Consider the following 1,059,520-nt stretch of genomic DNA (forward strand, 5'->3'; position numbering starts at 1 on the left):
TGTGAAAGAGGCCGTTCGTTTTTGGTCTGAATGATGAGAAGCACACGGTGCGCTTTGTGTACTTTAATTTTCTCATCCTTCCTTTGTCCTCTCCTATAACTCCATTCTGCATCTCACATTTCACATCCTGTAAGATGTGCCAAACCCCAGCCCTGGTTGACCCCTGCGCTCCTGTGCCTGGCTTAAATCCCACACACATGCCAACTTCATACATTTCAAATTGAACTAACTCTCTTAGTGCCAACCCGCGCCGTCTCTTTGCCACACTCAACTCTCTACTCAAAGTACCCTCATCTCCTATTCCCTCCTCACTTTCTCCCCAGGCAATGCTAGAGTTCTTCCACGTCAAATTCTCAACCATGTCACCTCCCCACCACCCCTTCCAGCTGTCCATTCCCCTACCTCCTTTTCCAAAGTCACAGAAGAGGAAACTGCTCACCTTCTCTCCTCCAAACCCACTACCTGTTCCTCTGATCTGATTCCTACCCACCTACTCAGAGCCATCGCTCCCACACTCATTCCTCCCATCTGTCACCTCTTCAACCTTTCATTCTCCACTGCAACAGTTCCTGCTGTCTTCAAACATTCCGTAGTTACACTTCTCCTCAAAAATCTCTCACTGGATCCTGCATCCCCCTCCAACTACTGCCCCATCTCCCCCCTCCCCTTCCTATCCAAACTACTCAAATGTGCTATTCACCTCCGTTGTCTTTTTATGATATTCTTGATCCGCTTCAATTGGGCTTTTACCCTCTCCTTTCTATGGAAACTACCCTTGCTAAAGTCTCTAACAACCTGTTTCTGGCCAAATCCAATGGCCTCTACTCTATCCTTATGCTTCTCAATCTGTCTGTTGTCTTTGACCTTGACACTGTTCTCACTGTTCTGTTGGATTCCAGGGTTATGTTCTCTCCTGGTTTTCTTTCTATCTCTTTCAGTGTATGTTATGATAGATCCTCTTCCACTGACATCCCGTTGTCTTATCAGCATACCTCAAGGCTCCATCCTGGGCTCTCTTCTCTTCTCCACATATACCCGCTCTCTCGGTACACTGATCTCCCATAGTTTTCAATATCACCTCTGTGCCTATGACTCCCAGATCTACCTCTCCAAACCAGATATCTCTACAGGCATTCAGGCCCGAATCTCAGCCCGCCTGTGTGACATTGCCTCTTGGATGTCTCACCACCATCTCAAACTGAATATGGCTAAAACTGAACTCCTTATCTTTCCATCTAAACTCACTCCCCCCCACCCCCCTCTTGCCATTCTCTATTTCTGTGGATAACAATCTCCTCCTTCCTGTCTTGTCAGCTCACAACTTTGGGGTTGATCTTTGACTCCTCTCTCTACTTCTCTGATCAGATACAACAAACCACTAAAACCTGTCACTTCCTCCTCTATAATATTACCAAAATCCGACCTTTCCTCTCTGAACACACTACCAAAACCCTTATCCAGGCTCTCATCATCTTACACTTAAGACTATTGCAACATCTCTCAGGTCTTGCACGCATCCATCTCTCACCCCTACAATCCATTCAAAATGCTGCTGCACAACGTATTCTATAAGAGCCACTATGCTTGCATTACCCCTCACAAGTTACTTCATTGGCTCCCCATCTGTTTCCGAATACAGTTCAAACTCCTCTTACTCACTTGCAAGTGCATTCACCCTGTAGCCCCTCAATATCTCTCCTTACTTATCTTCCCCTATGCTCCTCCCCTCCCTCTTATCTATACCTTTCTCCTCCACTGCCAACTCCAGACTCCGTCCCTTCTTTCTTGCTGTGCCATATGCCTGGAACAGACTGCCTGAATCAATACATCATGCACTGTTTCTAGCAGTATTCAAATCCAAGATAAAAGCCCACTTTTTTAAAACTTTTTTAACTCTTAACTCCCACTTACTGTCAGATACCTTTACCCATTGTATCATTCCTTCTGCCAGAATTTCCCTAACCCTAAGGCTTCCTGTCTGTCTGTCCAAATTAGAAAGCCCCTGCTTAGAAGAGCTTACAGTCTATTGAATGCTAAAGGTACAACGCTGCATATGCCTTTCAGCACTATAGAAATGATGAATAGAAGTAAATTCATTGTTTAAGCAGGTGCTAATTCCAAGTTTATTTACAGTTTGATATACCAACCATCAAACAAATATCTGGATGGTTTACAATTGTTAAAATTGGAGTTTAAAAAAGAGTAATAGTAATAATAAAATAAAAAGTAAAACAGGGCAACATGAAGATCGGACAAAGATATGGACAAAGTTGATACAATAGCACTGGGGGAGGGGAAGATTCAAAATTACATCAAAGTCAAAATGAAAATAAAAGGGAGGGGGGGAGGGGGGTCGCTTCTTGAAAGCAGTTCTCTTTAACAGTTAAAAATGGAAGGAAAAGGATCTGATCCAGAATTTTGTTATGCGTCTTGAAATAAACTGCCAATAATGAGCCTTAAGTGGTGTTAATTTAAAATTAAATTTATTTAAATGCTGCATTTAAAAATAAAATAAATATATAAGGTTAATGTAGCTGGTTTTAAAAGAGATTTGGACAAGTTCCTGGAGGAAAAGTCCATAGTCTGCTGCTTGCACAAACCGGTTAAGGGGGAGTGGGGATGGGGGTGGGACAGGGCATGAATCGAGTGGAACTGGGTGGTCCTGGGGGTGTGGGCCATGGGTCCAGATTCTCCTTCAGGAAAATCTGGTCACCCTCTCCATAACCTAACTTTTGGTATGATAACTTACCAAGATCTGCTTTTAATCAGGCCTTTGGCACCCAACACAAGGAGAACTATTTCTGTTTCTTTCTGCCACATTGTCTCGGATCCCAACTACATTCCTTGGCACTGGAGTTACAGCCTATTCTATGAGGTTACACAAGATGCAGCATCTTTGCAAGGTCGTTCTATACCAGTCCCCAGCTACTCCCAGAGAGATCTAACTTCACAAGATAAAATTATTAATCAATGAGGAGCCTTCAAGCCAGATTTCTGCTTACCACACAGGCTTTTGGAATATTAAGATTATTGTCTTCTGTTTTCACCTGAAATTTCTTAACATATTAAATCTTATATATTTATATTAACATATTAAGAACATAAGAATAGCCTCACTGGGTCAGACCAATGGTCCATCTGGCCCAGTATCCCGTCTTCATGGAGGCCAATCCAAGTCACAAGTACCTGGCAAAAACCCAAATAGTAGCAGCATTCCATGGCACTGATCCAGGGCAAGCAGCAGACTATGGACTTTTCCTCCAGGAACTTGTCCAAACCTCTTTTAAAACCAGCTACATTAACCTTATATATTTATTTTATTTTTAAATGCAGCATTTAAATAAATTTAATTTTAATAAATTTAATTTTAAATTAAATTTAGAAATTTTAGGTCCCCTTTTATCAAGCCATGTTAGAGTTTTTTTTATCACTGGCTGCTGCGGTAAAAGCTCCAACACTCACAGGAATTCTATGAGCGTCGGAGCTTTTATTGCAGCGGCTGGCGTTTAAAAAACCCTAACATGGCTTGATAAAAGGGAGCCTTAAAGAAGTTGAGCGTGCTTTATCAAGTGATGCCTCTTATGTCATGAGAGATGGCATCCTTGTGCTGATTATTGTAGACCAAGTGCTCAATTTCACTTCAGAACCTCTTTAAACTATAATGAGTTGAGCAAAGGCATTATTCACAGCATTTGCTAATTCATACTAAAGCAGTGGTCTCAAACTCGCGGCCTGGGGACAACATGCAGCCCGCCAGGTACTATTTTGAGGCCCTCGGTATGTTTATCATAATCGCAAAAGTAAAATAAAAGTTTCTTGATCATATGTCTCTTTAGCTAAAAATTACAATATTATTATGAAAACTTAGCCAAAAGGAAAGATTTCTAAACTATAAAGAGTTTTACCTCATGCAAAATTGTCATTTCTTTAAGAAGACATTAACTATTTTTTTCTGAGGCTCTCCAAGTACCTACAAATCCAAAATGTGGCCCTGCAAAGGGTTGGAGTTGGAGACCACTGTACTAAAGGTTCTTTTCCAGCACTTCCTAATGTTTAGAAATATTAAATACTACCAGCTAACTGGTTGGATGTGTTCCCTCTTTATCGTTCTGTTGTTAAAGCCTTTGGTGACTGTGGTGCTGGTCTGACTCAAATGGCAAAGCATCTCTTCCTTATTCCCCTCCTCACCTTCAAAAATCAACTTCTCTTCCCATCAGTACAGAAACTCCCAGCACTTCCGCTCAGTATACCGCCTGCCATGGGAAAGGCTCCTTGCCTTCTGTGTCAGACAAAGCAAAGTGCACCAGAACCCGCCAGCAGTTACAAAAACACAAGGATTCAGGACCCAGAGCTGACTGAAAAATTCAAAATAAAACATACACATTTTGTAGAAAATGAAGCAATTAATGTGGGCAGAACAAATGTTACTTTTTCCCCTTACCATATTGTTAATTCCTTCCCTTTCCCCAACCTTTTTTGGTTTTATTGTAACCTACCTATAGTTCTTTGTTGGTTCGACTGTTTAACTGTATTTTATGTTTGTTTTGTTTTAGTTTTTATTCCCACCCTATTTCATTTTTTTATATTTACTTATTTTTAACTTTTATTGTAAACCGCTTGGTTTTATATTTGCGGTATATTTAAGGTGACCATACGTCCCGTTTTGAACGGGACCGTCCCTTTTTCAGGTCCCCTGTCCCGTTGTCCCCACTCATAGCTTCGGGACGCCGAAATGTCCCGTTTTCAGAGAGGGCGTCCCGAAGCTGTGAGTGGAGACAATGGGACAGGGGATCTGAAAAAAGGACGGTCCCGTTCAAAACGGGACGTATGGTCACCTTACACATGCAGGATTGAGGGAAGAGAATAGAGTTAGTTACTTGAGGGGAGAGGGGAAGAGGTGGCAAGCTATAGGTAGACACAGTGAAAGAGGGAAATTGAGGACTGAATAGTAAAAAAGAATTTAGACAGAGGCAGAAAATAAATTGAGAAGGAAGACCAGGGAAGAATAGGAGGAAGGGAGCGGAGAGATAGATGCCAGAGCAGGGGGGAAGGAGAGGAGACAGATACCAGACCTGGGAGGAGGAAAAGAGGAAGGAGACAGATACTAGATCTGAGGGGAAAAAAGGAGGAGAGATATGCTAAAATCTGCTGGGAGGAAGGAGAGAAAGAGGCAGAGAAAGGGGGGGGGGATTGTAAGCACATTAGAAAGACTACAGAAAAAAAGGCTTGGACGAAAGTGGAAAGACAGGAGGCAGATGCAGGACTATGGGAGGTTCAGACAGAGGGGGGAGAGAGAGGGAGACCTGGAACAAAGGAGAACTGACACTGGATCTGGGGAGGGTAACAGAGGGAAAAGAGAGAGAGACCTGGACCCAAAGGGGATAGGGCTGGATTGCGAAAGAAATGTTGGATGCAAAAGAAAGAAAGAAAGAAAGATTGGATGCACAGTCAGAAGGAAGTGCAACCAAAGACTCATGAAATCACCACACAACAAAGGTAGGAAAAATTATTTTATTATCAATTTAGTGATCAAAATGTGTCTGTTTTGAGAATTTATATCTGCTGTCTATATTTTGCACTATATTTGTCTATTTTTCTATAGTTACTGAGGTGACATTGCATATTTTAAAGTCATCTGCCTTGACTTCTTGGAAAAACCCCTGAAACTTGTAAATGATAATTAACATTTTATCTGCGTACAGTGTGCTTTATGGTTTTTTTTTATATTTTATTTTTATTATTATGAATTAATAAGATATTGTGTGTGTACATGAAAATGAATGGAAGAAATTGGGGGCAGGGCTAGGGTGGGATTGGGGGCGGGACTGAATAGTAATAGATGTCCCATTTTGATGAAAAAAATTAATGGTCATATTAGGGATGGTACTGAAATGGAGGATTGAAGGGGATACAGATGGGACAATGCTGAAAAGGAGAAGAGGTGATAGAAACAGACAGAGGGAGCAATGCTGAAAGGGGGTAGGGTTGAAAAAGGGAAGGTGAAATAGAGACACAGAGAAGCAATGCTGAAAAAAGGGGAAGCTAAGGACATTGAAAAGGCAGATGGTGAACATGGGGGGAAGATAAGAAAAGAGACACAATGAAGATTCTGGAAAAGAGGGACATTAGTGAGATGAGCACACAGAAGGGAAATGCTGGATCAAGGAGAGATGGGGGCTCAGGCTGGATGGAGTGGGAAGAAAGAGGGCCAAGCCATATGGAAGGGGAATGAAGGAGAATTCCTGTTGGACTCCTTCCTGAGGACCCTTGGGATACGACTACACATCTCCCTTGTTATTCGCGGAGGATAGGGGCAGAGCCGGACCGCGAATGGGGAAATACCGCGAATATCTTCTAGTCCGGCTCTGACCCACCCCGCCTCCCTCCCGCCTTCTCCCCGGCATCCCGGCCTTACCTGGTGGTCTAGCAGGCTTTCGGGGCAGGAGCGATCTTCCTACGCTCCTGTCCTGTGCAGATCGCCAATAGGAAATGGCTGCTGTGAGTTCCCGTAATCTCTCGAGACTTCGACAGGAACTCCCCACAGCCATTTCCTATACCTTTGAAACAGCCCCAAGCAGAAGGGTGTTAAGAGCAGATAAGATTAGGTGGGTTTGGCCATCAAAATCGATCTGGAAAATTGCTTTAAGGACAGGCAGATGTTAATGGCTTTTAGGTCAATTAGGGATATAGCCAATTATATGTATTTGAAACCTCTGAATTAATTTTGCTAATGATGCTAACAAATCAGACGAGCAACTGATCACTTGTGATAATGCTAATAACCAATCAGAAACTTTCTAATAGATTATAATGCATGGCTAATAATATATCAATTCATGTAAGGTAAGGAAATGACACAACTGGGGTATTTTTCCGCATACCTGCAGGGTGTGGAACTTTTATCTCCTCTGTGATACTTCTGAATGCTGGTAATCTGTTCTTCTAAGCTGCCTTTTACTTTATAATAAATCTGTACTTTTATGCAACAGCATTCGTCGTGTGGACTGAGTCAGTTTATGGAAAGGGTCTAGCAGAGAGTGAAGAGATGACGAGGAAAGCAGAAACCTAAAAGCTAAAAATTTGTTTGTTTTTTATAGCTGTGTTAATAAATGTTTATAATTTGAAAATGAGAATAAGGTGATCTTTTTATTAGATGTAAACCGTGTCGAGCTCCACTTGTGGAGATGATGCGGTATATAAACCCAAGATTTAGTTTAGTTTAGATTAATTTTAATATATTTTTGTCTAGCTTTAAGAGACCAAAACTCCTTCTTTAGTTCAGGAAAGGGTACCATGAAGGAGGTTATGGCCTCTGAAAGCCATTAGAAAAATGGATTTATCCAATAACAAGGTATCTTGTTTTCCATTTTGGGGGTTTTCTATGTGGTGATTGGTATTTGTCAGTCTTTATATTTTGCATAGTACTAGGGACATTCATCACTGTTTAAGTGGTGCTGCATTTGATGTCAAATCTGGCTTCTTAGGATGCAGTTTCGTTTCAGTGCTGTCTACATATTCTATTTTTAGTTTGTGGTTACTTATTCTATACTGGATGAGAGTACATCTGTGTTCTGTGCGTGCAAAAAAAGACATGCTTTTCTGTTGGCATTGACTGTGCAGAATTGATCTGTTCTAATCTGGCTTGTTTAGTTTTACAGTGGGTGAATTGATGTTCTAGTGCTCACTGCAAAGGTTAAGATGCTGTTTTTTCCTAGATATGACTTGTGGATTATTACTAAATATATATATATTTTCATATAGAGGAGAGGGTGTTTATTGGCCCTGGGTGTCAAATATGCTAGGTATGCCACAGATGGATGGACTCAGAGTTAGCACCGATGGTTATCACAGATCACAGCATGCACCAGTAGAGTTCACACCAATAACCCTATCTTCTGGTGCATGCTATGCGGCAAGCAAAAAGAGCCTTCTTTCTCCTCCAGTGAATAAGAGGAGGATAGTAAGTACAGAGGTAGAAATGTGGTATTGAGGAGTAGATGAAAGATAGAAGGGAATAGGAGGATGGGGAATGTGTGAGATGGAAAAGCTAAAGCATGAGAAAGAGAGATGCAAAATTGGTAGGTAGATGAAAAAGGAAAAGGGTGAAATTTGAGTGGATGGAGATGCAGAAAAGAAAAAAAGCAGGAAGAGCTAAAAAGGAAAGATCAGTATTTCAGACAGGTGTAGAGGGGGAATGAAAAAGACAGGAGAGAGGAAAAAAAGACATGGACAGCATGGGTAGGGAATTATCAGAAGATAAAATGAGATCAACGTGATGGAAAAATAACATGTCCAGACAACAAAGGTAGAAGAAAGTGGAATATGTTCGATTTTTGTATTGTGTTCAGTGGTTTACCAGACAGTTGAGGGTGGGCAGTGGCCCCGAGTCCAAACTTTTGGGATGCCAAAGCCCTTTCATCCAGTCTGGCAGCCAGGAGGTAGTGTTCAAGTGTCAGGGCAGCAAGGAAGGGGGACCTGGACCTGTTCAGTACAAAAAGGAAGTGCATAGCTGCTGGGTCCTAATCCTGGCTGAGTTTAATTTCTTACGGTTCCCATTTGTTGTATTTGTGTGTGAAGAGGTCATTTAAAGTTGTTTTATGTGTGGTAGAAATGGCAAATGGGGAGATCAGGGGAGGGGGAGGGTGCAAGGAGGAGAAGGGTTTGTGGCCTCTCCTTAATTTCTGCCCTGGGCCCCAGCATAGGGTTACCAGATTTTACTCCCATAAAATCTGGAACCATAGCCCTGCCCCTAGGCCCTCCTATTTCCACCCATCCCTACCCCATTACATCCAAGTCACACCTGGTTCCACCCTAGCCTTGCCCCCCCCCCCTGCCCCACCCCCCTAAACCTGTTCTCATCCTCTGGACCACATCAGGAGGGTATCTGCATGGATGCCCTCTCGACACGGTCCTGAGGTGCCGGGTTTTGAAAAGCCATCTGGACGCTCGGACATGTCCTCTAAAAAGAGGACATGTCCTGGTAAATCCATACATCTAGTAACCTTACCCCAGCAGGTTTAAAACTGTCCCTGCCTGAAAGCCTATTGGAACAAAAAGGTTTTCAACTCTCTTATAAATGCCTCAGTAGCTTCTGTGGGAAAGTGTTCCAGTCCTCATCCCTGCAGATCTCACTATCAAAACTGAGGCAATGGAAGGTTAAAATCCCGAGGAGTGGTAGTAGGATTTGAAGTTGACTTCCTGGTTCATAAGCACCTGCTCTAACCTCCACCCCAGGAATGATTCCATCACCTGGACTACGGCTCATCCTGCACTGATCAACCATTTCTCAGAGGTCTCTCCCTCACTAACTGAAAAGGTGAATTGTATTTGCAGCTTCTTATGTAACAGATATGACTGGAAATCCAGGCAAAGACCCAAGTCACAAAATAAATATTTGACTGATGGTTCCTGGCATCTAGTTATACCAGTGCCAGGTGGATTGATTCAGATTCAGAATTCCATGCGAGGCTCTCTTTACAATTGTGTAAATGGGAATATAAAGAGATTGTGGCTGACACATGCTGCAGGATTTCTGGCTTAAGGTCTCATCGATCTCACTTTCTAGCATTCAAATAGCCAAGAATGTCATCTTTTCTTTCAAGAATCCCTTTAACCCTTTAATTGGCAGATGATGAAACGGGCATTTGAAGAGGCAGATCTCCCATAAGCATTGGGGTAATAAGGGGGTGCGGTTTGCCCTGGGCCCCTCCTTCCCGACTCCCCCTGCTGTGTGCGCCCCTTTCCTTCTACCTCTTTAATTTTTCCTGCGCGAGCAGCATTACGAACTTGTTGCCCGAATCGGTGTCACTTCCTGGTCCTGTGCTTAGAAAATGACGCCAGAGGGATAGCTGACACAACATAGCTGACTCAAAAATGTAACACCTCCCCCCTCTCTGGTACCCTAAAACCCTCTGTATCTTCTTTACACCTAATCCTATAACCCTCCTTTGGAGTTCCTTTCTATCTTAGTCCTGTAAACCGTGCCGAGCTCTACAATTGCGGAGAAGATGCGGTATACAAACCTAAGGTTTAGTTTAGTTTAGTTTAACACAGGCAGCAAGTTTGTGCTGTTGCTCTCGCCTGGAAAATTTAAAAGGTACGAGGGAAGGAGGCCGTGTACGTGGTAGGGAGCGGGAAGGAGCAGGAGGTGGAGAACAGGGCGGGGGAGAGGTTGAGCTTCGTCACATGCCCCCTAATCCTAGTATTTTTGGAAAGAGTAAACAAGTGATTCACATCTACCCTCTCTACTCCATTCAGTATTTTATAGACCTCTGTCATATCACCCCTGAGCTGTTTCTTCTCCAAGCTGAAGAGTCCTAGCCGCTTTATCCTTTCCCCATAGGGAAGTCGTCCCATCCTTTTTTATCTTCTCTGTCGCCCTTCTCTGAACATTTTCTCATTCTGCCATATCTTTTTTGAGATACAGCAAACAGAATTGCACACAGTATTTGAGGTGTGGCCGTACCATAGAGCAGTGGTTCCCAACCCTATCCTGGAGGACCATTTGGCCAGTTGGGTTTTCAGGATAGCCCTAATGAATATGCATGGAGCAGATTTGCATGCCTGGCACCTCCATTATATGAAGATCTCTCTCATGCATATTCTTTCTTTTTCCTTTATATATTTATCAATTTTACATTTATCAAAATCGAACATTTTGTAAGAACATAAGAAATGCCTGCACGGATCAGACCTGGGGTCCATCCAGTCCGGTGATCCGCACACACGGAGGCTCAGCCAGGCGAACCCTGGAGCATACATTAGTCACTCGTATCCCTCAATGTGATGCTCACTTGAAATTTATCCTGCACTCAGAGTCTTTGGCCCTTAGCTTTCAGCTTTTCTTTCTCCTCCACCCGGGGCAGAAACCCAGATCCCCTGGCTCTTGCCCACCATAGCTTTTGAAGCCCCACATTAACACTGGTGGCTGTAGAATCAGAATAGAAATATAATTCAAGGAAATACAGCTTTTTTCTGCAGAATTTCACAGCACAGACATATACATAGATAGGAGAGTATTCAGAATGAAACTGCTCCCCTGCTGCTACACACCCAATGACCTTTGCAGAACCAGTAGTGAGAAATGAGGCAACTGAACCTTGAACATAACAGAGGGGTCAGGAGGGCAATACAAATGTCTAAACTATGCATCTCTGCACAGGATGGTCAAAGAGCAACTAGCCACCATTAGATATAGGGAAACAGAAGAGTCTTTTTTAGATTGAACTCCCAATTTATTATTCTGCTTGCAAAATGTTTACACTGTTGTTACTTGCCTTGTCAGTCTGGGCATCAAAATGGCAGATGACATTTAATGTGAGCAAGTGCAAAGTGATGCATGTGGGAAAGAGGAACCTGAACTTTAGCTATGTGATTGCTGGGTTCCACTTTAGGAATCACTGTCCAAGAAAAGGAACTAGGTGTCATTGTTGAAGATACGTGGAAACCCTCAGCTTAATGTGCAGTGGAGGCAGCTACAAAAGTAAATAGAACGTTAGGAATTATTAGGAAAGGAATGGAAAGCAAAGATGAAAATGTTATTATAATGCCCCTGTATTGCTCTATGGCAGTAGTTCCCAACCCTGTCCTGGAGGACCACTTGGCCAGTCAGGTTTTCAGGATAGCCCTAATGAATATGCATGAGAGAGGAGGTACCTTTTGACTGGAGGGACGCCGTGAGAGTTGCCGATTGCTGGAGCCGATTTCCCTGCTGGGGTTTTTTCCGCGATGCCGAAGAGAAGGGGCAGGAGTGCCGCTGCAGCCTCGCGGCGCTCCAGAGTCCCCCCTCTTGCTAATATCGAGCAGTTCCTGCAGCGTCTTCAGAGTGAGCGAGAGGTGTCAGGGAGTCGCCCGCTGGACCCATCAGCGTGGAGTGAAACTGACCCGGAAGTCCCTAGGCTGGAAACAACTCTGAGCCCCAACCAAAGGAATCATCCCCCCCCCACCGCTGAGTTCTAGTTCACCACAGGAAGGGAATGAGCCCGGAGTGGTAGCACTTCCTGATCGGGAGGCTGAATCACCTGGAAGCCAGCTAATAGAAGTCTGTTTAAGGAGCCCTGAGACTATACCAGCGGCCAGATTACCATCGGGAGGAAATGATCAGGTTTGGCAGAAAGAAGGTGGACAAGGTGAGCCGGAACAAACATTACAGGGAATTTCCTTTTATTTAGAGAAGCCAGCAGAAGTTACCCTGGATTCAATATGGGACTTGGTTTCCAAACTAGGAGATTCTTTGACTAAACAGATTAAAGAAGGTGAAAAGAACTTAAAAACTCAAAAACAAGAAATAGAAGAAAATAGACAAGAAATTTCCAATGTTAAAGTTAATGTAGGAGATGTTGAAAAAGAAGTGATTGCGATTAAACAAGTTCAATTAACAATAATAAAAGATAATCAGTTTATTAGAAGGAAATTAGAGACAATGGAAAATAGTTATCGAGCTAATAATCTACGCTTGCTAAACTTTCCAAAAGTTCCCTCTATAAGTCCAAGGGAAATGGTAGAAAGGTACTTCATGGAGATTTTGAAAATTCCTGAAGACTCAATACCTCCTCTTACTTGGGTGTATTATCTCCCCGGTAAAGCATTGCAACAGCAAGCAGAAGATCAGAATCAGGAGCAGGACCTTCAATTAGATTTGACAGCAATTTTGGAAGTATCTAATAAGGATTTGGCTAAACCAGCTACTCTTCTATTATCTGTGGCATTATTGCCAGATAAAGATTGGATATTAAAAATGTTCTTCATAAATAAAGATAAGGAGTTTCTAGGTTTGAAAATTCAAGTTTTCCCAGATGTTAGTAAAGAAACTCAAAACCGCAGACGACAATTTCTTTTATTGAAACCAGGTGTCACTCGGGTGGTATTTTTTTCCTACATTTCCCATATAAATGTATTGTAAGGTATCGAGATAATAAATATGTCTTTTTTGAAGCGGCCCAACTTCCTGACGCTGAAACGTCTGGAAAAGGAAGGAACATCGGATTAGTTAATTAGAGTTAAGTTCCTCGAATCAGTCATAGATACCTTGTTTTTGCTTGTATATCTATTGAATTTCTTTAATGTTCACTCATAAAATTCTTGGATCGAAATGTGGACTTGAGATTGTTTGAAGTAAAATTATTTTTGTATTTTCCTCTCCTTCTAATGTTATGTTAACAAACAATCTTTCTAAAAGGAATCAACAAAATGGAGCAAGTTCACTCACCAGCAGGGGGAAAGGATGGAGAGCAAGAAATAGCTTTATTCACATTGGCGAATGTGACCCAGACTCGGACCAGAGGTCATGGCCTGAAGCTGAGAGGGGACACGGCCAGGACAAATGTCAGAAAGTTCTGCTTCACACAGCGAGTGGTGAACGACTGGAACTCTGTCCCGAAAGAGATGGTGGAGGAAACTACCATTCTAGGATTTAAGGGAAAATTGGACGCACATCTTCTTGCAGGACACATTGAGGGATACGAGTGACTAATGTATGTACCAGGGTTCGCCTGGCTGAGCCTCCGTGTGTGCGGATCACCGGACTGGATGGACCCCAGGTCTGATCCGTGCAGGCATTTCTTATGTTCTTACAAAATGTTCGATTTTGATAAATGTAAAATTGATAAATATATAAAGGAAAAAGAAAGAATATGCATGAGAGAGATCTTCATATAATGGAGGTGCCAGGCATGCAAATCTGCTCCATGCATATTCATTAGGGCTATCCTGAAAACCCAACTGGCCAAATGGTCCTCCAGGATAGGGTTGGGAACCACTGCTCTATGGTACGGCCACACCTCAAATACTGTGTGCAATTCTGGTTGCTGTATCTCAAAAAAGATATGGCAGAATGAGAAAATGTTCAGAGAAGGGCGACAGAGAAGATAAAAAAGGATGGGACGACTTCCCTATGGGGAAAGGATAAAGCGGCTAGGACTCTTCAGCTTGGAGAAGAAACAGCTCAGGGGTGATATGACAGAGGTCTATAAAATACTGAATGGAGTAGAGAGGGTAGATGTGAATCACTTGTTTACTCTTTCCAAAAATACTAGGATTAGGGGGCATGTGACGAAGCTCAACCTCTCCCCCGCCCTGTTCTCCACCCCCTGCTCTTTCCGCTCCCTACCACGTACACGGCCTCCTTCCCTCGTACCTTTTAAATTTTCCAGGCGAGAGCAACAGCACAAACTTGCTGCCTGTGTTAAACTAAACTAAACTAAACCTTAGGTTTGTACACTGCTCATTAGTGCTGCCCGATTCAGGAAAAAAAAAATTGATTCGATTCAGCCTATTGAATCGATTTTTCGATTCGATTCGATTTTCCTGCCCAAGTGGATGTTTTTTTTCAAATATCCTGGTGGATTTATTTTATAGTCTCTTCACCCCTTTTATAGCCTCTTCACCCTCTTTGCCCTCTCCTACCCACACTTGCGCTGTGGTGTAAACAAAATAAACAAACAAAAAAGACTTTTCCTCTCTCTCTTAAATCCTAGCTCATATTCGTGGTCTAACACCACAAAATAGAAAATAACATTATTTTTTCTACCTTTTGTTGTCTGATCATTATTCAGATCTTATCAGTCCCTGGCTCTAGTTGTGTTCTGATAACTTGCTTGCCAGAGTCTCCTTCTTTCTCCGTGCTAACTATCCATCTTCTGTCTCTGTCCTCCCCTTCCGTTTCCCTTCGCTCCCCTGGAGGTCTGGTATCGTTCCTTTTTTTCGGCTCCATCTACCTTTTCTGAATTACCCTTTCATCCTTCATCTCTCTCTCCTTCCCCACCACTCCAGGGACCACCATGTCTCCCTTTCTCTTCCCAACTACCCTCCTATCCAGTATATCTATCCTTCCCCTCCACACTATCCCTGGTGTCCAACTTATCTTCCTTTCTTTTCCTTCCCTCCCTAAATCCAATTGTCCACCATCTCTCTCCCTCTCCTGTTTTTAGATCTTTATTTCTTCTATCCTTCCCCTCATCTCTCCTCTCCATGATCTCCCCCAAGTCCATCTCCTCCCTCCACCAAGTTCATTTCTCCCATCTATCTTCTCCCCTCTCCCTCCATCTGCCTTTTTTATTTTTTTTATGGCACTCCTAAGCCCCCACCACCACCACACTCCCGCACCTTTCTAAAAGAGAGTCCAGCAGGAGGGACGCATCTGGTAAGAGGTCTGCCCTGGCGGTAGCAATCCATTCCTCCCAGCACTCCTCGCGTCTTCTCTCCACTGCAGCCTGCCCTCAGTGAAAACTTTCTGTTTCTGCTTGGGCGGCCGAATGGAGAGAAGATGCCCGGAATAGCGGCAGGGTAGTGAGTCGCATTTGCTACTGCCGCTTTTGCCTGGCCAGGGAGGAGAGGAGAGAGCCTTGCTGCCCCGATCGGTACGCAGAGACTCGTTCGGGATTTCCTTGTGCCGGAGTCCTTGCTTCAATGTAACATCGAAGCAAGGACTTCAGTGGCAGAAGGAAATCCCAAACGGGTCTGCGGTGGTAGCAAGGGGCCAACAAACCAGTAAGTCCGATTTTATGCAATAACAAACCGATTTGAATCAATTCACCCAAATTGAATCAAAGAATCGATTCGAATCGCGAATCAGGCAGCACTACTGCTCATCCTTTGTTCATTTGCCAAAATATGAGATGGAAGAATAGGTGATCAAGGGAGACAAGGCATATATCTCTGCTCTAATCATACAACCTAGGACAGGGATCAGCAAGATTTCCAAAGAGCTGCAATGATTTACAAAGAGCTGCAATGAGATACCATATGTACTGCGATATGGATACATAAGAACATAAGAAGTTGCCTCCACTGGGTCAGACCGAGGTACATCTCGCCCAGCGGTCCGCTCCCGCGGCGGCCCATCAGGTCTGCGACCTGTGAAGTGGTTTCTGCCTACTTCTATAACCTACCTCAAGTTATATCTGTACCCCTCTATCCCCTTATCCTCCAGGAACCTATCCAAACCCTCCTTGAACCCCTGTACAGAGTTCTGGCCTATCACATTCTCCGGAAGCGCGTTCCATGTGTCCACCACCCTCTGGGTAAAAAAGAACTTCCTAGCATTTGTTCTAAACCTGTCCCCTTTCAATTTCTCCGAGTGACCCCTAATGCTTGTGGCTCCCCACGGTTTGAAGAATCTGTCCTTATTCACTTTCTCTATGCCCTTAAGGATTTTGAAGGTTTCTATCATGTCCCCTCTAAGTCTCCTCTTCTCCAGGGAGAACAGCCCCAGCATTTTTAACCTGTCAGCGTATGAAAAATTTTCCATGCCTTTTATCAGTTTAGTCGCCCTCCTCTGCACTCCCTCGAGTATCGCCATGTCCTTCTTGAGGTACAGCGACCAGTATTGAACACAGTACTCCAGGTGCGGGCGCACCATTGCGCGATACAGCGGCATGATGACTTCCTTCGTCCTGGTTGTAATACCCTTTTTGATGATGCCCAGCATTCTGTTTGCTTTTTTTGAGGCTGTCGCACATTGCGCCGATGGTTTCAGTGATGTGTCGACCATCACCCCCAGGTCCCTTTCAAGGTTACTCACCCCTAGCAGTGTTCCCCCCATTTTGTAGCTGAACATCGGGTTCTTTTTCCCTACATGCATGACCTTGCATTTCTCTACGTTAAAACTCATTTGCCACTTTTTTGCCCAGTCTTCCAGTTTCGTTAGGTCCCTTTGCAGGTCTTCACAGTCTTCCGTGTTTCTAACCCTGCTGCAGAGTTTGGTGTCATCAGCAAATTTGATAACCTCACATTTTGTCCCTGCCTCCAGATCGTTAATAAATATATTGAACAGTAGAGGTCCCAGCACCGACCCCTGTGGAACTCCGCTCGTGACCCATTGCCAGTCTGAGTATTGGCCTTTTACTCCAACCCTCTGTTTCCTGCCTGCCAACCAGTGTTTGATCCATCGGTAGATATCCCCTTGCACCCCGTGGTACCACAGCTTTTTAAGTAGCCGTTCGTGAGGTACCTTGTCGAAGGCTTTTTGGAAGTCAAGGTAAATGATGTCTATGGATTCCCCCTTATCCATCTGGCTGTTTATTCCCTCAAAGAAGTACAGCAAGTTCGTGAGGCACGACCTTCCCTTGCAGAAGCCATGCTGGCTCGCCTTCAGTTGTCCATTGTTTTCTATGTGTTCGCAGATTGTGTCCTTTACCATTGCTTCCATCATCTTCCCTGGAACCGAGGTCAAGCTTACAGGCCTGTAGTATCCCGGGTCACCCCTTGATCCCTTCTTAAAGATGGGCGTGACATTCGCTATTTTCCAGTCCTCTGGGATCTCCCCTGTTTTTAGGGAGAGGTTACATATTTGGCGAAGTGTCTCTGCTATTTCGTTTCTCAGTTCTTTTAGTACCCTTGGGTGGATGCCGTCCGGGCCTGGTGATTTGTCGCTCTTTAGTCTGTCTATCTGTCTGAGGACATCCTCTTTGCTTACCTCTAGTTGTACCAGCCTTTCATCGTGTTCTCCGTTTATAATCACCTCGGGTTCCGGAATATTGGATGCGTCCTCTCTGGTGAAGGCTGACGAGAAGAATTTGTTTAACCTGTCAGCTCTCTCTTTTTCCTCCTTTATCGCTCCTTTCCTGTCTCCGTCGTCCAGTGGTCCCACTTCCTCTCTGGCTGGTTGTTTCCCTTTCACATACCTGAAGAAGGGTTTGAAGTTTCTTGCTTCTGCCAGTCTTTCCTCATATTCTCTCTTTGCTTTCCTGACCTCTCGATGACATTCTTTCTGGTGTCTTTTGTGCTCTTCCTGGTTTTCCTTTGTTGGTTCCTTTTTCCATTTCTTGAAGGATGATTTCTTGTTGCTTATCGCCTTTTTAACTGCAGTTGTTATCCATGCTGGGTTTCTAGTTCGATTTTTTTTTTTTGCACCCTTTCCTAAACCTTGGGATGTACAGGTCTTGTGCCTCGAGCACTGTGCCTTTAAGCAGTGTCCAGGCTTCCTTTACGGTCTTCACCTTCCCTGAGCTGTTGCTGAGCTTTTTTCTTACCATTTTCCTCATGTCCTTGTAGTTAGTTTCCTTTTCTGAAGTTGAGTGCTGTCGTTGTGGTTCTTTTCACCTTTGATGATCCCATGTTTAATTTGTACTGGATCATGTTGTGATCGCTGTTCCCTAATGGTGCTAGTACCACCACTTCCTTTGCGGGTCCCTCTAGCCCGTTGAGGATTAGGTCTAGAGTGGCATCCCCTCGCGTTGGTTCCGTGACCAGCTGCTCCATGAAACAGTCCCTTATCGCCTCTAGGAATTTAGTTTCTCGCGTGCAATTTGAGTGCCCAATGTCCCAGTCTATTCCCGGATAGTTGAAGTCCCCCATAACCACCACTTTTGCACACCTGTCTCAGTTCGGCCTCCAGGTTCAGGTCGTTTGCTTCTGGCTGTCTTGGTGGGCGATAGTACAGTCCCAATTTGATGTCAGCTCCTTCCCCTCCTGTCAGCTTAACCCATAGTGACTCCAGACTGTCTGCCCTTATTGTTGTTTCTGTTCTGGATGAAGGAATGGAGTCCTTTATATACAGTGCTATTCCTCCCCCCTTCTTGTGTGCCCTGTCCTTCCTGTAGAGTTTGTACCCTGGCAGGGCCACATCCCATTTGTTGTCCTCTGACCACCATGTTTCTGTGATTCCTATTATGTCTATGTCCTTATTTCTGGCTATAACTTCTAGCTCCCCCATTTTAATCCTTAGGCTTCTAGCATTTGTATATAGGCAATTTATGTCCCAGTTTGTTACCTTTTCTTTTGGATCTACTCTTGATTTGTTGCTCCTGCTGGTCAACACAAAAACAAAACTTCAAGTACTTACAGAAAATAAAGAAAAACAATTTAATGACACCAACATTTCATGGCAATACCACTGCTACATCAGAGCAAATCACTATGTCCATTTCTCCTTTTCTCTCCATGCACCATCTCTCCCCTCCACCCCATATCTCCCTTTCTCCCCCCATATCTCCCTTTCTCCCCATGCACCATCTCTCCCTCCCCTCCACCTTATGTCCATATCTCCCTTTCTCCCTGTGTACCATCTCTCCCATCCCTCCACCCCATGTCCATATTTCCCTTTCCCCCCATGCACCATCTCTCCCTCCCCCTCCATGTCCATATGTCCCTTTATCCACATGTACCATCTTTCCCTCCCCTCCACCCCATATCAATATCTCCCTTTATCCACATGTATCTAGATTTTCAGAAAGCTTTTGATAAAGTTCTTGACAAGAGGCTCCTGAGAAAATTAAAGAGTCATGGGATAGGTGGCAAAGTTCAGTTGTGGATTAGGAATTGGTTATCGGATAGAAAACAGAGGGTAGGGTTAAATGGTCATTTTTCTCAATGGAGGAGAGTAAACAGTAGAGTGCCACAGAGGTCTGTAGGACCGGTGCTATTTAACTTATTTATAAATGATCTGGAAAGTGGAACGATGAGTGAGGTGACTAAATTTGCAGATGACACTAAACTGTTCAAAGTTGTTAAAATGCATGCGGATTATGAAAAATTGCAGGCGGACCTTAGGAAATTGGAAAACTGGGAATCCAAACGGCAGATGAAATTTAATGTGGACAAATGCAAAGTGATGTACATAGGGAAGAATAACCTGAATCACAGTTACCGGATGCTTGGATCCACCTTGGGGATTAGCACCCAAGAAAAGGATCTGGGTGTCATCGTAGACAATACGATGAAACCTTCCACCCAATTTGTGGCGGCAGACAAAAATGCAAACAGGATGGTTAACAAGACTACGAATGTTATAATGCCCCTGTATCGCTCCATGGTGCGACCTCATCTGGAGTACTGCGTTCAATTCTGGTCTCCTTATCTCAAGAAAGATATAGTGGCACTAGAAAAGTAATCAAGATGGCAAAGGGGATGGAACTCCTCTCGTATGAGGAAAGACTAAAATGGTTAGGGCTCTTCAGCTTGGAAAAGAGATGGCTGAGGGGAGATATGATTGAAGCCTACAAAATCCTGAGTGGATTAGAACGGGTACAAGTGAATCAATTTTTCACTCAGTCAAAAATGACAAAGACTAGGGGACACTCGATGAAGTTACAGGGAAATACTTTTAAAACCAATTGGAGGAAATTTTTTTTTCACTCAGAGAATAATTAAGCACTGGAACGTGTTGCCAGAGGATGTGGTAAGAGCAGATAGTGTAGCTGGTTTTAAGAAAGGTTTGGACAAGTTTCTGGAGGAAAAGTCCATAGTCTGTTCTTAAGAAAGACATGGGAGAAGCCACTGCTTGCCCTGCATCAGTAGCATGGAATGTTGCTACTCCTTGAGTTTTGGCCAGGTACTAGTGACCTGGATTGGCCACCGTGAGAAAGGGCTACTGGGCTTTATGGACCATTGGTCTGACCCAGTAAGGCTGTTCTTATGTTCTTAATATGCACCAGCTTCTGCTTCAATGAACAATAGAGGGGAAATCATTTAAATTCAGGCCCAGTTACTATGGAAGCTAATAACTCATTATTCCCTCTACTTTTATTCTCGCTCTCCATCTCTGACCCAATTTCCTGTACATCTAGTTCCCAGAATCAGCTACTTCTGAAATGAGAGAACATTTTAATCACTTTGGGAGCATTTAGGACATCTGAAAAAACAGAAAAGGTAGATTTTGCTCTCTATTATTTCTGTTTGATTTCATTTATCACGCAGCTGTCATTTACAGTTTGTACTAGGGCTGCTGGAGCTGTTTGTGTGGGAGGCAATCTCAACAAGATGAGAGCTAACCTTAGGTACAACAATAACCTGTAACAAAATACATTGGAATATAAAGGGCAGGAGGGCTGGCTGCATCCAATATCCCCCATCTTAGAGAAAATTAAATGAACCAGAACTCTTCAAGATGTTGTCATCAAAACTAAAGAACAATATGTTCATGGTCATGGATGATCCCCACCATTGCCACACAGAGTTGGATTTAAGATCTTGACACCCATAGATGGGACCAAGGAGCAGTGGGAAGGGACCATTTTCCCTCAGATCAGAGAGCGCAGTCATAAAGCAGGCAGGACCAGGCTTCCGTCTAGCCCATGTATTTGGTTCCTTCAAAATGTGGCACCCTAGTCAGTTACCTATGTTGGCTTTACCTAAATCCAGGCCTGCTACCACACACATTTCACCAGTATAAAATGCTAAATGTTAACTATAAACAAAGAGGCTAATAAGCCTGAATATTGAGCGATATTACTCCAGGTTCAGGGCTTGATATGCCATCATGCCCATAAGTATTTGCTAATGAGTTTCAAAGTTATAAAAGATTAAAAGAGAAAAATAATTTAATTGAGATAAAATGAAAGGCTTATGTGACTAATGATAGTTCACAAGGAGTCGTTCTGACAGGACTTGTTCCAAAGACAGACTGCCGTGAACACTTGAGCTCTCCTAATCTTTATATATATATATATATTTAAAGTATTTATGATATAAAACTCAGTATTTATAATTAAGAAGATTTTGAAAATAATTCCTTATACAATGTACACTATTAAGGAGAAGACAATACTATTTGCTAAAATAAAATGAAAAAACAAACACACACTCAGGGTGGGGCAGAGCAAGATGGTGGTGAGCTCCAGGACAATACAGCCCTGATGGGGAATCACAAGGGGGACCCATATTAGGAGAAACATGATGGTTAGTGCAGCGGGCTGAGATCCTGGGGAACTGGACTTGATTCCCACTCCAGCTCCTTGTGACTCTGGGCAAATCGCAGGATTCAATAAAGTCAGTGATCGTTGCTACACCTATTTTCACAAGTTTAGCAACGATCACTGCTAAGTGACCCTGATTCACAAAACGGCCCACTGCATGTTTTTTCCCTTGATCGCCCATTTTCCGATCTGGCTATGCAAATTAGCCAAGCGACTGATTCACTTACATTGCTTGGCTATTTCGCATCAGGTTTTACCAATCCTAAAACCTGGTTGCTGTAGACCAGTCAGTAACTGTGTTGAAAAAAGTAAATAGCCAGACAAAGGTAGAAAAAATAATTTTATTTTTAGTTTAAGATAAAGTAGTGTTGTAGCTGTGTTAATATATAATAAATAAAAATACATAGAAAATGGAAATAAGGTGCTATCTTTTTATTGCATTAATCTTAATACTCTTTTGAGCAACTTTAGAGATCAAAACATCCTTTCTCAGGTCAGTACAGGATACCACATAATAGCAGTATACTGTCCTGACCTGAGGCAGGAGGTTTTGGCCTCTGAAAGCTAACTGAAAAATACATTTAGTCCAATATAATGGTATCATTTTCCATTTTTTGTTTTATTTGCATTTGTTAATTTGCAATGAAGCGGTTGGAATATATCAGTCTTTCTGTGGTGTTGCATTGTATGAAGAGCCTGGCTTTTTGGGGGTTCAGTTTACTTTTTATTTCTATTTTTATATTGTGATTACTTATTCTAAACTGGGTGAAGATCCGTGTTCTGCATGATTGATCTGTTTTAATCTGGTTTGCTTAGTTTTCCAATAGGTTTATTGATGTTTCAGTGGTCACTGCAGTCTTTTCCTAGGTAGGTACTTGTGTGACTTGTGGAAGTTTTTGCTATTGTGGTATGTTGGAATTGCTCTGTAGGACCTGAGTGACATTTGTAGTGTTTTGTATAACTTAAGTTAACACTATACCTGGTATTGGATTTAGATCATATCTTTCTCAGTAATGGCTCTAGACAAGTTATATTCAAGTACAGTAGGTATTTTTCATGTCCCTGGAAGACTTACAATTTTTAAGTTTTGTATCTGATGAAATGGAGGGTTAAGTGCCTTATCCAAGGTCTCAAGCAACATCAGTGGAATTTGAGCTTGAGCTGCTTCCCTAATTCTCAACTGGCTGCTCTAACCATGTTTGGTAACCAGCAAACTAAAGGCTAGTGGAGCTGAAGCCTGATGCCCCTTTGGTAACCTACCAAAAACATTGCTAGGTAAATTATTTTATGGTTGTAGTGGTGTGTGACATATTGCAATAATAGGGGAAATCAGAATGGGGAGGGGGTGTTAAAAACTTTTTCACATCACTGTATTCCTCTTTGTTAGATGAAAACAAGAGAATTGACCCAATGATCTCCACAGACAAATCCAAGAAGAAACAAAAAACAATGTGGAGAAATGATGCTCCTGAGATGGACTTTATTAATATTAAAACCACATAAAACCTCTAGGACGCAGTCCGCTGAAAAGCTTTGGACCCTGGACCCAATACGTTCCGTGTTTCGACAGAATGTCTTCCTCAGGGGTCCCTATGAAGTCCTATGGATAAAAATGCCAGTCGGAAGTAAAAGCTGTGTGCAGGACATGGGCTGAAAAAGCCGAGTGAAAAAAAAGCCTATGTCCTGCACACAGCTTTTACGGATCAATTTATTTCCGACTGCCATTTTTATCCATAGGACTTCATAGGGACCCCTGAGGAAGACATTCTGTCGAAATACGGACCGTATTGGGTCCAGGGTCCAAAGCTTTTCAGTGGACTGCGTCCTAAAGTCCATCTCAGGAACATCATTTCTCCACATTGTTTTTTGTTTCTTCCTCTTTGTTACTTCATATGTATATGAGTATACAGGTACATATATTTTATGTACAATTTTATATTTTCTTTACAGTTCTATAGAAATAATTTAACTTCTTGATTTTTAAATATAATTTGGCATACTTTTCAAAAATTGCTCATCTTTGCACCCCCCTCCCAATTGCTGCTCAGAACACTTCCAGGTACTTACAATAATCAAAGCATGACATAAGCAGTGCTTGAAATACAGTATGAAAATCACTGTACTATAAATCACAGGAGCCAACTTTTCAGAATGATTGAGGGTGCTAAACCCAATATAAATTACTTGTCCGTGGACATAGTCAAAGAGGTTGTTAAATATTAGGGGTGCTCAAGCACCCCAGAGCTGGCTTCTATGTTAAAAAATAAGGAGTAACTACCATAGCACCTTCTTTTAATAAAATGCTTGTCAAACTACATTAATTTGTGGACCTAGGGCTAGATTCACTAAGCCCACCGATCAGCTTCTGACCCGATCATCCTCCAATCCAGCATGCAAATGAGGGGGAACGGCATTCAAACAGAGGAACACCGACTGGACTGACTGATCCAAAAATAAGCGATTGCTGCGGACCAGTTGCTCAGGTCCTTTCTGCCGCCCTGCTCCCAACCCCGAATCTCTCCCGCCACTCTTAACCCATGGGCTTGTGAAGAAAAAAAAAGGAAATGTCCTGCTCTGCTGGGCACAGAGGGCCAGCGCATGCGTTGGGGGTCGCTCTAGAGCAGGTCCCTCCAGTCGGGTTTTCAGGATCTATGTGCATGCACTGCTTTCAATGCATATTCATTGGGGAAATCCTGAAAACCTGACTGGATTGTGATCCCTGCTATAGAGCGATCCAGGCACTCGTATGAGGGCGATTTGTTAATCAGCTCCCCGGACACAGATCGGATTTGATCCCTGGTGCAAAAGAAACGTTGAAAGAGGCTGACAACCTTGATCTTTCTTTGGAAGTCACGCTCGGCCAATCAGAGAGCAACAATCAAACACATCATTACGTCAGAAGCCATCGGGTCACGTGGTCAGCGTTTGTCGCTCTGACAGCGAGCAGCGACGTCATCGGTGCCAGTAATTCTGCTGATTTCCAGCAGGCCGTTCCCGTCAGTGGCTTTTCCCCCCTCCGTGAGCGCGCACGAAAAGAACGTCATGGCAAAGGCTCGTGCGAGGGAGGGAGGTGGCAGCAGTGGACGGAACGGCGCGGCTCTTCTCGGCGAACGTCACGTCAGGAGCGACGCTGCTGATTGGTCCGGCTTCCATGCCAGTTACGAGGGGGCGCTGGAGCTGCGAGGCTTTCCGTGGACAGACCCGGCCGTCGGCTTCCCTGCTTCGGAAGGGAGGTAAGCATTTCGGGGCCCTCTTGGGACCCTCGGCCTTTCGCCATTGATAGGCATCCACGCCAAGGAGCTTTTCATTGGCACTCTTTGACTGCTTTATGCGTGTGTTCCACATACGGGAGTTGTCATTAACTTTGCAGGCTCAAGACTGGAAGTGCGCGGATAGCGCCGTGATGACATCATGCGCATGTGTGACATCATCAGGTGTGTGTGACGGCCATTGGGGGTGCTGCCGGTGCTTCTCTCCCCCCCCAGGAGGCACAGTTTGACCTCCACTGCTCTAGACCCTTGTTACCCATATGAGCCTTAAGCACAGCCGTGTCTTTATCTATCTCTCTCTCTTTTTCCACATGTGGGAAAAGTCAACAGAAGCCTGCTTACCTTTCATCTCAGTGACTAAATTGAAAAATTGAGGTTTTCTTGTCTTCAGTTAGCTCTAATGATGTTTATTCATGAGAATATATTGAAATGATTTCATTTCAATTTCTTGACTGTATAGTATATTTTTCTTCTAATTTTGAATGTCCTCTTATGTGTACTGGTAAGATTGAAGGGACCATTTGACTTTAATTTCTTGTAGCAAGATCAATAAGAATGGTGCCTCTCTAGTATAGGACAAACTTTGCTGAATCTGTGGTTTTTGTGTTATATGTAGATACTAGTTTTTAGGCAAAGTCTGGTGATTGTTGTCAGCAGAGCCAGCTCAAGAGATTGTGACACTCCAGACCAATTTTAAGGTTTGGTGCCCCCACCTCCTACCTACACTGTCCCTGCCCAACCTCCCATAAGCTCTGCACCCTGCCTTGGGGGTCAAATACAATTCAATAATTTAAATGTCTTTCTCAAACCAGTCCCAAGGACATGCCCTGGCATTCTGGTTTTCACAATATTTACAGGTTTGCATAATGCATGCAGACCTCTTGTATATTCACTTTGAATATCCAGTAAACTGGATAGGTCAATTATCAAACTCTTTTGTACTGCTTTCCATCTCTTTCCCTCAGCCAGGCCCTCCCATTCTCTTATTTCCCAATCTTTCACTCTCATCCTTCTCTCCCCCTCGCCACACAACATCTCGTTTCTTCCTTTGTGCCTCTCTCTTCCCTCATCCATGCTGCACTTTCTTTCTGTGTTTCTCTTCCCCATCCCCATATCCATACCACATCCTCTTTCTTTATCTTCCTCCTCCCATCCATGTTGCACCTTCTTTCTGTTCCTCTTCTCCCCTTACCCCCTATCCATGCTGCACCTTTTTTCTGTAATATAGTAGACATCCTTGATGTTGTGGACAACATGAGGAAGGACTTAGAGAACTTGAGGAATGGTCTGAATTTGGCAGCTAACATTTAATAATAATAATTATTATTTTATTCTTGTATACCGCATTACCATGGAAGTTCTATGCGTTTAACAGATGAAGAGACTGTACATTTACAGCGAAGTTACATTTTCGGCGACGCTGCATTTACAGTGAAGTTATTTTTACAGCTAGGTTACATTTGCAATGAAGTTACATTTGCTGTAAGTTACATACAGCGATATTACATACAGCAGTGTTACATACGGCGGTGATACATACTGCAGTGTTCGATAAGGCAAAGCAGAGGCATTTAGTATGGGGAGTAATGAAGAAGGGATAATTAGTTAGATTGAGTGATCCATTTTGTTAAGTCATTTAGTGGCTAACAGAATTGGAGGAGTCGGAGAGTCTGGAGGTAAGTCGGAATTAGAGGAGGAGGCTAGTAAGAGGGGGGGGGAGAAGTTAGAGGAATTTGTCAAAAAGGTAGGTTTTGATTGACTTCCTGAACATTTGGTAGGGGGGGGGGAATTGGAGATGAGGGTTGTGAGGCATTTGTTCCATTTGCCCGCTTGGAATGCTAGGGATCTGTCAAGGAATTTCTTGTAGAGGCAGCCCTTCAGGGAAGGAAAGGAAAACAGGTAGGTGTTTCGTGTACGGGGGGGGGGGGGGGGGCGCCTGCAATTTCAAGGTCCTCCGATAGGTAGATTGGTGAAGAGCCTGCTAAGGTTTTGAAGCAGAGGCAGGCGAATTTGAAGATGATCCTTGCCTCCACCGGCAGCCAATGGAGTTTAGTGTAGTAGGGGCTTATTTGGTCATATTTTTTGAGGCCGAAGATGAGGCGGACAGCAGCATTTTGAACTATTCTTAAACATTTGATGGTGTTTTTATAGGATCCCAGGTATATGATGTTTCAATAGTCCCTTATACTTAGGATTAGTGATTGGACCAGAAGACGAAAGGAGATGTGGTCGAAGTGGCGTTTAATGGTGCGAAGTTTCCAGAGGGAGCAGAAACATTTTTTCACCTGGACACTGGTATGATCTTCGAAGGTCAAGCATCTGTCTAGGAGGACTCCAAGGATTTTTATGGTGGGGTTGATAGAGTAGTCTAGACCGTTCAATTTCAGGGAAGTGTTTGTTAGTTTATGGGTGGGACTTGCTATGAAATGCATTTGGGCTGCAAAACCCTCTCACCTAATCTCAGTCTACTGGAAAAAGGGATAGAGGGGTATAGATAGAGGGCTACTGCACAGGTCCTAGACCTGTTGGGCCACCGTATGGGCAGACTGCTGGGCACGATGGACCTCTGGTCTGACCCAGTGGAGGCATTTCTTATGTTCTTATGTTCACTGTCTCTCATCCCCCCCCTACCAAAACTTTACCCAGTCTAATATTCTTTCTTGCTTCCAATTTCCTTCATGTTGCTTTCCTGCAGTGGTTCAGCTCACTGTTGTAAGCTTGAGCCACATGGTACAGGAAGTTCAGGTATTCTTACGCTTGGTACATAAGAAAATAAGAATTGCCATACTGGGACAGACCAAAGGTCCATCAAGCTCAGTATCCTGTTTCCAACAGTGGCCACCCCAAATCCCAAGTACCTAGCTAGATCCCAAGTAAAACAGATTTTAAGCAGTGGATTTCCCCAAGCCATCTCAATAATGGCATACGGAAATTATCCCAACTTTTTTTTTTTTTTAAACCCTGCTAAGCTAACCGATTTACCACATTCTCTGACAACGAATTCCAGAGTTTAATTACATGTTGTGTGAAGAAATATTTTCTCCAGTTTTAAATCTACTACTTAGTAGCTTCATGTTACATGTTCCCTAGTCCTGGTATTTTGGAAAGAGTGAACAAGTGACTCACATCTACCCTTTCTACTCATTATTTTATAGACCTCTAAGCCATTTGTTGATAGAATATTTGGCATTAAGTTATATGATTTTTATTATTGTTTCAGGCTCGTTTTGAAAAGTTACATTGGCATTGAGCAACCATAGACTAGGCAGACTAGGAACACATTTAGCTTAGTCAAATGAGCACACCAAAAGCAAAGCAGCAATAATAGCCATAAAGATCCTTAGTGATTTTATGTCTCCTAAATTGTTTTGTGTCTAATTATATAACCAGAATTCAGCCTGACTGGGTGCAAATCAGCAGATTACATTTTATGGAAAATAATGGTGGATGCAAACAATAGCTGTCCAATGGAGGTAATGGAATAAGCCCAGAGGATCCTTACTTGTAAAGAGTGGCGTTAGAAGTCACTTGGAGATCAACAACAATGAAAAAAGGAGGACTGGTGATTTTAAAACAACACAAGTGGAACAATAGTCTCTGGATATGACAGGAACTGTTAGTTTGAATCTGAAATGTTACACAAACTGCCGATTGCTCGAATTATCAGTTGTTCACAAGGATAATGAACTATAGCGACCCTACATGGTCTGTGATTTAGCTCCTGGCCCTAAAGGGGTCCTTTGAAAAAGAGAATAAATCCAAAGAAATGTTAATTAAGTAGTGCTAAGTGAAAAATTAATGTGTGAACGTGGAGTCTTAACTGTGAGATTGAAATAACGTGAGTGTTATATCTGTGATGTGCCAATGGTGGACTGAAAGAAACTGTGCCATGCAGACGTGAAATGGGAAATTAATGCAGAAATGATTGTGATTAAAAGACAAAGGTATACCAAATACTGTGAGTGCAAAGCATATATTCACGATGGTGGTAATACTATTTATTTTACTTATGTATTAAAAAAAAAAACCAATGCTCTTATGGACTATCTTTAAGAATGAAAAGAGTGCTACATGAATGAGAATGCAAAAAGTGCCTGGAGTATTAAAGGGAACGAAGGGATGGAATAAGTATTGCACTTGATAATTTCCTATTTCCTTAAATACAGTAGATCTCAATGAGATAACAACCATAAACAACAAACTAAAACAAATAAGCCAATGGCTAAAGGATAATATGTTGGCATTAAACGCAACCAAATCTTCCGTAATGTTTTTCCCATGGAAAAATGATCTTACACTTTCATCACAGATTCTCTTAGACAATACCCCTCTTCAAAAAGTAACTACAACAAAAATATTGGGAGTAACATTAGATCAGGAACTTACCTATCATGACCAGATTAGTTCAGTGGTTAAAAATTGTTTTTATAAATTACATCTCATTAGATCCTTATCAAAATTCTATTGCTTCAACGGTTCTCCCTCTGCATCTATTCTTATCTCCCCTCTTTTTTCAACCTTTCAAAGTCCTTTAGATCATTGTAGTCTTATTAGAATGTTTATTTTCTTATTTTTCTCATCTATTCTCTATTTTATTTCTTCATTACTCTACTAATTGTCATTTTTCCAGGTACTTTAGTTAGATTGTGAGCCTTCGGGACAGTAAGGGAATTTCTAAGTACCTATTTTACTTATAATTTGAATGCACCCTATTGTCTATTTTTCTGTAAACCGCTTAGAATCCTAACGGAGTTTAGCGGTATATAAGAAATAAATTACATTACATTACATTAAAGCCCGAGGCCCTTAACATTCTAATACATTCATTAATCATTTCAAGGCTGGATTATTGTAACTCTTTATATCAGGGCATAACACAAAAAGAAATAAGAAGATTACAGATAATCTAAAACACAGCAATAAAAATTATCACTAACTCCAAAAAATACGATCATGTTACACCACTTATACAAGCAGCTCATTGGCTACCAATCACACATAGAATAACCTTTAAAATTTTACTGTTAACTTTTAAAATTCAACAAGCTCAAGCTCCAACTTTTCTACATCGTTTCTTAATACCGTATTCTCCATCCAGGGCATTGAGATCAACACAACAACAGCTATTGACTATCCCTTCTTTAAAGATAATAGGAACCAGAAGATCTACCATTTTCTCAGTTATAGCACCCCCAGCTTTGGAACAATCTACCAATTTATATACATAATGAATCTTCTTTAGAAAAATTCAAGCGTTCCTTAAGTTTTTTGTTTAAGGACGCTTTTGAAAAATAGACAACACAATTTCACAAATCACCAAACTTCTTAGATCTAAATTAGATTGCTGTATATATTATAGATTCATCTTTTTTCTTTTCCTTTCTTTTTTTCCTTTTTGTGTTACCTACCAAATGTGTTTCCCTCTAAATGTTTTCTTTCTCTCTTTAAAGATTGTAGTTCACCCCTCTCACCTTATGTATTAGAATGGATATAATTTTATTGTAATTATGTAAAATAGTTTTGTTCTATCTCCCATTTTTAAAATGTTATATGCTTTGAAGTTTTTGATATTGCGTACATAACAAAAATTTAATAAACTTGAAACTATGATGTAGAACCTTGACATAAAAATGGTGAGCAACCTAACCAGAATCTAAACAAAAAAATAAATAAATCAAAATATATTTTCTATGAGCTTTCTCAGTTACAATTTTTCCTAGAAGGGAAGGGTGTAGTAATGTCTAGTGCCAAATGATTCCTTCTTTAGGTTATATTAATTTAGGAAGATGAGCCAGTACTATTTTACATACATTTCCTTTCCTTCTTATTATATAGTAGATAGATAATTTGTCACTCCTGATATTTTACATTGTCCCTTCTAAAATGAGAACTGTTAAAAGTTTATGTATTGTTTAATTTTTTATGATGCTTGGAATTGTAGATTCTATTTTTTTTGTGTGTGGCTAGACTGTTTTCCGTATACTCAGTGTTTTTTATGTGTATATATAAATGACAAATAATTAAAAAATAATCAAAATAAGGTGATAAAAATGAAAAAATAGAGTAAAAGAAAAAAGGGGAAATGAATAATCCAAGCAATTGGCAGTTTGTGTAGCATTTCATACAGATGTTTTAATTGTTCAAATACATTTTTTTTAATTACCAACGGTTCCTGTCATATCCAGAGACTATTGTTAGGAGCCACTTGGCAATAGTGATTATTACAGAATCAAATATGGCATGATCACAAGAGGCAGAACATAAGAATACCTTTACTGTGTCAGGCCAAAGGTCCATCGATCCCAGTAGCCTGGGATAGACATGTGGGATCTCTCGGAGAGAGAATGAGATTATGGTTACTGCAGATGGGGAGACTAGATGGGCCATTTGGCCTATATCTTCCATCATGTTTCTATGTGGAATGCATGTGGTCTGGGCTTCCACGATGGTATTTTTAAATAACATCCACACCTGGTTTACAATCCTAACCTTTGTAACTGATGCTTTTAGCTTCTTTTTAACCATTTTCCTCATTTTTTCATAGTCACCCTTTTGAAAATTGAATGCCCCTGCAGTAGATTTCTTTTGTGATGTTCTCCCGGTATCAGCTCAAATTTGATCATGTTATGATCACTGTTTCCCAGCGGACCCAACACAGTTAACTCCTGTACTATGTCTTACATTCCACTAAGGACCAAATCTAAAATAGCTCCCCCTCTTGTCGTTCCCGGACCAGTTTCTTCAAGAAGCAGTAATTTATGACATCTAGGAATTTTACCTCCCTAGCACTCCCTGATGTAACATTTAACCAGTCAGTACTGGGGTACATGTTGAGAAGAAGGTTGTTGCCGAGAAATAGGCGAGTAGAAATCACAGCATTTGGTATTAGTATAAGGCAGTGTAAGGAAGAAGTTTATAGCAGCAAGGTCTGAGTTAAAGCACTATAGGTCTGTATTTTTGGTGAGATACACTTAGAGCTATACCAGCTGTACCTGCAATAATATGGCTGGGTAATATTCGAGCACTTTAAAACGGTACCCTTCTAACCTCTATTTCAAAACTCTTTCTATAACCTTACAAGTTAGGATTAAGCTTTTTAAGTTAGTATGTTTCCAAGTTTATTGCCTATGTATATTGGTATTAGATCCCTAGTATGTATGAAGTTAGGGATAAAAAACTTTATTTGATTTATTTATCTTATTTCTACCTTTGTCATCAACATTGTAATATAAAGGGAGGGAGCAAAAGTGGACAGGGAAGAAAGTCATACCCCTGTTGTCAGTTCTGTGGGTTGTATAGGCTCTGATGAGGTTCTAGCATAGTGTTCCGCTTTGTCTCTTCGAAGGGCCCATTGGCATGGCCATTCAGCGGGAGGACGCTCATCTCGGTGTAGGGCCTTTTAAGGGCAGAAGAATGCTTTGGGAGGGGCTCAGCTGGATTTCCAATTTGTGGCTTGCAGCGTCTCTGTTCCGGCATCCGATGTGGTATAGGGACACGTGTCTGATGATCTCAAGTTGTCAAGAGTTAGAAAAGGTGATGTTCAAAGCCAGGAAGGTGCAGCCAGTAGGAAAAGGGAGGTGAAAATGCTGTTTTATAAGCTTCTGCTGAGGCCCCATTTGAAATATTATGTGCAATTTTAGACAGCAAATCTTCCAAAAGATATAAATAGGATGGAAGCAGACCAGAGGGCTGCTACAAAATCGATTAGTAGTATTTGTCATAAATCATAAGGGGACAGACTTGGAGAACTTAATATGTACAGTATACTGTGAAAGAAGAGTGGATATGATAGAGATGTTTAAATGTCTCTGTGGTGGTAATGTATAGGAGGTGAGTCTTTTTCAAATGAAGGCAAACTCTGGAAGAGGAGGGCATAGGATGAAGTTCAGAGGTTATAGGCTCAGAAGTAATGTGAAGAAAATACTCCTTTACAGAAAGGGTGGTAGATGCATGGAACAGAAGAAGAATATATCTGAATTCAAGATAGCGTGAGTTCTCTTAGGGAGACGAGGAGATGGGGATGCTGTGGAGGGGCAGACTGGATGGGCCATTTTGGGCTTTATCTGCCGCCAGGTTGCTATTTTAGAGTAAAAATTATTTTTATAACATAGTAAATTCTTTAAAACTAGATTTGGCAATCATCATTATTAAGGTTCCTCTTGTCCAATTGACTTCAATGTTATTTTTATAATATGCTGTTTTAATATGAACCTCATTCTAACTGACTCTGTAAAGTCTCCTTGGCTCATATTTAACTTTAAAATACAGTTACCCTCAAAAAACTAATATAACTTTCAGGATTTTTTTTTTTAGTTCGTTTGTTGTATTTTGAATGCACCAAGAGTGCACATTTTCACTCAAAGCCATTATAAAACCTCCCCACCTTTTACTAAAGTGTGATAGTGGTTATTAGCACAGGGAGCCGCACTGAATGCTCTGCACTGTTCCTCCCCAGACCTTACCAGGAGCAATCTTCCTACACGGACAAGCAGCCGGAGAGCTTACAGGAGGATCCAGAGGAGAAGGTACCCTGTTCCTCACCCCAGCCCTGCATCCTTCTGCCATAGTTCTGCACCTTAAGCCCAAAGTGAGCCAGCCCGTGATGCTGGAGGAGAGCCTGCTGAATGTGCAGGTGGAGGTCCACAACGCCACTCGTCACATTGTGCTGCACACCAACCACCTGGCCATGCACGGACCTTACCTGGTGGTCTAGCGGTGACGCGGGGCAGGAGCAATCTTCCTACGCTCCTGCCCTGTGCAAAGCCATCATCAAAATGGCTGCCATGAGTTCCAGTTGCAGTCTCGAGACTACAACCGGAACTCATGACAGCCATTTTGATGATGGCTCTGCACGGGGCAGGAGCGTAGGAAGATTGCCCCTGCCCTGTGTCACCGCTAGACCACCAGGTAAGGTCCAGGAGGGAGGCGGGGGTGGGCCAGAGTTGTCCCAAAAGTTATTCGCAAATTTTCCATATTGCGCAGGCCGGCTCTGCCTCTAATCCCCGTGAATATGGAGGGAGGAGTGTATACACCTTGGGAGGTTAGTCTCCTTAAACGAGTTGTGTATTAGATTTAAGGAAATGACAGCTGCAGCCTAATGTGGAACATCGGACTCAGATTTTGCAACGGATGTCTACAACTTTAGGTATTGTCTGTGTAATGAGAAAGCACTGATCTCAAGGGGCTTTCCTTCTTGGAGTTTGGTGGAAATCTGAAGGTCATGAGAGAACCAAATGTTGCTTCCCTGTTTTTGTCACAGCCCTTTTCCTGTTTTCATTTCTGAGTGTAGTGGTTTAACTCCTGCTTGGGAAAGGTACTATTACTGTATATTAAAATTGCAAAACAATGAAAACCCACATACTAATTAGAGGTCTAATGGTTTATAATGTGGCAACAAATGACAGTTATGAAAAATTTCCTGTAGCAAAATCTTCTTGATGGCTCAACGATCCAGATAAGAGCAGAGACGGACACATGCGGATGTAGGCTTATGAAACACAGCTGTTGCCCTTGCTATAAATCAAGTTCATTTGCTGTCAGCAGCAGAGGGGTTAGTTTGAGGGAGAAGAGAGACAGCATTATGGCCCCAATTCACTAAAGTCAGCCATCACAGGTTTAGCAACGATTGCTGCTAACCAACCTGATTCACATAATGGCCCACTGTGTGTTTTCCTCCTCGATTGCCCATTTTCAGATCCTGTCATGCAAAATAGACAACCGATTGATTCACTTACATTTGCTTCACTATTTTGCATCGGGTTTTACAATCCTAAAACCCAACTGCTGTAGACCTATCAGTAACTGTGTTACCAACAGGTCTGCTGGGTTTGTTTTTCATGGCACTGATATTTTGCATGTATTAAAAAAAGAAAAAATCCCCCACCGCCTCTGCAGCCCTCCTTGCCGACACGCGAACAATCGCACCCCCATTCCTGACAATTGTGGCGACCCACCTGAACCCCAAAAAGATGACAGGAGGGATGTCCACTCCTTCCTGCTCTCCGGCCCCCCGCCCTCCCTGTACCTTTAAGTCAGGTGCAGGAGGGGAGCCCAGTCAAACCCTCCTCCTCCGTCCTGTTCCTGTGCAATGTGGGCCTTAGGCCCCTCCCCTGCGCATTATGTGATGTACTGGGGGGAGGCTAAGACCCTGATTGGCTCAGATGCCTCAGGCCCCTTTTTTTTAGTTCAATCTTTATTAAGTTTTAACATTTTACAGAAAAATTGCAACACAAATATACTATAATCATATATAAACATACATTAGAAAATTCTTACAAAAGACATGACATTTTCTACCCCTCCCTAACCCAAACCCCCCACCCTACCTCCCTCCCATTTGTCTGGCAAGTCAATCATTCTATCACACACATTGTTTTACAAAAACCCTCTAAAGGGCTTCAAATGTCCTTAAATGATGCCATATTTCCTGATCTCTCAGCTAGATTAGCTTCATATTTATAGAAGAGGCACAGAGTTTTCCACCGAAAGTGAAAATTCAACAATGTGAAATCTTTCCAGTTTTTAACTATTGACTGTTGTGCCACTCCAGATAGTATCAGGAATAATTTGTTTTTATTTGCTGGCAATAAGGTTGTTGAAGTAGCACGTGCTCCACATATCACCATACCATAAGAAAAAAGTATACGAATTCCAAGGGAGGAGACCGAGGCGCCTAAGTCAGTCGGGCGCTTTTGGGGGCAGGAGGGAGTGGGCCTTTATGGCAGGAGGGAGTGGGCATCCCTCCTGCTATAAGATCGGCGGCGGGGGACGCCTGGTGGCAGGAAGGAGTGGGCATCAGTGTTCCCGCTAAGCTGCGCTGGCGTGCGCTGGCGCACAAAATTTTACATCGCAGCGCACAAGTTTCTCGTCACAGTGCACGGCGTACGGCAGATGGCAGGGCGGCGAGAGGAGAATCGGGCGAGTTGGCTCATAACTTTCTGGCGCCCAAGCTCACAGCGAAAAAAGTTTGCTCACAACACCCGCCCGCTTAGAGGGAGCACTGGTGGGCATCCCTCCTGCCATTTTTTTTGGTTCAGGGAGGGAGGGGGCTTTGTTGTGGGTCTTGGGAAGGGCTTTTCTTTTTTTTTTATTGGGCAGATATTTTGCATGTATAATACATGCAAAATATCTGTGCCATTAAAAAAAGAAAAAAAAACCCCTGCTTCTCTTGTCATTACTTTACACAAAACGGATCACTTCAAAATCTATCCAACCCACAACATAATAACTTAATGAAAGAAGGAGGTTCCTGTGGATGCAAGAGTATCATTTATTCAACAGAAATTTTTCACAAACCAATGTGATCAGCCAACTTTTCCAATACTCTCCCAAATAATGTATTAACTAGGGGGTTGAAGTATCACAAAGGGCAGCAATTCAGTACATAGAACCTCTTTTAACGTTTGTTAACATACAACAGAACATTACTATGTCCGTTCATCTCGAACACCTTTGTGCAAATCATTTGCATGCAAACTTGATAGTGAATCACCGCTATCTTTAGTGAACCTGAACCTGAACCTATATCCCCATGTCATTCTTTCTCACCTTTTTCACATGCAGAGTTGCTGTTCTTTTCAAGTAATTGACATGTTTGGTGTTGTATAGTTTTGGCATATTGCCATAGACATAGTATTAGAGCCATTGTTCAGAGTGAAATCAGTTGAGGCAACTCAGTATCTGCTGTAACTGATATGTACTTGGGCTTCTATTTTTCCTCATATCCTGCTCTCACTTCTTTAATTACAGAGTATTGGGCAACCCCGGAGGATTCCCTACGGGTTGGTAAGACAATGACAAAGCTTTACCCTATGGCTCCTGAATTTCACATATTTTTCTAGCCAAAGTTGGATTCCTCAGTATCGCAGGTTACCAAGTATACTTCCCTCCTTAGTGAAGGGAGGATAATGTTAAAGGATGCACAGGACTGCAAAATAGGTGTAGTTCTTAAGTGGTAATTCAAAACCATAGCCCTGGCACATGGCACGCGCTTGACATATGAGAGTCCGTCAGATTCTCATCTACCGATTGGCTGGCCCAGAACTTCCTCTCCGACATCATAATTGATGTCAGAGGTGAAGTTTTGTAAGTCTGGCACTTGTACGTGCCAGGCCTGGCTTGGGGAAGCAGCAGGGAGAAAAAGACCGCAAAGGCAACGCGATCGACTAGCGTTGCCTTTGCGATCTACTGGTCGATCGCGATCAACCATTTGGGCACCCCTGTCTTAGAGCATGAAAACAGTGCATGCAAATAGATCTCATGCCCTTCACCCCCCAGGTACACCTTTGTCCAAACAGTATGCTTAACATGCCTTCCCATTGCTGTCTCTGCCCGCACATGCAGCTCCCCTTTGTTTCAAGCCAAGTGTTGCAAGGTTTGCACCAGAGTTCCTGTACTGTCATCTTTATACCTGATGAATCAGATATGCTGATGTACATTGAAAGCTTGTTTTATGGAGGTGATAGCTACTTCATGGACACACAAGCTCACATACCAAGATTGAATTTTTAGGAATCACAGCAAGCTCTGCTTTTCCTGTAGTACTTCAACACGCGCTATGTTCAGGTATTTTTGGTATTTCCATGTCCCAGGGGGCCTACAGTTGCGTTAAATGACTTGACAGTAATCAAATGGAGTGTGGGGATTTGAACCCTGAGTTCCCTAGTTCTCTAGACCATATAAATCAAGGTATATAGGATCATTTGCATGTTGAATATGTCTGTTGCATGTTGAATGTACACTTTTCAGCTCTATAGAAATGGTAGTAGTATTTTGTCTTTGGTGCCTTGCCCACACCAGTTTTTCAGGAGATGTTTGGGGTTTGTGCAGATCATCATATGAGTATTGTTGTATTTGATTGCTGTCTCCCTTAACTGTATTTCTTGCCTTCTGTCAAAGGAAAAGGAGGTCTCTGTGCATGTTTGTTCTATTTCTCTTAACCACACCAAATTATCAGGACACTTTAAGATCCATGCATATTTGCAGAGCATATACTCACTCATGCATATATTAGTTCAGACTAGGATGCCATTAAGTGTGGTTGGCTGTTTTAAGAAAATTAATAAAATACAACTATTTAAACAAACAATTTATTAAGAGTTATTTACCATATCTTTTGAAATTTATCCAAGGCAGTGTACAGCAAGTTTTTACTATAGCATATTATAAAGATGTGTTCATAGAAACATAGAGCATGATGGCAGAAAAGGGCCGATGGCCCAACAAGTCTGCCCACTCAAGAACCCTCCCTCCCTCGAAAATCCATCTATTAAGCTTCCCTCCCTCCCTTGAGAATCCATCTATTAAGCATTCCTCTTGAGCCACCCCACCAGTCTGTCCCATCGTCCCTTGAAGTCGAGCGTGTTACTGGCCTCGACTACCTGTTGTGGAAGACCATTCCATTGACCAATTACCCTTTTGGTGAAGAAGTATTTCCTGGTGTCCCCATGAAATCTTCCCCCTCTGAGCTTTAGCGGATGCCCTCTTGTCTACTTCAATGCAACCTGTGATGTATTTGAATGTTTCTATCATGTCCCCCCCTTTCTCTGCGCTCATCGAGAGAATATAAGTGCAGTCTGCTCAGACGTTCCTCATATGGGAGATCTTTAAGTCCTGAGACCATCCTGGTGGCCATCCGCTGAATCGACTCCATTCTCTTCACATCCTTTTGATAATGTGGCCTCCAAAACTGAACACAGTACTCCAGGTGAGGTCTCATCATGGATCTGTATAACAGCAGTATAACTTCAGGTTTTCGGCTAATAAAGCTCCTTCTGATGCAACCCAGCATTTGTCTAGCCTTTGCTGAAGCTTTCTTCACCTGATTGGCAGCTTTCATATCTTCCCGGATGATTACTCCTAAGTCCCGTTCTGCTACAGTTCTTGTTAGGTTTTCACCATTCAGGGTGTATGTTCTGCAAGGATTTCCTCTTCCAAGGTGCATTACCCTTACATTTTTTGGCATTAAAATTCAGTTGCCAAATACTGGAACATTGTTCCAGTAAAAGCAGGTCTTGTGTCATAGAGTCGGGTATGGTTGCGCTGCCTGGTTCTGCTGCGTTGCCCACAACGTTACATAGTTTAGCATCATCTGCAGATAATGTAATTTTGCCACGGAGTCCCTGAGGCAGATCCCTTATAAAGATATTAAATAGTATTGGGCCCAAGACCGAACCCTGTGGTATTCCACTGGTCACTTCCGATGTTTTTGAGGGAATACTGTTTACCATTACACTTTGAAGCCTGCCACTAAGCCAGTCTTCTACCCATGCAGTCAGTGTTACTCCTAGGCCCATTGCGTTCATTTTGTTCAATAACCTTCGGTGTGAGACACTGTCAAAGGCCTTACTGAAGTCCAAATACACTATGTCCAGGGATTCTCCCCTTCCAGTTTCTTTGTTATCCAGTCAAAGAAGCTTATCGGATTGGATTGACAAGATCTTCCCTTCGTAAAGCCATGTTGGTGTGGCTCCCTTAATTTTTCGTCATTCAGAATATCATCCAATCTTTTTTTTATCAATGTTTCAATGAGTTTACACACTATTAATGTAAGACTCACCGGTCTGTAATTTTCCGCCTCTGACCTGCATCCCTTTTTGTGGAGCGGAATAACGTTGGCAGTTTTCCAGTCCAAGAGGACTTTTCCCTTGCTTAGGGAAAGATTGAAAAGCTTGGCTAACGGTTCTACCAGGATATCCCTCAATTCCCGAAGTACTCTGGGGTGTAGATTATCTGGGCCCATAGCTTTGTTTACTTTTAGCTTTGATAATTCGTGGTAGATAGACATTGCTCGCGGTAAATTCAAGGTCCTGGAAGGGGTCCTCTGAGCACCCCTTTGTCTGTAGCTGAGGACTGGATCCTGGGGCTTCGCAGCTGAAAACCGAGCAGAAGTAGTTATTGAGTAGTTCTGCTTTGTCTGCGTCTGAGTCTATGAAGTTTACGTCAGGTTTCTTTAGGTGTACGATACCGCTTGTGTTTTTTTTCCTGTCGCTAATGTACTTGAAAAAGGATTTATCCTCTTTTGACCTGTTTTGCTATACTTTCTTCCATTTGGAGTTTGGCGTCCCTGACTGTTTTTTTAACTTTCCTGGATTTTGTCAGATAGTTTTCTTAAGCTTCCGGTCGTAGTGATCAATTGTATGTTATGAATGCTTTTTTCTTTTGCTTTACTAGTTCTGAGATCTCCTCAGAGAACCACTGTGGTCTATTTTTTCTACGCCGTTTGCTCACGGTCTTTATGTATATGTTGGTTGCTTCTTCCAAGGTTGATTTCAGAGCTGACCATAGTACCTCTACACTGTCCGTCTCGCTTTGGTTTTTCAGCTTTTTGTAGACATAGTCTCCCATGCACTGAAAGTCAGTTCCTTTTAAAGTTTAAGACCTTAGTTGATGTATTTGACCTGGTGATTTCTTTCTTCAGGTGGAACCACACCGTGCTGTGGTCGCTGGAGGCCAAAGCTTCTCCCATTGATACCTCTGTTGTGTTATTTTTTTATTTAAAATTTTTATATGTTCTTATCTACAAACCTAAGTAACTTACAAAAGCATTCAAAACATTGGGGTTTTAAATTCTAAAGAGTGTGTATTCTTTTTTTTCAGAGTGACAGAATGGCACAATGGAATCAGTTGCAGCAGCTGGATACTCGGTATCTGGAACAACTACACCAGCTGTACAGTGACAGCTTCCCTATGGAGCTGCGGCAGTTTCTAGCACCCTGGATCGAAAGCCAAGACTGGTAAGTGCAGAGCATTTTTACCCTGGGTAATGCCTAGTGATGAGATCTCTTTTTCTGTGGCCTGGATTTCAGTGCTTGTGCCAGCTGACACTTTCCCTAAGCTCTGAAAGTAACACACCGTTATTTCTTACCTATGGATGGCATTTTCAAAGCCATTTACACAGATATACAGTTTACCTAGGTATTAAGATCTGTCTTTAAATTTTCAGTCTCTCAATTGGACTAAAAGTCTTGCAGAGTTAACAACACTTCCATAGCAACAGCAGCAGATGAATCCAAGACTAGTGGAATAGCACACATCTACCATCAGGTGGAGATAGAGAAACTGATTAACAGGTGGTCCTATTGGCTGGCACTCCTCCTGTATCTTCAGTATGCTCTATCTCCAGCAGGTGGAAGGTCGCTATTCAACTAGCTCCTGGATTCTGGATGTGACTGGATAGTTATTTTCTCCTGCTGAGGTTTCTCTTCAGTGAGACAGGGGTGTCTGGATGAACGGTGCCGGCTTTAGGGGTTACACCTGGGCCCCCCCTCCCTCCAGTGATAGAGAGTCTGATTTAGTCCCTATTTTTCTTTTTTCCCTTAATTTAAAAAAAAAAGGGTCACCACAATTGCATTTCTGCCCTGTTAGTGCTGAGCAACCGGCATGTCTTGGCACTGACAACGAGGTTGTGAGTATATGGTTGATGATGATGTTAGAAATGTGTGCAACTGCGGGTTATGTTTTTTAATTGTGTTGAAGCTGCTGGTAGGCTGTCGTGTGAAGGCAACATTTCCTACTTTTTTTTCTCTCTCTTGGCTGCCTGCACAAAAAGAGGTCCAAGTACCTGGGTTTTGTTAAGGTGTGTGCTTAAAACAAATAATTTTGAAAAATCAGGATAAAATTAGCTTTCTTGTTTAAACCACCCTTGTGGTTTGTAACTAGGTAGATTTCTTGAAAATTGTCCCCCTTAATTTTGTATTGTTAATCAATAATAATAATTCCCTTAGCTCGCATGTGCACATCTAACTTGGTGGCTCCGTGCGTCTGTAGCTCCGTGGAGGGCAAAGTGCGCGCAAGCACGGCGCTTATGACGTTTGAGGCACGCACATTGGCGGTTTACTTCTAGAGCTCCGTGGAGGGCAGAGAAATTAGTGTGCGCGAGCGTGCGCAGCGCTTAAGACGCGTGAGACGCGCATGTTCCAGTTTCTTTGAGTGAGTGGCGGTTTACTTCTCCCAGCAGTGGTTTTATGTGCCGTTTGCCGTTTGCTGCTTGATTAAAAAAAAAAAATGTAGGTGGGAGAAGGGGCGCAATAATTTATGTCAATAATAATAATTACCTTAGCGCGCATAAGCACTTCAATTTTCGTGACTCCGTGCGTCCGTAGCTCCGTGGTCGGCAGACAAATCGGCAGAGAAGTTGGTAAAGCGTGGCGCTTGCGATGCGTGAGGCGTGCGTGCGCATGTGTTCGATTTGCTTTGAGTGGTGGTTTACTTCTCCCAGCATCGTTATTCTGTGCCGGTTGCCGTTTGCTGCTTGAAAAAAAAGGTAGGTGGGAGAAGGGGCGCAATAATTTACATTCCGCCTAAGATCCCCAATATTCCCCTGACATCCCAGACCTCCACCGACATCCCCTGACATCTCCACACACACAGACAGGGCCAAACAGACGGAACTGACAAACTCACAGAAAAGGTGGCAGTGAAAGACACAGAAGGACAGGGAGCCAAACAGACGGGACATTGACAGACTGACAGAAAAGGTGGCAGTGAAAGACACACACAGAAGGACAGGGAGCCAGGGAGAGAGATTGAAAGAAAAAAAACAAAAAACAGACAGCGGACAAGGAGAGAGAGACACACAGAAAAAGACAAACAGACAGCGGCCAAGGAGATAGTCAGGAAAAAAGGCATACAGCGGCCAAGGAGACAGTCAGCAAAAAAAGACAGACAGACATACAGTGGCCAAGGAGACAGACAGCAAAAAAAGACAGACAGTGGCCAAGGAGACAGTCAGCAAAAAAAGACAGACATACAGTGGCCAAGGAGACAAACAGCAAAAAAAGACAGACAGACATAAAGCGGCCAAGGAGACAGACAGCAAAAAAAGACATACAGCGGCCAAGGAGACAGTCAGCAAAAATAAACAACCCAGACAGACAGACAGCGGCCAAGGAAAAAGACAGCAAAGAAAGACATACAGCAGCCAAGGAGACGGTCAGCAAAAAAAGACAGACAGACATCCAGCAGCCAAGGAGACAGACAGCAAAAAAAATCAAACAAAAAACAGGCAGACATACATCAGCCAAGGAGACAGACCGAAATAAAGAAAGACAGACAGATAGCAGCCAAGGAGACAGACAACAAAAAAAAACCAGACAGACAGACAGGGAGCCAGACATACAGAAAGAAAGCAACTGTACAATGGATATTAAAGCTCTTAAAGTAAGTTTTCAGTAAATTTTTTTAACTGTTAAGTCTGCACATCTATTCTAGCACCCGTTAATCTAATGGGCTTAAACACTAGTGTGGATTATAAAATGGGAAATATGTGTAAAACAATGTCGATGTTGTTATTAAAGGGCATATGCTGCTAACAAAGAATCGCATGCTACCTTGGTGTTTCATAACCTCCTGGGTGAAATTGACCAGCAGTACAGCCGCTTTTTACAGGAATCCAATGTCCTTTATCAGCACAATCTGAGAAGAATCAAACAGTTCTTACAGGTAAGAAAATCTAAGCACAGGACCCTTCTAGTTGTTTATATTTGGTTTAATAAGAGGGCAATTTCATAATGTCACCCCAAGGGCCCCTAAATGTAAATCATGTAAGTAGACACTTTGGCCCATATTCTATGAATGGCACCTTAACTTAGGTTAAGTGACAACTGCGGTTTAAAAGACGTTTTAAAATGATTTTTCAGGCGCCTCTGGAAACAACAACTGGTGCCTAATGCCAGAAGTGGTGTTAGGCGCTGGGAGGCAACCCCTGGCCTACCTTTGCTGGAAACGCAATTCTCTGAATGGTGCCATCGCATGACTGACTCATGCTTTTAAGACGGCCACTAATAACAGCGCCAGTTATAGAATATGGGGCCATATTTTCCAAGTTCTATTCTATTGATTTATTAACCTCCTTTCTGAAGAGATTCACCCAGCAGGTATAGTTTAGCATAAAACTTAGTTGAACAGCATAACAATAGTAAAATGACCAAATATAAACAAAAATACAATAAATAAGGTAAAGTTGGAAACAGCAAATTGAAACCTGGTAATAGGACTACTATGAAACAGTATCAAAAAGACACACATTTACTAGCATTGCATTCAAATATATATAATATGATGTCATGATACCAATGCAAACACCTAATGTGTGTATATACTGAGATAATTAGGTAACATATTGTTCCAGGAGCTCAAATGTCTTATAAAATTACCCCTTAAGTATGAGCAGGGGCAGATTTTGAATAAAATGGTACCTGTGCAGATCAGCCCTTCATCTTCACTCTGATGCCCATTTTACAAAAGCATCAAAACCTGACTAACCTTCTGTCTATAGCCTGTAACAATATATTCATTGTTTTTTTTAGTATTTATTACAACTAACAAGACTTCATTTATTTAATGTGATAGCAGTGGAGATGAGATGTTGGCATTTTTTGAGGTTTTCAGGCTTAGCTTTATCCTGCCACTGGGACTATTGCTGGATCCGTTTCTACTGGAATCAAATATATACACAAGGCTCAAAAACTAAATGAAAGATAAATCAGTGTAATAGACCCATTAGAGGCCAATTGAAACTGGAGGTCTCTGTTTCAACTGAAACTGAATCAGCAACCAGTTTGGATGAAAATGAAATGGGCGCTTTCTTCCCCCCCCACAAAAGCAGAAATTGGGTTTCCCTGACCAGGTGCCACCAAAGCCCTACTACCCTCCTACCAAATGAAGGCCCTCTTAGGGCCTGCAGTGGTGTGCAAAAGTCTGGAACCACTTGTATACTTTGCATTTTTTCAACTTTCTGACCTTTTATTTTTTATTTTTTTTATTATTTATTTATTGATTTTAACATTTTCCAAGAAGACTTCTTGTACAGAATATTGAAAAAGAATTGATTTTAAACAAAATATAGCATAAGAATCAGGAAATACAATTCTTAAACAATACTTTAAATCCCATATATTGGATCCAAGACTCTTAATGAGTGAGATAAAGTATATACGTCACTTTTTAAGGAATACGAGTATCTAACTACGGTAGAAGGAATCTTCTATTAACTTAATTAAAGATGTTATATTATTCTTTTCCCCCTTCAAAGCGTTTCATAGACAGGAAATTTGTCAACTGAGAAGGTTCGAAGAATACATATGTATTGGCTTTATATTTAACAATACATTTACAAGGATATCGCAAAATAAAAACACCCCCCATCATTGTTACTCCTAGTTTAAGAAGAAGAAATTGTTGCCTCCGTTTTTGGGTATCCTTAGTCACATCCGGGAACATTTGTATCTTTAGTCCCATGAACTCTTTATGTCTATTTTTAAAATACATCTTCAATAACCAGTCTTTGTCAGGCAATAGAGCTACTGTCAGTATAAGGTTTGCAGGTTTTACTATATCTTTCATTGATGTTTCCAAAATCGCGGTAATATCCATTTGCAAGTCCTAATTTTGAGGAGTATCTTCTTGTTCTTTCATTGGTATATAAAATGTTTGTAGAAAAGGAGGAAGAATATCTTCCGAGATATTAAATATTTCCATAAGATATTTTTTCAGCATTTCTTTTGGAGAAATTGTTGGAACTTTAGGAAAATTTAATAATCTCAAATTAGCAGAACCAGAGTTATTTTCCAAGTTTTCAATTTTCCTTCTCATATTAGTATTATCCCTAATAAGAGTAGTTTGTACTTGTTTCGCTTCCAAAAACTCTTTCTCCATTTTTTCTACTTTATTTTTCATTGAAAGGGTATCTTGGTTGAAATTTATGAATTCTTCCTTTTGTTCTGACATTTTTTTTTCAAGTTCCCTTATTTGTGGAGATAGTGATTGTCCCAAAGTTATGACTAAGTCCCACAATGAGTCCAGGGTTACATTGGTGGGTTTAGGATAAGAAAAGGTTAAAGTACCTGAATGTATTGGCTGAATTCCTTCAGTTACAGAATTCCTGTTTATTCCGCTTTGTCCTTCTATTAACTCCAATGGTGTTCCTGCTGCAGATTCGTTGTCTTCTGTTGCCTGGCTCAATGGAGCCTCCTGGGAGAACAGATCTGGCTTTTCGGCCATACTGTCTTCCTTTGGTGAGCTGGCTCCCTGCGACTGTGGAGGTGGGGCTCTCACGTCAGGGCTCAGAGTCACATCCAGCCCAGGGAGGTGTTCAACGGCTTCACTCTCAGCCGGAACCTCCTGCGGGCGATTCCCCGGCGTTATTCGTTCCTGCTGCAGGCGCCTCAACAGTTCGTCGATAGTCACCAAAGGAGAGGTCTCCGGACGCCGTGAGGCTCCACAGGCGCTTTTCCCTCTTCTCTTCGGCATCAGAAACTAAATGGAATGCGCGAAAACGCGTAAAAAAGATAACTGTTGATAGCGTCTTCCCGCAGTTAAACCATCGTGGCCATCTTGGATCCGAGGTCTATCTCCCTTTTTTTTTTTTTTCAACGAACTGATCCTTTTATTTTAATTTCTTTGTTGACCCAATAGATTTGTCTGTAAAAGGGAATCAACTTTTTAAGATCACTTGTGGAACATAGCTACTACTTACAGATCGTGCTTAAAACTGGATTGAGACTGTCCAATCAGCACACATTATTCCTGACCAATCAGGAGGCTGCTCTCCTCACTCAATTACAGTCCAGATATCTAGGTAACAGGACAGCTATAAAAGTTGTGGGCTTTTTGGCATCAATGATAAACAAGACTTGGAACCTGACATTAAAGGAGTGTGTTCGTGTGTCAAGTGATGAGCGAGGAAGGATTTTCATGGTGCCAGCAAAGTCGGCTACAGTCACAGCACTGTAGTAAAGATTGTACAAAAGGTAGGTTCAGTGGTAGACAAGCCTTGGTCCAGTCATCCACTTGCATTGACACCATGTCAAGACTGTGTACGTCAATGCATTTAATTGACCTATTGCAAGTTAACTTCACCTCATCTATTGCGTGAGTGGTCAGACGAGTGTCATGTCAATGTCAGCTCATCAACAGTTTGTTGCCAGTGCCCGGAATTTGGTCTGTGGCGCTGCAACATTCTACTTTTGGCTGATGTCCAAAGGTGCTACCGGATTGAGTGGGTATGGAAGCACTCAAGCTGAACATGTGAAAAGTGGTAAAAGGCGCTGTTCATTGATGAAAGCACCTTCTGCCTGTTTGGTAACCAGGCCCACACTTACATGACGAGGTTTCCTAGAGAGGAATTCAAGCCTGAATGCCTTAACCACTCTGTAAAGTGTAAATATCTTCTTCAAGCTAAGTACCCCCTAATATCAACCAAGTACCGCTGACAACAGAACTACCAAAGCTCCGCCCCAGACCCTGCCCTTTTACTAATTGTAATGCAATTTCTTCCATTCATTTTTCATATACACACAATATACAAGGCAGATATAAATTCTCAAAACTGACACATTTCAATCACTAAATTTAAAATAAAATAATTTTCCCTACCTTTGTTAGTGAGTTTTCTAATCATTTTTTCCCAGTTTCTGGTTGCACGTCCTTCTGTCTGTGCTCTTAACTGTGTTTCCAGGGTCTTTATATCCACTGACTTTTTTTTCGCCTTCGATCATGTGACTTCTCAAAGAAGCTCATTGGCTTCCTTATGTCCACAGAATCTCCTATAAAATAGCTCTATTAACATTCAAAATACTAACAACTAAAACCCCATCATTCCTAGAAAGGTATTCCATATACTCCTACTAGAAGTTTAAGATCAGAGGACAAAAACCTTCTAGTAATTCCATCACTTAGTATAATAAATACAATACAAGATGCGATCTTTGCAATTACAGTGCCCAGAATATGGAACTCCTTACCATCATTTATTAAAGAAGAAAAATCACTAAGTAAATTTAAAGGACTGTTCAAATGCTGGTTGTACAAGGATGCCTTTGAGACCTAATCGAAGGATGCCTTTGAGACCTAAACGTCGGATTTTCTTTTGAACCTGTTCACTGCAGAAACTCGCTCTGTCCTTTCTTGTTTTCTTTACTATGCTTATTGTAGTTCTCCCCACTTCCCTTACATATCAGTCCGTAATGTTTGTGTGTTTATTATTTATAAATCGTTTTGAATTCATGATATTACGATACATCAAAATTTTAATAAATCTTGAAACTTTCTGTGCTGCATCCATCTTTGGCATTAACTTAACATTCAACTTTTCAATTTTTCTGCTTTTTTCTCAAAATCTACTTTTCCATGTATTCCTGGGCCTTCCTATCTCTCTCCTCTCTCGTGGTCCGACACCTACTACTACTACTATTTATCATTTATATAGTGCTGAAAGACATAAGCAGCACTGTACATATTGACACTTAAAAATTATTTCTCATTCCCTCCCTTCTCCCAGTGGTACAACATCCTCCCTTTCCTTTCCCTCCTTCCCACAGTCTAGCATCTCTCTCTCCCCCCTCTTTTCCTTCTATACACTGGTCTGGCAACTCTCTCATCCCCCCCCAGTGTAACATTTCTCTCTCTCTTCCTCCTTTTTTCCCCCTGCAGTCCAACATTTCTCCCTCCTTTTCCTCCAGTAGTCCAACAATTTATTTTTCTCTAGCTCCTGCATGCTTCCTCTCCACAGGTCCTCATTCCATCTCCCAATCAATATCTCTTTCTCTCTCCATGAGTCCAATGTTTTACTCTCTGCCCTATCTCCCTTCCCGAGTGTGACATTTCTCCTTCCCTCCTTTCTGCCCTCCCCATCCCAACATCTCCACCTCTCTCTCCTCCCCACTTCCTTCCAGCGTCTGCTCCCCCTCTCTCTCCATGAGTCCAACACGCTCTCACCTCCCCACTTCCTTTTAATGTCTGCTCCCCCTCTTTCCACTTCCATTCAGTGTCTGCTCCTCCCTCTCTCCACTTCCATTCAGCATCTGTTCTCCTCTCTCATGCCTCCCCCCACACTTCCATCCAGCACCTGCACCCTTCTTGTGCCACACAATAAACTTGAAGTGCCACTCAACCTCTTTCCCTTGCCGGGTCATCTCCCTCCCTTCCCCTCACCTTAGTGGGCACTTTTCAAAATCAGTTTTCTCTCTCAGAAGGGCCATGACACGGCATCTGTTCTCACGAGTTGTACACAGTTGCCTGAAGCTTCTCCCCTGATGCCCACCCAGGTGGAAACAGGAAGTTGTGTCAGAGGAGAAGCTTTGGGGCAGCCATCTGTAACTTGTGAGAACAGCTGCCACATCATGACCCCTCTGAGAGAGAAAACTGATTTTGAAAAGTGCCTGCTAAGGTGAGGGGAAAAGCTCTATGAGTCGGAAATCTCTCTCTCTGATTCTCTGTTTTAACCATTTTTTGGAAGCACTAGATCATCCTGTATTAACACCTGATCAGAAGTTATCTATAGAGAAAGACTTAAAACCATATGTGAGATCATTGAAGCTATGAAACAATTACCCAAAAATAAATCACCAGGAAATGATGGTCTGCCCATTGAATTCTATTTGGCTTTTTCCAATATACTTGCCCCTAAACCTTTAGCACTCTATCAGCATCTGTTAGTACAAATAGTTACTAACTTTATATCTAATGAAGGGGTGTCAAAGTCCCTCCTTGAAGGCCGCAATCCAGTTGTGTTTTCAGGATTTCCCCAATGAATATGCATGAGATCTATTAGCATACAATGACTGCTGTGCATGCAAATAGATTTCATGCATATTCATTGGGGAAATCCTGAAAACCCGACTAGATTGCGGCTCTCAAGGAGGGACTTTGACACCCCTGATCTAATGGCTCTTTTATGGAATCTAAAATAATAGTCATTCCTAAACCTGATAGAGACCCTTCTCAAGTGTCAAACTACAGCCTGATCTGTCTAATAAATGCAGATAATAAGAAATTACTAGCTATTAGACTCTCTAATATTTTGCCTTCATTAATACACAGCGATCAGAATGGTTTCACATGGAGCAGAGTACCTAATGATAATTCTCTTTTGTTTTGGAATGTAATTTCTATGGTCCAAAGCATAGATGACCCATATGTTGCCTTATCACTTGATGCCGAAAAGGCTTTTGATAGGATTGAATGGCTTTTTTTGTTTAAAATACTTAACTGGTTTGGGGACTACTTTATTACTATGATATGCCTGCTTTACCAATCTCCACAAGCAACCATTTTTGTTAATAATATAACATCATCTTTACAAAGGTACTAAACAAGGCTGTCCCCTTTCTCCACTATTATTTAACCTAGCACTTGAACCCCTAGCAATATCTATCCGCACCAATCCGTCCATCAGAGGCGTCTTGAATAACAAAATCAATACAAATTATCTATATATGCAGATGATATCTTGCTATACTTTACATTGGACTCTGCCTCACCTATCTTGTATAAATTCTTTCTTGCAAATTTCAGGCTATAAAATTAATTGGACAAAATCAGCTATAATGCCCCTTTCTAAAACTGTACTTCATCACCAGGTTTTACAATACCCATTTAAATGGGAACCATCTAAAATAAAATATTTAGGTATATGGTTTGGTAACAATATAAAGGATACCCTTAAATAAAACTATGAAAATATTAAAAAATTAACCACAGATCTTTTTCATACATGGTCTCCTCTTTTTCTACCTGAAGTGCAGTCGATGGAAAGTTATTTGGGTTTTCATAAGTTATTGAAAACATGGCTTTTTACTGAAAACTTTGTATTATGGAATGAACATTATAACGTGGATATTCTGACGTGATACCCACATTGCTACTGATTTTTTTTCACACTAAACCGTGCTCTCTAAACCACTCATACAATTTCTCTAGTTTTTCATTAATCTCTTTCAACACCATTTCTTGATTTTCTTTCACCTGGTGATCAAGAAGAGAGGGCTTCCCACCAAATGCTGAACCATCATTGATGCACAAAACAACCTTTTTCAAGGCCACCAACATGAATATGCAGGATAGAAGACGCTTGTATGTACTTTTTTGGCCAGCAAAGTACATTACTTGATTTATGCAGAAAAATGATTAACATGGCAACTTTAAGAAACTCAGAAATTTAAGGCCAAGCTAGAAGAAAATGTTGATTCTAACAGCCAAATGTATCCCTTATGATATGGTACACAGACAAATCTATTAGGTCAACAAAAAAATTAAAATAAAAAGTCTGAAAGTTGAAAGAATGCAAAATTCACAAGTGGTTCCAAACTTTTGCACATCACTATATTTTTAAATGCCCTGGTTGGGCTTTTCTGAGCATGACCCTCTTGACTCTGCCAGTTCCTCAGCCAAACTGAAGTCTCAGCAGCCATTTTGGGATTGGAACTGCTAGGGGTAAGAGCAATTGGGGCCACTAGACCACCAGGAGATTTAGAAGGTAGGCTCATGGGGTGCCACTAGACCATCGGGGCATTTAAAAGTAGGCCCGTGGAGGGTGATGGTAGCTGGCCCAGGAAGTGGTCAGGTCAGTTTCGCTTGGCCTCTTGACTCATCTCTCTGGAATAATTTTCCACTGCACCTGAAAACTTGAAATTGCCCTCTTCTGCTTTTAAAAATGGCCTCTAGATATACTTATTTCAGAATGTGTTTTGGAAGTAATACTCTCGCAGTGACTAGAGCCCAAGATGCAGGTGTTGCTTCAGGATGTGGACTTTATTTGAACTCCTGATTTTGTAACTTCTATATTTTACATTTTTTTTCTTAGACTTCTACCTGATTATATATAGGTCACTATAAGCTGCTGAGGTGGTTAAACCTAAAATCATAAGTCAAAGGTTCATAACTATCCCCATGAGTCTTACCAGTCAAACAAATTTAAGGAGAAACTTCACTGTCTGGGAGCTTACTTATATAAGTATCCCATACAGAGTGGAAGCTCTCATATTCCTATTCCAATCTCAAGTACTAAAAGAGGGGGGAATGTTGGAAAAATGTTTTAAGTAAATGTTGGATTTTGTCAATATAGTGAGAAACCAGACTTTCATTATAGCCTGTTTACAGGGCCAGCCCAAGCACATCATAACGCCTTGGGCAAGGGTCAGCAACATGCGGCTCACAAACCACATGGGGATCCTGCGATGTGTACCTGTCTCCTGGTGGCCTCCTCCTCTTTCCTTTCAGGCAGTCACATGTGTTTCTTCACAAAGCTGCAGGCAGCAGTTCAAACATGCTGCCTGCAGCTGACCCAGAAGGCTTCCTTCTGACCGACGTTAGCTATTTGTAGGCCGACATCAGAGGGAAGCCTTCCGGGTCAGTCGCAAGCAGCATGTTTGAACCCCTGCCCATGGCTTTGTGAAGAAACACATGCAGCTGCTTGAAAGGAGGGAGGAGGAGGAGGCAGGGGGGCATGAAGTTGGGGCACAGAAGGGAGGGAGGGCAAACTTGGGACACAATAGAGGGAGGGAGGGGGCATGAATTTAGGACAGAAGAAGGAAGGGAAAGAGATGCTGAGGTTGGGGAGGAAATAAAAAGGGAGACTTGTTGGACATAGGTGTCTGAATGAGAGGGAAAGAAAGAGATTGCACATGGGGAAAAGAAGAAAGATGAGACAGGCATAGGGAGGAAGAGAAAATTATTGAACATGGTGGGAGAGGAGTGAGGTAAAGATACATAGTGAAGTGAGATGAGGAAGAAATGTTGGATGTAGTGGTGGAGAGAGAGCAGTGGGACAGATGGAAATGGATGCAAGAGGGAAGAATATTTGAGATGATGATGGAGAGAATGGAGGGAGAGATGCAGCATAGTGCCAGAGAGGGGTGATAGAAGGAGAAATGTTAGGCATGGGGCTAGTCAGCAGGGCAAAAGATTCTGCACAGGGTCCAGGGATTGAGAGAGGGAGAATGCTGCACAGGGTTCGTGGGGTGTGAGAGGGAGAAATGTTGGACGTGAAACAACTCTGTGTAGAAATAGTGTCAAAGTCAAATTAAATTGTTTCATTATTTTCTGTAAGTACTTGAAGTTTTGTTTTTGTGCTAAATGCTTACATACCCAAATTGCAGTAAAAAAAATCGTAACTCAAATCCCCTTCTCTACCCATTGTGTCTCTTTGTAAATTTTGGATCAAACATGTGTGATAAAATGGCTTTTTGCTTTAAAAAGGTTGCAGACCCCTGGCCTAGGGCAAACCTATAGCTGTGGCCTCACTGCCCATCCCTCCCTCCAAAATGTTCCAGCATCTCCTGTTCAAACATTTCTCAAGTGATCATCATCTCCCCTTCTGTCTCCCATGCCCAGTTGGCCAGCATCACAACTTTCTTTGTAACTCCCTCCCACCCCACCTAGGAAATAACAGTGCTGGAGCGCAGACCAAGGCTTAAAGGCCATATGCTGCAGCAGAATCTTTTTGCAGCTGTGGCCTGGGAAGAGGTAAGGTGTCGGGGGAAGATGAAATGCTGGTCTCCTGCTGAACTGCTCTTTCCCTAAGATATCAACAACCTCAGTAAATACCTAGTACAGTAGAATCCCAGTTAACTGCCACTCTCTACTAACCAGCAAAAAAAAAAAAAAAAAAATTGTCCTCCCTCCAGCTTCTGAAGCGGCAGCCAGTTCTGACCTGACAACCCCCCTCCCTCCAGTCCCCAAAGCAGCAGCGGCAGCCAATTCTGATCCGATGACCCCCTCTTCCCCACCCCACGAAGCAGCAGCAGCAGCCAGTCCTGACCCGAGAATCCCACCTCCCTCTAGCTTCCGAAGCAGCGGCAGCCAATCCTACCCCAAGAATCCCACTTCCCTCCAGCCCGCCCGATGCAGAAGCAGCCAGTCCTGACCTGACAACCCCTCCCTCCAGCCCCCGAATTAGCAGCAGGTCAGCAGAGGCAGCGCAGTAAAGAGGCCGCTTGTGGCCAGCCCCAACAAGGCCTTTACTCTGCTGCGTCACTTCCAACATGGCAGAGAAAAGGCCCTGCTGGGATTGGCCTCAAGCAGTCTGTTTACAGTGCAGCCTCTGTTGATGGGCTGCTGCTTCGAGAGAGGCACAGGTAAGAGATACTAGCTCTACCCACATAAAGGGAGAGGAAGGGAAGGTGCACTAAAAGTGTGGTGGGTGGTGGGGAGGAGGAAGGGACATGAACGTTGAACCTGCAAGGTGAAAGGGGAGGGTAGAGAAAGTGACCCAGACCAGAAAGGAGCATAGGAAGGGAGGAAGAGATGCTGAACCAAGAAGTTGGGGGGATAATAGAGAGAGGAAGAGAGAGTGACTCGGACCAGAAAGGTGAGATGAGAAGGGAGCTAGAACTATTTTTAACAGCAATTCTCAAGCAACCAGAAACTACATTTATCCGGCATCTACCAGTCTCCATGGGTGCCGGATAACTGAGTCTTCTGTATGTGTAGCGATAGTCAGCCCTGCCTACTTATGTATGAGTGCTTTTAATCTGTAGTCAACTTCCTTTATTTTTACATACCAAACACAGAGCAGATATCTTGAAAAGCCAATGGAAATTGCACGCATTGTAGCCCGATGCTTGTGGGAAGAAAATCGCCTCCTCCAGACAGCTGCGACAGCGGCCCAGGTCAGTGGAATTCAGTTATTTTGCACATGGCCTGTACACTTTAGGGAATTATGCGCCAACAAATGGAAAATTATATATACTTAACTGCTATTTTTTACATTCTATAGAAAATTATAATTCCACTGTGGAGATTAGGGGCACAATTTATGTAGCTGCAAGGATGAAAAGTAGGCACAGTAGGATTGAGGACATACAGTACACTGTGTTGCTGCTGGGATGATGTGTGTTTCCCAACCCCAGTGTTCTTTTTCTTTGATTCACATCCTTTATCTCTACCCCCTCCTCTTGGTTCTTCTTCTTTCTTCACAAGATAGAGGGGGAAATAGGAACTTCTTCCTCTCCCCCAGCTCCAACCCCAAACACCCCCAACCATGAGATTCTCAGAGATAATCTATCATAAATTTCTGCACCACAGTTCAATTCTCCGACCACCAACTTGTCATGCTGTCCTCACTTGGATTCCAGGGCCCCGTTCTCTTCTATCTCTCATCGCACCTTTAGAGTATGCAGTGATGGATCCTCCTTCATTGTTCTTCCACTATCGATTGGAGTACCCTTGGGCTCTGTCCTGGAACCTCTTCTCTTCTCCATCCCTTGGTGCTCTGATCTCCTCCCATGGTTTTCAATATCACTTCTATGCTGATGGCTCCTGGATCTACTTCTCTATACCTGAAATCTCTACAGGAATCTAAGCCCAAGTCTCAGTTTGCTTGTCTGCCATTGCTGCGTGGATGTCCTGCTGTCTCTTAAAACTAAACATGGCTAAGACTGAACTACTTATCCTTCCGCCCAAGTCTTTGCTGGACTAGCTCATGGTCACCAAACATCCCGGGCTGTCGGGTTGGGAGGCTCGGTGCCTTCCATCCTCAGCTCCAGGAGTCTGGTCTTAAGAGGCGACTCAGTACTTGTTCATTCTTCTACTCTGGAGCATGGTCAGGCTACCATTTCTGGAGCTTCAGACCATTCTTCCAGAATGACGCTGAAGGTCTTTTCAGTCAGTATTATGATGGGGTATTTCTCTACAGCCTGGGCAGTAGGTGATGTACTCAGTTGGCAGGTAAAGTTGTGGTTCTACTTCAATGGGTGGACCCTCATCTTCCTCTTCTGTTGGCAGATCATTTTATGGGTCAGGAAAAGAGTTTGGATAGACTTTCTTTCCGCAAAATCTGAGCATGGCCCATTTATTGTATATTACAGTGTACAGCGCTGTGTACACTCTAGAAAGTGTAAATGTTAGTAATAGTGAAATCTTCTACATCCTGGATATTGAGAATTTTGGCTCAGGCGTTCCAGCTCTTTTTATGGAAGTGAGATCTCCTGGAACTAGACCTCATGGCCTCGTCTCAAAATTCTAAGCTTCCTAGCTTCTTCGGCGGGCACAGGGAGTGGGAGTCAGAGGGGGTAGCAGCGTGGCTTCTTTCTCGCCACTGGTTTTTTCTTTTTTTTTTTCAGTGTTTTCCCCTGGCTGATGATGGCTTGGATTTGCCATCTCAAGCTTTGCTTTCAGGGCACAGTATTTGTAGAATCTCTGGATTGGCTGCGCTATCCTTACTATGCGGTTCTGTTGAGTCTTTTGACAGCCGGACTGTTGAATTTCCTGATATCTCAGGATTTGCTCACCTAGGGTCCGATCAACATGGATATTCTTACTACTTTGGTATTGCGACCTAGCTTTTGAAAAGTCATGGCTGACATGTAAGGGTTATACGAAGCAGGTTGTTTCTTCTCTTGTCCAGGCGATACCGACGTCTTCACCGGTGGCTTCTGCTTCCTTTTGGAGGTTTTTCCTTTTTTGGGTACTTCTCCACATTTGCACCCTTCCAGAGTTCTTTTTTGACACAAGTGTATTGCCGAGAGCTTAGCGTTCAATTCCCTTCATCTTCAAGTGCCATTCTTAGCTTGTTACAAGGGCTAGGTATATTGCTCTTCACTTCCTTCTCAGCTTCATGTAGTTCAGTTCCTAAACGGTGTACGGTATATTCATACATCTCTTAGAAAGCCCTGTCCGGAGTATAGTCTTAAGGTACTTCTTCGTAGTTTACCGAAGGCTTCATTTCATCCCTGTCTTTTGATACTCTAAAGGCCTATGCCATTGAACACGGGGCTTCTTGTGGCCATGGCTACAGCTCGGCAGTTTTCTGAGTTGCAGGCCTTGTTTGGCAGGGATTCCTATTTCTGATTTACAAAATCTGGGGTGTCAGTTCGGACGGTCCACAATTTCTTTCTAAGGAGGTGGCATCCTTTCTTTTATGTCACTCTCACTTTTCCTTCATCCTGGGAGGAGAAATGGGGAGACGTGCTTTTATTCACTGCATTTTTTGAAAGTGCGTAGCGTTCTCCGCGAGCTAGGTTTCTAAAGACTTAATTGTTTAGATCACCTTTTTGTATTCTTCATGAGACGCCTCAAACGTATGGCGGCATCCAAAGCCTCCATCGCTCGATGGGTCCAGGAGGACATTCTTTACGCTTGCTTGATGGCAGGGAAGCGGTTGGTGAAAGAACTTCATGACCATTTCACTGGAGCGATGGCTACTTCTTGGACTCGGTCCAGAGGTTTTTTCCTTGGAGCAGTTTTGTCTCGCAGCTACTTGGTCTTCCGAGAGTGCTTTCTCTCGGCATTACTGGTTGGATGTGGGGGCGCATGCGGTAGATGCGTTTTGTGCTTTGGTTGTTGCGGAGGCAGCATTTGCTTCCCACCCAGATTGAGGATTGCTTTGCTACATCCCATTGGTCTCTGGATTCATCTGCTGCTGTTGCTAGGGAAGGAAAAATTATGTTCTTACCTGTTAATTTTCTTTCCCTTAGACGCAGCAGATGAATCCAGAGCCCCACCCTTCTGGATATTGTCTGTCGGTTTTTTCTTTACCAACTTTCGAAGTTTGTTATTATTGAGGGTTGTATTCTGTATTATTGCCTTTTGAGATTTGTTATGGGAAAGAAGTTTTTTATCTGCTATGCCTATTGATGGTTATGGATGCTTGGGCAAGGAGCTATACTGGAGATACAGGAGGAGTGCCAGCCAATAGGACCACCTGTTAATCAGTTTCTCTATCTCCGCCTGCTGGTAGATGTGTGCTATCCCATTGGTCTCTGGATTCATCTGCTGCGTCTAAGGGAAAGAAAATTAACAGGTAAGAACATAATTTTTCCTTATTTTTCTTTGGCATTCTGCTCTTAACTCTTACCCTTCATTATTCAGTCATAACTGCAGGTAATTTTCCTTTCCCTGGTATTCTCGATTAAATCTCAATATGTGTGGGCAAATATTAAATATGTTTTTACCCCAATCTTATTTGTTCACTCCCCCCTTTCCTCATTCCTTTATTTTACTGTAACCTACCCACTCCTTTTCCTTATGTTTCCAAACTTGTATGTTCATTCGGAATTCTGTAACTTTTTTTCTGTTCTTGTCCCCCCTTCCTGTTTGTTTTTTTTTTTTTTTTTTAAATAATGTTTTGTTGTAAATCGCTTAGATTTTAGCCTTGGTTTTATTTTTGCGGTATTTCAAATAAATTGAACTTGGCCTATATACAGAGATAGACTAGAAGAGCTGAATATATATACTCTAGAGGAGAGGAGGGATAGGGAGATATGATACAGAAGTTACGGGGTGGCTGAGCAATTTCCTACCCTGTTGAGAGAGGGCATTTCCAAGGGAGGGGGGCCAAGATAGATCTCAACCTCCTGCTGAATCTCCCGAGGTGAGCCATATAAAGAGGCATAATAATCATGAAAACTGCTGATCTGTCTTCTCTCCCAACACAATATTTAAGGGTCTTCAGCTTACAAGCTAGTAATTTACCAGCCCTATTCTCAGAACAATAATAGTACTTTCACACTCTATTAAACTAATATTGAATATCTGCTAACTCTAAAACTTTTAAGTTTTCCTTTTATAGCCTTAAGCCATCTAATACAGGCTATCATTTGATATTCAAGGACTCCACTTTGTCCTCTGCTGACCACTTTCCTAGTCAAACCATACAAGGATCTGACCAAGTAATGGATTCAATAGAAATAGTCCCCATGCTCTCTAGGCCCAGCGCATCCACCAGCCCAGTGGAATATCAAGTAAAGTACCTATCCACAGGACATTTTCACCTCCGAATATCATACAAATTAAAATGCTTCATAAATCTTTTCAGCCCATCCACTTCTTTCTGTTCCCATCTACATGCCTCGGGTTGTACTATCCAGCTGGGGGCTCAGCTAAATTCTAGTCACTCCCCAGCCCTAACACACCCTTCATAACTTGAAGAACAACAGTCCCCAAGTGATCAAAACAAGTCTGAGTGGGGACAAAAATATTCCCCAGAGTGTATTTTCTTCCTTGGATTGCCACTACCAAAAAGAAATACCTGCATTTCCCTATCCCTCACAATGTTATGTACCTGATAATTTAAAGGTTTGGAAAGAAAAACTGCTATCCATTTAGTTTTTTCTAAATCTTATTTCCAGTACAATAGGTGAGACATTCTAGACCTTAGGTTATTTCCTTTACTCGCATGAGCTGCAGAAGAAATCCATTTCAGGTTTTTCACTCTGCCTCTAGTGTACTTCACAGGTTAGTTTAGCGCCCTCTAGCTGAAGCGGAACTGGACCCTGCAACATGACAGTAACCCAAAACATACCAGTAAATCCACCAGGGACTGGTTGAAAACTAAGAAATGGAAAGTCCTGGAGAGGCCGAGTCAAAGCCCTGATCTTAATTCCCATTGAGATGCTGTGGGATGATTTGAAACAGGCTATACATGCAAGAAACCCCTCAAACATCTCACAGCTGAAAGAATTTTGCATTGAGGAGTCGGAGACTGGTAGATGGTTACAAGAAGTATCTCACTGCAGTTATTTCAGCCAAAAGGAGTAACACTAGCTATTAGGGTGTAGGGTGTCCTAATCCTCAGAATACACATTTTTGTGGATATCTTTTGTTTCATGAGTAAATCGAGGAAATTTGTTGTTGTTTACCTGCAATTACATCACTTTCTTTTCCAGAGATAAATAAAAAAAAGATTTGACATCAGTGTGTAAACATTTCTTAAGAAAGAACTGAATATTTCATGGGGTGTCCTAATTTTTTCATATGACTATACTTACCCTGGTGAGACATTCTAGACACCCACCCTGTCCTTGCTGTGCCTGTTCCAGATTCAGATTTCAGTCTCTATTTGCTTATCCAATGTTTCTTGGAGACCATAGTAACATAGTAAATGACAGCAGATAAAGACCCGAGTGGTCCATCTGGTCTGCCCAACCATACATACTCCATAAATTAATTTAGTTTAAATGGTCCTTTTTCTTAGATATTTCTGGGCCAGAAACCCAGAGCCCTGCCCGGTAGTGTGCTTAGGTTCAATCTACTGGAGTCTCCATCAAAGCTCACTCCAGCCCATCTTAACCATCCCAGCCATCAAAACCCTCCCCAGTCTGTCCTCAACTGAATGTCCATATACGGGACACAGGCCGTGCAAATCTGCCCAATGCTGGCCTTAGTTCCTTCAATGTATACCCATTATTTTCTGATTAGAGTTCCTCTGTGTTTATCCTACGCTTGTTTGAACTCTGTCACCGTTTTCTTATCCACCACCTCCATTGGGAAAAGAAATTTGCATATAATGGAGACCGGTCAACCGTTTGGGGTTAAAAAGAGTTTGTACATATGTATAACCTGTTGTGGGAGTAGTTCTGAACTCCTTTGATGCCTCTGTTGGTGGTTAATGGTATTGTTTAGTTATTTGAGCAGAATAGTTTAGCCTGTCGTTAAGGTGCCTCTACTTCACAGATGAGTGTTTCTCTCTATTCTTGGGTACTGACTGCTAGAGGCAGAGTGAGAAACCTGAAATGGATTTCTTCTGCAGCTCATGTGAGTAAGGGGAAATAACCTATGGTCTAGAACAGTGTTTCTCAACTCGGTCCTGGAGAACCCAATTGCCAGTCAGGTTTTCATAAACTTCATTTTCACACACTGCCTCCATTATATGCAAATTTCTTTCATGTATATTCATTGTGAATATCTTGAAAACCTGACTGGCAAGGGGGTACTCCAGGACCAAATTGAGAAACAGTGGTCTGGAACAGTGGACCGGCAAAATACTAAGACTGAAATAAAAACCCCAATCTCCGCCCCATCCCTGCGAGCTCAGTCCTCGCAAACCATTTGATCCCATCCGCACAAGCCTCAAATAGTTATGATTTTATATTGAACGTATTTTATTAAAGTATAAAAAGAAACAACATTCTGTACAATTGTCATTTTATAAATACAAATAATAAAGGGCAAGGATCAACAAAACCCCCGTCTCCCCTCCCCTTCACATATAGCCCCTCTACTATCAAGAAAACTGAATAAGCCAAATTATTACAGAATGCTACACAGAAATATTGTGCTAACAGAATTCCAAAGTCACACATGACAGGAATAGTGTTAGGGGAGGGCAACTGCCCCCTGGTCAGAGAGAGCCCTAAGCCAGCTGGAAGTTAAAGAAGCACTGCTTGGGCTTTGCAGTCCCCAGTTATGTTTAACACCAGCTCAAGCAGGATACATATTTCAAATCTGATATATTCTCCACTTAAAATTTTATTGATTTTATGAACAAAATAAAACAGTCAAATTACAGAAGTAAAAAGTACAAAGATCCATGAAAAAGAGTACAGCAGCCTTCTACTTCTGAAAAAACTCATGATTAATCAACCAAAACTATAAAGAGGAATAGGGGAAGAGCAGCTCTCAGTACTTGCCTGCAGTAGCGTCAGTGCAGTGATTCACTTCAGCAGCCTTGAGGCTTTTGATGGGTCCTGCCTGTGTCTGAGGAAAGAGCAAGTTGCATCATCAGAGGCGGCCCGCGACTCATCAAAAGCCCCAAGGCTGCCAAAGTGAATCGCTGCGCTGATGCTACAGGCAAGTACTGAGAGCGGAGGGGAGGAAGCCCTGATCTCACCGGCCTTGCATGGACTGGCAGGAAATATTGCACATCGATCTTGCTGACCCTGCACAGACCAGCAGGAAATGTCTGCGGACCAGTGGTTGAAGAACACTGGTCTAGAATGTCTCACCTATCTACTGAAAAAGAGCTTACCAGGATAAGTACATAATCTTTTGATGCAAGCTAGGCATCAAATGTAGAATTAACATCAAACATTTTTTCATGAGCTGAGAGCAGGAGAGTTTTCTGGATAGAGCTTATGTCATCTCTCAAGTACTGCATTTTTTTTTAAACATCAGCTGTCACAGGGGACATTTTAGCCGTCACAATTAAATGAGGGCGTGGCTTGGACGCGAATGTTGACGGTCGGGTGAAGGCGAAGCTCCGCACAAACGAGCTTATTTTAAGAAATTTACTACAAAAAAAAAAAACATTTCCCATAATCTTGATGGTATAATAAATTGAAATCGGCATCCTCAACAGAGACGGAGAGACGTTTGAAGACGAAATCAAAAGTGAAAGTGCCGTTTTTAAGTCAGAGAAGCGAGGTATAAAAAGCAGGAGATTGACGAAATTTGAAACTGCTGGTGAGCTACCTAACAACAAGATTTATAAATAATAAATGAGGAGGTTGAGCCTGTCGTGCTGAGGAGACAAGCTGTTTTGAAATAGCTCTCCTCTGCCGAAGATGAAGTAAGGTTTGTTATAAAACCTACTTGACAACGGTTTATTAACTATTTCCTTGCTGCCAATTTCAAAAAAAAAAGTTGTGAATGACTAATATAATATAATATCAATCTCCTCTCCTCTTCTGAAATTGAAAAGAGTCTGATATAAAAGATTGTTTGTTTTTTATTGGGCTGTGAGAAAGATGACAAAATAAAAGACCAACGGTTTTAACCTGAAAAATAATATCAAAGTAATTGAGAGGCGTTGGAAACTGATAAAAACATATACTTATACATATATTTCAAAAATACTGGAAGGAATACTGCTCTCTTCAGTAGGAGCTGCGATTGGGCTCATAAGAAGAAAGCAAGAAAAAGGATTACTGAATTTTCAGCGCTGATGCAAAGTATTAACAATAAAAAGTGACCAACAGATTTAACAAAATAAATCTGTAAAAGATTAAACAACAATATCTAAAAATTTAAAGAAAAGAAAGGTTGCTAATTTGAATGTTATTGCCTTCATAAAAGCTGAGATAAGGCTTGAAGAAAAAGAAACAGAGAGAAGGACTACTGACAATTTTTACTCACAGCAATAGAACTTGAGACAAATAACTGACAGTTGCTTTAAGAATATTGAAATAAAAAATTTTGAGCCTGTTCTAATAAAAGATTGGGATAGATAATCAAGAAAAGAGGAAAAAAAAAAGGAAAAGGGCTGGAAAAGAAAAATTTTTAAAAATATAGAAACAAATCCTTAAAGAAAACCACTCATCATAAATTGAATACTCAAAACAAAAAAGATAAGAGATAAAATATTGAAACTGATACCAAGAGACAGTGAAGATAAGCTGAAATAAAGAAAAGAAAAGAATAACAGAAGATGACATCTAAAAAACAAAACAAAAGTGATTCAGAAGCAAGTGGTTCCGGTATTAGTAGCAGCAATAAAAGATCAAAACCAGAGCCAAATAACACACCCTCAAAAGTTCCGTTGCCATCAGATGAAAGCCCTGACGTCATGGAAGAATTGAGACAAATTAAAGAAATAGTATTAGACAGCAATAAAAAACTAAAAAAAGCAATTGAAGATGCTGCAATTCTCACCAAAAGAGTTGATATAGTTGAAAATAAAATAAATGATCTAGAAAACAATACAGAACAACTAAATACAGACATGAGAAAATCTAAAATAATATGGAAAGAAGTTGAAGAAATTAAAAGAGACTTGGAGGACAGCCGAAATCGAGAAAGAAGGAACAATTTAAGGATCATCGGGATTCCGGAAGGGGTAGAAAAAAATGACCCTATAACATTCCTGGAACAATTTCTACCTAAAATACTACCTTTAAAATTCAAATCTGCATTAGAAATAGAAAGAGCACACAGAATACCAACACAGAATAAAAACCTTCAATCAAGACCAAGAACTTTAATATTTAAACTTTTGAGACACCAACAAGCAGTAGAAATCTGCCAGCTAGCAAAGGAAAACAAAAACCTAAAATGTCAGGATGCAAGAATCCACATTGTTCCTGACTTTGCAAAAGAGACTGCACTACGAAGAAAACAATTCCTGGACATGAGACCCCAACTGCGAGCTCTAGGGGCTAGATATGGCCTTCTGTATCCAGCAATAATGAAAATTACCATTGCTAACAAGACTCAAAATTTTTCAGATCCTACAAAACTTCAAGATTTCCTCGATCAATGTGAACAGCCAATGTCCTCTTAAACAAGAACTTATTATCGAATAATATATTTGTGTTTATATTTATAATTATGTTTAAATTAATAAAACATAAAGATTAAATATGAAATACAAATGTAGAGTTCGATACAGAAACAGATCTTTCACATCCAACTAAAAGGAAAAAGAAAACACAAAACTGTGATTTAAACTACAGGAATATTCTAAACAACGAAATTGATTCCATATCAAAAGGATCCAACATGCAGTCTTGCCATGCTGATGAGAGATAAGATATGAACGAACTTGTGACAAACGAAGGATTGGATCAAAGACAAAGAAATGAAATGGATATAGATTGAAAATTGACTGAGATAACAATGGACATGAAAAACTTGAGACGCAAAATAAGACTGGAGGTTTGTGAAAACTGAGAATAATTTCCTGATATTATCGGAATGTCATTTGTTTGTTAAGCCCTTTTTACAAAACCAAGATATGATTTGTGGCAAAGACCAAGACAGTAACAGACACTCAGAGATGTTATTACCGCAGCTTGCTCTGAAAAGAAAAGAAAAGGAATGCTCTTCTGGGCATAATAGTTTCCTATTCTTTGATTTGATATTCTAAAATATAACTAATAACTATTCAGAAGGGAAAAGGTTAAAGATAATCTCCTGAAGGTTGGACTGAGGAAAAATCTATTCATCCTTTGTGACTGCCTTCAAACATATACCTAAGCCTTAAAAATATAAGTTATAATAATTCAACTACAATTATATATCATTTGAATTAATTCATATATAACTGAATTTGTGATATACATTGTTGTCATATGTAATAATTTCCTTAAAGAAAAGGGAAATAATATAATTTATATTTATTATTTAAAAATGAAAACATTTCTTGACACCACTTAGAATTTATTGTTAGAAAACAATTACTTTATTATACAATACAAACCAAAACATTATAATAAAAAACTTAAAAATAAATTATACATTGGGAATTCATAATAAAATAAAATAATTAAAACATCTCTAAAGGGAGAAATATAATTAAAAAAAAAAAAAAAAAAAATAAAAATAAAAATAAAATAAAATAAATAATAATGGTAGTAAATAAAGATATATATTTTAATAGCTTGTAGGAGTTATATACACCTAACCTCAAAATGCGTATCCAAGTGGTCATATTAAAATGGGGAGGGAAGGGAGGGAAGGGAGGGAAAGGAAGGGGAAAATATAATGGAAAATGGGGGGAAAAAAAAGAAAAAGTGTATATTCTAAAATATTTTAAATACTGGGGGGAAAAATTAAGAAAAACAAATCATATAATTTTAAGGAAAATATATCAAAAATACATAAATGGATCTTAAAATAATATCCTTAAATGTTAATGGTCTAAATCATATGATAAAAAGGAAAAAAGCTCTATTATTTTTAAAAAGGCAAAATGCGGATTTATGCTTTATACAAGAGACCCACCTCTCAAATATTGAATCTAGTAAACTACAAGGAGGTTGGGTCAAACATTGTTTTTTCTCACCAGCTACAAGGAAAAAAGCAGGTGTTGCTATTCTGGTAAATAAAAAATGTACTGCTACATTCAAATTAAAGGCAACAGATAATAATGGAAGATGGATAATTGTGGAAATGAATCTGGGAAATACTACCATGACGTTGATTAATATATACGCCCCTAATTCGAACCAAAATGAATTTTTAAAACTCTTCAACAACTGATATTGCCACTGGCTACTTCAAATCTAATAGTAGCTGGGGATTTTAATGCTGTTATGGATCCTCTATTGGACAAAAACCCAAGTAGATATATGAAATCAATGGGATTAGATAATTTAATACAAACTTGTGATTTAATAGATATTTGGCGAATACTTCATTTTAATGGACGGGAATTTTCATTCTGTTCTCATGTTCACAATTCCTTTTCAAGAATAGATTATATTTTTATATCAAAACACCTAGCACATCAAGTAACAAAAGCTGCCATTGATCCAATTATTTTATCTGATCATGGTGGGGTATGGATTGAAATTAAGTTCACAGATCAAAATACAAATAGACCAATATGGAAGTTTGATAATACATTGCTTGCTGATCCAATATTTTGTGAAAATTTTCAAATAAAAATGAAAGATTTTTTTCAAATAAATGATAAAGATGAGATCTCTAGAGAAATATTATGGGATGCATTTAAAGCATCAATAAGAGGACAAATCATTTCTTATTCGGCTTATCTTAACAAACAAAATAAAAAACAATACTCTAATTTAGAAAAAGAAATTAAAAATTTAGAATTAAAACTAATAGAAAAATGGGAATATTCTATACAACAAGAACTGTTAAAACTCAAATGTAAATACAATGAAATATCATCAAAAATGATAAGAAAAGATTTATTTGCACAGCAGGCACTGTATTATGGAAACTCAAATAAGTCGGGAAGAATACTGGCAAATTATCTAAAAGTGAAAAAAAAGAAAACAAAAATAATTGCTATAAAAGATGAAAATGGCGAAACACTTACACAAATTGATCCAATCTTAAAACAATTTCTAAAATTCTATAAATCTCTTTATTCTTCCGAGACTTATTCAAATAAAGAAAAGGAAGGTTTAGAATTCTTAAATTTATTAGAGGGTCCAAAAGTTCCTGAACATATAAAACGAAGTATGGAAGAACCAATATCACTAAAAGAATTAGAAACAGCTTTGAAATCCCTTAGAGTTGGATCCGCTCCAGGTGGTGATGGATATACAGTTGAATTTTATAAAACATTTCAAAAATTTTTATTACCCTATTTATTAAATCTTATTCAATATCAACTTAATAAAGGATGTACAAATGGCACTATGGCAGAATCATTAACAATAGTTTTGCCAAAGCCAAATAAAGATCCCACTTTGGTATCGAACTATAGACCAATCTCTTTAATAAATATAGATGGAAAATTATTAGCAAAAATCCTTGCGTTAAGATTGGCTAAAGCTCTCCCACATATTATAAGTATGTCTCAAACAGGATTTGTTGCTCAAAGACATTCATCTCATAACACTAGACTAGCATTCCATATGTTATACTTAACAAAGAAAATGAATGAGCCCACTTTTGCTGTATCTTTAGATGCAGAAAAGGCTTTTGATAGAATAGAATGGACATTTATGTATCAAGCAATGGAATGGTTTGGTATAGGTCCTGGATTCACACAAATGATACAAACATTATATAGCTCCCCTTCTGCTAGATTATACATTAATAATATGTTTTCAGAAAAATTCAATCTACAAAGAGGAGTTAGACAAGGTTGTCCTTTGTCTCCTTTACTGTTTGATATAGTTTTAGAACCCTTAATATTAGCAATCCAACAAATAAAGGAGATACAAGGTATACCTCATTCAGATAAAGAATATAAAATATCAGCTTATGCTGATGATTTATTATTATATTTGAGGAACCCAGAATCTACCATTCCACATTTACTTGAACTGATTGAAAAATTTGGAAAATTTTCAGGATATAAGATAAACTGGAACAAATCAGAAGTACTTCCATTAAATATACATTGTACAAAAGGTTTATTTAAATCATTCTCTTTTGTTTGGAAGGAGGATGCTATTAAATATCTTGGAATTTGGATTACAAAAAATATAGACGACACAATGAAAATTAATGAAAAAAATTTATTACAAAAAATAACAGAGATGTGTGAGCAATGGAACCCTTTACACTTATCTTGGTGGGGAAGAATACAAACTGTAAAAATGATGATATTACCTGTAGTCTGTTACCAAATGGGAATGATACCAATTTTCTTCCAAAATTCTTTTTATAAAAAATTAAATAAAATATTGACAAAGTTTATTTGGCTTGGGAAAAATCCCAGAGTTGCTTTAGTGTCATTACAAAGACCAATTGCGGAGGGAGGGGTAAATTTTCCCAACTTCTATAGGTATCATCAAGCCTATATTTTACGTCAAGGTATGTATTGGATCCTCCCAGAGCCCACTGTAAATATCCCAGAATGGTTTTGGCTAGAATGGAGACTTATGTTTCCATTACGTCTTAGTCATGTAGTTAGTATCAAAATGCCAAGGCTATACAAAGAACATAAAATATTCATGGATACATGGAAAACTTTAAGATATATAAGTAATCTAACTCCTATTCCAATTAGTAAATCAACAACTCAAACAATTTGGTTAAACCCCAAGATCAAAATAGGCGGTTTCAAAATAATCTGGAAAAACTGGATGACAGCAGATATTCGTATTCTAGACGACATAATAAAAAATGGTAAAATGCTGGAGTTTTCACAATTGCAACATAAATTTGATCTTAATAAAACACAATATTTTAGATGGTTGCAATTGAAGCAATCCATTCAAGAAGGGTTCCCTGAATGGAAAAATCTTACTAATTATCACAGCTTGGAATTCTTGTGTTTCCAGATAAATTCAATAGGACATGAAGCTGCACAGTGGTATAAATTAATATCCGGATATATAAATAAAAAACCAAAAAATGGTCTTAGAGACATTTGGAGCATTGAGATAAAGCACCAAATTAGTGCATCTCAATGGCCACGACTTTGGTCTTGGAGGTTAAAATGTACGATGTCAGCATCTATGAAACAAACTTGGTTTTTTCTTTTACATAGAGCTTTATGGACCCCTACACGTTTACATAGAATTGATAGCTCTAAATCTAATAGATGCTGGCACTGTCATATTGAAATTGGGACATTAGACCATCTTCTATTCTTTTGTCCATTCATCTTAACATTCTGGAAATCAATTTGGCCTCAAATTAATAGGATGTTAGAAAACCCAGTAGCCTTGACATATGATACTATATTATTTGGAACAACAATGAGAACAAAAAGTCAAATAACATCAAATAATAACAAATTATTGTACATTTTAACTGGAATAGCAATACAACAAATCACATTGAATTGGAAAAATCATGACAGATTAAATTACACTTTCTGGTGGAATTCTGTTTGTCATATATATAAAATGGAACTTACCATAGCAACACAAAAAGGTTATATTAATAAATTTCAAAAGATATGGAGACCATTAACAGAATTTTGTAATGAATGATTAATTTTTCCCAAGATAAAATTGATTAGAGGGAAATGAGATGGGATTTTATTTCTGATTTACACACTATATCAATGTTAAATGAATTTACAATAAAGTTGTTTGAAATATTATTGATTGAACGGGAGGGAGGGAGGGAGGGGGAATACTACATTCAAAAGAAATTATATAAATCTAGATTTACTGCATAATATTATAAAATTTGTATAAAATTAATTTTCTTAAAAAATGTTAAACTTGAAGATGATAAGTATGTATATCAAGTGTATATATTTAAATATCTAATAAGTTTATATGAAACACTTGTTGTAACAAAAGAAAATGAATAAAGATTATAAAATAAAAAAATAGAAATTTGCCAATAGTCAATGCATAAAAAACACATCACAATTATGCAAAAACTACCCATTCCCACATTTTCTCTACATATTAACACATTTCCATAAACCCCCAATATCTTTTTCAATGGGGTTTCAGCAGCAGTGGTTATTGGGTCCAATCCAAGCAGGCAAGCCTCAGAAAAATGACTTTGTAACTCGTCCAGAGTGTGTGCACTATAAATTTTCCTTTCAAAGATAAATAAAAAGCCTAAATAAGTTATAGTCATCTATAACACACTTTTTTTCCTGGTGCAGTGCTTCAGCCCAGCAACAATAATTGCAGTAGCAATTCAAAGGAATTGTACGTATTTTCCCCATGACCAATGATAGGTCTAGTTCAGTGGTCTCAAACTCGCGGCCCGGGGGCCACATGCAGCCCGCCAGGTGCTATTTTGCGGCCCACGGTCTGTACTAGTGCTGCCCACTCTTGGCAGCATCCTCCAGCTTCCCCCCCTGGCCTCCCGCTCTTACCTTCAGATAATTACTGCTACCTGTAGAGAGGATTGCCAGGGCTGTAGCGATCCTTTCAGGCAGCCGTCATCCTCAGCAGTACATTTCCTCTGCTGTGATCCTGCCCCTGATGTCAGAGGAGGGGCGGGACCCCGGCAGAAGGAACGTGCTGTGGAGGCCGCCTGCAAGGAACACTACAGCACCGGTGATTCTCTCTGTAGGCTGCGGTAATTAGCTGAAACTAAGACTGGGAGGCCAGGGGGGAAGCTGGAGGATGCTGCAAAGAAGGGGGAACAAGCAGGACTTTGGGGGGAGGGGGGGAAAGATTTATAAACTATAAAAGAGTTTTACCTTATGCAAAATTGTCATTTCTTTAATAAGACATTAACTATTTTTTCTGCGGCCCTCCAAGTACCTACAAAGCCAAAATGTGGCCCTGCAAAGGGTTTGAGTTTGAGACCACTGGTCTAGTGGATTGCTCCTGCCCCATGCAGAGCCGCAAGCAAAAATGGCTGCTCTCTGTTCCATGGTCTCGCAAGACTACAACGGGAATTCGCAGCAGCCGTTTTTGTTCACAGCTCTGCACAGGGCAGGAGCGTCAGAAGATTGCTCCTGCCCCACTTTACTGCTAGAACACTAGGCTTTAAAAGTAAGATGTGGAGAGGTCTGGGAGGGAGGTGGGGATGGGTCAGAGTAGGCCCTATAGTTATTCACAAATTTTTCTTATTCATGGGTCGGCTTTACCCCAACCCCTGCGCATATAGAAGGAGGAGTGTAATGCATAAATACACTGTAATGTCATAAATGCACCAGTGAGCAATAAGAAAGCAACTATTAGCTAGTTTTATATTGCTGTGAGGAAGAGAATATAAAGTGTTTAGCAACAGATAGTAATGAAAAGCAGCTGTATACTGCTATACCTGTCATTGGCTGTACTAAGTTTCCTACAGTACGACCATTGTTGTTGCTATTGAGCGCATCCTGTTGTATGAGCTGCAAAATAATCTTTATCTTCTTATGTAACAGCAAGGTGGACAAGCAAGCCATCCCACAGCAGCTGTGGTGACAGAGAAACAGCAGATGCTGGAACAGCATCTTCAGGATGTGAGAAAGAGGGTGCAGGTATGTCTGTGTGTGTGTGTATCATACAAACCAAATGGTAAAGCATAGTCGAGCCTAATAGCCTAGTTCAAAGTCTCAGAATTGTAACTGGTTGAGCTCAGGGCTTGGCTCCACAGTCCCCACTTATACTTCTTTTTTTTTTTTTTTTTTTTTAATTCTTTATCATAAAATAACATTTAAACTTAAACAATATCACTTGATTCTCTATCAATTTAACTTAGACTTCTTAGTGCCACTGTGTATAGCAGTGGTTCCCAACCCTGTCCTGGAGGTCCACTAAACCAATCGGGTTTTCAGGCTAGCCCTAATGAATATGCATGAGAGAAATTTCCATATAGTGGAAGTGACAGACATGCAAATCTTCTCCATGCATATTCATTAGGGCTAGCCTGAAAACCCGATTGGCTTAGTGGACCTCCAGGACAGGGTTGGGAACCACTGGTGTATAGCTTTGACTCAGTTCCACGGGGTCTTGCCTGAGGAGTGCAGGCACCCATTCCCCCATCTCTCTTGCCTGTTCACCCTGTATGGGTGCGCTCCTCACAGGATCCCCCTGAAGTAATCAGGCTTTCCAAAAGTGCTCACTTCAGCAGCACATACACATTAATGCAATTGGCCTGGCTAGTTTTATTCCCTTTGATAAGGGCTAATGCTGTTGTAAAGAACATAGTAGCAAATATTCCTCTAAGTCCTTGGGACACACATAACCAGTCAGGGTTTTCAAGATATCCCATTTAATTCAGTGGGGTATCCTGAAACCCTGATTTGCTGGGTGTGCATTGAGGCCTGGTTTGCAAACTTCTGTACTAAACAAACCCAGAGAGACTGAGGCAGTCAGGCAACCCCAGACAAGTATGCCGCATGGTAGGGCATGCTGGCCAGCAGCTGAGCAGGGACCAAGAGAGAGTCGATGGTTCGGGAACTGGTATACCTGGAGGATACCGTGCAAGAAGATAGAGGGAAAGACTCACCAGATCACAGACAAGTCAGATCGAAAAGGACACAAGAGGGAAGGAAATGCAAGAAAGGAACAGGCCACAAACTCAAGTGTATGTACATGAACGCAAGGAGCCTCAGAAATAAGATGGGTGAATTAGAAGCTATGGCTCAAAAAGATAACGTTGACATCATAGGCATCACGGAAACATGGTGGACTGAGGAAAACGTCTGGTACACTGTGCTACCAGGATACAAAGTATACTGCAGAGACAGAGTGGCTCAAAAAGGTGGTGGCATCGCCATATACATCAAAGAGGGAATTGAATCTACTGGAGAGAACATGCCACAACAGACAGATAAGTTAGAGTCTCTATGGGTCAAAATTCCAGGAAACGAAAATCGGCACCTACTACCGACCCCCAGGGCAGTCCGAAGAAATTGACGGAGAAATGACGGAGGAGATTAAACGCAACTGCAAGGGAGGCAACGCAGTTATCATGGGTGACTTCATCTATCCGGGAATAGACTGGAACCTAGGCACCTCCAGCTACATTAGAGAGACCAAGTTTTGGATGCTGTTGCGATTGCTTCCTGGAACAACTTGTCAGCGAAAACACAAGAGGAAATGCAATTCTGGACTTAATTCTAAATGGCCTACGGGGACCGGCACCAAGATGTAGAAGTAGAAGGGATGCTGGGAAACAGCAATCACAATATGATCTGCTTCAATCTGGACGCAGGGGAGAAACATCAGTCCAAAACGACAGCCACAGAACTGAACTTCTGAAAAGGGAATTACAAAGGGATGAGACTCATGGTAGGGAAGAAGATTAAGAAGAGGATAAGCAGTGTAAAACGCTAGAGCAACCTTGGTCCCTTTTTAAGGACACAGTCACCGAGGTGCAAAATCTATATATACCGCATATCAACAAGGGATCAAAGAGGAAAAAGAACAAAGAACCAGCATGGCTCACTATAGAGGTGAAGGAAGCAATAAGAGACAAGAAAACTTCGTTTAAGGAATGGAAAAGGTCAAAAATGGACAAAAACTGGAACAAACACAAACAACATCAATGCAGGTGCCATAAGGCGGTAAAAGGGGCTAAAAGAGACTACGAGGAAAAAATAGCCAAGGAGGTGAAGAACTTCAAGCCGTTCTATCGATATATTAAGAGGAAACGACCCGCGAAGGAAGCGGTGGGACCGTTGGATGACCATGGAATAAAGGGAGCGCTAAAGGAGGACAAAGCAGTCGCCGATAAACAGAACACATTTTTTACGTCTGTATTTACTGAAGAAGATGTACACAGCATACTGGAACCCATCAGGCTATATGCTAGAAATGAAGACGAAAAGCTGACAGGATTGACGGTCAGTCTAGAGGAGGTGTGTAGGCAAATTGATAGGCTTAAGAGTGATAAATCCCCGGGACCGGATGGTATCCATTGGAGGGTCATCAAGGACCTGAAAGGGACCATAGCTGAACTGCTTCAACTAATAGCCAATCTGTCGATCAAATCAGGAAAGATTCCAGAAGACTGGAATGTGGCAAATGTTACGCTGATCTTCAAGAAAGGTTCGAGGGGAGATCCGGGAAACTACAGACCGGTGAGTCTGACCTCGGTACTGGGAAAGATGGTAGAGTCGCTGATAAAGGACAGCATCATTGATCACCTTGACGGACACGGGCTGATGAGGACCAGTCAGCACGGTTTTAGCAAAGGCAGATCGTGTTTGACGAACTTACTGCACTTCTTTGAGGGAGTAAATAGACAGATAGACAAGGGCAACCCAGTCGACATTCTATATCTGGATTTTCAGGTTCCGCATGAACGACTACTTCGGAAAATTGCGAGCCATGCAATCGAGGGTGAAATACTCAAATGGATTAAAAACTGGCTGGATCATAGGAAATGGAGAGTGGGGGGTAAATGGATAATACTCGGACTGGAAGAGAGTCACCAGTGGGGTGCCGCAGGATTCAGTGCTTGGACCTGTGCTCTTCAATATCTTTATAAATGATCTAGACATTGGTACGACGAGTGAAGTGAGTAAATTTGCGGACGATATGAAGTTATTCAGAGTAGTGAAGACACAGGGGGATTGCGAAGATTTGCAACATGACATAATCAGGCTCGAGGAATGGGTACATAAGAAACGCCTTCACCGGATCAGACCTAGGTCCATCTAGTCCGGCGATCCGCACACGCGGAGGCTCAGTTAGGTGCTCCCTGTTGGAGACCTGGATTTCCCGTATCCCCCGATATGATTTGCAAGAAGGTGTGCATCCAACTTGCACTTGAAACCCTGTACAATAGTCTCTGCCACAAGCTCCTCTGGGAGAGCATTCCAAGCGCTCACCACTCGCTGTGTGAAACAGAACTTCCTGACATTTGTCTTGAACCTGCTGCCACACAGTTTCAGGCTATGACCTCTTGTCCGTGTCACATCTGAAAATGTCAGTAATGCTTCTTCCTGGTCTATTATGTCAAATCCTTTTAATATTTTAAAAGTCTCTATCAGATGAGGTTCAATATGGATAAGTGTAAAGTGATGCATGTAGGTAACAAAAATCTCATGCACGAATACAGGATGTCTGGGGCGGTACTTGGAGAGACTTCCCAGGAAAGAGACTTGGGAGTTCTGATCGACAAGTCGATGAAGCCATCCACGCAATGTGCGGCGGCGGTGAAAAGGGTGAACAGAATGCTAGGAATGATAAAGAAGGGGATCACCAACAGATCAGAGAAGATTATCATGCTGCTGTACCGGGACATGGTGCGCCCTCATCTGGAGTACTGCGTCCAATATGAAGAAGGACACGGTACTACTTGAAAGGGTCCAGAGAAGAGCTACTAAGATTTTTAAGAGGCTGGAGGAGTTGCCGTACAGTGAAAGATTAGAGAAACTGGGCTTTTTCTCCCTCGAGCAGAGGAGCTTGAGAGGGGACATGATCGAAACATTCAAGGTTCTGAAGGGAATAGACTTAGTAGATAAGGACAGGTTGTTCACCCTTTCCAAGGTAGGGAGAACGAGAGGGCACTCTCTAAAATTGAAAGGGATAGATTCCGTACGAACATAAGGAAGTTCTTCTTCACCCAGAGAGTGGTAGAAAACTGGAATGTTCTTCCGGAGTCTGTCATGGGGGAAAACACACTCCAGGGATTCAAGACAAAGTTAGACAAGTTCCTGCTGAACCAGAACGTATACAGGTAGGACTGGTCTCAGTTAGGGTGCTGGTCTTTGACCAAGGGCTGCCGCGTGAGTGACTGCTGGGCACGATGGATCACTGGTCTGACCCAACAGAGGCCATTATGTTCTTATGATAATGGATTTTTTTTATAGTGTGTAAATGTGGCTCATTCAATCTCTTTTCTCTCAGTGGAAATTTTACATGTGCTGTTTCCCTCCCTCAAATTTAATATATTTCTCTGTGTTTCTGCCAAGGCAAATTGGCAGTTAGAATCCTCTCTTCTATTTCAGTTCACTCAAAGGGAGAATACATATGAGGGGATTTTTCATTCCTGCCCACCCTGACTTCCTCTATAGGGGGATCCTGGTGGGGCCCTGGTTGTTTTTTTGGGCTCCAGATCTTGGCACAGATGGTTAAGGAGATCCTGCACAGGTTCCCTCTTGGGACCTAATCCTAGTCCCAAACCCTAACCCTTGTCCTCTTGGTAAGGGTCACAAGGAACAAAATCAAGCAGTTTCTTTCTTGATTTGTACAAGGACTCTCCTGGCATCCTTGGAATGTTGGACTCGCTCTGAGCTACAACTGTGTATGAGTAACTTTGAGACATTTCACAACATGCACAGACTTGTTTCGACATGCTTGCTACTTTTTTGTACTTGGATAAATTATTGAATGCCCTTCATACTCTATTTAATCTTGAAATGTAACTATTCCATACTTTAGAATATTATTACAAACATGTTTTAAGGGAAATGCAGGTTTTCTCTAATTATGGGGCTCCGTGTTGTATTCAGGATTTGGAGCAGAAGATGAAGGTGGTAGAAAATCTCCAGGATGATTTTGATTTCAACTACAAGACGCTAAAGAGTCAAGGAGGTAAATTTTTTAAAATTATTTTTAACATTTAATAATTTTATTGTAAGATAAATACAGAAAGTCTTGCAATAATGGCTAAAATATTGATTCTTCTTTCAAATTAAAAAGGTATTGAAAACACCATAATGTACTAATTTAAATTTTAGTCCTGGAAATAAATTTTGACCTGCATAATAGCCAAGGAATAACATCTGCAGTATTTCAGTATTTTTCTCCACCGGAGTATGGTTTTTTAACTACAGTAATTTAACTGTCAGTGGGAACGCTTACAATGTCATTATTATCTGCTTCAATATCATGCATGTAGAATATTAGAGATCAGTCAACTGTAGGCCATCAATTCCATAAGTATGGATTATAACACAAACGTTAAAGACTCCACTCAGAAATATTCACCCCAGATCCTCAGCGGCAACACATTAGGCTCAAAAATCTTTCATCTGCCTAATGATTCACATGCCAACTCGTCACTGGATCTATATTTTTTTAACTGTATTATTGTGAATATAAATATTTTTAAATAATTCTTAACAGAATACTTAGCTTTGTGGTCATTGATCTAGGGCAGGGGTGTCAAACTCAAATCACATAAGGGACCGAAATCAGGCTAAGTCGCGGTGAGCATGGATAATGGGACACCAGCGCACTCGTAAAGGTGCAGTTGCCAAGTAAACTGCTAGCTTTCACTCAAGGTGTGTAAAATAACAAAAAATATATGAAAAATGACCCATGACGCAAGTTTTATCAAAATAATTAATTATTGTCTTTATTTTTCCATCATGGAATTTCAAAAGATTGGTTGCGTCATCGGAAGCTCTGTACAGTGCCAAAACGCTGGCTTTCTGACAAAGAGCTCAGTTCGATAATGCATTGCTTCCCAATATATACCTTCAGTCTAGTTTGATGACATCATTGGCTTTCAGCCAATCCACTAACAGAGGCTGTCCTAAAATTTGGATAAAGACTTCTCTTTAACATGGAATAAAAGTTCCAGAAATCATATTTTTTGTTTACATTTATTTCTGAATATACATAGACATTTTGTTACATATCCAATATTCTTTTTGTCCTTTTAAAAAAAGTATATTAAGAGAACCTGCATTTGTTACAAAGTGCTGAGAAATTATCGGCTCTCCCTGTCAGCACAGTAAAGGAGAAGGAAGGGTATTTCCCCCTTGCTCTAACTGTCAGTGTTAAATTTCACTGATATACTTTCCTCAGTGTGGGTTTCATGTACCCCCCTTCCCTTCCTATGCTGGAGACTGCTACAGGTCTCTGATTCTAATTATTTCCAGATGTTGTGCTCAGGTTTCATATATAAAATATTGGAAATTAAGTACATTCTTTCACATATCTTTCATATATCCGTTCATTCGGGGCCTCTTCCATACATAACAGATCCACACATCCAACACACTTAATACATGTTATGCTCCATTTTGAAAGATGGAGTCTAATATGTTCTTCCTAACCAGCCTAAGGCACATCTGGTATCAATTAGAACCACGAGGCTAAAAGCGGGAAAAACCTGAACAAAGAGAACAAGAGAGAGAAAGAAACATGTGTTCTGATTTCCCCTATGGTCTGGCTTAATAGCAAAATACATAAAAAGAATATTATTATGCTTTTCCTTAATATTAATCTGTAGTGTGTTTTTCTGGCCTTGGCTAAATCCATATTCATATTTTTATTCACCAACTTTTCGTATGCTTCTATTGGGCATGGCCTTAGCTAACACATATGCTTGTATCTAACTAGAGTTACCCAGAATCATACGAAAAGCAGGCATTTTTGTAGAAAAACTCCACAAGATACTGCACCACTCATGTCCTACACTGTCCATTTCATACTGCCCCCTAGAGTCCACGAGTGCCATTACTGATCAGCGGGCCGGATTTTTTATTAAGATACTTACCCACAGCATGGGCCCCAGCACCTGTGGCTGCTCCGACACTCACAAGACTTCTGTGGGCATCAGATCAATCACCGCCGCCACCAAATCCCATGCTGTGCGTCAGCAAAGGAGGGGGTTAGTCTTAGTAGAAGTATAGGGATACAACCTCTCCAACCCCACACCGGCTACAAAATAAATAAAAAAGACTTTTCCTCTCTTTTAGGTCCTAGTTCACGCTTGCTGTTTAACACCAGCTCTGGCAGGATACACATTTCAAATCTGACATATTGTAATCACAAGATAGAAAATAAAATGATTTTTTTCTACCTTTTGTTGTCTGGTCATTTTGCTTTTGGTCCCAGTTTCTCTTTCTGATTTTGTCTATCTTCGAATTCTCTTTCCAGTGTCTGCTTTCCATTTTTTTTTCTCTTCTCTCTTGCTCCAGTCCCTGTCTTCAACAGTGATGGCACAAAAGTGCACCGGACAAAGCCGTGCCGACATTTTGGCCCAGATAATTGCACACAAGACTCCAGCGTGCCGCTGTAAAAGTTAATTTTAAAGAGCTCCGACGGGGGGGGGGTGTGTGTGAGGGGAAACCCCCCCATTTTACTTAATACCGTTCGCGCTGCCGTTGGGTGTGTGTGAGAGGTGCAACCCCCACATTATACAGAAAACTTAACTTTTCCCTAAAAAATCGGGAAAAAGTTAAGGTTCCTCTATAATGGGGAGTTCCAACCCCCCCCCAGCGGCAGCATGAACACTATTAAGTAAACTAGGGGGTTCCCCCCTTGTCAGAGCTCTTTAAAATTAACTTTTCCGGCAGCGTGCTGGAGTCTTGCGCCCAATTGTCTGGGCTCAAATGTCGGCGCGGCTTTGTCCCGCGCGCGAATGACTGTGAACCGTCTTCAACATATTGATTTTTCCCTTGCAACTCTTCTCCTTTTTTCTTTTCTGCCTCTGTCCACTCAAATCTCGCCCTATTTCTCATTCTTCTCCTTCTTTTTAAATTTTCACCTATCAATTTTCCATCTCCAGATCCAACTTCTCTTCTTTTCTCTTCCCAACTGCCCTCCATCCCATCTCTCCCCCGTCTACCTGCCTCCATCCCTCCCCCCAGGTCCACCATTTCTCCCTTTCTCTTGCCAACGGTTCTCACTTCAAATATTTTTTCCCCTCTTTCTCCACACTACCCTAGGTCCAACCTCTCTCCCTTCATCTCGCTCTCTTCACAGGCCAGCATGCCTTTCCCTCCAGCGCCGGTCCCTCTCTCCTCATAGCCCAGCGTGTCTTTCCCTCCGGTTCCAGTCCAATGTCGCCGTCAAGCCGATTTGGCAGTGTTGTACGTAGCCTCAGCGATTTGCAGTGTTGTATGTGGCTCCCCTCCTGCTTTTCACCTGCCGCAGACTGTCTCCAATGATGTGCAACTTCCTGTTTCCACCCGGGTGGACCAGGTGGACGGAAGGCAGGAGGGGGAGCCAAGGACAACACTGCTAAATCGCTGCTGAAGCTGACAGACTTTCCGACATGATGGTGATGTCGGACCAGCGTGGGAGGGAGGATACGCTGGGCTGTGAGAAGGGGAAGTTCAGGAGCATTTCTGCGGGCCACATAAAAATGCCATGAGGGCTGGATTCTGCCGGAGGAGTGGATCCCGGAGGAGTGGATCCCGGAGGAGTGGAAGATAGCCAATGTTACACCTATCTTTAAAAAGGGATCAAGAGGAGACCCGGGAAACTACAGACCGGTGAGTCTGACCTCTGTTCCAGGGAAAATGGCGGAAGCACTGATAAAAGAAAACATCAATGAACATTTTGAAAGAAACGAACTTCTGATAACCAGCCAACATGGTTTCTGCAAGGGGAGATCGTGCCTAACGAACTTATTGCACTTCTTCGAAGGAATTAACAAACGGATGGACAAAGGAGACCCCATAGACATCATATATCTAGATTTCCAAAAAGCCTTTGACAAGGTGCCCCATGAACGCCTACTCCGGAAACTGAAGAACCATGGGGTGGAAGGAGACGTACATAGATGGATCAGAAATTGGTTGGCGGGTAGGACACAGAGGGTAGGAGTGAAGGACCACTACTCGGACTGGAGGAGGGTAACGAGTGGGGTCCCGCAGGGCTCGGTGCTCGGGCCGCTGCTATTTAAAATATTCATAAATGATCTAGAATCAGGGACGAAGTGTGAGATAATAAAATTTGCAGACGACACCAAACTATTTAGTCGAGCTCGGACTAAAGAGGACTGCGAAGAATTGCAAAGAGATTTGAACAAACTAGGAGAATGGGCGACGAGATGGCAGATGAAGTTCAATGTTGAGAAATGTAAAGTATTACATGTGGGAACTAGAAATCTGAGGTACAACTATACGATGGGAGGGATGTTAGTGAAAGAGAGTACCCAAGAAAGGGACTTGGGGGTAATGGTAGACATGACAATGAAGCCAACGGCACAGTGCGCAGCGGCCGCTAAGAGAGCGAATAGAATGCTAGGTATAATCAAGAAGGGTATTACTACCAGAACGAAACAAGTTATTCTGCCGTTGTATCGGGCGATGGTGCGCCCGCATCTGGAGTACTGCGTCCAATATTGGTCGCCATACCTTAAGAAAGACATGGCATTACTAGAGAGGGTTCAGAGGAGGGCGACACGTCTGATAAAAGGGATGGAAAATCTTTCATACGCTGAAAGATTGGAGAAACTGGGACTCTTTTCCCTGGAGAAGAGGAGACTTAGAGGGGATATGATAGAGACTTACAAGATCTTGAAGGGCATAGAGAGAGTAGAGAGGGACAGATTCTTCAAACTTTCGAAAAATAAAAGAACAAGAGGGCATTCAGAGAAGTTGAAAGGGGACAGATTCAAAACAAATTCTAGGAAGTTCTTCTTTACTCAACGTGTGGTAGACACCTGGAATGCGCTTCCAGAGGACGTAATAGGGCAGATTACGGTATTGGGGTTTAAGAAAGGATTGGACAATTTCCTACTAGAAAAGGGGATAGAAGGGTATAGATAGAAGAGTACTATGCAAGTCCTGGACCTGTTGGGCCGCCGCGTGAGCGGACTGCTGGGTGCGATGGACCTCGGGTCTGACCCAGCGGAGGCAATGCTTATGTTCTTATGCCCGCAAGTGTTGTGTTTGATACACGTGATCTAGGGACTGTACACCAACATGGTTCACCATGTGTTTATTCAAGGCTTAAATCTCTAATAAGAACATAAGAATATAAGCAATGCCTCCACTGAGTCAGACCCGAGGTCCATCGTGCCCAGCAGTCCGCTCACGCGGCGGCCCAACAGTTCCAGGACTTGCGCAGTAGCCCCCTACTCTGTCCTATTACGTCCTCTGGAAGCGCATTCCAGGTGTCCACCACCCGCTGAGTAAAGAAAAACTTCCTAGCATTTGTTTTGAATCTATCCCCTTCCAATTTTTCCGAATGTTTATGCACCACCCTTCTCGACCACATTTCACGAAGAACCAGTGATGTATTGGCATGTGAATCATTAAGCAGATGAAAGATTTTTGAGCCTAATGTGTTGCCGCTGAGGATCTGGGGTGTGAATATTTATGAGTGCAGTCGTTAATGTTTGTGTTATAGTCCACACTTATGGAATTGATAGTCAATATTCTCTGGTCATATAAAGAACAATATAGGGAAGGAAGGTGAATAATTGACCAATCCGTTATATATTAAATGAGTATGATCTTCAGCTGTAACAATAAACATGTCAAAATAACATTCAAGCATATTCATGGATACTTGTCAATGACAGACAACATACCCACAGCTTTACTTAAAAATTAAGGATTTTGTATTAATACAATTTAGCCAAAACTGTGAAGATCCTTGAGATTGACAAGTAGAGAAATCTGCCCCTGCCAAGACTTGACCCAGTGGTCACAAACTCAAACCCTCTGCAGGGCCACATTTTGGATTTATAGGTACTTGGAGGGTCTCAGAAAAAATAGTTAATAATAATAATAATACTAATAATTAATTTTCTTGTATACCACCCAACCAATGGTTCTGGGCGGTTCACAACAGGAGAATACTGAGACATTTCAGCACATGGTACAGTTTCATAGAACACACTATCTACCTACAATCTAAAATTATATAATAAAAGTAATACAATTGTTAAAAACATTCAAGTACAATGTTAAAAATTATTAAAAAATTAAAACATACTATGACAATAAGAATAGAAACCAAAGACCTCATTTAAATATATCAAAATTAATATTCTTATTTGTCAAATAAATAGGTCTTTAATGATTTCCTAAATGTGAAGTAAGAATTAGATTGAACAATCATCGGACTTAGCCAGGAGTTCATCTTCCCAGCTTGATACTCCAAAGTCCTATCTAAAAAGGTCTTAAAACGACAGGCATTTGGAGTAGGGAAGATGAACTTTCCAGAATTTCTAATTCCTTTTGTTGAATAAGAAAGTTTCAGATAGGAGGACAAATATGAGGGAGATAATCCAAAAAGCACCTTATAACAAATGCATCCAAACTTAAAAAACACTCTGGCCCCAAAAGGCAACCAGTGTAACTTGGTATAAGAAGGGCTAACATGATCATACTTTTTAAGATTAAAAATCAGGCAAACTGCAGCATTTTGCACCAACCGAAGTCTTAATATAATCTTTTTAGGTGACCCCAAATAAATTATATTACAATAGTCTAAAGTTGATAATACAATAGATTGAATCAGTAACCGAAAAGATTCGCTGTCAAAAAACTTTTTAATGGTTCTTAATTTCCATAAAAGCACATAACTTTTTTAAATTAATAAATCTGTATGTTTCCTAAAAGTTAATGTGCGATCCAAAGTAACACTCAGAATTTTCAAATTAGACGCTATCTCGAAATTTTGGCCCTTCAATTAGATACTTTTTTCTTGAATTTTCTCATTAGGGCTTGCCAAAAAAAACCCTTGTTTTTTCAAGATTAAGCTTCAACCTAACCTGTAGTATCCATAATTCTACCTTTTCTAAGATTATAGAAATTTAAGTAATCAATTCATTTGAGATGATCTTACAAGGTAGCAATATAGAGATGTCGTCTGCATAAATGTAAAACATTACTTCTAGACTTTGGAGTAAATGCGCCAGGGACACTAAATAGACATTAAACAACGTTGGGGATAAAGGAGAGCCCTGCGGTTGATGTCTTATTAAAGAAATGACAATTTTGCATGAGGTAAAACTCTTTATAGTTTATAAATCTTTCCTTTTGGCTAAGTCTTAATAATAATATTGTAATTTATCGCTAAAGAGACATATGATGAAGAAACTGTTTTGTTTTACTTTTGTGATTATGATAAACATACCGAGGGCCTCAAAATTGTACCTGGCGGGCCACATGTGGTTCCTGGGCCGCGAGTTTGAGACCACTGACTTAACCCATGTTAGTTGAGCCTGACTACTTAATATGCAACCAGATAAAGGGGCTAGATGACTTGGAAAAGTCTCAGTAGGACTGGCTGACTCCCACTTCCTCATCAGTAAATCCCTCTTAATTGTTTTGATTTGGGTCCAGTAGCATAGTGGTGACATAGAGCATGGTTTTAATGGGCAAATGAAACATATTCTGGTACATCTATATATGTGCAGTACCTATAGTAGAGAACCAATTTGAGTGTTGGGTTTCTAACATTTTTATTCTGTCCTATCCAATAGATGTGTCGGATCTGAATGGGAATAACCAAGCAGTAACTCGGCAAAAAATGCAGCAGCTGGAACAAATGTTGACAGCTTTGGATCAAATGAGAAGAGTATGCTCTGTTTAAGCTTCTCACCTGTAGATTTTGATATTTCTGTATCTCCCTGCCAGAAATTATTTATGCATTTTGTATTTGGAAGAGAGATATTCACAATTCTCTTCACTTTTTTTAAGAGCATAGTGAGTGATTTGGCTGGGCTGCTATCTGCCATGGAGTATGTTCAGAAAACACTGACTGATGAAGAACTGGCTGATTGGAAGAGAAGACAACAGATCGCCTGCATCGGAGGACCCCCTAATATCTGCCTTGATCGACTGGAAAACTGGTAAAAAAACGGGGGAAAGCAAGTCTGTCTCTATATGTCCTTGTCACTGTATTAAAGTTTTCCATGTTAATCTTGTATTTCTTTTTTTAATAGGATAACATCTCTGGCAGAATCTCAGCTTCAAACACGGCAGCAGATCAAGAAACTGGAAGAACTGCAGCAGAAAGTTTCCTACAAGGGTGATCCCATTGTGCAGCATCGACCAATGCTGGAGGAGCGCATTGTGGAGTTATTCAGGAACCTAATGAAGAGGTATTAAATGGATGTGGGTTGCTCAAAGCTGCTTGTACAGGTTTAAGGGGTTTAATTATTATATTTAAGAATGCACAGTAAACACACAGCATAACATTAAAGTAATACAATTTATATAGCAAGGTTCCAGATTTGCATGGGGAAATGTCTGTATGTAAGAACACTTCTGCAAATGCTGTTGCATTTAATTAGGGTCAAAGAATCATAAACCTATCATATACGATGAGGGTTCTTCAAAAACTTTCCACATTTTAATGTTTTCATGGGAAATGGTTGGGGCAGGAGAAGTGGTAAGAGGGCATGTTGTAGAATGTCATGCAACTAGTCAGCTAGGCAAGCCTGCTCACCTTGCAGTTAGTGGGAGAGCTGTTATGCTATGGTGAAGATGGCTGTTAAACTTACAATTTGCACCAAAAAGGAACAGTGATCTATCGTATGTTTTTTTTTTGTGGACAGAAAGTGTTCTGGGAGCAGAAATTAATCACCGCATGTGTGCTCTATATGGGACAAAGTTCTCTCTCATAGAGTCGTCTATGCTATATCTTATTTCCTCTTCCTCCTCGTAAGACTTATAGTCCCACCCACCCAGGGATCACTGCTCATATATAGAGAACCAAATAATCAGGAATACTCAAATCAATTCACTTCGCAATCAATCAAGATGACCTTTATTCTATGCAATCACTGTGGTACTTTAATTCCAAGACACACTATTTGGAGGCTTAAGGCTTGCCCCATCTGTCTTCAACTTGCTAGTATTAAGAAGGAGCTCTGCAAACTTACAATTAAAGCAGCTTCCATCACTCCACAAAATCATACCAACTTACCACAGAGCACTTTAATAGATGGCTCAAAGCCTGGTGTCATCAAGAAGTCTTTAAGTACATAGGAGGATAGGGTAATACATGGAAGGACAAGAAGCTATGTTGTACTGATGGGCTACATATTTCCATAGCAAGAAAATGAATCCTTACGGAGAAACTTAAACAATATGTTTCTAGGCATTTAAACTAGAAAGTGGGGGTGGCATATGTATGAAGGACAGTTATAGAGGCCACCCCCAGCAAAAGACAAGATGTTGATGGTAGTAAAGATTGCAACATAAGCATTATCAGCAACTCACTTTTTAGCATTGCAACGGGAAGTGAAACGAAACAAAACAACTATACGAAAAAGGAGATTACTGCTGCAAAATAGCTAGAAAGCAATGACCACACATGCTCGCAGTCTAAGCAACAAAGTCTGCAAGCCCTGATGTTAGAGGCAGATCTGTATATTGTTGCCATCACAGAGACATGGTTCAGTGACTCCCATGGATGGGATGTAAACATACCGGGATATAATCTTTTAGGAAGGACAGAGATGGTCAAAAAGGTGGAGGAGTAGCTTTCTATGTAAAGATCGATATGCAAGCGACTAAAGTGCAAGGGACCTGGGGAGAGGAAGAAGCAATATGGATCGCTCTGAAAAGAGAAGATGGAATTTCTATTTACGTGGGTGTAGTCTACAGACCTCCGACTCAGTTGCAGCAAATTGATAAAGATCTCATTGTGGATAGCCAAAAGTTTGGAAAGAAAGAGGAGGTGCTACTGTTGGGAGATTTCAACCTGCCAGATGTGGACTGGAAAGTTTGTCTGTGGAATCGGAAAGAAGTAGGGAGATTGTGAATGCCTTTCAGAGGCTCTGCTCAGACAAATGGTGACGGAAGGAACCCACAAGGGAAAAAGCGATATTGGATCTGGTCCTCACAAATGGGGAGAGTACCTCTGTTTGAGTGGGTGCCCACCTGGGAAGTAGCGATCATCAAACTGTTTGGTTTGATATAGCAGCTAAAGTTGAGAGCAGTCGCACAATACTTAAAGTCCTAGATTTCAAATGTATAGACTTTAATAAAATGGAAGAGTACCTGAAGAAAGAGCTGTTAGGATGGGAGGACATAAGAGAAGTAGAAAAACAGTGGTCTAAGCTGAAAGGAGTGATAAAAATGGCTACGGACCCTTATGTGAAGAAAGTAAATAAAAACAAGAGAAAAAGGAAACCGATATGGTTCTCCAAACTAGTGGTGAGGAAAATAAAGGCAAAACAGTTGGTGTTCCTGAAATATTAAAAAAAACAAGAAAAGGAGTACAGAAAGGACCACCGGGTGAAACTGAAAGAAGCCAAGAGAGAGATACATGTGGCGAAAGTGCATAAGAACATAAGAATAGCCTTACTGGGTCAGACCAGTGGTCCATCAAGCCCAGTAGCCCGTTCTCACGGTGACCAATCCAGGTCACTAGTACTTTGCCAAAACCCAAGGGGTAGCAATATTCCATGCTACCGACACAGGGCAAGCAGTGGCTTCCCCCCATGTCTTTCTCAATAATAAACTATGGACTTTTCCTCCAGGAACTTGTTCAAGTCTTTCTTAAAACCAGCTATACTATCTGCTCTTACCACATCCTCTGGCGGAAGAGCAAATGGCTAAAAATGTAAAAAAGAGAGACAAAAATTTTTTCAGTGAAAGGAGAAAGATGAAAAATGGAATTGCTAAACTAAAAGATGCTGGGAACCAATATGAGGAGAGTGATGAGGAGAAAGCAAATGTGTTAAACAAATACTTCTGTTCTGTGTTCACGGAAGAAAACCCTGGAGAAGGACAAAGATTGTCTGGCAAAGTAACACAAGAAAATGGAGTAGATTCTGCGCTGTTCATAGAGGAAAGTGTTTATGAACAACTTGAAAACCTGAAGGTGGACGGGATCCATCTCAGGATACTGAGGGAGCTCAGAGAGGGTCTGGTGGGTCCTATTAAAGACTTGTTCAACAAATCTCTGGAGACGGGAGTGGTTCCTGGGGATTGGAGGAGAGCAGATGTCCCTATTTACAAAAGTGGTCACAGAGATGAAGCAGTAAACTACAGGCCGGTAAGCCTCACTTCGGTTGTTAGAAAAATAATGGAAGCGTTGCTGAAAGAAAGGACAGTGAACTTCTAGAATCTAATGAGTTACAGGATCCGAGGCAACATGGTTTTACTAAAGGTAAATCTTGTCAAACGAAACTGATTGAATTTTTTGATTGGGTGACCAGAGAGAGCTGGATCGAGGACATATGCTAGATGTAATTTACTTAGATTTCAGCAAAGCCTTTGACACGGTTCCTCATAGGAGGCTCTTGAACAAACTTGAAGGGCTGAAGTTAGGAACCAAAGTGGAGAACTGGATTAGAAACTGGTTGACAGACAGACGCCAGAGGGTGGTGGTTAATGGATGTCACTTGGAGGAAGGAAAGGTGAGTAGTGGAGTCCCTCAGGTTTCTGCTGGGGCTGATCCTATTTAATATGTTTGTGAGTGACATTGCTGAAGGGTTAGAAGGAAAGGTTTGCCTTTTTGCTGATGATAGCAAGATTTGTAACAAAATAGACACCGAGGAGGGAGTGGAAACCATAAAAAAAGGATCTACAAAAGTTAGAGAAATGGTCTAATATTTGGCAACTAAAAATCAATGCAGAGTAATGCATTTGGTGATTAACAATCTGAAGGAGCCGTATATGCTGGGAGTTGAGAGACTGATATGCACGGAGGGGGAGAGGGACCTTGGGGTGATAGTGTCCGAAGATCTAAAGGCGAAAAAACAGTGTGACAAGGTGGTGGATGCTGCCAGAAGGATGCTGTGCTGTATAAAGAGAGGCTTAGCCAGTAGAAGAAAGAAGGTGTTGATGCCCCTGTACAGGTCTTTGGTGAGGCCCCACTTGATTGTGTTCAGTTTTGGAGACCGTATCTGGCAAAGGACATAAGAAGATTTGAAGTGGACCATAGAAGAGCGACGAAAATAGTAGGAGGTTTGCGCCAAGAGACGTATGAGGAGAGACTGGAAGTCCTGAATATGTATACCCTAGAGGAAAGGAGGGACAAGGGCAGATATGATTCAGACGTTCAAATACTTGAAAGGTATTAACGTAGAACAAAATCTTTTCCAGGGAAATGGTAAAACCAGAGGACATAATTTGAGGTTGAGGGGTTGTAGACTCAAGAGCAATGTAAGAAAATTCTATTTTACGGAGAGGGTGGTGGATGCCTGGAATGCGCTCCCAAGAGAGGTGGTGGATAGGAAAACGGTGACAGAGTTCAGAAAGCGTGGGATGAGCACAGAGGATCTAGAATCAGAAAATAATAGTAAATATTGAAGAACTAAGGCCAGTACTGGGCAGACTTGCATGATCTGAGTCTGTATATGGCCGTTTAGTTGAGGATGCTCTGGGGAGGGCTTCATTTGCTGGGAGGGTGTAGATGGGTTGGAGTGAGCTTTGGCGGCAAATTCAGTAGTTGGAACGCAAGCACAATCCTGGGTAGAGCTTTGGATTCTTTCCCAGAAATAGCTAAGAAGAAAAAAAAAAAAAAAATTGAATCAGGTTGGGAAGACTGGATGGACCATTCGGGTGTTTATCTGCCGTCATCTACTATGTTACTATGCAATGTTTGAAAATAGCCGTACAGAAATTTTCCTGTGACAATGACATGAAACTGATGCATCAGTGGCTAAGCGCTCAACCAAAACATTCTTTTCTGATGGCATTAAGAACTTAGTAGGATGCTCGGAAAAATGTATCGCAGAACAGGGTGAGTATGTGGAAAAGTTATGTAATTTGCTTTTGAGAGATTTAATAAATAGTGTTAAATAAAATAAAACCGTGTAAACTTTTTGGAGATTCCTCATAGTTATGAGCTAAAGTTTGTCTAGTGAAGTTTCAGAATTTTTCCTAAAAGTATAATTTATCCAGTATAATTTACATTACATTACATTAAAAGTCTTAACACTACGAGTACCTTCCTTCCTCCCATCTTCTTCCTGACACACCCCCCCCCCCAAATCAACCTGATCTACTCTTTACTAACTCTGGAAATGACCAGAGATCTTCTTTTGTAACCCACCTTCTATAACTCTTTTGTAATCCGCCTTGAACCGTAAGGTAATGGCGGAATAGAAATCTCTAATGAAATGTGATTAGTGACTTTTATTACGCTATTACCTTGCAGTTCAAGGCGGATTACATAAGAGGTTATCGGGACATTTCCAGAAGAGTTACCAAGTTGAAGGGGTTACTTTGGGGGATTGAAGTGCTTCCTGCGATGTTAGTTTGTCTTGATGGATTTCTTGAATAGCAGGGTTTTTATTTCTTTTCTGAAAGTTTTGTAGTCTGGTGTCGTGATCAGTAGATTGGATAGTTGGTGGTCTAGTTTCGCTGCCTGCATGGCCAGTAGGCCATCGTACATTTTTTTTGCATTTGAAGCCCCTTTGCCTGGTTGTGGTAGTTCGGATAAGGCGGTTGTTCAAGTAAGCTGGGCTGTCTCCATTCATGGCTTTAAATAGTAGACAGTAAAATTTGAGTAGTATTCTTGCTTGTATTGGGAGCCAGTGTGAGTCGAAGTATGCGGTGGTGATATGGTCGTATTTCTTCAGCGAATAGATCAGTCTCAGGGCTGTGTTTTGTACTGTTTGTAGTTTTATCATGACTGCGGGGCAGGGGAGATAGAGGATGTTGCAGTAGTCTAGAAGTCCTAGGACTAGGGATTGGACCATGAGCTGAAAAGGCACTGCTAACCTTTCCAGAATAATGACCTCACTACGACAACCCAATTGCTGTATATAATATAGGTTTATTAGTAATAGACAAAAGTCAGCTTGAATGGAACAATGGTACAGCATATTGAGCCAATGGATAACATACAGAGTAGCCGGCTTCTGTCATGGATCTATCCTGAAGCTTAAGTTAGCCGGTATGCTACTTATATACTTTAGTTCAGAAGCCTAGAGTACTACCTAGTTACATATTACATAGTCACTTTTTATTGGGTTGACACATCTATCATATCTATTGATTTATATAGTCTGCATACTTATCACGGAGCAGTATTGAAGCATGATGTCACCTACTGTCAAATCTGACTCCTCTCTATTTCCCCTGACAATGCATTCTTAATACTAAGTTTAGTAATTTTTGAGAGTAGGCCCCCTTCTTCCTGAGCTTCATTGTCGCTCTGTCAGCAGTTCAAATAACTTTTTTGGTAGGTCATCTTGTTTGGGTTTGTCTTCTTGGAAAGTCCCGAAATATCCAATGCTGTTATCGTCAGTAAATATTTTCTAGCTACTAGAGCAAAGATGAACCTCTTACATAAGCATATTGTTTCTACCGACAGGGAGAGATATGTTTCTTTCATTATTCAGAAACCTGCATTCAATAGCACAATGTCTCTCTTAAAAATATCCTCTGGGGGGTCTCATGGGGTCTTCACCTACAATTTCATGAAGGTCTTACTCCTGATGTATATTGTTCCTGATGGAATTGTTTTCTGTCAAAAAATTTTTGGATTTGCTTTAAGTTTCGCATGACTATGAATGATTTCTGTATTTTGTCGATTTGTGGTTGCATGGTACAACATCTGTCTATCATCACTCCCAGAAGTCTTAGGGTGGGTTCTCTGGTGTTATGTAGCAGAGCATGCAGGTTATGGATCTTTTTAGTGTGGTGCATGATAGTTGGCAAGCTAGTAGGTCCATATATGGGGTGGATGTTTTGTCTAGTATGTTTAAGTTTAGGGAGTTTCTAACTAAGATGGCTAGACCTCCTCTTCTTTTTTTGTCTCTGCAAACCACCTTTATCTTGTTACCCTGCGGGCAAACTTCTGTTATCCTGGGATCAGTGTCTGAGGTTAGCCAGATTTCGGTGAGGAAGAGGCAGTCTAGATTCTCGGTTTCTATCCAGTCTCTTATTATTCTATCTTTGGGCCTAAAGCTCTGATATTTATGTAGGCACATGATAGTGTGGTGTATTCTGTTTGAGCATTGTTTGTCATTTTTGGGTAGATGAGTGATCTTGGTCCTGGGTGGGTGTGGATTGGTCCTGGGTGGGTTTGTTGGTCTTCTCCCCCATGTTGGTGTAATGATGTGTTGCATGCAGGTCTGGCAGTTTATGTTTCTGTCTACAGTGATTCTCCTGGCTGGGTGGTGAACTCTGTTTACAGTTAAAATAACTGGTATTGGGGAGATGTTGTTTGCTGCTGCCTTACAGCTTGTTAGGAGCAAAGTGATCACTAAGATAGTTTGTAATTGTAATTTGAATACTTTTCCTAACTTGAGCTGTTAGCTTTTACATCTGCCCTCCTTTTGCAGTGCATTTGTGGTGGAGAGACAACCTTGCATGCCTATGCATCCTGATCGCCCTTTGGTTATCAAAACAGGTGTGCAGTTTACAACTAAAGTCAGGTAAGTGGTTCAGTATGATGCTACTTAAAAGAACTTAAGAAGATTTTGGGGCCTTCACAGATGGGTTCTTCTGTCTTTTCTCACTGAGTCTCTCATAATGAGTACTCCCATATTCATTGCAGAAGTCCCTTCCAACCTATGTCTTTGTGGTAGATCCAGTATCAGTATCTTACTCTGTGAAATAGAGCTGTGGAAGACTGGGTATAATTACAGCTTGCTTCTCTCACCACTATAGTGTCTCACTTTTGCCAGGCTACATGAGTGTGTACATTCCATGTTTTGCTTCAGGGTTTGATGCTGCTGTTTTGTCTCCTCCTCCTGATCATAGGGCCATGCCTTTTACCCTCTCTCCTGTTTAGGCTGCAGGGGTATGTCTAACTGGCTATTCACATGTAGTGCCATGACCACACTTGGTTGTGTTTCTGCCACAGTGCCTCCATGCAACTGTCCTATTGGGTTAAATGACTACATTTATTTGCCTCTATGTGGCAGATCATGGAGCACTCCTGAAAGAGGGTCCCAGATAGTATTAGGGTGTGAAGCTTATTTTTATGAAGGAGAGGGATGGAGATTAGTTTAAGTTGCTGGATTGGAACTAAAGTATCTGCAATATTCCACAGTGGACTGAAACACAAATATCAGATGATGATCATACACACAAGATTTGTATCACAGCATCATTTGGATAACATAACTTTTAATCAGTCTATCATAGTGTCTATAAAAACTTCAGTTTCCTGAAAGTAAAATTATTTTGAATGATCTCGGAGAAATAGATTTTGCAACCTTGATTTTTTTTACAAGCAGACTTGTCGTAGGCACACATTCACCATTTTACAATTTTGAGTGATTCTTTCTCAAAAACAAAAACGGAATGTATGTGACATCTCAATTTAAATATTAATATTGAAGAGAACATTATAGCAGAGTCCAGGCCTTCCTGGAGCCCTGCACACATATATACAAGACAGCGTAGACACTTGTGGAAGGTATAAGGAAAAGCTTTTATTTACACATACTTTTGAGCCTGTTCCCTCCCAGGCTTAGGGGAAGTAGTTTCTCTATTCAAATAAACAGTCCCAGTCAGACCCATGAACACATTCCACAGTTTTCAGAATAATAAGTTGGGTTTACCTCAGCCAACCAAGTTATCAACTGTCTCACAATGTCAGCTCCTTTAAACAGTCCTTTCTGGACTTAACTTTCCAGGGTTCCCCTTAACCCAGTGGTCTCAAACTTACAGCCCGCCAGGTATTATTTTGAGGCCCTCGGTACGATTATCATAATCACAAAAGTAAAATGAAACAGTTTCTTGATCATATGTCTCTTTAGCTATAAATGACAATATTCTTAAGACTTAGCCAAAAGGAAAGATTTATAAACTATAAAGAGTTTTATCTCATGCAAAATTGTCATTTCTTTAATAAGACATTAACTATTTTTTCTGAGGCCCTCCAACTACCTACAAATCCAAAATTTGGCCCTACAAAGGGTTTGAGTTTAAGACCACTGCCTTAACCCATGGCTGGGAACTCTCCTGGAGAATGTTTCTTGAGGCTTGTATCAGCCTCTAGATTTGGAAGCCTCCTCTTACTCTGGGACCTCCTTGAATGAATCTTAAACTGGAAAAGATATACTCATGTCTGCCTGTGACTCAGCAGCTTTTCTACCTCTTCTCAGGTAGCTGAGCCCTAAGCTACTGAGCCCAGGGCATCCTGGGGCTTGTAATTCCTTCTCTCTCTGATTAGCACCCCCTGCTGCCTGGTGGTATAATATCATTATTGAGGGAGAATCCCTGACTCTTTCACAAGCATGAAAATGAAGGGAAATTGTCTCCTCATATCAGTTAGTAATCAGACATGGCTGCTTCCTTTGTTTTTTTGATTAAACTTTTATTTATGTACCACCTAAACTAAGTAACTCCAATGTGGCGTATCATAGAATTAAACATAAAGTATAGCATATGAACATGCATTCTTTTTGTTTATTTATACATCCATCATGCTTAAATATTTGAAGGTATAGGTACAGAATAGAACTGTAACTACATCAAAGCCTACTCTTAATCTTCTTGTAATAAGTTAATCAAAGATTATCTCTACCGAGCTTTCTATTTCAGTGTGTGGAAAAATTATGTTGTACCTGATAATTTTCTTTCCTTTAGTTCTACCAAACCAGTCCAGAACTTGCGGGTTATGTCCTTCAACCAGCAGATGGAGACAGAGAAAGAAAGTAACTCTTTGTGATTTGCCCCTTAAGGGTATTGTGCAACCCTAGTGCACTCAGTGTCTTGAATGATAAAGCAGTGGAGCTTGTAGACATAGTCAAAGCCCTACACCATAATATTTCTAATACCCATATCAAGAACGCACTATTACCTCCGCTAACTAAAGTGCATCCGTGCTTATTTCTCAAAAAGCGATTTCACCCAGCTACTATACACGTTTGTACTATCCCGCTTAGATTACTGCAACGCTCTACTAGTGGGCTTACCTGTAAAAACACTCTCCCGTCTCCAAGGTGTGTAAAACACCGCTATCCGACTCCTAAAAAAACTTGGGCTTCCGCAACCATGTCACCCCTGCACTAACATCCATGCACTGGCTTCCTATCCAAAAATAATGCACCTTTAAAGCCTTGGTGTTAGCCTTTAAGACTTTTCACAAAATGGCGCCAAACTACATAGCATTATGTCCCCAACCGATCACTGAAATCCCAAACAGAAAATCAGCTGGTCCTGCCACCTGGCCACTCACTCACATCCGAGACATCCCGAAGACGCTCATATTCTCACTACATACCCAGAATGTGGCACATCATCCCCCCATCTGTTAGATCACTAGAAAGTCTTTGGAACTTCAGCAAAGCAGTGAAAACCTTCCTGTTTACAAACCCAGCTCCTTAAAGACCCACGTCTATACCCCTGATGGATGGATCTCAAAGACATTATTCCATTCGCTACCTCTCTCTCGGAAGTCACTCCTAAGGCAACAGAAGTACTAAACTCGATGGAGCAATGGATGACAATTCAAACTGAAGCTTAATTCAGAAAAAACAAAAAATTTTTGTTGCTTCGCCACACCCACTTGACACTAAAACATCACTGTGCATCAATAAACGTAGTTATCCCATCCAACCCACTATGAAGATATTGGGTGTAACATTGGACAGAGTCTAACCATGAAAGACCAGGTGGACTCCTTAGTTAGAAAGGGTTTTTTTTTACTCTCTGGAAGCTTTGGTCCATTAAAGTATATTTCGATGTCTCATCATTTAGAATCCTAGTACAATCCCTTATACTGAGTCAACTAGATTAGTGCAATATTGCCTACCTGGCAATTTCCCAGAAGAATATGCGGTGATTACAATTGGTGCAAAATGCGGCAATCAAGCTAATTTTTGGGCTGAAGAAGTTCGATCATATAACACCTTCCTACCAACTTCTACATTGGCTACCGACGGAGGCACGCGTGAAGTTTAAGTTTGGATGTTTTTGCTTTAAGGCACTATTCGGTTTAGCTCCTAAATATATAACTGACCTCTTCTCTTTCTCAAACAACAGACATAAGAGAAGCTCACACTCGAATTTTGTTTCCCCACCGGTTAAAGGAGATAAATTTAAAAAACACCATCAACATCTTCTCTCAAATCAAGTGGCATTATGGGGCAAAGATCTGGAACAATTGCTCACGCATACTACTTATGGGGAATTTAGGAAACACCTAAAAACATACTTGTTCCTGAAGTATTTAGGCAACTAACCTGTACAATCCTACTCCACAATAACTGATCTCTAGCACTGTTAATAACTAGCTTCTAATCTTGTTAATTCTAATTAATTTTAACCATTGTAAACCGCATAGAATTTCATGGTCCTGCGGTATATAAATTATTATTATTATCAATAATAATAAAACCCTAAGCATGCATGCGCACTTAGGGTTTCGTGATCCCTGCCGCCGTGTTTTCTGTTCCCTGGCCGAATTCTATTATAGAACACGGCGGCAGGGAACACTCCGGAGCTTCCCGCCCTCACTCACCAACCACTGCCCATGCCTTCAAAGGAGCCTGGTGAGGATTGCTGCCGGCTGTAGCAAACTTCGCAGGCCGCACAACACCTCAGTAGCACATTTCCTCTGATGTACGCGATCGCATCAGAGGGAACGTGCTATCGAAATGCAGAGCGGCCTGCGAGGTTCGCAAAAGCCTTCTGCGATCCTCACCAGGTTGCAAATGACCATGCTGGATTAGGGGAGCAGGGAAGAGGGACAGGGGGAGCAAGGAAGAGGGGCTGGGGGAGCAGGTAAGGGGTGCTGCTGGATTGGGGGAGCAAGGAAGAGGAACGGGGAGCAGGGAAGAGGTGCTGCTGGACTAGGGGAGCAGGGAAGTGGGATCGGGGGAGCAGGGAAGAGGTGCTGCTGGACCGGGGGAGCAGGGAAGAGGGACAGTGAGAGAAGGGAAGAGGTGCTGCTGGACCGGGGGAGAAGGGAAGAGGTGCTGCTGGACTGGGGGAGCAAGGAAGAGTGACAGGGGGAACAGGGAATAGGTGCTGCTGGACAGGGGGAGCAGGGAAGAGGGACAGGGGGGAGCACGGAAGAGGTGCTGCTGGACAGGGGGAGCAGGGAAGAGGGACAGGGGGAGCAGGGAAGAGGTGCTGCTGGACAGGGGGAACAGGGAAGAGGAAGCACAGAAGAGGTGCTGCTGCACAGGGAAGTGGAGTGGGGGAGGTTAATGCTGCTGCTGCTGCTGCTGCTGCACAGGGAAATGGAGGGGGAGGGTATGCTGCTGCTGCTACTGCACAGGGAAGTGGGGTGAGGAGGGAAAATGCTGGTGAGAAAAGGGGGCTGGGGCTGAAAGGGAAAATATGGGAGAAGGGAGCTGGGGGGGGTAAAAATGGGTTTGGAGCTGGGGCTGAAAATAGGGGACATGTGAAGGAAGGAGGCTTTACTAGTACCTGTTAATGTAATGGGCTTAAACACTAGTTATTATTATAATATGAGGAGTTCAATCTTGGCTATGTTTAATTTTAGATGGCAGCAAGACATTCAGGTAGCAATGTCAGACAGACAGGCTGATAACGCTCCACTTAATAAATAAAAACATCCTTCGGAACCCAATCTATATAGTTGCCAAATAATACCGAAGAAGTAAAACATACCTGACTTCAAAAACAACAGTGCAGCGATGGCAGGATAAAAATCACAATCTCCTGCATATTGATAGAGGAAGCAACTGTCAAATTATTTTTGAAACTGAAGCACAGAGCAGGCAGTGACATGCTGAAGCTCTGTGAGTCTGCCAGAAAAGGAATAGCCTGACTTACAACACAAATAATATGTAGAAACCCAAACTCCAGAAGGCACTGAACACCTTAACTGGAGAAAAATTTCCCTGTTAAGGCAGCAGCTGAGGAGCATTCTGTCTCCAACATGTGGTGGAGGGCGTAATAGGGCAGAGTACAGTACTGGGGTTCAAGAAAGGATTGGACAATTTCCTGCTGGAAAAGGGGATAGAGGGGTATAGATAGAGGATTACTGCACAGGTCCTGGACCTGTTGGGCCGCCGCGTGAGCGGACTGGTGGGCACGATGGACCTCAGGTCTGACCCAGCAGAGGCATTGCTTATGTTCTTATGGATCATAAAAGTAATAGCTGGACTGACACACAGCTAACCAACCTGGGTGAGAAGTAGGCTGCATAATTAGTCCACCATCTGCTGGAGACAGAGAAATATTGAGTATTCCAGAGTTGCACAATTCCCCTTAAGAGGCAAATCACAAAGAACTACTTATTCTTTGTCTTTATCCACTAATCTACCAACATAACCCAAAAGGTCTGGTCTGGTTAGATGCTAATTTTTAATTATGTTTATGTTTCTTTATTAATATTTGATATCCCTCTCCAGCATATCACAGATAGCACAGTTACTTACCGTAACAGGTGTTATCCAGGGACAGCAGGCAGATATTCTCAATATATAGGTGACGTCATCCACAGAGCCCTGGTGCGGACAGCTTCACAAGCAGACTTGCTTGAAGAACTTTTAGAAAGTTCGCGACTGCCGCACCGCTCTTTCGCGAGTGCTTTCCCACCCGACATAGGGCACGGTTCTCCTCAGCATCTCCTCAGTTCAGATAGCTAGCTAAGAAGCCAACCAGGGGAGGTGGGTGAGTTGTGAGAATATCTGCATGCTGTCCCTGGATAACACCTGCTATGGTAAGTAACTGTGCTTTATCCCAGGACAAGCAGGCAGGCATTATTCTCAACATATGGGTGACCTCCAAGCTCACCAGAATGGGATGGTGAGAGTGTTGGCAATTCAGGAGAATAAATTTTGTAATACTGCCTGGCCAAAGTGGCTATCCCATCTGGAAAAAGAATCCAGACAGTAATGAGAGGTGAAAGTATGAACTGAGGACTAAGTGGCAGCTTTGCAGATTTCCTCAATAGGAGTAGATCTAAGAAAAGTGACAGATGCCGCCATGGCTCGAAATTTATGGGCTGTGACTCTACCCTGTAGATGCAGTCCAGCCTGAGCATAGCAGAAAGAGATGCAAGCAGCCAACCAGTTGGAGATGGTTCTCTTGGAAACTGGATGTGCCAACTTATTGGGATCGAAGGAGATAAAAAGTTGAGAAGATCTTTGTGGCTTAGTCCTTTGTAAGTAGGAAGCCAAAGCATGCTTGCAGTCTAGAGTATAAAGAGCTGGAAACCACAGGATGAGCAGAGAAAGGTTTCCCCTCTAAGAACTGATGGAAAGCAGCAATTGCACTGAGATGAGGCCTGATTGAGATAAATGCAGCAGGTAATCCAAAACTGAAGACAAGGAGGTAGATTGAGGCTCCTTGTGATGAAGAGCGCACCAAGCAGAAAACCTAGTCCATTTCTGGTGGTAACATTGCCTAGTAGTAGGCTTTCTGGAAGCCTCTAAAATGTCTGCTACAAATTGAGAGAACTGGAAATTGGCAGTTACGTTGAAAGGTACCAAGCTGTCAAGTGTAGAGACTGCAGGTTGGGATGAAGGAGAGACCCCTGACTCTGTGTAAGCAGAGAGGGAAAAACTGGTAGAAGTAGTGGCTCCCTGCTGCTGAGTTGAAGTAGAAGGGAGAACCATGATTGTCTGGGCCACCGAGTAGCTATGAGAATCATGGTGGCATGTTCGTGTTTGAGCTTGACTAGTGTCTTGAGAATGAGAGGAAATGGAGGAAATGCATACAGAAACTGATTCGTCCATTCCAAAAGAAAAGCATCTACTTCGAGGTGATGAGGAGAGTATATCCTGGAGCAGAATTGAGGCAGTTTGTTGTTGTTGGGAGACACAAAGAGATCTATCTGAGGAGTCCCCCACTGACAAAAAATGTGATGGAGAGGTGAGGAATTGAGTGTCCATTCGTGAGGTTGCAGAAGACGACTCAATTTGTACGCCAGACAGTTTTTCTCTCTTTGAATATAAACCGCATTTAGAAAGTTGTTGTGAAATATTGCCCAATTCCACACCTTTTGAGCTTCCTGGCAGAGAGGGAAAGATCCTGTGCCTCCCTGCTTGTTGACATAGTGCATGGCTACTTGAATGTCTGTACAAATGAGGACTACTGGATCGTGAAGAAGATGCTGAAAAGCTTTGAGAGCATTGAAAATCGCTCTGCGTTCCAACAGATTTTTGTGACTCCGACGCTCTGTGCTGGACCAATGCCCTTGAGTGCGGAGACCATCAAGATGAGCCCCCCAAGCGTAGGTCGAGAAATCTGTCGTGAGGACCTTCTGATGAGGGAGTTTGAAACATTAAATCTCTGGAGAGATTGGAAAAAAGCATCCACCAGTGGAAAGACTGTTTGAATGAAGGAGTCACTGCAATGTGCTGAGAGAGAATCGGAAACCTGCGCCCAATGAGGAACCAGGGTCCACTGAGGAATTCTGAGGTAAAGTCTGACAAAAAGTGTCACGTGAACTGTAGAGGCCTTGTGACCTAGGAGAACCATCATCTGTCTTGCTGAGAGTGAAGTGGCGAGCAACACTTTGAGACAAAGTTGTATGAAAGTATCCTGACGTTGTTGAGGAAGGAATGCTCTGAGTTGCACAGTGTCCAATGCAGCTCCGATGAACTGTAGAGTTTGAGAGGGCTGTAGCTGGGACTTTGGAAAGTTGATTTTGAATCCCAAATTTTGGAGAAACCAAATAGTCCGTTGGGTCCCTACAATAACCCCCTGGGATGTCGTCCAGGTACAGAAAAACCTGAAGACCAGGGCTGCGCAGAGCTGCTGCTACTACAGTCAGGCATTTGGTGAAAACTCTTGAGAGCTGACACCAGGCTGAAAGGCAGCACTCTGTACTGAAAATAATGATTTCCCACCCAAAATCTGAGAAACTTGCGAGAGGCTGGGTGAATAGAAATATGAGTGTAAGCCTCTTTGAGATCCAGAGAGCATAACCAATCATTGTGATCCCGAAAGGGATACTATGATGCTAGAGATAGCATCCAAAATTTTTCTTTGACAAGAAATTTGTTGAGAGCTCTGAGATCCAATATAGTTCGGAGATCTTCTGTCTTCTTCAGAATAAGGAAGGAACGGGAGTAAAACCCCGTGTTCTGCTGTTCCAGAGGAACTTCCTTGATGGCACGGAGACGAAGCAGAGCTTGAGCTTCCTGAAGAAGCAGGGTGGTCTGAAGGAAGTGAAGAGAGTAACCTTTTTGGATTATTGTGAGGACTCAGAGGTTGGATGTAATTTGTTCCCATCGTTGATAAAAATGATGAAGACGACCTCCGAAGGGAAGAGGAGAGGACAGGCAGAATGATTGAGGTTATGCTCTGTGCTAGATGGTCAAAAAGTCTGAGTGGACTTGGGTGCAGCAGGAGCCTGAGGTTTATGCTGCCGTTGTTCTTGTTGCTGACTTTTGAGGATAACACCTCTGAGAAAATGGAGGAAGCCTATAACTCTTAGTCGTGGAAGGCTTCTCTGGAAAAAATTTGGTTCTATATTGATACCTTTCAAGTATTTAAGAACCAAATCTTTTCCAGAGTCGAGAAAATGGTAAAACTAGAGGGCATAATTTGAGGTTACAGGGAGGAAGACTTAGGGGCAATGTTAGGAAATTATTTTTCACAGAGGGTGGTTGATGCCTGGAATGCCCTCCCGAGGGAAGTGGTGGAGAGGAAAACGGTGATGGAATTCAAAAAAGCATGGGATAAACATAGAGAATCTCTCTCAAGAATTCTGTTGCAAACATTTTATTTTTAATAGCTGCACTCTGACTCTTTACCTTTCTTCTGCCTTGATGCTTTTGGATAATTATATTGTTGAAGTCTGCTAAATGTAGTGTCTATTTGCTTGAGTTTAACTGAAACAATTCTTTGTTGGCAGGTTGCTGGTCAAATTTCCTGAGCTAAACTATCAACTTAAAATAAAAGTTTGCATTGACAAGTAAGTAAACCCAAAGATTCATCAAAACTATTGTACGTAGATTGTATGTTTATTGCAAGAATTTGCTATACTACCTGCCATAATTAAATATCAAAATGTTTACAAGCCAGTGAAAACAAAAAAGGAAGAAAAAGTCCAGTAGTACATCTAATAGCAAGAAGCAGAAAGACAAGACAGTAGAGCAGTGAGAGGCATTCCAGAGAGCAGATGTCTTGAAATGTCATCTCTCTGGTTGATTTGATCTAGCATGAAAGACTGGGAAATTGAGAGCTGATGCTCATACAGAGAGTGAAGTGAGCACCAAGGGATATATATGTGGGATGATCATAGAGGTGAGATATCAAAGCCAAAATTTAACATTCTGTTACATCTACTCCGGATTCCATACATGTGGTGATCAATCCCTTCCTGTGAACTGGACTTGCAGAAGTGAGAATACTTATAGCTTTGAGCACCTCCAGTTTTTTCTCTGCAAGCGAGCTATTTCTGATTTCCTCTGCTTAGATTTATTTTTTCTTTCTTGCATTTAAAGTTTGTTTTTCTGAGGTTTCAGTTCCCTGCAACTCACAGGTCCGCTGTGCCAGCTTGCAGCTCTGCAGGGCAAGCCTTCGGGTGGACCTGGAGAGCCAGCCTGCTGTGTTTTTCTGGGCTCGGGGTTTGTTCCCCTGGGAGTTGGCTCACTGTCTGAGTTTCTCAGTGGCTTGAGCAAAAGTTGTGGATGCCCTGAGTAAGAACCCTCAGGGCATCAGGGCGCCGGCTGCATATTTACTCACCCCCGTCATGCTTTGAGGTCCCTGTGGGTGGAAATTGGTGTCAGTCCAGCTTGCAGCTTGAAGATTCCTTGGTTTTGGAGAGTTACAGAAAGTGTCTGAGGCAGAAAAGTCCTTTCCACCTTTTCAGCTGCATTTAAAATCCTGCAGGCAGCAATAGAGAACTGTGAGTACAACCCCATTCATTCCTGTGAGATAAATGAGGTAGGTTGAAAAATCCCAAATTTCAGGATTTTTGGGGTTAGGGTTCAGATCTCCCACCTCCGAAATCACTTTTTCTGTTTCTGAACTTTTCAAAAAGTCTTCATGGACTGTTTTTGTCATGCTTTTCCTGGCGACAGCCATCTTGGATATTCAATCTGCCTCTATCTTCCTACAAACTGCCCAATTTTTGCTCCCAGTCAGCTGGGATGGACTCCTCAAGGGGCGAGGATGTGAATTCATGTAAAATTTGTGTCGAGTTGCCAGCAGAAGAGTGTCCGTGTACAGCATGCCGTAATGCATGTGAGGGAAGGGTGGGAGCTTCGAGTTTAGCTTCATCCTTGTCCTCCAAGGCTGTTGAACTTCTATGGGTCCATGTCATAGGTAAAAAATATCACCTGGGTCCTTTTTCTTGCAATGATGCAAAGCAGAGGCGCATGGCATCTGGAAACTCTGCGAGCAGAGGACTTGCGAGCTTCATTTACTTCCTCTGCACCAGGCTTCTCCCTGAAATTTGTGAATCTCATGTGGAGAGCCTTTCTGACATGGCCAGGGCAGGTGACGCAGGGACCCAGGGAGCACTTTCTCCACTATGTTTGTTTCCCGAGTAAGCAAATTAGGCCCTGGCTCCAGTGACCTTTCTGATCAAGATGGGTTGGATGGAATGTCAGATTTCATGCCACTTTTGTTCCAGGATTCTGACTCAGTCCTGGATAGCTCCAGATCCCTGTTCAGGCCCGGCAGTTAAGAGGCCTCCCTGCACCTTGGCAATCCTCGTATCCACTGCCTTTTCAAGTCTGTCTCTGTCCACCGTTTTTTTTCTGATGTGATGTCAGAATTGAAGCTGGAAATGCAGCCCTCCACTTCTAGCCCTCTACTTCCAAATGCACAATCATGAGTGGTTTTAATGCCCAGCCCTCTTTCTTTCTGGCACATCCAAACATTACTGATCATAAGAACTGCCCAGTATCCTGTTTCCAACATTGGCCGACCCAGGTCCCAAGTGCCTAGCTATATCCCATGTAGTATCCTAGGAATAAGCAGTGTATTTCCTCAAGCCATATCAATAATGGCCTATGGGCTTCTCTTTTAGGAAATTACCCAAACCTTTTTTTAAACCCTTCTAAGCTAACTGATTTTATCACATTTTCTGGCAATGAATTCCAGAGTTTAATTACACGTTAAGTGAAGAAATATTTTCTCTGATTTGTTTTAAATCTACCACTTAGTAACTTATCCTAGTCTTAGTATTTTTGGAGCAAGTGAACAAGTTATTCACATCTATCCTTTCACTCCACTCATTATTTTATAGACCTCTTTCATATCACCCCGAGCCATCTTTTCTCCAAGCAGAATAGCCCTAGCTGCTTTAACCTTTCCTCATAAGGAAGTTGTCCCATCCCTTTTATCATTTTTGTCGCCCTTTTGTACCTTTTCTAATTCTGCTATATCTTTTTTGAGATATGGTGACCAGAACTGTACACAGTATTCGAAGTGCAGCTGTACCATAGACGATACAAGGGCATTATAACATTTTCATCTTTGTTTTCCATTCCTTTCCTGATAATTCCTAACATTCTATTTGCTTTCTTAGCAGCCGCTGCACATTGAGCTGAGGGTTTCAACCTATACTCAATACCAAGATCCTTTGCTGGGGCATTGACTTCTAACACAGAACCCAGCATTACATAGTTATAATTCAGGTTCCTCTTTCCCACATGCATCACTTTGCACTTGCTCACATTAAACGTCATCTGCCATTTTGATGCCCAGGCTTCCAGTCTCAAAAGGTCCTCTTGCAATTTTTCACAATCCTCTTGCAATTTAACAACTTTAAACAACTTTGTGTCATCCACAAATTTAATTATCTCACTAGTTATTCCCATCTCTAGATCATTGATCAGTGCTGGGAGGTGAGAGGCTGATATGCACGGATGGGGAGAAGGGACCTTGGGGTGATCGTTTCCAAAGATCTTAAGGTGAATAAACAGTGCAACAAGGCGGCGGCTGTTGCTAGCTGCATAAAGAGAGGCGTAACCAGTAGAAGAAAGAAGGTGTTGATGCCCCTGTACAGATCGTTGGTGAGGCCCTTCTTGGAATATTGTGTTCAGTTTTGGAGACCGTATCTGGTGAAGAACATAAGAAGACTTGAAGCGGTCCAGGGGAGGGCGACAAAAATGATAGAGGGTTTGTGCCAAAAGACATATGAGAAGAGACTGGAAGTCCTGAATATGTACACCCTACAGGAAAAGAGGGACATGGGAGATATGATTCAGATACTTAAAAGGTATTAACGTAAAACTAAATCTTTTCCAGAGAAAGGGAAATGGTAAAACCGGAGGACATAATTTGAGGTTGAGAGGTGGTAGACTCAAGCAATGTAAGGAAATTCTTCTTTACGGAGAGGGTGGTGGATACCTGGAATGCGCTTCCGAGGGAAGTGGTGGAGAAGAACACGGTAATAGAGTTCAAAAAAGCGTGGGATGAACACAGAGGACCTTGAATAGGAAAAATTAAGGTCAGTACTGGGCAGACTTGCACGGTCTATGTCCGTATATGGCTGTTTGATTGAGGATGGGCTGGAGTGAGCTTTGATGGAGACTTCAGTAGATGGAACTTAAGCATAGTACCGGGCAGAGCTTTAGGTTCTGGCCCAGCAATAGCTAAGAAGGAAGATTTAAATTAAGTCAGTAATTTAAAGAGTGGGTAGGGTTGGACAGACTGGATGGACCATTCGGGTCTTTAGCTGCCATCATCTACTAGGTTACTTTGATACTTTAGAGACGATTTGAGGCTCTTGCTTTGGAGATCAGGACTTCTGTTGCTGCTTCTTTGCTGTGCAGGCCTTCCACATCAGACTCTGCTGGACCCCCTTGGCAGAAGAGGCCACCTTCCCCCATCTCATACCAAAAGAGGTAGATTATGTGGTGGGTGCTCTCAGTGACCTTATCAGGGTCATGAACAAGATGTTGGCTTATGCAGTCTCGGCTCGTAGGATGCTCAGCTCACAGTAAGCGGGCGACTCGGCATCCAAAGCTACTTTGAACAGACTGCCCTTTAAGGGGCAGATACTTTTTGGTAAGGGCCTTGGTGACCTTGTTGCCACTGTGTCAGATAAGAACATAACATAAGAACATAAGCAGTGCCTCCGCCAGGTCAGACCATAGGTCCATCCTGCCCAGCAGTCCGCTCCCGCGGCGGCCCAAACAGGTCACGACCTGTCCAAATCACCAGAAGGGGCCCCCATGCCACCTTGGTTTCCTATTGAGTCCTATCTTACCATCAAAGTCCTAGCCCTCCGGTCTTGCACATGCACGACCTGGTCGGGTTTCTATACTTATTTTCTGGTTAGCTTTCTCAGTATCCCACGATCCCTTTATCCCTCAGGAATCCGTCCAGTCTCTGTTTGAATCCTTGTATCGTACTCTGCCCAATCACGTCCTCCGGTAGCGCATTCCAAGTGTCCACGACCCTTTGGGTGAAAAAAAACTTCCTTGCATTCGTTTTGAACCTATCTCCCTTCAGTTTCTCTGAATGCCCCCTCGTACCTGTTGTCCCCTTCAGCCTGAAGAATCTGTCCCTATCCACCCTCTCTATGCCCCTCATGATCTTGAAGGTCTCTATCATATCACCCCTGAGCCTCCTCTTTTCCAGAGAGAAGAGCCCCAGCCTATCCAACCTCTCGGCGTATGGGCAGTGTTCCAGCCCTTTTACCAGTTTCGTTGCTCTCCTTTGGACTCTCTCAAGTATCGCCATGTCCTTCTTGAGGTGTGGCGACCAATACTGAACGCAGTATTCCAGATGTGGACGCACCATCGCTCGATACAATGGCATGATGACTTCCCTAAGTCTCTGCTAGAAAATAGACCTCACTGACCTCATGGCAGGAGTAGAAGTACTTTTTGTCTCACCCACTATTCTCTGCAATACTACCAGGATACTTCTGCTCAGAGGTCTCGCCAAGGTTATCGGCAGCATTTCAGAAGCTCCAGGTGCCAACACGCTGCTGGGTCTTACCTCAACCCACTCTCCAAAAAGACATGATGCCAGGTTGCCAGCCCCACTCCCACATATCAGGGACGGTTGTCGGTGTTTCTGGGGAATGGGAGAAAATCTCCTCAGACCAATGCGTGGTGAATACCATCCGAGAGTCACAAGATCGAGTTTCATTGCCCTCCCATGGATTTGTTCCTCTACTCCCTACCAGATGGCCAGAGAAGGAGATCCAGGTCCAAACCACTCTCCAGAGACTTCTAGACATTCGGACCATAGAGCCGGTCCCTGATGATGACTCGGATTTAGACAGATACTCCATATACTTCTTTGTACCAAAGAAAGGTCCTGAAAACTGGAGGCCTGTTTTGGATCTCAAGGCAGCAAATGTATTTTTAAGGGTCCCTCGATGGTAGCTCTGGGAGAATTTCTACCCTCTCTTGACCTCAAGGAAGCACACCTGCATATTCTCATCTTTCTGGACCACAGAAGATATCTGCATTTCAACTTAAGGCTTATGCTGTATATAATAAATAATCATGTTATGTTATCTTACTTCAACAGTATTTCCAGTTTGTGGCTTTCCCTTTCGGTCTGGCAACAGCCCCCCCCCCTCCACCTGCATGTATACCAAGGTTATGATGGTGGTGGTGGTGGCGGCAGCTCATCTCCGGCACAGGGGATTCAGTTTCATTCAAGTTCACCACTATCTGGATAACTGGCTAGTCGGAGCCCCGTCCAGGTAGGAGTGTGAGCTGGCAATGTATTGGGCTGGATTGTCAACTTCAGGAAAAGCCATCAGGACCTGGAGTACCTGAGCATTCTCTTCAACATAGCTTGTGGGCAAGTGTTTCTTCCCAAGCCACGCACACTGAAGCTTAGGAGTCAAATTCTGTCGCTTTTGCACATGCAAACTCTGACTGCTTGGCATTGCTTTAAAGTGCTAGGCTTCATGGCAGCCATGCTGGATGTTGTCCCATGGGCCAGAGACCACATGCGACCTCTACAGGACTTTCATCTCTCCTGGTGGTCTCCGCAGAGACATCCTCTTCAGATGCAGCTCCCTTGGACAAGGGCTGCAAAGGTCAGCCTAAGCTGATGGCTTCAGGATGTGCCCTTATTGAAGGACATGCCTCTCTGGATCCCAGAATGGATGACTCTCAACAACCTCTTCAGCTGAAGAGCTCATTGTGGGGACTGTTTGGTTCAGGGCCAGTGGATTCTCCATCAAAAGAAGCGGTCCATAAATCGCCTGGAATTCAGAGCCATTTGTTTAGCCCTGAAGACCCTAGAAGATGTCTTAAAGGAAAAAGCCATGTGTGTTCAGCAACGCCACAGTGGTGGCTTATGTAAACAGACAAGGAGGCACAAGAAGTACCCCCCTTGCAGCTTAGATGCTTTTCAGTGGGCAGAAGCCCACCTCCTGATTCTCTTACGTGGCCAGAGTGAAAAATGTTCAGGCCAATTTTCTAAGTTGAGGGTTCCTGGACCTGTGGGATTGGTCGCTCTTGCACAAGGCATTCAGTCTAATTGTGCAGCACTGGGGCAAACCAGTGGTGGATTTGATGGTGTTGGCCAAGAACACAAAGGCCAAATGCTTCTTCAGTCAAAGAGCAGAACTGGGAAGCTTGGGGTTGGACATGTTGGTCCAGCCCTGGCCATATGTCTATCTCCTTTACATCTTCCCTCCTTGGCCTGTGGTGGGCCTGGTCATCTACCAGATTGAAAATCATCCTGGCCTTGTGATCCTGGTGGCTCTGGATTGGCCTTGCAGGCCTTGGCATTTGGACATGGTACGTCTTCAGTAGGATAAAGGTCTCAGGCTTGCCTCTTCATCGTGGTGGTCTCAGTCAGGGGCCTGTCCCCATGGAGAATCCAAAGTGCTTTGGTCTTACCACATTCTTGAGCACTCAGCGCTAGTTCGCAAGAGCTATTCTGATGTGGTTGTTGCCATGCCACTTCGGGCTAAAAATCCCTTTACTCTGGTGCTTACACAAAGGCATGGCAGGCATTAAAACAATAGTATGATAACGACCGGGTGGAGCTGCTTCCAGTCGTCATGGCTTTCCTTCAGGTTGGGCTGGTTAAAAAGGCCTGACTGTGGCTTTACTTAAGGTGCAGGTGGCCGGTCTCTGTTGCTTCCTGATTCAAGATCATCCTGATGTGACTAGATTTTTCCGGAGAGCTTTATGGTTGAGGCCTCCACTGTAGTGTCTTTTTCCGGCCTCGAACCTTAATGTTGTTCTGAAGGGTCTCACTAAAGCTCCATATTGAGCCCCTCAAGGGTGCATCTCTCTTGGATCTCACAATTAAGACTATTTCTGTTGTCGATTGTTTTGGCATGGCAGATCTTGGTGCTTTCCTGCAGGGAACCTTTCCTCAGAATCATGGATGAAAGCATCACTTTCAGTGCGGTACCCTCCTTTCTTCCAAAGGTGGTGGTTGATTTCTATGTCAACCAGAAGGTTTGTCTGCCTTATTTTCAATCCACGGGATCTGACAAACAGGATAGAGTTTTGAAGACGTTTCAAGTTTTATTTAAAATTTGATGGATCGCTTAATCAAAATTCTAAGCGATTGGCATAATTTTTTTTTTTTTTTAAAAACCATTTATAACATTCAAGAGGAACTTTAAGACAGACTTACCAAAGACATACATGACTTACTGAACCGAGAGGAGAGTAGGAAATACAATAATGGATAAGAAAGAAGAACAGGAAGAGGAAAAAACAACAGGATGGGTGAATAGAGACAAGGAGAGAAGAACTACTAAAAGCAAAAGAGAAAGAATGGTATACTAGATAAGAAATATAAAAACTGGCAGAAAACAGAGGAGTGAACATCTCTGCAGAGAAGCAAAAAATTGCTTGAGAAGCTGGGATCCTGACTTAAAAGATTAAAGATCAAAGGCATCCCTAAATAGAAAGCATTTTAGGCTACTTTTGAATCTATCTAGAGAGCGTTCTTCTCTTAAATGGCTAGGAAGAGAGTTCCATGTTTGTGGAGCTGAGACTGAAAAGATGTATTGCCGACGAGTGTTAATAATTTTTCCAAAAGGCCATAATAAAGGGACAATAAAATAATAAATGATCTAGAGTCCCTGCTTCAAAATTACAGTGTCAGCATCTATTAGACTTAGAGGAATCTAATTTTTGTAATCGAACTGGGGTCCAAAATGCTCTGTGCAACAAAAAGAACCAAGTTTGTTTCATAGATGCGGACACTGTACATCTCATCCTCCAAGACCAAATTCGTGGCCACTGAGACGCATTATATATATATATATATATATATATATATATATATATATATATATATATATATATATATATGTACGTATGTGTATATGTATTTGTTGTAAGATGAAAAATGAATAAAGATTTTTAAAAAAATAATAATTTTTAAGGAAGGGACTGTCAATAAATTTTGATCCTTGGATCTAAGTACTCTTGCAAAGGTGTATGGGATAAGAAGTCTGTCAATGAATACATGGGCTTTGGAGAGAAGTGTTTTGAAAGTTAACATAATTTATACGTTATTCAGTGCACAACCGGAAGCCAATGGGCTTTCCTTAAGAGAGGCGACACGTGATCAAATTTCTTAGCTTTCATTATCTTTAATGAATGCATTTTGAATAATCTGCAGGCATCGTATCTCTTTTTGTGTAATCCCTTTAAATAGCTGGATATTTGCAGGGTTTTGCTCCAATACTTGGAAAGAACAAATGACGTTAGCCTTTCTGACCATCTGTTCATGCTTACCAGCCACTCCTGGCTGGGCAAGCTGGCATCTAAGGCCTCTATTGCTCAATAGAGTTGCATGGCCATCTCTTCGGTATACATTACTTGTGGTAAACAGCCACCAATCTCTTTTTAAGGTGCACTCCTACCAGGAGTGTCACCTCTTGGACGGAGTCCTTGGACAGTACCTCTCGCAGAGATTTGTTTTTATTTAAAAAATCTTTATTCATTTTCAACTTGAACAACAAGTGCACAAAAATACATTATACAAGTAATTCCAATATAGCAGTATAATATCTAACACATAAAATCTAGTGTTATAATAACCCCCACCCACCCACCCTTCATCACATTTTCAACCGAATAGATATATACACATGTTATAAAACATATTATAACATATCTTATAAAACTATTCGCAGAGATTTGTTAGTAAATAAGCCTTCATTAATAATGAAGGGATTTGAAAAAAACCCCACCTGTTCAATTGCATTATTGAACATTAAAACGTTAATAAATTAGTAACTGTTCTTTTTAATATGTAAGCCCTCTTGAGTTAACTAATAGAAAAACATGAGCAAAATCTTAACTAAATGAAAGAGAGAAGAGAACTAGGCAGTAGCGTTCCATCACCAGACCCAGTGCAGAGAGAAGCAGTGGCCCTCAGCAGGGCCTGGCAGGGAGAAGAGGTAGGACCTTTTTTGTTTACAGTATCATTCTTGTCTGCTTGTGTTTCTTCTGACTGAAGAAAGCCATAAAATATGGTGGTCCAAAAATTTGATAAATGGGGGAAAAACTGCTTTATGGTTGAAGAGCTACTGTATATTCAAACAACTCCCTTGGTAACCACTTAATTTCTTTATTATATGCATGCTGAGCAAATTGTACTTCAAATGTCTGTCTGTCTGTTTCATTATAGCATAGATTTGCTTTTGTTTTTTTTGTCAAAGGAAAGAAACAAAATGTCACAATGTGTTAATGGAAACAAGTTGATTGAATTATGTGGCCGCTTATGTTTTGTGCTTTTTGGCTTTACCTTTTGGCTTTGTTTTTCTTTCCTCTCAATAGAGACTCAGGAGATGTTGCTGCACTCAGAGGGTAAGAGCAATAAATTTAGCATTATGCCTCCAAATAGTAGCATCTCTTTTTCCTAATGCAAGAAATGGAAAATGTTTCATCAATTGGTCCTTAAAATGACAACATCAATTGCGGTATTCCTGCTTCCTTCACCTGTGTTTTATTTGTAAATGTCTTTGTATATTCTATTCCACTGTTCCAGTTGAGATAAACATGTGTGGTGTCAGAACAGGATAGCTTCTGTTGGCTTTGTTTTGTAGTTCTCATCTTAAGAATATTGAGAGCACACCTCTGATGATCAGTTCAGTTGGTACACGTCTGTCTTTAGCATATTTCCAATTCCGTTGTCAAAATCTCTAGTGCCTCCTCTTGTGGAATCACTGTGTATAGAGATTTAACATCCAGAGTTGACATGTATGTAACTTCCTCCTAATCCTTTACTTTTGATAACTTGCAGATGAAATCAGATGAATCTCTAATGTAGGAAAAGCTAGTTTTAACCTTCGGGTTAAAAAACAGATCCACAAATATAGACAGAGGCTCCAAAAGAGAGCACTATGGCTCCACCTTTGTCTGGTCTTCTTATTACTATTTCCCGATTCCTTTTGAGCATTTTCAAAACTATATATTCTTTTGAAATGTTACTTGCCCATTTCTGACTTTATCTCAGGACAAGCAGGCAGCCTATTCTCACATATGGGTGACGTCATCCACGGAGCCTGGATGCGGACAGCCTCGCAAGCATACTTGCTTGTAGAAAACTTCAAGTTTCGAGTCAGCCGCACCGCGCATGCGCAAGTACCTTCCCGCCCAGCACAGGGCGAGTCTCCTCAGTTCTCAGTTTCCGCGGAGCCAAGAAGTCTGTACTTTGACGTTCTGTGCTGAATTTCGTTCGCTTCGTGCCTTCTCACCACGGTTTGTGTTTTTAGTCGCGAATAACTGTGTTACTTTCTTTATTTTCTATTTTCTATTTTTATTTTTTTAAAAAGAAGACTATTTCTTCTTCGTGGACTGACTGGCGGGGCAAGCTGCGCGGCCGCAGCCTGCAGGTTTCGACTTCGCTGCGGCTATCTTCCCTCCTATGTCCTGGCCAGTCACGGGCTTTAAGAAGTGTAGCCAGTGCCAGCGTGTGATTTCTCTCACGGAAACTGCTGGTGCCTTAAGTGCCTCAGGACTGACCATAGTCCTAAGTCGTGCGAGCGCTGTGCTACTCTTCAAGCTCGAGCCCTTAAACATCGTCGGGTTTTAGTGGAAAAACTCTTCAGGATGGACTCTTCAGTGACACCCTCAACCTCGAATGCTGCCTCAGTCCCACCTTCCACCGAGAGTCTTCCTGCTTCTACGACTCCGACCTCGAGTCTCATCAGACCTTCCTCGTTTGGATCGTCTTTGGCCTCGAGTACACCTGCTTTATATTCTCCTGAGTTTCCCTCGGGTCAGATACCTAAGCAGAAGGTTCCGGCGGTGGTCCTCAAGCTCTCCAAGACCTCCAAGTCCAAGCATATCTCCACTGCCATTTTGGAGCCTTTAGCCTCTGCAAATGGTCCAGTTTCAGACGTGGATCCATATTTGCAGGCTTCTCTCCAGACCTTGTTGGAGCAGCAATTTGTTCAGTTACTGAGCAAATATGGTTCTGCCTCCTGTAATCCAGCCTGGGCAATCGGCAGTATCCCGCGAGGTCAAGTCCCTGCTTGTGCCTCAGGCTGAAGCTTCCTTGTCACCAGGTGTTTCTGATGCTTCGATTAGCTCACTGATGCAGAAGAGGTCGTTTTCCGAGCTGTGACCGCCGATGAGCTAATTACGGTAGACTACAAAGTGAACCTAGCAGGCTGCCGGGGCCTCCGTAGCACATTTCCTCTACCGCAGTCCTGCCCCACCTCTGACGTCAGGGGCGGGACTGCGGCAGAGGCAACGTGCTTTGGGGGCCAATGGCAGCCTGCTAGGTTCACTCTGCATGCTACCGTAATTAGCTCAGCGGCGGGTCACAGCACGGAAGACGACCTCTCTTGCTGGGTGCAGAAAGCAGCTTGGAGGGCCGTCACGAGGGCCTCGGCGGGACGCTGGACCTGGCAGCCTAATTAGCTTTAAAGGGGGGAATCCGGGGGACGCTTTGGGGGAAGCCAAAGAAGACAGTCAGGCACTCCGACACTAGGGAGAGCCTTATTGGGCGCGGGCATTTAAAAAGGTACGATGGGGTGGAGATGGGGGTGTTTAAAAAAAATGTGTCTTAGCTGCATAAGACACACTGACATTTCCACCCACTTTTGGGTGGAAAAAAAGTGTGCCTTATGGAGCGAAAAATACGGTATGTATTTACCATGGTAAACTGTTTTCAGTAGATAGGCAAGACATTCTAGACTGTCCTTCCTGTGCCTGCATACAGTTTTCAGTCTGTTTATGCTTCTCCAAGCTGATTCTTGGATGCCTGGCAGCCCTTGGGGGCTGGGAAGACTTTGTATATATGTTTCAATTTATTGGGGAGCTCCTTTAAAGACAGTATTGGCAAACGATACTGTTTAGTTACTTTTGAGTAGAACAATTTGTTTAAGCCTGTTGCTACAGGTGCCTCTATTTCACATGTATTGGGTGGCTCTATGTGCTTGGATACTAACTGAAGGTAAAGCTAGAGAGCCCAGTGAGTATAACAGAGGCAGGGTGAAAATCTGGAGTGGATTCCTTCTGCAGCAGCATGCGACCATAGGGAAATTACCCTACTGTCTAGAATATCTCACCTATCTACTAGAAAAGAGCTTACTAGGGTAAGTACATAATCTCTTTTGCATGATGAATAACTTTTGGACGATACTATATCTTAAATAGAAAACTGTTTTTAGATAAATTTTTTTTCTTCAAAAAAGCACTTTAAAAAAAACAAACTTTTTTTTTTTTTACTTTTTAAAAGAAAAGTAATTGATTTTTATCCATCCTGTATGTTGCAGTCATTTTTTGTAATCATCTGTTGGGGGGGGGGGTTTCTGATTGGATTATTAATTTAGTAAATAAACCCATTGGTTCTGGACTGGTTTGGTAGGACTTGTGGAAAAAAAATTAGCTGGTAAGCCCAATTTCATCTCACCTCCGTCCAAAATTCAATCAGCTTGGTAACTGTACCAAGTTAAACTCCATCAGCAGCTCTTAATTTAGTATATGTAGTATTGTCACTGTGCTGGCAAATGCATAACATCGGAATGTTACCATTATTCAGATACAGTTTTTCAGCCCACTCTCGATGCTTGCCTAATCTGGAGAGAAGTAGGGATATTGTGGATGCCCTTTCAAGAGGCTTTGCTCAGACAAATAGTGACAGAACCCACGAGGGAAAAAGCGATTCTGGATCTGGTACTCATAAATGGGGAGAGTATCTCTAATGTTCGAGTGGGTGCTCATCTGTGAAGTAGCAATTTTCAAATGGTTTGGTTTGATATAACAGCTAAAGTGGAGGGTAGCCATATAAAACTCAAAGTCCTAGACTTCAAACGTATGGACTTTAGTAAAATGGGAGAGTGCTTGAAGTAGAAAAACAGTGGTCTAAGTGAAAGGAGCCAAAAAAAAAAAAAGTCAACTGACCTTTATGTGAAGAAAATAAAACCAAGAGAAAAAGGAAACCTATATGGTTCTCCAAACTAGTGGCAGAGAAAATAAAAGCAAAAAGTTGGCATTTGTGAAATATTAAAAAACTCAAGAAGAGGCGTACAGAAAAGCCTGCCAGGTGAAACTGGCGGAACAGTGGAAGAGCAAATGGGATAAAAATGTTAAAAGGGAGACAAATTTTTTTTCGAATATATTCTATTAGTGAAAGGAGGAAGATGAAAAATAGAATTGTGAGACTAAAAGATGCTATGAACTGATATATGGAGAGTGATGAGGAAAAAGCAAACATGCTAAACAAATACTTCTGTTCTGTGTTCACGGAAGAAAATCCTGGAGAAGGACTGAGATTGTCTGGCAAAGTTACACACAAGAATGATGTAAATACGCCGTTCATGAAAGAAAGTGTTTACATTCCGGCTTAGTGCTGCCTTGCCCAGAGGTTCCGGCTTAGTGCTGCCTTGCCCAGAGGAGACTTTCTAGCCTATTCTCAAATACGTCATTTTCTTCATTCTCGGGAGTGGGATCGGGGATCCTTTCAGTCTACTGATCCCTTTGCTCACATGTGGTTCACTCTTAAGAGCCTTCCTAAGCCTATCTCTGTTCTTTATCAATATATTCGAGGCTCCTATTCCTTTCCGTCTCTTTATCAGCGAGCTTGGGAGTTGGATTTCAATTGTACATTTTCTGTTCAGGAGTGGGCCCTGATCACCACTGAGGTAGGCAAGGCCACCTCGTGTGCTCTCATTAAGGAAAATGCTTACAAAGTGGTTATGAGGTGGTACTATACGCCGGAACGTCTTCACCGTATGTATCCCGGGGTTTCAGCTTTGTGTTGGAGATGTGGGTTGGCCTTGGGGACCTTTTTGCATATCTGGTGGGCCTGTCCCATCCTACAGCCTTTCTGGAGGCAGGTGGTGGGGTGTTTATCACAATTGTTACAAATATTGTTACCTTTTTCTCCGCAGGGGTGCTTGCTAGGCCTTTACAATGTATGTTTATATTCATGGCAAACTAAGATCAGACGTTGGGGCCTGGCAGCGGCTAAATGCTTGATAGCTGCTCGTTGGAAACAGGGGCAAGCGCCCACCCAATTGGAATGGACTGTTAAACTTCAGTTTATTTGTAATATGGAACTGTCTATAGCAAAGCGTCATGGTTATTATTATACTTATACCCGGTCTTGGACACGAATCCTTGATAAAATTACATCTTTGTCTTGAGCTTATTTCTGTGGGGGGGGGGTTGAGGACTGAGGGGGCTCTCCTGAAGAACCAACTGGGGGCCCTCTTTGCTGGTGGTAAAGTTTGGGGGTGGGGGGGAGGGAATTGTGGAGTTCTGGTTGTTGCTGGGTATCAGGGGCTTAACTGTATTGGTGGGGGTACTTCTGTGATTTGTACATTGATTGCAGTGCTCTCTGATTGATGGCTGTATGTTCTGTTGTCTATGATATTCATGGTATGGTTTGTATATTTTCAAAACTTTTCAATAAACATTTATTGATTAAAAAAAAAAAAAGAAAGTGTTTACAAACAACTTGAGAAATTGAAGATAGACAAAGCAATGGAACCGGATGGGATCCATCCCAGGATATTGAGGGAGCTCAGAGAGGTTCTGGCGGGTCCTATTAAAGATTTGTTCAACAAATCTCTGGCGACGGGAGTGGTTCCAGGGGATTGGAGAAGAGCGAATGTGGTCCCTAGTCACAAAAGTGGTCACAGAGATGAAGCGGGAAACTACAGGCTGGTAAGCCTCACTTCGGTTATTGGAAAAATAATGGAAGCATTGCTGAAAGAAAGGATAATGAAATTCCTAGAATCTTAATAGGTTACAGGATCTGAAGCAACATGGTTTTACTAAAGGTAAATCGTGCCAAAAGAACCTGATTGAATTTTTTGATTGGGTGACCAGAGAGAGCTGGATCAAGGACATATGTTAGATGTAATTTACTTAGATTTCATCAAAGCCTTTGACACAGTTCCTCATAGGAGGCTCTTGAACAAATTTGATGGGCTGAAGTTAGGACCTAAAGTGGTGAACTGGATTAGAAACTGGTTGACGCCAGAGAATGGTGGTTAACGGAAGGCCCTTGGGGGAAGGAAAGGTGAATAGTGAAGTTCCTCAGGGTTTGGTGTTGGGGCCAATCCTGTTCGAAATGTTTGTGAGTGACATTGCTGAAGGGTTAGAAGGAAAAATTTGCCTTTTTGCGAATGATACCAAGATTTGTAAGAGTAGACACCGAGGAGGGAGTGGAAACATGAAAAAGGATCTGCAAAAGTTAGCTTAATATCTGGCAACTAAAATTCAATGCAAAGAAATGCAGAGTAATGCATTTGGGGATTAATAATCGGAAGGAACCGTATATACTGGGAGGTGAGAGGCTTATATGCATGGTTGGGGAGAGGGACCTTGGGGTAATAGTGTCTGAAGATCTAAAGGCAAGTAAATAGTGTGACAAGGCAATACCTGTTGCCAGAAGGATACTAGGCTATATAGAGAGAGGTGTAATCAGTAGAAGAAAGAAGGTGTTGAAACCCCTGTACAGGTCGTTGGTGAGGCCCCACTTGGAGTACTGTGTTCAATGAGGAAAGACTGGAAGCCCTGAATATGTATACCCTAGAGGAAAGCAGAGGAAGGGGAGATATGATCCAGACATTCAAATATTTGAAAGGTATTAATGTAGAACAAAATCTTTTCCAGGGAAAGGAAAATGGTAAATCCAGAGGGCATAATTTGAGGTTGAGGGATGGTAGACTCGAGAGTAATGTTAGGAAATTCTTCTTTACAGAGAGGGTGGTTGATGCCTGGAATGCGCTCCCGTGGGAGGTGGTGGAGAGGAAAATGGTGACAGAGTTCAAAAAAGCATGGGATAAACACAGAAGATCTGTAATCAAAAAATAATGGTACTGTATATAGTGACAAACTAAGGCCAGTATTGGGCAGAGTTGCACATTCTATGTCTCTTATATGGCCAATCAGTTGAGATTAGACTGGGGAGGGCTTTGATAGCTGGGATGGTTTAGAAGGGCTGGATTGAGCTTGGATGGAGTCTTCAGTAGATGGAACCTAAGCACAGTATCGGGCAGAGCTCTGGGTTTCTTGCACAGAAATATCTAAGAAAAAGGACAATTTAAAGCATTAGTTTATAGAGTGTACAGTTGGGCAGACTGAATGAACTACTCGGGTGTTTATTTGCCGTCATTTACTGTTACTATATATCCAGGATAAATCTCATTGTCCACTAAGGAGGTGTTTAATGCCCACTCCTTCCCCTTTCCCCCATGACTCCTTGTCCCTCCTAACACTGACTTTTCCCAATCTCTCTCTTCACCCCAGACCATTTCACCCCACCACCGCCATGCTGCTCACTTTTTGATTTCACCACCTCACCCTCCCTTATGTCCTCCACCCTCTTCTCAGCTTTAAAGCTTCAACATTTTCTCCCTCTCATTTAACCATCCCCACTCTACCTGTAAGCTTATCAACCACAGCACAGCCCCTGGCCCCAAGCCTCTCCCACACTCTCTTGCTCTCTGCCAAGGACATCAGTCCCAATCTTGCTCCTCCCAATCAACCCTCATATTTGTCACATCCTCAACCTATCACTCTCCGCTGCAACTGGTCTTGATGTCTTCAAACATGCCATAGTTACGGTATACCTCTCCTCAAAAAACTCTCTACTCGTGCTGGTCACACAGTAAAGTCCTCCAATCTTATGCACCCTGTAGTATGCCCTCTCTCTCGCTAACAAACATTCATCCATGACCTCTTGATCTTTCAAACTCTTCACCTGCTAACACTGACCAAGACCTGGATCTTCCCTGAAGACTCTGCTTCAGCTGCCGCCCTGTGTCATGAAGGCTACCTTTTCTCACATACACCTCGCCCAGTTGGTCATGAAGGTGGTATTGGGGTGTTACTCTTGCCATATTGCAGATATCAACACCTTCTTCCACCTCAATATCACTGCTCTCCCTCTTTTGAAGTCCATTCCATCTGTCTGTCTATTTTCTCTTCTACCTCTCAGTAGCAGTCATTTACCAATTCCCTGATAAGTTCTTTCTTCCTCACTGACTCCTGGCTCTCGTTCTTTCTCAAACTTTTATCTCCTTCCTTCATTCATGGTTACTTCAACATCCATGCTGATGACCTTTCCGACTCCTATACTTCCAGGTTTCTCGCTCTAACATCTTCATATAATTTCCAGCTGTGCTCAGTCACCTCCTACACACCAGAATGGCTACTGCCTTAACCTTGTCTTCTCCTCCAACTACTCTACCACCAATTTCTGCACCTCAACTCTTCCCCTCTCTGACCATCATCTGTTAACCTTCACAACTCATCACCCTCCCCTCCAGACTTGGCCAATCACTATCTATAAGTTTAGGAACCTTCAGGCTATTGACACCGACACACTCTCCACCACTGTCTCATCCCTTCAATCATCTACTATGTCATACAAGTCTGTCAATGAAGCAATCTTCTCCTTTAACACCATACTCTCCTCTGCTCTAGATACCCTCCCTTCACCTATTTCACATTCTATAAGGTGCACCAAACCCCAGCCCTGGCTGACCCTCAACATCCGCTACTTGTGCTCCTGTGCCTGATCTGCTGAATGTCTTTGGTTTAAATTCTGCACACATGCTGACTTCATGCACTTCAAATTTCTGCTGACATCCTTCCAGTCTGCCCTCTCGCTTGCCAAACAAGAATACTGTACTCATTTAACTAACTCTTAGCTCTAACTCTTGTCGTCTCTTTGGCACACTCAACTCCTACTCAGTGCCCTCACCGCCTGTCCCCCCTTCACTTCCCCCCAGACGATGACAGAGTTCTTCTATGACAAGATTCACCTTAAGTTCTCAACCACATCACCTCCCCCAATCCCCCTTCAAGCTGTCTACTCTGCCAACCTCCCTTCAACCCTGCCACCTTTTCCTCCTTTTCTGAAATCACTGAAGAGGAAACTACACATCTCCTCTCCTCCTCCAAACCTGCTTCTCTGATCCAATTCCCACCCACTGTCATCCCTCCTATTTGTCACATCCTCAACCTATCACTCTCCGCTTCAACTGGTCTTGATGTCTTCAAACATGCTAAAGTTATACCTCTCCTCAAAAAACCCTCACAAGACCTCACATCCCTCTCTAACTATTGCCCCATCTCCCTCCTCACCTTCTTATCCAAGCTACCTGAATATGCTGTTCATTACCGTTACCTGGACTTCCTTTCATCTCAAGCTATTCTTGATCCACTTCAATCCGGCTTTTGCCTACTCCATTCCATGGAAACATCTCTTGTTAAAGTCTCTAATGACCTGTTCCTGGCCAGATCCAATGGCCTCTACTGTGTCCTTATTCTTCTCGATCTATATGCTGCCTTTGATATTGTTGATCACCATCTACTCTTCGATACGCTGTCCTCACTGGGATTCCAGGGTTCTCCTGGTTTTCTTCCTCTATCTCCCATCACACTTTCAGTATATGCAATGGTGGATCCTCCTCCACTGCTATCCCAGCCTTCAATCCTTAACCCTACTCCTCTGCCCTCCAACCCAGCCAGCTGATTAACCGTTCCCCTTAACTGTATCCATGACATCCTGTTTGTCTATCTTAGCTGTTTATATTGTAAGCTCTTTCGAGCACAGACTGTCTTCTTTGTGACTCTGCAGCGCTGCATGCATCTGGTAGTGCTATAGAAATAATAGTGGTGTAGTAGTAGTAGTAATTGGTGCATATCAAGGCTCTGACTTGAGCCCTCTCTTTTTCTCCATCTGTACCCACTTGGTGCACTGATGTCCTCCCATGTTTTTTATGAGATAACTCAGATCTACCTCTCCACACCAGATATCTCTACTGGAATCCAGGCCTAAGTCTCAGCCAGCTTGTCTGACATTGCTGTCTGGATGTCTCACTGTCATCTAAAACTGAATATGGCTAAGACTGAGCTCCTTATCTTTCTGCCTGAACCCACCTTCCCCTCCTCCCATTCTCTCTTTCTGTGAGCAACACTCTTCTCCCTGTCTTTTCAGTTCACAATCTCAGGGTCATCTTTGTCTCCTCCTCTGCTCAGATTCAACAAACCACTAAAGCCTGTCTCTTCTTCCTCTATCATATTACCAAAATCCAACCTCTCCTTTCTGATCACACTACCAAAACTCTTATCCATACTCTCATCATCTTTTGCTTAGGCTACTGCAATTTGCTTTTCTCGGGTCTTCTGCTCAACTATCTCTCTCTCTCCCTGAATCCATTCAAAATTCTGCCGTGTGATTTATATTCCACCAAAGCTGCCATACTCACATTACCCCTCTCCTCATTTCACTAGCTTCCCATCCATTTCTGAATACAGTTCAAACTCCTCTTAGTGACTTAAAAGGGCATTAACTCTGCAGCCCCTCAATATATTTTATTGTTTATCTGCCTCTATCCTTCCCCCCCCAGTGAGTTATTTTCATCAGGTAAGTCCCTCTTATCCGTACCCTTCTTCACTGTCAGCTCCCAATTCTGTCCCATATGCCTGGAACAGACTGCCTGGTGTCAGTATGTCAAGCTCCATCTCTAGCAGTATTCAAATTCAAGCTAAAACCCCATTTTGAGACTACTTTTATACTCATACATTTATCCATCCTATATCCTATGCTATATCTATCCACTAACTCACACTCATACCTATATCCATCCTATTATTCTCTCTGCAAGAAACTCTCCAACCCCTATGTCCTGTCTGTCTATCCACATTAGATTATAAGCTCTTCTTAGCAGGGACTGTCTACTGCATGTTAAATGTACAGTTCTGCGTGCGCCTTTCATCACTATAGAAATGATAGTAGTAGAATGAATTGGTCTCTTGGATTTTGAAAGTACTTGGTTTTTTGCTCAACCAGGCAACTTGGTTTTTCTTGGTTTTTCTTCTGCAACAAGCATCTATTTTTATTTAACATTGTTTTATGTATACCACTTTGGCCTGCTTTTTTTTCAGTAAAGGTGGTATAGTAAGTATGAAATACACATACATAATTACAAATTTTAATCAAAGTGCAACCCTAAAAAATGAATAAAAAGTAATGAAGATAAATAGAAAATACAAAATGAAAAAAATCTAAAACAGCATGTAGAATAGCTATAAACAACCGTACAATTTTCAGAGCTTATTTCAGAAAAGCAAGCCTACTTTGAATACATATTTCTCATGAGAGCGTTCTATTATAGGCAAGACTTGGTGAACAGATTGTCCTTCCAATTTCATGCTAGAGTGATGGTCTTCACCCTGACTTCCCCTCTCCCATTTTATTGTCCTAAAATAAAGATCTCGAAAGTTCAACATCCTGGGAACCAACACAAAGGTTATGAACATGGAAGAATCCAACAATGGCAGCTTATCTGCTGAATTTAAACACTTGGTAAGTATGGAGCCTGGCCAGTGACATCCCCTTTTTCCCTTTATTCCCTCTAGGTTCTGGTGGTCTTCATTGTTCCTCTGGATTCATGCTCTTTTCTATTTGCAGACACTGAGGGAGCAGAGATGTGGCAATGGAGGGCGAGCCAACTGCGATGTGAGTGTATAAAGTGCAATATCTAATCTAATCTTCCATTTGTGAGTCGCAACATACCTATACAGGCTCAAGGCGACAGATCAAAGAGGAAGGGGAAGAAGGAGGGGAAGAGGACGTGGTGAGATAAGAAGAGGGACTTAGACATAGGGGATCCTATACATAAACTAAGATAGTTGTCAAAAAGGTGAGTCTTCAGGTTTTTTTCTGAATCTAGTCTAGTTTGTCTCTTTCCTGATAGCATCTGGTAGGTCATTTCAGATTTTTACACCCAGACAGGTTAGCATAGAGTGGAAAATTTGTTTGTAGTGGAGGTATTTTGTGGATGGCAGGTTTAGCTGGATTCTGTTAAGGATTCTTTTTGATGTCAACCAAACAGTAGAGAATAAGTGGATGAGAGGGGCTGCTGAGCTTCTGTATACTTGATCTGGTGTAGGATACATAACGATTTGAAGATTATTCAGGATGATATTGGGAGCCAAAGTAGTTGCCTGATGAAGGTTGTAATCGAGTCAAATTTCTTTAATTTGTAGATTAGTCTAACGGCTGTGTTCTGGATGAGTTATAGTTTGTGGATAAAAGCATTGTTGATGCCAAGGTAGGCAGAGTTGCAATAGTCCAGTGCAATATGGCACTTATTATCCCAAGTAAGAGCTAGAATTCTATGCAGTCGGTCAGTTATTTTTATTATGTTCATGCTCTTTTTATATATATATGTGTGTGTGTGTATATATATATATATATGATTTACTTGTAATATCTTTTTGTTAACTGGATCAGTGACATCTTTTCGAAGCCCTTTCCTAGCTTAAAGGAGTTTCTGGCATGATTGGGGTCTGAGAGCCCTTGTAACAGTCATGAAGGATGTAATGGACCAAACTAGTATGATGCAAATATTTAGGGATGGGATTCGACATGATACTATAGAAAATACTGGCCTATTTTCTGTACCTCTTGCAAGCAGTTCCTTTCCTCAATTCAAGTGTGTGTGTGTGAGAGAGATGGGGAGGGGGGGTAGGTGGTTGACTGTCACACACTCAATAAAGATATGCAGAAGAGAGAATATGTCCTCTATCTGAAATTCGGTTCTCACGGACTTCATTTTTACTGTAATGCACTGTCCCATTCAAGAACTCGGGTATTAGCATGATGTGTCAACCACAGGCCCATCAAGGCTAGCCCATGAGCTTAGCTTTTAAGCAGGACTATCAAAAAATCTCATCCATAAGGCTTTAAATGCATATAACCTTCTGTAGACATCATCATTTTGTAGTATAAAATGTTTACAGAGTGGTTGTTTTTCTATTCTAGGCCTCTCTGATAGTCACTGAGGAGCTGCATCTAATCACTTTTGAGACGGAAGTTTACCATCAGGGTCTAAAGATTGATTTGGAGGTTAGTATTATAAAAATATTGAAATGTAATAGATGTTTGAAGTAGTCATGAGCAACAACTTACCAGGTAACATATCTCTGATACATCATCTGTTTCCTAAGCATACCTTCAAACCTGGGGTTCTCAACACTCTTCGGAACACACACAACCAGCCAGGTTTTCAAGGTATCCACAAGGAAATATGTATGAGATAATTTGCATGCCCTATCTGTATTCTATGCAAATCTATGTCATGCATATTCATTGTGAATTTCCTGAAAACTTGTTTGGCTCCAGACCAGTCCAGATGTGAGTAGCAGATAGAGACTGAGAACTACTGTGTTTCCCTGAAAATAAGACAGGGCCTTATATTAATTTTAGCTCCATAAAATGCATTAGGGCTTATTTTTGAGGGACGTCATTTTTTTTTTTCATTTACAACAATCATCTTTCCCTTCCTCTCCTCCACCCCAATTCTTCCTCTTTCCTTTCTCCCCCCCCCATATGCAGCATTTTTCCTCCCCTCTCACCCATCCCCCTCCCCCTGTGCAGCAGAACCCCACGGACTCTCCCACCTTAAGACTGACACACCTCCGAGGCATCCAAAAAGAGCGGCAGTGCTCTGAACGGGCCACTTCGCAGCCTTCCCCACCTGGGCCTTCCCTCTGCTGCATCACTAATGATGTCACCAGTGACATGACAAAGGGAATGACCCAGTGGGGAAGGCTGCAAAGTGACCCGTTCAGAGCACTGTCGTTGCTGCTCTTTTTGGATGCCTTGGATGCATGTCAGTCTCACAGTGGGAGGGTCGGTGGGGTACTGCTGCACGGGGGGGGATGGGAGCCCAGAAACAATGGAAGCCTGGATTTTTTTAAACTAGGGATTGGAGACGGGGAGTGTCAGGGACATTCAGGGAGAACTGCGGGGTTGATCTTAACTAGGGCATATTTTTGGGATAGGGCTTATATTAGGAGCATCTTTAAAAATCATGCTAGGGCTTATTTTTGGGGAAACAGTACTGACTGAAAGTGATCCTATAAGTGTTCTATGCAGCTCATAGCTAAGCAGCATTTTTCAGTCTCCAGAAGTTGGTTAGGTGGTGGGATGTGTTCAGATCTGGTTAAGTTAGGCTAAGTCTAGGTGATTTTTTTTATGCTAGCTAAAAAAAAACTTCACATGGGTTCCTGAGTCCTTAAAAAAAAAAATCAGGTCACAGGATCTACAAGGCCCTAGGGTTACTACATCCAGGTAGCCAAGTCTCTCTCCACAGTAGTCTAAGCAAGGGGTGATGAGAGTGTGGATAAGGGTTTTGGTAGTATGCTCGGAAAGGAGAGGTCAGATTTTGGTAGTACTATAAAAGAAGACATGACAGGCTTTAGCAATTTGTTGGATCTGAGCTGAGAAGGAGAGAGAGCAGTCAAAGATAATCTGAGGTTACAAGCTGACAAAACATGGAGGAGGAGAGTGTTGTCCACAGAAATAGAGAGGAGTGTGTGTGGGCGAAGTTGGCTTTAGGTGGAAAGATAAGGAGCTTAGTCTTCACCATATTCAGTTTTAGAAGGCAGCAGTGTTGGACAGGCAGGCTGATATCCAGTATGACATGAAATAAAGTTGTGGTGATCTCTTTTCTTTTTTTTTCCATTGCTGAATAGAAATAAATTGCTCTTTGGGAAAGTTACCCCAGGATGCATTAAGTATTATGTTTACTTACCCTGTTAAGCCTCTCCTTTTTTGTTTTTATTATTTTACATGAAGTAAAATTAAAGATTCAACTTATACTGAGTTTTTTTTCTGATCTAGAATTGCTAGCAATATATATAGTTTATTTAGATATTTTATTACAGTAGATTAGGAATGTCCATGTTGATTTCCTTTTGTAGTAGTGCACATTATTTGAAATGGAGGGGAAAAAACCCTAACCATTAATTATCCCAGGACAAGCAGGCAGCATATTTTCACATGTGTGTGACGTCATCCACGGAGCCCCGGTACGGACATCTGCTAAAGTGTCCGTGCACTTTAAGAACTTTAAAAAGTTCGTGACTGACCGCACTGCACATGCGCAAGTGCCTTCCCGCCCGACATAGGCATGTAGTGGCTCACTTCTCAGTTTTGTGCAGAGCTACGAAATCATGTGTGACACGTTCTGCATTTTTTTCTTGCCTTCCTGCTCGCCCGTTTTTGTCTTTTATTCTATTTTTCTTTCTCTTCTGTAAAAAAACAACTTATTATTTTTCTTTATTTTTTTCGCTCAGCCAGTTTTCTTATGGCGGGGCCTGTGTTTTCGCCTCAGCCTTCAGCTTTCAATTTGGCTGAGGCAGTTTTCACTTCCATGTCCCATCCGTTGACTGGCTTTAAAAAGTGCGGCAGGTGCCAGCGCACTATTTCGTTAACAGACCTACATAAGTGGTGCATTCAGTGCCTTGGCCCAGACCATCATGTGGAGTTTTGTACGTGCTGTTCAACGTTGTAGAAGCGGTCTATCAAAAGCTGCCTTATTCAACAAAGATTACTTTTCGGTACCATGGAGGGCTCACAGATACCATCGACACCGTCCAAGCCATCAACATCAAAGGCATCACCATCGTCTGAGATACCTGCTTCCATGTCGGTGTTGCAGACTATAGCTCTGTTGGGTAAGCCAGCTAAGAAGTCACCAGCTTCCCAGACGGTATCTTAGGCCACTAAGATATCAAGTCTAGTTGTACCAGCCAAACAGAAACCATTGATGCAGCTCGCTTCAACATCAAGGGGTGCATCTTCATCTATATCATCCTCTCCGGAGTGAGCCGCGGCACCGTTGATATCGACATCCAAGCCACAGGTGTCAGTGCAAGCTTTTAAGGAGAAGCTCTATGCTCTCTTTCAATGGAGTTTGGGGACATGTTCCAACTGGTTTACCCCCATGTTGGCTCCTTTGGTACAGGCCCAGCCTGAGTGTCGCTCCATGAGAGATGCAGGTACCACCACTGCTTCATCGGTACTGCGTCATTCTCGGCACCGATCATCATCATTGAGCCATGCCTCCAGACATCACTCTTCAAGGCACCGTTCTCCTTCTCCGAGGCGTCAGCATCAGAAGCGTCATTCTTCTTCGAGGCTGTACTCAAGTAAATTTGGCAAGCACTCTTCCAAGTCAAGGCACACCTCTCCCAAGTGATCAGACAAGCACAAGAAATCTGTCTCACTTATTCCATCTGATCAATACTGAGCCAAGCACCGGTACCACTCTTTTTCAATTCCTGTGGATTCAGACTTTCATCTTGATTCTACTCATGATGTCTCTCCTTCTACTACAGAGGCTTATGATTCTCATGTAGAGCATTCTCCTAGAATCACTTCTCACAGAGAGCATCTCCTTCTGAGCCGGTCTCATTTACTTGCTTTATCAGACAAATGAGTAAAGACATGGCTGTTAAGTTGGATAAGTCACTCAATCCTCCATTGTCCCAGGTACATTACATAGATTGCGAGCCCACCAGGACAAATAGGAAAAATGCTTGAATACCTGACTAAACTGCTTAGATAACCTTGATAGGCGGTTTATAAATACCTAAATAAATAAAATAAAATAATAAAAAAGCAGATTCTAAGTATTCAGAAGAATTTATAGAGACTATGGACTGCAAGCATCCTCCTAAATAACTTATTAAACTTCCTTTATATGGCATCCTAAAGGAAACTATCTGAAAAAATTGGGAGTCTCCTTATTCCGTTCCGGATACTCCTAGGAAGCTTGATTCTCAATTCAAAATATTTCCCATTCCTTATTTTGATAAACCTCAACTTTCATATCAATCTCTCGTGGTTGAATCCACTCTCAAAAAATCTGTTCCTTCTAAAGTCTACGCCACAATTCCTCCAGGGTGAGAAGGTCGATCGATGGCCAGATTTGATAGACATCTCTACCAAATTGCCATGCTTGCCAATAGGGTCATTAATTATAATTTTTATTTTACCTGTTATCTCAGGTATTGGATAAAACAAATGCCTAACTACTATAAGTATCTTCCATTCCATCGAAAGTTAGAGTTTCAACATATGTTTCATACTCTCACTCAACTCAGACAGCAAATGGTACAATCTTCATACGATAGCTTTTGAGCGGTCTTCTCGAGTTTCTGCAATCTCTGAGAAGGCTGGCATGGCTTAGGATAGCGGACATGGATGTTAATCTCCAAAATCGCTTAGCCAACATTCCCTGTCTGGGAGATGAACCTTTTAGGGACACTATTGAGAATACAACTCAAAAATTCTCAGCACATGAAAAGTCTTTCAATTCATTGATTAAACCTAAGCCTTAGTCATCTACCGCTAAACCTTTTAAACCCTCTTCTTATCAGAGGCATTAAACAGCAAAACCTCTTCCTCCTTCCAGGCCGCAGCAGAAAAAACAGGGACAGCAGCATCCTAAAAAATCTCAGCCTTCTGGTACTCCCAAATCAAATCAGCCTTTTTGACCGACTACTTGAGAGCATAATTTCAATCAAAGTAACTCTGCCTCTCCTCTTCCCATTGGAGGTCATCTAAAACAGTGTTCTTCAACCACCGGTTCATGGACCAGTGCCGGTCCACAGAAATTTCCTGCCGGTCCACAGAGCCAGCATGTGCATCAGGCCCAAAACAGTGTTCTTCAACCGCCAGTCCACGGTGCGATTGATGCGGCATTATCTTCAAGCCAGCTCCCTCTTCCTAACTGATTCAGTGCACAAAGCCATGGGCAGTGGCTCCTACGGGCGTCCTGCACCTGAACCAGAAGCCTTCTCTCTGACGTTGCAACGTCAGAGGGAAGGCTTCCAGATGAGGCACAGGACGTGCAAGGTGCAATTAGTACTATTATGGGGGCGGAGTCTGGGGTGGAGACTGGGTAAAGATGGGTGGGGTCTGGCCCACGACTTAGCCCCGTGTTCTTCAACCGCCTGTACACGGACCGATGCTGGTCCACAGAATAATTCTTTTATTTCTGCCAGTCCATAGGTGTAAAAAGGTTGAAAAACACTGATCTAAAACATTACCATCATCGGTGGCCCTTAATCATCTCCGACCTCTGGGTTCTCAATATCATTCAAGAAGGTAATTATCACTTAATTTTCTCAACATTCCTCCAGATCATCCTCCAAGATAGTTTCCTTCCTACCTTCTACAGTCCTCTCTTCTTTTCCAGGAAGTTGAATCTCTGCTCCTTCTCAATGCCATCAAGAATGTTCCTTTGGACCAGCAGAACATGGGGTTTTATTCCCAAAATTTCCTGGTCCCGAACAGGGAACGGGAAGTCTTCGGCTGATATTGGACCTCAGAGCTCTGAACAAATTTCTTGTCAGAGAAAAGTTTTGGATGCTGTCTCTGGCATTGCTGTACCCCTGCTGGATCGCAACGATTGATTATGCTTTCTGGATCTCAAGGAGGATTATACTTATTCCCATTCATCCAGTCTCTCGCAAGTTTCTCAGATTTTGGGTAGGAAATCATCATTATCAATACAAGGTTCTGCCTTTCGGTCTCGCATCATCTCCCAGAGTTTTGGTGGTGGTGCTTGGTGGTGGTGGTAGCAGCCTTGCGAACTCACGGTTTTTAAGTCTTTCCCTATCTAGATGATTGGCTCATCAAGGATCCTTTGTCTCAGGGTGGTGTTATAGCGACACAACAGACTATGTATCTTGTTCCTGCAAAATTTGAGATTCAAAATCAACTTCTTCAAATCTCAACTGCAGCCTTCAGACTCTTCAGTTTATCGGAGCTCTCCTAGATACTAGTGCTGCCCGATTCAGGGAAAAAAATTTTGATTTTTATTGAATTTTTTTTTATGCTGTTTTTAAACTGATGTAATATCTAATGCGCTGTGTGTTTTGGAAATTGTATTTTTTAACTGAAATGTTTCAGTTTTCTGTTGTGAACCACCCAGAACTGTTGGTGGGGCGGTATATAAGAAAATAAATTATTATCCTAGTTTACGTTCGCGGTCTAACACCAGCTCTGGCAGGATACACATTTCAAATCTGACATATTGTAATCACAAAACGGAAAATAAAATGATTTTTCTATCTTTTGTTGTTTGGTCATTATTCAAATCATGTTGGTTCCAAGCTCTGGTTTCTGTTTGTCTTCTGATAACTCACTTGCCAGGGTCTCCTGCCCATTTGTTGTTTTCTTCTTTCTCCGTTCTTTCTTCTTTCTCATCCATCTTCCATCTCTGTCCTCCCCTCCATTTCCCTTCCCTCCCTTTCCTTCCCTGAAGGCCTGCATGTTCCCCCCCCAAAGACCTGCATGTTCCCCCCACACCGGAAGGCCTGGTGTCACACACACACACCCTGCCCTGAAGGCCTGCATGTTCCCCCCATCCTCCCAGTCTTACCTTTAGCTAATACGGCAACCTGCAGAGAGGATCGCCGATGCTGCAGCGATCCTTACAGGCTGCCGTCATCCTCAGCAGCACATTTCCTCTGCCGCGGTCCCTCCTCTCCTCTGATGTCAGGGACAGGATCGCACCAGAGGGAACGTGCTGCTGAGGATGACAGCAGCCTGCAAAGATTGTTAAAGCACCGGCGATCCTCTCTGCAGGCTGCCGTATTAGCTAAAGGTAAGACCGGGAGGCCAGGGGGAAATCTAGAGGACGCTGCAAAGGCCTATGCAGTACTTTCCGACTGACCCTCCCCCTTTTCCCCCTAAAGCAGGAGCGACAGTGGACAGCCAGCAAAAGGCAGTGCTGCCGTGCTCCTGCTTGAGGGGGAAGAGTTGATAACCAAATGGGCGAGGCCGATTTAAAACCAAAAATGAATCGATTCACCCGGTTCGAATCGGAAATCGGGCAGCACTACTAGATACTGTTCAACTCAGGGTGTTTCTTTCTCAACAATGTCAAGACTCTTTGATACAACTTTGCCATCAAGTGACCCTTCTTCCTTCACTCTCAGCGAGGCGCATGATGGTTTTTCTAGGTCACATGGCCTCTACAGTTCACGTGACTCCTTTTGCCAGACTTCACCTACAGATCCCTCAGTGGTTGCTGGCTTCTCAGTGGTTGTAGGCTCTCGATCCGTTTTCCCAGCATATTACAGTAAGATCTTCTCTACGACACTCTCTTCAGTGCTGGATGCTCTCTTTCAATCTTTCCAGAGGTTTGCTGTTTCAAACACCTCCTTATCAAAAGGTTCTCACAACAGATTTGTCAACCTACTCTTGGGGAGCTCATCTGGATGGTCCCCGTACTCAAAGTCTTTGGTCTGCCAAAGATCATTGCCATCACATAAATCTGTTGAAACTCAGAGCGATTTTCATGCTCTCAAGGCTTTTCAGCATCATCTTCAAAATCAGATCATTCTAATTTGTACAGACAATCAAGTAGCTATGTACTATGTGAACAAGCATGGAGGAACAGGATCTCTGCCAAGAAGCTCAAAAGATTTGGAATTGGTCAATTCTTCACAACATCTTCCTGAAGGCTGTCTACATTCAAGGAGAGCAAAATTCACTAGTGGACAAATTAAGTCGCATTCTTCAACCTCACAAATGGACACTGAACTCAGCAGATCTCCATCCAATTTTCTCTCAATGGGGAACCTTTTTGCATCTGCCCACAACAAGCTTCCCCAGTTCTGTACCAGACTGTACTCTCCTCATCGCCTGGAGGCAGATGCTTTTCTCCTTGACTGGACCAACAAGTTCCTCTATGCATTCCCTCCATTTCCACTTATTCTCACAGTGCTTGCCAAACTCAAACAGGAATCTGCCACCATGATTTTAATAGCTCCTCGGTGGTCCAGACAACCTTGGTCCTCCCTTCTACTTCAACTCAGCATCAGGGAGCCACTTCTTCCAATTTTTCCATCTCTTCTTACACAGAGTCAAGGTTCTCTTCATCCCAATCTGACTGCTTGGTGTCTCTAGAGCTAACTTCACCTGACCTTCAGTTTTCTCAACCTGTCAGGGACATCTTGGATGCTTCCAGAAAACCAGCCACAAGACAATGTTATAGTCAAAAATGGACTCTGTTTTCTGCTTGGTGCACTCTGCATCATCAAGAACCAAAATCCACCATCAAGAACCAAAATCCACCTCCTTATCTTAGGTTCTAGATTACCTTCTACATTTATCTCATTCTGGCCTCAAGTCCACTTCATTAGAGTCCATCTTAGTGCGATTGCTGCTTTTCATCAACCATTTGATGGAAAACCTCTTACTGCTCACCCTATGGTTTCCAAATTTATGAAGGAACTCTTCAATCTTAAACCACCTCCAGTAGTTTGGGAACTTAATGTATTTGCTCAACTAATGAAGCCTCCACTTCAACCAAGATTTCCAAGATTTATTTAAAATTTGAGATACCGCTTAAAAAAATGGTCTAAGCGGTGTACAAAATTATAACTATTAAAAGCATGGGGAATACATTTGGACAATAAGCCATGCATGACAGATTGGAACAAAAGGAATAAGGGAGAAATCAAATTTGGGATACGGTCAGCACAAGACTCAAGGTGAGCAAAGCCATGGGACCAGACAAATTGCACCCACGAGTGCTCAGAGAGCTGTGCGATGTCCTGGCGGAACCGTTAGCCATGCTCTTCAATCTCTCCCTAAGTACGGGGAGAGTCCCCCTGGACTGGAAAACAGCTAACGTCGTTCCTCTGCACAAAAAGGGCTGCAGAGCGGAGGCTGCAAATTACAGACCAGTGAGTCTCACATCAATAGTGTGTAAACTCATGGAAACACTACTTAAATGTAAATTAGACACGATTTTGGATGAGGGGAATCTAAGGGATCCTAGTCAACATGGATTCACTAGGAGTAGGTCATGCCAATCCAATCTTATCAGCTTCTTTGATTGGGTAATAGGAAAGCTAGACTCGGGAGAGTCTCTGGACATAGTGTACCTGGATTTCAGTAAGGCTTTCGACAGCGTCCCACACCGTAGACTATTAAACAAGATGAAATCGATGGGGTTAGGTGAGACACTGATTGCATGGGTCAATGATTGGCTGAGTGGAAGACGTCAGAGGGTGGTGGTCAACGGCACCCTCTCTGAGACATCGGAGGTGACCAGCGGAGTGCCACAGGGCTCGGTCCTGGGTCCACTCCTTTTTAACATATTCATAAGGGACTTGACCCAAGGGCTTCAGGGTAAAGTAACTCTATTCGCTGATGACGCCAAACTATGTAATATAGTAAGTGAAAGCAATCTGCAGGATAGTATGACGCAGGATTTGCTTACGTTGGAAAACTGGTCCTCGACATGGCAGCTGGGCTTCAACGCTAAGAAATGTAAGGTTTTGCATCTTTGTAGCAGAAATCCATGCAAACCTTACACCTTAAATGGAGAAACACTAGCTAGGACTTCAGAAGAAAGAGACTTGGGAGTAATCATCAGTGCAGACATGAAGGCCGCCAAACAAGTAGAGAAGGCCTCATCCAAAGCAAGGCAACTTATGGGATGTATCAATAGAAGCTTCGTTAGCCGCAAATCTGAAGTCATAATACCACTGTACAGAACCATGGTGAGACCTCATCTGGAGTACTGTGTGCAATTCTGGAGGCCACATTACCGTAAAGACGTGCTTAGAGTTGAGTCGGTTCAGCGGATGGCCACTAGGATGATCTCGAAGCTCAAGGGTCTCTAGTACGAAGAAAGACTAAACAAATTGCAGCTCTACACTCTAGAGGAACGCAGGGAGAGGGGGGATATGATTGAGACATTTAAATACATCACGGGACGTGTCGAGGTGGAAGAGGACATCTTCTTTCTCAAGGGACCCTCGGTCACAAGAGGGCATCTGCTCAAACTCAGAGGAGGGAAATTCGATAGTGACGTAAGGAAGTATTTCTTCACAGAAAGGGTTGTAGATCACTGGAACAAGCTTCCAGAGCAGGTGATCAAGGCCACCAGCATGCTTGACTTTAAGAATAAATGGGATGCCCTAGTAGGATCCTTACGAGGGTCGAGTTAAGGAACTAGGTCATTAGTACTCAGACTTAATGGGGTGGGTCAGTAGAGTGGGCAGACTTGATGGGCTATAGCCCTTTTCTGCCGTCATCTTTCTATGTTTCTAGGAGGGGAAGGGGTAATGCTCTTTCTTCTTCCTTAGGTCTAGCGTCTTCGGCTCATCTTAAATACCTCACTTGGAAAATAATTTTTTCCATTTCTCTAACAGCTGCTCGCAGAGTCAGTGAACTTCAAGCATTGGTAACAGACCCACCACCATTTACAATATTTAATCATGATAAGATGGTGCTCCACACTCATACGAAGTTTTTGCTGAAAGTTGTCACTCAGTTTCATCTCAATCAATCGATTGTTCTTCTAGTTTTTTTCCCTAAGCCTCATTCTCATCCTGGAGAATCAGCTCTTCATACTCTGAACTGCAAATGAGCATTGGCCTACTATTTGCAACAAACTAAATCACTTAGATCGTCTCCACAACTTTTTGTCTCCTTTGATCCTAATAAGTTGGAGCACCCTGTTTCCAAAACGACAGTTTCCAACTGGTTGGCTGCTTGCATCTCATTTTGTTTTCTCAGGCTGGGCTGCAACTGGAGGGTCATGTCACATGGCAGCTTCAGTAGCTTTTCTCTGCTCTACTCCTATTGATGAAATCTGCAAAGCTACTTTCACCTCTCATTACTTTCTGGATTGCTTTTCCAGATGGAATGGCCATTTCGGTCAAGCAGTACTACAAAATTTATTTTCTTAAAGACCAACTCTCACACATCCCACTCTGGTTATCTTGGAGGTCACCCACATGTGAAAATATGCTGCCTGCTTGTCCTCGGATAAAGCACTGTTACCATAACAGGTGTTATCCAGGGATAGCAGGTATATATTCTCACAACCCACCCACCTCCCCTGGTTGGCTTCTTAGCTGGTTATCTGAACTGAGAAGCCACACGCCTATGTAGGGCGGGAAGGCACTTGTGCATGCATGGTGCAGTCAGTCACAAACTTTCTAAAGTTCTTAAAGTGCACGTACACTTTAGCAGCTATCCGTACTGGGGCTCCGTGGATGACGTCACCCACGTGCGAGAATATCTGCCTGCTGTCCCTGGATAACACCTGTAATGGTAAATAACTGTACTTTTCTTACCTGTACTTCAATATAGTGTCGATCAGGGAAGCCCAAAAGGTCGATCGCGATTGACCGGTAGATCGTGAAGGCAACACGAGTCAATCGCGTTGCCTTCGCGTTCTACTTGCTTCCCAAGAGCCAGACTGACCCAAAGCATCCTGTCGGTCCTTGCGCGACTGGCAGCTCTTCTCACTACCTGCACGGAACGGCGCCAGTCAGTCAGTCAACCTCCCTCCCCTCCCCCCATCCTACCTTCTCTCAGGGATTCCCAGGCCAGCCCTGGAGCTTTCCCCTCTGCCACGGGCTGCCCCACTGTAAGTACGAAATTGCATTAAGTGGGGGGGAGGGACTGGGGTTCAGGAAGCAGCAGAGAGCGCGAGCTCCGGGGGTCGGTCGCGAGCACCCTCGGAGACGGCGGTGCGGAGGGTGGAAGCGGGAGGAAGGACGGATTCGGGGTGGGGGGAGAGAACCGATCGAATGCCTGTTTGCACACTTGTAGACGTTGATAACATCGGTCTGGCTTCAGCTTCATTGATGTCTCCGAGGGGGAAGACCATCCTTGCAAATACATACTCCCGTTCTGTGCAGCAGTTTGCGACAGGTAGTGTTTGTGACTCCTAGGGAGAGGAGGGGAGGTGGTGGTTTGGAGGCCTGTTCCCTGATGGCGGCGGCAGTGGCTTGTGAGCAGGCAGGGAGACATAAAGAAGGGGGAGCAGGGAGACAGAAAGAAAGCGGGCAAGGAGAAAGAAAGACAGACAGAAAGAAATAGGAGCAGGAAGACAAAGAAAGGGGGGCAATGAAGACAGAAAGAAAGGGGGCATGTAGAGAGAAAGATAGACAGAAAGAAAGGGGGACAGAAAGACAGAAAGAAAGACTGAAAGAAAGAAAGGGGAAGACGGCAGGGATTGAGGAAGAAAAAGTTGGGGGAGGGAATGAGGTCTGGAAGCATACAGCAGGCTGAAAGAAGGGAAGAAATATTGGATGCACAGTCGGAAGACTAAAGTGCAACCAGAAATTCATGAAATCACCAGACTACAAAGGTAGGAAAAATGATTTTATTTTCAATTTAGTGATCAAAATGTTTCCATTTTGAGAATTTATATCTGCTGTCTATATTTTGCACTATGGGCCCCCTTTTACTAAATTGCAATAGCGATTTTTAGCGCGAGGAGCCTATGAGCATCGAGAACAGCGCAGGGCATTCAGCGCAGCTCCCTGCGCTAAAAACTGCTATAGCTGTTTAGTAAAAAGGGAGGGGGGTATATTTGTCTATTTTTGTATAGTTGTTACTGAAGTGACATTGTATAAAGTCATCTGCCTTGACCTCTTTGAAAAAAACCTGCAATATAAATGATAATTAACATTTTCTATGCGTACAGTGTGCTTTGTGTCTTTTTTTAATTTTTTGTTGGTAGATCATTTTGACTTGGTAATTTTAAAAGTAGCTTGCAAGCCCAAAAAGTGTGGGCACCCCTGGTGTAGATCATCAACCAAGCACATTATGAATAATTATGTTCTTTATTTTTCTAGACCCACTCCCTCCCAGTTGTGGTGATTTCTAACATCTGTCAAATGCCAAATGCCTGGGCCTCCATCTTGTGGTACAACATGTTGACGAACAACCCTAAGGTGTATATTAAACTTCTAAAGCTTACCCTTCCATGCAGGACTGTGTAGATATAACAAAATCTTTATTAAACTGTCTTTTTCAAATAAGGCAATATATTATTAAGTTGCATATTTCACCTGCATTGTATTTCATTGTTTAGAATGTTCTTTCTAAGGCTGTAATCTACTTTTTCCAACAGAATGTGAACTTTTTCACAAAGCCACCAATTGGTACATGGGATCAAGTGGCAGAAGTTCTGAGCTGGCAGTTTTCATCTACCACAAAACGAGGACTCAGTATTGAGCAGCTGACAACTCTAGCAGAAAAACTTCTGGGTGAGCATCTTCACATGATGGTACCTATCGTGCCATCCTAGACCTACATATAACAGCAAAATACTGTGCCCAGAAAACCAAATCATAGGGCAAGATGTCATTGGGCATCTTATTATTTTGGGACAGTAATCCACTCTAACTGCCCCCTGCAGATGGCAATTCTAGTCATCCTCAAACCTTTTTCACCCACATATACTTGTACCATACAGTGTCATCATGTTCCACAAGACTAAGCAACACCCTATAATCCATATTAAGAGCATAAGAATTGCCGCTGCGGGTCAGACCAGTGGTCCATCACGCCCAGCAGTCCACTCACGTGGCGGCCCCCAGGTCAAAGACCAGTGCCCTACCTGAGACCAGCCCTACCTGCGTTTGTTCTGGTTCAGCAGGAACTTGTCTAACCTTGTTATTGTGAAACTGGATTCTGCTGTAATTCATAGAAATGGAAACATAAAGGCCAAATGCCTCATCCAGTCTGCCCATCCACATCATCCACTATCTCCTCCTCTCCCTGAGAAATCCCACATGCCTATCCCACACTTTACTGAATTCAGACACGGGCCTAGATACACCAAACTCACCATGCACTTAACGATCATTGCTAAACCAGTTTAATGTCGAAGTAATTTAACAACTGATGTATGTAATGGCTCACCATGGGCTTTTTTGTCGGTTAGTTGTGGCCTCTGACTCTGCTATGTAAATATAGCATAACGAGATTATTAGTATTAAAACAGGCACACTGATTTGAAGCCCTAACATTGCTTTGCGATGCACAAAGTGTAGCGCTGACTTCTAACATCCCAAAATTACCAACAGGTCTGCCATGAAATCGAAATAACATATAGCATCGTACAGGGTAAGAACCATATATGCGTGTGTTATAAGCGCATTTTAAGTCCGCCCGTTAAAAGGAAGAAGCGCATTTTAAGTCCGCCCGTTAAAAGGAAGAAGCATATGGGGGGCACTAAAAAGGTTCGTCCCAACCAGAGAACTTGAAAATTCTATATATTTTTTGTTCATCGGTTCAGTCAGTGAACAAACCACAGGCCAAGAACTTTTCAGCACCCTCTCGTTTATGGTCCACAGAAGCAGTACTGAAATAAAGTATTCGCATTTGCATGGTTTGTTGATATTTCTCCACCCCCCTCCCCTCTGCATATGGCATCAATGGACACGTGTATATGACATAAGAACATAAGAATAGCCTCACTGGGTCAGACCAATGCTTCCATCAAGCCCAGTAGCCCGTTCTCAAGGTGGCCAATCCAGGTCACTAGTACCTGGCCAAATCCCAAGGAGTAGCAATATTCCATGCTACCGATACAGGGCAAGCAGTGGCTTCCCCCATATCTTTCTCATTAACAAACTATGGACTTTTCCTCCAGGAACTTGTCCAAACCTTTCTTAAAACCATGTTACATTACATCAACTGGCTCTCCTTTATCCACATGTTTATTCACACCTTCAAAGAAGTCAAGCAAATTGGTGAGGCAAGATCTCCCTCAGCTGAACCCATGCTGACTGTCTCATTAAATCATGTTATTTAGCACTCTCCAGACCAGTAGAGGTTAATCTTTACAAATGGGTATATATCCAATCATGACCAGCAGGTGGAGACTGAAAACAAAACTGTGGAATAGTATATAATATATTCCCTTCTCTATTCTCATCAGTCTTCTTTCAGTCTCCAGCAGGTGTTGAGTGATCTGTACCCATCTCCCTTGGTAGGGCTGTTGAAATTTGTTTAGGGGGTTTCAGGTCCCTGTATTTAGCCGGACAGAGCTTGGGCGGGCACTGTTTGGGGGTCCATCTGACCTTGGGGGTGTCAAACCCGGCGGGTCTCGAGCGGGGTCCCTTCCCCCACTTATTCCACCTCCCCACATTTTTTTAGAGGAGCCTCAGCAGTCAGCCTTGCCCTCTAAATCAAGCAAGGCCTAATGCTTCGAGAGCCTGTGGAGTCTGTTCAGAAAAAAAAAAAATCCAGAGGTAATAATGCCTGTCTGCAGGGTTGCTTCCCTGTCAATTTACTGTATTTTACTGTATTTTCTCACTAACCGGCATATTTTCTTCTAGCTAGGTCGCATATGGAGCAATCATGCCCTTCTCCGGGGGAGTGTGACACAATTTGGTCCAGCCGCGAGGCATTTGCGGCCGGCCTGAACTCGGCAGTTTGGGCCGGTGTGGTCATGGAGCTCTGTCGGCAGCAGCTGCAGGCATCCAGAGCTCCCCGGCCTTAGTGCCTCGCGAGCCGGCTGAAGGCAGTGAGGCTGCCCGGTCTGCTCTCACTACCTCCGGAGGGCTTTCCCGAACCGCCCACGGATTCCCTCTCAGCTGATTTTTCAACAGCTGATGCCGGCTTGCCTGCTTTAGCGTCTGGGACAGTTTAGATTTCCCAGCCACTACAGGCCCTGGAGGGGTTATTTTTGGTGGGATCTTCGCCATTTTGACAGACAGTTCCCTCTATTTTGTCTGCAACCTCAGGTGACCTTCCCCCTTTTTTGCAAACACAGGGGCAGGTTTCAGCAGGGACCCTGCTGGGGCAGGGAGTCCCTGGGGACCCCCGGGGGTTTTTTGCCCCCAATTTAATTTATTTCTTTGTGCAGACAATTGGGATCTCATGTGCACCTGGGGGGTTTCGGGGATGGTTTCCCTCCGCACCCTCTGTGGCTTTGCCTCCCTCTTTTCTTTTGGCGTTCCCTCTTCCTCCTCCCTCATCCAAACGCCCGCGGGGGTCTTGGATTGCGAATTGTTGGTCGGAGGAGCGTGTTGGCGTAGATGAGGACTTGGCCGCTTTAGCGGGCTTCCAGGATCCTCTAGAGGAGACAGCCGCTGGCAGCGGGGCGTCGGGTTTCCCGTCTTCCGGAGCAGATGCATCTGTGGTGCGCTTTTTATTCAGAGGGATGCGCTTTTAGACCTGATTTAGCAGGTCTCCTCGGTGCTGCATTTTTGAAGTTGCGCCACCGGAGACCCCGCGTATGGGGGCCCCTCTGCTTCAGGGGTCTGTCCTGTTTCCCGTTCTTTTCCTGTGCGTCAGGATTTTCAGGATTTCGTGCTGGCGCAGTGAAATATGCCGGGGCGCCGTTTCAGTTGGTGCGCGCCTTGGCTCGTGGGTATCCCATCCCGGAGGGGGATAGGGCTACCTTAATTTCGCCAGTGGTGGACGCGGTGGTCTCGGCACTTGCTAAACGGCATACTGTGCCTGTTACGGGCGATTCTGCCCTTAGGGTCTCTGAGGAGCATACGTTAGAGACACTTCTTAAGTAGAATTTTGATGGCTCTGCCTTGGGGGTCCAGGCGGCTATTTGTGTGGGGCTGGTGGCTCGCACTGTGTTTCAGTGGTCTGAGCGTGTCCTGGATCGCGAGTCTGATGACTGGTCCTTAGTGGATCAGGAGGTGGTGAAGATTGAGATGACTGCCTCGTTCCTCTCAGATTCTCTTTGTGACTTGGTGTGGCTAAGTCTGGGGCTTTTGGTGGCTGCGTGCCGTACTTTGTGGCTTCGCGCTTGGTCGGCGGTTGCCACGTCCAAAACTGAACTTCCCAAATTTCCCTTTCGGGGGTCGTTTTTGTTTGGAGAGGACTTAGATAAGTTGGTTCAGACTCTGATGGACTCTAAGGTGCCCCGTCTGCCTGAGGACCGTGCTCGCCCGGCGCCTGCGGGAATTTCACAAGTTTCGCCCAGGGCGTGGGGCTGCTTCTTTCCAGGCTTCCGGTTTTTCCCTGGGGTCAGTTGGGTCAGCAGGCAGTCCTTTCAGGGGGCCTGACGAGGGTCTTGGAGTCCCCCACCCTGGTTCCCCTGCCACCCATCCTGCACGATGGCTCTTTGCCGGCGCCCCCTTTGGTTCCAGTGGGCCCCCGGCTGCGCAACTTGTTTCCCAAGTGGGCTGAGATCACGTCCGATTGGTGGGTCCTCGTGATGGTGCGGGACGTTTATGCTCTGGAATTTTGCCCGCTCTCTGCCGGATCATATCTAGCCTCTCCATGTCAGGCGGCATGGGAGATGCTAGCCTTTTGCCAGACTTTTCAGCGCTTGCTAGATCTCAAAGCGGTTGTCCAGTGTCCCCTCAGGAGTGCAGCACCGGCTGGTACGCCATTTCCTTTATGGGGCCCTAAAAGGATGGGTCCTTTCGGCCCATCCTCGGTTTAAACAGGGGTCAACAGGGCTCTCAGAATTCCCTTTTTTTTCGCTTGGACACACTGCAGTCTGTCCTTCTGGCGGTTCAGCTGGGGGAGTTTCTGACTTCTCTCGCTCTGGCGGAGGCCTACTTGCCTGTTTCCATTCAGGCCTCTCGTCAGCTCTTTCTTCGCTTTGCAGTCTTGAGTCAGCACTATCAGTTCTGTGCGCTTCCCTTGGGCCTGGCCACGACTCCCCGGACGTTCACCAAGGTGATGGTGGTTGTCGCAGTGGCATTGCAGTCGGAGGGCGTTCTGGTGCACCCCTTCCTGGATGACTGGTTGATTCGGGCGAAGTTGTTGCAGGAGAAGCACCCGGGTTACGGCTCGGGTGGTGGAGTTTCTCCGGTCGCTGGGCTGGATAGTCAACCTTTCCAAGAGTCGATTGGTCCCAGCTCAGCGTCTGGAGTATCTTGGGGTTCTGTTCGACACCTCCTTGGGGAAGGTCTTCCTTCCAGAAGCCTGGGTAAGCGAATTGCACTCTCAGATTCGCCTTCTTTTGGCATCCCGTTGTCCTCGGGCGCAGGATTTCCTCCAAGTCTTAGGGTTGATGACAGCGGCCCTGGATGTCGTGAGGTGAGTGCGGGCCCACATGCATCCTCTTCAGTATGCTCTGCTCCTGTGGTGGTTACCCAGAGGCACGGTTTGGATGTCCCTGTCCCTCTGCGAGGCTTGGCGCGCTGCAGTCTTCGTTGGTGGCTCCAGACCTCTCATCTGGTTCAGGGGGTGAGTCTGGATCTACCGCAGTGGACGGTGCTTCTCACGGATGCCAGTCTCCTTGGTTGGGGGGGGCTCAGTGTCTAGGTCACTCAGCTCAGGGCACCTGGTCCATGGAGGAGGTGTCCTGGTCAATCAACGTGTTGGAGACCAGAGCTGTACGTCTGGCGCTGTTAGCCTTCCGTTCCCTCTTGGGCAAGTCGGTCAGAGTCCTGTTGGACAATGCCACAGCGGTGGCTTATGTCATTCATTGGGGCGCCAAGGGCGCTCAGGTGGCGCAGGAGGTGGCTCTGCTCATGCTTTGGGCGGAGTCACACCTTCTGGACCTCTCACAAAGCCGGGGTGGAGAATGTTCAGGCGAACTTCCTCAGTCATCACATCAGATCCCGGAGAGTGGTGTCTCAGCCTCGTGGCTTTTCAGTTGATAGTGCAGGCTTGGGGTCAGCCTCTGATTGACCTGATGGCCACAAGTGGCAACGCCAAGGTGTCTCGCTTCTTCAGTCGTCGCAGGGACAGTCTGGCTGAGGGTCTGGATGCTCTGGTTCAACCATGGCCAACATAGGGACTGTTGTGCGTGTTCCCTCCATGGCCATTAGTGGGCAGAGTTCTTCTTCGCATTGTTCATCATCTGGGTCTTGTGGCTTCGGATTGGCCTCGACATCCGTGGTACGCGGATCTGGTGACGCTCTGGTGGCGGATCCTCTTCCTCCGCCTCTCTTGGACGACCTTCTGACGCAGGGTCCCATTCCCATGTTCGACCCGTCTCCCTTCTGTCTTACGGCTTGGCTCTTGAAAGGGGTTGCCTTGGTAAGAAGGGGTATTCAGATAGGGTGATCTCTACACTCTTGGGGTCCTGGAGACTTTCTACCTCTCGGGCTTATGTGCGGGTTTGGCGTCTCTTTGAGGGGTGGTGCAAGGGGCGGGGAGTGGTCTCTATTCGCACTTCCCTGTCTAACATCCTAGAGTTCTTGCAAGATGGCCTGGATAGAGGCCTGGCTTGGTCTTCTCTCCGAGTTCAGCTTGCGGCTTTGTCAGCCTTTTGGGGGTTAGTGACAGGTCAGCATTTGACAGCCATTCCTGATGTGATTCGCTTTTTGTAGGCGGCCAAGTTGCTCAGGCCTCCCATGCGGCCCTCTGTTCTCTCTTGGGATCTCAATCTGGTTCTATCTGTTCTGGTGTACCCGTCCTTCGATCTGTTGGGTGGCTGCTCTTTGAAGGACCTTACTCTGAAGGCGGTCTTTTTGGTGGACATTTCTTCCGCTAGGCGTGTTTCTGAGCTACAGGCTTTCTCTTGTAGTGCTCCCTTCTTGGAGTTTTCTAGGGAGCGGGATGTCTTGCGGCCTGTTCCTTCTTTTTCTGCCAAAAGTAGTTTCTCCTTTTCGTGTTAATCAATCTGTGGTCCTCCCGGTCTTGAGTAGTCAGGAGGGCTCTTCTGAGCAGACAGCTGCGCAAGTTGGATGTTGGTCGGGTCCTTCGCTCTTCTGTGCAGCGGACCCAGGAGATCAGGAAATCAGATCATCTCTTTGTCCTTCTGGCGGGTCCTCGTATGGGGCTGGTGCTTCTAAGGCTACTATTGCACGCTGGATCAAGGAGACTATTGCTTCCGCTTATCTTCTGAGGCAGAAGCCCGTTCCGGAGTTTCTCAAGGCTCATTCCACTTGGGGTCAGGCGGCTTCTTGGGCTGAGTCATCGCTCGTGCCTCCAGTGGACATTTGTACAGCTGCGGTTTGGTCTTCCTTGCATTCCTTTGTCAGACACTTTCGGGTAGATGTTCAGGCGCGTCAGGACGCGGTGTTTGGTGTGCATATTCTGGTGTAGGCCCTTCGGGGGTCCCGCCTGTGTAAGGGACTGCTTTGGTACGTCCCATTCGTAAAGATTAACCTCTACTGGTCTGGAGAGTGCTAGAAGGAGAAATTAGGTTCTTTTAGCTTCTCCAGACCAGTAGAGGTCCACACCTTGTCTGTTATTGTTGTGTTGGGGCTGTTGCGCGGGCAGTTTTGTTTTTTGCTGTGGGTTCTAGTATTTTTCTAGGGCCGGGGAGAATTGATGAACAGCAGCTGTGGCTCGGCTGGTTTAGCTGGTGAGCTGTGGGACATTTTCCTTCTGGTATTTCTCCTCTGCATTTTCCAACAGCATTTGGGTATGTTAGTTGTTACTCCTGTTCGGAGTACTGTATTGTTTATTTCTGTTTCCAGTTCTTAGTTCTGCTTGGCTATTCGGCAGACTGATGAGAATAGAGAAGGGAATATATTATATACTATTCCACAGTTATGTTTTCAGTCTCCACCTGCTGGTCATGATTGGATATATACCCATTCACAAAGATTAACCTCTACTGGTCTGGAGAAGCTAAAAGAAAGTAAATTATCAGGTAAAAACCTAATTTCTTCTTTGTCTACGTGTTCCACAATTTTATTTTTTATAATTGTTTCCACCATTTTGCCCGGCACTGAAGTCAGGCTTACCAGTCTGTAATTTCCCAGATCTTCCCTGGAACCCTTTTTAAAAATCAGCGTAACGTTGGCCACCCTCCAATCTTCTGGTACTACATAAATCTGTTGGATTTTAGCAACAGGTTACAGATCACTAACAGCAGGTCAGCAATTGGGAGGAAAGGGTTGGTTCAAAAGAGACTTCTAGTGCAACACTCTCTATTCCTGAACCTGTGGGTAGTCAATCCCTTCTCGTGAGAATTCTTGTAGAGCCTCATTAACATTCTTTTGCTCAGCCTCTCATCCCTCTGGGCAGTCCTCCAATTCCTCAGTTGTGTATTTACAAGTGAGATGGTAGTAACCGATCTTGTCCACTCGTGTTTATTTTCAGTAAATTTTTTTAAAAAAAAAATTTTTTGGGGGGGGAGGGGTTTAGGACTGTTTGCGAAGCTTTTTAGTTTCAGAGGATCACAATCTTAAGAAATCTCTGGCTGCGGACTCTGAGGTCAAGGGTCTGCTTCAAAGGGGCAGACTGCTTTGGACAGTCTGCACTACAAGTTTGGGCGCTCGGGGAACTATCCCTTGGGAGCAAAGCTCACCTCAGATTCATCTGCAGTGGGCTTGAGCGTAGGCTGAGTGGCTCAGTGTTCTCAGTAGGCTGAGTAGCAGTTTTTCCATGATCGAGGCCGACTGCTTCCTCCCCCTGTTTGCGTTCACAAATTCCATTGGGGGGCTGAAGTCTCTCACTAGTTCACTGGGCCCGAGAAGCAGTCCTAAGACACAAGAAGTCCGGATTCCAGGCTTGTTGAGGAAGAAGTTCTCCCTGTAAGTTGTTTGCAGCTTCAGCACTTGCAGCTCCCAGCACACAGCATGAGGGGGGGAGGGGTTGGGTTCTGGGGTTAGAGAGTCAGGTTCCCTCGCCTCTAAAATCCCAAAATCGTTAGTTTTTGGACCTAGAATAGGTTCCCCAGGATGTTTTTGATGCTAAAACTGCTGCTGTGCAAGCCATTTTGGATTTCTTGATTTGAAAATAAAAACCTCTTATCTGCCTTGGAACACTCGATTTTGCTTAAAAACAGGTGTGATGGACTCCTCAGTCCAGGGTACCTTGGATTCATTCCAAATTTGCAATGGATGGCCATCTGAAAATCATCTGTATCCCACGTGCCGTGTGATGTGTGTGTGTGTGGGGGGGGGGGGGGGGCGGCAGGAGCCACTGACTTAGCCTCCTCTTGTCCCTCAGGGGTTAGTGCCTAGATGATGCGATGGCCAGGAAAAAAGTCCAGGTTTGAGATGGGGAGCAGTGTAAGTGCATCCCCAGCGAAGCACAGCCATGGTGTTGCCTCAAAACTCCAGGAAGGAGCTCATGAGTGTCCACAGGGGCCATCTGGACATCCTGGACATGGGTTTTCACCCTGCATTCATAAATGTGATGTTTGAAGCTTACAGGATTAATAAGGACCACTTGAAACCCTTGGTGATTGCAGCCTCCCCCCCCCAATGAGCATGACCCTTGGTGACTCCTCCCCCCCCATGATCACAATTCCCCAGCAACAGTGCCATGAGCAAGACATGGAGGTCCAGTCTAAGGCAGACTGGGCTGGAGAGGGCTCTTTCAATGCCTTTAATCTCCCAGTCAGGATCTTCTGTACCAGATGCTGCTTCATCTCTAGGAGGCCTGGATCTGGTGGAGGCCCCTGATCTCAGAAAGTACCCAACTATGCAAACGTTATTCATGCCTTCAGCACTTTTGCAAGTGATCACAGAATCCCTCCAGGAATTAGAGACTTTGCAATCCCCTACTACACAGTGCTCACATATAAGCAGCACAAAAGCACAGACCCACCTGTATTCCCTTGCATCAAGACATTACAAATATGCTCTTGGACCATTGGGAGGTCCCAGAGGGGCCCCTTCAGGTGGCCAAAGCCATGGCAAGGCTGTATCCAATGGATGTTGAATTTAACCAGCTCTTTATTCCACTGAAAGTGGATTCCTTGGTGGTGCAGCTTACCCAACTGTACCTCCCTTCCCAGTGAAAGTGGCATGGTATTAAAGGATGCCCGGGACCACAGGCTGGATTTTGCTCATAAGAAGCTCCGAGGCTGCGGTATCAGGTTTAAAAGCAGCTGCAGCAGCATCTTTTGAGCAACCCAAGGAGGACTCAAGCTTGGTATAGGATACCTGGCCCTCCCTAGCAATGGGGGTGTAATGCTTGAAAACTCCCAGGATCTCAGAGTGGATATTATCTTGAAAAACTTTTTTGAGGTGGCTTCTTCAGGTATCAAGGCTACAGTGGCAGCCTCGTTTGCAGCGCATGCTTGTCATACAAGATTGCACCATGTACTCTCTATGGAGGAGAATGCCTATTCCCACCCTGGTGATGGAAGATGTGGATTATATGAAGGGATATGATGTCGGCTCACTGGACTCTTTGGATCCATCATTGGGCTGGGGACTCTGCCTCCAAGGCCACTTTATGCAGACTCCCTATGAACAAGTCTCGGCAGACTTTGGGGAGGGGATGTAGTACTTTTTGTCCTTCCTGCAGGTTTTGTCAAGGATCCTCAGGTTCTTTCGCCCGTTACAATACTTCTGTTTCAAGATGTCCTCAGGCATCCAGATACCATGCCACTGCTGGACATCCGAGCAGTAGAGCCTGTTCGGAAAACGAATCAGTAGATACTCCTTATACTTCATTGTGCCAAAGAAAGGCTCGGAGGACTGGAAACCCATTCTGGATCTCAAGTCGATCAACTGCTTCTTGCGGATTCCTCATTTCCAAATGGAAACTGTGTGCACAGTTATTGCTGCTTTCTCTCCCAGGGAGTTTCTGGTGTTCTTGGATCTCATGGAGGCTTACCACAGTATTCGCTGCAGGATATTTTCTATCGCTCTCTGCAGCGCATGGGGCCGGAGTCAACATACAGGCAGACTTCCTCAGTCAACAAGTTCTGGACCTGGGAGAATAGTCCCTCTCACGAAGAGCATTCCGTCTTATTTATTTATTTTTTTAATTCTTTATTAATTTTCAAAACTACAACAGTGCAATACAACCAATGCAATTCATATTAATATAATAAAAGCACATTAATCTTTCTCATGTTCATAATCATCCATTCCCCCCACCCACCCATCCACCCAAAAAATTATCATTCCGTATAACACAAACATATATTATCATAAATATCCTATCTATTCTGAATAATGATATAGTAACATAGTAACATAGTAGATGACGGCAGATAAAGACCCGAATGGTCCATCCAGTCTGCCCAACCTGATTCAATTTAAATTTTTTTTTTTTTTTCTTCTTAGCTATTTCTGGGCGAGAATCCAAAGCTTTTCCCGGTACTGTGCTTGGGTTCCAACTGCCGAAATCACTGTTAAGACTTACTCCAGCCCATCTACACCCTCCCAGCCATTGAAGCCCTCCCCTGCCCATCCTCCTCCAAACGGCCATACACAGACGCAGACCGTACAAGTCTGCCCAGTAACTGGCCTAGTTCAATCTTTAATATTATTTTCTGATTCTAAATCTTCTGTGTTCATCCCACGCTTCTTTGAACTCAGTCACAGTTTTACTCTCCACCACCTCTCTCGGCAGCGCTTTCCAGGCATCCACCACCCTCTCCGTAAAGTAGAATTTCCTAACATTGCCCCTGAATCTACCACCCCTCAACCTCAAATTATGTCCTCTGGTTTTACCATTTTCCTTTCTCAGGAAAAGATTTTGTTCTACGTTAATACCCTTTAAGTATTTGAACGTCTGAATCATATCTCCCCTGTCCCTCCTTTCCTCTAGGGTATACATATTCAGGGCTTCCAGTCTCTCCTCATACGTCTTCTGGCGCAAGCCTCCTATCATTTTCGTCGCCCTCCTCTGGACCGCCTCAAGTCTTCTTACGTCTTTCGCCAGATACGGTCTCCAAAACTGAACACAATACTCCAAGTGGGGCCTCACCAATGACCTGTACAGGGGCATCAACACCTTCTTCCTTCTACTGACTACGCCTCTCTTTATACAGCCCAGAATCCTTCTGGCAGCAGCCACTGCCTTGTCACACTGTTTTTTCGCCTTTAGATCTTCGGACACTATCACCCCAAGGTCCCTCTCCCCGTCCGTGCATATCAGCTTCTCTCCTCCCAGCATATACGGTTCCTTCCTATTATTAATCCCCAAATGCATTACTCTGCATTTCTTTGCATTGAATTTTAGTTGCCAGGCATTAGACCATTCCTCTAACTTTTGCAGATCCTTTTTCATATTTTCCACTCCCTCTACGGTGTCTACTCTGTTACAAATTTTGGTATCATCTGCAAAAAGGCACACTTTTCCTTCTAACCCTTCAGCAATGTCACTTACATACATATTGAACAGGATTGGCCCCAGCACCGAACCCTGAGGGACTCCACTAGTCACCTTTCCTTCCTTCGAGCGACTTCCATTAACCACCACCCTCTGGCGTCTGTCCGACAGCCAGTTTCTGACCCAGTTCACCACTTTGGGTCCTAACTTCAGCCCTTCAAGTTTGTTCAACAGCCTCCTATGAGGAACTGTATCAAAGGCTTTGCTGAAATCCAAGTAAATTACATCTAGCATATGTCCTCGATCCAGCTCTCTGGTCACCCAATCAAAAAATTCAATCAGGTTCGTTTGGCACGATTTACCTTTTGTAAAGCCATGTTGCCTCGGATCCTGTAACCCATTAGATTCAAGAAAATATACTATCCTTTCTTTCAGCAACACTTCCATTATTTTTCCAACAACTGAAGTGAGGCTCACCGGCCTGTAGTTTCCTGCTTCATCCTTGTGACCACTTTTATGAATAGGGACCACATCCGCTCTCCTCCAATCCCCAGGAATCACTCCCGTCTCCAGAGATTTGTTGAACAAGTCTTTAATAGGACTCGCCAGAACCTCTCTGAGTTCCCTTAGTATCCTGGGATGGATCCCGTCTGGTCCCATCGCTTTGTCCACCTTCAGTTTTTCACCCATTCCAATTATAAATATTAAAAAATCAATTTATGACATAAAGAATCCCACTCCCATCTGCCCTGGATATGTACCAAAGTAAAAAACAAACTGACTCACAGATCAATATAAAAGTCGTCTTTTCCTGATAATGACAGGAATAGCCATCCAGATGATCACTTGAAATTGGAAGAACTGTGATCGTTTAAATTTTTCGTTCTGGTGGGCAAGTCTTTGCTCTAGTTATAGATTTGAAAGAATAAATGCTGAAAATTTAGGACATGATAATATATTTAAATTAATATTGGGCCCATTGGCATCTTATGTTACCTCATTGTAATTGTTTGTTGAGCATTCTGTCTTATTGTTCAGTGCTGGGGCCAACCACAGATGGACAGCCAGGAACCTGAAGGCCAGGTGCTTCTTCAGTCAAAGAACAGAGCGTGGAAGTTTAGGTCTGGATGCCTTGGTTCAGCCCTGGCCAGCTCATGAACGTTATGCATTCCTTCCGTGGCCTCTGGTTGGTCGGGTCATCCTCCAGTTAGCATCACATCCCGGCCTAATGATCCTAGTGGCTCTGGAGTGGCTTTGTTGTCCATGGTATGCGGTTCTCATGTGTCTTCAGCAGGATCGGAAGCTGAAACTCCCTCTTCATCACGACCTTCTCAGTCAAAGTCCGGTGCCCATAGAGAACCCACAGGGCTTTGGTCTTACGGCAGTGGCTCTTGAAAGCTCAGCCTTGATGGAGCGTGGTTATTCTGATGTGGTCATTTTGATACTTTTGAAGTCCAAGAAACCCTATACTATGGCTTCTTATGCCAAAGCCTGGAAGGCTTTTCCAACAGTGGTATGCCAAGGACCAGGTAGAGCCTGAGCAGGCTCCCATTCTGGTGGTTCTGGCTTTTCTTCAGGCAGGCTTTGATAAGGGTTTAGTTGTGGCCTCCCTTAAGGTTCAGGTGGCAGGCCTCTTGTGGTTCTGAGCACAAAGGGGTTCCAGTTTGCTTTCTGCTTATCCTGATGTGACCAGGTTTCTGAGAGGGGCGCTTAGCTTGCAACATCCCTTGTCATCCTTTCCCTATGTAGAATCGTAACATCGTTCTGCAGGGCCTTGTGGAAGCCCCATTCGAGCCCCTGAAAGATGCTTCTCATGATCTAACGATCAAGACTGTATTTCTGTTGCCATTGTCTCAGCATGGCATATTTCAGGGTAGAGAATGACATGGTGACAAAATTCATCACCGTTCCCGTCCCCGCGGATAACCGCGGGAAATAATCCCATGTCATTTTTTAGTGTCTATTTCAGCCTCAGTCCTTCTACACCAGCATTCTTCAAAGCAAAGCTTGAGGGTCAGTGGTTGTGGCCATTCATACTCTGATTCTTTCCTCTCTCCTTAAAGAATGACATGAAGATGGTTTACCGCGGTTATCCGTGGGACGGGAATGGTGATGAATTTTGTCACCGTGTCATTCTCTATTTCAGAGCTTCAGGCTCTTTCGTGCAGGGAACCCTTTCTACGTATCACAGAAGTGGGAATGGTTCTCTGTACAGTAGTGCTGCCCGATTCATGATTCAAATTGATTCACCGATTCATTTCTGATGAATCGGTTCGAATCGATTCAAAAACAAAAAAATTGGCCTCCCGATTCAGCGACTGACCCTCCCTCCCCTCGCCCCCTAAAGCAGGATCGGCAGCGCTGCCTCTTGCTGGCTGACCGCTGCCGCTCCTGCTTTAGAGGGCGAGTGGGGAGTGTCAGTCGGGAAGTGCTTCTGTCCGGCTTCCCTCCTGGCCTCCCGGCATCAATTTACCTAATTTCAGCAGCCTGGATAAGATCGCTAGTGCTAGCGATCTTTGCAAGTTGCCATCGGATCTTCCGAGCTGCCTTCTCTCTGCCGCGGTCCCGCCCCTCCTCTGACTTGCGTCTGTTCCAGGATGTGCTCCTCTCCTGACGATGCCTGCAGAAGGATGCACTCCAGTAGCAGCTGCCTTGAACAGCGGAAGCTTGTCGCAGTCTAGCCTGGTAGTTGGAGCCCCAGTCTCTCACTAGAGGAGTTTCCCTTCACATCTCTGCATGGGTGATACAAAGGACGCCAGCCTATATGGCTGGGGTTCACATTGCAAGGAGCCTCCGGTTCAGGAATGCTGGTCCCCTTTCCAGAGGAAGTGTCGATCAGCCACTTGGAACTTCAAGCCTTCTGCCTGGTGCTTCAGATATTTGGGAGCACGCTGCAGAACAAAGTGGTATAAGTTTTCCCAGACAACGCAACAGCAGTGGCCTATGTCAATAACCAGAGAGGCACCAAGAGTGCTTCTCTATGTTTAGAAGCCAAGATGCTGTTTTGATGGGTCCATCTCCTGGCACTCAACAGCAGCACATGTGGCAGGAGTGGACATTGTGCAAGCACATTTCCTCAGCTGGAAGACCTTAGATCCTGGGGTGTGATCACTGTCTCAGAAAGCCTTCACCTGCATTGTGAATCAGTGGGAGCATCTGACATTCAATCTGATATCATCGGCAGCCAACAAGAAAGCGGTTTGGTTCTTCAGTCGAAGATACAAGCCAGGAAGCGAAGGCCTGGATGCCCTAGTGCAACCATAACCAAACGCAGATCTTTATGCCTTTCCTCCAAGGCCCATGATGGGCAGACTTCTGTGCAGGATCATGGCACATTAGGGGCTGGTAATTATAGTAGCTACAAACCAAAAATCAGGTTTCAAAAACACAACTCAAGTGTTAAATGAGAGGAAAAGGTCTCAGAGACCTGCGTTTTTTGTAGCAGGTCAGATTCTCTATCATTTACCCAAAAAAATCTCTCAATAGCTGAACTTATTTATTTTTTATTTTTCTGTGAATAACTTCTTAAGTCTGCTAATGAAAAATGTGCACTTATCTTTGTACTTCGGCTTATGCACTTGTCTTAATGCTTCTTAGTGCATTTCTGCCCGACGGGTCCCATTTCACCAGTAATAATGGCTTCCTCAGGGGTCCTTTTCAAAACTGCAAAATATAACCAAACAATAATCTGTGCCATACAAGAAAGTACTGTGCTCTCGAGTTGTTAAATTCAATAAACATCAATGCCGTACTTACTGTGTTTAGCTCTGAACATCATTCATTTTTTTAATTTTTATATAAATCTTTATTCATTTTCATATCTTTCAACAAGTGTACAATATTTAACCAAAAATTCATACAAATTACTTGACATTCTCAATCATTATTGTCAAAATCATATAGAAGAACCCCCCTCCCAATCCCATCCATTAGAAATATACTAATTAAACATATAACATACATCCCCCCCATTGAATATAATCTTATATAATAAAAAGGTGTCTAAGGTGTCTGATCATTAGAATATGTAATCAATGGCCCCCATATTTTTTTAAAATTATCATAATTCCCTTGCTGTAAAGCAAGCATTCTTTCCATTTTATAAATATGGCAAACTGAATTTCACCAAAAGGTATAATTAAGTTTAGTATAATCCTTCCAATCATTCCTGAACCGGAGGCCCCTTTATGTATCCATTGGCTCCGAAGTAAGCAGAAAATCCTTTAATTTTTCTGGATCCTCAAAGTAAACAGATTTATTTCCAGATGTAACCCTCATCTTGGCAGGATAGTATAGACCATACTTATAACCTTTTTCTCTCAGCTGAGGTCTAAGCTGCAGAAATTGCTGCCTTGTAACTGCAGTGTTCTTAGCAAAATCTGGCAAGAAAAGTAATTTAGACCCCTTATAGTTAAGGTTTTTATCCGCTTTGGCCAAACTCAAAATTTCAAAGGCTTGCTGGAATCTTAATAACTTGAAAATAAGTGGTCTTGGCTTTGCTTGATTAGTGGACCGTTGAGATGGAATTCTATGAGCTCTTTCAATTTCTAGGGGGAATTTTGAGCTTAACTGTAACAACTTAGGAAGTAAAGTTTCCAGAAATTGAATAGGATTCCCCCCTCCAAATTCTACGCCAAGCCAATTATTTTTACATTCTTTCTACGCCCACGGTTCTCATAGTCTTCCAGTTGCTTTTGTAGGACTTTAATAGATTTAGTATCTTCCTTGCATTGTGCAGCCGTTATCTCAAGTTGCTCCATTTTAGATTCTAACAGAGTCACACGCTGATTAGCCAACTCCATCTGCTTATTAGTGTAAACCACCTCCTCCTTTATTTCCTGAATGCTGTCTGCATTACTCTGAATCATCCGCTGTATTTTTCTGAGCTCTGCCAAAATTACTTTTTTGTCCAACTCCTCCTCTTCCGGCAACGGGGCTTTCGGTGGCGTCACCTGATCATGCTTAACACGCTTCGCCGTACCCGATGTGCCAAAAGCCGCATCGATCTTTGACTGCCGCGTATTAGCCATCATACACCACTAAAGTATATAACAGAAGCCCCAAAGAAGATGAAAGGTATACTTTAATATTCAATTTGTTGCCTGGTATAACGGAGCAGCACTACTACACCTCCATCTTGTGCGCGCGCCAAGCCACACCCCTCATCATTCATTTTTTTAAAAATGGCACTGGTAATTCTTGAACACCGCACATGCGTCCTTATACTGAAATACTCAATGACAACATTACTGAAGATTTAAAGAGCCAGGGTTGTTGCTGGAAAGCACTTCGATGCATATAAAACTACTCTTATTTTAAAAAACGCTTTCCACCCAACATTAATATTTAAACCATTAGGTTTAAAAGAATTTAATTTGAAGATCCATCTGGCCTCACGTTGAAGCAGTTTCGTCTGGCGATCTCCTCCTCTGCTATTCCTTGTTTCCCTGTCAATACAGAGGCATATTAGTTCACTAAAATCATGTTGAAATTCTTTACAATGATCTGCTAATGGGGTACTCATTACATTACTTTAATTAGTATGGAAACCAACAGTGGAATCCTGCAGGAAGGTCTGGAAAAAGGCCTAGCAGTTGGCTCCCTGAAAGTTCAGATTGTAGGGCTCTCGTGTTTTGGGCCTAGGATTAATAAGAGCACCACAACCGCATAATCAAATGTAGCAAGTTTTTGAAGGGTGCTTTGCGCCTCTGTCCTCCAGTGTGACTGCCTTTTCCTGCATGGAGTCTTAATCTGGTCCTCCAAGCGCTGGCTAGAGTACCCTATGAACCTCAGAAACAAGCTTCTCTGATGGAACTTACCATTAAGACAGTGTTTCTGGTGGCAATTGCCTCAGCCTAATGAGTGTCAGAACTACAGGCTTCGTCATGCCTTCTTCAAAATTTTGGATTCAGGTGTGATCTGACGCACTGTCCCATCTTTCTTGCCAAACGTTTCCAGCTTTCACATCAACCAAGAAGTACGCTTGCCTGCCTTCACTCCCTCGGGATCGAGAAAGAGAGATTGGGTAGTGAAATTACTGGATGTGCGCAGACTCTGACTGTGGTATCTAGAAGTTACAAATAAATTTTGGCTGTCTGATCATTTGTTCATATTGGTAGGGGCTGCCCTTAAAGGTCAACCAGCCTTAAAAGCGACCATTTCAAGATGGATCCATATGGCTATTTCTTCATCCTATATCGGCAGTGGGAATCGTCCACCTATTTCCCTGAAGGCACACTCCACTAGAAGCATGGCTTCCTCAAATCTTTAGAACAGCCACTTTGTCCTCTTTCCATACATTCACAAAGTTTTACAGAATGGATATAGTGGACAAACAGGATTCCACATTTGTATCTTCAGTTTTATCAGAAGGCTCATCTGTCCTGCCCTAAACTCGGGGGGATTGCTTTGATACATCCCACAGGTTGAGGAACAGTGTCTGTCACACTAGAAGGAAAGATTAGGTTCTTACCTTGATAATCTTCTTTCTAATAGACAGACACTCTGTTCCTGAAACCCGCCCTGTTTACTGCCTAGAATGTGCTGGGGCATCTGGACATTTTGTTTCTTTCCTTTATACAGCTTTAACAAGGATAGAGGATTCTGCTGCTATGTTGATGAATCTAGGGGGTATCTATAGACTCTCCCACACACTTAGTGCAGGTTGCACTCAGGTTGGTGACTTGTTTGTTTTCACCTCATGATGTATTGCAAATGGTTAAATTTTTTGTTTTATATGTTAATGATATGAGTGGAACTGACTTGTTTCTTGAGGAGAATCCCCGTACTCCTCCCTATTCTGTTTTCTCTCCAGGGCTCACAAACTGAGAAATTGGAGGACAGTCCAGAAGGATGGGAGGTGGGGCAAAAGAATGCTAATGAGGCTCTCTATAAGAATTTTCATAAGAAGGGATTGACTTCAGGAATAGAGTAACTGTCTACTAGAAAGAAGATTATTGAGGTAAGAACCTAATTTTTCCTTACTAAAAGTGAGGCCTTTAGTGTCATGTTCAAATGCTGCTCCCCATTAAGGTTGAAAGAGCAGAAGTAAGACTGTTGGATTAACAATAGCTGCAAAAGATGGTCATTGTTAACTCAGTTTATATTGATGCACTTTTTCTTCTCTTTCTCTAGGACCAGGTGTCAACTATTCTGGATGCCAGATCACATGGGCCAAATTTTGCAAAGTAAGCAGCTGCTATAAACCAGTGACATGCTAAAGGTGATCAATAAGCCCCTGTTGACCTAGTGGGCACTGATTAAATTGGTATTAATATAAATGGTAAATATCCGTTTTCAAGCAGCTTTTGGGCATATGTTATCCATTAATTTTCTACCAGTTTTGAAGAATATTTATGTACTTTTCAGCTTGAAAACTGCTTAAAGAAAAAATTCTCATACACCGTTATTATTCTATTTTGGTAGGTACTTTTTCTAAGTAAAAACATACATATATTTTCAACAATCTAGCATGTATTTCCACACCCTGGACCAGTCTACTCACAGTAATAGCTTTCAATTGAAGTCATCCCATCTTGAGATGCAGGAGAACTAGAAAATGAAGAGGAGAATGATAAAGGGAATGGGATTTATTTAAACAATTTGTAGCCTGCTAATCATTACTCTTTTTAAATAGATGACAGAGAAACTTAAAACACATGATATCAGAAACATAACCAAATTAAAGCAGTATTATGTTGGTAAACTTATAAAGAAAGGCTAAGCAAGTTAGATCCATCAGCTTGAAGAAGAGATAGCTAAGAAGGGGTAATTTTACAAAATCAAGAGTGAGGAGGAATGCATTGTCTATGATGGCACACACTGCTAGAATTAGGGGATATGCATTACAGCTAACAGGGGTAGCAGATTTAGAAAGATTTCTTTTAAGTCAGCACAGCTAAGATGTGGGTTTTGTTGCCAGATAATTTAGGCAAAGTTAAAAAAAGGTATGATTTTTCTGAAGACTAGATTAATGAATTATCTAGGTAGACTTAGCTTTCTGCACTTCATTCTTCTGGGAGTAAACTGGTCAGCCCAGGTCATTTGGAAGTACAGTACATGACTGATCCTAGTGGAAGAGACAGGGGCTGGGCTCCGTTAATCAGGGATAGCATAGTAGATGATGACGGCAAATAAAGCCTAGCATTGCTTGCTCATCTGCCCAGTAAGGTGGCTGGAGTTGTACCTGCTACATTGAGCAGGTTACTTTCCCCATGGTTTCTTAGAAACTCAAAAGTCTTTTACAGCTGCTTAGAGCACTTCAGATATAAACAGCATGGCACTTCTTAAACATGAACACTGTCTATGTTTTACCAGGAGAATATGGCTGGCAAAGGATTTTCCTTCTGGGTCTGGTTAGATAACGTGATTGATCTTGTGAAGAAATACATTCTAGCACTATGGAATGAAGGGTAAGACTTAATTTGTTGACTGCAAAGTTTACCTAGAATGTCAATTTTTTGACACCAGTGGTAAAGTGCAATTTATAAGACAGTTGATAATAGTTAACCTTTCTGTCTTTTTCTAATGATGGGCAGTTCAGACACATGAAGGTACCTTCATAAGGAGCCATCTAGTTTTAAGTAGCAAGAATGTGCATAAATGGTGGTTTCCTAATAATTTACATAAGAGGCCTTTTATAGAATACTGATTAACAGAACTGTACATAATGTTTTGATGGCATATACTGTGCTGGTGAGCATGCACAATGACATTTGGTCAGATATGGGCAGAGCAAGCAAATTAATGTAAACTATAGAATAATATAACTTCTGGCTAACATCTAAGCTCGCGCATTTGTTCCAACTATAGGTTAGTGTAAGTCATGTACCTTAAATGCAAGTGCGTTTTCTGCCACTTGTATTAGTAATCCATAAAGAAAATTAAGGCCAGGATTCTTAAAAACCTGCGTTAAAAAGCGAGACATTCTTTAAAAAATCACGCATGCAAATGAGGTTGGCAGACAGCAGCAAAGATTCGCTAAATTTGCTTGTGCTCATCGCTGGTGATAGCGATGGACACATGCACAGAAAAGACACGTCAAGGAAAAAAAAACACAACAGCGGGAGAGATGTTCTCCCACTGCCCTGAAATCCCAGCCGTGCGCCACACACACACACACACCCCTGCAGCAGGAGAGATGCCCACGCTGTCCCGCTACCCTGAAATCCTGGCCATGTACCACAACTTCACCTACTCGCTTCTGTTAGTGACACTCCCCCAAAGAACGCCTCAGATGCCCCCACCCCTTTGCCTCAAAATAGATACCTGGAGGGACGAGGACTTCCTCCTCACAGCTTGCCTGCATCGTCTAAAATGGGCCTTCCCCTCCCCGGTGCATCTTGGGATGCACCGGGAAGAGGCCTGAGGCTCTGATTGGCCCAGACACCCCACAAGAGTGGAAATCCATTCAGAACATACACCTTGAACGGTGAAAACATAACAAGAACTACTGCAGAAAGGGACTTGGGAGTAATAATAATAATAATAACTTTATTCTTATATACCGCCACAATCTTGCGACTTCTAGGCGGTTTACAATGAAGAGAAACTGTACAGACAGCGAATTACAGAGTATAGCATTGAACATCTAGTGATAGTAACAGGAGAGTTACAGGGTTTCACAATGAGTAGCATTATACAGTCGACGATATTCAGAGCATAAGTAGGAGAAGAGAAAGGAGATTGCGCTTTGAGTTACAAAGGTGCAAGACTGCGAAGGTGAAAAAGATAACATAAGATGTTGATGAGAAGTAAGTTGTTAACTTGGTACATTTGAACGAAGGATGGGCACCAGTGGGAAAAACTGGTAACAATTAAAGATAGAAATTTTGGCAGAAGAGGGTAGACGGACTCCTTGGGATGGAAGGAGGCTCCGATTTTAGGGGAGAAGTCTGGTTAGGTTATAAATTTCTTAAACAAAGTGGGTTTTAGTTCTTTTCTAAAGATACTATATGATTCTCTGGCGGCATCAGTGAAGTAGCCTGTCCAAGTTTGCAGTCTACCTGCTTGGAATTTGAATGTTCTATCAAAGAAGGTGCGATATCTACAGCCTATGAAATTTGGGTAGGTAAAGAGGTTACGGTTTCTGGTAGGCCTAATAGAGGAGTGGAATTCGAAGTGAGGTAGTAGGTAGCTGGAGGCCAGTCCCCAGATTAGTTTATAGCAGAGGCAGGAGAATTTGAATAGAATTTGTGCTTCAATTGGTAACCAATGAAGGAGTTTGTAGAATGGACTAACATGATCGCTCTTCTTTAGTCCGAATATTAGACGGATGGCCGTATTTTGAACTATTCTCAGTTTTCTCACATTTTTTTAGGTATTCCCAAGTAACAATGTTACAGTAGTCCAGGGTGGATAAAATCAGTGATTGTACCAATATTCTGAAGGATAGCGGGTCGAAGTATTTTTTTATGGTTTTCAGTTTCCAAAAGATGAAGAAGCATTTTTTAGTCACCGAGTTTGTGTGCTCGGTCAGGGTCAGGTGGTTGTCCAGGGTGACTCCCAGTATTTTTATGGTTTTTAGTATTGGGTGATCATGGCCGTTTACATATATTGTAGTTGCGGAGATTTTCTCGTTTGGGCTAGCAAGGAAAATCTTTGTCTTTTCTGAGTTTAATTTCAGTTTGAAGTTTAAAGTCCATTTTTCTATTTCGAGCATGATGGAGGAGATATGTTTTGAGTTGGTTGAGGTCACATTTGTTATTGGTATTAGTATGGAGATGTCGTCTGCGTATATATAATAAGTTAGGTTAAGCTTTTGTAAAAGGTGGCCTAGAGAAGAGATGTATATATTGAACAAGGTGGGAGATAGGGGGGATCCTTGTGGGACTCCCGAGGGGCTTTTCCAGGGTTCAGAGTAATTTCCTTCATGGACCACTTGATAAGATCGTTTGGTTAGGAAACCTTGGAACCAGGTCCACACTCTTCCTGATATTCCCATATTGTCGAGGCACCTAAGCATAGTTTCGTGGTTCACGAGATCGAAGGCACTGCTGAAGTCTAACTGTAGGATCAAGGCGCTGGAACCTTGATTGAAAAGGTCGTATAGGTGGTTAAGGAGAGAGCCTAGGACTGTCTCAGTGCTGAATCCTTTTCTGAATCCAGATTGGTGGTCATTTAGGAGAGAGTACTTATCTAAGTGATTTACTAATTCCAAGTTGACCAGCCCTTCCAGCATTTTGGTGAAAAAGGGGGTGCTCGCTATGGGTCTGTAGTTGGACGCCAGTGTGAGCGAGATCTTCTGGTCTTTGGGTATGGTTGTGATTAGGATGTGTCCCATATTTTCCAGGTAGGTTCCGTTTTTGAGAGAGTAAGTTGCCCAGTTAAATAGGTCCCTCTTAAATTCTGGTATTGCATCTTGCATGATCTTAGATGGACATTCATCTAGTAGACAATTTGATTTGGAGTATTTGTTGAAGAGTGCAAGGAAGTTATTCCAATCTGGGGGCTCGAAGTGGTTCCAGCTCATATCGCCTTTGGATTCACTACTCTGCGATCCGAGAAGACATGAAAGCTGCAAATCAGGTAGAGAAAGCTTCAGCAAAGGCTAGACAAATGCTGGGTTGCATCAGAAGGAGCTTTATCAGCCGAAAGCCTGAAGTCATACTGCCGTTGTACAGATCCATGGTGAGACCGCATCTGGTGTAGTGTCCAGTTCTGGAGGCTGCATTATCAAAAGGATGTGAAGAGGATGGAGTCGATTCAGCGGATGGCCACCAGGATGGTCTCAGGACTTAAAGATCTCCCATATGAGGAACGTCTGAGCAGACTGCGCTTACATTCTCTCAAGGAGTGCAGAGAAAGGGGGGACATGATAGAAACATTCAAATACATCATAGGTCACATTGAAGTGGAGGAAGAAATTTTTTTTCTTACTGGTCCCACGGCGACAAGAGGGCATCCGCTAAAGCTCAGAGGGGGAAGATTTCATAGGGACACCAGGAAATACTTCTTCACCAAAAGGGTAATTGATCAATGGAATGGTCTTCCACGACAGGTAGTCAAGGCCAGTAACACGCTCGACTTCAAGGGACGATGGGACAGACTGGTGGGGTCGCTCAAGAGGAATGCTTAATAGATGGATTCTCAAGGGAGGGAGGGAAGCTTAATAGATGGATTCTCGAGGGAGGGAGGGTTCTTGAGTGGGCAGACTTGTTGGGCCGTCGGCCCTTTTCTGCCGTCATGCTCTATGTTTCTATGAACACATCTTTCTAATATGTTATAGTAAAAACTGAAAACTCATCTATTTGACACTTAATCACCTGTATCCTCTCCTCCCCCTCCACCCCTCTTCCTCCCCCTCCTCTTCTCTCACCCCTCCTCCTTCCTCCCCCCTCCTCTTTAAGTCGCCTTCAGCCTACCTAGGTATGAGTGAAACAGAAATAGAAGATTAGATTAGATTAATCATTATTAATAATAATGGTATTAGACAGTGATGATCCATCATAATCCAAGTGGTTGATATATCATATATTTGTGTGACTGACCCTTCAAATTTCTTTTACCTTCACATTCCCTGTATTAGAGTCCTCTTTCTTGCAAGACTGTGGCCCTGTTTCTCTGTTATTTGGCAGAAAATTCCTAAGCACAGCACAGATCTCCCTCATATCTCTGAGCTTTGCAGATGCAGAAAGTATGAACTTGGAGATGCTCTGCCACATACAATACTTGATGCACTGATTGACTTTGTGTTTTTCTTAAAAAGTGATCTCACACCTTCTCACTTAATTTTCTTTTAATTAATTTTTGTTGGCTCTTGTAACTAGGTATATTCTGGGATTCATCAGCAAGGAGCGGGAGAGAGCAATCCTCAGCACAAAGCCACCTGGAACATTTTTACTGCGGTTTAGTGAGAGCAGTAAAGAGGGAGGAATCACGTTCACCTGGGTGGAAAAAGACATCAGTGGTAGGAATTTTCTCAACTCATCACCTCTGTTGTGGTCATTTAGGCAAGTGGTTCTCAACCTGATCCTTGAGCACCACAAAATAGTTCTGTTTCTGAGTAGTCCTTTCTTTTTCACCTTTTTAATGATTACATGTGTGTATGGTATGATTCATTGTGTAAGAAGTATTGGGAATCTCTGCTCATATAGAATAACAATTAAATGCAAGTCATATTAACTGCAGTTTAGCATTATGGTTAGAGTGCTGAGCCATGGACATGTATTCTCCCATTCACCATTGCCACTGAGATCTTGAGACGGTGATTTAACCTCCCTGTGCTGAAGCAGATTCTAAAGTCCCACTGTATAGAGGACAATCAGGATCCTCAAGGGCCACAACCTTGTCAGGTTTTCAAGATTTCCACAATAAATATGCATGAGATTCACTTACAGTGGAAGCAGTATGTGCAAATCAATCTCATACATAATCATTTTGGAAATTTCAAAAATCCGACTGGGTTGTAGCTCTTGAGGACTGTGGTTTCCCGCCTCTTGTTTTCAAGGCTGCTAGCCATAATTTCTAGTGCAAAAGGCATACGAGCCTTGAACCAGTAGGTTGTTCTCCTCTAGTTTAAAGTTTTATAGAAGGCATTATCTGTATATTTTTTTCTCTCGGCTCCAACTCCTGCATCACTGGATAGTGCTCTAGCTCCCCAGTTTTATCTTCTACATGCAAATTGGAAGGGGTGTTATTGATTTGCTCTGATCATTGTTGTTTGTTTGTTTTTTTTTGGGTGGGGGGATATCCAGATTTGGAGACTTTTCAGTGCTTCAGAGGTCCCCAGTATTACTAGGGCAGCTCTACCTGGGAGAAGACACAGATTCTCTTGGCAGAGGTCTGTAGCTGAGAGAGCAACCCTTTTCAAGGACACCTACCTGGCCAGCCTGCATTAAGACTTTCAGTGGTTCGGGACCATTCCTCTGGTAGCAAGGTTCGCTCTTGAACAAAGGCTGTGTGGCCCTATGTTTGTCATGAGGGACCTAGTGGGTGCTGGCTGACTGGCAGCTTGAAAAAACAAGCACCTGGATTATTTTTACATGCTTGTTTGAGGCAGAAGCTTTCTCCATTCCCCAGATGTGATTTTCAGCTGAAGCAGGCACAGTACCGAAAGAACTGTGAATACAGTCTATGGCTGTGTATGGGGAAAATTGGGGAATCCCAAAATTGAAGTTTTGAAGGTTTCAGTGGCTAGTATTTGGGTCTCCTACCTCCAAAAAACAAAACCAAACCTTTGCTGAATTTGCTTCCCCTGGCCAATTTTTGGCACCAAAATGCTGCCATGGCAGCCATCTTGGATTTCCTGATTTTGTTTTAAAAGCCTCTGTTTTCTTCAAAACACCTTGATTGACTCCTCAGGCTGTTAACTTGAATTCATGCCAGATTTCCACTGCATGGCCAGCTGAGGAGCTCCTGTACAGAGAACATAATTTGAGATTGAGGGGTGGTAGATTCAAAGGCAATGTTAGGAAATTCTATTTTATGGAGAGGGTAGTGGATGCCTGGAATGCGCTCCTGAGAGAGGTGGTGGAGAGGAAAACGGTGACTGAGTTCAAAGAAGCGTGGGATGAACACAGAGGATCTAGAATCAGAAAATAATATTAAATATTGAACTAAGGCCAGTACTGGGCAGACTTGCACGGTCTGTGTCTGTGAATGGCCGTTTGGTGGGGGATGGGCTGGGGAGGGCTTCAGTGGCTGGGAGGGTGTAGATGGGCTGGAGTAAGTTTTAACGGAGATTTCGGCAGTAGGAACCCAAGCACAGTACCAGGTAGAGCTTTGGATTCTTGCCCAAAAATAGCTAAGAAGAAAAAAATTGAAAACATTTAAATTGAATCAGGTTGGGCAGACTGGATGGACCATTCGGGTCTTTATCTGCCGTCATCTACTATGTTACTATGTTAATTGTCTTTCTAGTAGAAAAGTATACGAGTCTTGATGCCTGCCTTATTGGATTTCATTCCACCTGCTTACGTTCTCAGACAGATATGTATTTCCAGCTATCTGGCTTTCTCCTGACGGACAGGCCAGAACAGTGATAAGTTAACTCTGTATTGCAAAAAGGCAAGTGAGAAACTTTGAGAGCTACATAAGTGATAGTGCTGGGTGCACTCAAGTAGATGGTTTATTTGTTTCCACCTTATTTTAAGTTATGTTCCTATTGACATATGAGGTGCTACTCAAAAGTTTAGGGAATGTGAACAGTGCGCGTGAACTGGATATAGTATGCTCTGTGAATCAGTGTGCCAACGGGTATACAGCTGAGTAGTCGCATTGTTTTGTTCTGTGCGATTTTGTAAGGTTGTGTTTTAGTGACTCAGTGGATTTCAATATGACAGATTTTACTGAGCAAAGAATCTGCATCAAATTTTGTTTCAAACTTTAAAAAACTGCTCCAGAAACCCATCGTATGCTCCAGAAAACCTTTGGAGATAATGCCATGTGCCAAAGCAAAACAAAACCTTTCTTTGGTACAAACGCTTCAAGGACGGATGAACATCTGTCCACGACGATGACCGTTCCAGATGACAGTCAACAAGCACAACACCAGAAACCATAACAAAAGTTCATGAGTCTATCCTTGCAGATCATAGGCAAACTATCCACAATGTTTGTGAGATAGTAGGACAGTCATACTGTGAGGTTTTGAAGCGGTTGAGCGAGAGCATTTGGCGCAAATGCCAAGTGGAAAAATTGGTTGCTTCACCATAACGCACCCGCTCAAACATCACTCATTCGACAATTCATGACTTTCAGAAGCATTACAGTGATTACGCACCCTCCCTATTCGCCTGACCTTGCCCCCTTTGATTTTTTATTTTTTCCTATTTCCCAAAATGAAATTACTACTAAAAGGGTGCTGTTTTAACACAATTGAAGAGATTCAGGCAGAATCGCAGGAGTCCTCACCTAAGATGACTTCCATAGATGCATGGACTCATGGGAAAAACGCTGGGATCGCTGTATACATTCTCAAGGGGACTACTTCGAAGGAGACGGTGGAAACTAGGACTTTCAGTAAGCAATTTTTTTTAACAATTGAATTCCCTGAACTTTTGAGTAGTATCTCGTACATTAGTTGGTTGTATTTTAATCATTGCAGAACAGAGCACAATCGGCTTGGTCAGGGAGTTTCCCCGTATCCTGCTTTTTTTATTATTTTATAATAATTGCCAACTGTTTTATTACAAAGTGAGGAGCTAGAGCACTACCCAGTGATGCAGGAAGTAGAGCTGAGAGAGAAAAAATGTAGATGCCGCTTTCTACACAACTCGCAACTAGAGGAGAATAACCCACTGGTTCAAGACCCATATGCCTTCAGAAAGAAGATTATCGAGCTAAGAGCCTCATCTTCCCATGAGCCTCATATGATGAAAGATGGAAGCTGGTGGGTAGATATTTATCATGTCTATCAACCAAATACTTTCCAGTATAATGGGTATTCTGTTACATTTACTCAGGAGTACATATGGTGATCAATCTGTTCCTGTGAATTGGACTTTAAGAAGTGTGAATACTTACAATTTTCAGCACCTCCTACTTAGAGGCGGAGCACAGTGTCCCCTTCCAGTTTTTTCTTGTAACTGAACTGTGTAGAGGTGTTCTGATCTTCTCTGCTTAGTTTTCTTTTTCTTTTCAGCCTGAAGATAGTTTTCCTGAAGCTTTAGTGCTCTGAAACCCTATTCTTGGGGATCCTCTGCCTGGGAAAGGACGCAGGTTCTGCTGAGCCAGACTACAGCTCTATAGGGCAAGCCTTTGGACCTGGGGAGCCAGCCTGCTGTATTACTTCAGGCATCGGGTTCTGTTCCCCTGGCTTGAGTGTTGCCTGTAGGCACCCTGTGTAAGAACCCTCAGGGTATTGGTGCCTCTAGTGAGAATAGCTGCCTGCTGTCCCTGGATAACAACTGTTACGGTAAGTAACATTGCTTTCTGGTGGCTATTGTTTCAGCGTGGCATCCTATATACTAAAACCCTAACCAATCATGCACACTCTTACCTGCGTGCTTCCGTGATCTCTGATCTGTGATCAGTAGGTCTGTGGCCGCAGGAGTGTGCAAGCGCGAGTCTCCAGCCTTACAGCACCTAACTATACTCGCCGGCAGGACTGGCAGCCAGCGCTGGACTCACTGCTTTCTACAAGACCACGATATCAGCTCCTCTCACGAGCAGCACCAGCGTCGGAGAAGGCTTCCGACGCTGGCGGGGATCGAGAGGAGCTGCGGTGACACCTTTAAACTTAAAAAAGTAAGTTCTTCGCTGTCTGACTCTCCCATCCCTTCCCGGTGTCTGACCGGCTCATGTAGTCCCTTGCCGCCCCCCTTCCCTTCCCACGGTCCCGACTCCAAACCTGCCGACTCCAACAGCGTCTGCAGCATTCTACACACGCTGCTTCGGGGCCTTTACTGCCCTGATTTGCTCTGCTGCATCTCTGATGATGTTATCAGGGACGTGCCAGAGTAAATCAGGGCAGAAGGCCTGCAGACACTGCTGGAGTCGGCAGGTTTGTCGGGACCACCTGAAGGGAAGGGGGGGGCAGCAAGGGACTAAGGGAGCCGGCCAGACTGCGGGAAGGGAAAAGGGGGGTAGGGGAAACGTTGCTGCTGCACAGGGAAGTGGTGTGGGGGGAGGGAAATGGAGGGGGAGGGAATGCTGATGCTGTGGCTGCTGCACAGAGAAGTGGGGGGTATCGAAATGCTGCTGCTGCTGCACAGGGAAGTAGGGTGGGGGAAATGCTGCTGCTGCACAGGGAAGTAGGGTGGGGGAAATGCTGCTGCACAGGGAAATGGAGGGAGGAAATGCTGCTGTGGCTGCTGCATAGGGAAGGGGAGAGAAATGATGCATAGGAGGCAGGGAGAGAGACAGATAGATAGAAAGAAAGACAGACAGCGGGCAGAAGGGAGACAGAAAGAAAAGAAGAAAGACACAGGGGCAGGGAGAGACACAGAAAGACAGACAGACAAAGGGGGCCAGGGAGAGAGACAGACAGAAAAAAAGACAGCGGGAGGGAGAGAGAGACAGAAATAAAGAAAGACAGACATATATTCTAGCACCCGGTAATGTAACGGGCTAAAATACCAGTATCTCAGAATGGATGTCACTCTCCATCCTGTTCCCTCCTTTCTTCCAAAGATGCTGTCTGATTTCCATGTCAACCAGGAGGTTCATCTGCCTGCTTTTCAATCTACAAGCTTGATAGAATTTTTTAAAAACTTGATGTGCGGAGAGCTTTGCTCCAGTACTTAGGACCAATGACTTCTGCCTTTCAGACCATCTGTTCGTTCTTACCTGCCAATCACAGCATGGCAAGCTGCCATACAAGGCCTCTATAACTAGATGGATTTGCATGGCCATTTTTTCAGCATATGTTGCCTGTAGTAAACAGCTACCGGTCTCTCTCAAGGTGCATTCCACCAGGAGTGTTGCCTTTTCATGAGTGGAGTCTCAAACAGTTCCTCTAGTTTTTCCAGATTTTACAGAATAAATGTGGTGGCTCGAGAGGACATTGCTTTTGGATCCTCCATCTTGTGTGTAGGCTCTTCTGTCCCTCTCTAGACATTATCTATTGCTTTGGTACGTCACCATACATACAAACTCCTAAGTGGATGTAACTGAATGAAAGATTAGGTTCTTACCTGGATAATCTTTGTTCTCTCAGGAGTCTGGCCCGCCCTCAGTATATACCGTTCCACCTGTTTTTCTACCTCAGATGTTTCTAGATTCCAGGTCTGGAGCTCTTATCCTGTCAGTCAGATGGCTGTTATGTGAAGAAATCTTGTATATGTATGTGTATTCATCAGCCTCTGGCTCCCTTATTGTTAGTGCATGGTTGTACACAGCAGGTTGTTTCTCTAAGGTTTTTCAGAAAATTGAAATATATTTATATATATAGAGAGAGATATTTATATATAAATCCTGTTCTCTTGTTGTGCTATTTCTTGTTTCTAAGTTTCAGAGCAGAAGAGAATTGGGTAATTTATGCAGGAACATTCCACATTCCCCTTCTTTATAGTCTGTTCCAGTGAAGCTCAATTGCTTTGGGATGTAACTGGAAGAGGACACAGTGCTCCACTTCTAAGTGGGAGGTGCTCAAAGCTTTAAGTATTCACACTTCTGCAAGTCCAGTTTGTGGGAACAGATTGATCACCATATGTACAGACTCCTGGGAGGATTAAATGCCTAATATTTCAATGCCAAAGTTTATTCTATGGGGGACATACTTTTGGAAAGGCTTAATAAATACCATTTAAATTTTATTGTATTCTTTCCTGTTTAAACATTGCATAATATTTAAATTTGTTTTCTTCCTGCATAACAGGAAAAACACAAATCCAGTCTGTGGAACCATACACCAAACAGCAGCTCAACAGTATGTCTTTTGCAGAAATTATAATGGGCTACAAAATCATGGATGCCACAAACATTCTAGTATCACCCCTTGTCTATTTATACCCTGACATTCCCAAAGAGGATGCCTTTGGGAAATACTGCCGTCCAGAGAGCCAAGAGCATCCTGAACCCACAGACTCAGGTAGTCGTTGATTTTCTATGCTATCTTCAGGTTCACAAGGAGACCAGTGCACTGAATAAGGAGGCAGGAGGGATGTGGAGGACCTAGAGAAAGCACATTGCGTTTACTGAAGTTTGTAGCTGATCCAGTAGCTATCTTGAAACTGGCACAAAATGTATCCTTATGGAACAGACAGCTCAGTATACAAAAATGTCAAAAGAAGCCCAGGATATGCTTATAATCCTTAGACTTCACAGTACATTTTTCCCAGATGAGGAGACTTTTCTCCAAAATCACAATTATATTTGTGAAAGTGTTTTCTTAAACATATAGTCAGATTTGTATAGCAGAAAATGAGAGATGAGCAACAAAATATGATTTTAAAGTTTGTTTGTGCTTTTAATGTTACTGTTTATATAGTATGTATGGTTATAATCCGCTTAGTTTTTAGGACTATGGGCTACCAGAATTAGCAGCACTTTGATATATATGCAAATATCTAAAGCATATTCTTTGAAAACCCAAATGGCCAGAGGGTCCAGTTGGCAATGTGAGCAGCATTACCATAAGAAAGTCCATTCAGCCTTTTTTCTGTTTTCACCTTAGTAGATGTGACAATGTGGTGATATAACACACCATTTCTAATTGGGTAGTGTACTGCATCTTTTTCCCTTATGTAGGACATGATTGACATAAGAACATAAGAATAGCCTTACTGGGTCAGACCAATGGTCCATCAAGCCCAGTAGCCCATTCTCATGGTGGCCAATCCGGGTCCCTAGAACCTGGCCAAAATCCAAGGAGCAGCAACATTCCAAGCTACCGATCCAGAGTAAGCCATGTCTTTCTCAATAACAGACTATGGACTTTTCCTCCAGGAAATTGTCCAAACCTTTCTTAAAACAAACTACACTATCCGCTCTTACCACAACCTCTGGCAATGTGTTCCAGAGCTTAACTATTCCTTGAGTGAAAAAATATTTCCTCAGTAGGAGGAGGTAGAGATCAGATGGAAATATCTGATATACTACAATCATCTGATATTGAAATAGAGGGTCAGGCTACATTATTAGTCTCTCTTGTGTTTCTTCAGGATAAGGAAATGTTGCTGAAATTGTACTTTAATTTGAAACAGGTATCCTATTTAGGAGAAAGGGTACACATGTTCCCTGATGTCTCAAAATGGATGCAATCCAGAAGAAAATAATTTCTATCATCCCATACAAAAGTAATTTCTTTAGGGGCAGTTTTTCAGTTAAGATTTCCCTGTAAGTGTTTTGTTTCCCTTCAGGGAAATAAATATGTATTTTTTTGAACCTGCCCAGTTAGGTTTCTTTTTAGAAGGTAAAGGGATCTCTACACATCCAGATTGAATGGGGCCACCGCGTGAGCGGACTACTGGGCAGGATGGACCACTGGTCTGACCCAGCAGCGGCAATTCTTATGTTCTTAACCATGATGTTGTGTGGTGTTAAAAGATTGGAAGGATGTTAACTGCTCTTTTCCTTAAAGTTCTGTATGTTATTTCCTGGGCCAAGGGATTTTCTTTTCTTGTCTCCTTCTCCTATTGTGGACCATATAAGATGAAATGTTACATTTGTGCCTTTTTTGCTTAGATCAGTTTGTACTCATAATATTGTATTTCGTATATCATTGTGTATGTAATGATAATTGAAATGATAAATAAATTTAAATAAATATAAATAAATTTAAATACATATAAATTTAAATGATAAATAAATTTAAATATATATATATATATTTCCTCCTATTGGTTTTAAAAGTATTTCCCGGTATCTTCATTGAGTGTCCCCTAGCCTTTCTAATTTTTGACGGTGTGAAAAATCGATCCACTTGTACCCGTTCTACTCCACTCAGGATTTTGTAGACTTCAATCATATCTTCCCTCAGCCGTCTCTTTTCTAAGCTGAAGAGCCCTAACCATTTTAGTCTTTCCTCATAAGAGAGGAGTTCCATCCCCTTTATCATCTTGGTTGCTCTTCTTCGAACCTTTTCTAGCGCCACTATATCTTTCTTGAGATAAGGAGACCAGAATTGAACGCAATACTCCAGATGAGGTTGCGCCAAGGAGCGATGCAGGGCATTATAACATTCTTAGCCTTGTTAACCATCCCTTTTTTAATCATTCCTAGCATCCTGTTTGATTTTTTGGCACCTAGATCCATTTCTTGGGCACTAACCCCCAAAGTGGACCCCATCATCCGGTAACACTGATTTGGGTTATTCTTCCCAATGTGCATCACTTTGCATTTGTCCACATTAAATTTCATCTGCCACTTGGACGCCCAGTCTTCCAATTTCCTAAGGTCTGCCTGCAATTTTTCACAATCTGCATGCATTTTAACAACTTTGAACAGTTTAACTGTCATCTGCAAATTTAGTCACCTCACTTATCGTTACAATTTCCAGATCATTTATAAATAAGTTAAATAGCACAGGTCCCAGTACAGAACCCTTCGACACTCCACTGTTTACTCTCTTCCATTGAGAAAAATAACCATTTAACCCTACCCTGTGTTGTCTATCTAACATCCTATTTATTTGGGTCCATATTGATTTCCAAAATAACAATATAAATGGACAATAGAATAAAAGATGATCTAATGTCCCAGCCTCAAGATGACAGTGCCAACATCTATTAGACTTAGAGCTATCTAATTTTTGTAAACGAACAGGGGTCCAGAAAGTTCTATGCAAAAGAAAAAAACAAGTTTGTCTCATAGATGCAGACATTGTACATCTCATCCTCCAAGACCAAATTCGTGTCCATTGAGACGCAGTAATTTGATGCTTGATCTCAATGCTCCAAATGTCCCGAAGATCAGTTTTTGGTTTTTTATTCACAAATCCAGATATCAATTTATACCACTGTGCGGCCTGGTGTCCCATGAAATCTACCTGAAAGCATAAGAATTCCAAGCTTATACTGATTATTGAGATTTCTTCATTCAGGGAACCCCGCCTGAATGGCCTGCTTCAATTGCAACCATCTAAAACTTTGTGATTTACTAAGACTAAATTTATGTTGCAACTGTGAAAACTCAAGCAGCTTACCATTAGATAATACATCTTCCAATGTAAGTATGCCTGCCATCATCCATTGCTTCCAGATTATTTTAAAACCGCCAATTTGAATCTTGGAGTTTAGCCTGAACCCTTTTTAAAAATTGGTGTAATACTGGCCACCCTCCAATCTTCAGGTACTACAGATGATTTTAGCGACAGGTTACAGATCACTAAAAGCAGGTCAGCAATTTCATGTTTGAGTTCGTTTAGTACCCTGGGATGTATACCATCCGGTCCAGGCAATTTATCACTTTTTAACTTATCGATTTGGCTTAGTACATGTTCAGATTCACCAAGATTTACTTCAGTTCCTCCGCATCATCACCCTAGAAAACCATTTCTGGTTCAGGTACATCTTCTTCTGTAAAGACCGAAGCAAAGAATTAATTCAGTCTCTCCAATATGGCCTTATCCTCCGAGCACCTCTTTTGCTCCTTGATCATCCAATGGTCCCACAGATTCCCTCACAGGTTTTCTGCTTCTGATATACCTAAAAAGATTGTTATGAGTTTGTGTCTCTTTTGCAAGTTTTTCTTCATATTCTTTCTTAGCTGTCTTTATCAATGCTTTGCATCTAACTTGCCAGTACTTATGTCTCTTCTTATTTTCTTCATGCGGATCCTTTTTCGATTCTATAAAGGATTTTTTTTTGCTCTTATAATCTCTTTTACTTCACCTTTTAACCATGTCGGCTCTCGTTTCCTCTTCTTTCCATCTTTGCTGATACGTGGAATGCATCTGGTCTGGGCTTCCACGATGGTATTTTTTAAATAGCATCCATGCCTGGTTTACAGTCCTTTTCAACTGATCCTTTTAGCTTCTTTTTAACCATTTTTCTCATTTTATCATAGTTGCCCTTTTGAAAATTAAATGCCTCTACAGTAGATTTCTTTTGCCACGTCACTCCCTGTATCAGCTCAGATTTTATCATGTTATGATCACTGTTTCCCAGCAGACCCAAGACAGTTAACTCCTGTACTATGCCTTGCGTTCCACTAAGGACTACATTTAAAATAGCTCCTCTTCTTGTCTTTTCCTGGATCAGTTGCTATATAACAGAAAAGCCTGCTCCTAAAAATTATGCCAAAAATGCTTCTGGCAGATACCAGATCATTGAAATGCAAAAGTGAAATCAAGACACACACGACCCTCTAGCGCTCCTGCGGATAGACATCAATTTCCAATGTTCCTCAGGGCTGTCATGTAGTCCAAGGTTCCCGACAAGGATAATCCCTGTTTGCTACAGAGCTGCGTCAGGGGGATAGAATTACCAACATTCATAAAGACATCAGGGTAGGCAGAAATATACAAAAATGGCACTGGCAAATACTGACGCTGAGAACACAGAACAGATAAGTCCTGACTTTACATTATAAATTTGGCAGTGGTGCACTTTTGTGCCTTCAGGTGTTCTTCTGGTACAAGTTGCCCGTACTACTCATTTGGTAATAGTGACTTTTTGAATAAAGCTTTGAATGTGTATTTTTGAATCACTGAGAATTAGAAACATAGAAAAAGACGGCAGATAAGGGCCGCGGCCCATCTAGTCTGCCCACCCCAATGACCCTCCCCTATTTATCTCTGTGCAGAGATCCCACGTGACGATCCCATTTCTTCTTAAAATCAGGCACGCTGTTCGCCTCGATCACCTGAAGTGGAAGTCTATTCCAGCGATCAACCACTCTTTCGGTGAAAAAGTATTTCCTGGTGTCGCCGTGCAATTTCCCGCCCCTGATTTTCCATGTATGTCCTCTTGTCGCCGTCGGACCTTTGAAAAAGAAGATATCTTCTTCTACCTCGATACGGCCCGTGAGGTATTTGAACGTCTCGATCATGTCTCCCCTCTCTCTGCGTTCCTCGAGTATAGCCGTAATTTATCCAGCCGTTCCTCGTACGGGAGATCCTTGAGTCCCGAGACCATCCGGGTGGCCATTCGCTGGACCGACTCAAGCCTCAGTGCATCCTTGCGGTAATGAGGCTTCCAGAATTGTACACAGTATTCCAGATGAGGCCTCACCATGGATCTATACAATGGTATAATGACTTCAGGCTTGCGGCTGACGAAACTCCTACGTATACATCCCATGATCTGCCTAGCCTTAGATGAAGCCCGCTCCACTTGATTGGCAGCCTTCATGTCTTCACTGATGATTACCCCCAAGTCCCATTCTGCAACAGTCCTTGCTAGGATCTCACCATTTAGGGTGTAAGTCTCGCATGGATTTTGACTGCCAAGGTGCATGACTTTGCATTTCTTGGCATTGAAGCTCAGTTGCCAGGTCCTAGACCATTGCTCCAATAGGAGTAGGTCGTGTTTCATATTGTCCGTTGTGCTCTTGCTTGTTATGTTACACAGTTTGGCGTCATTGGCGAATAACATTATTTTGCCGCGAAGCCCCTCAGTCAAGTCTCTTATAAAGATATTGAAAAGGATTGGGCCCAAGACCGAGCCCTGCGGCACTCCGCTGATCACTGCCGTCGTTACAGAGGGGGTGCCATTTACCACAACCCTCTGAAGCCTACCACCAAGCCAGTCCCTAACCCATTTAGTCAAAGTGTCACCTAATCCTATTGAACTCATTTTGCACAATAACCTGCGGTGGGGGACACTATCAAATGCTTTGCTGAAGTCCAAGTATACAATGTCCAAGGACTCTCCAACATCGAGCTTCCCCGTCACCCAGTCAAAGAAGCTGATCAAGTTGGATTGGCAGGATTTCCCCTTGGTAAATCCATGCTGACGGGGATCCCGCAGATTCTCCTCGTCCAGGATCATATCTAATTGGTGTTTGATTAGAGTTTCCATTAGTTTGCTCACTATTGATGTGAGACTCACTGGTCTGTAGTTCTCAGCCTCTGTCCTGCAACCTTTTTTGTGGAGTGGAATGACGTTAGCCGTTTTCCAGTCCAACTGGACTCTACCTGTACTAAGGGAGAGATTGAAGAGCACGGATAGTGGTTCCGCCAGGACGTCCCTTAACTCCCTGAGGACCCTGGGGTGTAGGTTGTCTGGCCCCATTGCTTTGTTAACCTTGAGTTTTGACAACTCACAGTAGACACTGCTTGTTGTGAACTTGAAGTTACTAAACGGGTCTACTGAGCCATCCTTTTTTTGTAGTTGAGGGCCGGAACCTGGCGCCTCGCGGGTGAATACCGAGCAGAAGTATTCGTTTAACAGTTCAGCTTTTTCCGAGTCTGCTTCTATATAGGTCCCGTCTGGTTTCTTGAGGCGTACTATCCCGCTTGTGCTGCAGTTTCTGTCGCTAATGTACCTGAAGAAGGATTTATCGCCCTTCTTGAGTGGAGTGGAGAATTGGAGTGGAGTTTTTTCCTCAAAACCCATGAAGCCTAACAAGGTTTTTTCTCCACACTTATATACAATATACTAGTGTTTAACCCCGTTACACTAATGGATGCTAGAATAGATGTGTAGACTTTTAGCCCAATGGGGTGCCGAGGCCTTTCTTTCTTCTCTCTCCCTGCCCCTCTTTCTTTCTGTCTGTCTGCCTGTCTTTCTTTCTGTCTCCCTGCCCCCCTGTCTGTCTTTTTTCTGTCTCATTCCCTGCCCCCTGCCTGTTTTTATTTGTCTCTCTCCATGCCCCCTGTCTGTCTTTCTTTCTTTTTGTCTCTCTCCCCCTGCCCATCTGTCTCTTTCTTTCTGTCTCTCTCTCCCTGTCCGTCCGTCTTTTTTTCTTTCTGTCTCTCTCTCTCTCCCTGCCCGTCTGTCTCTTTTTTTTTCTTTCTGTTTCTCTCTCCCTGCCCGTCTGTATTTCTTTCTTTCTGTCTCTCTCTCCCTGTCCGTCTGTCTCTTTCATTCTTTCTGTCTCTTTCATTCTTTCTGTCTCTCTCTCCCTGCCCATCTCTCTCTTTCTTTCTTTCTGTCTCTCCCTGCCCGTCTATCTCTTTCTTTCTTTCTCTCCGTCTGTTTCTTTTTCCTTTCTTTCTCTCTCTCCCTGATTTTCTGTCTCTTTTTTCTTTCTTTCCATCTGTCTCTTTTTTTCTTTCTGTCTCTCTCTTCCTGCCCGTCTGTTTCTTTCTTTCTATCTTTCGCTCCCTGTCCGTCTGTCTCTTTCTTTCTTTCTGTCTCTGTCTCCCTGCCCGTCTGTCTCTTTCTTTCTTTCTGTCTCTCTCTCCCTGCCCGTCTGTCTCTTTTTTTTCTTTATTTCTGTCTCTCTCTCCCTGCCCGTCTGTCTCTTTTTTCTTTCTTTCTGTCTCTCTCTCCCTGCCCATCTGTCTCTTTCTTTCTGTCTCTCTCCCTGCCTCCCTGTCTGTCTATCTTTCTTTCTTTCTCCCTGCCCCTCTGGCCACCACCGCCGATTTAAGCCTGCTTCCCCGACGCTGATATTATCATGCACTGAGACGCTTTTATGTTTGGTGAATGTGTGGTGAAGGCGGCCGGGGACAGGAGAGATGTGCTGAGCTAGAGGTGCGGGGCAGCTACTGCTGCTGTTGTGTGGACTCTTCAGGCCTGGCAGCGGATAGGTAAGCACAGAACTGGGCGCAGCTCCTCACAGGCTGCCTCTGGGGGAGCGGAAAAGGGTTTGCGGGACACCGTAGCCCCGGAGTGGGCCTCAAGACCTCGGAGCAGGGGGAGAGACTGGTGGAAACCGCCTTATTTTTGTGCTCTCTTTCTCAGATGGGTAAATGCACCTTTGTGCTGTTAAGGTTGGGGAGGAGAAGGACTGAGTGTGAGTTGGGTGGAAGGAGGGAGCTGAAGACAGACTTTTCCGGATTGTCTGTTCGCCTGTGAAAAGGCTTCCAGGATCGCACAGTTTCAGCTTCCCCAGCGCTTCCCTGCTCGGCGGTTCTATTGTACTGCGCATGCGTTTGTGGCACAGAGGCACGGAGTTTCAAAAGTGCGCATGTGCGGCTAAGGGTTTTATTATTATTGATTCACAGTGACTCTTGATTTCACTTTTACATTCAATGATCTGGTATCTACCAGGAGCACTTTTGGCATCATTTTTAGGAGCAGGCTTTTCTGTTATATAGTGTTTATCATGCTCCTTCATCATTTTATTTTGGTAATTGAAATCACCCATTATTATACCGTTCCCCAATTCTCCAGGGTAAGAATCTAAAGTTCTGCCCGGTACTGCTGTTTGGTTCCAACTACTGAAGTCTCCATCAAAGCTCACTCCAGTCCATCTACATCCTCCCAGCCATTGAAGCCCTCCCCAGTCCATCCTCCCCCAAATGGCCATATACAGACACAGACCGTGCAAGTCTGCCCAGTACTGGCTTTAAGAAGTATTGTAAAATTTATTTTCTTAATGGCCAACACTCCGTCCATCTCATTCTAGTAAACTAGGGAGTCTCACCTTATTTCCTTTGTTTTATTTCTTTATATTACCTTGGAAAGTAGACTAACACGGCCACCATACTGTTTTACTTTGTCCTGCACAAAAACTGCTCGAGTACCATGCATACTTGGTTTAAAACCGAACTCTGTAAGGGTTCATCTCTGCTGCTGCACCTAATGGCCACTCCATCGTATCAAATAGGAGTGATACTCCTCGGGGAGGGGGGGGCAGTATTCATGATAAAAGCCCACTTTTACTAGGTTGCTTTTAACTGCTAACCCCCACTCACCTGTAAAGCACCCATGCCTAAGAAACCCTCTGGCTCCCTACTTGTCCTGTTTGTCTGATAAGATTGTAAGCTCTACTGAGCAAGGACTGTCTTTTGAATGTTTTAATGTACAGCACTGTGTACGTCTAATAACTCTATAGAAATAAATAGTAGTAATAGCAGATTTCTAGGGTATTCTGTAGGAGCTGTTATCCAGGAGCTTAGTTAGCGTCATGTGATTACCCCCCCCCCCTTTGAAGAGGATAAACTGGATATGTACTACAATAGGAAGCCAGTGTGCGAGTCCCTTCTTTTTTAATCATTTGTACATGTATGAAGGTATTCAAAACTGTTAGCTTGGATTAGCCTCTTCTATTCAAGTAGAACTTGGTTGTTAACAGGAAGGGACATTGCATTTTATTAGCCAGCTCTCAAAAGGAAAGAAAAATGTAGGAAATCCATTGTTTATGCATTGTGTGGCTGACCTAATATATAATTTGTATGTCTCTTGTGCACCATATTTTCAGTATATGCTGGGGTCTTAAAGGAATTCTACTGGGATGTTTTGAGGTTTTTGGATCCACTTATACTGATGGATATGTGCATATAGGTTCCAAGAAAGTAAGCTGTGTTTTTGTTCCTTTTTTGATGGTTCAGTATATGACGATGCAATTTTTTTTTTCAAATTTTGTCATTGGATACCTGTAATTCCTGCAGTACTGCTTATCTCGTTTTTGTTTTTGATTGTAATAGGTCTGGTATTGATATTTTTTTTCCTGCCAGTGCTGATTCTGAAGATAATGGTGATGGTTTTATTGACGTTAGAAATGAGAAGTGAAATTCAGTTTAAAAAACTGGCTGATTGCTTCTCAACCATGTTTTGCTGCTGCAGGGTCATCTTTACTATTCCTGATAAATACAACTGCCATTTTTTTTGACAGGTACTGCTCCATATTTGAAGACCAAGTTTATCTGTGTAACACCGTAAGTATTTCAGATAAGCCTGTTAAATCAGTGTGTGCCTTTTATAACCAATTCAAAAAGCCACAAAAATGGATGCACTTTGATCATCAATTATGCCATGCACTCGTTATTTTTGTGTCAGGTTTTGATGGAGATCTGTTTATTTTACGCCTTTTCCCCTGTCTATTCAGGACCACCTGCAGTAGCACCATTGACTTGCCAATGTCCCCTCGCACTTTAGATTCACTGATGCAGTTTGGACATAATGCAGAGGGAAATGAAGCTACAGGATCAGGTCCATTTGGTAAGGATTTTGCTTTAAGAATGGCAACATTAGTTATTACATCAAATAAAAAGTATAGTTAAATTAACTGTTCTTTTAGCAAAATCTCTGTGATATTTGTTTACATGTTTCAGTATTTATAAGGCACCCTTGTCCAGGGTACCTCAGAAAGCAGGGGTCGGACATGATAAATTAATTTTCTAAGACTTTGGAGATCATTTTAGGAACATTTACAGAAGTAGATCACATATACTCAAAGGTTCTTGGTATAAGCATGATTTGGGTGGACAAAGTATACATATATGTATTCTCAGTCAGACAATAAGAATGCGTGTATTCAAACCAAATTTCACTGTCTGGTTTTGTACCTGCAGAAGAGCAGATTTTTAAGCAGTGCTTATTTTAATCAAGGCTTTACATGCATGATTAAGTAATTCTCCTTAATGCCCCATTTTATTTTCACTATAAATGTTTGTTTAAAAAATTGTGGCGTCACAACTCAAATGGAAGCACTCGTATATGCATTTATAAAATGACCCCCTACACACAGTGTCAGCACTTGCCTGTGGAATCACTAAGATGATGCCACTCTTTTTATGCATGTGTATGTGTCAATAAATATGCATGCACTCTTGCATATCCTTAGCAATATATCGCAAAGGGCTTAATGTTAGTAAAGTGCAAGGAGAATTGAGCACATCCTGACCTTGACATATTAGTTCTAATTTGAATGATCTGCCTTAAACGGGCCTTTGCATTTCAGAGGTCTTTTTTTTTTAAAGTAGGCAGTAGGGCATTCTTACATTTTTCTCCTGTTTGAGCACTTCAGGGTTATGGCATATCAGTTTTGATGGCCAAGAAAGGAAATAGAATGAAGAGCAGCAGATGGAGGCGTTGATGAGCTCTGTTTTCCTAGCAAGGGTGAAAATTTTGGTTGCATTTGTGGTCTGAATGGGTTTGGTTACCAGGGCTATGACTAAGGCCTTTTTTCCCCTCATATTTGGTGATATAATCGGGAGAGACCTGGATCCTCAGAATACATGAAGGCAAATAGGACCCTAATATGTGTGTTTGCCTTTGTACTAGTACACTTTTACAGAGCAATCCTTACATTTTTGGTAATATAAAGGTTTTTGATGATGTGTCTACTAATTTTACTACTACTATTTACAATTTCCTTGAATGGTAAAGTCTATCCTATTGTCAACTCCATAAAAATTCTGGGAGTAACTCTTGACCGTTACCTTACTCTTGAAACGCACACCGAGCTATTGATTAGAAAAGGCTTCTCGACTCTATGGAAACTAAGAACCATCAGAAAGTACTTTGATGCAACTTCATTCCATTTATTGGTGCAAGCCTCCATACTAAGCATACTCGACTACTGCAACATCATTTATCTGGGGTCTTTCAAGAAAACTATTCAAAGACTCCGAATCATCCAAAACTCAACCGTCCGATTAATTTTTGGCATAAAAAAATGGGACCACATAACCCCCTATTACCAAAAACTTCATTGGCTGCCCCTGGAGGCAAGAGTCCTGTTCATATTTGCCTGTCTTTGTTTCAAATCTATACTTGGCTCGGACCCCGCATATCTGGTTGCACATTTCAACTTGGACTGCCCCAGCAGGTCTACACGCAGAGTCCACATGTTCACCTATCCATCAATAAAGGCCTGCCGATACAAAAGATACCTAGACAGAACACTTGCTTTCCAAGTAGGCCAAATGAACAACTGGCTGAGCAACTTAATAACTCACTCTTCATCCTATCTAAGTTTTAGAAAACTAGTAAAACAAACTTGTTCAACCGATTTGTAACCTAAATGCTCCCATTGCCCTATCGCTTTACTCCATCTGATTTTTACCACGATCTCTCATTCTCGCTCTGTTCTCTGCCTACATGTATTGATGACTGTCCAGTGCGCCTATTCTCGCTGATTGTTTGCAGCCTGTTCCAATCCTCTTATCCCTGTATTCGCTTCATATACTTTAAAACCTTACTTTGTACCTATCTTCGAGGATTGTCCAGCTCCTCTTATTGTAAACCGCCTCGAACTACTATGGCTTTGGCGGTATATAAGAATAAAATTATTATTATTAATTCTATAGCACTACCAGACGCACGCAGCACTGTACATTAAACACACAAAAGACTGTCCCTGCTCAAAAGAGCTTACAATCTAATTATGACAGACAATCAGGACATAAAGGGTGAATCTATACACGCTGCTCAGGCGGGGAGCTACAAAGGGAATGATGAGGTGGAAAGGGTAGGGGATTATAGAGAGAATAGCAAACAGATGTAGGTGCTTTACAAGTGGGTTGGAGTTGGGACTTAAATGTAGCTTCAAAAAAGCGAGTTTTCAGTATGGATTTGAAAACTGCCAGAGATGGAGCCTGACGTACCAAGTCAGGCATATGCCACAGCAAAATAGAAGGGATGGAGTTAGGAGGAGAGGAAAAGGTCTGCAAGTTTGGAGAAGGAGAGTACGATGGACAGATTATGCTCCATTTAAAAGCAAGTGGAAAGTCTTCCATCTACAGGTTTTATGAGGCAGCATTTCTGTGAAATGCGTCAGGACCCTAAACTGTCCAAGAAAGATGCACATCAGAGAATGGTCAAGTTTCTGGAATCTTGTGGATTATAAGACTGGAAGCAACATGGATTCACTAGAGGTAGGTCTTGTCAGACAAATCTGATCAATTTCTTTGACTGGGTGACCAGAGAATTGGATAGAGGATGTGCGCTAGATATGGTGTATTTAGATTTTAGCAAAGCCTTTGACAGTGTTCCACACAGATGTCTAATAAATAAACTGAGTGCCCTCAGGATGGGTCCCAAAGTGACAGGCTGGGTCAGGAACTGGTCGAGTGAAAGGCGACAGAGGATAGTGATCAATGGAGATTGCTCTGAGGAAAGGGATGTTCCAAGTTGTATGCCTCAAGGTTCTGTTCTCGGGCCTGTTCTTTTTAACATTTTTATAAACGATATTGCTGAAGGGTTGTCGGGTAAGATTTGCCCCTTTGCGGATGATACCAAAATCTGCACTAGAGTAGACACGCTGGATAGTTTGAAAAACATGAAGAAAGACCTGGCGAAGTTTGAGAATGGTCTGAAATTTGACAACTAAAATTTAATGCTAAGAAAAGCAAGGTCATGCATTTGAACTGCAAAAACACAAGAGAACGGTACATGACGGAAGAGCGGGACTTGGGTGTGATTGTATGTGATGATCTTAAGGTGGTTGAAAAAGCTAGAATGATGCTAGGTTGCATAGGGAGAGGTATAGCCAGTAGGAAAAAGGAGGTATTGATGCCTCTGTATGAGACTCTGTTGAGACCTCATTTAGAATATTGTGTACAATTCTGTGAGTGTAATTGAGTGCCACTTCACTGTCATTCATTAGGAGAGGAAAAGGGTACAGACAAGAGAGACTCACCCAATTAACAGAGTTTCTGGGGTGGCGTATATGGAGAGATAAGAAAAGAAGAGGTACTCATATGTTTAATTTATTTCATATACTGCTTTACTTTACAATTATTGTCAGATCAAGGTGGTTAACACTAGATGCTTAAAACTTCCCTATCTGTCCAAAAAGGCTCACAATCTAACTAAAGCACCATATTAAACATTTATTAACATACTAATATATTAACCTAATTCGAACAAATTTTCACTCATTCGATTCAGACTTTGAAGTGCACTTGGTGACCTGTTACACCATGGAATCCACCTTCAGGGAAGCAAAGCACTTGGTTTGTTTTTTTAAAATTCTTTATTCATTTTTAAAACTTTCAATATAAGATAAAATCATTTTACACTTTAACATCACTTAATATTCTACCAAAGTCTAATTCACATCAAATATCCCTCCCTCCCACATACCTAACAATTGTTCTTAAACATAAGAAAACATAAAGTATCCCCCCCAACTTGGACGTGTATGTTCAAAGGGAAAAAGCAATATTCATTCTTTACAATATTTTGTTAATGGCACCCAAACATTCTTAAATTTCTTAAAATGCTCCTGCTGTATGGCTATTATCCGCTCCATTTTAAAGATAGTAACATAACATAGAAGATGACGGCAGATAAAGACCCGAATGGTCCATCCAGTCTGCCCAACCTGATTCAATTTAATTTTTTTTTTAATTTTTTCTTCTTAGCTATTTCTGAGCAAGAATCCAAAGCTTTACCCGGTACTGTGCTTGGGTTCCAACTGCTGAAATCTCTGTTAAGACTTGCTCCAGCCCATCTACACCCTCCCAGCCATTGAAGCCCTCCCCTGCCCATCCTCCACCAAACGGCCATACACAGACACAGACCGTGCAAGTCTGCCCAGTAACTGGCCTAGTTCAATATTTAATATTATTTTCTGATTCTAAATCTTCTATGTTCATCCCACGCTTCTTTGAACTCAGTCACAGTTTTACTCTCCACCACCTCTCTCGGGAGCGCATTCCAGGCATCCACTACCCTCTCCGTAAAGTAGAATTTCCTAACATTGCCCCTGAATCTACCACCCCTCAACCTCAAATTATGTCCTCTGGTTTTACCATTTTCCTTTCTCTGGAAAAGATTTTGTTCTACGTTAATACTGTTCAAGTATTTGAATGTCTGAATCATATCTCCCCTGTCTCTCCTTTCCTCTAGGGTATACATATTCAGGGCTTCCAGTCTTTCCTCATACGTCTTCTGGCGCAAGCCTCCTATCATTTTCGACGCCCTCCTCTGGAAGATGTGGAAAAGTGCTTGTTAAACTAAGTCAGAGATAATTGGTAGTATGGTGAATGCTCTCAAAATATACAAAATAGAGAGGTCAAAATCGATAACAAAAGTGTAACAGGAACCAAGACTTCTCAATATATGAAAGTCAAAAATGGATCTTAAATATAGGTATTAAGAAGGGATAAAGCCGTGCCATGGCACAAGAACGTTTCAAGGGACCCTCAAGTCTCCCAGATGTCTGTAAGAATCTGAATGAGACCAGGATGATCAAGAAAAGAGGCAGATTGTGGACTCTGGTCACTCATGAGGGAACATTCTGTATTGACAGGCTGCTCAGACTGCAGCTTTAATTCCTGGAGAGATTCAGAGATCAAATCCACAAGTTCCTGCTAAACTGGAACAGGTGAGGCTGGACTCATTTAGAGCACTGGTCTTTGACCTGGGGGCTGCCGCGTGAGCGGACTGCTGGGCACGATGGACCACTGGTCTGACCCAGAGCGGCAATTCTTATGCACGTGCTTGAAAAATCTGCACACAGTGTGATCCTCCCCCAAATCAGGGGCTCTGGTAGATCTCCGAATCCTGGAGATCTACCAGATCTGCCACATTTGCGGCAGGCGCAACCACGGGCTCTACCGGCACCGTCCCAAGGGGAGGCAGAAGAGAATACCCTGGTCCACTGGAGCAAGAGTCACTGTTACAGGCATAAGGGTCCCTGTTACCGGCATGGAATCTGGCAGAACGGAAACAGGTAGAGACTTTCTAACCAAGTATGCCTGAATAAAGCATATTAACAAAATCCGGGGAAAATCCATCCTCTGCGGCGGAAGCCAATCCCTGCACTAGTGGTTTGGAATGTTTGGAGGATTTTTGAGGTTTGCCTCCAGAAATATGCTTAACGTTTCGCCAAAGCGTCACTTGTGCCCTCCCCAGGGCTCCCTGATGCCATTATCACGAAAGTCGGGCTAGAAGACCCTCCTTGGAGGTCAAAGGCACTAAATCCAGGCAAGCCTCACACCCTTGCAGGCAACAGCATACATGGAACACAACTGCGCATTCAACAGACATCCACTGCAAATGAGACATGAATCCATCCTGCCCTGCGGAGGCCATCTTTGTGGTTTTCTTTTAAAAATGAAGGTGGGCAAATGCAAAAAATGACTTTAAATCCAAATCAGGAAAAATCCAAGATGGCAGCTGCAGGTGCTGATTTTAACTAAAAAATAACTTGGGAAAACCACAAGAAACTGGTGATTGGGGGGGGGGGGTAGGTTATCTGGGGAAACCATCTAAAAACCCCATTTAAAGACCTCCCAAAATCGCTGATTCAAGCTGTCAGCTTATACTTGCAGAAACGTCTGCGGACAGGAAACCACTGCAGACAGAGCTTAAACAGATCACAGGGAGATCCTCTGCCTCAACTTGCTGGAAGCTAGACTTTGAATATTCTGACTGCCCCACCAGACTGATGTCCATGACCAGTCATCTCTGCCATCCTCGGACACGCTGCGCAGCATGCCTGGTAGAGGAACGCAGTGTGGCCCCAATCCCAGGTGCATCTTCCTGGAACCATGCAATCTGTACTCGACCCATTAGCGAACGAATCTGGGGTGAGCTAGCTCCCAAGGGAACAGTCCCTGAACCCTGATCTGACGTGCAGGCTGTCCAGAGGGCTTACTGACAAGCAGGGAACCCCTCCAGAGGCAGACTTTTCCCAAAGGTTTGCAATCTCCTGCAGTCGGAGCTGTCCCCGCAGTGAACCTCCACAGCACGAGGGTGAAAACCACGAATGCAAAGTCTGAAAATACATGAAATAAAAACGAGGAGAAAAGACAAGTTCCTACAACCTGGCTTTTAGGAAGGAAAACTGATGTTCAGAGGGTCAGTGATGAGGTAAGAGTACTGTGTCCAGTACTGGTTGCCGTACCTCAAGAAGGACATGGCAGTACTTGAGGGAGTCCAGAGAAGAGCGACTAAACTGATAAAGGGTATGGAAAACTTCTCATATGCTGATAGATTGAAAAAGCTGGGGCTATTCTCCCTAGAAAAGCGGAGACTTAGAAGAGACATGATAGAAACCTTCAAAATCCTGAAGGGCATAGAAAAGGTAGACAGGGACAGATTCTTCACAATGTGGGGAACCACAAGTACAAGGGGGCACTCGGAAAAATTAAAAGGGGACAGTTTTAGAACAAACGCTAGGAAGTTCTTTTTTACCCAGAGGGTGGTGGACACATGGAATGCGCTTCCGGAGGCCGTGATAGGCCAGAGCACGTTACAAGGCTTCAAAGAAGGTTTAGATAGGTTCCTAGAGGATAAAGGGATTGAGGGGTACAAATAGGGTTGAGCTAGGTTATAGGAATAGTCAGGGACTACTGCACAGGTGATAGGCCTGAGGGGCTGCCGCGGGAGCAGACCGCTGGGCAGGATGGACCTCTGGTCTGACCCAGCGGAGGCAAATTCTTATGTTCTTAAGCCTCAGAAGTTTGAGGCTTCCTACAAAGTCCAAGCGGGTAGATGGAAATAATCCATTGGTCCTAGAATAAAGTGTGGATCTCCAAGAAGAAGATTAGCAAAGGTAAGAACCTAATCTTTCGTTAATAAACATAAACCAGAGCAACTGAAGGAACATTGTAAGAGGAGGAGGATTTGTGGCTTAGGATAAAAGAGCAGAAACTGACTTGGGTCTCCCAGCTGCATCTGAACTTTACATGAATAAAGGGAGCATTGGTAAATGCATTGCAGAGTGAAAAATTGGAAATAATTTCAGCATCCCTGTGAAATAATCAGAGCATCTTTATAGTTTAAACAAATCTTTTCCATGATCCTGGAAACTAATTGTAATTCCTTTACATTTATTTAGTTTGGAGGCATTAGCACAGTTGCTCACTGCTGTGTCTTTCTCCTTTTTCAGAGTCACTTACATTCGACATGGAGTTAACCCCAGAATGCACACCCTCACCGATGTGATAGCCTTGCTCAGCTTGCTGGCAGCTGCTCCAACCAAAGCTTATACTGTGGTGTATTTCAAACATGTCTCTTCATGTCCTTCTGTGTACAGTCTTATTTTTTTCATCTTGTGAATTGCACTTTTTTTTCTGTCTTACATGATGTTTTTCCTTCTAACATCTTGCATTAAGAAGAATGATGTTGGATTTTTTGTAACTTTTATTTTGTTTTGTAGTTTTGTATGTTCTTATCAGGGAAGTGCCTATTACCATGTAATCTGCAGCTGTCATTTTAAAGACCTTATTTTGCAGTAATCTTCTGCTTTACTGACCATTGCCAAAGGCTTATGTAAATAAGTGTATATGCACAACAGTATACTCTAGGAGGCCTAACTTGGAAGTCACAAAATAAATCCAGTGCCTATCAATCCTTCTCCCTCCATTGGCAGGATGTATTTGTGGTTCTTCAAAGTCCAGTTATGTTGTCTGGCTTTGAGGATTGTTTTGGGGTTTTTTTTAGTAGCTTTGGAATCATAAGTGAAATGAGGACCAAATTTTGAGGGACAGCAACCAGGCCCTCAGTAGAAAGCTGCATCTGTAAAGAATGAGAAGCTCTGCGTTGGGCTTGTAAGCATACACTAGACCAGTCTTATCACTTGGACCGGTTTGGAATCTTTGCATTCTATAGCCCAAAATGTCAATCTGAGTCATACAATATTTTGAATTTGCAAGAAGACATCTGTCCAGCACTCTTGTGCTTATGACTACTCTGCCCAGCCAATACTCTTGTCTAAGACTTGTTCAGGGAAAGGCAATTCCTTTTGGTCTCCTGGAGCAACCTAGCTCTAACTCAGCTATAAATTATCCATGCCTGCTTCAGCTTCTCCTGATTGATATCCAGGGTATAGGAACTCTGACACACAAGTAACTTTGTTATAAAATCTTCCAAAGAAGTCCTGAAAACTAGAAATAAGTGTCCTGGTATAATTCTTCAGCTTGATTAAATCCTTCAGTGCTAGCTAGTAGGGAACTGTGCCCAGCCCAGAAGCAGCTATCAAAAAGGCCGTGGAGCTAATCTTTGACCTTAGGACATGGACCTAAAAGGGAAGATGGCTGCTAGTACTTCTGTTGGTGAATATGGGTTTGAACAGTTCTGTACAAGGTGCCCCTTGTCAAGTGGGCTGGGCCAAAGTGTCCTTTATAGAGTAGGATGCTTTAAAATAGAGAAAAGAAGATGGTGCACATACCCCTAGCCACTAGAAGGTGATGCATCTGAGTTGGCTGATCCCTGATGGATCTTGATATGGAGAAGTTTCTACTTTTGTTGGGGAGGGTGAGGGGTTAAATTCTTAGCACTAGAAAGCATATCAAAAAATGCTTTCCCAAAATCAAGTGCTCAGTTTAGATTGCTACACTTGAAGTGACAAAATGATCTGATTGATGAGGTAAGTCTATTAAAGCCTTTTTAATAAATGTGTACTGGCCTCATCCCTGTAAATCTTGACTGCTGGAGAGCGCTAATAGATCTGTGTTCAGATTATTTACTTTTTGCACTTTGGGTTAGGACAAGCATACAGGATGTTAGGAAACAGAAGCAGGTCATGCCCACATATTGAGCTGAATTGGGCAAGTTGTGAGAAATTCAGTGTATTGCAAAATGAATGTGAAAAAAGCTGTGGTTCTTTGAGTCACCAACAACATAAAGGATATCACAAAACATGTACTTAATGACTTATTTGACTATAAAAGCAACAAGCATATTGAATGTCAGTAAGTTCACACTAGTCCATGTGTGTGATGGGTCATAAGCTCGGAACACAGTCCCTGCTGGGCTTTTACAATGCAAGCAGCTAACACCCTGCCATTTGCCTCCCATAAGAGATGATTATACATTGGCCAGTGCAGAAAAATTCTGGTTTGTCTGTTGGAACAAATGTTTTACAATTTTAGAGCCCTGTCAGAGCTGCTAACAGTTGAGGCCATGAAAATAACACAGGGCCCAACCAGAAAAGAAATACTGTAGTAATTTGAGTAGTCAGGGTTGCATTTGAATTTAGGCAGCTCTGCCTGAGTCCAGACAAAGACATGAAGCCCAACATGTTGCTCCTCTCAAAGATATATTTGCCATCACTTCTCTGCAGACTGAAACCACATTGTTTATGTGTTATTTTTAAATCTGTTTACAAATGTGACATTTCCTGTGGTGGAAGTTTGGAGTGAAAGAGTAGCCTACTGATTAAAACTCTGGATATCACATCCAGGTATGCTCCTTGTGATCTTAGCTTAACCCTTCATTGCCTCAGGTATAAAATTAGATTGCAAGTCCTCCAGGGACAGGGAAATAAAGCACAGTTACTTACCGTAACAGGTGTTATCCAGGGACAGCAGGCAGATATTCTTGACTGATGGGTGACGGCACCGACGGAGCCCCGGTACGGACAATTTTAGAGTGATTGCACTCTAAGAACTTGGAAAGTTCTAGTAGGCCGCACGTGCGAGTGCCTTCCCGCCCGACAGAGGCGCGCGGTCCCCAGTTAGGATAAGCCAGCTAAGAAGCCAACCCGGGGAGGTGGGTGGGACGCAAGAATATCTGCCTGCTGTCCCTGGATAACACCTGTTACGGTAAGTAACTGTGCTTTATCCCAGGACAAGCAGGCAGCATATTCTTGACTGATGGGTTTCCTCCAAGCTAACAAAAAGAGGGATGGAGGGAAGGTTGGCCATTATGAAAACAAATTTTGCAAAACAGATTGGCCGAAGTGTCCGTCCCGTCTGGAGAATGCATCCAGACAATAATGAGATGTAAAAGTATGAACTGAGGACCAAGTAGCAGCCTTGCAGATTTCCTCAATAGGAGTGGAACGGAGGAAAGCTACAGATGCTGCCATCGCTTGGACTCTATGGGCCGTGACAGAACCTTCCAGTGTCAGTCCGGTCTGAGAATAACAGAATGAAATGCACGCTGCCAGCCAATTAGACAACGTACATTTAGAAACAGGACGTCCCAATTTATTTGGATCAAAGGACAGAAAGAGTTGGGGAGCTGATCTGTGGGGTTTCGTACGCTCTAGATAGTAAGCTAGAGCCCTCTTACAGTCCAAAGTATGCAGAGCCTGTTCCCCAGAATGAGAGTGAGGTTTCGGAAAGAAGACAGGCAGAACAATGGATTGGTTGAGATGGAATTCAGAGACAACCTTAGAGAGAAACTTTGGATGTGTACGCAGAACCACCTTGTCATGATGAAAGACCGTAAAAGGTGGATCTGCAACTAGTGCATGTAGCTCACTGACCCTCCTGGCAGAGGTAAGAGCAATAAGGAAAAGTACTTTCCAAGTGAGAAACTTGAAAGGAGTGGTAGCCAAAGGTTCAAATGGAGGCTTCATTAAGGCGGAAAGAACCACATTGAGATCCCAGATAACAGGAGGGGCTTTAAGAGGTGGTTTCACATTGAAAAGACCCCGCATGAACCTGGACACCAGGGGATGAGCTGAGAGAAGTTTTCCATGAACCGGCTCATGAAAAGCAGCAATGACACTGAGGTGGACTCTGATGGAAGTAGACTTAAGGCCAGAGTCAGACAAAGAAAGCAGATAATCCAACAATGTCTCCACTGCCAGGGAAGTGGGATCAAGATGATGAAGAAGACATCAGGAAGAAAATCGTGTCCACTTCTGATGGTAACATTGCAGAGTGGCTGGTTTCCTGGAGGCATCTAGAATGGAACGAACGGGCTGAGACAAAAGAGTATCATGAGAAGTCAGCCCGAGAGATACCAAGCTGTCAGGTGCAGAGACTGGAGGTTGGGATGTAGAAGGGTCTCCTGATGCTGTGTAAGCAGAGAAGGAAACAGTGGAAGAAGAAAAGGTTCCCTGGAACTGAGTTGAAGTAGAAGGGAGAACCAATGTTGCCTGGGCCACCTCGGAGCAATCAGAATCATGGTGGCTCGTTCCCTCTTGAGCTTGAACAAGGTTCTCAACATGAGAGGCAGAGGAGGGAAAGCGTACAGGAACAGATTGGACCAGTCGAGGAGAAATGCATCCGCTGCCAGACGGTGAGGAGAGTAAAGTCTGGAGCAAAAAAGGGGCAGCTGATGATTGTGAGGAGCTGCAAAAAGGTCTATCTGAGGAGTGCCCCATTGAGCGAAGATGGACTGTAGAGTGAAAGGATCGAGTGCCCACTCATGAGGTTGGAGAATTCTGCTGAGCTTATCCGCTAAGGAATTCTTTTCTCCCTGAATGTAGATAGCTTTCAGGAATAGATGGTGATCTATGGCCCAAGTCCAGATCTTCTGGGCTTCCTGGCACAAGAGGCGAGAGCCTGTCCCACCCTGTTTGTTGATGTAGTACATCGCAACTTGATTGTCTGTGCACAGCAGGAGGACTTGAGGAAAGAGAAGATGTTGGAAGGCCTTGAGGGCATAAAACATTGCTCTGAGTTCCAGGAAATTGATGTGATGCTTCATTTCCTGAGCTGTCCAAAGTCCTTGAGTTTGGAACTCGTTCAAATGAGCTCCCCAGGCGTAAGGGGAGGCATCGGTGGTGATGATAAGTTGATGAGGAGGTAGATGGAAGAGAAGACCTCTGGAGAGATTTGAGGATATCAACCACCATTGTAGAGACTGACGAAGAGATGATGTCACAGATATGTGACGTGAGCAAGGATCCATCGCTTGGGACCACTGGGTAGCTAGGGTCCATTGAGGAGTGCGCAGGTGAAGACGTGCGAAGGGTGTGACATGAACTGTGGAGGCCATGTGACCCAAGAGTATCATCATTTGCTTGGCAGAGATGGAATGTTGTGGAAGCACCTGCTGACATAGAGATTGAAGCGTTTGAAGACGGTTGGATGGCAGGAACGCTCTCATGAGGACTGTGTCCAAGACAGCTCCGATGAATTGAAGTCTCTGAGTGGGGATGAGATGAGATTTGGGTAGATTGATCTCGAACCCCAGAAGTTGAAGAAACAGGATGGTTTAGTTGGTGGCCAGGAGAACAGTCTGAGATGAATTGGCCTTGATTAACCAGTCGTCCAGGTAAGGAAAGACCTGAAGGTGGTGAGAGCGTAGAAAGGCAGCCACCACAATCAGACATTTGGTGAACACTCTTGGAGAGGAGGCAAGACCGAAGGGCAGCACCTTGTATTGGTAATGACAACGATTGATCATGAAGCGTAGGTACTGTCTGGAGGCCAGATTGACCGGTATATGAGTGTATGCTTCTTTGAGATCGAAGGAACATAGCCAGTCGCCTTGATTGAGAAGAGGGTAAAGAGTGGCCAGAGAAAGCATTCTGAATTTCTCTTTGACCAAGCATTTGTTTAGATCGCGAAGATCTAGGATGGGTCTGAGATCTCCTGTCTTTTTGGGAACTAGAAAATAACGGGAGTAGAATCCTTGTCCCTTTTGATCTAGAGGAACTTCCTCTATGGCGTTCAGAAGGAGGAGGGATTGAACCTCTTGAAGAAGGAGGGAAGACTGAGGAGTGTTCAAAGCAGACTCTTTTGGTAGACCTTGGGCAGGAAGAGTCTGAAAGTTGAGAGAGTAGCCGTGGTGGATGATGTTGAGGACCCACTGGTCCGAGGTGATGGTTTCCCAACGGCTTATGAAATGAGTAAGGCGTCCTCCTATAGGCAGCGGAAGATGGGCAGATGGAGGGATACTGGCTATATCCTGGAGAACCAAGTCAAAAGGGTTGTGAAGGTTTTTGTGGAGGAGGAGGCTTCACCTGTTGTTGCTGCTGTGCAGGTCTAGTGTTTTGCCTTTGTTGTTGCCTCTGACGCCTGGGTTGTTGAGCTGCCGGTGGCAAAGGACGAGCCACAAATCGACGCTGGTAGGCCGATTGCTGACAAAAAGGCCTGGTAGGTGGGGTCTTCTTTTTTGTTTTGAGGAGAGTATCCCACCTAGTTTCATGAGCCGAAAGCTTTTGAGTAGTGGAGTCCATGGATTCTCCAAACAGCTCATCTCCCAGGCAAGGTGCATTAGCCAGTCGATCCTGATGATTGACATCAAGTTCTGACACTCTGAGCCATGCCAGTCGGCACATGGCCACCGACATAGCTGTGGCCCGAGAGGTCAGCTCAAAGGTGTCATAGATCGACCTGACCATGAACTTTCGAAGTTGTAAGAGCGATGAAGAAGTTTGGCGAAAGGCAGATTTTTTACGGTCAGGGAGGTACTTCTCAAAAGCAATCAGATTTTGTATGAGATGCTTGAGATAGAATGAGAAGTGGAAAGCGTAATTCCCTGACCTGTTGGCTAACATCGCATTCTGGTACAACCTCTTGCCAAATTTGTCTATGGCTTTACCTTCTCTGCCAGGAGGGACTGAGGCGTATACACTAGCTCCCGTGGATTTCTTTAGAGTGGATTCCACTAATAGAGACTCATGTGGGAGCTGTGGTTTGTCAAACCCAGGAATCGGGATGACTTTATATAAGGAGTCTAACTTGCGGGGGGCTCCAGGTATGGTCAAAGGTGTCTCTAAATTCTTGTAAAACGTCTCTCTCAAGATGTCATGGAGAGGTAATTTGAGATATTCCCTTGGAGGTTGGTCAAAATCCAGTGCATCAAGAAAAGCTTTGGATTTCTTTGACTCAGCCTCCAAGGGAATTCATTTATTCATTTTTTTTTTTTATTCATTTATTCAATTTTTTCTATACCGTTCTCCCAGGGGAGTTCAGAACGGTTTACATGAATTTATTCAGGTACTCAAGAGAGAGAGTCACACATCTCTTTTAAAAAAGATGAGAAAGAGGTTACATCTGGTCTAGAGGATGGGTCTAAAGCAGAAGGATCCTCATCACCAGATGAACATTCCCCTTCAGAGAGAAGAGGGTCCTCTGAGTCACCCCACAGATCAGGATCCCGAACCTGAAAACTGCGGTCTCGAGATTCAGGTGTGGAGGGTTCCAGGTGTCGGGATTTGCGTGCCGACTTATCTGACCTCATAGACACGGTACCGGGAGACATTAAGGACTGCATCGGTGCCGAAGTCTGAACAGCCTGGTGTTGAGCTCTCGGTTCCGGTGCGAGGACTGGCATGGAGACCGAGGAAGCAGAATGTAGCGGTACCGACAAAGTGGATGCCGAAAGAAGGGGCTGCTCCACTGTCGGTACCGGTGGCTCAGACCGGACCGGGACCGGAAGGCTCGGTGCCAAAAGTGCAGGAAGGAGTTGTTGCAACTGTTCCTTAAGCTGCACCTGCAGGACAGCGGCGATCCGCTCGTCCAGCGAAGGCACCGGTACCGCCTTTTTCTTCTGCGGTACCTGCGGTGCCGCTCTACGCCCCGAGGATGAGGAACCCGAGGTCGAGGGGCTCACCTCTATTGGGGCGGAGCGCTTCCGTGGACGCCTCGAGGTCGGCAGGACTGGGCTCGCTGCTACTGAGACCGGAGGACGCTCCAACGGGGAAGGCTTCTTAGCCGGCTTACCTGAGGGATGCGACGCCGACGCGGTATCGCGCGGTGTCGACGAGGTGGGTGCCGACTGAGACGGGGCCGATGTCGGTGCCGCAGAGTCAGACATCTCGGCACCAAACAATAATTGCTGCTGGATCTGCCGATTTTTCAGAGTTCTCTTTTTTAAAGTCGCACAGCGGGTGCAGGTAGACGCTCGATGGTCAGGACCAAGACACTGTAGACACCAGTTGTGTGGGTCAGTGAGTGAAATTGGTCGTGCACACCGCTGGCACTTCTTAAACCCGGGTTGAGGGGGCATGAAGGTAAAAACGACTTCTGCCAAATCGAAGGCCGAGGCCTCGATGGTGGCAACAGGCCCCGCCGGGGCGAAATTGAAAGAAGTGAAAAAAAAAACCTAAGTTTTTGTTTTTTTTTAAAGAAAATAAAAGAAAATGAAGGAAACAATATTTCCTTAAGGGTTTACGCGAGCGGGAAGGCAATATGAAAAAAGTCTTCAACAGCCGTTGAAAGAAACGCGTCTTCTTAGCTCCGCGGAAACTAAGAAACTGGGGACTGCGCGCCTCTGTCGGGCGGGAAGGCACTCGCGCGTGCGCGGTGCGGCCTACTAGAACTTTCCAAGTTCTTAGAGTGCAATCACTCTAAAATTGTCCGTACCAGGGCTCCGTCGGTGCCGTCACCCATCAGTCAAGAATATGCTGCCTGCTTGTCCTGGGATAACTAACAATTTAATGTCATCTGCCTTGACCTCTTTGAAAAAAATCCAAATAATGATTAACATTTTATGCGCTTTGTGTTTTTTTAATTTTGTGGTTACCATTATGGATTAATAAGATTATATTGTATGTATATGAAAAATGGATGGAAGAAATTGTTACCTTTTTCAGTAGTAGCTACTACTGAAAAAGGTATGAACAAAATCCAAGCAAATAAAACATGTGTTGTCTTCTAGTCCAGTGTTTCTCAACTTCTTCAAGCCAAGTACCCCCTTAGTCTAACAAACATCAACAGAGTACCCCTGCCCAGGCTCCGCCCCTGAGCCCCACCCCATAAAAATACAACTAATTGTAATGCAATTTCTTCCATCCATTTTTCATATACATACAATATAATCTTATTAATCCATAATGGTAACCACAAAATTAAAAAAACACAAAGCGCATAAAATGTTAATCATTATTTGGATTTTTTTCAAAGAGGTCAAGGCAGATGACATTAAAATATGCAGTGTCACCTCAATAACAACTATAGAAAAATAGACAAATATAGTGCAAAATATGGACAGCAGATATAAAGTTTCACAACTGATGCATTTCAATAACTAAATTGAAAAAAAAGTTTTCCTTCCTTGTCGGGTGATTTCATGAGTCTCTGGTTACACTTCCTTCTGCCTGTGCATCCAACATTTCTTTCTGCCTTCTGCACACTTCCTCTCCTCCGGCCCTTATTCCCTTCCCCAACCAACATCTCTCACTGTCCCTTCATGAGTCTAACTTTATTGGCAACCTGTCTCCCTCTCTCTCATTGTCCATTTGTCTTGAGAGATCCAGGCATCTCTCCCACCTCCTCTACTGCTACATCCAACATTTCTCCCTCTCTCATCCCCTGGGTCATGTGCACCACCACCCCTTCCCCCACTGACCCGCAAGGCTTTCCTCTGACATCAGCGGGAAGCCCTCTGGGTTGGCTTCAGTGGACGGGGGCGGACAGGAAAGAGGGATCCCTGGCAGTGGCTTTAACGTATGATGGAGAGCAGGATCCTCGGCGATGGCTAATGCCACGTACCCCCAACAAGCAGCTCGTGTACCACGTGTTGAGAAACACTGAGTTCTAGTCTAAGGTCATTTCATTTGTTTCTGCAAACATCACCAATTCCTCCATCTTTTTAAATGTTGTGGTTGATTTGTCAGAACCACATCAGAATTGGAAGGATGGGAAGAGCTTATTCATGTGTGCTGTGTCATGTATGACCTCATTTTTTGGCTGATTCAGAAACCTAAAGTTGGATTGACTTTAATTGACAAAACCAAGTCAGAGCTGTGCCTGAAATGGTTGGAAGTATTGTAAAGACTTAAGAGTGATTAAGGAATGATGGCTATTACTGTATACTATTTACTTTGTATATTTCTGTATAATCAGATTGTATGTATCATTAATAACTAGTCTGGCATTTAATGCATGAAAAAGTTTAGAAACTTATGTATGTAAATAAAATTGAAAAATGCGTGTTCTGCTTCTCGTGTGGGTTTCTAGTATCCAAAATGGCTTAATCTGATTTTGTGGAAAACAATACGAACTAGAACTGAAGTATAGTCATCTTAAGAACATGAAAGCAGGCCCTTTGGTTAAGGACTAGGTCTTGTGTTCTCCAAGTATTCACAGCTCAAGTGGGAAGAGTGAGAGAGGAGTCATAGTTATCATCCAGCAGCAAAACTTGGTGACTGGGTTTAGGGTCCATAGTTGTGAGGTTTTAGGAGAACCCTTGGAGTATGTTTCTCTGCTTAGGTTAGGATAGGATATAAAATAGGAGAAACTGGCTGAGTGGAACACAGCAGAGGTTAGTGGTCAATGGAGATCTCTGAAAAAAGGAATATTACCAGTGGTGTTGCTTAAGCTAAGCTTTGGTTCTTTTTAATATTTTTGTAAATGATATTGCTGAAGAGCTGTCTGGTAAGATTTGCCTCTTTGCAGTAGATCCCAATGGTGTGGATAACATGAAGGACGGACCTAGTGAAGTTTGAGAAATACAGTATTCCCCTGAAATTCGCAGGGGTTCCGTTCCAGGAACCCCTGTGAATTTCAATACCAGCGGGTGAAGAAAATCACTCATGGTCTGCTCCAACTGCCTCTTCCTGTAGTAAAGTCAAGCTTCACCAATCAGGAGCTGCTTAGACACGCAGCTCCTAATTGGTGTAGCCTGACTTTACTACAGGAAGAGACGGTCTGAGCAGACTGCGAATGAGCAAGTCCGCGATTCGCAAACTCATGGGGTAATTTGGCAGCTAAGTCATGCATTTGGGTTGAAGAAATTTTATGCATAAAAGAGGAACGGGACTTGGGTGTGATAGTATATGATGATCTTAAGGTGGCCAGTGAGGTTGAAATGGTGACGGTGAAAGTCAGGATGATTGGATACTTAGGGAAAGGAATGGCCAGTAGGAAAGAAGAGGTAATATTTAGAATATTGTGTACAATTCTGGAGACCACACCTCCAAAAGATATAAACAGGATGGATTTGATCCAGAGGAAGGCTACTAAATCGGTCGGTGGTCTTTATCATAAGACATATGGGGACAGACTTAAAGAGCTCAATATGTATACTTTGGAAGAAAGACAGAAGAGGAGAGATATGATAGAGACGTTTAAATATCAATGTGGCATGTGCATATAAGGCAAGTCTCTCAATTGAAAGGAAATTCCAGATTAAGGGCTAGATTCACTAACCTGACCCTTGTCCGATCTGTGGGCGATTGGAGGCAGGCCAACCGATTCATCAACCATCTTCATGCAAATGGGGCGATTGGAGGCACACCCCCATCCGACGGATCGCTGGGTAGTGATCCCGCCGCATGCGCAGATCATCTACTTTGCTTGTAGATGGTCTGCGCATACATTTGCAGTCCGTGTTTTTTTATTTTTTACTCGTGAGCCTGTGGTTTTAACCCATGGGTTAAAACCATGGGCTCATGCTGCAGGGAAGGGAAGCAGAGCAGGAGAGTATAGGGGCAGCAAAAGGCAGGAGAATTGGGGCTGAAAAGGGCGGCAAAAGGCAGAAGAATCGGGACTGAGAGCAGGTTTTTGCATAAGCAACTGGTCTTCAGCACTCATTTGTTTTTGGATTGGCCAGCTCAGTCAGTGTGCTTGCTTTATGGTAGTGAATCGCGGCCCTTCCTACTTTGCATGCCGTTTCCTCTCATTTGTATGCACGAATCGGGTTGGAGGAAAATCGGGTCACAAACCAGTACACGATCGGTTTGCTTGGTGAATCTAGCCCTAAGAGGGCTTACAATGAAGTTAAGAGGTGATAGACTCAGGAATAAACTAAATACTTTTTGGGAGAAAGGGTTGTAGATGCATGTTATGCTCTCCTGGTAGAGGTAGTAGAGACAAAGACTGTCTGAATCCAAGAAAGCGTGGAACTTCTTAGAACATAGAGGAGATAGTGGATGCTGCGGATGAGCAGACTGGACGGGCCATTTTGGCTTTTGTCTGCCATCATGTTTCTGTATTTCCTGGGTATCTGCCAGGCCTTGTTCAATTTAAGCTGGAAACCAAAAGAAATAACCAGGTTTGCCAATCTATTACATTTACTTTAATTGATACAGTATGTCACTCTTCCTTAGGGCAATAACAGAAAAGAATGCCATGTAGTGACAGGCACACATACTTAGAAGACTAAGAGGAGAATTGGCATCAAGCAGCATTCGGACTGTAAGTCACGTTAATTGAGCCTTAATGCGACTTAGATATCGCTGCATTATTTTTGGACATTAGGGCTGTTTAAGTCACTGCAACTTAGGGAATAATGAGATGTAAAATACACAAAATGCATGTTTGCATTTCATTACTATGCAATGGCCTAACATGACTTGCATTGATACACCACAAGTCACATTAGGAATCAAAAAATAACCTCAACATTTTACTGGGTGACTATCCTTTTGAACCTCCACCGCCTGCAAAGATGCATTCAAAGATTCACAAATCTGTGGAGTTAAGCTAGACAGGCATCCTCCAGGTACGCCTGAACAAGAGAGGGCTGGGAAGAAGTATCAGTCATATAAAGATGGGAAAAATATTTGCAAAATGTGCAAGAAATCTTATCAGTTGCATTGGTAAGAGTCCCATCCGATAAATGAATGGGCTGAACCAACCAGTGACCACTCCATGATTTGGTGAGACGGGCAAGAAAGTGGCCAGGTCGGTTCCCAAAATGGAAAAATCTAAATTTACGATAAAGAGTGCTACGCTTACTCTGTTCATGCAATAATGTATTCAAAGCCACTTGCACAGCTAACATACTTTCTTTATGAGCTAATGTTGGGTGACGAAGATAAAGTGCTTAGTGATATGCTAAGGTACCATCACATGGCTAGGAATGGGATATCCTAAGTTCTCATGATATCACTAAGCAGTTAGACACATCTGACAAGAGCCTCTTATGGCTCAGTGGGTAAAAGCCCTGTGCTCATCTTCCAGAGGTTGTGAGTTCAACTCCCAGCACATCTTTTAATTGTGGCATTCTACTTTACAGGGGCACCTTGATGATCTCACAATGAGGTCAGCATTGTGCTGCTGCCCACCTCCATTTACAATGAACTAGAATTCATGCTAAAGTCTGTATCTCTTTTTTTCTCTTTTTAACCTTTTGTAAATGAAGTTATCTATGCAATATATAAATTATTTTCAAGTGGTTTGCTTGCTCTTTGGAGCACTGTTTAGTGAGGAAAAAAAGGATTGTTTTTTAGCAAGAAGCCTAAAGCTGTCTTTTTTTCATGTGCTGTAATTAGCAAATAACATTGCTGTTTGGCCAGAAAACTAGTAGGTTTGGCATACAATACGTTTGTATTGATGTGCCCTATTTATGTGATGGCTTATTAAATGTATTTTCAGCTTAATAAAGCAAAAAATAAATCCCTAAATCATATTTACGAGAGCACATCGACAACGTTCAAAGCACGCCTAAGTTCCGTTCATAGAAACTAACGTCTATGAGAAACCCAAATTATACTGAAAAGTAGACCTGCTTTTCATTCGCCTACAATTTCAACTTTTCATGGACATTGTATGGAGCCCAAATATATGTTAATGAATTAAGAGACGTCCGCATGAAAGCCTCTCCCATGCCACACCCATGTTATGCCCCCATCTAAATAGTTACATAAGAACATAAGAAGTTGCCTCCGCTGAGGCAGACCAGAGGTCCATCTCGCCCAGCGGTCCGCTCCCGCGGCGGCCCATCAGGCCCATTGCCTGTGCAGTGGTCCTTGACTATTCCTATAACCTACCTCTACTCCTATCTGTACCCCTCAATCCCTTTGTCCTCTAGGAACCTATCCAAACCTTCTTTGAAGCAGTTGTTATAGAAGGGCGCCTACAAAAATATAGGAGGGTCTGAAAACTCACATCTATGTCATACGGATGCTCATTTGCCAATTAACACTTGTTAAGACCCTTAAATGGCTCATTATCCACTTAATTAGGATGCCTAAATCACGCTTAGCGTTAGGCGTGACTTAGGCACAGTTTATAGAATCTGGGCCTAAAGGTTAACAGATAAAAATACATTACTGTATACCAGGGGTGGGCAACTCCAGTCCTTGAGGGCCGGAATCCAGTTGGGTTTTCAGGATTTCCCCAATGAATATGCATGAGATCTATTTGCATGCACTGCTTTCAATGCATATTCATTGGGGAAATCCTGAAAACTCGACTGGATTCCGGCCCTTGAGGACCAGAGTTGTCCACCCCTGCATTATACTCAATCTTTTAATACCACTCTTCCAACGTCAGATGATTTAGCCCACTATTTTAGTTTTAAAATTAATAGCTTAAAAACATCTTGTTCTACAGTTGAAGGTTCAGACTACACTCCTCCCTCAATATTCGCAGGGGTTAGGGGCAGAGCAGGCCTGTGAATATTGAAAATTCACAAATAATTTTTGGGCCGACTCTGACCCCCTTCTCCCAGATCTTACCTGGTAGTCTAGCAGTCTTTCGGAGCTGGAGCTATCTTCCTACGCTCCTGCCTCATTCAGATCACTCATTCAAAATGGCTGCCATGAGTTCTCGTAGCCGTTCGAGCAGCGGTTACAATTTTTGAACCGCGAAACGCAGGCCGCATTGGGGATAAAATAGAAGCGGCTTGATGGTGCTGTATAAAGGATTCAAATGGCTAAAGAGTGAAAGCCGAAAATAATGTAGATAAGTACCATTACTAGATACGAAGAGTAAGATAAAGTACCTAGAATTATGTGAAGTACTTCTTGTAGTAAATAATATTATGCCGCCCATTAGGCTTAAAGAAAAATCATAGAAACATAGAAATAGATGGCAGATAAGGGCCACGGCCCATCTAGTCTGCCCACCCTAATGACCCTCCCCTACCTTTCTCTGTGAATAGATCCCACGTGTCTAATAGAAACATAGAAATAGGTGTGAAAGCTTTGCGAGCATTATTAATGCATCAACAATCAAAGAAGAAAAACTGTGGATGAGGTACAGCTATGTAAGAAGATGGACTTTTAAAATAGGTTGAATCTCCAAACTAAAAAAACTATATATTGGGACATGTTATGAAAATAATATGAGAAAATGAATTGCAGTGCTATATCTATATCTTTTGAGAAACGATAGAAGGAAATCTGAATTATATTATTAAAAACTTTTTAAAGATGAATTTAGAGAAAGTATTAAATCATTATTAAATTAATTAAGGGGGAAGGTGGATAAAAGCCAGTGATTGATATTCAGAGCGTATGAAAACATTCTTTGTTATAAACGCTCTAAGTCTGAGGCAATTTTCCACCTAGTATTAATGGTAAGATAAATAGATCATTTTCTGATGAGCTAATTAATATTATTAAGAACCAATGGAAAAGTAGGAATACTTTGACATGTTGGACAAAGGTAAATTTTCAACAACTGGAGGACATATTATAATTACCCCAATACTTAAAAATCCTAAAGACTCAATTTCAAGAGTCACTAATTATAGGCCAATTGCATCCATTCCCTTCTTTGTAAAATTATTGGAAGGTTTGATCTATTTTCAGTTGTTAGAATACTTACGCATTATTCAGAATGCAGCTATTTGATTGATTTTCAATCTGAAAAAGTTCAATCATATTACATCTTTTCTCCACAAACTGCATTAGCTGCCGGTCGAGGCCTATTTGAAGTTTGGTTGTTTTTGCTTCAAAGTATCATCTGATCTTATACCCAATTATCTGGATTCGTTTATATTTGTTAATTCAAAATGCTCACGTGCTCTATTTGCTTTTCCATCAGTTAAAGGGTGTAAATTTTAAAAGATATCATCATCTCTTGTCTTATCAAGCAGCATCTTGGGATAAATATCTGTTTACTAGATTTTTAAGCTACTGAAGTATTTATCTAATTGGTATTTAAAAAAAAAAAAATATGTTTATTAAAGAAACATTGCACAGAAGGAAAATACAAAGCAGAGGGCAATACATCAAAACAACAATAAACATTATAGGCTATTGGATTCGCTAATATGAGCATCTCCCATGCATGATCCAGTTTTTTATACACAAAATCCCTCCCACCCTCGCCCCCAACCCCCCCCACCCCATGTCCCAGGACTCTAACCCACTCTAAAAGGAACTACAGCATTCCGAGTATGCCGTAGATTTCTAGCTAATCGTACCCTTTCTTCGCTGTCTCTCCCAAATCGCCATTTGAGACATGCTAGCCCGCCTTTGTTGTACTGTAGGATGTGCATCTCCCACCCAGTGCTGCAGGATAAGCTTTATAGTGAGTCCCAGGGCCACCAGTAAAAAGTGCTGATGAGGATCCGCAATACCAGCCTCAACCAGGGAACTCATGACACCCAGCAGCAAAAACTTTATAGGACCACTCTAAGGATTGACCTATGATACTCTCCATTGTTTGAAGCAATTGCACCCACAAGTTCCCCAAGATGGAACATTCTAAGAAATGATGCACCATTGTGCCCCAAAAAGCCGGACAATGAGGGCAACAAGCATCCAGCCATAAACCCATCTTATACCCTTTACTTCTTGTGATATAGGCCTTGTGCAGGATATTAAGATGCACCTTGTGTAAGCCCACATTAGGGGAGGCCCTAGCACTCTTCACAAAGCACAAGGCCAGTTCATCAGCAGTAACCCAACTCTAATCCTCAATCTTCCACCATCAAGTCCAAGACCCGCGTAGGCTTCCAAGACTCCTATCTTGTACCAACCCGAAAGCGTGTTAAACTTGGGTAAGACAGAAAGAAAGACCCTGATCCAAGGGGGGAAAAGTAGGCAGCAGTCTTCCAGGTGATCACAGCGCAGAACAATAACTTCAAAGCTGGAGAAAGGCTAGCATAGACTAGGTTAGTCCAGTTCCAATATTCCGGACAAGCTGGTAAAGAGGGGATTGACCCAGAACCCAGCTCAGCAACCTGTCCTACAAACCGACAGCCTGATCGATGGGCTTGCAAGAAAAAATCATCCGAGCCAGCAGGGAGTCAATGCCAAAAATGGTGATGGGCCCACCGCGCCCCCAAAGAAGACTGCCACCAACAGCACGTATTCCACAAGGGCCGAAGCATAGAGGCACAAGACCCAGCTCTATTCAGCAAAACATTAAAGACTGACATAGGAGCAGCCAATAAATGCCAAAACCCTGCCGGAGCAAACTTAAAAGCGCCAGCATACACCTCATGCACCCAACGTAATAGAGCAGCCACATTTAAGAGGCGCAAGTGAGGAAGAATTGCTACGCCCAAAGCACAATCTCTGATCAACTGCACCAGATAGAAGAAGAGACAATACCTTTATAAACCTGCACATCAGATTGTTTAACCCAAAGAGGTGCCATTTGAAGGGGGTAGAGCAACTTGGGTAGAAGGACCATTTTAATAAGGGCAATGCATCCAAGAAAAGAAATTGAGAAGTCCATCCACCTCCAACTTATCAAGCACATTCCTCCTATAAACCACCTTGGTATCTGCATGCAAATATACCCCCAAATACTTAAATGTACCCTTGGCCCACTGCAATGGAAAGGTGAGATCACTCTGCAAGGTACATTGAGGAGTGACTGCCAATGCTTCCACTTAGGATATAAGTGGTATGAGGCTGGGGGCAGGAGGGTGGAGCTCACCTAAGATGGCGGCTTGAAGTCTGCATGGAGATGCCATTGGGTTTTTTCCACTAAAACTATTTCTATATTTACCTTATGGTAAAGAGAAAATCCAAACCTCGGGTTATCCTGAAGGAATTACATTACATTACATTGCATTAGTGACTTCTATTTCGCCTGTACCTTGCAGTTCTAGGCGGATTACATCAGAAGATAACTGGACATTTCCAGGAAAAATTACAGTTTGGGGAGCTGGTTATATAAATTGAGTCTTTGGGAGAACTTAAGGAATGGGTAGAAATTTGAGGATTACATCAGAAGAAAAACTGGACATTTACGGGGAAATTACAATTTAGGGGGCTGGTTACATAGTTGAGTCTATGAAGGGGAGCTTCAAGAGGAGTAAAAATTTGAGGGGGAATTTTACAGGGGGGGAAGGGGAAGGGGGAAGGACAGAGGGGGGTTAAGATATATGGATGAAATTTTTGAATAGCTGGGTTTTGATTTCTTTTCGAAATGATTTGAAGTCGCATGTTGCTGTCAGCAAGTTAGAGATGGAGGGGTCTAGTTTCGCTGCCTGCATTGCTAGTAGGTTGTCATACATCTTCTTGTGTTGCGTTCCTTTGAATGAGGGATAGGCAAATGGGGTCTGAGTTCTCCTTTGGTTGTAAGGTTCCGATTTAGGCGATTGTTTAAGTAGTTGGGTGCAGTACCGTTTATTATTTTGAATAATATACAGTATAATTTGAATTGAATTTGAGCTTGTATAGGTAGCCAGTGTGAATCTAGGTAGGCATTGGTAATGTGGTCAAATTTTCCAAGAGAATAGATCAGTCTGAGGGCTGTATTTTGTACAGTCTGTAATTGTTTTATTAAGTTTGTGGGGCATGGAAGGTAGAGTCCACTAGACTCTAGGACTAGGGATTGGACTATGAGCCTATATTGCTCTTTGTCGAAGAATTTTCTTATTTCTCGTAGATTGCGCATTGTTAGAAATGCTTTTTGAGTAGACTTGTTGATTTGGACCTGCAGTGTGCAGCATCTATCTATCATCACTCCTAGGAGTTTGAGAGCGGACTGTATAGGGTATTTAGTGGCATTTATTTCTAATTCTGTTATGGATGGGGTTTTGTCCTTTTCAAGCAGTAGAAATTTTGTTTTGTCTGAGTTCAGCTTCAATTTGTGTTCTAACATCCATTTTTCCACTGCTTCTAGTGTTTTTTTCAGGTTATCTGTTGAAGTGGGATCTAGTGAGTCGAAGGGGAGGAGTATGGTTATGTCGTCTGCATAGCTGAATGATGTTACGTCTAGGTTATCTAGAGTGGTACCAAGGGAGGATATGAAGAGGTTGAAGAGCATGGGCGACAGTGGTGACCCTTGAGGTACTCCACAGGGTTAGACCAGGGGTCTGATTTAAGATCATTTGTCTTTACTCTGTATGTTCTTGTTTTGAGGAATCCTTGGAACCAATTGTATACCCCGCCTGAGATCCCTATGGCTTCTAGTATCTGAAGTAGTATGGTGTGGTCTACCAGGTCAAATGCAGCAGAGAGGTCGAGTTGAATTATCAGGAATCCGATAATCTAACCAGACTGATGGATGCCTTTTCTGCAGCGAGGGACCCAAACACAGGAACCGGAGGGAGAATCCTCGGTGTGGAGAGAAACGCAGGCTGAGGCGTGTAATCTCTCTTTCGAGGGCGCACAATTTGACCCAAGGCAACGGAGGGAGTGTTGGAAAAAGAGCCTGCCTGGGACATTCTCGTGCCGACTCAACACAGTGCGGGTTCCGACTCTGGACAGGGGCTAAGCAAGCCTATTCTACCAGCACAATCGGTGAGAAGGAAGGAACAGGCTCACAAAGTTATTTCTATGATGGATGTGACTGTTATGAATACAGGTACTTTAATTCCTTCAGTTGGTACTGGAAACGAGGTTTTACCTCTGCAAAGGCCAAAGATTTTCAACATGGAGACAATTTGGGAGGCAATATCAAGTATGCAACTCTCTTTGGATATACAGATACAGCAACTTTCTTTGCGTTACTTGATGGTACTTTCAGAAAATTTGGATTTAAAGAATAAGGTGTCATCTTTGGAAAGCAAGAAGGAAGACCATGAGATCAGACTAAAATCTGTTGAAACACAAGCATTAACTTGGATTAGACAGTGGAAACCTTCACTTTAAGTTAGAAATGGAGAATACTACTAACAGATGTAACTTGAGAATAATTAATTTTCCAAAAGTGTTTTCTATCACAGCATATGATATGTTTAAAAAATATTTAAAATAAATTTTGAAAGTACCTGAGACATCATACCCACCTCTCTCAAAAATTTATTACCTACTGAGGAGAATTAAATCTCAAAATCCCAACCAGCAGAATTTATCTGCTGATAGTTTGGATTTAACAAATTTCCTAGAGAGGTCAGATACTGAGGCCCAGATTACATCTACTATGTTGGTACAATTTGCCCTAGATTCAGATACAGACTGGATGCTTAAGCTTCTTTTTTAAAAAAATATAAAGATGTTCCCTTTATGACAAACACTATAAGGATATATCCAGAAGTATCTCGCTCTACCCAGAGGAGAAGAAAACAATTTCTAATTTTGAGATCCCAGGCAGTGCAGTTAGGGGCAACATTTGTTTTGAGGTACCCCTGTAAGTGGATTTTGGTATACAAAGAGAACCATTAGGGGGGAGAACCAAGTTGCCACCAAGTATGTCGCGTCTGCAAGAGGCTCCTGCATCTTTTGGCGACTTTACATTTCTACTAAATACCTATGTCTAAGCACAGGGGCAAACAGAGGGGCGTTCTTCCAGCTTCCTCTGTAACCTTCTCAACGCGGCAAGCGGCAATTACATCCTACGCCGTCCCAGTTGGAGTAGGTATATCCGCGGACCAATGTGGGCAGACCTCAATCTTGGAGGGCGAGGTGTCACTTAGCCTAGAGTTCCTCCGCGTCCTGGGAGGAAGTCGGGGACACCATCAGCAGTGCAGGAAGTGCCGGAGCTGATGTCTCCGTAGGCATTGCAGATCTCACCCCTGACCCCAGAAATGGTTCATAGCTTGCCAACTTCTCCACAGTCGACATCGGAGGTCGGAGGAACTGAAGCCTGTACTGATTCAGGGAAGGAGGAGGTGGAACCCAAGAGGGAATTGCCCGGAATATCTTTACCTGCTCCTTTAAAAAGACCAGAGGTGATTGACATGGAAGCGTTATGGAGTGGTTTGGAATCTCTGCATAAGGTAGGCTCCCAATTTGTTACCTCAGTTCAGAATACTAACACTCAATTTAAAACTTTTGTAGAGAAATTCCAAAAACAGTCCGTCAGAATGGACAATTTAGAAAAATCAATGACAGAAGTGAAGGTTTCCACTAATTTACAATTGAAGGAAAAGTATCTGCTTTTTAGAAAAATGTAAAATTTGGAGAATGCAAATAGAAATTTAAACCTTAGACTTTTAAACTTTCCTGTCTCCAAATTTCAAACACCGAGAGATCTATTTCATTCCTTCTTAAAATCAATATTGAAATTTCCTGAAAATAATATGCCACCATTACAAAAGTTATATTATTTGAATATTCCTAAAGAGGATAAAGGCAAAGGAACACTCCACTCCCCCCAACAAACTCCCATCTGTATAAACAACACCATAAACCAGTCCATAACCTGTGTCCAAAAAAACAAGTGAAAAAGTTTGGAAAGACACCAACACCTGAACATCAAAGCGAGCTGGTCCCAAAGATTCTAGAACCAATGCTGTCCACATAAGGCTAGCAAGGCCCCTTAGCAAAAGACTTGCAACTCGTAACAGCAGTCTTAAAATGATGCAAGGCTGTCCCCATCCAGACAAAGCACACAGAAAGTGTAGGTAGGGTCCTCCAGCGATGTTCCATAGCAAGCTCAAAGATGTGGCCCACAGATATGGAGAATCCTGTAAAGAAGGAGAGAGACATCCATTCACACAAAGGCAGAAACTCCCACAGCAAGCAGACAAACGGACAAAGCCAGGATCTCTAAAGCTCCATTACTGTGCCGGAAGACTCTCAATGAAGCGTCTCAACTCTTCCACTTTAGACAAAGTAAGAGTCCAGTTCTTGTAGATCTAGGGCACCTTGGCTGGATAGAGAAAGGCAAATTTAATCTCTTGTGTGACCAGCTGTGAGCAGTAAGGCGTGAAAGTTCTGCACTGTTCTGCAACCTTGGTAGAAAAATCATGATCTTGGCACCCTCATATTCCAAATTTCTAGATTTTTTTAAAAGGTCAAGAAGGCGAGCCTTGATCGCATAGTGGTGAAATCTGGCCAGCAAAGGTCTCAGCCGGCTGTTGCCTACGCCCTCTCGATGCTGCTCCATGCAGTGCACACATTCTACCACCACACAGCCCGCTTGCTCAGGCAGGCCCAGTTCTTTCGGCAACCAGCGCTCCACCAACTAAAGCTCTGGGTCCTTAACGCCCTCCGGGATCTCGATGAGTCGTAGATTTTTCCTTCGGGCCTTGTTTTCCTGGTCCTTGACCTTCTCCATGAGCTGGCAGACTCGAGTTTCCAGGGATTCAATCTAGCCAGCCGCTGCCACCGCGCAATCTTGTGCCGACAAGTGCTCTTCTACATGCTGGATATGCGCTGTGACCAGCTAGGGCATCTTTTAGTTCGTCCATCGAGGCATGCAGTTTCACAAGTTTATTGTCCCAGTAATTGCGATAAATGCTTCATGGACACTCATCAAGAGAACGATCCACTGGTACCTCTGTTTGTGTCCCCGCCATCTTGCTTGTATGGACAACGCTGCTTTTTGGTGTTTTGATAGATTTTGTCAGCATCACTCGCGCAGCCAGAAAATAAAAGCTGCCCCACTAGCCAGAGCGATGCTCCACTGCACAAGCAATCTCTGGTGCCACACAAAAAGGTATTTCACAGGCTATGAACCGAAATAAGAGGGTTTTATTGGGGAGTGGAGCGGAGCTCTGTGCTCAGATGTCCGCTCAGGAACCAGCCAGCATGTGACCCCCATATTTATCTAATTGTAACTTTACTTTTGTAAACTGCAAAGAACTTAACGGTATTGCGGTATAGAAGTAATTTTTAGGTTATGAAATATGTAGACAAAATTAAATGGAACCCTTAAGAAGCCAGACACTACACACAATGCAACAACACAGAAAGAGAAACAGTGAGTTGTAGCCTCCTGTTCAGTAGAACATATCATAATAGCAGCACTGAGAGGGGGAGACACAGAGGACAAGGAAGAGAGGGGATCAGGGGGCCCCCTTCTTAATTTCTGCCTTGGTCTTCACAATATCTAAAAACAGCCCTGTTCAGATGAGACCTGTTCCTCCAGTGGACCACAGTTGAAATCGGATGTCATCCAGATTTTTGCAGGCTGTGTTTCTTATTCCTTTCTGATAAGTAGGGCTCTAAATGAAGGAAAGTTTGATATTTTTTTTCATTGATATTTCTTAGACTTCCTTTGAGGTAAAACATTTTCTTTAACAGTGAAAAGGAGAGTGATCCTGGGAAAAAATGTGTTATTCCTCCTTTATTTTCCAGCTGAACAGCTCTCTGATTCTCTTGAAGGCAATTAAAGTCCCCAAGATGTTATTCAGAGGGAATGGTTACCATGTAAACACTGATGCTTGGGGTTTGAAAGGCAAAGGGATGTAGATTAAACCTTTTCCTAGGAAATCAATTTGAGAACAAACACACAGACAAAAGAGTCAGTCTTACACTGAGCAGTGTCACGGCAGATGTTTCATGCTGCTGGGCCTATTGTGGTAAGTGAATCTTCTGTCAGACAAGTTTACTAAGGAACTGGCACTAGCAGTTCAGTAAAAAAAAGGTTTCCTGAACACAGTGCCCTGGATTCTTGGGGGCATCTTGGGTAAAATCTTATTAAGAACTCCTTATCCACATTTATTTATTTCAGATTTATTAACTGCCTTTTTCATGATTCACCAAAAGTGGTTTACAGGTGCTCTTAGGTTCACACCTGGGGCAATGGAATGCTAAGTAGGGTTACCATATATCTAGGAAAACCAAGATATGGCCTCTATTTTGAGGACTGGGTGCCTGGACTTTTAGTCAGTTCTCCTGACGTCCCCTAAAAAGCTGCACGGGCTGGGAGGAGTGTAGGACGATTCAGTGCGGCCAGTTCAGCACAGCCATTTCAGCACTGAATCGGCCCATGAAACCTCCCACAATGAACATGTCCACCCCCAAAACATTCTACCCTCACCCTCCTCTCCTACGATCTGGCACCTCTCCCGCAAGCATTCCCACCCCTGTACCCCCTTATCAAACTCATACCTATGCCAACAATACCACAGAGCATATTGGATCAGTGAGGGGGTGAAGATTTAGGAAGTGGACAGCAGTAAACCACTGGTGAGAGAGAAAGCATGCACAGGAGGGGGCCAGGGGTGTCAGGATAAAACATACACTTTATAGCAGTGGTCTCAAACTCACGGCCCATGGACTGCATGCGGCCCCCCGGCTGCTATTTAGCGGCCCGCAATCTGGGCAACCCGATTCTGCAATCTGGGCAACTGCCTGCTGCTGTCGTGTATGCCGAGACTCCTGCCTTTGCGTATCTTCCAGATACACGAAGGCAGGGGTCCCAGCACATGCGACAGCAGCAGGCAGTTGCAAGTCAGCTGACGCCGGCGCGATCTCACACACTGGGCAGGAAGAGAAGTCCGGCATCGGCGTCAGCTGACTAGCAACTTCTGCAGCTGCATCGTATGCTGGGACTCCTGCCTTCGCGTATTGGCAGTCCTCAGGGACTTCGAGGTAAAATTACACTATTCGCCGATGACACTAAGCTATGCAATGTGGTTGACAGCGCAACCGTACCTTACACTATGAGGCAGGACCTACTTTTACTGGAACAATGGTCTAAAACTTGGCAACTGAGCTTTAATGCCAAAAAGTTTAAGGTTATGCACCTTGGTGGCGGTAACCCCAGCAAAACATACACCCTGAACGGGGAAACCTTAACAAGAACTGTTGAAGAACGGGACCTGGGTGTAATCATTAGCGAAGATATGAAGGCGGCCACTCAGGTGGAGAAAGCTTCGGCCAAGGCTAGACGAATGCTGTGTTGCATCCGAAGAAGTTTTGTCAGCCGAAAGCCTGAAGTCATAATGCCGTTGTACAGGTCCATGTGAGACCTCATCTGGAGTACTGTGTTCAGTTTTGGAGGCCACATTATCAAAAAGACATGAAGCGAATGGAATCGGTCCAGTGAATGGCCACCAAGATGGTCTCAGGACTCAAGGATCTCCCATATGAAGAGTGTCTAAGCAGGCTGCAGCCATATTCTCTCGAAGAACACAGAGAGAGGGGAGACATGATAGAGACGTTCAAATATCTTACAGGCCGTATCGAGGTGGAGGAAGATATCCTTTTTCTTACGGATCTCACGGCAACAAGAGGGCATCCGCTCAAACTCAAGGGTGGGAGATTTCATGGTGACATCAGGAAGCACTTCTTCACTGAAAGGGTGGTTGATCATTGGAATGGTCTTCCACATCAGGTAGTTGAGGCCAGCAATGTGCTCGACTTCAAGAAACGATGAGATAAACATGTGAGATCACTTCGGGGAATTGCTTAGGGGAGTGTTCTTTTAGGGGGAGGGTTCTTCTGAGTGGGCGGATGTGTTGGGCCGACGGCCCTTTTCTGCCATCATATTCTATGTTTCTATATGCGAAGACAGGAGTCCCAGCATATGATGCGGCTGCAGGAAGTTGCTATTCAGCTGAAGCCAACACTTCTTTTCCTGCCCAGTGTGCACCAGGTACTGCTGGACAAGGGGAGCAGGGAAGGGAGAAGGGGTACTGCTGGACAATGGGAATAGGAAAGGGAGAAGGGGTACTGCTGGACAGGAGGGAAGGGGTACTGCTGGACAAGGAGAAGTTAAAAGGGAGAAGAGGTACTGCTGGACCTGGCAGAAAGGAGGGAAAGGCAAGGTGCTACACACTGGAGGGGAGGGTGAGATGGTGCATGGGGAGAGCATGTTGGGTTGGGGATGCAAAGGAAGGATGCCAATGAGGGAAGAGGCAAGGACACAGAGAAAGCGTGTAGGAGGCAGAAAGTGTTGGAGGGAGGGAATGAGGGAGGCTGGCTTTGGCACGGCAGGGAGGGAGGTAGGCAGGCTGGCTTTGGCACAGCAGGGAGGGAGGGAGGAAGGCAGGCTGGCTTCGGGGGAGGGGTTGAGACAAAGGCTGGAAGGCAGTGAGGGGGGACATAGGAAAGAGGGAGGGAGGAAGGATGGAGAGAAAGAGGCAGAGAAAGGGGGAGGTTGTAAGCAGAAGAAAGATTAGAGAGAGAAAGGCCTGGGCCAAAGGGGAAAGACAGAAGGCAGATAAAGAGCTATTGGAGGTGCAGACAGAAGGGAAGAGACCCTGAGGAAGAGCAGAGGCAAGATACCAGAGGAGGGAGAGGGAGGGAGACCTAGTACAAAGGAGAACTGACACTGGATCTGGGGGCACTAAGGACATGGGAATAATAACAACTTTATTTTTGTATACCACAAACAGTTCAGAGCGGTTTACAATGCAAGAGACTGTACATACACAGCGAAGATACAATGCGAGGGAATGTACTATGCAGTTGAGAGCAGTTTACAATGCAGGGGATTGTACATATTCAGCATGGGTGTTTATATAGCAAAGATACAAAGCAGATTTACAATGCAAGAGCCTGTACATATTCAGATATTTATAGTGAAAATACAGTCTGAGAGACTTATAGAACAGGATACAATGCAAGAGACTGTATAATGCGGTTGAAATGGATTACTATGCAAAGATAGTTACATTCTGGTTATTCTGGTAGAGTTTGGTTATTCGGGGGGAGGGGTTCGAAAAATTTATCATAGAGGTAAGATTTGAGAGATTTCCTGAAGGATGAGTAAGATGGGGCAGATGAGATGAGGGTGGTCAGGCAATCTGTCCATCTGCCAGCTTGGAATGAGAGAGTTCTATTAAGGAATCTTTTGTAGGTGCATCCCTTTGGGGATGGGTAAGCAAACAGATAGGCATTGCGCGTTCGATTGGTGCCTGGGAACGCAAAGTGGTGAGACAGATATATCGGGGATAAGCCAGTTAAGGTTTTGAAGCAGAGGCAGGCGAATTTGAAGATGACTCTCACTTCTATTGGCAACCAGTGAAGTTTTCTGTAGTAGGGGCTGATATGGTCTGACTTTTTGAGGCCATAGATTAGGCGGACGGCGGTGTTTTGAATGAGTCTCAGACGTTTGATGGTTTTCTTGTAGGAGCCCAAATATATGATATTACAGTAATCCAGGGTGCTTAAGATTAGGGATTGGACCAGCAGTCTGAAGGAGGGGAAGTCAAAGTAATGTTTGATGGTACGGAGTTTCCAGATGGTGTAAAAGCATTTTTTGACCTGTGCGTTGGTGTGGTCTTCGAGGGTCAGGCAGCGGTCTAGGATGACTCCAAGGATTTTGATGGTGGGGTTGATAGGGTAGGTTAGACCATTGAGTTGTAGGATGGTGGTAGTTAATTTGTGGTTGGGACTTGCAAGGAAGAGTTTAGTCTTTTCTGGATTTAGTTTTAATTTGAACCGGGTGGTCCAGTGTTCGACCATGGTGAGTACTGAAGAGATGTGCTGTTCTGTTTCTTGTGACAGTGAGGAGATGGGGATGACAATTGTAATGTCTTCTGCATAAATATAGGATTTCAGCTTTCGGGCAGATAGCATGTGTCCCAGTGAAGCCATTCACTAAGGACAGGAAGGAGGCACTGGGGGCACTAAGGACATGGGAAGGGGCACTGAGGACATAGGAAGGAAGGAGAGAGGGAATAGAAAGGGACAACTGTTGGGTCTGAGTGCAGAAAGAAAGACATGAAAGAAAGGATGCACAGTCAGAAGGAAACGCAACCAGAGACTCATGAAATCACCAGACAACAAAGGTAGGAAAAATTATTTTATTTTCAATTTAGTAATCAAAATGTGTCAGTTTTGAGAATTTATATCTGCTGTTTATATTTTGCACTATATTTGTCTATTTTTCTATAGTTACAGAGGTGACAATGCATATTTTAAAGTCATCTGCCTTGACATCTTTGAAAATCCCCCAAATGTAAATGATAATTAACATTACATTACATTAGTGTTTTCTATCCCACCAATATCTTTCAGTTCTAGGCGGTTTACCAAAAGAGTTGGCCTGGGCATTCCCAGGGAGTTGATAGAGTGAGCTTACACGAATTGAAGACTAGCATGAGCGATGGGATTTGGGTGAGGGTTTATAAGGTATTTGTTAGCTCATTTGACAAATTTTTTGAAAGTATACTTTTCAGTTCTTTCCTGAATATTTTGTAGTTGATCGTCTTGGTCAGTAGCTTGGAGAGGTGGCAGTCTATTTTCATTGCTCTGGTAGCTAGTAGTTCGTCATATAATTTTTTGCTTTATGTGCCTTTTGCTGGGGGATGGGTGAAGCGAGCCTGTATTCTCCTTGGTCTTGATGTATTATTTCTGACCAGGTGTTTGTTTAGGTAGCTGGGACCATTTCCATTTAGGGCTCTGAAGAGGGTGCAAAATAATTTATATTGTATGCGTGCTTGTATTGGGAGCCAGTGTGAGTCTTGGTAAGCAGTGGTAATGTGATTGTATTTTTTCAATGAATATATCTGAGAGCTGTGTTTTGCACCGTTTGTAATTGTTTTAAGGTATAGGTGGGGCATTACATGACAAGTATAGGCTATTACAGTAGTCCAGGAGGCCCAGGATTAGCGCTTGGACCATGAGTCTGAATTGTTCTTTGTTGAAGTTTTTTCTGATTTTTCTTAGGTTGTACATGGTTGTGAATGCCTTCTGGACTGTTTTGCTGATTTGAAGTTGCATGGTGCAACCTTTGTCTATTATTATTACCAGCAGTTTTAGGTTGGGTTGTAGGGCAGTGTTCTTCAACCTTTTTACACCTATGGACCGGCGGAAATAAAATAATTATTTCGTGGACCGGCAAACTACTAAGACTGAAATTTTTTTTTAAAAACCATCGCCGCCCCGTCCCCGCAAGCTCGGTCCCACAAACCATCTGATCCCATCCACACAAGCCTCAAATAGTTATAATTTTATATTGAACATATTTTATTAAAGTATAAAAAGAAACAATATTCTATACAATTGTCATTTTATAAATACAAATAATACAGGGCAAAATCAACAAAAACCCTGTCTCCCCTCCCCTTCACATATATCCCCTCTACTATCAAGAAAACTGAATAAGCCAAATTATTACAGAATGCTACACAAATATCAAGTAACAGAATACCACAGTCACACATGACAGGAATGGTGTTAGGGGAGTGGAACTAGGGCAACTGCCCCCTGGTCAGAGAGAGCCCTAAGCCAGCTGGAAGCTAAAGAAGCACTGCCTGGGCTTTGCACTCCCCAATTATGTCTAGCAAGATACATATTTCAAATCTGATATATTTGAATCACAAGATAGAAATAAAATTATTTTTTCTACCTTTGTCGGCTCTGATTTCTGCTTTCATTGCCTTTTCACTCTCTTCCAGCCAGTGTCTGCCCTAAGAACATAAGAATTGCCACTGCTGGGTCAGACCAGAGGTCCATCATGACCAGCAGTCCGCTCACGCGGCAGCCCTGTGGTCTAAGACCAGCACCCTAACGGAGACTAGCCCTATCAGCGCACGTTCTTGTTCAGGAACTTGTCTAACTTTGTCTTGAATCCTTGGAGGGTGTTTTCCCCTATAACAGCCTCTGGAAGAGCATTCCAGCTTTCTACCACAGAACTTCCTTACGTTTGTATGGAATCTATCCCCTTTCAACTTTAGAGAGTGCCCTCTCGTTCTCCCTGCCTTAGCTACTAAGTCTATTCCCTTCAGTACCTTGAATGTTTCTATCATGTCCCCTCTCAATCTCCTCTGCTCAAGGGAGAAGAGGCCCAGTTTCTCTAATCTTTCGCTTACGGCAACTCCTCCAGTCCCTTAACCATTTTAGTTGCTCTTCTCTGGATCCTTTCGAGTAGTACCGTGTCCTTCTTCAAGTACCAGTGCTGGACGCAGTACTCCAGGTGAGGGCGTACCATGGCCCGGTACAGCAGCATGATAACCTTCTCTGTCTCTTCAGTCCAGCATCTGCCCCTTCCATTCACTGTCTGTCTTTCCCTGCCATCTCTCCTCCTGCCCCCCCCCCCACCCCCCAATTTGGTCTAGCATCCATCATCTTCCTTCTGTTCCCCTCATGGTCTGGCATCTCTATCCTTCCCTCCCCCCTGTGGTTTTTAGCATATCTCTCTTCTCATTTCCTACACTCAGATCTGATCATTCTCTGCTCTCTCTTCCCTTTTCTTCTCTGGTCTTCCTTCTCTATTTTCTGCCTCCATCTAAATTAAATTCTTTCTTACTATTTAGTCCCGTTTCCCTCTTTTCACTGTGTCTACACACAGCTTGTCACCCCTTTCCCTCACCCCTCCATTATCTTACTATTTTCTTCCCCCTTTATTTATCTCCTCCTTCCATCCAGTATGTGTTCTTTCCCCACTTCCATTCAGCATCTGCTCTCCCCTCTCAACTGACATCCATCTGCCTTCTGCTCTCTCTCCCTTCTTCTCACTTCCATCATATGTCCCCTTCTCTCTCTCTCTCATCTCCTCCATTCCATCATCTGCCCCTTCTCTCTCTCTCCCCCCCCCAACTTCCATCATCTGCCCCCCTTCCCCTCACCTTTGTGGGTCACTTTCTTTCCCCTGAGGGTGGCTCATGTCACAGGGGAAGCTTTGGCCGAGCAGAACCGCTTGATTGACAGTGGAACTTACTTGATTGATGTCGATGTGGGGCCCGTTGCCGTTTGAAGGAAGAAAAAAAAAAAGGTGGAAAAAAGGGACCTGCAAAGGCGAGAGGAAGGGAAACCTCCAGGACAGCTGCTCTTTGCCCTCCTTCAGCGGCCCAAGAGTTCAGACCAGCAGCGGCAGCTCTGTATGCTTTTAACTTCGGCACAGAGCTGCCCCTAATCAATAGTTTAGCGCGGTTTCATGAGGCAGCCTCGTGGCCTTTGATAGCCGGCCCGCTTCGATGATGCGATGTGGGCCGGCCTAGCAAAGGCCCCGAGGCTGCCTTATGAAACCGCGCTAAACTATTGATTAGGGGCAGCTCTGTGCCGAAGTTAAAAGCATACAGAGCTGCCGCTGCTGGTCTGGAGGTGCGGAGACAAGGCAGGAGGCAAACGCGGTGGAAGGCAGGAGTCCCGGCACAGCGACTGCAACAGGAAGTTGCAAGTCAGCTGATGCCGGCCTTTCGTTGCGGCGGGGACCGAATCCTTCGCGGACCGGCAAGATTTTGTTTGCGGACCGGCACCGGTCCGCGGACCGGCGGTTGAAGAACTGTGGTATAGAACACAGTTCTTCAACCGCCGGTCCGCAGACCGGTGCCGGTCCGCAGAAAATTTCTGCCGGTCCGCACAGGGCCGGCGAGATCAAGTCGGTAGTTAAATTTCCTGCCGACTGCGGTTCCTGCTGATTAATGTTCCTCCCAGCCTCAGGTGATCAAGATAGGCTGCCAACGTCGGGGCCTTCCCTCTGTGAGTCTCGCCTGTTCGGAAACAGGAAGTTGAAACAAAATAGGCGGGACTCAGAGAGTGAAGGTCCCGAAGTCGGCAGCGTGTCTTGATCCTGCCGAGTTGCTGAAGAGGGCCGCGGGGAAGTTGCGATTATACCGGAGAGAGCTGCAGATTCAGGTGCAGGTGGAGGGAGATGGTCAGCGTGTGCAAACAAGATCCTGGGGAGCCTTCACAGTGGCTGTCTCCCCTCCCACCAGCTCTCCAATTTGCCAGGGCAGTGATTTACTGGCAACTTCCTGCAGGCAAGTACCGAGAGCTGCTGGAAGGGGAGGAAGCCACTGTAGGAGGCTGGGAAGGTCTGGAAAAGGGAGAGCTGTTACTGGACTTGAAAGGAGTTAGAAGGAGAGATGCTGCTGGGAGGGGAGGAGGGAAAGGGATGGGAAGAGAGTTAATGTTGGATAGAGGGAGAAGAAGGAGAGATGCTGCTGGGAGGGGAAGAGGGAAAGGGATGGGAAGAGAGTTACTGTTGGATAGAGGGAGGAGGGAAGGGAGAAGAAGGAGAGAAGCTGCTGGGAGGGGAGGAGGGAAAGGGATGGGAAGAGAGTTAATGTTGGATAGAGGGAGGAGGGAAGGGAGAAGAAGGAGAGATGCTGCTGGGAGGGAGGAGGGAAAGGGATGGGAAGAGAGTTAATGTTGGATAGAGGGAGGAGGGAAGGGGAGAAGAAGGAGAGATGCTGCTGGGAGGGGAGGAGGGAAAGGGATGGGAAAAGAGTTACTGTTGGATAGAGGAAGGAGGGAAGGGAGAAGAAGGAGAGATGCTGCTGGGAGGGGAGGAGGGAAAGGGATGGGAAGAGAGTTACTGTTGGATAGAGGGAGGAGGGAAGGGAGAAGAAGGAGAGATGCTGCTGGGAGGGGAGGAGGGAAAGGGATGGGAAGAGAGTTAATGTTGGATAGAGGGAGGAGGGAAGGGAGAAGAAGGAGAGATGCTGCTGGGAGGGAGGAGGGAAAGGGATGGGAAGAGAGTTAATGTTGGATAGAGGGAGGAGGGAAGGGAGAAGAAGGAGAGATGCTGCTGGGAGGGGAGGAGGGAAAGGGATGGGAAAAGAGTTACTGTTGGATAGAGGAAGGAGGGAAGGGAGAAGAAGGAGAGATGCTGCTGGGAGGGGAGGAGGGAAAGGGATGGGAAGAGAGTTACTGTTGGATAGAGGGAGGAGGGAAGGGAGAAGAAGGAGAGATGCTGCTGGGAGGGGAGGAGGGAAAGGGATGGGAAGAGAGTTAATGTTGGATAGAGGGAGGAGGGAAGGGAGAAGAAGGAGAGATGCTGCTGGGAGGGAGGAGGGAAAGGGATGGGAAGAGAGTTAATGTTGGATAGAGGGAGGAGGGAAGGGAGAAGGAAAAGAAGGAAGGAGGGTAGGGAGAAAGAAAAAAGGAAGGAAACAGCTGGCAGGGAGATTACAGGAGGGGAAGGGGGTCAGGGTGGAATGGAGAGATCAGATGAGAGAAAGGGGAGAGAGAGGAATGAGAAAGTAGAGAGACATTGATGCTGGAAAGAGGGTCAGCAGAGAAATAAGAGAGGGATAAAGATGCTAGATCTGGTGTAAGAGAGAGAAAAATGAAGGCAGTGAAGCTGGAATGAATGATGTAAAAAGGAGAGAGGATGATGGACAAGGAAGAGGGGCAATGAAAGAAGTCAGATACATATGGAAGGGTGAGAGGGCAGACATTGGATAGAACAGGCAGATGCTGGAAGGAAAAGAGTGAAAAGAAGATGAAAGCAGAAACCAGAGACTACAAAAGGTAGAAAAAAATAATTTTATTTCTATTTTGTCATTAGAATATATCCTGCTAGAGACATAACTGGGGACTGCAGTATTCTGTTAGCATGATATTTCTATGTAGTATTCTATAATAACTTGGCTTGTTCAGTTTTCTTGGTAGTAGAGGGGATATATGTGAAGGGGAGGGGAGACAGGGGTTTTGTTGATCTATGCTCTGTATATTTGTATTTATAAAATCACAATTGTTCAGAATATTGTTTCTTTTTATACTTTAATAAAATACGTTCAATATAGAATCATAATTGCGGCTTGTGCAGATGGGATCAGATGGTTTGTGGGGACCGAGCTCGCGGAGATGGGGCGTAAACGGGGTTTTTAAATTTTAGTCCTAGTAGTTTGCCGGTCCACAAAATAATTCTTTTATTTCTGCCGGTCCACGGGTGTAAAAAGGTTGAAGAACACTGGTATAGAACAATAGCAAATACAGAAAATAATATGAAGTGGCTTTACAGAAAGGCTTCTGATAGAAATGTATTCCTTCTGGTTTTAATCTTGTGTGTATGTACGTCAGTACTTCCCCCTCCGTGTGCTCTTGGTGGTTCAGTGTTTTGTGGAAGTGACTGCAAGTCACATGATTTCAAAGCAATCAGTTCCATCTCCCTGTCTCTAGAGAAAAATACACGGTGCAACTTACAGTAAACAGGAAATTCACATTTTTTTGGCCTGTGCATGATAAATTTCCTAAATATTTGCAAAACAGGTGCTTTATATAATATGTACAACTTTTATGCAGCCTTCAAAGATACCTGTTTTTATATAGCAAATCAACCATAGCAAAGAGGAAAAAAAATCAGTTAACATGTGAAGCTCAGAAACAATTGCACCAGCTACTAGATACATACAGAAATAAATTCTTATCACACATACACATGTATGAACATACACATAAAGTCACTAGCAAATTATTTTGTTTGGTCTGTATAATTGCAAACTTCAGAGATGTACAAACAGTGGATGCCCAGAACTAAAACTTCAAAGGATAAAATCAAATATTTTACCCCAAGCCAGCCCACAAATGTATCTTTTGCAGCATCCACGAGAACAAACTTTTGGTAAAAGAACTTCAGTCTAGCAGTTTCTGAGATCCTTGAAATTTGCAGCCCACCAAACCATCTCCTGGCACTCCCCCTTCCTCCCCCCAAAAGGCAGGCAGAATACCCACTCCCTTCTGCCACCGGATGATCCCCCAACCCCCCATACATGTTTTCAAAGATGAAAGCAGGAGGGAAGCACGGTCCCTCCACCTTCAAGGCCCGCCAATCCAAAATGGTGGTGCATCATGTGATGCACAGGGAGGGGCCCAAGGCCCTGATTGTCTCAGACACCTAAGGCGCCACTCAAGGGGACGGGCCTTAGGCATCTGAGCCAATCAGGGCCTTGGGTCCCTCCCCGTGCATCACATGATGCATGAGGAGGGCATGCCATTTTGGATTGGCAGGCCTTGAAGGAGGGACCATGCTTCCATCTTCGAAAAAAGACAAGGGGGGTTTGCATGCATTTTGCACAAGAGAGTATCTACAGACACTAGATTTTAGGTTGACTGGAAACAAATGAATGGGGCATACAGTCCATTCTCCTTATTCACGTGTTCCAGATTTGTGATTTTGCTTATCTGTGGTTGCATGCATTGTGACAGCTATTCACCATTCATGCCATGTGTTTGTATATTTAAAGACCTATACACTTAGAAACAGTTTTGTTAGTATTCACTTTCACTTTGTTTCAACTACAAATTGGGGGGGGGCATTGTTGGGAGAAAGCAGTCTTGAGAGAGACTTGGGAGTGCTGGTGGATGCATCACTGAAGCCATCTGCACAGTGCGCAGCGGCCTCAAAAAAAGCAAACAGGATGCTGGGCATCATAAAAAGGGGCATAACAACCAGGACGAGGGAAGTCATCTTGCCACTGTATCGAGCGATGGTGCGTCCGCATCTGGAATATTGCGTTCAATATTGGTCGCCGTACCTCAAGAAGGACATGGCGGTACTCGAGAGAGTCCAAAGGAGAGCAACGAAACTGGTAAGAGGGCTGGAACACTGCCCATATGCCGAGAGGTTGGATAGGCTGGGGCTCTTCTCTCTGGAAAAAAGGAGGCTCAGGGGTGATATGATAGAGACCTTCAAGATCATGAGGGGCATAGAGAGGGTGGATAGGGACAGATTCTTCAGGCTGAAGGGGACAACAGGTACGAGGGGGCATTCAGAGAAACTGAAGGGAGATAGGTTCAAAACGAATGCAAGGAAGTTTTTTTTCACCCAAAGGGTCGTGGACACTTGGAATGCGCTACCGGAGGACGTGATTGGGCAGAGTACGATACAAGGATTCAAACAGAGACTGGACGGATTCCTGAGGGATAAAGGGATCGTGGGATACTGAGAAAGCTAACCAGAAAATAAGTATAGAAACCCGACCAGGTCGTGCATGTGCAAGACCGGAGGGCTAGGACTTTGATGGTAAGATAGGACTCAATAGGAAACCAAGGTGGCATGGGGGCCCCTTCTGGTGATTTGGACAGGTCGTGACCTGTTTGGGCCGCCGCGGGAGCGGACTGCTGGGCAGGATGGACCTATGGTCTGACCTGGCGGAGGCACTGCTTATGTTCTTATGTTCTTATGCATTTGATTCCAGAAATGGCCACCAAGCATCAAGAGAGTGAGTTACAAGTATCTGCAGGTATAACTTCAAAGAGAAAGAAGCATGTCATGTATCTGAGTGACAAAATGTATGTTTTTAGACAGGCTTCTTTCTGGAAAGTCTGTTTCTTCTGTCAGCTGTGAGTTCAATGTGAATGAATCCACAATCTGATGCATCCAGGAAAAAGGGGAAGATATTTGTCAGTCTGTTCATGAAGCTGCACCGGAAAGTTCCAAAACAACATCTGTGGTTCATGATCAGCCAATAGAAAAGATGGAAAAGCAGCTAAATTTGTGGATAACACAAATGGTGAAAGAGAAAAAAAAGCAGTGGACAGTATTGCTGTCAGGATGAAAGCCAGAGAGATTTACAAACACTTCACCCGGGGGGTCACATGATGCAGTAAGCCCGGGCAGTCGCAGCCGGCCTGAGCTCCCGGGCCCCGAGTCTTCACTTTGTGATCGTGCGGCAGACCGGAGGACTTGAGCATTTCCCCGCCTCCAGTGTAAAGTGGGCGGCGTATGGACCGCTATTTGCCGTCGCCGGCACACCCGATGGCCTCCCGATCCACGAAAAAGGATTGCGAACGCACGAGGCAGGGGGAAGAAAAGATGGCGGCTGGTCCTTCGGCGGCGGTGAGTCACCTCGCCCCTGAGGCACTGCAGGCTCTTACATCGGCGGTGACCTTAGCACTGCAGCCCAGCCTGGATCGCCTCTCTGAACAACTCCAGAGGCTGGAATCTAAAATTTCGGACACAGTCACCCGCACAACTGCCCTGGAAGCTCGGGTATCCGGTGTGGAAGATATCCAGGGGACACAGTCCACTGAAATACAGGCTTTACTAGAATTAACCAGGAAACAGGGCGACTGCCTTGAAGATCTGGAGAATCGATCCCGGAGATCGAACCTGCGTTTTCTGGGATTCCCTGAAACCTTGGCGGGTCCGGTCCTACTGCCCACCATAGAAACCTGGTTAAAAGATACATTCCCTATGCGGGGAGACATGGGCCCCCTACGCCTAGAACATGCCCATCGCATAGGTCGCGAGCAGACTGGGACTGGACGACCCCGCATGATCATAGTCAAAGTGCTTAATTATCATCATAAAGTGGAAATCTTTCGCCAATACAAACAGCAACGGGACCAGCTGAAATATGGAGAGGCTGAGATTCGAATTTTTCAGGATTACTCGGCCGCCTTAACCGAAAAGAGAAAATTATTTTACCCACTTTGTTCCACCTTGGCGGATAAAAAAGTGAGATTTATGTTTCTCTACCCAGCCATCTTGAAATTACATCATCAGGGTCAGTGGCACTCGTTTGACTCTTCAGCGGACGCAGCTACATACCTTAATACTAATCTGCTACCACCCCAAAGTCCAGATGGCTGAGAGGACCGTTCTTGGATATGCACTGCTGGTTTACCTTGATTGCTGTTTAGCAATTTTTTCACTGTACTTACTATTTGGACTTGCAATGTTTTGGAGTCATGGCACTCTGGTCTATTGTTTGCAACTTGACTCGACTTCTTTTTTTGGAGTTCTATGTGGTGTTTAATTAGGTCTACTATACACAGGTTAGGTTTGTACTTTCCGCTGGTAGCCATGTTTGATACTTGTATTATTGAATGACTCGGGGCTCGGGGAGGCATCCTTCTCGTACCCTTACACACCTGCAGAGTCACCTCTGGTGTTTCTGTTGATGTGTCTAGTACTGAGGGAGGGGATGATGACAATAGGGGGGATGGGGGGGTTGGATGGGGGGTGGACGGGGGAGGGACGGGTTGGGAGGAGAATTTTTTCTGTTATTTCTTTTTTTTTTCTTTTTCTATCCCTGTGTAGAGTGGTCTTTTTCTTGCTATTTGTTTGCATTGTACTGGAGGCGGGGTGGGCACCTCTGACAGTAGGATATCTTTACTGTTTTCATCAACAAGATGGAGGGCCATTAAAGCGTGTTACTTCCAATATACTATTAAAGGTATATCTATTTGATCAGCTATTCCGGGTAAGGCTGGGAACCTGGGATGGCCTTGATAACTTGGGTCGAGCTAGCTATTTCTTTGCTTTTTGGAATTCCCTATGTCTTTAGCTAATTCTATGCGAATAATGTCTTGGAATGTATCGGGTATATCCTCTCCAGTTAAAAGAACGAAAATTCTTAATCAACTTAAACATCATAAAGCGGATATTGTGTGTCTGCAAGAAACACGTTTGACGGATAGCGAACATGCTAAATTGAAAAAATCTTGGGTGGGGGCCGTTTGTGCGGCTTCGTCACCTCAGAAAAAAGCTGGGGTGGCGATCTTGATCCACAGATCTTTACCATGTCAGGTGCGTTTGGTGGAACAAGACCCTCAGGGACGATTTCTCTTGTTCTTTCTAACTGTGGGTACTTACTCCTTCTATTTGCTCAATTTATATGCACCAAATGTATATGATCACTCCTTCTTTGAACGCATTGCTAAATTGCTATCGGAACACGTGGCTGACTTGTTATACCTGGCAGGGGATTATAATCAGGTACTTGATCAGAGAATTGACAAATCTAATCCGGGAGTGCCTCCGGTGGAGTCTAGCAGGCGGGGTATTCCGTATTTGTGTACGACTTTAGATTTGGTTGATCCTTGGCGCCTACTGCACACCTCGGAACGTGATTATACCCATAGATCTCGGGCCCATGGTACGTTTTCTAGAATAGATTATATACTTGTTAATAAATCATCCTTTCTTCATATTGATGCCGCTACTATAGGACCATCAGTGATCTCAGATCATTCTTTGATCTGGGTGGAGGTTAATGTTGGCTTCAATATCCGAGGCCCCTCCCGGTGGCGCTTTCCGAGTTATTTGTTCTCTGATGCCCATTTTCAATAATTTTTATTGGAAAAGTGGAAAAATTTTTTGGAATTTAATAGTCAACATTTATCTGAGCCAAATTTGTTTTGGAACACGGCTAAAGTGGTATTGCGAGGGGAATGTATTGCTTACGTTATTGCGAGAAATCGTCGATTATCCCAGGGCATTTTACGTTTGGAGCGCGATTTGGCCACTGCGAAACGACACTATTCGACTAATCCCACACCGGCGGCGAAAGAGAATTTATTATCTGTCGAGACGACACTTAATTCATATATACATGAACGTACGCTGAAGATGTTATTTTACCAGCGATTTAAATTCCATCGTTACGGTAATCGATCAGGGAAATTATTGGCCAACTTGACTAAACGTGCGAGAGGCTCCCGCTTTATTTTCGGTTTACGGGACGCGGCCGGGATATTACGACATAAAACGGATAAGATTGCCAACATATTTTCAGATTATTTTCGGGATTTTTATGAACAACGAGATCAAGAAGGGGGGGGGACTTTTGAGAGATTATTTGGAGGATTCCGGACTTCCTAAATTGAATGGGTCAGATGTGGAACTTCTTAATGCCCCCCTGACCGTTAGAGAATTGCAGAGGGCGATACAGCTTCAGAGGAACTATTCTGCCCCTGGACCCGACGGCTTTTCAGCCGAATTTTACAAATTGTTATCCTCACAGATTGGTCATCCATTACGGGATTATTATACGCAGGTTATCACGGAGGGCAGTTTTCCGGCGGGTGCCAATGAGGCCCTCATCACACTTATTTTAAAGCCGGGTAAGGATGCTACTTCCCCTGAGGCTTGTCGCCCCATCTTCCTTCTTAATGTTGATATTAAAATTCTGGCAAAAATTTTGCCGGATAGACTGGCTCTCCTGCTGCCCAGGATTATAGGTCCAACACAGGTGGGTTTTGTGAAAGGTAGGCAGGCAGTACATAATGTCCGTCGGGTGCTTCTAGCTATGGCTCATACTCAATCACAGAAGACACCTATGTTGTTGGCCAGCCTGGATGCCGCCCGAGCTTTTGATCAGGTGGACTGGGGTTATTTGTTTGGGGTACTGGATTATATAGGTATTGAGGGCTGGTATACTCGAGCGATTCACACCTTATATAATGGACCGATTGTTAGTTAATGATATTATAACGGAAGCCTTTTCTATTGGTAGGGGCACCCGGCAGGGTTGTCCCTTATCCCCACTCCTTTTTCTGCTCTATTTGGAGCCGTTTTTACGAACGGTCTCTAACGATCCGGACATAGTGGGAGTCCCGTTTCCGTCTCAGACGGTCAAAGTTCTGGCTTTCGCGGATGACTTATTATTTACATTGACTCAGCCACGGCGTTCTATTACTCATCTACACCATTCTTTGGAGGAGTTTCATTTTTACTCAGGCTTCGCCCTTAACTATCAAAAATCTACAGTTTTTGCGTTTCCCTCCACTATACAGGATACTTGGGTGGGTGATTTCCCCTTTGCTTGGGCCCAGACCTCCATTAAATATCTTGGAGTGTGGTTACCCCGTGATCTTTCCACTTTATATGATTGTAATGTGGCATCACTTTTGGGGGACACTTTGAATATGTTTCACACTTGGCGGGCTTTTCCTTTATCAGTGGCAGGTAGAGTGGCTCTGTACAATATGGTAGTATTTCCAAAATGGCTCTATAGATTTCAAGTTCTCCCCCTTTTATTGTCCCATGCTACTAAGATTCAACTTATAAGAGGGATACAGAGGTTTGTTTGGGGTGGCAAACAGCCACGTCTGACTTTCTCTAAGATGTGCCTACCTAGAGAACGGGGGGGTTATGGTCTTTTGAATATTCAATGGTATGCAATGGCCTGTCAAATGAGGCATATTAATGATTGGTTTAGGGGTACATCTTATTTTTCTGCCACTCCTTTGGAACTATCCTTAGTGGCTCCTTACCATATCAGTTATGTGTTAAATGTGGCAGCCCCGGCCCTCCGTCTAGTGGTAGCACGATATCCAATTTTTGCTCCTGCGAGACGGACCTGGCGTTGTTTATGCAAATGCCTTCAAATGTCCCCGGAGATTTCTCCCTTCCTCCCTATTCGGGGGAATGGAGATTTTTCGCCGAGTATTCAGTCTGTGTCCTTTCAGCGATGGGCTTCTATGGGGTTATGTTACATCTTTCAGTTGTACACAGATGAGGGGCAGATAGCATCTTTTGCTTCCTTACAACATACATTTGGACTACCCGCCACTGACTTTTTTGCATACTTTCAGGTACGACATTATGTACGTTCATTGCCTGGTGCTCATATGACGAACATCTGTTATGAGACTCTATCTGAAATGTTCAGCTTATCTGCACAGCAACTCATTCCACTACGTTTCCAGGCATCCGTGACAGTCAACCTGGACACAACTTTGCAATTTTAGCAGAAACCTGGGCTGAGGATTTACAATGTACTTTAACTTCTGATCAGATACAGCAGGTTGTCAAAACTTTGAAAAAATTGTCAACTAATATTCAGCACTGGGAACTACAATTGAAGTTTATTCTTCGTCTCTACATTTCTCCTATACGAGCTTACAGGATGGGCATTTCTCCAAGTCATCACTGCCCTAAATGTGCTCAAGTGAATGCCTCCTTGGGTCATATGTTTTGGTATTGTCCTGCTGTTCTCCAGTTCTGGCATCAAATGGGCTCTTATATTTCGGCTCTTTGGGGTCGAAGGTGGTCCCCGACCCCAAGAGCGCTCTTTGGTTTTTATGATGTTACTTCTCCAAAGCCTAAAGGTCTTTCCGCCTTTTTGGCTAGAGCTATATTACTTGGCAAAAAGACTATCCTATTGCAGTGGCTGGCTTGTGAGGCCCCGACTTACAGTCAATGGAAATCATTGATGATCACCCAGGCCGCTTTAGAACGTAGACACTTCTTTGATATTGACTCGAGATCGGGGCGCAGATTCACAGTGATTTGGGAGCGTTTTTGGATGACCCTTACCTCAATGGCTCGGAATAGACTTTTGAATTCATAATAGCAGTTTTATTTCTATTTTACATTTTCTTCTCACCAGGGATTTTCAGTTGGGGGTTTTTGTTGGAGGGTGGGGGGTTGGGAGGGGACTTTTGGATTTTGTGCAAACATATCTGTATTCTGTATTGTTTACTCTGATTGTTGTTGTTTATGCACGTTGAAAATGAATAAAAACAATTAAACATACAAACACTTCACCCAGGGGCAAGAAAACGTGAAAACTTTTTCTGCAAGTCAGATTGGTTAGTGTGTGTTAAATAACGATATGTACTAAAAAATGTAAGCCTTTCTGGGGAAGCAGGTTCAGCTGACAATGAAGCTTCTAAGGAATTTAAAACATACCTGCTAAATGTAACTGAAGTAAAGGGGTATGTACCAATTCAGGTCTTCAATGTGGATGAGATTGGTTTGTTTTACAAACAGACTAGGAAAAGGACATATATAATGAAAATGGGAGAAAAAGCTCCAGGGTGATTTCAAATGGAAGCCTAAAGAGGTGCTGAATGAGGATCTGCTAGTTAGTTAGGTGCCATTGACTTGTGATCAAGTCCTAGTGACTTGAATTACAGATCTAAAAAGAAATTGGTTTTCTGCTAGGCTGGTAAGATCCTCCAGTCGCATCCCCACGGTTGTTTTCAACGTGTCCAGCCAGGATCCATCTGTATGTAGGTTGCCCTCGTTGCCTGGTTCCTTTGATCTTCCCAAACATGATGTCCTTCTCCAATTATATTTCTCTTTTGACAATATGATCAAAATAAGACAGTCGTAACTTCATCATTTGGGCTTTGAGTGACATAGCTAGTTTGATCTCTTCCAAAATCAATTTGATAGTTCTTTTGGCGGTTCATGGCACACATGAAATCCTTCCCCAACACTAAAGCTCAATGAGTCAATCTTTCCTTCATGTTTCCATAGTGTCCAGCTTTCGCATCCGTAATTGACCACTGAGAAAATAAGTGCATGGACAAGTCTGATCTTCATTTGGAGTGTTATTTCCTTGCTTTTGAATACTTTGTTAAGAGCTTTCATTGAAGAGTGACCAAGGATCTGCTAAGGGGAAGAAAACCTCCATTGGAATATCTTATCTGCTGGCTTCAGTAGGATATTTTAGGAGTGGTGGTATTTGAGGTGATGATAATAGCTGAGTTTCATTATTAAAACTCATGGAAGGAGGAACCCATGGGTCTAAAAGTTATTTGAGGCAGAAGGCTGAATGTTCAACTAGGGCAGGACCATCCCGAGTTGGAATTTCATCCTATTCAAGACACCCCCTAGCACCCCTGCTCATCACACTGCACTGTAACCATCACAGAGAAGACAGGATGGAGAGCTGTTTTGTATCCCTGTTTCCCTTGCAGCCTGTGAAGTCCTTGGGGCAGCCCTGGCCTTAGGACATTGTTACATTTGTACTGACGGGGGCAGATTTATTAAACTTTTGCTGCTGTGCAAAATTATCTCTAATATTGCTGCTGTGCAAAATTATCTCTAATACTGTGCGTAAGATCCAATGACAAGCAGATTTTCACTAGATCAAGCCTCGTTGCAATATGCTAGCACTCAATTGAAAGTCTATATTCAACAAGAGGTATCTGCAGACTGGCACTAAGCTCCGATTCTTTTCCAAACTTCCTCTGCTCTCTCTCCCACTTCCTCCCACAACAAACTCAGCTTTTCAGAAGCCTTTGCATCTATTAACTTGCTAGCATCTAGAAACAAGTCCAGACTGTTAATCATACAATGCTTTGAATATTGTATAAATACTTTAATAAGGCTTTAGGGCAGGGGGTGGTTAAAAGGCAGCGCTTATTCAACTTTGGACTAATTGAGATTCTTTAAGGCTTGTGGAATTATCCTTTTTGAAGTGAACATTCTGCGAGTCTTGCATATGCCTTGTTTCTTTTTATAAGCATTGTCCAGGCACTCACTGCTTTTGTTCAGACAGAGAATATTAACTGAAATGGACTTATTTAAATAAATTCTTATATATTGTTCTTATATAAATAACTCCATCTCTATATGCAAAATATACAACAGACTATAAGAACATAAGAACAGCCTTACTGGGTCAGACCAATGGTCCATCAAGCCCAGTAGCCCATTCTCACGGAAGCCAATCCAGGTCCCTAGTACCTGGCTAAAACCCAAGGAGTAGCAGCATTCCATGCTACAAATCTAGGGCAAGCCATGTCTTTCTTAATAACAGACTATGGTCTATTCCTCCAGGAAATTATCCATACATTTCTTAAAACCAGTTACGCTATCTGCTCTTACCACAACCTCTGGCAATGTGTTCCAGAGCTTAACTATTCTTTGAGTGAAAAAAATTTCCTCCTATTGGTTTTAAAAGTATTTCCCTGTAACTTTATCAAGTGTCCCCTAGTCTTTGTAATTTCTGATGGAGTGAAAAATCAATCCACCTGTACCCGTTTTACTCCACTCAGGATTTTGTAGACTTCAATCATATCTCCCCTCAGATGTCTCTTTGCCAAGCTGAAGAGACCTAACCTTTTTAGTCTTTCCTCATTAAAGCAGAGTTCCATTCCCTTTATCATCTTGGTCACTCTTCTTTGAACTTTTTCTAGTGCCGCTATATATTTCTTGAGATAAGACCAGAATTGAATGCAATACTCTAGGTGTCCAAACAGGGGTGAAGAAAAAGCACAGTTACTTACCATAACAGGTGTTATCCAGGGACAGCAGGCAGCTATTCTCACATATGGTTGACGTCATCGACGGAGCCCGGATGCGGACGCCTCACAAGCAGACTTGCTTGAAAAAACTTGAAGTTTCGAGTCGCCCGCACCGCGCATGCGCGAGTGCCTTCCCGGCCAGCACAGGGCGCATCTCAGTTCAGATAGCTAGCAGAGAAGCCAACCAGGGGAGGTGGGTGGGTTGTGAGAATAGCTGCCTGCTGTCCCTGGATAACACCTGTTATGGTAAGTAACTGTGCTTTATCCCAGGACAAACAGGCAGGTATTCTCACATTTGGGTGACCTCCAAGCTAACCAGAATGGGATGGTGGGAGTGTTGGCAATTTAGGAGAATAAATTTTGTAATACTGTTTGACCAAACTGTCCATCCCGTCTGGAGAAAATATCCAGACAATAGTGAGAAGTGAAGGTATGAACCGAGGACCAAATAGCAGCTCTACAGATTTCCTCAATAGGTGTAGATCTGAAGAAAGCTACTGAAGCTGCCATTGCTCTGACTTTATGGGCTGTGACTTTACTGTGAAGGGGTAATCCAGCCTGGGTATAACAGAAAGAGATACAAGCCGCCATCCAGTTGGAGATGGTACGCTTAGAAATAGGTTGTCCCAACTTATTTGGATCGAAGGAAACAAAAAGTTGAGGAGCAGTTCTGTGTGGTTTGGTGCGTTCCAAGTAGAAGGCCAAAACACGTTTACAGTCCAAAGTATGAAGAGCTGATTCTCCAGGGTGAGAATGGTGCTTTGGAAAAAACACTGGAAGTACGATGAATTGATTGAGATGAAATTCTGAGACCACTAAAGTGAATTTCGGATGAGTACGAAGAACTACCTTGTCATGATGGAACAAAATGAATGGTGGGTCAGTAACTAAAGCTTGCAGCTCACTGATTTGTCGAGCAGAAGTGAGGGCAATGAGAAACACAACTTTCCAAGTGAGATACTTCAGATGAGCCTTATCAATTGGTTCAAATGGAGACTTCATGAGTTGAGTAAGGACAACATTGAGGTCCCAAACCACAGGAGGCGGTTTGAGAGGTTTGACATTGAAAAGTCCTTTCATGAATCTGGAAACCACTGGATAAGCAGAGAGGGGTTTCCCTTCAATAGGCTGATGAAAAGCCGCAATTGCACTGAAATGGACTCGTATAGATGTAGTCTTGAGGCCAGAATTGGATAAGTGCAAAAGATAGTCCAAAACAGAAGATAAGGAGAAATGCTGAGGCTCCTTATGATGAGAAAAACACCATGTAGAAAATCTAGTCCATTTTTGGTGATAGCACTGTCTAGTTGTAAGCTTTCTAGAAGCTTCTAAAATGTCTCTTGCAGATTGAGAAAATAAGAACATAAGAAGTTGCCTCTGCAGGGTCAGACCAGGGGTCCATCTCGCCCAGCAGTCCGCTCCCGCGGTGGCCCATCAGGTCCATGACCTGTAAGTGATTCTTTGTCTAAAACCCTTTAATCCCCATTTTTTCTTCTATCTATACCCTTTCATGATCCTATCTCTACCTCTGTCTATATCCCTCAATCCCCGTATCCTTCAGGAACTGGTCCAATCCCTCTTTAAAACCCCTTAATGTACTCTGTCCTATCACATCCTCCGGTAGCGCATTCCAGGTGTCCACCACCCTCTGAGTGAAGAAAAATTTCCTAGCATTGGTTCTAAACCTGTCCCCTTTCAATTTCTCTGAAATTGACAACAAAAATGAGCAAAGCAATTATAAAAGTAACATGCTGGTTATACGTCTACAATTTAAGTGAAGGGAGCAAAAAAATACATGCAATAAGTACAAGAGTACAATAAGTACAAGGAATAAAGGACATGCATAAGTACATGCAGCAGGACATGCACCAGAAAGTACATGCAACAAAATACATGCAATACATACAATAAGTACATGCATACAGTTTAAGAGAAGGAGAACTGCATACACGCCATAAGGAAGGAGCCTATAAGGAGAAGGTAAACAAACCGTAAGGAGGGAGCCACAATCTTAGAAGGGTGAGAGGGGGAAGTCATGGGTATGATTAAGGATTCAGTCTGTTGAATAGCTGAGTTTTAATCTACTTTCTAAAATTGAGATATGAAGGGGCATCAAGTATAATTTGGGCGAGCCATGATTTTAGTTTAGCCGTTTGAAAGGAGAAGAATCTTTTCAGGTGGCAGATCTTCTTATTCCGAATAACTAATGACCAGTATCAAACCTTCCATTTCTTTCAAAACTACCGTACTTCAAACTCAAGTTGAATCAGTTAATGCTTTGCATCCCCGGCAATCTGTGTTTTAAGACACAGCACAGTTCCTGCCTTAGGGCTCCTTCAACAAAGCTGCGATAGCAATTCTGCCACAGCAAATGCACTGAAGCCCATAGGAATTGGATGGACTTTGGCGCATTTGCCATGAGAGAATTGCTACTGTGGCTTTGTAAAAGGGACCCTTACTTAGTGAACTCCATACTAGTCACCTAGAGACCAATGTTTCTCAACTTCTTCAAGCCAAGTACCCCCCTAAGTCTAACAAATATCAACTGAGTACCTCAGTCCAAGCTCCGTCCCTGACCCCACTCCCATTATAATAGTACTAATTGTAATGCAATTTCTTCCATTCATCCGCATCCGCCGACAAAGCATGAAGCCACAAGGTACGGCGTGCTGCCACTCCAAGAGCCAAAGACTTGGCAGAAGCTTGCAAGAGGTCATACATGGCATCCAAGAGATAAGAAGCACCCAATTCAATTTTGGCAACTTCTTGCTTCAGCAAGTTCTAATTCACCTCCTTACTGTCAAAGAACATGCTGGGCCCAATGAAAACACGCCCGAGCCACCAGCCCGCCACACATCACTGCCTGGACCGACAGAGCCGTCACATCAAAACTCTGTTTAGAGGAAGGACTCCAACTTACGTTCCTCCGGGTCCTTCAAGGCCACACTGCTCTTAACAGGCACGATATGCCTCTTAGAAATGGCCGAGACTACAGCATCCACCACGGGTGTCTTCACAGTGTCCCTATCCCCCTCAGGAATGGGATACAGGCGGGCCATGGAGCACGCAAACCAAAAAGGGGCTTCCGGCACCTGCCACTGAGCGAGCATAACATCCTGAATATCCTGATGCATAGGAAAAGAGCGGGAAGCAGAGCGAATCTCCTTAAGCAAGGGGTCCACCGTACGCGGGAGCTCCGACACAGGGTCCTCAAAGGAGACCTGCATAATTAACTCCTGAAGCTCTTCCTGCTAAAAAATGCGCACCACAGACACATCTTCACCAGCTGGGAGTGCTCGAACCCCTCGCTGGCAGAATCCGACCCCCCCAAGAGGATCCTGGAATTCTCCCCAAGGGCCCAGGTTCTCCTCAATCACATCCTGCAACTCTGGGAAGAAATCCTCATCCCAAGAGACCCTAGGTCGTTGAGAAAAGAGGGGGGCAAAACCACCGCTGTGTGGGACTGTGCCAGGGAAGACGTCGAGGGAAACACCCCCCTCCCCGAGACCCCCAGAGTTGACACGGAACCTCTTGTCACCAGCACATAAGCCTTACAAAGTGCCATTAAAAATCAGGGGGAAAAACCCCTGGCGGCCTCTGTATTTCCAGAACAGGGGGAAGGTCACCTGAGGTTACTGGGATGAAGGAGGTTCCTGCCAAAAACGGAGCTCCTGCAGCCTGCCACATCTGAAAAGCCTGGGACTTTCCCGATGCTGAGGCCGAGGAACCAACCGACATGAAAAGGGAATCCCCAGCCTGTCTGGCGGCAAGGAATCCTTTTTTCCCTGACCGTGGGCGTCGGGGGAAGCCCGGGCTTCCCAGCACTACAAAGCCGACTCGCAAGGTACCTTCAGCGGGGTGCCCTGGCCGCCAACAAGGCTCCCCCCTGCTCTGGCCTGCACAACGCTTGCATAGGCCGTCTGCAATTTCCTCACACCTGGAGCACAATGAGCACTTTTTCCCTTTAAAACTACTAGTGTTCTTTTCTTGCTTTCTCCAGATGAACATCTATGTCTACCCATCAGTATCGACTCCTCCCCAATTCAAATGGATAACAAAATTAAACACCTTGGAGTCATTCTAGACAGGGATCTTACCTTTCATCAACAAGTTAGTGCAGTTATGCAGAAATGTTTTCATAAGCTTAGGCTCATCCGTTCTATTTCCTCTTTTCTTGATCACTCCTCCATTAATATCTTGATTCACTCTCTAGTAATTTCAACCATTGATTACTGTAATGCCCTCTATCAAGGCATAACCCAGAAAGAAATTCACCGTCTACAATTATTGCAAAACACTGCTGTTAAATTAATCTATCATGCAAAAAAATCTGACCATGTCACCCCTCTCCTCCGTAAAGCACATTGGCTATCTATTTCTCATCGTCTTTCCTATAAAATACTCCTCACTTTTAAAACAAAAACCTCTAACCAACCGGCGTTCATAGATAAACTTTTGATTCTCTACTCATCATCAAGGGTCCTCCAATCAAATAATCAAAATTTACTCTCTATACCATCAATACAGGAATTGTTTCACGACACTACTCTCAAATCCATCTTTTCAGCTACCTTGTGGAATGCCCTTCCACTAGACATTCGATTAGAGAACTCACTCGGAAAATTTAAAACCAAACTTAAAACTTTCCTCTTTAAAGATGCTTTTACTCTTTAGCATCAGCCTCCGCCTTTTAACTCCCTGATTCATATGTAGCTTTGAAACATCTAATACTTCTGAAGTGATTCCCTTCCTAATGTTTTTACCACTCCTCATTTACCATCCTTTTTTATTAATTTTACTTCGATGTATTTTAAACAACCTCTCCCTCCTCTATTTTCCTTCCGTTTCATGAATGTTAATATGAATTTGTCCAGTATTTTTAATATTTGATAAATTACTGTTTTTATTTGCTTATTTTAATTGCTTCCTATAATTTTTTATAATGTACACCGTCTAGTCATGTATTTTTATAGATGGTATATCAAAAATAAAAAAACTTGAAACATATGATTGCGCATATTTTTTAAATAGTCTGAAAAATCATGCCATTCTGGCTTTTCAAATGTAGACCAGCACAAGTCTGCATGGGCTTCTTCTTCTTTTGAATTAAGATAAGAAAATGTATTCAAAGAACAAGATAGACAGGAAGATCTCAGAGTTGATACCTTGGAACTAAAAAAGTTAGCTAGATCATCCGAAGATGGAAGGGATAACCAGGAAGATTGCATCTTTTTAGTCACATTAAATACGGTGTTGACTAGTTGAAATAGTTTTTTTAACATTAGTGCTTGTAACCCCTACTTTGGCTGAATAGTAAGTTTTTCGTTTATCCCTTAACATTAATGTATAAGTTCTGACTTCATGCCTCCATTTTACTTTATCTTCAGAACAGTGTCTAGACATATTTCTGCTATTGCTGAAAAAGCAGCACTGTCTGATGTGTTGCGTCAGCAAATTAATTTTGCTAGTATAACTGATCTGTGGACTGAAAATGAAACTGGTATGCCATACATAACAGTAACTACAAACTATGTAGATGATAGGCACACTGCAGTTAATATTAGAATCTACTGTCAAGGAAATCTTGGAAGAGTTTGGGACTTACCATCAGTACAATATCTATATTCCTGACAATGGAGCTAATGTTAAGGTTGCATTCAAGGATCAACAGAGGATATCATGCGTAGGTCACAATTTGAAACTTGTGTTGGTTCATGGACTGAAGCATGATGATGGCTCCAGTTTTCCAGCTGCTGATGTAAGTGGGCTGATAAATCTAAAAAAAAAATACAGTCACACATGTCAAGCAGTCAAGAATGCATCACAAGCTTGAGACTAGCCTTAAACAAGCTGTTCTAACAAGATGAAACAGCATCTATAAAATGCTGGAATCATTATCTCAAAACCTACCACATCTTAAAAGAACTGGCTAATGAGTATAGTGATAAAAAACTGCAAAGGCTTCTTTTGGATTTGAATGTAGCACTATTAAGGGCTCCTTTTACTAGCGTTTTTTAATGCGCGCAAACCCTGCACTACACGAAAAATACTAACGCAAGCTCTATGGAGGCGTTAGCGTATAGCACGTGCGGCATTGTAGCATGCGCTTATCGTGCACTAAAACTGCTAGTGCACCTTAGTAAAAGGAGCTCTAAGTGAAAGTTTGTATCTTGCATGCCTTTGATGCGTGTCTTGTCTGCTCATAAAATGCCTACCCTCTGTAATGTCCTTCCAACAGGTGCTCAGTTGTTCAAACATCTGTTAGTGCAACAGATTCCACAACTGTTGTTGGCATAAAGAAGCATTTTGAACAGTTAATTGACACTTATTTACCGGATCATCAATTACACAGCCTTGCTTCCCTTTTACATCCACTTCTGAAAGATAAAACAATTATCTTCCTAGAAGACATAAAAACACAGGCAACAAATCTTTGAGGAGGTTGTACCAAGAGGTTGAAATGGAAGGCCTTCTAAAAGTTCCAGGACAGTTTGAATTGTGTAACAATGGGAAGTTCTTTTCAGATGTGCTAGGCAGTGAAACCTCACGAGTAACCTCCTTTTTTCTGTTTGTTGATATCTGTTTTTTTCTACAAGCTACAGCAGTTTTTGTGTCAATTTTCATGAGCTAGAGGGCGATGGGAGGGAATGGAGACTAAGCCAGACCCTGCTGTGCCTGCCAGAAACTAATGTCTAGCAGAAGGTTCAAACTTACAAAACTGTAGAACTATAAAAGGCTATTATTCTATGGAGACTAGCTAAGTAAAGTTTGCTCTTTTAAGATCTGTCTATAGAAGGGAAGTTACACGGAAATACTTTTAAAACCAATAGGAGGACCCGAAAGAGGTATCGCGTCTTTGAGAGAGCTGGGATTGTGAACTTCACATCGATCTTAGTACTTGGGATATTATGCAAGCCCTGCGGTGGGTCCCTAGCTTGATAATGGGAGCAGTGTATCGCAAGTGTTATGTTAGAATGATCTATAGGACCTATTATACTCAAGTCCAATTGCATAAAATAGGAGGTATTGACTCCCTCCTATGCCTGAAATATGGCTGGGATCCCAATACTTTAGCTCATTCCTTTTGGGATTGTTGGAAGTCTATCGTTCATTACTTCTGAGGCTTGTTTTTGAGACCAATTGTGGGTATCTTGGAGCAGTTGGTTCTTGATCTGCCTGGGGCTTTTCGTGGCCTTCCTAAGGGGGATCCCCTCTGGTGTTGTAAGGTGTGTCTTCTTGCTTGCAAATGCATTTTGCAATCCTGGACTGTTTCTGAGCTTCCCTCTTTTTGGACCTGGAGAGCTCTGGTGCATACTTTGGCCATTTGGGAGGCCCGAGAGGCAATTGGTTGCCCTTGTTGCCGACGTCACTTTATGCTTGTGTGGGGAGTCTATTTGGACTCCTTATCTCCTAGAGGTCGCAGTCTCCTTTTGAATCCTCTTGCTTAGCCTTGTTGAGGTTCATCACACTCATTCCCGGGATCGGTCACCGCAGGCACTTTCTTTCTTTTTTTTTCTCTTTCCCTTTGTTTTGTTGACTTGTTTGTTGGGGGGTAGGCTTTCCTCTTGTGACTGCCAAGGGCCACCAGAGCCCAGGCCTTTGGCATTTTGGAGTTTTGTTGTTTGACTTCTGTTTGCTTCATGGCACAAGGGGATTTTGTATGGTTGGTTATTGCTGCTTGGGTGGGGTTTTGGGGATGGGGGGTTTCCACTCTTGTTTCACCAAAACTGCAATAACTTTTGTATTGTTGGAAGATCTTTCCTTTGACTTTGTTGTCTGTTATTTGTTGTTTTGAATTCATAATAATAAAACAGATTTGAACATAAAACCAATAGGAGGAATTTTTTTTTTCACTCAGAGAATAGTTAAGCTCTGGAATGGGTTGCCATAGAATGTGATAAGAGCGGATAGTGTAGCTGGTTTTAAGAAAGGTTTGGACAAGTTCCTGGAGGAAAAATCCATAGCCTATTATTGAGAAAGACATGGGGGAAACCACTGCTTGTCCCGTATTGGTAGCATGGAATATTGCTACACCTTGGGTTTTGGCCAGGTACTAGTGACCTGGATTGGCCACCGTGAGAACAGGCTACTGGGCTTGAAGGACCATTGGTCTGACCGAGTAAGGCTATTTTTATGTTCTTTCCAAACCTATCAAAGCTCAGAGCAAAATAATGTATACTTACCCAAAGATATGTCTTCTACTCTTCTCTCAGAAAGAGACTGTCCTCTTCCCTCTTTCTCTGAACATTTAAACACAGCACAGACTATTTATTATGTGCTTTCCTGTCCCTAACACAAACAAGACTCTTAGGGCCAAATGCAAGAAACAGGATTGGTAAGATCGCATGGGTCCTCTCCGATCCAATTGTTGGTCAATTGTAAAAGAGCTATTGATGCACTAAAAATTTTGCATGCAAATGATTTGCATGGCGGTTCATCATGATCTCCATCTCTCTCATCCGATTGATCGCTGTGAGAGCAAGGGAAGCCCCAAATCAGCCTCCTGCCACTCAGCTGTTTGAGGCAGGAAACCTTTTTTTTTTTAATGGGCACAGACAAACTGGCATCAGGAACCAACCCCAACACCCCCCCCCCCCCCACGCACCGGCAAAAATCGGCAGGAGGGATGCATATTTGCCTCTTGCTATGCCAACCCCTCCCCCCCACAAGAGAAAATTGGCAGGAGGGATGCCCACTCCCTCCTACCAATGAATTCCCCTGAACCTGGCCAGAGGGAACGAAAAATGCCTATACCTTGGTGTGGTATATAGACCTCCAAGACAACAGGAAGACAAGGATATAGAACTGATCAAGGATATAGAGAACATCACTTTGCGTGGAGACACAGTTCTGCTTGGGGACTTCAACATGCCCGATGCAGATTGGAACACACTCTCTGCGACTACCTGTGGCAGCAGAAGAATATTAACCTCCATAAAGGGTACACGACTCAAACAAATGGTACTGGAGCCCACTAGAAACCAGGCAATACTGGACCTCGTACTCACCAATGGAGACAGCGTCACAGAAGTATCGGTAGGCGATACGCTGGCCTCTAGCGACCATAACATGATATGGCTTAACCTCAAGTGGGGTTTCTCTAGATCAAATACAGTGACGAGAGTCCTCAACTTTAGAGGCACAGACTTCGAACGCATGGGAGATTTTGTCCATCGGGAGCTGCAAAACCAAGCACAAACTGACAATGTGGAGAATATGTGGTCGACTCTGAAATCCACCCTGCATGAAGCAACAAATCGCTACGCAAAAACGGTCAGCATAAGTCGGAGAAACAAAAGACCCCAGTGGTTCAGTACTGAAATTTCGGACCTCATTAAGGAGAAGAAAAAAGCATTTATTGCCTACAAACATTTAGGAAAGCAGGAGGCAAAAGAAGACTATCAGGACAGGTCTAAAGCTGTCAAGAAGGCAGTCAGAGAGGCCAAGCTCCGAATAGAGGAGAATCTAGCGCGGAACATTAAGAAAGGGGATAAATCCGTCTTTAGGTATATTAGTGACAGGAAAAGAAACAAAGATGGGATAGAACGACTCAGGAAATCGGACGGGAATTATGCAGAATCGGATTCCACTAAGGCCGAACTACTAAATGAATACTTCTGCTCGGTTTTCACCTGTGAGGAGCCGGGATCCGGTCCACTTTTACGGACAAGGGAAAGCCAGAAAGACCCGTTTCAAGACTTCAAGTTTACGCCCAGTAGCGTCTACTGCGAACTTTCAAGACTCAAAGTAAACAAAGCCATGGGACCGGACAACCTACACCCTAGGGTGCTCAGAGAGCTGAGGGAAGTCCTGGCGGAACCATTATCTGTGCTCTTCAATCTCTCCCTAAGCACGGGAAGAGTCCCCTTGGACTGGAAAACAGCTAACGTTATTCCACTCCACAAAAAGGGCTGCAGGACAGAGACGGCGAATTACAGACCGGTAAGTCTCACATCCATAGTATATAAACTCATGGAAACACTGATCAAACAGAAACTTGATACAATCCTGGATGAAGAAGATCTACGTGATCCCCATCAACATGGATTTACCAAAGGCAGGTCCTGCCAATCAAATCTGATTAGCTTCTTCGACTGGGTAACAAGACAACTGGATGCCGGGGAGTCCCTGGACGTAGTGTATTTGGACTTCAGCAAAGCTTTTGACAGCGTCCCGCACCGTAGGTTATTGAACAAGTTGAAATCGCTGGGATTAGGGGAAACACTAGCTGCATGGGTTAAGGATTGGCTGAGCGGTAGACTTCAGAGAGTGATGGTAAATGGTACCCCATCCAAAACATCGAATGTGACCAGTGGAGTACCAAAGGGCTCGGTCTTGGGTCCAATCCTATTTAACATTCATAAGTGATATGACCCAAGGGATCAAAGGAAAAATATCATTGTTCACCGACGACGCCAAACTGTGCAACATAGTAGGTAAAAGCACTATGCCTGACAATATGACACAGGACCTACTACTATTAGAACAATAGGCTTAGGAAGATAGAATTGCAGTAGTCCAGTCTGGAGAGGATGATGGATTGGACGAGAACGGCAAAATGTTTTTGGTGGAAGCAGGATCTTACTTTCCTCAGCATGTGTAGGCTGAAGTAGCATTTTTTTACCAGGGAGTTGAGGTGGTCATTGAAGGACAATGTAGAGTCAATGATGACGCCCAGGACCTTGCTGGAAAATTCGAGCTGCAGAGTGGAGCCAGAGGGCAGTGGGATTGAGGTGGGTAGCTGAGCTAAATTTGGGCCAAGCCAGAGTAGTTTTGTCTTGGATTCATTCAATTTCATTTGGACGGTGTGGGCCCAGGATTGGATGTTTGAGATACAAGAGGATATGTTCTCTGAGAGATTAGTGAGGTTCGAGTCGGTCTCAAGAAGGACGAGGATGTCATCAGCATAGGTGTGTATTGTTTCAAGGGGGTATAGATGGAGGAGTTTTAGAGAGGTCATATAAATGTTAAAAAGGATAGGAGATAAAAGTGAGCCTTGCGGGACTCCACAGATTGGTATCCAGGGGGAGGATGAGGTGCCATTCCTATTGACAATGTAGGATCGGGAGCGGAGGAATTTTGAGAACCATTCAAGGACTGTAGAGGTGATGCCGATCTCGGAGAGTTGGTAGATTAGAATATCGTGGTGAACAACGTCGAAAGTGGCAGAAAGATCGAATTGCAGGAGGACGCCGAACTTGTTGCGGGAGTGAAGTTGTTGAACCTTGGAGATTAGGGAGGTCAGTAGGGATTCGGTGCTGAAGTTGGGGCGAAAGCCATATTGGTAAGGTAGGAGAATGGAGAATTTCTCTAGATAGGATGAGAGTTGGGTCGATATGATGGTCTCGAGCAACTTGGTTAGGAGAGGGATATTTGCTATTGGGCGATAGTTGGATGGTGTGGAAGGGTCGAGGTCGGGTTTTTTCACTAGAGGAGTTAAGGCGATATGGCCCATTTCTGGGGAGAAGAGGCCGGAATGTAGGGCGGAGTTTAGGAGTTTGGTAATGGAAGAGATGGCCTGAGTGGGTATTTCCTCGTAGAGGTAGGAGGGGAAAGGGTCCAAAGAACAATTACAAGATTTCAGTTTGAAACAGAGTTTAAGGATGTGGGATTCGGATACGTGCTCAAAGGCAGCCCAGAATCTGTCGGCTGGGATAGTGCTAGGGGCCATTAGAGAAGGGTTGGGGTCAGTGAGCACCAAGGAGTTGTAGGAGATTGCAGGTGGGAAGGAACAACGTAGGGTAGTGACCTTTTCATTGAAGAATTTTGCTAGAACTTCAGCTGAGGGAGAGGAGGGGAGAGAGATGGAGTCTTTTTTGGAGGTTAGAGAGCGCCAGATTTTGAAAAGTGTACTGCTCTGGTTGTTGGATCTGGAGATTTTCACGCCATAGAAGTTCTTCCTTGCTTTTTTTAGTGCTAAATTGTAGAGCTTAATGTTGGCTCTCCAGGACTGTCTGTCTATAGGGGAGTTAGATTTTTTCCATTTGTGCTCCAGGGTTCGACATTTCTGCTTTAGTTCTCTGTGATAAGGGAGGTACCAGGGGGCTTTGCGAGGGTAGGAGATTGATTTGGTGGAAAGGGGGGCGAGGGAGTGGTAGGTGGACTCGGAGAGGGCGGTGCAGTTATGCCAGTTGGATTCGGGGTCTGCAGGCTTAGGAGCAGAGGAGAGTTGTTTGAGAAATTTTGTCCAGAACAGGTCGCTTGAAATTTTTTTGCGAAAGGTAATGGAATTAGAGGAGCGGGGAGGGAGCCCCAAGATGCGACATGAAGATGGGGAGATTCAAGGTCCCAAGGAAGTGGTTAGACCAGGGGACCTTCTCCCAGTGGGTGTCGCCGGCTACGGTTTTGTATGCGGTAAGGTCCAGGAAACTGATGAGGTCTAGAGTGTGTCCCTTTTCATGGGTTGGGGAAGGTGAAGGGGGGGAAAAACCAAGAGAGATGAGAAAACTCTTCAGTTCAATCGTGTCCTTGTTGGAGTTGTCATCAAGGTGGAGATTGATGTCCCCAATGATCAAAAGTCTTTGAAATTTGAGGAAGGCGTTTGAAATGGTTTCGAGAACGAGATCAGAGGATTTGTTCCATGGGGTAGGTGGGCGGTAAAGAAGTAGGATACCCAGTGGGTGAGGTTGGAGTTCGTCATTGACCGAGGCTAGCATGTATTCTAGAGAGGTGTGGCTGCCCTTTTTGATGAGCTGGACATCGAACAATGATTTGTAGATTGTTGCCAGACCGCCTCCTTTTTGGTTGGTTCTGGGAGAGAAGAGACCTTGGTAGCCGTGGGAGCAGAGTTCATTTTGAGTAAATATGTCATCTTTTGTGATCCAAGATTCCGTGACGCATAGGAATCCCGGGTCAGAGTCTTCGAGTAGGTCCTTCAGGATTTGAATCTTATTGCAAGCGGATCTGGTGTTGCAATAGAGTGTTGGGACTGGGGTGAGAGAGTCTGAAGCAAGGTTGGGGAGATTTGTGGAGGGAACAGGTTTTAGGGATGCATGGTTGACTCTTCGAGGGTTTTTTTTTGGAGGGATGGTTTCTGGTGCGCAGTAATGTGGGGATTTTGAGGCCAGGGCAGATGTTAAAGTCAATTGAAGGGTTGGGAAGGTTGGGGGGGAGGAGGTTTCAAGCAAGGGGTGGTGTAGGGAGAAGAGCAGAGCAGGAGGAGAAGGAGCCATGAAGGCGGCTTTATGATGAGGGTTAGTTTTTTGGGTTTTTTTTGTTATTGGGAAGGAATGGGCATCTCATATGCTTTTTTATTAGGGGGGGAGAGGAATAGGGAAGATAGGGGATGGTTCTGGGGGGCCTCTGTTGGCAGCACAACTACATGCTGGGGGTGAGGGTTCCTAAGCTATAGACTATAGCCTATAGTATTTTTGATCTAATTCTCTACTCACCTAACAATAATAATATCAGTTGATTGGTTTGATATACAATACTGGTAAAAATCGGAAGGCCTTGGATCGTGCAAGTCACCAGTTTGTGGATAACTCCATTACCTTCTATTCCTTCTATTAAAGTCTTTTATTATTTCTTTCAAAGTAAGTGGCACTAACCAGTACTGTTCCACTTTTATGGAACACTTATATATATTTCTGGAGCAGGATAGGAGTTAAGAAGAAAAGATTTCTCCAAGCTGGGTCAGACTAAAAGTTCACTAAACCCAATAAGTGGCAAGTGAGCAATTCGGATCAAAAGTACCCATTAGATCAGTGGTTTCAAACCCTTTGCAGGGCCTCAGAAAAAAAAGTTAATGTCTTACTAAAGAAATGACAGTTTTGCATGAGATTAAACTCTTTATAGTTTATAAATCTTTCCTTTTGGGAAAGTCTTAACAATATTGTCATTTATAGCTAAAGAAACTTTTGTGATTGCTAAACAAACCGAGGGGCTCAAACTAGTACCTGGCGGCTGCATGTGGGCCCCGGCATTGGATCCAAAAGCGAAATCAATTCCTCCGGGAAGTTGCCCAACCTCCCTGTTAAAAGCAGCCACACCAGATACAGTTGGGGGGTCACCACATCCTCTAGTAATAAATTCCACAGCACCGTGAGCAAAATATGGCTTCTAATTTGTTTTCATTCTGTTACTTTTTGGTTTCATGGCGCGTCCTTTTACTGCTTCTTGTTTTTACCACAATTCTGTTTAACCCCTGAGGAAAATCTAAGCCCCTTTTCCCAGCCGAAGCGCGCTCCCAGGCGCTTATCCTTCTCCCGCCTCCTCCTCCTCCGGGTCACGCGCTTGCCGGGCGCGAGGCCCTTCCCGAGCTCGTGCCTCGCGGAGGGCGGGCGCTGCAGCCGAGCTCGCGCGCGCCCTCCTGGTGGAGGCGGGGCCGCTCGCGCTCTCCCGTCAGAAGCGAGCGAGCTGCGGAGAGCAGGAGGAGGAGGAGAGTGCGCAGTGGCAGAGCAGACGAACGGCCGCGCGGAGTGTCTGGGGGGGGCGGGCACCTTCCTTCGGGTTTCTTCCCCCCCCCCACCCCTACACCGTGACAGGTAGGTGGGGTCCTCTCCGGGGTGGCGGGAAGCGCGAGCTGACGACGGGGCGGTGGCGAAATGAGCCGCGCGCCGAGGCACGTGGGCCCTGCCCTGCTCTCGAGGGCTGCGAGCGGTTGAGCGTCGTTGGAGGGGGAGGACGGTGACTTGGACTCGCGCTTGCTCTTCGTTTCCTTCCTATTCCGGGTTCGCTGGGGCGGGAGGCATGACAAAGTGAAATAGGCTCCTGATGTTCCCTTCAGATAAAGGACTGGCGCTGACTGAAGGCTGAGCCAGTAGTTTCACTTGGCTCAGGGCAAAAGTTAGATCTGACTATATAGGGAAAAGCTGCTTTTACGTCTTCTATACAGGTACTGGGGAAATGGAGAGTTGAGCGTTGCAGTGGGAATTCCCCAACTTCTCAGGATGCCACAGCACTGCCACATTGAAGATGGCACCTGGAGAAGTAGGAGCAAGAGGGCATTGCTCCTGCCTCTTACAAGGTATGGGTGGGCTGGACCTGACCTAGCCTAGCTGAGGGGAGTGGGCATGTTTACTCTTAAGCTTTGAGGAAGGGGGTTCAGCTCAGGGGGGGTAAGGGGTTTTCAGCAGCATGCTTTTTTATTTAAATGCCATCTTTCCTGTTAATGTCTGAGCTAATGGCTGTCCAGACACTGACAGAAAAGTTGACATTTTGCACAGAGCAGCAGATTACTACAACATTACTTTGAGTTTGCTGTGGCCACAGATTTAGGTCTGGTGTCATAAGACTTCTAGTGCAGACTCATTAGGCCTCCTATGGACTTCACAACCCCAAAGAAACATTTTAACAAGGACGTAGAAGATACAATGTATGCCAGATTGTCAGCAGGATAAAACACGATTGCAATAAATTATAAAGAAATGAAATGCTTTTCTCAAAGCCTGGTTGTTCAGATGTAAAATTTAGGAAGATACAGTTGTGGAAGTTGTAATAACCATAGGGCCCAACTGTTATTAAGCTCCTTAGTGTTTCATGCCTCCAGTGTTGTGCACATTTTCACAGTTGAACCCACACCCTTGTTGTGTCTATTGCTCAAAAACAACTGAACTTGTGATTTTGCAGGCAGTAGCTTCTGAAATAGAAGTATGCTGAAGCTAGGTATGTTTTTCTATGAAGTATGCAATTAACCATTGTCTGTAAAAGAAACCCAAATGATTTCCCTTTATAGGGCCCACTGATCTTTGTTTTTTTCATATGGAACTCTGGAAATATATACTTATGATAGCAATATAGTTTAGCTCTCTGCATACCTGAAATATGGATACTTCAGGTTTTTGCTGCCTTACTGAAAATGCAAAAATTTGTACTGTTTTAACATATTTTGTTAATCATATAGACCAGTGCATTGTGACAGGGCTTCCTAATAACTGCAGTCAGTCATGTTTTCAGGCTACCTATCCACAATTAGTGTGCAGAAGGTACAGTAAATATCCATATACTGAAAAAACAATTCATGCAGATTTTCTCATGCATGCACATTGTGGGTGTCTGCAAACAGCACTGTCTATGAGGTCATCAGGACAGGTTTGGCATGGTAAGATAGTGCTTTTAGTCTGCTATTGTTATCAGAATGGAAGAATTACAAAACCCATTGTTATCCCAGGACAAGCAGGCAGCTTATTCTCACATGTGGGTGACATCATCCACGGAGCATGGATGCGGACAGCCTTGCAAGCAGACTTGCTTGAAGAAACTCAGAAGTTTTGAGTCTGCCGCACTGCGCATGCGCGAGTGCCTGCCCGCCCAGCACAGGGCGTGCCTCCTCAGTTCTCAGTTATCCGCGGAGCCGAGAAGTCCGTCTTTGATGCTCTGCGCTGAACTTCATTCGCTTCGTGCTTTCTCTCACCATGGCTCGTGCTTTATTTTCTTATTACCATGTCGCTGTGTTTTTCTTTTGGTCATTGTTAAAAAAAAAAAATGTTGAATTTTTTCATCAAGTGATGGCAGGGTCTGTCACACGCCCTCAGTCTGCGGGCTTCAACTTTGCGCCTGATATTTTTCCATCTATGTCCTGGCCGGTCATGGGCTTCAACAAGTGTAGCCAGTGCCAGTGTGCGATCTCCCTCACTGACCCACACCATAGAAACATAGAAATAGACGGCAGATAAGGGCCACGGCCCATCAAGTCTGCCCACTCCAATGACCCTCCCTATCTATCTTTGCGGGTAGATCCCACATGTTTGTCCCATTTGGCCTTAAAATCTGGCACGCTTCTGGCCTCAATAACCTGAAGTGGAAGACTATTCCAGCGATCAACCACCCTTTCGGTGAAGAAGAACTTCCTAGTGTCACCGTGCAGTTTCCCGCCCCTGATTTTCCACTGATGTCCCCTTGTTGCCGCGGGACCCTTGAAAAAGAAGATATCCTCTTCCACTTCGATGCGACCCGTGAGGTACTTGAATGTCTCGATCATATCTCCCCTCTCTCTACGTTCCTCGAGTGAGTAGAGCTGCAACTTCCCTAACCGCTCCTCGTATGGGAGCTCCTTGAGTCCCGAGACCATCCTGGTGGCCATTCTCTGGACCGATTCCAGTCTTCGTACATCCTTGCGGTAATGTGGCTTCCAAAATTGCACACAGTACTCCAGGTGCGGTCTCACCATGGATCTATATAATGGCATAATGACTTCAGGTTTATGGCTGACGAAACTCCTGCGTATGCAACCTATGATTTGCCTTGCTTTGGATGAAGCTTGCTCAACTTGATTTGCAGACTTCATGTCTTCCCTGACAATCACCCCTAAGTCTCTTTCTGCTTCAGTTTTTGTCAAGATCTCGCCATTTAGGGTGTAAATCTTGCATGGATTTCGGCTTCCCAGGTGCATGACTTTGCATTTTTTGGCATTGAAACTGAGTTGCCAGGACCTAGACCAGTGCTCCAGTAGAAGTAGGTCATGCATCATATCATCTGCCATTGAATTATTGTCTGTTGTGCTCTTGTTCACTACATTGCTTAGCTTGGCATCATCGGCGAATAATGTTATTCTTCCTCGGAACCCTTCTGTCAAGTCTCTTATGTAGATGTTGAACAAGATCGGGCCCAGGACGGAGCCCTGTGGCACTCCACTTATCACCTCCGACATTTCGGAGGGGGTGCCATTCACCACCACCCTCTGAAGCCTACTTCCAAGCCAGTTCCCAACCCAGTTTGTCAATGTGTCGCCCAAACCTAAAGAACTCATCTTGCTTAGCAACCTGCGGTGTGGTACACTATCAAATGCCTTGCTGAAATCTAGATAGACAATGTCCAGGGACTCACCAGCATCCAGCTTCCTCGTCACCCAGTCAAAGAAGCTGATCAGGTTGGATTGGCAGGCTCTCCCCTTAGTAAATCCATGTTGGCGGGGATCCCGTAGTTTCTCCTCGTCCATGATTCTATCCAATTGGTGTTTGATTAGGGTTTCCATTAATTTGCTCACTATCGATGTGAGACTCACTGGTCTGTAATTTGCCATCTCCATCTTGGAGCCTTTCTTATGGAGTGGGATGACGTTAGCTGTCTTCCAGTCCATCGGGACGTTACCTGTACTAAGGGAGAGATTGAAGAGCGCGGACAGCGGTTCCGCTAGGACATCACCCAACTCCCTGAGCACCCTAGGGTGTAGGTTGTCAGGCCCCATTGCCTTGTTGACCTTGATTTTTGACAGCTCGCAATAGACGCTGCTGGGTGTAAACTTGAAATTACTAAACGGGTCAACTGATTTAACCCTTGTCTGTGGCTGAGGGCCGATTCCCGGCGCCTCGCGGGTGAAGACTGAGCAGAAGTATTCATTTAACAGTTGGGCTTTTTCCGAGTCCGTTTCTACATAGTCACCGCTGATGCCTTCAGTGTCTGGGGCCTGACCATTGCCCAGAGTCATGCATTTGCTGTGCTACCCTTCAACCTCGAGCTCTCAAACGTCATCGAGTTGAAGTAGAGAAGATTTTCAATATGGAAACCCCTACTATACCCTCGACCTCCGATTCGGTAATGCTTGCTACGGGGTGTCCTCCTGCCTCCACAACTTCGACCTCGACTCTCATCAGACCTTCCTCGTTTGGAACGTCCTCGACCTCGAGTAAATCTGCCAAATCTTCTCCTGAGTTTCTCTCAGGACAGATACCTCAGCAGATAGTTCCAGCTGTGGTCTTCAAGCTACCTAAGCATAATTCCTCCAAGTCGAAGCATTCGTCCTCGAAGCCTTTAGCCTCAGCAAGTGGTCCAGTTTCAGACTCGGATCCACAATCGCAGGCTACCATCTAGACCAGTGTTTTTCAATCTTTTTACACCTATTGACCGGCAGAAATAAAAGAATTATTCTGTGGACCGGCATAGGTCCGTGGACCGGCAGTTGAAGAACACTGGGCTAAGTCGTGGGCCAGACCCCGCTCATCTCTACCCAATCTCCACCCCAGACTCTGCCCCCATAATAGTACAAATTGCACCTTGCACGTCCCGTGCATCATCTGGAAGCCTTCCCTCTGATGTTGCAATGTCAGAGAGAAGGCTTCCGGTTCAGGCACAGGATGCCCGTAGGAGCCACTGCCCGTGGCTTTGTGCACTGAATCAGTTAGGAAGAGGAAGCTGGCTAGAAGTTAACGACACATTGATTGCACCGTGGACCAGCGGTTGAAGAACACTGTTTTGGGCTTAATGCATGTACTGGCCCTGTGGACCGGCAGGAAATTTTGTGGACCGGCACTGGTCCATGGACCGGTGGTTGAAGAACACTGATCTAGACCATTTTAGAGCGGGGAATTTGTTCAGTTACTGACCAAATGTAGTCCTGCCTCAACTCTGCTCCCTGCAGTACAGCCTGGGCACTCGGCAGTCTCACAAGAAGTCGAGTCCTTCCCTGTGCCTTGAGCTGAATCTACACACACTATGCAAGGAGTCCAGTCTTTGCTGGCATCTGGTCTGGAATCTTCACACTCTATGCAAGGAGTCGAGTCTTTCTGAATGTCTTGTCTGGAATCCTCACACTCCATACAAGGAGCTGAGTCTTTTGGAGTGCTTCGAGATACCTCGATCCAACCACAGAGTCTATGGGACTTCGATCTACAGCTTCCAGCCCTATATCCTCACATAAGGCATTGCCCGTTTCGAGGCATAGGGCGAAGTCTCCTCAACCTCGCACAAGACCTGCTTCCAGGCAGCACTCTCATTGCCGGTCGAGGCCCTCATCGAGGCGCAGGTCCTCTAGGGAGAAGCCTTCCTTGTCCAGGCCTTCCAGCTCTTTGAGGCCTCCAACTCCACGATCCAGGCCACCAACAGCAGAACCTGAAGGCTCTGCTTCTTCCAATGCCTCGTCCCAGTCTGTTTATTCACTAGGATATCGATACTCCAGAGAGGCCTCACCTTCATTCTCCACTCGAGACGCTTCGAGGTCATCGAGTCCCTTTCGTGGTCATCCTCTTGCGGATCAATTGTCCTTTTCCTCTTTCCTCCGTCAAATTGCTGAGGACCTGGATCTTAAATTGGACTCTGGTTCTAAGTACTCTAAGTAGTATTTAGAGGAAATGAGTTTGCCTCGGCCTTTCAAACTTCCTCTTAACAGGCTTCTTTCTCAGACTTTCAAATGAAACCTGGAGACTCCTTATGCCATTCCTGCTGTTCCAGGCAAGTTGGAATTGAGGTATAGAACTGTACATTGCAAGGGCTTTGAGAACTCCCAACTATCTCATCAGTCCCTTCTTGTGGGATCTTCCTTAAAGAGGAGTCTTCCTTCCAGGGTCTATGCTACCGTACCTCCTGGCAGAGAGGGCAGGACCATGGACAAGTTTGGCCGTTGTCTTTTTCAAAATTTGATGAAGGCCTCCAGGGTTTCAATTATAATTTTATCTTTACTACTTATTTCAAGTATTTTATTGATATACTCCCTGGTTTTTCTAAAGACCTTGGTCAACACAGGCAAAGAGTTCCAGCAAGTCATTGCTACTTTAGCACAACTCAGGTTACACCTTCTTCAGTCATCTTATGATGCCTTTGAACTTTCCTCGAGGGTCACTGCTTTCTCAGTAGCGATGCGCCACCTAGCCTGGCTTCGCACCATTGATATAGATCCCAACATTCAGGATCGTCTGGCCAATATTCCTTTTAAAGGCAATGACCTCTTTGATGAATCGATAGAGGCCGCCACCAAGAAGTTGTCTGAGTATGATAAATCTTTTTTTTCCATCGTCAGACCAAAGCCTAAGCCAACTCCTTCCAAGCCTTCTCGACCTCTTCCATCCTATCGGAGGCATTATCCTCTGAGGGCAGCTCCTTACACTCGAGCACCTCCCAAGAAACTGCAACAACAGCAGAAGCAACAGAAACCTCAGCCTTCTGCTGCACCAAAGACTTCTCAGCCTTTTTGACTGTCTCAAACAGAGCATAACCTCCATCGTTCTGCCTCTGTCCTCTCCTCTTTCCATCGGAGGTCGTCTCCATCATTTTTACCATCGATGGGAGACCATTGCATCTGACCTCTGGGTGCTGTCAATAATCAGGGAAGGGTAATCTCTTCATTTCACTCAGATTCCACCAGAGCGTCCTCCAAGAGAGTATTCTTCCAATCTATCCCAGACCACCCTTCTTCTTCAGGAAGCTCAAGCTCTGCTTCATCTCCGTGTCATCAAGGAAGTTCCCTTGGAACAGCAGAGCAGGGGGTTTTACTCCCATTACTTCCTAGTTCCGAAGAAGACGGGCAATCTGCGGCCCATACTGGATCTCAGGGCTCTCAACAAATTTTTGGTCAAAGAAAAATTATGCATGTTGTCCCTGGTATCCCTTTATCCCCTTCTACATCAGAACGATTGGTTATGTTCTCTAGATCTCAAGGAGGCTTACACTCGCAGCCCCATTCATCTGGCCTCCCGTCAGTACCTCAGATTTCGGGTGGGGAATCTGCATTTTCAGTACAGAGTGCTACCCTTCGGCTTGGCATCATCTCCCAGAGTGTTCACTAAGTGCCTAGTGGTGGTGGTGGCAGCAGCTTTGCGGAACCATGATCTTCAGGTATTCCCCTACCTGGACGACTGGCTTATCATCTCGGGGTTATTGTAGCGACCCAATGGACTACGTGGTTCCTACAAAGTTTGGGATTCGAAATCAACTTCCCCAAATCCCACCTTCGGCTCTCTCAGAATCTACAGTTCATCGGAGCTGTTCTGGACACTATCCAACTCTGAGCATTCTTTTCTCAGCAGTGTCTGGATGCTCTCCTTCAGCTTTGCTGCAAAATGTCTTCCCTTTCTTCACTCAGCGAGACACATGCTGGTACTACTCGGCCACATGGCCTCAACCGTTCACGTGACTTCATTTGCCAGACTTCACCTCGGAATTCCTCAGTGTACACTGGCATCTCAGTGGGCGCAGGCTTGCGATCCACTCTTGACACATTACAGTCACTCCTTCGTTGAGACAGTCTCTCCACTGGTGGATACTCTCTTCCAATCTCTCCAGAGGTTTACTGTTTCAGACACCCCCTCATCAGAAGGTCCTCATGACAGATTACTTGACCTACACTTGAGGGGCTCATCTCGACGGTCTCAGTACTCAAGGCCACTGGTCCAGCATGTGGGGGGGTCCCTTGGTGTAGAAGTACACTGAGGACCTGGTGTGGAAGTACATGGAGGGAGGGAAGGGGGGTCCAAAGAGGTGCATATGCCGGACTGTGGTGGGAAGAAATAATGGGTCTAAAAACAGAGGAGAGGGAGAAAGATGTTGGACAATGGGATTTAGGGAGGGAAGGAATAGAAAGGGAGAGAAGTTGAACACAAGGGATGGTGTGTGTGTTGGGGGGAGGAGATAGAGATATTGGATAGGAGGATATTTGGGAAGAGAAATCAAGAGCAGATAGACCCTGGGGTGGTAGAGAAGGAGGGAGAGATGCTGGATGAAGGGATAGTTGAGAAAAGGAGAGATGGTGGATCTGGGGATGGTGGGGTCCATCGGTGCAGCTGCTGGGATGGAGATGAAAAAAGGGAAAGATGCCAGACCTCTGGGGGAGGGAAGGGGAGGACAGAGATGGAAGATGGATGGTTAGTACGGAGAAAGAAGAAAACGACAAATGGCCAGGAGACCCTGGCAAGTGAGTTATCAGAAGACATTTGTTGCAGAGTCTGGGACCAACATGATTTGAATAATGACCAGGCAACAAATGGTAGAAAAAAATAATTTTATTTTCTGTTTTGTGATTACAATGTCAGACTTACTGGCCTGTAGTTTTCTACTTCTTCCTTACTTCCACTTTTTGAAGAGGGGCCACATTCACCTTTCTCCAGTCCTCCGGTACTACTCCTGACTAGTGCTGCACGATTCAAGAAAAAGAAATTCGATTTGATTCAGCCTATTGAACTGATTTTTCGATTTGATTTTCCTGCCCAGTTGGGTGTTATTTTTTCAAACATCCTGGTGGGTTTATTTTATAGCCTCTTCACCCATCCCCTTTGCCCTCTCCTACCCACACTGGCGCTGTGGTGTAAACAAAATAAACAAAAAAGACTTCTCTCTGTTAAATCCTAGCTCACGTTCATGGTCTAATACCTGGAAGGATACACATTTCAAATCTGACACTTCTGTGGTAAGTAAATTACTAGAAACACTTTTAAAACAGAGAATAATGAAGTTTCTGGAATCTAGTGGCATTCAGGACCTGAGGCAACATGGATTCATTAGAGGCAAAATTTATCAGACAACTCTGATCAATTTCTTTGACCGGGTGATCAGACGCATAAGGCCTCTTCCATAGGAGGTTGTATGATGGCGGGAGAGAGTGGGCATTTCTCTCGCTGTTGGATGGAGAGTTGCTTGACTTTGGGGCTCGATTTGTTGTTGAGTTTTGGGGTTTTATGCATTTATTCTGCACCATGTTCCCATCGCTAACGCCAGTGAGGGTGCATGCAAATTTAGCAAATCTTTGCTACTCTCTGCCATCCTCATTTGCATGAGCATTTTTTGGAGAATGACTCGCTTTTGTAAAAATCACTACTATAACAGCTTCGATAGCAAATTTTTGAGACTCTAGGCCTAGGTGTCACCATTCCATGATGACTGTGGCTTTCTGCTCCCAGGGGTCAGTGAAACTGAATTATTCGTAGGATAAGAATGTTTGTCGCAATCAAGTATTAAATTTTACTTTTGCTTTTCAAGGAGCAAAAATATGGAATCAGCTTACACTTTGGCTTTAGCAAACAGACTCTTATTATCTGTTTTGGAAAGTAGAGGCCAAACCAAGTTTTAGTTTCTGTTATGGTGCCAAAACTGTCCAAAATCCTTTTCTGTCTGGTTTCGGTTTTGGCCTAAAGGCTAGGACCATGGTATCTGTTTTGACTTAAACTGACCATGTATTTTTGATGGAGGCCAAAATGTTGTGTACTTTGTCCTTTCTTATCTTCCATTGTAAAAGCACTGTGATTTTGTTTGCCTTCATTAACTGAGGTACTGGGGCTATTTTGCTTGAAGGTAAAATATGTTTTTTATTTAAATTATTATATTCCATTTAGTTACTATTTGGGTGATTCTGAAGAATTTTCAGATTCTGTTGGGTATGATGAAGATGCAGAGTTTTAATCAAACTTGTGGCGTGCATAAGCTAAATTCTTTGGAGACATGCAGGGGATATGCAGGCACACTTGTTGGTGAAGTCCTCTGACTGAGCCTGTGTGCTGCTGGTGTTCTCCCCTAGCTAAGTAAGCTTTTGACTTACTGGGCATGTGCAGGAGTTCCTACACCTAGAGTCCATCCCTTCAGCTGTCAGTTTTTTCTTCGACCACTCTTGTCAGGTCGTAGCTCTCCCCTCTCTTCCTTAGGAAAAAATAAATAAAACTAACTCAGAAAATTATAATTATATATTCCTTTTATTCCCTTAGAAAAAAAGAAGAAGAAACCAAGAAGAAAAAAGATTCAGTAGCTGTCTCTGTTCTATAAAAGAGCGACGGTAATTACATGGCTGGTGCTAGGACCAAACGGGAGTTTTTCTTTTCCCTCATAAACTGTGATGGGCAATGGTTCTCAATTGACGCTTTGTGCCAAAAATTCAAGGAAGCCAGCATAGAAGCAAACTTCGCCACTCGCTCCCTCTCCCCAGGGTCCTGCCTAGGTACTGCAAGGGGAGGGTAGTCAACAGGTGACGATGCCACGAGAACCCAAAACACCAGCAGAATCGGCAGGCAAAAAAGAAGAGCAATCTCCCAACGCCTCACATCTAGCAGCAGCATCGATTTCATGGAGCTCTGTTTAACAAGCAGCTGGATCTCATTCTTTCTTTTTTTTTTTTTTTTTGTAATATCATGTTTATTAAGACAGATAGTAATCGCTTACAATGCAAATACACAAGATACAGCCATGTCAACAGATAAACAACAGGAAAACATCAGCAATAGTACCATTAACTGCGGGATCTGGACACGTCACGTTGTCACCCTATAACCCAACTCCTTGGCCCCACAATACCCCCTGCCTTTACTACAAAACATACAGACTACTATTGATGGTAATTAGCCGCAGCTCAGTTTATTAATCATAACAATTAACATAATATAATTTCAATTATAACATTAATTAACATAAACTCCAAGAGCTCCTCCCGAGCTACCCATAAAACATTCAGTGCCCTCGACACTGCCACCTCAGCAAGGGTCAGAGGGGTGGCATGTCCCTCATGCCCCATTATCCGGGTCACCTGACCCACCAGGCATGGCACCTCGCCGGCCCACTGCTCATCACCTGATGAGCCCCAATGATCCAGTAGCTCGGGAGATCCGCCCCCCGAGCTACACCCTACTACCGGAAAAACATGGGGTGGGTGGGAGGGAAAGAACCGCCCTGGAGGACCCAAATGGTTGAGTCCTCCACTGCCTCCCCCTTAAATAGCTTCGCTCCCCCGCGCGCCCTAAGCCTTCTACCAATTAATTTAAAGATAGGCACCTGACTCTCCGCTGGCCAATCACGCCGCACCCGTACTGTGCTGGAGTACTGTGTGCAATTTTGGAGGCCGCATTACCGAAAAGATGTGCTGAGACTGGAGTCGGTCCAGAGAATGGCCACCCGGATGATCGCGGGTCTCAAGGATCTCCCGTACGAGGAAAGTCTGGATAAGTTACAGCTCTACTCACTCGAGGAACGCAGAGAGAGGGGAGACATGATCGAGACGTTCAAGTATCTCACGGGTCGCATCGAAGTGGAAGAGGATATCTTCCTTCTCAAGGGTCCCACGGCAACCAGGGGGCACCCGTGGAAAATCAGGGGAGGGAAACTGCACAGTGACACCAGGAAATTCTTTTTCACTGAAAGAGTGGTTGACCGCTGGAATAATCTTCCACTTCAGGTCACTGAGGCCAGCAGCATGCCTGATTTTAAGGCCAAATGGGATAGACACGTGGGATCTATTCACTGAGTTAGGTGGGGAAGGGTCATTGCGGTGGGCAGACTAGATGGGCCGTGGCCCTTATCTGCTGTCTATTTCTATGTTTCTATGTATTCACTGTCCCCCCGACCGCCCCAGCCAATGGGCGACACGCAGGCCTGCCAGCCCCGTGTTATCCTTCGCCCATCGACACGGGGTCTCAGGCTCCTCTATACAGTAACCTGATGCCTGTAGGGACAAATGCAGCAAGGAACAAAGTATCAAATGGCTGGAGCTCATTCTGAAGTAACGGTGCAGGCTCATGCAGGCCCAGTCTTAGCCTCTCGGTTCTCTCCTAGTTTAACTGTTCAACCTCTGGCTTCTTTAAGTAATAATTTAAAACCTTCTGAGGGCTCAAAATCTAAATGAGGGGCCTCTCCTACCCTTCTCTCTGAGGACCAGGTACCCTCTAAGCGTTTGTGTCTGCCTATCTTCAACCAGAACTCAGACTCCATGCAGGCTGTCACTAATTTTTTCACATTATTTCAAAAGATCATGCAGGATAGTGATAATTTACTTCAGGCTTCTTCCCAACCTCCTCCAATATTGGAGGCCCAGCAACAACCTATTCTTCCAGGTCCTATAGCAGCATCTCCGGAGGTAACCTAAGGTCCCTGTTGCGATATTTTAATTTTAATCTTTTTGTTTTCTGCTCTGTCATTCATAGACATGCCACAACTCCTTATGGACTGTTTTGTCAACTGAGTTTGTATCAACTAATTTGTATATTTCTTATATTCAGTCCAAAGTTTACTCCATCACCACAGTGTATGCCAATTTCCGCTTATCTAGTAACTCTTAAATATCAATTTAAATATTTGATACAAAGCTATGGAAATTAGCTATGATGTCGCCACCAAGCGCATTTAAACCCCGCATCATAGATGTGCGCCATTTCTGCTTTCTCAAAGCAACACCAGCGAAAAGTATTCAGCGCGCATGGTTCAAACAATTTTTTATTGATGCAAAAAACAGTAAATACAACGCCAATGCACCCACGGGTGCAAAGTACAATCAATGATGTGTCGTATACAATAATTTAACAAGCATGTACAGAAGAAGAGTACCAACAACCAAACTCCCCCCCTTCCCACTCTACATAGGGCGAGCAAGACTAAGGGGCGGAAGGTACTCCGAGGCACTGGACTCTTATGAGCCCCGAAGATGCCACACCACCCCTACCCCCCACCTAACTCCACTTATCGTATTCGTGACTAAGTGCCAGAACCTATCAATACACCCCTCACCTCCTCCCCCCCCAAGTGGTACTCTCCACCCTGCCCCACCAGTACTCACCATTGCTCTCCCAGCCCTATATATAGAGTGCCCAGATTAGGACACCCATCTTAAAACTGCACTACGACCTTTTGGATGCAAGGATTGCAGATATGGCTCCCAGATATTCAAGAACAACAACATTCGCTTCCTAGCTCCTCCTGCATCCCGCGCCTCCCAGATGGCCAACTGATGCACCTGGTTCCGCCAATGCCAATATACTGGAGGGTCAGGGACCGTCCGGCACTGAAGAATACATTTTACTTACACTTAATTTTATGTTCACTTCCCCTTTGGTTTTGTTACCTCACAATAACCACCTCCATGGCCTCTAGGTTAATTCTAAATTCTTAGGAATGATTTGGTTTTTCTAACCATGACCATGCAATGCTTTGGCCCTCATTTTAAGACTTTTAGTATGGTTTGATGCTTAAGTTGATTTATTTACCTTCTATCCCCCTTTTAATTTTCTTTTTTAAATGATGGATATGTTGTCATGACTTGTTTTTGTGGTTTTGTTGGCATACTTTCTGAGTCTGTTAGATTTCATTTTATAACGCACAGGTCAGTTTAGTATGTTTTGTTATTATAGCGCAAGTCTCTGTCTTCTGTTGTATTTGTCAAGCATCCTCCATATCTGATATCGTATAGCAAGGTTTAATTCCTGATCATCTATCCTACCAGCCATTTTATGTGTTTGTGCAATGATGGCATTTACCTCTTTTTCAGTTTCTCATAAATAATCCTATTTGGGGCGTTCTGTGCAGCACAGAAGTGAGTAATATCTGCAGTCTAGTTTCACATTTTTTACTATTTAATAGGCATGCTCTTCCTGTGCACCACATACTGCCTCTTTTACAAAGCCTGCGGCAACAGCCCCGAAGCCCTTTAAATCTCTATGGGCTTCGGGGCCATTAGCGCAGCGCAGCCGCTAGTGTGGCTTTGTAAAAGAGGCCCTTATAAATAACTTCTTACCCAACAAAGTGGGACTAAAATGATGGATATCTTTTAATATATTGCCTCCTTTTTTTAATATATGTTTTTATCTTTTAAATGAAGATTATTTGTTAAGTGCTTTAAGCCATTTAATCGACAGAACTCTTAAAGGGACCTCATTGGGTATGTACCCCCATTCTTTAATATATTTCAAGCCTATACAATTCATCTTTGTTTTCGATGGCCTTACACCTGTTATACATCACTTCACGTCTGACACCTTTATGGATCACATTCATCAGGTTTATTTTCACATTTGCACTACATTTTATCAATCATCAAATTCACATCTACCATATAATATTTTCACCAATAGCAAGCAGCACTAATTCACCACATTTCACATGAACTTTAGAATACACTTACTTTTACATTCACACATAAATTCATATCCATAAGTCCCCTGAAGAAGACACTTTGTTTGAAACATGGACCGTGTTGGATCCTCATTCTTCTGATTTGTGAATTTTCTCGTTAGAACAATAAAGTCTGCATCAGAACATCTGTCTCCACATCGTCTTTTGTTTTGGACTTCCTCTTCGTCAGCAGACCTTTTAAGCATGGCTCTGTCCACCATTTTTATTGCTCAGGCTTTGAAAGAGCAAAAAGTTTGAATCTCCTCTTTCCACATCACACTGTTCAGTTTTAGACTGTTTTAATGTGCTGTCCTCTTCCCCCCCCCCAATCCCATCCACGGCTTATTGATCTGGTTACCAAACAATAGGATGCCCTGGCTGCTCTTTCCAGCTCTCTCAAGCTATGTCTAAGCTTTATCTGCTGGTTCCTGATTTTCAGCCTGTCGAGTTGGAGTGATCACTGAAGGGATCACTTCATTCAGGGGCAGTGGATTCCTCGTCAGAGGTGTTGGTCAATCAGTTGTTTGGAGCTTCAGTTGATTCACCTGGTGTTTCTTGCTTCCAGCCTACTCTGGAAGGAAAAGCAGTACAAGCGTTGTCAGACAATGCCATGACAGTGGCACAAGAAGCGCTCCCCCGGGCCAGGAGGCTCGCATGTCTTCTGTCTCTCTCAGTGGCACATGTAGTTGGAGTCAACAATGTACAGCCAGACTTCCTCAGTTGACAAGTCCTGGACCTGGGAGAATGGTCCCTCTTGTGGAAATAATTTCTGTCTGATCATACAGTGCTGGGGTTGACCCCAGATGCACTTGATGGCTTCAATAGAGAACTCGAAGGTCAGGTGCTTCTTCAGTTGAAGAACAGAGTGCGGAAGCTTAGGGCTGGATGCCTTGGTTCAGCCCAGGCTAGCTCACGAGCTCGTTTGTGTTCCCTCTGTGGCCTCTGGTTGGTCGGGTCATCTGCTGGATAGGGATGCATCCCAGCTTCGTGGTTCTAGTCACTCTGGACTGGCCTCGTCTTCTGTGGTTTGCTGAGGATTTTAAGAGTGTTAAGGATTCAGTATATTTTAAATCATCCATGAAGGGAAGTAGATGAATTGGGTAAGGGAGCATGAATGATTTTTCCAGTGATATCCATCTAGGAATATCAGTATGGGTGAACCATTGTAAAGCTTGGAATAGTCTAAAGGTAGAGTGGTAGTCTTTGAAGATGGGAATGTGTAGTCTACCTTTTGATTTTGGGAAGTTTTATTTTTTAAGGGTTATACGTAAAGGTTTACTTTTCCAGAGAAATCTATCTTATCTATTTTATCTATCTTATCTATCTAATTTTCTTGGTTTATAAAGGCCATGTGAAAAGGGGAAAGGTATCGTATAGTTTATTTTAGGTGCTAGTATCATTTTGATAGTTTCAGCTCTTCCCCACCAAGATAGAAATAATGAATAGATAGATGGAGTATGCCACTGAGTCGGCCACTCTGATGTTACACCTCTCCTGAAAGAAGCTCATTGGCTAACTATAACCCATCGTATCACATATAAAACAATTATGCAGGTCTTCAAAATTAGATTCTTCCGCCAACCTTCTTTTCTAGATAAACTTCTCATCCCTTACTGCTCATCACGGACCCTTAGATCAGCCGATCAAAACCTGCTATCTGTTCCCACAATCAAAGATTTCTTCTATACGAGAAAGACTAACTTCTCTGTAGTCGCTCCTACCCTATGGAACTCATTGCCATCCCACATTCGTCACGAGACATCAATTGATAAATTTAAGGTTAAATTAAAACTTTCTTATTCCAGGACGCGTTTTCCTGCTCCCAAATATAATTTATTCTTCAATACCTCAACCGCTTTTAGGAAGCGATCCCATTCCTTATGTTTCATCCCTCCCTTTCAAATTTTTTTTTTTTTTGAACTATGTATTTTTTCCCCCTTCCACTTCTTTTCCCTACCATCACTTTCCAGTATGTCCAGTTAAAGTCTAAATGTTCACAATCCCCCTTCTTTTTTTTTTTTTTTTCTTTTCAATTATTTTGTATATTGTAGTAATTTTATTTTTTTATCTTATTTTAACCTGTAAACCGGCTAGATATTTGCTGATAGTCGGTATAGCAAAAATTTAATAAACTTGAAACTTGATGTTTCATGGCAGAGTGCAGGAATGGTTTGCCATTGCCTTCTCCCGCGCTGTGTGCAGCTCCACAGTGTTGCTGCTGCCCAACATAGGGCCCCTCATTTACTGCACCTGGTATTCCTAGGTGATCTCCCATCCAGGTACTAGCCAGGCCTGACCCTGCTTAGCTTCCGATAGTAAGAGCAGAGCGGGCCTACTCAGAAATAATGGAGACCAGGAATTTTAGAATGGAAGTAGTCAAGATATTATAGAGTTATAATTTAATTTCATGGTCTTGCTATGGAGTTAATGTACCAAATACCTAAATATTTAATTTTATATAGTTCCCACTGAAATGGGAATTTGGAGATGTGATGTTTCATAACATATGGGGTAAGAGGTATAATAATTGATTTATTCCACTTGATTTTATAGCCTGAGATTAAAGAAAAGGAATTACTACAACTGATATCCTGTCTACAGGTCTGGCAATATTGTATTTGTGATTTGTAATATTGTTCTGTTACCACTTGATACTCAGGTCTGTATCTAATCCTTGGTTTAGATGAGGGGTGTCAAACTCAAGCCATCGGTGTAATTATATTTAGCCTGCGAGACAATACCAAATGTCTACTTGAGCTGGCCCACCGTAGACAGATTTTTGACCCAATCGGCACGTCATCACCTTTGACGTTTTCGTTTCTGCAGCGTTCTCCAGCTCTCTTCACAGTAATACTGGAGTCTTGCAATTGATTTTTTTGGTAAGTATTCCTGCTTTAAAAGTTCTTGTCACAGCTTTGAGAGTATTCTACTGTTTGTTCTTGGGCCAATGATTGCCAATGTGTTCCTGGGGATTTTTGCCTTGGCGGGGGACGTTGTTTGAAACAGTGAGTGCTCCGGCAGACTGGACTGTGCAGCTACTTTCTCCTCCTTGCTGGCACCTGGGGAGTGATGGGTGAGAGCCGTGCTGGGTCCTGAGACGGGAGGAGGGAAGATGATGCTGTTCTCTCTGTCCACTATAGGCCTCGCAGCGGTGGATAGAGTGCATGAGAGGAGGTTCAGTTCAGACTATCCTACCCCAGGAAGGAAATGCTTTCACCACTTTTCTGTACGCACGTGTGTCTTTCCAAACCTGTTACTTAATTCAGCAGTGGCTAGGTTGGGTTAGAAAAGTACTCGTTTAGTCTTCTATGCTCTCTGGGTGTGGTTTTTCTTTTTTGGTGGTCCATAGCAGAGGTGAAACAGGAGAGTCATCGGTATCAACTGGGTTGGATAAGGCATGATGCCAGAGGTGAATTCAGTTGCATAGCAAGAAGCAGGGCAAAATCTTCAACTGTTCCAGATCCAGAACTTTTTCTCCTCATCTAGTATTTTCTGTTCTCTTGGTTTTTCCTATTTTTGAGAAATTCCCTTTTTTTCACTCCTGCTTTTAATTTAGGTTCACCATTTGTCTAGCAATGTACAAAGGTTTTACAGCTGCTAGTTTTTACTGTTTCATGCCTCAATTGTAGACATTTTTGTTCAATAAATATCAAATTTGGCCCGCGACTTTGTCCAAGTTTTTAATTTTGGCCTACTGTGTATTTGAGTTTGATACCCCTGGTGTAGGTAGACAGATAATGGTTTAGGAGGGGTGTTATCATTGCTGGTTTTCCTTATATATGCACATCTCTTCAGGAAATATTTTCACATCTACTGTAGATTGGGGGAGTAAGTTATTGAAAGTTTTGTTTGAGATTTGATTTCTTAAAGGGCTGTTACTACTTCAAAGATTTTGTGCAGAAATTTAGTATTAAATGTTGCCAATTAGGTTTACCTGGGTTTTGATAACGCAGGCATTTAAAAACCAAATAAATTATTATTTTAGTTTAATACAATACAAAAAGGTGGTGTGATTTTTTTATTGGGGGGGGGGGTGATTAACCAATATAAGAATAATCCAAGAGCTTTGCAGTCTTCAGTTTCAGGATAGGATCAGGATTTGGATCCTGGAGTGTATTGGGACAGAAACTAGAATAAAACTTGTCCAGCTGGTTCTTGAAGACCTGAAGCCAAGTAGTTGCCCTACACCCATGTCATTATCTGTTGTGGACGTTGTGTGCTCCACCGCCCTTTAGTGGCAACTTTCTGACCCCACCCCTTCCACCCAGACTACAGGTGATAGCGGTTGCCTCTGTTGAAACTACCAATAACCTGCATCTGTTATTGAACTCTTGCTACTGCCAGTGCATGAAGTATCATGATTAATCTGCTTGAGTTAAAATTATCGGAAACTGAATTTTATTTGAAGAATAATTATCAGTAATCTAGTATTGATGGCATTCTGTAAGATAAGTTCACATAGTGTAAATGTCCACGTTCCTAGGAACTTGCAGTCTGCATTGGAGAACAGGGAGAGGGGGTTGTGTGACTTGATTGTGGAGGAGGAGTGAAAATGGGAGCTCAATGTTTTTTTACAACTCCAGCAGCCTAGGCGTCTGACTGTAGTATCTGATGGTAGGAGAAGGGGAAGGAAAGTAGGCCAGGTATAGGCATAACTGAACATTTGAAATTGGTACCAGGAATCCCTAGACCCAAAGGAATGGAACTCAAACAGTTGGCTGAAATGCTGCTCAAATCTTGTAAATGTGTTAATTTCAATCTTGCCCACTTGTTTTAGTAACTGCAAAATTTGCTACTGTTGATAATCCAAAGTAAAGTGAGTTTTAAAAATATATATTTGAGGTCTTATAGAATCAATGTTGGTATTAATTTGTAATGTTTAATACCCAGTTTGAACAAGCAGGTCAAGGTGGTTTACAAATTGAGTAGTATGTGTAAACTTTCTTATAGTCGCATTGCAGCCCTTTACATGAAAAAGATTGGAGACCACTGAACTAAGATGTACTTTTTGTAACTCTGAGATGGAAAGGTAAATTACCAGCTCTTGCCAGGGAGTGAATTGTGTTCTGAAGGGGTTATAACAGTAGGATGATTGTTGATTGTTGACCTCTTTGACTGTTGAACAATGACTGTCTTCCCCATTGAGCACAGTGCAAACTTAACTGCCTGGCTGGATAACGCTGCTGCTGCTGTCTTTCATTGCTCCTGGGTAGAGTGAGAGGAGGATGGGGTCTGCAGATATTAAACCTGTACCTGCATAACTCCATTTGTTCATATGGAGTGATAGATGAAACTTGTAGAAAATATTAGGAATTTCTTCTGTGATAAATTCATCTGCAAAGGCCTCTAAACCTATTCTCTGAAAATTTCCTGTTGATTACTCTATACAGTATACTCAAATATAAGCCAAGATTTTGGGGCCAAAAAAAAGCCCAGAAATGGGAATCTTGGTTTATATTCAGGTCAGTGTCCACCCTCCACCCTCCTGGACCTGTTACAGGACTCCACCAGGCCTGCCATAAAACCTAGTGGTCCAGCGGTGGACTGGGACAGGAATGATCCCTCCTGCCTTCTGTCCCCTCCGACTCTAAGAACTCTCACCTCCCTCCCACCTGTCCGATTAGTAAAAAGTGTACCTTTAAAACCCCTGGTGTTCAGGCGATGAATCGGGGTAGGAATGATCTTCCTACGCTCCTGCCCCATGCAAAGCTACTATCTAAATGGCTGTCATGAATTCTTGTGGCAACTTGCAGAACTCGCATAAGCCATTCAGCTAGTGGCTCTGCACAGAGCAGGAGTGTAAGAAGATTACTCCTGCTCTGGTTTACCACTGTGCCACCAGGGATTTTAAAGGTACACTTTTTATTAATTGGGCAGCAGGAGGGAGATGAGAATTGTTAGTTGGCTGGGACAGGAGGTGGAAAGGAGGCCTGCTAGGCATCGGGAGGGAGGGAGGATGGGGTGCAGAGATGGGGAGGAAGGGTGGGGGAACAGGGTACAGAGCATGGCAGGGAGAGAAGGAGGGGGTTGGGTGCAGAGCCTGGCAGGGCACTTGATTAAATAACCCTCCCCCCCACCCCTCCCTGGTTTATATTCAAGTCAACCTTTTATCTTCCTTTTAGGGAGAGAAAAAGGTTACCTCGGTTTATATTTGGGTCAGTTTATATTTGCGTATATATGGTATGTGTCATTGGTAATAGAGCTTGAAATTGCCTAGGATTAGATCTTGGCTATGTCTTTAGCGCAGAGGGGGGTATGGTATTAATTTTTTTTGTTGTCATTTTGCAGAGGTTGAGTGCTCTGGGAATGCAACAGTGATGTCAGAGTATTCAAGAAATTTCATGCTATAGGTGGCGATAGACATTTGTTTTCATGTAGGTCACTTATTTGGACCAAGATCCTGGTGTGTTTTTATTGCCTAATGCAGCTACTTACAAGTAGCCACTTCTGTTGCAGGTGAAATATAGGCTGAATTAGCTTTCCGAGATGAACGGAGAGAGTGGAGCACCACCATGACAGGCATAACAAAACATTTGTTTCTCGTTTGTGGTTGCATAATCTGAAAGGCATTTATTTTCATTTGCACATGGAAGCTGCTGGTATCTCTCTGCCTGACTGCAGAAGTGACAGTTGTAGCACAGAAACCATGAACATGGGGACTTGACGGTTTGAGAAATACATACATAAATGCTGCATGTAAACCTGAACTAAAAATAAAAGAACCACCTACTAAGCAGACTATCAGATTGATTTTATCTTAAAATTGCTATTTGTGCATGGTGGCTCGATAGCAGTGCTGTAGGCTAGCTAACCAGAGAGCTGGAATTCCAGAATGTGTCTTCTGCGGAGGTAGTGTTCAAGCTCTGGAGATGGAGTCATCATGTAACAGCGGGGCCTCCAGAAGGAACTGTGGCCTATACCCTCCTGTGATGAGTAGGTTAGACGGAGGAAAAGGAGGCTAGAAGGGGAAGAAACACCGCTAAGTTGCACCACAGCCTGTGAAGTTCTTCATTTTGATGCTGGAAACTCAAATAAAGAGAAGCTGTTAGGGCAACTTTTTAAATACATCCTCTCCCTCTGCCTCCCCTATCCTAAGCTGTTTGCCTTCTATGCCACATCATTTTGTTCCTATGTTTCAAGAATTTTCTCCACTTGGCCGTTGCTAAACATCAACCAGATGAGAAATGTCAACAAAGTGCAGATGCAGGGCTTTGACCTTCAGGCTTCTTGTTTAAATATTGTCAATTGCTGACGTTTATGATAAATATTGTTATTGTGAACCATTACTTTGGATTTTATGCAAGGAATATGCAAAAAATGTATTTGCATGCACTGCTTTCGTTTTATTGCTAATAGATCTCATGCATATTAATTGGGGAAATCCTGAAAACCCGATTGGATTGCGGCCCTCAAGGAGGGACTAATCTAGAGGGTGACTTACAAGCATCCACAGTGCTGTCCATAGACTCAGTATTTTATTATGTGAAATTTGCAAACATTTTCGGGAACTGTACTACCACAAATAACGAGAACAGACTATATATGTACATTTTGACATTCATATTTAGTTATCTTGCCATATTGTGATTACTGGCCAATTTCTGCCCTATCCTCAGAATTGTTCATGGGTATATAGCTCCTTCCAGTGCAAAGCTATTTCCATTCTGGCAACTGTGGCTGACTAGCTAATTTCTACTTTTGACTGGGCCCAGATTCCGTTATAGAATAGCGCACAAGTTAGCATTTGCATCAGAGTTGGTAAAAATATACTGACTCTGACTCAGTTTAAAATTTAAAAAAATGGTAAATTTATCATTTTATACTTAAACATATTTTTGTCTTGGTTCTGAATTTCTATATTTACCAGTACTTTAGATCCAGAGCAAAAAATGTAAAGTCTAATATCAGTCATAGTTGAACAGTACAAAAATAGGTGTTCGAGTCGAAGTTTTGGAGTCCTGATTGTGTGCCATCACTTATGCCATTTAAAAGGCAAATGTTAGAATCTAAATTTTGACACTTAAAACACACAACTTTATAATTCTGCAAATTTTGTGCATAGGTGTGTAACTTCCATACAATCTGAGCTTTGACTCCCTCTCTTCAACATAGTCCTTCCTGAGGTAGATACCACCCGCTTCCCCCCCCCACCAACCCATTTGGTCTCTCCTTCCTATTCTTTCCCCTCTGAATTAGAACAAAAGGGACTTCTGTGGATACTTTATAGGCTCCTTTGTATTTTTGGATGACAGATGTGCATAAAACTACAGATTTGCAACATTCAAGCAAGAAGTAGATATGATAAATTCCTTTAATATGTTGCCAAAAGAGTTGCTTCTAGTTAAGGGTAGATGATCTTTGTAGCAGACGCCTGTGCATGGGGAGGGGGCATGAAGTGTTTGGACTGCGGAAACTTGAAGCTGAACCCCACAGACAAAGATGGAAAATGGAACAAAAAAACCTTTAAACTCAAAAAGCTCTAAAGGTACCAGTACATAGTGTAGTTATACTCTGGTCATCCTGGCCAAGTTCTGCCCTGCTTGGACCGGGCATAGCAAATCAGAACATTCAAGGAATAGTTCTGCACATTGGGAAGAATAACCTGAATCACAGTTACCAGATGCTAGGGTCCACCTTGGGGATTAGTGCTCAAGAAAAGGATTTGGGTGTCATCGTAGACAATACGATGAAATCTTCTACCCAATGTGCAGCAGCGGCCAAAAAAGCAAATAGGATGCTAGGAAATATTTAAAAAGGAATGGTTAACAAGAGTAAGAATGTTCTAATGTTCCTATATCGCTCCATGGTGCAACCTCATCTGGAGTATTGTGTTCAATTCTGGTCTCCTTATCTCAAGAAAGATATAGTGATGCTAAAAAAGGTTCAAAGAAGAGCGACCAAGATGGTAAAGGGGATGGATCTCCTCTCATATGAGGAAAGGGCTCTTCAGCTTGGAAAAGATACGGCTGAGGGGAAATATGATTAAAGTCTACAAAATCCTGAGAGGAGTAGAACGGGTGGGTATAAGTGGATCGATTTTTCACTGTGTCAGAAATGACTAAGACTAGGGGGACATTCGATGAAGTTACAGGGAAATACTTTTAAAACCAATTGGAGGAAATTTTTTTCACTCTGAGAATAGTTAAGCTCTGGAACGTGTTACCAGATAATATGGTAAGAGCGGATAACGTAGCTGGTTTTAAGAAAGGTTTGGACAAGTTCCTGGAGGAAAAGTCTATAGACTGTTATTGAGAAAGACACAGGGGAAGCCACTGCTTGCACTGTATTGGTAGCATGGAATATTGCTACTCCTTGGGTTTTGACCAGGTACTAGTGACCTGGATTGGCCACTGTGAGAACGGGCTACTGGGTTTGATGAACCATTGGTCTAACCCAGTAAGGCTATTCTTATGTTACTAACTAATAAGAGAGGTGAAGGTTCCTCACTAAAGCCCTTTAGAAATATATGGTATTCAGTACTAACCCCGTGTAAAAAGGACATGCCAGATTTGAAAAACAGATGAGGCCAAAGGTAAAGGATTAAATGAAGACCTTGGCTACCTCCAGAGAGTTCTCAAATAAGCCCAATTTCCAGTAACAAACAAGTCAGGGTTTGTTTGTTTTTTAAAATTCTGCATCACTACCTTCCAAGACACATTTTTCTAGGTCTCCTATTCCATTAGACATCTTCTACAGGAAAACTGTTTCTAATATTCCCATTATTCCCTGAGAAAAGCGACTGCGTGTTAGGCTGGGTGTCCTCTGCATCCAGCACTCAAGACTGATTGTAGTGTTTGAACTGCTCAGGTCACTTTTGAGCCCTGAGGTTCATCCTCAAGTGTTAGAAGAGGACATGACCTGTTATGCAACTGTTACAGGTAAGGGGTAAGGGAAAATATTAGAGAAAAAAAAAGGGGGCTGGGTCCTGGGACTCTGCAGGGGGTGGGGTTCATGCTAAAATAGAATCAGTCCTCCTTGGTCTCTGTGTAGAATTCTGCAGTATTGCGTCTTCCCCAAGAGTAAAACTTTCGTGTTTTCCGAAATGCCACTTCAAAGCTGCTGGTATTTTCAGACCTGAGATGAACGTTAGGTATGCCATGCTGGATCAGACCAGAAGTCCATCAAGCCCAGCATCCTTTCTCTGATGGTGGTTAGGTGACCTCCACCGTTTCTCTCCCCCCCCCATCCTAATGAATCAAATACCAGAGCTAATGCACCACTGTTGCTTGTTGCTATGGGGCCAGAGAACACAGTGGTCTCAGGGAGGTGAAAGCACACTTGAGCTCTTACTGTGTGTTGGCACTGTTTGGGTGGAGGGATTCATTACTCCTATTTAAAGGGCTGCTGTCAGCCCTGGTAGAATGGGGATTTTGCAAGTCATGGTAAGAGCAGCGGAGTAAGTGATACCAAAGAGCAGTGTGAAACATAATATATCTCGGAGAAATTTTCAGACTGTCTTTTCACCAGCAGTGACCATGGCTCATTCTAGTCATGGTAATTCTATAGAGAATCTTATAGAAAAATGCATTTTCTTGCCTCTGGCTTTCACCGAGGAGCTGTCATTCACGACCTTAGGGAAATACCTATTGTACTTAAATGTGACTTTGCCTTGAGCTAATCAGAAAAACATGAGCTAAAGCCAGATCCAAACTCTCTAATATATATTTTTTTAATCCACTGCCTCTGACTTACTCATGTCTTGAGTTGTTTGTTTTTTGGTTTTTTTTTTCCTTTTCTCAGATGGTCCATTTTCAGTCAATCTTCCTAGTTTTCTTGGGCAAAGACAAATTGTTGAAATATGCTGCATCAGGCCCATTAGTGCAGTAGAATGGCTGTTGCAATCTTGTGATTTGGCTGTCAAGTTGTACTTTGGTTTGTACCCTGCTCAACTTATCCAGCCTTTTGGAGAACTCCCCCCCCAAAAGATCTGTGTCATCAGAGACAATATGTTGAAATCTTTTGTTCAGTGTTCAGCAGCTGTCAAAACAAACCATGTCAGAACTTATGAAGAAAGGGATAGAGAATAAAATAATATCCTAATGCTTCTCTATTGCTACTTGGTGCAACTGCACCTTGAGTACTGTGTGCAATTCTGGTTGCCACATCTAAAAAAAAAAAAAAGATGTAGTAGAAATTGAAAAGGGCAAGCAAAATGTTTGAGAATGGAACTGCTCTTATATGAGAAAAGTCTAAAGAAATTGGAGAAGAGATGGCTGAGGTGGGATATAATGGAGGTCTACAGAATCTATGAATGGAATGGAGTAAACGCAAATCAACTGATAACTCTTTCAAAATTTACAAAGATTAGGGAAATTGATTACTTACAATTTGTGTCAAAAGATCTTGTACCTATACATTGAAAACAAATAGAACCCTTGCAGCTTATATCCCTCCCATCCCCCCCCCACTGACCCTTTCATCTCTCCCATCCATCTGAACCTCGACCGCGAGACCAAAATACAGTACCTTATGACAAACCGCATCTTCGGCAGCACAAGCCCCATCGCGGCTTTCACCTGGATGTTGCTGATGACATCAGCAAAGCAGCAGAGGAACGCCTGGGCGTGAGAAAGCCACAATAGGGCCTGTGCTGCTGATGATGCGGTTTGTCATAAGGTACTGTATTTCGGTCTCGTGGTCGGGGGTTCAGATGGATGATAGAGATGACTGCTGCCGGCGACTAGGTCTTATTTTGGGGAAACACGGTAATAGTAATAGTATTGGGATTTGCCACATACTTGTGACCTGGATTGGCCACTGTTAGAAACAAGACATTGGGCTAGATGGACCTTTGGTCTAATCCAGTATAGCGGTTCTTAAAATGTACTTAGGTTTATACTTTCTTTGTACTTCTTAATAATCTCAGAGGCTAATATTGAAAGAAGTGAGACTGCATTAACTGGTTGATAAGAACCTCCAGAATAAGAGTCCCGTCTTATCCTGGATTTTTTCCTCTTAAGGTTGTGCTATGACATTTCTGTACTGTTTTCCTAGGACACACGGTCTACCTAACCCAGGGGTGTCCAATGTCAGTCCTCGAGGGCCGCAATCCAGTCGGGTTTTCAGGATTTCCCCAATGAATATACATGAGGTCTATTTGCATGCACTGCTTTCATTGTATGCTAATAGATCTCATGCATATTCATTGGGGAAATCCTGAAAACCCGACTGGATTGCGGCCCTCGAGGACCGACATTGGACACCCCTGACCTAACCCAAAGCAAGACACAAATTTAATACAATAAGATGTGATGTATAATAAAATACATTATAAAATCCAAATACATGAAAAATTCAATAAAATAACTGATTGTGTGGGCGAGAACTTGAGCTTTGGAACAGCTATAGAAAAGTACACTGAAGCAGCTAAACAAACAAAAAACCCTTTATTCAGGACATAAACTCAAACGTAAACTGGGAGCCTGCCCTACCTTGCAGACAAGCCACAGCTAAACAACAAAAGGTTCCTTTATATACAGTATTGTATATCCCTTTTGTTGTGTGTGTGTATATGGGAAAATCAGAAAAGCTCAGAACATTTTGGTGCGTGTGTATATATAGATATATACACACATACAACAAAAGGGATATATACACGTTTATTTCTGTTCTGAGCTTTTCTGATTTTCCCAAAAACTCAGAGTTGCTCTAGCCCTCTTGGCTGAAATTGCCTAGCCTGTGTTAAGGTGGCCCAGTGGGGAATGTGTTTTAAGGAGGTCTGGGAAAACCTGTTTGCTATAAATTCAGCCCACATTGTTGCAAAGCCCGCAGGCACTTTTTTTCATTGCAAAGAGTGAGCTAGACGGCAGGAGAGCAAATAAAACAGAAAGACCTGGGCAACAGAGAGTGAGGATCTTAACTGAGCTTTGAATCCATAGAAAGTGGAGTACCGGTAATATTTTTTTTTTCTCCAAAATAAATTATTGCTTTTGTGCCAGTAAAACAAAGACATGAACTGCAATGATAACCAGCACTAGAACAGGCAATATAAAGCCATTTGCTTTGGTTCTTCACAAAGATTTATAAAATATGAACAAAGAACAGAAAATTTAAACATCTTCTCTCTCCCACACACACGCTCATCCTCCCCTGAGAGCTCCGGCATCAAGAATTCAAGAGAAGTAGAGTACATTAATATTTTAAGAGTCCTATTGCGCCAAATGAGATATTAATGATTGGTTTTGGGGTACCTCTTATTTTTCTGCTACTGAAATAGAATTGTCATTGTTATTTCCTTATCATATTAGTTATTTATTACATGTGGCAGCCCCAGCCCTCCGTCTCGTGGTGGCACAATATCCTATATTTGCCCCTGCTAGGCAGACATGGCACTGGGTGTGCCGTTGTTTGAAAGTGTCCCCTAAGATCTCTCCCTTTCTCCCGCTTCAAGAAAATGGGGACTTTTTGCCAGGTATACAGCCTGTATCTATTCAGAGGTGGGCCGCTTTGGGTTTACATCATATTTTTCAGATGTATGCAGAAGAGGGTCAACTTGCTTCTTTTACAGCGTACATTTGGACTTTCTAATGTAGATAATTTTGCATACTTTCAAGCCCGTCATTATGTCCAATCTTTGCCTGCTTGTCATTTGATGGACACCTGTCATGAGACTCTTTCTAAGATGTTTAGTTTGTCCGCACAACAACTGATTCCTCTTAGCTTTCATTATGTGGGCATTCGTGACAGTCAATCTGGTCCCAACTTTGACATTTTAGCAGCAACCTGGGCTGCGGATTTACAGTGTGTTATTACCTCCTACCAGATGCAGCACGTGGTGAAAAACTTTAGAACGGTGTCCTGCAACATTCAACATTGGGAACTGCGGCTGAAGTTTACTCTTCGCCTCTACATTTCACCTATATGAGCCTACCAGATACATACATAACATGGGCATCACCCAGCTCCATCAATGTCTCAAATGTAATCAGGCTTTGCTGGGACATATGTTTTGGTCCTGCCCTCACATTCTTCAGTTCTGCCACCATTTGGGATCCTATATTGCCTCTCTCTGGGGTCAGCGGTGGACCCCGACACCCAGTGCACTATTTGGATTCTATGATATTGTCTCTCCTAAACCTAAAGGCCTTTCAGCTTTCGTGGCACGAGCAATGTTGCTTGGCAAGAAGGCAATTTTGACACAGTGGCAGGCCAGTGACGCCCCGACTTATAGTCAATGGAGATCATTGATGATCATACATGCCTCTTTGGAATGTAGACATTTTACTGGTCTTGACATTGGGCTGGGCCAATGATTTACTTTGATTTGGGAATGATTTTGGCTGACTCTCACTCTTATGGCCCGGAGTAGACTCTTGAATTTGTAATTTGCTTATTTCTTGGCTCCCTGCATTCAGGGATCTTTATGTCTGTATTTCTGTTGGGGGGGGGGATGGGGGTAGGAGGGAGGATTTGTATTAGTGCATAAATGTAAGTATCCTGTTGTGTTTTGCTATGGATGTTTCCATGCACGTTGAAAATTAATAAACATATTTAAACATAAGAGTCCTATTGCATAATAGTTTGAGCACTTTTAGAATATACTTGAACAGGTGAGGAGCTTAATCTTATCATATGATGTCCTCCATGTTTATAATTTTATCTTGTTATGCATGTTGTGATTTATGGATTAAAGTGGTTGATCAAATTCAGAATAAATTATGTTGTTCCTAATTAATCACCTATATCAACTGAAGTTATTATGGAAGAGGTGGTCTAGAAGATTAGTCAGCTACTCGGTTGGTCAGGCTAATTAATTTGTCACTTTCCTCCTTGCATGATCTTGTCCCTGTGCTTTTCTTGTAAAGTTAGATCTGTGGTGCAGCTTTGTAACCTACTTAGTATGTGGTGTACATAAGAACATAAGAAGTTGCCTCCACTGGGTCAGACCAGAGGTCCATCTCACCCAGCGGCCTGCTCCCGCGGCGGCCCACCAGGTCCTTGACCTGTGAAGTGAATTCTTGACCTTTATAATCTACCTCTACTTCTGTAACCTACCTCTGCTGCTATCTGTACCCCTCAATCCCTTTATCCTTTAGGTACCTATCCAAACCTTCCTTAAACCCCTTTACTGTGCTCTCGCCTATTACATCCTCTGGAAGAGCATTCCATGCGTCCACCACCCTCTGGGTGAAAAAGAACTTCCTAGCATTGGTTCTAAACCTGTCCCATTTCAATTTCTCCGAGTGACCCCTGGTGCTCGAGGTCCCTCGCAGTTCGAAGAATCTGTCCTTATCCACTTTCTCTATGCCCTTCAGGATCTTGAAGGTTTCTATCATGTCTCCTCTAAGTCTTCTCTTCTCCAGGGAGAACAGCCCCAGCATTTTCAACTTGTCGGCATATGTAAAGTTTTCCATACCTCTTATCAGCTTAGTCGCTCTTCTCTGGACTCCCTTGAGTACTGCAATGTCTTTCTTGAGGTACGGCGACCAGTACTGGACACAGTACTCCAGGTGCGGGCGCACCATTGCACGATACAGTGGCATGATAACTTCCTTTGTCCTGGTTGTGATACCCTTTTTAATGATGCCCAGCATTCTGTTTGCTCTCTTTGAGGCTGTCGCACACTACGCTGATGGTTTCAAAGTTGTGTCCACCATCACCCCCAGGTCTCTTTCAAGGTTGCTCACCCCTAGCAATATTCCCCCCATTTTGTAGCTGAACATCGGGTTCTTTTTCCCTACATGCATGACCTTGCATTTCTCTATGTTGAAACTCATTTGCCACTTTTTTGCCCACTCGTCCAGTCTTGTACTTACATTTTCAAGTAGAATTTTATAAAATTGCCTAGGGTAGTAACGTGCACTTAAAAGGCAGACATGCAGAAACATAAGAATGTAAGAGTTGCCATACTGGGACAGACCAAAGGTTTATCAAGCCCAGTGTCCTGTTTCTAACAGTGACCAACCCAGGTCACAAGTACCTGGCAAGATCTCAAGGAGTAAAACAGATTTTATGTTGCTTATCCTAGGAATAAGTAGTGGATGTCCCAAAGTCCATCTTTTTAATGGCTTATGGACTTCTGTTTTAGGAAATTATCCAAACCTTTTTTAAACCCTGCTAAGCTAACTGCTTTTACCACATTCTTCAGCAAAGAATTCCAGACTTTATTTACGCATTGATTGAAGAAATATTTTCTCCAGTTTGTTTTAAATTTACTGCTTAGTAGCTTCATTGCAGCCCCCTAATCTTAGTATTTTTGGAACGTGTGAACAAGCTTTTCCTATCTACCCATTCAACTCCGCTCAGTATTTTTATAGACCCCTATCATATCTTCCCTGAGCTGTTCTTCTCTAGGCTGCAGAGCCCAAGCCACTTTAGCCTTTCCTTAAAAGGAAGTTGTCCCATTCCTTCTATCATTTTCATTGCCCTTCTCTATGCCTTTTCTAATTCCACTATATCTTTTTTGAAATGCAGCAACCAGAATTGCCACAGTATTTGAGGTGTGGCTGCATTATATCATTCTAATGTTTGTTTTCCATTCCTTTCCTGATAATTCTTAACATGCTTTTTGCTAATTCCTGGGGTAAGCAGCATAAAATCTTTTTTTAACTCTTGATCTTGCCATGTACTTGTGACCTTGATTGACCACTGTTAGAATACTGGGCTTGATGGCCCTTTGGTCTTTCATAGTATGGCAATGCTTATATACTGTATAAAAGCATGCTGAGCCGCTGACACATTAGCCAAATAGTCCTGAAAACACAATATTTTTGTATTTTGATATTCCAGCGACTTGCCAGCATGAAGTGCTTGTATAATCTCCACTTTGTGGCTGTAATTGAGCAAATTTAGAATCTCAGTTTGGGGGCGCTCAGTGACTTCTCGTCACAATCCAATCCGGTGTGCTCGTTTGATATACAAAGGCCCAGACACCCCTGAGAGGCCCAAGGAAGCCACCAACCATTTTTCCAGAAAGGTTTTAAGTTCTTTATCAGCAGTGGATTCGGGAAGGCCAATTAAACGTAGATTATTCCTTCGTGAATCGAATTTCTAAATCATCCAGCTTTGCCTCCGTCAAGTCCAATCTTTTGTTGGTGCACTTGCAATCTTCCGACTGGCTGCAGCACATCTTCCATCACACCAACTTTCTCCTATACTGCCTTGATGTCTGTGGTAAGTGCCAGAAACCGCTGGTCCATTACCTCCAGCTTGTCCAAAATTTGTTGCAGTTGTCAGCCGAGGGTAAGTACAGCTGAGGTGAAGTCTGCTGTGGAAATCTCTGCCACCCACCCCAAACTTGACGAGGTAGAAGCTGGGGAGGCCTGTGCTATCTTCGTTTCCCCCAGCGTGGCTTTGAATGCCCTTGTTTTGATAATTTTGTGGCCATCTGGAGTCGAAGTGGGCAGAAATGTACTGCAGATTATATGGAAGGGGGGGGTGCTTCCTACCACAGTAGGTATTGGAAAAAACTTTATAGTGAAACATGTTGGCAAAGTTATCCCATTAAGGAAGACCACATTTGAGATAAGTTATATCACTTAATGTTAAACTATTTAGTCACATATTTAAATACTATTATGAACATAAAATGATCCAGTGAGGAAATAGCACTTAAAGCCTAGGACAATGAATTATAGGAGTCCAAGGTGGTGGTTCTGAGGATCAGTAAAATTGGTGCAGAGCCAGAGATGGAACAAAAAGTGATTGTTCTTCTACTAATAGATTATACTGATTGGGCTGACATTTAAATGGAATCATTAAGAAATAGTGCTTCGTTGACATGCATTGTCTATGAAGGATGTGTGAGTGAGAAACAGACTTTTAAATGTGATTTGATGGGGGATTGGAAGTCAGTGTGCATCGTGTAGAAGAGGATCAATATGATCAATTTTTTTTTTTTTTTTTTTTGCAATTAGTTTAACTGCAGTATTTGTAGTCTGCAAATTTCTTTTTGGGAAGTTACTAAGGAGCGAATAAGAATATTTAACGAATGGTGGTCAAGTAATGAAGAAAGTGAACGATTTCCTCTACATCTACTTGCATGCCTTCTGCTATATATAATTATGTTACACCCCTGTTTGTTTGCTCCTACTTCATGCTCATGATGTAACTTCACTGCATTCCTGCAGCCTCTCTTGTAAACCGTCTTGAACTGAAAGGTAAGATGGAATATAAATAAAGCTATTATTATAGAAGCATTTCCGGATCACAAAGCTGATTTGGTCATGGAAGGTTAGGTTTTGATCCAAAATGACTCCTTAAATTTTAACCTTTGTGTCCATCTGAACTGGGATGGAGTCTATATAGATAGGGAGGGCCCAAATGTCCAGACTTTCTAAGTGCTAGTATGTTGGAATAGTCCCCAGTTACCTCTCCTTTTCCTTCTCCTCTGTGCAATCATTCCACATAACAGACAAGTCCTTCTCCCTTAGGGACTTTTCTCCTTAAAATTCCAATTACTCACGACTCCTCTTTGCTTCAGATTAGCAGAATGCACCCGTGACTTGGACCCTACCTCCTCTTACATGCTGGAATTATCCACACGGATTCTCACACTTTGTTTTCCACTCCTCTCCCACTTCCTGGAATGTGAAACACATTAGCAGCTTCACTCTCCTTCTCAGCTGAGGGATCTTTCTTTATGATCCTATTTCTTCTAACACTTTTGCACTGTGGTATTAAGCTAAGGTTTTGACATCACACTACCATTTAAGCTAAGATGACAGAATTTATATTTATTTCCTTCTTGGTAGCCAAAGATAGTAATGTTTAATTTCCAGTAAAGTAATATCTTAAGGTAAATGTTAATTCAGTCAATTTTGCTTAGACCATTGTGAAATCTTTTTAATCATTGGGTATAATATATACAAAGAAAACTTACCATTTGCCACATTTAATACAAATGTCACAAGCAAGAAACTTTATCCCATAATTTCTTTCCATTACTGGCTGGAACTAAATTGGAGCACTAAAAATTAAAATAGTATTGAGGAAAAAATAATAATAATGTTGTAGTCAGAAAAAAAAAAAAATGGAAAATTCAATTAACTTCATCTAAATAGTTTCTTGATGGAAAAATATTTTGTATTGCATTCCATTTGAATGGAAGAAACTGAAATAAAATATGAGATTATTTGAAAATTATAATGTTTTTAGAAAACATTTGAAGATGCTGCTTTTTTATAAGCATTTAATATGTTATTGACATGTTTATTTAAGTGTATTCTGCTGTGATATGTGTTTTTGTAATGTTATGTTTGTGTCTACACTATTCAGGTAACTTTTTTGTATTTTTTCTTGGAGTGAATAATGCAAGTAACATAGCAACATAGTAAATGATGGCAGATAGAAGACTGTGGTCCATCCAGTCTGCCCAAAAATCACATTCATTCTCAAGGCAACAAACCAATAATTATTCATTTTACTTGCTAAGTTTCATTATAAGATGTCTTCTCCCCTCCTAAATGCTGGAGTCACCATCAAAGCTAATTCCAGCCCTCCCCCCCCCCCAAGATTCATCTTGTCATATACTGCGAACGGACTGTAAAAGTCCATCCGGCATCATCTTTACTTTCCCGCTGCTGGGCTTCCATTTAGGGGGAGAATGTGGCACAGTGGTTAAAGCTACAGCCTTACCGCCCTGAGGTTAAGAACATAAGAACTAGACCAATGATCCATCAAGCTCAGTAGCCTGTTCTCAAGGAACATGGCCAAAACCCAAGAAGTAGCAATATTCCATGCTACCGATCCAGGGCAAGCAGTGGCTTCCCCCATGTGCTTCTTGTGACCCTGGGCAAGTCACCTAATCCCCCCATTGCCCTAGGTGCATTAGATAGATTGTGAGCCCACAAGGACAAACAGGGAAAAATACTTGAGTCCCTAAATAAAATTCATGTAAACTGTTCTGAGCTTCCCTGGGAAAACGGTATAGAAAATTGAATAAATAAATAAAACCATTCCTGTGCATCATAAATGAAGTTCTAGATTTTGATCTGTAGAGCTATGTGTCAATAGTCTTCTCTTTCTATTTAGGGATCCTTTGTGACTATCCCACACACTTTTTGAACTCTCTCATTGTTTTTGCATCTGCCATCTCTATAGGGAGTTTGAATGCAACAAAAGACTGACTTCAATTGGAACTAGTATATAAAGTGTGATCAATTAAATATATAAAATGCTCAGAGATACGAAACACTGAAGGGAAGGCTACTAAACCTCCCTAAAAAAAAGTTCACCTTCCAGTGATTGCAACTCTATAAATCCATGATGACACTTTAAGACTCTGAGAGCAATTTGTAAAATTTAAAGTTCTTAAATTCTTCAAATATATTGAGTGATATCTTCTCTTCTTTAACAAAAAGATGTAATTAGATGTAATAATGTTCACTTAGCTTTTGAGTTTAGCTTAAGGGGTCCCAACTTGGCCCCGTTTCGATCTCTGCTTCAGGAGACCCGATGCCTAGTGTTCTAAAAGCTTAGTGCTGTAAATGTAGTAATGTTCTAAACTTCGTGATGTTCAGTCACATCTATAAGCATAAAGATTGTCAAGTTACATGTGAGTAACAATTCTTACCCACGCTATAACTACAGTATTATAATTCAATTGTTAGGCAAAGAACATTGACAGGGAAACGCATAAATTCAGTACATACCGCTGCTGGATCTGAGTGTTAATTCTGAAAGATTCCAACTGCCAGAAAGATGCTTTCAGTTGATTCTTATTTTAAAGGAATAGCCAGGGGAGGAGACTTCTTGTGCATGTCAAAACGTAATGATGTGATACATGTAGATCAAAGCCTAAACGGCTTTAGGCAGGATAAACTGCAAAAACAATGGTTTAATCACCTCTCGATTTGTAAAATTTCATCATTTCGAATTCTGGTACAATCCCTTATACTGAGTCAACTCGATTATTGTAACATCGCCATCCCCCAGAAGTATATGCGGTGATTGCAACTAGTTCAAAATGCAGCAGTTAGACTATTTTGTAGACTGAAGAAGTTTGATCATGTGACACCTTCCTATCGACTTTTACACTGGCTGCCGATGGAGGCACGTGTGAAATTCAAGTTTGGTTGTTTTTGCTTCAAGGTACTTTATGGCTTAGCCCCTAAATACATAACAGATCTTTTCTCTTTCACAACCAACAGACACAAGCGAAGCTCACACCCGAACTTTGTTTCTACACTGGTTAGAGGTTGTAAATTTAAAAGTCAACATCAACATCTTCTCGCACATCAAACAGCATTATGGGGTAAAGACCTTGAACAATTGCTTGTGCCTACTACCTATGGAGAATTCAGGAAACGCCTGAAAACACATCTATTCCTGAAATACTTAGGAAACCATCCTATTCAATCTTAGTCCTTAACAACCGAGCGCAAGAACCACCTGTCGCTAAATCAGTACTTTGTTTATTCATTCAATCTGTAACTTTGTTTATTCACTCAATCTGTAACATTTCTAATCATTGTAAATAGTTAGAATACTAAATCATTGGAATACTAATGAGCTCCTTGTAATGCATTTTCATAGGGTTCTTGGTGGCCACTATGAGGATCATTGGCAGCCATGGAGAACCCTTTTGCGCATCAGAAGGAAAGCTTCCATGTCAGTAAGACTGCTTTAATGAGTCTTACTGGCATGGAAACTTTTGGGCATCGGAGCTCTAGTTGTGACCCAATAGGGCATTTTTTACATTCTTGGAATACTTCTGGGCAATTGTAAGTGAAGGCCGATGGTGCTACTTCCTAGCTCTGGTTCTGACTGAGTCAGAAGCCCAACTAGGAGAAACTGCTAGATCAGAAATCTGGCCAATGTTATCCTCAGAAGGATCAAAATTAGTTATGACACAGATTTTTGCATGATTTTCTAGTGCTAACTGTATGGTGTCTTGTATCCCGTGTCATGTTGATCAAAAGACTGTAAAATGAAGTAAACTGGTGTGCCTGACTTCCTGTAACTGCTGTTTTTCTGCTACTCTGATAAGAAACAGCTTGTCTCTTCCTCTGAAAAGACAGTGACAGGATGTCAATATCTCAAAGCTACACATCCTTAGCTTTGCATTCTTATTTCATTGTACAGAAGTTTGATGCTAACAACAAAAAGCATAACGTAGATGTGTACTAGGATATGGAGATCAGTTATATAGAGGCATTGCTGAAAATTATTGTTTGTTTATTTAGATGTTCTCGTACTGTTTTGGGCTGGAGCCAGGGTTAGGGAGAATATCCAGATACCATATTCTGTGTTTAGACCTATTCCCCTCCAGTCCCAGCAGCACTCCTAAACATGAGCCATGCACCAAGCTACATCTGCTCCAAAAAGTGCAGTGAACATAATACCCGCCTCCCTTCCTCCCTTCGATTGTGAATGTTGCTTTGCAGCAACCTAGCACTGGCTAATTTTCAGGGGGGAGGAGAGCATTGGCACTTGAGCTAGAATTGAATCTAGTCCTGCATGCTGCTGCTACCGAGCCTTCAGGCCATCCCATGTTTCTTTCACCAAGTATGGGACTTCTGGAGGTGATTATGAGAGATGCGAATGGAAGGCTGTTCTGGAGGTAGCCCATTTCTGATCACGCCTGTGCCTTTTTCAGGCTGAGCTGCTTGTGCAATAACTGGTTTGTGTTGTGCACTGCTCTGTCCTGTTGAAGTTATCAGTGGGTTCTAGTCCTGGAGAAGACACCAATTTCATTTTGGTGTCAACATCACAACCCTCTCTTCCCCACCTCCTTGGACCTGGAATTTACTATAGTATATGTAACAGGAATGTTTGTGGTGTTTTGTTCTGTGTCACAGGCAGAGGAAATACTGGTCTTGCACATCCCACAGACTCTGTCCAATTAGCTGTGCATTGAATAGTGACTGTTCTAAATGAGCGAGGTCTTGCAATACAAGTACGCATAGTATTTTGTATTAAAGATTTTGGGTTGTGGAACGAATCGTCTGAGTTTCCATTATTTCCTATGGGGAAATTCGCTTTGATATACAAGTGCTTTGGATTACAAGCATGCTTCTGGAACAAATTATGCTCGCAAATCAAGGTTTTACTGTATTTTGGGGCCAAAAATGGAGATCTTGATTTATATTTGAGTCCCACCCAGTCATTCCCCCCTTCTGGACCCCCCTTCTGGACTCACCCTGGGTCTACCTTACTGCCTTGTTGCCGGAGTGATTGAGTCTTCACTTATCCATGGTCCCACTGCAAGCCTACCTTACTTGTAGCTTCCATTTTTACTTCAGAGATTGCAGGGACAGGAGCACAGAAGGATTGCTCCTTCCCCTACTCTTTGCTGGACCACCAGGACTGTAAGATAGGCCTACTGTGGGACTGGGGGGCTAGGTGAAGACTGGTTATCACAGACTGGTCATCACAGGGAAGGATGGGAGGGAGAGATTGATTGCTCTGGTTCTCCTCAACACTGGACCACTAGAGCAGTAGGATTGGGAGGGGGGCTAGCTGGTTGCAGAGCCAGCAGACAGGACACCTTGGGGAAGGGAGGGATCATGCCTGCCAAGGTATTTGAATTTAAACCATCGGTTTATATTTGAGTTAACATTTTTCCCCTAAAAGGGGGGGAAGGAGAATGTATGTTGGGTATGTATGTTTTCCATAGTGAAAGATATTGTGGGAGTTTTGTTACTTTGCATTAGCAAAACTTTGTTATCCCTTGGAACTCTATTGTTGGAAAGGAAAGAGAAAAGAATTGTGTGACATGAGGCAAACATTTTGTAGAGCAAAAGTGGCTGTAGACTAAAAGAATTAGTTTTTGACCTCTTCGGCTAAGATCCAAATGCATGTTGAGAACTTTTACAATATGGTGGGGCGGGGGGGGGGGTGAATGTTCTGCCACTTGGCCCTTTTGGGACAAGGATTGCATTTAGGTTAGGGATCTGTTTTACTGTATTAGCATTCTTTTTCTGGCTGGATTTCAGTCTATAAATTTTGAAAAAATAAACCCTTGAGTATTCCACTCAGCTTTCTTTCCTTTATTAAAGACCAGAAGATGGGAGATTGAGTAGCAACCTGAGCAAGCTGTTGGCACAGAAGGATTTGGGGCATGCGTGTCTCTGAAGCCAGGAATAGTATGGGTTGGGGAAGTGAAGGAGATCGTAGCAAGAGGGGGAAATTGGTCAGGGACTCAAACATTTCTTAGAACTTAATTGCCATGAAAGAAATGTATATGGTCGAATATAAACTGAGATAGCAGTCCCTCCCTCTCCCAAAAAAGGGGGGAAACTGTTAACCAGAGGGTTTATATTCATGTATATAAGGTAACTCCCCCCATCGAGGACCACCGGTGCTGCTCTCCTCCACTCTAACCCTCTTCCCCCCCCCCCCCCCCAAGACCACTAGTGCCTTTCTCCTCCCTTCTTCACCCAAGCTGATTGACGCTGATTGGGCTTTGAGCATTTGTATATGCTCAAAGCCTTCCTGCCCCCAAGATTCTCATTCTCAATTCTTGGAGCATGAGAATCGAGTTTTATATTGGAGTATATGAGGTTCTATATATACTAATCCTGTCCCTGTTTTTACTATTTGCTCCTTATCTCCCCATTTTCTTGCTGCCCTTTCCATCTTGTCCTCTTGGCACTGTTACTTCTGCTTCCCAGGCCTCCATTCAGCCTGAAATTAGTCATCCATGCTCCAGCAGAGTTCTGGACATGGGCCTGTCCTAAGGTACTCACCAGCTGTGCTAGTTAGCTAGTGGATTTTCAAAGCCTTGTAAATAGAGACCAGATGAGACTTGCAGTTAGAGAATAGTATGACAGATGAGGTATTTTGTTTTCTTCAAACCCACATGCAGTATAGTGAAATTGGAATTCTCTAACCTTTAGCAATTTCTGAATGGCTTGTTTTCTTTCCAGGCAGATTTTACAGTAACAGAGAAGAACATAACATAAGAACATAAGAATTGTCATCAAGCCCAGTATCCTGTTTCCAACAGTGACAATCCCAGGTGACAAGTACCTGGTAACTTCCCAAAGAATAAAACAGATTTTTATGCTACTTATCCTAGAAATAAGCAGTGGATTTCCCCAAGACCATCTCAATAATGGCTTATGAACTTTTCATTTAGGAAATTATCCAATCCTTCTTTTTTTTTAAATCCTGCTAAGCTACCACTACTACTATGATTTATTATTTCTATAGTTCTTCCAGACACACACAGTGCTGTATATCAAACACAAAGAGACAGTCCCTTCTCAAAAGAGATTACAATCTAATTATGAAAGGCACACTGGACAAAAATAGTGATTCAATATATGCTGCTCATGTAGGGAAATACAAAGGGAGAAGAGGTAGAGAGGGTAGGGGCTACAGAGGGAATGACAAACAGATGTGATGCTTTACAAATTGGTAGGGTTAAGACTTAAAAGCTAACTGCTTTCACTACATTCTCTGACAGTCATCTCTACCACTTCCATCAGGAGACTATTCCATGCATCTACCTCCTTTTCATATCCCCTCTCTCCCAGCTTTCCTCTAGATTTATGACAAAAGACCACTAACAAATTTTAGCAGCCCTCTGGACTGACTTCATCCTATCCTAGGTGCAGTCTCCAAAATTGCAAACAGTATTCCAAATGTGGCCTCACCAGAGACTTATACAATGGCATTATCACTTCCCTTTTCCTACTGGCCATTCCTCTCCTTATGTACCCAAGCATTCTTCTTAGCTTTGACTGTAGCTTTTTCTACCTGTTTTGCCACCCTGAGATCAGACACAGTCCCCCCCCCCCCCAAGTCCTGCTCTTCTGTGCACAGAAGTTCTTCACCTCCTATATTATACCATTCTTCTGGATTTTTGCAGCCCAAGTACATGACCCTGCAGTTTTTAGCATTAAATCTTAGTTGCCAATTACCAGACCTTCCTTCAAGCTTCTCCAGATCCTGCCTCATGTTATCCCGACCCTCTGGGGTATCTACCCTATTACAGAACTTGGCATCATCCACAAAAAGACTAATTTTGCCAGACAGTCCTTCCGAAATATCACTCACAAAGATGCTCTATTTAACATCTTATGTCTGTCTGTCCCTGCAGCACTCCACTAATAACATCCTTATTCTCCGAGCAAACTCCATTTACACTACCCTTTGTATCCTTCCCCTTAACCAGCTTTTAATCCAGTTTGTCACTTTAAGGTCCATACCGCATTCCTTCAGTTTATTTATCAATTACCTATGTGACACCATGCCAAAAGCTTAGCTAAAGACCAAGTTCACGGCATCTAGCGACCCTCCCATATCCAACTGTTTGGTCACTCAAGTCAAAGAAATCAATCATATTTGTCTGACAAGACCTGCCTCTAGTAAAAGCATGCTGCCTCAGGGCCTGCAGTCCATTCGATTCTAGAAAGCTCATCATCCTCCACTGAAGAAGCATTTCCATTAGTTTACACTACCAAGATCAGACTAACTGTGTGTAATTATCCGCCTCCTCCTTCCTTCCGCTCTTGTGCAGAGGGACCACATCTACCCTTTTCCAGACTCTAAGGAAGCATTAAAAAGATAGGACATAACTGAGCCGCCAGAACCTCTCTGAGTTCCTTGAGTACCCTCGGATATATCCCTTCAGACCCCATCACTTTGTGAAGAACTAATTAAATTAAATTAAAAGTAGACAAACAGTCTTCTGAGAATATTTCCCAGTCTACAACATATCCATTCCTATTCATTTTTTTGCGGTCCTACCCCCAGTCTTTCCTCTGTGAACACAGAACAGAAATAATTGTTAAGTAGTTCAGCCTTATCCTTATCAGTTTCTGCATATTTGTCCCCTTCACACTTGAATCTCACTATGCCATTTTGACATTTCTTCCTATCGCTTACATATCTAAAAAAGTTTTGTCCCCCAATTTTACCTTATTGGCTATTTTTTTCATTTGCATCTTTGCATTTATTTATTTGGTTTTATATCCCATCCTCCCAGGTGAGCTCAGAACAGTTTACAAGTTTGCATACATAACAAAGCATGGTAAAACATAACATGACAAACATGGTGTGGTGCAACATAGCATGATAAAACATAGGATGGCAACACAGCATGACAAACATAATATATGCTTGTATATATAATACTAACAGCTGTCTCTTACAGAAGATTCATTGCTATGGGACACCGATGACGCTCTTTCCTTCTTCCCACCTCTAAACGCACAGATAGCGAAGTTATAAACCTATGCTTCATAAGTAGAAAGAAATGGGATTCCTAGATAGAGATAAAAAGAAAAGTGACCAGCCCTCTGATAGGTTTTTGGTTTTTTTGTTACTGCTGCTTAAGTGTTCATCAGGGATTTTGTGGGTTTTTACTGATAAATACAGATTAGTAATGTTCAAGATGAGGAAAACTTAGAATCCTAGGCCATAGGAGGGGGTTCTCAGAGTGGACACACCAGCCCATCTAATTTATACCTGTGGTATTTACTTCCCTTCTGAGAGGATCAACAGGTCAAGGCCATCAGTATGTAAATCTCTCTTATGCATATCGATTAAGGTAGACTGAAAACCTGGCCCATTTGCAGTGCTCAAAGAATGCTAGCGAATCCCTCCAAGATACCATAAACCAGCAAAAAGACTAATAAATATTTTATATGTTTCTACAGTTATTAAAGTATTTTTGTACATTCTTATCTGACAGCTTTTCCCACTTCTCGTAATTTTTCCACATATTTTTGTCTGTCTTCCTCTTTCTGCGACGTCTTGTTTTTTATGAAGGCTAACCTTTTTTTCTCTCACCTATTGATCTCATTAATTTCAAAGGCTCAGCAATTGCATTCGTATAATAAGTTCACAATTTTGCTACAATTCGATCTATCCGCCTTCGACGTCATTCACCACAATATTTTGATTTACCAACTTTTTGAGATAGGTATTGATTCCATAGTCTTAGACTGGTTTTCAAAATTCCTACAATCTCGATCATATACTGTTAATATGAACGGCACTATGTCATCTTCTTGGAAGCCATTATGTGGAGTCCCGCAGGGATCACCTTTGTCTCCTATTCTTTTTAACATCTACATGACTACTTTTGAAGCTTTTCTATTTATCTCCCTGTGAAACACTTTATACGTATGCAGATGACATCTTTGTTCTCCTTGAGATAGATTTGAATCTCACCAACCTCATTGGGAATATAACAGAATGTATATCGAAACTTCAAGCTTGGACCCTTACTGTAAAAATTACATTACATTACATTAGTGACTTCTATTCCGCCTATACCTTGCAGTTCAAGGCGGATTACAAAAGAGCTAACTGGACATTTCCAGTAACGTTACAATTGTTTTTTTGGTTATAAAAGAGGTAAGATAGCTGGATATTTCCAGGAGAACTTGCAAATTAGATAGTAAGATGATTGGACATATCTAGGTAATATTACAAATAAGGTTACAAATAAGATTATAATTAAGAATGCTGGACATTTCGAGGGAGTATTACATTTTAGGGATCTGTATTCTTGGTTGATATTTTGAGGAGGAAGAGATTACCAAAGTGGAGGCTTTGGGAGGGGAATTTACCAGGGAAGAGGGGGAGGGTTAAGGTATCTGGATAAATTTTTTGAATAGCAGGGTTTTGATTTCTTTTCGAAATGTTTTGAGGTCGCCCATTGCCGTCAGCGGATTGGAGATGGAGTGGCCAAGTTTCGCTGCTCGCGTCGCAAGAAGGTTGTCAAACATCTTCTTGCAATGAGTGCCTTTGATCGGAGGGAATGCAAATGGGGTCAGGGTTCTTCTTTGTCTTGTGGTGAGGACCTGATTTAAGCAGTTGTTTAGGTAGGAGGGGGCAGAGACGTTTAATGCTTTGAATAATAGACAGTAGAATTTGAATTGAATTCGTGCTTGTATTGGTAGCTGGATGAATGAGTCCAAAACAAAATTACTTTGGTTTGGTCCAAAATTGGAGCAGCTTCTCTTGTCCATTCTGTTGCCTTTAGGATCCTCACTGCAGATTGAATTTTCAAGTAATGTTTTGGGTGTCATTTTAGATTCAACACACTCATTCAATGACATTCTTAACCCCTGGTAATAAAATGTTTTTTTTAATCTCCATATGCTGAGGAAAGTGAGATCCTGTTTCCATCAACAACATTTTGCTGTCCTTGTACAATCAATCATTCTTTTGAGGCTGGATTATTGTAATTATTGTAATTTGGTCTACTTAAGCTTGACCAAGAAAAGCATTCAAAGACTTCAATTGATCCAGAATACTGCGACTAGGCTGATCTTTGCAAAAAGTAAATTTGATCACATCTCCCCGCTTTTGCAAAAACTTCATTGGCTTCCAATAATTCCCAGGATTTATTTTAAATGTGCCTGCTTAACATTTAAGATCTTGCACAGTTATCCTTCCTCCTTTAATTCCCTTGTCTTAGAATTCTGTAAGATCTGATATTACCAGATCTACTCAAAAATTTAAATTGTCTTTTCCTATGTTGAAAGGTGTTATCTACATTGACAAATTAAGGAAGTCTCTACTTTTCAATATTACTGAACTGTGGAATAATTTTCATGTTCAGCTGTGTGATCTGGGCTCCTTCCTACTTTTTTCGAAAACATCTGAGAATTTGGCTATTCTCAAAGACGTAAATTCTGCTCTTCTCCATACTACTCTGAATTCAGATTGTATTTTCTCTCTTTTTTAAATTTTGTAAACATGCCAAGTTCTACTATCATAAAGAAGATGCGGTATACAAGCCTAAGATTTAGTTTAGTTTAGTTTAGATCTAAAGCAGCCTTCTTTTCCTTTGCCTTTTATGTACTTTCCTAACATAAAGATTTGTCTCCTTTACAATAGCTTCTTTCAGTTTCGCCCACTGCTTTTCTACTTCATTCAGCTGTTCCCATCCAACTAACTCCTCCTTGAGGTATTCTCTCATCTTGACAAACTTAGTTCTTTTGAAGTCTAGAACCTTCAATCGGAGTAAGTCTTCTCGTCCCACATTTTGATATTGAACCTCACCGTTCTGTGATCACTAGATGCCAAATGATCACTCACCATAACCTCAGAAACACTTTCCCCATTTATAAGCACCAAGTCCAGAATAGTTCTATCCCACATGGGTTCCCTTACTAATTGCTGGAACAATTCTTCCTGTAGCGAATCCAAGATCTCCTTGCTTCTAGATGATCCCACAGCTGGGACAGTCCAATCAACATCTGGCATATTAAAATTGCCTATCATCTTTCCTAGCTATGTTGTGAACTTCTTCATTTAAATCTTTATCAATTTACAGATTAACCCACAGTGCTTCTTCTTTACCCCTATGTCTTGCAACTCTGTCACTTTAATATTATTCTTAACATATAATGCCACTTCTTTATCCATTTTATCTACCCTATCTCTCCCAATAGTTTATAGCCAAGTATAACTACATTCCAGTCATGGTTCTCCGTGAAATACATCTCCATGACAGCCACTAAATCCAATTCAGCTTCTACTATTAGAGCCTCTAGACTTGGAATTTTTTTTCCCATACTACAGGCATTAGTATGCAAAGCTTTCTAGCTATTGCTATTTTGTCTCATCTCAATAATGGTATTCCATGCCTTATATTCCTGAGAGTTAATTACCTTGGGGTATTTTACACCCATCTCCAGTAAATTTACCCCCTCCCCCCCTCTTTACAAAACCGCGCAAGTGAATTTTAGTGCCAGCGCGCTGTTCTTGAAACTCATAAGAGTTCCTATGAGTGTTGGGGGCAGCGTAGAGCATTAGCACGCTGGCCTGTGCTAAAAACTGCTTCTGCAGTTTTGTAAACGGACACATTAGTTTAAAGCCCTCTTCAGTACATTAGCCAGTCTATTACTAAAGATACTTCGTCCCTTCTTTGATAGATGGGCATCATCTCTGCTGAGCAGGTCTTGGAAAATCATTCCATGGTCTAAGAAAACAAAGTGCTCGTGTCTACACCATCGACACAGCCATGCATTCAGCTCCAGGTTGCAAGTTTCTCTCATTTGTCCTTTACCTAAGACAGGAAGGATTGATGAGAACACTGCCTGTGTACCTAATTACTTCACCCTCTGTTCTAGGGCCATGAAGTCGCTTTTGATGCATTCATTTAAATGCCTAGCAATATCGTTTGTGTCAGCATAGAAGAGTAGCATAGGCTAAAGGTCCATAGGCTTGATGAATCTCGGCAAACATTCCGCTACATCTCGAATCTTTAAACCAGGCAGACAGCACACCTCCCTTGATATAATGTCCGCATGGTAGATGGATGCCTCTGTATCTCTCAGAAGTCAATCGCCAACCATCACCACATTTCACTTCTTAATGGCTACTGCTCCATCTGCTTTGAGATTTTTGAGCTCTGTTTTTTCCTGTTCTTGAGATATTTTTATATCTTCTTCGGTTCTTAAGTTCAACAGAAGATGGAGGAGTGAAGTTCACTTTTCAGGGTCTAGTGATCTGTTTCCAGCTGTCCTCTTTCAGCCCAATATCTCCATCCCCTTTGCTGGAGATGCCCAATGCATCAAAATGCATATCTGGGATAGATTTCTGAATTTCACAGATGTCTCTTAGTCTTGCCACCTTGTCTCTTAGTTTTTGTACTTCTTTCATGAGGGATTCAATAAGCATACAACTTGTACATGAAACTAGCTCCTCACCTTGGATCAAGCATTCAGCCTGCATTGATGTAGAAGCTGTAACATTAGTGGTAGAGGCAGCTTTGGAGGTACAATGTTTATTAGCCCTACTGTAACTAGAAGAGCTTTTTGAACTTGTGGGTAGAAAGAGCAGTACCTATCAAGGTAGCAACCTTGTGTTTTGTTGTTTTTATTTACTTGTTCAGAGCTTTCAGGACTGGGTGGAGACCACAGCCCCTGGAGAAGGGTCCAAGTCCTTAGTTCCCTCTGCCTTCCAGAGTCTGAAGAAGTAAAGGCAGTTTGAGAGGAAGAAATGGGAAAGAGAGGCCGGGTGGGAATAGATAGTCTCTCATATATTTCAGGGTCAGAGACTTCCTCTAGTATTCTTGATGAGGGACAGAGGGAAGCAGTTCTTTACTTAGTGATGAAGTATGTGTTGTCCCCTTTAAGGAACATACAGAGAAATTGTAACCAGGGTGTCATGTGACAGAAGTGTTGCTTCTGTGGTTGTAACTTCTTTTGATTTAAAGCAGGGGTCTCAAAATCCCTCCTTGACGGCCGCAATCCAGTCGGGTTTTCAGGATTTCCCCAACGAATATGCATGAGATCTATGTGCATGCACTGCTTTCAGTGCATATTCATTGGGGAAATCCTGAAAACCTGACTGGATTGCGGCCCTCAAGGAGGAACTTTGAGATCCCTGATTTAAAGGCAACAAAGTTCTTCTCTTTCCTAGGTATACTGCATTGTCTTCCTCTTCAGGTTCAAGAACAGCCCATAAATTTTACCTAACCCTGCCCCTGCTTCTGATTTACATTCATGGGTATGTGGTAGGCTTAAAGAAGAACAGCAGAGGGGTGAGGGTCAGGGGTTGTCAGATGCTGGAGCATGTGTGCTTCCTGACTCTTTTTTCACATGCTGTTATTGTGAAATTTGAAACGTTTGGTCTCTGCAGGCTCTGTGACTCGTGGGTTGGACACGTGGAGCAGATGAAATGTTATCATTTAGATGTGTTGTGCCAACTGATCCCCACCTCCTCTGTCCCCTCATCTCCTCTCCTCTCTGTCCCCTATTTTGGAGTGGGGCCAGTTGGGTTCTTTACTTCTCTCAAGACATTGGGCAAGCTACTGTGGGCCTCCTACTTTCTAATTACTTTTGGGCCAGAAAGGAGTGAATATCTAGCGGTACTGTATTTGTTCTCCTAGCAAATACATTTTTCGTGAACACTAAAAAAAAAAAAAAACTTGCCATGTTTGTTTCAGGAAATATGAACCCAACTAGACTCTTTCTGAGAGAGCTCTGATTACTCCCAAACAGCGTTTGTCCTCCAGAACTGGGGCAGTTGTTTCAGCCCACAGGATCACGGTACCGGTACTCAGTCTTCGGTACCGTTTACTGGATTAACAATAATAATAATAATCACATTGCATTGGCCATCATCCAGACAAGTATCCAAGACTCCTGCTTCTAGTCGCAGATCCTCTGCGCACATATCTAATCGCAGTTCCTTGGAGCACAAGAAGTGCGCATTCTGAGAAATGTAAATATCAGAGCCCTTCTCCTTCACTGGATCGGTACCAAGAACGTAAGAAGCATAGATCTCAATCACCAGTACTGGACTCTGATCTCTAAGTACAATCTTCTCTGGGTGTTTCTCCTTCTCTAACCGAAGTTGAGAATTCACCTGATGATTCTCCTCCTTGATCTCCTAAAGAGTCGACTTCAGTAAAGGAATCCTTTACTGAAGAGTCTTTCTTTTTCCTGTTTTATTAGACAACTTGGTAAAGACATGGCTCTTCTGTTGGAAGCTGACTCAAATTATACACCTGAATATTGTGAGACTATTGACATTAAAAATATCCCGAAAGAAGTGCTTAAGCTTCTTGTCTATATGATATTAAAAGATACTCTCTTTAGAAACTGGGAATCCCCTTTAACAGTGCAAGTGGCACCTAGAAAGTTGGACTCCATATACAAAGTTGCTTCTACTGCAGGGTATGACAAGACTCGACTTTCTCACTAGTCCTTAGTGGTAGAGTCTATACTTTAAAAAAATCTGCCTCTGGTAAGGTGTATGCCTCTGTTCCACCAGCAGAGAAGGTCGCACTATGGATAGATTTGGCAGGCACCTCTATCAGAATGCAATGCTGAACAGTAGGGTCAGCAATTATACTTTTCATTTCACCTGCTATTTGAAGAAATTGGTGAAACAGTTACTTATGTATCAGAAATACATACCTTTTCATCGTGTTCAAGAGTTCCAACAACTAGTTTCCACTCTTTTGCAATTAAGTCAACACTTGGCACATAAGAACATAAGAATTGCCACTGCTGGGTCAGACCAGTGGTCCATCGTGCCCAGCAGTCCGCACACGCGACGGCCCTTAGATCAGAGACCAGTGCCCTAACTGAAATTAGCCTTACCTGCACAGTCTGCCTATGATTCTTTTGAGCTGTTCACTCGAGCTTCTTTGATGTCTATGACCATGAGAAGACTGGTCTTGCTCAGAGTGGCAGACATGGATGTGAATCTTCAAGGTCGCTTAGCCAACCTCCCATGTCTGAGGAATGAGCTTTTTGGAGATACGATTGCGAATGCTGCTCAAAAGTTCATCGCTAATGAGAAGTCTTGGGACTCCTTAGTCAAGCTTAAACCCATGCCTTCAACTTCACGTCCTTTCAAACCATACACTCCTTATCAACAACGGTATCCTGTTAAACCAACTGCTGCAAGACCTCAACAGAGGAAACCAAAATAGCAGACCTCAGAAATCTCAGCAATCTGCTCCTGCAAAATCTACTCAGTCTTTTTGACCGTCTACTCAAGAGCATAGTTTCAATCGGATTGTCCCTGCCTCTCCCTCAACCCATCGGGGGGTCGTCTACAAATTTATTCTCAGCATTGGGAGCTAATAACATCCGACCTCTGGGTTCTCAAGATCATACGGGAAGGTTACTCCCTTCATTTTCTCCAAGAGAGTCTGTTTCCGATCTCCTTCAACCCCCCCCCCCCTCCCTTTCTTCAGGAGGTTGAGAATGCCATTGAAAGGATTCCTCCACAACAAGAAAACATGGGGTTTTACTCCCGCTACTTTCTCGTCACCAAGAAAATGGGTCTCATATTGGATATATTGGATATCAGAGCTCAACAAATTTCTAGTCAGGGAGAAATTCAGAATGCTATCTCTAGCAATGTTGTATCCCCTTCTGAATCATAATGATTGGCTATGCTCTCTAGACCTAAAAGAGGCCTACACTCGCATTCCCATTCATCCGAATTACAGGAAGTACCTCAGGTTTCGAGTGACACAACACCACTACCCTTCGGTATGGCATCCTCTCCCAGGGTCTTTACCAAGTGTCTGGTAGTTGTGGCAGTGGCCTTGTGGTTTCAGGGCCTTCAAGTCTTTCCCTACTTGGACGACTGGCTGATCAAGGACCTCTCTTCGTTTTCGGCAACACACCAGACAGTGTCCTTTCTTCAGAGTTTGGGATTCAAAATCAATTTCCCCAAATTTCAACTTCAACCATCTCAGAAACTCCAATTCATAGGAGCCATACAACTCAATGCAGGGCGTTTCTTCTGCAACAACGTCAGGATGCCCTTATTCAGCTTTTGTCAACAAGTGGCCCAGATCCAATCTGATGGTTCTCCTAGGTTACATGGCTTCCACAGACTACGTCACTCCATTTGCGAGGCTTCATTTATGAATTCCTAAACAAACAGGGAGGTACAGAGTCTCTCCTCCTCTGTCAGGAGGCTCAAAGATTTGGAATTGGGCCATTCTTCGCAATATCTTTCTCAAAGTTGTTTACATTCAAGGGGAACAGAATTCGCTGGCAGACAAACTCAGTTGCATTCTTCAACCTCACAAGTGGACTCTAAATTCGTCTACTTTCCACTCCATTTTTTGCTCAGAGGGTGACACCTAAGGTAGATCTGTTTGCATCTCCCCACAATTACAAGCTACCCAGCTTCTATTCCCGGCTTTACTCACCTCATCGCCTGGAAGCGGACGCTTTTCTACTGGATTAGAAACATAGAAACATAGAAATAGATGGCAGATAAGGGCCACAGCCCATCTAGTCTGCCCACCCCAATGACCCTCCCTACCTATCTCTGCGAATAGATCCCACATGTCTATCCCATTTGGCCTTAAAATCGGGCACGCTGCTGGCCTCAATGACCTGAAGTGGAAGACTATTCCAGCGATCAACCACCCTTTAGTGAAGAAGAACTTCCTAGTGTCACCGTGCAGTTTCCCGCCCCTGATTTTCCATAGATGCCCCCTTGTTGCCGAGGGACCCTTGAAAAAGAAGATATCTTCTTCCACCTCGATGCGGCCCATAAGATAATTGAATGTCTTGATCATGTCTCCACTCTCTCTACGTTCCTCGAGTGAGTAGAGTTGTAACTTCCCTAGCCGCTCCTTGTATGGGAGATCCTTGAGTCCCGAGACCATCCGGGTGGCCATTCTCTGGACCGATTCTAGTCTCAGCACATCCTTATGGATGGTCGAACAAGTTCCTTTATTCATTTCCACCATTTCCTCTTGTTCTCAGGACGCTTTTCAAGCTCAAGCAGGAATCCACCACCATGATTCTGTAGCTCTTCGGTGGCCCAGACAATCCTAGTTTTTCCTTCTACTTCAGCTCAATATCAAGGAACCCATACCTATACAAATATTTCCATCTCTACTCACACAGAGTCACAGTTCTCTTCTGCATCCCAACCTTCAGTCCCTAAACCTGTCAGCTTGGTTCTTCTCAGCTGAGTTCTGCTGATCTTCATATTTCTCAGCCGGTTCGACTTATTGTGGAAGCTTCCAGAAAGCCATCTACTCGACAATGTTGTTATCAAAAGTGGACTAGGTTTTCTTCCTTCAACATGAACAACCGAAATCCATCTCAAATTCTGGATTATCTTCTTCATTTGTCTGACTCTGGACTCAAGTTAACATCTGTTCGAGTTCATCTCAGGGCAATCACAATCTTTCATCAGTCAGTGGATGGTAGACCTATTGCGGCCCATCCTCTTATTTCCAGATTCATGAAAAGACTATACAATGTTAAACCACCTCTCAAACCACCTCCAGTAGTATGTGGTTCTTGATCAATTAATGAAGCCTCCATTTGAACCAATGTCCACAGCTCATCTAAAATATCTCACTTGGAAGATTGTTTTACTCATTTCTCTTACTTCTGCCAGAAGAGTGAGCAAACTACAAGCATTAATGGCGGATCCACCATTCACAGTATTCCATCATGACAAAGTAATAATAATAACAACTTTATTTTTATATAGCGCAATACCACAAACAGTTCAAAGTGGTTTACAGAGGAAAAGACTGTATACAGACAGCGATATTACAAAAAACTTTCAAAATTACATTAGCATGGTAAGGTTAATCAGATTTTTCCTGGAAGTGTTTTATAAGTACTTTGCACTCATCCAAAGTTCTTACCAAAGGTAGTCACTAAGTTTCATCTTAATCAGTCAATTGTCCCTCCAGTTGTTTTTTCCAGAGCCTCACTGTCATCCTGGAGAGACAGCCCTTCATACCTTGGACTGCAAATGAGCATTAGCTAACTATTTGCAAAGGACTAAATCACATAGATCTTAACAAGTTGGGGCATCCTGTTTCCCAAAGAACCGATAACCAATTGGCTAGCAGCATGTATCTCATTCTGTTACGCTCATGCTGGGCTGCAACTGGAGAGTCAAGTCACAGCCCACAAAGTTAGAACGATGGCAGCTTCGGTAGCTGTCCTGCATTCCACTCCAATAGAAGAAATCTGCAAAGCTGCCCCTTGGTCCTTGGTTCATACATTTACCTCGCATTACTGTCTGGAATTTTTTACCAGACGGGATGACCATTTCAGCCAAGCAGTATTACAAAATTTATTTTCCTAAAAGGCCAACTCTCCTACCATCTCATTCTGGTTAGCTTGGAGGTCACCCACATGTGACAATATGCTGCCTGCTTATCCTAGGATAAAGCACAGTTACTTACTGTAACAGGTGTTATCCAGGGACAGCAGGCAGCTATTCTCACAACCCACCCACCTCCCCTGGTTGGCTTCCTTGCTGGCTATCTGAACTGAGGAGCCACGCGCCTACATCAGGCAGGAAGGCACTCACGCATGCGCGGTGCGGTCGGTCACAAACTTTCTAAAGTTCTTAAAGTGGCTACGCACTTGGGACTGTCCATGCCAGGGTTCCGTGGATGACATCACTCGCATTTGAGAATATCTGCCTGCTGTCCCTGAATAACACCTGTATGGTAAGTAACTGTGCTATATAGTATGCAACACTTCTGATTGTATTCTAAATCAGAAGTGAAGTAAAAAAGAAATATCATCTAAAGCCAGAATTGTCTGCATGTGCTTTGGCACCTGATCCAGGTCTATACAGCTTTAGTTTTTGGAGAGGCCTACAGAAAGGCCTGTTCTTTTGAGTAACCATGCTAAGTAATGTTACTTTGTCATCAGATCAAATGTAAGCAGACATGTCTAGTGACTATTTGTTTTGAATATCCAGAAAAGCAGGTCTGTTTCTGGCCTTGGAGTATCAAGGTATTGTACATGTTATCTAAGCTCATGCATCGTCAGTGAATTCTATTAATGTTGTTTGCTATTGCTGGCTAGATATACAGTGGCATCTCTATTATCTGGCACCCACGGATAACTCCCAACCCCTGCCCCCGAAGCACCAGCAGTCCTGAATTGTAAAGCCTTCCTCCCTCCTTCAAGCCCCAAAGTGGCAAAAGCAAGTGGTGCTTCTGAACCGTGAACCCCCTTGTTCCCTCCCTCCCTCTCTCATCCTTTCCTGAAGTGCAGTGGTCAGTAGGAGGCACAGGCTGCTCGCAGCCAACCCTGGCAGGGCCTTTCCTCTGATGCATCAGAAGTGATGCGTCGGAGGAAAAACCCTTCCAGGGCTGGCCAAGAGCAGCCTGTGCCTTTGCTGACCGCTGCACTTCAGGTAAGGGAGAGAGGGAGTTTGCGGCTCAGGACCGCCGCCTGCTTCTGCTATTTCAGGGCTTGAGAGAGGGAAGAGGGCTTTGCAGTTCAGGACCGCTGGTGTTTTGGGGCAGGAGAGAGGGAGGTTTATAGCTGCTTCGGGGCTTGGAGGATTGAGGGAGGGGAGGGAAGATTTGCAGCCCAGGAAGCTGCCGCTGGTGCTTCAGGGGACTTTTTTTTTTCCCCCACCGGTGATTTTTTTTTTTGCCAGTTGTGTGAGAGTCCTGGTTAACTGGGACCACCGGCGGTTAACCAAGACTCTATTGTACTAAGCCCCACCCCCACCAAACACACACTGTGTGAAACAACTAGCTTTGAGCGGTGATGGGACAAAAGCGTGCGAGACAAACGCACACCGACAATTCAGCGCAAGACTTCAGCGTGCTGCAGGCAAACCTTCTTATAAAGGGCTCTGACGGGGGTGTGTGGGGGAGGAACCCCCCCACTCTACTTAATAGGGATTGCGCTGCCTCGTGCTGCCATGTGGGGGGGAGTAATCCCCCCACATTATACTGAAAACTTAACTTTTTCCCTAAAAAATAGGGAAAAAGTTAAGTTTCCTGTATAATGTGGGGTTACAACCTCCCCCCCATGCCAGCACGATCCCTATTAAATAAAGTGGGGGGGTTCCCCACCAACACCCCTGTCGGAGCCCTTTAAAAGAAGGTTTTCCTGTGGCGCACTGAATTGTCGGCGGGCGTTTTGTCTCTCGCTCTTAAGACTATGAACCGCTTTGAGCAACTCATCCAGCGTGGTGAAATGTGTGGAGTTTTAGATCATTCAGATGGTTGATTCAGAATCTCTTCTATAGAGTAAAGATAAGGAATTTGGAGTCTTAGCAGCTGCTAGTAAAACTGGTTTCTTTTTGTTTATTTTCCTAAATGGAAGACATTAATGACTTGCCAAGGATCCTGGCAGTTAGCTGTAACTTAGAAAATACGTAGTTTGCAAGTTCTTTTTCTGTTTGCAACCAGCAGAAGTGAAAGTGAATTCTGCTTCTGGTAATTAATCTGATACGTAAGATCATGTTCTGGATTAACCTGGTTTTAACCAAGATTTATTTCATGTCAGAGACACACCTTTTAATAATGCCCTTCCAGTTTAAAGGGCTTAAACAATAAATTGTATTAAGCTTTTTTTTTTTTTTTTTTTTTGCTCCAAGGTTACTTCCCATGTAGAAAGAGTTTTGGCATACAAAAAATATCTATGCTAACCAGGAAGTAAATGCTCTGCACTTCATGCATATTGCATATTATTTGCATTAATGAGCTGCACACAAAATTACTTATGATTCAGCAGATCACATTAAAGTTTAGTGCAGTTTGCATGCCATCTCCCAAGGTGAAGTAAATGTTATCTTCTTCTGATTTTAGTGGAAGGTTTAAGAACAATCATCCTCTAAAGATCAGAGTGCCCCAAGCTGGTATCTAAACCTAAGATGACTTCACTCAAGGCCTCCAGATCACAGGAGAGAGAAGTTCAGATGTATTGTAACATCATAGCTCATGTATTATAACACCATCACTGAAGCTCAGGTATTGTAACATCAATATAGAAACTCATGCATTGTAACATCATCACTGAAGCTCAGGTACAGTAACAAACACCATTACTGAAGCGTATGTATCGCAGTACCGTAATTGACCACTCTGAATTGACTCACAGTCATTAGTAGCAGTATAGAAGCCTTCAAGAAATAATATTAGAGGCTGGGAAGACCCAAATACCCTCACCTGCATTCATATGGCCTACAGTGATCCTCTCTCATATATATATATATATATATATATATATATATATACACACACCTTAGCTAGGGACAACAGGCACTGCCTCCTCCTCCTGTCTAATCTTCTTGTAGCTACTATTTCAAGAATAGTGAAGGTTCAGCTGAAGTATGTGACCTTAGTTGCATTTCTGCATTTTAAAATGGTGTCCATAAGAAAATGTTTGAAAGAACCAGCTGGTGGGATAGGTAGGGGGACTATGTAGGTAGGTGGGGATTGGTTAATGAGTGATTGAATGGGGATACATAAGTGTACGGAGGGTGTAGTTTGGGGGAAAAGCGCTCTAGAAACACAGAAGTATGATGGCAGATAAAGGCCAAATGACCCATCCAGTCTGCCCATCTGCAGTAACCATTATCTTTTTCTCTCTCTCTAAGACAGTGTATCGCAAACTGTGTGTTGCAGCACACTAGTGTGCCTCCAGAAATTTCAGGTGTGCTGCGAGATGCTGGGGAGGTGAAGAGGTGCTAGCGCCAGCTGACTGCAATCAGCTGCCACCAGTGCTTCTTCTCTCCGCGCGTCTTCCCTTCTAGCACCCCCCACTGGCAGCTCAGGGCTCATCTTGAGGGCTTTCGCACATGGGCGAATGTAGACATCGACATGATGACATCACACATGCGCATGACATCATCACGTCAACATCCACACACTTCCATATGCCTTGAGCCGTAGCCACTCTGCTTAATGTGCCAAAGCTCAACAGTTTGCAAGACACTGCTTTTAAGAGATCCCATGTGCCTATCCCATGCTTTCTTGCATTGTCTCTGTCTCCACCCCCTTTTCAGAGCATTTGGGATTGAACTAGTGATCCTCCAAAACGGTGATTTGAGGTGTGTGTGCAACTTTTGCTAACCCCGGTGGTGCAGCCACTGGGGGACCTGGACCCCCCCACTTTGAATTCAGATACCCTCCCAAATTGTAGCACCTTCCACTTTTACGTTGGCAGGGTCCTCCAAACCCTGCCTCTAGAACAGGTCCACCACCAATGGCTTGGCATGGGTCACCCTTCCTCATACATGCTTTGGTGTTGGTGGAGCTGGTGCAGTGACAGCACTTTCCGTGGACTGCTGTCACAGTGGTCCACGGAAAGCTCCACCAACTTGCCTGGTCTAGTAATCAAAACCTGCTCACTATTCCTCCAAGAAGAGAACTCTCTTACGACACTACACGCAAATCCATCTTCTCTGTCGCAGCTCCCACACTGTGGAATGCTCTTCTCACTGATCTTCGTCTAGAAAATTCAAATCCAAACTTAAAACGTTCCTCTTTAAACACGCCATTACCTTGTAAATGCTATTCCCTTTGAAATTCAATTATCCTTTTCAGAAATTTTAAGACAACCAAAACGCTTTATTTAAAAGCGATTTCCCCAATCTAATTGTACCTCCCTTTCCCTTTATCTCGATGTATTTATTAATCTTTCCTGCCCATCCTTTCCTAGTGTATCATATATGTTCATGCATAAATGTCTCTTTTTTTTTGTTTAGATAAGTTTTTATTCTTTTAATTTTTACTATATATTATTGTAAACCGTTTAGATACTTGTATGATAAATGGTATATCAAAAAAAATAAAGAAACTTAAAGAAAAAACTGATGATGGGGCGAGAACTAGAAGACGTTGAGCATGCGCAGATGCTCAACGCCCAGCACAAGCAAGAGGGAGGATCTTGTACTGGCATGTCCTGTGCGTTGGTGCTGGTGCCGGTGCCAGATAGGGGTAAGAGATTGTGTTTGGGTAGGTGAGTGGGGATGCCAGATCATGGTGGGGGAGGGGGGGGGGGCGTGACACGAGCGGGGGGGGGGAGATGCCGGATCGCGGGGATATGTGGAGCAGCGCCGGTGGCCTTGGGGGTGGGGGGTTAGGTGGAGCAGCGCCGGTTGCCTCTGGGGGGGGGAGGAACGAATCAAGCGAGTTTCCCTTACTTCCTATGGGGAAACTCGCTTTGATATACGAGTAAAGTGGTTTACGAGCATGCTTCTGGAACGAATTATGCTGGTAAACCCAGGTTCCACTGTATTATTTGGGGGGAAAGACTCTTAATTCGAGATGACTCAGTGATTAATTTCTTTTAAATAATGGAAGCTACTGCTGTAATAGAAAGCACACTTTTTTAATAGAAGTGTTGAAGTACGACGAGCAAGGTGACTAAATTTGTGGACGATACAAAGTTATTCAGAGTAGTGAAGACGCAGGGGGATTGAGAAAATCTGCAACGTGATATAATCAGGCTCGAGGAATGGGCATCGACATGGCAGATGAGGTTCAACGTGGATAAGTTTAAAGTGATGCATGTTGGTAACAAAAATCTCATGCATGAATACAGGATGTCCAGGACGGTACTTGGAGAGACCTCCCAGGAAAGGGACTTGGGAGTTCTAATCGACAAGTCAATGAAGCCGTCCGTGCAATGTGTGGCAGCGGCGAAAAGGGCGAACAGAATGCTAGGAATTATAAAGAAGGGGATCACGAATAGATCGTAGAAGGTTATCATGCTGCTCTACCGGGCCATGGTACGCCCTCACCTGGAGTACTGCGTCCAGCACTGGTCACTGTACATGAAGAAGGACACAGTACTACTTGAAAGGGTCCGGAGAAGAGCGACCAAGATGGTTAAGGGGCTGGAGGAGCTGCTGTATAGCGAAAGATTAGAGAAACTGGGCCTCTTCTCCCTCGAACAGAGGAAATTGAGAGGGGACATGATCGAAACATTCAAGGTACTGAAGGGAATAGACTTAGTGGATAAGGGCAGGTTGTTCACCCTCTCCAAGGTAGGGAGAACGAAAGGGCTCTCTCTAAAGTTGAAAGGGGATAGATTCCGTACAAACATAAGGAAGTTCTTCACCCAGAGAGTGGTAGGAAACTGGAACATTCTTCCGGAGGGAAAACACCCTTCAGGGATTCAAGACAAAGTTAGACAAGTTCATGCTGAACAAGAACGTACGCTGGTAACATAGAAACATAGAATATGACGACAGAAGAGGGCCGGCGGCCCAACAAGTCTGCCCACTCAAGAACCCTCCCTCCCTGGTGTACCCATCTTTTATGCATAACTCTGTAGCACCCCCACGTGTTTGTCCCATCGACTTTTGAAGTCGAGTACGCTACTAGCCTCGACTACCTGGCGTGGAAGTTTATTCCATCGATCAATCACCCGTTTGGTGAAGAAGTATTTCCTGGTGTCACCATGAAATCTTCCCCCCTTAAGTTTTAGCAGATGCCCTCTTGTTGCCGTGGGACCCGTAAGAAAAAATAATTATTCCTCCACTTCATTGCGACCCGTGATGTATTTGAATGTTTCTATCATGTCCCCTCTTTCTCTGCGCTCCTCGAGAGAATATAGGCGAAGTCTGGTCAGATGTTCTTCATATGTGATCTCTGGATCGACTCCATTCTCTTCACATCTTTTTGATAATGCGGCCTCCAAAACTGGACACATGAGGTCTCGCCATGGATCTGTATAACGGTAGTATGACTTCAGACTTTCGACTGATAAAGCTTCTTCTGATGCAACCCAGCATTTGTCTAGCCTTTGCTGAAGCTTTCTCCACCTGATTGGCAGCTTTCGTATCTTCTCGGATGAAAACTCCCAAGTCCCTTTCGCTAAGTTTTCACCGTTCAAGGTATATGTTCTGCATGGGTTTCCGCTCCCAAGGTGCATTACTTTACATTTTTTGGCATTAAAGTTCAGTTGCCAAATACTGGACCATACATTCAAACAAACTCTCACTTAATATTGATAAATCTTGTGGACTTCTTTTTCCCATCAACACATCTGAATCTTTATTAGGAACAATCTCAATCAAATCTTTACCTTTACAAATGCTAACTAAAATAAAACTTCTCGGCGTCATCTTCGACAGAGAACTATCTTTTCACGACCACATAAGTTCGGTCGTTAAAATTTGCTATTTTAAACTTCGGATTATTCGATCACTCTGTCCTATCCTAAATACTGACTCAATCAACATCTTGACCCATTCCCTAGTCATTTCCCACTTAGACTACTGTAACTCCCTCCTTAACGGACTCCCTCAAAAAGAACTACGACGACTACAATTAATACAAAATTCCGCAATAAAATTAATATACAAAAAAGGTAAATTTGAACATGTCACTCCCCTTCTTAAAGAGGCCCATTGGCTTCCCATCATTCATCGCATCACCTACAAAATCATCCTACTCTCTTTTAAAATTAAACTTCTCCATCAACCACTATTCCTCGACAAACTACTAATTCCACAAAGTTCCCCCCGTATACTAAGATCCACCGACCAAAAACTCTTGTTTATTCCTTCTTTAAAAGAATTCTACTACACCCGAAAAACCAACTTCGCAGTAACTGCCCCCACACTATGGAATTCTCTCCCACAATTTCTACGGGACAAACAAAATCTAATCAAATTCAAGTCTGGCTTAAAGACTTTCTTATTTCAAGATGCTTTCAATTGAACCTAGATCACTCTTTTTCACCTTTCAAATCTTCTCTTTTTTGTCTCTTTCTCTTCCTTTTTCTACCTCTTACTGCGAATAAGTACTTGCTTCAACAATGCCACCCTATCCCTCACGTCCTATCCCTTCCCCACCCCCCCCTTTTTCACTAAATTTTGTAACTTCTCCCCTCCTCCCCTCACTTTCCTCACTGTCCAGTTTGTCTAGTCTATGTCATCTATGTTCACTTTATCTTATAACATTTTTAGCCTCTACAAAACATTGTTAACCGGCCAGATATTCGCTTGATGGTCGGGATATTAAAAACTAATAAACTTGGAATTCTGGAGGCCACATTACAGTAAAGATGTGCGCAGAATTGAATCGGTTCAGCGGACGGCCACCAAGATGATCTCGGGGCTCAAGGGTCTCTTGTACGAAGAGAGACTGAACAAATTGCAGCTCTACACTCTCGAGGAACGTAGGGAGAGGGGAGACATGATCGAAACATTTAAGTACCTCAAGGGACGTGTCGAAGTGGAAGATGATATTTTCTTTCTCAAGGGACCCTTGGCCACAAGAGGGCACCCGCTCAAACTCAGGGGTGGAAAATTTCATAGCGACACCAGAAAGTATTTCTTCACAGAGAGAGTGGTTGATCATTGGAACAAGCTTCCAGTGCAGGTGATCGAGGCAGACAGCGTGCCAGACTTTAAGAATAAATGGGATACCCATGTGGGATCCCTACGAGGGTCAAGATAAGAAATTGGGTCATTAGGGCATATTCAGGGGGTGGGTAAGCAGAGTGGGCAGACTTGATGGGCTGTAGCCCTTTTCTGCCGTCATCTTCTATGTTTCTATGTTTCTACCTTGTCAAAGACTTTTTGGAAGTCTAAGTATACAGTGTCTATGGGGGTCCCCTTTGTCCATCCGTTTGTTAATTTCTTCAAAGAAGTGCAATTAGGCACGATCTTCCCTAGCAAAAGCCATGTTGGCTTGTTATCATAAGTTTATTCCTTTCTATCTGAAATGTAGACCAGCATTTTGCTGGCCCACATTTTAGGCACCTAAGGCCATTTCCGAGGTGATACCATGCCCATGCTTAGCATTAGGTGAGCTTAGGCAGCCCTACGCGTCTCCCTAGGCTCGCAAATATGCCTACAAAGTAGGTGACCCTTCTTGAGGCTTTAAAAAAAAAAAATGCATGTCCCGATTGGCTGGCTAGACAGTGGTAGGATGCCATTTATAGAATTTGCTCCTCTGTGTATTGCTGGTGGGATGGGGGAATATAACCATTGAATAAAAATAAAGCTAGGGTGCTTTTAGATTAAGTGGCGCCATGTGATTTGGGGATGGCAGTTTGAATATTTTATTTTTAATCTGTAGGTTCACCTCCAGTGTGTCTACGCTGGCACTAATGGCTGAGATTAGTTGCTCTCCCTATGGCTCAAAGAACTGATTACTGTCATACTTGTATCTTGATTACTAAACTCCTTATAAAGGGGATAAAATGATGTCTGCATGGTTGTAATTGCTTAAATCAATACCAAAGCGCATACTGGCAGGCTGCAAGCAGTCTCTTCCCTGTGAGATCATAATTGAAAACCATGGCTGAAATTGCAGGAAGAGAGGGACACTCACATCCACGCTTACAGTATAATGGAGTTCTGCAGGATGAGCATTAAGCTTACAAATTATAGCTAGACTAGATGATGGGGATAAATTTGCAATAAATATGAGGGTGTTTCAAAAGGTAACAGCAAATTTAATATTTTGAGACACAAATTATATGTAATTTTTCTATATAATCACTTTTCTTTTCAACACACTTCTCACACTGTTGCACCAACTTCTTTATTCCATTGGAAAAAAACATTTTTGGTTGTGCCTTCAGCCAGGAATACACTGCTTCTTTGATCTTGGCATCGCTTCCAAATCTTCATCCTGTCAAAGTGTTCTTCAAGGGTCCAAACACATAGTCAGAGGGAGCAAGATCAAGGCTGTATGGAGGATGCTGTAAGATGGGAAATCTCAGTCTCTGAATGGTGTCAAGAGTTTCAGTGGCTGTGTGAGGGCATGTGTTATCATGGAGAAGAACGCCTTTAGACAAAAGTTCTCTTCGGCTCCATATTTTGGGCTTCAGCCCCTCCTCCTCCAATATTACACTGTATCGGGCACTATTCATTATTTGACCCTTTTTCTGATAGTACTCCAAAATTGGTCTATTCATATCCCAGAGAAAGTGAACAGTGTCTTATCCCAGGACAGATATTCACACATATGGGTGACGTCATCCACAGAGGGCGGTACTGTTACTTTAAGCTTTAGAAGCTTTAAGACTTCCCGCACCGTACATGCGCAAGTGTCTTCTCACCCGACGCCAGCTTACAGGGTCATCAGTTCTGTGTCCAAGTGAAGAAGCCAACCAGGGAAGGTGTGTAGAATGTGAGAATATCTGCCTGCTGCCCCTGTAACACCCATTACAGTAAGTAACTGTGCTTTATCACAGGACAAGTAGGCAGCATATTCTTACATGTGGGACTGCCTAGCTTACGAAATGGGATGGGAAAATGGGATAAAACGCAATAGGCATATATATTGTCCTGTTTGAGCAGGTGGAACAAGAGAAGAAAAAGAAAAGAGAATAATAAGAGGTATACAACCCATCTTCCGAAAGAGGAAAGGGTAACAGGGTAAGAAAGGAGACGACCTCAGAACAGCAGGTGAGTCCAAGTATAGGTGAGGAATATGCCAGAAGGACTCAGGAGAAAAGTAAAACGAGTAATAGAAATAAAATGGCACATAAAATTCCAGAAAACCATTCATTTCCCCTTGAGAAGAAAGGAAATAAGAGGGAAAACCCAAAAACTGGAAAAAGAAAAGGAAGGATGGTTCCCGTTGAATAGACTAATATAAGATGAAACCAGGAACAAAAGCATAAAGGAGAGAGATTCGGTACTATAAACATTAGCAGAGAACTGAAAAGAAAAACTATTTGACTGAAGATTAAGTCATATATGAACAGTTCTGCCAGGGGGCTGTGTGAGAGCTCTGGAATGTCTTGTAAAGAGAATAGAGCCAATGGAAGAAAACAGAGGAGTAGCAGGTCTTCTCACAATATACTGTATGCTGAAAAGAAAACAAAGGGGAACCAGTTGAGAAGGGACTGAATAAAGTGTGAATGGGAGATAGAAACCATTAAATGCTCCCATTGAAGCAGTAAGGTTCAAAATTTAAGAGAGCAGAAAATGCAAATTTTTGTGAAGAATCTGGCCACAGGTTGTACTGAGAGTTACATAGAGTATAGAGCTGAACGCTAATGAGAAATAGGACCTTTTCCAATTCAAAGAATTGGTAGGAAAGGTGCAATGACGAGAGCAACCAAGAATATGATTGCGATCAGAAGAGGAGTAAAGCCAGAAAGAAATGTCCCAATGGAAGCAAAGTCCGGAGTGACCGGATGGCTGGGAAAATTTAGTTATGAAGGTAATCGGACAGAAAAAGTGTGGAGGGGCATAATCAAAGTCCAATTTCAACATAGGGCACTAGTCACCCAAAGTCGTCAGCAGGAAAATGTTCATTCTTGAAAAGTAAGTCTAAAATATGTTTTTTGAAAATCATCTATCTGGACATCCAGGCTTTTGATCGTCCAGACCGCCACTACATCTATCTTTATACCACATTCTTGACCAAAAATTCATCAAAGCGCCTAGCACAAGACTTTTTGGCAGGGGCCAGCATTGTGATGAACTGGCCACCAAGACATGACAACAGGGCACTGCTGTGAACTTCACAAAAAGGGTGCCAGATAAACATCTCACCAGAACTCCCTTATAGGTTATGGTGAGCCTCCCAGAACACCCCCAAAACCCACTATACCCACCTGTCTACAACCCCAATGGCTGCAGGTGGCACCTATATGACAATACAGTAGGGTTTTGTATGTTTTGGTGGGCTCACATTTTCCACCATTAATGTAATGGTTAGAGTTTCAAGTTTATTAAAAATTTGATTAATCGCTTAATCCACATTCTAAGCGATTTACATATTATTAAAATTACAATAAAAAGGGGAATAATACACTGAATAGAACTGAACAGACTATTGACAAAACTATTGACAAAAAAAAAAACAAAAACATGAGGAAAAGCATGGGTAAAAGTTACAATATGTTTTAAAGATAGAAAAACAAGTAGGGAAAATACATAAGGAGAGGGAAAAGGCTAAATGTTTCAGTAAAAGATTAGAAGTAAAAGAATTATTATTAATTAGTGTAGAAATGATTAACTAGAAAAGGCATCTTTAAAGAGAAAACTCTTCAGCTTACCTTTGAATTTTTCTATGTTTGTTTCATCCCTTAAATATATAGGGAGAGAATTCCAGGTTTGGGGGGCTGAAACAGAAAAGATAGCTTGTCGTCTAGTGTTTATGAATTTAAGAGAGGGAATTTAAGAGTGGCTTATGTGCCTGGGTCCTCCTCTATGGTTCAGTAGCCCACCCCCCAGACTACTTTAGCCACTTCTGTGCAGCTCTACTAGGCTATCCTATAGCAGGTGCTGATGTTTCAGAGGCCTAGAGAACCACAACATGGAAAAATACTCCCATATCATAGAAACTGCCAAGTACTGGGCTAGCTAAAGGTTCCAGAAAACGGAGCGCCATAAGGCAAAAATTATGAAGGGGTCAGCAAGAAATAAAAGAATAGAATACATTGCAGGAGAAAATGCAATGGAGAAAAAAACTCGACTGACCCGAAGGGAATAAAGGAAAAGGTGTCATTGAGTGCATCCTGTCATTTGTTTGAAGTGACCTGCGTAGAATCACAAGGAGCAGTACTGGTACCCAATTGCACTACCTTTGGGCATAAGGGCAGCAACTCACCCACTGAAGCACCATCCTTCTGGGGTGAGGTTTTTTCCTTTTTTTTAGAAAGTAGTAAAACAATTTGGAATGTGCTGGCTATGCTTAATATTAGGGAGCCAAGAAGTAGAGGAAGATGTAACAGACATAAAGAGAAATAAGGTGAGAGTGTTAATAGAGAAAAGGTCTCAACTGGAAATAACGAAGTATCCATTCCTGATAGAAACATAAAAGAGGAATGGAGAAACTGTGAAGATAGCATTATGACATGCTACATAATAGGTGAAAGTAACTATAAATGGAATAATTAGAGGATCATGCAAGGTCTAGAAATTTTGCAGCTAGACCAGATCCTTAATAAGATGTGATGGTGGCCTCCTCCTCCCCTGCAGCTACTCCAAGTCCTCCAAGCTGATTAGAATTATGAAGGGATTGAAGTTTTCTTCATATGTCTTTTGAGGGAAGTATGGAAACCTCAAGAAAGAATGGAGAATATCCTGTTGGTCTGTTTAACAGGGATAGCAACGTTGATGGTATAAAGATAGTTCCGATTTTGAAGAAAGTGGAAATCGTTGGTGTAGGCATGGTGATGGGGAGAGATATCTCCCAGCTGTGAAAATTAACATGTTTGACAAATTGTGAACAGGCAATGTAAGAATCTCCATTGGAGTTTCATTGCAATCTAATGGCTGAAAGGTGTGCTGCAAGCGCAATAGAAGACTAATGAAAAGATCATAGAAAAAAGTATCCAAATGTGGAACATAATGGGGAATGTGATCTGTTGTAGCAGAGGAGAACTGCAAAAGACAAATGAATCCATTTTATAGGCTGTATACCTAGAGTGGAGTCCGTTGTCAACAGAGACGGAGTCAGTGATGGATAAAAATAGTTCCAAATGAATGAGGAGATCGAAGTCTACACTTCGAATGGAGCCTCTGATCAGAAACTTGTCGCAGACAGGATCCGAACCTGTGCATGATTTTGAGTCTAACGCCTTAATCACTTGGCCACCGTGACTCCCAGGTACCTGCGCCAAAAAACTGAGTTGTTATAATGGGGTAAAATAGGAGATCCATCTTTACAAGCTCTACACCCTGGATGGACTCCCGTTGAAAGCACAGAGACGGAAAGAATCAGAAGAGGTGTTTCATGATTAGTAAGCTCTTTATAAAGGAACAGCTCCGACATACAGGGTTATTCAACTTAAAACAAAAAAAAAAGTCTATAGCCCTGGTGAATTCTTCCCAGTCGACTGAAGTCTGGAAATCCTGGCAGGCAATGAAATAAAATATACTGCTCAAAACCAGCCGAGGTCTGTGCGATCTGTCTTGCAATAAGAACTTTGTCAGTTAACGTAGATCTGACAAAGCCAGTGTCGAAACTTTTATCCATAGTCTGGCATATCCTGGTGGTGCAATGGCATAGACTCTGGAGCTGGAGGCTTTCAAGAGTGAATTTAACCAGCAAAGACTAATGTGACCATTGTAGTTTATCAAGACCAGAACAGGATTGCATTCTGCTAAGGTCAGGCCGGTACTGAGAGAGGGCTTTTTTTCTTTTTCTTTTTTTATGGGGCAGATATTATGTGTGTGTAACACACACACAACATCTGTCCATTAAAAAGAAAAAAAGGTTTCCTGCTCTAAACAGCTGAGTGGCAGGAGGCTGCTTTCAGGCCTTCCCCTGCCTTTCAGCTGCTCGGCCTTCCCTTTGCTGGCTTTGCGCATGAGTGAGTCGCTCTCACACTGATCAGTCGAATGAGAGAGATAGAGATTGATGAACCCCCGCGTGAATCATTTGCATGTAATCTTTTTGGTACATCAATCGCTCTTCCACAATCGGACAGAAATCGGCCAACAATGATCCAGTCAGTATTAGTGATTCACTGCACAACAAATTTTAACTTTTTTTGTGGGGCAAGAAAAAAACTGCATATTCCAGCTCCACCTCCTCACCCATAATATAGCACATTATTTACATCATCATTAAAATTAATACTTTAGCTTAAAATTCTAATTTGAGGCAAACTTTTAATATTTCAGAGATTGTTCTAACATTTACTTCAAGCATTAGAAAATATAGCAAAAATGTTAATTTTTGCATTATAATGCTCTTTTGCTAAAAATCAGAGGGTTATACCGAAAAATTAAGGTCAGTTTTGAATTCAGCAACCCCCAAATCACTATAGAACACCCCAAAACCTCAGTTGCAAAGTGTTATGTTTAGTGTATCCAGGCTTAAGTCTGCTTGTCCATGGGGCCAAATGAAAGTTCTCTTACATCCATGAAGTTTTTCTGCACTTTATTTTTCTTGCTAGAAGCAGTCTTGTGACAAGAAACGGGGGTAGCTAAGGACAAGCTCTTGAAGTTGCCAAGACACTTGGAATGGTCACAGATGCCAGGCATTTGTCATAGCAGTCATAGATATTTCACCAAATAAAAATGATGAAATGGTGTATACTGTACTATATAGGGAACTACTATCTCTTTCTGAGAGGAGAAAAGTAGAAGACATATCTTTGGGTAAATATACATTATTTTGCTCTGAGCTTTGATAGGTTTGAGAAGAAAAGTTCAATTGTAGGTTCCCTTCTAAAGACAGTTTAGATCAGGGGTGCCCACACTTTTTTGGCTTGCGAGCTACTTTTAAAATGACCAAATCAAAATGATCTACCAACAGTAAAATTTAAAAATAAACACAAAGCACACTGTACGCAGAGAAAATGTTAATTATCATTTAAATTCCACGGGTTTTCAAAGAGGTCAAGGCAGATGAATTTATGCAATGTCACCTCAGTAACAACTATACAAAAATAGATAAATATACCCCCTCCCCTTTTACTAAACTGCGATAGCGGTTTTTAGCGCAGGAAGCTGCGCTGAATGCCCTGTGCTGCTCTTGATGCTCATAGGCTTCCTGCGCTAAAAAAACGCTATTGCGGTTTAGTAAAAAGGGGGCCATAGTGCAAAATATAGACAGCAGATATAAATTCTCAAAACAGACACATTTTGATCACTAAATTGAAAAAATAATTTTTCCTACCTTTTTGTCTGGTGATTTCATGAGTCTCTGGTTGCACTTCCTTCTTCTGTAAAGCCAATATTTCTTTTTCTGCCTTTCTTTCTCTCTCCCCCTGGCCTCCCTCTTTCTTTCTGCCTTTCTTTCTTTTTCCCCCGCCCCCCAAAAAACCATTGTGCCAATTTCTCCACTTCCCCGATTCTTTTCCACCCCCCAAGCCACCAACACCCCCCAAGCCAAAACCCCTTGCAGACATAGAAACATGATAGCAAATAAAGGCCAAATGGCCCATCCAGTCTGCCCATCCACAGTAACCATTAATTCTTTCTCTCTCTAAGAGATCCCACGTGCCTATCCCAGGCCTTCTTGAATTCAGACACAGTCTTTGTTTCCACCACCTCTTCCAGGAGACTGTTCCACGCATCTACCACCCTTTCCTCAGATTACTCCAGAGCCTGTCACCTCTTAACTTCATCCTATGCCCTCTTATTCCAGAGCTTCTTTTCAAATGAAAGAGACTCGGCTCGGCTCGTGCGCATTTACATATCTCCCCTCTCCCGCCTTTCTTCCAGAGTATACAGATTGAGATCTTTAAGTCTGTCCCCATACGCCTTATCACGAAGACCACACACCATTTTAGTAGCCTTCCTCTGGACCGACTCCATCCTTTTTATATCTTTTTGGAGGTGCAGCCTCCAGAATTGTACACAATATTCTAAATGAGGTCTCACCAAACTCTTATACAGGGGCATCAATACCTCCTTTTTCCTACTGGCCATACCTCTCCCTAAGCAACCTAGCATCCTTCTAGCTTTCACTGTCACCTGTTTGGCCACCTTAAGATCATCGCATAGAATCATACCCATGTCCTGCTCTTCTGTCATGCACATAAGTTCTTCACCCCCTAAACTGTAACGTTCCCTCAGGTTTTTGCAGTCTAAATGCATGACTTTACATTTCTTAGCATTAAATTTTAGCTGCCGAATATTAGACCATTCTTCAAGCTTTGCCAGGTCTTTCATCATGTTATTCACACCATCCGGCGTGTCTACTCTATTGCAAATTTTTGTATCATCCTCAAAGAGGCAAATCTTACCCGACAACCCTTCAGCAATATCGTTTATAAAAATGTTAAAAAGAACAGGCCCAAGAACAGAACCTTGAGGCACACCACTGGTAACATCCCTTTCCTCAGAGCGATCTCCATTGATCACTACCTTCTGTTGTCTTCTACTCAACCAATTCCTGACCTAGCCCGTCACTTTGGGACCCATCCCAAGGGCACTCAGTTTATTTATCAGACGTCCTGGAGATGTTCCTATTATTTGATCTTACTCAGGTATTATTTGTGGTTCAATAGGCTCCAGATCAAGGAGAGCTAATATATTTGTGGAAGAATTGTGTTTGGCTTCAGTCATGTTAAAAAAAAAAGAAAAGAGAGAAATTTAAGCTAATCTTGTCCCTGGCTAAACTATTATAGCAGCAGTGTTGCATGGGACTTTGTTTTGCATGTGTTTTTTTTTTTATTTTTGAGCTATAAAAGACCAGTGATATAGAAACCCATGTGGTGGCTTTATGACCACAGTCCTCTGGTGGGATCTCTGCATCCAGGTCTTGGATCCTATGGAATCTGAGTGGAGGATTTACCATCAGCTGATCTGAAGCAATTCTTCAGCCACAGGCTCTGAAATTCTGAAACCATTATAAAGTCAAAGTGTGTGGCCAGTGTGGCCTTTATTTTTACAGTAGAATCTCAATTTTCCGGCAAGAAGAAGTCATCTTCCCTCCAGCTCCCGAAGAAGCAGCGTTCCTGATCTGACAGCCCTTTCCATTCCCTTCCTCCCTCCAGCCCCTGCATCTGTCCTGACCAAACAACCCCCTCAACCCCTCCCTTCAGCCCCTGAAGCAGCAGTGGCACTGACCCGCCAATCCCCCTCCCTCCCTCTCTCACCTAATCAAAACAACAGTGGCAGCCAGCTAGTAGAGCCTGTAAACGGGTTGTTCCTGGCCAGAGGGACTGCCATGCTGGGGCTGGTCATGAGCAGCCTTTTTACAGCGTTGTCTCTGTGGACTGGTTGACACCATTGCTTTGGGTAAGTGAGGGAGGGGGGTTGGTGGGTCAGCACTACTTTGGGTATGTGAGAGGGGGTCCAAGAGGGCAGATAAGGGAGTGGGTGTATGTGGGTAGGGTCCAGCAGGGTGAAGTGGAGGGGAAATGGATGCTGGACCCATACGTGGGGGGGGGGAGGAGGGAGTGATCCAAACCAGAAAGGGGGGTATTAAGGGAGGAACAGATGGGGTGAGGGTATGTTAAAGACAGGGTGAGGTGGGAAGGGAGACAAAACTATTTTTAGAGTAGCTCTCAAGCAGCCAGAAACTACAGTTATCCGGCATCTACCAATCCCCATGGGAGTCTGATAACTGAGAGTTTGCGGTATATTTATTTATTTATGTACAGTATTTATATACAGCCTATCAATGGATGTTGTCTAAGTCAGTGTTCTTCAACCACCGGTCCATGGACCAGTGCCGGTCCACAGAAATTTCCTTCCAGTCCATCAGGAGGAAGTTGTGTGAATTGTTTTCGCTAACCATGTGAGATACATTCTACTTTTTGAATCATTCACGCCCGTTACTAGAAATCTTTTGTAAATCATTAGTTCCCTGAAGCAGGAACGAAACGTGGCACGTCGGAACCTGCAAGCTATAAGATATGTTTGCTGTTCTTTTTCAACTAGACGTACACAAGTAAATAAGTTTAGCCCTAGTGGCACATTATAAGTTTATATATTTGAAGTTTTTTTCAATTCTTTTTCGAATATGCGATGATTGGGCGGTGAGGCAGTAGTGTCGGGGTCCTCTCCAGTTATTGCCTCCATGATCCTGAGCATAAAGTTCATTAATACTTATAAATGCTATCAAGAGTGATTTTTTTTCTGCATCTTAGTCCACAGGGCCGGCACATACATCAGGCCCCAGACAGTGCTCTTCAGCTGCTGGTCCACAATGTGATCGATGCGGTGTTGTCTTCGGGCTGTCTCCCTCTTCCTCGGTGCTGCAATGCACAAAGCCGTGGGCAGAGACTCCTACGTGCGTCCTGCGCCTGAACCGGAAGCCTTCTCTCTGAGGTCACAACGTTGGATGGAAGACTTCCAGATGAGGCAAAGGAAGTGTGAGGAGCCGCTGCCCACGGCTTTGTGCACTACAGCACTGAGGAAGAGGGAGCCGGCCCAAAGATAACACAGGGGGGCAGGCCTAAAGACAAAGCATGGAGGGAGGGAGACAACAATGGTAGAGGGAATGATTTTATTTTTTAATTTAGCGATTGATTTACATCTGCTGTCTGTTCAGGAAGAAATGCATTTGTTTCTTTTCCTCTGGGGTTGTACTGCATTCAGAGTCTTGCATCTTAGGGTTTGTATATATTAGTACTTTTAGTTTTTGGTCCTGTATTTGCATAGGGGTTATCTGTGTTCTGGTAGGAATGAATGTTGAGAAGTATACAGTGTGCTTTGTGTAGTTTTAATTTTGTGGTTAACCATAATGTGTTGTTAATAAGATTATATTGTGTTTGTGTATATATGAAAAATGAATGGAAAGGGTGTTACAATTAGTACTATTATGGGGGCGGAGATTGGGTGGAGATGAGCGGGGTCTAGCCCACGATTTAGCCCAGTATTCTTCAACCGGCGGACCAGTGCTGGTCTACAAAATAATTATTTTATTTTCACCGGTCCATAGGTGTCAAAAGATTGAAGAACACTGGTCTAAGTGGTTTATGTTCAGGCACGCAAGCATTTTTCCGTATTTGTTCCGGTGGGCTCACTGTCTATCTAACATACCTGGGGCATGGAAGATTGACTTACCCAGGGTCACAAAGAGTAGCGCAGGGCTTGAACCCACAACCTCAGGGTGCTGAGGATGTAGCTCTAACCACTAGGCTACTCCTTTTTCTGCCTTGCATGGCAGTTCTACAAATTGCTGAGAATGTCAGCCCCAGGGCTTTATTTTTTTCCTCTCCTCCACTTTGATTTTTCTAAATCAGTCCAGCATAGTGTATGATCTGCTCTTTAATGACTTCTTTGTCCTCACAGTGTCCCGCCAGCATCTTCAACTTAAGGTAGGACTACCTGACATCCCCAAGTGGATCCTTACTGCAAGTGTGGATGTGTAGTCTTGCTCTTGTGATGGTGGTTTTTGCAAAAAAAACAATAAAAATAGAAACTGAGCCCATGCATTTGAGAGTGAAACCAGAACTGGATCAACTTATTGAAAAGAAATATGAAAGACCAGCTGGCAACACTGCCTTGACAGACCAAAAGTCAGAGCAATAATAGCAATCAGAAAGGAAATCTAATCCAGTGAACAACAGACAAACGTACCAGCAGCTATAAGATGATCTACAGGACCTAAACATCTGTGATACAGGCTTTCTTGTGCTAATGTGTTTTTGTTGAGCACCGCGTTACTGATTTGACATTATTTTCACCATCACTACTACTACATATCATTTCTATAGCACTGCTAGAGGTAGTCCCTGCTCAGTAGAGCTTACAATCTAATCAAACAGGACAAGTAGTGGTTTAGGGAGTATCTCAGGCATGGATTCTGTACAAGAGAGTTGGGGTTAGGAGTTAAAAGCAACCTCAAAAGAGTGGGCTTTTAGCCTGGATTTGAATACTGCCAGGGATGGAGCTTGACTTACTGACTCCAAAGATCAAATGCTGGGTGGGAAGAAATGGTTAATATCCTGCTACTCTGCCACACATCTTCCATCCCCCCCCCCCACACACACACACCATTGCAGCTTAGACAAGATTACTCAGCAGGTTGGAGAAGCTAAAATGAACTATAGATTTTAATTCCATTGGACTGTTTAGTTTTTTTCTCTCTCTTTTTTGGTGGTTGCATCAGTAAGGAGTTTTGAATTTCATTGACTGTTTATTTTCATAACTATGAGTTCCTGAGAGACCAGGGTGGGATACTCTCCAGCCCCGGCCTGCAGTCAGCTCATCAAACCTAAGTATTCTATTAGATCCTACCCCAAAGAGCATAGCTAGCATCCTGAACTGTTTTGAGTGGGACCAGGGTTACAGAAGTGTAACATTCCTCCTGACAAGCAGTACTCTTGTATGCAATGCATCGCTTTTAGTTTAGCACAATCCTCTGAAAATTGTTCAATATGTATCACACCTCCATTAATATTTGTGTTTGTCTTCTGTGGTCCTGCAGCGGTGAGCACAGAACAGAAATATTTCTCTTTATCAGCTTCTACATATTCCTCCCCTTCACCTTTGAGTCGCACTTTTTCCTGTCTCTAACATATCCCTTTGACTGTATTGGCTCTGCTTTCTTCCATTTCCATCTCTGCTTTTCCAGATGGTTTTTCCTGCCTTTCTCTTTTTGCACTCGCACAGAATCCCCCAGGAGTACATATTGTACTGTTATTATGTGCATGCTGCCTGACCCATTCCTCCCCTCCAAGCACTATTTAATTACATATTTTCTGATGTACCAGGCTGACAAAGAACCTCTTCAGCACTGGCCCTGCTCGGTGATTCAGTAATCTTTAGTACTTTTGCCTCCCACAGGTTGTCATGGTGCCCAGACCACTCCGGTGAGGCTTCAGATTGGCATGTCCAAATAACCAGGCAGCAGGTGGCTTTCTGCAGAGACAGATTTCCTCTGGGATTCTCATGTGTGAGCCACACGCTGCAAAAGGTGGTCAGTTAAATCTGCTTTAAATGTGCAGATGGTCTCACCCCGCTTCCCCCCCCCTCCCACTGTTGTTTTAAGAACATAAGAAATGCCTCCGCTGGGTCAGACCTGAGGTCCATCGCGCCCAGCAGTCCGCTCACGCGGCGGCCCATCAGGTCCAGGACCTGTGCAGTAATCTTTTATCTATACCCCTCTATCCCCTTTTCCAGCAGGAAATTGTCCAATCCTTTCTTAAACCCCAGTACCGTTCGCTGCCCTATAACGTCCTCTGGAAGCGCATTCCAGGTGTCCACCACACGTTGGGTAAAGAAGAACTTCCTAGCATTTGTTTTGAATCTGTCCCCTTTCAACTTTTCCGAATGCCCTCTTGTTTTTTAATGTTCTGAAAGTTTGAAGAATCTGTCCCTCTCTACTCTCTCTATGCCCTTCATGATCTTGTAAGTCTCATCATATCCCCTCTAAGTCTTCTCTTCTCCAGGGAAAAGAGACCCAGTTTCTCCAATCTCTCAGCGTATGAAAGACTTTCCATCCCCTTAATCAGTCGTGTCGCTCTTCTCTGAACTCTCTCGAGTAACACCATATCCTTCTTAAGGTATGGTGACCAATACCAATATGTAATGAGCTTACAGGGACTAGAGTGCTCAGTCTCAAATTAAAGAGGCCAAAACTCTGTTGTATTTCAAGTGTGCTCCGAGTCCTTTTGCAGTGTCAGAATCCATCTGTTTACCTTCAAAGGAAAGTATTTGAAGCGTATTGCTTCTTGGGTCAGCGCACAAAAAGAAAGATCTAAGTGTCATTGGAGACAATACACTGAAACCTTTCACCCAATGTGCCGTGGTGGCCAAAAAAGCAAACAATATACTAGGAATTATTAGAAAATGGTTAGTAAATAATGCCTCTGTATTTCTCCATGGTGCAACCTCACCTTGAGTGTTTGCCTTATTTGAAAAAAGATATAACGGAATTAGAAAAGGTTCAAAGAAGAGTGACCAAGATGATCAAAGGTATGGAACGCCTCATAGGAGGAAACACTAAAGAGTTAAGGCTCTTCAGCTTGAAAAAGGAGAGGAGATAGGATTGAAGTCTATAAAATTCTGATTGGTATAGAATTGGTACAAGGGAATCAATTTTTTTTACTCCCATCAAAAATTACAAAGGCTAGGAGACCCTCGATGAAGTTACAGGAAATACTTTTAAAACCAATAAGAGGAAATATTTTTTCGCTTAGTGTTAATCTCTGGAACATGTTGCCAGAGGATGTGGTAACAGCGGTTAACACAGAAGGGTTTAAGAAAGATTTGGATTAGTTCCTGGAGAAAAAGTCCATAGTGTGCTATTGATACAAACATGGGAGAAGCCACTGCTTGCCCTGGGATCAGTAGCATGGAATATTGCTACTGTTTGGGTTTTTGCCAGGCACTTGTTAGCTGGATTGGCAACTGTGTAAACAAGATATTGGGCTAGACCCAGTATGGCTATTCTTATATTCTTAACTGTAGCTGGATTTTTATTTGTTTTTTTTTCCCTGTGTTTTTTTTTCCCTGTGTCAGCTTCTGTCATTTCTTGTCAACACTGGCAGTTGAAGTTGTCCATTTCACCACACATCTGGTATATTAAGACGGACCTTAGTTTGTCTTTCATACTAATTATATAACACAGTTAATATTAATGCCATACATTTGATCTGGACCAAGGGAGGGATGGGATGTCCAGGTTTTCTCATGCCCATGGCAAATAAATCCTTGGCTTCTCTGGTGACACTGCCAGCACAGGTGGTGCTGGCTCAGATACCTGTATAAGGGCTAACTGAACCATTCCTTCCCATTCACCATGAAATGGCTTCCTGGAAAGAAAAAAAAAAAAAAAAGGATTATTTCCCACCTTTTAATGGGCTGTGAGTGGATGTGGTTATCTCTAACAGCAACAACCTATGCCTGCTAGTTTTCCTCTTCCTCTCTTCTCTCCCAGATACCTTTACTCTACAAATAATTTCTGCCCTCTTGCTTCCTTAGTTCTCACTCTACTCTTCTCATAACTCATATGTGTGTATAGAATATAAATCAAGATCTGAAGTGACTGGGTTTTTTTTTTTTAGCGGGGATGCAGCTTATGTTGGAGCTGCTTTCAGAACTTCTTCAACTGGTTTCCATTGAACTGCGATGACATGTGAGGCCATTTACAAACAGCATGGATTCATGCAAGCTGATGCAATGAGATGCTCAAGAAGGTTCTCAAAACTAGAAGTAGATAGTGCCAGCATTAGTGAGCCTAGTGCTCAAAGGACTGTAGCATGGGAGACACTGTGTGCACCAAAGATTAGCTCAAATAGCATGCAGTTGTATTCAAATGGATATTAATGAGGTCATTTCCTATTCCCTCGTGAACCAAACTGGATCTAGAAACAGAAATGGAAGGTATTATTTTATTTTATTTATTAGGATTTATTTACTATCTTTTTCAAGAAATTCAACCCAGGCAGTGTACAGAAAGAATAATCCAAACATTGGCAATAGACAATGGCAGCAGAAGAAAATATTCAAATAAAAGTATGCATTATGGCTACTGACACACACAGGGTGTAAACGGAGAAAAAAACCTTTTGAGTAGTACCATGTCCTCCTTCATGTACGGCGACTACTGCTGGACGTAGTACTCCAGGTGATCTATTCATGATCCCCTTTTTAATCATTCCTAGCATTCTGTTCGCCTTTTCTCCGCCACCGCGCATTGCGCAGACGGCTTCATCGACTTGTCGATCAGAACTCCCAAGTCCCTTTCCTAGGAGGTCTCTCCAAGTACCGCCCCGGACATCCTGTATTTGTGCATGAGATTTCTGTTACCGATATGCATCACTTTACACTTATCCACGTTGAACCTCATCTGCCATGTCGATGCCCATTCCTCGTTTTTAGTTACATTTTTACTTATTTATCTGAGAAAGTCTATGGAGCTCTGTGCATTTCCAGTTCAATATTATGTAATGCTGCAGCCCACCAGGGATTGTACTGACATTCATACAGACCTCTGTGTATAAAGGTTGCCCTCCCCCCTTCTCTAGACACATTCAAGCAAGTGAAATTTCACATTCATCCCAAAACCCTTGTAGCAGGGAATCCCAAAACAAACAAGTGGTGGATTTGCAGGGAAAATGACTAAAAGCATCATCACCTTTTAAAAAAATCTTTTGTTAATTAGCACTGGCATCACTGTTTTTAAAGTAATTATTATTTTAAATAGCTAAGACGAGTAAAAAGGTCTTCTGCCTACTGCCGTGCTGCGTGAGCTCATGATGTGTCAAATGCAGCAAATTGGAAGAATTCAAATGCCATAGAAAGAGCACCGTCAGCCTAAAGTTGTACATACATATGACAAAACTGTGGAACCAGCTCCCCCAGACATTCAAGCTATAGATAGCCTGCTGCCTTTCTGAAAAACAATAAAAACCATATTATTCTCAAACAATTGCATACCTACCTTGAGACCCTAATGACCAGGTTCAACAGTATGCAACTAAAACTAAGCCACATTTTATTTATTTTAAAAATTTATATTCCGCCTATCCTGCAATTCTATGCAGAGTACGATGAGACCCAAATGAAAGATAACAAATTACAACCTTTACATACAAAACATATTTCAATAAGACAACAAAAAACATGATACAATAAACATATTACAATACAAACAACAAACATATATAACAATGCTACCAACAATAAACAACACAAACAAAACTACTTAATTGCTGGTACTAGACTGAGACTTGACTGCAGGTTCATTTCTCGCTGTTACTGTTTGCAAAAGCACGCAAGAGCACAGACGTTTTCAGCTGTTTTCTAAACTGTAAAACCGAAGCTGCTAGCCTAAGATCCATAGAAAGCCTGTTGAAACAAATAGGGCCCTGAACATTATTGATTATGGTGCACTGTTCCCTACGGATACCTTCCCAACAGCTCAAGGTCTCACTAGCCCTTATCTCCAGCTCAAGCGAGAGCATACTGCTGTCAGCTTAATCCTTGTCTCAAATAGAGAGAGACTGTACGCTAACCAAAAGAAGTCTAATTCAATAGGATGGTATCTCTATATGCTTAGATTGAGTACATGTCGAGTACAACATGTTGTACCTCCAATATATTATGAATAAGCTGCTTATATCCCTTACTTTTATCTCTAGTAAAGTGCGACTGTACCCTTAGTTCTAGGCCAGTGTAATGTGATTGTACCCTATTCGTATGCCTTAGTCCTAGAACAATACAATGTGACTGTACCCTTAGTTCTAGGCCAGTGTAATGTGATTGTACCCTATTCGTATGCCTTAGTCCTAGAACAATACAATGTGAATGTACCCTATGGAAATGCAATGTGAATATATCGTGTGCCAATGTAATGTGAATGTACCCCTATTCGTGTGCCTCAAAAATTTATAAATGTCTCACTGTAACCCATTCTGGGCTCCTGGGGAGGACAGGCTAGAAAGCTAAACAAACATAATAGCTGGTCCGCAGGTGGGTTTTATCCGAGATAGACATATATCGGCTTCTTTGGAGACTGTTCACTCTCGGGTTGATCCTTCCCTGCTGATCAGCTTTGATGATGAAAAAGCCTTTGATTATGTCCATTGGGATTACATGTTTGCAGTATTGGAACATTATGGGATTCATGGTAGATACCTTGCAGCTTTTCATAAGTTATACAGTCGGCTCCAGGCTTACGTTTGGATTAATGATTTGGCGACTGATCCCTTTCCTGTGGCTCGGGGCACTAGGCAGGACTATCCTCTTTCACACCTGCTCTTTGTTTAGACTTTGGATACTCTGATAAGATATGTGATGTTTAATCCAGAGATTATTAGAGTTCGGATGAGAGATGAGGAATTTAAAATCACTGCTTTTGCAGATGACCTTTTGGTCCGTCTGACTTCTTCGGTTTGGTCTCTGCAGACTCTTTTGGAATATATCCATGAGTATGGTGACTTTTCTGGGTTTCGCTTGAATATGCAGAAATCGGAGGCTTTGTCCATGCAGCCTAGGCTGCGAAAGTCCTGGTATGGTATTTTTCCGCTGCAATGGACAGTAGACTCATTTAAATATTTGAGTATCTGGCTCCCTTCCCATCCTTCAAATTATACATAGCTCCAATGTTGTTCTTTTCTTACGTTCTACTCAACAACAGTTGGCCATCTGGCACTCCATGCCTCTTTCCTTGAGCAGTAGAATCAATTTATTTCATATGACCTTATTTCCCAGGTGGCTGTATGTTTTTCAGTATGTACCTATTTGACTCCTTCCTTAAATATCTGAGGGTTTTAGCAGGGTAGGAGCCTCAAATTACAGTTTGGGAATCTGTTAGGTACTTGGTGCCAAGGTGGTCTAGGGCTTCCCAATTTGCGGGTCTATTATGACATATTTATGATTGGATTCTGGAGATAGATGATTACCGTATACGCGGCAACTGGAATGGATCTCGGGGACAAACTCAGGGATTTCTATTGGGCAATTGCATATTTGGGATGTTCAGTTTCCTATTTATATAAAGCACTGGGTAGCTTTGCTTTACAACATCAGTACGATTCTGTTGTAGCAAAGTGGAATGAAGAATTTAGCCTTTCTCTCTGTTCTCAGACTATATATACTTTTCTAGCCCAATTGGTATCCTGTGCCTCTTATAGAGAATGTCACTATCGTACCATTACTAGAGTCTATTTTTCTCAGGTCCAAGCCCATCATGCTGGTTTGACCTGTGGGAAGATGGAGAATGACATGGGGACAAATTTCTCCCTGTCCCTACAGGAACTCCATTTCCTGTCCCATCCCCACAAGTTCTGTCCCTGCCTCATTCCTGCAAGCTCTGTCCTCACCTACACAAACTTTGAACACTTAAAATCATAAGTGTTTGAGGTTTGTGCGGTTAAGACAGAGCTTACAGGAATGGGACAGGGATAGGGACAAAATGCATGGGGACAGGAAGGGGAAATTGAGTTCCTGCAGGGGCGGGGACAAATTCTCTAGCTGTGGTACTGCTGAGAACATGTTTTTCCATGCTTTCTTGGGCTATTCCACTATCCAGACTTTTTGGCTCTGCTTATTAGCCTATCTGGGAAATGTATTGTGTAAATTGATATGACCTGGACCTTTACCAGTATTATTCAATGATTGGAAGCCCCTTATTTATGGAAAAAGTGGCTATCTTCTATTGAATAAGTAAGGCATGTATAGTGGGGAAGAAGTGCATCCTTTTGTCTCATGTGCCATCCTTTTGGTATTGGAGGACTATGTTCTGTATTTTAATGTTGTTTGAGGCTCACCATGCAGGTACAACTGCTAAACGGAAGAAGCACTTTTGGCAGATTTGGGAGCCTTATATTCAGGTTTTGTCACCAAGAGCTCATACTATGGTATTAAATACTCTATCCTTTTGAATAGGTGTTTTTTTCCCTTCTTCTTGTCTCTGGTACAGCTTGGGTTGGATCTTTTAATTCTCTTTATTTCCTCTTTCTGTAGTCCAGTAGGGCTAGGAGGGAAGGGGTAGGTGGGTGTTCCACATTCATTGGGAGATCTCTTATAGTACTGTAGATTGTTTTCATGTTGATCTTGTTCTTTTTTGGATTGTATATTGGTTGGTCTCATGATACTTTGATGTTGTGTTTCTTGATTTACCAAACCAAAGAAAATCACCAAAGTTTCAAATTTATTAAAAATTTGATTAATCGCTTATTCAAAATTCTAAGCGATGTACAAAAAAGTAAAATTACAAATTTCTGGGGGAAACAAAACAAACGAATAAGACTAACCTGACAAAACCTGACTAAACAAAAGGAAGAAATGGGGAAAGAAATACAAGTTCATAGTAAATAAGACAAGTAGGGGGAAAAAACAATAGAAAGGGGGAGGGCGGTGGGTTTCAAATAAATTGGGAAATAGGATTCAATTGAGGCTCCTAATCTAGCTTTCTAGCAGTCAAATGCATCTTTATAAAGAAAGCATTTTAACTTTCTCTAGAATCTGTCTAGGTTGCGTTCTTCCCTTAAATGAATTTCATGTTTGGGGGGCTATGACAGAAAAGATGAATTGCCGCCGTGTGTTAATGTTTTTGAGAGAGGGAACAATTAATAAATGTAGGTCGTTTGACCTAAGTAATCTTGTTGGAGTGTGGGGAATCAATAATCTATGACTGAAGGCGGGAGTTTTATAAAGAAGAGATTTGAGAGTTAGCAGACTTATTTTATATGTTATGCGGTGAGCAACTGGGAGCCAATGCGCTTTCTTAAGGAGACGTTGGCAAGCCTGTCCTGGAGGTTGGGGTCCATGTCGATTGTCCTCAGCCACACCAGTCGGCGCATAGCCACCGAACATGCTGCGGCCCAAGCCGCGAGCTCGAAGGCATCATAGGAGGATTGCATAAGCTGCACCCAGAGCTGGGATAATGAAGCCAGCGCCTCCTGGTACTCGAATTGTGCCCTAGGGTCCACGTAGGGCATGAACTTCTAGAGTACGGACAAAAGGAACTCCAAATATGTTGTGAAGTGGAAGTTGTAATTCAGCTATTTCTTTTTTGGGCTATTCCCTTAAATAGAGCATTACAATAATCGATTTTTGAGATTACCAGTAAGTGAATTAATATGTTAGGTGACTTGGGACATAAGAATTTCAAAACTGAACGAATTTGACGTAGTCTGAAGAAAGTTGATTTGACAATACTACAAGGAACCAAACAAGGAATAGAACTGTGTAATCGATGATCTTGATCCAAGAGTTTATTAATAAAAGGCTTCACACATAAAAAAGTGATGCAGATCAATTGGTAAATCCATGTAATACACAGTAAGAGAATTTTGTGGTGTGGACCCAACATGATCCGTGTTTCAGTTATAAAAAACCTTCTTCTGGGGTCCGGTCTGATTCTGCCATTTGTGCATTGTACTTTGCATTGTCAGCGCTCTGATTTCCAGCTCACAGCTTGTTTGGATGCTTTTTAAGCATATCTTTGGGTTTTTCAAAAGGATGGAGTAGGTCCAGAGGAAGGCTACTAAAATGGTGTGTGGTCTTCGTCATAAGGCGTATGGGGACAGACTTTGGAGGAAAGGCAGGAGAGGGGAGATACGATAAAGACATTTAAATACCTACTTGGTGTAAATGCACACGAGTCAAGTCTCTTTCATTTGAAAGGAACTCTGGAGAGAGAGGGCATAGGATGAAGTCAAGAGGTGATAGGCTCCGGAGTAATCTGAGGAAATACTTTTTTTATGGAAAGGGTGGTAGATGCTTGGAACAGTCTACCGGAAGAGGTGGTGGAGACAGAGACTGTGTCTGAATTCAAGAGGGCCTGGGATAGGCATGTGGGATCTCTCAGAGAAAGAAAGAGATAATGGTTACTGTGAATGGGTATTCTAGATGGGTCATTTGGCCTATCTGCCATCATGTTTCTATGAAACATAGATGTTGGGTCCACACCATAAAATTCTCTTACTGTGTATTACATGGATTTGCCAATTGATCTGCATCACTTTTATGTGTGAAGACTTTTATTAATAAACTCTTAGATCAAGATCATCGGTTCCACAGTTCTATTTTTTTGTGCATTTTTTTGGCTATCTAGAGGTTAGAGGAGATACTCTGGTCATGGGGGTATCGGGAGACTATAAGAACCAAGTTTATTTAAAATTTGATATATCGCGTAATAAGTATCTAAGCAGTGTACAAAAATTTTAAAATTCCAGGATATCACATATTGAGACATAAAGACAGAACATGTGGAAAAGGTGGGGGGGGTGAAATACAATTCATGATAGGATATATGTACAAGAAATGGTACGTCTCCTATTTTCTAAATGGGTTGGGAACCTGTTATTTTACCTGGGAGCAGAGATCCACTCGGGGACTATGAATGTTGTAGTATTATTACTGTTCCTCTGGCCTCCTTTCCTCTGTTATATTGTATATTTGAGAATGGGTGGGTTGAGGGTGGGGGACTATTTTCTATTTACCAGCAGGATTTGCTATGTATTAGCTCTGCATCATTTTATTTTCTATCTTTGTTGTCTGGTTCAGTAAACATATTTAACCATAAATCGCCTTGAATTTTGCCTCTTACATCATTGGTCCTCAGACTTGAAGTAATATCTTCTGTCTCTTACACTAGTGCGAACTAGAGATCAACACTGCACGTTCCATTGCCAGTTAGATTAAACTGTTGTTCATTGCATGTTTGAGTAATAGTGACTGGCAGCCAGTGTCCTGGTGGAAGGAAGGCACTGTGGCATTACGGCAGCAGCATTTAACAACGAAGTATAGAAATTAAATGTGAATAAGATTTATGACTTGGAACTTGGAGTTTGTAATATTCTAGACATCATGTAAGGTTTCTTGTACCAAAATAACTGTATTCATATAGTTCAAAGTAAATACTTTTTACTAGCTCTTTATTCAAAATTAATATGTGTTAGCAAACGTGTTTGTTTTTAACTCTCCTGTCAGTGTGAGTAATATTCCTGCTTGAGTAGATAACCTGTTTTCCTTGTCTTCCTCTGCAGTCTGTGATTAATCATGGCGGTGTGGATCCAGGCCCAACAACTGCAGGGAGATGCCTTGCGTCAGATGCAGGCTCTGTATGGCCAGCACTTTCCTATAGAAGTCCGGCATTACCTGTCACAGTGGATCGAGGCACAATCCTGGTATGTTACTGTCTTACTGGTACGTTACTGTCTTACTGGTAGCCAAGAACATTAAAACCTAAAACTACCCATCAATGATGGACATGCTGAAGTGAGGCTACAAAACCAAAGACTGATGGGCAACACAGACACCAGAAATGCATTGTCCACATCATCTACTCCAGAGACAGAAGATGCAAAGTAGAGCAGTGAATAGACCTTGCTTTTGATTTTGCAGAAGTTCAGAGCCACAAAGACTGAAGTAGGTGACACTGTAGACTAGTGAAAAAAATGGACGAGAGCGCTTTGAACTTAGTATCCAAGATGTGGGGGTAGACCAAGAAAAGGAGAAAGATCGATGTAAAGCTGCAGAAACAAAATGGAACTCCTAGCTGACAAGCATATCAGAGCAGGCAGTCTAATTTAAGACCTGAGGATGTGGAATGAGGTCATGCCACAGTTCATGAGGAAAGTTTTGCAGCAGGGTTTCCTGTGCCACCACTGTATGACATTGAAAGAAAGTATAGCGAACTGTGCCCAAAGCCAGACCAAGGTATGCCTCCAGAGGCATTCATACTCAAGTTATTGCACTTTCCAGAAGTAGGGCACAAACTAGTTAGACAACAGAAAGTTTGCAGATTTGAAAATTGGGAACTGGTAGGTGTGTCTGTGCTTAAGTCCAAAAATCAGAGAGATCTATGGCAGTATAAACAAGCCCGGTCAGAAAGTAGGCTTGTTTATACTGCAATGGATGGGAAATGTCATTTGCTTAATAACATAACTGAAATTGAAGCTTTTATAAAATTCCTAGATTACACCAGGGAACCAAAGGAGGGCCAAATTTGGGATCCAAAACAGGCTAATAAGATAAAATCTACCTTGGTTAAAAGGCTCTAGGAAGAGCTAAACAGTCGCTGTCAGTGTCACTGGGATCAAAAACCGAGAGTGCAACATATTACAAACTTTATATACCACTAATATAGCCAAAAAAGGATCCAAGCGGTTTACAATATATATAATTCAAAACAATGTGAAAAGAACTCCATTCAAAATAGAAAAGAAAAGAAAGAGGAAAAAAAGATAGATAGATTTATGTATTTATTTATTTTCTAAATACATAATCTGACAATCAAATTATCAATAAGTTTAATTAATACAAACTAAAAATTTATTTAAAAATGAGCAAAATACGAACTGCAGTCCCAAACTCGTTCTTTCAAATTAAAAAAGCCAGTTGAAAGAAATGTCTTCCTTTTTCAGTTCTAGAGGCAGACTGTTCTACAACCGTGGAACTAAATAAAAAAAAAAAAATGCACAAACTCTAGTTGAGGCAAGATGGGCCTTCAAAATATGGGGAATGCCTCGGTGCATAGAATAATACCAAGTTAGAAAGATGCAATGGTTGCAACTCAAATAATGCCCTATGTGCCAACATCAAGATCTTAAATTTGATCCTAAGTTCCATTGGCAACCAATGGAATTTCAGATACAAAGGTGTCGCATGATCCTGAATATAAGTATGGCCTAGCAGCCTAATCGCAGCATTTTGTACTGTTTGTAGGCGTTTTAGTTGTCCTGTTCCTATACATGCATAAACTAAGTTACCATAATCTAAGTTAGATAATACGAAAGCATGAATTAGCATATGTAAGGCTTTCTCATCCAAGAAATCTCAAATGGCTCTAAGCTGTCTTAATGCCCTGAATCCCTTGGCAACCAGAAAACCAGAAAATCCAATCATTCTTCGAAAAGAAGCAATTCCTACTATTGGTACAATCTCTAATCCTTGGGATGCTGGACTACTGCAACATACTATACCTACCATATCCTGCGACCATGATGAAGCAATTGCAGATGGTGCAAAATACAGCCTATTCACTAATCTGATAAATGAAATAGTTTTTTTAAAACTTTTAATAACACTGCGGTAGTAAATCTGTATGTGTGTTGTTTTTTTTCTTTAAGGGATGCAATAGACATAGATAATCCACAAGACAATATTAAAGCAACACAGCTACTTGAAGGCTTAATACAGGAACTGCAGAAGAAGGCAGAACATCAGGTTGGAGAAGATGGATTTTTGCTGAAGATAAAACTTGGACATTATGCCACTCAGTTAAAGGTTGGTATTTAATTAACCAGACAGCAGATATGGTCTGTCCCAGAAAATCTTGTCATTCTGCACTTCTGGAAGCTGATCTTCATGCAAACAAAAAAGGAACTGTTCTCCATATAATGCAGTAAAGTCCTTTTTAATCTTACAAGAAAAATCTGTTTCACGTTACTTTGTGAGCAGTGTCACAAAGATGGAATTTGAACAAAGTTAAAAGGTGATCTGGACATGCTTATTTTTGGGTTATGATTTGTTTCCTTCAATTAAACCTGGTCACCCTATAATTTATTTTACCAAGGCAACAAATGTATAGCACTTTGGATTTTTTGGAAGGGGAAAAGGAGATGCTATAGGTAACTGTTCCTTGGGGCATCTTTTTTTCCCCAGCATGCCCATATCTCCCTTTCTATAAAACATTATCAAAGAGTCACTCACTTCATTCTTTTTAACAAAATGTTTGCAGATTGGTGAAACTAGGCTGAATTTCTAGGGAAGGAAGAGAGCTGCTTTACTATGGTGACTTTTGTTGGCCATAATGCAGGGCAGTGGTTTGGAAGAAAGACCTGGGTTGGCCACTGTTAGAAACAAAATACTGGGTTCCCTTTGCCTTCTGAAGTGAAGAGTTTAAAGAAGGTGGGAGGGGGAAATCTTGCAGTCTATTTCATATCATTTTTCTAGAAACATCAGTGGAAGTATACAATCTTTGTTTTTGTGTTGTTTTTTTTTAACAGAACACATATGAGCTCTGCCCAATGGAACTAGTCCGATGTATCAGACACATATTATACCACGAACAGCGGCTTGTGCGAGAAGCAACAAATGTGAGCACCTTTATTTCTTCTGTGTCTTTTCTTCTTCTGACTTTCAGCAGAAGCCCTCTCCATAGTCCTTCCCATCAGACTCTCATGAAAGTCCTTTCTTTACTTCTAATCAATGAGGAGTCCTTGTATGTGAGCTCTGATGATATGGTGTCTTTTGTTTTCCTCCAGTGTGCAGGCCAAACACTGCAGTGATGGACTGTAGCTGAGCAAGCCTGTCCAAGGCAGTCTATTGCTTCTCTTTGAACAACCACTAATGTAGTCTTCAAATATGCCTCCACTACAAAGAAACTGGCAAGCAAGTTCTCCGTTAATGCTGGAGCAAATAGTTCTAGTCGCCTGATTCATGAAACTTTCCCATTAGTACTCAGTCAGTCAGGTGTTAAATGCATGTAGATGGTATTTTAGGAATACCATCTACATGCTCAATAGGAATTACTGGAAAGGTAATAATATGGTTCAAAGGATTCCTACAAACAGAACTTATAGAATCAAAACAAACAAAGAAAAATCAGAACCATGGTCCAACCCATGTGGAGTTCCCCAAGGATCACCCCTGTCTCCCACACTCTTCAACCTATACATTGCCTTCCTAAGCTCATACCTAGATAAACTAGGCATTATCTCTTACAGCTATGCAGATGACATCACCATACTCCTCCCATTTGATCAACTCGAGCCCTCCATGGTAGGCACAATACACAGAACACTTGAAACAACAGCAACATGGATGAAAGTACACAAACTAAAACAACCCTCACAAAACAAACTTCATCCTCCTAGAAAACAGCAAAGCCCTAACCTAGTAATAAACTTGATCTTGTACCCCATTCAACCCACGCTAAAACTCCTCGGAGTGTTGATAGACGGAGACTGTACCATGCAACCACAAATCAACAAAATAATAAAACCATGTCCTCTTTTAAATTCCAACAAGTCCTTGTTTCGCCTCACACAAAGCTGCGTCAGGGAATATAATGCAGCTCAAAACTCTGTGCGCAGAATGAGAACAGAGTTTTGAGCTGCATTATATTCCCTAACGCAGCCTTGTGTGAGGCGAAACAAGGACTTGTTGGAATTTAAAAGAGGACAGGTTTGTGAAAGGTTCATCTAGTGAGCGCCACCAATATTTTCTCTGGCCAGATGTTTTCATATATGTCGTGTTCTCGACCATGTTTCCAAAGCTAAGTAAACTGTTTTGTTTTTTCTTTTCCTGTGCATAGTGATGGGTTTTTTTTCATCCTTTGATAAATTCATTTCAGTGGTGGTGGAGTTTTTTTGCCTATGATAAGAAATGAAGCAGTATTGAATGTTTATCAAGTTTTGATTGTGGACTGCTTTTAATTTGAATTTTGAGGCTTTTTCTCCATCTTTTATGTGAAATGCTTATCGGGAGTGTTTAGCTCACCTCTGGCAAATAATATATATATAACTTGATTTAGTTATTACTCTGGTTTTTTTTTTTGTGACTAAAAATTACGCCAGGTGTTAACCTAGCTGGGCCTCCGCGTGTCTGCTAAACTTCATTTCTGGTGCAGTGACAAATGCCCAATAGGTCTCAGATTTTTGTTTTTCTCTTTCACAACTATGGAGTGGAGGAGTGGCCTAATGGATAGTTCAGTGATCTAAGAACCTGGGGAACTGGGTTCAATTCCCATTGCAATTCCTTGTGACTCTGGGCAAGTCACTTAACCTACCATTATCCTAGGTACAAATTTTACGTCTCGTCAAGCTCTGCCCTGGCAATATTCAAATCCAGATTCAATACCCACTTTATTTATTAAATTGATGATACATACTTAGAAGTAACAAACATTACATTTCAAGTTAATGTATTATCCAGTAAAAACCTCAATAAAAATCATGTCCATCCCCTTTCACACTTTAAAATTAAAGCATTGTAGCAATTTGTCATACATTTAAAGGTTTATAATTTCTGGAAAGATAAATATTCTGTGAAAACATATTTAAAAACCATAACTTTTCACCCTGTTCTTTAAATTTGCCTTAATGGGCAAGAAACAGAGGGTTGCTCTTTCTGAATTCTTTATCAAGTATGCCTGTAAAATTTCTGAAATATTCAAAGCCTCAGATCTTATCTCTTATGGTCACAGTTTTAGTTCCTTGTTCCTCAGCAACCTGAGTCTCACTCGGTACTCTAGAAGGAGTATAATATAATATCCTAGGACAAGCAAGCAGCATATTCTCACATGTGGGTGATGTCATCCATGGAGCCCCAATGCGGACAGCTGCAAAAGCATTTTGCTTTAAGAACTTTAGAAAGTTCATGACTGACCGCACCACGCATGCACGAGTGCCTTCCTGCCCAATGCAGGACATGCGTCTCCTCAATTCTCGTTTTTCTGCGGAGCTAGGAAGTTGGCTTTTCTAACGCTCTTCGTTTTTATTGCCTTGCCTTCCTGCACACCCTTATATTTTCTTTCTATTTTGTTTATTTCTTTAAATTTAAAAACAACAAACAAAACTAAAGTTTTATTTCCTTCACAGACTTCTTCCCAGCGAGGCCTCTGTACACTGCCTCAGCCTCGGATTAAATTTTGGCTGCGGCAGTTTCTTTTTTGAGGTCCTGTTTTTTGGGGGAATCTTCACCTGTCTTCAAGAACAACAAAGGACTATGTCACAAGTCATTATGGCATTGAGTTCATTCGTGACGACTTCTACTGCGACCACCTTGCGTTTCGCCTAATTTTCACAAGGATTGCACCTTATTTTTAGCTCTCTCTTTGGGCGAGACGCAACATTTTAAGTACCGGCAGCTAGGCCTCATAGGTACTAGTGTCTTCCATTGGCCATCAATATCAAAGTCAATTTCGCGGAGTCCATGCACTAATACCCAGGGTGTCGATGTCCATGGTGTCGAAGTCCATGGTACTGATGTCCATGCTGCCGATGTCGATACATACACCGATGGTACCAATGCTGCTGATGGTAGCGATCTTTCTTGAAGGTATCGCTGATGTTGAGGGTACCGGGGGTATCATAGTATATTCATTCTAAAATCACTGGTATCAGTGCTTCTGTCCATAACAATGGCAAAGGTTGTCAATTATATAGTGCTTTAAGTTTCCAGATGCCAGTTTGAATTCTCATTCCTCCTGTTCTTCCATTTCTATGTGAATTTTTATTTTTTCACTTCATTGCACTATCAAAATTTAAAAATAATAATAGCAAATATATACTACTGAAACCACCAAAATGCATGAGCTCTGTCTTCATGGTGCTTAGTAATTTCTTTTTTTATATATATTTATTTGACTGGCATCAGAAACAAATACAACTTATACACAGTCCTCAAATAAGGGAGAGAGAAGGAGAACAAGAAAGAAACTCTTCCAGGAAAGAAAACATATTACAATTATTAAAGGAAATTAGAGTGAAAACGTCGGCTTTGATAACGGACTTGAATTACTCTGGCAATCACTGGGGTGCAAACGAAACTCCTTTTCCTTCTAAGAAGAAACGCAACTGATCTGGGTCATAAAATATTTACTTATTATCTTGGTATAATATAAAGCATTTACAGGGAAATCTTAACTGGAAAGAAGCACCCAAAGAAGTCATTTTATCGCGGGTATGTAAGAAATTATTTTCTTCTTGACTGAGTCCATTTAGAAACATCAGGGTAAATATATATTCTTTCTCCCAAGTAACAGACTTGTTTCAAATTATAGTAGAGCCTCAAGATCAAATCTTTATCCTGATAAAATACCAAGGAAACTATTAAAGTGGCTCGTCCTGACAATTCAATATCTGATGACTCCAAGACTGCTGATAGTTCTTGTTCTTACATTGTATTCATTTCTTTTATAGTCCTTTTCAAATAGTAGATCTTTTGCAGGGGTGGTAAATTCGCTTCTGGGATTTTCAATATAGAAATCAGAAAATCTTTGAAAATCTCTCTGGGAGCTTTAAATTTAGGCACAGGCAAATTCAATATCCTTAAATTTAAACTCCTATTTTTATTTTCCAGATTTTCAATAATAATAATCAGTTTATATACCGCAAGGCCATAAAGTTCTATGCGGTTTACAATAGTTTAAAAAAAATAAAAGAATTTGAAAAGAACTAAAAAGTAAAAAGCCAATAATTAGACACACTAAAATGATCAAAAATAGTGCATAATAAAATTTTTTTACGAATTAGATGCCTAAATACTTCGAAAACATATGTTTTTCGATATTTCTTAAATTCCCCATAAGTGTCAGTAAGCAAAAGCAATTGTTCTAAATCCTTACCCCATAACGCTGCTTGATATGAAAAAAGATTTTTATGATGTTTTTTAAGCTTACATCCTCTAACAGGCGGACGGAAAAACAAAATTCAGATGTGAGTTTCTCTTATGTCTGTCGGTTACAAAACAGAAAAGCTCAATTATATATTTGGGAGCTAAACCAAACAAAGCCTTAAAACAGAAGTGAACAAACTTAAACTTCACCCGCGCCTCCATTGGCAGCTAATGCAGTGCTCAATAGGAGGGTGTTACGTGATCATATTTCTTCAACCTTACGGAGAAGAAAAACTTTGTCCATTGCTTGTTTGTTTAGTAACAGTTTTTATCTCCACTATGGGCTTTTGAATTTCTCCAATTTGCTTTGTATAGTCTTAAATATCTGTCTCAAATTGTCTAACTTTAGTTGAAACATTAGCCATAAGGGAAATGAAACCCGTACAAACCAACTGTAAATTCTCTATAGCTCCCCAAAGTGAGTCCAGAGTAACCACTGCTGGTTTCACGAGCGGCTTGAGCTCAGGCAACGTGGGAGCCCGTTCTTTCCCGGGTCTCACTTCCACCGAGCTCAGCACCACTCGACTGCCATGCACCTCCTCCACTAGAAATCCCCTCCGGGGTTACCGGCAATGGTGTCACCTCCACTCTCAGCAGCTCCCGAGATCCCTCTTATCAAAGGCCGACATCCATTGCTACTCCTGGGGGTGGGGGAGGGTCAGGTCCCAGCGCGCTCAGCGATGTCTTGCCTTCCAAGCTGAGCTGCTCCTGGGGCTTAGCATTGGATATGCCCAATGCAGTCATGACTGCAAACGCTGTAATTGCAGTCTGACATGGTGTCGAAGTCACTGACAGAGAGAGAGGGGTACTTCTCTGCCTTCCCCTTCTCTTAGGCATCTCAAGGGCACATAGAAAAGTTTTTTTAAGGAAAAACGTAAGCCACTGGAATGGGAGCTTAAACACTCGCGTCTACTCAAATCGCCATCTTGTCATCGTCGTCACCCTAGCTTGCTGCTTAGTAATTTCTAATGCCATTTTGGATTTCTCATGAGTGTACACCCTGTAATGTTGATACCTTTTTTTCTGATCCTTCCTGGCAGATATTGGATTGTCTCTGCTGTATTGATTTACGTTGGGATTCTACAATGTTTATAGAACCTATATATTGCACTCAGTGTTTAAGCCCAGACCACTATGTGGAGTCTTGTTTGCGCTGGGCCACACTAAAAAGAGATCCTTAAAAAAACAGTGAATCCAGCAAACTAAAATCTTTGGCACTTTGGATCCTATTCCGGTCAAATCATCGGCTACAGCTTCCACATCGACTAAACCTGCATCGTTGACCAAGCCATTGTCTTCTGGGAAGACGTTGACATTGAAGCATTGACATCGCCTGATGTCCAAGTTGATATAACAAACACAATCGGGCTCCAAATATTTCAAGAAGTACATGGAGAGTTGAAATTTAATCATACTTCTAAGGAGTTACTTAAGCTACCCATGGAGGACATCTTTCCACACTTGGGTACTAAGCTCTACCCGGCAGTAACTCCAGGGCGTGAAGATAAGAGCATGGACATAGAGCAGAGCCTCCCATCCTGTCGGAGGAACTCTCTGCTTCTTCATCACTGTGTTCAGGCATAGTATAGCAGAGCCTCCCATCCTGTCGGAGGAACTCTCTGCTTCTTCATCACTGTGTTCAGGCATAGTATAGCAGAGCCTCCCATCCTGTCGGAGGAACTCTCTGCTGCTTCAATATCTGATTTTAGGTATGCTATTGCAGAGCCTCCCATCCTGTCTGAGGAACTCTCTGCTGCTTCAATATCTGATTTTAGGTATGCTATTGCAGAGCCTCCCATCCTGTCGGAGGAACTCTCTGCTGCTTCAACCACTGGTTTAAGGCATGATGTTTCAGAGTCCCCTATCACAATCTAAACCTGTTGGAGGAACTCTCTGCTGCTTCAACCACTGGTTTAAGGCATGATGTTTCAGAGTCCCCTATCACAATCTAAACCTGTCAGAGGAACTCTCTGCTGTTTCAATATCTGATTTTAGGTATGCTATTGCAGAGCCTCCCATCCTGTCGGAGGAACTCTCTGCTGCTTCAACCACTGGTTTAAGGCATGATGTTTCAGAGTCCCCTATCACAATCTAAACCTGTTGGAGGAACTCTCTGCTGCTTCAACCACTGGTTTAAGGCATGATGTTTCAGAGTCCCCTATCACAATCTAAACCTGTCGGAGGAATTCTCTGCTGCTTCAATATCTGATTTTAGGTATGCTATTGCAGAGCCTCCCATCCTGTCGGAGGAACTCTCTGCTGCTTCAACCACTGGTTTAAGGCATGATGTTTCAGAGTCCCCTATCACAATCTAAACCTGTCGGAGGAACTCTCTACTGCTTCAATATCTGATTTTAGGTATGCTATTGCAGAGCCTCCCATCCTGTCGGAGGAACTCTCTGCTGCTTCAACCACTGGTTTAAGGCATGATGTTTCAGAGTCCCCTAACACAATCTAAACCTGTTGGAGGAACTCTCTGCTGTTTCGCTTCCACTAGCTCACCAAAATGGAAGCGGTTGTTTATTGTACAGACTACTAAGAAGGAACGTTCTGCATCACCCATCCCTTCCAAGCCACAACACTCTTAAGTGGCGCTATCCTTCTTCCTCTATGCTTGAGGATTCAGACATTCATTTTCATTTCATTTCAAGTGTACAAAGAAATATCTAGAAGATTTAGTTTACACATACTCCTCAGGAATCCCTTAAACTGCCAATAACATCCTTCACCGTCTGAGCCAGTTTTCTTTTACTCGATTCTTCACCAAATGAGTACAGATCTTAATATTGCTCTGGAATCTGATTCTAAGTATACAAAAAAACATTTGCAGGAGTTGGAGCTTCCTCATCCTCCTATGGAGTCATTTAAGCCACCGATGAATGGCATCATTAAGCATACCTTTTGAAAATATTTGAATACTCCATACTCTGTTCCAACATTTCTGCTAAACTGGACTCTTGTTGCAACATGGTTCCATGTAAAGGTTTTGAGAAACCTTAACTTTAACACCAATTCAGTGTCTTGGACCAGACCACCATCTGACATTTTGTTCTTCAGTGGGACCTTCTTTTGACTTGATGTGACAAAAACTACCAAAGGTGGAAAACCTATTAGTTATCCGCCATTTTTTCCGCCCAGCAACAGATATTGCTATCATGCAGGATCAACTGGGTTGCTTTTAGTCAAGCTTCTACTGTATCACCAATGTTACCTCAATGTTTTTTCTCTTCTATCCTTCCTCCTGTTTATCATAGGCTTTTGGGGAGGTGGAGGCCACTATATCCTTTTTAGGATGTTTTTTTCCTTTATTTCTTCAGTGAACTTATTTTCCCCTTTCTCTATCCACGAACAATACTCTTGTTCTACTGTATAACTTCTACTCTCCTATTTGATCAATGGCTTATACTCTTTCGATCTCAGAGAATTTATTTCTTTTTATGAACTCTGCAGCTAGACCATATTCATTTTTATCTAGCCTCTGAGGTTGTTCGCTGATCACCTGGCTCGATCAGGATTTTATGTCTCAGGTTTTGCTCTTATCAGCACAACAAACTATCTTCTCTCAGGGTGTTTTTTTCATTACTCATTATCACCAGCACACCCTATTTACATTTGGCCGTTTATGGCCCAACGTTTCTACTCTCCGCTTCCAGTGCCTAGCCTTCGCAGTCCATATGATTCCCTTTGCACGGCTTTCTCTGCAATCCAGCGAGGAGTTTTTCTTATTACGTCAATCCTAGTTGCGGATTACTAACTCTATTATGGCTGAGCTCATCGCAGTGCTCTTTGCTTCACAGTCTAGTTTTCTCAGATCTTCTAGTCCATGTGGACCTTCACATACTGATAGGATATATTTCCTAACCAAGTGGAGCAAAGTTTTTTCTGTTTTTACCTAACAAAAGCCTCGAACAGTTTGGAATTAAGAGGGGACAGATTCAGAACCAATGCTAGGAAGTTCTTCTTCACTCAAAGGGTAGTTGACACCTGGAATGCGCTTCCAAAGGGTGTCATAGGACAGAGTACGGTATTGGGGTTCAAGAAGGGATTAGATAACTTCCTGAAGGAAAAGGGGCTAGAGGGGTATAGATAGAGGATCACTATACAGGTCCTGGACCTGATGGGCCGCTGCGTGAGCGGACTGCTGGGCACGATGGACCTATGGTCTGATCCAGCAAAGGCACTGCTTATGTTCTTAATTCGGCACTTCTTCACAGCAGTGTTTTCTCTCAACTGTGTTTTCATTTCAGTGAGTATGATTTTTTTTCTGGCAGACATGTTCAGAAAATTTTTTCCATCTTCATGATTGGACTTTAGATTCAGCAATTCTCCATTTCATTGCTTCTTTATGGGAAACTCCACAAGTAGATTTCCTTGCGCCTTTCCTCGCTGATCAGCTTCTTTGTTTTTCATGGCAGATTATGGGTCATCTCCTAGAGGTCACCGTTGTTCTCTTGTAGTAGTCAAACAAGTTCCAGATGTGTCCAGTCTTCCTTTTCTTTTCAGACGCTTGTCCAGTTCAAGCAGGATATTGCCACCATGATTCCAGTAGCTCCTTGGTGGCTCAGATGACCTTGATTTTCCTTCTTTTTCAGCTTGACCTCTGCTGATCTTTCCATCTATTCTTATGCAGAGTCAAGGTTCGGTCTCCATTCCAATCTTCAGCTCTATCTCCTGACAAATTGCCATTTGATTGCTATTTTTCAGGTTGAATTCAGCTATTCTTTTTTCTCTCAGCCTATTGCATTCATATTCACAGCTTCCAGAACTACTGCCATTTTGCAATATTTCCAGCAATAATTACTACCTTTTTTTTCAACTGGGTGTCATATGCCTCATTAAATTCTGAAGTCATCTCTGGGGGGGGGGGGTTCTCTGATTTTGACTTCTCTCCTCTCTTGTTGGATTCTGGTTTCTATTAGAGTTTGTTTTAGTACTGTTTCTGCTTTCTTCGGTCAGTGGATGGTACATCTATTTCTGCTCCTTCTTGTATTCCTAGATTTATGTAAGATCTTTTCCATGTGAAAACACTTTCCAGTGGTATGAGATCTCAGTGTGGTTCCTGTTCACTTATGGAAGTTTCCATTTGAATCAATGCATTCCGTTTTTCCTCCTTGAAAAGTTCTCCTCTCGCTTGCATTTCTGCCAGATGAGTGAATGGTCTTGAACCATAAGTAGCAACTCCACTTTTTTACTGCGTTCCTTCCATGACACTATTGTGCTTCGCACTCATTCAAAGTTCTTCTGTTATAGTTATCACTAACTCCAAACTTGGCTTATCACTGATTTCTATTCTAATCAATCGGTATTTTTCTAAGTCTTCTTCTCATCTAGGAGAATCAACTCTTCATACTGTAGACTGCAAGTGAGCATTGGCCACTTATTGCAGCAGACTGTATCATATAGCTCATATCTCTAACTTTTTGTCTCTTTCAGCATTATCAAGTTGGGGTATCCTGTTTCCAGGGAATTGATACCAAACAAGTTGGATCCTTCGTTGTTATATTCCGGCATAGGCTGTACTTAGAAAGTCCAGTCCCAGCTTGTCAGCAGTTCGAGTTAGGCAGTTTTAGTATTTTTTTTTTCTCAATATATTTTGAGTGTTGGAATAGATGAAGTGGCTATTTTTCTCCTCGGTTCATATCTTCACCTTTTGTTATTATCTGGAACTTTTGTCCAGACAGGGTGGGCCCTTCGGCCTCTCAACATTACTTTTCTACAAGGCCAATACTGCCACCATCCCATTCTGGTTAGCTTGGAGGTCACCCACATGTGAATATATGCTGCCTGCTTGTCCTGGGATAAAGCACAATTACTTATCATAACAGGTGTTATGCAGGGACAGCAGGCAGATATTCTCACAACCCATCCACCTCCCCTGGTTGGCTTCTTAGCTGGCTATCTAAACTGAGGAGACGCGCACCCTTCATCGGGCGGGAAGGCACTCGCGCATGTGTGGTGCGGTCAATCGCAAACTTTCTAAAGTTCTTAAAGCAAAATACTTTTGCAGCTGTCCGCATCAGGGCTCCATGGATGACGTTACCCACCTGTGAGAATATCTGCCTGCTGTCCCTGGATAACATCTGTTACGGTAAGTAACTCTGCTTTTTGTTCAATGGTGGTATAGTTTTAAAGGAAAATTTCAAATTTTCTTTTAAGTACGTTTTGTTAAAACATATTTATTGATTATATTACAATAAATACATAGGAGGGGACCATAAACAACCTGGGCCAATCAGAGCCTCAAGTCCCTCCTTGGAAATACTGGGAAGGGGCCTAAGGCTCTGATTGGCTCAGATGTATAAGACCCCTCCCATAAAAGAGGTCTTAAACAACCTGGGCCAATCACTATTTTATATTTTGGGTTCACGTATTGGGATATTTAATATTGATTATGCAACTTATTGGCTACTTTGGTTAATTTTTCTAATTAATCCAACTTCCTTTGACTTCTGACTTGTTTTCTCTTTCTAATGTGGACTACTAGATAGATTTATTTATTTATTTATTTATTTTTTTTAATCTTTATTCCTTTTTATTTCTTTCAACAAGTGTACAGTATTATTACAATTAATTTACATAACACACTTGGCATTCTTAAACAGTATTATTATACATGTTTTTATTCCCCCCCCACCTCCCACCCTTTTCCATATCAATAAAATATTCCTTCCAAATTTATATATAATTATACATCCCTTTTTGATAATACAATTAATCTGACATGAAATCTGTCCCTCCCCCCATCCTTCTTCCTCAAACACTTTAAACATTTTATTATACCCAGTAATGCACAACAATAAATATCCCATCCTATTACATATATCTCCTTATTTTTCATAACAACATCTTTCCAATATTTTTCCCTCCCTATCCCTCCCATCCCATCCCATTTCTATATATTATCCCCTAAGGAAAAAGAATAAACTTTACTCGTTATAATATTCAATTTATTTATTTATATGATTGCTTTATTATTTTTTGCTCTCTTGTTTGGAATTATATTTATGGATGTGTTATATTCCTATTCAAGGATTTTTTCCTTTGGTGTATCATTTAAAAAGGTTAAATGAAAAAAAGTACAAGGCCAACTGTTTTATATGTTTTTCTGCACTTAAGGGTCATTTTCTGCTGTTAATGGGTGGTGGTTACTGCTGGCCCACTACTCAAATAATCAATATATATGTATAAAGATTCTGGTGAGACCTCATTTAGAATATTGTAATAATGCATATTAACAGCATAGGCATGTTAGCTGTTAGAAAACTCTCTTAATTTATAGTGTGTGTGCCCTTCTTTAAATGCATTAACTGTGAAAATTTGTAGATGGGTAGTGGTAGTAAAAAACAAATAGAAATTTAGATTTAAGAATAGATTGAACAAAGCACCTACTAGAATTAGCATACCCGATTAAACCTTGTGCTATATTGATTTTGCAGCAAATTTTAGGTCAAAGTTGTTTGAAAACAGCAGTTGGGGTTATATTAGCTTTACCAGATGTTTGTTGATGGTAAAGGGGATTTCTATTTCTCCCCGTCTTTTTTTAAAGCAGTATCTAATATATATCTGGAGCAATACATGTTTTTCTGTGTGTTTTCCTGCAGTCTAGTTCTCCTGTGAGTGGCTTGGTGGACTCGATGTCGCAGAAGCATTTGCAGATCAACCAGACGTTTGAGGAGTTGAGGCTAATAACCCAGGACACGGAAAGTGGACTCAAGAAGCTGCAACAGACCCAAGAGTACTTCATCATCCAGTACCAAGAAAACCTCCGAATTCAGGGTGAGTGGCAGAAAGCAGGCACAGAGACTGAGTGGCCTGTGGGTGGATAACCATCGAAAAAATGTCACACTATCATACAGAGTTAGAGGTTCAATTTCCAGTTCTCAGGATCACCCAAGATGGAGGGTGCTGTGGAGACAGTGTTAATGGCCTGTTAGACGTGAGCCTATCATCATGCAACACTTGAGGTTAGTTTTCAAATGTAAGGACATCTGGTATATTGGCTCCTAGTTGAAATTTATTATCCTAATGCCAGGATAAGACACACTGAGCATGATATCCAGTGCCATGATTAACCTTTTTGGATAGCAGTGTTGAAATGCTGCTGTACACAGAGCTGGCGTAACCATTAGACCAGGTGAAGCTCTGATCCAGTGTGCTGGAGATAAAATGGGCACTGAAATCCCTAGCCTTTGAACTCGCCAGCAATTCTTCACATGGTGCAAAGCTTTCTCTCCCTCCTTTCTTGATCCAACATTTAACCCCTTCTCTCTCCAGATCCTAGTGTGGCATTTCTCCCTCCTCCTTCTCCCGCTGCCCTCTAAACATTATCTTGCTTTCCAGTAGCAACATGAGGAGCCATTCGTTGCTCCAGTCTCTGGTGGTAGCTTTCCTCCAGGCCGGCCTTGACAAGGGACTTATGGTGGTGTTCCTTAGAGTCCAAGAAGCGGGACTTTCTTGTTTTAGGACTTGAGACTGCAAATCTATGCTGGCATATCATCCAGACATAGCCAGATTCATAAAGGAAGAACTGTGTTTCAAGCCCCTGGTAACACCTCTGTTCCCTTCTTGGGATCTTAACGTAATTTTTCAGGGGCTCATCCAAGCTCCATGAGTCACTGATGGATTCTGACACTCAAGATTGTTTTTCAGGTGGCCATTACCTCAGTGAAAAGGGTCTCGGAGTAACATGCTCTTTCATGCTCTTTCTTTCCTTAAATTTACTGAGGCTGGAGTCTCTTTGCGCACCATTCCTTTCTGCCGAAGGTGGTTTTGGCGTTCCATATCAATCAGGAAGTCTTGCCAGTATTCCAGTACACAGGTTCCAAGAAAAAGGACCAGATTCTGAAGAAGTTGGATGTTAAAAGGGTGCTTCTCTGATATCTCAAGGTCACCAACGAGTTTAAACTATCTGACCATTTTTTTGTGCAGACAGATCCAGCTAGACGTGGGTCACAGACTTCGCAGTCATGAGAAACTTGAGGCAAGTCAGAAAATTCTTCGACAGAAAACAATTCCAACTCGGTGCAATCCCTAATCCTAGGTCTCATAGACCAGTGATTCCCAACCCTGTCCTGGAGGACCACCAGGCCAATCGGGTTTTCAGGCTAGCCCTAATGAATATGCATGAGAGAGATTTGCATATGATGGAAGTGATAGGCATGCAAATTTGCTTCATGCATATTCATTAGGGCTAGCCTGAAAGCCCAATTGGCCTGGTGTTCCTCCAGGACAGGGTTGGGAACCACTGTCATAGACTACTGCAACATACTATAACTCCCCTGCACAGCAACCATTATAAAACAACTACAAACAGTACAAAACACAGCCCTAAGACTGGTCTACTCACTGAAGAAATTTGACCACATCACAGAGGCATATCACGACTCACATTGGCTCCCAATACAAGCGAGAGTACACTTCAAATTTTACTGCCTACTATTTAAAGCAATAAATAGAGACAGCCCAGCCTATTGGAACAATGGACTAATTCAATCCACCTCAACCAGACATAGGAGAACCATTCACACACCCTCCAACCAAAAACGTCAAAAGAAAAAAACTGTACGACAACCTCCTAGCCACTCGATCTGCAACACTCGACCCCCAACTCTACAACCTATTGACCTTGACCATAGATTGTTACCAAAACAACGTTGCATATAAAAGACCACAACTACCCGATTAGTAAAACAATAAAAATATTGGGAGTCACATTAGACACACATTTGACAATGGTCGAACACACGAACATAGTGGTAAAAAAGTGTTTCCTGACATTATGGAAGTTAAAGACCATCAAAAAATACTTTGACCCATTATCATTTAGATTACTAGTACAATTGCTACACTGGACTATTGCAAAATCGTTTATATGGGTATACCCAAAAAAACAGTGAGGAAACTTAGAATTGTTCAGAACACGGCGGTCCGCTTGATATTTGGATTGAAAAAAAGCGACCATGTTAGCCCCTACTACAGACTGCTACACTGGCTGCCAATGGAGGCACGAATAATATTCAAGTTCTCCTGCATATGTTTCAAGCTGGTTTGAGGACTAGCTCCTACCTACCTGCTACCTCACTTCATACTATACAGCCTTACAAGACAAACCAGAAACTGCAATCTATTTGCATACCCAAGCATTACCAGCTGTAAATACAAAACCTTTCTGGATAGAACTTTTATGTACCAAACAAACACACAACAACACTGGCTAGACAACTACATTAATGGAGCTAGACTGACCTATGACGCTTTTAGAAAAGCCATAAAAACTGCCTTATTCGACAGATATATCACCTAAACAGTAACTACACCAAACACTACATCAAATTCCATTATTTCTAACAGGTCCACCCCTGCGTATAAGTCTGAAATTTTCTTAACAATCTGTATATTGTAATTTGCTGCATTTAAGATTCTGCATACTGTAATTCACTGACTATCTGCATATTGTAACTCGCTGACTGTCCAGCTCTCTTCAATGTAAACTGCCTAGAAGTCTCACGATTATGGCGGTATAGAAGAATAAAGTTATTATTATTATTACAAAATCTTCAAAAAAGGTAAGCTATGAGGATGTCCTCCAACAAATAGACAGATTGAAAAGTGACAAATCCCCGGGCCCGGACGGAATCCACCCAAGGGTACTAAAAGAACCGAGGACGAAAATAGCGGACACACTCCGACAAATCTGTAATCTATCCTTAAGCACTGGGAGGGTACCGGAGGACTGGAAGCTAGCGAATGTCACACCTATCTTCAAAAAGGGATCGAGGAGAGACCCGGGGAACTACAGACCGGTGAGCTTGACTTCGATTCCGGGCAAGATGATGGAAGCATTAATAAAGGATAGCATCTGTGAACACATAGAAAGAAATGGACAGCTGAAACCGAGCCAACATGGCTTCTGCAAGGGAAGATCGTGCCAAACAAACCTACTGCACTTCTTTGAAGGGATAAACAGCCAGATGGACAAAGGGGAATCCATAGATATCATTTATCTCGACTTCCAAAAAGCCTTTGATAAGGTCCCCCATGAGCAGCTACTTAAGAAACTGTCGAACCACGGGGTGGGAGGGGATGTACACAAATGGATCAGGCACTGGTTGGCCGACAGAAAACAAAGGGTTGGAGTGAAGGGCCAATACTCCGACTGGCAGAGGGTCACAAGCGGTGTTCCGCAGGGGTCGGTGCTGGGACCACTCCTGTTCAATATATTTATCAACGACTTGGAAACGGGGACGAGGTGTGAAGTTATAAAATTTGCTGATGACACCAAACTCTGCAGCAGAGTTAGGAACACAAAGGAGTGCGAAGACCTGCAAAGGGACCTAAGCAAACTGGAAGAGTAGGCAAACAAATGGCAAATGTGCTTTAACATAGAAAAATGAAAGGTCATGCATATAGGGAAAAGGAACCCAAGGTACAGCTACAAAATGGGAGGAACATTGCTGGGGGAGAGTAATCTTGAAAAAGACTTGGGTGTGCTGGTGGATACAACCATGAAATCATCAGCGCAATGTGCAACGGCCTCGAAGAAAGCTAACAGAATGCTGGGCATCATTAAGAAGGGAATTACAACCAGGACGAAGGAAGTCATGCCACTGTATCGTGCAATGGTGCGCCCGCATCTAGAGTACTGCGTCCAATATTGGTCGCCATACCTCAAGAAAGACATGGCGATACTTGAGAGGGTCCAGAGAAGAGCTACGAAGATGATAAATGGCATGGAAGACTGTTCATACGCTGACAGGCTGGACAAGTTGGGACTCTTCTCTCTGGAAAAGAGGAGGCTTAGGGGAGACATGATAAAAACTTTCAAGATCATGAGGGGCATGGAGAAGGTAGACAGGGATAGATTCTTCAAACTACAGGGAACCACAGGCACAAGAGGGCACTCGGAGAAACTGGAAGGGGACAAGTTTAGAACCAATGCAAGGAGGTTCTTCTTCACACAGAGGGTAGTGGACACATGGAACGTGCTCCCGGAGGAAGTGGTTGGGCAGAGTACGCTACGGGGATTCAAAGAGGGATTGGATGGATTCCTGAAGGATAGGGGGATTGAGGGATACAGATAAGGGTAGATAAGAGTATGGAAAGAGTAAAGATAAAAACAAGGGGCTATAGGGCTAAATCAAATAAACATGACAGGTCATGGACCTGATGGGCCGCCGCGGGTGCGGACTGCTGGGCACGATGGACCTCTGGTCTGACCCAGCGGAGGCAAATTCTTATGTTCTATTCAAAAGCACATAAAATCGAACTAACTCAATCAGAAATGTCCCAAGCATCACCTGCAACTACTTCATATGTACTTCTAATACTATGACAATTCAGATGTAATCCTTAGTAATTCAAAGAAATGTACAAACTACTCCCTAAATACTTCTAATGTCCTGACAATCCATTTGTAATCCGCTTTAAACCCAAGGTAATGGCGGAATAGAAATCCCTAATGTAATGATTACTAGATGGATCCATAAGGCCATTTCGTCAGCATATATTTGTGGGAAACAGTCCCCTGTTTCCGTAAAGGTGCATTTGACTAGAAGCATGGCTTCGTCATGGGCAGAAGCTCAGGTGGTTCCCCCCCCCCCCCCCCCCGAAGAGATTTGTAGGGCAGTGACTTGGTCCACTCTACATACATTTTCTGAGTGGATATGGACTCTGCCTTTGGGTCCTCAGTGTTATGAACTGGTGCAGTGATCCTGCCCTAGATTTCTGGGACTGCTTTTGTACATCCTGCTCGTCCAGAAGAGCGATAACCGTGCATGTTGTGAAGAATGAACACAGTGCCAGGGCCCACCAGCTATTAGCCACCGCAGAGGAGTAATCATTGAACAATAGAAGCCAGACTCCCTCGTGCTCGAGTGCACCAGCCCTGTGATACAGCGCAAAATAATTTTATCCTTAAGCGCTGTGTTTAGAAAGTGGGCTATAATGGGTCGTGGCCTGGTGTCTCCTGATTTTTGAGGACCCACCCGCTCCACCACTGCCGGGTCCATGTCCAGACCTACCTATCCATGCAGCCACTGCCACCAGGGGCCACAGCTCAGCATCCTGGATTTTTTCAAGGAGGCCAACGATACACAGGTTGTTCCTGCGGCCCCGGTTCTCCTGGTCTTCAATACAAACCTTCAATGAAGTGCACCAGGCCTCCAGGGCTTATGTGCGGACACCAGCCTGACCTGCAGTATCTTCTTGTGCAGAGACCCTGTTTTCAAGATGGGTTATTTGTGCTCTCTGACGTTCCATACAGTCCTCGACCGAGGCCTTAAACTTAGAAAATTTATTGTCGATCAGGGCAGAAACATGTTGGTAAGCTCCCTTATGGTCTCCTCCTGCAGTGTGACCATCATGCGCGCCAGAGTTCCCGGTGCTGCCATCTTAACCTTTTTCTTCATTTTGTATTGTATAAACTATCACGAGAAACTAGAAACTTCTACTTATTTGCTTATCCAAAAATTAATGGGTGTAGATATAAGACCTTCTTAGATAGGACCCTAGCATTTCAAGCTAGTAGGCAACAATCTTGGTTAGGTAAATGTATTCAGCAAGCTATGTTATCCTATTGCAGTTTTCAGAAATTAATTAAGACCATTTTGTTCGATAAGTTTATACTTAGTGAGTTTTATTATTGAAATTCTGTTTATAAATATTTGTATTTTGTTACTGTATTATTGTATTTCGCTGATTGTCCAGCTCTTTTTAGTGTAAACCACCTAGAACTTTTGGTTATGGCGGTATAAAAGAATAACGTTGTTGTTGTTGTTATTATTATCTTTGGGGATAGTGTGGTTTGCATGAGCTTAACTGGCTATGGGTTCTTGGAGGGCATAACCCAGACCCAGCTCACAGGAATGGTTCAAAAGCTTAGTTGTCAGATTCCTCAATTTGTGGTGAGCAAAATACACAATAGCCACTGCCAGAGAGCTGCATGGGTGATATAATTAGCTGGATGAGCGGAGAAGCTGCGGAGCATGAGCAGAGAACCATCATGTGACTCCAATTTTATCTTTAATCATCTCATTCTGATGAGGGTATTGATGTCTCTGAGAAAAGGGGATGGGGTACCCCCTCATGTGTGCGACACCCTTTGTTTGATACATTAATTACATTAGGGATTTCTATTCCGCCATTACCTTGCAGTTCAAGGCGGATTACAAAAGAATTATCCAAGATGTATTACAACAAGAACTTACAAAAAAAAAAAATTGGTCATTTTCAAAGAGAGTAAGAAATGGGTAAGGTTATTTTTTTTTTTTTTAATTTTTATTTATTGATTTTATATTCTTACATTAAATGAATCACATATAATATGTTTGATTGTTACAAAATATTTGTAAATACATTTACTATATCATTTCATAAATAATGTATCCCTCCCCTTTTATTTATTTTATTCATTTTTATATATAAGAATTCTATATAACCCACCCTAACCCTATAATACTAATATCAATGTGTTAAGATATCTGATCATTAGAATATTTAGTCAATGGTTCCCAAATTTTTTAAAAATTATGTAGATTCCCTTGTTGTAACGCTAATATTTTCTCCATTTTGTATATATGACAAACCGAGTTCCACCAAAATGTATAATTTAACTTGGTGTAGTCCTTCCAATTTTGAGTGATTTGTTGCATGGCGACTCCTGTCAAAATTAAAAGCAGTTTGTTATTATTTGCTGATATCGGACTCTGAGTTCTCATCGCAGTGCCAAATAGTATTGTGTCATATGATAGACCTACATGATTTTCTAGTAATATGTTAATTTGGTGCCAAATTAAATTCCAAAAGGCTTTTATGCATGGATAAAAAAATAGTACCGTATTTTCACGCATATAACACGCGCGTTATACGCGTTTCTACCTACCGCGCATACCCCTCGCGCGTTATACGCATGAGCGCGGTATACAAAATTTTTTTTACATAGTTCCCACCCCGCCCGACGCCCGATTCACACCCCCCCAGCAGGACCGCTCGCACTCCCACCCCGAACGACCGCTCGCACGCGCTCCCACCCGCATCCACGATCGGAGCAAGAAGGAGCCCAAGCCCTCTTGCCCGGCCGACTCCCCAACTCCCCGACAATATCGGGCCAGGAGGGAGCCCAAACCCTCCTGGCCACGGCGACCCCCTACCCCCACCCCACACTACATTACGGGAAGGAGGGATCCCAGGCCCTCCTGCCCTCGACGCAAACCCCCCTCCCTCCAACGACCGCCCCCCCCAAAAACCTCCGACCGCCCCCCCAGCCGACCCGCGACCCCCCTGGCCGACCCCCACGACACCCCCACCCCCCTTCCCCGTACCTTTGGTGTAGAGCTGCAATTTGCTCAGTCTTTCCTCGTACGGGAGACCCTTTAGCCCCGAGACCATCCTGGTGGCCATCCGCTGAACCGACTCAATTCTGAGCACATCCTTACGGTAATGTGGCCTCCAGAATTGCACACAGTACTCCAGATGAGGTCTCACCATGGCTCTGTACAATGGCATCATGACTTCAGGTTTCCTGTTGACGAAGCTTCTCTTGATACAACCTATCATCTGCCGTGCTTTAGATGAAGCCTTCTCCACTTGAGTGGCTGCTTTCATGTCCGCACTGATGATTACTCCTAAGTCTCGTTCTGCCGTAGTCCTGGTTAAAGTTTCTCCATTCAGGGTGTAAGTTCTGCAAGGATTTCCGTTACCGAGATGCATGACCTTACATTTCTTGGCGTTAAAGCCCAGCTGCCACATCAAGGACCAACTTTCTAAAGTACGCAGGTCTTGCTCCATAGCATCTTGTAGATTATGGCCGTTTACTATATTGCATAGTTTGGCAATATAGTAAACGGCCATAATCTACAAGATACTATGGAGCAAGACCTGCGTACTTTAGAAAGTTGGTCCTTGATGTGGCAGCTGGGCTTTATATACGATGAACCTCTTCAATTCAGAGCTTCCTTCCTTCAAAAGCAGAAGCATACCTCATTCATATATCATACTTCCTAATCTCGTTTTAAATTTTTATGTCAAATTTTTCCTTTTTCTGAAGTCTATGAAAGTCAAAGAAGTATCAGTTCCATCTTTGTTATTCTTTCAATTAATTATTATTTTTCCTTCATGTCCTCTTTATATTTCTATATCCAGTATGTTATCCTTTTCTTTTCACAAGTTTATAGAGTCCGAGTAAGTTCCTGTTCCAACGTCGATCTACTTTTAGTTTTTTATTTGTTCTTTCATTCTTTTTCTTTCTTATTTATCTTCTGTAATGTCTAATCTTTTTTTGGAAGACTTTATTTTATGGTATTCCGATGTAATCCTCTAATATCGATTCAAGAAAATTATCTATTCCTGTTATTCGTAGTTCTTCCAGTTTTGTGAAATCTTCTTTACATGTAGTTCCTTTCACAGAGACGTCTGGGATTTGTAGTTTTAATGAGCATAAATGTTTTTAATATTTTTATTCTTCCTGCCATTAGCTTCTAAGAAGTAGATATTCATATATACATATCTCCATACATTCTTGCATTCAATTCCAAAGGAAGGAAGCTCTGGTCCATAGAACAAATCGTATATTAATCTTCAGAACCTTTTTTTTTTTTACATTTCCTTTCAGTATTAATAACAATTTGTATTGTATTTATCAATTTTCTGAAGCTAAATAAATAGATTATATATCTTCTCATATTTAATTTTTTATTTCTTATCTATTAACTCTTATGTTCTTTCTAGTTTATATTACTATATTACTTATTTTCTGAGATCCTTTAATCTTAGGTGTTAATTTATCTTAATCATTCCAATATAGAATGTGTAGCCTCTCTATAGCTTTAACAGAAAGATCGTTGAAGTGAATTTTTGAACAGAGTTAAAAACGTTCTAAATCGTTATTATAGAAAAAACAATTATTATTATTTGTTTATACCATATAATAATCCAAAAATTAACAATTAATATATTCAGTTTATAATAAAGAAAAAATAAATATGGCAGCCTAACCGCAGCGCTCCCGTATCCAGGCAACAAACGGAACAAAAATAGTACTAGATCTAATAGATGCTGGCATTGTAAATTGGAAATTGGGACGTTAGATCATTTAATCTTTTTCTGTCCCTGTGTAAACGCATTTTGGAATTCAATTTGGCCCCAAATTAATAAGTTACTAGAAAATCATGTAGGACTCTCATATGACACTATATTATTTGGCACTGCAATGAGAACTAAGAGTCCGATTTCAGCAAACAATAATAAGCTATTACTAATATTAACAGGAGTCGCCATGCAACAAATTACTCAAAATTGGAAAGATTATACCAAATTAAATTATACGTTCTGGTGGAATTCTGTCTGTCATATTTATAAAATGGAAAAAATAATAGCGTTACAACAGGGAAATCTTCCTAATTTCAAGAAAATTTGGCAACCATTGACAAATTATTCTAATGATTAGTTTCTTAGCACAATGATAAAAATTATATATGAATGGGGTGGGAATTGATTAATTAATGGAAACATATTATATAAAAAGGGGAAGGGATTTATATTCTATATGTTATTGTATAATCTTTATCATAATATATTTTAAATAATATGAATTATTAATGATAAAATTTTGATATGTAATAATTGATAATATTATATATGAATCAAATATTGTAAGAATGGAAAATTTATAAATAAAAATTTAAAAAAAAAAAAAAGAAAAAATAAAAAAAAAAACTAAGGTGACATTTGGCATTTCCTGGTTTTGTATAAATTTTTGTAGCTCTTCTGCATTATCAAAGGTTAAAGTTTTATTTGCAATGGTTACTTTCATATTTGCTGGGTATACTAGACCAAACTTTGCTCCCATCTCTCGTAGTTGTGGTCTCAAATCCAATAGCTTCTTTCTTTTAATCGCAGTGTTTTTTGCGAAATCCGGGACAAAATGGATATAGGCATCTTGATATTTTAAGCCCTTATTTTGTTTTGTGAGTTGAAATATTTCTATAACCTGTTGGTGTCGCAACAGCTTGAAGATCAGTGGCCTCGGACCTTGATACTTTTCTGATCTTTTTGTCGGCACTCTATGTGCTCTTTCTACCTCTATGGGATATTTAGTTTTTAGAGGAAGTAGTTTTGGTAATAAGTTTTCGATAAAGGCCACCGGATTTCCATTTTCTGCTCCTTCCGGCAGACCTATCAGACGAACATTGCTCCTTCTCTCACGATTCGAGTAATCCTCCAGCTCTTTAGTAAGTGTTTCAATTTTTTTTTTTTCAATTTTGTTGTTAATTATTTCCTCTTCCACTGTTATCATTCTTTCTTCTAAGTTATTAGATTTTAACTCTATTAGATCCATTTTTTTATTTAATGTTGAAACATCATCAGTTAATTCGGTAACTTTTTTAGTGAGAATTGAAAGCATTTCTTTGATTTCTTTCAGTTCTTTCATTACTTTCAGATCTCCCGTTTTTAATCCCGTCTCTTGTTCTGGCTTCGCTCTTTTGCTGCTACCCGAGACTGCAAAATCGTTTTTGTTTTGTTTTCCTGACGCCATTGCGTTTTTTTCTTTATTTATCATAAGATAATTCTTAAATCTTCAAATTTTTTGCGACTTTTTGTTCTTTCACGGACTTTTTATACGGAGCTCTTCTGTTAGCCGACCTTCCTCATGCGTGTCCAAGCCACGTCCCCCGTAAGGTTATTTGTTTGGGGTAGTTGGCTTTAGTGAAAGGTGGAGTTTGAGACTTGCCGTATTATTTCTTTTTTCAGAGTTTTCTTGAAGAGTATGGTCTTTATTTCTTTTCTAAAAGTCTTGTAGTCGAGGGATGCCGTCAGTAGATTGGCGATTTGGTTGTCTAGTTTGGCTGCTTGAGTGGCCAGGAGGCCATAATATAGTTTTTTTTCCGTTTGAGCTCCTTAATTGGGGGGTATGAGAATGGGGTGTGAGTTTTCCTATGTCTGGTTGTGGTGTTGTGGATGAGGCAATAGGAGGGCAATAGGAAGGGATGTTTAGGAAGATTTGTGAGAGGGATGGCACAATACTAAAATGCTTTAATTCAGAAATTGGATATTGCTTGCTCAGTACAATTTTATTTGTGTCAGTGAAGCAAGGCCTCAGTGTCTTGGAAAACAAGTCAAAACATACCATACAAGTCATAAACAGAGTTGCAGTACAATAATAATGCTTGACTAACATGATTTTTAGCAAGTGCCCAAGTTTAGATAGATGTTTGCAACAGAAAAAAAAAACATGTAATAAGGTCAGCATGCCCTCAGTGCATATGCTTGTTAACCTCTTCTAGCGCTGACAAAGGGGACCATATAGCAAGTGATAAGTGTATCATCATTGTTTCTAGGGAAACAGACTGGGGGGACCAGGCTGACCTAAAATATCCCTAGTTGTTTAGACAGTTTAGAGAGAAAAACATATCTGTTTGTAAGAACATATTTTTTTTTTTTTTTTTTTTAACCTCAAAGCAACTTCCCATCTTTGGAAATCTTCTCAATTATTCATTTCCTACAATCTACCTACCTGTGGTCAACCAGCAACTAAAAAAGTCATTTCATCTTGGATTTCACATTGCATACATTTTTGCTACACAAGAGCTCAGCTACAGCTTCCTGCTTCAATTGAGGTCCACAGGCTGCGAGCTGCAGCAACCTCAATTACAAACTTGAGGTCCATCCCAATCCAGGACATTTGCAAAGCAGCTACTTGGTCGTCTGTACATACTTTTACCAACACTACTGCTTAGACCAAAGTTTATCTCAAGATGTTCGCTTTGGACAGTCAGTTTTATGTAACCTATTTCCACTATAGATTGTTTTCCACCTCCCATACGCTTCTTCAGCTAGGGATTCATCTTCAAGTGGGACTGCATATCCCTTGCCTGTCTCCGGAGAAAGCAAAGTTGCTTACCTGTAACAGATGTTCTCCGTAGACAGCAGGGGAATGCAGTCACACTTGCCCACTCTCCATCCCCTCGTCTCCTCTTTTACAGCTAGGAACGAAACTGACAGGAGGAGGGGAGGGGGCTCATAGAGTAGGGCATTCCTGCACATGCTCAGTAAGCTCAAAAGCTTATTATAGCTAGGGGAGAGTCTGACCTGATTGGCTTAAAGACTTTACCATCAAGTGTGACTGCATTCCCCTGCTGTGTACGGAGAACACCTGTTACAGGTAAGCAACTTTGCTATCTGTAATATGATTGGTGATTTCCTTCTTAGCTTGTATTTTGATTGGAAACTGCATCAACCATGTATGTTTACTAATTAATGAAATGATGTCAGAAAATCAATAAAAGGAGTGCTCTTAGTTTGGATACTGCCATTTTAGCAGTTCCTAAAAGTGCCCGATGGCCTTATTGCTACTCAATCTATCTGTGTACATTTATTGCATTATTTTTACCCTTACTTGGTTATTTGGTTAGGAGGCATTCTTTGGTGGTTCTTAAAAACTTGGAAGTAAAAAGCTGAGGGCTTCCCTAGAGGGTTTCTTTTTCCAAACAGTTTGGGATTGCAAGTCTCTTAAGACTCACCAACGAATCCAGCCCAGGTAAGGATCCATGGGGTCATATAATGATAAGGAACTGTTATGTGATATTTTTTGTCAGGCTGAAAAAAACAGGGGGACCTAATGGTATTATGCTTAAGTAGTAACTGAAAAAAGATTTGATTCTCCTTCACTCACTGAGGAACTTTCAGACTCTCCTAAGATTGAAGTGAGAAGCCATGCGATCCCCAGATAGTTCCCATTGCGCATTTTTCCTTCTCCAAAGGTACTGTTTCTTTGCCTGTTAATTGATCATCAAGTGAAATTTTTAATTTGGCTAAATTTTTCCTAGACCCTAGGGATAACCCAGTGAAATTATGGAAACTGAGACAATTGATTTCTTATAACCCTACATGGGCAGATGTTACTTCTTCCCTGTGCACTGTCTATTCACTCTTTCTTTTTTTCCTCCTCTTTACTTCCTGCCTTATATCTTTCACGATCAATGTTTCTTTCATTTTTCTTTCTCCTTTTCGTCTGTCTAGTTTGTCTCTTCTCTTTCCTGCCATTCAAGGGCACCATCATCTACTTCCCCTTCCTTTACTTTCCATTTCCTTACATGGGTAACATCTCTTCTATTTTCTCTTCTCTCCTTCCCTCCACTCTGTTACCATCTCCCTTGTTTATTCCATCCCTATTTCTAGAATCTGGTCCTCTCAAACATCACCCTACTCCCCCATCTGTATCTTTTTCTCACAGTGCTCCTACTCCCTCCCTCCCTAGTCAGATATCTCTCTCTTTCTCTCCTTTCTCCCTCCCTCCCCCCACCGGAGTGTGATTAGTTTGGGTCTCTCTCTTTCCTCCCTCCCTTCCCCTGTGGTTGAGGCTCTCTTTCCTTCCTCTATCCCTCCAATTGTAGGCGGGTCTTTCTCTCCTCCCTCTAACCTTTCATAGCCTGTGGTCTCTTCAGTTCCTGCTATACCAGAACAGCTGACGTAACTTCTTGTTCCAGTGTAGCAGGAACTGAAAAGACAGTGAGAGACTGGATTAAATAAAACACAATATTTTAAATGGTTGCAGTTGAAGCAAGCTATTCAGGCAGGGTTCCCTGAATGGAAAACTCTTAATACTCAATATAGTCTGCAGGTCCTATGTTTCCAGGCGGATTTTTTTGGGTCACCAAGCCGCAAAATGGTATAAATTGTTAAATGGATTTTTAAATAAAAAAAAGAAAACTGGACTTAGGAATATTTGGAGTATTGAGATTGGTCAGACAATTTCTGAGTCTCAATGGCCACGATTTTGGTCCTGGAGATTAAGATCTACAAAGTCAGCATCTATGAGTCAAACTTGGATGTTTTTGTTACATAGAACTTTATGGACCCCTACGCGTTTACAAAAGATAGATAGTACTAGATCTAATAGATGCTGGCATTACAGAATAGAAGTTGGGACATTAGACCATTTAATTTTTTTTTGTCCCTGTGTAAATGCATTTTGGAAACTAATTTGGCCCCAAATTAATGAATTACTAGAAAATCATGTAGGACTCATATGATACTATACTATTTGGTACAGCAATGAGAACTCAGAGTCCGATTTCAGCAAACAATAATAAACTATTATTAATATTGACAGGGGTCGCCATGCAACAAATAACTCAAAATTGGAAGGATTATACCAAATTAAACTATACATTTTGGTGGAATTCAGTATGTCATATATACAAAATGGAAAAAACAATAGCATTACAACAGGGAAATATTCATAATTTTAAGAAAATTTGGGAACCATTGACTCGTTATTCCAATGATCAGATTTCATAGCACATTAATAATGGTTATATTAGAATGGGGAGGGGAGGGGAATGTATATTATATGGATTTAAGAAATGAAAAAGGGCAGGGTTAAATTTTATGTGATAAGATGAATTATTTGTAATCACAATTTTTCATGTACTAATTGAAGTTTATGTACAATTAAAATATTGTAAGAATGAAAACTTTATAAATAAAATATTAAAAAAAAAAAAAAAAAGTAGTGGTCTACTTTAATCACTAGTACTGCCGGCAGGCTATGAAAGGTTAGAGGGAGGATATAGTGGACCGTAGTGGTTGCCACAGGTGCAGGCAAGTGGTAGTCAGTGGCAAAGCCGCTCTTCTGGGAGGGCAAAAGGGGCACAGTGGCAGAGCAATGGCAGCAAGAGTGGATCTCCAGGGTGGGAACAGCAGCGGCAAAAGCAGAGAGGCATCTCTAAGCCAATGTTCTTTCAACATCGTCTTCTAGTGGAGTGCAGTCAGATAAAGAATGCCATGACTGTGAAGGAAGGTAGACATGAATGTGTTAATAATGGAGTTCTTTTTTTATTATTATTATATATATATATATTTATTTTAATTTAATTGTACTTTGTACAATGAAATGAACGAGCGGTATAACAAGATTAATAAACCTACTTATTTTTGGCTGGTAGATATGTAATGTGGAAATGTATATGAAGCGACTTTCACATTCTCACATTTATTATCCCTTGCAGCTCAGTTTTCTCAGCTCCCTCAGCTGAGCCCCCAGGAACGCATTTCTCGAGAAGCCACCCTGCAGCAACGACAGGCCTCGTTGGAGGCCTGGTTACAGAGGGAAGCGCAGACACTACAGCAGTACAGACTAGTAAGCCTTACTGTGTCTCAGTACATTTAAATATAGCTGAAAGAACTGGTATTTAAAGAAAAATGTTGGAGGAAATAGCCCGTTACGTTGAGATCTTTAGAAATATTAGGACTGTTTCTTTCCGTGTTGGGATGGAAAATTGTATGAAGCAGCCAGACTTATCTGTAAGCATTGAGATTGCTGTATTTCTTATCTATTCTTTCTCTGACACTTTCTCTGAAAAGAGCTGGTTGTTATATACTGTTTTCAGTACAGTGTATATTTATAACACATGACAAGGCAACAAGTTCAGGGGGGTGGGGTTTGTGGACGGGGTGGTATTTTTAGGATTTCTTTTTTGCCTTTAAACACATGCCTTATGAACTAGCTAAAAAAGATTTAATCAGAAGCAATCGTTTGTCTTGGATGAGGGGGAGAGGCACTTACAAATGTGTAAATTTGCATCTCCTGTGCATGTGCAGGGCTTAGATCAGGGGCGTAGCTCCCACTGAGTGAGCCTGACATGGTGCCCTAGGCTACCTGCAACTGACCGGCACCTCGCCTTCCCCTCCCACCCCCACCCTCAGCTACTGACATGCCTTCTGAGTCCTCCAGAACTGACAGTACTAAAGGCTGCCTTTCTGGCTGGCCGGACCTTTCTTCTGTCAGGCAGACGCAACTTCTGTGGGCAGGAAACAGCAGAGGAAAGGTCCTACAGGCCAGAGAGGCAGCCTTTATAGTGCAGTAGCTGTAAAGGACCCCACAGGCAGGTAAGTAGCTGAGTGCTGGGGGAGGTTGGTGCTGGACCCATCTCAGTCCTCCCACGCAGAGACCACTGAGTCCCAGCTAGACCACTGCCTTACATGTTTTGGGGGAGAGGAGAACCTCCTTCTTTCCAGTACTGCTCTGTAATCAATTAATTGTTGTTTTACAAAAGCCTTATAGTGGTGGACACCTGGAATGCTCTCCCAGAGGAGGTTATTGCGGAATCCACCGTTCTAGGATTTAAAAGCAAACTAGATGAACATCTCCTTACGAGAGGCATAGAGGGATATGGGTGACTAAAATTACGCCAGGTGTGCGGATCGCTGGACTTGATGGACTGAAGGTCTGATCCGGAGATGGCAGTTCTTATGTTCTAAGGTGCTGACCTAGTTGGTTGATTTGGGCTCCCTACACCTGCCAATCACCCTCTTACCTATGGATATTCTGATTGCAGTCCATAAAGTCCAGAGTACAGCATCCCTGGTGTGCAGGGAAACCTATCAGAGGTTAAGCAAACAATGGCTCGGTGCTAATTTATGAAAATAAAACTGCTCATGGTTTAAAGATTTGGATAGGCACAAGCTAAATCAAACCCCTAATCCCTCTAAAACTTCCTTCTTGTCTGCAGGAGCTGTCTGAGAAGCACCAGAAGACTTTGCAGCTGTTGCGTAAACAGCAAGCAATAATTTTGGATGATGAACTAATCCAGTGGAAGAGACGGCAGCAACTGGCTGGCAATGGTGGCCCTCCAGAAGGAAGCCTGGATGTTCTGCAGTCTTGGTGTGTGACTTTGTTCTTTACATTTATTTTTCATAACATGTTAGGGCAAGCAGATGAAATAGAAGCGTGCACAGTATTTGGAGTGTTCATCCTCTTCTGAGGCACAAATTAACTTCTCCCAGGTCATTCATAGCTTTTAAATATGAATCTAATAATTCCTTTATTTTCCAGTAGTTATCTTATTGCTTCAGTAACTGGTGTTTTCTTCCCCTTTCATCAGCAGTACTTCAGATTTTGCCACCTCCTTAGAATCTGTTAGAGAGTGCTGTGCTACTGCCCATAGGGAATCCTAATAGACTCAGCAGGAGATTAGGTTTGACAGAGAGAACCATTCAGATATGAGAAACTAGGGGGTGGCAGCCTTCATAGCTCAGGCCTTGATAAATTTGCTTAGTATCTTAATCTAATCTAATCCTTGGATTTACATACCGGGTCATCTTCTAAGTTAGAAGCTCGACTCGGTTTACATAAAGATACTTGATGAAATAAAAGGATCTGATCTAATTAGCGGTTCTAATAAAGTTCTCATAACATAATCTACATCCTCAATAAAAAGACATGTTTTTAAAGATTTTCTAAAGATTGGAAGAATTCTAATCTTAGCAGGAAGTTCATTCATATATAAAAACATATGAAAAAGATTGAGAACTATAACACAGAAATTTTATTCTTTTAAGAGAAGGAAAAGACCATTTATACTTCTGGGAGGTTCTTGATTTTATAGACCGTAAAGAATTCAAAGAAATAGAAACCAAAGGCACAAAAATTCCATGCAACATTTTAAGAACATAAGCAGTGTCTCTGCTGGTTCAGACCAGAGGTCCATCATGCCCAGCAGTCTGCTCACGCGGTGGCCCATCAGGTCCAGGACCTGTATAGTAATCCTCTATCTATACCCTTCTATCCCCTTTCACACCCTTTTGAAGTGCATTCCAGGTGTCCACCACCCTTTGGGTGAAGAAGAACTTCCTAGCATTGGTTCTGAATCCATCCCCTCTTAATTTTTCCGAATGCCCTCATGCTCCCTACAGTCCAGACATGAGTCCACCAGACTTCGACCATTTTCCAAAGTTGAAACAATCTATGCATGGACATCGTTTTGCATCTCTGAAATAGCTTTCTTCCACCGGTACGCGAGCCATTCGGCAACTGAACATAAACGGTGTCTTGGATGGAATAATGAAGCTTCCCAGATGTTGGGACTTGGTCATTGCAAAGCAGGGAGACTATATTGAAGGATTGTAAAGAAATACTTGAAAAAAAATAAACAAACGTAAAAAAAAAAAAAATAGTGTGCATTATTTATGAAATGACCCTCGTATTACGTACAGGTACTTTCTCTGTCCCTATAGGGCTCACAGTCTAAGTTTTTGTACCTAAAGAAGTGGATGATTAGGAGACTTTCCCATGGTCACAAGGAGCTGCAGTAGGAATTGAACCTTATTCCCCTGGTTTTCAGCTACTCCTCCACTCTGAGCTATCAGTGCATATCTATATTATTTCTATAGTGCTACTATAGCACTTTACATTAAATTAAAGAGACAGTCCCTGTTCAGTAGAAGACATCTCTAACATAAGCTTTCTGGTCACTTCCTTCAGTGCTCTGCCACCCTTCCCCTTACATCCTCCAATCATTTTTTGTGGGTATTCTGCATTAATAACTCCTAAGTGAGACAAACATACTTTATATTTGAGTCCATTGGAAAAGGTACGTAGCAGCAGTCACATCTGTGAGGTGAAAACACTGAAAAACACCCTCTCATAGCACCCCTAAATAACTGGAAAATATAAACATCTACATATTCTATTTAAAAACACCTGAGAACAGAAGTTCTACTTATAAAATATGAGCTTAAAATAAAACAGGAAAATATGTCACTAGTTGAGTACTTTTCAGTGGGAAAGTTTGCACTTACACATGGTTTAATGGGACAAAATCAACCGGGATTTGTCTTAGCAATTTGCTATATTGGACACACATTTATTCATGTCTTCATAAAAAGCTGAGCCAGTTGATAGAAGTGCTTCTTTTAGAATCTCTGTTCATGTTTTTAAAGTGCAATGTATCTAGGCTTCTTTGAGTGAGTTCTCTGTGCCCCTCTCTGCTTTCGGGTTTGCTTCATCTTTTCTTATTTTTTTCCATGAATTTTAAAAGGTGTGAAAAACTGGCAGAGATAATCTGGCAAAACCGGCAGCAGATTCGACGGGCAGAACACTTCTGCCAACAGCTGCCTATCCCTGGCCCGGTGGAAGAGATCCTGGCTGAGCTCAATGGAACGATCACAGACATCATATCTGCACTGGTGACGAGGTACAGAGACTGTTCTGAGTCCCAGGAAGCAAGGGACTTGCATTCAGACACATTTGCTTGTATAGATTTAGTTCATGTTTGCCTGTAAATTTACAGTTGCTGAAAATTCTCAGGAAACACTTCCAGTTTTCTCAAGGGGAGTGCTGACCAGCTCTTTTATAACATTCTGCAGCATATGAGTTTTGAAACCCATTAAGAATTGCAAATTGTCTTCTGTTGTCCTGCAGTATGTTAAGAGTGCCAATGTGTGCCCCTAGTGTGATCAGTAACATCTTCTTCCAGACTTAGCACAGGGAAGTTAATTTAAAAGCAACTCTGTGTGTTTTGTAATGAGTGAGATACTGAAATGAACAGCAGACCTGCAGAATAGTGTAATGTGTGCTTCCCTGAAAGAGGTCATACACAGGAACCTTGTACTTTATTTATACCAATGGGTAGAAACAAAAACTTAGAATCTAAATCAGCATGGCCTGCATTCAAATTATGTCTCTATCTGGATTAGGACCATGTCCATGAATAATGCATAATATTTGCTTAAAAATGAAATTTTTGGCCTGGTATCCATATGGTGTATAGCCTGAGGTGGCTAGCCAAAAGGAAACCAGCCAGGATATCTAACTTTTCCCTTGTAATGCTCTTCCCCAGTACCTTCATTATTGAGAAACAGCCACCGCAAGTTTTGAAGACGCAGACCAAGTTTGCAGCCACTGTGCGTTTGTTGGTCGGTGGGAAGCTGAATGTGCACATGAACCCTCCCCAGGTGAAGGCAACCATCATCAGCGAAATGCAAGCCAAGGCCCTGCTGAAAAACGAGAACACCAGGAAGTAATGGCCTTTAACTTCATCTAGAACAAACTGTTCTGAATGTGTGCGGGGCTTCTACACTCACTCTTGTTGGGTCATGTGCTCTTCTAGACACTAGAGCCAGGGGTAGGCAACCTCTATCCTCAAGGGCCGCAACCCAGTTAGGTTTTCAGAATTTCTTCAATGAGATCTATTTGCATGCATTGCCTACGTTGCATGCCCACCCCTACACTAGAGTCTCATAATTCCTGACTCATGGCCACCAAGCTCAACATTTCTGATTATTTCAGTGTACAGGTTTCATACACCACCACAAAACTGAGCTCTCTTCAGTATACCATTCTTGGGGGATCCTCACCACCACTTAACTGAGATCTTTCTGGAATAATAACCGTAGGGCTTCCACACACTGCCACCAAACTTTGGGGTTCCACAGGCTGCCACTGAGCTGAACTCTTCCCATTACAACATTATAATGGGTTATACACCCATCACAGAGTTGGGCAAGTCTCAGTGCTACTGTCTTTTGAGTATGATTGCTTCATTACTTGTGAATATAAGAAAGTGAACAAGATGGAAAAAGCTATTGCATTACAGAATGGGAATTATAAGAATTTTAAAAAGATATGGGGGCCATTAATGGAATATTCAAATGATTTGGCACCTTTACAAGATTGATTGAATATATAATGAAAGAGTTAGAATATGATAATGATTGAAATATAGAAGTGGGAGGGGATGGGGTGGGATATTTTACAACTTGATAAGATATATTACATTACATTACATATATGAGTAAGAATGTACAAGTGATTGTGTATAATATATTGTATAAAATTGTAAACTTGTTGATTGATGGAAAAATGAATAAAGAAGTTTAAAAAAAAAAAAAGAAAGTGAACAAGCAAATGGGTGTTTTATGATCAAAAATCTCGCCCAATCCCTGTCTGAGCAGTAGGAACAGAAATGGAGGGAGATAAGGATCACAGGTTATGAGGCTTTGTTTTCACTTCTTCATTGCTGTGGATGATTCATCTTTTCTGTGAATAAATCTTCCATTAGGTTAAGGGATATTAATTTTTGGTCACTTTTAAAAGGAAGATGGGTCTCTCCTATCACATGTTGCATTTTTTTTTAGCTTAATACGCTGAAATGAAACTTTGCATTGTGCTATATTGATCTTTTCAGAATCTATTTTCACACACTCTGAACAACATTGTCCCTTTTTTTTCTGAATGTAGTGAGAGCAGTGGTGAAATATTGAACAACTGCTGTGTGATGGAGTATCACCAGGCAACAGGAACTCTCAGTGCACATTTCAGAAATATGGTGAGAGGACTGCAGATTCATACTGACTTCGGGATTTAATGGGGAAATATATTATGGGGACTGACTCTAGAAAAGTGTCTCTCAAACTTTCTCAAGCCGGGGCACACTAAAGGTAGTGGCCATGGCTTGAGGCACCCAGAAGTGTGCGTACGTCACTGTGATGACATCACACATTTGTGTGACATTACATCGATGTCTGTGCATGTGCAGAGGCCCTCCAGATGGGCCCTGAGACGCCAATAGGGGGTGCCAGCAGGGAAGAGGGAGGGAGAGAAGGAGAGGCACTGGCGCCAGCTGTGCCTACTGCAGTGTTTCTCAACTACTTCAAGCTAAGTACCCCCTAAGTCTAACAAATATCAACTGAGTACCCCAACCACAGACCTCCCTAGGCCCACCCAAGCTCTGCCCCAGATCCCATCCCCTTTACTAACTGTAATGCAATTTTTTCCATTCATTTTTCATATACACACAATATACACAGCAGCTATAAATTCTCAAAACTTGACACATTTCAATCACTATATTGAAAATAAAATAATTTTACCTACCGGCGATCCTCTACAGTCTGCTGTAATTAGCTTTAAAGGTGAGGCCAGGGGGGAAGCCAGAGGATGCTAGAGAGAAGGGGGAAACATGCAGGTCTTTGGCGAATCGGGCAGAACTGGCGCTGTACTGTGTAGGGAAGTCAGCTGGCAGGCGCCTCTCTTCTTCCTCAGTATGCCGCAGTACACTTGTAATCTCAGGAGCACACAGTTTGAAATACACTGCTCTAGAAGATAGAGTCAAACTTCATGATTCAGCATTACATTGACCTGCTCTAAGGGTGAATGTGGAATGATAAACTATTGTCACTGTTAGAGACTGACTGAATTTCAGTTTGTGTTGGTGAATTTGTGGCTGAAACCTTCCCCTTCCCTCTTCCTCCTGCCCCCCTCCCCAGCAAAAAGCATGACTATTCTCTGCTTCTTCCTCCCCACTCAGCTAAAGGTCGCCATCCTCCCATCATCCATATGCACTCCCCAAGCCTACCTGAGAAGTTCTGATGGTCTAGTGGCATTAGGGTAGGAGCAATGCATAGTTGCTCCTGCTTGTGCTAGCTCTGCAGTCAAAATGGCTGTCCTACGAGGTTGTGGTAGGCGTTTAGAGATTGGAGCTGGCATGGGCAGGATTGGTTAGGGATTGTTCCTGCCCATGCTAGTTTCAGATCTCAAAATGTTTGTTTCAGGGGGCCCTAGTAGCCATTTTGAATGCAGAATTGGCATGGGCAAGAGTGACTGAAGATTGTTTCTGCTTCTAAGGGTGGTGATAGGAGGGCAGGGGCTGTGCAGCCCGCTTTTGATGGGGGGAAGGAGGCTGTGCTTCCCAATTTCAGTTACAGTTTTGGCTGAAACTGAAAACCCCAGTTTTGGTCACTTAGTCACTATTTATTGTGCTAAGAAATATATACAGTCAAACCTCGGTTTGCGAGTAACCTGGTTTGCAAGTGTTTTGCAAGACGAGCAAAACATTCTCACAAAACTTGTCTCGCAAACCGAGTTGACTCGATTTGCGAGCACCCCCTTCCCCGAGAACCAGCATCGCTCCTCCCCGCTCGCAAAGCCCCCCCTCCCCCCGCTCGAACCAGCACTCCCCCCCCTGTCTGGGACCGGCCCACAGGATGTGCCGCTTGAAGATCTTCCTGCCTCTGCCGGGTCTTGAGCATGCATCGGTGCATGCTCAAGGCCTTCTAATTCTCCCTCAGCTGAATATTGGGCCCATACTGCACATTCCACCAAGAACCCTTTCTCCCTACGTTATTAGATAACTTATGTGATTTTCATTTATTGAGTTCTAAATTCTACTAGTAAATGAACTGTACAGCTTTCGCAATTGTTGACATGCAATAAATGAACTGCATAGTTTGCTACTGCTTTCTATGTGTATCGCCTCCTACCTTGCTACAGTGGACCCCCATGTTTAAAAGTAAAATGGCACTGTCAACACATCTAATACTTAAATACTGTACATTATCGCACTTAGTTTCCTTTCCAAACCAACAGAATACAAGTATTTGAGAACTGCTCCTTTCAAACTGTTCCTTCCCTTTACCCTCCAGGTCAAAAACATGCAGATACACAAAACATACGTAGACTGGAAATACTTACGTGAGTCATGATCCACAGACTTTCCCCACTTGTTTCATCTTATGCTGCCTGTTTACTTTCCCCAAGTCTCTGAAGAGAATCAAGAGGTCAGATCGACGTGGTGCAGAATCTGTGACAGAAGAGAAATTCACGATCTTGTTTGAGTCGCAGTTCAGTGTGGGCGGAAATGAGCTGGTGTTTCAAGTGAAGGTAATAAGTTTTGTTATCTTTAAAATACATTTATATAAATATAGAGCTAAGCTCTAATTTGTGCTTTAAGTAGTTATGATGATCATTGCAGGAGGATATAGGTATTGTTTAGTCTCATTTGTCAATGGCAATTTTTTATTGCTGGATCTGGATGAACAGAATTACAGTGCAGTCTTCACAGCTCAATAAAGTGTAACATAACAATCAAACTCACTCTAAATATCCCCCCTCGTTCTATAATCTTAGTAGCGAAATGAAAATATGCACCCTAAGATTGTAGAATATCAGCACTTACGCATGTGAATATATAATTTATGAACTGGACCATTAATTGGACATCCAGGGTGTGGAGTAAGCTTGGTAAAAGTCTCTGATAGTGTAATAGAAATAGCAAATTTCACATGATTTAGGATTATTAATCCAAGAATTCAGCAAAGAAAAAATGTTAACGAGCTTCAAAATGCTTTCTCCAGAACTTCTGATGCTAGGAACATGACATAAGAGCAGTCTTTGAAATAAGTCTCTAGAACAGGTCCAGGAGGCAGGATTTGGATTTCTAATAACTTCATTCTGGTGCAGTATGGGAACTGCAATACTTATTTCAGTAGGTAGAATCAGGAACTTAGATATAAGTGAAATAGAAATTATAAAACTACAGTGATTTTTTTTGTTGTTGTTGCAAGTTATGTAGGCTCTTTTTTTCTGCCCCCCAAGAACTTCTCACCCTCATGGGGTTTTAATATAGAGCCTCATAAGAGTAATTCTGATCCTTGAGTGTCACAACCCTGCTCCAATTTCTGGATTAGAAGTCTTCCTGGACTGAGTGCATCAAAGCTACCACTTGTTGTAGCCCTCAGGGATTGAAATTAAGGATACTCAAAGAACGTGTACAGCCATAACTGTAGCATGATTTTCTCCCATCCCCAAGGCCTTCAATTGGTCACTTACTCTCTGTTTTTTTTGTTGTTGTTTTACTTTTCTTCAGACCTTGTCCCTTCCGGTGGTGGTAATTGTCCACGGTAGCCAAGATAACAATGCCACAGCCACGGTTTTGTGGGACAATGCATTTGCTGAACCGGTAAAGTATTAACTGCTGCCTTTTCTGGCTATAGTTGTGGTACTCTTGATGGCATCACTTTAAACATGAGCATGTAAATAGATTTAACTGTGAGAGCGTAACTGTTTTGTTTTTGAAGGAAGAGTGATAAAGGCTGGAAAAGCTTATACTGATCAAGTGATATATTGTGTATAGGTATAATTTTAGTTATTAAAAACAGATGATTAGGGCAAAAAGGATGGGACTTGATATATCAGTTTTTCTGTTTGGTTACAAGCAAAGCAGTTTACATATTTCTTAGACAGGTACTTATTTTGTACCCAGAGCAATGAAGTGTTAAGTGACTTGCCCAGAGTAACAAGGCGCTATAATGGGAATTGAACTCACAACCTCAGTGTTCTGGAGGTGCCTTCTGGAGTTCTCAAATCTCTGCATAAAGAATTTTGCACCTTTATTTGGCAAGATAGACATCCTCGCCTGGCTCAAAGGATGCTTTGGTCGCAAGGGAGACAGGAGGTAGAGCAGTTCCCAACTTGCATTGGTATTACTTGGCAGCGCAGTTGTGCTTTTTGTTTGATTGGTCTATAGCGGATGGTAAGTTGGAGGTTCAGTTGGAGCAGAGCTTCATTCTGCATTGTAAATTGCAATATTGGCTCTGGGCGTCCTATACTGATTCAGAGCGGTTACGTGATTTGCACAACCCTTTTATGAGACACCTTGCTCGATTATGGAGTAAGGTTTGGAAAAAGGAATGTATTGGGGGGGGGGGGGCATTTCATCTTTGGCATCTATTAGGGACATTTTTTGGTGGGACAAGAAAGGAGTACTTTTTTACGCTGGGCAGATCTGGGCTTAGTTACATTTCATGATATTCTCATGGGAGGGAGGTTACCCAGTTTTGATGAGCTTGTTGAGAGGGTGGAGGGTCTTCGGGGTGACTTTTTGCCTATATGCAACTTAGACATTTCATGATATCTGTGGGTTGGGGGAAGGAATCTCCACAGGCATTAAAACATTTAGAAAATTTGTGGGTTCTTCTGGGGAAGGTCCTGAGACCGATCTCGGTTCTCTATCATTATCTTCAGGGGCAGGATGTTATTCAGTATCCATATATGCAAAAATGGGAAGCAGATCTGGGCATCATTTTTCAACAGAAGGAGTGGGCACAAATTTGCTTGGAGGTCCAGAAAGCATCACACTATGTCCTTGTACAGGAAAATGCTTGCAAAATGTTAACCCGTTGGTATCTCACCCCTGAGAGGTTGCATACTATGTATCCACAGACTATAGATATATGTTGGGGATGTGGCCGGGAAAAGGGCTCTTATTTACATGTTTGGTGGGACTGTCTTGTCTTACAGGGGTTTTTGTTATATGTTACTACTACTTTGACAACCTGGATTCAGGATCCGGTTCAGTACTTACCACTAAGTTGTCTTATGGGGTTACGTAATGTCGGGGCTAATCCTTGGCAGACAAAATTGGTTTGTATTGGTCTGGCGGCTGCTAAATGACTCATTGCTCAGCAGTTGAAGAGCTCCGACAGGGGAGGCCTGGACTCTTAAGTTATGCAAGCTGGCGCAAATGGAACTCCTTGCTGCCCAGCATTCTGGCTACTATGAACAACAGGAGTGGACCTGGAAGAAAATTTTGGATATTCTTTGATCTTGTTAGGGATTTAAATGGAGGGGGGAGGGGGCATGCTGAAGGATAAACAGCGTGCTTCACTATGTTGAGTCCTGTAAGGGGAAATGGGAGGGGGAAAGTCTTTTGTGGTGGTGAGGGGGGGAGCTCTTTTGGTGGTTGATGGGATCTGTGTTCCTGTATAGTGAGGAGTTATGTGTATTAGCTAGGTATTGTGGAGGATTGGATGCATATTTTTGATTCTGTAGTATGTTAGGTTGGACTTTGTATTATTTTATAAAATGTTTAATAAAAATTTTAAAAAAGAAGCTTAAAACAATATAAAACAAACAATGTTATACATAAAGTATAAAACACTAACACAGTCTTGATGCTGGTTCTACCATGCGCTCTACTGTTTCTGCAGTGCGCTTTAACCTTCGCGATACTTGATATAAAATGAAGGTAGGGTGGAAATATTTGTCTGTTCACAGCTCACATCAAGACCCTCCCCCACGCCCCCATAAGGCAGTTTTTGGTCCTGGTGCTTTTGTGATTCTTGTTGTTTTTCTATTCCCTTCTCCAGGGACGGGTACCATTCGTTGTACCTGACAAAGTTCTTTGGCCACAGCTATGCGAAGCTCTAAACATGAAGTTCAAGGCAGAAGTGCAGAGTAACCGTGGTCTATCTGAAGACAACCTGCTGTTCCTGGCACAGAAACTATTCAACAGTACCAGCACACAGAAGGAGGATTATATGAATATGACTGTGTCCTGGTCCCAGTTCAACAGGGTAAGGAAGAGCAACTTCAAAGTTTCTTACATTATGATGCCACAGACTCCTTATCTGCATCATGTCTTGGTCTTCTTTGTAGTTGTGTTCTTCCTTTGAGCAACAAGTGTATTTGTAATCCAGTGAGAGATTGGAGAAACTGGGCCTCTTCACCCTTGAAAAGAGGAGACTGAGAGGGGACATGATCGAAACATTCAAGATACTGAAGGGAATAGACTTAGTAGATAAAGACAGATTGTTCACCCTGTCCCAAGGTAGGGAGAATGAGAGGGCACTCCCTAAAGCTGAAAGGGAATAGACTCCGTACAAACGTAAGGAAGTTCTTCTTCACCCAGAGAGGGGTAGACAACTGGAACGCTCTTCCGGAGTCTGTTATAGGGGAAACCACCCTCCAGGGATTCAAGACAAAGTTGGACAAGTTCCTGCTAAACTGGAATGTACGCAGGTGAGGCTGGACTCATTTAGAGCTCTGGTCTTTGACCTAAGGGCCGTCACATTAGTGGACTGCTGGGCACGATGGACCACTGGTCTGACCCAGCAGCGGCAATTCTTATGTTCTTATGGTTTGGTAAGTAGGGTCTTTTTTTGAAAATACCTGCTTTCCTGTGTGCCCATTTTGTTACACTGACCTAAATCTTCGCAGATTATCCCTTTGGCTTTTGCTGTAATGTTGATGTTTTCAGAAGTATCATCTTATCTCTTTTGCATCATAATTTGGACAAGTACTCATACTACATGCACTACAGTTATCCCTCTCAAATGCACCCAGAAGGCTGATGTACAGCTTCTTATGCTGTATTCATACAGAATTAGACTTGTTATCAACCATGGGCGTAACTTTTGTTTTCTGCATGTAAAACTGGTATTCATAAAATTTCACACGTAAAAGGGATTTGCTAAAATTGCCTGACTACAAACGTGCACAGGAAGTATGGTCCTACTTTTATACATTCTACACAAATGTTTTCCCAAATAGAAACAGAAAAAAATGAAGGAAGATAGAGACCACGGTGTGCCCATCCATGCCATTTAGTCTCCCTTCCTATGTACCTATCCCAAGCTTTCTTGAATTGAGATAGTTTTCAGCTCTACTGGGAGGCAGAGTTGCACTTGTACATGCGTATTATATAAAAGACTAGCTTTATAGCCCGTTACATTAACAGGTACTAGAATATGTGTCTGTCTTTATTTCTTTCTTTTAGCTGTCATAGAAACATAGAAACATAGAAAAAGCGGCAGAAAAGGGCTACAGCCCACCAAGTCTGCCCATTCCAAGTATCCCCCCCCTGAATTTACTTCCTTAAAGATCCCACAAGAGTATCCCATTTATTCTTAAAATCCGTCACGCTGCTGGCCTTTACCACCTGGAGTGGTAGTCTGTTCCAATGATCCACCACTCTTTCGGTGAAGAAGTACTTCCTGGAGTCGCCGTGAAACTTCCCTCCCCTGATTTTCAGCGGATGTCCTCTGGTGGTCGAGGGACCCATGGGCCAGAAGATATCATCTTCTGACTCGATGCGTCCCGTGATGTATTTATACGTTTCGATCATATCTCCCCGTTCTCTTCTTTCCTCGAGTGAGTACAGTCGCAACTTCTGTAGTCTTTCTTCATATGGGAGATCCTTGAGCCCCACGACCATCCTGGTGGCCGTTCGCTGAACCGACTCGATCCTTAGCACGTCCTTTCGGTAGTGTGGTCTCCAAAACTGAACACAGTACTCCAAGTGCGGCCTCACCATGGTTCTGTACAACGGCATCATAACTTCAGGTCTCCTGCTGACGAAACCTCTGCGGATACAACCCAATATTTGTCTTGCCTTGGAGGAAGCCTTCTCCACTTGATTGGCAACTTTCATGTCTTCACTAATGATCACTCCTAGATCGCGTTCCTCCGTGGTCCTAACCAAGGTCTCGCCATTTAGTACATAAGCTCTACGCGGGTTTCTCTTGCCCAAGTGCATTATCTTGCATTTTTTAGCATTGAAGCCTAGCTGCCAAGTATTTGACCATTGTTCCAGCAGCAATTGTTCCCCCTGTCCATTCTCCCTTCCTTTTACCTCCCCTGTGTCCACCACCACCCCTTCACTGCTCCCCTTATCCAGCAGCAGCCTTTCTCCCTTTGTTTTACCTCCTCCCTGTCCATCAGCACCTCTTCCTGCTCCCCCTGTCCAGCAGTAGGTATCCCTTTCTTTTTTACCACCCCTATCCATCAGCACCTCTTCCTGCTCCCCCTGCCGCATGCTGGCCCAGCACTGGTTGCAAGTCTTGTCTGTGCTCTACAGTAGGCGGGTCTTTCAGCCGTTAGCAGGCCTGATGCAAGGAGGCTTAAACAGATTAACTCTTACCTGATCGCTTTCCAGTGTGCTGAATTAAAACGTGCTACTGGAAGTCAAACTCGATGCAGGCATAGGAATGGTGATGTGGCAACTTCAAGCTTTAAAAGGCACAAATACTTCAGCTATACCGAGGGGGGGGGTCAGTTTCTTCTTAGCCCTTCCCTTTCAATAATGCGCTTCCCTTTTTTAATTCAAAGTCGACGCCGAGGCTCCTCTCTCGATCCCCACCTGGTGCGGTTCGAGAGAGTAGCCGCGGCGGCGGCATAGATGCGCTGTGTTGAACAACATCTCCATGGGAGCCAGCCCCGGACACAGGAAGTCTCTTCTGGGCCGCGACGGAGAGGTCAGGAGGTGCTAGCGGCCGTCAGCCGCCACTCCGCACCACCTTTCGCCTCAAGCCACCGCGGCCTCCTCCCGGCAGCCACCGCTGCGTACTGCCTTTACAAACTTTGGCCGTAGGGCCGTATTGTGAGGTGGAGAGCAGGGAAGGGCACGCATGCGCACTTGTCTTGCCACATCCCAACAGAAAAGGGATCAGGGAACACGCGAGGCAAGTGCGCATGTGCGGCTAGCATTTTATTATTTAAGATTGGGTTACACATGTACTGCACACACACACTTATACCATTATCAGAGCTGGGATCGGAGCTGGGAATCAATTTTATAAAAGCACATTGACTCCTATTGGCTCCTTTATCAAACAGGCTTAAAATGGCATTTTGTTGTAAAATCAAGCCTATAATGAAATGACTTTTTAATAGTATTGTTGAAACACTATATACCAATTGAAAAATTCTTCCAATCAAAAGTCGGAATAGTACCTGGCCAACAAATACTATAGTGTTATACTATTTGGCCTTTATCTGCCATCCTGTTTCTGTTTCATTAAATATCAACAATAATTGATAGTTCAATAAATATTTGTGTAAAGGGAGAGTCCTCAGTTCTCACAACTGTACGCTGGTAAAGTAAAGCAAAAGTTGTCACTTTATCTACCCCAACAGGGGTTAGTCAGTGAAACATCCCTGAATTAACTCCCAAAACATAAAAAACACAGTGCAAAAAATGTGCCTCAGTGCTAATCTTGTGAAAAAAATTAAAAAAAACACATTCAATGTTGGCCGCTGCTATTCAACACAGTTCAGCATACACAGTTCATTTCAAGCCCAAAATGAGGAAGATCAAAGGAAAATCAGCTGGAGATACGTCGTAAAAATCAGGCACAGTACTTATCTGTATGGCTTCAATAGGAGGAGTGCAGCCATATATTCCATGTGCTTTGCAAAATTCAACGGAGTCCATTTCAGGGGGGAAAACCCCTTCTTCGGGAATCTTTCCACTGCTGATGAAAACTCGACAATCGGTTGTCCAGCGATCTATAATAAGAGGGAAGATGGCACTGAAAGAACAGGAACACCACTAAATTTAAACTACAGAGACGTACACAACGTCATGACATATAATTTACTGATTTGAATTTTAAAGGGAACTAAAAAAAAAGAGTCCCTGGAAAAATAAGTAGGTGTGTCTCTCAATAAAGCAGTACAAAAGATCATATTGTACAATTCCATTCAATGAATTCATTAAGTCTGGTAGGATAGACTGTCTGTAGGTGAAAAATCCAAAATTGCTCACTGAGCTGCAAACGAGCTAATTTGTCCCCAATAAAACTATCTGGTATTTTCTCTGATGCCCCATGGTTTGTTGTTAGATAGATATAAAGCTTTTCAGCTTCCTCAGAAGGGTGTTCGTCTCTTTATGAGGAAGGTGGCAATACTTGGATCTGTGCTGAAAACGAGAGGTTGGCATCTAGGGTGATGCCTAGGCTGCATACTTGGTCTTTGGGTATGAGGGTGGTGTTATCCCAGATGAGGGAGGTTCGAGGGGTTGTGCAGCTCTCTTTATGAATCCACAGTAGTTTGGTCTTGGACGGGTTTATTTGGAGTTTGTTTGATGTCATCCATGATTTGATCTCGTCTAGGCAAGTTGTCAGTTTTCCAAGTTGGGTATTTTGTGCTGGACCCAGCGGGATGTAAAGCTGAATGTCATCAACGAACGAATTTATGTGGATCCCATGGCTTGCAGCAATCTCAATCACTGGTTTAATGTAGAGGTTGAAGAGCAATGTGAATAGAAGCGCTCTTTGGGGTACTCCATATTTTGGTGACGTTGGTGTTGACAAGTGGGAGTTGGTGAGAATGCGGTGTTGTCTGTTTGTCAGGAAGGACTTGAACCAGGATAGTGCTGTGTTGTTTATCCCAATTTCAGTAAGTCTGGAGAGTAGGATGTTGTGGTCGAGCGTGTCAAAGGCCACACTCAGGTCTAATAGAACAAGAAGCACATCCATGCCTTTGTCCAAGTTGGTTATACTAGGGGCAGCCACTGTGTCCATTGCCACTCCATGGGTCTGGAGGAAAAACCTGTTGTCAAAGGCAAAATAATTGTGTTACAACACCATAGTAGCCAAGGCTATAAGAAAATCCTCTTGAATGTGATCATGATGAACTTGTTGCATGAAAATAGTACTGATCAATTCTAACGCGGCTTCTTGCGGGATGTTGGACTACAAAGATTCCAAATCCACGGTGACAAGAATATCGCTTTCTTGTATGTCCTTGACAGTTTCCAAAATAACCAAAAAATGTGTGGTGTTCTTTATAAAAGATTTTGCTTGGCATACAACAGGTTTGAGAAACCAATCAATAAACTTTAAAAGCGGTTCAAGTACTTTACCGCAGAGTGAAAATTTATTATTATTGATTATTATTATTTATTCAATTTTCTATACCGTTCTCCCAGGAAAGCTCAGAACGGTTTACATGAATTTATTCAGGTACTCAAGCATTTTTCCCTGTCTGTCCGGCAAGCTCACAATCTAGCTAATGTACCTGGTCGTCCAGGAGGCAGAACTGTATCTTTGTGGATCTTAGGAACTGCATAAAAACTTGGTACACTTGTGCAAGATGTTTTCAAAAATTTACTCTCCACTTTAGTGATTTGCCCCTGTGAGTAAGCTGTATCAACTCTATGAGCAATAGTGACCATCAAACTATCAGTGGGGTCTGCAGATAGGGGGGGGGTATATTAACGAACATCCTTAAGTTGTTTGTCGATCTCAGTGAAATATTGATCTCTGTGTAGAACAACGATAGCACCCCCCTTATCGGCTGGTTTTACAATAAGACGGTCATCCCTGCTGAGTTGATGGAGGGCAATGGATTAATCTCTCGTTAGGTTGGAATACCTCTTAGTTTTTTAATTTTGTTAAAATATTGTGAGATCATTTAAGACTAATTCCCTAAATGTAGCCAATTTAGTGTCTAAAGGTCCAGGTGGAGTCCATTTCAAGGGAGCCTGCATGATAGACGTGTCATCATTGGGAGGTTTATCATGAAAAAATAGTTTAATCTGTAAAGAACCATTCAACATCGTGTCGAGCAGTGAAAGTCATGGAGAGAGGACGAGACAAAAGATAATCCATTATTCAGAACTGCTTGCTGATGTTCAATTAAAGTGATCCCAGAAATATTCACCACTATGGATTGTTCGGGCTTTTGGATCGAGTCTGGGGTTTGATAGAAATAATTTTCCAATTGATATTGTATCACATTCTTCAATTTGGGTTTCTTTATTTTTTTGGAACACGATATACAGCACAACTTTACAAAGTTATTTACCCAGGTAAAAGTATGGATGAAGAACAGAGAACATAGTTCCACCCACAGGAAAGAGAAGGTGGGATTAGTTTGGGGGGTGGGGGGGGGGGGAGCAGTTAAGCACATGGTTTACTTTTTCATAATTTGCACATTATTTTTTCACAGATAATGTACCTCCAGGAAAAAGCAGGTGCAGATCTCTAGAGCTACTTTTCCCCTAAGCAGTTTTAAAAGTGGAAAGCCTGATGGCAAATCCCCTGGGTAAAAGTATCCCCAAAGACATGTACCTGCTCGAAGTTTTGAAAATTGTCTCCTTAAAACCTTAATACCTCACTTCTAACCTAGTTTTGCCATTGAATCTCTGAACAAAGTTAAACACTCCCCACCACTCAGTTCATCCAGTCCTATTCTAAACCCTGTCCCCTCGCTGAAAAAATAATATCGTTTATTAAACTTGATATACCGCCTTAGTTGCAGCACAATTCAAGGCGGTTTACAATAAAATACATCAATTAAAACAAAAAATGGAACAAAGAACGCCATTGAAAATAGGAAACAGAAACATAAAACCTTCCATGGTCCAACACTGCAAAGTGTGTTTTCTACTAATTTGCCAAATTAAGAGAAGGCATGTTCAAAGAGGTAGGTCTTCAAAAGTACTCTAAACCGGGCAATTGCAAAGAATGCTGAATTCCTAGTTCTCTCAAATTTCGTTTTTGAGGGATGAGGACCCTTGAGGGGGAATATGGAATAATTAAAGACGCAGGATAGTCCGGAAAATCCAAATGTAATAAAGTTAGTATTTTGAACTGTATCTGAAAATAGACTGGTAACCAATGTCACTGTTTTAATAAAGGAGTTGCATGATCATATTTGCTCGCATTACTAACAATTCTCACCGCAGTATTTTGTAATGTCTGAAGACGTTTTAGTTGTAATTTTGATAGACCTGCATAGCTCACATTACAGTAATTTAATTTTGAATTTATAAATGCATAGAATATATAACCAGACAAACACTCCTGATGCAAGAGAAGAGATTCACATGTGGCCTTCTGTTTATCTGAATAGGAAAACTTGCCTGGATGGAATTATACATTTTGGCAGTGGTTTGATGGAGTAATGGAAGTGTTGAAAAAGCATCTGAAGCCTCACTGGAATGATGGGTAAGAAATGTCATAATTTATCTTGTGTGGCAAAAGGGAGCCCTTGGTTTCCACTGCAAGGCAGGGCCTTTCTCAGGGAGTGAGCAGGAGGCAGGGCAGCTTTCACTGCAGCAGGAGGAAACCCTTAGAAATTGCTTTCTGTTTGGTTTGATAGTTCTCTGTAGATGTCAGCCTAATGTAGCCACACTGGAAAGTGACATCATCAGATGATTACTAACTGGGACCAGTACTCCCACATGCACATTGAAAGTTCCAGCGTCCTAACTAGACATGTTCTGAATCTCCTGCACTACTCTTACCACACCAGTCTATTTTATCTGCACCATAGAATGGAAGTTTCTCTCTCTCTCTCTCTCTCTCATATACATAACTGTAGGTCAAGAACATAGCAAACATGGGCACATTCTTTAGCACTCTCCAGACCAGTAGAGGTTAATCTTTACGAATGGGTATATTTCCAATTATGACCAGCAGGTGGAGACTGAAAACAAAACTGTGGGACAGTATATAATATACTCCCTTCTCTATTTACATCAGTCTTCTTTCAGTCTCCAGTAGGTGTTGAGTGATCTGTACCCATCTCCCTTGGTAGGGCTGTTGGAATTTGTTTAGGGGGTTTATAGTCCCTGTTTTTGGCCGGACGGAGCTTGGGCGGGCCCTGTTTGGGGGTCCGTCCGACCTTGGGGGTGTCAAACACGGCGGGTCTCGAGCGGGGTCCCTCCCCCCTCTTCCTCCACCTCCCCACATTTTTTTAGAGGAGCCTCAGCAGTAAGCCTTGCCCCCTAAATCAAGCAAGGCATATTGCTTCGAGAGCCTGTGGAGTCTGTTCTGTAAAAAAAAAAAAATCCTGAGGTAGTGCTGGTCTGGAGGGTTGTTTCCCTTTAAGAAAACTGTATTTTACTGTATTTTTTCATCTAACTGGCACTTTTTTTATAGTTAGGTCGCGTATGGAGCAATTGTGCCCTTCTCCGGGGGAGTGGGACACAATTAGGTCCAGCCGCGAGGCACTCGCGGCCGGACTGAACTCGGTAGTTTAGGCCGGTGAGGTGGTGGAGCTCCGTCGGCAGCGGCTGCAGGCGCCCAGAGCTCCCCGCCGATGGTGCCTCGCGAGTCGGCTGGGAGCAGTGGGGAAGCCCGGTCTTCCCCAACCGCCCACGGAGGGATTCCCCGAAGGATTCCCTCTCAGCTGATTTTTTGACAGCTGATGCCGACTTGCCTGTTTTAGCGGCTGGGACTGTTCAGCCTTCTCAGCCGCTACAGGCCATGGAGGGATCATTTTTGGCGGGAACTTCGCCATTTTCGCTGTCTGGCCCCTCCATTTTGTCTGCAACCTCAGGTGACCTTCCCCCTGTATTGCAAACACAGGGGCCGGTTTCAGCAGGGACCCCTGCTGGGGCAGGGAGTCCCTGGGGACCCCCAGGGGTTTTTTGTCCCCAATTTAATTTCTTTCTTTGTGCAGACAATTGGGGGTCCCACGTGCACCTGGGGGGTTTCGGGGGTGGTTTCCCTCCGCACCCCTTATGGCTTTGCCTCCCTCTTTTCGTTTGGCGTCCCCTCTTCCTCCTCCCTCATCCAAGCGCCCGCGGGGGGGCTTGGATTGCGAATTGGTGGTCGGAGGAGCGTGTTGGCATTGTTGAGGACCTGGCTGCTTTGGCGGGCTTCCAAGATCCTCTAGAGGGGACGCCCGCTGGCAGCGGGGCGGCGGGTTTCCCGTCTTCCAGAGCAGATGCGTCCGTGGTGCGCTTTTTATTCAGAGGGATGAGCTTTTAGACCTGATGTAGCAGGTCTCCTTGGTGCTGCATTTTTGAAGTTGCGCCACCGGAGACCCCGCGTATGGGGGCCCCTCTGCTTCAGGGGGTCTGTCCTGTTTCCCGCTCTTTTCTTGTGCATCAGGATTTTCGGGATTTTGTGTTGGCGCAGTGGCCTACGGGCGCCGTTTTGTTTGGTGTGCGCCTTGGCTCATGGGTATCCCATCCCAGAGGGGGATAGGGCTACCTTAATTACGCCAATGGGGGACGCGGTGGTCTCGGCACTTCCTAAGCGGCATACCGTGCCTGTTATGGACGGTTCTGCTCTTAGGGTCTCTGAGGAGCGTACGTTAGAGACAATTCTTAAGTATAATTTTGATGTCTCTGCCTTGGGGGTCCCAGCGGCTATTTGTGTGGGGCTGGTGGCTCGCACCATGTTTCGGTGGTCTGAGCATGTCCTGGATCGTGAGTCTGATGACTGGTCCTTAGTGGATCAGGAGGTGGTGAAGTTTGAGATGACTGCCTCGTTCCTCTCGGTTGTTCTTTGTGACTTGGTGCTGCTAAGTCTGGGACTTTTGGTGGCCGCACGCTGTACCTTGTGGCTTCGCGCTTGGTCGGCGGTTGCCGCGTCCAAAACTGAACTTCCCAAAATTTCCCTTTCGGGGGTTGTTTTTTGTTTAGAGAGGACTTAGATCCGGTGGTTCAGACTCTGACGGACTCTGAGGTGCCCCATCTGCCTGAGGACCGTGCCCGCCTGGCATCTCGGGTTGGCATTGCCCGGGGGCGTCTGTGGGAATTTTGCAAGTTTCGCCTGGGGCATGGGACTGCTTCTTTCCAGGCTTCCGGTTTTTCCCGGGGTCGGTTGGCTTAGCGCATGCAGTCTTTTCAGGGGGCCCGTCGGGGGGCTGGGAGTTCCCCCCCCGGTTCCCCTGCTGCCCGTCCTGCGCGATGTCTCTTTGCCGGTGCCCCCTTTGGTTCCCGTGGGTGCCCGGCTTCGCAACTTGTTTCCCAAGTGGGCCAAGATCACGTCCGATCAGTGGGTCCTGGTGGTGGTGTGGGATGGTTATGTACTTGAATTTTGCCCGCTCTCTGCCGGATCATATCTAGCCTCTCCATGTCAGGTGGCATGGGAGACACTAGCCTTTCGCCAGACCCTTCAGCGCTTGCTAGATCTCAAAGCAGTTGTCCAGTGTCCCCTCAGGAGTGCGGTATCAGCTGGTACGCCATTTCCTTTATGGGGCCCTAAAGGGAGGGGACCTTTCGGCCCATCCTTGGTTTAAACTGAGGTCAACAGGACTCTCAGAATTCCCTTTTATTCGCATGGACACACTGCAGTCTGTCCTTCTGGCGGTTCAGCCGGGGGAGTTCCTGACTTCTCTCGCTCTGGCAGAGGCCTACTTGCCTGTTTCCATTCGGGCCTCTCCTCAGCTCTTTCTTTGCTTTGCGATATTGGGTCTGCACTATCAGTTCTGTGTGCTTCCCTTGGGCCTGGCCACAACGTCAAGTTGATGGTGGTCGTCACGGCGGCATTGCAGTCAGAGGGCATTCTGGTGCACCCCTTCTGGGATGACTGGTTGTTTCGGGCGAAGTCATTGCAGGAGAGCGCCCAAGTTACGGCTCGGGTGGTTGAGTTTCTCCGGTCACTGGGCTGGGTGGTCAACCTTTCCAAGAGTCGGTTGGTCCCTGCTCAGCATCTGGAGTACCTTGGGGTTCTGTTCGACACCTCCTTGGGGAAGGTCTTCCTTCCAGAGGCCCGGGTAAGCAAATTGCAATCTCAGATTCGCCTTCTTTTGGCGTCCCGGTGTCCTTGGGCGCAGGATTTCCTCCAAGTCTTGGGGTCGATGGCAGCGTTCCTGGATGTTGTGAGGTGGGTGCGGGCCCACATGTGTCTCTTCAGTATTCTCTGCTCCGTAGACGGTCACCCCAGAGGCTCAGTTTGGAGGTCCCTGTCCCTTTGTGAGGCTTAGCGCGCTGCAGTCTTCTTTGGTGGCTCCAGACCTCTCATCTGGTCCAGAGGATGAGTCTGGATCTATCGCAGTGGACGGTGCTTCTCACAGATGCCAGTCTCCTCGGTTGGGGGGGCTCAGTGTCTAGGTCACTCAGCTCAGGGCACCTGGTCCATGGAGGAGGCGTCCTGGTCAATCAACATGTTGGAGACCAGAGCCGTCCCTCTGGCGCTGTTAGCCTTCCGCTCCCTCTTGATGGGCAAGTCGGTCAGAGTCCGGTCTGACAATGCCACAGCGGTGGCTTATGTCAATCGTTGAGGCACCAAGAGCGCTCAGGTGGCGGAGGAGGCGGCTCGGCTCATGCTTTGGGGCGGAGTCACGCCTTCTGGACCTCTCGGCCTCTCACATGGCCGGGTTGGAGAATGTTCAGGCGAACTTCCTCAGTCACATCTTAGATCACAGAGAGTGTTGTCTCAGCCCTGTGGCTTTTCAGTTGATAATGCAGGCTTGGGGTCAGTCCCTGATGGACCTGACGGCCACGAGTGGCAAGGCCGAGGTGTTCCGCTTCTTCAGTCGTCGCAGGGATGGACTGGTCGAGGGTCTGGATGCTCTGGTTCAACCATGGCCAACAGAGGGGCTGTTGTGCATGTTCCCTCCGTGGCCATTAGTGGGCAGAGTTCTTCTCCGCATTGTTCGCCATCCGGGTCTGGTGGTTCTGGTGGCTCCAGATTGGCCTCGACATCCGTGATACGCAGATCTGGTGACACTCTGGTGGCGGATCCTCTTCCTCTGCCTCCCTTGGACGACCTTCTGACGCAGGGTCCCATTCCCATGTTCGACCCGTCTCCCTTCTGTCTTACGGCTTGGCTTTTGAAAGGGGTCGCCTTGGTAAGAAGGGGTATTCAGATAGGGTGATTTCTACACTCTTGGGGTCCTGGAGGCTTTCTACCTCTCAGGCTTCTGTGTGGATTTGGCACTTCTTTGAGGGGTGGTGCCAGGTGCGGGGAGTGGTCTCTCTTCGCGTTTCTGTGCCTAAAATCCTAGAGTTCTTGCAAGATGGCCTGGATAGAGGCCTGGCTTCGGCTTCTCTCCGGGTTCAGCTTGTGGCCTTGTCAGCCTTTCGGGGGTTTGTGACGGGTCAGCGTTTGACAGCCATTCCTGATGTGATTCGCTTTTTGCGGGCGGCCAAGGTGCTCAGGCCTCCCGTGCGGTCCTCTATTCCCTCTTGGAATCTCAGTCTGGTTCTCTCTATTCTGATGCACCCGCCCTTCGAACCGTTGGGCGGCTGCTCTTTGAAGGACCTTACTCTGAAGACGGTCTTTTTGGTGGACATTTCTTCCGCTAGGCGTGTTTCTGAGCTACAGGTTTTCTCTTGTAGGGCTCCCTTCTTGGAGTTTTCTAGGGAGCAGGTTGTCTTGAGGCCTGTTCCTTCCTTTTCTGCCAAAAGTAGTTTTTCCTTTTCATGTCAATCAATCTGTGGTCCTCCCGGTCTTGGGTAGTTGGGAGGGCTCTTCTGAGCAAAGACAGCTGAGCAAGTTGGATGTTGGTCGGGTCCTTCGCTCTTATGTGCAACGGACCCAGGAGATCAGGAAATAAAATCATCTCTTTGTCCTTCTGACTGGTCCTCTTAGGGGGGCTGGCGCTTCTAGGGCTACTATTGCATGCTAGATCAAGGAGACTATTGCTTCCGCTTCTCTTCTGGGGCAGCAGCTGTTCCGGAGTTTCTCAAAGCTCATTCTACTCGGGGTCAGGCGGCTTCTTGGGCTGAGTCGTCGCTCGTGCCTCCAGTGGACATTTGTAAGGCTGCGGTTTGGTCTTCCTTGTATTCCTTTGTCAGACTCTTTCGGGTAGATGTTCTGGCGCGTCAGGACGCGGTGTTCGGTGTGTGTGTTCTGGTGTCGGCCCTTCGGGGGTCCCGCCCGTGTGAGGGACTGCTTTGGTACGTCCCATTCGTAAAGATTAACCTCTACTGGTCCATGCAAACTCATGGAAACACTAATTAAAAGCAAATTGGACACGATCTTGAATGAAGGGAATCTTCGGGATCCCAGTCAGCATGGATTCACCAAGGGTAGGTTCTGCCAATCCAATCTCATCAGCTTCTTTGACTGGGTAACAAGAAAGTTGGACTTGGGAGAGTCTTTGGACGTCGTGTACCTGGACTTCAGGAAAGCTTTTGACAGTGTCCCACACCGCAGGCTGCTAAGCAAGATGGAATCGATGGGGTTAGGAGAGACACTAACTGCATGGGTCAATGATTGGCTGAGTGGCAGACTTCAGAGGGTGGTGGTTAATGGTACCCTCTCTAAAACATCGGAGGTGACCAGTGGAGTGCCGCAGGGCTCAGTCCTGGGTCCACTCCTTTTCAACATATTCATAGGGGATCTGACTCAAGGGCTTCAAGGTAAAATAACACTATTCGCCAATGACGCCAAACTATGTAATATAGTAAGTGAATGCAGTTTACAGAATTATATGGCGCAGGACCTGCTTACATTGGGAAGTTGGTCCTCAACCTGGCAGCTAGGCTTCAATGCTAAGAAATGTAAGGTCATGCACCTCGGAAGCGGAAATCCATGCAGGACGTACTTCTTGAACGGAGAAACTTTAACTAGGACTTCAGCAGAACGAGATTTAGGAGTAATCATCAGTGCAGACATGAAAACTGCCAATCAAGTGGAGAAGGCTTCATTTAAGGCAAGGCAGATATTGGGTTGTATCAATAGAAGTTTCGTCAGCCGAAAGCCTGAAGTCATAATGCCGTTGTACAGGGCCATGGTGAGACCTCATCTGGAGTACTGTGTGCAATTCTGGAGGCCACATTACAGTAAAGATGTGCGCAGAATTGAATCGGTTCAACGGACGGCCACCAGGATGATCTCGGGGCTCAAGGGTCTCTTGTATGAAGAGAGACTGAACAAATTGCAGCTCTACACTCTTGAGGAACGTAGGGAGAGGGGAGACATGATCGAAACATTTAAGTACCTCACGAGACGTGTCGAAGTGGAAGATGATATTTTCTTTCTCAAGGGACCCTCGGCCACAAGAGGGCACCCGCTCAAACTCAGGGGCGGAAAATTTCATGGCGACACCAGAAAGTATTTCTTCACAGAGAGAGTGGTTGATCATTGGAACAAGCTTCCAGTGCAGGTGATCGAGGCAGACAGCGTGCCAGACTTTAAGAATAAATGGGATACCCATGTGGGATCCCTACGAGGGTCAAGATAAGGAAATTGGGTCATTAGGGCATAGACAGGGGGTGGGTAAGCAGAGTGGGCAGACTTGATGGGCTGTAGCCCTTTTCTGCCGTCATCTTCTATGTTTCTATGTCTGGAGAGTGCTAAAGAAGGAGAAATTAGGTTCTTACCTGCTAATTTACTTTCTTTTAGCTTCTCCAGACCAGTAGAGGTCCCCACCCTGTCTGTTGTTGTTATTGTTGTGTTGTTGGGGCTGTTTCGCGGGCAGTTTTTGTTTTTTGCTGCGAGTTCTAGTATTTTTCTAGGGCTGGGGAGAATTAAAGAACAGCGGCTGTGGCTCGGCTGGCTTAGCTGGCGAGCTGTGGGGACATTTTCCTTCTGGTATTTCTCCTCTGCATTTTCCAACAGCATTTGGGTATGTTATTTGTTACTCTTGTAAAGAGTATTGTTTTCTTTCTGTTTTCCAGTTCTTAGTTCTGCTTGGCTATTCGGCAGACTGAGGGAAATAGAGAAGGGAGTATATTATATACTGTCCCACAGTTTTGTTTTCAGTCTCCACCTGCTGGTCATGATTGGATATATACCCATTCGTAAAGATTAACCTCTGCTGGTCTGGAGAAGCTTAATGAAAGTAAATTAGCAGGTAAGAACCTAATTTCTCCTTCTGCATTCCAAAGATGGCAAAAAACTCAGCAAGTGGACACTGCCAAAAATCATGGCAAGTTCCAAATCAGCCAGTGGTGAGTGAAAAATTGCATAAGAAATGAATCTACCCTTTTGGAACTGTTTTCTTTCCTGGTGCTGCTAATACCACAATTACAACTGGTGTCTGTGGTGTTGGCAGCTTCCTCCGTAATGACGCATTGCCTCAGTCCTAGCAGTTCAAGCAAGTCAACTGGTTAAAGCTTGTGCAACCGAGAAACATAGATGTTCCTTAAAGGAGCTGCAGGCCGCTGAAGCTAGGAAGCAAAAACTAATCACTCCTCATCAGTAATGACTAGCACAGAAGCTCCATCATTAGCCCTGCTTTCACAAATACAGTAGAACCTAGCTATTAACAATCTGCTGCTTCAGTTTCTCCACTAAACACAATTCACCGGCTTCCATGGGCTCATTACAGCTCAAAAGAAACCCTAAATAAAACTTTGCTGGCAGCATCCCTGACCACTTTTTTTTTTTTTAACTGAAAAAGCGGATGATTCCCAATTATGACATTGCTTTCATCTCCTTGATACACTCTTTCCCCATATGGCCTTTGGGACCCTGGTCAAGTCACTTAACCCTCAATTGCCCTACATACAAACACTTAGGTTGTGAGCCTACCAGGACAGAGAAAGTTCCTGCATATAATATGTACAGCACCGCATAGGTCTAATAACACTATAGAAATTACTACTAGTAGTAGTAAAGAAGATGGTAGCTATCCCCAGTTTCTTTTAAAGCTTTGTCGAACTCTTTCTATGAATGATTCAGAGAATAAAGACCCAGGTAGTCCCCTTGTAATTCTCTACCTGAGCAACCTTTGTATCCTGTATGTCTCATAATTAGATTGTAAGCTTTTTCAAGCAGGGGACTATCTCTTGTGTGTTTAATGTAAAGCACAGCATGTGTCTGGTAGCGCTATAGAAATAATAAATATTTACAGTACAATAGTAGATAGTCATGATTTTGAATCTATGGATATATCACAAGAACCTGCAACTACTCCAACGCACAGTATTATCCAAATTTTACATGAGAAGATTTGGCAAAATCCCCTATCAAGTCCAGCTGTCTTGAAATGCATAATTACAAATATAAGAATGTTTTGCTCAGGTCATGAGAAGACACAACTATCTCATCATTCAGCTGTGAGATCACAGTTTTCAGGCCCCCCCAGACAGAGATCCTAGAATGTTATACACTGTGGGAAAGGTTTTCCAAGGAGCAATGCTTAGCTCTAGAATCATTGCTTACCAGCTCCTTATCATGTATTATCAGCAGATTCAAATACAGAAAGCTCTTACACAAATCAATACTCTTCAGATTCCCTTCTGTCTCAATATTTTTCCAATCTGAAGGAATCACATTTCACCTCAAGTCTAGTTATTCAGGTACCAGTACTGAATTGGCACCTGGATAACATCCAACTGCTGCTTTATATCTAGATATTGGGACAGAGTACCTAATGTTTGGACTGAGAACCAGGAGAGCTGGGTTCAAATCCCACTACAGTAACTTGTGATCTTGGGAAAGTCCATTATCTCAGGTACAAGCTTAAGAAAATATCTGAATATACACCACTTCGATGGCCTTTGGGCTTATAAGTGATATATGTAAGAAATTAAATAAAAATAGATATTCTGCATTGGTGTATGGGTACAGGCCCAGTGCTGAATATCTGGCTATAAATGTAAACCGTATGTTAGGCATTTTCAGTAAATGCTGACGGTCTTTTTTTAATATTTGAGAGGGATGGATATTTGAGGCTCCTCAGTTCGAAAAAATTAGGAGATCAGCATCTCATCCTGGACCTAAGGGATCTCAACATTTTGTATTCAAAGAAAAGGTTTAAAATGAACTCCCTGAGCACTGTTCCATCACTCTGTCGACAAAATGATTGGCTGTCCTCTCCAACTATTCACCCAGGCCTTCACCAGGATCTGAGGGTCCATTTTAAGATCTGTACTATAAATACAAAGGGCTCCCCTTCCGTCTGTCTTCAGGTTCCAGTGGCGTTACCAAATGTCTAGCCCAAATCTTCATAAGCTAAGAATCTTTTGTGTACCCCAGCTTCAATTACTAGCAGGTCACATCACAATTAAAACAGGAAGTAGCATACAGTAGATATCATGTCAGTCATGAAAATCAGCTGAAGGGTCATGTTCCCTCTAACTCTGCTGGGAGGTTATAAAAATATGGCAGTGGGCATTCACAATCAGCTGATGATTTAAGCAGACTTGGTCACTAAAACTTCTGTAGCAAAGACATAGGATTCTGTACCATAGCTGTTGCATCCCATTAGTCATGGATCTGCAGAAGTGTATGTCACTCAAAACTCCTCCCCTTCTGCAGTGGAAAACGGCTCCCTCTTCAGTTTTTCCTTCAGTAAGCGAACTCAGGTGTGTTCTGATCTGATATGCTCTGCTTTCTTTTTCTTATTTTTGGGCATTTTTGTCGTCTGTTCTCTATTTCCTGCGTTGCTTCGGTATGCTAAGGTCCCCTTCTTGTGCTTACTCTGCCCGGGAAATGCTCCCAGACCAGTCTCTTGGAGTGTTTGCTCTAAACTACATGAATAGGCTTCATACTCCCTCAGCTCTTTCTTCCATCTCTAGAGGAAGCCAAGGAAAAAATTACCAGGCACAAATGTGTAGTTTAAACATTCAAGGCCTTGGGAATTCTTGGCGTCCTATTAACTGGTAGGGAACCAACCAAGAATCTTACCAAATTACAAAAGACAGGCCACTTTTATTGGTATTATGGCATCTCATTATGGTATTATGGTGTTAACTATGTATATATGACTAAACATACATACATAGTTAACACAATCTGCAATCTCATAAAATATTATCCAACTACAAATTGCATACTTCAGCAATGTACTTCTGTTAGTTACAATCACATAGTTTCTCATAACTATAAGCTCATCAATACTTTCACCTAACTTTGTAAGTGAAAAATATGCGTGTTCTTATAAACCTTATCCTTATTAAAATACAATTGATGAATACACAATATCACTTTTATATCTATTACATAAACCAATATGTTTTGTTTCCCAAACATTGTCAAAGGAACAGTTTGATATTATCATGTCAGTTTGACCACTAGTCTGTGTTTCTGTTGTCTGTAAATTGTTTATAATTTTTAGCTATAGCCTACTGTTAAGTTATGACTGCCATATTCTCAGTGTCTTGTTTTCCATACATTAGACCTTCACCAGTACCAGATACTTCTCTTTGCTTCACTGGTAACAGCGTTACACAATTAATTTTTTTCTTAATGACCAACTCTCCCTCCATTCCATTATATTCATCTAGGGAGTCCCACATGTGAGAATACGCTGCCTGCTTGTCCTGGGATAAAGCACAGTTATTTATTGTAATGGGTGTTATCCGGGAACAGCAGGCAAATATTCAAACATCTCTCCCACCTCCCCTTGTTGGCTTCTTAGCTTGCTTACGGAACTGAGGAACCGCGAGCCTACGTCATTTGGGAAAGCACTCGCACAAGCGAGGTGCAGGCAGTTGTGAAGGTTCTTAAAACTTAGTGACAGTTTACTTTTAACACTGTCCATACTGGGCTCATTGTATCCCCCACCTAGTCCTAGTATTTTTGGAAAGAGTAAATAAGTGACTATGTAGATTGGGTTTGATTGTTATGTTATACTTTATTGAGTTGTGACGATTGCATTGTAATTCTTGTTATCCCAGGACAAGCAGGCAGTATATTCTCACTGATGGGTGATGTCACCGACGAAGCCCCGGTACGGACCACTTCAAAAGTGCATCACAACTTTAAGTCTTTGAAAAGTTTGCGATAGCCTGCACCACACATGTACGACTGCCTTCCCGCCCGACATAGGCATGCGGTCCCTCAGTTTCTTAGTTTCCGCAGAGCTAAGACAACGCTGTTCAACGGCCGTTGAAACAGTTTTTTGCCTTCTCGCTTGCACGTTTGTGACTTTTTAGAAATTTTTGTTTATCTTTTACTTTTACCTTGCCTTTGGTAAAAAATAAAATAAATTAATAATAATAATATATTTTTTTCCCTTCGTGGGTTTTTGGCCCAGCAGGGCCTGTTCGCCTGCCTTGACCATCGATTTAAATTTAGCTGCGGTGGTGTTCCCATCGATGTCATGTCCGCTGACGGGATTCAAGAAGTGCGGTCACTGTGCTCGGCCCATCTGTGTGACTGACCCACATCGCTGGTATCTCCAGTATTTGGGGCCAGAGCACCATCTAGACACCTGCACCTGTTCTTCCCTGCAGAAAAGAACTCTGAAAAACCGCCTTCTACAACAGCAACGACTATTCGGTGTCGCCATGGAAGGGGAGCCGACATCGCTTCCGACCAAAACGACACCGCACATCTCAACACAGACTGAGATTCCTCCGGTGTTGCAGCACACAGTGAGTAAGCCGGCTAAGAAACCTTCCCCTTCTCTATCTGGGACTCAGGTCAAAGCAGCAGTGGACCTTGAAAAAGTCATGAAAGCACTCCGCTCCAATATCAGTGAGTGCCTCGACATCAGCCTCCTCATCGCCAGAGTGTAGCGCGGCACTGAAGGTACCGGCAAAGAGGCCAGCGGTACTGGTGCTCTCCCTATAGCAAAAGATTGACAACTTGCTACGGGAGGAACTGGTGAGCATTTCCAGATGCTGGTGCTGACGCAGCTTATGTCCATGTCGACACTGACTCTTTCGATCAGGTCTGAGCTCACAACTCTGACTGCATCTACATCTGATGCTACCCCGGTGCAGAGACCTTTGACATGGGAGTCGATACGTCCAGTTCCATGGCACCAGTCGTCCTCGACACAAACATCTCCAGAGGCGACTCCGGTGCGGTCCCAGAAGGTATTGCGTAAGATGAAGCATCTCGAGTCTCTGCCACCGTCCACATTCCATCCAGGATTCAGACTTGTTGGGAGACTAACCTCAACATTCTTCTCAGGAACTGCTGTTTTTTCTGAAAAGTCCACCTTTTCCAAATTTCTTCACCAGATGTCTGAAGTCCTTTCTTTTCCACTTGAAGCGGACTCTAAACACAGTAAGCAGTTCCTGGAAGCTTTGGACTATGACCAGCCGCCAAAGGAACTACTCAAGCTTCCTTTCATGACATTTTGAGAGAGACTTTTTTTTTTTTTTTATAATTCTTTATTCATTTTCATATTTTACATGAAGTGTACAAAATATTGAGTTACAACTAATGAATACACAATATCACTTTTATATCTATTACATAATATTCTGAACAAATTTTTTTTTATCCCCTCTCCCAACCCCCACCCTTCAAGTACTTTCCAATCACCTTATACATATTGTATACCATATTATAACATGTTATGTAAAATTATTTTCACTACCCCCTTCTCCATGTTTGCCATAAAGAAGACAAGAAAAAGAAGAAAAGAAGAAGATAAATCCTATTATTCATTCAGTACAATACTTTGTCAATGGCCCCCATATTTTTATAAATTTAGGATATGTCCCTCTTTGTATTGCTATTACTCTTTCCATTTTGAATATATGACAAATTGTATTCCACCAAAATGTATAATTAAGGTTACTATGATTCTTCCAGTTATTGGTTATATGCTGAATGGCAACCCCTGTCATGACTAGTAAAAGCTTGTTATTTTCTGGTGAAATTTGACTTTTTTTTCTCATCATCATTCCAAATAACACTGTATCATATGATATTGCTACATGCTTTTCCATCAATTTATTAATTTGTGGCCAAATTGCATTCCAAAAACTTTTAATGTAGGGTTGAGAGAGACTTTATATAAAAACTGGTTCCTCGAAAATTGGAATCTTTATATTGAGTGGCTCCTTTTCCAGATTTTGACAAACCACAACTTCTCCATGAGTCCCTAGTCATGGAATCCACCTTGAAGAAGTCTACAGGGGCTAGTGTCTATGCCTCTGTACCCCCTGGCAGAGAGGGCAAAGGTATGGCTAAATTTGGTGAACGCCTTTATCCCAGGACAAACAGGCAGCATATTCTCACATACGGGTGACGTCATCCACGGAGCCTCAATGCGGACAGCCTCGCAAGCAGACTTGTTTGAAGAACTTTTAGAAATTTTGCGACCACTGCAAATTCGCAAGTGCCCTCCTGCCCAACGTAGGGCACACATCTCCTCAATTCTAAGTTTTCTGCAGAGCGAAGAAGTCCCCGTTTCGACGCTCTGCGCGAAGAGTTCTACTCGTGCCTTCTCACAGCGGCTTGTGTATTTTCTTTACAGGGTCACTGTGTTTCTTTGCATTTTTTTTTTTTTTATTTATAAGTTTTGTGGGGGGGGGGTTCCCTCGTGTCACGGCGGGGCCTACTCCGCGGCCTCAGCCTGCGGGCTTCGATTTAGCCCCAGCGGTGTTTCCTTTTATGTCCCAGACGGTCACAGGCTTCAAAAAGTATAGCCAGTGTCAATGTGCAATCTCTCTCACTGACCCACACAGTGGTGTGTTAAGTGTTTAGGACCTGACCATCGTCCGGAGTCGTGCGCCCACTGTGCTACACTTCAACCTTGGGCTCTCAAACGTCAAGTTCAGCTTGAAAAAATATTTGGCGGCATGGATCAGCCTTTGCCTAAGGCCCTGACCCCGATTCCAGCCCCAAACTTGACCTCCACTCCAGTGAAGTCTTCTACAGGGCAAACACCTTTAACCTCAACCTTATTTGTTCTTTTCTTTACTGATTGTAGTTCTTCTCTTCTTCCTCTTGTTACTTTTTTTGTCTGGTGTATTTACCTCCCTTACTTAATGCCTCTGCTCAGCTTTATCGAACTCCGCAGTATATATCACCGCCGTATGTAACACTACTGTATGAACTCCGCTATATATATGCAACTTACAACAAATGTAACTTCTCTGCAATAGTAACCGACCTGAAAAATAACTTCACCGTAAATGTAGCGTCGCCGAAAATGTAAATGTTGCTATACCAAAAAAAAAAAAATGTGTAACTTCGCTGTAATGTACAGTCTCTTCATCTGTTAACCGCATAGAACTTCCATGGTAATGCGGTATACAAAAATAAAGTTATTATTATTATTATTACATCTGTTTTTACTGACATATCCCCCATAATGATATGTTCTGTTTTTTAATCAATTGTTTTTATGTTTAGATGTATGTGATGTAATCATTTGCTTCAAGCCTCCTTCCTACCTCAAAAAACTTTTTTTTATTAATTTACCGTAATTAGAAAACCATCAACTAACTGACTAAGAGTGCAAACCTATCCTTTATTTAATTCATCAATAAATTTATATTAATGTAATTTAATGTAATTTAATATCTTAAGTTAAAATAACTTTATCAATATTATAGTTAATTTAATTTTTATCTAAAATTAAATTCAAATCATCAAAAATGTATTGCAATGTATCAAAGAAAAAAGAAAAGCAACACTTATCTTGGTGGCTTCCCAGCCTGAAACCAACGTTGGTGGGTTGTGAATTACCCGACGCTCAAACTGTTTTAGAGCGTTTCAGCTATTAACTAGCCTTCATCGGGGGACAATGTGATTGCTATGCCACTATTCAGTTTCTCAACTTTGTTAAGTTAAGATATTAAATTACATTAACAATAGTTGATGGTTTTCTAATTAAATTAATAAAAACAATTTTTTTGAGGTAGGAAGGAGGCTTGAAGTAAATGATTACATTACATGCATTCAGGATGAAGACTTGAAATAACATCCAGTCTCTTTACTGAGAATAATGCATCCTTTATGATACCTCAGCCTCTTAATTCATTTATACATTAGGGTAAGTGTGTGCCCAAAATTAGTTTTTTATAAGATTAAATCTGGGTTATCAGTAATAATAGCTTTTCTTATAAAAAAGAAGATAGATACTAAACAAAAAGTTATTAAAGTAAATTTTGTATTAATTATCCTTTACACCCCCTTTTTTCTTGATTGTTAGCCTATTATATCGACAGGACAAAGCCTCATCGTACTTCTCCCCAACTCTTCGTCTCATTTGATCCAAACAAGCTGGAACATTCTGTTTCCAAGAGAACGATTTCCAAATGTCTAGCTGCTTGTATATCGTTCTGCTATGCTCAGACTGGACTGGTAGTGGAGAGTTGTGGTAAAGCCCACAAAATCAGAGCTATGGCAGCTTCTGTTGCTTTCCTTAGATCTACTCCCATGGAGGAAATCTGTAAAGCTGCCACCTGGTCCCTCAGTTCATACCTTCACTTCTCACTATTGTCTGGAGTCTTTCTCCAGACAGGATGGACACTTCAGCCAATCTGTATTACAAAATTTATTTTCCTAAAGGCCAACACTCCCACCATCCCATTCTGTTAGCTTTGAGGTCACACATTAGTGAGAATATGCTGCCTGCTTGTCCTGGGATAAAGCATAGTTACTTACCTTAACAGGTGTTATCCAGGGACAGCAGGCAGATATTCTCACAACCCACCCACCTCCCCTGGTTGGTTTCTTAACCTGCTTATCTTAACTGAGGGACTGCGCGCCTACGTCGGGTTCAAAGGCACTTGCGCATTCGTGGTGCGGGCTATCGCGAACTTTCCAAAGACTTAAAGTGGTGATGCACTTTTGAAGTGGTTCGTACCGGTGACATCACCCGTGAGTGAAAATATCTGCCTTGCTGTCCCTGGATAACACCTGTTATGGTAAATAACTGTGCTTTACCATCCGTTAAAACTACCTCCATCAACACCTGTTGGAGCGCATAACATCCAAGCCCAAGCCATTTCAATAGCAAATATAAGATCAGCCCTACTTTTTGAAATTTGAAAGTCAGCCATATGGACTTTTTATTCATAGTTTTACAAACATTATCTAGATATTTTGTCCAGGTCAGGCAGTGTCTTTGGTTAAACTGTACTCTAAAACCTTTTTGCATTAAAGCTTAACCTTGCATCCACTCCAAGTGTGTTGGGCTAGTTCCTATCGAGAAGAAATATTAAGGATAATGGATTTGATATGTTGCCTTTCTATTGTATATCCAAAGCAGATAGCATTTATTATATGCAGGTACTTTCTCTATCCCTTGTGGGCTCACAATTTTAAGACTTTTTCCTGGAACAATGGATGGTTAAGTGACTTGCCCAGGATCACAAGGAGCTGCAGTGGAAATTGAACCCATTTCCCCTGGTTCTCAGCCCACTAAACTAACCTTTAGGCCAGTGTATTGCAAACTGTGTGCCACGAGATGCTCGAGGAGGAGAGGCGTGTGTTATAGGCAGTCAGCTAGCACCGGTGCCTCTTCTGCTATCTACACCTCTCCTCTAGAACCCCACTACCGGCAGCAATAGGAGTCTCAGGATCGTGACTGGAGTAGCACATCTGCGCATGTGCGGACATCTGAGTGATGACATCACGTCACCATCCGCACACTTTTGGATGCCCTCCAGCCGCGGGCCTGCATTTAGTGTGCCAAGGCTTTAAGAATTTTGCGACACACCGCTTTAGGCTATGAGCAACCCTGAAGTTTGGTGTCACTTTCAGTGTGGCTGTGTTAGGCTGGTGTTTTATGGAAAAAGTAGAATTGCTTACTTCGGCCTAATGCAGACACACTATTCCTCTCTCTGTCCTGCCTTGCAAAGGAGATACAGTATGACTCTAAAGGCAACAAGCTTGATGATGTACCAGATCAATGAGGGTAATGTGGGAAGGCAGCTATTGCATAATGTCACTTTCAATGTGGGTACACTAGACTGAGATCCCCCATTATAGGTAAGTAATTTCTCTCTCTCGCCACCATTGGTGGCCAGGAGCAAAAAAACCACTCCATTTGAAACAAAGTGGGAAATGTAATGACATTTTCCATATTTCATATCATCTTTAAATTAAAACAGGAAAAAAGAGGTGAGATTTTGAGTTTTCCTCTTGTGTCGTTAAAGGTGCACACTACAGGCCCAGCAAAGCACCCAACCCTATCCACCTTATCACCTGATCCTCCCCCTCCCCAATCGTCACTTGATCCCCCTAAGTGTCAATATCACCCCTTTGGTACACTAGACAACGCTCAGAACTATCTTAGTTGTAACACTTTTAACCTATTTACAAAGTCTCTGTTTTCATCAGTTGTTTGTCAATAGATCTCCTGAAAAAGATCCTCCATTTTGGATGGACTTTGATCTGATGGTGGAGATAGCCCAAAAGTCAAACTTCCTGCCCAGAGCCATGGCGGATAAACCAAGTAACTTCAGACCTGTCTCAAATCTCCCATTCATGTCCAAAATCCTGGAAAAGGCAGCACTTGTACAACTATGGGATTTCATAGAAATAAACTATTCCTTCTCTACCTACCAATCAGGTTTTAGGAAATATCACAGCACAGGAACAGTCATATTAGACATCATAAATGACTGCTGGAAATTTCTTGATAAAGGGGACGACATATTACTGATTCTTTTGGACCTAAGCAAATTTAAAAAGTACTCTTGCTTCCATTGGCAACCAGTGCAGCTGTCTGCTGTGTGGATATGTGGGCACTGACACTGAATATCGTTAGAATCGGCACTACTTCTGGCTCCGTCCCCAGACTGCCACAGCACTAACTAGCAGTGTTGAAGCAGTCATATTGGATTTTCAGCAGTACTGTAGGGTAAAATGCTACTGAAAATCCGGGGACAGCCTGCAGACAGGAACCTCTCCTGCCCACCCCCTTTTGAATATCTAAGCCATTATTGATGATATAACTTTTTCTGATGCAGGGCGATTCATGGATTTGTGAACAAACAACAAGCTCACGACTGGCTAGCTAACAAACCAGATGGCACATTTCTTATGCGCTTCAGTGATTCGGAGATCGGAGGTGTAACTGTAGCCTGGAAATTTGACTCGCGTAAGTTCAGTGGCCACGGAAAAAATTTGGCTTCCAGTAAGTTGCACCTTTAGTTTACAAACCTTTTTGTGGTGATGGGTGTTCTTTTTGTTCCTTCCTTATTATGTTCTGTAGTGCAAATTCTTTTCTATTCACTCAGAAGGAAAGTACCCAGCACTGTGTATTGTCCATATCCACTACACACACGAGTGTTTTCAAGTTTGGTTTTAGTTTTCCTGGGAATTTATCAGTGTTGGATACAAGATCAACAACAAAGAATGAGAGGAATAGATGCAAAAAAAAAAAAAAAAGCCAGTTATTTGCGTAAATAATTGAGTTTATGTTGGTGGAGAGCAGTATGAAAATACCACTGAAGCTGTCCACTTGTGCCGATATGAAGAAGGGAAGAGGAGTGGGAAAAGAAGATCAAGAATTAATTTGGGGTGTTTTGGTAATATTGGGTCAATAATCAGCCTGTGGGAGTAAGCAGACTGAACTAACCCCAGATATTCAATGCCAGGTCACATGTGGCTCCCAGAATTCAATATCCAGGTATTGTTCCTTATCTGGAAGTTAACCAGGCACTGGCTGATATTCAGACCCAGAACAGTTAACTTCCCACATAAATTTAGGATTGCTGTCCAAACTTTATGCAATTACTTATTTAGCCAGATAATTATGGACCTCAAATTGCCACTCTAACTCTGTCCCCAGCCCGCCCTAACCAAGCTAGTTAGGGTATGGCCAGTTAATGGTTCCAATCAGTACCACTAACCAGTTATTCAAGTGCTGTTGAATATTGGGTGCCAGCTTGCTCAGCAGAGATTAACCAGGCAGGGAACTTGTCCTTCTTGGTTAAAGTAGCACTGACCCTGTAATAGTCACGTTTGACATATTGTATGCTTTTCCGCAGTTTTCTTATCCATCCTGCACTGGGCGGTGTTCATAATCACTCTGTAATGTTCAGAAATTCTACATAGCAAATAACAGTTCTCTAAGATCTGGATCACATTTGTGAATAGTAAGCACTGTGTTCATGCTTTGCTGTACACTTTTCCCTCTGTATTTGCGACTTTGATTATTCGCAATTTTTAGCGTGCTGGCTCCTCCCCCCAAATTATATCATCCATGGCCAATTTATAGAATTGCCACCAACACCTGTTTGGGTTTTTTTCTGTGCGTATAAGTACAAGTAAAGGGGTGCTAAGATGGCAGGGAATAACCTTGCATACTTGGTTTTGGAAGTACCACCTGGGGGGCGAGATGGTGGGGGAGGAGCAGCTCGGACCTCGGCTCATCTCTGACGGGACCCTCGGTTGTAAGAGCAGCGACTTGGTGGCGTGGGAGGGGTTGGAGCGACGTGACGGGAGTTGGCGGTGTGCTTTTCTCTCTCCTCTGCTAAGTAGACGGGGCCAGGGTTAAGGAGAGACCCAGGCAGGCAGGGGGAGGAGGCAAATAACTTTCTTTTTTAAATTTTTTTATTCATTTTTCATATAACAAGTGTATCATAAAAATTCATACAATTGCATTAAGTATACACTTGATATTTCCATAACTTACTGTAAATACAACATATCATTATATAGTCCTTACTATAATTATAGACATCATATAATTAATAATTATATCAACTTTCTCATATGTTATTTGAGGTGTTATATTCTCTAGGGTTTTTAACAGAAAACCGTGAATGATATATGAGAAAGTTATTTGCGTTTTTTCTGTATTCGCGGGTCAGTTCATCCCCAATCACCGCAAATACGGAGATAGAAGTGTAGTGCATATATATTCACACTAGATTCACTGCTGTTCATGGTCAGGGGCCTTAGTGGCTAGAGCACTCAGCTGACAACCAGAGAAGCCCAATTCAAAATCCAACTGCTGGTTCTTGTGATCTTAGGCAAATCACTTAACCTTCCATTGCTTCAGCTACAAACTTACACTGTAAGTCCTCTGGGGACAGGGAAATACCTATGAGTGTATCATAGTGTATCTGTAATTCTCCTTGCACTACTATTGGAAAGGGGTGAAATGTGTGCATGCAAATAAATAAATCCTACCTGGGAAAGTGGCTCAGTGTATGTGAAAGGAATTATATGTAGGGGTGGATTGGGGAATAAATGTGAACATCAAGAAAATTTTTGCTCACATGTAATCCTGGAATACTTTCCAGATATGAATGGGGTAGGAGGGGAATACTAGAGTGGAAGTGCTGGAGTGTTAAATGGTCTCTATAGCAGGTGGTTTAAGGTAACAATGAGTGAAGGGAGACAGATGGAGAACAACAAACGTCATAGAGAAGGGATAGGAAGAAGAGGGAGCAAGGCACGAAAAAAGCAAGAACAAAAGGAGAGTTATGTGGAGAGGAGGAAAGGGAAGAGTTTGTGACTTGCTGGAAAATTGCATGTTGAAGATCAGGAATGTTACTCTTGTATATTAACCATTGGCTGAAATTTAAATAATGCATTCAACCCACCCCCTTAATGTAAGAACCAAAAAGTGTCCATATATCTCATTTTCAGATGGATCCAAAATAAACAAGAAATTAGTCACAGCTTGTAACTAGTGTTAAACATAACTTTCCAAAGCTTTCTACCAGATCAAATAGAAATGCCACACTTGCTGAAATTCCTGAGTTTGTGCATTCTTTTCTGGTTGCAGGAATCCAGATTAATGCTCAATGGATTTTGTTTTTTGGAGTGATTTTTTTTTTTTTTCTCTCTCTTGACTTAGGTTGTGTGCATAATTTTTAAAAACATTTCCAAGTTGATTTTGTAGCATTTTCAGCAAGCTGGCATCAACATTTTGGAATGACTAGTTACTGTTGAAATGTGATTACACCTGTTTCCAACCCTTAAAAAGTTTGAATGGGCAACAATTTTCGAGTGATTTGGAGGTGATTGTAGCAGCTGAGCAGTATTTCAGTGACTAGACATCAGAGTATTTTTAGAAGGGTTACAAAAACTTAGTGTGTTGAATTTAGGGGTGAATTTGTGGAACAACTTGTAAGTTTCATGGCTCCACATCATTTTCTTCTTGGTTGGACTGGGAATGTTTCAGCACCCCCTCATATTCCACATATTAACAAAGATGGAAAGAAGAGCAAAGGTCAGCCAGCATGGTTACAAAGTAAAATGAAAGAAACTATTAGAGCCAAAAAAATCTTTCAAAGAATGGAAAAAGAAGCTGAATGAAGAAAATAAGAATAGCCTTACTGGGACGATGGTCATGATCAAGATGGCGTCGGGAGCGGACGCCTGAGCGAGCTCTGTGCTCGTTAGTACCTGATTTCGCGTTGGTGTCTCTTCCCCGGTGGCGATATGGGGAAGAGGAAGGGAGTTTCCCGCTTTGTCCCTCCGGCGGCTGAACCCCCTCAACGGCTGATTCAGTCTACTTTAACGAGCGCTTTTGCTCGCATGGGTGAGGCGACCCCAGTTACTTCGGGAGGGAACCCGGATCTTTCGGCGAACCTCAGCGCAGAGAGTCGGACTACTTTGAGTCTGGACCAGAGGCTGGTTCCTCCCCAGCCCGGAAGTGCACAAGTGCAGGGAATGCTTGGAAGCCGACAGCCCCGAGAGGGAGAGAGTGATTCCAGCATCGGAGGGACATCCCTATCAAACCTTTCAGTGGAAGGAGGAGACGGGAACCATCAAGAATCCCCCTGCACTTTGGAAGAAGAGGTGAGAGGTGCCTCGGAAGGGAATACTATCAGTTTTGGGGAGATGAAGAAACCAGATAAGATAGATATGGAGGCGCTATGGCAGGCCATATCAGTCATGGACTCCAATCTCAAATTGACTTTATCTACAATTAAAACAGATTATGGAACTGTTTTCTCCAAGGTGGAACAACAAGGGGTACTTCTTACTTATGTTAATGAAAGGTTGGAGAAACAGGAAAATAATTTGAATGAAGTAAAGAAGGTTCAAGTGGAATTGGTTAAGGAGAGATCTTATGTTTCCCGTAAGATGGAAAATTTCAAAAATCAACTGAGGAAAAATAATTTAAGATTTTTGAACTTTCCAAAGTGTCCTATTATTTCACCAGTTGAGATGGCTAGGAAATATTTCCGAGAGACTTTAGCCATCCCACCAGAAAATCTACCTCCAATTGTTAGAGCTTACTACTTGAATATAAAGACAACACAAGGGGAATCCACACCTATAGAAACCCCAGTGGATAAAGTAGTGGATATGAATTTGTCTTCATTTCTGGAAAATTCCCTTGAGGTTGTCACTCAAAGAACTACCATGTTGTTGACCTTAGCCTTGGAGAGTGACAGGGAATTTATTCTTCGTATGTATTTTCGTCATATAAATGATAAGTTTTGGGGTTCTAATGTTCGAGTTTTTCCAGATTTAGCTGAGAGGACCCAGAGACGTAGGAAGGAGTTCTTGTCCTTGAGGTCAAGAACCCTGGCTCTGGGGGCTACATTTCTTGTTAAATTTCCTGCAAAGTGTTATGTATCTTTTCAAGATAAGAATTTTCTTTTTTTTGAGCCCAAACAACTTTTGGAATTTATTGGATCAAAAGAGAAATTGGTAACCATGCCTAGTAATGTATGACCTGCCAGCTGGCTGTAATTTGGGAATCTAATGCCGTGACCTTGATTAGTTGATTTGTTACTACTGTTTAGATTATTTCCTTTCTTGATCTTTAAATTGTGGACTAAATAAGACATTATGTTTTTCTTTACAAGTTTTGTTGAATATTGTTACTGGATCTTTTGCATTGTATAAAGTAATGCTTGTATTAAAATGGAAAATCTTATAAATATATAAATAATAAAAAAAAAAGAATAGCCTTACTGGGTCAGACCAATGGTCCATCAAGCCCAGTAGCCTGTTCTCACAGTGGCCAATCCAGGTCACTAGTACCTGGCCAAAACCTAAGGAGTAACAATATTCCATGCTACCGATCCAGGGCAAGCAGTGGCTTCCTCATAGGCAGAATCCTGGACTGTCCTGCCGAAGGAGATTTGTAGGGCAGCTTCATGACCCACTTCCCATACTTTCACAAAGTTTTACAGAGTGGATGTGTCAGCACAATGGACACCATATTTGGGTCCTCGGTGCTAACAGCAGGCTCATCTACCCTGCCCTAGACTTAGGGGACAGCTTTAGTACATTTCACTGGTCAAGATTCTGGTCTCTTTTATACTGCAAAGGATAATTATTTTTCCAGTATAAAGAGACGCGAGTCTTGACGGCCCACCCTGTCAGATTGTTATTTAGCCTGCTTTTGTCTCAGACATTTATGTGTGTCTCCAGATATGGTGGTCTGTGAGCTAACACGAGAATATGAAAATGATTACTGTTCTTTGGTTCAACAAGTACAAAAGACTAACAGTTAGCTCTTATAGACAGACCTTAAGGGGAGACTGTAGGAGTTACATAAATGTTAGTGCTGGTTGCAATCAGGTAGGTGGCTTGTTTGGTTTCACCACCTTGTTTAGGCTACATGTCCAATTATGTGATTAAATGTTATTGTTGCAGAACAGAAAAGACTTGATTTGTTGGGGGCGTTCCCTGTGTCCTCCTTGTTATTTACATTACATTACATTAGTGATTTCTATTCCGCCTGTGCCTTGCAGTTCTTCTTCTTAAGGTTATCCATTGCTTTGGTATGAACTGATTTGCTGAGGCACTGCCCCAGTGACACAAGGAGGTGGAATTGAAAAATATAGATGATGCCTTCTGCAATCCTCATGGGTGAAAGGAAAAAACACACTGGTCAAGACTTGTGTCTCTTTATACTGGAAAGAAGATTATCCTATGTAGAACCTAATCTTCCTTTGTGTAACGTAGACTCCTAAGCTTCTGAGACCAACATATACTATATTCCAATAACACTATATAAGACACTTCCCACTACTCTTTCTATAACAGAATGAAATGCACTCTCCTATAAATATGGGCATGATTTCCACACCATTTTCAGTTTAAGATTAGAACTGCCATGAAACCTGGGAAATCTAAGCACATCCCAACCCATCCTCTTTCAGCACTACTCACAGCGCTTTAACCAAATTTACTTTAGGTAAGACTTCATTACCAACCACAACTTGCAGTTATAGTGGTGGCCAGTGACTGCAAAACAAGAATAGCCAATTTGGAGACATTCCAGATTATACAACTGGACAACCATGCTCTGTTTTTACACACATAGTTTGATCCCCTGACACATGTAATAACTGCATGTCATCAGCATAAGCATAAAAAAAACACAACTCCTTACCAAAATCCTAAAGGAGATACTGTATATGGATGTTAAACAATAACAGGGAAAAGGAGAGAACTTTGTGGGATTCCCCAACTCAATATCTCTCCAGACCACATCATTTTTCTTGTTAGTCCAGTCTGTTCCCAATCTTCCTTCAAAGAGGAAACCAAGATGTCTTTATTTCTCTACAAGGATCCTAAGCCCCAGAAATGTAGGCCTGTAAAACCTTGGCCTCCATTTCTGGCACCTAGCCTGTGTGTGATTGACATGCGGCCGGTGCCACATCAGATGCCGCTTACAAAATCAGCCCCCAAAAGTGTTTTGCCATTGGTTGTCAAGTAGTTTGTTCCATCATTTGGAGTTTGGAACCTTAATGTTTTCAGCTTCAGAACGGGATTTTGCAATTATGGAATGGAACGTTTAATTATACACTAGTACTTTGGTCGAGTTTTATATAAGTGAAATAAGTGCATTATACTGTAGAAGAACAACATCCTGGCAGAGGGATTGTGGTTTTATCCACTGTCTGGAGCAAGAATAGCTGGGATGACTTGGCTTATTCTTACTTTACAGAACAGGACTGCACACCTCTTGCCCAGAGTTATCTGATTTTGATGCTTCTGTATCAGCCTGAACTCTTCTACAAATGCAAATGAACTGGAACACAGACTTTTGGGGGGACCACATTTTTCACTGTCCTCTTTTTCCTTGCAGCTGACAGGATCCTATGGAACTTGATGCCATTTACAACTAGAGACTTTTCCGTACGATCTCTTGCTGACCGCCTGGGAGACTTGAGCTATCTTATCTATGTGTTCCCAGATAGGCCAAAAGATGAAGTGTACTCCAAATACTACACACCTGTGCTCTGCAATTCCTGTAAGTCTGTGCTTAATGGCATTAAATAACTATGTCCTATATAGCATAGATGATTGATTGCACTTGCCTTAAAATTTGGTTCCCCCAAAAATCTAAATATGTTAGCGTTTTAGCACCAGGAGTTAGGATGAAATTGTAGGGACCTGGGTTCCAACTTGGGTTGTGTGCTCACCAGGTTGATGGGGGCTGGAGGTGTTGCAAAGGTGGCTGTCACAGACACAGTGGGGAAAAGAATCCCAGCCATTGCTTAACAGTCCACTTGCTCCCTAATTCTTCAATATTTTATTTAATTATTTATTTAATTTGTTTTCTATCCCATTTTCCCCAAAAGCTCAGAACGGGTTACAGGTTAAACATACATAATATACAGTTAAGTTACAATTTGCACTGGATTTATCCTAATTTTACACTTACGAGGGATCTAATACCAAACATACATAGTATACAGTTTACAGGTTACAATTTGCCATAGTTCCAGTGCAAGGTTCTTCAATACAAGTTTTGTGCTACTTGACACATACTTGGAATCTAATACCAATATACAGTACTCCCCCGATATTCGTGGGGGTTCCATTCTAGGAACCCCCGCGAATCTTAAAAAAACGCGAATTCGGTTTTTCATGGGGGAGACTAGAGAGGGCAGCGGGAGATGCAATAGAGAACAGCCGGAGCGCCAGTGGGTGCAGGAAATCACTCGCTGTATGCTCTGACTGCCTCTTCCTGCACTAAGTCGGGCCTTACCAATCAGGAGCTGGGGGGAGGGACCCAGCACGAGATCCACCGGGTTTGACACCCCCGAGGTCGGACGGACCCCAAACAGGGCTCACCCAAGCTCAATCCAATACAAAAACGGGGATTAGGATCCCTAAACAAATTCTAACAGCTCTACCAAGGGAGATGGGTACAACTGACTCTCACCTGCTGGAGACTGAAAGAAGACTGATAGGAATAGGGAAAGGTATCTGTTATGTACTATTCCACAGTTTTGTTTCAGTCTCCACCTGCTGGTCATGCCAGGGTTTTCCAGGTTGCCCACTTTTTAGCCGCCTATCTTGGCATGATTCACAGCTTGGTTGCCGCTTTAGATCATCTAACACTATTTTGGGGCTTGGCCATACCTACTTTGGCGTTCTGCAACCTAAAGTGGCTTCCTAGCCGTGATTCCAGCAGCCATTTTAGGCGTCAGTAGGCGCCCTGCCAATGATCAGAAAAGGGTTGAAGCGCCTACCGATGCCTAAATTTAGGCGCTGGTTATAGAATTTTCCCCGTACTATATCTAAGAGGGCAAAGCTCAGTACTTATGGCTATAGCAATGTGGACCTTGTGACAGGAAGGAAAATACCGTTTTAAAGAAAGTTGTATGTCTCACTAGAAAGTATGAGGAGGCTGCTGCAATAAAAAAGCTTGGGCTCCTTTAGATATGTATTGCCAAGATGCTAAAGTGTGATTTGTGAATGAAAATTCAGTTTATTTGTAATATAGGACAGTGTAATGTGTTTGTTTAATCCTGGGTTGTTGTGGGGTTGTATTTGTTTTCTTTGTTAATAAAGAGATTGAACTAAACAAACAAAAAAAAAAGGATAAGGCTAGCAGATAATTCTGTGTCATGTTGGGCAGGCTAACCAGGGAGATGTTCTCAAGCTTGTACTGGAGACAGTGCAAGCAAATCTATTTCAAGTATATTCATTGTGGTTATCCTGAAAACCAGGACCTTTGTAAAAGAGGGCCCTATTGTACCACAGGCCAAGACTGACTGGTAGACAGTGCAGATGCTTAAACTGTTTTCTGGTTTGACGGAAGGGAGGAATACTAGATGTGAGCAAAATAATGTAAACAATCCCCTCATTTCTCCAAGATGGCAGTAGATTGAGGAGCAAAATGACAAGGATAAGGACTTCCCTGATGTGGACTGAGCTAACTGGCTAAGTTGGTTGATCTTTCTCTGTTGTGCAAAAGAGCAGGAAACATAGGCAGTAGAACACCTCAGTGGCTGAGAGGGGGCTAAAGAAGCCAACCTCCACTCCTGCCCATCACACTCTCTAACTGCTAATATAGAGGACAAAAAAATTGGTTGAGTCAACTCCATTTCACTGCCTATGACTCCTCTTCATGAATGCAGCAGTGGAAATCCCTGAACGAATTCAGCCTTTTAATGGCTTGGAATCATCTAACAATAATTTTCAGACTAGCTCAGTGAATTGTAAACTCTGCGGCGCGACAAGATTTCAGGTGTGCCACCAGAGTTTGAAGGACATATCGGTGTCACTTCCAGCATCGGCACCTCTCCTCCTCTTCACACAAACTTCATCTCATTTTCCCTGAGCTCAGGGCCGTGTCTGGAAGGCCTCTGAGCATGCACGGATATTGACATGTTGACATCATGCGCATGCTTGTGACATCGTGTCGACATCCACACATAGTAACATAGTAGATGACAGCAGATAAAGACCCGAATGGTCCATCTAGTTTGACCAACCTGATTCAATCTAAAAATTTGTTGGGTTATTTTTTTTTCCTTTTTCTCCTTAGCTATTTCTGGGCAAGAATTCAAAGCTCTGCCCGGTACTGTTCTTAGGTTCCAACTACTGAAGTCTCACTCCAGTCCACCTACACCCTTTCAGCCACTGAAGCCCTCCCCAGCCCATCCACCACCAAAAGGCCATATACAGACACAGACCGAGCAAGTCTGCCCAGTACTGGCCTTAGTTCTTCAATATTTACTATTATTTTCTGATTCTAGATCCTCTGTGTTCATCCCACGCTTTTTTGAACTCTGTCACCATTTTCCTCTCCACCACCTCTCTCGGGAGCGCATTCCAGGCATCTGTAAAGAACAATTTTCTCTTGAGTCTCCCACCCCTCAGCCTCAAAGTATGCCCTCTGGTTTTACCATTTTTCTTTCTCTTGAATAGACTTTGTTCTACGTTAATACCTTTCAAGTATTTGAACGTCTGAATCATATCCCCCCTGTCCCTCCTTTCCTGTAAGGCAGTGGTTCTCAACCTTCCTAATGCCGCGACCCTTTAATACAGTTCTTCATGTTGTGGTGACCCCAACCATAAAATTATTTTCGTTGCTACTTCATAACTGTAATTTTGCTACTGTTATGAATCGTAATGTAAATATCTGATATGCAGGATGCATTTTCATTGTTACAAATTTAACATAATTAAAGCATAGTGATTAATCACAAAAACAATACATAATTATATATTGTGAAATATTTATTTGTAATTACAAATAAATGTATGTGGGTGTATCTGCATGTGGGCGGACCTATGCAGAGACGGATAGAGGAACGATGTCTCGGGTCCTAAGATCAGGTTCTTCAACCTTTTGACACCCATGGACCGGTGGAAACAAAATAATTATTTTGTGGACCAGCACCGGCCTGTGGACCGGCAGTTGAAGAACACTGGGCTAAGTCGTGCCCATCTCCATTCAATCTACGCCCCAGACCCCACCCCCATAATAGTACTAATTGTAACACCATTTTTTCCATTCATTTTTCATATATATAGACACACAGTATAATTGTACTAACAACACATAATGATTAACCACAAAATTAAAATACATAAAGCACACTGTATGCTTCTCAATATTCATTCCTACCAGAAAACAGATAACTCCATGCAAATGCAGGATCAAAAACTAAAAGTACTAATATTTACAAACAAACCCTAAGATGCAAGACTCTGAATGCAGTACAACCCCAGAGGAAAAGAAACAAATGCATTTCTTCCTCAACAGACAGCAGATGTAAATCAATCGCTAAATTAAAAAATAAAATCATTCCCTCTACCATTGTTGTCTCCCTCCCTCCATGTGCCTTGCCTTCTGGGCCGGTCCACGATGCGATCAACGCCACTTCTTTGGGCCGGCTCCCTGAGTGCTGCATTGCACAAAATTGCACGCGTCCCTCGCCTCATCTGGAAGCCTTCCCTCTGACGTTGCGACGTCAGGGAGAAGGCTTCCCATTCAGGCGCAGGCCATGCATATGAGCCTTTTCCCACAGCTTTGTGCACTGCAGCACTCAGGGAGCCGCGTTGATCGCACCATGGACCGGCGGCTGAAGAACAGTCTTGGGCCTGATAGATGTGCCGGCCCTATGGATGGGCACCGGTCCACGGACCGGCGGTTGAAGAACACTGCCCAAGACCATCGGAAATATGTGTTTTCCGATGGTCATAGTCGACCCCTGTGAAAGGGTCGTTCGACCCCCCCCCCCTCAAAGGGGTCTTGACGCACATGTTGAGTACAGCTGCTCTAAGGTATACATATTCAGAGCTTCCAGTCTCTCCTCATACATCTTTTGTCGCAAACCTCCTATCATTTTCTTTACCCTCCTCTGGACCGCTTCAAGCCTTTTTATGTCCTTCGCCAGATATGGTCTCCAAAACTGAACACAATACTCTTAAGTGGGGCCTCACCAACGACCTGTACAGGGGCATCAACACCTTCATTCTTTCGGAAGTCCTCCAGACACAGCCCAGAGCTCATGGAAAACAAGACGAGGTTTGTGTGAGACAGGGGTGGGGTTGTGAATATGCCACAGAAAAACATTTGCTCCGTTAGTGTGTCGGAGCAAAAAAATGTTTGCGGGACATTGGACTAGCTGCTTGTTTTACCAGAAAAAATAGGGGGTTCCACTCTGTAAAAAGGTTTGGTTGCATTGTAACTTTTGTATTATTTTATAAGCTCCAGCATTCTGTAAAGCCGATGTGTAAAATTAACATTTTACCACCATAGTTTTATTGCAGGAACCTTTTCTCCCTTTGTCTTTTAGGAAATAAAACTCAAAACTTTATTTTTCTTTTAATATTGCTTTTGATTGACCATGAACTGGTTTTGATGTCTTCTGACAGAGCTTACAGTTTGTTTTTTCTGGTATGATTTGTATTCTTTGAGAATGTATGTTTCTGTCTAGTTTTGCATTGTAACTTTCTTTTCTCTTTTTTTTTTTTTTACCAAATTTTTGTAATTTCATAAACCACTAGACTTGCCTTGCATACAGATGGTATAGCAAGCTTCAAGAAACCATAAACGATATTAAATGCACTGGTGATTAGAAAGAAAATGGAAGTGTTTGTTGAAATCTGCCCCCTTACTTCTAGCGCTAGGTATAACTAGTCATGCTTTCAGGGTATCCACAATGAATATGTATGAGAGAAATTTGTATGAATTGGAGATCCACTGCAGTACAAGTACATTTCTCACACAAGCCAAAAAGATGAGTTTCTAAGCAGAGACTTGCTGAAGCCATCCATTGCATTTTGCCTTTTTGTGAAAAGGGACTTTTGTAACCATTTGCATTCTTTCCCACAATGATAGCAAAAGGAGATGGATACGTGAAGCCACAAATAAAGCAAGTTGTACCAGAGTAAGTACAGTTCTTCCTGTCTCACTGAGTGGGGGAGAGGTGCATGCATTATTGAGCATTTTTGGTATATGTACCAATGGTAACATGATGATCCTGGACCAAAGAGCTTACCACATGCAGTCATTTCTGTCAAAGTTATCAGTTGCTGCATTCTAGTTCTACTTCTGCTGAAGGGTGATGACATACACTGCATTGAAATCAGACTGAGGGGAGCTTTAGGGGACAAGGCAACTAGGCATATTGAGTGGGTCAAAAGATTCTTATCTGATGATCTCTTACCATGTTAGCCTGTTTCTATGATTGCTTGGTAAATCTAAATTGTGTTGTGGGCATTGGGTCCTATTGCAAATCTAAGGTATGAGTTGAATACTTTGCATTTTCTTTTCAAGGTTTGCGAATGCTGAGATGTCCGTGGGAAGCAGTTACATGGAGCAAGCTGCCTCACCCTCTGTGTGCTCCCAGTCTCATTATAACCTCTATCCGCAAAAGTAGGTACCTCATCCCCCTCGCTACCCTTCCTGATCATTATTATATGACAAATACTGGTAGGCCAAACTGGCTTCACGGATTCTCCCTCATGGAAGAAGGAAGGAGGTCTATTGATAAATCTGCTCAGCATGCCTTGCACTTGGGCAAAATCAGGACAAGGAATCAGCCTGTTTAGTTGACCTGAGGTGAGATGGCAGCTGCACAGCCCTAACTGAGCCCATAATTGCTATTGCTTCTTGCCTTTCTTTTTCTCTCTGCACCTGTCTATATTGTGTACAGCACTATTTATCTAAGTCCTCCAATGTTCAAACTCTCTGATTGTTACAGCCCAGAATCGGTGCTGGACCCTGAAGGAGATTTTGACCTCGATGATAGCATGGATGTTGCCAGACATGTAGAGGAGCTTCTCCGTCGGCCAATGGACAATCAGTGGATTCCCCACGCCCAGTCGTGACATTGTCTTTGACACATTTGCAAAGAAGATGTCCAGCTCTGTTTAAAAAAAAAAATTAAAAATAACCAACCACCAACAAACTGCTTTTATTTGGAAACAATATTCATAATGTGAAATGTTAATACTAGTTGTTAATTGGGTATTTTTTTGTGCATGGTGATGCAAGTGTGTGTGTTTTTTTTTATATTGTTTCTATTTTTCATGCCTTGAGTTTGCTCTGATAAGAACTGAGAGGCCGTAGTGTTCAGAGGCACATAGATAGCACTGTGGATACTTTTTCTTGTATAAAATGCTGATTGCATTGCACCTTGTGCTGTTTTATTTTATTTTCCATTTAAGAGATTCTCTTTAAAAATTGCTTCATGCAAACTGTATGAATTTCGTTTTACTAGTTTGGTCCCAAAACATAAGATTAATGGATTTTTCAGATCTCAGTCCAAGTTCACTGCCATCTTCTGAATTAAGTGTCCGGTTTCTTTTTCATTACCTCATATTAAAAAATGTTCATGGAATAGTGGGGTCTTTAGGTCTCAGAATGCCTATCCTGGGAGAAGAGGAAGGATTGTCATTCACCATTTAAATAGATATATTTTTTTCAGAGCTACTTAAGTTCTCTTGTGAGTGTCTTGTGTTTTTGCACCATGTTATGATAAAATTTGGGGGAAAAATAGGAAGCCATTTTTTAAAAAGCCTTTTAAATACACTCCTGTTTTGTTTGGGGGGTATTTTTTGAGGGGTGGGGGATCCTTCTATTGGGAACTTGACTTCAGATGTGCAGTGGCTTTTATGCTTTTGTCCACTCATCTCCTTATTGGTTGAATGTGTCGCTTTCCCTTTCTTTAAAGTTGTATGAGCTCTCCCACTATGGCAATAGTAGTTATAGTTTTCGTACCCCTGGTGGGGTTTGGGAGCAGAATGTACCACATAAGTTAGGCTAAAGAGGGAGGGGCTGCAGATCATACAAGAAGTCCTGATGTCAAATCAAAGAGCTGTAGGCCGTAGTGCACAGCCAGTTTTCAAATGTTTTTTTAGTTTTTAAGGGCTAGATTAATGCGAATAGAGAGCGATATCTCAGTTTATTCAGATGCTGCTGTTCCCCTTTGAAATTACCAAGAGACTTTTCTGAACTCTCTTACATGGATCAGGTTAAAAATAATCTTGTTGCCCTTAAAATCAGGTGTGGCCCGCAGTTATGGATAACAGGTGGTACTTGTGGCTTTGCTTCTGAGTTTAGGGAATGGGTCATTTTTAGCTTCCTATGTCTCAATCTACCTAGTTATTTGTTGAGCAAATGAGCTTGTTGATTAGCTAAGGAGCAGCATATCTGTGTGGACTGGCCCAAAAAAGGCTATTGGTGTGAATCACCCGTTGATTTATACGGGTTGAAAAGCATAAATACTGTTGAGATGCTATTTAGAGACTTTCTGTAAGAAATTTTCATTTCCACTCTTCCTTATCCCTGAATATACCATTATGGCTGGAACTGAAAATTCAGGGTAACGGAAAGTGAATTGGAACTAGTTGGCCAAACTGTTGAAAATTCTTGAAAGGGCAGTCAGGCATTCTGCTACTGGTTCCAGCCAGGTAAGCTGGCTGCATTCATGCAGAGGCCAAAAGTCTCCTCAGCACCCCAGTGATGATCCCTCCAGATCAGGACCTGGGTGCATGATGTGAAAATGTGCAGGGCTGACTTGAATTAAAGATAAGGAGGTGAGGGGTAGCCTAGTGGTAGAGCTGCTGTCTCTGCACTCAGAGGTTGTGGGGTTGAATCCCAGCACGGCTCCTTGTGACCCAGGAATAAAATATGTACATAAACCACTTTGAATGTGTAACCCAAAAAGGCAGCATACAAGTCCCATTCCCTTTCCCCAAAATGAGGACACTTAAGCTTCCAGTCCAGAACTGAGAATCATTGGGGGGGGGGGGGGGCTGCAAGGATTACTTGGTGCTCCCTTGAAAACAAAAGGATTCTGCAAGCTGTTCAGGGCAAAATATGTTAAAGTTGTGCATTTTTATGCATAAAGTATATTGCATTCTGCAATTCTTAAATATTTTCTATACTGTTTACCTTGATGATGGCCATAAAAAGTTGTTTGTATTAAAGGTTTGGATATACAAATTTCAGTGGCTTTGAATGCCACTTTTCTCTTGCAGTGGTAGGAAAAGGTTCATTTTTTGCACAAAATTTTGTTCTTGTGGGATCGGTCAGGGTAGTTGGTGGCAGCATTTTATTTCCTGTAGTTCTTTCTCTCCACCTCCCCAGCACTAGTCTACAAACAGCATTTTACACACCCAAAAATTGCTTTGGTATAATTACAAGTCTGTCATACAAAAAGCAAACAGTCCAGAAAACACATGTCAAAAGAGCACAAGGGAGACCCAACTGAAATTCATAATGGGGGAGGGAGTGGAGAGGGTTTTATATTTAGTTCATGCCAGTTTAGCTGAAGCTGAATTACATGCAGATATACTGAGCTCATGCTCAAAAGATTTGTGCTAGAATTTTCTCTACTGTAAATCCAGTGCTGAAAAATCAGTGTGGCATGCTCAGAATGAGGCTCAAATTCAGGCCATGTTTTCCCCTTATTTGGTAGTTAAGCCACAGAGAAGAAAGAAAGGATGCCCATTCCTTCCTCCCTGGTTTCTAAAGATACATTGGGGCCACAGATTGGGCACCTAGGCCATGAGGGGGGAGGTTAGAGTGGGGTCCTGCTGAAGGGAGGGGAGTCCAGGCTAGATTGGACTGCTGCTTTGGGGGGTGGGGGGTCAGACTGGGTTCCAGCCTGGGGAAGAAAGTTCAAGTTTGGAGGGGGACGGGGATGGCAGGCTGGTTGGATTGGAGAAGAAGGGGTATCATTAGACATCCCTTCTCTCAGCCAACCCTCAATGCTGACCTGGATCAGGCATTAGTGCTAAAGACGCCAAACAGCCCTTTTTTTTCTTTTAAAAATACGTCAGGCTTACAGATATCTACATTTAAATAGAAACATGATGGCAGATAAAGGCCAAATGGCCCACCTAGTCTGCCCATCCACAGAACCATTATCTCTTTCTCTCTCTGCGAGATCCAACATGCCTATCCCAGGCCCTTTTGAATTCAGACACACTGTCTCCACCACCTCTTCTGGGAGACTGTTCCAAGCATCTACCACCCTTTCTGTAAAAAAGTATTTCCTCAGATTACTCCGGAACCTATATCACCTCTTAACTTCATCCTATGCCCTCTCATTCCAGAGCTTCTTTTCAAATGAAAGAGACTCGACTCGTGCGCATTTACATTACGTAGGTATTTAAACGTCTCTATCATATCTCCCCTCTACCGCCTTTCCTCCAAAGTATACAGATTGAGATCTTTAAGTCTGTTCCCATACACCTTATCACGAAGACCACACACCATTAGTAGCCTTCCTCTGGTCCGACTCCATCCTTTTAATATCTTTTTGAAAATGCGGCCTCCAGAATTGTACACAATATTCTAAATGAGGTCTCACCAAAGTCTTATACAGGGGCATCAATACCTTCTTTTTCCTATTAGCCATACCTTTCCCTAAGCAACCTAGCATCCTGGTTTCAGCACTGGGGTATTCTACGCACCCTAATGCTGGTGCTAATTGCTTCTAGTGGTGGCATTAAGTATTTTTTAAGTTTGTAACTTTGGTCAGTGAAGTATTAAATAACTTGCCTTAATTCACAAGGAGTAGCAGTGACATTTAGAAAAAAAACAAACCCCAATGGAGATATTTTTATTCATCTGTAAGAAAAGTGACCATATAGAACAATGATCTAAGGGCCAGGTTCAGTGAGCCCTCCCCCAACCCTTTCCATTTATGGCATTGTTCCAATTTCATCAAAATAGTGGCCCAAAAGGGCCATAGGTGGGGGTAAAATTTTACCAGGACTAGCCTGATGGCTACCTTATGAAATAGTCCTAGATTACCACCGTACGCTAAAATTGACTTCATGAAACATCTAAAAGCAATGGTTTCTTCCTCCTATTTTAGTTTTTATCAAATTTGAGCGAGATACACTGATCCTTGCCATCTCTGGCCAGGTCATGTAGGCAGATATTTCTTTCCCCTCTTTCTCAATAACTTTCAGAAGATATTTTTCAAGAATAAATTTGGAGGACCCAGCATCCAAATTAAATATGCATGTTTTAGATCTTTTCCAGTTTCATCTCTCCAGCTTTCTATTAAAGCAGGATAACATACTGCAGAGGGAAAGAGAAAAAGAGGTCCAGTGGCACTGAGCAGGAAAGAAAAATACTCCAGAAACGAATGCAGGACATTTCTTTCAGTCAATGAGGAATATAACAATGTTTACAGGGGTTGGGAGAGAATGTTCCTAGGACAGCTGAATTTCTGTGAGGTTTGCCATATCAGGCAAAAGGTCATTACCGGTAATAGACACAGAAATATTTTAAACATAGCTTTCTTTACAGTCCAACTTTAGATAACATCATTAAAAAATTTTCTGTGCAGTTGAAAATAAGTATTCACTTACCAGATACTATACAGTTGTAATGGTCGACTTGACCCCTCTTCTAGACCATTTTGATCCTTTCAGAGAAAAAAGAAGCCATATATTAGGAACATTTTTATTGACACAAATGAAATGTTTATATGTTTTTCTAGAAAAAAATTAAAAAGTGAATATAATTTAACATGAAAATTATGTACTTTTGATAATTTTCTTTTAAAAGACAAATCTTTATTAAAGAAATTATTTCAAATACATATTTTAGTGTTAAAGCATATTAGCAACTGGTACCAATAAAGTGTTGTCTACAATTTGAGGCTCCGGGTTTTGTCTCTTTAGGTTACAAAGGCCAAGTGTTTTAAATGACTTGAGCATCACTTGTATAATAATATTTATAAAATGCATTGAAAAGCAAGATTTATCTGGTCTACTTCACTAAATACAATCTTCTAATTACTGAGAGTTCTACATCTTGGCAAGCTCTTCTTGTTTTGTTTTGTTTTTTTATTAGTACAAAACAGGGGCTTTATTAAAGTAATCTTGAATCAGAGAACTTACATCAGACTTAGTAGTAGTAGAGAAGGATGGATGCAGCTGTAGGCAAGTGCCTGATTCGTTCTTGCTGGTTTTAGACTCTAAAGGGAAAATGTAAGTAATGGTTTTCTATACCATTCTCCCAGGGAGCTCAGAACGGTTTACATGGATTTATTCAGGTACTTGAGCATTTTCCCCTGTCTGTGGCTCACAATCTATCTAATGTACCTGGGGCAATGGAGAGATTAAGTGACTTGCCCAGGGTCACAAGGAGCAGCGTGGATTTGAACCCACAACCTCAGGGTGCTGAGGCTGTAGCTTTAACCACTGTGCCACACTCTCCCCAAATAGCAAATTGTCCTAAAAGGGACAGTATTCAAAAACTACTTCATGTGGTTTAAAAGCATACAGGAGATGGAACGAGAGAGACCCTCAAACACAATCAGCCAATGTGATTGTTCACCCCCACACTTATTTGTTGCCTGTAATCTTCAGTTCTGAGCTGAACTCACATAGTTCCCGTTGTACAGAGGTGATTGTAATTATATAATTTTAATCAGTTACATATAAGGCAAAAGCCGCTTTTACATAGCACTCAGCAGATCAAGGCACTCATCTATTTTAAACCATTTTGCCAGACACTGCCTGCAATACAACCAGACTGCACATGGCTCTTCTTGTATATATATATATATATATATAAACCCTGAAATCCATCAGAATTTCTTCTCCTGGTACTTTCTCAGTTCCCAAAAAGAGTAGAGAACTTTTTCCCTATCCTTGATCTCGGACATCTAATCAGGTATGTAAAAAAAAGAAAAATTCAATGTGCACTCCTTGGGCAACATCTTGTCTCACTTCTCCAGAGAAAAGACTGGCTAACTGCCCTGGATTTCAAGGACACCCACACCTATATTTGGTTCACTCAACACTACAAATTCCTGTGGTTCTCAACCTTTGGGGAGCATAATATGGTCCAGAAGCATGCTTGTAATCCAAAGCACTCGTATATCAAAGCGAATTTCCCCATAAGAAATAATGGAAACTTAGATGATTCGTTCCACAACCAAAAACTTTAATACAAAATACTATACATATTCGTATTGCAAGACCTTGCTCGTTTAGAACCGTCACTACACTCCCACAGTGTCAGACAGAGAAAAACCATTGGCTCCGTTGTGATGTGTATATTCTGTATGTACTTGTAATGCAAGACATTGCTTGTACATCAAGTTAAAATTTAATCAAATGTTTTACTTGTCTTGCAAAACATTTGCAAACCAAGTAAGTTACTTGCAATCCAATGTTTTACTGTACTTTCATTACAAAATCCTACCATTTAAACTTCTGCCCATAGGGTCTTCACCATATGCATTGCAGTCCTTGCAGCACACCTGACACAAGCCATCTGGAAATGGAACGATTCAGCATGGCCTTTTCAGAGTGGTCCTTTCAGCATAGTACAGTTTATCACAGCCATTTCATCATGGCTCTTTCAACATAGACTGAGAGGGCGTCTTAATATTGAGATAAAACAAAGTCAACCTTTTACCCCAGAAGTCTTCCCTCTGGACAACTTTCTGTTCCAATATAAAGGGAAAACATACAATGAAAAGAGGCAAATGAGATGTCAGATAATGAACCAAACACTTTATTTTACAGATCATATACTATAAACAAAGTCTATATTTTAATGTCCATCTTGAGTATAAGGTCTTGTGAAGAGATCCGAGGTCTATGATGTACAAGTTGGTCAGGTGTAGGAATGCCTAAGGTGTCCCAACTAGGATCCCGGTTTCGGCATCTATAGATCAAAAGCAGAAAACCTGCGAGGAAATCTGTGGGACCGTTGAATGATCAAGGAGTAAAAGGTGTGCTCAGGGAGGATAAGGCCATAGTGGAGAGACTGAATGAATTCTTTGCTTCAGTCTTTAGGAAAGAAGATGTAAGAAATCTACCTGAACTGGAAATGTTTTTCAAGGGTGAAGAGGTGGAGGAATTCAAAGAAATCTTGGTGAACCTTGAAGATGTACTAAGCCAAATTAACAAGTTAAAGAGTAATAAATCACCTGAACCAGATGGTATATATCCCAGGGTACTGAAAAAGCTAAAACATGAAATTGCTGATCTGTACCCATTTGCTAAAATTGTCTGTAGTACCTGAAGATTGGAGAATGGCCAACGTTAACAGATTTTTTTTTTTTTTTTTAAAGGGTTCTAGGAGAGATCTAGGGAATTACAGATTGGTAAGCTTGACCTCAGTGCTGGGCAAAATAGTGGAAACAATTATAAAAAATAAAACTGTGGAATATGTAGACAAATATGATTTAATGAGACAGAGTCAGCATGGGTTCAACCGAGGGAGGTCTTGTCAATATGCTTGACTTCTTTGAAGGGAGTGTGCCGCTGTGGTTAAAAGCTACAGCCTCAGCACCCTGAGGTTGTGGGTTCAAACCCACGCTGCTCCTTGTGATCCTGGGCAAGTCACTTAATCCCCCCATTGTGAGCCCGCCGGGACAGACAGGGAAAAATGCTTGAGTACCTGAATAAATTCATGTAAACCGTTCTGAGCTCACCTGGGAGAACGGTATAAAAAATTAAATAAATAAAAATAAACATGTGGATAAAAGCAAGACGGTTGATGTAGTGTATATAGATTTCCAGAAAGCTTTTGATAAAGTTCCTCATGAGAGGCTTCTTAGAAAATTAAAGAGTCATGGGATACAAGGAAATGTTTAATTGTGGATTAAGAATTGGTTATCGGTTGTATTATTTTATAATCATTATTCTTTTTATATTAATTGTGATATGTACAACTAGATAATTTCATGTTCTAGTTAATATTTGTATATTTTGTTTGTTTATTTTGAAAAACCAGTGCTGTTTAAGTTATTTATAAATGATCTGGAAACTGGAACTACAAGTGAGGTGATTAAATTTGCAGATGACACTAAACTGTTCAACGTTTGCCAATTCCTCTTGGGAAATCTTCTATAAACTGGCCTTACGTCTTTATATCTCACTCAAGCATGGCAAACGAATGGCCATCCATCAAGATTCAGTCTGTCCGAATTGCAAACATCCTACAACCACCCTGGGCCATATGTTTTATTCCTGCCTGGTAATATATCAATTTTGGAAGAGGATCTTACAACATGTTTCTGATTTATGGCAAGTGAGATGCATATTGACTCCAATGATTTTGTTCTCTAGGTGTCCAGTCATAAGAACATAAGAATTGCCGCTGCTGGGTCAGACATATAGAATTTTTCTTTTTTCAACCATCTTTATTTTCTCTTCTTTATTAATTTCCAGGTACTTTAGTTAGATTGTGAGCCTTCGGGACAGCAAGGGAATTTTTTAAGTACCTTCTTACTTCTCATTTATAATCTTAATGTATATTTTCTTCAAACCGCTTAGAACCTAACGGATGTAGCGGTATATAAGAAATAAATTACATTACATTACATCCTGCCCAGCAGTCCACTCATGCGGCGGCCCCCAGGTCAAAGACCAGTGCTCTAAATTAGTCTAACCTCACCTGTGTACGTTCCAGTTTAGCAGGAACTTATCCAGCTTGGTCTTGAAACCCTGGAGGGTGTTTTCCCCTACAACAGACTCTGGAAGAGCGTTCCAGCTCTCCACCACTCTCTGGGTGAAGAAGAACTTCCTTATGTTTATACAGAATCTATCCCCTTTCAACTTTAGAGAGTGCCCTCTCGTTCTCTTTACCTTGCAGAGGGTGAACAACATGTTTTTATCTACTAAGTCTATTCCCTTCATTATCTTGAATGTTTAGCTCATGTCCCCTCTCAGTCTCCTCTTTTCAAGGGAGAAGAGGGCAAGTTTCTCTAATCTCTCACTGTACTGCAATTCCTCCAGCCCCTTAACCATTTTAGTTGCTCTTCTCTGGACCCTTTCGAGTAGTATCGTGTCCTTCTTCATGTATGACGACCAGTGCTGGACGCAGTACTCCAGGTGAGGGCGCATCATGGCCTGGTACAGCGGCATGATAACCTTTTCCGATCTGTTTGTGATCCCCTTTATCATTCCTAGCAATCTGTTCACCCTTTTGGCACTGCAGCACATTGTGCAGGCACAGGTGATCGGCAGCAGGCAAATTATTATACTGCACATGCGCGGCACAGAAGCATGACGCATGGAGGAACGGAGATTAAAGTGCGCATGCATGCTAAAGGTTTTATTATGATAGATGTTTATAAGCAAAGAATGTTTACAAATATCATACATTGCAGGATTAAGTAACTGAAGTAACAGTTGAACAAAGTTCTGTTATCTCAAAAAAGGAAGTGTTTCCACAATTTTGACCACTAGTGTATGTGAGCAATAATTTTGTATTTTACAAACTTATACCATTTTATACAACACCAACATCAAGCTCACGGGTCAACAGTTTTTCAGACTGCCACTGGAGCCCTTCCAAAAATTTTTGCTTTATATTGACCACTTTCCCAATCTTGGGTTTTATGGCTATTTTAAATAATTAGAGATTACTAGTAACTCATAAGCACAGTACCTAAGGGTTTAAGAGATTTTCAAAAACTCACATTTCTTATTTGAGTTAAATCTATTTTGTTACTATGGTTAACCCTGGCGCATCCTTCGTTGGCTCATTATTTACAGTTGGAAAGACTGCATGTGCCTGATTTGGATACTCCTAAAGGGAGAAAGTTGCAGATCATGTGGGAATCGTTTTGGAATTCCTTGACACCAACTGCTAGAAGCAGGCTATTGAATTTGTGAATACCCTGTTTGGATTAGACATTATTATAGTGCATTGAGTATTATAGGTGCTATCTGTGAGATAGCCTATCTTGCTGGGGAGGGAGGGTGGGAAGAAAAAGTTGCAAATGTTTGATTTATATTGTTTGTATTCCTCTTGACATTGCACTATTTTTGAGGAGATGGATGTTAGATAACATTGTCCACTGTTCTGTTGTGCATTTGTATAATTATATATATATATACATACACACTAGTCTTTAAGCCAGTTCTATTAACGGGTGCTAGAATAGATTTGTGTGTCTGTCTTTCTTTCTGTCTCTCCTTGGCCGCTGTATGTCTTGTCTGTCTTTTCTTGCTGTCTGTCTCCTTGGCTGCTGTGTGTCTGTCTGTCTTTGTTTTGGTGTCTGTCTCTTTTAATCTGTCTCTGTAGCCCCTGTCTTTTTTTTCTGTTTGTCTCTCTCTCCTTGTCCAAAGTTTTTTTGGTTTTTTTTTTTCTTTAAATCTGTCTCTTTAAACCCCTGTTCTTCTGTGTGGTTTTTTGACTGTCACCTTCTGTCTATCTCTTTGGCTGCTGTCTGTATTTCTTACTTTTGGTCTCTCTCTGTCTGTTTGTTTTGGTGTTTGTCTCTTTGGCTGCTGTATGTGGATTTTTTTTTCTCTGTCTCTCTCTTCTTGTCCACTGTTTTTTATTTGTTTGTTTGTTTCTTTCAATCTTTCTCTATTGCTCCTTGTCTTTAAGGGTTTTTTTTTTTTCCTGTGTGTCTCTATCTCTCAGTGTCTATATGGAGGTATCATATCTGTCACTTATCTTTTTTTGTGTAATAACAGTAGTTTCACAGAGTAAGTTGTTTGAATTATTTCCCTCCCCCCACACTACTTCCCTGTGCAACAGCAGCATTTCCCCTACCCCCCTTTCCCTGTCCGTGGTCTGGTTGGCTCCCTTAGTCCCTTTCCTCCCCTTCCTGCGGTCCTGACAAACCTGCAACTCCAGCAGTGTCTGCAGCACTGTACACACGCTGCTTCGGGGCCTTCTACTGCCCTGATTTGCTCTGCTGCGTCTCTGATGATGTCATCAGGGACGTGCCAGAGTAAATCAGGGCAATAGAAAGCCCCGAAGCAGCGTTTGTACAGTGCTGCAGGCTGCTGGAATCGGGACCATGGGAAGGGCCTTTGTGAGCTGGTCAGATCGCGGGAAGGAAGGAGAAACTGATTAGTCTGTACTGCCGACTCTCTGCTGTGCTGTAGCTGGATGAGCCTGAAGCCGCAAGTGTGAGGCCTTTTCTGCAGCTGCGAGGTGGAGAGCAGGGAGGCTTGTCTGGCGCGCATTCGCACTCCTACCCCACAGCCTGTCAGAACAGGGATCAGGGAAGCACGCGGTGAGAGTGCGCATGTGCACTTAGCATTTTATTATTATAGATAAAACCAACACATAATGGTTAACCACAAAATTAAACCGCACTGTATGCTTCTCTACATTCATTCCTACCAGAATATCTGGTCTTGGTCACACATGCAGAACACAGATAACCCCTTTGCAAATACCACAAACAAAACCTTAAAATGCCAGACTCTACATGCAGTACAACAACGAGAAATAGAAAGAAAGCGATTTCTTACTGAACAGTGCAAACTATAGACAGCAGCTATAAATTCTCAAAACTGACATATTTTAATCACTAACTTAAAAATAAAATAATTCTCCCTACCTTTGGGGATTTTATTTTTCTAATCATCTCTTCCAGGCTCTGGTTGCACTTCCTTCTGTCTGTCCTCTTAACTTGTTTCCAGGGCCTTTTTAACCATTTGCTGTTTTTCTGTCCTTCACTTTCTGCCCTACATCTGTCTTTTCAACTTTGGATGTGTCTACCAAAGTATTCAGGCACTGCACATAAGCAAAAGAAAATATCTTAAAAAGCTTACAAGTCTGGCTTCCTGATGTAGCCATAGCGAAACACAGACTGTGTTGAAGCTGAGAAACAACTCTTCAGCTAAATGGTCTACTTTAATATCTTGTAAAAGCCATATTATTAACATACAGTGGAAGCAATTTTGCTCCATCGGAATGTGATCAGGTTTTATTAAAATTTGATTAAAATGCTTTTATAATAAATTCAAAGTGAGTTACATAAAAAATTGATACATATTGAAACATACAATTATACCTATTGAGACGTACGATGGCCTAACTATAGATACCATACTTGGAAACGAAAGGGAAGAAGGTAGAACTACAATTTTTTAAAGATAAAGAACAATTAAGGAAGAAACATGAAGGATGGGGAACCCTGTTAGCCTGAAGGGAATATTGTTCAACCAAAAAAAAGAAAAAATTGTAGACAAAGGAGAGCCATTCTTTTATCCTAAGCTAATTCCCGAAAGCATCTATAAAGAGAAAACTCTTTAGTGCACTTTTGAATCTTTTTTAACATTGATTCTTCCTGGAGATAAATAGGTCAATGATTTCATTGCTCAGGAGCTGTAACAGAAAATATTTCATTCTACCTTGTACCAATTACCTTCAAAGTAGGGACTGTAAGAAGATTTTGATTTGTTGATCTTAGGGTCTAGAATGTTGAGTATGGAATGAATCTATCAAGGAAGGCTGGTAATTTTGACTGTGATGTTGATTAAAATCTAAGCATTGTATCAGTGACATCGTATCACTGTTGTGGCGCCCAGCTGAAGAACTTATGAGCACATTCAAAAATTTAAGAATTTATCATTGAAACTATTGATATAGGTTCTTTTGAAAAATAGCCTCGTAAGGAGTCCATCAGGGACTGGTTTTGGCCCCTGTGTATATGTTTTCCTTGGAATTTGTCCAGGTTATGTGGAGGGCCTATTTTATGGACCTGGATTGTGCTTTGCTGCTGGCGGGCCTATCGCAGAGTTCCAAGAAAGCGTCTTTGATATTACCAATGTTCACTTGGCCCCAAATTGCCTGAGTTGGCACACATATAAAATGTCTCGTTATCGCTAAACACTTCAGGATGCACCAGGAAGGGGAAGGCCTGGAGAGGGGTAGGTGTCCCTCCATCTGAATTTACTGAATAAGGGAGGGGGGGGTTGTTGGAAGCATGGGGGAGTTGGGTGATGGCAGGAAGGAGTAGGGGGTAGGTAGAGTTGGGGAATTGTGCAAGTATGCCAGGACAGAGTGGGCATCGCTCCTGCCATGATTTGTTGTTGATTTATTTGTTATGTGGGTGTTTTTCAAACAATGCTGGTGTCGGTGCACCATTTTCAAAACTAGCAGCAAAGGTGAGGGGGTAAAAGGGACCCGAGGGATCTGATGTGTTCTGTAGGCTTCAGAAGGAAGAACACTGATCCAAGTGGAAGAACAGAAGAATGCCCAGGCAGAGATTTTTTTTTTTTTTTTTAAGGGGCAGCAAAATGAAATAAATAAGCATTGTGTTCATTTTCTCTGCATGCTGTATTTCTCTTATCTCTGCAAATTATAACTCGCTGACTGTCCAGCCCTCTTCAATGTAAACCAAGTCTCACGACTATGGCGGTATAGCAGAATAAAGTTGTTGTTATTCTTATTCTGAGCAGGTAAATTTAGCAAGCCTAGGTGAACATCTGCAAACCATTTGTAGGGGAGGGGTTGTTTTTAAATCATTCTAATAGCAGCCTGTCACATTTTACCATGGAAGTACTTTAGCTACATTATTTATGAGGCCACCGGGACAGAGAGGGGAAAACGTCTGATTATCTGAATGAATTCATGAGCGTAAAGAAAGTCCGACAGCATTTCCGCCGTTTTCTCCGCCCCCTCTGACGCAGCTTCCTGTTTTCAGTAGCGAGCTGAGACCGCTCGCCGGTGCTTTCCTAGAGGAGGAGGAGGAGCTTGAGCGTGTGCGTGTCCCCTGCCCCCGAGGGCGATCCCAGCGCTGTCGAGCCGAGTTTGAAGCCCTGAGAGGACAATTGTGGAACGTAAGGAGGCAGCGACTGCTTGATGGCCACAGGACACTTAAGGCACCACCAAAATCTTAGAAAGTGAAAAACTTAGCTAAACTTCACTTTCTTAGCTGTGTAAAGCTGAAATGATCAGAAGCAATTAAGGATTTAGAAGCTACACTTCCTCCTCCGAATCTGCGGTTTCAGCATTCGCGGATTCAGTTATTCCCGGTTTTAAAACAAAACAAAAACACATTTTAATTTTTCAGGCTATCTTAAGCCCCCCTTAAGCCTTACCTGGTAGTCTAGCGGGTTTTCAGGGCAGGAGTGATCTTCCCATGCTCCTTCCTGCCCCATGCAGATCGCTCATAGGAATTGGCTGCCTTGAGCTCCCTTAGTCTCTCCAGACTTTATTGATAACAAATGCTAATCCAAAATATGCTGAAACCAACAAAATGACTTTTTGTTGTGCGGGAGTCATTTGTCAGTCAGTTGTGAAAATGCTATCATAAGGGTAACTTTAGAAAATTACTTAAAACTCAGTTATTTGTTAATGCATTTTTGTAGATATTGATTTTTGTGGTTCTTTTGCTGGATATTTTATGTGATTTTCTGAGAATTATTTGTTTGTTTTTACTTTGTTTTATTAAATTGTGTATGTAAAGATATGTGAACTGTTTAGGTATAAACGGTATAGAAAATTTTAAATAAAATAACACATACATCCATACAATTTATCATTCTTTCTTTTGAGATCCCAAAGCATACATTCATATTTCCCATATTAAATAATTATTAAAGCACTTAAAACAGATTTTAACATATAGTCTTCCCTCGCTCAGGAATGTGAAATCATATATCTTCTTTACAGTTAGACCAGAAATCGTCTTCTGTTATCAGTCTCCTCAGCTTACTAGTATAGACAAAGAATACAAAAGAAAGTGTCCTTTAGCTAAAAAGCCTGAAAACAAATAGAGAGAGCATGGACTCAGGATTTTCACCTCACCTTCTATAAATGTCAGTAAACTTAATCTTTCCCTAAGCCCTGATTAACCAGCAAGTTACACAATTATATAAATATTATTTTTAATCCTATGATTTTCGTACTATTAATTCCCTTTTTCCTCTCTATATATTTCCTGATCTTTTGTTAATTATCCTTTTAAAGATTTTAGTCGTGTTTGCTTATATAAACATACCCTGTCCGTGGATAGGTCTTTGTTACTATGTGCTGTTCCCACTAGACAACCACATCCTTTCTGGGTAAACTGGATGAACCATGCTGGCCTTTATTTGCTGTCATTTACTGTCGCTGGTGCAGGATACATGTGTGTATCTCTGGAGTGGCACCTGCCAGCCTGGCAAGTTGACAATTTTTTTTTTTTAATTCTTTTAAGGCCCTCTTTTACTAAGCTATGATGGTGGTTTTTACCACTGCACTAAATGCTCCAATGCTGATAGAAGTTCTATAAGCATCAGAGCAGCATCGTAACATTTAGTACTCCAGGCCACGGTAGAAACCTCTACCACAGCTTAGTGAAAGGGGGATGATTAGTGTTCACACCCTTATTTTTGTGGAAATGTTACTCTTGGAGGAATTCTGCACAAAAAAAATTTCAAAATTTTGTGGGAAAAAAATCCAAATTTTGCAAGTTTGACAACATTTGCTAATTATTATCCAGATTTTCAATACAATTCATTCAGTATTTTCATTATATTAAAGAAAGCAAAGAATCTTCAAGTTTTTCTCACTTAGTGACTTTCTTCTAGCAGAAAGTATCAAATTGAACAGTGAAAAACTTATCTCCGAATCTGTGGAGTTAGAGAGGGAGATGGTGGAAAGGAAAACAGTGACAGAGTTCAAAAAAGCATGAGATGAACACAGAGGGAGATAGTGTAGCACAGTGGTTAATGCTATAGAGTAGACTAAGCACCCTGAGGTTGTAGGTTCAAATCCATCCACACTGCTCCTTGTGACCCTGGGCAAATTACTTAATATCCCCGTTACACCAGGTCCATTAGATAGATTGTGAGCCTGCTGAGACAGACAGGGAGAAATGCTTGAGTACCTGAATAAATTCATGTAAATCGTTCTGAGCTTCTCTGGGAGGACAGTATAGAAAATTGAATAAATAAATAAATAATCAGAAAATAATGGGTTTATATTGAAGAACTAAGGCCAGTACTGGGCAGACTTGCACGGTCTGTTCCGTATATGGCTATTCAGTTGAGGATGGGCTGGGAAGGTAGAGTTACCATATGGCTCCAGAAAAAAAAGAACAGATTGAGACATCCGGGTTTTACTTCTATTGAAAGTATTGGATGTAAGGAGGACAGATTGAGACATCCGGGTTTTACTTCTATTGAAAGTATTGGATGTAAGGAGGACAGATTGAGACATCCGGGTTTTACTTCTATTGAAAGTATTGGATGTAAGGAGGACAGATTGAGACATCCGGGTTTTACTTCTATTGAAAGTATTGGATGTAAGGAGGACAGATTGAGACATCCGGGTTTTACTTCTATTGAAAGTATTGGATGTAAGGAGGACAGATTGAGACATCCGGGTTTTACTTCTATTGAAAGTATTGGATGTAAGGAGGACAGATTGAGACATCCGGGTTTTACTTCTATTGAAAGTATTGGATGTAAGGAGGACAGATTGAGACATCCGGGTTTTACTTCTATTGAAAGTATTGGATGTAAGGAGGACAGATTGAGACATCTGGGTTTTATTTCCATTCAATGGAAATAAAACCTAGATGTCTCAAGTCCTACAAGCAGTCTCACGACATGGGATGAATAACCCACTTGTCAGGAATAGAGCTTGGATTTACAAGAAAGAAGTTAATCTTTCGATGCAAACGGTGCTTACATTTAGATGCTAAGATTATAGAATGAGGGGATAGCGGCTGAACATCACTGGTCATCTGTATAGTTAGGTGGAATGCCCACACTTCACCCTCACTCTGCTCTGGCACTGTCTGAAGAGTAAGAATTCTGAGTAACACTATCCGTGACTACACAGTGCAATTATGCAGATAGTGGCTGTTGATTTTAAAGATCAGCTCTGCTATTTTTTTTAATGATTTGCTGATATAACTGATTATTTTTATTTATTAATTTGGATTTTGCTCACACCTTTTTCAGTTGTAGCACAACGTAACACTAGGTATTTTTCTGTTCCCAGAAGGCTGCTGATCTAATTTTTGTAGCTGAGGCAATGGAGGGTTAAGTATCTTACCCAAGATTACAAGGTGCAGCAGTAGGATTTGAACAGAGCACCCTGAATGTCAAGCCCCAGGGCTCTACCGCCAGACTGCTACTCCAATCTGTATTATATACGTAATGTATGATTCACACAGTTTTAGCATATGCTATATATATGAATGGTAATTTTATGTTTTCAATTTATATATTAAATCTGTACAGAACACATTTCTAGTATAAAGAAATAAGTCAAACAATATCAAATGATTTAAAGGAAGCAAAGATCTTGCTGTCCCTTGCAGCCAGTGACACATTTTGTAGATTTGCTGATGTTCTTTATTTTATCTCTTGTTTTCTTCCATATCTGACTGTCTTTAAAGAGCACCAACTGTCCTACCCACATTCCCTTCTAGTTACTGAAGGCTGGCGCAGCTCTGTCTAGATCCACTCTCATTGGTGCTTCCTGCCTGGTCACCAAGTATATGAACTGACTTTCTCTTCCACATGCAATCTGATGGCTTTCTGATCAGTTCTGACCTTGGTATCCAGCATCAGTAATATATGCATTAAAGCCATTTTGCTCTGGTGTTATTTCTTCCTGCAGTGCAAGATGTTGCTGTTGCTCATCTGTGTTGTCCTTGGGCTCCTGGTTGCAGGAGGATTCCTACTGCTTTTGAAGGTTATCCGACACAGAACCTGTGGGCGGAAGAAAAGCATGAGTGGTCTTTTCTGGCACTATGTAGCACTGCGAATCATTGGCTGGCAGGGTTTCAGACAGCGCCAGCACCTGGAGGTTGACTCTAAGAATGTTCAGCGAATCCAGGAAGACATCCTTCTCCAGCAGCTCCGTCAGAACCAGGACACTGAATATGGCCGACAGTTCTGTTTCAGGGAAATTACAAGTGGGTGGAAAGAAAAAATTCTGTAATTTCAATTTCTCATATGGCAGACACTATTTATGAACCTGTGGGTACAAAAACATAGTAACATAGTACCAAAACCCTTTTCTACTTACCATGTTAGCGGTTGATGTATCCGGGGGTCCAATGTAACATCCACAAAAACAAGAACGCTCATTGGTCTTGTCACGACATATTTTTATACACGTACAACTCTCTACAAAATTCTTTGGTGGGTTATCCATTCACAGATGCTTTATTGTGTGTCTATGGCCCCTGCTACAGATACATATAATAATAATAATAACAGCTTATATACTGCAATACCGTGAAGTTCTATGCGGTTTACAAAGATTAAGCAAAGGTACAAATTGTTTGTTTTTTTTTAATAAATATTTTTTATTCTTTTTTTAAATTCTTACATCAAGTGAAATACATGTAATACATTCAATTATGAAAAAACACTTGAAATTATTATTAAATGTTCTTACAATGTGAATTAAATAAACCCTTTATCAGAATTTTATATCATATTAATATTACAATAGTTTTCCCTCCCTACCCCTTCTATATGTTCTATACATGTGTTATTATATCTGATCAAGAGGGGAGGAAGAAAGATGGTTAATAGGACAGGAAATCCATTTTTGAGGAGAGAGTGATCAATAGAACAAGTTAATCGCTATAGAGGGGAGAGAAAAGAGAGGATCAGTTGTCTAGATACTTTAGGAACAGGTGTGTTTTCAGATGTTTCCTAAATTCCTCATAAGTAGTGGGCGAAAGCAATTGTTCTAGGTCTTTACCCCATGATGCTGCTTGGTGCGAGAGAAGATGTTCATGGTGTTTTTTCAGTTTACAACCTCTCACTGGGGGAGAAACGAAGTTGGAATGTGAGCTTCTCTTGTGTCTGTTGGCTGAGAAGACGAAAAGATCAGTTATATATTTAGGGGCAAGTCCGTGTAGTGCTTTGAAGCAGAAGCAGGCAAATTTTAAACTTTACGCGCGCCTCCATTGGCAGCCAATGCAGCTGCCGGTAGTAGGGTGTCACGTGGTCAAACTTCCTCAGCCCAAAGATCAGTTTGACCGCTGCATTTTGCATCAATTGTAAACGCTGCATGTTCTTTTGGGAAATTGCTAAATAGGCGATGTTACAGTAGTCAAGTAGACTCGGTACGAGGGATTGGACTAGACCTTGCTTGTCTTGGTTAGTCATTTTAGATATCAAATTGACCCCTACGAATCTAGACCATTGTTCCATATAACTTTGTCACACCTTCTATTGTTTTAGTTTGGGTTAATTCACGTGACTAGCAATTCCTAAAACACACCGCACATATTTGTAATTTCAAAAATCTTTATTTTACATCAATAAATGTTTTAGTTGAGCGTTACATGTTTAAACTTTTATACAAAAAAACAAGCAATTACATTCTGTGTTTTCCTCAACCCCAAGAATAAAAACATATTTTAAAAAGCATTTCTTTTGAAGAAAGATTTATAATAGGTGTCACAGATTAAATCATTTACAACCTCTACATATTCACCATCTCTCATGAAATTGACCAATCTATTGAGTAGTTGTGTCCCGTTTATAGATGTCTTAATATCTCTGGTTAAATATGAGGTGGAGAAAAACAATGCTAAAGGGATTGACTACCCACATGTTCAGGAATCTTCTATTTACTAGAAAGAAGATTAATGGTAAGAACCTAATCTTTCCATCTGCTTTGCCTTTGATGGCTGCAAATGATACAACAAGAGCCAATTCTGTTACTCTGTAATATAATGACAATATGGAAAACATGACTTTCCATAGGGATATAGGGAAGCAGCTTCAATTCAGCTGCAAGCAATGTACCGTAATATATAATTTTCAAGAAATCAGCATTGAATACTGTGATATGCCTCATGATAGCATTTATCTAGCTGTGGAGGTTACCCTTCAACTTCTTGTTTTCTTAGATTTGTCCACATTTCGTCAATGTCACCCTTTGACCCAATCCGGCCACTACAATGAATATATCCAGAGGATTGCCCAGGGAGAGGAGAATGTGCTAATATCGGGGAGGCCCCCCTGGCTGGTCATAAGCTCAGGAACCCTGGGTACTTGTGCCATGGTCCCAGGTACCACATCTACTGCTGCTGATTCCTTCCTCCAGGTACAATGAATTTGTGTTTTTGGATTTAGCTCATGCCTGTCTCGGTAGTTCAAGGTGAGCTACATACATGTACAGTCAGTATTTTCTTGTCCCATTTAGGGATACAATCTAAATTTGTGCCCGAGACAGTGGATGGCTAAGGGACTTGCCCAGGATAACAAGGAGTGGTGTTGGGATTTGAGTCCACTGCATTAACCATTAGGCTGCTACTCCATTCCAGACTACACATACCTTGTACATCAGCAGTTCATGTATGTTCTATTTGTAGGAGAAGAGGATAGACATGCATGATCCTCTTTTGGCTTATGACGGCTGGTTCTGTCTGAATTGATTTATAGAATTATTTGGGATATCGACTAAGTTGATGTTGGAAAAGTCTAATTGGCAGACAGCCAATCCTTTCAACTATTTCTCCACTAATTGCATGTCTGAGTCTGTACTTTGTCATTCTACCAACAGGGCACAGCACTGTGTCTAAGCACCATCTTCATTATGTACCCAGAAGTCCAGGAGATGGCCAGATTCCACAGGGCTTTCTCACTGCATCAGTCTGATTCTGGAATCCCTATTGTGTCCTCTACTCCTCTGCCACCTTTTGCTACCAAATATCTGAGCAATCTGGATTCTCTGCCAGCTGCTGCCTTAGAGATCACATCTGAACCTGAACTCTCATATGTCTGCCTGCTGTTTGCTCTGTGGGATAAAACGCTGAGGATGCTGGAAGCAACCACTACTTTGCACCTAAGCGACACTTTTACATACCTGCAGAATAACTGGCTCATGCTAACTGAGGACCTTGATAAAGGCTATCTGAATCCCCAGTTGCAGCTGCCTGACAGCATGAGGCAGCAACTGAATTTTCTTCTGAGACCTGATCCCAGCAGAGCCTGTGAGCTAAGAACCCAGTTTGAGCAGGGGTTTGAGGGGATAGCAAGAAGAGTGTGGCCAGAGCTTCAAGTGATCCTTGCCATGGACTCTGGCTATGATGATCTCGCTGGGGATTCTCTGAGGGAATTCTACTGTAAAGGAGTCTCAGTCTACTCTGCCCTCTACAGGGTAGCAGAAGGTAAGATGCCTCAGATTCCCTAAGTTACTCCATTGTATCCATAGTGCTTATGAGAGGTGTGGGACTGATGGCACCATAAAACTGAAGTGACATGCTGTATCTATGTTTATGAAAGAAGTTGTTATAGCTGCTGCTTCCTGAACTGTGGAGGGGACTTGTGCATTGGTGGAGAAGTTTCTACAATTGCATGTTCTGTGGATAAATTGAAAACTAGATATTTCAGTAGTATTTAACTGCTTTCATAGAATTTAGATTTGCTTGAAACAATGTTGGAGAGCTCCTTGCATGGATTTAATTTCTTATATATGGCCTGAAAGCTATGTGAAGCAGGCTACATTTTGGTACAGTAGGCATTTCTGTGTACAATGGGTCCAGGTTATGTTTCTGATCTCTTAGCTTCAGGTGAGCTACAACGGGGTGGCATTAGCTCAGCACGGCTTTAATGGCTTGACTGCAAGGATGTCAAACATACACTCTGTGGGCCATATCTACTAATTTAAACTTACAAAGCTGTTCCTATTTTAAATAAAATGTTCACCTCTATTCTGTCCCTGATACAGATATTCTCTATTGGCCTGCCTCCCCCCACAAAAAAAACCCCAAAACAAAACCCTGCTTCCCCATCTTATCGAGATATAGGAGGAGCTGCCAGATGGAGTACAGCCAGTGGAGATCTCCAGGCCCCACCAGCCAAAGACATCTGGAGCCACTTAGTAAGAGGAGCAGGAGCTTGTCCATCAAATCCAATATCCTGCTTTCAAAACTAGCCAATCCATGTTACAAGTTACTGGCAAATTCCAAAAAAGTTATGTTACAACTAGTATTGCCCAATTCAGGAAGAAATATTTTGATTCAATTCGCCCTGTTAAATCGATTTTCAATTCAATTTCAATGATAACAGCTTTGTAAGTTTAAACATTTTATTTAAAATAGGAACATCCAATCTATAACATAGCTTTAAAATTAGTTAGAAACAACATGGGGTGGTGCCAGCAGGGAAGAGGGCCAGAGAGAAGGAGAGGCACTGGCAACAGCTGATTGCCTACAGGACGTGCCTCTCATGGCAAGAGGCATATCCTGTAGGCAGTCAGCCAGCGCTGGTGCCTCTCCTCCTCCCCAGTGTGTTGCAGCACACCTGAAATCTCAGGAGGCACACAGTTTATGATACACTATCCTAATCCCTTGAATTGCTAAATGTTTTGGCTTGATATGAATTCAGGTGTCAGCAGACTGGCTTCAGCTGTTGGGTCCCTCTGCTATCTCTGCGTTGTTCATCTCTCCTCATTTAGCCCATCTCCCCAAAGTCCATCATCTCCCTCAAGTCCAGAGAGGAAATAAACATGGACAAATTCAAGGGAGCTTTGAAATGCTTCTTATTTAAAGACTAGTCTTTAAGCCCGTTACATTAACGGGTGTTAGAATATATGTCTGTCTGTTTTTCTTTCTTTCTTTCTGTCTCTCTCTCTCTCCCGCTGTCTCTCTCTCTCTCCTTGGCCCCCTTTCTCTGTCTGTTTTTCTATCCCTCTCCCTGCCCCTGTGTCTTTCTTCCTTTCTGTCTGTCTCTCTCCCTCCTGCTGTCTGTCTGTCATTCTTTCCCTTCATTTCCTTGTGCAGCAGCATTTCCTCCCCACTTCCCTGTGGAGCAGCAATAGCATTTCCCTCCCCCCCCACACACACTTCCCTGTGCAGCATCAGCGGTATTTGCCTTCCCCTCCAGGTCCCTGTGCAGCAGTAGCAGCATTTCCCCCCAATCACCCCTTCCCTTCTCTTACCGCGATCTGGCCTGCTCCATTCGGCCCCTCCCCCACATTCTGGCCTGCTGCGATCTAGCTGCTCCGTTCGGCTCCTCTCCCTTCCCTTCCCGCAGTCTAGCCTGTTCCATGGCCCCCCTTCCCTTATAGCGTTCCCCGCAGGCAGGCAGGCCCAGCTTCTTCCTTGCGGCTCACGGCTTGAGTCCTCTTCTTTGTCGGTCCCCCCTTCCCTTCCCGCGTTCTTGTCTGCTCATGCCGAATTTTTTTTTTTTTTAAAGTTTAGCGGTGCCGCAGCGGTTCACGGCTGGAGTCCTCTTCTTTATCGGGCCCCCCCTTCCCTTACTTCGAAATTTTGTTTTGTTTTTTAAGTTTACAGGTACCGCAGCGGCTCCTCTCACGATCTCAGCCAGCATGGAACCCTTCTCCGATGCTGGTGCGGCTCGTGAGAGGAGGCGATGCCGCGGCTTTTAAACCCAGCAATTGGCACAGCACAGGTGCAGAAGACAGTCCTGGAGACTCATACATGCACACTCTGCCAACCACGGACCTACAGATCAGGGAACACGCCGGTAAGAGTGCGCATGTGCGTTTACCATTTTATTATAGTAGATGCCTTCAAGCATTGAGCTCTGTCCTTCAATGAAATGTCTCCATTCAGAATGATTCCCCTTCCCTCTTGTTTTCCCCATTCCCTTCTTTTCTTGATTTTCTTGTAGTTTTATTGGTTTTTGTATTTTTAAATTGTTTTTATCAATTTATATTGTTTATCGCTTAGTAAAAAAGATAAGCGATTGCGGATGACACTAAACTCTGTAGCAAGGTTAGAACAGTAGAGGAATGCGAAGAATTACAAAGGGATCTGAACAAGTTGGAAGAGTGGGTAAATAAATGGCAGATGAACTTCAATGTGGAAAAATGCAAGGTCATGCATGTAGGGAAAAAGAACCCGAGGTTCAGCTACAAAATGGGGGGGTTGGTAATGGGGGAAAGTAACCTTGAAAAGGACCTGGGAGTGCTAGTGGACACCACAATGAAGCCAACAGCACAATGTGCAGTGGCCTCAAGGAAAGCAAATAGAATGTTGGGTATCATCAAGAAGGGTATTATAACCAGAAAGAAGGAAGTTATCCTGCTGCTGTATCGAGCGATTTTAGAATCATGGGATCCAGTAGTGACGTGGCTAAAAACCAAATCACAAAACTTCTTCAGCTGCAAGCCAAAAAAAAAGATCAAGGAGGGTGGATACTCCAACACAACAGTGGCCAAAAGAATAACTGCTGTGCGTCTTTCTCCCTGGCATACCTTACTTCTTTTTTTCTAGAAAAAGAGTAAAGTAGAGAATGACACGGGGAAAAAATTTGGCCCCATCTCCGCCCCTGTCCCCACAAGCTCAGTTCCCACCCCGTTCCCGCAAACCATCTGATCCCATCCACGCAAGCCTCAAATAGTTTTATACTGAACTTATTTTATAAAATATATAAATATATAAAAAAAAAAGTATAAAAAGAAACAATATTCTGTACAATTGTCAATTTATACCGTAAATCAAAGTTCTGGCTGCCGAACTAGTGAAATAAATCTTCAGCTAGCAGAGCTTTGTTTATAAATGTTTATCAACACAACTAATATACTATCCTAAAGCAAAAAAAAAAAAAAAAAAGAAGGAATATAAATTTTTTTACTACCTTTGTTGTCTGTGGTTTCTGCTTTTCTCATCTTCTCATCATTCTGTTCCTTCTATTCACTGTCTGCCTTCTCTGTGCCTCTTCCATATGGCATCTGCTCTGTTACTGTGCCTCTCCCATATCTCCCTCCCCCCCCCCATTGGTCTGGCACCCTGGCACCCATCTTCTTCCCTCCGCTCCCCCCATAGTCTGGCATCTGTCTTTTTCCCTTCCATCTTCCCTTCCCTTCCCCAGGTGGTTTTTAGCATCTCTCTCCTCCTTTCCTCCCCTCGGATCTGGTATCTGTCTCCCCAATCCAGCATGTTCCTTTTTTTTTATCCCCTCCTTCCATCCAGTTCCCTTCAGCGTCTGTTCCACTCTCACCTGCCCACTTTTCTTCAGTGTCTTCTCCCCTCTCTCTCCTACCCACTTTCCTTCAGCATCTTTTCATCACTCACCCCTCCCTCCACTTCCCTTCAGCACCCTTCACCTTGTCCAGCGGCCCCCTCCCTCCCGCCACAGTCCGAGCATCTTCCTCTGATGCAACTTCCTGTTTCCAGTTGTGTCAGAGAAGTTGTTTCAGGCAGCCACACGTGACTTCAGAAAAGGCTTTGGCTGCTTGTTAAGTGAAAAATAAAAATCGCTTGGAAAGGAGAAGGGAGGGAGGGTGATGCCCGTACCACAGTGATTGGATGGAAGGAGGGAAGGGGCTGCTGGAGCGTGGAATCAGAGATAAGTATTTTGCGTGCGTTCCCTCAATTAACTGTGGGGACAAAGCTATTCACTGCTCCACGAGGCGACCAGGTTTTTTTCATCCCCATTTCGGCAGGTTATTCGTGACTAGCCGCAGGTAACGGTCACTGTGTCATTCTCTAGATTAAAGTGATATGTCAGTTCCATTCCAACCATATGATATTGTTGTTGATTTTCAGCTGAAACAAGACAGAAAGAAAGAAAATTCTGTGAATACATAAGTAGGTTTTTTTTGTTTTTTTTTAAATCTTTATTCCTTTTTATTTCTTTCAACAAGTGTACAGTATTATTACAATTAATTTACATAACACACTTGGCATTCTTAAACAATATTATTATACATGTATATTATTTTATTATATTATATTATTATATAAGTAGGTTTTATGGCGTTATCTGAAGGCAACAACACCATTTAGGAAATTGAAGCCTTTATTCATCTTATTTGATAATGCAAAGAAAGGAGAGAGACAGCATCAAGTGTCTTTATCTCCAGGTGGATATGTGAAGCCAAATCTTTGGCATGCATATCAACAGGGAAAGTGGTTCTCAAAAAGCCAAGTGGAGTTGTGCTATGCTGGAGGAGATTTGCCAAACCAGAGGAAGTCCTTTGCTGTCAGGAGCAATACTGGAGGATTTCTATGTTGTCAGCTTAAATATGGGAAGATATCCAATGCTGATTTCTTCTGCTCACTGGGAGGCGGGTCTTCACAGAACACTTTAGTCTCCTTCCCAAGGTTCTGGTGTATGTTCCTGCACTGACAGTCACCTACGGGTGATAGTGTTTACTTTTATAGCAAAGAAGAGTTTATTTTCAGTGATGTTGCTACTCTGGAGCAAGATGAAACCAAAGTCTGGTGTAAATGTACCAGGGAGTCATATTCCTTTTCCTGTTACCACAAGGGGGAGGAGCCTCTGGTGGAATTTGTTGGGTAGGATAGTTTGGAAATGGGGGGAATATAGAGGGGGTGGGAGATTCAGGAGCTGGTGTGAAGGAAGGGACCCTGAATGTGGAGCACATATGATCAGAACAATTTTCTTTCTATTTTGCTACTTTTAGGTCTGATTGGGGTGAATCTTTGGCCCAAGAAGTTGGAACAGCACTATGTATTATGTCCCAGATCCGTGTTCTGTGAATTCCTCCCTATGGATCACTTAGAGGAGGGTGACCAGCAGCCTCCAACTATATGCATGTGGGATGTGAAGGAGAGCGGGTTGTATGAGCTGGTGATAAGCAATTGTGCTGGCCTATACAGGTACGGGCCCACATTTAAAGCTGATCCTCTATATGTGCTCATACCTTCACACAGACAATGATGCCCCAGATACAAGAAGATTTTGCTCAACGTTAACAAACAAATTACCGGGATATCCAATCTTCAATTATTCAGCCATAAATATTGCCTATAGAACCTCAGCAACACCACTCAAAGCTCAGAAACCTCATTGCTTTAAGCTTTACATGTTAAATCCACATCAGTTCACTCTTCTCCTAAAACTTTCCTATATATTTATGCTTTTATTGGAATTTAAATCCATATAAGGAGAATGTTGCCTACTCAGACTTTTTGGGATCAAAGATAAGATTTTGATACAGGCTCTTCATGTAGTCTACGATGGAGCCCCTGCTTTCTTTTCAGTTTACTTTTCCCTTATCAGCCATCATGTATCCTTAGGTCATCCCAAATATTGGACTACTAAAGGCAACTCATCATGTGGCTTTCTATTGTTTGGGATTCTTTCTCACCAGACTTAAGAAATGGCACCTAGCATTCCCAATAAGAACATAAGAATTGCCGCTGCTGGGTCAGACCAGTAGTCCATCATGCCCAGCAGTCCGCTCACGAAGTGGCCCTTAGGTCAAAGACTAGTGCCCTGAGTCTAGCCTTACCTGTGTACATTCTGGTTCAGCAGGAACTTGTCTAACTTTGTCTTGAATCCCTGGAGGGTGTTTTCCCCTATGACAGACTCCGGAAGAGCGTTCCAGGTTTCTACCACAATCTGGGTGAAGAAGAACTTCCTTACGTTTGTACGGAATCGATCCCCTTTCAACTTTAGAGAATATTATCCAGCGATAGGTTTCTTGGCTTGGTCTGTGCAATTATTTACATTAGAGTATGATTTTGTACATTACGTAGTTTTGTTGTTCTACTTTTATTATTTTTGTAACATACTAGTATTTTCTATTACGTATGTTTTTGTTTTTTTCATTGATTATTGTCACCTGAGTGTCAGTCCTTGGCTTATATCCTGCAGCTACTGGTAGTTCCAAAACTGTGAAATTTGGGTCAGAATTCCTGAAAATCAAAGTTCCTCTGTACTCTGTCAGGATAAAGTGGACTTCTCTCAAGCCACTATGAACTTTGTATAATCCTGAGCAATTCACTATCTCTCTGTGTCTTGGTTCTAATCCCAGCTCTGTTCATGATGATCTCACTTTATGTCCCTGTGACTCTTTACATTAGGCTCTGCTTGACCCTGGGTGAGCTATTTTATCTTCCTACTAGTTGTCACCCATTTTTACGTGACAAATCTGATATCTAATAGATGATATTAGAAAACAGTTATTTTACAAAATCTGACTTTGTTTATATATTAGATTTATTTTACAAAGCATTGAGAGATACAGTATTTTTGTATTTGAGTTAGGCACAAGTTAGGGTCAGAGAGAGAGAGAGTGTGTATTTCTCTGAGATAATTTTTTCCCTCTAAGATGACTGCACATTTTGGGTCCAAAATTAGTCCATGACCTTTCTCTGTCAAGTTTGATTTGCATTTATTTAAATAGTATCCAAATGCATAAGCACAGTATACACACAGTTCTGCAAAAATCTAAAAACATGGCTTTTTAAGAAATCTCTACCAGGCGTCCAAAGAGACTCAGACTCATAATAATACAAGTCACCCGAAACAAAGACAGTGTTAATGGTCAGTTGCTATTTATAATATATTACCCCAGACTGAATGTATAATTTGATAACTTTATGTAGCATATATAATTCTTTGTAACTTATTTTAACTTTATACCAAATTCTGTGTAAGAATATGTTGCCTGTAACCTGCCTAGAACTCTAATTAATGAGGATTCAGCGAGATATAAGATTGCACATAACATAACATTTTACTTCCAGTTTTTAGCTTTGTATGATCTTGGATGTGTCATTTTATCTCCTTGTATCTGTCTGTCCAACTGTAATTATAAGTTCCTTTCCTCCTCTCCTCCCTTTTGAAAGATGTCCTGCACAAATGACCTGATGATAGGCCTCATATAGATCTTTGTACCAATTTGGGGAGCTGTATAATCTCAAATTGTTCTTGCTCCCTTAGGTATCGGACTGGTGATGTCGTGATGGTAACTGGATTCTACAATCAGTGTCCAGTGGTCCAGGTGCTCTTCAGGTGGGTATTCTCTATTATCCCAGAACAAGCAGGAAGCATATTCTCACAAATGGGTGACATCACCGACAGATCCCCGGTATGGACAACTTTTAAAAGTATATCGCCACTTTAAGTGCTTAGAAAGTTTACGAAAGCTGAACTGCACATGCGCAAGTGCCTTCCTGCCTGACGTAGGGCATGTGGTCCCTCATTTTCTTAGTTTCCGCGGAGGTAAGAAGTCGCGTTTCAACTGCTGTTGAAATTTTTTCGTATTGCTGCCTTCCTGCTCTCGCGGCTTTCTGACTTTTTAGTCAGTTTTCTTTTCTTTTATCTTTCTTTTGCTGTTTTAGTAAAAAAAGCAAACAAACAAAAACATTTTTGGTTTACCCTTTCACGGGTTCGACCCGGCGGGGCCTGTTCGTCTACCTTGGCCTCCAAGTTTGATTTAGCTGAGGCCGTGTTTCCATCAACCCGGCCTCAAGATGGGTTTTAAAAAGTATGGACGCTGTTCTCGGCCCATTTAACTCACTGACCCACAACGCTGGTGCCTTCAGTGTTTGGGGCCTATCATGAAAATGCTGTATCTCATAGGCCTGAGCACCGTCCAGAGACTTGTTCCTGTTGTTCGTCTCTGCAAAAGCGAACCCTTAAGAATCACCTCATCCAGCAGAAACTTTGCTCAATGGAGCACTCCTCAAGTGGACTTGTTTGCGGCTCCTCACAATCACCAGTTGCCTCAGTTTTGCTCCAGACTTTACTCTCCTCTCCGTCTGGCATTAGATACTTTTCTTCTGAATTGGACAGGCCTGTTTCTATATGCATTCCCTCCACTTCCTCTCATGTTGAGAACTCTGTTCAAACTCAAGAAAGAAGCAGCCACATGATTCTCATTGTTCCATGGTGGCCCTGGCAACATTGGTTCTTCCTTCTACTTCAACTCAGCTCCAGGGAGCCCATATCTCTTCCAGTATTTCCTAATCTGCTCACTCAGAATTAGGAATCACTTCTACATCCCAGCCTGCAATCACTACACCTGACAGCTTGGTTTCTCTCGGGCTGAATCCATCTCACTTACATCTTTCTCAGCCTGTTCATCAAATTTTAGATGCATCCAGGAAACCAGCCACTCAGCAATGTTACCAACAAAAGTGGACTAGGTTTTCTTCCTGGTGTCTTCATAATCATCATGATACAACTTCCTTGGCAGTGGAATGGGTGTTAGATTATCTTCTTCATCTGTCTGACTCTTGTCTCAAGTCTACATCTATCAGAGTTTTCCCACCAATTTACTGCACTTTCCCCCACCCACAGCTGTTTCCCTTCCAGTTCAGGCAGAATGATTGTTTTATTTTTGAGAAAAAGGAAATTATGATCCTCTCCATGTCTTTCAATTTGATTTGAACATAGATCAAGGTTTATTAAAAATTTATACCGCTTAATCTAAAATTCAAAGCGGTGTATAATAAAATCCATTATCAACATACAATGACACAAAAACAGAAGATTAAAAACAAAACATATCATTACTGGAAATTGGTCAGTAAAAACAAAAATACATACACCAGACAAACAAAAGTAAAATAAGAGGGAAAAGGGAGGAACTATAAGTAAAGGAAAAAACGATTAAGAAGAAGGTTAACCTGAAAAACAACAATGAGATTGCCCTTACGAGGGCAGTTATATATCAAAAGCTTAAGAATAGGAAAGTTTTCAATTACATAAGAACATAAGAATTGCCACTGCTGGGTTAGAGTAGTGGTCCATCGTGCCCAGCAGTCCGCTCCCACGGTGGCGCGTAGGTCAAAGACCAGTGCCCTAACTGAGACTAGCCTTACCTGCGTACGTTCAGGTTTAGCAGGAACTTGTCTAACTTTGTCTTGAATCCCTGGAGGGTGTTTTCCCCTATAATAGCCTCTGGAAGAGCATTCCAGTTTTCCACCACTCTCTGGGTGAAGAAGAACTCCCTTACATTTGTACGGAATCTATCCCCTTTTAATTTTAAAGAATGCCCTTAAAAGGACCTACGAAAGTTTGTTCCCTTATGTAATTAGGAATGGAATTCCAAAGGGAAGGTGCTGTCACTGCAAAATTATTGGATCTTAAAGTGTTAATATATTTTAAGGATGGAAAGTTAAGGAGATTTTGAGCTGCAGAACGGAGAGATCTGGATGGGCTATATGGAATAAGAAGTTTATCGATAAATTCTGGCTGGTTATATAATTAGATTTTGAAGGTTAAGAGGAGGATTTTGTAACTAATTCGTTGCTCAATGGGTACCCAATGTGCCTTATGCAGAAGGGGGATAACATGATCATATTTCTTTGCATCATAAATTATTTTTACTGCAGTATTCTGCACAATCTGAAGTCACCTAAGTTCTTTTTTTTTGTTATTCCTTTTAAAGAGGGCATTACAGTAATCTATATATGAAATAACATGGGAATGGATTAGGATGTTCAAAGATGCAGTATGCAAAAGTTTAGAAAGTGATCTGATCATTCTTAGCCGGTGAAAAATTTGCTGGACAACCGTACTAATATGGAGATGATAAGAGAATTTGCTATCTAAAGTGACCCCTAACAATTTTAATGAAGGTACAGTTTTGATGGGTGAAGAGTCAAATTTCAAAGGGGCCTGAATAGATAATCCTTCTTTGAAGGGAAAGGGCATGACTTTTGACTTATCAATGTTTAAGGATAACATGTTTGAATCCAACCAGAGTTTAATTCTTTCAAGTTTTTCATTAATGATAGCTACCTCACCAGGATTGTTCAGCTCAATAGGATAAATAAGCTGCATGTCGTCAGCATAAGCGAACATCGTAAAACCGATAGACTGACCTAAGGTCAAGAGGGGTGCCATAAAAATATTAAAGAGTAGAGGTGATAATATTGAACCCTGAGGGATGCCATGCTTGTTTTTAAAAGATTCAGAAGATGCAGTATTAAAGATTCCTTTAGAGGTGCGTTCTGAGAAGAAAGATGTAAACCAATCCAACACTTGGTCGGTGATACCAATGTCTTGGAGGTGCTCAAGAGAAGTTTATGATCAATCGTGTCAAAGATTTTCTCCATTACAAAACTTTTTTCAGATCATGGTATCACATACTGTCAAAACTCCTTCAGCTCCCCCTTGTTCCTTCACTATAATAACTTACCATATTTTTTGCTCCATAAGACACACTTTTTTCCACCCAAAAGTGAGTGGAAATGTTGGTGCATCTTATGCAGTGAAAATACAAATTTTTACGACCCCTGTACTTTTTTTAAAACATACATACACACCCGGTACCTTTTTTATTTATTTATTTAGCCCGTCCACTCAAAGGAGCCCAGAACGGGTTACAAGAGTACATTCATAGTATGGTTAGGAAATACTTTGGTGAGAAATACAGACTCTACAGCATTTACAGTATAGACATAACATGCAGACATAAAATACTGACTTGTTGGACATAGGGTGGATTTAATTGCAGCACATTCAGTGTAGATATCACATGGTGGTAAGATAGCTTTCTTAGTAAGTGGGTTCATGTTTGTTGTCGGAGAATATAGTAGTAATTCAGGTTATATTAGCAGTGTCATGCGAGTATTTGTGAGATTCCGTTTGGAGTTTTAGGTCATGTCTTTGAGATCCATCCATCAGGGGTATAGACGTGGGTCTTTAAGGAGCTGGGTTTGTAAAGAGGAAGGTTTTCACTGCTTTGCTGTAGTTCCAAAGACTGTCTAGTGATCTAACAGATGGGGGGATGATGTGCCACATTCTGGGTATGTAGTGAGAATATGAGCGTCTTCGGGATGTCTCAGATGTGAGTGAGTGGCCAGGTGGATTTTCTGTTTGGGATCTCAGTGACCAGCCGATTTTCTGTTTGGGATCTCAGTGATCGGTTGGGGACATAAATTTGTAGTTTTGATGCTATGTAGTTTGGCGCCATTTTGTGAAAAGTCTTAAAAGCTAACACCAAGGCTTTAAAGGCGCATCATTTTTGGATAGGAAGCCAGTGCATGGATGTTAGTGCAGGGGTGACATGGTTGCGGAAGCCCAAGCTTTCTGCGTTCCTGCCTGGGCCTGTGCCGCTTTCTGAATGGCTGCCATCAGTTCTCGCGGGACTCGCGAGAACTGACAGCAGCCATTCAGAAAGTGGCATTACTTTCTGCAGTTTTTGGCGTGGAGGGGGGACTGGGGTGGAAGTGAGTTTGCAGTTGCTTGCTCGGCGCAGCAATGTTGACGCGTTGTATGGAGGGCAGGCTTCTCATTGGGACTCCGGCTTTTGGATGCTCACTCTTTGCCTACCTCGCTCCTCCCAACGCCCAGCCAAACCCAACGATTTGCAGCCCAGCTCCAAATGAAGCAGGAACAGCCCGTCTGTGGTGCAGATGATTGCCAAAGGTTGAGGGCATACACCATCCATTATGCACAAACGCAGTGAAATGGAGTGGTATCCCCACATTGTACCAGTCAGCCGGGAAATGCAGCGGCGGCCCCTCCAATCCTCCGAGCAATGGCCATGTAGACAGGCTGCACATCTGCCCCTGCCTCATCGGCCGCTTAGGAGCGAACACTGAGTTTAGGTTGGAGGCCAAGCCATACCTGCGCTCGGAGCAACCTATGAGCCAAAGCCCCCAGGCACAAGAGTAGTGATAAGACCAGCAAACACACTTAAACACAGCCACAAATGGCATCCCTCCTGCTGCGATTATTCGGGAGGGGTCACGGCGGGTGTCAGCAAGAGATAATTCCAAGTGACCTTGTCGAAGTCCTTCTTGGCATCCAGACTCGCCAGCAGATCATCTCCAGGCCGCGATTGTCCCTCCCGTAAAGCAACCAGAGCCTTTAGTATATTGGCGGATGCAAAACGACCCAGAACAAAGCCCACTTGATCGGTATGAAACAAGAGGGGAATCACTCTCCCCAGCCTCTGGGCCAATATAGAGATTAAGATCTTCATGTCCTGATTTAGCAAGGAAATCGGCCGGTATGAACCGACCTGCTCCAAATCCTTGCCCGGCTTGGGCAACAATACTACTGTGGCATGACATTGTTCCGGTAATAATTTGCCCCCTTGTTGAATATCTCAAGCCAGGGCAGCTAAGGCTGGTCCCACCTGTAATCTAAGGATCTTATATAGTTCAGGCCCCATGCCATCTGGCCCAGGGGCTTTAGCGAGCTTGAGCTGTCCAATAGCAGCCTGAATTTCTTCTACTCTAATGGGCGCATTCAACATTTCCATCCCCTCCAGGGATACCTGTGGAAGTGCAATATCTCGGAAAAAGACATCCTGAGCAGAAGTACCATATGGGCCAGCACTGTAAAAATCAGTATAAAACTGCACAAACTTGTCTTTGATGTCCTGTATTTGAGTAAGCAGCGGGGCCTCTGCCTCCCTGAGCTGAGTAACATAGCACACTTTTCTGCTGGGCCGCACTATATTGGCCAGGAGCTTCCAAATCCTATTTCCCCAGTAATGCAGTTTATACCTATAAACCTGAAGGTGGAAGAGAGCACGGGCAGATAGAATGTCATCTATCTATCTTTTTGCAAATGTCCAAATAGGATTTCCTATCAATTCCATGGGACCCTGTACAAAAGGTTTGCCTACTAGCCCGCAGTTAAGGACAACAGTTCAGCTCTTTTACTAGCAGTGTATGCTATAATTTTGCCTCTCAAGAAGGCCTTCGCCGCTTCCCAATAAATAATATTGGACACTTCCCCATTATCATTAAAGGTGGCATACTCCATCCAAGCGTCTGCCAGGTAGATCCTAAAGTCCCCATCCAAGTAGAGGGTGGAATTCAATCGCCAGGCCCACCGAGGGCAGTCCGAGATCCACTTTATCTTCACAACAACAGCAGAGTGTTCTGAAAAACAACATCAAGAATAGAGGTCTGCTCAACTTTGCCCACCCATGAGGCCGGGACCAATAGATAGTCAATACGAGATAGGCTATCGTGCACTCGAGAGTGAAAGGTGAAGTCAAGCTCTCCCGGATGGTAAGTACACCACATATCGATAAGGTCCAATTCCTGCATGAGGAAATTACCCCTCTGGAATTAGAAGATGATAACCAGTGAAAAAGAGAATTTTAGCCAGAAGAGTCGAGAAGAAAGAGTGAGAGTACACGTTCGGGGCATACAGATTACATAGCAGTACCTTCCTCCCCTGAAATTCCCCCGCCAGAAGGACATAGTGCAGGATCCTCATGAGCGGTGATTTGTGGGTCATAAAGGCAAGAGCCTTATGGGTTAAGATTGCCACTCCCCTCTGACGGGAGTTATATGAAGCATAAGCTAATTCCCCTACTCAGTCCCTCTGCAGTTTGCTATGCTTGGCTGCAGTGAGGTGTCTCCTGCAAGAAAGCAACATCGTTCTTTTTTCAAATAAGAGAGTATTTTGGGCCTTTTAATTGGAGAATTTATTCCTGCTACATTCAAAGTGAGAAAAGGGACATCAGTTAGTAGAGCAAGTAGAAGATGTATATGAATCTAAGAGGAGACCCTGTGAGACACCCCCACCCCCCCATTAGGTCCCACTGGGCGTGTGTAATCCATAAAGGAAAGAACCACAATATGAGAGAGCCCTTCAGTCCACACTGTGATCCCCACACATTCATAACCCACTCCCATTCAACAGGCAGGCCCCACTCCCCACACAGCCCAACACCACCCCCCTCCGTCCCATCCAAGTCTTCTCTCCAGTCAATCAGCTGCCGTTCCCAAACCGCTCCCAAACCCCCTATACAGCAAGCTATCCCTCCCCAATTATCTATCCCAACAGCAAACAAATAAAAAGCATACCCCATGAGCCCGGCTCCCCCCCTCTCGCTCCTCCGCTCAGTCAATGATACAAGGCAAGGGATAAAAGTCTATGCAGCTCTTTACCAATCCAAAGTACGCGAACCCGCAGAGGTGCTGCAAAAATACAAAAAACAAAGGCAAAAAGTATATGTTCATCTAGCCAGACGATTTACCAGGGTTCAAAGGCATCGCTACAGCCAGGATCTATACCCCCAGGGCATGGCTGAGAAAGAAAGTCCCATGAGAAGGTTCCCAAACTTGCTCTAATGTCCATCAGGCAAAAGAAAACTCAAATGAAAACGAACTCCTCCAGGAGAAGCAGAAATTCCCTTGGTATTACTCAAGTGAGTCACATTAGGGATCCTCACATCTGTATTCAGGACCCCTCCTAGAGAAAAAGAAAGGTATGCCATGCGGGTATCCAAGTCCACCGAGAGGTATTGTAAGCCCTCATCATATGCCTCCCTCTGCCATATATCCTTTAAGTTGTTCCAATGTATCGCACAGACGAGGACCAGAGCTGCAGGAGAATAATTGTTAAACAACAGTAGCTGGGTTCCCTCATGCTTGAGAGCACAGCCTTGCGATACAGTGCCATAATTTTATCCTTTAGTGCTGCATTTAGAAAGCGGGCTATAAGGGGTCGTGGCCTGGAGTCACCCGATCTTTGAGTACCCGTTCCACCACCACTGCAAGATCCAAACCCACCTGTCCAGGCAGGCAGCCACTGCTTTACAAGGAGCCACAGCTCCAGCATCCTGGATTTTCTCAGGGAGGCCAACAATAAGCAGGTTGTTCCTGCAGCCCATATTCTCCTGGTCCTCAAGTCGAGCTACCAAGGAGGTACACTGAGCCTACAGGGCCTGTATGCTCCTATGCAGAGACCCTGTTTTCGAGGTGAGTAAGCTGCACACCATATACAGTCTTTAATTTCATCTACTAAGGCTTGGAGCTTGGAGAATTTATCGTCCATCAGTGCAGACAGGTGTTTGGTGAGCTCCCTCATGGTCTTCTCCTGCAGCGCGACCGTCGTGCGCGTGGGAGTTCCCGGTGCTGCCATCTTTGGGGATAGCTTATACTTGGCCGGCCATGGAGGGCATAACCCAGTCCCAGCACATGGAAATGGTCCAAAACTGTGAACAAATGATTCCTCAGAGTGTGGTGAGTCAAATACAACTTAGAAAAATAGGATGAAAGAGCGGAGAAGCTGCGGAGCTCAGGCAGAGAGCCACTGCTCAGCTAAGTGTCATCACGTGATCCCCCCCAACCCTACCTTTATATTCATTCCCTTCACACATGGAATTCCTCTCCATATGGATTTCACACTGCTATCTGTGTCATGCAGAATGTTTATTTTGTTTGATTCAAGTCCCTCTTTAACATATAGCGCACTCCGCCCCAATTTGATCTACTCTATCATTGCACTATAATTTGTACCCAGGTAACAGTGTCCCTTGATTCCTTCTTCCACCAGGTCTCTTAGATGTCTGAATTTAAGAAATCACTCAAAACTCGCTTATTTGTACAGTACTTTGGTTGTTAGTTTGTAAGTTTACTGTGATTGTTATGGTTTCCTATATTGATTTTACCCTCTGTGCTTGCTGTGTTCTAATTTACCTGATTGTTTATCATGTAAACCGCTGTTATGTCCTTTATGGCCATTCAGTGGTATATCAGATTTTAATAAAGATAATAAGGTATTTGAATTTGCCCTTAGACGGAGTCAGGCACTCAGCGTCCGTGGTGAAAGGATCTCAGAGGAGCGATTTTACCAGACCCTGAAGCAGGCAACCCAACTGTGGGCAGGGGCCAGGCTGATTGATTACTGCTGTGCGGAGAGCAGCATCCAGGGTAAGATATGTCTCACCAGCCAAGGAAAGAGAATATTGTGCAGCCTGGGCTCAAGTGTGGAACTACAAGCTCTCCAGGTTTATTGGGGAAGGAGAGTCTATTGCAGGGGGTCAGCGCAGTCAGCGATTCGCTGACTTAGATGGCTTGCATTTTTCTGTTTCAAATGTAATACTTGATTGTAATTAAAACATATATAAATAAAAAAAGGAAATACTTCCTTCTGATATGCATATAGGGGGCAACTTTGAAAAAGCCCTTTTAGAAATTGGCCCCTCCCCCACATACTTTAACTTGAAAGGGGGAAGTACATGCAGGGTATTCCTCTAAAGTTTCAAAAACTATCTTCAAAAGGAGCTGTGCTATGGAATTCGTTGCCTGTTGAAATGAAGCAGTTTTCTAATGTGATGCAATTTAGAAAAGGAGTGAAAACTATACTGTTTGAAAGAGTATATAAGTAAGTTAGTTCATGTATTGTAGGGTGGATGTAGCGAGATCATTTTTTAAAATAAATCTTCCCTTTGAAGGGTTCAAGAGCTTCATATGAAAATTGGCCTGAATGCCAGCAGTAAATGTGGAAATTGCTTTCTCCACATATAATTATAGATGTGGGCGCATGTGTTTCTTAGCTATGTCCCATGTTTATGTGACAATGGCTCGAGTCAAAACAGATCCTAAGCTTTCTCTTTCCCACTTAATCTGCAGAAAATGAGGATAAACAGTAGTGCTGCCTGATTCAGGGAAAAAATTTTAGATTCGATTCAGCCTAGAAAATGATACGGGGACAAATTCCCTATCCTGTCCCCGCGAGTTTTGTCACTGTCGCTGTTCATGCTCCATTCCTGTAAACTCTGCTTTAACATAGTAAAATAGTAGATGACGGCAAATTACGACCCTAATGGTCCATCCAGTCTCCCCAACCCTACCCATTCTTTAAATTACTGACTTAATTTAAATCTTCCTTCTTCTTAGCTATTGCTGGCCAGAACCTAAAGCTCTGCTCAGTACTATGCTTAGGTTCCATCTACTGAAGTCTCCATCAAAGCTCACGCCAGTCCATCCAAACCATCAAAGCCCTCCGCCACCCATCCTCAACCACATGGCAATATATGAACATAGACCATGCAAGTCTGCCCAGTACTGGCCATAATTTCTTCCGATTAGAGATCCTCTGTGTTCATCCCACGCTTTTTTGAACTCTGTCACCATTTTCCTCTCCACCACCTCCCTTGGGAGCACATTCCAGGCATCCACCACCCTCTCCATAAAGAAGAATTTCTTTACATTGCTCTTGAATCTACCACCTCTCAACCTCAAATTATGCCCTCTGGTTTTACCATTTTCTTTTCTCTGTAAAAGATTTTGTTCTACCTTTTAAGTATTTGAACGTCTGAATCATATCTCCCCTGTCCCTCCTTTCCTCTAGGGTGTACATATTCAAGGCTTCCAATCTCTCCTCATACGTCTCTTGGCACAAACCTTCTACCATTTTCGTCGCCCTCCTCCTTCTTATGTTCTTCACTAGATATGGTCTCCAAAACTGAACATAATATTCCAAGTGGGGTCTCACCAATGACTGTACAGGGGCATCAACACCTTTTTTCTTCTACTGGTTACACCTCTCTTTATGCTGCCCAGCATCCTTCTGGCAACAGCCTTGTTGCACTGTTTCTTTGCCTTAAGATCTTCGGACACTATCACCCCAAGGTCCCTCTCCCCAACCGTGCATATCAACCTCTCACCTCCCAGCACATACGGCTCCTTCCGATTACTATCCCCAAATGCATTACTCTGCATTTCTTTGCAATGAATTTTAGGTGCTAGATATTAGACCATTTCTCTAACTTTTGCAGATCCTTTTTCATATTTTCCACTCCCTCTTCGGTGTCTACTCTGTTACAGATCTTGGTATCATCCACAAAAAGGCAAACCTTTCCAGCTAACCCTTCAGCAATGTCACTCACATACATATTGAACAGGATTGGCCCCAGCACCGAACCCTGAGGGACACCACTACTCACTTTTCCTTCCTCAGAGCGACTTCCATTAACCACCACCCTCTGGCGTCTGTCCTACAACCAGTTTCTAATCCAGTTCACCACTTTGGATCCTAACTTCAGCCAGTCAAGTTTGTTCAAGAGCCTCCTATGAGGAACCATGTCAAAGGCTTTGCTGAAATCTAAGTAAATTACATCTAGCATATGTTGATCTAGTTCTCTGGTCACCCAATCAAAAAATTCAATCAGGTTCGTTTGGCACGATTTACCTAACCTAAATGATGTGAACCGCCTAGAACTCTTTGGGTATGGCGGTATATAAGAATAAAATTATTATTATTATTATTATTTTGTAAAGCCATGTTGCCTCGGATCCTGTAACCCATTAGATTCTAGGAAGTTCACTATTCTTTCAGCAACACTTTCATTATTTTTTTCAACAACCGAAGTGAGGCTTACCGGCCTGTAGTTTCCTGCTTCATCCCTGTGACCACTTTTGTGAATAGGGACCACATCCGCTCTTCTCCAGTCCCCAGGAACCACTCCCATCTCCAGAGATTTGTTGAACAAGTCTTCAATAGGACCCGCCAGAACCTCTCTGAGCTCCCTCAGTATCCTAGGATGGATCCTGTCCGATCCCATCGCTTTATCCACCTTCAGTTTTTCATAAACACTTTCCTCCATGAATGGTGCAAAATCTCCATTTTCCCGTGTAACTTTGCCAGACAACCTTGGTCTTTCTCCAGGATTTTCTTCCGTGAACACAGAACTATTTGTTTAGCAGGTTTGCTTTTTCCTCATTACTCTCCACATATCGGTTCTTAGTATCTTTTAGTTCTGCAATTCCATTTTTCATCTTCCTTCCTTTTTTACATTTTTATCCATTTGCTCTTCCGCCTGCGCTTTTGTCAGGTGTATCTCCCTTTTGGTTTCTTTCAGTTTCACCCAGTAGTCCTTTTTGTACTCCTCTTCTTGTTTTTTTTTATATTTCAGGAACGCCAACTTTTTGCCTTTATTTTCTCCGCCACTAGTTTGGAGAACCATATCGGTTTACTTTTTCTCTTGGTTTTATTTATTTTCTTCACATAAAGGTCCGTAGCCATTTTTATCGCTCCTTTCAGCTTAGACCACTGTTTTTCCACTTCTCATATGTCCTCCTGTTACACATACTTCCCAACGTTCATTAAAGTATGTTCTAATACTTATTATTATTCTCCACCAATAATATATCCCTCTCTGGCTTAGAGAGAGATATATTATAAAGTACTATTAATGTGTGGGGGTGGGGGAAGTTAGCTTACTTGATTAAAACAGCTCTGTAATAACAATTACTTAATCAAGACTAAGACACAGAAAATATATAGTAAGCAAACAGAAATTTTAATCAAGCAGGTAAACAGTAGTTATAAATGGGATCTTTAAGCAAGAATTAACAGACATACACAGACAAAGTTTCTTTAAGATTACTCACACATGTGGGTTGAAAAAGTCCTTAGAAGGCCGAGCACATGTTTGCAGGGGCTGCAGCTTGGTCCAGCACCAGTCTGAAGGAAGATGGCACTATTCGGAATAGCCCCTAAATATATAACTAACCTTTTCTCTTTCACAACCAACAGACAAGAGAAGCTCACACTTGAATTTTGTTTCCCCACCGGTTAGAGGATGTAAATTTAAAAGACATCATCAACATCTTTTCTCATATCAGGCAGCATTATGGGGTAAAGACCTGGAACAACTGCTTATGCCTACTACTTATGGGGAATTTAGGAAAAACCTAAAACATATCTGTTCCTCAAGTATTTAGGTAACTGACCTGTACAATCTTAGTCCACAATATCTGATCTCTAGAGCTGTTTATCACTAGCTCTTAACTTTGTTAATTCTACTCAATCTGTAGCATCTTTTAATCATTGTAAACCGCATAGAACTTCACGGTCCTGCGGCATAGAAACTGTTGTTGTTATTATTATTATTATGGCAAGAGTGAGGAAGAAAAGAGAGGGTGGAGCCCACATGGTATCCATGCTTTATAGATGTGGGGAGGATTCCCAGGATGCATCAAAATGCAGGGCTGTCTTTATTTTGGTGATGACATTTGATTAGATTTTCTGGCAGACAGTGGGCACGGCAGGGGTCTATGCTTTTGTGTATTCGCCTTAGCTGCCTTTGTCTGGCCATGTCTTTTGGAATAGGTGCTTTTAGCACAGCACGTGGATAAGATGTCTGAGGCAGGGGTGGACTCCAGACTTTTCAGAATTCCTGTTAGAAATTATTTTTACTTTAAGTCCATAATTTCAAGCACTTAAATGATTTACCTCCAACACTACATATAATAATTGGGAATAAAAGCACACAGTCTACTAAGGATGCACTTACTATATACAAAATACTTATTAAACTTTGAAAGAAAGGAAAAGAGGGGGGAGGGGAAAAGAGAGACAATTTATGTACGGAGTGTGGTAGATAGTATAAAGAGAGACCAATTTGTGTACGGAGTGTGATAGATATTTACAAATCACACTACACTCCCATCCTAGCTCTTTCTTCAGGTACTCTCCCATTTTATTAAAGTCCGTACGTTTTAAATCTAGGACTTTCAGTGTTGTGCATCCACTCTCCTCTTTAGCTGTTATAATGATGATCGCTACTTCCCAGTTGGGCACCCACTTGAACATTAGAGATACTCTCCCCATTTGTGAGGACCAGATCCAATATCGCTTTTTCCCTCGTGGGTTCCATCACCATTTGTCTGAGCAGAGCCTCTTGAAAGTCATCCACAGTCTCCCTACTTTCTAGTCCGCATCCAGCAAGTTGAAATCTCCCAACAGCATCACCTCCTCTTTCTTTCCAAACTTTTAGATATCCACAATCAGATCTTTATCAATTTGCTGCAACTGAGTCGGAGGTCAGTAGACTACACCCAAGTAGATAGAAGTTCCATCTTTTCTTTTCAGAGCAATCCATATCGCTTCTTCCTCTCCCCATTTCAGTTGCTTGGATATTGATCTTTACATAGAGAGCTAATCCTCCACCTTTTTGACCATCTCTGTCCTTCCTAAAAAGATTATATCTCGGTATGTTGGCATCCCATCCGTGGGATTTACTGAACCATGTCTCTGTGATAGCAACAATATCCAGGTCTACTTCTAACATCAAGGCTTGCAGATCATGAACTTTGTTGCTTAGACTACGAGCATTTGTGGTCATTGCTATCCAGCTATTTTTCAGTGGTAATCTCCTTTTTCATATAGTTTTTTGTTTTGTTTCACTTCTCGTTACAGTGCTAAGAAGTGAATTGCTAATATTGTTTATGTTGCAGTCTTTAACCACAGAAGCCTCAAATACTTATAATTTTAAAGTGTTTGAGGCTTGTGCAGATAAGGACGGAGCTTGCAGGAATGGGGCAGGGACAGGAAAAGAACTCATGGGGACGGGACAGGAAAATTAGTTTCCGCGGGGAAGGGGAAAAATTTGTCCCCATGTCATTCTCTAATTCAGCCTATTGAATCAATTATTCGATTCGCTTTACCTTCCCAATCGAGGGTATTTTTCAAATGTCCTGGTGAGTTTATTTTGTAGCTTTTTCACCTACTCCACTCCCCTTTGCCCTCTCCAACCCCATGCTGGCGCTGTGGTGTAAACAAAATAAACAAAAAATACTTTTAGGTCCTAACTCAGATTCGCTGTCTAACACCAGCTCTGGCAGGATATACATTTCAGATATGACATATTGTAGTCAGAAAACAGAAAATAACATTTTTTTTTCTACCTTTTGTTGTCTGGTCATTATTCAAATCATGTTGGTCCCAGGCTCTGGTTTCTGTTTGTCTTCTGTTAACTTGCTTGGCAGGGTCTCCTGCCCATTTGACGTTTTCTTCTTTCTCCGTGCTCACTATCCGTCTTCCATCTCTATCCTGACTATTTGTATTCATTTTTGATTCCCTACTCGCCACTAAGAACTTTGAGATCTATTCAGGACAACAGAATGGTAATACCTTCTATTTACAGAGCTAGGTGGGAGTCTACTCGAAATAAAGCGTTTTACTTTGCAGTTCCAAATTTATGGAATCATATGTCACGAGAGTTAAGATTAGAGGTAAATTTAAAATCTTTCAAAATTGTTAAATCAATCTGATATTACTCATATATTCTAAATGTTCTCGATCTTCAGTCAGCAATCTTGCAAAATTTAAAAGTTCAATGGTATTTTTATTATTTTATTTAGGAGTGAATGCTGTCTGTATGGTTAGATTTTCCTGCTTAACAATGGAGTTTTTTTAGGAGTTTCTTAGTATGTTTGCTGTTTGTATGGATCAGGTCTATCCTATTTAATAATGGAGTTCTTTTATCCACCTTAGCACACATGTGCACTTCAATCTCTGTGCTTTGTGATCCGTACTGCGTATGCGCAGTGCCTGCTTCAGCTGATTTCCTTCCCCGATCTCTAACGCCAGCTGACTTTCTGCCTTTTGACTACGCTGCCGGGACGCCGCCTCTTCTCACCCCCCGGACCAGCAGCGGCAGCAGCTGTAGTTTCATCAAGCAGCCGCGGGGCATTTGCTAAGCTGGCCCACTTCAATAATACGAGGCGGGCCGGCCTAGCGGATGCTGGACAGGGAAGGGAGAAGGGGTACTACTGGACAGGGGGGAGGTAAAAGGAAGGGAGAAGGACTACTGCGAGACTGCAGCAAAGGGAACGTGCAGCGGAAGCTGATGGCAGCCTGCTAGAATCACTACAACACTGACGATCCTCTGCAGGCCGTAACTAGCTTTAAAAGTAAAACCAGGGGGCCAGGGGGAAGCCGGACAGCAGCGAGGAGAAGGGGAAAACATGCTGTTCTTCGGGGAACCCTCTAAAGCCGCGGAGCCGAGGGTACCCACAGCGTTGATGCCTATGCAGTACTTCCCTACGTCCCCCCCAACCGTGAACTCTGAAACCAGGCCTCCTAAAGCAGGAGCAGCAGTGGCAATGGACGGCCAGCAAGGGGCAGCACTTAGGATAGGCTTTTCGCTGCCAGAGTGCTGCTGCTCCTGCTTTAGGAAGCCTGAAGGTATGTGAGGAGGAAGGTTGGTCAGTGAATCGGAAAGCCCTATTTTTTAAGAAAATGGATCAATTTGAATCAATTCACTGACGTGAGCACTACTGTGCACATGTCCAAAGAAAACGAAAGTGCCAGCACATATCTGTTTGTGGGTTTTGATTTTTCATATGTTTATTGAAACAACTGAGCAAGTATAGACAGTGGTCACAAACAATCATATATCGTTGTTTTGCATTTTGCTGGGCTATAAATATACAGACCCGAAACACAAAAAAAATCTCTATTTGTAAATAAGCTTATGTGATCAAATGAATCATTAATGGTGGGAACAGATCCCCAGCCACCCCAATAACCACTTTGGGAGAACTGAAACAGAAGCACTCGGTATTCCCTAGAAGAAATCCCTCCCATCTTTGGTAACCTCCTTTCCCAGATCAGTTTGAAACTCCCTCAACCATTCTCCCCCAGAATGTTGTTCTCTGCATAAATATCAGCTTCGCAGTTCTAAACTAAACCTTAAGCTTATATACTGCTTCATCTCCATAAAGATAGAGCTCGTACCTGGCACCTCTGTTTTGCACTTACACAGAGCTGTTACCTCTCATTATGGCTTCTAAAGTTGCCCTAATCTGGTAGCAGAAAAAGGAAAAATGAGGCATTTAAACTCCCCAAACGCATTAAACAACCCTTCTGTACTATCCTGAACCTGGTGATAATTTTGTCATGCTATGACTATGACATGTTAAAAATTATTTTAAAACCAATAGGAGGAAATCTTTTTTCACTCAAAGAATAGTTAAGCTCTGGAACACGTTGCCAGTAAGAGTGGATAGCGTAGCTGGTTTTAAGAAAGGTTTGGACAAGTTCCTGAAGGAAAAGTCCATAGTCTGTTATTGAGAGACATGGGGGAAGCCACTGCTTGCCCTGGATCGGTAGCATGGAATGTTGCTACTCCTTGGGTTTTGGCTACTGGGCTTGATGGACCCAGTAAGGCTATTCTTATGTTCCCTGTTTACTTTTGCACATTGTGGAAACATACGTAATGGCTTCATCACTATTTGTTTTAATATAATGTGCACACAAGTTAACTGCCACTGCCTCATGCCCCTTGCCTGCACACTTTCTGCCTCTGATAGTTTTCTGCATAGGGCCCCCAAGTGAGTGTGTTGTCCCTGGACACAGCATAGGAACAGCTGTGAAAAGTGCAATATTGCCACCTTTTTAAGAGGCTTTTTCTGTAGGTTAGATACTGACAGAATTTGCCCAGAGTGGGAGACTGAAAAGGAGGGATCATTAAATTGGATCTCACTTTGCATTCTTGAATTCCCCCTGTACTTTGACTGCAGCCCTGGAATATGGCACACAACCTTGCGAGCTGTGTTTGTAATGTTAACACAATTCACCTGAAGTGCATCTATGTTTCCAAAAGTGCCTGCTTCTATATATAGAAATATGGGATAGTATGATAGTAAGAAACTTCAGGCCCCTCGCATCTGCCGTTCTCCCTTCTCATTGGAAGACCCTGCCTGGTCTCTGGCTTTACCCCTCACCCCCCAAAAAACCAACAACCACCCCACACACACATTCTTTAAAAGTTTATGGTACTTGCCCCAGATTATCTTAAATTCTTCTATTCTTTTGACTACCTTTAGCTCTGCTGGAAGGCTGCCTGGTGCACTTTGGATACCAAATGTTGGAGGGTACAACTTTTACAAGAGAGAAATTTTTAGATAGATGTTTTAAAAACATATTAGGTCAATTTAAATTATTTAAAAACTGTCTTTGTTATATTTGTATACAGCATTAAATTATTGTACAAACAGTTTTTCACACATTCTTGTGAGCAACTCCACACTACAGGTTATTGTAGTGACGAAAGGCCAAGCTGGCTCTGAACCTGGTTCCTTGGTCTTCACCACTTATGGAAAAAATGGACATGATCATTCCTCTCTTGTTGCAGGTCCTTTGTGCAGTGGTTCAGATCCACACTATGAAGTATTTCTGGAATTAAGAGGTGTCAGAAATCTCTCCGAAGAGCAGCGCTATAAGGTAAGAGGCTAAGGATTCCTCTGGTCACAAATGGTTTTGCACAGGACAGAGGAAAGGGGGGGGGGGTCTCATTGAGAAATGCCTCTAGAATGGTTTGTGACAGGCCGCGGGATGAATACAAGCAACCTAAATGGAATTTTGCTGCTTGCTTAGCTAAGGGACCTGGTTAATTAGCTTGGCAGTCTCTGGAGTAGAGACTGAGGGCTTTGGGCTTCCAAAGTCTGTTGTAAAAATGACACTTTTGCAAAACTTGAATAGAGGTTTTCTAAGTCTACATATGATAATAGTAAAGAGGAGGCAGTTACAATAGTCTGATAACAAGTTGCCAGGCAAATTTCCCCAGTTGAAAAACCTTGTCATATGAAAGCAGTGTACTTTAGCTTAATTGTTGTGGTTGTCCGGGTCTTGCTGCATCTAAGTAAGTGGAACCAATGTTTCTGCTGTTGTGCTGTGCCTTTCTTCACAAATTGTGTAAGCCTTTGCATTTTATGCAGTGATGTTGCATATGTTGACTACAATTCTGGCTTTTGTCCACTAGTTGGAGCCTCAGTATAAGACTAGCACAGAATTAAATGTTAATGGCTATTTCATTTTTTTGTGATCTGGCTCCTTCTCCCTTCTCTTTTGAACTTACTAGGGCTGGGATCTAGCACCATCAGCCTTCATTCACAGCTGCCTGGGGATTTTTCCCTATTTTATATCCCTTAGACTTAGCTGTGCAGTGACAGTCCATGGCTGGAGCAACACAACAGGGCTTCTTCCTCTGGTTTATGGATCCTAAATTATGCCACTAGGTATTGTGTGAAGATTGGCTTCTCTTCCTCTGCATCAGCTCCAGCCCTAGCTTGCCCTAGGAATCAAACCTGGGTTAATGCCTGGGAGAGGCCACATGATAGTGTGCAAATATCAGGCCACTGCTACTGGTTGGTATTTCATGTATAGAAAATGTTCTCTGAAAACAAGCAAGCGTTATATTTTCACATTTAGGAGACATCCACGGAATCTGGTGCAGACCCTGCCAAATGTATTGTCACTTTAAATCTTTGAGGCAGTGCTCACACCACCTGATGTTGATGCATGGGACCATCAGACTCTAATATTTTCACAGAGCCGAGAAGCTGTGTATTCTGTCTCAGCGCATCAAACTTTTGATTTTTTTTGTGCCTTCCCAATAATATTTTCTTCTTATTTGCTTCAGATTTTGTTGTTTCCTTTTATTTTTGTCAAGTTTAGTCAAATTTTAACAACTTTGACATTTTTTGGCGCTTGGGGCCTCCTCAAACCCTTTTGGTGCCCAGGGAGCATCAATGATTTTTAGTATACATTTTACTTCAGCTCCCTAGGCCAACGAGCCCTTTGACTTTATATCAACCATTTTTCTCTCATTGTCACAGGGTGCCAAGTGGCTTTCAGAAATGTGCTCAATGCAATAGGACCATCTCAGACTTTGAACCACATAATTGATATGTTCAGAACTGGGTCCTGAGCATCAGGACATCCATTCTAACCTCTGTTCATGTATGCAAAAGAAATCACTTAAATCCTGAAGAATCCAGTGTGATGAACATTTTGGATCAGCATCGACATTGAGCATGGCAGGGGATTCCGACACTCAACCTGCATCGGCACCAACATTGACATCAAATACACCAACATAGCATCAGGCTCCCTCTAACATCAGGACTCCATGTCCTCTTCATCCATGCCTCATGCATCAAGGGAAACTTAGGTAATAAAACTAAGAAGCACAAACATCCTTCCCCTTCTAGGCATGGCACGATGTCTTCACAGGCATTGGCGTCCTTCACAGGCTCTCCATCTCTATAAATCATGTCTCCTCTCAGGCGTGTCTTGATTTCGAGGTCTTGCATGCCAGAACAATTGGTACTGCGGATGACTTCCATGCCAATATCTCTTCTAGTATTGACACACTCTTAAGGAGGAGACCCAGGCTATGCTCAAACAAGAGCTTTTTGTACTACTGCAGATGCAGTCTTCACCGACTTTAAAGGCTATTCCAGATGGCAGGGAGAGAGGCCAAGATGGCGGCATGACTGGCTGTGTGAGAATCGAGGATGCTGTTAGGCTCTTTCTCCGGTGAGAGATGCGCATTCTAAGTGCAAGGGCGCAGTCCAAATCGGACCCTTGCCAACGGACTCATTGACACCCTTGCGCCAAACTATCCTTGATTTCACTGCCAAAACTTCTCTACAAACCAGGGTGCAGGACCAGTTGGTGTCGGCAGCTTGGGACCTAGCCACTACACCTGTGCCAGAAATTTCTCTCTTGCTCCCGGAACCAATTATTCCTCCGTGTCCAGCTGTAGCAGCAAATGAGCGACAGAGAGGCCCCAATACCGAAGTGGTGGTGGGTCCCAGCTCTGAAGAGGGGTGCCGGTTGGAGGAAGACTCTGTCGAGAAGGAAAAACTTTTGGAGGCTGGAGCTCTGGCTCCAATTTTACCGGAGGTAACCCTAATGGATGTTTGGAGAGTGCTCCAGAAGCTGGATGGAATGCTACAAAAATCGGTGGAAGAAACATCTATACTGGTAGGAAAAGTAGACTCTTTATCAAAAGCAATACAGTAGAAGAAATCAAGGCAGATAATGAAATTAAATTTGAAAAGGTTAATCAAGAAATTGTTACTTTAAAATCAGTAACTGAGAATTTAATTAAAGATAAATTGTTCGTTCAGAGGAAAATAGAACAGTTGGAAAATTTTAATAGAAGACTTAACCTAAGGATTTTGAATTTTTCAAGATCACTGGACATTTCTTCTATGGAATTATTTTGGAAATACCTTATACAAGTATTAAAGTTTGCCCCTGTTATTCCTCCAATAAATAAAATTTATTATATGCCTACTGCCACTACAAAACAAGGGGGTGAATTAGGCGCTGTTATTCAAGAATCACAAAAACAAGATTCAATGAACTTGGGAAACATATCGGCAATATTAGAGGAAACAGTATCCATTATGAAGAAAGAGCTACATTACATGTTTCATTTGTTTTCCAGTAGGATTTAAACGCAGTAATGAAATTTTACTTCCAAAATGCCCAGACCCCTTATTTGGGGCACCGGGTATGGATATATCCTGATGTCAATAAGGAGACGCAGGAAAGAAGAAAGCTTTTCTTTGCCATGCGGCAAGAAACTAAAGACATTGGGGGGGGGGGGGGGTAAATTTTCCCAATTTTTATAGGTACCATCAAGCCTATATAATGCATCAATCCATATGGATAAACTCCAAGATCAAAATTGGCGGAGCTCAAATCCTTTGGAAGAACTGGATTATTGCAGGCATTAGATCTCTAGATGATGTTATTTCAGAAGGTAAACTGCTGGAATTTTCACAATTGCAACATAAATTTGGTCTTAATAAAACACAAAGTTTTAAATGGTTGCAATTGAAGCAGGCCATTCAGGTTGGGTTCCCTGAATGGAAAACATTGAATTATCAATATAGTTTAAAATTCTTATGCTTTAAAGCAGACTTCCTAGGACATCAAGCCGCAATGTGGTATAAATTAATATCTGGATATTTGAATAAAAAACCAAAAAATGGTCTAAGAGACATTTGGAGCATTGAGATTGGACATCAAATTAATGCATCTCAATGGCCACTAATTTGGTCTTGGAGAATGAGATGTACAGTGTCAGCATCTATGAGACAAACATGGTTCTTTTTATTACATAGAGCTTTTTGGACCCCTACTCGTTTGCAAAAATTAGACAGTTCTAAGTCCAATAAATGCTGGCACTGTAATCTAAAACCAGGGACATTAGATCATTTATTATATCATTGTCCCTATATAAAAATTTTTTGGAATTCAATTTGGCCACAAATTAATAAATTAATGGAAAATCATATCGCAATATCATATGATACAATTTTATTTGGAATGATGATGAGAAAAAAAAGTCAAATTTCACCAGAAAATAATAAGCTTTTATTAATTATGACAGGGGTTGCCATTCAACATATAACTAATAATTGGAAAAATTACAACAACCTAAATTACACATTTTGGTGGAATACCATATATCATATTTTTAAAATGGAAAGAACAATAGCAATACAAAGGGGGACATATAAAAAATTCATACAAATATGGGGGCCATTGACAAAATACTGTAATGATTAAATAATATGATGTTTCTTCTTCTTTTCTTCTTTTTAAGGATTTTTTTTTTTTTTTCGACACACATAGAGGGGGGGTAAAAAAAAAAATAATTTATACATAATATGTTATAATATATTATACAAAATGTAACGTATGAAAAAAAGGTAATAAAAGGGTGGAGGGAGGTGAAATGGGACAAAATTTGTTTAGATTATATTGTATTAGATACAAAAAAGTTATTGAATATTTATCAATTGTATTCCAATATGTTGTAAACTTTTTATAAAAATTTGAAAAATAAAAATATTTATATTAAAGTAATAAAAGGGTGGGGGGAGGGTGAGGGGGAAAATCAAATTTAGATATATAATGTATTAGATATAAAAGTGATAATATGCATTTATCAATTGTAATTTATTATTATGTACACTTTATGTAAAAGTTGAAAATAAAAAATACTGAGAAAAAAAAAAAAAAATAAAAGGCTATTCCAGTGCAATAGGTGAGCCATTCTAGATAGTAGGGTTATTTCCCTATAGCTGCAAGCTGCTGCAGAAGGAGGTTGTAAATTTATCTATAATGTGCTTTCTAATGCAAATAATATTGCAACAGGACATGTAATGTAAACCAGGCAGACAGTGCGTAAATATTTTCTAACCATCTGGAGCCAAATGATTCTGTGCCATGGAGAGAATAAACAAGCAACAATGTGAAGTGAAACTAGGCACCTGCGGGTTGGGTGGATTGACTGAATACACCATAAAGGCAGAGGGTGGGAGAATTAATTCTTTCTTTGGTCTTGCTAATACTCTTATTCACCTTCCTCCATAAATATTTGAGGGCTATGAAACCCCTTGAATTTGGTTTTGAATCAGACTGGGGTATTACTTTTGGGTGGAGTGATGGAGCAGAGAAGGTTGGACATTGGCCAATCAAAATGCAGGCTGACAAACCCAGCCTTCTAAGTTCCTAGAGGGGCCTTGCCAGAATCTAACTTGGAATTGCTGGAGTGTCCCAGAGGAATATGGATTAATACACTGCAGCATGTTTTCTGTCAGATTAGCTTATTGTGATTATTAGCTAAAGATATCACCCCTTTGTGATGGTGTTTGTGACCTGCCTTGAAGCTGTGAGACAGGCAGGAAGGACATAGATAAAATAAATAAATGAACTGTCTGGTTCTGTTCATCAGTAATTTTGCAGGAGATTCCTAACAGGAGCGAAACCGTTCCTCTTAACTATCCATGGCATCCTGTTTAGATTGTAAGCTCTTTTGAGCAGGGACTGTTTTCTTACTCTTTGTGACTGTGCATCTGGTAGCGCTATAGAAATAATTAATAGTAGTAGCAGTAGAAACTGTGTGACAATTACACCATATTTCAATAGATATATTTTTTAATGGAAATACCAAAGTTAAAATAAATAAAGCAGACAATCAGTTGACATGATTATGGCCAGAGATCTTCTTACTGCAGAATGGCTTGGTTATGTGCTGGGACTCCAGCAGCAGCTGACTTGAATACACAGAATGTGCTGGTCAGCTCAACTCTCATATCAGACTGGATGTTACTGGTGACCTGGGGCTGGTCTTCAATAATGGAATCAGCATTTAAGGGATGTCTCCCAGCTCATGTGTGTTCTACCCATGGATTGTAAAGTGAACCTGGTTGAACAGAGATGTCAATTATGGCCCATGAAAATCTGAGCGGTAACATTTTGTTTGCAGTGGTATTCTTAAAACACAAGAAGATATAGTGTCATAATAAATGACGGCAGATAAAGACCCAAATGGTCTATCCAGTCTGCCCAACCGTACACACTCTATAAATTAATGATTTAATTTAAATTGTCCTTTTTCAGAGAGGAAGTGATGTCACCGTCCAAGATGGTCGGTTGAACATGGAGCTCCGCATGCTCGGGCCTTAATTTAGCTTTTTCACCATCATAAACGTGTGTAATTTGCGCACACAAGTAGCGTATTCAACAGGCGCAGTTGTGGACCGCAATTTGGGATAAGTTCTTATGGCTTCCTTTGCCCGTAAAGTGCTAAAAAACTTTGCTTTCGTGTCAAGTGCTGCAAGCTCTTCCAAGATGGTGGCACCCGGCATACAACAGGCACCCTCCCCAGCTTTGGCGGTAGCCCCGTAACTTGTGGCTGCATTGTCAGTCCATCCAGAGCTGATGGCTGAGGTAAAAGATCTCCACGAAATTAGAACTTAAATCAGTGCGGGCAGAGATCTCTACATTAGCTGCTGATCTTCAGGACAAGAACGAACTTGGGCACCGCGTTGGAGAAGCAGAGGAGAATATAGATATGCATCAGGTCCAGCCCCAAGAATTGGATACGCGCACAAAAGAGCTGCACACACATCAAACCTACATATTAGATAAGCTGGAAGATTTGGAGAATTGGGGCCATCGCTTGAATCATCGGGTGCGGGTGTCCCCAAACTGGCCAAATATATGAACTGTGTTGGTAATCCTGCAGGTGGCAAGTATGCTACTTTTTACTGACATGGCCTCTGTTTCTCCTGATGGGATTGATATTGAACAGATGCATCGAGCCCTCACAGCACCCTGTAGCAATCGATTGAGGGACATAATTGCTTGTTTTTCTGACTTCAAGACTAAGGAAGCGATCATGAAAACATGGAGAGCACAACCCCATCTCAAATGGGATACTTTTGAAATTGAACAGTATCAGGACTTAGCTTCGGTGACGCTTCGGAGGAGGGCAGAACTGAAACCGGTGCTGATGTATCTCTGGGACAGAAATGTGAAATCAAGTTTCAAGTTTATTAAAATTTGATGGTTCGCCTATTAAATCTAAGCGAATTACATAATAAAAGAATTATAGTATAGAACAATAAAACAAGTTATTTTACATTAACAATTTTCAAGGTGCTACGACAGATTGACAATACAGACGAACTGTGAAACATTAGGAAAGAGCATTAGGGGATAATAGTTACAAATTGTAGTTTCCTCAAGGGAAGAAAGGGGTATGATGTGGGTAGGAACAAACGAGTAGGTTGGGGAAGATGTGTATGAAAGTATTGATTGTTTACATGTACTCCAAAGAGTTGTTCTAAAGGTTAAATGAGGATTTGAAGAGATAAGTTTTTAGATTAGTTTTAAATAAATTGAGGTCTTTGATGTTTCTGATATATAGGGGGAGGGTATTCCAGATAAGAGGAGCCATAACTGAGAAGATGTCATGGCGTCTGGTTCCTATTATTTTCAATGAGGGAACCATTAACAGACCTTGAGTGTTGGACCGAAGTGAACGTTTTGAAGTATGAGGGATTAAGAGCCGATCAGTGGCAGCACCCGTTTGCATTGATGTTCTATCTGAAGGGCAAATTGCAGATGGTGCGGTCCATGGAGGAAGAGGCCCAACTCTTTCCTGCAGAGCAATTTCAGCAGATGGCAGCTAGGGGCTTAATGTTGGGCCCAATTGAAAGCTTTGGAATTGGCAAAGGTGACTATACAACTTCAGAAAACTAATCAAATGTATTTTGGATTTGGTAATAAACCTAGTCATTTACTGGCCCGCAAACTTAAAAAACAAGCTCTTGTAATTATTTACCATGTATTAAAACAGCTGATGGTAGGGTCTTCAGCTCTTTGAAAGAAACCGGTAGTAGCTTGATAAGAGTCAGTTAGAACTTTCTTTTAGGGGTGTTAGAAAAAATGGGATTTGGGCAACAATTCTTAAAATGGATTTTGTTATTATGTCATGAACCCTCTTCACAATTTAAAATTAATGGTCATCTGTCGGAGCCTGTGATATTGAGAAGGAGTACCAGACAGGGCTGTCCCCGTTATTTGCTATAGCGATGGAACCGCTGGTTTGCTTGATTCATGCGAATCCGGATATACAGGGTCTATGGTTGCATGAGGAGTTCTATAACATTTTACTTTTTGCAGATGATATTCTGTTGTTTATTTGTGACCGGCTAAATCGTTGACCGAGTTAACACGAGTCTTATCAGCCTATGGCCAGTCCTCAGGGTTCCGTGTTAACATGGAAAAATCCGACATCCTCAATTTGAACTTGGGGGTGCAGCAGGTTCAGGAGTTACAATCTCAATTCCCTTTTCGTTGGGCGCATAAATTTATTAAATATCTAGGGGTCTACTTAACTGCAGATCCTGCTCACATATTTCAGGCTAACTTCCCGGCCCTGCAAAAGCAGCTATTCCAGGAATTAGATCACTGGGAGGGATTGACAATTGCGTGGATGGGGAGAATTGCGGCAGTAAAAATGCTTCTATTGCCTAAATTGTTATATTACTTCATGGCGCTACCTATTGCAATTCCCAGGACATTGTTTTGCAGCTTAACCCGCAAAGTGTTTGCTTATATCTGGAGACATAAACCTCCTTGGGTATGGTGGACAATTCTATCAAGCAAAGCAGAAGGGAGGGGTGGGAGTTCCTCATTTATTATCAGGCTGCTTTGTTACAAGAAGTGGTGGCATGGGTATAAATTGTCCATGGATACATTTAGAACAAGCTTTCCTCAAGGATATTTCTCTTTGGAGGTTGCCATGGTCTCCCATGGCAGTATTGCGAGCTCAGCTCCAGACTGAGAATCCATTTCTGAGGGTGATCTTGCAAACCTGGTATTCCCTGCGCAAACGTATATTTTCAGAGCATAAGTTTTTTGCTCAGTCTCCTATCTCCTTACCCTGGTGGGAGAGGATCCAGTCCGCTTTCAATGGGTGCAGGCAGGACAGTTATGGCAGGATGGGAAAATGTTATCTTTTCAGTATCTGCAAGAAGAATATGGCCTGCCCACTGCATATGCCTTTGCCTTTACCAGGGGTGTCAAAGTCCCTCCTCAAGGGCAGCAATCCAGTCGGGTTTTCAGGATTTCCCCAATGAATATACATGAGATCTATTAGCATACAATGAAAGCAGTGCATGCAAATAGATCTCATGTATATTAATTGGAGAAATCCTGAAATCCCGACTGGATTGCGGCCCTCGAGGAGGGACTTTGACACCCCTAGCCTACATGTAACTGAGGCTGTTTATTTCTAAGCATGCTTTTTGGGATCTGGGCTTGGAGGAAACTAAGTTGGAACAAGGGGTAGGAAGGGGTAGAATTTCCCATTTGTATGGGGCTCTACTCGCTTGTGAGGAGCCTATAGATTGTTATAGGGCCCGATGAGAGCAGAAGTTGGGGAGGGGGATGGGTGATCCGGCATGGTCAATATTATACAAATGCCTTTTTTCTATTCTGCTTGCTTCCTCCTTAATTGAAAATAGCTATAAAATGTATTACCAATGGTATGTGACTCCCCAATGCTTGTCTCAGATTTATGATCAGCATGAGAATATCTGTTGGAAGTCCTGTGGAGGTTTGGGGTCCTTTGAGCACATATGGTGCTCGTGTCCTATGATAAAATCCTATTGGGAAATGGGTCAATTGATAGTTCACATTACTAAGAAACATTGTATAATGTTGAAAGAATACTTTCTACTTAATGCACCCATGCTGGGCAAAGCAAAGCAAAGTCTTCCCTCCCTCCGACGTCAGCGCTGACATCGGGAAGACTTCCGGTCGGCTGCGGCAGGGCAGGTAGGAAAAATTCAAGGGTTATCATGCTTATATAGAATGTGTTTTTATTTAAATGAGTTTATGTATGCTAAAACTGTAACCCACCTAGAATGGTTGGATAATGTGAGATAAACATTTTTAAAATATCTGAAAAGATCCAACCACCCATCATTTGGGTTCTCATAATTTCATTTTCTTTTTTGAATCACCATTTCCCTCTAATAAGGGACTCAAAGCAATTTACATTTTATATTTTGTTTTTAACAGTACAACACATAAATATAAATAAAATCCCAATACAAGCTTTCCTCTTTCCTGCCCTAATTAGGAAAATAGTAAGCAATAATTCTAAGTCTCTTTATTCAAGAAATGAATATAAAGACATGCTATTGCCAGATTGGTCCTCTTTGATTTGTAAAAAACAAAATAAAAGTTTAACAAGTTAAGACAAAGTAAACTTAATGAGTAAGGCAGTGGGCTGAGTATTTATTAAATTTTCTATTTACATTAGAGGCTCTGATAGAAACCCGTTTACAAAGTACAGTGTTCTCCCCAGAAATTTTTTCCAGCCGGGAGGCATGAAAAAGTAGCTGGGTGGGGCGGGACGGAGAAATTAAGGGCTCCTTTTACTAAGCTGCAATAGCGTTTTTAGCGCGTGCAGAATTGCCGCGTTACATGGCTAGAACTAACGCAGGCTCAATGTTGGCGTTAGCATCTAGCATGTGCGGCAATTCTGCGTGAGCTAAGCGCACGGTAAAACCGCTATCGCAACTTAGTAAAATGAGCCCTAAATGTGTACTATTTGTATTAGTTAATTATTTTTAGTTATTTTCCAATGCTCAATATGACTTCCTTTCTTAAGGTTTGACACTTGTTCCATAATATTTTTATTACATTTAAGAAGTATCCAATTCTAGAAGTGAATAATTAGATATTTGCCCTCTTTCAAATGGTATAGAGAAGCATCTCTCAAACTTTTTTTAACTCCGGCACACCAAACGGAGCAAATGTTTTTTGTGGCACACTAAATGCAGCAAATGTTTTTCATGGCTGGAAAACATTTCTGGGGATAATACTGTTGCTGTTAGTTTTCAAGGTCCAATCACATCAAAGAATGATGCTTATCTGGGCAGTTGTATAATAAAAAGAATGGATAAGATAACATGAGAAGTGAAATTGTCATGAATCGGAGGGATACATACCCTGTAGGTCCCAAAAGCAGGCTTGTGGATTAGATATAAACTATGAAGGCAGTGGTGTACATAGCATATGTGACACCCAAGGCCCATCATTTTTTGACATCCCCCCATCTGTATGAAAAAACATGATTTTTAGTAACAATCCACACATCACACAAGAGTGTACCTAGGAAAAGGCAGCATCTTACATACTGCAGTGAGCAGTACATCAATACACCCATTGTAAAACTAAACAAGCCATACACAGTCAATCCTAACTGAAAACCATGTCTTTCTAACACACAGAACACAGAAAACACCTTCGCCTAGTATGGAATATGTAATCAAAAAATAACCCCTCTCCCTTTTACAAAACTGTAATGTGGTTTTTAGCCATGGTGGTAACAGTTTAGACTCTCATAGAATTCTGAGCAATTACCACCATGGCCGGTGCTAAAAAAACGCTCTACAGTTTTGTAAAAAAGGGGATAAAATAGAAAAACGTAGACAAAGGTACACCACAGAAACAGCGATGCATCTCCCCTAAATCAAAAAAATAAATAAATATAATTGTTTTCTACATTGTTTTCTCTGGTTTCTGCTTTCCTCATAGTCTTGTCATTCTCTTCCTTTCATCCACTGTCTACCCTCTTTCTGCCCCTTTTATATATTTCATCTTCTCTCCTTGAATTCCCCTTCCATCTCTCCCTTCACCCCTATTATTCTGGCATCCATCTTCTTCCCTTCCTTCCTTCAGTGGTCTGGCATCCTCTCCTCTTCTTCCCTTCCCTCTCCCATACCCCCATGGTCTGGCATTTCACTCTCTCCTCTCCCTTCCCCCCACTTCCAACAGCATCTGCCCCTTTCTCTCCCTCCACCACCCTTCCATACCACCCTGACCTCCTTTTTCTCCCTCCACCACCCTTCTATACTCCTCTCTCCCTCCAAACCAGCAAGGTCCCATGATGACTGCTTCTGTTGCCTCTGCCTCTGGAAGACGTAAGTGACATTGGAGGGGGTGGGCCGTCGGACGCAGGGAGTTGCGGCAAGGTTCCGCAATGACTGCAGCTGCTGGTCCACCCCTTCCGACGTCACTTACGTCTTCCAGAGGCAGAGGTGGCAAATGCAGTCATTGCGGGACCTTCCTGCACTTCAGTGCGGCTGCCGACTCTGCTTCAGAATAAGTACGGCAGCCGTGCTGAGGTGAAGGTGCCATTTAGAGCAGCTTGGAAGGTTCTGGATCCAGCCGGCTGTGTACCCCCCTAGGGCTGGCACCCGGGGCGGTCTGCCATTGTATGAGGGGACAAAAAAATAATAAAAAGAATGGATAACTCGACCGATTTAGACATGTCATACAATTATAACCACAAAAATATGTCATAAAATGTAATTCTAAACTCAAAAGACTCCAGACAAAAAGCAGACTATAGAAAGGAAACCAGAAAAGACCAAACCCATAGTACTAAGATCCAAATGCTAAAATCGGACATGTCCATTATGAAGAGACGTGTGGATCACTGCTAATTAAAACAAGTGAGTCTTTAAAATATGAGATGGTAACGGATAGCCAGACCTGGTGGATGGAAGTGACAAATACTGGAGCCAAAACCAGAGCACCGTGATGAAACTTGAATGGAAATATGGATACCCATTTATACTTTTGAGTAAAATTGTGATGAGAACATGTCATAGAAAAGAATAAATAATGTGTAAACTAAAATCCAAGAACAACATATTGTAACACCGAACTCAGAATTAATGAAATAACATGCTAAAAGAAGTTAACACCCCCCCCCAAAAAAAAAATAGGGCATATACATACTTAAAATGATGGCTGGTTACAAACAGTATGCCTAGACTATATAGGCCTAAACAGGGCAAAAGTAAATGTATGGGAAATGAACAGCTGATAATACAGAGTGTATCTTGAAAACATAAGCCGATAGTAGCTCAAAGACAAGCTGACCAGGTAGATGAAAAGTGAACCTGGGAAAAATCTAAATTATTGTACACATGAGCTTCTATTAAAACCAAAGAATAAAACCACAGCACTCGGGAAAGTAAAAAAGGGAGAGTAAAATGGACTTACCAAAAAGGTCTCTGCACTGATGAAATAAGCTCGTACGCAGAATAAATGTGAACACGCGACAGTGGGGCTATGTTATTTGATCCGTTGAAAGAGGCGCCAAAAAAGTGTCGGCAGTGGATTGAATGCACACTGATAGGGGAGGGGCATCGGGCTGTTAAAAAATAAATAAATGAAAATACTGGTGAAAAACTAAATAAAAACCCCAAACCATGATAAAATGCCGAACCTGACTGCAAGTGGTAGTGAAAGTAGCATAAGGCACCCGTAGTACTGTTAGTGCCAGAGCTGCTTAGAATAAAGAACCGTTCTGTACATGAGGAGAAAAAAGAATGAGGTGATAAGATGTAAACATAGAAAAATGACAGCAGAAAAGGACCAAAGCCCATCAAGTCTGCCCACTCTAGTGACCCTTCTCCTTGATTTTGCTCACCACCCCCTGCCTTTACATCATTAGAGATCTCACATGAATATCCCATTTATTTTTGAAATCTGCCACGCTGTTGACCTCAATCACCTGCCGAGGGAGTTCATTCCAATGATCGACCACCCTCTCGGTGAAGAAATACTTTCTGGAGTCACCATGAAATTTCCCTCCCCTGATTTTCAGCGGATGCCCTCTGGTGGACGAAGGTCCCATAAGACGGAAGATATCCTCTTCCACCTCGATACGGCCCGTGATATATTTAAATGTCTCAATCATGGCCCCTCTCTCTCTTCGTTCTTCAAGTGAGTACAGCTGCAATTTATTCAGCCTTACTTCATACGGGAGATCCTTGAGCCCCGAGACCATCCTGGTGGCCATCCGCTGAACTGACTCAATTCTCAGCACATCTTTCTGGTAATGTGGTCTCCAGAATTGAACACAATATTCCAAATGAGATCTCACCATGGACCTGTACAGTGGCATTATGACCTCTGGCATCCTGCTGATAAAACCTCTAAGGATACAACCCATCATTTGCCTTGCCTTGGAGGAAGCCTTTTCCACTTGATTGGCAATTTTCATGTCATCACTAATGATTACTCCTAAATCCCATTCTTCCGTGGTCCTAGCTAAGGTCTCACCATTTAACATGTAAGTCCTGCACAAATTTCTTTTACCCAGTTGCATCACTTTACATTTTTTAGCATTGAGGTTGAGTTGCCAATAGTAGTAGGTCCTGTGTCATACTGTCAGGCATAGTGCTTTTACCTACTATGTTGCACAGTTTGGCGGCGTCGGCGAACAATGATATTTTTCCTCTGAGCCCTTGGGTCATATCACTTATGAAAATGTTGAATAGGATTGGACCCAAGACCGAGCCTTGTGGCACTCCACTGGTCACATCCGATGTTTTGGATGGGGTATAATTTACCATCACCCTCTGAAGTCTACCGCTCAGCCAATCCTTAACCCATGCAGCTAATGTTTCCCCTAATCCCAGCGATTTCAGCTTGTTCAATAACCTGCGGTGTGGGACGCTATCAAAAGCTTTGCTGAAGTCCAAATACACTACGTCCAGGGACTCCCCGGCATCTAGTTGTCTTGTTACCCAGTCAAAGAAGCTAATCAGATTTGATTGGCAGGACCTGCCCTTGGTAAATCCATGTTGATGGGGATCATGTAGATCTTCCTCATCCAGGATTGTATCAAGTTTCTGTTTGATCAGTGTTTCCATGAGTTTGCATACTATGGATGTGAGACTCACCGGTCTTTAATTCGCTGTCTCTGTCCTTCAGCCCTTTTTGTGGAGTGGAATAACGTTAGCTGTTTTCCAGTCCAAGGTGACTCTTCCCATGCTTAGGGAGAGATTGAAGAGCACAGATAATGGTTCCGCCAGGACTTCACTCAACTCTCTGAGCACCCTGGGGTGTAGGTTGTCTGGTCCCATGGCTTTGTTTACTTTGAGTCTTGAAAGTTCGCAGTAGATGCTATTGGTCATAAACTTGAAGTCTTGAAACGGGTCTTTCTGGCTTTCCCTTGTCCGTAAAGTGGACCGGATCGAATGCAGGTAGGGCTGGTCTCAGTTAGGGCATTGGTCTTTGACCTGGGGGCCACCGCGTGAACGGACTGATGGTCGCAATGGACCCCTGGTCGCAATGGACTCCTGGTCTGACCCAGCAGCAGCTATTCTTATGTTCTAGGTTCCAAATGCTGAAGTTGCCATCCAAGTTCACTTCAGCCTATCCAACCATCCCATTGTTTGCAGGATATCTACCATAAAGTCTGGCCAGAAACATCCTCATGTTCCATATTAGTGGAGTTTACATTGATGCTCACCCCAGCCCATCCTAGACTGAAACACCATATATGGGACACAGACCATGCAGGTCTGTCCAAAACCAGCCTTAGCTCTTTAATTTACATCCTTTATTTTCTAATTAGAGATCCTCTATTTTTATCCCACACTTTTATGTATTCCATCACCGTTTTCCTGTCCACCACTTCCCTCGGGAGGGCATTCCAGGCATCTACCACCCTCTCCGTGAAGAAGAATTTCCTAACTTTGCGCTTAAGTCTTCCTCCCTGCAACCTCAAATTATGCCGTTTAGTTTTACCATTTTTTCTTCTCATCTCTGGAAAAGATTTGGTTCTATATTAATGCCTTTCAAGTATTTAAACATCTGTATCATATCTCCCCTGTCCCTCCTCTCCTCCAGAGTATACATATTTAGGTCTTCCAGTCTCTTCTCGTACTTCTTTGGTTCAAACCTCTTATCATTTTCGTCGCCTTCCTCTGGACTGCTTCAAGTCTTTTTATGTCCTTTGCCAGATACAGCCTCCAAAACTAAACACAATACTCCAAGTGTGGCCTCACCAACGACCTATACAGGGGCATCAACACCTCCCTTCTTCTGCTGGTAACTCCTCTTTTTATACAGCCTAGCATCCTTCTGGCAACAGCCACCGCCTTATCACACTGTTTAGATGTGTTTATTCAATTCTCTGGTTACCCAATCAAAAAATTCAATCAGATTTATTTGGCATGATTTACCTTTAGTAAAACCATGTTGCCTCTGATTCTGTAACCCATTAGATTCTAGGAGTTTCACTATCTTTTCTTTAAGCAATGCTTCCATTATTTTTCCAATAACCAAAGTGAGGCTTACCAGCCTGTAGTTTCCCGCCTCATCTTTGCAACCACTTTTGTGATTAGGGACCACATCTGCTCTTCTCCAATCCCCAGGATCCACTCCTGTCTCTAAAGATTTGTTGAACAAATCTTTATTAGGACCCCGCCAGAACCTCTCTGAGCTCCCTCAATATCCTGGGATGGATCCTGTCCAGTCCCATTGCTTTGTTTACCTTAAATTTTTCAAGTTGTTTTCAAGTTCTTCTGGGAATGGCACAGTATCTAGTCCATTCTTGTGTGTAACTTTGCCAGACGATCTTGGTCCTTCTCCAGGATTTTCTTCCGTGAACACAAAACAGAAGTATTTGTTTAGCATGTTTGCTTTTTTTTTTTCATCACTCAGTTCATAGCATCTTAGTCTTGCAATTTTATTTTTCATCTTCCTCCTTTCACTAATATATCTGGAAAAAAATTTGTCACCCTTTTTTACATTTGTAGACATTTGCTCTTCTGCTTGCGCTTTCAGCAGACATATCTCTCTCTTGGCTTCTTTCAGTTTCACCTGGTAATCCTTTCTGTACTCCTCTTGATTTTTTTTTAATATATTTTACGAACACCAACTCGGTTTTCTTTTTCTCTTGTTTTTATTTATTTTCCTCACATAAAGTTTAAGTAGCCATTTTTATTGCTCCTTTCAGATTAGACCACTGTTTTTCCACTTCATTTATGTCCTCCTATCCTAATTGATGTGTTACCCAGTGGGCATCTTAGTAGATAGGAATGTTACAACTTTCATTCTCCTTTAGCCAAAGTCTCTGTATTTCAAAAAAGGCTCCGAGTCTAGACATTTCAATTTTGATCTCTGTTCTATGCAAAACAAGACTGCACCTCTCAGAAAAGACAAGAGATACGCCAGAGAAAATCCAGAGCAAGGCAATTAAAATAATATGTGGGAGGGAGGGGTTGTTGTATCAGTGTCGTCAAAACAAGAAACAGTCCCCATGGAGAATCCAGCAACACAAAAAAGTAGAGACAAAAAGATGCTTCAACTCTGGAGATACAGTAACAAAATCAAATTTTATTCATAGAAGAATATGATCATAACCAGAAAGGACCCAACATGGTCAGTGTTTCAACGTTAAAGGGTGCCTTCCTCAGAGGTCTAAAACCAAACACAAATACAATCAACAATATCATATATTGGCATATGGGTTCATAGGTACAGTAAATAACTTCCTTAAAACCAAACTATTTACATATGAAATATGTAATGAGTCAAATAATGCAATTATTATATATAATTAAGCACAACTAATGAACATATATATAGGCAATCCTCAAATAAAATCCATAGACCATATAAACTCTTGTCATTAATCGGAGTCAAGGTTCAATAGAAAAATTAAGCATTAAATTACTATGTGGGCATGCAACACTAGTGAGTCAAAACTAGACCTGTCTCTGAGAAGCACATTTTAAAAATAACAAAATTTATCCCAAAGAAAAACATATTTGTCCCAGTGAAATTTCAGTCCGTTCCAATGGCTATATTGGGTAGGTTAATAAATTCTCTTCCATGAGTAAGGACTTGCTCATTTTAAATATTCTCCCTTGGTATGTATCCTACTTATGAGGAATTTAGGAAACGTCTAAAAACACACCTGTTCCTAAAACATCTTGACAACTGATCCACTTATCTCTTTCCCCTCAATAGCGACCTACTGTCCTTTTGATCACTTTTCTCCTCAACAATGAATTTCCTATCTAATTACTTCTCTTTCTTCTTCCCCTCTTGAAGTCAGTCTATTTGTACCTTTGCTTAATCTTTTGTAAACCGCATAGACCTTCACGGTATTGCGGTATATAAGCTGTTATTATTATTATTATTATTATACAGACATAGGTATATTTTTCTTTGAGATATTTTTTGTATTTTTTAAAATGTGCTTCTAAGAAAGAGATCTAGTTTTGACTCACTGGTATTGTTTTCTGTTGCATGCATCTTTCCATCCCTACATCTTTGTCTTGTTTGTATCAGAGTGGCAAAATTTAAGGACCTAGTTATGTCCTCAGGATACACCAAGCCAGTCAGATATCCACAATGAATGTGCATGACATAGATTTGCATACAATGGAGGCAGTACATGCAAATTTCTCATACATATTATCAGTTGCTAAGGTTCAACTTGAGGGTTAGCGTCCAAGAAAAATATCTGGGTGTCATTGTAAACAATATGCTGTAAAAGGGATGGTAAACATGACTAGGAATGTTATAATCCCTTTATCGCTCCATGGTGCAACCTCATCTTGAGTATTCCATAGTAACATAGTAAATGACGGCAGATAAAGACCCGAATGGTCCATCCAGTCTGCCCAACCATACACACACTATAAATTAATGATTTAATTGAAATTGTTCATTTTACCATGTCATCCTCTATTCTCTACCCTGGATCTTTCTTTTCCCACTCCTTTTGCAGCAAGGGATGGCATGAGAGAAAGATAGATGGACAGTGAGAGACAGAGGGAGACATGTTGCCAATAGGAGTGGTGGAGAGAGGAAGAAAAGTTGGACTCATGGAGGGACAGAGAGAGATGTTGGTTGGGGAAGGGAATGAGGTCCAGAGGAGAGGAAACGTGCAGGAGGCAGAAAGAAAGAAATATTGGATGCACAGTCAAAAAGGAAGTGCAACCAGAGACTCATGAAATCACCAGACAACAAAGGTAGGAAAAATGATTTTATTTTCAATTTAGTGATCGAAATGTGTGAGAATTTATATCAGCGGTCTGTCTATATTTTACACTATATTTGTCTGTTTTTCTATAGTTGTTACTAAGGTGACATTGCATATTTTAAAGTCATTTGCCTTGACCTCTTTGAAAACCCCCCCAAATATAAATGATAACATTTTCTCTGCGTAGTGTGCTTTTGTGTTTTTCTTAATTTTGTGGTTTCCATTATGTATTAATAAGATTATATTGTATATATATGAAAAATGAATGGAAGAAATTGCATCACAATTAGTACTATTATTATTCTAGGACAAGCAGGCAGTATATTCTCACGCATATTCTCAAAACTTAAAGTGACAGTACACTTTTTAAACTGTCCGTACTGTGCTCCATGGATGACGTCACCCCCCCATGTGAGAATATCTGCCTGCTGTCCCCAGATAACACCTGTTACAGTAAGTAACTGTTTTATGGGGGTGGAGTCTGGGGTGTAGCTTGGGCAGGGGTACTCAGTTGATATTTGTTAGACTTAGGGGGTATTTGGCATGAAGAAGTTGAGAAACTCTGCCTTAGAGGAAGGGATGATAAGATAGAGGGGTGTAGCCAGGTACCCAGTTTTAGGTGGGCCTGGACCCTAAGGTAGGTGAGCAGAAAAGTCTTTCCCTTTCTTACCCAACTGTAGATCATCTGGTTTCTCAAACTCCTCTATTCACTCCGCTGACCTTTTAAACATCAGCTCTTCGCTGTCAGTGAGTAGGGATTGATAGTCTGCTCGCAAACGTCTCACAGCCTTTCCTCTGATGTACTCCTGCCTATGCAGAAAGAAAAGTTTTGTCAGATGGAAGGCTGTGGGGCCAGTGTATATCAGTCGTTGTTGGCAAAGAGCTGCTCTTTAAAACGTATAAGGGAGGGAGGGTTGTAGGGAATTTTCAGCTGGTGGGGCTTGTGGATAGACATTGCTAGCTGCAGGTAACCCACAGGAACAGGGGGTGGGAGGAAAGACTGATTGCCATGGGTACGGGGACAAGGCCATTCACCGACTCATGGAGTGGTGAATGGCCTTGTCCCCACAGTAAATTATCTGCCGCAAGTTGCCTCCTGCTTCCTTCTCACCCCTCCCAGTCAGCAGCCCTCTTCGGTGCGATTGCACATCCAATAGTCCCCTCCCCCCTTCGCGGGTGCAGCAACAGTTCCCCCCTAATGAGTCCATCAGCCCCCCTCCCTCCCTCTCATGGGTCCATCCTCACATCCTCCTGATGGCCGATGACAAACCCCCCCCCCCAAAAAAAAACCTGTGACTTTCCTGGCTCGGTCAGCCCAATTGCACCTCCCGCAGCGGGTCTACCAGCCAGTTAGATGCTTCCTGCATGCAGGGTTGTTCCGACTGGAACCTTCTTGCTACCAAGTCCCTCCTTCTGATGTAACTTCCAGTCATCGGGAGGGTGCAAGGGGGGGGCTGTTGGATGCGTGAGAGGGAGGGAGAGGGGCTGCTGGACTCGCAAGTGGGGGACTGTTGCTGCCCTGCAAAGGGGGGAAGGCAGTTGCTTGGGCTGCTGGACGTGGACCAGCTGAAGGGAAGGGATACAGTTTCTGGATCTGGTCTGGAGATTGGAGGGAAGAGAAACAGGTAGTGGGCCCATGTGGGGAGGGAAGGGAGAAGTGCCAGACCCACAGCTGGGCACTGAAGAGAGGGTAGAAGTGTTGGACCCAAGAGAGGGAGAGGCTAGAAGGAAGGGAGAGAGGTGCAGGACCTGAAGGGAGGAAGAGAGAGAAGGAAAGAAAAAGAGAAAAGCTGAACCAAGGAGATGAAGAAAGAGTGAGTGAAATATTGAACATGAGGGACGGAGGGAGGAAAGAGAGAGTGTGAGAAACAGATTGGTGTAAGGGAGTAAGAGAGGAGAGAAGCTGGACAAAGGGAGATATACAAAAAGAGGGATGATGGTGGGCATGGATGGGAGCATAAGAACAGGGACAAAAAGGGGAATGCTGCAGCTGAATGGGGGTATTGTATGGACACAGAGGGGTAATGCTAGACATGGGAGGGTCCATATGGACACAGAGAGAAGATGGCTAGAGATGGGGGAGAATAAGAACGCAGAAGGAAGATGCTGGACAGGCGGAGCATAGGGATATAGAGGAGTGATACTGTACACAGGAGATGGGATCATAGAATGGTGAAATGATGAAGGCAGGAAGATGGGCATAGGTGGAATACTAGAAAGGGAAATATAGGAGACGGAGAAGGGAGATGCTTGCTGAATATGGGGAAAGAAATATATACAGAGATGGAAGATGAATGGTAAGCAAGGAGAACTAAGACATGTCAAATGGTCAGGAGACCTGCCAAGTAAGTTAAGAGCAGACAGATGGAAACAGACACCAGAGCCCGAGACCAATGCGATATGAAGAATAAAATGACCAGACAACAAAAGGTAAAAAAAAATGATTTTCTATTTTGTGATTAGAATATATCAGATTTGAAATATGTTGGACATAACGGGACTACTAAGCCCAGGCTGTGCTGTTTTAGCTTCTTTCTGACCGGGGGTAGTTGTACTCCCCTAACACTATTCTTGTCGCGTGTGACTGCGGTATTCTGTTAGCATGACTTTTCTGTGTAGCATTCTGTAATAATTTGGCTTATTCAGTTTTCTCGATTGTGGAGGGGATATTTGTGAAGGGGAGGGGAGACGGGGGTTTTGTTGATCCTTGCTCTGTATTTGTGTTTATAAAATGACAATTGTACAGAATATTTCTTTTTATACTTTAATAAAATAAGTTGAATATAAAATCATAACTATTTGAGGCTTGTGCGGATGGGATCAGACAGTTTGTGGGGACAGGGCCCGAGCTCACGGGACGGGGTAGGGACAGGGACTGAGCTCGCGGAAATGGGGACAGATTTTTTTCCCCATGTCATTCCCTACTTGAGGATCCCCCCAACCACATCATAAGGTGAGCCTGAGCCCACCTATGACTATGCCACTGATGGAAACATTTACCTGAGAGGAATTAATAATGCACAAGTTTATTTATTTTATTTTAGTTATTTATATACCACCTTTTGATTGTCTAAGCGGTTTTACATTCATTTGTCCCTTTCTGTCCTGGTGGGCTCACAATTCTGAAGACAAAGGTTTTGTGTGTTACGAGATCTTTAGGTTCTGATGAGCTAGTGGTGGAAAGAGTGTTGGTGAGATGGGAGGTGAAGTATCTCAGCATGCTTGTGGACTCCGGACTAACCATGAGAGGGCAGGTGTTAGCAATAGTTCAGAAAGTGTGCTTCCATCTCTGGTTAGTGAATGGACTTAGGCCATATTTGGCGGCTCCTGTGTTTAGGATAGTGCTGCAGACGTTGGTATTATCAGTTTTTGATTATTGTAGTCTGGTGTACTTAGTGCCAGGGTCAGTTTTGTGAGTGCTACAGGTTACATGTAACGGACTATTACATAAGTTTGTACTGGCTGAAGGTAAAGGACAGGATAAGTTCTAAGTTACTGGTTAATGTTTTCATGTGCCTGCATAAGTTGGCTTTTCTTGCCATGTGATCCGCCTCGATTGCTTCGGTCTAGTGACCATTTTGATCTGCAAATTCCATCTGTGCAGGATTTGAGGTTAATGTCATCCAGGGATAGTATCTTCTGTTGCATTGGTCCCAGGGAATGGAACAACCTCCCTGAGTATATTCGTCAACAGAAGAATATACAGATTTTCAAGGCACTTGTTCTGTCCGATGAAATATAGGGTCTGAGATTGTTTAATTGAGGAGGAGTGGAGACTGTTGATTGCAGGGTGCTGGTCACTGATGTACTCTATGGTCTGCACTGGTTATTGGTTATAGTGCTGTCTGTCGTTGATGCGACTTGTTTGTTATATGTAATTTTATATTTTGTATGTAAGTGTGTAACTCGCCCTGGATAAGGGCGGGGGGGATAAACAAATTAACAAACATTCTAATGTAGCTGGGGCAATGGAGGATTGAGTGACTTGCCCAGGGTCACAAGGAGCAGCGTGGGGCTTGAGGCTGTAGCTTTAACCACTAGGCCACTCCTTCCTAAGTGAACTTTTTTCGGTAGAATGGAGGTTTGTACCCAAGAAATGGAATGGGTGGTAAATTCCTGGCATCCTCTCTCAAACAGATCCTGGAATAACATTAAAACAGTTGTGTGAGAAATAGAAGATCCTTATCTTTTGGATTTAGCTTTCACCTTTTTCAGGAGTAGTTCCAGGATAAACGAATACATGGTGGAATACACTGTTGCCACAAACCCAGTCATGCTATTCTTTTAGAAGGTTATTGAAAACTTATGTATTTGATAAATGTGTTACTGGATAGATATTGTGACATGTTAATTGACCAAAATGATTTGTAACTTGAATATCACAGCTGTACCATATAATATGTAATGATCACTGTTTTGTAACAGTCCTCTTGATGTAAACCGCCTAGAACTAATATGGTGTGGCAGTATACAAGAATAAAGTTATTATTATTATTATTTAGGCAGGGACTGAAATTGTCTCTCAGTGTTACAGCTTCCAAGTCTGCAGATGATGAGCAACAGTGGCAAAAGGATTGAGAGTTTGGATCAAAGACACACTGGGGAGTGAGGTTGCATATAGGATTTTTGAATAGTACATAACAAAGTATTTGTGTTTTGCTACTTGCAAGAACCTTGTGTTTACCTTCTAATAGCTCTTGGGATGCCCAGTAAAACACCTGCTTTTCTTTTGCCATTTCTGCAGCTGGATCAGTGCCTCCAGGAAGCTTGCCCAATGTATAAATCGTTCCGCTTTAAAGGGAGTATTGGGCCTGTCCGGGTGCATCTCGTCCAGCCTCAGGCTTTCCTGCAGCTCCATCAGTACATCAGTACATCAGGTGCTTCCCAGATGTTCCGGATCCTGAGAAGAAAGGAGGAAGTGGAGTTTATCCAGAGAAAAGTCATTTCCTAAAAACTGCAGTTCCTAATGCCTCACTGCTATAATTTTATCACCAGTCAAATCCGTATGTAATGCCTTAGAAACCTTATGTGGAGAATACATGAGCATTCTCAGCTGACATGTCTGTGTGAGAAACAACTTTGTGCAACCATAAATGCGATATCCCTCTTCGTGCTTGAATCACAGTGCAAGACAGTCAGAATAGAACACAAGTGTAATATTAACTTCCCTCTCTGGTGTTCTAAAAGTGGTGCAAGTGAACCCACGTGTCATAGCCCTCTTAGAGCTCTAGAAACAGCTGGTGACAGTTCAAGATGGAGGTAGAGCAGAGCACAGTTATAGGGTGAAACTGCAAGGAGAGCTTCTGCCAAGTTGTATTCTAAATGTGGCATTATTTTACAGCAGAACTGGGCATTTTGCCTAGAAACATAATAGATAAAGGCAGAAAGAAACAAACAGCCCCATCAGGCCTTGCCCAGTTATTTCTGTACTTCAAAGAGATATCCTGCGGCTGCCCAGAGAAGGATGACCATGTGCAGAATAACTCTCTCTATTTGTGTCTTTAGTTCCCCCCATTCCAGACAGGTGAGTATTTCTTTTACACCTTATCCCATCTCCTCTCTGACCTTTACAAACCATCAGAAACAGAGAGGCAGGTCATTTAGACCCCTGAGGCAACATGGCTTTTTAGTTTGTATAAATCTTAGCAGTCAGGGGAGGGGGAATGTTTTATTCTAATATTTTATTTCTGTAAAATAAAATAACCCAGCTTCTCCCTGCCTGCTGTGTCGCTTGATTTATTTGATCTTTCAGCCTTGTTCTACCCCTGCTTTCTACATCTCACCCAAGCATGCTCACATTATCCCAGGACAAGCAGACAGCATATTATCACACATGAATGATGTCATCCACGGAGCATGGAATGGACAGTGCAAAAGTATACTAACACTTTAATTTCTTTAGAAGTCTCAAAACTGCCCATACCATGCATATGCAAGTGACGTCCTGCCCGGTGTTGGCTCGTGAGATATCAGTTCTTGGTTATTCATGGAGCTAAGAAGTTATACAGTCAAACTGCGGTTTGTGAGTGTTTTACAAGATAAGCAAAACACTCAAGCAAATTGTGTCTCGCAAACCGAGTGTTGAGTCGATTTTCGAGCCCCCCCTCCCGGCGAGAATTGTCATCGCCCGCCCACCCAAACCCTTACTCCGATCTGGCACCGGCACGCAACACCAACCCACAGGACGTGCCGATGCCTGAAGATCCTGCAGATCCTACCTCTCCTTCAACTCAGTGTCCAGGAAACCAGACCTCTGCAGATTTTCCCAACTCTTCTGACTCAGAACGAGGGGTCCCTCCCCCACACCAATCTACGTTCAATAGCTCTCACAGCCTGGTACCTCTCTTCCAGCGAGTAAAATCAATTCAATATCTCTGCTCCAGTATCGGCTATCATAGACGCTGCCAGGAAACCATCCACACAGTGCTGTTATTTCAAGTGAACCTATTTCACCCTATGGTGTAACCAGCATACCTTGCTTCCAGATACATGTCCTCTGTCATTAGTATTAGACTTCCTCTTATATCACTCCAACTCTGAACTAAAGTCCACTTATGTGAGGGTTCACGTCAGTGCCATCAGTGCTTTTCACATTCCTCTCAATGATTAACCTCTGGCTACACACAGACTGGTTTCCAGATTTATGAAAATGCTGTTACATTCAAAACCTCCAATCAAGCCTCCTCCAGTTGCTTGGGACCTCGAAGCTGTACTTTCAACTTTAATGAAGCCACCATTTGAGCCACTGGCATCTTCATCACTCAACTATCTAACATGGAAAGTAGTAGTCTTAATCTGCATCACTTCAGCATGCTGAATCAGTGAGCTCCAAGCACTAGTTCCAGATACATCTTACACAACATTCTACCATGACAGAGTACCATGTCCTTCGTACTCATCCCAAATCCCTACCAAAAATAATTTCAGAATTACATCTCAACCAGTCTATAGTTCTGCCAATCTTCTTCCCATGATCACATTCCCATCCTGGTGAAGCTGCTCTCCACACATTAAACTCTGCTTTGGCTTATTACCTGAATCAGACAAAGCCTCGGACCCTCAGCTCAAATGTAACCTCAACTCAACTATTCCTCTTCTTTGATCCTTACAAATTAGGAGCTCCTGTAACTAAGAGAACAATCTCTACATGGTTAGCAGACTGTATCTCCTTTTGCTATGCTCGGATTCAAAGGTCATGTCGCAGTGCATAAGATTAGAGCAATGGCAGCTTCAGTGGCTTTTCTCTGTTCCACTCCTATTGAAGACATTTGTAAAGAGGCCACTTGGTCCTCAATTCATACCTTCACATCTCATTACTTCTGAAGACTCATTTCAGATGGGATAGTCAATTCAGCCAAGCAGTTCTACAAAATGTAGTCTCTGTTTAGATGCCAACTTCCCTCCATCCCTTTCAAAGTAGCAAGGGAGTCCCATCTGTGAGAATATGCTGCTTGCTTGTCCTGGGATAAAGCACAATTATTTACTGTAACAGGTGTTATCCAGGGACAACAGGCAGATATTCTCACAACCCTTCCACCTCGCCTAGTAGGCTTCTTAGCTTTTTCATTGAACTAATGATCTCGCGAGCCAACACTGGGCAGGAAGGCATTTGTGCATTCACAGTACAGGTGGTCTCAAAACTTCTAAAGAAATTAAAATGACAATACACTTTTGCAGTGTCCTTATCTGGCTCTGTGGTTGACATCACCCATCTGTAAGAATATCTGCCTGCTGTCCCTGGATAACATCTGTTACTGGTTAGTAACTGTGCTTTTCATTCTATTCTACTTAGTCCCTTAATAACTGCTGTTATACAGCAAATGTTGCACAATTTAAAATACAATAAAACAGTACCTGCTAATAAATTTAAAAATAATAGGTCAAACTTTCATAATAAAACTTAATCCACACAGCCCTGGGAACAACCAAGCTTTTAACTTCTCTCTTAATTGTAAATAATTGGTGACCTTTTTCTGTTCCTGGGGCAGTACAAGTTCTGGCTTCCACCATCCCCAGGATTAGACTTCCCTTTTTATTTATTTTATTTTTAAATTCTTTATTAATTTTATAATTTTTGATATTCTCAGTCAAAACAAAGGAAAAAAATACTGAGTAAAACAAACATATATCCATACAAAATGTACTGAATCATAGTACATAGGTAATTATTACATTGAAGAATGATAATAATAATTTTATTCTTGTATACCGCCAAGCTGAAAGTTAGCTGAAATTAACCTTACGTGAGCAAATTCGACACGATAATCCCTTCATAGCCGTGGTGTTGCGTACTTGGTATAATGTGCATCAGAGTATGTTCCGGGATAGGGTTTATTTTTTACACACCCCTATTTGCACTACTCGAGGCTTTCTAGCGGGCAGGGCTTCGTACTTTGGGTCAGGTCTGGGAGGACAGGGAGATTATTTCCTTTGACCTTCTTAGCGAAGAACATGGACTTACGACTAGGGATACCTTTGTGTATACACAATTACACACTTTATTGTATAGGAGAGTATTTTGGGATCTCTGTGTGGGGGAGACGTTCCTGGAACGTGCTCTTCATTCTGGGCGGGCAAGGAGAGTATCTCCCGGCTTTATCATGCCCTCTTGTTACGAGAGGGCCCTAAGGACCCTTATAGGGATGCTTGGGAAGGTGTTTTGGGGCTGAGGGGGAAACAGGTGGCATGGCAGCGATGTTATAAACAGCTTTTTCAACTTTCTGTATCATATTACCTCATAGAAAATAGTTACAAAATGTACTGTCACTGGTACCTTACACCTGTTAAGCTTCATCAGTTTTATCGCATGATTTCTGATAGATGTTGGAGAGGTTGTGCTGTCCAGGGGGACTTTTTTCACATGTGGTGGTCCCAGTGTTCTCCCTAGGGCCTTTCAGCCAGGCGGTCCGCCCGGGTAATTTAGATGACCGTCTAGCTAAATTCTGCTGCTGCCGCTGCTACTCAACATTAAAAAGCAACAACAAAAAAAGCCGGCTTGGAGATTTCACCTTAGCCCGTAGCGAACTTATGCTCCGGTGCTCTAACGTGTGCGTGCCGGCTTCCTTTCTCTTCCCTCCGAAACCGGAAGCTATGTCCGGGGGGGGGGGGGTGAAAGAGAATGGAAGCCGGCACACACATGTTAGAGCCCCAAAGTGTGCGTTTGCTACGGACTAAGGTAGGAGACAGGTCAGTGAAGCTTACCATTTGCTCTTCTTGCTGCCGGGTCCTGCCTACTTTCAGTTTCCGCGAAGGCAGGACCCGGCAGCATTTCTCCCAATTGATCGTGATCTTGGGCCGATCAGCCTTCCTCTCCGACGGCAGAATTGACGTTGGGGAGAGGAATGCTGGTCGTCCCGAAGTAGGGAGAGCTTGGGGCGGTGGCGGGTTTGGAGCCTGTTCCCAATGGCAGCGGCTTGGGGGAGGGCAAGGAGAAAGAAAGAGGGCAGGCAGGGAGACAGAAGTAAGAAGAGAAACAGAAAAAAAGGAAGGGCATGAAGAGAGAAAGAAAAAGTTGGGGGGAGGGGAATGAGGTCAGGAGGAGAGGAAGCATATAGGCTGAAAGAAGGGAAGAAAGATTGGATGCACAGTCAGAAGAAGAAAGTGCAACCAGAGACTCATGAAATCGCCAGACAACAAGGTAGGAAAAATGATTTTATTTTAAATTTACTGATCAAAATGTGTCTGAATTTATATCTGCTGTCTATATTTTACACTATGGTCCCCTTTTACTAAGCCTCAATCGTGGTTTAGTAAAAAGGGAGGGGGTATTTGTCTATTTTTGTATGGTTGTTACTGAGGTGACAGTGCATAGAGTCATCTGCTTTGACCTCTTTGAAAAAACCCGGAATAGGAATGATTATTAACATTTTCTCTGCGTACAGTGTGCTTTGTGGGTTTTTAAAAATTTTTTATCGCGCTTAGAACTCTGTACAAGGGGTTCAAGGAGGGTTTGGATAGGTTCCTGGAGGATAAAGGGATAGAGGGGTACAGATAGAACTTGAGGTAGGTTATAGAAGTGGTCAGAAACCACTTCACAGGTCGCAGACCTGATGGGCCACCGCGGGAGCGGACCGCTGGGCGAGATGGACCTCAGTCTGACCCAGTGGAGGCAACTTCTTATGTTCGATCATTTTAACTTGGTCATTTTAAAAGTGGCTCGCAAGCCCAAAAAGTGTGGGAAACCCCTGCTCTAGAACATCGCTCCTTAGTTTTATCAAGTGGTGCAGTGAGGGGCCAGCACTTTACATGTTATCACCTCATTCTTTCTTTTTTTTCTCCTCATGTACAGCATGGTTCTTTATTCTAAGCAGCTCTGGCACTAACAGTACTACGGGTGCCTTATGCTACTTTCACTACCACTTGCAGTCAGGTTCGGCATTTTATCATGGTTTTGGTTTTTTATTTAGTTTTTCACCAGTATTTTCATTTATTTATTAAAGCAGCCTTTTTTAACAGCCCGATGCCCCTATCAGTGTGCATTCAATCCACTGCCGACACTTTTTTGGCGCCTCTTTCAACGGATCAAATATCATAGCCCCACTGTCGCGTGTTGACATTTATTCTGCGTACGAGTTTATTTCATCAGTGCAGAGACCTTTTTGGTAAGTCCATTTTACTCTCCCTTTTTTACTTTCCCGAATGCTTTGGTTTTAATAGAAGCTCATTTGTACAATAATTTAGATTTTTCCCAGGTTCACTTTTCATCTACCTGGTCAGCTTGTCTTTGAGCTACTATCGGCTTATGTTTTCAAGATACACTCTGTATTATCAGCTGTTCATTTCCCATACATTTACTTTTGCCCTGTTTAGGTCTATATAGTCTAGGCATACTGTTTGTAAACAGCATATTTTAGGGGGGGGGGGGTAAGTTCTTTCTTTTAGCATGTTATTTCATTAATTCTGAGTTCGGTGTTACAATATGTTGTTCTTGGTTTTTAGTTTACACATTATTTATTCTTTTCTATCACAGTTTTACTCAAAAGTATAAATAGGTATCCATATTTCCATTCAAGTTTCATTATGGTGCTCTGGTTTTGGCTCTAGTATTTGTCTCTTCCGTCCACAAAGTTTGGCTATTCGTTACCATCTCATATTTTAAAGACTCACTCATTATAATTAGCGGTGATCCACACGTCTCTTCGTAATGGACATGTCCGATTTTAGCATTTGGATCTTAGTACTATGGGTTTGGTCTTTTCTGGTTTCTTTTCTATAGTCTGCTTTTCGTCTGGAGTCTTGAGTTTAGAATTACATTTTATGACATATTTTTGTGGTTATAATTGTATGACATGTCTAAATCGGTCAAGTTATCCACATTATACTGAAAACTTAACTTTTTACCTAAAAAAGAGAAAAAGTTGAGTTTACAGTATAATGTGGGGTTACAACCCCCCCAAATGCCCCCCAATGCCAGCACGATCACTATTAAGTAAAGTGGGGGGTTCCCACCAAACCCTCCCGTCGGAGCCCTTTAAAGAAAGCTTTTTCTTTGGCGCAATGAAGTCCAGCGCTGAATTGTCGGTGCTCGTTTATCAGCGCACGTCTGTCTCATGCGCTTAAGACTATGAACCACATCACCTCCCTAAGCTGCTCGCCACACATCTGAGCACAAAGCGCCTCCTGATGTAAGATGCAGTGAAAACTTAGGATGGGTGTCTCTTCACGTTCACGAAGAAGCGCTACGAATCCTGTTTTTCCCCACCATGCACGGAGCACCATCAGTACACACCGAAATAAGTTTCTCCATTGGTAGATTTTGTTCTTTAGCGAGCTCAGTGAAAGACTTGAATAAATCCTCCCCTCTTGTCCCTTTCATAGGCAAAACAGCAAGACTTTCCTCACGTAGTGTGTCACCGACAGCATACCTTGCAATCACGCTGAACTGGGATAAATGGCTTACGTCTGTTGACTCATCCAAAGCGAGAGAAAAGAATGGTGCTGCATTTATATCCTTCACTTGTGTTGCCTCAATTTGATTTGCCATCATGATGGTACGATCATGAACAGTTCTTGCCGACAGAGGCATGTCTTTTATTCATTTGATTATCTTTTCTTTATCCGAAAAGTCATCAAAAAGTTCATTGGCAACATCAAGCATGAATGTTTTCGCATACTCCCCATCTGTGAATGGCTTTCCATTTCTCACAATTGCTAAAGCACCAGAAAAGCTAGCCGAATTCCAGTCACCTTGTTGGGTCCAAACACGGAGTTGCTGCTGACTAGCTTGCACAGTAGCTTTTGACATGCTTTCTTCCTGCTGTCCCCCACAGGATATTTTGATGCAAATGTAGTAGGGCGTGTGGTTGAAGTGCTGCTTTATATTTGACGGTTTCATCGATGCAATTTTATCATTGCATATTAGACACTGCAGAACCTGCTCTCTCCACAGAGGCGAATTCCTCTGTCAATTCCTGCTGAAAAGTACGATATTCCTCATCTTTTTTTTTTTTTACCCATCTTCTTCAATAAAAGGGTTTCTGCAATTAGCTAGCTGACTGAGGTGAGGAGGATACCACCCAAGGTAGTGGTCTGTGGGGTAGGGCAGAGGTAATGAAGGTAGGGTAGCCATTGTGGGTGTAGCTGGTGGGATGGGAAGCCGGGACCTCAATTTGGGGCTGCCTGTGAAGGGCGATGCGGCTTCAGGTCCGTTCGGCCGCAGATGTTGTGGGGCAAGGTAGGGTGGGTCCCAAAGATGCCAGATGTGATGCAGAGGAGGGCGTGGCCTGCGCTCAGCAGAAAGAAGACGTGTTCTTCTTTTCCACCATGCATCAATCAAGACCTAGCCAAGGATCTTTCCTATGCATTCACATAGTCACAGAGGGACACTGGGGAGATTGGGGGAGGGGGGGTTCTGGAGCAATAACAAATGAAGTAGGCACATTCACAACTTGTCCCCTTCACTGGTATAGCTTGCTGCAGGTGAGGGAGGTGCCACACTGTGCAGAGCATCGGAAGATGGCGGCTGCTGTCCCCGACCTGGCTCAGATCCGATCCGGCTCTGTGTTGGCCGCTCCCGCTTCCGGGTGACCGGCAGAATGTCCCCGAGGGTCTGGGTAGGTGTGCGCGTGAGAGTGTCATGTTGGCAGCGAGCCATAACCTCTTAATGTAGCTTCATGGGGTTCGAATGAGTCTCAGTGCTAAGTCCAGTTTCCCAAGGTCTGTGCAATTGTCGATGTTTGCTGGACAGAAAAAGGAGTTTGAGTATGTTATTCTTATTTCATGTTCCAATTTTTGGACTCAGTGGGTCCCATCTAGTGCTCCTAGGATGACATCATGAAATGACTCGATTTCTTGTCTAGGAGAAAGAGGAGCTAGAAAGGCTGGGTTTTCTTTTAAAAGGACAGGAGAGAAGCAGCAAGTAAGCATTTTTGACACCTCTTTTGTTCTGGAACGGTTACGAGGACTTCTGGGGAGAGAGAAAGGTGGCCGTTAGCGGGGAGGAGGCTCCCCGGCGCAACTGGCCTTTCCCGCAGCTGCGAGGGAGAGGCGCGCGGACGCTCGCTCCCGCGAGCGCAGCGGCGCGAGGAGGACGTCCCGTTAGGAGAGCGCGGCGGGCCCATGGCGGCTGCGCTGGGAGACGAGCGTCCTCGGAGCGGCCGCGCGGCCGGCATCATGAAGGTAGGAGTTTTCAGCCTCTGGCTCGTTCATGTCACAGGCCTTGTGTGCCTCAAGGTTGGCTTTCCCTCATTGAAACATTATCCTGTGACTAGGTTTTCTTCCCCCGATGACCTTCAGCTCTTCTTCTTCTTTAACTGCTTCTAGTCAGTCTTCCTACTGGACTTTTGGGTCCCTGGAATGTTCTCCCAGAGGAAGTAATGGCAGAATCCACCCTTAGACTAGATGCCCTTGGCGTGTGCGGATCACTGGACTTGATGGACCCAGGGTCTGATCCGGAGATGGCAATTCATTTTCCAAACTCTTGATCATTTTGTTGGTTTGAAGCTCCCTTGATTGATTCATTTTTACCACCCTCTCTGGGGTATTTACTAGGGATTTGCTCAAGCAAAAGAAAACATTTTTTCCTGGTTTTCTTTGTTTGCTAAAGTTTTCTTAATTTCATATATTCATTTAATAGAAATTTAACCCAAAAGCGGTCCAGAGGAGGGTGATGAAAATGGTATGAGGAGAGACTGGAAGCCCTGAATAGGTATACTTTAGAGGAAAGGAGTGACGGGGGAGAAATTATTCAGACATTCAAATACTTGAAAAGTATTAACGTAGTACAAAATCTTTTCCAGAGAAAGGAAAATGGTAAAACCAAAGGACATAATTTGAGGTTGACATGTGGTAGACTCAATAACAATGTAATGAAATTCTTCTTTATGGAGAGGGTGGTGGATGCCTAGAATGCACTCCCGAAAGAAGAAAAGGGTGACGGAGTTCAAAAAAGCGTGAGATGAACACAGAGGATCTAGAATCAGAAAATAATAATAAATATTGAAGAATTAAGGCCAGTGCTGGGCAAACTTGCATGGTCTGTGTCTGTATATGGCCGTTTGGGGGAGGATGGGCGGGAGTAGGTTTTGATGGAGATTTCAGCAGTTGGAACCCAAGCACAGTACCAGGTAGAGCTTGCCCTGAAATAGCTAAGAAGAAAAAAAAATTGTTTAAATTTAAATTGAATCAGGTTGGGCACACTAGATGGACCATTCGGGTCTTTATCTGCCGTCATCTACTATGTTACTATGGGCTCCTTTTACAAAGCTGCGCTAGTGGTTTAACACGCATAATAGCGCACGCTAGCTGCTACTGCCTCTTCTTGAGCAGGCAGTAGTTTTTCGGCCAGCACGGGGGTTAGCGTGTGATTAAAAGTTGCGCGCACTAAACCGCTAGCGTGGCTTTGTAAAAGGAGCACAGTAATTTCTGACTTAATGCATGTTATTTTATAAGTTAGTGTTCATTAAATCAACTATATTGTTTTAAGGCACACCAGCAATCCACATGCTTACTGATGAATGTGCAGTCCTAGTATTTGTTCTGTTGCAGATTTTAGTATCATGATACAGTCAATTATATTGATTTTTGTGGTTTTCTTACTGGATATTTTATGTGATTTCCTGAGAATTATTTGTTTATGCTTGTTTTTATTTTGTTTTATTAAATTGTGTATGTAAAGATATGTAAACCGTTTAGGTATAACTAGTATAGAAATTTTTAAAATAAAATATAAATAAATAAAAAATATGTGGCAGCAAAGGAGGAGGAGTGAAATACAACAAAACGAAGAATTCAAGACAGTAAAACTGCTACAACTACTACTACTACTTATTTCTATAGTGCTGCAAGACGTACACAGCACTGTACATTAAAACATTCAAGTAGGGGGTTAGGGAGTTTCTCAGGCATGAGTGCTTTTTAAGCAAGTGGGGGCTAGGAGTTCAAAGCAACCTCAAACAAGTAGGCATGGCGCTTGACATACTGACTCAGGCAGTGGCATAGTGAGCATAAGTGGCGCCCCCTTTTCCCTGCCCACCCCTGCTGTGCACACATATCTTTTTCCCATATCTTTTCAACTTTGGCATGAGCAACCATGAATTGGCTGCCCGCGTCTGCTTCAGCGTTCTCTCTGATGTCACTTCCTAGCTGCGGGTCTCAGAGAGAGCACCAAAGTTGATGTGGGCAACAAGTTCGTGACTGCTCCTGCTGAAGTTAAAAAGATATGAGGGGAGGAGTAGGAAGGAGGGGGGAGGGGTGCCAGCACCCCAAAGAAGACTGTGCCTGGAGTGGATCCCACCCCCCTTATTATGCCACTGGACTCAGGCAGCAAGAGAGAAGGAACGTAGTCTACAGTTGGCAGTGGATGACAATGGTACAGATTAACAGAGAGTTTCCCATTTAGTTCCTGGAGAGGAATATAGCGAGAGATTAGAAGCTGCAGAGTAAATGCACTTGTAAGTCAGTAAGAGGAGTTTGAACTGAATACAGAAATAGATAGGGAGCCAATGAAGTCACTTGAGTAGAGGGGTGATGTGAGCATAGCGACTGCCACAATATAAGTCGTGCAGCAGAATTTTTAACAGAGGAGAGAAATGGTTACATGGAAGACCTGTGAGAAGCAAATTGCAGTAGCTAGGCAAGAGGTGATAAGGGTGTAGATAAGGGTACTGGTAGTGTGCTCAGAGTAAGGATCAGATTTTGGTGACATAGAAAAAGAAACGACAGGTTTTGATGGTCTTTTAGATATGTAAAGAGAGAGAGAAGTCAAAGATGACCCTGAGGTTACGAGCTGATGAGACAGGGAGGATGAGAGTGTTATCTACTGATATAGAGAGTGGGGGTGGAGGAGAGGTAGGTTTAGTTGGAAGGATAAGTAGCTCAATCTTGGCCATGTTCAGATTTAAGTGGTGGTGGGACATCCAGGCAGCAATGTCAGGCAGGCTGACTCGGGCTTAGATTTGTGTAGAGAAGTAGATCTGGGAGTCCTCACCATAGAGGTGATATTGAAAACCATGCGAGATCAGAGCACCAAGGGAATGAATATAGATGGAGAAAAGAAAAGGTCCCAGGACAGATCTTGGGGTCCCCTGACTGAGAGTGGGATAGCAACACACTTTATTGAACAGATTTGACATGACTAGGTTTCAGTGATGATGCCTACATTAGGCATCCCATCAACCTTGAGGGCAATGGAGTTCAAGAAAAATTGTACATGCATACATTGGTTGTATTTGTAATATATATATTTATTTTTTAAATTATATACCGCATAAATACTATGCGGTTTACAAAATTACATGCATACATATTAAAAATACTAAAACACATTTCGACAGAACAAACACAATAAAAAATTAACTAACAGTATCATTATTAAAACCTTTTTTCAAATTCATCCAACAAGATGAAAAGACAAAATCCCATAAAAGTATTTACAGGATGGTAAGGCTTCAGCAGCAAATAGCATTAGCACATAAAGGCATTAACAAATAATTGCGTTTTTAACATTTTCTTAAAGTTCAGTCTCCCATCACAAAATCGCAGAATACCAGGCAGCGCATTCCAAAGCTTGGCACCTGCTACAGACAGCATTTTTGCCCCAATCTTAACATGAGAGACTAACATCTTCCCCTCCAAATTCAACTTCATGCTATTTTCAGATCTCAAACATTTTCTGGGTTGATAGATTTCAAAAAACTCCTTTAGTGCCCTTGGGGAAACGTGATATAAGGTTTGCTGTATGATTGAGAGAATCTTAAACTGTACTCTCTTCTGCAGTTGTTTCGACACTGGGGTTATATGAGTCATTCTTGAAACCCCAGTAATCAATCTTGCTGCAGAGTTAACTAACATCTGCAGTGCCCTCATCTTCACTTTAGTAACTCCCAAATAAAGAGAATTGCAATAATCCACACTACGGAAATCATAAGCTGGTAGCATAGGTTTTAATCTATATAACAATTGTAATTGCATATATCCTATCCAAATCGTTTTCAGTATTTGTTTTTCCATAGACAAACAACTATCCAAACATACTCCCAATGCCGTCATCTCTTTTTTAACTAACAGTTTCTCACCCATCACATTGATACTTTCTAATTCAAAGTTATCACTTTGACTTTTTACCACCATCACCTCTATTTTATTAACATTTAATTTCAGATCATGATCATCCATCCACCCCACAATCAGCAGTGGGTGAATCGCTCACCGGAAAAAAAAAATATATATATATATCATCGGCATATATTCGATATTGCACTCCCATCTCCTGAAACTTTGCCCCCAAAGTAGACATATAAATATTAAACAGGATTGCAGAAAGAGCAGAACCCCAAGGTACTCCCCTTTTAACCTCCACAATTCTGGAGACAGATTGCCCACGCCTTACTCGCAAAGCTCTATCTTTTAGATATGATGCGAACCAATGTAAAACCTCCCCCGCTAATCCTAAATGCTTCAATTTCACTAGCACAGGGCACTCGGGAAAACAAAACACAGGAGCGTGCAAGAGGGAGAGTAGAAGACAAGAAAAGGTTCATTTGATTGGCTGCAAAAGATAGGTGAGTGGTCTTAGGTCATTTGAGCCTGAGTGTGTTTTGCAACCAATCAAATGAACATTTCTTTGTCTCTGTCTCCTCTCCCTCACTACTTGCATACTCCTGCATTCAGCCTGCTGTCCTCCTGAGTGCTCTGTGATATTTCTCACCATCAAATGCATATACAATTTTCTTTTCACTCCACTGTCCTCAAGGCTGATGGACTGCTGGAGTAGGCATCATTGCCAAAATATGGCCATGTCAAGACTCTTCAAAAAAGTGTATTGCTTTAATGTGCATTATCCACAGGGGTTTGTTGCTCCATCTCTGGGTTAAACAAAAAATGAGGTTTTAACAAATTTGGTTAAAGCAAATGATATGTAATGCAACAGTCTAAGCCTCCATCACTAATCATGATCAAGATAGCATCAGACCCAGCAGTATCCACTGGACACTTTGGATGATCAGCAAGCTCTGTTTGTATGTCTGCTATGGTTAGCTCTGCTGCTGATTTTCAGGTTTTCAGTACTGTATTTATCATTTTACTTGTATGGTATATTATTGTCTATGTTATTTGTAATCTGCTTAGATTTTTAAGATAAATTTGTATAATAAATACTATGTTTAGTTGCTCAACTGGCTTCCTCATTCTGTCCATTGTGTTTACCAGCTAGGCAGCATTTTCCACATCTCCCCAATCCATTACTCTTCATGCATAAATAATTCTGGGGTCCTTTTAGTAAACTGCAGTAAGCTCTAGCACACACTTACCACAGGGATGGCACGGGATGCACTCAGGCATCCTGTGGTACATTTGGCAACAGTATGTGCAAACTGTGCACAAAATGATTTTCAAAATGTTTTCGTGGAGGGATGTGTCAGAGGGACAGAGAGTGGGTATTTCTGCGCTAATAGATAATCCAGGATTAACGCATGAACTCTTAGGGACAAATTCTATAAATGGTGTCCCGATTGTGTAAGGAACTGCTAATATCATTTTATTAGTATGTTTGGGAATAGCAAGATAGGGGATATAGAGAGAATCAAAATGAAGGATATGAAGATGTTTTGCTCTTTCTCTGTAACACAATAGATCCTGGTTTCATAATTAGATATGTCAGTCCAGCAAGGCTTTTGCTACCTGGCTGATAATGATTGGCAATTGATCATGTGTTTGGGTTGGACAGAAGATGGTACCATGCAGAGAAGAAAGAAATTTTTCAAGTACCTTTCTTATTTCTAATCTTAATGTATATTTTCTGTAAACCGCTTAGAACCTAACGGATGTAGCGGTATATAAGAAATAAATTACATTACATTACATTACAAATAACAAGATAAGCCGAGTCACATCCCATCCCCCCCCCCAGAAGTCTGGGTTGAGATGACCTAGACCTGTGCTGGACTGAGCAGTTATTCTGGAATAGGGATAATGGGAGTTGACACAAATCACCCAATCACAGGTTGTTGTGGGAAAGGGTGACCAATGCTGGATGATGATGATTAGCTAGGATTGTGTACTCAATAATCCACCCTCTGTGAACTTGGACACAGAACATGAGCCCAGAAGACATGTCTAAAGGAAAGTTTGGGAATTAAAACCCATCACATGGCCTAAATTAGTGCATAAAAGCTGCTGTGGTTGGAGAGGCTGGATCCAGATTTGGATCCCTTCCTCATCTGCAGGATTCTAAGTTGTTACAGAGAAACACTTGGGTAAAGCATAGGTTTCCTTTGATTTGATATAGAATTTAGTTGTAGCCATAGAAGAAACTGATTCACTTAGGAATTAGATAGACATAGAATTAAGAGGTAGGGTTTAGAGTAGAGGTTTACTGCAATGAAGTTGTGATTTGTTTATAAAGCCTCCAGTGATGCAGATTCTCGGTATGTAAATAATTTTCCTTTGTAATTATCAAATTTATGCTTTTGATAAATCAGCTTAATTATTTCATCTTATTTCTGGTCTCAGCTCTTATGTTTGAGTGAGTTTCTGGTATTTTTACTTTATAAAAATTGACCTCTGGAAAAAACATAGCAAAAGAGAGGTTTAGAGTTGCCAGAGCAGGTGATTCTAATATCCCAACATTTGGGTCCTAACAATTGTAGGCAGCCTAATCAGCCAATTGGGATGAATGTTTAAAAAAAACACAACATCCCAAGGCTGGCCACCTACATCGCATGCATTTTTGCCAGCCTAGGGAGGCACGTAAGGCTGCTTAAGTTCACCCAAGGCTGGGTGGGGGTGTAGTTTTGCCTGGAAGTGGCCTTAGGTGAGCTTAAGCAGCCCTAGGCATCTCCCTAAGGCCACGATGGGCACCTGAAATGTGGGCCAGCAAAATGCTGGTGTACATTTCAAATAGACGCAGCCATTAAGCTGATCATGGCAAGGGAATCTCCCCACCATGATCGGTTTAGCGGCTATAGCAGGGAACCTGGTCCCCCGCAAAGTCGGTCGGAACCCCCGAAACCCCCCTGAATGTCCGTCAAGACATCCATCATCAGGAGGGATGCCCATTCCCTCCTGTTGCTACCCCCCCCCCCCCCCAACATCCACCGGCAGGAGGGATGCCCACTAGCTCCTGCTAGAACCCCGAAGCCCCCCCTGAATGTCTGCAGCAGGAGACATGCCCACTCCCTCCTGCCGCTAGCCCCATTATCCCCCGAAGCCCCACAAACACTCCCCAACTCCACCCCAACACTCCCTGACTCCATCTCTGACACCCCAAGATCCCCCTGCCACCCTCCAAATGCCCCCGTACCTGAATCTGATGACTGGCAAGAGGGATGTCCAGTCCCTCCTACTGGCAGGCCTGCCACTGCAAAATGGCTGGCCTTCCCCTTCCTGGTGCTTTTTGGGATGCACTGGGAGGGGCCTAAGACCCTGATTGGCTCAGATGCCTAAGGCCCCTCCCATAGTATGCACTGGGAAGGAGGCCTAGGATCCAGGGCCTTAGGCCCCTTCCCGGTGCATTCCAGAATGTACCAGGAAGGGAAAGGCCCACCATTTTGCATCTCTTCTACTGACTCAAGTTTGCAGAGGGGACAGGTTCCCTGCCACTAAACTGATCACCACAGGGAGATTCCCTTGCAGCGATCAGCTCAGCAGCAATGCAACTCTAACTGGCGCCTGTGTGATTCTCAAGAGCCACTTAGGCAGCTGCTGAGACTGGGCATCCTATACAGAATCCAGCCCTTATTTCCTACAAATGGAAATTTTTGCTAATTTTTGTTAATGACTGTGTGCTAGTTAAAAAAATAGAAAATCGGCTGTGGGAAAATGGCCCTTGCATGTGGGGAAAATGCATGTAAGGGCTCACTTGAAAAAGGACCCCTCAGTGAAGTCTGTCTGAAGGCTCTTCCCTTGCCAACCAACGAAAAACCAGCATTCTTAGACCAACTACTGATTCCCTATGATCCTCCCAGAGTCTTAAGATTTGCTTCTCAACAAACATTTCATGTACCCTCATTAAAAATTATCGTCACCTGTCGGGCCTCCATCTTTTATGTCACAGCATCTTTGATCTGGAACTCACTTCCATCTTATATCAGAGCTGAACAAAATATTGACAAATTTAAGGGTAGTTTAAAATGCTTCCTTTTCAAGGACGCTTATAAGTTAACTTTTTTCTTTCTACTTTTTGTTGCTATTTTTCCTCTGCCTCCTCCCGCCTTGGTTTTTTTCCATTAGTGTCTTCTTTCCTTTACAATATTGTAGTTCTCCCTCCTCTCCTTTTGTATGCAAGCTTTTCCCTTTGTTTAATGTATGGTCTTCATTCAGTCCCGTTTGTGATTTGGAGTTTGTTTCCCTTTTATTAATATCTTATTTACTTGTACAATGCTTCAGATTTTATGATTTGTGTTTAATCAAAATTTTAATAAACTATGAAACTGCTACAGTCGAAGGACTGAACCTGGAAATGCAGTGCAGGACTGGACACATTCACTCAACCCTGGCCCTCCAGTCTTCGGCTCTATGTGTTTTCTCTGTGGGCCAAGATGGGTCGGATCATCTGTATAATAGTGAACCATCAGGGGGCTGGTGATTTTAGTAGCTCTGGGCTGGTTCCACTGGCCTTGGTATATGGATTTGGTGCATCTGCAAAGAGGCAGGTGTCTCAAACTGTCAGTTAATTTAGGGCTCCTCTGTCAAGGCCCAGTTTCCATGGAGAATCCAGAGTGCTTTGGTCTTACGGCATGGCTCTTGAGTGCATGGCCCTAATTTATAATGGTTACTCAGAGGTTGTTGTTACGACTCTCCTTATAGCAAAGAAGCCTGCAACATTTTCGGCTTATGTGAAGACCTGGAAATCTTTCTAGTTAGGATGCACCAAGGAGCAGGTTCAGCTTGAGAAGGCTTCTATCCTAGTGATTCTAGCATTCCTACAGGCCGGTGTTGAAAAGGACCTAGCAGGTTCATACCTCAAGGTGCAGGTAGCTGGTCTTTCGTGTTTTAGGGCCCATAGAGGCATGCAGTAATTAGCGCCTCAACCAGATGTCATTCGGTTTTTAAAGGGGGCACTCGGATTGCAATGACTTCCGTTGCACAGGCCGTTCGCATCTTGGGACCCTAATATGGTTCTGAAGGGCCTATCTCAGGCTTCATATGAGCCCCTGCTGGACATGTCCCTCATGAATCTTACAGTTAAGACTCCAGGGATTCAAGATAAAGTTGGACAAGTTCCTGCTAAACTGGAACGTGCGCAGGTGAGGCTGGACTCATTTAGAGCACTGGTCTTTGACCTGGGGGCCGCTGCATGAGTGGACTGCTGGGCACGAAGGACCACTGGTCTGATCCAGCAGTGGCAATTCTTATGTTCTTATGGTTGCCATTGTCTCAGCAAGGCAGATCTCACGAGTTGTGGGCCCTTTCCTGTAGAGCAGTGATTCCCAACCCTGTCCTGGAGGAACACCAGGCCAATCGGGTTTTCAGGCTAGCCCTAATGAATATGCATGAGAGAGATTTGCATATGATGGAAGTGATAGGCATGCAAATTTGCTTCATGCATATTCATTAGGGCTAGCCTGAAAACCCAATTGGCCTGGTGTTCCTCCAGGACAGGGTTGGGAACCACTACTGTAGAGAACCCTTTCTCTGGTTTACACAGTCAGGTGTTTTTCTGCGGACGGTTCCTGTCTTTCTACTAAAGGTGGTATCTGCCTTTCATATCAATCAAGAGATTTGTTTACCCGCATTTCATCCTACAGGTTCAGAAAAACAGGACCACATTTTGCAGAGGCTGGATGTGCATAGAGCCCTACTTCTCTATCTGGATAGAACTAATGATTCCTGACTCTCCAATCACCTTTTTATGCTGACCAGCCATTCGAGACAAGGCAAGCCAGCTTCCAAGACTTAGATTGCCAGATGTATTTGCTTGGCAGTTTCATTTGCCTACATTGCCTACGGTAAACAGCCCCTTATCTCAATCGTAGCACATTCAACTAGAGGTATGGCTGCTTCCTGGGCAGAGTCCCAGGCTATTTCGCTTAATGAAATTTGTAGAACAGCTACTTGAAACATAGAAAGATGATGGCAGATAAGGGCTATAGCCCATCAAGTCTGCCCACTCTATTGACCCACCCCTTTAAGTCTACTGACCCCCTTAATCATACAGCCACTCTACTGACCCGCTCCTTCAAGTCTATACCCTAGCGACCCTATTCCTTGACTTGACCCTTGACTTGGTCTACGCTCTACACTTTTAAGAGATTCTATAGTAGATGTGGCGTCTCGAGAGGATTCTGTTTTTGGGGCCTCGGTACTGCGGGCAGGCTCACCTATCCCTCCCTTGACGTCTGGCACTGCTTTGGTATGTCAGCTATTGTACCGCTGTTTTGGTATGTACAACTATGTCTTTACTACTGATGAAAGATTAGGTTCTTACCTTGCTAATCTTCTTTCAGATAGAACACATAGGATTCTGTATCCCCTGCTCTGTCAAAGCTTTTGATTCACCTGATTGCTGCCTCAGACATTGCCAGTGTCCGTCTCAGGACCTCTTCTAAGATTTAGCAGAGAGAAAACTACAGGGACATGAGGGCTCATATTCCCTTTCTTCTTTAGGGGGGTTTTATGGCTTCTACTGTTTGCAGTTAGTAGACTGGTTCCTAGCTACTCATGTGCATAATTTGTTGGTCAATGTTATATCATAAGTTTCAGAGCAGTCTATTTAGGAGCACCCAAAAAAATTCTAAGGAAATTAAGGATCATTCAGAATACAGCTGTTCGATTTATTTTTGGTTTAAAAAAGAATGACCATATTATGGTTTACTTCATTGGCTGCCTTTGGAGGCAAGAGTATTATTCAAATTTTCCCGTATCTGCTTTAAGCTCATATCGTGATTGTCTCCAGCTTATCTTTTTCCTCATTTTGTGTTGCATAGACCATCAAGAGAAACTAGAAACTTCTACTTATTTGCTTATCCAAAAATTAATGGGTGTAGATATAAGACCTTCTTAGATAGGACCCTAGCATTTCAAGCTGGTAGGCAACAATCTTGGTTAGGTAAATGTATTCAGCAAGCTATGTTATCCTATTGCAGTTTTCAGAAATTAATTAAGACCATTTTGTTCGATAAGTTTATACTTAGTGAGTTTTATTATTGAAATTCTATTTTATAAATATTTGTACTTTTTCCTGTTTTATTGTATTTCGCTGATTGTCCAGCTCTTTTTAGTGTAAACCGCCTAGAACTTTTGGTTATGACGGTATAAAAGAATAAAGTTATTATTATTATTATACCTGTGACCTAAGTTTCAAGTTTCAATTTTATTAGGATTTTATATACCGCCTATCAAGGTTATCTAAGCGGTTTTACAATCAGGTACTCAAGCATTAACAGCATGAATGAACAGTTTGTATAGTGTAGCTAAGGATTCTCTTGTGGTGACTGGATTATTTATTTTTTAAAAATGAGTACTCCATCTACACCCTAACCAGCTTACTATTGAGCTAACTCCCAAATACCTTCCCTCCATCTCTGTAACTTCTCATTTTCTTTTTCTCTTCAGCAGAAGTACAACTATACGTCTCCCTCCGTATTCGAGGTTTTAACAATCGCGGTTTCGATTATTCACGTTTTTTTCTTGCTGGCTCCTCCCCCTAAAGTTACGTCAGCTTGCATAGAGAAATTACTGATTCCAAGCGTTTACAGAGAAAATCGTTGATTCCCAGCACTTTCTTCACCATATTTTGCCTCACCTTCAGGAACAGGCCAGGTCTCTCACCATGTTATTCATAGTTTCACCATATTTATGATGGGTTTTTAATAGAAAATGGCAAATACGGAGGGAGAAGTGTACTCCTGGTGCTAACACAAACATGTGCATGGCTGAGTCTGTCTGGCAGGCTGCAAGTTCTGTAATTAATTAAAAGTCCTAACAGAAACGCACATAGCCAAATCTACACTGGAGATTATTTATATTATTACAAAGCCCTGCATTTGAGGCTAGGAAAAGTGGGGTGCTGAAGGGAACTAAGGGTGAATCTTTTGTGATGAAATATATACAAGGAAGACAAAAAGACTAACCTCTGGCTGGCTGCTGGGATGGATCCCTAGCAATGTGGATGGGATATTGACTGCCATAATTTACTATATTTCTGTGTGTTTTCCTCCAAGTGCTTTATATGTGCAAGACATTCTTATGGAGATGAGTGAATGCATGAATCGCTGATGTGACTGGGAGCTCTTAGTGTAACAGCTGCTTGGAGCCCTATGATATTGGTAGTGCATAGCAGTTTGGAGCTTTTTGAAGAGGAACATATGATGTGGTCAGGGAAAAGGGAAATTGTGGTGTGTTATTACCTCAGATGTGACCTGCATGAGCAGGAGATAGATGTTTGCCTTGCATTTAAGATTTGAAACTGTGAAAAAAGACACTAGTCAGGTCCTGGCTGTCTTCCTTGCTATTGTGCATTGAATAATTTTTCTCTTCTTTCTGCTTTTCTAATTAGGTTAGAGAACAGATGTGCAACAGCTGCTTTAAAACTGAGGTGGCTGGTAAGCTACCCTGCTATGTCCCTCATCTTTCTTTTTTTTTTCAGGAGTCTCATTCCCTGAAATTAGGAGCCAGAAGAGAATGGGTACAGGTGGATATTTCCTAGCCCAAAGTGTCATGCAGCAGCTTTGTGAGATCTGGATTTTTCTAATAGACACAGGGGATTTAAGTCCAAACAATTGCTTGGGATGGGCTAGGAGACAAATAGTTAACAGAAACAGTATCCCTCACCTGTAAGGAATTCTTATACCATCACAATTGAAAAATATTGCAAATATCACAAAAGGTAATCTTAATTTTTGATTGGTCTTAGATACTTCAACAAGGCGCCGTGCAGTGATATGAGGTCACTAGTGGTGCTTAGATTGAGCGCTAAGGCTTCCCTTAGCATTAGAATGTTCATATAGCTCTCCACAGACAAAGATAAATCACTTATCTGAGTTGGTGTATCTCGGCTTCAACACAGACGGTATTTTGCTAGAGCTAAATCAGGAAGCCAAATGAGAAGTCTCTTTTGTTTGTTTTTTTTCTTTTGTGTGGTGCCTGAGTCCTCTGACTCTGACACTCTTGGTTTGAAAAAGACGCCAAGAGTGTTGAAGTATCTATGAGCACATCAAAATTTAAGAATACCCTTTGTGATATTTGAAATACTTTTCAGTTTTAATGGTATAAGAATTCCTTACAGGTGAGGGATACTCTTTGAGTTATTTGTGAGATCTGGAGGCAGAAAGTGTGATTTTGCCCCCCCCCTCCCTGCATCCAATTAACTGCAGTGACTACTGTGCAAATTTATCATGCACATTTATTATGGAAAGTCTGAAAACCCAGTGGGTCTGTTTGTAATACACCTCCATGCTGCTGCCTCAATTTAAATGACGTCATAAGAGTCCAGTCTTCAAAGCACTGTATAAAGTGACATTTTCATTTTGCCTGCCAGAATCTGCTCTGCTATCAGCTTTGAATCTTAGACTTCATGTTCTGCTTTCTCTGTGTAGAAACTAAAAATACAAATAAAATGAGCAATCAGAAACTGAAGGCCTGGTGGATTGGCACAGGGCCATGCTAAGTTCATCCTTTTTACACTGCATACAACGCTTAACGCATTCGAGATTCTGCAGAGCCATCTGTGCAGTTAGGTTGCTTTGCTGTTTTTCTTTTCTCACTGTCATGGCAGTTATGTTTCCGGTTGGGCTGATGCTGGTGCCAGATGACAGCAGGATAGTAGCATATGAGGGAATTATTTTTCTTATTGGGTATTTTTGTGCTTGGTGTCGAAATTTAGGTTTTCTGGCAAATATACACATGATCTTTGTCCAAAAGGGACATTCTCATCTTGCAAATTTTTAAGGTGAATATTTTCAGAAACCCCAAATAAGCAAGAAGTATTTCTTCTCACCCTTCCAAAATGTGTCCATGCTGTGTTTACCCAAGTGCTGAGGGTTACCTGCTCATCCCCCCAATAGTATATTACGATAGTAAAATTCCAACCCTCATCCTCAGCTTTTGCCTACAGGTTATGGGTGAAATTTAGGATGGTGACAATTTTATGAGCATCTGCTGAGAGGCAGCACAAGGTTGCTGTGTACTTTTTTTTTTTGGGGGGGGGGTTGTTGGTGGGGGTATGGTGCAAGCAGCTATGGAAAGTAGTTTTCTGAAGGGTAATGGGTATGTGCTAGGGGAGAGTTGATCCTGCATGTATGTATTTTTGCAAAAGGTTATGTGTGTGCTTTGCCATTTATTGCCTCTGGAAATACAGGAACACGATTACATGGGGATTTTGAAGAGGGTGTAGAAGAGAAAAAGAAATTATTTTTAACAAATTGCAGATGTACAGACTGAGAGTTTGACTGGATGGGTGATAAATGAGATAGGAGGAGCTCCCCTCCCACTTCAAATACGCTTTATCCCTTTTATTGCATGTGAAACCAGAATGATAAGCAAGTTTGAAACGGGAAGAGGCAGAGAGGTAGGCCACTTGTACAGAGATAGATGCTGCTCCTGCTTTTCTCTGACCCTAGGGACACCCAACAATATTTAGAACAAACAGTATTTTAAATCCAGATGAACAGAGGCATTACAAAAATCAATGCATGATCCCATGTGGGATCCCTTAGAGGGTTAAGCCAAGGGAACCTGTCACCAGGAGTGGGATCCCTAGGATAGTAGATTTGGGGGTGGGTCAGTAGAGTGGGCAGACCTGATGGGCTATGGCCCTTATCTGCCGTCATCTTCTATGTTTCTAATTATAGGAACTGTTATAAGTATTGAATGGGGGATTAGATGGGGGGAGTGGGTTGATAGAATGGGATTGATTGTTATTGAAAATTGATTGAGCTTAATATTTGATATTTATAATGCTATTCTTTTTGTATTGTTAGTTTTTAAGTATGCTCAATAAAAATAATTTAAATAATTAGAGGAACTGTGTGTGGGGGTGGGAGGACAAGCGATAAAGACTTTTTCTAGGCTCTCCAGTAAATTACAGTTTAATCCCAGGATCTTTAATCCTTTGCAGGATTTCAGATGAGATCACATAAAATGGTCAGCTTTGTTATAGCGGGAAGGAGAGGGGTTGGGGGTGTTCTTTAGGAAGGATGTTAGTTTGTTTACAGCCACCCGACTAATATTTAACTTGAAGAAATTTGATCATGTATTGGAACATTACCGGATTCTATATTGGTTGCAAATTGAAGCAAGAATATTATTTAAATTTGGTTGTATTTGCTATAAGACATTGCATGGTCTGGTGCCCAACTATTTTATTGATCACTTTGTTTGTTAACAGAAAGCATTTGCTTTCCCTCCCGAAAAAGGTTGCTTATATAAACTATTTTTTAATAGAATCCTTGCCTACCAGGCCAGCTTGTGGGGGGCAAGAGTTTTGGTAATTTGATATCAAGTTTGAACTCCTATCAGATTTTTAGAAAATTGTTAAAAACTTATCTATTTGATAATTTTTAAAAATAATTGGATTATAATTCACTGTGAATGTACAGTATTTTAGCATTGTTAATCACACTGAACTGTGAGGTTGCTGCAGGTATATAAGTGAATTGTTACGTTATGTTAAAATTTGATATCCTGCAGAAGCTTTCAAACAGTTCTCTGCGGCTAACAATTAAAACATATATTCAATAAAAGAAAGAAAAGAACTCCATAGCGTATAGGAAAGACCTATGCAATCATACCAGAGAAAAAAAAAGGGAATGCCTTCTAAAAACATTCTCCATAAGAAATAAATTAATATTTTCTTAATAAATATGCTCATTTTGAGGAATGTCTGACTCAAAGGCAACGTGAAAAAAGTAATAATAATAATAATAACTTTATTCTTCTATATCGCCATAGTTGAAAGACTTCTAGGCGGTTCACATTCGAAGAAGGCTGGACAATCAGCGAATTACAGGATGCAAGAAGTGAGGGTTACATAAGAAATAGATAGAGGACAGCAAATTACATCGAGGTAGATAGAAGGAGAATATATCATTGTGATTGGAGAGGCTTCTGTTTAGGAGATGAATTTGTCAAACAGAACGGTTTTAATTGATTTTCGGAATGTGCCGTAGATCAGACTGGCTTTATTTATGTAGTTATCCAGCCAGAACTGCTGTCTGCCTGCTTGGAACATGAAGGTCCTGTCCAAAAAGGATTTGTATTTGCAGCCTGTGATCTTTGGGTACATAAAGATGTTTCAGTTTCTGGATGGTCGTGTGGGTTGTGTAATATGAAGTGGGGTAGCAGGTAGGAAGGCGCTAGACCCCAGACCTGCTTGAAACAAATACAGACAAATTTGAAGAGTATTCGCGCCTCCATTGGCAATCACTGCAATGTTTTGTAGTAAGGGCTAATGTAGTCATTTTTCCTCAATCCGAAGATCAAGCGAACTGCTGTGTTTTGCACTATTCTTAATTTTTGTAGTTTTTTTTTTTTTTGGGGGGAATACCTAGATAAACAATGTTGCAGTAGTCCAGCATTGATAAGATCAGAGACTGCACCAGTAGTCTAAGGGACGTAGCGTCAAAGTATTTTTTAATGGTCCTTAGTTTCCAGAGTGTACGAAAGCATTTCTTCATCACTAAGTTTGTGTGGTCAGCCATAGTGGTCAGCCATAGTGTGTCCAGTGTGATATCCAGTATTTTTATGGTTTTGGAGATTTGGTATTCATGGCTGTTTAATTGTAATGATGTTCTGGTAATTTTGTCATTGGGGCTTGCCAAGAAGACTTTTGCTTTTCTGTGTTTAGTTTCAGTTTGAAGTTGGTTGTCCATTTTTCGATTTCGGTCATTACGTGAGAAAGGTTATATATTGTTTATGTCATTTGAAGGGATTAGGATGGATATATCATCTGCATATATATAATGGTTTAAGCTTAACTTTTTTAATAGATGGCCTAAGGATGAGATGTAGATGTTGAATAGTGTTTTGAAAGCTTTAAAGTTCAGTTCAGGATGAATATTATTAGGAAGTTAGGTCCAAGAACTTGGCGCCAGATAAAAAAAAGTTTTACATCTGGTACATTCCCAATTTGTTCTTTTGGGTGATGGCAGAACTATTCTACTGTCTTATAAAGACCTAAGCCAGACATGTCAAACTCTGGCCCACAGTGTAACAAAATTTGGCCCGCCAGACAATTTCAACTTTGCACTTAAGCTGGCCCATCAGTACAAACACCTCATAAGCTGTAGGTCCACAGTGCCTAGAAGATCGGATCGGGAAGCAAGCGAAAGAGCCGGAGGCAACAGGAAAGACAAACCTGGCAGCTGCCGATCGGGGGAGGGGGGGGCAAGGGGTAGCTTCTCTCTGGGAAGTGAGCAATCCCTTGACTTGCCTCCCCTGGAGACGCTGGTGGCGGCCGTGGAGCAGCCGCAGCCCATCTCCCCAGGCGGCGGGCTGGGGAAAGAGATGGGGGAGGCGGAGGCGCTTGCAGCCAGCGAGCCCAGGAGAAAGGAAAGTTCCCAACCCGCTGCTCTCGTTGCCATAGAAACCAGCATAAGCTGCCTGTCCCCCACGCTCTCTGCGCAGCCCATTGGCTCCCCAAAGCGGCGACAATTTAAGAACATAAGAAGTTGCCTCCGCTGGGTCAGACCAGAGGTCCATCGCGCCCAGCAGTCCGCCCCGTATCAGGATACACTGTCTTACACCTCCCTGTTTGTCCTCGTTGGAAAATGAAGAGAACTGGGCATAGGTGCTATACAGGGTGTATCTCCTGGTTGACTTTTACTGAATAACTATGAATCTGATTTTCCTTGCTATGCATCCTTTCTTAAGAAGTTTTGCCAAATGTAAAAGACGTCAGGGCTCAATTTACTATACTTGCTGTTTGTGACATTTAAACTTTGATTTAAAAATAAATTTAAAAAATTTAGAGAAAATTATATAGAAAATACATTTTTGGGAGAGCTGCACAGAAATATGAATGATTTGAAATAGGTATGAATTACTGCAGAAAAGAGGAAAAGTCTTTTTATTTATTTTGTTTACAGCAGTGTTTTTCAACCTTTTTACACCCGTGGACCGGCAGAAATAAAATAATTATTTTGTGGACCGGCAAACTACTAGGACTAAAATTTAAAAACCCCGTTTCCACCCCATCTCCACGAGCTCGGTCACCTCAGTAACTATAGAAAAATAGACAAATATAGTGCAAAATATAGACACATTTTGATCACTAAATTGAAAATAACATAATTTTTCCTACCTTTGCTGTCTGGTGATTTCATGAGTCTCTGGTTGCGTTTCCTTCTGTCTATGTATCCTTTCTTTCATTTCTTTCTTTCTGCACTCAGGCCCAACAATTGTCCCTTTCTATTCATTCCCTCTTTCCTTCCCATGTCCTTAGTGCCCCCGGTGCCTCCTTCCCATGTCCTTAGTGCCCCCGGTGCCTCCTTCCCATGTCCTTAGTGCCCCCGGTGCCTCCTTCCCATGTCCTTAGTTACCGCAGTGACTCCTTCCCATGTCCTTAGTGCCCCCAGTGCCTCCTTCCCATGTCCTTAATGCCCCCAGTGCCTCCTTCCCATGTCCTTAGTGCCCCTTCCTGTCATTAGTGCCCCCAGTGCCTCCTTCCTATGTCCCTCTCACTGCCTTCCACACTTTGTCTCACCCCCACCCCGAAAGCCAGCCTGCCTTCCTGTCTACCTCTCTCCCTCCCTCCCTGGCCAAAGCCAGCCTGCTTGCCTGCCTATCTCCTTCCCTCCCTGCCCCGCAAAAAAAAAAGCAAGCCTCCCTCCTTCCTTTCCCCTGCTCTTACCGCCCTGCTGCTGCTGCTAAAGCCGACAGGAAGTCTTCTTTCCGATGTCAATTCCGATGTCGGAGAGGACGTTCTGGGCCAGCCAGGCAGCGATTGGCTGGCTCAGAACATCCTCTCCGACATCAGAATTGACATCGGAAAGTAGACTTCCTGTCGGCTTTAGCAGCAGCCACAGGGCGGTAAGAGAAGGAGACCCGGGGAAAGGAAGGAGGGAGGGACAGGAAATGATCGCCTGTCCCGTTGTCCCCGAGCACAGCTTCGGGACGTTGTCCCGAAGCTGTGTGTGGGGACAACGGGACAGGAGGTCTGAAAACAGACTTATGGTCACTTTAATCTTGCCGGCCCTGCATGGACCGGCAGAAATTTCCTGCGGACTGACATTGGTCCGCGGACCGGCAGTTGAAGAACAGTGGCTTACATCACAAAGCCGGCATGGGGTTGGAGAGGTTGTAACCCTATGCTTCTGCTAAGACTAAGGGGTCCTTTTATTAAGGTGCGCATTTAGCGTGCACTAAATCAGTTAGCGTACCTTAATAAAAGGACCCCTAAGTATCTTAATAAAAAATTTGGCCCGCGACATATTCTATGTTTTAGATTTCGGCCCCTTATGTGATTGAGTTTGACATCTCTGACCTAAGCACTCGTGATGGGACATATGGAATAGTTAAAGTGTGTGGATAATTGGGTTCAAGTGTATGAAAGGCATTGTGTGTTAACATTACAATTTTAAATTGTTTACGATATTAAATTGGAAACCAGTGATATTGCAAAAAAAGTGGTGTGATGTTAGCAAATTTACTTTTATGCCCTAATAACTTATTTGCAGTATTTTGCAATGTTTGAAGTCGTCAAATATCAGTAAAGAATGCATGAACCTAATCCTGCCTCCTTTGACAATATACCCTGAAGATAGAATTAAAACAGACCAGTTTTCACCACTATCAAGGTTAAGGGGGGGAGATCTGGATGGGGAGGGGGTAAGCCCTTTTTGTCCCAGTCAGCATGGTTCTTCTGCAGTGAGTTTACATCCTCTGTAACAAAGGGGCCAATATTATAAGTTGTGCACTAAATTTCAGCATACTGTACAGTTTCTTAACACGTGGGTTAAAATACCGGGAAGGAAAGAGCCCGAGATAAAGATGGGCCTGTACTATCGTCCACCTGGGCAAACCGAAGCTATTGATGAAGAAATGGAAACCGAGATGAAGCAAGAATGCAAAAGCAGTAACAAGATTATTATGGGAGACTTCAACTATCCTGGGATATATTGGAGTCTTGGAAGCTCCAAAAACGCGCCAGAGAGACCGGATTCCTGGAGGCTATACAGGATTGCTTCATGGATCAACTTGTTAGAGAACCGACGAGAGGGAATGCCACTCTGGACGTAATCCTAAATGGGCTAAGAGGACCTGCAAAGGAAGTAGAAGTAATGGGACCATTGGGAAAGAGCAATCACAATATGATCAAGTTCAAAATTGAAATAGGAATACCGAAGGGAAAAAGAACCATAGCGACAACTTTTAACTTCAAGAAAGGAAACTACAAAGCGATGAGAGTAATGGTAAGGAAGAAACTTAGGAACACCTCAAAGAAATGGCAGACTGTAGAGCAAGCCTGGTCTTTATTCAAGGACACGGTGATTGAGGCACAAAACCTGCATATCCCAAGATTCAGAAAAGGGTGCAAAAAGAATCGAACAAAAGACCCGGCGTGGATAACCAAACAAGTGAAGAAAGCGATATTCATTCAGGAAAGAAGAATTCATTCAGGAAATGGAAAAAGGACAAAACTGAGGAGAATTGGAAAGAGCACAAGAAGTATCAAAAAGAATGTCACCTAGTGGTTAGAAAAGCCAAAAGAGAATATGAAGAAAGGCTAGCCAAGGAAGCACGAAATTTCAAACCGTTCTTCAGATATGTTAAAGGGAAGCAGCCGGCTAGGGAGGAGGTGGGACCGCTGGATGACGGAGACAGGAAGGGAGTGGTGAAGGAGGAGAAAGAAGTGGCGGAAAGATTAAACATGTTCTTTTCGTCTGTATTTACAAAAGAGGAAACATCCAACATAGCGGAACCTGAGCAAATCTTCAAAGGAAACCACACAGATAAACTAACATCCATGGAAATAAGCCTTGAAGACATACGCAGGCAGCTAGAAAAATTAAAAACTGAGAAATCGCCGGGCCCGGACAGAATCCACCCAAGGGTTCTGAAAGAACTTAAGGAGGAAATAGCAGAACTACTACAGCAAGTTTGCAATCTATCCCTGAAAACAGGCGTGATCCCGGAGGATTGGAAGATAGCCAATGTTACGCCCATCTTTAAAAAGGGATCAAGAGGTGACCCGGGGAACTACAGACCGGTGAGTCTGACCTCGGTTCCGGGGAAAATGGCGGAAGCACTGATAAAAGACAGCATCGATGAGCATTTTGAAAGACATAAACTTCTAATCACAAGCCAACATGGCTTCTGCAAGGGGAGATCGTGCTTAACAAATTTACTGCACTTCTTCGAAGGAATTAACAAACGGATGGACAAAGGGGACCCCATAGACATCGTATATTTAGATTTCCAAAAAGCCTTTGACAAGGTACCCCATGAATGCCTTCTTCGGAAACTGAAGAACCCTGGGATGGAAGGAGACGTACACAGATGGATCAGAAATTGGTTGGCAGGTAGAAAGCAGAGGGTAGGAGTGAAGGGCCACTACTCGGACTGGAGGAGGGTCACGAGTGGTGTTCCACAGGGGTCGGTGCTCAGACCGCTGCTATTCAATATATTTATAAATGATATAGAAACAGGGACGAAGTGCGAAATAATAAAATTTGCAGATGACACCAAACTATTTAGTGGTGCTCGGACTAAAGAGGACTGTGAAGAATTACAAAGGGACCTGAACAAGCTAGGGGAGTGGGCGACGAGATGGCAGCTGAAGTTCAATATAGAGAAATGTAAAGTTTTGCATGTAGGAAGCAAAAACCCGAGGTACAGCTATACGATAGAAGGGATACTATTGAGTGACAGTACCCAAGAAAAGGTAATAGTGGACAAGACAATGAAGCCGTCAGCGCAGTGGCCGCCAGGAGAGCAAATAGAATGGTAGGTATAATCAAGAAGGGTATTACAACTAGAACGAAAGAAGTTATCCTGCCGTTGTATCGGGCGATGGTGCGTCCGCATCTGGAATACTGCATCCAATATTGGTCGCCGTACCTTAAGAAGGATATGGCGATACTCGAGAGGGTTCAGAGGAGAGCGACACATTTGATAAAGGGTATGGAAAACCTTTCATACACTGAGAGACTGGAAAAACTGGGGCTCTTTTCCCTGGAGAAGGGAATACTTAGAGGGGACATGATTGAGACCTATAAGATCATGAAGGGCAGAGAAAGTGGAGAGGGACAGATTCTTCAAACTCTCGAAAACTACAAGAACGAGAGGGCATTTGGAAAAGTTGAAAGAGGACAGATTCAAAACCAATGCTAGGAAGTTTTTCTTCACCCAACGGGTGGTGGACACCTGGAATGCGCTTCCAGAGGGCGTGATAGGTCATAGTATGGTATTAGGGTTCAAGAAGGGATTGGACAATTTTCTGAAGGAAAAGGGGATAGAAGGGTATAGATAAAGGACTACTATACAGGTCCTGGACCTGTTGGGCCTCCGCGCGAGCGGAGTGCTGGGCACGATGGACCTCTGGTCTGACCCAGCAGAGGCACTGCTTATGTTCTTATGTAAAAACAACAGCTCAAGCGTGATGCAGGAAATTAATGCCAGTCAAATTGCTGTATGTGCACACAAAAACACGCACAGAAAGCCGCTGTAATACAGCCATAATTTTCTGCATATAGATCTTACTGAGAAGTAGTGTAATGATTAGAGCCGCAGGCTGAGAACTAGGGAAGCCAAATCTCACTGCTGCTCTTTGTGACGTTGAGCAAGTCATTTCATATTTCATCTTTATTTGATATATGCCATATAATAAGAAATATTTTAGGGGGTGTTTACTGAAGGAAGTTTAGCACACATTAACCGCAAATCTAATGCTTTTCTTTTTGAGATATGTTTCATGCATGTCATTTAGTAATATAGTCAGTGCATGATAACTGCTAGGATTTTATGCTGGATCCCTTAGCAACGCCTGTTTAGGGGGCATCAAGTAATCCAGTGGTAACATAGCTGTTATCCAGTTAATAATGCATGTTATCTAGAGTGCCCTAGCAGAATTCTGATTCCATACCTATGCCATGCCTTCTCCCAGAAAAATTCCCTAATGTGTGCATTAACTGAAAACGCTTTAATGCCTTCATGAGGTACCCCTGTTAGCACACGTTAAGGGCTTAACATCCTTTAGTAAACAGCAGTCATTAGAAAAGAGAGGACAAAGACAAAAAGTTAAACATACTTCAATAGATTCAAGTTTCTTTTTTATTTATTTATTTATTTTATAATAAGTATCAAGCATAAACTTGTACAGAAAGCAAAATCCAAGCCAAGAACTTATTTATCAATGTAAGAGACATATAACCAAAAAGTAAATAAAACAAATCTGCTTAAATTTCAGCTCAAGTCCTCTTTGAGATCCAAAATGTAACCTAAAACGAGATTTTTTAATTGACAATATATAAAAAGAATAGGACAACTAGTTATACTGAGCGAGGATACCCATAAATATTCTATCTTGGGCTTAGCTCTTATCTTTTTCCTTTTCCAGGCGTGATAACAATAGAAACGTTGTCAACTGGAAAGGTTCAAAGAAAACATATTTCTGTGAGGAATAATGCACAATCCATTTGCATGGATGACACAGATAAAACAACCCCCTAAGGCTAATGCACCAGGTTTTAAAAGTAAAAATTCTCTACGATGCCTCTGGGTATCTCTAGCCAAGTCTGGATACATTTGTATTTTCATTCCAAGAAATTGTTTGCGATACACTGCTGTAGACGATGAAGCAAAAGTATACAGATGTAGTCAATTTGATTTTGATACATGCCATTTGGAGAGGTTCATGTATACAGGCAACGTTTGTAGTGTTGGGAATGCGTATTCATGGTTCATTTGCAAAACTGTTCTAAGTTATGACCAGCTTCATTTCTTTTTCCTGTTATGCTTTCCAACCACTGCATCTTCAGGTGTACTGCCTACTTTTGCACTGAAATCCCCCCTAATGATCAGTAGATCTTGTTTCAGCGTTTGATCTATTTCATTTTGAGTTGTTCATTGAACAACTCTATATCCTCATCTTCTGCATCTGTCATTGGTGCATATACTTGGATCAAGGTGACATTGATCAGCTTTCCCTGTAGATGGATTGACATGACTATCACTGATACCATTGTATTTTAGTACTGTCTTTGAAAGCTTATTGTTGAGGATGAATGCCATATCATTTTTCCTGTGTGTTTCCTGACCAGAGTAGCAGATCCAATGCTCGTTTGATTGAAAATGGCCCTGTCCTTTCCATTTGAGTTCACTGATCCCTATCAAATCAATTTTGTGTTTTTCCATTTGATCTTTAACAGGTCCAGTTTTTCTTGGATCTGTCGCCTTGAGCCTGTATAGATATGTGCGACTCACAAATGGAAGATTAGATTAGATTAGTATGAAGCATACTAATCTAATCTAATCTTCCATTTGTGATTCGCACATATCTATACAGGCTCAAGGCGACAGATCAAAGAGGAGGGGAAAGGAAGAAGGAAAAGCTAGAGGAGTGAATATTGAAATAGGGGGAGCTATACAGAAACTAAGACAGTTAATTGTCAGAGGTGAGTCTTCAGGTTTTTTCTGAATGTGATATAGTTTGTCTCTTTCCTGATAGCTTCAGGTAGGTCATTCCAAGTTTTTACAACCAGATAAATGAACATAGAGTGGAAAATTCACTTGTAGTGAAGGTATTTTGTGGATGGCAGGTTTAGTTGGATTCTGTTAAGGATTCTTTTTGATGTCGATCAAACAGTAGAGAATAATTGGATGAGAGGGCCTGCTGAGTTTCCATATAGAATCTGGTATAGGATAAATAATAATAATAACGGTTTATATACCGCAGGACCGTGAAGTTCTATGCGGTTTACAATGATTATAAAAAATGTTACAAATTGAGTAGAATTGACATAGTTAATATCTATTGTTTAGCAGTTCTAGAAATCTGGTATTGAGAGAGAGATTGTGCGAATCAGTTTCCTATGTACTTTAGGAACAGATGTGTTTTCAGTTGTCTCCTAAATTCCCTATATGTATTGGCAAGTGTAAATAGTTGTTTCAGATCGTTGCCCCATAATGCTGCTTGATAAGAGAGATGATGTTGGTGATGAATTTTGAATTTACAACCTCTAACCGGGGGGGAAACAAAATTCAAGTTTGAGCTTCTTTTATGTCTATTGGTTGAAAAGAAGAATAGGTCGGTTATGTATTTGGGGGCTAGGCCGAACAGAACCTTGAAGCAAAAGCAGCCGAACTTAAACCTCACACGCGCCTCCATTGGCAACCAATGTAGGAGTCGATAGGAGGGAGTTATGTGATCAAACTTCTTCAACCCAAAGATCAGCCTGACTGCTGCATTCTGCACCAGTTGCAATCGCCCCATATTCTCCTGGGAAATTGCCAGATAGGCGATGTTGCAGTAATCGAGTTGGCTGAGCAGTATGAGGGATTGTCCCAGGATTGTAAATGATGGTGCGTCAAAATATGCTCTAATGGTCCGAAGCTTCCAGAGAGTAAAAATAACTTTTTTGACCAAAGAATCTACCTGGTCTTTCATGGTTAGGCCCTGGTCCAGCGTTACGCCCAGAACCTTCAGAGTGGGTTCAATGGGGTAACTAAGATTGTTGATGCGTAGTGGAGTTGTAGTATCTAGTGGATGTGGCAAAGCTGTGAAGAATTTTGTTTTTTCTGAATTGAGCTTCAGTCTAAATTCAGTCATCTATTGTTCCATTGAGTTTAGTGCTTCTGTTGCCATGGGAGTAACTTCTGAGAGAGAGGTGGCGAATGGGATGATGATCGTAAAGTTGTCTGTATAACTGAATAGTTTTGTTCCTAGTTGGAACAGTTGTGCACCTAATGTTGACATGTAAACATTGAAAAGTAATGGGGATAGTGGTGACCCCTGTGGGACGCCAGATGGGTTACTCCAGGTGTCCAAGAGATTGCAATCAAAACGAACTTGATAGGTGTGGGATATAAGGAAGCCTCGGAACCAGTCTAACACCTCTCCTCTGATACCAATTGCATCTAAGCATTGTAGCAATTTCCCATGGTCTACTAAGTCAAAGGCGGAACTCATATCAAATTGCATAATCAGGGCATTGAGGCCTCTACTAAACAAGGAGCGTAAGTTATCTAATATGGCTGCAATTACTGTCTCAGTGCTAAATAAAGGTCTGAAACCAGATTGGGTTTTATGTAGGAGAGAGAACTGGTCAAGATATTCCATCAATTGGGTGTGAACTAATCCTTCCATGATTTTTACAAACAATGGAATGGAAGCTACTGATCTGTAGTTGGTTACTAATGCTAGTGATTCTTTACAATTTTTTGGAATTGGGGTTATTATAATGTGACCATTATTCGTAGGGAATTTTCCGTTTTTTAAATTTTTGGACAAATAATTCAACAATGTTAGTTTAAAGTCTAATGGGGCTGTTTTCATAATTTCTGGGGGACAGGAGTCCAAAACGCAATACGATTTTGTATACTTGTTGTATACTTTGATGTAATTATTCCATTCTAAATTTTGAAAGGAGCTCCAGATCATATCCACTGATATTTCATTTCCTTGTCTGTTAACTATTTGATGTTCATGTATGTCGTTTGCTGAGCAGTTATTCCTTAAGTTTTTAATTTTTGAGTGAAAAGTGTTGTGCTAGATCGTTTGCTGAAGGTAACTTAATGTTATGCATGGGTTGAGTGTGGCGTGTGGTATCAAATAAATTTGTAACCAAGTTGAACAATTCTTTTGTATTGGTTCCTGTGAAGCTAGTATTGGATGGGTCAATTTTGGATGAGTAGAATGCTTTGCGTTTATCTTTTATCAATTGTTTGTAACTTTTTATGTTGGGAGGGATGACTGAGGGAAGAAGCATGCGTACCTTGGTGATGGAGTGGATAATGTAGGTCAGCACAGCACTAGGAGCCTTCCTTCGACAGATATGGAATACACGTGTCTTTAGGAAATATGTGTAAATCCATTATAGCTTGAATTTTTTTAAAACTACATTACTTCTGGCATCCTGTTGGTTTTTTTGGTCATCTCCACTGAGTGTGGTGTCCCCTTCTATGTAAAAAAAACAAACTTTAGATTAGTTGAAAAAAATCTACTCATCTTTAAACTGTTAGCATCCGAGTCATTCGTTATTAATAATTATCCCATTTGGAACTTGAGTCAATACAACATAAGGAAGAGTCAAGTTTAGAATTAGTTTGTAGCTCTTTGAAGCAGTTCATGGGGAAGCATCATCTTACCTAACAGATATTCTTAAATTGTATATTCCATTGAAAGCCAAAAAGGGGAGTTATATTCCTTTGTGCCTAAAAATAAGCACCGAAACTGGCAGAAATCCGCACAAAACCACAGGCACCGATTTTTATAGAAAAGCATCTAAATGTTTCTGTGCAAATCTGCAAAGGGAGTGTGGCTATGGGAGGAGTAGGCACATTCCTTTAAAGTACAGATTCGTGCACATTGGGATTTACCCTTGGTGTCAGCTGGTGTAACTCCGCGCACCCAAAGTTGGGTGTGGGTCCCATCCTTGCAGACTAACATCTCTCTTACCCTCTCTATGCTATTCCCCCCGCCCCCTCGGGATCCAGTGCTTGCTCATCCTGTGCTGCTGTAAGTCTTCAGACTGTCAGCAGCGTGACTGAAGTAAGCACACTGCCTTCGGAGACCCAAAAGCTTTCCTTGTGCTTTTCGCCTATGCGAGGACATGAAGCAGTAGCAGAGGAGGAGCTTCTGGGTTGCTGAAGACAGCATGCTTACTTCAGTTATGCTACCGACAGCCCAGAGACTTACAGCAGCGCCGAGTGAGTAAGCACCCGATCCTGCGAGAGAGGGGAAGGAGAACACTGGATGGGTGTATGAGCTGTTTAGGGGGTACTAGATGTCTGGTTTCTCCAGACAAAAGTTATAAAATTAAAAAGCCGCCTGGATTCTTGCTACAGTCCTCAAAAAGAGGACATGTCCAGGGAAACCTGAACATCTGGCAACCCTACGTATTAGCACCAATTAAGCTTACATATTACTCAATTAAGATAGGCGCCAATATCAGCACCTTTAGGCAGACTTTATAGAATCAGGGCATAAGAGCTTCTTTTACAAAGCTGCAGTAGCAATTCTGGCATGGTAGATGTGAAGCAACCCATTCACTTCCTATGGGCTATGTTGCATTTGCTGCGCTGGGACTTGCTATCGCATTTTGTAAAAGGGGCCCTAAAATCCCACTGGTATAAAATGGGCTTTAGAATTTAGCATGTGCTAATTGCCTTATTTAATGTGTGTTAAAGGTGCGTTTAACGCGGCTTGATGAATTCCCTCTTATGGTTGTGTATTAAAACTTTGAATGGGGAAAAAAATAATTCTTGATACTAGTCCCTTCACATCAGGTGTGACAGCAAAATTCAAGGAATGTAGCTGGATTAATAAACTAAGCCAGTAAGTTCTTTAGTGAAGCAGGCAATATAGTGTTAGCAGGCTTTTGGTTAGTAACCTTGTTTAAGAATGCCATCTGCTGGCCAGTTTAATAATAGCTCTGGAGGGGGACGACTTAATCAGTGCTTTGCTTGGTTATGGGAATCAGATCTAGGAGGGAAGGGTAAAAGATAGATATGAATGATAACTTATGTGGCTGGAGAAGAAAGCTGCTTGCAGAGGTATAAGATTGGGTTAATGCTTGTAAGTGGCTTTTTACAAAAGGTCGTCCTATGTCAAAGATTTATAAAGTGTGATTAACAATAGTTTGTGTGAATGATCAGAATAAAAAATGGTGCCAGATCACAAAGCGGAAACTTGATGTGAATTGTATTTGTCTCCTTTGCAGTTATTATTACATATTACTCTGCTGCATGTGCTACCTATCAGAAACAGTTCTTACTTTATGGAAGCTAGCAATTAACTGAGACAAAGAGAATAAGATGCTTCAAGCAGGTTTATTCAAAAAGCCCAGCAACTGTCCAAAGCATGAGGTCTAGGAGTGCCAGATGGCAGTGTTTCTGTGCATTGGAGCCCTGCGTGGTTCAAACATCATCTGTTTCAATGGTTGAAAGGGGGAGGGAATCTAGAGAAGAGCACAGAACAGTCACACTGCTCCCTAATCCAGCTGCTCTTCACCTGTTGCTCCTGACCTTGACCCACCTACCCCTTTCCCCAAGCTCCACGTCCTTTTCGTCTATAAATTAAATGTTACTATATTGTATCAGTGCATTGGGTGGCGGCATGTCACCATCTGGTACTGGTATTTATACTTTGTACATCACATTGAAATAGTCATTTTCATTGCCCCTCTCTGTAACTTTTCTAATTCCGCTATATCTTTTTTTGATACGGTGAGAATTGCACACAGTATTCAAGGTGCGGCCGTTCTGTTCTATTTTTTCTTTGCAAAGTAACTACATTAATTTATTGTTCTTGGGTCTTTTGGGTTCATGCTAATGTTCTGAAGATTTCTCTGGGGTGTCTCCCCTTTTTCCTCCTTTCTGTTTTATCTTTATTATACAAATGCTTTTTACTCTTGGGCATTTTAGTTTAGATTGTGAGCCTGTCTGGGACAGACTGTATTAGTTTTGTAAACTGCTTAATACTCATGTACAAGCAGTATATCTAATACAATAAATACAATACAATATGTGCAGTCAACAGAGCAAATTTTTATAGGAATGTAAGGCATACAGTAGGAATAATGTACTCCTGAGATCACCTTTTCCAACCTGCATTGGAATTAATGGAACACCTCAAGTCCAATGGCTTAGAGATGGATAAGGCTTAGCCGTGGGGTTTTGAGTTCATTCTGGTCTTGTGCCAACCTCTTATTGGACTGCTGAGATCTAGCATGTCACTTTACCTACTTCTTACTTGATGAGGGGTTTTCTGGTATGCGTAATTGACACTCTCCTAATACTTTTAGGGATCAAAATATGTTTTAACATCCATCTGCATGTCATTAAATTGTGGGTCTTTGAGCACTGTCTATTTCATAAGAACATAGGAATAACCATACTGGATCAGACCAGTGTTCTATCTAGACTTTTTCTGTTTCCACAGTGGACAATCCATAGAAACATGATGGCAGATAAAGGCCAAATGGCCCATCCAGTCTGCCCATCCACAGTAACCATTATATCTTCCTCTCTCTAAGAGATCCCACGTGCCTATCCAACGCTTTCTTGAATTCAGACACAGTCTGTCTCCATCACCTCTTCCAGGAGACTGTTCCACGCATCTACCTCCCTTTCTGCATACATCTCAGTGCTTTCAGTGTTCTACTTTCCCTTGGACAAAAAACTTCCCTCTGTTCACCCCTTGGTAGCCATACTATCTGCTCTCATGAAGTCTCCCTTTGAGACGCTTACATCTTGCTCTCTCATTTGGAAAGTCATTTTCCTCATTGCTCTCATTTCTGCATACCTGTGAACTTCTTGTATTGGATCTTCCTACACATGATTCTGTTATGACAGAGTAGTGCTTTGAACTCATCCAAACTTCCTACCTAAGTTGTGTCAGAATTCCATCTCAACCAATCCATAGTTCTTTCCAAAACCGCAGACACAACCTGGAAAAGCAGCTCTTCATTTCTTAGACTGCAAACGTCTGGCATACTACCTGGACCAGACTAAACCTAATAGAAGATCCTCCCACTTTTTGTGGCTTTTGACCCTAACAGACTTGCAGTTCGCTAACCAAGTGAAATGAATAAAAGGTTTGGGACACCTTCCCTATGAAGAAAGGCTAAAGCAGTTAGGGCTCTTCAGCTTGGAGAAAGACTGAGTGGAATGGAAAGGGAAAATGTGAAATGCTTGTTCACTCTTTCCAAACATATTAGGATTAGGGGGCATACAGTGAAGCTACTAAGTAGTGATTTAAAACAAACTGGAGAAAATATTTCTTCACACAACATGTAATTACTCAGAATGTCCTTCCCTTCTCCCCACCCTGTTTTGAAGCCCCGTCACCTTTTAAAATGCAAAGGGGTTGCTGGCAGAGCAATGATTTTCTAGCACTGCTCGTGGATTCCTCTGCCACAGTCTGCCCCCCACTCCCCGATGCAATTTCCTATTTCTGCTTGGGTGGACTGCAACAGCAGAACAGTGCCAAGGAATCCAAGAGCAGTGCTAGAGAATCGCTGCCACACCAGCAATTCCTTTGCTTTTTATAAGATGAGGGGGGCGTCAGAACAGGGTGAGTAGAGAGGAAGTACATCCCAGTACATGGAGGCCTCTTCGAGCTGCTGATTTTTAATGAAGGGAGAGATGCTGGTTGGATAGGCATGTGATGGACCTGGGGGTGGGGGGATGGGAGGATGAAGGGAGAGATGCTGGATGGGGGGGGCATTTGATGGGTGGGGAAATTGGGGGAGGGAGCAGCAAGGAGAGGAATTGGGGGCCTTAATTTCTGCCCTAGGCCCCAGCATGTTTAATACTGGCCCTGTGTCTGAGCATTTCCATTCTGCCTCTGTTGAGGACATCTGCAAAGTGGCCACTTGTTCCTCAAATCCATACTTTTACTTCTCACTACTATTTGGAACAAAACTCCTTGAGACAGTCAGTTTGGACAAGCAGTTCTGCAGAATCGTTTTGCTTCCTGTGTTTAGGTTTCACCAGGATTGTGTTTATATATCCATTGTCCTCCAAAGACATGATCCTGGCAGCTTAGGAGTCCCACATGTGAGAATATTATGTATTCTTGACCTCGGAGAAAGCAAATATACTTTTAGCAGGTGTTTTCTGAAGACCTCCCCTAATTGACTTCTTAACTTTATTATTGAGCTGATGGTCCCGCAAGCCAATATTGGGTGAAACAGCGCTGGCATGTGTGTAGTAATAGTAAGATTTAAACTGACAGTGCACTTGGTAATGTCCTTACTGGGTTCCATGGATTACATGTGAGAATATATAATGAAGAAGTGCCCAACAATTCCACAGGTAGAAAAGGGAAACCAGGAACAAAACCCCAAAATTGTGGAGCCGATGTTCTTGGTAAAAAATAATTAAAAGTTTATTAATACATACGTTAAAATCCCAATAAGAGGGCTAAAATTCAATCAAAGATGTTAAATTATAAGGAGGCAACAAACACAGTCAATGGAGAATGTAAATCCATGTAGCATGGACCTGACACGGTCCATGTTTCGGCTAAAATGCATGTATGTTGAATGTATTATGGAAAGAAAAATATATATATATATGAATTAAGAGACTTTGCTACTTTTTAATAACTTAAAAAAAGATACAAAAATTAGGTCACCAGACCATAAGAAACTTAACATTGCTCAGACTCTAATATAACCCACATATTGGGGGAGACAATTCACAAATTCAGAGAGAATATATACTCAGAAAATACAATCAAATTTGTAGTGTTACAACATCAAATTATTACTTGGACCTTTCTAACTTGGGACAATTGGCTATACTTCACAATGAAGCACTAGGTGTTATTACTCCCTTTCCTTCAAGAAAAAATTGCAACTGGGAGGGTTCAAAGAAAATTATAAGAATTTTGATCCAAAAGAATCACACATTTACAGGGGTATCTTAATTGAAATTTTGCTCCCAAAGCAACCACATGTTGCTTTAATTCTAGAAACCTTTTCCTCCTGGTCTGAGTTGTTTTCGAAACGTCTGGGAACATGCAGATCTTACTTTCTAGGAAGGTCACCTCTTTAAGCTTTAAAAAATAGTCTTAGAAAAGTGCCTCCTTATCTTGTTGAAAGACAAACGTTACCAGAAGAGTCAAACAGCAAATGACTTCTTCCTCTGAGGTCTCCAGAATTTTAGTAATATTCAAAGGGCTTGAGGACTCAGGTAAGACCAATAAAGGAGAAGTCTTCTTTTTTGATATTGGCAAGAAGTATATTTTATGGAGGGGATGAAGTCCAGTGTCCGGATACCTGAATACTTTCTTCTAAACTTATGAAATAAGTCCTTTGGAGACATTGTCAGCACTTTAGGAAAGTTAAGATGTTAGATTCTCATGTTAAGATTGGGGCAACAATGCTGTCTATAGCTGGTGCCAAGCTCTGGAATGCATTGCCTGGTATTCTGTGATGGAAGACTGAACTTTAAGAAAATGTTGAAAATGCAATTATTTGTCAATGCCTTCCTGTACTAATGCTATTCTCTGTTCATGCCTTCCTGTCCTGTAAATGATTTTTTTGGGATTTTGTGTTTTCATCTTGTAGGATGAATTTAAAAGATTTTAATAATGATACCGTTAATGTCTTTTTGTGTTTGTCTTGTTGAAACATGTTTAGCATTTCTTAAATATGTATGCATGTAATTTTGTAAACCGCATAGTTTTTATGCAGTATATAAATTTTAAAATCAATAAATAATGTTCAACGATTTAGTATAGTTTTCCACTTTCCAGGCGAACAATAGTGGTGGAGACAAGATGGCGGCGTAGTGAGGACACCAAGAAATTCTCTTCTGCTGATATTCTATTTCCTACCTGATTATTCGGGGCTACTATGAATTAAAGATGCAAAAAGAAGAGGAAGAGCCGCTGCTTCAGCTCGGCAGATGGTACCTACCTCAATGCGGCAGGAGGTACTAACAGTCTTCCTTACATCTTCACCCAGGGGCAAACTGGCAGTGCCAAGTCAGAAAGGTCTCGGCACTCAGGAACGAAGTTTCACATAGTCCCATGGGACCAGTGCCTCCCCTGCAGCCGCGAGACTGGGGAGTGTCGGGAGCTCTGCAGGGACGAGAATCAGCATCGGAAGCGGAGCTTGTGGGCTTGCTGACTTCTCAACCTGTGTTTGTGGCTGGGACATCGAGGTCAGAGAGGGCGCTGGAATCTTCAGCAAGTGAAAGACAGATTTCCTCAGTCCTTCCACTGGTAAGACCTGCTGAAATTACATTGGAGTCAATTTGGACGGCTTTAGACTCCCTGCATAAATTGTGTGCTGGAACCCTTCCCCAGGTCAATATTCAGGCTCAAAGATTGGAAAAAAAGAGGAGGAACTAAAGACTCAGGGGGAAAAAATAGATCACTAGGACCGAGTCCAAGAGTTACAATCCTCTCGATCTGTTATAATACAGGATAATTTGTAATAATTCTAAACATTTATGTCAAAATAGTGACAAAGTGTGACATAATGAATGTGATTGAAAACGTCAGTGATGAGATAACCTCTGCTCCTGCCACGTAGCACCATAAGAATATAAGAATTGCCACTACTGGGTCAGACCAGTAGTCCATCATGCCCAGCAGTCTGCTCCCGCGGCAGGCCTTAGGTCAAAGACCAGTGCCCTAACTGAGTCTAGCCTTACCTGCGTACGTTCTGGTTCAGCAGGAATTTGTCTTTGTCTTGAATCCCTGGAGGGTGGTTTCCCTTATAACAGCCTCCAGAAGAGCATTCCAGTTTTCTACCACTACCACTCTGGGTGAAGAAGAACTTCCTTACGTTTGTACGAAATCTATTCCTTTTAACTCTAGAGAATATTTTCCAGTGATAGGTTTCTTGGCTTGGTCTGTGCAATTATTTACATTAGAGTGTGATTTTGTACATTACACAGTTTTGTTATTCTTTTATTATTTTTTTGTAACATACTAGTATTTTCTACACCATTGCAGTACTACTAATGTGGATAATCTGCCATATAAGGGCAGGGGTGCCTTTGGTTGGGGAGGGGACTCTTGAGAGTGCTACTCTTATGAAGAGGGTATGTCTGGAGATGTTACTTTTAGGGGGTAGAGATTTTCAGGGGGTACCGATGGGGGATGGTCAGGTTACATTGTCATGGAAGCTACTATGTGCTGATAAATGTAATACAAGCTGAAGAGATGTCTGTCCTTTGCAGTAAATAGTAACATACATAGTAACATAGTAGATGACAGCAGATAAAGACCCGAATTGTCCATCCAGTCTGCCCAACCTGATTCAATTTAAATTTTTTCTTCTTAGCTATTTCTGGGCAAGAAGCCAAAGCGCTACCCGGTACTGTGCTTGGGTTCCAACTGCCGAAATCTCCATCAAAACCTACTCCAGCCCATCTAAACCCTCCCAGCCATTGAAGCCCTCTCCAGCCCATCCTCCCCCAAATGGTCATATACAGACACGGGCCGTGCAAGTCTGCCCAGTACTGGCCTTAGTTCAATATTTAATATTATTTTCTGATTTTCTGCTTTGACACGCAGCTCATGATTGGTAAGGCCCGACTTAGTTCTTACCAGGGACGCTTTAACAACGAACACTCCGACACCTGGAGCAACTCATCCGGAGTGCCACAAGGGTCACCGCTTTCCCCACTGCTTTTCAATATCTACATGTCCTCATTAGGTGTGAAACTAACCCAACTAGGAATAAAACTATTCAGCTACGCAGATGACTTTACGATCATCATCCCATTCGCCAACTCCATCAAGGAAACCATTCCCAAGGCATCCGATGCCATAAATGAGATGGAACAATGGATGACAGATTTCAAGCTCAAGCTCAACCCAGGAAAAACAAAATTATTTGTTGCCTCTCCTCACCCGCTTGACAATAAAACCCCACTATGCATCAATAAACTCAACTACCCTATTCAGCCCACCATGAAAATACTAGGTGTTATTTTAGACCAATGCCTAACAATGAAGGAACAAATGGATTCCCTATTAACATAAGAACATAAGAACATAAGAAGTTGCCTCCGCTGAGGCAGACCATAGGTCCATCCTGCTCAGCGGTCCGCACCCGCGGCGGCCCATCAGGCCCATTGCCTGAGCAATGGTCTATACCTATCTATACCCTTCAATCCCTTTTTCTTCTAGGAATCTATCCAAACCTTCTTTGAAACCATTTAATGTTTTCTTGTCTACAACAGCCTCTGGAAGCGCGTTCCATGTATCCACCACCCTCTGAGTGAAAAAGAACTTCCTAGCGTTTGTTCTAAACCTGTCCCCTTTCAATTTCTCTGAGTGCCCCCTTGTACTTGTGGCGCCCCTTAATTTGAAAAATCTGCCCCTGTCTATTTTTTCTATGCCCTTCAGGATCTTGAAGGTTTCTATCATGTCTCCTCTAAGTCTTCGCTTCTCCAGGGAGAAAAGTCCCAACTGCTTCAATCTGTCGGTATATGGGAGATTTTCCATTCCCTTTATCAGTTTGGTTGCTCTTCTTTGTACTCCCTCAAGTACCGCCATTCAGAAAAGGTTTCCTTACTCTCTGGAAACTCAGAACCATTAAATCATACTTCGATACGTCAACATTCAGAATCCTAGTGCAATCCCTCATAATGAGTCAGCTTGACTACTGCAACATCGCCTATCTAGCAATCTCACAAAAGAATATGAGACGTCTCCAAATAATGCAAAATGCTGCGGTCAGACATATCTTCGGGCTGAAGAAATTCGACCACATGACACCCTACTATCGGCAGCTGCACTGGCTACCAACGTAAGCCCGAGTAAGGTTTAAATTTGCCTGCCTCTGCTTCAAAGTACTATACGGCCTGACCCCCAAGTACATAACGGACCTTTTCGCATTTTCTAATAACAAACTCAAGAGAAACACACACCCAAAACTCATTTCTCCTCCAGTTAGAGGCTGCAAAATGAAAAAACACCACGAACACCTTCTCTCTCACCAAGCAGTCCTATGGGGCAAAGACCTAGACCAACTGCTTTCGCCCACTACATACGGGGAATTCAGGAAACGCCTAAAAACATACCTGTTCCAGAAATACCTAAACAATTGACCCACGCTCCCTCTCCCTCCCCCCTCCCTATTCCACCTGAACTTACAGCACTGTTATAAATACAATCTGCTATCTTCATCTTATCGTAACTTTATGTTGCTATTTATCCCCAACAGGTTCTGTCGGACATTACCTACTAAAATGTACATATTACATTTTCGCTCAGCAAATTGTATTTCTATACTATTGCCTCCTGAGGTCTCTGATCTCTGTATTTCCTCTGAATATCTACTTATTGTATTTCGCTGAATGTCCAGCACTCTTGATTGTAAACCGCCTAGAAGTCGCAAGATTGTGGCGGTATAGAAGAATAAAGTTATTATTATTATTAGTGCAGGAAGAGGTGGTCGGAGCATACAGCGAGTGATTTCCTGCACTCGCTGGCGCTCCGGCTGCCCTCTCCAGTCTCCCCCATGAAAAACCGTATTCACGGTTTTTCAAGATTCGCAGGGGTTCCTGGAACAGAACCCCCGCGAATATCGGGGAGTACTGTATATACACTGTTCTAGAGAAGGGAGGGGGAGGGTTTCTATGTATTTAGACAGAAGAAGATAGGATTTGCTAATTTGTATTAATCTAATGTGACCTATTGTTCATTGATTTGTAATAATGTAAGCATTTATCCACCTTTTACTAAGCCGCAGTAGAGGTTTCTAATGTGGCCTGGAGCGCTAAATGCTCTGATGCTGCTCCTATGAGTGTTGGAGAAACGTCAGAGCATTTAACACCTCGAGATGCAGTAGAAACCACTGCTTAGTAAAAGAGGGTCTTAGTTAATAATGTTGTCTTATACAATATGTAGACCGAGCAGAGTGAGTGACTGACTGAAAGCAAGTCCTGAAATCTTTACCTTTTAGTTATTCTGGACCTTTTATTGTTCTTAGTAATTCTTCCATTTTATTTGTTAGCAAGCTACAACTTTGTTCAGAGGATTAGATCCAATGCCATTGTAGGTAGTGTATGCAGAAGAAGGGCTGTAGCTCACTGGTTGAGCTGCTACCTCCGCACCCAGAGATTGTGAGATCAAATCCTGGTGCTGCTCCTTGTGAACCTGGGCAAGTCACTTAATCCTCCAATGCCCACCGCTTTGAATGTCACCTTTGAAATGCCTTCTACTAAATCTACAGGCTGAGGTCATGGTAAGGATGATGTTTGGCTCACTTCATACGACAATATGTTAGGCACTATTCCCTTTAAGCTGTGCGTGAGTCCTCCAATTGTAGTGCTACTAGTGGGTTATGGTGCTTCAATGTTGTGCTTTCAATTACTTAAGACAGGCAGGTTCCCAACCCTATCCTGGAGGAACACCAGGCCAATTGGGTTTTCAGGCTAGCCCTAATGAATATGCATGAAGCAAATTTGCATGCCTATCACTTCCATCATATGCAAATCTCTCTCATGCATATTCATTAGGGCTAGCCTGAAAACCCGATTGGCCTGGTGTTCCTCCAGGACAGGGTTGGGAATCACTGCCCTAGAGTACTGCAGAATTTGTCTGCCCTCAGTATTGAAAATGCAGTTATGAAACAGAACCCTCCCACTAGCAGAACTGTAGATGGAGGATTTCCACTCAGCTTAGAGGGAAAGTTGATGTTAGATAATGTGCTTAACTTTTCCCTTGGCACCAGATCTGTCACTTTAACTTTTCTTCTCCTTCGCAGGATGGATCTCGTCAGAAACAGAAGAAGACAGTGTCCTTCAGCACCATGCCCAATGACCGGAAATTCAACAGCACTGCAGCCTGTATTGCCTTCATGATGGAAGGCTGTGAGATGAAGAAAGTGCGCTCCAACTCTCGGATGTATAATCGTTTTTTTCTTCTGGATCCTGACATGCGCTTTCTCAGGTGGGAACCATCCAAAAAAGATTTGGCGAAAGCCAAACTGGAAATCAAATCAATTCGAGAAGTCAGGCTGGGAAAGAAGACCCCAATTCTGCGAAGCAATGGGCTTTTTGATCAGTTTCCAGATGAATGTGCTTTCTCAATTATTTATGGAGAAAATTATGAGTCCTTAGATCTTGTGGCCAGCACAGCAGATATTGTAAACTCCTGGGTGATGGGACTAAGATACTTAGTCTCCTATGGAAAACACACCCTTGATGTTCCAGACACAAACCAAATAAGTCTGAGGACATCCTGGGTCACCTCACTTTTTGACATAGCAGATGTGGACAAGGAAGGACAGATACCTGTCTCCAAAGCTATTCAGCTGATCAAAAGCTTAAACCCAGGCATGAAAACCTCAACAATTGAGCTCAAATTTAAAGAGATTCAAAAAGTCCATGAAAGAGTTGGTGATATTCCATGTGAAATATTTGTAGAGACCTACCTTGAACTCTGCACTAGGCCTGAAATCTTTTTCCTCCTGGTACAATTCTCTAGCAACAAAGAATACCTTGATGTGAAGGACCTGATGATCTTTGTAGAGGTTGAGCAAGGTATGGAAGGGGTAACTGAAGACATGGCTTTAGAAATCATTAATAAATATGAGCCTTCAAGGGAAGGACGGGAGAAAGGTTACCTCACTATTGATGGTTTTACACACTACCTCCTTTCTCCCGAATGTTACATATTCGACCCTCAGCATAAGAATGTCTGCCAGGATATGACCCATCCCTTATCACATTATTATATTAATTCTGCTCACAATGCTTGCCTACTAGAGGATACTTTTTGGGGGACTTCTGATATAAGTGGATACATCCATGCACTGAAGATGGGGTGTCGGAGTATTGAACTTGTAGTATGGGATGGCCCTGATAATGAACCACTGATATATGTTGGCCATTCTGTGACATCTCAGGTAGCCTTTCGAAGTGTTGTTAGTGTAGTAAACCAGTACGCTTTTGATGCATCTGAATATCCATTGATTCTTTGTCTAGTGGTGCATTGCTCTGTGAAACAGCAGAAATTGATGGCACAATGCTTGAGAAAAATTCTTGGAGATAAACTCTTTACAGAGCCTCCAAATCCAGACAAAACATACCTTCCATCCCCAGAAAAACTCAAAGGGAAAATTCTTATTAAAGGGAAAAAGTTACCTCTAGACTGTTCAGATTCTGAAGGAGATGTGACAGATGAAGGTGAAGGTTTGGAACTGTCCAGAAGGCTTGATGAAGAAAACGAGCAGCATATTGGGGGCTTGCAGAGGAAGCTAAGACTTTGCAAGGAATTGTCAGCCCTTGTAAGCATTTGTCAGTCTGTGCAATTTCAAGACTTTGCGACATCCAAAAGAGGACAGAAATACTGGGAAATATGTTCATTTAATGAAGTGGTGGCCAGTAGATTTGCAAATGAGTACCCAGAAGACTTTGTGAGTTACAATAAAAGGTTCTTGTCGAGGATTTACCCAAGCTCTATGAGAATTGACGCCAGCAATATGAACCCTCAGGACTTCTGGAAGTGTGGGAGTCAGATAGTGGCAATGAACTACCAGACCCCTGGATTAATGATGGACTTGAACACTGGTTGGTTTCGTCAGAATGGAAACTGTGGATATGTCCTTCGACCCTCCATCATGAGGGAAGAAGTCTCCTATTTCAGTGCAAATGCAAAAGATTCATTGCCAGGTGTCTCAGCTCAGCTTCTGCACTTAAAGGTCATTAGTGGTCAAAATCTACCAAAGCCAAAAGGTTCGGGTGCCAAAGGGGATGTGGTAGAACCATATGTGTACATAGAGATCCATGGAATACCTGCTGACTGTGCAGAGCAGCGAACTAAGACTGTCACTCAGAATGGGGACAACCCAATATTTGATGAAAACTTTGAATTTCAGATCAACTTACCTGAACTTGCTGTCTTGCGTTTTGTAGTACTGGATGATGACTATATAGGGGATGAGTTCATTGCTCAGTATACCATCCCCTTTGAATGCCTGCAGCCTGGCTACAGACATGTACCTTTGCAGTCCCTCACTGGAGAATTTCTCCAGAACACAACTCTGTTTGTCCATATAGCTATCACTAATCGCCGAGGAGGTGGGAAAGCCCATAAACGAGGACTTTCTGTTCGGAAAGGAAAGAGGGTGCGGGAGTACACATACACCAAGACCATTGGGATTAAAGCTATTGATGAAATCTTTAGGACAGCATCCCAGCCTCTGCGGGAAGCTACTGACCTCCGAGAAAATGTACAGGTATTAATCAGTTCTAGAAATATGTAGAGATTTCAACCCTATTGTTAGTATTGGGTGACTACTAAGCTATTGTTTTATTAGTCTTAACAACTAGCTTTAGTTTGATGTTATTAATATTCTATCCATGCATCATAGGGAAGGGAATAGAGAAAAATCAAGAGCACCTAGTTTAACAAAACAAAAGGAAGTCTCAGAGCGAAGGGTTGACACGCTGCCTCATCCAGCTGATGATTCAGAAATAAAATCTTACAAAACTTTAGCAGATTATGTAAAGTGGTCTTTGAAACTATGAAGGTAATTCTGTAACTTCTTTCCTGTGCACATGCTGCTACATTCATAATTGTAGCACGCTTTGGGATCAATTCTATAATGTCTGCCAAAATACAACTTGCCGAACATAAATTGTACAACGTGTCAATAGCAGCTGTAAATGCATGTGTTTAAAAGTAGCCCTTCTATAACCTACATGCATCAGTGTTTGATCTGTCCATGCCCCACCCATACCTCTTCATAGTCATGCTGCACAACTTACGCACTTAGTGAAGATTTCATAATCTTAGCATCGAAATGGCACTTACTCATATTAGCCTATAGAATTAGGGAGTTTGAAGGTGTGTAATCAAATTGCCTTGGGTGAACCTCTTTAGAAAAGTGGTTAATAAATCCCAATAAATAAAGTGCTAGAGGACTTGCATATGGACAGAATTTAGATGGAGCATAGGCAGTAAATGCAAGTATACACAGATTACAGAATGTCATCATTCATATGCAAACTTTGGAACATATAGGTGCAGCCCTGTTAGATGACATATGCTATTATTCTATAAAGAAAAGAAGGCACCTACTTTTCTTTTTAAAATAACACCCTATGTCATTGTCTACCTGTGTCACCCTGTTATAAAATTACCCTCAAAATATTAGGGAACTGGCACTTCTCTATTACCAAAAAACATTTTTATATTTTTCATATAAGAACATAAGATTTGCTGCTGCTGGGTCAGACCAGTAGGCCATCATGCCCAGCTGTCCGCTCACGCAGCGGCCCTTAGGTCAAAGATCAGTGAAATCTATCCTCTTAAATTTAGCGAGTGCCTTCTCGTTCTCTTCACCTTGGAGAGGGTGAACAAGTCAATTCCCTTCGATATCTTGAATGTTTCAATCATGTCCCCTCTTTTCAAGGGAGAAGAGGCCCAGTTTCTCTAGGCCAGCGGTTCTCAATCTGGGGGTTGAACGACCCTTTCACAGGGGTCACCTAAGACCATCGGAAAACACATATTTCCGATGGACTTAGGCAGTGTTCTTCAACCGCCAGTCCATGGACTAGTGCCAGCCTGCAGAAATTTTCTGCCGGTCCACAGTGCCAGCATGTCCATCAGGCCCAAGACAGCGTTCTTCAGCCACCGGTCCACAGTGTGATCAACGTGGCATCTTCAGGCCAGTCCCTGAGTGCTGCAGTGCACAAAACAGTGGGAAAAGGCTCCTACGTGTGACCTGCGCCTGAACCGGAAGCCTTCTCTCTGACATTGCAGCATCAGAGGGAAGGCTTCCAGATGAGGCGAGGGACGCATGTGAGGAGCCGCTGCCCACAGTTTTGTGCAATGCAGCACTCAGTGAGCCGGCCTGAAGAAGCGGCGTTGATCGCATCGTGGACCGGCCCAAAGATAACACCGGGGGCCAGGCCAGAAGGCAAGGCACATGGAGGGAGAGAGACAACAACGGTAGGGGAAATGCTTTTATTTTTTATTTAGTGATTTGTCTGTTCAGGAAGAAATGCACTTGTTTGTTTTCCTCTGGGGTTGTACTGCTTGCAGAGTCTTGCATCTTGGCGTTTGTTTGTAAATATTAGTTCTTTTAGTTTTTGATCCTGCATTTGCATGAGGTTATCTGTTTTCCGTTAGGAATGAATGTTAAAAAGCATACAATGTGCTTTGTGTATTTTAATTTTGTGGTTAACCATTATGTGTTGTTAATACAATTATATTGTGTGTGTATATATGAAAAATTAATGGAAAAAATGGTGTTACAATTAGTACTATTATGGGGTTGGGTCTGGGGCGTAGATTGAGTGGAGATGGGCACAACTTAGCCCAGTGTTCTTCAACTGCCAGTCTGCAGACTAGTGCTGGTCCAAAAAATAATTATTTTATTTCCACCGGTCCATGGGTGTCAAAAGGTTGAAGAACACTAGTCTTAGGAACCGAGACACCACTCCTCTAACCGTCTCCGCATAGGTCCGCCCACATGCGGATACACCCACATACATTTATTTGTAATTACAAATAAATATTTCACAATATATAATTACATATTGTTTTTGTGATTAATCACTATGCTTTAATTATGTTCAATTTGTAACAATGAAAATACATCCTAAATATCAGATATTTACATTACGATTCATAACAGTAGCAAAATTACAGTTATGAAGTAGCAACGAAAATAATTTTAATGTTTGGGGTCACCACAACATGAAGAACTGTATTAAAGGGTCGCAGCATTAGGAGGGTTGAGAACCACTGCTCTAGGCTCATTTATCCAGAACTGCACACCCCTGCAGGATGGGTATAATTCTGTACTTGCTATAGAAAATTCAGTGCACGCATGGGCAGTAGCAGCTCTGCTCACTGTTTGTTCCCCTCTACCACTGAGTTCAGATGGCAAAAAAAAGGAAATGAACCGATGCTCCTCCTGCGCCAGATCTGTTCACATAACAATTGGGTCTAAGCTGGCACTAGAGGAAGAAGTGACCCGATGTGCAGTGGTTCTGTTCCTCCCTGCCATGGGAGCTCAGCAGGGAAGGGGAACTGAAAATGAACAGAGCTGCTGCTGCTATTTGCCAATGGTTGAAAATGAGAAGGGGCCAGAGGAAAAGTGAATGTGCAGTGGGGGGATTGGGGGCAAAGTAAAGGGGTAAATGTGCCATGGGGGAGGTTGTGGGGGCAGAATAAAGGGGTGATTATGCTTAGGGGGATTTTGGGGGGTACAAAGTTAAGGATTAAATGTGCTATGGTGAATTGGGGGGGCAGAGTAAGAGTAAAATAGTGAATGTGCCATGGGTGCTGTGGGTGCAGAAAAAGTGGTCAATATGCCATGGGGGTGGGAGCAGCAAGCTGAAGGTGTGCCTCTGCTCTGTGGGCACTGAAATCTGAGGGTCTGCCACGGGGGGAGAGGGAAGGAGAGGCTGAGGTATTGCATGCAGGAGAAGACTTTCAGGGAAGACAATTACGGATCTTGTTGGGATTTAGAGGGATACAGAACTGCAATTGGAGCAAGACAGGAAACTATGAAGGCTGAATCCTGATAAAGGAAAAGGCAGCAAGGGAATTCTGCACAAACACTACAAATAAACTTTGCAGAATTTTCAAATACTTCTTTGTGCAGAAATCCTCCAGTTCTGCCCTGCACTCTCCCATGACACACAGCTCATCCAACATACCTAAGTGAACCTAAGTCCTGCCTGTAGCACCCCCTAGCTATTGTATTCTGTTCTATCAATTTTCCTAAGTTTTCTTTCATCTGCTAGTAGACTAATCTGCCTTGACATGTGTTTTTGTGTCTTGTACAGAATGCCTTGGTTTCATTTAAGGAGCTCTGTGGCCTGTCTCCTACTGCTAACATGAAACAGTGCATTCTGACTGTCTCTGCCTGGCTGCTGAACAGTGGAAGCACCCCCACTGTGACCTTAAACCTTGGTGCTCAGTACCCCACCATGGAAGCACATGGGCCTATCCCAGAACTGCTGAGAAAAGTACTGATGTCTTATGAAGGAGTAAGGAAGTGTTCAATTACTTAACATCTATTTCAAAAGTGTCTACCTGGATACAAAGTTGTGGGGTTTTGTTCTTTTTTTGTTGTTGTTTTTTTTTGGGGGGGGGTTGTTTTTTACCAGTGGGTTTTACAAAGTTTTAAAAGGGGCAAGACAAGTATGATTTCCTTTTGAAAATTGCCTCAGGAGAAAGTGCCCATAGAGATTGGTATCAGCTTTGCTGCAGGTACTTTTTCCATATAAAATAACACAGAGAGACTTGAAAATATTATCTATGCACCCTGCACTTACTTAAATGTGTCCTTGGGAGTACTCACTTTGAAAATGGACAAAGGTCCCCCCTTGGTTGGTTCCTACACATGCTTTTACTGGACTAAGGGTTGGGCAATTTTAAAACAGCCAGTTTGTCTTCCCTCCTCCTCCCAGAAATCTCCTAGGGCCCGATGCTCAAAAGTCTCCGTTAAAATCCTGTGTGCGGGGTTCCGGTGACGTCACCGACTAAGATGGAGGGTTAGAGAAATCGCTCTGACCCTTTGCAGCGCTGAGCACCCTTCCCCCGCTGCGAGCAGCACTGAATACGGTGCGAGTGTGGGGCCGAGAGAACGAGCGGACTCCCCCTGCTGCAGGATGCCGTCGCGCAAGAAAACAGAGGCGGGTAGGTCGCTGGATCGCGGGGGTGAAAAAGGCGGCCTCCCGCACGTGTGTGGGACCCCCAGTGTATCTGCGCGCGAGTCGGGAGACAGCGCGTCGGAGGAGGAATCGGAGCGTGGTGCCTCCCCGAGACTGCGGCGAGCTAGTGCGGCGGCGGCGATCACCAAAGCTGACCTGAAAATCTGGGCAGCTGAAATAAAAGATGAGGTGGCCGCAGTGAAGGGAAAGATTAAGGAGGCGGTGAAGGAGATCCGGCAGGACTTTGCGGACCTGCTGGGCCGGGTGGAAGACACAGAGAGGCGCCTCGGGGAACAAGAAGAATCTGTGACCAGCATCCATGATCAAATGCAGATTGTCCAGAAAGATCTTCTGGACTGCTGTGCGCAGGTGGAGGACCTGGAAAATAGGTCTCGGCGCAACAATGTGCGGATCCGGGGGGTCCCGGATACGGCAGAATATGGAGACGCCACAGCTGTGGTGCAGGAGATCTATCGCTTTTTGATGGCGGATGGGGGAGCCGTGGATGCTACTACTGGGGGCCTGGAAGTTGATCGGGCCCACCGCACGCTGGGTCCCAAGAATGGGGACTACCCGAGAGATATCATTGCTTGCATACATCGCTTCCCTGATAAAGACCGAATGGTGAAGAAAGCCCGAGAATTGGGGGTGATTCCTTGGAAAAATTTGAAGGTGGAGATATTTCAGGATTTATCGTCTATCACTCTACAGAAGCGGCGGGAGTTCCGGCCGCTGTTGGAGGTGCTGAAGAAGAACAATGTACGCTATCGCTGGCTCTTTCCCTTCGGATTGTTGGTGACTTTTAATGGGGTCCATAAGCGTGTAACGACAGTGATAGAGCTACAGGCCGTGCTTCGGAAGGAGGGCTTGGTGGCCCCTGGCGATTCCGTCTTGAGCGAATCACCGACGCGGAGGTTGGAGCGGTATCAATGGAAAGCGGTGTCACAGAGGAAGAGAGGACGGCAGAGTTCCAGACCTGAGGGGGAGACGACCGATCGGAGAGGGGCGCCTGCTGCGGACACCTGACGAGCGGATTGAGCATGATGATTCCTGATTCCAGATGTGCTCTGGAATTTGGTGTGGACTCTCTGATATCACTGAAGGATAGTATGTGTGTGGGGGAGTGTACGGTGGGGAGTCGGGGGAATGGATGGAGGGGAACTTGTTGAATGGGGGATGAGAGAATGTGGGGGGGGAGGTACATGGGTGGTGTCTTTATGGAGTGGTGGGGTCACTTGAAGTCTTGGAGGGGATGAGGAGGGAGGGAGTAGGGGACTGGAGGGGAGGGGGGTGGGGCAGACTGGGTGGATGGGTGGGGATGGGGGGGGAGGGGCTGAGATGGAGGGGGATTGGGGGGCTGCGGGGGATAGCAAGGGGAGGGGAGGGGTTGATGAGCACGTCCTTCATGGTTTGGAATGGAGGGGGCTAATGTTTTACGTGTGGGTAGCCTGAATGTTAAGGGGCTCAACATGCCACGTAAGAGGCAATTGTTATTGAAGGAAGTTAAACGCCTCTGTTTTGATATTTGTTTTGTTCAAGAAACTCATTTTGTGAAAGCGGGGGAAAAACTTGTACAATTCCGGGATTATCCCGTGAGGGTCTGGGCTTCAAATAGAGTGGAGCGGAAAAAAGCGGGGGTGGGGATTTTGTTTTCCCACAAGTTGAAGGTGGTCCTAGATCGGGAATGGAGGGATGAGGGTGGGAGGTGGATTATCTGGACTGGTACTATTGATGGGATACGGGTAACGTTGGTTAATTTGTATGCACCTAATTCTCAGCAGGGACAATTTTTTGAAACTCTCCTGTCAAAGATCTTATCAGCTAAGGTAGGACATTTGGTAGTGGGGGGAGATTTTAATTTGGTACTCAATCCGGATTGGGACTCCACGGGCAAGGGGGGTGACAGACTTAAGGGCGATAGAAAATGTCTAAAGAAATTCCTGGACGTCCTTAATCTGGAGGATGGGTGGCGGGTACAACATTGGTTGGGTAGGGACTACACTTTCTACTCTCCTGTGCATGAGGTATACACTCGCATAGATATGATATGTGTGGATAAAGGCTGGGGGGGAAAATTGATAGACACTAAGATTGATACCATTGGGTGGTCTGACCATGCCCCGTTATGGATGGATCTGAGTTGGGGAGGGCCTCGGGGGGGAGATACGTATTGGAAATTAAATGATACCCTACTGGGAGACCCGAAGATAGTGCAACAGCTGGAAACGGGGATTTATGATTTCTTAGAGTTTAATAATGTGGACCAGTTCTCCCCCATGACGATCTGGGAAAGTCTAAAGGGGGTTTTACGGGGGGAGTTGATCTCTATAGCAGCCTATCAGAAAAAGTCCCGACAGCGGGAGGAATTGCAGCTCCGGGAAACGCTTCGTACTTTGGTGGATCAACATAAGAGGGGACAGGGGGGACCGCAACTGAGGCTCCGGATCCAGGAAACCCGAATGGCTCTTGGGAAGTTGGAAGATGAGGTGGTTAAATTTAATCTTGAAAAGTTGAGGCTTAAATATTTTGAAACGGGGAACAGGGCGAGCAAACTTTTGGCTCACAGGGTCAAATTACAACAAACAAGGGGTAATATTCTGGCTATTAAGGAGCGGGATGGTATGATGGGATGATTACTGACGATGTAGGCATACAACGGCGGTTTAGGGAGTTTTACCAGGAGCTTTATTCACCAGAGCTTGAGGGCTCTCTGGGGGAGAGCCAAACCTATCTACAAGAGTTGGGGTTACCTACTCTATCTAGCTTAGACGCTCTGGGGCTGGAGGAGGATATTACAGTGGATGAGGTACTGCGGGTGATTCGACATTTGAAGCCGGGAAAATCCCCTGGGCTGGATGGATTCACGGGGTTGTTTTATAAAAAGCTTTCTCCCTTGGTTGCACCCTTGCTAACTAGATTATTTAATTCCCTGAAAGAGGGGGAGCGCTTGCCTTTCTATATGCGATTAGCAGGGATTACGATAATCCCTAAGCCGGGGAAAGATGAGACTATGTGTGGCAGTTACCGTCCTATATCTTTGTTGGGTATTGATACTAAAATCCTGGCCCGTATCTTGGCTGATCGGATGGCGACACATATGCCGGACCTGATCCACCCGGATCAGGTGGGGTTCATAGGAGGACGTCAAGCGGCTGATGGTATTAGGCGGGTGCTGAATTTGGTGTGGGAGGCTCGAAGATCAGGGTCTCCCTGGGTGGCGGTGGCGGTGGATGCCGAAAAGGCGTTCGATCGGGTGGATTGGACGTTTATGGAGGCTGTTCTCCGCCAGATGGGATTCGGATCGCGGTTTATTTCTTGGATTCTTACACTCTATCACACCCCAATGGCCTGTGTTAAAGTTAATGGGGTCTATTCCAAGCCATTTGAGTTACATAGAGGAACTAGACAGGGGTGCCCGCTCTCTCCCCTGTTGTTTGCTTTGGTGATCGAGCCCTTGGCACAGAGCATTCGTCTTTCACAGCAGGCGAGGGGGGTACAGGTGCAGGGGGTCGAGCATAAACTGTCCCTTTTTGCAGATGATATTTTGGCCATAGTGGAGGGGTCGGAGAGATCGCTTCTGGCCTTGCGAGATTTGATGCACGACTATGGGAGACTCTCAGGCTTTAAAGCTAACTTGTCTAAGACGGAGATCTTGAACATCTCGGTACCGGCAGAGGAGGCTCTGGAACTGCAAAGTAGAGTCCCCTTCCGCTGGGTGAAGGGTCCTATTAGGTATCTGGGGATCCTGCTTGGGGTGGATTGGAATACTTTGTTCTGCCATAATTATCTTCCTTTGGGTAAGGCTCTGAGGCAGGACCTTGATAGATGGGACCCCTTATACCTTTCCTGGATGGGCAGAATGGAGGTGGTGCGTATGATGGTACTGCCCAGATTTCTTTATCTCTTTCAGGTTCTGCCTGTAGAAGTTCCTAAAATATATTTTACTCGCTGGCACAGGTCTCTTTTACGCTTCATATGGGGGGGAAAGCGTCCCAGGGTGGCGAGATATGCCATGTTCAAATTTAAGGAGGAGGGAGGCTTGGGGTTGCCCAATTTGGAAGTGTACTACAGGGCGGCACAGCTTAAGGCGGTTGTGGATTGGCATGCGACTCCGGCCAAGCTATGGGTTCAGGTGGAGCAGGGTCTCTTGGGGGGTCCCAGGGACATCCACGCTTTGTCTTATCTACCGTGGGTGGGTTTAAGGGAGAAGGAAATTGCTGCTATTTCTAATCCATTTATACGGTGGACGTTGCGGGTTTGGGGGGGGGCCCTTAGGAAATTGATAGGTAGGGGAAGGGGACTACATTTTGTGCCTATTAGATATGCGGAGGACTTCATCCCGGGTAGGGAGGGGGGAGTTTTTCGCAGGTGGGAGCGAGGGGGGCTGAGATGTTTTGGCCAGCTGTTGGAAGGGGAGCACATCCGTGGGTTTCCTGAGGTCCGAGCCTCTTTCCACCTGGAACAGCGTGATTTATTCCCCTACTTGCAGGTAAAGGATTATGTTATGCGCGCTAGGGCGGGGGACCTCACCTCCTATGAGCGTTCGAGGTTTGAAATGTTGTTGGGGGAACCGGTGCGCCGGGGATGCATTTCGCTCCTTTATCGATTACTACTAGCTGACCCAGATCAGAAGACATCCTATATGAGGGCTTGGGAACTAGACTTGGGGCGCACATATACGAAAGAGGAATGGGAACAAATCACACTGCGAATACACCACGTGGCGGTGGCTCCACAATTGGTGGAAAATGCTCTTAAGCTTTTGGTGCGCTGGTATGTTACCCCGGTGGTGATCGCCAAGATGAGTACCTCATGCACAGGAGAGTGCTGGAGAGGGTGTGGTCTGCGGGGCACGTTCTTTCATATGTGGTGGGAGTGCCCTCGCATTGTGGACTTTTGGACCCAGGTGTTCCACTACGTGGGGCGTCTTATGCAGTGTCCTTTGCTGCTAAGGGCGGAAACTGCTTTGTTGGGGGTACTCCCCGGGGCAGTGGAGGACGCACAAGACAAGCTGATGCGTCTTGCATTTACGGCGGCTAGACTAGTGTTGGCCTCTCATTGGAAGAGTCCCACGGTACCCACGGTAGCGATGATGCGAACGAAATTGGGATGGGTGTGTGAGAAATTCCGGCTATCAGCTCTACTTACACGCCAGAGGCGACAGTTTGAGGGTCTGTGGGGTAGGTTCCTGGAAGTGGAGGGGGGCTCTGAATTTCCTGTACTGGAGTAAGGGCTGACTTGTTCCTGCTATGGGACCTCCTTAGCCTCTTGGGCCACTACCCCTTCCCGTCTCCTCGATAGGTGCCTCTTGTATTAGGGGGGGGGAGACTCGGCTTCCTACTGGAGCTGGATATCTTGGCCTGATCTACGGAGGAGGGGGGAGGTAGGGATAGGAAGGGGGGGGAGGGGGGAGGGGTTCTGGCGGGGGGGGGGGGGGAGGGGCATTTCACTTTATATTCACTGTATTTTTGCTTGTCTGGTTCTGCCATATTGTTGTAACGATGGCTAACAGTGTTTAAATAAAGAATTACAAAAAAAAAAAAAAATCCTGTGTGCTATTGTAGTGTTGGTAAATTTTCCGATTGTTAAACGGCAAGCGATGCTCAATAAACTTCCCATGCATATGAGGTTCACAGAAATTCCATTAGCCCAGTCGCTGGAAAAAGCGACTCGTGGAAAGAGGCATAAATGTGCGCATATGCCAGGAAAAGTGTCAATTATAGGAGTATCTTATTGTAGCGCATCATAGACATACTTCATAAGTGCGCATCACATGCATCGATAGCTGTAAGGTGCTCGTGTAGTAGTAAGACGCAAAAGCGATTTAAAAGTCTGGCGCTTAAAAAACGTTTTCACTTTTTGCTCGTGTAAAGTAGTCCACACCACTGCTACACCCAATCACAAGCTGGAAGGTTCCTGTGCCAAGGAAGTGCAGGACAGCAGCTTCACCAGCCCAGGCACTGCATGGGACCGAGCTGTCGATAGATTAATATCGGCTCTGATCTCCTCATCTAACATTGCTGTCCTGACATGTCTTGCAAGGCCACCCACACGCAGGAGTGAGGATGTACTAGAGTCCTCTGTGGTTACTGTACAAACCTTCATATTGACTAATATGCTTTTTTCCTATAGTGCTTTGATGAGACATATATGGTGTCCCCCCAACCCTATAAAAGTATGATGAATGTATCCTGTATTTTTGAACTTCTACCTCTCATGCAATTGGCAGACCCAGACCTGCCAGTATATGCTTCTTTTTAAGTTCAATCAGTTTTATTAGCATTTTGTTATAGAATATACAACACAGACCTCATGTTCATAATATGTCGTTACAAAGTGTAAATACAGGCGGTCCATGACATATCAACAAAAAATGGTAATAACATAACCTAACTAACTAACTATCAGCCGTGTGTACAAGTCTGAGATAAATGTACAAATATAAGAGTACATTATAATGTAATGTGTGTCACTTAAGATTATAGGGTGACTCATACATTCACATAGGTCAATAAGATGATACGGTAAAGTAAGCCTTATAGTCATGATTGTCGTGATTCTGGCTCACCAGGACGGTCATGGGGTAACTCAAACGCTACTTCACCAGACAGCGGGGCCCACATTTTTGTGAACTTCCGGAGCGAATTATTACGTTCCGCAGCAACCCTTTCGTACCGAGCACACAGGCAAACAATGTTCCACCACTCATTATACGAGACATTGGAATAAGCCCATCCTGGGCTCCGTGATAGACTCACATTGCCTTCGTGTTCTACCTGCTTCCCGACGCCATAAAGAGGACGCTGAAGTGCCGGGCCGACCAACTTTCCTCACCTGACATCAATTCTGGCTGGCCAGGAACTTCCTCTCCGACTTTAGAATTGACGTCAGTTGGGGAAGGCTGGTCCCGGTGCTTCTGCATCCTCTTTACGGCGTGGAAGCAAGGAGAGCTCAGAACGCCACCATGGCCTTTTCCCCAATGGCTGCGGCAGTGGTGGCCTGTTCCCCGATGATAGTGTTGGGTTGGGGGAAGGCAGGGAGAAAGGGAGATAGAAAGAAAGAAGGGAAACAGAAAGAAAGAGGGGACAAAGAAAGAAAGGGGACATGGAGAAAGACAGGGAGACAGACAGAAAGGGGGCATGGAGAGAGAAAGACAGGGAGACAGAAAGAGGGCATGGAGAGAGAACAGGGAGACAGAAAGAGGGCATGGAGAGAGAAAGACAGAAAAAATGATAAAAATGTGTCCGTTTTGAGAATTTATATCTGCTGTCTATATTTTGCACTGGGGGCCTTTTACTAAACCGCAACAGTTGTTTTTAGTACAGGGAGCCTATGAGCATCGAGAGCAGCACAGGGCATTCAGCGCAGCTCCCTGCACTAAAAAACGCTATCGTGGTTTAGTAAAAAAGGAGGGGGTATATTTGTCTATTTTTGTATAGTTGTTAGTGAGGTGACATTGCATAAAGTCATCTTCCGTGACCTCTTTGAAAACCCCTGGAACATAAATTATAATTAACATTTTCTCTGCGTAGTGTGCTTTGTGTTTTTTAAATTTTATTGTTGTTAGATGATTTGGTCATTTTAAAAGTAGCTCGCAAGCCCAAAAAGTGTGGGCATCCCTACAATAAACCATCACCTATTATTACATCGGCTGCAGGATATAGGCATAACTGATCAAGTCTTAGCATGGTTTTCCTCCTACTTTAAAGATTGTTCATCAAAGGTTTTTTTCAACAGTTCAACTTCAGACACTTTTCCAATTGATTTTGGCATACCTCAGGGCTCAGTTCTTTTCCCATTACTATTTAACATTTTTTTTTCTCCATTAATATCACTTGGCCAGTCCATTGGTTTTACCGTATTCGCCTATGTGGACAATATACAGTTAATATACCCTATCAATCTTGACACCCCAATTGACATATCTACCATTAATCAAAAATTAACAAAAATCAGCAAATGGCTGAGCTCTAATATGTTGTCTCTTAACACCAGCAAATCTAAAACAATGATATTCCCCATCAAGGATGAGCTAACTTTGTCCAGTCTGATCAAACTTGAATCTACCCCAATTCAAACAGTGCAATCTATTAAACTATTGGGAGTAATCTTTGATGGAAAATTAACTTCAAGCACTTGTTTCAGACCCATCTTGCACATCTTTCTACCATGATAGAGTGGTTCTTTACACTCATCCCAAGTTTCTCCCTAAGATTGTCTCAGAATTTCATCTGAATCAGTTTATAGTCCTTCCTGTCTTTTTTCCAAGACCACATTCTCATCTTAGCGAAGCTGCATGCTAAACATTGGACTGTAAACGAGCTCTGGTTTATTATCTGCATCGCAACAAACTTCACATGACTTCCACTTAGCTATTTCTCTCATTTGATCCAAACAGACTTGGAGCTCCACATGGCTGGCAGACTGTACCTCCTTTTGCTATGCTTGTACTGGACTATTGCTCAAAAGTCAGGTCACTGAACATAAAAGTCAGAGCAATGGCAACTTCAATAGCTCCCATTGAGGATTTATGTAACGCAACCATTTAGTTTTCTATTCATACATTCATAAAAACATAAGAATTGCCGCTGCTGGGTCAGACCAGTGGTCCATTGTGCCCAGCAGTCCACTCCCACGGCGTCCCCTAGGCCAAAGACCAGTGCCCTAACTCAGACCAGCCCTACCTGCGTACATTCCAGTTCAGAAGGAACTTGTCTAACTTTGTCTTGAATCCCTGGAGGGTGTTTTTCCACTACTGTTTAGAGCAAGGGTGTCCAACCTGCGGCCCAAGGGGCACATGCGGCCCAGTGAAGTATTTTGTGCGGCCCCGGTCGAGGGCAATGCAGTGTTTTCCTTTGCTGCCCCTATTTATTTACCGTCTTGCCAGCTCCCTCCTCTGTCTTGCTGCAGCGTTTGCACGTTTGTGCGGCCCAAGAAACATTTTTTTCGGCCAATGCAGCCCAGGAAAGCCAAAAGGTTGGACACCCCTGGTTTAGAGAATTGTTCCAGATCGGATCGTTCAGCCAAGCAGTTCTCCACTTAGCAGTCAATTTACTCTCCAGCCCCTTTTAGTTTCAGCTAGAGTCCTTTATGTGAGAATATGCTACCTGCTTGTGCTAGGATAAAGTACAGTTACTTACTTGCAACAGGTGTTATCCGAGGACAGCAGGCAGATATTCTCAAAACCCTCCCACCTCCCCTAGTTGGCTTCTTAGCTTTTTTACTGAACTGATGGTACCACAAGCTAACATCAGGCAGGAAGACACCAGTACATGGGCAGTCTCGAGACTTTGAATATTTTTTAAAGTGACAGTATACTTTAACACTATCTGTACTGGGCTCCATGGTTGACATAAGAACATAAGCTGTGCCTATGCTGGGTCAGACCTGAGGTCCATCATGCCCAGCAGTCCGCTCACATGGCAGCCCATCAGGTCCAGAACCTGTATACTAGCCCTTTATCTATACCCTTCTATCCCCTTTTCCTTCAGAAAATTGTCCAATTCCTTCTTGAACTCCAATACCCGTACCCTGTCCTATCACTCCCTTTGGAAGAATGGAAAAATTATGTTCTTACCTGTTAATTTTCTTTCCCTTAGACGCAGCAGATGAATCCAGAGACCAATGGGATAGCTCACATCTACCAGCAGGCGGAGATAGAGAAACTGATTAACAGGTGGTCCTATTGGCTGGCATTCCTCCTGTTTATCTAGTATAGCTCCTTGCCCAAGCATCCGTAACCATCAATAGGCATAGCGTGTAAAAAACTTCTTTCCCATAACAAATCTCAAAATGCAATAATACAGAAAACAACCTGCCATAATAACAAACTGCGAAAGTTGCAAAAGAAAAAACCGAGAGACAATATCCAGAAAGGGTGGGGCTCTGGATTCATCTGCTGCGTCTAAGGGAAAGAAAATTAACAGGTAAGAACATAATTTTTCCTTCCCTAGCAACAGCAGCAGATGAATCCAGAGACCAATGGGATGTAGCAAAGCAATCCTCAATCTGGGTGGGAAGCAAACGCCGCCTCCGCAACAACCAAACACAAAACGCCCCTACCGCATGCACCCCCACATCCAAGCAGAAATGCGGAGAGAAAGCACTCTAGGAAGACCAATTAGCCGCGAGACAAATCTCCTCCAAGGAAAAAACCTCTGGGCCGAGCCCAAGAAGTAGCCATCGCTCCGGCGGAATGGTCATAAAGTTATTTCGCCAACCGCTTCCCTGCCAGCAAGCAAGCATAAAGAATGTCCTCCTGGACCCATTGAGCGATGGAGGCTTCGGACCCCGCCATACGTTTGAGGCGTCCCTTGAAGAATACAAAAAGGAGATATAAACAACTAAAAGTCGTTAGAAACCGAGCTCGCGGAGAACGCTACGTACGTATCAAAAAATGCAGTGAATAAAAGCACTGCTCCCAATTTCTCCTCCCAGGAAGAAGGAAGGAAAAGCGAGCATGACATAAAAGAAAGGATGACACCCCCCTAGAAAGAAATAGTGGTACCATCCGAACTGATACCCCATATTTCGGAAATCAGAAATAGGAATCTCTGTTAAACAAGGCCTACAACATAGAAAACTGCAGAGCTGAAGCCATGGCCACAAGAAACCCCATGTTCAACGGCACAGCCCTTTAGAGTCCCAAAAGACAAGGATGAAATGAAGCCTTCGGTAAACTGAGAAGAAGTACATGAAGATTGTACTCCAAACCGGGCTTTCTAAGAGGCACATGAATATACCGCACTCTGTTTAGGAACTGAACTACATGAAGCTGAGAAGTAAGCGAAGAGCAATATATCTAGCCCTTGTAACAAGCCAAGAATGGCTGAAGGGAATTGAAAGCTAAGCCCTCGGCAATACACTTGTGCCAAAAAGGAACTCTGGAGTGTTTCAAACGTTAAGAAGCACCCAAGAAAGGAAAAACCTCCAAAAGGAAGCAGAAGCCACAGGAGAAGACGTCTGTAGCACCTGGATAAGAGAAGAAACAACCTGCTTCGCATAACCCTTAAACGTCAACCAAGATTTTTCAAAAAACTAGGTCGTAATACTAAAGTAGTACAAATATCCATGTTGATCGGACCCTAGGCGAGCAAAGCTGGAAATACCAGGAAACTTCTTAGTCCAGCTGTCGAAAGATTCATCAAATCCGCATAGTAAGGATGGCGCCGCCAATCCAGAGATTCTACAAATACTGTGCCCGGAAAGCGAGCTCGAGATGGCAAATCCAAGCCATCATCAGCCAGTGGAAAACACTGAAAAAGAGAAGGCAGAGGCGAGAAAGCAGCCATGCAGCTACCCCCTCTAACTCCCACTTCCTGGGCCCGCCGAAGAAGCTAGGAAGCTTAGAATTGAGAGACGAGGCCATGAGGTCTAGGTCAAGGAGATCTCACGTCCATAAAAAGAGCTAGAACGCCTGAGCCACAAATCTCAATATCCAGGATGCAGAAGATTACACTATTACTAACATGCACACTTTCCAGAGTGTACACAGCGCTGTACACTGTAACATATAAGAAATAGGCCATGCTCAGATTCTATCCAAACTCTTATCCTGATCCAGAAAAGGATCTGCCAACAGAAGACGAAGATGAGAATCCACCCATTGAAGCAGACCAACTTCACCTGCCAACTGAAGACGAAGATGAGAGTCCACCCATTGAAGCAGACCAACTTCACCTGCCAACTGAGTACAACACCTACTGCCCAAGCTGTAGAGAAATACCCCCATCATAATACTGACCAAAAGGACCCTCAGAGGCAATCCGGAAGAATGATCTGAAGCTCCAGAAAGGTAGCCTGACCCTGCTCAAGAGCAGAAGAATGAACAAGTACTGAGTCGCCTCTGAAGACCAGACTCCTGGAGCTGAGGATGGAAGCCACCGAGCTCCCTAACCCGACAGCCCGGGATGGTCGGTGGTCATGAGCTAGTCCAGCAAAGAACGAGGCATGCCTTGAAAAGAGAAATCGCACGGAGCCACCAAATCATACAGAGCGATGCAGGAGGAGCATACCAAATAATTGGAGCCCCGAGATACCGGGAACCACCGGAACAAAAGCGACTGCTGTAGCATAAGAAGGGGAAAGCAAGCCGAAGTTCCCAGTGGAGTCAGCAATATGGATCACAGAAACTGTACAGAATCCCATACTCTTGGTCATGGTAAGCGAAGAAGAATACCAATCTGAGACCGAGACCTCACGCCCAAGTCTCCGGAAAGAAACACATGTCTCTCCTATATGAATAAAAACATTACCCCGATATACCTATAAATAGTACAGGAGAAAAGAGCGCTGTGCAAATTCGAAGATGCACGTGTAAAGAACTGAGGAAAAGATACCACCCTTTTCGTGTCAGTCAAATGGCCCGACTGGAAGTCGTCCAAATCAAGCAGGCAGTCAAGAAGAAATTAGATGAATCGCCTGGTAGCGCCAAAACGGTACCACCGCCCACATCACCTAAAACGTTCGTGAAGCCTTGGGTAGGCTTTGGCATGTGCCAAAACCGAAAGCGCTGCTCCAAGGGAGGCAGGCAAACCCAGTGCCGAATCGGAGTCCATAGAGAAAATATAAATATACTACCATGTTGTCTGCAGAAATGTGTAACCCCGAGAAACTAATTCAGAAGAATGGGATCCAGCCTGCCCAATGCCCCCGTCTCGGGCACTATGCAGTAAGTGGAACAACGTCCCTTAGTTCCCGAAGAACTACAAGAACTGTCCTGAGGACCAGTAACACTGAAAAGGGAAACACAAAACATAGAGACTCCAAGAACGAACTGGAAACCTGAGGAGGATGCAAAGATGCAAGCATCCTGAAAAATCTTCACAGCCCCCTGACCTGACATTATAGCGTTTTCTCCCTCATGAGAAAGCCTGAAGAGTCATTGAAAGAAGTCAAGATCCCCTCAGAATGAAGTGCAGAAGGTCAGGGAATGGTAGGATGAGACTGTAGGATCTGCAAGAAGATTCTCCTAGGAAAATTCAAGTTTCACAATGTAAAGAGGAATATACTGGAACCATGAAAACAGTACTAACCCCATGTAACATGAGCGAAATACGTATGTCCTTTAAAGTGAATACATACTACACTCATCAAGATGCTGCATCTACCGCCCCGTGGAAAACAACAGCATCCTTACAGATATCAGACAAAGCTCACATCGCTAATGAGAGCTTCAGGGATGAGGCTAACAGCCACATAGCGCGTGATCCTCCGCGGGTTTGATAGAACAGGTAACTGGCTCCTGGTTAAAAGGAACTGTACAGCCCTTCCTGTCTGGACGGGGGGCCCGTCTAGCATGTGCCATGAGAAAATGGTGACAGGAGAAACCAGCGTGATAAGCATAGAAATTTGAAGTCCAGGCCCCCTCAGAAATAGAGAAAGAGAGTCCTGGCCGCAGGAAGATGCGCAGTGTCATTATGCCCATAGAGACAGCCCGAACTGTTTGTACTACCTTTAGGCATATATATCCTGTGCCACTACTAGACACATGCAGCTCAGCACAGAGGCCCAAATAAGGACAATTACCAACAGACAAAGGCTCAATCTGCAGGGACCCCAAGAGAGACAATGAGATACCTGTGTGAAATACAGGGCACTATCTTACTGCTGATCTCACCGTGCCGTGAGTTGCCGTATGTCGCCCCAGTCCGGAGACAAACCGAGACTGGGTGACCTAGCACAGGGCAGAGTCTCTCTGGTAAACCCCTTGAGTGCTAACCCCAGAGTCCGATTAAACAAGCAGCTTCCTTCAATGGAGTACAGCAGGAACACAGACATAGACATATAAAGCTGCCCAAGCTTGTCCCAAAGCTGGTGACACACATACAACTTGTCTGAACCGGAAAGGAGAGAAGCCCCGGCATATCCTGACAAAAGTCAGCTGGAAACAAACAACCGGAACGCTGCAGCTCTCCCGCCATCACCGGAGACCCAAGCGCACGCCGGATTCTCACTGACACGTGGCCGCTGCATCAACGCTCCTAGAAACATAGTTGGATTCAAGCCCTGCAAAATTTACCCTGCCGCGGCTTGCATAGAAATAAAATCAGACTCAGGGAATAACCAGAAGAACGGCCCACAGTGCCGGAAAAAACATGTCCCATTTCATGCTGCTATAAACCGGCACCTGCACAATCAGCTGTACATGGCCGTGACAAACACCAATGAAAGAGAGCCTCATAATAAACAGGACTACTGCTGCACTGAAACCCAACAATGAGAACAAGTGCGAGCAAGAAATCGCACCGCTACTGCCGCACTGTAACCAATAATGGAAACCAAGCGCGTGCATGCAAAGGGCAGGAAGTCCCGGCTCCCTCCACGGATTTCTAGTCATAAAACTTAGCCTCAATAAAATATCCATGCCTTAAATGTACGATGACCGAACCCACAGTACTAAGACTCCCAAACAGAACCTGAAGTTCAAACAACTGTAAAAGCCAGACATACTCACAAGCTAGTTGTTAGGGCTGGTTGAAGCAAGTTTGCAGCAAAAGCATTGCAGAATGTAACAACTGTGGTCTCTTTTTTTTTTACACAGAGAAGGGAAAGAAGAAAAAAATTGAGACCCAGTCAGACCCTCTAGCAATGGAGGGAGGGTGAGGCAGGGACAAGGGGGGGCCCAAGTGTAACCTCTAAAGCCGGCACCGTTCAGCCGGACATCCCTGTCTCACTGAAGAGAAAAATCTCAACAGGAGAAATAGCATTGCCAGCTCACTGAAGAGAAACCTCAACAGGAGAAAATAAAGTTCCAGCCACAGCCAGAATTCAGGAGCTAGTTGAATAGCGACTTTTTCCTGCTGGGAGATAGAGAATACTAGATAAACAGGAGGAGTGCCAGCCAATAGGACCACCTGTTAATCAGTTTCTCTATCTCCGCCTGCTGGTAGATGTGAGCTATCCCATTGGTCTCTGGATTCATCTGCTGCTGTTGCTAGGGAAATCTGCCTGCTGTCCTCAGATAACACCTGTTACAGGTAAGTAACTGCACTTTATCATACAGTAGTTCCAGGGTGCTTTAATGTGCACTATGTTCCAAGAGATGCAACAATCTACACCAGGGGTCTCCAAAGTCCCTCCTTGAGGGCTGAATCCAGTCAGGTTTTCAGGATTTCCCCAATGAATATGCATTGAAAGCAGTGCATGCACATAGATCTCAGGCATATTCATTGGGGAAATCCTGAAAACCCGACTGGATTCGGCCCTCAAGGAGGGACTTTTGGAGACCCCTGATCTACATCCTTCCCAAACACACACACATATATGCAGCATAGTTTTCTCACTGCAATTACTGACTTTGATAGCAGGGGGAATGAATGAAAAATGGCCCCAAAAATTGCAAATAAAGGTTTGTAGAGGCCAATTCTGATTGAGCTGGAAGCTCAGAGATAGCAGGAGGAGTGCTCAGATTATGGTCAGACATTTGGGAGACACAATCGTTAATTAAGTTGACATCTAGTGAAGTTTCATAGCTGTTGATTAGATAAAGCAAAGATAATCTGTTTTGTCACTGCCAATACATAGCAACTGCTTCCTATAGCCAAGGCAATGGGCATTTAGCTATTCTCATTATTTTCTCCTTGTTTTCTGCAGATGATTCATACCAGTCGGACTCTGATTGAATCATCAGATGCTGTTTATACCAAACTTATACAGGTGCAGCAAACAGGTAAGTAGCAACAGCAAAGGAGAATGAGAAATGAACATGAAAGCACTGTCGTGTGTCCCTTGCAGAGTCAGGTTTCCAGAGGGAAGCAGGATAATACCACACTGTTTTTCTGATGTTTCTAGCAAGGATAACAAAGCTTATCTTGCAGATAACATGCTACCTTGAACTTTTGAAGGTTGTGCTGTTGGATTACTGGGCTATAGCTCTTATGTATGAAAGTACTCAAGCCCTACTGGTCTTATTAGAAACACAGGGGGTCAATATGTTGGGTTAACTTTTGGAGGTAGCAGGTCAGTTTTTCCACCTGCTCCCCATTTAACCAGGTAAAACGGCATGCCATTGGGGGGTATTCTGAAGCACAGTTTTACTTTTTCCAAGCAATGCGGATCCAGGCAAAGGTACTGGCCACATCAGGCTATTCAGATATCCAGATAACCTTATCTGGGGTTTTTTTCCAGCAGAAAACTTGCTTGGATAAGTTACAATTACTCTTTCAAAAACTACAAAGACTAGAGGACACTCAGTGAAGTTACATGGAAATTCCTTTAAAACAAAGAGGAGGAAAACTTAATGAATAGTTAAACTCTGGAACTCATTGCAGGGGTTGTGGTAACTATGATTAGCATAGCTGAGTTTAAAAAGTTTTGACAAGTTTCTGGAGGAAAAGTCCATAGTCTACTGTTGAGATAGACCTGGAGGAAACAGAAAAACATGATGGCAGATAAAGGCCAAATGGCCCATCCAGTCTGCCTTTCCACAGCATCCACCATCTCCTGTTCTCCCTGAGAACTCCCACATGCCTGTCCCACACTTTCTTGAATTCAATCTTTGTCTCCACCACCTCTACCAGGAGACTAGTCCACGTATCTACCACCCTTTCTATAAAAGAGTATTTTCTTAGATTACGCCTTAGTCTATAACTTCTTAACTTCATATTAGTTCCTCTTATTTCAGAGTTTTCCTTCATTTGAAAAAGACTCATTTCATATACACTAATGTCATGGAGATATTTAAAAGTCTCATTCAAATCCCCTCTCTCTCACCTTTCTTCCACAGTATACATATTGAGATCTATAAGTCTATCCCCATAAGCTTTATGACAGAGAAGACTGACCAGTTTAGTAGTCGCTTTCTTGATGGACTCCATCGTATTTATGTCTTTCTGAAGGTGTAGTCTCCAGAATTGCACACAGTATTCTAAATGGGGCCTCACCAGAGAGAAAAACAATGGCATTATCACTTCTTTTATCCCACTGACCATTCCTCTCACTATGCACTCGAGTATCTTTCTTGTATATCTCCCTTTTGCCATCGTCTTCTCTCCCCAGCCCTCCCGGACTAGCAGTGGCAGCTCACTGTGCATTTAACTTCCTCACATAGCTATTGTTACTTTAGCAATTCAATCAGACAGCCTCAGGGCCTTTGGTATGCTGGCTCACCTCCGATGATGCAACTTCCTCTTTCTTTGTGGCGGGCTGGCCTAGCAAAGGCCTCAAGGCTGCCTGATAGAATCGCAAAAGTAACTCTAGCGGTAGCTTTGTGGGGAAGTTAAAAGCAGACATGAGATACCACTAGGGCAGGGGTCGGCAGACTGCAGCTCATGAGCCCAGGCCCCAACGCTTTAATCTCCCTCCCAATCTCACATTCCTCCCCTCCCCCAGTCCTACCAAGGTACCTGGTAGTCCAGCGAAGGTCTTTATGGCAGGAGTATGGTCCTCTCGCTCCTGCCTCTTCATGGCTGACTTTTAAAATAGCTGCTGTGACCTCTCGCAGCTGTTCATGGCATTTCCTGTAGTACTGTGAGTTGCCGCGAGAGGTTGCAGCAACCATTTTAGAAGGCAGCCATGAGGAGGCAAGAGCGAAAGGGCTGTGCTCCTGCCACAAAGACTTCCGCTGAACCACCAGGTACCTCGGTAGGCCTGGGAGGGGGGGAATCAGGGGGTTGGGAGGGAGATTAAAGGGTCAGGGCCTGAAAAGGGGAGAGAACCTTGGCTATGGATTGGAGGGAGGGGCAGGTGTTGGAGGGGAGAGAAGCTACCCCTTGGATAAATTGGCTCTTTGCTGTAAAAAGGTTGCTGACCCTTGTGCTAGGGGTAAGAGAGGTACTGCTGGACATGGGGAAGAGAGAGGGATAGATGCTGGGAAGGAGGGACAGGGAAGGGAGAAGAGGTACTGGTGGACCTGGGAGGAGGGGAAGAGAAGGAATTGCTGCTGGAATTGAAGGAGAGGAAAGGGAGAGGCGCTGAATGCTGCCAGCCGCAATGGAGGGAGGGAGGGAAGGAAAAATGTTGCTGGAGGGATGAGAGTGGTGAGAGAGGCAGAAATGGACAGAGTGAAGGGGAGCTTGAGATGGTACATGGGGAAAAGCATATTGGTTGTGAATAGGTTGGGGGGGAGGGAAGGAAGGAAAATTGTTGGGGGGTGGGAAGGAAAGATGTCACACTCGAGGGAAGGGGCATGGAGAGAGAGAGAAAGCATGCAGGAGGCAGAAAGTTTCAAGTTTAATAAAAATTTGTATACTGCCTATCAGTCTTCTAAGCAGTTTGTATATAATAAAAATAGTAAAATAGGGTAACATACATTAAAACATACAGGACCAACTGGAACTATTAAGGTAAAGAAGTGATGGACTCATGGAGAGAGAGAGGGAGAGATGTTGGATGGGAAGGGCGGGAAAGAGAAATTTCACACTCGGGAAGGGGAAGAGGGCAGAGAGTGAAAATTTGGACTCATGGAGGGAGAGAGAGATATTGATTGGGGGAGGGATGAGGTTCGGAGGAGAGGAAGCATGCAAGAGGCAGAGAGAAAAAAATGTTGGACTGGTGGAGGGAAAGGAGGGAGAAAGCACAGTTACTTACCGTAACAGGTGTTATCCAGGGACAGCAGGCAGATATTCTTGACTGATGGGTGACGGCACCGACGGAGCCCCGGTACGGACAATTTTAGAGTGATCTCACTCTAAGAACTTTTAGAAAGTTCTAGCTCGGCCGCACCGCGCACGCGCGAGTGCCTTCCCGCCCGACAGAGGCGCGCGGTCCCTCAGTTAGTATAAGCCAGCTAAGAAGCCAACCCGGGGAGGTGGGTGGGACGCAAGAATATCTGCCTGCTGTCCCTGGATAACACCTGTTACGGTAAGTAACTGTGCTTTATCCCAGGACAAGCAGGCAGCTATTCTTGACTGATGGGTGACCTCCAAGCTAACAAAAAGAGGGATGGAGGGAAGGTTGGCCATTAGGAAAACAAATTTTGCAAAACAGATTGGCCGAAGTGACCATCCCTTCTGGAGAATGTATCCAGACAATAATGAGATGTAAAAGTGTGAACTGAGGACCAAGTAGCAGCCTTGCAGATTTCCTCAATAGGAGTGGAACGGAGGAAAGCTACAGATGCTGCCATTGCTCTGACTTTATGGGCTGTGACAGAACCTTCCAGTGTCAGTCCGGTCTGAGCATAACAGAATGAAATGCACGCTGCAAGCCAATTAGACAACGTACGTTTAGAAACAGGACGTCCCAATTTATTCGGATCAAAGGACAGAAAGAGTTGGGGAACTGATCTGTGGGGTTTCGTACGCTCCAGATAGTAAGCAAGAGCCCTTTTACAATCCAAAGTATGCAGAGCTTGTTCCCCAGAATGAGAATGAGGTTTTGGAAAGAAAACAGGTAAAACAATGGATTGGTTGAGATGAAATTCAGAAACAACCTTGGGGAGAAACTTTGGATGTGTACGCAGAACCACCTTGTCATGGTGAAAAACCGTAAAAGGTGGATCTGCAACCAGTGCATGAAGCTCACTGACCCTCCTGGCAGAGGTAATGGCAATAAGAAAAAGTACCTTCCAAGTGAGAAATTTGAAAGGAGAGGTAGCTAAAGGTTCAAATGGAGGTTTCATTAAAGCGGAAAGAACCACATTGAGATCCCAGATAACCGGAGGGGCTTTAAGAGGTGGTTTCACATTGAAAAGCCCACGCATGAACCTGGATACCAGGGGATGAGCTGAAAGAAGTTTTCCATGGACTGGCTCATGAAAAGCTGCAATGGCACTGAGGTGGACCCTGATGGAAGAGGACTTCAGGCCAGAATCAGACAAAGAAAGAAGATAATCCAACAACGTCTCCACCGCTAGGGAAGTGGGATCAAGATGATGAAGAAGACACCAGGAAGAAAACCTCGTCCACTTTTGATGGTAACATTGTAGAGTGGCTGGTTTCCTGGAGGCATCCAGAATGGAACGAACGGGCTGAGACAAAAGAGTATCAGTCGAGTTCAGCCCGAGAGATACCAAGCCATCAGGTGTAGAGACTGGAGGTTGGGATGCAGAAGGGTTCCCTGCTGTTGCGTAAGCAGAGAAGGAAACAGAGGAAGAAGAAAAGGTTCCCTGGAACTGAGTTGAAGTAGAAGGGAGAACCAATGTTGCCTGGGCCACCTCGGAGCAATCAGAATCATGGTGGCTCGTTCCCTCTTGAGCTTGAACAAGGTTCTCAACATGAGAGGTAGAGGAGGGAAGGCGTACAGGAACAGATTCGACCAGTCGAGGAGAAAAGCATCTGCTGTGAGACGGTGTGGAGAGTAAAGTCTTGAGCAGAAACGGGGCAGCTGGTGATTGTGAGGAGCTGCAAAGAGGTCTATCTGAGGAGTGCCCCATTGAGTGAAGATAGACTGTAGAGTTACAGGGTCGAGTGTCCACTCGTGAGGCTGGAGAATTCTGCTGAGTTTGTCCGCTAATGAATTCTGTTTCCCCTGAATGTAAATAGCTTTCAGGAAGAGATGATGGTCTATGGCCCAATTCCAGATCTTCTGGGCTTCCTGGCATAAAAGGCGAGAGCCTGTCCCACCCTGTTTGTTGATGTAGTACATCGCAACCTGATTGTCTGTGCACAACAGAAGGACCTGAGGAAAGAGAAGGTGTTGAAAGGCCTTGAGGGCGTAAAACATCGCTCTGAGTTCCAGGAAATTGATTTGATGCTTCTTTTCCTGGGCTGACCAAAGACCCTGAGTCTGGAACTCGTTCAAGTGAGCTCCCCATGCGTACAGAGAGGCGTCGGTGGTGATGACTAGTTGATGAGGAGGCTGATGGAACAGAAGACCTCTGGATAGATTTGAGGATACCAACCACCATTGCAGAGACTGACGAAGAGATGATGTCACAGATATGTGTCGTGAGCAAGAGTCCGACGCTTGGGACCACTGGGTCGCAAGGGTCCATTGAGGAGTGCGCAGGTGAAGACGGGCATGAGGTGTGACATGAACTGTGGATGCCATGTGTCCCAAGAGCACCATCATTTGTCTTGCTGAGATGGACGGCAGAGGAAGTACCTGGTGACATAGAGACTGAAGGGTCTGAAGCCGATTGGATGGCAGGAAAGCTCTCATGAGGAGTGTGTCTAGGATCGCTCCAATGAATTGAAGTCTCTGAGTGGGAATGATATGAGATTTGGGTAGATTGATCTCGAATCCCAGAAGTTGCAGAAACTGGATGGTTTGGTTGGTGGCCAGAAGGACCGCTTGGGCAGAAGTGTCTTTGATCAACCAATCGTCCAGGTAAGGAAATACCTGCAGGTGGTGAGAGCGCAGAAAAGCCGCCACCACAATGAGACATTTGGTGAATACCCTTGGAGATGAGGCAAGACCGAAGGGCAGCACCTTGTACTGGTAATGACAATGATTGATCATGAATCGGAGATATGGTCTTGAGGTTACATTGATCGGTATGTGAGTGTAAGCCTCTTTGAGATCGAGGGAGCATAGCCAGTCGTTTTGATTTAGAAGGGGATAAAGTATGGCTAAAGAAAGCATCTTGAATTTTTCTTTTACTAGATGAATGTTGAGATCGCGAAGGTCCAGGATGGGTCTGAGATCTCCTGTCTTTTTGGGAACTAGAAAGTAACGGGAGTAGAATCCCTGCCCCTTTTGATCTAGAGGAACTTCCTCTATAGCGTTCAGAAGGAGGAGGGATTGGACCTCCTGAATAAGGAGGGCTGATTGAGGACTGTTCAAAGCAGACTCTTTTGGCAGGCTTTGAGGTGGGAGAGTCTGAAAGTTGAGAGAGTAGCCGTGGCGGATGATGTTGAGGACCCATTGGTCCGAAGTGATTACTTCCCACCGGCTGAAGAACAGAGAAAGTCGACCTCCTATTGGTTGAGGCAGGAGAACAGGAACAGGGATACTGGCTATACTGCGGAGAATGAAGTCAAAAGGGCTGAGACTTCTGCTGAGGAGGTTGTTTCGCAGGTTGCTGCTGTTGCTGCTGTCGGGGAGGCTGACGTTGCTGTTGCCTCTGACGTCGAGGTTGTTGAGCAGTGGTAGGCAATGGACGGGCTGTGAAACGGCGTTGATAAGCCGATTGCTGCCTGTATGGTCTTGGTGGAGGAGGCTTCTTTTTATTCTTGAGCAGGGTATCCCAGCGCGTCTCATGAGCCGAGAGCTTTTGGGTGGTAGAGTCCATGGAATCCCCAAAGAGCTCATCCCCTAGGCATGGGGCGTTGGCTAACCGATCTTGATGGTTAACATCAAGCTCGGATACCCGAAGCCAGGCCAAACGGCGCATAGCCACCGACATAGCTGTCGCTCTGGATGTAAGTTCAAAGGTGTCATATATGGACCTAACCATAAACTTACGAAGTTGGAATAGAGACGACAAGCAGGAGTGAAAAGATGGATGTTTTCTTGAAGGAAGATACTTCTCGAAGGAAGCCATGGTGGTAAGGAGATGCTTTAAATAAAAAGAAAAATGAAAAGCATAATTACTAGCTCTATTTGCTAACATAGCGTTTTGGTAGAGCCTCTTACCGAATTTATCCATGGCCCTTCCTTCTCTGCCAGGAGGGACAGATGCATATACACTGGCTCCTGAAGTCTTTTTAAGGGTGGATTCGACAAATAAGGATTCGTGTGGAAGTTGAGGCTTGTCGAACCCAGGAATGGGAATTACCTTGTATAGAGAATCCAGTTTACGTGGGGCCCCTGGAACAGTTAAAGGAGTCTCTAAATTTTTATAGAAAGTTTCCCTCAAGATGTCATGAAGGGGAAGCTTCAAAAATTCCTTTGGAGGCTGATCAAAATCAAGGGCATCCAAAAAAGCTTTAGACTTTTTGGATTCAGCCTCCAAAGGAATGGACAAAGACTCACACATCTCTTTCAAGAAATTGGAGAAAGAGGAAGTGGTCTGTTTGGAGGATGGGTCAGGGAGAGCCGAATCCTCCTCCTCTGAGGAACATTCTCCTTCAGAAAGAAAGGGTTCCTCTGAGTCCCCCCACAGATCAGGGTCTCTGACATGGGAAGAATGGTCCCGAGACTCAGGTGTCGATGTTTGCATGTGTCGGGTTTTGCGTACCGACTTACCCGACCTCATCGATACCGAGTCAGGCGATGTTATCGGTCGCACCGGTGCCGAAGTCTGTACCGATTGATGGTGAGCTGTCGGCTCCGGTGCAAGGACTGGCATCGATACCGATGAAGTTAGGTGAAGCGGTACCGAGACAGTAGAAGCAGGTAAAACAGGTTCGACAACCGGTACCGACACGGGTTGATGTACAACCGGTACCGATGGCTCGGTGCGGACTGGCACCGGAAGGTTCGGTGTCATTATAGCAGGAAGGAGTCGTTCTAATTGCTCCTTAAGCTGCACATGAAGGATGGCCGTAATGCGGTCATCGAGGGATGGCACCGGTACCGCTTTTTTCTTCTGCGGTACCTGCGGTGCCGCTCTACGCCCCGGAGATGAGGAGCCCGATGTCGAGGGACTCACCTCAATAGGGGCGGAGCGCTTCCGCTGGCGTCTAACCGGCGGCAGGACTGGGCTCACTGCACTCGAGGCCGGAAGACGTTCCAGCGGGGAAGGCTTCTTAGCCGGCTTACCTGACTGTTGGGATGCCGGTGTGGAATCACGCGGCGTCGAAGACGAGGGTGCCGACTGAAGCGGTGCCGAAGCCGGAGTCGAAGGAACGGGGTCGGACATCTCGGCACCGAATAACAAACGCTGTTGAATTAAGCGATTTTTTAAAGTTCTTTTCTTTAAAGTAGCACAGCGGGTGCAAGAAGAGGCCTGATGCTCAGGACCCAAACACTGCAAGCACCAGTTGTGTGGGTCCGTGAGAGATATAGGCCTAGCACACCGCTGGCACTTTTTAAAACCCGGTTGAGGGGGCATGAAAGGGAAAACGGCTTCCGCCAAATCGAAGGCCGAGGCTTCGATGGTGGCAGAAGGCCCCGCCGGGGAAAAACCGAAATTGAAGAAAAAAAAAAAAAATGTAAGATTGTTTTTTTTTTTTTTTTTTTTTTTCAAAATAAAAGAAAGGTTAAAGAAATCAAACGTTTACGCGAGCGGGAAGGCAAGTTAAGAAAAAATTTCAACAGCCGTTGAAAACGCGTCTTCTTAGCTCCGCGGAAACTAAGAAACTAACTGAGGGACCGCGCGCCTCTGTCGGGCGGGAAGGCACTCGCGCGTGCGCGGTGCGGCCGAGCTAGAACTTTCTAAAAGTTCTTAGAGTGAGATCACTCTAAAATTGTCCGTACCGGGGCTCCGTCGGTGCCGTCACCCATCAGTCAAGAATAGCTGCCTGCTTGTCCTGGGATAAATGTTGAACTGGGAGAGGGGCCTGAAAGGAGGAAGGGAGGGGAGATATTGAACTGCAGGGGCAGAAAAGATGGAGAGAGAGATGTCAGATTCAGAAAAGGGTTATGGAAGGAGGGAGAGACATATGTCAGACCAGGGGGAGGGAAGGAGAGAGAGATGTTGGACCAGGGAATGGAAGGGAAGAGAGAGATACCAGACTCCAGGAAGGAAAGAGATGCCAGACTCTGGGAAGAAAGGAAAGGAAGGAGAGATGTCAGACCATGGAAACAGGGAGGGATGGCGAGAGAGAAGCCAGACCATGGGAGAGGAGAGACATAGGAAGGGAAGACATGGAAAAGTAGATTTTGAGAAGAAAGCAGAAAATTAGAAAAAAGTTGAATGTTAAAAGTCAATGCCAAAGATGGATGCAGGGCAGAAAGTGAAGAAGGAAAGAAAAACAGTCAATGGAAAAGAAGGCCCTGGAAACACAGATAAGAGCATAGTCAGAAGGAAGTGCAACCTGATACTGGGAAAGGATGATTAGAAAACCAAAATCACCAGACAACAAAGGTAGGGAAAATGATTTTCTTTTCAAGTTAGTGATCGAAATGTGTCAGTTTTGAGACTTTATATCTGTTGTTTAAATTTTGCACTATATTTGTCTATTTTTCTATAGCTGTTACTGAGGTGACATTGCATATTTTAAATTCATCTTTCTTGACCTCTTTGACAAAACCAGAATATAAATTATAATTAACATTTTCTCTGCATACAGTGTGCTTTGTGTAGTTTAATTTTGAGGTTACCATTATGTATGACATGGGCTGAAGCTAAGGGGGGACAAGTTCAAGACAAATATCAGGAAGTTCTGCTTCACACAACGAGTGGTGGACACCTGGAATGCACTCCGAGAAGAGGTAATTGCGGAATCCACCATTCTAGGATTTAAGGGTAAGTTAGATGTACATCTCCTTATGAGTGGCATGAAGTGACATGGGTAGGGGTAGGCTAGATGCACTTCTCTTTACGAGAAGCTTGGAGCAATATGGGGACCAAAACTATGCCAGGGTACACCTGGAGGGGCCTCCGCATGTGCGGATTGCCGGACTTGATGGACCTAGGGTCTGTTCCGGAGATGGCGCTTCTTATGTTCTTATGTTCTTATATTGTTAATAAGATTATATTGTGTGTATATGAAAAATGAATGGAAGAAATTGCATTTTTTCGCGATACTCTGCTTGTCTGCTGTTACTTTCAGCTAATTGCTCAAGACAAGTTTTTTGCTTTAAGTCTTTATTATTATTTTTATTTTTGTGTTTTAACATCAATTGGACCCCTGAGGAAGGCGTATTCGCTGAAATACAAACCGTTTAGAGTTCGGTTGAAATATTACATTTATATCTGTATTTGTATTTTTATGATTTTATTGTGAAGAGTAATAAATCATTTTCAGAACATCTTATCCACAGTTTTTTTTTGTTTTTTTCTACTAAAAGAACTCAAATATGTAATTGCTGACCTGTTATTGGTGATCTGTAACCTGTCACTAAAATCATCTGTAGAACCTGAAGATTGGAGAGTGGCCAATGGTATGCCAATTTTTAAAAAGAGTTCCAAGGAAATTACAGATCGGTAAGCCTGACTTCAGTGCCAGGCAAAATAGTGGAAACAATTGTAAAAAAATAAAATTTTGGAACATGTAGACAAACATGATTTAATGAGACAGAGTCAACATGGGTTCAGCCGAGAGAGATTTTACTTCACCAGTTTGCTTGACTTCTTTGTAGATGTGAATAAACATGTGGATAAACTTTACCCCATTCCTTCTCTTCAGTCATCACTCTCAAGTCTGTCCTGTCAATGTCCTCAATGTTCACCTTCCTTTCTTTCAATAGTCATTACTTTTAAGTACTATTTTTAACTCTATTTTAGTATTTTATTGTAAACCGGCTAGATACTTGGTTGGTATATTAAAAATCAGTAAACTTGAAACTTGAACCAGTTGATGTAGTGTACCTAGATTTTCAGAAATCTTTTTTTTTATGTTGTAACTTTTTATTGAAGAAATCCAATAAATATACAATAATATAATACAATAAAATAGTCATTACATATTAAATTTACCATATTAATTTTCCATCATATGTCTTTCATTTCTTCAAAATAAATTTCCAAATTACCTATTACAACTATCAATACACTCCCCCATTACCTTCCACCCTTCCATTCCCCCCTCCCCCCATTATTTTAATTTTAATTATAACATTGTAATAAATGAATTATACAAAATGTAATTCAAGTAATTCCACATATATTACTATAATCCCTCCAATTCCTACCCCTACCCTAGAATGAAAGGTGACGTCAAATACCAAGTATTAAAATACATTGTACTATACCAAATCTTCAATGTAAAGTATTAAGAATCATACTTCTTGCTCTAAAGGATAATTTTGTATGTAAGAAACCCAAATTTTAAAAAAATAAATGAGTTCTTCTAGGAAATTTATGAACCTCCCACTCCTCAAATAAAATTAAACAATGAAATTGATTCCTCCAATGCCAATAACTAGGCAAATCTTCCTTTCTCTCCAAACATATCCCAAAATAATTTAGGCAAATGATGTATAGCTTGACTAAAATCTTGAAGAGATAATTGAATCCCCAATTCATCACACCATTTTGTATAATATTATCTCATGTTCTATTTGGAATCAAGCACCACCACAACTTATGCAAGAAAGATACAGAGATAGGAACCTCATTACATTGATTAAAAAATTATAAACCTTTCAAGAACACCCAATGAAAGTCCTCCTCTTCTTATTTGATTCACATAATGTTGTAATTGCATATATCCATACAAAGATCCTGGCCCAGTTCCAAATGTTAATGATAATTCTGGAAATCTCCTCAACCTCCCAGACTCATCTAAAATCTGATCAATAAACCGGATCCCTTTATGTGCCCAGGTTTTAAAAATGACATTAGTCATACCCAGGGTAAAATCTCCATTCCCCTGAAGAGGCAAAAAATCTGTAACAACCTGATAATGATCCCATAATTTCAATAATTTATTCCATACTGATCTTAATGGAATCAAAATAGAAGTACCTTTAAGATAATCAGGTAATCTTGAATATGGCACTTAATTTAAAAACAATAAATGATATGGATGAAAAAATGCCTTTTCATATGACAAAGGAGAAAACAAATCATCCTCAAAAACCCAATCCCTTACATTTCTTAATAAACAAGCCCAGCTATAAATACGAATATCTGGAAGACCTAAACCCCCTGTTATTCCCAAACCCAATAAAAGATCAAAAGCCAATTTTGTTTTTTTACCCGCCCAACAAAATTTTATAAGTAAAGTTTGTAATTTCCGCCAATCACCATTATTTAGTTCCAAAGGAATCATCTGGAAAACATATAACCATTTTGGAAAAATTATCATTTTAAATAATGCTACCCTACCTCCCAAACATAATGGTAAATTCTGCCATTTTTGTAATTTTAATTTAGTATAACTAAGCAAAATTGGAATATTTACCTTATATAACCGTTTAGGATCCCCGGCAAATAAATACCTAGGTATTTAAAATAATTCTCTGTCCGCTTTAATGGAAAATCTGAACCCCATTCTCTAGCCCTTCATTGGTAGCTAACGCCTCAGATTTGTCCATATTTAATTTGAAAACAGAAAAATCTCCAAATTCTGTAAAACATTCTAATGTTTGCAAAGATAAACGAGGATTAGTTAAATGAACTAAAATATCATCTGCAAATGCAGCTATTTTAAAAGTAAAAGCCCCTATATTTACCCCTTTAATATCATCATTTGAAACAATATCCCTAATTAATGGATCCAAAGTTAAAATAAACAACAAAGGGGATAAAGGGCAGCCCTGCCTCATTCCTTGACTAATTGGAAAAAAATCTGAAGAAATCCCATTTATATTAACTCTAGCCTGTATATCTGAATATAAAGTTTTAAATGCTTCTTGAAAAAAACCCGTTAATCCATATTTCTTTAAAATCGCAAACAAAAAATCCCATCTAACCTTATCAAATGCTTTTTCAGCATCAAAACTAATAAGTATTGATAGAATATTTTAAAAACGCACCCATTTTAAAGAAGACAATATATCTCTAATATTTTTAACAGCTGTTCTTCCCTTAATGAATCCAACCTGAGGTTCATCCATCAAATCTGGTAAAATTTTTGCCAATCTATTACCCAGAATCTTTGCCAACAATTTTGCCTCATAATTTAAAAGAGAAATTGGTTTATAAGACTCAACCCTCTTAGGATCCTTTCCAGGTTTAGGAAACACAATAATTTGAGATTGACACAGCGTTGGTGGTAAAAAAAATTTCTGTAATCTGCTTATTGAACATTGAGACTAATGAAGATGAAATATTTTTCCCCATAATCTTATAAAATTCAGCCCTAAATCCATCCAAATCCAGAGCTTTATATAATGGACTTTGCTGAATTGCTAATAATAATTCATCCTCCCCAATAGGACAATTCAATAAAAATTGGTCATTCTGCCCTCTACAAGGTAGGTTCAGGCTAGATAAATAAGTTTCATTAAATAAACCTTCATCATGACTAGAAGCAAACAAGGAGAAATAATACAAATATCCTATTCTTTAGTATAAGTTTGACCTTGGGAAGACTGGATTTGTAAAATTCTATTACTACAACTAGCACCTTTAACCAAGCGAGCCAGTAATGCACCAGTCTTATTACCATGTTTGTATAATTTATATTGATAATATTTAACTGATTTAATTGCTCTTTGATGCAAAGGTTCATTCAATTGATGTTGAATAGCCAACAAATAAGCATTATTATCCTCCTTAGGACATCTAGCATGACGACGTCTAATCTGAATTAATTGTTTTTCCAATCTTAAAATATCTCTTATCATGTGCTTTCTTTTTTTGGCTTGAAAATGCAATAATTTCCTCCCTCAAAACTGCCTTAGCGGCTTGTTGGATTTTCCCTATGTTGCTCATTCATTATTAAGTTGATAATTGTTCCAACAGCTAAAAATATGTTCTTTAAATTTTTCATCATAATATAAATCTAAAGGAAATCTCCATTGTGGTATACATAAAGGTTCTGAAGTTAAAGTTAAAACAACCCAAACAAATGCATGGTCAGATATCTATGTGGGTCCAATACCCATCTCATGTATCTTTGAAAAAAGTGTGTCAGAACAAAGAATATAATCAATTCTAGAATGAGTATTGTGAACCCTAGAACAATGTGTATAATTCCTATCTAAGGAATACAACACCTCCAAATATCCAGTACATTAAGAGAATCACAAAATAAAGGAACCCCTTTTGAAACATCAAGCTTATCTGTCCTTCTACGAACTGATTTGTCAATTCCTGAATCTGCCACCCAATTAAAATCACCCCCTATTATAATAGGACAAGAATCCAGTTGAATTAAATTATTCAAAATATTAGCAAAAAATTTTTTTTATCATAAATGTAAGGAGCATATAGGTTACAGAGCAAAAATTCCACCCCATTAATTTTAACTTTTACAATGACATATCTACCTATTTTTTTCCACTACCAAAGACTTATTAAAAAGAATAATTACTCCTGCTTTTCTATTAATAGCCGGAGCTTCATTATAATCCGCTACCCACCAAGTATGAAGCTTAGCATGTTCCTGTGCATTCAAATGTGTTTCCTGTAAAAAAAAAAAAACAATTGAAGCCTTATGTCTAGGCAAACTTTGCAATATCTTCTTCCTTTTAATAGGAGAGGAAATCCCCTCTACAGTCCTCAAGTGATAAATTTTAAAGACATTTATTCACTTCACCATGAAAGACATTTCAAAGAGCATTAATAAAATCCAATCAAATAATGGAAACTGTCCCAGCCACCAGTTCCCATTAAATGTTAATAAATGCAAATCACATTGAACCACATATTGTATAATACTGCATATAGTCACCTTCCATTCAATCCACCCCTTAGATATCCCCCCTATCCACAGCCACATTCCCCCATCCCATTACCCAACCTACTACAATCCCCCACTCTCCCTTATATATCCACCCAAAATTATCTTCCCTCCCTTTGACCAAAGACAAACAAACTGTCCAGGGTCATTGCTATGATCCCCCAACTCTTCCCCCAAACCCGACCTCTATAATAAATATATCAAATAATATGTATAATAGCAAATCAACAAAACAATCCATCCCAGTAAAAAAACAATATTAAAAATCAAACCCCTTTTCATCCTCAAATAAAGAAAACTTTGAAAGTAAAATACATATACTTCCAATCAAATTCATAACTTCACAGTCCTAAATAATATTTAATATTTGTAATTCGTTTAGTAAATAAATCATGTTTACTAAATTTCCCTTAAAAGTAAATAAGTACATAAGTACATAAGTACATAAGTAGTCGCCTCCGCCGGGGCAGACCAGAGGTCCATCCAGCCCAGCGGTCCGCTCACGCGGCGGCCCATCAGGCATATTGCCTGGTCAGCGGTCCCTGACTAATTTTATTGCCTACCTCTACAGTTATCTCTAAACCTTCCACTGCTCTTATCTGTACCCCTCAATCCCTTTGTCTTCCAGGAACCTATCCAGGTCTTCCTTGAAACCCTGTACTGTGCTATTTCCTATCACGGCCTCCGGAAGGGTGTTCCATGTGTCCACCACCCTCTGTGTGAAAAAGTACTTCCTTGCGTTTGTTTTAAACCTGTCCCCCTTCAATTTCATCGAGTGACCCCTTGTTCTTGTGGTTTCTTTCAAATTGAAAAATCTGTCTTTGTCAACCTTTTCGATGCCCCTCAGGATCTTGAAGGTCTCTATCATATCTCCTCTGAGTCTCCGCTTTTCCAGGGAGAACAACCCCAGCTTCTTCAGTCTGTCAGTGTATGTAAGGTTTTCCATACCCTTAATCAGTTTAGTTGCTCTTCTCTGGACTCCCTCAAGCATTGCCATGTCCTTTTTGAGGTACGGTGACCAGTACTGTACACAGTATTCCAGATGCGGGCGCACCATAGCCCGGTACAGTGGCAGGATGACTTCCTTCGTTCTGGTCGAGATACCCTTCTTAATGATACCTAACATTTGGTTTGCTTTCCTCGAGGCTGTGGCGCATTGTGCCGACGCCTTCAATGTCGTGTCTACCATCACTCCCAAGTCTCTTTCCAGATTACTGACCCCTAGCATTGATCCCCCCATTTTGTAAGTGAACATCGGGTTCCTTCTCCCTATATGCATGACCTTGCATTTCCCTACATTGAAGCTCATTTGCCACTTTTTCGCCCATTCTTCCAATGTCGTAAGATCCCTTTGGAGATTCTCGCAGTCAACCGTGGTTTCAACCTTGCTGAATAGTTTGGTGTCATCTGCAAATTTGATGACCTCGCATTTTGTTCCCTCCTCCAGGTCGTCAATGAATATGTTAAACAGGAGCGGTCCCAGCACCGATCCTTGAGGAACCCCGCTCGTGACCCCTTGCCAGTCCGAGTAATGGCCCTTTACACCAACCCTCTGCTTCCTGTCTGCCAGCCAGTTTTTGATCCATCGGTGGACCTCCCCGTGCACCCCATGGTTCCATAGCTTCCTGAGCAACCGCTCATGTGGTACCTTATCGAAGGCTTTCTGGAAGTCTAGGTAAATCAATTCATCAATAAAGCCCCAATCATATATATCCTGTTAATATAATAATAACATAACCCAATCAAATATCACACCATGCAAACCCCCCCCAAAACATACCCATATTTTAAATACCCTACCAAACATACCAAAAAACCATAACTACCATTCAGCCATCAAATTAATTGAAAATAAATAAAATCTCTTAAAGCATTACATATAAAGCAATTAAATTATGCACATAAATGTTATATTACCAATCAGTAATAGCCAATCAGGGACTTCCTTAGGCTCAGCCCTAAGGAAGTCCCTGATTGGCTCAGGCGCCACAGGCCCCTCCCAAGGGAGGAGCCCAAGGCGCCTCAGCCAATCAGGGTCTAAAGCTCCCCCCGTGCATCACATGATGCACCGGGGTGGGGCCTAAGGACCATATTCGCTGTGCATCATCAGGGAAGCAGGAGGAGGCGAAGGAGCAGGAGGACTTTGCGGTTCCTCCTGCTCCGGAAGACATCGCTGGAGGCCTAAGGAGCAGGAGGGACTGACCACCCCTCCTGCTTCCAACTGTTAGGCATGGGGGGGTGTCGGGTCGGGCCGGTCAGGGTGCTGAAGTGTGCCGGTCGGGGGTACTGCGGTGTGCCAGGCCAGGGGGGTGAGTCGTGTGCCAGTCAGGGGATGACTCAGTTGGTAGCGGGAGGGAGTCGGTATCCCTCCTGCCATATTTGCACAGGCAGGGAGGACAGCATCAGGTGGTGGCAGGAGGGAGTGGGCATCCCTCCTGCTATTTGTGGGTCACGGGGGGGATCGTTTGTGGGTGAGGCGCCAGGCCGGTGGGTGGAGCTAGTGTAGGCTCTCCTGCCTGCCCTGCTCATCCCCAATCTCTCTTGCCTGCTCGCTGGACTCTCCTGCTCTCTGCTGCCGTTCCCCGCAGTGCAGGCCCGCTTTAAAACCACGGGCTTGCACTGCAGGGAACAGCGGCAGAGAGCAGGAGAATCTGGAAGCAGGCAAGAGAGATCTGGGCTGAGCCCTGACAGCAGTGGCAGGAGGCTGCTTCTCCTGTCACTATTGTCAGGGTGTGCGCATGAGTGGGGATCGCTCTGGCCGTGAGTATGGGGACATGCTAACGATCATCCTGTAAATCCCCATTTGCATGCAGGCCTTTACTGAATTAGTCAGCCAGCATGCAAACGGAAACGTATCATGCACGGTTTGGAGGTTTAGTGAATCCTGGCCTAAGTCCAGTAGGCCCCCATCCCGCATGGGTTCCATTACCAACTGTTGAAACAGTTCTCCTTGTAGAGAATCCAGGATCTCCCTACTTCTAGGAGACCCTACAACAGGGATACCCCGATCAACATCTGGCATATTAAAATCATCCATTAGTAGTACTTCCCCTTTTACAGCTATACTTTAAATGTCTTCTATTAAATCTCTGTCCACTTCTGTCTGTGAAGTAGACCCGTATATCACACCAATGTAAATATATTTTCCATTCCCTCTTTCCAGTTTAACCAACAGTGCCTCTTCCTTACATTGTAGATCTTGCAATTATGCGGCTTTAATATGATCTTTAACATATACAGTAAAACCCTGGATTGAAAGTAACTTGGTATGCAAGTGTTTTGCAAGACAAGCAAAACATTTTATTAAATTTTAACTTGATATACAAACTAGGTCTTGCAATACAAGTACATACAGTATACACACATCGCATCATCACAACTGAGCCGATGGTTCTTCTCTCTCTCTGACACTGCAGGAGTGTTCTAAACAAGCAAGGTCTTGCAATACGAGTATATACAGTATTTTGTATTAAAGTTTTTGGGTTGTGGAGTATCCATTATTTCTTATGGGGAAATTCACTTTGATATATGAGTGTTTTGGATTACAAGCATGTTTTTGGAATGAATTATGCTCGCAAACCAAGGTTTTACTGTAATGCCACTCTCCCTCCTTTTCTTCCTATCCTGTCTTTCCCGAACAATTATAGTCCTGTATAACTATATCCCAGTCATGGGTCTCCATGATTGCCACTAAATCCAACTCAGCCTTTTCCATCAGTCTCTAAATCCAGAAATTTGTTTCCCATACTTCAAACATTAGTATATACTGCTTTCCAGACATTGCCTCTTTTCCAATGTGAGTAGAGGCAAAGCTAGACTCAGTTAGGGCACTGGTCTTTGACCTGAGGGTCGCCGCGGGAGCGGACTGCTGGGCACGATGGACCACTGGTCTGACCCAGCAGCGGCAATTCTTATGTTCTTATTTAATGATTCACTTATCTGTACTGTACCGTTTCCTTGGGTTTTTGCAGCCCAAATGCATGACCTTGCATTTCTTAGCATTACATTTTAGTTGCCAAATTTCAGACCATTCTTCAAGCTTCGCCACGTCTTTCTTCATGTTATTTACATCCTGGGTGTCTATTCTATAGCAGATTTTGGCATCATCCCGCAGAGAGGCAAATCTTACCCAACAGCCCTGCAGCAATATCGTTTATAAAAATGTTAAAAAGAACAGGCCCAAGGCATTCCAAATTCACCTCTCTTCCTGTCAGTATCCTTATCCCTCACCCCCAGTCAAGTAGCCTGCCCCAGAATTGCAGAGTGTGGAAATATTGCCGGTTCTCCCTTTAAGTACAGAAATAAAGCTGTTATGTTTGTTTGAAATGAAAGAAGATTTTATCTAGACCCCAGGGACTTTCATTCAAGAGGAATTCATTGCTCTAAAATCGAGGGGGAGAGGGAAGGAAAATGCACTACATTAACTTAGAAGAAAGACTCTGAGTGGCCCAAGGTTAACCAATTCCCGCAGGACTGGAGAAAAAAATCAAATGTTATGCTCTTGCCATTATAATGCGCTTATGCCTGGAATGTATTTTTGCTGTCTGTCAGACTGAAAAAGACTTCTTACAAATTCTTATTGTGCTCGTTTCATAATATTCTGCTTGTCTCACTGTTTTCTGCACCCACACTTGGTAGGGATGCCAGGGTGGCATCTGTTCTAACCAGATATAGTCTTCATCCTGGCTATCCCCAGTGAGTTTCAGAGTTGGCATGCTGTGTAGACAGGTAGAAATCCACCTATATAGTGCCTTAATCTAGCAGTACATTTCAGATGCCCCAAACTGCACAATGGCTACTAAAGATGATGCGTGAACGAGGAGAAGGAAAACAGAGTTGCTGGGAGGTGGTGACTTCCCATGGTCATACAGAGGTGGGATTAGAATTTGGAGTCTAATACGTCATTTTCACAGCTTCTGACATTTGGGTCCTTCCTTCTCGTGTGATTGCTGTTTTTTTAACTCTGTCTAATTGGTTTTCCTAACGCAGCTGCCCATGTCTCTGATGTATTGACTCATTTGTGTTTCACATATGTTATTGTTACAAAACAATTTATTTGAAATGTCACACCAGGAAAAACTCCCTGAAACAAATCAAATGGAAATAGATATGTTCTGAGTTCAGTTTTGTAGGTGTTTCTACAGAAAAATATATGCATATATAGAGATTAATTCTGCACGGTCGAATCACATTATGACTACCTGCTAATATCCAGAATAAGCGCCTCTGGCAACACAGACAGCAGCCAGATGCCGTGGGAGTGAATCGAGATGCTGGGTGGTTGCTAGAGGTATCTGGAGCCATACATACTGCAGGGCATCTGACAGTTGCTGATGGGTGCATGGTGGTGGATCCAGTCATTGAACATGTCAATTGAGATGGTCCCAGATGTGCTCAATGGGGTTAAGGTTTGGAGAATTTGGAGGCCAGGGAAATAGTTGGAAGTCTTAGCCATACTCTGCGAACCACTCACGAACAATTCTGGCAGTAAAGATTCCAACATTACTGAAGTTAATGTTCATATGTCCATCAAAGCTGCTCATGTAAACTGCTCTGAATTGACTTCAGTCAATTAGCGGTATAAAAGCTTTAAATAAATAATAAGGAAGATCATCAACATGTATGAGTGTACTTGATCGGCAAGGATAGAGAGATACCCATAGCGGCTCAGTGTGCCTTCCAGAGATATTAAGGGACCAAGAAAACTTCCCTAGACTATAACGCTGCTGCCACCAGCTTGTGTGCATCCAATAATGGTTGCTGGGTATTTGTTCTTGGTGGTTTCATGCCTGACACACCAGCATTCATCCATTCAATAGCACTCAAAACATGACTCATCAGAGAAGGCAACCTTCTACCAGCTGGTGCAAGTCCAATGTCAGTACTCCTGTGCAAATTGCAGCCGTTTTTTGCAATGAACCCTCGTGAGTACGGATGAAATCACCAGCCATCTGCTCCATTCACAACAGGGTTTGCTGCACAGTTATTTTGGACACACATTTGGAAACCCCCTCGTTCATTTGGACGGTGAGTTGCTCCATGGTAGCAGGCCAATCAGGCTGCACCAACCTGCACAGCCAACATTCACCTCTCACATCGATGGCTCGTGCTGCCCCCAGTTACCATGTTGGGTCGTCAAAAAGGTTCCATTCATAAGAAATTCTTTGTACTACTTCACAGCAGAGCTGCATCAGCATTCCTAGAAAGTACACTCACAGTACAGTTTAACCAGAGAAGCCCATGAGCAGTTTACAAACTCTGCCGTTTCTGGAATGCTGCCTCCCTTAGCCCGGTATCTCATAAATCGCACGTTTTCCCCATGACAGCCACGATTGCTATATCAGCAACTTGTCAACATTCCACCTTATATACCCACAAAGTCTGCACGCAATACTTGCATTCATTCACTGGCTGTACATCCCTGATGTCAGAGGTAGGCGGAGGTCATAATAATGTGACTTGACTGTATATAACACAGGAAGGCTCTGCTGAAAGTCTAAAGCTGTGCCTGTTTTAAGTGTGTTTTCTAAAGACAACAAAGGTGTGCATGTGTCTTTCCAAAATAAGCATAATAGTGCATAAATTTCCAAGCACAAATTTACACCTACTCTGACAAAAGTGTAAATATATGAGTGCACTTTATACACACACGGCATATTCTATAAAAGGCGCCATAAGTTAGGTGATAGTATATGCCCTACTGCTGCCTAACTTAATTGTTTTAATTTGACACGGTAATTGATTGCATCATTTAAAACTGATTGAAAACTCATTTTAACAAGTAGGTGTCAGGAGTTGTCTACAGGAGGACACCTAAGTGGACATGGTTAGGGGGAGCGGGACTTGTTAGGTGCGATTAACTAAAGAACTTAGGTGTCTGCAATGTAGGCCAGTTAAAACCTGGTAGACGTCATTCTGTAAATGGCACCTAAGCATGATTCTCCAATCAACTAAATAGGAAAAAACTAAGCTGTTCAAAAAACACTTCTGAACTGAATAGAGAACAAGCTTGTGTTATATCACCCAAGGCACCCCTTACAGGGGTGATGTGTTCATCATCGGTCTTAGTTTCACATGCACATTAATCGTGTCAATTATTTGATTTATAGGCTTAGAGTTGGTTGTGTGCTTATAATTAATAAGGGAAAAGCACTTATCTTTTTGCCCGACGGCTGCTCAATTGTTTCACTACACAGTTTTCCTCAGAGGCTGTTCCTCTTCAAGTATTCACACATTGGCCAAATTTTATATTCTTAAGAACATAAGAAGGTGCCTCCGCTGGGACAGACCAGAGGTCCATCCTGCCCAGCGGTCCGCCCACGCGGTGGCCCATCAGGCCTATCGCCTGAACAGTGGTCCCAGACTAATTTTGTAACTTTCTTCTAATCCTATCCTTATAACCTACCTCTACTCCTATCTGTACCCCTCAATCCCTTTGTCCTCTAGGTACCTATCCAAACCTTCTTTGAAGCCCTGTAGCGTGCTCCTGCTTATCACTTCTTCTGGTAGCGCGTTCCATGTAAGCTCGCTTGTTCAGTTGGTGTGACATACACAAAAACCAGCCAATGTGTGAATACTGGATGGACCACTCGGGTCTTTATCTGCTGTCATTTACTATGTTTCTATGTAACCTAAACATGATTGACACGCGATTTTGTAGGCAGCTTCTGGTTTAGACACTGTTTACAGAATCTGGCCCACACTGTGTAATTTAAAACACACGAGTGTACATCACATTTCCACCCATATTATTCCACCAGAAGTAGAGAATGACATGGGGAAAAAATTAGTCCCCGTTGAGCAGCCAGGTTTGCTCATGGGTGGGTAAAATGAATATGACAAATGGCACATGATGTAAAAGGTTCCAAAATATTATTTTTTATTAATTATTCATATTAATTCTCAAAAGGTTATTACGTCACCGGGAGATCTTTACAGATGCCAAAACGCTGGCCTTCCTGACAAAGATCTCTTAATTCGTTGCTCCCCAATGTCCTGCATGACATCATTACTTGTCAGCCAATCCATTAACAGAGGCTGTCCTTAAATTTGGACAAAGAACATCCTTTTAACATGAAATAAGTTTCAGAAAATCATATTTTTGTTTACATTCATTTCTGAATATACATAATTACACTTTACTACATATCCAATATTCTTTTTGTCACTCTCAAAACTTATTTCAGACAGTTTGTCTGTGTAAAAGGCAACCTGCTGAAAAGTTCTTGGCCCTGTTAGCACTATAGAAAGGAGAAGGGATATTCCCCCTTCCTGCTCTGAGCTTTGCAAAAACTGACAGTTTCAAATTTCACTAACACACACTCAGAAAACCCTAGACCCCTCCCTATGCTGGTGACTGGGATAGCATTTCTGATTCTAACTATTTCCAGATGTTGCCTAAGGATTTCTCCTTAGAGTTTCTTCAGGTTCAAAATATATAAAATATTGGAAATTAAGTACACACCATTCTTTCACATATCTTTCATACATCCATCATTCATTCGGGGCCCCATTCACACATTCAACACAATATATTACATTCATACTTAATACATGTTATATCTCAGTTTGGAATATGGAGTCTAATATGCTCTTCCTAACCGGCCTGAGGCTTAAGGTGAGAAAACTCTGAACAAAGACAGACAGAGAGAGAAAGAGAGAAACATGGAGGCAGTTTCATACCTCCATGTAATATATATATCCTGATTTCCTCTGTAGTCTGGCTTAATAGCAAAGTACATAAAGAGAATATTATTATGCTTTTCCTTAATATTAATCTATAGTATGTTTTTCTGGCCTTGGCTGCATCCATATTCAGATTTTTATTCACCAACTTTTCGTACGCTTCTGTTGGGTGTGGCCTTAACCAACACATTTGCTTGTATCCAACTAGAGTTACTCAGAACCATACGAAAAGCAGGCGTTTTGTAGAAAAACTCCACAAAATGCTGCACCATCATGTCCTGCACTGTAGATTCCATTAACGTACCACAGCTATCGCCCCCTACAGTCCACAAGCCACTATTTACCGTCACTGCGACCACCGTCTCCGTTACCACCCCGTCCCCGCAGCATCCATACAAGCCTCAGTACTGCAATATTTAGCTTAATCCTTCCTTATAAATCAAAGTTCTGGCTGCTGAACTAGAGAAAGAGATGTTCAGCTGGCAGGGCCTTGTTTATAAATTTTTATCAACACAACTAATATACTACTTTATCCAAAGCAAAAAAAAAAAAAAAGGAAATAAATATAGAAATTTTTTTTTCTACCTCATCTTCTCATTCAATTCCTTCCATCCACTGTCTGTCTTCTCTCAGCGTCTTCCATTTGCTCTATTACTGTGCCTCTCCCTTCACTCCCCCCAAATTGGTCTGGCACCCATCTTCTTCCCTCCGCTCCCCCCATAGTCTGGCATCTGTCGTCTTCCTTTCCAGTGTCTTCTCCCCACTCTCTGTTCCCCATTTCCCTTCAGCGTCTTCTCCCCACTCTGGTCTTCCCCATTTCCCTTCAGCGTCTTCTGCCCACTCTGTCTTCCCCATTTCCCCACTCTGGTCTTCCCCATTTCCCTTCAGCGTCTTCTGCCCACTCTGTCTTCCCCATTTCCCTTCAGCGTCTTCTGCCCACTCTGTCTTCCCCATTTCCCTTCAGCGTCTTCTGCCCACTCTGTCTTCCCCATTTCCCTTCAGCGTCTTCTCCCCACTCTGTCTTCCCCATTTCCCTTCAGCGTCTTCTCCCCACTCTGTCTTCCCCATTTCCCCTCAGCGTCTCCTCCCCACTCTGTCTTCCCCATTTCCCCTCAGCGTATCCTCCCCACTCTGTCTTCCCCATTTCCCTTCAGTGTCTTCTACCCATTGTCTTTCCCCTTTCCCTTCAGCGTCTTCTCCCCACTATCTGTTCCCCATTTCCTTTTAGCATCTGTTCCTTTCCTCTACCACCCTTCCCTCTCACCACCTCACCGCCCTTCGGCACCCCTCACGCAGCCCCCTCCCTACTTCCTACCTACCTATCTCCCTCCCTCCCCCTTATCTTTGCGGCATCTTTTAAGATTGAGTAACTTCTTCAAAACCATCGGAGCCTGTGAGCAGTAGCGTGCATCTGTGGGTGGAAGCTTCTCCTCTGACACAACCGGAAGTTGTGTCAGAGAAGCTTCCGCCCTCATACGTAGGCTCTGACAGCTTTGAAGAAGTTACTCAATCTGAAAATGCGCTGTGAAAGTAAGGAGGAGGGAAATAGATAGATTTGGGTAGGTAGGAAGGAGGGAGGGGGCCGCACGCGATCGGTGACCGTGCGTGTTCCCTCCCTTAATTACAGGGACAAGGCCATTCACCATTCCACGGGGCAGTGGATGGCCTTGTCCCCGTACCCACAGTGAGCACTTCCCCACCCCACCATTTTGGCGGGTTACCCACGGCTACCCACGGGTAACAGCCACTATGTCATTCTCTACCCAGAAGCACCTTCACACTGCATGTATATTTAAACGTGTGTAAACTGCTCCAAAATTGTAAAGTAGGCTTTAATCTAATGGACTCTAAGTAAACAAACATGATTTCTAGTGCAATAGGTGTGTCATTCTGGATAGTGGATAATTTCCCCATAGCAACAATCCTTGCAGAAGAAATCCACTCTGGATTTTTTCTGTACCCCTCCTACTTCAGAGGGCTCTGCTGCCACCTAGTTTTCCTTTTGCATGTAAGCCTGAAGGAATGTTTGTTTTGCTCTCCCTTTTTCTTTATTTTAATCAGGTTTTTTTCAGGGGTGTCAAAGTTCCTCCTCAAAGGCTGCAATCCAGTTGGGTTTTCAGGATTTCCCCAATGAATATGCATGAGATCTACTAGCATACTATGAAAGCTGTGCATGCAAATAGATTTCATGCATATTCATTGGGGAAATCCTGAAAACCCGACTGGATTGCGGCCCTCGAGGAGGGACTTTGACACCCCTGTGCTAAGAGCTTCCCAATTAGAGGATTCAGCTCTGCCTGCATATAGATTCTTTATTCTTCTACAGACCAATCCCTTGTGGTAGCTGTTAGCCAGCCTGCAGAAGCATTTTTGGAACTGGGGGGGGACTGTCTCTGTGTAGCTTGCTCACCTACTGCTTGCAGGGGTTTGAGGCTGTCAGGCAGGTAGGAGGCTCAGCGGTGTCTCATAGGATATCAACTGCGTTTCGCCTTCCCCCTTCTTTATTGCGTATCATGGTTCATGGGGGTGGAGGCTCGGTCAGGTGCTGATCTGGCTGGCAGCCTGGCAGCCTCCGGGCTCCTCCGTTTATTCACAATACCGACCCCCCAACCTAGGTTTCACCCGCTGGCTTCTTCAGGAAGGGTACGGCACAAACACTCCATACTGCTCACACACGCACTACTGACAAGCCAGCGGGTGAAACCTAGGTTGGGGGGTCGGTATTGTGAATAAACGGGGGAGCCCGGAGCAGTTATGTGTACCATCTACACCATTCAAAGTTAAGTTGTTGTGAAATTTATAATTTTATTTTTATTTAAGTTTTATTTTCTGTTATTTAGTGGAGGAGACTGTGAACAACTATGATGGTCTCCTTAACAGCTGCCCCGTGAACTTGTTTCACCGGACCTCAGCTGTGGGTCTGAGTGTTCACTTAACCACATCAGCCTTGTGTTGAAATTAGTGCTTGAAGTAAAACAAAGGTGATTAGTGATAAAAATTTATAAACAAAGCCCTGCCAGCTGAACATCTCGTTCTCTAGTTCAGCAGCCAGAACTTTGATTTATAAGGAAGGAATAAGCTAAATATTGCAGTACTGAGGCTTGTATGGATGCTGCGGGGACAGGGACAGGGCGGTAAAGGGGACAGCGGGGCGGAGACGGGGACAGATTTTTTCCCCTTGTCATTCTCTACCCGCAACCTCAATTTATGCCCTCTAGTTTTACCATTTTCCCTTCTCTGGAAAAGATTTTTGTTCTGTATTGATACTTTGAACTGAATAGGTAAAGATGAAATCGAAAAACTGATTAACATAACTTTGAGACTGGCTCAAGTCAGCCTACATTTCTTAGGATTTAAAGTGTAACTGCTGGCCATTGCAGTTAAAATAAAATCACATAGTGCAGTGCCTGAATACTGGCCAACCCAGAAGCGTTAGTGGCAATATTCAGACTGAACTACAAACTGGAGAAAGTTAGTACTTTCTCCAGCTCTGCCCACAGATTGCCCTGGCACTTTCTGCATATAGGATTACCGGATTTTTCCTGGAAAAAAAAAAAAGAAAAAAAAGAGGATGCATAGCCCCTATACTGTTTGAACACTGCCAGGGACGGAGCACGACGCCTGGACATGCCCAGGTAAATCCGGACATCTGATAACCCTGTTTGTGTATAGTACCAAGTCAGAGGAAATTTTCTGTGACAATATCTGGATAGTGCAGCTTGTTACACTGCCACTGCCCTTCACAGGAAACATCAGAGCACTTTACTTACTAAGTTCTATAATAGGAAAGGAAAAGGCAGAGAAAAGAAAAAGAGAACTGCCGGAACATCACACTCTGGTGACGATGGAGATTAAGCACAGAGTTTGAGTCTCCTAATTGGGGCTAGTTTTTGGCCCAGTGGGAAACTGGTTGCTTATGTTTTCTGGTGGTCTGAACTGCATAAACTGTGATGCTTCCTAGAGCAGTAATATGTATTAATCTTAATCCCCTTTCCTCCCTCAGTAACAAAGAGTTATAATTAATACCCCTGTTACTGTTCCATCTCTTAGAATAATAATAATTCTCCCCCCCCCCTTTTTAGAAAAGCGCATAAGTTTTTAGCACTGGCTGGTATGCTGAATGCTCTGCACTGTTCTGACACTCATACGAACTCTATGACCATAGGAGCAGCGCAGAGCATTCAGCGCGACGGCTGGTGCTAAAAATATCTTCCGCAATTTTGTACAAAAAGGGGGAGGGGGACAACAGGGTCAGTATTAATATTCTAGGTACTGTGCTGTCGACTGGTTAGTATTAGGAAATAGTAAATGACGGCAGATAAAAACCTGCATGGTCCACCGAGTCTGATCAACACTGAACCAACAATCTAGTATATTATTATATTTTACCTGCTAAGTTTCACTAAAAGATGCTTTTCCCTCCCCCTGAGATATGCAATGCCTACACTCAGATGATATGAATGTGGAATAAAAGATCCCCTACTTGCTCAGACCTTAAACAAAAATCTGCCCTGCACTGGTCCTACTTCCCCGCTACTGAGTTGCCATCAAATCCTACTCTAGACCATCCTGATCTGTCTTGCCGTATACGGGACACAGACTGTAGAAGTCCATCTGGCATCAGCTTCACTCCCTCAGTGCTACAGCTGCCAATTAAGCACCACTCCTGCGTATCATAAACAAAGTTATATGTGTTGATCTGCCAAGTTTTGTTTTGATATTGTGCCATCTCTTAGATCAGTGGTTCCCAACCCTGTCCTGGGGGAGCACCAGCCAGTCGGGTTTTCAAGATATCCCTAATGAATATGTATGAGAGAGATTTGTGTATAACAGACATGACAGGTATGCAAATCTCTCTCATGCATATTCATTAGGGGTATCCTGAAAACCCGACTGGCTGGTGGTCCCCTAGGACAAGGCTGAGACCCACTGTCTAAGATCAGTTATAATGCTTCCAGGTATTGTGTGATGGTCCCTAAAGCTCTAGCACTAATAATGCAGAGTTAGTAAAAATATCTTGGGTATTGTGTAATCTTTTAGAGCAGTAATAATCCAGAGACGGTTTTAATACTCTAGATACTGTGATGTCCTTTACCAACTACAGCACTAATAATCTGGAGTTGATTCTTCTTAACATTTTGTAAGCAATATTGCTGAAGAACTGTCTGCTAAGATTTGCTTCTTTGCAGACAATAACAAAATATGTAATAGGATAGACATCCCTGATAGTGTGGATAACATGAGGAAGGACCTAACAAAGCTTGAAGAATGGTCCAAAATTTGGCAGTTAATATTTAGTCCTAAAACATGTAGGGTCATGCATTTGAACTGCAGGGACCAGAGGGAATAGTAGTACAGTTTTGTACACAAAAGGGGAGCGTAACTTGGGTGTGATCATGCGTATATGATTATCTTAAGGTGGCCAAGCAGAAAAGATGACTGAAAGCTAGAAGGATACTTGGGTGCATTGGGAGAGGAGTGGCCAGTAGGAAAAAGGAGGTATTGATGCCCCTGTATAAGACTCTGATGAGACCTCATTGTGTACAATTCTGGAGACCTCACCTTCAAAAAGATATAAACAGGATGGAATCGGTCCAGAGGAAGGCTGCTAACATGGTCAGTAGTATTTATCATAAAGCATATGTATACTTTGTAGGAAAAGCAGGAAAGGGGAGATATGATAGAGATGTGTAAATAACTACATGGCTTAAATGTAAAGATGAGCCGCTTTCAATTGAAAGGAAACTCTGGAATGAGAGGGCAAAGGATGAAGGTGAAATGGGACAGACTCAGAAGTAATCTGAGAAAATACTGCTTCAGGGAAAGAGCAATGGAAACTTGAGACAGGTATATTGGATCTCAAGGAGAAAGGAAGGTATTGTAGATGGCATGAATGGGCAGACTGGATAGGCCTTATGGCCTTTAACTGCCTTCATCGTTCCATGTTGTATATTTGGGGGAGGACTGTGGGCAGAGCAGAGATGGAGATGTGATATACCCAGGTAATGACTAAATGAGACAGAGGCTACATTTGGGAAGAAGTATTACACTATATTGAAACTGGCTGAGTAAAAGTAGATTGCTTAGACCCAATGGGTGTTTTTTCAAAGCACTTAGACTTACAAAGTTCCAGAGAAACCTATGGGATTTTGTTAATCTAAGTACTTTGACAATGAGCCCCAATGTCTTCTGAACTTGTCCAGTGAGATGTGGTTTAGAAGTTGTGGTGTGTCATGTTCAAGGGAAGAAGTTTACCTCTTCATTGTTTTTTAAAAACTAGAACCAAAGGTTGTGCGCATGACACCTTGGTGTTTATTATTTGACATTGACAAGACTGCTGCTTTTGTTGTGGAGTGTATTACACTTGTTTTGTCTTCAATAAAAGGCATTTTTCAAAATTTTTTTTTAAAAAAGGTTTAGACACACAGGGCTAGATTCACTAAAGATAGCGACTCAATCGATGTTGGCCGATTCTTCCAACAGCAACTGATTCACTGTCAAGTTTGCATGCAAATGATTTGCACACAAATCCACAGACTCAATCGCTCAGTGAGTGACTGACACATGCGCACAGCCCTAACAATAGTGACAGGGGAAGCAGCCTCCTGTCACCGCTATCAGAGCTTCGGTCTTTTTTTTTTTTTTTAATGGAACAGATGTTCTTCGTGACTTAAACATGCACCATTTGTCCCATTAAAAAAATAAAAATAAAAAACAGTGTCCCGTCCCCCCCCCCCAAACCCAAAAAATATGGCAGGAGGGAAGCCCATTCCTTCCTGCCAGGAAAGACCTCCCCCTTACCCTCCACCCCCCCCCCTAAAGAAAAAGGCAGGAGGGATGCTCACTCCCTCCAGCCACTGGAGGCCCTCCTCCCCCTCCAGGCCCCCATGCCACGTGCCTTAAAGTTGGGAGTAGGAGGTACTGAAAACATCTCCTGCTCCTCCTCTCTTCACGACGACACTGGGCCTTAAGCCCCTCCCCGGTGCATCATGTGATACACGGGGAGGGGCCTAAGGCCCTGATTGCATCAGATGCCTTGGGTTCCTCCCTTCGGAGGGGCCTGAGGTGTCTGAGCCAATTAGGGACTTCCTTAGGAGGATCCTAAGGAAGTCCTGATTGAGGCCTGATTGGCCAATCAGGGACTTCCTTAGGCTCCTTCCTAAGGAAGTCCCCGATTGGCTCAGATGCCTCAGGCCCCCTTCAAGGGAGGAGTCCGAGGCATCTGAGCCAATCAGGCCTTATGCCCCTCCCTGTGCATCACATGATACACCGGAGAGAGGCCTAACGCTGCTCCCAACTTTAAGGTACGTGGCACGGGGGCCTGGAGGGGGAGGGGGGCCTCCGGTGGTAGGAGGGAGCGGGCACCTTCGTGGCAGGAGTGAGTGAGCATCCTTCCTGTCCTTTTATTCAGGGGGGAGGGGGAAGGTCGTCCCGGGCAGGAGGGAGTAGGTATCTCTCCTGCCGTTTTGTTTTAGGGTGGGTCACCGCATTTGTTTGGGGGGGTGCATGATTGTCCGGGGTCATTGGGGAGGGCCATTGGCAGCAGTGGGAGATTTTTTCTTTTTTTATGGCCATCAATTGGGGATTTTTTTTTTTTCTTTTATGGGGCAGCAATCGGGTTTTAGGATCAGTAAAACCGATGCTAAATAACCAAGCAATGTAAGTGAATCAGTCGCTTGGCTATTTTGCTTGGGCTTTCACTAACTTGCATGGTCGGATCGTTAAATGGGCGATCGAGGGGAAAAACACATGGTGGGCCGTTTAGTCAATCGTGACTGTTAGCAGCGATCGTTGCTAAACCTGTGAAAACAGATTTAGCGATGATTGCTGACTAGTGAATCTAGCCCATAGAGTGGCAGATGACATTAACACCTCACTGACTAGTGAAGCCCTTGTGATGCTGCATCAAAGTCCAGGTTGAGGGTTTTTGTTTTAAGACTGGAGTTTTACTAGGGTCCACCTTTAATTTTTGCAGGGATGGACTTCCATGAAGATTTACATCGGATTGGTGCAAAGGAGGGTTTGAAGGGCAGGAAACTGCAGAAGGCGGTGGAGAGCTTTGCCTGGAACATCACAGTACTGAAGGTAAATCCTAGCGCTTCCTTCTGTTAACATGGTCTAAGTGCCTTTGTTAACCCAGCTTTTGTGAGAGAGCAGAGCTATTCCCACCAAAGCTCAACCCATAGATAAATGCAAACACCATATATTTTAAGAATTACATAGGTTTGGTCTATGTATGAAATTGTCCTTTCTGTAACTAAACTAAACTAAACTAAACCTTAGGTTTATATACCGCATCTTCTCTTTAACAGTAGAGCTCAGCACGGTTTACAAGAAAATTAGAAACGAGAACAGATACAAAATGGATTTGGAATAATATGGAGAGGAGCGGAATTTACAACTTTGAAAATAGCCAAGTTTTCAGATGTTTTCGAAGTGGTTGGAAAGAGCCCTGATCGCGCAGATGAATAGGAAAATCATTCCACAGCTCAGTAATTTAGAAAATAGAGACTTTCCTAATTTGCCAATGTAGGTAAAGCACAGTTACTTACCGTAACAGGTGTTATCCAGGAACAGCAGGCAGATATTCTCACATGTGGGTGACGTCATCTACGGAGCCCCAGCGCGGACAGCTTTTCAAGCAAACTTGATTGAAGTTTCAAGTTTGCTATGCTGCACCACGCATGTGCATGCCATCTTGCCCACTAGAGGGCGCATCCCCACCTCGTGGTCCTCAGTTCCATAGCCAGCAAAGAAGCCATCCCCGGGGAGGAGGGCGGGTTGTGAGAATATCTGCCTGCTGTCCCTGGATAACACCTGTTACGGTAAGTAACTGTGCTTTATCCCAGGACAAGCAGGCAGCATATTCTCACATGTGGGTGACCTCCAAGCCAACCAAAAAAGGGTAGGTGGGAGGATGGCAATTTAGGAAAACAGATTACGCAAAACCGACTGGCCAAACCGGCCGTCGCTTCTGGACAACGTATCCAGACAGTAGTGGGAGGTGAAAGTATGAACCGAAGACCAAGTGGCAGCCTTGCAGATGTCCTCCACCGGAGTAGACCGGAGGAAAGCGACAGAAGCTGCCATCGCTCGGACTTTATGTCCCGTGACCCGACCATGCAGCGCGAGACCAGCCTGAGCGTAGCAAAAAGAAATACAAGCAGCCAACCAGTTGGACAAGGTGCGCTTGGAAACCGGACGTCCCAACCGATTAGGGTCGAAGGACAAAAATAATTGAGGAACCTTCCGATGAGACTGAGTGCGTTGAAGATAAAAAGCCAACGCCCTCTTACAGTCAAGCGTGTGAAGCGCCACCTCGCCAGGATGCGAGTGGGGCTTCGGAAAGAACACCGGAAGAACAATGGACTGATTGAGGTGGAAATCAGACACAACCTTTGGCAAAAATTTAGGATGGGTGCGAAGAACCACCTTGTCATGATGGAACACAGTAAAAGGTGGATCCGCAACCAAAGCCTGCAGCTCACTAATCCGACGAGCGAACGTGAGCGCAAGTAAAAAGATCACCTTCCAAGTGAGAAACTTAAGATGAGATTTGTCAATAGGCTCAAAAGGAGGCTTCATCAGCTGAGCCAAAACCACATTGAGATCCCAAACTACAGGAGGAGGTTTCAGAGGAGGATGAACATTGACAAGCCCCCGCATGAAACGAGTCACCAGAGGATGAAGAGAGAGAGACCGACCCTCAAGATGCCGATGGAAAGCAGCAATAGCACTAAGATGCACCCGAATGGAAGTCGTCTTCAGCCCAGATTTGGACAAATGCAACAAATATTCCAGAACCGAAGACACCGGAACCGAACTCGGATCCAGATGGTGCGAGGAACACCAGGATGAAAATCTGGTCCACTTCTGGTAATAACAAAGCCGAGTCGAGACCTTGCACGAGGCTTCCAAAACCTTCCTAACAGACTGAGAAACAGCAACCGAAGTCAAGGGAAAAGGAACCAAGCCGTCAGATGCAAGGACTGAAGATTGGGATGCAACAGCGAACCCCGACTCTGAGACAGCAGAGAGGGAAACACAGGCAGAAGCAGAGGCTCCCTGACACTGAGTTGAAGGAGCAGGGAGAACCAGTGTTGACGAGGCCAACGAGGCGCAATGAGAATCATAGTGGCTCTGGACGATTTGAGATGAACCAACGTCCTCAAGATCAGAGGGAAAGGAGGAAACGCGTAAAGGAACCTCCCTCCCCAGTCGAGAAGAAAGGCATCTGCCTCGAGACAGTCCGGGGAATACATCCGAGAACAGTAGAGGGGCAGTTTGTGAGTCTCCGGGGAGGCAAACAGATCCACCTGAGGAGTCCCCCAGCGGTCGAAGACCTCGTGCAGAACTCGGGAGTTTAGCGACCATTCGTGCGGCTGGAGAAGACGACTGAGTTTGTCGGCCAGACAATTCTTCTCTCCCTGAATGTAAACCGCCCGAAGGAAGATGTTTTGGGAGACCGCCCATTCCCAAAGTCGCAGGGCTTCCCGGCACAGGGACCAAGAGCCCGTCCCCCCATGCTTGTCCGTCCGCACGAGGACTACCTGATCGTGCAGCAGATGGCAGAACGCTCGAGCCACCAGAAAAATGGCACGAAGCTCTAACACATTGATGTGACAAAGATGGTCCTCCACTGACCATAGACCTTGAGTCCGCAGACCGTCGAGATGAGCCCCCCACGCGTACTCCGAAGAGTCCGTGGTCAGAACCTTGCGATGCGGAGGGACGAGAAAGAGCAAACCCCCGGAAAGATTGGAAGAGTTGGTCCACCAACGGAGCGAGCGTCTCAAGGAAGGAGCCACTGTTACAGGAAAGGAGAGCGGGTCCCGATCCTGACGCCAATGGGAGGCCAAGGTCCACTGAGGAAGCCTCAGGTGCAAGCGGGCGAACGGTGTGACATGCACCGTCGACGCCATATGGCCGAGCAGAACCATAAGACGCTGTGCCGACACCGAAGTCTGCAGCGAAATCTGGGCACTCAGGCGAAGCAGGGCCTCCAACCGCGGAGGCGGGAGGAACGCCCGTAGGCAAACCGTGTCCAGCACGGCCCCGATAAACTGAAGGGATTGAGCCGGGCACAACTGAGACTTGGGAAAGTTCACTTCGAACCCCAGACGTTGAAGGAAGATGATAGTCTGTCGGGTCGCTGAGATAGCCCCCTCCCTGGAAGAGGCCTTGATCAGCCAATCTTCCAGGTAGGGAAAGACCTGCAGACCCTGAGACCGCAGGGCCGCTGCGACAACTACCATACACTTCGTGAAGACTCGAGGGGACGAAGCCAGCCCAAAGGGGAGGACCCGATACTGAAGGTGCAAGTCCCCCACCTAGAATCGAAGAAACTTGCGGAAGGCGGGATACACCGGAACATGGGAATAAGCCTCCTTCAGGTCCAGGGAGCACATCCATTCCCCTGCTTCCAACAGAGGGTACAGGACCGGAAGCGACAACATACAGAACTTCTCTCGGACCAGGAACTTGTTGAGCTTCCGGAGGTCCAAAATGGGGCGCAAGTCCCCGGTCTTCTTTGGGACCAAAAAATAACGGGAGTAAACCCCCCGTCCCTGTTGTGCGTGGGGCACCGGCTCCACTGCCCGAAGTCTCAACAAGGCCCTGGCTTCCGAGAGGAGAAGAGAGAAGCTGATGTCGACTGGAGGGAGCCGCGTCTGGCGGGCTTTCCGGTGGCGTCGTCAAGAAGTTGAGAGAGTAACCCTCCGAGATGACCCGGAGCACCCAAGCGTCAGAAGTTATCTGAGCCCATGTTGAATGAAAGGCCCGTAACCGGCCCCCGATGGGAAGCGGGTTCGGCGTCAGTGCGGAGGGGGCCTGCCCCCATCCGCGCAGCATATCAAAAAGACGGCGCGGGTTTAGACGCCCCTTGCGCCTGAGGCTTCTGGTGGGACGCTCTGCTGAGTGGCACGCCGAGGTGGAGGCCTGGAAAACGCCGGCGTAGTCTTCTGCGGGTAGCGCCGCGGTGGCGGTCTGAACGGCTTCGGAGTCGCCACCCGGGGTTTGGGACGGACCAGGGAGGCGATGGAGCGCACATGTTCCGACAGGCGTTTGGTCGCCGCCTCAAGTGATTCATCGAACAATTCAGAGCCGACACATGGCAAATTGGCCAGGCGCTCCTGCAGATTCGTGTCCATATCAACCGTGCGGAGCCACGCAAGACGGCGCATGGCCACCGCAAATGCAGAGACCCGGGAGGACAACTCAAAGGCGTCGTAAATAGCGTGGAAAAGGTACAGAGGATTCGTGTCCATATCAACCGTGCGGAGCCACGCGAGACGGCGCATGGCCACCGCAAATGCAGAGACCCGGGAGGACAACTCAAAGGCGTCGTAAATAGCGTGGAAAAGGTACAGACGCAGTTGAGACAAAGGAGTCCATAAACTTGCCAAAGTCCCTCTTATGGGAATCCGGCATGACCCCGTGATAACGGGGCATCGCCCTCACCATGTGCTGCAAATAGGACGAGAAGGTGAAGGCATAATTAAGGACCCTGTTTGCCATCATTGAATTGTGGTAGAGGCGACGACCAAACTTGTCCAGGGTCAGCCCCTCCCACCCAGGCGGGACCGCAGCAGAGACCAGAGAAGGCTGCGATTTTTTCAACGCCGACTTGACCAACAAAGATTGGTGGAACAACTGCGCCTTCTCGAACCCCTTACAGGGGACCGTACGGTACTTCGACTCCATTTTTGAAGGAACCGCCGTGACGGTCAGAGGGGAGTCCAAGTTCCTCAGAAACGTCTGGTGAAGCACCTTGTTCAAAGGCAGACGCGGAGACTCTCGCGGAGGAGATGGCAGATCTTGCTCCTCCAAAAATTCCTTAGTATATTGAGATCCCGACAAAAGATCGAGATCCAATGCCTTCCCCATGTCCAGAACAAATTTCAAAAAGGATGAGGGCCTCGAAGGCGGGGAAGGAGAACGGGAGGCCCGCGCCGCCAAAAAGGATGGGGAAGCCTCACGGGAATACCTGGGTCGACCAGTGCCAGACTCCGAGCCCCAGGACGCCGCACCAAACGACTTCGGTGGGGTCGGAGACCTCCGATGCCCCGAGGACCCCCTCTGGGAAGTCCCCGGGGTACGAGGCACTGAGGCAAGCTCCCTCCCCCTTGGCGAGCGGTCCCTCGATAATCCACCCTCAGAGGAACGGAAAAGCCTCGGATTATCGAGGCGGAGCTCCGAGACGCTAGGGTCTCCGTCCGGGTCGGCGAGGCCGATGAGCCCCGGGAGGACCTCGACGAGGAAGAGGTGGAAGAAATCCGCCAAACCCTACGCACCTTGTCCCGAGGCCGCACACTCCGCTCAGGCTGGTCTACTACCGAGGTCAAGGGCAAGGACGGGTTCGAGGCCGGGACCACCCCGGGGGTTGAGGCCGAGGCCGAGGCGGAAGCCGGCTGCAGATGCGCGAGGGCGCCGGACAGCTCCGAGGCAATCAGGGCTCGGAGCAAGTCCTGAAAGACAGGGACGGCCAGCATGGACGGTAAGTCCGGGGCCGGCGGGTGCTCCCTCGAGGGCGACCTCGGTCTCGAGTATTCCCGCGGGGCACCCGCCTTGGACGTTCGGGGCGGGGCCGAGGACGACCCACCCGCCCCCGTCGAGGAGCCCGAGGATGGCTTCTTCGATGACCCTGGAACAGAAGATGGAAGTGAGGACTTACCCACCGTCGACTTCGGGGTCGAGGACGCAGGCTTCGACGAGGAAGGCTGTCGCGGCGAGGTCGAGGGAGTCGAGGCCGAGGTCAAGGCCGGGGCCGAAGCCGACGTTTTGAGTATCGTGGTGGCACTTCTGAGGGTTGGTGAATATTGAAGAAACTTTTGACAAGTGTGTCTCTATAGAAAGGGGTGTGGAAGTGACATCCGTTTCACATTTTCAATATCATCATAGGGGTGGCACCAACATTTAGAACAGGGAAGGGAAAATTAACTGGAAAAACTTAGTTACAAAATGCTATGTTATGCTCTCCCTAAAAGCTTACCCTAGGATATTAAAGACCTGAGTTATTGTAACCTGAGACCCACCCGGCTGAAACCATTCATATCAATGTAGTCCATTCAAGTTTCAAATTTAACCCAGAAGGGATCACCGTATTAAGCCAGTAGATCCATCTTTGTTCTATAAAGTTAAGTTTTTCTTCCCAGTTACCACCCTCTCTCCCTTCTTGTAAATGCTCTATTATTCTCCATGTTGCATATCTTGAAAAATGAAAGACCATCTCTAGATTTAGAATAATGATGATAATACTTATTTCTGTAATTTGAGGCTTATTTACAATTTTCCTTTCTTTCTTTAGAAATCAAAATAATGCTAATACAATACCTGGTGACCTAGAAATAGCCATTGTTTTTTCTGCTTGCTGTGAAGTCTAGACAAGAGCTCTGTATAGATCAGTGTTTCCTTGGGAGACACACAGGACAGCCACAATGACTATGCCTGAGATTTGTACACAATGCCAGAACTGCATGCAGATCTGTGGTATATCTTGATTGTGTAGATTCTGAAAAGTTTTGACTGGCTGGGTATATCCCAAGGACTGAGTTAAACCCCTTACTATGGAAATAAGAGTTCTAGCATTTCAGATGTGGTCCATGCAATAAATTGGATGTGTGTCTGATCTGTGGTTCTCCCTCTGTCTTCCAAAATCTCTTATAGGGCCAGGCTGACCTGCTGAAACAGGCAAAGCACGAGGCCCTGGACAACTTGCGGCAAATCCACTATACTGGCCACTCCTGCGGCATCGGCAAGAACAGCTCAGCCTCCCCAGATCTCTTCCGAGTCAGAACCACGCTGGAGCCCATCCCTGAAACTGAAGCAGGCAGTGAAACTGGACTCTGCTGACTGCGGAGGGGGGGGGGAGGTGGGAGCAAAACCAGCAAAGAGAGAGTGAGAGACTGCCAGCTCGATGGAACAGCATCTACTGAGTACTTAAGCCACTAGAGACAGCTCTCCACTGTCTGAGCAACCACCCACCCCCTCCCTTGCATGTGCTGCCTCCTGAAATCTGTTTTTATAAAACCTCCAATCCCCAATCAGATGGTCTTACATCTGAACGTTTTTTTCAGTGTGTCCTAAGAAAAGGACACAAGCAATATTTATCAGGTTTGCACAACTCACAGGTTTGGATCAAGGACGCTGCTATTAAATCCCTTGTCATCCCCACTTCAAGATGACAGTTGGATACTTTAGGAGAGCACAGGACCCCTCCAAAGACTGAATGATGTATCAGAGAGCAAGGAGTAAATTATAAGTGCAGAGAGATTTATAAACAGTGCTTTGGCCAATGGGTATTTTGTTTGGAAATTCCCCCTGAAATTCCATCTTTTTTTTAAATTTGGAAGCTTTGCTCATGGGATTTTTTTTTTTAGGAAAGTGAGATAATGATACAATACCAGCTAATAGTGGAGCAACGGAGTGGGTTATGGAAGGCCTGGAATCACAAAATTAAGGTACCGAGGGGATGTCATGGGGCAACCGGTTTATCCTCTTCTTCCTGGATCCCAATACATCTCAGAAACATAAGGACATAAGAATAGCCTTACTGAGTCAGACCAATGGTCCATCAAGCCTAGAAGCCCATTCTCACAGTGGCCAATCCAGGTCACTAGTACCTGGCCAAAACCCAAGGTGTAGCAATATTCCATGCTACCGATCCAGGGCAAGCAGTGGCTTCCCCCATGTCTCTCTCAATAACAGATTATGGACTTTTCCTCCAGGAACTTGTCCAAACCTTTCTTAAAACCAGCTACACTATCCACTCTTACCACAACCTCTGTCAACGCATTCCAGAGCTTAACTATTCTCTAAGTGAAAAAAATTTCCTCCTATTGGTTTTAAAAGTATTTCCCTGTAACTTCACATTGAGTGTCCCCTAGTTTTTGTAATTGTTTGACGGAGTGAAAAATCGATCCACTTGTACCCGTTCTACTCCACAAAGGATTTTGTAGACTTCAATCTAACATTTGTGGATCTTCAGTTTTAGTCTTTCCTCATATGAGAGGAGTTCCATCCCCTTTATCATCTTGGTCACTCTTCTTTGAACTTTTTCTAGCACCATTTTATCTTTCTTGAGATAAGGAGACCAGAATTGAATGCAACACTCCACCACACATTGGGCGGAAGGTTTCTGCATATTGTCTACGATGACACCCAGATCCTTCTCTTGGGCGTTAACCCCCAAGCTGGACCCTAGCATCCGGTAACTGTGATTCAGGTTATTCTTCCCAATGTGCATCACTTTGCATTTGTCCACATTAAATTTCATCTGCCATTGAAATGCCCAGTCTTCCAATTTCCTAAGGGTTTGCCTGCAATTTTTCACAATCCGCATACGTTTTAACACATTTGAACAGTTTAATGTCATCTGCAAATTTAATCACCTCACTCATTCCAATTTCCAGATCATTTTTAAATAAGTTAAATAGCACCAGTCCTAATAAAGACCCTTGCGGCACTCCACTGTTTACTCTCCTCCATTGAGAAAAATGACCATTTAACCCTACCCTCTGTTTTCTATCCGATAACCAATTCCTAATCCACAACTAAACTTTGCCACATATTCCATGACTCATTTTATCAGGAGCCTCTCATGAGTGTGGATCTAATCTGCCCTTAAAATCTCTAGAGAAAGGATTCCAAGTCCTCCCTAAATAACTTTTTCCAATGTTTTACTGCATCTATATTTACAATGGAAAGTTTTTCTTAATGTCTAGCCTTGATTTCCAGTAACTTGATGTGTTATCATTATTCCTTTCCCCAATGGAAACAGAAAACAATGTCTCATCAGCTGAGTTGCAGAATTTTCTGACTCAAAATGCCTTCAGGTCTCTTGTGGTAGCTTATAATACCTTTTTAATCTATTTAACTGCTGTTGTCACTTCTCAGTCTTCTCCTAACTGTAAATAGCTAGCTTATTCCATCTCTCCTCATATGTCTTATATAAATTTCTTATCAGTGATGGTCTCCTCTGGACATCCTTCAGTTTCTCTTTGTCATGCACAAGACCCCAAACATGGCCTTCTAAACAATGAGTGAGGTGGAAATGTTTACTTAATTGGATAGATTTTGTTCTTTCTTTGTAGGAACTAGCAGACCTGTTTTGTGAGGAAGGAGCCTCCAAAGTGAGGAGATTAGGAGTTTTCTTTGATACTGAAGGTCACTCCTCCATTCTAGAAAGGGAACAAAGTTTTGAAGTAATAGGACAAAGAGCTGGGAGTCGGAAACCCTCTTTAGCATTAGGGAGATTAGTGGAAGCCCTTCTGGTCACTCTGTGGTATGGGTGTTGGTTCTAACTTTGCCATTAGCCATGTCTCTTTTGGGTAACATTTCAATCGGCTATATAAATTGTGGTCCAGGATCGCAGTTCTTAAGTTCCTGTAAAATTTGCATGTTTATTCCAAAAGGTGAGTGTATTTTTTAAGCTATCGTTTCTCCTTTGAACTTTCGGCTTGGTCAGATTCAGTGCTGGGAACTGGATCCAAGAGCCTTCTTTATATTCCCCACCCAACCCACTTCTGTTATTACAGGGATAGTTCTCAGACAGGATATAAGCCCTGAAACCTTGCAGTCAGTATTGGATTTTTTTAGGAAATTCAACATAAGTAAATGCTCCCTAGTCACAGAAGATGAATTTGCTCAATACATCCACAGCACTCACAGAGCTGGCATCAATGCTCAGGCATTGGGCAGGAGAAGGGTAGAGGAGGGAGGAGGCCTCCCCATCAAAAGTGGTACCCCCAGAAATCAATGATAGGTGGAAACCAGTCCCCCTTCCACCTCTAGAAATAATTGGCACGGGGCTGGCTCTCATCCCTGATGCTTGATCTCTCCCTCCCCACTCATCTCCAAGCCTCCTGCTGCTGCTGCTGGCTCAAGAACAGCAGCAACAGCCATAATAACTTAGAAAAAGCTCACAGTACTATGGAGCCAGCACATAGTCCCTCTGGATGTTCCACCCCCTCCTCCATACGAGTTTTCATTGGCGACCCAGAATATGAGGACAGGTAGTGTCATGTGCAGTGTTGGAGCATGCCAGGTGAGAACTGCAAGGAGGGGCTCCTATGGTCCTTTGCCATTTATAAACCAGTACTGCATGAGCTGGTGAAGCACTTCAGTAGTAAAAAGAGTGAAATTGTTGGTAGTAGAGCTGTGGCATAAAGGAGCAGAATTCAGGCCATTAGAATTTTCTGAGGAAGTCTTGAGCCATTTTGCATACTAGTTGTGATTATGTCTGAATGAGAGGAGACAAGGAATGGTTTAACATCAAATGTGGTCATTGGTCCAGACCTCAGTAAAGAGAGAAAGCAGGGAGGGGTTTCCAACTTGCTCCTTAAAATTATCTATTAAAAGTAGTAGTTAGTGCTGCATGGTGTACTGTTCTTTTGTTAAGACTTGCAGGAGTTGGTCATGGCCAAAACTTTAGAAGATGCTCCAGTATAGGTAAATGAGGTGGAGGGAGGGGTCAACTTGCAGCATCTGCTCAGTTTACTGCTTAAAATGTCTTTGATTAATACAAGTTACTGCATAGTGAGAAAGGATTAGGAAGTCTAGGCTGGTTTTTCCAGCTGAAGTTAGCAGACCTCAACCATCCCTCATATCTCCTAGAATTTGCAGGGATCCTTTAGGAATCAATTGCATGTATTGTGACTTCCAAGAAACCTGGAAAAAATCCTTTGAAAACTAATCATGGAGACTCACATCATGTCTTTCAATGAGATGCCATGTATTTTTCCAAAGATTTTCTCCTTTTTTGTGGTTTTTGTTTTTAGATAAAATAGCTCCTCATCACTTCCAGAAAAACATGATTGATAAGGGATATATTTTAATAGTTATATTAATAAAAAAAAGTTGAAAAGAAAAACATTTTTGGGTTTTATTTTCAGCTGTTTTAGAAAACTCTTAATAAAAGTGCTCTTTAGGGAGTGTATTTTCAGGAATGATATTGCAAGAAGAAATGTGAGACAGCAGTTTGAACCCTAATCTCATGCCTTCTGCAATGTTGCTGTGTGTCAGGAGAGTCAACAGTGCACCCCTTCTCTAATCTGTGACTCCATGTAGACTATCATGATGTTTACTTGCCCAATTTATCTGAAGCTGATCACATGCAAGTGTTTCCTGAGACCACAGAGGCCCTTTCTTCATATGCAGCCCAAAACCCCTGGGTGGTCTGGAAGACATTTGTACAACATCCTCTCTGGATAATTCTTAAATCAGGCAATAAACTGTATCACAGCCCCTGGAGATTTGAGGACCAGTGTGACAACTGAAACGGCATCTTGCAGCAATGGAGCTGCAGGTCAGTGTCCATTGCCTGCAGTGTGTTTTAATTTGCACAAGAAATACCTGTACATCAGTAATATATCATGTGAGCACCAACTCATCAGACAATTTGTAAGCCAGCCATGATTTTTCAGCTCCAGACCTTTTAGGGGGGGGGGGGGCACTATGCAAGCAAGGCTGGTAATTTGAAGGTTCAAATTCATTTTGTACCTTGGAGTCTTCAAATTAATTTTTAAAGGAAAGTGGCATGGGAGGGAAATTATCACTGTAGGCTACTGTCAAGATACAATACTGTATTTTACTATTAACCCCAGTTATGAATAACTAAGATTCACTATATAAAATGGGACTTGTGCTAAAACAGCACAAATTCATGGTAAAGTAATGTCAATAACTTCTCCCCTCAAAGAAAAAAGTCTCTAGAAATCGAAATCACTGCTATCTACTATAATAAAACCCTAGCCGCTCATGCGCACTCTTACCCCACATTCACGGTCTAGCTCTCTGACATCAGAGACAAGGCTTCTGAAGCTGGTGCGGCTCTTGAGAGAAGCTGCCGCTGCGGCTTTTAACTGAAAAATAACATTTTCATGGGAGCCTGCCTTCGGAGAAGCTTTGTACACAGGACCGGATGCAAGAGGAGCCGCCATCATGAAAAGCTTTAGTAAGGGAGCAAGCCAGACCGCGAATGTGGGGCCGTTGTAAACGCGGATTGGTCGAGGAGCCGTCGCTGCCCGCGGCTTTGAAATTTGGCAAGGGAGCCGGCCAGAAAAGAAAATAAATGCTACTGCCCTGCTGCACAGGGAATGGGGTGGGGGACTTCTAAAATGTAAGGTGGCCCAGCTTACCAAAAGCCTCAAGGCTGCATAGTTTGCAAGTAAGGGAGAAGGGTTCCTAATGGACAGTGGGGAAGGTACAAGTTAGGGAGAAGGGCTACTGCTGGACAGGGGGAACAGGGAATGGGGGGTGCTGCTGGACAGGGAGAGATAAAAGTAAAGGAGAAGGGCTACTGCTAGATAGGGGGAGCAGGGAATGGGGGGTACTGTTGGACAGGGAGGCGGTAAAAGTAAGGGAGAAGGGCTTCTAGCACCCGTTAATGTAACGGGCTAAAAAACTAGTATGTAATAAAAATGAGCCAAGTACAGGACAATCAAACCAATGCAATTGTGACATCACAATCTCAGCTCTAGAGACTGAGGCCTTGATGCTCTGCTTTCCATGGCAGTAAGACTTATTAAAGCAGTCTTACTGGCACAGAAGGCTCACCTCCCAATGCACAAAAGGGTTCACCTTGGCTGCTAATCATCCTTGTAACAACCACCGAGAACCCTATGCTAATGCATTACAAAGAGCTCATTAGTATTATAATGAGCACGCCGTGTAATGCTCTAAAATTTTTGCCCACTTTTTATGGTCAAAATTTTCTGAGAAGGTCTGAGCTGTTGTAGCCGACAGGAAAATACGGCTAAAGCAGCTCAGACCACCACCGAAAAATCCCCCCAATTTTCCCCAGGCTAAACCCCCATCACTCCTGCTGAGACAAAGGCAAAGCCTGGTGGCCTATTGGGCCCCCCATACCAATGTCAGGCTCCCCAATACCCCCTGAACCCCCCTACCATCTACTGAAGACTGGCCGGAGAGATGCCCACTCCCTACAAAAACTGAAATGGAAATCTCAAAGAAAACTAATACAGTAAGTAATGCGGTACTAGGAAAAAACCCAGAAATACATTGCAAATGCGGAAACAGAAAATGCACAAGGACAGCCAGGCTGCGAGAGATCCCCTTGCGTAACAACATTCCATCCCTCCTTCCCCGCACAGCGGAACTCCGCTGACTCTCCCACCGCAAGGCCGACATACCTCTGTTCCAAACAGCGGCAGCAGCAGCACTGAACAGGCTGCTTCGCTACCTTCTCTGTTTGGGCCTTCCCTCTGCCGCCATGTCACTGATGAGATCAGTCAATGGGGAGGGGATGGGAGGGAGAAATGGAAAGATACTGCGCAGGGGGATGGGTTGGCGGGGTCATCAGGGTTCTGCTGCATGGGTGAAATGGTTTTTTATCTGTTCCACAAGGATCTCAAGGCTCTTTTTTATTTCAGAAATGTTATGACATCTGAATTTCAGTTTGTTTAAGGATGATCTGTAATTTGTTTATTTGTTAACTATTTAAAGCTCTATTTTATAGGGAAAATGTGGCATACAAGAACAGATAGATCTAACGCAACATAATTAAATTGCTTTTGGAGTTCTGCTGCATGGGGGGAGGGGATGGGGAGGGATAGAAAGATGCTGCACAAGGGGATGGGTGAGAGATGATCGTTGTACACAAAAAAATATGACCCCCCCCCCAAATAAGCCCTAGTGCATTTTTTAGACCCAAAATTAATATGACAGCGTCTTATTTTCGGGGAAACGTGGTACTATCTGCACTACAGGCATATAGGCACTATTGAGCACCCCACCTTTACCCACCATTACCCACTCTGCAAATTAGTATCCAGCCAGGCTAGAGGAGCCTGAGGAGGAAAATCAGAGGCAGCAGTGGAGCAGCAGCACGTGGGGCAGAGGCAGAAGATACCCAGAGATAGGGAGAGGGGGTACCTGGTTGGCGATGACAGAAGGAGAGGCAGCAGATAGCAGCTGCAGCTACCATCTTGAAGACTGCAGCCAGCGTGTGTAGAGCTGTGAGGAGGAGTGCTTAAAGACACAGGAGCAAAGTTTTGGCAGTGACAAACATCACTGAAAAGCTTCTTTGAAAAGGAGGAAAGAGCCAATGATGACGAGACAGCAGAAGACTGTAGTCCAGGGGTGTCAAACTCAAATCACATAAGTGGCCGAAATCTAAAACACAGGCTAAGTCATGGGCCGGATTTTTTATTAAGATACTTATCCCCTCCTTTGCTGACGCACAGTGTGGGCCTCAGTGCTGATGGCGGCTCCGATGCTCACGGGACTTCTGTGAGCGTCAGATCAATTGCCGCCGCTACCAAAACCCATGCTGCGTGACAGCAAAGGAGGGGGTTAGTAAAAGTATAGGGATAAAACCTCTCCAAACTCACGCCAGCTACAAAATAAAAAAGACTTTTCCTCTCTTTTAGGTCCTAGTTCATGCTTGCTGTCTAACACCAGCTCTGGCAGGATACACATTTCAAATTTGACATATTGTAATCACAAAATAGAAAATAAAATTATTTTTTCTACCTTTTGTTGTCTGGTCATTTTGCTTTTAGTCGTGCCCAGCAGTCCGCTCCCATGGCGGCTCTTAGGTCAAACACCAGTGCCCTAACTGAGTCTAGCCCTACCTGCGTATGTTATGGTCCAGCAGGAACTTGTCTAACTTTGTCTTGAATCCCTGGAGAGTGTTTTCCCCTATAACAGCCTCCAGAAGAGCGTTCCAGTTCTCCACCACTCTCTGGGTGAAGAAGAACTTCCTTACGTTTGTACATAATCTATCCCCTTTTAACTTTAGAGAGTGCCCTCTCGTTCTCTCTACCTTGGAGAGGGTGAACAACCTGTCCTTATCTACTAAATCTATCCCCTTCAGTACCTTGAATGTTTCGATCATGTCCCCTCTCAATCTCCTCTGTTCGAGAGAGAAGAGGCCCAGTTTCTCTAATCTTTCGCTGTATGGCAGCTCCTCCAGCCTCTTAACCATTTTAGTCGCTCTTCTCTGGACCCTTCTGAGTAGTACTGTGTCCTTCATGTACGGCGACCAGTGCTAGACGCAGTATTCCAGGTGGGGGCATACCATGGCCCGGTACAGCGGCATGATAACCTTCTCCTATATGTTTGAGATCCCCTTCTTAATCATTCCTAGCATTCTGTTCGCCCTTTTCACCGCTGCTGCACATTGCGTGGATGGCTTCATCGACTTGTCAACCAATACTCCCAAGTCCCTTTCCTGGGGGGTCTCTCCGAGTACTGCACAGGACATCCTGTATTAGTGTATAAGATTTTTCTTACCGACATGCATTGCCTTACACTTATCCACGCTAAACCTCATTTGCCATGTCGCAACCCATTTCTCGAGCGTGTTTATGTCACGTTGCAGGTCCTCACAATCCTTTTGTGTCTTCACTACTCTGAATAACTTCATATTGTCTGCAAATTTTATCACCTCACTTGTCGTACCAATTTCCAGGTCGTTTATAAATATATTGAAGAGCACAGGTCCAAGCACTGAACCCTGCAGCCCTCCACTCGCGATGCTTTTCCAGTCTGAATATTGTCCATTTACCCCCACTCTCTGTTTCCTATCCGCCAACCAGTTTTTAATTCACGTATTTCACCCTCGATTCCATGGCTCGCAATTTTTCAAAGTAGTCATTCATGAGGGACCTTGTCGAACGCCTTCTGAAAATCCAGATATACAATGTTGACCGGGTCACCCTTGTCTATCTGCTTGTTAACTCCCTCGAAGAAGTGCAGCAAGTTCGTCAAGCAAGATCTTCCTTTGCTGAAGCCATACTGTCTGGTCCTCATCAGATTGTGTCCGTCAAGGTGGTCAATGACGCGCTCCTTTATCAGCGTCTCTACCATATTTCCTAGTACTGAGGTCAGATTCACCGGTCTGTAGTTTCCCGGATCTTCCCTCGAACCTTTCATGAAGATTGGCGTAACATTCGCCACTTTTCATTCTTCCAGAATCCTTCCTGATTTGATCGACAGATTGGTTATTAGTTGAAGCAGTTAAGCTACAACCCCTTTCAGTTCCTTGATTACACTCAGATGGATGCTGTCCGGTCCCGGGGATTTATCGTTTTTAAACCTATCAATCTGCCTGCATACCTCTTCTAGACTGACCGTCATCACAGTCAGTTTCCCGTCTTCATTTCCTGCATATAGCCTGTCAGCTATGTGTATATCCTCTTCGGTAAACACAGATGCAAAAAAATGTGTTCAGTTTGTCAGCGATGACTTTGTCCTCCTTTAGCACTCCCTTTATTCCATGGTCATCCAATGGCCCCACCGCTTCCTTCGTGGGTCGTTTCCCCTTAATATATTGAAAGAATGGCTTGAAGTTTTTTGCCTCCTTGGTTATTTTTCCTCGTGGTCTCTTTTGGCCTGCCTTACTACCTTATGCCACCTGCTTTGATGTTGTTTGTGCTTTTTCCAGTTTTCATCCATTTTTGACTTTTTCCATTCCTTAAATGAAGTCTTCTTGTCTCTAATCGCTTCTTTCACTACTACAGTAAGCCACACCAGTTCCTTGTTCTTTTTCCTTTTGGATCCCTTGTTGATACGCGGTATACAGTATATAGATTTTGCGCATCGGTGACTGTGTCCTTAAAAAGGGACCATGCTTGCTCTAGCGTTTTAATAGTGCTTATCCTCTTCTTAATCTTCTTCCCCACCATGAGTCTCATCCCTTTGTAATTCCCTTTTTGGAAGTTCAATGCCATGGCCATCTATCTGGATCAATGTTTTGCCCCTATGTCCAGGTTGAAGTGGATCATATTGTGATCACTGCTTCCCAGTGTCCCTTCTACTTCTACACTTTGCGCCGGTCCTCGTAGTCCATTTAGAATTAAGTCCAGAATTGCATTTCCTCTCGTATTTTCTTTGACAAGTTGTTCCAGGAAGCAATCGCCTACAGCCTAGGTTCCAGTCTATCCCCGGATAATTGAAGTCGCCCATGATAACTGTGTTGCTTCCCTTGCAGTTGCGTTTAATCTCGTCCGTCATTTCTTCGGACTGCCCTGGTGATCAATAGTAGATGCCAATCTTTGTTTCCGTTCCATTTGTTCCTGGAATTTTGGCCCATAGAGAATACTTATTTTTCGTTTCCGGAGTGTTCTCTCTGGTAGACTCAATTCCCTCTTTGATGTATAGGGCAATTCCCCCACCTTTTTGACCCACTCTGTCTCTACGGTATAGCTTGTATCCCGGTAGCACAGTGTCCCAGACGTTTTCCTCGTTCCACCATGTTTCCATGCTAGTGATGTCAAGGTTATCTTTTTGTGCCATAGCTTCTAATTCCCTCATCTTATTCTTTAGGCTCCTTGCGTTTGTGTAAATACACTTGAGTTAGCAGCCTGTTACTTTCTTTTGTCCCTTTTGATCCGTCAAGATTTTTGCCTTGCCTATGATCTGGTGAGTCTTCCCCACAATCTTCTTGCACGGTATCCTCTAGGTATACCATTTCCCAAACCATCGACTCTTGGTCGACTGTTGGCTTTCCCCTTCTTCCTAGTTTAAAAACTTCTCAATTTCTCGCTTGATGTTGCTTGCAAGTAGCTTTGTTCCGTCTCCGCAGAGGTGGAGTCCATCCTTCCTGTATAGCTTGCTCTTCACCCAGAACATTATCCAGTTGCGCACAAAGTGGAATCCTTTTTTCTCACACCAGCACCTCATCCATGGATTGACTGCTTGCAGCTCCATCTGTCTCTTCTCATCGGCCCTGGGTACCGGCAGGATCTCTGAGAACAGTATCCTCAGCATTCTGGTCTTCAGCTTTTTTCCTAGCATCTGGAACTGGTCCTTCAGTACTTCCCTGCTATAGTTTCTGTTGCTCACATTGTTTGTCCCAACATGGATCATCACCGCCTATCTTCCTCTTCCACGCTGTCGATGATCCTGTCAATGCAGCTCACTATATCTTCTATCTTGGCTCCCGGTAGGCAGGTCACCAGCCGATCCTGTCTTCCTCCCGCTATGTGGCTGTTGACTTGTCTGATGATGGAATCTCCCATGACGATTGCTGTCCTCTCTATCTTCTCTTGTCTCTCCAGCCACAGGTCCGTGTCCGCGGTGTATGTCCACTCTCCAGCCGTAGGTCCGTGTCCTCTGTGTACTTCCATCTTTCCTCATCCTGGCGTTGGCTTGCACTGGACTCATCTTCTTGTGGGTTCCCTCTGCTGTTTCCAGGTCTCGCTGCTGTCACCTATTTCTTCTTTGTGGTTGTCCTCCAGGTGGTCCTCACTCACTGTAGGTGTATCTTGGCAGTTCTACTGTTGCTGGTGATTTTCCACGGCCTCCCTGTATGCCTCCTCAATGAACTTCTCTAACTTCCGGACTTCTTCCTCAATGGTTTTCTCTGTCTTGAAGTTTTCTGCCTCTCTGTCCTCCTCCTCCATTGCTCGAAGTGGAGCAAAGGCAGCCACAAGGAGAACCCAGCTAACACTGCTGTGCTCCTTCCATATCAGACACAAGAGCACGGTCCCTGCAGGCGGGAAGGCACCAGCTCCTACAATGGCGCTCGAATTACCCATCCGGAGCCATTCACCAAAGCACTCCCACACACTGTAAAAATTTGTCCGACGGATACACCACCATATCCATTGCCCCACAAAGTCCGGCTTATGTTTGTACAACACAGAACACGCAGTTCTAACACAAGAAAAAGGGCAAATACTTACAACCTCATTGTCAGAGCCAGTAGATGCCGGTAAATGATCAGCCGGTAAATGCTCAGCACAAGTAGGGCAGAACTGGTAAGTAGCAACTGTAGTCTCTTTTTTTTTTAAACAATGAAGGGAAAGAAGAAAAAAATCAAGACCCAGTCAAACCCTCTATCACTGGAGAGAGGGTGAGGCAGGGACCTGGGGGGGGGGGGGCTCAGGTGTAACCCCTAAAGCCGGCACCATTAAGCCAGACACCCCTGTCTCACTGAAGAGAAATCTCAACAGGAGAAATAGAATGGCAGTCTCACTGAAGAGAAACCTCAACAGGAGAAAATAAATTTCCAGCCACAGCCAGAATCCAGGAGCTAGTTGAACAGCAACCATCCCCTGCTGGGAGATAGAGCATACTGCAGATACAGGAAGAGTGCCTGCCAATAGGATTACCTGTTAATCAGTTTCTCTATCTCCACCTGCTGGTAGATGTGTGCTATCCCACTAGTCTCTGGATTCATCTGCTGCCATTGCTAAGGAAAGCATTCTCTGATTTGTTTATATGCTATTTATTCACTGCTTACAATTATACTTTCTTCCAGCAAAATTATTTTTTAAGCTATAAATTCAAGTTCAAGTTTAATAATTCTCTTGATTAATCGCTTAATCATACTTCAAAGCGATGAACAATTTAAAATACATTCAATAGAAAACAATACAGTACAAACTTTAAATAATAACATTGGGTTAAAAACTAACACATCATTTTGTTAACACAAGGTAAAAAGGGATTGTGAAATACAATTCAATATAGAAAAGCAATACAAAGGAAAGGTACAAGAGGGAGACAAGTAAAAACATAGTTTAATACATAGTTATTTGCTAATGCATGCTCCCTTCCCCTCCGGAAGACCATTTTTTAATAAAGAAGGCCTTGAGGCTTTTGTAGGCACTATTGTCTGATGTCATAAGGACATATGGTCATAAGAACATAAGAACTGCCGCTGCTGGGTCAGACCACTGGTCCTTCGTGCCCAGCAGTCCGCTCACACGGCGGCCCCCAGGTCAAAGACCAGTGCTCTAAATGAATCCAGCCTCACCTGCGTATGTTCCAGTTTAGCAGGAACTTGTCCAACTTTGTCTTGAATCCCTGGTCAGTTCATTAATTGTATTCTGCAGCAGTAACTGAAGCAAAATCATTAGTCCAATGGTATAAAATTTGAGTTTTCTCTGGTATATCCAGACATGCTCCATCTATTGTGTCTCCTCTATTTCCTCCATGCAGTCAGTCGACTTGTCCAGTCCAAGAGTCTGACTTACCACATCTTTGTGGCACAAAAGCTTCAAGAAAATTCCTCAAGTAATTATTACCTCACAGCTCCAGGTTACACAAAAAAATTTCTATTGTGTGCAAGACTTGCTTTTCTAAGGAAGTTATATGATAATGAGGAAATGCCAGTAATGGGAAAGTCATAAGCTGTATCTAAGAGACTCAACAACAACTAGATGGCCAAGTATGTCATTACTCCAGCTGCTTCTTTGTCTTTTCCTCTTAGAATGAGACTGTCAAGAAACTTTTAAGATGTTTGACATCCAAGATATTAGAAAAGCATAGAGTATGAGGAACAATGGGAGTGAACAAATATAAAGCAGGGTATAAGGTCTGTTGGTTCTAGGGAAGTGATGCTTGATATTTATGGTCCTTGCTTCCAAATGAAGATTCTTCTCCTGGTCTGCTGACTGTCGTGATCTTCCCACGATGGAAATTTCTAACACTAAGGTAAAAAAAAAAAAAAAACTCTTATTAAAAGATCCTTTGTGGCTTTGCGTTGCCTTGTATTGAACCTGAGATGTGGCTCTCCAAAATTTTTCAAGGGCAGATTGATCTTTTCTACAGATACAACCAGAAGATGCCCACTAGATCTCATTAAAGGAGAACAGTCTACTTGGGTTGTGACTATTTAAAGCTGACTTGAAAGTAACTTGAATTTAAATTCAAAATATGAGGTATGACATCAATCATGGAGCATGTGGTTTGATAATACCATCAATAACATCCATCAGTGGTTCCCAAATAAGTCCTGAAGCCATGAAGTCTGTTTTCATCTATAATAAATGTGCATGAGATATATTTGTAAGCTGTGGAAAGCCAGATAGTTTCTGTTCCAAGCTCTCTCATTATCATTCATGTAACCTATATTCAGTGCTTGCTTTAGTTTAAGTCCATGAGAATATTTCTGCATATCTCATTTTCTGCCTAGGTTCCAAGTCCCCATGTACAATGTACCCAATTTTAAAAGGGAAAGTAGGCATGTATTTTTCCACTGAAAATAATCCCCGAGGACTATAGATGGTTTTTGTCTAATTGATTCACCTGCTGCCAGATCCCCTTCCTAATGTTCATTCCACTTGTACTTTCTTTATAAACAATGTAGTTCTACTGTTTCCCTCATGTACCAGTTTGTCTGTTTTTTTTCCTGTTAAGTCCACGTACGACAAACCTCCACTGTACTTTGTACTTTTAAATATGTGTACTTTTAATTTTGGATGTACACCACCTTGAACTCTGTTTTGGCGGTATAACAAGATTTTAATAAACTTGAAACTTGTCCAGGCACAATATAATGCACATAAATTTGAAAATCCAATCTGTGCATATTATTACCCCTGCTCCCCTCCAACTCAAATGTTTTTAAAGACATCTTTTTGCAATCTGCTGAAATTAACATCCATTATAGAAGATAACATGTATCTTTTGATGGATAAGAGACACAAGTTTTCTGACAGTCAGTTTGTCTGCATAAATGCCTTTGAAACTTACTCTCCCTATAACTTGGAAAAGAAAAGATTCTGGAATGAAACAATTAGAAATAGTTCTTAAATAATGTAAATGGTACATACATCTCAGTCTACATTTTTAAAGATCCATTGTGTGGCACAGATAACTGGTTAATTTCAATAATTACTGTTTCTTTAGAAGAATTTTCAAATGAACCTAGTTGTCTATATTTTTTAGTGAAATTTTGCCAAAATTTTGACTAGATTTAAGGCTGCAATTGATTTGCCTAGTTCTAATTAGTGCTAAACAGAAGTATTAAAGTCTTGGAAGAAACAGGAAGTTATTTTAAATGGGCGTCAGGACTGAGGGAATCTTGCAGTTTTAATCTGAAATGAAAGATGAACACATTGCTGGACATCTTTACGAGGGGCTGCTGAAAAGTTTTCAGCACAACCAACAAAGCTAGGGCAGTCTCCATTTCACTTTTTTCAGAAAAATACGGAACAAAAGAAGTGAAAAATCACTGGACTAAGTGTATAGCCCTCAATGGGACCGCCCCAGCTTTGTTGGTTGGGCTGAGAACTTTTCAGCAGCCCCTCATATATAGCTGGAATCTTCGACAATGTGCTTGAAACATTTCCCCACCACCTTTTGTTCTTTTTCTCTTCATGATTTTCTCCTGATAACGCTGACAAGCTTTAGCGCACCTTGACCTCCTTTCTGTGTTTTCTCATAAAACTGATCTGCCTTCTCACAGAGACTTATTTGTTCAGATAAACTTGAACTCTTTATTCTGGGTGAATAATGCTATGGATGTGAATTAGTAGTGTTTCAAGCAGATATGAATACTTAAGCAAACATTTAGGGACTGATATTCAGCTAGTGGGAGGCAGCATGCATAAGTACCACAGTCAGTGTGGAGAGTATGGCGGCAGTGCTTAAAGCTACAGCCTCAAGCACCCTGGGGTTGTGGGTTCAAACCCACACTGCTTCTTGTGACCCTGGGCAAATCACTTAATCCCTTCATTGCCCCAGGTACATTAGCTAGATTGTGAGCCCACTGGACAGACAGGGAAAAATGTTTGAGTACCTGAATAAATTAATATAAACTGTTCTGAGCTCTCCTGGTAGAACAGCATAGAAAATTGAATAAATAAATAAATTTTCAATATTGGATTGTTTTGGCCAACACTGGCTGGTTATGTTAATAGTGGGCAAAGATAGGCCTGCTAGTTATGTGGCCAATTTACCTGCTAAACTTACCTGGTCAGCACTGAATATTGCTGGTTATCACACGATATATTTGGTTAACATTTCAGTACTGACCGCAAGTTCTTAACAAATTTTATTAGGCAGTATAAGAAGTAATCAAATCGAATCTCACATTGAACATTGGCTATTTAACCGGTAAACTGCCATTCCTGGCTGGTTAAATAGGGATTAATGTTTAAGCTAGCTGTCTTCTCAAAATCCCCCAGTACCTTTTTTAATCATTCAGAAAGCGGCATGGGCCCTCTACGCCTGTGTTCCCGACTCATGTGCCTGCTGCCTGGACCACCAGGCTACTTGAAAAAGGTATGGCGGCTGCGACAACAGCGGCAGTGGGCTTGTTTTAAAAAGTTGGTCCGGCAGCAGACAGGCAGTGTTTAAAAAGGTGCTGCGGCATGGGGGGTGTTTTGCAACTGTATGGGGGGTGGGCATTTAAAAAGGTGGTGCAGCTGGTGCGCAGGGGGGGGGTGTTTTACAGCTGTAAGGAGGATACAAATTTTGCATCTTCACTTCATAAGACGCACCGAGATTTCCACCCACTTTTGGGTGGGGAAAAAGTGCATCTTATGGAGCAAAAATAAGGTAACAAGTAAGTACACTGAAATTACTTGGCATTCCTGGGGGCACCTTTGGGTGAAGCTGTAATGTATTTTATCAACTAGGCAACATTTACATATACAGTCGACTCCGCTTAAGTGCAAGGCCTCTGGACCGGACTGCCACTTGCGCCTAAATGGAGTGTGCGCTTAATCGGAGTACCACTTTTTAATCATGAAAAATCACAGTATGTAGTCAAATGCAATAAAACTTTTATTCAGCAAAAAAAAAAAAAAAACAAACAAACACATAAAACAATTCTACACGGTTCAGTTTTAGAATCAGCACTGTTCCGTTAATGCAATACAGTGTAAACCTTTTTTTAAATCAACATTCTACTGATATAATCAGTCCTTGTTTTCTGCACACAGATTGCATAATTCAGGCTGTGTATCTGACTACTGATGCTGTAAAACTGGCCATAGTCGTGACATCCATTTATCTCCAGATAATGCAGAGTGTGTAGGAAGGAAACAATCTCTGCAAGTATTTCATTAGTCGTGATGACCGCAGCAGTATCCCTGTCATCATCCTCAGATTCTTGGTTGTCTGCAATGTCCTTTATGACTGTACAGATATCGGAATTAGTGCTGTCAGGTGATGTGGGCACATCATTGTCAACGGCGACATACAGCTCAAACTCTTGTGGTGAGTGTCCAACTGGGAGTTGAATGGACGAAGTGTCAGCTTCAGTTGTCTCATCAGGTGCGTGAATGAAGCTCACCTGTCGATAGCAATTTGAAATCGTTGATGATGAGACTCAACTCCACGCCTCCCGAACCTTGTGAAGAGAGTCGAGCACCGTCATTTTTCTCGTGAGCTCGGGGGCTAGATTCCATGCTTGCATCAATCACTGCCATCACATATTTTAGGACAAGCGACCTGTAATGACGTTTGAAGTTGGCAATTATCCACTGGTCCATCGTTTGGATCGAAGACGTGTTTGATGGCAGAAACACGAATTTGATGTTGGTTAGTTGTAAGTCATTGCTGTGTGCTGCACAGTTATCACACAGCATTACAATGTGTCTCCTACGCCTTCTCATCAGATTGTCAAACTTCTGCAACCATTCAATCCACAGTGTCGCTGTCATCCACGTGTTTTTGTTGCTTTCATATTGAACAGGCAGGCATTTAATATTTTTGAAGCACCAAGGATTTTGACTCTTCCCAATCACCAGTGGCTCGAGCTTTTCACTATCATCCATATTGCAACTGAGCAGCAATGTCAATAGTTCCTTTGGCACCTTGAAGCCAACAGTTTTGCTGCATTTGAAAGCCAATATTCCATCAGGGATGGCACGCCAGTACAGACCCGTCTCATCAGCGTTGGAAATGTTGCATGGTTCATATCCACCAATGACTGATGGCAACACTTCCATAACACATCTTCCTGCACCAAACTCATCAGCGTCTTGTTTTTCGCCATGCTGCTTCTTAAATTTTATGCCGTTACAAACTTTCCACCTCTCTAGCCATCCGTTTGTTGCTTTGAAGACTTCTATGCCCAGTTCTTTGGATAGTTGTGCTGCTTTCTCCATCAGCAGAGGCCCACTGATTAGCTTCAGCAAATCATCACAGCAACGCCTGTTCAACGTCTCTAGCCTTCCCAATTCTTTTCTGTTTCCTTGTAGGATTGTTGCTGTTTTGCCAGTCTCAATATGGCTTCCTATTTTTTTTGTAAATCTGAGAAATCTGGCTAGGATGAACGCTGTAATGTTTTGCAATACACTTCTCCCTCCGGATTCGCGGGGGATAAGGGCAGAGCCGGACCGTGAAAAACCGTGAATATCTGTCTCTGACCCAACCCCGCCTCCCTCCCAGCCTTACCTGGTGGTCTAGCGGGCTTTCGGGGCAAGAGCAATCTTCCTACGCTCCTGCCCCGTGCAGATCGCCATTAGGAAATGGCTGCTGTGAGTTCCTGTAGTCTCTCGAGACTACGACGGGAACTCTCTACAGCTATTTCCTAATGGCGATCTGCACGGGTCAGGAGCGTAGGAAGATCGCTCCTGCCCCGAAACCCCGTTAGACCACCAGGTAAGGCCGGGATGCTGGGGGGAAGATTTAACGATGGTTTTTTAAAAAAAATTTTCCCCCTCCCCCAAAAATCGCGAATATGTGAAACTGTGATTACCGAAACCGCGAATGGGGAGGGGGAAGTGTAGAGACCTGACTCTCCCGTAGGTCAAGTCTCTTTAAGACATTGACACGTTCAACCAGAGACACTGACTTTTGACCAGCCAAAGACAAAGGCTTTTCTCCACAAGACGCCATGGTGCATTTTCGAAAGTTCAAACACCTGGCCAGGCCTAGACTGCTGATCCGAAACAAGTATGAACAAGGGGTAATACTTGAAACAATTTCCAAGAATGAGTGATAAAGAGATGTATATTGAAGTAAAGAAATCACTCAATGATAATTTTTATAAATGAGCTGTGTTGATGATATAGATGAGTCTACAAATTTTTATGCTCAGAATCATGGAGGGGGGTTCTGGGGATAACCCCGGGACCAACCACCTCACTGCCCAATCATCGCATGTAAAGAGTAGACAAATATTATATCATGTGAAAATATTATTAGTTATTAATATTTTCACATGATATAATATTTGTCTACTCTTTACATGCGATGATTGGGCAGTGAGGTGGTTGGTCCCGGGGTTATCCCCAGAACCCCCCTCCATGATTCTGAGCATAAAAATTTGTAGACTCATCTATATCATCAGCACAGCTCATTTATAAAAATTATCATTGAGTGATCCGAAACAAGTGGCTCATCAACATAAGAACATAAGAACTGCCATCTCTGGATCAGACCTTCGGTCCATCAAGTCTGGCAATCCGCACAAGCAGAGGCTCAGCCAGGTGTACACCTGGCGTAATTTTAGTCACCCATATCCCTCTATGCCTCTCGTAAGGAGATGTGCATCTAGTTTGCTTTTAACTGGAGTGAATGTAACATGAACGCATAGAGGTGGGACCTATAACATCAGTGCGCATTAGCGGATTGTGTGCTTATCAGAATTGCAATTATTCGGAGTTTACGTCCACTGACTTTAATGTAAAAAAAAAAAAAAAGGACATGAAAAAAAAAAGGTGGTAGGCTGCGGATAACCGAAGCGTGCGCTTAACTGTCGTGCACATAGGTAGAGTCGACTGCAATACTTGTACAAATTTACATCTCCAGGGCAGATGTAAATTTGTGTGTAAGGATTTGTACATGGTTCAGACTGGATCTGGATATCTATTTAAAAAAGGCACATGAACACCTCTGGTGCCTGTATACAACTGGCATACAAGGTGTCTTTTTGGACTTCTCACATTGGCAACCATGTATCTCTGGTACACAGTATACAAACTGCTATTTCTGATTGTAGGAGTGAATAAACAAGAAATTGTTGCTTCCAGAGAGGAAGAGACTATCAGGAGAAGGGGTATATAGTAATTTTGTCACCCTCCAGTAACTATTTACTTGAATGACTAGCCCACTTATATGCCAGACCTGGGTGTTTTATGGTCTAGTGTTTTATTGCTTATTATTCTTGAGCTTTTGTATTGCAGCACCTCCTCCTTTAAGATTGACATGGATGTATTTTTTCACCCTAATCTATCCTTCTGTTTCTGTTACATAGAAATAATAAAACCCTAAGCACGCATGCACACTTCTACCTGCGTGATCTGTAGCTCTGTGGCCAGCAGATAAATTTTAAAGCGTGCAGCGTATGTGCACGTTTGGAGCGTGCGCACATGACGGTTTGCTACGAGTGTGCGCATGGCGGTTTACTTTATCCAGCAGCAGTTACTGTGTGCCGATTGCCCTTTCCAATACAACGTATGATTAAAAAAAAAAAGGTAGGTGGGAGAAGGGGCACGATAAACAGACAGGCAGTGGGCATGGACATTGACAGACTGACAGAAATAGAAAGACAGGTAGGTGGGAGTGAAAGACACACAGAAGGACAGGGGGCCAAGGAGAGAGATTAAAAAAACAAAACAAAAAAAAAAACCCAAAACAAACAGCGGACAAGGAGATAGAGACAGACAGCAAAAAAAGACAGACAGCGGCCAAGTAGAGAAAGAAAGAAAGACAGACACACACATCTATTCTAGCACCCGTTAATGTAACGTGCTTAAAGACTAGTATAGAAATATATTACTATTTCACCCAGTAGAACTCTTCCTTTTTTACCTCTACCCAAATATATTAGTTTTAAAATTGGGGTTTCTTGGCCTGCTTTGTAACCTGCTAAGTGAAAAGACGAGTCCTTCATATTTTAATGGAGCTTGTGATTTTGCTGCTTGCATGATTTTCAATAGATGTTGGTAACGCAGCACTTTGATCACGATTGGTCAGGGAAACTTGCTTGAAGGTACTTTCACATACGGAGTGCGATGCGCTCTCTCTATTTCCAACTCTTTTTCAAAGGTGTCATTAAGGATTGAAGGAATAAAGGTTTCCAAAAAACTTCAACATGTTCTGCCCTTCTCTGCCTTCTGGCACATTGTTTTGCCGAGCTCAATGGTTGGTGTCAAGTTCCTGCTCTTGCGTGATAAGACGCTTCATTTGTGTACGAATGGAATTGATGTTTTCTTCAGTAACGTCTGTTCTGGCTTCTAGTGTGGTAATCCTTTGTTTAAATTAATGTAATTTCTTTGAGGCATATTTACATTCATATGTTATATATATATTATCTTTGCATTTATCTATTTGTATTGTATTAGTCCATTTAATAAAAATGACATTAAGTAAATTAGATACTTCGTTGTTTAAAGTAGAAAGTTCTTCTCGAATCGTCAATGTGTCTTCTTTAGTTTCTTTCATGATATCTTTTAAGGCCTCGATCTCCTCGAGCACATCAGCCTTGCTTCCTTTCTCCGACTCTGGTAGCGGTTTTAGATGGCAATTGTGGCTCAGGATTTTGCCATTTCCCGGTTTTATTTGCAGCCATCAGGAGTCAGAGGTTAATATTCACGATGCTGAAGTTTAAATCTTGGATTCAAGCTTAAAGAATGTAATTTAGATTGATTCTGGGAGAGAGCCGATTTTCAGGCTGCTATCCTCATTGGGCTCACTAGCCCCCCTCCCCCGAGATAGCAGATTTAAACTTGGAGATATGTAAAGGATATAAATATCTATAAGGTACCATAACCCCCTGCTCGATTAAATTAGCAGAAATAGATAGTTTATAGGTATTAACATGGATTATATCCCAATCCTGAGGAAATAAGGGTGCTCCCAAATCCTGTTCCCATTTCAGTTGATATAGAGATTTCCTTTTAACATTATCAGAGAGCATAGCATAGTAATGAGTAATAAGCTTTTGTTGCCCAGGAATTCTTCCCCTGAAGTGAGTGGTAACTGCAACCAACCCTTAATAGGATCCAAGTTATTTATAATTTGATATATCAACCATCTACGTGTATCTGGTCGGTTTCCAATGCTAAAAGTATAAAAAAGAAATTAAGAGCGAGGTAGAAAATAAAATGAAGACTAGGACATTAACATAAATGGACACAAGAAGAGTTAGGGGTGGGGGAACGTTAATGATTACATCGTATAACATAAAAATATGGGGTGGTACGAGGGGAGGGGTAATAACAGTGTGGAAAGGAGAGGTCGCTTTGTTGAAGCAGTTCTTATGAAAAGCGTGCAGTTGAAGAGAGGGGTTTTATCTTGTGCTTTGGTATGCATCTTGAAATAAAAAGGTTTTGAATTTAATCGAGACAATTTTCGTGATGGAGATATAAGAAGGCATGGCATTCCAGAGTGCAGGGGCTGTAGCAGAGAAGATTGTAGAATTGTGTAGGATGAGAAAACAATAAATGTTCACTTGAAAATATATATAAAAATCCGAGGACGGGAGTGAAAATTGTGAACGTAATTGAGAAAAAGATTTCAAAACACCCACCCCCTTCATATAAATCACCCAAACAAGAGATAACCTTAAGTATCCAAGTATATTCATTGTGGGCATCATGAAAACCTGAATGGCAGATGGTCCCTGAGGACTGGGTTGAAAACCAATGCTCTAGAGAATAATTCAAATGAAAGGCCAGTGCAAGAATAAGGTTTATGGCTTATATTGCTTGATAAATCTTTAGCTCTGCCCTCCACCCATGTAATTGTGCCTAACCACTCTCCCCCTGACATTTGACAGTTAAACTAAATGGTTTCCGCGAAGTGCTTGTGACCTGGATTGGCCACTGTGGAAACAGGATATTGGGCTGGATGAACCACTGGTCTACCCAGTATGACTATTTTTATGTTCTTTGTTTTGTATATATTTATATAAGAAGGCCACATTTCAAAAGCTGTTTATCTAGGTAAACAGGCTAATTAAAAATTGCCCACCATCCTTCTGGGTACAAATGTTCATTGATGTTTCTTTTCATTTGTGTGACTGTTAGGATTTCTATCTTTTCACCTCCCGCCACACCCTCAGAATCTGCTGCCTGGACCAGTGGTTCCCAACTCTGTCCTGGGATGGGACAGGATAACCCTAATCAATATGCATGAGAGAGATTTGCATATAATGGAGGTGACAGGTATGCAAATCTGTTCCATGCATATTCATTAGGGTTATCCCAAAAACCCGACTGGCTGGTGGTCCTCCAGGACGGGATTGGGAACCACTGGCCTAAACGACTGCATAGTTTGCCTAATGTTTAAGCCAGCCCTGTCCAGCTGCTTCAGTGACTCAGTTGCTTGCCTTTGGTGTCATTTTCTTTGAAATAAAAACAAATATATAGGCTGAATGTTTTCCTTTTTCTTTTTCTCTGCCCAGAGAGCCTGTTCTTTCTTCATCTTTGTCCTGCTCTTCTCTCTCACCCTGGCCTCTGAGAACATACCAGCCTGCTGTCGTGAAAGAACATGTTCGTGCCGTGTGTATGACCTGCTTCATGGCTACAGCAATCACGCTGCTGGCATCCTGACCCTAGGCAAGAGAAAACCTGACATCCCAGCTTTTCAGAGCCGTCTCTACCGCTTGCTCCATGGTACAGGGAACCACGCCGCAGGCATTCTTACCATGGGGAAACGGGCCAATAAAGAAGAGGCTGATCAAATGCTGGACCTCCCTGCCAGGAAAAGTGGATGTCTTGCTTTACAAATGGACCCCCACTTGAGCTCAGAAAGCCAAGCAAATTTAGCCCTCTGCTCTCCAGAGATTGAACAAGCATGTCAGGGACAATTCACTAAGAACTGTGGCACATGGAAAAATCCAGTATAAAACATCTACAAAAACCTGAATACAAACTTTCTGGAAAGGACTTTCTAGTGCATGGGGAGGAAGCCTCTATTTCCAAGGCTGATGCCCCCTAAGCCAATCTTCAGCTGCATCCCCCATAATTAACTTTCATGCTCTTAGACCCTGCCAAGATTTTCATTTTATATCTGTACCTAATTCTCTACTTTTACATACACTTAGGGGCCCTTTTACAAAGCCATAGTAGCAAGTCCCAGTGCAACAAATATGCTGCAGCCCTTCATTTCATATGGGTTGCATAGTATTTGCCACACCTGTACTCTCTACCATGGCTTTGTAAAAGGGGCCCTTAATGAGAACAAATTTCAAAACCTTTCACCCAAGAAAATGGCAGTTTGAAAATTGTCCACTCTTTCTGTGCTTATTTTTCTTTGAGTTGGGGTGAATGTGCTGCCCTCCAGAAGCCGTCACCCTAGGTGACGGCCAAGTTTGTTCTAATAAGCTGGCCCCATGGAAAGGGGATACCAGATTCTGTGAGAGCTTAAGGCATTCTTTACAGAGCAGACTCTCTTTTTCTAGTGGGCTCATAATCTAACTTTCTTTGTTTCTGGGGCAATGGAAGGTTAAGTGATTCACCCAGGGTCACAAGGAGATGCAGTGGGAATTGAACCTAGTTCCCCAGGATCAAAGCCTGTATACTAAGGGACTCCACTCAAGACAGTGTACATGAAACACCTGTAAGCCTATTGACATGGTGTCATTCAGGTACAGTTGCAAAACAGAGAGTCCTAGTGGGATTTGAACCTGGGCCCCTTGGTTTACAGTTAGCTGCACCAACCACTAGGTTGACCCTCTGCTCTGCGTAGAAGGCTGTGTGGCAATGTTCTAATAATTCTGCTAGACAGATGTCCCTGTCCCTTGTTTTCTCTATTCAAAATATGGGTATTTCCAGCACATGGACATCCATCTCACATATTTAACAGACTGTATCCTGTTTGAAAATACTTGTGAGATGGACGCCCATTTGTGACATTCTGATAATGTAAGGAGATACCCATAAACTCTAAATGCTAACAGATTGTCAGATAACAACAGCTTTAACTCTCAGACCCTCACAATGATATTTTTAATAGGGAGATAAAGAAAGCAAAAAAATATTATTTTCTATGGAAAATAAGAATTCCAACTAAACAACTATTTTCTATAGTATCAGCTTTAAAAAGGGGGGAGTCTAATAATAGAACTAGAATAATGCCAGAGGCAGATGTGCTAGTTGATTTTTTTTCTCTCAAAAATTTTACTTTTACGGTCAAGGGGAAAAAATTGAACATCAAATAATGTTGAGTTAGATAGGGATGAATCAAAGGAGGATAGTATAAAAATAGGAAATTCAAACTGGTCAACTTTTCAACTGCCTATGTTGACAAAACTAGAGAAACTTTTGAGTAAAATGCATGTTACTTTTTGTGAGTTAGATCCCTTCCCGTCACGATGACTATCGGCTTTGGCTTTAAATATGATACATAACAGTTTAAATAAGGGTGAAGTCCCAGTATGCTGTAAAAAGGCAGTTATTAAACATATTTTGAAGAACAAAGATCAAGATATATTTAATCCAGCTAGTTATAGGCCAGTTTCAAATCTTTGCTTTTTAGCAAAACTGACAGAGCGGATAGTTTTAGAGTAATTGGTCTCTTATATCGAGTCAACAAAGGTTCTAAATCCAAGACAGGCAGGATTTCAAACTATACACAGTGCTGACACGGTTTTAGCAGGTTTCCTTAGTGAGTTCACTCTATCTTAGATCTCGGGAACTTCGCTATCTTTAGATCTGAGCTCAGCATTTGATCTAGTTGACCATGAACTTCTATTGAGATTGCTCCATGAGACAGGTTTAATAAGAGTGGTTTGCAGCCTTTCTCCGGGATCGTACTTTTAGAGTAGTTACGGATGGGTCAACATCCAGTGATAGATTATTGGACTTTGAGGGTACCACAAGGCTCAGCCCTTTCATCTATTATGTTTAATATATTTTTGAGTCCCCTTGAAAGACAAATTCAGGGATTAGAATCAATACATATATCTATTCAGATGATATTTTGTTGGTATATGATTTATCCCCTTCAACATTAGATCTGAACCCTCTTTTAGATGGTTTGGATAGAATGGTTGGGGGAACATGGACTAGTATTGAATATGTTGTATTTCCGGTGGCAAGATAACACCACAACTAGATCTTTCACTACACCATCAGAATATAGGGATAATAGATAGTTTTAAATATTTGGGAATTATAATTGACTGTCATTTGAATTTTGAGAGGCAGATTTCATCTACAGTTGCAAAGGGATTTGGGGCATTGAGACAACTTAGAGCTATTCGAGATTTCCTGGGTGAGAAATCGTTACATACTTTAATCCATGCTTTTGTTCTAAATTGGATTATGGCAACTTGGTATATGCGGGAATAACAGTTGGGCAACTGAAACATTTACAAATAGTACAAAAGGCGGCAATTTGGCTGTTAGGTTGCACACACATCTATGATCATGTAACTATTATATTTGAAATTCCACTGGTTACCAATGGAATTTAGAATTAAATTTAAAATTCTGATGCTGGCACATAGGGCATTATTTGAGTTACAACCATTATATCTTTCTAATCTAGTGTTATTTTACACACCTAGTCGATTGTTGAGGTCTTTAAATGACAATAGAGTAGATGTTCCCCATATCTCAAAGGCTCACCTTGCCTCAACCAATATTGTGGAACAACTTACCAGTAGAGTTAAGGAAGGAAGAATCATTTCAAAATTTTAAGAGACATCTAAAAGCACATTTCTTTTTCAAATGGCTCTCTTTAATTGAATAATGGAATAGGGACCGCAATTTGCCTTAATTTGTATTAATTTGTACTGATTCATGTTGATTTGGATTTATTTATTTCACATAACAGTTTTAGTGAATATATTTTAGAAATGTTAATTTCTTTGATGCTCTCAAGCTCTGCCAGTGACGGATCTGTGAAGTGTGCTGTGCCAGGAGTTGTATTAAGACCTGCACTAAAATATGACAGTTTGCTATGCCGCTTCAGAGACTTTTCTATATCTTAAATTTGTTTTATTTTATTTTAAAAATTTTTATCTTCTTTCATTATTTCTATTTCTTTGATTTTTGATCTTGGAAATGTATTATATGTTGTTATTACATATTTTTAGTGTATCAGGTACTTTAGCTAGATTGTGAGCCTTCGGGACAGATAGGGTCGTTTTTCTCAAGTACCTAATTTAATTTTAGTTTGATACTTTGTAAACCGCTTAGGTCAGTAAAATGCAGGAGCGGTATATCAAATCTTATATAAACAAACATGATATATACATATAGCTTCCCAGCATGATGTAATCAGTAAAGTTGAAAAGTGGCAGATGGATGGAGGAATGAAGGATAGGCACCTGTGTATGCGAAACCTCCTGAGAAAAAGTACATGATTTTTTTCCCTACATTTCCACATGCAGAATTTGAAAACAAGCTCGTCAGTGCTGTAGACTAGATGGCTTTGCTCTGATGTGCCCACTTTGAACTGGATACATAGATATTTGTGAGATTGTTTTTGTATTGCATGTTTGCATAGAAAATTCCTTTTTCTGGCTGCTTTTTCTAAACTAGTCAATATTAAGTAAAAATATGGTCATAATATCAAAATGTACATTGGTTACTTGTGTTCTGTGATCATCTCTGTCAATACTGTAAATTTGCTGCAACTATAATCTAACTGTACCACAAAATGCTAGAGAAGTGGTGGGCTGTGTGTGTATATGGTCTGGTGGGGAGGGATTTATGTGCCAATTTAAGGAAATTACCCCTGGAGGTAGTGCCTAGTTCGTTCCAGTTCCGTAAGGGTGAGTGTTAGCAGCCTGATTACTGGAGAGATGTGGGATTAATGACTTTTTCTCAACCAGTTCTTCTTTGTTTGCTCAGTACATATCATTGTCCTTGCCCTCTTTCATACATAAAATTGTGAGGATGTATTTATTTAATGCTGTTTTGAAGAAATTCACTCAAAGTGGTGTACAGTAAGAATATGCTGAATGCTACTTGTTTTAATTTGTATTGTGCTGATAGCGTATAAACAGAGGTGAAATATATACATTAGTAAAAAAAAAAAAAAAAAAAAAAAAACAACCCAAAATATAAACAAATACAAACACACTTATAACAGCACTGAAATTTGAATAAGCGAGATTATAATACAATTTCAGCATAATACTTATTAAACAACTAATAAGAACACATTAGAACATTGAAATAACAGATATGATGCTAATGTTTTTCTATAATACAGCTTTTCCTATAGCCAAGGGGCCAAGTGCAGATATTAGATGGAAACAAGATTCCACTGAGATAAACAGATGGGGGCTAAACTCAAGGCAAATTAAGGAACTGATATAGTTACAGTGTGTATAGCAAGCTAGTCTTGGTGCAGAATGAGTGTCTAGTCAGTCAACCTATGTATTAAAGGCTTGGGTGAAGAGCCAGGGTTTCACCTGCTTCCTTGAGTAAGGTTACCAGACATCTGGATTTCCCCGAACATGTCCTCCTTTTTGGGGTCCGGACAGCTTTTCAAAACCCATCACTTCGTCCAGGTTTTGAAAAGCTTCCTCAAAATCGCATCGGGCAGGAGGGCATCTGCACATGCATGGATGCCACACAATTACATCATGTGCGTGTGTGTGACATCATCATGTGACATCCCCACAAGTGCAGATGCCCTCTTGCCTGATGAGAACAGGAAACGGGGGGAGGGACTGGGGCATAACGGGGCAGGGGTGGGTCTAGGGGTCCATTTTACTTAAGTAAAATCTGGTAAACCTAGTCTGGAGTAGACGTGTAGCCCCTCAGAGTAAATTCCAGAGCGTGGGGGCTACTCCTCAGAAGGCTTACTGGCAGGTATTACATCATACAATTTCTTTTGGTGAAGGTACAGATTGTGATACTCCTCGAGAGGACTTCAGAGGTCTGTAGACAGAAATGGAGAACTGAAGCCTTGGATGGTTCATCCTATTTTCAAAGATCAGAATATTGGGAGTCAAGGGGACAAAGGGGGCTGCTGTGGGGTTCATATCTGGCTCTAAATTTTCAGGTCAGGCCGATCTAGTCCTGATTTTAATACAACTGCTTACAGGGACCTTAGCAATTGCGGGGCCCTGTGCAGACAGGTTTGATAGGGCCCCTGTGTAGACAAGTTTAGTGCCCTCTACCCCCATGTAAGATTTCAAATGAAGCACCACCATGGCCTGCTGTCTGCCCCCTTTCTGAACCCCACCCTCCCTTGAATTTCCCCCACAGGTGGCAGCAGTGATTCACCTGTACTTTTGGGGGGTCCTGCAGTGCTGTTTTCTGTGGCATCCTGCCCCCTCTGAGATGCTACAGAAGGAAGGTGGATTTGGGGGCGTTACTTTAGCACTGATTTTCAGTACCAGGCTCATAACTTTAGCCAAGAAATGGCAGGCCTACATTAATGAACATAACTTTTACTAAATGAAGATGAATTTTCAGCTGAAATGTTATGCTCCTAAGTGCGGTTGAAAATAGGGTACATATTTAGGAGGCTAATTTAGGAGCTCAGCATTTTCTGATTATTGAACCTTTAGATTTTGTGTGTAGACTAATGAAAAGAATCCCTGAGCCCGGTAGTTAAAACGGCTCATATTGGACTCTTGATGGGTTTCATCTTTTCAAAGTCTGTTCCTTTGATGGCTTTTAGTGGCTTCATATCTATGTGACTGGGCACTGTGAGACCTCTGATAAATCTACTTATATCAGTATATATATTTACTGATTGCTCTAAGCAAGTCTTGGGCCCTGTCAAAATATATTTTAATATGTATTTTTTAAATTTACAAATTCAAGCAGGTGCTTGTGAAAGAAAAGTCGGATTTATCTAGAAATAAGTCAAAGTCAATAAATCTCTTATGTCCACTAGAGCAGAAAAAAATTCAAGAGAAAATAATCAGAAAAATGACAAATCAAACCCTCAAAAGCTCTGCAAAGATGAAAGAACAAACTCTGATAGGAAACAGTCAACTACTGGCAAAACTTTATCCAAACAAGTATCTAGGTTCATAATCCAAATGGAAGCAAGCAAAGCACAACCAGAAGAAAATGGTATTATTAATACACAAGTAGAAAAACGAGTAGCGTTCACAAGACTGGAGAACCCCCTATTCCAGTTAAATTGATACAACTTTTCCCTCAAGAAAAATTCTTACTCCTTATTTCAATTTTCTAGTAATAAACAGAGCTACAATCCCCTCTCCTGCTCCATCGAAATTAAATTCTTTCTTACTCTTCAGTCGTCTTTTCACTGGGTCTCCCCTTCACTTCCATTTGGCAACTGTCACTGCCGTAGGAGCGCGTCTTGGGGCGGGAAGTCGGGCGAGCCCCAAAGCGGTTGCCGCATCGCTCCTCACCTTCGCCAGCGGCGCCTCAGCGCAACTGCCGTTTGCTCAAAAGTGGCGCGCGGCCGCCCGCCTGAAGCTTTCCCGCTGAAGTAATCCGCCCAGGCGGAAACAGGAAGTTGTCAGAGGGAAGCTTCGGGCCGGGCAGCCGCGCGCCAATTTTGAGCAAACGGCAGTTGCGCTGAGGCGCCGCTGGCAAAGGAAACATCGAAGGTGAGGGGAAATGAGAAGAGAGACCCGAAAAACCACAAGAGATAGAGAGGTCAGAAGATGGATGCCAAACCAATGTTGGGGGGGGGGGAGGGAGGGAGAGGCAGACAATTTCTGGAAGGGGCATAGAAAGAGAGCAGACAGTGGATGAAAGGAAGGGAATGACAAGATGAGGAAAGCAGAAACTAAACAACAAAAGGCAGAACAAAATTCTATTTATTTGGTTGTATTTTTTTCCTTTAGGAGCTGTGTTGATCAACCTTTATAAACAGAAATGGAAATAGTTTTCAGAGACCAAATCCCCCTTGTTCAGGTCAGGACAGGATATTGTAACTTTACTGACCTGAGCAAAGAGATTTTCACCTCTGAAAGCTAATTGACCAGTGGTTCCCAAACCTGTCCTGGGGGACCCCCAGCCAGTCAGGTTTCAAGATATATGCATGAGAGAGATTTGCGTAGCTGTCACTTCCATTATATGCAAATCTCTCTCATGCATATTCATTAGGGATATCTTGACAGGTTTGGGAACCACTGTATTAGACCAATAAAACGGTATCTTATTTTCCATTTTTTGTTTTATTTTTATTTGTTATTTCTCTTCGCTCAAATATACATCTACTGTCTTTATATTTTGTACAATATAATAGATATGAAGAAAAAATTTTAAAAAATTTAAATTGAATCAGGTTGAGCAGACTGAATGGACCATTCGGGTCTTTATCTGCCGTCATCTACTATGTTACTATGTATCACTGTTTCTGTGCTATTGCATTGTATGCAGAGTCTGGCTTCTTGGTGGTTCAGTTTAACTTTTGTCGACATATTTCTATTTTTACTTTGTGATTACTTATTCCATATTGGGCGAGGGTATGTACGAAAGACATGTTTTTTGTTAGCATTGATTGTGAGGGGTTGATCTGTTCTAATCTGGCTTGGGTTTATTTTACATTGGGTATATTGATGTTCTAGTACTCGCTACAGTGTGTAAGATGCTGCCTTTTCCTAGGTACACTCATGTGCGACTTGTGGAGTATTACCAAAAATCATGTTCTTTATAGAGAGGAGGGGATGCTAAAAAATGATCATCCCTAGGTGTCATATATGCTAGGTTTGCCACTGGGGGAATATGTTAGCTTTGGGATATGTGCATCACAAATGTTTGTATTGTGTCCAATGGCTTACCAGATAACTGATGGGGGAGTGAGGATGGGCAGTGGCCCTGAACCCAAAGTGGGTGGGCATTCAATTTTCTTCCTACCATGCCTCCTTCTCAAATGCAAAATATAAATACAGGCAGTCCCCGTGTTAAGAATGAGTTACATTTTTAAAACTGTTCTTAAGTCGGATTTGTATCTAACTCAGAACGTGTAGATTTAAAATTTCTTGCTGCTTATCTCTGCTCCCAGCTGACAAAAGGGCCAACTGTCCCTACTGGTGTTCCCTCTAAGATACAGCATGTACAACCACACAATGTTCTTAATGTGGCCATGCATCATTCCTGAATCTGCTAAAGTGTAGGAGTCTATGCCATTAGAAATATTGTTCAATGACATCAAATGAAGCCGCAACCACGTTCTTAAGTACGAGTCATACAAGTCGGGCATCTGTAACTCGTGGACTGCCTATACCTAAGTTGGTGGGTTTCCCAAAACCCTGCCAGCTGAAAATATTTTTCTCCAGTCCAGCTCTGCTAGCTGCAGAGCTTGGGAGATTTCTGGCTGCCAGACTGGAGGAGGTGGTCTTCAACTGGCAGGGTTTTGGGATCTCCACCATCCAGAGCAAGAGAGGCGGCTAAATTTTGGTGGACCTGGGCCTTGTGTGTTCAGTAAGAAAGAAAGTGCATATCTGATTTTATTTCTCCAGTATTGTAATACTTGCTGAGTTTAATTTCTTGGGGTTCCCAGTTCCATTTTTATTTGTGGTCTCTTGTTCTGTGTTGGTCTGTATTTTGTGTGTGAAAAAGTCATTTAAAGTTGTTTTATGTGTGGTATTAATGGGATGTAGGGATATTAGGGGTAGGGTGCAGAGAGGAGAAGGGATCAGGGGCCCCCTCCTTAATTTCTGCCCTGGGCCCCAGCATGTCTAAAACCGGCCTTGTGCACAGGCGGAAGGACGGCCTGATTTGTGTAGCAGAGGTGGGGAGAGTTCACTGCGCCATGCTGCCTCTCCTGGGGAGGCCGCCATCACTGTCTGAAAAAAAAAAAAAAAAAAAAAAAAGCTGAGTTGCTGGTTTGCCCTCCATCAGCGGGCACCCCTGACAAGTTTGTGCCCTAGGCACGTGCCTACTGGCCCTACCCGTTAATCTGACCCTGCCTGTATGTTGCTCTGCTAGGCTTTCCTATACCAGGTGCTGATGTTCTGCAGACAGGTACATGTACATTTGTTATTTTGATCTTTGTGGGTGTGAGGGGATCTGTGAGCACTGAGGGGTGTCTTACCTTGATGCATGCAGTGGTCATCTGGTCAGTTTGGACACTTAGACCCTCCTAAAACAGGTCCAGATCCAAACATACAAGTTCTATCCAGGATGTCTTGCAAAATGTTTGATTATCGCTGCAAGTCCTCCATGTCTAACCTTCCCTTGAGACTGCCCAAAGCCCGCCCATAACATGCCTCCCACCATGCCCATCTCATGCTCTCAACATACAGAGGTTATAACACCTTGCTAGATGTAGAGAAAGACGATTTTGATCGGTACTAGGACATTTTGACAATTAGGATGCTTTTTGGACATCTATGTTTTTAGATTATGGACCCCCAAGTCTTGTTAACCATCCCTTTTCTAGTAATTCGTAGCATGTTTGATTTTTTTTTTGGCCACTACACATTGGGTGGAAGGTTTCACTGTATTGTCTATAATGACATCCAGATCCTTTTCTTGGGCGCTAACTCCCAAGGTGGACCCTAGCATCCGGTAACTGTGATTTGGGTTATTCTTCCCAATGTGCATCACTTTGCATTTGTCCACATTAAATTTCATCTGCCACCTGGACACCCAGTCTTCTAATTTCCCAAGGTCTGCCTGCAATTTTTCAAAATCCTATTTTCTATCCAATAACCTGAAAGGCATTAATATTCAAACAAACTTCTTTTAGAGACATAGAGATGGTAGGACTAGAGTAGTGGTCTCCAACCTTTTTTGCACTAGGGACTGGTTTCATACAAGACAATTTTTCCATGGACTGGAAGGGATTCAAGCGCATAATCAGTAAAGTATATAATCTAATAATTATTACATATATAATGTAAATGTAATCATTAAATTTTGTATTATGCACTTTATTTCTACTATTATTACCATGTGCAGCATCTCTCCTTGTATCACCTCTATCCAACACCATGCCACTTCTCTCCCTCCATTGCCCCAACCACATCCAACATTCCTCCCTCCCTCCCATGGCTAACCCAGAAGCCTTCCCTCTGAGCAACTTTTTTTTCCCTCCCAAAGTCTGATCCTAGTATTCTTCTCACCTTCTCCACCTCGAGGCCCCTATTGCATCCCTTTCCATCCATCCCACTGCTCCCTCTCTACCACCACATCCAACATTTCCCCTTCTCATCTCTCTTTTCCTCATGCATCTGTATCTCTCTCGTCTCTCTCCCTATGCCCAATTCTCTTTCTTCATTTCCTCATGTGCACCTCCCTCTCAGACACCCATGCCCAACAATTCTCCCTTTCTATTCCCTCACTTATTTTACTTGTGGCATTCTACCTTGCAGGTGCACCTTGATTATGTTATGTTATAGCACAGCTGGTTTTAAGAAAGGTTTGGACAATTTCCTGGAGGAAAAGTCCATAGTCTGTTATTGAGAAAGACATGGGGGAAGCTACTGCTTGCCCTGGATTGGTAGCATGGAATGTTGCTACGCTGTGGGTTTTTGCCTGGTACTATGGACCTGGATTGGCCACTGTGAGGGCTTGATGGACCATTGGTCTGACCCAGTAAGGCTATTTTATGTTCTTATGCACTAGAACGGGTGTTAAAAAACAGGTAGTGGCTAAAGGTCTCACTTTGTTCCTGTATTTCCCCTGTGTTTTGTTACATTTCAGGGGAAACAATATACAGTATCTATTTTGAGTCTTTGCAACTTGAGAAACTTTTGGAGGAAAATGGAGGTTGAAGTAATCTGGGTTGTGGATATAAGATTAGCTAAGGTCCAGACAATGTCAAGATAAATATCTTGTTTGTTTCCTTTTTGGTTCTTCTCTTCCCTTGATGTGGGTTTAAGAATTTAAATTAAGCCTGTACTTTAATATTGATATATTTCTATGTGTTTTTTTTTGTTTTGATTATGAGAAATGTAAATTTCAGAAAAGCAAAAACATATAAATTAATCCCACAATTAATTTTCAATAAAATTTTTAATTATTGCCAACCCCTAGTGATAATGGATTTCTGCTCTTCTGGCCCTGAACTAGATTGTAGGAAACTGAATGATTGAGGTCTGGATGGATCTATGGGAAATGAGTGACATTGCTCAAAAGTCAATAAAAAAATTCACCAAAGATTCACTATTATTTATTCAGCAAACTGTATTACATCCAAAAAAAGAAACATCTTTGAACATACCTGCATACCCAATATATTTAAATGTGTGCATATTTGAAACCAAACATACTGTACAATTCAATTTTGCCACTGTTTTATTTGCTCACAACTTCTGACTACAGCTACCATATAAAACAGCAAACTGCCAGACTAATAAACCACTGAATAAGGCCACCAAATGTCAATGTTTTCTGTGCTTCTCTTGTCCTTTACTGAGCAGATGTAATGCATCAGAATATTCTGGAAGGTCACCTGTTCTTTGCTACAGTAGAAGGACTGAGCTATTGTAGCCAAGCTGGCCCTGGAGGAAGCTGGATCCTTTGTGGACCATGATATTTTTTGTAGAGAAAACAGAATAATTATCTAGACATGCTGATATACCTAAGTTTATGAGAACAACCAGGAAGGGATAAATTTGTGCAATCAAAACTCATGTATATGGATAATTTTTGTGTGTTGGTCCTATTCAACACAGGAGTTGCCCAGTACACAGATTCTCAAACCAGTCCTTAAGACACAACCAGCCAATCAGGTTGCCCAATATGATTGAGATAGATTTGCAAGCACTCTACATCTATTGTATGCAAATTTATCTCATGCATATTCATTGTGGGTATCTTAAAAACCTGATTGGCTCTGTTGGTCCCAAGGATTGGGTTGAGAATCACTGGCCTACTAGAAATCAGGGCTCAGATCCTGCTCCTCCTTGTGACTTTGGGCAGGCCACTTCACTAACCATTTTAGACTGTAAGTGCTTCTAGTTGGGGACTGATTGTAGTGGATTATTATCACCACTCTACACTGCTGCATTCATAGGAATGTAGCCTTCCAAGAACACCTGTAATGCAAGTATTCTTTTACACCAGGGGTGTCAAAGTCCCTCCTCGAGGGCACAATCCTGTCGGGTTTTCAGGATTTCCCCAATTAATATTGTCACAAGCCCGACTCCCGCTCCGGCCTTGTGCCAGGTTTAGTCTTAGAATTCTGCTTGCACTTCATTTCCCATAGTACAGTCTGGGAAAACAGGGTTATGCCCCTTTAAGGGTGTCCATTTTGGAATTGCCAGCTAAACAGGCTGTGAGGCAGTCAGAGCTGAACAGAGACCATCCCCCGCGCAGGGCTGGACGTGGCTCTGCAGCATTTAGAGCTGGGAAGCTCAGTCAAGTAGGTAGCCCAGGGAAGCTCCTATGCTGAAGGAGCCTCCACTGTCCCAGTAGCCAGAGGACGTAGAAATGCAGACACCCAAGGCAGGAGAGGATTTTCTAGAGGACAATTTGCCTGAAGCCATGGAATGGAATGCCCTGCCTGAGCTACCACTTTCAGAAGAAATGGAAGTGAGTTGAACTGACTGTTGGCTTTTTGCCAAGAGGTTTGGGTTTTTTTTCTCTTTCTACAAGAGTTTTGTTTGTGTTTGCTGGGGTAACTGCTTGCTTCTGAGGAAGTTTTTTGGCTGAGAGTTCTACTAGGATGTTGGTGAACTGGTTGGGACTTTTGGAAGGAGAAACCTGCCAGTGAGTTGGGTTTTTTTTCCTTCTGTTTCAAGATGGCTGCCGCTGTAGGCAGGAGCTCTGCTACAGTTAAGCAGAAGTAAGACTAATGTTACCTGGACAGTTTGTTTGGTCTTCATTGGAGCTTTAGAGACCTTAAAATTGGGGCAGGATTTGCCCATCATCTCTGTGGAGGGATTTGTGAGTTATTGCATTTTGTTTTGGCAAACTGCCAATTTGGTAAATCCACCAACCTTGTGCTCCTTGGAGCATTGAGAGGAGTGGAAATCCTCAATGCCTGAGATAAAATGTTTTTTTTTTTCTTTTGATTGAAGAACTGAATAATGATGATGTTGTGATTCATGCTTTTGCTGGTTGCTGGAAAATTAGCTGGACTTACCTGGGACATGAACTGAGCACACAGGGGGTTTACCAGACGAGGCTGGTGAGATAAATTTTGTTTTTGCTGTTTTTTTTGTTGGTTGTACTTCAGGACCCATTTTGTTTTGCATTCTCATACTAACTTGAATGCCAAATAAATTCTATTTGATTTTTGAAAGCTTACCTATTGTGGACCATTCTGACTATTATAAGCTAGGTAAGCCCACCAATACAGGGACTTCCTCCTACTTGGGGAAGCACGCCGGGGCCGTATCAGTGGCATGTTCTCATCCCTGCTGTCCCCTAAGGGACGGCCACGCTACAATATGCATGATATCTATATGCATGCACTGCTTTCATTGTATGCTAATAGATCTCATGCATATTCATTGGGGAAATCCTGAAAATCCGACTGGATTGCAGCCCTCGGGGAGGGACTTTGGCACCCCTGTTTTACACTGTTGTTTCTGCTTGCACAATTCAAAGATCACCCTACTAATTTCCTCTTCATTGGCCAAAGGACAAGTCGCTTTTAAGTCCATTTGATGCAGTACCACAGGTATTCTGAGAAACATCCGTTATACTTGTGCAAAACTCATCTGCAACCCTGTATTTATTATTGATGCCTAACCTATGCAAGGCTCTGAAGATAAGATTTAAAGCTGGGTAAAAATATGTATTGGAATGTACTTGGAGACATTTATTTGAAATTACAGATTATTGTGAGTCTCGAGTTTAGTATTTTGAAATTGTTTATCATCTTGATTATAACCTATGCAAGGCGCACAAACGATATTTTTATCCGGTGAACTGCTAATGCTTTATATGTATTCAAGTGCCCTCCAGAGTACAACAGAATAATGCACTCTAATTTCCTGTGTCACAAAGTCTGATCACTGGAATATTATGGAACTTCTTGAGCATTAACATACTGGATATTGCCCAGACCATACACATATGTTACATATGGATCAAAATCAGGGGTGCACGTTCCATAGGTTGGGTTTTTTTTTCATTTTAAACCAGGAAAGGCAAAATTTAGGGAACCACTCTGGTGTTTTACACATAGTGATAGGGATATGAATGTGCACTGTATAGGGATGGAAATCCCACAACCATTTGGAAAGTTTTTACCCAGAGCTGCCAAGTGATCGGGTTAAAAAAAAAAGGCAATTTTTGGCCTGGCCTTGTTTTTGAACTGCATGCAGATGCATTGGGAGATTTGTAATCTAATGCTGAACATTCAGGAAAGAAGTAGAGGTGGAACTTTGGGACACAGGATCTCAGGTTCTCTTAAATTAGGAGTGGGCAACCTCAGTCCATGAGGGCCGCAAATGAATTGGGTTTTCAAGATTTTCTCCATTGTATGCAAATATATCTTATGCATATTCACTGTGGAAATCCTGATTGGATTGTGGCTCTTAAGGACCAAGTTTACCCATTCCTCTTGTGCATCATCACAGTTCAGGATGTTTAAACAGGCTGACTGGATTTCACCCAAACTGAAAACTATGCATCTTATAAAGAAAGGCAGTAGGTTTCTGGATCATACATTCTTTCTTGTTAAAAAAATCCATACAGTACAAAAGAATACATTTTCAAAATTCTCTGAATATACCTATAGAAAACAAAACAAGCACAGTTTATCAAAATAAAACAAAATGTATACTTGGTCCTTTTCCTTACCATGTGTTAGAAAACCCCCTGAAGTTCTATTCTCAATAATGTATTTTTGGGTTTTTTACTTTGTAGAAGAAAGATGTATGGCTTTCTAACTTTCACTGTGTATGATGCCTTTCAAGACGAGTCTATCATATTCATAATAAAGAGAGAGAAACACTGATACTGTATTGTTAAAATTAGAGATTTAGCCAACTGGATGCTGTTATCACCTTGTATATAAAATCCATTTATATTGGTTGGTAAAAGTATTTTAAGTACAAGGTTTTTACACCATAGCTAATGGGTACACGGGGGAGTGTGGCACAGTGGTTAAAGCTACAGCCTCAACACCCTGAGGTTGTGGGTTCAAACCCACACTGTTCCTTGTGACCCTGGCCATGTCACCAAATCCCCCCATTGCCCCAGGTACATTAGATAGATTGTGAGCCCACTGGGATAGACAAGGAAAAATGTTTGAGTACCTGAATAAATTTATGTAAACCATTTTGAGCTCCCATAGCAGGGCCCTTAGGCCTTAGCCCCCGCCTCCCTTGCATTCCAGGATGGAAGGAGAAGGCATGCTATTTTGAAGAAGCGGGCCTGTCAGTCAGAGGGAGTAGGCATCCTTCCGGCCAAACGTTGTGCCAAGGGTATTGTGGAGAGAGTTGGAATCCCTCCTGCCGGGGGTGTCAGGAGTTTGTTTGATTGGGGAAGGGGGGGGGTGATAGCAGTGGCAGGAGTGAGCGGGCATCCCTCCTACCAATTTTGTGGGGGGCCAGGCAGCAGCAGATGAGGAGGTGTCAGCAGGAGGGGCAACATTTCCCTCTGCTGCTCTCCCTGCCAGTCAATCAGTTGATCAGGGAAGGGAGAGCAGCTTTGACAGAAGGGAGGAGCTGTGCTTAGCGTTTTGCTCTTCTGGACTAAGCATAGTTCCTCCCACTCTTTACCAGTGATTCTCCACACAAATAACGTGCATATAATTTGCATGCTATTATGCTGAGAATTGTCTGTAAAATAAAAATTGTTACCACTATGGCCACTACATTGACTTGCTGGATTTTACCAGTGAGTTTTAAGAATCTTCCTCTCAGGCAACAGCATCACCCACCCCACAACATGCCATTCCCTCCTACCATCTCTGGGTAGCTGCAGCATTCCTATGGGACAGAGCTTCCAGTGGTATACTTGGGTGGGTTGGGAGGGGGCTACAGCCTGAAGGGGGATGCAATTGCAAACTCTAGGCTACAGGCACTAGAGACCCACTGTGCACCACTAAGATTACTCAGTGTCAGGAGGGAGATTTTAGGCCAGTCCTGGATTTCCGAAAGTCCCAACTAGATGCATTATGAGACTTGCAGCACTGATTGCAATGGATAGAATCATGGACTACAAATACCACACTGCATTGGGATATGAATTCAAAAGTGGGACTAGTCTCTCTCCTAGAACTTGGTAACTTGGCAGCTCTGCATTCCCCTGTCTTCCCAATGTCCCCTTCAACACTCAGAGGACAGCTTTATATCAACTCAGCCTTGGCTAAATCCACAACCTCTCTTTTGTTTTCTTGTGCTTCGATCAGGCTGTTTTGGTACCGTTCTCCACTTCCTTATGTGCCCAGAGCTCCTTGTGCTGCTTGCGCCCAAAGCCTTCATCATAGTTCCCTTTACTCTTGAAGAGCTGCTGGAAGTGCGGCTTGCAGTAGAATTCACCATGGAGGGCAGCGTAACTTCCTAGACTGGGAAGGAAACAAGGCCAGAGCCAAAATCAAGAAAGCAAACAGCACAGAGCAGGATGACATGGCCTAGATCAGGGGTTCTTGAACCAGTCCTGGGAGCACATCCAGCCACAATGAATATGCATGAGATAGATTTGTATACTAAAGAGACATTGCACTCCTTGTGGATAACCTGAAATCCTGACTGGCTGGGTGTTTCCCAGCTCTGTCCCAGAGGCACACCTATCCAGTCAGGTTTTTATGATTATCACAATTGATACACAAACTATATTTGCATGTAATGGGCCTCCAATGCATGCAAATCCAGCTCATGTATATTTGTGGTGGAAATCCTTAAAATCTTGATTGGCTAAGAGTGCCCCAAGGCTAGAAAATGCTGCTAGCAAAGCAATTCATGTAAGCAACATGAAGCTTATTGGTTATACTCTTTCCTGACTAGTAAATCCAGTCCTTGTTATATCTTTGTGGCATACAGGAGCTTGTGCTCAAAGACAAGCAATCTCCAGTTACTGAGTACACCAATCCAGCTGGGATTTCAAGATATCCTGAAGGAACATGCAGAAGACAGACCTACATTAAATCTATCTTTTGCATAGTCCTTCAAGATTTCCTAAAAATCTGGATTGTATTATAAGCACTAGACCCTGCTCCTACAAAGAGTGTCTATAAAACAAAATGCAAAAAGCCAGTAACCACAATCAAAATGCATGAGACAAATTTACATGTAAATTCATTGTGGGTATTGACAAAGCAGCTGTCACAAGCCCCAGGAAGGAAGGAAGACTAAACTAAACTAAAACTTAACCTTATATACCGGGTCTTCAACCAAAGGAAGCTCAATGCGGTTAATAATAAATTAAAAAAATAAAGTGAACTGAAATACAAGAGAGTTAGTTTTCAAAATGTTTAGCGAATAAAAAGTTTTTAGAAGTTTACAGAAGAGTTGGAAGGAACTGGGACACCTCAAAATTAGGGGAAGTTCATTCCATAATTGGGGAAATTTAAACGCCAGAGAGCTGCTAAAATTCTTAACTCCTTGAATTCCTTTCCTAGAAGGAAGAGAAAGTTTAAATCAATGAATGCCTCTCGCATATGAAAATCTATAAACATTCCATAGCAGAGGAAGAAGAGGAACAAATATAGCATGTAAAATCTTTAAAATAATACATAAACACTTAAACTGAATTCTAAAATAAACTGGGAGCCAATGGAGGGAGAAAAGCAAAGGAGTCACATGGTTGAATTTGCTCTTTCCACAGATCAACTTCGCGGCGGTATTCTGAATCAATTGTAGTCTTTGAAAGCAGTTCTTAGTGATGCCAAGATAAATGGCGTTACAATAATCTAACCGGGATAATATAATAGATTGGACCAAAACAGAAAAATGACGTTGATGGAAAAGAGATCTGACCTTCCTCAACATTCGTAAGCTGAAAAAACATTTCTTAACCAGAGTTTATTTGATCCTTAAAAGAACGAGAAGAATCAAAAAGTATTCCCAAAATCTTAGAAGAGAACTCAATTTGTAGGGAGGCTCTAGAATCCAAAAGTACAGTGGAAGAAAGATGATCCAATTTTGGGCCTAACCAAAGAAGTTTAGTTTTAGTTGTATTTAGCTTAATCGGGACCACGTTTGAAGTTTAGAGATACAGTGATTTATTTTAAAAGTTAAATTGGTAATATTTGGCTCAATCTCAATCAGTATAAAAATATCATCCGCATAAGTAAAAAGCGTTTCCCACACTGACAGCTTATAAATATTCAAAGTTGTCATATAAAGATTGAACAAAATTGGGGAAAACGGAGAGCCCTGGGGAATTCCGCAAGGAGGTTGCCAGGAATTAGAAATATTACCATCAATATTAATTAGAAATATTACCATCAATAAGATCGGGACAATAAAAATTTAGAAAACCAAAGAAGAACACCCTAAGACCGATATCTGAAAGTAATTGGAGCAAAATGTCATGATGTACTACATAAAACACTGCGGACAAATCAAACTGAAGCAAAATTGAACATTTATTTTGAAGTCGTAGTTGTTGGATTTTAGAAAGAAGAGAGATCAATAAAGTTTCGGTACTAAAATTAGAACGAAACCCATATTGAAAAGGTTGAAGTAATGAAAATTTCTCCAGATAATTGGTAAGTTGACCCACTACAACTGATTCTAACAATTTTGTCAACAATGGTATCTTAGGTATAAAGGAGTCTAGATCTGATTTTTTTTCAAAAGGGGAAGGAGAGTTATTTGCCCCATATATTGCGTAAAGTATCCATTTTCCAGTGAATAATTTAATAAAATGGTCAACCAAGTTATAACCTGAGAAGGAATATTGAAAAAAAGATAAGATGGAAAGGGTCCGATAAACATTTACACTTTCTCAACTTTTCACATAATTTGGATACTTGGTATTCAGAAACTGGGTCAAAAGACACCAGTAACGATCAACTGGTATCTCCAGTGTAGAATTATTTGAATGAGAGGAGAGATGTCCAATATTTTCTGCAGGAAAAGATTGCCTATTGAGATAAATTTTGTCTTGAAAAAAACAAGCTAAGACATCCGCAGAAGGAGATAAAGATTGCTCAGACTTTAAGTCAGAATTAGTCAAAGTATGCCAGAGTTTAAAAAAGAATACTACTCTGATTATTAGACTTAGCTATTTTGCCTCCATAATAGGTTTTTCTCGCTTTCCTAAGTTCAAAATTATATTTTCTAATAAATAATAATAACAGTTTATATACCGAAAGACCGTGAAGTTCTATGTGGTTTACAAAGATTAAAAGATGGTACAAATTGATTGAACTTAACAGGGTGGAAGCTAGTGATTAACAGCTCAAGGGATCAGTTATTGAGGAGAAGGAGTTGTACAGGTCAGCTGCCTAGATACTTCAGGAACAGATATGTTTTTAGGCGTTTCCTGAATTCTCCATAAGTAGTAGGCATAAGCAATTGTTCTAGATCTTTACCCCATAATGCTGCCTGATGTGAGAAAAGGTGTTGATGGTGTCTTGAGTTTACATCCTCTAACTGGAGGGAAAACGAAGTTCAAATGTGAGCTTCTCTTATGTCTGTTGGCTGAGAAGGAGAAAAGGTCAGTTATGTATTTAGGGGCTAGACCGTATAGTACTTTAAAGCAGAAACAGGTGAACTTAAACTTTACGCATGCCTCCATCGATAGCGAATGCAGTTGTCAGTAGTAAGGTGTCACATGATCAAACTTCTTCAGCAGATCTCCAATTTATTTTATCTATTTCTGAAAGAGATTTTTTCCATTTATTTTCTAGCCTCCTACAATTTTGTTTTAGGGATCTATGAATGGGTAGAAACCACGGTGCATTCCGGACATAGGAGAATATTTTGGTGATAACTGGCGCCAAAGACTGATAGGCACATTCTGTAATGGAGCTCCAGTTATGCCAGTTATCATCAATGGTATGCTCCCTGGGAGAGCTAGGGAGAGAATTTCAAAAATAAGACCAACAATGTTCAGGACAGATTTTCTTCCTAAATGTGACAGTTTTTTTTCTGCAAAGATTGTATCGGAATAAGAGACATATAAATGGGAAGTGAAAATTCACCAAGAAAATGGTCAGTCCAGGGGACTTGTTGCCAATGAACAGTATCAATAGAGGTTTGTTGAATAGTATGATCTAAAAAAGCAACAAGATCTAATGTATGACCTTTTTCATGGGTAGGGGAAATAGATGGTAAAGAAAAACCCAATGATTGAAGAAAAGAAAAGAAGTCAAAAACCTCCTTCTTGTTGGTATCTTCAAGATGCAGATTTATGTCCTCTATCACCAGAAGTCTATGAAATTTAATTGACACATTGGTAATTATATAAAAAATGAAAGCCGATGACCTAGTCCAAGGAATAGGGGGATGCAGAACTTACACCCTAAATGGAGAAACATTAGCCACAACCTCAGCAGAACGAGATTTGGGAGTAATCATCAGTGCAGACATGAAGGCTGCCAAGCAGGTAGAGAAGGCCACATCCAAGGCAAGGCAAATGATGGGATGTATTAATAGAAGTTTCGTCAGTCGGAAACCAGAAGTCATAATGCCGCTGTACAAAACCATGGTGAGACCTCATCTGGAATACTGTGTGCAGTTCTGGAGGCCACATTACCGTAAAGACGTGATTAGAATCGAGTCGGTTCAGCGGATGGCCACTAGGATGATCTTGGGGTTCAAGGGTCTCTCATACAAAGAGAGATTGAGCAGACTGCGGCTCTACACTCTAGAGGAACGCAGGGAGAGAGGGGACATGATTGAGACATTTAAATACATCACAGGACGTGTCGAGGTGGAAGATGTCATCCTCTTCCCCAAAGGACCCTCGACCACAAGAGGGCATCCGCTTAAACTCAGAGGAGGGAAATTTAGTAGTGACACCAGGAAGTATTTTTTCACGGAAAGGGTGGTAGATCACTGGAATAAGCTTCCGGTGCAGGTGGTCGAGGCCACCGGCGTGCTTGACTTTAAAAGTAAATGGGACATGTACGTGGGATCCCTACGTAGGACGAATCACTAGCATCTAGACTTATCGGGGTGGGTCAGTAGAGTGGGCAGACTTGATGGGCTATAGCCCTTTTCTGCCGTCATCTTTCTATGTTTCTTTCTATGTTTCTATGATATAAAAGAGAATACCCAAAGGGTGTGAGGAAAACTCATCCTTAACATTGTGACACAACTAGCCATCCTGAAGGCATGAATATACTCTGGACACCTGGCCAAAAGGACTGATCCTACAATGGCTGGACAATAAAGAGAAGTTGGTATGAAATAGGGAGAAGAAGTGGGTATGAAAGCACAGAGGATTTTAAAAGGAGACAAAGGGATTGACCAACTTAGTAACTGGATAGGTGCATTCATTTTCTGTGTTTCTATGGGAGAGGGGGAGCTTGGAGGAAGGGGGATAAAGTTTTGGTTGCAAATGTTGTAAAAAGCTGTGGGAAATAATGTTGGCTTTGCATGAGATAACTAGTAAAACATAAGTTACATTAAAAAAAAAGAAAAAAAACAGCTGATAAGCCTGAAAACAAAGTGAGTGGAGGGGTAGCCTGAGAACCATGGCAACTCCTTGTAACTCTGTCCAAGTCTCTTAACCCTCCTTTGCCTCAGGTAAAAAATATGTACCTGCACTAAACTGCTTTGATTGTAACCACAGAAAGGCAGCATATCAAATACCATCTTCTTCCTCTTTAAATAAAATAAATAACTTCTTGGACTCTTCTAAGACAGGATGACATGGCCAGAAATAAGGTCCATGTTTGGGAAGGAACACTAAGAGCAATTGCCTGGAGAACCTGTCACCACTAGCCATAGACAGCAGAAAGGGGCATTTGCCCAACATAATAATTGCCCCATTCAACATCAGCAACTGGAGAGTTTAGGAAATAGGAGTGGAGGTTTGTTTGAACCCTCTCTCCAAAACAAAAAGGTGTTTTGCTGCCCTTGCCATTGGCCCAGAGCCAAAAAAGGCACAGACATCTCCAGAACTGAATTATAAAAGTTCTCCTAGTTCAGGCAGTGACAGACAAAAAATGTTGCAGGCTCTGCAGGTACGCACTAAAGCAAAACAAGGGAAGGTCACCAAATGGTTCTACAGTTGGAAGGAGACGACCAAAAGCAAAAAGGAACTATGGAAATGATGGTAAAATTATGGTCATACCTGTTAATTTTCTTTCCTTTAGAAGCAGCAGATGAATCCAGACTAGTGGGTATAGCTCACATCGACCAGCAGGTGGAGATAGAGAACTGATTAACAGTTGGCCTTAAAGCCTGGTGTTCTTTCTGTTGATTCAGTTATGCACTTTGCCCAAGCATCCCGAAGGAGAATGAGCAGCCACAAACTCCATTCCAGTAACAAACGTGCCCTTCTCATTTGAATCCCATTGATATTTACTCGATTTTCGCATCTTGCGTTTTTTATTTTTTTTTTTTTCAGTCATGAAATCATACACTTACCAACCATAGCCCCGGCTAACCTAACGCCCTAAATTCCCTACACACAGTCCGTGCCCATGGGGAGGGGCTCTGGATTCATCTGCTGCTTCTAAAGGAAAGAAAATTAACAGGTATGACCATAATTTTACCTTCCATAGCAAAGCAGCAGATGAATCCAGACTAGTGGGATGTAGCAAAGCAAACTCAAACTGGGTGGGACGCCAATGCCGCCTCTGCCAGCACTGCCGCGCCAAAACTCGCCTCTGAACGGGCTGCTACATCTAACCGATAATGCTTTGAAAAAGTATTCCCTGACGACCAAGTGGCCGCCCGGCAAATCTCCTCTAATGACATCCCCCCGGACTCCGCCCAAGATGTAGCTAAAGCCCGAGTGGAATGAGCCTGCAGGTGCTCCGGTACCTTCTTCCCTGATAACACATAAGCCGAAGCAATAGCTTCCTTGACCCAACGCGCAATGGACGCTTTAGATGCCGCCATCCCTTTGTTTTTACCCGCGAACGCGACAAAGAGATGGTCCGACCGGCGAAAAGCATTCGTCACCTCCAAATAATGGAGAAGCATACGGCGGACATCCAGAAGCCGTACCGACAAAAAACGCTTCCCCCAATCCTCCTTCCTGAAGGATGGCAGAAACAGACTCTGGTTCACATGAAAGGACGAAATAACCTTAGGCAGGAAGGACGGCACCGTACGCACCGTCACCCCAGTCTCCGAGAAACGCAAAAAGGGTTCCCTGCACGAAAGCGCTTGCAACTCCGAGACTCGCCTTGCTGAAGCCATTGCCACCAAAAAAACTGTTTTCAGTGTGACATCTTTCAACGTGGCCGCTGATAGGGGCTCAAAAGGTGCCCCCTGCAACTTCCCAAGGACAAGTTTCAGATCCCACGCTGGACAAATACGCTTTACCGGCGGGCGGATATGGTTCACCCCCTTGAGGAAACGGACCACGTCCGGCTGCGACGCGAGAGCCGAGCGATCCACCCGGCCCCTGTAACAGGCAATGGCCGCCACCTGAACCTTTAAAGAGTTGTAGGCTAACCCTTTCTCCACGCCTTCCTGCAGGAAAGCAAGAATAGCCGGCAGAGAAGTCTTAAAGGGCGCCACTCCCTGGTGACCGCACCATGCCTCAAAAATCTTCCAGACTCTCGCATAGGAGGCTGACGTCGAAAGTTTCTTGGCTTTAAGCAGAGTGGCGATCACCCTCTCTGAATAGCCCTTCTTTTTTAGCCTCGACCGACCAATAGCCAGGCCGTAAGACCAAAGCGGGCCGGATCTTCTATCCATATGGGCCCCTGAGACAGTAAGTCCGGCGTTACCTGGAACGTCACCCGCTCGCCTACCGCAAGCTGAATCAGATCTGCGTACCACGGCCGACGTGGCCAATCCGGAGCCACCAGGATGACTCTGCCGCGGAAGCGAGAGATGCGTTGTAACACTCGCCCTATCATGGGCCACGGCGGGAATACATACAGAAGGGAATTCGGAGGCCATGGGAGAGCTAACGCGTCTACCCCTTCCGAACCCTCTGTCTTGCGTCTGCTGAAGAACCGAGGCACCTTCGCATTGCGGGACGAGGCCATGAGATCCATCTCCGGCAAGCCCCACCGACGGACTAGCTGGCTGAACGCTCGAGGAGACAACTCCCACTCTCCCGGATCCAGAAGATTTCTGCTGAGAAAGTCCGCTTGCACGTTTTCGCGACCTGCAATGTAAGCCGCCGACAGAAGCGGCACATGCCTCTCCGCCCAACGAAACAACTCTCTTGCCTCTTCTGCTAACTGCGGACTCCGGGTGCCCCCTTGGCGATTGACATAGGCGACCGCCGTGACACTGTCCGAAAAGACTCTGGTCGGCTTGTCCTGAAGTAGTGACTGAAAAGCTAGCAGCGCCAGCCTGACCGCCTTTAACTCCAACAAATTGATGGGCCACTGGGCCTCCTGGACGGACCACCTCCCCTGCACTGACGCCTGCAGGCATTGGGCCCCCCAACCCTGCAGACTGGCATCCGTGGTGACCACTATCCAGTCCGGCGTGGCCAACGGCATGCCCTTCCACAGATGCAACACGTGGAGCCACCACTGCATGCTGTGAGCTGCTCGACGACTCCATGGGAGACGCACATTGTAGTTCAGAGAAGCTGGAGACCAGCGGGAGAGCAGAGACTGTTGCAAGGGCCTCATGTGGTGCCGCGCCCAGGGGACCACCTCCAGAGTCGCCACCATGGAACCCAGCACCTGTACATAATCCCACGCTCGCGGTCTGGCCGTCCCGAGAAGTAGGCGAATTTGAGCCTGTAATTTCTCCCCCCGGTCTCGGGGTAGAAACACCTTCCCCAGAGCCGTGTCGAACTGCACCCCCAGATGCACCAACGACTGCGATGGGGACAGAAAACTTTTGGGAAAGTTGACAATCCACCCCAACGACTGTAGGAGAGAAATCACTCGCTGAGTAACCGCCGCACTCTCCTGTCTGGACGAGGCGCGGATTAACCAGTCGTCTAGGTAAGGGTGTACCCGAATCCCTTCCCTGCGGAGGAAGGCGGCTACCACCACCATGACCTTGGAAAAGGTGCGGGGTGCCGTTGCCAAGCCAAAGGGCATTGCCCGAAACTGATAATGCTGGCCCAGAATCGCAAACCGCAGATACCGCTGATGCGGAGGCCTGATTGGAATGTGGAGGTATGCCTCCTTGAGGTCGAGGGACGTGAGGAACTCTCCCGGTCGCACAGCCGCAATAACCGAGCGCACTGTCTCCATCCGGAAATGGCGAACACTGAGAAATCTGTTGACTCTTTTGAGATCCAGCACCGGCCTGAAGGACCCCCCCTTCTTTGGCATAATGAAGTAAAGGGAATATATACCGGTGCCCACCTCTTCCGGGGGCACCGGTATCACTGCCCCTAGCTCGAGCAGCCCCTGAAGAGTCAATCTGACCGCGTCTCCCTTGGCCGCCCCATTGCACGGGGACACCAAGAAAGAATCTACGACGGGAGAGGCAAACTCTAACTTGTACCCTTCTTGTATAATGTCCAACACCCACTGATCTGACGTGATCGTGGCCCACTCCGCCCGGAACTCCGAAAGCCGGCCCCCTAAGGGCAAGGCGGAGGGAGCCAAGCCCCCGTCATTGTGGAGTGCGAGTGGCTGGGGTACGTGTTGACTGTCCCGAAGAGGGTCTCGTCGTACGAAAAGACCCCCTCTGCTGAAACCTTGGTCTCGAAGCAGAGGACGCACCAGATGCTGATCTGAAGAAAGGCTTACCCGCCCTGGATCTCCGAACATCCCTGAAGCGTGGTCTAGACGATGAGGGCCTCACCGGGGGCCTAGCCCTATCCTCCGGTAAACGTTGAGTTTTGGTATCCCCAAAATCCTTCACCAGCTTATTTAAATCTTCTCCAAACAATAAACCCCCTTTAAAAGGGAGTCTCACCAGCCGAAGCTTAGAAGCTGCATCGGCCGCCCAATGCCGTAGCCATAAGGATCTGCGAGATACCACTGACAGAGACATCTGCTTAGCAGATGCCCTAATAATATCATACAAGGAGTCGGCTAAATAAGCCAAGCCCGACTCCAAATCTGCCAGCTCCGAGGGAACAGAACCCCCAGACTCCATTAACGTATCTGACATGACCTGCGACCACTGCAGACATGCTCGCGCCGCATAAGAGCTGCAGATTGCGGCCTGCAAGGTAACTGCCGCTACTTCAAAGGACATTTTTAAGGAAGATTCAATCTTCCTATCCTGCGCATCCTTCAATGTCACACCCCCTTCCACCGGTAAGGTAGTCTTTTTAGTTACGGCTGCCACCTATGAAACAAACGTAGAGCGGACGGGTCATCCACATCTTGACCCGGGGGATCCCCTGTATCCCAGTCCAGGACCTCCCCCTCCTCCAAGGATTCCGGAAGAGAAAAAGGGGATCTAGGCAGAATCTCCTCTGCTTCCGCGGTCGCAATCCTGCGCTTCTTTGGTAGCAGCGACCGCCCCGGCGAGCCCACCGTGCCCTCAGCCGGCCTGCCTGTCCCACCAGGCACCACCGCTGACGTCGAGGGCACTGGAAGGGACACATCGACCCCCGGCCCCGGCGGGACGGGCTGCGCACCCTGCAACAAAAATGCCCGGTGTAGCAGCATAACAAATTCTGGAGAAAATGAACCAAACGGAAGCGCCGCTGACTCGCCCTGAGCCGCACCGGGGAGCGGGGCCGCGACTGCCGCTGGTGCTCCCGACTCCCCCGCCGCCGCTGGACTCCCCACTGCCACGGAAGCGCCCCGCAGCTCCGACTCACCCTCGTGCTCCGGGGACATCTCCCTTGCCTCACCGACCCGGGCAATAGCAAGCTCGCAAGCCTGCATAAAGGCATCTTCTGCCGGTGGAGCCTCACACTCGGCCGAACACAGGCCTGACCGTGTTCTGCGCGCCCCACAGCGCGAACACCGGCGACCTGCCTCCTTAGACATCCTGCGTTCCAGCACGGCGTTTTTTTTTGTTTGTTTTTTTTTACACGCGGCGAACGCCGCCGACTGCCGACTCCGCCCCCCAACCACTCCTACACGCCGGCACGCGAAACCCAAGCAACGAGGCAGGGAAACACTCACCACTTCGCTCCCACGATCTTAGACGCCAGGACACGGCTGGTAAGTGTACTGAAGGCAAAAAATGCAAAGATTGCAAACGCTCAGCACTACACAGGAAGTCGACTGGGTTTTTTTTTTTTTTTTTTTTTTTTTTTTACTGGAATGAAGACCTACGACCCCTGCAGGACCAATCAACCCCTCAATCACTCGGAGGGGAGGGTGGAGCAGGGACCTGGGAGGGCCCAGGTGTAACTCCTAAAGCCGGCACCAATCAGCCAGGCACCCCTGTCCTACTGAAGAGACTGAGTCTCAACAGAGGCAGTCCAATCGAACACCAAAATCTCCGATAGCAGCTAGAATCCAAGAGCTAGTGGGCTAGCTCAGTCCCTGCTGGGAGATAGAGCAAAACTGAATCAACAGAAAGAACACCAGGCTTTAAGGCCAACTGTTAATCAGTTCTCTATCTCCACCTGCTGGTCGATGTGAGCTATACCCACTAGTCTGGATTCATCTGCTGCTTTGCTATGGAAGATCTCAATAACCAGTTTATTGTAAAAAGTTTAAAGTCTTCACAAGTAAAAGTGATACATATGCTCGACACATCCAGATAATACACAGTAAAAATTCTCTGTGGCATGGACCCGACACAGTCTGTGTTTCGGTATTTAACAACCGTGGCCGTACTGGTTGAGCCACAAGAGATAAAAATGCATCCAAAATACTGTGTAACAGACTCTGTGAAACCCAGAAAACTACAACAATCTTGATGGCAGGAATCAGCTCAGGCCGTTTCCATTTCTTCAGTGAAGTCCTCTTTTACTTTCTGACTGGCCAAAGTCTCTATCTGCCATCAAGATTGTTGCAGTTTTCCAGATCTCGCTGAGTCTGGCACACAGTATTTTGGCTACATTTTATCATTTTTATCTCTTGTGGCTCAACCAGTACGGACCACTGTTGTTAAATACCGAAATACGGACTGTGTCGGATCCATGCCACAGAGAATTTTTACTGTGTATTATCTTGATGTGTCAAGCATATGCAACACTTTTACTTATGAAGACTTAACTTTTTACAATAAACTGGTTATTGAAATCATCGTTTCCACAGTTCCTTTTTGCATGCACTAAAGCACAGGTTTCATGCCAATTCTGTTTCTCACTGCTCCTACCTGAAAAGGAGCACTAGAAACAGAACTAGCCAGGTGGAGACTGGAGTACTATGGAGTCTGGAGAAAAAATTGGAGAATTTCTAAAAGATGGAGGGGAGGTAAAATTGGAGGCTCACCAGGGGAATGAAGTGTTAAAATCAGACTTGAGACTTTATGAAGTGCTCTAGGATGCAAAAATTGAATCTGGCCTTCTCCATCACTAGAGATCTAAGATCAAATGGCCCATATGTTTATTTAAGATTTGATATACTGTTCCTGCATTTTACTGACCTAAGAGGTTTAAAATGTATCAAACTAAAATGAAATTAGGTTTTTGAGAAAAACTACCCTATCTGTCCCGAAGGCTCACAATCTAGCTAAAGTACCTGATAAACTAAAAATAAGTAATAACAACATATAATACATTTCCAAGATCAAAAATCAAAGAAATAGAAATAATTAAAGAAGATAAAAAATTAAAAATAAAATAAAACAAATTTAAGAGACAGAAAAGTTTCTGAAGCGGCCTGATAGCAAACAATCATATTTTAGTGCAGGTCTTAATACAACTCCCGGCACAACACACTTCACAGATCTGTCACTGGCAGAGCTTGAGAGCATCAAAGAAATTAACATTTCCAAAACATATTCACTAAAACCGTTATATGAAATAAATATATCCAAATCAGTACAAAAAAGAGAAACTAAGACACTGCAAAGTGAGAAGAAAGGAGAGGATTTAGAATAGTAGAGTGGTGATGGAGGTGAAGCAGGAGGGGTGGGCTTTGGATTAAAGGGTGAAAGGATGCTAGAAGAATGGGCCAAAAAATGGCAAATGAACTTTAATGTAGGGAAATGCAAGGTCATGCATGTAGGGAAAAAGAACCCGATGTTCAGCTACAAAATGGGAGGATCACTGCTAGGGGTAAGTAACCTTGAAAGAGACCTGGGAGTGATGGTGGACACATCTTTAAAGGCGTCGGCACAGTGCGCCACAGCCTCAAGAAAAGCAAACAAAATGTTGGGTATCATTAAGAAGGGTATCACGACCAGGACAAAGGAGGTCATCCTGCCACTGTATCGTGCAATGGTGCGACCGCATCTGGAGTAGTGTCCAATATTGGTCGCTGTACCTCAAAAAGGACATGGCGGTACTTGAGGGAGTCCAGAGAAGAGCAACTAAACTGATAAGAGGTATGGAAAACCTCTCATATACTGACAGACTGAAAAAGCTGGGGCTGTTCTCCCTGGAAAAGCGGAGACTTAGAGGAGACATGATAGAAACCTTCAAGATCCTGAAGGGTGTAGAAAAAGTAGACAGGGACAGATTTTTCAGATTACGGGGAACCACAAGTACAAGGGGGCACTCGGAAAAATTAAAAGGAGACAGGTTTAAAACAAATGCCAGAAAGTTCTTTCTCACCCAGAGGGTAGTGGACACATGGAACGCGCTTCCGGAGGCGGTGATAGGCCGGAGCACGTTACAAGGCTTCAAAGAAGGTTTGGATAGGTTCCTAGAGGATAAAGGAATTGAAGGGTACAGATAAGAGTAGCGGTAGGTTATAGGGATAGTCTGGGACCATTGCTCAGGCAATGGGCCTGATGGGCCGCCGCGGGAGCGGACCGCTGGGCGAGATGGACCTCTGGTCTGCCTCAGCGGAGGCAACTTCTTATGTTCTTATGATGCACTATTGTGGTAGGGTGTGGGATAGGTAGGGTCTCAAGACTGAAGAGAAGGATTAGGGGAAAAATCCTGAATGAGAGGAGGGAGACAGGATCAAAGAGGTAAAGGGAAAGAGAACCCATGATCAACAAGGCATAGGAGTGAGGAGGATGTAGAAGGAAAATATCAGGGATTTGGGAGGAGAGAACCTATTCCTTAGATGTGTGTCCACCATTAGTGTTGTCCTGGGGTCTCTTCCAGCATGAATGGGGTAGAGAGATTAGCAGGCAGCAAGTTTTCCTGGTTTATTTGTGCTAATGAGCTGAAGGTTACTGATGCCTCACCTGAGTTTCATGTTGCAATGTTTACAGCAGAAACAGCTGTTATGGAAGATGAGCTTATCGGCCACGAGTCGTTCCATTGGGTAGACCGTTTTTTCACATGCAACGCATAGCTCTTTCACTGGAGCTCTCAGACTGAAGGACTGAATAAAAAGAACAGAAAGCAACAGGCTTCATAATGGTCAGTTCTGAGAGGTATCATGACATCCATAAGCAATGTTCATATTACATCGAAGGCCATTTTTGAAAAGAATGTCTAAGTCTGACTTGGACGTTTCCCACTAAACGTCCAAAGGTAGAAGCACAGAAACATCCATTTTCAAAAGTCGAATTGCTAGATGTCCAAAAAAAATAAAAAATATATATATATATTTTTAATTGCTTACTTGGATGTCTAGGCCAGTTGGACGTCCAACCCTTAGGACCAAAGGAATGTCCAAGTTGAAAATGGCCAAATGCAGACCATTTGGACATGGGAATGGCCATCATTGTGATGGACTGACCACACAGACATGCCAAAAGAGCAATGGGACATCTTAGAGAGCACTGCTTTAAACTTCAGATAAAGAGTACCAGAAGTACATCTCGCCTTATACCCCTTAAAATTTATGGTGAGCCCTCAAACTCCCCACCTGTCTACTACCCCAATCACTGCAGGTGGCATTTATATGGCAGTAGAATAGGGTTTTGGTGGGCTCACACTTTCCACCATAAATGTAGTGGTTAGAGTGGCTCTATGGTTCACTAGCCCATCCACTAGGTTAGTTAAGACACCTGTGTGATGCTCTACTAGGCTCTCATACCAAGTGCTGCTGTTCTAGAGACAGGTCTGTACTCTTTCATTAAGATTTTTTGTGGGTGGGAGGGAGTTAGTGAGCAGTGGAGGGAGGTCATACCTTAATGTATCCAGTGGTCATCTTGTCAGTTTGGGTACCTTTTGTGGCACTTAGATGCTTCTAAAACAGGTCTAGCTCTGAATGTCTAAGTTCCTTTCAGGACATTTTAGGAAAGGTTTGATTATCACCACAAGATGTCCAACTTAAGCCCACCCAAAGACCGTTCAAAACATGCCCTAACATGCCTTCCAAAACACCCATGGAACAGATGAAATGTCTTACTAGAAATCCAGGAAAATGGTTTTGATTAACAATACTTGGACATCTCAGTGCCGACTTAGGTGGATTTTTGGATGTTTTAGTTTTTTTATTATGAGCCCCATAGTCATGTACAATGTATCCCATTTAAATAACAGCTATTTCAGTTCATAAAAGTCAGACCCAGTCAGCTCCAGCATCAAAGAATCTAGAGCAGTGGTTATCAATCCTTTCCTTATCAACCAGATTTCCAAGATCACCACAATAAATTGGCATAAGATAGATTTGCTTATAATAGGTCTTTGCTGTATATAAATGTATATCATGCATATTCACTGTGTGAATTCTGAACTAGTTAGGTGTGCCTCCTGGAGAAGTTTGAGTAAGGCTTCCCAATCAAGCTTTCTGAATATCTCCACTGAATAAACATAAACAAAATACCCAAATAAGAGCTATATTGCACACTACTTATATTGCTTATAAATAATTCATTATTTATAATCCTATATAATAAAAGACTAAGCACACATGCGCACTTAGGATTTCGTGTTGCCTGCCGCTGTGGTGTGTGATCTGTGGCAGCCAACCCAGCGGCAGGGAACATTCTGGCCACTCCCCTCCTCCCGCCCTCACTCATCCTGGAAGCCAGGCAAGATCTCTCCCTGCCCGCGTCCTCGGTAGGGAACACACCTCGGCCCTCACTCACCGCCGCCGCTGCTGATCCTCCTGTAAAGAGCAGCCTGCAATGGTGGCCGGCTTTAGCGAACCTCGCAGGCTGCTCTCCAACTCGGTAGCACGTTCTCTCTGACGCAATCCCGTGCGTCAGAGGGAACGTGCTACTGAGGCTGGAGAGCGGCCTGCGAGATTCGCTAAAGCCAGCCACCATCGCAGGCTGCTCTTTACAGGAGGATCAGCAGCGTGAGAGGAGCCGCCGCCGGCACTTTTAAAGCTTAAAACAAAAATCTTCGGCCGCAGCAGGCCAGCCCGCGGGAAGGGAAGGGGGAGGGGCCGAACGGAGCAGGCCAGATCGCAGGGAGGGGCTGAACGGAGCAGGACAGCTCAGGTAAGAAGGGAATTGCTTCACAGGGACCTGGAGAGGAAGGGAAATATCACTGTTGCTTCTGTAAAGGAAAGTGGGGGGGAAGAGAAGGGAATGGGGGAAAATGCTGCTACTACTTCACAGGGACCTGGAGGGGAAGGGAAATACCGCTGCTGCTTCTGCAAAGGAAAGTGGGGGGGGGGAGAGAAGGGAATGGGGGGGGAAATGCTGCTACTACTTCACAGGGATCTGGAGGGGAAGGGAAGTATCACTGCTGCTTCTGAAAAGGAAAGTGGGGGGTAGAGAAGGGAATGGGGGTGGGGGAAAATGCTGCTACTACTTCACAGGGACCTGGCGGGGAAGGGAAATACCGCTGCTGCTTCTGCAAAGGAAAGTGGGGAGGGGGGAGAGAAGGGAGTGGGGGAAAATGCTGCTACTACTTCACAAGGATCTGGAGGGGAAGGGAAATATCACTGCTGCTTCTGCAAAGGAAAGTGGGGGGGGGAGAGAAGGGAATGGGGGGTGGGGGAAAATGCTGCTACTGCAAAGGAAAGTGGGGAGGGGGGAGAGAGACAGAAAGAAATACAGACAGACAAAGGAGGCCAGGGAGAGAGACAGACAGAAAGAAAGACAGACAGACAAAGGGTGCCAGGGAGAGAGAGAAAAATAGCAGGAGGGAGAGAGACAGAAAGAAAGGAAGAAAGAGACAGGAGCAGGGAGAGAGACATAAGAAAGAAAGACAGACAGGCATATATTCTAGCACCCGTTAATGTAACGGGCTTAAACACTAGTAATAATATAACACCATGAAAACCTTTAAAACATATTATAACATTTCATCTTAAACATACACACTCGTTCTCCCAAATAGTGAAGCCCTTTCAATCTATCTAACACAGGGGTGCCCAACACATCGATCGCGATCGACCAGTAGCTCAGGAAGGCAACGCGAGTCGATCGCGGAGCCCAACCCGGGCTCCGTGATAGACTCGTGTTGCCGTCCTGATCTACCGGGCCGATCAGCCTTCCTCTCCAGTGTTCTCTCTAGGGCCTTTTAGCTGGCCGGTCCGCCTAGCTGTCATCTGCTGCTGCCGCCGCCGCTGCTGAACATTAAAAAAAACGGCTTGGAGATTTCAGCCCGTAGCGAACTTATGCTCCGTGGCTCTAACGTGTGCGTGCCGGCTTCCCTTCTCTTCCCTCCGAAACCGGAAGTTATGTCGGGGGGGGGGGGGGAGAGAAGGGAAGCCGGCACGCACATGTTGAGAGCCCTGAAGCAAGCGTTCGCTACGGGCTAAGGCAGGAGACATGTTAGTGAAGCATTTCCTCTTCTTGCTGCCGGGTCCTGCCTACTTTCTGTTTCCGCGAAGGCAGGACCCGGCAGCATTTCCCCCAACAGCTCCTCGCGATGCTGGTCGGCCGAAGCAGGGAGAGGTTGGGGCGGCGGCGGCTTTTGGGCGTGTTATTGGCGTCGGCTTTCGGGCCTGTTATTGGTGGCGGTTTGGGTCCTGGTCCCCGATGGCAGTTTGCATTGTGATTCTGTTAATTGATCAAACAGGACCAGCCCTGATAGGTGGGGCTATTTGTTTCTGGCCCTGTTGTCAATGTTCCCAGTTTTGCTCCTTGCTCATGTTTGCTCTCCTGTTTATCCTACCTTTGGTGTTCTGAGGGTTGCACCAGCCTGTGCTCCTGCTGCATTGTTTCACTGGATCTAGTTATTCCTAGTTTGCCTGCCTATTCTGGACTCACTACTGCAAGCTAAAGTGACCGGTGAGCTTGTTCAATATCCAGTGCTGAATCTTGGTCTTTCTTTGGCAGTTCTATGTCAACAAAGAGCCTACAGCCCAGCCAGCGATCATTGACATTCTTTGCAGGTTATGAAACTTTTTTTTTTTTATTGGACCAACTAAAAAATTAACAAAAACTATGTTTATGTTGTACACAGATCTCAGAGGCCACCTGAGTCTGTTGAAAGTTTCCCCGCCCATCTTAAGTCCTTTATGGTGAAAGGGAAAAGGAGGATGAAGAGCCGCAACTTGGAAGTCACAAGTAATAAACAAAGCAAGGCCAAGACCATGGACTCAAAGAATATAGAACCAAAAGTCAATTACCAGTAATTATATCCAGTTGAATCAAGGGTCAAATCTCTTTCAAATATGTCACTCACAAACATAACTGTAAATCTCAAATATATGTCTCTTGTTTTCTGGGCTGCTTCTGTAGTGTATATTGCATGATTCACTAATATCCCAGTTGCTGAAAAACTGCCACCAGACGCTGGATATAATACATTGACTTTTGGTTATATATCTTTTTAGTCCATTGCCTTGCTTTGTTAAGTCCTTTAGGGCTGCATGCCAGTCCAGTTTCAGGATATCCCCAATGATATGCATGTATTCTGTCTCAACTATGCAAAGCTAACTCATACATATTCGTTAAGATAAAACCCAACCTCTTGGACCCTCATCGACTGCATTTCTGGATATTTAATTGACCCAGTAATTCCCTCCTGCTTCTTTGGACTTCCATGTCAGGTGGAATCTTCTGGGATCTAGTATCATGAGCCATCGTTTGCAGCTAGCTGAGGATTTTTTTTTTTTTTTTTTCATATTTGCCTCATTCATTATGCCCTTTGCTAGAGTGCGACTAACATCTGGCAGAAAGGGAGACATTTAAAAAAAAGCTTGACTCCCAAATCTTATCCCCCCATTCCCTTACCAAATTACTTTAATGCAGGGGGCATGCACAAGGATTCCTTTATGGATCCAAAATCTGGCAAGCAGATGTCACTATTGCATGGTGGCTGGCACGTCAAGGGTTGTGCGTGCTGCCTCCACAGCATCTCCAGCTCCACTTGGCCCAGCAAGTAAGGAACTGAACCTCGGTTCATTTGCACTGAAGCAGCACCTCTGCAAAAACACCACATGCAAAGGGAATGGAGGAAAAGTCTTCCTAGATCTGTTCTGTTACTCCTGGGATACATTTAATTTACTGACCACTGTTAAGAGTAACAGTTTCACTGTTCAGTCAATATGACATGTAAAACTTAAGTTAAAGTTTCCTGCTGACAGTATCAGAGAATACCCAACACATGGACTGACCATCTAACCAAAAAGCTTCAGACCAGTCCCTCGGTGCAATGGGGGTAAAACCAGAACTGGACTAGCTTGGTCCTTATGACATGGAACCAGCTGGTTCATCTATTGTCAATTTCCATAGTTACCGTATATAGCAGAGAAGGCTGAAAGGCTCCCAGTACCACAAAACAAGATTAAATATATGGGGAAATGATGGAAGTAACACAAGAGAGCTTCCTATCTTTCCACTTTTCACCTTAGGATCACCAGTTACTGTAACTTATAAGAAGGTGCCAAGCTTTCTAATTTCAGTTAGATGAATCTATGAAATATTCTGCGATGTCAGCATTTGTTCTTAAACCGTATCCTCATGTTCTCTGCCCAAGGATAACATTAAGGTATGCAACTATGCCACAGAGGCCTCAAGCCTGCCTGAAGCTGTGGGAAATACAGTCTGCTGGCAGGTTTTGGGGTCACTTCCAAAATTTCTATCCTGTCCTACCCTCTTTACAAGAATCTCAGAAGTCATTCCTGCCCCCCTCCCTCCTCAGGATTAGACTACCCTAGTGCTCCAGGTACGGAACTCAATTTCACAATATCTCATGTTCATTCATTGTTTTGATCATAAGAATATAAGAATTGCCGCTGCTGGGTCAGACCAGTAGTCCATCATGCCCAGCAGTCCACTCACACGGCGGCCCTCTGGTCAAAGACCAGCACCCTAACTGTGACTAGCCCTACCTACATATGTTCTGGATCAGCAGGAACTTGTCTAACTTCGTCTTGAATCCCTGGAAGATGTTTTCCCCTATGACAGACTCCGGAAGAGCATTCCAGTTTTCTACCACTCTCTAGGTGAAGAAGAACTTCCTTATGTTCGTACAGAATCTAACCCCTTTCAATTTTAGAGCGTGCCCTCTCGTTCTCCCTATCTTAGAGAGGGTGAACAACCTGTCCTTATCTACTAAGTCTATTCTTTTCAGTACCTTGAATGTTTTGATCATGTCCCCTCTCAATCTCCTCTGTTCGAGGGAGAAGAGGCCCAATTTCTCTAATCTTTTGCTGTATGGCAACTCCTCAAGCCCCTTAACCATCTTAGTCGCTCTTCTTTGGACCCTTTTGAGTAGTATCATGTCCTTTTTCATGTATGGCGACCAGTGCTGAACGAAGTACTCCAGGTGAAGGCGCACCATGGCCTGGGACTTCTCTGATCTGTTCGTGATCCCCTTCTTTATCATTCCTAGCATTCTGTTCGCCCTTTTCGCCACCGCTGCACATTGCGTGGACGGCTTCATCGACTTATCGATCAGAACTCCCAAGTCTCTTTCCTGGGAGGTCTCTCCAAGTACCGCCCTGGACATCCTGTATTCGTGCATGAGATTTTTGTTACCGACATGCATCACTTTACACTTATCCAGGTTGAACCTCATCTGCCATGTCGATGCCCATTTCTCGAGTCTGATTATGTCACGTTGCAGGTCTTCGCAATCCCCCTGTGTCTTCACTACTCTGAATAACTTCGTATCGTCTGCAAATTTAATCACCTCACTCATCGTACCTATGTCCAACGAGTGAGGTGATTAAATTTGGGAACGATACAAAGTTATTCAGCATAGTGAAGACACAGGGGGATTGCAAAGATCTGCAACGTGGCATAAAGCCAGTTCAGTATGGCTTCTGTTCTGAGGACTGGGTTGACCCAGTCTGCATGCATGTGTACCTGTTGAAAAACACAGGGAAAAAAAGACAAAGGCTCTTACATACCTTAGATCTCTGTACAACGCTGGCTGCTGAGTTACTGTTGGTCTCCTGTAAATTGTAAATAGAATTACATTTTAGGTTTGGCCTGGAAGCTCAGTGGTAGTGCTAAGCACTGGCATTTGTAGAAGATGCCTACTTCAATTCCCCCGACAGGACCTTCTGCTCCTTGGGTAAACTGGAGATGGAACAGAAGTAACAAGAGGAAACTGTTGGGCCAAATAAAAAAACTGTTAGAAAAGGAGACTGCGAGGGGATATGATCGAGACTTTCAAAATACTGAAAGGAATCGACAAACTAGAGCAGGAAAAAAAATTATTTACAATGTCCAATGTGACATGGACAAGATGACATGGACTGAAGCTAAGGGGGGACAAGTCCAGGACAAATATCAGGAAGTTCTGCTTCACGCAACGAGTGGTGGACACCTGGAATGCTCTCCCAGAGGTTATTGCGGAATCCACCGTTCTAGGATTTAAAAGCAAACTAGATGCACATCTCCTTACGAGAGGCATAGAGGGATATGGGTGACTAAAATTACACCAGGTGTACATCTGGCTGGGCCTCCGCGTGTGTGGATCGCTGGACTTGATGGACCGAAGGTCTGATCCGGAGATGGTAGTTCTTATGTTCTTAGAACATGTTCACTTGGGACTTGATGAGCATCCTGAAGGAGGGAGGGAGGGGGGAGGGAGAGAAAAGTTTGGAAGACTGTGCAATACAATAGAAAACCTTCTATTACACTACTGGCCTCTGTGGATTAGTGCAGATTACAAAAGATTTTTAAAAGGGAAAAAGACTCTCCCCTACCCCCAACTCCCAATACAAACCAGGGAGACAAAGGGAAAGACTGAGGAAGAATGTGGAATAACATGAAACATTTCTTGACTAGCTATGAGAGCCTGAAATTCTGCTTATTCTTACATACCTCTTCTTCATACATATTCATACATTCTTACATACCTCTTCTTCATACATATTCTCATAAGCATCAGAGCTGGGGGAGCCACAGGTGCCATGGCACCCCCCAAACATTTCTTCCCTCCCTATGAATAGGGAGTTCAGAAGCTGGCAGGCCTAGAACATTTGCAGGTGGCCACAATGCTTCTTCTGACTGGAGCATAGCTTGCCCTGAGGAAGGGAGGTAAGGAAATAAACACATCATGGAGAAGCCAGGGAGGGAAGGAGAGAGATGCTGGACACCATTGGGGAGGGAGTTCAGAGATAGTGAAGGAGAGAGACGCTGGACACCATTGGGGAAGGAGTTCAGAGATAGGGAAGGAGAGAGATGCTGGACACCATTGGGGAAGGAGTTTAGAGATAGGGAAGGAGAGAGATGCTGGACACCATTGGGGAAGGAGTTTAGAGATAGGGAAGGAGAGAGATGCTGGACACCATTGGGGAGGGGGTTCAGAGATAGGGAAGGAGAGAGATGCTGGACACCATTGGGGAGGGGGTTCAGAGATAGGGAAGGAGAGAGATGCTGGACACCATTGGGGAGGGGGTTCAGAGATAGGGAAGGAGAGAGATGCTGGACACCATCTTTCTAATAACTAGGCCTATTCTTGCCACTTCACCTCAGACCAACAAAAATGATTGACCCACTCTTGGTTTTCCTCATTGGAAGCATGGAACTATCAAACCTACCAATACCGTGCATGCAAAGGAGTGAGTACAACCAGAACCAAATTAACCTTTTTGATCAACTGGGGGTAAACAACTGCAGGCTGGTCGGTGTGTAGTGCCACAAACTTGGATGCAGAAATAATATTAATTTCTAAGGACCCAGAGAACGTAAGATGTCCTGCTCAAAGCTTACGTGTGTATTAGGTGCTGTTGTCAGTCCCTTGGCTTGGAACATGGTGACAACTTTGTTTTGTTTTTGTTGAGGTTTCTGTTGACAGTGTGAAGCTCTGATGGAAGTCCTCAGTGCAGGTCCCTGGCCATCTGTAAAAAGAAATACAGATGAGAGTGACTGGTAAAATAATTCAAGTTTCAATGAACACACCTTAAAATCCCAAATATACTCCTACAGTATTTTTTTTTTAACTTTTCTTTGTAAAAGGTGGTTGCATGAAACAGTAGAATACAGGGGCAAAAGAAGTAATTAGAGGTAAATCTCTGTTCTCAGAAAATGTTCTCAGTTTAAAGGGCAATTTCTGAAGGATAGATACATGGGGCTGAAAATCTATCCTAGCTGGTTCTCTCCAAAAATGGGTATTCCTGAAGGAGCAGCTGGGAGGGGAACACCACAGCTATATTTTCAAATATACACACACAATTTCCAGAACCTACTGCAAGTGATTCGCTGATTTACAAGATACCCGAGGAGCCACATAACCTGTAACAAATATTTAGAGAGAGCAGAAGCAATATCCTACCAGTGGTCCAGCTTTTCTGACACGGCTGCTGAATCTAATTTAAGCAGTGCAAAATATCTGAGTACAATAGTAGCTACATAACCTGTGGCATATTTTTAGAGAGAAACTAACTGTAGTAGGAACCAGTCAGATCTGAACTGGAATAACTGGACAGGCTATATGGGTTAGCTCAGTGTTTCTCAACTTGGGGTACAGTACGCGGGCCGCTTGTTGGGGATACGCGGCCTAACCGCCACCAGCAGGGATCCCTCCCTGCCCGCCCCCCCTCCGCTGATGAGGTCACTGCTGGGGATCCCTCCCTCCCTCCCTGCTTGCTGGCCCGGCAGCCGCACCACCCCCCACCCCCGAAGCCGACCCTGTTATTTCATTGGAGCCAGACTGGCTCTCTCCTCCCCCAGCAGCACTTCATGAAGGGACGCAGTGACTTACATGCTAAGTAGCTGACCCGGAACCTTCTCTCCGACATCAGAATTGACATCAGAGGGAAGGTTTATGAGCCAGCCACATGCAGCATGTACCTCGCTACATGTACTGTCCCTGTACAGAGTTGCTATTGGGGGAAGATGGAGTGAGTCCGGCTCCAATAAAGTATCAGGGTCAGCTTCAGTGTGGGGGGGGGAGTGCAGGCAGGTGGGGCAGGCAGGGATCGGCTTCTGTGGTCAGATTGGCTTTGAGAGAGGGGGGTGTGCAGCCAGGCAAGGATCGGCTTCTGTAGACGGTTCGGGTCAGCTTTGGGAGAGGGGGGTGCGAGCGGGCTAGTCAGGCAGGGATCGGCTTCTGTGGACGGGTCAGGTCGGGAGAAGGGGGGTACGAGCTTTGGATTCTTGCCCAGAAATAGCTAAGAAGAAAAATAAATTTAAATTGAATCAGGTTGGGCAGACTGGATGGACCATTTGGGTCTTTACTTGCCGTCATCTACTATGTTAGTAAATCCAACTCAGCCTCTTGCATCACAACCTCTAGATCCAGAACCTTGTTTCTTATACTTCAAGCATTACTGCTTTGCAGACATTGTCCACCTTTCCCATTTGTGTAGAGATATTTAGTGACTCGCTTACCTGAGTGCTTACATCATCTGGGGGCTTTGATTACCCTGCCCCAAAGATTCTAGTTTAAAGCCCTCTTCAGTAGGTTAGCCAGTTTGCTGCTGAAGACACTTAGAAACATAGAATATGACGGCAGAAAAGGGCCACCGGCCCAACAAGTCTGCCCACTCTTAAGTACCCTCCCCCCTAACCACTTCCACGAAGTGAACCCACATGCTTATCCCATTTTTTCTTAAAATCGAGCACGTTGCTTGCCTTAATTACCTGAAGTGGAAGATCATTCCAACGATCAACCACCCTTTCAGTGACAAAATACTTCCTAGTGTTGCTATGAAATCTCCCACCCCTGAGTTTCAACGGATGTCCTCTTGTTGCCATAGGTCCTGTAAGGAAAAAGATATCTTCTTCTACCTCAATACGGCCAGTTACATATTTGAACGGCTCTATCATATCTCCCCTCTCTCTGAGTTCCTTGAGAGAGAGGGGAGATGAACGCTATCCCTGCCCAGTAGCCCCTGGAAAATCATCCCATGGTCCAGGAAGCTGTAACACTCTTGACGATGCCATCCATGCAGCCACGCATTCATCTCCAGGATGGGAGCTTCCCTACCCTGGCCTCTAGCTTCGAAAAGAAAGAACAATGAGATTACCACCTGGGCATTTAACTACTTCACCTTTTCTTCTAGAGCCATGAATTCACTTTTGATATGTTTGGAGAGATACCCAACAGTATCATTAATGCCAATATGGATGAGCAACACTGGATAATAGGCTTGATGAGCCTTGGCAAGCTCTCTGTAAAATCTTGAATTTTGGCACCAGGCAGACTGCATACCTCCTGGGATATCATATCTGATCTGCAGATGGACACCTCTGTACCCCTCAGAAGGGAATCACCAACCACCGCTACCTTACGCCTCCTAGTGGTCATGGATCCAGCAACTTTGGGGATTTCAAACTTTGTCCTTCCTCTCCCTGGAATGCTCTCATCTCCTCCACTTCTAGGACTGCATACCAGTTCTTCATGGTGGAATCCAGTATCAATCCTGCAGGTTCCCATAATCATAGTCCAGCTGTCCTCCTTCAGCATGGCCTCTTCTTCTCCACTGCTGGAAATCTTTGATGCCTCATGAAGCATTTCATCGATGTACCTCTCATTTTCGTAGATGCATATACAGGCACAATCCCCCCTTTGCTAAATTCATGTTGGATCTTCCCCATTAAGCCATGTTTATCCATACAACCTGCCATTTTGTTTTAACATTTTACCTGATACCCATCAGGCTCACCCTGGAGGCTTTTTTGAAAACTGGTGTTATATTGGCCACTGGCCATCCTCCAATTTTAAGGTACAGAAGAATATCTGAGTGATACACTGTAGATTACTATCAGTAATCTTTAATGGTGTTAGAAAGGAAATCTGGATTTGAATGAAGACATTAACTAGTCTGTTGCAGACAGCTTAATTCGAATTGCTGTATGCTGAAGTGTGAGGTTGAGAAAGCTATATCTGGGCTTCTGGTAGTTAAGCAGTAGTTGCAGAATGCACCACACTATCCTTTCATCAGTGGGATGCTGATCTGGGAATCCAATGGAACTCAGCCTAGGAGTTCCCCGAGTTACCACAAGGTGGCTAAGGTTTATTTAGTTATATCCTCCCCTTAACAAGGTGGGTTACAATACCACATTCACAATAAGCATTACAAACAGCCATAAGACACACATGTATAAATTTCATCAACATATCATACAATTTACCCAATGAAAATTTTCAACACTCATGCTTAATTTCGCAAAAAATTTAATGGGGGCTCTCTTCATGCACGTTCTGTAGTGGTGAAAGGCAACTGCAGAGGAATACAGTGTTTTTCTCAGACAAAAATATACAGTAGCTCAAAGAGGAACTAAGCTGTAGCAGGAAATTTCCATTATGTATTTCAAAACAGTCCTTGGTTACAGTACACAAGCAAGAAGGGAAAGTAACCCTGCCACCTGATCACAATGCACTCCTTTCATCTTGAGACAACCTTGTCCTTTCAGAGGGTCTTTCTTCATGAATATGTCAAGGCTTTTGCAAATCATCTCCTGCACTCCCGCTGGGGAGCCAAAATTCCCACTAAGCAGCCTTCCCCAACATTAGCAGGAGGAGTCTTGCAATAAGAGCTGCAAAGTCACACAATTAGAGTTACCATATTTGTGAACACAAAAAAGGACACATGGCCCCACCCACACTCCACTCTCCCCCTTTCCTGTCCTTTTAGTGCTTCTCTCTCTTCCTTCCTACAACCCTCCTCCACGGGTGCTTCTTTCTCTCTCCTTCCAACCCCCCTTTCCTGTGGGTGCTTCTTTCTTTCTTTCTCTCTGTCCAATCCCCAGCCCTCACTTACGGATGCCCCTCTCTTTCCTTCCAACCTCCTCTTCTGCTGTTTCTGTCTCTCCCCTTCCATACAGCACAACTCTACTCAATGCTCAAGCACTCTTTCCTTTCCATAAAGCTTCTCCAGCCCCCCTGCTGTTTCTCCCCTCCCCTTACAACCTATCTAGCTCCAGACCCCACCTACATCTTCCCCAGGTCTGGCTGCTGTAATTGAATCTTTGGGCAGCCAGCAGCAGCAGCAATGAGGTAAACCTGTTGTGCCAGCCTACCCTGGAAGCCGCCTCTCTGCAAGTCCAGCCTACACAGGAACAGGAAGTCACTACAGAGTGGTGGCTTCCAGAGCAAGCTGGTGGCAGCAGGTTTACCTCGTTGCTGCTGCGCTGCCCGAAGATTCAGTTACAGGGGCTGGGCCCTGTGAGGAGGTAGGTGGGAGAGTCAGGAGAGCTGGCTAAACTTGGACAGATTCCCCCATTTTTAAAAAAGTACAACGAGAAAAGGCAAGGGAGATGTCCTTTCAACCAAAAGTCTTTATTAATATAAAAGTCCCAGCAAGGATCCTGGTTTCGGCGTTGTTAAATGCCTTCCTCAGGGGACACTCAAGAGGTGTAATATGAGAAATAAGTGAGCACTGTCCAGTTTTCTCTGAGCACTCGCTTATTTCTTGTATTACACCTACTACTACTATTTATTATTTCTATAGCACTGAAAGGCGTACGCAGAGCTGTACATTCTAACACACAATAGACAGTCTCTTCTCAGAAGAGCTTACAATCTAATTTAGACAGGACATTTCAGGGTTGGGGAAATTATAGTGAGTATAGGTATCTGACAGCAGTGAGTGGGAGTTAAGAGTTGAAAATAGTTTCAAAAAAGTGGGCCTTTAGCTTGGATTTGAACACCTCTTGCGTGTCCCCTGAGGAAGGCATTTAACAACGCCGAAACCAGGATCCTTGCTGGGACTTTTATATTAATAAAGACTTTTGGTTGGTTGAAAGGACATCTCCCTTGCCTTTTCTCGTTGTACTGTTCTACATTTCAAGGTGAGATGTTCTTCTTTTGCCTGCTTGCCCCATTTTTAAAAAAAACATCTGGGCACCCAGACAGTCCTCTAAAAAAAGGACATATCCTGGTTTTCCTGGCCATCTGGTAACCCTACTCACAACTCCTCTTGTGAAATGGGTCCAACGACAGCAGGAGATGATGTTTTATTAAACTGTCTCTTGCTTGTTGAGGTATATCAAGGAGTGAAACCAGGAGATGTAGAGGAGCTAGGCATCTCCCAATTTCACTGTCTTAAAAATGGGACTCCTTTGGCAGCTCTGTTAATGGAAAGGAAAATATATTTATAAAATACTAGCATAAATCCTGTAGAAATTGCACATAGAGTGGATATGCTTACTTTATAAAATACACATGCAAATGATGAGTGTACTCACACTGCACAAAAGAGTTCTAGGGACATTTCTAGGATTCACAATAAATTTTAAATATTAGCTATTAACATCCATACAAATTATATACTAGAGAAAGAGAAAGACACAGGTTAATGTCATCATTCAAATCCACATTTCCTTTCTAATACTTCTGATTTTAAAATGTTCGAGGCTTGTGCAGATGAGGACAGAGCTTACAGGGATGGGGCAGTGACATGGACAGAATTTGCTGGGATGGGATGGAAATAGATCCTGCAGGGACAGGACAAATTTGTCCCCATGTCATGTACCAAAGGATTTCCTAAACAAAAACGTTCCCAATTTTCTTCAAAAAAGCCAAAAAATTAATTTGTGATATCCCAAATTAATACATTTTTATATTCAAAGCAATATAACTGGCAAGAAATGGCTCCTGGCTGTTTGAGTCACAAGTTCAGGGCTCATTGGTCATTTTCAGTGGTACTTAATCCGTTAGTGCCACTGAAAATGTTCGGTTAGCACCTATGTTAAAACTGGGTATTTGGGAGATGCTCCAGGGGCGGAATCAGCACTTAACTAAATAGGACTGACTTTTATGCAATCCTATCTTTGTTACCCCATAGCCAGTTAAGTGCTGAATATCATAATTAACCAGCTATATTTTAGCCAGCTGTGCAAACCCAAAAATTCAGTGCCAAAGTATGGACATGGCCTGGCATTGAACTTCTGGGCATACTGCTGGTGGCAGTCACCACAATGCTGATCGCTGCCAGCTGAATATAGACCAGTGATGTCCAATATTTGTTGTAGCTGTTCAGTACAATTTGAAAAACGTAATAGCTGACTGAGATAAGAGCTGGAATATTGGGCTAGACCAAAGGTACAACAAGCAGCAATATCCTGTTTCCAGTACCTAGCAAGATCCCAAAAGGTAAAACCAGATTTTATGCTGCTTATCCTTGGAATAAGTGGTGCATTTTACCGTCCATCTTAATAATGGCTTTAGCCATGAACTATCTTAAGAATAATTATGATGACCTGGTGCAGAGAGGCCAAAAGCAACACAATGTAAAAAATTAAGACTGTAGGACACCAGTATGGCATGCAAGAGATATTTTATTTGATGAAACAGAACAAGACATGGTCATAGGGTTAGGGTTAGGGTCAGTGGTATAAACTCAGCATTCAATGACAAGGGACTTGTTGATAATAATTTGCTGTTACCAGCAGTTTGAACATTGACTGAGTTGTAGTTACGTTTGTGTTGGAAAAGCATTTTTTAGGGGGAGGAGATGAGGACTTGTGGGAAAAGAAGAGGGACAGAACCTGTGAGGGGGGAGCAGGAAAGACAGAAGGGTGAGAGACTACCCCCTCTTTTACAAACACATAGTGTGGGTTTTAGTGCCGGCAGTGGCGGTAACTGCTCCAACTCTCATAGGAATTTTATGAGCATCTGAGCAGTTACCACCACTACCGGCGCTAAAACCCACACTATGCGTTCGCAAAAGAGGGCGTTATTGATTCAAATATATCAGTTTTTGGACCAGAACTAAATGTTAGATACAGCAGAGCTTGTGAGAAAACCTCCAGCATAGGGGTGGTAAATCTCCAGCCACTCTTGGTATTTCCACAGTATAGTTTTTGTAATTGATCAGGCTACTGCATGGCAAATTAGTCTGTGTTAGAATATATGCTTAGACTAATATTTTAAATTGATCATGTTGAAAATAATATCTGACTGTATAGATTTCTCTTAATATCTGAAAAACCTTTTAAATTAAAACACTGACCTGAAGTTCCATGGAAAATAAATAATCTTAATCAGTGTTTCAACTTCTTCAAGCCAAGTACCCCCTAAGTCTAACAAATACCAACCGAGTACCCCCGCCAAGCTCCACCCCAGACCTTCCCAACCTCCACCCCTGACTCCACCCCCATAATAATAGTACTAATTGTAATGCAATTTCTTCCATCCATTTTTCATATAAACACAATATAATCTTATTAATACATAATGGTAACCACAAAATTATAAAAACACAAAGCACACTGGTACACAGAGAAATGTTAATTATCATTTATATTTGGGGGGGGGGGTTCAAAGAGGCCAAGGCAGATGACTTTAACAAATATGCAATGTCACCTCAATAACAACTATAGAAAAATAGACAAATAGGAGAGAGGGTGAAGATGGCGGCGGTATGAGAAGCCGCTAACAACACGCCTACAGTTACCTGCGCTCTTGCTGATTCCTTGACTGCGCTGTTGAACCTTTGTTCAATTGCATTTTGGATTTATATTTCCTGAACTTGCGGTGCTATCTATTATGCTGGTTTAAAGTCAGCATTGGTAGCATATCTTTGTTAATTAACATAATGCCACACACAAAGAGGAAATGGGTGGTTAGAGCTGTTCCCTCGCCAGCACTTACCTCTACCCCGTGCAGCTGACTGTTGATCGTTTCTTAACGGCTTTGCCGACAGTTGAGCAAGCTATCGAAGGAGTGGACCCGGCATTGGTAGTGAAGAACCTTTTACCCTCCGACTACTTTTGAACCACCGTGTCCAGCCTCTGCCAGTAATCTGATGCAGGAGACACGCAACCCCGGATGTGGTCCTACAGGGTTTCCTAGTGAGGGAGCAGACTCAACGGCAGAAGAACTGAGTGAGACAACTAAGGAAACAGGGAATTTACCAGCTCCCAAGGAGGCTTCCTTAAAAAATATCTGGCAACTACTTCAAAGACTGGAGACTACACTTACTAAATCAACTGAAAAGGTATAAAAAAATGCTTCTAACCTTGACTCTTTAACAAAGTCAGTAGTTTCAATGAAAATTGACTTCTCAGAACAAACTAGGCAGAATAAGGAGGATATACAACAATTCAAGCTAGCAACAATTAAGGACAATACATTGATCCACAGGAAATTGGAACAATTTGAGAACTTTAATCGTCGATTAAATCTTCGTCTCCTTAATTTTCCTGTAGCCCCATTGACTTTTTCAATAAATATCTGATTGAGATCTTAAAAATTTCACCTAATAATATTCCTCCTATTAATAGGATTTACTATTTATCTAATAAAAAGATTCCACCTAACGAATTGGGGGATATAAAGTGAAAGATAACCAAATTGATTTTGAAAATGTATCAGTTCTATTAGAACAAACTTTAACAGCACACACCGAAAGAACTACTCTTTTGGTTTCTTTTGTTTTTGAACAGGATCTAAATATGATTTTAATGTTGTACTTCAGAAATGCTCAGAAACTATTTGGGGATCAAAAAGTGTGGATATATCCGGATGTGTCTAAAATTATTCAGGAGCGGAGAAAAGATGTTTTTTCCTTGCGTCAGGACACTATTAAATTGGGTGCATCATTCCTGCTTGCATATCCAAAATGCCTGGTTAGATATCTGGGAGTCAAATATACTTTTTTTTTTTCCAGTTCATTTGAAGGAGTTTATAGATGAAAGATCATTAAGGAATGAAAAAGTAGAAAATAAGATTTAACTGTCTGCATACTAAGCCTTTTTCTTCAATGAGAATGTTTATTTATCTTCAATAATTTTGTATGATCTCCTTCTTTTATTGTGGTCTAAGAAGGGGGTGAAAATTTACCTGAATGAAAGGTTTTGATTTCCTATTGTTTTTATTTGTAAAAAAGTTTTTGCTTTCCCTGTATTTCATGTAACAAGATGTATTCTTCTGAACATATGTGAAAACTTATAAATAAATAATAATAATAAAAAGAAAAATAGACAAATATAGTGCAAAATATAGACAGCAAATATAAATTCTCACAACTGACACATTTTGATCACTAAATTGAAAATAAAATCATTTTTCCTACCTTTGTTTGGTGATTTCATGAGACTCTGGTTGTACTTCCTTCTAACTGTGCATCCAATATTTCTTTCTTTCTTCCTCCTGCACGTTTCCTCTCCTCCAGACCTCATTCCATTCCCCAACCAACATCTATCTCCGTCCCTTCATCAGTCCAACTTTTCTTCCTCTCTCCTCCACCCCTATTGACAACAAATTGACTCCCACTCCAGGTGATAAAGGCCAGCAGCGTGACGGATTTTAAGAGAAAATGGGATACTCACGTGGGATCTTTAAGGGAGTAAATTCAGGGGAGGGGACACTTGGAATGGGCAGACTTGGTGGGCTATAGCCCTTTTCTGCTGCTTTTTTCTATGTTTCTAAATCTCCCTCTCCTTCTCTCACTGTCCATCTGTCTTGAGTGATCCAGGCATCTCTCCCACCCCCTCTACTGTCACATCCAACATTTCTACTTCTCTCATCCCCTGGATCATGTGTAGCATTTTTCACCACTGCCCACCAGCCCCATGCCCATTTCTCCTTGTATCAACCCTCTATAGCATCATGCCACATCTCTCCCTCCATCATTATCTCCAACATTCCTCTCCGTCATCCCCTTCAATCTGTTCCCTCTCCACCACCATATCTAACATTTCTCCTCTCATCCTTCTCTCCCCATGCATCTCTCTCTCTCCTCTTTCTATGCCCAATTTTCCCCTTTCTTCCTTTCCCTCTCACTTACACACTGATGCCCAACAATTCTCCCTTTCTATTCCCTCCATCCTGCCCCAAGTTAGTGCCCCCTTCCTCCTTCCCTTCTGTGTTCCATGTTCATGCCCCCCTTCCTTCTGTGTTGAGTTCGTGCCCCCTCCCTGCCTTCCAGCCGTTGTCCAAGAATTGTACCCATCCAATGTCCCAACAAGCTCCTTATCCCTCCCCCACTCCTTTCTCCCTTTGTCCTCTTGTTCAAACCACACTGCTCTTTCTGCCTTCAGCGGCTTGTTTGGGGAATGCACAGCAGGCAGTGATTTACATGCTGCACATAGCTGACCCACAAGCCTTACCTCCGATGTCAGCCCTGACATTGAAGAGAAGGTTTCCAGGTCAGATAAGTGTAGCGTGTAAATCTTTGCCTACTGCGTGTTCCCTGAACAAGCAACTGAAGACAGAATGAGCGAGGAGGTAACTGAGAACTCTCCCCCCCACTCCCCGCTGACCTGGAAGGCTTTATTCTGATGTCAGCGGGAAGCCCTGTGGGTCGGCTTCTGGAAGGATGGAGGAGCAGAGAACTCTGGCAGTGGGTGGGACGGGCTGAAAGGAGGGATCCCCGGCAGTGGTTGTGCCTTCAAAAGATGGGCAGGAAATATTCTCTGCAGCGGCCCGCATACCCCTAAGGGTACGTGTACTTCATGTTGAGAAATACTGATCTAAATAAAAGTCTGATACTTAGACCACCAGAGACAGTGCATGGGGATTCTGGATATTCAATGCTGAATATTGGTTGTGCATAGCCAGTCATCTCCTGCTGAATATCCCATTCACCAGATTGGCAGGTCACTGGTTTTGCCATGCAATATAGCCAGTCACTGCCAATATTCATTAGCTCACCAGCTAAGGCTAGTGGCCGCATAGACACGCCTAAAAAGTTGCTATGCCTTAGCTGTCCAGGTGATGAACATCAGCTTGGCTGGCTAAGTCTTCAGCGGCTGATTTTAACCTAGAAATTCAATGCCAGTGGTTGGAAGTAGCCCCAGCATTGAATATCTGGGTTTGTTGCTAACTGCAGTAAGTAACTGGGCTGCCTCCTGCGGTCTATCGGCTCCAAACACACTCAAAGTCAAACTCACTTAAGACTCAAACCACAACCTTTAACTTCAGAAAAGGGAAATATGACAGCATGAGAGTCATGGTTAAAAAACGGCTCAAGAAAAAGGCAGCCAAAATCAGAACAGTCGATCAAGCAAGGTCCCTACTAAAAAATACCATCACCGAAGCGCAGAATCTCTACATTCCGCAGATATCCAAAGGAAGGAGAAATAAAAACAAAGGAGAACCAGCTTGGCTAACTAAAGAGGTGAAGGATGCAGTAAGGGATAAGAGGAACTCTTTTAAAAAATGGAAACGTGAACACACAACGGAGGCCTGGAACAGTCACAAGGTCGACCAGAAGAAGTGTCACAAGGCAGTAAGAGACGCCAAAAAAGCCTATGAGAAAAAGATAGCGCAAGAAGCCAAAAACTTCAAGCCCTTTTTTAGATACATAAAAGGGAAAAAACCAGCTAAGGAGGCAGTGGGCCCTCTCGACGACCAAGGAAGAAAAGGGTGCATCAAGGAAGACAAACAGATTGCGGATAGGCTAAACTCATTCTTTGCGTCTGTCTTTACCAAGGAGGACACTGCATCAATGCCAGAAACAGGGAGAGTATTCAAGGGAGAAAATGAGGATAGCCTCACCTCAGTAAATGTGGATTTGAACATGATATATTATCAGATCGACAGATTGAGAAGTGATAAATCCCCTGGACCAGATGGAATTCACCCGAGAGTGCTAAAGGAGCTTAAGATAGAAATCGGAGAACTATTACAATCCCTAGCTAACTTGTCAATTAAAACCGGGCAAATACCAGACGACTGGAGGATAGCGAATGTCATCCCAATCTTCAAAAAGGGATCGAGAGGAGAACCGGGCAACTATAGACCTGTGAGTCTTACGTCGGTTCCTGGGAAGATGATTGAAGCACTAATAAAGGGCAGCATAGAGCAACACCTGGAAAATCACGACCTGATGAGAGCTAGCCAACACGGCTTTAGGAAAGGTAAGTCATGTTTGACTAATTTACTTCAATTTTTTGAGGAGGTGAACAAACAAATTGATAGCAGTGAACCGGTGGATATAATATACTTGGACTTCCAGAAAGCGTTTGATAAGGTTCCCCACGCAAGGCTTCTGAAGAAACTACAAAGCCATGGAATAGAAGGAGATATACTAAGATGGATAGGCAAATGGTTAGAAAACAGATTGCAGAGGGTGGGCATAAATGGGAAGTTCTCGGACTGGGAAGAGGTAACGAGCGGTGTACCCCAGGGATCGGTTCTTGGGCCCATCTTGTTCAATATCTTCATAAACGACCTAGAAGATGAAACAACAAGTAATTTAATCAAGTTTGTGGACGACACAAAACTATGTCGGGTAGTTGGGACACAAAAGGACAGAGAAGAACTTCAGAGAGATTTGAACCAGCTAGAGAAATGGGCAGAAAAGTGGCAGATGAAGTTTAACATAGAAAAATGCAAAGTGATGCACCTGGGTAAGAAAAACAAGGAACATGAATATAAAATGTTAGGTATGACACTGGGCAAGACCGAACAAGAAAGGGACCTGGGAGTACTGATAGACTGGACCCTGAAGCCGTCGGCTCAATGCGCAGTGGCAGCAAAGAAAGCAAATAGGATGTTGGGCATGATAAAGAAGGGAATCACAAGTAGATCGCCGGACATCATAATGCCGCTTTACAGAGCAATGGTCAGACCACACTTGGAGTACTGTGTTCAACACTGGTCTCCCTACCTAAAGAAGGATATAACCCTACTGGAGAGGGTGCAAAGGCGAGCTACGAAGCTAGTAAAAGGTATCGAGAATTTGAGCTACACAGAACGCCTCGGAAAACTGGGATTGTTCACCCTCGAGAAGAGAAGACTGCGAGGAGACATGATAGAGATTTTTAAAATACTAAAAGGATTTGACAAAATAGAGCAAGAAACATTGTTATTCACATTGTCAAATGTGACTCGGACAAGAGGTCATGGACTGAAACTGAGGGGCACCAGGCCCAGGACAAATATTAGGAAGTTCTGTTTCGCACAACGAGTGGTGGACGCTTGGAACGCTCTCCCTGAGGAGGTCGTGATGGAGACCAGCATTCTGGGTTTCAAGAGCAAGTTGGATGCACACCTTCTTGCAAATCACATTGGGGGATACGAGTAAACAAGGTTTCTCATCAGGGAACACCTGGCTTGGCCTCCGCGGGTGCGGGTCGCCGGACTGGATGGACCTAGAGTCTGATCCGGCGAAGCCATTTCTTATGTTCTTATGTTCTTATGTTTATTTTCTCAATCAATGGTCCTGAAACTAATAAAAAGGTACTCAAGAAATGTATTTTTAGTCCACTAAAAAGTTCTGACATTAAATTATTTTTGTTTGTTAAACCTCCTGAAGCAGGACTGGCTCACCTCACTGAGCGCCACTAAAGCTCTCCACAGCGCAGCAAGATCAGAACCAGTTTGATGGTTCAGTGCCAGTTCTGTACATAGGCATGAGGCAAACTTGGCAGTGAGTATTTTATACAGCAGAAGTTCTCAAACCAGTCCTTGGGACACGCCTAGCCTGTCAGGTTTTCAGGACATCCCCAATAAATATGCACGAGATAGTTTTGCATGCAGTATCTCTGTTTTGTGCAAAACTCTCATGCATATTCATTGTGGATATCCTCTTCTTACCGATTACTACCATTAATTATTTCTATAGCGCTACCAGATGCATACAGTGCTGCACAGAGTGACAAAGAAGAAAACAACAGTCCATGCTCGAAAGAGCTTATAATCTAAACAGTCAAGACGGACAAACAGGATGTCATGGATACAGTTAAGGGGAATGGATAATCAGCAGGTTAGGTTTGAAGGCTATATCAAAAAGGTGGGTTTTCAGTCTGCTTTTAAACAAGGGAAGGGGCCTGAAAGACAAACTCAGGTAATTTATTTCAGGCACAGGGGCAGCTAGATGAAAGGAAAAAAGTCTGGAATTGGCAGTGGAGAAGTGTAAAGTTAAAAGCAGCTTATCTGAGGAACAGAGTTCTCTGGGAGGTGTATAAGGAGAGAGAAGCGAGGAGAGATATTGAGGGGCAGCAGAATGAACACACTTGTAGGTCAGCAATAAAATCCTGAACTGTATGCAATGGCAGATACGGAGCCAGTGAAGTGACTTAAGGAGAGAGGTGACATGAGCATAGCGAGGTTGGTAGAAGATGAGTCATGCAGCAGAGTTTTGCACAGATTGCAAGGGGGAGAGGTGACACTGCAGGATACCAGTTAGAAATAGACTGCAGTAATCTAAGCATGAGGTTACGAGAGCATGGACAAGGGTCCGGGTATTGTGCTCAGACAGGAAGGGGCAAATTTTGGTGATACTGAAGCGATAGAAGCGACAGGTCTTAGCAGTTTGTTGGATAAACGTAGAAAATGAGAGGTGACAATCAAAGACCACTCCAAAGTTGCGAGCAGAGGAGACTGGAACAATGACAGTATTATTTACTGAGATGAAGAAAGGAGAAGGAGGAGCAGACGGTTGAGGAGGAAAGGGGAGCAGCTCAGTCTTGGACATATTTAGTTTCAAATGATGGCAGGACATCCAGGCAGCAATATCAGCTAAACAAGTAGAGACTTTTTCTTGAACTTTAGGTGAAATTTCAGGTGTAGATATGTTGATTTGGGAGTCATCAGCATATAGGTAATATTGGAAGCCATGGGAGGAGATCAGGGCACCAAGGGAAAGTGTGTAGAGAGAGAAGAGAAGAGGCCCTAAGACAGAACCCTGGGTATGACAACCTGTAGTGGGGGTAGCAGCAGAAGAGAACCCACCGACATACACTAAGTGTGTTGGGAAAGTTAGGAGGCAAGGTGACTGACTAGGTGTGTCCTGAGGACTGGGTTGAGAAGTATTTACTGCTCCTGAAAGTGGCAGGTGATTTCAGTCATACTCAACAGTGACATCTACTGGTTGCCTATGAAAGCACTTGAACCAGGTGCTTTGAACAAAGATGCATTGGGAGGGGCCAAAGGCTCTGATTGGCTCAAAATCACTATTTTGTGATTTCAGTCATACTCAACAGTGACATCTATTGGTTGCCTATGAAAGCACTTGAACCAGGTGCTTTGAATGAAGATGCGTTGGGAGAGGCCAAAGGCTCTGATTAGCTCAAAATGCAGTGGGAGGGGGAAGCCCTGGTCATAGCAGCAAATGGTCCTGTAGGCAGGAGGGAGTGAGCTTCCCTCCTGCTATTTGCTCTTCAAGGTATGGGGTGTAGAGCTTCCAGGGATGTGGGAGGGGTGGGACAGGGCTGTGGGGGGCAGAATGTGTTGGGAGGGATAGGGGGATGTATGGGATATCATGGGGATGACAGGATGTGAGGGATGTTGGGATGTGAGAGGGGATGAGGATATCAGGAGGATGTCGGGATGTCAGGGGGAGGGGTGTTGGGCACCATTATTATTATTATTATGTTCTTGTATACCGCCTACCCAAGGAGTTCTAGGCCATGGCTCAGCTGATCCTGGCAGGGGGATTCCCCATCAGCTGAGCTGCCAGGAATCCCCTGAAACTGGCTCAGCTGATGGGGATTCCTTCTGCCACAATCAGACAAGGTACTGTGTTTCCCCGAAAATAAGACAGTGTCTTATATTCATTCGGGGCCCAAAAATAACCACTAGGTCTTATTTTCAGGTAGGGATTATTTTTGTTTCATGTACATGATCATCTCTCCGTTCCTCCCCTTCACCCCAATTCTTCCTCTTTCCTTTCTCTCCCCCACATGTGCAACATCTTTCCTCCCCTCTCACCCATCCCCTTGTGCCTTCCCTCTGCAGCATCTTTCTATTTTTCCATCCTTCCCATCCCCCTGTGCAGTAGAACCCTTGCCCAGCTTCTATCCTTCCCTCCCATCCCTCGTGCAGAACCCTTGCCCAGCTTCTATCCTTCCCTCCCATCCCTCGTGCAGAACCCTTGCCCAGCTTCCATCCTTCCCTCCCTCCCATCCCTTGTGCAGAATACTTGAGCACCCGCCGTGCAGCCAAACCGCCACACCCCCGCTGAACATCCATCCTTCCCTCCCATCCGAACCCCACCGACCGCGACCATAAATACCTTCCGACAGAGCAGCATCAGGCCAACAGCACTCTAAACAGACTGCTTTGCAACGTTCTCACTGGGGCCTTCTGTGTGCTGTGTTACTGATGACATCATCAGTGACACGGCAGAGGGAATTCCCCAGCGAGAAGGCCGCGAGTGCTGCTGGCCCGACGCTGCTCTGCTGGAAGGTATTTATGGTCGTGGTTGGCGGGATACGGATGGGAGGGAAAGAAGGAGGGTCAGCGAGGCTTCGGCTGTGCGGCAGGGGCAAGTGTGGCTGCCTACGACTAAGGCTTATTTTCGGAGTAGATCTTATTTTCGGGGAAACACGGTAATTGGTGGGTTCGTCTACAAAACTTGCTTTTGTATGTTTTTTGCGTGGATGTTTTTATTTTTGAAAATGGGCAAAAAAGGTAGAGTTCCTAAGGACCAAAACTTATACCTTGCTCATGTTTAGCAGTTTTTAACCTCAGACTTAAGACACATTTTTTATTATGCCCCTCCATGCCTTTAATTTCTCTATTATAAACACAGTATAAAAACAAAATAAACCAAAAAAAAAACCCTGTAAGACTTCACTAAAATTGTATAAACAGAGCACGCTAAGCATGAAGATCGAAGTCTAAAGTGTCTTTTTAACAGTATGTAATAGAGAATGACACGGGGAGCGATCCCCGCAGGGAGCTGCGGCGTGGCTGCGGTTTGGCTGCGGGTTATGGAGACTCCAAAGCCAAATCGCCGCAGACACGGGGACAAAAGTTTTCACCGCCCGCAAAAACGGTGAAAAGATTTGTCCCCGCAGGCCAATGTACCCCCTTCTAGGAACCGCAATTTACCTGTGTTTCACCGTGCTCCTCATTTGTCAGATCAACCCTTCCTGCCAATAGAACCCGCCCCCCCCCCCCCCCCCAACGATCGCCGGCAGGAAGGTGCTCAGCCCTTCATGCCGACAGAACCAGCCCCTCCTGCCGGCACCCCCAACAGCCCCCTATATCGCCAATAGGAGGGTGCCCAACCCCTCCTGCCGGACCCTCCCCCAACAAACCCCGCCATCCCGAAACACCACCCTTAGTCTTACTTTCCAAGTTGGACCGGACAGCTCCTCGCTCGTCTGGCCAGCAGGCCTGCCTCCGTCCAAATGAGGCGGGCCCACCCCTCCCCTCCCCTGCCTAACCCACAGGATCCTAGGGCCTGATTGGCCCAAGCACCTAAGGCCCCTCCTATAGCGGGAGTGGCTTTAGGTGCCTAGACCAATCAGGCCTTAGGATCCTGTGGGTTGGGCAGGGTAGGGGCGGGCCCGCCTCATTTGGACGGAGGCAAGCCTGCTGGCCAGACGAGCGAGGAGCTGTCCGGTCCAACTTGGAAAGTAAGACTAAGGGGGTTCCGGGGTGGGAGGGTTCGTTGGGGGGGGGGGTCCAGCAGGAGGGGTTGGGTACCCTCCTGCCGGCGATCTTAGGGGAGGCCATTGGGAGGACCGGCAGGAGGGGTTGGGTACCCTTCTGCTGCGATTGTCGGGAGGGCCGTTGGGGGGGGTCTACAGGAGGGGTTGGGTGCCCTCCTGCCGTGATCGCTGGGGGGAGGGGAGACTTGCAGCCGTAGCCGCGGTCACTATGCTAATCACGGCAGGGAGATCTTTGCCACGATTAGGTACAGCGGCCGCGTCTACTTACCATGTAGGCTAACATTGTAAGCATTTAAAGTACATGTCGTGTTTGTTTTTGCATTGCTAGCCCCAGGGGTGGTGGAAGATTAGTGATTGAAAAACTGTATGAAAAATAACTATTTTAAATTTAGTGATCAAAATGTGTCAGTTTTGAGAATTTATATTAATTAATTTTTTCTCTGCGTGTTTTGTTTTTGTATAGTTATTAACTAATATTTAACTAAGTTTTAAAGTTTTAAAGAATGTTTCCTTTATACGTAAATAAAGAAAAGTATATAAAATCGTACCCGTTTGAGGCTTTTATGTATGCAGCGGTGACGGTGACGGGGCGAATGGGGTTGCAGTGGCGGTGACGGGGCGGTGAATGGGGTGGCAGTGGCGGTGACGGGGCGGTGAAGGGAATGGCGGTGACGGGGCGGTGCAGAGTATGGTGAGACGGGGACAGGGCGGTGACGGGGACCAATTTTTTCACCGTGTCATTCTCTAGTATGTAACACGTTCTATTTGCCGTTGGTGGAGTGGTGGACTTTTCTGATCTCCTGCTATAAGAAGGTCTTTGATCACAAACACACCGTGCCTGTAGACGGATGTTTAGTAGTTTCCCCTTCTCCTTCCTCTATACATTGTAGCTGCAACGTTAGAGATGCCACCACACATCCTTCCTGCCCAGGCAGTTACCGCAGAGACTTACGAGACATTGTACTAATGAGAGAAAAAGTTTGGGAGACTCATAAACATAGCACATGAGTGAATAAAGACCATGAGACCCATCTACCATATATGGTACTTGAAAATAAACCGAGGTAAACTCCCCCCCCCTCAAAGAAGGTTGACTCGAATATAAACCGAGGTAAACTCCCCCCCTCCTCAAAGAAGGTTGACTCGAATATAAACCGAGGTTAGAAATTTGACTCATTATGGTGAGCCACTCTACAAAGATTAGATGCCCTTTCATGACATGTCCCCATCATTGATAAAATCTTTCCCTTTTATTTATTTTTTTTTATACAAGGGTGTTTCAAAAAAGTAACAGCAAATTTAATATCTTGTGATATATAATTTAATTACAGATACAAATTATATGTCATTTTTCTACTTAATCACTCTCCTTTTCAACACACCTCTCACACCGTTGCACCAACTTCTTATTCCATTGGAAAAAAAAACCACATTTTTGGTTGTGCCTTCAGCCAGGAATGAACCACTTCCAAATCTTTGTCCTCTCAAAGTGTCCTTCAAGGCTCCAAACACATGATAATCAGAGGGAGCAAGATTAGGGCTGCATGGAGGATCTGAAATCTCAATCTCCAAATGGTGTCAAAGAGTTACAGTGGCCATGTGAGGGCATGCGTTATTATGAAGGAAAATAATGCCTTTGGACAAAAGTCCTCTGCGATGGTTCCATATTTTTGACTTCAGCTCTTCCTCCAACATTGCACTGTATCAGACACTATTCACAGTTTCACCCTTTTCCTGACAGTGCTCCAAAATCGGTCCATTCATATCCCAGAAGAGAGTGAACAGGACCTTTCCAGCGGAGGGTTGAGACTTGAACTTCTTGACTGGAGATGATGTGCAACACCATTGTGAAGACTGCCTCTTGTTTTCAGGCTCAAGGTGAAGCACTCAGGTTTCATCCCCTGTATACCGTGCCAAAAAGGCTGTGGAAGTCTTCACACAAATCATCTTGTGCTCATCAATCAGCATCCTAGGCACAACTTGCAATACTTGAGAACCTGTGTGACAATGGTATGTGCGGATCCGATACTGACATCTAATTCACTGTCCAGAACTTAAAAAAAAAATGCACCTGTTTTCACGAATAATGGCATCAGCATGACCCACCTTCTCATTAGCAAGGGCCATGGGATGACCGGAGTGTTCCTCATCAGGGATTGATGTTCGCCCATTTTTAAACGTATCTACTTCACTCGCCAATGCAGGCACCTCCATATTGTTGCAGCATTCTTCTATGAATGTCACAAGGTTTCACACCCTCTGACCAGAAAAATCTCACTGCTCCTCTACTGTGTAAACAGCTAAAGGTGCTGCCATTTTGTATATGGTGCCCTACCAATTAAGCACGCCATGCCATCTATTAGGCAGTGTCAACACTTCCTGTATCTTCCCTGCTGGTACTTTTTGAAACACCCTTGTATGCAGTTTGTTTTTGTATTCCATTATATATGTAATGTTGTGATCCGCCTAGTATGAAGGTGGAATATAAATAATAAACTATAAACTAAATACATTATTCATAGGAATTCAAAAGAAATACTAAATACCACAAAGGCCCTTCAGACACGGTCTTGAGCTCAACCCTTTTCAAAACTCAAACTGCTGGATTTTGAAAACCTATCCAGACACCTGGACAATCCTCTAAAAAGAGGACATGTCCAGGTAAATCCGGACATTTGGAACCCTACATTTTACACAAGGATTTGCTACCCATGTAGAGTTCTGTCCACTGAATGAGACTTATAGCAATATCCAGATGGACTGACGTTATCTCTTGTTTAAGAGACTTAGGGCTCCTTTTATCAAAATGCGCTACGGGGATTAGCGCGTTGGACCTTTCATCACGTGCTAACCCCTGTGGCTCACCAAAAAACTAATGCCTCGTCAATGGAGGCGTAAGCAACTAGTGCGGCAGGCGGTTGAGTGCGCGGTATTGAGTGCTTGATAAAAGGAGCCCTTAGATGAGAGAGTGAAGTATGTTTGTGCATGAAAGAGCAGTGGGACTTTGGTGTGATTGTATGTGATTATCGTAAGGTGGCCAAACAGGTAGAAAAGGTGATGGCAAAAGCTTACAGCACGCATAGGGAAAGGAATGGCCCGCAGGAGAAAAGAGGTAACGATGCCCCTGTATAAGATTCTGGTGAGACCTCATTTAGAATATTGTGTAAAGTTCTGGAGACCACACAAGATGGAGTTGGTCCAGAGGAAGGCTACTAAAATGATAAGTCATAAAGCGACTTAAACATCTCCGTTTAGAAGAAAGGCAAGAGGGGCGATACGATAGAGTAGTTTAAATCAAAAAATTAAAAATGTTATTAGCCAAGTGGTGGAAGTACCCACTGAAAAAAACATTTACTTCAAGTGGAGAAAAAGCCTCAACCTTATTTAATATTTAGACGGCAATTAAACAATTGCCATACTTAGCACAGACCAAAGGTCCATCAAGCCCAGTATGCTATTTCCAACAGTGGCCAACCCAGATCCCAAGTAGTAAAACAGATTTTATGCCGCTCATCCTAGCAATAAGCAGTGGATAAGTGAGTAATCAAATTTTAAATAAACTATGAAAAAAACAAAACTATGATTTCCCCAAGCCATCTCAATAATGGCCTATGGACTTCTCTTTTAGGAAATTATTCAAACCTTTTTTAAACCCCTCTAAGCTAACTGATTTCACCACATTCTCTGGCAACGAATTCCAGAGTTTAATTTCATGTGTGAAGAAATATTTTCTTCGGTTTGCACTATGATGCAAGAAGCTAAAATTTTGATTTTAATATAGTTTCAGACATCACTGATGCAAGGTCGGCATTAGGGAAAGACAAAGTAGTGGAAGAATAAAGGATAAGGAGATGTTAGGCCATGAGGGTGATAGAGATAGGAGATGCTGGGTTACAAGAATTGAAAGAGGGGATATACTGGAAATTCTGGAATCAAGTGGGAGAGATGGTTGTGTGGCAAGGAGAAGAATGAGAGGAGGATAGTAAATACAGAGGCAGAAATGTGGTAATGAGTAGATGAAAGATAGAAGGGAATAGGAGGATGGGGAATATGTGAGATGGGAAAGCTAAAGCGTGAGAAAGAGAGATGCAAAATTGGTAGGTAGATGAAAAAGGAAAAGGGTGAAATTTGAGTGGATGGAGATGCAGAAAAGAAAAAAAGCAGGAAGAGCTAAAAAGGAAAGATCAGTATTTCAGACAGGTGTAGAGGGGGAATGAAAAAGACAGGAGAGAGGAAAAAAAGACATGGACAGCATGGGTAGGGAATTATCAGAAGACAAAATGAGATCAACGTGATGGAAAAATAACATGTCCAGACAACAAAGGTAGAAGAAAGTGGAATATGTTCGATTTTTGTATTGTGTTCAGTGGTTTACCAGACAGTTGAGGGTGGGCAGTGGCCCCGAGTCCAAACTTTCTTTCCTGCTCCCAATTTTGGGATGCCAAAGCCCTTTCATCCAGTCTGGCAGCCAGGAGGTAGTGTTCAAGTGTCAGGGCAGCAAGGAAGGGGGACCTGGACCTGTTCAGTACAAAAAGGAAGTGCATAGCTGCTGGGTCCTAATCCTGGCTGAGTTTAATTTTCCAGGGATCCCATTTCTTCTACTATTTGTGATCCCTTCATCTGTGTTTGATGATTTTAAGTTGTTTTATGTGTGGTAGAAATGGGGGGGGGGGAGGCAGGTCCCCCTCCTTTTTTTCGGCCCTGCACTGCTGAAGCCTTGATCAGCCTCCCCCACCCTGTTCAAAATCTTGAATTCTATTTCGGCCATTGTTGTACCGCTGCAAATCGGGCTTTTTGCTCTCGACGTGAATGGCCGTCCCTCCCTTCCCCCCTCCAGCCCAGAGGCTGCACTCACCGTACGATGCTCTCGGTGGCCGAAAGGACCGAAGCCAGATGCCGCTTTGTGGCGGTGGCCGCAGCTTCCTGTGTGTTGCGCTGCCACCTCCACCTCCTCACACCATGCACATCCTCCCTTTGAGCAGCTCCCTCCACATCCGCTTTGCCTCCCGCCTCCTCTGCTTTCTCCTTCACCCCCTGCCGGTCCCCTCCTTTTTGGCTCAGATCTATATTTCTCTCCGTGTTCCTGTTCTGCCCATCAAAATCACGATTCATTTGTATATTCACAGATCTGAGCTACTGAAAAATGGAGCCCCCTAACACCTTGGTTTAACAACATGCTCAGATTTCATCAAAACATGGTTCACCAGTCTATAGGTTAAAAAACAAACAAACAAAAAGCTTCTGCTAGGTATTTAACCCACTACAACTCTGAAAGCCTCCTGCAGGGACTAAAATCAGAGCACTTTCAGCACGCCTGTGTAATGGGTCTCACCCCCTTCAGGGTGGCTCTTCTAGGTCCAGGGCCCAACCTGGCTGGAGTCCCCTGAAGGTGGTCCCTCATTTGGTTAGCGCTCATTGGCTCCACCTGGAGAAAAGAAGTGTTAGTGGGTGGGTTCACCCTCTTCTCCCTCCCCCTCCCAAGGAAAAGTCCCAAAAAGCCACTGTGAACAAGGTTCCCTAATAAACTGATTTATTTGAACTATGTATATAGGCCTAATCAATAAACAAAATGTCAGGAATAGATTGTAACAATTCCAATACTTCCACACTTAAAACCAACCCTAGTACAGATAAATTAACAGCGTTTGTATACTATTCAGATATTCAAACCCTTTGTGCCTGGACCTTTAAGCCCTTGGGCCAATCAAAGACAGACTCCTCACTGCCAAATGCCAGGATGCACTGGGAAGGGACAGGCCTGCCATTTTGTAAGAGGCATCCCTCCAGACAGACTTTGACAATAAGGTAGGGGGGAGGGTACTCATGGGCATGGGGGGAGTTAGTGGGGTTGGGTGCTGGCGGGACAGAGTGGACCTCCCTCCTACTGTCGGGGAGGGGGAACACTAATGTCAGTGGGCATCTCTTCCCGCTGCGAGGGGAGGGTTAGTAGCAATGTCAGGGAATTGTGCGATGCAGCGGAAGAGAGTGGGCATCTCTCCCACTGCCACTGGTGGGTGCTGTAGGTAGCACAAGCACAGCGGGAGAGAGTGGACATCTCTCCTGCCAATCTTCAATTTTTTGTTGAGTTTTTAAAAAATTTGCATTGGGTGGGGGGAGGTCTGAGCTGTCAAACCTTACTTTCCTGTCAGTGCCTGAACCAATCAGTACTCAGGCACTGATCAGAAAGTAAGGCTATGATAGCTCAGACCTGTCGGCAAATTATGGCTGCAAACATGGCACAATGAGGTTAGTGAATCACTCAGCAATAATAGAGAATCACTCAGAATGTTCATTTTAATATTAATAATAATAATAATAACTTTATTCTTATATACCTGACCTCCTTACATTTCCATGGCAGAATCAGAGACTGCTAAGAAACTCAGAAAAGATCATGGTAAGCCGTTTTGATAATCCGTTGCTAAAATGCATACTAATCCAGCTGGAACTGGTTTAGTAAGCATGTTAAAGGCATGTTTACGTTTTAAGAATCTTCCCCTAGGTAGACATAGCTTCTTCCCTTTCCAATCCAGCCTTGCCCAGTCCCCAAGTTCTCACCCAATCCATGGAAGCTCTTCGGGGTATTTTTATTTATAAATATATTCAATTTTCTATACCATTCTCCCAGGGAAGCTCAGAACGGTTTACATTAATTTATTCAAGTAGGTGGGTGCTGTTCTTCCTGACTGGTGGGCTTGCTCCTGTGGCAGCCTCTTGGTGGTTATCCCCTAGTTCTGAGAGCCTTGGCCCTCCCAAGATCACTCCTCCGCTGCTAGTCTCCGGTATCCTTTTCCTCCTTCAAGAAGAGCCTCTGGGGTAGCCTGCTGTGGTCCTGGTTACCAGCCTTCAACAGGGCTCGGTGATCACCAGTAACAGGGCGCCCTCTAGAGAGCTGCCGCTGCTCTTCTTAGCCTTCAGGCACTGACACACAAAACCATCATCCACCTCTCAGAATTGCAATATCTTGCAGCCAGAATACATAGCCATACTCCTTCACATGCCCTATGCTCAAGCCAAGAGTCTCTACTTCAAATACCCTCCTTTAAAGACATCACAAGGGCAAGAATGTTCTCTGTAATGGCTCCAACGTGGTGGAATGCCCTACCAAAAGAACTAAAGCTAGAAAAGGAAACAAAAAAATTAAAGAAAGGGATAAAGACTATCCTTTTCTCAGACTACTTCAACTGAAACTGAGCTGACAGAGGGAGAAAGCTACTAGAGGAAAACAGCAGGCTCCCACCCTCTCATTAGAATACGATAGGAGATCTTCCAGATCTCTTTAAGATATGATGAATATAATAACAGTTCTAAAATAACTTAAGATGAGAGTAACTAGAATTATCTAGGAGGTGTGTAAGTAGAGCAAATATGGTACACATTGCTAGAGCAATTAGGATGCATGTAATTATAGTTTACTTAATTAATGGTTAACCTATTTATTGTTGTAGTTAGGTGCCATTAACTTGTGCTCGAGTCCTAGCGACTTGATGAATTGCGGATCTAAAAAGAAATCAGTTTTGTACTAGTCCAGAAAGGTCCTCCAGCGTTCACCATGTCCAACCATCTGATTGCAGGTCACCCATTTCGACTGGTTCCTTCGATCTTCTCAAACATGATGTCCTTCTAAAGTGATCTCTGTCTCTTCTGATGGTGTGACCAAAATAAGACAGTTATAACTTCATCATTAGGGCTTTGAGTGACATAGCTGATTTGATCTCTTCCAGAATCGATTTGTTTGTTCTTCTGGCAGTCCACAGCATGCCTAAAATCCTCCAGCACCAAAGCTCAAATGAGTCAATCTTCTTTCTGTCCTTAGTGTCCAGCTTTTGCATCCTTAACTGACCACTGAGAAAATGAGTGCATTGACAAGTCGAATCTTTGTTTGGAGTATTACCTCCTTGCCTTTGAATAGTTTATTGAGAGCCTTCATTAAAGAGCAACCAAGTACTATTCTGCAGAGTATTTCCTCCCTGCTAGTTGCTTCTTTGTTTACAAAAGAGCCCAGGAGATTGAACATAAGAACATAAGCAATGCCTCCACTGGGTCAGACCTGAAGTCCATCGTGCCTAGCAGTCAATTTTTCCCAGATCGAACATATTTTTTTGCAAAGCTCTTTAGGTTATTTGCCACACTTTCAGCCACCTTTTATTGATTCTTCTTTTCTGGGATGGGGTAAGCATGGGCTATACACCATAGGACAACTTTGGGAGGAGGAGAGGGTGCTTCCTTTTCAAACTTTACAGAAGGAATGTGGTCTCCCGGAGAGTGATTCTTTTCGTTATACCCAGCTATGTACTTTTTTTAACCATCATTAGTCAAAGGAATTGATCTTGGCTGAAACACACTTAGAACAGGCATTACAGTGTTCTCCCCAGAAATTTATCCAGCCGGGTGGTACGAAAAAGTAGCCGGGTGGGGTGGGACGGGGAAATTTGGTGGCGGGAAAAATTAAATGTGCACTATTTTAATTAATTAATTATTATTATTTTCCAATGCTCAATATGATTTCCTTTAAGGTTTGACACTTAGGCAGTGTTCCAGTAGCATTTAAGCCACCCTTGAAAAAAAGTAATGCAGATCCTCTTATTCCAAATAACTACCGGCCAGTATCAAACCTTCCATTTCTTTCAAAACTACCGTACTTGAGAGTGGTAGTCAACCAACTTCAAACCACTCAACCAACTTCAAACTCATGTTGAATCTAATGAACAGAGACAGTAGTTCTTGCCTTAGGGCTCCTTATACAAAGCTGCAATAGCAATTCTGCCACAGCAAATGCACTGAAGCCCATAAGAATTGAACGGACGTGCATTTGCCATGGGAGAATTGCTACTATAGCTTTGTAAAAGGGGCCCTTATTGCGTGAATTCCATAGTCATCTAGACCAGTGTTTCTCAACTTCTTCAAGCCAAGTACCCCCTAAGTCTAACAAATACCAACCACGTACTCCAGCCCAAGATCCACCCCTGACCCCCACCCCCATTATAATAGTACTTGTAATGCAATTTTTTTCCATTCATTTTTCATGTACACACAATATAATCTTATTAATTCATAATGATAACTACAAAATTAAAAAAAAACAACACAAAGCACACTATGCAGAGAAAATGTTAATTATCATTTATATTTGTTTTATTTTTCAAAGAGGTCAAGGTAGATGCCTTTAAAATATGCAATGACAGCAGATTATAAATTCTCAAAACTGACACATTTTGATCACGAAATTGAAAATAAGATGATGTTAGAAGAAATACAAGTAATTTTTACAATGTTTAAATGATGTAATATTGTGTTCTTGATGTAAGTTGGAAAAATGAATAAAGAATTTGAAAAAAAAAAGAAAATAATTTTTCCTACCTTTGCTGTCTGGTGATTTAATTAGTTTCTGGGAGGAATTCCTTCTGACTGTACATTCCCTTCCCCCAACCAGCATCTCTCTCTGTCCCTCCATGAGTCCAACTTTTCTTCCTCTCTCCACCACTCCTATTGGTAACATGTCTCCCTATCTCTCCCTCCTCTATTATGATCTTGCATCTCTCTGTTCTTCCTCAGGGTCTTTCTCCCTCTGTCTCTTCTGTCTGCACCTCCCATAGTCCAACATCTGCCTCCTGTCTTTCCCCCTTGGTCCAGGCCTATCTCTCTCTGTCTTTCTTTTGCTTACAACATCCCCCCCCTCCATGTCTAGCATTTCTTCTCCTTTCTCTACCTCTCTCTCTCTCTCTCTTCCTTCCTCCCTCCCTGGTCCATCTCTCTGCAGTCTCTCTCTCTCTTTCCTCCCTCTATACTCCCCTAAGTCCAACATCTGCTCCCCTCTCTTCTGCCCCTTTGTTTCAGGTTTCTCCCTCTCTCTATCTTCCTTCTAACATATTGAGTCCTCCCACCTTTGATCCAGGTCTTTCTGTCTCTCTCACTCTGTCTTCCCCTCTCCAGGTCCTGGCATCTCTCTCTCCTTGGTTCAGGGTGTTTCCCCTATCTATCCCCTCTAGTCCAGCATCTGCCCTGTCTTCCCCCTCCCTTTTGGTTCAAGTCTGCTTTCCCGTCCCTCCTCAAGGTCTTTTTCTGTCTCTCCCTCCCAGATCCAGTGTCTCTATGGCAATTCCAATTCCGCTGGGGCCCTCGCAATGGGCGGGGCCTTACCTCAGCTGCTTCCCACACCCAGCGAGAGAGGTCATCTTCCACACTGTGACAGCCACTTATCGAGGACCAATCTTTAAAGCTAATTAAGGCAGCCTGCAGAGCGAACCTAGTAGGCTGTCATTGGCCTCTGCAGCACGTTAAGAACATAAGAATAGCCTTACTGGGTCAGACCAATGGTCTATCAAACCCAGTAGCCCATTCTCATGGTGGCCAATCCAGGTCACGGTACCTGGCCAAAACCCAGGGGCAGGACCGCGGCAAAGGGAATGTGCTGTGGAGACCAACGGCAGCCTGCTAGGTTAACTCTGCAGGCTGCCTTAATTAGCTTTAAAGGTAAGACAGTGAAACTAAGGGGGAATCTGGAGGACGCTGAGGGGGAAGCGCCCGGCTAAAAGGCGCTAGGGAGAACACTGCTCTTCGTTGGGCTGAAAACGTTTCAGCAGCACATTGTAGTTGCAAATGAAGGGTCATGGGGGCACTAGCAAAGCTGAAAAGCATACATGAGGAAACAGACTCACAAAATTATCCTAATGATTTTAGTCTGCAATTATTTATGAAAACCGATCAATTGTATATTCTTCACAGCAGTACTTGTTTTTCAATGCATATTATTCTCATTTACAAAATTCTACCTGTCCATTATTCTGAAAATGTCCCTTCTGAAATTCTTTGTTTCTAAAAGTTATGAAATGAAGAGTAAAGTGCATTTCCTAACCACCTTGTACAATTGTTAACCTGCTAAATTCGTCCCTCACTCACCCCTACCTGCTTAAGTATTTGATATCAATCTGGGATGACAACATAGGAAGAAAGAAAACCCAATACACAGCACAAATGAATCAGAAAAGGAAAGTTATTTTTGTTTGAACACTGTAAAATTGTGTTAAAGTAAAACGAATCCTATTGATAGTTCAATTAGCAAACTAAGTTCCCATCAATTTTGAGTAATTTAGATTTATATCCAGCTAGAATGCATCCAGACCTAATTCCAACTTGATTGCACAGAGATTAACAGTGCACCTGAAAGATTTGGAAGGAAAAGGCCAGTAAAATAAAAATCTAAAATGAGAACTCGTATTTTTCCATTGCCATAGGCACCAAACGGGATACAATTGTTAGTAACTAGGCCCCTCCTGTTACCCTCTTCCTTCTGAAAGGTCAGATTAGTTTAAGCTAGTTTACATTTTAGGTATTGCCTTTCCCCTCAGTAGCCAAACTGCCTAGCACGTCCACAACTCCTCTGCTAATTCCCCTTTCTGCAGAAAAGAAGCCTGGATTTTGGCAATGCACTGTGAGAAAGGAAAAGCAGTGAGAACACACAACCCCCACAAGCTGATAAGTACTCAGGGAAGCTTGCAGCGTGCAGCATTGCTCTCCGCCCCCACCGTGCCCACAAAATCAACCCAATGAACACAGGGTAGCACAATTATCCTTTCAACGCGGGCTAAGCTATTTATTTAGCCTCTCTATGCTTGCAGTTTGCCCATCATGCCATCCCTCGAGGTGGCCCACCCGTTTGGAGTGCCAATGCATGGATTGTGTTGGTTGCTGCCGCACCCCTCCAGCATTAATTACATGCACTCACCTTGTGCAGCTTCAACATGGCCCCTGGAATGTTTGCCCAACTCCAGGCACTGGTAGCAGAAGGTACATGCTGTGGTTCTCCAGCTCGTGGGCCATGCAGGTGGCGATCTTGTGGGGGCTCAGCCTGCAGCTCAACTGGCCCTGAGCAGGGGTCACCAGATGGTGCTTAGCCAGGGGCCCGCAAGGCAGGTGGCAGGGCTCGCAGTAGAAGACATCGCACACTTACAAGTAAAGCTTAATCCGGTATAAATTGGTCTTCTTTTCTTTACAGCTCTAATACTATTGCATTAATTTGTTTTCATCCAAAAAGGTTCAAAGCTGCTCTGGCCCAACAAATACATATTTTATCTGACATTTACATGGATAGGATAACAAGAAATTTGCTCCCATTTTTACAGCTTCTTCCCTCATAACTAGAAACAACTTTCTGTGGTCCTGTGTTATTTTAGTAACATCTGGGAAAATTCTAAATTTTTGTCCCATAAAAAGTCTATGGGGAAATCGAAAAAAGGCCTTCATAATTAAATTCAGGTCCTTCTCAAAAACCAGTAAAATAACCAATGTTCCTCGGTATTCGAATTCCTCCTGAAAATTTTCTAAGAAGATGCACAAGTTATACAGCACAGACAGTTGAACAGCAGATCTTCAGAGCCCTATGCAAGTGTTCCCCTGATAGTCATAACAGCATGAACATAATACAGATAACTGTAAAGCAGATTTTCAGCAGAGTCTCATGTGACCATCACACATATAGAAGTTGTAAGAATGTGATACACAAGTATGACAAATGAAATGATACATGTAGAGAATGAATGGAATAGGTAGCTGAAGGCAGTAGAGAGGGTGCTGCAGGGCAGGAATGAGGTGCATTGGCAGAGGGATCTCTTTGTCTGTGTGAGGCTCTCAGAACTGGAACAGCAGAGCAGAAAGGAGGTGCATTGGCAGAGCAAGTATACTAGAATAGGAGGAGATGCTTTGGAAGAACTCTGTGTGTGTAACAGAGGGCGATGTTGCGGGGCAGGAGCGAGGTCCATTAATAGAACTCTGGGTTGGGGGCAGGGGTAGGCTCCATTCACATCTCACTTGCCCCTAAGCTGATTTTTGGCTGCCTTCTCTTCCTGCTCTAATCTTTATTCCTCCCAGCATGATATGAGCTCCCCCTCCTATTAGAGCTTTTTATCTGTTTTCATCAGTTTCTGGAGCTAGTGGACTCTGTGAGACTCTGGAGTCCTGTACAGTTCAGTTATTTATTCTGAACTTATTTGTAATAGAGGTCAAAGAGGTTCACAAATTAAAATTCTAAAACCAAATAAAGGGGGTGGGGAACCCCCTCCAATTAACCATAGTTCAGGTTAAAGCCTGTGCAGAAGAAAGCAGATGTAGCTCCCTCTTTAAAGTCATGGCAAAAGACATCTCTAGGCACAGATCACCCATCGGAAATCCATTCCTGGCCGTTGCCCAGAGTCACTGCTGTCAGACAGAGGAGGACTATCACTGTGGAATGAGAGCTGTACCAAAAGACCTGAGATGGAACTTCAAGTCTTCCCACTTTTCATATAAAAAAAGCTGAGTTATCGATGTGAGCTATGCAGTCCTTTGCAGATAAAATGCTTTTATCAAGTGGAATTTATATTTCCTCTATCACACACACAAATCTCAATGACTTGGGGCCTCTTCTATCAAACTGCACTAGCAGTTTTTAGCGCAGAGAGCCACGCTAAATGGCCTGTGCTGTTCCCGACGCTCATAGGAACTCTATGGCCTCCTTTTACAAAACTGTGATAACAGTTTCTAGCATGGGGAGCCGCGCTGAATGGCCCATGCTGCTCCCGACACTCATAGAGTTCATATGAGTGTTGGGAGCAGTGCAGGCCATTCAGCGCAGCTCACCGCACTACAAACTGCTAGTGCAGTTTAATAGAAGAGAGGGTTAGTGTGTGCAAGGCAATACAGAAAACACCCACATCTACATAGCAAAATACAAAAATCAAGTTGTAGACAAATTGTGGGTGAGAAAATAAAATAAGCTGAAACTACTGGAAAGATACCTATATGTGTAATAGGAAATACTGGATAATAATGTAGTATATATCGCCATCTAGTGGAAATAGTGAAAAAGACAATGAATGATGAATTGACTAAAGTAAAAGATATTCCAAATAATGTGGTAATAGCGCCATCTAGTGGAAGGAATAAAAAAAAGCAACGAATGGACTGCAAAGTGAAAAGAGATGTTTAAAAATAAATGTTTAAAAAAGTAATACTGTATATAATATTTTTTAAAGTCTCAGTATTCAGACAGAAAAGGTGAAGGGCATCAAGCTCATGACTCTGTTCTTGTCGACGTTGCCTCACCTTAAAAACAAATACAATCAAACTTTATGACACAGTTAATGATGCAACCAGTTTGGAATGGAACCAAAAGAGGTCAGTGTGAAAAAGGAACTGCGCATGCCCGAAGACCTTAAAAAATCCCCAAGGGCTTCCCTTTCAAAGCTGCAGTAGGGAGTCCCCCGTGAGAAATGCACCAAAGCCCCTAGGGACATGCACAGAAAAGAATTGGCCCTATAGAAGAGTGGGTAAGTCATCATATATCACAACAGAAGATCCAGACAACACATAGTATGACAAAATATGCAAATAAGTCAAGTGGAGAAAGCATCGAAAAGTACAAACCATATGATGAACAGAAGGTGAAATGCGATGTGGCTATATAGTGAGTGCAAGTCAATACAGAAAACACCCATAAATACATAGCAAAATAAAATAAAAATCAACCTGTAGATAAATCGTGGGCGAGAAAATAAACATACAATTTAAATAAGCTGAAATCCACTTTTTTTGATTGGCAATAAACCAATATATTGGCCTACCTGGGCCCAAAAAGGGATTTGGTCCTTAGCAGATATTTGTACGCCTTCTTTACAACTTTTGACCTTCGCAGAGCTACAAAACAATTTTGCTCTCCCTGCCTCATCTTTTTTTCAATGGTTACAACTGACTAGTGTAATCAAAAAATCAAATGTTCTACGTACCACTATTTTGGGGGTTCCGTCCCTGATTTCCCTATGTCCTAAACTACTCTCTACTGGGCACCTGGCATCACAAATATATAAATTGTTTCTCACATCCCACGTTACTACTGATGCCTCCCTACGTAGATCTTGGGATCTTGATCTAGGATTTCCTATAAATGATAGGCAATGGACAATCCTTTGGTCTAAAATTATTCGAACGATTCCTTCTGCCAACTCTATTCAGTCTTTATATTTTCTGCACCATAGGACTGTTTGGACTCCTCAAAAATTGCATGTGGCTGGTCTTGCTCCCTCAAATAAATGTTGGAATTGTAAATCATTACCAGGTACCTTGCTACATATGATATTTGAATGTTCCTCATTAAAACGATTTTGGACAGATGTCTGGTCCATTTTCCAATTAATATTCCAATTACATTCTGATTTATCTTCAGATATCATAATACTATAATCAGAGGCTCCCTCCATTACTATTTCTAGAGCTCAACATTCTTTGTTTGATACACTCCTTATTATTGCGTTAAGACTTATACTTTCTAACTGGAAATCTTTTGACTCGCTTTCTGTTCATTTTTGGTTCCAATCAGTCTTATTACAACATAAACGCGAGTTATTGATCTCCTCCGAAATGCCTCTTTCTGCTAATGTTCACACTAAATGGGCCGCTTTTACAGATTATTTGGACTCTCTTTGAGAACTCAATACATCTGAGTATATTACTGCTCTCTGTTTCCACTTTCTTTCTCTTTTCTTCCTTCTCTTCTTTTTCTCTTTGGCCTCTGGGGGATCTCTCTTTTTCCTTCCCCCCTTTTTCCCTTTTTTCTTTCCCCTGATTTAAGATCCTCTTCCCCCCCTTCGACTTTTTCTTTATCACTCTCTCCTCTCCCTTTCTTTCCTCTTCCCCTTTTTTATCACTCTCCTCCCCTATCTCTTTTTGATTATCACAAGAATCCAATGACAATATTATTGTGATATATATACACATAATTTTTTCCTTTATATATATTTCTAGAATTCTTTTGTCTTGATTATGGTAACCATTTATTGTTGACCTGTTTTGTTTATTTTTTATTTCTGTATTTTTGAAAATCTTCAATAAATTTTCAAGAAAAAAAAAAAAAAAAAAATAAGCTGAAACTGATGGGGAAAATATATGTATATCTGGTGGAGTTGGAAAGAAAAGACAATGAATGATGAATGGGCTGCAAAGTAAAAGATACAGTATTTCAATTACAATGGCGCCATCTGGTGGAAACCATCACAAAGGACAACGAATGGGCTGCAAGTGACAAAAAGATGTATTAAATAAATAAATGTTTAAAACAGTTGTAATATGTAATGTTTAAAAAAGGCAATATAATAAATATCAGCATTCAGACCATAATAGTGAAGGGTTTTAAGCTGATAACAGTCTCTTTTCTTCCCTATATAAAATATTGTTGATGTTGCCTGGTCGCCATTCATACTTTAAAGGTGAGGCTTACTATTGCCCATACTAGAAACAGGAATCTATGTGAGATCTTGATGCCATCTATTTTACCTGGTTCAGACACTCAGCTACCTGCACACACTGGCCAATGAGCCTGCGGTTGCTGCTCTGTCTGCAAACATGTGGTATGCATTGATTCCTTCACAGATCCACATACTAATAAAGGTTTCAATATACATCATAATTTGTCCATGTGATAAATTATTCTATCCAAACTGCTATCGTAGTTTTTAGTGCAGGGAGCTAGTCCATTCATTGCCTTTTTTTTTTTTTTTACTTGTCCACCAGATGGCGCCATTGTAATTGAAATACTGTATCTTTTACTTTGCAGTCCATTCACATTCATTGTCTTTTTTTACTGTTTCCACCAGATGGAGATATTACTATTTCCTATCTGTTATACATATTTTTTTCCAGCAGTATCAGCTTATTTTAATTTTTTACTTTTTTGCCCACAATTTATCCACAAGCTGAATTTTTTTTATTTTGCTATGTATATGTGGGTGTTTACTGTATTGACTTGCACTCACTATATATCCACATGGCTTTTCTTGCTATTTACACATCACATTTTAGCATCTCTGTTCATCATATGATTTGTTCTTTTCGGTTTTCAATATTTACTCCTGTTTTAGCATACGTTGTATTTTCTGGCCCTTCATTTGTGATAGACGTCATTTTGGGTGCCTTTTATCAAGCAGCGTTACAGGTTTTTAACGCGGACCAGCACAGTAAATGCTCCAGCACTCATAGAATTTATGTGAGCAGCGGAGCACTTACCTCGCTGGCCCGCACTAAAAACCTCTGCACTGCTTACACATCACCATTGCCTCCTTGGGGATCTTCTCACAGAGCTACCATTTGAGTGTTTTAAAGGTGAGACACTGACTAGGGAGGAAGCACGTTATTCAAGGAAGACAGCCAGGCGCTCACCTAAATTAGCCGGGCGGAGCACCTGGCTAAAAGACGCTAGGGAGAACACTGCATTATATAAGGATGCTAGCAAGGGGGTTGTATCCTGAATTTATTTGGCTTTGGTGAATTCTGCTGATCCAATTTTAGTTTACAAACGTTGGGAAAAGGATCTTCAAGTTACTTTTACTGATCAGCAGTGGGATCGTAGTCTTTCTAGTTTGCTTAAGGTATCTGTTGATAGTTCTTTTTGAGAAAATGGACATGTTTTGCTGGTATTATACGCCGGCTCGTATTTGAGCATGGTTTTGCCTGGGTGATGGGGCTTGTTGGCAGGACTATGGTGCTCAGGGGGATATGTTTCATAATTGTATTGGCCTGCCCTAAAATTGGTGGCTTTTGGAAATTGGTATATGCCTTGGTGCTACAGATTACAGGTGCGCATTACCCAGGGTGTGCGGAACATTGTCTGTTGCATGTTCACCCGTCTGGGATTTGCACCTTGGCTCACCAGCTGGCCTCTCACATTTTTGTGGCAGCTCAGCTAGTGTTGGCCAGAGCATGGAAATCTACGCAGTACTACACTGATTGGATTTCATCTTTTTTTATGACCAAATTAACTGCCTTAAAGTCTGATCATCTGGTGTCCTTTTATAAGGTATGGGATCACTATATTACCTGGAAAGAAGCTCAACTATCCTCTTCTTGATGTTCATTTTCCTGATTTGCAGTTGTTTCTTTTTTTTCCTCTTCTCTCCTATTGTATTCTTCCTGTTGCTTGCTGTTTTGATATGTGGTCCTTGAACCTGTCTGGGGGTGGGGTTCTCTTTTGTTCAATTACATATATAGCAGCAGATGTCTTCTGGTTTATTGGTTGGTGGTGATTTTTTTCTATCAGTTTGATTGAATATTTTGTTCTGTATTTTTTTGCAATTATCTAAATAAAAATACTAAAAAAAAAAAAATTGGAGTGCTGATTTCTTCATTGTGTATTAAATGCCAAAGGGTAGAGAACTACTTTTTTTTTATGCAATGTGGAGTTGCTCCAAGGTACAATTTTGGGAAGAAATATGGCTTACATACTGGGTTCCAGAGTTCCACTGATACCTGTAGTATTGCTATTAGACACTATGAAACCTTCTGAGTTGAGGGAGAGGGGAAGGGCAAGTACTTACTATTCTGTAAATCGAGTTTGCTTGGGAAGAAATGTAAGCGCGGTTAACGTAGCTGGTTTTTAAAAAGGTTTGGACATGTTCCTAGAGAAAAGGTCCATAATCTGCTATTAGGACAGACATGGGGAAGCCACTGTTTGCCCTGGATCGGTAGCATGGAATGTAGCTACTATTTGTTTTTTTGCCAGGTACTTGTGACCTGGATTGGCCACCGTGAAGATGGGATTCTGGACTAGATGGACCATTGGTCTGACCCAGTAATTTATTCTTATGCAATTGTGGATCTCCCAAGAACCCCTATCATATTGCTGGAGAAATAAAATTTCTTGGGAGGCCAAGGTCACTTATTTGACTCTTAAACGCAAACAGTGATTTTTACAAATTTGGAAATCTTGTCACCATTGGGGAAGATCTCCTTTTAAATAAATTGAGGTGGAGCTGCCCAAGGAGAGTGGAATATTTGTTGGAAGGGTGAGATGAGAAAGAAGCGAGGCCACCTGCCTAAATGGTTGAATAGTCGTTAAGTCCCATCTGCCCTGCTCTAATTGGCAATAATAAGCAGTCCCTATGGTAAATATTCAGGGGTAAACATGCTTGACAACTTGTTTAGCTGTGGAGAGTTCAGTAGTGGGCAAAAAATTTAAGCCGGTCCTTCAAGCTAAGTGTGTAGACTTGTGGGGTTGGCAGGCCACGAAGCAGTGAATATAGCGGCAGTAAGTGAAGGATCTTGTTCTGATTGAGGATGGTGAGAATTGGGCATACAGGAATAATTTAAGAATGGGGTGTGTTGGAACCTCTCAGGAGCAAGATATAGTGGCACTCATGCATAAGAATAGCCTTATTGGGTCAGACCATTGGTCTATCTAGCCCGTCTTCACGGTGGCCAAGCCAGGTTACTAGAACCTGGCAAAAATCCAAATAGTAGCAACATTCCATGCTACTAATCTAGGGCAAGGAATGGTTTCCCCCCATGTCTGTCTCAATAACAGACTATAGACTTTTTTTCCAGGAACTTGTCCAAACCTTTCTTAAAACTGGCTATGTTAACCCTACCCTGTTTTCTATCCAATAACCAATTCCTAATCCACAACTGAACATTGCCTCTTATCCCATGACTCCTTAATTTTCTCAGGAACCTCTCATGAGGAACTTTGTCAAATGCTTTTGGAAAATCTAGATACTGGCTCATCTTTATCCACATCCGGAGGCTTATAAACTGTGCTTGGGTTTGGGATCTAGAGCTGTATGGCGAATTCTGCCGATATTAAAGCTGGTAGCTGCAGAGCCCAGCTAGACACATTTGTCTAGTACGAGCACCCCCTCCCCTTAATTAAAATTAAAAGAAAAATCAACATGTACAGATAATTTGTATTTTAATGTCTGTTAAATCTACCATGCATGCAATCAATGGGATTATCAGTTCTCTAGCTGGTTCTTGGAGTTACTAGACTAGCTCAGAAATCAGTTGCACAGAATGTCCATCATTATTTGCTGAAGAGCAGATGATTACACATTATTCTATTTAGGGCAGGGCTCATAGCTCTTACTTTGTTTCTGTGTTGGCTGGGTGAGGAGGAGGGGGGCAGGCATAGCTTTGCACTGGCCTGTTTGGTAAAGAAACCCATTTCCATCAAGTTGGAGTTGCATACGGGGAGCATTGAGGGAGCTAGAGGTGAGCCAGGCACTGGAGTTCTGGCACAAATTTGACTGAAATTAGATGTTTCAAAAATTATTAGAAAATGAGAGACATGAGTTTTATAAAACCAGTTCAGCTCTAGGAAAATGCCTTATTTTTTTTTCTGCAGATGATGAGAATTTTGAGGTGAGCAGCGATGAAGAACAGCTGCCCTTCAAGTGTTTCATCTGCTGATATTCCTTTAAGGACCCTGTGGTTACTAAGTAAGTATTTCCATTGGTGCTCAGTGGGACATTTCAGTGCTATGGTATTGTAGTTCTCAGGTACTTGAGGAACGCCAACCATTTCTGAACTAAAGGAAAATCTGATCTAGTAGTTATTTTTTAACCATTTATAATCTGCTTTATTTAAGCAATTCTAGGTGGCTTACAAAATGACATACATGTTCAGATGGAGGACAACAGACAATAAAATAAAATTAATAAGAGCTTACGAAATAAGTCAAAATAAACTTCAAAATACTTAAGAACAAATAAAAGCATTCAAACCCCAAACTTGCATGTGGCCATATCTTGAATGAATGGTTTGGATAAATCTTTCTGAAATCTGAATTGTGGGTCCATAACTAGGTTGAAATCTCCCATACAAGGTGGCCCATGTATGGAGAACATAATTGCACCAAGTTGCATAAACTAAGAATCATGATTGTTAGCCCCTTAAGCCACCAGCAGATAATCCTGACGCTGCACAAGAAGCCTCAAGAATAGATAACATCCTGCAGGATCATTGGCTGATTCTAACACATCAGGGATTTCCTTATAAAAACTGCTGTTTCCCCCCTCTACAGCTCCCAGAAGAAAAAAACACTACTACTACTTATCACTTATATAGCGCTGAAAGGTGTATGCAGTGCTGTACATTTTGACATTTAATAGAGCTTACAATTTAACTTGCACAGACAGACATAGAAATGTGATGGCAGATAAAGGCCAAATGGCCCATCTAGTCTGCCCATCCACTCTAACCATTATCTCTTTCTCTCTCCGAGAGATCCCATGTGCCTATCCCAGGCCCTTTTGAATTCAGACACAGTCTCTGTCCCACCACCTCTTCTGGGAGACTGTTCCAAGCATCTACCACCCTTTCTGTAAAAAAGTATTTCCTTAGATTACTCCGGAGCCTCTTAACTTCATCCTATGCCCTCTCCTATATATTTTGCTCGATGAATGTAATATAATTGCCTTCACAATCTGTCCAAATTGCGTACAAAGTTGCTGTTCCCCACAATCTGTCGAATGTGTCACTTGCTCGAAACACTATTGGACAGATTGTGGAGGCAATCATATTACATTCATTGAGCAAACTATATAGGAAGTTGACTGATTTGAGTCACAAGGTGGACATTCCAAGTATTTCTCAACTGATAGGTGGATTTATAAAAACTTTTTTTTGATTGATTGTATGAATTTTTTTTTGGGGGGTTGGATGTTAGTATGTGTTGAATTAGGTATTTATAGGATGAAATTGATAAATTATTAAGTGTATAATAAAAAGATTATACTTTATATTTATTATGTATATAGTGTATATTATCTAATCAGTCGATTAGTGAAACTATTGAATTGTAGTGATAAGTCCTAAGTTTTATTGGATATTGTGCATTTTCATTAGGGATATCCTGAAAACCTGACTGGCTGGGGGTCCCCCAGGACAGGGTCAAGAACCACTGGTTTATACAATTATAATTAAAAAAAACAAACACACAACTTTAATTATAGCATTTTAAAAGTGAAGTTCAGTATGTAAAAAAAAATACTTCTTCCCTTCTTTTATTCCAGCTTCCTGCCAGGTGGATTAAGACAGATTAAATTCTTTCAGCGTAGGTAAAAGTATTCTTGATGTTTGACAGACTAACCATGATCAGTCTCTAGGAACAGTGAATCGGTTGATTTAAAAATAAATCTTTTTTTTCTCCCTTCAATTTTGTATGATCGCATAATATTTAAAGAAAGTTTCAATGTGCCATGAAGAGAGCCTTGTTTTTACTAAATGAAATATTATATTTGCTGTTGGTTATATAGACTATTGTAATTTCCTCATCTGTTGTAAAGAAGACTTAACATTCTCTTTGTCTGAATTTTTTTTTAAATTGAAGTTTGATAGTTTTATTCTATGAAGGAATTGTCTCACCTTTATTTTATAGTGTTACAGGGAGAACATTATGGGCTGCTTTTTGGTTAACTAGTAAAATAAATTCTTCCTCTATCCTCTTTTTCTTTTGCAGACCTGATTGCAAGATTAGAGAAATGCAAAGCACAGCAGTCTGCTCACTCTGACCATGAAAAGGAAACCGAATAGTTGCATCTGCTCTTGCTATGAATCTCCTTGAAATTTTTATTGTAAATTAAATGTAATTGTATTACATCTGTCTCAGCTATGGTGCTGTCTGAAAGATTTTAAAAAAGGAAACCTTGTTATTGCTAAGTCTTAATACACTGTATACTTGGACCAACTGTTCAGACTTTCCAACACACAAAGTATGCTTTTGATAAGCACTTATCTGTTGTCTAAGCTGAAGGCCCATGTATTACAACATACCTTACAGAATAGATGCACTATGTGTAACCAGGTAGATACAGTGGGCTAGTTGAAAAATGAAGACTGGTTCCCTTGTGAGCCAAAAGTGAAGAGATCTGCTGATGGAGCAGCTTACTGAAAGTTATTGTGAACCTTCAGTGATAGACCAAGCCAGCCTTCCATGTTTCATTAACAGTAACTAGTCTTTCTAAAAAAGCTGGCATCAGCTTGCTGAAAGTGCTACAAAATCAAAATGGAAGTTGTCCACTCGACATTGTTTCTCATCAGAATTCAAACATTTGGGCACCCACTTGCTTCTGCATACCCAACTGCTCATGAATAATACACCAAACATGTTCCCTGGATATCTGTAGTGTCTGAGCAACTGTTTTAGCCGACATTCACTGATCTGCCAAAATCAGGTCATGGACATGTCAACAACTTCAAGAGTTGACACCCTTTGAGGCTTCCCAGACCTTGCTGCATCTTCGGTTTCAAAATCTCCATGCTGAAAGTTTGCACACCACTTCTTGACTGTAGAGTATGATGGGCATTTGTCAATGTTTGCATCATATATTCATGGATTTCCTTTGGAGTTTTCTTCTGCAGGAATAGGAACTTCATGATGGCTCAGAGCTCCACATTTGAAAATGCCATACTTTTTGTTGACACGGTTCAATCAATGATCTGAAACAATGTCAAAACATAGCATTACAATTCTGTAAACTGGCACTTTGCAAAATAACACTCTTTTCAGCTACAGTGGCAAAATAATGCTCAGAATTTGGAAAGTTGGTTGGGCTGAGAACTTTTCAGCACCCCCTTGTATAAAGTAAGGGAAGATATGCTAATGAAAATTTTTCTCTTACACTGATAGTCCTGCAGTAAAAGTTATTTCCATTTTAAAAAAACTAAGTAAAGATACTTAGAATTATTTCAGAGCACAGTAGAATTCTGCACAGGCACAAAGAACAGAGATGATAGTCCTGCTCACTTGTTCTGCTTTCCCTCCCTCCTCCCCCGTCTGGTGCTGATGACAAGGAGGAAGAAGGCAGAGAATACTAGGAATTGAACTTGTATAATTCTCAAAACTTCTGTGCAGAATTTTACATTATTTAGCACACAATTGCCCCTAGGAATGTAAAGTATAAAAAAAAACCTGTAATGAAAGAAAAATGGCTGGATTTGCCAAGAAAATGTTTTAAAAGAGACGGATATTTATCATCAAATCTTTTACTAGTAGCACTCGGAAACTTAAAATTATAATTACAGCCAATCCACATTGAGTGATTGGAACCAGACAGGGTCTGGCCTTAAAAGCAAAACAGCTAAAGAGAAACAAAAAGAAAAGGACTAAAGCTTAAATTTATTGCAGTCCAGATGAGCCTGCAACAGATCTTTTTTTTCAACATACCGTAATTCTCAGCACACACTCAGAATGCAATGTGGACTGTCCCTCAAACCACCATCACATGCCTAGAATTCCTCAAATGCAGAAACTCTTTCATTCCGGGATAATCATTAGAAGTCACAGGAACTCAATTGGCCACCACCAACCTAAGCCTTGAGCTAGACATTTTATGCTGAAGCTCTCCAAGGCAAAGACTACCTTTTCCTGCTCTATCCTAAAATTCCTGTCATCTATGCACCCATTGGAAGAAACATCTTCAGCCCCCACAAAGTAGATTAGATTCTTCCAAGGAATGACTCCTCGACATCAAGTTTCAAGTTTATTATAAAATTTGATTAATCGCCTATTCCAGGTTCTAGGCGATGTACATCAGCAATTACATCAATCTCTTGGGGTTCTAAGTGATATAATGTTTCTAGATGCAATTCACCATAACATACTGCTCATACAGAGAATGACACAGGGACAAATTTGTCCCCATCCTGTCCTTTCAAATTCTGTCCCTACCCCTGCCCCATCCATGAAAGCTCTCTCAAGCCTCGAACACTTATGATTTTTTTTTTAAACTTTGAACACTTATGATTTTAAAGTGTTCGAGGTTTGTGCAGATGAGGACAGAACTTGCAGGGATGGGGCAAGGGCAGAGACAGAACTCACGAGGACAGGAAGAGGATAGAGATAGATCCTGCGGAAATGGGGACTAATTTGTCCCTGTATCATTTTCTAAAAATAACAATCTCTCACTGCATTTGCTCAGACATACACAGAATCTGGAGGATATTCCTTACTGCTTCCTACCTTCAACCAGCATGACTAGGTGGGGTATGCCAATAAATTGATCTATCTTTGACACACTTTAACAAAAGTGTGCCCCCCCCCCCCTTCTCTGCTAAAAGAACCTAATGAACAAAGAAATAGCCAAAGATGCCTTTTTGATATACTGGGGCTCTCACCTGGCTTATGCTTTTGTTATCTTTTGTTTCATTTTCAAGGTCCCCTGCCCCAGTTGCCATGAATTTCTTCCGCCTTCCCCTCCAACCAGCTGTCGTAACAAAACACAATGGCATGCAACTGCATCTCACCTTGAAGTCTAAACACTCACTGCTTGGATGTTGAATGCTTCACAGTTTCTTCAATCCCATCTCTTCCTACAAAAAAAGTCGTCTTGTTGGTGGTGTCCTGTTGCATCTGCAACCTTGAATGGCATTCAATTGACTTCCTCCTACAATATCTCCTGGAACTTCAATCATCATTAGGCAGCAATTTCAGTTTTCCATCACACTGAGGAGGGAAAACCCATCTATCAACCTCCTTATTTTAAGGTCCTTCAGCTGCAACCAGCATAGGATCTCAACCTTAGTCTCCATCAGTACCCACTGAACCTCTGACATTATTCCCCACCCTATACACCACACAAAAAGCTCTCGTATACTTGATGTATATCACTGTTATGAAATAGTGCATGAGTTTATAATTAAGAAAATGAAAAGAATAATAAACCTTCCTGCCCCTCCAATTTTCATCTGCATAGACATGCTCTCCAATCATCTAAATTATGTACCCAAAATTATCTCGCAATTTCACATCAATCCCACCACTCTTGCTGAGTGGATCACTCCACGTTTGACGGTTGCTTCACTTGCTTAAGACCCAGAACCCCAGTCTTTTGTCTCTTATAGACCAACAGATCTGATCAGCCAAGGCTCAAGAAAACTCTTTACCTTTTAGAGGGTACATTCAGACCTTCTGCAATCTGTAGATTCTTATCAACTGCAAGCACAAATATCCAGACTGTTTTAGAGCAGCCTCACAGGCACCTCTACATTTCTTCACTCCAAATTATTGCCTAGATAACCATAACTGCCATCACATGCTTTGAAATATCTCTCCTGCAATGTTTCCTTTTACATAGTCCTCAGCTGAGCGGATCACTCTATCCTGCTTGTCTACAGAGAAAGATATTTATTTATTTTAAAAGTTTCTATACTGCCTAATTCCTAGGCGGTTTACAAACTATGCACATACATAAAAGTTAAAACAGCACAAAAAGGGTACAAATCATCTGAACTGTAATGCCCTGTGGACAAGAAGGATATGGGATTTGCACATTTCTTTTTCATATTCTCAATCTCTCTCTGCTATAAATGACTGAGAAAAGGGGCGGAGAAGAGATGCATGGAAAGGGTGGTACATATTACAAATATTTTTGGATTCTTCTGGACTAGAGAACGACAAGGGGACAAAATTTTCCCCGTCCCCATGAGTTCTTTTCCTGTCCCTGCCCTATTCCTGCAAGCTCTGTCCACATCTGCACAAGCCTAAAACACTTTAAAATCATAAGTGCTCGAGGCTTGTGCGGTTAAGGCAGAGCTTACAGGAATGGGGCAGGGACAGGAAAAGAACTCGCCAGGACAGGAAAATGAGTTCCCACGGGGATGGAGACAATTTTGTCCCCTTGTCATTCTCTAGTCCAGAAGAATCCCAAAATCACGGGGACGGGAAATTGAGTTCCTACGGGGACGGGGAAAACTTTGTCCCCATGCCATTCTCTATTCTTGACTGTGATTTTAAAGTGTTCGAGGTTTGTGCAGATGAGGACAGAGCTTGCAGGACAGGGACAGAGTGAGGGTAGAGAGATCCAGCAGGGACAGGGCAAATTTGTCCCTGTGCCAATCTCCAGTGCACATTCCCTTGATGGAGAGTCTGACCCATACCTTTCCTATTTATAATACTGAGAGTAGCGGGAGCATTTTAACAAAATGAATGGAAAGTAGTGGGCAACAAACTAAGGGTCCTACAGTATATTCTCCTGAACTTATAAATATACTTTACCTCTAGGAAGCTGAAGTATTCATCTGGGTAATGATTCAGTGCCAAGATCAAGGAGCTCTCACAAGACATTCACTTCCCAAAGAAACCTGCTGAAGGTACCATCCAGAACCAACTCTTATCTTTGTAAACATTTCCTTGTTCAAGAGATACCAGCAAAAAGAATACCATAAACTTTCAAACATCCTGAAATAAAATGTCTGTGAGATGACTCAAAGCCACTATGATGCACTAGAAGTTCCAGTCATCCACTTCAAGCTGTTCAAGATTAGAAACCAGTCCAAAAATCCCACTGGGGTCTTGGGCCTGTGCACCTTCAAAGTTGGTTATGGGAGTAACAGGGCGGAGTAATTCAGGGAGGGCCTCAGATGCCCGTCGTTTTATCTGGAAAAAAAAAAAAAAGAATGACAGACAACACAGTAAACAATTCAGCCTACACATTTAGAAAATGTGAGCTTTCTGGACAATAGTAAATGAAGCTATAGCACCACAATGATTTCAGAATATGAAAATATGGAAAAATTATGTTCTTACCTGTTAATTTTCTTTCCTTTAGACGCAGCAGATGAATCCAGAGACCAATGGGATAGCACACATCTACCAGCAGGCGGAGATAGAGAAACTGATTAACAGGTAGTCCTAATGGCTGGCACTCCTCCTGTATCTCCAGTATAGATCCTTGCCCAAGTATCTGTAACCATCAATAGGCATAGCATGTAAAAAACTTCTTTCCCATAACAAATCTCAAAAGGCAATAATACAGAATACAACCATCAATAACAACAAACTTCGAAAGTTGCAAAAGAAAAAAACAACAGACAATATCCAGAAAGGGTGGGGCTCTGGATTCATCTGCTGCATCTAAAGGAAAAAAAATTAACAGGTAAGAACATCATTTTTCCTTCCTTAGCAACAGCAGCAGATGAATCCAGAGACCAATGGGATATAGCAAAGCAATCCTCAAACTGGGTGGGAAGCAAACGCCACCTCTGCAACAACCGAAGCACTAAACGCATCCACTGCATGCGCCCCCCACATCCAACTGGTAATGCTGAGATAAAGCACTCTCGGAAGACCAAGTAGCCGCGAGACAAAACTCCTCCAAGGAAAAAACCTCTGGACCGAGTCCAAGAAGTAGCCATCACTCTGGCGGAATGGTCATGAAGTTCTTTTGCCAACCGCTTCCCTGCCATCAAGTAAGCGTAAATAATGTCCTCCTGGATCCATCGAGCGATGGAGGCTTTGGACGCCGCCATACGTTTGAGGCGTCCCTTGAAGAATACAAAAAGGTTATCTAAACAACTAAAAGTTGTTCGAAACCTAGCTCGCGGAGAACGCTACGCACGTTCAAAAAATGCAGTGAATAAAAGCACGTCTCCCCATGTCTCCTCTCAGGAAGAAGGAAGGAAAAGTGAGTGTCATAAAAGAAAGGATGACACCTCCTTAGTAAGAAATTGTGATACCGTCCGAACTGACACCCCAGATTTTGTAAATCAGAAATAGGAATCCCCGCCAAACAAGGCCTACAACCCAGAAAACTGCCGAGCTGAAGCCATGGCCACAAGAAACCCCGTGTTCAATGGCACAGCCCTTTAGAGTCTCAAAAGACAAGGATGAAATGAAGCCTTCGGTAAACTGCGAAGAAGTACCTTAAGACTGTACTCTTGACAAGGCTTTCTAAGAGGTGTACGAATATACCGTACTCCGTTTAGGAACTGAACTACATGAAGCTGAGAAGTAAGCAAAGAGCAATCTACCTAGCCCTTTTAACAAGCTAAGAATGGCACTTGAAGCTGAAGGGAATTGAACGCTAAGTCCTTGGCAATACACTTGTGCCAAAAAAGAACTCTGGAAGGGTGCAAATGTTGAGAAGTACCCAAGAAAGGAAAAACCTCCAAAAGGAAGCAGAAGCCACAGGTGAAGACGTCTGTATTGCCTGGATAAGAGAAGAAACAACCTGCTTTCCATAACCCTTACACCTCAGCCATGACTTTTCAAAAGCAAGGTCATAATACCAAAGTAGTACGAATATCCATGTTGTTCGGACCTTAGGTGAGATACCAGGAAACTCAACAGTCTGGCTGTCGAAAGACTCATCAGATCCGCATAGCAAAGATGGTGCAGCCAATCCAGAGATTCTACAAATACTGTGCCCTGAAAGCGAGCCTCAATAAAATATCCATTCCTTAAACGTACGTTGACTGAATCCACAGTACTAAGACTCCCAAACAGAACCTGAAGTTCAAACAACAGTAAAAAAACTGGTTGTGCAGCACTAACAGGGCAGAATGTAGAACCTGTGGTCTCCCTTTTTTTTTTTTTTTAAACAGAGAAGGGAAAGAAGAAAAAAATGGAGACCCAGTCAGACCCTCTAGCAGTGGAGGGAGGGTGAGGCAGGGACCTGGGGGGGGGCCCAGGTGTAACCCCTAAAGCCGGCACCGTTCAGCCAGACACCCCTGTTTCACTGAAGAGAAACCTCAACAGGAGAAAATACTTTTCCAATCACAGCCAGAATTCAGGAGCTAGTTGAATAGTGACTATCACCTGCTGGGAGATACAGCATACTGCAGATACAGGAGGAGTGCCAGCCAATAGGATCACCTGTTAAGAACATAAGAAGTTGCCTCCGCTGAGGCAGACCATAGGTCCATCCTGCCCAGCGGTCCGCTCCCACGGCGGCCCATCAGGCCCATTGCCTGAGTAGTGGTCTATACCTATCTATACCCTTCAATCCCTTTTTCTTCTAGGAATCTATCCAAACCTTCTTTGAAACCATTTAATGTTTTCTTGTCTACAACAGCCTCTGGAAGCGTGTTCCATGTATCCACCACCCTCTGAGTGAAAAAGAACTTCCTAGCGTTTGTTCTAAACCTGTCCCCTTTCAATTTCTCCGAGTGCCCCCTTGTACTTGTGGTGCCCCACAATTTGAAAAATCTGTCCCTGTCTACTTTTTCTATGCCCTTCAGGATCTTGAAGGTTTCTATCATGTCTCCTCTAAGTCTCCGCTTTTCCAGGGAGAAAAGTCCCAACTGCTTCAATCTGTCGGTATATGGGAGATTTTCCATTCCCTTTATCAGTTTAGTTGCTCTTCTCTGTACTCCCTCAAGTACTACCATGTCCTTCTTGAGGTACGGCGACCACTACTGGACACAGTACTCCAGATGCGGCCGCACCATTGCACGATACAGCGGCATGATGACTTCCTTCGTCCTGGTCGTAATACCCTTCTTAATGATACCCAACATTCTGTTTGCTTTCTTTGAGGCTGTGGCGCACTGCGCCGATGCCTTCAGTGTTGCGTCTACCATCACTCCCAGGTCTCTCTCCAGGTTGCTGACCCCTAGTGGTGTTCCCCCCATTTTGTATGTGAACATCGGGTTCTTTTTCCCCACGTGCATGACCTTGCATTTCCCTATGTTGAAGCTCATTTGCCATTTTTCGGCCCACTTTTCCAGCTGCGTTAGATCCTTTTGGAGATCTTCGCAGTCTTCCCTGGTTTGAGCCCTGCTGTATAGTTTGGTGTCATCTGCAAATTTAATGACCTCACACTTGGTTCCCACCTCTAGGTCGTTTATGTAGATATTGAACAGGAGCGGTCCTAGCACCGACCCCTGCGGAACTCCGCTCGTGACCCCTTTCCAGTCTGAGTAATGGCCCTTTACGCCATCCCTCTGCTTCCTGTTTGCCAGCCAGTTTTTAATCCATCGGTGGACCTCCCCTTGCACCCCGTGGTTCCATATCTTCTTAAGCAGTCTCTCGTGTGGTACCTTGTCGAAGGCTTTTTGGAAGTCAAGGTAAATGATTTCTATAGATTCCCCTTTATTCACCTGGCTGTTCACCCCCTCAAAGAAGTACAATAAGTTTGTGAGGCATGACCTGCCCTTGCAGAAGCCATGTTGACTCGGTTTTAGCTGCCCATTTTTTTCGGTGTGTTCACACATGCTGTCTTTAATCAGTGCCTCCATCATCTTTCCCGGGACCGAGGTCAGGCTCACCGGCCTGTAGTTTCCTGGGTCGCCCCTTGAGCCCTTCTTGAAGATGTGCGTAACATTTGCTATTTTCCAATCCTCTGGGATCTCTCCGGTTTTTAAGGATAGGTTGTATATCTGTCGAAGTGGCTCCGCTATTTCGTTTTTTAGTTCCTTGAGTACCCTTGGGTGAATGCCGTCCGGACCTGGCGATTTGTCGCTCTTTAGTCTGTCTATCTGCCTGAGTACATCTTCTTGGCTTACCTCTAAATTGACCAGCTTATCATCTTGGTCTCCTATTGCAATCTCCTCGGGTTCCGGAATGTTGGTTGTATTCTCCATCGTGAAGACTGACGTGAAGAACTCATTTAAACTGTCAGCTATTTCTTTCTCTTCTTTTACTACTCCCTTTCTGTCTCCATCATCCAATGGTCCCACTTCTTCTCTTGCCGGTTGCTTCCCCTTGACGTATCTGAAAAACAACTTGAAGTTTGTTGCTTCCTCTGCCAGTCTCTCTTCGTATTCTCTTTTTGCTTTTCTAACCACTCGGTGACATTCCTTCTGGTGTTCTTTGTGCACTTTTTGGTTCTCCTCTGTTTGGTCTTTTTTCCATTTTCTGAACTATGCTTTCTTGTCGTTTATCGCCTTCTTCACTGCATTTGTTATCCACACTGGGTTTTTTGTTCTATTTTTTTTGCACCCTTTCCTGAACTTGGGGATGCACCGGTTTTGCGCTTCGTGCACAGTTCCCTTGAGTAAGGTCCAGGCTTTTTCTACGGATTCCATCTTCCCTATGTTGCCTTTGAGTTTCTTTCCCACCAATTTCCTCATGGCATCATAATTTCCTTTTTTGAAGTTGAGTGCCGTCGTCGTGGTTCTTTTCCCCTTTGATGATCCAATTTCTAGCCTGCACTGGATCGTGTTGTGATCGCTGTTACCTAGCGGTGCTAATACTGCACCTCCTTTGCTGGCCCCCCTAGTCCGTTGAAGATTAGGTCAAGAGTGGCATCACCCCGTGTTGGTTCCGTGACCAGTTGCTCCATGAAACAGTCCCTCGTGACCTCTAGGAATTTGTTCTCCCTTGCGTAGTTTGAGTGCCCAATACTCCAGTCTATCCCAGGATAGTTGAAGTCCCCCATCACCACCACATTTCTGCTTCCGCATACCTGCCTCAGTTCAGCTTCCAGGTCCTGGTCGATTTCTTCATGTTGTCCTGGTGGGCGGTAGTACAGTCCCAATTTAATGTCTGCCCCAGTTCCTCCCTGTAGCTTAACCCATAGTGATTCCAAGCCATCCGCCCGTACTGTTGTTTCCATCCTGGTTGAGGGTATGGAGTCTTTTATGTACAGCGCTATTCCTCCACCCTTTTTATGTGTCCTGTCTCTCCTGTATAGTTTGTACCCTGGTATGGCCACATCCCATTGATTGTCCTCAGTCCACCACGTTTCTGTGACTCCAATTATGTCTAGGTCCTTTTTGCTGGCAGTGATTTCTAGTTCTCCCATTTTGGCCCTCAAGCTCCTAGCATTTGTGTATAGGCAGTTTAAGACCCAGTTTTTTGCCCTATCTTTTTGTTTTCCTCTTGTTTTGGTACCCCTGCAGTCCTCCTCATGGTTTGCCAGCCCCCAAGCTTCATCCTCCTCCTGCTGCTGTGTGTCTGTGACGTCCTCAGCCTGTTTCCCCTGCACCTCTTGTTCTCGTAATTCCCACTCAGTCCTGGGCTCTTTTTCACAAAGTCTTTGCCCCTCTGGCTCCTGTTGTTCTGTGTTAGTGCCGCTTACCAGTTCCATTTGTGCCCTCAGTCCCTGCAATGCGTCCTTAGGTCCTTTTTCAAAAAATACACACTCAGTCCCGAGCCCTCCTTTACAATGTCCCAGATCAGTATCCTTGTCAGGTATTGATGTCCGATGTGTCGAGGTCAAATCGACTATCGGCTTTCCCCTTCTCCTCAGTTTAAAGCCAAGTCTATGACGTTCTGGACGTTGCATGCCAGCATCCTCGTCCCAGCTGTGCTAAGGTGCAGTCCATCTCTTCTGTAGAGCTTGTTCTTCCCCAAGAAAGTAGTCCAGTTCCTAACAAAGTGGAAACCCTCCTCATCGCACCATCTCCTCAGCCAAACGTTAATTGCTTGTAGTTCGCTCTGTCTCCTTGTGTCCGCTCTCGGTACTGGCAGGATCTCTGAGAAGGCTATCTTCCTTGCCCTCAGTCTCAGTTTCCTCCCCAGGATCCTGAACTGGTCAGTTAGTGTAGACCTGTTGAAGTTTCTCCTGCTGATGTCATTGGTTCCGATGTGGATCACTACTGCTGTCTCCTCCGTCTCAGCTCCCTCCAGAATCCTCTCGATATTGTTGATGATGTCTTTTGTTCTTGCCCCCGGGAGACATGTTACCAGTCGGTCCTCTCTCCCTCCGGCTATGTGACTGTCTACTCCTCTCAGGATTGAGTCTCCAACCACGATAGCCGATCTCCCCTTCTTCAACTGTCTCTCTGGTCTCAGATCTGTGTCATATGTGCAGTCCATTTGTCCGTCCTCTGGGTTCTGCTGTGTCTCCGCCCCTGGTCTCAGGTCTGTGTCATCTGTGCAGTCCGCTAGTCCTTTCTCCTGGCTCTGTTGGGTCTCCTCCTCCTCTGTCTGCCCAGGTCCTCCGCAAGGTCTCAGGTCTGTGTCATCTGCGCAGTCCGCTAGTCCTTTCTCCTGGCTCTGTTGGGTCTCCTCCTCCTCTGTCTGCCCAGGTCCTCCGCAAGGTCCTATTCCCATGGTGTCTGGTGGTTCCTGTCGTCCAACTGTCGGTTCTCTCCTGGTGTGTTGGTGTTCTTGTGCCTCCACCATCCTGCAGGCCTCCTCAATGAATTTCTTGAGCTCCCTAACTTGTTCCGCGATGTGGCTCTCTCTAGTGGTGTCTTTAGTTTCCCAGCATTGCTCCTCCATGGTGCAGAGTCCCTCCAGCTCCTGGACTCTAACCTGCAGTCTCCCGACCTCCTGTTTCAGGCTATCCAGTTCCTGGCATCGACCACATATGTATGCCTGCCTCCCGGAGGGTTGTTAATCAGTTTCTCTACCTCCGCCTGCTGGTAGATGTGTGCTATCCCATTGGTCTCTGGATTCATCTGCTGCTGTTGCTAAGGAAGTTGAAATAAGGGTCAACAAGTTATAGGCAGTATTTTATCAAACTAATGTGTTCCACTAGCTTTTCAGCTCTATGCTTCCTTTTGCAAGTACAATTCTGGAGGCCGCACCTTCAAAAAGATATAAAAAGGATGAAGTCGGTCCATAGGAAGGCTACTAAAATGATATATGGTCTTCATCATAAGACATATGGGGACAGACTTAAAGATCTCAATCTGTATACTTCGGAGGAAAAGCAAGAGAGGGGAGATAAACATAGAAACATAGAAACATAGAAATAGACGGCAGATAAGGGCCGATATGATAGAGACATAGATAGAGACATATGATAGAGACATATGATAGAGACATAGAAATATGATGGCAGATAAAGGCCAATGGCCCATCCATTCTGCCCATCCACAGTAACCATTATCTCTTCCTCTCACAGTCTCCACCATCTCTACCGGAAGACTGTTCCATGCACCTATCACCCTTTCTGTAAAAAAGCATTTCCTTAGATTACTCCTGAGCTTATCAGCTCTTAACTTCATCCTATGCTCTCTCATTCCAGAGCTTCTTTTCAAATGAAAGAGACTCGACTCATGTGCATTTACATCACGTACGTATTTAAACATCTCTATCATCTCCCTTCTCCTGCATTTACTTCAAAGTATACAGATCCAGTCTGTCCCCATATGCCTCATGATGAAGACCACGCACCATTTTAGTAGTCTTCTTTCTGGACCAACTCCATCCTTTTTATTCCTTTTTGAAGGTGCGGCCTCCAGAATTGTACACAATATTCTAAATGAGGTATCACCAGAGTCTTATACAGGGCATAGGATGAAGTTATGAGGTGATAGGCTCCAGAATAATATAAGAAAATACTTTTTTACAGAAAGGGTGGTAGATGTGTGGAAGTGTCTTCCGGAAGAGACTAATATCTCCTTCTTATCAAAAGTTACTGAAAAGATCGTATTCAATCAGATATCCGATTTCGTGGAAAGCACCAATGCTTTACATCCAAATCAGACTGGATTTAGAAAACATCATTCTACCAAACTCTCTTTAATTGTTCTTCTAAAATAACATAATTACCACCTAGACCACCATAACTCTATCTTACTAATTTCTCTTGACTTATATTCTGCTTTTGATACAATCAATCATCCTTTGCTAATTCATCGACTTAGGTGACCTGCCTCTCGGGAGCGAGAACAAAGGACATCGTAGACAAAATTGGGAAGATCCTGGAAGGAGCGGAGACAGAAGAGACCGCAGTAGTGATCCACATCAAGACGAATGATGTCAGTAGGAGAGACTACAGGAGAAGCACGCTGATAGAACAGTTCAAGATCCTGGGAACGAAGCTGAAGATGAGGACCAAGAAGATAGCGTTCTCAGAGATCCTACCGGTACCGAGGGCGGATGTCAAGAAGCAGGAGGAACTACAATCAATAAATGCGTGGATGAGGAAATGGTGTGAAGAAGAAGGTTTCTACTTCGTGAGAAACTGGACAATGTTCTGGGGCAAGAGCAAGCTCTACAGGAGAGATGGACTGCACCTGAGCGCGGCGGGAACTAGACTTCTAGCAAATAACGTCAGAAGAGGAATAGAACAGACTTTAAACTAAGAAGAAGGGGAAAGCCGACAGTTGACCAAGTGTCGATGATTCGGAAGAAAGTATCCCATGAAGATACTGAGGGGAAAAAAGACTGGGAAGAAACAAGGGACAAATTACAGGAGTCAACTAACCCAGAAGAGGAGGTTAGGAAGATTGTAACAAAAGAAAAGAAACCAAGGACCGAAGCACAAGGAAAGGAAATGAAGATAAAGAAATACCAGGATCTAAATTGCGTATATACTAATGCAAGGAGCCTAAGGAATAAAATGGGGGAATTAGAAGTCATGGCCAATGCAGAGGACATAGACATCATTGGAGTCGCTGAAACATGGTGGAATGAAGAAAACAAATGGGATACAGCACTGCCGGGGTACAAGCTCTATCGCAGGGACAGATCAGGCCAGAAGGGTGGTGGAATAGCCCTATACATAAAAGAAAGCATACAATCGACAAGAATGGACACAGCAGAGACGACCGACAAGCTGGAATCGCTATGGGTTAAAATACCGGGAAGGAAAGGGCCTGAAATAAAACTGGGCCTATTTTATCGTCCACCCGGGCAAACTGGAGATATAGATGAAGAAATGGAAGCCGAGATGAAGCGAGAATGTAAAAGCAGTAACACGGTTATTATGGGAGACTTCAACTACCCCGGGATAGACTGGAGTCTTGGAAGCTCAAGATGCACTAGGGAGACAGAATTTCTGGAGGCTACACAAGATTGCTTCATGGAGCAGCTTGTTAGAGAACCTACGAGAGGAAATGCCACTCTGGATTTAATCCTAAATGGGTTAAGAGGACCTGCAAAGGAAATAGAAGTAGTGGGACCGTTGGGAAACAGCGATCACAATATGATCAAGTTCAAGGTTGAGGTTGGAATACCGAAAGGAAAGAGAACCATAGCGACAACCTTTAACTTCAGAAAAGGAAACTACGAAGCAATGAGGGAAACGGTAAGGAAGAAACTTAGGAACACTTCCAGGAACTGGAAAACGGTAGAAAATGCCTGGTCTTTTTTCAGGGACATGGTGAGCGAGGCGCAAAATCTGTATATCCCCAGATTCAGAAAGGGGTGCAAAAAGAGTCGAACAAAAGACCCGGCGTGGATAACTAAAATAGTGAAGGAAGCAAGAAAAATTCATTCAAGAAATGGAAAAAGGACAAAACTGAGGAGAACTGGAAAGAGCACAGGAAGTATCAAAAGGAATGTCACCGTGTGGTTCGAAAAGCCAAAAGAGAGTATGAAGAGAGGCTAGCCAGGGAAGCACGGAATTTCAAATCGTTCTTTAGATATGTTAAAGGGAAGCAGCCGGCTAGGGAGGAGGTGGGGCCGCTGGACGACAGAGACAGGAAGGGTGTGGTGAAGGAGGAGAAAGAAGTAGCAGAAAGACTTAACGTGTTCTTTTCGTCCGTATTTACAAATGAAGACACATCCAACAAACTGGAACCCGATAAATTCTTCAATGGAGATCAAGCAGAAAAATTAACATCCATGGAAGTGAGCCTTGAAGATGTACGCAGGCAGATTGAAAAATTAAAAACTGACAAATCCCCGGGTCCAGATGGAATCCATCCAAGGGTTCTGAAGGAACTAAAGGAGGAAATAGTGGAACTACTGCAGCAAATTTATAATCTATCCCTGAAAACGGGCGTGATCCCGGAGGAGTGGAAGATAGCCAACGTTACACCTATCTTTAAAAAGGGATCAAGAGGAGACCCGGGAAACTACAGACCGGTGAGTCTGACCTCTGTTCCGGGGAAAATGGCGGAAGCACTGATAAAAGAAAACATCGATGAACATTTTGAAAGAAACGAACTTCTGATAACCAGCCAACATGGTTTCTGCAAGGGGAGATCGTGCCTAACGAACTTATTGCACTTCTTCGAAGGAATTAACAAACAGATGGACAAAGGAGACCCCATAGACATCATATATCTAGATTTCCAAAAAGCCTTTGACAAGGTGCCCCATGAACGCCTACTCCGGAAACTGAAGAACCATGGGGTGGAAGGAGACGTACATAGATGGATCAGAAATTGGTTGGCGGGTAGGACACAGAGGGTAGGAGTGAAGGGCCACTACTCGGACTGGAGGAGGGTAACGAGTGGGGTCCCGCAGGACTCGGTGCTCGAGCCGCTGCTATTTAATATATTCATAAATGATCTAGAATCAGGGACGAAGTGTGAGATAATAAAATTTGCAGACGACACCAAACTATTTAGTCGAGCTCGGACTAAAGAGGACTGCGAAGAATTGCAAAGAGATTTGAACAAACTAGGAGAATGGGCGACGAGATGGCAGATGAAGTTCAATGTTGAGAAATGTAAAGTATTACATGTGGGAACTAGAAATCCGAGGTACAACTATACGATGGGAGGGATGTTAGTGAAAGAGAGTACCCAAGAAAGGGACTTGGGGGTAATGGTAGACATGACAATGAAGCCAACGGCACAGTGCGCAGCGGCCGCTAAGAGAGCGAATAGAATGCTAGGTATAATCAAGAAGGGTATTACTACCAGAACGAAACAAGTTATTCTGCCGTTGTATCGGGCGATGGTGCGCCCACATCTGGAGTACTGCGTCCAATATTAGTCGCCGTACCTTAAGAAAGACATGGCATTATTAGAGAGGGTTCAGAGGAGGGCGACACGTCTGATAAAAGGGATGGAAAATCTTTCATACGCTGAAAGATTGGAGAAACTGGGACTCTTTTCCCTGGAGAAGAGAAGACTTAGAGGGGATATGATAGAGACTTACAAGATCTTGAAGGGCATAGAGAGAGTAGAGAGGGACAGATTCTTCAAACTTTCGAAAAATAAAAGAACAAGAGGGCATTCAGAGAAGTTGAAAGGGGACAGATTCAAAACAAATGCTAGAAAGTTCTTCTTTACTCAACATGTGGTAGACACCTGGAATGCGCTTCCAGAGGACGTAATAGGGCAGAGTACGGTATTGGGGTTTAAGAAAGGATTGGACAATTTCCTACTAGAAAAGGGGATAGAAGGGTATAGATAGAAGAGTATAGATAGAAGAGTACTATGCAGGTCCTGGACCTGTTGGGCCGCCGCGTGAGCGGACTGCTGGGCGCGATGGACCTCGGGTCTGACCCAGCGGAGGCAATGCTTATGTTCTTATGTTCTTATGACTAGCGGAAATAGGGATTACTGGCCAAATCCTTAATTGGTTTATTTCAGATTTCAAGGAATGCACCTCAAAAGTATCATTCAACGGCTTCAAATCTTACACATTCACAAACAACTTCAGTATACCACAAGGATCCATACTCTCCCCACTTCTTTTTAATATTTTCCTGGCTCCATTAATCACGCTAGGACAATCAATTGGTTTTACCGTCTTCGCACATGCAGATGATATCCAATTAATACATCCCCTCAACTTAGATGATCCAAACGATATTCTTTCCATCAACAAAAAGCTCGATAAGATTCATGACTGGTTAAACTCGAACAAATTATCATTTAATGTCACAAAAACCAAAACAATGGTCTTTCCTTTCAAGAAAGATAATTCTCCTCTCTCTTAAAATCAAATCTATTCCAATACACACAGTACGTAGTATCAAGCTTCTGGGTATCACTTTGGATGAATCTCTCACTTTCCATGATAATATAAGTACAGCTATAAGAAAATGTTTTTATCGTTTACAAATGATACGCTCTCTAACTAAATTTCTTGATATATCGGTTTTAAATTCTTTAATCCATTCATTAGTTATTTCTTGTCTGGATTATGGCAATGCCTTATACCATGGTATTACAAAAAAATAGTTAAAATGTCTACAAATAATCCAGAACACAGCAGTAAAAGTCATCTATAAGGCCAAAAAATTTGACCATGTAACTCCTCTGATAAAAGCCCATTGGCTTCCCATCCATCACCGTATCATCTATAAAACTCTATTACTGACTTTTAAAACAATTAACACTGGACAGCCAGAATTCATTAATAAATTTTTGATACTGTATGCTACATCACGTTTTCTTCATTCCTTGGAGCAAAATTTATTAGCAATCCCAACCTTGAACCATATTAACACTAGAAGAACACTATCTTTTCAGTAGTTCCCCAACCCTCTGGAATTCGGCACCAAATGTTCTAAGAGAGATAATCAATCTTGAGAAATTTAAATCTTTTCTTAAGACATTCCTTTTCAAAGATGCCTTTCAAGTGTAAATGTCTTTTTAAGGATTTTTAAATTTTTTATCTTTTATAAGTCCGCTTGTATTTGAGGAGAGCCTGGAAGCCCTAAATATGTATACCCTAGAGGAAAGGAAGGACAGGGGAGATATGATTCAGACGTTCAAATACTTGAAAGGTATTAACTTAGAACAAAATCTTTTCTCGGCCTATTAGCCTAGACCTATAACCCACAGAATAACATACAAAACCTTACGCCTTATGTTCAAAACTCGTTACACTAATCTCCCAGAATTCCTGAACAGTATTCTCGTCCCTTATATTCTGTCGAGAACTGTCAGACCACACTCTCAACACCTTTTAACTGTTCCTTCAATTTGACTACATAGCTTAACAAGAACAGCAATTTTTTTCTGTTACAGCTCCTACACTTTGGAATGCAATGGCTCTGGAACTATGGGAAAAATCAGTCTTAGAACGTTTCAAAGGCAAATTAAAAACATTTCTTTTTAAAGATGCTTACAACCTATAATCCTCTGCTTCAATCTTTGCTCACTGACAGGACTCACCCCCTATTGTACAATTCTTAAGTGGCTTCCTTTACTATATGACTTGTATATCTTTCCCATTACCCTTCGTTTATGTGCGTTGATTTGGTTTTTTTGTTTGTCACCCAAACTCACAATTTTTTATAGTACACTGCTCAGAAATTTTATGGGCGGTTTATCAAACTTTAATAAAACTTGAAAATGGTAAAACCAGAGGGCATAATTTGAGGTTGAGGGGTGGTAGATTCAAGAGTAATGCTAGGAAATTCTTCTTTATGGAGAGGATAGTGGATGTATGGAATGCGCTCCCGAGGGAAGTGGTGGAGAGGAAAACGGTAACAGAGTTCAAACAAGCATGGGATGAACACAAAGGATCTCTAATCAGAAAATAATGGGTATATATTGAAGGAAATAAGGCCAATACTGGGCAGATTTGCACGGTCTGTGTCCCATATATGGCCATTCAATTGAGGACGGGCTGGGGAGGGTTTCGATGGCTGGGATGGTTAAGATGGGCTGGAGTGAGCTTTGATGGAGACTCCAGTAGATAGAACCTAAGCATACTACCAGGCAGGGCTCTGGGATTCTGGCCCAGAAATATCTAAGAAAAAGGACCATTTAAATTAATGGAGCACGTATGGTTGGACAGACTGGATAGACCATTCAGGTCTTTTATCTGTCGTCATTGACCTGCCAGTTACAGACCAAAGTCTGTGTGATTTCAATGCAGACAGAGCTGAAGAATCACTCGAAGCACAAGAAAACCCCCAAAAGGGATGAAAAAACACTGAAAAAAATAATAAAATGGAGAGAGCAGAACACACCCCTGCAAAAGGAAAAACTGTAGGTGGAGCTAAAGAGCACAGTGAAGTATAGCAGAGGCACAGAGAAAAAAAATCCAGAATGGATTCCTTCTGCATCTGTCTAGAATCTCTCACCTATTGCACTGGAATTCTGATTTTCCAAATGAATTTCCTAAGAAAAACAAGACAAGTCTCTGCATGCAACAAGGAAAGGATTCTGACGAATCTGATAGTAGCTGACAATCCTACCCACTTGAGACCTGCAAGGTAGTTCTTGAATTGTTCTGCTTGGAGTCAGATTGCAGGAGCTCAATTCCTCTAACCCTGGAAAGTTTCATGTATCTAACATTAAGGGCTCCTTTTATCAAGCTGCGTTAGTGGTTTAGCGTGCGCTAAACAGCCGGCCGCGCTAGCCGCTACCGCCTCCTCTTGAGCAGGTGGTAGTTTTTGGCCAGCGCAGGGGTTAACATGTGATGAAAAGGGCTTGATAAAAGGAGACCTAAATCTGAAGTAAATTTTTAATGCCAATTGTCTACCCTCAAGAACCAGATTGTGATAGGGCAGGGCAGGGCACGCTATGGGGGTTCAAGGAAGGTTTAGATAAATTCCTGAAGGATAAGGGGATTGAGGGGTACAGATAGATTTAGAGATAGGTTATAGGAAAAGGCAGGGACCACTTAACAGGTCGTGGACCTGATAGGCCGCCGCGGGTGTGGACTGCTGGGCACGATGGACCTCTGCTCTGACCCAGCAGAGGCAGCTCTTATGTTCTTATCACTCATGAGCCGAGACATGCCCTTTATTGGAAAAACAGTAACTGAATTCTTTTACCTGTTTGAAAAAGGAATGACTGAGTAAGGCAGCAGCACTTGGCCTGTAAAGAAAAATTGAAAGAACATCAGTCATGACCTGCAGCTGAAGCCTGAAACAGGATACCTCTGCTGCCACTAATGCAGGTGTATTCTGTGTATGCATGTCCTGTATCTTATTTGCATTTTATTCATTCATTCATTTTTCTATACTGTTCTCCCAGGAGAACTCAGAACAGTTTACAAGAGTTATTCAGGTACTCAAGCAAGTTTCCCTTTCTGTCCCTGTGGGCTCACAATCTATCTAATGTACCTGGGGCAATGGGGGGATTAAGTGGTTGGCCAGGGTCACAAGGAGCAGCGTGCTGAGGTTGCAGCTTTAACCATTGTGCCACACTATTCCCCTCTATATTCTCAGTGCAAAGTGCGATTAAAAAACAGCCCTACAATCAAATTCAGCTTTTTCCCTTTGGCAAATGGAAGACACTAATGGTCAATGAGGTACTCTTGGATCAAAAACAAGGAGACTAGTAACCCACTCAGCAAGTAAAGTCACTGAAAGACTCCACCTCAGCCATAATAAAAGGAGAAAGACAAAGCACTTCTCCATTCTTATATTTACCGGGCAGAAAGCTTACACCAGCCCAAGTGTCAGTTGCATCTGTCTGAAGTTTAAAGGGTTTCCACCTATCTGTGTTACTATCATAACTGAAAGACAATTTATGGAAGGACAAACCCTTGGAATGTCATCAAGAGACAATGTAACTCAGGTGCCCTTATCTCCCAGTCTCCATCGCTGGTACATCAAAAGTGTGATTTAATATCTATCCCTGTCCAGTATTGTGATACCTCAGGGCTGGGTTCTTTTGTAGACACTGCTCTGTGAAACTATGGAAATGGGGTGAGAAGGTGCGGTTGTAGGGGTGCTGTTCTCCGTTGGCTGTCCGTACATTGCTGGCAATGGAACTCTCGACTATTCCAGAATCGGGGACAGAACAAGAAGTTTTCATGGTCAGCTCCTCTGCAGGGATGGTGGTGGTGTCTAGCAGGCAGGGAACAGTTCCATTCAGCTTCTCCAACAACATCTAAAGTACAGGTGGAACAAAAAATTTAAAAAGTAGTCGTCAAGTTGGAATTAAGAATAATTTCAAAGAGGTTGTCTGTCACCATTCAAAAAAGAAGAAAATTTTATTAGTACCAAAGATACCTGCCAGAGAGAAGCCACAGTCAGCACTAGCCTGGTCTTCAGGTTCTCTCTCTTTCTTTTCTCTGATGTGTTCAGGCTCTACCTTCCTTCCTCTGAGCAGCAACATGTAGTCAGCAACTAGAGAAAATGTATGGTGGCCAGCACAAGGCCATGAGCATCTGAACATGCTGAAGGCCTCATGCTGGTCACAAAGCACAGTTACTTACCGTAATAGGTTTTATCAGGGGAGAGCAGGCAGATATTCTCACAGGTGGATGACGTCATCCATGGAGCCCAGAACAGACAGTGTCAAAAGTGCATTGCCACTTTAAGTTTTTAGAAACTTTGTGACTGTCTGTACCACGCATGCGCAAGTGCCATCCCACCCGTCGGCTCGCAGTACCTCAGTTCTGTAAGGAAGCTAAGAAGCCAACCAGGGGAGGTGGGTGGATTGTGAGAATAGCTGCCTGCTGTCTCCGGATAACACCTATTACAGTAAGTAACTGTGCTTTATCCTAGGACAAGCAGGCAGTTTATTCTCACATGTGGGACTCCCTAGCTTACTGTAATGGGATGCAGGGAGAGTTGACCATTAAGAAGAAAATAAGTTCTATAATACTGTTTGGCTGAAACGACCATCTTGTCTGGAATAGGATTCTAGACAGTAGCGAGATGTAAATGTGTGAATTAAGGACCAAATAAGCTGCTTTGCAAATATCTCCAATAGGAGTGGAACGCAAAAAGGCCACTGATGCTGCCATATCTCAGATCTTGTGTGCTTTAAAACATCCCTCGAGCGGCCTGCATTTCCTTCTGAGCATAGCAGAAGGAAATACAGGTCACTAACCATGTGGAAATAGTTTGTTTGGTGACAGGGAGGCCCAATCTATTAAGATCAAATGAGATGAACAGTTGAAGCTTAGACCTGTGTGGCTTAGTCCTTTGTATATAGTAAATCAAGGCATGCTTACAGTCCAAAGTGTGTAGAGCTATTTCTCCAGGATGAGAATGAGACTTTGGGAAAACCTAGAAGCACAATGGATTGATTCAGGTGAAATTCCATGACTACATTTGAAAAGAATTTAGGATGGGTCCAGAGAACCACCTTGTCATCATAAAATACTATGAAAGATGCTTCGCAAACCAGTGCCTGAAGTTCATTTACTTGACAAACGGAAGTGATAGAGATCAAGAAGACCACTTTCCAAGTGAGAAACTTAAGATGAGTAGTTGCCTGTGGTTCAAATGGCAGCTTCATCAGACTGGCTAAGACTACATTAAGATCCCAGACAACTGGAGGCGGCTTGAGTGAAGGTTTGGAGTTGAAAACTCCTTTCATAAACCGGGAAACAAGTGGATGAGTGGCCAGAGGTTTATTGTTGACAGGAGAAATCCAACACATTAACCAAGGTCCTCAGCTTCAAGGACACCAACTTCGAGAACATGGGGGAATTCATCCATCAGTTGCTGCAAAACCAAGCAGAGACTGATAATGTAGAGGAATTGTGGTCAACACTGAAAGCTACCATACACGAAGCAACAAACCGATTTATTAAATCTGTAAGTAAACGGCAAAGAAAAAACAAGCCGCAGTGGTTCTCTACGGAGGTCTCCAATCTCATAAAAGAGAAGAAAAGAGCATTCATCTCCTTCAAACATTCAGGGAAGCAGGGCTCCAGGGAAGACTATCTGGCCAAGTCAAGAGCCGTCAAAACGGCAGTCAGAGAGGCCAAATTGCAGATGGAGGAGAATCTAGCAAAGAACATCAAAAAGGGCGATAAAGCATTCTTTAGGTATATTAGTGATAGAAACAGGAACACAGGAGGGATAGTAACGCCTTAGGAAACCGGACGGGAACTATGTAGAATCAGACTCCGAGAAGGCTAAATTGTTAAATGAATACTTTTGCTCAGTCTTCACCCATGAGGCGCAGGAATCCGGCCCTCAGCTACCAACAGGGGATAGCTCGATAGACCCATTTTGCAGCTTCGAGTTTACGCCCAGTAGTGTCTACAGTGAACTATCCAAACTCAAGGTTCACAAAGCTATGGGGCCAGACAACATACACCCCAGAGTACTCAGGGAGTTAAGAGACACCTTGGCAAAACCACTATCAACACTCTTCAATCTCTCCCTTAGCAAAGGAAAAGTCCCGCTAGACTGGAAAACGGCTAATGTCATTCCACTTCACAAAAAAGGAAGCAGGACGGAAGCTACAAACTATAGACCAGTGAGTCTCACATCAATAGTGAGCAAACTAATGGAAACTCTAATCAAACACCAATTGGATACGGTCCTGAACGAGGGGAATCTGCGAGATCCCCGTCAACATGGGTTCACAAAGGGGAGGTCTTGTCAATCCAACCTAATCAGCTTCTTTGACTGGGTGACAAGGAAGCTGGATATTGGGGAGTCCCTGGATGTCGTGTACTTAGATTTCAGCAAAGCATTCGATAGCGTACCACACTGCAGGTTGTTGAGCAAGATGAGTTCTATAGGTTTGGGTGATACCTTGACTACATGGGTGGGGGACTGGCTAGGAGGTAGACTTCAGAGGGTGGTGGTGAATGGCTCCCCCTCCGAAACGACAGAGGTGATAAGTGGAGTACCGCAGGGCTCGGTCTTGGGCCCAATCTTATTCAACATCTTCATAAGGGACTTGGCTGAGGGGCTTCAGGGTAAATTAACGTTATTCGCTGATGACGCCAAATTATGCAATATAGTGGACAAGAACATAACAGGACCTGACAACAAATCCAAGACCGATAGTATGGCACACGACCTCCTCCTACTGGAGAATTGGTCCAGGACCTGGCAACTAAACTTCAATGCCAAAAAATGCAAGGTCATGCACCTTGGCAACAAAAATCCATGTAAGACTTACACTCTTAATGGTGAGATCCTAGAGAGAATTGTAGCAGAACGAGACTTAGGGGTAATCATCAGTGAGGACATGAAGACTGCTACTCAGGTGGAGAAAGCTTCATCTAAAGCCAGACAAATCATAGGTTGCATAAGCAGGAGTTTCGTTAGCCGTAAGCCCGAAGTCATAATGCCATTGTATAGGTCCATGGTGAGACCCCACCTGGAATACTGTGTACAATTCTGGAGACCACATTACCGCAAAGATGTGCTGAGACTTGAATCGGTCCAGCGAATGGCCACACGGATGGTCACAGGGCTCAGGGATCTCCCGTATGAGGAACGGCTGAATAAATTGCAGCTCTACTCCCTGGAGGAACGCAGGGAGAGGTGGGACATGATCGAAGCATTCAAATACCTCACGCGCCATATCGAGGTGGGGGAGGATATCTTCTTCTTCAAGGAACCCACGTCAACACGAGGGCATCCATGGAAAATCAGGGGAGGGACATTGCATGGCGACACTAGGAAATACTTCTTCACCGAGAGGGTGGTGGATCGATGGAATGGTCTTCCGATACAGGTGATTGAGGACAGCAGTGTGCCTGATTTTAAAGCTAAATGGGATCGAATGGTGGGTTCTCTTCGCAAAGGGAGGTAGGGGAGGGTCATTGGTGTGGGCAGACTTGATGGGCCTTGGCCCTTATCTGCCGTCACTTTCTATGTTTCTATGTTTTTATGAGAATGGAAAGCACTAATAGCAATGAGGTGAATTCTGACCGAAGTAGTCTTAAGTTCACAATTGGATAAATGGAGAAGACAGTTCAACACTGAAGGAAGAAAAAAGGAGAAAGCATCCAGGTAATGGAGATTACACCAGGAATTGAAGCATGTACACTTATGTTGATAGCATCGCTGAGTAGAATACTTTCTGGAAACAGCTATAATGGACTTGACTGAGTCAGAAAGATTAGAATCTGCTGAAGTCAGACTAAGAGGTACCAAACTGTCAGGTGCAGAGACTGCAGATTGGAATGTAAAAGAGATCCTTGACTCTGAGTGAGCAGAGAAGGAAATATCTGTAAAGGAACTGGATCCTTGGCACTCAGCTGAAGTAGAAGGGAGAACTAAGGTTGTCTGGGCCACCAAGGAGCTATCAGGATCATGAAAGCTGACTTGTCCTTGACTAAGGTCTTTAGAATGAGAGGGATTGGTGGAAATGCATAGAGGAACTTGTTTGATCAATCCAGAAGAAATGCATCTGCTTCAAGACGATGAGCTGGAGGAATGGTGATAAAATGGAGAGAGTAACCTTCCTTGATGACCTTGAGGACCCAGGTGTCCGTGATGGTGAGAGTCCAGCACCAATGATACAACAGAAGTTGACCTCCAATGGGTTGGGGAAGAGGCTGAAAAAGAGGAATTTTGGCTATGTTCTCTAAAATCAAATCAAAAAGACTGGGATGGCTTCTGACTGGAGCTTCTATGGCTTCTGTTGTTTCTGCCTCTTCTGTGGCAGAGGCTTAGAAGAGAATGTTGTTGGAAAACGCCTCTTACAGGAAAAAGAAGTAGATCTTTGAGAAGGCTTAGATGGTTGAGCCTTAGTCTTAGATCCTGTTAAAGTATTCTAACTGTTCATGCCGAGTAAGTCTTTAAGTAGCATCTTCCACATTGTCGCTCTTCAAGGAGGCAAGGAACATTGACTAACCTGTCTTGAAGATTAATATCCTTGCCTGAGAGTTGCAGCCATGCAAAACATCTCATAGCAATAGACATTGCTGATACTTTGGATGTTATCTCAAATGTGTTGAGTGTTGTTCTTGCCATAAATTTTTGCATTTGAAGTAGACTGTGGAATATACTGCTCAAAATTAACCAACTTCTTTATGAGCTGTTTAAAGTAAAAAGACATGTAGAAGTTGTAATTGAGAACTCGGTTAGCAAACATAGAGTTCTGGTAAAGACAACGACCCCTCATATCCTGGTGGTGCAGTAGCACAGAACCTGAAGCTGAAGGATTTTTAACATTTGATTCAAGGAGCAACGATTGATGTGATAATTGCGGTTTATCAAATTCAGGACAAGATTGTATTTGAGAAAGAGAGTCAATCTTTCTAAGAGCTATAGTTACAGAGAGAGGGATCTCTCGGTTCTTAAAGAGTACATCCTTGAGAAGATTGTACAGAGGCAACTTAAGAAGCTCTTTAGGTGGCTCATCATAATCTAAGGCAGGGGTGTCCAACCTTTTGTCCGAAAAAAAAATTTTCTGGGACCGCACAAATGTGCAAACGCTGCAGCAAAACAGAGGAGGGAGCTGCAAGACGGTAAACACCCAGGGGCAGCAGAGAAAAACACTGCATCACCCTCGACCGGGGCTGCACAAAATACTTCACAGGGCCGCATGCGGCCCTTGGGACACAGGTTGGACACCCCTGATCTAAGACATCAAGGAGCTCTGCTCTGGGCTCAGTATCTGACTCCAGTTTGATAGGCAGAGCTTTCCCCATCTGCCTGATATACTTGGTAAATGAAAGTTCCTCTGGAGGAGATCTTTGTCTGGGAGGAGGAAGAGATGGATCTGAAGGGATGCCATAGGATTCTGGAGCAGATAATGCAGGCTCATACTCGGTATCAGTATTGTGTTGAGACAGATTAGAATCATCATCTTGTACCAGATATTCTCTGTAGGACGAAGATTTTCTAGGTTGAGGAGTCCAATGAGTGTGAGAGCATCAAGAAGAGCTTCTTCGACATCGGTACCAATCCGAGGACATTGACGAGCGATGTTGATACAATGTGGAGAGTCAGTACAGTGCGATGATCTCGTGGATCAAGAAGAATGGGAAGTGGTACTATATGATGTTGATATAGAATGGTACCATATGCTGCGATGTAGAATGTTGATGCTTTGATGCAGACCTCGTACCGGTACCATGTGGCCTCAATGTGCTAAGCTCAGGCTAGGTCAATACCGAGGGAGTCTATGTAAGCACTTGTGCCAAATGCAACTTAAATAGGTCACCGAGCTCCCTCTGAAAGAACTCCTTCAGTTGTTCTCTGAAGACTTGCACCGGTACCCTTGACTCAACAGCCGATACCATTGGTGCTGCAGGGTGGGAGACTTAGACAAAGATGCACGCCCCATAGGAGACAGTGCCTGCACTAAAGGAGATTGATGGTATCGACTCTTGGCCTGCATCGAGGGACTCAATGCTGTAGAGGCCTGCGCCACATGTTGGGAAGAGGATGGCTTCTTAGCAAGCTTGCCCAATGGAGGAACAGCATCCAATGTCGATGGCTCAGATTTATCACTGGAGTTCATGGCCGAGCCGAACAGCTTTTCCATCTGGATAAGTCAAGTCTTTAACAAGCGTTTCTGTAGTGTAGAACGAGTACAAGTGGCTACTCGATGCTCAGGCCCCAAACACTGTAAACACCAACTGTGTGGGTCAGTGATGGAAATAGGGCACAGGCACTGACATCACTTTTTGAAACTGCTCGAAGGTTTAGACATGGACAAAAAAATCTCGGCAGCGAAGTCAAAAGACTCAATAGTGATACCAAGGACAAAAAAATGGTGAGGTGGAAAAAAGAGGGCTGAAAGGCCCAACAGAGGTACAAAAAAGAAAAAAACAAACCGAAGAACACTGTAACAAAGAAAGAAACATTGACGGGAAGGCAACGTGATTTTGGATGGAGTCCAAAAACACAGCACTTCTTTGCTCCGTAAAAAATGAAAAACTGAGCCAATGTTGGGTGAGAAGGCATTTGCGCATGTGCGGTGCGGGCAATTGTGAAGTTTTTAAAAATTTAAAGTGGCAAAGCACTTCTGACATTGTCTGTACTGGGCTTCATGGATGACGTCACTCACATGTGAAAATATGCTGCCTGCTTGTCCTAGCATTTTCTATAGCTGCTACTGCAGTCCTAGAGGAAGGAAGGGAAGACTAGGCATGAACACCTCACAGGGTGGGCAGAGTGGAGGAAGGGAACAAGAGAGATGCTGAAGAACAGAGGATATGTAGGGAAAGATACTCAACTCAGGTGGTGGGGGCTGGCGTACCCTGAGCTGCAATGCATCAAATAAAAAGGAGGGGGTAGAGAGACAGGCAGCATATAATGAGAAGGTTTGCTTAGGGAACCAGACCCTTGGGTTGGCCCTGCACAGAGTAAATAATGTATGCATTCTGAGAATTATCTTCAGTATCCCAACTCCCTCATCAAAAGAGTACTCCCACTGAACCAAACCTATGGAGCAAGAGCAAAACCTTACCTGGGTGGCAGGCATATCCTTAAATGGGACGTGGCCATTTGCTAACTCACAGGCAGTTATTCCCACACTATAAATGTCTGATTTGGCATCATACCCCTGCAGATTCTATAATCAGGAAAAAAAAGGATGAGAAAATTTCTATTTTTACATCATTTTGGTCAACTGCTGCTAAAAGCATGCAAAGTTGTACTGTTACCTAGATTAATAAAGCCAGAGGGGCTGTGAAAAAGAGTTTATGAACTTACCCTGGTAAGCTCTTTTCCAGTAGATAGGTGAGACATTCTAGACCAGGGGTGCCCACACTTTTTGGGCTTGCGAGCTACTTTTAAAATGACCAAGTCAAAATGATCTACCAACAATAAAATTAAAAAAAACCCACAAAGCACACTGTACGCAGAAAAAATGTTAATAATCATTCCTATTCCGGGGTTTTTTCAAAGAGGTCAAAGCAGATGACTCTATGCACTGTCACTTCAGTAACAACCATACAAAAATAGACAAATATACCCCCCTCCCTTTTTACTAAACCACAATAGCAGTTTTTAGCACAGGGAGCTGCGCTGAATGCCCTGTGACCCTGGGCAAGTCATTTAATCTTCCACTGCCCCAGGTACATTAGATGAGTCCACCAGGACAAATAAGGAAAATGTGTCAGAGAGAAAGCTTCCAACACAGCCGTGGATCGCTGTGAGGAGCCACCGCCCACGGTTTTGACCAGAATAACAACTGCATCAAGGGAGCCAGCCAGAAGTTAAACACCCGCTGGAGGGAGGGAAGGAGGGAGAAGGTCATGTTGGGTCCCAAGAGGGAGGGATCACAAATTTTGGAAAAATGATGGAAGGAAGGAGGGAGGGGGCAAGAACTTGAGACACAGAATGAAGGGAAGGAGGGAGGGGAACCATAGGATGGAAGAATGGAGAGAGTGAGGGAGGGAATAGAAAGGGAGAATTGAGTCAGAGAGGAAAAAGAGATTGTGCACATGGGGAGATGAAGAAAAAGGAGAATTGTTGGGCATAGGGAGGGAGAGAGAATTATTGGACATGGTAGTGGTAGAGGAGTGAGGTAGTGATGCATGGGGAAGAGAGAAATGAGAGGGAGTAATATTGGATGTGGTGGTGGAGGGCAGAGGAGTAAGGTGGATTTTCAGTCTGCTTTTAAACAAGGTAAGGAAAGGAGCTTGGTGGACAAACTCGGGAAATTTATTCCAAGCATAGGAGGCAGCTAGATGAAAGGATCAAAGTCTGGAATTGGCAGTAGAGAAGGGTACAGCTAAGAGTGGCTTATCTGAGGAATGGAGTTCTCTAGGAGGTGTATAAGGAGAGAGAAGCGAGGAAAGATATTGAGGGGCAGCAGAATGAACACACTTGTAGGTCAGCAATAGGAGCTTGAACTATATGCGATGGCAGATAGGGAGCCAGTGAAGTGACTTAAGGAGAGGGGTGACATGAGCATAGTGAGGTTGGTAGAAGATGAATCGTGCAGCAGAGTTTTGCGCAGATTGCAAAGGGGAGGGTTACTTATATCCCAAAGTTTTCTGGGATCTATACTTGTTTTCAGGATAAGAATTGCCAATATAAAAATATCAGAAAAATTGACAGTGGTGAAATAGGAAGCATTGTATAGTTACAAGGGACTTAGATGTGTATTATCATATTAGTCTCACCACATGACCTGGAACACCATTATCAAGAAATTAAATTTTGCATCAATTTTGGCCATGAGGGCCATTTAATTCACAGTACACAAAGAGGAAGCAGAACACAAAAACAGTCAATAAAAGTAAGATTATAATATCAAGGGGTCAAGATGGCGTCGAAGATGGACATGTGTGCAGAGCTCTCTCCCTGATAGGGGTTTGCTGAGACGGTGCAGCTGCCCTTGGCATATTTTTTTTTTTAGCTATGGGAAAGCGGACTTATGTATGTTTTATCCTTTTTTAAAGGAGACATTACTTAAAAATAAAAAAGTATAAAATATAAAAAACAGTTTTAAATGGACGCTGTAGAGAGGAACCCAAAAAAGCAGTAATACTTACCCTGACTGAGCGATCTTCCACGTGTGCCGCTGACAGCTGCTTCAGCATTCCCGCTCTGATGAGGCGCGCCTCTGAAGAAGCTCATCATAGCTGTTATAGAAATGAATGGGAGAACCAGGCTTATGCTGTCAGTGGCACACGTGGTGGATTGCTCAGTCAGGGTAAGTATTACTGCTTTTTTGGTTCCTCTCTAGTGTGTCCCTTTAATGAAGGTTTATTATTAGATACGTACGGTACATCTTCTGTATTAAGAGATTGCAAATTTAGGATCTGCTCGACCTTGCTTTTGCTCTTCAGCCCTGAGTGAAAATGCACTCTCTGCTCCTGTTTACCTTGATATATGATGAGCCTACCCCCTCTCAGTAGGATCATGGGATGACCAGACCCAGTCTATTCATTACTGCAGCAGTCCAGGTACAGGAGCCATGGACCAAAACTCCTTTTGAAATCGTGTAATCATGGGCCTTAAATTTAGTCACTAGGACCATGGAGCACTGCTCCTAAAGGAGCAATAGCAAAAGGAGTTGCTTCCTTTGGAAAGAAAAGGTTGAGACTTTTCATTAGGGTATAAGGGTGGAACTTGGAATGCTATACTTATGGAATTGTCCTGGCCTTTTGTTATTTATAATAGTATATGCATAACATACTTTTAATATATTTTAGCATTGTTAGCTGCCCTAGGATTTTTTTAATTTGTTTTTGGATGAGAACAGCATATGCATTGAAAAAGCAGTGCAATATTATCTGAAGCTTGTATTAGACCACATAACAATGAACCAAAAATGATAACATCTGAGCATTTGAAATCACACAAGCTCCTCTTCATACATTCAAGAGAGATTCATATGGTCTGAAAAGCTCTCACTTACAAGGTAGTACAGTACAGGGGACAGAATACAAGGTTAGTTAGATTTCGGGCAGTTTTAAATATTTTGCGTGATTTCTGGTTTATTCTTAGAATCTCTCATGGCCTACTGCTAAACTTTCAAAACTCAAATCGACACAGCAACGAACCCCTTGATTAGAATAGTAAGACACGCTTTGACTTGAGAAAGCTTACTATAAATATCAGATTTGTTGTTTTAGGACAAAATGAGAAACTACAGGAAAGATCTGCTAAAGTCACTGAATCAAAATCTGAAGCTCACCTGCTGGAGGACTTCGGGACTCAGCCAAGGAAGAACCTTGATACTATATTTGGGGAAGTCGTGCACAACTTTCAGACGCTGCCCATGATTAATCATACTAAGAATACTGCGGAGGCCTGAGAGGTAAACCTTCCCATCCACTGATATCAAGATGTGACTTGCTTTCACACTCCTTCAGGCAACAAGAAGAAAGGGAAAAAGAAAACCATTTAAGAGGATGAGCTGGTGTTTGCCTCTATTTGGATATCCACATTGCAGAAACATGGTGTTAAGACTGCATGACGATTAAGAAGCCTCTTGCTCCAATGGTACCCTGCACTTGGGCAACAGAAATTCTTCTCAGGATAGGTCCCCAAGCCAAGAATCAAACATCCAGGTCTTCCTTGGCTTTCCCTGAAAATAAAAACATGATAGTGGCTGGAGCAGCTGCCTCAGCACCATGACTCTGGCCAAGTCACTTAACACTTCATTGCCCCAGGTCCAAAAGAAGAACCTGTCTAAAAAAAATCAGTAAACTGTTTTGATTGTAACTAAGTCCCATCCCCTTTACCCAACGACACCATAACAAGCATTATCCTCTTCTTCCCATTATCATTTTTCCTTATGTCCTACCTAATAATGTGGCTTATGTCCATCAACCAGCAGATGAAGACAAAGTAGCTCTTGTGATCCACCTTTGAAGAGTATCATGTCCTAGCAAAGCATTGGTCATGCATAGGGGCTTCAGCATATACTATAAGAACAGAAGAATAGCCTTCAGGGGTCACAAGTACTTGGCAAAAAAAAAACAAATAGTAGCAGCATTTCATGCCACTGATCCAGGGCAAGCAGTGGCTTCCCCATGTCTGTCTCAACAGTAGACTATAGACTTTCCTCCAGGAACTTGTCCAAACTTTTTTAAAACCAACTACATTAACCGCTTTCACCACATCATCTGGCAACGCATTCCAGAGCTTAACTATTTTTTGAGTGATAAAAATATTTCCCCCTATTGGTTTTAAAAGTATTACTCTGTAACTTCATCAAGTGTCCCCTTGATGCAGTAAAAAATTGATCCACTTGTATCCATTCTACACTTCTCAGGATTTTGTAGACTTCAATCATATCTGCCCTCAGCCATTTATTTTCTAAGCTGAAGAGCCCTAACCTCTTTAGACTTTCCTCATACAAGAGGAGCTCCATCTCCTTTATCATCTTGGTCGCTCTTCTTTGAACCTTTTCTAGTGCCACTATATCTTTTTAGAGATAAGGAGACCAGAACTGAACACAATACTCAAGGTGAGTTCATACCATTGAGTAATAAAGGCATTATAATATTTTTACTCTTGTTTACTATCCCTTTTCTAATAATTCCAAGCACAGTTTGCTTTCTTGGCCTGGGACTGCAGGCAGATATTCTCCCATGTGGGGTGACGTCATCCACAGAGCCCAGTACGGACAGTATTGAAAGTGAACTGTCACTTTAAGTTTTAAGAAACTTAACTGCCCGCTCCGCACATGAGCGCGTGCCTTCCCGCCCGACGTAGGCTTGCGGTACCTCAGTTCGGTAAGCAAGCTAAGAAGCCAACCCGGGGAGGTGGGAGGGATGTGAGAATATTTTTATTGAACAGGATATTCTGTTTCATTTGAACATATATAGCCTTTAGAAATATGTTGCGAGGAATCGTCCAATTCCAGATGTATTGGGCTTCTTGACAAAGGAGGAGAGAACTCATACCGCCCTGTTTGTTGGTGTAATACATTACGACGTGGTTGTCCGTTTGAACTAGGACAACGTGGTTGGACAGAGTATTTTGAAAGTGATGAGAGCATTTGAATGACCTTTAATTTTAGAAGGTTGATATGTAATGATTTCTGTAGCGAATTCCAAAAACTGTGCATTTTGAGGTCGTCCAGGTAAGCCCTCCCAAGCATACATGGACGCATCTGTGGTGAGAATTTTTTGATGTGGATAAACCTGAAAAAGGAGACTCCTGGAAAAATTGACAGGTTTCATCCACCACTAAAGAAATGATTGAAGTGGTAAAGTGACCTTGAACTTCTAGGATAAGGGGTTGAAGGCTTGAGACCACTGAGAGGTCAGACCACTGAGGTACCTTGATATGTAGGTGGTAATGTGGACACCATGTGACCTATAAATCCCATCATCTTTTTGGCTTGCAGTGCTTGTAGAGTGGAGACTTGATCGTAAAGATGAATTGTCAGGTCTCTGTTGAGGAAGATAAACTTGTAACCGATTGGTATCCAGTATGGTTCCTATAATTTGTAGACGTTGCAAGGGTTGTAGTTGAGACCTGGAAAGTTGACTTTGAATCCGAGCTTTTGAAAAAAAATCTATGGACAGTTTTTTCGCCAAGCAGACTGTCTGAGGAGATGTGGCTTTTATTAGGCAATAGTCTAGATAGGGAAACACTTGGAGACCATAAGTCCGTAGTGTTGGTGTTATAACTACCAGACATTTTGTGAAAACTCTTGCAGAGGATGCTAGGCTGAAAGGGAGACAACCGGCCAGGGAGGAAGTGGGACCATTGGATGATGGAGACAGGAAGGGAGTGGTAAAGGAAGAAACAGATAGCTGAAAGGTTAAACAAGTTCTTCTCGTCAGTCTTCACGAGAGAGGACACATCCAATATTCCAGAACCCGAAGAGATCTTACATGGAGACCAGGATGGGAAACTGGTCATACTAGAAGTAAGCCGGGAGGAAGTCCTCCGTCAGATAGACAGACTAAAAAGCGACAAATCACCAGGTCCGGACGGCATCCACCCAAGGGTACTAAAAGAGCTGAGAAACGAAATAGCAGAAACTTTTCGCAAAATATGTAACCTTTCCTTAGAAACAGGGGAGATCCCAGAGGACTGGAAAATAGCAAATGTCATGCCCATCTTCAAGAAAGGATCAAGGGGTGACCCGGGAAACTACAGACCGGTGAGTTTGACCTCGGTTCTGGGAAAGATGATGGAAGCACTGATTAAGGACACCATCTGCGGCCACATAGAAAAAATTGGGCAGCTGAAGGCAAGCCAGCACGGCTTCTGCAAGGGAAGGTCATGCCTCACGAACTTGCTGTACTTCTTTGAGGGAATAAACAGACAGATGGATAAAGGGGAATCCATTGACATCATTTACCTTGACTTCCAAAAAGCCTTCGACAAGGTACCCCATGAACGGCTGCTTAAGAAGCTGTGGAACCACGGGGTGGAAGGGGATATCCACCGATGGATCAAACATTGGTTGGCAGGCAGGAAACAAAGGGTTGGAGTAAAGGGCCATTACTCAGAATGGCAATGGGTCACGAGTGGAGTCCCACAGGGGTCGGTGCTGGGACCGCTCCTGTTCAATATATTTATTAACGACTTGGAGACAGGGACGAACTGTGAGGTCATTAAATTTGCGGACGACACCAAACTCTACAGCAGGGTTAGAACCAAGGAAGACTGTGAAAACCTGCAAAGGGACTTAACGAGATTGGAAGACTGGGCAAAAAAATGGCAAATGAGTTTTAACACTGAGAAATGCAAAGTCATGCATGTAGGGAAAAAGAACCCGATGTTCAACCATAAAATGGGGGATCGTTGCTGGGAGTGAGCAAACTTGAAAGAGACCTGGGGGTGATGGTAGACACAACATTGAAAGCATCAGCACAGTGTGCGACAGCCTCAAAGAAAGCGAACAGAATGTTGGGTATCATCAAAAAGGGTATCACGACCAGGACGAAGGAAGTCATTTTGCCGCTATATCGGGCGATGGTGCGCCCACATCTGGAGTACTGTGTCCAGTACTGGTCGCCGTACCTCAAAAAGGACATGGCGGTACTTGAGGGAGTCCAGAGAAGAGCGACAAAGTTGATAAAGGGTATGGAAAACTTCTCATATGCGGACAGATTGGAAATGCTGGGGCTATTCTCTCTGGAAAAGCGGAGACTTAGGGGAGATATGATAGAAACCTTCAAAATCATGAAGGGTATAGAGAAGGTAGACAGGGACAAATTCTTCAGGCTGTGGGGAGCCACAAGCACAAGGGGGCACTCGGAGAAATTGAAAAAGGACAGGTTTAGAACAAATGTTAGGAGGTTCTTTTTCACTCAGAGGGTGGTGGACACATGGAATGCGCTCCCGGAGGCTGTAATAGGCCAGAGCACGCTACAGGGGTTCAAGGAAGGTCTAGATAAGTTCCTAAAAGATAAGGGGATTGAGGGGTACAGAAAGAAGTAGAGGTAGGTTATAGGATTAGACAGAAACCACTTCACAGGTCACGGACCTGATGGGCCGCCGCGGGAGCGGGCCACTGGGCGCGATGGACCTCTGGTCTGACCCAGTGGAGGCAACTTCTTATGTTCTTAACTTTCCCAGGGTGCCTATGATAGCCCCTAGAGAAATGTTGAAACGTTACATGATGGAAATATTGGAGCTTTCTGAAGAAACATTACCTCCATTTACATAGGTCTATTACCTTCCAAATAAGACACAAGAACAGCAACAACAACAGAATTTGGGACATGATTTAATGAACATATTTAATATTTTGGAAACATCTGATAAAGAATTGGTGGCTCCAGCAACTTTACTTTTAACAGTAGCTCTCGCACCAGATAAAAACTGGTTGCTAAAACTTTTCTTTAAAAATAAACAAAAATAATTTTTAGGTTGCAAAATACAGATGTTTCCAGATTTGGCCAAGGAGACCCAGCGAAGGAGACGCAAATTTTTGTTAAGGAAACCTTGTGTTATAGCTCTAGGGGCAACATTTTATTTGCGACATCCATGTAAATATGTAATTAATTATCGGTCAAGTTCAAGTTCACGTTTATTTGATTAATCGCCTATATAAAACATTCTAAGCGATGTACAATTAAAAAACAAATTGTGGGGAGACAAACAATCTTAGTAATAATAAGTTAAAAACAGAAAACAAGAGTTGTTAACATCATATATAAAACAAAAAAACAAATTAAAAACAGAACACATAAATCATTAACAGTAAATATAAAACAAAAATATCTAGAAATTTAATGATTTCTCTGTACATATAGTTTAATGACAAACGTGACAAGGAGGAGAGGGGGAAAAAGTTACAAAAATTTCTCATAATAGGGAAGAAAAAACATATATTAGGGGAAAAACACAAAGGCGTCATTGAATAAAAAAGTTTTTTAAAGGAGATAAGATCTTTGTCTTTTCTAATAAAAAGAGGCAGAGTGTTCCAGAGTTGGGGAGCTAAAACAGAGAACATATCATTTCTCCTTGTTCCCATAATTTTTAAGGAGGGGACCGATAATAAATCTTGATGAGAGGATCGAAGGGATCGGGTCGAATGGTATGGAATAATCATTCTAGAAATGAATTGTGGCGCATTGAATAATAGTACCTTGAAGACTAGAAAAGCTATTTTGAACGTTATTCGGTGGTTAATAGGCAGCCAGTGTGACTTAATTAATAGTGGTGTTACGTGGTCGTATTTTTTTGCTTTATGAATAAGTTTTATGGCAGTATTTTGGATTATTTGGAGTCTTTTCTTTTCTTTTTGGGATACATTAAATAGCAAAGAATTACAATAATCTAATTTAGAGATAATCATAGAATGAACAAGGATATTGACAGATTTTGGTTCTAGAAAAGAAGAAATAGATCGTATCAAACGGAGTTTATAAAAGCAGGATTTAATAGTTTGACTTATATGGTCGTGAAAAGATAAATTTGAATCAATGATTATGCCTAGATTTTCACGGTTGATACTAATTCAATTGGGGTATTATCAAGTACAAATGGAGAAATTGGTGTAATGTCTTTTCTCCAAGTAAATAACATAGTTTGTGTTTTCTGTGTATTTAATGAGAGTTTATTGTGGCAGAGCCAATTTTTTATTGTGTCCAATTTAGTGTTAATAGCTGTAATTTCTTCATCATTTTCAGGGTCAAACGGTGAAGGTTTGGATGTCATCAGCATAGGAGAATGAGGTAAAGCCCAGTGATTGACAGATAGTAAGTAAAGGTGAGAGAAAGATATTGAATAAAAGAGGCGACAGAATAGAGCCCTGGGGTATACCAAAAGGTGAAGAGTAAGAAGTAGAGTAGTCGTCTTTGACTGTAACCGTTGAAGATCGGTTGGAGAGAAAAGATGTAAACCATTTTAGTACCTGTCCACCAATACCAAAAGATTCCAAACGATTGAGTAGAAGAATGTGGTCTATAGTGTCAAAGGCTGCTGAGAGATCTAAGGAAAAAAGAGCAACCGATTTGTGGTGGTCTAGGTAATAATGGATATTGGTTACAAGGCCTAACATTGAATATTCTGTATTATGATGTTTTCGAAAGCCCGTTTGGTTAGGGTGCAGTGCGTTTGATGATTCAATGAAGTCTGATAATTGTTCAAAGACTAATTTTTCAGCTACTTTTGTTCACATAAATTTGTTTTCTTTGAGCCATCTCAACTGACAACCTTTCTCTCAACTTCATGTTTGGAGAAAGATGGAACATGAGTACTAAGTTTAAGAAAGGGTGTACTACCTCAGTCAACTAGTATATCTTTGTAATTTATTTTTTATTATTATTATTTGCCCATCATCCACCTTGGATCCCATTTGAGGACTTGAGTAGAGATTTAAGCTTATATTTGATGTTTTGATGTTTTACAATGTCTATTTACTTATTTTCTTGCTGAATTTCCTTTCTGTATAAGTTATGCTTGATTATATTGAAAGTTCAATAAATATATATAGAAATAAATAAATATGAGCCAGAAAAAAACCCAACAGAAAAATAGCGTCCACTGCTTAACAATTCACAGTCCTTTTAAGAGGGAAAAACAAATGCAAAAATAACCCTCTTGTCTTCAGCAGAGGTTTCTGCCTTTCTAGCACAACAAACAAACATTGGCATTGCTTCTCATATTAAGGACCAACCTCCATGCTTTCAGAGATGGGTTCTGGATCCACTGGCCATTCTGATATGTCCATCTCCTCCCAGACCTCAGGACACACCCTAGGTTGAGACAGGGATGGACCTTTCTCTGGCATTTTCTCATCCCGGCCTAATTCAGGCCCTGGTGAATCACTCTGACTGTTTTGTCCCTCCTCCCTCTCCTGACTCAGGTCTTGCTCTTTATATCTGTCAGAGCCATACCCCCTGTACCTGGGAAGGAGGATGGGGCTTGGCTCTCTCCCTATATTGCCTGTACTGAGGCTGTCTTAAGGTAACAGACTTTTCCTTATAAACAGTAAATCTTGCTGGCTTTGTAATGTGTTTATTTTGTGCTGTGCTCTTCTGCTTGTTGCTGGAAAACCAGTCTTCATCCTGTTCGTATTCTCTATCAAAAGAGTAGTCAGCTAACTCCTGACTCTTGCCATTAATTTGGTCAGCTCTTCAGGTCAGGGAACGGACATTTTGCTTCTTTTCCCTGGGACAAAAACAGGACTGGCCCTAGGTTTGTCAGAATACAGACTGGTACATATTTGGGACTTTGTTACCATTTCCAGCTATTATTGTTTTTATGGACTCAGTTTTATGATTTTTAAAAAAATGTTATTAATATATCTGTAAGTGCTGGGTTTTACCTTCCAGTTTTTGTTTGTGGATTTTCTTTTGGGTAGTGGGAGTACTGAGGTTATTGGTTTGATACAGCAAAAATACCACCACCAACATCAAAGAGTTTAGATAGCGTTTACTATTTTTATTGTTTAAGCCCTGAGTGTACTTGCTGTTAGAAGAGCATAGCTGAAGCAGCAACAGTTTAGGTCAGTGGTCTCCAACCCTGTTCTGGAGGATCACCAGGCCAATCGGGTTTTCAGGCTAGCCCTAATGAATATGCATGGGGCAGATTTGCATGCCTGTCACTTCCGTTATATGCAAATCTCTCTCATGCATATTCATTAGGACTAGCCTGAAAACCCGATTGGCCTAGTGGTCCTCCAGGACAGGGTTGGGGACCACTGGTTTAGGTGACATTAAGGGAAGAGAAGAGAGGATCAGTACCATCAAGTACTGACCTCTAGCTTCAGCAACGCCCTATACTTAACTAATTGTAAATAAGAGGCACCAGGGGGATTCAGGGAAATGGGCTTTGAGATGCCCAGGCCTGTCTACAGAAAGCTACTTTCATTCCTCTTCCTCATATTCATCAGAAAGACCATTGAGCTCAACAAATTTAGTCAGAAACTGGTTTAGGAATCGATAAAGCTATTTTAAGCTAAGGAGCTGCACAGTACACTGTCATCAACTGCTGAGACAGAAAATGAGTGTGTTCTATGGCTAGGGGTGAATCACAGAACTACTTTTTTTCTATCCCCATCCTCTGGTCAATGGATATAACCCACACGTTCTGGCCTGATCTGTAGGATGCAAAGAAGTAGGTATTCCTCCTTACCTGTGTACATAGCCCATTTGGTGAATATAGCTGAGGGCTTTAAGTGTTCCTTGTAGGATGTATGCAATTGCCAGCTCACTCATTCCATCCATGAAGTGGGTACCAATAAGATCTCTAGCTGAGCCTTGTAAGAGAAGTGTAAAATTAAAGTCAGTGGTAGATATAGAAACCTCAATGAGCAACATTACTACTACAGGTGTTTTTACACATTGGATATAACCTTCAACATTAAAATTCTATGGGCTGCTGCTTGCCACAATATTCAGCTCCATTTAACTTTCTGTTAATATACACAGGATCCTTACTTTAGGTAATCAATCCTTGCTCACAAACCACTTGCAAAAGGGTGTCAATCACATCTTTCAGCTCCTCCTTCTTCACCAGTGAAGTATAGCTCCCTCTTCAATTTGTACCAAAGGAATAGATCTCCACTGTTAACAGGAAAAAAGAAAAGGAGGGACACGGGAACTTCCCCGAAAATAACATACATTTCTGTTCTGCCTTATAACTCATGAAAAATACCATCGTGGAAGTACAGACCAGATGTATTTCACGTATTAACAAAGGTGGAAAGAAGAGAAAACAAGAGCCGGCGGGGTTTAAAAGCGAAGTGAAAAAGGCTATTACAGCCAAGAAAACATCCATGAAAGAATGGAAAAATGAAGAAAATAAGAAGAGACATAAGCACTGGCAAGTTAGATGCAAAGCATTGATAAAGAAAGTTAAACAAGAATATGAAAAACAACTTGCCAAAGAGGCAAAAACTCATCGTAACATTCTTTTAGGTACATCAAAAGCAGAAAACCTGTGAGGGAATCTGTGGGACCTTTGGACAATCAAGGAATAAAAGGTGCATTCAGGGAGGATAAAGCCATAGTGGAGAAACCGAATGAATGGTTTTCAAGGGTGATGAGGCGGAGGAATTGAAAGAAATCTTGGGGAACCTGGAAGACGTACTAAGCCAAATCGACAAGTTAAAGAGTGATAAATCACCTGGACAGGATGGTATACATCCAGGGTACTGAAAGAACTCAAACATGAAATTGCTGATCTGCTGTTAGTGATCTGTAACCTGTTATTAAAATCATCTGTGGTACCAGAAGATTGGAGGGTGGCCAATGTTACACTGATTTTTTAAAAGGCTTCCAGGGGGGATCCAGGGAACTATAGACCAGTAAGCCTGACCTCAGTGCTGGGCAAAATAGTGTAAACAAGTATAAAAAATAAAATTGTGGAACATGCAGACAAACATGATTTAATGAGACAGAGTCAGCATGGGTTCAGCCGAGGTAGGTCTTGCCTCCCCAATTTGACTGACTTCTTTGAAGGTGTGAATAAACATGTGGATAAAGGTGAGCCAGTTGATGTAGTATATCTAGATTTCCAGAAGGCTTTTGACAAAGTTCCTCATGAGAGGCTCCTGAGAAAATTAAAAAGTCATGGTATAGGAGGCAATGTTCAATTGTGGATTAAGAACTGGTTATTAGACAGAAAACAGAGGGTAGGGTTGAATGGCCATTTTTCTCAGGGGAGGAGGGTAAATAACCACGTGCCACATGGATCTGTGCTGGGACCAGTGCTATTTAACTTATTTATATATGATCTAGAAATTGGAACTATGAGTGAGGTGATTAAATTAGCAGATGACACTAAACTGTTCAAAGTTGTTAAAATGCATGCAGATTGTGAAAAACTGCAGGAAGATAATAGGAAATTGGAAGACTGGGTGTCCAAATGGCAGATGAAATTTAATGTGGACAAATACAAAGTGATACACATTGGGAAGAATAATCAAAATCATAGTTATTGGATGCTAGGGGCTTCCTTAGGGGTCAGCACTCAAGAAAAGGATTTGGATGTCATCTTGGACAATATGCTGAAACCTTCCACCCAATGTGCGGTGGCGGTTAAGGCAAATAGGATGCTAGGAATTATTAGAAAAGGGATGGTTAACAAGACTAAGAATGTTATAATGCCTCTGTATCAATCAATGGTGCACCTCCCCTGAGTACTGCATTCAGTTCTGGTTTCCCAGGCAGCATAGTGCATCCCACGCTTGTCAAATAAGCTTTCCACAGAAGATTCACAAATTCTGGTGTACATCCTTGAACAGGAGGCCCCAAGGACCCCTGCAGGACCTCAGATTGGCTTCACTTCGGCTCTGCAGTGTCTGCAAATTTGCGTTTCATCCCTTTACTATTTGAGGACTCTGGAAGGGATTTTCTCCCTACCATAAGCCCCCCTGCAGTTCCCCAGCCCTAGAGGACTCTGAGGAGGCTAAGTCCAAGGCTCCCTCCCCTCCCTCGCATGCGCACAATACACATACACTCCTCAGCCAACCATCCAACACAAAACTGGCATGTTGACTTGAAAGGAAGTTCAGGCAGCAACAGAGAATAGCACGCTCGAGTATCTTGGATAGAAACGGAAGAATGGAGACAGGGTGATAGTTGGACGGGCAGGAGGGGTCCAGCGAGGGTTTTTTGAGAAACAGTTTAACCACCACATGTTTGAAGGCAGCAGGGACAGTTGCAGTGGAAACAAATAGATTGAGAATATGTCATATGGGAGGGATAACAGTATGTGAAATGGGGTTGAGTAGAGGGGTGGGAATAGGGTCTGAGGGGCATGTAGTAGGCTTGGCTGAAGACAGAAGTGGTGCAGTTTCTTTCTCTGCTTCAAAATCCCTCAATAGGACTTGAAATTGACTGAGATGGACTCCGCCGGCTGTTCTGTCCCTATATCCTATTTATGGTCCTCTGCCACCAAAGCCTCCTGAAAACTGAGTAAAAAGGCCGGAAAATAACAAAAAACAAATAGAGCAAATTATAACATCGCTTCTTAGTTTGCTTGCAGAAGGAAAACCCAAAGAGGGAGCTATACTCCACTTGTGAAAGAGCAGAAGCTGAAACATGTGATTGACATCCTTTGGCAAGTGGTTCACAAGAATGGATTGATCACCTAATGTACAGACTCCTATCTCTCCCTGCTTAGCTATGCGAGTACCAGCACTGAATAGCAGCTGATCCTGGATAGTCATTGTCGGTTCCCAGCCAATAGCTGGCACTGAATATTCAGAGAGATAAGAATAAATTTCCAGCAAGTTCCTTGCATAAAAGATATATCCATTTCAAGCAAAACACACACACAGTGTCCTACCTTATACAGGATGCCACATCTTTATGCAGGCTCAATTCATATATTCTCTAGAGTCTCAAGCTGAGGTTGCTATCAGGCCACATTGGAAAGTATATATTGACATATCTAATTTAAACCATTAGAAATTATACATATTTTAATGGTGTTAACCTTTTAGGTGGCATCACTGAATAACTTGATGCAAGAAACAAAGTCTGCCCCAGCACATTATGGAGAGAACAGCAAAAAGAGGCACTGGAGATGTCGCAACCAACAAATGGATACAAGTCTATTATTTGAAAATAAGCCACTAAAATGTATAAGAACAAAGTCCCGACTAGGATCCAAGTTTTGGCGACAGCATCGCCTTCCTCAGGGGACAGTATCAAACGTGTCAGATCTCTGCTTCACGAATGTTGTTGGTTGCCACATTTCCACTGCCTCTTTTTTTTGTTCTCCAGAACATTATGGGACAATGTTCTGCACAGGGTTAAATACCCATCAGATGCCAATTAAATGGGGACATATTTGTGATCATTTCTCTAGAGTCTGCCCAAAAGCTCTGGGATTGAACATGAAACTACTAACATGCAAAAGAAAAAGACAGGAGCTGCTGCCTCCACTCACCATAACCCATGAAGGGTGCGATTACCCAGAGCTCATTCTCAGCTATGAAGGTGGCTTTATAAGGCACAATGTTAGAATGATTGAAAAGCTTTGAGATATGGAGTTCACTCTGAAAGAATAAGGATACACATAATAGGAAACAAAACTGTTGCAATGGGTTACTCGAATGGAGGGCAAAACCTCACAAATATTGGCACAAGGCATTAAAATCAGGAAAAGGATACACGGATTAGGGAAATTAAGTGTACAAACCTTGGTTTGCGAGCATAATTCGTTCCAAAAGCATGCTTGTAATCCAAAGAACTCATATATCAAAGCAAATTTCCCCATAAGAAATAATGGAAACTCAGATGATTTGTTCCACAACCCAAAAACTTTAATACAAAATACTACACGTACTTGTATTGGAAGATCTCGCTCGTTTAGAACAGTCACTACACTTGCAGCGTCAGAGAGAGAAGAACCATCGGCTCAGTTGTGATGTGTGTATACTGTATGTACTTGTATTGCAAGACATTGCTTGTATATCAAGTTAAAATTTAATGAAATGTTTTGCTTGTCTTGGAAAAAACACTTGTAAATCAAGTTACTTGCAAGCCAAGGTTTTACTGTATCTATTTCAGTATACAACCAACAGTTCTTTCCTGCCCAAACCCCTGCATTAATCTGCATTCATTAAAAATGCAATTCTTAACAAGAATAACTTATTTATAAACAAAGATTCTTTAAACCAGTGTCTCGCAAACTTTATGAGCCATGGCACACTAAACTGGAGGCCGGCTCAAGGCACCTGGAAGTGCAAGGACATTGCCATGATGATGTCCGTGCGTGTGCGGAGACACTCCAGACAGGGCCCTGAGCTGCCAGTGGGGGGTGAGGACAAAGAAGAGGACCGGCGAGGAGGAGAGGAGCCAGGAAGAAGGAGAGGAGCTGGCAGCGGCTGACTGCCTACAGGATGTGCCTCTTGCCATGAGAGGCACATCCTGTAGGCAGTCAGCTGGTGCTGGAGCCTCTCCTCCTCCCTGGCATCTCACGGCACATCTGCATCTTATGCTGCGGCGAACATAAGAACAAGAATTGCCACTGCTGAGTCAGACCATTGGTCCATCGTGCCCTGCAGTCCGCTCCCGCATCGGCCCTTAGGTTCAAAGACCAGTGCTCTAAATGAGTCCAGCCTCACCTGTGTACATTCCAGTTTAGCAGGAACTTGTCCAACTTTGTCTTGAATCCCTGGAGGGTGTTTTCCCCTATAACAGCCTCCAGAAGAGCGTTCCAGTTCTCCACCACTCTCTGGATGAAGAAGAACTTCCTTACGTTTGTACAGAATCTATCCCCTTTCAACTTTAGAGAGTGCCCTCTCGTTCTCTTTACCTTGCAGAGGGTGAACAACATGTCTTTATCTACTAAGTCTATTCCCTTCATTATCTTGAATGTTTAGCTCATGTCCCCTCTCAGTCTCCTCTTTTCAAGGGAGAAGAGGGCCAGTTTCTCTAATCTCTCACTGTACTGCAATTCCTCCAGCCCCTTAACCATTTTAGTTGCTCTTCTCTGTTTGTGATACATTGCTTTAAAACCTAATGTTTGAAATCAGACCTAGTTAATATTTTTTGAGCAACACATTTTTGATCTCTTGGAAGCATTGCCATTATTTTCAGTTTCTGAAACCCTAAGATGTCATAAGAGAATTAAGAGCTCCTCCTTAGGGAGCTGTTAACATAGGTCTTCTGTCTCAGAGGAGGCTGCAAAAAGAGATTAGGTTCTTATATCTTATCCAGTAGATAGGGATGGTATGCTGACCACAGGTACTCAATCCATTCTCACAAGCAAACAGGAAAATCTACTATTATCCTGTCTAAACATGCCCCCAATGGGTTTTAGTAAGAGTGCAAACACTTGATTGAATTCATCTGGGGTCCCAAACATTCATATTCAATAATTCTTTAGAGCACATTTAAGAGATTTAGGCTGTCTTCTTTACCAAGTAATGGAATGTGAAATCAAATATTCTCTGAGCTAGCCAGCTCAGGAATATCTGTCATCAATTAAACCACGAGGGTTTTAGGCGCGAAATTGAAATGTTTTAGACAAAGGGCCCCTTTTACTAAGGTGCGTTAGGGCCTTAACGCGTGCTAAATTGTCCCGGGCGCTAGACCTTAACGCCAGCATTGAGCTGGCATTATTCTAGAAGCATACCACGCGGTAATTTTGTGCATGCGCTAAAAACGCTAGCGCACCTTAGTAAAAGGAGCCCAAAGAATATTGAACAGAGAGATAGAGAAAGAGCACTTATAATTGTAATACCTCTACAAATGTGTTATCTATTTAGTTTCCCCAACTCCAGTTTAACCAGCAAATTACATAAAGATAATATTGTTATGCTTTTTCTTACTATTAACCCCTAATGTTCTTTTCTGGTGTTGGCTGCAATCCATATTCAATATTTTTATATCTTTGTACCTAACTTTTCATATGCTCTTAATTGTGCATTGGCCCTATTTATCACAACTGTATTGCTAACTAGATTTACTCAGAATCATATGAAAAGTAGGTGTCTGCATGTAGAAAAATCTACAATGTATTCAGCACACTATCCGTTCCAGTACGGCCTGCCACACCTTTTGTCGGACAGCGCCACTCACAAGCATACTGCAGAACATGTCAATCACAGCTTTTGAACACCTCATCCTCCTTCCCAGTCTTTGTTGCCCCCTTCAGCTCATATCAAAGCATGTGAGAGCTCTAGAGTAAAAGACAAGAGAAGGAGTGACACGGGGAACTCCCCAAAACCAAGGTTCTGATCTACTCATATAACGTTATAACAGTCAATAATGAAACTGTGATTTATAAATGAACGAATATTGCCACTGAACAGTAAAACATATCAAATAAAAACAACAGTTTAAATAAGAACATAAGATTTTGTAACGAGTAAATAACATTTTTCCCTTAATTATACAATTGCAAATGAGAGGGTGGGGGGGTTCTAATCTTATATTAATTGTTTGGATTAGTAGAAAAGAATATATTATTTGATATACGTGATTACATATGATATGGTAAGGGTAGGAGGGGGGGATAAATTTCATTAATTTAAAATGATTGTAACAGAAATTCAAGATGTTTGTAAGTTTAAATGTTATTTCCGATTACACTTGTAAGTTGTTAAAATGAATAAAGAATTTTAAAAAATAAATAAATACAAAGAACATAAGAATTGCCATACTGGGACAGACTAAAGGTCCATCAAGCCCAGGTTATAAGTACCCAGCTAGATCCCAAGTAGTAAAACAGATTTTATGCTGTTATCCTAGGAATAAGCAGTGGATTTCCCCAAGCCATCTCACTAATGGTCTATGGACTTCTTTTTTAGAAAATTATCCAAACCTTTTTTAAACTTCGCTAAGTTAACTGATTTCACCACATGCTCCGGCAACAAATTTTGATTTAATTACATGTTGTGTGAAGAAATATTTTCTCCAGTTTCTTTTATTTATTTATTATTTAGTTTTATAGCCTGTCCTTCCCAGGAGCCCAGAACGGGTTACAGCGATACATTCACAATATTTTGGAGGGACAGGATTAAAGGTACATTCACATTATACTGAAGGGTGGAGTAAGGGAAATAGAGGTGCATTCACAATACACTGGGGAAGTGAAGTGGGGGTTACAGAGGTATATTCACTCTAAGATGGAGGGCTTTAGATTTAGATCGGCACAAGTTATAGAGGTATCTTTGGGTGTAATGGAGGCATATATAGATTGGATGCATTCGATTAGATTACAATCGGCATATACTAGAGTTAGGGCCTGTAGAGATGCATTCACATCATATTGGAGGCATTTGATTGGAGTATTTTTGTCATGTACTCGAGTCAATATTAATGGGGGCAGCGGTATATTCGCAACTAAACAATACCGCGCCATTAACAATGAGTCTTAGATGATTGGTTTTGGTTGCATACCATTAGAGCCTGGCCTTTAAAGTTTCAGGGTGGGTAAGCACTGGTTCGAGAACAAAATTGTTTTTACTTAGTAGCTTCATTGCTAGTATTTTTGAAAAGAGTGAACAAGTGTTCCACATCTACCCTTTCAACTATACTCAGTATTTTATAGATCTATAGCATATCACCCTTGGTAGTAATGTTTAATTTTTATTATTATTTTGTAATGTTGTAATTGGTAAGTTACCTTCCTAGGATTGCCTAGACTATTTCTTAAGAGCTAATTACTAGCTAATTACTTTTTTTTAGCCTTCTAATTGGTTCAAGGAACTATAAATCAGAAATCACGCCAGGGATGAGTGGGAGCTAAACACTAAAGACTTTCCTCAACTGCTATCTGTGCCCTAATCTGATCTTATGCTCTGAAATGTAGACTAAAATACTAAATCTAAACCAGGGGTGTCAAACTCAGGCCTACGGGCCAAATTTGGCCCGCAGGGTAATTAAATTTGGCCCACAATTTGGCCTGCCATTCCTTCCCTCCCTCCATGCCAGCTTCCCGGTCTCTTCTTCAAAGCAGCCTGCAAAGGATCGCTGGTTGGCTATAGCGAACCTCGCAGGCTTCTGTTGATCTCCGTAGCACGTTCTCTCTGCCGTGATCCTGTACATCAGAGGAGGGGCGGGACCGCAGAAGAGGGAATGTGCTGTGGAGGTCGATGGCAGCCTGCAAAGTTCGCTACATAACATAGTAACATAACATAGTAGATGACGGCAGATAAAGACCCGAATGGTCCATCCAGTCTGCCCAACCTGATTCAATTTAAATTTTTTTTTTATTTTTTTAAATTTTTCTTCTTAGCTATTTCTTTTCTTTTCTTTTTTTAATTTTTCTTCTTAGCTATTTCTGGGCAAGAATCCAAAGCTTTACCCGGTACTGTGCTTGGGTTCCAACTGCCAAAATCTCTGTTAAGACTTACTCCAGCCCATCTACACCCTCCCAGCCATTGAAGCCCTCCCCTGCCCATCCTCCACCAAACGGCCATACACAGACACAGACCGTGCAAGTCTGCCCAGTAACTGGCCTAGTTCAATATTTAATATTATTTTCTGATTCTAAATCTTCTGTGTTCATCCCACGCTTCTTTGAACTCAGTCACAGTTTTACTCTCCACCACCTCTCTCGGGAGCGCATTCCATGCATCCACTACCCTCTCCGTAAAGTAGAATTTCCTAACATTGCCCCTGAATCTATCACCCCTCAACCTCAAATTATGTCCTCTGGTTTTACCATTTTCCTTTCTCTGGAAAAGATTTTGTTCTACGTTAATACCCTTCAAGTATTTGAACGTCTGAATCATATCTCCCCTGTCTCTCCTTTCCTCTAGGGTATACATATTCAGGACTTCCAGTCTCTCCTCGTACATCTTTTGTCACAAACCTCCTATCATTTTTGTCGCCCTCCTCTGGACCGCCTCAAGTCTTCTTACGTCTTTCGCCAGATACGGTCTCCAAAACTGAACACAATACTCCAAGTGGGGCCTCACCAATGACCTGTACAGAGGCATCAACACCTTCTTCCTTCTACTGACCACGCCTCTCTTTATACAGCCCAGCATCCTTCTGGCAGCAGCCACTGCCTTGTCACACTGTTTTTTCACCTTTAGATCTTCGGACACTATCACCCCAAGGTCCCTCTCCCCGTCCGTGCATATCAGCTTCTCTCCTCCCAGCATATACGGTTCCTTCCTATTATTAATCTCCAAATGCATTACTCTGCATTGAATTTTAGTTGCCAGGCATTAGACCATTCCTCTAACTTTTGCAGATCCTTTTTCATATTTTCCACTCCCTCTTCGGTGTCTACCCTGTTAGAAATCTTGGTATCATCTGCAAAAAGGCACACTTTTCCTTCTAACCCTTCAGCAATGTCACTCACATACATATTGAACAGGATTGGCCCCAGCACCGAACCCTGAGGGACTCCACTAGTCACCTTTCCTTCCTTCGAGCGACTTCCATTAACCACCACCCTCTGGCGTCTGTCCGACAGCCAGTTTCTGACCCAATTCACCACTTTGGGTCCTAACTTCAGCCCTTCAAGTTTGTTCAACAGCCTCCTATGAGGAACTGTATCAAAGGCTTTGCTGAAATCCAAGTAAATTACATCTAGCATATGTCCTCCATCCAGCTCTCTGGTCACCCAATCAAAAAATTCAATCAGGTTCGTTTGGCACAATTTACCTTTTGTAAAGCCATGTTGCCTCGGATCCTGTAACCCATTAGATTCTAGGAAGTACACTATCCTTTCTTTCAGCAACGCTTCCATTATTTTTCCAATAACTGAAGTGAGGCTCACCGGCCTGTAGTTTCCTGCTTCATCCCTGTGACCACTTTTATGAATAGGGACCACATCCGCTCTCCTCCAATTCCCAGGAATCACTCCCGTCTCCAGAGATTTGTTGAACAAGTCTTTAATAGGACTCGCCAGAACCTCTCTGAGCTCCCTTAGTATCCTGGGATGGATCACGTCTGGTCCCATCGCTTTGTCCACCTTCAGTTTTTCAAGTTGCTCATAAACACCCTCCTCCGTGAACGGCGCAGAATCTACTCCATTTTCTCGTGTAACTTTGCCAGACAATCTCGGTCCTTCTCCAGGATTTTCTTCTGTGAACACAGAACAGAAGTATTTGTTTAGCACATTTGCTTTCTCCTCATCACTCTCCACATATTTGTTCCCAGCATCTTTTAGCCTAGCAATTCCATTTTTTATCTTCCTCCTTTCACTAATATATCAGAAAAAATTTTTATCTCCCTTTTTTACATTTTTAGCCATTTGTTCTTCCGCCTGTGCCTTCGCCAAACGTATCTCTCTCTTGGCTTCTTTCAGTTTCACCCTGTAGTCCTTTCTGCTCTCCTCTTCTTGGGTTTTTTTATATTTCATGAACGCCAACTCTTTCGCCTTTATTTTCTCAGCCACTAGGTTGGAGAACCATATCGGCTTCCTTTTTCTCTTGTTTTTATTGATTTTCTTCACATAAAGGTCCGTAGCCATTTTTATTGCTCCTTTCAGCTTAGACCACTGTCTTTCCACTTCTCTTATGTCCTCCCATCCTAACAGCTCTTTCTTCAGTTACTTTCCCATTGCATTAAAGTCCGTACGTTTGAAATCTAGGACTTTAAGTATCGTGCGGCCGCTCTCCACTTTAGCTGATATATCAAACCAAACCGTTTGATGATCGCTACTACCCAGGTGAGCACCCACTCGAACATTAGAGATACTCTCTCCATTTGTGAGGACCAGATCCAATATCGCTTTTTCCCTTGTGGGTTCCGTCACCATTTGTCTGAGCAGAGCCTCTTGAAAGGCATCCACAATCTCCCTACTTCTTTCCGATTCCGCAGACAGAACATTCCAATCCGCATCCGGCAGGTTGAAATCTCCCAACAGCAGAACCTCCTCTTTCCTTCCAAACTTTTGGATATCCACAATCAGATCCTTATCAATTTGCTGCGATTGAGTCGGAGGTCTATAGACTACACCCACGTAAATAGAAGTTCCATCTTTTCTTTTCAGAGCAATCCATATCGCTTCTTCCTCTCCCCAGGTCCCTTGCATTTCGGTCACTTGGATATTGATCTTTACATAGAGAGCTACTCCTCCACCTTTATGACCATCTCTGTCCTTCCTAAAAAGATTATATCCCGGTATGTTTGCATCCCATCCATGTGATTCACTGAACCATGTCTCTGTGATAGCAACAATATCTAGATCTGCCTCTAACATCAGGGCTTGCAGATCATGAATTTTGTTGCTTAGACTGCAAGCATTTGTGGTCATCGCTTTCCAGCTATTTTTCAGCGATAATCTCCTTTTTCGTATGGATTTTTGTGTCGTTTCACTTTCCGTTGCAATACTAAGAAATGAGTTGCTGATATTGCTTATGTTGCAGCCTTTACTACTATCACTTCTTTTCTTTTGCCGGGGGTTTTCTCTATAATTGTCCTTCGTACATACACCACCCCCACCTTCTAGTTTAAATGCCTAGAAAAATATTGTCTAAATTTCTCTGCAAGGTTTCTTTTTCCTGCTGTAGTAATATGTAGCCCATCAGTGCAATATAGCTTCTTGTCCTTCCATGTATTTCCCCATCCTCCTATGTACCTGAAGCCTTCTTGATGACACCAGGCTCTGAGCCATCTATTAAAGTCCTCTGTGTTTTTCACTCTTTGCTCTCCCTTTCTATAGGCAGGCAGTATTTCAGAAAAAGCTAAAGTCTTTACAAAAGGTTTCACGCCCTCACCAAGCTCCCGAAAAGCTTTCTGTGCTGCAAGTGTGGAGTTGTTGGCCAGGTCATTTGTTCCCAGATGGATAACAACATCAGTGTTAAAATCCTTAGTTTCTTCCTTAATTATAGTCAGTATTTGCCTGGAACTCCTGGTAGCTGAGGATCCTGGAAGACATTTCACTAATTTGGTCTCCTCGCCCTGTGTTCCAAGGTTAATGTCTCTGATGATGGAATCCCCCAACAGTAATAGTTTTCTGTTTTTGGCTTTTTTATTTGTACTTAGGGTGCGCTTGTTCTCTTGAGTTACCTTCATTGGTTCCAGTCCCACCTCCCTGTTTTCTTGAGTATCGCAGTGCACTAGTGGAGTGAAGGAATTCTGTAGAGATAATATTAGTGAAGGTGGATGTTTCTGTGTTACATGTCGCAGTCTTCCTGAGCCTACTGTGACCCATTTATTCCTGGGCTGTTTTATTCTTTGAGGTAGAGGTGGTAAGTTGGTATGATTTTGTGGAGTGATGGAAGCTGCTTTAATTGTATTCAATTCCTGTTTAAGTTTGCAGAGCTCCTCCTTAATACTGGCAAGTTGAAGACAGATGGGGCAAGCCTTAAGCCTCCAAATAGTATGTCTTGGAATTAAAGCACCACAGTGATTGCATAGAATAAAGGTCATCTTGATTGGTTGTGAAGTGACTTGATTTGAGTAGTCCTGATTATATGGGTCTCTATATATGAATAGTGGTCCCTGGGGTTGGTGGGACTATAAGTCTTACCCTTATTCATATGAAGGGAAAGGGAAAGAGGAAATAAGATTTAACAGAGGAAAGAGAAGGGTTTATTTTTTTGTGTTTTTTTATATTTTTTTTAGTAAGAAACAGGGAGGAGAAGAGAAATTAAGCAGATATAATGCTAAAAACCAGTGAAAAGAGCAGAATATGAAATGCTGAGTAACTTAGCTTTTAAAGTTCACAGGGCAGCCTTGTTCACAGCACTGTCCCAAAGATAATGCAATTAACCTTAGAAGTAAAACAGAGCCCCTCCCTTCTCCACCTAATCAGCAGAAAACAATGGCTGAATAATAGTAAGACAGAAATATAGGCTCTATACCACCTAAAATACAGTATTTTAAACAAAAATGTAGGTTCTATCAGTGCTACCCTAAAACACAAGATTTATAACAGGATTTTCCCTACTTTAGTCACCCTGAGCCACAGGCACCAGGATTTAATTAGAGTTAACAAAGTCTTACCCTTTTTCCTATGAAGAGGAAGAGGAAATAAGATTTAACAGAGGAAAGAGAAGGGTTTATTTTTTGTGCTTTTTTTTTTTTTTTTTTTAGTAAGAAACAGGGATGAGAAGAGAAATTAAGCAGATATAATGCTGAAAACCAGTGAAAAGAGCAGAATATGAAATGCTGAGTAACTTAGCTTTTAGAAGTTCACAGGTCAGCCTTGTTCACAGCAATGTCCCAAAGACATTGGTGATCTGCAGGTTGCTTTGAAGAGGAGACCGGGTAGCCGTGATGGAGGGAGGGAAGAACGGTGGGCCCAATCTTGAAGATGAGACCGGGAAGAAGAGGGAAAACAGTGTAGCACAACTGTCAAAACATTATGCTAATACGTGTTGTATATGAATATTGATTATTGCAATATTTATTATTTTCATTTGAATTTTGCTTAATGGCTTTAGCTGTCTATATATACTTTAAAAATAATTTTTGCAGTGTGAGGTTATTGCAAAGAACTGCTGTTGCATTTAATCTCTCTGGGGTGGGTAAGAAATAATGGGTCTAAAACAGAGGAGAGGGAGAGAGATGGTGGACAATGGGATGGAGGGAGGGAAGGAATGGAAAAGGAGAGAAGTTGGACACAAGGGATTGTGGATGAAAGGGTAGTTGAGAAAAGGAGAGATGGTGGATCTGGGGATGGTGGGGTCCACTGCTGCAGCTGCGGGGATGGAGACAAAAAAAGGAAAGATGCCAGACCTCCTGGGGAGGGAAGGGAAGAACAGAGATGGAAGATGGATGGTTAGCATGGAGAAAGAAGAAAATAACAAATGGGCAGGAGACTCTGGCAAGCGAGTTATCAGAAGACAACCAGATCCTGGGACCAACATGATTTGAATAATGACCAGACAACAAAAGGTAGAAAAAATAATTTTATTTTCTGTTTTGGGTTTACAATATGTCAGATTACATGACAGAGCCAGGGCTGACCAAAAACCTAAAAAAACAGGATTTTAGAGGGAGACCAAGGCCCTAGCTTTAAAACCAGTTAAAAAACAGCTTTTGAAGACCTCCCCTGATTTTTCCCACAGGCTGTCGTAGCCTTACTCACAGACCATGTGCTGGGGAGATGGTGCTGCTGCTGCCTGCTTCAGCTCCTGTCAAGTGTAGGTGTTATAGGAGAGACCCTCTGCTTTCAGTCACTCAGCCACTTTGCCGGGAACTTCGGGCTGCTAGTCAGACCTCTAAGACCGACCTTTATAAAAAAAAAAAAAAAAGGGGTGGTGGACGAAATGCAGCCGGCACCATGAGCGTCTTGAAGGAACACTTAGAGATTAAACAGCCTGCGCTCCAGCCCCTGACCAAGTCAAAGGGGCCAGCAAACACTAGGGGAATAGACCCTGAGCTCCACGAATCTTTAGCAGGCTGGCTGAAACAGGATACACAGGTCTGCAAGCTGAAGATTTAAAATCTGCTCCTCTCCATGCAGGCAAGAGTAGACTCTTAACAAAAGGGATCTCTGACTTTACAAAAAGGCCGCAATGAGAGTGAAAAAGTGCAAAACTAATGCAAATAAAAAAAAAGAAATAAACCGAGACGATCAGAAGACACCTTCATGCTCGCCTGCACAAAGAGAAACTGAAGGAAGCAGTAGAGAACAGGGAAAAGGAGGAGGTGTTCAAAAGCTGTGATTGACATCTTTCAGCAGAATGCTCACGAGAATGGATCGAGTTCCCTATAGTTCAGTACGCCATCCCTAATGCACTGGAAATGAGGGTTCTGAAACAGGAGGCTGAACAGCATTAGCAAATTGCTAGCATTTAATAAAAAAACAAGGTATTACCTGCAGCAACGTCACCATCTCATTGGTGCATGCCTCTAAGTTAATTCTCCTGATTGTGACAAACTGGCCTGATGGCTTATACTTGGCCAGATTTACAGTCATTAACTCCTCAAAGCCAGTACCTAAGGAGCAAAAAAGAAACCTGTCAGCAGCTAGACAACAAGAACATGTCATTGTAAAGCCTACCCAGGCCAGCCCTGCTTTAGGGAAAAGTTTCACAAGCTCAGCTATTTGAGGTAGGTGGAGACAGAGGCTGCTTATTCCTATTCCTATATTTATTTAAAATTTTATTATTATGTATGTATTTGATAAGTGGGATATCAATTTTTAAATAAACTTGAACTAATTAATATTCAGGTAAAGCTGCATACTGAGGTAAGTTTGCACTTAGAGGTCTATACCACTTTACCAAATTTTTATAATTAATGTGGCCAAAATTAACCTGCAGTGGCTGGAAAATCTCTCTGGTTAACTACTAACAAATCATTTAGAAAGCTATATAGTCAAGAATTAAATAAATATTTATTAATTAATAATTCAATTAATTATACACAATTATAATCTCTACACAATTATAATCTCTAAAATACTTAACATAATACTCACTCACTCCATAATAGAACCCACACACAATTTCAATCACCCCAATAAAAATATCAAATGTAAAATTTCCTCTTTGTTCACCCTTATCAAAAATAGCAAGTCACTGTAGTTTGTATTTAAATCATCAATGTATCAGCAGCAAAAATAATCCATATTCCTTTTCTCATTCTTGTCTCCACTTACAGAAATTCTGTTATGTCCATTGCAGTTAAGCTCGACACGATTTCATGTTTCGCCAAAAGGCTTCTTCAGGAGCTTAATCTAGGAGTAGTTCCATTGCATCTGATAAATCATTATATAAAACACTCAACTCGCAGCTTACTCGGATGAGACATGGTTAACTACTGAGGCACTCTCAGAAAGTGGGGAATACAACTTTATTAAATACGAGTTAAGAGTGTGGCTACTTTGGAGATAATGTGGAATGTAAGAATTTTAGCATGTGATGATGAACTGGAGGGCCTGAAGAAGCAAGTCAAGCCACTGGAGGGCAGAGTTCTAGAACTAGAAGCACTTCGAGCAGTTGAGGCGAAGATCAGAGAGGCTGGAAACTTCATGAAAGAGAGGAACATCGAAGAAGAAGTCAGGGAGGCGGAGAACATCATGGAAGAGAGGAACATCGAAGAAGAAGAAGTCAGGGAGTTAGAGAAGTTCATCGAGGAGGCAGAACAGAGAGGCCGTGGAACAACAGCAGAACTGCCAAGATACATCCACAGAGAGTGAGGACCACCTGGAGGACAATCACAGGAAAGGACTAGATGACACAGCAGCAGGACCTGGAAACAGCAAGGGAGGGCCGAACCCACAGGAAGATGAGTCCAGTGCAGGCCAATGCCTGGAGGAGGAAAGATAGAAGTGCATTGAGGACATGGACCTGCGGCTAGAGAGATGGACGTACACCAAGGACAAGGACCTATGGCTAGAGAGACAAGAGAAGATAGGGAAGACAGCAATCATCATGGGAGACTCCATCATCTGACAAGTCGGCAACCACATAGCAGGAGCAAAACAGGATCGACTAGTAACCTGCCTACCAGGGGCCAAGGTGGAGGATATAGTGAGCCGCATCGACAGGATCATCGAGTTTTGCAAAACCCAGCTTAAACAAGCACTGTTTGAACATGGCAATAAATCTAGTGCCATGTTGGCTAGATTCTTGTGAGCTTGGTGAGTTGCGACCATGGTTACTGCAATTAGAGATGCCCAGGGTTCCCTTAAAATTAAAGATGAGGATATTCACAATGTTTTCTTAACATATTTCAAAACTTTATATGGTTCTCTAGAGCAGGTTACTGGTGTTGATGTGGAGGGTTTTTTTTAAATCTCAGTTGTCCCTTCCAGTGCTTGCACCCCAGGCCAAGGAACAGCTGCAGGAACCGGTTTCTTTGGGGGAAGTGTTGGGAGTGATCACACACTTGAAGACCCACAAATCACCTGGTCTTGATGGTCTCTCTAATGTGTTTTTATTGTCATTTTCGGGAACAGGTGGGCCATTTATTAGTTCGTATTTGTAATGGGGGCCAATTACCCGCTTCTATGCAGGATGCTGGGATCACAGTATTGCCAAAGCCTGGAAAGGATCCTTTAACTTGTGGTGCATATTGGCCCATTTCACTTCTAAATGTAGATGCCAAGATTCTGGCTAAAGTGTTGGCATTGTGCTTGGGAAGGGTGTTGCCTGATTTGGTCCACCAAGATCAATCGGGCTTCATACAAAAGAGACAGGTGGGGGACAACATCCGCAGGACCTTGCATTTGTTATGGGGCTCCCAACAACCTGCAAATAAGATTGCGTTGTTGTCAATTGATGACGAAAAGGCTTTTGACAAGGTCCAATGGGGATTTGTGTGGGCAGTAATGGAAAGGATGGGACTGGGAGGGATTTTGGGGCAATGGATTTGTAGTTTTTATGTTTCCCCGAGGGCATGTATTAAATTAAATGGGTGTTATTCGGCTTTTTTCCCATAGCTAGGGGTACGTGACAGGCTTGCCCCTTGTCTCCCCTCCTGTTTGCTCTTTATATAGAGCCTTTGGCATGCTGGGTTCGGGGTCAATACGATATTAGGGGTATACAGATGGGAGGGACGGAACACAAATTGCCCTTTTCGCGGATGATGTTCTTTTCTATGTGCGGGATCCGGTTATCACCTTCCCAGTTTTGCTGGACGTGTTCCGGGAATTTGGCCTCCTTGCTAATAAATATGGATAAATCTGAGTTTCTCAGGGTGACATTGATGGAGCAGGAGGAACAGACTTTACTTGTTATGTTTCCTTTACGGAAGGCTGCTGGGCACATTCGGTATTTGGGTATCCAATTGCCACACGATTTAACTTGTTTATATGAACTAAATTTTGCAGGGATGCTTAAGTGGGTACGGGCTGATTTACAAAAATGGCATGGGTTATGGCTTTCATGGTGGGGACGCATAGCTGTAATTAAAATGAATATTTTGCCGCGTCAGTTGTTTTTGTTTCAAATTTTGCCATTAAAGATCCCACCTGGGCTTCTCCAATTCCTTCATAGAGCATTCCATGCCTTTATATGGCAGGGTAAACATCCTAGGTTAGCTCAACGGGTGCTCTGGTCGGCGAAGGAGGACGGGGAGGCGTGCAGTTCCCAACTTGCATTGGTATTATTTGGCTGTGCAGGTTCATTTTTTGCTAGACTAGTCAGTGGCGCCGGATACATTGGGAGTTCAGTTGGAGTAGAGTCTTCTTCCGCAGTGCCCCTTGAAGTTCTGGCTTTGGGCATCCTTTTCTGAGACCGAGCGATTATGTGGTGTGCATAACCCTTTTTTACGCTATCTTATTCAATTGTGGAGTAGGGTTCGGAAACGAGAAGGGTCAAGAGGAGTCATCTCTACAGGGGGAACCACAATTTTCAGCAGGGAAAGATCGGGGTACATTTTTACAATGGGCTACGGGGGTTTACATACTTTTCGGGACATTTTTCTAGGAGGTAGGTTCCCTAGCTATGATGAGTTTGTTGGGAGGGATGAGGGCCTTAAAGGGGATTTTTTTTTGCTTATATGCAACTTCGGCATTTTATACTTTCTGTGGGCTTCTGAACATCTTGAGAATCTGTGTGTCCTTCTGGGGAGGGTGCCCAGGCCGATCTCGGTTTTGTACCGCTATTTTCTGGGTCAGGGGGTTATATATAGTATCCTTATAGATTTAAATGGGAGGCAGATCTTGACCTTACTTTCCAACAGAAGGAGTGGACTCAAATTTGCCTGGAAGTTCAGAAATCATCTCAGTGTGTTTTGGTACAGGAGAATGCTTACAAAGTGCTAACGCGTTGGTATCTTACCCCTGAGCAATTGCATAGTATGTATCCACACACTAGTGATGTTTGTTGGAGATGTGGAAGGGACAAGAGCTCTTATTTACATGTTTGGTGGGGCTGCCCTGTTATACAATTGTTTTGGCTTCATGTCACTAATACCCTGACTGCCTGGATCCAAGACCCTGTTCAATTTTTACCTCAGAGTTGTCTTTTGAGCCTCTATAATGTACGAGATAAACCTTGGAAGACCAAATTGGTTCGTATGGGCCTAGTGGCTGCTAAATGTCTCATTGCTCAGCAGTGGAAGAGTACTGTAGTCCCAACAGGGGAGGCTTGGTCTCTTCGACTCTGTAAGCTGGCGCAAATGGAGCACCTTGCTGCTCAACACTATGGATATTATAAAAAACAAAAGTGGTCCTGGAAAAGGATTTTTGCTCTTATCTGATCTGTTCTGGGATGTAACATCATGCAGGGAGGGGGTGGGGGTTCTGGAGTTGGGGGAGGTATGATGAAGGACACACAGCGTCCACCTCTTTCTTGGTGGACATAGGCTGCTGGGGGGGAGGGGGAATGAGCACGTTTTGGGTTGCCCATGAGAGTGGAGGGGTTGTTTGCAGGCCTCTAATTATTTGTTTAGTCTGGAATACTCTGTATTAGTTAGGCCTGATCTGGGATGGGGAACTTCATTTCCTGTATGTGGTGTTCCGCTTGTATTCTGTTCTGCATTGTTCTATGTTTATTAAAATTTAGTTAAAATTTTTTTAAAAAAGAAAAGAATGCCCACTCCTTACCCCCAGACATACCCCCTCCAACAACAGCTTAAAAAACTTTTTTCATTCAGGCCAATTTGGAACCTACTATAAGACACCCAAGAATGTCCTGCGGTAAGCCATTTTAAGCTTATGGAAGCATGTGCTAGTTCTTAAGGCAGCTTCATAAAAGGGCCCCTTAAATAAAATCTGAGAAAGAACTCTGGAGAGTGCTCTATTACTGTGTAACTTGAGTGCCTCCTTTCCTTTGTAACTATTCATTCTAACAGGAAGACAGATTTTTAAATCAACCCTGATTTTCAACATCTCAGCTCTCTACTGCTACGAGTAGAATCACAAACTCTTCAGAGATTGCATTTTTGGACATTTAAAAGCTTCTTTCCTCCCTGGCTGTAGTCCTTTCATTTCACATTTGGGTTCATCCGTTTCCTGAGTTTCCCTCTCATACCCACCCAACCTGCTATAGTTCCCTCCTCTGGCCAATGGAAGAGCACCTACTAACCAGGGCTGTGGAGTTGGAGTCAGATATAAGTTTGGGTACCTGGAGTCGGACTTGTGGGTACCAGAAACTGAGGAGTCGGAGTCAAATGATTCATCTACCGACTCCACAGCCCTGTTACTAACATAGTATTGATAGTCACCCCAATCAAATGCTGAATAGTTTTGTCTACCTAATTACCAAAAGACTACTTTGCAACAGGAGAAACTTGAGAGCAACTGATCTGGCAGAGCATGGAAAGACTTCACATACTGAAGGAAGGACGGCTTAGTTCTTTCCCAGAAATATTACCTATAACAGTAAGCAATTCATAACCGCTTCTGTCCGGTATCAAGTTGCTCATGGCTTCCAGTCTGGAGGATGAGGTTAATGGTTCCAAGCTTTCTTCATTGGGCTGGGGATGTAAAAAGATGAACAAATGAAAAAATACTATGTATAGCCAGATCAGCAGTTCCCACGTACTCTGAAGAGCTACTACCAAGCTGAAATGCAATACAAGCTGAAAGCAAGCACTAGCTATCTGCAGTGATATAATTTAATAAAACCTATGCTCTTAGGAAGATAAGTTCCAGTTCAAGAACTATACAGCCATCCCCAAATATATGATTGTAAATTCCTCCGCTATACCAGCATAAACCACAAATAGATCAATAAACATCATTTAAGATTACCTACAAATAAATGGACCATTTAAGCATTTTGGGGGGGGCAACCCTCCTGCTCCCAACTTAAGGTATGGGGAGGGGGAGGGAGTGTCGGTGTTTGGAGGGAGTGGACATCCCTCCTGCCATTTGTTTTTGTAGGTTGGGGGGAAGGAGAGGGGCCGATGGCAGGAGGGAGTCGGCATCTCTCCTGCCATATTTTTAAACGCGGGTGTTCGGTAGGGTGGAGGGAAAAGGAGAGGGTCCGATGGCAGGAGGGAGTTAACATCCCTCCTGCCATAAGATCGGCAGGCAGGCAACAGAAGCCCTGACAGCAGTGACAGGAGGCTGCTTCTTCTCTCACTACTGTCAGGACTCTGCCCTGACTCAATCGCTCAGGGAAGTTTGTATGCAAATAATTTGCACCTCTGTGCCAATCATTTGCATGCAATAAAGATAGTGAATCAATCGCTGTTTTAAAATCAGCCAGAGAATCAGTTAACAGCTAAAATCATCCGGAGTACCTGAAGATTGGAGGGTGGCCAATGTTACGCTGATTTTTAAAAAGGGCTCCAGGGGAGATCCAGGAAATTACAGACCGGTAAGCCAGACTTCAGTGACGGGCAAAATGGCAGAAACAATTATAAAAAATAAAATTGTGGAACACGCAGGCAAACATGATTTAATAAGACGGAGTCAACATGGGTTCAGCCAAGGGATATCTTGCCTTACCAATTTGCTTGACTTCTTTGAAGGTGTGAATAAACATGTGGATAAAGGTGAGCCAGTTGATGTAATGTATCTAGATTTTCAGAAAGTTTTTGATAAAGTTCCTCATGAGAGTCACCTGAGAAAATTAAAGACTCATGGGATAGGTGGCAAAGTTCAGTTGTGAATTAGAAATTGGTTATCGGATAGAAAACAGAGGGTAGGGTTAAATAGTCATTTTTCGCAATGGAGAAGAGTAAACAGTGGAGTGCCGCAGGGGTCTGTACTGGGCTATTCAACTTATTTATAAATCATCTAGAAATTGGAACGCGACTGAAGTGATTAAATTTGCAGAGGACACTAAACTGTTCAAAGTTGTTAAAAACGCATGCGGATTGTGAAACATTGCAGGCAAACCTTAGGAAATTGGAAGACTTGGCGTCCAAATGACAGATGAAATTTAATGAGGACAAATGTAAAGTGATGCACATTGGGAAGAATAACCCGAATCACAGTTACTGGATGCTAGAGTTAGCACCCAAGAAAATGATCTGGGTGTCATCTTAGACAATACGATGAAACCTTCTGCCCAGTGGTCCCTCTCCACAAAAGGAAGTAAGGAAGAAGTAGGGAATTACAGGCCAGTAAGTCTGACTTCAGTGGTAAGCAAATTAATGGAAATGTTTTTAAAACAGAGAATGGTCAAGTTTGTGGAATCCTGTGGATTACAGGACTGGAGGCAACATGGATTCATTCGCTAGAGGTAGGTCTTGTCAGATAAATCTGATCAATTTATTTGACTAGGTGACCAGAGAATTGGATAGAGGGAGTGTACTAGATGTGGTGTATTTAGATTTTAGCAAAGCCTTTGACAATGTTCCACACAGGCATCTAATAAATAAACTGAGTGCCCTCGGGATGGGCCCCAAGGAATGAAGAGTTGATATTTTGAAATACTATAGCCTGACAACCCTATTCCAACCTCTGTCCTCTGTGTTAGGCTTTTATAAGTTTCTTTATCCCTGACCAAGGTCCAGAGTGGGATAACAGATTAAGAAGTCAATAAAAAGTCATGATAGTAAACATTTTAACAGATATTAACAGGCCAATTATGGGTTCAGTTGTTTTTGGAACTGAAGGTAAAAAATGTGTATTTTCTGTAGTTCTGTAGTAAAGAAATCCATGTTTATCAACAGATAAGTAAAAGAGTTCTCAGGAAACCTTGTATCTCAAACTGAGGAGCCCTGTAGGGTTCACATGTTTGCCTCTTCTTTCTAGCATCCTTCGGCTTCTTCTCCCCTGGCCTCCCGGTCTCACCTTTAAAGCTAATGACAGCAGACTGCAGAGGATGGCCCATAGGTCAAATGATTGTATTGTTTTGAGTAATGAGTAAAGGGGCTGGGCCTAAGGATCAGCCTCGTCCCACTGCGGGGTGCCCTGGCTCGAGAAAGCCTCACAGAGAGAGAGCAAACGGGAACCACCGGGGTCCTCCTTCCCCTTCTACCAACCTCTCAGCACAGACGCCGTCGTTCATGTCAGTGGCAAAGGCGTCCTCGGGGACCCGCCCCCTCGCCGGAAACAGGAAGTCGCGTCACAGGAGGGCGGAAGGGGAAAGAGAGCGGCATTGTTTTTAGCAATCCGTCCCGTCCCCAATTCCATTCATTTTTCATGTACACACAATAGCTTATTAATTCTGAATGGTAACCATAAATTAAAAAACCCCACTAAGCACACTGTACACATAGAAAATGTTAATTCAAAGAGGTCAAGGCAGATGACTTTAAAATATGCAAAGTCACCTCAGTAACTATAGCAAAATAGACAAATATAGACAGCAGATATAAATTCTCAAAACTGACACAGTTTGATCCCTAATTTGAAAATAAAATCATTTTTCCTACCTTGGTTGTCTGAGTCTCTGCTTGCCTTTCCTTCTGACTCTGCATCCAATATTTATTTATTTCACAATCTAGCCCCATCCCTAATGTGACCATACGTCCCATTTTGAAAGGGACCGTCCCGTTGTCCCCGAAATGTCCCGTTATCAGAGATAGCGTCCTGAAGCTGTGTGTGGGGACAACAGGACAAGCGATTGCAACGAATGGGGTCTCCTGCTGCTGAAACTATAGGAAAACAACGTCCAGGCGCCAGCCCTCAAGCCTTCTCCCCAACGACATCGGAGAGGAAGTTCTGGGCCAGTCAATCGCTGCCTGGCTGGCCCAGAACTTCCTGTCTGACGTCAGGAGGAAGGCTTGTAGGCCGGCGCCTGGACCTTCCTTTCCTGTAGTTGCGGCGGAGGGCGGGGAAGCAGGAAGAGAGCCCATTGACCGCAATCGCCTGTCTCGTTGCCACCACACACACACATTTCAGCGTCTCGAAGCTGTGCTTGGGGACAACGGGACAGGGGATCTCAGAACAGGACGGTCCAGTTCAAAACGGGAAGTATGGTCACATTAGGATCACCCAATGGTTTTCTCACCATTAGAAGTAACGCTTTTAAACAAAAAAATTGCACCATAAATACAGTAATACACTGGACAGTAACCACAGTAGCGATTCTCCTGTGACAAATGCACCAAAGCCCAAAGGCACTGAATGGGCCTAAGGGATCTAGCCAATCAGAATCATAGGCCACTCCCAGTTATCCCAGAATGCACTGGGAAATGGGCCTAAGATTCCAGATGGCCTTGATGCCTAAGGTCTCTCCTACAGGAGGGGCCTTAAGCGCCTGAGCCCCTCCCCAGTGCATCCCATGTTGCACCAGGAAAGAGCAGGCCTGCCATTCCTTCGAAGGTGGGCCTGCTGACCAATGAAATCAGGTGCGGGGTGGGCGGGTCCTGGTGGGGGTAGGGGGGATCCGAGTGATGCTAGGGGAATCTTGTTGGGGGGGGGGAACTTTCAGGAGGATGGGGAGAGACTGGGCAACCCTCCTGCTGGGATCATTGAAGGGGGGGGGAGCTGGCAAGAGGGATTGGGCATCCCTCCTGCCGGCAATTGTTCGGGGGGAGGGGTCCGGCAGGAGAGATTTAGCATTCCTCCTGCTAACGGGGGGGGGGGGGGGGGGGGGCTTGGAAAGTTTCTGGCAGGAGAGATTGGGTATCTCTCCTGCCACAATCGTTTGGGGGTGCTGGGCAGGAGGGACTGGGCATCCCTTTCTGCCGGTGATGTATGGGGGGAGAGTTCCGGCAGGAGGGACTGTTAAACTTATTGCGGCAGGGAGATCCCTTGCCACAATAAGCTCAATGGCAACCTAACCGGACATCAGTTAGAGAATTGGGTTATTAGGTTGGCGTAGGCGTCTATCTGTGAGGACAGATGCAATTCTGTATGTGATTCTCAAAACAGACATCGGCCCTCTGGGTCCACCCAACTTGAAACTTGAAATTCAATTGCCATCTGGCTCCCAATTTGGGGGGTTGGTCCAGTCTTGCTGCTTTCCCATTAAGAAAAGCAAGACTAGATCAAGTTGAGAAGCATAAACTGAATGAGGCTGATTCCCATTGCAAACGTGACTGTGGCAGCGCTGGAAATAGACTTTGAGCTCGTGAATGCAGAATAGGCTGCCAGGGAGGGAAAATGCACCATGAACTATTAGCCCTGCCTATACTGCAGGTGCATTTGGAGAGCTGGAAGGTTGCCGGGGCGTCCGCCTCCCCGCCCTTCATGGTACAGTCCGGCCAAGGGACTGTGGTGAAAGTGCGGCTGGCTGAGCTCCTAACCTGCTGCTTGCAGTTCTTTTGTTGCAATCGCCTCGCCCGTCTCACTTGCTGGTTTGGTCTTCGAGCAATTGGAAGATTTCACTCTGGCTATCTTTTCTTCCTTCCTTTGACCCTTAAGCTGCATCTGCGTTCGTTTTAGTGCAGCCTTTTCCGACGGTCCCTCGTCATCGTTTTGCCTCGGGCCCCATCTTTCTCTCTCTCCTGCTGTGAGATCAGGCCGCCGCTGCTGCTGCTCTGGAAGATCAGCTGGTAGGTTGGGGGATCAGGGGGGCCAAGAAGGCTATTGAATGAGAGGTAGAAGTGCCCTTGCAACGAGAGAGCAAAGTGAGGAGGCAGGAAGGCCAAACATTTTCAGTAGACTTCCACCTGGCCTTGGCTTGAGGGCAGAGGTTGAAGGGAGAGCACAAGAGTGGCATGGCGGCAGAGAGGAGGATGCAGTGTGTGCCACTGCATGCTGCTGCTGTCATTCTCCAGCCTCATGCAAAGAAAAGTTTCTGGGTTGGCAGAGGCAAGGCTGCCATGAAAGCTGAGGCTGGGGAAAGTGAAAGACTCCAGATCATGTGGGGTGAGGGAATGCCAGACAATATATGCCCTACTGCTGGGCCAGCCTGAGCGTTGGCCCTCTATGGCTATACCCGCAATGCTATCTCCCAGGCTCTTATTGTCAACTCACTGGCTCCCCATAGCCAAACGTGTTTTCAAGGGCCTGATGCTAGCTTCCTCCATAGTCCCTCCACTCCCAGGATGAAATGCACCTCAAAACGCCCCCTGGTCATACCCTTCAAATGATGTTCCTATTCCCACTTCATACCAAGCCACTGGAATCAACTGCTCTCATAGATCAGATCCCTTGAAGGACTCCTGAACTTTAGGAAAGCAATAAAAACATATCTCCCCTGCCTATGGGTGGTGGATTACAAAGAAATGTAGTCTGCACGTGCATAGAGGGAGGGTGACATTTGTCCAGAGCTGAGATGGTGTAGAAATAGCTAGCTGTAGGATCCAGGTGAATCGAGCCCTTGTAGATGGAATTATTACAGAGCTCAGCCAGGTGCCTGCAACACAGGCTCGAACTTTCAGAGGCCACGGAGCCCTCTGCCAGGATCCATGCAGCCCAACTCCACCAAACTGCAGGGGCTCAACCAACCCATTAGTGCAAACAATGACGTGAAAAGAACCAAAGTTACAGCTGCACATCCCTCAGGGAGCCAAGGGGAGGTAAGCTCTGGAGGTAAACCTTGAGGTCATCCAGGGAGTTGCAGGCCTTCCCCCCCCCCCCGGCAATGTGTACCTGTGCCGGGAACTGAACTACAAAGCTCAGCCCCTTATTTTTAACCTCAGAGCAATAGGGGGCCAAAGCAAGGTGGCATGTAGCCACCTCTGCTGAGTAATCATTGAAGAGGAGCAACTTGACTCCCTGGCATGACAGCGAGCCTTTCTTCCGGTAGAGGGACATCAGCTGTGCGTTGTCCGCAAAGCTGAAAATCCTGGCAAGTATAGGACGCAGCCATCTGGCCCCCTCCCGCTGTGGCCCCAAGCAGTGGACACGCTCCACCATGAGATGCTGGAGAAAAACCAAGGGCCTGCGGGAGCCAGCGCTTCACAATCCACCATAGCTTGTCCTTGATGGTCTCCACCAGACCCACTTTGTTGTGGCGGCCCCTGTTCTCCTGATCTTCGAGTCTGGCATGAAGGGTGGCACAGTGTTTTTCTAGCGTGTAAACCTGCGCTTCCATATCCTTGTGCTGGGCAATGCGAGACTCCGTTGTCTGTATGCACTGCCCGTGTCTCTCCAAGCTGTCTCTAAGGTCCTCCATGGTGGCTTGCAGCTAGGAAAGACGGTCATCGATAACATCAGAGATGGTCTTTGTCAGCTCCTTAATGGTGGCCTCCTGCAGGACCATGTTAGGCGGGGAGGGAGGCGCAGATATCATATTGCCAGTGTTGGTCTGTTTCTGTGCCTTAGTCTGCCACGCTGATTTACATTACATTACATTACGGATTTCTATTCCACCTATACCTTGCAGTTCAAGGCGGATTACAAAAGATTTGACTGGACATTTTCCAGTGAAGATACATTTTTTTTTTTTTTTTTAATGATTTCAGGGGCATAACTCAGTCCCAAGCCCAAGAAAAGGCACCTTCCCCCCTCCCAGAGCAGAAAGGTTAGGTCCACACTCTGGGTCAAATTAGAGCTATGCAGATAAGAAATGGCATGAAAAAAAGCTTAATCAGGAGGGTGAGGGTCAGAGCTCAAGCAAGAAGCCACCACTCAGCTCTGTGTCATCATGTGACCCCTCCCGGAGAAAATACTTTTTTACAGAAAGAGTGGTAGATGAGTGGAACAGTCTCCCGGAAGAGGTGGTGGAGACGGAGACTGTGTCTGAATTCAAGAGGGCCTGGGATAGGCATGTGGGATCTCTCAGAGAGAGAAAGAGATAATGGTTACTGCGGATGGGCAAACTAGATGGGCCATTTGGCCTTTACTGCCATCATGTTTCTATGTTTCATTTCCAAAACGTTAAGAACATAAAAGGAAATATACTACTCACACAATAGCTATCCTTCAGAGCAAGTGGACATGTCTGGTGCAAAATCTTGATATCATTATGACATCATCAACATACACCTAGATGGCAGAATGCCACTAAAAAAGAAAAAACAAAACCCCTTAGGAGCCCTTACCTAGACGAAAGCACCTGTGTCTCTATGGTTAAAGGCCCTTCTTCTATTTTCTAAAGGTCATCGGTTCAAATCTACACAACCCCCTTAATATGTTAACAGTATCATTTTGGTCTTATAAGAGAGTATGGATTGTGCACTCTGCCCTTTCCAGGGTCCAGAAGGAAACTTATTTTTACCCTATGATCTCACATAGCAGGAATCCCTGCCTCAAAGAGGGTGGTGGATACATGGAACGCGCTACCAGAAGAAGTGATAAGCAGGAGCACGCTACAGGGCTTCAAAGAAGGTTTGGATAGGTACCTAGAAGGCAAAGGGATTGAGGGGTACAGATAGGAGTAGAGGTAGGTTATAAGGATAGGATTAGAGGTAAGTTACAAAATTAGTCTGGGACCACTGTTCAGGCGATAGGCCTGATGGGCCACCGCGTGGGCGGACCGCTGGGCAGGATGGACCTCTGGTCTGTCCCAGCGGAGGCACCTTCTTATGTTCTTAAAGAAAGCATCTGTGGCTCAGTGGTTAAAGGCACTGCTTCCATTTTCCAAAGGTCATGAGTTCAAATCCCAAAGATAGATACCTCAGCATAAATTCCTATTTTTTTAGTGACATTCTGCCATCTAGGTGCATCTTGACAATGTCACACTGATGTTAAATTGTGCACCTGACATGTCCACTTGCTCTGAAGGATAGCTATTGTGTTTCCGTTTGTGTTCTTAACCTTTTGGGAATGAGGTTTAGTATGCAATATATATATATATACAGTGGTACCTTGGTTTACGAGCATGATCCGTTCCAGGAGCATGCTCGTAAACCTCAGTGCTTACATTCATGCCGGCTTTATCCTCCTCACTGTGCCGCCGTGCCTACCTTCATGCCGCAGTGCTCATTTCAAGCTGTGGGCAACAGTTCCCATGTTCCCCCCACAGCCGACCTGGAAGCCCTCACTGCGCTGCGGTGCCTACCTTCATGCCGGCTTTCTCCTTCTTGCCGCAGTGCTCGTTCAAAGCGGCGGCCAGCAGTTCCCATGTGCTCCCCGCGGCTGACCCGGAAGCCCTCCCTATGACATCGCAACATCAGAGGGAACGTCTCAGGGCCAGCCGCAGGAGGCATGCAGGAGCTGCCGCCGCGGCCCAGAGCAAACACAGCAAGGAGGAGGGAGCCGGCAAGAAGGCAATCATCCAGGGGCGGCAGATGGAACAAACGCATTGCCCTCGAGCGGGCCGCATGGGGCAGCAGGTTGGACACCCTAAAAGGCAAAACTGAAGTGAAAGAGCATCAGAAAGCGTGCATTGCAAGGTATGGAGAGGGGGATGCAGGATGTTTTACTTTGGGACATGCTTGTATAGCGAGTCAAGCTCGGTTTACGAGTCACAAATGTTTTGCTCGTCTTGCAAAACACTCGTAAACCGAGGTTTGACTATATATATTTTGAGTGCTTTGTTTAAGTAATGCACATAAATGACCTAGAGGCGGGAACCAAGTGTGAGGTCATTAAATTTGCAGATGACACCAAACTATACAGCAGGGCTCAAACCAGGGAAGACTGCGAAGATCTCCAAAAGGATCTAACGCAGCTGGAAAAGTGGGCCGAAAAGTGGCAGATGAGCTTCAACGTGGGGAAATGCAAGGTCATGCACGTGGGGAAAAAAAACCCGATGTTCACATACAAAATGGGGGGAACACCACTAGGGGTCAGTAACCTGGAGAGAGACCTGGGAGTGATGGTAGACGCAACACTGAAGGCATCGGCGCAATGCGCCACAGCCTCTAGGAAAGCAAACAGAATGTTGGGTATCATTAAGAAGGGTATTACGACCAGGACGAAAGATGTCATCATGCCACTGTATCGTGCAATGGTGCGGCCTCATCTGGAGTACTGTGTCCAGTATTGGTCACCGTACCTCAAGAAAGACATGGCAGTACTTGAGGGAGTACAAAGAAGAGCAACCAAACTGATAAGGGGAATGGAAAATCTCCCATATACAGACAGATTGAAGCAGTTGGGACTTTTCTCCCTGGAGAAGCGAAGACTTAGAGGAGACATGATAGAAACCTTCAAGATCCTGAAGGGCATAGAAAAAGTAGACAGGGACAGATTTTTCAAATTAAGGGGCACCACAAGCACAAGGGGGCACTCGGAGAAATTGGAAGGGGACAGGTTTAGAACAAATGCTAGGAAGTTCTTTTTCACTCAGAGGGTGGTGGATACATGGAACGCGCTTCCAGAGGCTGTTGTAGAAAAGAAAACATTAAATGGTTTCAAAGAAGGTTTGGATAGATTCCTAGAAGAAAAAGGGATTGAGGGGTATAAATAGGTATAGACCATTGCTCAGGCAATGGGCCTGATGGGCCGCCGCGGGAGCGGACCGCTGGGCAGGATGGACCTATGGTCTGCCCCAGCGGAGGCAACTTCTTATGTTCTTATGTTCTTATATTTTGAGCTTAATATCAAACTGGAGTTCTCTTTTCATGTGCTTTGCTTATTAAACATAAAAAATAGAAACCCCGTTTACCTATGAGGACGCCTCAAGCACTTTCAGGAACATAGAGTCCAAAAAAAGGATTGGACAAGCATTGAAGGTACATGTTTTGCTATTTGTCCGCTTCTAAATCAGAAGGATCTAAGCTTAACTTTGGAACTAACATGTACTTTACTATCCGAGTGTGAATGGTGCAATGGTTAAAGCTACAGCCTTGGCACCCTGACGTTGTTGGTTCGAATACCACTCTACTGTGACGGAAGTAAAATAAAAGATTAAAAGATAAAGAAAATATAATAGTGGTGCCAACATTTCACTGCATATAATTTTAATGAAAAACAGCATAAAATTGCCATTTTAACGACATCATAATATTGAGATGCAATAACTTTATAGACATGTGACACCTAAAAGGCAATTCTAACTATTTAGACTTGTATAGATTCCCCGAGTGGTGCTCAGCTGAGCGCGTCTTTGCATTATAGAATCGTACTCAGCATGACGTCTAAATTTACAGAATCTAGCCCTGGCATTGGTTTTACTCCCCAATCTCAAAAGTTCACTCCAGCGCTGAGGTCATTCAAGTTGTGCTTTATTTGGATATCATCCTTTTTCTTCATGGTGTTCCTCTGTGTTTATCTCACACATTCTTGAATTACATTAACCATCACTCAAAACTGCTTATCTTGGGATAAACTTGTTTTTGGCAATTTCAAAATGGAATTAGGATTTTCTGTTTCTGCCGAACTGGTTGAGCTGCTGCCTCTGCTCCCAGAGGTTGTGAGATCAAATCCCAGAGCTGCTCCTTGTGACCCTGGGCAAGTTACTTAATCTTCCAGTGCCCACTGCTTTTAATGTCACCTTTGAGATACCAAAGTGACAAAAAGGCAGCATACAAGTCCCCATTGCCTTTCTCTATGTCATTAGGGCCAAACGCAGTAAAAGGTTTCCACTTCTGGCCCTAAATCTTAATCTTTAATTTCCAACTATGAAAAGAAAGGTCTGGGAAGAGGAGGTGAAGTAATTTTTATACCCATTGGCCAGCAAATTTAAGAGCTGCTAAATTTCTTTCAAAGAAGGAAATTTTGGGCTAGTGTAAGTTTGATTCTAAAACCTGAATCCCTGATTTCAAATATTATACTGTCTTGAGATGTAAATTCAAAACCAGGCTTGGTCTAAAAGTCTCTCCTGGAACTGGAAAACTTGGCGGCTCTGCCATTTAAAGTACTGTGCAAGGAGTTGGAGTTGGATGGGGATTGGGGCTGGTAATGATCTGCCCACGGCTATAGTGGATGTGGCTGAGCAGGCACACAGGAGTACCGGTAGCATTCTAAAATTGCAGTGACCAAATGACTAGGATTATACAATTACAGGGTACATCAGTTGTAACATAGTAGATGACGGCAGATAAAGACCCAAATGATCCATCCAGTCTGCGCAACCTGATTCAATTTTTTTTAAAATAATTTTCTTCGTAGCTATTTCTGGGCAAGAATCCAAAGCTCTACCCGGTACTGTGCTTGGGTTCCAACTGCTGAAATTTCCGTCAAAGCTCACTTCAGCCCATCTACACCCTCGCAGCCATTGAAGCCCTCCCCAGCCCAAACTCATCCAAAAGGCTGCCCAGTACTGGCCTTAATTCAATATTTACTATTGTTTACTGATTTAGATCCTCTTTGCTCATCCCCCACTTCTTTGAACTCTGCCATCGTTTTCCTCTCCACCACCTCTCTCGGGAGCACATTCCAGGCATACACCACCCTCTCCGTAAAGTAGAATTCCCTAACATTGCTCTTGAAAAAAAGTAGCACAATCCCCAGCTGCTGGTGGCTCTTGGGTTTCATGCAATATACTTGAAACACAGGTCTATCTAACCCCCTCCTCCCCAACCCACCTGGTCTCTCTTACCCATCCTCTAACCCACCTGCTTACCTGCTCTGGCCCCACCTAGCTTCTGACAAAGCTAGACTTGAACCTGTGATCTCCTATATCAGATCCAAGCCCTTTAGCCACTGAGGAATAGGCTAGTGTTCCGCAACGGTGGAGTTGGGCACAAAATATGTGATAAAAGCTAGTGCAAGTCTGCAGTTAATGCACCAAACTTTAGGTACAACTTCTTACGCCATGTCTATGACTGGCATAAATGCTGATGTAGTTCTACGCTACAAAACATAGGCACCATTTAGAGAATAGTATCTCAGTGCACTTTGATGTGTAACTGCTGTTTCAGCTCCATTTTGGCGCTTAACAGCTGCTAATTCCTGTTGCCATGCCAAAAGTTAGGTGCAAACTAGGCACCATTTATAGAATTCCCCCTTAATTTTTTATTTATATACCACTTATAGCCTAAGTGGTTTCCATTCAGGTACTCAGGGATTTTTCCTTATCTATCTAATGTACCTGGGACAATGGTGAATTAAATGACTTGTCCAGGGTCACAAGTAGCAGCTTGGGATTTGAACAGCCTGAGTGCTGAGGCTGTAGCTCTAACCATTGTACCATATGACAAATGGCAAAAGAGGTTCAACTTGGATAAGTGCAAGGTGATGCATGATGGTAACGGAAATCATATGCACAAATCCAGGATGTCTGGTGCTATACTCTAAGAAGCATCAAAAACTAAGCCTCAATTAGAGTTAATATATTCGTTTATGACCTCAGCAGTACAAACTGTGAGAAAGACTTCATTCACAGTATAACTTGCACTAAAGTCTTCATCGGTCAGATTTTTTATCTCAAATCTTATTAGTTTATTTATTTTTATTTAATTTTCAAAATAACTTAAGAGATAATACTCATCTCATTATCAGAGCATAGCAGGGGTTCTTCACCGACATAGGCTATGTTTCGCCATACAAGACTTTGTCAAGGTAATCCCCTGACAGAGAAGAGAAATATATCGTAATTACTAGAGATATTTTTACCAACACCTCATAGGGTAACACTTCTAACCCATATAAAGTAGAGGAAGATAAAAACTAGGTTATATCTTACAGCAATAGCTTATTAGATACCTTTCTTATGCCGATTCCACATTCGCTGCCATCATTGTAGTTTAGTTCAAGCAGAGCAACATGGCCGCGGCGTTTTTTATACAAAGTAAAAGCGTCATGATCTCATAGCTACGCAACCTATCAGCATCCAGAATAAGCATCCAGAATAAGCCAGGGCTTATTCTGGATGCTGATAGGTTGCGTAGCTATGAGATCATGACGCTTTTACTTTGTATAAAAAACGCCGCGGCCATGTTGCTCTGCTTGAACTAAACTACAATGATGGCAGCGAATGTGGAATCGGCATAAGAAAGGTATCTAATAAGCTATTGCTGTAAGATATAACCTAGTTTTTATCTTCCTCTACTTTATATGGGTTAGAAGTGTTACCCTATGAGGTGTTGGTAAAAATATCTCTAGTAATTACGATATATTTCTCTTCTCTGTCAGGGGATTACCTTGACAAAGTCTTGTATGGCGAAACATAGCCTATGTCGGTGAAGAACCCCTGCTATGCTCTGATAATGAAATGAGTATTATCTCTTAAGTTATTTTGAAAATTAAATAAAAATAAATAAACTAATAAGATTTGAGATAAAAAATCTGACCGATGAAGACTTTAGTGCAAGTTATACTGTGAATGAAGTCTTTCTCACAGTTTGTACTGCTGAGGTCATAAACGAATATATTAACTCTAATTGAGGCTTAGTTTTTGATGCTTCTTAGATTTTTTGGCCTTATAAAGATATATCTAAGTGCCCAATATATTGGTGCTATACTCTGACAGAGCCCCCAGGAAAGAGACTTAGGAGTACTTGTAGACAAGTCAATGAAATTGTCTGTGCAATGTACGGCAAAAAAGGCCAATAGAATGTTAGGAATGATTAAGAAGGGGATCACGAACAGATCTGAGAAGGTTATCATGCAGCTATACTGAGCCATGGTACACCCCCACCTGGAATACTGCATCCAACACTGGTCACCGTACATGAAAAAGGACATAGTACTACTCGAAAGGGTCCAGAGAAGAGCGACAAAATTGGTTAAGGGACTGGAGGACTTGCCGTACAATGAGAGGCTAGAGAAACTGGGCCTCTTCTCCCTTGAAAAGAGGAGACTGAGAGGGGACATGATCGAAACATTCAAAATATTGAAGGGAATTGACTTGGTAGAGACAGAGAGATTGTTCACCCTCTCCGAGGTGAAGAGAACAAGAGGGCACTCGCTAAAGTTAAAAGGGGATGGATTTCGTACAAATGTAAGGAAGTTCTTCTTCACCCAGAGAGTGGTAGAAATCTGGAACACTCTTCCGGAGGCTGTTATAGGAGAAAGCACCCTTCAGGGATTCAAGAAAAGGTTAGATAGGTTCCTGCTGGACCAGAACATACGCAGGTAAGGCTAGACTCAAATAGGGAACTGGTCTTTGACCTAAGGGCCGCCACATGAGCAGACTGCTGGGCACAATAGACCGCTGGTCTGACCCAGCAGCGGCAATTGTTATGTTTTTATATACTTAATGTGTTAAGTGCTTGTATTCTATATATTTCTGCACAAGAGGTACATAATGGTGGACACCCAGATTGTAGAATTGCTGTTCATATGTTTATGTTGGTTGCAGGTTCATCTGTATGGCATGCTGAGGCTTGGAGTACTTTCTCATGAAGTTTGAGAGGCAGAGAAGAGAAGGCCCTATTAGAGGCACGAGAACATCATTATGGCACCATTTGTTACTTTGGTTTCACTGTACCAGCACCAGCCTCCAGCTTTTCATTTTGACAGCAGTAACTTTTGGGATAGTGTTGCCCCTGGTGTGCCATGATCTTCTGCACTCATATTATTTTGTACACAGGTGGCACTTGGACCACATGAGTTGGGAGTTTTTGGAGCAAAATCTAGAGGAAGGACAAGCTGCTGTCCAATATTTTGATAGCCTACGTCTGTTGAACTCATCATTAATGGTATCTGCCAATGCAGATGAACCTTCTCCTAAACCATGGCTGGTGATCACCATTATTACTGTTCAACGGCAGCTAGAGTATCACTACCCAATGCAGGTGATGTCCCGCTTTCACCAGCTCTTGGCACGCTGTGGTAAGGCTTGCCACCATCATCATCTATTTCTCTGCAATGTTGACCAGAATCCACAAAATCACCAGGATGCCCAGCTCTTGGCCAAGTTCTTCCCCACGACGGTGCGCTATAATGAGAAAGAATCTGCATCTTCAGATGGTGATAGTTCTAGCAATATTTTTGAAAAGGAGAAGCAGGATTATGCTTACTGTCTGGCCAAGACACTTTCAACTTTTGACACAAAGTATGTGATGTTGGTGGAAGATGATGCGGTACCAGAAGATGATATCTTTTCCGTTTTGCACCATTTGCTCCTTGCACGATTCTCAGAGTCAGCTCTAGGGGACGCGCTTTATTTCAAGCTGTATCACCCAGAAAAGCTGCAGCGTTATGTGAATCCTGAGCCCATGAGAATCCTGGAGTGGATTGGACTAGGGATGTTCTTAGGCACCTTTCTGAGCTTGCTCTATGCCTGGGTACTTGGACACCCAGTCATCAGAAGGCCCATATTTCTCTTCTTTATGCTGTACAGCATGGCACTGACGGAGCTCTTTGGGCGTCATTACCTCTTGGAGCTGAGGCGTCTGACTCCAGCACTGTATAATGTTGTACCTGTCACTGAGTGCTGCACACCTGCCATGGTGTACTCGGCTGCCTCTGCTCATCGGATTCTGGGGTACTTCAGTGAACTGCACTGTAGGTTAGGTTTTGCCAAGGACACAGCTCTGTATTCCATCCTGCGTGAGAAGGGAGAATGGGCCTATGTGGTGGAGCCCAATCTAGTGAAGCACGTTGGGCTTCATTCCACCCTTAGAAGAAAAAACAGTGAGCCCAAGTTACTTTGAACCTTTTGAATTAATGCTGATGACTGACCTCCGAAACAAATCCAATGGGGGCTACAAAATGAAATTTAATATTATAGATAAGCAGTAGGAGTTCTTCTAAAATAACCTCTGGCATCTATACCATAGGGTCATTTACCTTTTCCAGCCTGGAAACTGTAGCAAACTTCAACCTAATTTCTAGCCCCTTCCTCTGTGTACATCTGCTGTCACTTATCCCTGGATATTCAGTTTTGTTTCCTACTAGCCTAGGCTGTAGGGGCTTTTCTTTTCAGGGGTGTCCAACCTTTTGGCTTCCCTGGGCTGCATAAGCCAAAAAAATGTTTCTGGGGCCGCACAAACGCTGCAGCAAGACAGAGGAGGGAGCACCTGGGGGCAGCAGAGGAAAACACTACATTGCCCTTGACCGGGCCGCACAAAATACTTCACGGGGCCGCCGGTTGGACACCCCTGTTTTAGTTCATTGATTATTTCTTGGCATGGGTCTTGCCTGGTGCTGGGGATATCCTTTGGTGGGAGATCACAGACTTTCTGAAAAAGTCTGCTTCTGGGGGGCTGTTAGTAAAAATGCAAGACAGATTTGGCTCCAGGATCGGGAGCCATCTCATCCTGGGTTTGTCCGCTGCGCGGACCCATGGAGGCGGGATCAGGACTGGACTGCATACCTTCCTGGAATTATTCTGGAGGTCCGGGTAGTCGGTGTCCAGGCGGGTGAGACTTGAAATCCAGTTTTCCCTGTTTCCTGAGGTAACTGATCTCCATGCTTGCTTGTTAGCCTTTTCTGTCTATTGCAGCACAGCCACTATATGCATGTGGGCTTTGGCAATTTTGGGGACTGCTTTGATATGTCCCTATGGTGTAGATTCCAGAGGTTATTGTACAAGAACGAAAGATTAGGTTACTTACCTCTGCTAATCTTCTTTCTTGTAAATACCCTCTGGAATCTACACACCCGCCCAGACTTGTCTGTACGATTCGCAGGTCACCTGTTCAGTAACTAGTAAGCTGGATTTCTGTCTCTTACCAGCTTCACTAAGAATCCAACTCTTGTTCCTTTATGTAAGGTTGGGGGTCCCCGGGTGGTTGCCCTCACGTCAGGTTGTATCTCCTTTAAACCAAATTTATGCGGTTTTCAATTGGTTTATTGTTCAAATTGTTATTATACAAAGTTTGGCCTTGGGGCTTTATTTGTTTTCACTTCCTCATGAGCAGATTTGATATGTGTGCTGTAGATCTCTGGCTTGTGTACTGACTGAATATCCAGGGGTAAGTGACAGCAGATGCACACAGAGGGAAGGGCTAGAAATTGGTTTCAAGTTCCCTACAGTTTCCAGGCTAGAAAAGGTAAATTACCCTATAGTGTAGATTCCAGAGGGTATTTACAAGAAAGAAGATTAGCAAAGTTAGTAACAGATTGGCAGTTGGGGCTAATTTATGAGGCTCCTCATAATGTAACATTATAGAAATAGTGTAGCATAGGGAAGTACTATTTTCTTCTTCTAAGACTTAACACAGCTGTAGGAAGATGATCACAAAAAGTAGCTATCTTTTGTGAAACTCCAAACCTCACTCCAGTGGCATAGCTAGGCAGCCAATTTTGGGTGGGCCTCAACTCAAAGTGGGTGAGTACTACATTTTATCTCAGCCTCCCCCACTCCTTCCCTGGCACCTCCCATTTCAAAATATAAATATTTTAGCTAATGAGGATCCCCAAGGTTTCTCAGCTGAAGATGTCCTCTGAAGACAAACGGCGCTCCCTTTTACCAAGCTTAGCAGATAACAGAAACATTCATGAGCCACTAATGCCAGTACCCTAGGCAAACTTTGTTGGCGGTGGCTCAAGGATGTGGTTGCAGATTGCAGAACTGGGTAGAAGAGTTCTGGCCACCTTTGGAGGAGATCCTCAGTTGACAATGCATGGGGATCCCTATCAGCTACAGCAAGGGTCAGGGCCCATGTTGGAAAATAAAGTGGAGGGCCATAGTCCCCTTTCCTCCCTGCCTTCCCTCCAAACTCCACACCTGCCAGTACTATTACAGTACTCCAACAGACCCTCGCCAAATACAGTACAAAGGATCACAAGTTAGAAATAAAAAAGACAAAAATCGAATTGGGAACCCCAAATTGTACTGCAACAATGGAGAAATAAAAAGGAACGTGCATTTCCTTGTCTAGTGAACATAATACAAAAGACATCTGATATGTACATCTTGCAAAACTAACATGGCCAGATCCAAATGGCTCTGTTCTATCCTCATCCTTCTCGATCTAGCTGCTGCCTTTCACACTGTAGACCACCACCTTCTCCTTGATACCCAGGAATTCAAGGCTTTGTTCTTTCCTGGTTCTCTTCTTATCTCGCTCTCATCATACCTTTAGTGTATGCAGTGTTGGATCCTCCTCCACTACTATCCTTCTATCTGTTAGGGTTCCCCAGGGCTCTCTCTCTCTTCTCCATATATGTTCATTCCCTTGGTGCTCCAATCTCCTCCCCTGGTTTTCAGTATCACCTCTACATAGATGATTCCCAGATCTACCTCTCTACACCAGAAATCTGTACAGGAATCCAGGTCCGAGTCAGCATGCATATCCAGCATTGTTGCCAGGATGTCCCACCGCCACTTAAACAGAACATGACTAAGCCTAACTACTTATCCTTCCCCCTAAACCTACCTCTCCCCCTATTCTCTATCTCAGTGGGTAACACTCTCATCCTCCCTGTCTTGCCTGTTCACAACCTCAGTGTCATCTTCAACTTCTCTTTTCTTTTGCTATACAAATCCAACAGAACACCAAATCTGACCCTTCCTCTCTGAGAACACTACCAAACTCTTATCCACATCCTTCTCACCTCTCGCCTAGACTACTGCAACTTGCTTTTCACTTCTTGCTTCTCCTTCCACGTAACCATCTCTCCTCCCCTTCAATGCGTTTAAAATTCTGCCACACATTTATATTCTGCCAGTCACCATGCCCAAATCTCTCCTCAAATTACTTAATTGGCTCCGTATCCTTTCTGTATACAGGGCTTACAAGTGCATTCACTCCGCTGCTCAAGATCTTTCTTCTCTTATCTCTTCCTACACTCATCCCTGGGAATTCCATTCATCGGTCAAGTCTCTCATATATGTACCCTTCTCCTCTACTGCCAACTCCAGCTTATGCTTATTCTCTTTTGCTGCACCATAGGCCTGAGTCAATTCATCAAGCTCCGTCCCTGACATGTATTCAAAAACAGACTAAAAGCCCACCTTTATGAAGCTGCATTTAACTCCTAACCATGCCTGAGAAACTCCCCAACCCCCTACTTGTCCTGTCTCCTTGAATGTTTTAATGTACAGTGCTGCATACGTCTATAAGAACATAAGAATAGCCTTACTGGGTCAGAACAATGGTCCATCAAGCCCAGTAGCCCGTCCTCAAGGTGGCCAATCCAGGTCCCTAGTACCTGGCCAAAACCCAAGGAGTAGCAACATTCCATGCTACCGATCCAGGACTTCCTCCCATGTGCTATAGAAATGATAAGTAGTAATAGATACTCGGATTTTAGTCAAAATTGGAATCAGGCCAAGATAAAACCAAATAGAAGTAGGATTCCATTCTCTGGCTTTGAAAGGAACTAAGGGTGGAAGTTATCAATGTGGGCTACCATTGAGACTGTTGGTTTATTTTACCACAAGTCCCATTTTATGTAATGGCACAGGTAAACAACAAAATACCGTTGATAATCTGCCCCCTTAATTGGAGAACACAGAAATGACTCTAGAAATTGAAATCACAAGTGAGCCAATTATACAATGAAGGACTAAATTTAAATCTGTTTGATTTTCAAGTTCCTCAGACAAAATGGGCCAGAGCCCTTTACACACCATTGAGACCGCTGAGATCCTCTCAAGAGCATCACTATCTGTACCCTCATCAAAAGAAATTGTACAATATACCCACCAGCAAGCCTTCTCAGGAGTAGCCCCCACTCTTGAATTTATTCCCTGAGGGGCTACATTTAATTCCAGACTACCTCTATAAGCAGGTGAAAACCTGGCTCTTCACCCAAGCCTTTAATACATAAGGTGACAACTACCTTATTTTTGGCTCCATTAGACGCACCTGACCATAAGACGCACCCTAGATTTAGAGGAGGAAAACACATTCTGACCCAAATTCTCTCTGCCAGGCTCTGTCCCCTGTCCCCCCCTCTGGGGGTCTAGTGGTAGGCTGGAACAGGGCAGGCAGGCCTCTTTCCCCCCTCCCCAGGCAGCAGGCAGGTAAGCCCCGGCCTCTCCCTCCTTATTTTTAATTTGTCAGGGCCGGCCCTCCCCCGTGCCCACTTTTTAAAAAATACTTCTGGTGCCCTCCGCTGGATGCGGTGCCTTCCCTCGCTGAGAGCGGTGCACAAGGCTGGCTGGCTGCCTGGTCCCCTCCGCTTCCCCTGAGAAAGACTGACGCGGCTGCCTCCTCTTCTGTTCTCTTGCGGCATAGTGGCGCAGGACCAGGCAGGCAAACAGAAGAGGAGGCAGCCACGTCAGCCTTGTGTGCCGCTCTCAGCTAGGGAGGGTGCCGCGTCCAACGAAGGAGAGCGGCAGCATTAAAATAAGGTAACGGGAGGGTGGCCCCTGTTGGGTATTCGCTCTATAAAAAAAGTGCGTCTATCTGGGGTCTTTCAAAAAAACCATCCAAAGACTCCGAATCATTCAAAATTCGGCAATCTGCCTGATCTTTGGGCTTAAAAACTCTACTGGCTGCCCTTGGAAGCAAGAGTGCAGTTCAAGTTTGCCTGTTTCTGTTTCAAATCCATCCTTGGTTTGGCCCCCTTATACATGGCTCGCCATTTTATCTTAGACTGTCCACTCAGACCCACACGCAGAACTCATCTGTTTAGCCATCCAACTCGATTCATAACCTAAGACCGCTACGCCCGACTTCTTGTTTCCCAAGATCTCTTATGCCTTCCCCCTGTTTTCCTGCTCACCTTCACATATGGCCCCTATTTACTGTACCTGTATCCTGTTTACCTATATAAATTGTATCTTTATTTGCTGATTGTACCTATATTCGCTGATTGTCCAGCCCTTCTTTGTTGTAAACTGCCTCGAACTACTACGGCTTTGGCAGTATATAAGAAATAAATTATTATTATTATTATTAATAGAGTGAAAAATACGGTATACACTCTGAGAGGCTCCTCATCATTGGGCCCAGGGTATAGGGCTAAAGGACAAAGCCTAGAAAGCAAAACATGCCTAACACAAAATGGAAACTTTGCACAAAATTGATTCTGTAAAACTTCAGCTCTGTCAATTCTGCCTCTGCACTACTGACAGTATCCAAGCCACAGATGGGGAAACTTCAGAGTAAGTGCTGGGACATTTCTACAGAGATATGCTGGACATCAGATAAGACTGAGACCAGTAGAACTGCCTGTTATGCAATGGTCCATGCAAAGACAGTTATAGGACTGAGAAATAACTGATGTCCTGTGTACAAGAAAGCCTGTACGTATTCACTGGCTGCATTACCTAAGAAGGAAGAAGAGGGTGGGGGCCACTGAGAAAGGTGAAGGTCATGCTCTAGGGGCAGATAAGAACTTGTTTTTCGGACAACACCCCAAGTCTTGAAATGAACTGAGGTAACTTGAGAAATGACCAATTATGTCTGTTTTCAAACGATTGTGAATGTCTACTTGTAACCCGTTCTGAGCTTCTAGGAGAATGGGATAGAAATCAAAATAAATGAATAAATTAGAGAGTAACTATGTAACCACAGCCAATCAATTAAATTGCTAATCAAAGTAAGCTAAGTAAGTTTTTCATGCAAAGATGTAAGACATAAAAAGTTGCAGAATGAGGAAGTAGCTCAGAATAGACTTGAAGCTCTTACAGACAGCTGCAGTTTCCTCCACTTGCACAATTGCTTGGTTACAAATCAATGTAAGCTGCCTTTTGCTTTACTTCTCATTAAACTTATATTTTTAAACCACAGCAAAAGTGTTTGTCGGTGAGGTTATTTAAAAGCGGTGAAAGGGCCAGCAGCCCCCTTTCAACTCATTCTGCACCAGGACTAGCTTGCCACACAAACTAAGGCTAGGATTCTCAAAAAATCGCGTTAAAAAGCGACGGTCTGCTAATGTAGCCGTTTTGATAGCGAATTTAAAAAAGTGAGACATTCTCAAAAAATCACACATGCAAATGAAGTCAGCAGACAGCAGTGAAGATTCACTAAATTTGCATGTGCCCATCGCTAGTGATAGCGATGAGCACGTGTGCTAAAAAAATGCAAAATGAAAAAATCCCCCAAAACACAACAACAGCAGGAGAGATGCTCAATCTGTCTCGCTGCCAACCAACAACCCCCCCCCCCTCTGCAGCAGGAGAGATGCCAATTCTCTCCTGCTACCAACCAACAACCTCCCCCTGCTGTGGCAGTGACCCTCCCCGTAGCGGGAGATGCCCACTCTCCCCTGCTGCCATACAACACCCACCCACACCTCTGATGCCCCCCATACCTCAATGTAGATGCATGACATGATGGACGCGGATTCCCTCCACCCAGCTGGTCCGTGTCTTCCAAAATGGGCTTTCCCCTCCCTGGTGCATCTTGTTGGTTGGCAGCGGGAGAGAATTGGCATCTCTCCCGCTGCAAGGGGGGTTGGCACCGCTGCTGGGGAGGGGTGTTGTGATACAAGGGGAAAGAATGAGCATCACAACACGGATTTTTAACTGTCTCTGACACTGTCATGCCGAGGTTTAAACAGTGCAGTCACTACTGGCACCCCTGGACCAGTCGCTTATTTATGTAGTTAAAAGCCGACGCCACATTTAGAAAATGGCTTGGAAATTTCAATGTTGAAGAACCCATTTGCATGTCATCATTGGAGACTGGTAGAAACCCCATTAAAGACAAAGATAATGTTTTTATAATCCACTGCTAAAATGCGTGCAGGCTAAACTGTTGGAAAACAGTTTAGTTTTGAGAAATCTGTTCCTTATACCTTGATTAACTGTATAAACAACTTGCTTTGAGTTTAGCCTCCCATCTGCATTGGACCCCTCGACTATAGGATAAATTGTATTATAGAAAAACATTAGCACCATATTTGAATGTTCTGATTTATGCTTATTAGATGTTGCATAAGTATGATGTCTCCTTTTAGTATGGATTATATCTCATTTGAATTTCAGTGCTGTTAATATTTTTTAAACTGTTTCTTGATAGTCCTACTATTGAAAAAGTTTCAGTTTACTGATTTTAACTTTACCTCATTTGTTGTATCTGTTATTTGATCTTTTTGCTACTGTTATGATGTTAGCAAAATTGTAAGTTTTATGTCGACTTATAGCTGCTGACACCGCCTTGGATGAATCTCTTTAGAAAGGCAGTTAATATTGTAAATCCCAATAAACAGTGACATCACTGTTAGACGACTGAGGCACTATGACATCACAATCTTAGCTCTGGTTACCAGAGACTGAAATTCTTCACACTAAGAGAGGAATGGAACCGGTACTAAAACAGCACAAGGGTAAAATAACATGTGGCGGCATACCTAGTCTATTTGACGCCTGGGGCTGATTATTTTTTTAACTAGTGTTTAAGCCCGTTACATTAATGGGTGCTAGAATAGATGAGTCTGTCTGTCTTTCTTTGTCTGTCTCCCTCCTTGGCTGCTGTCTGTGTGTCTGCCTGTCTTTCTGTCTCTCTCTCGTTCTCTCCTTGGCCGCTGTCTGTATGTCTGCCTGGCTTTCTGTCTCTCTCTCCTTGGCCACTGTCTGTCTTTCTGTCTCTTTCTCTCTCTCCTTTGCGCTGTATGTCTTTGTCTGTCTCTCTCTCTCTCTCTCTGTGTCTGCCTGTCTCTCTGTCTCTCTCTCCTTAGCCGCTTTTGTCTCTCTCTCTCTCTCTCCTTGGCCGCTGTCTGCCCATCTCTCTCTCTCCTTGTGTGTCTGTCTGCCTTTCTGTCTCTCTCTCTCCTTGGTGCTGTCTGTCTCTCTCGCTCTCTGTGTGTCTGTTTTTACTATAGGTTTGATATATTTAATGTTTTATTTGTACACGTAGACCCCTGATGCAGGCACTTTGCCAAACAGTACAGGAAAGGAGAAAAAGGTTAACTACTAATAATTAGATCCACGAAAAGTTAATCCAAAGAACAATAATTCTGATGATATAAGTCCAATCATTAAATCCTAATTAACAAAGTGAAGGAAAAGATCTCAGAATTGCCACTCCTAGGATCATAATAATATCATCCAAAATGGAATTGTGGCGTGGATATCTTTCATTGATCATAAAAACCTTCACCTATGTATAAAGATTGACTTAATTCATCAACATTATTTTTATTATCATTATGTTTAGACCACCCTACATAATGATTGTTTAGATTTATCTTGAAAAGTAAATAAATAATTTTTAACTTATTTAGTTTTAGGACCGTGCATATTGGCATATATTGAGGCTAATTCATATAACAATTAAAGTGGCTAGTACATAAACTGGCCTACTTAGTACAAAAACTTTGCAGTTAATTGTGGAAATGACATTAAAGTGGCTAGTGCAATAAATGGCTCACTTGTCACAAAAAAGATTGTGCAATTTAAGCAAACGTTTAAAGTGGCTAGTGCTTTAGCCAGCACACTGATATCAAAGAACTTGTGCAGTTAAACAGTTTGTAACTGTGCAAATAGCATCTAACAGACCGAAATGATAATCAGGCTGATAGAACAAAGCACAAGCCAAAAAATGGCACTTATCTTTTTTAAGTTCGATGTAAGAGGACTAAGACGGCATGACTTATATTGCCGTTATATCTCCATGTATCATATCTTATCCGACGGGAACCCGTTTTGCCGCTGTCATGCGGCTTCGTCAGGGTTTTTAAATGGACAAACTAAGGATAAAAGATATACAAGATACAAAGGGACATTAAGATACAGATGATAAATACAATCGATAATTCAAAATGTTAGCACAGTGTACTTACTCAAATGAAAACAATTCTGATTGTTCTTACACAAACCTAGTTGTTAAAAATGGCGCTTATAAACATAAAACGCCAGCACATGCACAGTGAAAATAACTGTCATGATGTTCTGATTGGACAAAAAGTCCTCCTCTGCATTAGTCAGTTTAGAAAAATTAAAAGAACCAAAGCACAGAATGTTATAAGTTAAAGTAAAAGAACAGCAGAGTCAAACGAATACAGACCAATCAACTGTAGTGTTAAGACCAGAAGGATGCATACTGTTAAGGATATGCATCCATCTTAACTCACGTTGCTTGAGTCTTTTAACCCGATCTCCCCGTTGGACTGAAGGTTCATAGTCAATTGCTAAACAACGGAGATCGCTAAAGGCATGTTTGAATAAAGTACAATGTTCTACAATAACTTCTGAACTTCTATTGCATTTTAAATTGGATTTATGCTCAGATATTCTTGTTTTAAGATCTCTTGTGGTCATGCCTACATATAGCAATCTGCATGGACAAATGACGTAAATAATAAAAGTTGTTCTACAATTGGTAAAATGTCTTAACGTATATGATTTGTTGTTCTGCGGGTTAATAAAAGTCTTAGTTTGTATTGTGATGTCACAAATACTACAGGATAGACACTTAAAATGACCTTTAATGTTAGAAGAAGTTGCTTTTGATTTTATGGTAGATGAATATAAAATTTCTTTTAAATTTTGATTCCTAGAAAAGGCTATTCTAAGATTTTTCTTTTCAAAAACTGGATGAAGCTTCATAATCTCCCAATTATTTCTGATGATTTTCGCAACCTTATTGCTATTGGAAAAATATCTTAACACACAGGTCTTCCAGAATGTTTTTGTAGCAAAAGATCTCTGTTGATGTATTTAGCAAGACGTCTTGCTTTTTTAATAATCTGAATGGGGTATCCTCGGGAAGAAAACTTGTCTTGTAAAGTTTTTGATTGTTTATTGTATTCATCTATTTGTGTACAATTTCTGCGAATCCTTAACATTTGAGAAAATGGTAAACTTTCCTTTAATTTCCTTGGGTGGCAACTATCAAACTTAAGAAAGGTATTTCTATCAGTTTCTTTTGTATAAACCCTTGTTATGAACTCGTAATTAATTTGACTAATATCAACATCTAAAAAATGGATATGTTCCATAGATGATTCAATAGAAAATTTGATATTACTGTCACAAGTGTTAAGCCATGTATAAAATAACATAAGTTCTCCAATGGTACCCTTCCATAATAAGAATACATCATCAATGTATCTATGCCATGAATAGATCTTAGATTCAAATGGAGAATTAGTTATCCAGGTCTTTTCAAAGTCTATCATATAAAGATTAGCAATAGACGGTGCAAATGCTGCTCCCATCGCAACTCCAGAAAGTTGTAAATACATCTCCTTATCGAAGATGAAAAAGCTTTCTTTCAGGGCTAGCCTTGTTAGTTGTAATAAAAATTCTGGGAGGGATGAGGAAAGGTCTAGAAGATGAAAGAAGAGCTTCCTTTATAATTTGAATTGCAGAGTCCTGAGGGATAACTGTATACAATGAGTTAACATCTAAGGTTACCATAAGAAGAGGAAATAATGTTTAAAAAGTGAGCAGTGTCCTTAATGAATGTAGGACTCAAACTAACCAAATCTTTTAGAAAAAAAGTCTACAAATCTACTAAGTGATTCAAGAAGAGAGTTTCGAGAAGAAATAATAGGGTGTCCTGGTGGATGATCCAGACTTTTGTGCACCTTAGGCAAAAAGTATAAAACTGGTGTTATTGGATTTGCTGTAAACAAAAATCTAGCATCTTTTGAAGTTAAGTATCCTCCTTCTGTTCCTTCTTTAATAAGTTTCTTGATCTTACTTTGTAGACGCTTAGTGGGATCTAGTTTTATCAATCTATATGTTTGTTCATCTTTAAGCTGTTTAAAGGCCTCCTCCAGATAGTCATTTTTATTTAAAATGACTACTGCTCCGCCCTTGTCGGCTTTTCTGATAATGATGTTGTCATTTTCCACAAGATCCTTAAGAGCTGTCCTTTGTTGAGAAGTTAAGTTGTTAAAACTATGTTGTTTCTCTAAATGTACATCTTGTACCTCCTTCAAAATTTTTTGTTTAAATACAGAAAACATATTGTCTAAGGCAGTGTTTTTCAACCGCTGTTCCGCGGCACACTAGTGTGCCGCGAGATGTTGCCTGGTGTGCCGTACGGTCAGGGCCGCCATCAGGGCAGTACCACCAGTCTAGGGAGAGGGGCGGTCCGCCCCACGTGGACAGGAGAGAGCTGGACGGGGGACACGCGGAGTTCAATACATCTCAAGCCGCGAGGCTCGTCTTCTGTTCCTGCTTGCCCTGCAGCTAACATATAGCCGATCGCAAGCGTTCCCCGATGTCAGCGCTGACGTCGGAGGGAGGGCTTAAGCAAAGCCTGCCCTCCGACGTCAGCGCTGACGTCGGAGAATACTTCCGTTCGGCTATTTGTGCACGGCAGGGCAGGCAGGAAGCAGAAGACAAGCCTCGCGGCTTGAACTTCGTTTTGCTGAGAAAGTTGCAAAGATGGGCTGGGAGGCAAACACGGAACACAAAAGGGGGGAGGGAGTGCGTTTTGGACACAAGGCATGAACTTGGAAGAGAGGAAGGGAGGGAAAGAGATGCTGAGGTGGGGGAGGGAATGCGTTTTTGGACACAGAAGAAATGGACTTAGGAGAGAGGAAGGGAGGGAAAGAGATGCTGAGGTGGGGGAGGGAATGAGTGTTTGGACACAGAAGGCATGGACTTTGGAGAGAGGAAGGGAGGGAAAGAGATGGTTGTGTACACGGGGAATAGAAGAAAGGAGAATTTTTGGTCATAGGGAGGGAGTGAGGTACAGATAGTGGCATACCAGGGTGGGGGGGGGGGCGGTCTGCCCCACCCCGGGTTTACGTCCCAAGGGGGTGCACAGCTGGCCACCCTCCAGTGTTGTCCCTAGGCCGGCAAACTGCGGCTCTTTAGCCACTTGAGTGCCACCGCCGCCAACGGTGTTGTTGGCGGTGGCAACATTATAAAATACTTTCTTTGTGTTTATTTGATTCCTATTCAAGAGAATTACTTTATATATAGTCAATATAGGCACAGAGTTAAATTTTTTAACATTTTCTAATGGTGGTGTGCCTCGTGATTTTTTTCATGAAACAAGTGTGCCTTTGCCCAAAAAAGGTTGAAAAACACTGGTCTAAGGGTCCTGATGGAGACCAATTTGAATATGGTCTCATTATAGATCTACTCGATGTTTCATTGTTACCGTAAAAAAACAATTTAAGGTTCAACTTCCTTATAAATTTCTCTAAATGGATATTAAATTGAAAAGAATCAAAATTCTTTGAAGGTACAAAAGAAAGACCACAATTCAGGACCTGTTCCTCAGATGACGTTAAGGACCTGTTAGATAAATTGATAATGGCTGAGGTGGCTATTGTTGTTGGGACCACGTGACTGGCCGTCCTCTTTGGTTCCATCTGGTGCCTCCTCTCCCTCTTCTTTTTGGATAATTTTTTCTGGATAAAAAATTACCAGAACTATTACTGCTATTATTGGATGATGATCTACTTCAGTACTAAAATTGCTGGAACTAGGAGATCCTGTTCTTGTGTTAACGCAATAGAAGTTCAGAAGTTATTGTAGAACATTGTACTTTATTCAAACATGCCTTTAGCGATCTCCGTTGTTTAGCAATTGACTATGAACCTTCAGTCCAACGGGGAGATCGGGTTAAAAGACTCAAGCAACGTGAGTTAAGATGGATGCATATCCTTAACAGTATGCATCCTTCTGGTCTTAACACTACAGTTGATTGGTCTGTATTCGTTTGACTCTGCTGTTCTTTTACTTTAACTTATAACATTCTGTGCTTTGGTTCTTTTAATTTTTCTAAACTGACTAATGCAGAGGAGGACTTTTTGTCCAATCAGAACATCATGACAGTTATTTTCACTGTGCATGTGCTGGCGTTTTATGTTTATAAGCGCCATTTTTAACAACTAGGTTTGTGTAAGAACAATCAGAATTGTTTTCATTTGAGTAAGTACACTGTGCTAACATTTTGAATTATCGATTGTATTTATCATCTGTATCTTAATGTCCCTTTGTATCTTGTATATCTTTTATCCTTAGTTTGTCCATTTAAAAACCCTGACGAAGCCGCATGACAGCGGCAAAACGGGTTCCCGTCGGATAAGATATGATACATGGAGATATAACGGCAATATAAGTCATGCCGTCTTAGTCCTCTTACATCGAACTTAAAAAAGATAAGTGCCATTTTTTGGCTTGTGCTTTGTTCTATCAGCCTGATTATCATTTCGGTCTGTTAGATGCTATTTGCACAGTTACAAACTGTTTAACTGCACAAGTTCTTTGATATCAGTGTGCTGGCTAAAGCACTAGCCACTTTAAACGTTTGCTTAAATTGCACAATCTTTTTTGTGACAAGTGAGCCATTTATTGCACTAGCCACTTTAATGTCATTTCCACAATTAACTGCAAAGTTTTTGTACTAAGTAGGCCAGTTTATGTACTAGCCACTTTAATTGTTATATGAATTAGCCTCAATATATGCCAATATGCACGGTCCTAAAACTAAATAAGTTAAAAATTATTTATTTACTTTTCAAGATAAATCTAAACAATCATTATGTAGGGTGGTCTAAACATAATGATAATAAAAATAATGTTGATGAATTAAGTCAATCTTTATACATAGGTGAAGGTTTTTATGATCAATGAAAGATATCCGCGCCACAATTCCATTTTGGATGATATTATTATGATCCTAGGAGTGGCAATTCTGAGATCTTTTCCTTCACTTTGTTAATTAAGATTTAATGATTGGACTTATATCATCAGAATTATTGCTCTTTGGATTAACTTTGCCAAACAGGCTATGTCAAGTGATTCAATAAACTTTGCTCTCTTCAACCTTTCATCTGTGGCCCACTACTCCACTTCTGTTGCATAATTTAATTTACACTGGCATACTTATCAATTCTATAGCGCTACCAGATACAAGCAGCGCTGTACATTAACACACAAGAGACATGACATAAAGCCCTGTGCTAAATATTTCTATAGAAGACCCCATGAAAATCCTTGCCCCTTTCTGCAGCCAACAAGATCTGAAGCTGAAAGACACACTACCTGAACTTCCTCATTCTTCTGAGATAAGTCATGAGCAACCTTTTCAAGTGTTCTTTGTTCTCTTTACAGATTCAGACAGCACACTCAGAGAACCTCACATAAATATTCAAGGAGAGAGTAAAATATGCAATTAGCTATTTCATTTTCACTGAAAACAAAACATCAGCAGCTTCTGTAGAATATTTCTTCCATAGTGCCAAAGGACTGACTGTATTCTTACACCTACTTCAGCAAAAATAAAGGCTTGATGCAATAAGTGACCATCTCCAGACTTTAGGTCATGCATGTTTTATACATTTGCTCTGTCTGGAAAGCATTTTGCTTGGTGAATCTTTTGCAGTGATTGTCACACAACATCTGCATAGCAATTATCTTCAAAATCTTTTGCTATCCCAATCCTGATTGCCCTTGGGGTTTTTCCCCTTTGTTTATTGGTATTGTATGCTTCAGATTCCCTCTCTTTTGTTCCCAGAGACGGTCACATATTGGTAACTAAAGGTTATCAAGTTAATTAATAACAATTAAAGTGCTCTCCATGACTTTTTTTATTTCTTGTTATTGAAAATAGTTGCACAGACAAAGGAAGAAAAATAATTATATTATTAGAGAAGCTGGCCAGTACACATCACACAAAATGCTGCATTAGCTCAACCTCTCTATACATTTTAAAATCTCTTACTCTCAGAATCAGGCAAGACTCTGTTATATTATTTAGGTCTATATGCTAATGTAAGACCTAAAAATGGGTTATGAAAATCTCCTTAGTTTAAAATGAATAAAAAACAATTTCTTACTCTGTTAGCAAACGTAATTCCCTAATCATCTGGAGTACATAATCTGAGTTTTTTTTCCCTTCCCTAGCAAAGCTTGGAATTATGGAACAATCTGATAGGATACTGCTTAAGATGCTAAATGGAGTCAATCACCTTCATACACACCTAGGTTTTCAGTTGCTCCTTGTTGAAAGAGAACCATTCTTCACTTAGGCTGTAATCGATATGACACTAACTTTCCATTTTTCAGTCTTTTAGTCTAGATTGCTTATCTGTGTCAACTGATAAGGAGGCAACTGTTTCATTACAAAGAAATTTCAACAAGGCAATATCAACAGAAGTTTTCAAGGAGAAACTGGACTAGTGGCATAGACAGAGTTGATTTTGATGGAGTCCAGGCTAAACATGGGTAGCAAGTGTGAATATTTACCATCTTAGTTCTCTTTTGTATGTGCTGTTAGCATTGACGTCAATGGGCTTGACTTAAACTGAGATGGATACAGAAACAAAGGAGTAATGTCTTTGCTCAGGGTAGATGCTGAACTAAAAGCCCAACCTAAAACCTATAGAAAGAAAGTGATTTGCTCTTTACTAAAGCATGCCGCTCAAGGCAAAAGAAGCTGTGTGATCTCAAAAGAATTCAGAAGGGGGCAAAAACGTGTTCACAAAGATAATATTAGCTAATCAAATTGCTCTATCTGCAGCTAAATTGATTAGCAAATTATAACACTACAATGCTGACATGGTTCTGTAGTCTAGCACATTTACAATTATAGCCTGGACTAATGTCACAAGTGTTTTAGACAGACTCCAGCACTGGGAGTAGAATATTATATCCAGGATGCTGTCTAGAGTATCCCAAGTTGTGTAGGCATTGCCCTTTACATAGCTTTCACTTTGATTTGCTTCATCTTCATTTGCTTCTTCTCCAGCTTTTTTTGCTCACGGCGCAGGGCGGCTTCCTGGAAGGGAAATTAAGACATGGTTCAATTCTTCAAGGGACAGGGGCTATGCTGCATCATGGGAATGGGAAATTAAAAAGTTGCATCACCCTAACATGTCAATGGCTAAAACTCTTTACAAATGTAACTCCTGTGCACAGGAGGCAGGCCTGGTAAAAAAGGGTAAATAGGACAGTATATTCAGGGTTCTGGGATATGGAGGTAACATAGTAAATGACAGCAGATCAAGATCTGAATGGTCTATCCAGTCTGCCCATTAAAAATACATTTCTTTTCTTGTGAAGTCCACCTGGTATTGTCCTAGGTTCCAAATGCTGGCATTGCCATCCAAGCTCACTCCATCTTGTTGTTTGCAGGATACCTACCGTAAAGTTTGGCCAGTAGTGTCCTCATGTTCCAAGTTAGTGGAGCTCCCATTGTAGCCCTCCCCAGCCCATCCTACATATACAATGCAACTCTGCCGTAGTTCTTTAATTTTTACCATTCATTTTCTAGTTAGAAATCTCTTGTGTTTATCCCACGTTTTTTTGAATTCTGTCACCATTTTCCTCTCCACCACTTCCTTCGGAAGGACCCTCTCCGTGAAAAAGAATGACAGTCTTTGCAGAAATTTGTGTATACTGCAACCAATTTATCATAAACAAGTTTGTGACAAGCTTATGGGTCCTGTATTACCTACGTACTACACTTCTCCCTCGGTATTCGCTGGGGATAGGGGCAGAGCCGGACTGTGAATTGAGAAAAACCGCAAATAGCTTCTCGTCCGGCTCTGACCCACCCCTGCCTCCCTCCTGCCTTCCCCCCAGCATCCTGGCCTTACCTGGTGGTCTAGCGGGCTTTTGGAGCAAGAGCGATCTTCCTACGCTCCTGCCCCATACAGACTGCCGTGAGTTCCCGTAATCTCTCAAGATATGCAAAGATATGGGGGCCATTGGAAAAATGTGTGATGAATAGGCATCAATTCTTTTCCTTTCTTAGTTCTATTTAGCACACTCAAGGGGGAGGATGGATTTGGGATGTAATTCAATAAGATATACAGTGGTGCCTCGCATAACGGACGCCTCGCACAGCGAACGCTGCGCACAACGAACTTTATGTCTTGATCCGTACAACGAACTTCGTTTCACACAACGAAGTCGCCCGAGCTGCATCCTTCCGCGCAGGCACTGCGCTTAACTGCCCTCTCTCCGCCTGGTTCCCTCTTGCCCCCCCCGACTCCCCGACACGATCGGGGCAAAAAGGAGCCCAAGCCCTCTTGCCCCGCCGATTCCCCGACACGATCGGGGCAAGAGGGAGCTCAAGCCCTCTTGCCCCCCCGACTCCCCGACACGATCGGGGCAAGAGGGAGCTCAAGCCCTCTTGCCCCCCCCGACTCCCCGACACGATCGGGGCAAGAGGGAGCTCAAGCCCTCTTGCCCCCCCCGACTCCCCGACACGATCGGGGCAAGAGGGAGCTCAAGCCCTCTTGCCCCCCCCGACTCCCCGACACGATCGGGGCAAAAGGGAGCCTAAGCCCTCTTGCCCCGCCGATTCCCCAACTCCCCGACAATATCGGGCCAGGAGGGAGCCCAAGTCCTCCTGGCCACGGCGACCCCCTAACCCCACCCTGCACTACATTACGGGCAGGAGGGATCCCAGGCCCTCCTGCCCTCGACGCAAACCCCCCCTCCCCCCAACGACCGCCCCCCCCAAGAACCTCCGACCGCCCCCCCAGCCGACCCGCGACCCCCCTGGCCGACCCCCACGACACCCCCAACCCCCTTCCCCGTACCTTTCTGTAGTTGGCCGGACAGACGGGAGCCAAACCCGCCTGTCCGGCAGGCAGCCAACGACGGAATGAGGCCGGATTGGCCCATCCGTCCCAAAGCTCCGCCTACTGGTGGGGCCTAAGGCGCCTGGGCCAATCAGAATAGGCCCGGGAGCCTTAGGTCCCTCCTGGGGGCGGGGCCTGAGGCACATGGGCCCAACCTGACCATGTGCCTCAGGCCCTGCCCCCAGGAGGGACCTAAGGCTCCCGGGCCTATTCTGATTGGCCCAGGCGCCTTAGGCCCCACCAGTAGGCGGAGCTTTGGGACGGATGGGCCAATCCGGCCTCATTCCGTCGATGGCTGCCTGCCGGACAGGCGGGTTTGGCTCCCGTCTGTCCGGCCAACTACAGAAAGGTACGGGGAAGGGGGTTGGGGGTGTCGTGGGGGTCGGCCAGGGGGGTCGCGGGTCGGCTGGGGGGGCGGTCGGAGGTTCTTGGGGGGGGCGGTCGTTGGGGGGAGGGGGGGTTTGCGTCGAGGGCAGGAGGGCCTGGGATCCCTCCTGCCTGTAATGTAGTGCAGGGTGGGGTTAGGGGGTCGCCGTGGCCAGGAGGACTTGGGCTCCCTCCTGGCCCGATATTGTCGGGGAGTTGGGGAATCGGCGGGGCAAGAGGGCTTAGGCTCCCTTTTGCCCCGATCGTGTCGGGGAGTCGGGGGGGCAAGAGGGCTTGAGCTCCCTTTTGCCCCGATCGTGTCGGGGAGTCGGGGGGGCAAGAGGGCTTGAGCTCCCTCTTGCCCCGATCGTGTCGGGGAGTCGGGGGGGGCAAGAGGGCTTGAGCTCCCTCTTGCCCCGATCGTGTCGGGGGGGCAAGAGGGCTTGAGCTCCCTCTTGCCCCGATCGTGTCGGGGGTGCCAGGGACCACACGGAGTCACCCACCGTACCACCCGATTCGGGTAAGCGCAGGTATCGGTGGGTGGCTTATTTGCGGGGGGGTGCCTTATTTTACATTTTTTTCTAAAAAGGGGGGGCTGTCTTATTTGATGGCCCTGCCTTATCATCGGGGAAACACGGTAGAAAAAAAAAAAATGAACAGTTAAGTCCCAGTTTTTGCCGCTGAGACTCTGCCCTCTCACTGTAAAATTAGACTCTACTTAGTCTGTCTTTAAATTTAAAAAATGTGTGTTGTTTTAAAAAAACAATTATGTTTTTAGATGTATCTAAATAAAAATAATAACCAAAAATTTATCTTTTTTTATGTCATCTTAGCATATTTTATGCTACAGAACGAATTATTTTTTTTAACATGTATTGTTATGGGAAAACGCGTTTCACACAACGAACGTTTCACATAACAAACTTGCTCCTGGAACGGATTAAGTTCGTTGTGTGAGGCACCACTGTATTATAATATGTTGTATAAAATAGTATATTCTATTTTGTTGAGAATGTGATGAAGGGTGGGTGGGTGGAGATTTTACACTATTAGTTTTTATGTGTTAGATATTACAGTGCTATATTGGAAATACTTTATGGTATATTTTTGTGCACTTGTTGATTTTATTTAAAAATGAATAAAGATTTATTAAAAAAAAAAAAAAAAAAAAAAAAAAAAAAAGACTAAAGAAGTTTTCTGTGGTGGGAATGAAGAATTTTGATACCTTTGTATGGGCCACATTTTCTCAAACAAATAAAATGATCTAAAGCAGCAGATCACAAACAGGTCAAGACTTCAGGATATGCGGTGTTGTTCTAGGCAAGATTCAAGTCAAAATGCCTACCTCCACTGAAAGCAAAACTATCTCATGCATATTCATTAGGGATATTGTGAAAAAAAAAACCCCAATTGTGACCCTTGATGACTGCTGACCTAGAGCTTGCTCATGTTCCTAATGCTTAGAATTGTGAGATGAACTGTCTAAATGCCTAGCTAGCAGGCTATGTCATTGCACCCACTCCCCTGAAAATCAGTGTGCCTAACACCCAGTAAACCTTATACAGCTTTAAGGAGAAATTAGGTTCTTACCTGCTAATTTTCTTTCTTTTAGTCCCTCCAGACCGGCACAGAACGGATGGTTTACTCTCCTCTGCTAGCAGGAGGAGACTGAGAACACATTGACTTTTGGCAGTAGTACAAGTGGGCTGTGTAGTCCCATCTACAATTAGTCTGAGATTAGTCAAGCAGAAACTACTAAGAACTAAAGAACTGTGACCTATAAACATACCAACTCCACTAACATATGGAGAAGACAAATTAGCTGTTTAGATTGGACAGAGAAACACTGCTGGATACTGATTAGAACAAGAACCTGCCTTAACAGTAAGGTCCTTCAACATGCAGGAGCCGAGAAACATAGAAACATAGAAATGACGGCAGAAAAGAGCCACGGCCCATCTAGTCTGCCCACACCAAGACCCACCCCCTATCTACCTCCATGAAGAGATCCGACATGCCAATCCCATCTTTTCTTAAAATCTGGCACGCTGCTGGCCTCAATTACCTGTTGTGGAAGACTATTCCAGCGATCAACCACCCTTTCGGTGAAGAAGTATTTTCTGGTATCGCCATGAAATTTCCCACCCTTGATTTTCCACGGATGCCCTCTTGTTGCCATGGGTCCTTTAAGAAAAAAGAGATCTTCTTCCACCTTGATACAGCCCGTGACATACTTGAATGTCTTGATCATGTCTCCCTTCTCTCTGCGTTCGAGTGAGTATAGCTGCAACTTATCCAGCCGTTCCTCATACGGGAGATCCCCGAGTCCTGAAACCATTCTGGTGGCCATTCGCTGAACCGACTCAACTCTCCGCACATCCTTTTGATAATGTGGCCTCCAGAATTCACACAGTATTCCAGATGGGGTCTCATCATAAATCTGTACAATGGCATAATAACCTGGGGCTTACGGCTGATGAAACTTCTACGGATACAACCCATGATTTGCCTAGCCCTGGAGAAAGCTTTCTCCACTTGATTGGCAGTCTTCATGTCTTTGCTAATGATAACGCCCAAGTTGCGTTCTGCTACAGTCGTTGCTAGGATCTCGCCATTTAGGGTGTAAGTCCTGCATGGATTTTTGCCACCAAGGTGCATGACCTTGCATTTTTTGGCATTGAAACTTAGTTGCCAAGTCTTTGACCAATGCTCAAGCAGGAGTAGGTCCTGCGTCATACTGTCAGGCATTTTGCTAACGACCGATGAGCTTTTGCCTACTATGTTGCATAGTTTGGCGTCATCAGCGAATAATGTAATTTTGCCTCGAAGCCCCTCAGTCAAGTCACTTACGAAGATGTTAAATAGGATCGGGCCCAAGACCGAGCCCTGCGGCACTCCGCTGATCACCTCCGTCATATCGGACAGGGTACTGTTAACCACTACCCTCGTCGTCTACCCCTTAAGCCAGTCCCTAACCCATGCAATTAATGTTACACCCAGTCTCATCGAGCTCATCTTGCTCAATAACCTGCGGTGTGGGACGCTATAAAACGCTTTGCTGAAGTCCAAGTACACGATGTCCAGGGATTCCCCTGTATCCAACTTCCTTGTTACCTAGTCAAAGAAGCTGATCAGAATTGATTGACAGGACCTTCCCTTCGTAAAACCATGTTGATGGGGATCCCGTAGTTTCTCCTCGTTCAGGACTATATCCAATTGGCATTTGATTAGCGTTTCCATAAGTTTACTTATTATCGATGTGAGGCTCACCGGTCTGTAATTCTCAGCCTCTGTCCTGCTTCCCTTTTTGTGGAGTGGAATGATGTTAGCTGTCTTCCAATCCAACGGAACTCTTCCTGTACTTAGGGAAAGATTGAAGAGCGCGGATAACGGTTCCGTCAGGACGTCACTCAGTTCCCTGATCACCCTGGGGTGTAGTTTGTCCGGTCCCATGGCTTTGTTCACCTTGAGTCTAGATAGCTCATCATAGACACTACATAGACTAGACACTACACTACATAGACGAATGAGCACAGAAAGAACCAGATTGAGATCCCAGCCTGGAACCAAAGGACGAACTGGAAGCTAGAGCAATTTTGCCGCTCTCAAGAATCTAATCACATCCGGAGAACAGGCCAAACAAACTGTGAAAAGAAGACAAAACTGCAATCTGAACCCTGAGGGAGGACCAGGCTTTGAGGTCCAGCATCCTTTGCAGCATCTGACAAAAAGTCCGCTTCTTCCAAGTTGCCTGATAAGGAGAAGAAAGGAAAAGATCTGGTAAGGGCTGGTAAAACTCAAGAGCAGAGCTGACCTGAATCACCTGATCCGTTGTGATCTTGACCCATGGGGAAGGACCCGCAATGAATCATTAGGCCGGACAGATGGAGGATGAGCCACCGGTGGAGTCACAACCCTCCCTGATAGGCTCCCCGAAAGGACTGCATGCGCTGACAGAAGCGTCCTCTGGAAGGGAAAGAAGCTGAGCCCTGGCCAGGGCGATACCAACGAAAATCACACATACGCCCACATGTGGCACCACCCCGAGAAGCCTGGTGAGGTCGGTCCTACGGATGCCGAGGCACCTTAGAGTCACTCAAGGCCTGAACAAGCTTATCCAATACCTCCCCAAAGATGGAGCCCCGAAAAGGAAATTTACTGAGCTTACACTCAGAGGCCACATCCACCGATCAACCCTGAAGCCACAGGATAGGATGAGTGGCTACTCTGAAGGCCATAGACTTGGCAGATGCCCGCAACAGATCATACATGGCATCAAAGAGATAAGAAGTGTCAAGCTCAATGTTAGCCACCTCCTGATCCACCTAGGACCAATCAGCAGACTCCCGGTCAAGGACCCACTCAGACCACTGGAAACAAGCCCAGGCCACCAGACCGCCACAAATTGCTGCCTGGACAGCCAAGGCAGCCACATTAAAACTCTGCTTAAGGAGAGGCTCCATCTTACAGTCCCTGAGGGTCTCTCAAGGCTGAACCACCTTCAAATGGCACTGTATGCCTACATTCAAGATCAGAGAGCACAGCATCAACAATCAGGAATGGGACAGAGCCTGGCCATGGACTGTGCCAAGCGAAAAAGCACATCCCAAATATCCTGATGCATAGAAAAAAAAACAGGAGGCTGACCGGATCCTCCGAAGCAGAGGGTCCACAATTCGAGGGGGGTCCTTAGTTTTCTCCTCAAAATGCAAAACTGAAGACACCTGAAGAATAAGCTCCTGCAGTTCTTTCCAGTGAAAAATGCACATGATCGAAGCATCCTCACCAACAGGCATCTCCGAAACCCAGCCGTCCACATCATCTGTAACTGGGTCAGCCAGGAAAAAATCCTCATACCAAGAAATCCGCGGCCACTTGGACGAAGGTGGGGGGGAGACTGGATGGGGGCAGATGCCATGGGAGACTGAACAGGGACTGATGTGGAAGGCAAAGACCCCCCAGAAGAACCAGGGACCTCTGGGGAAGCAGGACCCCCAGCCGCCTGTAAGTAAACCTTGTACATGGCTAAAACAAAATGGGCAAAACAGGTACCCCCTGCATGAGCAGAAGAAATACTTAGGACCTGTTCCTGTCTTTCCAAAACAGGAGGAAGGTCACCTGAGGCCACAAGCAAAATGGCGGAGTTTCCTGCCAAAACTGAAGAAAAGCCCACCAAAAAACTGTCTCCTGAGGCCTGTAGCAGCAAAGAGGCCTGGGCTTCCCCTACAGACCACAGCCAATGAGTGGTGTATGTGTGAAGGGGAAACCCTGCACACTGGCACCTGAAACCGACAAGGATTCTTCCTAAATGTGGCCGGAGCACTTCACACACACCCCGGCCACATCCACTGCTCGGCGCACACTTTTTTTTTCTTTTTAAAAAAATGCTCATTGCGAACATGCAGGAGACGAAAGGTACAAAAAACTGCTGGGTAGGAAAAGAAAGCAATTAAAACTAATTTAAAGCTTCCTTCCAGACCGGCTGCCACAGGACTTTTTTTTTTTTTTTTACAAAGCAAAAACTTTAATGGACAAGAGAACAGACTCCACAGTTTCTCAAAGCTGTAGTCTTTGCCTAAATTGTGGCAAGCCGCACAGCTGAGGCACCTCTAATGAAAATAAATTTGGGGAGGTGGGGGAAATGGGGGGAGGGACTCGACCAGTCAAGTGTGGCACTCCTGAGGTCGGAGGAATCCCTGAAAGAGTCTTTCAAGCTCTGTATGGACTGCAAAAAAGGGACAATAAAAAGGCAACTAATCAGATCCAACAGGCTCTAACTATCCAAAGGAAAGACTGCACAGGCTTACCACCTCCTGGAGACTGAGAACAGACTGATTATATATGGGACTGCACAGCCCACTTGTACTATTTGCCAAAAGTCAATGTGTTCTCAGTCTCCACCTGCTGGCAGAGGAGCATAAACCATCCATTCTGTGCCGGTCTAGAGGGACAATAAAGAAAAGTATTTTACCAAAAAGCTCCCCCTCAAGAAGTTTGAACACGATTGTTAATCCTGTTTACCAAGTACAGCACACAGAAAGGGATCAAAATACACAGAAAAGTCAATGACACCCACAAAAGTGTACACACCAATAGAACTGGGAGATAATTGGCATGTACACTCTTCTGTGGGTATCATTAACCCTGTTTACCTCCAACTTTCGCTGTTTGTCTGGATCTTCTTCATTCATGATTCGCTCCTTCTCTGCTCGCTTCTTCTCTTCACGGCGGGACTGTGCAGCCTCCTGCCGCTGCACATGAGTCAGCTTTAGAAAGTTTTCCTCCACCCGGGCCCGGTTCTTATCTGCTTTTTGTTTACCCTTTGCCACAAAAAGTAAAACAGATTAGAAAGCGATTAGGGTAAAGCAGATTAGGGTAAAGCAGATTAGAAAGCACTATTCTACCCAAGTAGGTTTAGTTTTTGTCACACATATGGAATAAAGCAGTGGTTCTTAAACCTGTCCTGGGAGACCCCCAGCCAGTCGGGTTTGTAAAATATTCCTAATCAATATACATGAGAAAAATTTGCATGCCTAGGCAAATCTCGCAGGAAGCATTTCAATCTTCCCCAGATACAATAACCTTCTAACTAAATTATCTATCTTGTAATGACCCTGATACAATGTCCCAATTTCACCCAAGTAACCCGCTCTACTTTGTAACTCTCCTGGAAATGTCCAGATAACCTCTTTTGTAATCCGCCTTAAACCGCAAGGTAATGGTGGAATAAAAATCACTAATGTAATGTAATTAGAGATATCTTGAAAACCTAACTGGCTGGGGGTCCCCCAGAGCAGGTTTAAGAACCACTGGGCACCTCAGTAAGAAGGCCCATACTGTGCCAGACCCTTGTTTTACACAAAGGAGGCATTTGTAAGTAAAATTGAGTTCCTGTAGAGCAGTGTATCGCAAACTGTGTGCTGTGGCACACTAGTGTGCCTCCTGAGATTCCAAGTGTGGCGTGGCACACTGAGGAGGAAGAGAGGCGCCGGCTAGCTGACTTGCCTACAGGAGGCATGTCCTGTAGGGCCAGAGGTCCTCAACACGCGGTACAGAGCCAGTGCTGCATGTCTAGTGACTTCCTGCTGCTGTCATGTGTCTCCCAGGACTCCTGCCTTGCTCGTCTTCTCTCCCCACCCCTGGACCAGTACCGGCAGCTCAGTGTGTGTTTAACTTCGCCACACAGCTGCCGCTAGCATTAGTTTAGATGTGGTTCCATCAGGCAGCCTCGGGGCCTTTGCTAGGCTGGTCTGCTTCGATGATGCAACTTCCTCTTTTGTTAGAAGCGGGCCGGCCTAGCAAAGGCCACGAGGCTGCTGATGGAACTGCGTCTAAACTAATGCTAGTGGCAGCTGTGTGTGGAAGTTAAAAGTACAGTGAGCTGCCGCTAGAGAGAGGAGAGGTACTGCTGGACAGGGGAGGAGGGAAACAGAAGGGGTACTGCTGGACAAGGGAGGAGGGAAAGGGAAGGGAGGTGCTGCTGGATAGGGTGGAGGAAGAGAGAAGAGGTGCTGCTAGACCTGGCAGAAGGGGAGGGAAAGGAAAGGTGCTGCACACTGGAGGGGAGGGTGAGATGGTGCATGGGGAGAGATCATATTAGTTGTGAGTGGAGTTGGGGGAGGGAAGGAAAGAAAATTGTTGCAGGAGGAGTGAGAGTGATGAGAGAGGGAGAAATTGACATGGGGTAGAGGAGAGGGAGAAATGGTGCATGGGGAGAGAGCATGTTGGGTTGGGGATGGGAAGGAGGGATGTCACTCGAGGGAAGAGGCAAGGAGAGAGAGAAAATGAGCAGGAGGCAGGAAGTGTTGGACTCATGGAGAAGGCATGATGGATGGGGAGGGAAGGAGAAATGTCACGCTCAGAGGAAGGGGGAGAGGACAGAGTGAAAAGTTGGACTCATGGAGAGAAGTTGGTTGGGGGAGGGAAGGAGGACCGGAGGAGAAGCTGCATGCAGGAGGAAGAGAGAAAGAAATCTGAACTGGTGGAAAGGAGGAAGAAATTTTGGACCACTGGGAGGAGGGAGGGAAGGAGAGAGATGTCAGACCATGGAAATGGGGAGGGAACGAGAGAGAGATAGGAAGGGAAGGTAAGACATGGAAAAGTAGATTTTGAGAAGAAAGCAGAAAAATGGAAAAAAACCTGAATGTTAAGTTAATGCCAAAGATGAATGCAATTTTGATCCAAACAGACCGGGGATTTTAAATTACAGTCCACATGAGGGGGCAATACTTTCAAAATAGAACAAAACACAAAAGACCACCCTCTCATCAATACTGGGTAAGTTTCTCAAATAATATCATCATATAACATTTAAAGGCTTTTAAATATTTAAATGTGCTCATAAGCTCTTCAGCAAGGTGCCACAGCAGCAGTACAATGTCGCTGGAAAGGTGCTTGAATTTTAATCATAACACATTGCATGGAGCAAGGATTCTTGCTTGTACTGGAGTGGCAAATGTCATGGCTCTACAAAAGTTGTTTAACAGTAGCCCACTTATCTGAAAAGGTCAGCTCATGGCTCCAACACAGTCTGTGTTTCACTAAGCTACATCAGGAAGCCGGAAGGATAAGCTTTTTATATTGATTTTATTTGCAGTGTGCAGTGCCTGAGTCCTTTGGTCTACACACTTGATGCTGAAAAAAGGCGCCTTGCTGAAGAGCTTATGAGCACATTTAAATATTTAAATGCCTTTTTAAGCGTGGCTTAGCGTTCACACAAAATGGTCGTGTGATCGCAGCGCTCCTCTTACCTGGGCAACCGTTGAATAAATAAAGATTTCCTTTTAAACTGTTTTCGGCTGAAAACATCGGAGAGGACAGCGGGAGCATGGCGAGCACCCGACAGAGTAAGAGTGAAACCGGAGGGGCTGTGAAAAGGCAGAAGCAGGATCAAATTACCCCGAATAAGGTTCCGCTTCCTGCTGATGTATCAGAGGAGTTAAGCAAAGCTGAAGTTATGGGGGAACTGAGGCAAATCAAACAAATGCTGACAGAGACTGTGAGTAATATGGCAGAACTGAAGGAAGAAATCCTGAATATACACAGACAAATGGAAGTAGCTAATAAAAGAACAACAGAGTTAGAAGTTAAAATGGAGAGCTTAGAATGTGAAGGAAAAAGATGCAAAAATGACAGTTTGGAAATAATTCAATTGAAAAGTCAGCTGGAAGATTACAAAAACCATGGAAGAAGAAAGAATATTAAACTTTTTGGAATACAGGAAAATTTGGAAGGGAAAAATGCAATACAGTTTTTAGAAAATTTAATTCCTAGATTATTGCAGTTGCGCCCTTTGGAAATAGAACGGGCGCAAAGGATTCCAATAAAGAGTCTGGAAAATCAAGGGAGACCAAGACCATTAATATTCAAGATGTTAAGATACCAGCAAGCAATAGAAATTTTAAATGCTGCCAAAAAAGATAAAAACTTAAACTATAAAGGATCCAAAATATGGTTTTTACCAGACTTTGCTAAAAATACAGCAAATATTAGGAAGAAATTCCTTGATCTGAGATCTCAATTAAAGGAAAAAGGATATAAGTATGGGTTATATTACCCAGCAAAAATGAGGGTATCTTGTGGGGATAAATCTTTGTATTTTGTGGATCCGGAAAAACTAAAGACCTTTCTTTCAAAATCAGAACCTATGTCATTTTAGCACAATGGGTGTTGAAATGAAGGGATAAATACTAAGACTGGATTGGTGGATATTGAACAAAAAAATTAAATATAAAGAACTATGGGACTTTTGTTTGTTGGAAAAAGAAGAATATGCAACAAAGAACAGGAAATAAAAATGAACAAGTAAAAAAGAAAATAAAAGAATGTAAAGAAGAAAGAAGAAAGAAGGATAGACTGGAAAGACATTAAAGTGAAGTTATTAGACTGAACTTTTAGGAGACTGAAAGATGGATGGTTGGAGTAAAGAATGAACAAGAAGGATTAAAGGACTGGACAAATTAACACAAAAGGAAAAGTGAAGACTGAATAGGAAAATAAATAGATGTGAAGAAGAAGAAAGCAGGACTGATAGACTAAAAGGATATTATAAAAAAAAAAAAAAAAATGAATGACAATTGGCAGTCAAAAGTCTTTAAGAGTGGATGGATGGAGATAAGAAATAAATATGAAAGTTCAGTTTATTTAATAAGTCAGAAAAGGAGAAAGTAAAGAATGAAAGGACAATAAGGAAAAGATTGCAGAATGGACTAATGATAGAAAGGACAAGTTATATGATATTTAAATGCAAGGAAAGGAAAGGAAAATGAATAATATAAAAGAAAGATACATAAGAATTTATTGGTAGCTGAAGGAATGAAAAGATTGATGTTTTGATAACATAGTTTTAAAAAGATTGGATTTAATTTGGAGAAGAGGAAATATAAAAAGGGGGGGAAAAATTATTTTGAAAATGAAATACAAATGTTTAAATACAAATAGAGGATAAAAACTTATAAAATTGAAGTTGTTTTTTTTTTAACAGAAACATATGAAGAGATGGATATTTGTTGTTGGATATTTAAAGGAGGATAGGAGAAGATGGATTAGATAATATAAGATATAGGAAAATGATACTTTTTATTAAATATATGACTATGATAGAATTTTCTTGAATGAAATAAAATGTTGGGGGAATGAATTAGAGATTGGTGAAATGATAAAAATGCATTAATGGAATGTTAGGAAATAAATATGGTTATGTGACTAAAGGTTAAATAATAGATAGAGAAATTAATTACTTTAAAATGGAAAAAAGAAAAAAGGTTTTATGATTAGAAGAGAGATATAATTAGATATATTGTGGAGAGGTAGTGAGTTTGTCTCAATAAAGGATAAAGGGGTTATTAATAAATATTGGTTGCCTGGGGGGGGAGGGGAGAAGTTGGGATTACTGTCCAATGTGTGTCCTTAAGCAGTCATTATATTGGGGAGGGAGGGGTGGGAAGAAGGTGGGTATTAAAGATATTACTAGGATGATTAAGGAAAAGATTAATAAGGGATTGGGTAATTTGGAGGTAAGAATGTGTGCCATGGGGAGAAGTTTTTTAGATCTTAGTTATGGAAGAAGGGAAGAGGAAGATTATGATAAGGAGTATAAAATATATTATGTCTTTTAAGATATTTTCTATTAATGTCAATGGCCTGAATCATGTAATCAAAAGGAAAAAGATATTATCATTTTTAAAGAAGCAAAACGCGGATGTTTATTGTCTGCAGGAGACCCATCTTAAGATAAAGGAATCACAGAAACTAACGGGTGGGTGGGTGAAAGAATGTTTTTTTTCTCCAGCAGAGGGTAAAAAAGCAGGAGTAGCAGTTTTTATAAATAAAAAGTGTATGGCCAATTTTAAGATAGTAAATTCGGACCCACATGGAAGATGGCTACATGTTGATATAAGTATGGGAAATAATGCCCTGACGTTGTTCAATATATATGCCCCTAATTCGAATCAATCAGAATTCTTTAAAAAATTGCAGAGTATGTTGTTACCACTGGCTGCTTCTAATTTAGTGGTGGCTGGAGATTTTAATGCTGTAATGGATCCATTAATGGATAAAAAACCAGGTAAAAGTATAAAATATTTAGGTTTAGATAATTTGGTTCAATCATGTGATTTGAAGGATATATGGCATATTCTTCATTTTAATGATCAGGAATTTTCATTTTGTTCACAGGTTCATAAATCATTTTCAAGAATAGATTATATTTTTATTTCATCACATAAGGTGCAGCAAGTGATTAAGGCTTCCATTGATCCCATTATCATTTCGGATCATGCGGGAGTATGGATAGATTTACAATTAGATCAATTAGAAAATAGAAGACCTCTTTGGAGATTTGATAATGCATTGCTTGTGGATGAAAAATTTTTGGAAAATTTTAAAACACAAATTAGTGATTTCTTTCAAATTAATTTAGTGGAAGATACATCTATTGAAAATGTATGGGACGCTTTTAAAGCGACTATGAGAGGTCATATTATATCATATTCGGCTTTTGTTAGGAAACAGATTAAAAAACAGTATATAGAGTTAGAAAAAGAAATTAAAATACTAGAAACTAAATTGGTAAGCAAATGGGAACATGATGTATTACAAGCTCTTTTGAAAGCAAAAGGTAAATATAACGAATTAGCTTCAAAAATGATAAGAAGAGACTTGTTTTCCAAACAGACAATGTATTATGGAAATTCTAATAAGGCGGGAAGATTATTGGCAAATTATCTTAAAGCAAAAAAAAGAAGAACTAACATTAATGGGATAAAAGATGATAATGGTATAATAACCAATCAAACGGATATAATTTTAAAGCAATTTCTAAAATTTTATAAGGACCTGTATTCTTCCGAGCCTTATTTGGAGAGGCAAAAAGATGGTAAAAATTTTTTAGATTTAATTATTGGACCTAAGGTTCCTGATCATATAAAACGGAGTTTAGATGAACCTATATCATTAAAAGAATTAGAAACAGCATTGAGATCTCTTAGAGTTGGATCCGCTCCAGGTGGTGATGGTTATACAGTAGAATTTTATAAAACATTTCAAAATGTCCTTTCCCCATATTTACTAAATTTATATCAGACACAACTTATAAAAGGTGATATTAAAGGTACTATGGCTGAATCAATAGTAATTGTTTTGCCTAAGCCAAATAAAGATCCTACTTTGGTTTCAAACTACAGGCCTATATCTTTAATAAATGTGGATAATAAACTTTTGGCGAAAATTTTGGCTTTGAGATTAGCCAAAGCTCTCCCACATATTATAGACACGCATCAGACGGGTTTCGTTGCTAAAAGACATTCCTCTAATAACTTTAGATTATTGTTTCATATGTTAAATTTATAAAAAAAAATGGATGAACCGGCTTTTACAATTTCCTTGGATGCAGAAAAAGCGTTTGATAGGGTAGAATGGAATTTTATGTATCAGGCTTTAGAATGGTTTGGTATAGGTTCTGGATTTATACAAATGGTAAAAACATTGTATAGCTTCCCGATTGAAAGATTAAATATTAATCATATGATATCTGATGGTTTTCAATTGCAGAGGGGAGTTAGACAAGGTTGTCCTTTATCTCCTTTGTTATTTGATGTTGTATTAGAACCCTTATTGTTAACAATACAGCAAGCAAGGGGGATACAGGGTATTCCATATTCTGATATGGAATATAAAATTTCGGCTTATGTGGATGATATTTTACTTTATTTGAGGAATCCAGAGTCTACCTTATCTTGTCTATTGGAATTAATTGATATGTTTGGCAAATTTTCAGGTTATAAAATTAATTGGAGTAAGTCTGAACTTATACCTTTAAATGTTCATTGTGTAAAAGGATTATTTGACGCTTTTCCGTTCATATGGAAAGAAGGAGGATTTAAATATTTTGTCATTCAAGTTAAAAATACAATTGAAGATACAGTAAAAGAAAATGAAAAATTTGTATTGAAAAGAGTTACAGAGTTATGTGAGCAATGGAATCCGTTACATCTTTCTTGGTGGGGGAGAGTTCAAACTATTAAAATGATGATCTTGCCTGTAGTTTGCTACCAAATGAATATGATACCTATTTATTTTCAGGGGTCCTTTTATAAAAAGCTTAATAGCATTTTAACGAAATTTCTTTGGCTTGGTAAAACGCATAGAATAGCTTTGGTATCTTTGCAAAAATCAATTAAGGAGGGAAGGGTAAATTTTCCAAATTTTTATAGGTACCATCAAGCCTATATTTTACGTCAGGGTATGTATTGGATCCTCCCAGAACTGATAGATAATGCACCGGATTGGTTATATTTGAAATGGCGCCTTATGTTTCCCCTAAATTTAGTTCATCTTCCAAGTATCAACATGCCTAGAAGATACAGAGAAAATAAGATATTAATGGATACTTGGAAAACGTTGAGGTTTATTAATAAATTAACACCTGTCCCAATAAACAAGTCAACTAATCAGTCTTTATGGATAAACTCCAAGATTAAAATTGGCGGAGCTCAAATCCTTTGGAAGGAATGGATTATTGCAGGCATTAGATCTCTGAATGATGTTATTTTGGAAGGTAAACTGCTGGAATTTTCACAATTGCAACATAGATTTGGTCTTAGTAAAAAACAAAGTTTTAAATGGTTGCAATTGAAGCAGGCCATTCAGGTTGGGTTCCCTGAATGGAAAACATTGAATAATCAATATAGTTTAGAGTTCTTATGCTTCCAAGCAGACTTCCTAGGGCATCAAGCCGCATTGTGGTATAAATTAATATCTGGATATTTGAATAAAAAACCAAAAAATGGTCTAAGAGACATTTGGAGCATTGAGATTAAGCATCAAATTACTGCATCTCAATGGCCACTAATTTGGTCTTGGAGAATGAGATATACAGTGTCAGCATCTATGAGACAAACTTGGTTCTTTTTATTACATAGAGCTTTTTGGACCCCTACACATTTGCAAAAATTAGATAGTTCTAAGTCCAATAAATGCTGGCACTGTAATCTGGAACCTGGAACGTTGGATCATTTACTATAGCATTGTCCCTACATTACAAGTTTTTGGAATGCAATTTGGCCACAAATTAATAAATTGATGGAAAATCATGTAGCAATATCATATGATACAGTGTTATTTGGAATGATGATGAGAAAAAAAAGTCAAATTTCACCAGAAAATAACAAGCTTTTACTAGTCATGACAGGGGTTGCCATTCAGCATATAACCAATAACTGGAAGAATCATAGTAACCTTAATTATACATTTTGGTGGAATACAATTTGTCATATATTCAAAATGGAAAGAGTAATAGCAATACAAAGAGGGACATATCCTAAATTTATAAAAATATGGGGGCCATTGACAAAGTATTGTACTGAATGAATAATAGGATTTATCTTCTTCTTTTCTTCTTTTTCTTGTCTTCTTTATGGCAAACATGGAGAAGGGGGTAGTGAAAATAATTTTACATAACATGTTATAATATGGTATACAATATGTATAAGGTGATTGGAAAGTACTTGAAGGGTGGGGGTTGGGAGAGGGGATAAAAAAAAATTTGTTCAGAATATTATGTAATAGATATAAAAGTGATATTGTGTATTCATTAGTTGTAACTCAATATTTTGTACACTTCATGTAAAATATGAAAATGAATAAAGAATTATAAAAAAAAAAAAAAATAAATGCCTTTAAATGTTATATGAAGATATTATTTGAGAAATTTGCCCAGTATTGATGAGAGGGTTTTTTTTGTGTTTTGTTCTATTTTTAAAGATGAATGCAAGGCAGAAGGTGAAGAAGGAGAGAAAAACAGTCAGTGGATATGAAGGCCCTGGAAACATAGTTAAAACCACAGAAAAATAAAGTCACCAGACAACAAAGGTAGGGAAAATGGTTTATTTTCAATATAGTGATTGAAATGTCAGTTTTGTGAATTTATATCTGCTATGTATATGAAACATGAATGGAAAAAATTACATTACAATTAGTAAAGGGGGTGTGAACTGGGGCGAAGCTGGGGTGGGCCTAGGGCAGAGCTTGGGAGGTCTTTGGTTGGGGTACTCAGTTGATATTTGTTAGGGGGTACTTAGCTTGAAGAAGTTGAGAAACACTGCTGTAGGCAATCAGCCAGCGTGCCTCTCCTCTCCGGCCCTCTTCCCTGCTGGCATCCCCTAATGGTGTCTAAGGGCCTGTCTGGAGGGCCTCTGTGCATGCACGAACGGATGATGTCATGCACGCACATCATCACGGCGACATCCGCGCACTTCGGTGACTCGAGCTGTGGCTACTACCTTTAGTGTTCCCCCTGCTCAAGAAAGTTTGAGAGACATTGCTGTAGAGTCATCACAAAATCACAAAGCCTCAAATGATGGAGGGAGGGTTTAACCCCCCCAAACACTTGGGCAGGGTTCCAGAGGACGTTTGAAATACAAGCTTTTGCCACTAAACTACACCATAATATACAGTAAACCTCCAAATGCTGGGGATCAAGAGCTGGTCTCTCACCTCTCTGTTCAGACGGAATTTCTTTGCCTTGTCAATGGAGTAAATGATCATATTCATCAGAGGAAGCAAAGCTTCCATGTCCTTTGGAGATGTGTTACCTGTTCCAGGAACTGCAAGGACAAAATCATTTCTCTCTTCAATATTTGTCAGGTTTTTAATCTTAACTTTTTAATCTAAATTGTGACCAGTCTACAAAGAATCCTATATACCAGTGTATCATAACTGTGTGCCGCGGCACACTGGGGAAGAGGAGAGGAGCCGGCTGACTGCCTCTCGCCGTGAGAGACATGTCCTATAGGCAATCAGCTGGTGCCAGCGCCTCTCCTTCACTCCAGCCCTCTTCCCTGTTGACTCCCCCCCTCCGTCTGAAGGCCTTTCACGCATGCATGTGACGTCTTCACAGCAGCGTCACACACTTTTGGGTGCCTCAAGCCATAGCCACTACGGTTAGTGTGCCGAGGCTTGAGAAAGATTGCAAAACGCTGCCATATATTGTAGTTTCTATATTCCCTCTAGGCGGAGCGAATGAGCAATCACTCATACGTTTTACATGGTTGTTACATGGTTGCTCACAAAAATACTGACCTTCAAACAAAATGAAACTATAAATATGAAACTAAACTAAATTAATTACCATATGTTTGATGGTTTATTATATTATATACAGAAATACAGTACTCCCCCAAAATTCACAGGGGTTCTATTCCAGGAACCCCCACAAATTTCAAAAAAACGCATTTGCCTGTCAGAAGGCATGGGAGGCAGGAGATGTCAGCTGGAGAGGCAGGAGAGGGCAACTGGAGCGCTGGCGGGTGAAGAAAATCATTCGTGGTCTGCTCCTACCGCCTCTTCCTGTAGTAAAGTCAGGCTACACCAATCAGGAGCTGCTTTGACATGCAGCTCCTGATTGGTGTAACCTGAATTTACTACAGGAAGAGGCAATCAGAGCAGACTGCGAATGGGAGTCCACAATTGGCGAATTCACGGGGAACACTGTACTGGGATCACAAATTATTGGTTTTTAGAACTTGTTGCTCACATGAAAAAAAACCCAATTTGCATGCATCCGGCTAATCCTTACAGCAGGGGTGTCAAACTCAATCGCATAAGGGGCTGAAATCTAAAACATAGGCTAAGTCGCAGGCCAATTTTTTTAAGATACTTAGGGGCCCTTTTATTAAGTTACGCTAACCGATTTAGTGCACACTAAATGCGCACCTTAATAAAAGGACCCCTTAGTCCGAGTAGAAATATAGGGTTACAACCTCTCCAACCCCACGCCGGCTCTGTGATGTAAACTAGAGAATGACACGGGGAAAAAATCTGTCCCCGTCACCGGCCCACCATCCTCTGCACCGCCGTTCCCTTCACCGCCCCGTCACCGTCACCGCCATCCCTTTCACCGCCCCGTCACCGCCACTGCCATCCCATTCACCGCCCCGTCACCGTCCCCGCTGCATCCATATAAGCCTTAGTACTGTAATATTTAACTTATTCCTTTCTTATAAATCAAAGTTCCTGCTGCTGAACTAGAGAAAGAGATGTTCAGCTGGCAGGGCTTTGTTTATAAATTTTTATCAACACAACTAATATACTATTTTATCCTAAAGCAAAAAATAAATAAATAAATATAATTTTTTTTTCTACCTTTGTTGTCTGGTTTCTGCTTTCCACATCTTCTCATTCAATTCCTTCCATCCACTGTGTGTCTTCTCTCTGTGTCTTCCATTTGCTGTTACTGTGCCTCTCCCTTAACCCCCCCCCCAATTGGTCTAGCACCCATCTTCTTCCCTCCGCTCCCGCATAGTCTGGCATTTGTCTTCTTCCCACTCTGTCTTCCACATTTCCCTTGGGGGTCTGTTCCTCTCCACCCTCCTTCAATGTCTGTTCTATTCCTTTCCACCACCACCCTTCCCTCCCTCCTTTACCATCTGTTCCTTTCTACTACCCTTCAGCTCCTCTCGCGTGGCCTATCTACCTTCCTTCCTCTTATTTTCATGGCACGTTACAATGTAATTTGTGCAAGCCACTGGAGCCTGCAAGCTCGGTCCCTGTCCCATCCCCACAAACCATCTCGCTTCTGTGCTCCTATTTTCTCCATTTCTAATATCTCCCCTATGTATCTGTCATTGCCCCCCCCCTGTGTCCATATACCATCCCCATGGCATGTCCCCTTTATGTCTCTGTCCCTATGCCCCATGCACATAATTTCCCCTCTTTCTGTTACCTTCCTGTGTCCAGATTTCCCCTATCTTCCTCTTCCATACCAGTGTGTCTCTTCTTTTCAACCCCATCTAGCTTTTTTCCCTCTTTCTTCCCCCCCCCCCTGCTTCTAGCATCTGGCTCACCTGCCAGTCCTTTCCTTTCTTTCCTGCTGTGGGTTTTTCTTTCCGACTTCATCCCCTTGGCCCAGAATCCTTTTCCCTTTCACTCCCTCCTTCCAATTTGAGCCGGGAACACTAGCGATCGCACGGTCCCCGCAGCCACTACCTGCCTGCCCAATCGATCCTAGTGTTTAGCCAGCTCTCTCCCTTCTCCTCACCTTAGTTTATAGGTTTTCTTTTTCGGCGACCTGCACACTTTCCCAAAGAGCCGCGCACGCGCGGCTGCTCAGTGTTCAATCTTCTGCTCTGCTGCAACTTCCTGTTTCCGGTTGCGTCAGAGCAGAAGTTCGAAACTGAGCAGCAGCGGGTGCGCGGCTCTCTGATAGCGTGCGGGTCGCCGAAAAAGAAAATCTACAAACTAAGGTGAGGAGAAGGGAGAGAGCTGGCTAAACACTAGAATCGATTGGGCAGGCGGGTGTGAGCTGCGGGGACCGCGCGATCCTTCATGCCTCACTGCGGGGACAAGACCATTCACCGCCCCGCGGGCGATGAATGGCCTTGTCCCCGTCGCCGCAGCGACTGCTAGTTTTCTTCCCCGTTTTCGGCGGGTGACCCGCGGCTAAAATGCGGTGGCCGCAGGTAAACCGCCACCGTGTCATTCTCTAATATCAGCCTCTCACCTCCCAGCATATACAGCTCCTTCTGATTGTTAATCCCAAAATGCATTACTCTGCATTTCTTTGCATTTAATTTTAGTTGCCAGATATTAGACAATTCCTCTAACTTTTGTAGATCCTTTTTTATGTTTTCCACTCCCTCCTTGGTGTCTACTCTGTTACAAATCTTGGTATCATCAGCAAAAAGGCAAACCTTCTAACCCTTCAGCAATGTCACTCACAAACATATTGAACAGGATTGGCCCCAGCACCGAATCCTGAGGGACTCCACTACTCACCTTTCCTTCCTCTGAGCGACTTCCCTTAACCACCACCCTTTGGCACCTGTCCGTCAACCAGTTTCTAATCCAGTTCTCCCCTTTGGATCCTAACTTTAGCCCTTCAAGTTTGTTCATAAAAACATAAGAATTGCCGCTGCTGGGTCAGACCAGTGGTCCATCGTGCCCAGCAGTCCGCTCATGCGGTGGCCCTTAGGTCAAAGACCAGTGCCCTAACTGAGACTAGCTTTACCTGCGTACGTTCTGGTTCAGCAGGAACTTGTCTAACTTTATCTTGAATCCCTGGAGGGTGTTCTCCCATATAACATCCTCCGGAAGAGCGTTCCAGTTTTCCACCACTCTCAGGGTGAAGAAGAACTTCCTTACATTTGTACGGAATCTATCTCCTTTTAACTTTAGAGAGAGCCCTCTCGTTCTCTCTACCTTGGAGAGGGTGAACAACCTGTCTCTATCTACTAAGTTTATTCCCTTCATTATCTTGAATGTTTCGATCATTTCCCCTCTCAGCTTCCTCTTTTCAAGGGAGAAGAGGCCCAGTTTCTCTAATCTCTCACTGTACAGCAACTCCTCCAGCCCCTCTTCTCTGGACCCTATTGAGTAGTACCATGTCCTTCTTCATGTACAGCGACCAGTGCTGGACGCAGTATTCTAGGTTGGGGCGTACCATGGCCTGGTACAGCATCATGATAACCTTCTCTGATCTGCTCGTGATCCCCTTCTTAATCATTCCTAACATTATGTTCGCCCTTTTCGCAGCCGCTGTGCATTGCGTGGACGCCTTCATCAACTTGTCGACCAGTACTCCCAGGTCTCTTTCCTGGGGGGTCTCTCCGAGTATCACACCAGACATCCTGTATTTGTGTAAAAGATTTTTGTTACCGACATGCATCACCTTACACTTATCCATGTTAAACCTTATTTGCCATGTCGCGGCCCATTTCTCAAGCATGTTTATGTAACGTTGCAGGTCTTCGCAATCCTTCTGTGTCTTCACCACTCTGAATAACTTCATATCGCCCGCAAATTTAATCACTTCGCTCGTCATACCAATTTCCAGGTCGTTTATAAATATGTTGAAGAGCACGGGTCCAAGCACCAAACCCTATGAGGAACTGTGTCAAAGGGCTTTGCTGAAATCTAAGTAAATTACATCTAGCATATGTTCTCGATCCAGCTCTCTGGTCACCCAATCACAAAATTCAATCAGGTTTGTTCGACAAGATTTACCTTTAGTAAAGCCATGTTGCCTCAGATCCTATAACCCATATGATTCTAGAAGTTCACTATCCTTTCTTTAAGCAACACTTCCATTATTTTTCCAACAACCGAAGTGAGGCTTACCGGTCTGTAGTTTCCCGCTTCATCCCTGTGACCACTTTTGTGAATAGGGACCACATCCGCTCTTCTCTAGTCCCCAGGAACCACTCCCGTCTCCAAAGATTTGTTGAAGATCTTTAATAGGACCCACCAGAACCTCTCTGAGCTCCCTCAGTATCCTGGGATGGATCCCTTCTGGTCCCATCACTTTGTCCACCTTCAGTTTATCAAGTTGTTCATAAACACTTTCCTACATGAACGGCGCAGAATCCATTTTCTTGTGTTACTTTGCCAATCTTGGTCCTTCTGTAGGATTTTCTTCCGTGAACACAGAAGTATTTGTTTAGCACATTTGCTTTTTCCTCATCACTCTCCACATATCAGTTCATAGTATGTTTTAGTTTCACAATTCCATTTTTCATCTTCCTACTTTCACTAATATAACTGAAAAAAATTTTATCTCCCTTTTCTACATTTTTAGCCATTTGCTCTTCCGCCTGTGATTTCGCCAGACTTATCTCTCTCTTGGGTTCTTTCAGTTTTACCCGCTAGTCCTTTCTGTACTCCTCCTTCTTGGGTTTTTTTTATATTTCAGGAACGCCAACTCTTCTGCCTTTATCTTCTCCGTCACTAGTTTGGAGAACCATATCAGTTTCCTTTTTCTCTTGTTTTTATTAATTTTCTTCACATAAAGATCTGTAACCATTTTTATGTTCAAATCTTTTTTTTATTGAGAATGCCAAGCAATAGACAGCAAGGAGCAGAACAAAATCAAAAGAACAGCATCTAATAAGACAACGGATTGAAATAGACAATAAACGGAAGCAACAATCCCCACCCGCCCCTCAGCTCCCCAACCCCACCCGTCCAGTAAAAAAACCCCAAACTCCACCCCCCCGATAAACACACAAAAAGGGACCAAGAGGTCACTAAGATCCCAAAGGCCCGTACTCTTGTGGCCCATGGAACTATTATAAGAAGTCCCACCCTCAAAAGAAAAAAGAGAGAAGAGAAGAGGAAAAAAAAAAGGAAGGGAAGCCTGCAGCGACCAATCCCGGTAGCTAGCATGGTGCAGGGCAGCAAAGCTAAGCAAGACAGTTCAATATGAGACTACGTCCACTAGGAGAGAGGGAAGCCAAATAGACTCCCCAGACCAGCAAAAAACGACGTCTGCGGCCAACCGCCTCTCGAGCCTCCAAAATGGCCAAAGTATGCACCAAAAATCTCCAGGTCCAAAAAGAGGGAGGCTCCAAAGCAGTCCAGCTTTGCAAAATGCATTTGCGAGCAAGAAGACACACCTTACGACACCAGAGGAGTCCCCCCTTAGGCAGGCCCCGGAAGGCCCTCGGTAGGTCTAAAACCAGTTGCGCTACGGTACCCGCAATGGGACTCTGAAATAAGCCCCGTAAGTACTGGACTATAGACTGCCAATATACTTGGACCATCCAACAATCCCAGAAAGAATGAACAAAGGTATTGGGGTTTCGGCCACATTTCAAACAGAGAGGTGAATCAATACCCCCAATTTTGTGCAATTGCACCTGAGTGTAATAGGCCCTATATATCACTCGCACATAACACTCTCGAAACAGCTCTCCCGTAATCAAGCGAGAAACCCTCCCCGCAAGACCCGTAAAATATCCCAATGACTAAGATCCATATGAAGGTCTCGACCCCAATTCCCTTGAATGCGTAACACATTTTTGTGCTCAGTGAACTCCAAGAAGGCCCTATGTAATGCCGACACCAAGTGAAGTGGAGTGCCACCTTTGCAAAAAAAACCCTAAGGCGCTCCTCCATGGGCTGTGCAATCCGATCCGGAGGGAGTGAAAGAACATAATGTTTAGCCTGGCAATAGGCGAAACTCCCACCTCCCAACTCCCACCTAAGCGATCCCCAAGAGCGGTCAGGGGTTGCAGACCTCCTTCCTCAGTCAACAGGTGTTCCAGCCGACTAATTCCGCGAGCAGCCCAATTAAGAAAAGCAGGGTTATCACGACCTGGAGGAAAGGCCAGGTTCCCACAAAGGGGCAATTGGTTCGTCACCCTGGGGTCCCCTCCTATTTTACCTATCAAACTCCCCCACACAGCCCGCATAGATTTCAAAAGGATGCAGGTACGAAACTCAGCGGGAATCTCTCAAGCAGGCAAGTGCAAGAGACTCACCAGTGAGTGAGGTGTGTAAAAAGCCCGTTCCAAATGCAAAGGAGTAAACTGGTGTTCAGCATGTAACCAATCTTTCAAATGCCGTAATAAACAGGCTTCATTGTAAAGGCCGAGATCGGGGAGACCAAGGCCCCCCCCCCCCGAGTCCAGCCACCCACCAAATAGGAAAAACGAACGCGCGGTTTACGATTGTTCCAACAAAAACTCAAAAATAGGCAGTTCGATCTCGCAAGGTCTTTTCGCAACAGCCGAAGGGGCAAAGCTTGCAGCACATAGAACCAGCGCGGAAAAATCACCATACAGATAAGGGCTATGCGGCCCATCAAAGTCAAAGGGAGGTCCCTCCAGGCCTCAAGTTGGACCCTGGTATCAGCTAAGAGCTTAGTAACATTAAGAGAATAAAGTGATGTCGTAGAGGTCGCAAGATACACCCCAAGATATTGAAAATGGCCCTTAGCCCACCACAAAGGGAAGGAGGCACCCCATTGAGCCTGCAATGCCAACGAAGAGGGCAGAGCCTCAGATTTGGCTAATTTAAGCGAAAGCCAGTGTAATCACCGATCTGTAGCCATTTTTATTGCTCCTTTCAGCTTAGAACACTGATTTTCCACTTCTCTTATGTCCTCCAATCCTAACAGCTCTTTCTTCAGGTACTCTCCCATTTTATTAAAGTCTGTCTAAGTTTTTTGCATCCGCTCTTCACTTTAGCTGTTATATCAAACCAAACCGTTTGATGATCACTATATCCCAGGTGGGCACCCACAAGAACATTAGAGATACTCTCCCCATTTGTGATGACCAAATCCAATATCGCTTTTTCCCTTGTGGTTTCCGTCACCTTTTGTCTGAGCAAAGCCTCTTGAAATTCATCCACAATCTCCCTACTTCTTTCTGATTCCGCAGAGAGAACTTTCCAGTCTGCATCCGGCAGGTTGAAATCTCCCAACAGCAGCACCTTCTCTTTCTTTCCAAACTTTTAGATAGCCACAATCAAATCTTTATCAATTTGCTGCGATTGAGTCAGAGGTATGTAGACTACACCCACATAGATAGAATTTCCATCTTCTCTTTTCAGAGCGATTCATATCGCTTCTTCCTTTCCCCAGGTCCCTTGCATTTCAGTCTCTTGGATATCGATCTTCACATAGAGAGCTACCCCTCCACCTTTTTGACCATCTCTGTCCTTTAAAAAAAAAAAAAAAAAAAAATCCTGGTATGTTTGCATCCCATCCATGGGATTCACTGAACCATGTATCTGTGATAGCAACAATATCCAGGTCTGCCTCTAACGTCAGGGCTTGTAGATCATGAACTTTGTTGCTTAGACTGCAAGCGTTTGTGGTCATTGCTTTATGGCTCTCTTTCAGCGGTAATCTCCTTTTTCTTATAGTTGTTTGTTTTGCTTTGCTTCCCATTACAATGCTAAGAAGTGAATTACTAATATTGTTTATGTTGCAGTCTTTACTACCATCTTATCTTTTGCTGGGGGTGGCCTCCATAATTGTCCCTCATACATATGCCACCCCCACCTTTTAGCTTAAATGCCTAGAAACATATTGTCTAGATTTCTCCGCAAGGATTCTTTTTGCTGTTGTAGTAGTATGTAGCCTATCAGTACAATATAGTTTCTTGTCCTTCCATGTATTTCCCCGTCCTCCTATGTACCTAAAGGCTTTTTGGTGACACCAGGCTTTCAGCCACCTATTGAAGTCCTCTGTGTTTTTAACCTTTCCTCTCCCTTTCCATATGTAGGCAGTACTTCTGAGAAAGCTAGTCTTTACAAAAGGGTTTAAGCTCTCCTCCAGCTCCCGAAAGGCTTTCTGAGCTGCAAGTGGGGAGTTGTTGGCCAGGTCATTTGTTCCCAAATGGATATCAACATCAGCTTTAGAATTCTTAGTTTCTTCCTTAATTATAGACAGTATTTGTTGGGTACTCCTAGTAGCCGAGGATCCTGGGAGACACTTAACTATTTTAGGCTCCTTGTCTTGTGTTTCAATGTTAATGCCTCTGATGATGGAATTCCCTAAAAGCAATAATTTATTGGATTGAGCTTTCTTACTCTTCCTTTGTGAGTGCTTTTCTTCATGAGTTACTTTCCAGTTCAATTTCTGTTCTTCCTTGAGCACTGCAATTATCTAATGGAGCAAAATAATTCTACAGGTGCATCTATGTACATGTGACATGTTGCAGTCTGCCTGACCCTACTGTGATCCATTTATTCCTTGATTTCATTACTCTCTGAGGCAGTGGTGGCAAATTGGTATGGTTCTATGGAATGATGGAAATTGCTTTGATGGCATCCAATTCCTGTTTAAGATTACTGAGTTCCTCCTTAATACTAGAAAGATGAAGACAGATGGGGCAAGCCCTAAGTGTCCAGATGGTGCGCCTTGGAACTAAAGTGCCACAATGATTGCACCGAATAAAGGTCATCTTGATTGGATGGTATAGTAAGTGACTGATTCACCATTCACCTCACATGACACTTACCCCACCGCTGCCCCCTTCCTCCTTCACCAGTCCCTCCCTCCCCCACTCTCTACCTCCACTACCTAGCTCGGTCAAACCTGCAATTTCTGTAATATTGATGTAAACCTGCCCTCTTTGCAGACAGTTAAGAATCGCTGTAACCTCACGGCTGACTGCGGCAAATCACTGTAATTTATCGTAATTCAGCCTGCAATTTTCTGTCAAAAATTCTTCTAATTATGCTGTAAATCTGCTTCTAATTTTGTAAACCTACTTCTAATTTTGTTGTAAATCTGCTATTCAATGCTGTAAATCTGCTTCTAATTTTGTAAACCTACCTCTAATTTTGTTGTAAATCTGCTATTCAATGCAGATCATTTGCTAATTGATGTAAACCGCCTAGAACTCACTGGGTATGGCGGTATATAAGAATAAAGAATAATAATAATAATAATAATAATGATATCTAGATAATCCAGGAGTGGGTAGCACAATTTATCCCTAATTCAGAAGAGAACCAAGAAAATGAGAATTAGGTATTTAAGTAGTGTAAGCACAGGGGTGGGAGGGCCTAGACAACCAGAGATCTGTGAGCTGTGTTAGCAATGAATCCTATCTTCAATGTAATTTTCGATTAAAACACCTTTCTATATTCTGTAATAGAGCCTGCCTACAGTCAAGATGTGTGGGGAGGAAGCTAGCAAATGTATTTATAACAAATTCCTGCCCAATAAACCAGCTGCAAGACTTAATCTACTACCTATCCAAGCTTTGGCAATGTAAAATAAACCTTACAGAGCTTATCTAGAACCCAAGTTAGGAAAGTTTAGAAAAATTAGCAACTCAAGAAAGCCCTTCCAAACTGAATCTAGTCTATCTCCTCTTGTATCAGGGTTATTAACCAAAAAGGAAGAAGCAGCAGCTTTTTTTAAGAAAGAAAGAGGTCTAGGTTTGAAAACAGAGAAGTACACCACAATCCAGATATATAAAGTCAGCTCAGTTTAAGTAATTAAGATACCAGAGACTAGATACCAGACAGATTACAATGATAACAAAATCAAAAGAGCACTTATCATACTTGTGGTTTAGGTCTTACAATGTCAGCACATTCACCAAGAGGAAGGAGCAAAGAGATGGCATGAGTCCAAATACAGCCAGAGGCATCAGCTGCTCCACCCACAGCCACAACACTTGATCGAATAAATGCTCCAGCCCTCAAAAGGAAGGAGAAAAGGCAGCAATTTCCAAGTAACTCTCACTCTGCCTCAGCTTTTTCAAGGACTTTAAGCTAATCGACCGATACTCGGTCATACTGTAAGTAATGGTCAAATTCAGGAAGTTAAAAGTGCTAGTATTAGGAATTGTAAACCATCCAAAACAAACATTAAAAGTAAAAGAAGTAAACTGAATAAAAGAAAGCAAAAACAAAGGCAAAAACAAAAAAATTCAAGAGGGCACACTAGATCACAACCTACTCAGACACCATCTTGTTAAAAATGTTAATCTAAGGATCATTTTAATAGCATTGTAACTCTTTTGATATCATTAATTGCATCTTTTGATATCATTAATTGCAAAGATTCAAAATTTACAGCTGCAGAACAAATATGCAGTGTTGTTACAGTTTGATCTGCCTGCCATATTTTGATTCGTATGCTGGCTGACAGGACTGACTCATGTGGTCTTGGATTGGTTTAGCAAATTTCTTTCACAACATTCTTATGAGGTATGTTTAGAGGGTGAGGTCTCATCTACATGGACACCCAAATGTGGGGTACCACAGGATTCCCCTTTGTCACCTATTCTATTTAACATCTATATGACCTCATTAAAAATTTTTGCCTTTTATCTGTAGAGACTATATTTACCTATGGTGGGCGAATTCCATCCAAATGAAACTGAATGCCTCAAAAACCAAATTGCTTTGGATTAGGCCTAGACTAGAAATTCTTCCTGTTAATGTTGTACTGAAGTCAAGTATCTCATTACAACTTGACTTTACCTCTAGAGTCTTGGGTATTATTCTGGATTCTTCTCTTACTTTTAGTGACCAAATAAATTCTTTGGCAAAGAAATGTTTTTTCAGCTTGCGTATGCTGAGAAAAGTTAGGTCACTATTCTATCAGGAACACTATTCACTATTGGTAAGGTCCACTGTGCTTGCTCAATTGGACTATTGTAACTCTGTTTATTTGGGTATTAAACAGGGTAGTTTAGATTGACTTCAGTTGATACAGAATACAGTGGCTAAAGTACGATCATGTATCCCCATTGTTGAGAAAGCTTCATTGGCTTCCAGTTCGTCATAGGATACAGTTCAAGTGTGCATGTGTTGTTATTAAATTACTTTATGGAATATTTGATTCTTCAATCCCTCTTTGGATTGCTATTAGATCCTGCCACTCAAGGATTACAACAATCTATAAATTATCTTTTCCATCTTCTAAAGGACTTTAATGTGCCGGGAAATTATGGCATTTAAATTGGTGGAAATTTGGAATAGACTCATCTACATCAATTTCGAAAAAATTTTAAAATTTGGTTGTTTACACAATAGTTATCCAAGATTATTAGCTGATGAACAGTAATTAAGTATATCTTACTTTTAACCCTTTAACATCTATCTAATTTTAACCAATAGTATCCTTTTTATATAGCCTACTAGTATGTTATCTATGTTTTAATGAATTGTAAACTGAATTGAGCTCCTTAGGGAAATGATCAGGTATATAAATTGAAGAATAGATTAGTACATTTTTGCTTTTTGTTCTGTTCTTTAGTCATTTGGTCCTTTGTTTACTCCCTTCCCCTCATTTACTTGGAGAGTGTATATCTGATAGCTATATTTTTTAAAATTTGTATTACATCAAATATGTTGAACTTTATTTCTTCCTCAGGGGTGTAAAAGTATCCTGAAGAACAGAACAACAATAAGGAGAAATTAGGTTCTTACCTGCTAATTTACTTTCTTTTAGCTTCTCCAGACCAGTAGAGGTTAACTTTACGAATGGGTATATATCTAATCATGACCAGCAGGTGGAGACTGAAAACAAAACTTTGGGACAGTATATACTATCCTCCCTTCTCTATTTCCCTCAGTCTGCCGAATAGCCAAGCAGAACCAAGAACTGGAAAACAGGAAGAAAACAATACTCCGAACAGGAGCAACAAATAACATACCCAAATGCTGTTGGAAAATGCAGAGGAGAAATACCCGAAGGAAAATGTCCCCACAGCTCGCCAGCTAAGCCAGCCGAGCCACAGCCGCTGTTCTTTAATTCTCCCCGGCCCTAGAAAAATACTAGAACCCGCAGCAAAAAACAAAAACTGCCCGCGAAAACAGCCCCAACAACAACAACAACAACAGACAGGGTGGGGACCTCTACTGGTCTGGAGAAGCTAAAAGAAAGTAAATTAGCAGGTAAGAACCTAATTTCTCCTTCTTTAGCACTCTCCAGACCAGTAGAGGTTAACTTTACGAATGGGACGTACCAAAGCAGTCCCTCTCACGGGCGGGACCCCCGAAGGGCCGATACCAGAACACGCTCACCGAACACCGCGTCCCGACGCGCCTGAACATCTACCCGATAATGTCTAACAAAAGAATACAAGGAGGACCAAACCGCAGCCTTACAAATATCCACCGGAGGCACGAGCGACGACTCAGCCCAAGAAGCCGCCTGACCCCGAGTGGAATGAGCCTTGAGAAACTCCGGAACAGGCTGCTGTTTCAGAAGATAAGCGGAAGCAATCGTCTCCTTGATCCAGCGCGCAATAGTAGCCTTAGAAGCGCCAGCTCCCCGACGAGGACCAGCCAGGAGGACAAAGAGATGATCGGACTTCCGGAATTCCTGGGTCCGCTGCACATCAGAGCGAAGGACCCGACCGACATCCAACTTGCGCAGCTGCCGTTGCTCAGAAGAGCCCTCCCGACCACCCAAGACCGGGAGAACCACCGATTGATTGACATGAAAAGGAGAAACAACCTTCGGCAGAAAGGAAGGAACAGGCCGCAAGACGACCCGCTCCCTAGACAACTCCAAGAAGGGAGCCCTACAAGAGAAAGCCTGCAGCTCAGAAATACTCCTAGCAGAAGTAATGGCCACCAAAAAGACCGCCTTCAAAGTAAGGTCCTTCAAAGAACAGTCGTCCAAGGGCTCGAAAGGCGGGCGCACCAAAACAGAGAGAACCAGATTAAGATCCCAAGAGGGAACCGAGGGCCGTAGGGGAGGCCTAAGCAACTTGGCCGCCCGCAGAAACCGAATCACATCAGGAAGAGCCGATAAACGCTGACCTGACACCAACCCTCGAAAGGTCGACAGGGCCGCAAGATGAACCCGGAGAGAAGACCAAGCCAGGCCTCTATCCAGGCCATCCTGCAAGAACTCTAGAATGTTAGGCAGAGAAGCGCGAAAAGAGGTCACTCCCCGCGCCCGACACCATTCCTCAAAGAGACGCCAAACCCGCACATAAGCCCGAGAGGTAGAAAGCCTCCGGGACCCCAACAGTGTAGCGATCACCTTGTCTGAATATCCCTTCTTGCTAAGGCGACCCCTTTCAAGAGCCACGCCGTAAGACAGAAGAGAGACGGGTCGAACAAGGGAATGGGACCCTGCATCAGAAGGTCGTCCGAGAGAGGCAGAGGAAGAGGAACCGCCACCAGGTGTCTCACCAGATCCGCATACCACGGACGTCGAGGCCAATCCGGAGCCACCAGCACCACCAAACCCGGATGGTGAACAATGCGAAGAAGCACTCTGCCCACCAGCGGCTAAGGAGGGAACACATACAACAGCCCCTCCGTTGGCCACGGCTGGACCAGAGCATCCAGACCCTCGGCCAGCCCTTCCCTGCGACGACTGAAGAAGCGGGGCACTTTGGCGTTGCCACTCGTGGCCATCAGGTCCATCAGGGGCTGCCCCCAATCTTGCACTATCAACCGAAACGCTCCGGCGCCGAGAAACCACTCTCCTGGATCCAGGAAGTGACGACTGAGGAAGTCTGCCTGAACATTTTCTACCCCGGCTATATGAGAAGCCGAGAGGTCCAGAAGATGGGACTCCGCCCAAACCATGAGCCGAGCCGCCTCCTGCGCCACAGGAGTGCTCTTGGTGCCCCCCTGACGATTGACATAAGCCACCGCCGTGGCATTGTCCGACAGGACTCTGACCGACTTGCCCAGCAAAAGGGAGTGGAAAGCTAACAGCGCCAGCCTGACCGCTCTGGTCTCCAACTCGTTGATCGACCAGGAGGCCTCCTCCGCGGACCAGGTGCCCCGAGCTGAGTGGCCCATAAACTGAGCCCCCCAACCGAGGAGACTCGCATCCGTAAGGAGCACCGTCCACTGCGGGAGATCCAGACCCACCCCCTGAACCAGGTGAGGGGTCCGGAGCCACCAGCGCAGACTGCAGCGCGCCAAGCCTCGCAGGGGAACCGGAACATCCAAATCTTGCCTCCGGGGAGACCACCTCCGGAGCAGAGCATACTGAAGAGGACGCATGTGGGCCCGCGCCCACCTCACCACGTCCAGGGACGCCGCCATTGACCCCAGGACTTGGAGGAAATCTCGCGCCCGAGGACCCCGGGACGCCAAAAGCAGGCGAATCTGAGATTGCAATTTGCTCACCCGGGCCTCTGGAAGGAAGACCTTCCCCAAGGAGATGTCGAACATAACCCCAAGGCACTCCAGACGCTGAGCCGGGACCAACCGACTCTTGGAAAGGTTGACCACCCAGCCCAGCGACCGGAGAAACTCCACCACCCGAGCCGTAACCCGGGAGCTCTCCTGCAACGACTTTGCCCGAATCAACCAGTCGTCCAGGTAGGGGAGAACCAGGATGCCCACCGACCGCAAGGCTGCCGCGACGACCACCATTACCGTGGTGAACGTCCGAGGAGCCGTGGCCAGACCAAAGGGAAGCGCACAGAACTGAAAGTGCCGCCCCAAGATCGCAAAGCGAAGGAAGTGCTGATGAGAGGCCCGAATTGGAACCTGCAAGTAGGCCTCCGTCAGATCGAGAGACATCCAGGATGGGCCGAAAGGTCCCCTCCTTTATGGCCACCACAAAGTAAATGGAGTACCTGCCTGTGCCCCACTCCGTAGGGGACACCGGCACCACTGCCTCGAGATCTAGCAAACGCTGAAGGGTCTGACGAAAAGCCTGCGTCTTCCATGGAGTCTGACATGGAGAAGCGAGGAAAAGGTCCGGCAGAGAGCGGGTAAACTCCAGAGCGTAACCGTCCCGCACCACCTCAAGGACCCACTGATCGGACGCGATCTCGGCCCATTTGGGGAAAAATTTGCGCAGCCGGGCCCCCACCGGAACCAAAGGGGGCGCCGGCAAGGAGTCATTGCGCAGGACGGGAAGCGGGGGAACCGGCGGAGGGATTCCCTGCCCCCCGACGGGCCCCCCGAAAGGGCTGCATGCGCTGGAAGAACCGACCCCGGGAAAAACCCTGAGCCGGGAAAGAAGCAGCCCCACGCCCCGGGCGATACTTGCGAAATTCCCGCAAACGCCCCCGGGCAGCCCCACACCTAGACGCAGGGCGGGCACGGTCCTCAGGCAGACGGGGCACCTTCGAGTCCGTCAGAGTCTGAATCAACTCATCTAATTCCTCTCCAAACAAAAAGACCCCCTAAAGGGAACTTTAGTAAACTTAGCTTTGGACGCAGAATCCGCCGCCCAAGCGCGCAGCCACAAAATACGCCGCGCGGCCATGCCATAGACTTAGCCGAAATCCGCACCAAGTCATAAAGAGCATCTGAGAGGAACGAGGCAGCCATCGCAATCTTCGCTACCTCCTGATCCACTAGAGACCAGTCATCAGACTCCCGATCCAGGACACGCTCAGCCCACCGAAACACGGCGCGAGCGACTAGCTCCCCACAAACAGCCGCCTGGACCCCAAAGGCAGAGACATCAAAATCATACTTAAGAAGAGTCTCTAACGCACGCGCCTCCGAGACCCTAAGAGCAGAACCGTCCATAACAGGCACGGTATGCCGCTTAGGAAGTGCCGAGACCACCGCGTTCCCCATTGGCGAAATTAAGGTAGCCCTACCTCCCTCCGGGACGGGATACCCAAGAGCCAAGGCGCACACCAAACGAAACTGCGCCCATAGGCCACTGCGCCAACACAAAATCCCGCAAATCCTGACGCACAGGAAAAGAGCGGGAACCAGGACAGACCCCCTGAAGCAGAGGGGCCCCCATACGCGGGGTCTCCGGCGGCGCCACTGCAAAAATGCAGCACCAAGGAGACCTGCTACACAGGTCTAAAAGCTCATCCCTCTGAATAAAAAAACGCACCACGGACGCATCTGCTCTGGAAGACGGGAAACCCGCCGCCCCGCTGCCAACAGGCGTCCCCTCTAGAGGATCCTGGAAGCCCGCCAAAGCAGCCAGGTCCTCAACCAGGCCAACACGCTCCTCCGCCCACCAATTCGCAATCCAAGCCCCCCCGCGGGCGCTTGGATGAGGGAGGAGGAAGAGGGGACGCCAAACGAAAAGAGGGAGGCAAAGCCATAGGGGGCGCGGAGGGAAACCCCCCCCCGAAACCCCCCAGGCGCACGTGGGACCCCCAAAAGTCCGCACAAAGAAAGAAAATAAATTGGGGGCAAAAAACCCCTGGGGGTCCCCAGGGACTCCCTGCCCCAGCAGGGGTCCATGCTGAAACCTGCCCCTGTGTTCGCCATACAGGGGGAAGGTCACCTGAGGTTGCAGACAAAATGGAGGGGCCAGACAAAGAAAATGGCGAAGTTCCCGCCAAAAATGCTCCCTCCATGGCCTGTAGCGGCTGAGAAGACTGAACAGTCCCAGCCGCTAAGACAGGCAAGTCGGCATCAGCTGTCAAAAAATCAGCTGAGAGGGAATCCTTCGGGGAATCCCTCCGTGGGCGGTTGTGGAAGACCGGGCTTCCCCACTGCTCCAAGCCGACTCGCGAGGCACCATCGGCGGGGAGCTCTGGGCGCCTGCAGCCGCTGCCGACGGAGCTCCACCACCTCACCGACCCAAACCGCCGAGTTCAGGCCGGCCGCGAGTGCCTCGCGGCTGGACTAAAATTGTGGCCTACTCCCCCGGAGAAGGGCACAATTGCTCCAGACGCGACCTAGCTATAAAAAAGTGCTGGTTACATGAAAAAATACAGTAAAATACAGTTTTCTTAAAGGGAAACAACCCTTCAGACCAGCACTACCTCAGGATTTTTTTTTTTTTTTTTTTTTTTACAGAACAGACTCCACAGGCTCTCGAAGCAATATGCCTTGCTTGACTTAGGGGGCAAGGCTTACTGCTGAGGCTCCTCTAAAAAAATGTGGGGAGGTGGAGGAAGTGGGGGGAGGGACCCCGCTCGTGACCCGCCGGGTTTGACACCCCCGAGGTCGGACGGACCCCCAAACAGGGCCCGACCAAGCTCCGTCCGGCCAAAAACAGGGACAATAAACCCCTAAACAAATTCCAACAGCCCTACCAAGAGAGATGGGTACAGATCACTCAACACCTGCTGGAGACTGAAAGAAGACTGAGGGAAATAGAGAAGGGAGGATAGTATATACTGTCCCAAAGTTTTGTTTTCAGTCTCCACCTGCTGGTCATGATTAGATATATACCCATTCGTAAAGTTAACCTCTACTGGTCTGGAGAGTGCTAAAGAATATCAATTAAAAATACAAACACAAATATGTACCAGAGGATAATGCTTTTTTAGACATATACAAATATGATATGTGCCAGAGATAAGTGTTTAAAAAAACACATATAGAAAGGTGTGCACTTATTGGAACAAACCTTAGATTATACAAAATAGAAACATATTTGGTATTCAAGTTACAAAAAGGGGAAGCTAAAAGTACAAATGAATGGTACTTAGAATCAAAGAGTATATGGGTGAGAAGATATGCATAGGTGGAAAGCTGTTATAAACCAGAGAAACAAAGCAGGATCATATAAAACCAGACCTACCCAGCAGATGTCGCCAAACGACAAAAAAAAAAGGGCAAACTGAGTTAACTAAAAGGAAAGATTAAAAGCTAAAGAAATTGTTACTAATCTAGATCCAATGCCAGTACACACTGAAAAAGCTCCACAGAAACCTTAAAAGCATAAATGGATTACAGCAGATGTAAAACCCAAATAAAGGATGCATTCAAAATATGTAATAAGTACCTTGTAGAAAAACACGCAGAGGTGCCTGCCGCCTAGTGCAATGTCGAAAGTATAATCACTATAAAAAAAACAAACCAAAGCAAGGAGAGAGGATCAAAAGCTGAACAAATAAGGCACATAAAATTGTGTGACAACTTTCCATTCATTTGTTACTTACATTTATGTATAGTATGCATGTTTTTATGTTGTTTAAGTACTTTTGAACTCCATGTCCGATAAAATTCATTTTCTTTGCTTGGTCCAAGTGTTTATGCTCATTACCATATTAATATTCTCACAGTATTTATGTTTTATTGCCTGGTCAAGTGTTTTTACCATGTTCATATTTCCATGGTTTTTAGATTTTCATATTTAATGTACTTTTAGCTTCCTCTTTTTGTAACTTGAATACCAAATATGTTTCTATTTTGTATAATTTAAGGTTTGTTCCAATAAGTGCATACCTTTCTATATGTGTTTTTAAAAAACATTTATTTCTGGCACATATCCCATTTGTATGTTTCTAAAAAAACATTATACTCCGGTACATATCATGTATGTATGCATTTGTATTTTTAATTAATATTATTGTTGTTCTGTTCTTCAGGATATTTTTACACCCCTGAGGAAGGCCTCAGTTTGTGTTGGGGTCCAGTATATGCTCTTGCAAAAGGACTTTACATGCCTGCCACATTTTGTTTTTATTTGTGTGAAATTTAACTGAGATTCTACATTGTGAATAAACGTGTTTGTCCACACAGTGGTCTGATCAGTGTCCCTTCCCCACTTCCTTGTTTTGTTTTTATAGCTTGCCCGTGGGGTTGCTTTTTTCCTTTGTATTGTTTGATACAAACTTTATTTCTTCAAAGAAAGGGTGTTAAATGCATGCAATGGTCTCACAGTGGAGGTAGTGATGAGAACTATATGTGCCTTTAACGTGCTCTGCTAAACTGGTTCCAGCTAGCCCAATGGTTTTTACCACAGTTTTGAGAATCTAGCCCTCAGTTGCTAGTAGGGATGGGCAGCCTGGATAACCCATATGGTCTTTATCTGCTGTCATTTTCAGTGTTTTCAGGGATAATTCTATCTCAAGAAAGATTCCTAGAAGGGACTGGTTGTGTGGTAAATAAACCACAAAATTGAAAATATCAGACACATCTTACCATTAAATGTAAACAACAGTGTCCTCTTAGTCTCTGGCAGCTTTAAAGGCTGTCCATCCCTGTGAAGGAAAATAGAAGTTTAATAAAAGTAATCTTACTAAAACTAGGATGACTTCTCTAAGGTGGTTCTAACAGTAAGTTAAGAACCTAGGAAGCCATGATTCAAATCGTCCTTCTCCCACTCCTGTGATCTTGCACAAGTCATTCACCCTCCATTGCCTCAGATTGTAAGCATAGGTATACTAAATATACCTCACCTGGAACATGGGTTGGAAAGGCAAGTAATTAAACTGAAAATTCATATTCAAGGAGAACTTCCAGAGGGCCTATGTACTAAAGATTTCTCCTCATTCTAACCGTATAGGGAAAAAGTTGTTTTATCTGTAATTGGTCTTCTCTATGAAGAAGATAAGGAGTCCAACATGGAAGTAACTAGGAGTTAAAGCAATGGACTAACATTGTCCCAGGTACATTAGATAAATTGTGAGCCCACCGGGACAGACAGAAAAATGCTTGAGTACTTGAATAAATTCCTGTAAACTGTTCCGAGCTCCCTTGGGAGAACGGTATAGAAAATTGAATAAATAAATAAAAATCATTGCATAATATGACACACTCCAGTTTCTACATTGCTCTTAGCAGAAATTTTTGACTCCTGATGCATGCCAGTTGTATGAAACATGATTCGTTTTGAGCCATCTAATGTTAATAAAGTGCAGAAGAGATCCTGTTCCTCCCTGCTTGTTCACGTAGTACATAGCTACATGATTGTCTGTACGAATGAGAATGATCTGATCTTGAAGAAGATGTTGAAAATCACTGAGTTCCAACAGATTTATGTGATGACGACGATCTGTGGCAGACCAGTGACCTTGGGTACGAAGACCATCTAGGTGAGTTCCCCAAGCATAAGAATAGCCTTACTGGGTCAGACCAATGGTCCATCAAGCCCACGGTGGTCACTAGTACCTGGCCAAAACCCAAGGAGTAGCAACATTCCATGCTACTGATCCAGGGCAAGCAATGGCTTCCCCCATGTCTTTCTCAATAACAGACTATGGACTTTTCCTCCAGGAATTTGTCCAAACCTTTCTTAAAACCAGCTACGCTAACCGCTCTTACCACATCCTCTGGCAACGCATTCCAAAGCTTAACTATTCTCAGAGTGAAAAAAATTTCTTCCTATTGGTTTTAGAAGTAACTTTGATGAGGATAATTGTATTATGCAGAATATAAGGGGGGCATAATTAATATGGCCCCCCATAACCAATATATATATTAGATACACTTTTAGTTAGGACTTTAAAAGACACTAATATTATAGTTGAATAGAAAAGTATAAACAGCATCTAGCAGAGTACATATATTTCCTTCACAGAGCAAAATATTATGGTTTAATGTCTGAAACAAGATGCTGGAGCCATAACATAGCAGGCCCCTGCAAATAAGCTAAAAGTCACACTGACATATTTGTCGCTTGAGATAGGGGAAATCATGTGATTATATTATATTGTTTAGCAAATGAAAAAGTTTCTGGAAAACATATTTTTCTTCCAGTAGTTGTTTAGATGGTTTAGAGAGAAAAATACATCTATTTATGAGAACATAGTTTTCTTCCACTTACATAGTTAAGGAAAATATTGATGAGCTGGTAGTTAAAGAAAATCATGTGATTGTTTCTGTAAACGAGATATTTGCAACAGAGAGCAAGGGTCAGCGTGACCTCAGTCCTCTTCCTTCTATGGCTGACAGAGGTGAGACAATAGCATGTGATTAATTAAGTCATTGTTGCTAAGGAAAGCAAAATCAATAGAATATTGCAATTTGTAAATGGATTGTAATTGGACAATGCACCAACTACGTATGTTTAATAATGAATTAATTAATAATGTCAATAAAATGGCTAGTCACCTGTATTGGGTAAGTCTTTCTGACGTCCCATTATTTTGGGGATGCAGAAATGCTTCTCAAAGCTTTGACTATTTTTAACCACACTCGTGTGAGAGATTTCTTTCCTGAACTCCCAAGAAAGAGTTAAGAACTGAGGAATATATGGAGGTATTAGGAGGCAGTTAGATAGCCTGAGTAGATGGGTATTTAAACCAAACAACTTCTTCATGTCCCCTAGTCTTTTTGACGGAGTGAAAAATCGATCCACTTGTACCTGTTCTACTCCACTCAGGATCTTGTAGACTTCAATCATATATCCCCTCAGCCATCTCTTTTCCCAGCTGAAGAGCCCAAACTGTTTTAGTGTTTCCTCATATGAGAGGAGTTCCATCCCCTTTATCATCTTGGTTGTTTTTCTAGTGGCACTATATCTTTCTTGAGATAAGGAGACCAGAACTGAACGCAATACTCCAGATGAGGTTGCACCATGGAGCGATACAGGAGCATTATAACATTCTTAGTCTTGTTAACCATCCCTTTTTTAATAATTCCTAGCATCTTGTTTGCTATTTTGGCCGCCGCCGCACATTAGGCAGCAGGTTTCATCGTATTGTCTATGATGACACCCAAATCATTTTCTTGGGTGCTAATCCCAATGTGGACTCTAGCATCCGGTAACTGTGATTCAGGTTATTCTTCCCAATGTGCATCAGTTGGCATTTGTACACATTAAATTTCATCTGTCATTTGGACTACCAGTCTTCCAATTTTCTAAGGTCTGGAATTGTAGAAACCTGGTGGACAGAGGAAAATCAATGGGATGTGGTGCTGCCGGGGTACAAGCTTTACAGGAGGGACAGGACCCACAAGAAGGGAGGAGGCATAGCACTATATATAAAGGACTCTATCCACTCGGTCGGGATGGGCAACAAAGGCAGAGGGGCTGGAATCACTATGGATCAAATTACCCGGCTCAGGGGAGATATGATAGAGACCTTCAAGATCATGAGGGGCATAGAGAGGGTGGATAGGGACAGATTCTTCAGACTGAAGGGGACAACAGGTACGAGGGGGCATTCGGAGAAACTGAAGGGAGATAGGTTCAAAACAAACGCAAGGAAGTTTTTTTTCACCCAAAGGGTCGTGGACACTTGGAATGCGCTACCGGAGGAAGTGATCAGGCAGATTACGGTACAGGGATTCAAACAGGGATTGGACGGATTCCTGAAGGATAAAGGGATCATGGGATACTGAGGGAGGAGCTGGGATGTAACACAAGTATAGAAAGCTAACCAGGTAATGAGTATAGAAACCAAACCAGGTCGTGCATGTGCAAGACCGGAGGGTTAGGACTTCGATAGGAAGACAGGACTTAAATGAGAAACCAAGGTGGCAAGGGAGCCCCTTCTGGTGATACAGACAGGTCGTGACCTGTTTGGGCCGACGCGGGAGCGGACTACTGGGCAGGATGGACTTGTGGTCTGACCCGGCAGAGGCACTGCTTATGTTCTTATGTTCTTATGCCTGCAAATTTTTATAATCCACATGCGTTTTAACAACTTTGAACAGTTTAGTGTCATCTGCAAATTGAATTCACCTCACTCGTCGTTCCAATTTTCAGATCATTTATAAATAAGTTAAATAGTACCGGTCCCAGTACAGACCCCTGCAGCACTCTACTTTTTACTTTCCTCCATTGAAAAAAATGACCATTTAACCCTATCCTGTTTTCTATCCAATAACCAATACCTAATTCACAATTGAACTTTGCCACCTATCCCAGGACACTTTAATTTTCTCAGGAGCCTCTCATGAGGAACTTTATCAAAAGCTTTCTGAACATATAGATACACTATATCAACCGGCTCACCTTTATCCACATGTTTATTCATACCTTCAACGAAGTCAAGCAAATTTGTGAGGTAAGATCTCCCATGCTGACTCCATCTCATTAAATCATGTTTGTCTATGTGTTCCACAATTTTATTTTTTATAATTGTTTCTACCATTTTTCCCAGCACTGAAGTGAGGCTTACCGGCCTGTAATTTCCCGGATCTCCCCTGGAGCACTTTAAAAAAAAAAAAAAAATCGGCGTAACATTGGTCACCCTCCAATCTTCAGGTACTACAGACAATTTTAGCGATAGGTTACCGATCACTAACAGCAGATCTGCAATTTCATGTCTGAGTTCTTTTAATACCCTGGGATGTATACCATCCAGTCCTGGTGATTTATCACTTTTTAACTTGTCAATTTGGCTTAGTACATCTTCTAGATTCACCGAGATTTCTTTCAGTTCCTCCACATCATCACCCTTGAAAACCATTTCCGGTTCAGGTAGATTTCTTACATCTGCTTCCGTAAAGACCGAAGCAAAAAATTAATTCAGTCTTTCCGCTATGGCCTTATTCCCCCTGAGCACCCCTTTCCTCCTTGATCATCCAATGGTCCCACAGATTCCTTCACAAGTTTTTTGCTTCTGATGTACCTAAAAAAATTGCGTTGAGTTTTTGCCTCTTTTGCAAGTTTCTCTTCATATTCTCTCCTAGCTGTCTTTATCAGTGCTTGTGTTTCTTCTTATTTTCTTCATTCGGATCTGTATTGAGAACCATTTGATGAGGAGGCGTTTGGAACAGTAAACCTCTGGAAAGATTGGAAGAGAGCATCCACCTCTGAAGAGATTGTCATAGTGAAAATGTTACTGTAACATGGAAAGTGAATCAAGAGCCTGCGACCACTGAGAAGCCAGCAACTACTGAGAGATCTGTAGGTGAAGTCTGGAAAAAGGAGTCATGTGAATTGTAGAGGCCATGTGACCTAGAAGAATCATCATGTGTCTCACTGAGAGTGAAGGAAGGAGGGTCACTTGATGGCAAAGCTGTATCAAAGCATCCCGATGTTGTTCAGGAAGAAATACCCTGAGTTGAACAGTATCTAGGAGAGCTCAGATGAACTGAAGAGTCTGAGAAGGCTGCAACTGAGATTTGGGGATGTTGACTTCAAATCCCAAATTTTGCAGGAACAATATACTCTGTTGTGTTACTACAGTAACCCCTTGAGATGAAGGATCTTTTTTTTAATCAAATTTTTCATACAATTCTTAAAGAACAGTAAAGGATAAAGATATACAGTGGTTGGATCTACAGCCTTAGCACCCTGGGGTTGTGGGTTCAAACCCCGCGCTGCTCCTTGTGACCCTGGGCAAGTCACTTAATCCTCTGTAGCTCCAGGTACGTTAGATAGATTGTGAGCCCACCGGGACAGAGAGGGAAAATGCTTGAGTACCCGATTGTAAAAACCGCTTAGATAACCTTGATAGGCGGTATATAAAATCCTAATAAACTTGAATACAAATCTTTCTAGCCCACATTAATTTTGGGGAGCCACCTTAAATTCAAGTACAATTAAAGAAAATAAGATTGTTGTAAACCGCCTAGAACTGAAAGGTATTGGCGGTATAGAAGACATCAATGTAATGTAATGTAATATTAATCTTGAGAAAAGATTCAGGTATAAATGAGAAATAAATAAATCCAACATAAGAAACTAGAAGTCTTCCCCTAAGTTACATCATTCTACTGCTTCACTTCTTATTCTCGGACTCCTTTTAAAGATCAGTTGATAACTATTTTACTTTATCTTTCTTTTGTTCATGAAAACTTAAAAATTGCTGAAGCTGTGTGGGATCCCAAAAATAAATTCCTTCTCTTGTAATTTAATTAGACATTTACAAGGGAATTTTAGAAAAAAAACTAGTAGCTAGGGCTAAACCCTAGGTTTTAACTGAAGAAATTCCTTCCTTCGCATTTGGGTAGCTCTAGTCACATCAGGGAATATCAATACAGTATCACCACAGAATTTTGTTGTTTTATTTTTAAAATATAATTTCATAAGTAGATTTTTATCTAATTCACTTAAACAAGTCATCAAAAGAGTAACCCTAGTTTTAATAACATCTTGGGAATCTTCAAGAAAATGAATTAAATCAAATTCAGCAGAAACTAAAAGATCTGTTCTCTGATCTGATGTTACTTTTTTTTCTGTGGTATATCGTAACAATTTCATATAGAAAAGATTTCTGAGTTTGTTAAACCTAGTATCTCTTTCAAATATTTTCATAATAAAATCTCTGGCAATATCAAGTGAGTCATGTAACCAGATAATTTTTTGTGAGTGCTTTCTATGTCAGCCATGATTTTGCGAGTCAAATTGAGAATTTATATTTTAAATGTTTTTTCTAAATAAATGATTTTTATAAATTGTTTTGCATTTCAGAGACATTTTTACCCTTGAAGTAACGCTTTGAATTCAGATTTTGGTTCCCTGACGCAGGATCGAAACGGGCCACATTGGAACCTGCAATTCAAGATAAGTTTGCCTTCTGAATATTTTTATGAACAACTTCTGATTAATGATTGTAGGAGAAAGTGACAACCTGTAGGTAGACATCAGCATGAAGACTTTTCAATATCAACTAAATATACTGAATATGTGATGATTGGGTGGTGAGGTGATAGTTTTGGGCTTCGCCCCTTGTTTTCACCTCTGTGTCTCTGAGCACTGTTTTCTTTATAAGTTGATATGATTCTCAAGAAATACCACTGAATATATGTGAGTGATTTTGCATTATATTTGCTATAGTCTCGTTAATCACCCACAACACATCAAGTATTGAACTTGTGGTTCACCTGATCTACTTACTTACTGAATGTGGCATTGCCAAAGGTGACAGTTGATCAACTCACGTTGTTGAATGCTCCAATTACAACGGGCGAGGTGTGGGAGGGTATAAAAGCATTGAAACTTACCAAAGCACTGGGACCGGATGGGTATGGACCAGAATATTATAAACTACTAGCTGATCTAATTTCTCCCACCTTGGGGGTGGTCTACAATGCGCTGAGCTCTGAGAAGGGGCTGGGAGTTCATAATGTGGCTCATGTAGTCCTCTTGCCTAAACCAGGTAAAGATCCCCTGCAGGTGGGTTCTTATCGTCCCATATCCCTCCTTAATCAGGACGCCAAACTATTGGCGGCAATCGTGGCCCAGAGACTGAATGAACTATTGCCCACGCTCATACACGAGGATCAGGTGGGGTTTATTCCGGGCAGATATGCCTCCATGAACCTTACCCGAGCGATGATGGCGTTGCATTCTAGGAGGGGGATAGGAGGAACATCAGCTATTACGGGACTGGACACAGAAAAGGCTTTTGATAGCATATCGTGGCAGTATTTGTTTTAGGTTTTACAACACTATGGGATGGAGGGACTAATTCACGAGTGAACTTGTAGCTTGTATATACGCCCACAGGCTAGGCTCTTGGTGAACGAACATTATACGTAACCCTTTTTCTTTGGACGAGAGACCAGGCAGGGATGCCCCTTGTCTCCTCTTCTTTTTGTGTTAGCGCTGGAGCCCTTGGCAATTAAAATTAGAGAGCACCCACAGATTAGAGGCATTCACATAGGAGACCGAGAGAGCCATATCTTTTTGCTGACAATATGGGACCGTTCCCATGAAGATCTGGAGAGAGCCCTGGAACTGGTCCGCTCATTTGGAAACATTTCGGGTTTGTGGGTTAACTGCGACAAGTCAGAACTTTTGCTGTTGGGTACTATATGGCGAGAGGCGTGGCATGACAACCTTAGTATACCCCCAGTTCAGAAACCGATGAGGTATCCAGAGGTGTATTTGAGCCCCAATTTTAGACTCATGTATAGACACAATATTCAGAACCATATAGAGCAGATAAAAGCCTTGTGTGTAAAGTAGAGGGAGCTACTGTTAGGAATGGTGGGGCAGGGTAGCATTGACAAAGATGGTTCTGATGCCCAAACTTCTGTACCCATTACAGACGCTTCTGGTGTGGGTAGTGAACAAAGAGGTTAGGGCGTTTAGATCTATTATATCTTCATTTATTTGGTGCAATAAAAGGGCTCACATTAGTTATAATAAATTGGCGCTGGATAGACGAGGGGGGGGGGGTCTGAATCTGCCAGATCTTAGACTTTATAATGTGGTGGCTCTTCTCTGTTTCATTCATGAGGGATGGACAGGTCACTGTCAGTACTCACCGTAGGGATGGATGGAGGACTGGTGCTCCCCTCACTCTGTTTTGAATCTATTCCATTTGAGGGCCTCTGCCGTTCTGGGGGGGGGGGGCGCGTCTAAGTTGCAATTGTTGCAGTCTATTCGGATGGCCTAGATATGGTGGAGGAGGTGTCAGAGCAGGAGCCCTGAGGCTTCCTTGATGCTGCAAGTGATCGGCAATGTGGTGTTCCCTCCAGGGGAGGGTCGGTCTTGGTTCAGGCTATGGGAGCAGAGGGGATGTAGAACTTTGAAAGACTTATGGGATTTGAGGGAGGGGGGTTCACTACATTTGCTCAAGTACTGGCTCGGTGGGCTTTACCCCGGAATCACTTTTGAGCTTATCTCCAGATCCATTACTATCTTTCATTGCAGCAGCGATGGGGGGATACTTGGTTCTGTGGTTCCCTGGATACTCAATTTCTGCAAGTCCTGAAGGAGCTCAATAAACTCTCTACGTGGTACAAGGTGTTGAAAACTGCCCATGGACAAGGTGGCTAGTCTGTGGCAGGAGGATTTGAATGTTCCTTATGACAGGAAGTTATTTTTGGATCTATTTGACAATATTCATTTAATTGGGGAGGGGGGGGGGTGGTCGGCAGACCTTAAGGAGATGCAATTTAAAATTGATATATCCAGGCTCCAAGGGGCCCAAATGGGATTGTGAGAGGGGGAGAGATGTACAAAATGTCAGAAGCCAATCGGCACTCTGGTCCATCACTTCTTGGAGTGCCCTACAACAAAAATTTGGCTACAGGTCCTCCCCCTCCTGGAACGAATAGTGAAATGTCCTTGGGACTATAGTCCGTTGCTCCTCAAGAATCAAAGGGGATTGATACAGGGGGGTTCTCAATTTCCTAAGAGGTTCCTTTACATGGCTGTCTTGGTAGTTAAACAGCTTTTGCTGAAACATTGGGTATTGAACCGCTCAGCCACCTACCCCCAGTGGCTTAAGTCGAGTGGCGGAGGTGGCACGATTTGAGATACAGTGATCGCCTCGGGGGGGGAGGCTTGGTCGCCTGTACGATATTGCTTTTTGGAAAGACTTGCTGCACCACTGTGCTGGGGACTCATCGGGGTAGCCTGGCAATCCCTTGGAGTTCCGGGGATTTATGGATTTGCAGCCCTGCCGAGGGGAGGCAGGGGTGACTACCTTGGTGTGCATGGCTGGGTGAGTGGGGAATAGCTGTTGTTTTTAGAGTGGTGAGATTGGTGGATAGGGTGTTTGGAGTGTGAGGAGGCGGGGATTAATAAGGAAAATGGAGAGTGTGGTGGGGATGCCACTCAGTTCCTTTGGGAATGCCTGCACTCTATTGATTTTTGCTGTTTCATCACTGAACCCATTGATAATGTTGATGCTTGTATTTGTTGACTGATTGTGAAGCCTGTATTGCACTTTCTCAATAAAGATATTTAAAAACAAAACAAACCCCCAAAACCTTTCTAGTTTTCAAGTAATTCCCACAGTGGTTCTACTTCTCTCCATAATTATCGTTACATCTTTACTTTAGAACAATATTTCTTTACAAATGTTTAATCAAACTGTCAAGCATAGTTAAGGACTAGGCTTTATGTATTGTATCTTTGTTCATTCCTCTTATAGCTCCTTAGAATTGAATTTCATTATTACTTACTCTTGCATAAGTTTTGGACCTGAGAACTGATCCGAAAAATGAATGGACTCGATTTTATCAGCGTAGTGTGTGAGAAAATGCACCATCTAAAAAGAGAGAAACAAGTACAAATACATTAAATGCAATTTTATAGATGGTATATCAAATAAAATGAACATGGCATTGCATATAGCTGCACCACATACAGTCTAATATTTAAAGAGATGCTCAGAAATCCCACTGCATGGGCTGGATTCAATTCTCAGATGGTTTTCAAAATGCTGGGGATGGAATTGCTATAGAGACAGAGTTCACAGCTACTGAAGGGAAAACATTCCAGCTATCACATCATAGCAACAGCTAGTGGTCAGACTTGGAGAATAAATATCTGGAAAAGTTAAGAGAGGCTGGTTGTGTAGTCAGGAAAGCAAAAGATGCAAATGCAAGAAAAAATAGCTGACACTGTAAAACGGGGAGACAAAACATTTTTTTAGATATATTAGTGATAGGAAGAAGTGCAAAAGTGGCATTGTGAGACTCAAAGGTGAAGGGGAGGAATATGTAGAAGCTGATAGAAAAAAGTCCGAATTGCTTAACAAATATTTTTGTTCTGTGTTCACAGCTGAAGCGCCAGAAGAGGGACTGCAGAAGACAAACGTGAATAGGGATGGAGGAGTAATAGACCCTGTTCGATTTTCAGAGGGTTGTTCATGAGGAGCTAGCTAAAATAAAGGTAGACAAAGCGATGGGGCTGGATGGTGTACATCTGAGGGTGCTGAAGGAACTTAGGGAAGTTCTGGTAGCATCGCTGACTGACCTTTTCAATGAATCTCTAGAGTCAGGAGTGGTACCGGAGGACTGGTGAAGGGCAGATGTGGTCCCTCTCCACAAAAGTGGAAGTAAGGAAGAAGTAGGGAATTAAAGGCCGGTAAGTCTAATTTCTGTGGTAAGCAAATTAATAGAAACACTTTTCAAACAGAGAATGGTCAAGTTTCTGGAATCCTGTGGATTTCAGGACCGGAAACAACATGGATCAATTTCTTAGACTGGGTGACCAGAGAATTGGATAGAGGATGTGCGTTAGATGTAGTATATTTAGATTTTAGCAAAGCCTTTGACAGTGTTCCACACAGACATCTAATAAATAAACTGAGTGCCTTTAGAATGGGTCCTAAAGTGAGGGCTGGATCAGGAACTGGTTGAGTGGAAGGCGACAGAGGATAGTGATCAATGGAGATCACTCTGAGGAAAGGGATGTTACCAGTTGTGTGCCTCAAGGTTCTGTTCTTGGGCCTGCTCTTTAACATTTTTATAAATGATATTGCCTCTTTGCAGATGATACCAAAGTTTGCAATAGAGTAGACATGCCGGGTGGTGTGAACAACATGAAGACCTGACGAAGCTTGAAGAATGGTCTGAAATTTGGCAGCTAAAATTTAATGCTAAGAAATGTAAGGTCATGCATTCGGGCTGCAAAAAACCAAAGAAACAGTACAGTTTAGGGGATGAAGAACTTACAACGGAAGAGCGGGACTTGGATGTGATTGTATGTGATGATCTTAAAGTGGCCAACAGGTTAAAAAGGTGACGGCGAAAGCTAGAAGGATGCTAGGTTGCATAGGGAGAGGTATTGCCAGTAGGAAAAAGGAGGTGTTGATGCCTGTTTAAAACTCTGGTGAGACCTCATTTAGAATATTGTGTACAATTCTGGAGGCCACACCTTCAAAAAGATATAAAAAGGATGGAGTCAAAATGGTGTGTGGTCTTCGTGATAAGGAGTATGGGGGAAGACTTAAAGATCTCAATCTGTATACTTTGGAGGAAAGGCGGGAGAGGGGAGATATGTTAGAGACGTACCTACATAATATAAATATGCATAAGTCGAGTCTCTTTCATTTGAAAGGAAACTCTGCAATACGAGGGCATAAGATGAAGGTAAGAGGTGATGGGCTTTGGCATAATTTGACGAAATACTTTTTTACAGAAAGGATGGTAGATGCGTGGAACAGTTTCCTGAAAGATGTGGTGGAAACAGAGACTGTGTCTGAATTCAAGGAGGCCTGGGATAGGCACATGGGATCTCTTGGAGAGAGGAAGAGATAATGGTTACTGCGGATGGGCAGACTAGATGGGCCATTTAGCCTTTATCTGCCATCATGTTTCTATAATATTTCAAGATCCAGAAGGAAGCCTTGTACAACATTGCCTTGACTGAAGACTGTTGTTGTAAAAACTGGGTTAAGTGAGTTGGGAGAATATTAAAAAAAGAAAAACCCCCAAGTAGTTGCAAAAGACAACAATTTTCTCTGAGTTGGAAGTCTAAACAGTAAACAATACCTGGTAGGCTAGGAAAAAAAAACAACATTCCAATGCATTTTACAATTCTAATTCTATGACTGGAGATTTGGTAGTACAATGAAGCTACTTACTTTCAAACATAGTAACATAGTAGATGACGGCAGATAAAGACCCGAATGGTCCATCCAGTCTGCCCAACCTGATTCAATTTAAATTTTTTCTTCTTCTTTGCTTAAGAAGAAACAAAATCTACTTATTTTCTTTCCTTTAGTCACTCCAGACTAGTATAGACACACGCATTTATGCAAAAGGAGGCAGAAAAAACGGACTTGAAGCAGTCTACAAAATCTTTATGGAGTCCTGCCTCTGTCACTGTTCTTCCATTTCTTCAAACAGTGAAATTCTAATGGCCTGCAAGATTCTGGACTGGGCTGGAGTGAATAAAAGAAAAAAACATTAGCAGATAAGATCTAATTTCTTCTCCCTTAGCAACTCTCCAGATCAGTTCATATCAATATTCTCTCTAAGCCAGGAAAGCAGATGTTCATAGATAAATAATTATTGAAAATTATGCCAAATTATATTAAAAATTGAGTAGTTTAAATTATTTTTACTGGAAAGAAAATATAAAGCTGCAGTGGCATATAAATGTTAAAAATAAATAAATATATTAAAAAGTAACTGAAATAGGAATACAATGATGTAAAAAAATGTTTTTATCTCACCCCCCCCCCCCCAATTCTGATTTCCCGTATTACTGCAAAGGGAAATAAACACATGGTGTAGTGGATTCAGGGAACATCTATGGTCGCAACCATGGATCCCAGGATCTGCAGGTACTGCCAAGGCTGTGAGGACTGGAGTCTCTAGGAAGGCATGCATCAGTTGGTGAAGTTTCTCCTGGCACAAGAGGGTCAGAAATGCTTTGTTGTGTCCTGTGGTAAAGCGGAACCCCAGATATTCTAAATCCTGTATTGGCACCAGGTGCCTCTTGAAAGTTGATCACCCAGTCTAGGCACTGACACATCTGAATGACCTGGCAAATCGCTTGACGCCCCTTGGACTCCGACTGGGTTCCGATGAGCTAGTCATCCAGGTACGGGTGGATCTGAATCCCAAGTTTGCATAGGTGAGCTGCCACTACCACCATCACCTTGGTGAATGTGCTGGGTGCCGTCACCAACCTGAAGGCCAAGAATGCAAACTGGAAATGCTGCTGCGGTACACGTAACCTCAGATATCTCCTGTGATCTGTCAGGTCCAGGAAAGCTAAGAATTCCCCTGCAGCCACTGAGGTGATCACCAACTGCACCGTTTCCATCCTGAAAGGGGGACCTTTGCAGTCCACATTGACCGCTTTGAGGTCCATTATCGGTCTCTCTTCGGAGCCTCTCTTTGGCACGATGAATTATATTGAGAATCTGCCAGAGTGAGTCAAGCTTCGGGATGTGTTCTATGGCCGCAATATTCAGCAACCTCTGAACTGTGGCCTCTACCGGGCTGCCTTTTCTGGTTTCCCCACTGGGGAATCCAGAAAGAGCTCTGACAGAGGCCAATAAAACTTGAGTTCATAGCCATCCCAAAGAACCTCCAGGACCCAGCGATCAGAGGTGATAGCCATCCATTCTGCCAAGAAGGCTGAAAGCTACCTCAGATCTGCGGAGGAGCAGCCAAGGGCCTGGCGTCAGAATTGCTTGTTAGGGATAGATGCAGGGCAGCTCCCTGTAGACTACGTACTCTGGGATCCATCAAGCCGCTGTTTGGCCGACTGATACAATCTCTGACCTGAGGAGCGTCCACAGTACTGATGGGAACATCTGGAGGGATGAAAACTAGAACACCCCAGACCTTGAGAGGACCAAGGCCTGCTGTCGGACAAGGACTTGTGTTTACAGTTCTGCACACTAGACCTTTACCAAACAGTAACTGCCCTCTAAAAGGTAACTTACTCGGGGATGCCTTAGAAGAGGAGTCACCTGGCCATTGCCAGATCCACAACATCAGATGAGCCAAAACAGAGTACGCCGAGAACTTGCTCACCACTCTGAAGAGATCATACAAGGCGTCCACCACATAATCCATGCCTGAAATCAAAAGGGGAAATCTTGGAGCACTATAGTTTCCGGATCATGGTGGAGCTTAAAATGACAAGTTCTGGTCACAAAGGAAGTGGGCTTTCAGCCCGGAGGCTGCAGAGATGAGGAGCCATTTGAGAACAAAATCAATCCTATGGTTCTGCATTTCCTTCAGCACAACCTCTCCATCACTAGGGAGAGAAGTGCACTTAGTGACCTATGCCACCAGGGAATCTACTTTCAGGGACATCAAAATGCTGATTAAATGCGTCCACCATCGGGTAGATATCTCAGAGGACACTCCAGCACCTCCCAATGTCCGGATGACCAGGAAAGGATGAAGACTGCAACTTTGTGCTACTCATAAGAGAGCATTCCACTACTGCTGACTGCTCAACCTCGTTTCAACTCGTGGGGGGATTGGGAAATTAGACTGACCAAGCTTAGGGCTTAAAGAATCTCCGCACCGAGGGATCTTCTTCCGGGTCCGGAACCTCTCTTACATGATGCTGGGTTCTATGATAGGTGTCACTGCCCAGGAAAAGGATCTAGGTTTCATTGTTGAGGATATGTTGAAACCCTCAGCTCAATGTGCGGCAGGAATTATTAGGAAAGGAATGGAAAACAAAGATGAAAATATTATAATGACCTTGTGTCGCTCTATGGCACGGCTGCAACTTGAGTACTGTATGCAGTTCTGGTTGCCATTATCTCAAAAAAGATATAGCAGAATTAGAAAAGGTACAGAGAAGGGTGACAAAAATGATAAAAGGTTTGAGATGGCTTCCCTATGAGGAAGGGCTCTTCAGCTTGGAGAAGAGATGGCTCAGGGGTGATATGATAGAGGTCTATAAAATACTGAGTAGAGTAGAAAGGGTAGGTGTGAATCGCTTGTTCACTCTTTCTAAAAATACTAGGACTAGGGGGCATGCGACGAAGCTACTAAGTAGTACATTTAAAACAAACCGGAGAAAATATTTCTTCACACAACATGTAATTAAATTCTGGAATTTGTTGCCGGAGAATGTGGTGAAATCAGTTAGCTTGGTGGGTTTTAAAAAGGGCTTGGATAATTTCCTAAAAGAGAAGTCCATAAACCATTATTCTAATCTAACTCTTAGTCTTATATACAGAATAAGAACATAAGAACATAAGAAATGCCTCTACTGGGTCAGACCATGAGGTCCATCGTGCCCAGCAGTCCGCTCACGCGGCGGCCCAACAGGTCCAGGACCTGTGCAGTAATCCTCTATCTATACCCCTCTATTCCCTTTTCCAGCAGAAAGTTGTCCAATTCCCTCTTGAACCCCAGTACCGTACTCTGCCCTATCACGCCCTCTGGAAGCGCATTCCAGGTATCCACCACACGCTGGGTAAAGAAGAACTTCCTAGCATTCGTTCTGAATCTGTCCCCTTTCAACTTTTCCGAATGCCCTCTTGTTCTTTTATTTTTTGAAAGTGTGAAGAATCTGTCCCTCTCTACTCTCTCTATGCCCTTCATGATCTTGTAAGTCTCTATCATATCTCCTCTAAGTCTTCTCTTCTCCAGGGAAAAAAGTCCCAGCTTTTCCAATCTCTCAGCGTATGAAAGGTTTTCCATCCCTTTTATCAGACGTGTCGCTCTCCTCTGAACCCTCTCGAGTATCGCCATATCCTTCTAAAAATAGGAGCTCAATTTGGTTTACAAAATTAGATCAAAGAAAGATCCATTAACATTCATTGAAGCTATAGCCTAAAAAGCAATGAAAGTTTCAAGTTTATTAAAATTTGTTTAATTGCTTTACATGAAATTCTAAGTGATTTACAATAAAAATGGGAGACAAATAAATTAAAAACAAGACAAAAGACATGGGCATACATATCAAACTGGAACGAGATGAGAAGGTTGAACTACATTTTAAAAGACAAGAGAAGAAACAGATAAGGAAAACACGAATGGGAAGGGAACATAAAAGAAGGAAAGGATGAATGAATTAATATTGTGGCTTAGGAGTCGAATGCGTCTTTAAAAACATAGTAGTTTTAAAGATTTTGTGAAAGATCTGAAGAGATAAACACAATCTAATTTGAGGAGGTAATCCATTCCATATTGCAGTTAATAAGTATGGAAAGGAGTGTGAAATTTTACTTAATGGACTCGATTCCTCTACAGAAAACTTCACTGGTTGCCAATGGAAGCAAGGATCATCTTCAAGTTCGCCTGCCTTTGCTTCAAAACCTTAACGGGTTCATCCCCGATTTACCTGTCGTGCCTTTTTGTGTTTCACACGTAGTGCCTACCTGTTTGCCTTTCCCTCTCTGAAGGGCTGTGTCTACAAGAGATTCCTTGACAGAACTCTGTCATTCCAAGCTGGCAAATGGAATAATTGCCTGACCACCCTCATTTCAAATGCTCCCTCCTACCAATCCTTCAGGAAATCAATCAAAACCTATCTCTTTGATAAATTTCTCTGACTCCTTCCTACCTTGCTATATTACTGAAATATATGTTGCATCTCTTTCTTTTTCTGGTTTTACCAACCCTCTCTCAGCACTCTAATGTAATTGAAATTTGTTAACAATGTACTTGACAATATTTTTCTGTAACATCACTGTGTATGTACAGTCTCTTCCCCTGTAAACCACACTGAACTGCTTGTGGTATTGCGGTATACAAAAAAAAAAAAAGTTATTAATGATGGAAAAGAGAGCTTATGAGTTTTCTCGTGTCCAAAGATCTCATGGTGTATAGAGATAAAGACATCAAAGGAACAATAGTCTATGTAAAATTTTAAAGACTATACAGCAGGGGTCTCAAAGTCCCTCCTTGAGGGCCGCAATCCAGTCGGATTTTCAGGATTTCCCCAATGAATATGCATTGAAAGCAGTGTATGCACATAGATCTCATGCATATTCATTGTGGAAATCCTGAAAACCCAACTGGATTGTGGCCCTCAAGGAGGGACTTTGAGATCCCTGCTATACAGGCACATTTAAATTGAACTCTCAATTGAAACGGAAGCCAATGTAATTTCCTCAACAGAGGTTACACATGATCAAATTTTTTCTTTCCAAAATCAGTCTGGCTGCAGCATTTTGAATCAAACGCAGCCTTTTCTCATTTCTTTTGCTTAATTCCAGCTGTGCCAAGATAATGGTTTGAATCAATACTGCAAAATGATCGTGAAAATGATCTTGAAAAAAGAGAGAAGAATCCAAAACACCTTCCAATACTCTAGAAGATGATTCAATATGCAAAATATCACTGGAATTAAGGATAACTGAAGATGGCAAATTACCACTTTCTGGGCCAAACCATAATAATTTTGTCTTTGTTGCATTAAGCTTCATATGAGCCTGAAGTGTTATACAAAACTTTATACACTTTCCCCTCCCTATTCGCAGTTTCGATGATCCGCTGTTTTTTCCCCAGGTCCCCCCCTGAGAATGTAAAAGTGGCTTCCTACAAGAAGTCTTGTGACATGGGATGCAAAACCCACTTGTCCAGGAATAGAGCAGGATTGTACAAGAACATCTCCTTTAGTAAACATTAATCCCATATCTACTTTTGGCTCATTTATTTTTGGTTACAGAAACTTTTTGTGCCTTTGACATACTGATATCACTCAAAACCAAGTAGTGCAGAAATTTCCCTTCAACTGCAAATCCATGCCATGCTAATCGTGAGGCTCTTATATGATCAATGACATGGAAAAGGATTTAGTTTGCCAAACTGTACTGCAAACCAAGACCATCTCTGGCTATCTCCTGGTGGTTCTCCAAGGCTGGGTCAGATCAGACAGTCACCATCTACTGAAAGGTCACCATACCTTAAGAAGGATATGGTGTTACTCGAGAGAGTTCAGAGGAGAGCGACACGACTAATAAAGGGGATGGAAAGCCTTTCATACGCTGAGAGATTGGAGAAACTGGGTCTCTTTTCCCTGGAGAAGAGAAGACTTAGAGGGGATATGATAGAGACTTACAAGATCATGAAGGGCATAGAGAGAGTAGAGAGGGACAGATTCTTCAAACTTTCAGAACATAAAAAAACAAGAGGGCATTCGGAAAAGTTGAAAGGGGACAGATTCAAAACGAATGCTAGGAAGTTCTTCTTTACCCAACGTGTGGTGGACACCTGGAATGCGCTTCCAGAGGACGTTATAGGGCAGCGAACGGTACTGGGGTTTAAGAAAGGATTGGACAATTTCCTGCTGGAAAAGGGGATAGAGGGGTATAGATAAAAGATTACTGCACAGGTCCTGGATCTGATGGGCCGCCGCGTGAGCGGACTGCTGGGCGCGATGGACCTCAGGTCTGACCCAGCGGAGGCATTTCTTATGTTCTTATGAAAGCTCACAGCTCGATTTCCTGCATGACATGCCCTAGCTCTTTCCAACAATGCTCCAGACCCAGCACAGTTCTTCCTCCTTACCTTGGTGTCCATTATTCCATCTGTGACCTCTCCCATCTCTGAGAGAATGGCAAGTGATTCTGGTAGTCCATACTTTGCTCCAGATTTAGGCTTGTCGTTGCAGAACTCAGACTGTTGCAAGAGAGAGAGAGGTTCAAGTCAGGAGCAATGTCAATACAAGTAATTATGTGAAAACATGGCATATTGCATTTTCTTGAAACATACTCCCAAAGGGAAACAAAAGTTTCCCCCCCACAAAAAAAAATCAAATCATGCCACATAAAGGAACCTCACTCATAGGAGCCAACTTTTCAAAACGTTTGGGGGTGCTCAATTCGGTACAAATTACCAAGTCCATATAAAGGAAATTAAAATATGGTGGGTTGTGAATAGAGCTGAAAATGAAGAAAAGCATCAAGGGCCATCCAGATTCAGGAAATAAAGTGACATTTATTCTGGGATCCAGAATCTGGATGGTCCTTGGTACTTTTCTTTGTTTTATATATATATGTTGTACTTTGACAGTCAGGCTGTCTTTAAATGAAGAGCACAGTAGATGGTGCCACACATGGAAGACCTGTGGGTAAAAGAAATGCTAGGGGTAACACCGGAAGACAACGGCACGCTGACAATCCCGTGGAGACATTTCTGAGCAGCACAAATGCGCACCACCGCTTTGAGGCCTTCCCTTTTGCGCTCTAAGGGGGTGCGTGTGGGGAGAACCCCCCACTACACTTAGAAGTCCTCACGCTCCCATTGGTGTGGAGGGAACCCCCTTCACTACACTGAAAACTCCCGAACAGCAAAAACAGGAAGGAGAACAGGAGTTTTCAGTGTACTGAGGGGTTCCCCCCCCAAACGGGAGCGCAAGGAGTTCCAAGTGTAGTCAGGGGGTTCCCCCCACACCTCCCCCTCAGAGTATAAAACGTTCAAATGTCGGCGTGGGATTATCCTCTGCGCTTTTGACGGTGTACCCAATGCAAGTCCCACCAGTCTCTCTTCCTCCCCAACCCCAACATATCACCACAGTTTACCAGCCCATCTATACCACATTCATGCTATACTTTCCAGCCCACCCTGACCCATCTATACAACCCAAATCCTTCCCTTCCCAGACACTCCTGAATAGTCCTTCCTTGGTATTTTATGTATTTTCTAACCCGCTTATTTTTTGGCAGGATAGAAATCTATTCAATAAATAACCTCAAACCATTCCTAATTCTTTCTCATTCTCTCCCCACCTTTATATCTTCTTCCTCATCTTCTTTTTCAGTTTTTCCTTCATTTTTTTCTCCAATGCAGTTTGACTTTTGTTTTGGGGTAGGATGCTTAATATCCCCTCTGTACCTACTCCACCATTCTATATTTTTCTGCTCTCTTCTTCCTCCAGACCCTTCTAATTCCTCCCCCATTAAGTTCCCTCTCACTCTTCCTTGGTCAGTGCTCCTCCCCTGCAGGCTAGGCTCACCCATTCAGTTCACTCCCTGACCATATCCCTCTTAATAACAGAGCTTCCAAGAGAAAATAAGTTTTAAAAGGGAAATTTCCATGTCTCAACGCCTCACTGAACCCACCAAAGCAATCAAATCTGGGTTTCATTCTCCAACCTGCTCATCCCCGACACAAAAAAACTATCATCCAAACTGTCCATGCGCTGCAGCCCCCTAGACCAGTGATTCCCAACCCTGTCCTGGAGGAACACCAGGCCAATCGGGTTTTCAGGCTAGCCCTAATGAATATGCATGAGAGAGATTTGCATATGATGGAAGTGATAGGCATGCAAATTTGCTTCATGCATATTCATTAGGGCTAGCCTGAAAACCCAATTGGCCTGGTGTTCCTCCAGGACAGGGTTGGGAACCACTGCCCTAGACAACTACCCCTCTTATCTCCTCACTGCCGCTCCTGAACAGATCAACTCTGTGGAGTGAAGATGTTCCCAAATGGACTTTATTTGAAAGTATCAAAGTTCCAAAGGTACACTAAAATCATCCACATAAAATTATTTTATGTGAATGATTTTAGTGTACCTTTGGAACTTGGATACTTTCAAATAAAGTCCATTTGGGAACATCGTCACTCCAGAGTTTTTTTTTTGTTTTCTCTGGATTTTCTTCTTTGTGGATATTTTGGGGTCAATTCCTTTTGTTTTTTGCTCCTGAACAGATCACCATCTGGATTATCAACCTCCTAAATAACTCCCTAAACCAAGGCCACTTGCCAGAAATAATGGGTAAAATAGCACTCACCCCATACCAAAATCTCCAAAGGCAGATCTCTCTACTGCCTCTAACTATAGACCCATCGCAGGCATACCCATCATGACAAAAATCATCAAGACCCACATGTGCAAACAGCTCACAACCTACATTGAGCAACACTCGGATTCTGTCAACAACACAACACAGAACTTCTTCTGATTTTGATCACTAAAACCAAACAACTACTCAGTACAGGATGTCAAGCAATACTTACATTACATTACATTAGGGACTTCTATTCCGCCTATACCTTGCAGTTCAAGGCGGATTACAAAAGAGCTAACTGGACATTTCCAGTGAAGTTACAACAGTATTGGTTGTGGGGGTTTTTTGGTTACAAGGGAGGAGAGGTAGCTGGATTATTCCGGAAGAACTTGCAAACTGGATATTAAATTGACTGTACGTTACTGTGTGATATAACAAATAGATTACATACTCTTTATTACAATACTCCTTCAATTCGACATTTCAGCAGCCTTCGATTCAGTAGACACCACCTACTACTAACAAAACTGTCAGAAATCGGCATAACTGGCACAGTGCTAAGATGGTTCTCAGATTTCCTACAAAACAGGGAATACATTGTCAAAACGAATGGAAAGATCTCCAACCCCTGGAGAGCCTTCTGTGGTGTCCCACAGGGCTCCCCACTCTCCCCCATCCTATTCAACATCTTCATGAGCTATCTTGGTAACATCAAATTCGAAGATGAAAGCAAACTATCCTATGCAGATGACTTCTTTCTCCTTATTCCCATAGCCAACAATCACTTGGACATCACCAACAAAGTCTCACACAACATTGAAAGAATCCAAATCTGGGCAACCACCAAAAAACTAAAATTAAACACAACTAAAACCAAAGTTCTATATTTCCACACTCCCCAACAGATGGCACCAACAAGCATCACTCTTCGATTGGGCAAGACCCTCCCTGTAGAAAAATCCTCCAAAATCCTAGGTTGCATACTTGACTCCACACTTACCATGGAACAAGTGGAGGTAGGAGGGAGAAGGGGTAAAAGCATCTGAAGTTTTGAGGCTTCCTACAGATCCTGGCGGGTGGACGGAAATAACCCATTGGTCCCGGAATAAAGTAGGATTGTACAAGAAGCTGTTTTCAAGTACAACTTGCTGAATAATGACTTGTACTAGAGCTTTTAATAATAATAAATTTTATTCTTATATACCGCCAAAGCCGTAGTGGTTCGAGTCGGTTTTCAACAAAGAAGAGCTGGACAATCAGCGAGTATAGGTACAATGTCAAGTCATCAAAATTCAGGTGAGCAACATACAGAGGTAAGGCATAAGAGATCTTGACTATTAGACTTGAGATATTAGACTAGGGCAGCAATTAAACAACACTTTTCCAAAATTCAGTAGCAGTTTTGAGAAAAATAGGTAGTGGATTTTTTTCCCCCCAAATCTTTATTCATTTTAATACATACATCAAGTGTACAAAAAGAACAACATGAAATACTATCATATAACACTTGAACATCATACATTATATTCTTAATATGTAAATTAATTAAAAACCCTCCCCCCTCCCATCTTTCTATACAATCATTAAAACTATCATATTCCTTCAAATATTCATATTCCTGCTGATGGGAAAAGATAGGTAGTGGATTTTGAAAATATCATGGAATTAGTGAACTTTGGCACATGAATAAGCTACACTAAATGAATCTGCAACTTTTTCAGCTTGGAGAATCGAGGGCTAAGGGGAGATATGATAAAGGTCTATAAAATACTGAGTGAAGTGGAACGGGTAGAAATGAATCTCTTGTTTACTCTTTCTATAAATACTAGGGGGGGGGGGGCGTGTAATGTATTTATGTCCAGCATGTACAAAATGCGGTGATCAGGCTTCTAAAAAACCTCCATGCCCTGACTCCCAGGTTATAGTGTCGGCTCACTGGCTGCCTGTAGCTAGAGAATGACACAGTGACTGTTACCTGTGGCTATCTGCGGGTAGCCACGGGTAACCTGCCGAAATGGGGATTAAAAAAAAAAAAAAAAAGGTCACCTGCGGGTACAGGGAGAAGGCCATTCACTGCCCCGTTGAGTGGTGAATGGCCTTGTTCCCGCAGTTAACCGAGGATTGCGCTGAAGATCGCGCAGTCCAGCAGCCCCCTCCCTCCCAGTCGTGGTCTGGGCATCTCCCTCCCTCCATCCCTGCCCCCTTAACTTTGCTGTCTTTCTTTAATTTTCATCTTAACAAGCTGCTGGAGCCTCGAAGTCGCATGGGCTGCTGGAAAGTCCTCCTCTGACGCAACTTCCTTTTTCCGGTTGTGTCAGAGGACTTTCTGGCAGTCGCAGCCACACCTGACTTCGAGGCTCCAACAGCTTAAGATGAAAATTAAAGAAAGATAGCAAAGGTAAGGTGGCAGGGAAGGAGGGAGGGAGATGCCCAGACCGCGACTGGGAGGAAGGGGGCTGCTGGACCAGGTGAAGGGGGGTGGAGAGGAACAGATGCTATACACTTTGGTGATGGGGACAGGGTCTGAGCTCGCAGTGATGGGACAAGGACAAGCTCACAGGGACAGGGATAAATTTTTTCCCCTTGTCATTCTCCAACTGTAGCCAAACTTTGTGTCTTCAAGGGTCTGATGCTAGCGTTCAAATCCTTGCACAACATGGCGCCAGGTTATGTGATGACTAAGCTTCCTCCACTCCCAGAATGAAATACACCTCAAAATACCCCTTGGTCATGCCTTTCAACTGCAAATGCCTCCTTCATGTTAATCATCCCAAGGGTTAAGTCCGAATTCCACGACTCTTAACCACTGGGCTTTGATCTATATCTTAAAATAAAATCAATGAGAAATGTATACACAGTACAAATAGAAAAGCATCTGAAGAGCTGCATTTACATACTCACCAGATCCTGCATCTCCTTTTGGAGTCGTACTAGGGCTTTTCTTGTACCAACAGCAAAAACATAGGTATCCATATCTTCCTCATTCATTGTCACTTTAATTTGCTGACAAGAAAAGCAACAAGGGAAGATTAGGTTCTTACCTCGATAACCTTCTTTCCAGTATAATGGTACAGTAGGCTTGACATATGGGTTTCATCCCTTTACCCATGAGGTTTACAAAAGGCATCATCTACATTCCTCTCCACAGTGTCCCTTTAAAATTATTTTTGATATTTTTTACCTTTTTTTTTTTTTAAGTAATGTCTCCTTTAAAAACAGATATAACATACATAACTGAGGAGCAAGCCAATTGGCAATTTCATGTTATTAAAAATTACCTTTCCTTCTCAGTCATCCAAAATGTGGAAAATCAACCACCCAACTTCCTGTCTCTTTCAGTCTGTTCATCTTTAGCTCCAATGTCAGAAAATTTACTTGCATCTTTTGGCTTTCCTTGAACTGGGAAGTTTTTAAATTACACTGCTGTGTTGAGTGGGTCCTCACTAGTCCCATATTAATTGCATGTAGCAGGGGTTCCAAAAATCAGATTCAGTCACTTACATGGCCCTCCCTAGCTCACTCATAATTTATTAAGATTTGAAGAGGGAATGAAAGCTGAGTTTGGAGAGCCTTGGTGAACCTAACACCCAATAAAGTCATTTACAATAATAATAATAAAAAATATATATCTATCTATCTCCTGCAGCCGATTGTAATTTTATAGGTAAGGGGTACATTTTTTTCAGTGAGATAAAGATTTTTTTTTTTTTACAAATTTGTAAATAAAAGCAGCCTTTGAGATATTCAGTAACACTAGAGCCATCATTGTGTTGACCCCTTAACATGTTAATGAATATCTCATTGAAAAAAATGTACCCCTCACCTGTAAAATTGCCCCATCACAAATCACAATCAGCTGCAGATTTTTTTTTTTTTTTTAACTATAAATGACTTTTTTGTACTTTATTGGGTGTTAGGTTCACCAAGGCTCTCCAAACTCAGCTCTCATATCCTCTTGAAATCTTAATAAATTACCCCAGCCTAAGTAATAGGCTGCACACCACAGGTTAAGAACAGGTTCCGTTTTTTAAACCGTTCTTAAGTTGAATTTGAATGCAACTCGGATCCTAGTATTCTTCCCACCTTCTCCACATCCTTGAGGCCCCTCTTGCATCCTTTTCCATCCATCACACTGTTACCTCTCCACTACCACATCCAACATTACTCCCTCTCATCGCTCTCTTCCCCATGCACCTCTACCTCACTCTTCTCCCACCACCATGTCCAATATTTCTCTCTCCCTCCCTCTACCCAACAATTCTCCTCTTTCTTCATCTCCCCATGTGTACCATCTCTTTTTTCCTCTCTCAGACAGCTAATTCTCCCTTTCTATTCCCTCCCTCAGCTCAGCATCTCTTTCCCTCACTCCCTCTATTCTTCCATCCTATGGCTCATGCTTCCCTTGCTCCTTCCCTTCATTCTGTGTCCCAAGTTCATACCCCCTCCCTCCTTCATTCCATCATTTGTCCGAAGTTTGCGCTCCCTCCTTCTCAAGTCCCAACATGCCCTTCTCCCTCCCTCCAACTGAGGAGACATGCATCTGTGAGAAGCACTGTACACTGGGCTGAACAAGACTCGCTCCCTGAACCAGATTGGAAGACTGGAGCCACCAGCGAAGGCTGTGCCAAACTAATAACCCCTGAAGTGGAACCGATGAGTCCAGATCTTGCGTCTGTGGCGACCATCACTGAAGCAGCACATACTAAAGAAGATGCAGGTGAGTCCAAGCCCACTGGACCACTTTCAATGAGGCCACCATGGACCCCAAGACCAGCAGAAAGTCTTGCGCCAGTGGACATTGGCAATCCATCAGAGAGCCATCTGCAATTTGCACATCCTGGCCTCCGGAAGGAAAATCTCTCCCCAAGCTAGAACTGAAAAGAATGCCACAATACTCCAAGCACTGAAATGGAGTCAACCAGCTTTGGACAGGTTCACTACCCAGTGATTTCCCTAGAATCAACCAATTGTCCAGATAGGGGTGCACTAGAATGCCTATCTTGCGCAAGACAGCTGCTACCACAACCATAACCTTGGTGAAACTAGACCAAAGGAAAACACACAAAACTGATAATGCTCTCCCTAAATCGCAAGCATAGGAAGCATTGATGAGAGGCCCGAATGGGAACATGCAGATAGGCCTCTGTCAGGTTGAGAGACAACATAAATTCTCCAGGCTGGACGACCAGAATTACTGATATCAGGGTTGCCATGTGAAAAGACGGAACCCAGAGAGCTCTGTAGACACCTTTGAGATACAATATGGGTTGCAAAGACCCCTCTGACTAGGGCAACCCGAAATAAATGGAGTACCTATCAGTGCCAATCTCCTGAGGAGGCACAGGAATTACCGCTTTGAGGTCCAGCAACCTGATCAGTGTCTGCCAAAAAGCCCTTCTCTTCCAAGGAGAAGAGAGGAAACAATCTGGCAAAGGACGTGAAAACTCTGGAGCATAATCGTCCCAAAACCTCCAGGACCCACTGATCTGTGGTGATCTCAGCCCATCCCCAGTAAAACTCCCTTAACCAGGACAGATAGGGAAAAATGACTGAGTACCTGAATGTAAAGGGAAAAATGACTGAGTACCTGAATGTAAACTACTTAGACAATAGGCGGTATATAAATAACTTAAATAAAATAAATAAATAAAACCGTGGGAAGGCAATGCATGCGGTGGAAGAAACGTCCTTTGGAAGGAAGAGAGATCACACTCTGGCCAGGGCAGTATCTACGAAATCCACTCAAATGTCCCCAGCTAGAACCACCATGCGAAACTTGGCGAGGTTGGTCCTCCGATGATTAGGTCTTTTTTCCTTTACTAAGGCACATTAGGGACACTCAATTTCTGAACCAGCTTACCCACCTCCTCCCCGAAGAGAAAAGGAGCCCCAAATGGGAAACATACTGCACTTAGCCTTTAGACGCTGCATCTGCCAACCAACCCCGAGCCACAGGGTACGGTGGGCCATCACACCTAGAGCAATGGACTTGACAGAGGCACCCAACAGACCATACATAGCATCAAAGAAAAAAGAAGCTCCCAGCTCAAGCTTAAGAACTTCCTGATCTACTAAGGACAAGCTAGCTGCATCGAGGTCAAGAACTCTCGCAGATCACTGGAACACAAGCCTGGGTCACCAGACCGCCACAATTCGCTGCCTGGACATCCAGGGCAGCCCTATCAAAACTGCATGCAAGTAGAGCTTCCATCTTACGGTTCCGAGGATCTCTCTGGGCTGAGCTGCCTTTCACCAGCATGGTATTTCTGTGTGCAATAGCCAAGACACCGCTGGAGACTTAAAGGTATCTCTATCCCTATCATGAATGAGGTAGAGTCTGACCACAGACCGTGTCAATCACAAAAGTGCATCCAGAACATTCCATGGAGCATGCACTACATTCCGAACACCCTGATGTATAGGGAAAGGGTAGGATGCTGACCAGATCCTCTCTAAGAAGAGAGCCTACCACACGAGGGGGTCATTAGCTCCATCTTCAAAGTGTAAAATTTAAGACACCTGAAGAATGAATTCCTGCAACTCTTCCCAAGGAAAAATGTACACAACATATGCGTTCTTGCCAACCAGCGCCTCAGAAAAAAATCTCTATCCAAAACATCAGACCCCTCCAACAGATCTGGAAAATCCTCCCCAAGATTCAAGTCCCCATCCAGAGGAAATGGATTAGCCATAAAAGAAAACCTCATCCCAAGACACCCACGGCCACCTGGACGATGGCTGAGAGGGCCGGATAGAGGTAGCCATAGCAGCAGACTGAACAGGGTGGCTGTGGAAGGGAAACCTCAGACTACCCCAGAACTGAAGCAGGACCCCCAGCTACCGGTAAATAAACCTTGCACATGGCTAACATAAAATCAGGGCTCAACAACCCCAGCAACAATCTAGAAATCATAGCATGAGCAGAAGACACATTTAAGACCTGCTCCTGACTCTCTAAGACAGGAAGAAGGTCGCCTGAGGCAGTGGGCAAAATGGACGTGTTTCTCGCCTTACTGAGGGAAGTGCTGTCGCTAAACTGGCACCTGAAATCAAATGTGGCACCAAAGACAAACTTGACCCCGCTGATATAGAAACACCGCTAGAAGTCCCGGTCACAGCGACAAGGGAATCCCCAGCCTTCCAAGCAGTCTACAAGCCCAAATCTGCTAGTCCGTCACCAGAAGAGGAAACCCGGCATGGGCAGCAGGTGAGGCCCGGGCGAGGGGTGCACATGTGAAAGGGAGCTGATCATGTCGATACTCGAAGCTGGGTCTCCCTCGAGGCAGCCAGAACATTTTGGGCACCTGCCAGCCGTATCCACCGCTCAGCGCCCACATAAAAAGCACTTGTGCTGCTGTTTTGAAGCTTTCATACTGAATGCGCCAAACACCCACATACAACAAAGTCATACAAAAACAGAAGTCTCAGGACTTTATGCTCCATTTAATTCTTGTGTCTTTTTTTTTAAATTTCTCACAGATCACCAACAGTATCAAGTTAGAGCGGACCCCAAATGGAAATCTTAAACTGTAGTTAGTGCCAGTATCAGTGGCAAGGTTCCTCTAAACGCAGAAAACCTGGGGAGGTGTGGGAAATAGGGGGAGGGATTTGACCCTTTCGAGTATGGCATCCCCAAGGTCGGTAGGATCCCCAAGCTCTATCCCGACAGCAAACGAGACAGATAAATTCCCTAACCAGATCCAACAGGCCCAAAAACATACCTCAGCATAGACTGCACAATCTTACCATTCCACCTGCTCGAGACTGAGAAAAGACTGAGTGTAATAGGGACTGCATAAACTCATCCATTTCTGTGCCAGTCTGGAGGGACGCTAAAGAATTAGCCATTCTTACAGACATATCACAAAACCCCTTTCCTGGTTTTCTGATGCTACCACTGGGCTGAGAAGTAAAAATAACTGTGCCTAGAGAAGATTGGCTGCTTATAATGTTTGCATTCCTCCAGCTTTCATGGTGTATTTGCTTGACTCATCAGTCCCAATCTTCCTCGTCTTCACCCTGCATCTTCCCCATTTCCCTCCTACCAATCCAATGACTGAGAGCTGGAAGCGTTTGCCTCCTTTGAGGTGGAATCCTTCAATGTCACTCATGGCAGGAGGAAATATTTTGTATTCTGCATCATCAGGACATGTTTTAGCAAACACTTCTGGATTTATTTTTTATTTTAGGTATTTACTGAATATACCACCTAACAAAGTTATCTATCTAATGTACCTGGGGCAATGGAGGATTGAGTGTGGGATCTGAACCCAACACCTCAGGGTGCCGAAGCTGCTGCTTTAACTACTAAGAAAGAGACTGTAGCTGTCCCATTAACTTGCATGTTTCAATATTTGTTCAGCTTTCTAAGAGTATTGTTAATTTCACACCAGTTTTGTTTCTAGAAATTTGAATGAAATGCATATACTCTCTCATTGCTGATGCTGTTGAGAAAAGAGGAAGCAGAGCCTGAACATGCAAGCACTAAACAAAAGCAAGGAGGACATCAACATACCACTTGGTCAGAAGTTGGTCTCATCATACGAGCAAGCACATTCAGTAGGTCCTGTCTCTTCAGGAACTGCAACACAGAACATTCCTTTAATGCACTGTATCCTCCCTTCTTTACACAGAATCATTTATTGACATTAAAAACATGTCTGGCACATAGAGGGCTCCAAGAAAGACATCAAGCCTCTTTGCTATTCAAATACTACAATGTACAATACACAGGAGCATTTCCATCCCACTTGTTCAGTAATGGAGTGTGATTCTACAAGAATTATCTGTTAGGCTAAGGGAATGTGACTTGTATACAGCCTTTTTGTAGTGGCTTATTTTGTACCTGGGGCAATGGAGGATTAGTGACTTGACCAGGGTTAAAAGGAGCAGTGCTGGGATTCAATCCCACAATCTTAAGGTGCTGAAACAGCAGCTCTACTAGGCCACTCCTCACCTCAAAGTAGGCACCTACTTTTCTTTATAAAATAGGCTCTAAATCAGTGGTTCCCAACCCTGTCCTGGCCAGTTGGATTTTCAGGATAGCCCTAATGAATATGCACCAGAGAGATCTGCATATAATGGAGGTGCCAGGCATGTAAATCTGCTCCATGCATATTCATTAGGGCTATCCTGAAAACCCGACTGGTCTGGTGGTCCTGCAGGACAAGGTTTGGAACCACTGCTCTAAATAGTCATCCATTTAAAGAATATGAAGATTCGGTGCTTACCCTGGTAAGCTCTTTTCCAGTAGATAGGTGAAACATTTTAGACCAGGAGTGTCAAACTCAATCACATAAGGGGCCAAAATCTAAATCAGACTAAGTTGTGGGCTAAATTTTTTATTAAGGGAGAGATGCTGGATGAGTTGAGAAACGGAGAGATGGTGGATCTGGGGATGGTGGGGTCCATCATTGCAGCTACGGGGATGGAGATGAAAAAAAGGGAAAGATGCCAGTCCTCCGGGGTAGGGAAGGGAAATGGAAGGAGAGGACAGAGATGGAAGATGGCTGGTTAGCACGGGAAACCCTGGCAAGCGAGTTATCAGAAGAACACCAGAGTCTGGAACCAAAATGATTTGAATAATGACCAGACAAAAAAAAGGTAGAAAAAAATAATTTTATTTTCTGTTTTGCAATTACAATATGTCAGTTTTGAAATGTGAATCCTGCCAGAGCTGGTGTTAGACAGCAAGCGTGAACTAGGACCTAAAAGAGAGAGGAAAAGTCTTTTGTATTTCTTTTGTTTACATCACAGAGCCGGCGTGGAGTTGGAGAGGTTGTAACCCTATATTTCTACTCAGACTAAGGGGTCCTTTTATTAAGGTGCGCATTTAGTGCACGCTAAATCTGCTTGACTTCTTTAACCCTCAGTCATTCTATTGGATTCTCTTCTTTTGCATATGCAGATGACATCCAACTCTTGTACCCTTTAAATACAGAAGATTTCAATGAGATAACAACTATAAATAACAAGTTAAAACAAATAAGCCAATGGCTTAAGGATAATATGTTGGCCCTGAACGCAACACAATCTTCTGTAATGTTTTTCCCATGGAAAAATGACCTTAAATTTTCATCGCAGATATTCCTAGACAATAGCCCTCTCCAAATAGTAACTACAACGAAAATATTGGGAGTAATATTAGATCAGGAACTTTCTTATCATGACCAGATTAGTTCAGTGGTTAAAAATTGTTTTTATAAATTACGTCTCATTAGATCCTTATCAAAAGTTTTAAAACCTGAAGCTCTTAACATTCTAGTACACTCATTAATCATTTCTAGGCTTGACTATTGCAACACCTTATATCATGGCATAACCCAAAAACAAACAAGAAGATAAATTCAAGCGTTCCTTAAAAAGCTTCCTGTATAAGGACGCATTTGAAACATAGATAGCTTAAGAATTACTAAATTTTTTAGATCTTAATTAGACCTACGAGTAGGTCGTAAATTTATCTTTTTTTCTACAATCATTTCTGCCTTTATATCCCTTTTTTTGTTTGTTTGTTTTTTCTCTCTTTTGTGTTCCCACCATACGTGTTCTTCCCTAAGTGTTTCTTCTCTTTCTTTAAAGATTGTAGTTCTTCCCCCTCGCCTTCTGTATCAGTTATGTATTAGAACGTATATAATTTGTAATCAATTGTATAAAAAATGTTTTGTTTGTCCCCTATTTTTTTTTTTAATTTTCATTTTAAAACTTACATCAAGTGTACAAATATTATATAATAAACACATTTAGCTTGAGCACTTGAACATCTTATCATTATATCTTATAATTAAAAAAGTAACCCTCATCCCACCCTCCCTCAAAACCCTCTATTCATTATAAGATCATATAATTTGAATCCCACCCCCCACCCAATACTGAATGATGTGTAATTAATAGAAAAATGGCATTTAATCATGACAGAAAGATGTTAATGGCTCCCATATTTTAATAAAATTTTTATAATTTCCATTCTGTACCGCTATTGATCTTTCCATTCTATATATGTGACATACTGAGTTCCACCAAAAATTAAAATTAAGCCTACTGTGATCCTTCCAGTTATTAGTAATATGTTGGATGGCAACTCCAGTCAAAATCATTAAAAGTTTGTTGTTACTCGCTGATATCTGACTTTTTTTTCTCATAGACATTCCAAATATCACAGTATCATATGATAACGCTACATGGTTTTCCAATAAACAATTTATTTGATCCCAGATTGAGTTCCAAAAGGCTAAGTTATGGGGACAGTAGAATAAAAGAAGATCCAAAGTCCCAACCTCTAATTTACAATGCCAGCACCTATTGGACAAGGAACTATTTAATTTTTGTAATCTAACTAGGGTCCAAAAAGCTCTATGTAACAAAAAAAACCAAGTTTGTCTCATAGACGCTGACATTGTACATCTCATTTTCCAAGACCAAATTTGTGGCCATTGAGATGCTGAAATCTGATGCTTAATCTCAATGCTCCAAATATCCCTCAGACCATTTTTAGGTTTTTTTATTAACCAAATCACTAATAGATTTATACCACTGTGCGGCCTGGTGACCCAGAAAGTCCGCCTGAAAACATAAGAATTCCAAACTGGACTGAGTATTAAGATTTTTCCATTCAGGGAACCCCGCCTGAATGGCCTGCTTCAATTGCAACCAGCGAAAACATTGTGATTTATGAAGCCCAAATTTATGTTGCAATTGTGTAAAATCCAGCAGTTTACCATTAGAGATGACATCATTTAAATTTCTAATTCCTGCAATTATCCAATGCTTCCAAATGACTTTGAATCCGCCAATTTGAATCTTGGAGTTTAGCCATATGGATTGATTAGTTGATTTATTTATAGGAATAGCTGTTAAATTACTAACAAATCTTAAGGTTTTCCATGTGTCCATTAAAATTCTATTTTCTTTGTATAATCTGGGCATCTTGATACTGAGAACATGAGAAAGATGTAAAGGAAACATGAGTCGCCATTCCAAATATAACCAATCAGGAGTATATTCAATGAGCTCCGGGAGGACCCAATACATACCTTGACGTAAAATATAGACCTGATGGTACCTATAAAAATTTGGAAAATTTACCCCACCCACCTTAATTGGCCCCTATTTTTTTAAAATGTTATACGCATTGAAGTATGATATTGCGTATACAACAAACCTTAATAAAACTTGAAACCTGAAAGTGTGAATAAACCTGTGGATAAAGGTGAGCCAGTTGATATAGTGGATCTAGATTTTCAGAAAGCTTTTGGTAAAGTTCCTCACGAGTGGCTCCTGAGAAAATTAAAGTGGTGTGGAATAGGTGGCAAAGTTCAGTTGTGGATTAGGAATTGGTTAGCGGATAGAAAAGAGGGTAGGGTTAAATGGTAATTTTTCTCAATGGAGAAGAGTAAACAGTGGAGTGCCGCAGGGGTCTGTACTGGGACCTGTGCTATTTAACTTATTTATAAATGATCTGGAAATTGGAACGATGAGTGAGGTGATTAAATATGCAGAAGACACTAACTGTTCAAAGTTGTTAAAATGCATGCGGATTGTGAAAAATTACAGGCAGACCTTAGGAAATTGGAAGACTGGGCGTCCAAATGGCAAATTAAATTTAATGTGGACAAATGCAAAGTAATGCACATTGGGAAGAATAACCTGAAGCACAGTTACCGGATGCTATGGTCCACCTTGGGGGTTAGAAACATAGAAAGATGACGGCAGAAAAGGGCTATAGCCCATCAAGTCTGCCCACTCTACTGACCCACCCCATTAAGTCTGAGTGCTAAAGACCTAGTTCCTTAACTCGACCTTCCGCCCAATGTGCGGTGGCGGCTAAAAAAGCAAACAGGATGCTGGGAATTATTTAAAAAAGGGATGATTAACAAAACTAAGAATGTCATAATGCCCCTGTATCGCTCCATGGTGTGACCTCATGCGGAGTACTGCGTTCAATTCTGGTTTCCTTATCTCAAGAAAGATATAGTGGCGCTAGAAAAGGTTCAAAGAAGAGCGACCAAGATGGTAAAGGGGATGGAACTCCTCTCGTATGAGGAAAGACTAAAATGGTCAGGGCTCTTCAGCTTGGAAAAGAGAAGGCTGAGGAGAGATATGATTGAAGTCTACAAAATCCTGAGTGGAGTAGAATGGGTACAAGTAGATTGATTTTTCACTCCGTCAAAAATTACAAGGACTAGGGGACACTCGATGAAGTTACAGTGAAATACTTTTAAAACCAATAGGAGGTAATTTTTTTTCACTTAGAGAATAGTTAAGCTCTGGAACGCATTGCCAGAGTTTGTGGTAAGAGCAAATAGCATAACTGGTTTTAAGAAAGGTTTGGACAAGTTCCTGGAGGAAAAGTCCATAGACTGTTATTGAGAAAGACACAGGAGAAGCCACTGCTTGCCCTGTATCGGTAGCATGGAATATTGCTACACCTTGGGTTTTGGCCAGGTACTAGTGAGAATGGGTACTGGGCTTGATGGACCATTGGTCTGACCCAGTAAGGTTATTCTCTTATGTCTTAACTATAGTCCAGCTTTTAAAAATCTTTCCCATCACTTGCTCTAGTTCAGTTAACAAAAACCCGATGAGCTAAATGATACTCAAGAGGTGAGCGTCACAGATTTTCTTATGTAATATGTAGAGTACAATAGACTGCAGAACATAAATAGAGAATCACTCTTTGGATTTAAGTTTTTGGGCCTTGCCATGACCCCATCAAAGATTTGCTTACTGTTCTGCCAAAAGAAAAATGCCCCTAACCTTAAGCTGAATCAGCATACCCTCGCAGCACACCCTGCCCGAGCACCAAAGGTTATAAATATGTTCATTTTCTTGGTTCAGTTTTCCAGTACTTGTGGGTTCTTTACTTGTTCCATCATCCCCTAAAACCAAAGAATAAATGGTACTTATTATGATTTGATATCGTGAATTATAGTAAAGTCTGGAATAAGCTGCATGTTATAAGCAAAAATAAAAACAAATACACTGCAATATTCAGCTGGTGGCAGTCAGTGATTTTTTTCATTGCTGCTGTTTTTATGCCCAGATATTCAAATGCTGGGCCATGTCCGGGTTGCACTACAGTCAGAGATTGTCTAACCATTGCCGCTAAACTGGTTTAGTGACCATCAGATTTGCTGACCTGTAGCAGAAAACGGTTCACCACGTTGTTTTCTGCAGGATCGCTCATTTTCCGATCAGGCCTTGCAAATAAGGCCATTAATACTGAAATAAGTGATCACTTTTAGCAATCCAAGAAAAGCGACTGGTCAAGACCAGTTGCTTACTTGTCCTATTGATAGTTCAGCCCTGAAATTTTTTTTTAATGGACACAGATGCTGTGTGTGTGTTACACATGCATAATAGCTGCCCTGTTAAAAAACCACCCAAAAAAACATGAGCCAAGCCACTCCCATTGATTATGAGCCGCAGCACCCCCCCCCGACAATGATGGCTGTCCTCGTGAGAGACAGAAGAGATGCTCACTCCCTCCTGCCTCAGCAACCTGCGGCAGTGAAAAATGGCAGGAGGGATGCCCACCTCCTGCCAACTGAGGCACCCCTCGTGCCTGGCACACCTCATAAACCATCCCCTACCCCCCCAAAAAAAAAAAATAAAATAAAATAAAGGCAGGAGAGATGCCCACTCCTTCCTACCACCAAATGCTCCCCTAACTCCCGCACCCTTGTCAGAAGTTGAGAGCAAGAGGGATGCTCAGTTCCTCCTGCTTCAAGGCCTGCAAGTCCAAAATGGCAGTACAGAGCCTAAGGCCTGATTGGCTCAGTTAACTTATTAGGTAACTGGATTAATTGCCAACTCTGCCCCTACACTATCCACAAAATAGCATCCCGTTTAACTGGGTAAGAGCCTTAATATCCCCACTTCAGACACAAATTCTATCTTGGAGAAGTTCAGAGTGGTGTACTGTACAATTTCTTTATCAGGTACTCTTAAGTATTTTCCTTATGTGTCCTGGTGGATATTTGAACAGGAAGTTAAAGCTAAACTGCATTTATTTCAGCCTAGCTGCTTGCATGTGCACAGTATCAACTGGACTTCAGAGGTAATTGGAGCGAGCGTGCTCAACTCACCCACAAGGGCAAAATTACTTTCCAGCAGCTCCCTGTGTGCACTGAACCAGGCCTGGGCCAGGCGACTATTTTTGTTCTTGCCAACGATGTAGTTCATGATGTAAGCAAGGAGGCCAGTTACCATCAGGATCTCCATGTAGTAACTCTCCCAGTTGTTCTGCAGATGAGCAGGGACCTTAAACAAGATTGAGGAATTTCAGTACCAATATCAACACATCACTTATAGCCCACATATACCACTAGAGTTCAATGTGAATTACAATATCAACTTAACCTAGCTAATAATAATTATTTATTTCTTGTATACCGCCAAACCAGTAAAAGGTTCTAGGCGGTTCACAGCAAGATAAGGCTGAACATCCAAAGCTATTTCTAGAAGATACATAATGCCTATAGATTAAAAGCATTAACATTATCAAATAGTTGTGTTTTTAGTAATTTTCAAGACAAAGTTAGACAAGTTCCTGAGGAACCAGAACGTAAGCAGATAAGGCTAGTCTCAGTTAAGGCACTGGTCTTTGACCTAAGGGCTGCAGCGTGAGCGGACTGCTGGGCATGATGGACCCAGCAGAGCCAATTCTTATGTTCTTATGCTTCAAACAAGCAGGAAATGAGTCCAGAGTCTTCAGGCTGCAACACTCCAAGCTCAGAAAGCCTGAAACCCTCACTCCACACGAATCTTCAGGGTGGGGGTGGGGAACCACAGCCTCCAACAGCCAGTTACAGAGTCTGATCAGTCTGCGTTCAAGAGCATGAACTCTGCAGGGGCGCACCGCACCTAAGAGATCTTCTGTGAGCTCCAAGTCTTAGGGTATGTCCCCTTTAAGAAGGGTGACCCTCCCAGCTACAGATTACAGTGTCTGTATCCTCTCCCAGGTAGAGCTGCCCTAGGATTATTGGGAACCTCTGTAGCCCAGGGAAGCCTCACAAAGGTCAAAATAAAACCCCAAAATAATAAATGTAACGCAGAGCAGAGGAAAAGACACAATCTCAACTGACTTGCAGAAGATAAAACTGAAGCGAGGGGGCTCTACCCAGAGGGACAAGGAGATGGAGCCGAAAAAATGATTGATGCCTTCTCTAAAAGATTTGTGAGTTAAGGTGCCTTAATGAATTGGCTGCTGCTTGCACAGGAAGATTTTATGTCAGGGGAGGGGTGCTGCTAGTCGCCAGGGAATTTTTTAAAGTTGGGGGTAGGAGGGGTGGTCATGTCAGGGAGTGGAAATGGGGATGCCACTAAACACCCGGAATTCATTTTAAAGTCGGGAGCAAGGGCACTGGGTTTAGGGGAAGGGATGTTGGGGCAGTTACAGATTTGGCAATATTGGTTTTTTATAAATGTCCCTCATCTTGTCAGTGTGTGAGCCAAATCACTACACTTGCACTGAAAGAGCCACTTTTAATGCAGCAGTAATTTGCATGTTCACTAATTACTGAATAGCCATGTTGTATTTTGTAGTTAATTTTGCAGTAGAAACCACACATTGAGCCACCGACGTGCAGCTCTGTCATGTGGCTTTCTGCATCGGCCCCACATCTCTATCTCTGTTTCAGTACTTCTGCAAAATTCTGCAATTCACCTGCTGCTGATCTTAAATAAAGTGGCATGTGGCTGATAAGTAATGAACAACACTAGCTCTCATGGGGGGGGGGGAAAGGAAATAATTTCATTTCAATCAGAAAGCAAAATGTAGAAAAAAATAAACAAAATAAAATGATCCTTACATCAACAATTGTTATAGGGTCTTTACTTTTGCTGGGCATTGTGTCTGGTTTGTCATCATAGCCTTCAAATTCCTCATCATCATATGGTTCACTTTCTGCATCACCTTCCTGTAACAGAAGAGCAAAGAAATTGTGACTTTTTGGCAGTGTCATTCTAGGGAAAGCATCAAAGAACTAATTGAAATCAACAGAGGAAAGAACCAAGAAGAAAATCTGAGCAAATCTGAACCAATTTTCCATCCAATTATGAAACTAGTAGGACTCAAAATAATAATCGGTAAAGTTTATTGTTTCATGGCTAGAAATCAGCATGGCTATAAATCAGAAAAGAAAGTTATTTAGCAATTTAAAGAGGCATGCATCATTAATAGATTGTCATTGTTTTCTATGGTCATATCCTGTGACACTCCCCTGGAATCTCAGTCAGTACACAAGCCAGGTAGATCTATAGCAAACAGGAAACACAAGAAAAGAGAGGGGGGGGGGGGTGCCGGGACTCCCTGCTGCATAATCAGTTCTGCTCAAGAGAAACAATTTCAACATTATTTTCTGAAGGCGAAACACTGCATAAAGATTAAACTTTGAACAATTTGGAACTGTACACATTTGTATAAAGGAGATACAGCCTGAGGGTTCAGAAGGGGGCAACCACCTGAGAACCCCATAAACCTTACGTTAAGGGACAAGTATGGAATGCTCAGCAAGGCTGGTCAAAGACAAAAATCCAGCTTAGCTGTTACTGGTCAGGCGACCTGCGAATCGGATAGAAAATCTGGGTGGGTGTTCAGCCTACAGAAGAGGTTTATAAGAAAGATTAGTAGAGGTAAGAAACCTAATCTTTCGTTCTTGTACAATCCCTCTGTAGGCTGAATGGTACGGATGTTATCAGAGCAGTCCCAGAACATCACAGGGGGCCGATGAGCCCGCCGTCAGGACTGAAGCCCCATAAGCCACATTTTACTCAGCTGTCTGAGCAAGCTGGTAGAACTTTGTGAATGTATGGAGAGAGAGGCCCAAGTGGCCGCCCTGTAAATCTCCTCAGGAGAAACAGCTGTTGATTTGGCCCAAGAGGAAGCCAGTTCTCTGGCAGAATGAGCCTTCAACCCAAGGGGAGGCTTCTTCCCCGCTGACACATAAGCAGCGGAAATTGCCCCCGGATCCATCTAGAGATGGAAGCCTTAGAAGCAGATCTACCCCTCTGGGCAGGACTCACCAGCACAAAAAGATGGCCCGAAAGTCGGAAGTCATTCATGGCCTCTAGGTATCTCAGGAGATGCCTCATGGCCAGGGACTGTTAAATACGGTCCTTGGACTTGGAATCCGAAGGAACAAAGGCGGATAGCCAAACTTCCTGATTTATATTAACTCTGAAGCCAACTTTGGAAGAAAGGAAGGCACGGTCCTCAAGAGGACCGCAGAATCCGTGATGCGGAGAAAAGGATCTTTGCACATAAGAACTTGTAGCTCCGATTTCATACGCGCAGAAGAGACCACTACAAGGAAAACGGGCTTGATGGCGAGATCTTCCAGAGAGATGTGATCCAGATGTTCATAGGGCGGACGAGCCAGTGAGTGGAGAACCAGGTTCAAATTCCACATTGACAAGGCAGTCACAAGGGAGGCCTCAGCCTCCCCCCGCAAGAAGCGGACAACATCCAGATAAGATGCCAGGGAACTCCTGAGAGCAGCAGGACACAAGCAGGAGAGACTCACAATGTGAACACATAGCAAAAAAACCGCTAGTCCCTTCCTGATGCCAGTTTGCAAGAAGTCCAGGACTGTGAAGGGGCCGAGGGAACCACTTGAGCCTTCTCACACCAAGCCAGAAAACATCTCCAGGCTCTCCCATAGGCCGCCACAATGGAATGTCACTTAGTCTGGAGGAGTGTAGCAAGGAACGTAGATGAATAGCCCCTAGCTGTCAATGCCGCATGCTTAAGAGCCAAGCCTTAAGATCAAAGCAGTCCAGATCTTGGACCGCTATGGGACCCTGCATGAGCAGCCGCTAAATAAAATTTATTGCAAAGTGCAGAGTGATGAATTTGGGGAGTAGATATCCAATAGGGACGTGTGAGATACTGATATGAAAGGACAGGGAGAGGGACCTTGGGGTGCTAGTGTCTGAGGATCTGAAGGCAACAAAATGGTGTGACAAATTGTTGGCTGTAGCCAGAAGGATGCTGAGAGGGAGGCGTAACCAGCAGAAGAAAAGAGGTGTTGATGCCCTTCTACAGGTTGTTGGTGAGGCCCCACTTGGAGTATTGTGTTCAGTTTTGGAGACTGTATATGGTGAAGACTTGAAGCAGTCCAGAGAAAAGCGAAAAAACGGTAAGGGATTCGAGTCAAAAGACATATAAGGAGAGACTGGAAGAGGGCCAGGAAAGATATGATACAGATGTTTAAATATTTGAAAGGTATTACTATAGGACCACATCTTTTCCAGAGAAGTTTCAAGTTTCAAGTTTATTCGTTATTTGATTGATCGCCTATCACAATTACTAAGCGATTTACATATACAAAGAATACATGATAAAACAATAACAATAATATAGTAAAAATATAAAAATCATTTAAAAACTAGACAAATTACAACAGGAAACACTGGGATAGAGGGGAAAGAAATACAATTTATAATAGGAAAGGAGGGACCGTTAAGGGTAAAATACAAAAGGAAAGGGAAAACAAAATAATTTTTTGAAATAGTATACATAGCTGACTAAAATGAAAGGGAGTTATAAAGAGCAATTGGCATTTCAATTAAATATTGAAAGCGTCTTTAAAAAGAAAGCTCTTAAGTTGGCTTTTGAATTTATCAAGATTTTTCTCCTCCCTTAAATAAAGTGGGAGAGAATTCCATGTTTGTGGTGCTGTAACAGTGAAGATATATTGTCTTCGGGTATTTATGAATTTAAGAGTGGGAATGACCAATAAAAGTTGTTCATTGGAACGTAAAGTTTTTTGAGGGGAGTATGGAATTAATACTTTATAAATAAAAGATGGAGTTTTGTGAAGCAAAGATTTAAAGGTGAGTAAAGATAATTTATATAATATTCGGTGTGTAACTGGGAGCCAATGTGCCTTTTGTAGTAAAGGGGTGACATGATCAAACTTTTTGGCCCCCATAATTAATTTGATAGATGTGTTTTGGATAATCTGTAATCTTCTGATTTCTTTTTGGGCCATTCCTTTGAATAAAGCATTACAGTAGTCAATTTTTGAAATGATCAATGAATGAATTAGTGTGTTTAAAGATTTGGGACACAGGAATTTTGAGATAGAGCGGATTTGACGTAACCTGTAAAAAGTAGTTTTGACCACATCGCTAATGTGGTCGTGATAAGTTAAATTTTCATCTAGGATGACACCTAAAATCCAGATTTTGTTTATTTGTTTGAGCGTAATTCCCTGTATATTAATAGGAACCGCTATTTTATGGTTTTCTTTCCAAGGGAAGAGTAACGTGTTGGTTTTATTAATGTTTAAGGACAGTCTATTATTGTCCAACCATAGATGAATCTGTTTAAGTTTGTCATTAATAGCAGCGATTTCAGACGGATTATTGGGGTCAAGGGGATGTAAAAGTTGTATATCGTCAGCATAAGCGAATACTGAGAAACCGATAGATTGACAAAGAGTCATAAGGGGTGAAAGGAAAATATTGAAGAGAAGAGGAGATAAAATAGAGCCTTGGGGAATACCATAGGAGGTAGAGAAACTTGAAGATGTGGAATCGTTGAAAGAAACTATAGAAATTCGATTATCAAAATAGGACCTAAACCAAAGAAGGACTTGCTCGGAAATGCCAATAGATTCTAATCTATTTAATAAAAGGTTATGATCAACTGTATCGAATGCTGCCGAGAGGTCTAATGAAATCAGAAGGACGTAAGAATGGTGATCCAGATGGTAGAGTATTGAGGATGTCATACCTATCAGGGAATGTTCAGTGGAATGGTTTTGCCTGAAGCCGGTTTGATTGGGGTGTAAAATGTTTGTTTGCTCTATATAGTTTTGATATTTGATTAAAAACAATTTTCTCTATTATCTTTGCGAGAAATGGGATATTGGCGATTGGTCTATAATTTGATTTCTCTTCGATACTTATTTTGTGATCTTTGACAATGGGATGGATAATAGAGGATTTCCAGGCCGATGGCATAGTGCTATGCTGTAGACTTTCTTTGATCAAAAAAAGTATTAATGGTCCGAAAAAATCGAAATGTTGTTTAAGGATAAATGGCGGGATAGATTCGTTTTGCATACCTTTACTGTTAATTGTTTTGATTATTGATTTTAATTCTTCAAGAGAGGGAAGATGAAATTGTGTGCATTTTGCAGATAACACAGAGAAAGTAATTGTATCAATTTGTTCAATGAGAGATTCATCATTAATACCAAATTTTTCTCTAATATTTTTAATTTTTTCAACAAAATGGGTTGCAAGTTCTTGTGCTGTTGGTAACTGATTTGAAGAGTGTTCCAGTTTTTTAGAAGATGGAGTAATTGTTTTTAATATTTTATATAGAGTAGAAACGTTTTTAGTTTTTGAAATTTGATTTGAGTAATATTTCCTTTTAGCTTGATTTATTTTTTCCTTGTTCATATTGGAATGAATTTTAAATTTTTCTAAATTAGTTTGAGTTTTGTTTTTTCACCAACAGCGTTCAAGGGATCTCATTTGTTTTTTAATTAATGAGAGTTCTGCAGTAAACCAAGGATTAGAACATTTCCTAGCTGAAATAAATTTAGTTTGAAACGGAGCTACTTTATCAAGTAAAAGTTGTATATTCTCATTCCATAAAGATAGATAATCATCTACAGTAATAGATTTAGAGTTAGAAGGTGTAAAATGGAAGTTATCAGCAAGTTGATTAGCAGATAATTTATTAAAATCTCTAAATTTGGTGATTTTACCAACAGTCTCGTTTTTAATGGTAGGAGAAAAATATCTTATTGGAATTAAAAAATGATCTGACCATGGGACAGATATAAAAGAACTAATTGAAAAATTTTTTGTCATTGCCGCTGGTGCAATGGCCATATCAATAGTATGACCAGCTTGATGTGTAGAATGAGAAAGGAGTATGCAAAAATCAATTTGATTCAGAAGAGAAAGAATATCTTTAGTGTAATTGTTATTTAGATCATCGAAATGTATGTTAAAGTCCCCCAGAATTAGTGGGTTAATAGAGGATGAACCAAAATCAAAGATCAAAGATTCTAATAATTGAAGAGTGTTGTTGTTAATAGGCGGGGGTACATAGATTAGTAGTATATCTAAATTAGGATTTGTTTTTAATGAGAATTGCAATGACTCAATAGTAGAGTTAGTAGAATCGTGTGTTTTTAATGCAGAATTAATGAGTCACGTAAGTATACTGCCAATCCCCCACCACGTTTGTAGGAGCGGTGATTGAAAAAAAATGAGAAGCCCGAGGGACAGGCATATGAAAGATAAGCCTCTTCTCCATCCATGAGCCAAGTTTCCACTATACATAATACGTCAAATGAATGATGAATAATAAGATCTTTAATTAGATGATATTTAGTCTTAAGGGATCGAACGTTAATTAAACCAAATGTAAGGGCGGTTTTAGTAGAATTAAAACAGGTGGAAAACTTGGAAGAAGATGAATAATGATCAATTACAGAAATATTTGCACAGTCACTGATGGGCAAATTATTTAATTTATGAAGTGGTTTATGTGGTCGATGACCACAAATAGTTGGAATATTTGCTGTGTATGGCTCCATGTGATAAGATAAGTTAAGGTCATAGACTAAGACTAATGAGGTCTCTAAATAGGAGTTTTGAAATAATGCTAAAGAAATTTTTTGACAAGGAATGGCCGAAAAAGTTCCGGGAATAATATGGAGACAAATAACCATTAAAGTTAACAGACGTTTAAAACATTTACTCACCAAAAAATGTTTACCGAAAAATTTTTTTGTTGAATGTCCTGTAACATTGTTCGGTACCAGTCGCGCACAAAGGAGCGCGCTTAAGGAGATGCTCCTTAAGCGTGCTCCTTTGCGGCATGTGCCGCAAAGAGCCTGTTTAAGTAATTCATGTACCGGGCAATTCAGCTGGAACAAATTAAAAGCAAAGTAAGGATAAAACCACAGAAATATTGAAACTGAAACATAAAATATAAAATAACAGCTTTAAAAACCAATACAGTTAAATTTTAAGGTGCTAATAGTGCTTCGGGTGAAATGAAATTGGTAAAACTAGAGGACATAATTTGAGGTTGAGGGGTGGTAGATTTAGGAATAATGTTAGGAAATTATTTTTCATGGAGAGGGTGGTGGATGTCTGGAATGCCCTCCTGAGGGAGGTGATGGAGAGAAAAACGGTGACTGAATTACAAACAGCTTGGGATGAACACAGAGGATTTCTAATAGAATATGAATGGGCAAACTTTCATGGTCTGAATCCTGCAAAGGAGATGGTTGGAGTAAGCTTCAACAGAAACTCCAGTAGTTGGAACCTAAGAACAGTACTTGGTGAACATCTAAGGTTTGTAGCCCAAAAGAAACAAAGAAAAAAAAAATAATAAAAAGACACTTCAAAGATTGTAATGCATGGCAGGGCATTTAGGTCTTTTATCTGTTGTCATTTACTACATGTTAGTATTTGAGTGATTGGAGGTGGAGCATGAAAACAACCAGAAGGCTCTCTACAACCCTCGCAACTAATGGGGGTTTAACCTGCTGATCAAGGCTAGCAGTCCTGTTGCACAAGAAATGTCCTTCTTTCTCTAACACAGCCCCTGCCATCAGCCTCCAGCCCTCTCTCCCACCAGTCTCTCTGTCAGTCCCCAGCCTTCTTCTCCCATGCACAGTATTTGATTCCTTCTCAACCTCCTTCTCCCTACCCCAACATCAGCCCTCTTCTACTAGTTGCCCCCAGCATCAGAACTCTTTTATCAACCCTAACATCCACCAGCCTAAGGTCCCTTTTGCCATCCCCAGCCTTAGCCCTTATTTCAGAATCCTTTTAAGCTCCAGCCCTTCTCCCACCTAGCCCCTTGTGTCCCCAGCCCCTGCCAGTTTTCAGCCCTCCTTTCCCATTCCCAGGACCAGCATTTTTAAATTCCTCACAGAAAAATAGGAGCTTGTTTCCACGGCTAAACTACGAATGGCAACAGATCAAGTACGCAGCCTAGGAGTAACCTTAGACGGACACCTATCCCTATCCACCCACATATCCCAAGTAGTCTCTACCTCCTTCTACTACCTCCGCCAACTGAGAAGGATCAAACCCTACATCTCCACACCTGACCTAGCCAACTCCTCTACGCATATGTCCTCTCCAGAATGGATTACTGCAACTCCCTATTTAATGGAATAACCAAAAGAGATCTCAAGCGCCTCCAACAGGTCCAAAATGCAGCTATCCGCCTCCTACACAGCCTCAACTACCATGATCCCATCTCCCCAGCACTCCACGCTGAACACTGGCTCCCAATTAGCCAACGCTGTGCATTCAAGGCCCTGGCAATAGCACACAAAATAATTTATGCCACCACCCCCTCCTACATAAAATCCAAGCTACCTATCTACATCTCCACCCGCACCCTCCGCTCGGAAACGGAGATATGCCTATGCATTCCCCCCCGGAAGGTTCCTCCTCTCAGAAACCGCCCGCAAACGCTCCTAAAGCCACTTCATTCCCCAACTCTGGAACCAACTCCCCCCTCAACTCAGACTACAGAACTCACTAATGACATTCCAGAAAATGGTAAAGACCCTCCTCTTCAACTAAAGGTCTACACCCAACCCCCTTAAACCCCACCTCTACCCTTCTTTCTCCATTCTAATCTTCTGCCTAAATTTCTGTATAGTCTACTCTCAGCCTATACTCAAATAACTTGTATCTAAACTAAACTACTTATATTTAAACTACTGTTCTTAATTTGCTGTATAGTCCCTAAATCTAAACTGCTGCACAGTCTCGTATGTCCAAGTATTTAAATCTACTGTATAATCTTGTATGTCCAATTCACTCCATTGTGAATGTTTACTTGTAAACCGTTCTGAGCTACTGGGAGGACGGGATAAAAATCTAAATAAATAAATTAAAATAAATAAACTCCCATTGCTCTGCAAGTAACAGAAGGCAACAACTGGGAGGAAATGGTGTCCCCCCACCTCTATTCCTATGCCAATAGCCCTGGCCCCCATGTTACCTGTGTATCTGCATCTTCAAAGTCTTCTTGATTTTCATCTTGATCCTCCACTTCAATAGTGGCCTCTTCTTCATCTTCCTCAATAGTGATGGCCCGCTCTGGTGGTTCTGTGACTACATCATCAATGACATCCTCAAATTCAGCAAAGTCATTATCATCATACTCTGCCATGTCATCGCCAGTATCAAATTCATCGAACTTCGCCATAGAGAAACCCCAAAGCAGGCAAGAGATGGCAAAAAGAGCAAATATTTTGGGCATTGTTCCTGCAGAAAGAGTAAATAAATGAATTGGCTTTGTGTTAATACTGTTCATGAAGAAAGTGGGAGGAAAGCCAAAGATCAACCAAGGTGGCAGTGGTTTAAGATCAAATGAGGGTCCCCTAGTTGGGGGCAGAAGAGGAGAAGATTCCGTTTTCCCCAACTCCATTTTTGGTTAGTAAGTAGCACAGTGCAGCAAACACAGCTTACCGTTAGAAAAGATGCTATGCCACCTCAAGCCAGCTTTCTTTAACTGAAATTTGAGGCTGCTCAGTAGCCAGAGACTCCCAATACTTGCAACGTTTCAGAGGTGATGCGCTTAAGCATGATTCAGGCTCTCCTTATATGCCTCCCTAAAACCTCCGTTCCTCAGACAAGTTACTTTTATCTGTACCCTTCTCCTCCATTGCCAATTCCAGACTTCGTTCCTTTCACCTCACTGCCCCATATGCCTGGAATACCATGTTTCCCCGAAAATAAGAGTGTCATATTAATTTTGGGTCCAAAAAACACACTAGGGCTTATTTTTGAGGATGTCTTATTTTTTTTTCATGTACAAACATCATCTCTCCCTTCCTCCATCCCAATTCTTTCTCTTTCCTTTCTCCCCCCCCACCCATGTGCAGCATCCTTCCTCCCCTTACCCATCCCCTTGTGCAGTATCTTTCTATCCCTCCCATCCCCCGCATCGCCAACCCTCTCGAGAGACCAACATAGCTCCGTTCCAAACAGCAACACTCTGAACAGTTTGCTTTGTGGCTGCCCCATCAGGGTCTTTACTCTGCTGCATCACTGATGATATCATCAGTGACGCGGCACAGGGAAGGTTCCAGCGGGGCAGGCTGCAAAGCAGCCTGTTCAGAGTGCTACTGTTTAGAGTGGAGGTACGTATGTTGGTGGGGTTCTGCTGCGCCGGGGGATGAGAGGGAAGGATGGAAAGATACTGTGTAAAGGGATGGGTGGGAGGGTCAGGGGGGTTCTCCTGCACAGGGGGATAGAAAGATGCTGCACAAGGGGATGGGTGAGAGAAGATGAAAGATGCTGCTCATTGGGGGAGGGGGAGAAAGTACTGCCACCAGTGAATCGGGCAGCACTGTTGTCAGGGATGGCGTCAGAGAGTGTCGGGGACATTCAGTGGTCAATCTAACTAGGGCGTATTTTTGGGATAGGGCTTATATTAGGATCAACTTTAAAAATCATGCTAGGGCTTATTTTCAGGGAAACACGGCAAATTACCTGAGTCCATGCATCACACCTCTTCCCTTGTTCAAAAGTAGGCTGAAAAACCCCCTTTTAAATCAGTAAAGATATTTGCTCCAGTCAACTCCTTCCCTGATGTTTTTCCCAGTACCTCTTCCTTTTATTTTTATATTGTATCCTTACCCTTTTCTCCGCTCGTTTTATTTTTGTCTCAATAGTTCCTTTTAGTTTTGTCATTCTCCTGATTTTTAACTATTTTTTTGTACCGCTTTGGTCAGTAAAAGTGGTATATCAAGACTTAGGGCCTGTTTTACAAAGTCGTGCTAGAGGCTGCTGCGCGGTAACAGCCCTGAAGCCCATAGAGATTTAAAGGGCTTCGGGGCTGTTGCTGCGCAGCTTTGTAGAACAGGCCCTTAATAAACTTGAAACGTGAATTTGAATAGTGGTCTCCCTTTGAAGGTCATGAAGACAAAAACAATCTGAATACATGAAATCTTGTGACAAGTACCTAGGATCTCTAAGGGAAAGTAAGCATTAGTAGATAGCATGAATGGGCAGACTGGATAGGCTATAAGGTTTTTATCTGCTTTCATTTTTCTGTACTTCTACATCTTTTAAAAATTGAAGGCACTTGTTTCTAAATGCAGAAAAAGACAAAACCCCCAGACAGAAAAGACAACAACCCCAGACAGTTAAATCCAAAAATGCCAACAAATCCTCTCAGGAGCAGGCAAAAAAAAAATTCATATATACACAACTCAAAAGCAGAGAAATATTTAATGGCACTACGGTTCTATTTTAACAGTGTGCAGCCATGTATACCACACAAATTAACTTCACCCTCACCTGCTTCATGCATTCTGCGGCCAGTAATGAGTAGGTAAAACACACAGTTCAATTCATGCCATTTCTGTGGTTATTAGGACCAATGTCTTATCTATTCACTCAGTTATTAAGATAGAGGGGCATCGTCAAAACAAACGTCTAAGTCCATTTTGGGCCTAGGGCGCTAGTCGCCCAAAGTCCATTCTTGAAAAATACGTTCAAAAATGTCCAGCCGTTTGATTGTTCAGACTGTTAGTACGTCTATCTTTATACTATATTCTCAAACAAAAAATTGTCCCAAACACCTAGAACAAGACCTTTTGGACATGGGAGGGGCCAACAAAGTGATGGACCAGCCACCCAGACATGGCAACAGAGTAGTGGGCAACTTACAGGGCAGTGCTGTCAACTTCACAAAAGGGGTGCCACATAAACATCCCTTGCAGGTCATGGTAAGCCCCCCAAACCTACTATAGCCAGTTGTCTACAATCCCAATAGCCCTTTGGGGGGTTTTGGTGGACTAACATTTCCCAGTGGTTAGAGTGGCTTATGGGCTTGGGTCGTCCTCTCTATGGTTCACTAGTTCACCCCCCAGTGGTCCCAACCTTGCCTGGAGGACCACCAGGCCAATCGGGTTTTCAGGCTAGCCTAATGAATATGCATGAGAGAGATTTGCATATAATGGAAGCGACGGTCCGTTTTTCATTGCGAATGAAGGAGTCGGTTAATGAAGGGCGACGAGAGCCGTGAGGTGAAAGCAAAAGCCCATGTCCGGCCGAGCCAAGAAGTCACGAAGGCCGAGCTCGGTACCTGCCACCGTGGGACGTCCCGTCTCCACCGCCACAGCGTTTCCTCGGCGCTACGAGCTGCCAGGACGTACGGACGGACGCATGCGCACTTCCACCACCGCCGCCTTTCCACAGACGCGGGACGTAAGGCACGCACGGACGCATGCGCAGAAGCCGTCGCTGGTGGAGAGGATTTGGCGCACTTCCACCACCGCGGCGTTTCCTGGGACGTAAGGCACGCACGGACGCGCTGGCGCATGCGCACTCTCGCTCGGGCGCAGAAGCCGTGGCTGGTGCGTTTTTTTTTTCCCCCCTCCTTTCGAACGTCTCTCGGTTGTGCTGAAGTTTGGAAGTGCGGGAAGAGAAGAAGAAGAAGAAACGACGGCGGAATTCTTCTTCTTCTTGTTATCACTGAAGGGGTGGCGGTGAGGAGGCGCAGCGTCGAGCTCTGGCTACGCGGCGAAGGGTCTGGCAGGGCGCAAAGGCCTAGAGTCCCTTTCACGCCAGGCGGGGTTGCAAAAGGGGCTCCGCGCAGGGCCGGGTGGCGCAATCCATCCTCCTCTCCCCCCTCTGGAGGTTTCTAAATCACAGGTAAAATCCGGCAAGAAAACAGTTAAGGAATGGCTAACACTCAACATTTCCAGTAACCCATTTCTTCATGTCAATAAATGCTCTTAGTTGATCCGCAGGAAAAAAAAAAAAAAAACAACTTATATATTTTACCCCCAAGTATCTTATGCATTTACAAGGATATGAAAACAAACATGAGGCACCCAGAGAAACCATCTCGGGTCTCATGGCAAGAAATAACTTCTTTCGTTCTTGAGTTTGTTTTGTAACATCTGGAAATATCCACTTTTTTCCCCTAAAATAGTAACTGGGATTTTCTAAATAACATTCAGAGCCCCCTTTCTTTTAGTATGAGGCACTGTTCAAAAGGAAGATACGACAGAGGTATTAGCCAGTTAGAACACCAAATTATCGAGCTGCCATCTGGGACCCCCCCAAATAAAACATTGGGCCTGTTCTTTAACATATTTTGTAAACAATATTGGTGAAGGGCTGTCGGGTAAGGTTGCTTCTTTGCAGATTATACCAAAATCTGCAATAGAGTAGCAGCCCTGATGGTGTGAAGCTTGAAGAAGAATCTGACATTTGACAGCTAAGATGGAATTCTAAGAAATGCAAGGTCATGCATTTGGCTGCAAAATCCCAAGGGAATGGTAGGAGGGTGATCTTAAGGTGGCCAAACAGGTTGAAAAGGTGATGACGAAAGATAGAAAGTGGCTAGGGTGCATAGGGAGAGTTATGGCCAGTAAGATAAAGGAAGTATTGATGCCCCTGTATAAAACTCTGGTGACACTTCAAAAAGATATTCAGAGGATGGAGTCAGTCCAGAGGAAGGCTACTAAAATGGTCGGAGGTCTTCATCATAAGGCTTATGAGGACAAACTTAAAGATCTCAATATGTATACTTTGGAGGAGAGAGGGGAGATACGATAAAGACGTTTAAATACCTACATGGCTTTCATGCACTTGAAGTGAGTCTGTTTCATTTGAAAGGAAACTCTGGAATGAGAGGGCATAAGAAGAAGTTAAGAGGTGATAGGCTTACGAGTAATCTAAGGAAATACGTTTTTTTTACAGAAAGGGTGATAGATAACATGGCATAGGCAGTCTCCTGTTAGAAGAGTTGAAGAAAGCATGAGTAGGCATGTGGGATCTCTTAGAGAGAGGAGGAAGTAGTAGGAGCTGCAGATGGGCCTTCATCTGCCATCATGTTTCTCTTTCTACTTTTCAAACAAATGGGAGGAAATATTTTTATATTCAAAGAATAATTAAGCTCTGAAACTTGCCAGAGAATATAGTTGCAGCATTTAGCGTAGCTGGGTTTAAGAAAGGTTTGGACGAGTTCCTGAAGGAAATGTTCATGGCAGTTGATACAGGGAGGAAGCCACTGCTTACCCTGGACCGGTAGCATGTAATCTTGCTATTTGGGTTTCTGTCAGGTATTGTGACCTGAATTGGTCACTGTTAGAAACAGGACACTAAGCTAGATGGACCATTGGTCTGATCCATTATGGCTATTATGATTTCAGAGAAAGGTCTGCATATGCTTTGTTCCAAAAAAAATGCTAAGCAACAGGTGATTTGCAAGGTGTCCAGATTTTGCAAGTGCATAACCCACCTATTCTGGACTGATCTAGTAGGACTCAAGAAAATTAGCAGGCAAGTCTAAAAATGTTCTATTTGTAAGAGAGCGTTTTTATCGGGGCTAAGAGAACCCATTCTTACTATGCTTCTCAAGGAAGGAATGGTTCACAACTCTATAGGCTGTATTAAAAATGTGAGGAGTAGATGAATCACGTCTATAATTTGAGCTTGTGTATGACATCTTCCAGCAATGGGCATTCAAAGGCAAGCCAGTCAGATTATGAATTGCATCCTGTATAGCTGCAATGTGTGTAGTGCTGAAGCTATGAAATGGCTTGTGTATTTGACCCTGATCATCTCCCTTTTATCCTTAGAGATCTTTTAGCAGGGGGTTGGGTACTGAGAGAAAACCTGTAGTAACCTCTGTGTTGTGGGGGGGGGGAATTGAATGAATGGTGCTGGGATGATCTGCGCCAAACTGGTATTCTGCATTGAATGACCTTTACAGACTAGTAGCTTAGCGCTTATTTCACACCTAACTTTGGGCAAAAGCATTTACACCTGTCGAAGGCTGGTGCCCAACCAATGGCAATTAGGCATGTAAATGATGTGACATCACACCTAAATCCTGGGAATGCCCTTAACCCGCCACTATGAAATTTAGCTTTTGGAACAGGAAGTAAGGCAGATCCATGCTTAACTTCTAACTACTGCCAAGAAGTGCTTGTTAACACCAATTATTGATAGTGCCTAATTAGTTTATATGTGAATCTGCAATCTGTGTCCAACTTTGGGTGACCTATAATAATAATAATAACAGCTTATATACCGCAATACCGTGAAGTTCTATGCGGTTTACAAAGATTAAGCAAAGGTACAAATTGATTGACTATAGAGATCCAGCTGTGTGTGTAAATGGCAGGTTTTAGTTTCTTTGCTTTTTGGCACCAAGGGCTTCTCACGTAGAGCATGAGGAAGAAATAACAATTAAGAAACCTAAAACTAAAGGATCTACAGGAAAGCGTTGGGTGGCAGTCCAAAATAACATGGTATTACTTAGGGTTCGGTAAGTGGAAAGGGATCAGGATGTTGAAACTCCAAATGAGAATTTATATAGGTATCTACCCAAGTGGACAAACCATTGCTGAGACACTGCAAGGACCGTTTTGGTCTTTATTGTCCATTATTTTTCTGCTGTTATGATAAGGTGTTATCTGCTAAAAAATATAATTCAAAATGTAAATTTTTCTGAGGGTGTTTAATAGATGGTTTGTTTGAGTGAGTCTGGTTTTGGATTCAGGAAGGTAGTTCATATATTTTTATAATTAAATTTATGTAACTAACACTCATATAAATCCAGGGACAAACTGATTGTTTGCTTCATTTCTAGCTGTATTATGTTTAGATCAAGTAGATCCCTCCAGGAGGATTTTCTGCCTACCATATTTACTACATGGTATCTTTTGTTACTTTGACAGGATAATCAGTCACCATGAACTGGAATAAAGGTGGACCTGGTACCAAGAGGGGATTTGGTTTTGGTGGGTTTGCCATTTCAACAGGGAAGAAGGAGGACCCAAAGCTTCCTCAGCCATCTCATAGTGCTTTTGGTTCAAGTTCAGCCAGTGGATATGGCAAACTAGGCCCCCCACAGCTGCCCTCTTTCTACAAAATTGGATCAAAGCGGGCAAACTTTGATGAGGAGAATGCGTAAGTTGTGCTGTTTGAATTTTTTTCCATAGTTAATAATTCAAATTTTCTACAGGAATTACTCTGGTTTAGCAATCTTAAAGGCCCTTTTACAAAGATGTGCTAAGATATTAACTTAGTGCGTGCTAATGTGGGACTTTCCTAAACAATAAGTCATTTCTAGCAGGTCCATAAAAAAAGATGGTTTGATTTTTTTTTTTTTTTTTGCAGGTCATGTGCTAACTCATCCTGGTTCTGTTTAGTATTTTAATTTTTTTAAGAAAGTTATTTATTCTGTACACTGCCTAGAAATTTGATTAAGCAGTATAAATTTTTTTTTAATAAACTTGAAACTTTAATAATAATAAACTTGAAACTAATGCTGTCTACTTGTATTTTGGATATAGTTACTTTGAAGACGAAGAGGAAGATTCCAGTAACATTGATCTGCCATATATTCCTGCTGAGAACTCTCCTACTAGGCAGCAATTTAATATGAAAACGACTGATTCTGACAGTGAAGAAGATCCACTGGAGGCGTTCATGGCTGAAGTGGAGGCAAGTTCTGTAGAACTAACTAAGGCCTTTATTGCAGGGATTGTTAATTCTGGCTGGAAAGTGAATGCAGGCTACCGCAGTTGATTAGTGCTTAGTGCATGATATTATTAGCTATCTGCTGCTTCATTTGTAAAAGGGGCCCTTAAGTCTTTAAGTCATGCCATCTACACAGGATGCTGAGGAAGGGAAGATGGTGGTCAAGTTTTTTTAGTCTTGATATACTGCACATAAATGGTCATTGTGTTTGTTTTTACATTTATCGATTTCAGAAAATAATACAAAAGGTAACCTTGTTGAAAAAAATAGAACAAATTACAGGAACTGACATATTTCACTATCTATAGGTTAAACACTTTATCACTTTACTAGCTTTTATAGCCCGTTACATTAACGGGTGCTAGAATATATGTGTGTGTGTCTGTCTTTATTTCTTTCTCTCTCTGTCTCCTTAGCTGCTTTCTGTATTTCTGTCTTTCTTTCTTTTGGCTGTCCACCATGACCCCTTGCATGCTCCCCCTGTCCATTCTCCCTTCCTTTTACCTCCCCTGTGTCCACCACCACCCCTTCACTGCTCCCCTTATCCAGCAGCAGCCCTTCTCCCTGTTTTACCTCCCCCCTGTCCCTGGCCCTCTGTCTGTCTTTCTTTCTGTCGCTCTCCCTTCCCCCTGTCTGTCTTTCTTTGTCTCTCTCCCCCTGTCTGTCTTTCTGTCTCTCTCCCTGTCCACTGTTTGTCTTTCTGTCTCTATCTCTGCCCCCTTTCTTTCTTTCTGTATTTCTTTCTGTCTCTCTGCCTGTCTGTCTTTCTTCGATGGCAGAAGATATTTCCCTGTCCCCAGAAGTCTTAGTATCAGGATTTACTTCACTGATATGCATTGCCACACTTCATAGGGGAAAAATACTAAGAGAGAATTCTATAAGGAGCCATTCCATCTATAAATTTATTTGTTACTTAATATACCACAATTCCTTTGGTTAAAGCGGTTTACCTACTAAAATCAGAAAGTTAGAAAAGAGCTCCATTTGTTGTAACTTACACACATTCAAGAGGAGTAAAGTATAACGTGCTCGCTGTGTAGGACCTGCAGATCATCCCCACAGGAGTTAATTAAAAGACGGCTCACATAAATATATTTTTAAGGCCTTCTTTAAACTGGGGAGGGCTGATATTCTTCTAACTGACTGGGGCAAAGCATTCCAAAGCTTAGGCATGGTGAAAAAGAAAGTGGAATGCCTGTCTGCTTCATTGGAGGCTTTGGAACGGTGGGGGTAGGGATAATCAATTGGCATCTAAAGAGCATAAGGAAGAATCAAGTTAGAGAGGGGACATAAAATTTTAAATTGGAACCGGTGAGGGAGAGGTAACCAATGTAAGGACAGCGGAAGAGGGGTACATTAGTCATATAGTTTTGTGGAGTTTGGAGACATCGTAATTCACATTGAGTAAGGCCTGAGTGAATGTTATTGCAATAATCAATATGGGAACGTACAAATGTATGCAGTAACATCTGAAGGGAACGGATGGAAATCAACTTCAGAGACGAAGGGGCGGATTTGAACCTTCCATTCGCTGATCCCCCTCCCTCCCCACGGATTTGAAGCCTCCGTTCGGGCTTACCGTTGGCAGCTCCTTTCCCACGCCTGACGGAGGCCGCATGGACCGAACAGCCAGGTCCCTGATCATACGCTTCCCCTCCCCCTCCCCAGCTGTAGATCGACTTCAAAGGCGAAGGGGCAGATTTTAATCTTCCGTTCGCCGCTCCCCCTCCCTCCCCAGCCACGCTGGCTCCTCCATCCGTGCTTCCGCCGCCACCGCCGAGATGGCGATCCAGGGTGGCCGGGTAATGGCATACGCCACATGCGGCCATGAGCTAGCGGCAGTTGATTCCAAAGCACGCGAGGCCAGCTTTTCAGCCGTTCACGATTGCCGCCTTCTCCGACCTTTACCAGGCCCTTTGAAAGCAGCGCTAGGTGGAGAGCAGGTGGAGGCTGTTGTGAGGTAATAAGCGCGCATGTGCACTCGTGCCGCCACACCCCGACAGAAAAGGGATCAGGGAACATGCGGCGCGAGTGCACATGCGCGCTTAGCATTTTATTATTTAAGATTAGAGAGAAAACTGCTTTTGAACAGTTGTTGGGTCCCAGGCCATATACTGTATAATTGCCTCAGTACTTGCCTGGGAGAGACCTTGCCCTATATGAAAGCTTGGGAGTGGGATTTGGGGAATGAATTAAGCAAGGATGAGTGGGAGCTGATTTGGCACAGGGGAGGGGTTGGGACTTGCTGGAGGGGCTGTGGGGAACCAGGGACATATCTCCACAGTGTTCTCCCCAGGGCCTTACAGCCGGGCGCTGCGCCCGGCTGATTTAGATGATCGCCCAGCTAATCCTGTTGCTGCCGCTGCCGATGTTCCTTCCCGGGCTGACTCGCCGCCGAAAATTTTGTTTGACGCCTGCCTTTTTTTTTTTTATTTTGCCAGCATGCTTTTACTTGCTTCGGGCCTTCCTGTTGCCGGGTCCTGCCTAATTTCTGTTTCTGTGAAGGCAGGACCCGGCCGGCAACGAGGAAGGCCCGAAGCAAGTAAAAGCAGTAAGTTGTAAGCTTCCCTCCGGGGCTCTGTGTGCATGCCGGCTTCCCTTCTCTTCCCTCTCCCTCATGGGACGCAACTTCCGGTTTCGGAGAGAAGGGAAGCCAGCAGCACTCAGAGCCCCAGAGGGAAGCTTACAACTTACTGCTTTTACTTTGCTTCGGGCCTTCCTCACTGCCGGGTTCTGCCTTCACGGAAACAGAAAGTAGGCAGGACCTGAAGCAAGTAAAAGCAGCAAGTTGTAAGCTTCCCTCCATCGCTGATCTATGAAAGATAGGTCAGCGATGGAGGGAAGCTTACAACTTGCCTAGAGACTACCGGGTTTGTGAGCTGGGAAGGATGGGAAGAGAAATGCTGTTGCTGCACCGAATAGGGGAGGGAAGGGGGAAGAAAAATATTCTGCTGCTGCACCCATTTTGGGGGGAAGGAAAGAGAAATGTTGCTGCTGACCCAATTTTTTTTGGGGGGAGGGGGAAGAGAAAAGCTGGTGCACCCAATTTGGGGGGGGAAGAGAAAAGCTGCTGCTGCACCCAATTGGGAGGGGAAGAAAAGTGCAGCAGCAGCAGCACCCAATTGGGGAGGGGGTGGGGAAGAGAAGTGCTGCTGCAGCAGCACCTAATTGGGGAGAGAGAGGGGAGAAGGAAGATTAGGGAAGGGAGAGGAGAGGCAAGAGATGCCAAGACCATGGGAGGGAGGGAAAGGAAAGGAGCTACCAGACCATGGGCGGGGGGGAGAGATGTCAGCGCATATGGGGGAGGAGTGAGATGCTAGGGCATGGGGAAGAGAAGGGAAGGAGATAGAGATGCCAGACCATGAGGTGGAGTGGGAAGAAAGGAAGGAAAGGAGAAGAGAGAGATGCCAGAGCATAGGGGAGGGGTGAAACGGAAATGAATCATGTACAAAGGAGAGAAAGGGCACAGGATATACAGTTTATTGAAGGGACATAGAAAGAGGGAAGATGCCATATAGAACAGAAAAAGGGCGGACACTGGATGGAAAGGGCAGAGAGGGTGGACAGAGAATGCAAGGGGCAGAGAGAAGGTGGACAGTAGATGGAAGGGGTAGAGAGAGAGAGAGGGCAGAGGCTGGGTGGAAGGGGCAAAGAGAGGACAGATGTTGCATGGAAGGGAGCGAGGATAAACGCTGAAGAGAAGATAATTTAAGCAGAAACGACAAAAGGTAGAAAAAAATGTTTTGTTGTTGCTTTACGTAGAATCAAGTAGTATTGTAACCGTATTAATTAAAGTTTATAAATAGGAAATTGAAATAAGGCAGTTTTTTGGGGACTAAACCCTTTCCTCAGGTCAGGACAGGATACCATAACAGCAGGGGTGCCCAAATGGTCGATCGCGATCAACCAGTAGATCACAAAGGCAATGTGAGTCGATTGCTTTGCCTTTGCAATCTTTTTCTTCCTGCCTCCCCGAGCCAGGCCAGGCACCAGACTCACAAGACTTCACCTCTGACGTCAATTCTGACATCAGTGAGGTAGTTCTGGGCCAGCCAATCGCTGCCTGGCTGGCCTGGAACTTCCTCTCCGACGTTAGAATTGACGTCAGAGGTGAAGTCTTGTGAGTCCGGCTTGTACATGTCTGGCCTAGCTCAGGGAAGCAGCAGGGAGAAATCAGCGTGGTGGCTTAGGGGGTAGGGAAAGAATGGGGGAAGTGGATAAATTGGCGTGATGGCTTGGAGGGGACAGGGGGAGAGAGAAAGAAAGGCAGAAATAAAGAGGGGGCAGGGGGAGAGAGAAATAGGCAGTCAGGGGGGAGAGAGAAAGAAAGAGACAGAAAGAAAGAAAAGGGAAGTGGCAGAAATAAATAAATATTGGATTTACAGTCAGAAGAAGGAAGTGCAACCAGAGACTCATGAAATCACCAGACAAAAAGGTAGGAAAAATGATTTTATTTTCAATTTAGTGATCAAAATGTGTCCATTTTGAGAATTTATATCTGCTGTCTATATTTTGCACTATGGCCCACTTATACTAAACCACAATAGCGTTTTTTAGCGCAGGGAGCCTATGAGCATCGAGAGCAGTGCAGGGCATTCAACACATCTCCCTGCGCTAAAAACCGCTATTGTGGTTTAGTAAAAAGGGAGGGGGTATATTTGTTTATTTTTGTACAGTTGTTCCTGAGGTGACATTGCATAAAGTCATCTGCCTTGACCTCTTTGAAAACTTGCGGAATATAAATGATAATTAACATTTTCTCTGCGTACAGTGTGCTTTGTGTTTTTTAAAATTTTATTGTTGGTAGATCATTTTGACTTGGTTATTTTAAAAGTAGCTCGCAAGCCCAAAAAGTATGGGCACTCCTGCTGTAGAGCCAATATGTATGACTGGATGAGCTATATTTATCTTTTTTTTTTAGTTGTTTAAATTCATGCAGAAATAAATGGCTAAATTGAACCTAATGACTTCATTAACGCCTTTCCCTTTTTTAAACCTCTATACCAGGGGTCTCAAAGTCCCTCCTTGAGGGCTGCAATCCAGTCAGGTTTTCAGGATTTCCCCAATGAATATGCATGAGTTCTATGTGCATGCACTGCTTTCAATGCATATTCATTGGGGAAATCCTGAAAACCCAACTGGATTGTGGCCCTCAAGGAGGGACTTTGAGATCCCTGCTCTATACCATTTGAAAGAGGGCAAATATCTAATTATTCCCTTCTAGCATTGGATGCTTCTTAAATTAAGTAAAAATATTCTGGCACAAGTGTCAAACCTTAAAAAAGGAAGTCATATTGAGCATTGGAAAATAATAATAATTAACTAATAAAAATAGTACAGATTTAGGGCTTCTTTTACTAAGTTGCGAAAATAGTTTTAGCGTGTGCTTAGCGCACACAGAATTACCACATGCTAGACGCTAATGCCAGCATTGAGCTGGCGTTAGTTTTCCTGTGTAGCGCAGGAGTTTGCGCATGCTAAAAATGTTAGCGCACCTTAGTAAAAGAGGGGGTTAATTTTCCCCACCACCAAATTTTCCCATCGCGCCCCACCCGGCTGGAAAAAATGTCTGGGGAGAACACTGCTACATATGTGATGGGATTCTAGACTGGTGCATGGGTTTTGGATTTCTACTTTTTATGAACTTTCCCAAATTTTGGGTAAACAGCTCACAGCAGAGTGGGAAGAGGTGCAGTTGCATAGATATAAGATAGATTTGGAGGATGGTAAATTAAAGTTTTGTCAGTTGACCCTTACCGCAGCTTGATCGATTCTCACTGCCAGATGGAAGCAACCTATTACACCAGTCTGGCAGTCAATTCAGAAGAGATTGGGCGTATGATATGTATAAACTGACTGCTTTAACCCATGGTCAGCTTCATGGTTATGTTGGGATTTGGTGGAGATTTGAGCGCTATCTTAATTGTACACATGATGTGGACTGATATGAGTTGTTGGTTGGGTTTTTTGGGGTTTTTTTTAGGTTTGGTTGGTGGTCAGGGAAACATTCCTTCTTTTTCTAATCTAAGCTGGGGTGGGAGGGGTAGGGATTACATTGTGGATGTTCCTGCTAGTTCTGTTGTAATGTAGGATACAAGTAAATACTGGCTATAAACTTTCTATAGCTTTTGCACTTAAGGCTGAAAACATACATATCAATATTATAGAGCCTTAAGTTCTGTGAAGTGTATACCTTAAGGCTGTATAATATTGATCTGTAATGTAGAATAGGCACATCAAAGCGCATTGCGAGTGCCTATCTGATGATTGTAATTTTCTGCCTGTGATTTATGTATCTATTAATGTTTTTCAATAAAAGCGGTTAATTAAGAAAAGAAATAGCAATATGAATCATAATATAAGAGTATGTAAACTTAGCCACAAAATAAACTCATTTGTAATGTCCAAAAGTGAACTTCATAAATGACAAGTGATAACCCTATAAAACTTAAATACTGAAGTAGAGCAGAAAACCGTACACCAATAGTGCTCTAAAAAATGGCCAAATAAAAATCATCTTTTGCTAAAAAAAATGAATTCACTTACAACTAATAAAATCTTGGTTGCTGAAAGCTAGGAATGAGGACAGCATCAAAAATTCTAACAGAGAGATGCTCTGCAAGTTTCATGAGCCGAGATTTTTAATTACCAAGTAGTTATTCCTTCCTACCAGCAAGTGAAGGTAGATAAAGCTGAATAAGTTATGGTGCTCCCTGAAACAATCCAGTATTTTTCTTTACCTTTACCAGGTTGTAAATTTAGCTGACAGTGCTCCTATTTCTGGCCTAGCTCCCCACTCTGCTCGCCATGGCCCCATAACGTGGTCAAATTTAACAGCCACTCTTATTTATTTAATCATTTATTTAGCCCATCCTCCCAAAAGAAGCCCAGAATGGGTTACAAGATTCATAGTATAAGCAGGACAAACTTTAGTGAGAAATACAGACAGATTTGGCAGACATAGGGGGTTTAGATTACAGCATTTACAGTATAGACATAACATACAGACTTAAAATACAGATGTAGTAGACATAGGGTGGTTTAAATTGCAGCATTTCCTGTATAGATGAGGCATAACATAGAGGTAAAATAGCTTTTTCTTTGCAGGCGGGTGCATCGTTGTTGTCGGAGAATGTGGAAGTAATTCAAGTTATATTTGTGGTGGCATACAAGTTTTAGTGAGATTCCATTTGGTGTATTAGTCGATGCCTTTGAGTTCCATTCGTCAGGGGTGCAAAGCTGGGTTTGTTACGAGCTGGGTTTGTAAAAGAGGAAGGTTTTCACGGCCTTCCTGAAGTTCCATAGACTATCTAATGGATGGGGGGGATGATGTGCCATAATCTGGGTAAGTAATGAGAATAAGAGCGTTTTCTGGCTGTCTCAGATGTGAGTGAGCAGTCAGGTAGTAGGATCAACCGTTTTTCTGCTTGGGAGGTTGTGGACGTAAATTTGTAGTTTTGATGCTATGTAGTTTGGTGTCATCATGTGGAATGTCTTGAAGGCTAAAACCAAGGCTTTAAAGGCACATTGTTTTTGGATAGGCAGCCAGTGCATGGATGTTAGTGCTGGGGTGACATGGTTGCAGAAACCCAGGTTTTTCAGGAGTCAGATTGTGGCGTTTTGCACAACTTGGAGATAGTAGCGCATTGCAGTAATCTAAGCAGGATAATACAAATGCATATAGTAGTTGGGCAAAATCGCTTTCTGAGAAGTAAGCACGGATGCACTTTAGTTAGCGTAGATAATAGAAGGATGAAGACACTAATTTTGATACATGGTCTGAGAGAGACAGGTTTGAGTTGAGTATCACTCCTAGGCTGCAGACATTATCTTTGGTTGTAAGGATGTCGTTTCCCCAGGATTCAATTCTGGCGCTTGGAATGGAAATCCTCTCATATGAGGAAAGATTAAAACGGTTAAGGCTCTTCAGCTTGATTGAGGGGAGATATGATTGCAGTCTACAAAATCCTGAGTGGAGGAGAACGGGTACAAGTGGATTGATTTTTCACTCCGTCAAAAATTACAAAGACTAGAAGACACTTTCAGCTAGGTCACGTATTGCGCAATGAGCAGTTTCATTGGGAGAAAGTACTCAATGTGCTCCAGACACGAGGCACTCGCCGGCCTTTGCAAGTGCTGTGCAGGCCACCGCGAAGGGGAAACCTCGTCGGCATCGGGTGCTGGTGTCCAGGCTTCCCCTTCATGAGTGCTTTGCGAACCAGCAGCTGACAGCGGGGAAACCCAGACTTCCCTCACCGCCCACGCAGGGATTCCCCCAGCCACTAATGGTCAGGGTAAAAAGGATTCCCTTACTGTGCCGAAGCAGCTAGGAAATTCCCTTTTCGCTGCTGCCGGCTTGCCTACTTTATTAGCTGGGACAGTTCAGGCTTTCCAGCCGCTACAGGCCTCGGAGTGGTCGTTTACAGCGGGAACCTCTCCATTTTTGGCAGGAAGCACTTCCATTTTGTCTGCAGCCTCAGTTGACCTTCCCCCTGTGTTGGAAAGACAGGGGCAGGTTTCTGATGGGTTCTCTGCTTTGGTATTGAGTCTCATTGTGCCGCCAGGGTGTTTTCTCCCGATTTTTTTTTTTTTTTTTTGCCTTATGTATGGCTTATTTTCAAGTTGCCGGGGTCCTGCTTCTGCTTTGGGGGAGGGGTGTTTCCCTCTGCATCCACTCCATTTTGGCTACCCTCAGCACCAGTCACATTCCCCGTCGTCCAAGCGGCTGTGGGTAGCTTGGGACGAAGATTTTGTTTGAGGAGCAGTTTTCAGTGGATGAGGACCTGGACCTTCTGGGAGACCTCGAGGATCCTTTCGGGAGACTGGATGCTGTTAGCGGGGCCTCTGTGGTTCTGTCTACCGGCAAAGATGCATCCGTGGTGCGCATTTTTCAGCGGGACGAGCTCCCAGAGCTAATTTTGCAGGTCACCTTGGTGTAGCGCTTCGAGGAGGAGATGCAGGAGACCCCACGTGTGGTGGATTCTCCGCTTTGGGGATCCGCTCTGCATCCTGCTCCTTTACCATGCATCAGGATATTTGGGATATTGTCCTGGTGCAGTGGAAGACGCCAGAGGCGCCTTTTCATTTTGTGCGCTCCTTTGCTCGTCTGTATCCCATCCCGGAGGGGGATAGGGATACCTTAAAGTTGCCAGTGGTGGGTGCGGTGGTCTCAGCTATATCCAAGTGGCAAACGGTGTCCGTAGAGGGTGGCTCTACCTTACGGGACATTGAGAAGCGTAAGTTGGAAGCCCCCCTTAAGCAGAATTTTGATGTCTCTGCCTTAAGAGTCCAGGTGGTCACGTGTTTTGGTGGGCCGAGCAGGTCTTTGACCATGCAACTTTTCTTTTGTGGATCAGGATGTGGCAAAAATTGAGATGGCTGCTTCTTATCTCTCGGTTGACTTGTTGTGGACATTGGCCAAATCTATGTCGCTTGGGGTGGCCGCGCGTCGTACCATGTGGCTTCGTGCTTGGGCAGCTGATGCGGTATCTAAGACTAAATTGACAAAATTTCCCTTTCAGGGGTCTTTTTGTTTGGAGAGGATTTGGACAGGTTGGTTCAGACCTTGATGGACTAAGTTCCCCGCCTGCCTGAAGACCGTGCTCGTCCAATTGTGCAGGTGTCACTGCTCGGGGGTGTTTGTGAGTTCCACAGATATCGCCCTGTTTGAGGGGCTGCTTCCTTCCCAGCCTCTGGGGCGTCCTGGAGTCGCTTCTTTCAGAACATGCAGTCCTTTCGGGGGGCCTGTTGGGGACGTGATTCCTCCGCCACTCCCTCTGCCACCCGGCCCACCCAATGACTCCTTGCTGGCGCCTCCCTTGGTTCCGGTGGGTGTTTGGCTGCGAGATTTTTACCAGGGGTGGACCAAGATCACGTCAGATCAGTGGGTCCTGGAGGTGATTCGGGACGGTTACGCACTAGTTTTCCCGCTCTTTGGCAGATCGATTTTCGCTTCTCCTTGTCTAGCAGTTTGGAAGAAGCAAGCTTATTGCAAGACGATTCAAAGATTGCTAGATTTCAAAGCAGTTGTGCCCATGCCTCCGACGGAGTGGGGCACCAGCTGATATTCCATTTACTATGTGGTGCCCAAGAAAGAGGGGAATTTTTGGCCTATCTTGGATTTGAAGGGGGTCAGCAGGGCTCTGGGAGTTCCATCTTTTCGCGTGGAGACCCTAAGGTCAGTCATTCTGGCAGTTCAACCGGGGAAATTTCTGACCTCTCTCAATCTGATGGAGGCCTACTTGTATGTTCCGATTCAGGCCTCTCAGTGTTTCCTGCGCTTTGCAATCTTGGACTGGCATTATCAGTTTTGTGCACTTCCCTTTGGTTTGGCCACTGCTCCTCGAATGTTCACCAAGATCATGGGGGTCGTGGCGGCGGCCTTACTCAGGGAGGGCATTCTGATTCATCCTTATCTGGATGACTGGTTGAGCCGCATAAAGTCGTTTCAGGAGAGCACCCGGGTTACGACTCAGGTTGTGGAATTCCTGCAGTCGATGGAATGGGTTATCAATCAGTCCAAGAGCCAGTTGGTTCCGTCTCAGCTCCTGGAGTACCTGTGGGTTCTTTTTGACACCAGTTTGGGGAAGGTCTTCCTGCCAGAGGCTCGTGTGGTCAAATTGCAGGCCCATATTCAGCTTCTTATGGCTTCCCGATGTCCTTGGACTCAGGGGTTTATCCAGGTTCTGGAGTCAATTGCGGCTTACCTGAACGTGGTTCAGCGGGCCCAAGCTTACATGTGCCTGCTTCAGCATGATCTGCTTCAGTGATGGTCACCCCAAATGCACAATATGGACTCTCCCATTCCTATTTAGGGGTTGGTGTGTTGCAGTCTCAGGTGGTGGCTACAGTCTTCCAATCTGGTGCAGAGTGAGTCTGGATCAGCCCCAGTGGACAGTTCTTATCACGGATGTCAATCTTCTCGGTTGGGGAGCTCAGTGTCTTGGTCACTCGGCTCAGAGCAATTGGTCTCCAGAGAAGATGTCTTGGTCGATCAATGTTCTGGAGACTAGAGCCATTCATCTGGCATTGCTGGCGTTCTAGCCCTTGTTGACGGGCAAGTCTGTTTGGGTTTTCTCGGACAATGCCACGATGATGGCCTATGTCAATCATTGGTGTGGAACTAGGAGTCGCCTGGTGGCGCAGGAGGCAGCTCTGCTCATGGACTGGGCAGAAACTCATCTTCTGGACATCTCGACTTCCCACATAGCTGAAGTAGTGAATGTCCTGGTGGATTTCCTCAGTCGGCATGGTCCCACAGCCTTCGACTTGATTGTGCCTCCGGTCATGGATCTGATGGCCACAGGTGTCGACTCCAAAGCACCTCGGTTCTTCAGTCAGCGCAGGGATGTGCAGGCCGAGGGGCTGGATGCTCTGGTGCAGCTATGGCCGACAGTGGGCCTTCTGTACTTGTTTCCTCTATTCCGATGGTGGGCAGAATTCTTTTTCGCATTTCTTGTCACCTCAGCCATGTGATCCTGGAGGTGCCGAATTGGCACCGGCGGCCGTGGTACGTGGATCTGGTTCATCATCTGTGGCAGATCCTCTTCTACTCCCCCTCTCGCCCGACCTTGTGACTCAGGGTCCCTTTCTGATGTTCGATCCAGGTCCCTTTTGTCTTACGACTTGGCTCTTGGATCATCTCTTTGTCCTCTTCGCAGGGCCTCGTAAGGGGGATGGTGCCTCTAAGGCTACCATTGTGCGCTGGATCAAGGAGACTATTGCTTCTTCAAGTTTTAAGTTTATTTAAATTTGATAAATCGCTTATTACATACTAAGCGAGTAACATTAAAAATATATGGTATACAACATTAAAAGGGGGATAAACAATAGACTGACAATACAGACGAACTTGGATACTTTAAGGAAAGGACAAAGGTGGGCAGAAGGCTCATTCCACTCGGGGTCAGGCAGATTCTGGGGCTGAGTCTACTCTTATGCCTCCTGTGGATATTTGTAAAGCTGCGGTTTGGACTTCTCTGCATTCCTTTGTGCAACACTACCATGTGGATGCTCGGGCGAATCGGGACGCGGTGTTCAGTGAGCGTATTCTGGTGGGATCCCTTCTGGGATCCCACCCATGATGGGTACTGCTTTGGTATGTCCCATCAGTGAAGCCTATACCGGTCTGGAGAGCTTGGCAAAGAAGGAGAAATTAGGTTCTTACCTACTAATTTTCTTTCTTTTAGATTCTCCAGACCAGTATAGGACCCCACCCTATCTGTTGTCATTTGTTCTTGCAGGGTTTTTTGCATGAAGATTTTGATTTTTCTGTGAGTTCTAGTATTTTTCTAGGGCTGGGGAGATCTAAACTGGCTGTGGCTTGGCTGGTGAGCTTTGGGGACATTTCACTGCAAGGGTCTGTTCTCTGCATTTTCCAACAGCATTCCTGTATATTAGTTGTTGCTCCTCTTTGAGCGTTGTTCTTGCTTTTTCTATTTAGTTTTTCCATAGTTCTGATTGGCTATTTGGCAGACGGATGGATAGTGAGAAGGTCAGCTATTAAGTACTATAACCAAGAGTCATGATAAGCTATTACCCATCAGGGAAGCCTATACCGGTCTGGAGAGTCTAAAAGAAAGAAAATTAGCAAGAACTGACCCCAGCCATTCAGAAAGTGGTGCGGGCCCAAGCGGGAGCGTGGAAAGCTTGCTCCTGACATCCGCACTCCTGACCTGTGCGTCGCTAGCGAGGGAGGGATACATGCTGAACCACCAGGTACGGAGGAGATGATCTAAAAGTACTGGGGGGGATGATAGAAAAGTACTGGGGGGGGGATGATTAACATAAGAACATAAGCAATGCCTCTGCTGGGTCAGACCCGAGGTCCGTCGTGCCCAGCAGTCCGCTCACGTGGCGGCCCAACAGGTCCAGGACCTGTGCAGTAATCCTCTATCTATACCCCTCTGTCCCCTTTTCCAGCAGGAAATTGTCCAATCCTTTCTTGAACCCCCAGTACCGTACTCTGCCCTATTATGCCCTCTGGAAGCGCATTCCAGGTGTCCACCACACGTTGGGTAAAGAAAAACTTCCTAACATTCGTTTTGAATCTGTCCCCTTTCAACTTTTCCGAATGCCGCCGCCTTTTATTTTTTGAAAGTTTGAAGAATCTGTCCCTCTCTACTCTCTCTATGCCCTTCATGATCTTGTAGGTCTCTATCATGTCTCCTCTGAGTCTCTGCTTTTCCAGGGAAAAGAGACCCAGTTTCTCCAATCTCTCAGTGTATGAAAGGTTTTCCATACTGGGGGGATTATCTAAAAGTACGGGGGGGGGATGATTTAAAAAAGTACGGGGGAGGCTGGCTGGCTGCCACTACATGTGTCTACCATTAGATGTGCCCACCTCTAGACGTGCCCTGTACCCTGTCCCTGCCTACCACTAGACCACCAGGGGGGGGGGGGACAGAATACAGGGCACACTATTGGGTTCAGAATTTTTTTTTCTTGGTTTTTCCTCCTCTACAGGTGGTTGGGTCTTATGGAGCGAAAAATACGGTAGCTCACAGTCTTCCTGTATAGTGTACATTCGTAATTATATTTGCTATTGTATCTGAAATAAGGAATATACTCAGGCATGTTCATTGTAGAAATATTATCTTATGGGAATGATCTCAAACTATAAGAAAAATTTCTGGAAACTTTGAATTATTCAAATCTCATTTTCATAGTGCTCTTGCTTTTCAAATCTACTAAATTGTTGTCCTGGTTCCCTAATAGTTATAGAAAGAGAGATGATAGACTAGGGATTTCAAGTGATAGGAAGCAAGTCTTCTTTGGTAACATCATTAAAACTTGCAGTGGGTAGGAACTCTCATTATAAGTGAGGGAGTCATGGGAAGGAGTTTCTAGAAATATCACAAGAGTATAAATGCTATATCACTCATAGGTCCAGAAAGAGCCTTGCAAAACCAGAATATTGCAATTGGCAGCTGGAGCAGAGATAACCAGAAGAGCTATGTGGTTTGGTTTCTGATAAAGAACCAGTTTAGGAAAATATGGACATCTTATGTTCAGCTGCTCAATGCTCTTGCCTTATTGTGCATGTTGAGTTTCGTAGATGATTTCTCTTTGAACTGTGTCTGAACTATGTTTTCTGTTAGGATCAAGCAGCCAGAGACATGAAGAGATTGGAGGAAAAAGACAAGGGGAGAGAAAATGCCAAGTAAGTTGTTTTTTTGGGGGTTCTCTCCACTCAACTAATAAGACAATGTGCATTCTTCAGAAATTGAGCTTCTGTTAAATGTACACTTATTGGTAGCAAGTTGTTGCCAAAAAAACAGCACAGTAATTCACACATAGATTTAATTTGCTCTTTATTCCATAATGTCATCTTCCCACTTTTCACTGCATATAGGGTAAATTTTCAGGAGAACACCTACATGTAAAATTACATATGCACTTTTTAGATCCCTCAGACCTTGCAGATTGTCAGCTGCAAATGATGCGTTTTTCTGGCTAAATGTGTTGAATGATGATGTAATGAAAGTGTAAATTTGTCAAAGGGACATAATATATTGCCTTTCTATGGTACATCAAAACAGTTTATATAATTTTCTGCAGGTATTTTCTCTGTCCCTACTGGGCTCACAGTCTGTTTTTACCAATTATGCTCCCAAAAACATCTCTAAGCAGGGACACATTTTAAAAGCAACTAAATGTATGCCCATTCTGAAAGTCAATGCTTACTTTAGAAGTAATGGAAAATACACTAATGCAGGTTCAGCAGATCAACCTGTGTAACCTTTTGTGCTTACACAGTTCCTACCTAAGTATACACTCCCCCCTCCCGATTCGCGGTTTTAGGACTCGCAATTTCGATTATTCACAATTTCCTAAAACTGGAATCACCCGCCTCCCAGACCTCCCCAGACCTTACCTGGCGGTCTAGCAGTCTTTCAGGGCAGGAGCCCCATGCAGGGACATGCCTGCCCCATGCAGATCACTCATCCAAAATGGCTGCCTTGAGTTCCCGTAAAGGGTTTTAGACAAAGGATCACCTTACAGGTCATGGAGCTGATGGGCCGCCGCGGGAGTGGACTGCTGGGTGCAATGGACCTCTGGTTTGACCCAGTGGAGGCAACTTCTTATGACTACAGGAACTCACGACAGCCATTTTGGATGAGTGATCTGCACGGGGCAGGTGCATAGGAAGATCGCTCCTGCCACAAAAGACCGCTAGACCACCAGGTAAGGTCCGGGATACTGGGAGAAAGGGAGTGGGTTAGAGTCAGCCCAAAATTTATTCATGAATTTTCAATATTCGCGAGCTGGCTCTGTCCCTAACCCCCACAAATATTGAGGGAGGCGTGTATAAAAATATACCATTTAATGCTCAGGATCACAAAAAATCTGTGTGTGATACTAATTCAATGTCCATTCACATCTGTGAATTGAAAAGAATGCTAATGGATTTGATAACCCATGATATTGTAGTTAGTGTAATCATTTATATTGGAGACGGTATTTTTATAAGAGTGTCTAAACAAGGAAAGCACATGGGTGCATATGTTCACTTTATGTAAAAACAGGTGCAACAAATACAAACTACAATCTACGAAATTCATTTAATAAATTATGCACACTATTTTTTATTTATTTACATGTTTTGTTTTGTTTTTCAAGTATTTCTTTATAATCCTTCAATATAGTTACCCTGCTTTGCAATGATGAAGTCCCAACCTCCAGGAAGCTTCATTATTCCATCCAAGACACCGTTTTTGTTCATTTGCCGAATGGCTCAGCTAACAGCGGAAGAAAGCTCTTCCAGAGATGCAAAATGATGTTCATGCATAGGTTGTTTCAGCTTTGGAAAAAGGTTGAAGTTTGGTGGACGCATTGTTGCTATTGATGAAACTTGAGTCTGAGACATTGAGCCGAGCTGAAATCGCAGTCCAATGAGTGGAGAGCTCCATTTTCCCCACGACCAAAAAAATTTCGACAATCTCAATCAAAAGTCAAAGAAGTGATTTTTGCTTATGATCATGAAGGCATCATCATCACAGAAGTGTCATAGCAGTGTATTATTGTGATTTTTTTGACAAAAAATGCAGAGAAAAATGCACAAAACCCAACCTCAATTGCTCTTGGCTGAGCCACTCATTCTTCACGACAACGCTTGTCATTGAAAAACTATGTGAATATGGCTGGGAGTTGTTACCTCATGCTCCCCGCAGTCCAGAAAACTTCAACCAATGCAAATTCACATAATATTTTGTCACGTGTTCCCGTCTCCCCAACCTAAACAGAGTTCTGATCACTGAATTTTGGGCTACCTGGAGCGCACACAGTGCCGATATCGGTACACCCAGGAGTACCAAACTACAGATAGCAGTAAGACATCTGGTAAATGGACTTAGACCTTGTTTGTCAGCCCATTTGTTTAAAATAATCCTGCAGACAATTGTTTTTTCGGTTCTTGATTACTGTACTCCCAAAATTCAGTGATCAGAACTCTGTTTAGGTTGGGGAGATGGGAACATGTGACAGAATATTATGTGAGTTTGTATTGGTTGAAGTTGATGGATAGGATTCGCTTTAAGCTATTACTAACCAGATTCTAACTGTATGTCCCAGTGAGTGCTTAAGTTTCGATTCTTTGCTGCGAAGACATTTCCAAGGATACCAACAGTGCTGTGAAAGTGCAACTCAGCAGAGCACTCCATATATGGCCACAGGAATCCAGGAGCTGATATGTCCCAAAAAGGGGACTGACGTACCCATGTGAAGAAAAGAAAGTTTGAGAAATATTCCTGTTATGGGCACCTCCGTGGAGGATAGAAGCGTGGGGGTGGGATAAAGAGGCGCCATATTTGCACCTCTAGGGACGGTACATGAACAGAGCTGGAGGTGTGTTTCGCAGGACAAAGAATAAAACCCTGTATATAACTTCATGCTTTTTCAGAGCTTCACATATATTCAGAAATGTGCTGGCCTCTGTCTCTATAATCTCTCCACTGTATTTCCAGACTGATAATACAAGTTTCTTTCTGGTATGCTAATACTGCTACTATTTTTGTCTGTTTTGGAATATACAATGCACGTCTGGTCATTCCTTTAGAAGGATTTAGTTGAGGTGATAATGCAGCCAGCCACTTCAGCTTTAAGCTATTACTAACCATTTATATGTGCTTGCACCACTTGGCTCCTAAACAGCTTGAGAGCATTCTGACACATGTTCTGTCTCGTCTACTTCGATCTGCAGAACAATTAGAGCTGCAAATTCCATCTGTAAAAGAGCTGAGGCTAATAATGTTGAGGAGGGCCTAGGGAATGGAACAATCTCCCTGAGGACATTTGTCGGCAACAGAACACACAGAATTTTAAAAGAATGCTTAAACGGCATCTTGATGAAATACAGGGCATGAGACTGTGTGGTTAATGAGGAAGAGATGATAACAGTAAGGTGCTGGTCGCCTATGTATTTTATTATTTGTATTTATGCTGTTTTGTGGGTATATTTATTGTCGATCTTGTTTGTAATTATGTATTTTTGTATGTAAGTTTGTAACCCGCCCTAGGTAAGTGCGGGATATAAATAAATAAACCAAACCATATGAATATTTAGGCATGAGGAAGTTGAGTGCATGATTGGTGCCATGTTTGCTGTCAACCAAAAATGAGTTTGATTGGACATTGTGTCTTGAGCACAATGAGAATGACTTTTTGCAGCATCTTGTGACTGTGGATGAGACATGGGTTCATCTCGTATAAAACAATGGACAACAACAGATTGAATGACTCCGAAAAAAGCAAAAACGGCTCCGCCTGTTGGGAAAGTGATGGTGACAATCTTTTGGGATGTCCATGGGATAATTTTTTTTGACTCTCTGGAAAAGGGAAAACCCATTAATGGCAAATACTATGCTGGCTTATTACAACTTCTAAGCGTGAAAATCGAGATGAAACATCCTCATTTGGCCAAGAAGAAAGTTATTTTCCACCAGGACAGTACACCGGCTCACACATCAACCATTGCGATGGGCGAAATTGCATGAATTGTGGTTTGAATTAATTCCTCACTCACCGTGACTTTTCTGTGTCTAAACCTGAAAAAATGGCTTGCTGAGAAGAAATTTTCTCTGGTTATAGATACTATTTTTTCCTGTTCAGATGTTTTATATTTTACTGAAGATATGAAAGGTCTGGTAAAAAGTAGGAGCAAATATATTGATTTAAAAAAAGACCATTGAAGATAGATTTCATTCTCCCCTCCCCCCCCAAAAAAAAAAAATGTTGTTTTCTTGATTAGGCCAGAAACCTTTCAATTGAGCCTCAGAGAAGCTTCAGTAAACCAATGTAACTCCATTTTTATTTTTTGACCTAGCAGTTTCCTAGGTTTCCATAGGACTTCTAGATCAGTCAGAATCTGCCTTTATTGGAGCTGCAGCAGCATGAGAATTCATTTCCGCTCCACCCCTAACTCAGCCATTGTAGCTCCAGACCCTGGTTGAAGTTAATGGATAAGGGTCTCCCTCCAGAACTTAGTATGTAAGCACCCTGTATGTCTACTAGGTGTCACTGTTGCATGAAAAATAGGACTCCTGGAGGTTGTGAATGCTGTTTTGCTGTACCATAGACAAGTTACCATTTCTTAAAATTTTCATTATTCACTTTTCCAAATCAAACTGAAGACAAGTTGCAACTTTGCTGTTTCCACTCATAATACAGTACTGTATGTACTTGTGCACGAAACGGCTGGGAAGTTTGAAGCTGACTCCTGTAATTTATATAATAGTTTATTCATTGCATGGGAATCCCAGATGTATCCTCCAAAATCATTCTCTGAACTGACCAACAAAATGTAGCCCATGATGAGCAAGCAGAGATGCCTGCTGGGAATCCACGCTTGCTGCATCTCAAGAATTTTGACCATACCAATTTTGTGAGTGCACTTGGTGACAGCAGTGTGATTCTGAGAGGGGGTCCACTGCCCTCCTTCCTTAATCTGAGAAATAAGAGTTCACATGTGTTGTGCACTGAATATATTTACCGTGTGTTTTCTTGCTGCTTGTTGTCACTAGTGCTGATATGGTGATGGTTCTGTGGAACATTTGCAGGGAAGTTTGTTTCTCCGCTTTTTTTTCCAGGGGTATTCGAGATGACATTGAAGAGGAAGATGATCAAGTGAGTTTGCCTGCTGTATTTCTATTTTTTCTTTAAGCCTCCTAGATGCCATTTTAGTGGGAAGAAACAATGAAAGCTGGTGCGTAATCACACTGAATGCCAAACCTTAACTAATAATTACTAGGACTTACACAAATTGGAGATAAATGTTTAGCAAGGTGCAGAGTTTGACTGGGATGCTGCGCTTCCTGCTTCTCTGTTCTGTTGTTGGCAGTTGCTGCAAACCAGTGACTTCAGCTTGGAAAGCACTGTGCTGCTGGCTTCAGAAGGGGGGTCAGTGTGTGTATTGTAAAACAAATGCAAAATCAGTTTGCAATCAAATTTATTCAGTTTTGACATCAGCTGATGCGGCAATCTATAGCATGGTGTGCTTCCCTTCAGTATGTGTCCAAAGAGTAATGTTTTATCTGTCATGTGTATTCAGATAAAAACTGCTAAAACCAAACCAAACTACAAGACAAAGTATTACTAGCAATAAAATTTCTACAGATGCGAAAAGAGATTGGATATCTTAAAAAAAAAAAAAAGTTGGAATTTGATTGTATTACACTGTTGCAGCTGTTTTTCCATGGCACTCGCTTGTAGATGGCTAATTTTTCAGCAGCTGAGCAGAAGCTGTGCCAAATGCAAGAATTAAGTACAGAGAAACCTTGGTCTGATTTTATGCAGATTGATTTGTTAGGTGAGGGAATTAGCATTGTCATCTTGTCTTATTGCTCTCTGCCTACGGAAAAGGAGGGAAGCCACTTAACTAAAGTGTTTGGCCTGGAAGTGATTTCTTTAGAACTAGGTAATTATTGTACAATCCCATTCTGTTCTTGGACAAAGTGGGTTATGCAACTATGGTTGCCAGACAGTCTTTTCAGTCCCTCCCCTCTTACCTCAGGAGTGTCCCCAGAAATCTAGTTGCATTCCTGCAAGCCGGACAGTAGGAGCTAGTCTCTTCTGCTCAGGTTTATTTTTGTTCTTTAAACTTAGTCTTTTGATCACAATTCATGCCCTTGTGTTGCAGGGGTTTCGCACAGATCGCAGACTTTGCGGAAAGTCTGTTTCCGGAAGGTTGGCTGCTTACCAGTGCACCCTCTGGACTGCCTGCACTTTCAGATCGGGGTTCGGGGACCATTTCCTTGGGAGCTTGCTCACCCTAGGTTAATCCACTAGTGGGTCTGAGTGCAGGCTATGTGGCTCTGGGGAGGTGCGCCTGGGATCGGAGCAGACTATGTCTAGAGAATGACACGGGGAAAACATCTGTCCCCATCACTGCCCCTTCCCCGGACCACCATCCCCTTCACTGCCCCGTCCCCCACCATCCCCTTTACCGCCCCCCGCCATCCTCTTTACCGTCCCGTCTCTGCCCCGCTGTCCCCTTCACCACCCCCATCCCTGCAGCATCCATACAAGCCTCAGTACTGCAATATTTAGCTTATTCCTTCCTTATAAATCAAAGTTCTGGCTGCTGAACTAGAGAAAGAGATGTTCAGATGGCAGGGCTTTGTTTATAAATTTTTATCAACACAACTAATATACTACTTTATCCTAAAGCAAAAAAAAGAAAATAAATAAATATAATTTTTTTTTCTACCTTTGTTGTCTGGTTTCTGCTTTCCTCATCTTCTAATTCAATTCCTTCCATCCACTGTCTGTCTTCTCTCTGCGCCATCCATTTGCTCTGTTACTGTGCCTCTCACTTCACCCCCCCAATTGGTCTGGCACCCATCTTCTTCCCTCCACTCCCCCATAGTCTGGCATCTCTGTCTTCTTCCCTTCCAGCGTCTTCTCCCCACTCTCTCTTCCCCATTCCATTCAGCGTCTTCTCCCCACTCTTTTCCCCATTTCCTTTCAGCGTCTTCTCCCCACTCTCTGTTCCCCATTTTCCTTCAGCGTCTTCTCCCCACTCTCTGTTCCCCATTTCCCTTCAGCGTCTTCTCCCCACTCTCTGTTCCCCATTTCCCTTCAGCGTCTTCTCCCCACTCTCTCTTCCCCAGTTCTCAGCGTTTTCTCCTCACTCTTTCTTCCCCAGTTCCCCACCCCCAGCACCCTTCACGTGGTCCAGCAGCTCCCTCCCGCCGGCCAGCCGTGCATCTCGCTCCCTCTCTTCCCCTTACCTTCTCTTCATGGCGAACTGGCGATTTCTATATGGCTATGCCTTGTATTGCAGCCAGAACCTTGAAGTCTCCTCCGATGCAGCCAGAAACAGGAAGTTGCATCAGAGGAGACTTTTCCAGCAGCCACACGCGACACGACTTCAACACTCCGGCTGCAATACAAGGCATAGCCTTATAGAAATCGCCAGTTTGCCATGAAGAGAAGGGAAGGGGAAGGGAGGGAGGGACATGTACGGCCGGCGGGAGAGAGGGGTCTGCCGGGCCACATGCTCGTTCACTGCACGTGCTCACCCCTTTAACTGCAGAGGCAAGACCATTCACTGCTTCACGGGGCGGTGAATGGCCTTGTCCCCATACTCGCAGTGACCTTTTTTTCTTTGTCACTGGGGGGTAACAACCACTGTGTCATTCTCTAATTGTGTCCCTCCAGTAGGTCACGTCCGCACAGGGTCTGATGGAAGTGGAGGTCTCCGGCCATTGGTATCAGGCCAGTAGTGCAGTCAGAAGACCAGCTAGCATGCAAACAATCCAATTTGCATGCTAGTTGAGGCAGAAGATCTCCCTGTAAGCTGTTTCAGCTTCCTTCCTTGCAGTTTCCAGCACCTCATGGCACAGTGAGTACAGAGCTGACAGCCTGTTTTTGGTGATTTTGGGGGATCTCCAAAAGTGAATTTTGGACAGTTTGGGAGTAAGCCCTACCCTCATACAATCCCACAACTGCCATGTTCTGTGGGTTCCTGGGCTTTTTTTTTTGTTGTTGTTGTTAATAGCACCTGCGGTGGCCATCTTGGATTTTTTTCAATTTAAGTAAAAGTTATTTTTGGTCTCTTCAAGCTTTGTTTTTGCAAGAAAACCACTCAGATGGACTCCCCAGGGCAGGATTCTTTGAATTCATGCCCTGTTTGCAGTGGATGGCTATCTGGCAAGCATAATCATATAGACAACTACCTTAAATAAGTTATTTTTAGACCTCAGCGGTGTAACTGTGTGTAAAGCAAACTCCACAAACAGATTAGCAACACCAACCTCTTCATCGGTCTACTATTCTTTTTTCATTTAAAGTGCTAGTGCTTAATAGTGTATTTAGATTTTTTCAGTTTTAAATAAATAAATAAATACTCATCTCATAAACACGGCTAGGGGTACATATTCCTTTAGGACTATGTTTCGCCACAGGCTGTTTCAAGGAAATCCCCCTCTAGATTGCCGATAACATGTACCCCTAGCCGTGTTTATGAGATGAGTATTTATTTAAAACTGAAAAAAATCTAAATACACTATTAAGCACTAGCACTTTAAATGAAAAAAAGAATAGTAGACCGATGAAGAGGTTGGTGTTGCTAATCTGTGTGTGGAGTTTGTTATACACACAGTTACACCGCTGAGGTTTAAAAATAACTTATTTAAAGTAGTTGTCTATATCAGTGGTTCCCAAACCTGTCCTGGGGGACCCCCAGCCAGTCAGGTTTTCAAGATATCCCTAATGAATATGCATGAGAGAGATTTGCATATAATGGAAGTGACAGGTATGCAAATCTCTCTCATGCATATTCATTAGGGATATCTTGAAAACCTGACTGGCTGGGGGTCCCCAGGACAGGTTTGGGAACCACTGGTCTATATGATTATGCAATAGAGATAAACTTTAAATTGATCATTTTTGAGTGGTGAAGCCTTTGAGTCTTTTGTATCTGGTGAACAGCCGTGTTCCTCATATGCTGCAGCATGGGAGGGAGGTGAAATTTTATCACACCTCAACCTCTGAAGGGGGTTCTGCCACTAACTGGCCAAGGGCACACTATGAAGTCCAAAGGGGCCCCCCACAGATAGCGACCTTGCAGCCTCAGCGATGCATAGCCACAATTCATTGTCCAAGCTGTGACTGGGTAAGACCTGGACAGGATTAGCCAGAGTCCTGACCTGAGTCATTCAAGCCTCAGCCGAGCGGTTGAATGATTCATGGAGGGTAGAGGGGTGTCTGCATCAAATAAAAAAGATCCAGCAAAGGTTTTTAGTGTGAATTATTATGTCTTTATTTTCTGGCTTATATTTTGGTGAAGGAAAAACAAAATACAAACTTGCTCTGATGACTAAACAGCTTGTTAGCCCAACCAGGCTCCACAGTTGTACAGTTCACAATCTGGCAATTTTCACCAAACGTGCTTTCAACTGGCTATGCTCTGCCAGTCCTTATTACAAAAACAAAAGACCAAACTTTCAGTATCAAAGGCCTGGGACTGCTTAGCCCGGTTCTTTCACAGTATTTCTGTGTTTGTGCAATTTCAGGGCACAGTTAGAAACATAGAAAATGACGGCAGATAAGGGTCGTCGGCCCAACAAGTCTGCCCACTAAGACTAACCCTCCCTCCCTGGGGTATCCATCTTCTAAGCATAACTGTGGTATCCCTACCTGTTTGTCCCATCGTTTCTTGAAGTCGAGCACACTACTGGCCTCGACCACCTGGCGTGGAAGACTATTCCATTGATCAATCACCCGCTCGGTGAAGAAGTACTTCCTGGTGTCACCATGAAATCTTCCCCCCTTGAGTTTCAACGGATGCCCTCTTGTCGCCGTGGGACCCTTTAAGAAAAGATTTCTTCCTCCACCTCAATGCGTCCCGTGATGTATTTGAATGTTTCTATCATGTCCCCCTCTTTACGCTTCTCTAGAGAATATAAGCGCAGCCTGGTCAGACGTTCTTTATATGGGATGTCATTAAGTCCTGATACCATTCTAGTAGCCATTCTCTGGATCGACTCCATCCTCTTCACATCCTTTTGATAATGTGGCCTCCAAAACTGAACACAGTACTCCAGATGAGGTCTTACCATGGCTCTGTATAGCAGTAGTATGACTTCAGGCTTTTGGCTGATAAAGCTCCTGATGCAACCCAGCATTTGTCTGGCCTTGCTGAAGCTTTCTCCATCTGATTGGCAGCCTTCATATCTTCCCTGATGAGAACACCCAGGTCCCTTTCTGCAGTAGTTCTTGTTAAGTTTTCCCCTTTCAAGGTGTATGTTCTGCATGGATTTCCGCTCCCAAGGTGTATTACTTTACATTTTTTGGCATTAAAGTTTAGTTGCCAAGCACTGGACCATTGTTCCAATAAAAGCAGGTCCTGTTCCATAGTGCTCGGCCTGTTTGCGCTGTCAGGTTCTGTTGCCCTGCCCACAGTGTTGCATAGTTTAGCGTCGTTGGCAAATAATGTAATTTTGCCTCGAAGTACTTGAGTCAGATCCCTTACAAAGATATTGAATAGCATCGGGCCCAGGACCGAGCCCTGCGGTACTCCACTGGTCACTCTCGACGTTTTTGAAGGAATACCGTTTACCATTACTCTCTGAAGTCTGCCGCTTAGCCAGTTAATCCAACTCTTCTGTTCACTTAATCAGAAGCAGGGATTCTACACCCTTCTGCTATTAGGGTTTGTGATGCAATTCCACCTTCCCAGAAACAGTATATTATTTCCTCAAGCTTTTATTCAATAATCATGGCTTCAGACAAACAGGATTCTACCGGTTCCATTTCATAATCACTTGTATATGTTTCTTCTGGCATTTCTACATCCAAAACAGTATTACCTTCAGAAGAATGCTGACAAGATTCAGACCTGAGATTTTCTCCCCGTTTCCTGTGGGAAATGCTGGTCTCTGGTTTCTGACCTTTGGCTTCTGACCCCTGACTGCATCTTTCCATGGGTTCAGGCTGGCTGCTTCTCTGGCCTAGAGACCACAGCCTTTTCTCTAGTCTCTAGAAACACCTGTGGTTTTCTGGTGCTTTGCTAATGAGCCTGGATAGCTTCCCTGCTGACTAGCCCTGTCCCCAACAGAGCTGATTGCAGGAGCTAATCCCTTTGTGGGTTTTGCTATCACCGGCCTGGTGCATGCTGGTACTTGTAGTTCTTTGCCTTTAGCATGCCCTACCCTAGAACTAGGCAAGTATCATTGGGTCACTTTTGGGCTGCCTTTCACTGGGAATAAATTCTGCAGGGCAGTTTCCCTAACCTGCCTGCTTCTAGGATCAGGTTTAGGGATAGTTTTAGAGCACTGCAGGGTTTCTTCCAACATGACAGGTCTCTCCCTGTCACAAAGTTCACAAGTCCTTCAAAAGTTCTAAGAGGATCCTCAGGTTCTGGCTTTCGCCCTGAACAATGGGTTTTCCCCAGAATTAATTAACATGATGTATCAAGCTTATTTGGAGAAGAAAAAGGTACCTTCTGCATCTCCTCAGGCATCCACTCTGGCTATTAGGGTTCCCCCCTTTCCAGGCCACAGTTGTAAAGCTCAGTCTCCGAGGTGTCCCAGGCTGTGGCGCCAGAGGATCCCTTGGGTAACCTGGATACACTAACAATGCCTTTACTCATGCAGGCTGGCACTACTACTGCGGGGTATATTGCAACGCTCGCGGATCTCCAGGATCCGGATTCTATGGTGCAGAGATTAAACCCATGAACCTGATTGATTTGATCTCTGGGTCCTTCCAGGAGTTGAAGTTAGAGGTTGATAAGTCTGCTTCTGCAGCATGGTCTCTTATGAGTATCGAAAAACCACAGTCTGCCACCTTCCCTGATCAATCGGACATTTGGAAGGTTTCTGAGGGTCCTTTGAAATGCACCAGAGCCATGCCCATGCTCTATCGAATAGCAGATGCCTTTAGTCATCATTTTGCGTCCCCAAAAGTCGATTCTTTGGTGGTGGAAGTTACTTCTCTCCCCAGCAATGGACTGCAGAGTGGACTTTGTCCTCAAGTGCCTATTTGACTCAGTAGCTGTCAAGTTGAAGGCAGCGGTGGCTTCTTCCTTTGTGGCCAGAGTTTGTCATTTGAAGCTCTGCCATCATCCTGACATTATCATGATCCAGGATCTTGCCTTTCTGATTTCAGGTGTGGATTACTTGGCAGATGCCTTGTATGACATGTTCAAAGTGTTTGGCAAGCTGTCGGCCTACTCTATTCGGCGCATAGGATGTTGTGGATCCATCAGTGGTCCAATGATTTGTCTTCTTTAAGTGACCCCGAACAGATTGCCTGTTTGACAAAGATTTGGACAACCTTAGGGCTAGTGTGCAGGATCGTAAATCTAAGTTCTTGCTGGATAATAGGCCTTGACCCCCTCCCCAGAAGATTGGAGCGCTCTAGCTTTCACTCCTTCAGACGTTCCCATAAGTACTATGGGGGCTCATCAGGGCAGCGTTCTCCTTCAGTCACACAAAGGTTTGGTGGCTTCCAGCGCCAGCCATCGATAAGGAGCCATCCAGCTCTCTTCTTTCAAGACCCTATGTTTTTAACTCCCTCTTGTTCTTCCCCCTTTTTTCTACCTTTAAATTTATAATATTGTAGTTCTTTTCCTTTTCCTTTTGTCTCAGTTTAGTCTATGTTAAATTATTTGTCTCATTACTATCTCATTGCTACCTCGCTAGTACTGATGTTTGTAATATTGCATTTGTACAATTTTTATTAATTCCTTTTTTTATTTAAAGTAGAAGTATGATTAGGCAGTATAACAAATTTTTTACACATGGGTATGAACAAGGTGTTCCTGCCCGCTGCCCGACGAGTGAAGCTCCGCCAGCTAATCAGAGCTTTTCTGGCCACTTCGGCCCCAACAGCCTGGCAGTATCTTCAGGTCTTGGGATCCATGGTGGCAACGTTGCACCCTCTGCAGGTTGCGCTAATCTTCCGCTGGAGTCTGCATGCCTGTCTACCCTTACTAACGGAGGCTCGGAACAGTCTAACCTGGTGGTAGCATCACCTCTCCTTGTCCAGGGGGCTTCCCCTACGGATCTCCGAGTGGGTGATCCTGATCAAAGTTAGGAGTGCTGTTTGTCTGGACAGTCTAGTTCAAGGCCAGTGGTCCCCTTCTGAGAGGAAATGGGTGATCCATCACCTAGAGCTTCGGGCGATTCGTCTGGTTCTCCTTCAATTCCAGCGTTGTCTCCGGAATCAAGCCGTGTGCATCTTCTCGGACAACGCCATAGCTGTGGCTTACATCAATCACCAGGGGCACCAGGAGTGCCTCTCTGAGCATGAAGACCCAGCTTCTCTTCAGGTAGGTGGAAATCTACCTTGTGGCGCTCAGTGGCACACTTGACCAGGGTGGAAAATATCCAAGCGGATTATCTCAGTTGTCAGACTCTGGACCCCAGGGAGTGATCTCTGTACTGGAGGGCATTTGACTGCATAGTGGAGTGCTGCGGCCGTTCCATATTCAATCTCATGTCGTTGGCGGTAAATAAGAAGGCAAATCATTTTTTCAGCTGCTGTCATGAAGCTGGCAGCAAAGGCTTGGATGCACTGGTACAGCTTTGGTCACTGGAAGGTCTTCTTTGTCTTTCATCTATGGCCCATGATCAGTCATCTATTGAGATGGAGCGCAGCACACGAGTCGGGTGATTCTCTTAGCGATTGGCTGAGGTGTCTGTGATATGCCTCCTGGTTCACACACGATCACCCCACCATAACTATACCTAAACATTGTACAACTCTCTTCATCAACCTACTATTCATCTACTATGAGCTCTAAATTTCTCCTGGAAACTTCCAGACTAACAATTGTAACTTGATACATTCCTGATTCTATGTACTGTAATATTCCTGAAATTGTCCAGTCTCTTAATTTGTAATCCGCTTAGAACCGCAAGGCACAAGCGGAATAGAAATCTGTAATGTAATGTAATGGTTCATCTGCAACGGGATCAAGGTCTCGGACTTCCTTGTCATCCTCATCTCCTCACACAGGACCCGATTGTAGAAACATAGAATATGACAGCAGAAAAGGGCCACTGGCCCAAGTCTGCCCAGTCTAAGGACCCTCCCCCCTAAGCACTTCCACGAAGTGAACCCACATGCTTATCCCATTTTTTCTTAAAATCGAGCACGTTGCTTGCCTTAATTACCTGAAGTGGAAGATCATTCCAACGATCAACCACCCTTTCAGTGAAGAAATACTTCCTAGTGTTGCTATGAAATCTCCCACCCCTGAGTTGGAACGGATGCCCTCTTGTTGCCGTAGGTCCTGTAAGGAAAAATATATCTTCTTCTACCTCAATACGGCCAGTTACATATTTGAACATCTCTATCATATCTCCCCTCGCTCTGTGTTCCTCGAGAGAGTATAGCTGCAACTTACCTAAACGTTCCTCATTTGGGAGATCCTTGAGTCCTGAGACCATCCTGGTGGCCATTCGCTGAACCGACTCCAATCTCAGCACATCCTTTTGATAATTTGGCCTCCAAAATTGAACACAATATTCCAGATGAGGTCTCACCATGGACCTGTACAACGGCATTACTACTTCGGGCTTACGGCTGACAAAACGTCTTCGGATGCATCCCAACATTTGCCTAGCCTTGGATGAAGCTTTCTCTACTTGATTGGCAGTCTTCATATCTTCACTAATGATTACTTCTAGGTCGCGTTCTGCAGCAGTTCTTGTTAGGGTCTCACCATTCAGAGTGTAAGTACTGCATGGATTTCTGCTACCAAGGTGCATAACTTTACATTTTTTGGCATTAAAACTCAGTTGCCAAGTTGCAGACCATTCTTCCAGTAAGAGTAGGTCCTGCGTCATACTGTCGGGCATTGTGCTTTTGCCCACTATGTTGCACAGTTTATCGTCGTCGGCAAATAATGCAATTTTGCCTCGAAGTCGGTGAGGCAGGTCCTGTACAAAGATATTAAATAGGATGGGACCCAAGACCGAGCCCTGCGGCACTCCATTGATCACTTCTGATGTTTCGGAGGGAGTACCATTTACCACCACCCTCAGAAGTCTGCCGCTGAGCCAGTCTTTAACCCATGCCATCAATGTTTCCCCTAATCCCAACGAACTCATCTTGTTCAATAATCTATGGTGTGGGAGACTGTCAAAAGCCTTACTAAAGTCCAAGTACATGATATCCAGGGACTCTCCCATACCTAGCTTTTTCGTTACCCAGTCAAAGAAACTGATCAGATTGGATTGGCAGGACCTTCCCTTTGTAAATCCATGTTGGTGGGGATCCCTTAGTCTTTCATCGTTTAGGATCGTATCTAATTTGTGTTTAATCAACATTTCCATAAGTTTACACACTATCGATGTGAGACTTACCGGTCTGTAATTTTCAGCCTCTGTCTTGCATCCCTTTTTTGTGCTGTTTTCCAGTCCAATGGGACTCTTCCTGTACTCAGGGAAAGATTGAAGAGCGTAGCTAACAGTTCTGCAAGGACATCTCTCAACTCCCTAAGTACTCTGTGTTTTATCCGGACCCATGGCTTTATTCACTTGTGCGTCAGGAGCCAGTCTGCTATGGTCTTATGGCCTGGCTATTGAGCATGCAACCTTAGTCTGCAGTGGCTATACTTTGGCCGTGATTGTCACGCTTCTCCACAGCAGAAAGAAGTCAGCAGTAGCAGCTTATGTGAAAACTTAAAGATGTATCAAGCATGGTGTGTCCAGAAAAACGTTGATCCATCTGTGCTTTCGGCATCTCTATCTGATACTGGAGTTGCTTCAGGATGGACTGGTGAAGGGATTGGCTGTGGCTTCTCTTCGGGTCCAGCTTGCCAGGGCCCCCAGCTTCTGAAAGGCTCCTTGGCTGCGCATCTGGCTGTCATTCAGTTCTTGAGGGGTGCACTGAGGCTCTGGCCCCCGTTACAGTTACTTTGTCCGTCTTGGAATCTCAATCTGGCTTTACGGTCTCTGGCTTGTCCACCTTAGCCCTTAGAGCAGTCAAGACTGTCTTCCTGGTAGCCATTACTTCAGCCCACAGAGTTTCTGAGCTTCTGGCCAGTACCCCTTTCTACGGATTACGGCGTGTTTCTGTGCACTGCTCCCTCTTTTCTTCCAAAAGTTTTCTCTAGCTTCCACATTAACCAAGAGGTTCTTCTTACCTTTACTCCCTCTGATTTGAGGGCACTGGACCCAGTGTTGTGGTTGTTAGATGTGTTGCGGAAACTGGAAGTCACAAACGAGTTTCGGGTCTCCAACCTTCTGTTTGTACTAGGGCAGGCCAACTTCAAAATCTACTATTTCTAATTGGAACCATGTGGCTAATTCTTCTGCCTACATTGCGGCTGGAAAGAAGCCTTCCCTTTTGGTGTGGGCTCATTCTACCAGAGTCAGTCTTCAGCGATCCCTTTGGAGGAGATATGCAGGTCTGCTACTTGGTCCTCTTTATATACTTTCACCAGGTTTTACAGGATCGATGTGGCAGCCAATCTTGTGGTTCCTCTATTTTGGCAGTAAGCTCATGGGCCATTTGGCCTTTATCTGCCATCATGTTTCTATCAGTCCCACCCTGATTCTAAGGGACTGCTCTGTCCCACTTGTCCAGGAATAGAGATGGAACCCGCCCTAGGAATTGCTAGTTCACCGATCATCTGCCTTAGCAAGTACGAGTAAGCTGGATTTCTGGGTTTCTGACCAGCCTTTCTAAGAGTATCATCCAAACACTTGGCTTTGGGGGTCTTTTGTTCTAGCATACCCCTCCGTTAGTGCAGGCTGTCTCTCCTGATAGCACAGTTTATTTCAGTAACAAATTCATGAAATAGAAAGGTCTTTTTTGAAACATTTAAAATTAGATTGCTGGTTTATACTGTTTATTAACCTGATTGTTAAGATATTTCATGTTATGAGCAGATTAGACTTATTTGTCGGGGAGTTTCCTTGTACCCCTCCCTTTGTCTGTGTCCTCTACAAGTGACTGTCTGCTTTTAGACCAACTGGATTCATGGAGGCATTTCTGAGGTAAGAGGGCAGGGACTGAAGCCTATGTAAATGAGGCTTCCTGCAAGCTGTCTGGTGACCATAGTTGCATAACCCACTTGTCCAGGAATAAAGCATGGATTTTCAAGAAAGAAGATTAGCAAAGATAAGCACTTAATCTTTCGTTGTAGTAGAAAATGTTCAAGCATCAGCTCACTGATCCTTTTACCCTGTTTTCCATGCTTTGGCCTTTGTACTTTTTTCTGTTTAGTTTGACACACATCTGTAGGTTTTCTCATTTTTACATATTGTATCACTTTTTTCTTTGCACACTGTTTTCATTATTTTAAACATTGGTACATAAGAATTGATGCATCTGATTCCTTTAAAAAAAGGTGTTTTTTCTACGTCAAGAATAAAATACACCTATGCAAGTAAGGCCAAGCAGTCCATATTGAATCTTCACATAGCCTTAAAAGAGCCTTTTGTAGTTCCAGCTTCTTTTTCAGATTGAACTTGTAGATCAGAGAGATGAGGATGAGTTTGACTGAAGTGGCTATGTGCACAGTGATAATTGGTCTATTCTTTGTTGCACAAATCCCTCAGAGGGTATTCTTGTTCTTTAAAAAATACAACTCCTTTAGTGCTTGTATGCAGTTTTCATTGCTGTGTTTTGCTACAGGAAGCTTATTTTCGATACATGGCAGAAAATCCTACTGCTGGTGTGATACCAGAGGAAGAAGAAGACATCTATGAATATGACAGCGATGGGAATCCAGTTGCATTAACTTCAAAGAAAATCATTGATCCTCTCCCCCCCATCGATCACTCAGAGGTAGGGCTGGGGTGATGGCAGTTTTTAGGCTTGGTTCAATAGAACAGAAGAACTTATGAAATAAACTTTGACTGGGCTTAGTTGCATCAAAGTTCTGTGTATGGTAGGCCTTCAGGAATACATCTGATGTTTCCACATTTTTAAATTTGTGAAACGTTTGGGAACAAAGTTGGTATCAGTGAAAAGAAATACATGGGGGATGAACCAACTAATGTTCTTCTTGTGTTTTATTTTAATTATGAGACCCGAGTGTGCAGTGGAAGCTGCAATATTAAAAGAAATTGGCCTTTGAACCATAATATTAAAAAATTAATAGAGAACCTGAATAGAAGATAGAAAACAAAATATAGATGGAAGGTAAACTGGTTTTATCCTTAGATAAGCAGGCAGCATATTCTCACAAATGGGTGATGTCATCCACGAAGCCCCGGTACAGACAGTGAAAAGTGTAGTATCACTTTAAGCTTTAGCAAGCTTTTTAGACTGCCCGCACCGCACATGCGCGTGCCTTCCTGCCCAACACCAGCTCGTAAGGTCTCAGTTTTTTGTTTTCCGCAGAGTGAAGAAGACGTATCTATTGTTTCTCCATTGAGTTCCTTTTTCAAGTTCTCTCTATACTTTTCTTTTCTTTTGAAAAATAAGTAAAGTAGAAACACAAAAAAGCAAAAGTAACTTTGGACTTTCTACAAACTTCGTTCGAAGTTCAACAGCCTTCACAATTGCATCCTTACTTCCTGCGGTGATTATCGATGGATTTTCAGCCTTGTTTCTACTCTACTCTTTGACTGTATCTGACTCCAGGGCTGTAGATTGCCAGAACATAAACACTATTGATTAATGTCAAAGTTTTTCTTCTTTTGATTCTTTCTTTTGACATATAGATCTGGAGTCGGACTTCCAGTGACTGGGACTTACCGGTACTGGTAGACATCGGTGCCTCCATCTACTTGCATCGGTAGCATATTAGCATCGACTTCAGTTGATGCATGCCTTTCTATACCAATGTTTATTCCATATTTTCATTGGTGGCATACTAGCATTGAGCCCATTTGATGCATGGCTTTCTGGGTGATACAAGTTGCCATTTTTGAAGCACATCGCCTTTTCAGGCACTCATGCTTCGACACAAGTGGCACCATTGATGAACATCAGTGCAGGTTATTGGTTGAAGTACAGAGCCTCCTCTTTAGACATCGATCTGCATCGGTATTGATCCATCGGTATTGAACAACAACTGCTTTCTCCAGGTGGATCTTACATTGTGCATCAATGATTATGGAACCTGTATGTGGTATTGCCTTGCATGTAGCAGTTTTTGTCTACATCGGTTGTACCTCTCCAGGATACATTGTCGAGGATTAACTCCACATCGCTTCTGATGTCTCCTATGCAGGTTATATCTCCTCTTGGGTGTAAATCCTCGTTGAGGTCTTCAACTCCTCAACACCCTGTGGCACCATTGATACCTGCTCAGTCTTAGGTATCAATGTAGGACATAGATTCCAGTATCGATGACCTTATGCACTGGACAGAGCATTCATCGGAGGGGTACTGAAGACAGCAGTTTCATTTTAGCTTCTTCATCATGGTGCTGGACGCAGTATTCCAGGTGGGGGCGTACCCTGGCCCGGTACAGTGGCATGATAACCTTCTCCGATCTGTTTGTGATCCCCTTCAAACTAGCTATGTTACTCAAAGCCCAAATGATGAAGTTAGGACTGTCTTATTTTGGTCACACCATCGGAGGAGAGAGATCACTGGAGAAGGACATCATGTTTGGGAAGATCAAAGGAAGTAGACGAAGAGGGCAACCTGCAATCAGATGGCTAGACAGGTTGAAAACAACCATGGGGTTGACGCTGGAGGACCTTTCAGGACTAGCACAAAACGATTTCTTTTCAGATCCGCAATTCATCAAATTGCTAGGACTTGAACATGAGTCGATAACACCTAACAACAACATATTCTTCAACTGTTATCATATTTCTCTGTATGTTATGCCATCCTCCTGATTGACTCAAAGCTGGCATTTCCTGACTTATTAGCTTCCATTTCCTGACTTATTAGCTTCCTGCGTCCTATTCCTCCTGAAGCCACAATCCCTGGCAGTTTGTTCTGTTGTCCTTGAGATTATTGAATTCTGCTCCTTAGTATGTTTAAATGTATTTATTAGAACAGAGTTCAAAAATACTAACAGCTGCAAAGTACAACCTTTTTCTTAGTATAATAGCACAAATAACAAATCCCCAACCCAACCCAAAGTAGGCACAGAATACAGTTGAACAAAAGATGGGTCACGTATTCAAGAGACAACTTCTTGCAAGTGGTGTAAGGTCCCTCCAAAAGGGCTCCCAAATCAGACGAAAGCGCTCGCCGCACAAGAGTCAAGGTCCACAAATCGTCTGCGTTCCAAGGAGGCTTGTACAATCATTGCCGTTCTCCACTGGCTGTAGGTTAGGGGCTCACTGGACAGCCAACCAGACAGGATTGTCTTTTTACCCAGCAGCAAACGCTGACACGCCTTTAATAATAATCAGTTTATATACCGCAAGGCCGTAAAGTTCTATGCGGTTTACAATAGTTAAAAACAAACAAACAATTAAAAGAAGTTGAATAGAACTAAAAAAGTTAAAAGACAATAATTAGAGACACTAAAATGATCAAAATAGTGCATAATAAAATTTTTATGAATTAGCTGCCTAAATACTTCAAAAACAGATATGTTTTTAGATATTTCTTAAATTCCCCATAAGTGTCAGTAAGTAAAAGCAATTGTTCTAAATCCTTACCCCATAACGCTGCTTGATAGGAAAAAAGATTTTGAAGTTTACATCCTCTAACAGGCGAAAAAACAAAATTCAGATGTGAGTTTCTCTTATGTCTGTTGGTTGCAAAAGAGAAAAGCTCAATTATATATTTGGGAGCTAAACCAAACAAAGCCTTAAAACAGAAGCAGTCAAACTTAAACTTCACCCACACCTCCATTGGCAGCCAATGCAGTACTCGATAGGAAGGTGTTATGTGATCATATTTCTTCAACCTAAAAATCAGCCTGACCGCCACATTTTGTACTATTCGCAATCGTTGCATATTCTTCTGGGAAATTGCCAAATAGGCAATATTGCAGTAATCAAGCTGGCTTAGTATAAGAGACTGTACCAAAACTCTAAGAACATAAGAATTGCCGCTGCTGGGTCAGACCAATGGTCCATCCTGCCCAGCAGTCCACTCACGCGGCGGCCCCAAGGTCAAGATCAGTGCTGCAAATGAGTCCAGTCTCGCCAGTTTAGCATGAACTTGTCCAACTTTGTCTTGAAACCCTAGAGCAGGGGTAGGGAACTCCAGTCCTCGAGAGCCGAATTCTAGTCGGGTTTTCAGGATTTCCGCAATGAATATGCATGAGATCTATTTGCATGCACTGCTTTCAATGCATATTCATTGGGGAAATCCTGAAAACCCGACTGGAATATGGCTCTCGAGGACCGGAGTTCCCTACCCCTGCCCTAGAGGGTGTTTTCCCCTATAACATACTCCGGCAGAGCGTTCCAGTTTCTACCACTCTCTGGGTGAAGAATTTCCTTACGTTTGTACGGAATCTATCCCCTTTCCAACTTTAAAGAGTGTCCTCTCGTTCTCCCTACCTTGGAGAGGGTGAACAGTCTGTCTCTCTCTACTAAGTCTGTTCCCTTCAATATTTTGAATGTTTGGATCAAAATACACCCTAATGGACCGAAGCTTCTAAAGAGTAAAGAAACCCTTTCTGACCAAAAAGAGTCTACCTGGTTCTTCATAGTCAAGCCCTGGTCCAGTATTATTCCCAAAACCTTAATGATAGATTGAATAAGATAGCTGAATTTATTTATAAGCAATGATGTTTTAGTATCAAACGGGCACGGTGAAACTATCATATAAAAGCCAAACAGGGCTTTTTGGGTAGGAGTCCATCACCTGCCCCCTAAGGCCATGTAAATTGTCCCAGTCGAGTCCAAAAGGTCACTTTAGCTGGACAAGACCAAAACATGTGGCCTAAGGTGGCCTGGGCCTGACCACATTTGGGGCAGCCATGGGATTGCGTGATTCCCATGCAAAATGCCCGCATGGGTGAAATATATAGTCTCAATAGAAACTTAAGTTGTAATTCCCAGTGCAATACATTTCTGGTTAATTTTTCAGCTCCTTAGTATAATTACTGTGGTTAGTATCTGGCTAGGCAGAGGCAAACTGTGTTTAACTAGAAGGCTACTTTCTCCCAAGTCCCTAGGCTGCTTCTGCTTATATGAGACATCTGTCTAATCTCCAAATATGAACAAATAGTTTATTAGTCATTAGGGAAGGCCTTAAAAGGTACTCCTACTTTGCAACAAGGAAAATGTTTATACTGGTTGTAAGTCTTTTCTTCAAGTTCTTGCATTATAGCAATAAGGGTTATATGTCTGTAAGCATCACAGACGATATCACATGTAGTAGATTTGCATAGTAAGAGCATTTTTATTCTGTTGCTGACTGACTATAATTTCAGAATATGTTTTCCCAACCTTGTGCTATTCATTATCCCTATAACTCCCAAACTAGCGGCCTGTTGTCTTTGGGCTTGAAATGGATATCCTTGTCTGTAAGTCTGGGTGGTGTATGTCAGTATTGGATGTTCTAATGTATACTGATGATAGGTAATGTTTCCGGTAGATTGAGTATCCACCATTTGAGAAGAATTTCTATCAAGAACACGAGGAGATCAACAGTCTGACCCCTCAGCAAATCATCGACCTTCAACAGAAGCTAAACCTACGGGTAGGTTGGAATCCACTTAGAATGGTATGGTATATTGTCTGGCCAGTGGGTTAAAAATTATTTTCAGTTAGTTTATGTAAAATTGTTAAAGCTCAGATTTGGGCAAAATCACCTTACCATCTAACCCCAGGATGTACTGGACAACTGGAGTGTGTGGTGCAGTGGTTAGAGCTACAGCCTTAGCTCCCTGAGGTTGTGTGTTCAAATCCCTCGCTGCTCCTTGTGACCCTGGGCAAGTCACTTAATCCCCTCATTGCCCCAGGTACACTAGATATCTAAAATAGATATCTAAATAGAACTCTTGCCTTCCAAGCAGGTCATCACAATAACTGGCTGGCCCACATCATCTCATGCACTTCATCCTACTTAAACTTCAGGAAGCTACTAAAAACTAATCTTTTCACCCGATTCATACCCTAAGACCCTATGCTCACCCTGGCCCCTTCTATCTCTCTATGTCCTTTACGCAGATTGTCCTGACCTTCTTCCCTGTACCATTTTATTGCCATAATTGTACCCATCTTTCTTTCTGTTTGTACCATTTTTTCTCTCTGTTGTACCATTTTTTCTCTCTGTTGTACCATTTTTTTCTCTGCCACCTAATTTTCTCTGACTGTAACATTGTACCATTTTTGCTGATTGTCCAGCCCTTCTTCGTTGTAAACCGCCTCAAACTACTATGGCTTTGGCGGTATATAAGAAATAAAATTATTATTATTATTATTATTATTATTAGATAGAGTTTGAGCCCACCGGGACAGATAGGGAAATATGATAAAGTACCTGAATGTAAACCACTTAGGATATAAGTGATATATAAATAAATTTTTTTAAAACAACTGGGCAGATTGGCTTGCGTCAGGAGGGACTTATCTGCTCTCAATTTCTGGTTTTGTGTTAAATATGTTAAAAAGCTACAGACAGGGGGCCCTCATTTCCTGCAGTGCCATGAGTAAGTCCACACAGTCCAGCCCTTTCTAAGGAATCTCCCACTCTTTGCAGAAAAGCAGAGGCCAGGCTGGCTTGGGTAAGCAACAGTAGGTCAGTAGTATGCATCAACTCCTTTCCCTCTCATATCTAAATTCCCCCTTCTGGAGAACATAAGAAGTGCCCAGCAGTCCGCTCACGCGGCGGCCCATCAGGTCCAGGACCTGTATAGTGATCCTCTATCTATTCCCTTCTATCCCTTTTTTTCTTCAGAAATTCATCCAATCCTTTCTTGAACCCTGATACTGTACCCTGTCCTATCACACCCTCTGGAAGCGCATTCCAAGTGTTCACCACCTTTTGGGTGAAGAAGAACTTCCTAGCATTGGTTCGGAATCTGTCCGCTCTTAATTTTTCCGTATGCCTTCTCGTTCTTGTAGTTTCTGAAAGTTTGAAGAATCTATCCCGCTCCACTTTCTCTATGCCCTTCATGATCTTGTATGTCTCTATCATGTCCCCTCTAAGCTTCCGCTTTTCCAGGGAAAAGAGCCCCAGTTTCTCTAATCTTTCAGCATATGAAAGATTTTCCATACCTCTTATCAAGCGCGTCGCTCTTTTCTGAACCCTCTCGAGTATCGCCATATCCTTCTTAAGGTACGGCGACCAATATTGGACGCTGTACTCCAGATGCGGGTGCACCATTGCCCGATACAATGGCAGAATGACCTCTTTCGATCTTGTTGTAATGCCTTTTTTGATAATACCCAGCATTCTATTTGCCTTCTTAGAGGCCGCTGCGCACTGTGCCGACGGCTTCATTGTGTTGTTCATTATTACCCCCAAGTCCTTTTCTTGGGTACTTTCACCCATTACCAGCCTTCCCATCGTATAGCCGTACTTCGGGTTTCTGTTCCCTACATGCAAGACTTTACATTTCTCTACACTAAACTTCATCTAATCTAATCTAATCTAAACCTTAAGTTTATATACCGCATCATCTCCATGAGAATGGAGCTCGACACGGTTTACAAGAACTTAAAATAGTGGGTAGAGAAGAAGAAAAAGGATTACATGAACTTATGTATAGAAGGGAGGAGAGAAAGGGGGAAAGGATAGAGCTACAATTTGCTGAAAAGCCAGGTTTTCAGTTGTTTGCGGAATAACTGAAGGGAGCTCAGGTTCCGCAGCGGGGTGGTGAGGTCGTTCCAAAGACCTGTGATTTTGAAGAGAAGGGATTTTCCCAGTTTGCCTGAATAGTGGATGCCGCGTGGAGAGGGGAAGGCTAGTTTAAGCCTTTGGGCAGTTCTGGAGGAGTCGGGACTGGAGGAGTTGAAAGACAGTGGAATAAGAGGAGGCAGGATTCCGTGAATGATCTTGAAAGCCAGGCAGGAACATTTGAAATGGATTCTGGAGATTATTGGGAGCCAATGAAGTTTGGCAAGGAGTGGGGAGGCATGGTCAGACTTGCGTTTTGAGAAGATCAGTTTGGCTGCAGTATTCTGGATTAGCCATCTGCCATCTCATCACCCACTCTTCTAGCGTATTCAGGTCCTTTTTGTAATTCCTCGCAGTCCTCTTTAGTCCCAACTCCACTAAATAGTTTGGTGTCGTCTGCAAATTTTATTACTTTGCACTTTGTCTCTGTTTCTAGATGGTCCCTTCCACATTTTTATATTTGAAAATGATCAAAAAAGTTAATGTCCTAAGGGCCCAGACACCCAACTAGATCATTAAAAAAAATAAAATTTGGACGTCTAGCAGTTTGAAAAACGTTTCCCCACACTGACATTTGGACATCTTGTGGGAAACGTTCAAAGTTGGACTTAGATGCACTATTGAAAATGCCCCTCTATGTGAAAGAGGACCTAGGGAGTAAAATTGTGTGACTATAGGATCTGCTCTCTTTTACCCAATCTTGCTCTTCTTTCTTTCACCTCTATTCCCAAATCCTCCCTTGTTAGGCCACTCCATTCCTTTCTCTTCTCACCACCTTATCGTTAATCCTCCTCTGATCCATCATCCCAGCCCAGAGATTTCTTTTCAGCTCCTTCAACATGTCAATATTTGAGATTCTTCACTGAGAAAACTCCGTAAAGAACAAAATAAAAGGTTTAGAGACAATGCAAGGTTGGGAAAATGTAATACCTGCCAGCAAACCTTGTCCAGAGTAGCATTGCTTAGCACAAGTCTATCTCTACTTCAGGAAGCAGATGAAAGCTTGGCTCTTCAACCAAGCCTTTAATGGAGGAAAGAACTAACTTGCTAGTCATTACGCACACAAGGAGTGATACCTGCTGCAAACAGCTCTAGCAGGCCATGTAGCGAAGACAATATTCAAGCACCTGTTTGACCTCATTTGCAACTTTCTTTAAGTTGGTCCCCCTTATTTTCTATCTCCTGTTTCTTATGTTCTATCCCTACTTACACCCTATGCAAATTTATGTCAATATACAAAATCATTCCAGTTTATACAAATGTGCCACATAACTACTGCAGAATGTGAAAAATTGTTGCTGTAGAATCGACTTTTGACTTCTGCAGGAGACTGAGGACAATAAATGCACAGTATCTTCTGGGCCTCATGGTTGGTCAATTAATGTAAACTATCTGTGGTAATTGGGCATCAGAGTAGATACCTGTCCTGTCAGCTCTTCTTCCCTGAACTTGACAGCATTGTTAGATGAAATAAGAGTGGAATCTCTTCATCCCCAGGTCTCTGGCGCAGCTCCTCCCAAGCCCTGCAGTAGTTTTGCCCATTTTGGATTTGATGAACAGCTTATGCATCAAATTAGGAAGTCTGAATATACTCAACCCACACCCATCCAGTGCCAGGTAAGCAGTCATGAGCCAGCCCATTGATTGATGGGAAAATGCCATGTATTATTCAGCTCAGGGTAAGAGGGCTATGGAGACAGCATTGATCGTTCCCAAGGCAACAGGGTACTCCCATACTAACTCTGTAAAGGGAGCTACAATCTGTGATCCCTCGGTTCAGGATTGCTACTGCAGTGAGTGAGTCAGTTGGCAACTTTGGACAGAGAAGTTAATGGAAGGGAAAGAGAGTTGTAGCACCTGGAAGCCCAGAGAAGCATGAGGAAACTGCTAGACATGAAAGAAACGACTAGCAGTCGTGTTGAATCTCCTGGAATAGACTGCTTTGTATCAAAAGATTCTGTAGAAATCTGTTTCTATTGTAAGAGACTGTGGATTAAAAAATGACACCACTTTTGTGGCATATTTTTCTTTTGGGCCTGGCAAATTTCTTCAGACTCTTATTTGACCTGGTTATTATGCCTGTGGTTCCAGTGGGAGATTCATTCCTTCTCAAATCTGCTCTTTTCTCCCACATCCATTTGGAGTTTTTATTTATTTTTTTTTTTGGGGGGGTAAGGAAGTGAAGGTTCAGGAGCCACCACCTTTTAGTGATAGCTCTCTGTTATACAGATGGTATGATTTCCTCTGGACTTTTAGCCAGCTAAGAGGTACCATAGGTGAGCTCTCTCCAGAGGGCCATTTGCAGCCCCAAGGTTAAATGCACTTCCAGTTAAAAGCCAACCAAAACAGCTTTTTTCCCCAGTTTTGACCAAAATTCTACCGAAATGATCCAATTACTTTCAGCTGAAACTTATCACCTCATTTCGTCCAAAACTGTTGTGTGAATATAAACCAATGAGGCCCACAATGGATTGTCAGAGCTTGCAGTCCCAGGAATAAAGATTTTGAAAAAAAAACCTTCCCAACCTTCCCAACAAGTCTGGCACATTTAGGATCCCAAGTCATTGCAGGTGTAGTTAAGTATCCTCCGAGACAGGATTTTGGTGAGATTGTGTTTAAAGAAAGAAGCTTTTTATGCTTATCCAAACTGAGCACAAATAACAAGAGAAAGTAGCACTGAGATGTTTCCCGTTTTGTATTTAAAGGAGAAGCCCAATTCAGGTTCATGAATGTGAGGACTATATGCTCTGAAAAATTACAATCTAGAAAATACATTTTATACTATAAGTTGACCAAGAATTTTACTTGAAAACAATCACTGCAGGTTGTTCTCTCAGCGTGCATCAGGTTTGATTAAAACTCTGGATCTTCATCATGTCCAACAGAGCCTGGAAATTCTTAAGAATTGCCCAAATAGTATCCAAGCCAGAATATATATAATAATTTAAATCATGAAAGACCATATTTTATCTCTAAGCGTGGACCTCAGCTAATGAAAAATGAAACTGAAAGACACAGTGCTTGTTAAGTGGCTGACCCAGCTGATATCCTATCTTCACAGAGCGGCTAATTCCTAAGGAACTTATCATCCTAAATTCACATGCAAAGAGTAGTTCCCCTTGTGGTCTAATGGTATAGTCAGGGCAGGAGTGATGCCCAGTTGTTCTTGCCCATGTCAGCTCTACTATCAGAATGACTGCTATGACCTGTTGTGGCAGTCTCATGAGATTGCCACAAGCCATTTTGAGAGCAGAGCCAGCATGGGCAAGAATGATGGGGATTCACGCCTAGAATGCCAAGGTGGACCCCTGCAGGTAGGCAGGGGGAAGGCAACTCCTAGTCAAGGAGATAAAATGGGACAAATTTTCAGCTTCCAGCAAAGCACATGGTCAAAATCAGACAGAAAAAGGATTTGGGGCTAGTTTCAACACCATAATGAAACCAAAATCAAATTTCAGTCAGCCTCCACTTCCAGTTAGTTATCTAGCATTTGATTTTAACATATGTGTGAGTTTAAATCAAGATCAGTATTTTTATCAATGAGATTTTGTTAGGATTTTTGGACAACGGGTGTTGGATTAGAACCGGAGAGGTTGCTTCAGTATTGAATCTGGTGAAAGGCCAGTCTTTAATTCAATTGCGAATTCTGCAATTTGTTACTAAGTATTTTGTTTTTTTACTGGAAGGGAGTTGCAGTTGCATTGAGTGGCAGAGACATGATTGGAATAGCAAAGACAGGCAGTGGAAAAACGGCAGCCTTCATCTGGCCTATGCTGGTCCATATCATGGATCAGAAGGAACTAGAGCCAGGGGATGGTCCCATTGGAGTAATTGTGTGCCCCACCAGAGAGCTGTGCCAGCAGGTAAGGGGACCATTCTGTCCATACATTTATTTATTTATTTGGTTGGTTACATGTGTACAATAACTCTTGGAAATACACAATACACTCTAGGTGGGTTTTGAAAGCTTCTTGAGGCAAAGCAAGTAATAGTCGTTATCCATTCTGGACTTCATGTTTCAGCAAGCACTAAGCCCCAGGACTTATAATTTTAGTCTGATAACATTTTCCTCAGTTTGTTCAGATTTAAGAATGATTTGTTTTTATGTTGTGGGTCCCATAATGTTCCCTGGCTGGAGAAACAACACTCCTTTGATTGTAGAAGTTAAGGTCCGCCGACACATCTGTATTTTATGCACCAAAGGCGTTTAGTACAATCTTTGAATGATAATAAGGTTCCCCATATCTCGAAGGCCCATCTTGCCTCAACTAGAGATTGTGCGTTCTTTTATCTAGTTCCATGGCTATGGAATAATTTGCCTTTAGATTTGCGAAAAGAGGAATCGTATATAAACTTTAAAAGACATCTAAAAGCACACTTTTTTCAATTGGCTTTTTCAAATTGGAGAAATGAGTTTGGGATTGCAATCTGTATTTATGTTGTTATGGATTTTTATTTATTTTAAGAATAGTTTCAATTTGTATTAATTAGGAAAAAAAAATATTTTATTTCCGTTTTTGGTTGTTGAATGGAATTCTTTTCTAAATTGTTTTGAAATATTTACAGTATAGTAAACCGCTTGGATCCTTGTTTTGGCTAATATGCGATATATAAAGATTTTAATAAACATAAACAGTGTACAGTCTCTTGCATTGTGAACCGCTCTGAACTGTTTGTGGTATTGCGGTATACAAAAATAAAGTTGTTATTATTATTATTAGTGGGCTAGCCCATTCCTGCTGTTCCATTTGCAAAAGCTTATTTGCTCGCTCTCTTCAAAGAAAGTTACCTGGACAAAGGTGTTCTTGTGCTTGAACTTTAACTCTGCTTTTCAGATCCACTCCGAGTGCAAGCGTTTTGGTAAAGCTTATAACCTACGTTCAGTGGCAGTGTACGGAGGAGGCAGTATGTGGGAACAGGCCAAAGCGCTGCAGGAAGGAGCTGAGATAGTTGTCTGCACACCAGTAAGTAAATATTAGTTGTTCTAGGAACAACAATGCTTGAATACACAAAGGATACAAGAGCAATTTGAATTTGTTGAATTTACTGTTGGAACTCATGCTAGTTCATGTCTCTGCAGAAATCAAACCTATCCCTGCTAAGATCTATTCCATCCCCTTCTGTTTCTGCAAGTAATCTCTTCCATCCTGTACCCAGAAGTAGTTGTTTCATTTAATTATGCCACTGAAGTGCATTAGAGACTGTGGCAGAGACCCATTTACAAGGTATGTGTTTTTCCTAATTAACATTTCCAAATAAGATACTTAATCAATTTGGAAATATTAATTAAAAAGAATACATACTTTATAAATGGATCTTGGCTAGAGCCTCTAGGTGATGGGGATCCTCAAGCTCTTGTCAGCTGAAAACTTCCTCTGAAGTGGCAAGCTTGGCAGGCAGCAAAGTCCTGGAGCTACAGATGCTGGCACCTCAGTGGCTCAGAGATGCTGTCAGCGACTGCCATGCTTCGTAGAAGGGAGTCCGGCCACCTTTGTAGGTTCCCCATCAGCTACAGCAAGGGTCAGTGCCAGTGTTGGATATGCTGGTGCCCTTTCCTCCAAGCTCTCCACCTGTCATTGCTATCATGCTGACAGACTCTCACCAAATACAGATTACAAATTAGAAACAGAAATTTTTAGAAAAAAAATGAATCCCAAGAAGTTAAACTCAGCAGGTACTTCAGCACTGGAGAAATAAAACCAGAAATGAATTTCCTTTTCTGTTGAACACAGTTAACACATTTCAGTCAATAAATTCAAAATCAAATACTTTTTTTACATTTTTTTTTTTACCTTTGTTGTCTGAACATTTATTTTTCTATCAAGTTGGTGCCAATTATTTTCATGTGGTATATATTAGTTGTATATGAATTTGGGAGGGGGGGTGGGGGTTAAATCTTCTTGGTGTATGATATTGAAAATTTTTCAAGTGATGTTGTATTATATTTGGTTGATATTTACTGTACACTTGATGTAAGTTTAAAAATGAATAAAGAAATTGAAAAAAATATATATAATTTCTTAAAATAATTAAAAAAAAAAAAAAGTTTGTGCCAATTTCTCTCTCTTGCTTTCCTGTCTTCTGCCAATTCTTCTTCAAGTGTCTTGTTCTGTTCCATTCCCTCACTACAACTGCCTCCGGCATATTAACGTTTCCATTTAACTCTTTCCTCTCTTTTCTTTTCTACTCAAATTTCACCCTCTGTCTCCCTATTAATTTTCCTTCATCTTTCACCTAATCTTCCTTTCCTTTCCATCTTCAGTCTACTCCCTATTACCATATTTTTACCCACTGTAATCATTGTCCTCTGCTCATTTATTTCCCTGCCAACCCCCTCCTCCTTCCCACCTCTCTCAAATGGTGCCACTATTCCCAGCTTTTTCCTCCCTTCAGCCTTCCTGTCCAGCATCTGCTCCCTCTTTCTCCCCTCCCCACCCTCGAAGCCTGAAATCTTCCTGTCCCTTCCAGTCCACCACCTTAGCCCACCAACATTCTTCTGTTCTTTCTTTCTTTTTTCCTTCCTGCATTTCTCCCATTATACAGCATTCTCACTCCCTTTTGCTCCTAGATCCAACACCTTTTTTTCCCCCTTTGCCTCTTCTGCACAGCATTTCTTCCTCTCTCTCTTCCACCCCCATAGCCAACATTCTCCCTCTCTCATTGTCCCATATCTCTCTCTCCCTCCCTTGCTGAGTGGGAAGAGAGAGAGACTGAATCCAGGGTGCATCTCTCCCATTCCCTCTCCTTCCATATCCAGTATGTCTCCCTCTCTTATCCCCACCCCCATGCAGCATCTTTAGTCCCTTCCTACCAGCCCCATGCCCAACATGTCTCCTGTCACCCCTTTCCAGCATTATGACACATCTCTCCTTCCCTCCACCATCATATCCAACATTTCTCCCTCTCACATCCCCAAACAGAATCTCTCTCACTTTCTCTTCACCACAATATCTAAATTCCTCCCTCCTCTCTCTCCTCCCCTCCCTCGTCTCCACCACCTCTAAGCAAAATAGCCTTTGCACACATGGACCTCGGCTAATAAAAAATGAAGCTAAAAGGCACAGTAATTGTACAGTGGCTGACCGCACCACATTTGAAGTGACAGCTGATATCCTATCTTCACAGAGAGGCTAATTCCTCCCTCCCTCCTCTCCACCACCATGTCCAACAATTCTCACTCTTTCTTATTTTCCCCATCTCTTTCCCTCCTGCTTCACACACCATGTCTAACCATTCTGCAGCTTCTCTTTTCCTCCCCCACCTGCGTATTTCTTCTTGCAGCCACATTACTTCAACGGGCTGGGGGCAGTGGTTCCTACATGCTGCCAGCGGCTAGGCCTTCCCTCATGCAAATGCGTCAGAGGGAAGGCTTCTGAGTCAGCTGCCTGTTGTAAAGCAAGCATGGCTGGAGAATTATGGTACACTCCAATGGGAGCCCCGCAGGAACTACTTCCATCCCCGCAGAATTTCCAACAACCCTGAAACCATGCAACTCTCTATTCTGCAGTCTCTGGCCATTTATAATTGAACAAAATAGCTATATTAGACTCTGAAACTATTGTTCTGTTACGTCCCCTCCAGGTTCTGTACATTTCATCTCAACCCATGAACCAGGTCTTGCAGAAAACCACACACTCTTCTGCTCCTCTCACTTAGCTGAGGAGTACGGAGCCCCCTGCAGTTTTTCATTTCTTTAAGCGAACTGTGCAGAAGTACTTTTAATTTGCTCTGCTTCTTTTTCTTATGTTTGCACTTAAGTTGCTTTTAGTGCCTTGAGACCCCTTTGGAGGGGAAAGGAAGCAGTATCTGCGGAGCTGGACTGCAACTTCACAGGGAAAGTTTCGGGTGGACCTGTGGAGCCACCTGTTGAGTGCTGCCTTCAGAGCTCAGGGTCCGTCCCCCTAAGAGCATGCTCACCTTCTGATCATGTCAGAGGTTTAAGTGCAGTCTGTATGCACCCTGGCTAATCTAATGAAGAGGGCTTTAAACTAGAAGTGATGGGGCAGTGTGATCAAAGCCCCCAGGTAAGTAAATCACTGAATACCTCTACACAGATGGGAAAGGGGGCAATATCTGGAAAGCAGTATATACTAATACTTGAAGTATGGGGAACAGATTCTGGATCTAGAAGCTGTGATAGAAGATGATGAGCTGGATATAGTGGTGATAATGGAGACATGGTTTATGGAGAACCATGACTGGGATGTAGTTATACTGGGCTACAATCTGTTCAGGAAAGGCAGGGTAGGAAGAAAAGGAGGTAACATAAGAACATAAGCAATGCCTCTGCTGGGTCAGACCTGAGGTCCATCTTGCCCAGCAGTCCGCTCACGCGGCGGCCCAACAGGTCCAGGACCTGAGCAGTAATCCTCTATTTATACCCTTCTATTCCCTTTTCCAGCAGGAAAATGTCCAATCCTCTCTTAAATCCCAGTACTCTATTCTGCCCTATAACGTCCTCTGGAAGTGCATTCCAAGTGTCCACCACACGTTGGGTAAAGAAGAACTTCCTGGCATTTGTATTGAATCTGTCCCCTTTCAACTTTTCACAATGCCCTCTTGTTCTTTTATTTTTTGAAAGTTTGAAGAATCTGTCCCTCTCTCTCTCTCTATGCCCCTCATGATCTTATAAGTCTCTGTCATATCCCCTCTAAGTCTCCTCTTCTCCAGGGAAAAGAGACCCAGTTTCTCCAATCTCTCAGCGTATGAAAGGTTTTCCATCCCTTTTATCAGCCGTGTCGCTCTTCTCTGAACTCTCTCGAGTAACGCCATATCCTTCTTAAGGTATGGCGACCAAAACTGGACGCAGTATTCCAGGTGTGGGCGCACCATCGCCCTATACAGCAGCAAGATAACTTCTTTCGTCCTGGTTGTAATACCCTTCTTGATTATACCTAGCATTCTATTTGCTCTCTTAGCAGCCGCTGCGCACTGTGCCGTCAGCTTCATTGACCTGTCCACCATTACCCCCAAGTCCTTCTCTTGGATACTCTCATTCAATAACATCCCTCCCATCGTATAGTTGTACCTCGGGTTTCTGCTTCCCACATGCAATACTTTACATTTCTCAACGTTGAACTTCATTTGCCATTTTGTCGCCCATTCCCCTAGTTAATTCCTTCGAAGAAGTGTAGTAAGTTGGTTAGGCACGATCTCCCCCTGCAGAAACCATGTTGGCTGGTTATCAGAAGTTCGTTTCTTTCCAAGTGATCATCGATGTTTTCTTTTATCAGTGCTTCCGCCATTTTTCCCGGAACCGAGGTCAGACTCACTGGTCTGTAGTTTCCCGGGTCACCTCTTGATCCCTTTTTAAAGATGGGCCTGATGTTGGCCGTCTTCCAATCCTCCGGGATCACGCCTGTTTTCAGGGATAGGTTGCATATTTGCTGCAGTAATTCTGCTATCTCCTCCTTTAGTTCCTCAGAACCCTTGGATGGATTCCATCCGGACCTGGAGATTTGTCAATTTTTAGTTTATCTATCTGCCTGCGCACATCTTCAAGGCTCACTTCCATGAATGTTAATTTTTCTGCTTGATTTCCATTGAAGAATTGCTCAGGTTCTGATATGTTGGTTGTGTCTTCGTTCGTAAATACAGACGAAAAGAACATGTTTAGTCTTTCCGCGATCTGCGGGGTAAGGAAGAGGCACTGTGAATCAATTTGGAGAGAAGGAATGGTAAATATATTTACATTGATGTGATGTAAAAGGCCTCTTTCAATGACGGAAGAAGTGGACCGAGATTTAACATTCAGAATATATCTAAAAAAGGAGAAGTTTTACTAATAGGTGATTTTAACATGTCTGATATTGATTGGGGTTTCCCTATTGCAGGGTCTTCTAGAAGTAGGGAGATCCTGGATTCTGTACAAGGAGAACTGTTCCAGCAGTTGCTAATGGAACCCACGTGCGGATGGGTTTCATACTGAACTTAGTGCTTACAAAAGGGGAAAGTGTTTCTGATGTTACAGTGGGTGATCATCTGGCATCTAGTGATCTCTGCATGGTATGGTTTTAATATTAAGATGGGTATAGAGAGGGCTCATTCAAAAGCAGAGGTTCTAGACTTTTTAAAAAACTATCTTTGTTCGGATGGGGGTTTTTGTCATGGATTATTGTCTGGATGAGAATGTCTGGGAGGAGTGGAAATGCGGTGGGCAAAACTTAAAGTTGTAATTGTAAGAGCAACAAACCTTTTTGTGAGGCAAGTAAGTAAAAGTAAGAGGAAAAGGCCGCTTTGGTTCTCAAAAGTAGTAGCTGAGAAGGTAAGGAATAAGAGGTTAGCTTTTATAAACTACAAAAGATCACAGAAAGAGGAAGAGAGGCAAAAATATCTGGAAAAGTTAAGAGAGGCTCTCGTGTAGTCAGGAAAGCAAAGATGCAAATGGAAGAAAAAATACCCGACATGGTTAAACGGGGAGACAATACATTTTTTAGATATGTCAGTGATAGGAAGAAGTGCAAAAGTGGCATTGTGAGACTCAAAAGTGAAGAAGAGATACAGTATACTGTATGTAGAAGCTGATAAAGAAAAGTCTGAATTGCTTAACAAATATGTGTGTTCTGTGTTCACTCCTGAAGCGCCGGGAATGGGACCACAGAAGACAAGTGCAAATAAGGATGGAGTAGTGATAGACCCTGATTTTCAGAGGGTTGTGTTTGAGAGAAGCTAGCTAAATTAAAGATAGATAAAGCGATGGGGCCAGATGGTGTTCATCCTAGGGTGGTAAAGGAACTTAGAGAAGCTCTGATAGCTCCGCTGACTGATCTTTTCAATTCTTCTCTAGAGTCGGGAGTGGTACCGAAGGACTGGAGAAGGGCGGATGTGGTCCCTCTCCACAAAAGGAAGTAGGGAATTACAGGCCAGTAAGTCTGATTTCAGTGGTAAGCAAATTAATGGAAACACTTTTAAAACAGAGAATGGTGAAGTTTTTCTCGTGGCGATTGTTTCAGCAAGGCATATTTCTGAACTGCAGGCTCTCTCTTGCAGAGAGCCCTTTCTACAGTTCACGAAGGCAGGGTTTCTCTCCACACAGTTCCCTCATTTCTTCTGACGGTGATTTCAGATTTTCATGTCACCCAGGAAGTATGACTTTTTCCTCCACTGGATTGGAGCAGAAGGATCAAATTTTTAAGAAACTGGAAGTATGCAGAGTATTGCTCCACTACTTAGAGAGTACTAATGATTTTCACCTTTCTGACCATTTCTTTGTCCTGACTAGCCAGTCCAGAAGAGATAGGCCAGCATCAAAGGCTTCTATTGCAAACTGGAGAGCATAAAGAAGAGCAAACAGCAGGAGCTAAAGGGGCATGTAAAAGTGGGGAAGCTGGCTGAGGATAAAGGGGACACAACACAGAAGAAAGAAGAACAAAACAAAACTCGAGAGCTGGCAGCCCTAGAGGGGGTCGGCGGGAGCAACAAACCACAAGAGAAACCAGCAAGGAAAACGAACAACCGGGACTATAATTGCTTATACACAAACGCAAGGAGCCTGAGAGCCAAAATGGGAGAACTGGAAGTCATAGCCAACAAGGAGGACCTAGACATAATTGGAGTCACAGAGACATGGTGGTCCGAGGAAAACAAATGGGATGTGGTCCTACCGGGGTACAAACTCTATAGGAGGGACAGGACGTACAAGAAGGGTGGAGGAATAGCGTTATATATAAAAGACTCCATTCACTCGACCAGGATGGAAACAGCAGTAAGGGCGGACATTTTGGAATCACTTTGGGTTAAGTTACCAGGAAGAAATGGGGCTGACATTAAACTGGGACTGTACTATCGCCCACCGGGACAGCCGGAAGCCAACGACCAAGATCTGGAGGCTGAATTAGGCAGGAATGCAAAGGATGAAGTGTGGTAGTGATGGGGGATTTCAACTACCCTGGGATAGACTGGAGTATTGGACACTCCAACTGCGTGAGGGAAACAAAATTCCTGGAGGCTGTGAGGGACTGTTTCATGGAACAGTTGGTCAATGACCCAACGCGAGGAGATGCCACTCTCGACCTAATCCTCAACGGGCTAGGGGGACCCGCAAAGGAGGTAGTAGTAATAGCGCCACTGGGAAACAGCGATCACAATATGATCCAGTACAAACTAGAAGCAGGAACATCAAAGGTGAAGAGAACCACATCGATAGCGCTAAACTTCAGAAAAGGGAACTATGACGCTATGAGAAAGATGGTTGGAAAGAAACTCAGAAGCAGCTCAGGGAAGATGGAGATCATAGAGAAAGCCTGGTCCCTACTCAAGGACATGGTGCACAAAGCACAAAACCTATACGTCCCCAGGTTTAGGAAAGGGTGCAAAAAGAATCGAGCAAAAAACCCGGTGTGGATAACAAACGCAGTGAAAAAGGTGATAAGGGACAAGAAAATATCGTTCAAAAATTGGAAAAGGGACCAAACTGAGGAAAACCAGAAGGAACACAAAAAACAACAAAAGGAATGTCACCGGGTGGTTAAGGAAGCAAAAAAAGAATACGAGGAGAGACTGGCTAGGGAAGAGGGAAACTTCAAACCATTCTTCAAGTACGTGAAGGGGAAGCAACCGGCAAGGGAGGAAGTGGGACCTTTGGATGATGGAAATAAGAAGGGAGTGGTGAGAGAGGGAAAAGAGGTAGCCGACAGGTTAAACAAGTTCTTCTCGTCGGTCTTCACAAGCGAGGATACATCCAATGTTCCAGAACCCGAGGAAATCATAAGTGGGGGTCAGGACGAAAAGCTAGAGCAAATAGAGGTAAGCCAAGAGGATATCCTCCGACAGATAGACAAGTTAAAGAGTGACAAATCACCAGGCCCAGACAGAATCCACCCAAGGGTACTAAAAGAACTGAGAAATGAAATAGCGGTTACACTCCAGCAAATCTATAACCTATCCTTAAAAACTGGGGAGATCCCGGAGGACTGGAAAATAGCGAATGTCACATCTATCTTCAAGAAGGGAACGAGGGGAGACCCGGGAAACTACAGGCCAGTGAGCTTGACCTCGGTTCCGGGAAAGATGATGGAATCACTGGTCAAGGATAGCATCTGCGAGCACATGGAAAGCAATGGACAGCTGAGGGCAAGCCAGCACGGCTTCAGCAAGGGAAGGTCGTGCCTTACGAACTTACTGCACTTCTTCGAAGGGATAAACAGCCAGATGGACAAAGGGGAATCCATTAACATCATTTACCTTGACTTCCAAAAAGCCTTTGACAAGGTACCCCATGAACGGCTGCTTAAAAAGTTGTGGAACCACGGGGTGGAAGGGGATGTCTACCGATGGATTAAACACTGGTTGGAGGGCAGGAAACAGAGGGTTGAAGTAAAGGGCCAATACTCCGACTGGCGGAGGGTCACGAGCGGAGTTCTGCAGGGGTCGGTGCTGGGACCGCTCCTGTTCAATATAAACGACCTGGAGACGGGGACAAATTGTGAGGTTATAAAATTTGCAGATGACACCAAACTCTGCAGCAGGGTTAGAACCACGGAAGACTGTGAGAACCTCCAAAAGGACCTAACGAAACTGGAAAAATGGGCAAAAAAGTGGCAAATGAGCTTTAACGTAGAGAAATGCAAGGTCATGCATGTAGGGAAAAAGAACCCGATGTTCAGCTACAAAATGGGGGGATCATTGCTGGGGGTAAGTAATCTTGAAAGAGACCTGGGTGTGTTGGTGGATACAACACTGAAGGCATCGGCACAATGTGCGGCGGCCTCAAAGAAAGCGAACAGAATGTTGGGTATCATCAAAAAGGGTATCACGACCAGGACGAAGGAAGTCATCATGCCACTGTATCGTGCAATGGTGCGCCCACATCTGGAGTACTGTGTTCAGTACTGGTCGCCGTACCTCAAGAAGGACATGGCAGTACTTGAGGGAGTCCAGAGAAGAGCAACTAAATTGGTAAGAGGTATGGAAAACCTTTCATACACTGATAGGTTAGATAAGCTGGGGCTTTTCTCCCTGGAAAAGCGGAGACTTAGAGGAGACATGATAGAAACCTTTAAAATCCTGAAAGGCATAGAGAAGGTAGACAGAGACAGATTCTTCAGACTGAGGGGAGCCACAAATACAAGGGGGCACTCGGAGAAATTGAAAGGGGACAGGTTTAGAACAAATGCTAGGAAGTTCTTCTTTACTCAGAGGGTGGTGGACACATGGAACGCGCTCCCGGAGGCTGTGGTAGGGCAGGGCACGCTACAGGGGTTCAAAGAAGATTTGGATAAATACCTACAGGATAAGGGGATTGAGGGGTACAGATAAACATAGAGATAGGTACAGGAAAGACAGGGTCACTTAACATGTCATGGACCTGATGGGCCGCCGCGGGTTCGGGCTGCTGGGCGCGATGGACCTCCGGTCTGACCCGGCAGAGGCAACTCTTATGTTCTTATGGTCCTTGTGTTCATTTACAATGCACACTCATTCATTTGTTTTATATGTCCTTTTATAATCCTTATTATTCAAATAAAGTACAATGTGAGTTTTAATATATGTGTTTTTAGTGGTTCTAAAGTAGAAATGATTATAAAAAATATAATTGTGGAACACGTAGACAAACATGATTTAATGAGATGGAGTCAACATGGGTTCAGCCGAGGGAGATCTTGCCTCATCAATTTGCTTGACTTCTTTGAAGATGTGAATAAACATGTGGATATAGATGAGCCGGTTGATATAGTGTATCTAGATTTTCAGAAAGCTTTTGATAAAGTTCCTCACGAGAGGCTCCTGAGAAAATTAGAGTGAGGTAGCAAAGTTCAGTTGTGGATTAGGAATTGGTAATCGGATAGAAAACAGAAGATATGGTTAAATGGTCATTTTTCCCAATGGAGGAGAATAAACTGTGGAGTGCCACAGGGATCTGTACTGGGACCGGTGCTGTTTAACCGGGAGCATACTGCTGGGCACGATGGACCCCTAGTCTGACCCAGCAGTGGTGCCCTAAAAACACCACTGCAGTGGTCCAAAGAAGAACGACCAAGATGGTAAAGGGGATGGAACTCCTCTCGTATGAGGACAGACTAAAGCCGTTAGGGCTTTTCAGCTTGGAAAAGACACAGCTGAAGGGAGATATGATTGAAGTCTACAAAATCTTGAGTGGAGTAGAACGGGTACAAGTGGATTGATTTTTCACTTCATCAAAAATTACAAAGACTAGGGGACACTTGATGAAGTTACAGGGAAATACTTTTAAAACAAATAGGAGGAAATTTTTTTTCACTCATAGTTAAGCTGTGGAATGCATTGCCAGAGGATGTGGTAAGAGCGGATAGTGTAGCTGCTTTTAAGAAAGGTTTGGACAAGTTCCTGGAGGAAAAGTCCATAGACTGTTATTGAGAAAGACATGGGGGAAGCCACTGCTTGCCCTGTGTTGGTAGTATGGAATATTGCTACTCCTTGGGTTTTGGCCAGGTACTAGTGACCTGGATTGGCCACCCTGAGAACGGGCTACTGGGCTTGATGGACCATTGGTCTGACCCAGTAAGGCTATTTTTATGTACATCATTTATTTGTATTATGTCTTGAAATGATGATTCCATCCTCCATTTGATGCATATGTATGTATATCATTTTTAGCATCTTTAAAGATCATATCAATCAATTTGTGACCGTTTTTATTTTATAGTTTATGCAGGATATAGAAATGTATAATGTTTGTCATGTTTTTAAAGTTTACACCTCATATTATTTATCATTTTATTCATCAGTTATTGTTTTGTAATATTTGATATACATGGTATTTTATAAATTTAATTATGTTGTTTTATTGTTTTATACATATTTATTATTTCTCATATAATTATTTGTTTGGTCTTCTGAGGCAGGCCTTTTTGGGCCCAAACACGATCATGTCGAGTCTTGAAATTTAATAAAAGGCATTGAACACCAGTCTCCTTTGCTATTTGTTCTCCGCTTTCCAAGTTTTGGGAAGTTGGCATCTCCTATTTTCTTGGGTTTTCTGCAAGACCCAGTTCGTAGGTACAGAATCTGTTGGTGTCTAACAGAAAGATTAATGAAGGTAAGAACCTTATTTTCCATCCATTTTAATGATAGCTAAATTTCATTAAACTTTCGATGTTGTAACTGACCTCTCTATTCATATGCCCTCTGCTCTTCATTTACATCTTAACTTTCTTTTATAAAGGGTCTAATATTCAGCAGTCTGATACCCACTTAAAGGTAACTGGATAACATGTTGGAAGCATGGGTAATTCAGTATTATCAGTTAATCGGGACTGGACGTTGCTAATAGCATTAAAAGCCTATGCCCTGTGTATGGGTTGCGTGTCAGGTATAACTGTGTGCTGGAAAAGTTGTTCACACAGGTAAGGGTTTTGTTTGCTTGCTATCCCTGACAGGGTCGATTGATCGACCATGTGAAGAAAAAAGCCACCAATCTGCAGCGAGTTACATACCTGGTGTTTGATGAAGCAGATCGAATGTTTGACATGGGCTTTGGTATGTAGAGGAAGAAGGCCACCTCTTGTCCAGGGCAAAGTGATCTATAAATCTCACGTTTGTCTGTTGTATAGCTTACAGGTTCTATTTCTTCTTTTCTTTTCTTGTGCTTTGTTTTCTTATCAACTTACTTTGATTTTTTTGTACCCTTCCCTATCTGGACCAGTAGTAGGCAAGCAACTGTATATCCAGGCTATCTGAGTCACCATAGTGCCCTGCTGCCAGGTAACTGGACTGGAAAAGTCCTGTTCTTTAGTGCCTTTCCAGATCGGCACAGTTCACTGATGGGTAATAGCTCACCATGACCAGCAGGTGGAGACTGACACAAACTTTTGGCTCTAGTACAAGTGGCTTTGTAGTCCCCCAATACAAACAGTCTGTTGCAGTCTTCCCTGGGTTAGTGTAGGGCTGTTGGAAGTTGTGTAGTGGCCTTCTTGTCCCTTTCCGGTGCCGGAATGAGCTTGCGGGCACCCTTTTAGGGTCTGTCCGACCTTGGGGGTGTCACACTCGATGGGTCGAGTCCCTCCCCCTCATTTCCTCCACCTCCCAAAAATTTATATAGAGGTGCCTCAGCTGTAAGCCTTGCAAGGCATATGGCTTAGAGAGCTAGTGGAGTCTGTTCTGGGGAAAAAAAAAATCCTGAGGCAGTGCCTCAATTGACTCTTATTGAATTTTTATTGTTAACCCTTTCAGGACCAAGGGACATATTTGTCCCATAACTTTAAAATCCTATAAATTTTGATTGGGATAGTCTACAGTTCTAAATTTGATATGTACGGATTCCATATGATACTGCCTTTATGTAAACAAACTGGTTCCGACATTCATTCATTAGCGTCGTTGCCAGATTGACGAGAAGATTCACTTGCCACACTGTCCATAAGCCAGAAGTTTGATTTTTTAAATAAAAATAATGATATTTCACACAAAAAATCAATTTTTTGGCATCTGCAAGCCCTTTTTACCATAAAAATGTCGTCAAAACCACAAAAATTGGCCTACGATCCTTATGGTCCTGAAAGGGTTAACCGGCACGTTTCTGTCGGCTAGGCCACGTATTGCGCAATGAGTACTTTAAAAGGGTAAAAGTGGTCATTGTGCTCCAGACACGAGATCGATGTGGCCAGCCTGTGCTTATGGTGTACCGGTGTCCAGGGATCCCCCTTTGCGAGTGCCTCGCACGCCGGCAGCAGACAATGGGGAAGCCCGGGCTTCCCTTGCTGCCCACACAGGGATTCCCTCAGCTGCCGATGGTCAGGGAAATAAGGTTTCCCTTACCACCGATGCTGCTGGGGATTCCCTTACAGGTGCTGCCAGCTTGCTTGCTTTAGCAGCTGGGGCGGTTCAGGCCTCTCAGCCGCTACAGGGCTTGGGAGAGTTTTTTGGTGAGTTTTATTCCAATTTTGGCGGGAAGCTCCTCCATTTTGTCTGCAGCCTCAGGTGACCTTCCCCTTGTATTGGAGAGATAGGGGCAGGTTTCTGCTGCTGCTTTTGGCCGCCAGGGGTTTTTTCCCCTGATTTTGTTTTAGCCTTGTGCGAGGCTTATCTTCAGGCAGCCGGGGGTCCTGCTTCCGCCCTGGGGATCTCGAGGGGAGAGTTCACTCCGCGTCCACCCCTGTTCAGCCCCCCCTCCTCAGCACCAGTTTCAACCCCGTCCCCTCTTCTTTCATCCAAGCAGCCGAGGGTTTCTTGGGACGATGATATTTTTGTACGGGGAGCAGTTTTTGATTGATGAGTACTTGGGACCCCTTGGTGGACCTCCAGGATCCTCTTGAGGGGGACAGATACCGCTGGCGGAGGTTTTTCAGTTCCACCACCTAGTGAGGATGCATCTGTGGTGTGCATTTTTCAACGGGAAGAGATCCAGGAGCTTATTCTTCAGATTTCCTTGGTGTTGTGCTTCCAGAAAAGGGTTGAGACAGACCAAAATCAGAGGATATTTCCATCCTAGATGTAGACTTTTGAAAGAAGGCTATTCCTAGAACCCAGAACTTAAGCAGGTTGCCTCCATGATGCAGCTAGATGCTACTTGGAGACTCAAGGTGCTATTACTTATTTTCTCCCAAAACACTCCGTCCCAATCTTTTTGTGACTGTGACCCTATAATTATGGCCAATGAAATTATGTGACTCCTCCTCCCCATCTCCAAGCTGCAGAATAATGATGCATCTGTGGAAAGCCCACCAAGATAATGAACCCACATGTAAGTTTTATGATCCCATTTGGGATTCCCAACCCAAAAGTTTTATATATAGAAGCTAATTTTCTTTAATAACCTGAATGGTTTTCATGTTAAATGGGGAGTAGTGGTTTATACATACTTTACCAAAAAAGTATTTCCTTTGTTTTTGTTTTACTTTGATATATTAAAAAAAAAAAATAAAAAATGAAATTACATTCTGTAGTTTACATCTTTCTACATTGTTTTTTTAAATAATTTTGTGCTGCTAAAAAAAGTTCATATTTGTGAATATTCTTTTTTTTTTTTCCCCTCTACCAGAGTGTCAGGTGCGATCAGTTGCAAGCCATGTACAACCAGACAGACAAAGTATGTGCAATCCTTGACATGGTACTCTTTTTGTGTTGGACTGGTATTTGTTTAGAGTTGATTTTCTGCCAGATCACCAATCTTATGCGTTTTTTTTTTTTTTTTTGTTTGTTTGGCCTGCTACAAATAGTCTATTAATTAAAGAAAACCACTACTACACATTTTGGGTGACTTGCGGTCCCATGCTGTGTCCAGTTCTGTGATTCAAGTGCAAAGGCAGAGCTTGTTACCCAATTCACAAGTGAGGCACATCTATAGAAAAGGACAGCACAGTGTCTTGACCGAAAGTTGAGGCATTATGTATTATTAATCATTGTATTAGGAAAAGAAGAGGTATTCAAGAAACAGCCAATGTAGAAACATTTATTTATTTCTTATCTATCATTTATATTCTGCTCAATATTGTCATTCTAAATGGGTTACAGTAAAAACTTACAAATTTCATCAACACAAAAACAGCATAAACAAATCAACCAAGACCAAATTAACCCACTCCTTTCCTATAATCATACAGAGTGAATCATACATAATCCTGCTGCCCTGTACTTCAAAAGTACAGCCAGCAAAATATAAATATCCTGCAAGTTTCAATAATGTCACAAAATATAAATATCCTGCAAGTTTCAATAATGTCACATTTTGTTCAGTGTTGTGGTGTTACAGCTGGTAAGCTTGCTCAAACAGCATTGTCTTCAAATTCATGATTTCTGTCCAGATTTTGTGCCAGTAGAGTCTTGCCTAGTGCAAATCAAGTCCTTGGTAGTCAATCTGTTGTTTTTAGATATCACTTGATGCTGGTTGCATCTGCCTAATTTCTTGCACAATAAAAAGTCAGTTATTTGGCCTTTCAGCCCTTTTGTTCAGTGCCACATTCCGGAAGAAGATTGAAAAGCTGGCCAGGGATATCCTTATCGACCCAATCCGAGTGGTACAGGGAGATATTGGAGAGGTAACCTATGTAACATTTTTCTTAGCAGTTTGGTTCCACCACACCTCCCTTCTGTACATATCTTGTGTTTAATCTTAACTTGGATCCCCAAACCAGGTGTCAAATTGCTGCTGGCTTTATTTTTTATTTATTTATTCCTTAAATCTTTTTGAACATTTAGCATGTTCTGCTTAGAGGTTAGAAGTGATTATCACATGCACATCGTTAGTCTCCGTTGTCCAGTATAGTAATGTGCATTCCATCATGTGCAGCTCTGGCCTCAACAGTTGCTAATTATAGTAGCAACCTGGGCAAAGCAACCCCATTTCCTTTCAGGCTTGAATATTACTAGAAGATCCTTATGGTGGTTTTGATTTTGACCTTCTGTTCTCTCAGGAACACCTCGATATCATGCTTCCTTCAGCTTTGCAATGCTGAGACATGAATTCTCACCAACATCAGTCTGTCATGAACTGTTAAAACAGGTAGAAGTTAAGCAAGGACCAGTGTAGAATAAGCAGCATCTGAATTTCAGTCCTCCTCCCACCCTTGAAACAGTCTGCTAAACTGTACATTTACATGCATTATTAGCAAGGTATTGTACATTCTCTTTTCTTGCTATCTCCTCTGATAGGCAAATGAAGATGTTACACAGGTCGTGGAGATCCTGCCCACGGGCCCTGACAAGTGGTGCTGGTTGACCAATCGACTGGTAGAGTTCCTGTCGAAGGGGAGTGTCCTTCTGTTTGTCACCAAAAAGGCAAATGCAGAAGAACTGGCCAGTAATCTCAAATTGGAAGATCACATTTTGGGCCTGCTACATGGAGATATGGATCAAAATGAAAGGAACAAAGTAATTTCTGAATTCAAGAAGAAGACCATTCCCTTGTTAGTTGCTACTGATGTAGCAGGTAAGGTATCATTACCTAATAACCATGACACCCAAAAGCTTGTATTACTTACAGAAATGTGGGGAAGGGAGTTTATTGAGCTGTAGAATTTTCATTGCCCTTATTGTTTGGTTGCTCTGGATCAGTAGCATGGAATCTTGCTACTCCTTGGGTTTTGGCCAGGTACTAGTGACCTGGATTGGCCACTGTGAGAACGGGCTACTGGGCTTGATGGACCAGTGGTCTGACCCAGTATGGCTATTCTTATGTTCAGTACTAACTAGGCTAATAAAATTCACACCTCCCAGCTGTCATGAAAATGCTCAGCAGTACTACTTTTGCAGTTTTACCTGGAAAACTTCATGTTGATGCTGCTGAGCATTTTCATGACAGCTGGGAGGTGTGAATTTTATTAACCTTCTAATTAGTTAGCCCATGAATAGCTAACTTGGACCATGTTGGGTGTTTAATAAAGGATTATTTGTTCTTGGGACCTTGTGTGTGCTGTTTTGTGGGGTTTTTTTGCATCATTTTTGGTGCAGATCAGAAGAGCCTCTCTGTTGTTCATCCACTATGCTATAATTCATTGGCTGGGGACTCCCCCACATCCAGTTTCCTTGTTATCCAGTCAAAGAAACTAATTAGATTGGATTGGCAGGACCTGCCTTTGGTAAATCCATGTTGGCGGGGATATATATATATCTATATCTTGTATACTTTGTAAAACTTTTCTTTATGCGTGTTACTGTAAAAGTTTTAAGACATAGAAATGACGGCAGAAAAGGGCCACGGCCCATCCAGTCTGCCCACACCAAGACCCATCCCCTATCTACCTCCATGAAGAGATCCGACATGCCAATCCCACCTTTTCTTAAAATCAGGCACACTGCTGGCCTCAATTACCTGTTGTGGAAGACTTTTCCAGCGATCAACCACCCTTTCGGTGAAGAAGTATTTTCTGGTATCACCATGAAATTTGCCACCCTTGATTTTCCACGGATGCCCTCTTGTCGCCGTGGGTCCTTTAAGAAAAAAGAGATCTTCTTCCACCTCGATACGGCTCGTGACATATTTGAACGTCTCGATCATGTCTCCCCTCTCTCTGCGTTCTTCGTTTGAGTATAGCTGCAACTTATCCAGCTGTTCCTCATACGGGAGATCCTTGAGTCCTGAAACCATTCTGGTGCTAGCTGAACATTGGAAGACCAGAGTGACATGTCATTGGTCATTTTAAAGTATATAAACAACTATGATGCCCTTTTTCAAGTGGAAACCTCGTCTCATGGCTGATATGGCTCCCAAATGGACTTTATTTGAAAGTATCAAAGTTCCAAAGGTACACTAAAATCATCCACATAAAATAATTCCATCCACATAAAAGTAAATCATCCACATAAGAGCCTTAAAGGACCTAGTCCGCTAGGGATACAGGACCCAACACGGTCCGCGTTTCGACAAAAAGTCTTCTTCAGGGGTCCCTGGGGGTCCTATAAAGGTGAATACGTGGGAAACAATTGTGTGGTGAACCGGAAATGCAAGCTTCCGGTTCACCACACAATTGGTTCCCACGTACTCACCTTTATAGGACCCCCAGGGACCCCTGATGAAGACTTTTTGTTGAAACGCGGACCGTGTTGGGTCCTGTATCCCTAGCGGACTAGGTCCTTTAAGGCTCTTATGTGGATGATTTTAGTGTACCTTTGGAACTTTGATACTTTCAAATAAAGTCCATTTGGGAACATCGTCACTCCACAGAGTTTTTTTGGTTTTCTCTGGATTTTCTTCTTTGTGGATATTTTGGGGTCAATTCCTTTTGTTTTTTGATATGGCTCCCACACACAGACTGCTTATGGGCATGGAACGCATATAATTAATTGGCATTTTAATTCAAATTTTTTCACCTCAAATTTAATTTGATATAAAATGAATAAATATTATTTTAATGAAAGTACATCTATGTGTGTATATTAATTGGCATAAGTTATCCTATGTTGGGACGCGGCACAGCGCAAGCATGCTCATTACTCAGAGAAATATCCTGTCTCCTCTCCTCTCAGACTTAAGATTTCTTTTTATAGCAGAAGCACAAGTTTCTTAAAGGAAGACGTGGTTTTACAATTACATTTTTCAACTAAATGCTCACAGCACAAGAGTTGAGTAAGCAGAAGCAACAGATTTTCACATATCCACCTACTGATTACAACTGAGGCCCAAGTAAACTTTTCTGGTGGTATTTGGTTTATTTGAAAAGGGTTTTCTGCTGTCTCATTCATTTTTTTTTTTTTTTAATTATTATTATTATTTTTTTTAGAAAGACCATTGGCCTCTTTTATCAAACGCGGCTCTGTGTGCTAAAAACTGCTAGCGCAGTTTGATAGAAGAGGCTATATGTCTTGGAGTAAATGAGAAGTCAAAAAGGGGAAATAGTATTACTGATTCAATTTCTCTGTGTTAATTACAGCTCGTGGTTTGGATATTCCTTCCATCAAGACTGTGATCAATTATGACGTAGCCCGTGACATAGACACTCATACTCACAGAATTGGCCGTACTGGCAGAGCTGGGGAGAAGGGTATTGCGTACACCCTCCTGACCCCAAAAGATGTCAACTTTGCTGGGGACCTGGTCAGAAATCTTGAAGGTGCCAACCAGTATGTTTCCAAAGAGCTTATGGACCTAGCAATGCAGGTATGAGGTTAAATGGAAACTAATGCTCTTTCTTGAGAAAAGGAATAACATTATGAAATTTAGAGACACCATTTAATCAATTTTGCTACATTATTTTGAATTAAAGGTAATGAATTTGGTACTGGGGAGCTCCTAACAAAATTTACAAAATCAATGCATGATAAAATCAAGGAATAAATCAGAAGGCAGAGAGGCGGTGGCAAGAAAAAAAAACGTGCTTAATGAATCTGTGTCAAGGAATAATAGGATTTCTTATCTACACTTCTCCCTCCAAATTCACAGGTTTAGGACTAGCAACTTCAGTTATTCATGAATTTCTAAACCCTGACCCATCCCCACCTCCCAGACATCTCCACACCTTACCTGGTGGTCTAGCGGTGAAGCGGAGCAGGAGTGATCTTCATACATTCCTGCCCATACAGAGCCTTCAACAAAAATGGCTGTTGTGAGTTCCCATGGTCTCATGAGTCTACAGTGGGAACCCACAGTGGCCATTTTTGTTTACAGATCTGCATGGGACAAGAGCGTAGGAAGATCGCTCCTGACCCGCTTCACCACTAGACCACCGGTTAAGATGTGAAGAGGTCCAGGGTGGGGGTGGGTCAGAGTCGGCCCTAAAGTTATCACAATTTTTCCATATTTGCGGGCACAGTTTGTCCTTAACAGGTGGCACTGCACCTTGTTGGCTTGGAGAACTATAATTTTCTGTGTTTGTATTTCACAGAATGCCTGGTTTCGGAAATCCCGTTTTAAAGGTGGGAAAGGCAAGAAGCTGAATGTTGGTGGTGGTGGACTGGGCTATCGAGAGCGCCCAGGACTTGGTGCTGATATTTCTACTGTGAGTAAAAGGATGGAGCTCTCACATTTTTCAGTGATAGTTCAAGGCAAGTTCATTCAGTTACAGGAAATACTTCCATGTCCCTAGAGAACATAACATAACATAAGAACTGCCATCTCCGGATCAGACCCATGGTCCATCGAGTCCGGCGATCCGCACACGCGGAGGCCCTATCAGGTATATACCTGATGTAGTTTTAGTCACCCATAACCCTCTATGTCTCTCGTAAGGAGATGTGCATCTAATTTGCCTTTGAATCCTAGCACAGTGGATTCCTTAATAACCTCCTTTGGGAGAGCATTCCAGGCGTCCACCAAGTTTTTATACTTGAGACAATGCGGTCAGATGTAGACTGAACAGTATTTTGCGAACTGTAAGCAATAAAGTGATGCTACATCTGTGGTCTACTGAGAAGCTAAATAGAGGGGTGTCGCTATTCATTTATTGTTTTTGATATCCTGCATTTTCTATTTGTGATACACAAAGCAGATTCCAGAAAACGGCAAATATATACCATCTAATCATATATTATAGTTAAAATGAACAGATACAGACAGCACTGGGAGCTTATTGCACAACAGAACAAAACAATTTGGACATACATAAAATAAAAGGAAGAAGGGGTAGAAGTACAATCTTAAAAGAAAAGAGCATAAAAGGGGAAAAAGAAACGCATCCTCCAGTTGTCCTTAGAAGGCCATTTATGTTCCCAATGCATCGTTAAACAAGAAGGTTTTTCTTTAGGACTTAAAATTGATTAAGGTAGTTTCTTCTCTTAAATAGAGAAGGGGTGATAACCGAAAAGATGTTAAGAACGCATATTCTTGTACAATAAACTCTGGAATCTCCTCTAGCTTTGAGCTGTAGGTACTCGAAATTCAAAAACAAACCTGTAGTCCCTCCCTAGGTGTCCACATCCAGTCTGAATCTGCAGCTTTGACTGCTGCTCTTGTCTCTTTTGCTCATGATTCATTTTACATTTCTAGTTCATTTAATTTGTCTTTTGGCACGGGTTTTGCCTTTGTGCTGTGGATACTCCCTTCAGGGATATCTTTTGGCGAGAGATCAAAAACTTTTATATTTATGTTGTCTGCTTCTGGGGGGGTGGCCTGTTAGCATACTTGCAGTAAGTCCCTCAGACTGCCTACAGGTCAAGATTATGTCTCCGGGTTCTGGAGCCACCTCACCCTAGGTTTGTCTGCAAAAGGGTAGAGCGCTGGCTGCGCGGTTCCATGGTGGTATGCCGGGATCAGAACTGGACCGTGTGTCTTCCCTAATTTTCCTGTGAGGTCCTGGGAGTCCCTGTCTGGGGTGACTGGAAAGGTGAGGTGGTCAGAAGATCTGAAATCCAGTTTTTATCAGCTGAGCTATGATTCTGGACTGGTCTCCTTATCTCAAGAAAGATATAGTGGCACTAGAAAAGGTTCAAAGAAGAGCGACTAAGATGATAAAGGGGATGGAACTCCTCTCATATGAGGAAAGACTAAAATGGTTAAGGCTCTTCAGCTTGGAAAAAAGCTGCATTCACTACAGATGTTGAGAGTTTCTGCATAGCAGCCATTTTGAAAAATGTGTTGAAAGGCTCTGACCTCGACTTTTTTCCTTCTTTACCCCTTACACCCAGGAACGCAATAACAACAACAACAACATCATGAGTAACTATGAGGCATACAAACCATCTTCAGGAGCTATGGGAGACAGACTCTCTGCGATGAAAGCTGCCTTTCAGGTGGGTGCCAACAGTTGCCTTACATCAGAACAGCATCTCCATTCATTATTTAGATAAGGGAAGAGAGGATGCTGGATCTTCATGGCAGGGATACAGTCCCCTCTTTCACATATACTTCTTCCCCCTTCTGCTCTGTTTTTATACAACAATAAAACTTCTCCCAATAGAACTTGAGCAATCAATCCAAATTCCTATTCCCAAAGAATAGAGAGAAACTGTCCCTCATAGACGGGAGTTTCCAATATTTCATAAGAACATAAGAAGTTGCCTCCGCTGGGTCAGACCAGAGGTCCATCGCGCCCAGCAGTCCGCACCTGCGTCGGCCCATCAGGTCCATGACCTGTCAAGTGGTCCCTGACTCACCCTGTAACCTATCACTACTTCTATCCGTACCCCTCAATCCCTGTATCTTTCAGGAATTTATCCAAACCTTCTTTGAGTCCCCGCAGTGTGTTCTGCCCAATCACAACCTCTGGGAGTGTGTTCCATGTGTCCACTACTCTCTGAGTGAAGAAGAACTTCCTGGCATTGATTCTAAACCTGTCCCCTTTCAGTTTCTCTGAGTGCCCCCTAGTACTTGTTCCCCACAGCCTGTGACAATTGCTCATACCGCATACAACTATGCGGTTTCCATATCACATATATAAAATCTTGTTTCCCTACGATTATCGCGTTTAACATAGACATGTCTAAACAACATCATTAATCGTCCCTGTTATAAACAGGGATAGAGCGCAAATTCAACCAATTCATAAATACAAGCAAGCTTTAAATCATGCATTGCTGTCAAAAAATTCTATACCTTAGCATAAGAAGGCATTGGCAAATAATTGAGTTTTCAGCATTTTCTTAAAATTCATCCTCTCCACAAAAAACCGCAGGATACCGGGCAAGGCATTCCATAGTTCTACGCCAGCCACAGATATCATTGATGTTCCGATCCTAGCATGCATAGTCAACATCTGGACCTTAGCACATCTTTTGAACCTCAGGGCTGTGCCAACATCTTTAGAAGTAATTTAGGCATTCTAAAGTCTATCTACACTGACATCACCAAGATCAGATATTATTTATTTATATTCCACTTATATCCTAAGTGGTTTACATTCAGGTACTTTATCATATTTCCCTATCTGTCCCAGAGGGCTCAAACTCTATCTAGTGTACCTGGGGCAATGAGGGGATTAAGTGACTTGCCCAGGGTCACAAGGAGCAGCAAGGGATTTGAACCCACAGCCTCAGGGTGCTGAGGCTGTAGCTCTAAACCCTGCATCACACACTCCATAATCTCCCATAGGGCTTTGCTGACATTGGTTAGGCCAACAGAAAATGCTGACAGCTATCTGGCAATTTGCTTTTGAGATATTTAATAAATAGTGTTTAAAAAAAAAAGTGTGGAAACTTTTTGAAGATCCCTTGTATTTTCAGTTTTTTAATATATCAAATAAAACTAATAATGATTCAGATTTAAATTCCCAATGAAGTGGGTGTGTAGGGTACAGTGGTTAGAGCTACAGCCTTGGCACCCTGAGGTTCTGGGATCGAATCCCGCATTGCTACTTGTGATCCTGGGCAAGTTACTTAATCCCCATTACCACAGGTACATTAGAGTGGGAACCCGCTGGGAAAGTTAGAGAAAAATGCTTGAGTACCTGAATAATTTGTAATCCGTATAGAATTGTAGGATATGTGGAATATAATTTTTTTTTTTTAAAGTTCTTGTATGTATGTTCTCTAACATTTAAAGTCACTATGGATGATAATTGTCATGATACATTGGTTATATTCGTAGTGGTCCATTTGTCAGTATCTTACCCCATATAATCTTTAGAGTATCAGAATCAACTGAAACTTGTATTTAATCAGCATTACGAAGGTGAATTTAAGCTTGTCTTTCTGTGATAGAAACTTAGGCCCGAATTCTCTAACCGGTGCCGTTGGCCGCCGATCGCATGTCAATCATATGACGATGCCAGTTAGAGAATCATGCCTCCGGCAAAGGTAGACACCAGACACCTTTAACTGTTAAAAGAAATATTTATAAACTATAAAGTTTTACCTCATTAAAGAAATGACAATTTTGCATAAGACTTTACCGTATTTTTCGCTCCATAAGACGCACCCAAGAATTAGAGGAGGAAAACAAGAAAAAAACATTCTGAACCAAATTCTGCCTGCCAGGCTCTGCACCCAACCCCATACCCCTTGCCAGGCTCTGCACCCTGTCCCCCCTCTAGTGGTCTAGTGCCAGGACAGGGCAGGCAGGCCTAATGGCAGACAGGCAGGCCTAGAAGTCTAGTGGCAGGCAGGCAGGGCCCCCACCCCCCGACAGGGCCCCCCCAACCTGAGGCAAGCAGGCAGGCAGGATCCCCCCCTTACCTTAACTCCTCCAGCATTCCAGAACTGTAGGGCAGGAGCTTTCAGCCTCCTGCCCTGCCATCCAAATTTCTCCCCAGGCAGAGTCGGAGCGGCAAGAAGGCAGGTATGAGTTTTTTGCTTCCTACTTTGCCGCTCCGTGAATGGCGGTCCAGTGCTGTAGGGCAGAGGAGAAGCTTCCGCCCACATACGCATGTGACTGCACGAACACTCTGGCGGCTTTTAACAAGTCTGAAACCTTAAAACGCGCCGAGAAGGTAAGGGGGAGGGAGATGCACGGACCGCGCAAGGGGTGCCGAAGGGCAGTGAGGTGGCGAGAGGGAAGGGTGGATGCTGCGGGGACGGGGACGGGGTGGTTAAGGGGGGACAGATTTTTTTCCCCGTGCCATACTCTAATTCCCACTGAACTCCCCAAAGAGTTGCATTGTATTCAAAACTGCATTAAGGGACTGACATGACAGCAGCAGGCAGGAAATTGCAAGCATGTGTAGTAAGGCAGCTTTCAAAGCTTTTAGTTTTGCCAGATTGGAATAGCTTCCCATACAGGCTCGTTTCAACTTTATTAAGTATTTGATAACCTGCTTATGTCTAGGTGGTTTCTACAAGAATAAAAATTGTTACAAACATAGTGGGGGAGGGGGAAAATCATATTAGGACATATAATCAGACTGCTGTCTGTGGAGAACATTTGCTTTGTTTAACCTTAATATAGGGGTGGGGAAAGCACCTTGTAGTTAATGTTCATTAACAATTAAGTACTGTGCTCGAGTGCCTCCAATAGCTGCCATAGAGAGTATTTACATAGTATATCTTAACCTTAGCTGTTAATTCGCATTGAGTGCAAAACTTTAACCTGGTCAGTAGCGTATATACATGAATATAAACCAATCCATATAAACTGAGGTACCCTTTTTTTCCTCTGAAAAGGAGGAAAAAAGGTTGACTTGAATATAAACCCGGGGAGTGGGGGGGGGGTGTTAATATTCAAGTATAATATTCACTGCCCTGTCCTGCCAGGCTCAACACCCAGCCTTCCCTCCCTACCCTGCTAGTTTCTGCACCCTCTTCCCCCTCCCTCCCTTACTCCCTCGCCTGCCTTGTGCACCACTCTGCCACCAGGATTAAAAAAAAGTACCGGAGGGGGGGAATCCACGTTAACTATGACCTATATTTAGTAATGGTCAATGCTGCCATCTCCTTTGTACTGGTACTGATTTCTGTGCTGACTGAAGGCACTGCTGCCACCACTTCTTGGCTGCCTTTAAATAATTGGGAAGGAGAGTAGAAGTCTGCTATTTTATTTTTAACATCATCTGGGATAATGTGAAATTTTAAGTGTTCAAATGGGGTTATACTGAATCAAAGTTTTACCTATTAGGCAGCCTTAAGAGATGTCCATTATGCATGTTCAGGACTTTCTGATTTGGTACAGCATTGATGTAGCATGTCATTTTATTTTCCCGAGACAGTCACAATACAAGACCCACTTTGTTGCTGCCAGCACTACCAACCAGAAGACAGGAAGTTCTGCTGGTAATGCGAGCGGGTGGACCAGTGCAGGTAGCTTGAACTCCATACCGACCAGTTCATCCAGCGCAAATTCCAGCGACCCAGCTGCTTTAGCTGCCAAGGGAATACCAGGATTTGTCAACATGGGAACCCTAAGCAGTGTTCCTGCAGGATACCCTTGTGTCAGTATTCCAAGTCTCACTAGCCCAAGCCCCACAGGAAATGCACGAGAAACTGGCAGCGGAGGCCGGGAAAGTGGCAGCACTAGTGGAAGTAGTCGTGATAGATACAGCGATAGTCGAAGCAGCAGCAGCAGCAGCCGCCACAATGACGGCCAGCGTCATGGGGATGGTGGCAGCAGCCGCCACAATGACGGCCAGCGTCATGGGGATGGTGGCAGCAGTCGTCACAATGACAACCAGCGTCATGGAGATGGTGGCCGTCATGGCGACAGTTATCGACATGGAGATGGCAGCAGCCGACATGGAGAAGGCCATCGCCATAGTGAAAGCCGTCATTCCAGCAGCAGCAGTCGACATGGGGATAACCGAAGCAACAATGACAGCAGAAATGGAGAAAGCAGAAAAGAGAGTGGGAGCAGCCGGGACAGCAAGGGGGATGGTTTTGTGGTGCCTGAGCCACCAAAACGTAAGAAAAGCCGATGGGACAGTTAAAATTGGATCTCAACAGTGGAAGCCTTTGGTATTTGTGAAGGTGTGGGTGTGCTTTCCTTGGCCCATTACAGTTGGTGGTTATTCTGTCATCAACAATTGGAGATTCAAATAAGATAAGTGTATCTTTTCTCGTTTGTTTGGGAAGATCAGTGGACACACTATGTTAGCTGCCGTTGTGTTTCATAATGCATTTTGTCCAAGTAAACCTTTACCTAAAGCTTTCATTGAAAGTCGACATCCGCTTTCTGTTTCTAGAGTTGTGTTATATAAAAAATAAGCATCTTACAGAATCATCTTGTAAGAGAATAATAGCTGTAACTGTCACTGACACATCATATTACTCAATGTACTATATACAAGGCCAATGTCTGAGAGAAGGGAATTTAGGAGACACTGTGGCTAGTTTATATTTGGGTAACTAATCCTTCTAGACATGTTTGTATAACTTACCGCTAAGTTGTCCTGTGTGGCACAACATGAGTCCATTCCTCTTCTTTTCTCTATTTCAGTTGTTATCAATTGAGTTACTGGTCCTAGAACATTTGGCCAGAAACCTTCTGGGTCCATAGTTTGAGTTATATAATTACAAATATCAATGTTTTAAAGTATGAGATTGTTCCTCTACAACAGTTACAGAAGTTGAGATAATTATCGAAGAGTCGGGCATCTGGGTTCTTTCATATCACCCATGGCCTAAGAGTGAAAGGCTGCTTGAATATTGTTTCATTAGTCTTCAGGTGTTGCCAGAAAAAGCAATGTCGGAAGATGTTCCAGTATCAGACAGTCTGAAGAAACAAAGATTTGAGTTGAAAGCTGTCACCAGCTTCATTGATTAAGATTCCCCCTTTTACAATTTTAACCTTAAGGCCAACCCAACTATTTTAGCTACAGACAGCAGCTTCCTCTCGAATCTGGTACACCTGTATCCAGAATATGCCTGTTCTTTAGTGGCTGTGATCCCCAAATTATGAAAGCTGACTCCCTAGAAAGTAACCAAGACCGGACCTGGCACTGAGCTATCACATGTAGGACAAGTTTATTTAAATTATCCATTTCAAGGTATTTATGAGTTTCTGAGGTTTGTCTTTATTTTCAGCACATTGTATATTTTGGATAATTTACATGCCAAGGTTCAATGAAAGCAGTCTTCCTGTAAAACAGAGCATAGATTAATGTATCCACAATAGAGCCTTTGAAAACAGGATAGGATATAGGTTGTTTTTAGAGGGGTTAATTGAGAACTGTTGGATGAATGCCAGCATTCACTTTGGTGTTTGTGCAGCTTTATTTTCTTTATGGGGAAATAAGATCAAACAAGCTTGTCCTGGGAACTGATGAGCAGGTAACCAAATGGAAACTATTTTCAGGAGTTATTAATGTGTACAGTATTGTGTGGCACAATTTATAATATCCAGCAGGTTTTGAAAGCTGCTGTTTAGCATTGAACTGCACAGATATCTATGAAAAAAATTGTCCATTTGTTGAACCAGTGAAGGGTGCACTTGTAAATGATGTCGACAGAGAAGAGTTGTGAATGTAGGGAGAGGAATTTCTAGAGTTTCATGCATGGAAATTATACAGTGAGTCACCGCTACTGCTCTCTCGCCCCTCACCAACAAAAAAGTTAATACAGTACTAAAAACATTTTTATGGCATTTTTGTTTTCTTTTTCTTTAATCCTTGTATTAAATGTCTTAGCGATTTTTATTTTCACTTTGATTTTGTTGTGCTGTTAGCAACTGGTCAGGTTGTGTTGAATTTCAAAAAAGGAAACAAAATCCAAAAGATGTGTCAGCTTTTTTGTAGCATTGTTCAATTTTCTTTATCCAAGTGTGTTACTCTTCCTGCTGGCTGAAGTAAATATTTTATAACAGAGCATGTCTACCTGTTTTGCTTCATTTTCTCTTCTTAGGGAATTGATTGTGTCCACAGCAGATTTTCTCTCTCATTCCGTTAATATATTTATTTATTTAGATTTCTAGCCCGTCCTCCCCAGGATATCAGAATGGGTTACAGCGATACATTCACAATGTTTTCAAGACAGATAAATTAGGATACAGTACATACACATTATTTGGCATAGGGTACATTTATGTTATATTGGCATAGGATAGGATATATTCACATACTAGGGAATTTGGTGTGGGGTATAGTGACATCATCTTGGTATGTCGGCAGCATAGCGTACTATGCTCAACGAGTACCCAGGTTCCTGCCCCTCCCAAAAAAGTGTGTTTGGGTTTTGTTTTCTTTATTTACCAGTTCTCTCAGTCCTGTTTTTACCACTGACTAGATCATGTCTGCCTTTTGATTGTTAGTCTCATACAAAACCCAGTACTCAGGCCCTCCTACACTCCCACTCCAACCACCGTTATTGTAGATTGGGGCCATGTGTACTGAGAATTTCCTTCATAAATAGGGAGGGCAGTTTTCAGAAACATTTGAGGGGGGGTGGAATAGCAAGGTAGAGTAAAAGGTGTCCTTTTACTGTACCTTGATTTACCATGAGAGTCAGCAACTTGCGGTATCTCAGTACAACAAGCTTCTGACTCCTGTAGTAAATCAATAACTCTACTATCCCCCTTGTGAGTGGCATTTATTCCAATGGCTTCAAAGTCATGGCCCAATGTACCTGGTGGTCCAAGGGCAAGACCTGTTAGTGCTGCCTCCAAAATGACACCTCTAGCGATAGTCTCTTAACTGCTACCACTAAATGTTATGCCTCCTTATACAGAAACCTGACCTGTAATGGTGGTAGCTCTAGGGATGCCATTTTGGCAGAATAGGGCTCTTAGGTCCTAAATGAAGAATGGGGGACCTTTGGGGGTTGGATGGATAGGAGTTCGATTAGATATATGGAACCATGGTTCCTTTCAGCTCTGACTTGGGAGCATCAGGTTGTGCTTTTGAGACCTGATACTTTATGCTGGGGTTATTTTAATGTGACTTCTGATGTGCATCCAATGTTCTCGGTAAGTTGCATAGTGGTTTTTACATAGAAATGAGCTGCTTTACATGAATTTCCATCTTGTGGTGCCCTAAATATTGCTGGCTTAGAATAAAGACCTTTACATCACATTAAGGGGCAATTAGTGTGACTTAAGACCCTAAAATAGCTTGAAAACAATGAAGTTATCCAGCTAGATTCCAATATGAATACTGTGTTTTTCCGAGCCTTGGCTTGCTCAATATGCACACTTTGACAAGTGTGTTTAGCTCAGGGACTTGAACAGCATGTGCATCATTTTCCTTGTGGTGTGCCCTCCTGTATAAATACCACACTGCCTGGGCTATTGAAGATATTTCCCAATATGGGAGAAAAGCTTTAGTGCATCTGGCTTTTGGTGACACAGGAACTTTTTTTGAGACTGATTTTGACTACTGCAGTCTGGTCAGGTCATTGCAGTAGCAGCAATTGACCTTCCTCCCCAGAGTGCCCAAGCACCACCAGACAGGAAACTCAAATCTTATTTGTTCTGTGCCAATGCAGAAACTGTCAAATATACATCATTCTAGTATGAGTACTGCTGAACATTTTCCCTGACAACAAAACCAAAGGCAAATACTGCATCTTAAGAAAGAAAATGTGTTCATGGAAGCTTATAGATAGCAGATATTGCATTGGTCCTACAGAAGGTTAGTACAATCTGCAAAGACTTCAGGAGCAACACAGCTACTGAATGTCAATGCTCCATAGACCGAAAAATGTGCACTCATTCACGCTGATATCACATGTCATGAATAACCCAGTCTGCCGAATCGGGTAGAATATTAATGTCAAGACCTGTCCTCTCCTCCGTTCTTTTTATACTGAGGTAAGAATGTGAGACAACTTGCACCACACTACAAAAACCTCTAGCAGAAGGCTGCTGTGTGCTTTTCTTGCACCTTTTGAAATTCCTCACCCTTTTGGGATCACAAATGCAGTCTCTGTGTGTTTCACTGATAAATGGAGTCAGTCCTAAGATGTCTAAAAATATGACATCACAGTGAAGTGTTAGATCCAGAGCTCAGTTGTCATCTCTTCCCTATTTTTTTTCATGGAAACAAAGGTAAGTCAGTGTACTTTTTATTGAGGACTACCCCAAAAAGTTGTCTCAAGATGCTACTCAAAGTCCAACCTTTTCATTCTATTGTAACACAAAGTCCAGTTGAGCAAATAGCTTAAAACAATCGGTTACACGTCTGCACTCATGAAAGTTAGCATACTGCTTGAAGTTCTTAGTGTATTCATTCTTGCAGTTGCTCCTGTTTTTGAAGAATAGCAGGAACTAAAGCCATCTTTGGGGCCAGCTTTCTCCATATAAGCCAAATTTAGTGTTGAGGCCAACCATGCAGAAGGTCCTCGGTTTCAGCCCTGATTTGGCTGGAGATGCTGCAGAGGATAAGGTTCACTGTTCTCAGAGGGACAGGTATCATCCTTCAGGGTGATGTTTGAAAAGAGCCCTGCTGAGTGCTTAATAGCTTCTGACCAAGGACACTTAAGGCAGGAGAATCATAAAATATGGATGAAATTTCTAGGTAGTTGCAAACAAAGGTTCATAGCACTAACCCAAACAGTGGTTCTGAATGAGCTCAAAGTGTAAAAGCAGGAGCAACAAATAGGTAAGTTAAGTTAAAAAAAAAAAAGCAAGGTTAATATTTCTTGCTTCCCAAGGCCAAATGCATCCCTTCTGACAAAGGGTCTTTTTTGAGAGATAACTCTAGACCTTATCCTGTACCTAAATATTTGTTTTATTTACTTAGTACATAGAAACATGACGGCAGATAAAGGCCAAATGACCCATCTAGTCTGCCCATCCGCAGTAACCATTATCTCTTTCTCTCTCTCTCTCAGAGATCCCACGTGCCTATCCCAGGCCCTCATAGAAATTTAGAATTTAATATATTATTACCCTTATTTCCAAAGAAAAGCAAATTGGTTTTCAATCTCGGGGAGGGGGAATATAACTCCAAGAATAAAGCAAAACATAGTAATATTTATTTTGAGTATACCTCTTTTAACTGAACAAAACCAGAGCAAAGCAGGTTTCTTTAGTATCCCTCTGCCAGCAGGTGGAGACAAAACACACTGAATTCCCCCTTAAGATTAGTCTGTTCTCAATCTCCAGCAGGTGGATGCGGTAAGCCTGACAGTCCTGTTAGGCCTTTAGATAGACATTTTTGGAGGGGATAGGTGGCCTTTTTCTTGTCTGGATAGAGGCTGGGGCGGGAGGGGTCTCTTTTTTTTTTTTTTTTTCTAAAGGGGTGTCACCTAGTCATTCCCCCACCTTCCCTCTTTGGTAGCAGTGCCTCAGCTGTATGCCTTGCATGAGGGCACTGACTACAGCTTTGAGAATCAGTAGGGTCTACTACTTAAAAAAATAGAGCCTTTCAAAGTCTTAGTGCCAGTATGAAGGGAAGTTTTAATTCATAATTTTATTTCCCTGGTTGCCGGTTTTTGTGAATTGGATCTGCCAAGCAGTTCACAATGAGCACTACTTGACTGAAGAAGTGCTCAGTGTGCTCCTGCCGAGACCAACACCTATTTCGGCGAGTCAGAAACAGATCTTTCTGGCCTGTTCCTCAGAGCATGATTCCCTTCCAGCCTTGGATGTTTTCCCCAGATTTTTTTGCTTGCTATGGACAAGGCGTACTGCATGCACTTGGCTGGTGTCCCCACACATTCATTGGTCATCTCAGCTGTGCCTGGGAGGGTTGATTTCTTCAGCACCAGTGCTGCTTTCTCGCTTCCCTCCCCCCACCTAAGCAGCAGCATCTCTTTTGGCAGGACAAGTGTTTCCTGGCAGATAATCTGTCTCCAGATGAGGACCTGGGTCTCTCAGGTGACCTGCAGGACCCTTTGGGGAAGGTGAATGATGCGGGAGGCTGAGTATCAGAGTTGCTCGTGGAGAAGACTCTTCAGTGGTGCTTATTTTTCATAGAGAAGAGCTGCAGGAGCTCATCAGGTGTCATCAGGGATGATTCCCAAGAGGCCTCTTCCACATGGGATTCGGGCCACTTCCCATCCCTTTCCTATGCATTAAAGATATCCAGGATCTTGTGCAACGAAAATGGAAGGTATCGGATGCCCCTTTTTAGTTGGCATGGTCTATGTCCCATTTATATCCTATCCCTGATGCCAATAAGGATGTGTTACATCTTCCAGTGGTGGATGCAGTGGTCTCGACCATTGCTAAGCAACATACCATTCAAGTGGAAGGGGATGTGGCCTTGAGAGACACCCAGGACTGGACGATGGAGCCTCTCTTCAAGGAATGTTTTGATGTGGCAGCCCAGGTGGCGATATGTGGTCTGGTGGCCAGAACGTGTTGGATAAGAAGTCCAATGGTTGGGTGCTGGTAGACCAGGAAGTGGCAAAGGTTGAGTTAGGATCTTTCAGATGCCATGTATGATTTGTTGTCAGGCTTCTGCTAATTCTATGGTCTTCAGAGTGGGTACTACACGTACCCTGTGGCTCCATGGTTGGTCAGCAAACTTGGCCTCTAAATCCAAACTCAGTAGGTTTCCCTTTGAGGGTTTTTTCCTCTTTGGAAAATAATTGGATAAGCTGGTCCAGAGCTTAGGTGACTCCAAGGTGCCTCGGTTACTGGAGGACAAGCCTCACCAATCTAATAGGGGAGGTTCGGGCCAAGGTCACCTATTTGAGTTCTGCCATTATTGTCCTGGCAGAGTGTTGTCTGTGGCTTCTTCCTGCAGGGGTTGTTTCTTCCAGCACATGCAGTCCTTTCAGGGTGCCCGTAGAGGAGACCATGACTCTTCCGGTCTTTACGCCTCTTCTCAACCCACCCAATGACGGCGTTTGGGTCCTTCCCCGAGTTCCGGTAGGAGCCAAATTGCGGGAATTTTACCGAGGGTGGACCGAGATCACAGCAGATCGATGGGTGCTGGAAGTGATACTCTATGGGTGTACTCTAGAGTTCAATTGGCCCCTGCCAGATATCTCTCCTCCCCTTTTTGGTCTCTTTGGAAGAAACGGGCATTTAATCAGACACCAATGGTTGCTGGATCTCAAAGCAGTTATTCTGGTGCCTCCTCAGCATTGCACTGGATGGTATTCCATTTACTTTGTGGATCCCAAGAAAGAGGGATCTTTTCGTCCCATCTTGGATCTCAAGAGAGCAAATAAGGCATTTTGGCGTAAATGAAACTGTAAGGACAGCCAAGAGTAGAAGGTCCAAAAAGGTAACACGAAGGGAACTTAGATGTATGTATACAAATGCTAGAAGTCTAGGAAACAAAATGGGAGAACTAGAGACGATAGCAAGACATGAGAACATGGATATCATTGGCATAACAGAAACATGGTGGAATGAAGAAAACAAATGGGACACAGTACTACAGGGATACAAACTATATAGAAGGGATCGAGAAGGGCAGAAAGGTGGAGGTATTGCCCTATATGTTAAGGAAGGAATAGATTCTGTTGGAATGATTACAACAGACAGGAAAGAGAAGCTGGAGTCCCTCTGGATCAAAATTCCTGGTCACAATGGCGCAGATACAAAAATTGGCCTTTACTATCGTCCCCCAGGACAGGCGGAGGTCACTGACTCAGAAATGATGGAGGAAATCAAACAAGTATGCAAGACAGGCAATGTAGTTATATTGGGAGACTTCAATTTCCCAGGAATAGACTGGAAACTAGGAGCCTCCAACTGCGGCAAGGAGGCCAAGTTCCTGGAGGTGCTAGGGGATTGCTTCCTGGAGCAAATGGTAAAAGAGCCGACAAGAGGCGACGCCACCTTGGACTTGGTCCTAAATGGTCTCACCGGACCGATAACAGAAGTAGAAGTCGTGGTTCCACTGGGAACGAGTGATCACAATGTAATCAACTTTAAACTTGACATCGGGAAAGGGAAACATGCCAAAACCTTAACCACCACCTTAAACTTTAAAAAGGGTAAATACGATTGCATGAGAGCCATGGTAACAAAACGACTCGAGAAGATGGTGGACAAACTTGAAACAGTAGACCAGGCATGGTGCCTATTGAAAAATACTATTGCAGAAGCACAAGATCTCTACATTCCGAGGATTTCCAAAGATCGGAGAACTAAAGGCAAAGGAGAACCAGCATGGCTTACCATACAGGTGAAGGAAGCCATAAAAGAAAAGAAGGACTCTTTCAAAAAATGGAAATGCACGAAGACAACCGAAGCCTGGAACAAACATAAAGATGAACAGAAGAAATGTCACAAGGCGGTGAGGGATGCAAAACAGGACTATGAGGAAAAAATAGCCCGGGAGGCCAAAAACTTCAAGCCCTTCTTTAGATACGTGAAAGGGAAAAAACCTGCAAAAGAGGCAGTGGGACCCTTGGACGACATGGGAAGAAAAGGGTACATCAAGGAAGATAAACAAATCGCAGACAAACTAAATTCCTTCTTTGCGTCTGTCTTTACGAAGGAGGACACCTCAACAATACCTGAAGTGGAGAAACTGTTTACGGGAGAAATAAAGGACAGCCTCACCACAGTTGAAGTGAACTTAGATCAGATATACTACCAGATCGACAAACTTAAAAGTGACAAATCCCCTGGACCGGATGAAATTCACCCGAGAGTCTTGAAGGAATTGAAGGTCGAAATCGGAGAGTTACTGCAAAAACTTGCAAACCTGTCAATCAGAACTGGTCAGATACCAGACGACTGGAGGAAAGCGAACGTCACGCCAATTTTCAAAAAAGGATCGAGAGGAGAACCGGGCAACTATAGACCTGTGAGTCTTACATCTGTCCCCGGCAAGATGATTGAATCCCTGATCAAGGATAGCATAGTTCAGCACTTGGACACACATGACTTGATGAAACCCAGTCAACATGGATTCAGGAAAGGGAAATCGTGTTTGACGAATTTACTCCAATTCTTTGAGACCGTGAACGAGCAAATTGATAGTGGAAAGCCGGTGGACATAATATACTTGGACTTCCAGAAAGCATTTGACAAAGTTCCACACAAAAGACTTCTTAGGAAACTACAAAGCCATGGCATAGAGGGAGATATACAAAGATGGATAGGCAAATGGCTGGAAAACAGGAAGCAGAGAGTGGGCATAAATGGGAAGTTCTCCGACTGGGAGAAAGTGACTAGTGGTGTACCCCAAGGCTCGGTACTTGGGCCGATCCTTTTTAATATTTATATCAATGACCTGGAAAACGGAACATCCAGTGAGATCATCAAGTTTGCAGACGACACAAAACTCTGCCGGGCAATCAGATCGCAGGAGGACAGTGAGGAACTCCAGAGCGACTTGTGTCGGTTAGAAAAATGGGCGGAGAAATGGCAGATGAAGTTCAACGTGGAGAAATGCAAGGTAATGCATTTAGGCAGTAAAAATAAGGAATACGAGTACAGAATGTCAGGTGCAACTCTGGGAAAAAGTGAACAAGAAAGGGATCTGGGTGTACTGATAGATAGGACCCTGAAGCCGTCGGCACAATGCGCGGCAGCGGCAAATAAGGCAAATAGAATGTTGGGCATGATAAAGAAAGGAATCTCGAGTAGATCGGAGAAAGTTATAATGCCGCTTTATAGGGCAATGGTCAGACCCCACTTGGAATACTGCGTCCAACATTGGTCTCCCTACTTAAAGAAGGATATAAAACTGCTGGAGAGGGTGCAGAGACGAGCAACTAAACTAGTGAAGGGTATGGAGAAACTGGAATATGAGGATCGACTTAAAACACTGGGATTGTTCTCCCTTGAGAAAAGGAGACTGCGTGGGGATATGATCGAAACCTTCAAAATACTGAAAGGAATCGACAAAATAGAGCAGAAAAAACTATTTACATTGTCCAATTTGACACGGACAAGAGGACATGAAATGAAGCTAAGGGGGGGCAAGTTCAGGACTAATATCAGGAAGTTCTGCTTCACACAGAGAGTGGTTGACATCTGGAATACTCTCCCAGGGGAGATTATTGCGGAATCGACAGTCCTAGGCTTCAAAAGCAAACTAGATGCATATCTCCTTGAGAGAGGCATATAAAGATATGGTTGGCTATAAAATAAGCCAGGTGTATACCTAGCAGGGCCTCCGCGTGTGCGGATCGCCGGACTTGATGGACCGAAGGTCTGATCCGGAGATGGCGCTTCTTATGTTCTTATGTTCTTATGTTCTTATGTTCATTTTGTATGAAGGACCGACCCTAAGGTCCGTGATCCTAGCAGTTCAGCCTGGAATGTTTCTCCGCTCAACCTACAGATCCCAATCCAAGAGTCTCATCAGCAGCTCATTTGCTTTGCGATTTTGGGACAGCACTATCAGTTTTGTGCATTTCTATTTGGTCTGGCCACAGCTCCCCATACCTTCTCCAAGATTATGGTAGTATAAAGCAGAAGGTGTTTTGGTTCACCCATACCTGGATGATTGATTTGAACAGAGTCCTTCCAGGAGAGAGCACACATCACAGTCTGTGTAGTGGAGTTGCTTCAGTCATTTGGGCTGGGTAGTCAACTTCACCCAGAGTCGGTTGATTCTATCTCGGTGCTTGGAGTATCTCAGAGTTCTGACCCTGGCCTGGGGAGGGTATTCCTGAGTCGCAGGTGCAGAAGTTGTAGTCGCATATTCGTTCTCACTGTTGCAGACAGGTTCTCACAGGAATTTCTTCAGGTCTTGGGCTCAATGGCAACTTTGTTGAAAGTAGTTCAGTGGGCACACGCTCACATTCATCATCTTCATTATGCTCTCCGGACATGGTCTCCCGAGTTCCATGGTTTGGAAGCAATGGTTCCCCTCCGATGCTTAGCTTGCCAGTCTATGGTATTGGCTTCTGTCCCACCATCTGGTACAGAGAGTGGGTCTGAAGTAGCATCAGTGGACAATGCTCATGGACACCAGTCTCATTTGAGGAGCCCAGTGTCTCAGTCTTCTGCTCAGGATAGATGGTTACTGGAGGAAGACTCATTGATAAATGTTACTGGAGATGTGCCATTTTGTTGGCGCTGGTGGCCTTCTGGGCCTTACCTGCGTTCGTTCTGGTTCAGCAGGAACTTGTCCAACCTTGTCTTGAATCCCTGGAGGGTGTTTTCCCTTATGACAGACTCCGGAAGAGCATTCCAGTTCTCTACCACTCTCTGGGTGAATAACTTCCTTACGTTTGTATGGAATCTATCCCCTATCCCCTTTTAACTTTAGAGAGTGCCCTCTTGCTCGCTCTATCTGTCTTTATCTACTAAGTCTATTCCCTTTATTATCTTGAATGTTTCGATCATGTCCCCTCTCAGTCTCCTCTTTTCAAGGGAGAATAGGCCCAGCTTCTCTAATCTCTCACTGTAAGGCAACTCCTCCAGTCCCTTAACCATTTTAGTCGCTCTTCTCTGGACCCTTTCGAGTAGTACCGTGTCCTACTCCATGTACGGCGACCAGTGCTGGATGCAGTATTCCAGGTGAAGGCGTACCATGGCCCGGTACAGCGGCATGATAACCTTCTCCGATCTGTTTGTGATCCCCTTCTTAATCATTCCTAGCATTCTGTTCGCCCTTTTCGCCACCTTGTCGACCAGTACTCCTAAGTCTCTTTCCTGGGGGGTCTCTCCAAGTATCGCCCCAGACATCTTGTATTTGTTTATGGGATTTTTGATACCGATATGCATTACCTTCCACGTTGAACCTCATTTGCAATGTCGCTGCCCATTTCTCAAGTGTGGTTATGTCGTGTTGCAGATCTTCACAATCCCCCTGCGTCTTCACTACTCTGTATAACTTTGTATCATCCGCAAATTTAATAACCTCATTCGTCGTATCCATTTCCAGTCCCTGATGAGATTGGCTTTGTTGCTCACAGATCTTATGTTGATGTATGTGCACGTTATGGGGAGGTAGTTGGCAGCCTGGTAGTCTGATGCATGTTCAAGAGTGGATAAGATTTTGGCTTTTCTTGGTTTGGTGTGGGAGGCTCTGAGTTATGTTTTGGCTGTGATCTTGGTAGTGTATTAGAGATGTGAGTGGTGGTGGAATGCCAGGATAGGTATAAGTGTTAGGTCTGGTGAGGATGTAGTGGACAGGGAACTCTGTAATCCATTTCATTCCTCCACCTCAGCTACAGAATGCAAGCTATGGGAGGGAGTAGAAGAAATGGTTAAGTGATCTAAGCATCCAGGTAGTTAATGGCTGAGGGTCTTGAAAGTTAAGAAGAGGATTTTAAATTTAAGTCTTTCCTCTAGCAGGAGCCAGTGATTTTTTTTTTTTTTTTTTAAACAATGCTGTACTGGGTCCCTCTAGCTTTCAACAGTGAAAGCTTTCAATCCAGCTCACAAAAGCCTGAAAGCATCCCAAAGTCTCTGCTGCTGACGGCAGGAAAAGCCCTTGCTGAGGAACGAAGGGAAAGGCCCACAACCTCTGACGTCGGAGAGCAGGGCTGGGCCAGCGATTGGCTGGGTCGGACCGTCTCTCCGACGTCAAGGCTTCTGGGCCGCGCGTGGCCTTTCCTTTCCTGCAGTTGCGGCACGCGCCGACGGCGGAGCGGGCGCGAGGGCCAAAGGCGGGAAGACAGTGAGGTGGAAATTCATGAGAGGAAGAAAAGGGAACGAGGTCCGGAGTCAGGCTCAGGAAACCACCAGACAGCCAAGGTAGGAAACATGATTTTATTTTCAATTTAGTGATCAAAATGTGTCCGTTTTGACTAGTTATATCTGACATTGCATATTTGAAAGTCCCCCCAAATATAAAAGATAATTACAGCTCTCCCTCACTATTCCCGGTTTTCCTATTTGCTATTCTTTAGTGACTGATGGATGATGTCTTCCTGATGGCCTCCAGTGGCAGTGCTCAGAGAAGCCCCTGAGTACCCTTTCCTAATTCACTAAAGAAATAAACTGTGGCTCCATCTTCTCCAGCTAATGGGCCCAAATCCACAAGAAACTCAGAGCCGGTTAGGTACCCCACTACATACATATTCCTAGTTTTTCAGTGGCAATCTGCCATCCAGGTGCATATAGTGGTTTACTCATATATATATTATCACAGAATTACAAATTATCTCCCTAGTTGCTTGTGTATGCAAGCTTGTACATTAAAAATGTCCACTTCCTCTGAGCAACAGCCACCATGCATATTGTTTCTCTTGTTATTTTCCTAACATAACATATTGTAATTGCCTAATTGGTTGGTAGAAAATATGTCAGTTGAAATATGTATTCTGCTAGAACTGGTATTGTTGGCCTAGAAATTTTAAAGAACTTCCCAATGATCACTACCAGGCTACACCTTGCTCAGCTTATGGCAGGCTTGTTTAGAGATGGCAAATGGTTCTATAAAAAAGGGGACGGAATGAGATATTCAAGTTTTATTTCCATTGAAAGCAATGTCTCAATCTGTCCTCTGTTTTCTGAAGCCATAAGCTTGCTGAACTTTTCAGGCAGGGTTCCAAGGGTAATAGTGCTAGTTGGACCCCTTAACACTATGTTGCAAACTGTGTGCCTCCTGAGATACCAAGTGTGCCGTGGCTCACAGAGGAGGAAGAGAAGCACCGGCCAACTGACTTGCCTCTCGCTGCAAGGCACCTCCTGTAATGCTGGTGCTGCATCTTCCTACTGCCATCACGTTTCTCACTGTGCGTGACACCCCCCTCCCCCCAGAAGCATCTTCCTGCTGCCGTCGTGTTTCTCTCTGCACCCCCACCAACCAGCAACGGCAGCTCCGTGGTCACACAGCTCCTGCTAGGATTAATTTGGACACGGTTTCATCCAGGAGCCTCAGGCCCTTTGCTAGGCCAGCCTGCATCATCGAGATGGCTGGAAGGGAGAGGTGTGGCTAGACCTGGTAGAAGGGGAGGGAAAGGAAAGATGTTTACATACTGGAGGGGAGGGTGAGATGGTGGATGAGGAGAGAGCATATTAGCTGTGAGTGGGGTTGGGGGAGGGAAGGAAAGAAGGAAAATTGTTACAGGAGGAGTGAGAGTGATGAGAGAGGGAGACATGGACATGGGGTTGAGGAGAGGGAAAAATGTATGGGGAAAGAACATGGGTTGGGGAGTGGGAAGGAAGGATAGCACTCGATGGAAGAGGCAAGGAGAGAGAAAAAGTGTGCAGGAGGCAGATATGGTTGGACTCATGAAGCGGATGAGATGGATGGGGAGGACAGAAAGGAGGGAAGGAGAAATGTCACACTTGTGGGGAAGGAGGAGAGTGAAAAGTTGGACTCAGGGATGGAGAGAGAGAGATGTTGGTTAGAGGAGGGAAGGAGGACTGGAGGAGAAGAAGCATGCAGGAGGGAGAGAGAAAGAAATGGGCTGGTGGAAAAGAGGGAGAAATGTTGGACTTGGAGCGGGGCCAGAAAGGAGGAAGAGAAGGGAGATGGACTGCAGGGGGAAGAAAGGAGGAAGGGAGAGAAAAATGTTACACTGGGGGGGGAGGAAGGAAAGATGACTAAAGGAAGGGAGAGATACCAGACCAGGGAATAGAAGGGAAGGAGGGGAGTCTGGTAGCGTAATAGAAATAATAGTAGTAGTAGAGAGAGAGCCAGATTATGGGAAGGAGAGGAGACAGATGCCAGACTGGGAAGGGGAGAAGGAGAGAGATGTCAGACCATGGAAATAGGGAGGGAAGGGAAGACATGGAAAAGTAGATTTTGAGAATAAAGCAGAAAATTGGAAAAATTGAATGTTTAAGTTAATACCAAAGATGGATGCAAGTGTAAAATCATAAAACTGACCTCTATAAATGAAATGCCCCCAGTGAGTGATCAACAAGATGTTTTGGTCCACTCAGAGATGTGAAACTCCAAGAGAGAAGGAAAACCTTTACTCTCGGGGTGGGTTTACCGTCCAGTCATTGCGAACTTTAAATGTTGAATTACTCTCTGAGACACTGTGTATACTTTAAATTTTCTTCTTAGTTAAACTTTCTTTTCTTTGTGATAATGATTATATTGCTTTATAAATGGTTCATATTAATTTGCATGCAGGCAAAGATATCACCGGTTATAGGAAAAACTCCATTTATCTTTTAAATCCTCTAGGGGTCCCAACGTGGCCCCATTTTGGAATCTGCTTCAGGAGACCCGAACTAAAGTTTCAATTGATATAAGAGGCTTAACTAGTCTCCGGTTTAGTTTATCTCTGTGGTAGTGTAGTCGTATCTTTATGAAATGTATGTATTTTCCTATAACCGGCATGCAAATTAATATGAACCATTTATAAAGCAATATAATCATTATCACAAAGAAAAGAAAATTTAACCAAGAAGAAAATTTAAAGTATACACAGTGTCTCAGAGAGTGATTCAACATTTAAAGTTCGCAATGACTGGACGGTAAACTCACCCCGAGAGTAAAGGTTTTCCTTCTCTCTTGGAGTTTCACATATCTGAACGGACCAAAACATCTTGTTGATCACTCACTGGGGGCATTTCATTTATAGAGGTCAGTACAGAATCTTAGTTCCCTGTTTTTTCTGAAGAAAAAGATGGATGCAAGGCAGAAGGTGAAGATGGAGAGAAAAACAATGGATAAGAATAGACTGTAAACATAGTTAAAAGCACAGAAAAATAGTCATCAGACAACAAAGGTAGGGAAAATGATTTTATTTTCAATTGAAATGTATCAGTTTTGAGAATTTATATCTGCTGTGTATATTGTGTGTATATGAAAAATGAATGAAAAAAAATTGCATTACAATTAGTAAAGGGGGCGGGATCTGGGGCAGAGCTTCCGTGCTGGCATGCCCTACTGACATTTCAGGACCTCTGCGCATGCATGGATGTCGATGAGATGATGTCACATATGACATCTGCGCACTTCTGGGTGCCTCGAGCCATGACAACTACCTTTGGTGTGCCCCGTCTCGAGAAAGTTTGAGAGATACTGGTGTAGTGTATGGTGAGTTGAGTGGGGAAATGTATTGGCTTTACTCTGCACCAGCCTTTGCAGGAGGGTTAGCAGTTCTGTAGATGCAAAATATTGGGGGGAGGGATATACAAGTGTGTTGGGGGCTCTAGAGTTTGATCTCATGTAATCTAGCCTACAACATGGTCTGCAACTATTGCAATTTGCACTGCAACTGTTAGTGAAGTTGTTGCTATGGTTCAAAGTTATGCAGGGTGTTAACCAAACTCAGTAGATGTGCAGCCACACATACACACCCAATTGTGCAGTATGGTCAAACTGCAATAGCATACAGCAGAGACGACAGTCTGCCAGTGGCAGAAAGGATTTGTGAGGATGGCTAAATGTTCAATGCAAATTACTGTTTCCTTCAACATTTGGTTTCATCAAACAGCCTTTCTGTGATTGGTGGGCTGTTTGTTTTTACCTGGCCTGACAGTTTTTTTAGCTGTTATTTTCCTGTGTTGGAAGAGATATTTTTACTTCTTGGTGTTGCTTTGTGGAAACTGCAACAGCCTACACTGTAGCTAGCCTCTGACAACATGGCTTCTGAGGACCACTGTGCACAAAACTTTCCTTTAACCATTTCTGCAGCTCACAGCTGGCCCCACCGGGACTTACCATCTGCCATATCACTTCATCTAGATAAATGATATGGCAGAGAAAAGGCCCTGACAGGGCCGGCTGAGAGTATTCTGTTCATAGCGCCACCTCTGCCAGCTGGCTGCTGCCGCAGCTACTGTTGCTCTGGGAGGCCCTCAGGTATGTCGGATCTCACAGAGTGGGGAGGTCAGTCAATTGGAGCGAGGCCAGACCTGTGAGGAGGAAGGGACGTGGATGCTAGACCACAAGATTTTTTTGGGGAAGGAGAGAACATTGATGCTAGGTCTGTAGGGGAAAAGGAAAATGAGGGGACATGGATGCTAAACCTGCAAGGAAAGGAGGGGGCAGTAAGTAGAGGGGAAAGGGGATGAGAAGGAATAGATGATTGTAAGAGAGAAAGAGATGCCAGATCATGGAGAGTAGGAAAGGGATTCAGGGTGCAAGTGAGATGGGTAGAATTTAGAAGGAGATAGAACTGCAGTTGGGGTGATGAGACTGGAACCTGAGAGAGGAAAAGGCAGGTAGCAATAGGATAGGAAAATTTTACACAAGCTTTGCAGAATTTTGAAATTTTATGCATAGAATTTTCAAAACTTTTCCATAGAATTCCACCAGGAGAAATAGATGAACTGTAGACAACAACAATCAAATATCCTTCAGTTGTCAAGATTTAGGTTAGCACCTAAGGTAACACAGACTTGAGGCTATAAAGTATGTGAAAGTGCAAATGAGGTCAATGCCTCAAGAACAGCCCCTGTGATTAAAGCATTGATTCAGCCAGTTCCAATGGAAATATTTTTTTATTGACATGTTCCAATACATAAATTCCCTGATCACAGTCCATTCAGCTCCTCCCAATAGATGGCAGTGTACATTCAGGTCCCATCTCATAGGGATCCACTCTCCCTCCAACTATGATGTTCAGTATGGGAGGAGGAGCTGATGAGGCTTGGCACTCTGGTCAGGTGACTACCTGGAACATTGATCTGCAATGAAACCACTGTGACATAGAGATGCGGAGGAAGTCATAGGGTCCATGGCAGCATGAATAATACCCTGTGGAAGGTGGCAGAGGATATTGAGGGCCCTAATGGGGGTCCCTTGCCATGTTATCCAACAACGCACAAGAGAAACTAGTGGTTACCCAATTCTTCAGTTTATCACAAATCAACCACTGGTAAAAGAAATGAAACTAAAGGTATTCCTTTTACAAGGATTACAAGCCTCAGATCGTGGAGCCATGCAATCACTTCGGATTCTCTTGTGAAGGTGATTTTTTTCTAGCTGTTCCTTTTTTAACCATCACTGGCTAGAACCCACCCTACCACTCACTAAATTTATGTCTTTATTTTATCATCTTTATTAACTTATATTTAAATAAAGGTTTTTTTTTTTTCAGATTTCTTTACTTTTTTCCTTAAAAGATCTAAGTAACTTTTTTTCTACACACAAATTTTAACCTAGCAGCTCATCTCAAAACAGAACCAGTAGGTAAATTAATGAAAGAACTGGTACGTATGTGGAAAAAGTGCTCTGGTGCTTTAAAGTGCTTTAGTTTACATTTAGGTATCTGAAAATCTTTAAACTGCTTTTGATTTGTGCTCCTTATCTGTAGAGCTTAAGCAGTTGCATCTTTTACTATTCTTAATCCATCCTCCAATGCGGCCAGCATTTCGCGGGGCAAACAGCACTCCCGCTTTTGTGAGAAATGCAAACGCTCCTGCTGGTTCCAGGCGGTGAGAGCAGTGGCGGCAGGTGGAGGGGAGAGAGCGGGTTGAAGAGTTGCTGCTGGCGAATCCCAGGGCTAGGGCTTATTTTTGGGGTAGGACTTATTTTTGTGGAAACACGGTAGTGATCTGTATCCTGTCACTAAAATCGCCTGTAGTAACTGAAGATTGGAGGGTGGCCAATGCTATGTCACTTCAGTGCCGGGCAAAATAGTAGAAACAATTATAAAAAAATAAAATTGTGGAACATGTAGACAAACAATAACTCTTCAACTGTGACACACTCCACAAAAGAACCACTTCTATGAAGCAACACTCATTCCCTGATGTTTTCCCCCTCCCCTCATACCTCCATTTACTTTTATTTTTATGATGTAATTATAAACTTTCCTTTCCCCCACTCCCTCAAGTCCAGATATGTCACCGTCTTTGTTTTACCTTTTCTTTTTTACCCCATTTTTACATTTACTTTTATGCTTTTAGCTTTGTAAACTGGCCAGATACACGCTGATGGTCGGTATATTGAAATGTAAATAAACTTGGAAAAACTTGGAAACATGATTTAATGAGACGGAATTAGCATGGGTTCAGCTGAGGGAGATCTTGCTTCACCAAATTGCTTGACTTCTTTGAAGGTATGAATAAATGTGGATAATAGTGAGCCAGTTGATATAGTGGATCTAGATTTTCAGAAAGCTTTTGATAAAGTTCCTCATGAGAGGCTCCTGAGAAAATTAAAGTGTCATGGGATAGGTGGCAAAGTTCAGTTGTGGATTAGGAATTGGTTATCAGATAGAAAACAGAGGGTAGGGTTAAATGGTCATTTTTCTCAATGGAGGAGAGTAAACAATGGAGTGCCGTAAGGGTCTGTACTAGGACCGGTGCTATTTAACTTATTTATAAATGATCTGGAAATTGAGTGATTAAATTTTCAGATGACACTAAACTGTTCAAAGTTGTTGAAACATATGCAGATTGTGAAAAGTTGCAGACAGACCTTAGAAAATTGGTAGACTGGGAGTCCAAGTGGCTGATGATGGGAGTGGTTCTGTGGGAGTGGAGAAGAGTAGATGTGGTTCCTCTTCACAAAAGTGGTTGCAGAGATAAAGCAGGAAACAACAAGCCGGTAAGCCTCACTTTGGTTATTAGAAAAATAACGGAAGCTTTGCCGAAGGAGAGGATAGTGAAATTCCTGGAATCAAATGAGTTACAAGATCCAAGACAATATGTACTGGAGTTAAATCATGCCAGACGAATCTGATTGAATTCTTTGACTGGATGACCAGAGAAATAGATCAAGGTTGTGCACGAGATATAATTTACTTAGATTTCAGCAAAGCCTTTGACACGGTTACTCATAGGAGGCTCTTGAACAAACTTGACCGGTTGAAGTTAGGACTAGAGAATGACATGGTGCCGTGGGTAGCCGCGGGTAACCCGCTGAAACGGTGTGTGTGTGGGGGGGAAGTGCTCACTGCGGGCACAGAGACAAGGCCATCCACCGCCCTGTGAAGTGGTGAATGGCCTTGTATGCGCAGTTAAGGGAGGGAACGTGCGTGATCACCAATCATGTGCAGCCCCCTGCTTCCTACCAACTGGCCGAATCTATCTCCCTCCCTCCCCCTTACCTTCATGGTGCGTTAGTTTTCAAAGTAACTTACTCAAGCTGGCCTAGTCTGCCTGCAGTCGTGTGTGTCTGTGGGTGGAAGCTTCTCCTCTGACGCAACTTCCGAGGTCCAAAATAGTGGGCCTTCCCCTCCCTGGTGCATTATGTGATGCACGGGGAGGTGCCTAAGGCTCTGATTGGCTCAGATGTCTAAGGTCCCTCCTCTTCAATAAATTCCTAGCAGAGCACTGACTTGGTGCTCTCTGCATGACTCACTCTCACTCATTCACTCCCCAAACAACTGTAAGTACTCTTTATATTATACTGATTGTACTTGTATTGTGCTAACTGCATTTGTACCCCAACCAGCAATGTATGTTCTTTAAACTAAACTAAACTAAACCTTAAGTTTATATACCGCATCATCTCCACGAATGTGGAGCTCGGCACTGTTTACAAGACCTTAAAATATAGGAAGAGAAGGAAAAAAAAAAAGGTTTACATCAACTTCTATATAGAAGAGAAGAGTAAGGGGGGATAGAATTACATTTTAGTGAAAAGCCAGGTTTTCAGTTGCTTGCGGAATAATTGGAGGGAGCCCAGGTTCTGCAGCGGGGTAGTAAGGTCATTCCAAAGACCTGTGATTCTGAAGAGAAGGGATTTTCCCAGTTTGCCTGCATAGCTAATACCGTGTAGAGAGGGGAGGATAGTTTATACCTTTGGGCGGGTGTGGTAGAGTCAGGATTCGAGGAGTTATAAGATAGTGGGATTAAGGGAGGAAGGATGCCGTGAATGATCTTAAAAGCCAGGCAGGAGCATTTGAAATGGATTCTGGAAATCACTGGGAGCCAGTGAAGTTTGGCTAGGAGTGGGGAGACATGGTCAGACTTGCGTTTTGCAAAGATCAACTTGGCTGCAGTATTCTGGATTAGCTGGAGTCTTTAGATAATTTTTGTTAACCGCATTGAACCTCATGGTATACTGTGGTATACAAATAAAATGTTATATTATGTCGTGACTAGTAGAGTCAGGGGTGGAGAATGACACGAGGCCAAATCTTTCCCCATTCCATTTCCGCGAGTTTTGTTGCTGTCCTGCCTCTGCCTCATTCCTGTAAGCTCTGCCTTAACCGCACAAGCCTCAAAAATTTATGATTTTAAAGTGTTTGAGGCTTGTGCAGATGAGGACAGAGCTGGCAGGGACAGGAAAAGAACTCGTTGGGATGGGAAAATGAGTTCCCACGGGACGGGGAAAAATTTGTCCCCGTATCATTCTCTAGTCAGGGGTCTATATCTCAGTGCTTTCCAATGTTGTTATAACCTCTCTGGAGAGCCCACCTAGGTCTTGACCTTAAAGCTAGATTTTGTAAACCCCATTTGGGATCCTGACCCAGAATTTGGGAAGCTTTGCTCTATGACTTGGGCTCTTCCCTCACATGCAGATCATCCAGGCAGGGAGGCAAGGAGCCAAGAACATAAGAATTGCCATATTGGGATAGCCCAGCATCCTGTTTCCAACAGTGGCCGACCCATGTCCCAAGTGCCCAACTAGATCTCAAAGACAGAGATTTGAATTAAGTATGGGGTTTTAAACTTGGGAAAGTTCCCTCCCCCTCATTACAATACTGGTCACCATAGAAGATAACTTTTCTCTGGCAACTAGTGATGTCATAGTTAATTAAAAGTACAGTACTCCGCCATGAACTCGCGGTTCAGTATTCGTGGCCCCTGTTGTTCACGTTTTTTTTCCCTCCACAAAAATATTCTCCGTCCGCTTCTTCTCTGACTCAGGACACCGCCGTGTGCATCCTCCAGCCCCTCAATCCGCTTTGCTGGACCAGCGATTCTGGCCTGGGTCAAAGCCACAAGGACCACCACCCGCATCGGCACTTGCAACAGTCGCCCCTGCAGCCCTTTCCCGCCTCTGACCCCGCTCCTAAACCATATCCAATTATTGTGGTTTTTATAAATTTGTGGGTGCTCCTGGAACGCAACCCCCGTGAATTTCAGGGGAGTACTGTATATCATTTTAGCAGTATATCTAGGCATCACTGCTGGAACCCTATAACAGCAGTGTAGACTAGGCTCTCTCACTTAAAACAGACCAAATCACCCAAATACACACACATTAATTGCAATATCTCTTTTAAGTCCAGGTTAACAGAAATCATAATGAGAAAGGTTAGGCTCTTTTAGCGGATGTGACATGGCTAAGTTTCACCCCAGGAATTCTTGCTGGGTAAGTCTCCCCACAAGTTGTTCTTTCTCATACTTCAAAGAAAGACACCAAATCATCTTTTTGCTTTTTGTGCAGAGATTTTTTTTCAAAGCAGAAATATGGGCATTATTCTGACCATTTAGACTTTATTTATTTAAAAAAAAATTTATTCCATGTAATGCCTAAGCGGATTCCAATAAAACATACATTAAAACTACTACAGGACTGTTAGCTGCCAAACTTTCCTTAAAACAAACAAAAAGATGACAGAAGAAGAGCTTTCTCTCTGCTTTTCCAGAGCAGTAATATCGAAGCTCATTTAGATTCTTTAATGTTATCCCTATTCATATTTCAATTTTAATGTACAATGCTTTGTATTACAGGAGAAGCATTTTATCAAATTTGAATAAACTATGAAGGAGGGTTACTTAAAAAATAGGCGCCAACGTTTCAAAATGAGCTCTTCCCAAAAATAGCAAAGGAGTTATTTAAACGTCTTCTGTCCAGGTTCATCCATTGTTAAAAGGTTGAAAGATTGAATATGTATGTTGGATAAGCAGAATGAACATGGAATCAGCAGTGACACAATGGGCTCCTTTTACTAAGGTGTGCTAGGGCTTTAACGTGCAGAATAGCGCACGCTAGACCTTAATTCCAGCATTGAGCTGGCGTTAGTCCTAGAAGCGTAGCGTGCGATAATTTCCTACATGCGCTAAAAACGCTAGCGCACCTTAGTAAAAGGAGCCCAATGTTTTTTCCACTTCTTAAGGTGGTAACATTTGATCTGTTGTTCAGTATGGCAACCTACACTAACAGTTGCTTTTTTAAGTAAAAAACTTTTGATTTTCTTATTTCTAGTCATTTTGTTGTGTTGCTCTTAATATGAAAATGTTAAGATTCTGCAGGAAATTCTTCAAGTAGGGAACCACAAGGTTGCTTGAGAAGAGCTGTACAGTATTTCATATAGAATCTATTTCTTAAAGTATTGCTGAGTATTTAAATAACCAGGGCCGGCATAAGAGGTGGGCAAATAGGGCAACTGCCTTGTACCTCAAGGCTCTAGAGGGTCCCCAATGGGCCAGCATATTTTCCCCTTTCTAACTGCACTGGTCCAATGTCACCCTTGGTCTTACAGAAACAGGATGCAGAGGACCGCCGGCCGTGGCAGTGAGTCTTAACCGTTACCTGAAACCCTTCTCTGTGCTTTCCTTCTGCCATGGCCCATCCTCAATGATGCAGAAGGGAAGCACAAAGAGGGGCCGCAGGCAGCGTTTGAGAATCGCTGTCATGGCTGACAGTCCCCTGCAACAAAGATGGATTTGTCTGTAAGACAGAAGGTAAGGGCAATATCGGACCAGCGCAGATAGAAGGGGGAGAACATGCTGGGCCATGAAGCCCCCTGGACCAGCTGGTTTTTTAGGGGGTTCAAAGAAGTACCAGGTGAAGGAGAAGAACTTATGGGACCAGAAACAGAGGAAAGAGAGAGAGATACTTTAGATGTGGGCAATAGTGTGGAGGGAGAGAGAAAGGGAGGGAAGCTGGATGAGCGGAGGTGTGGAGGAAGGGGGAAAGAGATGCTTGAAAGGAGGAAAGTTAGGAAGAGAAAAGATGAGATGGTGGACCTCGTTAGAAGGAGGAGGAATTGAAAACCTGTAGTGAGATTCCTTCTGCACAGCTTGCGAGTATGGGGAGAATACCCTACTGTCCAGAATGACACACCCATCTACTAGAAAACATATTAGCAAGGTAAGAAGCTAATTTCATTTTATATGTGGTAGTAATGGTGGCTGAGGAAATTGGAAGAGGGGACCCCTCCTTAATTTCTGCCCTGGGCTCCAGCATGTTTAAAACCAGCCCTGAAAGTGACCCTTGTATACAGTTCCATTTGTCCTTATTCCAAAACACCAGCCTCCTATGTGTCTCTATAGACCTCCGTGGCCCAGTAGACTGGAAATCAATAGCCCTCTGCTCACTACCCAAATAGTTGTTTCTTCTTTGCATAAACCACCGATACATATATTTTAATTCCTAGTAGACTGGTAATAACTTTGACAGTGACAAAATCTTTTCAGTCTCACTTCTATTAGCTGGAGGAAGGCACAGAAATTTCTGAGTTGGTAATGTGTACAGGCATGCTGACCAGTGTGTGTACGGGCTGAATTCGATGTTTCCCACTGATCTGTGGCCCTCCTGCTGAACCTCCTCGAGAAACAACACTCATGCTGAAGCTGTTGGTGGTGTGGGATGCCGTCCCTCCACAGTAGAAACTTCCTCCTGTGCTGGTGACACAAGTTTTCTGCTTGAAATCCAGAGCTAAATTCCTTCTGAACCAAGCCTTCTTCAGCTCTGCTTGGACCTGATTGGAAAAGGAGAAGGAATTCATTGACAAAAGAAGAGAGCAAAAAAGATAGAATGTAGAAGATAAAGTGAAGGAAGTGAAGCCTTGGAAAAACTAAAGGGAGAAAATTGCTAATATCTTTACCAATTGATTAAACCTTTTCAGTCTTGCTCCTTCCTATTAGTGGCCCATCATGGTCACTCTCTTTACCTTATAGTATCTGAGTCTCATCAGAAGTCTGTTGTACACGGCTGCTAATATTACTCTTTCTCATGTCAAACTGATTCTACAGGAGTAGCCTGCTTGCTATTTCACATCTAGGACTCCTTCTACAGTCCCCCCCTCCACTCATTCCTATTGGGTTGCCTTTTAAGGGGGCAGCTCACTTGCTCTTTCTCATCTGGGGCACATCATGCATGGCCTTTCTTTTCCGACTTCAATCAGCAAACTATTCCAGAAATCCCTGGTTCTTTCCTTTTTTTTTTTTTTTTTTACAAATTATCTTCTATACATTGTTAATCTTTAATGAATTTTGAAACAGAAAGAGAAAACGACAGCCAGCATGGTTAAAAGGTGAAGTGCAAGAGGCTATTAGAGCCAAAAAACCCACCCTTTAAAGAATGGAAAAAAGATCCAAATGAAGAAAATAAGAACAGATGTAAGCACTAGCAAGTTAGATAAAGAAAGCCAAGAATATGAAGAGAAACTTGACAAAGATGCAAAAACTCATAGTAACAATTTTTTTAGGTAAATCAGAAGCAGAAAACCTGTGAGGAAATCTGTGGGACCGCTAGATGATCAAAGAGCAAAATGGGTGCTCAGGGAGGATAACGCCATAGTGGAAAGACTGAGGGCAAGATTCTCAAAAGTTTAACGCCATTGCTAAACTGTTTTCTGGCGGTTTAGCATGTATGCAGTTTATCAGCGGATTATCAAAAGGGATTATCTCTTTATTTAGCGAGGTTTCTAGCAGTCTCTGGCACAAATTATTACATCCCAAATTATTTTTAAACAAATTGAGGGGTATTGAGGCAGAAATAAAACTTAAAAATAGATGAAAATCCAAGAGACTCAAAAGTGAAGGGGAGAAATATGTAGAAGTTGATAAAGAAAAGGTTGAATTGCTTAACAAATATTTCTGTTCTGTGGAGAAGAGCCAGCTGAATTGCCCAAAGTCCCAGGCGATTGATCAACCACTTGTGCTCTGAAGGCACTCACCGGCCCTGAACAGAGACAGTAATACACACCGCTATCCAGCCTTTGAAACTTGCATCCATAGACAGAATCACTCAATCTGAGATCCGGAGGGTAAAGCCCCTGGAGAGCGAGAAAGGTTGCAACTCCATGCAAGACTCGATGGGCCTTGGCCCTTTTCTGCCATCACTTTCTATGTTTCTAAGACTGCTCCATGCCACAGTCGTCCAGGGCAGGGGATTCCAGCATGAATGAAGAGCGTCTTTTAGCAGACACAGATGGACTCTGGACCACATCAATAGTTTCCACCATGGTACCTGAAGGTACTGCCATGCTGTCAGAACCAGAGTGGTCAAAAGGACCTGGACAACCTATCGAAGCTTCTCCTGATGGAACACAGGCAAGAACACTTTGTTCTGTCCCGTATAAAACCAAACTCCCAGGTATTCCAAAACCTGCGTTGACTTGAAGTGACTCTTCCTGAAGTTGATCACCCAGCTGAGGCACTGCAGCAACTGTACTACCTGATGAACAGCCTGATGCCTCTCGGACTGCGAGGAAGTTTTGATCAACCAGACATCCAGATATAGGTGAACCAGGACACCCGGGGTGTGACGATGTGCTGCCACCACCACCATCACTTTGGTGAAGGTCTGGGGTGCCATCGCTAATCTAGAGCGCAGCACCACAAACTGGAAATGTTGCCCCAAGACATGGAACTGCAGAAACCTCTGGTGTTCTGAAAATATGGGAATGTGGAGATACACCACCATCAGATCCAGGGAGGCTAGGAACTACCCCGGTGCTACTGATGCTATCACTGAGTGCACCGTCTCCATGCGGAAGTGAAGCACTTTCAGCACCGCATTGACTGCCGTGAGGTCCAGAATTAGTCTCCAATCATCAGATTCTTTCTTTAGAACAATGAAGTATATCGAGTATCTCCCAGAACCTGAGTCTCACTCTGGAACGGGTTCTATGACTGCAATCTCCAGAAGTTTGAGGACTGTGGCCTGCACCCAAATCACCTTCTCGGGGTGGCCCACCTAGGAATCCAGAAAATACTCAGTCAGAGGACATAAAAACTCCAGTTTGTAGCCATCCCTGAGAACCTCCAGGACCCAGCAATCAGAGGTAATGGTCTGCCATTCTGCCAGAAAAGTTGACAACTGCCCCCCCCCCCCCCCAGTGCATAGTGGAAGAGACACCAGTCTAGCCTCAGAACTGTTTCTTTCCTGAAACCGCCAGCCAACTCACTGTGAACTGCTGACATTGAGACCTGGTGAAGCATAGTCTGACAGACAAAGAGGACCATTGTCCCATGGAAGAGCCCAAGTATGGATGAGAATGCCTGAAGGGATGAAATTTAGAATGCCCTGAACCCCTGGAAGGATGGGTTCTATTTACAGACAACAACTTGGGCCTGCAATCCTGCACACTGGCCATAAGGTCATCCAGACTCTGGCTGAACAGTAGCTGTCCCTTAAAGGGCAACTGGCTCAAGGTCGCCTTAGAAGATGAATCGCCAGACCACTGTCGGATCCAGAGCATTCTGTGAGCAAAAACGGAATAGGCAGCAAACTTGACGAAAACTTTCAAGATGTTGTACAAAGCATCAGCCATATAATCCACTCCAGAGATGAGAAAATCCAAGTCGCAAAGCACCACAGTGTCAGGATCATGGTGCATCTTGGAATGGCATGCCCGAACCATGAAAGAAGAGGCCAATGCTGCCTTAACACCATCAGTGGCTGAATCAAATAGGTGCTTAAGGACAAAATCCATACGCCGGTCCTGAAGTCCTTCAGGACCACTCCCCCATCACTGGGGAGAGATGGGCACTTGGTGACTTGTGCCACCGAGGGATCCACCTTTGGGGAAGCAAAGTGCTTGTTAAAGACATCTGCCATGGCATGAGCACAGTTCAAGGGACCCTTAGTCTCCCAGATATCTGTAAGAATCCGAACAAAGGTCAGGATGATCAGGAAAGGAGGCAGATTGTGGCCTCTGGTCACTCATGAGGGAACATTATGCAGTGACAGGTTGCTCATCCTGCAGCTTCGATTCCTGTAGAGATTCAGAGATTAAATCAACAAGGTGTGCATGCTTGAAAAATTGGTGCACAGTGGGATTCTCCCCCAAATCAGGGACTCTGTACTTGTTCAGATCCTAGAGATCCTCCAAATTCACCACATCTGCGAATGCCATAGTGCCTCCTGGTGAAAGCAGAAGTATGGAAAGAGTGTCTGGTGCAACTGCAGCACCCCTGAAGGAAGGCAAGAGAAAAGACCCTGGCCCACTGGGGCAGGGGTCCCTGTGACTGGCACAGAGGCTGTTGGAAGGGAAACAGGCAGAGACTTTTTAACTAAATATGCCTGATAAAGCATTCTGGGGAAAACCCATCCTCTGCAGTGGAAGCTGACCTCTGCATATCAGTTTTGGACTGCTTGTAAGATTTACGAGGTTTATCGTTAGTGACGTGCTTGTGTTTCACTGAAATGTCACCAGCGCAGTCCCCAGGGTCCCCTGAGGCCATTTTCATGGGATTCGGGGCAAAAGGTGCTTGAAGACCCTCCTTGGAGGTCAAAGGCACCGCATCCAGGCAAGCCTCACACCCCTCGTGGGCTGCAGCACATGTGGAACACGCCTGTGCATCCAACAGCTATCCACCACAAATGAGGCTCGAATCCATCCCATCCTGCCCTGGGGAGGCCATCTATGTAGTTTTCTTGCAAAAACGAAGCTTGGAAGTATAAAAAAAATAAGTTTAAATTTAAATCAGGAAAAATCCAAGATGGCTGCCGTAGGTGCCAATTTTGACTAAAAATAGCCTGGGAAGATGACAGGAACCCTAAAAAAAAAAAAAAATGGCGTTTGGAGATTTTAGAGGTGGATAGGGGTAGGGCATGCAGGGAAACCATCCCATACCCCCTTTTTAAGAATCACCAAAATAGCTGATTAAGGCTGTCAGCCTTTACTCACTGTGATGTATGCTGAATGGGAAACACTGCAGAACTGAAACAGCTCACAGGAAGATCCTCTGCCTCAAAGAACTGGAAATCTGGATTTCAACTCTTCTGACTGCCCCACCGGCCTGATCTCCATGGCCGGAGACCTCCGCTACCCTCAGACAAGCCACACAGATGGCTGGTGATCCTAGTCGTGCCTCCACAGAAATGCTCAGCTTGCACTCTACCCACTAACGGATGAACCTGGGGTGAGCAAGCTCCCATGGAAACGGTCCCTGAGCCCCAATCTGATGTGCAGGCTGATAAGTAAGGAACTCTTTAGAAGCAGACTTTTTCCAAAGGTCTGCAATCTCCTGCAGTCAGGGAACCTCCACAGCATGAGGGCGTAAACCACGAACACAAAATAATTAAATTATGCAAAATCAAACACGAGCAGAAAAGAAAAGCTCCTACAGCCTGGTTTGTAGGAAGGAAGACTGGAGATCAGGCACATTGATGAGGTATGAAGGGGAGGGGTTTAAGTCTCTGAAGTTTGAGGCTTCCTACAAAGTCCTGGTGGGTAGACAGAATAAAGTAGGATTGCACAAGAACTTACTTCCCTCATTCCCAACCCTAACCCCCATCCCCCCTCTCTACTGGATCCTGTGGTACGACTTCTCCCCAGTTCCCAACTCCACCACCTATTACCTCCCCGCCGCTGTAATTTAAAATCTTCAGGCAGCTGGTGGCACAACGAAGCCAGCCTCCTGCCATTGGCCTACCCCAGAAGTATTCTTTCTGCAACACTTCCTCTTCCCACATAGGCAAGACGCTGCAGAAAGAATACTTCCGGGCAGGCTGATGACGGGAGCTGGTTTCGTTGTTCCGCCGGCTGGTTTTACTTACCTCCCCATTGCAAAAGCAGTAGATAAAAGCCACAAAGAATCCCTGCAGAGAAAGTTAGACAATTCATAATCAGTCTTTAGGAATATAAATTCAATTCAATAATTCCAAAAGACGTCGTAACAAAAAAATTTCTTTAAAATTTAGAAAATTATTATTTTTAAATTAGAGGCAAGTTCAAAACAGCTATAGGTTCCTATCACAGTTATTACTGCTTGTTTTCACAGACTTTGTACTATTGATACTAATTTCTCACATTCACAACTCTATCCTCTATAAGTCACTTGAAATCCCTAAATCCCTTCAATTTTCATAACAAAATTCAGTGATGAGACAGTGCCCTTTTCTGCCCTTTTCTGCCGTCATCTAGCCCTATTCTGCCGTCATCTTTCTATGTTTCTATGTGCTTTATTGTTAAAAGTCATTGACAAAAGTCCCATTTTCATTTTTCATGCTTCAAACTTCATCTTCACTCAGTAAAAGAAATTCAAATTGGTGGCTCCCCAAACAACAATTTTGGTAAAGGTCTCTAGGGGAGGAAGGTTCCACCTCAGCTTTATCCTTAAGCAAGCAAGCAACATATTCTGACATGTGGGTGAAGTCATCCACAGAGCCCGGTATGGACAGTGGTAAAAGTGTATTACCACTTTAAGATTTTTAGAAAGTTTGCGACTGCCCACGCTGCACATGTGCGACTACCTTCCTACCTGGCATCAGCTCACAAGGTCGTCAGTTTTTTGTTTTCCCGCAGAATGAAGAAAACATCTCAACTTTGTTCCCTTGAGTTTGCCTTCCCACTTATTTTTTTTCAATTGCTTTCATACTTGTTCGTCAAAGAAGCCGCTGAGTGTCAGCGCAAAGGAAACCAGCCATGGCTGACCGGGATAGCAGCGAGCAGGAGCATGGAAAGCTTGCTCCTGCTCACTGAACCTGTGGACCACCAGTTGCAATTTTTGGGAAAGCCATGGCCCCAGTTGCCTCCCCCGTTCCGACGCCTAGGCTCAGACAAATGGAGACAGAACCCACAAAGGAAAAAGTGATACTGGATCTGGTCTTCACAAATTGGGAGAGTGTTTATAATAATCATCATAATAATAATAATTTTATTCTTATATACCGCCAAAGCCGTAGTAGTTTGAGGCGGTTTACAATAAGAGGAGCTGGATAATCAGCAAAGATAGGTACAAAGTAAAGTTATAGAGTACATGTGAGCAGATACAGGGATAGGAAGGGCTGGAACAGTCGGCGAACAATCAGTGAGAATAGGCGCACTGTACAGTCATCAATACATGTAGGCAGAGAACAGAGCGGGATTGAGAGATCGTGGTGAAAATTGGTTGGAGTAAAGCAAAAGGACAATAGGAACATTTAGGTTACAAATCGGTTGAACAAGTTTGTTTGGGTGCCTACCTGGGAAGTAACGATCATCAAATGGTTTGGTTTGATGTAACAGCTAAAGTTGAGGGTGGTCACACAAATCTCAAAGTCCTAGATTTCAAACATACGGACTTTAGACCTGACAATAATAATAATAATTTATTGTTTATATACTGCCAAAGCCAAAGTAGTTTGAGGCAGTTTACAATAAAGAAGAGCTGGACATTCAGCGAAAAAAACAATGAAGTCTTTGAGTACATGAATATTTGTACAGAGTAAGGTTACATTGAAAGGAGGGTTTACAATAAGAAGTGGGTCGAGGCGGTTTACAATAAGAAGGATTGGTCATACAGCGTGGGGTAAGCAGTGAAGACTTTAGAATCTTTTGTCACAAATCGGTTGAACAGGTTGGTTTTAACTAGTTTTCTGAAGTTGAGGTAGGATGAGAAGTGCTTGATGCTGCTGTTTAGCCAGTCGTTCTGCAGACTTGCTTGGAAGGCAACCGTTCTGTCAAGGAATCTTTTGTATCGGCAGGTTTTTAATGTAGGGTGGCTAAACATACATATTCTGCGTGTAGGCCTGGTGGAGCAGTCTAGTTTAAAGTGGAAGACCAGGTATAGAGGGGCCAAACCGAGAATGGATTTGAAACAGAGGCAGGCAAATTTGAACAATACTCTTGCCTCCAGGGGCAACCAGTGGAGTTTTTGGTAGTAGGGGGTTATGTGATAGGGTGGGAAGAATTAGAGAAGTGGAAAAACAGTGGTCCAAGCTGAAAGGAACAAGAAATGGCCACTGATCTTTATGTGAGGAAAATAAACAAAACAAGAGAAAAAGGAAACCGACATGTTTCTCTAAATTATTGGCAGAGAAAATTAAAGGCAAAAGAGTTGGCATTCCTGAAATATAAAAAAAAAAAAAAATCAAGAGGAGTACAGAGAGAACTACCAGATGAAACTGAAAGAAGCCAAGAGGGAGATACATCTGGTGATGGAGACAACATTTTTTTCAGGTATATTAGTGAAAGGAGGAAAACAAAAAATGAAATTGCAAAACTGAAAAATGCTATGGACCGCTATGTGGAGATTAATGAGGAAAAAGCAAATGTGCTAAACTACTACTCCTGTATTAACAGAAGAAAACCATGGAGAAGGACTGCAATTGGCTGGCAAAGTTACACTTGCGAAGGGAGTGGATACCACACCGTTCACGGAAGAAAGTGTTTATGAATAACTTGAAAAATTAAAAGGTGGACAAAGCAATGGGACCGGACGAAATCCATCCCAGGATACTGGGGGAACTCAGAGAGATTCTGTCAGGTCCTCTTAAAGATTTGTTCAATAAATCCTTGGTTATGGGAGAAGAGTGGATGCTGTCCCTATTCACAAAAGTGGTTGCAGAACTACAGGCTGGTAAGCCTCACTTCATGTTATTGGAAAAATAATGGAAGCGTTGGAGAAGGAAAAGGATAGTGAATTTCCTAGAATCTAATGGGTTACAAGATCCGAGGCAACATGAGTTTACTAAAGGTAAATCGTGCCAAACAAATCTGATTCTTTGACTGGGTGACCAGAGAATTGGATAGAGGATGTGCGCTAGATGTAATTTACTTAGATTACAGCAAAGCCTTTGACATGGTTCCTCATAAGAGGCTCCTGAATAAACTTGACAGGCTGAATTTAGGACCCAAAGTTGTGATTTGGATTAGAAAAGGGTTGATGGACAGATGTCAGAGGATGGTGGTTAATGGAATTCATTCGGAGGAAGGAAGGGTGAATAGTGGAGTTCTTCAGGGATTGGCGCTGGGGCTGATTCTGTTCAATATGTTTGCGATTAACATTGCCGAAGGGTTAGAAGAGAAGGTTTGCCTTTTTGCAGATGATACCAAGATTTGTAAAGAGTTGATACCCCGGAGGGAGTGGAAAACATGAGAAAGAATCTGCAAAAGTTAGAAGAATGGTCTAAGGTCTGGCAACTAAAATTCAATGCAAAGAAGTCAGTGATACATTTGAGGAGTAGAAATCTAAGGAAGTCATATGTGCGGGGAGGTGAGAGGCTAATATGCACTGAAGGGGAGAGAGACCTTGGTGTGATAGTGTCGGAGGATCTGAAGGTGCAGAAATAGTGTGACAAGGTAGTGGCTGTAGCCAGAAGGATGCTAGATTGTACCAGATATAACCAATAGAAGAAAGGAGGTGTCGGTGCCCCTGTATTGTGTTCAGTTTTGGAGACCGTATCTGGCGAAGGATATAAGAAGACGAAGCAGTCCAGCGAAAGGCGACAAAGATGATAGGAGTTTTGAGCCAAAAGACATACAAGGAGATACTGGAAGACCTAGAGGACAGGGGAGATATGATACAGAGGTTTAAATAATTAAAAGGTATTAATATATAACCAAATCTTTTCTGGAGAAAGGAAAATGGTAAAACTATGGGACATAAATTGAGGGTGCGAGGTGGTAGAGTTAGGAATAATATTAGGAAGTTCTTTTTCACGGAGAGGGTGGTGGATGCCTGGAAAACAGTAACAGAATCTCTAATCAGAAAATGAAGGGTATAATTGGAAGAACTCAGGCCAGTACTGGGCAGACTTGAACAGTTTGTGTCCTGTATATGGCTATTCGGCTTGGAATGGTCTAGATCAGTGTCTCACAAACTTTCCAGCTGGCGGCACACTAAATCCAGTGCCCTGGCCGGAAGGCACCCGGAAGTGTGTTGATGTTAATGCATGAGCGGAGACCCATCTGGCCATGACCCGCTTCGGTGGAGGAATCCGGTAGGTGTGAGGAAAGGAGGAGAGATGCTGGCCAGGAGGAGAGTCATCTGCGCTGGCTGACTTCCTACAGAACGTGCTTTCGCCTAACAAAAAAAGTCTTCAAAGACTCCAGCTTATCCAGAATACTGTAGCCAAGTTGATCTTTGCAAAACGCAAATCTGACCATGTCTCCCCACTCCTGTCCAATCTTCACTGGCTCCCAGTGATTTCCAGAATCCATTTCAAATGCTCCTGCCTGGCTTTTAAGATCATTCATGGCATCCTTCCTCCCCTAATCCCACTATCCTTTAACTCCTCGAGTCCTGACTCTACCGGACCCGCCCAAAGATATAACTATCCTTCCCCTCTTTACGCGGTATTCTCTATGCAGGTAAACTGGGAAAATCTCTTCTCTTCAAAATCACAGGTCTCTGGAACGACCTTACTATCCCGTTGCGGAACCTGGGCTCTCTCCAACTATTCCGCAAGCAACTGAAAACTTGGCTCTTCTCTAACATGTAATTCTATTTTCCCCCTTACTCTTCCATTCTATATATAAGCTCATGTAAACCTTTTCCTTTCTCTTCTTATATTTTAAGTTCTTGTAAATTGTGCCGAGCTCCACTTCCGTGGAGAGGATGTGGTATATAAACTTAAGGTTTAGTTTAGTCCTGTAGGTAGTCAGCCGGCTTGGATGACTCTCCTCCTCGCCAGTGCGTTGCGGCACGCCTGAAATCTCAGGAGGCAGACTGGTGTATCTGGTCTAGATAGGCTGTAGTGAGCTTCAGTGGCAACTCCAGTAGTTGGAACCTTGGTAGACTTCTACGGTCTATAACCCAGAAAATGAACAAAGACGATTTAATTTAATCATGGATTTGTAATGCATGTACCTATTATGCAGACTGGATGGACCATTCAGGTCTTTATCTGCTGTCATTTACTATATTACTATGTTATGTTACTATGTCTAGTATTAAATCTCTGACCACTTCTTCTGTCTGTGAAGGAGGTCTGTATATCACACCGATGTAAATGCATTTTCCACTCCCTCTTTCCAGATTAACCCATAATTGTGAGGCTTTAATATGCTCTTTAACATACAATGCCACTCCCCCTCCTTTTCTTCCTACTCTTGTCTTTTCTGAACAGATTATAGCTTGACATAACTATATTCCAGTCATGGTTCTTTATGAACGACGTCTCTGTGACAGCCACTAAATCCAACTCATGCTCTTCCATTACAGCCTCTAGATCCAGAACTTTGTTTCCCATTTATCAATCATTGCTATAAACAGCTTTCCAGACATCGCCCCCTTTTACCTTTTGTGTAGAGGTATTTAGTGATTCACTTACCTGGGGGCTTTGATCACCCTGCCAACATAGTTTAAAGCCCTCTTCAGCAAGTTAGCCAGTCTGCTGCTGAAGACACTTTTTCCCTTCTTTGAGAGATGCATACCATCCCTGCTCAGCAGCCCTTGGAAAATCATTTCATGGTCCAGGAAGCTGAAACATTCTCAATGATACCATCCACTGAGAAAATAGGTATGATTTTGCCTTAAAGGAAAATGGCAGTGGTGGTCTTTGAACTTAACTTGGAGCTGGGGTGTACAGGAGGAAAACTGTGTTTACTGTATAAACTCTGAATGAATCCTCTTAAGCAATAGTAGTGATTTGCAAGAAAAAAAAACAGAAGATATGCAGCAAAATAGAATCAGGAAAGGTAGAGGAGAAAAACTCAGCTTATCAGTGGAATAGACCTGGAACTTGGTAAGGGGGCTAGCTACCAATCTGTAACAGAAATCTTTCAAGCTTGAGCAAGGCCTAGTTATGTGTAGAGTTGTGAGTTTTGTTGAAAATTCCCCCAAATGGTAGAACATGGGCAATAAACAAGCAATTCCAAGAAAATGTATCTAGATATACGTAGTAAGTAGGTGGAATCAATGTAAAGCAGAGGACATAGGAATAGTATAAGGAAAGAGGAACAATGTTATAAAAGTCAGTGTAACTGAGCAGATCTAGGAAAAACCTATTGTGTGACAGCTTTTCCTGTTCTCCATACTTATTTGCATGCTGCATGCTTTGCTAAAGTGAACTAAATAAACTGCCATTTGACTGCAGAACAAAGTATTGAGGAGTTTTCTTTTTGGTAAACTCTTGGAGACCTCTCCAGCAGCTGGGGGTGGTCTTCACCACACAGCCGTACATTTATTTCCAGAATGCAGCCTTCTCTGCCCAGGCCTTTACCCTCTACAGCAGTGGTTCCCAAACCTGTCCTGGGGGACTCCCAGCCAGTCAGGTTTTCAAGATATCCCTAATGAATATGCATGAAAGAGATTTGCATACCTGTCACTTCCATTATATGCAAATCTCTCTCATGCATATTCATTAGGGATATCTTGAAAACCTGACTGGCTGGGGGTCCCCAGGACAGGTTTGGGAACCACTGCTCTACAGGGAGGATTGATGAGAATACCTCCTGACTGCTTCACCTTCTCTCCAGAGCCACAAAGTCACTGTTGAGAGGGAGAGGAGATGGTGAAAGCTGTGGATGGGCAGACTGGATGGGCTATTCAGCCTTTATCTGCCATTATTTTATAAGGAGGATGAGGGTAGAATTAGATGCTTCTTGCCTTTGGATTTGGCCAGAAGCAGGTCATTGGAGACTTTAGCAAGGGCAGTTTTTGTAGAATGGAGAAGGCGAGAATCCAATTACAGGGGGTCAAGAATAGCTTGAGACGAAAGAAATTTGAGGCAATGGTGGTGAACAGCACGTTCAAGTAGCTTGGATAAGAAGAGGCGGAGGGAGACGGGGCAATAATGGAAGAGGCAAGTAAAGTCCAGCGATGGTTTTATGAGGAGCAGTGTAACTACTGCTTGAAAAATTGCATCAGAAATCTGATCAAACTGTACTTGGCTTATATTGACTTGACTGGTAGCCTCCACACAACAAAAAAATAAAAATCTATTTATTAAATCAACAGAATTCAAATCCCAACATAAAATGGAAGGAAGTTATTTCAGTTATGCTTCTCCGACATGGGTTGCTTAACTTTAACTTGTCATGTCTACTTGTAAGCACTCCATCATGAATCAAGAAAACCTTCCTATAAGTTTGCTCTTCCTGATGATGTCAACACGGCAAATCAAACTCCTGTCTAGATTTGACAGGAGATATATAAAAGTACTTTCCAATCAATAATGGAGTTCAAACCCTTCAGCTGCAATCTGTTATGTTTATTTATCCAACATTGCTCCTGCTGTATCAAATTTTTCCCCGAGTTTCTTCCTCTTATATTGTGCTTTTGTTGATCAATCACAATGCATTGTAGTTCTTCAAATATGTGCAAATTCTATTTAAAGAGTTCCACCTTTTTGTAATTAGAGGATGCTTGTATCGCCTGTTTCCAGCGTTTGCGGTGACTCTTTCCTGGTTAAAATGGGAAAGAAAAAAGGATCCTCCTACCTTAACCCTCCAACACTTCAGACCTCCCAGTGCTTGGTTCAAACAACGATCATGAGCGTGTTTGCTTGTTCGGGTGAGGAGACCCGTCTTACCTTGGGGGAAAACCCGGATTCTTCAAGGGATCTTGGTGTGGGAGTTAGCCAGGTGTTGCTGAGCCCGGAACAGAGATTGGTTCTTCCCCAACCCAGAAGTGACCTGATGTAAAGGACACATGTGGTGAGAAATGCCATTCTATTTAAAGAGTACTTCTATTTTGTAACTAGAAGAGTGGTAAAGGAACACATATGGTGACAGACACCATGAAGGAATATGTGCACTATATGAGAAGCTACTGAATTACCTATCCCAGATAAATTTTTTCAACAGTCTCTGTTCTTTTTAGAACCAATGTTACAGTGAAAACAAGCAGCAATTCCAGATTTGACAGAACTAGGCTCTGGAAGAACTGTTGCATGAAACGGAACATCCGTTGGGCTAAGCTAAGTATCCACCCATTGAAATAATCATGTGGAAACTTGTGCCGATTTAAAAAGAAACGTGTGCACTGAAACTTGTATAGAAATATCCTTCAGTTGAGGAGCAAATTTATAGGAAGGTTTTTTTGATTCATGATAGAGTGCTTACAGTAGACATGGTGTTGAAGTAAAGCAACCATGTCAGAGAAGCACAACTGAAATTTTCTTTCCATTTTATGCTGGGATTTGAAATCTGTTGATTTAATTAATAGACTTGTATTTCTTTTTATCATAAACTAGCTGATCACCCAGCATTGCCCAGATATTCCAATTCCAGCAGCAAGAATGGCCCTCTCTATGGGGCTGAACTTGGACTTAAACAACATCGGGAGTGTCGCAGTGAGCCCGAAAACTATGGATTCATGTCCTGTAGTCAGGCCTTATGCTGCTGAACTGTCTCTGAAGCTCTAGATGTAGCTTTGATTGCACTTGCCTTACGTTTCCTTGGAGGCATTGTTACAGCAATGAAAGCACAGAACAGTGTGACATCATTCCCCAAGCTTCACACAATTGGTCAAAGCAATATGTTTATATTTATTCAAAATTTGATATTCCGCTCCCGCATTTTACTGACCTAAGTGGTTTACAATGTAATAGTTAAAACAGAAAGGAACTCCATAGAACATATTCAAATAGGAAACTCCATTGAACATATTCAGATAGGAAAGGTAGAGATAGAGAAAGATAAGATATATACATATCCTAACAAGTAATCATTACAGGTGAAAACAAAAACCAAACAAAAATTACTTTAAAAATAAAAATAAAGTAAATTTAAGCAAATTAGAAATTTAAAAATAAGGCTCAGTCCTATGCAAGGCAATGGCAGGATACAATAGCCGAGATGAAGGTGAGGTAGAAGAGGCAGGAGGGTCCCAAAGGCTGGATCCATCTTGCCGAGGAGAGCTGGAGTACCAGACAGGCCATAATAGGTCCCCTGATGTCAAGCCACACAAAGTCAAAGCAAAATCAGGCAAGAAGGAAACACTGAAATTTTCATAGGCCACCTCCTCCAACGTGAAGCGTTGCACTCCCCTCAGCTGGCTCTCGATCGGCATACAAGCTCTGACTTGGCTCTGTCCGGGAAGGAAAGTGTACCACTGCCACCACTGAAATCAGCTAAAGAGATGGAATCATCGCCACCTCGACTGCCCCTCTCACCCCACTTCCAGCCGAAACCTCCACAGGCCACCTCCTCCTCTGATGCAAAGCATCTCCCTCCTTATGACCAGATCACGATCACCAGCACACTGGATGTCTCATCCACCTCCCCTGACATCAAGCACTGCTCCCTTCTCAGCTGTCCACTGCCAGCTTCCCCATCCACGGAGCGGATGCCAGGCACTGTATAGACCCGCCGGTGGTGCAAGGAATAGCAGGTAGGAAGGAGGCCTTTCGACCGTTGGACTGAAGCCAATGGTCAAATAAGAAAGTTAGTAGTTTAAATTTAGCGATTTAAAAAAATAAGAGTGGAGGCCCCAAACCAGAATAATAAAATCAAAATAAACCCAATAAAAAAGATCAAATAAAAAAATAAATAAAACATAAAGCAATAAGGGAGACAGCACAGATGACCTAACTGGCCGCCATTTTGTTAGAATATCTGTCTTTTTTAATGATTCTTTATATGTCACCCCCTTCCCACCCCACAGTAATTTTCCCCAGATAGTAATTGATATACATAGTAACATAGTAGATGACGGCAGATAAAGACCCGAATGGTCCATCCAGTCTGCCCAACCTGATTCAATTTAAATTTTTTTTTTTTTTTTTTTAATTTTTCTTCTTAGCTATTTCTGGGCAAGACTCCAAAGCTTTACCCGGTACTGTGCTTGGGTTCCAACTGCCAAAATCTCTGTTAAGACTTACTCCAGCCCATCTACACCCTCCCAGCCATTGAAGTCCTCCCCTGCCCATCCTCCACCAAACGGCCATACACAGACACAGACCGTGCAAGTCTGCCCAGTAACTGGCCTAGTTCAATATTTAATATTATTTTCTGATTCTAAATCTTCTGTGTTCATCCCATGCTTCTTTGAACTCAGTCACAGTTTTACTCTCCACCACCTTTCTCGCGAGCGCATTCCAGGCATCCACTACCCTCTCCGTAAAGTAGAATTTCCTAACATTGCCCCTGAATCTACCACCCCTCAACCTCAAATTATGTCCTCTGGTTTTACCATTTTCCTTTTTCTGGAAAAGATTTTGTTCTACATTAATACCCTTCAAGTATTTGAACGTCTGAATCATATCTCCCCTGTCTCTCCTTTCCTCTAGGGTATACATATTCAGGGCTTCCAGTCTCTCCTCATACGTCTTCTGGCGCAAGCCTCCTATCATTTTCGTTGCCCTCCTCTGAACCGCCTCAAGTCTTCCTACGTCTTTCACCAGATACAGTCTCCAAAACTGAACACAGTACTCCAAGTGGGGCCTCACCAATGACCTGTACAATGACATGTATACCAAGTTTGGTTGAAATCTGTCCATGCGTTTCAGATTTATGTTGCAACATACATACATACATCCAATTTTATATATCTAGATTTAATGAAATTAAAATGTATGAGATTTGCATGTACACTGCTGAAATGTCATTCATTAAGGAAATTCTGAAAACTCAGTGTTCAGGGGGACTGGAGGTAACCTGTTCTGTATGTACATGGTTTCACATACAGGGAGCGATGGAATTACCTGAGAAGAGTTGAACAACATTTCATAGTGCATCTGTATCTGCCAAATGATCCCAGAAACTTCAGTGTAAGGGATGGCCATAAAAACCACATAGTGAACCCCAAAAAGTGGCATCAGTACCAGCGTGGACTTTAGGAGTTTTCTGCAAGAGGAAGAAGAATTCTAGGATTAGTAAGCACATCACTCCAGCAGGTCTCAGTCTGGATTAAATTGCAGCTACTGGTTTTCTACAGTTCCTGGGATAGCTGGCACACCCCACAATGTCCCCAGCACAATACTCTGGCAGGATTCAAAACAAAAATATCCAAATGCAAACTTCAGTGAAAAAAAACGGCTTGGCTCAACAGCCTACTCACAGTCCATCTGCTGTTCTCCCCAGTCAGGCAGAACATAGTCCTCTGGGCACTCTATATCATAATCTTCAGGCCGGGCTTCTGAGACTGGCTTGGTCTGGCTGTCTTCCAGTTCCTCCATTTCCAGTCCCCGGAGGAACTGCCTTGTGCTGGCCCTGGTTCAGCTGGAAGGACTGGCTTCCTTCCCAGCTTACATTCAACTGCTTGTTCCAGCTGTTTCTCCCTTTTCTCTGACCAGGAAAGCTCAGTAAATGAGAGCCTGGCAATCAGCCATGCCCCCTCCTAGCAGGGATAGACAAACTCTTAAAAGGCCCTGCACTCTCAAAGTCAGCCTGAACTCTGGGCACAATTAAAGGGATGGGCTCCTTTCTAAAGTTGTGCACAGGATTCCTAAACTGCTCAGGATGTTTCCTATACCCGATGACAGGGTTTATAATTGGGCTTACAGGGACTTTCTCCCAGTTTCTGGTAGGGCTAGCAGGATTCCTGTCACAGTACGCAGACTACAGAAGCACTTCTTTGCCAAAGAATTTATCTGTCCTCCCTGCCTTCCCAACTCCCTACCCCCTGCACCCAGCCCCCTCCCTGCCAGGCACTGCACCCAGCCCCTTCCCCTCCTCTGCACCCAGCCCCCCTCCCCTGTCAGGCTCTGCATCCAGACCCCTGGCTCTGCACCCAGCCCTCCTGCCCTGTCTGTGTAACTCCTCTGATCCCTGGTGGTCCAGAGGTGCAGTGGGCAGGAACAAGCTTTCTGCGCTCCTGCCCCACTGCTAACCCGGTTGTTGGAGGCTGCTGGAGTTCTCTTCAGCTGCTGAGCGTCCCCAAGCAGTAGCCTGCTTTGGTGCTGCTGCTCAGCGCTGATCGGCTTCCTGACAAATTGCAAGAATTTGTAGGAGCCAATCAGGAAGCTGCTCAGTGTCGAGCAGCAGCGCCAAAGCACGCTACTTCTCGGGGACGCTCAGCAGCTAAAGAAAACTCCAGCAGCCTCCAACGACTGGGTTAGCAGTGGGGCAGGAGCACAGAAAGCTTGTTCCTGCCCACTGCACCTCTGGACCACCAGGGATCACAGGACATGGCAGGAGTACCATTTTTTGGGCGGCCATGACTCCTGTGTTTCCCCCCTTCTGACGCCTATGCCTCAGCCATCTCTTTTCCAAGCTGAAGAGCCCTAACTTTTTTAGTCTTACTTCATACAAGAAGAGTTCCATCCCTTTTATCATCTTGGTCACTCTTCTTTGAACCTTTTCTAGTGCCACTATATCTTTCTTGAGATAAGGAGACCAGAATTAAATGCAATACTCCAGGTGAGGTTGCACCATGGAGCAATACAAGGGCATTATAACATTCTTTGTCTTATTAACCATCCCTTTTAAAAAAACAACTTTTATTTATGAAATTTTTCAATTTTACAATCAAACATTTACATTTACAGATCACAAAAATAACAAATCAAGTAATACAGAATAAGGAAATATTTTAACTCCTATTTAGCCCACCATATAGGAGATCAAGAAAGGAAATTAACTTGAACTCATTAAAAACAAACTTATATTAGAGTGACAGCACTAGATGACCCGTCTTACAGCCAGATGGAAGGTCATTTATCATTAGACTAAGATACTAACCCTTCTGTTTAGGCTCAAAGAAAAGAAAATTCTTATTTTGATAAAATACATAGAGGGGCATAATTGAAAGGGACGTCTAAGTCCGTTTACGTCCATATCGCAAGTCGTCCAAAGTTAAAAAAAACCTAAGACACATTTTCAAAAGATATATCCAACTTCTTTTTACTTTCGAAAATCGTCTTAATTATACGTCCTGCCGATCTGATTGTCCAAGCCACTAAATCGTCCATCTTTATACCACATTTCCGTCCAAGTCCAAAATGCCTAGAACAAGCCCTGTTGGACGTGGGAAGGGTCTGCAAAGTGATGGACTGCACACCTAGACATGCCACCTAAATAGTGGGGTACCTTACAGGGCACTGCTGTGAACTTCACAAAAAGGGTGCCATGGCTTTTCCTCACTACAGCTCCCTTATAGGTGATGGTGAGCCCCCCAAACCACCTCCAGAATCCCCTACACCCACTTATCTACCACCCCAATAGCCCATATGGCTGCAGGAGCCACTTATATGCCAGTAAAAAAGGGTTGTGGGGGTGTATAGGACAGTGCACATGTTTCAGTATCAATGCAGTGATTACAGGGGCTTATGGGCATGGGTCCTCCTCTCTGTGGGTCCCTAACCCACCTCCAAGACGACTTAAGCTGCCTCTGGGCTGGACGACTAGGCGTCCCCAAGTTCAGGAAAGGGTGCAAGAAAAATAGAACAAAAAACCCAGTGTGGATAACAAATGCAGTGAAAAAGGCAATAAGTGATAAGAAGGCATCATTCAAACAATGGAAAAAGGACCAGACAGAGGACAACCAAAAGGAGCATAAAAGACACCAAAAGGAGTGCCACCGAGTGGTTAGGAAAGCAAAAAGAGAATATGAAGAAAGACTGGCAGGGGAAGCAACAAACTTCAAATCATTCTTCAGGTATGTCAAGGGGAAGCAACCAGCAAGGGAGGAAGTAGGACCCTTGGATGATGGAGACAGAAAGGGAGTGGTAAAAGAAGAAAAGGAGATAGCGGACAGGTTAAATGAGTTCTTCACGTCAGTTTTCACAATGGAGGACACAACCAACATTCCGGAACCCGAGGAGATTGGAAAAAGATCAGGATGAAAATCTGGTCCAACTAGAGGTGAGCAAGATGGATGTCCTCAGGCAGATAGACAGGCTAAAGTGCGACAAATCGCCAGGTCCGGACGGCATTCACCCAAGGGTACTCAAGGAACTAAGGAACGAAATAGCTGAGCCACTTCGACAAATATACAACCTATCCCTAAAAACTGGAGAGATCCCAGAGGACTGGAAAATAGCAAATGTCACGCCCATATTCAAGAAAGGCTCAAGGGGAGACCCAGTAAACTACAGGCTGGTGAGCTTGACCTCGGTCCCGGGAAAGATGATGGAAGCGCTGATTAAAGACAGCATTTGGGAACACATCGAAAAAAATGGGCAGCTAAAGTCGAGCCAACATGGCTTCTGCAAGGGCAGATCATGCCTCACAAACTTATTATACTTCTTTGAGGGGGTGAACAGCCAGGTGGATAGAGGGGAATCCATAGACATCATTTACCTTGACTTCTAAAAAGCCTTCGACAAGGTACCACACGAAAGACTGCTAAAGAAGCTATGGAACCACGGGGTGCAAGGGGAGGTCCACCGATGGATCAAAAACTGGCTGGTGGACAGGAAACAGAGGGTTGGAGTAAAGGGCCATTACTCAGATTGGCAAAGGGTCACGAGCGGAGTTCCACAGGGGTCGGTGCTGTTCAATATATTTATTAACGACCTGGAGGCGGGAACAAAATGTGAGGTTATTAAATTTGCGGATGACACTAAACTATACAGCAGGGTCATAACCATGGAGGACTGCAAAGACCTCCAAAAAGATCTGACAACACTGGAAGAGTGGGCTAAAAAGTGGCAAATGAGCTTCAACATAGAGAAATGCAAGGTCATGCATATTGGGAAAAAGAACCCGATGTTCACTTACAAGATGGGGGGATCACTGCTAGGGGTGAGCAACCTTGAAAGAGACCTGGGAGTGATGGTGGACACAGCATTGAAGGCGTCGGCGCAGTGCGCCACAGCCTCAAGGAAAGCGAACAAAATGTTGGGTATCATTAAGAAAGATAACACAACCAGGACGAAGGAAGTCATCCTGCCACTGTATCGTGCAATGGTGCGCCCGCACCTGGAGTACTGTGCCCAGTACTGGTCGCCGTACCTCAAGAAAGACATGGCGGTACTTGAGAGAGTCCAAAGAAGAGCAACTAAGCTAATAAAGGATATGGGGGACCTTTCATATACTGACAGACTGAAATAGCTTTTCTCCCTGGAAAAGCGACGACTCAGGGGAGACATGATAGAAACCTTCAAGATCATGAAGGGCATAGAAAAAGTGGACAGGGACAGATTTTTCAAACTAAGGGGAACCACAAGTACAAGGGGGCACTCGGAGAAATTGAAAGGGGAAAGGTTTAGAACAAACGCCAGGAAGTTCTTTTTCACCCAGAGGGTGGTGGATACATGGAACGCGCTGCCGGAGGATGTGATAGGCAGAAGTACGCTACAGGGCTTCAAAGAAGGTCTGGACAGGTACCTAGAGGACAAAGGGATTGAGGGGTACAGATAGGAGTAGAAGTAAGGTTATAGGGACAGGTTTAGAGGTAAATTATAAAATTAGTCAGAGACCACTGTTCAGGCAGTGGGCCTGATGGGCCGCCGCAGGAGCGGACCGCTGGGCAGGATGGACCTCTGGTCTGCCCCAGCGGAGGCAACTTCTTATGTTCTTTCCTATGCCAGGCGGCCAGGTGATGATTGTCTGGAGGCTGAAATTTAAAGTTGTCAATAAAATTTTTATGGGTGAGGGGGGTTGGTGATCACTGGGGTAGTGTGTGGGGGTCTGTGCTATGTGTTTGCAGTGCTTATCTGGTGAGTTTAGGTGGGTTTTTGTGACTTAGTCGTACAGCATATATAACCGAAAGTTTAACAACAGAGCCTAGACGGAACTTGGACGTTGTGACTTAGACCATGTAAAACATAGTCTAAGTCTAAGCTGGCCCACGTCCCGCCCAACTCCCGCCCTCGACATGCCTCCCGAAACGCCCCGTTTAGCTTTGGATGTTGAGCGGCACTATGAAGGCCTAGGTCGTTTAGAAATACATCCAAAACCTGGTTTTATTATCGGCGCTTGGACGTTTTTGAGAAATGTTCATCCAAGTGCCAACTTAGGCCGGTTTTTGGACATTTTTCTCTTTCGATTATGAGCCCCATAACATTTTGCAGGAAATTTAACAAGAAACGTAACCCCAAGAGCAAGGACTCTTGGCCTCAAAGCCAAGAATTCTTTCCTTCGCTTCTGGTTTTCTGAGCAAGATCTGGAAACATTCGAACATTAGAGCCTAAAAACTTATCATTAATGTGTCAAAAGTACAGATGAAGAATATATTCCCTATCACTTTCCAAAGCTAGAGTTATCAACATAGTGGTTCTATCTGTTACCACCTCAAGGGAACTTTCCAGAAGACAAATTCATGCCCCCCACATTATCTATTGTTATTTCTACAGGAGTAGATTCCCCTTGAGGCCTCTTAATGTTCAAATAATAAGCTCTAACAATTTGGAGGTAAATTGTCTGGTGGAATGGCTAAGATGTCACAGAAATATTTTCTCGCCATCTTAACTGGTGAGATAACGGGACACTTAGGAAAGTAAGATTGATAGGTCAGCTACAACAATTTCAAAAAGATCTAAAAATGGTCAAGATAAGTGATGGCATTTTTGCTTGCTAGTTACACTCTAAGGCATTAAATGCTAAATATCAGGCATAGAAAAAGAAATAAAAATGTATAAAAAAGATAAAATAGAAAACAGAAATTGATTGAAGAAGCATAAACATATGCTATGACTGGACTAATAAGCTCCGCGAGGAGAGCAGACACCCTCCACTAGAGCTGTGCATCTCTGAGTATATGGGAGCAACATCAATCAATAAGCTGCTTTCATAAATCAAATTTCATAGAATTAGGGGATAAATTGTGATTAAAGATGGATGTCTGCTAGAAAGTGAAGGAGAGAAAAACAGCAAATAGATAAGTTGGCCCTGGATACACAGTTAAGAGCACAGACAGAAGGAAGTGCAGCCAGAGGCTGGGAAAGATAGTTTGAAAACCAAAATCACCAGGCAACAAAGGTAGGGGAAATTATTTTATTTTCAATTTAGTGATTGAATTGTGCCAATTTTGGGAATTTACATCTGTTCTCTATATTTTGCACTGTTAGGAAGAAATGCATTCTTCATATATTTTGCACTGTTAGGAAGAAATGCATTCGAGACACTGCATGCAGAGTCTCGAATCTTAGGGTTTCATTTGTATATATTAGTACTTTTAGTTTGTAGTCCCGTATTTGAACATAAGATCATAAGAATTACTGCTGCTGGGTTAGACCAGTGGTCCATCGTGCCCAGCAGTCCGCTCCCGCAGCGGACCCTAGGTCAAAGACCAGCCCTACCTAAGTAGGTTCTGGTTCAGCAGGAACTTGTCTAACTTTGTCTTGAATCCCTGGAAGGTGTTTTCCCCTATAACAGCCTCCGGAAGAGCGTTCCAGTTTTCCACCACTCTCTGGGTGAAGAAGAACTTCCTTACGTTTGTACCGAATCTATCCCCTTTTAACTTCAGAGAGTGCCCTCTCGTTTTCCCTACCTTGGAGAGGGTGAAAAATCTGTCTTTATCTGCTAAGTCTATTCCCTTCAGTATTTTGAATGTTTCGATCATGTCCCCTCTCAGTCTCCTCTTTTCAAGGGAGAAGAGGCCCAGTTTCTCCAATCTCTCACTGTACTGCAACTCCTCCAGCCCCTTAACCATTTTAGTCGCTTTTCTCTGAACCCTTTCGAGTAGTACCGTGTCCTTCTTCATGTATAGTAGTTGGGTGGAGGAGGATCTTTTGAGGTGGTCAATCTCAAATAGGGTGTTAATTAATCTGAAGAGTTCTATGCTATTAGTTGTGGAGGATCCTATTTTGTTAGAGTAGAAGGTATGCTGTTTTTCCTTAGTAATTCTTTTGTACTCATTTACATAGTAACATAGTAGATGACGGCAGATAAAGATCTGAATGGTCCATCCAGTCTGCACAACCTGATTCAATTAATTTTTTTTTTTTAATTTTTCTTCTTAGCTATTTCTGGGCAAGAATCCAAAGCTTTACCCGGTACTGTGCTTGGGTTCCAACTGCCAAAATCTCTGTTAAGACTTACTCCAGCCCATCTACACCCTCCCAGCCATTGAAGCCCTCCCCTGTCCATCCTTCACCAAACGGCCATACACCGACACAGACTGTGCAAGTCTGCCCAGTAACTGGCCTATTTCAATATTTAATATTATTTTCTGATTCTAAATCTTCTGTGTTCATCCCACGCTTCTTTGAACTCAGTCACAGTTTTACTCTCCACCACCTCTCTCGGGAGCGCATTCCAGGCATCCACTACCCTCTCCGTAAAGTAGATCATTTATCGTAGATCTCCATATTGCTTTATCCTTTTTGTTCTTTGTTTTGTTCCATATTCTTTCTAGTTGTCGTGCCTTTTGTTTTAGTGTTGTTAGTTCTGTGTCGTACCAGCCAGCACTGGTCTTTGACCTAAGGGCCGCCAAGTGAGCTGACTTCTGGGAATAATGGACTACTGGTTTGACCCAGCAGCGGCAATTCTTATGTTCTTACATGTCGTCTTTTTTCCTTTATTTAGGGGTGCAATTTTGTCTAAGATTTGATTGCTAAAGTTGGTCCAATTAGAGTTGAACTCCTTTTCAGTGTTAAATTTGAATAATGTGTCAAAGTGGGACAAGAATTCTGTGGGATTTAGAGAAGGTCTAAAACTTGTGGTTGGGTTTTTCTTTCTGTATTTTATTGTTATATTGGGGGGGGGGGATTGTTCCATAGGATTTGAAAGTTAGCCATCGGATGGTCCGACCAGATGGTGTCAGTCTAGGTTACATTTGTTAAATTGATATGTGAGGAGGAGAGATCTTTGGATGAGAAGGAGATTAAGTCTAAATGGTGACCTTTCTGGTGGGTGGCAGTCGCAGTAGAAGTACAGAATCCCAGGGATGTCAAGAAAGAGAATACGTCCTTTACTGTTGGTGTGTCTTGTTGTTCCAGGTGGAGGTTGATGTCACCAAGTAACAGATTGTATTTGTCCTTGGATGCATTTAGTAGGAGAAATTTGAAGAAGTCCTCGCTGGCTTTATTCCATTTGTTTGGAGGAATGTAAAACAGAATGGTGATTAGGTGGTTTGTAAGATCATGCTTTGAGAGGTCGCAGGAAAAGATGTCTAAATCGTCCATTGATTTGGAGTCTATGATCTTGAAGTTGAAGTGATCCTTAAGGATAATGGCAATACCACCTCCTCTTCTAAAGTTTCTGGAGAGAGGGATAATTTTGTAGCCGTTAGATAAGATATCATTGATAATTATGTCGATGTCTGATATGAGCCAAGTTTCAGTCAAGAATAATATGTCTATCTGGGTTTCTATTAGCCAGTCTTTCACTAATTGGGCTTTGTTTCTGATGGGCACAGGAGATAGGTGTAAAAGTCTGGTATGAAGGTGGGTTCTGTAAGTAAGTGTTATGTTTTTCAACAGGCATTGTCTTTTGGGATGGTTTTGGAGAGGTGGTGGGTACTTGAATCGGAAAAGGACCTGGCTCTAAGCAATTGTTGTGGGGAAGATAGGGACGTTGGAAACAGTCAAATCTTACTTGCCTGTTGTAGGAGTGGTGGGAGAGGATAGTTTCAAAGGCTGATGCTCTAAAGGACCAGAGTCTGAAGCAGTGTAGATATAAGGTCAGGGAGGTTAGGAGGTTGTTTCTAGGAGATTCCATAGCTAGACATTGGATGGGACCTGTTTGTTGGTGAAACATCTCTCCCGTTGTTGTGTTTTTGTTTTCCTTTCCTTTTTGCATATTTTTCTGCGCATGTGCCCATCACTATCACCAGTGATGGGCACATTAAAATTTAGCGAGTTTTCGCTACTCTCCGCCAACCTCATTTACATGAGCGTTTTTTGGAGAATTCACTAGCAGATCGTCACTTTTTAACGTGTTTTTTTTGAGAATCCTGGCCTTCAGGTTTAATGTGTGGTAGTAATTGGAGGTGGGGATATCGGGGGGGGGGGGAGGTGGAGAAGGGATCAGGGTCCCCCTCCTTAATTTCTGCCCTGGGCTCCAACATGTCTAAAACTGGCCCTGACTTGCAGAATATAAACAGTGGATATGTACCTGTATTTCTAATTTTTTTTAAAGCATCTGAAATGAAACAATCAATAAAGAAACCACCCTGATAACTGGAGAAAAAAAAATCTGGAAAGAAAACAGAAAATGTGTTGCGATCATGGGATATAAAACCAAAAAACCTTAGATCATGCATCAGATTCAGCACCCACCTGTACTGGTGTCGAGGATTTAGCGTTCCTGTGTTGGTTCCCCAGAGCTTGGATGCCAGGACCCTCACAATATTCAGAAAAAGGAAGAAATTTATCTTGAGAGAGAGAGGGTGGGGGCTCATCAATAAGTATCAAAAATCAATATTCATCGGCATTTAATTGTTATACCCCTGCTATTAACTTAAGAAAAGCTACATATCTGGTCATAATCTCCTAAATCTTTTTATTTAAAAAAAGTGTTGGACAGTGGATGAGGCTGCGTCTATTCAGAGATGGGATCAGAAAATGTGGGAGTTAGCTAAGTTTGAACTAAGGACCTAGTCCAGGGATAGGAAATTCTGGTCCTCAAGAGCTGGAGCCAGGTCAGGTTTTCAGGATATCCACAATGAATATGTATGAGATGGATGTGCATGCACTGCCTCCTTGAGATGCAAATCTATTTCATGCATATTTATTGTGGATATCCTGAAAACCTGACCTGGCTCCCGCTCTCGAGGACTGGAATTGCCTACCCCTGACCTAGTCAGGGGAGATATGATTCAAACGTTCAAATACTTGAAGGGTATTAACGTAGAACAAAATCTTTTCCAGAGAAAGGAAAATGGTAAAACCAGAGGACATAATTTGAGGTTGAGAGGTGGTAGATTCAAAGGCAATGTTAGGAAATTCAACTTTACGGAGAGGGTGGTGGATGCCTGGAATGCACTCCCGAGAGAGGTGGTGGAGAGTAAAACTGTTACTGAGTTCAAAGAAGCGTGGGATGAACACAGAGGATCTAGAATCAGAAAATAATATTAAAAATTGAACTAAGGCCAGTTCTGGGCAGACTTGCATGGTCTGTGTCTGTATATGGCCGTTTGGTGGAGGATGGGCTGGGGAGGGCTTCAATGGCTGGGAGGGTGTAGATGGGCTGGAGTAGGTTTTAACGGAGATTTCGGCAGTAGGAACCCAAGCACAATACTGGGTAGAGCTTTGGATTCTTGCCCAGAAATAGCTAAGAAGAAAAAATTTAAATTGAATCAGGTTGGGCAGATTGTATGGACCATTCGGGTCTTTATCTGCCGTCATCTACTATGTTACTATGTCTAATGCATGCACATTGGAAGTTGTACAATATACCAAATTGTGGCACACATTTCAAAAATTGTTCCCCATATCTTATGATTTTTGTTCTAGAAAACACTAGATAGAAGGGAGGGGGAGAGGAGGGATAGTGGTATAGATGAGTTGGATTGCATGTTTGATAGGGTGAGTGGTGGTGCATGTATGGTATTTGAGGTATAAATAGAAAAACAAGCATTTGGGAGTGCTGAGCTGGATTGGCATTATTATACATGAATATTTTGTATTGTCTTAATGGTCGCTCTAGTGTGCTTAGTTATTTGCCCTGTATAGTGATCCTCTAGCCATACCCTTCTATCCCCTTTTCCTTCAGGAAATTATCCAATCCCTTCTTGAACCCCGATATTGTACTCTGTCCTATCACGTCCTCTGGAAGCGCATTCCAGGTGTCTACCACCCTTTGGGTGAAGAAGAACTTCCTAGCACTGGTTCTGAATCTGTTCCCTCTTAACTTTTACGAATGGCCTCTCGTTCTTGTAGTTTTTGAAAGTTTGAAGAATCTGTCCCTTTCCACTTTCTCTATGCCTTTCATGATCTTGTAAGTCTCTATCATGTCCCCTCTAAGTCTCCGCTTCTCCAGGGAAAAGAGCCCCAATTTCTCCAATCTTTCAGCGTATGAAAGGTTTTCCATACCTTTTATCAATTGTGTCGCTCTTTTCTGAACCCTCTTGAGTATCACCATATCCTTCTTAAGGTACGGCGACCAATATTGGACACAGTACTCCAGATGTGGGCACACCATCGCCCGATACAACGGCAGAATTTAGTTTCCGCAAATCGGCACTTAAGATAACTCTTTTCAGTTACAGTGGCAAAATAATGCTCAGAATTTAGGAAGTTGGTTGGTTTACATAGAAACATAGAAACATAGAAATAGACGGCAGATAAGGGCCACGGCCCATCCAGTCTGCCCACCTTAATGACCCACCCCTACCTTTCTCTGTGAAGAGAACCCACGTGACGATCCCATTTTGTCTTAAAATCGGTCACGCTGCTGGCCTCAATCACCTGAAGTGGAAGACCATTCCAGCGATCTACCACTCTCTCGGTGAAAAAGTATTTTCTGATGTCACCGTGCAGCTTCCCTCCCCTGATTTTCCACCGATGCCCTCTTGTAGCCGTGGGACCTTTGAAAAAGAAGATATCTTCTTCCACCTTGATGCGGCCCGTGAGATATTTGAACGTCTCGATCATGTCTCCCCTTTCTCTGTGTTCCTCGAGTGAGTATAGACGCAACTTATCCAGCCGTTCCTCGTACGGGAGGTCCTTGAGTCCTGAGACCATCCGGGTGGCCATTCGCTGGACCGACTCCAGTCTCAGCACATCTTTGCGGTAATGAGGCCTCCAGAATTGTACACAGTATTCCAGATGGGGTCTCACCATGGATCTATACAATGGCATAATGACTTCAGGCTTATGATTGACAAAACCCCTACATATACACCCTATGATTTGTCTAGCCTTAGATGAAGCCTGCTCCACTTGATTGGCAGTCTTCATGTCTTCACTGATGATCACCCCTAAGTCCCGTTCTGCTACAGTCCTTGCTAGGATCTCGCCATTAAGGGTGTAACTTCTGCATGGGTTTTGGCTGCCAAGGTGCATGACCTTGCATTTTTTGGCATTGAAACCTAGTTGCCAGATCCTAGACCAGCGCTCCAATAGGAGTAGGTCGTGCGTCATATTGTCGGATATTGAGTTTTTGACCGTTGCACTCCTTTCTACTACATTGCATAGTTTGGCGTCATCTGCGAATAACGTTATTTTACCTCGAAGCCCTTCTGCTAAGTCTCTTATAAAGATATTGAACAGGATCGGGCCCAAGACCGATCCCTGCGGCACTCCACTGATCACCTCTGTCATTTCAGAGGGGGTGCCATTCACCACCATCCGCTGAAGCCTGCCTCCAAGCCAGTTCTCAACCCATTTTGTCAAAGTGTCACCCAGTCCTATAGAACTCATTTTGTTCAACAGCCTGCGGTGTGGTACGCTATCGAAAGCTTTGCTGAAGTCTAAGTATACGATGTCCAGGGGCTTCCCAACATCCAGCTTCCTCGTCACCCAGTCAAAGAAGCTGATCAGGTTGGATTGGCAGGATCTCCCCATAGTAAATCCATGTTTGACTGAGAACTTTTCAGCACCCCCTCATAAGCAAGACATTGCTAAAAATAATGAGCAAAAATGGAATACACCAGGCTGTGCACTAGGGATGGGCAGCCAGAAAAGTTTTCTTTGATGTAATTACCAGGAATGTTCATTTTATTTCCAGACATTTTGTTGTTATGGGAGCAAAGCTGTTGAGTGTACAAATGCAATACACACTGTTGAGTGTACAAATGTTTATCTGCTTGTTTTCATTTGCTAATGACATGCAAAGATTTGGGATATATCATTGACATTTTCCATATTGTTGTAAATGGCAGCTCATCCTACTGAATAATTGTAAGAGGGTAAAGTTCTGTCACTGGCATTCCACCAGAGGGCGTCTGAGCAGCTAAAAGAATGAGTTTGATTTGCATAAGAGCTGCAAGTACTGTTGGGAGCTCTCCACTCAGCCTGAGTAAGTTGTGGTGCTGAAAAGGACAGTTCCCAAGCAGAGATCTGGTGAAAGGAAGAGAGCCTTTGGGAGATGGGTGAACTTTAGGAGGAAAAATGCTGGCCTAACTCCTGGTAATCACTTAAGGCCACTGCTGATTGGCTCTAACAAGGGGCCTGGTACAGTAGAGTAGAGTGGCTAAGCTGACCAGCTCTGGAGACTAGTACAGTGGACAATGGAAGTCTGGTGGTGGGAGGGTCCATGGGGACCTATTCGCTGGCAGAGAGAGAGATCTGGGACAGAGATCTGGCCCTGTAATGAAGCTCAGTGGTGGGAGGGTCCGAGAGGACTTGTACACTAGCAGGAAAGAGCTGAAGTTTAAAGTTTCTTAAAAATTTGTTGAACACGCAATGTCAAATACTTCAATGTGTATGACAATTTAAAATTAGGAAACAAACAATAAAACAACTTTATACAAAGTAACCAGAGGACCCTGTAGAGCCTAGAGTTGAGGAAGTGGCTCAGGCTTGACGATCGGTGGCGGGACCAGTGAAGAACAATCTAGGAAGGAGAGTCCTCGGGACACGAATCTGTGATAAGATGGCTGAGGGGCTGAAGAACCCTCAGCACGTGCATGCAGGTTAAGACGATGGAGACAGCAAACTACAGACCGGTGAGTCTAACATCGATAGTGAGCAAACTAATGGAAACTCTAATAAAACACCAATTGGATAAGATCCTGGATGAGGAGAATCTACGGGATCCCCATCAACATGGATTTACAAAAGGGAGATCGTGCCAATCCAACCTGATCAGCTTCTTTGACTGGGTGACGGGGAAGCTAGATATTGGGGAGTCCCTGGACATTGTGTACCTGGACTTTAGCAAAGCATTCGATAGCGTACCACACCGCAGGTTGCTGAGCAAGATGAGTTCTATAGGATTAGGTGACACATTGACGAAATGGGTTGGGAACTGGCTTGGAGGTAGGCTTCAAAGGGTGGTGGTGAATGGCACACCCTCTGAAATGACGGAGGTGATCAGTGGGGTGCCGCAGGGCTCGGTCTTGGGCCCAATCCTATTCAACATCTTTATAAGGGACTTGGCAGAAGGGCTTCGGGGTAAAATAACATTATTCGCCGATGATGCCAAACTAAGTAATGTAGTGGGCAAATGCACAATAGATGATGTTTCAATGCCCGACAACATGATGCACAACCTACTCCTACTGGAGCGCTGGTCTAGGTCCTGGCAACTCAACTTCAATGCCAAAAAATGCAAAGTTATGCACCTGGGCAACCAAAATCCATGCAAGACTTACACCCTAAATGGAGAGATCCTAACAAGAACTGAAGCAGAACGTGACCTAGGGGTGATCGTCAGTGAGGACATGAAGGCTGCCAATCAAGTGGAGCAAGCTTCATCCAAAGCAAGACAAGTCATAGGTTGCATACGCAGGGGTTTCGTCAGCCGAAAGCCGGAAGTCATTATGCCGCTGTATAGATCCATGGTGAGGCCCCATCTGGAATACTGTGTGCAATTCTGGAGGCCACATTATCGCAAGGATGTGCTGAGACTGGAGTCGGTTCAGAGAATGGCTACCCGGATGGTCTCGGGACTCAAGGATCTCCCATACGAGGAACGGCTAAACAAATTGCAGCTATACTCACTCGAGGAGCGCAGAGAGAGGGGGGGACATGATCAAGACGTTCAAGTATCTCTCGGGCCGCATAGAGACGGAGGAAGATATCTTCCTTTTCAAGGGTCCCACGACAACAAGAGGGCATCCGTGGAAAATTAGGGGAGGGAAACTACGAGCTGACACCAGGAAATTCTTTTTCACAGAAAGGGTGGTTGATCGCTGGAATAGTCTTCCAATGCATGTGATCGAGGCCAGCAGCGTGCCTGATTTTAAGGCCAAATGGGATCGTCACATGGGATCTATTCACAGGGCGAAGGTAGGGGAGGGATCTATTCATAGGGCGAAGGTAGGGGAGGGACATTAAGGTGGGCAGACTAGATGGGCCTTGGCCCTTATCTGCCGTCTATTTCTATGTTTCTATGAGTGACAGAAGTGCTGGAAGAGTCTAAAGCTGGAGGCTGGTAGACCCTGGGAGCATTGGCCAGAGTTCTGAGGTGCATCCGGCAGAGGGACCGGCTGGAGCAGTTGTGGCTGGTGGAGTGACGGGTAAGTGGCACCAAAAGCTGCTGAAGACCGGGAGGGCCAAAGCAGAGTTAGAGGAAGGACTCTTGATAAGACCTGGAAAGATGGGGTCCAGGGAGGACTCAGAGAATGACCAGGAGGAGCTGGGAAGACTTGGTCAGGATTTGAAGGGAATGTATGGTATAGTATTTAATCATTTATGTTTGTGTTGTGCTTTAACAGAGCACAAAGGTGCGATGACAGAAATACATATGGCTGAGAATCTGTATTCTCTTGTTTCTAAATCTGAAGCTAAACTGCTCGGCTGCTGAGACCCAACATTTTTTTTTTTTTAATTAGGTTTTTTTTAATATACCGCCTATCAAGGTTATCTAAGCAGTTTTACAATCAGGTACTCAAGCATTTTCCCTATCTGTCCTGGTGGGCTCACAATCTATCTAACGTACCTGGGGCTATGGAGGACTGAGTGACTTGCCCAGGTCACAAGGAGCAGCGCAGGGTTTGAACCCACAATCCCAGGGTGCTGAGGCTGTAGCTCCAACCACTGGGCCACACACTCCTCCCATTCTTGATTTCTCCTAGGATAAGCCTTTGGGAGTTCAGATTACAGTAATTCCATTACAGGTTTCTTACCATAATAGCCACCAGTAAAGGGATCTGATAAATCCATTTCATCTTGCCAGCACTTACATCCCAGCACCTAAAAAACAAAAGTTTTAATGCATAATGCAGAGATGAAGAGCTTGCATGCTGTGTGGACGACTGCACTGGTGGAAGATCATTCTAGCTATGAGATATCTGTAGATCTGACTTTGTAGTGCACATTTTTGGTAGCTGTATTAGCAGACATACAGAGAGTTAATGGCAACAAAACACCTTTTATTTGGAGGGGTCAAGCAAACTAAACTCTGGCCTGGTCCCAAGCTACTACTACTACTCTGGTTGATGATGCTGTGTTGGCCAAAATATTGGTGGAGTCATGACTTGATGGTCCTCCCCTTTCCACTATCTATGCAAGTTGAAGCAAATGTGCCCTCCTTTTCTCACTCCCCCCCCCACAATTGCCTTATTAAAACTCATGGATTCTAGTGAAGCAAAAATGAAGAATGGAGTGCAAAACGGTGGGAGTGTTTTAGGAAACTTCATTTTGAGAGAAGCTTTTGTTTACAGTAAACTATTTCAAATTTTTACATATTAGAAGGTTTTTTAGCTAATGATGTGATTGATCCACAGCTTACAAAGCCATACTGGAATACCAAAAGTTAGATGCTAACACTTAATACCAAAAGCCCCTGAGCCAGTTCAACTCTGGCAGCAGTGGATAACTTTCATTATCTAGGAGTTATAACTGGGAATCCAGGATCTTTTCTACCTTAGATCTTAGTCTTAATTAAGGCAAGTTTATTTGCCTTTTGTTAACTTCTTACCTGTTACCCTTTCAGTCGTGACATTTTTCATATTGTAATTCATTCATTCTGTATTTCAGGATTAGACTATTGCAATATTATCTATATGGGAATCCCAGACTATACAGTTAAAAAATTAAACTCTCCAGAATATAGCCATCAGACTTCTTTGCAAAGCAGTCAAATATGATAGTCTCTACTTTGTTAAATCTCAACAATGGCTTCCACTTAAACAGAGAATCTTGTATAACACTTTTAGGACTTATCTTTATAGGGCCACAGATTATCTTGCAAACCTGATCATTCCTTATAACCCAGCTCACCTCTTACATTATCTGAACGACTTTTGTTTGGTCTTACTGGGACCATGACAGGCACAACTTGAGTACACGTCACCTCGCATTTTATTTCACAGATCCATCCACATGAAACTCTCCCTCTCTTATAAAATTCAGAGTTATACTCAAGACTTAGTTATTTGCCCAAGCATTTCCTTCTGGCTAGTGTGAGATCTTTGGGTAGTTGTACAGTTGGGTTATCCATTCAGAGTTAAGAACATAAGAACATAAGCAGTGCCTCTGCCGGGTCAGACCACAGGTCCATCCTGCCCAGCAGTCCGCTCCCGCGGTGGCCAAAAACAGGTCAAGGCCTGTCTGAATCATCAGAAGGGGCTCCCCTGCCACCTTGGTTTCCTATTTAAGTTCTGCCCTCCTATCGAAGTCCTAGCCCTCCGGTCTTGCACATGCACGACCAGGTTGGTTTACTCAGTACCCCACGATCCCTCTATTCCTCAGGAATCCATCCAATCCCTGCTTGAATCCCTGTACCGTACTCTGCCTGATCACTTCCTCCGGTAGCGCATTCCAAGGAAGTTCTTGTCTTCCCTGCCTTAGGTTTTTATACTTAGAAACATGACAGATAAAGGGCAAATGGCCCATCCAGACTTCCCTTCCACACCATCTGCTATCTCCTCTTCTCCTACATGCCTGTCCCATGCTATCTTGAATTCAGATAGTCTTCATCTCCACCACCATGCATCTACCACCCTTTCTGTAAAGAAGTATTTTCTTACATTGCTCCTGAGCCTATCACCTTTTAACTATACCCTTCCCTTCAGGAGTTTTCCTTCATTTGAAAAAGACTCACCTCTACATTAACGCCATGAAGATATTTAAACATCTCTATCATATCCCCTCTTTCCCCTGTCTTTCTTCCAGAATATACATATTAAGTTCTTGAAGTCTGTCCCCATATGATTTATAACAAAGGCCACTAACCATGTAGCAGCCCTCTGGACCAACTCCATCCTATTTATATCTTTTTGAATATGCAGTCTCCAAAATTGCACACAGTATTCCAAATGGGGCCTCACCAGAATGGCATTATTACCTCCCTTTTCCTATTGGCCACTCCTCTCCTTATGCACCCAAGCATCATCCTGGCTTTGACTATCACCTTTTCTACCTGTTTTGCCAACCTGAGATCATCGGACACAATCACTTCCAAGTTCCACTCGTCTTCCATGCACAGAAGTTCTTCACCTCCTATACCAAGTGCATAACCCTGCATTTTTAGCATTAAATCTTAGTTGCCAATTGCCTGACTATTCTTCAAGCTTTACTAGTTCCTGCCTCATGTTATCCACACTCTCTGGGGTGTCTACCCTATTACAGAGCTTGGTATCATTTGTTAAGACAAACTTTGCCAAACAGTCCTACAAAGATGTTAAATAGAGCTGGCCCAAGGACGATCCATGTGGCACTCCATTAACATCCTTTTCCTCTGAGCAAATGCCATTTACCACTACCCTTTGTCTCCTTTCATTTAACCAGTTTTAATCTAGTTTGTCACTTTAGGGTCCATACCGCTTGCATTCAGCTTATTTATCAATTGCCTATGCGGCACCATGTCGAAAGCTTTGCTAATGTCCAAGTACACTACATCTAGCGCCACTCCCATATCAACTGTTTGGTCACCCAGACAAAGAAATCAATCAGATTGTCTGACAAGACCTGCCTCTCATAAAACCATGCTGTCTTGGGTCCTGCAGTATATTCAGTTCTAGAAATCTCACTATCCTCCACTTAAGAAATTATTCCATTGGCTTACTCACTACCAAGGTCATTCTAACTGGCCTGTAATTCCCAACCTCCTCATTATTATTTATTTATTCATTCATTCAGTTTTTTAGTCCGTCTTTCCAAAGGAGCTCAGAATGGGTTACAAATCCGATACTCAAGCATTTTCCCTATCTATCCTGGCAGGATTAAGTGACTTATCCAGGGTCACAAGGAGCAGCATGGGGTTTGAACCTACAACCTTAGAGTGCTGAGGCTATAGCTCTGACCACTACGTCACACTATCTTCACTCTTGTACAGAGAGACCACACCAGACTCTAAGGAAGCATTGAAAAGATGAGACAACAGAGCTTCCAGAACCTCTCTAAGTTCCTTGAGTACCCTCAGGTGTATCCCATCAGGCCCCATTGCTTTGTTTATTTTTAATTTACGTAGCTCCTTTCAGTCTTCTGAGAATCTTTCTGAATGTACTACACATCTATTCTCATTTGCGTTCATTTTCTGCAATCCTACCCTCGGTCTTTTATCCGTGAATATAGAGCAGTTCATTCGTTAACATAGAACAGTTTTCGAATCCAAGATGGCAGTGATCGATTGAACGTTAACAGACGCCTTGAAGCGTTTGTCATCTTTTCTGATTCCTGTTGGTTCTTATTCAGGAAACTCAATGAAAAATGCCGAAGAGAAAAGCTAAGGGTGCTGCCGGAGCCTTGCAGTGCCCTGAAGTTCTTTCCTCGGTTATGGTGCCTGCAGAGAGACTCAAGTTTGTCAGGGGCTAGCCCATGGGAGATGCAGGTGTTAGGGTTAGGGTTAGGGTGTCGAAGCGTTATTCCAAGGGCTCGATACCACACTGAGCCCCGACATGATAGCCCCGCCTCCACAGCCGTGGCGTTCCAGTTCGCTGCAGGAGCGAGATGCTCTGGAGGAGGAGGTGTCTATGAACCTGGTTGCTAGTCCATCATTGATACCGAAGCTGCTGGTTAACTCTCCACAGAAGTTGGAGAGTTTAGAATTTGCGGCAATTCTATCAATGGAGAGTGAACATCAGGAGGGACAAAATCAAGAGGAAGGCAATCAAGATAGAGAACAAAGTGATGAGTGAGTTTCTACCATATGTTTGCATTCTTTTACATTAAATAAACCCACTGAAGTGACATTAGATTCCCTTTGGAACCTGCTGATAAATTTAGGAAAATCTCTAAACTCTCAAATTCAAGACTTGGCACAATAAATGGGCAAAAGGAAGAATTAAAGGAACTAAAATGGGAAATGAATTCTAAAGTGCATGCTGAAAAAGTGGATAAAGATTTAGTAGAGATTTGAAAAGTACATATTTGAGGAAGAAAATAGAAGTTTTGGAGAATAACTTTTGTAGTAATAAATTGTTTCTTTTTTTTTATTATTTTAATTTCATTTTTCAATAACATATCAAGTATCCACTTGTACAGAAAGGTAAAGTCAAGCCAAAAATAAATATAATACAATATGATACTAAACAGATAATCTGTTATCTTAATAAGAAATATATATAAAGCTTAACTTTAACTCAAGTCCTCTAAATAAGGAAAGCAACATGTAGAATCAGCGAGTATAATATACATTACAAAATAAAATGAAGACTAAAGGTTGTATAGGCTGAGAAGGTAATCAACAATCAATGAGTACTCAAATTCCCTCTTCTTTTTTCAGAGAAGTCATTGACAAGAAGGTTATAAGTTGGCTAGGATCAAAGAATACATATTTTTGCGTTTGATAAATTATCACACATTTACATGGGTGACGAAGAAAAAAGGTTGCCCCAAGAGCAATAACTCCTGGCTTTAACAACAGAAATTCATGTCGACGTTTCTGTGTATCTCGTGACAGATCTGGAAACATTTGTATCTTATACCCAAGAAAAGCTTTCTGTTTATTTTTAAAGAAAAGTTTCAATAACCAATTTTTATCAGGTGATAAGGCAACTGTAAGCAAAAGTGTTGCGGGCATTGCTACCTCCTGATCTGAAAGTTCCAAAACCTTGGAAATATTAAGCGACTGTTGAGCTTCTTCCATTAATTTTTCTTCCCTTTTAATAGGTAGATAGTACACTTGAGTGAATGGCGGTATTAATTCCTCGGTAATTTCCAGGACTTCCTTTAGGTAACGTTTTAACATGTCTCTAGGGGTTACCTCCGCAACCCTAGGAAAATTAATTAATGTAAGATTATTATTGCAAGAAAAGTTTTCTAGAGACTCCAATTTTCTCCTTAAATTAGTATTATCTTTCACCAGTGTTTCAGTTATTTGTTTAGAAAGTTTAATTTCCTGGGAAGAATTCATTGTTGAATTTTTTAAATCTTGCAAGTCAACTTTGATATTCTTAATTTCATTTTCTTGGGAAGATATCTTATGCTCCAACTACAACAGTTGGGGCTTAACTGATTTAGATAGATCCGCTACAAGGTCCCAAATTGCATCAAGTGTTACCTCTTGGGGCTTCTTTAATATAGAAAAAGGTTCTTGTGAAGAAAAATTCTCACCAACCAGTGTACCCTCCTGGGTATAGCTCCTCTGCTCACGGGCAATCCGCGGAGATGATGAAACCTCAGTTTCCACTGGAATCCCCTGGAACAACAGGGAATCCACAACCATGTTCCCTTCTTTGCTCCCAACGACCTCCGGGGAGAGTTCCTTACCGCCTTCCGATGGTTCCTCCACCTTAAGGGAGCTGGTGGTCTGAGGAGGAGGAGGAGGCACTCTGGCGTCGGGGCTCAAGGTGGTGTCTGGGCCCATGGAGAACGCCTCCGTCTCACCAAGGTGCGTCTCCTGCGGGCGTGCCAACGCCCCCGCAATTCCCTGCATTCGTCGGAGAAGTTCATCCATTGAATCGAAGCCGGCTGGGCCCGAACGCCGTGAGGCTCCAACTGCGCTTCGGCCCCTCCGCTTCGGCATGCTAGAAGGTAAGTTTCTTGAAGAAAAAAGGGAGAAGAAACGGTAATGGTGGAGCTCTCTGCGATGAAGCTCTCAGCCTAACACTCCTTCCGCCATCTTGCCCCCATTTCTTATGTTCTTCTAAATTATGTTTCTTAAACTTTCCTAGAGTGTACACTGTAACACCTAGGGCTCCTTTTACATTACATTACATTAGGGATTTCTATTCCGCCATTACCTTGCCAGATAAAATGTGGATCCTGAGACTGTTTTTCAAAAATAGGCACAGAGAATTTTTAGGGCTAAAAATACAAATTTTTCCTAATGTGGCCTGTGAGACTCGGAAGCGGAGATGCCAGTTCCTACTTATGAAGTCTAGAGTCACTTCAATGGGAGGGACTTTTTTTTCTTATATATCCATTGTAATTTTGGATCTAACCTTTATGGACTTGAGAATGGTCAGTTAAAATATTTTTTATTTTCTCTCCCCCGTTGTTTTGGGATTACTTATGTAAGAAATAGGATTAGATCCATTCTTTTTGTACAAGATGGCAAAATTGAGGGACAAAACGTATATATATATATATATATATATATATATATAATATATAACACAGAGAGTGGTTGACATCTGGAATACTCTCCCAGGAGAGATTATTGCAGAATCGACAGTCCTAGGCTTCAAAAGCAAACTAGATGCATATCTCCTTGAGAGAGGCATATAAAGATATGGTTGGCTATAAAATAAGCCAGGTGTATACCTGGCAGGGCCTCCGCGTGTGCGGATCGCCGGACTTGATGGACCGAAGGTCTGATCCGGAGATGGCGCTTCTTATGTTCTTATGTTCTTATATATATATATATATATATATATATATATATATATATATATATATATATATATAAACATTTTGTTCCTCAATTTTGCCATATTGGCTATCTTGTCTTCCATTTGCGTCTTTGCTTTTTTGACAGATTTTCCCACTTCTCGTAGCTTTTCCACTTATTTGCCTGTCTTCCTCTTTCTGAGACTTCTTGTAATTTATGAAGGCTAACCTTTTTTGTTCACCTGTTCAGATACTAATTTGAAAACCAAAACGGCCTTCTTTTCCTTTTACCTTTATGGTAAAAGGTTTGTGCCTTTAGAATAGCTCCTTTCAGTTTTGCCCACTGCTTTTTTACTACGTTAAACTGTTACCATCTAACTACCTCCTCCTTGAGGTATTCCCCCATCTTGATAAAGTTCTTTTGAAGTTTAGAACCTTCATATTTGAGTTAGTCCTCCATCTCTAATTTTAATATTAAACCTCACCATTCTGTGATCACTAGAACATTTGAACATAAGTCTTTGAACATAAGTCTTTGAACGTAAGTCTTTGAACGTAAGTCTTTGAACGTAAGTCTTTGAACGTAAGTCTTAACAGAGATTTCGGCAGTTGGAACCCAAGCACAGTACCGGGTAAAGCTTTGGATTCTCGCCCAGAAATAGCTAAGAAGAAAAAAAAAAAAAAAAAAAATTTTTAAATTGAATCAGGTTGGGCAGACTGGATGGACCATTCGGGTCTTTATCTGCCGTCATCTACTATGTTACTATAAGATTTGCCATACTGTGATAGAACAAAGGTCTATCAAGCCCAGTCATCCTGTTTCCAATAGTGGCCAACCCAGGTCCCAAGCTAGATCCCAAGTAGCAAAACAGCTTCTATGCTGCTTATTTATTTTTTTTATTTTAAATTTTCTTGTCTACTTTAAATGAAAGCAGATTACAATAAAACATATAAATTAAAATGTAACACATAAAACACACATACATGGAAAACACCCAAGAATCAAATAAACAGACTACATTATCAATTTCCTTTTCTGCAGGATTTCATTAGATTTGTAAAAGTGTAATCTGCTTAGTAAAAGGCCTGAACAAAAAGATGTCTTTTAACATCTTTTAAAAATTATTTTTATCACCACACAATCGTAAAATTCCAGGAAATAAATTCCACATCCGTAGACCTGCAGTTGAAATAGCAGATGTCCATGTTTTCATATAATGCACTTTGCTCTCTCCTATTGTTTCAAGTTTCATCACACCCTAGGATTGTAACGCACGGTCCGCTGTATATCTCTGCAATATCTGAACTAAATACCAGGGTGTGACCCCATAAATCACATGATGAATAATCATCAAAATTTTATAATCTATATGGTAAGAAACCAGAAGCCAGTGCAGATGTTTTAGTACAGGGGTGATACGTTCACATTATGATACTCTAGTTATTAATCTTGCTGCAGTATTCTGAATAATCTGCAAAGCTCGTATCCTCATCTTGGTCAATCCTAACAACAAAGAGTTACAAAAGTCAAGCCTGGTAATCACCAAACTTTGTACAATCATTTGAAAATTCTGGCTAGATAACATTGGTTTTATCCGCATTAATAGCCTTAGCTGAAAAAAAATACTTTTGATCACCTGTGGTATATGTTCTTGCATCTTAAGGTGCATTATGTCACTATGTATCACCAGGCTGTGCCGGGCTCATGCAGGTATGGCCAAGAGAGCCCAGAGCACACGGTGCTGACTGAGCGGTTTTATCAGTTCCCTCTGGAATGGTGGATCAAATGATAAGAACACCTGATTAGGAATTAGTTCAAACTCAAACAGTTTTATTTCTTCATGGACATAAAGATAGCGACAGTTCAAAATAAGCACTGTATGGTTTTGTCACCTTCCAGCCATAAGACAAAATTCAAATACGTTTGCACATGTTTCATTTTGTCACACAGGCTTTTATAGTTCATCAGTGCTTAACTCATCACTTCAAAAAAGGTTCAAAAGAAAGTCAAACCGTATTTCAAACAAGGCCTCCCTTAGGCCTATGCCCACCCAAAGGCAGGTCTTCTATGAGTTCAGCTCCTTTGAACAAAAATGCCTCTTACAACAGGGAATTCGTTCAGCTTAGAACTACAATTTTCTTTTAAACATTCAAAACATTTTCTAATTCAAAAACTCTTACTGGATTTGCCACTGAGCTCTTCTGACAGCAGAGCACAGGGCAGAAAGGGACCTCCTCCCACAGCGACCGTTGATTGTGGTCCTTGACCACTGCCAGTGCTATGCAGTGCAAACTGCCATAGCCTAGGAAAACACAGGTTCTTTCTAAAAGTAATTTGCAAAACTTTCACATGGCCTTAAGACTCTAAAGTAAACTTTCCAAACTTGAGTTTACTTGGACAGTCTGCCCCTTTAGTTCTTTAGCAAACAATTTCAACTTCTAAGTTTGCTATTTGGCAAAATCTCAGTATAACCTCAGTTCAAACAATATCAGTTTCCATTTCACACAGGTCAGTTTCAGTATTTCCCTCACTAAAGTCCATGACTTCTTCAGGGTCTAAATACTCATTATTCTCAGAAGTTTCACTCAGAAAATCTTCACACATTAGGAGTAGATCTGACCTATGTATTCTGTTGAGGTATGCCGCTTCTAGTCCCAGGAACTGGTCTTCCTTCATTACAGTGTTTCCTCTCCAGCTTGGGTTGGTTTAGTGGCTGCCTCCTTTGTGAGCACTGCTGCTGGCCCTTATAAGCCTCAGGATAATGAGCTACAGGTGTGCCCTGTTCCCTGCTAAAGAGGTGACTAGAATGTTCACAGTGTTGCCTCAAACTGGGTCCCCCATGAATGTTGTGAGTCACCTGATAACTGTTCACACTAGGAACAGTATCCATAGCTCTATTGGTTCCCTTAGCTTTTTGATCCACATTCCTTAACCCAATTCTAGGTGAAAGCAAATGGGTATTAGGCTGCTCACTATTAGAACTTCCCTTACCCTGGTTCTGGGTGGAGGTGTTGGTGGTGTTATTCCATTTAGGGGTTTTATTTTCCTTTGCCTGACGCTATGAACAGGTGTTTTCCTGCTATCCTTCACAGTCACAGGGCCTTCCCTGTGACAGTATCCAACATTATGCCTAGCAACCTCATGTGTGTCAATATTGGCAATTTTACAACATCTAATTTTATTTCTCTAATCTGCAATAATTTTTCATCTTTTCCAACAAACATAACCTCTGTTTTCTGGAAATTTAGTAATAATCCATGGTTCTGCATCTAATTTTCAATGTTGTACATACATGAGGTTAACTTCCCAATCACATATTCGATTCCTATAGCCTTCTCTTTTAGGAAATTATCCAAACCTTTTTTAAACCCCGCTAAGCTAACTGATTTCACCACATTCTCTGGCAATGAATTCCAGAGTTTAATTACACGTTGTGTGAAGAAATATTTTTCTCTGGTTTGCTTTAAATCTACTACTTAGTAGCTTCATATAGAAATAATTAATAGTAGTAGTAGTTCATCGCATGTCCCCTAGTCCTAGTATTTTTGGAAAGAGTGAACAAGCAATTCACATCTACCCTTTCTATTCCAAGCTGAAGAGCCCTAGCCACTTTAGCCTTTCCTCAAAAGGAAGTCATCATATCCTTTTTATAATTTTTGTCACCCTTCTCTGTACCTTTTCTAATTCCGCTATATCTTTTTTGAGATATGGTGACCAGAACTGCACACAGTATTCGAGGTGGGGGCGTACCATAGAGCGATGCAAGGGTATTATAAGATTTTCATCTTTGTTTTCCATTCCTTTTCTGATAATGCCTAACATTCTATTTGCTTTCTTAGCTGCCACCGCACATTGAGCTGAGAGTGTCAACATATCCTCAACAACGACACCTAGATCCTCTTCCTGGACAGTGACTCCTTACACAGAGCCCAGCAGTTCAGGTTCTTCCTTCCCACATGCATCACTTTGTACTTGCTAATATTAAACATCATCTGCCATTTTGACGCCCAGACTTCCAGTCTCACAAGGTCCTCTTGCAAGTTGTTACAAACCTTTTGCGATTTAACAACTTTGAACAATTTTGTGTCATCAGTAAATTTAATTATCTAACTAGTTATTCCCATCTCTAGATCATTGATAAATATGTTAAAAAGCAGCAGTCCCAGGTCAGACCCTGGGGACCCCCACTATTTACTAGTACTGCCCGATTCAAGGAAAAAATTTTCGATTCAATTCAGCCTATTGAATCACGTTTTTGATTCGATTCGCTTTTCCTGCCCGATTGGGTGGATTTTTTTCAAATGTCCTGATGGGTTTATTTTGTAGCCTCTTCACCCACCCCACCCCCTCTGCCCTCTCCTACCTTCACTGGCGCTGTGGTGTAAACAAAATATACAAAAAAGACTTCCTCTCCCTATTATGTTACAGCTCATGCTCACTAACACCAGCTCTGGCAGGATACACATTTCAGATCTGACATATTGTAATCAGAAAACAAAAAATTATTTTTTTACCTTTGTTATCTGGTTATTATTCAAATCATGTTGGTCCCAGACTCTGGTTTCTGTTTGTCTTCTGATAACTCGCTTGCCAGATACTCCTGCTCATTTGACGTTTTCTTTTTTCTCTGTGCTCACCATCCATCTTCCATCTCTGTCCTCCCCTCTGTTTTCCCTTCCCTTCCCCAGAAGTCTGACATCTTTCCTTTTTTTCATCTCCATACCCACAGTCCAGCATTTCTCTAAAGACCACTCCCACGCCCCCCACAATCCTCCAGTGATGCCCCTGTGTACCTCTCCTCCAAGGGATCCGCTTTTCAGGCCACCGGCAGCATGAGTTTTCTCTCTGTTGTTGCTTTGCGTCTAAGCGGAACCAGGAAGCAGTAGCAAAGGGAAAGCTTCAAGCCGCAGAAGTCAGCATGTTTACCTCACTTATGCTGACGGCGGCCCAAAGAATGAAAGAGTAGCTGCAGCAATGGATCCCACTATCCCCAGATCCACCATCTCTCCTTTTCTCAACTACCCTTTCATCCAGCATCTTTCTCTTCCCAACTACCTTCCTATTCAGTATCTCTATCCCCCTCCCTCCATACCACCCCTTGAGTCCAACTTCTCTCCCTTTCTTTTCCCTCCCTCCCATTGTCCACCATCTCTCCCTCTTCTCTGTTTCAGACCCATTATTTCTTCCCCTTCACTTCCCCCTCCACCCTCAGTCCAACATATACCCCTCTTTTTGTACCCCCTCCCTCTGTGTACTTCTAATAGCTACACCAGGGAGCCCCCCCAAGGCCAGCATGGTTTCCCCTTCTCTCCACATCGTCCTTCTGGCCTCCCGGTCTTACTTTAAAAACAGATTACTGCCTACAGAGGATCACTGGTGCTGTAGCAATTCTAACAGGCTGCTGTCTGCCTCAGCTGCACATTCCCTCGATGTGGTCCCGCCCCTCCTCTGATGTGACATCCTGTTTTGGTCTGGGATGGACCACGATAGAGGAAACATTCAGCTGAAGCCATCGGCAGCCTGTTAGAATCGCTACAGCACTGGCAATCCTCTGCAGACCTTAATTCGTAAATACATTTTCCATTCCCTCTTTCCAGATTAATACACAGCGCTTCTTTACCCCCTATATCTTGCAATTCTGTCACTTTAATATTATTCTTAACATACAATGCCACTCGTCCACCCTTTTTACTTATCCTATCATAGTAACATAGTAAATAATAATAATAATAACTTTATTTTTGTATACCGCCATACCCAGAAGAGTTCTAGGCGGTTCACATTGGTTAGAACAAATTATAAGTGGTTACATGCCAAATTGATCATAGAGTTGCGAACAGCAAGGAGAAAGAAGTTACGAGTGGTACATACCAAAATTGATCATAATGGCAGATAAAGATCAGTCTGCCCATTAGTTATACCCATTAAAAATACATGATTAAATTAACTTATCTCTTCTTTGATATTTCTGGGTCATAGACTGTAAAGTCCACATGGTATTGTCCTAGGTTCCAAATGCTAAGGTTGCCATCCAAGCTCACTACAGCCTAACCAACCATCCCTTTGCAGGATACCTACCATAAAGTCTGGCCAGTAACATCCTCTTGAATAGATTATGGACAGGTATAACTACATCCCAATTATGGTTCTCTGTGAACCACATATACCGCGTATCAACAAGGGATCCAAGAGGAAAAAGAACAAGGAACCGGAGTGGTTCACTGTAGCGGTGAAGGAAGCGTTTAGAGACAAGAAGACTTTGTTTAAGGAATGAAAAAGTCAAAAACTGGAAAAAGCACAAACAACATCAAAGCAGGTGCCATAAGGTGGTAAGAGGTGCCAAAAGAGACTACGAGGAAAATATAGCCAAAGAGGCAAAAAGGAAGCGATGGCGGCATTGGATGACCATGGAATAAAGGGAGTGCTAAAGGAGGGCAAAGCCATTGCCGACAATCTGAACATATTTTTTGCGACTGTATTTATCGAAGAGAATATTCACAACATACTGGAAGCCGACAGGCTATACACAGGAAACGAAGATGGAAACTAACAGGGTTGACGGTGAGTCTAGAAGAGGTTTGCAGGCAGACTGATAGGGTTAAAAACGATAAATCCTGGGACCTGATGGCATCTATCCGTGAGTAATCAAGGAACTGAAAGGGGTTATAGCTGAACTGTTTCAACTAATAGCCAATCTGTCAATCAAATCAGGAAGGATTCCAGAAGATTGGAAAGTGGCGAATGTTACGCCGATCTTCAAGAAAGGTTCGAGGGGAGATCTGGAAAACTACAGACTGGTGAGTCTGACCTCAGTACTGGGAAAGATGGTAGAGGCACTGATAAAGGACCGCATTATTGATCACCTTGACAGACACAATCTGATGAGGACCAGCCAGCACAGCTTCAGCAAAAGAAGTTCTTGCTTGACGAACTTCCTGCATTTCTTCGAGGGGGTAAACAGGCAGATTGACAAGGGTGACCCGGTCGACATTGTATATAAGAATTTTCAGAAAGTGTTCGACAAAGTCCCGCATGAACGACTATTTTGAAAAATTGCGAGCCATGGAATCGAGGGTGAAATACTCGTTAAAAACTGGTTGGCGGATTGGAAACAGAGAGTGGGGGTAAATGGACAATACTCAGACTGGAAAAGCGTCATGAATGGAGTGCCACAGGGTTTGGTGCTTGGACCTGTGCTCTTCAACATATTTATAAACGACCTGGAAATTGGTACGACGAGTGAGGTGATTAAATTTGCAGATGATACAAAGTTATTCAAAGTAGTGAAGACACAGAAGGATTGTGAAGACCTGCAAATTGACATATACATGTTCGAGAAATGGGCAGCAACATGGCAAATGAGGTTTAATGTGGATAAGTGTAAGGTGATGCATGTCGGTAACAAGAATCTTATACACGAATATAGGATGTCCAGTGCAGTACTCAGAGAGACCCCCCCAGGAAAGATACTTGGGAGTACTGGTCAACAAGTCAATGAAGCCATTCGCACAATGCGCGGTGGCAGCGAAAAGGGCCAACAGATTGCTAGGAATTATTAAGAAGGATCATGAACAGATCGGAGAAGGTTATTATGCAGCTGTACCGGGTCATGGTACGCCCTCACCTGGAATACTGTGTCCAGCACTGGTCGCCGTACATGAAGAAGGACCAAGTACTACTCTAAAGAGTCCAGAGAAGAGTGACTAAAATGGTTAAAGGGCTGAAGTAGTTGCCGTACAGTGAGAGATTAGAGAAACTGGGCCTCCTCTCCCTTGAAAAGAGGAGACAGAGGGGACATGATTGAAACATTCAAGATAATGAAGGGAATAGACTTAGTAGGTAGACAGGTTGTTCACCCTCTCCAAGGTAGAGAGAACAAGAGGACACTCTCTAAAGTTAAAAGGGGATAGATTCCGTACAAGTGTAAGGAAGTTCTTCTTCACCCAGAGAGTGGTAGAAAACTGGAACGCTCTTCTGGAAGCAGTTATAGGGGAAAACACCCTCCAGGGATTCACAACAAAGTTAGACAAGTTCCTGCTGAAGTAGAACATATGCAGATAAGGCTAGTTTCAGTTAGGGCACTGGGTCTTTGATCTAAGGGCCACCGCAGGAGCGGACTGCTGGGCACGATGGACCACTGGTCTGACCCAGCAGCAGCAATTCTTATGTTCTTAAGTGGATCGATTTTTTTATTTTTTATTTTTTTACTCCATCAAAATTTACAAAGACTAGGGGACACTCGAAGTTACAGGGAAATACTTTTAAAACCAATAGGACATATTTTGTCAATCAGAGAATAGTTAAGCTCTGGAATGCATTGCCAGAGGATGTGGTAAGAGCTGTTAATGTAGCTTGTTTTAAAAAAGGTTTGGACAAGTCCATAGTCTGTTATTGAGATAGACATGAGGGAGACCACTGCTTGCCCTGGTTTAGTAGCATGTAATGTTGCCAGATACTTGTGAGCTGGATTGGCCACTGTGAAGATGGGATACTGGGCTAGATGGACCTTTGGTCTGATCAAGTAATCTCGGGGTATTTTACACCCATCCCCAGTAAATTTAGTTTAAAGTCCTTTTCAGTACATTAGCCAATCTGTTACTGAAGACATTTTGTCTCTTAGATAGATGGACACCATCTTCTGAGCAGGTCTAGGAAAATCATTCCATGGTCTAAGAATCCAAAGTGCTCACGTCTGCACCATCTACGCAGCCAAGCATTCAGCTCCATGATGCAAGTTTTTCTCATTTGACCTTTACCTAAGACAGGAAGGATCGACGAGAACTTCGTCTGTGTACCTAATTGCTTCATCCTTTGTCCAAGGACTATGATGTCACTTTTGATATATTCAATTAGATGTTTAGCAATATCATTTGTTCCACATGGATAAGCATCATAGGATAACTGCCCTTAGGCATGATGAGTCTTGGCAAATTTTCTGTTACATCTCGAATCTTTGCACCAGGCAGAAAACACACTTCTCTTGACATTATGTCTAGGTGAGTTGGGTGCCTCTGTACCTCTCAGAAGGGAATCACCAACCACCACTACTTTTCACCTCTTATTGGCTACTGCTCCAGTAGCTTTGAGCTCTATTTTTTCCTGTTCTTGAGGATGGGAGAGGGGAAGGGGGGGGGAGGGGGTATAGGAGGGGGGAGGGGGTCTGGGTTGCTACCAAGGTAAGAAGGGCATTCCTCCTCACAATATTCATAGGGAGGGGGGTGGGGAGGGTCTGGGTATCTGCCAATGTTATTTTGTTTGGGGGTTGTCATCAGGCGGGTCCATCATTGGGGGGGGGGTTCGATATGACTTTTTAAAAAAATGGGGACATATATTGTGGGTGTGTAACACACGCACAACAACCGTGCCCACTAAAAAAAAAAAAAAGTAAAGTCTTCCTACCCCAAACAGCTGAGCGGCAGGAGGCTGCTTCGGGGCTTCCCCTGCTGCCTCTGTACATGTGTCACTAGAAAAGTGACTGATTGGATGGGATTATGGTGGATTTCCATGTAACTCATATGGTGGATATCCATGTAACACCAATCGCTGTTTTGAAATCAAACAATTTGCCAGCTCTACAGGAACCCAATGGATTTTACCGGTGATATTAGAGAATGTCGCCCCTTCTGACGGTGGATCAATCTATTGGCTTCACCACATTTGCTTACGCGGACGATGTGCAACTAATCCATCCTATTGATCTCAACAATATGGAAGAGGTAGCTTCCATTAACCATAAATTAGGAACAATCAAATCATGGTTAGACTCAAACAAACTGGCTCTCAATATCAACAAATCAAAACTCATGATTTTTCCTTTTAAAGAAGGAACAACGTTTCAGGCTCCTCTGAAGCTCGAATCGCTCCCTATCAAAATTGTCCCTACTTTAAAACTATTAGGAGTTACTTTCGACAGTAAATTTTCTTATCATTTTCATATTAGCACGGTCGTTCAGAAATGTTTCTATCGACTCAGGATGATACGTTCCCTTGCTAAGTTGCTTGAACCAGCCTCCTTGAACACACTGATCCACTCCCTAGTAATCTCTTGTATAGACTATTGTAACGCCCTGTATAAGGGCATTAGAAAAAAGGAAATTAGACGGCTTCAGATTGTACAAAACATAGCTATTAAGATCATTTGTGGCACAAAGAAATACAATCACGTCTCACCCTTACTGATTAGTGCACACTGGTTACCAGTTGAACATAGAATCAGTTATAAAATCCTACTTTTAACATTTACAACAAAATTAAACAACCAACCAGAGTTCATCAACAGACTTTTAATTCCCTACAGTACTTTAAAATCTCTTCGTTCAACGTCTCAGAATTTTCTTGTTATACCTTCTTTAAAATTGATTAATACGTTGCGCTCCAATAATTTTGCCGTCACTGCCCCTACTTTCTGGAATTCGTTGCCCAACCATTTGCGCAATGAGTCTGATTTAAAACAATTTAAAGCAAAACTAAAAACATTCCTGTTCCAGGACGCTTTTGGATAACAACTGTCCTATTAAGGACAAAATTTAGATCAAATTGTTACTTTTTACCCTAACCTATTGTACTTTCCCTTTATGTCGCACTCTTCTTTAACGATTGTAGTTCTTCCCCACTTTCCTATTGTTTGAAGTAAATCCACACGTTTTATTAGTGCTTTATTATGACACTTGGATTTTATCCAGTATCCCTTGTTTTAATATGTTTTTATGTAATTTTATATTGTACACCTCTTAGAAAACTGATTAAGCGGTTTAAAATTTTTTTTTAATAAACTTGAAACTTAAAACTTGAATCTGACCCTAATTTAGGCTGATAAAAAGTATTGCAGAAGAATACTATGATATACAGGTCTCCTGCTTTAAGGTATATAAAATAAAGTAAAGTAATTAGTAATCTTTTGTTTAAATGAAGAGGTTACTTGATGAAAAAGGTCTGAACTAGAGAATTACACGGAGACAAATTTTTCCCCGTACCCACGGAAACGGATTTTCCTGTCCCTGTTCCATTCCTGCAAGCTCTGTCCTCATTGTTACAAGGCTCTAACACTTTAAAATCATATGTGTTTGAGGCTTATGAGGTTATGGCATAGCTTATGGGAATGGGGAAGGGACAGGGACAGCGACAAAACTCGCATGGACGGGGAAATTGAGTTCCTGCGGGAACGGGGAAAATGTGTCCCCTTGTCATTCTCTAGTCTGAACCTAGTAACCACAATCATCAATAGATTTCTCTTATTGGAAATAATTGAAGATGAGTGGTAGCAAATTTTGTAGAGTGCAAGCTGAGGGGTAGATGGAGATCTGTGGACAGTGTTAGCTGTGAAAATGATCTCTGAGGCTATTATAAATTAGGACAACTTACAGTTTTGCTTGCAGTAGAGCTTGCCTCACTGACCAGGTGCTTACAAAGTTGGGTGAGGTGAGCAGAGGTTAGCACAATTTACTTAACAGAACAATAGTTATCTAAAGGGCCACTGATTAATCTTTAATTTCCAACAAGGCTGGTACAAAACAGAGATTTAACAGAGTTAACCTAAAGTGCTCAAGCTTTATCCTATGTATAACTCTGTATGACTGATATTCTTTCCTATATGCATGATGGCATTCTTTACTTTTATTTCATAAATTTAGATTGTAAACTGCTCAGTTCTGGCTTGTACATTTGTAGTGGTATAGAAAGTGTGAATGAATAACTAAAATAAATAAATATACCTCCAGATTCTATAGAATAGTTCCAGTTGAGTACCTAACTTAATTGTTCAATTACCGTATTTTTCGCTCCATAAGACGCACCTGACCATAAGACACACCCTAGATTTAGAGAAGGAAAACAAGAAAAAAACATTCTGAACCAAATTCTCCCTGCCAGGCTCTGTCCCCTTTCCCTTTCAAGTTTCAAGTTTATTAGGATTTTATATACCACCTATCAAGGTTATCTAAGTGGTTTTTACAATCAGGTATTCAAGCATTTTTCCCTTTCTGTCCCAGTGGGCTCACAATCTATCTAACGTACCTGGGGCTATGGAGGATTAAGTGACTTGCCCAGGGTCACAAGGAGCAGCGCGGGGTTTGAACCCACAACCCCAGGGTGCTGAGGCTGTAGATCCAAGCACTGCGCCACACACTCCTACACTCTCTTGTGGTCTAGTGGTAGGCCGGGACAGGGCAAAGGGCAGGCAGGGAAGTCTTTCTGTTTCTTGCTCAGCTTTGGAAAATGCACATCTCTGATACATTTAAATTTTTATTTCCTCTTTTTTTTTTTAAAGCAATTCACATGTCCAGCACAAGACCTCTTGCCTTAGCTTTACATTTGTTGCAAATTTAAACAAGTGATTAATTTACCGTAATTCTGGCAGGAGTAAGCCACTTCCCCAGTACCTTTCTGCAGGACCCCCCTCCCTCCCCCCTGGCAGTTCAGTGCTGCATCGGCAGGCTCCCCCGCTGGACAGCTGCCCAAGTCTCCATCTGCCGCGGCAGCAAGAGGCAGGTGTGAGCCCCGAGCCTGGTCCTGTGCTACCACCCGAATAGTGCCGTCAGCTCGGTCCAGTGCTAGAACAGCAGACTCTCCCGCTGGATGGCCGCCCGATTCCCTATCTGCCACGGAAGTGAAAGGCAGGCGCAAGCCCCGAGCGTGCCTGCCTGGTCCTGTGCCACCGCCTGAATGGTGTTGTCGGTTCTCGCAAGACTCGCAGAAGCTGACAGCAGCAATCAAACAGAGGCACAGGACCAGGCAGGCACACTCGGGGCTCGCACCTGCCTCTAGCTGCCACAGCAGATGGTTGAGTTGGGTAGCCGTCCAGGTGGGGAGCCTGCCAATGCAGCGCTGGACCACCGGGATTACAGAAAGGTACGGGGGGGGGGGGGGGTGCATGGTATTTGCTCCATAAGATGCACCCTTATTTCCACCCACTTTTTTGAGGGAAAAAAGTGTGTCTTATGGAGTGAAAAATATGGTAGGCACCAGTTACCATTAAGTACCATGATTTCTTGAATTCACAATTTTCATCTCCACTACTTCTGCTGGGAAGTTATTCCATATATCTACCATCCTTTCTGTAAAACGGTATTCCTCAAGTCTGTCACCTTTCACCTTCATCCAGTGGTGTAACAAGGGAAGTTGGCACCCAGGGCGGAGGCACCCAGCCTTACCACGCAAATGCACACTGTTCCACTATCCTGATATTGCTGCCCCCCAGTACACCTTTACATCTTTGCTGGCAGTAAGCAGGCTGGTTACTTTCTTCTCGCACCAGCTGAGTTTTCCTTCTAATGTCACTTCCTGGTGCATTTCAAGAGATAGCGGAGGGGGCGTAGCAACGTCAAGGTGGCAGGGAAGAGCTTGGGGAAGAGGACAGGTGCCAATGTCCTGCCCTGTCAGCACCCAGGCTGGTCCACCCACCTGCCCCCTTGTTACACAACTGAGTTCTTCCCTCATTCAAGAGCTTCCTTTCAGTTGAAAAGTATTGAAAACTACTGGATCAATATTGAAAATCCGTGGTCTACATTCTTTTTAAGCCTGAATATTCAATGCCACCTTCTATCCAGACACTGGCATTGAATATCCAAGTTTACCAGTGACCAGTGCAATATTCAGTGTGGGAATTCAGATAAATCAAATAATAGGGAGAGAAATGGCCAGTAGGAAAAAGGAGGTGATGATAAGACTCTGGTGAGACCTCATTTGAAATTTTGTGTACAGTTCTGGAGACCGCATCTTCACAAATTTATAAATATGATGGCTGCTAAAATGGTCAATGGTCATCATAAAATGTATGGGGACAGATAAGGATCTCAATATGTATACTTTGGAGGAAAGGTGGGAGAGGGGAGATATGATAGAGATATTTAAATACCCATGTGGCATAAATACATATGAGGCAAGTCTCTCATTTGAAAGGAAACTCTGGAATGAGGGGGTATAGGGTGAAGGTGAATAGGGACAGACCAAGAAGCAACATCAGAAACACTTTTTCACAGAAAGGGTAGTGAATGCATGGAACGGCCTCCCGGTAGAAGTGGTGGAGATGAAGTGTATCTGAATTCAAGAAAGCATGGGACAAGTACATTGGATATCTTAAGGAAGAAGAAAGGATAGTGGATGGCAGGGATAGGCAGACTAGAAAGGCTATATGGCTTTCATCTGCCTTCATTTTACTCTGTTTCTATAATTTAAGACTTTCTGAATAGTACAACACTAGGTGGTCTTGAAAACTTTTATTTTTTATTGTTTAATATTATGGCTACTTTCTGTTTTCCCTGCCTTATGTTTTTTCCCTGATTGTTTTGCTTTCTTTAATGATTTTGTATTTCACTTTCCTTTCTTTCCTTGTGTTTATGGATATGTTAAGTTTGTCACAAGTCCTCCCGGACTTATTTCATTGTTAAGTATTGTATTGTTCCCTAAATATTGTAATTTTATTATGTTCATCGCTTAGAAACAAGATTAAGCGATTAATCAAAAATCTCATTAAACTTGAAACTTGTGGTATTATCGAGATAATGCAGCTGACCTTGGTCAGTGGCATTTATCTGTGATATTATATGGTTCAAGTACGTGCAACCTGGATAAGTAGCTCTGAATATTGTGCATTGTGCATTTGCAATTGTTTACAACGTCATAATTATTTGTAGGGATGTGTTTGGATCTCGCTACATTTTCTTCAAATATTAGTTCTGGTTTTGAATGGTGAAATAATAATTTAACACCTTGAAATCTTCACTTGCCCTAGCAACATATTTTCTCCGTTAAAAGGATAAGTAGACAGTAGGTGTGTTTCTTCTATTTTACAGACCTTTGCACTCTGTTCCACTTTTGCATTTCTTTTTTCATTGGCTTCTAAAGTCTCATCTGTTGCTTCAAAGTCTCACAAGGCAACAAAAAATTTTTTTTCTGAATCATCTGACAACATAGCACATTTTTCTAAATCAGTTTTTCATGCTGATTTCAGATCTGTTATTAGTTTTTTTTTATTCACGTAAACTTTTAAAGTTATGACTAATGTTAGTTTATAGCATATAGGATTTTTAGAATTGCAGCATCTACTTAAAGAAATGTTGCAGTATCTTCGGTCCAAAGTCAAATAAGCATACAGCATAGCATAATTATACTGGACTGTGTCACTTAGCAACCAAAATTTATTCAAAAATGCTTAGAGTATGATTTATTTTTGTGAGTTGTGTCTAGATTGTCACAGCACAACATCTAGCAGTAGTCGGCCATCATACTCTCATTCCAGAAACCTTGGTAGTGACGCTCCATTAACTGAATGTCCTGGTGAAAACATTCTCCTTGCTCATCACTCGCCATACCAAGATTTTCCTGAAAAAAAAAAAAGTCAAGTTGTGAGTGCAAAAAGTGTATTTTTAATGACATGCGACAGCCATGTTTCTGATATGTGTCAAGGAGGTTCTGAACTCTTTCCTTGTATGAAGGAGACTTATGGTTGCCCAGAATGTTTTCCACTAATCACTTGAATGCCTCCCAAGCTTCAAGTTCAGCTGCTGAGAGTGATTGCTTAAAATCTTCATCCTGCATAACGGACTTGATTGGTGGGCCTATAAATATCCCTTCCTTCAGTTTTGCAGTGCAGATTTTTGGAAATTTCTTAACAAGATATTGGAAAAACTGGTGAGTTTGCTTTGCCCATGGCCTTTACCAGGTTCTTCATCAACCCCAGCTTGATATGAAGAGGTGGAAGAAATATTTTATGAGGATTCACCAATGGCATAAATTTCAAACTGCTTGTCCCTGGCTTATAGGCATCCCTCAGCTGCCAGACACGCTTGACATAATGTTCAGCTGTAGATCTGCTATCCCACAAGCACAGGAAACAGCAGTATTTAGTGAATCCTCCTTGCATTCCCATTAGCATGCCAGTGACCTTCAGATCACCACAGATGTTCCACTGGTGTGTTTTATAACTGATTGCTTCTAGTAAATTCTTCATATTCTCATATGACTCCTTTAGATGAGCAGAATGGGCAATTGGTTTATTTGGTTTGGAATTTCCGTTGTGCAATAACACTGCCTTCAAGCTTCTCTGTGAAGAATCAATGAAGAGACGCCATTCATCTGGACAATGCACTTGTGACAAACTGTTAAAGAGACTGTTGACATCATGACAAAAGCACAATGAGCCATTTACAGTGAAGAATGTTGTTTAAGTTATGATTCTTTTTTTCTGTAATGAGTAATATTAGCATCTTTTGCAAGCAAGTGCGTTTGCTTAAGCCTTGAAGCAAGAAGTTCTGCTTTTTCTTTTGAAAGATTTAGATCACAAATAAAATCATTGAGCTCAGCTTGTGTAAAGGTCTCTGGTTCTGAATCGTCATCATTCATATAATCAGGATCAGATAATTCTGGATTGTGACCAGCTGCTGCATCATCATCACATTCCTCATCGTGTTCCACAGAAGCAAGTCCACCTTGTGGAGGTACAGGGATAGGCAGTGAGTCTTCATGAGGAGCATGCCTAATAGCAGAATCCAGAATAGGATAAATAATTTTGTGCTTAGTTTTAGCTGAGAATCCACTTGGGTTCACAAGGCAAAAGTAGCAATGTTTGATACGGTCTCGTGGTTCCCTCATTGGGATTGCAAATGACATTGCTGCCTTTCGTCGATTGAGGTAGTCATGAAGTCCATTGGAAAAACTGGTACAGATAATATGTGGAGCCCAAGACTTATCTGATCACCCAGTGGACAGCCAAAGTACAATTTGTATACTGATCTACGGTAATTAGGCTATGTTGTGCTTTTGTGAATGAACCACAGACATAACAGAAACTATCTGGATGATTAGTATAATGTCTTGGCATGATAAAGACTGATATTAATCACCATCTATAGCATAAAAAAACAAAGACAACTGTTGTTAACCCTCCTTATATGTTTATCCTATAAATGCATGCTATATCGCCCAATTAATGTTTATAATTATATATAATGAGCCTCATTACAAAAAGGTGACGTGCTAGTGAAAAACTAAACACAGATTTGAAATCAGCATGAAAAATACTACCAAACCACCCAACATTAACTCTGATGAAAATGATGTGTTGACCTGTGTAATGACCTTACTCTGATACAGTGAAGTGCTGTCACAATGATATTGTAAATGATGAATCTGAGCTACTTTAGAGTACCCCCAAAGATACTGATTGCCCACTATACTCTGATGTCTTTGGGAACTAGTTTGAACAAGCAGTGGTTTTCTGCTCCTAACATTCTTCTGTTCTTTGGGTTTGTGGAAATCGGGAGTGCAATTATTACGTACTGTGTATCTGCCAAAGAAACTCTCACACTGGCCCAAACAGACACAAACACAGCAGGAAGACCTGGAAAAAAGGAAGAGAGGAGGTTTGAAGAAAAAATATATCAATTAATGGGACACAATTCAAAGGAACTGGCAAACAAAAGCAGCTCTTAGTTCTGTTAGACAGTGGCGTAGTAAGGATGAACGACGCCTTGGGTAGTAGCGCACCTTGGACCACTGACAAGACAGGGAAGATGGTGAGCAGGATTTATTGGAAACAATCCACAGGTACATGAAATTCCACCATAGAATGTATGATAGGAGAGGGGTAAAGGGTCACAGAAACCTGCTTGACCAAAAACACCAATGTGTGATGTCAAGACTGAGTGGTTAAAAGTCTCATTCATTGACCCTTATTCCACCTTCTCCTGGTGCTAAACTGAAATCTTAATGTCAAGAATTATGAATGCTTTAATCCTCATTTTCAGCGGTTTAAGTAGGGAGGGGATAACTTTGTTATCCTATGTTCTCAATGTTAATGTCTCTAATGTAAAAAAAGTTTTTTTTCTATATCTAAAGTAATGTGGAGATTCACTAGGTGGAGGGAGCACCGATAGTAAATTATTGTGTAATAAACCCAGTAATGATTTAATATCGGAAGAACAATAGGAGTTGTTTTAAAAGTGATGATTATCATTAATTATTTTTAAATGGAATTAGGAATATTGAAAACTAATTTATAGTTTTATGTAGAGCTAGAACACAGTTTAGGGATGTATATTGTGCACTTTTAAAAATTTTTCTAGCACTATTTGCAGAACGTCTAGAGAACCATTGACAAAGCCTTTTGACGGCGAAATGGGTCCCATCGGGGCAGACTAGATATTCTGCATATTAAAGATAAGTGAAGATCTCTTACTGTTTAAATAATTAAAGTGAAATATCATAATTTAAACATTCTTGACAGTAAGTTTAGCACCAGGAGGAGATGGAAATAAGGGTCAATGAATGAGACTTTTAACCACTCAGTCTTGACATCACACATTGGTGTTTTTGTTCAAGCAGCTTTCTGAGACCCTTTACCCCTCTCCTATCATACATTCTATGGTGGGATTTTATGCACCTCCCCTGCTCTCTTCCCTGCCCCCTTCCCTTTCCACGTATCTTTTTAACTTCTCTGGCATGCATGCCCACATCGGTGTCAGCTTGTTCTTTGACATCACTTCTTAAGCGTGGGTCCCAGAAGTGACATCGGAGAGAGCGCCGATGCTGACACGGGCAGCAACCTTGCACCGGGGAAGTAAAAAAGATATAGGGGAAGGCAAGGGGTGACCATGGCAATGAGAGGAGCAGGGGTGGAGAGAAGGAGAGGGGCTGCGCCCTTAGGAAAGCCACACCTTGGGCGGACCAGTGCCCCCACACACCCTTACTACGCCACAGGATAGAAACTACAGAATGACAAGGGGACACAGTTTGTAACCTATCCACGCAGGCTCTGTCCCCCATCCCGGCTCCGGCTCCACCCCCACCCTATTCCTGTGGACTCTGAACTCAAACTTTGAACACTTAAATCTTTTTATTAAAATATATAAACAATATTCTGTACAACTGTTTATCCCAGGACAAGCAGGCAGCATATTCTCACATGTGAGGTTGACGTCATCCACAGAACCCAGCACAGACCATCCAAAGTGAACTGTCATTTTAAAAATCAAAGACTGACCATGCCTTCCTGCCCACTGCCAGCTCATGGGACTATCAGTTTTTTGTTTTCCACAGAGCGGAGAAACCATCTTTTGGTTTTCACTTCGCACACCATTAGGTGTGTTTCGTATACATTTTTAACATACGTATATTATACACGTTTATTTTCTACATGTATTAACTGCATATGTTTTGTGTCTTCTCATATTAAATTTATTTTTTATTTATTTGGCAGTATAACTAAACAGAGTGCTTTTAGATCTTGGCCTACTAGCCTCCTCCTCTCTGGGGAACCTCATGTCGGCGGCTTTTCTCTCAGGGTCATATTTCTTTCCAATAATGTTTAGATTTTCGGATAAGTTTTGAAGTGACATTGAGGATGACCAACTCCAACGCAGAGGCTCCTCTTTGTAGCCCTTATCCAGGGCTGTTGACTTCCACATCCAGCACTGTTCCCCCTCCAATGCTACTGCAATGCAATCATCCCCTCCAGTGAAGAAGCAACAGATGGACTTTGCAGAGCAGCCAGTGCATTTTGTGCCGCCTACCGCACAGGTGCTCTTCTTCCATCAACAGGCACCATAGCTACCGACTACCATAGACTCCTGCTTTCCAAAATCATATGAATATATTTCTGTGGAATGGGCAAGCTGGGCTACTATAATCGCACACTATGCTAACTCCTGTTAACACGCCCCTAGCCTTGACCGGAATTGAGCAAGGTAAGTGAGATACCACAGACTGCCACTCTCAGACTCCTGCACGTGTGTCACATGTGCTTAATGAAAGCGAAGATAACACATGCCTATCACCTGCCTCTATAACCGCATTGTCATTTATTTATTTATTAAATTTTCTATACCGTTTACCCAGAACGGTTTACATGAATTTATTCAGGTACTCAAGCATTTTTCCCTTTCTGGGCTCACAATCTGTCTAATGTATCTGGGGCAATGGGGGGTGCAGTGTGGGTTTGAACTCCCAACCTTAGAGTGCTGAGGCTGTAGCTTTAACCACTGCACCACACTCTCCTAAGGGGATGGAGCATATCGTCTGATTCTAGACACTCTTCTCAACACTCTTCATGGCATTCTTGTTGATGCTCTTCCCACAGCCACAGTCACTCCTAGACATCATAGCATGACCAGACATCCTGTCAGAGGCTCCCCTCATCGCTCCCGCCACTATTTCAGGTCTATGGAGCATTATGATGAGGACTACGATTCTAGCAGGTCTGAGTACAATGATGCATTCTTGGATGGCAGTCGTTTGGACTCAGCTTCACTGCCTGATCAGACTCTACCACCTGCCAGCCTCTCCTTTACCAAGTTTATTAGTCAAATGGGGCAGGATCTTCCAATTAAAACGGAGTCTGAAGCACAACCCTCTGCAGAATACAGAGGATCACTTGGCTATAAGGAGTTTCTGTGGTGTTGCATTGTATGCAGAGTCCAGCTTCATGGTGGTTCAGTTTAACGTTTGTCTACATATTTCTATTTTACCTCCCCCTTTTATAAAACTGTAGCATGTTTTTTTGTGCCAGCCACGGTAGTAACAGCCGGGTTTGCCACTGTTGGAAACAGGATACTGGGCTTGATGGACCTTCAGTTTGTCCTAGTATGGCAATTCTTATGTTCTTGGGCTCTTATGCAGGCATTGTGAAACAAAGTGTTACAGGAAAATAAGAAGAATAAGTTGGAAGGATATCGTGACCAACAGAGAGATCCAAAAGGATGTGAACAGGAAAGTGTGTGTGTACATGATCAAAGTAAGGAAATTGGCAATGTATCTGTAGAATGGAAGACAACACATTGTTAAACAGTGATGTTTGGAAGGCCAACGAAGTGAGGAAAAGAGTAAGATTAAAATGAAGATTGCTGGGTGATATCCAGGATTGGAATAGACATCCAAAGTGTGGTCCACGTGACTCATGGAAGTAAAGGATCTTGGGCAAGAAAGACAGTTCCCAGCACTGTAGGATATGGCCAATCCCCTTTAAGCACATTAAGGTTCTGCTCAAGGGGGAAGTGACAAGAGTTGGGTAGAGCCAGAAAGGAACTAGGAAGTATAAAAGCTAAGGTTGCAGCCAGATTAAGGAGATTGACTGTCTGAGCAGTGATGCCTAACTATATTTGCCTCCATCATCTACTTAGGTCATTTGACTTGGAACCTTGCAGCTTGATACCTTTGACCCAGCTGGATATGGGCTGGTGTAGGTGAACTACTATCAATCGTACTGGTAACTCTGGAGAGCCAGAGCCCAGCTCAGCAGTGTAGGGTTACCATATTTGTGAAGGAAAAAAAAAAAGGACACATGATTCCACTTACACTGCACCCACAGCTCTGCCCACACCCTACCCAATGCCCCCTACCTTTCATCCATTTCCTTGGTCCCCCATATCATCCTCTGTACCCTTTCAGTGCTTCTCTCTCCCTCCCAACCCTTCTCTCCCATGGGTGATTATCTTTCTCTCCTTCCAAACTCCCTCTTCACTTGGTACTTCTTTTGTTCTTCCTTCTCGCTCTCCTTTCAATCTCCTCTCCTGTCTCGCCTCTCCCATCCAACACTACCCTACTCTACTCCATGCTCTTTTTTCCAGCACTCTCTCCTTTCCATAATGCTTCTCCAGCCCTCCCGCCCTCCTCTCCTTCCCTCCCAATGTTGATTCTTTAGCCCTCCATCCTCCAACCTCAGATGCTGCTTCCCCTCACGACCCCACCTTCCTCCTCTCTGGATGCTGCAATTTTGAATCTTCGATCAACCAGTAGTGGCAATGAGGGGAACCTGCTGTCATCGGCCTGCCCCAGAAGCCATCTTTCTGTAGCGACTTCTTGTTCCCATGTAAGTGAAGCCTGCAGATAGGCAACTTCTGGGGCAGTCAGTGGTGGCAGGCTCCCCTCATTGCCACTGCCGGCTACCCGAAGATTCAAAATTGAAGCAGCCAGGGAGGAGGTAGGTGGGGGAGCCAGCTAAACCTGGACAGACTCCCTTATTTAAAAAAAACAAAAACCATCTGGACACCCAGACAGTTCTCTAAAAAGAGGACATGTACGGTTTTCCTGGACGCATGGTAACCCTACCTGCAGAAGCAGGCCACAAAAGGGCACTCTTGTATAAAAGGATTACTTTGTGTTTTCTGTCTCCCCTACCTATAAATTCAACACATCATGCCTGACACATCAAAATAAATGTTATTTTAAGCACCTTCACCTGTTGCGTGGCTCTGGTTTGTCCTTGCCCTAGGACAGGATGCAGTGATGATGCTGATAATAACCAGTGTTAATATGAGGCCTATAGTTTGCTGTGGGTTTTTGTGGGTGCAAGAGAAGAGAGAAATAGCTGGTCTACTTCTGAAAATATTGGGTACATGCATTATGTTGCTCTCCTTTTTAAATTGAGTTAAAAATGCATGTGTTGCCACTCTGAAGGTAATTTTCAGTCAGGCCAGTTTACCTGGGTAAGCCAATATTTACCAAAGTGCTCTTTTGTTAGGAGAGTTTTCCTTCATCCCTTGCCAGTTTTGAGGCTCATTACTTACCCCAGCCAATGATGGTAAGAGCCCATAGGTAGTTCTTATCTGAGAGAAACGCCATGAAGATAAGGCTATGTAAGTACAAGCCCTCCACCAGGATCCAGTAGTGGTTGGTAGCCAAAAAATAGAGAAACAGGGTCACAGTAGTCTTGCATCCAACCTGCTTTGTACATGCCAGAGAAAAGAGAAGCATGGACAGATGATCAGTCTAGCTCTGATTGTGAAGTCCCAAGTAATATAAGTTGGATCTCAAAGGTGGACAGAGTATTGAGCTATAGTAATATCCTGTGTGACTCCACCCACTTCACTGCTGCCATTGAGAGATATTGGTGGCTGGGAGCAAATTTTGTGCCCTTCCATATTTACACAGCTCCCATATCCCTTGGTACAGGCCTCTGCAAGACGGAAGGAGTGATCTATGCAGGACTTTATCACCAGAATGGAGTGCTGGAGAAGTTGATTTGGTGGTTTTCACTTATTTTGAGAAATCCCAGAGAATCTTAGATGTTATCTTAGACCCCATGGAAGGCAAGCCAGCTAACTCCCCTGGATGGTGCCGACTGCGGATATTCAATGAGGGGGATTGGCTGGCTATGTCAATTTTTGCATTGCTTAGTCAAGTTATAGTAGCCAAAGATAGGACTGCTACTTGTGCAACCTGATTTTACCAATAACCTTGGACAGGCAGTGCTGAAAATTGTTGGCTATAGCACAACATAATGTTCTCCCATTCACACAGGCTTTATGTGCTTTTTTAATATAAATTCTTACATTATAGAACACCAACTGGCTTAAAACACTATTATAAAATGACAACAGTAGTGAGTATATATATTTTTAGTGGTGTGCTCAGATCCGTTCACCCCAGTGCTTAATATAACAAAGCCAAGGCAGCTGGTTGGGACCATCATTGCCACAATACTGTCCCAATAAGCCAACGTCTTTATTTTATGCGAACCAAATATACTGTATATATTAGATATAGATTTGTACTTATCTGAAGACATGGCTGTTCTTTTCCAGTTGTCTGCTACGTTGAAAACCACCCAAGTAACTACAAACTTCATAAAAATAAATGAAACATGCATTCCTGTTGGTGCCTTGACCCGATCCCTGTACTTGAGTTTCACTCTACGCATCATCAGGAGGGAGTATATTCTTGGGATATAGCCTCCTGCCTCGGGAAAAGACTGCCAGTTATCTCTGGCTGGATATTTGGATTTAGCTGGCTAAGTGCTATTGAACTGGTCAGTGTCTTTTCAGCTAGTATTTGCACTAGAATTGTAGCAAGGGAAGATTTCTTAGCTAGGAGAGTTGCTCCTGTGCCTCTGTCGCACATGGATGACATCAGCAGGGGGGGGTGTCTTTTCAGAGATGCTGAGTTCTGAGGTTAGTTTTTATTCCTACCCTCTGTCTCTTGAGAGTTTCAGCAGTAAAAAGCCTTCTATATTAACACTGGAACTGTAGCAAGGAAAGATTTTTTAGTAGAATTTCTACTTAGATAGGAGACTCATTCCCGTGCCTCAGTCACACGTGGATGACATCAGCAGGGGGATGGTCCTCAAGGGCACAACCCAGTCAGGTTTTCAAGATTTCTACAATGAATATATATGAAATCAATTTGCATGTACAGCTTCTATTGTATGTCAAATAGAAATCACGCATATTCATTGTAGAAAATCTGACTGGGTTGTGGCTCTTGTGGTTGACTACCCCTAGTAATTCCAGATTCAGCACTGAGGCAGCTTTTTACTGTCCTAATTTTATCCAGTTAACGGTCAGAATACAGCTGCTAGCTAAATTATCTCTGGCTCTGCTTATGAACACTATCTGAATCTTTATCATTTATTAAACCTGATATACCACCTTAGTTGCAGCAAAATTCAAAGCAGTTTACAATGAAAACCAATTTATAAAACAAGAACAGAACGCCATTAATAAAATAGGGTAGAAACCAACATTCATTCTAGAGACATAAACATTCAAATTCCTGATACCACAAAAAGTATGCTCACCATTACTTTTGTTTTTATAAATAGGAAAATGCTTGTTCAAAAGGATAGGTTTTTAAAAGTACATGGAACTTAGTAAATTATGATTCTAAATGTAAATTTGAGGTAATTGAATTTCAAGGTGCTGGTGCAAAAGCAAAATATGCTGAATGTCTTGTTTTTGAGGGGTGAAGAATAACAAGATTTCGCCCTAAGTCTCCGAAGGACATAAAAACTTGATTTTATCACAGTAGATATTTGCATAATAAATGATAGAGCTGAGTCAATAATTATTCCTAAATAGCAAAATGAGTTTACTGTTTGCATTGGCTTATTAAAAAGATTAATGGAGGAATAGAATTTGTACCCATTATCCAATATGTGATAGTTTTTTTAATCTGAATTAAGAACCATATGATGTTCTTCTAGCCAGAGTGACACCTTCATGTCTGCAGTGGAAGAAGATCTGGAAGTTTGGTGAAGTATAGTAAACCAGTAATATATCATCAGCATCCAAAAAAAATCTTGTATTGCAAGATTGTATAAGAAGCACTAAAGGACTAATTTTGAATAGGTATATTCAATCACACTCTACCTCTGCTTAACATTTAAATGGTCAGCAGCACTTGCTAACCAGAGTCTTAGGAGCCAATGTCAGAATGATTGGAGGTGTTAAACCCTTCACAAATGACCTCTCCTTGGATAGCTTGAAAGCTGAGGAGGTTCAAGCTCACCCCACCAACCTTCCAGAGCTTACTCCTAACTCGACACAAATCATGCTTAATGATGGCACATTCCCAGAGGACATATTATGATAACACTGATCATGCCTTTGATTTAGTAGACCACACCATTCTTTTCTGTCTTGAACTGGTTCCAGGGCTTCCTAACTAGTCAATCATATCAAGTCATTCTTCCCTATCTGGACCACGCATTTTAGAATACCCCGAGGATACCCACTCTCTCTGATCCTATTTAACATCTACCTATGTTCGCTGGGGAACTAACTGGCCTCAATAGGAGTTAAAAGCTATAGCTACACAGATGATATCCCATTCCCAATCCCTTCTTTGCTCTCAAAAGGAACTGAATGAATCGAGGAGGTTAACTGAACAATGGAAGGCTGGATGACGAAACACAAACTGAAACTGAACCCTGAAAAAAACAAATTCTTTCTCACAAACCCCTCCATACCAAATGAGGAGCACAACATAATCAAGGGCAAACCCATACCATTACAATCCTGGGAGTGACTTTAGATCAGAATATGACCATGGAAAACCAAATAATAGCCATAGTCCACAAACGATTTGCAGCATTCTGGAAGCTGCAATCTATTCGATCTTACGTTGATACCCTCCCATTTCAAATTTTATGCTCATCTCTAATCCTTAGTATGATGGACTACTGTAATCTTGTTTATCTTTCATGCCCTCAGTAACATTACAATACACTCCACATGATAACCACACTTCGCCATGCACCTTATCTTCAGGCTAAGAAAATCAGACCATGCTCACAGTTCAAACTTGATTACTTTATGTATATGGCCTCCTACCAAACTACATGATGGAAGTTTTTTTGAGTTCCCCCCCCCCTCACCTGCCTTCTGCGAACCAACTCTATCTATGTTACAGTATCCATAGAGCAGGCACCTTTGAATATTTGCCCAAAGATATAGAACGCATACTGTTCAGACAGCACTGAGAAAGAAATAAGAAATGTTTGTAATTTTTCTGTTTTGTACATTGAGTTATTAATTTATATTGTATTAGTATTAATATTATTTTTGTTTTGGGTTTCAATTTGTAATGATTTCTTTAAAAATTTTAATAAAATATTTGTGAAAAAATATCATCCAGTAATATCAGAACAAAAAGAATTTGTGACAATACAATAACAGGTGTCATGACATGCCCAATGGCTGAGACAAGGAGAGACTTACCAGCTGAGTTCTGTATCCAGCAGAGGAACCCAGCTCAGACTTCAAATTCTCCCCTAGCATTTTCTCCAGCTCTTCAGATCCTGAGCCAGAGTACAGCACAACATCCTTCACAAAGATACTCACAGCTCGGCAGATGAAGGAGGCAAACAGATGGATATGGATGTAGTTCCGGGTGCAGTGCAGTCTCCTGCAAGTGGACAGAATGACAAGCTCTACTTTCTCATCTCATTCTCACGCTGCTTTTTCAAAATTATTTCACACTGTACCTGCATTTACATTTTTGTATGGATGCCTTTGTATTTATAAGTTTTGTTGTTAAAAAAATTAATAAAAAAATTTTCATGAACTGAAAAAAAAAATTATTTCAGAACTGCAAAAGGGAGGCAAGCACCTGTTTCCTGTTGGAAAGAGGGAATGTAAAATATATTTTTATCTTAGGACAAACAGGCAGCATATTCTCACATGTGTGTGACATCATCCACGGAGCCAGCGGTAAAAGTGTACTTGCACTTTAAATTTTTTAGAAACTTCGCAACTGCCCGCATCACGCATGCGCAAGTGCCTTCCTGCCCAACACTGCCTCGCAGTACCTCAGTTCTTTGTTTTCCACTGAGCAAAGAAGTGCTTTTTTCTGGACTCTGTCCAGTGCGCGTTACCTTCCTGTCAATATTCTTCTATTTTTGGCCCTTCAGCTTTCTTTCTTGTTTTTCTTTTATATTCTTTTTCAGTCTGAGTAAAAACAAAAAATAATAATAATTTCCCTTATTTTTTTCTTCGTACCTCAGTCAGGCCTGTCTGCCCTTTTTTTTCCTCTCTCAGTGGGTTTTTCCTCTTCATTTGTCATCATTGAGTTTGACCTCGCCTTTGAGATTTTTCCATTAATGTATAAACCTTCGACCAGTTTTTAAAAATGCTGTTGGTGACAGCGCCCTATCTCAATCACTGACCCACACAGTTGATGTTTGCAGTGTTTGGGCATTGAGCTTCAAGTAGACAGTTGTACTTGCTGTTCTACCTTACAGAAACGCTCATTGAAGGCTCATTATATCCAGCAGGACAAGCTGTTAGGCTTGACCATGGACTCTGAGCCCTTGGTACCACTGGTACCAAGGACATGATTCCTGCATCAGGCAAGTCTGCTACGAAGCAATCCTCTTCTCAGCAAGTGTTGCAGGCCTCAACGACATCGAGTCCCTCGATGCAGGTCACACTTCGATGTCATCAAGGTCTCTCACCCCTCAGCACCCTGCCGCACTGATGATACTGGCTGTTGAGCAAATTTTCAAGGAACTCAATGAGTTTTTCTGGAGGGAGATCAGTGACATGTTTAAGTTGCACTTAACACCATTGCTTACATCGACTCCCTTGGTACCAGCCTAGCCTAAGCACAGCACTCCAAGGCCACATGGTACTGATTCTAGGTCTATATCGATACGCTGTTCTACTTCGTATCAGTCCTTCCTAATGAAGGCATCTATAGATGCCGAAACTGGATTCCCTGTTGGGACAATCTAGGCGTGACCTAGACTCAGCTGTAGACTCAATGTAGAGCATCTATGCTTCAATGCATTGATGAAGAGGATCGATGTCTTGATGGAAAGCATCATCTAGATCAGGGCTGCCCAAGTCCAGTCCTCGAGATCTGTTGGCAGGCCAGGTTTTCATGATATCTACAATGAATATGCATGAGAGAGATTTGCATACCAAGAAGGCAGTGCAGGCAAATCTATCTCATGCATATTCATTGTGGATATCCTGAAAACCTGGCCTGCCAATAGATCTCGAGGACCAGACTTGGGCAGCCCTGATCTAGATGATGCTTTCCATCAAGATATCGATCCTCTTCATCAATGCATTGAAGCATAGATGCTCTACAGAAACTTCACCGGAGGTGCCTGCCTTCGTTTTTCAGCCCCTGCATCGAGCGTGGGAGCCCTGCTCCGCCCCCCTCCCGACACAGGAAAGCAGACCTCTATTGTTTGTTTTAAAGACCACTATTATCCCTCACACAAGCTGCATGCTCTTTAACTAGCATAACAGCATACACGACCTACACAACTACTATAACTAGTAACAGTAATTTACTCAATCCTCTTTAACTTATCTGATTGCTCTCTGACTCCTTCCTTTCTGTCTCCCAGCTTTCTCTCCTCTACTTGCTCCTCCAGCTGCCCAATAATAACATTTCAACTCCAAGCTCCTGATCTAATTCTATAAAAACTGACTCCCACCAAACTTTAACTCACCAATAGAACCAAACCGAGTTTTCCCTGATAGTGAGTTTCCCCTGAATCCCTCCGTCCTAACGCCCCAAACCCCCCTCTTGCCATGCCACCAACTATCCAGGCCACCACCTTCCCCGCCCCTCCTCCCACCACTTTACAAACCACCCTCCCGCCCATTCCCACTCCCACCACTCCCTCTACACTTCTCACAACACTATACTTCACCATCCCCATTATTACAGGCCAAGGCAGATACGGTGATATCTCCCCCCAACCTAAAAAAAGCCGTTCCAGAAACCCTGCCAACCTCATCCCCATTCTTCCCTCTCCACAAACCCCCTCTCACAACACGCTCAAATTGGCACTCATCAATGCAAGATCAGTCAACAACAAATCCTTCCTCCTACATGACCTCATTTGCGACAAGACTTGGGACGCCCTCATGATCACCGAAACCTGGCTCCAAGACAACGAGGGAATAACGCTAGGCGAACTATGTCCCCCAGGCTACCAGGCTCTAACCTGCTCGCGTACCGCTGGAAAAGGAGGTGGAGTGACTTCCATTATCAAAACCTCCGCCACACCAAAACTAATAAACTCCATCAACATTCCCTCCCTAGAAGCTATTGCGTTCACATTAGGCCACAAACAAAAAACCGCCCTCATACTCCTCTACAGAACCCCCAACTCCCCAGCAAATACCCTAGAAACCCTCCTCGAATTCATCACTGAACTAACCATCTCACACAAACACATGACAATCCTAGGAGATTTCAATTTCCCAGACTACCCCAACACCTCAGGACAAATTGACAACTTCCTCTCCTCCCTCTCCGACCTAGGATTCCACCAAACTATAACCACCCCCACTCACTCAGCAGGCAACATCTTAGACTTTCTTTTCACCCTCAGAGACCCAACGACAAAGCCCCAGCAAACCTACACCTCCACACCCTGTCCCATGGTCAGACCACCACCTCATTGAATTCGAACTTCCACTCGATACTGCCCTAATCCCACGTAAAGATCCCACCCCCCCCACCCTACGTCAACTTCCTAATTCGGTCAACCCCTCAAGATATGGCCGCAGGTATTCGCACCCTAAACGAATCTTATACCCAACATCCCCTATCAATTGACCTGGCAGCCACCACATGGCACTCTAACATCCAATCCCTCTATAATAACCTGGTCCAGACAAAAACAACCCAAACAATCACCAACAAAGCACCTGCTCCCTGGTACACTAATGACCTCCGATCTATAAAACATCCCTGAGGAAAGCAGAAAGGATCTGGGCCAAACATCCGAACATTGAAACCAAAACCCACTGGAAAAACATATCCACACATACAAAACTGCCATTTCTAGAAGCAAAAAAGACCTACTACTCTCATCTCCTACAACAAGCCCCTTCCAGATCAAAACAACTATTCACCCTTACCAACCATCTCTTCACCAACGCCCAAAGGAATAATCAAATCAACCAAACAGAACTCGATAGCGAAACTCTCTCGGACTTCTTCCAGTCCAAAATACAAAACATCCGAGCTAACCTCGACCTCAACACCAAAACCACTCCTACTCAGCTCCAACCAACTCCATATACCCCCCCTTCCCCTCTCTCTCCCAATTTCATCTAGCCACTCATGCGGAGGTCCTCGAAACCCTGAGAGATCTCAAACCCTCCAACACCATCCTCGACCCCTGCCCGTCCAGCCTCCTGCTGGCTGCCGGAGATGCCATGGCAGAATCCATCCTCCCCATCATTAACACCTCTCTAACTACTGGAACTGTCCCCCTCAGCTGGAAATCAGCTATTATCAAGCCCACTCTCAAAAAACCCTCCCTTGATCCTAATGAACCTGGCAACTATCGCCCAGTCTCCAACCTCCCAATTGTCTCCAAACTCCTTGAACGAATTGTACTCCACCGCCTACACCCCTTTCATTGAAGAACACGCTGCCCTATCCCCAGTCCAATCCGGCTTCCGTAAGGGCCACAGCACAGAATCAGTTCTCATTGATATCATTGACGACAGCTGGTCAATACTGGACAAAGGCAACGACGCCCTACTAGTCCTACTTGACCTTAGCGCTGCCTTCGACACAGTTGACCATCACCTACTCACATCTAGGCTCCACGACCTCGGAATCAAAGACACAGCCCTCCAATGGATCACCTCCTTCCTTCACCAAAGGACCCAAACAGTCCTACTAGGGACACATAAATCTAACCCTAAGCCTATCAAATATGGCGTTCCCCAAGGCGCCCTTCTATCCCCCCTCCTATTCAATCTCTACATCAAACCCGTCATCGATATAGCGCAAAATATAAAATCAAAATCCACTCTTATGCAGATGACATCCAGCTGCTCCTCCCCTTAGGCGAAAACCGGCCATCCCAAATTGCTAACCTCGAACTCTGCCTCACTGACATGAAAACTTGGATGTCAAACAACAAGCTTCAACTTAACGCCTCCAAAACCGAACTCCTATGGATCAGAAACAAAAACACCAAATACCTACGACCTACACTAACATGGGATTCCACTCGACTAACGGCAGCAGATCAAGTTCGCAGCCTGGGAGTACCCTAGACGGACACCTATCCTTATCCAACCACATATCCCAAGTAGTCTCCACCCTCCTTCTACTACCTTCGCCAACTGAAAGGATCAAACCCTACATCTCCAAACCAGACCTCGCCCAACTCCTATACGCATATGTCCTATCCAGAATGGATTATTGTAACTCGCTATTTAACGGACTGACCAAAAATAATATCAAACGCCTCCAACGGGTCCAAAATGCAGCCATCCGCCTCCTACACAACCTCAACTACCGCGATTCCATCTCCCCGGCACTCCATGCTGAACACTGGCTCCCAATTAGCCATACGCTATGTACTTTCAAAGCCCCTATCAATTGCCCACAAGAGAATCTACTCCACCACCCCCTCCTACATAAAATCCAACTTCCATCTACAACCCCACTCGCACCCTCCGCTCAAAGTCAGAGACACGCCTTTGCGTCCCCCCGGAAGATCCCTGCTCACAGAAACTGCCCACAAACGATCCTACAGCCACTTCATTCCACACTCTGGAACCAACTTCCCCCCCAACTTAGACAACAGAACTCATTATTAGCATTCCGTAAATACGGTATAGACCCTCCTCTTCAATTAAGATCTCCTCTTGTCTCTCACCCCCCTTAAGCCCCACCCTCCACTCTCCTATCTCCTTCCCGAAATTCCAGTATGACCCTCTCTTACTCTATCCACTAAAAAATTGCACCTATACGCTTATAACTTTCCATAAATTAAACTACTGTATTTCCCCCTTCTCTCTCTCTGCTTAATCTCCCTGTATTTAATTCTCTCCAAAAACTATAAATCCAACCACTAAACCTGTTGTAATACTTATATGTCTAGTTACTCCGCACTGTGTATATTCATTTGTAAACCGTTCTGAGCTATTGGGAGGACGGGATAAAAATCTAAATAAATAAATAAATAAATAAAATAAATAAATACATTGAGTCTATAACTGAGTCTAGGTCACGCCTAGATTGTCCCAACAGGGAATCCAGTTTCGGCATCTATAGATGCCTTTATTAGGGGATGAATGGACACTGCTGTGAATGGGGGACTGTAAAAACCGGCAGGTCACTGACAACAATCAAAACATGATGAGAGCATCTGTGAGGGAGTTTTTGCTCATGGCAGTGTCCATTCATCGCCTGATGAAGGCATCTACGGATGCCAAAACCGGATTCCCTGTTGGGTCAATCTAGGCGTGACCTAGACTCAGTTGTACTTATATCAAGATGGACATTATACTATAGACTGCGTCTATTTTTATGACTTTCGTTTTATTAACTTAATAAAGAGTTCCCTTGGCTGATATTCTGACATCTCTTTTGCCTCTTGTTTCTGGTTTGCTGGATTGTGAAAGAAATGTTGGATGCACAGTCAAAAGGAAGTCCAACCACAAACTAATTAAATCACCAGACAACAAAGGTAGGAAAAATGATTTTATTTTCAATTTAGTGATTGAAATATGTCAGTTTTGAGAATTTATATTTGCTATGTATATTGTGTGTATATGAAAAATGAAAGGAAAAAATTGCAGTGGAACACAGAATCACTTACAAAATTCTTCTGTTAACATTTAAGACGAGACAAAACAATCAACCCAAATTTATTAATAATCTTCTTACCCCTTATAATCTTTCTAAGACAGTCAATAACCTTTTTTCAATTCCATCACTGAAGTATATAAATACAATGAGGTCTACTATCTTCTCTGTTACCGCCCCTTCTCTCTGGAATAGTATCCCAAATTACTTATGTGAAGAATCAATTCTTAATAATTTTAAGACAAAGCTAAAGACATTTCTCTTTCTTGATGCCTTCGAAACCTAACTATCCTTTTAAGGAAAATTGAGTTCAACATTATTTATAGCAGCCCCTCCTATTGTTTTTTCCCTAATTGTTCTCTTTTATCTTGACTTTTGTAGTTCTTGCCTTTTTACCTTTTGTTCCTGTTTGTCTTTGTTTTTAAAAGTCTTCGTAAGTTATTGTTACTGTTTGGTGATGCTTTGTCAGCTTAAATTTGTATTTTAGCTAAAGTATGTTTTTATGATTTTGTGCACCGCCTAGAAGGTTGATTGGGCGGTATAAGAAATTTTATTTTTTTTATAATTCTTTATTCATTTTCATATTTTACATGAAGTGTACAAAATATTGAGTTACAACTAATGAATACACAATATCACTTTTATATCTATTACATAATATTCTGAACAAATTTTTTTTATCCCCTCTCCCACCCCCCACCCTTCAAGTACTTTCCAATCACCTTATACATATTGTATACCATATTATAATATGTTATGTAAAATTATTTTCACTACCCCCCCTCCATGTGTGCCATAAAGAAGACAAGAAAAAGAAGAAAAGAAGAAGATAAATCCTATTATTCATTCAGTACAATACTTTGTCAATGGCCCCCATATTTTTATAAATTTAGGATATGCCCCTCTTTGTATTGCTATTACTCTTTCCATTTTGAATATATGACAAATTGTATTCCACCAAAATGTATAATTAAGGTTACTATGATTCTTCCAGTTATTGGTTATATGCTGAATGGCAACCCCTGTCATGACTAGTAAAAGCTTGTTATTTTCTGGTGAAATTTGACTTTTTTTTCTCATCATCATTCCAAATAACACTGTATCATATGATATTGCTACATGATTTTCCATCAATTTATTAATTTGTGGCCAAGATTGCATTCCAAAACTTTTAATGTAGGGGACAATGATATAGTAAATGATCCAACGTCCCAGGTTCCAGATTACAGTGCCAGCATTATATGGACTTAGAATTATCATAATTTTTGCCAAACGTGTAGGGGTCCAAAAAGCTCTATGTAATAAAAAGAACCAAGTTTGTCTCATAGATGCTGACATCTGTACATCTCATTCTCCAAGACCAAATTAGTGGCCATTGAGATGCAGTAATTTGATGCTTAATCTCAATGCTCCAAATGTCTCTTAGACCATTTTTTGGTTTTTTATTCAAATATCCAGATATTAATTTATACCACAATGCGGCTTGACTGCCCTAGGAAGTCTGCTTGGAAGCATAAGAACTCTAAACTATATTGATTATTCAATGTTTTCCATTCAGGGAACCCAACCTGAATGGCCTGCTTCAATTGCAACCATTTAAAACTTTGTTTTTTACTAAGACCAAATCTATGTTGCAATTGTGAAAATTCCAGCAGTTTACCTTCCGAAATAACATCATTCAGAGATCTAATGCCTGCAATAATCCATTCCTTCCAAAGGATTTGAGCGCCGCCAATTTTAATCTTGGAGTTTATCCATAAAGACTGATTAGTTGACTTGTTTATTGGGACAGGTGTTAATTTATTAATAAACCTCAACGTTTTCCAAGTATCCATTAATATCTTATTTTCTCTGTATCTTCTAGGCATGTTGATACTTGGAAGATGAACTAAATTTAGGGGAAACATAAGGCGCCATTCATAATATAACCAATCCGGTGCATTATCTATCAGTTCTGGGAGGATCCAATACATACCCTGACGTAAAATATAGGCTTGATGGTACCTATAAAAATTTGGAAAATTTACCCCTCCCTCCTTAATTGATTTTTGCAAAGATACCAAAGCTATTCTATGCGTTTTACCAAGCCAAAGAAATTTTGTTAAAATGCTATTAAGCTTTTTATAAAAGGACCCCTGAAAATAAATAGGTATCATATTCATTTGGTAGCAAACTACAGGCAAGATCATCATTTTAATAGTTTGAACTCTCCCCCACCAAGAAAGATGTAACGGATTCCATTGCTCACATAACTCTGTAACTCTTTTCAATACAAATTTTTCATTTTCTTTTACTGTATCTTCAATTGTATTTTTAACTTGAATGCCAAGATATTTAAATCCTTCTTCTTTCCATATGAACGGAAAAGCGTCAAATAATCCTTTTACACAATGAACATTTAAAGGTATAACTTCAGACTTACTCCAATTAATTTTATAACCTGAAAATTTGCCAAACATATCAAATAATTCCAATAGACAAGATAAGGTAGACTCTGGATTCCTCAAATAAAGTAAAATATCATCCGCATAAGCCGAAATTTTATATTCCATATCAGAATATGGAATACCCTGTATCCCCCTTGCTTGCTGTATTGCTAACAATAAGGGTTCTAATACAACATCAAATAACAAAGGAGATAAAGGACAACCTTGTCTAACTCCCCTCTGCAATTGAAAACCATCAGATATCATATTATTAATATTTAATCTTGCAATCGGGAAGCTATACAATGTTTTTACCATTTGTATAAATCCAGAACCTATACCAAACCATTCTAAAGCCTGATACATAAAATTCCATTCTACCCTATCAAATGCTTTTTCTGCATCCAAGGATTACTGCAACAGCCTATACCTATCATGCCCAAACTACATGATAAAACAATTACAGACTGTTCAGAACACGGCCCTCAGACTCATCTACTCCCTCAGCAAATTTGACCACATCACCAACGCTTACCTTGAATCACACTGGCTACCAATAAAAGCAAGATCCCAGTTCAAATTCTACTGTCTACTATACAAAGTAACACACGGAACAGCACCCAGCTACCTAAACAAAAGACTACACCGTAATCTCTCACACAGATTAAGGAGAACTCAAAAACTATTTGCTTACCCTCCTCTCAAAGGTATACGACGCAAGAAACTATACGACAGCCTTTTAGCTACACAGGCAGCAAAAATTGACACTACCATTTCCAATCTACTGATCAATTCAATAGACATAAAAGAATTCCGAAAAGAAATCAAAACTCATCTCTTCAAAAAATACTTTCCATCATCTTAACCTCAACATAGCACTAGAAAATACACACACGAACACCACCACCATAACTATACCTAAACATTGTACAACTCACTTCAACAACCTACTATTTATCTACTATGTGCTCTAAATTTCTCCTGGAAACTTCCAGACTAATCAATTGTAACTTGATACATTCCTGATTCTATGTACTGTAATATTCCTGAAATTATACAGTCTCCTAATTTGTAATCCGCTTAGAACCGCAAGGCACAAGCAGAATAGAAATCTGTAATGTAATGTAATGTAATGAAACTGTAAAAGCCGGTTCATCCATTTTTTTTTTTATAAATTTAACATATGAAACAATAATCTAGAGTTATTAGAGGAATGTCTTTTAGCAACGAAACCCGTTTGATGCGTGTCTATAATATGTGGGAGAGCTTTGGCTAATCTCAAAGCCAAAATTTTCGCCAAAAGTTTATTATCCACATTTATTAAAGATATAGGCCTGTAGTCTGAAACCAAAGGCTTATTTGGCTTAGGCAAAACAATTACTATTGATTCAGCCATAGTACCTTTAATATCACCTTTTATAAGTTGTGTCTGATATAAATTTAGTAAATATGGGGAAAGGACATTTTGAAATGTTTTATAAAATTCTACTGTATAACCATCACCACCTGGAGCGGATCCAACTCTAAGAGATCTCAACGCTGTTTCTAATTCTTTTAATGATATAGGTTCATCTAAACTCCGTTTTATATGATCAGGAACCTTAGGTCCAATAATTAAATCTAAAAAATTTTTACCATCTTTTTGCCTCTCCAAATAAGGCTCGGAAGAATACAGGTCCTTATAAAATTTTAGAAATTGCTTTAAAATTATATCCGTTTGATTGGTTATTATACCATTATCATCTTTTATCCCATTAATGTTAGTTCTTCTTTTTTTTTTGCTTTAAGATAATTTGCCAATAATCTTCCCGCCTTATTAGAATTTCCATAATACATTGTCTGTTTGGAAAACAAGTCTCTTCTTATCATTTTTGAAGCTAATTCGTTATATTTACCTTTTGCTTTCAAAAGAGCTTGTAATACATCATGTTCCCATTTGCTTACCAATTTAGTTTCTAGTATTTTAATTTCTTTTTCTAACTCTATATACTGTTTGTATAAGAAATTTTAAATAAATTTGAAACTTGTAAAGGGGGCAGGATCTGGGGCAGAGCTTGGTGGGTTTAGGGCGGAGCTTGGGAGATATATGGTTGGGGGTGCTTAGCTTGAAGTAGTTGAGAAACACTGCTGTAGACAATCAGCTGGTGCCAGTGCCTCTCTTTCTCTTCCGCTCTCTTCTCTGCTGGCACCCCCTACTGGCGTCTCAGGGCCCGTCTTGGAAGACCTCTGCGCATGTCATCATGGCAACGTCCGCACACTTCTGGGTGCCTCAAGCCGTGGCCACTACCTGCGGCCTTCACTACATTTTCTGACTTTGTTTCAGCCCCAGAACATTTTTGAGTTGTGTGGGTCTGAACTAGCGCCTCTTTCTTCCTCAATCCCCACTATCCCAGCACTTCCTGATGTCCATTTTTCTTTTTAATTTGTTTTTAGAAATTACACCCCCCTCCGGGCAGGTGAGGTTTTATCCCATCACTGAGTTAATTCAGTGGGATAAAAAAAAAGAGTTGATAGAGGTATTGGCCATGGAGAAGACTTCCCTCTTAGTTCATAAGGAATAAACGATTTAGGTGAAGGATCACTTGCAGGTCATGGACCTGGGGGGCCACTGCGGGAGCGGACTGCTGGGCACGATGGACCCCTGGTCTGACCCGGCAGAGGCAATGCTTATGTTCTTATAGCCAGCTAAAAACCTTAAATGATAAGAAAAAGTATCTTTTCCTTACTTGAAGTAACACAGGAGAGATAGAGCAACAACGAGTGAAGCCAAGGAGATGGCATAACCAATGGTATACATCAGGTAAAGTCGATGAAATATGTCCTGTAAGCAAGAAGACAGTAGAGGACCCCATCAGTTAGAAACCTCTCCCTATGAACTTGAGACACTTATTTTTATAAGTTGATATCACATATAGGTTCTTCTACTATGGTTAAAATTACAGGACAGGGGTGAGGGAGGGATCATGTCCTAATCCACTACTGAGGTAAGTTGTAAGAAGGGAACTTTTAAAAGGGAACAAGGATGGAGTTTGACAAACCACCTTTCTGTGGTTATAAGCAAAGTGGTTTACGGGTACTTGGGGGGGGGTTGTACCCGGGGCAAAGTTAATCCTGAACTCACTAGCATATCACACATTCAGAAAATCACTAAAAACACACTTATTCAACAAATTTGTCTGAACCTCCAAAATGGTTCAACACCTACCTCTTCTTGCATGCTCTCCCTCCCACCCCCATGCTGCCCAACCACATAACCGTCCACCTACCCCTTCCCAATTCCAACCAATGTTAACTCGCTGTTATCAGCACCTCTTATTGTACACTGTCTTGAACTGAAAGGTATAGAAAACATAGAAATATAGAGTATGATGGCAGAAAAGGGACGATGGCCCAACAAGTCTGCCCACTCGAATAACCCACCCCCCTAAGCACTTCCTCAAAGTGAACCCACATGTTTATCTCATTTATTCTTAAAATCGAGCACGTTGCTGTCCTCTACTACCTGAAGTGGAAGATTATTCCAATGATCAACCACCCTTTTGGTGAAGAAATACTTCCTAATGTTCCCATGAAATCTCCCACCCCTGGTTTTAAGCGGATGCCCTCTTGTCGCCGTAGGTCCTGTAAGGAAAAAGATGTCTTCTTCCATCTCCATACAGCCAGTAACATATATGAACGTCTCTATCATGTCTCCCCTCTCTGTGTTCCTCAAGTGAGTATAACTGCAACCTACCTAGACGTTCTTCATATGGGAGATCCTTGAGTCCTGAGACCATCCTAGTGGCCAATCTCTGATGGGATATAAATAAATATGTCCACACAGAAATATTCATCTACACATCAACATCAGAGATTATATGTGCCACGTTTCCTTAAACAGAGAAAAGACCTCAGTGTTTCTCAGGAGCATACCTGGGAAACTTTCTATGGCAAGTTTTGGGATATAAATAAAACTATTATTATTATTATTATTATTAAGTGACTTGCCCAGAGTCTGACCACATAAGAAAAAGTTATCAAATGCTGCAAAAATGTCAATAGTTTCACCAAAGAAATGGCTACAACTCTTGAACAGGGTGGGTCTCCAATACCATTCATACAGATCTTGGCCTATATATGAGGGAAAGCAGGATGGTTCCCTGATGTGAGCTGACTATAAATCCATGCAGCAGACAAAGAAGCATGTCAACTTAGGGTCCCACAGGCACCTTGGGCTTTCTTCCCCTCACCTTCTCTTGGATGCGCTGCTCTGGAGTGAAGAACTTAGTACATTCTGTATAATTTGCCCAAGTCTTGTTGATGCCAAGAGCCAGCTTCCATCTCCCTCCAGAGTCACACTTCCTGTAAGCATGCCCTGAAAATGCAGATAAATGTAGGTGAAATGCAAATGTGTGTGAATATATTTTATTTATTCCATTTTGTATACCGCTCTCCCAAGGGAGCTCAGAATTTACGTGAATTTATTGAGGTACTCATGCATTTTTCCCTGTCTATCCCAGCGGGCTCACAATCAAGTTTCAAGTTTATTTTTAATTTGTTGAATCGCTTAATTTAAATTGCTAAGCGATTTACAGATAAAAAATAGGTACAACAGAGTAATTATAAACGTATACATAAATTTAATACATTATCATAAAGTCAGACAAACTAACTAACAGACACATGGGGAAAGAAAGGGTAGAACTACAATCGTATATATTAAAGAGAACATAAATGGAAAATACACCAGGTAGGGGAAATCACAGGGGAATAAAAAGATAAAAAAAGTAAAAATTTTTATAAAAATCCTTAATAAAATTCACACATCAAACGCATCTTTAAAAAGGAAACTCTTTAAGCTGCTTTTAAACTGTTTCAGATCGCTTTCTATTCTAAGATACTGGGGTAAACTGTTCTATAATTGTGGGGCTATAACGGAGAAAATATCAGTGCGACGAGTTCAAATAACTTTTAATGATGGAACAATCTAATGTGCCTGGGGCAATGAGGGGATTAAGTGACTTGCCCAGGGTCACAAGGAGCAGCGTGGATTTGAACCCACAACCCCAGGGTGCTGAGGCTGTAGCTTAGCACCTTTCAAACATGCAGAATCCAAACAGTCTGTAATATCTTGGATGCATGCAGCCACTTCTGGGAAGGTAGCATGGAGGCTAACCATTAGTTCTTCGACTGCATTAAATGTTTCCAGGTAGAAGAAATCTAGTGTTGCTCAGCTAGAAATTGATAGATAGGCACAAAAAGAAAATGGACTCAACTTGGGTGACCAACTCTCCCTTATTTCTCGGAAACTCCCTTATTAGAGAGCTAAATATTTTGTAGCCTCCTGGCTTAGTTCTGTAGCATCAGCGGACAAACACAGATAGGTTAGGACTAAGAAACATGCAAATTTGTAAATTTTTATTCTATATTGTGACCTGTATATTATATACAATGTAAATGAATTATTTTGTTTAATATTATCCATTCCATGAATCTTTGCTGGAGTGATGCAACTAAACCTCCCTTAAATTCATGGCCGACAGTTGGTTGCCGCAGATGCAGCCTCACTCAGAGAGTTACATAGGAATTTATCCCCTCATTCACAAAGCCGCGCTGGCTGCCGCAATAACTGCTCCAATGCTCATAGAATTCCTATGAGTGTCCGAGCTGTTACTGCCACGGCCGGTGCTAAAAACGCTAGTACTGTTTTGTAAAGGAGGGGGTTAATTCCTGAGGTAAATTCTGCTAAAGGTCTGTGACAGATTGTTGCATAGTAAAGAAAAATATCTTATTTTAAGTTAAATGGCATTAAACTCCATGGCAATTCTTTTCATAAGTCAATGCAAAATCAAATATAAGCTTCATTAACAATGTGGCATCCAAACATAAACCATGACACATCCCCTAGCACAATGCCAGTGCAGAAAATTAGCCCCTCAATGCCCATAGCAAATGGGAAGCAAATTTATGCATGCCAGTAAAGTGAAAGCAAGGGGGAGGAACAAGAGCAACGCTTACCAAGAACTCCTGTTCACATGCACCAAACAAAACAAGAAGTGCACTGGTATAGAAAATTATAAAAATAACAGCACATTGGCACTCTTCATCCATGCCATGAAATATAAGTGCCTCCCCCCAAAAAAAATGTTTCCAGTTTAAATCCCCTAAGAAGCTCACACCAAAGCATAGGAAAACAGGCATCAATGTCCACCCTCTTATCTAGCTTTGCTCAGACACACAGACATGATTGTTTTTGCTCTCACTAGAAGCACTACAGGTTGCACTGGCTTCTTCCTCCTTACAAAAGAAGCAAAAACTCTGCAGTTTAATGTGAAGAATCCTCTCCTTAAAACCTTAACACCATCCCTGACCTGGCAGTGAGCTTTGAATATATTTCATTACAATTTGCGCTGATCTCTACAGATTAGCACACACACTGGAAGGTTTTCTGCATGCTGTGTGCAGTTCCAACACTGGGCAACTTTCTGGAAAAGGGGGAGCTTGTTCCAACAGGATGGACTCTGCCTTAACTGGGATGAAACCAGGCTGCTGGCGTTAATGTTTAAAAAGGAGATAGAGCAGCTTTTACACTGAGATGGGGGAAGCCAACAGTCGCCAGGAGCGGATGGTTCAGTGTGAAGTATCCTTGAAGGATACTATTGAAACAGGAGATTTAGGGAGTCCCAATAAAGAGGTGAAAGAAAGGAGTGTTTAAGAGGAAAGAATCAAATATTCCCTGTCATCTTTTCAGCAGCCTGTAGATACAAGGAAAAACCACAATTGGCCCATCTAGTCTGCCCATCCGCAGTAACCATTATCTCTTTCTCGCTCTAAGAATAACTTGCTGTGGTTGGGACTGTGCTAAGAACTGGCAGAACCATTAGTCGCGCTCTTCAATCTTTCCCTGGGCACGGGAAAAGTTCCATTAGACTGGAAAACGGCTAATGTCATTCCGCTCCACAAAAAGGGATGCAGGTTAGACACTGCAAATTACAGACTGGTAAGTCTCACGTCAATAGTGCGCAAGCTTATGGAAACATTGATTAAACACAAATTAGACACGGTTCTGGATGATGAGAGACTGAGGGATCCACACCAGCATGGATTTACTAAGGGGAGATTCTGCCAATCCAACTTGATCAGCTTCTTTGACGGGGTAACAAAAGAACTGGATAAAGGAGAGTCCCTAGATGTGTTGTATCTGGACTTCAGCAAGGCTTTTGACAGCGTCCCACACCGTAGACTTCTGAACAAGATGAGTTCATTGGGGCTAGAAGAAATATTAACTGCATGGATTAAAGACTGGTTCAGTGGTAGACATCAGAGGGTGGTGATAAACGGTACCCCCTCTGAAAAGTCGGAAGTGCACAGTGGAGTACCGCAGGGCTCGGTCCTGGGCCCAATCCTATTTAATATCTTCATGCAAGATCTGCTTCAGGGACTTCGGGGTAAAATTGCATTATTTGCCGATGATGCTAAATTGTGCAACATAGTGAGCGGAGATACCATGCCCGACGCTATGACATAGGACATACTGGAACACTGATCTGCTCTTTGGCAGCTGAATTTCAATGCCAAAAAGTGTAAGATTATGCACCTTGGTGGCAGAAACCCATGCAGAACCTACACTCTGAATGGTGAGACCTTAACCAGAACTGTGGCAGAACGAGACCTGGGAGTAATCATTAGTGAAGATATGAAGGCAGCCAATCAGGTGGAGAAAGCCTCATCTAAAGCTAGACAAATGCTGGGTTGCATCCGGAGAAGCTTTGTCAGCCGAAAGCCTGAGGTAGTGATGCCGCTGTACAGGTCCATGGGTGAGACCACATCTGGAGTACTGTGTACAGTTTTGGAGGCCACACTATCGGAAGGATGTGCTAAGAATGGAATTGGTTCAACGATTGGCCACCAAGATGGTCTCAGGGCTCATGAAGAATGACTAGGTAAGTTGCACCTTTACTCTCTCGAAGAACGCAGAGAGAGGGGTGACATGATAGAGACGTTCAAATACGTTACTGGCCGCATTGAGGTGGAAGAAGATATCTTCTTCCTTACAGGCCCTACGGCGACAAGGGGGCATCCGCTGAAAATCAGGGGCGGGAGATTCCATGGTGACACTAGGAAGTACTTCTTCACCGAAAGGGTGGTCGACCGTTGGAATGATCTTCCACTTCAGGTAGTTGAGGCCAGTAACGTGACTGACTTTAAGATCAAATGGGATCAACACGTGGGTTCACTTCAAAGAGGAACTTAGAGGGGAGGGTTATTTGAGTGGGCAGACTTGATGGGCCGTAGGCCCTTTTCTGCCGTCATATTCTATGTTTCTATGAAGGACTTGGATGTCTTTAAGCCAGAAAGCCAGAAAATGATTTTACTTTTGCTTTTCATCTCCTTTTTGATGTACACATACCTGAAGCAATCTTTTATAGTTTATGAAAGCTAACCTCTTATTCCTTCTCAGCTACTAATTTTGAGAACCAAAGTGGCCTTCTTTTCCTCTTACTTTTACTTACTTGCCTCACAAAAAGGTTTGTTGCCCTTACAGTTGCTCCTTTCAGTTTTGCCCACTGCATTTCCACTCCTTCCAGGCGTTCCCATACAGACAATAATTCCTTGACGCAATCCCCCATCCAAACAAAGTTAGTTTTTTTTTAAGCCTAGAACCTCTACTTTTGAATGAGCCCTCTCTATACCCATCACTGGATGCCAGATGATCACCCACTGTAACATCAGAAACACTTTCCCTGTTTGTAAACACTAAGGGGCTCGAAAGAGAAAAACATCCAAAAACCAGCCTAAGTCGGCACTTGGACGACCATAAGTCAAAAATGTCCAAGTGCCGATACTAAAACTGGGTTTTGGACGTATTTAAAAACGACCTAGGCCTCCATAGTGCCGCTGAACAACCAAAGCTAAACGGGGTGTTTCAGGAGGAGTGTCGAGGGCAGGAGTTGAGCAGGACGTGGGCCGGCTTAGACGTGGGCCTATCAGTACAGCATGTATAACCGAAAGTTATACAGCCAGGATCGACGAAACTTGGACATTGTGACTTAGACCATGTAAAACATAGTCTAAGTCACAAAAACCCACCTAAACTCACCAGATAAGCATTGCAAACACATAAAACAGACCCCCGCACACTACCCCAGTGATCACTGACCCTCCCACCCCCATAAAAATATTAATCACACCTTTAAATTTCAGCCTCCAGACCCTCATCACCTGGCAGCCTGGAAAGCCTAGTCGTCCAGCACAGAGGCAGCTTAAGCCGTCTTGGGGATGGGTTAGGGACTCATGCCCATAAGCCCCTGTTATCACTGCATTGATAATGAAACATATGCACTCCCCTATACACACCCCAAAACCCTTTTGTACTGGCATATAAGTGGTCCTGCAGCCATAAGGGCTATTGGGGTGGTAGATAAGTGGGTCTAGGGGATTCTGGAGGTGGTTTGGGGGGCTCACCGTGACCTATAAGGGAGCTGTAGTGAGGAGAAGACATGGCACCCTTTTTGTGAAGTTCACAGCAGTGCCCTGTAAGGTACCCCACTATTTAGGTGCCATGTCTGGGTGTTCAGTCCATCACTTTGCAGACCCCTCCCATGTCCAACAGGACTTGTTCTAGGTGTTTTTGACTTGGATGAAAATGTGGTATAAAGACGGATGATTTAGCGACTTGGACGATCAGATCTGCAGGACATATAACTAGACGATTTTTGAAGAAAAAAAAAAAAAATTTGGACGTATTTTTCTAAAATGTGTCCTAGGCTGTTTTTTACTTTGGATGACTTGCGACTTAGACGAAAACGAACTTAGACGTCCCTTTCGATTATTCCCCTCTAAGTCTAGTATGACCCCTTCCTGCGTGGGTTCCATTACCAACTGCTGGAACAGTTCTCCTTGTAGAGAATCCAGGATCTCCCTACTTCATAAAGCCCATACAATAGGGGTACCCCAATCAACATTCAGCATGTTAAAATCACCTATTAGCAATCACCTTTTTTAGATATATTCTGAATGTCTACTATTAAATCTCTATCTACTTCTTCCATCTGTGAAAGAGGCCTGTATATCACACCAATGTAAATATATTCACCATTCCCTCTTTCCTAATTGATCCACAGTGCCTCTTCCTTGCCCTTCCTGCAATTGTGTGGCTTTGATATCTTCTTTAACATATAACGCTACTCCTCCTCCTTTTCTTCCTACCCTGTCTTTCCTGAACAGATTATAGCCCAGTATAACTACATCCCAGTCATGGTTCTCTGTGAACCATGTCTCCATGATCGCCACTATATCCAACTCCTCTTCTTCCATCACAGCTTCTAGATGCAGAATCTCATTTCCCATACTTCAAGCATTAGTATATTCTGTTTTCCAGACATTGCCCCCTTTTCCCATCTGTGTAGATGTATTCAGTGATTTACTTGCCTGAGGGCTTATACTCACTTGGGGGCTTTGATCACACTGCCCCATCATTTCTAGTTTAAAGCCCTCTGCAGTAAATTAGCCAGCCTGCTGCCGAAGACACTTCTTCCCTTCTTTGATAGATGCACACCATCTCTGCTCAGCAGCCCTTGGAAGATTATCCCATGGTCCAGGAAGCCAAAATGCTCTCAACACCACCATCCATGTAGCTATACAGTCATCTCCAGGATGTGAGCTTCTCTGCATTGGCCTTTACCCTCGACAGAGAGGATGGACGAGAATACCACCTGTGCACCTGACTGCTTCACCTTCTCTCCCAGAGCCACAAAGTCACTTTTGACATGTTTGCAGGGGTATCTTGCAGTATCGTTAGTATCAATGTGGATGAGCAGCAGGATATTGGGGAAAAGGTCCACTTTTTTGGTGAAACAGTGAAATATCCTTGAAGTTAGATTAAAAATATAAGCTTTCCTAATTTAAGAATATTTTTCTGTTCACAAACTGGTCTTGTCCGTATTATTGTGAGAATGCAAGATGTAGGAAAAAAAACAGTTGTCTGGCCATCTTATCTTTAGTGAACAATTAAAAGAAGGTTTAACCCAGCACTCAAAATTGATGCTGTCAGCTGCGTTTTCTAGCTTCATGGGTTAGAAAAGGATTTTGATTTTAAACAAGAACTTCTTTTTATAGGTTGCACCTAAAGGGTTTTTCCCCCTATTCTTTAAGATGTAGAAATACATGCTGATTCATGAAAGATATTTTCATATCTTTTTCTAGGTGCAAAATTATTGTTTATTTTCAATAATGTATATTTAACATAAAATAAGAACATAAGCAATGCCTCTGCTGGGTTAGACCTGAGGTTCATCGTGCCCAGCAGTCTGCTCACGTGGGGGCCCAACAGGTCCAGGACCTGTGCAGTGATCCTCTATTTATACCCTTCTATCTCCCTTTCCAGCAGGAAAGTGTCCAATCCTTTCTTGAACCCCAATACCGTACTCTGCCCTATTACGCCCTCTGAAAGCGCATTCCAGGTGTCCACCACACGTTGGGTAAAGAAGAACTTCCTAGCATTTGTTTTGAATCTGTCCCCTTTCAACTTTTCCGAATGCCCTCTTGTTCTTTTATTCTTTGAAAGTTTGAAGAATCTGTCCCTCTCTACTCTCTCTATGCCCTTCATGATCTTGTAAGTCTCTATCCTATCCCCTCTAAGTCTCCTCTTCTCCAGGGAAAAGAGACCCAGTTTCTCCAATCTCTCAGCGTATGAAAGGTTTTCCATCCCTTTTATCAGACGTGTCGCTCTCCTCTGAACTCTCTCGAGTAACGCCATATCCTTCTTAAGGTACGGTGACCAATATTGAACGCAGTACTCCAGATGCGGGTGCACCATCGCCCGATACAACGGCAGGATAACTTCTTTCGTCCTTGTTGTAATACCCTTCTTGATTATACCTAGCATTCTATTCGCTTTCTTAGCAGCCGCTGCGCACTGTGCCGTCGGCTTCATTGTCATGTCCACCATTACCCCCAAGTCCCTTTCTTGGGTACTCTCATTCACTAACATCCCTCCCATCGTATAGTTGTACCTCGGGTTTCTGCTTCCCAGGTGCAATACTTTACATTTCTCAACGATAAACTTCATCTGCCATCTCGTCGCCCATTCCCCTAGTTTGTTCAAGTCCCTTTGCAATTCTTCGCAGTCCTCTTTAGTCCTAGCTACATTAAATAGTTTGGTGTCGTCTGCAAATTTTATTGTCTCTGTTTCTAGATCATTTATGAATATATTAAATAGCAGCGGCCCGAGCACCAAGTCCTGGAATCTTTTGAAAATAAGGATCTTATGCTAGCCTATAAAAAAGGTACTGGTTAAGGATAAGATGTATCTTTTCTTTCCTTTGGTAAACTGGTAGCTTTACTACACTAAGATAGTGGTACTAAGGCGTTTTCCTTTTTAGAATCCATATTATCATATGATTTTATGTAATTCTAAATACATTTTTAGAATACTTTTTGTGAAATGTACCTATCTTTTATACTTTGTAAAACTTTCATTAACCTGTTCAAAACCTAAGGAATTTTCTTTGTCTGAAATAATCCCACCTTCTAAAGGGATGAACTGATTAAAGATTGGAGCTAGGAGTGATGATGTGTTACAATTATATAAGCAACTGCATAGAAAATTTGTCTCATGTGTAACAGGCCTCCCTCACACAAGAATAATTATGGGGTTATGTTTTATGGAAATGCATATAATTAATTGGCATTTTAAGTCTAATTTTAACCTCAAGTTTAATTTTTATATAAATTGAATAAATAGCCCAGTTCTTTGCTGGGGTTAATCTACTATCTGGGAGTATCGGGCCATGCAAAGTCGCAACCCAAACAACACCCCCCCTCCCCGCACACCTGGTACAGGCCTCCCTGAACCCTTCTGTTGGATACCTGTACTGGCAAGGGTCCACCCCGCTTGACCCTTAGTGGAACTCCAAACAGTACAGATAACCAACAGGTGGTAGAATTCAGGCTACAGCCCAGGAACATCGGGCAACAGCTTTGCATGGCCTGATGTTCCTGGGCCACAGGAATAACTCTACTTGTGAGGTGGCTCGCAGGCAACATTATTCCCTCTTTCTTATTTCATTCTTCTTTCTCCCTATTTTTTTCCCTTAATTTTATTGTACACCACTCAGTATTATAATGAGTGGTATATCAAAACTTAAATAAACTTGAAATAAACTTATGCCTAGAGGATGGGATTCTACAGTACTGGGTTGCTGAATCCCATAGGGCACCAAGGTGTGCTAAAGGAGGAACCTTTACTACACCTTCATGAATCCCCCCTAAATTTTCTAAGAAGGGGGTACAATTATAAACCATTCAAAAGCAGGAGACCCTTTTAATCTCAATGGGATCATATCATGATCAATCAATAAGAAATATTACCTCTGTGGTTAAAGTCATAGATGTATTCTGGACACTGGACTGAAACCAATTCATTCAGGAACCCACCAGGCCAGCAAATGATTCCATCCCACTCTGGCACGCAGGCAAGGTCTACAAAAGATCCCAGAACATCCAAACATTAGCAAAGCAGACAAAAGGACTGAAAAACTGGGAGGGAGAAAAGACTGGGTTAATTTTTATGCTGAGTATTATGATTTCCTTCCTAGAGTGGCATCTTCTGAGATGAGGAGAAACTGGCTTGAAGCATGAGAAAGGAGAGACCAGAATGGGGGTGAGAGGGGTAGGTACAGAAAAAGCAAAAGGGTAGGTGAAAGAGAGGAAAGTATAGATAAACAAGTTGTTTTGGCTTGATTTCAGGAATTCTTTTGGAGGTATTTTCTTTAAAAATAATCTTGCATATTAACCGTGATTAATCGCCAACACTCAGTACAATTAATTGTGATTAAAAGTTTTAATCTTCCCGCAGCTCTAATTTATAGGTGTTATTTTTATAACATCATTTGCAGTCATCATAGCAGTGTACCAAAGCCAAGATCCCAGAACATCTTTAGAAACACGACAGTAGATATAGGCCAAATGGCCCACCTAGTCTACCCATCCACAGTAACCATTATCTCTTCCTCTCTCTCTGAGATCCCATGTGCCTATCCCAGGCCCTTTTGAATTCAGATACAGTCTTTGTTTCCACCACCTCTTCTGGGAGACTGTTCCAGGCATCAACCACCCTTTCTGTAAAAAATTATTTCCTCAAATTATTTCCAGAGCATATCATCTCTTAACTTCATCCTATGCCCTCTCATTGCAGAGTTTCCTTTCAAATGAAACAGACTCAACTCATACACATGTATTTAAATGTCTCCATCATATCTCCCCTTTCCCGCCTTTCCTCCAAAGTATACAGATTGAGATCTTTAAGTCTGTCCCCATACGCCTCATGACGAAGACCACACACCATTTCAGTAGCCTTCCTCTGGACCGACTCCATCCTTTTTATATCTTTTTGCAGCCTCCAGAATTGTATTCTAAATGAGGTATCACCAGAGTCTTATACAGGGGCATCAATACCTCTTCTTTCCTACTGGCCATACCTCTCCCTACCCTCATTGTGACTTTTGCCCTAGAGTTTGATAGGGATTTAATCCTACAAACATATTTTAGACACACGAATGATAAGTTTCTCGGCTCAAACATCCATATGTTTCCTGCTGTGTCTAGAGAAACGCAGAAAAGAAGAAAGGATTTTCTTAGTTGTAGTCCTAGGGTTTTGGCCTTTGGCGCTTTTTTTGTTTTAAAATTTCCTGCGAAATGTTGTATTTCTTTAGATGGAAAGAATTTCCTATTTTTTGAGCCAAGACAACTATCTGAATTTATTAGAGCCAGAGAAGGAGGGAAAGTCATTATTGGCTCTATTGTATCACCCACAGTGTAACGTACCAGCTTCTGGAGGTCAGTCTAAGTCCCCGATCCCATCTAATAGATTATTGTATCTTATTTGTTTTTCTTAATAGTTATTTTTCCTTTTGCTTGGATCCCAGTGGTGGACTAAATAATAAGTAATTAATCTTCATGTTGTATCTAATATATTTATACTTGATGGATATTATTTCTAAATCCTTCATGCAAGTTCATTGACTTGTTGTTTATTGTAAAAAGTTTTGAATATAAATAAATTAAAAAGCAAAGGAATAGTGAGGGAACTATGAGAGGAAAGGGAAAGACAGAATAACAAATGGGACACAGTAGGAAAGGGACAGAGAGTATGAAGAGAGGAGAGAGCTCAAAGAGATGTGAGGGAGACAGAGAGATGGAAGGCTGAAAGGAGTTAAAGAAAGGAAGAAGACAACTGGTTGGGTAGTAAGGGAAAAGTGTCTGGTTTAAAAGCTGGAAGTGCTTAGGGATAGAGAGGTGAGAGTTAAAATAAATGAGATGCAAAAGAATGAGGAGTATGAACAAGTGATGTGGAGAAGAGATGAGGAAGGGAGAGAGAGAGAAACTAGGAGAAATAAATCATCAAAAGAAAGCTACTATGGAAAGAAGCCAGAAGATGAAGGTGGAGGAGAGAGACCAGCATGGTTTGGATAACAAGACAAAGTGTTAAAATGTTCTCTCTCCCTCCCCTTTGCAGCAGTGGGCCTTGGTTCCCTCTAAGGCATCAAGGCCGGTGATCCTCAAACGATCGTTGCTAAACCAGTTTTGACTGGTTTAGTGACGATTGGATTTGCTGACCCAATGCAGACAAAATCTCACCACATAGCTTTCTGCAGGATCGTTCATTCTCCGATCCGGCTATGCAAATAAGCTCATTAATATTGAAATGCCATGCAAACTAGCAGAGCGATTGATGTTCTAACATGGGTTTGTGATGCACAAAAAAAGTGATTGCTTTTACCTCTGCCACTGATACAAAAATATAATCTAAGGCTTGGTTTTATATACCGAGACATCAATCCAAGAAAGCTCGACTCGGTTTACAATAGTTAACTTAACAAATAAAGACCATGAGGAATGAGATTAAGTTTCGGAAGATTAATTTTCTAAGTGTTTAGCAAAATTATGTATAACATGCCAAAACTTTTTTTTAAATGGGCACAGATATTGTGTATGTGTTACATATGCATTATATCTGCCTTATTAGAAAAAAGCACCCCCCACGCCAATGATGGCCCTCCCTGACATCTCCCCAGTCACCGGGGACTGCCCCCCACCCACGGCACTGGAAAAAGGCAGAAGGGATTCTCACTCCCTCCAGCCATGAGAAAAAATTGGCAGGAGGGATGCCCACTCCCTCCTGCCAATGGAGGCCACTCCCCCCTTCCCCCCAAAAAAAGAAAAGGCAAGAGGGATGCCCATTCACTCCTGCCACTGGATGCTCCCATGAACCCCCCCCTGTATCTTTGTCTGAAGAGAGCAGGAGGGAGGCTTGGTTCCTCCAGCTCTGAGGCCCACAGATCCAAAATGGCAGCCTTCCCCTCCTCAGTGCATAATGTGATGCACGGGGAGGAGTCTAAGGCCCTGATAGGCTCTGATTATAAATAAATCCTTACAAATGAGTACTATGCCAAAATTACTGAAAACAACTATGATTAAACCTAGGTTAAAAAGACCTAGGTTGGATGAAACAGATCTGGGAAATTATAGGCCCATAGCAGTTTTGTCATTTTTGGGAAAAATTATAGAAAAATCCATTTTACAGCAGTTAGAGAAATTTGTTGAAAGGGAAAATTTGCTTGATCACCACCAATTCAGTTTTCAGAGTGGGCCAGGGTGTTGAAACACTTGGTAACCACCGTAGACGAATTAAGGAAGGGTATGGATAAGAATAAAACATTCTGTATGGTCTCTCATTAGATGTATCATCGGCATTTCATACAGTCAATACATATCCTGCTGCAAATTATGATGAAGATGTGACTAGGAGGTGCAGTGTATGATTGCTTACAAGGGGAGGCCTCAGAGCCTCCTTCCTGCTCTCTTCAGACAAAGGTACTGGTGGGGTTTGGGGGAGGTATAGGGGAGCATCCAGTGGCAGGAAGGAGTGGGCATCTCTCCTGCCTTTTTTGGGGGGAGGGGTAGGAGATGGTTCAGGGGGTAGGGCAAGGGGCAGGGGCAGGCCTCCGTTGACAGGAGGGAGTGGGCATTCCTCCTGCTGATTTTCAGTGTGTGTGTGTGGGGGGGGAAAGTTGTTCCCTGGTGCTGGTTCAGCAGGGGGATGTTGGGGAGGGCCGCCATCAACAAGGAGGGCTCTGTTTTTAAATGGGGCAAATATTGTGCGGGTGTCATCTGTGCTCATTAACAAAAAAAGGTTTCCTGCTTTGAACAGCTGAGTGGCAGGTGGTTTCCTCTGCCTACTGTGCACATGTGTGAGAGTCACTCTCACAGCGATCAGTCGGACAGGAGAGATGGAGATTATGATGAACCTTCGTGTAAATCGTTAGCATGCAAAATTTTTAGTGTATCAATAGCTCTTTTAGAATCGGCCAAAAATCGGATCAGAGCGGAGCCAATCCTGTTTGTTTAGTGCATCTAGCTCTAAGACCCTAAATCCAGATACCTTGTGCCACCTATAACCAGGAACCACAGCTTGCTATCCCTAGCCCATAAGGTCTTTGAACATTGCCTCCACTTAACCCAAGGACTGGAAGACCTGACTCAAATATCAAATCAGGGATCTCCCACATCAGCTATCCTGCTGTGTTATCTATATTTGCTAATTTAATTATTTTTCATGTATTTTTTTATGTACAGCGCTTGGAAACTTTCCTCTCTGCCAGCAAGTTCTTATCTTACCTTTGCTCATCTCAGCCTGTGCTTTTATATTTTTCTGGCATTTTTCTGTCGCCTCAGCCAACAGATAAACCTGTTCCTCTTTAGTGATGACATCATCCATGTCAACCTGACAAAAAAAAAAGAAGGCATGTCTTTTGTTTGCCATTCTCCATTTGCTCAACGCAAGAATTGGCTGAAAATTTTGTGGGAGATGAGCATGGTGACTTCCTCTGAAAATCCAGCCAGAATCCCTTCATCATCAGTTTCATAGCCCAAAGAAAGAATTTGCTTTTACAGTTTGCATCAGATAGAGATTCATATCTGCAAGAAAATCTTTTCAGAGGGCTGAATCAGACTTGTGGATGCTGTACTAATCTAGGAACAACAGTGGAACAGCAGAAATAGTGTGCGGGGGGGTGTTTTTCTCCTTTTTTGCTTAGTTCGCTATTCTAATCTAAATATTGCAGACTGATTTAAAAGCATTTATAATCTGCCTGTTCAAAGTACAGTACAAGAAACATCTGAAGCATTACAGCAATGTAATCAATAAGACAAAACTACAAATAAAAGCACTTAATATAAAATAATATAATCTACAAACAGATGTAACACCACTTGAAATGTCCTCTAAAAATGCTTGCATAAAAAGGATACCATTCACTTGACAAGGCATTGCGTAATAGTGGATCAGACCCTAATTGGAAGCTTTACGGATGGGCACAAAATCCTGGGTAATAAAAAATTTCTGTCTGTAAATATGAAGGACTGAGAAAAGAAGAGGCACAGCAAAGCTACAACAACAGCCCAAATGTCAGAAGAGAAGCAGCTGCCAAATAAAAGAGGTTTATGAAAAGAACAACTTTTGATGATGAGATGTGCTTGCATTGTCCAGTCCCACAGATGTTCTAGTAAAAGTCTAACATGTTCAATCCCTGTAATAGGGCATAAAAGGTGGCCTATACTAGACTCCTTGAGGCAAGTGTGAACTGCTTCCAAACTCTTGTAAAAACATAGTAACAGAGTAGATGACAGCAAATAAAGACCCGAATGGTTCGTCCAGTCTGCCCAACCTGATTTAATTTAAATTTTTTACATTTTTTCTTCTTAGCTATTTCTGGGCAAGAATCCAAAGCTCTGCCCGGTACTGTGCTTGTGTTCCAACTGCCGAAATCTCTGTCAAAACTCACTCCAGCCCATCTACACCCTCCCAGCCATTGAAGTAAAATTTGGGGTAATCAGTGAAAGTCTGACACATCAAAAGTCATTTTTTGGAATATGCAATGCATGAAATTGATAATAGAAGGAGAAAGGGAATGTGTAAGAGAGGTAACAAATAGTGACCAAAATCCCATACAAGCAAACCAAATTGAGGGATACCCACACCCTTCGACTGACAGGCCTGCTTCTTCCAAATAGTGGGCCTTCCCCTTTCCAATGCATCCTAGGATACATTAGGTAGGGCCTAAGGCCTTGATTGACCTTACAACCTGAGCCAATCAGAGCATTCTAGGATGTACCAGGAAGGGAAAGGCCCACCATTTTGAAGAGGTGGACCTGATGGCCAGTTTATTGCATTTGATATACTGCCTAAATGCCTAGGCAGTTTACATCAAATGGAAAACATTTGTACAAATGGTTCAAAGGTAATAATAAAAGAGGGACAAAAAGTAATGACACACCATAGGGCAATGTTGGATATAAAAGGAAAAATGGAAAAGAATATATCATATAAATTTAGGATGGGGAATAGACCTGAAGGAAAAAATAAGTACCAGTAAATAAATAAAAAGGCCTAGCGGGAGCAATTCAATGCTGACGACAAGTATTCATGGGCTGAAGACATACCAGCAAAAACCCAAATAATATGGCATATGGACCTTTTTATTTTTAAACCCAGCTAAGCTAACTGCTTTTATAACATTCTCTGGCAATGAGTGAAGAAATATTTTCTCCTGTTTGTTTTAAATCTGCTACATAGTAGCTTTTTGCATACCCCCTAATACCAGAAAGAGGAAACAAGAAATTCACATCTATCCATGCCACTCTGCTCAGTATTTTATAGACCTCTATCATATCTCCCCTCAGCTGAAGAGCCGTGAGCCACTTTATTATCATTTTCATCACTCTTCTCTGTACCTTTTCTAATTCCATTATATCATATTTAAAGAAAAATCAAATTGTGCTTTATTAAAACATTTTCAATGCAATCTCACCGGTTCCTTTTCTGGTCCTCTCACAGTATGTTCTTAATATTTTAAGTTGCTGGAAAGAAGGGAGGTAAATAATGCTGCTGATCTTCAAATGCCAAGCAATGCAAAAATGTGGGAAAAAGGGACTGGAATATTTCTCATCATTTTGGTTATTACAGGCAGGATTTTTTAAAAAAAATTCAAGCAAACCTTGATAAGTTGCCAATGTATATTCCACCTTATAAACTCCAGAACATTATCTTTGGCAGGGTGCAGGTAATATGCCAAGTAAATTTAAGAGACTGGAATAATACTCTACATACCTTGGTGTAGGAAGGAGGTTCAGTCCTGTCACAGTAGGTGCAAAAACATTGCTCCCAAAGAGAAAACTTACCAAACCAGAGGCAGAAGTGAGCACTGAATACCAGAAAATGAGAGGGAGGCAGCCCTCCATGATCCTTAGCCAGAAGGGAAGAAAGAACTTGTAGAAAAGTTGGACCAGGAAGCAGGTTCCCTTCTCTACTGATCACTGCCTGGATCTTGCCTTCACACCACAAAACTCTTTGTCACAGAACTAGAATTCTCCACAGTTCATCAAAACATCGTTGGGTGCTCCTTTTCATTCCTGCTCTAGTTAAATCACCAGCAGAAATGTTTCAGCACTGTTGACTCTCACCACTCTCTTTGCCAGTTTTATTGGAAAATATCCCAGGTTAAAAAAGAATTTGTAATCTTGTCCTGGTCTTTTTCCTCTCCCATATCTGATTATGCCTGAACTCCAGTGTCCTGGTGCATTGGGGAAGGAGCTAGTTACACTTCAAGACTCTCTTGAAAGACATGTTGATAGGAAAATTGGCACCCCACAGACAGACACAGGAGGGAGGAGAGGGCTCTTTTCCATACACTTTGTGCTATGCAGACTCTCCAAGTGGGACTGGTTTTCAGACAGGGGTGATTTTAACCTTGTCATTGTCCTCTCCTCCTACAGAAGCAGCATTCACAACCACCAGTAGGGGGAGGCAGTCGTGGTCATTGCTGGTGGCTGGATTGTAGAGCTTCAGAGAGGAATATCAATGAGCAGACACCGGGAAAACATTTGCAGTTGCCCCAACATTTACCCTTCTCTCTCCCTCTTTTCAATTTCTCCTCTCCCACCAAAAGACTTTTTCTCACTCCTCCCAGGTCTTCTTCCTCCTCGTTCTCCATTCCTTTTCTCTCCCCCCCACCATTAGTGTCTTTCTTCCCTTCTCTCTCCTCCTGTGGCACTCTGACTCTTTGATTCACCTCCCTCAGCATCTATTGCTCTTCAGCAGTGGCTTCAGCTGCTTCTTCAAGCATGTGTCTGTGCCTTGCTGGTGACCTGCATATGCATATTAAGGTAAGTGTATGCCACCCAAAAGCAACAGAAGATGCCATTTCCAGCTCACCAAGTAGTCAAGGTTAACTTGAGGTTCAATAGTTCAAATCTAAACACAGGCCACTGAGGGCCGGATGCACAAAACTCACCGTGTGTTTAACGATTGTCGCTAAACCAGGTTTAGCGATGAAGTATTGCATCTATTGATGCACAAAATGGCAAATCACGGTCTTTTCCATGGTTTGTAGCAGAGTCCAGGAATCATATGTAAATACATTACAACAAGCTCATCAATATTAAAATGAGCATCCCAATCAATATCCACATGATGCACAAAATGAAGCACCATATTTTTAATGCTCCAAAATCTCCAACAGGTCAGGAGGTGCCAGCAGTGTTTAAAAAAAAAAAACAGCTTTTTTTTTTTTTTTTAATTGGGCATAGATGATGTGTGGTTCACATACAATATCTCTCCACATTAAAATTTTTTTTTGAAATTCATGCTGGGATTCCCCCATGATGGCCCACACCCCTGAAACTTAAAAAAAATCAGCAGAAAGTCAGCCCTCTCCCTCCTGCCTCAGCCACCTGGACCCGCACACCCCTGACCATCCCCCCTCTAAATTATGAGCGGCAGGAGGGAAGCTCACTCCCTCCTGCAGCCGGGGCCCCCTGTGAACCCTCGAAAACCCCAACACCCCTCACAACCTCATATCTGTTAGATGACAACCCAGCAGATGGGATGTCCACTCCCTCCTGCCAGCAGGCTCGCCTCTTCATTGATGGGCCTTACCCTTACTGGTGCATCTTGGAATACACTGGAAGGAGCCTAATACTCTGATTGGCCCAAGTGTCCAAAGTGGGGGGGGTCCCCATCGCATCCCTCCTGCCACTCTTTAAAGGTGGTGTTGTCGGAAGTCTGCAAGGAGTGGGCATCCTTTCTGCCAATCTTTAAAGGTGGGGGTGTCAGGGTTCATAGGGGGCCTCCTGCCACTCTTTAATTTTAAAGGCGGAGGAAGTCGGGGGCCTGGTGGGTCTAGGTGGCTTTGGAAGAAGGGAGTGGGCTTCCCTCCTGATTTTTTTTTAAAAAATGGGCACAGATATGCGTGTACAATATACATACATCTGTGCCCGTTTAAGAAACTATACTTCCTGCCCCGAACAACTTCCTCTGCTGGCTCTGCACATATGTCAGTCACTTTCTCCGACGACTGATTGGATGGGATTACGGCGGAATGCCAGGAAACTAATTTCCATTCTAAATTATTTGAACATCAATCACCATTTTAAAATTGGACAATTAATTGGGCCCACAGGATTTTAATGATGATTTTTGTGCATTTGCCCTGAGTCAGTCTCTGCCAAGATTGATAACCTAAGTCCCTGGAAAGCTCTTGGAATAAATAATAATAATAATAACAGTTTATATACCGCAGGATTGTGAAGTTCTGTGCGGTTTACAAAGATTAAAGGATGGTACAAATTGAGTAGAATTAACAAAGTTAATAGCTAGTGATTAACAGCTCTAGAGATCAGATATTGTGGACTAAGATTGTACAGGTCAGTTACCTAAATACTTCAGGAACAGAGTATATGAATATAAAAAAGTATATGAATGATTTGATTAGAGAGTCAGAGTTATGATAGGATCACAAAGCAATGAATCCTGGTGATTTGAGATCCAGTTTCTCCCTGGTACATTTCACTGTGTCACTTTCAGTGAATGGCCTTCTTGCTCATTTACCTAAGTATCACTAGTGTGTGGAATCTTATGTAGGCATGGGAACTTTTCAATGCATTAATCACAGCATCTCTCTTGCTATGGGAAAGTTTAACCCCTTTCTGAGCTATCCTGTGGAATTTGGAGCAGTTTACATACAGTAACAAATGATGACAGGTAAGTGGAGGGGTGGGCGAAATGGGGATGAAGTTAATAATCTGTTACTGACTGGGTTCTGAGCTCCTGCAAGGTGGTTCATTCTTCCCTGATATTGCTTCTTATCATTTGTCTTTCTATAAAAAACAAAACCCCTTTGCTCATCTGTGCAACGTAAAAGTTTGTAAAATCAATTCAAAGGGAATGTCAGCTACAAAACAGACAGTGCCCCCGCCCCCCGAACCACCCCCACTCCACCCCCATACCTCTATATTAAGATGACAGCAGGAGGGATGCCCAGGGGAGGGGTCCTAGGTGTCTGAGCCAAGGTGTCTGAGCCTTAGGCCCTTCCTTGTGTATCCCAGGATGCAGTAAGTGGAAGGCCCATCATTTTGGAGTGGCGTGCGTGCGAGCAGGAGGATCTGAGCATCCCTCCTGGAGGGACTGAGCATCCCTCATGTCTATCATCTTAATATAGAGGTATAGGGGTGGTTCAAGGGGTGTGGGGTGGTTCAGGGGGGTAATCAGTGGCAGGAGGGAGTGAGCATCCTTCCTGCCAATTTTTGTAAAGTGGAGAAGGTGAAGGGAGGGGTTGATTTGGGATCAGTTTGGCAGTGAGGGGGGGAGGGGGATTTGCAGGAATGGGCATCCTTCCTGCCGATTTTTATTGTTTGTAGAAGGGGGTCCTGCAGGGGGTGGCAGTTTAGTAAGGGGGAGGGTTAACGGTAGCAGGAGGGAATGGGCATCCCTCCTGCCTCTATTATGATTCTGGGGGTCATCGGGGTGGGGCGTGCTAAGAGCAGATAGCGTAGCTGGTTTTAAGAAAGGTATGGACAAGTTCCTGTCTGCTGTTGAGAAAGACATGGGGGAAGCCATTGCTTGCCCTGTATCAGTACCATGGAATATTGCTACTCCTTGGGTTTTGGCCGGGTACTAGTGACCTGGATTAACCACCGTGAGAACGGGCTACTGGGCTTGATGGACCATTGGTCTGACCCATTAAAGATATTCTTATGTTCC

The 1,059,520-nt window shown here is 43.0% G+C and overlaps 10 protein-coding genes and 3 long non-coding RNA genes across 38 annotated transcripts; 8 read left to right on the forward strand and 5 right to left on the reverse strand.

The window, feature by feature from the left end:
* Nucleotides 1–24,743: 24,743 nt before the first annotated feature.
* On the forward strand, nucleotides 24,744–184,927 carry STAT3 (signal transducer and activator of transcription 3). Of its 7 annotated transcripts, none has more exons than XM_033917769.1 (26): nucleotides 24,809–24,865; nucleotides 33,357–33,426; nucleotides 36,650–36,685; nucleotides 40,499–40,635; nucleotides 43,198–43,342; nucleotides 54,190–54,288; nucleotides 70,554–70,649; nucleotides 75,576–75,657; nucleotides 83,246–83,340; nucleotides 83,463–83,614; nucleotides 83,708–83,866; nucleotides 91,016–91,108; nucleotides 100,468–100,527; nucleotides 110,300–110,329; nucleotides 121,208–121,301; nucleotides 121,407–121,454; nucleotides 122,763–122,846; nucleotides 135,410–135,508; nucleotides 135,688–135,823; nucleotides 154,593–154,645; nucleotides 155,775–155,869; nucleotides 160,226–160,365; nucleotides 166,717–166,932; nucleotides 176,508–176,550; nucleotides 176,721–176,833; nucleotides 184,461–184,516. In XM_033917769.1, the coding sequence occupies exons 4-26, from the start codon at nucleotides 40,508–40,510 to the stop codon at nucleotides 184,514–184,516; spliced, it is 2,316 nt and encodes a 771-aa protein (XP_033773660.1). In that variant the 5' UTR covers nucleotides 24,809–24,865; nucleotides 33,357–33,426; nucleotides 36,650–36,685; nucleotides 40,499–40,507. The 7 variants fall into 7 exon arrangements, with proteins under 7 accessions (XP_033773661.1, XP_033773663.1, XP_033773660.1 ...); XM_033917771.1 differs by lacking the exon at nucleotides 24,809–24,865 and adding an exon at nucleotides 25,215–25,403; XM_033917772.1 differs by lacking the exon at nucleotides 33,357–33,426 and having other exon boundaries at nucleotides 24,807–24,865.
* Nucleotides 154,963–242,608, reverse strand: LOC117347195. 2 transcript variants are annotated; one of them, XR_004536742.1, is made up of 3 exons: nucleotides 242,237–242,608; nucleotides 233,944–234,114; nucleotides 154,963–155,009 (listed from the first exon to the last, which is right to left on the reverse strand). It is a non-coding gene; the product is annotated as an uncharacterized LOC117347195 (long non-coding RNA). The 2 variants fall into 2 exon arrangements; XR_004536741.1 differs by lacking the exon at nucleotides 154,963–155,009 and adding an exon at nucleotides 219,164–219,217.
* A 58-nt stretch (nucleotides 242,609–242,666) lies between these two features.
* Nucleotides 242,667–406,304, forward strand: LOC117347194 (signal transducer and activator of transcription 5B). Of its 4 annotated transcripts, none has more exons than XM_033917775.1 (20): nucleotides 242,667–242,824; nucleotides 296,773–296,934; nucleotides 324,743–324,883; nucleotides 326,828–326,984; nucleotides 327,707–327,796; nucleotides 339,701–339,875; nucleotides 355,103–355,233; nucleotides 356,606–356,757; nucleotides 358,913–359,068; nucleotides 359,714–359,893; nucleotides 361,114–361,201; nucleotides 363,412–363,534; nucleotides 364,520–364,612; nucleotides 366,801–367,007; nucleotides 374,071–374,165; nucleotides 392,462–392,628; nucleotides 399,508–399,672; nucleotides 405,007–405,055; nucleotides 405,445–405,543; nucleotides 405,872–406,304. In XM_033917775.1, exons 3-20 carry the CDS (start codon nucleotides 324,756–324,758, stop codon nucleotides 405,996–405,998), a joined length of 2,382 nt encoding a protein of 793 aa, XP_033773666.1. In that variant the 5' UTR covers nucleotides 242,667–242,824; nucleotides 296,773–296,934; nucleotides 324,743–324,755; the 3' UTR covers nucleotides 405,999–406,304. The 4 variants fall into 4 exon arrangements, with proteins under 4 accessions (XP_033773666.1, XP_033773669.1, XP_033773668.1 ...); XM_033917778.1 differs by having other exon boundaries at nucleotides 392,462–392,592; XM_033917776.1 differs by lacking the exon at nucleotides 242,667–242,824 and adding an exon at nucleotides 243,175–243,306.
* A 12,909-nt stretch (nucleotides 406,305–419,213) lies between these two features.
* GHDC (GH3 domain containing) lies at nucleotides 419,214–476,730 on the forward strand. Of its 7 annotated transcripts, none has more exons than XM_033918245.1 (10): nucleotides 419,214–419,690; nucleotides 422,845–423,004; nucleotides 423,469–423,766; nucleotides 425,726–425,922; nucleotides 426,382–426,988; nucleotides 432,217–432,412; nucleotides 434,484–434,555; nucleotides 443,046–443,179; nucleotides 452,176–452,264; nucleotides 475,757–476,730. In XM_033918245.1, exons 2-10 carry the CDS (start codon nucleotides 422,945–422,947, stop codon nucleotides 475,961–475,963), a joined length of 1,860 nt encoding a protein of 619 aa, XP_033774136.1. In that variant the 5' UTR covers nucleotides 419,214–419,690; nucleotides 422,845–422,944; the 3' UTR covers nucleotides 475,964–476,730. The 7 variants fall into 7 exon arrangements, with proteins under 7 accessions (XP_033774136.1, XP_033774137.1, XP_033774140.1 ...); XM_033918246.1 differs by having other exon boundaries at nucleotides 422,848–423,004; XM_033918248.1 differs by lacking the exon at nucleotides 419,214–419,690 and adding an exon at nucleotides 419,720–420,168.
* A 7,080-nt stretch (nucleotides 476,731–483,810) lies between these two features.
* Nucleotides 483,811–584,230, forward strand: LOC117347622 (inactive phospholipase C-like protein 2). 3 transcript variants are annotated; one of them, XM_033918772.1, is made up of 6 exons: nucleotides 483,811–484,629; nucleotides 522,786–525,260; nucleotides 528,826–529,029; nucleotides 545,290–545,365; nucleotides 576,577–576,686; nucleotides 583,266–584,230. In XM_033918772.1, exons 1-6 carry the CDS (start codon nucleotides 484,570–484,572, stop codon nucleotides 583,449–583,451), a joined length of 3,111 nt encoding a protein of 1,036 aa, XP_033774663.1. In that variant the 5' UTR covers nucleotides 483,811–484,569; the 3' UTR covers nucleotides 583,452–584,230. The 3 variants fall into 3 exon arrangements, with proteins under 3 accessions (XP_033774663.1, XP_033774665.1, XP_033774664.1); XM_033918773.1 differs by lacking the exon at nucleotides 483,811–484,629 and adding an exon at nucleotides 518,190–518,281; XM_033918774.1 differs by lacking the exon at nucleotides 528,826–529,029.
* A 29,435-nt stretch (nucleotides 584,231–613,665) lies between these two features.
* Nucleotides 613,666–685,972, forward strand: LOC117347536. Its single transcript, XR_004536809.1, has 3 exons — nucleotides 613,666–613,749; nucleotides 683,720–683,813; nucleotides 685,835–685,972. It is a non-coding gene; the product is annotated as an uncharacterized LOC117347536 (long non-coding RNA).
* Nucleotides 618,251–668,779, reverse strand: LIMD2 (LIM domain containing 2). Its single transcript, XM_033918621.1, has 5 exons — nucleotides 668,435–668,779; nucleotides 646,054–646,181; nucleotides 644,241–644,285; nucleotides 637,273–637,412; nucleotides 618,251–623,561 (listed from the first exon to the last, which is right to left on the reverse strand). The coding sequence occupies exons 2-5, from the start codon at nucleotides 646,093–646,095 to the stop codon at nucleotides 623,402–623,404; spliced, it is 387 nt and encodes a 128-aa protein (XP_033774512.1). The 5' UTR covers nucleotides 646,096–646,181; nucleotides 668,435–668,779; the 3' UTR covers nucleotides 618,251–623,401.
* Nucleotides 685,973–689,886: 3,914 nt separating the features above from the next.
* On the reverse strand, nucleotides 689,887–749,009 carry STRADA (STE20 related adaptor alpha). Of its 4 annotated transcripts, none has more exons than XM_033918617.1 (10): nucleotides 748,718–749,009; nucleotides 745,759–745,861; nucleotides 740,310–740,431; nucleotides 729,018–729,126; nucleotides 725,253–725,376; nucleotides 716,893–717,064; nucleotides 713,710–713,814; nucleotides 706,238–706,473; nucleotides 705,411–705,453; nucleotides 689,887–690,751 (listed from the first exon to the last, which is right to left on the reverse strand). In XM_033918617.1, exons 1-10 carry the CDS (start codon nucleotides 748,817–748,819, stop codon nucleotides 690,599–690,601), a joined length of 1,269 nt encoding a protein of 422 aa, XP_033774508.1. In that variant the 5' UTR covers nucleotides 748,820–749,009; the 3' UTR covers nucleotides 689,887–690,598. The 4 variants fall into 4 exon arrangements, with proteins under 4 accessions (XP_033774508.1, XP_033774509.1, XP_033774510.1 ...); XM_033918618.1 differs by lacking the exon at nucleotides 748,718–749,009 and adding an exon at nucleotides 748,325–748,446; XM_033918619.1 differs by lacking the exon at nucleotides 748,718–749,009 and adding an exon at nucleotides 748,134–748,318.
* Nucleotides 749,010–750,538: 1,529 nt separating this feature from the next.
* On the forward strand, nucleotides 750,539–764,963 carry PGAP4 (post-GPI attachment to proteins GalNAc transferase 4). The gene is made up of 2 exons (XM_033919254.1): nucleotides 750,539–750,784; nucleotides 760,309–764,963. Exon 2 carries the CDS (start codon nucleotides 760,349–760,351, stop codon nucleotides 761,603–761,605), a length of 1,257 nt encoding a protein of 418 aa, XP_033775145.1. The 5' UTR covers nucleotides 750,539–750,784; nucleotides 760,309–760,348; the 3' UTR covers nucleotides 761,606–764,963.
* Nucleotides 764,964–765,012: 49 nt separating this feature from the next.
* On the forward strand, nucleotides 765,013–767,580 carry LOC117347904. Its single transcript, XR_004536866.1, has 2 exons — nucleotides 765,013–765,632; nucleotides 765,673–767,580. It is a non-coding gene; the product is annotated as an uncharacterized LOC117347904 (long non-coding RNA).
* Nucleotides 767,581–776,276: 8,696 nt separating this feature from the next.
* CCDC47 (coiled-coil domain containing 47) lies at nucleotides 776,277–864,046 on the reverse strand. 2 transcript variants are annotated; one of them, XM_033918158.1, is made up of 13 exons: nucleotides 863,895–864,046; nucleotides 860,799–861,064; nucleotides 852,607–852,714; nucleotides 850,882–851,056; nucleotides 849,551–849,672; nucleotides 844,314–844,379; nucleotides 838,700–838,801; nucleotides 833,574–833,684; nucleotides 824,808–824,893; nucleotides 815,193–815,251; nucleotides 795,657–795,766; nucleotides 785,816–785,983; nucleotides 776,277–777,484 (listed from the first exon to the last, which is right to left on the reverse strand). In XM_033918158.1, exons 2-13 carry the CDS (start codon nucleotides 861,057–861,059, stop codon nucleotides 777,404–777,406), a joined length of 1,449 nt encoding a protein of 482 aa, XP_033774049.1. In that variant the 5' UTR covers nucleotides 861,060–861,064; nucleotides 863,895–864,046; the 3' UTR covers nucleotides 776,277–777,403. The 2 variants fall into 2 exon arrangements, with proteins under 2 accessions (XP_033774049.1, XP_033774048.1); XM_033918157.1 differs by lacking the exon at nucleotides 863,895–864,046 and adding an exon at nucleotides 863,105–863,242.
* A 73-nt stretch (nucleotides 864,047–864,119) lies between these two features.
* DDX42 (DEAD-box helicase 42) lies at nucleotides 864,120–939,495 on the forward strand. Of its 2 annotated transcripts, XM_033918155.1 has the most exons (18): nucleotides 864,120–864,463; nucleotides 867,505–867,736; nucleotides 868,123–868,273; nucleotides 882,409–882,470; nucleotides 887,395–887,431; nucleotides 899,903–900,055; nucleotides 904,739–904,843; nucleotides 908,483–908,602; nucleotides 910,672–910,848; nucleotides 911,821–911,949; nucleotides 923,341–923,440; nucleotides 925,941–925,988; nucleotides 926,840–926,937; nucleotides 927,551–927,827; nucleotides 930,268–930,494; nucleotides 931,219–931,332; nucleotides 932,957–933,061; nucleotides 936,907–939,495. In XM_033918155.1, the coding sequence occupies exons 2-18, from the start codon at nucleotides 867,519–867,521 to the stop codon at nucleotides 937,618–937,620; spliced, it is 2,835 nt and encodes a 944-aa protein (XP_033774046.1). In that variant the 5' UTR covers nucleotides 864,120–864,463; nucleotides 867,505–867,518; the 3' UTR covers nucleotides 937,621–939,495. The 2 variants fall into 2 exon arrangements, with proteins under 2 accessions (XP_033774046.1, XP_033774047.1); XM_033918156.1 differs by lacking the exons at nucleotides 864,120–864,463; nucleotides 867,505–867,736; nucleotides 887,395–887,431 and having other exon boundaries at nucleotides 868,230–868,273.
* Nucleotides 939,496–960,780: 21,285 nt separating this feature from the next.
* Nucleotides 960,781–1,056,160, reverse strand: LOC117347043 (parathyroid hormone/parathyroid hormone-related peptide receptor-like). Of its 3 annotated transcripts, none has more exons than XM_033917351.1 (13): nucleotides 1,055,662–1,056,160; nucleotides 1,053,100–1,053,205; nucleotides 1,048,792–1,048,902; nucleotides 1,039,671–1,039,795; nucleotides 1,038,168–1,038,262; nucleotides 1,026,652–1,026,838; nucleotides 1,022,722–1,022,875; nucleotides 1,017,500–1,017,560; nucleotides 993,636–993,702; nucleotides 987,181–987,275; nucleotides 977,779–977,920; nucleotides 966,985–967,026; nucleotides 960,781–961,954 (listed from the first exon to the last, which is right to left on the reverse strand). In XM_033917351.1, exons 1-13 carry the CDS (start codon nucleotides 1,055,719–1,055,721, stop codon nucleotides 961,682–961,684), a joined length of 1,518 nt encoding a protein of 505 aa, XP_033773242.1. In that variant the 5' UTR covers nucleotides 1,055,722–1,056,160; the 3' UTR covers nucleotides 960,781–961,681. The 3 variants fall into 3 exon arrangements, with proteins under 3 accessions (XP_033773242.1, XP_033773241.1, XP_033773243.1); XM_033917350.1 differs by having other exon boundaries at nucleotides 1,022,722–1,022,878; XM_033917352.1 differs by lacking the exon at nucleotides 966,985–967,026 and adding an exon at nucleotides 974,665–974,767 and having other exon boundaries at nucleotides 961,820–961,954; nucleotides 1,022,722–1,022,878.
* Nucleotides 1,056,161–1,059,520: the final 3,360 nt, after the last annotated feature.

The sequence above is a fragment of the Geotrypetes seraphini genome, chromosome 13, assembly GCF_902459505.1.
Source record: "Geotrypetes seraphini chromosome 13, aGeoSer1.1, whole genome shotgun sequence".
NCBI classification, from domain to species: domain Eukaryota; kingdom Metazoa; phylum Chordata; class Amphibia; order Gymnophiona; family Dermophiidae; genus Geotrypetes; species Geotrypetes seraphini.

Coding starts and splice junctions, on each gene's coding strand:
- STAT3 (XM_033917770.1), top strand. CDS start 40,508: ATGGCACAATGGAATCAGTTGCAGCAGCTGGATACTCGGTATCTGGAA. Junction 70,650..75,575: donor ATGTGAGAAAGAGGGTGCAG/GTATGTCTGTGT, acceptor TGTTGTATTCAG/GATTTGGAGCAGAAGATGAA. Junction 110,330..121,207: donor GATGTTGCTGCACTCAGAGG/GTAAGAGCAATA, acceptor CCTAAAATAAAG/ATCTCGAAAGTTCAACATCC.
- LIMD2 (XM_033918621.1), bottom strand. CDS start 646,095: ATGTTCCAAGCCAAGGGACTGACAACAGCACCTAATACACAC. Junction 644,286..646,053: donor CAACAGCACCTAATACACAC/GTAAGCTTTGAG, acceptor TACAATTTACAG/GAGACCAACAGTAACTCAGC. Junction 623,562..637,272: donor CATTGCAACATGAAACTCAG/GTGAGGCATCAG, acceptor TTTCCTTCCCAG/TCTAGGAAGTTACGCTGCCC.
- LOC117347043 (XM_033917350.1), bottom strand. CDS start 1,055,721: ATGGAGGGCTGCCTCCCTCTCATTTTCTGGTATTCAGTGCTCACTTCT. Junction 1,038,263..1,039,670: donor AGCAGCGCATCCAAGAGAAG/GTGAGGGGAAGA, acceptor TCTTGCTTACAG/GACATATTTCATCGACTTTA. Junction 993,703..1,017,499: donor GTTTCTTTGGCAGATACACA/GTACGTAATAAT, acceptor TTTGTTTTTTAG/GTGCTGGGATGTAAGTGCTG.
- PGAP4 (XM_033919254.1), top strand. CDS start 760,349: ATGAAGTTTGAGAGGCAGAGAAGAGAAGGCCCTATTAGAGGCACGAGA.
- STRADA (XM_033918617.1), bottom strand. CDS start 748,819: ATGGGACGTATGGTCACATTAGGGATGGGGCTAGATTGTGAAATAAAT. Junction 706,474..713,709: donor AGGATATGCCTGCCACCCAG/GTAAGGTTTTGC, acceptor CCTGTACTTTAG/ATGTTGTTGGAGAAGCTGAA. Junction 705,454..706,237: donor CAAAAGAACCCAGCCCTGAG/GTATCACAATAC, acceptor TTTTCTTTACAG/GCCAAGTGCTGCTGCCTTAC.
- GHDC (XM_033918245.1), top strand. CDS start 422,945: ATGTCAAGCCCCAGGGCTCTACCGCCAGACTGCTACTCCAATCTGTAT. Junction 423,767..425,725: donor CTGTTTCAGGGAAATTACAA/GTGGGTGGAAAG, acceptor TTGTTTTCTTAG/ATTTGTCCACATTTCGTCAA. Junction 426,989..432,216: donor CCTCTACAGGGTAGCAGAAG/GTAAGATGCCTC, acceptor TGCTACTTTTAG/GTCTGATTGGGGTGAATCTT.
- DDX42 (XM_033918155.1), top strand. CDS start 867,519: ATGAACTGGAATAAAGGTGGACCTGGTACCAAGAGGGGATTTGGTTTT. Junction 900,056..904,738: donor CCCCCATCGATCACTCAGAG/GTAGGGCTGGGG, acceptor TGTTTCCGGTAG/ATTGAGTATCCACCATTTGA. Junction 931,333..932,956: donor TTGGTGCTGATATTTCTACT/GTGAGTAAAAGG, acceptor CCTTACACCCAG/GAACGCAATAACAACAACAA.
- LOC117347194 (XM_033917775.1), top strand. CDS start 324,756: ATGGCGGTGTGGATCCAGGCCCAACAACTGCAGGGAGATGCCTTGCGT. Junction 392,629..399,507: donor CGGAAAAAATTTGGCTTCCA/GTAAGTTGCACC, acceptor TTTTCCTTGCAG/CTGACAGGATCCTATGGAAC. Junction 405,056..405,444: donor ATAAAGCAAGTTGTACCAGA/GTAAGTACAGTT, acceptor TTTCTTTTCAAG/GTTTGCGAATGCTGAGATGT.
- LOC117347622 (XM_033918772.1), top strand. CDS start 484,570: ATGGCGGCTGCGCTGGGAGACGAGCGTCCTCGGAGCGGCCGCGCGGCC. Junction 529,030..545,289: donor TACTGATGTCTTATGAAGGA/GTAAGGAAGTGT, acceptor TGTTTTCTGCAG/ATGATTCATACCAGTCGGAC. Junction 576,687..583,265: donor GGAACATCACAGTACTGAAG/GTAAATCCTAGC, acceptor AATCTCTTATAG/GGCCAGGCTGACCTGCTGAA.
- CCDC47 (XM_033918157.1), bottom strand. Junction 833,685..838,699: donor AAAAGGAGATGCAGGATCTG/GTGAGTATGTAA, acceptor CTCTTGCAACAG/TCTGAGTTCTGCAACGACAA. Junction 785,984..795,656: donor AATTCCGTCTGAACAGAGAG/GTGAGAGACCAG, acceptor TTTGTGGCAAAG/GGTAAACAAAAAGCAGATAA.